This window comes from Poeciliopsis prolifica, unplaced genomic scaffold, assembly GCF_027474105.1.
Source record: "Poeciliopsis prolifica strain line A6 unplaced genomic scaffold, Auburn_PproV2 SCAFFOLD001, whole genome shotgun sequence".
Lineage (NCBI taxonomy): Eukaryota > Metazoa > Chordata > Actinopteri > Cyprinodontiformes > Poeciliidae > Poeciliopsis > Poeciliopsis prolifica.
This window is the reverse complement of record NW_026562376.1, coordinates 15742633-16772013: the sequence shown is the minus strand read 5'-3', so window position 1 is coordinate 16772013 and position 1029381 is coordinate 15742633. Positions and strand designations below refer to the sequence as shown.

At 38.4% G+C, this 1029381-nt stretch overlaps 34 protein-coding genes and 1 long non-coding RNA gene across 52 annotated transcripts; 12 read left to right on the top strand and 23 right to left on the bottom strand.

Moving 5' to 3' along the window:
- Nucleotides 1-42536: 42536 nt before the first annotated feature.
- kiaa1549la (KIAA1549-like a) lies at nt 42537-125358 on the bottom strand. Of its 2 annotated transcripts, XM_055028682.1 has the most exons (24): nt 124914-125358; nt 95976-96629; nt 93108-93947; nt 92406-92521; nt 88744-88966; nt 86227-86360; nt 85266-85434; nt 79180-79239; nt 78360-78520; nt 76798-76969; nt 75124-75284; nt 72971-73006; nt 67216-67409; nt 61173-61318; nt 56503-56624; nt 55539-55759; nt 54189-54321; nt 53156-53397; nt 52721-52886; nt 51706-51803; nt 48979-49130; nt 48746-48900; nt 47267-47335; nt 42537-46378 (listed from the first exon to the last, which is right to left on the bottom strand). In XM_055028682.1, the coding sequence occupies exons 1-23, from the start codon at nt 125110-125112 to the stop codon at nt 47306-47308; spliced, it is 4584 nt and encodes a 1527-aa protein (XP_054884657.1). In that variant the 5' UTR covers nt 125113-125358; the 3' UTR covers nt 42537-46378; nt 47267-47305. The 2 variants fall into 2 exon arrangements, with proteins under 2 accessions (XP_054884657.1, XP_054884665.1); XM_055028690.1 differs by lacking the exon at nt 72971-73006.
- Nucleotides 125359-127700: 2342 nt separating this feature from the next.
- hipk3a (homeodomain interacting protein kinase 3a) lies at nt 127701-157508 on the bottom strand. 4 transcript variants are annotated; one of them, XM_055041502.1, is made up of 18 exons: nt 157139-157508; nt 152576-153540; nt 152278-152469; nt 151323-151504; nt 141258-141381; nt 138428-138547; nt 137723-137839; nt 137429-137613; nt 136175-136328; nt 135887-136007; nt 135683-135777; nt 135149-135303; nt 134731-134892; nt 134279-134650; nt 134029-134190; nt 133483-133751; nt 132106-132254; nt 127701-131752 (listed from the first exon to the last, which is right to left on the bottom strand). In XM_055041502.1, exons 1-18 carry the CDS (start codon nt 157161-157163, stop codon nt 131228-131230), a joined length of 4074 nt encoding a protein of 1357 aa, XP_054897477.1. In that variant the 5' UTR covers nt 157164-157508; the 3' UTR covers nt 127701-131227. The 4 variants fall into 4 exon arrangements, with proteins under 4 accessions (XP_054897477.1, XP_054897548.1, XP_054897632.1 ...); XM_055041573.1 differs by having other exon boundaries at nt 135149-135300; XM_055041657.1 differs by having other exon boundaries at nt 137753-137839.
- A 1485-nt stretch (nt 157509-158993) lies between these two features.
- tcp11l1 (t-complex 11, testis-specific-like 1) lies at nt 158994-167372 on the bottom strand. Of its 2 annotated transcripts, XM_055041388.1 has the most exons (11): nt 166988-167372; nt 166802-166925; nt 166580-166714; nt 165014-165146; nt 164794-164914; nt 163990-164210; nt 163601-163737; nt 162430-162599; nt 162150-162331; nt 160893-161065; nt 158994-160800 (listed from the first exon to the last, which is right to left on the bottom strand). In XM_055041388.1, the coding sequence occupies exons 3-11, from the start codon at nt 166704-166706 to the stop codon at nt 160577-160579; spliced, it is 1488 nt and encodes a 495-aa protein (XP_054897363.1). In that variant the 5' UTR covers nt 166707-166714; nt 166802-166925; nt 166988-167372; the 3' UTR covers nt 158994-160576. The 2 variants fall into 2 exon arrangements, with proteins under 2 accessions (XP_054897363.1, XP_054897280.1); XM_055041305.1 differs by lacking the exon at nt 166802-166925.
- A 1968-nt stretch (nt 167373-169340) lies between these two features.
- Nucleotides 169341-189070, top strand: LOC129363426 (coiled-coil domain-containing protein 73-like). Its single transcript, XM_055035556.1, has 22 exons — nt 169341-169398; nt 171066-171165; nt 172433-172573; nt 175384-175455; nt 175587-175658; nt 175747-175782; nt 175974-176048; nt 177286-177324; nt 178838-178973; nt 180216-180295; nt 180908-181030; nt 181121-181180; nt 181724-181828; nt 183006-183116; nt 183201-183341; nt 183970-184195; nt 184376-185898; nt 186321-186402; nt 186531-186640; nt 188021-188109; nt 188415-188641; nt 188801-189070. Exons 2-21 carry the CDS (start codon nt 171121-171123, stop codon nt 188590-188592), a joined length of 3444 nt encoding a protein of 1147 aa, XP_054891531.1. The 5' UTR covers nt 169341-169398; nt 171066-171120; the 3' UTR covers nt 188593-188641; nt 188801-189070.
- Nucleotides 189071-211238: 22168 nt separating this feature from the next.
- wt1a (WT1 transcription factor a) lies at nt 211239-237871 on the top strand. Of its 4 annotated transcripts, none has more exons than XM_055038353.1 (9): nt 211239-211989; nt 215030-215152; nt 218442-218544; nt 222607-222690; nt 229869-229968; nt 232161-232305; nt 233568-233657; nt 234036-234119; nt 234263-237871. In XM_055038353.1, exons 1-9 carry the CDS (start codon nt 211512-211514, stop codon nt 234382-234384), a joined length of 1329 nt encoding a protein of 442 aa, XP_054894328.1. In that variant the 5' UTR covers nt 211239-211511; the 3' UTR covers nt 234385-237871. The 4 variants fall into 4 exon arrangements, with proteins under 4 accessions (XP_054894328.1, XP_054894320.1, XP_054894311.1 ...); XM_055038345.1 differs by having other exon boundaries at nt 234036-234128; XM_055038336.1 differs by lacking the exon at nt 222607-222690.
- Nucleotides 237872-242971: 5100 nt separating this feature from the next.
- LOC129364037 (probable E3 ubiquitin-protein ligase HERC3) lies at nt 242972-251566 on the top strand. Of its 2 annotated transcripts, XM_055036439.1 has the most exons (23): nt 242972-243248; nt 243966-244086; nt 244201-244277; nt 244525-244746; nt 244827-244918; nt 245305-245435; nt 245550-245674; nt 245756-245835; nt 245917-246035; nt 246139-246198; nt 246462-246567; nt 246740-246935; nt 247018-247166; nt 247253-247369; nt 247480-247578; nt 247793-247969; nt 248060-248206; nt 248304-248470; nt 248552-248606; nt 248719-248789; nt 249211-249394; nt 249470-249572; nt 250147-251565. In XM_055036439.1, the coding sequence occupies exons 1-23, from the start codon at nt 243038-243040 to the stop codon at nt 250356-250358; spliced, it is 3021 nt and encodes a 1006-aa protein (XP_054892414.1). In that variant the 5' UTR covers nt 242972-243037; the 3' UTR covers nt 250359-251565. The 2 variants fall into 2 exon arrangements, with proteins under 2 accessions (XP_054892414.1, XP_054892407.1); XM_055036432.1 differs by having other exon boundaries at nt 245756-246035; nt 250147-251566.
- On the bottom strand, nt 244620-252010 carry LOC129364054 (uncharacterized). Its single transcript, XR_008606397.1, has 3 exons — nt 251896-252010; nt 247472-247530; nt 244620-244730 (listed from the first exon to the last, which is right to left on the bottom strand). It is a non-coding gene; the product is annotated as an uncharacterized LOC129364054 (long non-coding RNA).
- LOC129364050 (probable E3 ubiquitin-protein ligase HERC4) lies at nt 251900-259435 on the top strand. The gene is made up of 23 exons (XM_055036452.1): nt 251900-252089; nt 252174-252294; nt 252417-252493; nt 252789-253010; nt 253255-253346; nt 253448-253578; nt 254459-254580; nt 255131-255207; nt 255317-255420; nt 255546-255605; nt 255689-255794; nt 255879-256086; nt 256202-256332; nt 256448-256549; nt 256682-256795; nt 256985-257137; nt 257215-257349; nt 257435-257595; nt 257686-257746; nt 257821-257891; nt 257974-258157; nt 258248-258347; nt 258807-259435. Exons 1-23 carry the CDS (start codon nt 251900-251902, stop codon nt 259022-259024), a joined length of 2940 nt encoding a protein of 979 aa, XP_054892427.1. The 3' UTR covers nt 259025-259435.
- Nucleotides 259436-262097: 2662 nt separating this feature from the next.
- On the top strand, nt 262098-279014 carry snrkb (SNF related kinase b). 2 transcript variants are annotated; one of them, XM_055036057.1, is made up of 5 exons: nt 262098-262462; nt 264947-265264; nt 266428-266822; nt 272869-273025; nt 274961-279014. In XM_055036057.1, the coding sequence occupies exons 2-5, from the start codon at nt 265029-265031 to the stop codon at nt 275937-275939; spliced, it is 1767 nt and encodes a 588-aa protein (XP_054892032.1). In that variant the 5' UTR covers nt 262098-262462; nt 264947-265028; the 3' UTR covers nt 275940-279014. The 2 variants fall into 2 exon arrangements, with proteins under 2 accessions (XP_054892032.1, XP_054892105.1); XM_055036130.1 differs by having other exon boundaries at nt 262099-262462; nt 272884-273025.
- A 238-nt stretch (nt 279015-279252) lies between these two features.
- ano10b (anoctamin 10b) lies at nt 279253-289785 on the bottom strand. The gene is made up of 16 exons (XM_055035936.1): nt 289677-289785; nt 289524-289595; nt 288136-288404; nt 287752-287925; nt 286408-286545; nt 285039-285155; nt 284803-284919; nt 283952-284290; nt 283690-283872; nt 283498-283553; nt 283330-283404; nt 282657-282821; nt 282383-282574; nt 282164-282301; nt 281970-282086; nt 279253-281891 (listed from the first exon to the last, which is right to left on the bottom strand). Exons 3-16 carry the CDS (start codon nt 288395-288397, stop codon nt 281868-281870), a joined length of 2097 nt encoding a protein of 698 aa, XP_054891911.1. The 5' UTR covers nt 288398-288404; nt 289524-289595; nt 289677-289785; the 3' UTR covers nt 279253-281867.
- A 2178-nt stretch (nt 289786-291963) lies between these two features.
- fa2h (fatty acid 2-hydroxylase) lies at nt 291964-325279 on the bottom strand. Of its 2 annotated transcripts, none has more exons than XM_055036240.1 (7): nt 324639-325279; nt 300731-300856; nt 296652-296794; nt 295489-295589; nt 295239-295411; nt 294861-295113; nt 291964-294124 (listed from the first exon to the last, which is right to left on the bottom strand). In XM_055036240.1, the coding sequence occupies exons 1-7, from the start codon at nt 324918-324920 to the stop codon at nt 294057-294059; spliced, it is 1146 nt and encodes a 381-aa protein (XP_054892215.1). In that variant the 5' UTR covers nt 324921-325279; the 3' UTR covers nt 291964-294056. The 2 variants fall into 2 exon arrangements, with proteins under 2 accessions (XP_054892215.1, XP_054892288.1); XM_055036313.1 differs by having other exon boundaries at nt 324645-325279.
- An 8180-nt stretch (nt 325280-333459) lies between these two features.
- csnk2a2b (casein kinase 2, alpha prime polypeptide b) lies at nt 333460-343775 on the bottom strand. Its single transcript, XM_055039429.1, has 12 exons — nt 342804-343775; nt 342372-342483; nt 339545-339646; nt 338662-338712; nt 338496-338555; nt 338305-338388; nt 337273-337383; nt 336793-336894; nt 336562-336662; nt 336152-336300; nt 335971-336050; nt 333460-334083 (listed from the first exon to the last, which is right to left on the bottom strand). Exons 1-11 carry the CDS (start codon nt 342905-342907, stop codon nt 335974-335976), a joined length of 1053 nt encoding a protein of 350 aa, XP_054895404.1. The 5' UTR covers nt 342908-343775; the 3' UTR covers nt 333460-334083; nt 335971-335973.
- A 758-nt stretch (nt 343776-344533) lies between these two features.
- Nucleotides 344534-353135, bottom strand: znf319b (zinc finger protein 319b). Of its 2 annotated transcripts, none has more exons than XM_055032121.1 (3): nt 352807-353135; nt 350448-350574; nt 344534-350374 (listed from the first exon to the last, which is right to left on the bottom strand). In XM_055032121.1, the coding sequence occupies exons 2-3, from the start codon at nt 350450-350452 to the stop codon at nt 348535-348537; spliced, it is 1845 nt and encodes a 614-aa protein (XP_054888096.1). In that variant the 5' UTR covers nt 350453-350574; nt 352807-353135; the 3' UTR covers nt 344534-348534. The 2 variants fall into 2 exon arrangements, with proteins under 2 accessions (XP_054888096.1, XP_054888105.1); XM_055032130.1 differs by having other exon boundaries at nt 350448-350509.
- A 1406-nt stretch (nt 353136-354541) lies between these two features.
- usb1 (U6 snRNA biogenesis 1) lies at nt 354542-358005 on the top strand. Its single transcript, XM_055032207.1, has 7 exons — nt 354542-354820; nt 355117-355259; nt 355347-355530; nt 355993-356046; nt 356720-356825; nt 357109-357189; nt 357716-358005. The coding sequence occupies exons 1-7, from the start codon at nt 354669-354671 to the stop codon at nt 357824-357826; spliced, it is 831 nt and encodes a 276-aa protein (XP_054888182.1). The 5' UTR covers nt 354542-354668; the 3' UTR covers nt 357827-358005.
- A 472-nt stretch (nt 358006-358477) lies between these two features.
- On the bottom strand, nt 358478-367056 carry pla2g15 (phospholipase A2, group XV). The gene is made up of 7 exons (XM_055032182.1): nt 366752-367056; nt 363212-363368; nt 362174-362292; nt 361169-361267; nt 360848-361072; nt 360323-360435; nt 358478-360080 (listed from the first exon to the last, which is right to left on the bottom strand). The coding sequence occupies exons 1-7, from the start codon at nt 366900-366902 to the stop codon at nt 359679-359681; spliced, it is 1266 nt and encodes a 421-aa protein (XP_054888157.1). The 5' UTR covers nt 366903-367056; the 3' UTR covers nt 358478-359678.
- A 1171-nt stretch (nt 367057-368227) lies between these two features.
- Nucleotides 368228-374642, bottom strand: lcat (lecithin-cholesterol acyltransferase). Its single transcript, XM_055032155.1, has 7 exons — nt 374018-374642; nt 371481-371637; nt 371195-371310; nt 370983-371078; nt 370440-370664; nt 370109-370304; nt 368228-369579 (listed from the first exon to the last, which is right to left on the bottom strand). Exons 1-7 carry the CDS (start codon nt 374166-374168, stop codon nt 369216-369218), a joined length of 1305 nt encoding a protein of 434 aa, XP_054888130.1. The 5' UTR covers nt 374169-374642; the 3' UTR covers nt 368228-369215.
- A 794-nt stretch (nt 374643-375436) lies between these two features.
- On the bottom strand, nt 375437-379806 carry si:dkey-12e7.4 (uncharacterized protein LOC558132 homolog). The gene is made up of 6 exons (XM_055032231.1): nt 379577-379806; nt 379305-379356; nt 378444-378631; nt 376674-376838; nt 376217-376327; nt 375437-375953 (listed from the first exon to the last, which is right to left on the bottom strand). The coding sequence occupies exons 1-6, from the start codon at nt 379727-379729 to the stop codon at nt 375840-375842; spliced, it is 783 nt and encodes a 260-aa protein (XP_054888206.1). The 5' UTR covers nt 379730-379806; the 3' UTR covers nt 375437-375839.
- Nucleotides 379807-388523: 8717 nt separating this feature from the next.
- calb2a (calbindin 2a) lies at nt 388524-409189 on the bottom strand. The gene is made up of 11 exons (XM_055032220.1): nt 408898-409189; nt 405309-405385; nt 405136-405225; nt 402728-402808; nt 399891-399947; nt 396796-396873; nt 394723-394778; nt 394529-394568; nt 394204-394257; nt 390267-390335; nt 388524-389241 (listed from the first exon to the last, which is right to left on the bottom strand). Exons 1-11 carry the CDS (start codon nt 408989-408991, stop codon nt 389125-389127), a joined length of 813 nt encoding a protein of 270 aa, XP_054888195.1. The 5' UTR covers nt 408992-409189; the 3' UTR covers nt 388524-389124.
- A 4708-nt stretch (nt 409190-413897) lies between these two features.
- Nucleotides 413898-425007, bottom strand: pnp6 (purine nucleoside phosphorylase 6). Its single transcript, XM_055032194.1, has 6 exons — nt 424858-425007; nt 421167-421336; nt 420125-420228; nt 417048-417223; nt 416777-416967; nt 413898-416345 (listed from the first exon to the last, which is right to left on the bottom strand). The coding sequence occupies exons 1-6, from the start codon at nt 424884-424886 to the stop codon at nt 416149-416151; spliced, it is 867 nt and encodes a 288-aa protein (XP_054888169.1). The 5' UTR covers nt 424887-425007; the 3' UTR covers nt 413898-416148.
- A 1469-nt stretch (nt 425008-426476) lies between these two features.
- Nucleotides 426477-495258, top strand: hydin (HYDIN axonemal central pair apparatus protein). Its single transcript, XM_055032106.1, has 90 exons — nt 426477-426557; nt 427357-427464; nt 428847-428969; nt 431489-431608; nt 431914-432048; nt 432682-432881; nt 433091-433215; nt 437468-437669; nt 437832-438015; nt 438829-438928; nt 440840-440958; nt 442717-442940; nt 443129-443196; nt 443292-443533; nt 443719-443819; nt 444267-444402; nt 445297-445461; nt 445562-445714; nt 449452-449690; nt 449784-450075; nt 450796-450939; nt 451260-451403; nt 452607-452699; nt 452858-453075; nt 455896-456025; nt 456600-456809; nt 458415-458645; nt 458732-458906; nt 459103-459206; nt 460108-460232; nt 460392-460528; nt 460793-460920; nt 461050-461163; nt 461531-461611; nt 461800-461904; nt 462025-462264; nt 462835-462952; nt 463037-463162; nt 463248-463409; nt 463487-463660; nt 463756-463928; nt 464057-464131; nt 465019-465202; nt 465300-465441; nt 465973-466123; nt 466390-466554; nt 467333-467488; nt 467565-467762; nt 467913-468040; nt 468147-468329; nt 468521-468640; nt 468719-468878; nt 468968-469140; nt 470268-470466; nt 471642-471735; nt 473659-473752; nt 473859-474027; nt 475066-475145; nt 475284-475439; nt 475596-475710; nt 475926-476130; nt 477354-477586; nt 477663-477802; nt 477908-478103; nt 478896-479004; nt 479256-479489; nt 479609-479751; nt 480874-481095; nt 481985-482145; nt 482553-482647; nt 482830-483040; nt 483350-483550; nt 484323-484449; nt 484547-484712; nt 485536-485683; nt 485808-486015; nt 486127-486348; nt 486704-486873; nt 487249-487447; nt 488607-488759; nt 488847-489017; nt 489140-489252; nt 489373-489592; nt 490435-490644; nt 490741-490904; nt 491555-491705; nt 492259-492489; nt 492595-492819; nt 493488-493769; nt 494841-495258. The coding sequence occupies exons 2-90, from the start codon at nt 427384-427386 to the stop codon at nt 495048-495050; spliced, it is 14403 nt and encodes a 4800-aa protein (XP_054888081.1). The 5' UTR covers nt 426477-426557; nt 427357-427383; the 3' UTR covers nt 495051-495258.
- A 1249-nt stretch (nt 495259-496507) lies between these two features.
- necab2 (N-terminal EF-hand calcium binding protein 2) lies at nt 496508-583633 on the top strand. Of its 2 annotated transcripts, XM_055032166.1 has the most exons (13): nt 496508-496874; nt 499818-499842; nt 522167-522275; nt 526213-526238; nt 526364-526461; nt 542721-542857; nt 543119-543243; nt 552197-552276; nt 557735-557791; nt 576108-576220; nt 579326-579403; nt 581097-581188; nt 582076-583633. In XM_055032166.1, the coding sequence occupies exons 1-13, from the start codon at nt 496548-496550 to the stop codon at nt 582102-582104; spliced, it is 1296 nt and encodes a 431-aa protein (XP_054888141.1). In that variant the 5' UTR covers nt 496508-496547; the 3' UTR covers nt 582105-583633. The 2 variants fall into 2 exon arrangements, with proteins under 2 accessions (XP_054888141.1, XP_054888148.1); XM_055032173.1 differs by lacking the exon at nt 557735-557791.
- A 3145-nt stretch (nt 583634-586778) lies between these two features.
- On the bottom strand, nt 586779-597009 carry slc38a8a (solute carrier family 38 member 8a). Its single transcript, XM_055032142.1, has 10 exons — nt 596757-597009; nt 594781-594979; nt 592387-592543; nt 592123-592227; nt 591471-591528; nt 590208-590322; nt 589994-590141; nt 589509-589711; nt 589376-589427; nt 586779-588007 (listed from the first exon to the last, which is right to left on the bottom strand). Exons 1-10 carry the CDS (start codon nt 596952-596954, stop codon nt 587905-587907), a joined length of 1338 nt encoding a protein of 445 aa, XP_054888117.1. The 5' UTR covers nt 596955-597009; the 3' UTR covers nt 586779-587904.
- Nucleotides 597010-600988: 3979 nt separating this feature from the next.
- Nucleotides 600989-620309, bottom strand: mbtps1 (membrane-bound transcription factor peptidase, site 1). Its single transcript, XM_055035937.1, is given in 24 exon segments — nt 600989-601766; nt 601769-601813; nt 602713-602843; nt 603155-603281; nt 603948-604079; nt 604159-604299; nt 604452-604529; nt 604620-604744; nt 607163-607319; nt 607470-607585; nt 607699-607871; nt 608166-608354; nt 608495-608639; nt 609129-609290; nt 610287-610438; nt 610548-610650; nt 610948-611015; nt 611210-611326; nt 611447-611556; nt 613439-613549; nt 613642-613857; nt 615685-615948; nt 616746-617276; nt 620152-620309. Coding segments are annotated over 23 exon segments (3246 nt in total). The 5' UTR covers nt 616975-617276; nt 620152-620309; the 3' UTR covers nt 600989-601611.
- A 3918-nt stretch (nt 620310-624227) lies between these two features.
- Nucleotides 624228-634727, bottom strand: pskh1 (protein serine kinase H1). Its single transcript, XM_055053263.1, has 4 exons — nt 634068-634727; nt 631366-632040; nt 629881-630804; nt 624228-626238 (listed from the first exon to the last, which is right to left on the bottom strand). Exons 2-4 carry the CDS (start codon nt 631432-631434, stop codon nt 625930-625932), a joined length of 1302 nt encoding a protein of 433 aa, XP_054909238.1. The 5' UTR covers nt 631435-632040; nt 634068-634727; the 3' UTR covers nt 624228-625929.
- A 108-nt stretch (nt 634728-634835) lies between these two features.
- On the bottom strand, nt 634836-642932 carry LOC129374477 (protein mono-ADP-ribosyltransferase PARP12-like). Of its 2 annotated transcripts, XM_055053029.1 has the most exons (13): nt 642865-642932; nt 641658-641768; nt 641022-641414; nt 638880-639015; nt 638523-638784; nt 638270-638431; nt 637980-638169; nt 637714-637882; nt 636402-636631; nt 636218-636305; nt 635941-636071; nt 635672-635823; nt 634836-635576 (listed from the first exon to the last, which is right to left on the bottom strand). In XM_055053029.1, exons 2-13 carry the CDS (start codon nt 641699-641701, stop codon nt 635320-635322), a joined length of 2214 nt encoding a protein of 737 aa, XP_054909004.1. In that variant the 5' UTR covers nt 641702-641768; nt 642865-642932; the 3' UTR covers nt 634836-635319. The 2 variants fall into 2 exon arrangements, with proteins under 2 accessions (XP_054909004.1, XP_054908936.1); XM_055052961.1 differs by lacking the exon at nt 642865-642932 and having other exon boundaries at nt 641022-641718.
- LOC129374600 (protein mono-ADP-ribosyltransferase PARP12-like) lies at nt 642447-648137 on the bottom strand. Its single transcript, XM_055053140.1, has 11 exons — nt 647470-648137; nt 646493-646628; nt 646137-646410; nt 645866-646027; nt 645614-645779; nt 645008-645176; nt 643801-644027; nt 643602-643686; nt 643367-643494; nt 643064-643215; nt 642447-642956 (listed from the first exon to the last, which is right to left on the bottom strand). Exons 1-11 carry the CDS (start codon nt 647790-647792, stop codon nt 642700-642702), a joined length of 2079 nt encoding a protein of 692 aa, XP_054909115.1. The 5' UTR covers nt 647793-648137; the 3' UTR covers nt 642447-642699.
- Nucleotides 648138-648525: 388 nt separating this feature from the next.
- Nucleotides 648526-662765, top strand: ccdc113 (coiled-coil domain containing 113). Its single transcript, XM_055037685.1, has 9 exons — nt 648526-648679; nt 648938-649073; nt 649616-649777; nt 649854-650003; nt 650406-650528; nt 661055-661153; nt 661264-661371; nt 661798-661953; nt 662157-662765. The coding sequence occupies exons 1-9, from the start codon at nt 648609-648611 to the stop codon at nt 662304-662306; spliced, it is 1155 nt and encodes a 384-aa protein (XP_054893660.1). The 5' UTR covers nt 648526-648608; the 3' UTR covers nt 662307-662765.
- Nucleotides 662766-662767: 2 nt separating this feature from the next.
- On the bottom strand, nt 662768-743903 carry srgap1a (SLIT-ROBO Rho GTPase activating protein 1a). Of its 3 annotated transcripts, none has more exons than XM_055037634.1 (22): nt 743340-743903; nt 716107-716302; nt 707815-707977; nt 701723-701785; nt 697458-697610; nt 696058-696186; nt 693645-693866; nt 692586-692687; nt 688484-688681; nt 688034-688118; nt 686365-686392; nt 685007-685115; nt 682891-682951; nt 682204-682281; nt 681671-681805; nt 679822-679927; nt 679457-679681; nt 677087-677166; nt 672899-673079; nt 670864-671001; nt 666231-666591; nt 662768-665217 (listed from the first exon to the last, which is right to left on the bottom strand). In XM_055037634.1, the coding sequence occupies exons 1-22, from the start codon at nt 743401-743403 to the stop codon at nt 664804-664806; spliced, it is 3291 nt and encodes a 1096-aa protein (XP_054893609.1). In that variant the 5' UTR covers nt 743404-743903; the 3' UTR covers nt 662768-664803. The 3 variants fall into 3 exon arrangements, with proteins under 3 accessions (XP_054893609.1, XP_054893614.1, XP_054893621.1); XM_055037639.1 differs by lacking the exon at nt 685007-685115 and adding an exon at nt 684321-684354; XM_055037646.1 differs by having other exon boundaries at nt 665131-665217; nt 666155-666591.
- A 1086-nt stretch (nt 743904-744989) lies between these two features.
- On the bottom strand, nt 744990-749553 carry rxylt1 (ribitol xylosyltransferase 1). The gene is made up of 6 exons (XM_055037674.1): nt 749351-749553; nt 749080-749259; nt 747606-747708; nt 747160-747474; nt 746854-747024; nt 744990-746062 (listed from the first exon to the last, which is right to left on the bottom strand). Exons 1-6 carry the CDS (start codon nt 749496-749498, stop codon nt 745660-745662), a joined length of 1320 nt encoding a protein of 439 aa, XP_054893649.1. The 5' UTR covers nt 749499-749553; the 3' UTR covers nt 744990-745659.
- Nucleotides 749554-749792: 239 nt separating this feature from the next.
- LOC129364808 (cytochrome b-c1 complex subunit Rieske, mitochondrial-like) lies at nt 749793-752244 on the top strand. 2 transcript variants are annotated; one of them, XM_055037706.1, is made up of 2 exons: nt 749793-749988; nt 750380-752244. In XM_055037706.1, exons 1-2 carry the CDS (start codon nt 749877-749879, stop codon nt 750979-750981), a joined length of 714 nt encoding a protein of 237 aa, XP_054893681.1. In that variant the 5' UTR covers nt 749793-749876; the 3' UTR covers nt 750982-752244. The 2 variants fall into 2 exon arrangements, with proteins under 2 accessions (XP_054893681.1, XP_054893672.1); XM_055037697.1 differs by having other exon boundaries at nt 750377-752244.
- zgc:112052 (protein C19orf12 homolog) lies at nt 752203-754304 on the bottom strand. Its single transcript, XM_055037720.1, has 3 exons — nt 754182-754304; nt 753189-753349; nt 752203-753104 (listed from the first exon to the last, which is right to left on the bottom strand). The coding sequence occupies exons 2-3, from the start codon at nt 753346-753348 to the stop codon at nt 752839-752841; spliced, it is 426 nt and encodes a 141-aa protein (XP_054893695.1). The 5' UTR covers nt 753349; nt 754182-754304; the 3' UTR covers nt 752203-752838.
- A 1658-nt stretch (nt 754305-755962) lies between these two features.
- uri1 (URI1 prefoldin like chaperone) lies at nt 755963-767498 on the top strand. The gene is made up of 11 exons (XM_055037660.1): nt 755963-756377; nt 758645-758679; nt 761670-761748; nt 761929-762064; nt 763038-763129; nt 763215-763278; nt 763428-763623; nt 765121-765352; nt 765445-765596; nt 766339-766579; nt 766805-767498. The coding sequence occupies exons 1-11, from the start codon at nt 756306-756308 to the stop codon at nt 766991-766993; spliced, it is 1488 nt and encodes a 495-aa protein (XP_054893635.1). The 5' UTR covers nt 755963-756305; the 3' UTR covers nt 766994-767498.
- Nucleotides 767499-772727: 5229 nt separating this feature from the next.
- Nucleotides 772728-807271, top strand: LOC129364562 (zinc finger protein 536-like). Its single transcript, XM_055037263.1, has 4 exons — nt 772728-772818; nt 786223-787860; nt 794497-795417; nt 806841-807271. Exons 1-4 carry the CDS (start codon nt 772728-772730, stop codon nt 807074-807076), a joined length of 2886 nt encoding a protein of 961 aa, XP_054893238.1. The 3' UTR covers nt 807077-807271.
- Nucleotides 807272-836209: 28938 nt separating this feature from the next.
- Nucleotides 836210-858385, bottom strand: tshz3a (teashirt zinc finger homeobox 3a). The gene is made up of 2 exons (XM_055039588.1): nt 857966-858385; nt 836210-840339 (listed from the first exon to the last, which is right to left on the bottom strand). The coding sequence occupies exons 1-2, from the start codon at nt 858003-858005 to the stop codon at nt 837041-837043; spliced, it is 3339 nt and encodes a 1112-aa protein (XP_054895563.1). The 5' UTR covers nt 858006-858385; the 3' UTR covers nt 836210-837040.
- Nucleotides 858386-898944: 40559 nt separating this feature from the next.
- On the bottom strand, nt 898945-1023467 carry LOC129359574 (neural-cadherin-like). The gene is made up of 33 exons (XM_055029284.1): nt 1022124-1023467; nt 982533-982730; nt 977559-977784; nt 975362-975566; nt 972339-972450; nt 969672-969921; nt 960981-961123; nt 959211-959383; nt 955885-956053; nt 955100-955270; nt 953638-953810; nt 948425-948592; nt 943403-943652; nt 942815-942942; nt 942287-942473; nt 939399-939542; nt 937595-937878; nt 935490-937098; nt 934645-934738; nt 933543-933727; nt 932359-932588; nt 930790-931067; nt 926946-927160; nt 921830-921954; nt 921516-921643; nt 918469-918592; nt 916962-917145; nt 916570-916736; nt 912267-912531; nt 911249-911435; nt 907686-907936; nt 901112-901266; nt 898945-900003 (listed from the first exon to the last, which is right to left on the bottom strand). The coding sequence occupies exons 1-33, from the start codon at nt 1023121-1023123 to the stop codon at nt 899437-899439; spliced, it is 8745 nt and encodes a 2914-aa protein (XP_054885259.1). The 5' UTR covers nt 1023124-1023467; the 3' UTR covers nt 898945-899436.
- Between the last annotated feature and the right edge of the window lie 5914 nt (nt 1023468-1029381).

Genomic DNA, 1029381 nt, shown 5'->3' with positions numbered 1-1029381 from the left:
ATTTAAAAGCAAAGAATTCACAGAAAATTATTACCTCTTCAAAATCTGATGTGCTTAATTTCAGTTCTTTTTACAGGAAAGTCCTGCAGCCCTTCTTATGACAAATAAATTTGCCTGCTCAAATTAACCTTTCACGAGGGTGATAAAGTTCTGATGCAGACAGCATGGGTCAAAAGGGTGTATTAAATATGTAAATTGCAAAGATCTCAGTCTGTGCAAGTAATTTCCTCTAATGGACTATAAAGGTTCTTAAAAAAACCTCTGTATTACACTCAGGTGTGTAATAGAATTTCTAATCATTTTATATAGACTTTTAGGAAGTCAGGAAGCATTTACTTCATTTAGATCTTTGCCTCCAGTAATATAAATGACCCTCCAAACCGTCCGTTAAAAGCTTAGTGTTGAGATGTCATGGATAAAATTTTCTGTTAGTTTCAGAAATGGTGAAAAATCTTATTACTCAAGCTGAAAATGAACCAACTGTGCATACATCCTGATCACTGCCTGCTTTCCAAAAAGGAACTAGGGAAATGTATTGCTAAGTTATTCAAAATAAATTGTTCACATTTGGCTACATTTGGTTGGACTGATTATTCTTTGACTAGGTGCAGTTAATGGTGTTATCATTTATTTGAATGAAAACCATTAGTCCATCTATTGTCTTTACTCACTTATTGTATTAGGGGAGCTGGTATACGTGAAAATATGATCCCCAAATGTAATTTGACTTTATTCAGAGATGTTTATTCTTTCCAAGTTTATTTTCTGTACTTTAATGCATCTACAAATCAACACCTGGGGTTCATTTCATGTGTGTATTCAAAACTGTGTATGTGTTAGCTTAACAGGAAAACTGGATTGAAATTTTGAGCTTGTGCTTGGAGACGTCCACGTGTGGCACTAGTGATGTAACTCAAGTAAGTTGAACATTTTAAACATTTTTGTTGCTGCTACAATCTCATCTCATATGTTGTTCATCTTCGGTCATTTAGCTTTTCCTGTGTGCCGAGCCGATTAGACCTTTAACTAGTTGATAGTATTCTATTTTGGACCCCCTGAGCTAGCCGTAGCCCCCTTTTTGCCCCCAACCATTGAAGTCCACCACTGACAGAAAACAACAGGGAAAGTGGCATGAGCAGTGGAAAGAAAAAGGACCACCGGAGAATAAACAGAAAAATCTATCATTGAATGAGTAAAATAGAGAGGCTTCAATACCCAGCAGGTTAATCACTAGAATGGAAAACTGGTGAGTCTAATCACTTAATTAAGAGCAGCTGAGGGACAGCAATGTGCTGAATGGTGTGGAGGGGGAGAGGGAAACCCATAAATAAAATAAGTAATACACAGAATGGGCTAAACAGAGCATGGCTTAAGAGACAGGTGCTAGAATCTGCCTTTTAGGCCATGCCTCAGCAACAGGTGTAACCAGGAACACAGAATAACACAGTTCCTGCACAGGGGCAGACAAATTACCAAAATAAAACAGGAATTAGGGCAATAAAAACCTAATTAAAAATTTTAACAATATTTTGACAACTTAAAGTACAACACTAGCCAGAAATTTAACACAAAACCAGAACCAATGTCATAAGAATCATAAAAAATACTAATAAAAAATATGTTGTTTGCATTTATTATGGTTACTCTAACTGAAATGCCCCAGTGAATTAGCAATCCACAATTAAGTGTACCAGTATGATGCCTCACAGTGTTTATCTTCTCCAGGCTGTTCTTGGCCCTGGCGTTTACTTAGTGTGCCAACTACTGACCTTGGCTCTAACAGATCTGGAATCAGCTGAACCAACAATGGAAATGAAATGTTTAAATCTGGTAAAATTAGGGTAAAATTTGGCGTAAAGTGATTTCAGAAAGGGGTATCTAACATTACAGTTACAGTTGACTCAAATAATGTTAGCAGGTGGGTTATGTTATTGTAAAAAACTGTAGTTTCTGACAGTCTTTTTACAATTTATGTTTTCCATCTGAAACAGCTGTGAACTAATAGGCTAAGTAAGTTTTCCTGTCTACTGGCTGCAGGAAACTATTTGGTCTGTGAATGAATTCATTGTTTGCATAAACTCATAAATATCTGTTTCGTTCATAAAAGGACTGTAAATATTTATAGTTGCATTTTCCTGTTGCCCCAGAAACCAAAAGTTGTGTTAACTGTTAATTTGTGTTTGCTTGGTAAGTGTGTTCATTTCCATCACTTGCTCATTTAACATAAAAATAATTCTGGATAAAGTGAGACGAGTGTAAAGCTGTTCTGCCTTTTTACTTTCTCTCTTATATGTGGTCTTGAATATATTTAATAAAATTATTTGACTGTTTATTTTTTACAGTTTTATTATCCACAGAATAGGATGACAAAGTTTTAAATAAATAGTTAAGACACCATAATATAAATATTATTTAGAAAATGTTGCAGATTTAATTATTGGATTGTGTTTCTAGTACTAGTTACTGAATGTTGTTGCAAAGGAACATCTTTCTCTTTGTCAGGTTATTTTTGCTTTTTAGACACAGCTCTGCACCTTTTCTATGTTGAGGGTCTCATTCTTGTGGAAATGCAAAGTTGCCTGATCATGCTGCTGTTGACATTGTTGCTGTCGTGTAGTGCAACTTCCTTTATTTTCTAAAACAGAAAATCCAGAATATCAACAAAATATTCCCAGTGTCTATAGTAACTGCATGTTTTGACTCTATTTCTCAGTAACACATAAATTTTCTCCATATTTGTCCTGGACAGATGCACTGAGGAAAATGTTAATGTATCTGTCCACTAAAGCTTAGATCAGGCCTGAAAAATCCAACCCAACCCTGAGCCTGATCTGAGCCAAACAATTGATTAATAATTAATTACAGCCCCAAGCCTAAAGTAAACCGAACAGTATTTTAATTAAGCTTTTACTGCATTCAATTTAAGATCATACGCCCGACCTGACCCAACCCAACCTGACTATGAAGCAAATCATTTTGACCCGGGCTTGGGTCGGGGTTGGGCCATAAATCTAAGCTCTGCACCAACTCTCTCTCCAGCTTCTTGCTTGTGTAAAGTTCCAGTTTTATGATCTATTTTATCCAACATTTCACATTTTAATCGGTGACCCTGTTACTGCATGTTCATCTTGTCTGTTTCACCTCTTTGGGTTTGTTTGTGCCACTCAGGTTCTTTGTTAAATCTATTCGTCCTGATGTCGTTTTCTGTCCATCAAATGCTCCTGTTTAGTATCAACGTTTTCTGTGGCTGGCGTATATTTATTAGTTTTGCTGGCCCAAGAGCACTTTCAGCTTTCTACTACTTAGTTAGTAATGAGAACTATAATTTTTTACCACTTTTCCTGCATTTAGGTGCTCAAAACCACTGCATGGCATTAATATTTTTTGTTTCTCCGACTGCATTTGACTGCTGCCTACTGGAAAGTCAGTACTTAAACATGTTCCTTTTTACAACATGCTCTTGAATGAGAATTAGCCCTCTTTTTTTCAGACATGATTTTGAAGGTCTTGATTACATTTCTTTCAGAGAACTGCTGAGAGCCCAGATAATTATAATTATGTAATGATTTTTCTTATTTTTTGGAGGGGGATGGAGAGTGCAGTGAGAGGGATCACCGCTGTCACACACGCACACACACGCCTACGCACACACACGCACACACAGACACACACACCCACATGCAGTCTGCATGCACAGACATTTCTGTTCAAATTCCAAACCCTCACTGCCCTGACACTCACCACAAATTTTTGGTTCTGTCACTCAAATTTAACAAGCCATGGACGGGGAGGAGTGCAGTGGGTGTGAACAGGAGAAACTGTGTTAGTGTTTGCCCTCGAAGGGAAAAAGTCAAGAGATTTGTATTTTGAGCAGCAACTGAAACCTGAATTACAGTAACTACAGTCAGGGCAGCATGAAATGCCGCCATACTGCTCTGTGTTCATGCAAACAAAAGATTTAATTTTATTTCATATGAGCATTGCATTGTTAATTAAGGGCAGGCTAGTGAGGAGTCGAGGAGCAGTCAGCCAAGTCTGTGTATTGGAACATAGGTTAAGAATTAGTTTTATTACTTTGGCTCTAAGGAGGAGAAAAAAAATCATAAATAGTCTGACCTCATCAAATCTTCAACTGGTTCGAGTTCTGTATGAAGATGGAAAAATGGAGCTGACATTTAGAGAGGGAGGTAATGGCTTTCTATTCTGTGCCTGGACTTAAAACTAATTTATTTCTCCATTAAACCAACTCACTATGTAATTCAATATTTTTCTCTTCCTCTTCTTTCTGTTAAAAGTTTTTTTTTTTTTTACATATTTTCAGGGTCCATATAATTTTACTACTGGTCATCTTATTGTAAAAAGTGACAGGGCAAATGGATCTCATCCACACTCCCTGTCCTTTTTTTATTAGGTTAGCCTTGCTAGCATTGGATTAGATCCCTTTTGCCTTCAGAACTTCCTTGATTTGTCATTGCATATATTCAGCAAAAGTGTTTTCTGTGACGACAGCAAAACACAAGTATTCCAGACTTTGCTACATGGCCAATTTTCCTCTTGGAAATCATTTTTCAGATGAGTACACAGTGGTCCATATATACAAAGTTATCAGGCTGTGGTGATTGGACAATGCTCGGCTGGTACTAAATAGAGCTCCTGGAAAGTATGTACTCGAAAACGCTGCCAAGACTATTAACACTGACATATAGTTCTTGACTTGGATCTCACACTCTTAGGGCATGATTCACGGAACATTTTTATATCAGGCCTTCAAGACGAAGAGCGGCACACAAGTGTCATCTCTTTGCAAAGTTACATCATCTCTTCGCTAAATGTCACCCCTGTTTTTCTGCACTCCTTTAGTTTCTTCAGTGCTAATTCACTGACTTCTGCTCAGTGCATACTTGGGTACAAGTGAATCTAAGCTCGAGCAATGTGGTGACTTTTTCCACTCAGTCATTCTGGTGAATTCTGCTATTTCTAATCATTTTACTTCGGTACTCTCTATTTTTCTTAGTGTGTTCAATTAAAACTCAAACTTTTATCTCCTACTCTTGCTATTTAAAACCATATTTAAACCTCTTTTCATATTTTGTCATAGAACAATTATACATAGCTCTTAAACTTTTACAATAAAGCATGATGTTCATTTAATTAATTCTTCAAACAGATCAGATTTGAATCACACAAACACGTTATGACTGCAAGCTGGATTTTATTTAGGGGTACCGAAGTAAAAAATGATATACAGAGGCATGCCGCACTTGTCAAATTTATATTTGTAAAAGACATTTAAATTAATTCCCCCTTTTCTTCCATTCAACAATTATGTTCTTCTTTCTGCATAAATCCTCCCAAAACCCAATAAAATTTGAGGCTGTAAAGTGACAAAATGTGTAAGAGTTTTTCAAAGCACAAACATCTGCAGCAGCTTTTCACTCTCACACAGTTGTTCTAGGCTTTGCCTAGGATTTGAATGCTAGGATGCTTCTCGATCTGCTACATAAGGATTTTCCAATCCACCGTTCCTGCAAGAATTTGTGGACACAGACTGCTTCTGAGTGCACATAATTGGTTTATGGACTTCATGGTTGGATTATTATGGTTTAGCATGAGGCCTTACAATTCATAGCTGCAGGAATAACACACTTTCTTTTCTTTATGTCAGGATGGAATCAATTCATGATGAATGGAGGGGAAAATTAGCTCGTGCACAAGCAAGAAAATTACTAAAACACATGAGCCAAAACAAAGGAAGACTTGCTGTGGGCATTCAGAGGAACACACCACCAATGCAGGCTGCAGTTGTTTCTTTGTGTTGCGCAGTGGGAACCATCTATAGAAATGAAACTGTGTTCCTGGGCTTCTTCCTTAAGAGTTGTCATGTGTTATAGTACAATAAGCTTTGCAAGTAAATTAGATTTACTAAGATGTAATTCTAAAGAATCTTCTTGATTTGTTAACTCAGGCTGACTCTTTCTATCAAATAGATAAACGCTGCACCGTCATCCTGACAGAGTCGGCATCTGAACAATGAAGCTTAGAAGTAATTCCTAAAAGCACTGGGTCAGCAGTTTCCAAGAGGCAGAAAGTTGTCATTGAGCTTTTCCTTCCCACTAAAGAACACTGAAAAATCAAAATGACAGTGACAAGAGTAAATCAACCATATATTGCTTACCTTTTTATTTTATGTTACCCAAATATGACTTGAAAAACCTAGTTTTATCTTGTTAGTTTAGATTTTTTTTCTCACAAGGGTAATACATTTTTTTCTTATCACAGATTAAATAGATCTCAGTCCAGAACCTCGAAACCTTACTTTTTTCACTTCTGTTAAAATAAAGAGTTGAGAATTGTTGGAGCAAAAATTATTTGCTCCAACAAATGCAATCAGGGCTGTAGCACTATTTCACTGATACACCAGCTGTGGCCTCTTGCCAATGGCACTTCTCTCATAAAGCTATTAATTAGGAGCCCTTCATTTTGAATAGAGTCTTTATTAAAGACAGGATCCACACAGGTGATCGAACCAATAGCTAATAGAACTGATAGTGAGAGCAGATGGTGGAATTTGTTTTTACTTTGACTTGCTGTTGACTTGCATTATTAATGTGACAGATAAACTTATCATGAACAGATTCCTAACTTAAACTTCATAGAGTTCCAGCAGAAAACTGGAACAGAGACGCTCTGTCTTTTCTGTGCAACATAAACCCGATCTGTCAGGAACTTGGGTTGTTGGAACTTTTAGTTCTTAAGTTCTGACTTATCTGTTCTTATTTAGATCAGCCTATTTGTGTCTTCCTTTGTTTCAGTACTCTCTTAGTTACTCTAGTTTAATTAGCATTTCTTATGTCTAGTTATTCCTCAGTGTTAGATTCAATTCCTAGTACCCAGTCCTTTGTTTCAGCATTCGCTCTCCCAGTACATATAACTCTCACTAAACTAACATTAGTGAGATTTTTTAAACTAAACCAGGACAGAATTAATGCTAATTGTTGAGCACAGGCCCAAAAGGATCCTTACTGTAAATTTGCAATGCAGTTAACTTTACCTTCCATACTGTTTGAAGTAGCAGACATTATTGTGGCAACACTATGTCATTTCTTGGGAAGAAAATTAGAAGCTGACAAAATTGTGTTTTATGTAGAAATTGTACAAAGTCAGGTAAATGTTTTGTCATCACTGGAAGCCAAATTTATGCTTGATACATGATCTTTTTTAAAGCAACAGAACTACCAGGACTGATGCTAGTTGTGCAGAATATTCCAAGAGTTAAGCTGTATAGAAGAGTCTCAGATCTGAGCCCATTGCTTGTTTTTTTTCTGTCCCGTCTGTCAGTGAGGAACTGAGAATTATTGCCTGACTGCCAAAGTGAAGCCCAACAGACTTACCTTCACAAGTGGAACATTAAGGCTTTTACTCAAAATATCCACATGTATAATTTGGTGAAATTGAACTGACAGTTTTTTTTTTGTTTTGTTTTTTCATTGAGAATGACAGCATACAGTATCTACAGTTCTGTATAATTGTGGTATAATTGAAAAGTGAAAGAGGTGTTCAGTTTTCAAGACATGCTTTTTGAAACCTGATCCATCATTTACTATACTTTAAATAGTTAAAGCTAAAGTTTAACAGAAACCCTAAAGATGCCTCCACAGCTCCCAAAGAGGACTGTGGAACATGCTTGCACAAGTTCATGTTTGAACACATTCCCACTCTGGACAGCATTCCTCCCTGATGTGTATGCTAACGAATCGCTGTAAGCAAAACATATTTTCGGACAATCCAGAGGCCCCAGATTGTCTTAATTTTTCCCCAGAGTATTTTCTGCCAAGACATATTTTGTTCTTCTAAATCTGATAGTTCTTCCTAGATTCCTCAGATCAAAGTACACAACAACAGACTTTGTCTGCACTTGGAGCCCCGGGTAAAGAGTGTGTGTGCGTTAGGTGAAGTGAAGAAATGAGTGAGCTTTGTGTTCCATGTGGCTGACCCTGCACAACGCTGACAAAGCACATTGTTAGCTTCTCATTTACAAAAGACAGGTTTAGTGGAATAGCCGTGTTATGGACATGAATACATTTCCAGGTTTAGTCTAAATATTCAAATCGATGCAGGCAGAACAGCATTTTTAAAGGAAGCCTTTCATAACCCCCCTGGCATAAATGCAAGTATACCACGCAGTTCGCACTTATGTCTGCTTAACATTTAAAACGAAAAAAGGATTTACTGAAATATGCCACAGTTTACCAAAATTCCTAATGAAAAGAAATAATACAGCTGTCAGAAAAATGAATGCTCAGCAGAATAACAATAATAATGGTACAATGAGGTACAACCACAAACTTTGCACCAATGACTTCTTATTAAATCATTAATTAATTAAAAAGGGGATATATGATTACTAGAAACTTGATGTATGATATTACATTTGATTTGTTACATTCAGAAGGTGGTTGTATGAGAAATGCCAAATCAAGAAACCAAAACAAAAAAATAGAATGTGATTTAGCTCACAGTCATTTTTAGGCCATGGTCATCTTTACTTTTTAATATCCAGATGTGTAGCTGTTGCTTTTTAACTGCTGTGGGCTCAGCAAAGTTTGGATTCTCAGTGTTACAAATGAACTTCTTAATTCTCAATTAATGTTGTGCCAGATTAATTGTCTTTAAAGAAATGCATACCCAATTTAATCAATTGCCTCCAAAAGTTACCAGATCAGGCCCACCTGAGTGAAATTGAGTCCTTGTATAAATCCAGGACTGAAGGTGTCAGAAATGTGTTGGAGAATATGTTGGTTTGAACAGTTTCTGTTTTTACACACTGCAATACCTTGACCATAAAATTTGTTTAAGCCTTTCTTAAATTATAAAATTAACATCTATTCTTATAGCAAATTTAGAGGTATTGTCAAAATAGTAGGAGTATCCTTCTGTGGTTCACTTGTCAAATTCCTAATTTCAAAACAACCTTTTGGTGAAGCAATGCACTGTGAACTTGTGAAGATAAATGTATATTCATGGCTGGTTTGTTCTGTGCAGCACAGAGAAAGGTCAACAAGATGACATAAATGCAGTTTACACCGAAAGATTAAAGTCCGCTCTTGGATTCAGAAACGACATGTGAGGGAAGTTGCTAGTTGAGCATCTTGGGGTTCTGTTTGAAACAGATGCAGTTTTGTTTTAAAGTGTCTTATGTCCTCCCAGGTCACAGAGCTGCCTCTTCATCACACCCTACATTTTCAATTAATAAGCTTTGCAGGTTCTTCTTTGTCTTCACTCACATGCAGGCCTCACGTTGTGAATCCACCCTGCTTCATCCACGTTAATGGGTTCCTTCTGCTGTTAGCTCTGATTTACATGGCACATGTTTAGAGCTGAGGCAGCACAATTCCCGCTCAGCTCACTGTTTCTGCTCAATAAAACAAGAATAGCAATGCAAACATTCATTCAATTTAGTATCTTATCCATTAAAGAAAAAGAAAGACTGAAGATGTGAGGGGAGAATTGTGAAGGAGAGATAAATGGGTGGGTTCATTATCTATTATGAACGAGTATCTCCGTGCTCCACTTTGTTCAAAATGATTTTTATAGCATCATAGAGAGCTGAGGTAGCAAAAGTTTGCTTTGTGCCTGGAATGATCAGGGTTTCTCTTTTGAGGCTGTGGCATCCTTTGTGTACACGTTGCGAGATGCTGCAGGAGCAAACAGCCCTTTATGAGTTCAAAACAAAAGCAGCAGCATGAAGATGAATAAGGATTCCTTAGAACTGTAAAAGGCTTTCGAATGGTGGTAAGAAGTGTTTTGTTTTTTTGTCAATTTTATATCTGTTCAACTAATTGACTCCAGTGACAGTCTTTTTCTTTCATTGTAGTTTATTATGCAACAGTGGCAGTATCTTAAATTCCCTTTGTTTTTTTTTTGCAAAGCAAAACTACCCAAACACAAGCAGACTGCCAGGTTTATTTTATGATATTTCACAAGGAAACATGTCCTCTGGATGCTGAGCATAAGAGGAATTAGAGGGTGGAAGAGAATTTTCTTTCAATGCTAAAGCAAAAGGCAGATAACATGTCTGCAACAATCTACTGTCTTTAAAATAAAGTCTAAAGACAATTTACTGTTTGTCTTAAAATAAACTGTTCGTTTAACCAACATTTGGAGCATTGCATCTGCTTATTAGCAGTTTGTGACAAGATGAACAGTGTTCTTGAAGACATGTCGCATATCAATCACTTGTACAGACTACAATATAAACAGAACCTTAGACAAGCCTTTTCACTTTGCAATACGACTGTTATGCAGGTAATGTGTTTCAGCTCACTAAACAAAAAAGCTACTCTCAGGTTTGATTACAAAAATAAGTATAACATTGTAAAATCTCTCCGAAACTTCATAATATATTTGATGCTATCCTTGAAAACAATGGCTAAGTTTTGTTAAAATGTCTGTTAAGGTCCAGAAAAGCAGCTGCTACCCTTAGAGAAAGAAAGTGGTACACTCAGAGAAAGTTGCCTGTGAGCTTTAAGAAAGTACCACTTAAGTATCACTTAAGCAGAGAAGGTTTTCGGTGAGGAACCATTGGAAAAAAGATCCCCTCACAATACAGTCCAAATCCTGAAAGAGCCTAGAGAAGAAGTTGTGGGAAAGTAACATGTAGGTTAGAGAAAATCCTAACTTCATTGTTTTAATCTACAGGCAAGCTGGTTTTAAAAAAGTTCAGTCAGTAATGTAAACATGTTTTCGATGTTATAGTTATTATAACAGTTGTCTAGCTTATATTGCCTGTGGCTATTTCAGGAGAGGATGGGAGATTTGTGATATTCTGCCTCATGTTTTGTCATGAATAAACAGAACTGAGCTGGTCTAAGTTTTGCAGTTGTTCCATCTGAACCCCACAGAGTGACCACCTGAGTTTTTAATAAATCACTGTGGGTAACCATGCGCTCAACAAAATGCAGACGGCATAATTAATTACATTCTATTCTCAGGCTTTCTTTTTATTTCACACTAATAGCACTGCTGTGCTCTTGGTAACCAGAGCGAAACCAAAGGTACAGCAGGGGCTAGCGACATCACATCGCAATGGGTCTACACAGAATAATTTCAAAAGTAAAGTGATCTCTGCTGTAGCTTCATAAGATCATGTTTGTCCACACACTGGTGATGTTGCGTGTGCTGAACTGAGCTTCAGGGCTGGTTTATGTCCCTGTCATTCCCTAGTTATCTTACTTTGAGAGGCTTAATTAAGGCTACCAGCTGCCACTGGCCTCACACACCATCAGTTTTTGTTATACATTCACATTAACAGCTGATTCATCACAAGCAGCCTTTCATCAAGGTGGCCCTTTTACACCTGAAACAAAATGTGCACGAACAATTACCCGTTGATTTAAATAGATTTAGAATGCAGCACAGATGGACATGCAATATATCTGTCATTCTCAGTGAACAATAAATGTGCTTTTGATCAAATGTGCGCATTAAAATTAGTGACAGTTTTTCCTTCTTTGATGTCGTGATAAAATGTGAATGTATTATTTTTATGACAACAGATAGACAACATTTTCAGTCAACAATGAGGAAAATTATGGTTATGGAATACTTTAAAAGCAGGTAGCGAATGTTATTCTCTAAGATTACAAAAACAAGCTACTTGAAAGGTTTTAATTTCAGGAGAAAAACACACTGAAATGACGTCTTTAATGTCACATGAAAAAGATTGATGAAAAACATGTTTATGCTTGACGAGAGATGACAGCATTTTCTTGCCCAGTTAAAACATTTTTACAATTTAAGACTTTCTCTAAACACAAGAATCAATAGCAGGAATTTTGTTTTTAAATCAAAACAGTTCGAAGTCTTAACCTTTAATCCAATTCCTTTGGGCCGCCTGCAACACAGAGGACAAGAGAAAATGCACAAACATTGTTTTATGTAATGAAATGACATACACCAAAATAATAATTCTGATGGCTTCTGATTATCACAGATGGAAGCAGATTAGGATTTTGACATGGCATTTTTCAGTCAGCTCTTTTGCTTCACAGGACATCAAGTCTGAATCAAATCTGATCTCCCAAATCTTGACTATGCTATCACTATGTGATGATGTTTTTCATTGTTCTCTTCTCCCTAAACATTCAGACATTGGCACATTGTACTTACATCCTATCATCTAAAGACAAAGGACAAATTTATTTTTTAGTTCTTTGCTTCTTTTAGTGATCTATCATTATTCTTTGATCTTCTTTCTCCTAGATCATTTTTGTGACTTGTGTCTCCTACATAAGTGCAATATTCAAGTGTCTCCTACATAAGTGCAATATTCATGATTTGTGCACGCACATTTTATATATCTATATTTTTTGTTCTCTCTCTCAATAAAAATGCTTCATCCAACCAAGAGGAGACCCAAAGAAGTCACTATCTTGTGCTCTGACTGCTTTAGATGTTTGATGCTGGGTGCTTAAAATCAGACACCTTCAGAGCCTCCACTCCTTGCAGCTTCAGTCTCCCTCTATTGCACACATAATCTAACACATATTTCTCTTCAAACTTTGTTCCTCGTTACTTTCACTAAGGATCATAATGTTCCACTGCCACCCCTGTCTGATCTTATGTGTTAATCTGTCTCTTCAGAGGAGAGTAAGAACTTGTCCCATATTGCCGGTTTGAAAATTACTGACTCAATATCTTCTGTCTGTCTATGCTTTTCCATCACCCATGTTTGCCTGTGTGCAATCGTTTGAGAGTGTTTGTACACTTATTTTGGATTTTTTTTTAAACTTACAATAATGCTTAACTGGTTGCAGTTTGCAACCATTTCATCCTAATTAGATAAGGAGAGAGCTGCAGCTTAAAAATACCTTCTCCATAGGCAATTGAACATCTCCCCCATGAGGTGAATTCAGAACAAATTGCTTCTCAGGGTGAACAAGTTTTGTACAACAATGAGAACTAAGTCAAATATTCCCATAGCAACTTGTGCAGTTGAGTCCAAACTCAAACTCTTCTGAACAATTAAAATGAATGGTATACAGTGCCTTGACAGACTTTTTACCCATTAAACCTTTACACATTTTATTATGTTCCAGCTACAAATATATTTGCATTTTGGGCATATATTATCCGACTGATAATACACAGCAGTGTAACACTGCAAAGTAGAAACACAATACATTGTCTAAAAATATCTACTACAAATAAATCTATACACCTGACATGTGCTTATACTCAGTCTATTTTGTTTGAATATCTCTCCTCCAACTAAATACAGATGCCTTAAGGAGTCACCACATTAGTAAAGAGAGTGCACACCTCAGATGGAGGAATATGTTGACAGATTTGACCTTTGTGGAAAAGTATCAAGTAGACAAGTCATGCAAAATGCTCTGTTGAGTCTAAAAATAACAGGCAAATTTAACATTTTTGCAGAAAACAGTGCACACGCCATCTCAGGCTGAATCACATACAACAAACATTCAGCCACAGCCACGATAAACAGTCTAAGACTAATTAAGAACATTTGGTGAAAGTTTACTAGTATGAACTCAGAGGGGCTGAGTACAAATGTATACAAAAGTCTTCTTTGGAAATTTATTTTTAAAAACCATTGATATTTTGTTAGTTTGTGATATAAAATACTATAAAACCTTTTGAAGTCTGTGGCTGCAACAACACAAATGGGAAAAGTTCAGATGTCAGTAGAACATTTGCACGGCACTGTGTGTGGACATCCAGTTCCCTGTTCTCATTTGTTTGTGTAACTCATCTCAAATGCATGGTTTAAACTTTACATGAGAATTGAGACATAAAAGCAAAAAGTTATTTATAAGTAGAGAAGGAACTAACCATGTACCCTGCATTTTGTCATGTTTCTAATACACCTAATCAACGTAAATTATACAGTGCTTGAAATAATGGGTCATGCAATGCTTTCTGTAATTACCTAATTAATTCCATGCAATGCTGTGAAGAATTTTGCACAAGCCAGAGAGGAATCTGTTTTTACAATCCAACATTCGCAGCATGTCGTTAACAAGCTGCTCCAGAATGGTTCATTGTTTCTATCTATGATGTATATCTAAGTGTAGGCATGCAAGCTGAAACTTACAACGACAGTTTTGGCGCACTCACACACTCATGGACTCCAGGGTCAATTTATAATCTTGAAGATGACTTTCCCATAGTCCACTGCTCCGGTTATTGCCCTTCCATGTAATTTGATTTCAGGGAAATTAAAAACTGATTGCACTGGGGTTTTGATCCAGCCCACCAATGCAGGAACACACACAAAACCAATAAACTCACTTCTCACCACCACACACACATATTTAGGGTGCTAATAGTGAAATCATCTTAGTTTGGTAGATGATTTTTAAGTAGTTGCGACTTAGCAATTACATGTCCATTCTATTACCTGTAAACAACATCTGTCACTGGTATTAAAAATCTCATACTCTGCACATCTGCAGCTGTTTCTGTTTGTTAAAAACTTCAGCATTTAGGTTTTCAGTTTATTTTATAACAGATTCTTGGTTGTTTTTTGTGTGTGTTTTGTTAAATATTGAATTTAGGTATAACATGTAAAAGTCAAAGTGTCAGAAAACGTTTTCAAATTTCTTTGTCCCTGTTTGAGAGTAAATTATGTCTCCATACAGTCAGGGCTAGAAAAACAGAAAGCAAGTTGTGTGTAAAGGTGTAAATCATCTGAAGGTTTTCTTTTTCAGGGTTTTAAGTTTGTATCAATATCAAATCACAGGTGCAAATTGCATATTTAATTGTAAACAAATGGTGCTGCAAAGTTTAGGAAAAGGCGTTTGATTCCAGCCATCACAATCATTTGACACACGTTGGTTTATTTATGAAGGTTCAAATTATCGGAGACATCTCACAGTGCTTTATATAAAATAGCCATGTCCATTCACTCAGTCAAACATGTCTTTATCACTTTCAATCCAACCCAGGGTCCCAATATTCACACGACTAAAAGATTTGAGGTTATTGCCCAAAATATACAGGTTTCTGTGGTTTGCCACAGCCTCTCACCTGGAATGTGCATAAGTAAAGCTTTATAAGCTTAATGAAAACCACAAGAGCATTATAAAGACTCTAAGACTATTTCTTCAAACGATCCAAATAATTTTTGTGCGATTTGTTTTAAGAATGGACACAAACCATTTTTCATTTTGCTTAGATGCTAATTAAGATCATTTAGAGAGAATGAAACTCAGCTTATTTCTCTTGTTGGATTAGTTTTGTTGTCGTTTTATTCTCAATTAGTGGTTGGAGTTTACTATAAGAATCTAATTTCTCATTCATGACCTTGATTTTCTCAAACTGAGTGCACCACTGCATTTTGGAAGCCAAATTGTGCTGAAAGTAGGATTAAGAAAAACAAACTAGGCGGTTTCTTGGTGGCAAATGTATTACTTAAAGTCACTGCTCGTCTTGCTTTAATTCTTGAATAAAAAAAAAAAAATCAATACATGCATTTAACAATACATCAATTTTGTTCCCCTCTTTTATTTAACAAATAAATGCTGCAATAAACAATGTTTTTACTGGGCATGCCCATGCTTTGTGGAACAGAGTCACCATTGATTTTACATTTTAAATTAGGAACAGCTAAAATAAGTAGTGCACAAGTGAGCAACAGAAACAAAAATTAATATCAAAGCTCAGTGGATTTTCAATTTGTTAACTATTTGAGATGATAAGATGGGAGATTAAGCAACAAAGTTAAAGATTAATAAAACTTAACCCAGTCAGTGCATTAGCTTGAAATTCCTCATGCAAAATCCAGATTATCTCTGCAGGATCTCAAAGAGTCCTTTTGGTGTAAACCGATGATGAAGTAAGTTTATCCTTGATGAAATATGTGAACTCCACAGTCGTTGTAAAACACAAAGTAGTAGTATAACACTATCCATTCTGCCTACCCCACACCACTTTGCCATGGTCATTTGAGATATTGAATCAGGAATAGTTATGCCGGCCTACAACTAAGGCTACAACCTCAAGCTTATCATGCACAAACTAAGTTCTAAGTAGCCTAATATCTTGTGAGATCTGCTGCTTCCTGGGCTCTGCCACTGCTCTGACTGCTGAATTGATTTACAATGAACTTCAAGGTTTTTAAACATGTCCAAAAACTCTACTATAGAAATCACTAACATGGAACCTCTAAAAACACAAGGTAGTCTGGAAGACATTATACCCTGAATGAAGATATTGGCAGACGCCAATGTCAGAAAAATGAGAAAAGATTACAAAGCTTTGAAGGTTGGGACTCCAGCAAATCACAGTAAGAGAAACTATCCAGAAATAATGTTCACCGTTGTTCCAAACATGGAGAAAATATGAACCTTCCCAGCCGACCTTCCAAAATTATTCCAAGAGCATTCAGTTGACTAAATAAGGAGGTCACAAAAGAATGTAGAACAACATAAGTTTCTTTCTCATTTTTAAATTCAGAATTTAAAAATAAGAAAGGAACTGAGAAAAATGGACTGGAGGCATTGAAAGGCTACTACCGCTCCTGAACAAAAAGAGCAGAAATCCATTTCACATTTGCCGTAATACATCTTAATTTTCACTTGTAGGACAAAAATGTGAACTGGCAATGAAAACGAGGAACATTTTAAAGCAGTGTAATAGTAAATGACGGTAGTGTGATGTTCTGAGGCTTCTGTGCCATGTCAGTGCCAGGTAAAACTTCTAGTAATTGATGAAAATTGTACTTCTGCTCTCTCAGGAAATTGTAAAGGTTAATGTCTAGCTAGCAATTTTTGACTGCAGTCTCAAGTAGATTAAATTAGCAGTTCAGTGATCCAAAACTCACCAGAATACTCACCTCTGTGTGAATAAGTAAAAGAAAAGAGAAGGTATAGGACTGGCCTAGTCAAAGTCTGGATTTAGATCTTTCTCTTCACAATCCTCCTGCGTAGCTAAATGAAAACAATTCTCAAGTAGAACTGAGCCAAATTTCTTTAACACTGGTGTCTGATTGCTAGTAACCAGAAATATTTAATTCAATGGTACAAAAAGATTTTAGGTCATAATTTTGTCTCTTAAGAAATTCAATCATTATTTGAAAATCGATTTTGCACGTGTTCAGGTCTTCTTTGCATTGTGAAAAAATTTGGCTGATGAAAATATATATTGGCAAATGTGGCAAAGAAACACCTTTGCTTACAGAACAAATTAGAATTAAATATAATCCAGACATTTTTGGTTTGTCTATACAGATTATGCAGCCCACAAATGTTTTATATCAAAATGTAAATAAAACAGAAGAATTAACATTAACTAAATTTTCTGTGTTGATAAATATCATTTTGATAAACTTAAGTGAGAAAATTGAATGGAGAAATACACTGCTACATTTGTGCTACAGATTTAACTCCATAATTTTACCATGCTGCACAAGTCAATGATTGACAGATTTTTTTTTTAGTTTTTATTTTTTGCATGCTCTCCTTGTCTAAACGTTTATTGCTTCTTCTTCTTCTGACCTTTTTGACTGTTTCTGTTATGAAAACTTGGCTATGATGTCTGTCAGGAAGACGGCGTCAGACACAATCAGTCTGATGTTCCAATAAGACGAGTGATGGTGATAAAATGTCAACCGTTTCTGATCTCTCAGCTCAATGTTTCTCTTCCTTACTGCTTTTGCCAGCCTTTATGATAGGGAGTCTTATCTATATATTATGTCCCATGGAAAAAGTTTATCAGATAATGAACAAATTACATGATATATACACAAATTTCTTTTCAATAAATATATGTAGCCCTCGAGTGACATAGTCTGCTTTCATGAAAAATTACCTATTGACTCAAGGAAGTTTACTGTTTAGGTAAGACTGCAACCGTCAAATACTGTTCAACACAGCACTTCAGTTTCTTTAGTACTAGGTCTTGGTCAACATTTGAAATACTACACTATGGTCCATTAGAACCAGTACTGTGGTTCTTCCACAGCTTGTATTTATGTGGATGTCATTGAACATCATGTGGTTCATTTAGAGTTGAATTCTGCATGAGAAAAGGGGATATATTCTGAATCACAAGAAGACATGAAGCGGCATAAGTAAGTATAATGAACAGATTCACTTGTCTCTATATCCGCCTTCTTTCCCAGATTTTACATTGTCTTTTTGTACAAAGCGGCAGACCTGGAGGAAGAGTCCATTGGATTTAGTGACTAACTGGTAGGACAATGAGACAAACTTGGTTTGGATATTTCATTTAAGGATTGCAACAAAACTACGTCATTCGTCTGTTTAAGTTTTTTCTTTAACAGTTTTTACTAAATAAATAATTCCTTTGTATTTTTAGTGATTTTATTTGTTTATAAACAAATTTTCCCTCCTGATCAGTTCACAAATCGCTTCTGGTTCCCTGCGACGTTTTTCCTCGTCTCCACATTTTCCTCAAAGTTTCTTTCCAAGAATCTCCTGCATAAGTCCACTTGCTATTCCTCTGGCTGCGCTTCTGGAAACTTAAATCATTCACCCATTTGAGGATGCCTGCCCATCCTCAAATGCTCTCCACTCCACCGCTGAACTCTGGAAACAAACCAAGGCACTGCCATCAGTCAAAACACTCACCAGGTCCCAGTCAAACTCAGTTTCTGTTGATCTACTCAGCTACGCCTAGACCACTGACATCACCTCAAAAGAAGCAAGGACCCCTCGTCCCTCTTACCTCTCAAAGTCAACTTAGAAATATTTATCTTCAATAAACCTTTTAAATGTTTTTGTTGCGACTGTAATTGTTGCCTGCATTAAGCAACATGACAGGGATTATTCATTGGCTGCACAAGACCTGATGAATACTAAATGACAATTTTCTTCAATAATGAACCACTTTTCTGTCTTGTGGAACTTCTGTAATACAGCAGCAAAATATTTTGTTCCCAAAGGTGGTTGCAAATTGAAACCAGCTTCACAATTGTCAAGACAACAAAAGAGCTTCTAACTGCCTTTCGGGGTGAAAGAAAAAATATTTCCAACATAGATCCAGCAACAGTATGACTGTATATGCCAAGTTTATACAACCTACTTGTGCAAAATGTTCTGATAGTCAAAGAAATGTGTTTCCTGGACTTGTGGGAGATGTTAAGAGTATCTCCATCTTGCAGTCTGTATATATTTGAGTCATGTGGGCTGTGAGCTGCAAAGATTAAGAGACAACATGTGGAATTGTGTTGGGACTCTCCGAAAGAAGTGAAGGAAAAGAAGGGTCTGTGACAGAGGAGAAAATAGATGACCGCAGAGAGATAAATTCAGGTGTCCACTGCAGGTTTACGGCTAACGTCTCAGCGAGGCTGCCGAGTGTGCTCACTTGATTTATTCAGCAGTGTGTTCAGGCTGTCTCTCCTACGGCAATGTGAATAGCTTCTTTTCACCACTGACATGTTTTTTCAGGTGCAAGGAGAGTTATGTTGTTTTTTTTTTAAAGATAATTTGTTAAACTGTTTGTCTTCCAGTTCAACTGCACCTGTTTTTCTAAAGCTGTGATTCATTTCAAGTTCTGTCTTTACAGCACAGATCAGGAGAAAGTTGGCAATTCTGATTAATTACGGTCTTGTTGATGTTTATGGTGCAAAATTGACTGTGTAGAAAAAATGGTAAATACAGTTTTTGTGTAATGTAATATAAATTTATGCAAGAAATCTATGCTACTGATTTTATGCCCAAAAGGCTTATCGAGTGTTTTGTTAAGTCAAAAAAATATTATGTCACATTTATAATGGCAATCTTTAAGGACTTTTTCTAATGTAAAAATAGCCTGAATGCTTCAGAGTGAATGCACAACTCAAGATAATAGATAGAAACTGTTTAAAGGCGATAAAGTTAACAAATACTCATGTTTATAAAACTACATTGTTTGCACAATGAAAAAAATGCAATCAATGTGGGCAGTAATACATCATGATATGATGACACATGGAAAGCAATTAAGTGCCATTTCCAGGGAAACTGTTAGCAGTGGCTTTCTCTCCATAGCAATCTGAATCATATACGGAACATTTGGACTAATCTGGAAAAAACTTAACACACCTTTGCTGGTTTCACAGAAAATAACAGAATCAAGAGCATGTCAGGCCTCATGCTCTTGATTATTGATCATCAGTAAGTATAAGCACTGCTACTGAAATAAGGGTTTTGGAAGTATGGCAGTATACTAATGTTTAACTTAGTATACTTAGTATTAGTGTGTGCTAATTCAGTGCCAGTGAAGACAGCACTCACATTAAAAACAGGACAATTAGAAAAGGATTGAGCAACTTGTTTTGAACATTTGTCATGCGATAACTTTGTCTCCCTCCAAAAAAGAATTTGTCAGCACTACTTTACAAAAGTTCATCTAAATGGGCTGTTGAATATCTGGACCCCAGTGTTTTGGACGTAGTGGAGCTGATTGGTCATAAAGCACAGCACCATGCTTCAGGAAGACTAAACACACAGCATACTGGCACTCCATGAAAAGGTTGGACCTTGGGAAGGGGGGCTGCAACACAAACCTCAATTTTACAGGATTTCTTTTTTCCACTACATTATGTCAGTTTGAAAAGTAGAAAAAAGGGGGTTTGATGCCAGACACTTTACATGTACCAATGAATTTCTATAAAAGATGAAATAAGATTATAAGATATTAAAAACAGATTGTGTGACCAGTATAAATTCTTTGATTAATCACATAATTTCCCTTTTTTTTTTTGTTCAAAAACTGCCTTAGATATATTTTGTTTTGCTGTTGGAAATATTAAACAACCACATTTCTCTTAGTTATGTTTAAGTTAATTAACATAATCAGTTAACAGCAGAAGCAAAGCAATGGCACAGTTCATATCCAAATACCTGAACTTCAGTTCAAACTTGTGCAGATTAATCAAATCTATTCCACTAAACAGTCAATATGAATTTTAAATCCAACTTCATGCAGTCCATCGGAGACAAGGTTTTTCAAATAACTCTCTATATTTTCAAAAAGCTGTCCATCAGACTGCATCAATCTGACTTTGTGTTTTTAGGTGAGAGAAGAAGAGGTTTTCCACAGAGGAAATGTTCACACTGCGACATGCAGGGGTTTAACCAGTGGATCAGCATGTCAACACGACACAACACCAGCTCTGAATCACTCATCTCCTATCTTAATAATATCTGTGACTGGGACAGAAATTGATTGTCTTTCTCATGCAGGGAGAGCTGCCCTTCAGAGGACTCACACAGTGGGAGAGTGTTATCACTCGCTGACATATTGGATGCTACAAGAGGCAGACTGATCAAACACACCCTGAATCAACATTGGCAGCCTGGGACACACACACTGATTAAAATGCCGTGGCACTGACAAATGAAAGGCCACACATGCAAATGACCAATGACAAATTCACTGTATGGATCACAAAAGTTGCTCCTTTTTTGATGTTCATTTGTTGTCGTATTGATGCAATGTTTGTGGGAATTGCTGGGAAAGTCAGTTTGATGCTTTTCACTGTGTGGGGTGGGCTGATAGAAACAATTTCGATCCCACTAACATCTGTCTCTATCAGATGGCTGGACAGAAACGGCTTAATGGACGTCCTGCTTCAAGAGAAATAATTTACTTTCTCATTTTGCAGAAAGGTTTTCATCTTAAAAAGTGGATATGTGATCACGGCCCTAGCTTGAAGTAAATATGTTTAACGAGGTAAGCAGTGGTGTTCACAGACATTTTAGGGGTCAGGTGCTCAAGTGGAGAAAAAAGGAACCTTGTGCAGCACATGGTACCCCATGCTGCCTTTGAAAAGTGAGATTTATCACAGACATGGCTATAGCACAACTTGAACACGAACTATTTCAAATTCACACATTTACTTATTTCAGATCAATACCAACATAATCTCCGCCTGGAGGGAATAAAATGCCTCTAAACAGTTTCAGTGTTTTTTACAAAATTCTTAGGATTAAAAAACACTGAGCCCCATGAGATACTCTTAATTATCACATTCTGTGGTTTTATCACAAAATATTCTCTGCACCATACCACCCTACGTTGTATTAAAGCAGGCTGACCTGACAAGTTTGCCAGGTAAATCACACTAAACAAGCCATCTTTATAAATCTGAGTGACCAGATCTATTCTACAGCTTAAATCAAGTGTAACTTGATAAAGAGTAAAGAGAGATGAAAACAACATGCATTAAATGAACAAAAGATGCTTGAGAAACTAACGGAATAAGTTCTATTACTAAATAAACTCCAAGCACTTTTAAATAAAGTCGTAAAATCTTCCAATATCCTACAGTATAAATGTGTACAAACCTCACTGGAGCTTTAAAATTAACAATAATCAAACTTTCATCATTTTTACTCGCACAATTAGAAAATACATACCACACTTTTACTGAGCAGAACTTTATCAAATGTATTTTAAGTAGTGCATGAATTGTAATGCTGCCCAGCTCATTTGGCCTTATTTATGTATTTAAATGAAACATTTAATGTAGAATTCCATAAATGTTCCTAGAAAGAGACAAGGAGCTGCTGTTAGTCTAGGACCTTTTGAGAAAATATATTTTTTTATGCTACATAGTTGTTCGATAAATATTAAATTATGATTGGCATACAACGCAGAAAATAATCTCCTTATTTAGGAATTCAAATCATTTGAGGAAAAGTAACAATGAATAAGTTTCCATCATTATTTTTCTGTGTTCCTGTATCACTCATCTGGTTTTCCAGTAGCACCTATGCTGCTGAAAACATAGCAGTCTCATGCAGTTCATAAAACCGACTAAATGTGATATTGTCCAGGAACAGGACTTTCTCTTCTCACTTTGCCACTTTATTGTGAAGAAATGACAGTCCGCAACTTTCATCCGGACCATATGGAATGACATTTTAACAGAGTAGAAGGATTCGGAAAGATGAGCAGAAAGCCTAAAAGCTCTAAAGGAATGATACACAAAAATGGGTCCAAAGTGGTGCACCATTTATGTGTAATGGCATAAAATTATACTGAGAAAAGCTCACACAGCCAGGAATGAATGAAGTCGTGGGTGAAAAAAAAAGAAGAATCTCACAGGCCTTTTGCAAAAGCGATGTTACATTGAAATTTACGTAAGGCATCAGCAAAACACCCACAAATGTTTTTCAGTATATGGTGTATAATGTGAGTCCCTAATGAAGACAAAAAGGGGATCCTTACAGTACCTTAATATTTTGGAAGATAAATTGAGAGTGCTACAAAAGAAACTGGTTATATAAAAATCCAATGATCTGCAAGAAGCTGTCAAAGAAATAAACAACAAAACAAAGATCAAGTGTTACGGTGTGGGTGTTATCATTAGAGTGGAAACTGGTATGCAGGGGTTTTGGTGAATGACATCAAAACACTTAAAAATATAAGGTAATTAACTTTTATGGTAAAGTTGTAAATCTCTGTTTCATGGCAGATATATATTACTCAATACGCTGCCAAGAACCCTATCTTCAGTGTATTATTTTATTTAAATTTTTTAAATAACTCGAAAAATTTAATTGTAATATAAAAATATTCATCTGCGGTAGTGTTTTCACAGCACTGAGGCGACTTTATGAAATGCCAGGCTTTGTTCTATCTTTGTGCTGCCAGGAGATGCTTACCAAATCAAGTAAAGTTATTTATCTTTCTGCTTTGGGACAAAAAATAATAATTAAGAAGTATAAAAATACAACATGTCAATATGACATATTAAATTAATATTAGATGTGTGTCTTATCCTAGGTCACAGTGGTACCTATCTCCAGTAGGCTAGGCCCCATGTGGGGCAAATGGCCATACGTACACAGACATAAGGGCAACAAGGGGTTAGCATTTGTCAGTTGGAGTACCTGGAAAAGTCATGGACGCACATAGACAATGTGTAAGCACCTCAAAGACTTTAAAACAAAGCCATTTTACTGTGAGAAAAAGACTGCTAAAACTGCTGCACACTGCAGGCATCAATAAAACATAAACTGAGATGTCATAATTTCATGTTTGACTTTGGAAAATGCGGTAAACTGAACATATTAAGGAACAAGTATTTTCAGTCCCTCGTTCATGACACACACATTCGCCTGTCACTGGGAGCTCAAATCTTCCTGCCTTGAGATGTACACAACCTGACAAACAGCAGCTATCTGCATACTTTGACTTGACACAGCAAAGAGGAAGAAGACAGCAAAACATTTCCAGTTCGGAGAAGAGCATGTCGCACCACATTTATCAGCATGCAGCACCTGCAAGCAGCCTCAGGGACTCGACAAAAACAACATTCAAACAAACTTTATTCATGTTTTTACACATACAGAGCTGTAAAAAACATGTTTTCCCCTCACAGATTTTTATTTTTATTTTTACTTTTTTGGTCAAATTTAGACATTTAAGACATATTAATAGACAAAACATAATGTAAATGAATAAATGTCCCTTTGGCACACAAACAAAACAAATATGAATAAACTGTAATGGGGAGCTTATTTTGTTGATCACAATTTATGTATGATTTATCCATTTTAGGATTTATTCATTTATTTATTTCATAGTTTATTATTTCATAAAGGTGATTTATTTTTGGAACACATATTTTATAAATGTAAATGTTCATGGACGTATTTTAACGTATTTTATTTCAGGCTCTTTTTTATGTTCATGCTCTTATATTCAAAAGAGAGGGTGGAGCTCTGTCTGTGGAGCAGGCTGGTAGAGCAGGGCTTACATCTGTTTTCCACAAACTGCTCTTCCAATCTTAATAACCAGTAGGTGAACCCGTAATGCTAAGGTCTCCGGATGATGGGGTGAGCAACATGAATCAACGTGATTCTATTTTGGCTGGTCTCATGCCAAGGCAGTAATGCCTGACAGAATTTCTTTCCCATGTGTCGGCACAACAGGTGCCTTGGTATCCCTTGTAAGCCTGGGATTTAAACCATGTTCATGTGATCTTATTTTGAAACATGTGGTACTTCCAGGTCGTTATGTAGAGCTTTTGAGAGACAAGATCCGATAACCCGGACATATCATTCTTATCCAAACTCTTTAATCTTAACCCTAACTGACCTCATTTTAAAAATGTCATTCATTCTAAATTGTATACAAATGAAAATTACTTTTAGACTTAATTATGAGAAATTTGTTGATAAAAGCCCGTAGCACCTCATCATTAATTCTGGTTTTTCTGTGTAGAGTTTCATTACATTCTGTACATTGAAACTACGTTTTTTCTTTTGTTTTGTTTTTTTGTGTTCTGGTTTGACGCAGCCTCGCTTTCAAATTGGTACTCAAAAATACATTCCAATATATATTTCTTAAATATATATATTTATATATTTCTGTCTATATGTCTATATAGCCATTCATGATATACATGAATGGCTATAATAATTTTCTGCTCTGTATAAATACCTTGTTGGTAAGCTAATGTTTCAATATACATTATTTAGCTTTAATAAACATACTACCAGAAAATAAGTGCCTTCACTTCCGTTAATCTGAAGTCTTCCACATAACTTATCTAGTTTATTTTCGTTATTTAGTTATTTGAATATCAACTGAAATAATATTCCCATTTGCTTCTGCTTGGTCTGCCAATCAATCATTTTTATATTTTCCCAATGCAATAACAGCATTAAATAGTGCTACTAGAACCACTTTTCTAGCTTCCTAACAGCGTCCGGTATGCTATGCTTTCAGAGTTGGTGCCATTGGATCGCCGCCATTACACAGCCTCCTGAATGTTTCATAGACGAGGCCACATGTTATGTTCTCAAAGTTTAACTTTATGAAAACCACACATGTGTTGGCTATGAAGCACCGAAATCATATACAGTCCTGCTATGTGTGATTTTGTATGCATTTTACAAAATATTACCTGAATAAACAGGAGAAATGATGAGACCGAAAACAGTGTGTTCTGGTTTTATGTAGCCTGGCTTCATAGAAGGAGCGGAAGCTGCAACACTGATCACAACAAGGTTCCGTCCACCTGGAAGACCCACTGCTTTCACTCTACACTGCCCTCTTGTGGCGTACTCCACAACCCCATTCACCTTAGGTTCAACAAATTAGATATTAATGCGAGAATGACTTTTGCTAGAATCCTATATAATTGAAATGCTTATAATAATCTGTAAGTATATTATTCTCAATCTAAAATAAACAAATTTGCATGCATAATGTGTGCGAGTGACATACTTAATATCAAAAACAAAGGAATTAAGTATTGAAATGTAAGTTGTAAAATTTTCTGGGTTCTTATCTATGTACTGTCATTAAAAAATTTATAAAAGTAGTTTATTCTACAGAAAATGTTTTTGACAGTATGAAGCTTGGAAGATTTGAAAGTGGAGTTAAGATGTTTTGAAAAATTTGCAACCATTTGTTATACATATGTATTGTGAGAAAAGTAACTCCAACTCTTACTGTTTCTGCAAACACAGCTTTCTTTCTATGTACCACGTTTATCAGCATCATGTTCACCAGCTTGTGTCTGACTGCGGATGTTTGCCTTAGTTGGACAAAGCTTGCAAAGCAGGGTTATCTCACTAAAGGCACATGCCTGCAGCTGCTGGAAACAAGTAAAGGAGAGTTTGAATCAATATTGTTTTTGAACTAAATTAAGTTTTGCATTGAGAGTTTTGCCTCCCTCTCTGGATGATTTCTTCTCTCTGGTGGAGTAAATTTACGTCCAAGATTTATCTCTGAGAAAAAAGAAGAGTCTTGCTGCAATTTTCATAAAACATCATCTTAATCCATACAGTGTTGGATAGATCAATAACACTAATCAACTCATGTAATAATTTGGGGCTTTAATGAAGGTTTTAATATTTTTTTCACCTTGGAATGGTTATGCAGCATGTAACTTCAAGGAGTTTTACAAAACTTTTTAATTCTCTATTTGATTATTCCAGTGTTATAAAGCCTTCATCCACTTATGGTGTTGCCGACCAAAATCAACCGTGTAAATTTAATAGAATAGTTTTGAAAATCACCCCTGCCTTATCTGTTGCATGCAGGGTGTAGCACAAGTCATTGTACAATATCCAAAATATATATTCCTTGTGCCAAAAGCATTTGCTTTGTTTTGCTTGATTCATTTATTTTTTCCCTAAACTATGCAGAGGTCTGCAGGATTGCCCAGACAATGTTTAAAAGTGTTGATCCCTTACTGTTCCTGTTAGTTTCCAGGCTTTGTTAAATACTTTCTATCATTTCTCCTTAGGTAACAGCACCTTGCAAAAGTATCAAAACATTTTGTCACCCAGCGGCCCAAAACTTCACTGTGTTTTGCTACATTGTGCAGATCAAGGATTAGACGAGATAGCTCAGAGTTAAAGCTATGAAGACATTTTGATGAAAAGATAAGGTTATAAAATAACCCAACCTTACTCATCATAACAAAAATGTTTCTCATTATCACAAAAAAAAACTGTCTTGTTTAATAAACAAGCCACAAAGCTCGATAATGGACCTATCATTGCTGTAGCCCAAGCCATGTACTCCGAATGAACTGAAAGCTTAATAGTAACCATGAGCATAACCATCAAGTTTTAAAAGACTGTGCCAAATTGTGTCTGCACATCTGATTTTGTTCTGCTTTGAGAAGGTGAAAAGAGTCTCTCGTTCTTAAATGTGTAATTGTTCCCTCCAGTCATGCAAGTATTACTGAGATAACAGCATATGGTCGGTTAGAAGAGGTTTTGTCTTTCGTCTGTTTTGCAACAAGAAAATATATCAATTAAAGCAGCTTTAAAAAGAATTAAATTAATTAAAAATGTTCAAGTACCATGCATGTGAGCAAATTACAGAAGGAGAGCAACATATGTGAATGAGATGATAAATAAAATGAAATGAGATGGTTGTCATGCTAATTGATTCATGATGTAACAAAGCATTCTGTTCATGAAGGCGACTTTGCACAACACAGTTTAATTGTTGGTCAAAACCTGCTTTTCATCTCTCATTTGATTAAATGCATTTCTTTCCATGCACTGAGCCAATCGTGACTCGGTTGTTATGGAAACTCATTACTTTGCTGCACTCTGAACAATTCAAATGATTAATCTGGTTATTATGGGAGCCCTGCTGCTTGACAGGATACTTTTCAATTTAAAGTCCAAAATCACACACTGTGAGAGCAACGCCAGCTAATGGCCCAAACCGGTCTCCACAACAAGGTTAGTTTGGCAAGATTAAACCAGTAGTGATGGCGCTGTGCAATCAGAGATGTTGAATGAATCTCAACCGCTTTGCCATTGTTTAATAACCAATATAACAGCTGCAGTAAAGATGAATGAAGAGACAATGGAGTTCTGTCTTTTATTCTTTTGCCTTTGCTTTGATGAAAGATTTGCAACATACATACTTGCCCTCTCAAACCGATCACATGCACATTAATTTTGACATTGTAAGTTCTTGTTCTTGCTTTTTATTTCCATTGAAAAACAAATCTTTTTTGTTGGCAGACTGAGAAGTTATTTTCTGTTTTAGAGAACTGGAGCTCAGCTGCATTTAAGGCCACACTTTGGAATATCAACCAACTAACAAGGTTGTATTAGAGAGTTGGAAACCAGCAAAGGGACAGCAGAAACTTTTCCTTTTTCTATTTTGTTTAAAATGTCTCTTTTTGGATCCTTTGAACGTTTTTCTACATCAAGAAAGAGCTATTTTGCTCTATGGACACTTACAGTTTCCATACCACAACAGAGGAGTAAGCCTTATTCCTGTCTGAAGATCTCAGGTGGAGTCTGCAGCCTTGGGATTTGTCAAAAATTAGTCCTAAATAGTCTACCATTCTGTGTCTTGTTTAAAAGTTCCTTGAGTGGACATCATAACAAGAAAGCTGTTTTATACTGTTCAACAGGTCTTCCTGTTAATTTTATTACTGTTTTTTTCTTGATTCATTTCCCTATTTTTGAGCTCTGAGTGAGTGATGGCGTCTGAATGTTCAAGTCAAGGGTATAAAAATCTGCAGAGTGAAAACAGCTGAGTAGCAATCGGTTGCAGCTGTGATGGAGCATGAAAACAGAGCAACTAATACAACTGAAAACACACAATAGGTGAAGACAGAGACTAGAGAAACAGTAACCAATCAGAATAAACTCAAAAGTAAGTGGGGGAAAAAAAATCAATTTAACACAAAACCACACACAAAAAAGAATAGTGTTAAGTTTGTTAAAATGCAGGACTGCCAAATAAAACAATAGCAAAAGTTAATTTCTGCCCCTTCAGAAGATGAATGGATTTTTTTCCTCCGCTGTAGCTGTAAATGGTAGAGTACAGTGATAAGTCAGCGTCGTCTCTGTTTTGTGTTGATGTAACACCTGCAAGTTGTTTCACACCATTGCATTAGGTCTGCACATAAATATTCGGAATGTTTTCAGGTATAAAACAAAACTGTATTCAGTCAGTACTTCTGCAAACCAAATCAACGGGCTGGTACTAGATATCTTCAGTTTGCCGATGTGTGCAGTTGCATCCTTCTATCCAAGGACTTGAAAGCTTTAATAAACTCCTTTTTTTTGGTTAGGGAAGCTTCTGGAGGAAAGTGCCTGTTTACTTACTTCAATCTCTGTAATGCAAAATCACTTGCAAAGCACAAGTACTTATGCTACAACTTTGAATATTTTTATCAGGTGGATACACGCCTGGCTTTTTTTAATAGGAAGGCAGTCCATTTTCTGCTTACAAAAATCGCCAATTATGCTCCTCTGGGATTTTCTGGCAGTAAGACATAATATTTGCTAAAAGTTTAAATCTTCAATTCCACGCTCCACAAAGTGATATGTGCAGATAAATTGAACTCTTGCTATTTCGCTGTGCCACATCTACTTAAGCATCTACTGTTTCACTGTCAAAGCAAAACAGTATAGTCAAAGGGTGTTTTTTGCTGACTTACGTTTTTTATTTTAAAATAAACGACAGTGGCCTATTTTTTCTTGTACTAAGCCACAATAGAACGGCTCTGGTCAATCCTATTGTGATTTTTGTTTTCCATAGTGCCTGTTTATTCACAGTCCTAAGTAAGATTTTCTACTCTACTTTTGGATCAATACTTGGGGACGTGCCCAGCAATAACAGATATAACTCGTTTGTACTACTGTCTTGGGGCCACATTGTGTGATACAGGAGAAGGCTGCTTTTCAAGAAAAGAAAACCACATAAATCTGGCCTCCCAGCCAACTAATAACAGTTGCTCTGATTCTGGGGAAATGAAATCAGTAGGTGCTTAAGGTATGATATTTTCAAGATTTGTCTTTTAAAATGAGTGAATAATAATACATAAACATCATTTTATTCTTTGACGTATACCAACAGCACGCTCAGTAATATTAATTATTCAGTTTGACTTCACATACAGAGCCAAAAAAATATAGAGAGGGTATTGAAGTGAAGGACCCAAGGCTTTGCCTTGATTTATTCATTCAATAGGCAGCAAGATGATCATTTTTCTCCATTTGGCTGCATTAGCCATTGGAGAAAAAACTATTTAAGTGCCAGTAAACAAGATATAGAGAGTGGTGTGGGAAAAAAAAAAACTATGTAAGAGATGGACCTCATTCCACCTCATACCATTGCACTGCTCAAAACGTATGGCCAGCCGGATGAAACACATCTTTTTCTTCATTTCAGTACAACTTTTGCTCTCTTTGAGAAATCATCCCCTACTCACATCTGCTAAAAATAATGTAATTTTTTCATCTTACCATTAGGAAACCACTGAGTGAATTCTTCCAGCTTGTACATGCTGGTGGAAAAGAGGAGCGCCAAATATGCAAGGCTGATAACAAAAGAAAGCATTAGCAGGAGGAGCTGCCTTCTAGACTTACCAGTTTATTCAGGCTGCATGAGCTCATATCTCACTCTTAAATCCATAATTCAACATATTGGTTAGGGGAAGATGAATGAAGGAAATTGTCTTTATTAAATTGCTCTTCCTACAAAGAGAGAAAATCCAAAGGTCACATAGTTAAGAGGTGGTAATAAAAATGATAAATTCTTAAGGCTATATTGGGATTGCCCCTTTGAGTAGTTAAAAGGTCTGTCTCATTTCTCTGGTATGACTTTAACTTTATGTGTGGCATGCAACTCCACATTTTCTCACTTATTTCAGGGATGAATAAGAGACTAACAAAGATGGCTGAGGCCAGGTTGCAAATATTGTGTGATGACATAATCTGTATCCAAACTGCTGAATGATGTCATGACCTACATAATCTGTATTTTTCAACAAAATATGATGAGCACAACTTCTTGTTGTAGCTGTGAACATGAATTCATTTATTTTAACCTCACTGAACTGAATTTAAATGTAGATCTTGAAGAATAAACTTCAAGATCTAGATTGAAGTTTATTGTCTATTATGCATGTGAAACGCTTTATTGTGGCTCCCTGTTAAAAGTATTATCACTTCTTCTTCACCCATTTTACTGAAAAAAGAGACTAGAGCTCCACTTAAAAAATATTAAATTTGTTATATGTAATCAAATTAAGTTTGTCAGATTTGCTTTATTTACACTTGAATAAGCTTAATTTGGTTACTTGTAACAAATTAACTCAATTTATTTAATTTGGTTCACCTGTGTTTTTCAGGGTTTGGGTTTTTTGCTTTCACAAACTCAGATGTCTTTTATTGTGGAAATTGTGTGATAGATGGAGACAAATTTGGGAATGTTTGTGAGTGAGAACAAAAAAAGGAATGCATGTTTTATTTTATACACAGTAGCAGCTTTCACTGGAATCACTGTCTTTTGCCTGGAAATGTTTTCTTCTTCATGTTTGCAACAATGTTCAGTGACAGAGTCGTCATCTGTAAACATTTGAAATCTTTCAATAAATTCTCAATAGGATAAAGTCTAGACTTTACAAGGTCGTCTAAGCACATGAATGTCCTTCGACTTAAACCACCCAATGTAGTTCTGACTGCATGTTTACCTGCTGAAAGGTGAACATCTGCCCTATTTTCTGTTGCAGCCAATTTCTACGTCACTTCTCCCATATTCTCATCTATAAATATGAGAGCTGAAGGAAAGAATCTCCACAGCACAATGTTGCAATCACCATGTTTTGCAAATTGCACGTTGAATTCAGTTCTCACTTGGTCAGCGCACTTTTCTTCCGGCTTTTAGTCCTCCATATTTCACAAGCTTTTCAGATCCCATCATCCTAGTAACAATTTCACACTTTTCCTGAAAGTAATCACAAATTCTCTGGTTTGATTAGATCGAATCATTCTGTTGATTTTTTATTTTTTTCCAATTTTGATTTTCCCTTCTCCAGTTTTTTTTTTTATAAGTGTGCATTATTTTAAGTTAGAAATAAAGATGTGCAGTATTATGTTACTGTTTTTGCAAAAAAAAAAAAAAGAAAGAAAGAAAAAAAAAGAAATTCTTAGTCAGGCCTTCAATTAAGCACATTTTATAGCTAAAGCAGATGTTTAGCAGGTAAATGGGCTCACAGGGGAGGTAGATGCTTGAGGCGGTGAGTCGGTGAAGCAAATTAAAAGTAATTGACATGAAGAAAAAAAATCCTCTAGGGAAACGAATTTGAGAGTCATTTTGTGTGATCTCCAAATGAGCATATGTGCAGCTTAAAAGTTAACATTTAACTTAGAAAATGCACAGCTATATGTTTAATTCCTGTTCAATATCAATGGACTGTTCTGCTTAAATCCGAGAGATTTAAATAAAGCTCCTAAATAAGTAGGTAACTTAATGAATTTTCGAGTGCTTTTTGATATTCAAAAAGATTTCTTGCCTTTATTTCCTTTTTAAAAGTTAAAGACCTAGAAATGTCCTTAAGAACTTTTTGTTGAATGTCCCTGCTGAACCTGTTCTTTATTTTCAAAGTTTGAAGCAGCCCTCAAAAACGGAGCTTTTCTCAGGAAGTGAAATTGGATCTAAAAATGAAGCTGAGCGAAGCCTTCGCACCTGTATGCAGCGATCCAATAACCCAGTAATTCAGGGTTTTCCATGTGAAATCTCACCACAAAACAGTACATTGAAAGGGCTTGGTGAGAAATTCACAGAGCACACAGAGAAACTATTGAAAGATGTAGACAACACACGAGTGGTGATGCAGTGAGAATATGCACGGCCCCGATGACAGTCATCCCAACAAAAACCTCATTTGAAACTTCCTCACAGCAGTCCGTGTTTGAAGTGTGCACAGCAGCTGGATGAGAGGGATTAGTTCAGGGAACGAGTGGTGTGGACAGATGACAATAAAATTGAGCACTTTGGCTCCAGTCAGTAAATCTGTGGTGAGGGAAAGAACAGAGCACTCTCCGAATAAAAGAACATCTTGGCGGTTGGTGCACACGGGGATTGGAAATGTCCGTCTGCAAGGTGCCAGGGCCCAGATGGACAGAAAACAATTTACATGACAGGATCTCATTTTATGTCAGCAAAACAAGGAATCAGCAGAAAAACAGGGCGATTTTTCATTTTCATTTTTCAGAACAATGGGCGAGACAATCGACGTACGAGCCAACCCTGAGCAGCGAAGAACATTACAGGCAAAACCTTCTGCTGAACGCCCAAAGAAAATTAGCAGCAGAAACTTCTAAACAGATTCATAGCTGGCTGGAATATTCCAGCATTACAAATAAGCAAATTCATCATTGCAAAACAATATTTTAATTTCAATTTTAGTTAATGACTGAACTAATGGCATTATTTTAAAACATTCAAGTTGAACCCATTACTTTGTGTGGCTATTTGATGACTGTGTGTTGTGTAAATTCACTGAATATAATCAGTATAATATTACTTGAATGGTTCACATGAATCAAATCAAACTGCATGACACTGTGATTTACCTCAGTTTAGGAAAAGATTGCATACAAGAAGTGACGATAAATGAAAGTAAACAAATCTGACAAGTACACCAGCTTTTTTTTTCTTACACCTGACAATAATCAATTAAAAAGAAAAATTATTGAAAGCATTCAGAGCTTTAATTTAAATTTTGAAATCATTTAAACTGTTTTATTTTGAAACATTTCCTACTGGCTTGTATTGATGAGTGTTTTATTCTTGCGCGTGTTTGTGGGAGCAGCTCTTACTGTCATCGATGTGACATGTCTCAGTTTCCACTCCTCCGTCTTCTCTCTCCTGGCCCACATTTCGCCCCACCTCCTGAAACACCCATAAACCAATGTGATAATGTCACTGATATTGATGCGCCCTCACCGGGAAGGCTGTGAAGATTAACTAGACAGTGAGACGGCGGGAGAAAGACGAGTGAGGGAGGCGGGAGGGGGAGCCGCAAAGCGAATTACCAGCTCAGACTGAGAGAGGACAGCGAACAGAAACAGCAGAGACGGAAAGGAGGGAACAGAGTTCATGTGGTTCAGAGGCAAAATCCATGCCAATGGGATACAATTCCCTTTGGTCTCTGGGGGGAATCCACTGACTTCCTTCCTGCAATTACAGGGCCTCATTTCCTCTCTTAATCCATCTGAATGTTTGTTTGTGTCTGTTTGTGTTACCTATTAGTGCTCTCTCATAAAAAAATTTTTTTTAAAAGCCACCCTCCTCTGTACTAATGCCCTCATTACTGGCAGTAGCTTCTTGTGCTTTTCTTCTCTGCTGGCAGCTGGAGTCTTTTTTTCTTCTTTTGTTTTGGTTAGTATGATTAACTTTGCAATGTGGAAAACACCAAATAAATACTCACCACACTCGTGACATAAAAGAAGAAGAATATTCCAATTAAGAAGAAGCGGCTCACAATGACAGCTATGATGATTTTATCCAAGTAATTACAACTGCCATGTGATGGACATCCTCATGTCAGATAGATCACATGCGATTTTTGTTAAAAATCAAGATTGCATTGGGACAAATTTGCATTTCGCCGAGCTCTGAATTACAGGTGCATTCTCTAACTTCAGGATTTTATGTAAGAGATGAAAGAAAAGTGGGATATGACTGTGAAGGGGAAAGAAATGATGTATGGCTTTCATGAAAATGAAATGAATTTTCTGGATGTTTTCTCTATCTCCCTGAGCCCATACTGTGCAGAACCACCTTCTGCCGCTGTTTGAAATCTCTAATGGTAGGTGTGTCTCTACCAGTTCATACAACGATTAATATTTTACCCATTTGTCTTTGGAAAACAGCTCATGCTCAGAATGCAAGGAGAGCAACCACATTTCAAATCTTGCTGAAGATTTCTAATTTGATCTCAGTCTAGACTATGACTCAGTCATTCTAACACATTAATAAGCTTTGATCTAAGGTATTTTACTGTTCTCTTGAAAGGTGAACCTCAGCCCCAGTCTTCTGCGGTCTCAGTATTTAGCATCCATAGGTTGATTTTCAGCATCAGTTTTATTATCACATATGCTTTATTAATACGCCAAAAACATTAGTCTTAGTCTCATCTTATTAGAGCATATTTGTTCAGAGTTTTCTGTGTCCCGATGGCCGGTGGCAAACTGTAAATAGGACTTATTAAAGAGGCAGTACCATGTTTTCTACAGGCACCTGTGTTGCCTTACATTTTATTTTGGGTATCAGATTAAAGGTTGTTGAATATTTATACATATCATATTTTTCAAGTTTTTATTTGTAAAAAAAAATATCTATGTCTACTTGTTTAATATTTTCAGTCCACTTCACAATTTTGAACTACTCTGTTTGGTCTAATTTAAACTCCCAGTACAATATATTGAAGCTTGTTGTGACAAATTGTGTGTGACTTCAAGAGGTAAACGTTAAACGCCAAAAAGTACCACTAAAAACTCTGAGCATTTTATAAAGCAGAATTTTTTTTTATACCAAGGCAAAAAATAAAAAAAAAATAAAAAAGAAAGAAAGCTTTTATAATATTAAAGCCATCTGAAGTGTGTTTGACAGGGCCACATAAAACCTTTAGTCCAGAAATAGTTGCAATTTTCATCACAGTGGGTTATGATGTCTGCTCTAAAAAAAAAAAAAAGACTCCTGAACAGACTCAGAAGACATCGGTGTATAAAGTTGATCTATTACTGGAGGTGAGGAATACTTTCTCTGATGGGTAGCCTCATTTCTGTAACTGCGAAATTACCTCTGAATCACAGACCGGCCGCTGAATGGACATTATCGCACCCAGAGAGCCTCAGTTTACCATTCAGGACACAAGAGCCAAATCCACATGATACTGACGACACGGGAGAGCAGCAAGGCTTTCCTTCAAGCTTCTATTTTGTTTCTATTTTCCTCCCAAGGTTCCAACAAGCTGTCGAGATTCGTGTTTCTGTGTTCTGGTTCTCAGTAGCATCTATGGTTTATTTACTTTGGCATAATACAATACTGCTGGGTAAGTGAGTCACTGAGTGAACTGCATCAATAATATAAAGATTTTGAAACACATCTTGCGTCAATCAAAATAAATCCAAGAACAGGAAAAAATAAAGTCTGTGACACCTTTCAGTATGGAAAGGGTTAAAACATCATTTTTAAGCCGATGGAGCTTCCAGTAAACAAACAGTGTTTACGTAAATGATGAAACTTCCCTGAAGTGGACAGCCAAGCACAATTACTCCAAGAGCACATGGAGGATTCATCCAGTGTGTCACAAAACAACACAGAACAGCATCAGCTTGTGACGTTGAGCCCAAGCACATTGGAGTTATGTGGAAGGGCAGTTATCAATAGTATACCATCAAGTCCTTGTCTGAATGCCTCAGAAAAGCTAAATCAAAGTTGTGGAGTGGCCTAGTAAAAGTCTATTTACAATTTTGTGGCTCACAAAATTCCATTCGACAGAAGAAAGGGCCGGAATTGCTACGGAGCAACATAAAAGATTACAAAAAGTCGATGGCAGACAGAACCGCCTGTAAGATTTATGTGGGTGTTACTTTTCACATAAAATAGATCATATTTTGAAAGCTTCATTCCCTTACTACATGAAACCTTTGTTGAAAAATCTGCATTTTGGGTTTACTGATTCTTTGTTGAGTATTAAAATTTTCTTGATTATCCAAAACATTTAGTTGAGACCAAAATGGAAAACCAGATGAAATCTGCAAGTTGCTTCTACTTTTTCACTGCTCTGTATTAATTCAATATTTACTCCTGTGATGCGGATTATTTTCTACAGAAAAGTTTTTTAAAATCATTATTATAACACTTTTGGTTTCTGTCGTTCTTCACCTCACAGGCACAGTGTGTGTGCTGTTTTTGTCATTTCATTTACAGCTTCAGCAGTGATAAATGGTGAGTCTTCTCTCTGTGCTCATGCAAATAAGTGCTTTTCTCCTGCACTTTGCTTCTGACAAACTAGATTTGTGACAGAAAGTATGATGCAAATGTTGAAATAGCACCTTTTTCATCAGCCTAAAGCTTGTTAAATCAAGTATGTTTAACTCAAAATGTCACTGTTTAAAAATATGTTTCGGTGAAAGTTCGATGTGCTCATACAGTATTTGTGCAAACTTTAATATCAAATGCAAACATTTGCAGCTCAGGTGGATTTTGTGTTTGCATTTGGTGCTCATTTTCTTCAGAAGGCCTTGATCAACGAATTTCAAAAGCCCCTTAATAGATCAAATAACCTTTTAAAAAATATTAAATGGGTTTAAAATCATAGACTGATTTTCACCTATTCTACGTCTGACTCTAAATTGCAGTTACTGATCGGCTACTTATTTAATCTTTCAACTTCTTTGGGCCTTTGAAGTCGTGTCAGCGTTTGAGGTAATAAGAAGCAATAATCTGACACCAATTGCCATGATTACATCCCCTCCTTGGTGTCAGAATACTGGCTGCACAAGGGTGGAAGGAGAAAATAAAGTGTTGATAAATGGAGGGAGAGGTGGAGGAACAGAGGGGTGACAAATGAAAACAGAATGCATGAACATGGATGGAGGAGAGAGGCAGCCCCTCAGGGACATCACAGGGAAATATGACTGTTTTATACAGCGCTGTCAGGAGCGGATAGATTGGCAGTAACACACAGTCGGGCAGGCGAGGTGCGCTGAGTGATGGCCGCAAACAAAACCACGACTTTTCTTCATAAATTCACCAAAATTCTTTGCAAAAGTCAGCTGAAAAAGTTTGACTGGACTTTGGCAAAAAAAATTGCCTCATATGTCTTCCAAATAGATATGTGTGGCATCAGAAGACACAGTTGTGTGGAAAAGTGTTTTCCCCCTTTCTACTTCCCTATATACTTTGCATTTTTGTCACACTTGAGAGTTTCATCAACCCACATAGATATATTAGTCGAAGACAAATACACAAAATAAAACTGTTTATGATTAAGGGAGACAATAAAAAGGAAAACAGGAATTATTTAGCTGCTTCGAATTTGATGCACGTGATTTGAGTGACTGGAGCCCCGGGAGTCACTGCAGAATTACACAAAATCAGCAGATAAAGATTCTTCTGAACTCAGGGTAAAGTATTATTGTGCTGACAGTTTTCTGGAGAAAATGTAGATAAAACCTTTAATATCATGTAATATTCAGTAAACCAAAGTTTCAACGTATTATTAAGGATCCTTGTTTTGCTTAGTGAATTGTGCATTGCCAAATACTGGAAAATTATGGCATTTAGGATTTTCTTGTTAGCTAAAGAAAGCTTAGAGCAGCTGAGAGAGTTTGATCAGATCCTCCAGGAATCACAGCCGAGACTTCGAAGCTGCAAAATGTGAAATGTCCTCATTATTTCTGTATGAATTTTTTCAGTTTGGTCAAACTCGAACGGTCTTCATTAATAGTTTTCTTAAAGTAGAATGAAGTGATTCAGTCCTGAACATCTATTAAGTTTGACCAACAAAAGCAAAAATGTATTACAGTATTATGTCAAATGTACTTTTTTGAGCTTTACATCATGTTTTGATGTCATTCCCTCATCAAAAACATACCTAGAGTGTTGCTTTGATTCTTTCTTGCATGGTTAAGAAATCCTTAAATGTTATATGGCAACCATTCGGTTTGTAAGACGCTTGGGGGAACATAGCGCCACCTGCAGTTTCCCAAGCCGAGTTTCCGTGTCACAGAGTACAACAAGATAAGTGGTCTCTCCTTTAGACTGCACTGCTGAACTTTTGTTGTGATTCGTTCTTAAAAATTTAAACTGATAAATATACTTTGGAAGAAAAAAAAAACAATAACAGATTCAGACTCTGTCAACGTGAATTTATCAAGTGCAACATTTCAAAATTCTTTTAAAACGTCATAGGGGAACAAATAATGTATTAATTTTCTCTTACAGTTTATAATTTACTGCCACATAAAAAGTACACTGTATTGTGGCTTTAATGAATCATCACCATTTTGCAGGCACTGTCAAGAGTGTGTTTGACTGAAGCAAGTATAGGAAGTCAAGCTCTCTCTGTGTGCCTCCCAGATTTACTCCGGTTTTCTGCCAAGGTCCTCACATGACTCGGAGACTTGAAAATGTGGCTACTTTCTGCAGGAGAAACCTGCTCATGATGGCTTAACTATAGGAAGAATAGTGTTGCATTGAGAGTCTGAGCTGTGCACTGGAGAAACTTTATAAAGAAAACTATTGACAGAACAACCCACACAGGCTTAAAGTGAGGAGGAGAGAGAAAGTTTGAAGCCAAAAGGATAACTAAGATCATCCAAATCTGAGTTGGCTGCTTTGAATCTGATAGTTTTATTTCAGGAGTTGTTCTTTAAGGATGGATGAGTCCTTCATCATAAGAAATTGAACCGTTTCACAGATCATCTGAACTTCAAAAACACTAAACAATAAAACAAGATATTTTTTTAAATTAATATTTCATAGGTTTTGTTATGTTTGTCTTGGTTTTCTTCTGTTCTTTGCCTCAATCAATGCTTCAGTATGCACTGAGTTACAACTTCAGTACATACTGAAGCATTTATTTGGCATTTGTCTGTTGTTATTTCCGTCACTTCTATGTTATTTCACTTTTGCGTTCTCACATTCTTTCTTTGACACACTCACATTCGATTCATTGTACTTCTCAAAGGATGTAGACTCTGAAAAGTTGACCAGGATGTCAGCACTAGCTAAACAGCCTCTTCTCTCCTTCTATCAGTCTCTGTCTGTCCACCATCCCTCCTTCACTTCTTCATGGACAAAAAAAGAGGCAGCAAAAACAAGAAGCTCAGCAATCTGTAACAAGGGGCTCTGAAAAAGATGATGAGCTGGATTCGACACAGCCTTGACTGAGACAAAACAGGAGAAGCTCTGCAAGAGTTATTAAAGCGCTAGTTATTAAAGCACACCCCACAAAGTGTGTGAGGGCCTATTTCCTCTGAGCTGCGTAAGCCATGAAATCACATTGTGATCCCCAGCCGAGTATCATGCTCTTTTAATTCCTATTTGTTTGACTTCGAGAGATTAGGCGTTAATTACAGGCTAGAGGAATCAACCACACATATAAAGCACACAGTGTGAAGTAAGGCTTTTAAAATTGGAGTCTTCACAGCAGCAAGGCCGAAGGTGTACAGAGAGCTGAGACAGCATTGACTAACAGGGCTCTCTTGCACACACTCACACACACGCACACGTACGCACACCTACGCCTACACACTGGGCTTAACTGCTGGCTAAAAGCTGCTGTTCTGGGCGAAATCTGTCAGGTTTTAGCTGATTTTATTTTAACATCAACTTCCCTCATGAGAACAGAGAGGATTAGTACGAGGAAGACAAGCTGACCAAAGTGAAGACAAGATGAATTTCACAAACACAAAGCACCTGAGCAAGCACTGCAGGCTTCGCATTTACCCAGAGTCTGCTAAAGCCTCCAGCAGGGCTTTCTGATGCCTTGGACTTAAAGTTAGACCATATCCACCACATTTATCTGAAGACAACACAGTACCATACAAGTGCATCACAATGAATTGGACTATAAAAAGGAATTATCTGAGTAATTATCTTAAAGTTGTACTTGCTATAGTGAATCCCAAAGTGTTCTAAAAAATACAATGGACAAAAAGTGGACCAATCACAGTACATGATGATATTTGCTGAATCATAGAGAGACAGATAATGAAACTTTAAGTATTAAAACTTTTTGTTACTGCAAGGCAGCACAAAGCAAGAAGAAGAGTTATGATTGATAGTGTTGATGTTCTACCCGTGTTTTAATGTTGAAGAGCACTGTTGTTTTACAAATATTTCAAAGTTTAAACTTGTATTATACATCTTTCATCCGGTCACTTTGTTCAAGATTTAGCAACTAACATCAGAAAATGGCACAGAACAAGAATATACCTTTCCACTTTGATTGGCTATTATTTGGCCGACCGATTTTAAGTTGAATGTTCATTGCATTTTTCGTAAATGCCTGTAAAAATAATTGCTATTCCCATGGCTTTTTTGTTCTCTGGGAAATAATTGTTGATGATAAATACAGAAACAACCATAAAAATCAAAACATCAACAATAAAGATTGATATATTATAATACAATAATATTCAGTGCAAAGTATTTTACAAATTCTATGATGGGGTGTGTGAGGGACCTGGATTATGGACAGGGGGGCGCTGGCCCAAAAAGAGGTTAAGAGACACTGGCCTATATAAATATAGTAGCTAGTGTTTGGGAAAATGTGTTCTAATTTCATCTGACCAACAGGAAAAGGAAAAACACAATCCAACGATTTCAATTCCAAATCATGGAGACTTCATTTTCCCCAACTTAATAAAAGAGAGAATAAATGTGTCTCAATCCAAATAATTTTAAAATAATTTCAGAGCATTGTTCTGATTTTCAGTGGCAGTGATCCTCAAAGGCATTCTTCGGGTTGTGACAATTTGTTGTGTCAAAACATGAATTTTATCTCACAAATTATTCAAAGGACTAAGAATTTTCTTTCCTCAATGTCAAACTAAAGAAATGTGGCTTTAGTTTGAGTGAGCGTCTGCCTCCCTCTGGTGGCCATACTGAACCATTCACTACTAATAAGATCTCATTTCAGCTATTACTATGTACATGTACAACTCCATAAATTGTCATTGAAAAGTTAAGAAATTTAGTTTAAAAAGTAAAGCGCCTTTTTATACATATAAACAGATCACTTTCCACGGAGTTCACAGCAAGTGCAAATGATCTAATTGGCAGTTCAGCTCTGCAGATTCACATTATGCTGTATAATGATATAAACTTACTGTATTGATGTAATGCAGCTTTCTACTTTAACATAATGCTCAAAGAACCGCCCAAAAAAAAAAAAAGAAAAAAAAAATCTGTTTTCCGGAAATTTAAATTCACCTTGTGTTTCGACTTTGAGCAACTTGCTAAAATTATATTGTGTAACATTAAAACATGCATGGCTGCAACTGTATCGATGGCAGCTCTTCTTCTTCTCTTCAGTGTTTCTGTCAGCTACTTGGCGCAGCTCCGCGGTCCTGCCAATGGTAGCTCCACAGCTACATCAGTTCAGCGTTACACCAGCTAACGCAAAATAGTAAAATTTCTTCTGATTTTCATTTCATGTCAAAATCAGCTAAACTGACGACGAACTAAAGATTTTAAACTTATCACTCTGTGTGTGACAGAAATGACTGAAAAAAAAACCAACCAACACATCCCAGTTTAATTATCATTTGTATTTATTGTTTAAATTCACCAAAGTTTTCAGCTTAACTACATCCAAGAGCATTCATATCGCCACTGTGAGCTCAACACCAAAGTGACGACAGTGTGACATCATCGGCGCCATCATGACATTACAGCATCATGAAGGGGTTCAAATTAATACCAGTGCCATCCTGAAGCCCGTCGGCAATGAAAATATCTAACAGTCGCTCGTGTCGAGCGAAACATTGCACATAAACTTCCAGACGAGCTTCAAATCTCTTTCAAACTGCTGCTTTAAAAACGAAACCAAGTAAAAAGAAACACTATCCATCCATCGCTTTAACACAAGTTCGTTAAATAAAAAACATAAAAGGAAGTTTTTCTTCTCTCTCTCGCTCTTGTCTTTAACTACATGAGTCTGTACAGTGGGTATGGTTTTAAAAATACAATGGCAGTTCTAAATGTCCTGGGATGAAATGGTAACAGTACTGTCCGTGCTTAAAGTTCGACCATCTCAATCAGTTTGCTTTCTCTTACTATTTTTCACACCTGTAGGGGGAGAGTGGGGAACAAAAGCAGTTTCCTTCACATAAAATCCTTCACACAACATCTTTATAAATAATGTGAAACTATTTTTTAAATTTTAAAATAGAATTGTTTTTTTTTTAAAGAGGCAATTTCCACAACCAGAATCAAGAAAAAACAAAAGCAATTTCAAAATGAATATATATATATATATATTCCTTTTCATCTATTTCAGTGGTTTCAGTGCAGATTGAGAAGCTTGCAAAATTTTTAATTTGACATTCAATACAAGTTATTGTTGAGCTGATCCTAAGATTAAGCTGTCATTAAGAAGAAAAGGAAGACTCCCTCTATTCAGTTTTGACTTCAGGTGTGTAAATTTACAAAGACAAAGTGCTTTCTCTAGCCACTTCATAGGACCATCAAAATGAAAATGACACCTTCGGATCACGTTTTGTTTCTTTCTGAACAGCTAGACACTGTTGCAGGTCAACTGAATGTCACTGTTGTATAATTGTGACTTCCTTTACAGTTTCAAGCCTGAGCAGCTCAGTAATTACACATAGCATTGGCCTTGCTCTAGTTTTAACATTGTCCTTTCAATAAAAGTGTTCTACCATCTATTTAAGCCTGTGTAGATATACTAATTTCAGATTTTGTGCCTCAGCATTTCAGTTATTTGGTATTATTTACTTTGACACAACACTGTTTCTTGGTCACTACGTGATGTTAATATATGGCTATAACCTCCTTTACTAACATCTAAATGATGAGAAGCCGCAAATACAGAGTGCTTAAAGAATTTTAGTTATTCACTAAAAATAATACATTTTAGATATTCTCGGTAATAAAATATTGCATTATTCCCACTATTTTATGGCTATTACTGCTGATGATGTGCCAGCAATACTGTTGACAGTAGTTGTGTTAGTTTTGTCGTGAGATGCCAGGGGCCAGTACTACGAAGCAGGGTTAGATGCTTATTGAGAAAATTCTGAGTTTAAATCAAAGGCTTTTTTTGTATTACAAGCTTTCCTCTTGTTTAACAATGTATGCATCATTAGATATTTACATACACCCAAATGAATATATGCTTAACGTCCCTTCCACTTGAGCCATTAACAACCTTCTGGCTCAGTTCTGTCTGGAAGAACACCCAAACTGAACCGAGACCAAGAACAAGTTTCTGTTGCCTAGCCATCACCTTTAGGTCTGACTGAAATCTGCAGTGACCCACATGGACAAGCTAACCGCCTCCTGAAGAACAGATTTATGGTCAGACTAGACAAGGATGAAGCTATGTCAGTTTTACAGATACTGTAAAAACTAATTTAGATAGTCTGGTTTGCAGGCAGAAACAATTTGGTTTAGGTTGCGGTTTGTTGCAGAAGCCTGGTGTATTCTGCACTGTCCTTTGCAAAAGCAGGTTTTCATGTGATTGGGATCATTGTCCTGTAAGAACACCCAATAATATCGTAGTACAAAACACCTCGCTGTGGATTTGAGGCAAAGTTGAAGAATTAGCATGTTGAAACACTTCCTTCTTTCATTCACTTTTTCCAATGCACACTTTGCCACTATTTATTGAATAATATAGATGAGTTTATGTATATTTTTAAATATTTCTTGAGATGAAATCTAGAAGAAATGAAAACTTTACTCTTGGTTTCAAAAACATCATTGAAATTGCATGTTGCATAATAATGCTACTATGGAGTTCTAACAATTTAAATAAGTAGTTCACCACCAAACTATATCCATCTCCATGAGTTGCGATCCCAATTCTAATTTCTAGCTGCCAAATCTCTAAAAGAAATCCTGCTTCGTAGTACAGATGATGTTGAAATGTGTGCAGCCTTCAGAAAGACCAGAGTGCCACAAAAACTCTCTGATCACTCTTCAACATAAACACCAAGAAACTAAGAAGAAGGAAAATGGCATCAGAATAATGTCCAGCAAAGTTTCCTTCACACACTGCTTGCATAAATCTCTTCATTAAATCATCTGTTATTTACAACAATGCATGTGATCCTTAGCAGTCCAACCAGTCTTTTGAACCATGTCCTAAAACACAATCCAAATATTAAACCCAACCTCATTTGGACAAAAGTAACAAAAGTCTGAGTTTTTTTTTTTTTTTTTTATATATATATATATATACAGTAAATTACGTTTGACAACTTTCAAGTAAAACAGCTGAATACTGATGTGTTCACACAGCAGAGGAGACTTGGTTTAAACTACAACTGAAAATCATCCTAACGAAGCGTCATTCATGTTGTCCACACCGCTCAACGTTGAGGACAAATCTCAGAATGGTCGTATGATTTCAGTTTGACCAATGTGACAAGAAACGGACAAAAACGTCATCAACAGATGATGGACAGAACATTATGACTAATTCTTCTTTTCATCACTGAATCTACTGAAGGAAAATGCTAAACAATTATTTTTCAAAAGTATAGAAAAGCCATCATAACCACGTACAACTAAGCCGCTGATTTCTCTGCCTCAAAGAATGGAACATATTTCTTGAACTATTGTGAGTGAATAAGCAACACCCACAGTTTTGTTTTGAATAGTAATCCATTGATAATAATCAATGTGGGGAAAAAAAGGACAAAAGCACACAAATATCCAAAAATTAAAATTCAGACATTTGAGGACCAGAGATTTTTTTTTTTTTTGTCATTGTTGTTCATCTTTTTTCCCTTAATTTTTTTTCTTACTCAAGTTTAAAATACATATATTTACCAGCTGTATAAGATTTACAGAGGAATTCGGATTCATCAAAAAAATCACAGTTTTACGTCAGTTCAGCTTTCCTGGCTTTGTGGTGGACCTCGAGTCCAGGACAGTTCCAGTCCAGTCCAGTCCAGACCGGCCTGGTCCAGTGCCACGGAGTAGTAATGGCCATTGCTGGGGCAGTAACGTACTGATAACTGTGTGCCATCATGTGCTGGGAAGATGGCAAATAATTGCTAGAGTTTGTCACACTGTGCTGTACTCACTCTGTTCTTTCACACTGCAGGAAGCTCAGCGCAGCTCAGCTTCACCAAACCAGTGTGGGGGGCTTTTGCCTGTAGTGGGCACTGCAGAAGAGTTAAAGGGCCTGAGCAGACTACAGAGGCCAGGGGTTGCTCAAAGTTTATGGCTGAGGGTCTCACTTGTGAAGATATTAAAGAGAAGAAAGTGAAAGATTTCCTGGAGCAGAGGAACGAACTCCGCTCCCAGGTTCTTAGATGAGACGGAGGTCAGAGGAAACGAGGGTCGATGAAGCCGGAGAGTGCCTTCAGGGGGAAAGAGGTCATCTATGTGGTCAAAGAGATACCTGCAGGAAGCAAGAAGATGAAATAAGGCTGTGAGAAAACAGAAAGGGGTGCAAACAAAATCCAAGTTTCAACAATCAATAGAACTGTGCAGTGATCTTTGTCACACAGGCTTACTTTGCTTGCACTTTGCTTCCTCTGAACCGAATCCACTTTGACTCTTCTAAAGTGGTCGTCATCAATCAGTCTAGTTTCTAAAAGTCTTTTCTCTGTTTTTTTATAAGCCTGCTTTTCTCATGCTTTTCAGTACAGTACTTTCAACTGAATCTACGCTAAGTAAAATTGCCTTTTGATGAAATTATAGCTGCAAACATTTTAGTGAATAGATTGAGAAACCTGGTATTATTTATGGCATTTCATAAAAAGTGTCTTTTAACTGAAACGAGTCGCAGAAACATTACTGCAGGTTAACAGGACTGTGTGTAACCCAGAGTGTAACTTCTTCGTCTGTCGGTTTTCTTTTTAAGCTGACCTTTAAACTGACTTCCAGCCACAGGATGCTGCAGGTGCAGCTTTGGCTCTGAGCTCAATAACAGCAAAGATTAAATGGTGTCAGCCTCCAAGCTGCTCTGCAGTGTGACCTATGAACCATGTGATCTTGTCTGTGTCAATTGACCAGTCTTTACCAACTGCAAAAGCAAAAGGTGCAGTTTTAGGCAAGTGAAATCCATTTGTAAGTTAAATGATTGGAAACTGTATTATAAAGTGGTTCTAAAAACGATTTGGAGAGAGTTATTATTCAAAAGCATTTGAAGTTGTCTCAAATGATTACAGGACATTTTCTAACTACCTCTAGTGGCTGTAAACCATAAATTTTCATCTTTCATCTGTACAATAAGGACAAAACAACTTCTTTTACAAAGACAAATAGCAGTGGAGAGTTGACCCACCGATTCAGTGTTTCTGCTCGGTGTCACCGGTGGCCATCTTCAGCAGATGGTCTCCAGGTGGCGAGAGTTCTGCAGAGATCAGAAAAAAAAAGCAAAGGAAGACATAAAAGATGTTACCACACAATGAAAAATCCTTTCACATTTCTCCACATAACTTCTGTTTAGAAGAAATGAAAATATACAATGTCATGTTAAAGTATTCAAATTTTTTGTCACATTTAAATGTTTCGGGTCAAATGTATTTTTACAATTAGACAAAGATAATCGTGTTAAACACAAAAGCAGCTGTCAAGTGATTCTCATTTTTTATGCGAGAAAAGTATGTGGAAAGTACAGGGAGAATTGATTTTCCACGAGTCCAATAACTGCCACCACTGGCAACGAGTCTTTTTCATCATTTGGAGGATTATTGCTCCACTCTTACTTGGATTAGAGTTAAAAGCTCTGACATGTTTAAGGTCACCCTAAATCTTCACAATCATATATAAGTACAGACTTTGACTAGGTCACTCCAAACAAGTATTGTTTTTACCCATTTAAGGGTGAACTTGTCAGATGCATATCCTGCTGCAGCCTAAGGTCACAAAGTACTGGTGGACATTTCCCTTCCAAATTGTTGAGGAGAAAGAAGAATGAAAGGTTTTGCTTCTATGACTGCTTCGTCACAGTACTGAAGCAACACATGTACCCCAGATTATCTCACTTATCGCAGTGCATCATGTTTTTGGTATGATGTTTGTTTTCTTAAATTCTGCATTTGTTTCATGCAAGATGAAACGGGTAGACACCTTACAAAATGTCAGACATCTCTTTGTTTTCTCTTAGGTCAGCTGTAGCTTTGTCCTTTTATCCCTCTCATGGATGCCAGTTTTGCCCAGTCTCTTTGAGCTTGAGTCATGATCACTGACCTTACCCAAGGCGTGTGAAGCCCACAGTGCTTTAGATGTTACTATGGGTTCCAATGTGACCACCTGGATGAGTCATCTGCTCCTAGGAGGGATTACTGCTGCGCACCATTTGTACATAAAAGTTCTGGCTGACATTCATTGGTATCCCAAACTTGTTACCTAACCCTCTCCAGACTGATTCATGTCTTTTGTTTTTTATCTATTCTCTAATTTTGTTGGATTAGGGCATGATGTGTTGTTTCCTGCGATCATTTAGCCAACTTCATGTTGTCACTCAGGCTCTATGATAGATTACTTGATTCTAAAGGTTTGTTATTAACCTGGATGTCGCACAGTTCATTTAACATTTGACTGTAACTCTATTGTCATATGTCTGAGAGGCTTGATCAGCCTTAATATTTTAAAATGTCACTTAAAAACAGTTTCTTGCATTCACACAGCTTACATTTATTTTTACATATGTTATTACATTTATTTTACCATCTGAAATATTTAAGTGTGACAGTAAAGGCAAACACACAACCAGTCTACAGCCTGAGAAATACTTTTCACATCACTGTCTGCATCTTACAGGTGTGTCGTTCCACTGCCGTGGTAAATCTTCAGGTTCGGGTGGATAGGACATCCAGGAGGGACTCCGATATGAGGACGGTGGAGACATGACGAAGTAGTCTGAGTAACCCGGACGGTTGGCTGAGATAGCATAGACAGCTGTGATTGGGTTTCCTGTTAGGATGACATTAATATTGAAAACAAACCACCCTCCTGTCCCCAGTGTTTCAACATGCTAATGCTTTGTCTTGCCTGAGTAGGTGCTGATGGACTGATCTACAGTGACAGCAGGGAACGGTGTCCTAGAGAGCGGCAGGTAGGGGGCGCCGTTGTGCTGCTGGGTCTGCAGATCTGATGCTTCAGACACACGGGGCTTCAGACTCACATCAGGGGTAGAGCTGTTACTGCAGAAAAAACACAGATTTCAACTCCCAACAGAAAAAAAAGAAACCTATAAAATAATCAGCAGCACCAAACTAGAGCTTCATCTAGCTCAAATGTGCTGCACGCTTCTGCTGTGAAACATAACGATGTCCTTATGAACATTATAAGTATATAAAATGGATATGAAGCTCTATAGAGTAAGTTGTAAATTATTTTCCATTAATCATGGTTTTGATCAACTAGTTGACACTCATTAAATTGCCTTTATGGTCTTTGTTCAAACCGGAAGTAGCCTGAAAAATATCAAGGAAAATAAAATTACACAAAAAGATTAAAGTTGGAGGTTGTTTGTGTTCCATTGCTTAATCATATTCTCAATTTCATTTGAAGTACAAGTGTTGCATTTTATGCCAAATAAGATGTAAATGCAAGCCAGTTAAATTCTCTCAGTTCTTTAGTGAACATAAATTTATAAGATACAGTTTTACATAAACTCTATGCTGTTTTTGAAAAGTAATTAAAACAAATAACTTGAGCGTGGAAGTTGGGGTTGGAGTTGAATCAGAGCAGTAAAAGTGACTCGAGGTTTTATGTTTGATCTGTGCTGACAGTTCAGTTGTCAGCTCACAGGGTGCAGCAGGCAGGGAAGGTTGCTCCTGAGTCATGGGAGACAAAAGCAACACAAATGTTATCTGACATCCAGAGAGAGCACTTTGAACAGTGCAACCGAAGGCAGATAAACCTGTAATTATGTGAGAATAAACATAAGTAGTGACAAAGGAACGCTCTGAATAAAGTTGAACAGCTGAATGATTAGAAATAAAACAATATTTCAGTTTAGGAGTCAGTGATGTCCTTCCACTTGTTACCCACTTTATACCTAAGCATTGCCGCTTTGTCAACTACTTAACCATTACGTATTATTACATTTTTCTTGACAGTTGAGTATTTTGATAAATTACAAAAAAAAACCTAATCATATACGTGTTCAATCTCATTTAGAATTGAGTTTAATTATATATCACTCAGTCTGTAATTATGGCCCACAATCCCATTAAATTCACTTGACTCTTATAGCTCAGATTATAACCCCAGATTAATCAAACTACCTATGCACAACCTCCTGCTGCGAGATACTAATTTTTTTAGTGACAAAGCCCTTTTTTTCTGCAGCAAATTGAGAGTGCATCATAGAAAATACCTGTAAATAACTGGTTGTCACAAACCACTACTCCATTGTCAAGTCTCATGGTAACTGCCTGGTTTGGTTGTAGCAAGTCTGATGCATCTACTACAGTTGTTTTTCAGGTAACCACTGCTTTGCAATGATGAACCGGTGGGCAGATTATCTTAAGTTAATTCACAAAATTAAAACAAGAGGAATCCAAAAATCTAAGTTTACGTCCAGACATAATATACAAATTTTTCATTTATTACAAAAGCAAAGAGAAAATAAAGCATCCTGTCAGCATCATAAACAACCACCAGAAACAACTGAAGCGTCATGAGACATTTGTGAGTCAATCCTGTTACCGTGCATGATGCATAAAAAAAGGTGAATAACCATCTAAACATTTAATCACATTGAAATTTTTTGATATTTGTTTTACCTGGCATGTGAAACAATTTTTGAAGCACCATTGTTTCAAAAATCTTCACTATGGATCCTGAACTTTGCACCTGCTCTGTGTGCAGAGCACAGTTTCTGCTGTCAGTGAGATATTATAAATCATCCAGCACATCACAGCACAGTGGCCTGCACTGTAGAAACACTGGATGTTGAAGCACTGCAGGACCAGGGGACAGATGAGGTCACTGACAGATCTCAGAGCCATAATCCACAGAGCACATTAATGCCGCACAGTGCATACTAAAGAGGAATTAACATGCTGCTCTCCTCCTCCCACAGGAGCACAGAGGAGCTGAAGTCTGCAGAGCTGAGTGATTAACCACCAAAACCTCCATTTAAATAAATAAATAAAAAAACTGCTTGGATTTCAACAAAACTGCTCTTATTGCCCACATCAGTAATACAAATCTTAAGAACTCAATTTTGTGCTTAGAATAATGATGTTTGTCTCCCTTCGCTGCTTTGCTTGTGCTTTCTGCAGTGCTTTCTATACACAGCCCACTAGATGGCGATCACGCTACTTCTTGGGAACTTGAACATCAGAGCAGTCAATCACTTTCTGCAGTGCTCAAGTGCCCAACAACACAGAGCACACAGCAACAGCATTGAGATGAAGAGCATGCTCAGTTCACGTGATGCAGACTAACATATGGGCCTGACAGAGGGAAGTTAGCGTGCAGAGTCACTTTAAATGATGCCGATTAAGATTCTTTTCGTTCTCGTGTGTTCTCTTCAGTGGCTTTAAATCTGTTTGACTCATTTTGAGACGCCAACCTTCTGTTTAATTTGCGAGCCTTTAAATGCTGTGTGGGAGGATTTCCTGTAAGCTAAAGTTCCAAATGTCTCAACAATGCAAAATTGTTATAAACAATTCCTTTCAGTGAGAGGACATAGTGTTTTCTTCCTGTTTGTCCTGAAGTTGATACAACATATTGGGTTAGTGTATTTGCGCCAGTGTCTTTTACCATCGTATTGAGGTTCCAGGTGGCGGTCCCGGTCTGGAGGGGATTAGAGGCGGAGGAGAACCGATGCCCATATCGGGAAGCTGAGTGAACCGGAAACCCTGCAAGAAGAGAGTCAATACACAAGAAAATAAAACACAACTTAGAACAAAAAGTAAGCAACGGGTTTATTCATTTGAGTTGCAAATAGTGGTTTAATTATTGGAACCAGCTCAAGTTTTTATTTCCATTGTCTATTGAAGCTCCTCTATTTAGCTGCTGTGATGTCAAAAACTATCCGAAAACATTTTGATGTAAATAATTAAGATCTGTTTTATATAACTTAGAGTCTTTTTAACAAATAAAGAAAAGAGGCAAAGTGAAAAGACTCCCTTCATCAGTATGATGAATACTGAAGCATTGCTGTTGCTCCACACTGCTGGTCAGCTGGTTGAAAAAGAAAACTTTGACCTGTCTCAGCTGCTGTGTTCATTCATATTCATGATGCTGTTTGTTGCACACAAGTGAAATCAATTTATAATGTCAAGTCATTCAAACAAGCTTCATCAACACAATTATTAAAGCAGAAATAAATAATAAAATAAAACATGAGCTAAAAATTTTATTGGATTGCAAAAATTCTATACGTATTAAGTCAGGAGACCTATAAAGGCAAATGGCTGCTCTGGGTTTTATTTATGGGAATCTGAGAGAAGAATACAGATCGCACGCCATACTTCCCAGACATTTATTTGTAAAAGTTGTTAAAACCTTGAATCATTTTCATTATTTTACTATGAAATTATGAACTACTTGTGTTGCTCTTTATAATGACATTCCCAAGAAATATGTAAAAGTTTGCTGTTGTAACCTAATACAATGTGGGAAGGTTAAAGTGGCAATACTTTTGCTTAAATAGAATTTATACAACAACTAACTGAATACAGCCTTTCTTTCCCAAAGTACATTAAAAAGTGGTTCAAAATAAGCTCAACAGCCGGCATTATTTTATGGCTGCAACTTTTAATTTAGCGCTTACCGGTTTAGGCAGGCTACATTGATGCATGTCTTCGTAACCTGCGCTTCTCTGCCTGCCTCCACAGGGGTGGTTCATAGTCCCCGGAGCGCTGGTCACACCATCACTGTAGTGGCTGCTGTGTGAGGGGTTGTAGACACTGTGGGCATGATGGTGGTGATGGCGGTGGCTGAAATTCAGAGAAAAATGGTGTCAAAAACAGAAAAGAGGTATGGTTTTACACTTGAGTCTCTCGCCAGTATGCTCGGGAAAACTGAGCAAACATGTTCAGGCTTTAAATGTATTCCAGCTTTTTTTCGAGAAACAGCTTGAGAGTGGGATGTTTGCTCTTCAAAAAGTTCAAACTGTGCACCAGGGGACCTCTCGCTTCTCCACACAATACTGTGAGTGATGCAGATGTTCTGGCAGATAAAGCATCAGTGAGAAAAATAAAATTACTTCGTTGGAGGGGAGGGAGGGTCATGATCCGGAGGCGCCAGGCTGAAAGCGTTGCCAAGCAACATGTGCATCTGCGTGCGGACCTCGTCAATGGACGGCTGTGAGCTGAGTGTGGAGGAGTCGGATCCGCGGTGAGCTTTCACCCCCAAACTGCTGTTCCCGGTTCCAGTGGATCCTCCTCCGTAACCCAGAGAGCTCATCAGACGGTCCATGTTGGTCTCCTCAAACCGTTCTGGTTCCCCCTGGCAAGGCAGAAAGCGCACTCAGAAAACAGACTGGGAGTGCAATCGTTATCTTTCCTATGTTGTTAGTTTTAACAACATTGACATTCAGCCAGGTAGCACAGTGCATGTGTCATTACAGTGCATCAGAGTCGCAGCAAAAAGAATATTCCACTCATCTCTAATTCTTTTTTTTTTTTCAACTTTTGCCATAATAAAACAAAGAAGTCACTCCATCTGTTCTTTTTTAATCACTTCCTTTTTTTCATTTTCATGTCTTTATCTCTGTTTTATAAAGTTCATGGGAGGGTAAGTTTATTAATCCTCTTGGTCTGAGCAGAGAGGAAGAGGAAAGGAAAGAAGGGATGGGAAGGATTAAAGTTATAAATACACAGGGGAGATTATTTTAATAGATTGACAAAGTGGCAGTGATTCACTTTGCCACAGCGATCAGTTAACTGACTGAGTCAGAGGATCTGAGCTGGCCGCTGCAGCTTTGGAGAGAATCTGAGTTTAAAGCTCAGTGTGATCTGGCTGCAGCTAAGTTTCAACTACAGGAAATCTTTCAGTCATAGGTTAAAACACCCAGTCCAATAAATATGTGTAAGAGGATTTATTTTTTTTCCAGACCTTTTTAGTAATCTAAAATATTTGTTCGTTTGTTAGTTTTACAAAATTGTTTCACTTTGCGTAAAACCGGAGCTGATGTCCAGTAGTTACACTGTCTCTGTACATGTCAGAAAGATGCATTCAATCTGTGTTAAAGGTGTCAAAGGACTGATTCAGAGGATGGAACGGCTCTAGATACATACGTCGTAGCCGTTATTTCGGATCCCCCTCCTGGATCTCTCCCTCAGCACCAGCAGGTCCATCTCTGTCTCCACTGGGCTGGGGCTGCTCAGAGACTGACGGCTCCAGTAGGTGGGCTCTCGTGGGTGGGAGTACCTGGTAACCAGATGTTATCAGATATAACTCAGGGTTTTTTTAATTCTTTTATTTTTCACTTACTTTTTTGTATTTAACTCAACCATTAGAATAATGTTTGCTAAATCTAGCAAACATTTCTAAATTTTTCAGACGAGGTTTAAAATCAACTGTGCCTGTGAGTTGGACTATTAAATTTTTATTTGGAAAGTTTAACTCTTTTAGCATCAAGTTGTTGCAACTAAAATGTCATTCAAAATCAGTGCGTTCATGTGTGGGTGGAAAACATTATTATTTTTTTACTGTCTAAAACTAAAACTAACTTCTCAGTCTCACACTTTGCAGATATATAATTGAATATAAACATTTCACTCCTAATCTTAAAGACTCATTTATACAAACAGCACCTCCGTTCCAATAAGTTGCATTTCATACAGTGATAAAATTTCTGTGATTTGATTAAGGAGGATAGATGATAGTGAGCTGAAGTGAAACTGGCTTTTATATGTGAACTTTTGCATGTTGCTAAGCAACAGTCACAAATCTACACTGAGCCTTTTATTATATTTGCTGTGGATTTTCAGTTAAATCCACAAAGTATTAATAATGTTATGCACAAACGTGTATTAATTACCACCAGTTTCACACAAGCAAGATCTACAGAGGATAACAATGTTGAGACTTTAATGCATCTGTGATGAAACTAAGAGGAATGCAAGACAAACTATTTTTATGAATCTGTGAAGAACTGTGATGACGAAAACTCTTTTGTTAATTTAAAACTATCTAGCTTAAAACAAATTTACTATAAGCCAATAGATGTTGGTACTAATTAGCTTACGACAGTCCATGCTTTGCCCCTTCTGTGGTTGGTACCACACCCCTGATTCTAACAGACAGATCTAGAAAGGAGATCTTAAAATAATAAAAAAGAGAGATGTTGAATGACAGCTGCAAAAGCTGCAAAGACTTGAAAGGTACTGATGGACAAAATCTAACTGCCTACTTTTCCACTGTTTTTTTTTTTTTTTTTTGCAATGCAGAAACCCTGTTGACTAACCCGTTATGGTAACGGAAACATCTGGCTGTGGGAATGCGTTGCTTTGAAACTAATAGGGAAACTATTCAGGAACAAGTGGGAAAAGATGCAATTAAAGTTACATTTTCAGAATTTTAGTCAGGCATTGTCTTGCTGTTTTTTCTGGTTGTTTCTTTGTTATCTTAGGTCAACTCCTCACCTCTTATGACATCCTGCAAAAGAGGCCCTCTTCTCCTCAGCAGTCATGGGCGGTTTGATGCCGCCGTCATGTCGGGTGTGTCTGCTGTCACGGTGACTGTAACCATGGTTGAGACTCTCAGAGAGCGAGAACTCGCCGTACCCCTTCCTTCGAGCCTTTTGACGCAGTTTATTTCTGTAGTGCTCGATGTCCGACTTCTGCTTCAGCCCAACGTGGTTTGCCTACAAATAAAGAAAGATTTGAGTACCGGTGTCTGTTCATCATGTTAAAAAAGAAACCAAAACTATCTGTCTGACAAATTGAAATGTTTCTTTTTTTTGTTTGTTTTTACACATTACAGACAGTCAAGGAACCTTTCACACCTTAACTATATTTTTTTCTTCAAAGGACACCTATAAATTGGGAAGGCTCAGAATCCCCTGAGGTTGGTCCTGGTATTGTGTTATGTGGGCTGAGGAATATATTTTGTCAGTCTCAGCTTGAGAAGTGCATAGGCTCAGAGGCAGAACAAGAGTGAGACGTGAGAGATTAGATGAGGGAAACTGTTTGCCCCAACAACAGCTAAATTCAGTAACAGCACAATGTGTCCCGGCGGGGATGGGATGTTATACAAGGTGGGAGGACGGGATAATAGATGGCTAAAGTGAGAAATTGACAGATTAGACAGTTATCGTTAAAATTGAATGAATTTTATGTTGGGCTTGATGTAGAATCATTCATTACGCAAAAACTGATATAGCAAATATAATATATTTAAAAGAAAACAATTAAATCCAATGGTGTCCTTAATCTTTAAGTGTCCTGTTTGTGTCAAAGCCTGAAGGTGAGGAGTGTCAGCATCCAGACAATGAAGTTAACAATGTGTACCACAAATCTAACCAACCAAATGTGGCTCAGTTACTATTTGTACTGACAACACTAACACTATGAGACAGACCTCCAGGTGTGCGCTTTGCAGACTCACCTCCCCGTTGACGACCACGGAGTCCTGGCTGTGTGAGGAGGAGGGATAGGAGTAGGTGGGCTGGGCCGTCATGGGTTTAATGGTGATGAGACGCAGAGAGCCTGAATGGTCCTCATAAGGGTCTGGGAAGAAGACACGTCAAATAATAAGATATAATGGGTGGTATAGAAATTCTATTAAAATGTGTCTAGTAGAGAAAAAGAATATTGAACAATGCAGTTTTTATTTCTTGTGATACCTTTATTTTGATTAAACATCCAAAATTTATCAAAAATGTTTTGAGAGAAGAACATGTATGGAGATAAAATGACAAGTCAAAACACTAAATTTAAACAACAAAGAATTGCAACGTCATTTTTTGCAAAACTTTAATAGAACCACAAGTTTTTTAGAGAAATGTCCACTGAATAGCTGGTATCAAAGTTCAGACGCCTTAATGCACAGTGTGTTGTTTCTCAAACAGATCATTGCAACTATCAATAATGGAGGTAGAGGGATGATGATTTGGGCTCTTTGGGAACCTGAGTCACTGAATCAACCATGATCTTCCCTTTTAGTCAAATATGATGCCATCTGATCAACAGCTGAAGCTAGGAGCAAACTGGGCTATCAACAGAGCTGCAACAAAATGGCTAAACAACGACATGAAGGTTTTGTTTTTGCCTATAAAAGCGACAACTCAAACAGTCATGGGAACTTATCAAAAACGTGGGAACACAAAATGTCAGTGAAGTGATGCAATGTTGCAAAAACTTCTTCGATGAAAATAAGAGACTAATAAAATCTTACAGCAGCGATTACTGTGAGGTATCGCTGCTGCAGGCTCTTCCAAAACCCAGCTGATTTTTCTGAACAGCTTTGTCTCTTTGTTTTCATGCTCACTTTGGCCTGGATGAACTGTTGCAAAGAGGGGGGGGAAAAAGCATTGTATCACAAATCTCTTTTATTTAGATCCACTTGTTGCCATGGGAACAACAAAGTTAGATGAGGAAATACAGAACAATCTGCGTTTTAATAGTAATGCTGAGAGAAAAACAGCAAACAACCTCATGTTTATCTTGACGAAACAACATCACTGCACTGTGGTGGATCTCAGACATGTGAAGCTCGTATTTAAGGTGATGCAGTGTGTTATTGAAGAAGGGAGCAGATGGGCGGTGTTGTGTTGCTCTGAGTCCACTCTGACTCACTCCCAGACTGACATCATGATAACTCAGCTCGAAAACTAACAGTGTCAACCGGCCTTCATCTTGGCAGCAGCTCAGCTTGCATTATTTGTTACTGAAGCTGTGTCAAGCATGACAGTCGAGGTCGGGATATCAGGTGGGCGTCACAAACAGCAGACACCATAGACCAGATTGGACATTTTAACAATGCATAAAGATAATACAAACACTTGACACCCACATCTGCCGTGACAATAGTTTTACTACCGTCACAGCAGATGTTCAGCACAATATTTATATTCAAACATTCTTTTTTCGAATGCTGATTGCTGTGTGTTTGGTGTTGCTTTGAATTTGTGAAGGACTTTAATCAAGGATATAAATATTGTCAATAAAGTTGCAGCTTAGTGGAGGAAAAACACAGTAAAAAGCAAATGCACACTTTCAGTGTATGAATAATTTGGTTCTCAACTAGCTTCTCAAATGTACAGAACGACCCACAATGAATTCTACCTTTTCATCTATGTTCTTTTGTCATCATTAGTGTTGCAGCCCAAGTGTATTCAGGCTGCAAAGGAGCCTGAATACACTTTCTTCAGCCTTGCAGAAGATAGTGAGGGGAGTTAAAGGGTCTTTGAAAAGGGTCTACATCCTCTGCTAAGAATCTATTTCAGAAATACTAAAGAAATTGGACTCTGAACATTGTCAGAGACTCTTTATGTCCTTTCAAAGAACTGACATATAAAAATGTATAACTTTTTTCAATTCACAATTACATGACTTTGAGTCCACTGCATTACAATTAGAATCAAATTGAACTGTATGCAGCCAAATTTGAATCAGTCTTCTTAACTGGATTGTAGTGGATTGCTCTGTTTAAATATTCCCTTTAAAAAGAATATGAATTTGAACTTGTTTTTTTGTAAAGTGCAATGGGATAACATTGTGAAATTGCTACTCACAAACTTAGCTGTACTGAGATTAATCATTCCCTTTTTAAGCTTTCCTGCAAATACACCAGCAACTCTGTTATGTGCCAATATTGGTATCATTAGTATTCAACAACAATGTTCAAACATGTTAATCCTGCAGATGATGCAGAGCAGAAATCTGGAAATCCCCACTCAGGGTGTAAAAGTAAAGTGGTAGTAGTAATAAACTTTATTCCGAAAGGGAGAATGTTCAGCTTAAGTATAAATGTCGTCATTTGATGCAGTGTACCAGATTATAGCACAAACACATTTGCATCTGCAGTCCTCTAAAGCTTTCAGGAAAAGTTTATTTTTTCACCCTGCTCATTCATTCTAATAAAAAACCTAGTCTTGTCCATTTCGAGGACCCTGCAAACACCAGCAAAAGGCTGAAACAAACAAACATCAATTCTTGCTGAGATATTCATTAATTAAGCTAAACTGAATGACAAATTACACAATTTACTGTGAAAATGCGTATGGCCGAGCAAAAGAGATTGAAAGTCATTCTCCTGGACTCTTTGGGTTAAAAAAAAAGTTGAGGAAAAGTTATGCAACCAATCTTGAGTGTGCAGCAAAACAAAACGATCTGTCACCTCTGATCTTTGGTACTATCTAGACACAATAAAATATTTATCACCAAAATGAAGTCTGTCTTGTGAAGCACTATATAATTGCTGTGTAAGCATGTCTTTGTCAAGTGAAGGGGTCTTCAAGTGCAGTCCTCCAGCTCCACCTGGATCAAATTAACAGCCTCTGCAGCAGAACTCGATGGCATGCTGAAGGGGTAATTTAACCAGCTTATTTAGATAGTTTAGGGCCAAGGACACATCTAAATTGTCTTGCAGGACAATGGCTTTCGAGGACTAGAGTTGGAGACCAGTGGTCTGCCTAAAGAAGTCTGTGGTATTTTAGAAACTCTGGTGGTTTATGTTTGATGCTCTCATTCTGATGATAACATGTTCTTTAATTGTTTTCACTCCTGTCTTGTTGTAACCTCCGCAATGTTGTGTTGAGACAGCATGCATTATCAAACCAGAAATTGCAGTGGAGGAGGTTAGCCATCAGTAATTCTATTATTTGCACCATTTCTTTGCTGTCGTCACACATCAAACTGCCTGGCAGACATGCTATTGTTTTCACAATGCACAGATTTTACAGTCAATGAATACAACACCTAGTTGAACATGTGTTACCAGCTAAAGCTGAGAAAAAAAAAATTGATTTGCTTTTCACCTGTAACCTTCTGTTGCCAGTTGTCAATGGTGTTGAGGTTCAGTGGATCTTGTATTTTATGAAAAGGTGCTGTATTTAGACTGATTATCCAATTAGCATATTGAAATACATGCCCACATACATACACACTATGAGCTGTGAAATCATAGAGGAAACAGAGGGCGTCCTAGTGAAGTTGATACTGGCAAGAGCTGACCAAAGTAACCATGGACTTAAGTCTTGTAGAACAGCTGTGATCTTGGAATAATGTTTTGGCTTTTCCATGTTATGTTTTTTTTTCTTTGTAATTTGGTATCAGTTCCAGACCAACAACTCCAAAGTTTCCAGAGGAGTTTCAGATAATTTTGATTAATTTATATAATTCAGAACACCACTTTCACATGTATGACCATGGTCATTTCATAGTCTATCTGCACCATTCTCATAGAAGACTTGAGCAACCTCGTAGCTGCACCTCGTAGCTGGGCTCTAAAAAACTAGGCTATTTTTTAAGATTGCAGAGGCTTCTTTCTGAAAAGGGGACACATTTATGATGTAAAACAACAACATTTTGATGGTAATTCCATCAGATTCCGGTGTTTAAGCTTCTGTGTCAGATCTTCTCTATTTCTGTTTATGTTTAATGAGATCAGGAAGGCATGTATGGTTCCCCAAGCACGGACTGGCGAGATTTAATTGCATAACAGCAACAGTCAGAAAGTAAATAAAATTCCTGCAGTGCTAATTTGCTTTTCATGGTCTCTTTGGCAGTTCTTTAGTATGTGTTTCACCTCAGGATAAGAATCCCTCAGGTTTAACTCTGACTCACACAAAACCATAAAGGTTTGATAATTGTGAATAGTTTTGAAGTGACAGCATGCTGTCATATATTTTCCCACCCACCTTCCTGACTTTTCTCATGTGGTCTAATTGAAAAAGAACCTGAAATTATATATTCAGCTGGTGACTATGTTTGTCTCTGTACAGGAATGAGGTGAAGCAAAGCAAAAGAAAAAGCACCAGAAATACTGAAATCGGAACTTGCCAACATAAGTAATGCAGGATGTGACAGGATGAGTATTTAGGCTTCAGCCAACATGACGCCTTTAATGTGAACCTGTGAGTCGTCAGTGGCTTTATGAAGAATTTCACAATTCGCAATAATTATCCTTTAGGTTAAAAAAAAATCATTGAATAAAAATGCAGTGGGTGATTTTTTTGTGCCAATCAAAACATCCAAACTTTCATTACGATGGACTAAAATTAAACTTATATCCATCCATCCCTCTTTCCTCCGCTACTGTTTCCTTCTCCTCACCGTTGTTGCTCCTCTTGTGCAGCTCCTCCTTGCCGTTCTTGATGCTGCTGCCTGTTGCGGTCCTCCGGGCCGAGGAGGTTTTGCTGGTGTTCAGCTTCCCTGAGCTGTTACTTGACACTGAACCATCCTCCTCACTTGGCAACCGTCTGTAGTGGCCATGGCAACAGAGAGACAAGAGAGAGACGGTAGAAGAGGGGGGGGGGGGGGGGGGGGGGAAGAGGGAGGGGGGCGCTTGTGAGTGTGTTCACAAAACGGGCATCATTTCACAGTTATTACTGGCAGCAGACTATCAACTTTAATTACAAGTGAGGAAAACAATGTTCGTGGGTAATTAGCGACAAGAATAATTTTAAAAGGGCTTTAGAAAGAAACATGTTCCAAAAGTCTACAAAGCAACTCTGAGGACGCAAGCGAAAAAGAGATAAAACTCAATTTCTGGTTAATTATTTAGATCTGAAAACATTCAGAAAAATTTAACAAGTGTATTCTTTTGAAGAAGAATTTAAAATTTTATAAAGAATAGTTGGAGAGAGGGATGACCTTATTTATACCTTGGGAACATATTGAATCACTAAAACATGCAGGTTTTTGGTGTTTTATTTTGTTTTTCTTACAAACAAAAGGAATTGTTGAATACTGCATGGGTGAAACAGTAATGGTTTTGAAAGACTTACAAATACAATTCTTAATGGTATGGTGTGCATTTGCATCTAGTCTCCTTTAACCTCGAGACAAAGTCAATTAATTTCTCAACACAACACATAGTTGACTGAATAAACTGAGTCTACCTGTGTCTTACTAAATTATAAATGTTCTTTGAAGGCCTAAAGTGTTTGTTACAGAATATTTGAGAGCATCATGATGAACAGTGGAGAACAGCAGACGGGTCAGGGATCTGGTTTAAGGCATTGTTAGGTCAGAAAATAATAACTCAACATTATCTATCTAAAACCTTTGAGCCTTTTTCAGAGAACAATCTAATATATGTGGTAACTCTGGAGAAGCTGCAGAGATCAACAGCTCATTTTGGACAATTTGTTAACACAATAACTATCAGTTGTTTGTTCCACAAATCTGGACTTTATACAGGAGTGAGAAGAAATGAATAGTTGACAAAAAGCAATATGAATTCCCTTGTTAACTTTACCACATGTTGTGTAAAATGATTTGAATTATGTACAACATGCTGATGGCAGAATCATACCGTGGAGCCTTTTGTGTGAGTATGTTTTTATCAGGGGTAGGGAAGTTGGTCTGACTTGATAGGAAAAATGGATTGAGCCCATTAAAGGCTAATCTTGGAGTAAAATGTGTTAAAGGCAGACAAAAATGAGTCCAGGGCAAAACCTTTTATCTGGAGAGGAACCTTTAGCATACACCCCAGGCTATGAAGGCATGTTTATGTGTGACAGTGGCACAGTAAAATGCAGACCTAAATTTTTCATTGTAACATTACAAAGTGTAGAAAAACTTTGAGGGGTATAAATACACTTATACCCCTCAAAATAATCAAATCAGGATATTGTGATGATTAATCTAAATTTCAGCATATTCAGATGGTATGGGCAAAAAATACATGTAAATAGATGTGGGTTGATGACAAATTTTCATCATAGACATAGAGCTTGCTGAATCGAAGCCACAAATAATTAAAGCGGTTCTTAAAGCAAAAGAAGGTCCAAACAGCAACTTGGTGAAAAAAGTAACCAGTAAACATAAAGATTTGTTTTCACTTTTTTTTTTCTGTTTGCTTCAAATGCACAGACAAAGCCATACACACTGTGGACACACGCATGCATACCCAGGGTTATGTCAGCTAGAGGAACCTCACTCCATGACAGGCTTGTCTTCAGGTGGTGTGAGACCCACGGATCAGCGAGACCAAAAATGGCAGAACCACAGGCGAGGCAAACGTGCAGCTTACATGAATACAAGTTCACACAGCTGTTACACACACACACACACGCACAGCCATGGCAGGAGCCAGCGATTGGCTGCTCTACAAGAAAAGAGCCGGAGGGATGGAAGGCAACATACAACGTGAGAACCATGTAAATTTGTTTGTGAAGGCCAAAGAGGGGAGCAGAAGAATCGGTAATCACACTGCTGGAAAGTGATGTTCATCCCAATATCTGTCTTCTGTCTTTCCTGTGTGCCTCACACATTGATGCTCCCTGGAGGAGGAACTGAGCAGAATAAATGCACTCCCATTGAACCTGTCCTCTGCTGCACCGTGCTTAACATTCAGTCTGTGCCTGTTTCTCTCCTCACACAATCAGCAGGTAAAACTACAGCTGCAGTTGTTTTTAGTTCAAAACAAGAAGCATTCTTCAGATGATTAGCTATTCGTTTCTGTCAATACAACAGAATTTACTGCATTGGCAACAGCTATTTTAATCCACTTGTTTGAATAAATCTTTGTTTTTAAACTCTTAAATTATGTAAGCTAGTACTAAATACTAAAAGTATGATTGAAATATTTTCTGAGTTTATTTTTGTTTTACATATATTCTCTGCTTTTCCAATCAGCTAGGAATGTCTAAATAGTATATTTTCTTAGCCACGTTTTAAAATTGGCAAGATGAGAAAACAGCATTTTCTTTTGGGTCAGATGATAAACATTTACCACAGCTGAGTGTTTCAACAAGACAACAACAAATACACATCAAAACTAGTTTTGGAGTGAATAATCAATGCCACCATAAAGCTTCTACAGAAATGGCCTTCACCTCTACTCTGTTAAAAATCTAATGACTACGCTACACCGCTTATCCAGAGCCAGAAAACCAATGTGTTTAAATGAACTTGAACAGTCTTGCCAAAAACAGAGGTCAAGCAGTCTCAATAATGCCAGAAGCTTATTGAAGGCCATACAGTGTGTGTTTTCTTTACAACCTGGCCAGGTACATGCATAAAAATATTAATGTAGTTGTGTGATTGAGTCATTTTTCGTCATTAAAATCTACTAAAGGTGCATGTTGTAACTTAAAAGAAGACTGGTTTAAGAGCATCATTAAAATGCCACGCTAAAGATAACGTTCATGCCCCTGATTTATGCATATAGACTTCAGAGTAGCACATGTTCTTATAACAAAGACACTTATTTCGATGTGCATCCTACAGTTTCAGTGACTTTACTATTACATGAGTAGGTATGTAGAGGGTTAAGAGTGTTTTATATGCGATCAAGTTAGATATCCTTTGCAACATCTGTGATTCTCGTTGTCCTCTTTATTTTATTTCCATCAAACACACCATTACCTTCAGCCTGAGGAAATAGTAAAATCTAACCATAAATGCATCTTTCGATGTTTCAGTTGTTCTCGTTCTACACCATTACAACAGTGTGTATGTGACAAATGTTTAGTCTGGTAGTGAAACAACAATTTTACCTTTTATAAACCCCAGCTCCTTATAAGGCATGCGTTACCGGTCGGTAAAGCTGATTATCACACTTTGCCGGCGCCTGTGGCACTGTAGCATTTCATCATTGTTATACAGGAAGGTTCCCTACGGCTCGAATACAGCTGGGGTTATAAATATACATGTATTTATTATCCTTGAGAAGCAAAGCACAGCTAATCCCACCCCCATTTATTTTGGTTGAGCAGTGAGTAAATGAGGTTGTGTCTTCACTCTATTTTAATTTATGCTAAATTATGTGAGCTGAGACTTGGTGCATCTCATTTATGAGGGAAATATGTCATCACTAATGTGGGTGGATGCATGTAGGAGTAGCATGTACTAGTTTACAACAAACTGCTTACCACTGTGCTCAGATGGATTTGGTGTTCATGCTGAGAATACAAAGAGGACGCAGAAGAAGAGTAGCCTGTTTTTGTTGGGGTTTATTTTCCACCTAGACGAAGTGAAAAGCCTAGGATGTTGCTGTGCAGGTTAATAATTCAGATGTTTTACAAGCCACATTGAATATTTAAATGATTTCATGAGAGGCTGTACTCCGAAAAACATGAAATAAATAAAACTTAAATCATTATATATTCTTTTAAAAGCCACTATTTACATTTCCATTTAAACACATCAAATTTGTGTACTCAATAAAATACCGACATATATAAATTGGTACAGATATATAATGCTTGCAATTTTGATGCTTCATATGATTCAGTAGAAATCTATTTCTTTAAAACTACTAGCAAAAGATTATTGAGTTAAATAGATGATATTTGGTTCCAGATGTGTTTTTGAAATAGAAAAAATGGAAACAAAAGAGAAAATGTCATGTTTTAAAGTTAAACTGGTGAAGACTGACAAAAATGTGCATTAACCCCAAAGCTGTTGGAGCATTAAAACAAACAATTCCTGTGTCTCCCTACGGACATCTCCCTAAGTTAATCATTGCATTTGGACGGAGCTGATTTGAGACAAAGACCTGTTTCTGTTGCAAAGCTCATGTGTGACTGTGTCTCATTGCTTTTCAATGGACTCTCTCATGGGGTGTCATTTGGGTTTAATTGGCTTAATTGTCCACACCTTTGAGTAAGAGGCATACCCAGAGAGGATTGCAGTTTTATCTCTCTCGGTGACTGCAGTTCATCATGCTTGTGCGTAGCTTCTCCCAAATGAATATATTTATTTTCATAAGTCTTCTGTTGCAGGATATATTTTCAGATTATCAAATAATGTCTTTAGTTTCTATCACTGTCAAGTACAGAACCTCCAGAGTTCTCCATGAACAAGTAAAGGTGCGAAAAGCAGCTGACGGGTCTCGTTGAGCCAAAAGGTTGTTTCTAATGCATCTGAGCTTTTATGGGTTCAAATCTTTTCTGTTTGTCTGGAGTCACACTGTTGTAACTCAAGTAACTGAATCTATGTACGAGAACAGATGACAGCCCCACTGTGTGATAATGATAGGCATTTATTTGCATCTGAAGCTGCTAACTGAGATGACGGAGAGATTTTAACGCCAGGTATGAATTGAATCAGCCAAGATAGAGAGCAGTTCCATCATGCCAGTCTTAACATTTTGATGCCAACTTCTGTGCGTGAGCAGAAATATCTTCTCTTTCTCTTTCCGTCGACAAACAGTCCCTCATTAACACGAGTGTTATCTTTACATCCCGTCAGTCTGTCAGAGTCTGAACTGCTTACTCCTGGCTTTTCTCTAGCTTAACACTGTGATACTCAAACAAACCCTGATGTCTGGACTTTAGTGATGTAAAGCTCAGACATCTGCTCCCTTTTCTCCTGGCTTCCAGCAGGAAACGGTCTCTCCGGTTACCTCATTATCCCAGCAATGTAACTGAACTCAAACACAGGATTTTGCAAAGGTGAGAATTATGAATTATGAATTATGAATGTGATTACCAACAAGAAGCAACTGCATTGTTGTGAATGAAGAATAATTAAGTCAGAAGTGTGATATGGAAAATCTCTGCCTTGCTCTGTCACTGTGTCAAATGTTGCTCGTTTCATCAGAGAACAAATGTGACAAACTCTTGGATTTCTTTTTTTTTTTCAATCATTCAAATAAGATGTGACTATCTCTCTCTAATTTATTTCTCTTTTTAATAAATAACCATGCCACTGCTGGAAAACCAAACTGTTTCTACAGAGTAAGAAACACATTTAATATCTATAATGTAAAATCAACTTTTATGAGATTTATCATCCTCATCAAAAACATACCTGGAGCGTTGCTTTTATTCTTTCATGCATTTTTGAAAAATCATTGAATCTCCCATGGCAACCCATCGGATGTGCATAAATACTCGCTCATACAAAGTGCCACTTATATACTCTTTACATGAAGGTATATAAGTTTCCAAGCGAGTCTATTAGCAAACACCTGGTGGAAATGCTCATCATAGAAACTACTTCTGTGTCCAATGCTCCAAACAATAATTGTAATTGTGAATGGACAATGTGGTGATGAAGGCAGAGGGTCTGAAAGAGCAGGAGCTTCTTAAAGTCATCAAATTACAAAAATGTGAACATATTTTTTTTTGTTTTATCTATATATTTAAACAAACAAGGAGGGACAAAGCAACATTTTGAGTAAGCATGTAAGTCAATATCTTACCCTCCTTTGTGTACATCAGCTGATGGAGGTCTTTTATTTGCAGTCCCATCCTGATGAACCTTCTTATCCAGAGACATTGATAGCGGAGCATCTCGAACAGCAAGGCCCAACACCAACGTCTCTTTGGTAACAGAGACAGCCTCATCACCAGCTCGACCCAGGTGCTTCTTGGCATAGTCAAAGCCCTGTACAGGCTAGCAAAAAAGAAAACGGCACAGAGGAGGTCACAGATCCACTTTCACTCAGAATTGTTATGTATTACATAAGCTCAATGGGTCAAAAGCAACAGCAGACATTGAAACCACCAGCTACAAAACAGAAAAGTGCATGCAAAAACTACATCAAGTCCAACAGTCAGTCCTGACAGCACATAGGTGTGTCATACTTACCAAATGGCAAATTACACCAAGTCAATGTAATTATCGAGCTAAACATAAAGGTTCAACAAATGATAATTGAATCTGCACACGTTCCACCATGACACATTGTTGACACAACAGAAGAGCAAATTGAAGCCAAAACTGGTTCAAACAAAACAGCAGTCCGCTGCCGGCTCAAATTACTCAGTAAAAAAGTTAAATTCAAACACAATACTTCCAAAACTGCTAAATAAAGCTTAAAACATCCAGATGACAAAAAAAATCTGTTAAGATTGCCTGTTCAGTTAAAGACATGAAGACATGAAGACAACTAATACTGTCTACTAAGTGGAAGAAAAATTAATACTCTGCTCACAATTCAAATGAAAGTAATTTGACAGGCATTCCTCCTTAAGCTATTTTTATCAGTCTCCAAACAGCAGAGCTTATATAACAAAAATTTAAGAAATAAATAATTTGGCAACGCCGCACCTTTGAAGTCAAGAGTTTGTTAGGAGGAGATAGAACATTAAAGAGACAGCAGAATATGTTTGTGACAACTATCCATAGTTGGAATAAATTATTTTTTGGATAAATGGCTTTCGTTTCCAGGAACACAAGAAAAAGAAAAGGTGAAAGAATGGATTTGGGTTTGGCAGCAACAAAGATAAAAACCCAATTTGTTTTTTGTTTTTTGTTGCTCCTCTTCTATTTTGAGCAGTTCCAACAAGAAGATGCTCAGTGCATGTGATGATGCATACTAAATTCTGAGAACATGTAAGGTTAGGAAGCAAGCTAATAATTCATTGGTCACACAAACACACCGCCATGCCTTCAGCTTGCTTCAAACACAAGCAAGCTGTGGATAGGACTCATGCATTTAAGTTCATAAACATGAAACAACTTCCAGACAGTCCTGTTTGCCCACTGTCATTAATTTGTCTATAGCTCCATGTTGTTCATCAGTTTAAGAGGAGATGGACTTACCCAACTATGTATGGAGTTAGGCAGATACCACTAGATTACAAGATTAACTTTAATATCTTGTTAGCCTACACGATTTTAAATGGGCTAAAATCAGTTTGTTGAAACAAATATTTCATTTCTGTGCTCCAGCCATGGCACTCAGGTCAACACTCTGTCGCTTCCTGATCCAAAGTTGATGTTGTAAAACTTAGTAGGTCTTAAGAAATGGTCAGATGGTGGATAGTTTCATAAACACCATCAACGATTCAACTCATTGAGATTCACTACAGTGTTTGTGTTTCAAATCAAATATGTATATTATAATTTTCAGTTGAAATTAAATGTTTATCTGTTCTTTTCACTGGGATATGAGATTTCATTGATTTTGTTTTGCTTAATTTATGCTGGGCAACTTGTTTTTTTTTATGTATTTAAAAAAATGAAGAAAGCAGCAGCCTGTGAAACAATAATATCAAAGTTCAACATTAACAAGAAAAGGAAAGCATTAATAAAAAGTCAGGTGAGAATGTAAGTGATAACTCTGAAGGCCAGTAGAAAGCCAACTCAATAATATGCAGCTGTACTAAGGGACGCCAGTCGGACATTTGGTAGATGTAAAGCTCAGGCCAGAGACAGGAAAGGGAAAGTAGCTGACGTGTTGCTGACCAATCTCCTCACAGATTGGTCAGGTCTTTGCAGAACTTGTTGACAAGCCAAGTAGGTAAATCAGCTTTTTGTCTTTTGCAGGTGTGTTGGAACTGGCATCCCAAAGTTGCAGGACAGTGGCACTCAAGGACTGCACTTAGAAAGCCCCTACTAGAAGATTGAGAAACTGTGTATAGATGCTAATGACAGCAACAGTGGCACTTAACTCCAAAATATTAGAGGCAAGGGTTTGCCATGTCACAATGCAGGACCCACAATGCAGGTCTTGCAATGATGCCTTTGAATCGTATAATAAAAAATAGTTTGAAGAACTGGATTCATTTTGTATGCATGTCACAAGTGACGCAGGGGGAAGGTTTAGGCTATAGACTGTGGACATGGTCAAAGAGGCTAGAGTGAGATGCTGAAGGAGCTTCTCCCTCAAGGGAAGAAAGGATTAAAGATTTGTGATTCAGCCAGTCACTGACGAGTAATAGCAGCTGTCCACGGAGACTGTAAAGGTTCTCAGAAAAGACAGGACCAAAGGATATAACCTTGAAAAGTGTAGCTGACATTTCAGGGATGGTATTTTACCTTCATAGCTCACAATTTATCATCATCTTTAAGGTCTTTTCGAACAGTCATATCATTCTATCCTAATTGTCTATTCTTCTTTTGCTTTAATTTTCATTTATTCCCCTCCCATTTCTCCTTCTATTGGTCTCTCTCTTCTTTTGCTCCCTGAATGTCGGTCCTTCATCTCCTCAGAGCAGGCCTGTTTAATAAAGACTTTGGCTGCAGACAGACATTGCGGCACAGTGTGAGCCTCTGCTCAGTCTGTCAAATATGAATGTTGTTTTTTTTTTGTTTTTTTTATTTGGGGGTTGGGGGGGGTTTCCACATCCATCTGGAGTACCAGCAGAAGATGAGAGCAAAAACGAAAACACAGGAACCTCAACATTTTCCATTTACTTAAAGATGTGTGAAGTGACAGTGAGCACAACCCCACTCCGCCAGCAAATTATCTGTCCTGTTAGAATCAAACAGACGCTTCTGCTCATCTAATTTTAGTTTATAGCATCAGCAGTCGGCAACTCGATGATGTAGAGCAGATGGACAAGATGTGCTGTCTTCTTCACAAGGGCCAGATTGATTTAAATTCAAGTCTTGCAGGGCAAGGAGCAAGACTGAACCAGAGTTTTGTACAAAAAGAGATCAGGTATATTTAAAAAGAGAGAAGAGAGTGCACATCTGCACCAACCCGCTGTGGTTAGATAAAACCCCCAGGGGCCCGCCGAAGAATGATGCAGCAAAATGCAAAACACCCTAGGTCCTTTAAACAGCAGCTGCTGCTTTGTACTTGCATTGGACACCTTACAAATGATAAATGGATTTCTTGTACTTTTTGCTGATTCCACATGCATTGTACTTTGAACACAAGCCGACTATCAGAGGCTTTCACACTCACACAAGGCAGCACTTAGGAAGGAAAAGTCATTTTGAACAATCTTCCAGCTGCGCAGCCAAGCAATGAAGTGACTCAGGCGTTGCAGAAAGACTGGCTAATGCCCATCTAAACATGCAAACATCATATAAACCACATTATTGATCAGCAGCTTCAGCTTGTCAAGCACAGTGACTGATCTTAAGGCAGATGGGAGCATGTTGCACACACACAATACACCTCACTCAAGGCAGATCAAACGAGTGGGAGTCTATTACTGTGCTCATATTTAGTTGGTGCTCAGACAGCTTTGAAAAATCACTTCGCTCCTTAATATCAACTCCTGTTAATATTCTCCTGGGGAAAATTTAAAAAAGATTAGCACACAATTTGGATCTGGACCAATTGAGGTTGTAAATTAATCGAGGCTGCCAGATGAGATCAGGTGGAACTGCACAGAATCAAGGTTCAGAAAAGTGTTATTTAACCATAAATCATGTTTTTTAAATATTATTATTATTTCACTATCAGTATTTTTATAGCCTAATTCCAAAACATATGAGTAAATCTATCAATTAAAATAAAAAGATTAGGATTAATTTTTAATTACCTGCATCTAAGTGTTACATATTACCCAATCTGTGCATAGCAAGAAGCTAAATTAATACTTAATACTGAGCTAAATAGGCTTTATGGACTTTTATAGAAACATCAGAAAAATATGAATGAAAACATGTAAGTATAAAAGGAACATGCAGTGCCTTGATAAGGCGTTTTTTTGCTTCTGAATTTTCCATGTTTCATACACAAAACGTAAGTAACAGAATAGTGGAAGGAAAATGGTGCATGCTTTTCAAAGTATTTTTAAAACACACTTTTGTTATTGTTTTTTATGTATTTCCATACGTCTCCTTCATCCTGAAAATCCTAAATCCTAAATGAAGTCCAGTGGAACAGCTAACCCTGGATTCATAAGTCTTCTAGATAGGAAACAGAATGCAACTGTGTGGAATTCAATCTTTCTTAAAAAACAAAATATATAGATGGATATAAGCGGCACATGGATGAGGAGCAACTTTCTATTTGGTTGGAGATTTAACCAAATATTAGTGAACATGTACAGCCAGTTTTTTGTTTGTTTAAACAACTCCTGTTGTATTTTTCACTTTGAAAAATTTCTAATGAATAATTAAAAGACAAATAACATTTTCCTTGCCACAATGATTGTGTAACTTATGACTGTGTAAGTGTAATCGTATATAAACCTACATTTTAATCTGCTTTTAGCCTCGGCCATATTGCCACAAGCAAACAAAGTCCTGTAGCTCATTTACTTTTAGATGCGACTTCCAGTAGAAGGGAAAAACTGTGACTGCAGCCTTCTGGCACCACTTTTACAGCCCCTTGTTTATTAATATTTGATGCAGTCAGTTGTGAAATCCAAAATAAGTAACATCAAATGTTTACAATAATATCGGTTACTTGAGCAAATAAACCTTGGAGCAATAGTATATTAATATATCACTTTAAGGAAAGGAAAAACACACACAGAAGCACACAAAACACAACATGTACTTCCATTTTCTGGGATGTTTACACCCCGCTGTGCTGTGGAGTTACAACAGCCCCATTACCCACCAACATGTCCCGCCTACCCATCCTCACATCCATCATTTCCCCGGCTCACTTTGCCTCTCAGAGGGATGGGGAGGAGAAGGTCTGGACCAAAATAGGACGCAAATACAGAAGCTGACATCCTCCAGTGGAGCAACAAAAGCCACGCTAATACCTTCTCTATGGATGCCATTTAAAGTGTTTTCTTTTTTTAACTGCTGGTCTTAGCCATTCAGTTTGAATCCATGCTAAGATTATTTAGCAGAAAGGCTCATATCAAAAGGTTTGACTGGATGACCAACCATCCCGGCTGAGCTGCTGAGGGACTGGAGCACCTCTGTTTGACAAGATAACTTGACTGATTTGAAAGAGAAACAGAGGTGCTGATCTACGACACAAGTACAAAAATAATCAACACTATTGTATGCTGAGCACATTTCTTTTATGGCTATTTCCCTATGTTAGAAATTCAGTGATTGCCAAAACAGTAAATATCTTAAAGGGAAATATTTAAGAAAAAAACAATACACAATTCCTCCCTCCTCCTATTGATCTTGCAGCAATGAGAACAGAAATATGTTACATCACAGCAGCTACATGCAGGTTTTGCCCAGCAACATCAACTGCCAGCACAGAAAGGAAAAGCCAGCCAATTCATTCGTTCATTGATTCATTCATTCACTAAATCAGTCAAACAATCCACCCGGGTGGTTGTTTTATTCAATACCTGGTGGTGGTAACTGCCTTCCCTTCGATATGACGTCTAAACAAGGAGAGAGTCAAAGGAACAAAGTCAGGAAGGGCTTTGTGAAAAACAACGCAAGTTTATGTGGGTAGCAGCAGTCTCTCACTGGAAGAGCTTTAAAGAAAACCCATATACGCAAAGAAAGAGAAAAATGAATACATTTAATTTTCTTGACTGCTTACACAGATTATTGAGAAAGCAATATTTCTAGTGGCCACTGCAGTAATTTTCTCATTTTGTATTTTTCAAAATTATAAAAAAATTTTTTTATTATTTTCCTCAATTAAAGTTTTCATTTACCAGAATGAATGCAGACGTCAAAATCCCATTTACAGTGCTTATGAAAAGTATTCACCCCATTGGATGTTTCACCATTTTATTGCTTTTGCAATTCAATAATAACAAATTGTTTATTTTATACAAACATTTCACAAAAAACTTTAATGTGAAAGCAAAAATGGATTTCTAAAAAAAAGCCAAATATAAAATAAGTGATAGTATAAATATTCCCCAGATGTCAACAGATGTTCATCCAGTTGACGATTGTAGCCTAACAATGAGTGAAATGGAGCTTAACTGAGTGTGGTGATTGTGTCTTAAGTGATCATAATTTTCTGGTTAATCAGTGCTCCTGGCTACCATGACAGAATGAAGACAAAATAACATTCTAAGCCAATTAGAGAAAAGGTTACTGAAAAGTACAAGTCAGTGGATCGAAACAAAAAAAAAATCTCTAAAGCACTGAGTGAATATTTCCAGGAGTTCAGTGAAAAACATAATCTAGAAATGGATAAAATATGACATGGATAAATCTGCCTCGATCAGACTGTCTTCACAAACTAGTGAGAGAACCCACCAGGATACATATGACTGCACTGATGGAGCTGCAAACTTCAGCAGATGAGATGGTAGAGATTCTGCAGACCACCATTTTTCCCCAAGTTCTTCACCAGTCAAAGTTTTTATGTGAGAGCGGCAATAAGAAAAGCACTGCTGAAGAAAACTCAGATCAAGGCTTGAGAAGATTTAGCCAAAAAGCATGTGGGGGACTCCATGTTCTACTGGAAGACAGTTCTTTGGTCTTTTTTGCAATCCGACAAGTCGCTATGTTTGGTGGACGTCAAACACTGCGGTATTTACATTCTACTGCCTCACTATTGGTTTTATGACAAAGAACAGAACAGCTGTAGCTCGCACTGCTAAAATGGTTTTACCAGCTCCTGAAACCGAAACGAGGTTCTTGAAGGGTTGCTTTTAGGCCCCTTTTTCAAAAGAGGGATATATACACATTTAATCTTGTGAGGGAAACAGCTATATGCACTGGCTTATTTTTTCCCATTAAAATAAATATCTTTATCAGTTTATGCGACTGAAACTTCAAACCACTTGTGATTAAGTGAAGTTATTTGGTGAAACAGCAACGTTGGACCTCTAATGGTGATAAGAAATGCCAACTCTGCTTTAGGATTGTTACATCGAAGCTAATTTAAGAGGCTTTTCAGAACAAATAAGGCTGGCAAGCTCATTGCTTGTTTACCACTTCACTGAACGCAATGGCACAAGCAGCTGCCGCTCTGGCGTCATGCACTGCATCCAGGCCGACCATCTGACCGAATCAAACCATCTGTTGGCAATCTATTACCAACACGCTCATTTAAAAGGATTGATTTGTCAGTTAAAACTCCAGTGAGCTGATGTTCAGTGAGCACTGTCTTTGTGGAAGAGCCGACATTACCCTGAGGTTTCCTTCCAGTGCAGTGAGCCCTGCCCATTTCTTTGCAGCCGATTGGGCTTTGCAGCATGCATGATTAGTAATGACCACGGGCTACCGGGTAGTGAGAAAACAAATGAGTGAGGCCGGCAGAAATGAAATTCATTTTTTTGTCCTGCAGTAACAGCTTGACACAGTCAGTTTTCTGTCGGCCATGTCACTCGCAACAAAGTTATGTAATCTTGTCAGAGCCTTACAGAAGATTAAATCCCTAAGATGTGTGTTTTGGGTTTCTCAAGATGACAGAAAAACAACTAATTTACAGCAATCACAGAGGGAAGGATGAACAAAAAGAAGAAGAGCTGCAAAATATATGGGTCAGTACAAATAAATGGGAAGAGTGAAACAAGTTACAGGATTTTACCTTGGAGCGGGTTTTGAAGGTCCTAAATGCACCAGATTTAAAAATGACTCTGTTTCTTTTACACAGGATGAAGGCCACCATTCCAATCACCACCATCAGTAAGAAAAGAGGCGTGAGAACGGCCATAATCCACAGGTTGCTGGGTGGTGTCTTCACCACAGCTGCACATGGGAAAAAAATAACGTTAACAGCAGTTTTAATCTGGAACAAAAAGTAAACAACAGATATTAGTGAGCTTGATGCAAAGAATGTATTAAATGCTGCTTTTTTCAGGTCCAACCAAGGCTCAATTTTAGGTTCACATCTTGTGCAGTGATTGTCTAACCAAACCTGATTAGTTCGACTGATGTTTTCATGCTTTGCTGACAACACTGTAAGCAAGTCGATGAAACTGTGAAGAAAACGTGGATTAGTTTTTTCATCTGACAAGGGAAGGCAATGAGAACTTGCAGTTTTGATGTCTGTATGTTCATTATAAAGACTAAAAAGAGTTCAATCTTTTGATATGTTTTAATACAGATATCTTGAAATTAAGTGAAGGACATGTGAAAATGTGTGAAATTAAACCTTTTTAACAATCTATCAATAATTTTCTTCAATCTAACAAATGAGTATTTCCCACTTGAATTTCTTTTCAACTGCTTACTTTTGGAGCTCTTCTGTGACAGAGCTGTTTGCAGATGTGTTTTCGTTGAAGGCATGAATATAATTGTCCTCCTCTTTACCCATCAGGAGGCAGAGAGAAAGTGTTTACAAAGAACACTGTGATCTCTTCTCAGCATCAATACTTTGGGAAGCGCTTAAAAATCCAATATTTTTTTCGGTGAGTTAAGTGTAATGAGGTTTCTGAGACGATACAAGTTACAATATACAGAATACTCTGCTCTCTTGAGTTGCAATGACCTAAAAAGCCACCAAAAACATGCATGAATATGTTTGCATACAAATCTGAAGTTCTTCCAACCTAACCAAAATCAATTTGTGCAACGTCGCCAAGCTATGTTGCTGAACAAGTTGCAATGTCATATGCACATTAAGATAATGGCAGACAGAGATGGTAGCATTTTGTCTTTTTACAAAATGCCATTGAAACTAGAGGCCGATGTGCAATGGTGGGCCTGGTATGTAATGGAGGCAGACATGGAAAGGAAGCAAAGCGCTTGGAAACATCAGAAAATGCTAACATTAGTTATGCTTTTTACTGTTTCTAAATATTGTGTTTATACTATTTTTTACATTTGTACTACCAACCCACCAGGGAATAGCCTGTTTGAATAAATTTTTCATATTATCACTTAAGCAGTGATTTTCAATACTGTGTATAGTCTTTTAAAAAAAAAAATGTGTTGTTCATAAACCAACCATCTCTCTGTTCTGACTGAATGACCTTTGAGTGTATGGCTATATTCCCACAGCAGGTCTTGATTGATCAATTTAGATTTTTTTTGCTGAAATCAGCTTTTTTTTTTGTCATGCTACTAATGAACTAAAATCGTAACCAGAAGTGGGTGTGAACTGTTTACGTCCCCAAAGCGACCCGCATGTGCAGAAGCAGAATGTAAATATCACACAGCAGTCATGGAAGTAGTAATGGATGCTTGCTTTGACTCTCATATATTTAAATAGATATAAAAGACTTGCAATGCAACAATGACCGTATAAACACGAGCTTACGTTCGGCCTGCACTTGCACAAAGTATCCCAGTGTCAGAGCCATGGTCTGGGAATCCAGGCTGCTGAGGGTCTTTGCAGCTGCAGATCCTGTGATGGGGGATCCATTCAGCTGAGCATAGTAGGTCATCTCTGCCGGGTTCTTTGGACCTGGAAGCCGTCGCATGCTCACCATCTGGGAGTGGAGAGACACAGTTGCATCACAGTTTTAAATAGTTTTTTTTTTTAAAGAGCTTTGAGCCTTATTAACCATCAAGAAAACATATAATCTGTAGGCAAGTTTTCCATAAAATCCCTTATCTTTTCAAACCAACAGACTGCCTCGTCTGTGGCTCAATTTCTTCTGCTTTGATCAAGTCGAACATCGGCTGGGAGATGAATGGATTTATTGAAGACTCTCAAGGATAAATGAGTCACATAAAATCTCAATTTTCTTTCATCATACATCAAACAGATTTTTTTTAAAACATAACACAGCTTTAATCAAGTCTAGCAATTTGATTCTGTCATTAAAAAAACGTTATTAAATAGCTTGAGGTTTACTCCTCTGACTACACCCAGCACGTTCTGACAGTTCTGAGAAGCTCCTCCTCCTCCACTCAGCAGCCATAAAACTGCTCAGCTGTGAAGACCATGAAACCCTTGAGGGTTTGTAATGCACGCGGGTCACTAGGAATAAAACAGCATCGTAATTTGAACAATCCGGAGCAGCAAGTGGGGAGGTGGCACAAAAGAAAATATTTCTCACCAAATATTTCTCTGCTCATTTTTCTTTCATGTTTAAATTGAATCATTCCAACATCTTCCTTCCACAATTAAGTTACAGTTTTGAGCTGTAGAGTTAATTAATCCAAAAATAAATTACGTACAAAACAGTATTCATTAAAAGTAGTTGTGGTTAGATTTGACCATAAAAACATTTGCCTGTAGCCTCAGTTCTACAAATATATAACTGCCCTCTATTTTTGACAGGTTTCCTTACAGCTGTCCCCGCGGAGCGCTGTCCAGGTTTCTAAATCTGGAGCTGTCTGTGGTAGTGCACGCATTCAAACCTTTTCATGAGAGACTGAGAAAAAGTTTAGGTCTGACGTGAAAGTTTTAGGAAAAAATATCACATTTACATAATGTCTGAAAAGCAGCTTTGAAATGATTTACTTTATTAGGAGAAAAACGCAAACCACCCTTTTTAAATCAAACTGAACTGCTTGAATGCATGCAATTCACATACCAGAAATTGCAAGAAGTTATAATACTATTTGCCAAGAAACTTGAGACAAATGTTTACCATTATACTTCACAGAAGAGTATAAGTTAGGGAACATCCATAGGTGTCAATAGTTGGGCTATAATACCATCCAAATTCCCACTATTACACCTAACTGTAAATGTAGGACTTCTCTCAAATTTGGATAGATATCAAAAACCCTGTGAAGAGGCGAAGATGTTATAAAGATCTGAACAAAAACACAGAACATGTTTACAACATCCTTACTCCAGTCTTTACTTGTTGGTGTTGCCATCTTGACATCGTATTTCTACAAAAAGAATGATCGATCTCTACTGACCTGCACGGTGTAGCCGCCCACAGACGTGGCCCGCCGGGACCTCATGGACCGAGAGCCCTGCCTGCCAGCAACGAGGAAAAGCTCAGCCAGCCGCTGCTCCATAAGACTGGCGAAGCTCTGGTAGTTGGCCTCCAGGGAGGAACTGTCCACATCCTGGATCACTGAGCAAGGAGACAAGAAATGACAGACAGATTTAGAGGGGTGGGGAGAGAGGCGTTCAGGTGGACAAAAAGGGAAAAAGAAAAAAAAAATGGGTGAGTAAAGGATTGGGAGTAGAAAATATAAAGAAAAGCAAAGTAGGAGAAAATGAGCAAAAAAAAAACAACAGTTTGAAGAAAGACAAAAAGTCAGAGAAGTTAGACAATGGTATGACAATAGAGATGACAGATGATCTTCCTCCTGAGAGCTGCTCTTACATCGGGCCATAAGTGAGATGGATCAGTGGACAGACATCACACACACACACACACACACACACACACACACACACACACACACACACCACACACACACACACACACACACACACACTCATTCTCACACAGCAGCATCATTCACAACCGTCCCTGATGTGATATGAAGTGATCTCTCCCCCTGCCCCAGTCAGGAAACAGTGAATTATGCATCAATGGGCTTTTCCGCAGCTAAAGTGACTCAGAACTGAGAGAAGAAGAAGAATAGATGGATGGAGGAGGATTGCTAAACATGCAAAGAAACCCACAGAGCTGTATGAAAAAGGCATTTTGGTAACTTATGGATTATCTAATCAGTGCGACGCTTGGTTTTGCAGAATCTGAGAGCATGTTCAGGAGCAAATTACCTGTGATCACCCAGTAGCTCCTGGTTGCTGTGGATGTGTTGAGATTGTGGTACTCAAGAGCTGGAGACAGACAAAGAGACAGACACAGAGGCGTCTCATTTACTTTTGAACACCCAGGAAACTAACTTTACTTCAATCAGCTAGTTTTTATATTTTGTTTTTAAGGTTTTGGAAAAATTTTAAGATTTACAAGTTTTGTATAATTTATTGGAAATGGACACGCTGTTTAAATTTAATATTACACATTTTTATAGAGTTTCACAAATTCAAAATAAACTTAATATAGATGTCATTTATTTAAAAAGTATCAATGAGCATTTTTTATCTAGCAAAATAAAATATACACACTGAAATTATATGAAGCTTCTGTTCATACAACCACAACCTTTGCCTTAATAGACATTGTATGTTTACTAAATAACATTGGGGCTTCTTGAACTGACATTAAATTTATACCAGAAGTTGGTAACAACCAAAGTAATACAGACATGCAAAACCATCAAAACCAATTAGTACATAGTACAGATGCTATGAAGTGAAATGTTAAAGGGAATTAATAGTGAATACATAAACAACAGTATGCAAAAAGACTTAGAAAGCCAAAGAATCAGTGAAGTTATTTGTGAAAATGTGGACAAGACTGGCAAAACGTCAGTCCATTTGTCCTATCAAAACAGTAAATAAAAGAGCTGGCATGTATAAACACTTGCAGTTCTTCAATATCCAAAGCTGTCACTAAAATAAATGGCCAGCTCAGACAAGAACTGGTGCAATTTATCTCGCTTTATTGCCACCAAATAACTCTGCAGATAAGAATCAGTGTACAAGTACTCAGACACTGGGGGAGCATCCTTCATTCTCAAATGAAAGGGAGGAATGTTTGACTGTGAGAGTTTTCATTATGTTCAATAAAATATCTCAGAACTAAAAAAAAAGGAATTTGGTCCCTGTATTGTGAGGAGTATTCACAATATAGGTCCCCGGCCGTATTTGGAGTCCAGCACATGATTATTTGTTTCAGGTATTATAACCTGAGACAGTCAATTGAAAACATAAGTAATTGTATACGGCTTAATACAAGAAAAACAACTATGCAAAAAAAAAGCAATCAACTCCTGTAGAATACATTATTTCTCACTATTTCCCATGCAAATTGGATTTTAAAAGCTGCAGTAAAAATATGCTACAATTACCATACGGGCAAAAGGCCTTTGAAGTCACGCAAAGAAAATGCAACATTGGTAAATTTGTGTGAAGCAGCACTGTAATAAACACCAACATGCTCCACATTTTATTCTGTCAGCCTGTTTTAAGAAATACCTGCTTCTCCTTATAACTTCTTATGTCTCTACACACACACACACACACACACACACACACACACACACACACCCGCACACCCCTACACACACACACCACAACACCCTCTGTCTCTCGATTTCAATCTCATCTGCCAACATCATTTCCACCTCACACAACCTGTCGCCAGCTTACCATGAGACCAAGTCAAAGCTACAGCAAGCAAACTGTATCTTTAACCAGCGTTTATTTCTGCTCTAAGCCATTGTCCAGAGACAAATAAGAAAAATGAGAGCACAATTACATTCACCGCTCTCTCCTTTTAACTTACATGAGCTCATAAAAACACTGGAGACAAACAGCACTGGAGTGTGAAGGTTTGGATCCCTCCATCTGAGTTCTTCAGAGAATCTGTGCAATGCCCAGATGAATCCGCCACATTTAATTTTATCAACGTGGTTGTTGGAAATTTAATTGCAATATGCAAAAAGGAAGAGGATGAGAAATGTAGAGCAGTAGAAAATGTTCGGCTGAGGTTTAACACACGTAAAAAACACAAACAGGAGATAAGGTATGAAGGGCATTAGATTTCTTTTTAATGGAAGCTTTAGATAAATATGAGAAAATCACAGCTTCCTGTTACTTCCCTTTAAACACTAAGCATCTGTTGAAAACTGGACTCTGTTAGGCGACGTGTTTGGTCTGAATTTAATCTCAAAAACGTATCAATCAGACGTAACTAGGTCAACACACCAACCCACTCAAAGAAGTGTTTCCTTGTGAGCAGAATAAGAGGTGGGTTACGCTTTTTCACAAATAAATATCTGAATAGTGTGGTGTGCATATGCACTCAGTCACATTTGATTTGATTCTCTTTAATAAACTACAGCAAAAACCGAGCAAATTAGCTGCCAGTGTTTATCTGTGTGATCTCAGTATGAATACAGCTGTGAAGACCTCAGAGTATTGTTGATGTAAATTAGGGAACAAAGAGCATCATGAAGACCACAGAGCACAGCAACGGGAGAATGCTGGAATAACTTTAAGCTTCAAGTTATTAAAAAATGTCAAAAGCTTTGGATGCTCCCGAAATAGAAGAAGAAAAAAAGAATCCAACTTTATTTAAATGTATTGTGGAACATCAGAAGAAACAAAACATTGTAATGTAATTTGTCTTTCTATCAACCTGTCTTGTTTAGGAAAGTACTGTACTCTTATAAGAGAGAGAGAAACACAGATGTAGACTTCCTACAAGTGGATATGCCAGACTATCTGAAAGCTAATTAACTTTATGCAGTACAGCTCCCTTTGGAAAATTAACCAATGACGCATGCCTGCCAGGACAGAACAAGGAAAACAACCTGCAGTGTTTTGTCTTCGTAATTATGCAGGGCAAAGTTAAAAATGTATTAAAATGTACAGGCAAATGAGAAACTGCACTTAAATGACTTCTTGAGTTCATTCTGGGACAATGAACTCGGTACAGAATCATTGAAATAGGGTTGTGGTGTAAAGAAATACTCTCAGCATGCAAAAGGACTCATCCTTCACATAAATGATTACATATTTATGCTTTAAAAGTAAATACCATCCAAAGCACACCTGGGATATCAGCTGCTGTCACTGCTGTGATCATTCACTGCCATTTTTTCGGTCAGTCATGCAATAAGCTACCATACATTGCTTGTTTTTTGTTTCACTACTCGAAACATTCAGCTATTTTTAGGAGAACAGGAAGCCTTTCTGTGGCGATGCTAAGTGGATTTGGATGTGACCAAGTAAAGTGTGATGTTTGAGCCCTTTGGGTGTTGAGAGCACACACCAACAGATACGAATCTAATCTCACTCTGCTAAAATTAGCTCATCTGGGGAACACGAACAACAGATTGCCCAAGGCAGGCTTGGGATGATAGGAGCTCTGCAGCTGTTTGCCCTTTTAAAAAAATCTCACAGATGGCATCAGAAGGAGGGATGGACTATAAACAAAAATCATTTGGCCCAATTATGGAGTGTGGGATCATTTACTTTGGGCAGCTGGGATCAAATGAAACACACACAACATTTATGAAAAGGGTAGGACTAACTTAACTCAATTTTTGCCTTAAAAAAAAAAGAAGCACACATCGATTTTGCAAAACTTTACAAAATGACTAAATTACTCCTCTTATCCTCCATTCGTTCTTTGAAAACTAAAATTAGGATCTTGCCCTGATAATAAGCATATCATAACCCTCCATGCTTTCCAAACCTCAAAGAAGCACCTATCTTTCCCTTTTCCCCTTAGAGGAGTAAATCTATAATGAGTTGAAGATCACACACTCATTTGACACATCAAACAGCGTTTTAGCTTTGATGCTATAGTCTCTCTTGTCCCATGTGTTTGTATGCTTGTGGTGCCGACTGCTGTAGAACAGATCAGACACTGAGGAAAAAAATTAGTTGCTACTCTTCAATTTGAATACCACAAGATCTTCATAACTGACTGAAATCATGGATTAGTAAGGAATAGTGGTTAGGTTTTATTTAAAGCCACTGACTGCTAATACATTTGAGTCCAATGACAAATGAAACATTTTAGATGCCTTCTATACTTACTCAATTTTACGTAATCTTCTCGCTTGGGCAGCAGGTTGAACATGTGAGAAATCATGATTTTTGCATTGCCTTTCAGTTGAGTATTTGGTCCTGAATAGTCAGTAGTCTTGAGGGGACCAAACAAATATTATTTCAGTCTTTCTTAGCCAGAAGTACCAGCAGCAGCACAAGTGGACCAAAGGAAAATAAATGTTACATAGTCTATTAATATATTAGGATGGACCCTGAATTCTTGTTTAGTTTCTCCAGAAGATAAGCAAACAGCTGTATCTTTTTTATATTATTGTTAACAGCCCATAACCAAATGGATTTACTGACTCAGCTTTCTGCTAAACATTCTTCTTATTTCAATAACGATGTCCTGGTCTCCAAACGGTCCTTCTCCTCATAATCCTTTCAAAACTCACATACGACTCCAGTGGTGAAACTTCTTTACAGATTCCATGCTGTGCTCACTATATTCTTTATTCTTACTGCTGCTGAAATTAAGGGGAAAAAAAACACCATGAAGTATAAATGTAGGCTCAGAGTTAAAACTTTTTCGTACTCTCCAGCCTGATGGTAAAATTGAGTTAGGTCAAGATTTTCTTGGTCAGTAAGTGCAATTTATTTATGCTTTTCCCTTAACACATATTGTAAAAAAAAAAAAAAAAACTGAAATCTGGCAAGTACTTCAGCATTTATTCTCTTTTCAGTAATGCAAGTGTAAAGAGAGGACATATTCATATTTTTATTATGCAAATATGCACTGGCAATCAAAATAACCTTGAATGTTATTTCTTGAATGAAAAGTTCATGTTTACCAAAATATGCCACAATAACAAAAATGTCATGTCAATATGATGTGAAATCTAAATCATGTTTCTGTGATGTTCTGAAACCTTTTTGGAATGATTCTGTAGCTGTACAAATTTTGTTTTACTTTTGCATGACAAAATTAAAATTCCACTTACAGACATATGTGAATGAATACAAAGAAACTACAGTTATCTGTTTTTCTAGCAGGATGCTTTCTTGCAGAATTGTAATGACAGGAAGAATAAAGTGGATTAGACATCATTGGCTATGTTTACATCCAGATATAACTGTAATTTAAAAAATGATTATATAAAAATATAGTTACTCAAGAAATCAGTTAAATGAAACCAGCCTGTCAACATGAAGTAGGATCTAAAGATCTAAAGAAACTCAAGGACTGACAAAAAAAAACATAGTCTGTTCTTTCAGTCTGGAAAAGACGTGACTGACTAGATTTAATTCAAATTCAATTTGATTCAGAAACACTTTAATTAAACTGATGAATAGATGCAATAGATGGAACCTTGGATAAATAATTTTAAGCAACAATGACTTCAGCAGCCAAGCAGATGCACACTTAATATTTTTAAATGAAATTTGGTGGTGAGCTTGGCCTGTAGACGCTGTGGTTGCTCAAAGACATGTAAAATTAGATAACAAGGATACCATATAAAAGTACTCTGATTTGAGTTTATGATTAAAAAATTTAGGAGCAATTATTTCCATTGAGAAAAGATCCATCCTTAATTTAATTTATTACATTTAGTCCAAAACCTTTAGAATTAATACTCTGAGATTTTTGTCTAGACTTAAGAAACTCTTCAAAGAAACTGTGAATATTTAAACAAGACATGAATGACCCTCAAATACAGTGAGAGAGGGGAAAACTTTAATTTCATAATACAGTAAAGTTTCTCTCTCTTTTATTTTTTTTTTTTTACAATTTTCAAGGTTTTAATCTCTTCCTGTAATGGGAGCATGTAGAAATTAGTGTAGTTTGTGGTAAATCTCAGTGTAAGAATCCATATTGACCAGGAAATCAAGCAACACTAACTGTGTTTATTGCTGCTATAAAATGTTAAATGCAATTTAATATGTAAACTTGTTTTGTTTTTTTTAAATAATAAAAGTCTGTTTTGGAGCAAATACTTTTTCCGTATAGTCCCTTTTGCTCATAAACAATTTATAGCAGCTCAAGGCAGAAAACAATCATAGGCCAGAATTGCACAAAAACTAACAATCAGGATTCGTCAATAAAATTCGGTGCTTCTCTGGTTTCCAATGATTCATTTTCAGTTGTTTCCTTCACAATCCAGGAAACAAGCAATCAATGCAGTGAAACAAATGTACAGCCAAATTAATATCCCGCTAAGAGAAAACGAAGCTGCACTTACGCTCAGCTATCACCAGTGGAGGATAGAACAAGAAGTATCCCACTAGCTCTGCAGTCAGCTGGTTGAGGAGCCCACTGGATATTGTCCCATTAAGAACTGCATCCTGGTTTTTCACCACATACACCAGCGTAACCGAGGGTGAGCCAGACTCCTGAGACACACTCTGGATCTGCAGACAGACACACCACCTTGGATTAAATATGCTGTTCTCTGCTGCATATAAGAACATTCAGAAAGATTTCAGATTTTTTTCCAGCAAAGACAAATACAAAGGCAACATTTATAATTTAAGCCTTCGCACGAAAATATCTGGAGCTATCATGCCAAATGTCGAAGACGGGAATAAAGAATGCATACCAGGCCTTCAATGAACAAGGTTTTATTCTCTCCATAATAAGACCTGTGTGGTTTCTCCAACATTCATGTAACAGAATCACAACGGCGAAGTGGACGACGATACAAGATACAGAGAATTCCCATCACATTTTTCTGCACGCATTAATATTTCAGGGGATAAATAATGAATGGAGCCTATATCTCCATTTGCTTGTTGAGACCTACTTTATGATTTTGACGGTGTTTGCATGTGCAGTGTATATTCTGCAAACAGATGAAGACTTTGGCAGAGAAATATGTATGATTTATGTATGAAGACTAGATTTATTACAGTTTGCTGTTTCCAAAAATAGAAACATTACTCAGAAGCTACCCCCTTCAGTCAAGTGCAGAGTGTTACTATAACTGTCTTATTTTTGGTAGTTTTTGCTTCAAGAAGCCATCTGGCCACAGTAAAAAACTTGTGGCCAGCACTGTCGAAGCAAAAACAAGAATAAGTGTGCGAGCGACTTGGAAATCCACCTGGAGCTGCATTATAAATGTTAGTCTGATTAGCATGCTGCATGCAGACAGGACGCATTTGGCTGTCTGCCTTATAAATAGTCTCGGTGCACTCGTCCCGTACCTCCACTGTGAGTCTGTTGTAGGTCTCCAACACTTTATCCTGAGCCTCTTCAAAGGCATTCTCAAGCCGCTGCTCCAGCATCTGGACAAAACTGCACGAGTAGATGTTGTCTGCAGGTCCAACAAATCTTAACACTGCAAACCAGAGCAAAGCAGGGATTATTTATCTTCCATCTGAGTAATAAGAGAATAACAGACTGCTTTATATGGATCTCATTCTGGTTTTCTTCTAAAACGGTGTTCCATGTATGAAGGAAGAGTGTCTTAATCTTGACTGACTTTTAAGTAGAGCTGCACAGATTTGCAGTCATCAACACCACATCAATGTGGGCATAATCTGAATATCTAAGAACTCTTTGTATGGCGAACTAGGTAGGTTTTAATGTATTTTAAGGGACATTCATGAACAATAAAAATGTAAATTATGGATTTGTCCAGTTAGTCAGTTTTGGAAGTTGACAAAATATTTAAGCTCGCAAAGTGCTGTTAGGAAATAACATATCACAATTATTTATTTTCCTATTATTGTGAAGTAGTTCTTGAGTTGAGTCTTGAGTCTTTATTCGTAACAGCGGTGACAAAGTCTTATCTGGACCAGTGACACATTTTATTGTGGAAACTGTGATGTATACTGCAATAAAACCTCCCAGCGTATTAACATGCTGTTGCATATGAAGCAGGGAATTGAAGCACAAGCAAAAATCAATCTCTCAGTTGTTCGGCTCATTAACCGTAGATACGTTTGCCAATTTACCCGCCGCAGTACAATTTGCATAAGATTACCAACTGGGTCAGCAGGGTTTGTGCCTGCAGAGCGTTTTAGACTGAGACCAGTGAAGGATGTTGGGACTTTGAAGGAAGACTGCACTCATCAGCAACACACTGTTTAAATTTAGGTCAGAACACGACTCCACGTTCAGCACTGCAGCCCTGTTTAGACTTAATTCTCAAAACAAAGGATAATAAAGATTGAATGGAGCAAGAAAATAGAGTCCATAATCTGCTGATGGACTCAATATTGTTTACTCGGAGCTGCACCTCCCCGCTTCTGATGGAGAGCCGCTTGCTTTCTCTGGTTTCGGTTTAGATGGAGGTGATAATCCTCTTCGTTTCCCTTGCTACTCAGGTTTATCGGTCACACAGACATTCCTCCAGAGAACCGCTTTCATTAATACTAACAGCAGAGCCAAACATACAGATTCCAAATACAGCATGATGGATTGGGTATCTTATCCACGTTGCTTTTATATTTAGGTCTAACCTCAGGTAGTGTTTGTTTTTTTGTTGCTGAAGATGCATATACCTTCTGTCTAATGTTATTTTTTTCTCCTGCTGTTTGCTTCCACTATTTTAACTTTGGATTCATCCTTTCTTTCAAATTAAGTTCATTATTTACATCATGCTACTCACTTCTTGCATTTGGGTAGACCATAATCAATTTTTCTGCACAGCTATTTGGCACTTTCTACTCCAAATGATTTTTAAAAAAGGCTTGATACTTCAAAGTTAGAATAAAGTACACATTTGATCACAAGCATAAACATCAGCATATTATATTAGGATTTTATATTATAGACCAACACAAAGTTGTTCATAACAGTGAGGCAGAAGGTGACCAGTCCACTTCTGTGTAATTTATTCTCTGTAAAACCTGGAAACCACAGTTTTCAGCTTATATATATATATATATATATATATATATATATATATATATATATATATATATATATATATATATATATATATTATATATATATATATATATATATATATATATATATATATATATATATATATATATATATATATATATATATATATATATATATATATACAGTCCATTGTAATCTATGGACTGTGTGTTGTGGCAATCAGCATTGATTGGTGCATATATATATATATATATATATATATATATATATATATATATATATATATATATATATATATATATATATATATGCACCAATCAATGCTGATTGCCACAACACACAGTCCATAGATTACAATCTACACAGACAAAATAAATGGAAATGCAACAAATTTAGCACAGATTAAAAGTAAAATTATTCTTTCTTATTGATTTGATCAAATCTGAAGCAACATTGATTTAAAATTATGGATTCATGTTGAGAAATACCATACTATTCTCAAAATGTATCATCTGATATACAGTCTCTTAACTGTACTGAATTTCTGACCTTGATCACACCAAACTGTGTGTGTGTATGGGTGTGTGTGCTGAACTGTGTTTTGAGGCTTAAGAGCTGACTAAGTGATTGGACCAATTTGTTCTGCAATCATGGGGGTCTGTATAGGACTTAAGGTATCAAAGAGGAGTAAAGGAGAGCTAATCAAAATCTTTCTAATTTTGTCTCGGTTCTGTTCTTCCTGGAATCAATTTAATCCTCCACTCCTGCAGCTTTTCGTCTTTTTACAATCAAGTTTCTGGAACAAGAAGCTGGTCTTGCTGGATTGTAGGGTCACGCATTTCAGTGTTCACCTTAGGTATTCTCACCTGTTTTGAGCTGTAGGTGAATGTGGGGAGCGCTGATCCAGGTCGCCACAGGAACCAGAACAGCCTTGACCAGCGGGGTGTGCTGCCTAATGTCAGACAGCAGTTTGTCAAAGCCGTAAACATTGAGAGCTTCGACAACCATGGAGGAAACGTATACGGTTTTCCCACTGGTCACGTAGTAACCCAGAGTCAGGTTGTTTGGGCTGCAGTCGTCTCGCTCCACCTGTGGCGGAGACATATTTTCAACAATAAACAAGACACTATATTTGATTTAGATTTGAAGGCACAAACGTCAGTATATGAATATTTATAATTCTTGCTTTCATTTCAGTTTCGCTCTGCCTTAAGACCAAATTTCAGCTCGATTCTTCAACAGTTAGACTTTTGGCCATATTCTGGAAAAACACACACACACACACAGACGACAACTGTGGTGAGTCAAAGGTTGTATTTCTGGAACTTAACACCACCCACCTTCATGTACCCTCAACCTTCAACCACACTGAATAGCTGAGGTTGTTGTTGTTATGGATTTTTTCCTCTCTATCTTTCTCTCTCCACAACCATCTTTTCCTCTCCTCTTTCTCTCCCTGAGTGTGTGCTGGCTGCTACTGGCTGATCTTGTTATCTAAAACAGACATCTTCTCTGAATGAAACTGTATCCCAGCACCTCTCCTGATGCAGAGACCAAGTAAAGGCTTCAGCCTCATTTTTTTCCAAGCAACTCTTTAAATATTTTTCAATTATGCTCAGTCACTCAGTCTTATATCCATAAAGCCACCTTTGGGTTTTGCATTTCATCAGAAAACACAAAAAAGAGCAGTTGGATCTTGCATTTGAAGTCTAAACTAAAATGTAATGAGCATAAAATTAAATATTGACTGTTTCTTTCATGTGTTTTATTTTTGTCTGTGGCAATTTTTGTGTTAATCTCCTTATGTTTTTTCTAAACTGACAACTCTAAGCAAACACAGTGAAGAAAAAACTGTGTTCTGATTCACCAAAAACTGAATCAGTCAACCTTGATGTCTGATCCTAATTAACATTTTTTTATTGTACCAATGCTGCTGAGCTCTTGAGGCTTTTGACATTTTTAGATTTTATCAAAAATATGTTGACTTTTTCATTCCTATTTCTACAATTTATGTTTTTTAAATGTTTTTCCCAGTTTTTTTTTAGAGTTAGTATGTTTATGTATAAACTACATGAGTCCTTATCTTTGTTCCTTACCCTCCACAATATTTTTTTCTTATTTGTCTTTTTTATCCCTTTTTTATCTTGTTTACACTTTAGCATTTATCAAGCTGTCCATATCTATCAACCACAAAACTTAGAGAGTGTTTATAAAGTCTGCCTTTCATGTGAAATGATATCCTCAAAACTTGAACTTGGTTTTGATAATGGCATGGTGTCACTGATACTTTAAATTATTGGCATTAGTGACATTAAAAACAGCTTTTCATGCTTATGTAGCATGAAATAGGAAAGAAATATTTAAAAGATCAGTAAAAATGACTTAATGTTTCTCTTCTTTATATCCATTCTAAGTTATGTAATGAACCACTTGCTAATTAAATGGAGACCACCAGTGCTAAAACTACACATACTAGACAACAATACTAAAATGTTAATTCATTTTGAATTTCTAAACTCCACCTTAAAGCTGATTGCATTTCTGCAGAGGACTGCTGAATTTAACAAAGGGAGCCAGAACTGACCTCCTTTGCTCCCTGCCAACAGCTGTCAGCTGTAAAACTGCCCAGTTTGGTAAGTAATTATGGTTAACAACATTGTTCAATGATGCAACACATTAAGCATCGCTGCATGCTAATTTCATGCTGTTTAACAAACCCGAACCACGTAGGGGGCAGATTTTGCTCATCAACAGTGGAACAGTATCGAGGCTGTTTAGGATCTGAACTGTTTCTATTTCCTGGTTGGTGTTTTTCGCCCTGGACAGATTAATTTTGACTATCAAACCGCAGTCTAGGTTTTTAGATGGAGAAGATGAAAGCTGAGGAATGTGTCAGTGTGTAGCAGGGGGTAGATGAAAGTGCCATGGAGCTTAGAGATACTGAGTCACTCCCCGCGAAGGCTCACAAACAACTGGATAAAAATAGCAAAAGCAGGCGGATGAAGACAGAAGACGGACAGAAAGTGAGATGAAGAGAGGCAGGTGGACAGAGAGAGGCGGACAGCCACAATGAGCCGACTAGTACAACAGGCAAGACAGACATGTTGGCAGAAAATCGATCTAGTTGGACCAAGGGTGTAATCTCATCAGAAAGATGAAGGGGGAGAGCAATATGAGAGTTGTAAGTATTGAAATATACATGAAAGGAAAAAGCTGGTAGTGATGGTTTGAGAGGGAGGGAAGAAAAGATGGAGATGGAGCCGTGTGGTTGACACAGGATGAAAACAAGCGTTACGTAAGAGTGGGAGTGGGACGTGAGAATGATCTCCCTAAATGAACTCGATATCGCCTAATAAATCATACCACATATTCATTTGTCACCTCCCTCTATATTTATCTCCTGCAACATTCATGAGTCCTTGTCCGGTAAAAAAGAAAATCAACACCAACAACTTAAATATAGAAGACATGAGTACCCAGTACAGACAGACCAGCGAAATTGTTTAAAATAAAACAATTTTTTATTTTTATTTTTTATCTCAGTAGGATTAAACGGAAGCACTTTCTCTGACTAAGCACAGCAGCAGAGAAATGTTACAGGAGACGATAAAGAAAAAAACCTCATACACGCAAAATTTTAAGTTAGAACTGAAAGGCAAAACTAAGCCCATCTTTACGCTCCTTGAATCATCAAATGCTGTCCTATCCTAGCAGCTGTTCTTCGTTGGATTTTCAATGTATGTAAAAAAAATTTTAAAAACTTTTACAGGAGTTCTGGATGCTACAGTAAGAAGCTGTAGTGGACATTTCACTGTGGACTACACATTGCACTCAGAGCTTCACAAGCTGATAGCGGAGAGCTGAAAAATATGTAAAAAGATGACAAAAAATATTTCTCTTATGACATAACTAGTTCATTCTCCAGTCACTGAGAATGACTGGAGAATTTTTATTGATGGGAGAAGGCTTATGGATGAGGTCCGATCAACACAAAGGTTATTTCTCACCAAGTTTAATCATTTAAAACTGTTTTACACTTTGGTTTTCCAGTACTATTTATAGGAAATACATATTACTGAAAAATAATTTTTCTATTCCCTCCAGTGATCCCTGTCATTTAGATAATAAATGACCAAGGGTGCAACAGTGTATGTGCTCGCGAGTTAACAACCTGCATTTCCATTTGCAAAGTTTGTTAGCTTCTGCTATGTTTTTATTTGACATTTCGCTCAGTTATACTAAGATTCAAAACACACAAAAGACGTTTCCGTCCTCTAGCAAATATTCTCTTTTTTGTGTTTTTTTATGCAAAAAAACTGCATATTATGTTTTCTGCACAATATTCTTGCAGTTTTTATTGCACACCTAACAGCACTTTTGATTGACTGACACTATAAAGTCTGTATGTAAGACCTTTGTTCTTAAACCCACTGACCAGGCCAAGTCAGTGGGTTTGTCACAGAATCATGACCTTTTGATTATCAGTGAAAAGCCTCTTGGTGAACATGAAGCTGCTGGAAACACTGACCTGTGCAGAGGCTTTGGAGTCATTCAGGGCTCTCTGTAGAGCATGGCTCAGTCCTTTTGAAAGGTTCTGCTTTAGGATCAGGTCCAGGCAATTCTTGCGTAGCTCCATAGACAACACTGTAAAGATTAAAAAAAAATATTTAAGTTAAGAAGCTCAATACACTATAAAGCTTGTTTGGATTTGCCTGTTTTTAACAACAGCATATCACCAACTGGATTATGATCACCACAACTGTTTTTCAACATGGAACAAGCCGATTTTCTACACACAGTCCAGCCGAGTATTCCTCTCCAAATAATCCCTGACCATGAATAATGTACAATGGACCTCAAGGAGCTCAGTTCATGACTTCAGATTACAGTCTTCTTGCTTCTGAATGACATAACATACATGTAAATATGTTCCTCTACCAGTTGTTGGGTACTGAAAAGAAAATAAGTGAAAAATCAGCTGACGCTGATTGAAAAATCTTAAGAAACCTTTAACAGTTTTTTATCCTAATTACTTTCAAACGTTTAAAGAAAAAATACTGCTTGTATTCAAAATGTGAAGAAAATCACGCAAAATTCAAGACTGTACTGCAGTGTAATTTAAGAATATGTTAACTATTTCAAAAGGGAGATGATATTCATTATGGATTATTTAAAAAAATGTATTTAAACATATACTAAAATTTCTAATAGGGATATCAAAGTCTCCTACCTGTTTTGACCCAGAATTTCTCCGTCACATTGCATGGCAGAGGCATTTCCTCAGCGCTGGTGGTGGAGGGACTTTGTGTGGTTGTTGTTAGAAGTGGTATAGTTTGAACTGGGATGAGCATAGTGGTAGTGGGTTCTTCTGTTGTGGTGGTGGTAGTTGTGGTTGTTGAAGTGGTGATGGTGGTAGTGGTAGTGGGAGCAGCAGTAGTAGTAGTTGAGGCAGTGGTGGTTGTAGTGGGTGCTGGAGTAGTGGTGGTGGTGGTGGTGGTTGTAGTAGGTGGGGGAACAGTGACTGTGGTGGTGGTAATGGGGGCTGGCCTGGTCGTAGAGGTCGTTGTTGGAAGAGTCGCGGTTGTAGCGATGAAGAGCCTTGTTTCCTCTGGGGGTGCAGCAGCTGTGATGTTCGATAGAGAAGCCTCTGTGCTTCCAGGAGTCGCTGCCTCCAGTGTTTCCATCTCTGTGCTATTAACAGTAATGCTGGTCATTGAGGGTGTCGTTGTGGTTACTGTTGTCAGCTGAAGGCTGCCATCGGTCACAGTGTCTTGGCTGGTGTTATTTTGGGCTGTGATGGATTCTGGTGGTGTTTCTGTTCTCTTCGTGGTAGAAAACGACACAGTTGAAGTGGTGGTTGTCGACGGAGTTGTCTTTATAGTCGTGGCTGCTGTGGTTGTGTTCTGTATGGGGATCCTGGGACGCGCAGGCATGGTGGTATTCCACTGGTGGGTGGAGAAAGGGCTTGTTACATTGGGAGGAAGTGTGATATCATGGTCACCCACTGTGGACAGGAGAGATTCAGGGACAGTGGGAAGATCCCACGCTGGTAGGCCGCTCACGAATTCATCTGAAGGGAAAAAGAACATGGATAAGTCAAAAAAAAAAAAATTAAGAATTTCTAAATTCAGTGTTTTGCTTCAGATATGTTCAGAAAACCCTGCAGCTGAGTACAAAAGGTTTAGTGATTTAAAATGTCCTGGTATTTTTCATACTTCATGGACTCTAACAAAGCTTCCCACCATACTCTGACGTGGTCACCAGGTGATCACATATTCATCCATTGTTTCATTCCAGATTCACCTGCAGAGTTTGCTGAAGAAAAGCTAGAACTAAGACACCTGTGAAAAGATTATCACCAATACCTTAGATTATATTTATCAAGGACAAAGAATCATAATCAAGATTTTCCTTTTTCTTTTTTAGACATTTCTAAAAAATGCCTTTTGTTACTTTCCCTCAATAGGACCTGAATTTTTGAGGAAAAAAAGAAAAATAGGTTACTTTTAATTTCACTGGCCTCTGTCTCTACTTTCCTGCTTACGTACTTTCCCTTTAAATGTGTACTTCTTACAATTTCCAAGTCTGCACTTACTTCTTGTATTTCTTGTTTGCTGAACAACTATTTTATTCTGAATGCAGTGACACACATTTATCCAAACCAGAGTTAGGATGACAACATGCCTATCAAGCCTCAGCTGTCACTTTTATTTGATTTAAGTAATGTAAAAAAAAATAAAAATAAATGTAAAAAAATTTGAGTTGGTAGTTTTTAATTCCCCACAGAACACTGAATATTAACATGTCAACATGAAAGACACTTTTATACTAGGATTGTGCTTTATCTGTCTTCATTGTGACTGCAAATGTATGAGGCAGGCTACCTTTCATTTTCAAAAGCATCTCCAGATTCAATCGTATCCCCCCCACAATGTCTTACCAGCAGGGGGCTCAAGCAATCTGGTTTGTGAAATCAGTTGAAATGCTTGGAGACACACTACTTTCTCCTGCACATTCTTCAGAAAGCTAAATATTTGTATAATAATTACCTTATGATTGAGGTGAAAATAGACACAGGAAACAGAGAGGGATGGAGGTTACGAAATGGGAGATGATGATGATGATGATGATGATGATGATGATGATGATGATGATGATGATGATGATGATGATGGCAGCAATAAGTCTAAGATGATAAAGTAATATACATGATATACATGATGGTGACACTGAATGTTGAAGGCGATGATTTACTGATAATGAAGCTGAAAAAACACAATCACAGTGAATTTAATTCAGTTCCAGTAATTCGATTAAAATGAATTGTTAATATTATTACAAACAATCTATTAAGATTAAATCACTGTTAAAAATTACAATTGGTCATGCAGAAATGACGGATGTCTGTGAAACTCGTTGCTGAAGCCTTCAGCGGCGTGACCTCCATACATTTCCCTGAGAAGTTGCTGAGGTGACTAAAGCATAAACTTAATCATGTCTAACTGAACTACAATTATTCTCAGACATGTCTTCTTCAGTTTGCTAAATCTTGATAACTGCCATAGAAAAAGGCTTGGTTAATAATTAATTCTGTTACAAAACAATAAAGCATCAGTGTGTCACTGGGATTTCATTTGACAAACCAACACTGACATTTTTCCAATAAATATCTACATCTGTACATTTTATCACTTTATTAGATGATGGATTAAGCAGCGTTACGTACATTTTCTACAGCTTATGATATTGTTTATCCCTGCTGTTCTCTGTCACTAATGTTCTGCCTCAAACTTGTGACACTTTCACTGATGAGCTAAATTCAAATTCAGTTTGCACACAGGAAACAGTCATATTAAATTAAATGTCTGTAATAAAAGCTAATTGAGGGCTTCAGATTAAAGAGGCTGAATATACTAATACTTTTTTAAGACTTGTTAAAAAATACTTTAAACCATTTATCCTTTTCCACTTCACAATTATACCCTACTTCCAGTTGGTCTATCATAAAATCCCAATAAAGGATTGTGCCTCTGCTGTGCTAAATTGTGAAAATTCAAATTAATACTTTTGCCAGATAACGGAAAAAAATATTACCCACCCAAACTATAGTTAGCTGAAGAGTTGTTGTTTCCAATGACCACAGACAAATTGGTGGATGGTGGAGTCTGGCTCAGTTTTTTACTGGATGGAGAGGAGGGAAGAGAGGATGCTTTTGTTGTGGAGGAAGATAAGGCCTTGGATGAAGAAGAGCTTTTAGACCAAGCCGCTTTAGACAGCAGCCCTAAAGGTTTTCTGACTGCTGGAGTCTGCAGCTCTGTCGACTCAGTCAGCATGCTGAGAACCGATGAAAGGGCCGCCTGCTCCCTTTGGTCCTCTCCATTTGTCCTCAGCTTCTGCACAAGCATGGGAGCTGGATCTTCGGGCACGCTTGGCAGAGCTTCGTCCTCTGTGTCGACCGGCCTCCATCCCGCTTCAGCCCACGCTCGAGTTTCCGTCATAATCCCAGCCTCGGCAAAGACTTTTCCATGTGCTCCCGCACTCACTCCTCCCTGCGTTTCTGTCCAGATTGAAGTTTTGGCCTCAGCAAACACTTTTCCCTCAGGCCAACGTCTGAGTTCAGCATCAGGACCTGCACCAGGAGCAACATCTTTAACCCCGTCTCTGTCTCTAAATCCAGGAGTCAGGATTGGGGGCACTGTGGGTTCCAGAGGTATGTCACTGTTCTTCATTGATACATAACGGCCTTCCTCAGCTGTGAGAGAGAGAGAGAAGGAGAGAGAAGGAAGGAAATTCATGTTTAATTGGGGCAGTTTGAGTCATCTGTCAGAAAGGAGACAAAGTGACTCACTTCAGCACACACATCTGGAAACCTTGAATCATTACTCCTCATAAGGTCATTCCTACTGTGCAACTGTCAGTGGATTTAAACTCTGCTCTGCCTGCACCCAGACTCTTGAGGAAAATACATACACACATTAAAATATCGCTCCTACGCCTCAGACATACGGATCCAAAAGGATTAAAACTATGACTGCTGGAAAAATAGTAATACTGTCAAAAATAGGTCACTTATGTTTTAGAGGATAAAGCATGAGGAATTAATTTTCATGTTCCAGGATTCATAAATTTGGACACAAATGCACCCTAATCAGCCGTGATTTTACAGATACTAATCACATCCCTTAGGTTAGCCACACAAGCTTGTGGATTTATTATTTCCAGAGCAAACACAAATGGCATGGGCCTTGGCTCAGATCAACAACAAATGAGGAAGGAATTGGTTCTTGAAGCAAATGGAGGTTTTGGCTATTTGTGGGCCACAGACGTCATTTTTCATTTTGTGGATACTAAAAGATACATGAAAATGGAGCAAGAAAGAGAACATCCTGTCAGTGAATTTAACAACATACTCATGCTGAATTTTGAAAACTTGTCATCGACTGAATGAGGCAATTAACGCATTCAGCCTAAATTGTCCTCTGAGTTGGTGGAACTGAAACATGAGAGGTTGCAAAGCTGACCTTACTTGAAGTTTACTAATTGTCTCATTTGGATTGAAAATCTTCTGAAAGCTTCAATACAAAACTTCAATAAAAATAAAGTTTTTTGCATATTAGTTAAAACTGTCAGTATGGCTTGGCAATATGAGACATAATCTGGGAAAGAAATGAGCTTCTCTGCTTTCTTCCTGTGGTTTTACTGCCACTGTTCCAAATATTAGAAATGGTTTTCAAAATCTACATTTTCTCTTTTCAGTGAAGGTCTTACAGTATTGTTTGGGAACAATAATGAACAAAGAGCATCATGAAGACCAAGAAACACAGCAGACAACTCAGATAAAAAGTAGTAAGTTTAAAACCGGGCAAGGTATAAAACAGTATTTAAGCTTTGGACATCCTAGAGAGAACTGTTCAATCAATTATCTGAATGACTGAAAGAGAATGGCACAACTGCACCCATATCAAGACCAGTACACAGACGGGTTGGGCCAGCAGAACATTAATCAGAGAAGTAGCCTAGCAGGAGAATTTGTCGATATAACTAACTATTAGGTATGCATATCACACAGCTGACCTTTACGGAACAGTGGCAAAATGAAATCCATAAAAGATTCTATTTGCAGTTTGCCTCAAGCCATGTGGGAGGCACAGCAAACCTGTGAAATGCGGTGCTCTGCCCAGGTGAGACCAAGCTTGATGTCCAAAGTTGGTAGAGCTTTGGACATCAAGAGCAAAAGGTGGTTCAACAAACTACATACCAAAATCTACAAACCAAAAACTACATGCCAAAATCCTGATAAAATATTTTAAAGTTTGTTGCCCAATGTGAAAAAGTCCAGGGAGTATGGAAACTTTTACAAGGCACTATATTATCAGTATTTAAAATTTCAACACCTTATTTTCTTTTGTAAATGTGTCAATGTGCGCCAGTGTGTCGCACATTTCCCACACTTCCCAGAGTCTCTGCAGAGGATCAGTTAATTAAAAGGAAGTGAATCTGAGCTTGAGAGACTTTGCAGAACAAGCTTTGCGCCTTGCTGCTGCACATCCTCTGGAAACTTTCTATAAAAACATTTTCAACATCACGGCATTAATTATCATCACTGAGCAATATGTCCCTCGCTACACCATGTCATTTTATAAATGCTATTAGAAGAGGAAACTAATCCACTGACAGTTTGCGTTGAAGCTTCTTTGGGCTCAGAGCAGTGTTTTAGTCACTTTTAGGGAGTAGGAACAGACGAAGTTAGAAATGACAGGGGCAACAAGCTCAGGGCAATATGGGGTAAGTAACATGCCGGCTAGAATTAACCTAAAAGTCCTCCTCCTGCTAATACAGATTCATCAGATGCTTTTTCTTTAATAATTTAAGATGAAAAAAGGCACAAAAAGTTAACAATTTGGGAAAGAAAACAAAAGTGTTTTGCATTCCATAATGTTATGTATTTGACATGTCAAATACTAGTAGTCTGAACTTAGCACAATATTTAGTCATAATAGTTGTCTCTATTTCTCTGAGCTGAAGGGGAAATGACCATGTGACTCAAGGTTGTCAACCAGACAAGAAAATTGGCTCTAACACAAACCTAGTGTTGCTTAGTCTCTGCTCAAGGGAATGACTTTTCAAGTTCAAACAGATAATCAGTAATAATCATTTAGGGCTGAAACGATTCCTGGAATGATTCAAGTACCTCGATTATTAAAATTCCTCGAGGAGTAGTTGATGCTTCCAGTGTAAGTGTAGCTTTACGGATGAACCGCACAATAAATTTCATATTATCCCGGTCTGAACAAACGGGTGGCGAAGCGCATTGTGTCGGTACATGGCTGGCAGATGAGTTTCTGAGTGTGACGAACGAATATCCCATATTGCTTCCCCCCCCGTTCTTACGTTCCCCCCCTTGGTCTGCCAGTCATCTTTCCCCCCTTGACTGTCCCCTGCTCTGGTCTATTTCCTTCCCTCCACCCCCATCGTACGTTCGTTCGCCTGCCCTCCCACCCCAACCCCACCAGTACAGGCAACATTTCCCATATTCTCAAACCCAAAGCTTGGGTTATGAATATGAATATGAAAACATAATCTCAAGACAGGTATGGGGCAAGGTGAGAGTTCATCTGTTAAACTGACTCAAGACGAATACATGAACTAAAAGCTGGAGAATAGACATTTTTTATAAGCGTACTTGTGAGCCTGCCTCTTTATTATTATGATATTGATATCTAATAGCATATCAATATCGGTGCCAGATTTACCAATATTTTATTTGATCATTTTTTTCATCCAATTACTCGATTAATCGTAAGAATAATCGACAGATTAGTCTAGATTACTCTACTAAAATATTCGTTTACAACAGCCCTACTTTCATTGTCTCTACAACATTAGTGGCATTATGTCTTAGTCATGACAGCAACTCCTTCAATAGCCAGTAGTGTGTTCCCAATGGGAATAGTCAATTACAGGTGGGGATAAAGCAGTGATCGATGGATATAATGTGAGAATAATTGAAGGAATCGATGGAATGAAGGACTGTACTGTATGGAGGACTGTTGGGATTGTTTGCTCAACCAAAGCCACCTGCTCTGGCTGAGAGCAGCATATGCGGCTCCACTTTCAGACCTCCGAGAAAGCACTAGGAAGGAGGAAGCTCTACTGAGATGAAATATGGACAGGATGGATGGATTGTGGAAGTGAAAGGGTGGATAAATGTGGATCTGAAGTGCATTAGCTTTTTGGACAAAACACGAAGGACATATTTTGCCTATTTCCATGTGAGAACATTCGGCTTACACCAGATTATGAGAATCACAGCACAGAAATGATGCACAAAGCACTACAGGCCATTTACAACGCTTTTAAGCTAGAGTCATATTATGCCTTGACCAAGGCATCTTGCCAGCTGGATGTGATGATGCCCTGCTGCATCTCTGCAGCTGCCAACACAAACCTGTAAAGCCTTTACAGCTCAGTACAAGCCATCTGAATATTCATATTGGTCTTTTTTCGGTGCAGTTATTATTGCACTGGTAAATGTTTAATGTCTGAATGCATGAACTTGTGCATTTCTGTTCTGTCTTTTTCAGTCTGAGCCAAAAAGAGCCGATCAGAGTAAACCACTACAACAGTGAGCAGAGGAGGTCAAGTGCCAAACACACAGGAAGTGTGAAGGTAGAGCTGAGCCAAACGGTCGGGACTGTGAAGCTCTGAGAGAAAAAGTGAGGAGGGGGAGTGTGGTTGGTTCAATCTGCCAGATAGCCATCTGGTGTGGGCAGGTTTTCATTTCAATAATTAGTATTCCACACAGCAGACAAAAATAATCTATATCTTAATCACAGAGCCGTGCCAGTTGAGCTATATCCACAACTACGGCAGCTTTTCTGGTATGATTTATGACAACAACCTTCAGTACAGAGGGTGTCACATTATTCATGCATAAAACCGTGGGTTCAACACTTTAGTCAAAACAAAAATAGAGAAATGAAGCGCAGGAAGCAATACCACCTTTTTGCCCAGATGCAACTGTTTTCTGTATATTCATCTTATTTCAAGGATGCATGAGTAGTAATTTGGTGGAAAGAAAGAAAAAAGGCATTTCAAAGTAAGAAGATTAAAAGTTTCTTTCAAACATTACTTTTTATTACACAAGGAATCTTGAGAAGAATAAACTATGAACTGAAATATATTTTAAACTAAAATGTGTTTAACTTTTGCAGCTCAGAATTATTAATGTTTTTAGTTTACTCTCTCAAACCATTTAACATTTTGAAGACTTGAGCGTCAGACTACATGCACATGGGAATGAAATGGTTGATTTACTGGTATGATAACTGAATGTTTAAGAGTCTGGCATTAAAAATCAACTTCCAACAATACTTGTTACCTTTAACCATATGACTTACCCAATCCTAAGGTAAATTCACACCCTGAATGTCAAGAAACGCGTGCTACAAAAATTTGGTTGCATCATGAGCAACACACATCACTTACACATAAATAGTGCTAAAAAATGCCTAGATAAAATGGCTTTAAAATAAATACAAAAATTACTACATTTCCAACCTCGATTAAAAGATTTGCGAAGATACTCGGGATTTTATGTAAATAAATCAGTCATAGTTGTTCTACATGTTTCCACAGTATTTCAAGGTACACACACAGTTTAGCTGGAGTAGCAGTCCTGATGGTGGGTTGGAGCACTGAAACATGTCATGGCATGAGAATCAGTGGGAGAAATGTCCTTTGGCAGATTATTTTGTTAGGCCGTCCAACAGGATGGACAATAATAACATTTTCCTGGAACTATTCAAGGCCATCCATCCATCTGTGGAGGCAGAAAACAATTCCAAAGGATTAGTTAATAAATCAATATATTTGAAATTTTTCAAGTGGATGATAATGAATGGAATTAAAAGCATAATTTCACTACCAGTAATAATTATTTAGTACTTCAGAAGGTTTAAAGATTCACTTTAAAAATGCCAGATGTGACATAAAGCTGGATTGCTTTCTAAACAAAGCAGTGTTGCAAAAAACACAAGAGGTTTATCAGTTTCTAAAAAGCCAGACAGAAAAGTTTGAGAAGTGTAAGAGCCTCAATAATACTCACAAGAGTTGCCAAAGTGTAAGAAAACTGCCTGGCAACAACAAAACCTAGTGTTAAATGAGTGCCAAGAAAATCTCACACAAACAGAGCAGACAACCTAACACTATGTTAGTTTACAGATACATCAAATAAAATTTTACAATGAGACTGGTTTATTTTTGACTCCCTAGCAATCAGTCACTATGAGCTTCAATTACACTGAACAAAGAAGCAATTGGACTTAAAACTCACAAAAAAGCGATAGAGTTTTAAGATATGAACAAAGAAGATAATATAAGACGTTAAATGGACAAAGCAGAAAGGACAGACAGATGGAAGGATTAAAGCAGCTCTTCTCCCCAAAGAGTTGGCTCTTAAAAGGCAGGTTTCCAGGTCCAGAACCAGCATTTTGGTGGAGCAAACAGAATACTTCTGCCTGCTCTAAGTCCATTAAAAAGCACAGATAGTGGCAATAACCTCTAATCATAAACATCGCATAAGAGTTAAAATACAACTCATATGCAGATTGCATAAAAATGTTTTAGATTTCATTGTTACATTCTTAAAGGGTTGAAGGGATACATAATTTTTCTGCTAAGATTGATTTCTGTTTGTTTGAAGCTAATTCTTTTCACACTTGACATTCAAAACATGTTGTGTATACAGCACTTAAATATACAAATGAAAAAGGGCTTTTCTCAAATTTATTTTTGAAATGTATGAGTTGGGACATCACACCAATTGTTTATAATTTAGTATGTCTTAATTTTTTGGTTGCTTTTTTTGTGGCATGTAATAAAGGCCACACAAATGCGAAATTAGGGAAACCATACATGGAGAAGTGTAAATTAAATAGCTTTTGATAATTGGGGAAATTAGTTGTTTTGATTATTCAAAAATGGATGTGGGAAATTTGAATGGGAAAAAGAACAAAAAGACAAAAAAAAAATGGCAAAGACTGAAAATATAAACTCCCAAGATCCAAAAGTGTGCTTTTGATGTGTCGGGCAGGAATGATATTTATGGCGTTCCAATATGTGGGGGTGTGTGTGCCTGGCACACAGACACACACCCCCACAGAGTGTGATATTTTAGCACACAAGTCGCAAAATGCCAAGCTGAAATGTCATCTCTCACAGCTGTTTAAGTCCAACATTTTGGCTGTTCAACTAAAATCAGACTCAGTCCAGATAGAAGCAGCACAATGTCAAACAGTTTTGGGTTTTTTTTGTTGTTTTTTTTTGTTTGTTTTTTTTTGTAGTTGTCAGCCCGTTTACCCCAAAAGCCAGGAGAAGTTGCCTTAAACACAAATTCAAAGACATCTTGCTCCCTTTTCAACCTTCTGACTTCCACAACCCAAGAGCTTTTTAAAAATGCTTGCTAACATGTCTTTGATTGCTAAATATCCTTTAAAATCAAAGGAGGTGAGAGAAATAAAGGAGATGTTTTGCTGTAATCCTCATATATGTGCATTAAAGAAAACATTCAAAGCAGCTTAACTCCTGACAAATCCAAATTTGATCATTTAAGACAAGGCAGCAACACCAAGACGGGACCCATTTGAGGCAACACAAATCAGCTGCTCTGTTCAGCTTGACAACAAGTCTGCCTCCAAAGCTGGGTTTCCACAGCAACCGCAGGGATGCTGTCGCCCGGGTAACCATTACTGCAGATAGGGAAAGAAACAGAGCATCCTGAACTTAAATCATGTCTGCCCTGCCTGTCGGATATCACCTTGAGATGGTGCAGAGAGCTGTCGCGTTTGTTATGATGTTATCAGACCAAACATAATATTAATTTCAAGCGACAACTTTCGACTTTGTGAACGAGCAGAGCACAAAATTAATCTGTGTCACTTAATAAAACATGGGGGAAAGCGGAGCAACGGTGAATTAGTGAACTGCTGATACAATGAATCATCGGGGAGGGGGGGAGTGTCCTATTGTTATTTATTTGACAAGCGACAGATGAGCGTTGACTTCCACATGATCACAATCACCCTCAAACACTTTACACACGTCTGATTAAAAGTCGTCTATACGCTCAGCTGCTGCCTCTATTTAAACAGCGTATGATAGGCTGGAAAAGTGGACATGATTTTCAAATGAGGGGCTTGACACGTGCTGGCAGGACTATTGAGATAAATGATAAATGGAGCCATAAATTGTGCATTGATCTGTCTAAATAAAAAATCACAAAGGAATAACATGGATCCGTCGGTTGCATGAACACAACAAAGAGCAGAGACGTGTCTGCTTTTATTTGATCTCCAGTTAACATTTATTTAGTGGAGACGGGTCACAGAGAGATATACTCTGACTGAAACTGAAACTAATAAAATAAGCTGTATATTGCAATTAGACTTCAAGCAGTGGGACCTTCTGTTTGATGTGGATGCCTGTGGGCTGAGAAGGCTCCAACCACCACTGAGTGTGCTACATTCAGATACATAACTCTCCATGCAATATACATCAAACCGTGCTACATAAAGTGAGAGGAATGATGTAGTTTCATCATTTTTCCACTGCTAACATTTTATTACACCCTGTCATAAAAAATAAATAAATCTAAGACATCGATGTTCACAAATTAATTATGCATCAGTCTTTTGTAGGGATGCACCAAGAACTCACAAAAGAGAAAAAGAAATGTGCCACAGGTTCTTTGACAAAGACAGTAGTTTTGAATCCAGAATTATCCCCATCAGTGCATCATAGCATATGTCCCTTTATTCAAATTGAATTTGTTCAGTTTGAAAAATATCCATCCAAGTACAAGTTGTCAAATACATTTTTAGTCAAAGAGACGATGGGGGTGTCATATAACTTTAAAACAAAGATCTGCTATGCAATCGACTTGTTCTAAAGCTAAAATCATAATAATTTAAAAGCATATCTAAACAAAGTAAGTCAAATCCTCGAAAACAAGCTCATGTAGCTATGCATGTTTTAATCTGTCATTAAAGTGGACTAAAGATACTGAAACAAAGTTAACACTGGTCTCTGACAATAAAAGCAGAGGTGTAACTTCTAATTGTTGTTGAAAGGCAGAAATTATGATGCAATCTTACACCAATTCCCCCCTGTGTTCACTATAAGCAGGCATGTGTGTAACATGAGTTAATGTTTAATTTCTGAAACATTCCAACAGGAAGCCCTTTTATTTTAAGGAACCTTTATTGCCTTTTAATCTGACATATGTAACGCTTGTTAACTCCCTGTGTTTAATTTGGCCTTTCATATACAATAAAGCAGATTACATAAAGTTTAGAGGAATTTGATCTCCTTTAATGGAAGTATTTATAAGGTTATTGGCAATGCATGTGTTACCTAACTTAACTAATTGATCACCTAACTGTAACTAATTGATCATTGATGACAGCTGATCAAAATGCACAAAGCATCATCAATCAAATGCTCAAATGACATATTTGAGAGTCAAAAGACATGAATTAAGAGACCAGTATCAATTAGTCCTTTTGGCATTTACAATATTGGGCTGTAGTAAGGCTGCAGCCAGTGGGTGAAATGTAAAAACATGCAGTATTAAAATTGTACATATGTTGAGAAAGACTTATTCTAATACAGACAATATCTTCTGTGGGTTGCTCCTATTTCAGGTTGAGCCAGGATGTTGGAGGTCATTATAAATACAGGTATATAAAAGCTACAGCAGATTACTATTGCAAAAAAGCAGTCAAGAAATGTCAAAAAGTTGGCAGAAAAATCATATTAATATTTCCTCGTAGGAGTTGCGAGAATGCCAGGTGACTAACAGGAAGAAAAACAGGTCAGGGCAGTCAGCTGGGATATCCACTATTATTTGCTGGTTGTGGCTGCCTGGCAGACTGCCTCCATGTTGCTTTGCTTCTCATCAGGCATCTGGCATTGTCTTAAAACATTTAGGCAGCCTGGCTGCTACTCACTCGTACTGCCTACCCTCCTGTGAGGTTTTAATATGTTGCTCTGCTCCTCGCAGAAACCTGTGAACTGTAAATGTGAACAGAAGATTGGAATGGTGTGTCTGTATCACAGGGTTTAGAGTTAAAGGATGAGAACGCTGCTGTTGTTTTGAGAAATCAAAACAAAAGCAAATTTTGGCCACAATTCATGAAAACGAATCTTCAGGATACTAACAATACAATCTATTAGTCTATGTTGATGTAAATACACAAATTAACCAACATGTCTTTTCTTGTCTTTTTGATCACTGCATGAAGAGTGAAAAACGTAGTTCATGTGATTATGTTGATTGGTTTGATTTTCTTTCTCTTCTATGCTTTGCGATTACGAACCGTTTTCAGCTGAAAGTTCAATGCACAACATGAGCAAAGCCCAAACTCTAATCCATTTTATTTTTTATCTTCACTGATTTTTATCCAGTTTGATCTGCTTACTTGTGCTTGAGAAATAAAATTGACACTGATATTGATAAGTGGCCCAGTAGTTATAAGAAAGAATCAAGAGACAGCGAGTTTAAAGAATATAATGCTTCTACAGAGCATAAAATGAGATTAAATTACATTATTACTTGGTCATGGCCGTGACATTTGGAAAGCATTTGGAGAAATGGCCAAACTGTGGTTCACATTTGTAGTTGCAATAGCATTTCTGTGTTTACATGCCCAAGCCACAGAAAAAAGGCAACCTGGCTCACTGTGATATTACATTACATAAACTACAGTGTCAGATGCATGAAAAGCAGATGCTGAAGGACTTTTTATCTAAGACTGTGTATCTTTATATGCCACAGAAACACATGATACATGCAGAATGTATTCAATCCATGATTTGGGTACATTTATTGAAGAAAAGCTTCCATAGTAAGGAATAAATATTTTTAGCAAAAACACATGTGCCATAAGGATTTCCTGTCTTTTGGTCACTCTTCAAAATGGAAAAGACAAGAGTATGTTGTTCAAGCAAATATGTGTTGATCTTTAACAGACAGGAAATGGCTACAGAGATAAAGCTATTTACATAAACCTGCCCCTGATTTAAGATCAGGATAGTAATAAAAGTGGAAAACAAGTGGAATTGTAACAAAGTCAGACTAGAACTAATCTTTATCTTCCAACCATAGAAACCGTTAGGCAATGTCTACACAGCAATTGGTCTTTTAGACATCCTAGAAAATGAATGTTTACTATCCTACCATCACAATCGTAAACATATAGAGTCTGATAAACTCTAAGACTTTAGCTTATACTATAATCAACAAACATCCCACTATATGTGTGGAAATCCTAATGCAGACTGTTAAGTAAGGCAGAGGATCTATGATGTTGTGGGCCTGATTTTCTACTAAAACCCCTAAGAAGTATATGGTTTTGGAAACTCTTACCAGAACATTTTGGATACAAATTTGCTTGGCTGTGAAGAGTTCTACATTCACAACACATATAACTAGTAATTATGTTAGTCACAAACAGGAACTAATCTTGTATAACTTACAATTGAAATCCTCTCATACTCAAATTGCACCCCTTGTATTCTACTTTTGTTCATATGGTCTCTTCAAAAAACTGTAAACATTTTGAACAATAAAGAAGAAAATTATTTTATGTCAGTTTAAACAGTTGGAGCAAAAGTTGAGTTTCATATTCAATGTTGAGCAATAAGTTTGATTCACAGTAAGCCAGTGTAAATCACTGTTCACTGAGACTGAAAGAGGCACCGAGAAAGGTCTGAAGTGGTTTTGTGGAAAATGTAAATATTTTATGACACAGCTGCCTTCTTCATAGCACTTGACAAAGGGAAGCTTCCACAAGCTCCAAATTTCAGCTGGGAAACAGCTGAAATACAGACAATAAATCATTGTCTGTATTTTTTGATTTCTGGAAATATTTGGACAGAAGGGTTTAAATAATTTTTTGCTACCATGTTAGCCATCAGGCTTACACAGGAAAAATAAGAGGATAAAAGGCTAATAGCCAGGTTGAAATACGACAAAAAAAGTCAAGACACAGGATAGAACAGAGAAAAAACTGGTTGGATATTCTTCGCACATAATTGAAGGAGAGGGGAAAAAATCTTAAAAGGTATTTAATTGGATTTAAAAACAGTTTTTGAAGAGTTATATGGTCTTCTATTATTTGTCCTAGAGGTTAAGCAGCATTTTGGATTTATGTTTGCTGATTAAGAAGCAAGAACAACATCTATAATGATCACAAGGAATAGTCCAGGATGTGGGAACATACAACATAAAGTGAAGAGTCCTAAATAAAATGTTTCTCATTTAATTTTTCTCGTCACTTTATGTAAAACGTAGTATAACTAAATAATGCTTCAAGCATCTTATTATCATGCTTTTTCTTGCCTTTTCTAAACTATTTCGTTAGCAAAATTCCACAAAGGCAGAGTACTCAATGCTGGCTCAGATCCTAGTTTTAAAAATCAGACCTAACAAATGTGCCGCCAAATTAGACACATAAACCAGCAGAGATGGAGCTTTATGTCAAAAGCTGCTCTGTAAAAGCTGCAGAGGATAACCTGAGTTGATCAAGGTCACCTGTATAGTTTGGGTTTAAAAATCAAAAGCTGCACTGTGCCACAGAGGAAGAAAGCAATGAAATGCATAAGAACTACAAAGTCCATCAGATATGACTCGAGTTCCAATTAACCATTAACTATTGATTATTCTGATGATTGATCAAAATTTGGATGAGAAATTGGCCCATTCTGAGGCATTTTTTATTTATCTCTTAAATGTCTTTTATGCATGATTTTAAATACATTAAAAATACAAATAAACGGATAATTAAATTCCTTAAAAAAAACTAAAAAAAACTGGCATTGCCTGAAATGTAATGACAATCCTTTAGTCTATGCCTGATCATTTGTAATGAAGGATACATCTGCAACTAAAGATTTATATTTCTAACATTGACATGTGAAAAGCTCAGCTCTTTCTGTTTACAGTACAGGTGTATAGTGTACTCTGTTCATTTTTTGATAAATGAACAGAGTGCTTGATAGAAAATTGGTTTTAAAGCATTTGAACCTATGCCACTTGTGAGGAATTCTGTGCAGAGCTCTTTTTACAGAAAAAATAAGTTTTCTAAGTTAAATGCAAAATGTATATATTTTTAGTCCAGTTTTTTCAGTTTTGGTTTAATGGCAACTCTTGAGTATTGAGTTTTGAGTCTGTATACTCCAGTCAGTGATTAATAATTTACTTAATTAGCTGACAGTTATTTCTGTTACAGATTTATCACAATTAAGCCAATTAATTGTTTCAGTCCTAAATATAACAACATTGAGTTATATAATTGAATGTGCAAATTCAATTATCAGTTGGCAGCAACGCCAAGCCTCTAAAGAACACTGCAAAATAAATACTCTAAGTTACTGTACAGTGTTTTCTGTCACACATGATGTTCGTTGAAAATGATTTGCCTGAAAATAAATCCCACTTTACGATGGTAGACAGCCGAAACGGCTGCTCTTTTTACTGTTTCGCACAGTAGACAGTCCCTGATGACTAAAGCCTGCTGCACATTTAGGCCACAGTTATTGCAGCTATTTGTCCAACTCAGTGCAAGGATCATTGCGATAAAAACTCAGCTGTAAGTCTTAGACACAGAGCTGGGGAAACATACTGAACTGAGAATGGCAATGAAATGGCAATTCTGTGTTTCCAAGCTTTCAGTTTATATTTCAGTCACATGTGCCCTTGTTCACATTATTAAATGTAAATTGCTAAATCCGCGGATGATTTAACAGTCACATTTGCTGACAAAGCAAAACAATCTTCTCTCACCGCCCCCTTTGTAAGGCTTCGGTAGTGCCAGATAAGACCACCTTTTCTCATTCAGAGCTGCTTTAATTCTTCACTGCATGAATTCAGCAGTGTGTTTGAAACATTTCTCAAACACATGGTCCATGTTGTTAATATTTATGAAGCTGATTTGTTGGCTGTACATAACACAAATAACACCTTTGGGATCCAATAGATCCCAAAGGTAATCTATTGGATTGATACCTTGATATTGTGAGTGTGGATTAATTAATTTTGTCAGGCAAGCCATACTAAAAATTGACTCAAACACTTTCACTCAGCCCATAAACAACTTTGCTAATTTAATATGATGTACTTCTTTTCTTTAATGTAAATTTTCAGAGACTTTTTTCTGGAATGTCCAATAAAGCCCTTTAAATTATCTTGTGCATGACTGGTGCCATGGCAAACAAGCCCTTTACTAGATCTTAAATACACACACACAAAAAATTAATATTTATGGGAAGTCTGATTTCTTTAAATCATTCATGCATGTCATACAGTATCTGTCTGATTGAATTTTATTGCAGAACTTCCCAATTTTAGAGACAAAAATGATCATTAATCTGCCAAGTATTTTATTAATTATTCTGTACACATCAGCTCGTATTTCTGTCATGTTCCTGCCTGTTCTCCTCTGGTCCTTAAAAAGAAGAGCACAAACACCAAGAGACACAAGCTGGGGCCTGGGTTGACTCTGTCGCAGCTTTCCGTTTTATTATTCCATTATTATTTTACTGCACCAGGACCATTTATTATACATTTCATCTTCTCAAACCACAGCTAAAAGGCTCTCAATTGTACAATACAGCACTAGGACATTATTCTATTTTCTATCCATTGAAATATCCCTAGTGTTAGTGTAGAAAATCGGAGAAAAAGATGTTAATAGATTCCACATTACATAATGCTTTCTAATCCACAATCTACTCAATTGGTTCCTAAAAACTTGTGCTTAGATGCAAGTGTGAAATTATTTGTTCATCTTTCCTTTCATGATGATAGCTGACAAACCAGGGTATTTTCACCACCTATCAAACTGAAGTGAAAAAACGTGCTTTGTAGCTGTCCCAAAAAACAGCATAAACACAAACGTAACCACATCTGCAAGGTCCTGTGGAGATTGCACACTCTTTCACAGAAACCATGTTGAAGCCTTGATCTTAACCCAAACAGCTCACTCCCACTATTCCATTCTGACTATGAAAGTCTGCACTTTAAACAATTAGGGATTAATGGCTCGCTATAAACCGAGTGGCTCCATGGCTATTTTTAACTAGATGCGTCCAGGAAATAATCCACTACAGACACACAAATACGTAACTGCCACACAATGAACTCCAAAGCATGAAACAACATGCAGGAGACAAAAACTGTTACATCATCTGCCTATGTCCATTTACCTTGGCGCGCACGCACAGAGCAACACTTATTTTGACGATAACGCAGAGCGACGCACAAAGCCGAGCCACAGACAATCACAGGCAAAGAAACTCAAAACACACAAACAAGTAGGGCTGCGACAGAGTGACACACTGATGGATGCAGAACATTAAAAACTAGCCCACCCAGGACTAACGGGGGAAAATACGGAGCACAAGAAACAAAACCAAACACACAAACGTGCATGCCAGACTGAATCTCATCTCTCGGTTCATCTCCCACTGCCAACCTGCTGCTGCTGCCGCTGAGGCCTTGCTCGTGTGACAATAAACTATATGATGAGAGATGATGGAAATGTTCCTGAGTGTTGCTGAGGGAGTGTGAGCATGACATCAGGATGATAGATGAATTGCTTCTCTTCTCGTTTGTTCCCCTGTGTACTTCAAAAAGCTTCCAAACTTAACCTCTCCCTGCAAGAAAAAGAAATGCGGTAATGTTCCTGCGGTCTAAGGAGACCAGACGGCAGCAGCTCAGAAAAGAAGGAAAAGGAAAGAGGAAGAGGTATTTGTTAGAGTGTTGATGGATCTAAGCCCAGCACTTTGATTTATATTCTACTTAAAAACAAACAGGAAGCCAATAAAAATGCCAGGAAATATATGAGACGCACATTTGGATCAGGGCAAAAATTTCACGTCAGATCCGTGTAGTCCGTGAAGACAATTTGATGGCGAGTACCAATAAATCAGGAGGGCCATCTCACACTGAAGGCAAGATTTATCACAAGCAGGCTGGAATTAGGATTTAAAAAATAACTTAAAACAAATGTAAATTCAGAGTGCTAAAGGATCATTTAAGCAGTTTGAGAAACTTAATAGTGTGGACAGATTCTCCTTTTTTGGTTACCAAAGAAAACAAGAATGGAATGATTATGCGTATCCACGTATGCTTTGATGAGTGACCGTGGATAATCTTCTGATATAGATTTTTGATGGATTCCAATCTGTCACCTCTACTTAAGATCCTGCAGCAATTTATTTCTCTTACAATTAATGTTTGCTAAATCAAAGTGTATGAGTGTGGTACAGCAGTCATGGGAAAATTACGTAAGACATGTGCTGATTTAGTAAGCCTACCTAAAAAGTCATCTATTCCAAGAAACAAATCATCATTTTATCATGAAAGAAGAAGAAGTAAATACTCTAAAGACCAATCTTAGCATGTATTTAGCTACCAGATGAAATCCTACATGTTTGTACTTGGTTAAGACAAAAACAATCCTTCAGCCTTCAGGTCAAATATAACATAAAAAGAAGATTAGGATTCATAAAAGCATCTCCAAATAACATTTCAAAATAATCAGATAAATTCGGAACAGCATGATTCCCTATTCAGATTATTAAATACCCAGAAATATCTTTTACAAGCTTTTGGTCATCTAAGTCTACAGAACAGCAGACATGGCAGCTTGTTTTATGCTTAGGTTTTAATTTTAAACTCTAGTTAAGGTGAAATGGGGAGCTATACTATATTAATAGGTGTCTGCTTAGAACTGATATATGTCACTAGGGGGGAAATACAATACGGCTTTATTGCATCAGGACTTTAATATGAAAGCCATGAAAGTAGGGAAACAAAGTCTCTGTGTCAATTCACAGTTGCATAGTGCTTCGGGTTGGTTTTATCTTCTGCTTTAGGAAAAATCTTAGAATAAAGAATAGGTTTGACCAAGCAACAGAATTAGACATTTGGTAAACTAAAAATGTAACAATAAGAGCAGTTTTTTATATGTACCTTTGTGTTTAAAGGCTGATTAGGAACAAGACAAAATGCTAAACATTGGTGTTTTTCAAATGAAAAATTATCTGAATAATTATTGGATCTTTGTTTATAGTGGAGGACAAGATAAATATTACAAAAAAATATTGTTTCCAGCTAGTCACAAACAGTCATGAATCACTGACGCCATCGCCATTGCAACTTTTGTTTTGAGTGGACATCCTAGTTGTTTTATTGATGCCTGAATTCAATGGTCCAGACCAAATGTAACATAACATTATTATTTCTTGGCAACTATTGATTGCACTCTTGGTTGGCTTGTGCTTTAAAAAACTGTCAAAATTATTTATTTCCTACAAACACTGACCGATGATATTTTAGTACCAACACAAAGGAAGTAAAAATAGATCATTTATAAACTCCTCACAGGTTTTAAAACACTGAGTACCTGAAGTGCACCCTCATGCAAATGAGTGTGCTGTTATATAAACACGTATCTACCAGCCAATAGCTCTCGAACATTTAACATTTAACAGGCTTATAAATTTAAGATTTATAAGCCTGATGTGCCTGTATGCCTGTATGATTTTGTGTGCAGTGTGAAGCTTTATTGATTTTCCAGAAAATAAACAAGCCAAAACGGTTGCAGGATGCATCATGTGACGCTGAACAAGCCAACAAGTCAGCTAAGTGCATCCAATTGGCCCTGAGGCCCTGATGACTGTTTGCCCTTAATGTGTCCCCTGTGGTAGAAAACGTGTGTTCGGTGTGAGCACACAGTACCATTTCACTTCTGACCTTAAAAAAAAAAAGAAAAAAAAGAACGTCAGACACTAATCTGATTAAGTGAAGTCAGAACCATGTTTAACCGCCAGCTGGTGACGAGTGGATGACGACAATAAAATCTGCTGTTGTCAAAAAAAAAACAGGAGTAAGAAAATAAGTGCTTCATTAATTAGTCACCACCCCATTACATAACTGTCTGGACCACAAAGTGAAGAGAAACATCTTCTCCAAAAGCTTACCATCTGCAGGATGACATAACTGACCGTCAGAACTTCACTTCGTTCTTAATTATGGAAGCAGACTAAAGATGCTGATCTGCTTCATCAGACTCACTTCTAATGTGTTTACAACTGACCACCCTCCGGTCTTCACTGTGAACTTCATGCAGAGCCAACAGGCCCACTGGCTTTTCAAATATTTCCCACTCACAAAATCTAATCTGCTTACAGCTTCCTAACACCTAAACTAGGTCTCGAACAGCATGTCTGATTATGCACAGTGATGAATATTTTATGTAGATTTCATCTGGGTTTTTTTCTACGGGCTGGTAAAATCATCGCAGAGTGATTTCAGTGAGGTCAGAACCATGCAGCCTGGCTTTGGATCGTCTCCAGGGAATAATTACCTCTTGTCAAGGAGAGCAATTCCTCCATTTACACACCATTGTGATTTGAGCTAACTAGACAGACATATTGAGATAAATAAGCTGTGGCACTGAAATAGATTCCCTTGATTACTTCTGATTGTGGAACTTTCAATGTAATTACATGGGAAGTTTTTTAATTAATGGAAAACGATGTAAGACATTTGAATATAGTAGGTGTCAATATTATAATGAAACTCTACTCTTTTACTATCAAAATATTTTGAAAGAATCAGATTTTATGTGTGTATGTGTGTGTGCGTGCGTATATGTATGTATCTAAAGCTACTAAAATTATTTTATTTTCAGCAATAAATCATCTAATACAAACAGATAAAGCCAAAATGGAAAACCTGTGGATGAAAAACTAATGCAAAAACACAATACAAGTCGATTTCATTACCAGGAATGGGAAAAAAAGCCTCCAAATTGTCGTGAATCTAATAAAGTCATACAGAAAATGACTAGCCACTGAAAAAGTGGGTGTACTTAGTTTTTTAACCATTTTAACATCTGGTAAAGAAGACACCCATTTTTTATGTCCCAACATTTAAAATTCTACAATGAAGAGTGTTTACTTTTATTTACCTGTGCCGTGTTTAGAAATAATTTTAGATTTGAACACAAATAGACAAATCCTCAATCACGTTCTCAGCAACAAAATGCTGTGAATGGAGCCAAATGAAGGCCAAAAACAGAGTCCTTGGACAGAAAAACACATAAAACTGGCCTTCAGGGCCAAATGACACATTACTGACAGACATGGAAGGGCACTTGGACAGAGGCACCCACCCATTCTCAGGGTGGTGACTGATGACGAGATGGAAAGGGGTCAGCAGACGACCTCATACATAACACACAGAAGCAGAGTAAGATGAAACAGATGTAAACCCAAACCCTGGCCAGTAAGAAGCAGAAGCTTATCAATTTTTCACTCTGTCTCTCAGAGCCGAGAGAAACATAAATCCCTGCTGGGTTTTCTTATCAAGGTTGAAACAATCTCCAAATTAAAAAAAGAAGTACATGTCAACAACACTTCAACAATACAAATATCCAAAGAAACAGATCTTTGGTACAAATTATAACCTGATTGTGACTAACCTTGGAAGAGTTGTTAAGAATCTAATTCTAAAAACCCACAAATAATTCAAAGGCAAAAATAAGCAGAAAAACAGGAAAGCTATTCAGGACAAAACCCCAGCCAGACTTATGATATAAAAGCCTTGCAGAAACAGGCAGGACTCCTGGAAAAAGCAAAGCACTTTTATAAATTTCATTTTCCAGTTAGAAATTAATCTTCTTGTTCTGTGTTCCTGAGGCTGAGTAAGAGGAGAAACACGGAAAATAAATCACAGAATGAAAGTCGCTTCTTTTTCTAAAACTGAGAGCAACAAATGGAAACTGAAGCGGGTGAAGAACAAACTTGGTTACAAAAACACAGATAATTGTGACAGTACAGCTGATGATGATGGTGATTATGATGATGACAGCCAAGCTGCTAAGTTGACTCAGAACTTCAGCCTCTGTCACTTCCTGTTCTTTGCTGTGAAATGAATGTTGGACTCAGATTTTATCTTTTTTGCCTCAAAAAAATGTTTTAAAAAGGAAAATGAACTTGTTATTCTCTACTGCCTATCACTTATTTCCATATGGAAATACATTAACTTTGGGAGAATTTTATTTCATCTCACATATTAGATGGTTTAACAGCACTATACAATAATCTGGCCAAATAATGCAATAAAATAAAGAATACATTTTCCTTGTTTTAGACTTTACATAATATAGAGAGTCATTGGTCAGCAAATATTAATTGACATCCTGAACCTTTATTGCCTCACATTACATCTTGGTGCGTGCCGAACCAAGATCGGCACGCACCCAGATGACGAGAAGGCAAAAAGCTAAGAAAACTTGCATGCCTTTGTGTTTCCAGCCAGAGTCAATTAAAGCAGACACACTGCAATTCCTGACAGTACATAGAAACAAAGGGTGCACACGTACAGCCGAGCTTTCTGCTCTTGTTTGTACATCAAAGTGCTTCTCACTGGAGGCAGTCTGGAAATAATTAACCTTCCTGAAACACACCGGCACCAAGGAAACATGCAACCATTCACAGCCCCCACAAGATTACAAAAATACAAAGTGTGGCTAATTGGGATTATAGATGTGATGTATCCAAAACTGTTTCCGACAACCCGGGTGATTTGCAGCGGGGGTGGGGGCACCCCATCCATGCATAATGCATTTAATGTTCAAACTGGAGAAATATTTACAATCTGCTAATGAAAACTCTCTCATACACTCATGTTCCAGAAATAGCCAATAAACTTTGGAGCTCAGCAGCGAAGGGAGTACTCTGTTACTTTGATTAAAGTGTTTGGCTGTCTGTAAAAGGAGAAGCAGCAGATTCACATTAACCTCATTCACATTGGCTTCTTTGTCAAATCATAAATAACATGAGCCAATAATCATAAATAGAAATTATATAATCAGCCTTGTTGTTGATCAGTGGGGATGCAACTCTGTGTTTCTGCCTGGCAACAGAGTGAGGAGAGGAAGCGCTGGTGGATCTGTCAGGAGGAGATGTTAACCATGACAGGAAGCATCATTACACACTGTCTGCACTAAACTACGGCTCCTTAGGTAAAAACACAGTCAAGAAGAAGCAATGCTGCTCAAAACATTGCACTGATGTGTACATATTTACCATTATATTCTGAAAACATTTCTAACTGAGCAAAAATACAACAATTGGTCTCCAATTCATGGCCTTTTAAGCAAAAAATATCATCAGAATATAAATGAGCGTGATTTAAATCTTTAGATGCAAATGCAAAGCTTATTCTTTTTTCTCTCTTCTTGTTGATTTAAAGATCTCCAGCAGAGCATAATCAGAGTGACACAGAGGACTACAGAACAGAGAGCAGCCAAGTAGAGCGATGCAAAATGAGCTGCTGCTGCTGCTGCTGCTGCTGCTGCTGCTGCTTTAATGTGGAGAACATCTGCTGGAAGGATGCAGCACCCACACACACACTATCCTAGCAACACGGACCACACGTAAGATCTTTGTCCTTCTATCTGCTCATGACTGGACCATTCCCTTAGCTGCGACCACCTGAACTCTTCAGACAGAGAGAGAAATATAACCAAGGCAGAGAAGTTGCCTTGTGATGCAAGATGGTGACGCAAAGAGGGACAGTTGTCTAAACACGAGCAGCAGCTGGCATGAATCAAAGCTACAATATAAAGATTTTCTCCTTGAGGCATCAAGGTCGTCCTCAGACTGTTTCAACCTCATCTTCTTGAAGTATCTGTCAATATTCAGCATAGAATCTCAAGGCAAAAGTTAATGGATGTTTTCTTTTCTTTTCTGTGATCTTCCAAATGAGTAGAAATTTATTAAACTTTCATTTCAAACAGGATTGATGTCACAAGGATTTTCCCACAATGCATCACAGATCACAAAGTCTTTTAAGGTATTTCATTCATTTGGCACATTTACCATAAATTTGCCTACAAGCTCTCTCTGAAAAAAAAAAGAAACCAGCTTGCAAGGATGTAGAGACACACCAGCTTACAAATCAGTGAGAAGATTAAAAATAACTAAAATATTACCATAGCAACACAGAAAATAAAAATAATATTTCCCCAGACAACAGACTCCTTCCTGCTTGTTTTTCTGTGTGGTGTATTTCAAACATATTTGCCTCACGTGTTTGATGATAGTAAAAAGCATCAAAATATGCTGCAAAGTTGAAAGTAAACTAATTACTTGAACAATAAACTCACACAAAACTCTGATGATCTAAGAAATAGCTTGACAGATCCACCAGATTCATAAAAATATATAAATATTCCAACACACTCAAGAGTTGCTAAAGAGTGCACCTGCTGTGGTTTAGTGGATTTGATTATATTTATTGCATTCTTAGTTTCAGTTTAATTTATTCATTCAATTCAGTTACTATAATTCTATTTAACTCCTTTCTACTTAATTAACATTAAACAAAACTTCTGAAAACATTTTCTTCAAAGCAAATTTTTTTACGTTGTTGTAACGTTTTTAAAGTGATGATTTCACAAATGTTTCATATGAGGGTCCGCCTCCCTTTGCAACATATAAAATAGATGCATGCTCTTCACTCTGGCAGGCTGGATACTGGAATCACAGGAATCCCTGGAACTACTGGAATTTCATGGGCTACACCACCCTTCATGCCAACTGGTATACTGGGTGGGGAGCCCTCCTGACATGAGATTCACTCACAGCTGTTTGAGGATATTTGCAAAGGACAAAAAGCAGGATTGTCCAGCCTCAAAAGCATTTCTTTCTTCTTATAGATAGCGTCAGAGTTATTGCATATCATTGCAGTAGGAATAACTACAACGTTTCTAATTAAAGCAAGAGGAATTCAATCATGTTTAGGTTTTTGTGTTAAGGCTGTGATACTGTGACAATCTTTCTCAGTTTTGTGACATTAATATTGATCTACAATATTTTGGATTAGATGAAATTTAAAGTTATACAGGAAAACTTAATTGAATTACTTGTCTTAGTTTTCAGAGTGGTCCCAGTCATTAGGGATCAAATCAATTTAAGATAGCATATACTTAAGGAAAAGAAATCTGAAACATGATATCAAATTGGTTTCTTGAGGGACTGCCATATTTTATTGGTGGATGTTGACATTTTTTTACTCCATTAACAGAACTAATGGCCAAAGTGTCAACTGAAATGTGCGTAGCAGACTGAGACTAAATTGCATTGCATCCTAAACTTCATCATGAGGGATGCACAGATATAGCTTTAATGCCAAGATATTTTCCACCTGTTGATTTCAAGTTTGAATTTACTGAATATATATTTTTAAACCTGACAGACCTTTATAAATATTTTTTTCTTTCTTTCTTTTAATGCCCGTTCATTCCTTCAGTCCTGTTGTCCAACACAGAAGTAATGATGTTATCAGCTCTAGTTGCATCTGACAAGTCAAAATGCTGCAATCAAATTGAGTTTGCTTCACATTTCGCTGCAGGGTCCGTGTGACACCCTATGTAGTGTCAGTGTCAAGAATTATTATTGTTAACATTTACTCAACCAAATGATCCTTTTTTACCTTTTTACCTATAAGAATTATAGTATAAATAACTACTTAATAAAGTCTCCTTAAAAAATGTCATATTTGTTAGCTTAAGACTAATATCCACTATGATTTCAAATCTGCACTGGATGAAGAACATATGCATTCTTAAGGAGAAAATGTTGAGCAATCCATTAAACACTGATGGCATACGGTAAAACGGAGAATAAAAGGAATATTTCTATATTTGTCAAACAGCATAATGCAATCTAAAGTCTCACAAATGCTTAAATTGTTGAAAATAAATCAGTATTGCCGCTATTATCCTGGAATTCCAAAAGCTTTTAGCTAACGTGCAGCAACATTATACTTTATTTTCCAGTGTTTGGTCACATTTTCTTCATAATGCATCTTATGCTTTGACACAAACTAGATTGAGCAGAAGTGAAATGGGGCTCTGCAAATCTTTTGGATTGAATCTCGGAAATGTTATTTACTTGAGTGCCGAAGAGGACACAGCGGACCGCGCGCTTCCATTCACTCGATTTGTCAGGGTTCCTATACTGGGGAACAGCTCTTAAAAGCATGTGTGCGTGCGCGTGTGTGCGTGCGCGTGTGTGCGTGCGCGTGTGTGCGTATGCATGTGTGAGTGTGTGTGAGCCTGAATCATTATGAAGCAAAATGAATGGCATCAAACACAGCAGGTTGCAGCAGACCTAGTCCTCTCATCCGTCAATCATAAGCAGACTTTCCAAAAGAAATCACAGTTGACAGCCTGTGGACATGTCCTACACGAGCTTGGCGCTTTAAGTGTAGTTTGTAGCTTGCAGAGTTCAAGATATTTACAAATAAAATCTTCTAAGTGTGGCACAAAGATACAGAAACTCCTAAAGTATGACCATAAACAGCTATTCAGTTAAACTCCCTCAGGTTTTTTGATCAATCCGCAAAGAAGGGTTGATAAAAAAATAAAAAAAAATGTCCCCTCCACAGCTGGGGCCACCAGTAGTTACATTTGGAAAACTATTACTTTTTCCAAAGGGGTCAGGCTGGTTTAAATAGCTTCATGCAGATTCTCCAAACTGCCCTGTTGTGTATCTGTGGTAAAATGTTAACGACTCATGACTACTTCCCACAACTCTACATCGAAAAAGAGTTAAGATATTCCCTTAATCTTTTTCCAACTTGAAGCAAACTTGTATTTAGCATATGTCACTGTTGCACAGTGGGAAACAGCCTTAGCAAAGTTCACTAACAAAAGATCTGAGTGATTATGTAAAGGCAAAGCAGCAGAATGGATTAAAGACAGTTGCATTTTAGTGTAATTATATTAACCTAATGATTTAAAATGAATTTTAACCTTAAAACATTTTTAAGAGCGTGACTTGAAGCTGCACAAAAAACAAAATCTGCTCTTGTTCATGCTCTACTTCTCTAGCAGTTTTCATAAAACTCTGCTAGTTTTGCATAATCTTCCATACAGAACAACCAACAAAGAAATCCACCTTTGAATGCTTTTTTCTTCTTCTTCTTTGCAGCACAATGGACACCCAAACTTTTAATTGGATTGCGAGGCTCTCAGAGCTCTGATCTTTGGCCAAATCATCCTCTATGAGAAACCACAGGAGACTTAGAGGAGCCAGGCTTTGTTGTACATAATCAGTGAGATTGATCATTTTAATTGATTACTGCAGGATAAATCATCATCGGCATCAGGATTTATTACTGACTGTGCAGCAGTGCCATCCTGCTTCTTAAGATTAGCTGTGTTGGATAAAATTGTCCAGCCTGATTTCCATGACTTATTTTTTTCATCTTCTCTGAAAACAAACAAATTCTACAGTTGGTGTTTTGCTTTTTGCAATTTGTGTTTAATTTTAAACCATCAAGATGAACAAGTTTAGAATTCTTGTTTTAAACGTGCAGCTGTGTCTCTTCAGAGACAGCTGCACAGATTGTCTTCACTATATGACATGTCCCCTTACAAAAATATGATTACTGTCTTCACTGTATTTCTCTGCTGCCTGACTTTTCTCTGCAGAGACAAGAAGCTTTTAGGCTCCTGCTGTAATGACTCGTCAATAAAGAAAGCGGCTACTGGTTGTAAAAGTTGTTAAATGAGATAATCTCCTATTTGCACAATAAATGTCAATTTATTTGTAACTGTAGGACAGAGAAAAAAAACATAGAAACATTTATAAAACAAACTTCCTTAAATACAATGACTCCTGGGTTTTTTTTGTGTCAGAAACTAAAATCATCCAAAAGGTACATTTTGGTGAAGTTATGCCTCTAAAGTGTGAGTATGATCTTAATCTAATAATGAAGATCCCAGGCCCTCTCATCCAACATCAGTGTCTGACCTCAAAAATGTGCTCATGGGAGAATGGTCAAAAAAGAAAAAATGAGTAGGACAGCCACACAAGATCTAATGGAAAATCATTCAAGAAGAGTTGAAGTTGCTGCAAAAAAGTGGAACATCATAATAAAGCCCTTGGATTAAGAACAGCCTCTCTCTTGACTCCATATGCATCTAGAGCACATGTGTCAAACTCAAGGCCCGGGGGCCAAATCCGGCCCGCCGTAGCTTTTTATGTGGCCCTCTACAGTCAAGACTAAACACTAAGTGTGCTTAAATATTATATTATCAATCATATCAATGCAGTTTTTATCTGTTTAGTGACAATTTATATCAATCAATTCCTCCAGTTTCTTGAGAATTTAGTTGATGTATGATTATAGTCCATGATTTATACACCGAGTAAATAAACAGTCTCATTTATTATTAGTCCCTGAAGGGACTGAAGAGATCTTCAATAATATTATGTAATTTTAAGAATTCATTGACATATTAAGATTATGTGAACAGGTTTTATCAACACATTCTGGCACAACCGGCCCTTTAAGAGCCTTCATGATCTTGATTTGGCCCAAAACGAAAATGAGTTTGACACACCTGAGCCAGAGAAACATAAGTAGATGTTTTTAAGTGTATTTTTCGACAGACATATTTGTCTTTCTTGTACACAGTGGAAAAGTGTGGTCGCCTTCTTTCAGCCAGATGACCAGCAGTGTGTAGCAACAGGTGGTGGAGGACAAATTCCATTACTGTATGCTCCATCCAACTGGCAAAAAACTCCAGTCACTAAAATGACAGCTTGAGATACTTTGATACCAGTTTTTAACAAAATAGCAGCTCATGTAGGCATTCAGACACACCAGTGACAATAATATCAACAGCATGTTTGGCAGCAGGATGCAGATTCATTCATAAATACACCACAGTTCAGCATACACTCTGCTTCATTTCCTATCGCTGATTATTAGGCACCGTTCTTCAACTTGGAGCTTAGATGTTCGGGGCTTTTTTCAAATCGAGGACACTCAGGAAGAAAAGTATAAGCTGCATATCTGTTCCCATGGTGACAACACTAATAACGAACATAAAAAAGTGTTACAGCTCTGTGATTACACTCTGTGTCAGGGATATAATGACTTCAAACTGACACTGATGACCGCAGAGAAATGTTAAGACATTAGGCTCATTTTAAAACTTCAAAAAATTGAAAAAATTGCCTATTAGTTCTATTTTTTTATAACTATCTGGACGTTTATGACAGAGGGGCATGGAAGCACACTATTGGAAAATGTTCTATTTTTATTTTAGTTGCAGCTACCAACTGGGGAGATGTAGAACCAACAAAGAAAACACCCACACACACACACACACATGTGGCTGCAAACGCAAATAAATGACACACACAAGAACAGAAAACAAGCCCTCCGAGCATCCTACCCGACTATAAATGGAAATGTAGAAAATAAAGACATATGATTGAAATTTCTAAAGGTATGAAAAAAAAACAAAAGTAACTGAATGACTGAGTAAGCAGGTGAAAGTTGACTCTTCTCAATGGGTTTATGGAAACACTCGCTTGTAAATGGAACAGTGCTTTTTAAGAGAAAAATGTTTTAGAGTGTGAGTGGGTGATTTGCTTCTCCTTCAGGCGCCAGGCAAAAAAAGATAAAAAAAATACTGACGTTTTCCAAACACTGTGATAAACTTCTCCTCGTTCATTCAATAAGGTATAAATGCACAAAGCTGCTAACTTGCCACATATTTTGTATACTTAAATGTGCATTTTTGTATTTAAATCATTTGTCATTTTTAATTTATTTGCGTTTGTAATTTTGAAATAGTACTTTCGTAAGATTTAAGAGATAAAAAGTAGCACCCAGCTTCCGTCCATCCAGCGCATGTTTGGACCTCTGATTGCTTGTGGTATTTTGAAGCAATCAGAGGCCCAATATTCAGCTGTGAGACAGCTCATTCGTACAGTCAGTACAGCCGCACATCACCCCCGAATTTAGCTACCAAGCCACTAAAAAAGCAACAAGCACAGTGTATCCAACACAAACTCTACAAGCCTCAGTTAGCATGACAAGTATTAAAGTCAATGACAACCAATTAGAAAAATGCAGAACTCACATAGCATGTTTGGAATGGCTCAAATCTAAAAAGCTGCTTCTCTGTGAAAAGCTTAAATAAATATTTGGATTTGCAAAGTCTCCTCTGAAAGAATCACAACACTGGAGCATAAACCACAGCTTCGAAAGGAACTCCGCAAACACGTCACAGCTGATTTTAAGCACGGTGGTGGAAGGATGATGACCTGGGCTTATTTTCCAGCTACCTGACCAGGGTGTCTTGGACATTGAAGAATCAGATCTGAAGTCATCTGATAGACACAAATGGCCACAGTCATTATTACTAGAAGTGGGTTTGATTGTTATTAAAACCTGAGATATACTTAGTGTTTTCCTCACAGATCTCTAATATTTGATTTTGTTTTATGCAACAGTGACAAACTGACGGATCTTGTTTAAATCATTTTAAAGGGTCTGTATAGTATTTTTTTTTTTACAAAACCGTTTTTCTCACACAGTCTGCAAGGTCGGTCTGAACCAGCTGTTGGGTACAGCAGGTTGTCTTCTCTGCTCTTACTTTAAATCCGCAATAGTTAATTAGATCTCTGGACTCTGAAATTTGTTTTGTTACGTATCTTATTAATAAAAATTGCAAAAGTCTTTTTTTTTTTTTTTGCTTTCTTTCTTTCTCCAAATGCAAAGATTTTGGACTCTGTGGGTGAAGGTATGCGGTTCCCAGCGCTCTCTGCTCCGGATGCCCTTCGGTGGGGCCCTCCATGAATTAAACACTAGACCTTATGAATAATATGGATTGACATTAGAGCAGAGTAAACACAACATCGTAGATTTTGTGCAAACGCTGAAAAAGCTTTAAAGGCATCTGAGTAAAGTCCTCCAACACTGCGCTGACAGAAGAGATGTTCTGGTGTTGGTTCTGGAGACATTCGGCTTCATTTGTATAAATAAACAATCGGGGGTTGAGTGGGAATCCGATGCAGATGTGTGATAGTGGTTTATTTATTTCATCTAAATGAAGAAATAACCTTTGATCAAGTAAAGGCAGAAAAGACTTACCTTCCGCAGCCAAAGAGCTCTGCATCACCAGAACCAGGAGCGCCCCGATGATGATCATTCCGCTCGGAGTCCTGGACCGCCTCCAGCTCTTCGGCGCGCGGACGGCCACCATCCCCGCGTCCCGAATCCATCCCCTCGGCTTCACCGCCGTTTCATCCCCGCGGGCGCCTCTGCGAAGGAGCGCATGTTTGGAAGCCATTGATCAAGCCAATTAATCCCGAGTGGGAATCATCTAACGGCGCCGCTGTGGCGAAAGGCATCCGATCAAGCTGCCCCCGGTTCGGACGAGCAGGGCTCCGCTCTCCATGAGCCCGTCCGGAGGCTGCGTGGGTCGACCAGGAGGACGGTCTGGTTTTAGGTTTCTCTCCCCCCGTTTGCGTCTCAGACCGGCGGAGGTCTGTGCGTTGAAGCGTTGGTGAGGTTCTGAAGTCCCTACTGCGACCGCAAGGCGCTCATCATCCCGCTGCAGCTGGAAGCGTCAATGCACGGCTCCGAGGCCGGAAGCCAGCCATGACTTCTTTCAAAATAAAACTGGGCCATTAGCTGGCCGTTTAAGGGACTTTCAGCTTCCTCTCACAGTCCAAAAGTTTCACTATTAACTGGCCTCTTAAAATTATCCACATGACTGTAGTTATATGTCCATTGTGTTTCTGCGTTCCTATGTGATGGATGGTAAACTCTCTATTTTACCTGCTCTGACTCTCAAGACAAGCTGTTCTTTTAGTCTGACTTCTTTCTTTTTTTATCACTTTTTTAAAAATCAAATGTTGAGTATAGCCTATTCAATCCCTGGTTGGTTTCTATTTTCAGTTTTATTTTTGCTCGATATACCTCTAATATTGTATTGTCTTTGTTTACAGGACCTCTGTTTATTTCTCCTGTGTTTGGTTGCTTATTTAACATTTTACAGTTGCTGAATTTTTATATTGTCATATAAAAACAAATACTGCTATTATAATAGTTTAATAATTATTTATTTTCTTGGATAAGTCTTTTTATATGTGGAAAAAGAGAAACTTTTGAAGGTCACTTCCGGCGGAAGGTGAGCTTGTGACCAACTTAACGCGGCTTCAGGCAGATTGCAAAAACAGTCTGCCCGTTTGGTATGATAAAAATTAAATAAATCAACTGACGTGTGGAGTTTGTTTTGTTGTTGGATTGAGGCTGCTCCATCATTTCGACCTCAGAAGTGAGACGAGGATGCGAGGAATCGCAGCGTCGAGCGCATCTTTTCCATCGGGATTTGGCGCCCCCTGGTGGCGACTGATGGCAAGACCAGAGTCAGCCGATCAAAGGCTGCCATGAACTGATAAGTTAACAAATTGTTCCTGAACCGTCCAAAACATTTTTTCCATATGATTGAAAAAAAAAAAATATATAAATATATATATATATATATATATATATATATAAGTCATTTAGCATTTCTTTCTGTCATTTTCCTGGTGTAATAAGAAAATAATAATGCGTGTATCTGAAGTGTGGGAGAACACACTAAAGCAGGGGAGCCCAAAGTCAGTCCTCAGGGGCCGATTTCGTTCTCTCCCTGGTTTAACACAAATGATGGCTCATTAAAAGGCCTAAGAACACTGGCATGCTGAAAAAGTTACAACTACCAGGTAGAGAACCAAAACGTGCAGGATGCCAGCCCTCGAGGACCCCTGCACTAAAGCAAAGGGTAAATATGAAAATTTCACAAATAAAAGTCCAAGCTGAAATTTCAGACCCAAGAACTAGGTTTCAGCCATTGCTACAAATCGCTATCACACCATTTTGATTTCTAAAGATATTGCAGTGGGGCCTTTTGTTAAGATTTTTTTTTTTTGCAAAATTCAGAAACATAGCATGTTTATTGAATAAATTTGGTGAGATTCCTTGATGCCGACTACGTGACAAAATCCTTTTGTCAAGCTGGACCACCTGTCTGCTTTTAAGACTAGGCTTAAAACTTTCCCTTTTACTAAAGCCCAAAATTGAGTGGTTTAAGTTTGATGCAATCTCTACTGTTATGTAGATTGAGTCCCTGGCCACTTTTCTTATTTTGATTCTCTTGTGCTTCTCTCCATGTACTGGTTATATTCCCATAGTAGGTAGCACTTTGTGTTCCCAGAGACCATTGAGGTCTCTTATTAATACAGGTCTTTTAATAAGGAGCGACAGTTGCCAGTATCTTTGTGTACCATTTCTTAGCTGTTTTTATCTACAACATATTCATTGTTGGACAGATCACTGTGTACACTCATATTTTCTTTCCCTTGAAACACACTCTTGGCTCAGTGCTTCTGGTCCTTTCCTAGTCGTTGACAACGCTGATGTAATTAACTGTCATAATTTTCTTTTTTGAAAAAAATAAATAAAAATGCTCCCGCCTCAGTGCCGTTTGCCTTTTTCCTGGACAGAGCTGCCACTTCCACCCAAAATGTAGACTCCTTTTTTCTAGAATACACTCCTAGTTCAGTGCTTTTGTATTTCTTCCCCAGACATTTACTGACAGAGCTATTACCTTTGTGCACTTTCCATCTTTACTTCTCTTCGACAGCTGATGTCCAGCAACTTTTAAGGATGTTGCCGCTTCTACAGACATGACTAATAACCAAGTCATTACCAGAACACTGTAGAACTTTGTGATGTGCTAAGGATGCATGTCATCCATTGAATTAAGGTGGGTTGAACCAGACATGCATCTAACATCTGCATGACAATGCTTCCTGGATCAAGTCATCGAACTGATCCAGGAAGTATTTGGTGCTTCATTCCCTCACAATGACCAAAAAGAACAACAGTGACTGAAGCAAAAGATTTTTTTTAATTCAAAGTGAATCTCACCATATTATACAATAAATTCATAATTTGACACTCACCAATAAGAGTCACCAAGAAGGAACCCGCTTTTTTGTGACAAGTACATAAGGCTTGGTCACATTGAAACTCTGAGAACTAGAGAGGGGAGGAGGAGGGGACGACCGCAAACTGGTAAGACACACATTAATACATCCAAACAATTATTTTCCCAGTCCTCATATATTGTTGTATATTGCACAGTGCAGTTGCTACAAGTCACACTAGAGTAGCATTTAGGATTAACAAAAACAAAAATCAAGGAATACATATCATAAAGCCACAAAAATCTACACATTTAGAACAGTAACAGCTTAAATTCTTACATTTTGCAATTGTGTTTACATTTTTGTGCCTAAGTAATGATAATTAATGATGTTACAAAGTTTAATTTCAAACAGATTCAAACTCACAAACCAAATGAGATGTTCAGGTACGTGTCAATTGATATGGCATTTTTTTTTTTTTTTTAATGCTGGTGCCCAGTGAAAGCAGTCTTGGAGCAAGTATTTCTGTATTATTACATGTTCTCAAGCATGTGTATTACAATGCCCAATTAAAAACAGAAATCCCCCCACAAGCTTTTAGGAGTATTAACATTGTTTGTAAGCCTGCTGTGTTGCTGAAGGCAGCAGGGTTCCATGTGCTTTGCTAAGCTTTGGATCAGGGACTGTGTGACAAACCCCCAAAACCCCGACCGGCGTCTTTGATGATGCAACTGTCGGCATAAATCTGCAGGGACGTGAGATTTATCTACCCAAAGCAATTAATCCAAAGTGGTGGTGGGTGGGATTACAGCATGAGGCATCACCTGTGCAAAGCTGTCACACACACATACAGTATGTGTGTTAGAAGGGGAGAAGGATGGTTTGCAAAGAGAGGCTACACACCACAAAACATATAAAATCTTAAAAACAAAAAACAAACAAACAAAAAAAACATTTGGTGTACACAACACAAAACTTCAACATACTCAAACAGTAGCATAGCTGACAAGCACACAAAATATACCCAATGCCTAAACAACATAGCAAAACCATTATACTGTAATGTAATAATTAGATCAGGGTGGGAAAACTTTGGACCTACATTTTGATTATGAGTGATGGATAAAGCATTTAAAAACAAAAAACGAAAAAATCCTTACGAAACATAAAACCATTAACCAATGGTAATAGCTGCATACAAGTGCTATCAACACCCAAAATGTAGACAAATGCTGAGCTTGCAAACCAAAGACTGATTTCTTGACATCCACAAATACATTCATGGTGTGAGATAAAGCTTTGCATTTGTGAATGTTATTCAGGCCCCCCCATGTCTTTTAGTGCTGCATGTTGTTCTTGGTGAGTAAAAACATTCCCTGATTTGGATTTTCTTAGGATTTAGTGAAAATGGAAAATAAAACAACGAGAAAAAAAAGAGAAAGAAAGAAATGCAGGATTGTTTTCATCTTTGTCTACAGAAGAAACTTTGGGGATTTTATTATGCGAAAACCAGAGTGGACTCCAGGAAGGAGCAAGCCTACAATATTCCTGCTTTGATGTCGTAGACATCATCCGCCTGCCACTGGTTGAGGAAAAGGCACTAAGTTGATACAGTACGAAGAGTTGTAAATACAGTCCTATAACGGAAATAAAAGCCGCGTTGAAGAAAGGAAAGACAATAATACATCACACTGGTTACAGAATCAAAGCAAACCCAGCCTACATTTGAAATACTGATGCTAAATACACACAAAACACTCACACACCAAAAAACAACAGAATAAAAAATAAAACCAAGAGGACAACTTAACTTCCAATACAGCAGTTTAGAAACACTTCAAAACAACAAAGCCAATATACAGTGGCACTAGCATGAAGGAGTAGCATTTAATACACTCTATGATCAGAAGAAAAACCACTTAAGTTTTATCTAGTCGTTCGAACTACAATAATAAAGGAGAGACTGCAGACCAGAAAGAGATTAATCCTCTAAATTCACAGCTACCGAGTGGCGCAAAATCAGCATATAGCAGCTTATTATCTATACATTCCAAATACAATTAGCAAACAGCTCAAAAATAAAACCTCAACCTCTTATTATTTTTAAAATAGAGATTTCACAATATATTCCAAAAAAAAATTAAGCCCACGACTGCAACAGTATATGCTGGAGGTGACAAGAAATATGATCGACCGTGCTTCCGAAATGATTAACGAAGAAAGTCTTTGGTGTTGATTGGAGTGAAACGCCGGCAGTGAAGAGAACGAGTCACACGACACAAATGAAAACGCACACACGGAAAAAAATAAAATAATAATCAAGGCTTCGCTTCCACCCTGAAGGAATGTATGAAAACTGACGACAAGTTTCAATACGTGGGGAAGGGGGCACAAAATCTCCGTCAAGAATAATTACTGACATGACTAATACTCAAAAGCCCAGCAGTGATACTGTTAAGTTGATAGGTTACTTCAAACACTGAGAAGTATCTTAAAAGTTAAAAACATTAAACAAGTCTATGCCACTCCCAAAATCTAAAACGCATGAATGCAAATCTAGCCTAAACGCAAGATAATAAAAACACAGCAACCCAGAGGATCTAGATTGTATTGCAGTTACAGTAAACAGTGACAATACTGTTATGAATTAAGTACTATAGTGAATAGAAATCGATTATCAAAATATCAAATCACTCTTTATATACATTAAAAGCTAATTCAGTCAAGAGCCCTATATGTGCAGCCTCTAGTTAGACTGAACCCACATGGAGTTAGAAAGTGTAAAGCAGAACAAGCCCATGCACATGATCCTCGTCGGTTTTTAGAAGCCCATCTCATTCAGAGTCCCTAAGTTAAGTGCTGCAAGCCCGTTTAAATTCCAAACGAACAATCTAAGCGCTCCTGAAGTAACGTCAAAGACTCAAAGGTTTTAAGGCACTAGAAGGCAGCCATTATGAGCCTTCGATTCCAGAATCGCGGCCAGGTAACGAGCAGATCAGAGCGGCGTGCGCGGGTTGCAAGGCAACACAGATAAAGGGAGCGAGAGGCTGAACAACCCCAACAGCGTAGAACACAGAATATAAACAGAAACCCATGATTTTCCAGCTTCAAATCAGTTCAATGACAGGAGGTAATGTACAAACACGTTATTAAGGAAAGCTTCCTAATTGTCAAAGAAATTCATTTGCTTTTACAAAGATTTGAAGCTTCCTCCACATCCTGACATGATTTTTCAGGCAGTCTCTGCTTAGACAGTCAGACATGATCAACAGCCTGTCAGGTCAACCCGTCGGAAAACATTGGTAAAATCATTTCTTAAATCCATCCACGGTAATAAAACATTGCTCATTTTCCTCCATTCTTCTTTGTCTCAACAGAAGTGCTCATGTTGTGTTTTGGTGGGGGGTCTCCCTGCCCAGGTTGCAGCCCCAGTCCATTTCTCCTTGAGCTTCCTATTCAGGAGGCGACGCGGCTCCTCTGTCCCGCCCCTCAGATGAACGAGAACTGTGGGTGGTGGCTGAGCTTGGTGGGGCTCAGGTGGAAACTTGTGAAGGCGGCCGGGGAGGCCATGTATGGGGGAGGAGGGGGAAAAGGTGGCTTGAACTGGTGTGGGTGGTGGGTGTAGCCGGGCTGGTGGTGAGGGTTGATGGTTGGGGAGGGAAGGAGCCGGTGCGACGCAGCGGGGTGTCCAGGGTGGTGGGGGTGTGTGCCGATGCCCAGGGTGACCTGGTGGACCAGCGCCCCTCCTTGGGGATGGGAAAGGCCAAAGCCGTGCTGGAGGAGCGGGGGTGGGGGACGAGAGGGCAGGATGGGGTGATGGGCGGCGGTGAGAGGCCCGCTGGATGGGTAGGAGAGCAGGGTGTGAGGGGCGGCCGAGGTGTGTGTGGGACTGTTGTGGTGCAGATGTGTGAAGGTGTGTGTGTGGACAGTAGGAGGGATGTAGGCGTGCGGTCGCAGGGGCCCATAGTTGCCGTTCCATTCCTTGTTGCTGTGGTTTGAACCGTACGGCTGCACCTGATGGAAAGACGCAAAACAAAAAATGATGAACAGCTACACAGTGGAAAAGCATCAAAAAACAGCAACAGTACTGATTCAATAGCATCAAGATTGGCTACTATACATATGATATTCATGAACTTAGGGGGCCCACCTTCTTCAAATCAAACTTCAAATCTTTCCCTCAGGTGATGTGGGATGAACTTATACAAATTAATATGTAATTTTTTCTCCCAATGTTTCCAACTCAGCTTTCTCAGATGTTCTGAATTTACCTTGGGTGCTCTGAATCTATTTTTTCCCCTCACTTTGAACTTACTTTTACTGGTAAAACTGCCGCAGACAAAGGAAGGGAGATAACCTGAACTAACCTGACCAAAGCCCAGATGGTGCTGCTGTCCTGTTAACTTCTGCTGTCGCGGCAGGATGGGGGCGGATGGCAGGAGAGGGACGGAAGAGGCAGTGCTCTGTTGCCCTACGAGACTGCAGCGCCCTTTGGATCGGGACCAGGATTCTGAGGCTGAAGGGAAACGGGGAGGTAAATCTTGATACAGCAATAAAAAATAAAAAGGAGGGAAAAAAAACAATCTGAAAAAGAGACAGCAATAGGACTAGGAGTGCACCAGTCATATCGAAGAGACAGTAGATTCTGCACATTATTACTTATTACTTATAATACACTAATCAAGGATTTTTAGGCAGAATACTGCAGAATAATTTTGTCTGTTACTTTGAGACATAAATTAGGATGATCTTATAATTCCTTGTGTTTTACTTTTATTTAAGTGTGGAATAGAAAGACCTCGAAGAAAACTAGATCAGTGTCGGACGGACTGGTGCATCTCTCCATCAGAATAAAAAGACTGACAGGAAAAATTTCAGTTATCACCCAGAAATTAGTTTTTGAGCAGAACTACAATAATACGTGGCAGCGTCTTTGGTGTACTGTAAAGTGTGAAAATTCAGCCCGATATCCGACTTCTGTTTAGATGATTAAAACTTTGTGAATCCAAAACCAAACACTGCATCTCAAAAGTAAACAGAAAGAACTTAGAGCCTTGAAAACAAAAAATATATTATTGATACTCAGAGAGGGGGAATCACATGAAAAGCAACTTAGTCCATGGACTCTGATCTGTATCAGTTTAAAACTTTCAGTGATTACAACCAACAATCTGGCAAGTATAGAAAGGTAGAAACTGATCTCACATCAGTGTCCTCTGAAACATTTGCTGCTGCAAAACGAGAACCAGCAGAGAGAAAAAAAAACTGATTTAGCCCATCTCCAGATGAAATGCATCCACCTTTCCCTTCACAGAGACTGAACTGTTTCAGAAAATATTTGTCAGACAATTGCAAGTCAGAATTGCGACGCTAAGGATTCTAAACAATTCTTAAACACAGCTCAATATCTATTAGAGGGAAAATTTTTAAAAAGACAGGCAATGCCAACTGCTTGCCTTCCATGGATGTACTCATGAGGTGAAGGGGCTATAGGTTTAAAATCTCTGCTGGTGTCTCTTGATCACCTGTTATAGCCTCTATGACCCACTAGAGGGCGGTAAGACCCTACATCTCCCATTTGACCTGCAAAGGAGATGCAGCCAGAGCACAGGTGACACCACATGGCAGATGGTAAGAAAGAGGAACGTTTGTGGTCAAGAAGAAAGCATGTTTCTGGGTGGGTTAGATCACTAACATTTTCACAGCAAACTAATCGACGAATAAAAAATATTGTTCCCACAGACCTGTTCTCTGGACTCGCTCCTGCGTGTTGTGAGTGTTGTTGTTGGCCTGAACCCTCATTGGTGGAACTACCATGGTCCTGATGCCCCGTGGTCTCCGGTCCTGCTCGGATGGGGAGGTCAGGGGTGCCAATACGGCAGCTAAAGGAGAGCGGTTGTTGTTGTTGAGGTAACGGTAGGCGTTGTTGCCACACTGGGATGTCGATGTGTCCGAAGAGGGCGAGCCTTCCACCGTGTCACAACCGCTTTCATGGCCGTCGTCCTCAGACATGCTGAACAGAGAGATTTGAGGACCATGTTGACAAGGCAAACCAAATCAAGAAAAGTATAACTTTGGTTGTCTCATAAAGAGCCAAGTACAAATAGTACATCTGCATAACCACCATTTTGAGAGGCCCGGTAGCCTCGGAATGCGAAATGATTCTGTGCTGAGACATTGAAAACGGATTTAAAAAATATTAACTAATGTTTACACCCGAACCAGGGGAGGGTATTAGCAAATCTTGTTTGGTCTCTGGGTCATCGGACCTAGTCCAATCAAAGCGCTACCTGTTGGGCCTCTTGCACGGTGACGCTGAAGGGCTGGACTGCAGAGAGTTTGAGGCAAATGAGCTTGTGCTGAGGCTGCTGTCGGGACTGCTGAGAGAACACACTCTCTCCATGGACACACTGGTGTTTCTGCAAGCCTCACATCCACACTCTCCTTTACACCTGTTGGTGGAATATTAGGGTTTTATTTCACATGAAAATATAGCTCAATCAAGTTAATTTAACAGCTTTACTTGATATTTATACTCACTGATTCAGATGGCACCCCTGACGACCTTCGTTTCCCACCTGATCTTCTTCGTCACTGAGATCACTGCGGATGCTGATCACGCTGGGAGCTGGGCTTGGCGTGTCGGCCATCAGGACGGCCACATCCCGTATCGGCTCCCTCGGAACATCGACTCGTCTGTTTCCACTTGCTATCGACTCTTTACAGCAGTTTTCCTTCAGCTCTGTGCTATCTTGTTCCACAGTTGGTTTTTTCATTTCTGGTCGCTGGGATTCCACCAGGGGCGCCACATTTTGTGGCTGTCCTCTTCCGGACACTGCCTGTCCGACAACATCAGCCATTTTGGGAGACCGACATGATGAAATGTGGATGTTGCTGGGGTGGGACAGGTTCCTTTTATGCAAAATAATACATCAAGTTAATTTATGTTAAAGTGGCCTATATTTGAACACGTGACAGAATCAGAACCTTACCTGTTGTGCCCTTGTCTGTTCCGTTTATTGGTTGGTTGGGGCCACACAACGTGAGCTATGCCAATGTTGATTGGCTGATGTGCAGAAAGAGCTGACATCTGGTTGGTCAGGAGAGGCTGCTGCATCACTGCGTTGTAGTGGCTGTTGTGTGGGTGCGCTTTCCTGAAACGAGGGAAATAAAAACTTTGCCAATGGTGCCATTAGGAGGTGAGCTCACCATCCTCGGGGAGATTCGCCACATTATTTTGAGTGATCTGGTACACCAATGGGTAAAACAAAGTATCAACTCAAACAAAACTGACAAGATTTTAATATAATTTGGTTAAAAATACAATGAATTTCCTTTCAGCGTCATTTTTTACAAGTAGGGATTTTCCCAAATTTAAACACTTTGATGACTCAGATTTTGGTGACTCACCCCCAGTCGCTTATCCTTTGTGGTCCAGCCGCGGTGTCACTGGTGAGGGAGGGAGGAGGCGGTGGAGGTGGGTGAGAGGGTGGAGGCCCCACTGGAGTCATTTGCTGCCACGCTGTAGGGACAAGGAGCTGCTGGCCTCGGCTAGACCAGGTCTGCTGCAGAGAGGAGACAGGAGGGAGGGGAACCCTTCTACTGAGTCAAGCTTGTAGATTAATAAACTCTTCAAATGTTTGCAACATCACCTTAAAGTTGACACATTTACACTCCCTATTTACAAGGATGATCTAAAGCCCTTATAATTTGCTTTACTGCCACAGTCTGAAGTAGTAAATTAACAGCAGTAAACACACACCCAGTTCAGTTACATATTTGCATGAGAGTAATATGGTAAACTGCAACATGAAGAACAACCTATAGGAAAGATAACTGACATCAAATAAACTTTATTCATCGAATGAAATTTACAAAAGTCCAGAATGCCAAAATGAACTCAAGGTTTGAGCTCAACAACTTCTGGTTGAGTCTTTATCTTACCTGAGCTATTACTCCGGGTCTCACTGGTAGAGGCTGTATGGGAGGAGCTTGAGTTACCATGGGGACAGAATAGGTTGCTGGCTGATTAAGGTTTCCTTTGAAAAGAACATAAATATTTTAACATTTCCTGCCTTTTTTCTATTGAATCAAATTTCAAAAGCAGCAAATAGTCACTGTAGAAAGAAACCAGCAGAGTGTGCATACCTTGCATTGTCGGAGGACAGAGGAGGAGGGCAGGAGGGAAGGACTCACTGCATCCAAACTGCCCGTTTCCTGTTAGCGCTATCCCAGGATGCAACACGGATGGAGCGGATTGGGTTATAGACTGGATTGGGCAAGTTTTCATGGAAGAAGAGGAAGAACAGGAATCAACTTTTGAATAATGAAACCAACACTACAATAACTACTGATATGGTTCACTAATTCTTATGCTCATAAATTATAGTAAACCATTAAACGCATAATGTTACTATATCTGGGTAGAACATGTACCTGAATTGTGCTGTAGCCCAGTGGAAGGCCAGAAGACCCAGTAGGAGCTAGAGGGGGCCTTGACAGATGAATCGTGTTCTGGTTTAAAGCATCAAAAACAGTGGTGCTGGGACGGCTGTGGCACATGTCCATGATGCGGTAAGATGACTGAACACTGTGAGAAAACAAGGGGGTTAAAAGAAATGCACATTCACAGCTAAAGACTTGTTCAGAGGGACTTTCACTAAAAAATGCCAGCAGATGTTCTATGCTAGCTGCATAGAGCATCTTCTGGTTGAGAAGAATTTAAAATATTATTAAAGTTCTTTTTATCTGCAACGGTGAAGTGGTAAATCACCTGGTCAACAGAATCTAACGCTAACTGAACAAATAGTGCTTCTCATACAGAACAGCCCAATGACTGTTCTGTCGGTCTGAGCTCTATCGAGAGGCTCCCTCGCTGCAAAGTTTCAAATCCCACTTTGCTCTGTTCTACCGCAGCACAACTTAATGCAGAAAAATGTTAATCAGCTGAAAGCTCAGTCAGCTACTAAACAGTGAAGCAACAAAACAAACAAACGCATACAACCCCCCCTGCCTTGAAAACAGTAATTGTACAAGACTGCTAAGCACATTTCTATAAACCAAATCCTTGTTTGCAGTCATAAAGAAATTTACTTTATTCATCATTCGATGAATAAAGTTTATTTGATGTCAGTTATCTTTCCTGTATCTTTCCATGTTTGTTTTGAAACACAATTTATTTTAGAATTAAGTCTTGCACTAAGCTTTATCATGTGTCCTGTTTTGCCAAGAAGAGTTGTGATATTAAATCATACATTTTCATAAATTATGACTGAATTATCAGTCATAATACTCGTGAGTTTCTATCTAATTAAGAAGGTTAAAATATTTTTCTTGCTCTCAACTAGAAAGAACAATGTGCCTTCAAAAACAATTTTGCTCTGGTATGCAGGTTTAGTGTTGTGACAATCATGGCCTCTGCCAGCTTTGCATGTACAGAGATGAGCATTTTCACTCAGTTTTCCCAAAACAAGCCTTATTAGGTTCCCTGTTATGAATTTAAAAAAAAGAAGTCCCCACAGCATACTGCTGTCAATGCCATGTTTCATCATTGGAATTGTGTATTTGGGTTTATCACAAAAATTCCAATACACGAATGTTTGTGGTTGAGGAATGAGGAGAGTTCAACAGTAAAATTCTTTTGCAAGGAATTACAGGCTTAATAAATCACTAACTGGTAAACCTCCTTACTGGTTGCTGTGGGGGTAGTCCAGTAGATGAGTCATGGTGAGGAACGGGTGATTTAGGACGCTTGATGGAACCGTCCTGTCCTCGGCGTCGATCAGCAGCATGGTCTTAAGGAGAGACACAAACTCCCGTCTGTCTGCCTTCTCTGCCTGCATGTCACTGGTATCATGACTCAACAACAAGTTTACCTTGGATATGAAAGGAAAACATTTTACTGTCAAAAATGACCAAGGTGATTATTTTTTTTTTAATCTACTTCTTAAAATTAGTTTGTTTTTTTTTTCAGAGTATATTTACCACTTTGTAGCTTGGTCTTGTTGGACTTACATGTGCTATGTCATCCAGACAACTGAAGATGTACTTCCTGGCCTCTTTGGATTTAAGTCCTGTCTCCTTCTCATGCTCCTCTGTCGTCTGTACAAAAAGTGCCGGACATAAAGGTCAATGACCTCAAGCTTATGAAGTGTAACAAGTGAGAATTTTTATGAAGAAGAGTGTGTTTTTTCCCCTGTAAGCTGTTTTTACGTCAGTGTGCATAAGCACAAGGGAAGATGATATATAGCAATATTTTGCAAAATGTTGAAAGACACTTGATTAATATCACCGATGAGCAGTGAGAGGTCAAACTCTTTAGAATGTCAGATAATGTTTCACACTCTCAGCATCTGCATGTAAATCTGCTTAATCAAAGAGTTTGCACTGGGTCTTTACTTGACACATCAGACAGAGATAAGCTGAAATTCACTTCAACTTGATACAGAGGAAGCTGAGCAGTCTCAACATAGCTTTGTGCTTTGCTGAGCTTTCCGCAGGCTGTTCTGGCTCTGTCCTGTTTTGACAAGCTCATGCAACCTGTTTCCTACTGGTAGACTGAAGAATTTCTAGTAAATATCCTCTTCAAATTTTACTTTTCTCTGATATCCTTCTTGCTGAGTACCAATATCACCAGAGAGTTTTAATAACGGTGTGTTTGTGCTTATTTGTGCAATGTGAACCACAAACCTTTAGTCTCCAGGAGGCGTAGGGAGAGTCCAATTCTTTGGTGAAGAAACGCGTGGTCTTTGTTCCCTTGTTGAGCAGCTGCTCTGCAGGCAGTCCCTGCGTCTGAGAGATGTACCGGATCTGAGCAGCGCGACACAGAGGAAGAGGAGCGTAGAAAGGAAGGGGAGGAAGAGATGGTGAGAAAAGGAGAGAAGCAAAAAACACTTTCAGATAATCAACCTAAATTTGAGTCACTGAATCAGATTATGAATGATAATGAAATCCGTCATAGCCATATCTTAGTTTTTTTTGTTTTTTTTCTTTAAGTTAGACAGGAAAGTGGGTAATGAGAGAGGGGGAAGACATGGCAAAGGTCATCAGGCCGGACTTGAACCTGTGACGTCTGTGTCGAGGACTAAGAGCTCCATGTGTGGGTTGTGCTTTACCCCTGCGCCATCACTGCACCCATACAGTCATTTCTAAAAGACATGCAAACCTGCACAACTCGCATAGATGTCCGAGATAAGAGTAGAAAACCAGTAAACACGCAACATTTTGCTTAACATCACTTTATTTTTCTGATTGAACATTTTATGCCTCACTCCCTATTTAGGTTGATCGCACTCTCACAAAAATTAGAAACTTCTGGTAAACCTTCACAGCTACTCAAAGTAACTAAATGATTAGTTCAAGCTCACATTAGTTCTTGTGCTTCTCACCATGTTGACAACTAAACACATAAAAGCAGTGCACTTATCAGCCAATAGTGATTTGCAGTTTCCTTTGAAGTCCAGGGATTTTAAGAAAATACTCTTCACATATGGTACACCTGCTCTACTACTTAAGCTGTGTTCTGCAGGATTCTTTTTTTTTTTAAGATGTAGCAGTTTTAAAGGCATCAGAAAAAATCAACAATATCCTAATCTATGCACCAAAGCAGATGCCACAGTTTTTTAATTTTAACAATTCAAAACAGCTTGAATCAAAATACATGCATGTGGTTGATGTGTTTGTAGACTGAAAATGATGGCATGCAGGCGATTTAATGAATATTTTAATGGTTTGGACTTGCTGGATAATTTCAATTTCTGCTAAATTGGTAGTAAAAGTCTAACTTCATACTATTTCTCTAATTAGAATTTCTTGCATTTCAAACTTAATGCTCAGCATGGTAAAGGTGCCCAGTAAGGATGAAAACCAAGCACACAAGAAATGTCTGGTTTTCAGGCTGCTTGAAACCAAGAAATTAAGAAAATAAAGTTGTAAGTGGTAATCTAAGCCATATTTAAAACTTTGTTCCTCCTGAAAATGTAACTGAAAATAACCAAACAAGGAGAATTTAAGCAGTACAATCAAAATGTGTGGGTTCCCTCTTTCATTTTGATCAATAAATAAAGTACAGACATCTTGCTTTCACAGTGAGGGCAAAAGGCTGGTATAAAACAAAAACCATGAGTGACTTGCAAAAGAGATTTTATTTTCCCCAATAATTTCAAAAATAACCTAAAGAGTGCACTGATTAAAAAAAAAAAGAAAAAACTTAAAGCTGACAGACTCAACTTATTAGTTGGTCATCATTTGAGGAACTTGTCTGTTTTTAGAAATATCTAAAAAATAAATAAAACATTAGAGTTTTAATTAATGTTGTACTTTGTGATCCAGAGTTTGGAGTAATAGGTGCAATTTACTTTAAGTCCAAAATATTTTGATTTGCTGCAATTTTTGCTAATTCTATTCTAAAACATTACCCCTCATTACTATCCTAGTAGAATACACTTTAGACAAACCCGTTAATGTCACCTAAAGCTAAATGATGCTTACCTTGCTGGATGAGACGGGGAATAGGTCTGTTCAGTGTTTTATAACTAATGCATTTAATGGCATTATTCTTGATAACATTTTAGAAATCTAATTCGATATTCAATAATATTTCTGGTTTCTAATTTTTGATAAAACTTCACAAAAATAAAATTATTGCAGAATAGCTGAACTTCTGTAATAATGGTTTCATGACGTGTGAGAGAACTTGCACATGTCTACAGCCTAGAACAAACACAAAGACTGACCAGAGAGCACTGGACTGAGAACCTGCTGATGATGCACTGAATGGGAACCAGAGTGTGTGCACGTGCTAGAGTGTGTGTGCGCGTACACAAACGTGCACACGTGTACCATCGGGCTTATGTTTATAAATACATTTTGCTGTGTAGAGAGGAACCACAGTGAGCCTTGGCATAGAACGGCGTGCTTTTGGGGGCTCAGTGTGCTCATGAGGCTGTGCAAAAGTGTGTCCTGACACGGCCCGTTTCAAGGCTCAGCGAGGCCACCATCTCTGACTGATTACCAGTCAAATGGGTAGAGGAAACAACACACACTGGAAACACCAACAAATAAAAGGTCCAGAACAAACATTGTATTTCACATATCAGCTGAGCTTCTGAACAAGTCCTTGCTTTCTAGATTTACAGAAACCAAACAGGTGTCCAAGTTTGTTGTTACACTCTTTAATTAGGCCTATAATAATCCAAAATCTTCTGAGTTGTGTAAGGCTAAACACATGATGATACAGTTCCCTTCTGTGAATGTAACAGGGGCCTTTTCCCATGCTCCCGCTCCACTGCCTGGGGATTCAGTTTGAGTCCCAGTTGTGCAATTTAGACCACACATTATCCCCTTTATGGGAAGACAATCACACACTGCAAGGACAATTTTCTGATTTAATCTGCAGATGAATATTTTGCTTAGTTTCTTAAACTTCAGTCACACAGAGCGAGAAATACCCTGAACAAATAATAAACACTTTACTTCCCCTCTGATTGTGTATGTGTGTGTTTTTGTGCGGAGGTGTTACCTGGTCGTATTCCAGCGCTCCGGGGTAAAGAGGCCAGCCCAAAAAGAGTTCAGCGATAACGCAGCCAAGCGACCACATGTCAATGGCTTCACAAAATGGCAGGCCCAAAATAATCTCTGGAGCTCTACAGGAACAGAGAAGCAGAATACTCATCAGCAACAAATGGAGAGAAATGCAAATCTACAGGTTTCCCACAGGCTTTTTATCACTTATCCGGGCAGAAAAAGGATTAGAACCTGTAAAGGAAAACCAGAAAAAACAAGATGCCACGCAAGGGCTCATCTCTAACCTTTACACTTCACCGGATTCAACTGGTTTCCGATGCTTTTTTTCAATATTATAGTTGCATAAGAATATGAGGTAGAATAACATGGCAGTGGCGAAACTTAAAATGTGAAAGAGGGAGGAAGTAAGGAAGCAAAAACCAAAATGGCCCAGTAAAGGGGAAAGAAGTGAGAAAAAAAGGAAATGAAGCAAGCAAGGAAGAAAGACGGTAGCGAAAGGATTCAAGAAAGCAAGTGAGAGAGAAATATTTTAAACAAAGAAAGAACGCAAGGAGTGAAGGGAAGCTAGAACAATCTTCTGTTCAACTCGACAGGGACTAAAGCCTTGCAATACAAAACATTTTTCCACATCATTTTCCATTTTTATGTCTTTACAGACATTAAAAAAGTACAAATCAAATTCTACTTTTTTGGGACAAAAACTACACAAATCTCAATTTGCATTTTTTTTTACTTCAGAGTATATAAACTGTGTTAATCAGACAAAACTAATTTGAACGCGACCTCAAAACTTTAAACATTACCAAGGCCAGCACAATCATTTAATTCATCTTTCTCTAATGTACAAATGAAATATTAATGCAAAGAGTACATTTCCATCAAATAAATTTCCTCCTACACGCTCAAAGATATCTCTGGACATTTATATAGCAGTTGCATTACTAAAAATACTACTGATTTTTATTTTATACAGCGTTACATGCTACATGATTTCCAAGACATTGCAAACACTTAAAAGTTTTGACTACATTCAACTGTTAAATTTTTGAGACTCGTATTCTTGCAGTGTAAGTGTCATGTAAACTGGTGTGTGAAAACAAACTTTCAGTGGATACAGCAGTTGAGCAACGGTTCCACAAATAGTAACCTCTGCTGTGGTGACCACAGGGGAAACGCTTGTTTCCCAGCAACCAATGGACACAAGGCAGTAACGCAGGGTTAAATACAGAGCCCGTCACCCATTATTCTCTGTGGATACAGGTGGATGACTCTATACGTGTCTGCAGACACAGCTGCAGACTTCAAACGCAACCATTTCACACAGCCCTCCCTGGCCAGAAGGAAATTAGACAGGACTCATTTCCTACTGCCGATTTAGGAGGAACAAGTTCAGTTATAAAACACCAAAGAGTTCAATGAAACACTGCCCAAGACATCAATGGTGACCTATTATGTTTCCTTGAATATGTCAGGATAGGTCTATTAGTGACATAAATCATTGCATTTTTGCACAAAATCTCATTATTCCTCAATAATGAGATTTCAGTTTGATCAGTGCTGTCCATTTTGTGATCCTTTACGAATGTTTTAGGGCATCTTGTCCCTTTAAATCCAAACAAGCAGCTGCTGGCCACACACCCCAGGTCAACATTTACACTTGCATGCGAAAATGACTGCAAGCAGTTACACAATTATATAAGCATGCATCTTTGAAAAGCAGAAGAGCCTTCTGTACAACCAACAAAAATCCAGGAAGCGGTTTCTGAATGACATGTTAACCAAACCACTTGTCTTTTCCAATAGTCATTGTACAACAGTAAAACCAGCTGACCAAATGTGCTGGAGCTAAGCTTGGGTTGCTAGGTAACAGGCTGAGATCTACTGGGATTGCAAGGTAATGGTTTGCTAGGTGAGGGGCTATGCCAACTGATTTGTGACATTACATCTGAAGGTTTTTGAAATGGGTCACTTTCAAGACACCAAAAACACTAATTTATTGCTAAAAAATGACTGCACAGTTTTGGGGGGCTTTTTTTGTTTGTTTTTGTAAGAGCTTGGCCTGTTTTAAGAAGCAGTAAAGGTCCAAATGGAAGTACAAAAAGATGGAAAATGTGAATTTTGCATAATAGGTTTCCTTGAAGACGTCTGCAGTCCAAGATCTACGGTATTCAATGCAGTTTTGAGTGGTGGACCAAAAACTTTTGGGGATTCAAAGTGCAAGCCATCCAACTAATAAGCAATTGAAGAGGAGTAAGTGGTTTTTAAAGTGCAAACTGCAAAAATAGAGAAGCAAGCAAACAAACAGTTAAAACTAAAGTTTTTAAGAAGGCAATAAACGAAACAAGTATGTGTGCCTATGGTGTTATTTTTTGCTGTACTACTGTCAGGGAACCACATTCATATAAGCTACTACTGCTTTCCAGAGCGCTAACAGCTTGCAACATAACATACACTAAATACTCGCGCACAAGTGTTGGGCTGTCAGGCGAGGTTCCAGAACTAACGAGTCTCACTACAGAGCTATAACAAGAACAAACGGTGCATACAATATGGCAACACCCTGCTGGTGTGAGCTGCTGACAGAATCAACACAGCAGACACCACGTCTACTAGCATTACTGATGTTCAACATAAGAAAACTTACTAAAGGACATCTGAGCCCTTGTTCCTTAACGCCTGCAGACAAAGCTGATCCATGATTATCACATATCAAACAAGTCCCACAACATTACGTTTGGGAGAGCACTTCTAAAGTTGCACAAGACTGAGCTTGCATGTGCAGCACCAAATCGATGCAGGCAGAGAACGAATGTGACCTGAAATGAAAAAGCCAGAAGTTTTGTCCAGAATGGCTGCAAAGTGCCTTTTCAAGACGCAGTCAATGAACCAGAACCTTGAGCTACAATTTTAATTGAAACGAGACCAGAAAGCAGTGGAGGAAAACTTCTGTGCAATAATTTGGGAACAGTTGAATTGGCAAAGAAATCAAATTAAACATTTTAAAATGCACTTACCAAAACCAAACAACCTTATGGTAGCATTTAACTTGTGTAAAATTTACTCCTAAACAAGCGGAATTGAAAAAATTAAAATGACTGATGATTCAAAAATTCAACGCAAATTTGTTTTTGTTTATATTGTATGTAACATTATTGCTGGCATGCAGAGCATGGATCTGTGCCACTAAGAATATACAAACCCATCAAACATTTCATCACAACAATCTATGGTGACTGCTAGGTGACCAAAATATTGCAAAAACCACTGAAATTTAACATTTTGTGCCGCTCTTCTTAATCAGAAATTTATCTACTGCACAAATTTAAACAGATCTAACAGAATAAGTGTTTAAGTTCAATGCCAGGAAGTTTCCACCAGGTAAGGTCAGGACACACCCAAAACCACCTGACGTAATAAATGTTTTTACAATGAAGTAGAAGCATGTTTGGGGAGCAGCATTTTTGCTGAGGAATTACACAACAAAAGGTTTGGAAATAAATAATATGCAGATCTTAGCTAGAAGTTTCACACCCATCTACAGCTCTGACAAACACAATGAATGGAAATCATGACCTAAATACAGAGAAAGTATTTTATTTTGGTAATGTTTTAAAACTTTCAGCAAAAACTTGTTTTATTCTCAGCCATGAATGTTCTCAGGTGAGCTGCAGCACAGATGGGAAGTGTCAATGTTATTGCTGCACTATCTTAAAGGAGGACGATAACTTAGGGAGATCATGTTGGCATTTTTGAGTCGATCTAAAATGAGAATCTTTGAATGATATTTTTGAAATGCTGATAATCACTACGCCTTGTTTTTAACCTCTGCTTAGTAGCCAATTTAAAACTGTCAAAGAGACCTGAAAGAGAAGCTGGTCACTCATTCATTATTTACCATTTTTAATCTTTGATAGATGACAGTGGAGTGCTACTCCATTGCAGCAAAAAGCAGCCAGTTTTTTTCCTTTGTGATTTCTGACTAAAAGCAGAGCTCAACCTCATCTGAAAGCTTAAAAAAAATAAACTTGCTCTTGCAGATTTATATCGCAATTGACTAAGAGATGTGCAGTCAAATAAAATTATGACCAGGAAACATGTCCACGCCAAATCTTCGGGCTCAGTAGTTTGAATGATTTTTTTTAAATCTTGATGCTCCAGTCCAAACAATTTGACTGGGTGCGACAAGAAAAACTGGATTTGAATTAATGCATGTAAATAAGCACTAAAGTCTCAAAAAATTTGGTTATTCAAAAACAAAAATATAAAGAAAAGCTTGACAGTTTTAGGACGACAGGGAGAAAACAAAGCAAGTACAAAGCAGAGAGCCTGCCAATATGTTACATAAACTGGCCTTTTCCAGCGAGTGCTTACATTTCCATTATTGAACACTATAAACACACTATAAACGCAGCCTGGTAGGGCTCCAGCGTCACATTATGTTTCTTCACTGACAATCATAACCAAGCAGAATTCCACAACATAAAAACAAACTTTGCAACATAATTTTTCAGTTTCATTTTCAAGCTGAATAAAAAAGAAATTCCCTGTTTTTCTGTAACACTTCTGCAAAGTGTTACAGGAAATATTGAGTAAATACACCTCAGAATTTTTCATATGGAAAAAAAATCTTCTTGAGGATAATTGGAAAACAAACACATAGGCTGGCACACAAACGGATGCCTACACGACACAGCTGAGGAAATACTGCTGTGTTAATGTGATGAGACAAGGTACAAAAAGTAAAGCAACACCTCTGTAACTAAGAAATCACATCACGAAAAGCTTAAACACGACCTGTCCAAATCTGTCAGCTTGCAAAAGACGATAGCCTTCTTCTCTTTCACCTGATCTCTGAACATTAATTATTAATAAAGGCCTCTGCTCTGTTTTCATTGTGGGTAGTTTTACGTCACTGGCCTCCGTAGGACAGACGAGTCACCTCATCAAGCCTTGCTACCATGGCAGCGACAGTCGAGCATGACGAGCACTGAAAATCTCCTGAGCAACAGTAAACCTGATGAGTAACACTAACAAAACAATTCAGCAAACAGATCAAGATCCTACTAGCTTATTGCATCTTTACCTTCGAAGACTGAGCAGGAAGCTCCTTCAATAAATTTTGCTTTTCAAATGCTGCAACCTTAATGTAGCTTAATTTTTTTTTTAGAATGGTTTAAAAAATAAAAAGAAGTAAATTCAGCAAACCTGATTGACAAACATCTCTTCAACATCCATACAAAAAAAGTGGTTATTTTTATGATTTAATTATGATTTTACTGTATGTAAAATCAAAGTGGAAGACAGAATAACAGAATGAGTGCAAAAGACAACCCCCCCCTACCCCAGCAGGAGTCTTCTGGGAGGTGGATCCAATTAAGTTCTTCATACATTTTTATCATAACTTCACAAGTACAGCAAAGTAGAAGTTGGAGTTTTTCTTCTGGTAAACATCAACTCCTAAAAAACCCCTTAAGGAAGAAGGGACAGGCCCTGAAATAAAAGTATATTACCATTTCTATAAAGCATAAAGAAAATCACACTCAGATTATCAATTTTTCACTACATAAAAAACAAACGATTCAGGTCATTAAACATTTCTAAGTTTTACTGTTTGTTCAATTTTACTAACTTTAAATGTTCGTTAAGCACAACGAACATTTAATATACACAACTTCAAGTGCACTTCAAGTTGTGTATATTATATTTTCAGGCGGTCTAACCAAACTAAAAGCAGTATTTCAACTGAAAGCAATTGAAATACAGCATAAAATGTCATATAGTGGATTCAATTAAAGTAAAAGGACAAAAACAATCTTAAACAGCCCACACAACAAACAAAAGAAGCAGTACATCAATAGTAGGGCAATACGATTTGAGAACATTTTGCAATGGTTTTAATAGAAAATATCAATATCTGACATTTTCTTCCCTCTGTTTCTGATATACCTTCAATCACTGTGTGACCTGTAGCATTTTGGGCAACATAATTTGTGTCTGATGTGAGCATCTGCTGCCACAAGATTCTGTCAAACTGGCTGGAAAATGAATTAGTATGCAAGTTCACAACGCTTGAAATATGTCAACAATTATCGAACATCAAACAGTATCTAGCTGTATAAATATTGTGAAGACTGATATTGTAATGACAATATTAAAATCATTCTGTTTGACAGAATGTTCAGCAGATCCTCCTCACATTCTGTTGCACAGATTCTGATGCATTTCTCATGTCAAAATTCCAAACTCAAACATTCTCAGTCCTAAAAAATAAATGTAAAAGCTTACTCTGGATTTTTGGGTGATATTTCTATAGTGGTCAGGATATGAAGGAAACATCTGGAAGACCAGTGAGGAAAGACTGAAGAGGAAAAGATTGGTAAGCAGATAGGTGAATAGATACAATGATAAATCAAAGAATGGGAAGAAGAACTTGTATAAAAACCTTTGTATTTTAAACTGTGATTCATCTCATTGCTTTAAGTGAGATGGACAGTTTCTTCTTTCCAAACTGTGTAGGATCCCTATAATCCTTCATTATCTATTATCACCCTATTGCTCAACCCCATAATAAAGCAATCGGGTAAATTTACAGTTCTGTAAGCTCTAGTTTAATATGGAAGAAAACCACTGTATGGTTAACAATAGTGGTAACCACTGAAGAGCTGCACAAATTAACCAGGGAAAACAGATCCATAATTAGAAAGCACAATGTTTGTGCTGATGACATATCCATTGTTAGACATTGACAGAGGCAAACTGTATTGTTCACTTAAAACATTTTCTAACCATAAGTACATGTGCTCCACACTTCAAAGCATAAGAAAAAAAACTTCAAAAAACTAGTGAAGGTTGCAAACCCACACTTAAATTTCAGTTTACATTTTGAACTCACATTTGAGCTTTAATGAGTGTGTTCAAAAACTTTGCCTGAATAAATAGTTCTGGAAAAACCAGGGGAAAACCCAGATTAGTTGAAAAAGAAAGAACATAATAAGTGTTCCAAACCTCATTGCATTGATACTTTCATTCTGTGAACGTTTGACATTCAACAATACTGTTCAGATGCTCACCAGAACATTGTATCATGCAAACCACTTTTCCTAGCCACCCGATGTTTGAATAACATAAAATAAAATTACAACTAAAGCAGTTTGTCGTGCATGTGAGAATATGGACTTCTACCTCCCAAAGCAATACAACAAAGCAAGCACTATTGGTTTCTGCATACATAAAGTCACCCTTTGATAAAAACACAGACAAGTACAAAGTGCAGCAGATAAGACACTATCAACATTGTAAAAATGGAAACAAGATGAATGACAACCGGTTACTAAGTGTCAACACATTACTTCCCTGGTGAAAATATTTTCGTACAAACGGCTCAAATTTGACCCTTTGGCGGCAAGAACTGCTTTTTATCAGGTCGCTTTAAAATATCTTAGCAAGACCTCTTAGGTCTTACTAATGCAACATATTCCAAGTCTGTCTTTTCCTAGGATCTCCAAACTACAAATGATTTTAGACCTCAACAGTTGAAACAGTTGAAAATAAAAAATATAGGTGGATAAATGCCTATTGATATGTCAGTGTTTATATGAAAGAAAGGATATAGATGCTTTAAAAACCATCAAATATCTATCCGATTTCAATTATTTTTCTGTATGGGTTGCACACAGAAAAAAATGGTCACATTTGTTGCATCTAATTTTGGACAGGCAAAACTTTTATATTTCTCTCCCCTACATCTTTGATGTGTATAGGAGTTCACTTAGTATCTTTATTAGAATTCAGAAAGTTCACATTTCTAGTTTTATAAAATTTTCGTAGAAGCTGTAAAATAAATTAGTTTATTATGAAACAGTTTTTTTTGTTGTTTTTTTGCGATAGAGATGCACCGATTTATCAGCCAGTCAATTTATCTGTGCCCATTTCCTTAATTTTGGGAGCTCAGCTGATACTTATGTGAATCTGATCTCATCTACCTCAACAAAGGTATAAAAATCAACCAATGTTCTTTCCTGCTCTCTCGTGAGATGTCTGTTTGACAGATTGACCCACTTGGTCATGTCTGTAAGTTTGCAGTTAATAACACACCCCACGGTTGCCAACTCAAAAACCTTCTTTCTGTATTTACCGACATTTCAGACAAAAGAAATGGGACTGGCCAAAATTGGAATCAGCAGATCAGGGTTTTTAAAAATTGGTCATCTGCAATTGGCCAGAAAACTGCAATCGGTACACCTCTAGTTTGTGAACCTTAATAGTTTAATGTAGCTTACACATGTCACAATGATTTTGGTAGTTTAAAGCGACATTTTCTGAAATTAGACAAGGCATTGATCATATCAGACATTATTTAATGGGAAAAATATTAGAATGCAGTATGTAACAGCCACGGCGAGCCCATTTATTTCATTTTCTGCATCAACTCAGACATATGAACACACCCAAAAACAAAACACCAAGGCAGGAATGCCAGAATGTTTTTTCCTGGATCTAAATGTGGGGTTTTCATAAACCGCATTCTTGGCTACCCTCTTGTGTCCTCAGTGACCTCCCCGAGTCTCAGTGCCAGCCTGTTTTTAACTGAACTATGATCTCAGTGTTGCCAACACAGCTTCAGACAAAAAACACACACACAGACACGTATGAGCGCACACTCATACGCATTTAACCGGGTCAAATGCAGAGCAAATCCTTCACGTTACATAAGAGCTATGTGGCATACTAAGCCTCAGCACTCAAAAAGAGGAAGGTCTAGGGAAAGACCTGCTCATGTTAACAAAATAAGGAAGTTTCCCCACACCACTGCTGCTGGCATTTCAGTGCTGCAAGCCTTGTCGCTTTAGTTTTTAGCTCAACAGAAGTTGCATCAGAGCAGGAAGGTCTCAATTTCAAATCCCTATCAGATCAAAACTAGCAGAAATTTAAGTTAGAACAACAGAGGAACTTCTTTGTTCCTTACAGAGTAATAAAACCAGCGCCATCAAAAATGGAGCGCAGGGTGTGTGCTGTGCGTTTGCTGTCGACATTCTCCGTATGTGTAATAGATTGTGCAATGTTTGCAAACTTTCCGAGACCTTATTGGAACAGTTGGTGAAATGTCCAAGCAGGAATACAGATAAATTAAATTTCCAGCCTACTGCTGTGTGGTTAATTAGGAAAATACTTTTGACTTTCAAATATTTTTAGGCCTCAATAAACATGCAACACCAACAAAATTTTACAAAGCATTTCAAAATGGAAAGAATCTAATAGCAAAACTATGTTTCTTTTTCTTGCTTTTTATAGTCTAATTTATTTTTAATTAAACCGGGGGCTCAATTTACTCATAAGCTTCAGGCTTAAAATTTAATGACATTTTCTGCCCAACAATGTTTGATGAAGTTTAAAAGTCTAACCCATAAGTAGGATATCACGTCTTTTATGACTGTCCTTACAGATACTGCGGTTGCCCTTCATTATAAAGGCGAGGAGCAGAACTTAGGGTGTGATGAACTGGAAGAATGCAATCGGAGCTAAAGATAAAAAATATGCATTCATGCAGAAAAGAACAGAGAGATAGCAAACAAAGAACGAAAAGCGAAAGACTTCTCAGGAAACAGTCAGAGCATGCAAGTCAAATCAGTCCAGTTTATATTAGAGGAGAGGCCTGAACACTCTGACGCTGAGGAAAGACTTTGCTAAGCTCTGTGGGAAACAAGCGCATAACCAAGTATTAGCTGTGCGAATGACCGGTACACAGGCAAGTTATTATGACAGATTTTAGGATGTTTCACACTACGGAAAAGCTGATCTTTCTTAAATGAGTCTACTCTGTAAATTTCCTTTCTTTTCATACTCCATGTTGTCACTTCAGCTCATTTCCAGAAGCCAATTTGCTCCTTCTACATTAATAATTGTAGACCGTACCAGAAAACATCTGAACTGAGTGGCCTTGGACAACAGTCACTTGGATGAACAGAGACCAGTGAATCATGCAGTAATAACCAGCACAGTCTTCACCCTTTACTGGGCGTATCCCAAGTATTTCAGGGCATTAACAGTTGGCTGTTCTTACCTGTAGTATCTGGACTGAAGATAAGTGGAGCACACGGCCTTGGAGACATGGCTGGCTGAACCAAAATCAATGACTTTGACTCTGTATGGCTGCCTGGATGGATCCACCAGCATGATGTTTTCTGGTTTCAAATCAGCATGGATCAAACCCAGATCCTTCAACTTCTTTAGGGCTGTTGCCACCTGGAGAGACAAACCAAGTTATATTGGAAGATCATTTTTTGTCTTGATAAATTATGTCATTCTTAGTTTACAACAAGAACAATTGAAAAAAAATCTGACTGATACAGATTGTTTTGTTTATTTTGGGGGTTTTTTAAGGCTGTCCTAGTTTATAATTTTTTTTCTCAGCCAAGAGCAAAGAAATGCACTGCAGGCATTTCAATTGATGAAGTTTTGAAACCAAAATATAAAAAATAAAAAATGATTACAAAATCATCCGTATTCATGCATCAAACTATATGCAACAAAGTATATGCAGTAAGTTGATGTATTTCTAAGCACACAGGTGAAATTAGTTATCAAATAGAAGGGGGAAAAATATCGGTGCTGAAACTGCTAAGCACAGATCTGAGGCCTCTGATCGGTGCATTAGCAGATTTTATAAATGATGCATCAAATAGTCAACAAAAAATCTAAATTTGCCATTTTTTTCTTGATCAGTTTTTTGACTGTTGAATTGCAGCTCAAATTTACCAAAACTAAATGCTTTCTGCCCTCTTAATTGAACTTCAAAACTAAAACTTGGTGCTTTTTGGCCTGTAAGCACATCAACACCTGCTCAGCTTAAGTATCTTGTCTGCATTTTTGAGAGAAAAAAAAAGAAACCCAAATGATCCAAAGCCTGCCTCTGCAGGACACACTCCAATAAAAAATATCAACCTGTATCAGCAGTTAAAAGTCTGACTGGTGCATCTTAGACTGCTATTTAGTTCTCCAACAGAAGCCCTTTTTACCTGCTGTAGAATAGGCCTGATGATTTTAAGAGGCAGTGGGCTGAACTTGTTCTGCTTCAGGAAGTCGTAGAGGTTTTGCTCCAACATTTCAAACACTAAGCAGGTGTGGCTGCGGTGCTGAAAACACTCCAGAGCGCGCACCACATTGTGCTCTTCTGCATTTTCACTGCTCAACCGAGCCAAGATCTCCACCTGCCAATTAAAGAACCAAATTTGATTAAAATTCCATAGTTCACAAAGTGCACATTTCAAGCACAAACATTTTATGGCCAAAAATTACAGTGTTTAACATTCTCACCTCGATCTGTCCTTGGCGTGCATAGGATGGGTGATTCTTCAGTATTTTGATGGCCACCACTTCATTTGTCCCCCTCTTCCAGCACTTCACCACCTGACCAAAGGTTCCCCGACCCAGAAACTCCAGAACCTCATAGCTGTTCTTCAACGAATAAAGGACTTCATGCTGAACCAACTGATAGTCACCGTCTCCTGATCCATTTCTGTTCACAGTGGCACCTGCCACAACCTCATTACTGCCATTGGTGCTGGTTTCAGTCCCACTGACCCCCACACCAAGGCCAGTCACCTCATCAACCCTGCTGTGTTGAGCGGTGAGAGTTCCTCCACCCCCGACTCGAACAGTGTCTGCATTGTTCCCAGTGCTGGTTTGCAACATGGCCACAGGTAGAGGAAGTGATGGCAGAGCAGGTACGTCCTCAACTATCTGCATGGTTCTGATGCGGTTACTCTCCCGCTGTTGTTCCCCACCTTCACCTGTCTTCTCTTCACATACCTGGGGGACACCTGAGTCAAGAAGGCCGATATAACCTCCTCTTATTTGTGCTCTTTTGTTTTTGGCCTCCTCCCACTCTGCTCCTAAACAAGCTGTAGCCAGAAGCCCGCAGTCCAAGCCTCCACCTTCTCTCTCAAAACTTTGGTCAACAGTCGGCTGATCCTGGCACTCAACCGGTCCTGCTTGCTGCAAAGTCCAGTGCTCCGTTTCCCCAACCGGCTGCCCCCTGTTCACCCTTCCTACGTCAGCAACAGTTGAGGACGGGATAACGTTGTTGGGAAATGCAATACCGTAGTTGATTCCAATCACATATGTCTTGGGCAGGGGTCGATGCTCAAAGGCTCTGCTGGTGTTATTACTGCGGTGGACTTCACCTGTGTGTCTGCTGGTACCACTGCTGCTCTTTCCTAAGGCACTTGTTTGTGCTGAGTGCAGGTGTGATGGGTAGACCAAGGCTTGTGAGGCCATACCTTAAAAGAAAAATGCATTTATTAACTTTTTTTAATACACATTTTAAAACTTGTACGACACAAAAACTCAAGTTTGCCTGAGATTAGTGTTCAGACAAAGGAAGTGGTGAAACCCAAAACGTCACCTTTTCTCCTAGATACATTGTGGGTTTTAAAATAAAAAGCCATAATAACAGCCACCAGAGCAAAAATAAATGGAGGCCTTCATGTCACTCTTACTGGAAAAGGGAACAAGTCTTCTGTAATTGGAGATGGGGGAAGCCCAGTGCGTGTATGGCTAGTCCCTGCATGCCACACTGCAGGGTCAGTTTCACACAAACCAAAGGCACACAGCAAACAGCTCCCCAGAGGGAAAAGTGATACACTATGAAGAGGGATGAGAGTTCTCCACCTCTGCTGCACCTTTACAAATGTACCGATTATATGAAAAGACTTTTGTGTTGCTCTTTAAAATGTAGGCGAGATACAAAAACTATGATAAGAAGGTCACTATATGACCTTTTCAGGACAAAAATTTTAACTTGATGTATTAAAGACCAAAAAAAATTGTCAAATGCAGAAGTCATATCTGAACAATGCAACAGCTGAAGTGATGCAACCTGGTGACTTTCCACTGTTACAACAGAAACACTAATTTCTCCCCATTTCTAAATCTCAAGTGAATGTGCAATGAAGCGTGTATCAAATTTTAACTCCCTCTTTATAACTTTTGGTGTGTTCATGCTAAGAAACTGGAGTTTTTAAGAAAATTAAAAAAAACAGCACAACCTGATCCTTCAAACACAGATTTTTAAGGCCACAAAGTTTTATAAGTAAAGACGTACCGATCAAGATTTACCTCGCTACAGTACAGATTTCTCAGTTGTCCTTATAGCTTGAGCCTCTTAGTCTAGGAGCTATAAGAAAAAAAAATTCTATGGGCTCTTGGCTAAGAATCTACTTTGATTTCAACAGAACAATGAGGGATAGCCAAAATGTCCCCACTTACTTTGAATATACTTTGTCCATAAATTTCTTTTTATGAAATTCCAAAAAATTATGAGCAAATTATGTTGGATGATGCCACTATGGACAATAATGGGTTTGAGTTCTCAGGGTCGTTGTGTGAAATGTCTAGGGATAAAAAATAAAAAAAAAACTATTAGAGAAAGAAAAAACTAATCTCTATTTGTCAGAAATTTCAGGGAATAAATCCGAACAATGTGAATTGTACAAAGATAAAACAAAACAAAAATAATGAAAAAAAAAGACTGTGCCTCTAAATCTAACTAATTCACTTTCACAACTATGCATTGAAGAACTGGCTAAATAAAATAAAATGAAACTAATCTTTACATTATCAGTTGGCTCACACATAAAGTACATTAAAACTGCTAATCAATGCTGGCGATGCAAAAAAAAAAAAAAAGTAAATTGATTTAAATGCTTTTCTCTTTAATACCGAAGATCAGAAATTGCCCGCTAAATTCAGATCAATTCTTCTCTATTAAATTCAACTCCCAACAAGAACAAAATAGTGAAAATAAGTTTGCGGGGTTTTGAGTTGTTTTCAGAACAAAAACAAAAACAAAAACAACTCATGGTAATTTCCAATACTTTGGTGATACATTATTATAGCATAATTCTCTTTTAGTGTTCAATGAAAGTTTGTGGGACAAGGTTAAGAAATTAGATCTGAACAAATTCTGCAGTTATAGAAACTAGAAGACAGAGATTATTATTCATTTCAAATTTCTACAAAATCCTTTTTGGCACAAATGCCAATGATTTTGGTATATATGTGTGTAGATTCAAAAGGAGAAGCTGTAAGAAATAAATATTTTTAAGGTGCTGTAGTTGTTTTAGGAATGTCAGCTGGATTAGAACCAAGACCACGAAAGAGACTTTCCTAATGTAATTTACTGTTCATTTACTGTTTAGACAATCTTCAACTGGACCCCAACTCGTAATTTGCTCATGATGCATGGTTCGATTGAGTTGCTGCAGCATAGTCACTCTGACTGTAATGGTGCAGAATTGTTGTTGTTGTTTAAAGGCTCGAATAATGTTAACCCAGAAGTAGCAGCTTTACTGTAAACCTAAATTTACTTGCTGAAAAGGGAATGGGACCTCTGATTTGTTCCTTCAAAGAAAAGAAAAGTCAAATTATTCAGTATCTGACCTCATGATCAGAGCAAATGGCTAAGTCATCTCTGCAAGGAAACTGGTGCACTTGTGCAATTTTTTAAAAAGCCAAATACATAATATGAAAATTATGTCAACATTCCTCTCATTGCAGAAAGTTGCTACACCATGTCAACAAGCTGAACACTGGCAGAGAATCAGTTCAACAGCCACACTTCCTGAAAGTTCCCAAACAGAGAGACAGATTGTGCCTGCCTGGACTTATGACTCAGAAGACTTCATGTTTCACGCTCAATCAAATGTCACTGAAATTGGTCAATTTAAAGGGAAAAATGTTTTAAAAACATCAGTTCAACAATGAGACAGCGGACAACCAAATTACCTATGCTTGTGCACACAGGCTCAGACAGGCAGGCAGTGGGGTGTGCCTCTTAGCCAGCTTTATAAGGAGCACACCTCTTTTTCTTGTGACAAGCAAACCAAGTGAGTTTTAATTAACTTCATAAGCACACCGAAAGCTCTCTAATTACATTTCCAGCAGCCGACATCTCCTACAAATATAATTACCCCTCTTCATAGGTAAGCAAAGATCAAGTTATGCACTGTTGGAAACTACTACACCCAATCACCACCCACAACTGCAAGTCAGGCAAACACTGTTAATAACTTAATGATGCAACTGAGAAAGAATTTTGGCCACCACAGCAGACGATCAACCATCAAGGGGCTGGCCTGGCGTAAATATGTCATCCATGCTGTGCTGGCTCTCAGTCTTTTGAGGGACAGTCTTGTCTGTTACACCTCCTGCCAAACCGTGTAGCCTGATATCTCGGGGGATTGGCCTGAAATAGAGATCCAGCTTCACAGAGGGCAAACAAATACAAATACAGAAGTGTGTATCCATCTCCGTGGGTTCAGCTGGCGTTTTTTGGTAAATGTGTACAACACCTCACAGTTACCAGAGATCAATCTAAGTGACAGTTGACATATGGGAGGAGAAGGGGAGTGTGTGTTTGTGTGTTTCCGTGAGTACGTGCAAGTTTGGGGGATGGGCAACCCCCAACCAAGACACCTGTTGAAAGTGCTTTTGTCACACAACCATAAATAATAGCGGTCTGATGGTGTGTGGGGTGACCTATTTCGAGTTCATTTCAATAAACAAACGAAGCTCACTTTACTTTATGTTTAGCAATTACTTAAAAGTATTTTTAACATTTTAAAAATACACACAATCACAATCAAATAATAGCTCAAACACAACTCTAGAAATGAGCAATTACTTGAATTAAAATAAACTGTTTTGAATAAACTGGTTAACCTTCAACGGTAACGGTCTATGAAAAGATAACACTGAAGTTAGCAAACAAGCTAGCTGCGAGCGAAGTCCCACGGACCTTAAAACAACGATTCTCATCAACAAATACAATACAGAAAGTATATTCGGCTATATTTTTAAAGAGATAGAACCACATACCTTCAGTAAGACCAGAAAATCGCATCACTCAAAGTGTCAAAGAGCAGGCTCGCAACGAACACCCGCACCACAGCCAAACTCTGTAACGGTGCTGCTGTTGCTCCTGCTGCCATCTTGTTCAACGACGAGGAGGACACACCGAGCGACTTTTCGCACATTTGAAGCTCCAAGCCACGCGAAAACAACGGCGTTTACAAAAACGAACTATGGTCCATGTTTCAGAGGGCCGCCTTGGTTCTCACTAAATGTTAATATCGTGTCTAGTCGAGGCGAATATCGGAGTTTCTAAACTTTTGCATGTTAACACGCCTCGTCCCCCCCCGACCGAGTTAGCTGCTGGCGGCTAGCTTGTTGCTGCTGGTTCGGTAGCTTGTTGCTTCTCCGCATGTGTGGAATGTTGGGGAAGGGAGGGGGAGGAGTAAAAGTGCTCTGAGTCACTCTGACGGCGAGTCAAAACATCTCAAAACTTCTATGAGCTAACTGCAGTCATAGTTTACATACAGCCTGTCATGTTAACTGTGGGTTTCTACTCAATATTAATATTTAATATTTCGAATAAAGAAAGAAAAAATAGCATTTATGAGAAAGATCCCAAACATTCACACAATAATATCTGACATTTTCTAATATTGAGACTATATTAAGACTATAACTAGTATTATAAGTAGTATAATATTAAGACTATAACTAGATCTAATTTGTGCTTGGGCTCGTTGTTCTTTTGAAACACACTGATGTCAGACTATCTTGCTGTTTGGTGTAAAACTTTATTATTCTCTCCACTTTCAATGATGCACCAACAGCAAAAAACTGTTCATTTGATGAGACTTGACAGTTGTTACAGTTGAATTATCTGACTTCTTCAAATATTTTTGACATTTGTGGGCCAAATAGTCCAATATTTGTCTCATTTCCATTTTCTAAACCTACTTATCCTTACAAGGGCCTAGAATGATTTTTTTTCCCCTCCTGGCAATTGCCTTGGTTTCTGGATAGACCTTAAACAACTTTTTAAGATAAGTTCACACTTCAAGAGTTCATTCTACATCATCTTCATGATTTAGAACTTGGTTCGCTCTTACTTCTGAGTTTAAGCAAAACAGAATCTAAAACAATTTCTAATCATTTCTGGGTTAATTTCTGGGTGATACAATAAGGGCATTGTGGGAAAACAATTACCATGACAAATTAGTGCACAAATAATGAGTGGCAATGACTTATAACATGGGCCTATTGAAATTATGCACATCCATACATTGCATAATCATGCCAATCACTTTTTCCCCAAATAAAAGTACAACCCTTCTGGTCACCCAATTTCTTTCGGAGGCATAACAGCAAAACCATTAACGGTATGGGAATTAATGAAGAAAATATGGCATAAAAAAGATCCAGCTCCTCTGGTTAATGGCAAAGCTGCTGTTTAAATAATAATCAGAGAGGCCATTTATGAAGGAGCCAGTTGAGGATGGCATAGTGCACATGCAAAATTATGTAACAAATTTGACTCACATTCATTTTGATCATTTTATGTATGGGCTCTTCTATAATATTGCTTATATGCAAACTGATTTAAGGCCATATGCAATAAAAACTGAAAACACCCTTCCACTGTGATTAAAACTTAAAAGTAACAATTTGGAAGTTTTTTTTAAATTGGAGCTCTGGCTCCATCTACCGGCCCACAGGTGCGTTACATGCAAACAACTTGAATGTATTATGTAACTCTATCCTTTATTATAATTTTCATTTTGTTGGTGTTAGAAACATTTATCTTTCAGTGTAATATATTACAGATGATATCACTGGCAGATGAAGGGTTTATAAGGATATTAAAAAAGAGAGAGACTTGTTTATGTGAAGGGAAACAACGCTTTATTGGAACGTCCAATTTCCACCTTAAGACAAATAACAGTCAAGCTGAACTAATCAGTGTGTGATGTATGAGAACAGCAGCAAACAGAAAAATGTGGTAAATTGATATGAATACATTCTAGACTCAAACATAAACATAAATAATTGTCAGAAAAATATGGCGAACATCTGAAAATATCAATAAGTTAACAATGAGTGAATACAATCAAATTGGAACTAAAACTAACACTGAAAAACACAATTGGCCCTTAATTCCACAGTTCCCTTCAATGAATTGGATTGAGGCTATCTCCATCCTTCCCTTACAAAACATTAAAACTTGTTCTCTGAATAAATTGAGGATGCAATCTTATGTTTTGAGAAGATTATAGTTTCTGTACTTGGAGATCTTGACGGAAGCCTTCCAGCCTCCAGACACAAAAACTTTAGGAAAGACCACATGTGGAATATTTATGTTCTTAAATATAATTTTTAAGATAATCTGGCTTTCACTTTATTTATTGGACCATTGAGTCTCTGCTATTCCTTTTACATTTAATTATCTGTAAAGGTTAATGTATCTTAGAGGATAAGGTTTCGAGAGATCCAAAAAGTACAAAGAAGTAATTCAGATATTGATCATTTAACATTTAAATACATATACAGTATACAATGTTCTCAAACAACAAACCTGGCCTTTATGGAAGAGTAGTTAAAATAACTATAAAAACTTCCATTTCATATTTGCGAGTAAGGTAAATATTACACGCAAAATGCTGTGGAACATTGAGGTGGAAGCATCATGCTAGGCTGATGTTATTCCACAAAGACAGCTGATGGATGAAACTACATACCAGGAAATATTGGAAGAAAGCTTGTTAAGACACTGCACAAATTGAAAATTGATGTTGACAGGTGCTTTACACTAGTTTGTCTGATTTTGAACTATTTTGCAAAAAATGAGCAGAAAATCTTAATTCTCTACACGTGCTACCTGCAACAAACAACACCAATAGATGGAACATTCAGAAAGCATTTGAACAAATGGTCTTAATGCATTCCACACTATTCAAGTATTTGCTTATAATGGTAGTACCACATATCCTTTAACTTTCACTTTCCAAATATGCACTAATTTGTGTTTGTCTATCAAAGAAAATTCCAATGTACCATTTTGAAGGGTGTGGTTATAATGAGATTAAACGTGAAACAACTCAAGAGAGGTGAATAATTTTGCACAGATGTATATATCATACTGTTCCCCCTGATGGCAACTGCAATACAAAGTTAAGTTATCCATCCCTGGCAGCTATGCTGAATAAGTTAATGCAAACATAGGTAGTGTGAATGTGACACTTATGAGGTCTGATATTTCAATGAAGAAACAACACTGTGTTAGTACATGTAAGTGAAATGGTTGTTGTTTTAATCAAGTTGAAGGTACTTGCTCAGCAGAGCTGGCTTGCCTCCCAGCTTAAAGATCAACCTCCTAAATCTTTTCTTTACTTCCAAACCATTGCTAATGAAGGAAAAGAGAAACCACAGACCACTCTTCACTCTGTTATTCCTCCATATCTTTGGAGTTTATGTCTCTGTGCTGGAGCTCTCCCCTGGTGTCAGTATATTCTGTAGGATCTTCTGGTAGAATGGAGAGAAGACCAGCTTGTTGTAGTTGACCAGGCGACTGAAGCGGATCGAGAGCTCTTTTAGTTCTCTGCTGACTGGCGCCAGGCCTCCAGGGAGAGGAGGAGGCGTCTTGTGTTGACTGGACTCCAGGGCAGCCAGTAGGTAGCTCTGAATCCGAGAGTCTGGGTGGGGGAGAAAGAATGATCTTTGGTCACAGCAAAACAACCAGCATAAATCAGTAAATAGAAACATAAAACCAAGAGCGCCTCCGTACCCATCAGCTTACGGACTATGTTGTCTGGCTGGATGATGGCTGTTATCTGCCCCTTAAGAGCACTCTTACTCTCATCTGAGAATGAGGGGAAGCCATGCTGGCTTAAACAGTGACTCAGCTCAACACACAGTTTCTCCCCTATGGTTGCTAGGGCCTCCTGCATACTAAATGCCCTGAAAAAGGAACAAAATAGACTTTAAAATCTTGTCCAATCACAGCTGAAAAAGTTGTATGCTTCTCGGAAAAGTGATAATTACCGTAAAACATTCAGAAAGTAATTGCTGCTATTAATAACCTATTTATGTCATTTTATATGTACATACAAAAAGACCACAGCAATAAACATTTTTTAAAAATTGTCACTTTTTGGGTAACTGATTTTCTACAGAGTCAATTATATAAAAGATACACAATTCAACCTCGTTGTCTGCAGTTCCACCATGTGGAGTAGCCGAGATGGCGACTCCAAGCTCAATAACACAAAAAGCAACCAAAACACACCTTCACTAAATTACAAGCTCAGTTCACAGACATTAAAGGTATGTAAATCCAGTTCCCACAGGTACAGAAGTTGAGACATATCAGAGCTTTTCTGGATTAGCTTTGGGTCACCTTCAAAAAATAGGTGTGTCAAAATGAAAAAAAGAAGAAGGCAATTTATTTTTTTCAACGCGGGATTTTTGCAAGAAAAATACAGCCCCTATGAAAGTAGGGATATAAATTAATCCCCAAATCAAATATATCAAGACAAGCATTAACAACTTCACAGGTGAAACCAAAATAGCATTTATTCTGGAAAAGTTGGCCTGGCGAATGGGCAAAATTGAATGTCTGGATGTGTAAAGTTGGTAGATACATAAAAAGTCACACTTTTTAGCCTTTATTTTAAAAATATTTCTCAATCTGCTTTCCTTCCACTTTACAACTGTTCATTGCTTTGTTCTATTCTATCTCACAAGCTAAATAAAGTACACTGAAGTGTGTGGCTGTATCAGTACAAAATGTGAAAAAAATGTGTGTGCATAAGAAATATGGAGTTCAAAGCAAGTCAAATTAAGTAAAACTAATCCCGCAGAGATCAAGTTAAATCCCATGGAAATGTGAAGTTTGGAACTGGTTTGTACAGAGTTGAGTTTATAAACAGCTGATCTTATTACAACTTAAAGACTTAATAGCTGCTGAGACATTAAAACCTATTGTTTACTTGAAAACGTTGCACATCAGAGAATCCCCAGAGTAAGTACTTGTTGTACTCACGGCATGTGCATTTCTGTGAGCATGGCACTGACAGTGTTTTTAAGAGTCTCCATCAGTGCTGGCAGGCCTGAGATGGCGTCTCCTGTGGTAGTGTAGACAATAAGAAGCACAGAGGAGAGCAGAACTAACCACTCGACCTCCTGCTGCATCTCTAAGAACCGAACCTGGTCCATCAGCACAGTCTAGAGAGAAAAAAAGGGGTTCTCTTGGTAAGCAAAGAATAAAAACATAAAAATTCAACCAAACTTGTGAGCAAAGACTAGAAGTGCAGAGCAGTTACCTCTGGGAAAGGGTCTGAAGCGTGGTCCCACCTGAGCAGGCGAATGTATGCATGATTATGAACATTTAGTGGTTGAAGTGGGGGGTCACTAGAGGCAGAGGCACAACTCTCTGTTTTTCTCAGGGATTTCACCGTCTCCTCAAGCCACTTCTCTGTGTAGTCTAATGCATCTAAACAGGTAAAGACATTTTTATTCTTCACAGCAGCAACAGAGAATCTGAATAAGAACTTGAGATGTTACAATTGGCTGATTGTATGTTCAACTCATGTGTGATTGGTCAATTAAGAAGTAAGTGCGCATTCAAAACAGAGCTGCATGTGCTGCTTTAAATTAAACAGATGGTGTTTCCTGGATAGTTCACTTCATTTGAAAAGCGGCAAGAACACATCTAAATTCTAGTTCGGTCCAAACTATTGGACCGAATGTGGGTATAATACTGCTTGGAAATTGGCTCTGGTGCCGTTACCCCATAGCAGAAAAGCAAGGAGACCACCCAGAGAACCAAAGAATGAAGGTGAACCAAAATGAGGAAGCAATGTCTCACATTTGTATGATCTAAGGCGTAGAAGAAAATTTAGAATTTTAAATCCTGACTCAACATCACCAGTGTCACAGCATAGTTTCTCACCCTTTGTCTGTTTTCTGTTTGCTGCATCATTTCAAACAAGTCACTGGCTCAAGAGTTGCTATTTTTAAAATTTTGTTCTGTTTTCTTGTGAACAATAATAATAGAAGGAATTCTGATTGTGGCTCGCTTGTGGCAAGTAAATTTTTGGAGAATTTCATACTTCCCTACGGAATTTAATACCTCCGTAGGCAAGGTACATCCTTGCCACTATGTACAAGGATGTACAGAAAATGAATGAATGAAAGAATGGATAGACGGATAATTCTTAGGAAAGGACTTCAAACTAAATATCCATGATTCAATTCTCCCAAATAATCATACAATAAGTTAAATGAGAATAAGTTAAACACCCTACACACCCTCATTCTCTAACACAAGGTGAAATCACATCTGGTCTCGTCTTTATGCTTTGCACAAGGCAAACGAGTCCACAAGAATAAATTAGCACACAGAATACCACCCAAATGACTGCCCCTGACTTGGTAACACAATTATAGGTGTGCTATGACCTAAAGGAGTTTTGCAAAGATACCATTCCTTACTTGGTTGTTTCTCCAGAAACTCCTGAAACTTGTTCCTCTCATACTCTACAGACAGCTGCATGAGATGAGGCTTGATGCTCTTCAATGCAAAGTTAGCCATGTCCACCTTCATCAGGTCCAGCACAGAGAAAATAGCCCTGAGTGGAGAATATGTACACCGTTGTAAAAACAAAACAACTAACTCTGATTTCACAGTGTAGAATTAAGGTGGTCAATAATCTGTCGCTACATGTGCATATTTATGATTTGTGTTCTTCTGTATTTTGCCTTTTAACCAAAGAAACATCCCTTCACGACAAGCAGACTTGCACGCTGATTAAATTACAGGGTCCAAAAATAAACTGAAGCTTGGCCAATGCAGAGTCAATTAGAGTATGGCCATGGCTCACTTCAGCAGAGGAACAATCTCAGTGATCTGCTTGAGTTTCTTGACATCCTCATCTCTGCAGGGGGCGCACAGAGAACCCATCATCTCAACGACAAACTGGGACAGCTGGCTGATATTGAGAGCTCCATTTTCAGCCTGCTGCTGGATTAGTGGCAGATCCAGAACCTCTTCAATGCGGGAGCACAGGCGTCCATGGCCTGGCAGCAGAAAGGACAAGAGCGTCTGGATGGAAGGTTGGAAAGAGAAAGGAACGTTAAATCTCAGAAGATCAGTAACAGATATCATTTTGACATTATTATATACAAGCCATATGTGCTAAAGACAGAGAGCTGACAATTAAGCTGTATGGAGGTAGTTGTCGCTCAAACAAAACCAAGTTTTGTTGATCTCATTGTCCAATTCCTTTTTCAAAAGCGCAACTTGGAAGAGTGTACCAGAATTATCTTTTTGAAGCCAGACTTGCGCCAATGAGTAACCTAGTATTTGTTAACAGCTGTATGAGGCGGTAATGTAGCCCTTGCTTGTTGCCATTTAAAAGGAGCCTTGGAAACTTTTTTTCATACTTTCATAGTATTTGAAAGTTTTTACTTCAGCATTTGCTACCTTTGTAGAACATATGTTCTGGCCTGAGTAAGCTGGATCAACAAACTAGAAAAACATTTTCCAAAATGGGTCAGTTACTGACTACACTCTTTGAAAACAGACTGATAGTAAAAAATAAAAACATATCATAAACAAACACAGATAATAAACAATCAAGTGTTTAAGAGCTTTATAAAGCGTCCTTGATCTGATCAATTCTCACCTCTTTAATCTCTCCCAGAAGTTTAATGGCATGTTCGTATGATGGTGGATCCTCGTTCAGCTGAGCTTCCAAGCGATCCCAAAAGACTTTCTGCATAATCTCCTTCACTCTGTGCTCCAAACTTTGCCAGGACAAAGAATAGCTTTTTTCATACTGCACCAGCAAATAACTATAAATAAAAGGTAAACGTCTATAAGACTGTCAAGCTTTTAACCTATACCTTCCTTCAGGAAGCTCTGTGGGCTTGACTTGAAAGTCCTTGTTGACCATGATTTCATGAGCTAATGCCATGTTTGTTACCCCCTTAGCTGTCTCCATCAGCTCCTCAACAGAAACCAACCTGGGTGAGCTGGCTGTAAGAAAAGGAAAACAGACTGATTACATTGTAGAATTGTTAAGTGGATGGCCAAAAAAGCATGTAGACTCCTCTGCAGAAATAGCACCATATCTAACTTCCACACAAATGTAAAGTGTTAATATCAGGTTTTATGCATCCACTTTTTTGCATAAACTGTTATCTGCATAAACTCCAAAGTGTAATCTTTTGATTTGAGTACTATTTGATTTTATAGTATTAGTATAATGCCAGCACTAAAAAGTGAAGGTCCACATTCATTCACTTTTTACACTTCAATGTAAAAACTGAAATTTTCTGTAGGGCTTAGATCAATTTGTTGCCAGAACAACTTCAGTGAAATCATCAGTGAAGCAGGCACTGGTACTTTCAGCAACGTGGACAGGTGCTAGATCATGATGAGACATAAAATTAGTATCTGCAAAATGCATTTCAGTAGCAGAACTCATAAAGTACCGTAGAGTAACACAATAAACCCACAGTGGCAGACTACCAGACTCACCAGATCATCACTAACTTTTGAAACTTCACAAAAGTCCTCAATCAACTTTCTGTACTACTTCACTCATCCACCAGAATGTGTGACCTAAATTTCCAAATCAAATGTGAAATATTCTTTCATTTGACTATTAATGACTGAGGAACAGTCGAGTCCATTTTGCATTCTCCCAGATCAGATGCTTCTTGCATTGTCTGTGGTTCAAGAGTTGTTCAACAGCTGCACTGAATTGTCTTGAGAATCTCCCCCAAGCTCTCGAGTAGGCATAGCTTCACAATCTTCTCAATGCTGAGAAGATTGTGAATCTATTATCTATTCTTGCCTATATTTTTCTACAACACATTCACCATTAATCCATTACGATGTTTGCATTGAGCAATCTGTTAAACAGCCAGCTGTGTATTACCCAAAGCAACATGTAAACAAATACATATAAAAAATCTTAAAAACATTTTTAATAAACAGGTTAAAATCCCCCAAAAACATCTGAATCCGTTGATCTACAATAGATAGGAGCTATTGTTATGAAGGAATTTAAATTTTTCTCTTCTTTATCAACAAGGAATCCCTGAAAAACTAGTAAAAGGTATCAACTGACATATTTTTTTCTTAAATTTATAAGAGGAAGATTTAAAAAAAAAAGCCAAGACAATAGACAATAAATAACTTTGAAAAACTACTTGAACACAAATAAAAGTAAATATGAACGTATACAAACTCTGATACATATTTTAATTATTTCGGTACTAATGGCAAAACAGTAAGAGTATAAAAGATAAAACTATTCCATTAAGATAAAATAAAAACTAACAGCAGATGCAAAAGAAAATAAAGGCTATGAATTAACATATCACAGGTAGTAAACAGTGAAATAAATTAACTATTCCATTACAGTACTTACTGAATATGACTGTACATAATGTTTTTTTCACCTTGAGGAGTGTTCTCTCTGCGGGGGCTCGGCGTGCTGGCCCTGACCTGCTGCCCCGCAGTCTCGTCAGATGCATCCTTTAACTCCTTGTCTCCTTTGCGCTCCACGCGGTCTGACTCGTTTGGCATGCTGGATTCTGCAGGATAAACAGGCCACACAGATGGGTCAGGCTGCAGAGATTTTTTTCATTTGTATTTTTTTTTAAACCCTGATGGGTGCTCACAGCTGAAGCTGAGTCTGTTTTGAGTTCTGAGGATAACGCCATATAAAACGAGGAAGACGTGAAGGTTTGTTTTGATGACGTAATTCACATGGCACCAGGAAGAGTCATCGGGATGCTAAAAGAGCTGGGAATGACGCAAGTTTTTTTTTAAGAATCTGTTTCTGCAGTCTTATCTATGACATTTACCTTCAAAGCTCAGCGTTAAGAGATGCCTTATCTGCAGAGCCCAACTTCTTCAGTTAGCAGCTCGACTCTTAAGCCCACAACAACAACAAAGCCCTGTATGACACAGCTTCTCCCTCACAGCGCACGCATAGCGTTACTATGGCTTCCTCGGATTTATTTACGCCTTCCTCGCAGCCGTGGAAGGTCTCCGACAAAAGCAAGGCTGTGTTTCCCACACGGGAAACTCGGGTTTAGTCGCGTCGCAGCTCGGCTTTTTTTTCTTCTTCTTCTTCTTCTTCTATTCTCCCCCATCAGCTAACAGCAACCGCTAACAACACGGACACTTCCTGTGATGGGCGGAGCAACTGCGCCACAACAGCCGAGCCCTCCGGAACTAAACTCTAAAAAGGAGGGGAGCAGAAAATCAGCGGAATTAACCCTAAAACGTCACAACGTGTCATTTTTCATACAGGCATTTCTGAGAACTCGTCTTGTTTGAAGTTAGTGCAGTTCTCAAAAACCTTGTGTATTGAGCAAATGCATCACTTATGATGATAACTAAAATATCATAGTAGGTGTTTGCCTTGTGTTTTACCCATATGCTTTGGCCATGAATTTTCTGTTGGTGACAGGAGGAGGAAACACTTTAAAATAAGAAACACTTTCACAGGAAAGCTTGATTGTGAATACAGTTTTCTATTTTAAGTCAAATTCAAATGCCATTGAAAACATATGTCATTAAAACCGTGCAAATATGACTTGTAAAGGTCTTTCTTCTTCACTGCATGCAGACGAAACAATATCAGTCTGAATTTGCAGCCATTACTAGGGGCTTAGCAGCCTGCAAGACCGAGAAAATACATTTGAGCTGAACATTTGCAGAGTGTTTTTTTTCCCAATTTCTGTCTTTTTGACTTTAACTGACTGCTCTGTAGCCAAAGGGCTGGTTAAGGCCTTAATAGCAATAGACTCTTTTGCTTAAAACAGTTCTAAGGCTGCTTATGTTGTTATTCATTTTAATACAACAGATGAAATAAGAAATAACATCAATGATGTTGTGTTTTTCCAACTGTAAGTTAAAATATGCAATGAAATACTTAAATTTGTTCTTTTTACGTTATGATTGGAAACACACAGGGGGAGATGAACTTTATGTAGGGTGTAGCTGAGGTGCAATCTTACATTTAGCCACTTGGTGGCAGCAGTTATCAAGCTCACGCTGAACTTTGAACTACCTCGATGAACCTCTTCGTTCTTGTTCTTGAGATTTGTTTGATACATTTTCGAAAACTTTCTTCTGATGTCTCGAGTTCTTAGTCAACTCTGATGGACTTCGTGGGAACAATAAAGAAGCAAACATTGATGCTCGGGGAAAATAAAATATTTGTGCAAAAGTATTTGGAAAAGTCGCATTTACTCTATATTTCTATTTGTATTTTTGTTATACTTTATGCAAACTGCCTGTCAATGTTTCACAAACAGAACAAGTAAAGCTGTAAAAACAATTACTGTCATTGTAACTGGGTCTATATTAATAGTTATATATTTCCACAAAAATGTTTTCTTTAATGTATTTGTCAGTTTGCATCTGGCTGTTCTTGTGTTCTTCTGTCTCTGTTATGGGGGTTTGGTCCTCCAGCTCCGCCTTACTTTCTTCTTCTCTTGTTCAAGGTCCTCCAGGACTGTTATAAATGTTAAATTATTCATTTCCTCTTCCCTTTTGTCATTCGTTCCACTGGGGAGAGGCAAGTTTTGTGGTCCATTGGAACCCTTTCATTCATATTCTTCAAATGTTTATTTTTCCATCTGTGTTGATTATATGTATTTGAATATTTTCATTTGAGTTATTATGAATTTATAACATTGTTATGTTGTATAGATTGGGCTGGAGAACTGGAGCACATGCTATGTGCTAATGCTAATATCTCCCGATTGACAGATCAATAAACGGAGACTGCCTCCAAACCCAGACTTGATGCTTTGTGGTTTGTCCGATCACCACACACACAACGCAGAAGTCCACCGGTCACATCATGTTTTAAATAATGTTGTGTATGTCACACCAAACACTACTATTTCTCTCGATGTGTCTTCGCAAGATATAGAACGGAAATAAAAAAAAACCGAAAGATTTTTCTCAAGAACGTATATTAAAGGTAAAATATGTCACACGTAGATTGCAATACGACGCAGATTAAAAGTAAATTTTGAAAATAAAAATATATTTAAGACTGGAAATAAAGCCGCACAAGGTGTTAAATATGTAACTTTCTAATCTAATAAATTAAATGTCAAATTTTCAAGTCTAAGATTTATTACAAAATGGTTGGTTACGTTTAACGTTAAAACGGCTCCACGCGCAATATTGCAGCGGTACGCATGCGCATTAATCGAGGGTATGCCGCTGATGGGTAACAAATTGGAAGAACACCGTGAGTAGCTAAAATTCCGTTTTAGTTACTAGTTCTTGTTAGTTGTCGTTTTAGCTATTTTAGCCTCCGGTATATCATGTTTCTGTATATGAATGTGATATCAGAAATTGTTTTCGACCAAAATAACATCGAAATTTAATGTACTCTGGTTCGTGACGTTATCAACAGGATGGGTGACTCTGACTCGCTGCTTCTATTAAGAGAAGATTAGCCATAATTTCAATACGTCAGAGCTATATGACTCAAGTAACAGTATTTTGACCGGGAGGAAGATTATTTTTGCCTCTGCCTCTCCCTACCTGAGTTAAATAATCAGGTCATTACCAGAACAGAACTCTGGAGATCTTGACTTCGGAGGTGACAATTTAGTCATTTGGTCCAGGTGATCTTCTTTTTTACGTGTTTTATTGGAGGTTTGCAAACCAGCTTGAAGAGCATTTACTGCCGCCTTCCAGACTGGAGTGTGGGTGTCAGTGATAATCATCCAGATGTGTTGGACCAGGGACACATCAGAAAGTTGGAGGACACCAGCCCAGGAGGCCTGGGTTTGAGGACCCCTGATCTAAACCTTCACACCAAATATTGTTTAAAAAAATAGTATTGTACTGTTATCCATTTTATTATTATTTGAGGAAAGACAACTCGGTTGTACAGTGTTGCATTATTGGATTACTGTTATTATTGTTCTTTGTGGTCTGATTTTATGTATTATTGTATCAAAAAGTCTTTTCTTTATCTTGCTGGAGCACAGAGGAGTTGGAAGCAAAAGTCACTTCAAGGTTTTGTTTTAAACATTATGTTTCTTTGTAGAAATGTTCCAGTTTAATGTCTGGAACTTCCTTTGATATGTCTTTGTGTCTTGGTAGAAATTGGTTAATACCTGCTCAAGTGAATCACAGAAAAGCAAATAAAGACATTGTTTCTTACTCGAGGGGTCGCGCTAGCAAACTCATTCATGTGCACGCCGTGCACATCAGAAACATTTCACACCAACCCTTTCAAAGTCACTCCTTAGCCTAGGGTCACAGTGTCTTTTTATGATAGTATCCAGTTCTATCAGGGATCATTTAATTCTGCAGCATGATTGATACTGGCAAAGGTTAAATGTGAGGGAAAAGGGTCTGTTCTATTAAGAAACCAGTGGTTAGTGGAGACCTCCCACTTAAATATTATTATTTTCTACTTGGTGTGTGTCTGTGTGTATAAAGAGTGTTTGTTTGTGTCACTCATTGCTTTGTGAATTCGCAGGTGATGGAAGAGGACCATGCACAGGTTGTTTTAAATAACCCAGATAATTTAAAAAGCATTGACAGTGCAATTTGTCGATCCAGTGTTATTACTCTGACCCCTATTAGTGTCAATGGGCAGGTTCACTTTAACCTAGATGGCAAATCAGGTTGTTATTTCCTCACTGGAGTGGAAGTGGTGTAAAACAAAGAAAGAAGCCTTTAATGGTAATTTCAAAGACATTACGTTAGATTATTGTGACCAATGAGCATCATGAGGCAATAATGTTTCACGCTATTATTCCCACAAAAATCATTTAGCAGTAAAAATTACAGATCAGGGAGTAATTATAAACTACTGAGTAAAAAAAGGAGAGTGCTAGTGCTTATTAATATGCCCATTCTATTAACCTTTTTCAACAAAATGTTTTTTAATCTCAGCTAACAGGCAGAAAGTGACCCAGAGGGATATTTCCCTGCCCTGAAGCAACTCTCAATGGATTCTAAAGCAGAGTCTGAGACAGCCCTCTCCTTTTCTGCTGTAAGTTACCTCTTTTCAAGATAAATATCGTAATTATCATCATTGTTTTCCAATTCAGAAAAAGATAAGAAAAAATGCCAGTTATTGTAATCACTGCTACAATTATTTTATGATGTTTATTCTCTGGAATCTGTTTCTATTTACATTTCTTTGCAGAATTTTCAAGTCTTTATGATGGTTTTCCTTAAGCAATCATATTCAAATCCATGCAGCTTTTATATGTGCCTCTGCTTCAACACACCTAAATAAAATAATGAGATCATCAGTAGAAGTCTGGGGAACTCGACTGCATACTGAGGAGCTAATTCAGCCATTTGATTCAGGTGTGTTGGACATCTAAGAGTTCCCTCAAGAGGGCCAGTCCTGAGGGAAACTGGCCCTCAAGACCTGGATTAGAGGACCCCTCCCATAAAGCTTGTAGGTCAAGGGAAGAATAAGGTGTTATATCATTTGTTCTTTCTGCAATAACTTTACCAAACAAGGCCTCCACATTACCTTTATAGAACTGTATTTTTAATTTAGTTGTTTTCCTTGTATGAATGTGAATTATATTGTCACTTATTGTGGGTTTTTTTCTTATCTTGAATGTATGTATTTTTAATATGGAGACCGGTTAAACCTTGTCACCTTTGGAACAGACGATAAAGTCAGTCAGTCAATGTATTGTCAGTCAGTCACTTTGACTGCCAGTCAAGTGAATAGGAGGTTGGGTAACCTCCAACTTCACTGAACTTGACACTCATTTAAGTTGACTGACTGTAAAAAAACGTCTTTGCAGCACATTGTCCCCATGTCATCTGTCATGAGCATATGAAATGACCAGAACCTGAAGCGACTTGGGTTTTGAGGCTACTCACTCTTCATCCATAGTCCAAGAACTTGCTTTCCAAATGAAAAGCTTCACTGTAGTACTATGAACCACTGAGCATCAATCCAATTCTTTTGCTCCTTAGCCCAGTACCAGGAGTATATTCAGGATATTGTTGCATATATCCTAAATATATCTTTGTTCTTGCTTTTCAAGAATTCTCTCCATCTCATGTCAACACTCTATGAATAGCCCTCTATTTTTACAATAGTCCCAACAATGTGATTATCCATGTTGCTTGTCAAGGTTTTCCTTCCATCTAACTTTCAGTGTGCTACAATACACTTGATCGGCAATATTTTTGCTCCTCTGTAGGGATGAGCTTTAAAAAGCAGGAAAACTATTCACCATTTAGCGAGTATTTCTGACCATAACAGTGTATTTGTTTTTCTGATGCAGGTTGAAGACCCTGCTTTGGAAGAGAAGCTTTTTCTGTCCAGCTCTCACAGTCAAACGGAAGGCGGAGCGCCAATTTTACTCCAGCTGTTGGAGTTTAAAACTGACCTCCAGGACATCGTCGAAGAGCTGCATATTCGAAGGGTAATGTAGTCACTGAACCCTTTACTGACCTACTAGGAGAAAAGCTTTAAACCCCTTTGGTCAACTACTTTTCACTACAAAACAATCTGCGACAAGCCTAATGGATAAAGATAGACGTCTTATGTAATTGCAATAAACCAAGGACACTCCTCTTTGCATGGATTCTTTTAATTGTACAGTTAAAATTCCTATTGATGAATGATAGTGTGACGCCTATGGTGTGGTGTTTACTGATCATTGCTGTGAGATTTCATTAAGATATTGAGGAAACTGGTTTCATATTATTGCTCAACCAAGTGCTTCCGGCTATCAAAGACGAGCCCAGCTGGGTTACATACATTTAAAAACAGGATTGGGGTCAAACAAGCCATTTAGCCCTTGACAACTAAGTATAGAGTGACTTTGCTTGTTTGAAGCATAAATAAATCTTCCCGCTGCCCCTTTGGCAAGCACTTTCAACATGAGAGTGCTTAAAGCTTAAAGGAGCAAAAATGGGATGTTGGTCATTTGTTGCCATTTGGATTTTATTGTTATTGTCCTGTTGACTCTGACAAAAACATTATGGCATCTTATCATCCTCAGGCAAAATAACACTTTGCAGTGGTGCTGTTCAGAGTGGAGGGGTTAGGAATCAAGAGGGTGACACAACACTGCTGGACATTCCTGAGCAGGTCAAATTCCAGGGAGTTTCTGAGTGCAACACGCTGGTCGCTCACTGCTTCAAATTGAAGCAGTGAGCGAATTGAATGGTGGTAATTTGTGACAGTATTAATTTGTTTCTATTTTTTTTATTTATTTATTTTTTTTTTTTTACAAAATTTGGATTAAAATGAAAACCATGCTGTGATCCTGGGGAATTTAAGGATAAATTACTTTCAACTAAACTTTAAATGTATCACATTTTTAAACTCCCATGCAAATTTATGCAATAGCTTTGGCAGTTTTATTGCCTACTAAAAACCAATCATTCATAACAGCAATTAAATAACAAAAAAAGATTTATAATGCAGATCATGATGTAGATGGACATTGGTGTTAACTTTTGTACAGTTTGTGTCAACTGCTCTTGAGATTTCCTCTTTAAATAAATTGTATAATTTGGGAAAATAAAAATATTTAAAGATCAGAATTTGATTCATGAGGATTCCAAAGCTTAATAAAACCTTTCAGTTTGTTTTTACAGTCTTTATTTTTTTTCAACACCCTCTCACTGTAATTATTCCCCAGGCCCCCCAAAATATCAGCTTTATATTCTATACTTTCTTATTGTTTTTTTAATGCAGTGCCACGCTGGTAGCATGCTTTAATAGGAACTTATAAAATAAATTCACAGAGCCAACCGGCTCCCACATGCTCATAAAAAGTACTGCATATCCAGAGAGAGCTGTTGACTTTTACCTGCCTTCTCCAAAGGAAGAGGGAGGATAGGGATGGCGTTCCACAAATATAACCTCCCTTTTAATGCTCCTCTCTCACAGGGTGCTTCTACAAAAAGATACGGTGGACTGAACCAGAGAAACTTAAAGCTCTTTGCAGTTGTGGCTCAACTCCAGAGTTATTAACCCAAAGAATGGGAGAGAACACGTTTATTTATTTTACACTTTGTTTTCTTGGACTGCAGTCACAGATTGTTAATCCCCATTTAAATTTACTAACCAGTGATCTAGTTTAGAAAGTGTTTCCATTTGAGATGCTCTTTTCTACAGAGCCAGTGTAAGTTTGCATACAATTTCTTGGGGCATGAATATCATAATATCCTACCTTTAATAGTTGAGGGAAAACAGTCAGTGGGTTTTTTATGCGTGGCTGAATAAAAAGAAACAAAAAATTCAAATTTACACATTCAAGCCTTGCTTGTTTAAAGCCTAATATTAAGTCAAGACTTTGGCCTTTGAGTGCTGCATGATGGTGCTGTTAGTGTCAAATCCTGGCCTGGGGTCTTTCTGCATGGAGTTTGCATGTTCTTCTATTCTCTCCAGGTACTCCTGCTTCTTCCAGCCGTTCAAAAACATGACAGTTAGGTTAATTGGTTTCTCTAAATTGTTCTTAGGTCTGCTTGGTTATTTGTCTAATGTGGTTCTTTGAAATGCTCAGTGTTCATAGTAGGAATGACTGCTGCAAACTGCACAGACAATTGATGTGTGGATGCTAGTGATGAGTGCATGTCATGTTCACAGGCTCTGTATCGGATGTTTCTTGTGCTGGAATATCAGCAGCACCAAAACAGCAAATATAAAAACACCCGTTTCCCACTTTAGCGCTGTACAATATGAGGAAAAGATGTGATGCTATTGCTGAATAATATGATTACAGCAGCATTTTTAGCTGGACTTTGTTTAACGTATATGTGTTGTCGAAATTCAGCCTAAATAAAGACCATGAATGTCAGTCTCATTGTCTTTATTAAAGCATCGGTACTTTAAATTGAATGAATTTTGTGGCCCGTGAATAGTTTTGATTTGCCAGTTTTGGCCCCAGAAAAGAAAAGGTTTAGATACCACTGACTTAAAGCTAACCTTTCAGTCTTTTAAGTGACAAAATGTTCAGTCTGTCTGAGATTACATTTGGACTTTACTTAGGAATTTTGGCCACTATTTCTTGTCACATTCAAAGTATAATCAGTTGTTAGATTGGAGAAACTAACCAATTAGTCAGAGGTTGGTAAGTAACGTGACATCAGAGATATAATGAAGTTTCCTCTTCTTCTTTCTTTTTCTGTGGAGAAAGTATTTTGAGCCTAGGACATTTGTTTTACTAAAACAATTTTCTTGGTGTCAGTTTTAGTGAGATGATCATTTCTCATGTTTTAGGATGCAGAGACGCGCTTTGAGGATGAAATCAGTAAGCTTGTGCTGGAGAAACAGGAGCTGGAGTGGGAAAAGGTACAGCTTACAGTAACAAACCTCTTTGCAGTTGTCTTTTAGAACAACTCAGTTGTACGTCTTGAATGATATGTAGTGATCCATGAATAATAATAATAAAACTTCAGTCTTTTTTTTTCTTTATGCAACAGGAATCCCTTCAACATAAAATAGAAAACATGTCAAAGCAGCACACTGACTCACTCGACTCCGTGAAAAAAAGGGTGTGTTTTACTTTAAAATCCGAACAAAGCTTTTTAATCACAGTATTAATTCATAAATCCTAAATATAATTTATCTCCCCCCTTCTAGTTTCAAGTCAAATTACTACACACTGAGGAGGAGAAGGTACGACAAGCTTATTTTTTCTCTGAAACATTTTGGGAGAAAAGTGCATTTCATTCAGTTGATGCTAAAGTGGAGTAGTAAATTCACTTGTGTCAGGCACACAGTCTTAGCCCTTGGAGGGGATTCTTCCATGCCGTACTTTGGTATTTATTGCTGTTTTTGACACTCACAATAATAATATCACATTTCAGGGGAAATACCAGGTCAGTGCAGAGTTAAAGGACAAGGAGATTAACAATTTAAAGGAAGAGCTGAAGTCATTGCAGGTATTGAGAAGTTCACCATTCACTCTTCTTTTTCTCTTTTTTCCTTCTAGAAGCAAAAGCCTTTATTTTTTTCTTTTCCCACTTTATTTATAAATGAATAAAACATTTTCATATTAAGGCACTCAACAGGACAAGTAGATAACAAAAGGCATGCTTGATCAGAGTAAAGGACAAAGGTCTGACTTGAGGGCAGTTTGTCTGCAGGCTTGACAACACAGAGGTGATATACGGCTGTCCACATGGCCGGCTGCACTTTAACAACCCAGCTTTGTTACAGAGACAATAGAGTCCGTTTTTGATATTCCATCTGGGAGACAATGTAGGTGGTGTTTGGTTTAAATGAAGTTCATTAGTGTGCCTTGGTGTGATAAATTTCTTTAATTTAAAACATTTTCACATGAGTAATAATCAGGAACGAAGGTACTTTAAACATGATGCAACTTTACCTTGTGTGAATGTTTCGGTTTAATCGGAATTAACATTGTTTTTATTTTATTTGTTGTAAATTTTTTAACCAATTTGAAACCGATACTGGTGCAGATTAAAAGGGTTTCAAAATGTAAACATTTAAAAAATGGAGACAAGAGCACTGAGTCAGCAGTACTTTCACTGGGGTAAAAACATCAGTAAAAATAAAATCTCCAGTTAGGAGGAATCTTGCCTGCAGCCCAGCATCAATATAAAGATACAATCTGAAATCTTAATTCTATAGAAATTCACCAGGTGGTCATTTAAAGTTCCTGTGAATCAGTGTGTGACTGCGATGCATTAATCCACCATGCCTCCTGTAACTCTCAACTCGTTTCGTACTTTCACATGAGCTTGGATTGGAAAAAATAAGCAATGTTCAAACTCCGTTTCTGAGGTTTTCTGAAATTCTTCAAGTAGTTTTAATGCCTTAACTAAACTGTGAGGAAGGATGAAACTGGATATTAACAATTTCTGAGGCCCAGGGATTTGTTTCTTGTCTCATATGTTCCTGTCTTACTTAAAACCTCCAAATTAAAATTACTGTATTTTTTGAGTATTTGTTTTGTCTTTTGGAAATAAATAAGCCTAAGACTTAATTGAACTTTATTAGACACTGGAGAATATTTTTCACTAAAAGCAATTTAAGTAGTTTCTTTTTACCCTGTGTAACTCTGAAAAATGATTCTGTAAAATTTTATCATCCTTACTTTCTGGTTTAAAAGAAGAAAGAAAGTGTCATTTAATTCACCTTCTTTTTTTTACACAGTTGCTGAAATACAACTTGGAGAAGAAATCGAGTGAGCTGGTAAGGAGGGATCCTCCATTTATACAATCTGTTGACAGGTGATTCTTGGGAGGGAGGAGAATTAAACGAGGAAGATGAGGGACTGGTGCTAAGGAGGAACTGGTTGAGAGGGAAGGGCTCATCACGAGAAACAGACAGGGAGTGTGTGACTCTTTGAACTGCCACCACAGCAGAGAAAATATCTCTATTAAAATATTTTATAACCGGTCTTCGCTTAGTTTAACCTTCTTGGCAGCAGATTCAGAGGGAGTTCAGGAGAGCTGGTTGATTGGAGAGTTAGAGAGCGGGATGAAAGTGAAGGGAGGTAAAATGAGGAAGGTGGGGGAAAAAAATCAGCTTGATACAGACAATCAAACTATAGCAGCAGTTTGAAGAGCAATAAAGTGCTGTGAAGCATGAGCGGAGTTGATTCTTTTATGCTTCTGAAACACTTTGCCACTAGCTCCATTAAACAGGGATCATCTTAAATATTTGACTGCTTCTTCTTCTGTTGTAATCTGTGTATCTGTATCTGATAGGATTCAGGACAAGTTTTCCAAATTTCTTTGTGCCTGCCTTTGAAAATACTTTTTTCAGACATTTGCGCTTTATAGCTGAGGACTTTTGACACAGCTTAGAAGAAGGTAATAATAGAAACTGACAAAAAACAGAAATGATCATAAAATTAATTAAATTCATTTGTTTATTTATTTATTGCCATTCCACAACAAATGTCATCTTGAGGAAATTTTCAAAAATATAATTTCAATTCAGGTTGATCCTAGTTATCAAGCAGAGCAGTAATCCCAGTTAATTTATTAAAGTAGTTTTAGAAATTTCTGTCTTAACAAAGCCCGACTGGCTGCACCCTTGACTTGCAGCATTCACTCTCCTGAACAACGTCTTTCTTTTTGCTGTAAAGTCAGCATGACTTTACAGCAACTTCTCAGACAGAGCAAGCATGTAGACACAGTGAGGAGAAAAAACTCCCCTTTAACAGCCATAAAGTACAAGCAGCCATCTGCCACAACCGACTGAGGGTTTGAGGAGACAGAGCAGATACATAAGTGAAGGACTTCAGTTCCCTCTCCAGAGAGAGGAAACGTACTGTGAGACTAATGGATGGTTCTCCACCTCCACCACTGCTAGTCCACAAATCAGCTGTTGCGGAAAACTACACTCCCTTTTGTCCCTTGCTTCTGCACACGAGCTTTGACCTCTGAGTACATCTTGGGGATTTTGCTATTTGGGAAGAATTTTCTTGATGGCATTTAGTAAAGTGGAACTGCTGCCATCATCAGATTCAGGATCACAGGTTTAATGAAATCATGTCTTTGGCAGTGAAGCATGCCACAGCATTGTTCAGATCTTTAGCATGCTTCGATGTGGGTGCATAGTTGATTTGTTTGCTGAATTGTGTGAACCGATTTTCACCTTTTGACCTCGACTCCGGCTCTTTTAAAGCAACAATGAAGACAGACATTTAACTGGAATTTCCCCTCTCTGGTTAATTTTACCTGCGGGTCCTCCACAGGAACAGAAGCTAGCCCTGCAGAGTCGCACAAAGGATAGCCACCTGAAGCAGCTGGCAGAGGTGGAGAAAAGATTCAGTGCTCTTTCCAGACAGTGCGCTATAGTCAAGCAGGCTCATGACAAACTGGAGCAGAATGGTAATATATGACTAGATAAAAAAATAAATGCAAAAGAGCATTGATATTTTTATTGAACTGACATCTGTAAATTACATTGTTGATAACTCAACAATATAATTTTTATATATTATAATATATAAATATGTTTGTTCTTCAAACTTCTGAAACTGTAATTCATGCTGAACAAATTTTACGTTTCTTTATAAAGTAGAAAAGTAAAATGTTCTATTTTTGAATTTCCTGGATTTAGAAAAGCTCCAGGGAAGGACAATCACAGTTTTCTCGGGCCAATGTCGTGCAACTGTTGGACGTGTCTTTGCTTCAACATACCTGAGTCAAATACTTTTGTAGTAGCCCTCTGGAGAACTTGACTGCACATCTGAGGTCATTTAGGTACTTTAATTGAAATGTGTTGGACCAGGGAGACGTCTAAGAATCGCAGCACACAGGCCCTCGAGGACAATAAATATGGAAATAAACATTTTTTTAAAAATGAAAACATTTTTGTGATTAACACACAGGGGATGTGTATTAAACATGCTAAAAAAATTAGGTTGTAAAATGCAGGCTAAGTTAGCTCTGAACAATCAGATCAAGTTCAACGCTTGAACTTGTCTCTGTGTTGCCGTTACTTCTTTCTACTGTTTGACAAATTGCTGAAAATGATGTTCAAACTGAAGATGGAGTTTTGTTTGGCTCATGTGGTATTGCAACAGCACATTGATTCACGTACAAGTTTTCTGACTCTCAATCTTTTGTACTAAATCTACGTCATTATTTTACAATTTAAGTTACAAGCAGAGGTCATTGTCAAGTTTGTCTAAATGCCCCTTTGGGGTTATTTTGATAACCTGTGAAAAATGAAAAATGTTCTCTTTTTGGCAGCAATGTTTAACACATGTAAGCCAAGAAAGAATTCCCACTCTGCTGACACCAGATAAGACCGATCTGTCGCATAATTTCCCTACCCTTTTAAAAATCCTACTCTGCTCATACTTTCATGGTATATCTTTGTGTTAGTCGGTTTGGACAAGCTATGTCCTATGATATTAGATCTTTTTCTTCTTTTTCTGGCTGTAATACACATAAGCCCACAAGGCAGTTTAGGATCTGGAAAAAGATTAAGTGCTTTTACAATCTCCTTGACTGAATGATAACCTTTATTGTCTCTTCAACTTGTCCTACTTCAGTGTTGTCAGACTTCATACTTATGTCATGCAGTCATGTTTGATGGCAATCTAATTTGTATTTTTCCTAAAGTTGATGAGGCCATGAAGCTAAATAACAAGTTGACTTCAGCCAGAGAAAGACAAGAAGGAATCATTGATTCACTTAAGAAGGTATGAAGACAAGACAAATTTCATTTGACTGACTCAATGGGGAGAATTGTCATCAATCGGAGGGTTGTAGATTTCATTCCAGATTCCTCCTGTCACCTGCCGATTTTCCCCTGAAAACTTTTCAAGTTGCCTATCAATCTGCATATTAATAGGCGCACATAAATGTGTGAGTGAATGGGTGCATGTGGCTGTAGTGTAAAATGGTTTGGGTGGTCAAAATGACTGGGAAAGTGCTACATAAATTCAATCCATTTTACACTTGAAGGTCATTTTATTTTTATAACCCAACTGTATTTTATTCTTTAAATCAGTTCAATTTATTTATGTAATATCAGTTCACAATTGTCATTCAGATTCAATCAAATCAACCCAGGAAAATCCAATCTGATATACAATCAGATTTAGAGCCAATTACACATAATCCAGTTCAGTTTTTGTCATAGTCTCACTACATATTAGTTTTATAATAACTTTAACCACAGTGGATAATATTCTTAAAACAAGAATAATGGTAAAAAAGTTGTTTTCCTAAAGATGCCAACCTGATTACTTTGAAATGTTGACTTTTTAACAAGTCAGGATGTTTTTGCATTTTGTCTGATTCTTTCGCAGGAGTTGGAGGAAGTCACCAACAAGCTCATAAAAGAAAAGATGAACACAGTCAGACATGAGAAGATCCAGAGTCCTTTAGGGAGGGAACAGCACATACAGGAGCTGCAACAAAAACTCCACATGGTAACATGGGCATCAGTAAAACAGGAGTCTTAAATAAATCCCAAAACAGTGTATTTGGTCCCTTGGAAAATTTATGTTATGTTTTTTTAGGAGTCTGAAATGAACAGAAAACTCAGGGAGGAGAATTTTGCTGAACGAGCAGAAAAGCAGGTAAGGAAGAAACATGACAAACATTTTCTTTTTTGTGTAGAATAATTGCAAAATGTTCTGAAAATTTTATGAAAAAATACACAGAATCACATTTTCTATAAAATAGTATAAATCTGAAATTTCCTGCTTTATCACGTGGACTTGATTTTATTAATATAAATTCTTTGTACCATTCAGGGCAAAGCTTGAGTGGAATTTCATTAAGCTGCACAGTCGAGCAATGCTGAAAACAGCTTAAAAATTGGCCATGTAGGAGAAGAAAAAGAAATGGTTTTCAATGTTGAAGAACTAGATTGCTACTTATGCAGACCTCTTAGACTTCTCTTAACATATAAAGAATGCTAAAAAGGAAAAAAATAGACATATATGACCAGGTGAGCCTGAATAGCTTAAAGGATGTTTGTACTTAGGATGAAACACAAAACGGAACATTTTATAGTTCATCTTCAGTCACAAGTTCTTTGGTTTGGTGGTAAAAGCTTTCAAAGAAAAGAATGACTGTTCCAAAGATGTTCTTATTTCGTTCTGTGGATCTGTGTTTAGAAGTTGATGGGGTCCTTGCAGCACAACCAGCAGCTGTTGTTGAGTCAGACACAGACCATAAGGAGAATCGAACAGGAGATGGAAAGTCAAACAGAGATGTTCAAGGTCGGACTTTTTCAGTTTTTCTGATTTTTGTTTGAGAACTTTAACATTTAGTCACACAAGTTTCCCCCACGCTGAAAACATGAGAGCTCTAAAAAATTCTTGGCAATTACAGATTCACCTTGTGACTTTTATTCACTAATTTTTTGAACAGTTGGATGCATCAGCAAATACTTGTCACACACATTACTCATTGTCCTACCACTTTGCCCTTTAGTGTCCTTTCAGATGTGCCAGTTCCTTGCAAATGGAAAAGTTTCTATTTCCATCATTGATCTGCTGCATTAGTGCCAAATTACAATCTACTTTCTGATAGTTAAAATTGTTTTGTGCTCTGTGTCTAATTATTTTCAAGATTGTCTAAAATGTATATAACAGAGCCTAACTAATCAATAAACAGTGTAGTTTCTGAATAATGTAAAAATAGAAGAGAATGAACTTTGTTGCAATTTGCTGATATTACAAAAGAGGATGTACATTTGTATTGATCAAAAACAAAAATCTAACTTTCCAGAATGAGTGACAACTAGTTAAATTATTAGTACAATTCAGGATTTATCATCTTGTTACAAGCATTTCTTGACCATAGAAAATACATTTACGAATTATCAGCACAGATATAAAATGTACTTCTATTTGTTCGTTATTTCTTTGCAATGCATAAGAACCATGGAGGTGTATGTTTTTATTTTTGACTGAAACAAATTCATTCCTTCTTGGAAACCTTGCATCTTAAGTGCTGCACAAGGAAAACATTCTTCAAGATCTGTTTAAATTACTATGAAAACACTTGTACAAAGACATGAGTAAATGCCAGTCTCTGTTCCATCTCATAAATTTGCTGAATATGGTGCAGTATTTCACAACGTGTACATTTGTGAATAAAATCCCCCCACAGCTGAATGATAGTATGTTTTTCTCCATTTATGGCTCTGCAGTTTATTGTTCTCTTTCCTTTGGTCTGTGCCACCCAACCTCCCTCCATTTTAATTCTCTCACTCATTAATTTATTAAAATCATTATTAAAATGACACAAGAAACCTGATTTGTATTAGCAAGCTGTGCTATCTTTTTCTTTCTCTCTCTCTTGGCCCTGTTTAAAACCTTCTGTTCGCATTAAATAAACTCATAAAAATTTAGTATTGCATTGAAATCTTATGGGCAATTAATTTTACGGCAGGCCCTTAAGCAAGAACGCGAAGTGATGCGAGAGAATAGAAAGACAATCGAAGACAAAGTGGCTGAACTGACAAAGAGCTACGCTGATTCCAAGATGAACTGGGACAAAGAGGTAAAAAACAGAGACTATACTTTAGTGAAGGTGATGTAAAGACTTTTATCAGAGGAAGAACTTTTCAATCTTGTGATCACACAGAGAAAAACATTGCTGACTCAAATTAAGAATGAACAGTCAGACTTTCAAGCCTTGAAAGACGCTTATGAAGGCCTTCAGCTGAAATGCGCTGACCTGATCTTGCAGGCCAGTTCACAAGCACAGCAAGGCGGGAAACCACAGGTAATAAATGCGCTTTACTTACGTATGAGGCTGAAATAAGTAAGCATGATGAATTAATTATTGAAATCATCAAATAGTTTTGTAAGTGATCATTTGTTAGCTGGAGTTTACGCACTCAAAAAAAGAGTAATTGCTGAAAAACATTTTCAGTAGTAATTAAGCCAAAATTGGACAAGCGTATAATGCAGTTAAAAAAAAACAAAAAAAACACTTCTTTGTAAATGTGTCTCAACCAGAACTCCTCAGGTAGTTTTAGCTTCACCTGCATTTCAAATTCTAAGTAATATGGTACTCCAATTTAGGCAAAAATAAGAAATATTTTTATTTAAAAAACAAATTGAATGCTTATCAATTTTTATGTTTTTCTAACTATATAAAATAGACTCTGTATTTGAGGTTAATCTAATGCACTACAATACATTTGACTTGCATGGTCAACTTAAGGTTCTCAATATTCCTATTAAAAGTTGACCGTTCTAGGATTAAACTGTCAAAAATAAACTCTAATAACTTTAGATCAGTTTTGGGTTAGAACTGAACAAAAATGCATGAAATCCTGTTAGTTTTGAAGGTTTGAACAGTTAATTCCATCATTTCATTGTATTTAAGTGACTATTTTCTTTCATAGATAAAAGACAATAGTCAGAGTCCTCTTGTTGTGGCCCAGCTCAGTCCTTTCAGCTCAGTCTTGGAAAGATTCAGAGCTGAGGAAACTGCTAAGGATCTAGATTCCAGCTCTCAGCTGCCTGACCTCGACAGTCTGCAGTGTGCTGCTTCCTCTCAGGCCAAAATCCAGGATTGTCTGAAGGACACAGGATCAGCTTCAAAGCTTGCTGCTACTGGAGCAAATGGAGGTCAGCCTTCTGAATATAAACAGGAGATAAGGATAGTTTTTGGTTCCATTTTGAGAACCTTAAATTTATTTATCTTTAGGCCAAAAATGCCATCGGCTCATGATGAAACGATGTGGAGTTTTTGAGTACAATGCAGTTAAAACAGCATATTTTGTCAACATCTATACCTTTCCTCCCTAGGTCAAGACGAGGTGAATCATCAGAAAGAAATGATTAAACGGTTATCATATTTCACAAGCAGCATCCCTCATAACTCTGAAAAGAACACAGGAACTGCTAGTACAAGTGACTTAATTGGATCTGATCAGAGTTTCCTGAGTAAATCTACCTGTGTCAGTACACCAAACCCTGGGTGCACTTCACTGAATGGATCTCCAGAATTATTTGAATATGAAACATATGAAGAGAACAAAACAGGAAATAATAAAAAGCATGAGAGAGGGGAGGATAGCAAAAAGGAAACCAACAATTTAGAGAAGGAGGAAAAAGTATTTCAAGAAAATCTGAAAAGTGAAAGAAATGCTGCAGAAAAAAGAACAACCCCAGTTCAAATGGCAGATAGTACAGCAGACATGCACAGGGATTCTGAGGGGTCAGCAAAGGCGACAGAGAGGACCAGTAACCCAGAAACAAAAACAGGAGCCAGAGGTGAGGGAGAAGTAACAGATAGCGTGAAAGAGAGAGGAGAGTCAGCAAAGCATGCATCAAAAAGTCCAGAAACACAGATACCAGCTCTCACGACTGCTGATATGACTGAAGCGAGCCTCAGCGGGCAGGTCAATGACTTCATGGATACTGAACGGCCGTCAACTGTCTGTGAACCCGTTAACGCCACAGACCGTGTTTCTCTAAAAACCACTGAGAAGGACGGAAATGTGAACGGTGAATTTACTGTCAGCACAAATGAGCACAAAGTGAATTCAGATCAACACAGCATCAGTGCTGAAGATGAGCAACGTATCTTAACCACAATGAATGAGACTTCATGTCCTGAAGCTCAGTCGACAACACTTTGTCAGATTCCAGGAGATGAGAACCCATCCAGGGAAACATCGGATGCTTTTCCTGCTCAATGCGCCTCCCAGATTAATTCTGCTGGAGAGTTAAAGCAAGAAATCAATGTTCAGGTGTGCCAAACAAACCAAAATGAAACTGGAAGATGTAATCCTCCACAAGTCAACGGCGATATGATCCAAACAGATGAAAATACTGAGTCTGAGTTACCACCGGAAATTTCAGCGAAAGAGAGTGTGCGGCTGACGTCTGCTGTGGCTAATGATGAAGATGATGCACAAAAGAGGAAGCGGATTCAGCCAAATGTAAACACATGTGAAACTGTACATATACCTTCGTCAACATCCTGTTTAAAGGATGTACCCATGGAGGCTATGCTTCTACCAGATGTTTCAACTGAAAACATTCAGGAGGAAACAAAAACCAACACACTGAAGGATCCTGGACAAAAAGAAGTAACCCAAGACAAAGGCGATCCGAATCTCTCTAATCTGCCAAGTCATGACAATAATGGATGGCCAGAGCTTGACCGTTCGCAGTTTCTCCAGAAGAGACCTGATGCTTCATTTGATTTGTCCCTGATGACCAGAAAGCCCTGCAGGTCTCTGCTTGAGTGGGGGGCAGCTCAGAGGAAACGGTTCTGCCCCGGAACAAAGTCAGATGGTTCTGGCCTGCGACAATTAAACCAGGTATAATACAATTAAAAAATAAATTATCTGGACTTCAAAGGCAAGTTTTTAGAACTCAAGTTCAAAACCTTTCTAGATATTATGTTCTATAACAATTAGTCAAAAAAATGTAAAAAGTGACAATTAACCAAAACATTTCAGAAAGCTTAGTTTAAGAATTCTATCTTTAAAAATGAGAGTAAGTCACACAGTCATGCAGACAGAAACCTGAAGCAGCACATTTTAGAAGATTTATTAGAAATTAGACAAAGGCATCACTTTCCACCAAGGTGCCATGAAACAAAACAGAAATTTGCACTCAGTGAAGCAGAGAAACCGCAGATTTTCTTAAATGTATTAAAAATAAATGCTGCAGAAAAATAAAACATAAATAACGTCATATATAACGTTCCTGTGGCATTCATGAAGCTGTGGTTTTTCAGGCTCCCGGTGTGTCTCAAACAGGCAGCACAGGACATTCCCACAGCTCTATACCCATGTTCAACGAAAACAAGCACAACAAAGGTGATGTTTGAAATCCTGCCATCCGTGTATGATTCGTGATATGTTGATGTACATCAACTGCACGTAGTTTACCCTCTGCTATAATGATTTTTCTAACTTTATTGTCATTATTCTCTTTTTTTTTAAAGTCCCCTTGCTCATAATGAGAGCATCAGATCTAGTCAATGGCTCTGGAGCTACATCCTGTTTGACGGGTCAACAGAGGGAAGAAGACTGCAGCGAGGAACCAGCAGAAACGGTAAATTGTTATGAAAGAAGATTCAACTGAGATGTAACGGAGCAAATGAGATCAAACAACTCAACATTTAATTAAAAAAGGCCAAAATGCAAAATCAGAACACACTAAAGTAAATGACACCCTGATACTCCAAAACAAACCATATGAGTATGTTATGACAATGCCAAGGAAGAAGCTTAAGATTCTTTGAGTATTTTCTTGTTAAGTGATAAAGTTTCTGGTGTAGATATTAGTGCTTGCTAACACTAGTAAACCAAAACAACACTGTGAAGAGTGGAGGACTGACAAAGTCATTCAGAAAAAGACTGAATGATTGGGAGATATAACGGCAATAAATGATCCAAGAAGCTGCTGACGAGTTGGATGGACTTAGTTTTCCACCCAGTGCTTCTTTATTGAAGCCTTTTGATATTAAAACAACAAAACAAATTATAGTATATTCTGTGTATTATAAATCATCATTGCAATGTTTCATTTTAAGCTATAGAAGTACTTGTCCGAGGGAAGGACATCAATTTGATGTTGAACAGGAAAGGAATGTGCAACGTTTTTACATAAAAGCCTCAGAGGAGAATATATGAACTAGAAATATGCAAAGTGCCTTAAGGGTACTTCTCGTTCTTCCACTCTGAGCTTTCCACTGACACAAAAAATGGCTTTTTGACATTTCTTTTCACAATCTTTAAATATAGGAGCAAATTTGTGTATATGCCCAGGCCAGATGAAATGCTCAGACAAAGTTTCTTTTTGGGGGACCCTGCTGAGTCAGGTGTTGAGTGAAAGAACTTAAATGACCTCACAGACATTCTCAAACAGCCAGACAGACAGAACGAATGACGTGTGGAAGAAAACCTAGCTAATGATCCTCGGGTACCCCTTCTTTCTCACTCACTCCATCTTTATCTGTTGCACTTTCCCTCTTCTTCTCTCACTTCATCATTTGTCTCTCACTCACTTTCCACCCTCTCGTTGTTCTCCTCTGTTTCGCCGTCGTTCTCTTTTGTCACCAACTCTGCTCTGTCATTCTGGATTTGATCAAATCCAGGCGCTGCTAGACAATACAGCACTGGAGAAAAAAAAAGTTTAATAAATAACAGTGACAAGCAAACTCTTCTTTTTTACATGCATACTTGAAACGCTGGGAGCATCAACCAGAGTTCAGTCTGAGTCTGGCTGCTCTCTCTGTTGGATTCTTTTACTTGTCATTTGCTGCTGCTTGATACTTGATTCACATCTATGTTTCATTTAGTGTTCCATTTCCTCTGAGAATGAATCAAGCCTCTAACTACCACATCTTTTTACAGACAGGATTTGAGGATAAGATGCCAAAAGGTAAAAGTGTTTGATTTATGGTTTGTTTTGTTGTCTTCTTTTTCACAGGCCAAGACACTTTCTTTGCCCATCAGTTCTTTTCCACTCACTCTCTCCTCTAATACAAGCAGCAAAGGTTCACTGCAGACCAACCTGGAGTAAGTATGTTTGTGAAAGATTCTGAGTTATTTTTATCCAAATGTGAATTATTTTAACTATTTAGATGTATAACAGTAACAGCCTTGCATCATTTTAATTCCACTTTACAATTATTCACCACTCCGTGTTGCTGTGCAGCACATTAAAATATGTGAAGGGAAAGGGGCAAATGTGAAAAACTCAAGATGAAGGAATTCTATTTCAAAGCTCTGTAAATAAATATAGTTCAATGTATCCTATAGATACATATTTTCTCAAATTTTCTATAATGTGTTTAGTGTAAGTGAATTTCTCTTCATACCAGGTGTAGCAAAGCTCAGAGCTCAGCCCCAGTTGCAGGGTCGGAGTCGGAGTGGGATCTGTCCTGTTCCCAGGAGAGGGAAACCCAGCAGTCTGCTTTCAGAACACAGATCTCTAAGATCGAACATTTTCTCAACAGCGAGAGGCTTCGACTGTCCAAAAGACGACGAACTGACAACTGAACAAAACTGCTGTATCCTTCTGTGCTACACATCCAAACAAGTTTCACAAGTTGGTTCATTTATCGTGTCTTAGGTTTAAATATTAATAAGTAAACAATTTTTTTGTTATGAAATCAAACTTTAGTTTAAAGCACACGTGAATAAACAAATTTTTGCCTTGTAACTTTACAGATTAACTTTAATATAAAAAATGTTGCTTTATCCGCAGATCTCTGTGCTGTTCACTCATTGTTGTCAGATTTGAGCAACTGCTTCAGGAGGAAGGCAATATTGATACAACTAGAAGTGTAAGCTAATGTTTGGATAAGGTTTTGTGTGTTCATTTAAGTTGAATTTGAAGCAGATCCTTGTGAATCATTTTACTCTGCACAATTTAAGAACGTTCACAAAGCTGTGTTTTTGTTAGCCACCAATCCCTTTTTAAAGGAAGTACCCTGATATAAAAGTGTATAAAAAGACTGAAAAGACTTTTATCTTAAGACATTTCTCTGAATAAACCTGAAATATTTCAAAGCAAACAGTCCAGTCATATCACCACAGAACAAAAGTGTTGTTAGGAAAAAAAAAAAGATTCTACGAGCAATTAACACATTAATTAATATGGCAATTAACATTAACCTCATATCCTCAGAGGAGCTTTAAATGTGAAGGAACCTTTAGTCTAAATCCATGCAGTTGTTGTTGTTAAAAGTGAAATTAGATGTTGGAACACAACTGGTAACACCTATTAATGCTAATTAAGAGACACAACCATAGAGGTAACAATTAGCACCGAATACACGAACCCTAATCAACTAAAATCAATTAGGGAACATACAGACCAATTAACTCACTGTAATTAGCATCTCATTAACTTTATGTTCTTCTTGTGAAATATAAAGACCATGAAGTGCAGACTCCTGGCTTCTCCTTGGTCTGATTGTTCTTTATCTTTGTCGCATTCCAGATGTTTTTCTTGGGTTTTGTTTCAGTCGGGTGGAAAAAATAAATAATTTACATTTTTCTGTTATTAAATCATTTCTGTCGTACAGATGATCTGATGTGACTTTTTGACTTATCAGGAGACAGAAACAAAAATGGCTGTTTTATGAGAACTTAAGCCCTGCCTGAACAATGTTTAGGTATAATATACAGTGATTTATCTTATAAAGACAAAAATAAATACTGCATCACATACACAATCGGTCACCGCGTTCAAATAAAAGCAGGAAAAAACAAAACAGTAAAAAAAAAATTTTTTAATTTCTCTTCAAACAACAATTAAAACCCCATACAAGAAAAGAAAACATTGGCCAAAGATAGTGAATCTTGACAGCATTATAAAACAATAACATTATTGAAGGCACATTTGCTGCCTGAGAGCAAGGAAATGATCATTCAACCTTGGAGTTATTTGCCTGCTCTGCCTTGGAAACGTTTCTGCAGGATCTGTCCTGTTCCCTCTCCTGTGAACAGGACAGATCCCACTCCGATTTCGACCCTGTAACTGGAGCTGAGCTCTGACCTTTGCTACACGTGGTGTGAACAGAAAGTCAGATTTTGCGGATGTATATTCTACACAGATTTTCTGTCAGATTTAGTTCTGAAACTGTTCATAATTTCATCATTAAAAATGCTAATTTACAGTAGAAAACCTCCTGTTCATTTTCATGGAAAGAGATAAGATATATTTTTTACACCAGCACAGAAGATGGTCAGGCACTTTTGTGTGTGTTTTTTTTTTCTTTTTAAGAATTGTATAAAGACCGTTTTAGAGGGAAATTGCTGTTAGCCTATTGGCAGCCTTACTGAATAGATTCTGTCTTGACTTTTAAAAACGTTTTCGATAAATGTCCGATATCAGTTTATCTGCATAGATTGACAACTGTCTTCATTGTGATGTGGAAGACTTTGTTCCCTTCTCTTGACTAATAAATTGATACTAACAGCTATGCAAAATTATGTCATGATGAAAATGTTTTGAAACTATTCATTATAGTGTCAAAATTTAAGTTATATCATTTATATGGTGGTTCTTGTAAAACAAAAAAAATACAATTAACATATTTATGTAGTGAAACAACACTCTAAAACAAACTTTCATAACAAATAAAACAGCTCAAAAAAATTATGTTCGCAGATAATCAGTGTCCAAAGCTGTTTCTGACTCCATGAAGAGAAAACTAATTTTCTCTCTGAAGACTTAAAAAAAAAATAGTCTTCTCATATATGTAATTTTTAGAATGAAAATTTTCATGGTGGCACAAAGTCTGTGCTTAATCCATCTAACCACACTTACTCATAATGAGTATGCTTGAATGTTAATGACCTCATAAAGAAACCTGGAGCGTTTTGACAACTGAGCCCATTGCTGCTGACCCTTATCCTTTCTGGGAGTAAAGAACGGAGGGGTGGGGGATGTGGGAGGTGTGGAATATAAAGGTCTTCATTTTAATACACTCACAGCCGCCTTTCCCCTCAGTTTCGGTTTCTTGGCTTGTTTTATGGCATAGGCATACACACTCTTTGGTTATGAAGGTGCTTTGAAATGGTCAATTACCCTCTGGATAGGGAGGATACCTGCTGTTAATTACTGCCCATGGTTTTATATGAAGAGTAAATAAAGAGACCGCTGACATTCACATTCCATCAATGCATCCCACAGTACATGCTGTGTTGTAGAGTTTCATTTAAAGTGAAAATAAACAACTTCCATTTTCTTGACTCCTCAAAAAGAGCCGAATAATTTTACTATTCAAACACAAATATTGTGAAATTTAAGTTGGACCAATGATCTCAAACTCCAATCTTTGAGGGCCAGTGTCCTGCGACTTTTACAGTTTAGATGTGTCTCTTGTTATATATGCAAGAATAAAATAGCAAAACTGCCTCACAAGCATGCAGTTAAGTTTTCTAGAGCTCTGCTAGTGAGCTAATATTGGAGCCAGGGGTGCAGAGACATCTAAAATTTGCAGGACACTGGCCCTTGAAGACTGCGGTTTGAGAACAGTGTATTAGACACATTAGATTACAAAATAATCTTTTAGATACATTTAAAAGAATTAACAAATAATGAGCATTAGTTTATATTGCCTGGTAAGTTATAAATTCAAATCATGTATTGTTTTATTTATAGGTCTTGAGCAGATTTCAAAACATATAATTCAGCTTTGTAAAAATGTTTTCTTTAATAGTGCACAGATTTGGAGAAATCTGTAAACGTGTAAAAGTATTGAATTTTGAAATGAAGACATGTAAAAACCTGATTATGTGTGCTTCATGGGTAACAGCTCTCTGACTAGCTGTTAGCTGTCGTCCTGCCAGTAAACCTCTGTGTTCCCACAAGTTCCAGTCATGTCTGTTTTACATAAGATACTGACTATCAACAAATACTTTACTGAACCCCACTTTAGAAAATCTGAATTCTGCTGTTTACTTACAGCGCTGGACAGCAAACGTATAGTAATATAATCTAATGTAATCTGGTAATATCAAAAACTGGCTGTGTATGCACATTTTCAAAAAATGTCTAAGAAAATGTTTTATTGAATTTAAAATAAATACATTTTTTAAACATTACTGTAATTCACAAATATATATATATAAATATATGTATTCTGGTAGAGTGTTCCCTTCAGGTAGCTAGAACACAAATGTACAGAAAGGGGGATGTGTTCTGTCTACAACGTTGAGGCCAGTAAAGTACAGTAACAAAAAAAAAAAAAAACAAGTTTAAACCTAAGCCTGATTTAGTGCTCTATTTTATTGAAAATCTGTACATGAGATGGGAGGAAAGCAATATCTTTGCCAATCCTCCGGCTAAATGGGTCTTACCACCTCAAAACACCGTTGAACATCCTGAGGTTATGGGGCCATGTTTTTGTCATATTATACCTCTTTGCCTCAAAAGCCATCACAATAAATCGAGCTGGGAAGTCGTATTAAACGGTGCAGAAGATGTGTGCTGAGACTGAGGCTGAGTGCAATCCTGGCACTCTGAGTGTACTCTGCAGTCTTAAAGTGAAGCAGTGCAGCTGCTCCTTTGTCCTGTAAAAATACTTAAACAACCAGATGATTATACAGTGAATGGATAATGGTGGTCTTATGTGACACTACACTGTAAAGTACTGTTTTCTGGTCATAGCCACTCATTTAAAATAGTGTTTTGACATTACTAAGAGATAAATTTTAGGTGTAACTAATTCCTAAAGGAGGCAATGGGCCACTTTAAGGCTTTAACCACTCTTGATGATTAATCTAACAAAATCCTTTTTGTTTTGTTAACTTTTACCAGAATTGTCCATTATAGATTGGTTAAGATGTTTATCTAAATGGCTATATGAGAAAGTATTCCCACAGTTTAAAGAGCAACTTTTTTATATAAAGTTGCAAAGAATTGAAAAGAGGTTCTCATCGTCAACATCCATTGTTCTGTCCTTCATATGGTTGTTAGGACAATAGGTCCAGGATGGAATCCCAGACATCCCTGACCCTTTCTGTCTGTCTGAGGGATCCCGAGGCTTTCCAAGGCCAGACAGAGTATGTTGTCCCTCCAGTATGTTATGGGTCTTACCCAGAGTCTCCTCCTAGTGGGACATGCACGGAAACTCTCCAAAGGGAGGGGCCCAGGGGACATCATAATCAGATGCATGAACCACCTAAAATAACTCCTTTTGATGCGGAGGAGCACTGGCTCCACTTTGAGCTCTCCCTAATGATGACGCTCCGATCTCTGTAAGGCTGAGTCCTGCTCACCTCTGGACGCAGCTCAGGATCTCATTTTTTCAGTCATGATCCGTGTCTCATGTCTACATGTAATGTAGACAGAGAGGCAAACTGAAAGTTTTGCTTTTTGGTTCAGCCCCTTCTTTACTGCAACACTAACAATTTGCTTCAAAAAGTAGCAAATCAGTTGTCACAATACCATTGCTGATGGTGAAAACTAGAATTATTAATTGGTAATTTTCTTGTTTGGAGTGCTGTTAACACTTGGACTAAACCTTCATTTGTAAAAAAAAAAATAAAAAAAACTTAAAGCTTATATTTAGAAGTTTAGTTTTCCCAACTTATATTTTATACAAATGCATCTCAAAAAATTGAATAGTCATTGAAAAGGTAATTTTCTTTCCGTTTCACTTTGAAAAGTCAAAATGACATATAGCTGTATTATACACAAAGAAATATAATTCAAATGGGGGTTTTTTCTGTGAATTTGATGACAACTTACATCTAATGAAATCTCAAAATTCTTTTTTTTTTTTTTTTTGCAATATAACAATACATGTGACCAATAAAATGTTGAACATTCATATGAAATTGTTATATCATGGACAGCAAGTGGTTATTGACACCTTCACAAGGAGAATAAGCCACAGTATTTCATTGTTGCTCACTTGGCTGTTCACTGGTGCACACTGGTGGAAAATTGAGTGGAAGGAAAAAGTGTATTAATTGAGAATGCACAAGTAACAGTGGTAACCACAACCTTGATAAAATTTTGCTCATTTACATCTTGAAAGGCATGGACTGCACCCACCACAGTCTTAGATGTATAAGCTATAACTGATAGCCTTCATGTTGCTACTACCATCTGGAACACAGGTGTCAAACTCCAGTCCTCAAGGGTCACTGTCCTGCAGTTTTTAGATGTGCCACAGGTACTAAACACTGGAATGAAATGGCGTAATTACCTCCTCCTTGTGTAGATCAGTTCTCCAGAGCCTTGCTAATAATTCAGGTGTGGTGCAGCAGAGGCGCATCTAAAAGTTGCAGAACGGTGGCCCTTGAGGACTGGAGGTTGACACCCCTGATCTAGATTGACTACATCAATATCACTGTTCCCGATTGGCTAGCATTGATTAAATTAAACCTTGCTGAGAAACTATGGAATATTGTCGAAAGGAAGATGTGAAACATCAAAGAGGAGATGAGCTGTGGGCCACTGTGACATCAACCTGGGTTTCTCTGATTCATCAGCAAAGCCACAGGCTGATTGCTACCTTTTCACACAGCTTTGGTGCAGTAATTCTGTAACTACTGTTTCGGTAAGGTGTTATTTCTGCATTACATTTTTTAACATATGAACTGTCTAATTTTCTTCTTTTGATTTGTATTAGCCAGAACAATCCAAATGAACAGAAATAGCCATTTGAAATAAATACCTTTGTGTAATACATTTCTAAATTAACACTGAAGACATTCAAACTTACTGAGAAGCACCTGATTGTGAAAGCTGTGATAGTTTATTCTTCTCATAACACATCATGTCAAGCTTCTGGGCGCAAGGTAATTACCATAATTTCCAGAATATAAGATGCTACTTTTTCAATTCACCCTTTTCACTGCGATGCAGCTAATAGATGGCTTTTTATTAACAGGATTTGAAAGCCTGGACTCCTAGCAAAGGTGAATCAGTTCACGTTTCCATTCAGAAATTAAACCTCAGTTGAAAGGAAAAACAACACTCATTTTAACCAAAGCCTCAGTTTTGTCTTTCTTGCAATATTTTTCCTTAACTTTGATATATAGTTTGTCTTTAGTGCTTTGTGTCTGCACATTTTTGTTGCAGTGAAACCTCACGACGCTGATAAATAACAGGCCTCACCTTTTCTTTGCAGGGTTTAACATGACTGACTGCGCTCCCTGTCTCTCTGAGAGTGTGTCCTCAGCTGTGAATCAATTGCACACAGCCCTCTCGGCTTTCAGTCCGCAAGGACGGCAGAGATAATCTCTGAAACGCTGCCCTGCTGTTAGGGGTTAGCAGAGTTGAAAGGTCGCCCTGCGCATCATTTATAGTCTCTTAAATAAGCCTGGACCTCATGTTGCAGCCAACTCTCCCTTTCGAACAGTTATCTGACTCTACAAATTATGAGTTATCTTTCACATGCATGAGTCTATCTGAGGCCAGCAAAGGAAGGAGAAAGGATGAGCAGTACTGCACAAGTCTTGCATCTTTCATTTTATCTCCATATTTCCTTTTGAAGTGACCTTTAACCTCTAATAGAGGTTTTGATTAGTAGTGTGCATATAATGGAGATCTTAGCAAGGAACCAGATTCAAGTTTTGATCTTCAGTAAGGTTGAACATAGTTTTGAAATTTCTGTAATTTTAAAATGACCAGGTTTGGAATATAAGTATAGTAAAATAGAGTACGCCATGAAAAAATATCTGGATTTCAAGATCATATTTTCTGTCCCATTGTGTAGATGATAAATACAGAATTCCTTTGAAATAGGTTTTTCTTGTAAGATGTCCATCCAGCCTCCAGATTGCCATCCTTCATCTATACCTGCAGGAGATGGTGGTGATTTTCCAGCATTTTTATATTGCTTTTGATACATTTAAATAAGATCTACCTAATAATTTAGAGCATCATTGAAAACTCATTCATTTCATATACTTTATCACTCCTAAAATAAGATTATATAGATTAATTACACAGATTGATGTTTGAAAGCCTTTGTGTCTTTTAATTATGATCATTTTCTTCCTAGAGGTAATGAAAACATTTAGAATTATAACATCACATCACACCAATAAAAAAAATAAAAAATGTCTTGCATAATAAGTGTCTACAAACGAACCTTATGACTGCACATTCTGATGTATTGAATATGACTGTATATAGATCCATCCGTCCACAAGTGAAGATCAAGTTGTCCAACTATCTAGACATCTTAATCAAGCAATCTGTCCTTCCATCATTAAACCCATCAGTTTGTTCATCACTCTCTTCATCCACTGATCAGACCATCCATCCATCAACTAATCTGTCTCTTTACTTGTCCACCCATCCATTTATTCACTGCCCCTTCATTATCAATAAAATTGATACACTAAAAGTTAAAGATCATAGAGATAAAAGTGTTTTGACATATTTTTCATGATAAGCATTTTCGTTCAGTTTAAACTGGATGCAAAATTTTATTTATTATGTGATGAAACTAAAACTTGGAGGTACACTTAGTCACAAAGTACTCAATAATAATAATTTTTTAAAAAATTTAAGGCCTGAAGGAGTTTTCTCACCACTAGGAGATGCTCACAAAACATGAGGACTAAGTTCAGCATACAGAAACAAAGTAAAGATACCTCCAAACTAAATTTACAGATATGCTGTTCATGTCTGTGCTACTTTGAGGCCTGCACATCTAACTGAATTATCCTCTTTAAAGGACCACCCTGGTGGAAGACATACGTTTCTGGTTTCCTGGTAAGGCCTTAACTTCTTATGGGTACATGGTCCTCCCACAGACTAGCACTGTCACTGATGCCTATATATCTGTAGGAATGTGAGAGTAAGTGTTCGGACTCAACTTCAAGTTGAGTCCAAGCCACTCTGTTATTGATGGAGTATGGATCCTAATTGTGGTTCTGGGACATGTGCAAACATGTGCATAAATGTACACGCTGCGGACACGCTGGCCTGTGAGTTAAGTTTTCTCAACAGGATTCCCATGCATAAGTCGATGGGAGATCACATAAACCTGTCACAGCTCCAACCTATGTCTGTTTGTTTCCGGATATAGGTTTGTCCCGTTCCCTGCTGCTTAAATCCCAGTTTGTTTCTTTTCATGACGATTCATATCTGAATTTCATACATCCGCTTCACTCTTTGCACTTTGCTTTAAATCACAGCATACTTCATAACTTCATTCTGGTATGACTGCATCTGATTACCATATACAAAATGTTTGTCTTGTTTAGTTCTGTTTGTTTTGATCTGAATCTATAGATTTTTCTCATGCGTAGCTGCTACAGTAGTTGACCTTGTTTTCTTAGATTTTGTTTCAGATAACTGAGACAGGTGGTGTCATGTAGCACCTGATTTGTGTGAAGTCCTGACTCGGGGAACTAGTCCTGAAATTTTATCTGGTTCTTTCGGTATAAATGGGTTATCTGAGCGCAGTAAAACTGTGGAGGTGTATGCTGGAAACATACTGTAACAATACTACCTTAGGATGACATTACCACTCTGGTATGGAGGGTGAAGAGTGCCCCCAAAAATGTGTAGAATAATCTGAAGAATTGTTATATCAAAACTACATGTAGATCTTATTTAAATGTATTTCAACATCAATCTTTTGTGTAGCAGTGCTATTAGAGTATTTCTACCAGCTTTGCACTTTAAGAGACCAATACTTTTGCCCATTGTTTGGAAAAATCACTTTACCACACACTTAGTAGAAGTTGAGGTCTAGCTTGGGCTTTTGTATCCTGTTCTTTTTTATTTAGTTGATGCTCTGACTTTGATGTTTATGATTTAAAAAGCTTATTGCTCTCCACTGGGATAGTTAAAAATCTATGGTGGATTTGCCTTTGTATTCACTTTTTATCTAATGAGCCCTAGCTCCCCCGGCATACCACTGGGGCACCTAGACGTTCCAGTTGGGGAAGACCAGATCTGGTTAAACAGGCAGTCAATAGCTGGCCTTATTAGTGCACAAAAGCCCTGGACCGCAGAGAGTGAGAAAACGACACCGCCTCTGCTAATGAAATCATAATAATGAAAGACATTCATCTGTGTTGCAGCTCTACTATCCAAACACAACGAAGATGTGTTATGGTGTTAATGGGCCAGTCAGTGGAATAATTTGTTCATTCTTAATCCAGCCAAAGCTCCACTGAGTCCTTCCCTCCAAAACATCACTGAAGTGAGACCTTTGTCACTCATTCTGTAGAAGTTTGTACAGAACTCTAGAAGTTTGTACAACACCAGAGATCTCACTCTAAGTCCAGTTCAACGTCAGAGACATGGACTGGCAACATAAGCACTGTGATATCAGTCGTCACAGTTTCCGGATATTGACTGTAAAACCACTAAATACTTTCTTTTTGGTTTACTGCATTGGAGCCTAGTGTGACTAAAGACATTGGAAATGGAAAAAATAATTTCTTTTCACAATGCAGATTATCATTTTAAACTAATACATATTATTGACACACTGGATAATGTTATCTCCAATGTAGCAAACTAGCCTGAAGAATTAAACAAAATGCAAATTAAACAAAAGCTGGAAGACAAATAATAATTGTCACATCTGTTTTGTAACTGTATCATCATGAATGTTTACCTATGTATGTATGTTTATTATTCCTTTATTCCCTATGACTATCCGTAGGTCGAGAGAATGTATTGAAAGTAAAGGTGAGTGCTGATACACTAATGAGGTGAAGGTATCTAAAAGTTTTGCTTTGACTATTTTTTTCCATAAATATTTAAGTGCAATCAAGTAGCCCTTTTGCTTTGATGATCTAATAGTTTGTTTGTTTGTTTTTTTGGGAAATGCAAGGTTCAGCTTTGATGTGTTCAATCTTTCTGACCACTTATGGATTCTATGGTAAATCTATGATTTTAGAGACTTACTGAACAAGGAGATTAAAGGGATTTTTAGTGTTGATGAAGACATGAAGTTAACTTCCCTTGAAGGACAATGGACATATTTCATTTTATTATTCAGATAAATCACCCTCAGACTCACACTGTGGGTTGTTACGGTTACATATTACTTACCACAACACTGCACATCGAGCAAAGGGGAGCCATGTGGGTATGTTTAATTAAAAACAAAAAAGGAAATCCACTTTAACTTAAAAATACAAAAGAACCTAATATCTTCAAAATGGGCAATTGATTTAATTTATTTTTGCTTAATTGAAAACAACAAACTGTCCTAAAGGTAACTGTACACAAATGGGTATTGAGTCAAGTGACTCTTCAGGAAACCAGAGAATTGAGAAATGTGCAGCATGTATGTCGTGCAAATCTGTTTTACAAACCCCCTCTGTGTCCCTGCAGGTTTTTCTCCAGTACTTTAAAGGAAAAGTTTGTTTTTCTATTTTTATTTTTTAAGACTAACATTTAGATTTTGTTGAGCAGTTATTTTAGAAACGACTCCAGTGGCTGATTTACTGATACACATGGGTCAGAACTTTGATTTATTCACTTCCTGTTGCGACTGTTGTCTGCGCTCACGTTTTTTCCTTTTCTGTTAAATCGTTTTGTTTTGAGATGAATGCTTTGCATGTTGTATTGACTTTTAATCTAGATTTTTAAATCCTAAATTATGTGAACTAACTGATCAAATTGTGAAAATAAGTTAAACTTTTTAATGATTATGTAGAGGGAGTTAATAATGAGATTAAGTTAATCTGTTGGTTGTTGATTGATTATGTTCAGTGCCATTGTAACGACCTGTCTAATGTTGGGGAAAAATGAGGTCATAGGTCATCAGATTTTGATCAGTGGAGCTCAGGCCCGCTGCTCCTTTGGTCTTGTCTCCGATAAAGACGAGCCATGTTTGTTTTCTCGTGGGGTTCTTGAAGTCGGAAGTGAAGTCGGGCCGTTCTCCAAAAACAACATGTACAACGGCAAACAGAAGATTTGAGATCTGCTGGGGAGTAGTGATGGTAGGAAAACTGAAGATAGAAACGTCAGGGGAGCAGCGGGCAAGCAGAGCAGCGGCTCTTTTACCAGGCCGCTGCTCCATGACTATTCAATTTTTTTTTTTAAAGTTATACTACAACTTCCTGTTATCAAATCTTACTCACAGCATGATGTACTTTCAGACCTCTCTGAAAATAATTTATCATTAAGCCTGGTGACTGAACCCATACCACACCATCATCATTCCCTGTCAGCCCATTTGTTATTAAAGGGCAGGAATGTGCCTGGTACTCCATCATGGCAAGCAGCACTAAGCGGTCAGTTTGCTGCAGGAGGCCTCACGACTGAACTGAATCTACAGCACCTCTCTATATAGGGTATTCTCACACTTTACAGCACAATTAAAATTCTAAACTTTGGAAAACTTTACTATATTTTGAACTTGTGTTTTTAGCTGGAATTTTATCTGATAGATCGCCCAAGTGGTTTATAATTGTTAAAGGATGAAAATGTGGCATGATTTAAAACTACACTGTGTAACTTTTACAAAAAAGTATTTTTTATGCATTTGTTCAAGCTGTCGCCATGTTGTGACAGAATCGGAAAGATTCAAAAATCAGGCTTCTTCATATCCTCCCAGTGTTACTATTTCTGTCTGAAGATGTGGTCAAAAACGACTAATCAGAGCCAGGAGGAGGGTCATAGCCCTGTCAATCATGTTTGTGTATGCGCTGCTAGTTTGCTTTCACAATGCAGATTTTATTTCACTCTTATTTGCATTCTGGACTCTTTGGTTGCTGTAGAGGGAGACTGCACATCGCAGCATTACTCCTGCAGGAGGAGGAGGCGCTCAGTGTCATGGGATGCGGACTACATAAACGACTTAAAGTGAAAATTCCTACACAAACAGCCCAGGAGACGGTCAGCAACCTTTACCAGCTTAAGAGCCACTTTTGCATTTGGACCAGCTAACCAAAACCGACACTACTCTTTCTAATCCTCAGTATGGTATTCAGGTTTTCAACTTTTGAAGAAATGTATTTTTGGTTTTTAGATTCCCTTTTCTTTTCAATCTGACATCCTATCTTTATAAAAAGTGACAAAAAAATGTATGGTTTGCATCCTATTGATCCAACACTATTAATTACCTTCACATATTGAAAGATCACCCAATTCTTTATCATTTTTGGCAAAAAAAAAAAACAAAAAAAAATGACGAGAGTCTTTCTGAGGCCAGAGCCACAGTTACAGAAATGTTCTCCAGAAAATAAGTTCTTGAGAAATAACCTCATCCAGAAACTGAAACTTTTCATTCGAAAAATAAAATTTGTGTTTGTTTTCATGTGGATTAATGAAGCAAAACAACACAGGTTGTAATATAAACTCAAGAAAAGAGCCAAATTAAGTTTTGACTGAAGGCAAAAATAGTTCAGTATGAGTATAATTATTTTTCTTATTTATAGTCTGTTATTTACCAGTAGATTATACTTATCAGACTCATGTCAGCTTGTGTAGAAGAACTTTGTTTTAATTTGGTAGAAAACAATCGACCGATGAGCTTCCTTTGACCTGTGCAAACTCTAGATGTTACCTGCGTAAATCCTCCAATTTAATTATCTTGAGCTTTATTATGTAGATGGCACAAACGCACAAGGTTGCGTAGTTAACATAATATTTTACAAGACACTGATGAATTACACATTCTTTCCAGGCTGTTTCACAATCAGACAGTTTCAAGTTATATGGTGAGCTAAATCAAAGCATCTCAGGGAGGTCAGATGTTTGGATCTATTTTCAGTGTATGCGTATTAATTCATGTCTGCAGCTTCAGATTTTGTCGGTGCAGACTTGGCTGGATTTTAAGAACAGAGAGTTGATTTGTTGCTCCGATATTTAATGCTGAAAATATATATATACAGACTGATTTGGTCTAGTTCCCTCAGCCGTTCGCTTGGAGACATAGATAGCATCTTTGAAAAATCGCCTGAAGCAGCCTGAACATAACTTACTTCACACACAGCCTGCTGAGGCTGATGGCAATCCAACATATGTGTGTTTCTCGCTACATTCCCGTCTGTTCTGGCTTTAGTTCAACAAAATACCTCTTTGCAGTCTGTACAATAAAGAAAACAGGAAAAGATGCCATTAAAAGTAAATAATAGTTATTGCGTCTTTTTTTTTTTTTAAATCGGGACAATGCTGTGTATTTCTGAGCAGTCAGTATTGTAGCAGACCACAGGAAAGATGTCAATTTTAAGGTCAATTCCATGGTATTTGATATAAATCTATAAAGATACATTCATAAATAATTTATATTAGGTATTTTCATAGTTTTTTAACCAAACAGATTTATAATGACATTTTTGTAAATAACGCTGCTAAGCAGGGCTGCACCGTGATGCTGGGCTACACAGTTGACTTGCAACAAGAAGGTCCTGTGTTCGATTCCCGGCCCAGAGTCTATCTGCTCGGAGTTTGCATGTTCTCCCTGTGAATGTGTGGGTTCTCTCCGGGTACTCCAGCTTCCTCCCACAGTGCCTTGGTGTGAGTGTTTGCGTGCATTGTGTCTGCCTCTGTGTTGCCCTGTGACAGACTGGCGACCTGTCCAGGGTGAACCCCGCCTCTCGCCCGGAACGTTAGCTGGAGATTGGCACCAAGAGTCATGCTGACCCCACTAGGGACAAGGCTATAAGAAAATGGATGGATGGATGGATGGATGGATGGATGGATGGATGGATGGATGGATGGATGGATGGATGGATGGATGGATGGATGGATGGATGGATGGATGGATGGATGGATGGATGGATGGATGGATGGATGGATGGATGGATGGATGGATGGATGGATGGATGATGATGGATGGATGGATGGATGATGGATGGATGGATGGATGGATGGATGGATGGATGGATGGATGGATGGATTTTTTTTCTTTTAAGAAGGAGCACAATACATAGATTAATATCTCATCTGCATCCCCCGTGTCTGACATGCACAACAGTTTTAGCTTTTTAAATGTTGTAATAATCCTAAACGAGTCATGCACTGATGAGGAGCACGGACAGGTTGAGTGAGAGAGGGAACGGCAACTTTTTGTCCTCAAAGTTGACTTGCAAGAATGTGGAAAATTGGGTATGGATCCAAGCAAGCTAGAGAAGAGCCACTCAGTGATGGACGGGTGACTGTGTCTCAGCATGGGAAGCTCTATGTAAGAAGTTAAAGCTGCTGTATGCAGCTTTTCCAAAAACTATCTTGGTGCTGTTTGGCAGTACATCCAAGATCATGCATGAAAGCTTCTGTGGTAGTGCCAAGACAGTGTCCAGTGTATAGATTAATGCATGTTAATTCATTATTCTTGTTTGAACTTTTAAAATAGGCAGTCATGAGTCATTTTTAGAGGTCGTCTCAAGTAATTGCAAATTTCAACGATTCATGAGGAGGGATGCTCTATAACCTGGCGAAACACTGTGCTTCCAAAACTTTGGTTTTAAATAAACCAAACTTTGTGGCTCCTTTCCATTTATTTTAGAAATGTTTTGTTTCTTAGCTGAAACACACTAAAAGACGGATGCTACAGTCTTGTCCGGTCGTTGCTGTTCCACCTGTGTTTGCAGAAAGAATATTCCCAGCAACAATGTAAAATATGAAATGAGTGTTAATCAAACAGAATCCTGGTTGAAGGACACAGCTGTTGCACTTTAAGGATTCTCAAATGTTCATTACCACTGCCTGCGAAAACAAGAATAACAAAGTCTTTGACTTTTTTTCCAGCCTGACTCATCTCTCCTGCAAAGACAGTGATGCATCTGTCATTCTAACCTGAATGTGACCAGTTCACAACCTTTCCCTGCCTCCTAATCTGTAAGATATCAAACCCAGGGAGTATGTCAGAGCTCATGCTGAGCCAACTTTCACATGCAAAATGTCCAACCGTCGGATTTACCTTTGTAACACCAGTAGCTCTTTTCTGTTTATAGTCCTGCCTCAAATTCAACGCCTCGATCTCTCTCCAGCTTTCCGCTTCTCTCTCTTGAAAAAAAAAAAAAGCTTTCATCTAGATACAGTCTTACTCCCTACTTTCTGCATTGTTATGTTGGCATGTCTGTGTTCTCATGAGTCACTCGAGAAGCATTGCTCTTGTACATTGTGACTAGAACGAGCGGCTTCATTAAGCTGTTGATTTACTTTAAATCTAACAATTATGGTATTTTTTGGCATCACGATGAAAGTTGAACAAAACGGACAGAAACAATTGATGTTAGCTGGAAGGCTGTCGGACAGCTGCATGCAGAAAGCTTAGACATCCTCCTTTATATCAGAAAAAAGTTCAGACGGGAGGATCTACAGTGGACTCATTAGTTTGCAGGAAGGTAAAAGAGAGTTTTATGTGCATATTTTAGTCAAAGCTACAGCATACACCTGGTTAACATAAACACACAGGTTGGGAGGATGGTGTCCTACCCTTACAAAAGTGTTTCTATCGCTGAAATAGAGCAACTACTGGCACATTAGTTCACAAAAATTACGAGTTGGGTAATTTTGTTGTTCCTTCATCAAATGAAAGGAAGAGTTCAAAAAAAAAAAAAAAAGCAGTTGGGATGTTTGGCGATGAGGTCTTTAATTTAAAGCGGCTTCCCCTTTGCACCAGTCCGCTGCGTGTGGAAAAACAAAGTCTTTCCTGGGTCACAGGAATCTCTGTGTTTCCAGAGAAAGCACTGGGGGTAAGCTTGTCCAGTTTTCATTTGAAGATAATTTGTTGATTGTCGAGTAGGAATGTTTTCCATTGGCCGTTGAGGCCATCAATCTTCAGAAGCAGACTGGTCAACTGGTCAAATGCCAAAGTGTTCCTCTGGGATAAGAAGCGAGTTTTCTCCTTCTTTTTTAGTGTGAAGAACAAAATAAGTACAGAGAGGAATCGCAGAACGGATTCAGTTCAACACCGTGCCGTTCCTCATGGTGCTGCTGGATTGTTTCTCAGTCTAAGTGTTATCAGAGATCAGAGAACTTATCATGATGGATCAGAGTATTTATCAGCAAAACACTCAACCAAAGACTCAAATGCATCTTAATGTTCAACAGGCGACCTGAAACTGATTGTAAGGATAATGTACAAGTACTGTATTGTGCTGGTATTGTGTATGAATGAGAAGCAGACATCTTTTTGCTGGAAATTGGGAAAGAGTGGTTTCAAGTGACTTGAAGACTTATTCTTTAAGGCATTTACCTCACCTCATTATTTTGTATCTATCAGTTGTTTCCATTACATGAGAAGACATGATACTTTTAGGAAATTAATGCTCCAGCATCATCTTAATGTGGCATGCACAGTCTAGTCACCAAGAAAATCAGGCGTCACTTTGAGGAATTCAGATCTACTCCAGAAACTATTGATGTTCACGGCTGCTTCAGAACCGACACCACTGTGACTTACAAGTTACAGCAAGGACCCAATAATATGACATAAACTAACATTCTTTCATACCAGCTCACTTTATGAAGATTCAAACACTTCAACATAATGGATGCTTGAAATTGAAAGTGAAACTGATAGCTTGGCCTATTTTCTTATTGTTTTTGGCTAAATGTAATTAATTTGTCTGAACACTTGGGGGCACTGAAGAGCTCTGAAGTTTCAATAAGACTGACATAAAATTAGACAATTTAATGTACCAAATAATAATAATTCACAAAGTTCTGCCTAAAACATATCTCCTAATGCCATACCTGTAATTAGCTCTTATCTTTATGAAAGAATTAGCGATCTAACCCTAACCCTGACATTAAAAACATCCTTCCAACAGTGGTCACCAAAACTAACGGCCCTCCATAGTCTCATAGGTCCAAACGTTTCCTGCCATCAACAATTTAATGGATTGTTCTTACTCCCTGATCTTTCTAAGGTAAAAGCTGCCTTCTTGTTGTCATGATCCTGAAGATGTTTTGTCTGGTTTCTGATTATTTTGCATTTTGATATTTTTAGGTATTAGTTATGATTTTGACTTGAGTTACAAATGTCAACTTTTTCTCTTTGCTTTCTACTATTCTTGTTTCTTTGACTTCTGGTTGGTATCTTGATTCTTTCTTATGCTTGTTTTTGTTCTGTTTCTGGTTTTGACACTTCTTTTGCTTGTGCATGTTACGGTGGCTAGATAATGGCTCTCCAGCACCAGTACTGAGCTCCTGTCTTGCAGGTTTTAGATGCACCTTTGCTCCAATACACTAGAAACAAGAGCTGGATTTCCTCCTGTGGATGTCACAGGGCTCTGCAAAGACCTGCTAATGAAACATATCTTAGATTCAATTGTGTTGGAACAATGAGACATCTAAAAGTTGCCGGGCATTAAGTCTTCAGGAGTAAAGTTTTAAGATCTCCTCTCAAGATTCTTGTGTAGTCCTGATTCCCTCATAGCTGTTCAATTAATTAACTCACCTGTCAAGTCTTGCTGTAATCACTTCTTTAAGCATCCACTTTTATGTCATCCTTGCTTGTATTTGCTGCTGTTCTCTCAAGTTTCTAGCTCATGTTGAGCTTTTTATTCCAGTTTTTAGGTGAAGTTTCTGATTTGTTTGTTATTAATTAAACTAGGCCTTCACAATATAAAGGACTCCTCTCTCTGGTTTTGAGTCCTCTCACCACATGCACTAAAAACATGATTTCTACATGGTGATTGTCCTCTAAAAAGGCTATAATAACAATGTGGAGCGACTTAGAAGTTAACAATACACAAATATTTAAAAAAGAATTAAAAAGACAGGACAGCTTCTCTTTTTAATCTTAAAACTAGTGATCTTTTTTTTTCTAAGTTAAAACTTGGAAGAAAATTGCAAATCTGTCGGCTTTTTCTCTCTGTCAGAGTGTGAAAGTAGTATTTGTCTTTGTATCTGTAACAAATACAAATATTCTTGTATTTGGACTGGCTTCACGTTAAATTGAAGATTCGCTCAGGGTTACAGGGAAACTGCAATGTCCGGCGTCTCCACTCTGTCCGTCTGCATGTCTATGTTCACACTCGTATGGTCGTGTCCTCATCGTTTCCCTGACTCTTCTTGACGGCCGAACAAAGTGGTCTGACACGGCGCTCCTCCTCATGACAAGCACTTTTAACACCACACTCCTACCGCCTGCCTCCTTCTCTCCTCCCGCTAACCTCCATGTGCCTGTTCTCCTCGCAGAGTTGAAGAGTTGAATCGTGGGTCAGCAGCTCCGCTCGTGGAGAACCAGACTAGATTTCCAGATGGTGAAGTCACCATCTCTCTGCTCATTTCAACCCAGAGAAAGGCTCTTTCACACACACACACACACACACACACACACACACACACACACACACACACACACACACACACACACACACAATAAAGCATGCAAAACGCAGCACAAAATGCGCAATGATTTATTACAAATAATCGTTGGCACATATTTCCACCATATTCCTTCCTGAGTGTTGAACAAATTGAGACGTATCAGTGCTGTAATTGGTTCCAGAGGGTGAGTGTGATGGGAAGAAAGGATCTGAGTGGACACTTCCTTTAAGAGTGGGGAATACCAGCTTTAATCATGATATGTTAAAGAGTTTGTATGTTCACCATTCTGGCTGAGAAATGAGACTCAAATCAAGATGTATTAGATTTCAACAGTTGGCTCGACTAACACGCTGTCTCGATAATGCAGCGGGTTAAATGCTCCAGCTGTTTGCTACTGAAACATTCAAACTGGTGTGTTTTCAGTGTTTTCGCCTCTATTATGCTCCTTCTTTGTGTTTAAAGATGATGCGTTTTGTCTTTAACAAGTAAGTTCTGCACAACGCATGTTGCTAAAAGTTAAGTCTAACAGTGTGTGTCTTTATTTGCTGCCATGATGACCAGACAGCTGGCAACACTGGGAACAGCCGATAACCTCAGCCGTGCATCCTGACCTGGATCAGGAGCAGGGGCATCTCTCAAGGACAAAGTAACTGTACAACAGGAAGGAGTGAGAAAACAGAAAGTTACAGACGTTACAGCCTCCTGCCGAGCCACAAAAATAAAACTGACCGTTCAGAATCTCAAAATGAAGTCCCAAGTCTGGGCCATCTGGCCCAATATAAGTTCAGTTTTGCCAACTTTTCATGCAAATAATATTCAAAACTGGACCATTTCTAGAAGCTGCATTTATGTCCGCAGATGAAGCCACTGTCAGCCGGGGGATGGAGGTCAGAGGTCAACAGAATGTTCTGATGCAGCTGCAGTTTGTCCAATGCCCATTAGGGAAATCTTTCAGTGAATTGCCATAAATTCCACCTTATAAAGGCAGTTTTTCTTTTCACAATCTGTGCAGATCGCAAATAAACATGACTCCTGTTTAATTAATTCTGTGTCTAAAGGTCACCCTTCTGAAAAAGTGAAAATCTTTTAATTAGTTTTTGTTTGTTTGATAATGTTTGAGTCTTTTGGAAACTAGCTTTGTCAGTATTCATGCAAGACATATAATGTAGTTTTTAGAGTTTCTGAAGCTGTAGAAATTTGATCTTTTTGTGTAAACTGAGCCGAAATTGTTGATTTTATTGTCCTCTGAGTGGCATGTTGAAAAACCAAAGTATTGTTTTTAATCTGTTTTTTTAACTAGATTAATTCAAGCAATGTTTCATTCACATTGAATGAAACATTGTATTTGCTTTATTAAGCAAATACTGATGTTACAGCATGAGTTAAAAAGTGTTTCCACATCTTTTAAACACACTTTGATGTACATTCCAGCGCACTTTTTCTGCCTGCAGAGCTCAGTTGCAAGACTGTCCACCCCATTGAACATCTTCATAGTTTTTTTCCATTACATCCACGTACTGTATTTCTGCACGTATGTACGTCTATATGAATATATTTGTGGGGAGTCAACCAAAAGTAGTGCGTGGTTAAGTAAGTTTTTAAAATAACCATTGACAAATAAAAATCTAAAACAAAAACTGTGCAATGCATTCAGTTCCTTTACTCTGACACTCATCGATAGAATCCAGTTTAATCATTTCCCTAAAGAAGTCACTGAATTAGGAAAAGAGTCCCTTGTGTGTTTAATTTAATCGCAGAATAAAGGCTTCAGAGGCTTGTTTGAGAAAATACAGACCAAGCCGCATCATAAAGAGCAGAAAAGAGAGCAGAGCTCACTTGTGGAGATCACCCTGTCATCATAAAGCACGGTGATGGCAGCATCATCCTGCCAGGTTACCTCACCAGAAGCTTGACAGAGCTGACAACTAGAGGAAAATGTGTTAGACTGCAAAGAGTTCAAAACTGATGATGGGCAAAAAATGTAAACCTCTAGTTGTGCAAAGCTGGTAGACGCATAAGAAATTAATATTACAAAAGATTTGCATGTGCGGCAAAATGTGATTCTGGATCAAAGAAGTCTGAATACAAACCCATAACACTTTTTTGATTTTTATTTAAAGGACAATGTGAAAATTATGTATCATGTTTCCTTCGCTTCATGTGACCTGCCACCTAAAATTTCCAAAGCGTTAAGGACATAAACTAAATGTTTAAATAGTGGAATACAAGGCACAGAAATATTTATTAACCATTGCTATTATTACTACTATTGTTATTATTGTTTATTAATAATAAATTAAATGCTGTGATATCACAGTTGAAACGAGATATCAGATGTCAAATGTTCAACGCGAAACGACCACAGAAATAACCCAAATCCAAATCTGCAGCATGAATCAGCCAGCGTTATTTTTAGAGCCATGAAAAACAAAAACAGCAATTAAAGACGCATTCTGAGATGTAAAAATAGAGAGTTCACAGGGAATGTTTCCGTTACGGAGTGAGGACGCTTCATCTCTCATATCCCCTCCTCCTCCTCTTCCTCCTTCTCCTCCTCCTCCTCCTCCTCCCTCAGGTCATCCTAAATTATCGCTGCAGGTCACAAAGCGCTGTGCTGCTGAGCGCTTTTCTTTTCTCCACTTTCAGTAGATGATGCATCTTCATCCTGTTTATGTTGAACAAATTAAGAGAGAGAGAGAAAAGGTTAGGTTTGAATTCGTCTGATAAGGACGTTTTTCTCGTTAAAGGGTCCGGTTGTTGTTGTTTTTTTTTTATCGAAACCTGCGGCTTATTTTTTTTTTTTTTTTTTTTTTTTTTGCTTGATATAAATAATGAGAAGCAGTCGGTTTGGAGCGCAGATGTTTTTAACTCGGCGCTGCGTGCTGACAAAACTGCTGGATGGTTTTGCATGGAGGAAACCGTTATCCTCCCTCCACGCGCCACGACGCGATCAATGCGACCCGGTCGGATTTTCACCGGCCTGCCTGCCATGTTCAGTCACAGAGAGGCCGAGAGAGAGAGAGAGTTTTCCTGTTTTTAATCAGACATTCATTCACCTGATTGATAGGCTTCATGAAGCAGTACACGCTTTTAGCACAATTAGGTCATTTCCCCAAATTCAATTTGTATTTTAAAACAAATTGTTCCCAAAAATATGGAGATTAAATTCCAACTATTTCCAACTATTTTTATTATTCAAATATTTTTACATTTATGCAAAATATTTGCATTAATATTTATGCAAATATATAATATTAAAGTGTGAATAAAATAAAATAAACATCCAGAATGAAATGGAGGCCTGAACGCAGCAGCGGCAGATTTATTGAGACGCAGGGCGCTCATGCGGAACCCGACAATTAATCTACCAGCGGGTTAATTAAAGTGTTACACCCTCCTTTTCCCCACCAAAATGACCGAGAAACCGATCTTAAAAATTGGGCTCCATATTTAGGGTGAATCTGCCTCCGTTTTACATGTGAGTTTTACGTGATAATTGATGTAAAAGCAATTTTTGGGCCTCGGAGTGTCTACGCAGTGAAACGTTGGAAATAATGTTGGTTATTCCAGAAGGAGTGACATTTTCGTTGATTTATTCCGGATGGCAAATAATATCTGATGTGTTTTTGTCTTTAGTCGTTCATTCAAAAAAAAAAAAAAGTGACGTTTCATGATTTTAAAGGCATCAACTCCAGCAACTAATTTAATGTTTCTTTTTTTGTTGTTGTTGTTTAAGAATTAGAATGTAATATCTGCTGCATTTTTTCCCTTCATTTATTTCTGCCTTTATTTTCTGTCCAGATGTAAGTGTGAAGGTGTGTGTGGACAGTCGATGAATGAAGTCAGAAGTTTCTGTCCCACATCACCTCCTGACTCCACCTCCTCCTCCCTCCTCACACACACAGATCCTCAGGCGAAAAGAGGGAAAAGAGGTCTACTCCTCCTCACTCCTCCTCAATCCTCCTCACTCCTCTTCCTTCATTCACAGAGAAGCCTCTGAGCCGAAGCCCTTCTTCTCCCTGGATGGACCCTCAGAGCCATTAAGCTGACAGCCCTGGATGGGAACCGAAGATCTGCAGTGCTGTGGGGGGGAAGCTGCCATGAACTTTAGCCGGACTTGAGGAGCTTCCAGAGTGTGAAGGAAGGACTCAGAGCTCGGAGAGAAGGATCCAGAAGGTGTCGCGTGAAAGGAGACAGGACTGATTTAAAAATTGCCTCCAGTTTTTTAGGCTTTCGGCCCTGGACCATGATGAGTTCAGACGTGCGTGACCTGAACTCCCTGCTGCCCTCGGTCCCGCCGGGTCCCAGTCCCGGCTGCACAGCGCTGCCAGTTAGCACGGCCCCTCAGTGGGCTCCCGTCCTGGACTTCCACACCGCCGCCTCCCCTTACCCCTCCCTTGCTGCTCCCCACTCCTCTCTGGGGCCCCACTCCTTTATCAAACAGGAGCCCAGCTGGGGAGCCACAGGGGACCCCCACCACCACGACACAGACCCTCACTGCGGTCTCAGCGCCTTCACTGTGCATTTCTCGGGTCAGTTCACGGGCACCGGGGCCTGCAGGTATGGGGCAGCGTTTGGGGCGCCTCCTCCTGCTCCGGCGGCACCCAGCCAGCCTCCGCCTGTGGCGGCTCCCCACCACCACCAGCCCCCCAGCAGGATGTTCAGCAACCCGTCGTACCTGAGCAGCTGCATGGACACCCAGCCAGCGGCCCGAAACCAGACAGGTAAAGTAGGGCTGCAGGACGAACGTCATCCCTGCTTTAGATTCACTTTTCACTCCCTAAATCCACCGATGAAGGTTCACAAGTGGGAGATTCACACTCCTTTATGTAGACAAAGCAATTCAAATCGAGGGGAATTGTCCACAAATAGCCTCGTGTTGATTTATTCTGAGCACATAATTTAATTTCTAAATTATTTAAAGAGATTTTGAAGAACCTATGTTGCCTTCAGTACCGGGGCGTCTAGGTTCACTTTTTCGAAGCGCATAAAGATGATCTTGAAACCCCAAACAAAACAAAACCACAAATATGATAAAGTGTGGAGAAAATAATTTCCGTGGAAGCAGCGTGGCTCGCCGCTAAACCGAGGTTGTTGCCGTTAATGTTTGAGCCTAATGAGAGTTGTCTTGCTGTTTGCAGCAGCAAAGCTTTTGGCCTGCGAGTTTTTTTAGTCCCTTGAGAACATTTACCCTGAAAATTACGTTTAGTTTATGATGATTCTGGTTGTAAAAGTCTCATAAAATTTGTTAACTATTCAAGCCTCATTTGGTGAAGATAGATTAGGTCTGTATAAATCCTAATATATTATTTTTTTAAAAAATATCCTTCTTTATTCTTTCTCAAATAATTTGTGATAGAATGCATCACAAATTATTTGAACATTTCAGACTTATCCACAGTTCATCTTTTATTTTCCCAGGAAAGCATTTCACTATGGGAGGTGGAACAAGCTTCACCATGTTATTGATTGCTCAAGTTGCTCAGTTTGATTTTTTTTAGACAATCATTTTACATTTGACCAACTCTAAATCGCGTCCTCTTCATTTTGAGGTCACGGGTTTTTTGGGGAAACCTTCTCCTCTTTGAACATTTTTTTTTTTTTTTTTTTTTTTGCTTTTCTTTTAAAACTCAAGCGTCTTCCAAGCATGTGATTTCACGTTTTAAGATTACAGCATGAAGCACATGCAATGAAAAGATTTATTGGGATTTAATTCAGAAAAATTGCTCAATAAAAAAAAATCTGTTTTAATTAAATAATGAACCAAAACTAAATAAATCAGTTAGACAGCAAAATAAGTGTTTATTCATTGTAATTAATAAAGGAATAATATCGGTCACTTGTCACAATTTTTAAGCTTACTTGTAAAAAAGTATTTTATGAAAAATACATCATCAAGCATCATTTATGCTTGATGATGCTGCGCGTGGTAGTTCTGTGTTCAAAGTTTACAGTAATTTATATTCCCCTGCATATAGTTTGTCTTACTGTCACCAGCAGGTGAAATTGATTGACTATGTCTATATTTCTGCTTGTTTGAGTCACCAGGAGGAATTCCATATTAGATCAAATAAAACTGGACAACAGAGTCAGTAAATAGCAATGCTTTGCTTCTCAGACAAACTTAAATAATAATTAAAGGAAAGTCCAACCCTTTAATTCGTTTTCACGCTGATTTAACCTTACTTTACAAATCTAAAATTGAAACTTGTGAAATGAAGTCTGGAAAGGAGGAATTAAAAACCAGGATCCGTTTGTGTAACTTCTGCCTGAAAGGAGAGACTCTTCTGTGTGTTGACGCTCGGCTGAGTGATTCCTAATTCATCACTCCGACTATTAGAGTCTGGCATTTCTCACATCTCACAGCGGATCCACGTGTGTCTCCAGCAGCACGAAAACGCTCAAGATTTAGAAACACGAGCCACTTCACAGATTTACCTCATGAAAAAATTAAAAAACAGCATCCAGTAGAATCTCATTGCATGAAATGACTCATTTCTCTAGCTGTTGTCACCTAATCCCCGCTCCTCCTAGGTAAAGGCAGGAAAGTTAATCAGTTAATGATTAGACAGCAGATTAATTAGGAATAACATGCTTTCTGAGGAGATAATTCAGGAATAACATTATTATCAAAGAGCCGGGCCGACCCCCTAACCTGTTTTATCTGCGCCCTGCTGTGGCTGGTTGAGCACATGCAAACAAACCGGCCAGCAGCAGGACCCGGGTCACACGGTAGAGCTCGTATCGGTGAAGGGTCGCTCCGGGAATTCATCACGTCAACATCTCTTTTTCCATTTCTAAATGTTCTTCAGGGATGTTTCATCTTCTTGAGCTAAAAGTTGGGAATTCTCCACAAAGGGAAAAAAAAAGAAAAGAAAAACAAAAGCGGCATTTCAAGCATTTTTGCTGATGGTGAATTTTCAAACACGGGACGTTGAAACGGTCTAAATCTATAAAATACAAGATGAAAGTCAGTGCAAGACTGTGTGCAGAAGGTTTGAAATCATCATTTAAAGTCTTAATCTCCTACTGATTTTGAGGGGCATTCCGTGGGGTTTTCCAGACTTTAGGTTTTCCAGTTGAATACAAACTGACCTCACCGCTTGCCACCTCGGTGCTGGACATCAAGGAGGCAACAAAAAGTATCAGAATACATGCACACACACACACACACGCACACGTTCACAAGAGTCAGGGGTGAGTGGAAGATGAATGGAAACGTTTAATTAGAGTTCCTTTTTTTCCCTTCTCTTGCTCTGCTCACCCACTGACTCAGAGAGTGAAAGTCTGTGAAAGTGCTACATTTTTAATTAATGAAGCATGCATGTCAGAGATAGTGTGTGTATCTGTGTGCATGGGAGTGATTTATGGGATCTAGCAGTGCCCTTTAGGGGTCAGCTAGAGTCATGAGTCAGAGCCGGTCCGGGGCGTCAGGCACGGATCTTCTTAATGCCAGGAACCCGTTTATGTGGGCGCGCTAAAATGATTTTGAAAAAATATATAAAGCTGAAACGTATGAACGCACAAAGTTGCATGAAAGTTAAATATAATGTGATATAATAAAACAATTTAATGTTTACAAAGTTGCACAATAAAGTCACTGCTGGCAAAAGTTGAGAAACAGAATGTGAAGTTTTTTTCTCAAAAACACATTAGGTTAACACCTTCTGCTCAAATCCAACACCGTAAACCGTTTCCGTCGATCAACGGCGTTGAGAAACTGTCGAGCTGATGTGTGTGTTCACTGCTTCTTCTCCGCTGTAGGTTACAGCACGGTGGCGTTCGACGGGGCCGGTAATTACGGACACACTCCTACGCACCACAGCTCGCAGTTCTCCGGCCACTCCTTCAAGCACGAAGACGCCCTAAGCCAGCCGAACACAATGGGTATGTGCATGTCTGATTACATAAGGGCTACACTGTTTCAGTCTCTGGAAAACACCAAGGCCTTCGTCTGAAGCTGAAGACTTTTCTCATGTCTTTTTCTTTTTTTTTTCAAAAACACATTTCACATGGTTTTATTCTTGCAAGGTAAAATCTAGAAGAGTCAGGTGGAGGAAATCAAATTATGAGACGAGTTAAGTGGCTTTTGGGAGTTATTCGACGCGTCACTTGATAAAGTTAATCCTTTACATATCTGAAAAAGCTTTCAAGCATCTGGTCATGTGAGGAAATACAATTACTAGCCTTTGTGGTGAACACTTGCAGTTAGAAATAAAAATCCTACCGTACATTTAGCGATTGCTTACAATATATTTTATTTTACATGTTTCATGATTTTTAGTGCATTTTGATTTTATGAAATTTAGTTTTTATATTGCACAACACCTATGCTTTTTAAATGCTTTTTATAGCACAATGAAACTTTCATTTAGACTTTATGAAACATCAGTAACCACCAAATAATTTTATTAATTACAAAATTATATGCAACATTTGTATTAAAAATTGGCCCGGCGTTGCAGGGATTTTTCCCTTAAAAAAATCGCTAACATTTAAATATGTTTGTACTGTAGTCATTTCCCACTGTACTGGTTTAAATAATCATCATCAATATTACCTTTCTTTAGAATGAAGCACCGTTTGCAGTTTATGGCTTTTTACATTTTTGCTCACAGAATCGAGAAACATTTCAACTGGGGTTATTTCTCAGGGTGTGTGTGTGTGCGTGGGCGTGTGTGTGCGTGGGCGTGCGTGCGTGCGTGCGTGCGTGTGTGTGTGTGGGGTGGTGTGTGTGTGTGTGTGTGTGTGTGTGTGTGTGTGTGTGAATAGTGACCCACTGGGAAAAACAAACAAACAAAAATGTTGATTGATTTGATAAATGAAAATTATTGCAAACGCAATGTTCACCTCCAGTGTCCACTTCACCCAGAGCTGATACCGATTTGATATTCTTTAGTTAAGCAACAAAGAGCTTTAATTAGACCCTGTACTGTTTGTGTACGTTGAGCCCCCGTGTGAGAGCCGGGCCGTGCGTTTGGTAGCCTCTCAGCCCTCGCCCAGGGAGTGTCTTGTCCCGTTTTCTGACGTCTCCGCTGTGACCTTGCCTGTCAGAAGTATAAATCAGCCACATCCTGACTCGCAAACTCTCTTGACTCCTTCTCTCATCTATTCTTTCATCCACCCACAATCTAATCCCTCGCCTCTGCACGTTGTTAGTAAACATTTAAATGCGAGAGTCTGGGGGAATGAAAGCTGCAATTTCTGGCAAATGCTCATCGTTAATATACTTCCTGAAAAAACAGGATGACACAAGTGGAGAGGCGACCCACAAAGAAATCAACAAGAAAGCGCTTCATCCTAAATCCAGCGTTCGTACCCATTTTTCACAAGCTCTGATGAACAAGTTTCCAGAAGGAAAGCCAAACTTTGAATTTCTGAAGCGCCAAGTGAGTTATATCACCTTTCAGGGAGTTTGTGGTTGTTTAATCTTTTCAGATGCATTTTAACTCATGAGAGCCAGTTTTAACAAATGATAAACGATTTCCTAATAACCAGACAAATAACCAACTTGAAAAAAAAGAGAAAAAACTAAAACAAAAGAATATCTTTGAATAACATAAAAAATATGTGATGTATGAAAGAGGAAGTGACAGTTTTTGTAAGTTGCTCCCAGAGTGAGTTTTTCATCATACATTAGGAATTTAATTTCATATTTTTGTTTTCAACATTACACTTGTCTTAGATGGTCAGTGTTAAGATGACTTTGAAATGACTCTTTTTGTGTGTTTTATCAAACTGTTTAAAATAATCTCTTCCCAGTTCAAATATAAATTTGGACCTACAAGTAGTCAAATGCAGATCAGCTTCAAATAAAAGCATTGAAATAGATCTTTAGTTCTGATTTAGAAACTCCTAATAGGATTCTAACTTCAGTTTCACAATGTATCATTTATTAGAGTTTATTTTATTTTGTAAGTGTGTGTGTTTTGTTTTTTTTAACCGTTAACATTTTTACTTTAGAAAGTTGTAAATAGGTGGTGGCTTTGTAACATTTTACCTCTTGTTGCACTTCTCACCTAATTTAAAGATCAACAGACCCCTCTGGATAAACTGCAGCCTGCTTCCAGGTTCATTCACTAAATCATAACTTGGGCATTTAGGAAGTACTTGAACTTTTAAGATAATTAAAAAAAGAGACCATGCTGTGACTGCAAAAGCAATGCACCTCGTCCTGACCCAGTAGAGATCTGACAGATTCTGAACCCATCGTACCAATGTGCACATTCAGTCGGTTCACTTTTATTAAAGACGCACGTGGGGCCGTAACAAAAAAATAAAATAAAAAAAAACATAGAAATGTAAAGAAGAAAGCACATCTCAAAATGTGCTCTAACTCCAGTTTCAACATTTATATCAGCTGACTTGTGATTGAATGATGCACACAAGTGTGTGTATCGCCAAGGACTTACCTCAGTAACCACTGTATTATGTTGAATGTTTCTTCTAACAATCATTGAAAAGCAACATGTGACAATCATATATATGTTTACTGTAATTTGAGAAACCAACAGTTCCACTTAGTGTTTCAAGTAGCACAGTCTGGTAGCAAGTTGTTACATTTATTCACTTACAGTTACTTGGGCAATTGAAAAATAAACACTTTTTTTAGTATTTTTACTGCACCATATTTTTTGCGTTTACTTGAGTAATATTATAATAATAATTAGAATTTTAATTTGAGTGAAACTGGTGGATCCTCAACCCACTGTGAGTAACTTCACTGAATGAAGAGCAAACATGTTTCAATCAGCCAGATATATCTTCAAACTACCAGAATTTGCACATAAAATTCCCCATCTGATAACATCATCAGTTCTTGACTATTAAAGTGATACTTTTATGAAATAGTTTTTCACTTTCGGTTGAGTAATTTTTTGGGTGTTAATTTTTTTTTACTTTTAGTTAAATAAAAAATATATAGAAGTCGGGCGACTCTTACTTGAGAACAATGTCTGGATGCCAGTACTTCCTTTTTAGAACAGTAGGTTCATCATTCTTAAAACAAAAGAACAAATATTCTTTAATGTGCAGAGTTCAGACTGAGATTTGTCAAACTACATCTCTGAAGGTGTGTTTTCACATAACGTAGTGATTTTCTGTCTCTGACTGCGTGTGTGTGTGTGTGCATGTGCGTGCGTGTGTGCGGGTGTGTGTGTGTGTGTGCGTGGTCCAGGTGAGCAGCAGTATCCCGTACCGCCTCCCGTTTATGGCTGTCACACACCGTCGGACAGCTGCACGAGCAGCCAGGCTCTGCTGCTGAGGAACCCCTACAACAGGTAACACACAAACATTTGCCTTCTGCACCTCTACGACATCCCAAACACCCTTTCCAAAATGTGTTCTTAGAATAAACAAACAGCAAAAACTGAAGCTGGAAATAGCTCTGGAGCCATTGTTGATTGTTTTGGTCAAACAGCAGTACTTCAGTGGCAGGTAGCAGGATGTAGCTCTGAACAGGATGTTCACCTTCTGAACAGGTTTGACTGCCTCTCTGGCTTCCTTTTTAATTTTGTGCTCCTTCCTTTGGTTTCCTTTTTCTCTTCATTTAGTTGGAAAAATCTCCGGGATGAAACACAATATGTGAAAATGCTTAGATCTCTCTTGCATTGGCAAATGTGATTTCTCTCATTTCATTCATAACTAGGTCTGTCCAGGGATATTTTCTTCTGTATTTCCACATGTGGTCGGATCACTTGTCAGATGGCGACAGCGTTTTATATCAGGTGTATAGTTTTAGATTGATTCTAATGTCACAACAGTGTGACTCGCTGCGACTGGTAATAAAAAAAAATTCTTGGCAGAAACGCAGGTGTTCCGCGAAGGCCTCAGAAATGTGTTCAAGAAACGTTGGGTAAGATTGAAGCTAAAATTAAAATTTGTATTCATGTGTTAGAATGACCTACTCAAAGTCCAAACTTAAATGTTATTTAGAATCTCTTTCAAACACTGAATGTTATAGATCCTTAGTTTTTCAGATGACTAAGCTTTCAAATTAGAATTGGCAAAAATGTCATAATCTACAGAGTTCATAGGCATATAACCCAAATGGCATGCAATTGCAATTGGAAAGGAATGTTTTTCCATAAAGTACGAGTTCATTTTGTTTGTAAAACCATTTGAAATCCTGGCATAATTTTGCCTCTACTTACTCTATTGTAAGATTCCAAAATATTACATCTGATGAAGTTGACTGAACTGTCTCCTCTGACAAATATTATAGTCATCTGTCCATTTTGTTCTCTGCCTCGCAACCCACAACCGTTCATCTTCTTTTATACGTACCATGTACTTATTAGTACTCGGCACTACTTCAGTTGTATGAGATTTTTAAAGGAGGGACACGTTTATCACCTCTCAAGGAAACTACAATTATTTAAAAGATATCAGTGAAATGAAAGCTATTCATGTAAAATACCTGAATAACCAAGGAATGTAAAACACACATTGATAAAATAAGTCTTTGCCTGCAGGCAAAATACTTTTGTTTGTATAAGAATTCTGTTTTCCATTAGGTCATTTTCTATCCAGTTTTTACATAGTAAGCTCAGTCAAAAACTTGACATATTTCCACTTCCTTTCAAAGCACCTCCAAAGGTTTCTGTAAAATACTGCTGCAGATCTACTGCCTGTCTGTGCAGTTTGGAAACAAAAGACCAAGAGTTTTACTTTGCTAATGTTCCGCAATGATAACTTTGGCTGTTACTACCTTAGACAAATTTCTGAACTTTCAGGCTATCCAGGTGAAAGATGTAATAAAACATGGGGTTGAGGCTATGAAATTAATGAGCAGTACATTTTTAGGAGGGACACCTCCTCATCACACGCTCCCCAAACAGTTTGTTGTTTTGTCTCGAAATGAGAAATTCTTTTCATGCCACTGATCCGATGTTTTCTGTAAATGGAAAACGAGAACAAAAATTCCCATTCCTGGGGATGAATACTGAGGCTTCAGAGTGAGTTTTTGAGGGAGAAAGACTGTCCTGACTCTCCCAGTCTGAGGTTCGTCTTTGTCATAAACATAACTGATATCGACACAACACACACACACACACACATACTCATAAACACACATGACTGGGAAGGCTCATGTGAGTGAAGTCAGTGGTCTAATCTTGCAGCCTGGTACCATCAGGCCTGTATTTACTCTCCGGGCCATCAGCTTGGAACAACATGAAGTGGAAACACGCACAGGGCTTATTAATCCGAGCAGAGAAAGAAAATGAGAGGCTCTCTGGCTTCTATCAAAGTGAGGAACAGAATGAGAAGCCTAAAACTGAGCAGGATGTTCTATCAATTACTGAACAACAATTTATTGCCAAACTACCCAAAGGTTTCTGCATTATCAAAAATGTGGTGCTTTGCGAATTTTTTGGTTTTGATGGCGACAACTCACAACCTTTCTGAAATGATCAAGCCAGTTAAGTGACGACATGGACATCACTCAGTATAAAGACCTTTATTTTTTCAAAGTCAATATCATTATGCAACCTTGCTGGAAGCTGTGAAACCGTCAAGCTGACATCATCCTGACTGTTTAATCATCAGTCAAATTTTTTTAGAAAGAAAAAAAGAAAGAAAGATAATTTGTTGTCTTTTTGGCTGCCTCCAAAGAAAAGTGTGAAGCCTTCATTACTTTGCAGCAAGATGGCCTCAGATGCAGCAAACTGCTGCTAAGACATTTTGGTAATCAAGAACTTCACCACACGAGGTGAGGATCCTAACGAAGAGGGACTCACAAATCGGACTTACCTCCGGGGCAGAGTTTGCTCAACAGTGGCAGCAAAAAAAAGACGCTTCTAAATAACAAGAATGAGAATGACTTGAGATAAGTCCGGTGATAAGGACTACATTTGTCCAAAGAAGAACAAATGAGTCCTATTTGCTTCGAACACTGGAGCATGTTGATCTTCCAAAAGCCCTACCGTGAATAAAGAGGGATGGAAACCTCCTGACAGAGCAACTCTTTCAAGCACAGTTTGTTTTGCTTTGTCCCCAGCATTGTGTCATAGGGCAAAGGTGATAACAAAGTGACTCGCACGATCAGAACGCTGACATTTTGTTTCTGCGATGGAGAAACTCCCCAGATCTTAACTGCAGTAAGAACCCATGGAAAAAACAGTGGTCAACTCCAAACTTCAATAAAACATGACTGACTGGGGCAGCATCAGTCAGGACTGAGTCCGAACATTGGTATCCGAGACGTCAGAGAGAATTGCAGAACCTGTGAAGAAGGAACAGCCCTGGTAGAATTGACTGTTTGCATGAACTTTGTGTATCTGCCAATAAAAGCCTTTGAAACATGTTTTTGTTTTTTGCTTACAAGTCTGATGTTGTTGTCAAGCCTGTGTAGACGAAAGCGTAGAGCTCAGTAGCGGCTGAAAATTGTTCAAATATGTCAATGGTCACTGAAGCTTCATTTAATATGGTTTACTTGTTTTTTGCATCGGTCATTGAGATGTTACATTCTGACAGCAAACGATGGCAATATTTATTTTTTCAATAATTTGTAGACTCTTTGTTTCACATGTTGAGCTTATGAACCACAACGTAGAGCTAAAAGTAACATCGAAATAGTGCAGGATGGTGATGAAATTGACTCATATCTTTGTTGAATACGAAAGAAACATACTTACAGAAAGCAGTGAACTATTATGAACTTCTCTCTGTTTTCTTTACGAAATACAACAGGAAATCATTTGGATAAAGAAACACTTTCTTGTAATTTTGTAAAGAAATGAAAAGACTGTGAGTCTCATCTGCAAAGCAAACGAATTTCTGTGATGCAAACTGTGTATTCAGGACAAATGAAACAAAAACAAAAAGACTTTTAATAAAATGCCTGTCTAAAGTTTAGCAGGTAGGCTTTTATGCATGAGCAACTGAGACTATAAATAGACCTGTTATTTTTAAAAGATGCTTTGAATCATTTTAGTCAGATCTTGCAATATTTCAGCAGAAATACTTTCAGCATCTCCTGGCTGCTTGCCTGTCTGCTCTACTGCAGAATAATAGCTCTGTAATGAGCGAGGTACCAGGCACCACTTTGCCCCCATTCAACCTGCGCTGAACCTGCAGCTGCTGTGAAAGAGGGACTGAGGGCTATAAATCTACAGCTTGGAAAATACAGAAATTGTGCGTGCACATATTTGTGGACAGTCTGAGTGATGATCATGCAGTCTGTTACATCCAATAAAAAAAAATATTCTGGTATGCAAAAACATAGGAATTATTAGCGTTTAATCTCCAGTCTTTCTATACCAACTATTTCAACGGCAAACAGCTTTAGCCTCTTGATCAGTGGCAGCTCACGAGCTTTTCTTCTACGTTTTCCTCCACAGCGGTGACAATTTATATCAAATGACCTCTCAGTTGGAGTGTGTGGCATGGAACCCTGTCAATACACTGGCATCCACCATTAAGAGGTAGGAAATTGACAACCGCTTTCTTTTTGAAAAATCCAAAACTAGTAAAGCCTGTGCTGAAGAAGCCAGTAGCTAAGAAATCAACTGAACTTGTGTCTTTTTTGGTCCTGCTATCGACTTCATCTGAGTTTTATTCACAAAGCAAAACAAAATGTCAGACAGCTGCAATAATGGCCACCAACTTCTGAAGCTTTTTGCATCGGAAACTTTTTGTATTCACAGTGACAAGGACAACATGATGTTGACTTAGCCATCGGTATTTTTGTCTTTGAGTTACTGACTGAAAACCCAGTTCTTGTATGTGCTTCTACAGCTTTTTCTGAGCAGTTTTGGAAATTTTCCCCAAGCTTCCAGGACGGTTAGAGTTAGGAAGTAGGTCACAGTGCAAATCTGAACCTTAGTGCCTGCAGTGTTGTGATGAGAAAATGTGCTCAGTGGAATTGTGACGATGAAGCAGCGGTAGTGCTCGTGATGCAATGGTTTAGTACGTACTGTATGTGCTGGAGGTTCTTCTAAAAGGGTTCTAATTCATGAAACCTGTAGTCATTTTACAGACAAAGATAATCTCTTGATGTTTTAGTCTGTGCTATTTAGTCATGCCTAAATATTTCAAAATTGTCAAATGAGGATAAACTGAATGATGCAAGATGCAGTTTTCATTTGTTAAAGGCACAAGGACATCCAAAACAATCTGGTCCTGTCTGAAAAAAATAATTACTCCCGAAAACTAGTAGCTGGTTGTGAGTCACTTGAAGGAACAGCATCACACATCAGTCGATTGCAGCAGTGAGTTGGATAATAGATTGGAAGAATTTTGGCTCACTCATCTATACGGAATTGTTTTAATCCTCGTAAATTGTAAGGTTTTCAATCATAAACGAATCATAAATGCCCCAAAATGTCAGATTTAAGTTTGGACCTTGACTAGGTTGCCCCAAAATGTTTAAAAATGTTTTGATCTGTTTAGAAGCGAACTTCCTGCTGTGATTGGGATCATTATTCTGTGCTTTTGGCGTATGGCCATAAATACCCCTCACAAAGCAGCAAAGCAGCTCCAGATCGTCAGCATGTTTGATTGTTGGTTCGATATTTTGTTTCTGAACAGTTTCGGCTTTTGCTTTGTTAATCTGGGATGTTTTTTGGGAATTCCAAAATGTTATTTTTTTGGTAAACAGATCAACCACTCTAGGAATGGTTCACCACTTTTCTATTTTTCCCCTTTATATATGTAATGACTATCACTGATTTATTTCAAAACCTTTGAAATGGTTTTGTAAAAATGTCCAGATGCTCCTGCCTCTGTTTCTCACCTCTAATTAAATTTATTTGGGGCAAGTTTAGGATTTTTTAAAATGCTGCTTTGTGTTGTCAGGCAGGTTCTGTGATTTCTTGATCTGTTGAAAGTGTGATTAGTGTAGAAAAAAGGTCAAAGAAACTGAACAAATAGAAAAATAAACTTTGCTTTTAAGTCATTACTTATTTTTTCAAACTGTTTTTGAGAAAGTTGCTGGCATAAACATGAATTAAGGATGATTATCAATGTTTTTAAAATCCCTGGTTTACATTATAGTAAACATTTTTTTTTCTTCAGCTGAAATGCCCTTACTTGTTTCCAGATGTCACAAAATGTCCTGACAATGATTTTATCTGCAACACACAAATAGGAAATAAATAATATTGTTGTTTGTGTACCAGTAGTTACCAGTTAATTATAATTCATTCTAACTTGTGATAGTAAGTGGGATTCCTTGAGTCTATTTTCTTCTAAAATTAACAGAAGATTATCAAGAATAAAGGACAGCTCTGTCTTTTGCTTACTGGCAATATTTTATGAATTGATAACTTGTTTCAGAAAGGTTTTTCTTTTTTCTCCTAAGCTATTTTTGCTTAGGAAAAATAGCTTAGGAAACACATTTGAAATCCCTCAAGTGTCAGCATCCAGTGTTTAGAGAGCTTTCTCTATGAACCGCATGTCAGCGTGACCTTCAGAGCCGGTCGAAGTCTGTGCCGCGTCACAAATGCCTTTCTACTGTGAGCCAACACTCATTTTTCATAGTTAACCAGTAAATGTTTTTGTGTTTTTGGGGTTTTCGTATATGTTTTCACAGTGAGAAAGCGTCATTTTTGTGTTTTTTAATTGGTGATGCTTCAGATTTCTGCTGCAGATCCAGCTGCCTGTTTGGGCAGTGATGGGCAGCAGGCGACAGGAGAGGGAAGGGAGGCTTGAGGGAGGATGAGGAGGAAGAGGATGGAGGGCAACCAGAGGAGGAGACGGTCAGCGGAGATAAGGACAGGCAAGCCAAAGAGAAAGACATGAGGAAGAGGAAGCACAGGGGAGTTGAGCCTAATTCCAGGCTTTAAATATCTCAAAAGTGATGAACAACGCCCAGTGTTTGTTCGTAGATGTGAAGTGAAACAAGAGATTGGATATTTTAAATGACGGTGACTAAATCATTGCTTACTTACAGAATCTGTGAAATATCTGGTGCCTCACTTGATGGCACCTCTCATGTTAATATGCTGTTCTACCCCCTTTTGCCAGTTGATCAACACTTAGTCTTAGACATTTCACAAGGCTGGAAACAGAGAGAGATATTTGACTATTTTTTGAATAGTCAGGTCCTACCGAGTCTTGATTTATTTCTTATTCTCTCTTCTCTTCAGAACACCTCTCCTGTTTTTATTGGATTAAGTTTATGGACTGCAGTAGCCAAGGAAGAAAATTGATTTTGTAAACTATTTCTGTGTTGGTTTCTCCATAATCTTCCAAAATACCCATTGAAAACACAGTTCCAATTTTCTACTACAGGGCAGAAGTATTATATTGTCTACTTAATCTAGCAGTTTTATTTTGTGTATTTGAAATACTTATGCCATTCTTTCTATACCTCAAGCTTTATACATTAATAAATAGGACTCCATCAAGTCAGATTTGGAAAGTTTCTTTCCTGTACACCAAGTCCAACGTAAGGAGTGATGGAAGTAAAAAAAAAACCTTAATGAGTGATTGAGAGAAGAAAGCAGAAACCCTCGATGTTCTACAGCTCTGCTTCTTGAGATCCACTTGTCATTTTTGTGATGAGTAGAAAGTTCAGCACCAAGCTGATCCAAACATTTGCCAAGAAGAGTGTTTGAATCAGAAGGACTGATTCAAAGTCCTGCTGAGGTCGTAGTGGTCAGACTGATGGTTCTCAGTCTGAACCGCCTCTTGATTTTGACTTTAGGGTGTAATATGAAAACGTAGCCGTTTTCACATAGACACTTCCTGACTTTTGAAGATTGGCACGTTTCCCCTGCTGAAAGGCATGATGTTGTGTTGTCTTTCTGAAGTTGAGGAGTGGTCAAAGAAATCAATCCTTTGTGTCACGCATTTTATACAAGAAATAGATTACCAATTAAAGGTTCTGGTAAATTGATCAACTTAAAAAAGTAAAGTACAAAGTAAAGAAAAGCTGCTCCAGTTTTGTTTGTTTTGTAGACATTTTAGGGGTGTAAGTAACAATGGCAGCAGCGATCCACCAGTTGGGGCTGAAAGCTGAAACATGTTGCTCTAAGTAACATTTTCTTCATCCTACTAATGATGCTGGACTCTTAACATGCAGGCAGCATGGCTACTGGTGTTTCAGGTCTTTGGCCGGAAACACAGTTAGCACCATTTCTGAAGTTATCTTTACAGTAAGACTTACATTCTCCTGGATGTGTTTCATATTTTCATCATGCTTCTCAGAGCCTACCGTTCAAACGCTGCCCCATAAATCCAATCCAATGAGCCTAACGTTTTAACCCACTTTTAACTAAAATGAAATACTGACAAGGATCATGCAGTTTAATCTAAACTCTGCTGGAGTGCGTCTCCTCCTCTCCTTGGGAAAAATCGAGGCAGACAAAGAGGACCTTATGAGAGCTCGGTTGTATGGCGTTCATTCCCACTGCAGCAGCACAGTACTCCCATCCTCCTTCTTCAGTTGGACACACTGAAATATAACACATTTCATAGACAGGAGCTTTCTGTTTGTCTGTGTGTTATCATAAGAAGATAGGCGATGCAGGCAGCTGTGTCAAACAGAGCTGGCTTTGTTCTGCGCTTTCAGAGGGAAAACCTGCAACAGCAGGTTTTTCTATGAGTGATATTGATTATTAAATGATCTACAGAAAGAATAGTGTGAGATAGAATATTTGAAAAAGCGTTCGTGAGGAGTTATGAGGAGTATATTGATTTCTAAATCTGAAAGTTGTGGGTTCGAATCCAGGGAGGGGCACTTGAGGAAGTTTTCAGCAAGCTGTCAACTGATCTGAGAATGTGACTGTAGTGTACAGTAACTGAGCAGAACGATAAAGTGTAAATTTACCGTTTTATTTAATTCTAAATATCATGAAGCATATTCAGAGTTTTATGTTCTCAATACGCATTAAAAAAAGACTATTTGTACATTTCTGTAGCCTGCTGCCACTAAAACAGGTGGCAAGTTCCTGTTTATCACTGCTTTTAGTGTTTGCTTCACAATGAAAAAACAGATTTTAAAAAGTATTTTTTTAATTAAATCATACATGAAATAATAATTTAAAATTTGGCCAAGTTTTTGCAGAAAAACTGTTGTGAAAATGAATGTTCTGTACCAGTTTGGATACATGCAAGTTTATTTTATGGGTCAGCTGATAGATTAGTGCCTTTCTTAATTATAATTATATGTACCAAAAAACTGACAGCTGCAATATAATGTGGGGCAAATTTTTAAAAATTTATCAAAAAATGTAGATTGTATATATTTAGAACATGGAAATCCTCTATTGTATTTAAAAACTGAATTTTCTTATTGCCTATTCTTGTGGTGCTAACAGAATTCAATCATAAAACTTACAAAATAGAAGCTTTATAATTGGTGTACAACTAATTTTATTCACACAGTAATATTTCCCCATGTGAATGTTTTTTTTAATGGACTTTGTCTTTTTCATCCTCAGGTACTAGAATGCAGACATTTTAATCAATTTTTCTATCTTCTGTCAAAAGTAGAACTTTAACATTTGTTGTGTGTATATTAGTAAAAATGGCTTGTTGACTCAAATTATCTCAAAAGTTATGAATCATGTAAATGAGTGGAGGAATTCACAGTCTTGTTTTAAGACGAAATTTGGATTCCTGTAGCAGATTTCAGAGTATAACTTCATAAACTGTTAATATTTTATCATGTTTTATGTGATTTTGAAAACGCTCTCCACATGTGAAGGTGTTCTTGTACATTTTAGGGGTGTCCATCTTTAATTGCAACACAAGACTCAGCTCTCTGGACCATTTTCAAAGTGCTTTGCAAAGAGCTTTACACCATAAAAACACATGTTCTTATCTTCGTTTAGCCTTGTTTGTCACATTTTCAGTTTCAATTGGTGAAATTCATCTTATTAACAAGTTTTGGGCAGCAGATATTATCTTTTAATATTTTTTCATGACTTATTTAGATGAACATACATCTGACTTGATTAATTTACATGTTCTCTTGTCTTTTCTGTGTCAAGTTATATTTATGTCATGGGAAACAGGGAGTCATGTTCCTAGACACTCTTTACAGAGAAACATATGTATTACAATGTGCAGGTTTAGTTATATTTATTTTATAGGAAGTGTTTCAAACTGTGCATTTTTCCTCACTTTGTCAGGCCTGGAGTTGGTGTCACTGTTGTCGTGCAGCAAAAAGTTCTGGGTTTGAAACCCAGCCTGGGGTCTTTTTGCATGGACTTCCTGTGCAGGTCTTTCTGGGTACTCTGACTTGTGTCGCTCATCACCAGGCTGTATTGGAGCAATGACAGATCTAAAAGCTGCAGAGCACTAACACTTGAAGGTTGTTGCTGGACTAGGGTTAAGGTCATGGGTCAGTGCAACATGTTGCAAAGCTAAGGTCTGGTTTCTTAATGAGTTCACTGTACTACAATGGACCTACACACTTACCAGATCAGAACTTATTACAGAACTTGCAGCAGTCCCTGCCTGACTCTTTAATGACGATACAGACAACATCACTAGGAATGTTTCTGGCAATTTGTTGAATCTTTGCCATGAGGAACTGAAACAGTTCTGAACTCAAGGCTCACGGGCCAAATCTGGCCCGCTGTAGCTTTTTATGTGGCCCTCCAGACTCCAAAGTACATAAGAAGTTCCTCCAGTTTCCCACAAAGGTCACACAAATTCACAAACTTTTTTCTGATTTTACTGCATATATTCTTAAATGTGGTCAAAACATTGGGCTTATGCGACTGCTGCCTCTGCCTTATGTCACGTTATAGACCATGGCCAAAGGTCACATTTAACATCGTACATTAGCGCAAATACCGTAAAAATTCTTTATAAAGATTTATAAATTGGCACCACAAAATCTGTAATTTTGACTGCAAAAACACAAGATTCTAGAGGAACAGCTATTTGAACAGTTCAATTGGTTTTATCAATACATTCTGGCACAACCGGCCCTTTTATAATGTTCATATTATTGATATGGCCCAGAATGAAAATTAGTTTGACACCCCTGCAATGGGGGGTTCATTCTGGCACCAGCGAAGTGTACCCAATAATGTGGCCGCTGAGTGTATCTTCCTTTTTCTTACGTCTCAATGTTTTAAAGTCATTTCTTTTGCATGTGGATGCAGTCAAACACATCAGACCAGCCTTTAGGCAGCTTTAAAGACTTCTAGATCCTTTTTTTTTTTCTAAAAACAACATTGAAATAGAGACACCACAGAAACAACTACATTAATGGGGTCCTAAGAAAATAACGGTGAAATATTACCCCCATGCATGAAAACAAGTTACATCAAGAGTGAACTCTGGTCTGCGATTTGCATTAAAGGCTGTATGTGACGGGTTTTGAATAATGTTCCCTCCCTGACCTTATCATACCTAAACACAATGAGTGCACTCAGTAAAACAGTGCTTCATGCTCTACCAGTCTGCCAGTGTGACTTAAATTTGCTCTAAATTATGTTCTTGATCTTGAGATCTGCTTTACATTCAGTTTAGGTGTCCACATGCATGCCTTTATAAGGAAAAATCTTCAATGACCAAGATTTCTAGTTGACTGAATAGTTTTTGAGTTTTCTGGCCAACGCGGCACAAAAACATGCACAAAAACTTTTAATTTCTCGTGGATGTAAGCTGATGATGGCCGTCTTTCTTTGTGTGTTTTCAGCCATGCGCCGGGCTACGACAACGACCCCAGCACCCCGATGGTGTACAGCTGCAGCACACAGTACCGCATACACACACATGGAGTCTTCAGGGGCATTCAGGTGGGACTCGCACTACTGCTGCACTTTATTTATCGTCAACAGGTCATCATCTGGTCAGCTCTCTCTGCATGCGGTTATCCTGCACCTTGTTTTCTAGTTCATGTTTAGTGTCATATTGAGCATGTTGAAAACTTTGCAACAGGCAGAGGGAAAAAACACACACACACAACTGGATATGTAGTGTCTTAAAGCTAATGCAATGAGCAGGCTGTGCAAGGAGAAAACACTGATATGCAGCAGGACATGTAACGTACATGCACACAGGGTTTTTGTTTTTTTACATAAATACATTAGCAGCAGAGAAACACGTGCATAGAGTTAAAACTGTGTAATGATACAGTCTCCATACGATGATTCACATGTTAATAAATCATTAGATTTTAATTATCGTCTGTCAGCAGCTCCAAAGGACAGGGAGCAGGAGATTCTCCAGACCTGCTTTTACTCCACTACCAAGATCTTTCTTTCAGGGGCCTGTTTCATCCGTCATCCTGTTCCTTCTTCATTCTTTAGGGTCCACCTCAGGACAAAAAGAATAAACAATAGCTCAGTCCTGTGCCCCTTAAAGTATAATTTAGAAGCTGCTAAAAGGTGAGGTAACAAATTGACTTGGAGTAAAGTAACGTTAGGGTTTAAGTTTTATTGCAGGGATTACCCAAATTCACAGTCACTGCCAATGATAATACAGTTGAGGCCACAGAGGCTTTTTTTTTGTTTATTCCACTTTGAGCATTTTTTTAAATGTGAAAAATACATTTTATTATTTTATAAAGGTTTAAAACAGATTATTCAAATGTTCTCAATATTAATTACAGATAGTTTGTTTCAGCTGTATGTGAATTACAAATAAATATCTATTAAAAGACATTCATACTGTGTTATGAAGAAGGAACAAATATTAAAAGAAAGCTATCTAAACCAGCTGGTGGTGAAATGAAAATATAATTGGCCCTGATGTTAAATCGTACATGAAAAACGATGAGACGCATTTTCTGGTTTAGTTTCAAAAGCCAGGCCAGACCCGGGGGTAAAAATGACTCAAACAGAACCTTTCTGAAAACATGAAGTAAGCTAAAGTGCTCCAAAAGCAACATAGCATGTCTGATTAGCGAGAAATAATAAAAAAAAACAGAAGAGAAACAAAGTAGTGTGATAATCTGAGGGTTGCTTGGCTGCTTCAGGAAGTGGATGATTTGCTGTAATTGATTGAAAACAATTAATTAGGTTCTGTACTAGGAAATCCTCAGTCGTTGGCTTTAAGCTCAGGCATTTTGGTCGTCCCAGAATTTGGTTATTGATGGCCTAGTTAAAGCCCAGACTTAAATTCAATAGCGCTTTAGCGGCATGTACTTAAACAGACTTACCATTATTAAAAATACCCCAACAAGTACTTATTAATACTTGAGCTTTTTTTATGGCATTGCAGTCATGGATATAAAAATCGTGAATTATAGTCTTAAAATGCAGTTAAACTAGAACTTAAAATATGTAAATAATCTATCAATTCCTAATTAGTTAAACTGTGTGTTCTGTTTATTTTTTGTGACTAAGTCATGTGGATTCAGCTCTTCTTGTATCTGCAAGTCAAAGTTAAAAAAAAGTCTTTAACTTTGACTTTAAAGACTTCAAACATTTCAACTCCAGATCCACAGCGTTCTAGATGCTAACAGTGCTAGCATCTGCAGCAGCCATTCTATCTTCCCGGTCATTACGCTAAATGCTGAGGAAATTGAAAGCAGATGGCTGGAAGCAGAAGGAGACAGCGGCGGTACGCAGGGAGAGGCGGAGAAATGGAAAGTGTTGAAGGACTGAAGACATTTTGAGAATAGAGAGATAAAGGAGGGTCATGTTGTGTGTGTACGAGTCAGGATAGAGGATGTTAAATTGTGTTATTCTCCTCCAGTGACGCCTGAAATGAGGAGTGGGGTTCTCTGAGAGGGGGTCTGCCTAAAAGGCGTGACTAACTGCTCCCTTTGGGATGCAGTCATTCTGGGGTCATTTTACTGCTAATTCCCATCTCATGAATATATGACTATTTCATTGTAATGTCCCCTGAGCAGATCACAGGCCCCTAATTTACACGCAGGCTATATTTAATAGACTCTTCTTTTAATTACATCTTTACTCCTTTGGTTATTGATAGCTTCAGAGTTTTGGTCAGTTTCACCTCTTTGCTTGTTTTCTGGTTGCAGGACATGCGGCGGGTTCCCAGCATCGCTCCAGCCATTGTTCGATCAGACACCAGTGAAAAGCGCCCGTTCATGTGTACTTATCCCGGATGCAACAAGCGCTACTTCAAACTGTCGCATCTGCAGATGCACGACCGCAAACACACAGGTAGGAGCAACAAAAGCATAAGAGACACAGTTGCATGAATTATGGGATTTTATGCAACTGAAACTTCAAAACTGCTTTGCTTCCCTTTTCTGTTGTGGCCAGGAAATACTTTTTATTTAAAACATTTGGATAGCTGTGTTTTCTATCTGATCTGATGCAAATTTAATTACAACATACCTATATTTTATGACATATTGATAAGGTCAGGATCCCTGCTCCACATTTGCATTACTTTCTACGAAAGAGGTGTCCAAACTGTGGTCCTGGGGGACAATTTTGGCCTTTGGAATAATTTTATGTGGTCACTAACCTCAGTTCATCAATGACACATATTTGACTCTCCAGCAATGGAGAGACGCAGCGTGTAATTTTCTTTGGAGAGTTACTTTCAGTGACATTTTTTTTTTTACTTTTTAAAATGGAAGATGTTAAGAAGTTAATGAAAAGCAGACCACAAACATCCAGTGACATTTAGTCAAATAAAAACGTCCCACTTTTTCAGAGAAAGAGTCATATTTTTAACATTGTATTTTTTCAGGTTCATCAGAATAGACAAAAAAGAGTAATAAAAATTATGAATTACAAAACTGTATATTATTTCTTTAAAAAAAATTAAACCTATGACGCCCTTTTAAAATGTTGGATCTATAATTATTTGTTTGTCTTTTTCTATTAAAATAGTGCATGATTAATTTATTTCTGAACAGGTATATTTAAAAGCTAATTTTAAAAAAATAAACATTATTTTTGTATTTTTAATTGAAAAGAAATTTAAATCATTCTCAAAGTACTTTGTTTTGTTTGGGGGGGGGTTTGGAAAAAAATGTGATAAAATAATTAAGAAACTTCAACTGAGTTTTTGGCTCACTTTTAATATCAGGCAGTGTTAAGTACTCTTTAAGATTGTATGTGTGTCGTTCTTCATAAGTAAGGAAATAAACGTAGCTATTCGCCTAAACTTGTCCATTTCTACACACAGTCAGAAGAAGGAAAGAGAGTAAAGCAAATCTACAAACCTTGCTGTCTAGAACCACTGCTAAGAGTTGCATCAAGTTAGCAAGTTAATGAAAAAAACCTTATAACTCCATCTACATGCTCAGCATTACACACCACCATTTTTAAACCTTTGCATTCATCTCTCAACAAATACCTTGGACATCAGTCAGATGTATATGTAATCAATGAGCAATATAAAAAAGTGATCAAGAAATAAATTATGATTCAACCTCTTCTGCTATTTTTTATTTATTTTTTTTGTCCAGGGGAGAAACCCTACCGGTGTGACTTCACAGACTGCGGCCGCAGTTTTTCCCGCTCTGATCAGCTGAAGAGACACCAGAGGAGGCACACAGGTCCGAGCCGTTTCGCTTAAATCAGCCTCTTTGTCTTTGTTCATTTTATTTCTAAGCTTTTCTTTGCTGTTTTTGCTGTTCTTTGCTCGTCCTCTTTAAGCTCATCTCTGCTCTTTGCATGACACCAACCTTATGAACAGTCAGACTGCATTTAAAAAAAAAACAGAGATGCTAAAAAAGATGAATTATATCAGATAAAGTTGCTAAATGCTCGCCAAACTCTGGAATGGCTTCCCTGCAAGCCTCTGCTCTACTGTTTTTTTCTGTCTCCCTTTGTGTGCGTGCGTGTGCGTGTTGTTGTTGTTGAATTTCTGTGAACGTTTTCTGACCTGTTGGTGTGTTTGAATGTGTGCGCATGCTTATTGTACATGTGTTTAGGAGTTAGACCATTCGAATGCGAGACGTGTCAGAGAAAGTTCTCTCGGTCTGACCACCTTAAGACACACACACGGACTCATACAGGTAAAACAAGTGCGTAAAACTTTTATTTTTCCATTTCTTCTTTATCCATTTGATGTTTAAATACATGTCACAGACCTTGCTGAGAGAGCTTGGTGTAATAACTTCACCCTTCGCTTGTCACCTTCCCCGTCCTCCTGTCTCAGGTGAGAAGCCGTTTCACTGTCGGTGGCCGAACTGTCAGAAGAAGTTCGCCCGCAGCGATGAGTTGGTGCGGCACCACAACATGCACCAGAGGAACCTCAGCAAGCTCCAGCTTTCCATCTGAGCCGCAGTTCTAAACATGCGGCTTACTCCTGATGCGAAAGTAAAAATGCTGAGTGTCTGCAGAGTCATGTTAAAGAGTTACAATTTTAGATTTCCAAAAAAACTGTCTTACAGTTTCAGAGTATCAACAAAACTGTCTGCAGGCAAAAGTCCTGGCTTTTCCATGTATATGTCATGTAGATAGGAGTACGGCGAGGTTTGAAATTTTGTTTGGACTTACAGTACTGTGCAAAGTTCTTCAACCATCCAGAATTTCTTTATACTCTTCCTGCAGCCTGTGGTATTTGCTTGGACTCTTTTAAGGTTTTACAGATTATTATTTCTCAAGGATTTTCGAAGGTGTTTTTTAAGTTTTATTCTGTTACTTTTGGTTGACTTTTCTAAAGGCAACTCAAGATTTTTCCATCCCCGAAGGTTTTTAAAAAAAAAAAAGAAAAGAAAAGAAAAAAAGGTGAGAAATAACCACAAACACTGCTTGACTGGTTCTGTTGCTCGCTTAGCTCTTTTTGTTTCTGCTGCCGAAAACATGAACTATGTCACCATAGAACCGGTTCTGCGTTAACAGCGAGTCTTTACTAGTCTAGATGTAATAACTGTGACAACTTTGTTTAAAATGTTGGTTTAAATGTTAATCGATGCACTGATCTTGGGACATAAGAAACTTGTTTGTTCTGTATTTCCCGTCACATAGTGACAGCAGGTCAAGCCAGAGCACAGAGTTGGGCTGCTAGTTTTATTTAAAGCAGTGGTCTGCAACCAAAAGGTTCTGGAGCCATTTCTGCCATTTTCCATTATAGCTAAAAACCTCAATGATTAGTTGACCTAATGTTAGTTACTAACATATTATATCTATGGTCTTAAACATAGATATAATTAAAAAATGCAGGTTTAAAGAGTTTTTCTAGTTTTTATGGAATAATTTGACAGAAAGTACTAGTAATATTTGTAGATGTTTTTTGTTATTAGGTTGAAAACTGTTTTTTTTAACACATAAAATGTTTCAGAAATGTCAAAGTCCTATTGAAGAAAATGTATCCATCACCTTTTTACAAAAGTTGTAAAAAGATGAAAAAAGATGTAAATTATGGGAAAATTCCTATAGTAGACGTTTATCAAAAGCTATATATGTTGTTCTTTCTGAAAAATATGAAAGGCCAAAAACTGGACTCAAAGCAAAAATTCTTGTTTGGATTAAAACGTTTGTAGATCCCTGATTTGAAGAAAAAAAGGTCTGTAACTTCTCATTAGAACTAATTTCACTAAAACTTGGTTTTAAAAAAAAACATAATTGTGGAAATGGAGAGATTAGCTCATGTTGGTCGTATCTGATCAGAAAGTTGTTTTTTTTAAGTTAAGCTGGGCATGCAGACATCCGGATGCAGGAAAACCGATATAAGTAATGGGGTTTGTGTGGTTAAACTGTCTCCTATCGCTGCAATCCTCCACAATAATTCAGAATACAACAGAGAGAGGATCCAACATTCACTGTGCTTCTAGTGCTAAACCAGGGCTGGTGCTAGAGCTGTTTCTGTCCTCGCTCCAGAAAAACAGATGTCAGTAAGTCAGCTGAAACTGTCGGCTGGAAAAACATCTAGAAGCAGGCTTTTTTTGTTTTCTTCGACATTATTAGTTTTTGTTTATTTTTATTTTTATTTTGTTTTGCCTTTGGCACCAACTTCCAAATTGAAGAATTTGTAGTGTTAAAATGATCATGAATCCTCAGCAAACAATGCGAGTGAACGCACATTGTTTGCTTCAGCTGCTTCTGTGGGAAAAACCCTCTTCCTCAAAAGCAATGGTCTTTTCACGCCGGCGTTATTTTCCACTTTTGCAGTTTTACCTGTTTCGTACCTTTCAGAATAGATTCACACTCACCTTAGGGAAGTTATTTTTACTGCTGATTTTCAATCATTTTCTTTGAGCTGCTTCTATTCTTCTTCCACGTTACTCCCATACGGATGTTTCTCATTAATGCTTTGGTTTTATGGGGCGGTCATCATCCATAGAGAGTAAGATGAAATCTTACCAAAAATACCACACAATTTAATTAAATTATTCGTCCGATTTGAGAATTTTTTATCATTTCTATGACTGATAATTTTTGCTAAATATTTACCTACAGAATCTATTGAACTGAAATGCATTGGTTAAAGAAAGTCTCTGAAGTTTTGTTCACAAGTGCAAATTGGATAAATTTGGACAAAAAGGCAAAACATATTGATAGAAATAATTGTTCCAAAGACTTCATATACACTTGTTTATTATTTTTCTGTGAAAAGAAAAGATCTAATGGCAGAAAGCACCAACCCTAAAGCTAGACTGTTTCTTCACCTCAATGAAACTAGTTTGGTTTCATCATCAGCTTTGGTTCAATTGGGGTGATCCGAAATCATCTCGGATCACTCCAATTGTCCGAATTCATCAAATTTATCAGAAATGGATCCAAAAATGTTAACAAACATTCACATCATATCATAAAGGGTGTGTGTCCAAGCTCTTCGTTGCATAGAAATACATTTTTCATATCTTTGTTTTGGGTTTTTTTTTCTCGACAGGAAACGTAATACAAGTCTGTCCATACATACTTTATCACAAAGAAAATTGCTTTTTCATAGCATCATTTTTTTGGGAAAGATGTTTGAGAATCTTGAGCCATTTAGAATAAACACAATTCTTTGTGTTTATTGGGCAAGATCTTCATAAATATTTTCACCGAGATGCAATGAAAAATGGGATAATGTCTTTTGGAGATGAGGTTGAAGCTTTATTGTCCATCTTCTTGGCACCTTTTGGTCGTTTCAGATATCTCTGATGTGGAACTACTTTGTGAACAGTGGTGGTTTTTGATATGGGCAACATGGGCAGTTGCCCAGGGCGTAATTAGGAGGGATGGGGGCACCAGAAACCACCGATGTTTGGGAAGATTTATTATTTATTGTCTCATTGTGGACAACGATTGCTTTCACTGGAATTATTTGAAGGTGAAGAGGTCTCACTCTGTCTCTATGTAAAAAAAAAAAAAAACATCTTTGCTTTCAGGTTACTCAAGTTACAGTTAGCTTTTAATTACAAGCAATTACTTCTTATCTAGTGTTTTGCAGATGGAACATGCAGAAAGATGCCTCCGAGGTATTTATAAAGTGACCTTTTTCATTTTAAGTAATGTGATTATTTTTTTTCTGTGTCTGTGGTGTGTAAATGTTACAGAACTTTGGCTGCGTGTTCAGGCTTTAAAATATGTCTGCTGGGTCGCACTGGCTCTGCGGCCGAGTCGTTACGGTCGAGATGTAAATAATTCTTCTTCTCCATGTTAACTGAGCTCTTCCATGGAGAAAAACATGTAACTTAAGTGATTTCTTTTTCGTTAGTTGGATCCAGGAACTGTTGTAATGTTCTTCCTCTGATCTGAGTTACACACAAAAAAAAGCAAATATTGTTGAAATGTTTTGTATCCAGAAGTGTGAGATAATAAACGAATGCCATCAGTATGTTTTTGGGACTGATTTCATACAGTGAAAGCTTACAGTCGTTCATTTGTTGTCTTTGTTGCTACTTGAGCAAATGCTTTTCATTAAAGGCTACAATATGGACAATGAAATAAATTCCCCTTTGCAGACTGGAAATGGGAACCACTGTTATCAGTTTTTGACAACTTGAAGCAAGCTCAAGCAAATATTTTTAAATGTCGAAAATATTATGTGCAAAGATCATCAAAAAATATTACATCAGACGAAAAATGACACTTTAATTTGATAGGAGAAAAAGGTAGCCAAAGCTACCAAATCCCAAGTTAAGAGTAATTTTACTGAACTTAATGACTGGTTCTAACATCAAATGTCACGAAAAGTTTGCCCAAACTGCCAGTTCAGGCCTTTTTTTTTTATTAAAGAAATGTTTATGCTTTCAAAAATAAGCGGCTGAGTTGAGTCCAGACTTTAACTAGGCCACTCCAAAATCCTTTCAGCCATTCAGAGGTAGATGTGTCAGTGTGCTTTGTGCTGCTTAGGTAACATGAGAGTACTTGCATGGTGGCCACACGTTCACGTTGAGGATTTCGTAGAGGCAAGCAGAATTCATGGTTCCATCAATGACATCAAGTCGTCCAGGTACTGAAGCAGCAAAGCAGATCCAGAACATCAATCTACCACAACAATGTTTGACCTTTGGGATGATGTTCTTGCTCTGTATTAGTTATGCTCAAGATATAAAGAGTCTCACACCATACTAACTGTTGTCTTGCCCGTCCACAGAGTATTTCACCCACGGTGTTGTTGGTGATGTAGATCTCTTTTGGTAAAGGTGGGAAAAATATTTTGGTTCTTTTTGATCAGCAGTGGTTCTGGCTGTGGAACTCTTCCATGGATCTCATTATGGCCAAATATCTTTCCTATTTTTTAATGCTGTTGTTGTATGTTACTCAACGTACAGAAATGAGGCCTGCAGTGCTTTAGACATTGTCCTGGATTCTTTTGTGACCTCTTGTCTGGGTTGGCCACATAATGACTCTTGTTCTGGTTTGTTGGACTCCCAAATGATTTGAAATTGATTTCTGACTCTCTCCAGACAGACAGAGGTCAATGACTTTGTAGTCACTGTTTTTGCGTTCTTTCATATCACACATATGACATGTTTGTTTGTTTGTTTTTTATATATTTTTTAGCCTACTTTGTGATTTTTGAGAGATTCTGTTGAAGTTCTTTTTTTACACATAGAACCAGGCTGATTTAGATTTAATTTATCCTTACTGGATGCAATCAATATCAAAATCCAAACTGTTCTTTTGTATTTTCTTTTATGTTTACCTGATGTACAATTTCATTTGAAACATTCAAGTGAGAAGAAAAAAACTAACAAAACCAAAGGAAAATTGTAGCATGTAAATTATTTTTCATAACGGTGCGTGTCCTACAAGAAGGTTTGATATTACATTTTTCTGTTCAGAACCAAAATGGCACTTTTTGATGATAATTTTAAATAGCAAGAATCATGCAGGATTCAAAAAACCAGACACGAATAGTTGCACAACCACAAGCTCACACAGTACAGTACAGTACCATCCACTTTCCTCTCTTCGTTATCTCTCTCCAGATTCCTCTTTGCATTCCTTAGCTCTGCTCTCAGTGAAAAAAAAAGATAAAAAAATTAATGTGTTTTTTCTCAGCCAGTCTCTCTGGCTGCCCTATTTTTTTTAAGCTCCTCATACGTCCTTGATCACCAACAGCTTAATTTTTCAGGTCAAAAGTCATTGCGTACTTCACGTCTTTTTTTTTTTTTTTTGTTCTCCGTCAAAGAGGAAATGTTTTTTAGTCGATTATTAACAGCACTTAACTTTCAATAAATGAATTTATGGTGTTCTAGATTTTTTTTAGCGATATTGTTTTTGACAAAAAAAATCGACAAACTGGAAAACAAAGACATATGGGTTTCTTTTCGTGAACTTTTATCGTAAGTTTAGCCAAAGTGTTAGTGTAAATCAGACAATGTGTCTAATTCCCTCCGTGGAAATCCCCTGAAACTCCCCAGGGCTCTTGTGCTATATCTCAGCTGTCGGACAAGGCCCACATCTCTCATCCCTCTTTCTGCTCTTTGTGTGTGTGTTTAGCATTTAATCTCTACTCCATCCTCTTGCCGACGAGGCCCTTTGAAGCCTGATATCTGGTCAGTGTAACTGTGGCTTTGTCCACTTTCAGTAGTCACATTACACACTGGATCTTAATGTTCTGCTTCGAACGGATACGGAGAGCGTAGACCATGTTACAATGACAAGAATTATCTCATATGAACCCATCACAGAAGTCTAGTATGTAAGGCTAATTATGACATTTAATTTAACTTTTTTTTTTACTCAAGCTTTGTATTCAGAATAAAGCTTTAAAGCTAAAGTCTTTTCCTGTCCCTATTTATCTATCTATCTATCTATCTATCTATCTATCTATCTATCTATCTATCTATCTATCTATCTATCTATCTATCTATCTATCTATCTATCTATCTATCTATCTATCTATCTATCTATCTATCTATCTATCTATCTATCTATCTATCTATCTATCTATCTATCTATCTATCTATCTATCTATCTATCTATCTATCTATCTATCTATCTATCTATCTAACCCTCAGCTAACTAAAACAAATCTAGCCAACTACTATTGGAGGTAAAAATGACACAAACATAAAGGAAAAATAAATGAAATATTGCAGTAATGCTGTCTTTGTGTTGAAACTAACGAGATGATACTGTAGATGGTTTTTTTTACTGGTACCGTTCTGCACAGTCCGTCCCCCAGATCGATAATCAACCACAGAAACACACACACACACACCCACCCACCCACACACACACACACACACACACACGCACAGTATGTCTTTCTATCTTCACAAGAACTTTGCATCTACTTCCTTTAATTTTTTTATTAATTTCTATAACATTAGCCTGACCTCTACACTAAACCTAATCTTTACCAGTACACACTGAACCCCAAATTTAGCCTAAACTCAAATCACATCCTAATCCTAAAGCTAACTGCTAATCCCAAAATAGCATCTCTTCTTATGGGGTGTGGGATTATTGTACTGATTCAACAGTTAGTTCTTCAGTTTTTGTTTTCTTAAACCACTTTTTACAACAGAAAATAAAATAGTGGTATCCATCGCAGCTGTTGGATTTTTATTTTCTTATGTATTTGAATGACTAGTTATCTATTTACGTTTGCTTGCTTTTTATTTTGCAAAATGCCTTTTCTTTACCACTTCTTCTGATTCACCATGTTCCTTTCATCCATAAATCAACCTTGTTATCAAAGAATAGTTGCAAATGAAATATTGTATAATTAAGAGAAAGAAGCAGAAGTAGTTTGCAGCATTTTTTGGAGAGGCCGGGAGGTCACTCGTGCAACTTGGCTGATGTGCTGCAGAGATCAAAAAGGTCAGGTTGCATTCAGACTCTCTAAAAAAACACTTTCAAGCACTCAGCCTGCACAAGCAGCTGATCTTTGTGACTCCTCCAAATCCCTCTCATGTTGATTTGTTTCCTCACTCTAAGAGGAGCGGAGCAGAAACCAGGAGAGAAGATTAATTATGACCTTCTCTTCTCTTCAACTCTGTTGTGTTTGTTTTCATAAGTTAAGCTCAAACCCTTTCCTGACTCTGTTGTTGATCACTCTGGCATTTAGCTTCACTGATTTCTTTAAGATGAACATTTCTGGAAGCTTGCTCCTTAACAACAAAGCCTGATGTTTTGGTCAGTGTACGTTTACACTGACCATGTTCAGTTTGTAGGTCATCATGATAATGATGTAATCAGGTTGTTTTGTTGATTTTTATTGTTGCTGTTTTCAACTGTGCTTGACAATTCCCTTTCTAAAATATAAATGCCAATGCAAATTTTAACGGCTTCTAAAAAGTCATATTGTGTGTTTTAAGGAAGAGCCACCGGCCGTGTGGGGGAACTCTGCCTCCACCTGGTGGCTGATCTGCGTCATTACAACTCAATCCAGTGAAACTGAGCCTTGTTTGAACTTGAGCGCGTTTCACACTCAGTATGGGAGATTTCCTCTCTACTCAATGGACTCCATATTTCAATTCTGACTGAATAACAAGTGTTTCCTGCTTAAACTTTACAGCAAAACGTCTTAAACTCGTTCAGGCGTAAATGCGAAGAAAACGTGACAGAAAACATTTTTATGTTTCTTAGTGTAAACTAAACTGATTTATTATTATTTTTTAACCAGTGGCGGAGCCAGAGGGGTGGCCGAGGTGGCACTTGCCACTCCCAACAGACCCTGGCCACCCCTAGTGCCACCCCACTGGAAATGGTAATTTTAAAATATAATACTTATGAGATCGGCAAAGATTTGCCAGGAAAACTGTAATTTCCGACTGTCCCTGAAGGCAGCCCGATGCCCGACGCTGTTCATTGGTTAAACTGACATGTGGGTCCTGCTTGTTCAAAAACACATCCGGCTTTAGTTACACCGTGGAGGAGTTTTGAAGGTATTTACAACATTTTACCGCTCAGCTGTAACCGCTGTTACCTTCCTAATGAGAGGCGGCACTTGTCATACATTTCTAAAAAGAAAAAAAATGGTTGTGCCTCGTTTATTATATTAGCCATGCTAGTGCTGGTAGATCTTGTTTTAGACAGATTCTTTTAACATATGTTTTAGTGCACATGCTGCCCTGTAATGTTTTATATCTCCCAGCTCTTGCTTGAAATGTGTGGTAAGAATATGTGAAAAACCATTAAGTTTTATAATGATTGAAATGTAAGTAGGCTATGTCATATGAAAGCTTTGAATTATAACCTAACTAGTTATATTAATTAATTTGGAACGAAAGGAAACAAATTTTTTTTCCCTTTCGTTCCATGGAACGGTCCATTTGTATATTGACCCCTCTGATAAAGCCTTGCTCACCCTTTGGCCACCCCTTGAAAAAAAAGCCTGGCTCCGCCACTGTTTTTAACTAAAGCTCAGCTGGAGATGAAGCTCGGTTTCGTTTCGCTCGCAGCGCTGCAGCTGATCGGCCCCGCCCCCTGCTCCTCGGAAACCTGTCAAGTTTTGTTTCTCGTCTCCCTGCTGGGTTTCGTTTCAGCCAGCTGAGCAGCACAACAAACATCAGCTGCTGTCCCGGCGAGGCTCACAGGCGAGATGTTTGCCTGGGGAGAAGACTGTCGGCGAGGCTTCTGTGTGAGAGGAGACCCCGTCACGGAGGAAGGAGTTCATTATTTCAATTTGGGTCACGATGTCACGGATCTATCAGCGGGACGCAGCGTGCTGGCTTTCCTGAAGTGCAACGGGAATGCGTTCGTTTTGCGCACTAATGAGGGCAAAGATGGAAACAGAGTCAGAGGGAAACAGAGTGAGTGTCTGTGTTTTTTTTTTTTTTTTTTTTTTGTATTTTAGTTTTTTTTTTTTGTTTCGAGTGCATCTTTTAGTCATTTCTGAGTTATAAGCGGCTTTTATTCACCTGTCAGTGGCATTGTTTTATATTTAGTTTAGGCTTTTAAAGACATATTTAAATTTGGACTGATAATAGGATATAAGCTTTAACTTCAAGTACTTTAAAATAAAAAAAAACCCTCCTGGGTGGATGCGTGATGTTGAATTTGCTTCGTTCAGGTTCCACATATACAATCAGTGGCGGCACCAATTGGTGGGTCCAGGGAGGCCATGGCCATTCCTTTAAATTTGCCATTCTGCCCCACCAACCACACTTGTACACATAATGTTTGTAAATAATAATGATAATAATAAGATGTAGGAGAGATAAAGATAAGATTTCATGAGTTGATATGCATTCATTTATCTGTTACTTTCTGCCTTTGCCCTTTTATTCTTGTCATTCATTCCTGGCTCTGTGTTGAACTGGAATCAAGATAACACATTTAGGCCAGAAATTGTAGATAAAGAGTTACAGTTTTTAAAATTAGGACAAAGTATGTCAAATCAGGATGTTTCTGAAGGGGCCATTTTTATATGGCTGACAGAGGGTCAGGTGTCCATTACCCTGTGATGTGGTAATGAGTAAATTGTCACGTTAATCCAGTACATATGAATTATTTCTGTGTATTTACAGAGTTTGTGAAGTGTAAGGAGAAGATTGAGGCAGTGAGCTGTGAAGATGATGCAGTATTGCTGCTGTCTGAGAAAGGCTCCGTTTTCTGTGTGGACACGAGCCACACCCCGTACACACCCAGGTGAGAAAACGAAGCCAGGTTACGATGCTGGCATACAAATGGCTTCAATTCATCCTACAAGTCATCTGATTCTTATTAAGAGTTGATTAAGATTTTTCCTCTACTTTCTTGCAGGATATTGGACGCTTTTTCCGGCATATCGGTTGTACAGGTTGCTTGTGGGAGCCAGCATTCAGTTGCTTTGACAAAAGGTTTTCAACATTTCTGCATTGTAGATGGCAAATTATATTATTAACTTCAGTCTTCTGACGTTTTCTTTTTATTGGTATTGCCTTCATCACAATGACATAAGGACTTATTACTAAGCTTTTCTTGGCTCCTCATTTTTTTTGCGATTTCAAGAGTCTTAAGTTTGGTTAAAATGTTTAAGACACGACATGAACAGTTCATGACGTCGTGATGTGGATCCAGCAGTTAATCCTGGTGATCTTCCTGCAGAGGGTCAAGTGTACACCTGGGGCCTGGACTCCAGGGGTCAGCTCGGACAGGGGAAGAGAAGCTCAGAACCGAGAAAGCCTCAGCAAGTCCGATCCTTGTTGTCCACCCCCGTGGTTCAGATCTCTGCAGGAGGAGACCAGAGCTTCGCCCTCTCCGTGTCCAGAGGCGTGTTCGGCTGGGGCAGAAACGACTGTGGGCAGCTCGGACTGGGAGACACAAAAGGTGCTGTTAGAAATGAATTCATAGCTATTCAGATGTCTAACCTTGCATATCTTGCATAGTAAATCTCTTTTATTTTTTAGACATGCATACACCAGCTTGTGTTCATAGTTTGAATCTGAAGAAAACAGCCGACATTTGCTGTGGAAAGGACCACACCGTCGTTTTGACAAAGGTTTGGGAGCAACATAAAACCATCCAATTGCTTTTTTTGTTGTTGTTTTTTTGAAAATGAAGATTCTTGTTTTTGGGACAAATTAAGTTAAACTAAAAGTTGCATTTTTTAGACTTAAAATTATTTCTAGAAATTAAGACTTTGAGAGTATTTTTAAACATCTAAAGATATTCATTTAATAATGGGCTTCAAAAGGAAGAATACAATTTGTCATTTACTGTTATTACTACTGTTTGACTATTGAATAGAAAGAGGCTGAAATCTTTTTGAAGTTACCAAAGTTTACATTTGTAAAGTTAAAATTTCTGTTCCTCACATTTGTTCTTATTTGAAGTGTTGCATTAAAAATATGCTGGATGTAAAGTTTTGAAGTTTGGATTTTTCAGCACGGGGCAGTGTTCACGTTCGGTTCTGGTCAACATGGACAACTTGGACACAACTCCTTGCGAAATGAACTCCGGCCTCGACTTGTTGCTGAACTTTGGGGGACAAAAGTTATCAAGATTGCGACCGGGAGGTAAATTACAGATTGTTGTAGCACTGGTAGGAGAAAAAATGCCCCATAGCACAAATAATAATAAAAATTCACCAGTCTAGTGTTTATAATGTTTATGATGTTCTTTCAATCCAGGCATCACACGTTAGTTTTGACAGACAATCAAAAGGTCTACTCCTTTGGTTGTGAAACTCAAGGTCAGCTGGGAAACAGAGAAGAAACCAACCCATCTGTGCCGTTACCTGTTCGCCTACCTCGAGGTAACTTCATGTATAGGATAAAGATAAAAATCTAAACACTATTCCATGTTAACTTTATATAGTAACTTACTTCATTACTAGTTTCAGGTGCAGTTCATTCCAGAATTGGAACGATCTTTGCTGGAGAAAACTGTTCATTTGCAGCCTGCTCTTCTGATGAGGTACCAGTGACAATGTTTGCCAAACAAAGAGATGAACATGCAACAGGATCGGCCACCTCACTTCACTTTTTTCCCAATCAGGAAGTTGGCATAAATTCAGACACTAACACAGTCAGTAAAGCAACTCGGCACTGTTTAGAAGTTGTGGTTGATAACTGGACGTTTAAACATGATGAGAAGTCATGGAGAAAGATTCGCCAGTGAGTATTTACCACTAGCAGACCGCTGAATAACATGACGTTAAGTTCTGCTACCCTAAATAAAGATTCCTGAAACAATTCTTCTTCTTCTTCTTCTTCTCAGGGAAATCCACAAGACATTTTTATCTGCATCCTGTTTGAACAAAAGCTTCCTTGAAGAAAGGTAAAGATGCAACTGTTGAGACTTTTGTAACTTAAAAGTCAAAACATCCCATTTTCCTTTAACCTATGTATGTTCTAATTCGAGTAGACATATTTTAATTAAAGATTGTCTTACTTCTATTAATCTTCAATAAATGTATTGTTATTTTTCAGTATATTGGATGTTTTAACATTGATCAGTTATTCAATTATTGAAATAGTATCTATTTCAGTCTAGTAACAAATTAAAGATCATAATTTATGGTGACTGTCTTTTCTGCTCAGAAAAAATAAACATTTGAAAACCTCATCAAAGTACCACGGTCTGAACCTGAAACTGGCTCGACGGCATTTTAAGAAACTGGTCAAGACAGAGTATGTCTGGATAGAGGTTTGTCTCTCCTCCTGTTCAATTGTACAACATACATTTGTTTTTCAGACAACTACATGACAACTTGGTTGATATGCTTTCATTTGTTTTTTTATCCATTCATCATTTTTTTAATCTATCTGTTGTTTTTTTCCCTTTAATCCACTTGCGTGTGAATTAACACATCTCTCAGGTTGAAGCAGCAGTTCTCCGTTTGCTTCCTCTCCTCGATAAGAACCCAGTCGGAGTGGAGAGTCTGAGGATCTATCTGCTCCTCAATGAGCTTCTCCATGTCATCCAGAAGTACAGAAAGCAGCAGCGCAGCAGGCTCCCAGAGAGGGTCGCCACTGCTGTAACAAGCCTGTCAAGGGAAAGCCTCAAGGTTCTAGGTACTGTTACCTAGTTTAGCTGAAATTACTTTGGCAAGTGATCAAAGCTTTGTGCGGTAAATGTTACTATTGTCATCTCTAGGTGAGTGGTGGGCCTCGCTGTCGTCATCCACCATGGAGAGATTTGTCAGCGTGTGGAGGCAAGCGCTCTGTCTGATCTTGTCCGACGAGGATGCTCCTCGCAGAGATGGTGTCAGGAACCTGCTTCAAGTTCTTCAGTATATGTACAATGTCAGTATCATAATCTGAAACAGGATTGTCATGTTTGCTTTTTGGTGTTGTTTCTTTTTAATGATAATTAAGGTCTTGTCCGACAGGTCAACAGCAGGGTTTCCGAGTCTCGAAGGCTGCCAGAAAGTGATTTTTATGTGATGATCGACCAAACGTTTCTCCTTTCAGAACTGCAAATTTGGCGTTTAAAATCAAAACGCAGGGTAAGAAAGTTTCAGTCAGATTTAACTCAGAAATTAAACAGACATCTTGTTTGTAAAAACTCTGAATAACTAGAAACTCAAAGATCATGTTGTACTTTTCACCTTTTCAGTATGTGCTTGATGAGCCACTTGTTCTGTGCAACTTCCCCATTGTGATGGATCTGCAAACAAAGACAGTGGTTTTTCACATGAATACTGACCTCACCAAGGTAACTGCTGTTTTATTATGATGTCTGCATATGCTTTGTATATATGAAGTTGAAAACCAGAAGTTTACGTACACTAGATAAAAAAACACATACACCTTTTTGAGAAACTGCAATACCACAAAACTTTGCTTCTTTATTTATGTTTTATGTCTACTGAGCTTGCAATCTGTGCCCTAAATTTGTGTTCTTATGTTGGATCTATTTATCTTTACAGGCGGAGTTCATATTGAGTATGAACCTGACGTTCATGGAAATGCTTCTGATTTTAGGATCAGGGTGTTGCCCTAAATCTTTCTACTTGGATCTGCACCTAAACCGAGCGTCTGTGTTGAACGACACATTTGAACTGCTGGCTAAGGCTGATCAGAAAGATTACAAGAAACATCTTGTGGTACAAGACTGAAAGCTTATTAAGCATAATTGAGTTAACTGCTTCTGTAGAGTGTGAAAAAAAATCTTATTGGTTCCTTTTGTATTGCAGGTGATTTTTGATGAGCACTATGACCCTAATTACATTGACGTCTACGCAAAAGACTTTTTCCATGAAGTCTTTCATGAGTTGATGTCTGCTGAATCTGAGATGTTCATGTTCAATGACTCCAAAACACTGGCGTGGTTCTCCTCTGCAGTAAGACTTGTTAGTTTAGAAATAACTGATTCTGAGCTCAGTTAATTATCTTTTTCTTTTTTTCTTTTTTATTAATGATCTAAACCACCAATATCAGGCTTCGCAGGAGGACCAGCGTTTCCACCTGTTTGGGGTTCTGTGTGGACTGGCTTTGTACAACAAGGTGCTCATTTATTTACCCTTCCCACTGGTGCTGTTCAAAAAGCTGCTTGGACTGAGGCCTTCACTGGACGACTTGAAAGAATTCAGTCCAAGTTATGGCCAGTAGGTAGAATTTATAAATGGTTTTAAATAAAAATATATGTATTTATCATTCAAAATGATCTTTGTGTTGTTTTCTTTTAGTGGCCTGCAGTCCATCCTAGACACAGAAGAAGACCCAGAGGAGATGTATTTTACAGTGAGTGTTGAAGTTAAAAGAAATGTCACCATTCATTTTAGATCTTTGATATCTAACAGCTTTTTTAAATAAACTCAGAGACAAGTAACACCAGTATTTCATTTCTTTAAAGATCCCATGGGATGGAACTGAGATCGATCTTGATCCTGAAAATCCTGACAAGCAAGTTACTAGTGAAAACAAGTAGGAAAAAATGTCATTCAATTTGTTCTCATCTATTTACTTAAATTATAAATATATTAGAGTTTTGAATGATCTGGAAATGAAACCTTATAAACCAACTGAAGAACAACACATAGATACTCCATGGTCTGGCGTTAGTCTCCATAAAATACCTCAATAGGCATGATTGCATTTCTTCTTCAAATCCATAAAACTCATGCAGGTCTAAAGACTTTGGTTAGTCTAATGACTAAGTATTTCCTAGAAAAATACTTATGTGGTGTGGATTTAGTTCCACAGCTGACCTAAATCCACACCGGATGTTCGGAACTCACTCTTTGATAATTTGTCCGAAACAATTATTAAAAATCGTAAGCAATTAAATTTCCGTCATATGTGTCCAACCCATTTTTGAGAATGACAATTTTTATCAACTCAACAGGAGAGAGTTTGTTGACGCCTTTGTGAGCTACGTCTTCAACACGTCAGTGGAGGTTGCGTTTTACGAGTTCAAGCGAGGTTTCTTCCAAGTTTGCGACCGGGATTTGGTGAAACTTTTTACACCAAAGGAGCTGCAAGAAACCCTTGTGGGAAAGGACTTCCATGACTGGGAAAAGCTGAAACAGGTACTTTCTTTGTGACAGTATGCATTCTGAGCTGTTTGAGTTATCGCTGACTCCAGGTGTTGGTCTTCTTTTAAGAACACAGTTTATGAGGGCGAGTACGACGCCGACCACCCCATCATACAGATGTTTTGGGAAGTTTTCGATGAGCTAAAGGAGAGTCAGAAGAACACCTTTCTGTGTGAGTACCAAGTCAGATTGTTTAGTCAACATTATTTAGGAAAACACAACTAGAATAACGAATTGTCCCAACGAATCGCTTCCATTTTCAAAAAAAAATATATATATATGTACGGGAAACAAATTTTTGGACTCAACGTAATTTCTGACAAAAACTTATAAGTACTTGGCATCCATTTTAAAGTGCCTTGGATACTGCTTTATTATTTTTATTGTTTTCTCCACAATTCCATCTATTTTTACAGAAAATATCTAGCAAAGATTCTCAGATTTTTGTTCCTTTTGTTGAGAGAGAAATATTAGTCCACCTCTATGAAATCAGAGTTGCTTGGGGTTCAGTTGAAGCTGAATTACAGGATTACAAAGGACAGCATATTATGCCATCAACAAAGTTTAGATTGTATTTATTGATGACCAGATAAACAAATATACCACTCACTACAACTTTGTCTGTGAGGGGAAAAAAATAAAAAAATATCAAAAGTTAATATTTCTTTGGAGAAAGTTTCCGTAAAGGCAAATTTATTCCTGTTGTATAGCTTATATCCACTAATAACCTCTTTTACCTGCATCAGGGTTCGTCACTGGGTTTGAACGGGTGCCGATCCTCGGCTTGGACAAAATAAAGATGAAAATCAAAGTTAAGACCACGCAGGATGACCAGTATTATCCTGCGACCCACACGTGTTTCTCCACCCTGGAACTGCCGCCGTATTCGACCAAAGACGTCATGCGAGCCAAACTAACCGAAGCTCTCAGCAACAAAAGGATCAGTCAGTGCATCTGATTCAGGATGAATCTCTGACTGGATCTTTACTGAGTGATGCGGATGTTTTTACTCACGGACACAGCACTTCCCCAACGATGAACACTATGTGTATATAAAGAAAAATAGGTTTTAAACTAAAACAGTTTTACTGAAAACCTGCAAGAAGTTGTTCCTGTCATGTTTTGTAACCCATTGTTATGCTTTAGTTTGCTGAGATGTTAAAAGTAATTATTAGACTAATAAGATTTTTTCTTCAGTCCGATGGTAGTGTGGGGAAATTTTCTGTATGTATATTTGTTTTCTTACTGTTAAGTTAACAGCATTTAAGATAAAAACGAACATCGTAAACTGAAAAGCGTGGACAGAGGGACAGTATTATACGCTCTTTATTTTTTACAATTACATTATCTATAAAGATCAGTATGCTTCTTTAATAAAATCAACAAATAAAACTCAGGGGACTGGTGTGCTGTGCTGTGCTGGTGCTGGGTTTAAGCACAGCCCACATGTGGAGGCCCAAATCCCCAACTCAGCCGTTGTTGGTTTGATTCCCGGCCCACTTTCCTGTCAATCCACTATCAAATCAAGGCCTCTAGAGCCAATAAAACTCAAAAGACGTAATCCTAATGTTGTGTTTGCTTGTGCACATTTCACAAAATGATGTTTGAATATCAACACAGACCATAGAGCTGAGGAAATGTTGAAAGTGAGAGTACGACTGACTTTGATACAACAGTTTTGATATTCAGATTAAAATATTTCAAATAACTTCAAGTTAAAATGTAAAGTTTAAAGAGACTAGCAGCTATACTTTGTAAAAGTGTAAGATGATTGTGTTCATATGTACAATCTGATGCTAAGTGTTTGATCTTTTCTTGGTGCTTGAATTGAATTCACAAACCACCAAATTATCTGATTTTAATCTCAGCCAGTAAAATTCCACTCTTCAAGATTTCCCCCCAAAAAGCATTGAAAAACTTGGTTTTAACTGTTATTAAGGACATTAAAACCTTATTAATGTCCTCATTAACATGATTAAGGCTAATGTTAACTCTACTTAAGGCCCCATAAGACCTTGGACAAAAGGTTTAAATTATGGATCCTAACCTTTAGAAAGGATTATTTCATGTTTGCCTTAAAGAAAGTCGACCAGTTTGTAAAGTATTTTGGCACCAATTAAAAAATGTATTCTGTTCTAAACAATCATAAGTGTCGTCTCATTTATTTATTTATATTTTTGTCTTCAGCCAAGTTTATTCCAAGGAGATGTGAGTGCACCAAAGTTTACCTCTCAGCCAAAAATCCCTGTATGTGTTTCTGTTTACTAGGAAATGAAAAGTATGCAGCAGAAAGCGCACTTCTGACACAATGAACACTAGAAGGTTTCACTTTCGTTTACTGTTGAGAACAGCTCAGACCTGGAGGTGTGTCATATTGATCAAGCGTCATAGTTTTGTTTTCCTTTCCTCACAAAAAAACAAACAACAAGCCCAGTTTCGTTTTTCTTACAGCTGAGTCATTAAAAGGAGCAGCAGTAAAACGCAGCCTCACTCACCAACATGTTTTGCTGGGGTGAGGACTATCGGCGGAGCTTCCGCCAGAAAAAGGCCTCGGATGTCCCGACTTCAGACCGAGTTCATTTCTTGAACCTCAGCTTTCACATCCGGGACCTTTCTGCCGCCCGCAACGTTCTCGCTTTCGCCAAAGACGTCGGAGACGCGTCTGTGATCCGCGCGCAGGGGAAGCAGAGTGAGTATTACGGTAATCCTCGGTAGCGACCGGATGGGAGACAGCCTTCGTCTGGCGCTCATGCTGCTGCTGCTTCATCTGCAGAGTTTGTTGACTGTGGCGAGAAGATCCGCGCTGTTTGCTGTGGGGATGACGTGGTCACGCTGCTCTCTGACGCAGGGAAAATCTTCTGCGTGGACCCAAACGCCACTCCGTTCACTCCCAGGTAACAGGGGATTCAGGACCGCGCTTTGTTTCTGCTGTGATGATGATGATGATGACGATGACATTGATGTTGGACATTATACATGATGATGATGACGTGTTTGTTTTTTTTTTTTTCATCAGACCTCCACCAGTGCTGTCCAGCGTCACAGTGACCCAGATTGCTTGTGGGAGCCATCACACTGTTGCACTCACCAAAGGTACTGTTGACTCGCAGTCTGCTCTGCTTCAATATTTGGTTAGAAATATGAAATATTATAGGTTTAATGATCATTTATTAGGATCACTGGTCAATTATTAAAGTGTGGTTTTGTGGAATAGTTGTTAGTGGTCAGTATCTGAAACAAATTGATTTTTTAAAAGTTGGGTTCTACAGAGAGGGTCATAAATCATGATAACAAAAAAAAGATGGGGTAATTTGTGGTTAACTCTTCTTGCAGCAGCCAAGAAGAAGAAAAAAATCCAATAAACTGAACGGTTGATGTTTTATCACAGATGATCAAGTGTACACATGGGGCCAGGACTCCAGGGGCCAGCTGGGACTGGGAGGGAGTCATTCTGGAGCCGGTTCACCTCAACACGTCAGATCTCTGTCGGCCATCCCCGTGGTTCGGATCTCTGCGGGAGGAGAGCATAGCTTTGCTCTCACCGTGTCTGGAGGCGTGTTCGGCTGGGGCAGAAATGACTGCGGACAGCTCGGACTGGGAGACACTGAAGGTGCTGCACAGATATATCATTACCCTCTGCTTCTGCTCAGACCACTGGTTTATGCTGTGTGGCTGATGACTGGTGAACCACTGCTGTGGAGTCAGATACACAAATATGTGAACCTTACTAAAAGTTAGACCTTATTTTGATTTTTATTTGTTGAACAGCTTTTAATCATGTTGTAATTATACATTTAAAAGTCTGGCTGCTTCCTACATTATTTTACTGAAACTCAAAATATTGGTTCATACAGATAGAACTACACCAGCGCCGGTCAGTTATCTGAACACGAAGAAAGTCATTCACATTTCCAGTGGACAGGAACACACTGTGGCTCTGACAAAGGTCAGTGATCCTAAAGTCTTTTTTCAGATTTCACAGAAATGTAAATATTTATTGTTAACATAAAAAGTGAAGCTAATCAATGCGGTTGCCTGGTTTTTCAGGACGGTGCCGTGTTTACGTTCGGCTCCGGCCGATACGGACAGCTTGGACACAACTCATTCCGAAATGAGCTTCGTCCTCGGCTTGTTGCAGAGCTCTGGGGGGCAAAGGTCACCAAAACTGCATGTGGGAGGTACTTTAACATACTTTTATAAGCTTATTATGACCTCATGTGCACAGTGAGATATTTTCTGACTCTTCTACCTTATAGTGACAGGACTTAAAGCGAGACTTATACTACAAAAAACCTTTGTTAGTTTTAATTTGGAAATTGTTCCTTCATTACTCCATCCTCTTTCTGTCATATTGTGTCCATAGCAGTGGCAGTGAAACAGGCCATCTGCATAATGCTTCATACAGTCTAAAGGCCTTACCTTAATCCTCCCAAAACATTTTTCTTGTCACCATGGCCAAACCCCTCTAACCTTGCCTCATCATTACCATTAATTGTTTTTCTAGATGGCATTTGGTTTTCCATGTTGGACATCACACTCAGTCCTTGGTGACATTGAGGCTCCAGCATCTTCCAGTTCATCATCAGTTCCAACCTTGATTGTTCCTGAACATCCAAAGTATTCTCTGTTTTATTAGGGTGGACAGTTTATGGACAAATGGTTGAAACTTTGACAGAATTGTGAAAGCTATCCCAGACAGATCAAAACTGGACTTGTATTGAAAAAGCCAATCAACATTAAGCTTCTGGAATGATCTCCTCATATCCCTGACCTAAACTGAGTTGAAAATATGCCTAAAAGCCAGATTTGTACCAGGAAACCAAGCAGTTTAAATGTATTCCACTAATTTTGCCCCCCAAAAAAAGAGCAATAAAACAAATGCAGTCAGAATTGTATCAGGATGAAAAGTCAATAATCTTTGACTTTTTGTGCTGGATCAGCCTGCATTTGAAACAAAGGCACATAGAGTGTGCATTGAAATGACATCCATGGCCTTGCAAACTTCTGACTGATACTGTAGGTTTGTAATTATTAAGCAAGCTGCTTTTACTCTTCCAGATATCACACATTAGTGCTGACAGACCGTATGAAGGTGTATTCCTTTGGTTGCAACGACCATCAGCAGCTGGGACGTGACGAGGAGAGCCTGTCTGTGCCACTACCTGTACAAATACCTCTCTGTAAGTCCTGTCAGTTTACACTAAGGTAAAGGTAGAGGTAAAAATTAATTATTGAAGAAACTTTCATTTATTTAAACTACATTTACAGTGGTGGCAGTAATAAATCTCACTCTATGAACTAAAACCTTTTTTTAAAAGAAAGCTGCTTTACCGGTCATAAAGTAAGAATGACTACATTTTGCACTTCCACTGAAAAAAAGAGTATGTTGTAAATTTGTAAACCCAAAAGTCTTTACATTTTTTTTTAACCTTTACAAATTTTTACAAATAATAAAAACCCATTGAGATTAAAAAACTCTTTTTCAAGGGAGTACAAGACAAGAAGCAGCAATAAATGCAACACAAAAAAATAGTTTAACTCTGAGATAAGGAAACTTTATTGATGATCCATGAACAATGTTACCAACGAAATAGCCACTTCATGTCAAACTTAAGCCTTCATTGCATGTAGATAAGGAAGATTACTTCTGCAATCTTTTAAATATTACTCTCTTAATAACTGAGGACAGTAATATCCCATATTTAAATAGCATTTGTTATTCCTCTGTAGGTCCCACAAACGGTCACCGGATTGATAATATCTTTGCTGGAGCAGATTGTTCGTTTGCAACCTGGAGACCTAAAGAGGTAACTCCACAAATTCTTCAAGGCTCAGCAATATCTTCATCCTTTTATGTCAACACATAATCTTTTTCCCCACTTTGAGGAATATTTTTTTACCTTATTTTGTTTCAAGGACGGATTGAACTCAAAGATCAACATAACGCAACAGCCTATTGAAAACCTGGTGGATCAGTGGACCTCTGAATGTGATGCAAGGTTGGGACAAGTGACAAAACAGTAAGAATAATAAAGTTTTATGTCAACACTAGGTGTTTACTTGTCAAGTATGTTATTATGATTGAGAAATCTTTATTTTTTTTATATTATGTAATTTGGCAAATGACCTCCTAACATCTTTACAGGGAAATTCGTAGAACATTTTCCTCTGCTTCAATTGTGAACCGAAGTTTCCTTGACCAAAGGTATGCATAGACTTTAAAGATTTAATCTGAATTTCTTGGTATCTGCTCCTATTTCAAATTAGATGTTTTTTTAATCATTTTAGGAAAGATAAGCATTTCCAGACCTCAACAAACTACCCTGGTTTTGATTTATTGTTGGCCAAAAGTGTGTTTGAAAAGCTGCTAACTGAGGATGTTCTTCAAACTGAGGTGTGACTATAAAATAAAATCCTGCACATTGATTAGTAATGGAAGATGACGTTTAAAACCCAGGTTCTTGTTTTGTTCCAACAGGTGGAAAAGGCTGTCCTGCTGTTGCTTCCTCGTCTTGATAACAAACCGGTGGGACTGGAGGGTTTGAGGGTCTTCCTGGTTCTGACTGAACTTCTTCATGTGACTCAGAAACATTGTCAGCCACAGATCTCGTCAACAAGCCTGAAGCTGGTTGAAGAAATTATTGCTGCCTTCCAAAGACTTTCTCCCGAAAGCCTCCGGATTATAGGTACAATGAAACGTGCCTCTAATAAAAGTTAAATCATGAAATGGTACATGAATAAAGACTTCAGTACTAGACCGTCTTTAGATAAGCTCTCTCTCATCAATCCTGTCCTCCTCAGGAGACTGGTGGCATTCACTGTTACCCTCTACAATGGTCAGACATGTAAACGTATGGAAGACGGCCCTTTCATGGCCATTTTCTCACAACTCATTCAACAGTATCCTGCTGATCCTCCAGAATCTGTTTGAAGTTTGTATCAATTCCACATCACATTTAATCTCATTTTCATTTTCAACAAGAAAGTACATAGTTCTCTACATTTGCCTACTCTTTTTGACATTGCACATGTCTGTCTAATTTAAAGGCCAACAGGAAGAAAATCCCTGAAAATAAATTTTGTGTGGAGTTTGACCGAACATTTCTTGAAGTTGAGCTGCAGCGCTGGCGTGGAATGTCACTAAACAGGGTAAATAATTAAAGCTTAACTTCTAAATTTATTTTTATGTACTCAACAAAATTATCAATTTTAGTAAAAAGATATGCATGTTATTAGGGTATTTGTGTTAATAATCTGATTAAAATGTGTTTTTTCTTATAGTCATTATTTCCTCAGATGGTGGATGATCAACCCCTCTTACTCTGTGATTTTCCATTTGTCATGGATCTGAAATCAAAGAAAATGGTTTTTGACACCAGTGCTGCTTGGACTCAGGTGAATAAACATTGGCATCAAACATTAGCAATAATAACAAATATATAGTTTTACTTTTCATCAAAAAGTGAGTGTTGGTACAAGATTAACAGTGTGAAGTAGTCGCAAAATGAAGCTGTACGTTTGAAAACAAATGTCTTTCAAAGTTATTCATTTTGTGTTTCTTTGGAATTCAAAATTGTTCCTTAGGAAGATCATCAGAGGGTTTTTGTTCCTCCCTTTGGAGGGACTACTCAGTCAAATCCTTATTTTGAACTCCACCTGAGCCGAGCTTCACTTTTGGAGGAAGCCTTCGCTCAGCTGGCCGCTGCTCATCAAACCGACCTTAAGAAGCCACTCGTGGTGAGAGTTCAGTTTTACTATCAGTGCTAAAGTTCAGCAGGACCACCTCTAAATATTTGTAAATTTGTATTTCTCAGGTGCACCTTGATGGAGACTCAAAGGTCACACGAGTCTATAGATCCGATTTTTTTCACCACCTCAACATAGTTCAAGAAAAAAGAGAGATGTTCATGTTGAACGAGTCTGAAAGACTAGCCTGGTTCTCCTCCAGAGTAAGAAGACATTCTCATTCATCTTTAAAATGTTTCCTTTCCCACTAGAGACAGAATTATTGTTTATATTATTTTATTAATGCAGGCAGACCAGGCAAACTTCCACCTGCTTGGGATTCTGTGTGGACTGGCCTTATACAATGACAGCTTCATTCAATTACCCTTCCCACTGGTTCTGTTCAAAAAGCTGCTCGACATTGAGCCAACTCTAGAAGATATGATGGAGTTCAACGCAGGAGTTGGCAGGTGAGAAAATATTTAAATTCCCCTAAAAGACTGGATAAAATTATGACTACTAGATGATTCAATAACTTGTGATTTTGGATCTTTTTGAAGGCATCTGCAGTACATATTGGACTACGAAGATGACCTGGAAGACCTGTGTATCACCTTCGAGGTTGGTGATAATCTTAATTATTTTCTTCAGAGTTTTCATGCGATGTCACAAACTTCTTCACTCCTTACTTTCAGATTAACTGGGATGAGCGAAATGTTGACCTTGATCCTAGTAATCCAGGAAAGCTCGTCACAAACCAAAATAAGTAAGCCACTCAAACCAAAAAGGCTTCATTGTTAATTCAACCAAAGCAGTTGGTTAATTTTGAAAGTCTTCCTCCCAAACAGGAAGGAGTTTGTGGATGCCTACGTGAATTATGCCTTCAACCAGTCAGTGGAGGGCATGTTTCAGGAGTTCAAGCACGGTTTCTTCCTGGTGTGTGACCAGCAGCTGGTGAAGCTTTTCAGACCAGAAGAGCTGCAGGGAGTCTTAGTGGGTGGAGACGTCTATAACTGGGCGAAGCTCAAACAGGTACACTCATCTAAATGGTTTACATTTTCCACTGCTATGTTCTTTGAAATTGCAGCAATAAAACTCATAACTCTGGTTTACTCTACACAGAACACACAGTATGAGTGGATCAGTGACAGACACCCAACTATGCAGATGTTTTGGGACGTTTTTGATGAACTTACTGAAGAGCAGAAAAAAGATTTTATTTGTAAGTAACCTTCTATATTTTTCTTGTGTAATAGTTTTGACCTTTGGCAAACAAAGAGTCATTGATTCTTTAAAATTCAGTTGAGTTTATTTATATTGTTCTATAGCACAGTGAACAAATGTCTTAAGGGAAAAACATTTAGAAATCTTTTTAAAACACTTAAAAATCAACTTAAATTCCATGTTACCAATATTTTTTCAACATATCTCTGTGCAATCCACTCCTATTTAGTAGAATATGACAATGACAAGCTTTTCTGTTTAATAAACAGAAAAAGCTATTTAGCCCCACTTCCGATATCTTGTATCTCATTAAACCAGTGGCATGTATATTATTTTTGAACATATTGCCTTGTAGTTTGAAGACATGAAATGAAGAGAGCTCTGATAACTGTGAGGCAGGTTTTTATTTTTATTTGATTGTCTTTTGAGTGGATTTTTTTCTTTACGTCTTCCGCAGTATTTCTGACTGGGTTTCGGAAAGTCCCTGTTCTTGGCATGGACCAGATCAGGATGAAAATAAGAATAAAACAAATCCAGAGTGGCTCCCCTGATGAGCATTTCCCAGAGTCATTGACATGTCACTCTATTCTTGAGTTGCCGTTGTACTCGACCAAAGAGATCATGCGGGAAAGACTGACGGAGGCCCTGGAACCAGACAGAGGATTCAGGGCGTGAATCTATTAACATCTCACACACTAACTCAGGATAACATATTGCACATTTACACTAAACAAATGACCAGTTTTTTTTTTGTGATCTATTGCACTTTGTATTTTTATTTACACAAGCCTTTGATAAATAAAGTATTTTATTATTATGTGACATACAGACATGAAATTCAGAGAACATTTTATTTCCTTACATGTTTTTACATGTTTGGGTTGTCACTGCAACATTGAGCTTAAGGTGTTATTCTTAGTGTTGTTTCTGATGTGACTTTGTTCCCTTTCTGTTTAAATAAAGAGTAAAGAAGATGTATGTTGTATGTATGTATGTATGTTTTTTTTTTTTCATGAAACATTGACCAACATATTTAATGTGAATGATTTTGGTGATGGCAGTCATAAAAATGCAATGTTTGTTCAATTGTTGTCTGGTGTTTTTGTTCAGAAATGTGCAACACAAATCAACATGACTTGACTTAAACTATTCATATTATCTCTGAAATATACATTAAATGAATATTAGCCACCATAGCTACTCAATGGCAGGGAATCTGGCAATAATTTCATGTTTTAGAAATTGTAATAATTGCTTATGCTTTGTGATTTTTGATTTTCACATTTGTAACTGTATAAGAAACTACAATGGAGTTGAAAATAATTAAAGATTAGTGGTTATTGGAAAAATGGGATTTGGTTTGAGAAAAATATTTCATAAATGCATACAGCTTGCTGGTTACATTCCTATAATGTATTTATTAAAATACATTATTTATATTCAAATTATATCTATCTATCTATATATATATTTTAAAAAAAAATTCCCTTCTCACCCACCGCGGGTGGTTCTTATCCTCTGAGCTCGGGTCCTCTACCAGAGGCCTGGGAGCTTGAGGGTTCTGCGCAGTATCTTGGCTGTGCCAAGGACTGCACATTTCTGGACTGAGATGTCTGATGTTGTTCCTGGGATCTGTTGTAGCCACTGCTCCAGTTTGGGGGTTACTGCCCCGAGGGCCAAATGTGTAAAAAAAAAAAAAAAGTTTAAGACTCAAACAAAAACTATTTTCTTTGACTTCTCTTGCTGGAGAGAACAATAAACCACTAGATGGCGCTGTTATTCTGCTGTTGAACATACCGTGAATGGAAACAAAGAACAACAGGGATGAGATCATCATTTCAGACTGATGCAGCTTCAAAGTGTAACTTGCTTAAAATCTCTAACCTTCACCAATTGAGATGCAGAAGTTTAAATAAATGTAAAGAATTATAATATATTCGTAAATACCTAACAGCCCCTAATTTTATACAAATGCTACTGGAAATGTTGAATAGATGTTACAGTCTCTGTAACATACCAGATTTACCAGATTTGTATAAATACAGGGTGACTGGAGAGAAAGAAACTGTAAAGCTTAGAGAATCAAAACAAATATCAAACAATTATTTGAGATAAAATAATTGTAAATGATATGATATTTTGACTGCAATGAAATCTCTATTAAACATCTCAGTACAACGATGATCATAATGTTTAACTTAAAGAAGATGAAAGATGAGCATGGATGCTACTCTTGACAAAGGACGGCCAAACATGATCAGAAAGGCAAATTACATTTGAAAACAAAATATGAAATTACCTGAAACAAAGAGAAGCAACACAATTTAAGATGCAAACAGATTTCGTTCAAAAGGGGGTAGAAATTAAACAGAGAGGCTAAAACATGTTTACTTAAAACTTACTTGAACATTTAAATAGATTCTATAAAAGACAATTTCTCTCTGTCTGATGTTGCACAAAGTTATACATTTTGTGTTTTAGGGGGTTTAAAAGTTATTTCTTATTGATAGATTTTTTTTTCTTTAAGAAATTATACTACTGTCCTCAAAGTCAGAGATTTGCACACGTTAAGATGACTTTGCCTTTAACATTTTTGGAAAGCCCAGATGAATATGTTGTGGATTTGTGACCTTTTAACAATGTATTACCCAACATTTATGTCATGTCAAATACATCTGTGGATGCATTTTACTACATCACCTCAAACACATTGCTTCCTTGTGATGATGTCATAGGAAATCAAAATCTGTCAAGTTAGGAGGATAACTGAGATGACTGATGCTTGAAGATGACACATACCAAACACTATGGAAATGCCTACCAACGAGCCTGAGGCTGGCTCCTTGTCCCATAAATGAATGTGTTTTGGTGCAAAATGTCCCTATGAGCCCCAAAAGAAAAGCAAAAAATTTAAGCAGGTGAAAAAGTTTCACTCTCTTCTGTGAAACTGGTTCTGTGCCAACAGAGGCTGAAAGGAGCAAGAAAGAAGACATGATTACAAAAGCAACATAAAAGCACAGATTACAGTTTTCACTCAAATAAAGGCCTGGATTTTTAAAGATATATTCCAACGTTTGATGAAACGCAAATTTAACGCTGACCATCTGAAACGATGAAGCTTACATGCCTGAAACAACATACCAACTGTGAAGTATGGGGTTGACAGCATCATGATGTGAGAGTGTTTATCTGCAGGAAGAGCTTGCATTTTGAAAAAAACACAATCACCATGAGAAAATACCAAAGCAAGAAATGATGACGTAAACAAGAAAAGTGCCATACAGGTTTGGGGTAAACATCCAATCCCACTTATTTTATCAATCAAATCAAGACAGATTTTATCTGTATACTGTATAAACTTACATCAGTGTGAAGAGATGTTCAATATAATGTAAATTCAAGAAGTATTGAATGCAGAGTCAACCCCTTGCTAATATGCTTGTAAGCTAAATACTGATAATATTTTATCAGTATTTTCTGCCACAACTTTGAGGACATTCATGATCTTGATGTGGACCAAACTGGAAATAATGTTGACTCCTCTGCCCGAAAAGAAGCCAAACTGTTACTAAAGACCTGACCACCTTGCTCATAATCAGACAGTGTATCAATAAATATGGGGTGTTATGGGTCGTCTTGTCTCGATGCAAATCAGAGAACACACTCTCAGGAGTCCGTTACATAATTTCTTGGACTTCACATGAGTTCATTCAGTTATTTTCCACTCCGCTACGAGAAGCTCGCCGCCGCTGGACGCCGCGCCGCGCAAAGGCCGCGAGGGCGGGCTGGCGGACGGACGGACTGGCGAGCTGGAATGCATTGACGTCAGAAGGAAGCCGCTGGGCACTGCGCGTGCACGCCCCGTTCTCATTGATTCAGCCGCTGCAGAGCGGGCACGCGGCTCTTCAGCTGGAGAGTCACATCAAGAAGAAGAAGAAGAAGAAGTGAAAAGAGTGACTCCGCCGCGACCGACATGGAGCGCAGCGAGGGAGCGGAACGAGGAGGCGACGCCGTCCCCCTGCGCGTCTGAATTCAGCGGTGACAGCGAGGCTTTGGGAGGCTGCGGAGACAAGGGGCTGCTTGCAGTTATCACGGGACATTTGCGCAACGATGGTAAGTTAGCGCCGCCGCTGTTGTTTTTGTCCGACGTGCGGCGGAGTGATGCTGCTGCGGAGGAGCCGACGAGCTGCTCAGCCAGGATGGGACTGCAGTTTGAACAGCTGGCCTCAAGTCCAGCTGAAACAAACTGATGTGCACCAACCCTGTTAATGGCGTTGCAAAAGGAGGCCTGTCAGCGTGAACTTGGCCCAGTGAAGCTGTTTAAAGGGGCGTTAAAGAGGCTGATAACGCAGCTCTGCTTGATGACGCTGCAAGTGATGAAGTGCTGCTGGTGATTTTCAAACTGCTGAAATGTGTTTATCTGAAAAGGACATTTGGTTGTAAAACTCAAAAAGGCTGTTATGGAAGAGCAAATTAAATAATTGGAATAAGTGGCTGAATAAATTAGAACCAGACTGAATAGATTCAACCAAAGGTTAAACAAAACAACAGATGGCAAACTACACACACAGAAAACAGAGAAAGATTTCAAACCTGACCACAAATATACTGGACGTAGACCACGATAAGCATCTGGATCGGATCAAAGCAAAAGCTCTTTAAGACACAATGTAGGTGCTGAAAGATGCCAGATAATCACTAGAGATGCTCAATTATTAATTTTTACCATCATTAGAGGCAAATTAATTCAAAAAGAAAGCGAATTAAAGTGGGAAAGGGTGCACGATTGATTCACTGCTACATTTGTAAAGCCAAAAATCCAGTAAGAGTAACATAAATGTTACAAGTGGTTTGAATGAAATAATGATTTGATTCCTGAGCAAAACATCAATCTGAAGAAAGCTTTCTTCAGATTGATGTGAAGAAAGCTTCGGTGATTTGCACAGCAGTAAGACATTTTCCTTACTTGGTCACCAAATGTGTTTACTCAGAAGATATTTTAGTCCACTCCTCTGTATATAAACTCTCTCATTCTTTGGGTTTCTTGGCTGGAGCTTGGCAATTCAAAGCTTTAGCTCCTTCCTCAGATCTCTTGTTAGACGGAGGTCTGGAGGTGGTGTTGTAAGGCACTTCATGACCATAATGTGGTTGTTCTTGAGCCTCTCCTTTGTTGTCCTGGTGGTACTAATTTAATTTGACTCAAACACTTTGCCTCAGACCTTCTCTGAATCAGACAGCTAATACATGTCTGGACACGTGCAATCTATAGCAGAGCACTGCGAAGTTAATATCCATTGTGAGGTTGGCTTTCCAGTCGTATTCTTGGAGACTGCATCCTCAACTGCCTTCAGATCATGAACGAGCTCCTCCTGTGTAGTTGTGGACTGATTCTTCACCTCATATGATCACCCTGACCATATGAGGTAATGTTTCACCTGAGACTCCAGACTAAGAGTGACAGATGATCATTTCGTATTTCTTTCATCTCCCAAGAAGTGCACGTCTCGTTGAGTTTCCTGTTGACCATCTTGTAATCCATCCCATCTTTGATATCTCCTTTGGTCTCACTGATAAGAAAAGGGTTTGATAACACCGTAGAATGGCTTCGTCTTCCCCATTTGTTTGCACAAAGTGGTGAAAATGTGCACTTTAGACATGACACTTTTAAAAAATAAGAGCTCCTCCAAGAGCAATGTCTGTATTAGGTTGTGTTACTTGTAAAGCAAGAACAATAGCTCAAAAAGAGGACGGAATCTTGCAAGAAAGCTGCTTCTAGGATCAAAAATAACATCAAGATAATTAAAAATGATTACATATTAAACTATAATGGAATCAAAACGACTGAACAAAACTTGCAATATCAAAGCAAAAACAGTAAAAGTTGAAAAGCAAACCTTTTCAAGGTACCATATTATGAACAAAAATTGTTATAGTTCTTTGGAAGAAAAATGAGGCCAAAACATCACAGGTCATCCACTGTACGCAGTACTGTGTTTCTGTGTTTCTTCCATATTCCTGTATGGCAGACATACAGGAATATGTTTGTTATCCTGGGGTAAACAAACAAAAACAATGACATAGTTGCTCCAGATGTTGATGGCTGTGTTGATGAAGGTGGTGGTGAAGAACTCTCCACTCTGGGGATGGAGGATACAATCATGACATCACCAGGCTTAATGTCATCTCCTGACACAAACACATGCTCACTTGGTCTTGAGCACCATCATACATTACGGTTTCTTGTTACAGTATTGATTCGACGTGCCATTTGTGCTTTGGATGGTGATATTTGAGACAAACTCAAACACAAGCCCTCTAACATCAGAGACGATAACGGAATATTTCTCCGTCTGCTGCTCACATCGTACTGTAATTCCGTAATCCGCTCTCAGTACTTAATCTAAACTTGTTCTGTCATGTGTCTGCCATTGTTAAATGAAGTGGAACATTGGTCTACTTTTGGTCCGGTGCCTCGAGGGACGGGGCATTAACAGCAGCTGACCTCATCTAAAGCCTTTCTCCCATTTGGGCCAGAGGCCAAAGTTATCCTCACAGTCATTTTGTTTCATTGTTTTGTCTTTTTTGTCATCCTGCTAGGCAACCCCCCAGCATTGAGGGACTTTCTACATCACAGAACTCTTGACCCAGCCAACTTCCCTCCAACCTTTTTGCGTCAACCATGGACTCCTCAAGGGATTTGACCTCAGCCCTGGACGGGCCTGCGGACCCCCGAGGCTTCCCGGGTCGCTCCGATCTCAGCGGCCTCTACCATCTGGGCCGGACGCTGGGAAGGGGCCACTTTGCTGTTGTGAAACTGGGCCGTCATGTCAACACAGGGCAACTGGTGGCTGTGAAGATGATTGATAAGACTAAACTGGATGTCATGGCAACAAGCCACCTCTTACAAGAAGTCAGGTGAGAAATGATAAATAAGTTTTAAATTTGTAATGAACTATTCTACAAGAAACAGATTTAAAAAGTATTAATAATATTGTCAAAAAAGACAGGAGAGAACAAGTCTATTTGAATGCATTCTGTGCTAGTTCTAGTGAAATTAGATAAAAAATTATTTATTTATATTGTATTTGAGAATGCAATAAAAAACTGGTGATTTTTTTGAGGAATTCAAAATAATAAAATAACATTTTATGGTGTAGAAATTCTTTGCTTCAATACAATTTACCACATGGTGCTTTGATAATAATTGTTGGGAAACACTGATTGCTTGACTAGTGACCTGAATCAGATGACTTTCAAATTAAAATGAAAATCTCTCAGTAATCAGATTGAAATTTTTTCCACACTTTCAACTGATGCCAGGAATAAGCATTCAACAATCCCTCCATGCTTGTCCTTGCGTCTCTTTCTGTCGGTGGAAGGTCAACTGGTGAGACGTTTAAGCATCTTGGTGTATTTTGCACAAGTAACGGTCAAGTAGAGTGAGAAACTGATGGACAAATTGAGGCTTTGTCTTTTTTTTTAAATTTATTGCTTGTTTAATCTGTAATGTTAAAAAGAAGAATGCAATGAAAGTCAAAACTCTTGATTCCCTGCATATTCAACCCTCACTGATCATTATGAGTTATGAAGAGCTAAATTTATTAATTTACTCGACTTCACTGCAGTCACCATATTTTACGTGGCGCAAGTTATCACTTCCAGAGTGCTGAAGGTAGGCAGAAGATAATGAGAAAGAAGTAAAAAAAAAAAAACTGTGCATTTCTAATCAGATCTAAGACCTCCCATCCGTATCAGTCAATAGGCACATGAACCAACTGGATGCACACACACTGACTTGGTCTGTCATCTCAAGCCACCTGAGCTCACTGGAGGTGACTTTTTGTTCAAAGGAAGTTGTCCTTTCTACTGCAGCCACATTCATGCCTATAAATAAAACATTCCTATTGTAAAAAAAACACAATCTGTCCATCTCTTTAAGAAAGGAATCACAAAAACATGACAAATCCATTCTGCAAAATGTACATGCATACAAAGGACGGTTATTTACATTTACACTAGAACCACGGTTTGTACTTCTTTAACTGCAACATAAATCAACTTTTGTTACACATTTGTAGGTGCATGAGGCTGGTGCAGCATCCCAACGTGGTTCGGCTCTACGAAGTCATCGACACTCCCACCACGCTCTACCTGGTCATGGAGCTGGCCGAAGGCGGTGACCTCTACGATTACATCCTGCGCCACGAAGGAGGCGTGGTGGAGGGCACCGCCAAGCGTCACTTTGCCCAGATTGTGCGAGCGGTGTCCTACTGCCACCAGCTGCACGTGGTGCACCGGGACTTGAAGCCGGAAAACGTGGTGTTTTTCCCCCAGCAGGGCGCTGTGAAGCTGACAGACTTTGGCTTCAGCAATTTATTCCAGCCTGGGATGATGCTGGCCACCAGCTGTGGGTCGCTGGCTTATTCTGCTCCAGAGATCCTGCTGGGAGAGGAATACGATGCTCCAGCTGTGGGTGAGAAACTGAATCATGTTTATTTCCATTAGAGAATGTTGAATGTTGGAGGATTGATTGTTTTCTTGTGGATATAAATCATCTAGAAATTTCAAAAGCTCTTTAGTTTTTGAGGCATTTTAAATGTTTGCTTTAAGAAAACATTTTATTTTCTGACCAAAAATTTCTATAAACTCTGACAACTATCTGCTATTAAACTAATTCCACTATTCGAGAATTGCCACCAACAGATTTTCCAGATTAACACGGCGCTTCTCACATTGGTATCTGCGTGTCCATCTCTGCCCTCCTGACCCTGTGTGGGTATTCCTCTCGTGTTTGCTTTTTTGTTCCTCTTCGTTCACGTGTGAATGTGCCACAGTCTGATCGCTTCTGCTGAGGATTAGTGTTTGTATTTAGGTCAGCCAGTTGTGAGCCAACCAGGCACATTCTGCACTGCAGCCGTCCCTGCACAGCAGGTCGCAGAGCGGAAACAGGAAGTCCCATGCCTTTTGTGCTCGCTCTGATTGGGAAGGCTGCACTGATTGTGGGATTTGACATTGCAGGAACAGAAGGGGAGCTGAGGGATTTGGTTTTACGTGTCCCATTTGGGGGTTGGACGAGATCGGAGAGGGGGAGGGTGTCTGCTTCAGGGAGGTTGGTGGTCTTATCTGCTAAGCTGGACTAGGCTGGATTTTGCTTTGGCAGAATCTGGCCCACTTCTTTATGTTGGTCGCATCTGCACTGAATACAAATGCAACCCCACTGCAATTAGTGCTCTCTTGTAGAAGGACATTTGGTGCATTTATCCATGAAAGCAAGGTTAAGTTGCAAATGGCTCCAAATGACAGCGTACGTAATTTAAGCGCTCGTGAATTGTCAGGTTTTATTTTTTTCATGTGACCTTGCCTCATGTAACAATGGGAGGGGGTGATAAAGAAACACCTTAACTTTCAGCACGACTCGCGAGTTGCATCAGTTCCTTTTTCCTCGGGTTGGTTCCTGTTTCTGAAGGGACGTCCCTTTAAATTTATTTCTTATTAGCTCCTCTCAAGAACATGCTCTGCTTCGCTGCCAAGTAGGCACACTTTTTGTGCCCTATTTTCATATCATCCAGCGTGACTCAGCCTGTCGATAGCATGGCTTTGTCATCACTTCTATAGAAACGTACTCTTCTGACTCCCTGACTCATAAGCACACATGTATTTATGGATGTAATCCTGAGCTGCACGCTGCAGGAGATGTCCCTCAGAGATGTCTCGGCTTAGTAAGATGACTCATAAACTGTCACAAACACCATGCCGGCTCTCTGTGGCGCTCTAAGCAGGCCTCCTTCACTGTACATGTGTGCTCTGTTTGATGTGTGTTTCATAAGACGCAGAAAAAAAAAGGGAAGATGTTCACAAAGTGTAAATGCTGCGTGCCGTAATATGAGGTCGGTCCTCATGCAATCGACTGCAAACCTAAGAGAGCTGCTGAAGTTCTTGTAATCCTGTCACATTCTTCAAGGGATTTGCTAATTTTTTTTATTAGGGTCGTGTTGGCTACTTTTGAGTAGTCACTATCAATAGACATCATTGAGAAGAATTTCAAATAGGAGCAGCTGGGACCCTCCCTATGAACATATTTGAGAAAATGCAGAATGTTTGGAAAACAAATACAAACGGTAAGGTTAGCAACTCAATGTTCTCTTAAAGGGAGTTGAAAGTACTGATTGCCCATAAATACCCCACACACAATCCTCACATTGAGAAGTTCAAACTTTGTCTTTTTAAAAATAGCAAAATCTGAGCAGTGGGTTGAACCAAGGCTGACAGTTTGCGTCCTCAGATTCAGCTCCTCGGGTTAAAGTCTTTGCAAGCGTGAAAACACCTCATGACATCCCCTTAGCTTGCTGCCACAACACATGCACCTCTCATTTCTTTCTTGTTTTGTGGAAGCTGAAGGTTGGATGTGAGGGGCACATGGAAAGCCCCCTCCACTCACAGATCCCGTTATAGATCAGGACAGAGCATCACAGCCGGAGAGGCTTTTTTTGACAAAACTCCTTTGTGTTTTCACATCAACCTGAAGGCTGGTGAGTTGTTTATATCAACAAGTAATGTTCCAGTGCTTGGAAAGGACACCATATCCACATCAACACAGTTTAATAATAGCAAAAAGAAAAGGTTAGCTTTGTAACAAAATCTACAAACAGATTTTTTTAATACTCAGCATGTCCTGAAGCTTTTCTTATGTCAACTTAACACTAATTTGGAATGTGGACATAAGACAAGGTTTTTCAAGAACTAAAGCTTGTCTTTCACAAGGTAATCAGTTGAAATATTTATATTAAGGTGCAATAATCATCACACTGGGCCTCAGTATTACCCCTCAGCTGGTCACAATTATTAACAGTTCAAATATTCCCTGATATTACTTTATTCTCTTTAAAGAAGCTTAAAAATCATCAGTTATCACAGGATCTTGGCGACGTCAGTACGACCATATGCACCTCGATAAAAGAGAGTATTGTTGAAAATAACGTTTAACTAATTAAATATTTCCATCATTTATTCTTGTTGACATTGATGAAAACTGAAAAATTAATTTTTTTTAGAACTGAATTTACACAATACAATACCTTTTTTTCTTTCCCAAAGAAAAGTCAACCTTGTGTAAAGGTTGACTCCAATTTCATTTGGAAAATCAGCTGATTATCACTGAATGGAGGAGATCAGCCTATGGCTTTGCTGAGGTGCAAAGGAAGCTCAGATTACTTTAATAACGTCCTTCAGTTTTCCTCATACATTCCACATAACAATGTTGGTTCTGGTCTCTGTAGGAGGATGAAGGATGGGGTGTGGCAGAATGTACTGTTAAAACTACATATTAAGAAACTGATAGTAAGACTTTTAAGCCATTTAGTCCTCGAAATGCACATACAAACACACTTATGGTGTCCTTTTCCAAGCACTATCACTGCTTTTAATGATTTTCTATATTTTGATTTTAACATTTTAATCATGCCCATCACTTCCTCCCATAGGCCATGTAGATGGTGGTAAAAGTTGCAGAAAATTGTCTGATGTCACTATGCAACTATTATATTTATACTACAATGCATTGTTGGCTTTTACATAAAAATATATTTCACAAATAAATTTGCTTCTACAATGTAGATACTCTGACTAGAACCTATACTTGTCACCTCAATCTAACATGGTTGAATGACCTACTTGACAAGGTATTTACCACAAAAATATTTTACTTCCAAACCAAAATCAACTTATTGCTGCTTCAGATTGGCTGCATTCTTATGCAGCGTTCAGGTGCATTTTTCTATTCTATTGTTCTCTGCTTAACTGAAGTCTTGTCAGATGGTCCAGGAGGAAATCTCATACTTTCCCAGGTCTTCCAATGCCAGACCGGACACCTTTTTTGTGTCTACCCCATAAAAAGAATGTTTTTAGCTATGAAAAGCCTTTTGCCGTCTTCCTAGAGGACAAAATGGTAGATTAATAGGAACATGTGATATTTATAGTTAGGACTGAGAATAAAGGGTAATGGGTGAAAGTGAATTAGCTAAAAATGTTGTTCAATTGTTTTAATTTTGTAGTTTGTAAAATGAAAAATGTTCCTTATCAGTCCACTCTAGTCAATGAATCAGAGGGTATTGTTAGTGCACTTTCCTCATACATTCCACATTACTGGTGACCAGAAGGAAGGAGTGAGCCCAGTCTGGCTTCAGCTTCCGAATATACGCCAAAGAATGCTTTTTTTTTCTGTCTGAACTTGGATGGCCTTTTGTAACGAACCCTTTATGACAAATTTGTTCTTGAAATACGCACCTTAAAGGAAGCGCCTGTCTAATAAATCCACAGAGCCTGGATCTGCTGCTGAACTTTGGGCCAATCTTGCAAAATTCTCAATATTATCCGATCTCTTCAACCCTTTTCACAGTCTGTTGGTTTGCAACTACAAGCAGAGGCGCTGCCAGGAATCTTAGGCTTATCTATGGCTTGCTAAACTATTTTCTTTCACTCAAGTGTTACTGTCTTTCTTCTGTGCAGTATTTGTGAACATGAATTTTCAGATTCCTAATTTGATTTAGTTTATAGTTGTGTCAAACTGATTTCTGTTGATAGATTAATCATTGTGTTCAGAAGTTTAAACCTTCAAAGAGATAGATTTGTATATCGGATACTAAAAAGGGAGATTGAAGCTTTTAATTGGTAAAGAAAAATGATGCTTTACTTTGTCTATTACACCAGATCTCAATAAAACACATAAAAATTTGTGGTAACATGACCAAAAGTTACAAAGTTTCCTTGTTGTGAATGCTTGACCAAGGCACTGTACACCCTGATATATTTATACGGCATATAGCAGATGCCGTGTGTGTGTGTGTGTGTGTGTGTGTGTGTGTGTGTGTGTGTGTGTGTGTGTGTGTGTGTGTGTGTGTGTGTGTGTGTGTGTGTGTGTGTGTGTGTGTGTGTGTGTCTGGACTGGATCGCTGTGCGATCAGCAGCCCACTAATGTGTGGTGGGAATGTGTGATATTCCCCAGTGAGAGGAAAGCACTCCCAGCACTCAAGAGGTTTCTCCTCCCTGTTGCGTAATGCAGCTCTGGATGGAGGTGAGCGTGCGCTTGAGTGTACATTGTATGAGGAGAACTGAGGGCTTTTGTTTGGGCCCTCATGAGCTTAATATGGGGCAGTGCCTGAATGCTTCATCAGCGCTGCTCCCAGTAGTGCGAGTCCCTGGATAGAGGAGAAACTTATTGATTGTGTCCTTACATGGATCCATTTTTAATTGGATTAAGATGTTGCATCAAGCTAAAAAGTCTGGTTTTCATAGTGGGTGCTGACATAAAAGAGACGCACAAATAATTAGCATTTTTCACATGGTCAGAATCTCTGAAAAATGAAACTGCAAATGCATAAAACTGCAAAAAGATGTTTGAGTTTGTAAAAATGTCATAATGCGATTGTCATACAGCTATCATAACTCGTAGCATATTGTTGCTTATTAGAAGGCACCTTTGTATGTTAGTTTTGCTTAAAATAAGCAAAACTATTAAATAAGCAAAACTATTATTATTATTTAATTAAAATAAGCTAAAACTCCTAATAAAACCAGAAGAAGCTCCAAGAATAAAGTAAGGAGTATCTTTTAATATTTGCCATCCTTAAACAACTAATATATAAAAAAGGTCTTTATTATTTTTATATATACAAACCTAGATATGTGTGAGATATTTCTAGTGTCACGCCAGGGTTAAAACTGGAAGTGAACATTATGTGCCTGTGTTCCTGCCTCCAGTGTTTGGGAGAAACACAGAGAGAGAGGCAGGAAAGACAGAAGGATGATCGTTCTCAGAATAGCACAGCCACAACGAGGCCTCTGTTTGTTACGGGCCCACTGCCCTCAGCTCAGTTCGAGTGCGTGTTCCCGTCTGGCTCACGCTGTCCTGAGTCTGCATTAAAACCATGCTTGCACCAGGATGCCAGAGGAAGGAAAGGGAGGAGACGGAAAAAGAACAGAAGTGTCACAAGTGGTTAACATGTGTGAATGTGTTTTTTTTTTTTAATCATATTTTCCATTTAGTCTTCTGCAGCTTGCTTCACTCAAATGTTTCCCCTTTCATTAATTAGGAATTTAACTAAGTCAGAGACTGGAAAGTTTTATGTTCAGCCCTTAGTCTCTTCAATAAAAACAGAAAACTATAAAAAATAAATAAATAAATCATTATACAGCTCATGTCTTATTAGGGAATTTTAAAGTAAGAGAAACTAATGTTTAGCCATTTTCCGTGTATATTTTAAAATAATTTTTTATTCCAGGCAATAAACAAAGAGTGTCTGTTTTTCTACTCAGCAGTGAAAATGCTGCACAAACCTGATCTAGTATATATTTTGTAATACAATTGGTGTAGTTTTCTCATGTTGTATCATTTTAATTAATAAATAGCATTGTTCCCCTGGTTTGTGGGATTCGTTCATGTTAGATACAGACAACTGTTAAACTATTCTCTGAGTTGTTTGCTTCATTTCAATCAGTGGCTCTAATTCCTCATTAAGATTCAGATGTGTGTGTTCCAGATATCTGGTCTCTTGGGGTGATCCTGTACATGCTGGTCTGTGGAGTCCCTCCCTTCCAGGAAACCAACGACAGCGAGACTCTGGTCATGATTCTGGACTGTCGCTACTCAGTCCCCGAACACGTTTCAGACGGCTGCAGAGAGTGAGTACTGAGGAGTTATAATCCATCCACACGTGACAAAGTAAAGTCATTTTTAATATTTTTTTGTGCCACTCATACATATGTGGAATTTTTTATTACTTTTATTTTTTACTGCAGTACCTCAATCGAACATTTAAACATTTATTACAATCGAACTTGGAATTTGATCACTTGTATTCAGTGGATAAAAATCCCGCGCTAGGAAAATGTATTATACAAAATCAACTGTGCTACAATTATTGGCCCCTGCTGTTAAGAGTGTAGAACCTCCTTTTGCCAATAGAAGATTTGATGTTAATAGATGTGTTGTGTTTTGTTTTTTTATCTACAAATATACAAATAACTTAATTCTCCATCCTGTTGCAAATTCAATTTGGGCTAAAATTGACCGTGAGATTGTCATTAACATCTGTGAACCCCAACCCACAATTCATCATGGTCAGTCATACAACTCGAGCATGCCTGTCTGTCTTCACACTTAACCTCGATCCCTCACACCTCAAACCAAAACACACACACTGTTCTCCCAGTTCCCTGAGCAGCAGGGCGAACTGACAGGAAAAAAAGGACTCTAAAGTTATACTAGGCTGCAGATTTTTATTCTCTCTCTGTTGACAAAACAAAGAAATGAACTACACCTGAAATATAGAACAGACTCAAAAAGCCATGTCAGCAATATAGACACTTTTAAGGATCCAGCTCCTCCACTTATTTGCTGCTTCTGTATGATTCTTCATACAGTACTGCACGAAAGCCTCATGTTATCAAGAAAATCTCAACGATTAACTGTTTCAAGTTTTTCTTTTTTTTTTTCTTTTAATACAAAAATTACAGCAGATTATTTGACCTGTGAGTCACAAACTTTGCTTGAAGAGCAAAAAAAGTTATTGTTCATTTCTGGCTCAGCTTTTTGAATAAACACCTATTAAACACTTCTTGTTTATTTTTATTCCTCCAACCAAACGGGTCATTTGATCATCTGCAAAGATATTCTGAAACATCTGACCCCAGATTTATTACGTGACCTTATACATCATCATTATAAGGTTGATGTATAATTGTTCTGTACAATTAGGAACAGAGCTGGGAAGAAATTCATTCTTTCACACATGCAGGTCTCAAACACAGAAGGTAGCAGTATGGCGAGGACTTTGTTTGAAGCCAGTTCAAGTCAATTTATGTGAGACTTTATAAAAGGATTACAAACATCAGGACGTTTTGTAAAATTGACAGTCAGAATTGTTACAGATTGTGATACTTTAGTTATGCTCACTGGATTCTAATGGTCTTCAAGAGCGCTGACAACATATTCCCCACACCGTTACACCATTTCAGCTTTTTACCACAATACCAGCCCAAATGACACCAACAACTACAACAAGTTAAAAATTTTCACGTCTCTGATTGTTTCACTTCTCTAAGCTGTCTTCCCTAAATCCAGCATTAAATTGCTGCCAATTGTTTGGCTTATTATGCGCTGTTTGTGTTAACAAGTGCTAGTTGAGAATAACAGTGTCGCAGATGAGTAAATCCTCCCCTCTAGACGACATCTTTTTTCTGGGAACACTACATCTTAGCAAGACAATAAAAACACACATTATTATAACACCATAGCTTAGTAGTAGTAGAAGGGTGTTGAAATAGTGCGGTGAAAACAATCCAAGCTTTCTGACACTAAACACTCAATGGACAGAGGACTATTGAACAATTAGATTCAGACAAGATGTCTTGTGGCCATCAAATTCAAAATAATAATTTTTTTGAATGGGTGGGAATGGGGGCTGGATATTACAATTTTTGAGTGTGCTCATATACTACTTTACCATGTGAAATTGTGAATAACATTTGCCTTTATAAGGTTCATTAATTGTTCTTTTTATAACTTACTTTTTACACAACACCCCAGCTTTAATGCAATCCATTTTTTATATTCAGTTTGATCTCCAGGATGCTGCAGAAGGATCCGTGTCGCCGTGCGTCTCTCGATCAGATCGAGGCTCACCAGTGGCTGCAGGGCCTGGATGATGCCCTTCTCAGCCCTGAGGCGCCACCACACTGGGTAGCAGGGGCCCTCTCTGCCTCATCTTCCTCACTGTGTGCTCCAGAGAGTGGGGATCTGCTGGCTATGAGGACCTCCACTCAGCAGACGTTTCCTGGCACATGGCAGCCCAGCCTCGGCTTCAGCCTCCGACCCGCTCCAGCTGAAGAGCCTCCTGTGGGCAAGAACGTTCCTGCACTGCAGCAGATCTGTGAAGAGGAAGAAGAGGAAGAAGAAGAGCGGGAGGGATTAAGAGAACTGGAAGAGGAGGCTGAGGATACGCTGGAGTGCATGGAAGAAGGGGAAGAGTTAGGAAGTACAGGAGAGGATAAAGTAGAGGAGATGCAGAGAGAAAATGAAGACAGCGGCTGTGTGATTTCAGATCAGCCTGTCAGTCACCGGGATGAGACGCTCAGTCAGACATCTGAAGTCACTCTGACATCCGAAGTCACTCCATCCTCACCAGCTTTCAGGGTGTCTTGTTGTCAGCTGAACATCTCGAACAGAAAGGAGGGGCAGGATGAAGAGATGGAACCAAACAACAACACGGGCAAACCGCCCCCACTCCTCCCAACTCCTGAACCCTGTCAGTCCTGCATCTCTGCGTCCTCCACCTGCCTGAGGGAGAAAACAGAAAGGGAGGAAGAACTGAACGAAAAGAACGAGTCCACGGCAAAATCTCCAGCCCAAAATCCACATGGAAGCCGGGACGAGTCGGTACCGAGGGCGGAGCAGGGGAAACGACACAGCATCAGGCTCCGAGACAGACTCTTCCAGTTCCCTTTGTGCGAGAAAGCCCTGGCCTTCAACATACCTTCACAGAACAAGCCCAAGATCCTGCCACTGGCTCAGTACAACTGCTGCCACGTGCTGTAGCAAATGTTGGCTTCAGAATCGCTCTCTCTGGGGACGCGCGGGCTGCTTAGCAGTCAACAGGTGGTTGAAGCCCGAACACAGACCTTGTGAAGTGGCACGCAGCTGAACTCTTCAGAGACGATGAGCAAAACAGCTCTCAGCAAGCAAACACGCCTGTACAGCTTCACAAACACCCACTTCCAACAGTGTGCTCATGTAATAAACATTACTTTAGTAAGAGTCAACAGTGAGATGTACCAAGGACTTAATTTCCATTTGCTGCTGTGTAAAGGAGCGACTGCAGAATAAAAAAAATATATATACTGTTTGTTCATTTGTAGCTTCAAGACAAAACTGCTCCAACCTCTATGGACTTGTAGAAGTTAGTGAGAGAAATATGAGGGCAAGATTTATTTTAATACATAAGCTAGAGACCATTTTGTTTGCTCGAAGGTGCCTATGAAGATTAAGTGGATTTGTACTGTAGTCAGTCCAGTCCATAGCAGATCCACTGTGCTGCATGTTATCACCAAGATACGTCATCAGTCACCTGCCAACTATATTCTCAAATATATTTTAGATGGTACACCAGAAAATGTGAAAAACTGAAGATGTTTTCATTTTACTGCAGAAAAAAACTATCTGATGCTTCTTCTTTCTGTATTTGGGTGTAAAATCAGTGCAGGCCAAATCACGACCCCTTCACCACCATGCTTGATAACTGGAATGAGGCGTTTGTGCTGCACTTTTGTTTTGGTGTTCAATACGCACAGTGACAAATATCTTACTGCAGATATTACTGTAGATGTTTTGCGATTAACGCCGATGCAACTTTGCAAACCGTTGTCATGCTGCGAGATTAATTTTAAAGAGGAGAAGCCCGAATTTTTCCAAACAAGACAAACTTGTTCATGCTTTTTTTTAATGTTCTCCTGTCATAATATTTCATATATGGCATGGTAGCTTAGGTGTGCACAGGATTGCAAGGGCTAATCCTGAATTTACTGAGAAGATAGGCAACTGTCTTAAATGTTTTCCATACAAAAAATATTTCTCACTGGAGAATAATAGACCTTACAATCATCCCCCCATTAATGGGTAGAAACAATGAATTTACAACTGTCATAGCTTAAGTCTTGTCATGTTGGCGTGGTGTCGGCAGAGCAGAAAATTACCAAAGCTTCTGCTTGTATAGAAATATTACTGCTATGTCTTTCTGGGTTGAAAAAAGACCCCAGATAGCAAGTCCAACTATCCAAACAAATATAAAATTCATTCTTCCCATCTCATCAACGAGGATTTATTGAAAGCCTTCTAAAACTCGGTCACCCATTATCTCTTCAATATTACTGAAAAATTTATTTCAGTAACTCTCAGATGTTTTCAATTCTTTTTCTGTTATGATTTTCCATTTTTTATGTGAAAACACATTTCAAATGATAATACGACATCAGACTATGGAGACCAATAAAAAAAAAAACATTTTACAGAAATGTGGGCTTCATAAAAAGTCTATTACCTACTGAAAGATTCTCAAAAGGTAATGTTAATCTGACAAGCGAGCCTCATTAGAATGCATGTTCTAATTTATTGAAAATCAGGCAGAGGGAGCATGAAATGTATGGCATTTAAATAATCAGCTAACACTTATTGCCTCAAGCAGGAAGTTCTTTGCAATATGCATCGTGCAAGCAGCAACATTACAAAAATGATAGATGTGTCATTCATTGTGCAGCCCTAAAGTGTACTTATTTTTTCACACACCGCTTCACTGATTTGGCCTTGTCCTTGTGTAATAAACATTGAGACAGTTTTAATCTGTGTCTCAATGGGAGGCTTTTTTTATACGTGAGGGTCGATTTAAAACAATTTAGAAATCACGTCTGACATGAACCGCATCCTTTGTTATGGGAAGCTGTAGATGTTAAAAAGGGGTGTGCTTTCTTGAGCCAGGGCTGCTTTGTCCCTCAAGTTTTGGGTTCTGCATAGAACAATATATTTGATAGAACCTTTGTTTTAATCTCCAGTGGAGATCCTTAGACTTGGATTGGAGATATGTATTTTACATCCAAATACATGGGGGGAAAAAACATGTTAAAAGGCAGGATTTTTCTTCAAGATTGATTGGATTAACTAGAATGAATTATTTGGTATGTGTGTGTGGTTTAAAATCAATCATTAAGGAAAACCAACTGCGGGTTTGACTTCAAGATGGTGTGATTTATCCACAGTTTCACTTTTCTCCTGCACATGTTGTCATTCCGGTTTCAAAGCTCTTAACATAAGCTCATATGATAAAGACTGTTATGATATGATGTGACACTGTATATTAGAGACTCGGGGAGACCTGCTGCTCTCTTATGTTCACAGTCTTATTAACTTAATACCTTGTTCTGTATTAATAACAAGGATGCAGGTCTCCTGTGCTTTGTGTTTTGAAAATATTTCCAGAACTTTTCTTTTCTTAAGGGTATGATTTTATAACAAGACAAAGATATTAATTATCTGAACAGATGTGTGGGACTTTGCATGTTGCTGCAGATATTTATCACAATGTACCTCCAGGTGTCTTGGGTCTGACAGAACAGCCATTGTTTTTGCTTAACTGTTAATAATAACCCACTGAATGATGAATTGCACACAGTATGAACACTGTAGCCGGTAGCTTTCTGCACGCAGTATCTGGGGACTCGTGTAGATTCGGGCCATCACACAATGACTTTTTACTGTGTAGCTGAAGAGTCCCTTTGTGTACTATTATTTTACCACATAACTGCCCTGTTTGTGCTATATTTTTCCACTGTTGTGAAGAGAAGCAGAATCTGCTCAACGAACAGTATCCAGTGACTGTCACTGACATGTGATTGTTCGCTCCCAGCCTAAAAAATAGAAAAAAAAAAGAGCGCACGTCACGTGAAAATCCTATTAGGACTAATATCTCATCAGCCACGAAAGCTTCAAACCCGTGCAAACGAGGGATAAAATTATTTGTTCCTGCGTCCTGTCTCCCTTAATGTCTGCTGACCTGTATTTTAACCTGGATTGTGAACCTATTTTTCCTCTATTTATTTATTAAAATGGATTAAAGCAACTGAATGGATGCATGAAGAGTTTTATTTCTAATGCACTCACTTAAAAATGTTTGGTTTTTATCTGACTGAAAGCTGTCTGCTGCATGATATTTCACATCCAGGACATTATGGATTAATTCTGTTGAAGCTGTTTCTCTGGTGTATGACTTATCCTACCTTAAATTAAAAAAAAATAAAAAATGCACTATAATTACAATTTAAGAATTACACTTTAGGAAACAGCCATACTCCAAAGAAAAAAATAATTAAATGTATATTTAATTGGCAACTATTTGAAAGATTACAAGAATGTCAAGCTGCTGAATACACGTATATAAAGAAATGAACAGAACAAAAACTTCAGCTGCACCTTTAAAAAGAAAAGAGTTTAAATTACAATTAGTAACTTTAATTCTTTAAAAACACACACATCACTATAAACACATTTTCAAGTGACTATTATTACAACCAGGAAACACCGCCGGCTTTTAAAACCCTACAGTCAGATTGTCTTCATCTACACATCCTCCACCGAGTACCCAATATACACACACACACATGCACACACACACCCTCCCCCACACACACCCAAATCCATATTTTGTGTTTAGTCTGCAAATCTACAGCTGCAGCAGGTTGAAAGGAAACCACCAGACCTGCAACCGCCAGGATTGCATATACAAGCTGCATCACCATCAAGGTCAGTGTGTGGCGACGCCTGGTGGCTAAAAAGACTAAACACTTAAATACAATAAGAGTAGAAATTGAGCAAATATACAAAAACCGACTGTCACTGTCGGTTTTAAAACTGCCCTTTAAATATACCAAATTAACACCATCATCGGTGAACACGTATCATCGTGATAACAACATGCACTATTTGACTTTAAGTTAATGCGGTTAGGGCCACAGAACTGCAAAATTGGTGCACAAACAAAAAAATAAACAAACAAATAAAACAAAATATTCAAAACAATATCACTGCACAGCTTTGGTCTCTTCCCATAGCATGAATTTTCTATTGACACCTGAAACACAGAATACAGATGTTTTCAAAAATGATTTTTAAGAAAACGCTTAACCTTCATTGAAAATTGCTAAGCAAAAAACAAAAAACAAAATCGACTTTGGTTTTTTATTTTGTCTTTTCTGTTCTCAGCGCAGTAAGGGATGATAACGTAATTAAGCTGATAAATTATAAAAATGACTTTAATGTCAGAATTGTGAGGGGAAAAAAATGCCTGAATTTGGCCCAATCTTCTTCCGTAGTTTTTCTGTTGTCCAAGAAAACGATGCAACAAAATGGTACTATCTTCAGTGTTGTGGCATCCGATACTTGATTCTAGCGTTTACGTCAAGTAAACAACGGAGTATGTAAAAAATATAACAAATTAAACTCTTATTTATTTATTTATGATATAAAGAGTAGCTAAAAAAACCCAGCTGTTAGCTTGCCGCCGGAATAAGCTAGCTGTTAGCTAACATAAGCCAACATGGCGCCGGATATTTGACAAATTTGTAACGTCGTGTTTCGACTTTGAGAAGCGACCATAAAGCCCACGGACAGTACTCCGTAAGTAAACCCTGTCATATATTAGCAGTTTCTTTCGAGAGGCTTCTTTGAAATCTCCATGTTGTTGTACAATGTCTAAACCCTTAAACTTAATAGCTAGGTCTAAACAGTTGAATAAAAACTATCAGTTGTTACAACCAAGGTTTTCAATTCAGTAGATGTGAATAGTTATTTAGCAGCAACTTAAATGCAAACTCGACATAGTTAATTTTCAAAGCATGAATTCACTTTTTGAATTCATTTAGTGAAAATCACATAGAAACATTGTAGGATTTGTTTTAATTTTTGTTTTGTTTTTTTGTTTTCTGTCAATCATGAAATAATTTAGCCATCTTAAGATCCGACTGGTAGCCTGCAGAGGAACTTAGTTGCAGAGCATACCGATCATCTTCTCTTTGGCATTGCTTACCGTGCTGGCGAATACTTTTGATGGATAAAGTCGAGTAAAACAAATTTTCATCTATTTCAGTGAATTGCTTAAAAATGTGGATAACTACTTTAAAATGCTTTTATGTATTTAACACATATATCTGTCGTTTTATTCAAGTTCTTGGACACTAAAATTAAGCGGTTTAGTGTTTGAGAAGTGGTATGAACAGTGTTTAGGTGGGTCACTCAGATATTAGTATTGCAACGTTACAATTTCATATGGTAGGTCTTGTTATTGTTACGTTTACCAGAGACGGGATGTTTGTGGTCGTAATGTTTTGGAGCATGTATTGCATTGAGATGCACCAAGAGTCATTACAGCATAACTAGAGGAATCCCTGGTAACTTTTTAAATGTTGTTATTAAACACCTGGGTAAGGACGATGTACATCAGATATTGCTAAAAGTAGCTTTAAAGTCAGCTCACTCTTTCTTTTTATTGATATTGTCCTCTTGCTCTAAATCCTGGACACTGACTGTCTATTGTCACCAGGTGGCAGCAATGAGGCAAATATTCTGCCTGTTTTTGGCACGAGTAACTTGAAATACTGTGTCTCTTTTTATATTAACTGTATAATCTGCATCCTTAGTAAAGCCTCTCACAAGACTCTGATGCAGTGAATGAAGTCCTGGCAATCCATTTGGTGCATTTTTAAGGATAAATTCACTTTTAGCTGCTTGTGTTAATTGCACTTGCAGTATGCATAAAATGTTACATGTTTAAATAGCAAAAGCACTGTGTGAATTAGTAAAGTCAACAAGAACACTTGGAGCAAAATCACAGCTGTGGGACGATACAGGACACTCTTGAGCTCTGTTGTCCTCTTTGGTTTTACCTCCCGAGACACTGAGCACGACTTCAATCTTGAAACAAAATTAGGACTCTTGAGTGTTCAGCTTCTGGAAAATATAAGCAAAATACTTAAGAAAGCTAAGAAATGAAGCAAGTACGTGATAAAGTCAGTTAAAATAGCTGACCTGCTGTCTGAGGGCTTGCATAGATGTGTACTCAATATGCTCCCTCTTTTTCCGGATCCAGTCAGGCTCATCTGGTATCAGGGCAGCCATGATCACCTTTACTAATATCAGGACATGCTGCAAATACACAGAGATGAAATTACACCAACAGACATCAACGAAGAGATTATTTGGGATCCAGCCTTCGCTCTTACCTCCACCATAACAGCCCCCATCAGAAGGTTGCTGCTGCTCATCCCGGCCTCCTGACTCATCTTCTGCAGACGTGGAGACAGCAGCAGCAGCCAACCATTGGAGACCACTGACACAAAACTCAAGACCTCAAAGGCAACCTAAAATGGAAGACTCTGATATAAGCAGACATCTACAAATTTGGTTTTTGGGTTTTAATATGGTTTTATACTGCAGCTGACCTTCCACACACCCATACTGGCCACAGGAGGACAAAAGGGTTTGCGGAAGAGTTTGCAAATTTTGTAAGCGTCCGATCTGATTTCTGTTAGGTTGTTGAGGAGCAGCAGGACAGCAGTCAAAGGAAACACGCAGGAGAAAAGACTCAAATACCCAAACTGCACCAGCAGCTCAATGTATTCTGCAAACAGTCCCTGTGGTTGAAAAAGCAGATTTATAGGCTGCTTTTAATCAAAACCTTGTTTTAAGACGTTTAAAGTGATTCAGAGCACTCACCGGAAAAGTAGGAAGGGTGCCTTGGTTCCGAAATTTTTCCTCTTCTGGGTCGTCTTTGCTCTCTGTCCTGTGGGGGGCACTGATGAATCGGTCCACAAGGAAAGGTATGACCACTTCTGTTATCTGGTTCACCAGCTGAGAGATGATCAGCAAAGAAGCTAAACGCTTTAAACAGATAGAAACAGTGTGTGAAAATCTGATTGTACATCTTGTAGTCACTCATGAATTAGCTCATTTGTAATCAAAATCCTGCAATTTACAAAAAGTAAAAAGTTAAATTAATGATCCCACGAAATAAACAAAGAAAAATCTCTAAATTATATGTATTTTTGATTTAAATTAAAAGAAAAAAAAATGGTTCCCATTAGGAAAACAAATGTCCTAAGATAACAAACTCAGAAAAGCATTAGATCTGATATATAAATGTATTTTTCTTATTTAATTAATGGGGAAAGTAAAAGAAAAACAAATGGCAGATTTTGAATTGTGATGTTTGCATGCTGAGAAAGCCTCTTCTTTCCTCCCAAAGGAAAAAAAAAAGAGATAGCAAAGAAGCAAAGTAGATTCATGTCCCCCATCCAAACAAAAATTGGAATGCAAGTTTCTGTAATCACTATAGGAAATATTTTCTTGGACACAGAACCTTTAGTGCTGGACTGAAGATCTTTGTTACCTTTCGAAGCAACGGCACATCCTGCTTGAAGAAGGCAATATGGAAGAGCACTGCAAAGTTGTTGAAGAAGGTGAACTAAAAGGCAAAAGGAAAGAGTTATATTAGTGTTGACTGGTTGGACCTAAAAATGGGTGAATATGCAGAAAGCAAAAGAGAGAGAGAACTCACCACTAAGATTTTGCCTGTCATGTGGTTGTCATAGGCAGACTCCTCTCTGTGATTCTCTAAGGAAAATATTAGTTTGAGTTTTTAGACAAGATAAATTATAATAGACGATCTCTTAACACCTCCTTACTAATTTGATAAATATTTGCATTAATACATTTCTTCTCCCTGATATGTTTTCTTCATGCATCTCACCATATTCCGTCAAAGACTTGGCAACTGTCCTGTAAACGGTGGCAAGCATATTTGTGTAAACAATATGGAGGACTGACGGCACGTAAAGGAAAGTCTGAGATATCATGGAGTCCCAATCTTTGTGCAGCCACTGCACCCGGGCCTCTGCCCAGTAGAAACACATCATTCCCAGAACCACCAGTCCTGCAGGATGAAATGTAACACGTATATCAGACACCTGAGGCACTTTGACTCACACTTTGGTTGTTGTTGGGTAACGTACCTAGGAACAGCCCCACCACCGGGACAGACACCAGCGCCATACGCAGGTCCCTCTTCCATTCGGGGAACAGCGGCTCCACACGACCGGTCACAGGGTTGACCCCGAGGTCGCCGTGGAAACCTGGCCGTGGCTCTGCGAAGCGTTCTGCGAGGTTCAGTGTGCCCCATTGGTACGACAGTGAGGAACTGCGGCGTTTCCACAGCTCTATGACAACTGTGGACCAGAGCATGCTGAACAAGGCCTGAAGCATGTGACCGCTGATGAGAGGCTCTGGTTCATCCTGGCCTTCCTCCTCCTGAGACCCAGAGACTGACTGCAGCATTTCCCTCTGAACCTCTCCTGCGATGGGCAGGAACGTATATATACATTATGTACATGAACATCCTGTGTTTGACTCTACTAGAGCCAAAACAAGACAATCATCATGATCCTGAAGAAAATGTTTAACTCTGGATATCTTATGACAGGCTAGGCACCAGATGTTCTTGTAATCTTATAAAGTGTCTTGATCAATAATTCTTTGACAACTATCTGTCCATCTATCTATTGATTATACTTAGCCATGTCACATAATCTGACAATTGAAAGTAAGGACTGAAAAAAATATCTAAATTTGTGTCTGGAGAAGTATGAATTTAAAAAAAAAATTGGAAGAAAAAATGTCTTACTACAATCAAAATAAGCATAATTTTGATTGTTTACATTCATCACCTTATTAAATTAAATCGGGTAGTTAAGGAAACTTAGCTACTTGATGTAGCTAAGAAAATTTAGGTACATCAAATCTATTCAGGGAAATCCGTTTCACTAAATGAAGCCATAAGGCCATCAATATAAGTCGTCAAACCTACTTGAGAAATATGCGATGAACAGGCCCAATATTGCCGGTGGAAGGAGTGACCAGGTGTAGAAATCAAGGAAGCTGAAGTAGAAGGCCACAGAACTTCCAAAATATTCATTAACTTTGTCTGGGAAAATAGACAGAAGGCGTGTGTTGCATCACCGTTACAGTTTTGTCAGCTAATCTCGTCATGTACTCCTTTGGAAGGCAGAAGATTGTTTTAAGTGTAAATTTATATTGACATACCCAGTGGCTGAGCCAGCTGATTCCCAGAGTACCAAGATTCACTAAGGTCCTTTAGCTTGCCCGGGTTGTGGAGAGGAAATGTGTCTACAATGACACCAGCTTGTCCTAGCTTCTGCCCTGCAGTAGTCCAAATGATCTGTGGTCATTTATAGGAAGGTCAGGGGAGGATAAGTAATATCTGAGAGTGTTGCATGGAATCTGAAGAGACTGCGGTAGTGATGAGGTGTTGTAGGAGTGACAGGCTATGTCACTCCTATGAGTGTCAAAATGGTGGCGAGAACACATTGTGTAAGCAGTGGTGAACGACTGGTGGAAGTTGAAGTGGACTCTACATAATGCAGACAATATTCTGATCTCTACTGAGAGAAGGAAGCAAGCAGAGAAGAGCCTGGAGAGGAGGAATCAATAAGAAACTAAACCAAATCCATCAGATGGGAGGAATGTTGAAGCTGAACCAAGTAGAGGTATTCCAGAGGATGAGTTTATGGCATCTGGCAGGCATGGAGTCAAAGCTGGTTCTTCCAAGACTGAGGCCAAATTCTTAGAGTTCAACTAATATATGTATTTCAGGACAATTACTCAACCAAAACTAAGTTTTGATGTTAATCTAGTACTTTTTATAAGCTAACAATTCAGCCACTCATTGATGCACAATCTCTAAGTTGAAGTTATCGGCTTATATTACACAATAGTATGATAAATAATAATAATAAAAAAAATAAAAGAGTAATAAAGATTTGTCATATCAGGTGTGGGGTCAAGGCTTGTATTTCCAGGACATAGACCGCACCCTGCAAGGCCAAGAGCAGGAAAAAACAGCTCAAGACTGGTCTGGAGCTTTTCAGCCCTGCTACCTGGGGCCAAACATTGAAGGCAGTTCTTAATGCAGAAGAGAGGGGAATAAGATGCATACAGGGAGGAACACGATAAATCAATTGAAGCAGGATCTGCTATAACTGATTCACGTTTTTTTCAGATTGTGGCATAGCAGAAGTTGTTAGTTTTGATTGAATTTGACAAGATTAGAAATGAGTAGACCAGATGCACAACTCAGTTTGGATTCTTTAAGAAACCAGGCCAGATAGGCAGGAGAAGGATTATGGTTTTATTGGATAAATGGTGTTCATTTGGGAGGGGAATAGAGGAAGAACGCAAGAGCACCTTATTAAGAAAACAATTTTACACAAACAGGGTTGGTGTGTTAAAATCTGGAGCACCAACAGTCTGTAGAGTTGTTCATCTCAGGAGACTTAAATCCAAGCAAACACTGGTAGAATGTCTTTTGTGTTGGAGCAAATGGGAAATGATTCAGTAGCACGTGAGTGTCTTCTTTCTCTGTGTTGATATGAAACACAATGAGGCTACTCACAGATGTTGTCTCGCTTCTGCAGTGTGCAGCTGTCGGGCATGCCGGGTATCCTCTGGTCCTTCTGGGCCCGCAGACCGTCCAGCTCGTACTTTATGATGTACTGTCGCTCAGCCAACGTTAGAAACACCTCCATGTTGTCTGTTACACATGTTATGCGATACTTAACATGTGTATCGTTACTGATGGCACAAGTAAAGCCTGGTGGCCTGCCAGGCTTATAATGCACTGGGGGAAACGCTGCTATGTATTCTACCCACTTTGTTTCTTATTTCTTTCTATGTCTTCTTTTATGTCTTGTTCTGCCCTTTATTCCCTTTAAACCCTTTATCCTTTAAGGTATTTACAGACTTCTCTTCTTTGTTCCTCTTTACAATTTGTTTCCCAGACTTCACATAAAACCCTTTTTACTGTAGAAATATTTGCCGTAAATTCATGGTGAACTTCAGTTTTTGATGTTTTGAAATGGATATTCAACAAAGGACATTCTGGAAAGTTGAGTTTGGAAACATCAAACGTATGTAGAACCATCATATGAATACACTGGTTTTCTATGTCTGAAGCAGCACTATTCTTGATGCTTTTGATGTTTACTGCCAGGTTTATTACCTCAGGTGAGTCACAAAACCTCATTGGGGGTAAGATAAAATAGATATACAAACCCTATATGCAGTTACTGCTGCCATCTCCAAATGTGGAGTAGTTGTCATAAGGTTGCGGCCTGACGATGTCTGCACATGCACAGAGATAATTCCTTGGCAGCAGCGATATGGCTGCTGCTTCCTTAAACAATGACTCACTATGTTAAACATTGGATTCCAAGAATTTGTTTAAGGCACAATTTGTCCTAATTACTTAGACTGTTAAAAATGAAACAACAAAAAATAACAGTTTTTCAGTTTCAAAGAGAGGTTTGGTACCAAAACAATATAATTCCCAGAGAACTGTTTGCTGGCCTAACACTTAATGTAGAGGTTTACTGTTAACTTTGGTCAAAGAGTAGCACAATGCAAACGTGCTGTTGAAGACGAGATCATTATCTGAATTCAGTTCTTCCAATTAAATATGTAACAATAAGCTGTAAATATAATTATTGTCTTCTGGCAACAATAAAAGACCTATGCAACGAATCAATTAAATGTGACAACTGAAAACATTAGGGATCCATTTGTTCTGTGCTACACAGTGGTCTCTTGGAGGGAAAGAAACAAGACACATTCTTTAAATATTGCTATAAAAGTATGATGTATTTTCTTTCCTCAATGAACAACATTACTTATTTGAGTCCTAACCTTAAATATAAGACACTCTACATGTTCCATCAGTATACACGTCTGTCTTATCTACCTGAATCTCTGAAGTTGTCTCTGTCGTTGTAAGCGAAGGCCTCCATTTCACCGTTGTGGTAGATCTTGCACAGACCCAGCTCCTCCGTGGTTCGCAGTAACGTACAGCGCGGCGCAGACAACGCGATGATGTTACCAGTGGCGTCCTCGCCTGGGTGAGCCAATAACCCGGCACCTGAAGCAAGTGTTTCAAAGTGAGAACCCAGCGTTAACAAGTTTATTTGTTTGACTTGTTTGCTAAATCCTGTGAGAAATCTGACGCAGACGTGACCCAGCCTGTTACTGGAACTGGAATTGATTTGCTGCAACACTGAGATGCTCATAAACATTTAATCTGCTGTATGTTTTCTTTGCTCCAGGGAGCCACTGGAAACTGAGACCTTACCTCCATCCTTCTGAGGAGCGCCGATCAGTTTGATGAGCCAGCGTTTCGTCTCGGGGACGACCTTCGGTCCGAGCTTCACCAGAACCAGCGGCTCGACCCGCTCTGAGGCACAGCAGGGGCAGCTGACTTTGGTCCATCCTGGTGTAAAGGAGGAGGCGCTCAGTTTGCTCGGCAGCTTCCCGCCCGCAGCCTCCCCACCCAACTGCAGAGCGGGTTCACCTCGACCACCAGGCACACCTTCATCATCAGCTGCCTTCCTCATGGTGAGACTGGAAGAAAACCACAACCAAAGTGAACGTTTATACCCCTGTCATTATTATTCTCCAACAAGACATCTGTGCAGCTACATCTCCACAGTCTATTTGGTCTTCATGTGCACAGATTTACAGAAGTGGAAACAAATTCAGACATGTTAAACAAATACATTTGAATTTTTACCAGCATTTCTTTCATCTCGGTGATTATCTTCACAAGAAGTAATAAAAATTTGAAGTAACGCAGATTAAAACTGAATAGTATTTTTACTACTTAGCTTTTTTTTTTTGACTCGGGGAGAAATTCAAATTATATATAATTGTTTTAAGAAGAGAAAAAACCTCCCTGTTCTATTATGCTCAACCAATCCAGGTGAAGAAGAGGCAGAAGCTATAACAGCTTCTATTTATATTCCCTAATTTCTTTGAAGGTCGAGGAATTTAAATTATTCATTTGGGTATGCAAGTTAGTAAAACCAATACAACTCCTGATATACGGTAGCTGACATAACATAAACACATTGCAGCTTGTTATGTTGATATGTTAGATGAATAAAAGGAAAGATCTTAGGCCACAAAACATTTCGTATTGTTTTCTGGTTGGAAAACAACTTTTAACAATTTTACTTCAACAGCAAAATCTTAAGTTGTTATTACTGGGTTATTACCAGTCTGCAACCATGAAAAGCTGTATTTAAACCAGTTTTGTCCTCCAAATTGTTTAAAGGTTTTTACTAGCCTCAGGTAGAAACACCTGAGAGACATCAATTAGAATTTAGGCTGCAGCAATAATATATTTGTATATTCATATAACAGTCCTAATTTCATTTGCATCAGCTGCTCTTTTATAGCGACATGCATATAGATTTGCAGGTGGCCCTGAGCTAACTTTACGTCTGCTGGTATTTTAGTCGTGGCTGCAGACACGTTCTTCAGGAAGTTGCGTGTCTTCCAGTGAAACGCGGGATGCAGATAAAACTCGTGTTGTGACGGCGCCGTAACTTTAAGACACACAGAGCAAGTGAAAGTGGTCAAACACTTCCTGCTGTCACTGAAGTGCTCCTGAACAGACTCTGTTGACACTCAGGAAGGCGGTTAGGGATGAGGAAGAGGATGAGTCAGGAAATACTACACCTAGTAGGGCGCCAATGATGATTGGGTGGTTCTGCTCTCCAGTTCTTCGTCAGGCCCTCCGTAAACTCCTGCCTGAATGCACATATACAGAAAGCGGCATGAAGACAGTAGAGACAGTAGAAACCAGAGAGAAGTTCGTCTGCAGGCTCTTACGCAGCTCCAGACAGTGCTTCCTCTCAGCTTTCTGTCAGTGTGGTGTTGATGTGTGCGGGTTTGTTGGACAGGAATGCGGAGGAACTTCTCTGGCTCTGCAGGGTGTGGACTGTTGTTTGGTTTTGTTTCAGACTCCTCCCTCCTGCCAGCTGCCGGTTTTACAGTTGCAGTAGTAGCTCAGGGTCCTACTGCCCCACAGCTGTCACTCGCTGAAATAACATCTGCAATGAGTAGATTTTTAAAAAATATATATTACTAAAAACAAAGAAAAAAAAATCTTTAAGATGTTTATGAAATGACGTATTGTCGGTCCACGACCTCTGGTGACAGGCAGCACCTGTTTTATAACATTTGAAGAGAAAATCAAAAAAGTAGTAATTTTTTCTGTAGCATTATATGCTGTGTGTTTAGGGGGTTCGTCCAGTTCAGTCTAACCAGGAGGAGGTTGATGCACCCCTCATACACCCCATGATGACATCACATGTACCAGGAGCACTGTGCTGCCACCTAGCAATGCTCTAATGGTTCCTGAGACTTAGGAGCAGCACACCAAGTTAAGTGAACCTCTGGTGTTAGAGATGAATGTGAACGTCTAAAGCAATGAAAATACCAGCTTTAACTAAAGAGAATGATGATAATGTTAATAATAAATCCTTGCAGTAATTTTAAATGAGAAAGAAAGTTATAGATAACATGGTAAACATTAATAAACATGTAAAAACATACATGGGCACCTGAATGCTAGAAGTGAGCTTTTGTTTTTGCTCCCTAATTTTTTGACCCAAAGAAATTTGATGACTTCCTGCAGGCTAACAAATTGGCATTCTCTTAATTCTCATTGTATATTTTTTATTAAAAATAATAACAAAAATAAGTAAAAACTAAATTTTGATCACACACCTCCCCCCCTCCCCCATTTATATCACAAGGTGTTTGATCCAGCCTGTCATTCGAATATGTCAATGCTTTTGACCTCTAGACCAAATCCTGTCTGATAGGTGATCTATTCTTGTCTTAGCTTTGTTTGGAGGTGATCAGTTCTTTTCCAGTAATGACCACACGTTCTCGTTTCAGTTAAAGCCTGGATTTTCCTGACCACACGTCCAGGACCTCTGTGTTCTTACATTTGGACCAGTTTTCTGCAGTTCATCTTTCTACTTCTATAGAGTTGGCTTCGTTACTGTATTTCACGTCCAAAGCTTTGAGCCTCAGCTGTGCTCTCACACCCACTTGCTGCCGAGGCTGAGCAAGCTCTGCGCTGGTGGGAATGCAGTTCAATGGCCTCCTGCTGATAAACTTAATCACGGTTCTTGCTGGACACTCTTGGATATCCTAAAGATTAATTCACTGCAGCTGAATCTCACTTTGAAGTTGTTGTCATTTTGATGCAAAGAGATGACAGCTGCACGCTTTTTCTTTGGAGTGATGTAATCGTTGTCTGGTCGTCCAGGATGTAGCTCACCTTCCACCTAAAGACCACCGGAGATGGCCAGTGGCCAAAGTCTTTTAGTGAGATTATGGCTTTTAGATAATAAAACACAAAAAATATATATTTTAAGCAGAAATATCAAAAGACTGATCATTTCTATTCTTTCTACTTGACGGGACGTCTTCTTGATCATCCTGTGGCGCTGCGTAGGTGTAATGGAAACTCAGAGTAGTTTGATCTCTGCCTTCAGGTCAACTGCATTATTGGCTCTGGTGTCTTTGTCTTGACAATAGTCCATAGTCTGTGGGGTTCAGGTCAGGCAAGTTTGATCAAGGACAGAAAAACCATGGTGATTGCACCAGCTTATGGTACCTTCGTGTGGGCAGGTGTCATGTCCTACTGCAAAATCAAGTCTGCATCTCTATACACAGCTTGTCAGCAGAGGGAAGCATGAAATGCTCTAAACTTTCCTGGTAAACCGCTGTGTTGGATTTCACATTTTGTGTCTCTTGATGCACCGACTCCAGCCTCAGCCCACTCCTTGTAAAGTTCTCCAAAATTTATGAACAGACATTTTCCAACCAGGCTTTTTCCCTCCACTCAACTTTCTATGAAAATGCTTGGACACAGAACTCTGAACAACCACCTTCTGGGACAACTGCGCAGTCAGCAGTCTTCCCCATATTTGTGTCCTGCTGGTTCGATCTGGGAGTCCAGTCACAGGTGGACACCTTCGCAGGTGTTAATTAGCAGTTTAGGGTGTGACACCAAGAGCTTTCTTTTTTTTTCAAATATTGGAGCTGCACCGGTTTATGAGAGATGATCTGTTCTTTAAATGAATCACAGGAAAGACAAGTGTCAGAAATATACAGATGTTTATTTACAAATATGTCTATCTTTGCGTAGAAATTTAAAACTCAAAGTAAACAGATTATTGGAAATTTATGCTGCATTTCTTTTAGCACAAGAAAGACAAGTGAAAATCAGAAGTTTAAGTTTTTCACATAAATAAGATTAGTATGTCTTTAAAATTAATAAACATCAAAAATACATATTTGTATATTTTGGTTCTTTGGAATATAAAGACCCAACTGTTCAGAGTTCAGAGATTAAGTAAACTCTTCAGTGAAATCTTGACATTTTTACCATCTATAAAGAAGAAAGGCAAAATGACAGTTTTGGTGACAAATCAGTTACATCTCATGCCTGTTTGCCCTCGATAAGACTTATTGCTTCACATTTTTATTGAGAAAACAAATGCAACTGTGATAACTTTGGGTTATCTGAAATAGACGCTCTTTTTATACAATCAAGCTTGTAAAGGCTGAAACTTTGCAGAAGACAGTTTTGTAAGATATTTTTGCATGTGCTATGCTTGTAAATTGAGTTACGTTTGTTCTGCTCTTAAGTCGTCTGTTCTCCTTTCTCTGCTGTGCCGAGGGAGTCGGCTGAAGATCGGCCAGCCGCCGCCAGGACGTCCTGCTGTCGAGTCAGATCGTTCAATCGTCACCCTCTGCAGGGATCCGAGGGGGTCTAATAAACAAGGAGCTTCACACTTACGTGGAACCAAAAATGCAAAATCCTGGGCACAGAACTGTAAGGCTCTTGTGCCTTAATGAAGGCTGAAAAATTCAATCTGAATTCATCACTGTGATATTGAGGTCTTCGAAGCAACCAGACAGATTCTGGGCCCAAACAAATCTTTAAACCTAACAGTGCAATACAGGATGCCATTTATTAGTATTGACTCCTGTTAACAATATTTAACTAACCTAAAATGTATTTTCGTCAAATATTTTTTATTCTGAAAACTTTAGACATTTATTTCTATGCCTAATTTGCTTTGATGGTCAATTCCAGAAATGTTTCTCATTATGATCAGAAGTCATTGGTTAACAGTTCTACCAGTTGCCACTAGATGGCAGTAGCTGCAACTGTGCAGAATTTTTGGGGTAAAAACAAAACTGTCATTACTGTGCTTGGTCTTCAATGTCCACCTTGCTTAAATATGGGAAACCTTTATTTTTCTTTTTTTTTCTCAACAAACTGAGTGTAAAATCCCTTTAACCTTTGACCCCCAGATCCCCACAGCAGGACATCCAGCAACCTGGCTTCATTCCTTCAGCTCCATCCTATGACACCTAAAAACACTCGTTAAATCCACTCACACAGAATCCATCCATCAGTGCACAGACATCAAACTCTTACAATGAAAGCATCTCTTCTTTTGTACAAAACATCTTAAAAATATATACTTTTTTTTTTTTTACATTATTGTGAAATCAAACAGGGAGAAAAACAGTGGAATTGTGCTCATTTCAAAGATCTGGAACAGCAGCTCACACTTGCAAACTGCAGTAAAACCTCAAGCCTGCTGATTCATAAATTAAAGCCCGACTGAAGTTGATCAGGGCGTATCAAAAATACGCCCTGATCAATCACAGGTTTGGTCTTGTTGCAGGGAGAGACGACCCTTCAAACTGGACAGATACTGAATTAAGCTAAGTTGGTTTAACTGGTTAGATGAATCATTGATGCTCAAAGACTTTCTCCAACAATACCCGTTGCCACGTCCACCCACCATCAAACACTTTTTTTTCCCGCTGCACTTTAACTTGTGCGAATGTTTCTTAAAAATTATTTCCACGTAATCCTGGAAGACTATTAAAGCTTTACCCCTCTTGCTCCTGACTGGCAATCTGTTCAACGTTTGCTTGATTAATATTGGCACAAAAGTGCAAAAACAATCACAGTGAGAATGGAGATCAGACTGGTTCTCACACATTCGTATGGCTGATCTGTAGAAAACAATGCGTTACAGTGAGTAGGGATGCATCGGCTGCCCCGGCATTATGGAGGCTGGAGAGGTTGTGGGGGTTACAACAGGTGGACGGGTCACTAATTAGGGAGGTTAATAAGTCCAGAGGCCCTTGAGGAGAGCCGTTCGTACGTTAGAATTTCTCGTCAGGAATGGATGTGTTGAAGGGATGATCCCAGAACGTGGTGGTGATTCCAAAACCTGCAAAGAGAAGCATCACAAGAGAGAGATCAGAAAACAGAGTGTTTAAAGAATCGTAGATATGTTTATAGAGTGAAGCAGTTGGAAGCAGTTTCTATCAAAAACAAAAGCAACATACAACTTATTTAAATGGGCCATCAGCCTGACTCATAGTCAAAGGGTTCTCAAATCCAGACCTGCAACTTTGAAATGTCTCTGCTTCAACACACCCGTGTCAAATAATGAGATCATCAGCTTTATTCTGGAGAGCTGGACCGCACATTGAGGTGATTCAGACGTGATTCAGGTGTGTTGGAGCAGACGACACCGGCCCTCATGACACCGGCCCCCATGACACCGGCCCTTTCCCTTTATACCTGCCAAAAGATCTGTCTTTTGTCTGCAACACAACATGGCAATATTCTGCCTCATTCTAAATTTTATAAAGAACGAAGATCCAATTTTTACAAAAACCTTTTGGAAGAGGAAGTAAAGTCAACACTAGATTGTACATTAAGCCATGGGGAGGCATCCCCGCCATAAAAGGCTGTTAGGACATTAGTTGCCTTTTTTACTGATATATTGTGGCAGAAATTTCAGAAATGAGTCAGGAAAATCAAGTTTGACTGGTTTTAGTCTGAAGTCAGGATGAGAAAGCTTTACAATAACCTGTGCAGATTAGATCTAGGTCCAAACATGACAGGTGAAGTAGTTTCTTTTGTTTCAATTTCTCTGACACTCAAACTGATTCGCTCACCTGATCTCTGGTGCTCAAAGTGATGTTTGACATGGTAGGCTTTCAGACTATACAGATATGAGCCTCTCTTTGGCGAGCCATAGTGAAGATAGTAGTGGATCATGTCGTACACGACGTAGCCGCACAGCCCCCCGACGAACACCGATGCACCGAGGGTCTCCGGCAGCGTCTTACAGAGAGACATGTAGAACAATCCCACCACTATGGAGGCCAACCCAGGAGGAAAGACCAGCCGAGAACCATCGTAGGGAGACTGAAGAGAAAACATGAGAAAATTCTGTGAATTTGCATTCAGCTTCCTTTACTCAGACACCCTAAAGGAAATCCAGAGCAACAACTTGCTTTTGGTCGTGACCTGACTACTAAAAGCTCTTATACCTTATGGTGCTGCCCATGCAGAAGGAAGTGTAGCGTTATTAGGTAGTAGTTATGAGCCGGTGGTTTCATGTGGAAGACGAAGCGGTGGATGCAGTACTCAATGAAGGTCCACAAGAACCAGCCCGTCATGAAAAGGACCGGAAACACATGCTTTGAGATCGGTATGGAGAAATCTGCAAATCCAAATGTGAAGAGAAATTTACATACTGCTTGTGCAGCATAAGCAGCATCATGCAGTACTGTGCCCTACCTGAGGAGAGCTCTATCCTCGTGTTGCCCTGGGCCAGAGTGGTGTAGCAGTACCAGCAAAAGTAGAAGACAATAGGAAGCCAGACTATTGGGACCCAGTACCTGGATCAACGAACCAGAATCATAAAAGGGTCATATATGGATTTACAGAGTCCATATATTTACAGTCTGTAAAAAGGATTTTGGTTCAATAATTTTCCCCCCTCATCAACATTTGTTTTGTATTGGTCCCTTAAGTGAAAGAAAGAATACGTCCAGTCCAAATAATATCTTAAAACTTTAAAAATCAGGCTCATTCACACATAGATTATTCCAATACTAACAATACATTATTTGTTTTTTTTCATCTCATTTATTGATATAAACCATTTTGAGAGGTTCTAAACCCTCACAGTACATACATTTTATCCCAAAGTAAGATTTATATACTTGTAATCATGCCTGTAACATTACTGCATATTGCAGGTACATATGCAGCACTCAGCATTACTTTCATTCTGCAGAGACCAACAGAGAAAGCTTTCCTGGTTGGCTTAAATACTATCAGGAAGTTAAGAAACTAGAGGAAAAATTTCAGTGGGCAGTTAGTCTGAATTGTGATACAATAACCTCCCAACACATTGAGCCCAGGGATTCCTCAAGCCTGTGTGTTCAGCCCATTTCTGTTCATACTGTTGAACGCAAATCTGTGCCTTCACAAGGGAAAACCGCGTTGGACTTGCACATGAGGCCGTAGTCAGATGACTTATTCTGGAGCCTTAGATAAAAATTTAACTCAAAGGTCCTGGGTTGTGTCAGTAGTTAGTGAATATGCAGTACTCAATGAATATGTAGTAGTCAGTGAATTTCTAATTTATTTTTTAAAAAGTGTAAGATTTTTAAGGAATATTAGGGAAGACAAAATTTAAAACAAACATTTTTAATGTCATGTTATTTTCATGCTTAATGTTTAGACTTGTAGACTTTTAACTTGAATGTTGTTAAATTACAAATATTGAGTTTAGAGACCCTTCTTGTTATAAATTCAAAATTTATATGAAAATTCTATGCAAAACAAATAGGATGTATTTGTAGGTCTTCTGCAGCAAAACACATCTTTCAAACTGAAGCTTCAGCTTAGGAGGTGAATGTGCTATTTTTAGCAAAATAAGTAACATTTATTACCAGGAAGTTTTGGTCGCAGCTTCCATGAATGGGTTTCCAAACAGTCGGATGGGTCTGTCGACTGGCTGGTGAACCCATGCATCATATTTCTCTCTCAGGTTGCCGACCTGCCAGGCCAGAGGTTTTCGCCAGTCCACCAGGTCCTGCACAGACGCACCACCAAGTTTTACCCAAGAGCTACATATTCCCTCCAGCGGGTGGCAGCAGCAGAGAGCTAAACGTCCAAACAGTGATTGGCTAAAACCAGGAAGCAGTCTCATGGTGAGCGTATTTGTCTGCGTGCAATGCTGCAGGTTTACTTCAACCCAATAACAACTGTAATAATCAAAGACTTTCAATGAGTCCAAAGGCCAACAATTTTATTTTATGGCTCCTTGTGCTGTCAGCCTGGTTTGGGCCAGACTGCTGTGTTGTTGAGTACCACACTGATCTGATAGTCAGTGCCGTAGCATTGAGAGAAATGCTTCAGCTTGGAGAGATGAGATAGAAAGTTGGTCAGAAGCTTAACGCGTTTAATTTAGATTTTATCTGCAAAGCATTAAAAAAAATGTTAATTGTGGTTTAAAAGCTATTGATCAAACCTCAGAAGATGATGATGCATTTGTATTAGACCCTGATATATACACCCTGATATATACACAGAGAAGTACAAACATAATACCACAACTATGAGAAGCCCTGATCATTTCCATATCCACCTCAACACTGAGCTTCATGTAAATAAATGCCCAAACACACACACGACTTTGCTCTCTGGCACATCTCTTCCTCTGAATATCCAGGGACGGCAGCAGCCAGCCGACTGCTCTGATCAGTTATTCAAACAGGAAAACTGTGCTATGCTAGGAAATTAAACTGAACAAGCCGGTAGAGAGAGTTCTGTGAACCAGCAGTTTGGCATTACTGGTAAATGGAAAATACGTTAAACAAGGAAAGAAAAAAAGAAGTGGAAATGTTTGTCATGTGGTAAAGAAAAGCACACGTCTCTTGCAACTTCCTGAAAATAATGATGTGATCTATTGTGCAGGAGTCGCGGTAAGAACCAGGAAAAGTCATAAAAAGAAGCTTTTTTTTTTCTTCCTTTCTTGAAGGAATCAAAATATATAGTAAATGTCCAAATTATAGTTATTCCAGGCCGCTGATTTTTTTAAAAAAAGTTTTTCCAAATGCCCCCCAAAAACTTGAGAAATAGTACTACATCATGCTCTCTGGTCCAAAGCCGTCTTCAGGTGTTTAAGTTGTTTATGTTTTAATGATTCATGGAATACAGAGTTTTATTGTTCATTCCTGAGCTGACGGAGTCCACAGTTACAAAAGATTTATTTCTAGTAGTAAAAAGAGGCTCAACATGTCGACAAGAAGTTCAAGTGGCTGAATAGTTTTATACTTGAGGATTGTTGCATAAAAAATATTTTTGTTACCATTTTATCAATTTTTTTGAACACAAGGATGCTTAAAGAATCCTTCTGATCCCACAAATCCAGCTCATCCTGCTCACACATCGTCATTCACTTTGTGTCTCACTGGTTCACTGGGATTCACCATCATGGTTGCAATGTAAACACTGTTCACCTTGGCATCATTTTATCTGGGCAACTGGGTGGCAAAATACATTCATATTGTTCAAACTTCACATTATGTTAATGTCTACAATGTTAATGGTACACTTAATTTAATAAATGCCCACTGCACAATTTAATAATTAAAAACTATTATCTAATTTATGAAAGGTGAGGTTTGTTTGCATAAGGAGGGCAGGTGATCTAATATGAATCGTCATGTGTTCGTCATGCGCGAAGCGAGGCAATGTGTAAAAACATACCTCACATTCTTGAGTCACAGCGAGGACAAATATCATGACACACACTTCTGGCATGGAACCCAATGGGGAGATTTTAGATAAATGGGAAACCGACTGCCGCGGCCGCCAAACTGTTTTGCCACGTCTGCAATTCGGTGGCTGCACACCTGGTGAATTTAACCCCCAAAGGGGTTGACCAAATCAAAGCACTGTGCAGGGAGCGTCATGAAGAAAGGGTGCGCATTACTGGGAGAACGTAGACACTAAGGTGTTCAGCTGTTTGGCAATTTTGGGTTTTCTTTCCCTCAGAGCAAACAACCGAGAACTCTGGGGCAAATGCTTTGGGAAGTAAGCCACACCTCTGATGCATCTCGTAAAACATCAGAGTCTAGAATGTTGCTTATTATTTAATACAAACGCTGCCTGGAGATGAAACAAGCCAGTCAGACAGGTTGAATCTGCCGTGGACACATGGAGGCATTAGTGAGCTGGGTTTGCAGCAGCTGGTGGAAAAATACAGTTTAAATGAATGAACCAATCTCTCCTGTGCAGTGAACAATTTTAGCATTTGCATAAAAATGGATCAAGGGCCCGTTTTCGGACATGTCATTGGGTGGTAGCTCGTGTGATTCTCACATGTTTGCACATTTCTCCATTTGAGGAGCGAGGACAAATATCATGACACACACTTCTGGCATGGCACCCAATGGGAGATTTTAGATAAATGGGAAACCGACTGCCGCGGCCGCCAAACTGTTTTGCCAAGTCTGCAATTCGCTAGTTAAGAACTCCAACTTACCCTTCGCCTCAGTCTCATTTGAAACGCAGTCATCACAGCTAGAAGGGAGTGATGAAGATTAGAGTGGTGAATTTAACCTGGTGAATTTAACCCCCAAAGGGGTTGACCAAATCAAAGCACTGTGCAGGGAGCGTCATGAAGAAAGGGTGCGCGTTACTGGGAGAACGTAGACACTAAGGTGTTCAGCTGTTTGGCAATTTTTGGGTTTTCTTTCCCTCAGAGCAACAACCGAGAACTCTGGGGCAAATGCTTTGGGAAGTAAGCCACACCTCTGATGCATCTCGTAAAACATCAGAGTCTAGAATGTTGCTTATTATTTAATACAAACGCTGCCTGGAGATGAAACAAGCCAGTCAGACAGGTTGAATCTGCCGTGGACACATGGAGGCATTTAGTGAGCTGGGTTTGCAGCAGCTGGTGGAAAAATACAGTTTAAATGAATGAACCAATCTCTCCTGTGCAGTGAACAATTTTAGCATTTGCATAAAAATGGATCAAGGGCCCGTTTTCGGACATGTCATTGGGTGGTAGCTCGTGTGATTCTCACATGTTTGCACATTTCTCCATTTGACAGTGTGGGAAATTCAAAGTCTACAAACACACCAGAGCTGTTTGAGAGCGGCCCGGGTCAAAAACCCAACGGCTGTTGACCCCAAACGGGGTCTTCTGTTATTTTACCTGCAGCTCAAATGCTCAATTCAGCCAATTTAGTGGACAAGACTGATGTAGAAACTGGACCGTGGAAAGCTTAAGCCACTTTCGGTTTCTTCCAAGCAGCTAGAGTTTCTTTGTAACATTTTAAAGACAGTTTTATGGACTTTAACAGGGTTTTTAAAAATTGTGGATTTCAGCTGGTTTTTACAATTTGGTATTTTATTAGCTCTCACCAAAGGGAAAAAAAAAGCATGCTTGTTTTATACCTCACTTCCTTCTTTGTGTCCTTTAAATAAAAGTCTGTGTTTTATATTTTAGATCATAAAATAAATTGTAAATTCTGGAAACTGATATTTTTGAGACTCTAGACACACATCGCTGGTCTATACGTTTAGCATCGGTTTCATCTGAACAAAGAAACTCCTGATTGCTATAGTCTGCTTCTGTTGAATTTTTTTTTTTTATCTCAGACCTTTATTTATATTTCAAAGTTACAAAGTGAGAATCTAGTGAAAACTGTTAAGAAAAAGCTAATGCAACACAAATCTCAAACAAGACCTGGATATTTTGTATGAAAGTCTTTAGTGTTTCTATATGTTTTATCTTTCGAAACAGATAAAACATATCTGTTTCTGGGGGGAGTTTTTTTGTTTTTTGTTTGTTTCCTTACTCAAAATCCATCCAGCCATTGGAAATCCTAACACTTTGGGTTTTGGACGTCACCTGCTTGCCGTTTCTCTCCCCTTCGACTTTAGCATCACAGATATAAAGAAATGAGGGGCGAATTGAGACTGAACAGTGTTGTATAAAACGCTGGAAACACACCTTGTCTAGATCCACGGAGCTGCAGAGCTTGTAAGGGGAATTCTCATCCTCATCTTCCGTCTTGCGCAATTTTTCTGCAGACTTTTCTTCTGCCTGTTCACTGGCTTTTCTTCTCACTCTCAGAGTCTAGAAGGAAAACAGAAAATGGAAGGAAACACATTTAACAGGCAATCAGAGATAAAATGAAGTCAGACAGGTGAATGGGCAGCTTTTATACGAGAGTATTAAAAAAAAATAATGGGGCATTTTTCTGGAAACAAAATGGCTGCACAAGCAGTAAGAAAACTGAGAATAACTGAAAATGACTCCTAATGATTGGGTCAGGATGACCGATGCTTGCAATGAGCCAGTCTATTTGCTTATTCCACTCTGACCTTTGCTCCTCTCTCCTGAATGTGAAAGTCATTTGTTATCGCTGCTGCTTATGACCTGCAACAATTTACAACCGGTGACCATTGAGCCGCTACGACAGCTGTTCCGGTTGCCATGATTTTTAAACAGCACAACGCTTAAACATTTTCTCATTTATGTTTAGAAACCCGAGGCATTTTGCCGGCTTTTAGAGTGCGAGTTGGTGCTCTTATAGCTGAGGCGGTAAATTCCCCCTACAGGTTTTAAACCTTTCTGTCCCACTGCACATCAGAAACAACCTTTATCAACCAGGTGAGTTGAAGGAGACAGGAAACAATCATTTCGGTTTCCAGAGCAGAAGTGATATTCTTTTCTCTTCCAAGAATTTCTGAGCTTGACATATGGTCTCCTCCCAGTGGGATGAACCTTTAAAACCTAAGAAGTAAGACATCCAGGAAGCTTCCTGAGCAGATTCTCAAACCCCCTCAGCTGATCCTTTTAATGCAGAAGAGCAGCAGCTCTAATCTATCCTCTTCGCCTCATCTTTAAAGATGAGCCTTGCTCACCTCTGCAGAAAATTCTCCATCATGACTTCTATCTCATGACCAGAACCTTTAAGGACTGGAATATCAATGGACCAGTAGGTTGAGAGTTTTGACATAATCACAGCAACATACCGTAGCAACTCGCCTGTCCATCTCTGGCTCTATCCTACAATCACTTGATAAGAAATCAGACCTGGAGGGTCAGTCCAGGTCCGTTCCCACTGCGGCGTCAGACTTGGACCAGATACAAACATCTCATTCAGGTTCCTCTGAAATACTTAGTGTTTCATCCTGGCACTCGTATGCATGGAAACATTTTTACCTCATAAAATGAACTGACTTAAATTGGTTTTTATGTGACTTAAATAAAAACTGCTTATTCTAAAAAATAATAATGGAAAAAAAACAAAAAAAGTTGCAAATTGTTTTGTAAGTTTCATATTTTTATACAGTAGGTTATAGAAAAGAAAAAAGTGCAAACCAGGTCCCAAGCCAAATATTAGGCACCTTGTATTCAAAATGCATATTTTCCGAAATATCTGACAATGCAACCACAATATTCAGGTAAGATCTAGGAGAAGCATCCTGCTTTTTCTAATCCAAACTAGCAACTCGATCTCTTGTATTACTTAGAAAAGTTATTAATTACAGAGTTGCTCAAAATTTCAGCCGCTATACTTTAAATAATATCTTCAATAGTTGTGGAAAACTAATCAGCAGGAAGGCGCAGGTTGTGTTCAGACATCAGGTCATTTTGTTGGGGTTGGATGACATTTGTGGATTTAATAGTGATATTTTATGCTGAAATGAATGAAACAAAATATTAGGACAAACACAACAGAGATGTGAAGAGTTGACGTCATTTTAACTGTTCCATCAGTAACGATCTTCTTAAATCACATTGTTGATCACATGAGCCTAATCTCTTGTCAAAAAATGATAACATCTACACTAACGTAGCCTGACGGTTTTACTCAGTTTACTCAGGGAAAAAAAAAAGAAAAATTATATGAATTAATGCTGAAACGATTAGAAAAAAACAGATTTAAACAAGTGTAAATGCCAGATAATAGGTGTAGTGAATACTGGAGGGTTTCACCACTGTATGAGTCAACATTGTGTACTTTTCCAAGCTTTAGATCTGTTGTTTTTCCAGCCAAACTTCACTTTGTTTGTCTAATAGATATTTATACAACATTCAGTTCCACAACTGGTAGCAGCCATGCAGCAAGAACATCATGGTTTGTGTGGGTTCTCCCCAATTACACAGATGTTTGGTTAATCACTCACTTTAAATAGCTCCAAGGAATGACTGCATGTGCAACTCTGTGTGAATTAATGGGGTACAGCAAATGGATGGTGGTTAGGAAGAAACCTTAAAATAATAATAATAATAAAACAATGGATGGATGCACCTTGGGTGAGTGAAGAAAAGTCTGGGAATATAAATATGTTCAATATTCTCCATTTTCCTTTATCAAACCATGTTTAAAGAGGAGACTGTGTTGGAACCCTACTAGTGCTGTAGTACTAAAAGACGAACTCGCTGGAACATCTGATGAGCTTTACGAGATGCTGCTGCTGCACATCCTTCAGGTCTAGTTTGGTTAAATATTCATCACCAGGCTGCTGAGAGACACATGCTCAGGGTTGGCTGTAGTTTATTACAGCCTTTACTTCTGCAATTTAACACCTACTGTTGCAACTTTATACCTTCTCATCAGCTTGTTGTGGCAGAAACAAATGAAAGGCACGCATTTGTTTACTAAAGTCTTCGGTGAAATTGAATCGTTTGTTTTCAGCCACGGTTCTGCTTGAAATAGTTCAAATTCATCAAGAATATTACACATTGATGCAAAACAAATCAATGCGGTCGGGTTACATTTGCTCCCGATTCACCCTGACCTCATGCAAACCCAAACCGCATGCATCACAAAGATGAGACAAAAACATTAACACTGATGTTACAGACCATCTCTGATATGGAATAACATCCATGTCACATTTGCCTCAACCTAAAACATAGGATGACATTTCTGGTGCAAACAACTGTTCTGGTCATAAAATAGTTAAGTTCCTGTTGTGTTTTATCATACATCTTTATGAACTTAAAGGAAGGGCAAAGTTTCTAAACCGGCTTGGTGGAAAATACCAGAGTTCAGTCGGTATGAGATTTTTGTTGTAGAAGAAAATTAGAACAATGATACTTTAGATGAAGATTTCCAGGAATAGGTACAAACATTTGTTGGTCTTTTGCTCTTCATTTAAGTAAAAAAAAAAAAAAAAAAGCAGAGGCACAGTTTCCCACTGACGAGTGCAATAAACACCACACCCTTTGTAACCGCAGCAAAAACCTAGGTGTTGTTTAATAAGCTGCGACTCTTCCCACTTTACACATACAAAAGCTCACAAACGTGAGCTGAGCAGTGAGCCATCTGACTCTGAAGCTTAGAGGAGATCTTAGAATTAGAGATGTAAATGTCCCATCTGGGTTTCCTTCAAAAGGCGAGGAGGGTTTATTTTTTACAATAGTTGAAACAAGTGAGTTTATTCTAATTCTGTTTAGACAGTTTTGAAACCCCAGCAGGGAGAGCTTAAAGCAGATCATCCAGATTAAAGGAATCCGACTAGAAATAAGGGTTTTAGAAGCCACAGATTTAAGCGGAGCATCAAATTCAATGGAAACCAATCGAGATGGAACGTGAGCCAATCTGGACTATCACATTAAAATAGAAGGATTTATTGCTGGGTGGTTCTGCTTCAGTGACGAAGCTGATCCATGACATTTTGTTGTTACAAAACATCAGATTGCAGTCGGGTCACATTTGCTTCATTCTGACCTCATGCACACGCTGATGATGCTCGGCTGATTTCATACTCTCGTTATTTATTAAGCAAAGATAAAGTCAAAATGGAAAGACGAGGGCTGCTCCATCCAATGTGGAAAATGACCATCAGGTGCTGCTTATCCCACACACTGATCATCTAATCATCAGCATGTTTAGTTACACTAAAGGAATGTTGACAGTTATGACAGGACAATACCCTGTAGTTTGTGCTATGTCATCATGTTCACCGTCATCACTGATCCTTTTGAGCAGGTTATGCAAAATACCAGACAATCCTATGAGAAATACCAACAAATGTAAGATTTTGAAGTATTTTTGCTATGTAAATGTACACAGAACATGCAGTACACATGTGAGTGTAAAATGAGTCATACACACTTTGATCGATTTTAGTTTATGTTTACCTATAGGTGCTTTGTGGACAATCTGGAATTGCGGAGACAGTTTTAGCTCTTCGAATGAATTTGAGGGAACTGAAATTAATTATAGTCAGTTGTCGTATTGTAACTTCAATTAATAATAAAACATAAATAGTTGAAGCGTAATCAATTATGACCTGCTGAAAGTTAACAATAAAAAAAACTATAAGGAAAATATATACAAAGTTGCCTGTGAAACACTTTGTTGTGGTTGTCATTTTGTTTCTCAATAAATTATCATTTCAATGAATTGACAAGTAAAAAGTCCCGACGTTTGGTTGCGCAGAATGATTCAGCATGACTTGACTAAAACGGGTAGGGGAGTTTTGAGGGGTTTTAGCAAAGCAACAAAGCAAGACAACAAAACTATGATGAAAAACAGAGTCATGTGCAGCTGAATCAGAGACCGAAAACATTAAAGAAAAAAAATCACACTTGAGGCAACATTTTACTGGAATTACACCAACTATGACGCAAATAAAATCAGAGGGGAAACCTCCCATAGATATCCCAAGGAAGGAATTAGAACTTTTAAAAAAAATTAACTCACCCAAAAGATACATGCATTAAAAAGTGCAGTGAGCCCTTTCTATTTGGTTTTAGCACTTTTCACCAATAGGGTTTCAGATCAGTGGTTAACAAAGATGGAGTGAGGACCATGATAGGGATCTATCACAGCAGTGATTATTACCCAGAACAGTTGACTTTATTAGGTTAACGAGGGTAAGAACTAGAGCCATTGTAAAAGAATTTTAGTAATCGAGTACGCTATATAATATTTTTACGAAGCTTTGGTGTTTGGTCTGATTTGTTCTTCCCTTAAAAATTTATATAAAAAAAAAAAAGTTCTCAATCATTAAGACATGCAGTAGGTCTAGACAATATCAGAAAATCTTGTGATGGTCATGTACATATGTATATTTGTTTATATTGCAATGAAAGAAACATGATTATTATGTTAAGAATAATTTACTGAGACATATATTCTATTTAGGATAAAAGAAAGATTTGCTTCCGGGTTTTTTGTGAGCAGCTTATAGTTCCAGCTCTACGTAACCATAGAGTGTATTGATTCAGTTGAGGTGAAGTTATGAATCCCTTAGTTGGTCATTTTGATTCATTTAAATAATTTAAATTATGCTGTTTTTATTGAATTTTTTATTTTTTTTAACCCCTGACAAGAAACAATCGAGTTATTTTTCAGAATAAAGTTCTGCAAGTTATAATGAAGGTCCAATCCCGACTCCAATGCCTTTAAAGTTCACACTTTATGATGAGAAAACTGTTAAGCCATAAATCCATCTTTGCAGGCATCACATGCCAGCCAGCATAGACAATACCTGCAACAGAGTCCAACTGATTTTGCATTTTATGCCACGTGATGCTTTTCTATTTCAGTGAATGGGGAAAGAGTTAGAAGTGATAATGCATCCATATCTGCTCATTAAGCAAATTGGTCCACTAGGTGTTTTTTTTTCCTCCTTTGCTCACCTTCCCTGGACAGGATATTAACCACCAGGAAATGATTCTGGAAAGTCTTGGCAAGCCATTTTATTTTTAGTTATATGACTACACTTTTGAACAACAAAGAAGTGTGCTGTTGGGTTGCGGTAATTGGAGAGTAAAAAGAGTATAAACGATACAATTTCTTTCACTTTTATGCGCTAAATACATACATCAGGTGTGAAAACGTTTTGTGCCTTCAAGGTTTTATTTGTTGAAGCAAGTCCTGTACATGAATAACTTCTCTCATTTGAAATTAGCTGTTAACCACTCAGTGCGATCAGAGAAATCTGTTTAATTTCCCAGCTGAGTCTGACCTGAGCATCTAGTGAAAATACTTATTCACACTGCATTGGTATTTGTGAGGAATTAAATGTTGAACTGTTTCACTCAATGAGGAAATGGTGCCCCCCAAAAATAAGGTCAGTATTTTCACATTTTTAAGTTGTCATAGTAGCTTGACACCCTTAGAATAAATGTGGATCTTCAGTCAGTGAGATTAAATAAAGTTTGTGGTTGTAAAGAACGTCCAGCTGTAATCATGCTAGACAGACTGAAATTCAGTTATTTACATTCCACTCCATTTTTAGTTGTAATACAGTAAAATCAAATTTAGTTTTTAATTACATGGATTTGTAAAAATGTTCGATCTCAGGAAGCCAAGCTACTTTTATTGAGTCATTGGCACACAGGCTTTAACTTGGTTTTCCAGTGGCTTGCTTTGCCTTTTGCAACATCTCATAATGATTCAACTTAATTTTGCATTCTTATATGTTCCCATCGTTTTATCTTAACCCGTTTCTTTGTAAATCCATAAAATGAGTTGTGACAAAACTGAGGTTTCTACTAAGTATGAACACATGAACCCTTTAGAAACTTTACTGGAGAAAGATAGAGCTACTGACAACAAACCAGAGTCCACAGCTCATTGGAGGGCTCCATGTTCAGGGAATCCAGGAGAAATTTTCATAAAATGGAGTCGAGCTAAAAGCAAGTCAGATCAGGCGCCACTGAGGAGTGTGTCCACCATCGTAAGTTCAACTGTTTCCTCTTAAAGTTATGCAAGCTAAGACAACTTGCATTCTTCTGGGCAGATGAGATAATGAGTGTTAGCCAGATTATCAACTCCAAAAATTGCTGACTTCATTTGGTTAGAAATACTGAACCACCCCAGAGGACTGATCAGCCCACACAAAGTCCATGTGCAACACAAACGTTGTTCAGCTGATGGGAGAAAAAAAAGGCTTGAGAAATCCGAGAGTAATCTGACTGCTGTCTATTGCAGATACTGACTGTGCACACATACTCCTCACAACCCTGATTTTAAAAGAACCTTAGGAAAAGCACGTAATCAGACAGAAATCAGCACCAACAATCAATTTTAATTATAAACTCTTATCACAAATATTTATAACCCAAAAGGAACAGTGGTCATAAGATGACAGACTTCCCCTTTATAGACTGAAAAGTTGCTGAGTAACGATTATTAAATAAAATAAGATCAATTTATGTGTAAAATACATTTAAATCCATGCTAGTTTTCTAAAAAGCACCGTGGCAGTATTCCATCAAAACGCAAGAAATCCTCAAAAATGGGTCAAACGAGGGGCGAGTCTCGGGTTTCAGACACAAGCAGGCAAGCAAACAAAGCAAGACAGTATTAGTGTCATAAAATGAACGTTTCCTTTGGAAATGTAGAGTCTGAATCTTATATTTTATTGCAAGATGTATTCCAGCATGTTTAGTTACACTAAATGTATGAAAATATTCAATTTTTTTTACTCATCTCTCTTTCAGTCGATGCAACTTTTCTCTTGAAGTCTATACTCAATAGACTTTATATTCGACACCCAACACGGCATTCATCACTGTGGGACTATGAAGCAAGAACAATTTTGAGTCTACATCCTTTGTTTAAAAAAAAAAAAAAGTATTATTTGTTAGCGATAAAGTGAACAGGAGGGAGTTTGTGTTGGATGCAGGAGTGCCTGAGTAAACTCCTCAGAAAAGAACCCAGACAATGAGTGCTATGGCAACAAAAGCACTCAGTTTTTTTGTTATTAAAGCTTTTTTTATTATTTCCAAACATATATGCATGTTCCATATTCGGTGGCATTATTTCCTCCAGATTCGAATTAATGCCGTATACAATTTGTAGTGTTGCGCTCATTTTCCGCATTTCTTCCATGAAGTTGGAGCCGGAATGTTTCTCCTCTGTGCAGCTTAAGTCGGTCAACCCTTTGTTGTTGCTTGACATTTTGTTGTTAAATTAATATCTGGCTTCTTAGAAAGACTTTAGGATTCAGCGTGTCACATGTATTTATAACCGGATGAATTGGGAGGTGTATATTCCAAATAAATGTGAAAGAAAATGCTCTCTTAGCGTGCTGCCATCTTCCTCGGCGGTCCCACGTCACTCCGTATGGCAGCGATGTTGACATTACTCTCAGTATATTGGTCTACTTATTGTCAGGCTGAGAAACACACTTGTTAATGGGATTATAGTGGAAAGGGACAACGCTGAGATTTTTAAAAACACTATCGATCCAACAAAACTCTTCGGATTCTCACCCCAGTTTGTTTGAGACAATAATTCATAGTTAAAGGGAGCCTCTTCAGGGTGAACAAAAACAATTGATCTTAATAAAAAGAATCAATGAGCTCAATTTACAGAGAAAGCAAACTTGAAGAGTAAAATATAAGGCGTGCTCTGTCCCAGGAGGAGGAGGAGGCAACAGCATGAAAGGATGAGAAAAACAAAGGGGACAGTCGGAGTGGGGCGGCGATGTGTCCTGGTACCATCACAACACAGAAACTGCAGTCCGCTTCCACTGGGAGCCTGATATAACACCACTTTAATTAAGCAATCAATTAAAAACAAAAAGATGAAAAGCATTTTATGCTTTAAATATTGCTCTGTTATTTGGGGTTCTTTTGTTGTTGTTGGTTTTTTTTTATACACTGGATGACTCTTTAATCTGACCTTGGAGTTTTTGTAGCCCAAACACCCCTGTTTCATTATTTCCTCAAAGCATTGTGTCTTTTAGACAAAGTGATTTTGTTTCTCATTTGTTCCTAAAATTCTTTAGGTTTATCTGGAACATTCAAGTAGGAGAAAAAAAACCCCAGCAGAGAGCTGACAATGCTTTTTAATAACACCAACTTTACAAGAAGAGGAAGCAAAAGAGTGGAATCAGGCAGGTAATAAAACAACTGAACATTGTGGTGGTGAGTTGGCGCAAAGGTTTATCTGGGTTTTTGAACTGGGTTTAAATCTAGTTCAGAAACCTTAAAAGAAAAAAATATTCTTGGAATGATCAACTTCCCCTTTAAGAGACCTTAAAGGATTAAGCAGATCTATGTCGCCGTTTATTCCACTGAATAAAAAATACTGCACACTGATTATAGAAACAAAATAAACCTAAACTACTTTTCATCACGTGGAACAGATTATTTAACCAATACCTCACATACTGGTAGGTGAGGTTCAGTTCTCCAATGATTCAACAGACCTATTCAGGTTTTGGACTACCATTCAGTTTCCAAAGCTGCTGTACTGTAAGATTAATGTTAAATACAGAACAGTGCTATGTAGGTGGTCATAATGTTATGCTGATTGATGAATTGCTCTTTTGAAGTTGGATTAGCTTAAATCCCAAGATTCTATTAGGAACTGGTGAGTTTTACTGTAGCTTCTGAGTTTACATCTTTGGCTTTGTGTGGGAAGCAAACCCAGATTTCAAGAACATATCATGTCACTTGTAAAATGTTTTCCGTCTCATTTCCTCATAAGATTTTATTGCTAAGCTTTTTATTGTCAGAGATAGGGAGCCTGTTGGACCGCAGGACTCTGTACGGGCGAAGGTTAGTGTTGTTTCTTCTGGGACCGAGATATTCAAGCAGATCTGGCTTCGGTTGGTTTGTCAGGCTAATCCTAATCGAACAGTGTAACGGTTATGAAACTACTGAACGTTTCCTCACTGCAAAACCTGATTTATTGATTTATAAAACTCAGAAAAATATTCTCATGCCAATATCATTGCCGTATTCGTGACAAAATTCCTCTTCAGGTTGATATCTACAAGCAGTTTCCAAACATCTGAAATTATAAATTTAAGGAAAAAGCACCATGTCTATGAATCCTCATTTTTAAAAGACTCTACAGGTTAAAATAAAAGTGAACTTTCTTAACACCTCTGGTTACAAAGCAGGTAGGAAGGGTGGCCCAGATTGACCCAAGTCTGGCTGGGGGAGTTTGTTACTTCAATAAAGATAAGATGGTATTGTAACGACGACATTAGCAACTCCCATGCCTTTGAATCTACGTATTTTGTTCCCACAGTCAGGGTTGTGCAAGCTCACACTTCAAAAATGTAATTAGAGTTTGGCTGGTCAGACCGGAGAAGAAAACCAGAAAATGTATTTTCCCAGGAAAAGCCTGATCCGTGCAACATTAGTTCAAAGTTCATTGCACACAGAATAAATAAAGTTAAGCTGCTCTCAATCACATATTTTGATTGGAGATGCTTTTTCTGCCAGATACAGATTTTTAGTTCGAGAAGGCCTTTTGTTGGTCCTACTTTTCACATGAAGGGGATAGAACAGAAAAAATAATGTTTGATACGTGAAACAGATCAAAAGTCAGATTGTCAATGTTTGAATTGCTGACCTGGTTCAGAGGTGGTCAAATGAAAACTGTCAAATTTAAATCCCTTTTTGTATTCATTTGATTTTCTAACAAAATGTCTTGAAACAAAGAAATTAATTTCTTTCTCAGGCATGTTCAATTTAATTGCATAAAAAAAATATTAAGGGTACAATATGAAAAACAGTGATATGATGGAAAAATATTTATTACAGCCTATTGTTTTATGATTATGTTAACCTCATTGTTACGTTATGTCTTAATGTTAAATCCAAACCAATTTATCTCTTCTCCTTGCAGCTGAAGATAACCATCTCTGGCAAATAACCTCAGATAAAACTATTCCACACATGGTGTGGAATAGTTCCCTCAACCAGGAAAACCAAGCATTAGAGATAAAAACGTAACAGAAACCATGACTTCAGAGTCATTATACTTTAGCACGTAATAAAAATATTCAATTCCACCATCAAATGTTTCTTGATTTTCATTTGTGACAACAGAAAGTTGTACGAGTCAGAGATTTTGCAATCCTACACGAGAAGTTTGGCCAGAACACAAAGCAGAGAAAATCAAACAAAATAATCAGAAAAAAAAAGACTAACATAGACTGTAAAGCACACTGTTGGAGGGCTGATGATGTGGGGTTATTTTGTGACCGTAGAACCTTAAACTCACTGAGGCGACCATGAACTCCTCTGCAGTACCACTGATAGTGGAGAGGCCTTTTGTCCGGCAGCTCAAGCTCACCTCAAACTGGGACAACAGAATGACAAAAACAAAAGAATCAAGGTATTGAAATTCTCCCGTCAAAGTCCAGATGTCAACCTGATGAGATGCTGTTGTGTGCAGAGACAAAAGTCAATAAACCTTGAAGAACTGAATCAATGCTGGAAAGAAAGAAAGAAACCGTGATGTCAAAGTATGATTTATAGCTGATGAAAGTGGTTCTATGAGGTCTTGAACAACAGGTTGAACATAGCTTATCCACCATAGCCCTATGTCTACATTTATGACCAAACTCATGTGATGTCTGAATATGGGAGTCATTTGTCTTAATAGTCACCCACTCTTGGAGTTAAATATATATATTTGCATGAACTAAAAAGAAGTTAATCATTGATCACAATGGAATTTTGTTAATCTAGAAGTTCATAAACATGACAGCTCTGTACTACATGAGTCCAAATGGGTTTCTGTATTCCTATTTATTGCAGCAAATGAAGGATTTGTATGCCTCCCTTAAACCTCCCTAACTAAATCCAGACTGTGGTCAAATTGAAGAATGATCAGATCAGACTACAGATCCTGGATAAAAGTAATATATAGGTGTGTACAAACATCACAACAACTGTACAAGCATGTGTGCACGTTCATACTTGGGTGTGACAGCAGAACGAATCCAACGTGAGGTTATTGTGGAAAGACCAGGACAAAGGTTTCCACTTTGAAGAGTTTTATAACGCTGAAACAGCTGTAATTATGGATGATTGGTTCTCACTAACACAGAACAAGTCACCAAACTGATTATTTATTAAGAGGAAAAAGACCTTCACCAACACGCTTTAAGAAGCTTCAACTTTAAAATCAGCTTAAGAATGTATTAACAGTTATAGACTTGATCAGGAACTTCTTCCTGTTGAGTTTCATTGAACTACTTAGCATAGTACTAAAGAAATTAAGAATACACAGTGTCTAATAAAATAAAATAAAAAACAGCCACACACTAAGCTCTCAGTAATTTTTTTCAAACCACAAATAAAATTTAACAACGCTGACATCAGCATCAGGAGAAAGATCGGGTCAAATGTCAAGGCTGGACACTCATCAGCAGATGACTGACTAACTTCTCTACTGCTTGGTTTCAGTTACACATATCACATACCAAACATCTACATATGTTGATCTTTTTGCACCACAACACTTACTCTCCATTGCTGCAATGCCTCAACATTAAAGTTCCTCTATCACCAGAATTTATCTTGTCAAACATGTTGGGTGAAAACTATTCAATGTTTTCTTTAAACTCCATAAATTTAGGTGCTGCTATTGATGTGCATTTCTCAGTCTGGATCCTCAGAGTATTCTGTTCTGTATGCTTTACATGTTTTAACAGTTCAGACACACTTGATTACCTCAGCAGCTTGTCATCAGGTTCTGGACAGCTCTGTTTGCATTCCGGTTCAGGGTTTTGGAAAACTATTTCCAGGCAAACCCTACTGAAAACCAGGATCCAGAACAGGTCAACCAACTAAAGTTAGAGTTGCTGGAGAACTTACCTGCTTAAACTTTTCTTGGTCTCCACATCACCTTCTGTCATGAAGTTAGTGAGGTCTCTTTTCAACAACTGGCTAATAATCTTAATTCAGTTTTCCTGGTTGAGGGAAACTAGCATGACTACCAAGTTTTTGTTTTGACTGAATCGATTAACTGATGGAGGTTAAACAAGTCTGAGGACATGCATGCTGTACCTGTTTTTTATAGTTATGGCTTAAATGGAGTATGAGGATTATTATATTAATAGCAGATTTATATTGTAGATAGAGCTGCAGAATCTCATAAAATGCAGTCATTATCGAATTAGTGATCGTGAATCACTGGTTTAAGTGACTTCAGCAGTGACAGGCTATTTTTAGATAATTAAATAAGTGGATATTATCTGAAAACTAAAAAGGTTTCTATATCTAGTTTTAGCATACGTATCCAAACTTGAAGGGACATAAAATTCCACACTTTTACGACTACAAAAATAACCCTAAAGGCTCCAAATAAAGACTTCTTTATTTTACCGTATTTGTCTTTATTCTGAGTTGCATGTTTGTTTACGTTTGACATTTTTTATCTTTTCTTGCTAATTCATATTTTCTGAAGCATACTTTTAAACCAAAATAGCGCATAACAAATATATGTGTCCACACAGTGATACGGTTTACAGCTGTATAAGGCAGAAATCTGTTAGAAATGATGACAAACATTTATTGTCGATCTTTTAAAAAGAAAACAACGAAAATCTTGAGTCAACCTCTCCAACTAAAACATAATTTATGAATGACATAATTCATGAATAACAAACGTAAACAAGGATTAAGTTGTGCAAAGCTAGCTTGACAAACTCAAAATCTAAATCCGTGTGTTTGGTTTCAGTTTACTGCACATACGTCTGAGTTCCTTAACAAGGGACTGGAGATGCAACCGAAAACAAACGATGGGAGGCGAAGAGAGTGAAAGAACCCGTCGAACCTGTGTGACGAGGACTCGGGATTTCACATATTTTTGTGGCCCATCTCTGTGCGCCTGATCTGAGCATGTACAACGATCAGAAGCGCTTTGTAGCAGCGAAGATGTGAACAAGGTGTCATGTTACCACACACAAACACACGGAGAGTCCACTTAGTGGGTTTGCTTTGTGAGCGTTACATCTCCTAAAGAGAAGAAATTACTGCCAGACGTCCACCTACTGTTCTCCTGGATGAAATCAAGGTGCATTGTAGAGGTAAAATAAATCATTAATGAACTTTATAGAGGGATTCTGTTTTAGCGCTGCATGCAGAGGGCTAAGATAAATACAGACTGTAAGCTGCGTCTCAAACTAGTGCGGAATAGTTTGTATGCAATGTGGGAATATATATCAAGCAATAAAAACAGGAAGAAGAGCAGATGTCTGAGTTTCGGAAAGGTAAAAAGAAAAAGTTAAACTGGTTTTCTACAATGGTAAATTAAGGAAGAGTTAATGAGTAACCTTCTGGTTAACTGAACATCTCATTATGAGGTCTTATTCTTTTAATTATTAGACTTTTGACCTCATCATTCCCACGGGATGTTGGAAAGTTTAACAAATGACATTGAATCCTTTTCCCCAATTTTCTAACATTTGAAAGAAATTCTAATAATTAAAGATGCAGAAAAATCAAAGTACAAAAAAATTCCTTATGACTTGTGCTATTTTTGTCAAGAGCAGTAAGACGCTTAGACAATCTGTGGTTCTCCTTGTGGTTCTCCTGGGTTCGATACCCACTTTCCCTTCTCTCTCCTTCGTATTTCCTACCAATTTCTTGTTCTATAATGGCCACTAGATCCTAAATATATATATCTATATATAGATATAGATATAGATATATAGATATATATATGTATAAAACTTGACCTTCACAGAGTCAACCCCATCCTGCGACTTGAAGCCAGGACGTTCTTGCTGCAGCTCAACAGTACTGAGGACTGTGTCAAAAGTCTTTCATTTGAAGATAACTTGCCATATATACAGAATTTCAGCTGCATAATCAACCTTTACTCCTGTAGTTTAAGATAACTCTTTAAATTCAGGCTTGTTGATTTTGGGGGTTTTCCTCATTTTTAACATGTTTTACAAGGGTTTCAATTTAACTTTGAATATACAAATATGCAACAACCAAAAGGGAAATTATCTTTAATATTAAAATAAAAACGCCAAATGAGTAGAAATGCATAAAATCTCAAATTGTAGCAGTTTTCAAACATGTCACTAAATGACAATATGAGAACATACGGCATCAGCTCAATATTTTTTCATCATCATTTATGATCAACTATCCAATGCATCGATACGAAGAAAATAAAACAGAACACCACAAATATTACTAACATGTTTCTGCACCAGTTCTTTTTAATATGCATTAATGAATCATAATAAAGTACAAAGTAACCTGATTAAATTGGTAATTATTATAATTACCAATTTTAATTGTATAATTATGAAATTAAAATTATATAAGTTTAAGTATACAAAGTTGATACATACTCATAACATACTGTTAAACCTACTAAGCTGAAGACTGTTTAGGGATGTAAAAACATCACCGTCTTCTTTGCAGTCTGATACGTGTGTAACTAACGGAGAGATGATGACGACAGCCTGACAGGTCAGTACAGTCAAGTGATAGAAAAAACAATGCTCTCGTCTTCCAGAGACGAGTAAAACTAAATAGTTATAAGTATATAAATAAATAGATTGCGGGATCTCCTCGTTTGGGTGTGGCTGACTTTTTCACTTTAGCCAAACTGTTTGTTAGTTTGCAGACACGTTTGTCCAACAAAATGCACAAGAGCCCCATGTTAAAAGAAATAAAGCTTTTGTCATATTCAAAGAAACCCATAGAGTAAAAAACTACATTGAGAAATCAAGTTGTTTATTTAGCCTCTCAGTGAGATTTCTAGCTTGTTTTTGTTGGCCATTTTTAAAATCTTATGGCTGCTTTTGTACTTTGATGGCAAACAAAAAAGAAAAAAAAACTATAAAAGTGTAATTATATTATTATATGTTTCTCAATGAAAATCTCAATACATCACTACATCATAAGGCTCAAACAGGACAACAAGAAACCAAGAGAAATCAATCAGTCACATCTGGCATCAGTATCAGACCATTCATTAAACTCCTCCCTGCTGAACCTTGCCGTCTCGCTACTTTTCAGGTGTAATCGTGGCGATGAGCGGAGCCACCAGAGGCCTCCAGCTGAGCACTAATAGTAGTGTCTCTATAGCAGCAAGGGTAAACAATATCCCAAGTAATGCATCACCTCGGTGATAAGCAGCTCTCAGGAGTTGTAAAAGAGGCAGCCCGCCCGCTTGGTTTGTGGGGAAAAACTGATGACGCATGAGTTGGATCTGAGAACCTGGGACAATCTGTGCTTCACTGTGGCCTCAATTAATAGTCACTGTAAGATTAATTACCAGCATGAATTATATTTACGTTGACAAAAAGCAACAGTTAAAAATACACCATTTGTGCTTGAGGTCAATTATTTAGTTTTAAAAAAATACTGGTGTAATTTTTTAGAAAGTCAAATTATTTGCTTTACAAAAACACTTTTAGCCCAGTTTAAACCCTTCAGCTTATATTTTATGTGGTTTTGATTTACAATTTCGCAGGATGTATCAAAGTCTTTAAAGTTCTTCTTTTGTCTCTGCCCCCTGATACTTGATCATTTTCGGATAGTTTCTTGTTGAAGTCACTAAAATCAGAAGGACAGAAATTGTGTTAGAACACATGGACAACAAAACCTATTTTAAAATCTACATTTAGACACATTGCTACAGCCAACCTCCCACAAAGTCCCACATTGTTTCCTTTTTTTAACTGAACCCATAAACCAGACAAAACAACGATATTGGCTCAAACAAGGTGACTCACATACAGCCACTAATTGAAAGTATCTTTTCATAACTGATGCTTCTTAGATCTTTTAATTATTGACTTGTCTTTTTTTTAAGTATTGGATATGAATTTTTTTTAAAAAGTCATCAAAGTCCAAAGACCTGACAAAAAAACATTTAAAATATTAGTAGGAGGTTGGAAGGAATGCATAAAGCAGTTTTGTAAAACTTTTGTAAAACCAGCAGCAGATGAAGCGACTAATCAATGCTCATACAGTGTTCTGTGCAAAACACTGTCACATGTCCACATGTATTATGATGGTGATATTTTAAGACTTCGTTTATGGTGGTCTAACTCCTGTGGTCATAAAGCACCTAAAACCATATCCTCCTCCTGACTGCTACCTTGTTTCCATGCTGTAATATTTAGCACTATTCCAAATCTGTTCAACTTTGACCCATTTTTGTGGGATTTCTTTTTTTTTTTTTTTTAAACCAGTGTCTGTTCCTTCCTCCCCGTCTTCCTTGTGCCCTCATACAGAAGACAATCCCATCATTGACAGGAGAACGATCCATGCCAATAAAAATCTGCATTCCTGCACTCCACCAGCCTGACCCACTCGCCCCGCAGCATTCCATCCACAAACACTTATTGGAACCCAGCATGGGTTCCAATAAGTCCTGGGCTGCACCAATTCATCTGTCTCGTACTGCTAGTGTTTGTTTCTTTGAGCAGTCAGAAAGCTTTCAAAGTAATTTATCCAGCTTCTTTTCTACTCCACATGAACAGATTCTGCTGGTCTCCATACCGTTCCCATTGTTCTTTCATTCATTTGTTTAATTCAACAATGCGCCTACTATCCTGCCAAGCTCACACCCGTGGGGCTAGATTGTGACCTTTCACCCTTAGATTTGTTTACATTTTAACTCGATGATAGTGAGAAAGAAATGGTGACAAGCTTTCCAGGTGGAACGAAAGTGAGTCAGATGTTTGAGCATTTCTGACGTTTGTAGGCAGAGTGGCTTTGATTCCAGATAAAGCCAGAGATACCGGCAAAGAGCAAACAAGGGTGCACCTGGATATTGGGAAAATGTTGGTCTTTAACAGACTCTTTTTTAAAAAAATCTAACCGCAAGAGACCAAAAACAAGATTAAACATTTTACTTTAAATAAAAATGAAGCCACTTGGTGACTTTAAAGTGCCCAGAGCTGTAGATTATACCCAAATATCTTTTGTCTCATTTGTTCCGAGAATTATTATCATTCCTTCAAATACAGGTTTTAAAGGACTCCTTTTAGAGATCAGATGCTTTCTCCATCCACCAATCCATACAAGTAAGATTTTTTAAAACTTTTTGTAATCGTCTTGTCATCAACATTTAACATGTTACGGTCCAGTCTGAAATGGAGGACGGTTTTGACACATGTGGACATGTGACAGTGTTTTCTGACATTGTATAAAATAGCTGATGACCTCCACGCCTGGTGAGATATGGAGCCTTTTAAAGCGTTTTCCGAAAAATATTTCAGGAAGCAAACAGGTCGACTAAGTAGTTTGGAAATGGACTCCCAACCCTTCCCAGATTGATGGGTAGCAACATTTTCTTAAGGTCATCACTGTTGTCGTTTTAAACAAAGCTAAGTAACAAAACAGACGTTCAGATCCGCAAACAAATCGAATCAAGTTGTGGTTTTACTTTCCCCTCAGACTAACTAGTTCCCATCACTGGTTCTGAGCAGAAGCCATGCATCGCTGACCAGTTCCAGCTGTTGAGGGTGTAAACAGCCCTCTGTTTGATTGGAACATTGCTCCTAAACACACATGCATGCACATGTTGTCACAGTCATAGGCGCCAGCACCTACAAGTGTTCTTCTCCAGCAGATTGAGCTTTAAACTGGACCATCCACACCGACATTTTAAAGGTCGGAAGATCAATTCTGTCTCCAAATCTACCAGAAAAATCCCATAACTGTAACCAGAATGGAGATAATCTAAAAACTACTTGTAATTAATGATTCCCTGACTCCATCAGCCAAACATTCAACCAAAGAAGAAAACTCAGCCGTGTTGGACACTTTTAGTGTTTTAAAATGACAAATTTGAATTCTGATTTCAAAGCTGGCTCGCGTAAACGGCGTGGGAAGATAAAATGTACTTGAAAATACTGGAAACCAAGTAAAAGTCTTGAAAAGGTGTGGAGTTTTAACAGAGAAAAACTCCCATGTCTGTACCATAAAATGTCTTTGTTTTGCCATCTTTTGATGACACAAAAGAAAATTACACATTTTCACTTTTACTGCCAGGAGGTCATCATTTCAGATCACAATCTCTCCTGAAAGCGTCTCCAGAGCATTTAAATGACAGACCAGCAAAGGAGCAATCTGATTTCAATGAAATGCAGAAGAATACTTTTAATCAGTAATCAACTCTTGTACCCAGCAAGAATCTGCATCCACATTATTGACAACAGCTTTAACCACATAAACCAACATGTACCCTGATGAGGAAAGGCTTCTTCTTTGTGGTTTATAAGTGTTACTTTATCAAACTTGCATTCGGTCTGCAAACCCTGGAAACAATTCATCTTAATGAATTGATTAAAATTATTGTCAACCAATTTAGTTCAATCATTAACATTAGTACACACTCAAAGGTCATTTGCTGAATGAACAACTTGCTCAGAGCAGTAATGAACTGCACATATTTTAGCAGAAAGAACTGAGCTTTTCACATGTTGATGTTAGACGTGTTTATTTAGCTGCAGATGAATCTTTAGCTACAAATGACCAAGCGTTCAGGAATGAAAGACTATGTTATAGCAGTTTAGGCAGTACAATAAAATGCAGTATTTATTTTCTAACTCCAAAAAATAATTATTTTGGGGGGTGAGAGGTTTGCATCTTTTAATCGTCAGAATAATTGATAGTCAATTACTTATATAATTGCAATTGTCCAACAACAAGCTGCTGCCAAAAGTTTTTGAAGTCTCTCAAACAAATTTGCTGTTTTAGCTCGCTATTCAGACTTGATTTCTTATTTAATTTTTTTTAATCATTTGTTTTGTTTCCCCACCTCCAAACACCTGCAAAGATGTGTTTTTATTGCATCTCAGAACATGGTGAATAAGACCATCGATTCCCATGTATTATCAGAGTAGATATTTAACTCCCATCAAGGTCAAAAGGAAGATTATATTCTTTATGGAATCCATCTCTATAAATTTTGGCAAATAACTAACTAAAGTCACGCTTGATGTGGCTGACGAATAATTTGAAATAGATTTGTGCAATCTGAAAGTAACGTGACTGTTGTCAGACACCACCTGTAAAACCAACCAGCAAAAGATATGTAGTGCCTTATGCCCTACTTTGTGCTTTTTGGCCTTTCAAATTCTTACAGCAAGATAATCAATTCGATTCATCACATTTATCCGAGGTGTTAACATTTCAATATGCTAATTTTCTATTTAAAAATATCCACCACTCTTACATATTTGTATTTCACTGGTGAGCATCCTCAGTTTATTCCTGTTGAACAAACTGACAAATAGTTGAACTTCTGCCATGACAGTGGAACCATAAAGCTGCTATAAAGCAGCACATGCTTTATTGCCCTTTCATAAGCAGAAACGAGGAGCAATAAAAGATAAAAACCATATCTGACCAATGATGATGTTGCATTGCTGTAAATCTTATCACAATCATTTTTTTTCCACTGGGTTATTGATGATTCAGTTTTTCAGCTCCACCACATTGGAACACAGTCAGAGTGATTTGAGCAACAATCTCATAATCGTCCGATTATAAATTAACATTTTGTCTTACAGTTATACCCAATGTTTATCTACAGTGGTAAATATATATTTATAGCCCATGGACTAAAGACTACAGAAGTAAAAAGAGTCAATTTAATCTCAAGAACAATGTAGCCCTTCCTGCTCATTTTCCATCGTCATGTCCATTGGGCATGCAAATATACAATTGCATGCCCAATGACATGCAATTGTATATTTGTCCAAAAAGAAGCAGGTTACAAGATATTATGATTTCCTGCCCTTCTGATACTGATAACCTATAAATATTTATTATCTCCCCACACCCAATAAGCTCTTACATTAGTTTATTGGGAATTAGTTTATACCCGATACATTAGTTTATCGGGTATATCACAATAGTTTACAGGATGAAATCTGGCTAATGAAGTCCTACTGTGGAGACAAGCGAATGTCCATGGTGGGCAATGTCATTTTAGCATAATCAGAATAACAGGCAGCGACATCAGATTAGGAAACACACCTGCCAAATATAGAACAGATTACATTCACAGTCTCAAAAGCCAAAAAACGCTCATGTGCTATAGTTACTCAGACTATAGTCTGGTGCAGGAACAGGCTGGATAAGGAGAAGATTTAGGCTGGATAAGGAGAAGATTTATGATTTTCCCCATCATAACGTTTAAATTGGATGAATGAATACACAGAAAGATGGATAAAAGCTGGACTGGTAAGACATCAGAATGTATAAAGGGGTTGATTGAGGCCTTAGTTGGTGATTGAGAAGAGTAATGTACAAAAGGTTGGTTGGACTGAAGAGCAGACATGACTGGCTACAAGGACGAGCTGATAAAAGCCTGATTTGATGCTGGGATTGAATGTTGCCTGAATTAACAGACAAAGAAAGAAGGATGAAAAAAAGAGCAAACAAAAACCACTATAAAATCCAAACCGGTTGAGGAAACTGCATTTTATATTTAGTTATTTATTATGTAGTATAAACTTCTGCAATAAGTTTTCAATGCTATATTTATCCAGACCTGAAGAATACTTGAATCAGAGTTAAAACCATTGCAGACTAAATATAAACCACTGAAAATGAAACTATTGAATCACTCAGATTACATTTGCATCAGACTTTGAACTGAGAATATTTCTGAATCTTTCTTTCAGATTCATCACTTGTATCACTTGTACAAAAATAAAAGATAGTGATGTACTCGTCTGCAGATAAAGGTCTGCCGTCACTCAGGTTTGTCTTTTAGTTGGCCAGATTGCTCAAAAACTGATCAGAGCTAAAATACAATTGAACCTGTAAGTTCAATCTAAAACTACGAAGGGTTATTAGTTGCATTTCTTTTTCTTTAGCCACGATTATAGATGACATCTTTATTTCAAGATTGTTGGGGGGAATGACACGCAGGCCAAAGCCTCCCTATGGACCCCAAACTGGTGTAAGTCACTGACCCCAGTGTTGACTTCTCTCCACACAGAAAAACTTTTTGAAGTCATGAAATCGATTACGTCAGAAATAGAAAAAAAAAAGTCTCAACCCAGTCAGTGAGAAGGTGTGAAAATGCATGCAGTGCGACTTTGACACGTTCTCTATTTGAACAACAAACTGAAAATGGATTCACTGAAACAAGAGCAGGCCAAAAGTCATTCCTATGAACGCTGTACCTGAAGCCTGGAGGATGTTGTTATTTTTGGTGGAGCTTTCAGTGCTTTGATGCAGCCTGGACAGATTAGTAAGTGGGCAAACATGTAAATGTGCACTCTCTCACCAAGAGATTTATGCAAAACTGTCCCCAGACACTCAGACGCACACACAGGGATACTAAAAGCAAAAATTGGTTGCATTGATGCCACAACAGGAGGAGGAAACTTTCTATTTTCCCCGCCAGACTCCCCCCCACCTCCGCTTTTCAAGTCCCCCTCTAATGGGACGAGACAAAGCAGTTTCTTCTCCCTCCCTCTCACTCCCCTGAATCATTCATTGACACCGAGGCCCTCCACACCCATGCAGCACCAAGCGCACGGGTCTGCCATGTCACCTGCGTGCCCCTCCTCCACGCAGGAATTACACAACCACTGAACCTGGCTTCAGCTTTTCCTCATTCCCTCCCCTACAATCAATACAGTACAGGAGGAGGAGAGCAGGGAGTTTCTTCTGTTAGGACGACGGAAAACACCCAGTAAAGTCAAGAGACTCAACTTTACGACCGTTGCTTACAAATCCTAAATGAAACGCAACGCATTAAAAACATTTTTGCACACAAATACAGAACAAAGACCACCTTCTAAAATATGATAAAATAAACTAATGGATCAGAAGGTTGCTGACAAAGTCTGAGGGAAAATTATTATAAGCAGTGTTTCATATTTGAATTTCCATTTCAGTAAAATGCCTTCACAAAATTGCTCATATTTTCTGCATGGCTTTTGGTTTTGAATGAAAGTGACTACAAATACAGAAATTAAATGACAAACACAATCCTGAGGGGGGGGGGGGGGGGGGGATAAATATAAATCACAGATTTCACAGATGTCCAGCAGAGACATCTTGGAAGGGAAAGTAAAACAAACAAACAAACAAAATGATATTTCTAAAACAAACAAACAAACAAAAAACACACACACAAGAAATTACCCTGTTTACAATAAATACAATGGGTCATTTTCAGTCATACTGGAAAGTTGGGTGGAAGGAAAAAACAGCTAGGAAAAAAGTGCACAATGAGCACAAATAAATGGAATGTAAATCGGACAATCTGATTATCAGGGGGAGATCATGAGAGCCAACATAGAAAAATGTATCCAGGAAATGGGCCACAACTGTTGTATTGTTTCCGTGAAGCCACTTCAGGGACAAAATCAGAACTGTTTTGCCCAGACTAGGAAGAAAAAAAAAACTTGCCTGTTGCTCTTTAGAACAAAGTCCTCCATTTAGTCAATTCTGCATTTGATTTGGAAATCAATTTCTTAGCGTCTGGGGGAGGAAGGGCGTGGAACCCAAGAGGTTCCACTCAAAGCTCATGATGATTGGGAAAACTATGTCATCTGCTAGTTTTGTTCCTCTACGTTTCACCAAGTCCAAAGTCAGCGCAGTCGCCAACCAGGACATTTTAAACTAGCTTTATGGAGATTTTTATATTTTCCAGCAGAACCTCACATATGCCAAAAGCATTAATACCTGGTGTGATGAACACGCAGCGAGTAAACTAGTTTCACCTATGGGGGGATTGTCAAGAGGGAGATCGGACACATCCGACCCAACAATGCAGACAAGTTGAAGAACCCTATTAAATAAAGCAGCCTGGGCTCCTTTAACACCTGAGCAGGGTCACAGGCTCATCACCTCCATACATTAAGCAGGTTAAAGTTGGAGAGTCATTTGAACAGAGGGAGTGGAGTCTCTAGTGACCCCTGTGTCAACACACTCGAAACTTAATAAATAAAGCTGTGTGTGCTCCATGGAGGGGTGGGGGGCTTTGACACCGGTCAATACATTTTCTGAAACAAATCATTTTTCTCATGAGTAAGAAGAAGAAAAAGAACTTCTGCCATATTGTTTGAAAGTCAAGCTCTTGGCGGATTTTGAAGCCATTAAAGATACCCGAATTGTTTCAAGTAGCGGGGGATGAGGATTCGGACGCAAGCAACAGGTGGGGGCCGGTTAACGAGCGTTTTACCTGTACCTCTTCTGCGCCGCTGTCCCGGTCCAGCTCCCCGATGTAGTACTGCTCCAGCCACCGCCGGGCATTCGGCGAGTGCCGGTGCGGGGGTCCCTCCATCACCTGGGTGAGGTCCTTCCCTGCGCGGCTCCGTATCAGAGCTTCGCCGCCCGGGTGCATCCGCAGGAAGGCGGTCACGTCGTAGACTCTGGTCCCCAGCAGCACCCAGCAGGAGTCCTTGCTGCCGTGGCGGGCCACCTCCCGCTGGGTGAAGAACCGGGGGGACGTGGACGGAGACATCCTGAGTGTGTGTGTGTGTGTCAGTCTCACTTTGACACTTGAAGTTTACTGAGTCTTCGCAGCTCTCTGCGCCGAGTCTCTAAAGGACAAGAGGCGCGAGAGGCGGGGTGTTGGAGGCGTGTACGAAAAACAAATGAGGTTCAACTTAGTCATGGGTAATATTACGAGCAGATGCGCAAACGGCCTCACGCACCTAACTCACCTGTTGCTGTTTGTTTTAAGCCACTAGCTATTTCAACAGAGCAAACACAGCGAAGCCCGACTCCGAAAATTACAAAGTTCCGTAAACGCAGCATCACATTCAGCGGCACCTGTTGCTTTGAGACGAGTCAAGAGCAACGACCAATGATAATGCTTTCTACATATATTCGCGAATAGATATGTTTTGTTTATTTTTACAGAATGACAAATGAACACACCTTTGTGTAACATGGGCGGCAACTGAACGGTGACATAAGGCGTTCATGTGGTCATTTCCTCATCAATAAAATAAGCGAGTGACGTCACGTTACCGCGCGTCATCATGCTTTTTTCACATATATATCTATATATATATAGATATATATATATGAATATATCTATATAGATTTCTGAAATAAGCTACATTTCTAGGATTTTTTTGAAGATCATATTGACAGGAGAGACTGTTCACCGGCGCCATCTGGTGTCTTAATAGGATCATCGTTAAAGTCACGCTCCAAACAATGTTACAAATAATAATTTAACTGAATATTAATGCACCAAACATAAGAGCTGGGAAGATCTCGTCCTCAGATTAAGTTGACAATTTCAGCTCATCTCCAGCTGAAAGGTGGAGACAAAATAATGGGACAGCGACTCCCACCTCATGCATCAAGTTATTGCTGAACTGGAGACAAGTGTCCAGCTGCTGCGCCCCAGGTGCAAATAGGAACTACAAGTGATTTCCAGAAAATTGAAAAATTCAACAATACCTAAAGAAAATACTTCATAAGATCTGACACAAATGGAAAAGGTAATATGAGAAAAGAAAAGTTCATTAGCAGCGCAGTAGAGCTGTCGCCTTTTGCCACTCATGGTAAATCTTATTTTGGTGACCTTGACATAAGGACGAGGAGTCCACATATGAGTGAGGCTACAGGCTGCTGGCAGAGAAATATGTTTATGAGATAGCTTTTAAAACAGCTGTTTGCTTAAACCTCTATTTCTCTTAGGTTACCCAGACATTTGTCTGTTTGATCTGTCAGTAAAATGTGTAAAGACATAATTTATTATAACAAACTGGGATGAATCCGGTTCTTGTCTTATGTGTGTGAAATTCATCGCCGTTCGTTGGGCGATGTTTCTTTACTTGCTTTTAGAGAACTGATCGTAAATTCTTAGTGAATTTAAGATCCGGGGATTTTTTCCAAATCCAAGACGTAAATGTCCTGATCTTTGAACCGCTTGATTCTTACTTCTATGCCCTCACATGGTCCTCCACCATGTTGGAAAATAAAAACTGTTCATTAAATTGTGCCTGGGTTGTCTCTCACTGAAAGCAGCAGGTGGCAGCGCAAGACCAGAATGGCACGAGAGGAAAGACGTTTGTATGTCCACAGTCCACACACAAAAACACATTTTCTATCACTCGACCTCTCCCAGCTTCATAATGAAACCCAATCCGAGTTTTTGAATCCCGGACTTTCCAGCAAACGGCATATCACTCACATATATGATTTTGTATCATTTTATGTTACATATTTCTGAAGTTGGGTATGGATGTGATTTTTTTTTTTTAATTTTTCCAAGACTGGAATCAGCCCTGAGACCATAAAACTTATTTTTTGGGTTTGTCTCTGTAAATAAAATTAAGAAGATGTATTTTTTAGATTTATTACTCACATGTTCATTAGTGCTTTCTCCACCAGCTGTGACCTTTCTTTTTCTCTTTTCATGTACTTTTTCCCCAACCATGCCACAAGTTTACAAAAAAATTGCTACAAAATATTCTTTGAAATGTAGACTTTTCAAGAAAACTCAAAATTAATTCCATATAAACTTCTTACCTTTCTTGTTTTCAGAGTTTGCAATGTATTTCTCATTGTTTTATGGGTTCCAGGCAGAGGGTTCCATATTTACCAATTTATTTCTTACCCCAGAAGTCTTTCTTTCAGAGCTCCATGGAAGTGCATTTGTTAGCTGATGCCTAGCAGTAAGAAAGTCCTGGATCTGAATGCCAGCCTGGGGTCTTTATGCACATAGTTTGCCTTTGAAATCAAACTCTCATGTTCAATTGATGGTTCCAAATTTTTATCTTTAAAAAGGACATTTCAGTTGTGTTGGGATTATATGTGCATGCAAAACAACATATAACCGCATGTGTTCATGTCATAAAATGATTTAAAAATCATTTTAGGAATAAAAATCTGAAAATGCGCCATGATTTTCAGTTCAGACTACGTCTCTCTGTGACCCCTAAATAAAATCCATCTTTCCTTTGCAGTCATGTTATTTGTAAATGAAGTCCAACCAGCATGTCAGTGATAAACTTGTGTTTAAAGCAGGGTTAGTCAGATGATAAAGCAATCTTCAGTTTCATCTTTCTCTGAGGCATCACAACGTGGAGGCCCCTGTCATTTTCCGTCAGCAGCATATCAGATTGCCCCCACTGACGGAATGAAGCGCAGCGAAGCGTCCATCCCATTGTCCATCCCATTGTCCATCCCATTGTCCAGAGTCACTTTGTGTCATGCAGCGTGACACCTGGCTTTGTTTCTCGCCCTAAAGGTGTTCTACAGATTTCTACATGTTTATTCTTCCAGTGATCACCTGCTGCTGCCTACTTTGTCTGCGTGTCTTTTGGGGCAGTCATTGTTTCTACTTTTTTTTTTTTTACTATTTAACGTGGTCACCCCACCTACATGCTTGCTCTTGTTTTTCCCAGCGTTACAGCAGCTTCTAAATATACCAGGCGCAACAAAAAGACTCCTTGATAATAAACCACACTAGTGTTCTTGTAATCTGAGTCTGCCAGGTATGTGTGTGCATGTGTGTTTTCGTGTTGAGAGTAACCTGACTGAAGTGATGCCAGATGTGGGAGGAGAGACATTTTAGTTTCTCAGCAGCGATTGGTCTGGTTTAAGGTCTGGTCATCTCGACATCTATAAGACGAGAACGCGCTGCAAGCTGGCGATCGTTTCTCATCAAGGCACATCCATGGCTGCTGTTGTTCCTGTGAGTATCGATTTGCTTGTAGCTACAAAGACATAAATATGGATTGTCAGTCATTTGTCAACTCTATAACTAACTAGCTTCCACATAAGTCCTTATGAAGTTTTTAACATGATCTGGTTGTTATTTCACTCTTTGTGTTCCCAGATGCGCCTCAAAATTGTGGACAATTGAGGATAAACAAACAAAAAAGAACAGTTAAATCTAAAATGCTATCTGAGGCAGGATGACAGTATTTGACAGCTATGTTGCTAAGAAATAAAAAAAAAGAAAAGTGCATGTATCTGTATGTCAGGCTGGCAGGGCTGGTTCCCAGGAGGCCGAAGACAAGTTTCTAAATTTTGCTTTTAAATTGTAAACATCATCCTGTTAGGTTGTCAAAGAAAAGCCAAAGTATCTTTATCAGTGATGAAGCAGACAGAGGAAAAAGAGGAAAGAGCAAGAGCAGAGGATGATAGGGTTTATCATAATATATTACTGAGTCACGGAGCTGAACAACTTGATGGACAAAAGTAACGTTTTATATCAGGAAAGAGACTAAATCTCTGATTTTAAGTTTTTTCTTTGCCGTGTGTGCCAGACCAGATCAAGCCTTGAATTTAGGAGCTTTTTTCTTTTTTTTTTTTTTTTTTAAATCTGATTGATTTATAGGTTTGAGATAAATGACAGGGGGGAAAAAAGCAAAGCAGAAAACATTGATCTGAAAACAGTCACATTTACGATTGGCAATAAGTAAACTAAGAAAAAGCAGCCAAAGTGCAAAGAAAAACTTTTCAAAAAACCTTGAATAAAAAAGAGCATATTAAAATTAAGCTGATTGATAGGAATTAAATTTATCCTTAAAGCGAAAGCATGGACGCCTGATGGCTTTTTAAATTTATTATATGTCAGTGATACAATAAAAGTAAAGAACAAGGCCATAAAGTGTCAGCTTTCCTAACAGCTGTAAATGAATCAGTACAGCTCTGTAGGTGTGTGTGCATGTGTGTGTGTGCGTGAGTTTCAAAAAGGTAGACACGAACACTGATGAAATGGTCGCATGCATTAGGGTGGGAGTGTATCATCTGCAGTGTGAATGACATGCTGATGACCTCATCCTGTTTGGCTGCGTCAGCTACAGGTTCAATTATGCTTCAGCTGATAAACGGATTGGGGAGATAATGGCAACAGCAGAACTTGGATGCTTATCGCTTGTTTTCCATGTTGCAATAGTCGTGTTGGCTTTTTGTGTTTTCAAAAAAATAAAACAGAAAACAAACAAAAAACCCACTGCCTTCACAGTATTATTTGTTGCATTTTAACAGTTCTAGCATACAACATCATTTTGCTTTGTAATCGTTTCTTGGGACCTGGCAATTATGGCTTAAAGAAATCTTCTCAACATTTGATTGAGGACGGTATATGTACTTGAACTGGATAAAGAAATAAAGTAACTAAATAAATCTGAAGCTTTGATTTGCACTGAAAATTTAACAGACATGAAAAAGTTACTTCTACACAGGAAGTAAAACAAATCTGCTTCATCTCGCACAGTTTGCGTCCTGCTATGCCAGCGCCCAGCCACTGCAGCTGTTTGGCAGGGGACCCGCAGGCCACAACTATCTGTCCCTCCTCAAGTACCGGGGCCCTCGTTGCGCCCCGCTTCCCCGCCTGGCCTGCCACGCCCCGAGAATGACCCTGTGGCAGATCTGCCACATGCTAAAGGTGATGAAGCAGGTCAGGAACCGAGAAGCTGCTGCAATCGCCAGGTGAGAAACAGCAAACGTGTAACACAAACGTGGAAATGAAAATACCAAAACCTCTGTCATATTTGCTAAAATATTGCTATAAACGTCATAATTATTGACAAACACAATCCAGCTTGGTTAAGACATAATTTGCTGGCGTCGCTGCAGCCAAAAGCAGTTGGAATGAAGCATTGCTTGCTCCAAACACATGACATGGTCATCCACCTACATTGACACGCCAAGCTAGATTATTAGTCATTGAACCAGTTAAGATCCCACTGCTACCTGTGGAGGAGCTGCAGAGGCTCACAGCTCAGGTGGGAGAAGAAGAGCGTTATTCATGCACTCTACAAACCTGCCCTTTATGGAACAGGCTGAAGGAGTCCCATGTAATGCATGTCCTGTTCAGCACATGCTGGTGGGATCATTCTGCTGTGGGAATTATTTTCTGGTCAGAGTTTACTGGAAACTGGATGTTCCTGAATTCAATCTGTTAATTCCTGTCCATATCCTTTATTTTATGTTAAATACAAAAAAAAAAAAAACTAAATACATTACATTGACATTTGTAGTTGTTACATGACAAAAAAAATGCAACGTGAAAACATGAACAAAATGAGAATATCCCAAATTTAGATATGTGTGACATTTTCTACTAACTTCCTGCTGTTAACTTTTCAATTACGCAATTTTGAGAAGTCATAGCTTTTAAGAAAGAGACATTGAAAGGTGTCTTTGTTTTTGTTTTATTTTATATTTATGAACACCTTAATGTTAATCATTTGAGCCATACCAGAGGTCTACATCCTGCAGGACTCTGGTCCTTGAGGACAGGTTTGTTCTGGTTTTCATGCGATCGCCCAGCCTGTTCATGCAGGTTTTGGTCATCTGTTCTCCTCAGATCACTCCCTCATTCTCACACAGGAGCCATGGGAGTCAGCTGTTAATAATTCAGCACTTTCTTCAGTGTCTCTCTGGAGAACAAAAACTTGGTCTCACTTCCTCCTCTCGTTTCTCAGCCTCTGTGTCCGGTTTCTCTTTGTGTCCGCACAGGAAGCAGAGCTCTTCATCTCAAGCCCCGGCATCGCCGGGGGTCAAGTCGGAGAGGAAATGCGCCCCCTGTTGTCTCAGGTACAAGCGCAGCTTAAGGCGAGTTAGCTGACCCACCGACTCCGGTGTTGAACCAGCAGAAACCAGTTTCCCACCCAGTTTTGACTGTCGAAGAGTCGTGGGAGATTCTCCTCATCATCAACTTTTTCAGTCTAACCTGAAAAGAGAATGACTTGAATTTGGAGAGCTGGCTGTGTGTACGAATATGTTGGTGGAGGTTTGAGTGGTTGTCCTTCAGGAGGGCCTGAGATGAAAGTGGAGAGTGTCTCAAAAAAGTCATTGAAGCTACATTTCTGTTTTCACTTTGTCTCTTCAGTGTCCATCTTTATGACAGACATGTTTTCTTTCTTCTGGACTTTGGTTGACTTATTCTGATAATGATATAACATGATAACAGTGATGTCTCTGTTAAAGTTAAGAAGAAAACTTCAAAACGTGATTAATATAAATTTATGGCATGTGTGCCCAGTTTGAATTACATGATAAAATAAAAATTAACATTTGTAAAATGTTAGCTGGTCTGCTTGTTTATTCATTTATTTATTGAAATGGATTCTTTCTCTCTGAGTGGTCCTTCAGTGATATGTACACTAAACAGATGAAAGTGGCACCTTCAGGCATCTGACGATTGTGTAATTTGAAGAAAGTAATACTGTTTTGGAATTTAGCAAAAAGACATACGACTTCTTATGAGCGCCTCAATAAAAGCAACAGAAAGCCACACCGGATTTTTTTAAAATACGGTGTTATCAACTCTTTGCTCATTTCCTCAAGAAATGGCCAAATAAAAACTGTAAAACGTTTTGAAACGTCCACATTTCTAATGATGCATGCTGAAAAGAAGCCCTAAAAGCTGAACTTATTGTTTTTGGCATTTGGAGATTAAATGTACTAAAGGAAAAGTCAGTAAGAAACGTAGTTCATTTAAAACAACCTAAAGCCGTGTGAGGTTCGGTGGCCCAGCTTTACATTGGAATAGCAGAGAGCTGACCAATGTTTTTCTGAAGGGTATAGTACTAATTGGACTAGTCGTCTGTTGAATGTTTCATGACTTGGGTGCATGTGAGAAGTGGATGTGTGTTTGTTTCAGGGTGGACCTGAATGTGAGCCTCAGTTTGTCCAACAGGAAGCTAAAGCTCTGGTTTCTATACAAGCAGGAAGGCGATACCTCAGAGCTCCAATCAAGAAAAAAACAACTCATTGATGACCTGTAGAGGGGAACCGTGACACCCTGGGGAACTTTTTTTTTTTTTTTTTTTTGCAACCTTGACATCAGCATAAAGGCTTACTGTACCACTCGAGCAAAATTTTGAAAGTTCACGATTTGAGTTTTGCATCAATTTAAATTGCAATAATCACAACTTGATGAAGGTTTTTCAGCAATGAGCACAACGATTTGTGCTCATTGAATGGAAATAGACACACAGAGAGAAAATGAATCAACTAATAACTAATCTGCTGTCCAGAGTCTGATTCGTCAATCTGGGACAAACTATATGAATTTTCACAACTTTTGTTCAACACAGCAAGTCTGAAAGTTGTCATAATGAAGCTGATCATGTTAATGATTTCTAAAAGCAATGTAAAAAAGTTTTATTTTTTTTTAAATAGCTTAAATACTAGCTGACTGCACCTCTGCAAACATAAACACCAGTAAAGATGTTGACAAGTCACTATGCGGGGAGCTGATACATCTAGAACAGGCATCAAAGTGAAATGATGCATTACAGACAAATCCCAAGCACCCACCAGTCAAGACAGTGACTGACGCTCCGAATAGAGAAGATAATTACCAGCTAGGTTCCTACCAGGCAACCAATTTAAAGAAACCCGATCAGTTCTGCTAAGAACAGTCATCAAATATCCAGGCAGTATGTCAGTAACTTGTTTAAGGCTACAAAAAGCATTTGGTTTCTCTGCAATTTGCCAATGGACATTTAACCAGTTATTACAGGGTGTTCCTTATGATCAAAACAAGAAATTTATACCTTGTTTTGAGTAGAGAAAACTCACAATAAATAAAAACTTCCACAGCCATTTCCTGTTTTTCTTTTTCTTTAAAGGGTGTCGGGAATGTTAGGTAAAAATTGCCTTTTTTGGAACTCTATATCAAGTTATAATGTCTTTTCTTCATCACAAACATACCTGGAGTGTCGCTTTGATTCTTTCATGTATGTTTGAGATCCTTAAGTCTCCTGTGGCAAACATTCAGGGGTTCCTAAATGCCTGATCACAAATGCGCCGACTATTTACTCAAAGTTCTGCCTTGGAGCGCCCATCCCACAGAGCACTGTGCAACGCCACAGCAAGAAAGCACATTTAAAATGGGGCTTTTTAGTCCATATGTCCAATCCAAGTTTAACCAAAACAAAGAAAGTGCATGTGAGGTTGCCCCACATGGACAACCTGAACTTTTTCACCACACTTGGACATTCTGAAAAACAAACAAATCTTCATCTTTTTAACAAATTATTGCCCAGGAGGAATGAAACCACTCACAACATAATAGATTCATCTAAATAAAAATCATTTATTTGTCATTAATATTATATTTATCATATTATCTAGAGAGTCCACCATGCCATCAGATCTGGAGTAGTGCTAAGACGCCTGTGGTCTGTTGGGGAGGAGGAAGATGGAAAGGCAAAGACGGGCAGGGAAAGAAAAAAAGAAAAAAAAATCAGACCTCCTGTTCATTCTCCATGCTGATGCAGTCAAAGAAGAAGGAAACAGAAAAGGGGGATGAAAGAATGACAAACGAGAGGACTTTAAATGTCTTTGTTGACCTACATGAGACCCAGACAGGACGGGACAGGAAGCAGTCAAAGGAGTGGGGAGCAGCAGCTTCGAGGTCATTGGTCAGATTGCCAGACGGGAAACCAGGACGAGCCAATCACAAACCGTCAGAGGAGGAGGAGCAGGGCGTTTTTTTGTGTGTGTGTGTGTGTTTGTTTCTGCATCTGTTTGTGTTTGGAGACGTGTGCTTTCATTGACGTTTGTCCGTGTGAACGATTCTGTGAATGTGTAAACTGGTCCGAGTCGCTTTGAGCCATTTGTTGCTGTACACTTCGTCAAAGTTTCTGACACAAGCGGTTACAAAGTTGAGGTAACAGACATCCATCTTCCTTCCACTTCTGTGAAAAGAGCAAAAAAAGAGCAATTTATTACAAGAAGGCTCTTCTTTGACGGCATCTTGGCTCTTTAGCGATCACTCATCGCTAGTGGTGGGTCTGGCAACACTGATGCGTCTTCACATGCATCAAGCCCTTGGACAAAACCTCGTGTCGGTGCGCGTATTGCTTTCAGCAAGTCACATGACCGTGACACAAACTGCTTCGAAATGACACTGGTGACCCAACACTGTGTTTATAAGGAAGCGGATCTGTCAATGGAATACATTTACCAAAATAATTTTTGATTTTTAACGGTACAGCGTCAATGATGGTGCAACCTCAAGGCAGACGAAAGGTTTCATTCATAGTTTGGGACCTTTCTGATCTTACATCAGAAAATAAGATATTGGTTATCACTTCGTTGTTGTTTCATCCGGTTCTTTTCAGTTTCTACTTGATCTATTTGATTCCAAATTCAGCTGAAATTGGCTCTTAGTTTACTTTCATATTATGTTCTGCAGGTCAAGTGTCACACATGTTTGACAGAACTGTCTTATATAAATAAATCCACCTCCTCAATGCCGAGGCATCATAGGGCCAGACAGGCATCAGAATGGAGTCCCAGATACACCAAGGATAAACTCAGCCATTCTACAAATGACTCAGCTGCTTTTTATAGATTATTTCATATAAATGTATTGTTTACTAATTTTTTTCTACAACAGGAGAAGTGGTGTCAAAAAAGTGTAACGGACAAAATTTAAAAATGTTGGAAAAAGGTATTTTTTTAAATTAAAATTTGTGGGGAAAAGAAACAAAAAAACCAATCCGCAAGCATCCTTATTCCAAACGCGTTCACTTAAATTTTTATCACTTGGTACATGTTCACATTACTTATTGACTGTACCAAAGAATATCAAATATATTTTTAATTTAACTGAAGATATGACATAATATAATATATAATGTACAAGAAAATACAATGACTTAAATCTTATTGTATGGACTAGGCCATCAAATCAGGATTTGTAATGTCCAGCAGGTATTCAGTGATACAGTACCGACACAGTATCAATACAGTTTTGCTATCAGCCAAAACGCTTCATCGCAATGATTTTAAAACATTACATCTCAAAAGTTAAGCTGCAAGGCAACATTTGTGTTACTGTGGAAGGGAATGGAAAGGATTTTATTCCAGTATAATGAGTTTTACTGACCTATAACGCCCTCTAGAGGGTAAAATGAGGAGGAATCTTTTAGGCATGACAAATGAGACCAAATGAGTCTGGTTAACTTTTTAGAGTTCACTGACATGACTCAAGAACACGGCTCCTCCTTCCACTAATATAAAGACAAAGAAATATAAACTTAGTAAAATCAAGGAGAACAACAGCAGTCAGCCAAAATAAGAAGAATTCTTTGATTTAATTTCTTTGATTTTTTTTCCAAACCAAGTCAATAGTTTTGGCAATGTTTTTTTAAAAATGACATAAAATAATAATTTAAAAAATGAAGGACCATTTATTTTAATGATTACATCTACAAAAAAACTACTGAGCCTTTGAGCAATTTGAACCCGAGGCTCTGAAGGCCAAGTTCGTTATAAGGAGTCCAAATTTGAAATAGTAAAAGTTGAACAATAAATCAATAGCGAAAACACAATTAATACCGTATACTCTAAGTCACTGCTTTTAACAAAGAAACCCTTATGTTATTGATCATTCTTAAAAAGAATAATTAGATCTCTGTAGGAAATGTTAGTTATCAGCTTCAACACCCAGAAAATGTCTGAAATAGTTCAAATCACCTCTCGACAACACTTTTAGAAGAGCCACAATTTCCACAAGATCAGACGCATCTAATCTAGAACAAACTAGAATATATATTGCAGTAATATTAAACATTTACCTTTCATCGTGCTGTAGTGTTGCCACTAGAAACCATGTTGTTGTCAGAGTTTGATAGAGACTGCTCCTTTACTACAGGATCTGCAGGGACAAAAAAGGGAGCCACTTTCAGTTTTACACATTCACTCTTTTTAGTAGTCCATCTTTGATGGACTACTGAAAAGTGTAGATGTGATACTTACAGAAGTAGGGGTGCTCCATGGCCTCGGTGGCTGTCAGTCTCTGTTGGTGGTCGTAGCGGAGCAGCTTGTCCAGCAGGTCCAGAGCTTCAGGACTCACTAAATGCTGGTTCTCAGTCTGCACAAACTGTTCCCATCGCTTCCTGCTCTGCCTGCATAGACAGAAGTAAAGGATGTGCGCATTTTCAAAGCTTAGTAAAAGTTTGAATGAATATTACACCAGATCATTCATGATTAGTCAAATATTAAAGCTTCTTTTTCGCAGGTCATGATGTTCATCTGAGCTGCAGGTGGAAAGCCCAGACTAGCTCATTATCATCAGTGGAGCAAGAGATTGATGCTCCGCAGCAGAAGGGTGTGTCTCACAGCAATGCAATGGAACAACATCAGCAATGTTTGTGGAGTGGACTTACTGTCCTAGCAGGTCTTTGAAACGTGGGTCCAGTTCGATGTGATATTTCCGCAGGTAGCCGAACAGCTCGTCGGTCCCCAGGACTTTGGCAATTCTCACCAGCTGCAGACCAAAACCAAACAGAATCAGACCACAAATCTTTTAAAAACAAGACATCTAAAAACCATTTTCCTTCGATTATTAGTTTGCCGCCTGCTAATAATGAGCGCTCCGCTGTGCTCAGGTCAGGTACCTGGTCGTAATTGTCTTGTCCGTGGAAGAATGGTTCTTTCTGAAAGATCATGCTGGCCAGCATGCATCCCAGACTCCACATGTCTAAACTGTAGTCATACATCTGCAACACAAAGACACCCAGATGGTGAAAAGAACAGGAGGCATCAGATCCAACCCTGTGCGACAAATTTAATAAACAAATCAGCTCTGCCTTGCAGATAAAGCCACTTTGGTTGAGACAGCCTGCAGATAACAATGCATGCAGATGTATTTACTTCCTGCTTTGAGTCTCTTCCTAAAACCCAATGGCCCAGTTTCAGTCGACATCCTCCTTAATAGCCCTAATTTTATTAAGGTTTTCATATTTTTTTTTGGTTTTATGTATTTTGTAAAGAGCTTTGGGCGAACCTGTCGTTTTGTAAATGTATTATTTTTAAAATACATTTACAAAACGACAGGTTCACCCAAAGCTAGCTGTTTGGTTTCAGGTTGATGCTACCTGGTAGTCCACCAGAAGTTCGGGGCCTTTAAAGTACCGAGACGCCACTCTGACGTTGTACTCCTGGGACGGGTGGTAAAACTCTGCCAGCCCCCAGTCTATAAGGCGTAGCTGTAGAGGAAACACAAGAGAATCAGTCCTTTGTTGAACAGCAAACGAACACAGCAGCACCTGTAACACATGCAGCTGGCAGCACACCTGTGTTCATCTGCTGCCCCCTGCTGGACAAAGCAAACTCATGTTTTTGATCACCCAGAACTAAAATCTCCAGTAGTTTTCTTAGAAGGTCGTCACCAGTTCTTCAAACCCTACGGACCTTTACAATGAGTTGCAACGTGCTGAATCATAACACACTGCCGTGTTGTACTGCTGCATTGAAAAAAAGTGGATAAAACCAGGAACAACAGCTGCCACCCAATTTTACAACCTTGAATCTCGTTTTGGTACTAAAAACACTCTGAGGGAACAAGTCGACAGAAATGAACAAAAACCCTCAAAGGACGGAGTTTCTAAGCACAAAGGCAGTATCTAATGGAAATAATCTAAAGTCACAAGAAGAAAAGTGTCAAGTTGAGGCTTTCAATACAATGGATCCAGAATGTTTGTGGCAGCAGACTCAGTTCCATGCACTTCACAAGAAACTTTTTCCACAATTCAGGCATTTTGAAACCCTTTAAAATTGGAGCATTTGTTCAAACTGTCCGTTCTTTCAGGCGCTCCTCTCACATTGAGAAAACGGGGACATTCATTAAATGGGAAAATGTTTTGTTTTAACAACAGGAAGCTTGTTTATTCAGATGGAAATGACCTCCGCTGTTGTTTTAATAATCTAACTCCAAACGCACCCACACGAGGGCTGAAAGATCGCATTAATGCAATACCTACTCCTATTCAAAATGGGGTGAAAAAAACACAATAAAAGCCGCAGAGGAAAATAAACGAGGAGCTGCAGCAGCAGGATGACAGATAATACCCAGCGTGTGTGAGGGGGAAAGGAAAAACAAATGGGAGGCTATTTAAAGCACCACCTACCTTTCTTAACTGGTGGTCGATCATCACGTTGTGAGGTTTGACGTCGCGGTGCATGATTCCCATACTGTGACAGTAGTCCAGAGCCTGGTGGTGGAACATGGAAATGAGAAGCAAAATAAAAGAGAGGAACTGAGATCTGATCTCAATGAGGGAACGGAGAGGGTGAGGAAGGCGTAATAAACATGTCTCACCTTCAGTAGTTCGTACATGTAGAAACGAATGTCATAATCCGTCAACTTCTGGTACAACTCCTGCAGAGACAAAACAAAAGGTGCGTCAGGGCGGCTGCCGTAGCGAAATCTGAAGGGTGGCAGAAAGGAGACAGCATCAAGAGGAAAAGGGAGGCGGAGATCGTACCTTAAAGTCTGTGTTATTGATGGATTCAAACACGAGTGCTGGAGTCCTCGACTGTGCAGCCACCAGAGAGACAGAGAGTCAGAAAAACAGACAGAAGCTGCTGAAGCTCCGTTTCAGTCAAACTGCTCAAAACTATAAACCCAAAATCATTATTTTCTTGCTCCTGGTTCACTAACAGAACAGACACAGGAACGGACCCTGCTGCAGTGCTGCAGAGCATCCTGGCTGAGTCGCAGCACATAAAAAATATTCTTCCTTCCCAATCCCATCATAATATTTTCACTCGGAACAAAAAAGTTCAAGTTCACTTGTTCTTGTTCTCTTGTTTTCGACCGAGTCCAGCATCAAAGAAACGTGCTTGTGACGAAACACGCAACATATGAAAGTTTTTTTTTGTTTTGTTTTTTTTTTTAGCAATTTGTCTTTCAACAGCTTTCCAGTTCTTGGAAAAATAAAGATTTGTCTAAGTTGAAAAAGGTCATTCAAAAGCATTTTAGAGCCTACATGCTTGTTTTGTTCTCAAAATACAATAAAAAATCTAAATAAACACACCAAGCAATAGTCAAGCTTAAACTGCCATCTTATTTTGCACACAGAATATCTCCAGTGACTTTCATATCATTGTGTTAGTACTACTTTAAAAGTAGACTCTCTTTATGGATGTCATACGTTTTAATTTCATCACAAATTGAAGACTCTAAAAGCTTGAGGCAACTGAAAAAAAAATCAGATCTGTGCATTGCAAAAGTAGCAAAATGTCTGATTATTAACCCCAAAAATTGTAATCCACTCAAATATTCCATTCCCAGCACCAACCCTTAATCTGCTCTGCATTTCCATTAAGAAAATAATATTTAAAAAACCACAAGACGCGCAGACCTACCACCGGGTCTTTGACTGTGTCCACGAGACGGATGATGTTGGTCCCCCCTCGCAGGTTTTCCAGGATCTTTATCTCTCGCTTGATCTTCTTCTTCTTGACAGGCTGAATCGATGGACGAAAAGCAAAAAAAAAAAAAAAAAAAACCCAACATAAACAAAAAAGATATTAACAGTTTAACGGCAAAGTCTCAGACGGGGAGACGAAGAAGCAAAATTACATTAATATGGGAGGGCAGGAATGTTTGCCAACATGCAGCTTCAGGAATCTGCTGATGCTGCTCTCCTCAGCGCTGCTGCTCTCTGCTCTCCTCAGCATCTTTCTCCTTCGGCTCCACGCTCACATTGAACTGACTGACGGCTAATCCTCGCCTCTCAGCTGAGACACCTCCGCTTATTTTTGGGTTATCTTGTAATCTTTGCGGCTGAGCGGGAGCTGGTGCAGCACAGAAGCTTATTGCCATGCTTATTTTAAAAAAGTAACCCTTTAAGGACCCCATATAATAACAATTTTATTACTAAATATTACAAGGAGCTGAGAAAAATGTCCCATTTCCTCACTCATTGTTACTCTTTCATTATGATGCTTCTAAAATGTTCTAAGGCCTTCATTGACTTGGACACAGAGACTCCATCCAGCAAGCAGAATATATTATTTGCATGAAAACTGTACATTCCTGACACTTGGATTATAATTACCAACAAAAAACTGCACTCCACAGAAGTCTTTGCAACACCAAGATGGAGAGACATCAGCAACAACCACAAAGAAGAAATGAATGCTGATCATCTATCTGGAAAACGGGACAGAGCAATTTCCCATCTGTTTTTTTTTTTTTTTCATTTATCGCACGATAGTGAGAAAAAGTATTTCCAAGAGGAAAACATTGTTTCAAAAGCTGCCAGTCTTCCCAGGAGTCAATCTCTGAGCAAATTCTTTATTCCTACACAGCACTTTGGAAAATGTCGTCGGGTTACTTCTACTGAAGGTGGCGTCTACAGGCCGTTGAATCGTGGGGTGTACTTAGTTTGTAGCAACAGTGTAAAATTTGTTTTGCCCGTCAGGTCAGACTGAAATCAAGTAGTACCTTGCAAGAACCAGATCATTAAATTAAAGGCCGTCCAGACACCCAGATCCGTGTCCGTCGATGTTCATCTGCGAAACAACCGACCAATCGCAGCGGAGTAGGACACCTTTAACACTGACCCACTTCAGCACTGAAACCTGGAGACTGAAAACATTTGTAGAAAGGGATCATCTGACTGTAGTAGCCAGGTTGATTTATTTGCTTGCATGTACAGACATGCAGCAACAATCCACGGCTGTGTTTTTAATCTTCTGCTTTGATTTCCAACAGCAGCAGGAGAGGTTCGTTAGCTGGGCTGCAATTAGAGCCAAAGCTGCGACTACAGACAGACTTCCTGTTCGAGCTGTAAAATGGCGGCTCCTGAAATGCTTGGTTCTTTGAGCCTGGCTTACTGGAGCTTTTATTTTTGCATCTTGGAGGTTTTAGATTAATGTCTTTTTTATCTTAAAACCCCCAAATATCATCTCCAGGTTTCATGTTCTGCAAAAAAAACATCAGACTAACACTCAACAAAATTGAATTTATCACCTACTGACCATTAAAGATCAAAGCCTCAAAAGATGAGGACGTAACGCATAAAATAAATACCTGGATTTTTATTTGATTTTATTACTTGCCATTTGACTAGTTAGCTAATTTGCTATGTCCAGGACAGACTGTCCCATTCAGTCCCTAAACGTTGGAAGGCAAGAAGCAACATACGGTCCTCCTGGTGGGTTCTGTATCCACATCTCCTTCACATTAGGCATTCCTAATCAAGACACTCAAACTACCGCAAATCAACGCTTCAGACGTGGAACCGCAAGGACTCAACTATGAGATCTCCAGCTCATCTCTAGTGCTGAGTAAGCCAGTTGTCTGGAGGATCTCATTTTTCACAGGTAAGCGGTGGAATGTGGACGGACCAGAGCATCAACCGCATCACTGCAGACAACATCCAGATCTGTCCAGCCATCTCCTCTGCAATCCTCCAGTACAAAATTACTATTTTGCACATACACAAATAATAATTAAGCTTGTTCAAGCAATTTAGATTTTTTTCAACTCGTGCTTATCTGGACCTGGGCAATGTTAAGTTTTATAAATCCATATTTTTCTACAGTCCCAAGAAATGCTGTGGAAAATGGATCCCAGAACAAATCACATGCTGCATGTCTGTCTGTGCAAAAGGGGCATTTACAAATATTTATCCAAAAGAGTCTCTATTACATGTTTGAAAAATAGTACAAAATTACTATTTTGTACTATATATATATTGGAGGTTAAAGCAAAACTGAAGTGTTTGCTTTAACCTCCAGACAGGCCTTTGGGTCAACCTTAGACAAGACCTAGGAATTTGGAGGAAAAGACTTAGTGAGGAGGAAACAGGTGCAGAAAACAACCGAACAACTGGGAACTGACAGAAAAAAAAGCACATGCATCAGTCTTCCTTGTTGCACTTCTTTCTTCCACCAAACTTCCCATTAATATGTTTGATACAGGCTGTTCACCCTGTGAACATGCCGTTTCTTCAGCAACGACCTTTTGCGTTTGACCCTCCTTGTGGGGAGTGTCAGTGACTGTCAAGTCAGCGATGTTCCCCTGGAATGTGCATGTCATGGCAAAACATTTCTGAAAAAGCCACTTTTCTATAGTGTTTAGTTTTAATATGACCTGAGATTCTGAATTCACAAAGTAATTTCTGATTGTTTTTTCTTTTTCTTTTTTTCTCATTTCAGCTGCAGCAGTATGAGACCTGCTCACCTTGAGGATCTTGACCACAACCTTCTCATTGTTAGTGATGTTGATAGCCTCAAACACCTCACTGTACTTCCCTCTGCCCAGCTTACGGACCAGCTGGTAGTCCTCCTGGTTGCTGCAGAGACAAACAGAAGAGCAGCATGTGTGACAAAAATAATCTATTTTTGTTTTTTTTTTTAAGTATTGTTTAGGCTCCGTTGTGAAATCAGGTCTTCTGTTGCAAAATCTCGCTCAGATCTCAGGACATTTGGACAACAGACGGGGAGGAAAGGACAAAGATGCGGGGGAATGAAGTGCCAGACAGACTGGAGGACAACCGTGGTGTCATCACACCCTCACGGCTCCGTGTTTAATAATACACCCCCCATCTGCCACAATTTCCCCCTCCTGCAATATCCACACAAGACGAATGCAGCTCAGCTGAAATGTCCTTACTTCCAGTTCGGAACGTGGGCCTCGTAGTCCCAGTACTCCCGGCTCTTCAGGGTGTTGACGTCTGCGTACACACGGGCCTTGCTCCCGGCCACCGGACCCGGCATGGTGGGACCCGTGGCTCGGACGCCGCGGCGCGGGCGTCACGGAGGCCTGCCGCGCGCGGTGTGGATGGTTGGACCGACTCTGGGAGGCTGGTGAGGATTTAAGGAACGGTGGGGCAGCTGCGTGTGGGAGGAAAGTGGAACACGCCAGCCAGCTGGTTTCCAGAAAGGAGAGGAAAAAATAAAAATAGAAAATAAAATAAATAAAAAAAAAAAAGGACCAGAGATGTCCGCGGGGGTCGTCGCAGGCTGAAGCCGACTTGCAGCGCTTCTTGATCGGATTATTAAAGGCAACAGAGCCGATGAAGGTTTATAATAGAAGTAGGAGATGATGGTGCTACACACAGGGATGTGGATCAGGCGGCATCGGGGGTGCTGAGGTAGAGAGGAGGCGGACCCGAAAAAGGCAGAAGAGAAGCAGAGAGAAGGGGGCTTCTGATCGGGATTCCTGCGCCGAGTGATGGACGACGATAGGCGGGATGCCCCCGGAGCTCCAGAGCCAGCTAATCAATCAACGCTCGATGTGACAGATCGGTAGCGGGGTCGACCAGAGGCAGAGAGGGGGCGGTGGAAGCAGCAGCGGAGATCGATGTTGTTAGCTCACAGTAGCGCCGAGATGTCGCACCGTAGGGGAGCGCTCGGCTCCGGGTACGGACATCAGCGGAGCCCGCGTCATGTGCAACGGCTGTGCGGGGCAAGCGGGACCTTGTCTTCCCCTTGCCGCACGCAAACTTCAGGGGCCCGGGTTTCGGGAGTTAGCTCGGCAGCCAACGGACCTCCCCGGTGGTGGAGAACGCAGGAAGGGAGGCGGAGCGCGTGAAGGAGGAGCAGGAGGGAGGGAGATACCCGGGATGTGAAACCGCTGGTATCCGGGGTAAACTGCGCCATGCGTCAAGCGTCAACAGGGCCGCAGCGCCATCTGGCGACAGGAAATGACTACGGTGGTGTAAAGTAAAAAAACAAAAACAAAAACAAAAACGTATTTTGTATGTGTCGCAATGCATGCAAATATATCAAAAACACAATGATATAAATTAGAAAATATAGTTTTGCATTTCTTGATACATGACTTATTTTTATGTTCTTTTTAAAGGTTAAAGAGTCAGGTTTTTATTTCAAGTATTGCAAAAACCCATAAAACCGGATACATTTGTACATGATATATTTAACCGTGATGTATAAATTAATTTAAAAAATCATTATGATGTACCTTATTATTAACAGTTAAGTAATGCATACATTAAATAAATACATATATTTACATCCAGTCTTACCAATATAATAACAGTATGTAATAATTAAATTAATTAATTCAACTCTTGGAACTTAAAATAGATATAGAGCTTTTAGAATGAATGACATTTATTGACAAATAGTGTTATATTAACTAAATCGTAGAAAAATAAACAAGTAAAAATGGTTGTAATTAAGTTATAAAATGATTATGATTAAGATTAACGACATATACTGATATTTGAGAGCAACATGACAAAATTAGTTGTTTAATTAGGAAATGTTTTTTAAACTCTGAATTCCCTTGAATTAGTAATGACTATGAATACAAATCCAAAAACTGAAACCTCCAGGAAAGTTACAACTTCTATAGCCACCTAAATTAATCTTCTTCAGATAACATCACCGCTCAGAATTATAAATGAAAAAAAGTTTTATTTGTTAGTGCTCTGTGTAAATGGATGCTACAAACATACAGATGATCTCAGAATGAACTGTACTAAGCCACAAAGGTTTTTCTTTTCCAAGTTTTCTCTTCAACGTCGTTCACATAAACCACAGAACAATTCAAAAATAAAAACGCTATAAAACAGGAAGGGAAAGTGCTGTGAAGAGAGGAAGAACAACAACAAAAAAAGCAAACACAAAGCCTGACGGCAAGCATGCAGAGAGGAGGAAAACATCAGGGTTTGACTGGATTAGGGGTTTAGTGGTACTAAAGTGGGCATGACTGGGTTGACTGGTGATGGTATTTTTTTTTCTTTCCCAGTAAAACCAGCAATAACTGAGGTTGGTATTATGCCTACAAAGAAGATTCCCACCCCCCTTCGATAACTATGGAGTAGATTTCCTTTTCTACCAAGAACATATGAAGGATAAAAAAAATTTCTGACAATTTGCAAGAATCCTCTAATACTCCAAAACAAATTAATAGACAGTGGCAACTGGAGTTCTTTGGCTTTGAACGGACGAATTATGTTTCTGGATATAAAAAGCTTTCAAATGCACACTTTTAAATTTTAAACCAACCCCAAGACCCTGGTGTTCCACTCCCACAAAACACATATTATACCAATTTAATAAAAGATCTAGATACCAAATAAACTAGCACAAACCATAAAAACACAGTCAAACTTGTCCTCAAAATCTGCAAAAATGATAAAGTAACAAAAGAAGGATTTATGGTGAGCTTCTTTTTACACTGAATGATTAAGAGACGAGGCATAAAGCAAATATATTAAGGCTGAATTGAAATGGACTCAACAATTCCTCATTTTGTAGAAAAGTCTTCAAAACACGTATTTAATACTGCACTCAAACCGCATAGGAGAGGAAAGGTGGACACATAAAGAAGAAAACGAAGGCAGTCACAGTCGACACGTAAACAAAGTGGCTTCTTGAGAGACACAACAATCTCGTGGCAATTTCAGATGATGATGATTCAGGTACAAACCCGCCCTGACAGACACAACTTAACAGGAAACAACAGAATAAACTCCAGAGTCTTTTAGCACAGAGGTGCAGAACAGTCCTAGAGGAGCAGCTCGGCCTGGACAAACTTTAACAAAAAAACAAAGGCGGAGAGACGGTCAAATCAGTTCTTATCGCTCTGAAATCCCCCGTTTAAAATGCAGTTTTTACATTCACACAATCAGACTCTCACAAAGGTTTCTCTTCTAGAGTCCCAGTAACACACTGGCACCATAAAACTACACAGACCAGAAAAACATCGATCACAAAAAAAAAGAAGAAAAAAAAAAGGAGAGAATTTGTCAAAACATTTCACATAGTAAAAAATCTTCAGAAAAACAACTTCAGATATTTCAGATCATTTTGGCTCATATGTACACACAGAGAGAGTATGATGAGAACAATGAATCGAAATATGTTAACAATTCTATATATGTCTAAACTGGCAGGTTTCATTAGATTGAATCATTTGGACTTTAACTGGTGGTTAAATTCGGTTCTGTAGAAAGTCTGAACCCTACATGGCACAGCATTATATACTAGTAATACTAGCAGCACCTGAAATAAAACATGGGGAGCACATGCCCTCTGCTATACGAATGTGACAATAGGTTCACAATGGTACTATAGAGATAAACAAAGTTAGATGTGAAGCTCCAGTCACAATAAAAAGAACGTACACTCTCTGATTTCACATGTCAGGATGTAGCCCAGTTCTAAAGTGATTCAGATCTGAATTCTGCCATACAAAACAGATTCCACACAGTCATTATTTATAAAAGATGAAGCGAAAATGGAAAAGTAAGGAAATAAGTTAACACGATGCCAAAATGCAAGCTGCCCATAAACTTCTTATTACAGCATCATTTGTAGTCCACCGTTCTTCAGTGAAACAGACTATGTAAAAGAAAGAAACAGCAGTTTCCATAAGATAGTGTTCAAACAGTATTTACCTCAGCATCGGGTTGTGCAGTGCTGAGCTGCATCTCAGACTCTACAAGCCTCATTTAGCAAATTAAAGTTCCTGGCAGCATATTTAGCAAAGACTGAAGTGTGATTTTTTTTTTTTTTTTTTAAAGGGTTGAAGAATAGTTTTTCTCTCCGTAAAAGTAATTGTGGGATAACGAGATTTACAATGTTGCATTTGAATGAGCTACAAGACCTTTGGAACAATGGAGAGTAATTTGCACAGACAAGACTAACGTAGAGAGGCTGAGCTATAATTCACGGTACTGTGTTTGCAGAAATCCAAGGATAGTGTGTCAGCGTTAAGTACAACAACAGTTCGAGCGACTGATATAGTGACACAAAAAAAGCTTTGACGTTATTACTGCCAAGAGCGATTGCACCGTGATGTGCACTTAGTTTTTCTACTTTATCTTTGTTTAATTAACGACAACAGCTCAGTCGTGTGTCAGCCTGTAAAAAGTGTGGAACCTCATAAAGACCGGCTCACCATCATTATGTCTTGATATGTCAAACTCTAGACAGGAGGGTGTACTCTCTTTTCATCATAACTGGTCATTCTCATCTAAAAGTATTAAACATGAGAGAAGAGTGGGAAGAAAAACAAAGCAAAAAAAAAAAGGAAATGAAATCGAAAAACAGTAAATGATTTAAGAGGATCGAATGGATCCACTCGTATTACTAAAACGGATGTTTTAGTAGCAAACAGCAAGTACGTTTGAAGATTTGCAGTGGTAGCATTTTTGCTGTAGATGCTCCATGTTGTTTTGAAGCGCCAACGCTTTGAGGTCCCCTCAGATTCACGCGAGCAAAATGGGAAAACAGTTTAAAATTGAATGTCTATTCAACATAGCTGGGGGTTAATAAGTAAAATCAAATATTTTAAGAGTAATCATGAACCAGAAGAGGCCTGACGGCGGCGCTAGTGGTCGAGTACATCTCTGTTTTAACCTCCATAATGCTATGACTGAGCATGGGTTGGACAAATAAAATACCAAGGTAAAGAAGAAAAGAGAAGAGTCCAGTTGAACAGTCTTCTTTTAACTCAAGAAGATTCCTAAAAGAATGAATTAAACTGGAAATGTTTTCTGATAGAAAATGCCAGGCCGTACTTCATGAAAATAAAGGAGACGTTACACATTTTTCTGCAGTGCGTCTAAATAAATAGGAGAGTTTTTAAATTGCCCAAGACATGACTTGTTGGTTTTAAATCACCTTTAACTTTTTAAATAACAAGTCTTTGAAATTAAGTTTCATTTAGCCTTGTATTTTAGCTTACTTACATGATTTATATGTGATAAATAATCTATGATTCAATGGAATACAAAAGACTTATTTTAATTACAGATCCACCAATCAAGCTTTTCTGGCCTGATACTGATATTTGGGCTTTAACTATTGATTCCAGTTTTCCTCTCAAACCACTATATCACATGAAAGAGAAAATAAAATATGTTAACAGTTGTTTGATAGTTTTGAATCAGACAGAAAAGGAAGAGATTCCAAGACCATGCCAGTTTTTGCATCTAATATTGCATACAAGTAGTCCTTTGCGATTGTGATGTTCCACAGATTGATTTTGTAAGTGAGAGTGGGATTTCATATACAGTATTGTCCATCTCTAAATTAGTATTGAATGATGAGACCATGGGCTGATCCTAATCACTGTTTGACTAATTGATGCATCTCTAGTTTAAGTGCAATTTTTGTCCAATGTTCTTTATATCTTTTGTTTTCAAATGTTAGAGAAATAACTAAAAAAAAAGACATTTGGAGAGTTTTTATCTTGACTGTTCAACTAGACCCAGAGTTTCTAATTTACTGTGATCTAAGAAATCTGAAAACGGTATGCAGCCCAGGACTGCCCCGAACGAGAGAGATGTTTGGATTCATAAACAGCCTCTGGGTGGAGTGTTGATGGTTCTGTCCATTCAGGGAATTTTTTTTTAAAAAGTCATGGCTCACATACACTGTGGCACATTGTAACCGTCTCCGTCGGACGTGTGCTGCACAGTGTGATCCTGCAAAGAGCCCAAGTCACTGAAGCGCTCTCCACACCATACACACTTGAATTGGCCCTCCCGGGAGTGCGTGCTCTGGTGTTTGATCAAGTGCTCGCGCTGTTTGAAACCCTTGCTGCAGTGGTCGCATTTGAAGGGTTTCTCTCCCGTGTGCACACGCCGGTGGCGGTTCAGGTCCGACGAGTACTTGAAGCGCTTCTCGCAGTCAGAGCACTTCAGGGGCTTCTCCCTGGATGGGTCGCAGCGATGCTGGACGAACTCCGAGGAGGACAGGAAGCGCCGGTCGCAGAGCGAGCACTTCAGCGGCTTCTCCTGGCAGTGGGAGTTCTGGTGGCGCTGCAAGGTGGAGCTCTTTTTGTATCCCTTCCCGCAGACGTCGCATTTGTACGGCTTGTCCGGCGAGGAGTTGGATGACTCCCCACACTTATGTCTGAGTAGCTCTCCTGACTGGCTGAATTCCTTCTGGCAGGAGGCGCACTTGAACAGGTTGTCCATGCCGTGAACATGCTGGTGATAGAGAAGGTGCGAGGGTTGCATGAAGCCTTTGTCACACAAACTGCATCTGAAAGGTCGGTCCGAGGGGTCTTTGTGCATCCGTCTGTGGCGCACGAGCGCGTAATGCTGTTTGAAGCTCATCTGGCACTCGTCGCAGTGAAAGGGCCGCTCCTCGGAGTGCGTGCGCTCGTGCTGCCGCAGGTCCGACGGCCGTTTAAACCCTTTTCCGCATGTGGCGCAACGAAACGGTCGGGAACCCTGCGGGTGGCAGGGGTGATGAAGCAGTTCCGACGACTCTTTGAAGTGCAGCTCACACAAGTTGCACTTGAACAAGTGCTCGCCCGAGTGAACGTACATGTGGCGGACGAGGTGCGAGCGGTGCTTGAAGCTCTTTTCGCACACAGCACACTTGAACGGTCTCTCGTTGCTGTGCGTCCGCTGATGGTGCTGCAGGTGCGAGGACTGGCTGAAAGCCTTGTCGCACGTGTCGCATTTGAAGGGTTTCTCCCCTGTGTGCACCCTCTCGTGTCGCGTGAGTTCTGAGAGGTGCTTGAAGCCCTTCTGGCAGACGGAGCACTTGTACGGACGGTCCCGAGCCGAGGGGAAAGGCAAGATGGACGAACTGCTGCCCGCTGACGCCCCGTCGCTGCTGGACGGCTGGGAGCTGCTCGAGGACGTTGGTGTCGTGTTCCCTGAGGAGCCCGGCCGATACGTCTTCTCGCATATGGAACACTTCATGGGGTTGCTGCTATTGTGCGACGTGTGGTGCTGAGCCAACGAGGTGAGAAGAGAGAAGCCCATCTTACATACTCCACACACAAACGGCTTCTGCTCCACCTGAACGCACTGGTGTTCCAGTAAGTCTGTGGCCTGATGGAAGATCTTTAGACACTGAGTGCACTGGAATGACCTGTCCTGACTCACCATGCACTGGTGTTCAAGTGGGTTAGCCAGGTGGGAGATGTCATGTCCACACGTCCCACACTTGTGTCCTGACTCTGTTCCCACCTGCAGAGAGCTTTGCTGGGCTTGAGAAGGATGTTGCCCCTGCTGTCCACCTGTATGTTGTTGCGTTCCCGCATGCTGCTGTCCACCTCCATGCTGCTGCTGCAACGATGAGGCGTCCGACTGCAGCACGATCCCATACACCGCACAGCTCAAAGCGTTTTCAGCTCCTGCTGGGATGGCGTGGACAACCGGAGGCGGAGCGACGGCGTGCTGCTGCCAGGCCTCTGTCATGCGGGCTCGCGAGTACGGATTCAGTTTGGCAGATGGAGTGGCCCAGCTAAAGAGGGAAAGAGAGTCATTTTGAGTAATTGACCGCAGGCTTCCGAATGTGTGAAGGGGGAAAAACTCACTCCATCTCTTAGCTCTGCGAAGGAGCCGTGACCGAGGCTTTGAAGGCTTAAACTGGAACTCACTGAAGAAAAGCAGATGTTGGAGAAGATGGGGGGAAACAACTTTCACTTTATCCTTGAGTTACATCTGGAAGAAAACACCAACTGTCAGAAACACCATATGAAGAAACAGAGTACTCATGGTACATTATCAGGAAACTCCACTCTAATGAAAAAGATTGCTCAGTTGTTTTTGAAATCCCTTTTCAGCTTTAGCCTGAAATCTCTAAAACTTTAGCTCAACCTGATCTTTTAGAGGTCTTTAGTAAAGTTGCGATCTTTGCTTTACAGCAGCTGAGGCAGGCTGTGCAGTGCACACTGACTTCTGATGAAACACTACATTATTATTTCTACTGATAGAACTCTAATTGGTAGGCATGTTGTAAGGGTATATACATAGGGGGCACGTCTAATGTGGTCCAGACAACACGGCTGCCTTAAACAGATGGGCGGAAAATGGAGGCAACTGATTATTTAAAAAGCTGCAATATCAATATGATGTTTTAAAAGAATTGCGTACCTTTTCTGTTTACTTTGTTAATAAACAACATATGTATAAATTTTTACATTGATGCACATCAACACTGCTGATTTTGACATAACAGAAGAACATCAAAACAATCTAATCTTTAGTTTTCAAACTAATCTATAATCTTTATGCTACCTCTCTATAAGCAGACTTGATATAATGAACTTGTAGGGACTATTAGTGCTACCAAATATTGTAGCATTGGTTGTTTAGTTAAAAGAAAATATTCTAGTATGCGATTGTTTTCTTTACTCAAATGTAACGTTAGACACATAAATTCATCAATTAAATTTCGTACCTTTTCCATAAAAGGCATTAAACCTGTCTGGCTCTGTAGTAGACCTGAATATGCAACAATTTTTGGGATATTCTGAACATAAATACCCCTCACAGAAATTAATTGTTCTGTGATGGGTATTTAATTAAGATTTTTTTAAATCCATTATTCCAGAAAATTGTGAAACACAGCTGAATGCTTTGGCACCACAGTAACATTTTTATTGGTACTCTGTGGTGTTTTCACTTCTAGGCTACTAATACTGTTACAATTCTTTATTTTTGGTTGTACTAGACAAATAGGGGACAGTAATCTCTGAGCATCTATCCCCCCACATTTCCTTTCACTCTTGATCAGTCATTATTGTTCCCGTCTTGGGTTTCTTCTTTCTCTTGACAGCTATGATTTGGCAAAACCATCTGCATCAGTCTCACATCCTGTCCAAAAACACCTCCAGTCAAGGCAGATGATATCACCTGCTCAGCCTTCTTCTGATGCAAGTTTCTTGTAATTAAAAGACAGTTGTCTCTTTCCACCATTTCCCCATGCCTGTTCTTGAATGGCCTGAATCTGATTGTTTCTAAACAGCATTTTTACTGGACTGATTTGAACTAAAAACGCGATTGAGTCTTATGTTTAGTAATTAAATACATTGAGAAGACCAATGGTGTGACATGGTGTTAATAAACAATATGAAATGCATTAAATTTAATAATCCATCCATCCACTTTCTAACACCCTTGTCCCCAATGGGGTCTGGAGGGGTACTAAATCTCATAATAATAAATTAAATTTCCACCAGTTCTGTAATTTCCTGCACGGGATGTGTTATTAAATTCAATACAAATTGGTGCAAAAAAAAAAAAAAGATTTGTACCACAAACGCAAGTGTTTTGTGGGATGCGCCTGATTTATTAGGAGCAAAAACAGTAAACAAATGAATTCAATGCAGCTGGAATGGAATGATTTTACAGGGGTGAATGTTTTCTTTGAAAATCAACTCGTCCATGTGTGTTTACTATGCGTCGAACAAATCCAAATGTTCGACGATTCGCAATAAAAAAATTTTTTTTAAATGAACGGAGTCTGCGCATCGAAACGTTTTTTTTTTTTAAGTCTCCAGGCAAAGATCGGGGTAACCAGGGAGAGATAGCCTGCTAGCCTAGCCACCTGCTAACAGAGCCACAGAGGAAGCATTAGCGAGGTGTTGTGCTGGAAAACGCTTCCCGGCTATAAAAGGCTCTCTCGCAGATTGGAGCGTCACGTTTAAGTACTGTAGATTCAAATTCCTTGCCTAGTGCTGTGTAGGCAGAGACAAACGCTAAATTATCACTCAAACTATTGTTTCAAGCGCTGCTCCTTTCATCTGTGTGCTTGTACGATGTAGCTTCTCGTTTTGGCACGAGAGCTAGTTCGTGCACAACACCGGGTTAGCCCCGGGAACACAACGACCGCCAAGCGACAGCAACGGTGACACGTTCCCAACGGCGGGGAAATAAAACACATTTACTTACCTGGAGCTTTCTGCCAATCCTAAGGGAAACTCGTGGTTCAATATGACGAAGGTTAGCTGCTCCCCCAACAACAAATTCACAACAAATTAACATCCGCAGACGGAGCTCTGACGCTCGCCTTGTTGAAGCGCTGGGGCTCCCGGAGCCGGGGGCCGAAAATGTAGCGTCATTAAACTGTCCCGTGTCAACCCTTAACTGCTCCGTTTCGAATCATTTGTCGGGCTCATGATGCATCCTCTCGACTGGCGAGAAGATGGTGATTTTGCTATTAATTGGAGGCTAGCTGAGGGCTAGCTGCGGAGCCCCTGGCCGCGCACGGGAACATGAACACACAAGAGTTAATTGGCATGAACACACACAGACAGACACACAGTGGGCATGGTGTGTGTGATGGCTTTCAATTCAGCTCGGTTCACGTTTATTGTCGTATGTACCCGAGTCAATGTCCCACTGGCGTGGTGTGCATCTTCCTGTAAATCGACAATTAATATGATAAATTAATTAACAATCAAAAACCAATTTGGTGCAATTAGCCAATAAGCATATTTTTAAAATTGAAGCGAAAAACAATGCTATACAATAGCATTGTTTTTCATAGTCTCATAGTTTGAGACTATGAAAACATAGAATAGAATAGAATAGAAATGTCTTTTATTGTACCACAGTGCAATAAAGGTAGGTGAAAGGTAAATATAATAAATGTTGAAACGAAGGTGAAAAGTAAAAAAAAAAAAAGACATCAAATAATCATCACACCTGTCTGAATGATTACCATCCTCTTCCTCACTAAGCAATCAATCTCAGCCAATGTGGACACATATCAATAATGAAGATGATACAACAACAGTGTGTTCTGAAGTTTACTTGTATGAGGACGTTGTTCTTGTGATCCCCAGATAACTAATGAGAAATCTCCAACAGGATTACCTGATCCATTGCTACCTGAATCCAGAAATGGGTTATAAACATTAAACATCTGGTCTATGCCAGGTCTATGTCTGCTCTCAAGTCACATGGATGTAATCTCAATTTATTTTTTTAAATATTCATTATTTATGTTCATATAATGCCAGTGGTCTATTTAAATACTGTTGAGGATTCTGATAAATGGTTTATTGGCAGATTTGAGGAGAATTATATTTTACAAACTGAATCTAATCTACTTTATAATCCATAAAGCAGCAACTGTCCGCATTACTTCACCTTTAAAAAGTTTTCAAATCAAATTAAAATTCAAAAAATACTTCATTGGTCCTAAAGGGGAATTAATAACATAAAATTTAGTGTATTATGTTGTAATTTAGCAAATAGAATTATTTAATGTCTTGCTCTTATTTTATGCCACCAGAAATATGAAAGTGAAAATGAACCACTAACATTAAATCTGATTACACATATGAACTGAAGTTCTCATGTTGTCGTTGTGTAAAGTCTCAAGAAAAAAAATCTATGTTAAATAATGTCAGGGTTCAAAACAGGGTTTGAACCTGGAAATTGATGCCAAATTTAAAAAAAAAAATCTTCCAATCTGTCATCTTTCATCCACTTGTCCTTCTTCTCGGGTTAAACTGGGAACAAATTTATCTCCCAGTTTGAGATCATCTTTAATATTCACATTTTAAAATATATTTTAGAGTTGTTAAGTAACCCAAGAAACTCACTAATTAGTTGAGCTGAAGCAGAACGCTTTAGAGGCGGACTCTTTGTTTCGGTCGGACACGAATTAAGGTAACAAGCAGTTGTTTACATCGGAAATAGCGGAGGCTGTTCGGTAACTTGATCGATTTTGTGGCTTTGAAACTTCGACTGGAACCAGCATCTGGTCTATATCAGGTATCTAACTTATGCCCTGATGGTTCGGGATGTTGGTTGGTTACAGCAGCAGCTCTGAGGAGGACGGTGAACCCGGAAGTGAAGCGAGGAGTCGAAAGAGCCGAAGATCAACGGAGGAAGATGAGAGACACATTCCAGCCAAGAAGAAAGCCAGAATTGAGGCGCTGGATCCGAAAACGAGGTCTGTGCATTGTGCAAAGTTCTGTCTGTCTGTCTGAATTATTACTTTTAAATGCAAATGAAAGCAATCTGTGTAGTAGCTGGACAAAATTAAATATTTGAAATCTTAGAAATTCTATAGATTTGACAGCTACAAAAGCTATAACCACTCTTTGGTGGGACATCCACAGTTTCAAGAGCAAATACTTGCTGAATGGGAATAAAATCTTAATTTGCAAATTCTTCAGTCTGATTATTTCAGGGGAAATTAAACATGCATATGTTTTATTTTTGCATGCACATGTGCACATCCTGCAGACTCCCTCTGCCCGGTTGCCTCCTGAGCATGTTCCCTGAGGACGAGGATGAAGCACCGACTGAGGACAGCTCCCTTCATGGTGGACGCATCCGCTCCTTCAAGCACGAGAGAGGAAATTGGGCCACTTATGTTTATCTGCCTTGTAAGAAACAAACAGAACAGTGTGTTTCTTGTACACCCTTCTCTAATCCTAGTTCTTAACGACGTGGCTCATTTTTTTGTGTGTCAGACCCGCCTGAGGAGGAATTTGAGGAGCTTTTAGAGGAGCTTCTGTCAGCCTTGGGGGCTCATGGTCTGATACTGACGCAGCAGGAGGAGTTCCACCTGAGTCTGTCTCAGACGGTGGTGCTCAGGCACCACTGGATCCAGCCATTTACACAAAGCCTCCAGTCGGGCCTTTCTCAATGCAGAAGGTTTGTTGATTGCTCCTTGATTCGCAGGCAAACAAACTGGATTCGAATTTTAGATTTTTAGCTACGCGCCTCAGAAGAAAAATCTAAACTTGTTGGCGAGAAGTCACACAATACCAGAAAAAGTTCAAAGCATATGTGAAAAACGTAACAAAAGATATGCACTTCTGTGTAGAATTTATCTTCCGAGAACTCCCGGAGTTTGTTTTTTTTAACAAATAACTAATACGTTACTATTAGACTGTGTGCAGTGGAACCTGAGCAATGGTAGACATCCCAAAAGTCGGAGTTTCAGATAACTTGTTTAATAAATTAAAATTATTAATTGATAAAAGAAAGAATCTTTTGTGAAATAAGCATTTTTGTGTGTGTGTGAAAGCTTTTATTACTTTCACAATGTGACAATACCAGGTCTCCAAACAATAGTTTTCCTCAACTCTCATAAAAGCTTTTTCCTGTTGGCAGGTTTGCATGTTCAGCAGCAACGCTGAAGGTCTACTGCAACGCTGAGAGGACAAGGTAATGTCTTTAAAGCATTTACCTCAACATTTTCTTTAATTTAACTTGAAATATTAAAATTTAAATCAAAGGTTTGTTAAAAAATGTTACTTAATTTATGAATAGTCAGATAAGCCATGTTGCCACTCTCCCATTCAACAAAGAGTCACTTTTCTTTCCTTTCCTGGAAATTTATGGCATTTAGGTTTGGTAAATCTTCTATTATCCGAGTTCAAGAAAAAAATTGGGACAATGAAACTAAAAGGTGATGATCATCCAAGCAATGCATTAAATCACTACAATATAACTGTATGTCCCATATTTGTGAGCGAGAACCAGGCTGTGAGAAGCAAAAAGTTTTATGAGAGTGCAATGAAATGACCTCAATAAATATCCATATAAATATATACATGTTCATATGAAAGTCAAATATACTGAAGGACATTAAAGCCTGTATTAATTGATATTATGGTACATTGGGTAGTGTATTGCAACAGAACGTATTTGACTGGTCATTCGCTGAATCTATCCTCTCTGTGGCCCATAGTTAAGTTGTGACTTAACAAGTAAATTTTTATTTTCCGAGGATAGATTTTATCCTCAGGCATATTTAATTTGATCTAAGCTTACTGATAGCTTAATAATTACCACTGTTTCCCCTTCCCCATGTCTTTAAACGCTTTAAATACATTAGGACCTTCTTGGGGATTGAAGTGTCCACCGGTCGTGCTCAGTTGTTGGATCTGGTCCAAGTTGTCGACAAAACAATGACAGAGTTTCAATTGGACACTTTTTATAAGGTCAGTTAAATGTCACTTAAACACTTTTTTATTTTGATATTTACTTGGGAAATCGGCAAAAATAGCGGCTTATGTGAAACTGGGTTCGGATGTCTTTTAGGGTGTCACAATAACTGTTTTCATGTTGATTTGTAAATGAAATGAAAATCCAGAAGCAAATGCTGAAACAGACCAAAGAAGGAAATCACAACGTAGAAAAAAAATAAAACTAGATAATTGTTTAGAAACCAGAAATGTCCACCTTTTTAAGTTTCTCACCAGGTTTCTCTCTGCTTTGTCGTAGGAACCATCTTTCCACGTGAGTCTGGCCTGGTGTGTGGGAGACCAGACGGAGAAGATGAAGGGACTCTTACAGGAGCTGCAGGTGCTCAGATGTTGTTAGTTTGTAAAATTTAGCTTTTATTGTGTCACAAGATGATACTTATTGATGCCAGTGTTAATTACACAGAGGGAACAGAGAACATATTTGCATTTTGGATGAAGTTGTTGGACCACTTTTGTCCTTTTTATTGCAGCAGCATAATCTCACACTAAAAACTCTTTAACTTAATCCAATTGTTTGAAAAATAGACTTTTTGTCATTATAATTATTATTTTTTTGATCAAAATAATTTATTGCTAGTACCTAATAATTTCCATCCATCCTTTCGTTTTCTAACACACTTGTCCGTAGTGGGGTCAGGATGGGTGCTTGTCTCCAGCTCAGGTTCCGTTTTCAGTTTTAGTTGTTAAACAACAAAACAAAAACAACATATTTTTTTCCCAATTACATTCTACTTTATGTTGACCTGCACATCAAATGTCAGTGGAGAACACCAACGTTTTTGGATGGTTTGAGGTCAAATGTGGTCTTATTTCATTTTTTCCTCCCTTTCCCTTCCTTGTTACAGATTCTGGTAGATAATCGTGAAGAAGGGCCGTTTCTGTTGAGATTGGACTGTGTCGAAGTTCGCTGCAGGACAGGAAACAAGACTTTTCGTTTCTCACTAAAGCCCTCATGAGTGAGTAGTTTGTCGGCTGGCATCGAGTCTGCGAGAGTCACAGCTGCAAAAAAAAAACAAACAGATGTTACAGACGACAACTTATAACCTGACTGGTAAAACATTGTCATCCAGTCTAGATCAACAGGGCTTTTTTTTGTACCAAAGAAAAACTAAATAAAACTGCCACTTGTTTTGTACATATTTTTGTTGGTGACTTGTTCTTCACAAAACCAATTTTCATTGTGTGGACCGGAAGCTGTTATGTGAAGACAGCGTCTCTGAGAGGAAGCTGGGCTTTTACCGAGCTCCGAAACCTCAGTGAGTGACCGGGTGATATTTACAAGATAAATAGGGTAATTTGCTTAGAAGACTTATGAGAATGAGGAAGCATTTTTTTTCTGTTTCATTGCTCCATTAAAACTTGCAAATGCAAAATGTAAGGGGTGTAAATTCAGAAGAGAAAAAACATGTAAATCCTGAAAGTTGTGCAGCAATTTAAATTTCACACAATTAATACCTATTTCCTGACATATGACATGGCATTACGCAGCTCTATGCAGTACCAAAATACACACATATAAATACACAAAGAAGAATAAAGATTGACAAATACTGAATAAGAGAAATGTGTTTTATGATGCTCTACAAATAAAACTGAGTCATGAGTGGTTCACTTGAAATATTTTACTCTACAGAAGGCAGCTCGTTTTTGATACACATTTATAATCACTTACAGCAGAAGTGAAACTTCATAGTAATAGTTTGGTCAGTGAGGGCTTCATGGCACAGTACAATCACGTAGGTCCAGAGTTTTCTCTCCACATCTGCACAGCAGGATTTGGGTTTCTCTAAAAGCTTTGAACATTTAACAACTTAAACAATGAGGAAAAGTGTAAAACATCGAGGAGATCCATGTCAGTCAGGAAGAGTCTCTTCCTTCCAGCTTCCTGCAATTACAGCCCTTTAAGGCACCTGATTGAAACCAAGCCCAAACAAAAAGATTCAAACAGGAAAAAGAACCAAGTAGATTAGCCCCTCCTCTTTTTGGGTGATCTTTTCCCTGCATTAGTCAACTTTCAGAATATTTTCTTACACACCAAGATGTAGATCATAAAATCATTCTTTAAAAAAGTCTCACTGCAAAAACACAAAGTCTTACCAATTATTTTGATCTAGTTGCTCATGTGTCTTAATACACTTGAATTAAGACAAAGGTAACTTACAAGTAACTTTTCAGCAAGTGCTCATTTGAAGTAAAAAAAAAAGTGCTAGTCCCATTGGCAGATAGTCACTTATAACATGAGAAAAATGTCTTATTGTAAGTGAAATAACCTGTCAGTAGAACAGTACTTTTTTATTAATATTATTTACTTGAAATAAGCTTCTGTATCTTGATGAAAAGTTACTTATCAGTTAGTTTTGTCTTATTTCAAGTGTATCAAGATATTTTGCACTAGAAACTAGACCAAAAACACTTGGTGAGATCTTTTGTTTTTGCAGTGCACAACAGTTTAACAGAGGGCAAAACATAATCAACAGGTTTCACAAGTTAAATGAAAATAAGACACAAAAATGCAAAATCATAACAAAAAAAAAATAACAGGGTGATTATAATCTGTGCTTCAAATTTTCTGTTACAAAGAGCTTCAGAAATCTCTCACAGCATTAATAAACCATCCCCAATTTTTGACACACATTATTTTATTCTGTAACAAGTTGTTGAATAAAATCTAAACTTTCGATAGAAAAGTATTAAGTCTTAACAACAACAAAAACATTTCTACATCTGTGGATTTCAGGGTTCCTCCTGTAAAATCGAACACTTTGAGTTGAGACATTTGTTGGCATGAACGTCAGGCTTTTGGCAGCATCACAGGGAGAAAAGCACACGCTTGATGTACTCCACGGTGGTGAAGTTCGTCAGCATGTTTACGTGCTCGTTGCCCCGCAACTCTTTGAGCGTGACGGGCTGCTTCTGCTGCCCCGCCCACCGCTTGCACTGCACGGCGCTCCGCAGGTTGACCGTCCCGTCCCCGTCGCCGTAAGTCACGTTGGGCTCCACGTTTGGGAACTCGTCAGAATACTGGAAGGCCTCGGGCGTGGGGACGCCGATGCCGTACAGACAGTGGACGGCGACGCCGGGGGCGGTCAGGTCAGACACCAGCGGCTCCGTGTCCTTACGCATCAGCCAGCCTTCTGCGAAACCGATGTCCGAGAAGAATCTCTCGTAGTCCTGCACCGTGTAGTTGTTGGTGGGAGTTTGGACAAGAACCTGGATGTGGAACAAAAAAAAAAAAAGTGTTTAAATAAGACAGCAGAATGGGATTAATCCAAGAACTTTGACCAGTTCTGATCCCTTTTATGTTGGTAACATTTCTTTCAGAAGGACATAATTTTGGCCAATGTGGTAATAAGCAGGTGAAAAGTCAACAGAGGAAAACCTGAACAAAAGATGGAGGAGAGGAGACCAAATGCTGGCAATTAAAATAATATTCAGAGTAACTGATTACAGACCTGATCTTTGGGCCAGGTGTGGGCATACGGAAGGAGCCAGGTGGTGGAGACGGCGGTCCGTTGCTGTGAGCGAATATTCAGTGGGTTGATCACAGCGATGTGGTTATTGTCGCCTAAATTTTGGGGAACAAAGAAAACGAGGTACAGAGAACTGAAAGTCAGGTTATTATCATCATTTCTGAACCAGAGTTTCACTGTCTGGCTTCCTGAGAAGCGCAAGATGTTTCTTCTTGAACTTATTTTACAGTTTCACGCAGCCTTTGACGGATAGAACCACAACAAAGTTTCTCTGAAATAGAAGAGAAATCCCATCTCCCATTCCACAGACCTGTTTACATTTTGAACAGTAGACAAAAAAAAAAAAAAGAATAACTATATACACTCTCCGTTCAAAAAATGAGCAATTAAAAAAAACATTAAAAAAAAAAAAACCTTAGCGAGCCTTTTCAGAGCATCGGTATTGTTTATGCTTTAAAGCAACATATCTTGGTTTCTGACGTTAGTTTAGTTTTGAAATACTCTTACCGGATGCGAGCACACGGAGCGTTTTGACCACGCCGGCCCACGGTGGGCCCAGACAGATGAAACCCTGGATGTATTTGTCTTTCCAGGCCTGCGGCTGCTGGTTGAGGAAGAACAGCGTGTACATGTTCCCCATGCTGTGGGCGATGAGCACCACGGGGCGTCCCGCCTTCTCCGCCATCTCCTCGATCATCTTCCTGAGATCCTGGAAATATACTCTGTTTTCATCTAGAAAAAAAAAAAAAACAACAACAAAGCAATAGAAGTGAGGCTCTGTCCACCGGCTGAGTTGTGACATTTTGTTGTTTTCGCGTCGGTGCCTACTCGGAGCTTTCCTCCAGTCGTACGGCGCTCCTCTCACGTCGTCATCTCTGGTGTAGCCCCACTCCACCATCGCCTGCACAATACTGAAGAAATACATGCCTGGAATATACAAACATGAGGTATGTTAGATAAATACACCAGATGGTTGCAGTACACAGTTAAAAATAAATAAATAAAGATTTAGCAATGTTGAGCATAAAGGCAGCTTATTGTGTTCATCAGAGAGAATCTGTGACGGTTGGTTTTTGCAGAGATCATTTAAATCATTTGACTTTGATGGCAAATATCTCAAGTTCTCAACTAGATTTAGGCTTGAACTTGGACTACGTCAGCACGAGCATGACTTAATCTAAACAACTCCACTGTAGCTCTGGTTGTATGTTTACCCAGCCTCTAATCTTTTTTATGGTTTTGGTTTTCACGGTATCTAGCATCCCACAGCATGATGCTACCACAATAAATGTGCATAGTTGCAGAAAATGTGTTGAAGCGCAGTGTTTGTTTTCCGCAAAAGTTCAACATTTTGCAGGAAAAGCAGAAAGGTTTAATTTTATTGTCATCTGATCAGAGCGTCTTCTTCCACACGCTGGCTGCGTCTCTGTCATGGTCTGTTGCAAACTGCAAACAGGACTTCTTGAGGCTTTCTGTCAACGATGGCGATGCAGACAGTTTGTGAGCTTTTCTCTCAGTTTCCCGTTTTCTGAAGCGCTGGCATATGGCCGCTCATCCTGAGGCCAGATCTGATTCCTTTCTGTTAAAATGACTTATTCTACAATCAATGCTTGATCGGAATGAGGGGTTGCACCAAATTGAGGATTTCAAACATTTTTACAGTTTTTTTAATCTACTAATGAGATGATTAATAATTTATGTAGCTATAACGTGTTTGGTACGTGTTTTGGGATGTGGAAATGTCTCAGAGAAGAAGCTGTTTGAGTTTTGTTGAGGTCCAAGGCTCTCAGGCTGGTGCAGCTCAGAGGTCTCTCCCAGGCGTCTTTCACTCACCCACGCTGCCCTTGCTGGGGTCCAGATACTCCATGGAATACGTCTTTCCGAACCCCGGGACTCGAATCTCCACGCCTGGTGGAGCGTCGGAGGTGTGTGTGATATTGTTGTAGATCAGCCTGCAGAAGCATACACACGCAGATTGGGATCAGTTCTGCATCCGTGTGGCCCACCGAGTTTTAGCAGTTCTACTTGAGCAGAAACGGTTCCTGTTTTCAGTCCCAGAGTTCACCACATTATTTATGATGTGGGAATGGAACTTCTCCATCTCTGGTTTGTGTCCACCAAGCAGATGTGAGAGCGAATGTTTGGGTTTTAACCAACAGCTGCAACATTTGATGACCATCCAACTCAAAGGAACAGATTGCAATGTTAGGACTGTTTGCTGTGGAATTAAAAGTATTTTCACGTAACATTTTTAATATTCTTAATATTGTTTTTCTCTCACACGTACATCTGAATCACTTTCAACATGATTAAAATGCATCTCCCTTCCTCAGGAGTAACTTTCACACCAAAGAGCAGCAGTACAAGCTGCTTAGCTGTGGTGCAAATTTGATTTTCCAACCAGCCAATTAGCAGCCAAGCTCAAGATCTTGATGCTATTAAAGAGTTAATGACAGCCAAGGTCCAAAGAAAAACTTTTCAAGTGAAGAACAGAGTGAAAGACCTTAAGACTGTCTGCTTAAAAATAAAAGTCTAAAGTAATAAGTGTTGGTTTGAAGCAGGGATTTTACAATCCGATGGTGGAATCACCTCTTCAACATCCCCTGACTTTGGAAAGGCCTGCTAAGAAACCATTGATTTGATCCAAGTGTGTGTGGAGAAGCTGCTGAGGACTGGAGTTAGAGACTCTTTGCACAGTATTATGTAAAGCCTGAATAAAGAAGCAATAAACTTTTTCTGTCTGAAGAAAACAATTGACCTTTTCACTTTTTACCGCTGGGAAACACTGCAGTCAGCTATGAGAAATGAGGCCTATCATTTTTTTTAAAAACACCGTTCAAACCTTAATTAGGCCCTGAAAGAGTCGCCCACCTGATGTTGTCTATCCAGCAGTCGATGACGTAGGGCATCAGCTGCTCCAGGTTGAGCCACAGAGTGAAGAAGTCTTTCGTCGTCTTGGAGCAGATGTAGTGGACCACGGTGGGTTTATTCAGCTTCGCCTCCAGCTGGTTCCCCAGGTCCCCTGGGACTGCAACAAGCAACATGGAGAGTCACCTCACAAACTGACCAGGGAGTCTGCTCAGAATGTTTTAAACCACAAGAAATGCATCCAACCGCTTAGAGGACCAAGAGAACTTGTCGGGGGTTTTATCTGACAAAACATAAAAATAATAATAAAAAAATAAATAAATCAGGACTTAATAGAGTTTATAAGAAATTTGTGCAAAAATGGTTAAAGTTAAAAACATGTTTGTATTTGAAAACATTATGAAAGCAGCACGCAGCTGCAAACTGAAAATACACACACACATGCTGCGGAGTGGAAATCCCTGCCTGCCTGGTTTTATTGAAAAAGAAACATGAAGAGGAGCAAGAAAGCTGCAGTATCCAGGTTTTGACACAGCAACGCTGTCTTGTTTTCCAAGCAGGACCAACCGCATTCAGCAAGCATTTTAATACCAAGGCTCCAATGGTAAAGAAATCTGTCCGGACATGTTATTCAGTTTGGGTGTCAAACGCGAATGCAGCTCAGGTGATGATGAGCTGAAATCATGAACCGTTTCACTATCTACATACAGTTGCTGATCTCTTCAGTTTATAAAAATTCTCAATACTTCTAATGTTTTCCTTTCACTTAATTTTACCTCATTGTTAAAAAAAAAATAAACAGACTCTAACCTTGACTAATAAGGAATGTTAGCAATTTAACGTGTAATTGTGCCCCCTCTATTCAAACACTAAGAAACAGAAAGAGTGAACTCAAGAAGAGTATTTTTTTTGCCATACATATGATCATCATTCAGCCTTTTGTCATCCTGAAAAGTTTACGCAACACAAAGTCAAACAGTAAAATCCCTGCTTCAGGGCGTCTGATTGTATACATCGATCTTAGTCGAAGGCTGCAGCAGCATTTCTCCACCAGCTGCTGTGCAATCAGAGCAAGCGGCAGGACACTCTGCATAATCTAATCCGTGAAAACAGACACCGCATCGATCCGAGTTGTGAAAACAATTCTTGATTTCACAGAGTTGCCCCGAGTGAAGGGCGCCGATTCTCCGAACAATGGCTTTGGAAGGAATCCGTCCTGAGTTACTCAATTCTGGGAGTTTATCAGGCTGTTATTTCTCTTTTCCACAGGTTTAATCGAACGACACGCTGGTATTCAGAACAGCTCCACAGCCTTATCCAGCTATAGTGCTCAGACAGAGCCTGGTTTGAACAGAGATAAACCTCTCCAAACTCAACTGTCCGACCACAGAAAGAGCCCCAGAGAATTAGACAAATGTTTTAAACTGAATCATAAAGAAGAGTTACTGAGCACTATACGGAGTGGAAAACTCCCAAGAGATGTAATAAGGTAATCAGTAAAGCTGAATGGCTGCTGTGCCCAGGAGTCACATTCTGGCTGAGTGGAGTCATATGACCAGAAGACTTCTGGACTCTGCAGGCCTCACACACGATAAACAGGTCCTGAGTCATTCCTCACGTTTCCAACTTGTTTTCCAGTGGAGGGATAATGTAAAGCAGAGAGACGAGTGAATAAGCTACTGGTAAATAAACTGAAGAAGAGGCAAAATGTCATTTTTGCCATTTTGGTCAAAATGTAATTTCTTTCTGCATTTCCTCAACAACAACTGATTTAGATGGTTTAGCTACTAAAATGGGAAAAACTGTTTAAAATGTTTGAAAGAGAATTAACAATATGGTTTTTGTGAAAGAGCTATGCAGTGTAAAACTTTTGTGCAAAATATGAAAAAATAAACAGCCACATCTAAAGAACCTCGTGTGAAACAAAATATTCCTTCACCCGACCAAGTAGGCTGGGGTGAAGGGATAAAGGACCTCGAAATACAATTAAAGTAATTATTTTTGTGATTTTATAAATTAAGGGAAGATTTTAGTAATCAAAAACTGTCTTCTTTGGGTGCTTTGCAATTAATTTTTGACTGGATAATTATAATAATATATAATAATAACATTAATTTATAATAAGGGAAACAGTTTCACTGTAGTTGACAAAAGAAAAAAGTTTCTGGAGGTGTTTTGGGTTTGATTTTACAGGCGCTTCTACACAGCTATTTACCACCACATTTTAAATCTGTGGTGCATTCAAGTAAAATCGTGAAAAAGGACATCCATATTAAAATTAACTACAAAAGACCCCCACACCCACCCCTAAATATCAAGATTTTATTTAATTGTTTAAATATATATATATAGATTTCAGGTGATTTTACATGTGTACATTGACCTGATAAAATGACATCATCTAACCAAAACTTGTTCTGTATTGGCCACTTTAAAAATGCTCAAATTTGATCAAATCATGTCTGAAAATAATCTAATCACTTATACACCAAAGTATAAAATTACAAATGGCTAATTTTTATTTCCTCTTCTCTTGTGTCATTTTCTAGGTGCAGAACCCACATGACTGGACAGTAATTATAATTTGAAACAATAATTGTTTAGCTGAAGCTTATGGTTAAAATTTAGTTCTGAAGTTTAGTTTTAATTAACTGGAATTTTTGTGTGCGTGTGTGTGGTTTTTTTTTAATCAAATAGTCTGAATTCAAAACCATATATATTCCCAAAATTATCTGCTTTGATATCCAAAAACCATAGAGCATATGTCCCGAAAACAATTTATATCTTAATTTTAGCTCTAACTACAATGTCCAGAAAAGAATGCTTACAGGCATAATGCCCTCTGTTGCTGATGTTGACTTCAATTTACCATCATTTATTTTCAACACAACAAGGCAGAATATTTTATGACAGTAACACAAGATTTGTTTTTATAATAGTTATTTTTGTGATTTTGGTTCACACCTTTTTCAATGTAAATTATTAAGAGACAGTAATCAAAGAATTAACGACCTACACATTTTAACCCAGTATTTTTAAAATGACGTTTAAAGCTTTCTGAGGTGAAATCATTTTTTTTTACAAACAACTCTTCAGCAGGTTTAGCCAATATAAAATGGTTAAACAAACAAACAAATACAAAAAAAAAAGTTTGTTATTTGGGAAATGTTGCAAAAGAGTTTGACATTCGATGACAAGTCTTTGGAGTTAACAAGCGCCCGAAGTTACCGAGTGTACTTGAACACACCATGAGGCTGTAGCCGTAAAACGCCGTGTAAACGCGCAACGCGACGCCGAACTGAGCTCGACCCAACAACACCGGTCACAGTCCCAACTAGCCTCACCAGAGGTAAAACAGAAACGCTCCAATTTATGCTAAAAACCTTAAATCCAGCCCCTCCGTTCTCAACGCGGAAAACTACAGACGTGAACTTTCTTGAATAGTTTCCTCGTCGCTCGTACGCCCTGTACGTTTGGTTTTAACTCCCAGGTGACAATTAACACCTGAATATGACGTAAGACACAAAAATATATTCGCCTTACTGAGGACGACGGGGGGTCTCTGGCTCTGACATGACTTGTCCTGGAAGCATTTTTCCGTGGGTTTTCCTCTGCCCGCTTCCAAACACAACAACAACAGCAGCAGCAGCGACAAGCCAACGCGGAGGGCTGTTAACCGGTGCCAGCCCGCCATGGTTCCCGATGTGGCATAGCCGGTGGGTCACCGTCGGCTCCTCTGTGCAGGCAGGCTGTTTCTGCCGCCGGCTGTTTCTGTTGTCCGGTTAAATCCCTTCGATCATCTGATCAAAACCACTTCGGACGCCGATGACGAGTCAACAACTGCGGATCACGAGGTGCAGCAGACTTGAGTAATCGAGCGCAGACGTGATGCGGACGCGATGAGCGATTAATCGATACAAGCCTTTGTTTTTTTTGTTTGTTTGTCAGTGCACAGGATTCCCTGGAATGTGATTTTACGATTTTCCAGAAAGAAAAAGGAGACAGTATGCACATTTTCAGACTTTTTCATTTCTCTTATCTACAACACAAGATCATTTGTAAGGCTTTTTGCAAAACTTATTTTCATTTTAGCTTTTTCTTATTGGCCTACAATCAAATACATTTTGTAAATATTTTTCTCCCAGGATTCTTTTCAATTTTTTATTTTTATTTTTATTTTTTTTTTTACCAAAAATGTTCTTAATTGCGAGGATACATTAAAAACAAAATAAAATTTGGGGGAAAAAACCTTCAAAATAGATTGTACAGGGTCTCAGTTTAGTGATGCCGACTAAGCCACATGAATCAATATTTAAAATGATTATCAGAAATAACGATTTCACTGAGTTTATTTTCTTTTTCTTTTTTTAACACCTCAGGTTTTTATCTTCAGTCATTCATAAAGCCTTTTAAATTTCAACGTGGAAAAGTATGGAGCCTGAACATCCTTTATTTAACTTTACGCCACACTACATTGTAATAGTGCAGTTTTTAAAATAGTTTTAGAACTCCATAGTGGGATATATTAAAGTCATCTCCTATTTGGCATTTCAACAGAAATATCCATTTCTCTGACTTTTTATTTATTTTTTTCTTGTTGGGCAAACATTAATTTAATGTGGCATGTATTAAAAATAAATTTAGTATCAAACAACAAGAACAACAAAACAAAGAAAAAACAGATGACCACGAACAAGTTTGATTTGTTCATGATGGAGGTGACAAAAATTTCACACACACACGTCTGCTAAAAACGTTTTGTGACGTGAAAAAGGAGACTGTGAATAGTATTTTGGAAATTTTTGCATCTTTAATCTGACATTTATCCTTTACAGTTTCCTGAAAAATATATATATTTACAATGACATTGTTTCAATTCTTCTCTGAGCATTGTGGCTTTTCTCAAAAGATGTAAAATTCAATATTAAATTTTTATTCGGGTTAATCAAGTTCTCTTTAGTTGTTGGCAAAATGTGAACTAAAGTGGAAACTGGACGCTGAAAATGATCTGAAATGTGCTTCAACAAAATGTTCATTTAAAGCTGTACACACATCTGTAACAAGGTTAATGCCAGATGTTTCCTGTACATAGAGATGCTTCATTTGGATGTATGGGTTATGTGTCACGTCAAAGACAGAAAAACACATTGAAATAATCATGGTACCATTTTTTTTTTTTAAACAAAAACCCTGCATTTTTACATGGATGTGCACACTTAGATCCACTGTAATTTGATCCAGTATTTAAATGATTGTGTGTCAAAAATCGATACCAGAGGGCATAAGAAGTGGCATCATGAATGCAGCAATAGATTATCTGGCAGTATCCTGATCATCCAACAGTCATTATTAGAGTTTAAAAGGCATCACAATGTGGGTTTTATCAGTCCAGCTGTTTGTATGCTGTCTATAAATCTGGACTATACTGTCGTAGCTTCAGTCTCAGTTTCATACATGTTCAAAACTTGCTTCCACTGTCAAAATCTAAAAACATCACAGACAAACTTAAAAGGGAATTTTGGATATAAAAATTAACCTTTTTTTTCTTTTTTTTTTCTTACAGCATCAATAGTTTAGAGGAACAGACAACATTCAGTGAAGTTATCTGAACTGGACACCGAACTGGCAGATTTATTTCACTTTATCTCTGAAAATATAAACCCAAAAGAAAACATACGTTAGAAAAACAGCTGTTACCTTCAAGTTGGTGGAGCATATACTTAAAAAAATAACACTGATTTGATGCTGATCTAAAAGAGTTGACCATACATATATATATATATATATATATATATATATATATGTGTGTGTGTGTGTGTGTGTGTGTGCGCGCGTGTGCATGTGTGTGTGAATAAACATAGCACAGATAAACCAATACTTTAGTTTAAATGAAAAGGTCAGAGTCAGATCCCTTCAGTCCAGAGCACTTTATAGCTGAACCTAGTGACCAAATATACTTATTTTTACACGTATACACAGGAATCCATTTATATCAAACACAGCACTGCTATATAACATCTGACCGGACGTCGACCTCTTTGGGCACATCGGATTTACCCTCCAGGATTTGCTGGATCTGATTGAGGACTTTCTCATGGAACACCATGTCTAGGTGGGCCAGGCCCCTGTACTCCGTCACGTGGACGGGCTTCTCCTGCTGCCCCACCCAGCGCTTGCACAAGCCCATGCTGAAGCTGTCCACCGTGTCGTCCCCGTCAGCGTAAACAAAGTCCACCGGGTCCCCGTCGGGAAACTCCTCGTTGTAAATATGGGTTACGGGCGTCGGAAGCCCCACGCCGTACATGCACCACACCTCTACACCGGGCGGGTGGAGAGCACTGGTGAGGTTCTTGGTGTCCTCCCACATATGCCTGCAGTCAGTGAAAAAAAAAAGACCTGTTTTATTACTATTGTTTTTGCTGTTTATTATTACATGATTCACACGATTTCGACTTGGAAGCATTTGTAGTCGTTTTCAAATTAGCTTTACAGAAACTGAAGCTGCTAAAAAGCCCTTTGGTGGAGGATATAACCTCCATCACCAGCAGGGGGCACTGAAACGCCACAACTTAAGAAAGTCAAAGCTGAGATGTTCCGTGTCCCTAAAACTAATATGTCAAAACACATTTGAATTTAATTTCAGCTTAGATAAATGCCAAAAGCCATTCACTTAAAATGTGGAAAGTTTTCAGGAACACAACAAAGACGCTTCAAATCTTGTGAGTGAGTTAAATATTTGAATAGTTTACCAACAAACTGAGATCTACATGTTCTAACCAAAACATCCTCCTTTACATGTTTACTGTATAAAGCTGGTGCAGAAAAAAAAAAATCCATATAAAAGTGTCTTAAAAGCATAATTTTGCTGGTTGAAGCTATAAGAAGGGCATAAAAAGTTACCATCCATCCTCAAAGCTGATGTCTGTGAAAAGACGCTTGTAGTCCCGATGGGTGTAGTTAAAGGCTGGAGTGGAGATGAAAACATGATCCTCTGGCCAAACCTCCTCTGACGGCAGCAACCAGGGATTAGTGGTCATCATCCTCTGCTCCTCGCGGATCTTGATGTTGGAAAGCATCGGGATGCCGTCATTTTCACCTGCGGTGAATTTTAGTAGGAAGCAAACAGCAAGAAGGCACAAACTCACCAGAACATCCTGACTTGGTGACAAATTTAAAAAAAAAACACCAAGTTTCTGGCAACTGCTGCAGATTCTGTTCCAGTAAACTTTACCTGAGGTCATAACTCTGAGTGCTTTAACAGCGCCCCCCCACGGAGCTCCAAGGGAAATAAAACCCCTGATGTACTTGTCCTTCCAGGCCTTTGGCTGATGGTTGAGGAAGTAGAGGACGTAGTGGCAGCCCATGCTGTGTCCCAGCAGGTAAACTGGTTTCTGGTTCTGGTTGTACATCTCCTCCACCAACTCCTGCAGCTTCAAAAAATAGGCTGCGTTCTCATCTGTGAAGACACGAGTGGGATCATGATTTCTTTCTGGACCAAATCAGTCATCCAGCTTCATTCAAGAATCACCACCTGATATTCCTCCCTCTGTTGATGCAGAGGCACTGAGATAAATCATTTATTAGCTTTACATGATAGACAACCAAGTTCATTAACCTTGGTTTGACTTTTAGACCTAAGAACACATCACAAAACTGTCAAGCATGGTGGTGGTAGTGTTATACTGTGTGTTAGGTTTGTTTCAATGCTGCTGGTTACAGTTGCAATAAGAAATGAATGAAAAACTTGACCCACATTAGGCGTTTTAACACTTACTTGGTGCTAATCTCCAATCGTACGGCGCTCCACGGACCGTCTCGTTCCGGACATAGCCGACGTTGACCAAATGTTCCACCATAGTATGAAAGTAACCTCGAAAGAACAGAGACATACTCTCGTGACTTGCATACAAACACATGAAAACCAAGCTCAATTTAGTGAGTTGAAGTAGAAAGGCTGTTAATTAACACCCGGTTTAGTCGTCTTACCTGCCAGTTTGTTGTAGTCAAGAAACTCTATGGAGTAGGTTTCCCCAAATCCCGGCACTCTGACCTGCACCCCTGCTGAGTTGGATGAGCGTCGTGTTGTCCTGTTGTAAATAAGTCTGAAGGGAGAAAACAAAAACAACACAAATTTATCAAATAAGTGAAAAATAGCTCATTTTTCAATTCTGGATTCAGAGTAAAACAAAGTCTTCATTTGAATGTAAAAGAGAGAAGGAGACGCCAGCAGAATCACATGTGTTGTTGGACAACATGAATCAGTGTGTGTTACCTGATGTTATCTATCCAGCAGTCCACACCTATCGGCATGAACATGTTGAGGTCGATCCACAGAGGAAACCAGTTTTCAGTTTTCTTGTAGCAGAACCAGTGGACCAACGTTGGTTTGTCTATTTTGGCTTCCAGACGGTTCCCCAAGTTCCCAGGCACTGAACAGAAAACGCCACATAGAGACTTCAAGTCGTTGTATTTAATAAGAAGGAAATGCAGCAAAATGTTCATCTGTGCAACCCGCCACGATAAATCTTCATTATCTAAGCTACACGCTGCATTGATCTGCAATAATCACTGCAATGTCAAATTACGTTATTGCAAAGGCAAAAATACTGCTTGAATGCAACCTTTTGTAATTAAATTTATGTAAACTGTGATTGAGAATTTTTTTTTGTTAAATTTTACAAGCCAACCCCCGCTTGGCTACTTCCAAACCTTTCTAGAAATTAGTTAAAATGATCCTCAGACAACATAATGTCTACAGCTCTAAAACCAAAACATATTATGCTGAAGGAAGTTAAGGGTGGCAATGAAATAATTGTCCTATATAAGACTAGAAAGTTTTATAAAGTAATTTCTAGCATTATCCATTGGATGTAATTGAGAAAACACAGAACATGGGTGAAACTTTCCTGGGAATGACCTTCCAGCAAAATTGTGCCAAGCGTGCATTGACAGCTCAACCAGGAAGTAAAAATTAACTGACTGATGGTGATTCAACAATTAGAAAGAGGCAGGACAGAAGTAGCATCCATAGCATCTATAGGATGGTTCCAAAGACAAAACCACTCCAAACGCAAACTTGAATGTCATCTTAAATTTGCCCAACACCTCTGAATGTCCCAAAAATTAAGGTTTTAGAGTGGCTAAGTCAAAGTTAGTGAAACCTGCATTTTAAGTTTACTCACGTTATCTCTGATACTCAAACACACTTGATGCATCTGAAACATTTAGGTGTGACACAAAAAGCACAAAACAGATCAAATCTGCATGTGCCAAATCTCTATTTAGCAGCATCGTACTTGGGCTGCTGGTTGGACTTCCACTGTCCTTTATTTGTCACACTGGATTTAGGTTTCAGTGGGTTAAGCCTATTTAAAACAACAAAAAGCACGAGGCAATATCAAACATAGGTACGTTTTTCTAACATCTTTCAGGCCACATCATTTTATTTTGCCTATCAATGAGGCAAACATTTGATCATAGATTTGTCTTTAATACGTTGGTGGTATGTCCAACTTGTGTCTTTTGTGAGTCTTTTGTTATTGAGGACCTTGAAGATTCATTTTTGGTATCGTTTCATGTCATCTTATGTGACAACTGAATCTCAACTCTTGAATAACTGGGTCACATGGTGGGTGTATGAGGCTTTATGTCTGAAAAAAGCCTCATAAACGGTTCAAAGAACATTTATCTGATGACGGTTTGATTGCAGGACATTCAGTCTGTTTGAAAGGAAAATACAAAGAAACTAGGAATGACTCATGACATTTTCCCAGTACTGACCATTCAAATTTGTTTTTAACAAAAACCTGCTCTTTGAGCTCTTGAAGGGTAACTGTTATTTACCTTGTGTCTTCTGCTCTATTTGGTCATGCTCCAAATAAGGAAGTCCGTTTCCCAAAGTCAGGTGTTTTAGCATCCTTGTGTTGAATCCTACAGGTGCTAATCAAACTCTGATGCTGAAAACATCTTAATGAAAGAACTGTCTCCGTTGAACAAGTAGATATTATGACTGATCTAAGAATTGAATTACATTTAACTCTAGAAAGAAAAATATGGAAAAACACAGAGGAGGAGAACTCTTTCTTTGGGGGGAATATTTAACTTTTCCACATTTTATCTGGGTCAAAACTTTGAAAAACTAACTTTCACTACAGGTGATGCTGCAAGGCATCAATTTTCATGTCTTGCCACTGATTCTTGATTCAATTTAGGTCTGGACTTTGACTGGACCATTCTAACATGTGGTACTTTGATGAAAACCATTCCTTTGCAGCTCTGGATGTGTGCTTAGACTACTGGTGGAAGGCGAACCTCTGTCTCAAAACCTTTTCTTTTTCCTGAGTTGCACTATATATATTTTCATTAGGATGGAGGCCAAAAAGATGTACATTGGTTTTGTTCTGATCAGAGAACTTTCTTTCACACTTTAAACAAGACTTCTTGAACTTTTCCATAAAGGAGAGATTTGTGGAACTGACCAAAAATAATTATTACTCTTCCACCTGAGCTGTAGATCTCTGCAGCTTCTCCAGTGTTACCATGGAGGCTGATTCCCAGAGTTATACTCTCTTTGGTGATAAATAGTATGTTTTAGCAGTTTTGTGGCCCATTTCGAAATGATGAACCTTTTTGTTGTTGTCGTTTGTGACTTTAAATCTGAACAAAAACACATAAGTTTGGAAATGCAGAGTAGTTCACATATTAGAGTCGGATCAGACGCGCTGATGGGTCACAGATGATTCATCAGGAAGTTTGAAGAGGGAAGAGGTTTTCCTCAAAAACAGATTCAAAAGCGACCTCTCCTCTCACCTATGACGAGCGGCGAAGTGTCGTTGCTCGGCACTCTGGGCTTGGTGCTGGGTGGGAAAACCACGTTGACGATCCAGAAGCCGGCGGAGTGATGAAGCCCCAGCAGAACCACTGCGAGCAGCGCCCAGCGCATGCGACCCGCGGACCCCATCCTCTGTGTAGGGGGGCGGCGGCGGCGGCGGAGGCCCCGCTCAGCGCCTTGCGGAGCGGCTGCAAAAGACGTGCGCAGCAAAATGCGGAGAGAGGTCACTCACACCGAGACGAGCCACGGCTGATGTTTTTCTCTTTTTTTTTTGTTTCGATCATACGCGATGGCGCACGCCTGATTTACACCGAAGATAAGCGTTGGAACTGCTTGTAACTAATGCAGCCTGAGGCAAATGAAACGCGCGCTGGCTCGGTCCAGTCCTGTCCTATCGATCCTTCTCGATCACGCGTGTTTCCTTTAGGCAACAGGACGCCAATGATTAACCAGTACAAACGTTTATTCTTTGAGTAGCGTAAATAAAAGAGGACTTAAAAAAACTACAAATAAAAGAATTCCCCCGTAAAATACTAGTTCTCGACTCTGAGGTGACTTGAAAACAGGACTTCGAGCGAGCTTGAAATATTTGCATGAGGTTCTGAGTGCAGCAGCTTCCCTTCGGCCTCCTGCTGTGGGATGAGTCTGCACGGCCTGGACTTTCCGATGCTGCCTTCACGGTCATGGTAACATCCAGCTTCAGAAGAAATTTCCCAGAAACAAATGGAGAACCAACCGCTGTGTTACTCCCCCCAAATAGGTTCTGATATAAAACCATTTTTATTTTATTTCTGGCACACTGCCTGTAATTGTCCAAACTTCTTGGTTTTTTAAAATTATTTTTTTGTTTGGTAAGCTTCCAAAACTATATATTTCAGCCTGATGTTTCAACTGTGCATAAATTATAGTCAATGACTAGCTGAAGGATGAGGCATCTCTTAAGTGTTTATTGACAACAAAGTCCTGGATGTCCAGTAAATTCTCAGCTGAGAAAAAATAGCGCCACATCCTGTTACCGTCTCCCTACTTTGGCATTCGCAGATTGCACAATCTGAATGCATGGAACAGTGAAGCTTCGCATGTGGGGTTACTACAGGGCATCGACCTGTTGCATATGTTTGTTTAAAGTGGGGCACAAGGTCAGTGTCTCATCAGAGTCTCTTTCTGGAATTTACCTCACACTTCAATAACCTTGGAAAGTGAGAAAAACACGTTGCACATTCGGGTGATGCTGTGGACAGAAACCAGCTGCTGAACGATCCTCTTAACAAGCAGCTTCATAGCCGTTTCACGATGCAGACGGCGTAGAAAACATGCGTTCAGTCAGTTTTCTTGGTGTTTGAAGAGACATTGCAGTAAGAAAAAAAGAAAAGCAAATTCAAATAATGACCCAGACCACAAGTTGAGAAAAATATATTATCTTAAAGAATAAATCAATTAATCAATAAACACTTTCACTGACAAATGTTCTCTAGGGATTATGTAGGGCAGTGTTTCCACAGGGAACATGCAATATAACCAGGTTGCCTTTACTTTACAACTGTTTAGCCATCATCTCCATTTGGGTCTTTTAGCTGACGACCGAATTATATCAAATAAACATACCTGTTTGTATAAATAAAAGGTCTGTTGAAGCAAAAGTGGAACTTAGATATAGACTTCCCATCTAATTCGGCCGAGAAGCAATTTCTGGCAACTCACTGCCTCTGGCGCACATTTACTAAGATAAATTCACACTGTTGTTACAATTTGGTTGATGCTGTTAAAATCATCCTGCTTATTAACATGCTGATCAGCAGGTCACCACGGCAGCTGCTCTCCAGTAAAGTTCAGAAATGACCCGTGGTCCTTTTCCGTCAGCCCGCCGATCACAGACAAGACCGATGCAACGCTCTCCTCGGGACTCAGAGGCGCCTGCAATAAATGAAAGTGAAAAAAAAAAAAAAAAAAAGAGAGACCACGTGTCACCATAACGCTCCTCAAAATGAGTAGACCGACCTTCCACACTCCACAGAAAGCTGCCACAGCCGATGGACTTCAGGCTAGTATATTCTCCAGAGTACTTTTTATGTTATTTCAAATTAGCTCCAAATGTAGAATCTCATTTCGATCATCTGTTTGTCTTCAAGAGCTTTCTGTAAAAAAACCCAGGGCACAAACATCACCCATGTTCTTACCTGAGAGCCTCCCATGTCTGTGCGAACCCAGCCAGGATGTATCGCCATGCAGAGGATCCCATCAGGCTCCAGGTCTATGGCCATACAGCGACTAACCATGTTCAGAGCACTCTGAGGAGACAAGCAGCGCAAAACCCAAAATTCACCAATACAAGGTCAAATATTATCACGTTTTCAAACCAGTATAAATAAAAACAAATCCAAACAGGCCTTTCCTTGTTTTTTTAAAAGTAAATCATGGGACTCTTCTGTAGCAGAAGAATCTCCATCTTAGTATGTTTTCATATACATGCAGTTAATTAGGTCACAAACACGCCGAAGGCTTCTCTTTACAGCCAGCTGGTCAAAGTGCTAAATTTGAGCCAACTAGTCAACAAGTGCTAAGAGAAAAAGAAACTCTCTGTATGTGGAGCCCCAGTCAGTGGTACCATTATGATGAGGCCCAGTGTTTTAATACCTTGGATGTTCTGTAAGGGTACCATTTGAAGGTGTCGGCCCTCTCGCCCCAGTTAAGCTCCACAGAACCCAGCAGAGATGTCATGTTAATAACGGCTGCTCTCTGGATTCCCATTGTTCTTGATGCTCCCGTGCTTGCAGCCCGCTTTAACAAAGGCAGGAATGCCTGACAGAGGACAAAAAAATTAAAACACTGATGTTCACAATCAAAGCCAGACATTTACAACCAAATGTGCAATAAACACAACCAGCTTGATGGCCAGCTGCTACTTTATTTTTAGTTTTCTCTTTTATTTTCAAGAGTCTGCAGCAATGCTACTATCTGAAATGTACAGACTATGATAGTGCTTCCCTCTGGTGGCAGCATAATAATTACAGAACGTTTCCATTAGTTTTGTGATATATCTGTAAACACATCTTAATTGTTCATTCAGTTTTAAAAAGGTACCATCTATGCTGTGCATCTGATTGTAACAGTTACAATCTCGGGACCGTTCAGCTGATTATAGTCAAAGACAAAGAGGTCCAAGCTGGCCTCACTTCCAGAAAGCAAAAGAAATGTCATGTAGAAAGTCTGAGTCCATGTTAACGTTTCTGAAAAATGTTAACATTTTGTGAAAATACTCCTGATATGAGATTGAGCCAATATTAGTTGTTAGATATAAAAACTGCTGCTGAAGCATGGACACATGGATACTTTTAGCAACTTGTTGAAGTATCCATGCTTGCTAAATGAATCCATCCTCAGAATCAAATGCCACTCGTTGGGACATTATGAGTGAGCTCTGCATGATCACGACATGGAAGGCGTTACAAATAAATATCTAAAGAGTGTGTGTGGTTCTGCAGAACTCTGTAGAACCACATTTCAGTGCAAATGTACTGATCTTGGGCGGTTTTGCATCCAAAAGTTGATCCTCTACATGTGCAAAACTGGTAGAATAATACACAGAAGATTCTCTTAATAACTTATGAGGACTCAAAACAAAGTGTTTTGTGTTTTCTTTTGGTATGACATCTACAAATACCCCTTGAAGTATTTCACGCCTGGCTTCAAAAGTGTTGATTATGCGAAACACAAAATATCGCATTTTAAAAGGTTTTTGTCCAACTGTTCGTTTCTGATTAATCATTTATTTTGTAAGTGGGAAAATATTTCCAGTATTTTCCGAGAAAAAACAAAACAAAACACTATCAGATCTTCAAATGCAGACAGAATACTTGCTGTGATAAAGACAAAACATAAGGCTGCAAACATCAAATGTTAAGAGCTTTCTCTGACTTGTTACAAGATAAAGAAGGATAAAGTTTCAAAGCTCTCAGCAAGAGAACTGCACCAGATTTCCACTAGACGTGAGTCACTGTTCCCAGTAATTACTCAGGGACTTTATGCAGGACTGTGGCCTTGCAGTTTAAACAAAAATGTCCTTCAAACTTTGCGTCAGCAAGAATCTGTCCTGCTGGCAGGCCCCTGATTAGTGCTCATATTTTCAGCTGCACAGGGTGCTGCTCTGTCGCCTGTGCCCCGTCCTCTAAGGCTTACCACAACCAAAAGTCCTAATTAATATTTATGACATGCAGACAGCTCGGGGCTCTGGGGTTTTAGTAAAATTTTATTGCCAAGGTCATTTTTGTGTCAGTGTCCTATGCAATCAGAAATGACTCACGCAGTGTCCCGCTTATGACTGGGAAAACAGATGAGTGATCTCCTTTTAAAGCACTTTATTTATTTATTTATTTGCAGTCAGAATTCTAGAGAGCTTTGAATTACCTTCGTTATCATCAGAGGAGCGACAGCGTTGGTGTGGAAGTTTTCCATCATTTTCTCTGCCGTGACAGAATGGAAGTCGGCCGCCACGTTGATCCCTGCGTTGTTTATCAGGCAGTTCAGGCCCTCTTCCTTCAGCAGCTGGCCGACCTCCTCAGCACATTTCTCTATGCTCTCCTGATTCACTACATCTACACGAGAAACACAGCGAATCACCCAAAACAAACCAAAATCCTTGTCATGTGCAAAATCCAATGATTCCAGACTAAAATTTTGATCGGTCGATTGATGAACGGATAGATTAATGGATTAATGTACTGATGTCTTTTCCTTTTTCCTTCCAGCGACTGTTGAATAAAGAAAAACAGATGGTCTAACAGACAGATAAGCTGAAAGTTTTCAGTTTTATTTTATTAACACTTTTGTTTTTTGTTTGTTTTTATTGGTGAATTAGTCTGTTCATTTTCCTTTGCGTCTGGAGAAAGTTCATTTCTCGATAAGTCATTTTCTATCTCATTTCTGTCTTTTCCATTTTTCTTTCAGCTAGTGCTGAATAAAAAGCATAATTGCCTTTTATTGTGCCTTTTAAAAAGTAGTAAAGCAATGTCTTCAAAACCAAAACTGAAAAATTAAATAAATAAATAAATAAAAATATTCACAACTGAAATACTTTGTATGCTTGGATGTTTTCTCCAGACATTTCCCCCCCTCATGTCTCATTTGTAATATTGCGTTTTATATTTTGTGACTCATTTGATTTTGGGTAAATTTTATGATCACAGTTTTGTGCAACATTGGATTTCTGAACATGCTCTGTTTCTCCATGTCATGTTTCTTACATCATTTCTTTCCTCTCAGTCTTACCCAGAGTCACGATGTGGATGTTGGGGTATTTCTGAGCCAGTTCCTGGAGTTGCTGCGAGTCAAAACAAACAAAAAGTCACTTCCGCACGGAATTATTTAGGTGAGAACACAACAGCGACATCTGGCGAACTGTTTGAAAAGCTAACGTCCTTTCTGCATCGTTTCTGTTGTCCTTGAGAACTCGCCGCGGCTCCAAATGATATTGTCGCTTCATAAATGAGAGAACTAAAGCGGGGAATTACGAAAGGCTGTATTTTAAAGAGCCGGAGTACCTGCGCGCCGGTGAGGTTTCTGGTCGTGGCTATGATTTTCCCCGGTGAGAAACCGCCGCTCGCCAAACTTTGGACCAGCTGCAGCCCGAGTCCGCGGTTTGCTCCTGTTACCAGCACAGAGCCGCAGCTTTTAAAATTCACAGCCCCACTCATCGTTGTGTTCACTGCTGTCTGTCAGTGTTAGCTGTCCTTCTGGATATTTCCAGCAACGCTCTTTAATCCGATCCCTGCAGTACCGACACGTGACCCGTAGGGGGCAGGGTGGCTCCACTGAAACTTGTCCAATCAGATGTTTTTCCCAACAGAGAGAGGAGGTTCAGAAAACAATGACTGGAAATACAACTTCGATGGTCGGGCAACATTTTTCCTTAAATCAAAGGCAAGTGTCTTTGAGCTCTAAAGAAGGCAAAATGTACAGATTCTCTGGTTACTTTTGTCTAAATTCTGTTTTTTGGGTCATGTATTTGAAGTTGCTTTTGCATTTTCTGATTTTTTTATTTTTATTTTTAGCCCCGCTTCTCTGGCAGTACAGCTGTACTGTATTGCATTCAGCACAATACACTGAATCGGTAAGGATTCAGTGTGTTGCACACAAGTCCAATCCTCAAGAGCCGCTCATCCTTCGAACTGGATCCTTCGAACTGGATCATGGGCTCTCAAATCAAGGCCTCCAGGGTCAATGTCCTCCAGTTCAAATGCATGAAAGAATCACAGCAACATTTCAGGTATGTTCTTGATCAACGACTAGCATTGCAATACCATACAAAGCTCAAAATAGATAATTTTACAGAGGCAAGTGAAAACATAATTAAATACTTTATGTGAGAAGAAATCAAGGGATTGACAATCTCTGTCACAGTTTGGGATGTCTAAGTGCTCAGTCTACCAAATTTGCTTAACTAATAATCTCCATGCTTAAGAGTAATCAGAGAGGATTTGAAGCCAGATTTTTGCAACAGAATTGCTACTTAATCAATAATTAATAAACAAGTCCACAAATTTCCATCTAGCATATTAGTATGCTAAGAAATAATGTAGGGCACCATGGACTGCAGATTTCCCTGGATCTCTGAGCAGCAACAAGTGACTCTGAGAAGAGTCAAGCCAGTAGACCGGCTTCTTCGTCACCAAGGTTGAATTCTGTCCATAACAGAGGGCAGACTTTCTTTTCACCGTGACCAAATCTAAACTTGATGTAATACATATATCTCTGTTGTGAGAAACTCCCATCTTGACTCTAAACTCAGAAACTCTCAGTATTGACTTTACACCCATGTGACTTTAACAACGAGACAGTTTGGCCTTGTTGAATACTGAGAGAATACCAAAAGCAATGGGAATTTACTGTTTGCTCTTAGTCAGTTTTCAAACATTGAAGTGAAGATGGAGAGCCAGAGTTAAGGGTGACAGCACAGCTGATGGAGCTTAAGCAGTCCTGGCACACAGATGGTTTCTCTGGCAGCCCCCCTAAATCCAGATTTCCTTAAAGCTCCCGGTGCCTGGAAGCAGCAGATATCCCAGGTCTGCTGGAGGCCACTTAATTTGAAATTTGGCTCCCGTGCTTTCATTTGCAGATGTATTAGTTTGGCACCAGGCAAACAGTGCAGATGATGAGCTGGTACAATATGGGTGCAGAGATGTGCTTGTGTTTCTGGAGCGTGTTTAACATCTTGGCTGAGTAGTGTCTATGCTGCAGACACTATGCTGCTGCAGTTTATTTATCTCTTTAAATAAACTTCGGGGGATAGCGGAGGTGTTGCTGCCCTTTTGTCTGTGCTGCCTTGTGAGACATCTGTAACCTTAGCAGAGAGCGTGAGGGAAAGGGAGCTTTCGCCCTAATTTATAAAATACTTTTTGATTCATTGTGCATCAGATGTTACGGACCAGAATTACTATTTCAGATGATTTCAACTCTTCTTAAAACTCTTTAAACATTTTATATTCTTGATTTTTACAGTGTGTGTCAAATTGTTTACATGAAGATGAGTGAAAATTCCTAAAACTTTCACAGATGCTTAATTCACAAAGATCGGGGTTAAAATAGAAATTAAAATAAAATAAAATAAAAACAACTGGATTTAACGTCTTTAGAGATATGTACATTAGTTAAAAATGTGTCCAGGAATGGAGTGTTGCAGATGTGGACATGAAGAGCATTTCAGTGTTGTTGGTGACACTGAAAGCTCTTTTACTAACATTTATCAGTCTGGCGTGACGGACGGAGGGAGAGCAGGCTGATGTCAGAAGACATAAGGTTTCTGGGTGTGATGTAAGGCTGACCGATGTTGGATCAGCAATGGCCAGGCAAGTTTTTGTTATTGTTGTTGCTGTTGGAGATGATTGTAGATTTCAAAAGAAACATGGTCAGGTGTGAAGGTGGTAGAGGATTATAAATAACTTGATGTTCATCTGGAAAACAGACTGGACTGGAGATGCAACAGTGAAGCTCTCTAAAGAAAGGACAGAGGAGACTCTACTTCTAGAGGAAGCTGAGGTCCTTCAATATGCTGCGTATCTTCTCTAAGTGTGTCATCTGGCGTGAAGTTTAGTTAGTAAAGTTTATTTATAGGGCGTTTTTCACAGACATAAAATCGCAAAGCGCTGTACAAAAAAAATCAACACAATAAAATCATCACATAAAAGCCTGCGAAAATAAAATGTCTTCAGCTGCTTTTTATAAACCTCCACAGAGTCAGCAAAACAAAGCGGCAGGGGCAAAATCTTCCACACTCTTGGGGCCACCGACTGAACGGCCCTGTCACCTTTAGCTTTCATCTCCGTATGTGGAACAAACAATTCCACCTTTTTTGCTGTCATCAGTGGGGACAGCAGCATCAGGAGTCAGAGGCCTAAAAAGGCTGAACAACCTGGTAAAAAAGGCTGTTTCCATTCTGGGAATGCCTGGGAAGCTGATTGAGCTGATTAGCAAGGTCTCATTATTACGGAAGCATAGTGGTCTTAGGACGGAGCCTGGAGGCACTTCTTGACTGATGGATGTTTGGTTCAAACCAGGGAAGAGCTGTTGATGATGTTAAACTACTGAAACAGGGATTTTTAAGTTTTTTTGGTGAATGCACTCTTTCTTCATCTTTCATCTATCATCCAAGACTGCCTCTCTTTTGACAACATGTACCGCCTTCCTCTGATGCTCAGTGCTTATTTCCGCAGGTGCCAACAATATAACTGCTATTATAAAACATTTTTACACCAAAATCAATATTTGTTCCATATCTCAAAACAAAGCAAGTTTGAGCATGGACTGTTCAAACTTTCTTTATGTCAAGCTTCCTCAGTGCCACAATTCGACATTTTATCTTAACACGTCAAGCTGTTTACGTTTGTAAATTTCAGGAAACCTGAAATGTCACCGTAAATCAAAAAGAGTCGATAACTTTCAACTCACAGCTCAAGTCTGGCAGCTTGAGAGTCAGACTACACTCAGAGCCTTTTTTTCTGTCAAGTATTCAAGATTTTTGCACTGAACCGATGCAAGAGACAAAGAACAACTTTTGAAATGAATAATAAAAGTATTCATTTGCAAATACTGTAAAAAGAATAATCGCAGGTCAGTCGGAGGTCAAACACTAACCTCCAGAGGAGAGGCGAGGAAGGCAAAAGGACATTCAGTTCAGACTAAGGTTAGTTAAATATGATTATTTGTCAGTGGTTATAGTTAAGTTGTTTGTGAGTTGTCCAGTGTTGTAACTCAAGCATATCGCATACCAGTGCTCAGAAGAGTGGTGGTGAAGGACTTCCAGGTAAACTCTTTGCCGCAGGAGCAGTCCATGGAATTGCCCAGGGACCGTGATGATGACACTCGAGTAGAAACACATCGTGAGTTTCTGCGAAGTGATTATAAGGCACTGGAAAACAGGGTAAAACAAGTAAAGCTGGATTCACACAAACAATGATGACAAGCTGGCAGCTAATGACAGCAGGCGCACGGCTTGGCGAGCATCAAACAGAAAGGTTTGCGTCTTGGTGGATTGAGACTCTGGGGAAGGTCACTTTGGATCCAAGGGTGACTGAGTTTGACGAAGGCTGGCTGTTAGTCTTGATGATGGGAGGAAACCTTCAGTTTGCTGTTTACTTTATTCTCAAGCATTTCCTTAGCAGCTGAAAAACAGTGTTGATTAGAAAATACTTTCCCACCTTTAAAGGATCCTCATTCATGTGTTCTTATTGAGACATTTTATATCAGCACACTGGTGGGAAGTAAGCATGATAAGGCCAAGTCTGGCAAGAGTCATGTGACTAAATGAAACATTATTAGAAACATTGTTGATTACTGTCGGTAGGGGTTTTCAGTTTTCAGTACAGTCACCTTGAGTTGGAGGACTAACTTTCCTCTTGGTTATTGAAAATCATCCTTTTCAGAAAATTGTCACTCCCTGAAGCCCTCTACTTTAGGTTTATTGAGCTTTAAATCAACACTTAGTTTATTACGGCATTGTCTGGTGGTAGCTTCACTACAGTTCTCTGGAGGGTAATTTTCCACTATTAGAGCAAGAGTTGAGAAAGCTTCTGTATACGACTTCCACCTGTTCAGCAACAAGCAGAGGAGCCACAGATTTCCCACAGGGGTTGTTACTAAAAAAAAAAAATCAAGATAAGAACTGTATAATAAAAGCATAAATAGGACAATCTCCAGTTGGCCAAAAAATTCAGCTCTGAAATCAATGAGAAAAAAAACACACAAAAAAAACAGATGATGCTGAAACTGAATTTAAAACTTGTCAAACTTGTCTTTTCACAAAAACAAATAATCATTGGTTTGGGTCAGAATTTCAGGATTTGATCCCAGTTCATAATTTTTTTTTTGAAGGGACATACAGTTTTGGATTAGCTTGTAAAAAAATCCAGACATAATCTTACCATGTAATGATGTCAAAAAGTTTTTAATCTTTAACACAGGGCACATCTGTTGGGCCACTTTCTTCCGATATTGCCAAAGCCTTTTCTCCAGGTTGCTGCAGAACCTGAGGATCTTGCTTTGTGTCTTCGGTAATTTATAATCATCAGAGGATTACTGTTTGTCGTCGAGTGCTTTCTGTTCTTAGGTAATATCTGATCCATAACTGTCCCTTTAAAACGGCCTCCTTGGGTTTCTGTGAGTCATAAAAGATCAACAGAGACAAGACTTAAAACTCGATGAGATGAGTCATTAGCTGGAGGAGACTGTTCTCATATTATTTGGACATCATGCTTACTGACCAAGCTCTCAATCAGGTTTGTGTTTCTGATCACGAAGTTGTGATCAATACATTCAGTATCTGTCAGAGTTGGCATTGATGCGCAGTCTGATATTTAGTTTCTGAGTGGAGCATTGTTTGCACACACATGTTATGGACTATGTTTGATTATAAGTTTGTAGACCCTCTGCGAATCTAGGTTGGAACATCCACTTTACTCATCCAGTTGACATGAGCTATATTTAAAGAAGTCATACATAAATCAGCAGGGTTTCTTTCATCGATTAATAAATCATAAGTGTTACCCTCTTATGTTCATATTCTCTTCATTCTCTGTGCTCAGCAAAGAGTATCCAGCTGCCTGCAGCCTATATTATAATGCTTTATCACAATTGGACAGCTGTGTGATTGTATTGGTCAGCTCATAATTATTTTTCATGTACAAATATGAATAAGTGTCATCTTGATTTTATTTGGAGGCATAAACTTGATGTGAGATTTAGTGCAGTTTGTTGTCCTGGGGCAGCCTTCTGTTTGCTAGAGCGAGAAAAATAATGCAAATCAGTAGCTGGCATAAAATTGCTTCCAAGCCACCAAAACACAACAAAAAACAGTCGCAGGATTGAAGGAATGATATCTGTTTCCCAAGAGCTCTTCATAAAAACCATATTTAATTTATCAGTTGTAATGATATATTTTCTGAAAAATGAATTAGTCAGTAAAGGCATCCGTCTGTGACAGAGCACCACATTTTAAATCCTGCTGACAGCAGCAGAGTGACTGACTGACTGGCTGAGATGAAGCATGGCGTCAGTTTCTGCAGAGGACTGAGGTCATGTGCGCTGTACTGAAAAATGCAGAGCACAAAAAAAAAACAACAAAAAAAAAAACCCACAAGTGCCCCAAACTTTTTACTAGCAGGCTGCAGATAGCCGCAATAGAGCGGCAAAAAGCAGCACACAGTTCTGAAGAAGAAGGAAACGAAGGATTTGCAGAATTTGTATTCAGCCTCGCTGTCTAAGGATGGTGGAGCGCAAAATCTGACCAAAGAAATGTGTCGACCTGGTTACCAAATCATGAATCCCCAGGAATAACTTTCCAAATAAGGGTGCAATTTCTTTACAGTGTGTGACCATGCAAACATACAAGACGGAGCTATGACTTCAACAAAACCACCTTTCCTAGTTAATTCTTCCTACACCCAATGGGAAATAAAAAAAAAATATATATCCTCACTGAATACCCCATTAACAACAACAACAACAAAAAAACAGCAAACAATTTTTCGGGGAAAATGACACAGGATAGACACGTTCGCAAGAGTCACTAGTTTGAGGAACAAAACCCCTGTCTTCCGATACCTCTAAATAAAATGTCATCAAGTTTGTGAAAAAATGCCAGAGTTGTAAATTCTACCTTCACAAATAATCCTCTGATCCATCCACTGATGTTGAAGCTAGCTGAAGCACTTTACTCAAGTCAGTCTTGCTTCAGTTAAGTGTTTCTGAAAACAAGATCCTAAAATGTTTCAACTCATGAAGCAGCCTTTATCTCTCTAGATATTATACAAATTTAAAAAACAACCTTAAGCCATCAGATGCTGCAGATAAATCACTATTAAAGCTACAACCCTTGCTATAACATCTCCAGCATAAAATGCATATTTGAATTAGCACTTGTTTCCTCAAACGTACTCATATATGTTATACACATGCTGTGTTGCTTCATCATGTTTGTCATGACCACATTTTTAGCTAATGGACGTATTCGCTTGCATTTTGGGTAAGTTTGTCCTAAAATCTTCTCCCAGATGGCAGCAGAAGGGAGCGCTTAGCAAGCATCGATCCAGGGATTGTAGATGCATCCCGCCTTCTGTGCTCCCTTCACTTCCTGTAGGTTCACGCTCATACTTGATGCTTCTCCTCTAGAAGAACGCAACAAAACTTTACAACTTTAGCAGCGTTAGAGAAATAAAAAGCTTATTTAATGACATATGAGTTTAGAAAGTGATTAAAACACCAGTTCACCAATTCCTTGGAGCATTTTCCTCTCCGATTGTCTTCCCTTAGTCCTAATGGATTTATTTAAAAAAGAAAAAGAAAAAAACAGCTGAGTCATTTATTCCTCCTTTCTCTCTTTTTTTTCATTTTATTTTTTCAACAAGTTAAATGCTTAATTTTTTTTTAATTAAAACAAAAGTGGACATGAAACCTAGAAGATATTCTGTGTTTTTGTTGTGGATTTCACATAAATCATCCAAATAGCATTTCAGGAAAGTAATCTTTCAACAGGAACTATCTGTTAAAAGTTTCTGTAAAGGTTAAGCCAATTTTTTTTTTAATTTTACTAAAAAATACGAATCCTAACATAAATTTTTAGACCCCAGTTCTGGTTCTGAGCAGCTGTGAGTCGCATAAAGATTTAAATGCTTCTGATTAATTGATCTGCAGCTGCTCTTCTGTGAGATGGGAATTTGTGTGTGTGCTGTATTATTCAGGTTGCCTTAAAAGCATGTCAACTCAATTACAAGGATTTTACTAGAAATATCATGTCCTATCCTCCAGTCTCTGGAGGAACATCTCTGCTCAGCGGCAGCAAAAGTCTCCCATCTGAAGTTCAAATGGAGAGCTTGAAGCCTTCCAGAGCAACCAATGGAAATAGGCGAAAAACTTTTGAGCTTGTCAGTTTTAATCATTTTTAATGTCTCATTCTGGAATATTTCATTTTAGGTTTTGAGTGTTCCTGAAATTTAACACATCAGACACACTTTTGACTTTCTTTACGGGCTACGTCAGATGGGATTATCATTTGATCCTCCATTATTAAGTTGTGTGCTATGAAAAATAAGCCACATCCACCACAGTCCTTCTCTTTCATGCGATTTGTTTTTTGAGCCGTCCCCTTTTGCATGATTACTCTGGTTGTGAGGCTTTTTTGTAACAAGTATCATCTGAGTAAATGGTGATACTTTACTCAGTCTACTCAGTGGAAACCCTCCCCATTTGGAGGGTTTCTAGGTCCCTCATATTGGGTGGAGAGCAGGTTCTGGACATATGAGTCGGTTTCAATTGTAAAACCGACTCATACGACCGACCCGTACTGCCCCCTCCCTGGAGCTCCATCAGTTGCATGTATTAATACATGCAACTGACATGTACCAATGTCATACATTGTACATTGGTACAGTTGCATTGTGTGGCATCACACAATGCAACCCATTGATTGGGGGACAGAAAATCGGCACTTTTTGCAACAATCGCGAGACATTTGTTGTCCCCACAGCACGATGCAATGTTAGCTGTTTGGGTTTGACTGTCAGTCCAGTGAGAGTCCAGCTGAAAGTGGAAATGCTCTCCTGAAAATGCCAGACCATGAAATGGTGCATCAAATCATTCAGACCTATTGCTCAGTGGAAAGTGTGCTTGAGTTGACCATGGAAAAAAGATTTTTGTCAACTTCTTCACTGATGACTTGGTTCACTAGGCTATGAAAAATAACCCAGTGACATCCTGTTTTCAATTACTAGAGATCATCAAACATATATGTGTATATTGATATATCAAAAGATTTATGATGTTATGGACTCTAATGCAGAAAAACGTATCTATATATATCAGTAAAAATTTATTTTAAGTGGTTTGACACATCTTCATCTGTATCCCGCTTGCAATTTAAAAATCTCAAAACCTCTGTTCTTTGTTTAAACAAAAAATATACAAATTAAACATGCAAATACTTCACAGAAATACAATTAGTTTTATCTTAAGATACTTTATTAATATCTTCTGTTGACAGCATCAGCCAAAAACAAACATTGAAAATGAAAATCATATCATGGGAAATGGCACACACAGGTTCTAATGGTTTCAGGAGACGGAAAATATTCAGAATTTAAATGCAATCAATCAGCCACATCTGTCTGCATGTTTGCTTGTACACTGCAAAGCTGACAGAGCGAGGGAATGAACTGGGTAATGAAGTCGGGTCAAGGATTGAGGGCTTGTTTATTCTGTGGAGCCGAATTTTTGCATCTCAGGCACGGCATGGACAGGGATGAGGTCAGAGGTGGTAAATTAGGACAAGCTTGACAGTGAACAGGTAGATGGTTAGCACTGAGAGGTCATTATTCACAAATTATGACTTTAAAGAAGAAGAGCTATCTTGTGCTGACAGTGCACGTATCATTCCGTCTTTTTCAGAATAGGAATATTTGGAGGAAATGAATGGGGAAGGGACGTGTCTGGCACATGCACCATATGTTGCCGCTCAGCTGGAAATGGGTGAGAGAGAGAGAGAAAGAGAAGACAAGGCAGGCAGAGAGAAATCAAAGATATGCAAATGAAGAGAAGGAAGAAGTCACACAATCGGATCTCTGCAGAGGACGATTTCCAGCTCTCCACGGTAGAGCTTCCCACCGTCGGACAGGCTCATGATGCTCTCCTTGTAGCCCATCAGATTATTCACATCCACATCCTGAGGACAGAAAGGGAAGAAATCAGGCATAGGTGAAGGATTTTGGTTTGATTTTATATTTTGTTTACTGCTGCTTTTCACATAAAGTAAAAGACAATAACAAAAATATTTGGTTCAAGTTGCAAAAAATGCAAAGGATGAAAAGGACTGTTAGGACTGGACCCCGTCAGGCTGCGAGCTCTGAACTACACATTTATGATCCTGAGAAAAACCTAAAACTTAAGGAAGTATAATTTTTAGACAATCATTTTTCCTTTCCCCTGGTCTCTGGATTCAAAGGAGGGTTTTGCCCTTGTCATTTTGACTAAATGCCAGGTTTATTTTGCAACTTTTCCAAAAAGAAAGAGAAAATATTAAATAGACTCCCAACACTCTAGAACAACATACAAACTGAGTCAATTTCAAAACATTTCACTAAAACACCAGCAATTTATACGTAAATGTGTGAAAAATGTACTAGTGCAAGTACTAGTCCTCCTGTAATTTAGTTTAATTAAGTTTAATTAAGTCCGAGTACCCAGAGAGAAAATCGACAAATCTAATCATGTATGAGACTTGCAGCTCTGCACGGTGAATGTATGCTCCTCACTTTCTTGTAATTTCGACCAAACTTCAATTGAAAATACTTGTTCTTGTTTTCTGAGAAATTCTAAAAATTACATTTTTTCCCTTTTGGCTCTTCTCAACAAATCCTGGACTCCGATGATAAGCAGTTAATGAGGTTGGATGTCTTGCTGGTACCAGTAAAGCTTTTGATCTGAGCTTCTGGAGCACTGAGATCAGAGCACTCACACATACGAATCACATGCAGCATGTTCAGTTATACAGGCGTAGCGAGAGGTAATGCATTTAGCCAGTTTTAAGCATATTAGGAAGAAAAATGATGGCGGAGAAATGTTATTACGGCCCCGAAGTCTAAGCTAATGTTTGAACTTGCATGGCCAGCTGAGCTGCGCGCAGACACAGTGTGGACTGATAGACCTAAATCACTTAACAGAATGCAAGACATCCTATCCGTCTCTCACCTTCTTGGTCTGGTACAGGTCTCGTAGGAGAGCTTCCAGCTCTTGCTCGTCAATGTAGCCGTTCCCATCCTGAGCAAACAACACAGTATGGGTATTTTCAACTCAAGACATTCAGAAAAGGTTTTCAAAGACAAAACAGACAATGTGAGAACATGCATGCTCTTTCTTGCAAATTATTTTTTTCATTTATCCTTTTATTTTCTCACACTAGCTTAATCCCCTTTAGGCTGGCGAGGTGAAGAGGCGGCTATCTCCACTCGTTCATTAGCAAGAGAAGGAGACAAAATTTTTTTTGTTTATTTTCTGAGCAATAAAAGCTTATTGTCCACCAAAGAACAGCAACATCAAAAAGACTGGAGGAAATGCCGCAACGTCTTGTTTTTCACTGAAACTTTAAATCCTCGTACACACCAACCTACAAAACGATGCAGACCGAGCGAAGTAGCACGACTAATTGAAAAAGACAAATGAAGCACTACAAAATAAATTCTTCATAAGCTTCATGAACGCGAACTCATTACAATGATCATTGCGGATGAAGGTCAAACTAGAAAATAAACAGGAGTTTGTTCTTGTCAGCTCTTGTGAGGTTTTCCTCCTTGTCACCTCAAACGCTGTTCTTGCTTTTTAGGAGCTGTGTTGTTTCAACAGAAACCAGCAATTTCAACAGAATATTTCCAAAATATCACATTGAAGTCCTAATCGTTAGGCCTTTAGGATGTTTTGGCCTTATTGTCAGAACACATTGTGAATCACAGATTAAATTTGTACCAATGGTTTCAATAGGTTTTTGTATAATATACTTATGCAAACATTTAGTGATATTGTTTATTGATTTATTTTTTTACTTTTTAAATTGTATGAGAAATTATTTTTTATATTGTTTTTCCTCTGTAATGTCAAAGGACTAGACAGATGTCATAAAAACAACTGCCTAAATTTGAAGAAATACTTTGAAAACAATCAAATAGCTGGAAAGCTACAGGCAATTGATGAGGATGCACAATTAGTTTTACAACTTTTTTCATAAACAAGTAGAATTTCTTAAAAAATGTTTAATTCAACATAAATTATTTTCCTATTGATTGACCAGTACTTTGCATCAATTTAAATTTTGCAATAAATAGCAACCAGCAACTTATCACAGAAGCAGACTTCGACTAAAACAACAAATGATCCATTCTTGACATTTCATTGATTTGGATCTGCAATAAATTGCAGAACTCTTGATTACTTTTCGTTTGTTTCGATAAACTCTTGCTTATTTTGGTTTATTTCCCGAATAGGCAAATAAAAGAATAATTTTCAGGATTCAAAAACCAAAAAATGGTTTGTAAATGTAAATGCGTTCAACTTGATGATTTTGGCCCTCATGACAAAGAGGGACCCAAAATGTTTTACTCCCTAGAAACTTTTGCTCTGACTGGTTTGTTTCCTTTTTTCCAGACTTTCTGCTCAGCCACATTCAGGATTTTATGGTGAAGTCATGAATGTACCAGCCTTTCCATTCACAATAATGTGAAGAGAGTTAGCTGTAAAGCCAATATTGAGCCTGTTTGCTAATTAATGAGTTATGTCTCACGGTGGTGTTTATAGGGTTTTGGGCCAGGAGATAAGTCTGTGTTACTGGAAGTCTGCCGTTGGCAAACAACATCGAACCGCGATCTGTTCAACTGGGCTCAGTCTCAAGATGACTTCAGAGCAGTGAATCCTGCCAGGCCTTTAAAAAGATGCTCTTTGATGTTGACACAGCCAGTTTGAAGTGTACCAGATTTGGGGAATAAAATTTGAATTCTATTTATTCTCCACTTTAAGGATAAAGGACCTGGCACTCTGCCGAGTTGTGAGAAACACAGTCACATTGAATATCCGAATGTCTGTCTAAAGCTGTGGGCAATCTTGGATTTTGAAGGGATGTGGTCACCCGGAGACACATTAGAGTCCAGCTGACAGTCCACAGACTCAGCACCAGTGACTGCAGCAGCCAGAATTTATATTTATCACGAGAGGAAACGCGTCCATTAATTTTAAGTATGTACTCCATAACTTTTAAGTATGTATACCAAGCAATGTGGACTGGAACAGCTAACCAGGCGGTTCTGGCTTTTTTTTTTTTTTTGGGTACCTATGTATTTAATTGGTACCAAATAGATACCAAAAAAAAAGAAAGAAAGAAAATAGAAAAGAGAATAAATGTTTTCTGTGTACAGTAAACATTTATTACAAATACATTAATTTATTTTATTTAGATTTTTTTAAAATATACTCTACTTTGTGATATTTAGACATATTTAAACAGTGTGCTTGCAGCTTCATATAAAATAAAAAATCTGCATTTTTAGAACAGACTACTGGTGTTTTTGTAGTTTTTCTGCAATGAGTGTAGTCAACACAGCAAACAAAAGAAAAACAAAAAACAAACAAACAATAATTTCTTTGTTTCCAAAAGGAACCATTAAAGATTTCATGACTTAGTTAAATCAATGCAGCTGCTCCAGCACTGGTAAGAGTAAAATATATCTCAGATCCCAGTTTTTATTACACCTATGAGGAATATGGAAAACACCCACAACAACTAAGAATTGAGCCACGTCAAAAACCAATGCCGTACCGCATTAAATTGAAATCCTTATTTCCCCAAAAACCTGACTCAGCCTTTCTACAATCTATAACAGCACATCCCTAGCTTCACAAAGCTGATAGCGAACCATAAACAATAAAAATGATTTAGCAGCTGCATTGTAAAGCTCCCGTCCCCTCTGCCTTGCATCATATCCCTCGCTGCTGTCCTTCCCAACAGATTTACCTCTGTTTTGGAAAATAAGTAAACCACAGCTGAACAACCGTGAGCTGTTTGCATAGGGACAGGTGCACCCGCCCTAACTCATTTCCCTAGGTGGACGAAAAGACCTTAAACAAGAAATTTGCATACTCATTAGTTTAATAACAAAAAAAAAAAAAAAAAAAAAACTGCCTCAAAACAAACAATATTCATACACGCAGTTTAACTCAGGCTAGAAAATTCAAAATGTCCATGCAGGGACAGCTCAGCTTTTACAGAGAATACAAACATTTATTCTCACAGAACTTAAGTAAAACTCCATTCAACAGCAGTCACCTCTGTGTTAAAGGCCCAAGAGGCTCCAGTCGTAGCTAACGCCCTCCTATATATGATTCAGCCTCAGTTTACGCTGAAATGCAGAAAGTAAACAACCAGGGCATGTGGCAGGGTTCCTCTGCAGACTTCAGGAACTTAAGAGTCTTGGGATATTTTTATGACGTGCTTCAGGTTATAAGACCTACTGAAATTTTACAAACATTGTCACTTAAAAAGAGGACAGTGCTGAGGAGCGCTTCTTGATCGCCAGATGCAGGCTAAATATGACTTAAATTAATAGAGCGATATTATTTATTTATTAATTTTTCACAAGCCCTCGGTGAGCTTTGCCATTAAAATGTTATTGACAGTCATTGGCCATTTCCTATTCGAAAGCCAAACTCTATGCTATTTGCAATTTTTTCCAATGAAAGAGCAAGTAGTAAACACAACTTTTCCTATTAAAACATAAAATCTATGTACGAACATCTAACAATTTTTGTGAGTTAGATAAAAAGAGGTGTGGTGAGGCCATTGTCATGATATCTGCATGTTTAATGCTGAAACCACAAGTAGTGGTTTGTTACCAATATTTGTTAGCCTGCTATATTTCAAGTGCCACAGAATCCCATTTTGCATAGCATCAATATACTTGGATAGATCGCGAGACTCTAACTTCCCTAGCTGAATTCTATTTATTCTCCACAGAGATCGGTGGAGTCATTATATGTGAAGACATCAGCAAAATGTAGGCTGTTATGGCAGAAATAGTGTCACAGTTTCCACCACGCCACCCCTGATAAAACTGATTAATAGAACTTGAAAACAAATGCCACCTACCTTATCATAGTAATTGAAGATGGAATTGAACTGCTCAGAGGTCAGCTTCACACCCTGTAATAAACCCCAGAACACAAAAATTTATTAAAAAAAAAAAAACACTGTGCACGAGCATATATAATTGACTTACTTATTAAGAATTAAGAATTAAGAATAAACAATTAAAGATAACTTAAGATAGATGAAAAACTGTAATTGTGTAAATAACTTATCTATAGGCTTTGCAGTTCACACAAAGATTACTCAATTAAACATTTCTTAATTTGTTTTTGTTATTGAAACAATTGTGAGGCAACCACTGTGCTGGTGGTTTTCCGCTCCATACCTGGAATTTAAGAAGGAAATTCTCCTGGACAGGGAGGAGCCTGTAGGGAAAAAAAAAGGATTTAATTAGCAGGTCTAGCAACATGTGCAACTGTTGCTTAATTATTTAAGTCAGACGCCAGAGCATGAACATCAGGAGGAAATGTGTTTTAACTTTTCATACTGTGAAGGGAATTAAGTGAAACTGCATGTCACCTTGCCATCTCTGAGAGACCCAGCTTTCCATCTCCATTCAGATCAAACATCCTGAGCTACAAAACAACACAGAAATGAAACGCACTAAAACATAAATTGCAGATAAAATCTAACGCAGAACCAGCCTTGTTGGCTCGTTTAAAAAAAAAAAAAATCATTTACATGTGACCAACAAGTGTACGACATTAGGGACCTTCTGTACAGTGCACAAATCCAAGCTAAAAGATTCATTTTTAATACTTTTTCAAACGTTAACCAAATTAGTTATCTGCATTTGTAATCTGATACAAAACTAATTGTTTTGAATTGCCCCATTTCGGCCTTATTGACATTTCAGATGAAATGAGGTTTTATTTTGCCTGGTGGATAAAAGAAGTACATTTTCTTTTTGTATCAGTTGATAGTCGCACTCCTTAGTTTTGCTGACAATGTTCAACACCAGATAAGTATTTGTCTTCTTTTGTTCAGAAAGATGTTAATTAACATTCTTCAATCTTTTCTTTCAAGTGAACTTTTCTATAGTATGTCTTTACAGTGAAAACGGGTCAAAAATTAATAGACATCCTCAGTTGATTTAATCTTTTGCAGCAACCACAGAGGAACAATGGTCTTCTCTGAGCATTGAGGAGATTTCTTGTAAAAGTCAGATTAGCTTCAGGGTTTTTGAGAAGCAGATGTTACTGCATCTGAAGATAACCTGCAGAGTATAATGGGTCACTACCACCACATCACTGCTGTCACCAAAAACAGCAAATCTCTGATGTCCAGCAGACCAGATGGACAGTCCTTGAATTATTTCTCATTTTGTGATGTTATGCTCACTTTTGTGACAGACAAGCACAAAGTAGTTCATGATTGTGAATTTGAAGGACAAAGATATATGTTTTTTTTTGTTATTATTATTATTTATTTATTTGATTTGATTTGTTTTGCAAAAAAGGGGCATTTGCACAAATCCTCTTTTCCTGCTGCAGTTTATAGTCTCCATGCTGGCTGTTTCTCCTCTGTACAACTGGAGACTGAATATTTAATCAGGCATCTTTGTAAAATAGCTCTACCTTATTTAGGCTTCCTGAAAAGCATCTCTGAACCCTCCCACCTCAGCTCTGGCTTTATGTTTAGGGTCTCTGTTCAGCTAGAAGTCAAACCTCAACCTCAGCCCCAAGTCTTTCCCCTTCTTTTATCAGTCTTTTTCTAATATTCCCTTCCCCCCCATCATCCCATCAACTCTAACTAGTTTCCTTGTCCCGCTGGAAAAAAACCAACAAAACAAAAAACACAGCATGATGCTTCCATCCCAGTGTCTCCATGGGAATGACTCTTCAAGATGATGTGCTGAGCGAGTTCCCATCCATGCACAAAGTTTTGCCTGCAAAGAACCTCTTTGCTGATTCTCTTGTTAATGTTCTCCTTTTTCAACTTGTCGGTTTAGCAGGACAGTAATGTCTTTTTTTTTTTTTTTTAAAGCTTGGGAAATTGTTTAGGACCGGATCCTGCTTTTAGCAACGCAACCGTCTTATTCCTGGTGTGTCTAATATGTTCCTTCCTCTAAACGGGGCTGTTTGCCCACTGAACATCACTAACAAATCTCTAAAGCCTTTCACAAAACTGCTGAATTGTGCTGAGATTAAATCACACGCAGCTGCACTCTATTTTCTAAGTAGGTGTTTGAATGCATTTGGGTGTGTTGGATTTGCGCTGGATTTATTAGGGGAATTACAATTAAAAAGGAATAGCTAGAAATGCACACCACAGTTTTTTTTTATTAGTTGTAAAACAGTTTTGAAAACCAAGTTTTCTTTTCCTTCCACTTTATAATGATACACAACTTTGCATTGGTCTGTCACAAAATACAACAGCAAACAAAAGGAAAAACTCAATATGTGAAATAAATTTGATTCTGATTGTGTAAGAAAACTCCTGGAGAAAGTCAATTTACTTTTTGAACGAATTTTCACTTATGGTCAAACTTGAAACCTTTGTGCTATAGAGGTGAAAACATTGTGCAGCTCCACTGCAAGTTGAAGAGTGATACAGTACGCGTATTAACATATGAGACAAAGAAAGTCTTACTATGGTCTGTGTGTACTCCTGCAGCTTCTGTTCATCATAGTGTCTGTTTGCCTTTTCCAGCAGGTCTGACAGAAAGCCCTATAAATGGATGCAGATCAGGAGAAAAACAAAACCAAAGATGATCCGTCTGATTGTCATCACATTAGCAAAATATTAAGATAAAAAAATAAGAAAACAATCTCGCTTTGTTTAACCTGAATTTTAATTCGCAGTTTTTTGAAATGTAAAAGTGCCATCTAAAACGTTATATGCGTCATAAGATCATTTATTAAATAAAATTTAAAGCAAAAAAAGACATAGCCGCTAAATACATGGCAAAAAAAAATAGTGAAATGGTATTATTAAATTTTTTATGGTTTAAAAAGTATTTCCAAACACAGTGTGGCAGTCTTTTATGCCACGAAGCTTCACGCTGAACGGATTGTTTCACGTGATTCAATATTTTCCATGCCTGTTCTCGAGTATGTGGTGAGACGCATGTCTGGTGCCTGGCATCGCATCTGCAATTTTCCACAGCTTTCAAAAAGCCACACCTGAGTAACTCATCTGCACCTGGTCAGCTGGAAGAAACGCGACACTGGAAACAACCCAAGCAGCATCTGCACATGTCAGTCGTCGCACCTCCCCAGTGAATAGCATGCCCTTTTATAACATTTCAGCCAACATTGTAAAAGAGGCGTTGAAGTAAATAACATCTTGCATAATCTGCAACACCTTTTGCATCTAAGTCAACACCCAATGGGGGGATTAGAGGGGGAACTCTGGGGAATTTCCTGTGGATCAGCCACTGAAGTCTCCAGTGTAAACCGGTTAACTGCTTTTGCTTGACTGATAACGCAGGCATGCATTGCTACAAACGAATATTGAAAAGAAGTAGTGTGATTTTACAAAAAATGGAATTAAAATATTCAGCCTGTGTCGCATTCAGTAGATTAAACTTGAAACCAAAGTTAGGTCGAGAAGGCATTTCTGTTGGCCAGGATGTAAGCAGGGAGGAAACCGTCATGATGTGTGTGTCCAGATCGATGAAAACGACACGTAAAGCAGATCACTAACTTTAGGTTGCTGAACGCATTTGATGACAATTATCTTTGTGTACGTTTGAAAGGTGAGGAGAGCGATTCCTTCTCACAAGACGGTAAACGTAGGATGCTATACGACTATGAGCAAGAACAGACTATTGACAATTTCATGGAGGGAGATATTAGGGCAGGGTTACAGTGTATGGACTCCTCTTTACAAAGATAATGGATGCTTAATAGATCAAAGGCGAAATACCACAGGCTCTGATCTATTGAGATGTGGAAAATGTGATTTGATTAGGCGAGTCCTCCTTCACCATGTTCTCAACAAGCGAATGAGTTAGGATGAAGTGAGAATGTTTTCAGTCTCAATGCATCACCTGCCCAATGGCATAAGGTACTGAGTATGTGTTGAGTTGCTTCGGATCATTGCAAATCTAGGAAGAAGTTACTCTACATTATTTTTATGGTGCTCCAAGATCTTGCATCTCATATCCACAGTCAAGTTTCCTCACATAAGTTGAGTCATGAGACGCATTAAATTAAAAATAAAAAAAAGAAACAAAAAAGCCAAAAATAATGTTACTAAAATATGTTTATGCTCTTCAATTTCTTTTAAAGGTGCAATTTGTTCCATGCAGTGACATCTAGTGATAAAGTAGGCACATTGCATCTAGCTTGACTCAATGGAGCAGAAATGCTTAAATTCAGTGGAGTGATATTATATACCAGGAATAATTCATGTAAACTAGAAAATATAATCAATGTAATTGTGAAAAAAATACAAAATTGGACTGTAAACCGAGCTGTGTTTGGTGTTATTTAAACTCCTTCCACATATGATTTTTGTCACTTTTTCACCATTGCTAATTCGAGTGACCTGCACACAAATTAAATTTAAAAGTCAATTACATCAGAATAACATATTCTCAGTTACAAGGTTGTCACTTTGCCCTTTTGAAACACTTGAGTTGATCCAAGCACCAAAAAGCAATAAGCAGCCAGGCTAATGTACTACTACCAAAGATAAAGTTAGCATCTAGACTAAAAAGCTACCAAAACTTCAATTGCTTGTCGACAAAAATGTTAGAGATAAATTATAACAAAGATTTAAATGAAATATCTAATTATGTTGGATTTACTGATCAATGACTGAATAAGTCCCTTTTTTGTTCTTTTCAAGATGAGATTAATTTGATTATTAAATTATATATTGCTTATCAAGCTTTTATTCATTTCTATATTTCTTCCTAATTACAGGAGGCCTGGTCCTCCAGAGTTTACACCATGCTTGTAAATGGCATTTTCAACAAATTCATCTAACAATTTGTCTGATCTATTGTGCAATTCCTCTCAAAAGTCATGCATGTGATGCCAGGTTTAGCACAAAGTCACTAGTGATAGCGGAGTTGTATATTTACGGAAAAAGCATTTTCATCCCATGAGTGCACAGAACTGTCTCTGTGGCACATCTGGGTTCAGAGAAATAAAACAATCCCCAGAGAGCTTGCTTTGACCTTGTAAACTGTTCTTAATTAAAAAAAAAAAAGAAAATCATAACCAAATTTGATATATATTTTGTAGTCATAAGCTCTTGTTTGTTTATGGGAAGCAAGACGATTCTAATTTACCTACTGTGCAAATGTAACGTTTCAATCAAAATGGAAAAAAAGAAAAATGATAATGACACAGGAAAAATGTTACAGACTATTATCTGACACATTCTTTAGTTTGTGTTTATTTGTGCGAACAACATGCACTGACATGCAGGAGCGGAGTGCAACATAAACATACATAAATACATCCACACATTATCGTCTGATGATTACATTTGAAGCAGGAATTAAGAATAACAAGAGCATTATCAGAAGAAGTCCCTCTAAATGATTACGGTTTGGAGTCCTGTTAATGTTTGGTCATGCGGAAATGACAGTGAGTGACGGAGGAAAGGAAAAAAAAAACAAAGCATAAGTATGACAATGGAGGATTATGAAGAAACACACTAAAGTATTTGGAGGTTGTTGATAACTATTTCTCGATGGTTTGAATGTATTGATGAGCATATCCATTTACCTTCAGCTCATTTGCTTCAATGTAGCCGCTGCGATCTGTGTCATATCGCCTCCACGCCTGAGAGAAAATAGAACAAATGTTTTAGTTGAAAGGATTTTCCCAGCATTGATGGAGAGAAATTCATCTCCACGGTGTTTTGCATCTCCTCTGTTTGAATAAATTCTCTCTCCACCCCCCCACCTTGAACACCAAGGGTTTCACTTTTCTCTAGTGCAGAAGAGCATAAATCGTTGCAGAGGGGACGATTTGAAAAGCCTCGGCCATTACTGTAATCACGCTGTTTCCAATACAGCCCCTATCGCCCACATGCAGGGCATGGGGCAACATGAAAGAGAGGAAAGAGAAAGTCATTTTAATGAATGTTTTAATCTAGCAGCTGTCCCTGTCCAAAGAAGGGCTCCTTATCAAAGATGGATGGCTTCTCCTCCTCCTCCTTCTCTGCTCCTCCTCTGAGCTCTGCAGAGAGGAGCTACAGTGGTGTTATCCATTATATATGACTCTGAAAATAGAAGTTTCTGCTTCCTCATTCTAACCCTTTAAAAACCTTTACGCCCCCTCATTCCCTCCCTCCCTCCTTCCCCTCTTCCTTCAACAAAGACTGATTAATCCCCCTCTCCACGATGTTCAAAAACTCTAACCCCTCAACTTCTCATCAGCGTTTCATTTACGGCGCCGCTTTTCCAGCTTTCCGTCTCACTTGCCCTTTATATCGTTCTCCTCCACACCTTCATTTTCCTCCCTTTACTTCAATATTTCCTCTTGGTGTGGCACGACAGGCGAGGACCCACACATGTAATTGGTTTCTAATTGCCTCGGCTCTTTCAATGCAAACGGGCCGAACACAAAATCTGACATTTTATCCAACTGTGTTCTCATGAGGTGCTTCATGGAAATTAAATATTCTGTGTTAGTTTCTTGGAAGCCCTTTGTGTTGCTCCACTGGTGGCTTCTTATTGAAAAATTTAGAGCAGCACTCAAACTGGGGGCATTTTTTATATAAAGTAGTTTCTAAGAAATTTAACTTTCCTTTTATAGGCTTTGTGGATGAATAATAACTCCACTGTCTGACTAATAGAAATGTTTTACAGGATGTATTTTTTCTGTATAGCTGACAAATACAGGTGATTTAGAGAATTTCATGCTTGAAGTATAAATAGTTCAAAAGTGGAGAAATCGAGGCGAAAACTGGGATGTATCTGGTGGGAAAGAGAAAGATTTCAATGTCTAAATTGAGCTTTTAGATTTTTTTTTTTTTTGGCAGCTGAAATAAAGACCCACCTCAAAACCTCCCAATACTGGTTTCAGGATTGTCATGGGAACCTCCTGTCTTCAAGCTTGCCATCTTAAACCAGTGAGCCAAAGAACTACAGCTTTTGACGTTTTAGTCCAGGTACTTTTATGTGTTCTTGTGATTGGTTTGTTCACGTTTTTGTACAATTGTTTGATTTTTTTTTTCCTAACAAAAAGATATTAAACTCAGTTCTTCAATTGTCTGAGAAACATCCAGCCAGCGCTTCAACACTTTATGACATGGGAAGACGATGTCAAGCCACAGAGGAGGCAGACGCAGAGCCGAGTTGGCAAACAGGTGTGAAGGCGGGACAGAACTCCTTTAAAGGCAACAACATCGCTGTCATTCACAGCTTCCTCTCAGCTGACCTCTGTCATGTACGGCACGAGAAGGATGAGGTGGCTCATCCTTTTTCTCCTAATAAGGATCCGTATTGCTAGAAGGTTTCCTCATTCTGCAAGGAAGTGACATTCGACACTAATTGGCCAAGAACTTCTTTGAATTACTTGGAAGTTAGACCAGCACTCCTTCTATATGGCCCGAGTTCTCCAAGTGTTGCCGCTTCAAATCATGGCAGTTTATCAACATGAACATCCACATTGTGAAGGGTGACATTTAATTCTACTCTCCAGTTTAATGACCGAGCGTAAAATGTAATTTTTTTTTTCCCCACAGCATTAAGACATCAATATCCTTAAACAGCTTCAGGAAAATAAAGAGGTTGTTTATGTTCCTGTACTCTTTCTCACTGGACACTGTAATAAACCTGTACTCTGGTATCAGGTGAGGCTCCCCTGTCCACAAATCTCCTGCTGTAGAGTATTTTAGCTTTTTAAAACACGACATATATTCTGCCAATTATTCGTACAGGACACCATGGTGATGGGAGTTTAAGATTCTCCAGACGCTGCAAATCTACTTTCAAGCACAAACCCTGGACAACAGCTTTAAAATGCAATACAATATGTTTACCATGTGTGAGTCACTGATTTAATGTAGCTGGTAATATAATTGTGTACAATTACAAGTACTACACGTGCCACAATTTGAGAAACGACATTACTGTTCCTCAAATGTATGCCTCTTTTATGGCTCTGCCATGTATTTCCCCGAGTCCCTGAGTGCAATTTAGATAATAAAAAAAAAATAAAAAAATCATACAACTTTAAGACATGTGCAGTCATGTGCAATTGAAGGCGACAGTCTGTGTCTTTTGAATTCAAAGTCTTCCACTTTATGCTGCTAATTGGAACACCATCAACTATCTGAAGGGAATTATTTTATGACATCAGCTGCTGGATGGAGAGAACATGCCGTCTGTCTGCAGCTGGCTGAGTTCAACCTACAGAGTTGATTGGTTGAAGTACGGTGGCTCTTATTAATGATCATTTTGGTAGAGCAAGAGGATTCTGTGCTAAAAAAAAAAAACATCCCAAAGAACTGACAAGAACTGACCATTAGGGGCAAGTGTAGTTTGTGCGAAAAAAAAAAAAAAAAAAAACAAAAAAAATAATGTCCAGGTAGAAAACTCAAAAGATTCTCTTACCGCCATGAACTCAGCACTGGAGCTGACAAACTGTCTGAAGCAGAGCAAGAAGTTCTCTTCAGTGGGAAGAATCTGGGCCAGCTGGAGAGGAAAAAAATGACAGTAAAATGGCAGTGGTGAGCACAAGATGGTGTAGTTCAAGAGAAAGAGAGAGAGAGGGCCGGGGGAGCTTTTTGTCTGCAAAGCCTCAAATGGGCAACGAAGGAATAAATAATAAAAAAGCATAACCTCAGAAGCTGGGCCATGTCTTCGATGGGAATATTTATTGAAATACTCTTTCAGTATATTCAGGAAAACACTTTACTGTGGATCTTTATCCAGTGAGCTGAAAGTTTAATTAATTTTCCTGGCGAGAGATGGCTTATTGATATTTCAGAATCTCTTTCTCGCATCGCTTTGAACCTAAACCTGAACTCACAGACTGCAAGGTGAAGCTCCTGCTAATACCGGAGGAAAATACACCAACAAGCCATTTAAGCCCCAAATAATGGCTTTTAAAAAAATACTTTCTCACAATCGTCACATAGAAAAACTTATTTCGTCTTCTGATTATTGAAGATGGCATCTGTTTGTCTCTTGAAAATTGCATTTTTTTTGCAAACCTGGATGCAAGCCAACCACACTGTGTGCACAATAATTAGGCACTTGAGGATTTTGCCCATATCATCATTTCAGGGATATTTTCTAACTTCAAATGGATAAAATAAATGCTTAATGGATTTAATCTTCTCTGTGTAAGGAGGGAGGGTGTGGCCTGAGGTAACGAGGTAAGAAAAGAGAATCATTAAACGTTTCCTTGCAAGTAGTCAACAGGGTTGAAAGAAACATGTTTAGAAAATAGGATGCAAATGAACTGCGATGGGAAAATGTGTTTCTTGCTCAGTCGAGTAATAATTATGCACAATAATAACTGCCCATACAGATATTCTCCCAAAAAAGCCAGTACCTCACTTTTACTTTTATAAACATTGATGTTTGATGTGTATTAACCCTTTGGCCATAACATATAAAGTTTGGTCCAATCAGTGATCAACACCCAGCAGCTATTTTTTTCCACTGACAGACGATGGATGAAGCTGAAGCTCATTTACGATGATGCTTGAAAGCTGAAAGTTTTTTCTTTTTCAGATTTCAGGGTGATTCTGTGAATGCCAAAACACTCACACTTTTTTCCCCCCCAAGTGCTGCTAAAGTTAAAACTCAACATTACATTCAAATATACACCGCAGTAATTTAATTTATGGAAGGACTGGACACTCTATACAGATCCTCAGTTCCAACCCAATATTGAGCCATAGTGTTTTTTTCCCATCACATGTTGTAAAATGGACATCACTAGAAGTTAGAATGATAATAGTCAGTATTGTTTGTCTCCTTACAAATTTCTTCAGTTTTTCTTTTTTGTTGGTTTTTTTTTCACACTTAAGAGTTTCAGGTTATCAAATATCAGGCACAGAGAATATGAGACAGCTAAATAAGTAGTTTTCAAATGAATTCTTTCATTTGAAGAAAAAAATCTATCCAAACCATCTAAGATCTGTGCAGAAAATAAAATCTTTAAATTGAATGACTGGTCCTGCCAGTTATTATGCATTTCTGGTAACCGTCGATGAGTTTTTGCCTCATGTATCAGTGTGGAGAAATTGTGGCCTACAGTTCTTTGGATAATTTGTTTACTTTTAACACACTTATAACTTTCCTATAAACGCAGTTGTTTACTTGTCTCTTTCTTAGCCAGCAGGGTCTGCAGTATTTGACTGCAGTGTGTAAGCCACCTTCATCTCATTGGCCAATCAGGGAAACCCTCACTGATTGGTTGGAGTACCAATGACAAAGATTGAACATTTTTCATCTCTCTTGTATAGCTTTGCAAGCCCATTTGTGCAGGTCTATGTGTACAAGACTCACACAACTTTCACATCCCTGAATGTCGTCGGTTGCTTGACTGGAAGAGGGCAAAATTTTGTCGACTCATTGTGCACGTTCCATAGGAAATGAATGGAGAGGGACCGATGTTGAGTATCAAGCCCTTTCGAGGCTGCTATACCTTTAAGATTTATAAACTTTATTTCTCATCTGTTCTTGAATTTTTCTTGTGTGTAAGTGCTTTTCCTCACTCCATGTTGTCAGATAGAGCTTATGTCTTGACTCTACAGATCAGGTTGCAACTAATTTATGATTCAGATCGAATCAAAATTTGAAAACAGCATTTTCTATTTATTTACTTCAGTTGTCTTCGCCCAATATTAAACGTTGTTGAATGATCATGTTGAAACAAGTAAGTGTGACAAAAACACGAAAACAGATGAAAGCTGCAACCATATCTGAACTAAGCGACAGGTTGCGTTTGAGTTTCTCTGGTCTATGGCGAGCTTAAACTTTTCTCATTCGTCTTTCTGTACTGATACCTCTGACATCTCGATGCGGCCATCTTTGTTCTTGTCAAACTTCTGCATGAACTCCTTCATCCTTTCTCTGAATGTGGGGTTTGTTGGGTCCTGGAAACATTCAGTTCAGTCATGTTAGCAAAGCTTTTATGAGGGCTGCAGAGCTTTGCTGATCGAGTTCTCCTTGAACTCACCACTCCTGCTCCTCTCCGAGCCGTCTCCAGCTCCCTGAAGAAGTTCTCCAGCTCCTTCCCCTCGATGTATCCATTTCCTGAAGAGACACACGGGCTTCATTAGCAACATCAACCTGATCACCCCTTCAGCCTTGTGTGTTCATGGGACTTTATGTCAGAAAATGCTTCATGCAGATGAGGTCGGTCGTCTTTTAATAGAAAGATTGGAAAATCAAGATACGATAACCTCCTCTGTGGATATAAATTCGTGCAACTCCAGAAATAACGGACTAATTCATCAGCTATTTTATTATTTAAAGCTAAATTACACCCACCTACAGTCAACCAAGTTGGTAAAAATGACTATATTTAGTCTCTTGGTCATTATCCTAAATTGAATTAAATCATATTTCTTGGATCCTTATCTCGTAGGGCCGTAAAGTTAATCTTCTCTCTCCCTTATCTTGTTTCATTCTCATTCCCAGTGGTCTGATTCTCTGACAGAATCCATTCTAGGGACAAATCGGTCTGATTTGCTTCACCAAGGTATTATGGAAACCTGTGCCAGTATTCTATCAGGAGGCGAGGCTGAATGGCTGGACAGATGGCTCCAAACGATGTCACTAGCTGCTTCAATAAAACCCTGGAAGGCAGAGCTGCCTCATTAAGCTCCAACAAAGATGATTATGCCATCCACTTCCTCTCGCTCCGGCTCGCTGTCTTTCTCTGCTGTTTTTACATTTGACTTTTCCTTTCTTCATCTAGCCAACATCTTAGCTTCCTTTGTTCTGTGTATATCAATTTGTGTGTGCGTGTGTATGTATGTGTGTGTGTGTGCCTGTGATGTTATCAAAACTCATGAATAAAATCTCTGTTTTTTTTTTGTTTTTTTTCCCGAATAGGTGGGACAGTGATGTGCTGCCGCAGAGCTTTTCTTAAGCGCTTTAGAACGAAATGTCCTGCTTGGTAATTAAACAGAGGGATGTGAAGACAATCAAACGTGCCAATTTATTTGGAGGCTCATACTGAGGAAACCTGTCGTTGACTTGATGAATATAGTGATAGGAATAATAACCTATAAAGCTTTTTGTACTCTGGTTCAGATCCAACATACTGCAACTGAATAACATGTCGGTATGTGATGTTATATGCATCTATGTGAGAGTATGCCAACTCCGGTTGCAAAAAAAAAAAAAGATCTACAGGATTCTGCGTCACCAGCGCCTCCAGAGACCCTGAAAATGAGGTTTTATTTCTAGTTTTGATGCTAAAACTTACCCCACAACACAATTCACCCTACTAAGAGGGCAGGTGTGCACACTGAGTGAGTATTAAAAGCAAATACAACCTGCATTTGCCTTTCAAAGCAGAGCAAAGCTCCATCCATTCAAATGTTTTGTCTTGGGTAAATTGAGGAGCTAAACTAGGCTTTCTCAGTTTCCGTTTACAGGCCACTGAAAAACAATTGATGGCTAATGCTCTAAAATTAGCTAAGTGAACAGCAGTTGTTTAATTTTTTATTTTTTTTCCTGCTTTGAAGGAGCTGAAGTGAAAAGGCCTGATGGATAACAGCAGAGAAAGATGAGAGGGGCGCAGTACACAGGAGCTGCAAAAGCGACGCAATCCAGCTGAGATTTGATCCCAGTGCCAACGAGGGAATATGTGCCTCGATCGTCTCTGAATGCTTCGCCTCCTGTGTATTTTCATCTGCAACTTGGAGATGTTTACTCAGTGTGAACAAACAAATTAGTCCTCCTTTCTATCTGCGGTGCCAGGCAACACTTCCAGTAATGAGAGCAGAAATCAGACACCCGCAGCCAAATCTGCGGATGCTCACTCCTCACTTTTGTTTTGCAAAGTGGCTCGCTGCAAAACAACAATTATGTAAAACAGCAACGAAGAAGTCGAGTCACCTGGAAGGGCAGGGTTTGGTTTCTGCCCAATCCAACTGGCCCACGAAGTGAAACCAGTAACTTTCTCTGCTCTCGTAAGAAGCTCAGCTGCTGAGCGCCTCCACCAGCTTCTCATCCTAGCTTGATTTCCCAGCGGAAAACGTTTTCACTTGTATGCAGGCATCAAAAATGAGCGCGCAGACAGCAAATTCCCAAGAGTGCAAGTGTGTAAAACAAATAGGTGCAGCACCCTCGCTTTGTCTGCAGGTGTGTTTTTTTGGAACATCAGGGAGTTGACAGGAATCTGACTCAGCTAGCTTCATCACATGGTCACTGTAGTGAGGTTGACAAATTTAAAGGAAGACATAGGAAACTATTTATGGATTCATGCACATTTGGTGATTCGTGCAGAGTGGCATAAGGCAAAGCAGACAGATCTGGCAAGAAATTAGTCAAACTTGTAAATGCGAAAGGACCTGTGGGTGCATGTGGGGTCGCCTTGATGGATTCCATTTTGATGAACCTAAAAACTTATGAAAATCTCTTCGTGCGTGAAACATCAAGCGCATGACAAATTGCACGTAGAGATTCATTCGACCGTTTTCAAAACAGTGGCATTTTGCAGCGTTGGGAATGACTGTTTCCCATTTCCAGCTGTCAGCAGGCGAGAGGAGAATTCACCATTCAGACATAGAGAAGCACAATTATGCAGTGAGAGTGTATAATTTACCATGTATGCATGTTTTTGGTCAATGGTAAATTGGAATTCCCCCAAAAATGAAAAACAGGGACGCAATCTACATGCAAGAACCAACAACTTACGCACCAAAAACAAATAGCCTAATAATAATAATAATAATAATAATAATAATAATAATAATAAAACGTATTAAAGTGCAAACGCCTATAAGGGGAAACAAAAATCACCAACATCAGGCAGTACGTCATGTACGGACAGGACTTTGCCGAAATGCGCACAGGCTGCGCAAATCAGAGGCAACCGCACAAAAAACAACATTTTAATCGGGTTTAATCTCCAAATCACCACATTTTTCCATCTTTTTTTCACCGTTATGTCACACGACATGATCAAAAATGTTACTGTATTAAAGAAATGCGTTTATCACATACAACAGGCTGTTCTAAAATCAGATGTGAACTTTTTAGATTGGTAAAATATTACAACGCTTTGCGCCACGCTTCTTTCAGAAAAGCAAACGTCTTTACAAAATGTGACTTTCCTCCTAAAACAGCCATTGAGAGTACTTTTAAAAGGTCTTTAATCAACTTGGTTTTAATTTCCCGTCAAAAATAACTTTCAGGAAAATGTACAAATCTCTCGATTTGAAGATCTTTCAGCTGATTTATCCCTCCTGAACCTGAAGCTGGGTTGCAGGTGTCCAATTCAATTCAGTTCATTCAGCGGGCCAAACGAAGACAAATGTCTTCAACAATCTGGAAACGGTCAAAACCACAAGTAGATAATAAATACAGTCCAGTTCAGTTTAAGTCATTCCATTTCATTCCAGTCTAATCTAATCACATATTCAGGTCCAGTTCCTTCGTCGCAATTCCATCCTAATTACAATACAGTCCACAATAGAAGACAGTTCATCATTTATTGTTTATGATTAATTTTTTTAATGATAAAACACATTTTTGAAGAGCTTGTCTTTTATAAAACTTCCCGTAGAAAAACAAGAAAAAAGGAGCCCTACCGTCCACATCGAAATGTTTCCAAATATCAAGGAACTGGGACGCGGTGACCTCGGCCAGGTGCAGGTGAGGAGGCTGTTGTGCTTTGTTTGCCATGATGATGAAGGTGATGAAGACGCCGCTCCTGTGGGACGCTGCTGCAGGTCAGACACCAGTGATGAAAAAGTGACGGAGAGGAGGGGGAGAAAAGATCCGCCGCTAACTTTTTTCGGTGTCTCCGGCTGAAACAAACTCCTCACTGTGGCCCCTGCTCGCCGCCCCGCCGCTTTTTAACGCGGGCGCAGGAGCGGCAGCGGCGCCGCGCGGCCGCTGGGGGCGCACCGGCAGCGTCTGAGTCAGCGCATCTGCCCGTGCGCGCGCGCGCGCGTTGCGAAGCTGCGTGCGTTTTTTTTTTTGCGATAGGACTGCAGTGGACAGGGTGATGTGTGCTGAAGACGCAGATGGATCAACTGTTCTCTTGTTGCATCAGTTTTCCTTTGCAGCAGCTCCCCTGTGGACGCGGTGTTTTTTGATCTTGTACGCGCGTGCGCGCACGAGACCTCTGTGTTCAGGTCTGAGAGAGGTGTGTGCGAGCGTGCAGCCCCTCTCCAATGTATGTGAGAGTCTTCTCAGACTTAATTAGAGCTTCACACACTAATCACATTTCCCACACAGCCCCCAGCCAGCGGTGATTAGCCCACATAACAAATGTAAATTATGAAAAAAAAAAAGAAGACGAGAAGTGGGGAGGGAGGGTTTTTCATTAATGGGCAGTCTAGTGTGGAGGGGACACAGATTCATGCTCACATATATTTCTTCAACTCATTTACTGCAGGAGGTCATAATATCCAAGATGAAGTAATGATACTGTAATGAGCAGTAGGACTCCCTGAAGCACCTCACTGATCTTCAAACAGACATCATTTCACTTATGGAACATTATTTATCCGGTTCAGATGCATGCTGTGGCAAAAAAAAAAAAAGTGAAAGAAATTAAGCAGGTCAAGCAGACAGCCGTCATGTAGTGGCTGCAAAATAAAATGAATGATGGGTTTGGCTCAGAAGCTGTAGGTTGCTCACCTCTGACTTAGCAGATAAAAAGTGCAATCTTATCTCAATACAATAAAAGTGCAAGACCTACATTTCTAACTTATTGTAAAACTGTGAAGGGAAGAAATGAATCTGATCCAAGGGAGCAATTAGCTGCGGTTTCTATGTCAGCACATATCATCATAAGACTTTGTTTTAGTATTAAGTGTCATAATTTGTGGTTTTGGTGGTGGTGAGGATAAACGTGGTATTATTCAACAAAATAACCATCATTATTTCATTATTTCTGATGAACAGTGATGGTTTTAATGAGGAAGCACAAAAATCAAGGAAGCACAGGGAACAGAGACCCGGGTAGACACTTTGCATCACACACGACACGACAGTCAAGACACGACAAGGATCCTTCAAGGACCGGGGAACACAGGTGGGATTAAATACACAAGGGGTAATCAGAGAACACGAGAAACCGCTGGGAGCAATCAAGTGCAGATCAGACAACACAGGAACTAAATTGACACATAGAAAAACCAAATCCTCACATGAAGTCTTCACTACAAGAGCCGGAACAGGAGCACTGGCCCCTCTGGGCCCCGGTCTAGAACTGCCATGAGCTTAATCAGATTGATTGGAGAGCCTCTGTGGACGTAAATTCTCAAGCCTGTCAGCAACATTTAGTGGATTTAAGTCTCAGCTTTGTCCAGGTCATTTGAACACATGAATATGGGTAAGAGATAAACTATTTTATTGCAGCTCAAACTGCCGGTAAACTAATCCGCTGTACCATTCTAACAACCAGTGGCAGGTTTTCTTCCATGTTTGACCGGGCACCTTTTCTTCCTGAATTTCCAGATCTTTATCATTAGCCTGCAGACTTGCTGACCACATTTGGATACTGTGACGCATTCTTCACTACATCAGAACTTCTCACATTGGAGTTCTTGATTTTCCATGGAAATCGTCTCAATGTTGCAACATTGTCGACTGCACACGCAGCCATGTGAGTCCAAATGCAGACTCTCCACAAAGTCAAGATGGACACATGACTTTCTTTAGTCAAGCCCATCTCTTCACATCGATCAGTTTGCCGATCAGATTGAATGTTTTTTGCAACTTCCTCTGAATTTATTGGGACCGAACCTACAAGACATTAATTACTTTGGCTGAAATATGGAGAAAATTAAATCAAACAAATATTTTTATTTTTACAATACTCTAGAATAATTTAAAATGCACCTCACAACTGCATAATAATCCATAACCAATTTGAACTTTCATCATAAAAATTGAAGCTGCATAATGTGTCAGTTTGTAGAATGTGTGGTATAGATTGAGTGTTTGAACTAAGTTTTGTTCTTTTTCCATTGTGACATGTTTGGGGGGTAGTTAGGAATGTTTGATGTTGCAGTAGAGAAGCGTTGCATTCCAGTTGTCTTCCAACTTTCTCCTGTCTGCAACAGATTCAGAAATAATATTTTATTATATTCTCATATTTTCTTTAGCTCTATATTCTCCTCTTCAGTCTTTTTTCTGCATTCATTTCCATAAATCAATTCTGCCCGGTGAATGAACAGATGATAAAATACATAAATAAGATGCAGATTGTTTTTCTTTTTCATCTCCATCATGCAGTCTTTTTCTTCCCGTGTCCCAATCAAAATCACGGAGCCTGTCAATTTTATTTATTTTTTTAACAAAAGTGGTGCAAGAAAAGTGGTGCAAGAAACCAGGTTATCACAGATTGTGCAAATTGAAATCTGAGACAGTTCACATCACGAATATTTTGAGATCTGATTTTCCAGACAAGTGACTGTCATTGACAACCACATTTTGCTTCTTTTCGTTTCGTAGGTAGTAGTAGCAGTTGGAGTCCAAATGCAGACTCTCCACAAGACTGAATGACAACAGACTCGATTGAAGTTCACGATTAAAAAGTAAAGGCAAGCCTTATATAAAGACATAACTGAACTGTTTCTGCATTATGCAGCTTTGGTGTGATAGATTAAGATTAATGTCCAAATTAAAACTGCTGTCAACAAATTTAAATGATCAAAAAAACAAACAAACCTCCCAGCGACTTGGCATCACTGCCCTGAGTGATGCATTGTTGAACTTGACCTGTCACATCTCCACAGAAGTGGAGCAGTAATTTTCCAGATCCAGCCTGCTCACAGGTACAATGCTGACAAACTGCTGGCAGCCAGCTGTGAAGGCAGTAAACAAAAGTTAGCAGAGATTGATTTAATTCAGTAATTATTATTATTTTTTCGTCTAAAAGACATACCAAGAAAGTGAAGCGCTGAAAGATAAATGATGTGCATGCAGTGGGTGAGGAAGGTAAAAGACTGGACGTGAGATGGTGTTTAAAAATGTAAACTCAGCAGACCCGTCCTGCTCAATTTCCTTGGCTTCTCTTTGCGCCCCAATCAATATCAGAACCTATAGGCTCAGTTGGCGTGGCGACAATAGATGGATCAACACTAGATTACAGATGAGACCTGTCGCCAGGCTGCACAGACTGTCGAGTAAAACACACTCACTGATGTTGCTGTCATCATCTGTCCTTACAAACACACTTTGTACTTTTTGTGGAGTATTTATAATTCTGTGTTTTACTCACAACGCACAGTAGCCGCTGTGAGCTCAGTTTGGGGAAGTCAGGGAGGAACTGAGGGATTATATTAAAGGTCTTTCAGAAGCATTGCAAAATTTTCACCAACTGAAGTGACTCAAAAACCATAACGCAAAATCAGAAGCAAATGCGATGAAGTGCACTCACTGATGCTCATTTGGATACATTTGGCCTTTTTTCTTTTGTTTGTTGAACAGATTAAATAAAGTGAAAATCCTTGGTTTTTGGTTATTGTCGATGTGGCAGCTTTACACTTTATCTGCTTGTCTTTATCTGCTGCACATCAATGATGCAAATTTCCTTTTCCACCAAGTTTCGAAGGAGCTCTATTGGATTATAATCTGGATCACAAACTTTGGAGGTCAGTAGACGACAGTTCATTTATTGTCATGTGCAAAAAAACCCACCTTGAAATTATTTGAACTATGTGACATGGTACTCACTGTCAATGCTGTAGCTGAAATGGATACACATTGGACCGGACCCTTTTTTTTAAAATAATCTGTCCTTGTTCAATTTTTGTGAGCCTGTAAGAAAAATAGTCTCTGGTACCTTTTCTTAATCTACAGGAATTGGCTTTCAGCTGCTGTAGCCCATCTGCTTCAAAGTTTGGCATGTTGCACATTGAAAGATTTAATTTATCTTTGGTGGCAGTGAACTGAGTTACTATTCCCAGAGTTGATTTTTGGTGTCCCAGTTTCATGCAATACAGTATTAGACTTTCTTCTTAATAGGGACCAATCTCATAGCTTTCAGCCTGGTTCTGATATTGTGAATTAACCCCGAATCTTGAGATTTGTGATCACTGAATGCCATGAACTGTAACTGACCACTTCTTTATAGATACCATAAAAAAATAACTATTGCTTTATATAAATAGTCATTTTCCCTTTTCTTACCAAACAGATGGTTGTTTACATCGTGTCTTTGTCTCACTTTTTGTCGTGCTGTTAAGGAGCAAATGCATGTAAATGCATCTTGGACAAACACACGACACTGCCCCCCTCATTTGTGTTAATATTTCAGCTACCCAGTCAGTTGAAAATCTACAAGCTGCATGTGGATGAATAATGTAAGAGAATGGTGTGGAGCACAGAACAGCCATTTCCCCTTCACCCAAGCCTCACAGCTACTTCGTCGGTTTCAAGTGTGGCTAAAGTGGCAGATGGAGAGTGAGGTGAGTGTTGGTTTGCCCTCATCTCCCTCTTAGCTGATCTTCATTATTAGACTTAGGAGAAGAAACTCTTCTTCCCTTTGAACACTAGTTTTGTACTTCTCACTCACACACATTGTCAAACATAAAAAAGCCAACATCCATTTCAGAAAATACCGGCGCTCAAATGTGTTCTGTATTTGTTTTTTATTTGAAAGCAGCAACATTTTTCAACAACATTGTTATTGTGCACATTAAAGTGTAAGTGAACTGGTTTAAAACCTGGGCGCTAGATACCGTCAGCAGTTGGAGACACGCAAAGCAGTTCCAGTACAATTAAAAAGAAGAGCAGTTTGAAAATAAGACCTGCGACAGACTGGCGACCTGTCCAGGGTGAACCCCGCCTCTCACCCGGACAGTTAGCTGGAGAGGCACCAGAACCCCTTCCGGGCCCCGTTAGAAAACAGAAGGAAGAAAATAATACTAAAACGATTCAAAACCTTGAGTGATACACACTTATTTACAGAAAATAGCACCTTTCTGATTTGTGTTCACTTTTACCCCTGACAAAAGATTGTGTTCGTCTTGAAAAAGGGCAACATGTTTGCTTCATTTTGAGTGTAATTTCCCTTTAAGACTTCCATTAGCATCCTGGTGTTCTGCCTGATCCAAATGGTTTAAGAGGTTGACTGCTGACCCTGTATTTTTTTGCCCTTTTCAGCTCTAATGAATGAGACAGTCAAGGAAAGCTGGCAAGTGTTTCCAAAGCGGTACAGAGCAGATTGAAAACTGCAGGTCGGGGTACTAAACCTCCTTCCTGTTATTACACTGTTGTCTTTGCTTAGTGTGCAAATTGGATCCCAGCAACTGTACCTCCATATAAGTAAATTGTAGTGATCAAGGGTAGCTTTTCATGTCAGTGAGTTATTGAAGATTATTATAAGATTACTAACAAGAAGCCTTTCCACTTTCTGGTGAGTGTTCTAAAAATGATTCAGCTCATAATTCAATTCTAAAGAAAACAAAAATTGTTTTCTTAATCATAGTTGCATTCATCAATAAATTACTCTGCGATTTACACTAATTTAGAGCAAAAATAAGTACTTTTGTGCATTGTTAATTACAAATAATTACCCTTCACTCCTGTGAATAGCAGCTAGTGTAGATTCACTATTCTAATTTGGTGGAAGCGCACTGCTTTCTTTAGCTCTATTTTAGTAAAAATGCACCGATGGCTATACAATATGATCTAAAATTATCTCCGAACTAGTTAGATGACTTGTAAAGTTACCCTCCAAGCATGCATAAAGTCTTATATTAATTACAACCAATACACTCAATCTAATAAACAAGGTTAGCCGTCAAGTATGCCAAACAATTTAGATGCTTGATCATTTAAGGCATGACTCAGCAGTCAAATACTACGACTGTGGAGACAACATTACTGTGTTCCTGTTGTTGTTCCTGCATGTGGAGTTTCTGAATGGTAATTTAAAATGTTTTCACCATCACCAATTGTACTTCAAAGAATGAACTTCCTAAAAACAATATTCAGCTTCCCCCTAAATTTCTTATTTCCGTTTCCAAACATTTCTCTAATGACACACATGATGATCAGTGTTACAGAGTCGTACCACCAGCTATACAAGTGTAGCTTGATGTAGATTACTTTAGACAGTATATAAAAGATATAACAGTAAAACGTGAGATGAGAACCTGCAGAGGTTGTCCATTAATGTGCAAAACAGGTCATCAAAGATGTATTTTTTAAGTTAATAGATTCTCATTTCAACCTGGCCCCTTGTCTGGACTTTACTAGTGACAAAAAGATGCTCAGGTAATTGTTAGTGGAAAATACATAATTTTAGCTGTGCAAAACAGGCATTTCCAAAATGACCTATCTTCAATTTTGACAGGCATCAAATTAAAGATACAAATAAGGTAAAAGGCTGTTCCAGAATGTCTCGGTTGGTACTGAAGTTTTCCAAAACAACAAACTGAAACTTTTGAAAAATTATTTTCTTCACTTTTTTTTGGTTTTATGTGCAAACTTGTTCTAGAGCGAATCGCGGGTCAGTTCTTGCTCAGTACACATAAAAAGACAATCATAGTATTTGTTGTTAAAGTAAAACCATTTGTTTGTTTTCACAATGTTTTCAGCCTCATACGAACTTAGTGTCTTAAATCTTGAATATGCACAGCGTAGCAATTCCATTACCAAGAAAATATATTATGCTTATATATTTGTATATATATAAAAAATATATATAAAGACAAGGGGCTTCTTTATATACTTGCAACCTTTGAACTGATCATTATGCAGCCCCATGATGTGTAAAAGTATTTGTAGTTTTGAAGATTTCCCATTTGCACCTTTTGATCAAAGCTAAGAAACTGTTGTGTTTTTTGTTGTTAGAGCAGATCTCAGATCGGAAGATATTAGAGCTTCGGGATGAGCTGACCAACAAGCCTCTGAAGGTCCTTGGCCCGATGCTCGGTTGTCTTCAGCACTTCCTCGTGGTTTGCTTTTTCACTGCTTTCATAATCTATCACAACCTTGTTGGTGATAAGGGACAGACCCAAAACACGCAGTCCGCAGTGACGAGCCACCACCACCTCAGGAACGGTGCTCATACCTGGACAGGAAGCACATGCTGCTATTGAAAGAGATGCAAATAGTAGCTTTTCAAGTTATGCAGACACTTATTAGATGTTCTGAGACTGAAGCAGGAGTGGTGGATTTTACATTTTACCACTATTTTGGCTTTAAATCTTCTCAACAAAGTTAATCTGGCTAAAACTTGAATGATTAGGCTTTTCTGTCCCGCTGTTGCAGATCGACAAGCAACTTGCTCTTTTACATTTTGGTAATCCTGCTTTGTTTGCTGGTACTTCCTGTTCCATAGAGTCAAAGTTCTGACCACATTTACATGCAGTTTGAATATCTCGTGTATGCGCTGTCTGTCTTTATAAAAACAAAGTATTCACATTTAGCTTAAAGTCTGTAATTCATTTCAATAAATTTCCAAAGCAGACATCTCTTGGAGGGAGCTTCAGCTGTACCCACCCACAGCGTCAGCCCCGAGCTTTTGCAGAGCTCTGCACTCTGCAATAGTCTCGTATGTTGGCCCGGCCAGCATGCAGTAAACGCCTTCCTGGAGGAAGCTCCCACAGTCATGCTCCTCCGCTGTTTTCTTAGCCAGGACCATCAGCTCTCTGTCATATGCATCAGACATGCAAGGGAAACGCACTCCAAACCTGCAGCAACAGTAAATGAATGTGTCGTACTTCAGTGTACTAGGCACAATGTCAGAGTGCATTGTGCATTTCTGCTCTACCTTGTGTCATTGTGTCCACACAGAGGATTCTGGCCAGCAAAGCCAGGCATGTTGATGTGATCCTTGATTAGCATGATATCCCCCACGCTGTAACTACCATTGAGGCCGCCGGCGGCATTTGTGACGATCAGAATTTCCACGCCAAGCAGGAAGAAGACTCTCACTGGGTATGTCACCTGCAAACAAACATGATCTGCATTCATGCTTTATTGTCTGCGATGTGACGACAGAAAAAGGAGGCATGCTGAGAACAAATCACATGAGAAGTTAATGTTTCATAGCCTGAGCAAAATGTTATTACTGTACACATTTCAGCAACTGCTAACCTTTACTGAACAGCTGATGGCCTATAAATGACAGCTCCTCCCCTTCATGACAGGCATGATTGAGGAATAGCTTTTTCCATTTTCTAACATAATGCATTTTCAATGAAGGCATGTTGTTAGTTTAAGCAAAAATATTTTCTATGAGCCCTTAGATCTTGATAAGGTCAATGCTGTCACTTTAGAATAGTGCCATATTTTGTTGGGGTTCTGCATATTATAAATGCAGTCTTTGTTAAGAACCTGCAGCCCACACAGGATAGGAGGTGTAGAACCACAGGGTGTGTGTGTGCATGTGTGTAACAACAAACTGATCTCAATAATGTGTTGAAATTATTTTTAAAAATGTTTCCCTGGAGGATTTAATGAGGTAATACAAGTAAACATGCAGGAGAATAAAAAAATCAATAATTAAAAACTGAATTTATATCACTAATTACATTTCAAAAATAAATCTCAAAAGTATATTAATTACAAACAGCTCTATATTTGAACAATCTGTTTATGTTACTTTTGATAATTAGGGTTTGGAGCGAGCGAAAAACAAACTGTAGCAAGGTTCAGAAATACGAACATGACACCCTCAACAAAGGGGATAATCCAGAAGGTCTTTGATAAAGAAGCTGTGTGTTCACAGAGTGTTGTGTCAAGCATATTAATGGAATGTTGAGGGAAAGGAAAAAATGAAGGTTGAAAAGGGTGCAGAAGCACCTGGCTCAGTGAGCTCCTTGAGATTCATAAGATGAGGACTGAGAATACAATCAGTACTTCTAGAGCTACTTCAACAAGAAGTGTTACCTTGAGAAAAAAAATGTTAAAGGAAAATGAGCAATACTGAATTTAAAGCAAGAATTCTCCTTGTGCATGTATGAGTTCTCTCCTGGTACTCTGGCTTCCTTCCCTTTCCTGGGTGTTTCTGTTTTGTCCTGTGATAAACTGGCAATACGTTCAAAATGTGTCCTTCCTTTTGCTCAAAGACAGTGGAGACTCTGCCAGGACAGGTGGGTATAGAAGATAGAGAGGTGGACAGATGTCACTTTGTTTTCTCAGGGGTATTTTATTTAAGACAATTGGTCAAACAACAGAAATCACAAACTGCTGGGTAAGATAGAGAACAACCTGAATTGATGTGGCTGAACTTTGTCTGCTGGCTCACCTCCCAGACTTTTAAAATTGGAAAGGGCTCCTTTTCTGAAAATTTCACAGAACACAATAAATCTGCAATCCTCCACCACTATGCATTCTTCATTTCGATGGATGTTATATATGGCCTAATGTGCTGTACAGGAGGCCTTTAATGCATCTGTCCTGCTGGTACTGTATTCATGAACCAGAGTTTTATGATACTGTCAAATTATATGGGCTATTTCATGAGGAGATGGCACATGAAAGCCGGTAGTAAAGTAAAACTAGTAGCCAGGGGCCAAAGGCCGGTGTTTCATTGGCATTCTGACACACAATGGATGCTTTTCGACTGATTAGTCAACGCAGCAACACAATTTTTAGCCAGAAGTGTAGCCACAAAAATTGCCTGGGTTTTGCCATGTTGGAAAAGCAAAACATGTAAATACATGTCACAACTAAGGTTTAGATCTAATGCTTAAAGGTAGAGTTAGAGATTTCTCTTGGATTATTCCAGAATTTCCATAAGATGGAGTTCAGCTTCACTTAAAAAGTATGAAGAGGAACAGTACAAATTTCAGAATAAGTGAAGGACAGAGTTTAAAGATCAACTGCAGAGCCTGTGAATGTTTGCCGCAATGTGATTGACAAAGTCAGAGATTAAACTGCCAGCTTGACATCAGTCACCCTGGATAGTATATCATTTGCATCAGCAAAGGTCTGAAAAGGAAGAAGAGGCCAATGTGCATTTCAGAATAACAAACAGCGAAGAAATAAGTCTTATGATTCTCTCGTGTTGTTTTGTCTTTAATCATTTATTGTTTTTTTCTTATATCTTGCCAGTTTAGTTTATTAATTGTGTTAGTTTAGCATTTGTTGCTGTTTTTTCTTTGGATTTATTTCTTTGTATTAATATTTATTTCTATTTATGGTTCAGGTTTTCTTTTCCCTTCCATTCCTTTTGTTTCCGTTTGTTTTTTCACTTCACTTACCAGTCTGCTCCCCATCGCTGATGATTATTTCCTCATTTCTCCTTACCTGTATTCTTTTAATTAGTTCTGCTGATTTTTGTTTTCACTAAATTAAATCTATGCTTAATTTAGTAAAAACTACATGAAGTTTATTCTACTGACTCTTATATTTTATCCTGTTTTATTTCTTGTATTTTATATATTGTATTTTCTTTTATCTATTGTAAAACACTATGGTTAGACTAGTGGTTACTGTGAGGGGTTATAAAAATATATTTTTTATTATTATATTGATTATTAAAATGTCCTAAAATTTAGGCCAGTAACAGTCATTACTAAGTAATAAATTATACAACAACTAAATCCCTAACAGTAATTTAGGCAACAACCAAGGCCTAAATAAAAAAATAGACACTTTTAGGGTATGTGAAAAACAAATTAAATGCAGATAATCTCTTTTGTTATTATTAAAGGACGCCATTTAGAAATACTGGCAGAAACAAACAAACAAACAAACAAACAAACACAAAAAGATTTCCAGTCTCACTCAAAGAAATCTTATTCTCAGAAACACCATTGATTTGAAGCACAAGTAGCCAGCGGTGCAAGAGGCTCGGACAAACATTGCACAAAGACAAAAGTAATATATTTAGTAGTTTACCGTGTGAATGTTGTAGCCCTCGTAGAAGTGAAATCGACCCTGCATGCAGACACACTCGTGGCCGTTCAGCTTTCCAAACACCAGCTGGCCTGAATGACCCTGCACTGCACAACACATGGACAGAATGAACTGCTGCTACGAAGCACTGCTGGTTTTTAATAAAAGATTTGGGAGTTTGTCTAAGCATGAAATATAGACTCGATTTTTTGTACAAAACCTTTGTCAATTTTCCAACAAGTAAACTGTGTTAGACCACTGAGTCCAAAATAGTAAATGTTTATTCTAATTAATGAGAAGCAGTGATCTTGAACTACTTTATTAGGCTGAAGTGCTGGGCTCCAATCAGTTGGAATCAGGTATCGATGCCCAATTTGTTTGAAGTACCTAGTAAGGTTAAATTGTTTTTCCGGAGTGCATTATGACATTGATAATAAGAGGCTTCTCCAGATACAAATCTGCAACATACTGTGTAAAAATATTGGACATTTAAGTTTTTGCTTCCCTAACTGTGAGCTGTTGTCCAAATAAATGTCATACACACTAAAATTCAAGAGTGACCCAGCGTAACTTCTCTGAAACAGAAAGCTCCCCTCATTAATTTGAGATGCTTGAAAACACTAATATCTGGATGAGTGAATCCACTTTTGCCTATGGAAATCATTTTTAATTTTAAGATCTAATTAAGATGAAACCATTTCTTAAGCTTAAAAAAAAGCCTTTTAGTTTGCATAAAGAAAAATGAAGGAAGACCTTCATCCCATCTGTTGAGGATGGTAGTGATAGAGCATCATGCTTTTGCTCATTCTTTTTAAAACAGTAGCATGGTGACTCTCCGAAGTTGATTGATTGATGCATATTATGAAATAAATAATTGGAAAGGCTGGTAGAAATTAGAAAAACAAAAACACAATTAGTGCTTAAAGACCTTAACATCCAATCTATATTTCACCTTACAATTTAGTTGAAGAATTTTATAAAGCAGCTATAATTAACTTGGTCATATTTTATAATATATCAATCTTTAAGAAAATAAGCATCTTACCGGTGCTGGTGGGGAAACGTGGAATGTCTTTATATGGGAATATTTTCTTGTCATCGAGCATCTCGGCCAGACCGCCCAGGCCTGAACCACAGATGATGGCCACTTTAGGACGATTCTCTGTTTGCGACAGCAACCAGTCCGCAGTCTCTTTGTACTCTTCATAACTGTAACTGAAAATGTAAACACATCTCTAAATAATTGTGGGCGACACTGATTGGTGAAAAGTTCAATATAAGAAGCATTTGATGTTGATCTAAAAGATGTACAGACCCCATTAAAACACCAGCTTTTTTGTGATGTATAGATGAGACCAAGACAATGATTATTCCATTATTTTGACATATTCTGTGCAATTCAACAAAACATTCAAATCTGTCAGTATAAAAATATAAATTATAAAAAGGGTATAATCACTTGGTAGCATCAGTGTGCACACACAAAAAGTAAGACTTTATGTAATTTAAATAATGCATTGAATTCTTTGAAAATCAAATACGATTAATTTACTAAACCCAAAGTACAGTTCAGCTCCCATTGCATGATTTCACTGAGATTTGCTCATTTACATTCTTTAGCCAAACCCATAGTTTACAGAGAAGTGATAAATATTTAAAAGGATCTCATTATACACAGGTGTCAGTCCTAAACCTTTCACACCAAAATGGATGACAGTGACAGCACACTAAACTTCTTTTCACAGTGGATGAAAAGACACAACGGAAACTGGTCATGGAAGAGACTGGTGGCAACACTGACGACATAAAGGAAGTTTCCAGCAAACAACTGGTGTTGTTCTGCGGGTGACAGGAATCTCTTGTGTTCTTCTAATGTCCGGGGCAATATGCTTTAAACCTTATTGAGGAAGGTGTTTAAACCAAACTGAAAGATTTTGATCAGTAAATGTCCAACACAAACACATCATTGCATATCAACAAAAGACTGCCCGAGTGAACTAGTGGTTGGAACCATAGAAAGTCTCTTGGGAGTTCAAAAACCAGTTTGACCCAAAACCATCTCTGATAGGAAGCCTTTTTTTTTTTTTTGCATACAAATAGGATGGTCATACATCATCAGCAGAGAAGACTGGATCCTGAAACAGAATCAAAAAGGTGCGTGAACAAAGTAAAGTTGTTCATGATATGTGTCACATTAATTTCATTAATTGTGCAAAGCATTTTTTACATTAATTGGGATGTGCGTGCTTTTCAGCCCCGAACGGTAAGAATGACAAAGTATAAAGGGTCTGAGAATTCTGGTGGTATTGTTAAGCAGATGACATCAACTGTTGAGGTACACAGTAGAGAAAGAGACACTTCTGTAAAATGAACATGCCGGGTACTGAACGAAGACACAATCAGCTCCAGTACATAAATTGAAAAACAAAAACAGTATGCTGACTCAGGCGCTCGTGAAAAGACACACACCGGTGAAAAACAAGTTCCTCTGGACTGACTCAGATCACAAAGTAACTATTAAAACTGCAGAGAGTGAAAAAAAAAAAGATCTCAAAGTAAGAAAAAACTCATTAAGGCCCGGTTCAAGTGATTATCATAGAACTCGGAGTACTAGTAAGTTTAACTAATACACTTATGTAACAGTGTTGGGGTTTTCTGCATTCTGCCAGAGAAATCATTCTTCCCAGATGTTGATTGGATTTGAAATGCCCCAAGGTGCTACATTAAACAAAGTCAGAAACAGTGTGTAATTCTAATCATAAATCTGTGTGAAGCGATCACCTTGTTAATGTTCCCTCTGTACCCGAACCTTTGTTATTAAGACGAAGTGAGACTTCAGGCTGCAGTGTTTTCAGGAAGCGAGCCTGATGACTTTGAGCCTAATTTGGAGCTGCCATCTAGGATGACTGCTGCATCTGAGTAGCCCTGGGAGCTTTGTCTTTCCAGGTTTTGCCCTTGTTCTCTTTCTCAATTCTAAACTCAAAACCAGCTTTAAAACAAATGATCAGGTATAGATTTTCTGTCTCTTTAGTGATTTCTCATTCATTCTCGCAAACATTTAAGCAGCTCATGCATATATTCAGACTGAGATGAATAGGTTTATGCTTTGCATCTTGACTCACTTCACAAAAAAAAGGACTTGCAAATTTTTCTTTTTCTGAGTTTGCAACCTGTAAGTTAGAATGCCACTTTTGCAAACAAACACCACAGAGACAGTTGACAGACAAGTGACAACTTAGCTTCTGCTGTCATTCATTGGCAGAATGCAGGTCACTTAAAGAGAGAGCTGGTTTCAAAATAAGTTATTTATAAACCCACAGAAATGAAGCATCAGCAGCAGATTGTACAATATGTAGCCAGTCTATAAAACCATCCTTTTAAGCAAGAATAATAAAAATGAAGAAGGGTGTCTCACACCATGAAAAAAAAAAATCTGTTTGCAAACTTTTATTCTTATGAAACATGGTGCTTTACTCTACCAGCAATGTGTGATTGATTGCAAACCTCTTTTCAAAGAGTGGTTAAAAAACTGTGCACAGATTTTAATACCCATCTCATTTCCTTTCACAGCGGCAAACTTAAAAATGACAAAAGACGAGTGGCTGAGCTGTAATATTCAAGGGAACATACACTAAAACATTAGCAGTAGCGTATACATATATCTGAGCCTGAATGTATAATTCTGGCCCTGCGTGGATTAGAAAAAATCTAAAATATATTCAAACTTGTACATCCAACTTTTGTTTGTTGCAAAAATACTTCCACCATAAAAGGTGTTTTAAATAAAGGCAAGAAAGCCCTCAATTAATACGACAAACATGTAGATGATGAGTGTATGCAGACTGCTAGCTGATATATACTTGGATGAGGCTTCATGGGTCAAAGTTGAGTGGCTTAAAGAAGCAAATAAAAGCAAAATTAATAGAGACGTTCTCTCAAAATGGCAAGGAACAGGATGCCTTCTTGTGGATCAGTGAAGTCCACGAGATCTCCAGAGGCCTTATTCTATTTTGATTTATATTACTTTTAAAAATAACTGCACGATCTGTTAATATTTTGTATAATGAATAGTAACTAATAGCAAACGCCATAAATAACAATCAGTGACCCCTTTGTTTTGATTGACATCGACACTACATTTATTTATTTTTTAATGAAACGCCAAACTAATCTCCCAAGAACTTAAGAACATCTTAAGTAACGGGAGGCCAGTTTCTGCGGGGTCTCGTTCGGAGCTGTCCGTGGTGCTGTGGGGCTTCTGCACTCATGGAGGCCTCACTGACAGGCCCTTTGTTTCTAATCTGAATGAGTAAACGAGTTTAACCAGTCAGGGCTGTTGCTCATAGCTCCAAAGCTCTGAATGTGAAACAGGTTTTACTGCAAACATTAAACATGTTTCCGGAAAGACTAGCTGTTCCGTAAACAAAGTTAGGATAATGCACTTTATGCCAATAAAAGAAAATTGAAGATTTTCTGGTCTGTATTCTGCAGGAATATACCGCCTGTAATCCAACGTGCTTACGTCATAGGCAGAGAAAATGTTTGATTGGCTGCTGTAATCCTTAGAATAAACTGTCATGACACCTCAGGTTGGCTTTCTGTAAACAGCACTGAACTCGCTTCCTGCAAATGTACAACGTCGACACGCTGTAATATGCTAATAACAGCCATCTCTCATAGGCTACGTAAATATGGGGCTCGTTTCAGTGGCAGCGTCCAGCCGTTTCCCGTCCTACCTGCACTGACTGGAGGAGGCTGCGTCCATGTCCGATGGCGATCTGCTGATAAGGCGGGTGTTTATGCTGCCGAAGTCCGGGTTCTGTCGGTGTTGGGTTCACGGCGGTGGAACCGGTCGGAGATGGAGCCTGCGGACGGAACAATGCTACGCGCTGACGTCGGTTCACATATGATGAACAGGCGGGGCGTGGTCAGCTAACGGGTCACCAGGCTGGTTACTCACTGACCCGAACAGTGGCAGACAGAGCTGGAATTCTGTTTGACGGGACATAACACGGGAACTACGGGAAGCCATTGGAAGACACCGGAGGGGATGAACCGAGGCTACAGTGTCAATTAGTTATGACATGTTGCCGAACATTAGAGCTCAGACCATCATTAATGCAAACAAATATGATTTTCAAAGTCCAAAATAAGAGAGGACACGATGCGCTCAAACAGGCTGTTTAGTTTTACTCTCACTTTTAACAGTGCTTCACAATTCAAAGTGCTGAGTCAGGTGTTGGGAAATGAAAATGAACGTGACAGTGACAGAAAGCAGAACAACTACATCTATGGAGATAATAATAATAATATTAATTATACAAAAAACAAACCCTGTAATTCTTCTGTCACTACAAATATTTTATTTTCAGTAATCGTGAATCAACAATGTTTTATTTAAATGATTTAAAAGAAACTTAACTCAAGCTGTTGTCCTTATATTATTATCTCAAGACATACCTCCTTCCTATAAGTTACAAAGTTGTTTTATTTTTATACAGTTTATTTATAAATCAGGGGTATATATCATGGGTATTGATAGCTGGGAGTTGGCAACAAATAAACAAAACTGATGCCTTTGAAGCTGTAAAAATGTTGAAATAAATAATTTTCTGATGGCAGGACGAGTCTATCAGAACATCTCAGAGATTCCCTCTCCTGTTTGTTCCTAGTCTATAATGACAACATAGCCCAAGAAACAAACTGTAGAAAACCAGCCACATAATCATGCCAAGGCTGTAGATGCATGTATGCTGGTCTGATGAGTAATACTTTCTTTTGCACAATGTGATTGGCCAGGTGCATGTGTGTTCTTTACCCCGGAAACATCAGTGTAATGCATTAGACAGACAGGCAGACTGGAGGTTGCTAAAGTGGTTGTACTCTTGTTTAACCCCATAGTTATGTACTGCTGCTGCTTTGTATTTATGTGTCATGTACTGTAATATTTTTATTACACTTGAATATAGCAAGGATGGCAAAGAAGAAACTTCGATCAAAGAAAAACAATGATGTTGATTGAAATTCTGCAGATTTAGCCATCAGATAATAGATGCAGTTAGTTGTATCTGACATCTCTGGAATATTATTTGTCCAAAAAAGAAAAGACGAGTTCCCCTGTGGAGTAGTATTGAAAGTAGAAATTAATACCGCTATCAAACCAAAGTATGAATTGGTGTCTGTATTGTAGTGTAGTAGTGTTTTTTAGATACCCATTTTATTCTTGTGCGAACTTGCCTCTGTCAATATGGCGAACGTCCTGACGTATGTCTTCTACTGAACGACGACGCCATAGAAACAGCTTGAAACTCTACCAGCCAATCGGGAAGCAGTTTACTGGACGTTCGGCAAACATCGTTGCTATTGATACAGACTAAACCCAACATCAATTTCAGCTGGCGTGTTTTTTCGTAAAAATGAAGTTTCTTACACGGTGGTAAGAGTTTGTTGAAATTATTTCTTTTGTTGGCACACATTTTTTTTGTATGTGTTGGTATCATGCTGATTTCACGTTGTTTCGTTGAAAAATGTTCGAGAAGTTTGCGTGTGGTGGTGAACAACTCGATTTAAGTCAACTTTCGTTACAGTTGGCACAAGAGGACCACAACAAACAGTTTGCCTTTCTGTATATTTAAAAAAATAGCACATTTTTATGCACTTTTTTTTGGCAGAACGCTAAACTTTTCTGTTGATAAAAAAGCTTAAATTTTCTGCTAGTAGCTTATTTCAATATTACGTTCTTACGTTACATTAGCACAGCAAAGACGTTTTTTTTCTTTTTTTTTTTTGCTTAATTCGGAAAATATTTACAGCACTTGTGACTCAGCCTATATAGTTTGAAGCTATAATTTTACGAACAAATGTCGCTTACAGCCGAAATTAAAAACAATCCCTTGTATTAATCAAATTAATAATACAATAATTTGTATGGTATTACAAATAATTGTATTTGTAATATATAGGCGTATATATTACACCCCTATAACTTACACTGCTTATTGTGTGACTCGCACTGTCTACACAAGGCAACAAATATACAGTTTTCCAGCTCTGAAGAGGTAGTAGACAGAGACTTATATTTTAAGGTCTGTGGTTGGGAGAGTGGCTAATTATTTTCTGTCCTGTTAACTTCTCTGGAGAGTCTCTGCTGCTGATTAGCTGGAATTCATCTTGCTATGTGTTACAAATTGTTTTGCAAGAATTGAATAACATACACCACTTTTTTTTTTTTGCAGGTGATTGTGCTACAGAATTCACTCAAAATGAAAGCAGTTCAGCTTCAGCAGTTGACCTCTAAACTTCGCAAACAGAAAGTCGTGGTAAAGGACGACAAGCCGCGACGGGTGAGCAGATCCTGCTGTTTCTGTGTGTTTTATTTGCCAACAGCAACATCAAAAGTTAAAAACACTGCAGATATTTGAGTAGGGTTTTCCTGATGAGTTCTCATGCTCACTGTAATCAGTGACCTGCATTTTGGATATTGTCCAATGCTTTTAAAGAACCTTCTTCAAATGACCAATTGCCCTAATAATTAGTTTGGCTCCTTATAGAAAACAAAAATCAATCCTTGATTGCAGTGGCAATTTTATGCCTGTGTTTTATCCTGCCTCTTTTATGAATGCTCTCAGATTGACTTGAGATCCATATTCAGCTAAACATATGTGTCTCTGTGTATTCAGATTTTCAGGTAGTTAAATGGCTAAAGCTGTTTTAGCATCTGACTGGATGTGGTTGGTTGGAACAAATTATGTCGTATTTTATCTTTGCCCTCACGTCACAACTTAATAGCCTTTTGAGATGTTGAGCCTCTAATGAATGCTAAAGAAAACAGTTTATTAGGAGCAAGTTGGTAAATGAACAACTGTCACTGCCAATTAAGGGTCCAACCAGATTGGTGGCAATGGCATAATTAGGAAGTGCCATACTTCCATTGTTGCAAAAGATGTTAATGGTGTATATAAAAAGTACAATTCAGGAAATTTACAGTGTAGTTTTAAGTACAAAATAATACAGTCAAACTGAATTAATGTACCTTGAAAAGTCTGGTTAGATGTATTGAGTCATTCACTTTCATGCGTTCACTTCTACCAAGCAAGTGGAAAAGCAGGAAAAAACCTTCAATAGAACCCAGGTTGGTATTATTGGCTGTCTGCTGTGAGCAGCTTAGGGTTGAGAGAACTGAAAAAAGACAGAAGAGAAAGAAAACACAGTTAGGGAAGCAAAGCTCTATCAATGGCACCATCTATAAAAGAGACTACAAATTCAAAAGTACTGAACTGAAGTAATTTAATATATTATTTATACAACTTTTGGGTAACACCCTCTGTTAATTTTGTGGAATAAATTAAATTTCCACTCAAACATATTGTTTAACTCCTTGCCTTCCTTCTCTAAAGCAGCTTAATTGCTTCTGAATAGTGTTTTCTGAATCCAAACCTGTCGGTTGTTAAATATTGCATTTATCATAAGACTTCCTGCTACATTATTAATGCAGCTGAAATTCCTTTTTGACCTACCCCTGAAATGGGCTAAGTGCAGTTAGATGTTTCTTTGTCTCTGGCACACTGATAAGGAGGACTCATCAGATTGTGTAGCTTAGGTTTTAACCACAAAATATGGTTGATTGCTCTCACCAAACTAAGCTTTCTTCATTACTGATGTTTGATCTGACATTAAAGAGACAGCTAGTGCAGACTGGATAATAGACCCTGTTGTTTGATTACAGATGACGCCATCAGTTTTTAAACAAGAAATGATGCAGTCCTCAGAGGAGCGCCTGAATAACATCACAGAGGTTCATCTACCCCTCAGGCTCGAGACTCCAGAACGCTACACCACTCATTGCACGGTAGATGTCAGCTAATGTTGTCCTTCCTCCAGACCTTTTTAGTAATAATATACGAGATAAATCAGTTGTAATGATTTGAGATGACACATGAACAGTCGGTTCTAAGATTGGATTAATAAAAAGCTTGAATTTTGTGCTATTAAAACATTTTAAATGACAATCCTAACAATGAAATACTTAAAAACATGTTGTATGAAAGGTTTCTCATTATTCTTTTAGTGAATAGAGTCCATCAGTGTGCAATGTAGTCTTAGTACAATTACAACTGTTCCTTAAACAGCACAACATAGCTTATTACAGTTAATCTAAATTAACTGTAATTTAGAGGTTGGTCAGATGAGCGAGGAATAATGACTTGTGAGCGAGGAAAAGCATTAAAAGAAGAAGCAGTCAAAAGACTGAAGAGGTTTAGAGCTCATATGGGAGAATCTGTTGACAGGATACCTGTTAATCTTGTAGTCCATAAATCTACTATTGGTGGAAGCGTGGCAAGAAGAAAGCCATTAGTGAAATAAAGCCACGAAAAGCTCATTTCCAAGTTGCTAACAAGCCATGTTGATAACACAGCACACATGTGGACAAAGTGATCTGGTCTGATCACTGGGCTGCACCATTTTGGATTAATGGCAAAATAATATATCTGACAAATGAGTAGCAATGCACATTGGCCTGAACACACCATACCCATAGTGAGGAGCAGTTCTTTGGACAGCACTTCACTGTGGGTTTGGTGTCCTGATACTTTTATCATAGCAGAAACTGGGAAACTACAGAGTTGATATTGGGCCTGATACTTTCCAGCCGGAAAACAACTCTAAACATACAGCCAGAACAACAGTAAAATTGTTTAGATCAATTCATATTCATGTGTTAGAATAATCCAATCCAAGCTCTGACCTACATATGAAAATAATCTTTCACAGGACATGAAAATTGATGTTTGCAGAACGCTCTCCATCCAGTCAGCAGCTGCTACCTGACAAGAGTACTTTGCTGTCAAAAGTTCATTTAAGGCATTTAAAATTAATAAACACCTCCTCAGCAAATTAAAAAAATTTGCATCTCACCTTGTATGCTTTTCTGTTGACTTGTTAAATATGCAAATCTGAAAATGACAAATCTCCAATATGGACCACTTATCCTGCAGTGATAAATGAAAGTCATGTTGAGTATACACCAAATAGGTCAGAACAGAAGTAATTTAGATTAACTGTAATAAGCTATGTTGTGCTATACATAGCTTGTAAGATTTAAAGACGTTTAAATAAGGCAGTGCTATTTTTAGATTTTTTCTGCTTAATGTCTGAATCTTGGGAACTGCTTTTCTGCTATCCATCATTCAGTCTTGAGAACTAAGCAAGGAACAGAGAAATTACACAATGAAAAACACATTTGTTTTGCCACACTCTATACAGTATTCTGTATTTTAAAGCTTCATTGAATGTTAAGTGTAATAATTTTTTATTTACTTTTATCAGTATGAATGTCCTATAGTTATTGACTAACCACCTAGAGATGGTCACAATGGGGAAGAAAAAGAGAAACCTGACATTTCAAAAAAGGCCCAACTATTAAGCACTTATTACGGTTTAGCTATTTCTTTTTGTTCGTTTATTATCATAGTAAGTTAATCACCTGCTTGCATCAATATAGTTTCAGCTTGGTGACTACTCTGCTTTTAAAAAATAATTAAATGCAACTTTTAAAAAATAATTTCTGGTCTTCACTTAGAATGTTTATGTAACACCAGTATGATGCAGTTACGATGGATGATACAGCATATATGCCATTGCTGAGATTGCTCCTTTATAGAGCAGCAGTTAATATGTTCTGCAGAAACAGAATACTAAATGTATTAATGTAGTGATGCAATTCCTTGTAAAAGTAACTATACACTTTAAAATATTTTCCCACTCATTCACAATACAACCACTAACTTCATATTTTATATGATGGATCAAAAGATAGTAGTGTGTATTTATGAAGTGGAAAGTTGCAAACCTTGCGGTTTGTGCTGCCATTATTTCAAAGAAATGATTGGTTAACCAGCTTCATTACCTAAATATGACAAAATAATGTCAGTCAGTTGCTGTTTTCTTTGTTCTTAATAATGCTGTTTGTTCACTAATGTTTTCTAATAAGCCTTTTGGGCCTTAATAGGACAGCTGCATTTACATTGAGATAAAGTAAAAGACCTGTGGACTCTAAATAATATTTACTTTGTTGCATGGTACTTACATAGGGATATCAATCTACAAACTACTTTACTTATGCCACCTTTTGGGTTTCCTAGTTCATAAAAAGAAATGTGGAAAACATTATTTTCCTTTTTCTTCACAAATGAGTGCCAATTTGTGCCAATTTATGTGGCCTATCACATAAAATATTAATGCAAAGGCTTGAAGTTTATGGGTGAACTGTTTCAAAATGTGGAATGGTTTAAGGTGTATAAATTATTTTGCAAGACGCTGCTTCAGAAGGAGTTCTTTAGAAATATCCATGCATGTGTGTTTTTTCAGCTGCCCCCAATAAAACTGGACCGTACGATTTTCCAGCCTTACCCATCAGAGCTGGTCTTCCAGAACTTTATACCCTTAGAAACCTACAGTTTGCCTCTGCTACTTCTCAACAATGACCAGGTTTGTTGAAATGAAACTCTGAATGGTTCAAATAAATATGATTGAAATCAATATATGGATAAGCGAGTCTTTCAATCATAACATATTTGGGGATAAATGGACAAAAAACATGTACTTTTTTAGACATGTCCAAGCAAAAATAAACATGTTGTGTCTTATTGTAGCAGTGTTGTGTGCAAGTAATGGCAAATAACTGCAAAAGGTCATGGTGGATTGAAACAGATGTGTACAAGCAGGAGTCAATATTAGTACTCTGAGAATTCTACTTTGTTTCAGCTGTTTCAGCAATTGTTGTTTTGTTTAAGGTTGCACACCCTGTGAAGTTGGAGCAGGGTATTTCAGAACAGTTTTATGTGGCCGGTCCAGAGAATGGAAGAAGCAAAATAGCACCAGGAATGACTGCCAGTTTTATGGTATTCTTCACCCCACAGGAGAGCAAGGTGCTATTCCTAATAATATTCATTACAAAATTTATGAAGCAGAAAATCTTATGTAGATAAAATATTGTGCTTCTAGGAGGATGTATTTGAATTTAGAAAACATTTTCTTAGAGAGTTATGGGGTAGTTGTTTGAGGAGTCTTGCTGTCAAGTGTTGAAATATAATTTCACCGTTATAGTTACTATGTTATTTTTTAACAGTTATCAGAATGATCTTTTTATATGATGATGATGTCCAGACTTTGAGTTTAGTGGTAAGACTTAGGAATCACATTTCTTTATCTGTGGTACTTGTGACTTCCTTGTAAGCTCAATTTTATCATCATAGCAAAGTCTGTTTCATTTTTACTGAGGAGTACACTGTTATTTAATGCCATATGTGTGTTATTAAAAATTGTAATTCAGTCTAGTTGGATTGTTGGGATTTGGTGTTCAGATAAGTCTAGTTTTATTTATCTATATAAAAAAATCTTTAAGTGGGTCATAACTGATGTAAAAGTTTTTTATTTGAGTAAAATGTAAAATTATATAAACTAATTGTGTCTATATTTTTTGCGAGAAAAAATCAACAACTCAGTTATTCATTAGTTTGTCTTTTTAATTTTTGTGCTGTCTGTTTTTTGTCTCAATTTAGGACTACAGCCACAGACTGATTTGTGTTTCTCCAAGCGAATGCTTTGAGATTCCAATTCGTGCCATTGGGCCCCGTGCCATACTTGACTTTAAAGATGAGATTCATTTACCTTCTTGTGTAGTGAAAGCATCCACAGAGAAAACTCACTTTGTTTGCAACGTAGGCAACTGTAAGACCAATTTCAAGTTGCACACAAAAAGGTTAGAAACTAGTACAACATGGCATGATTTCAAATGAGATATTTCTCATACGTTTTATATTCAAAACAGATGTGAATAAAACTGTTCAAAATGAAAAATAAATTGTTTAGAAAATCTGCAGGAGCTGCAGTGTCCAGAAACATTGTATAAGATTACAATAATCACAGATTTATCTCTCACTTGTTCATGGCCGATTTTGTTGTTGATAGGCCTTTTTCAGTGACACCCTCTTCTGATATAATCCATGTTGGAGAAAGCGTCCGAGTGACTGTGGTTTTCCAGCCCATGAAAGTTGGACAGTTCCAGGAAGACCTCATCCTGCAGTACGACACTGGTGAGACTCATTTAAGCTTATTATCAAAATATCCATTATTTCCAAATATTTTCCTTTACCTATTCTTTTGAAGTCAACCTTGGTAAAATTGAAAATATTCCAAATTGCAATTCAGTGGAAAATATAGAAATTCAAGGGAATGAACTTGAAACAAACAACTATATTCAAGCACAAATATGTGTAAAGTCCAATAAATTCTGGTTAATTCAGGTGAAATGCTTCCAATGCTAAATTTTGCAATATGAACCAAAAAAAAACTTTAATTTTGAGAACATTATAGTGATTTCATTGTTACTGAACTTATTGGTGTTATTTCATCTAAAAGAAAATCCTTGCACAATGTAAGAGTTGAACTAAATGAGAGGCAGCACACTTTCAGAGATTTTTATGCATTTATTTGAGAGACTGTGAAACTTATGTCTACATCTAATGACACAAATTGAGACTAGAAATATAGTTTTCACCTTACATAAAATAGAACTGGAAAGGAGAAAATATATTTGCTGTAGTTATAGAGATAATCAACTTAAGATTCTGAGACCAGCAATGAGCCTAAAGCAAAATAAAGTTGCTGCACACTATCAACGCACCAACACAGATTCACAATAAGAGGAGTGGCTATAATTTCTTTACTGCATGTCAGATTTGTTAGATGTGCTTTTGGTTTTATTTCCTGTTTTTATGTCACACCATCTTCACAGCCTTGCTAATAGATTCCCTAAAGTTATTAACTCACCGCATATGTTCAACGGATAGCCATGAGTACAAAATGTATTGTTTTGTCTGCATTACTGGCATGGATCTTGGTTCCTGTTCTACCTTCTGCCTACTCTTTTAGACACCTCCTAATGGACTGTTTTTCATCATAGAAAGCATTAGAGCTGCTAAAACATCAAAATCACATAAGGATAGTTTCTGTATCAATATGTTTTGACTCCATCAGTACAGATTGTATTTTGCAATAAAATCAACAAATTTATTATGAGATAAAAGCATTGATTGAAATTTTAATCATTGCTTCAATCAACAATTATTACATGTAAATCAAGTTTATTTGTCTTGCTGTCTTTGAGCAACAACCCAGAGCCTGAGCTCCATAAGAAGTAGTCCTGTTTTTGGAAAAGGGTCATGGCTCGACTGTAGAAATGAATGAAATATAAATGGATGTCATTTCAAAGACTTTGTGACATAGAAAGATGTAAACATAAGTATGTTTGTGTGAAATGTTTTGTCTTGTGTGTGTTTTCTTGAATGAAAGACCTTTGACCTCTCTGCCAAGTAATGTAAAAGCTTGGTTTAAGAGTTGTGTACAAACTTATGTCTGAAGTAAGAATTTTTTTTTCCTAAGGAACAGCAACCGTTCATCTGCTAGCTAAATGCTGGGTGCTAAAAATAGTGACTTCAAAACATAAACAGATTAGGGACTGGGATAAATAAGCTCTAGTTCTGACCCAGGCTGGTCACATAAATCTCTTTGAAAGCTATTTTCAGACTTACTGAATCCTGTGATGTTTTATGCATGCCAAAAAGAAAAAAAATAGTTTAATCATGTTAACTATGTATCATCAAGGTAGACATATTTCTTCTTTTAATAACCATACGTGTGTGAAATACTGCTAATCCTTTTTCATTTGATGGGGGATAGATTCTTCTTCTAGCTTTTATTTTTGCATATTTTAAGTTTGATAACATTTCCTTACACTAAAGTATGAATTGAAAGTATAATGTCACTTCAAATTTTAAGTTGTTGAAGCCGAAAACATCCAAATTAGTTTCCAAATTGAAACGTGGTCAGGACAAAATGTACAAAGTGGTGAAATGACCAGCACCTGAACAAAGCAAAAAAAAAAATAAATTGCACAGTTCATCTATGTCGCTTTGCATGAACACTGGGACATTCTGCGTCATATCTGCTGCTTTCTATTCAAAGCCAGTGCAGGTTTAAAAATATTACAGCTTCTTTTGCTGTTTCATTTTTTATTCTGGGATGTTTTAAAATCTTTGTTGTTTCTTGAAAACATCGGACTTTTTCGGTGCTACTGATTTTAAGCACAAGATGGACAGCGCTTAGGGATTGCTGAAGCATTTACTTTGACAGGTCTGCAGCACTGATGGGACTCAGATGGTTGTTTGCAAGCACAGCAAACAACTTAAGAAAAGGCAGCACACACAAACAAAACACGGGCGTTCAGAATCAAGCATGTGTGGATAGTTGTACTCTCTCACAAACCTCCTGCGGCATCTGCAGTAATCAATGTATTGAGGGAACTGATGAGCCCTGCTGCTGTGTTCTCAAAGAAATTATGAGGAAAGAAAGCCAGCAGGAGGAGAATGGGGTAAGAGATGTCCGTGATGAAAGCTGAGCAATAAGCGGTAGCTCTCCCTGCCTGTCAGCTCCTGTCATAACATCACAGTCCTGTGAGATAATTGCTTTTCTCTCTGTATCCCACAATTCTAGTTTCTCTTCCTTTCATTTCCTTCCATCATTCATCGTCCACCTCATGCTTTTTTTTTTTGCTTCTATCAATTGATGATATCTCAACAATTAACAGATATTTCTGCAGAAGTGTGGTAATTAGATGCAAACTAGAACACGCTTTATGTATTTACTTTTAATTGCAAGCAGATTTTACTACGGTAATTGACATTTATCTAAATCAAATATACATTATCTAACAAAAACGTTATTCATTGTTCGCTTTCTAAATATTTTATTTCAGAGCATCTCTACAAGTCGGTTATAGAAACTTTTTTCAGATTCTAGACACCTATCATTCCTTATAAAATCTAGCAAAAGATGGATTGGATTCTTTTCTTTATCTTTTTTGAGCACAGCTTTAAACCTTAATAGATTTTCTAATTCAAACGTTCACCCTTTTTGAAGGATTTTCAATTTTAGTGGTTGATCACTGTCTTTTATTATGTATTTTTCTGAAACAGCCAGCTGCCTCAGATATCAGGGCCTCATTTTTTTTGAGTGACACTTGTCTTAATTTGTGGTTTTAGTTATTTACATTCAAGAAAATCTCAGAATGGTTGAGCTTTCTTTTCCCTTTTAAGAAGCAAAATGTTAAATGATTAATTGAAATGAAATTGTGGAAAAGAGCTCATTTAGATAAATAAATGCTATGAAAAAGGCAATAAAAGAAGTTGCTTATACTTACTGCTGGGATTTAAAAAAAGTATTTCTTTCTTTGATCTTATGATTCAAATTGTTTGCTGGCTTAAGATAACTACAAGGAAAATAAAACGTAACTCCCTCGATTAATGAAGATCATTAATGAAAGAATATGGTGACTGCCTGCAGAACAATGGCTTTTATGTTCATTGAGGTGGGACAAATAGAAATAGCTGAGTCTGATATTGAATTTGAAAGGCCACGCTAAGATATAATTAGATTTTTCAATATGTGTTGAAATGGCAATTATATTTGATTCATGATAATTCTACTCATAATAATATGAATGTAAATCTGCAGTCATTCAATAAATTAGAATACAAGCCTATGTATGTTTAGGCTTGTCAGATTAAACATACATTTTGAAAATATGCTTTTGTTGTCATAAAGTGTCAACAGTCATAAAGTGACTGTTGACACTTTATGACAACAGTCATAAATATTCATAAAGTCATATTCACAACTCGTCAAAGTGTTACCAATATGTTAATTGTAGTGGAAATTTTAACAAGAGACGTACACCAAACAAGGACTAAAAGAAAATTATTTTTCCTTCATGCGTAAATTGTATTGTCTCTGATTTGAATGTAAACAAAGAGTTACTAAATTTACATGGCTCCTTGTTCTTGGTGGCTTTATACAAAACCTGATTTTGCATTTTTTTTCCTGGTTGTTGCTTTAATCAAGGAGAAACTCAAAAATTAACTTGGTTCACTCAACAACAGCTAACAACAAAAAAGTGTATTCTGTCCAAATAAATGATATAATACTCTATCCTTAGCTGCTAGTCATTTAGTAGATTTAACTTCATTTGATGCTTCTTGTATATGCCGTTCTCCGACACATTTGGTGAACAGTTTCCGCAGGTCGTTGCTTTTATTTCTTGCATACAGTCTTTTTTTTTAAAACGCGTAATGAAATTAAACAATCTTATTTGTTTTGTAAAGTGAAAATGGTAAAAATCACTCCTTTTCACCCTCTCTTATCAAGCTGATGAAACAAAAAAGATAAAAGCACTGGTTTCACCACTTAAACTTTTAACACGGTTGCTTGTTTTCTATGTCTTTCTCTCAGGTGAAGAAGTCCTCATCAGTTTGTTTGGGACTTCAGAGGAACTGAACATCTGTCTTCAACCTGAGCCTGCAAATCTGAAGAAGACTTATATCTCCTTGACCAGCGCTCATACAGTATCACTCACCAACTGCAGTGACATTACTCTTAAGTACCATTGGACAGCGTCGCCACGTCAGGCAAAAGATGACCTGTCCTCATTCAGGTTTGGATTAGAAAAAGCATAAAATGCACACAGTCAAGTTTTCTTACTGGATTCATTTTCTGTATGTCAGCAGATTTTTGCTCTTCTCATGAGCCAGTTTTTCCACTTTGGCCCACCTTACTTACACTTTGTATTCCTTTTCACCTTCTGTCCACTCTCCAGGGAGAACTCTGGGCTTCAGCAGGAGGAGGAGAAAAAGGAGGAAAATACTATTCAGTGTGAGTCTGACCCCACAGCGATCCATCAACCCCCACTGCTGTCCCAAAGCCAGCAGGAGAGCAAAAGCCATGCTGCAGAGGCCTGCCCTTCTACACTTTCACTCAATGGCATAACATTGGAGCCAGTGGTGTGTTTGGATTTTCACTTCTTCACTATAGTATCCTTTCATTCTTTTTTTATTGAACCACTAATTGTTTTAACTATACAGCTTACGGTACATAAGCTTTACAGTTGATGCATTGCAGTCAGGAAAGTACCATTCTCCAGACAACTGTCAAACCAACTTGTCTTTAGGACTGCCAGTGATAGAGGAATGATTTGCCACTCCAGCGAACACTTTTGTAGTGCTTTAGGGTTCAGCAGTGACTTGTCCAGCACTATTGAATGCCATGTTTAGCATTATTGCACACAGGGATGTTCGTCTTGGATACATCAGCTTAGTCATGGAAACTCATTCCCATGAAGCTCTCTACACTGTCCTTGAGCTAATCTAAAGGCCTTGTGAAGTTTGTAGTTATTGATTCTGCAAAAAGTTGGCCAACCCTGCATACTTTGCGCATTAGCATCAGTCAACCCCAGTTTGTGATTTTATGTGACCTCCAGCTTTGTAGCATAGTTGCTGTGTGTGTGTATGTGTGTGAAGGGAGTGGATGTGGTGGGAGCAGGGTCGAGTGTGCGTTTATATATTTCAAGCACGTTTGAGAGAACTTTCCCAGAATGCCTGGGAAAGATTGGTGAAAAAAGAGTGTAGTTTAGTCAATACACAAATTTTGGTAAGATATTTTGGAAAAATAGTAGTGAACACACAGTTTTTTAAACTCCTAACACATATACACACAGTTCTTGGTATGTCAAGTTCAGGACCAGTAATAGGCATCACTATTTTCTGTTTTACAACTGGATCATAATTTCGCTAAATTAATGATATTTTTTGCTTCAGATGGGAGAGCTTTGGCCTAACACTACAGCAAGCTTCCTCATTGTCTTCAAGCCAGAGGAGGCAAAAGTTTACCAACACACTGTTTATTGTGATGTCACAGGTTAGTAGATACGACTTTAGCTTTTTGCTAGTTTTGGAATAGAATAATGAAATTGCAATATACCTAATTACATTTAGTGTTTTATATCTTCATATTTCTGTATTTGTTTATGTTAGTAGTTTGTATATTAGTTGACTGTATGTTGAAGGGTTTAGGTAACATACATGTGGCAGAAGGTGTGATCAGGAATTATTCTGAAATTTGTCCAGAAAGTTGAATGTAGGAATCATGTAACATCTTGCTTAATATTATATCTGAAGACAGAAAACAGTGAGATTTGCTGGTTTGTTTTTGTTTAAGCTATATGAGATGTAGAAATAGTTGGCATAAATTGAAATTGAATATTTAGAAATATGGTGAAAAGATCAAGAACTCTGGAAATTATTATTTTATAATAAATACAATTTCTTTCATGATGAAAGCAATCTTCAAACAGTAATAAATAAATCTTTTGGTTTGATGGTTCTTCACCACCTTGAAGCTGGCTGTTTTTTTTTTTTTTTAACAACCTGAGGCTCTGCTCACATCCCTCCTGCTCTGTAAATTGATAGCTTTAGTTTTCTCATAAAAGATTCCCCTTTCCCCCTGGGAGTCTGTGCTGACAAAGGTTAGACAGACAAAACTTAGTCTCGGTAACAAACTGCAAGTTTGGCTGTAAACAGAGTATCCTTCATATCTCCTTCCCTCTCCCAGTCAGCAGAACACAATTCACTCATTTGTGTATATGTTTTATTGATTGAAGGAGTTATTTGTGCTTGTTCTTGTTATTATTCATATTATTTTACTTCATGGGGCAACAGTACTACTTCAGATGTATTTCACACAGTAATGTTAAATTTGTCCAACATGAAAACAAGGAAAACCAGCTTCATTCCCAGAGCATCAGCCTAAGTGCAATATTAGTGGCACTGAAAAGCAGTTGACAACTTTGCATGTGGCCTTCTTTTGTCTCCTTTGAGCCGGATTCCAAATTTCCATAAATTTCCATGGCAAGTGAGGATCTGACCAACTAATATGACATTTGTTCTGTAAAGCATTTTGACCTAGAAAATAATGATGCAAAACAAGCCTCTATACGCATAAACAAAAGCCTATCACTGACACCAATGTTGATTTACGTTTTAATATTTTCGGAATTATGTATTCTGTCTTATTTAGAAACCTGATATTTGAGAACTAACACCAGATCTAGATAGTTTCACAAATTGACTACTTGAATACTTGTTTGCTTGTCCTTGTTGTCTCATTGCTGTCTTCGTTCCCTTTCTTGTCACAAGATTATCCCATATGTTGACTCATCATTTTGCTTGTAGGACACACTGAATTTTTGTTGTTGTTGATGGTGTCATTCTAACCCTTAGCCAGGCCTGGTGCTTGCTAGGCAGTGTTGAGTTTATTGCAACTTTCCTTACCACAACTGAATCTCTTCACATGAAGTTTTTGATTGTCTGAAGACAATTATTCAGCCACAATATTTTAGGCTCCAGTTTCCTGCTTGTGAGGCCATTTTTATGCAAAGTAATGATGCCTTCACACTTTCTTTGGAGATAACCATTGCTAACACAATGAGACAGTGAATAAAATTACATCTGGCCCCTCTTCTGTAGCAGTCTGTCTGCTGATTATAGTGATTTCAGCTGGGCTCGTACAGAGCTGCATCTATGTTAATGATCTAATAAAAAAATAATAAAATTAACTGACCATCATGAGAAAAAATACAAATACTACAGGAGTAGAAAATCAACATCAGTGCAAACATATTTCAGAGTTTGTAAAACGCACCATCTGCATCAGTGCCCAAACTCTTGGTAGTGACTGCCAACTACCTTCAGCCTTTAAACTTTCTATTTTTTACACAGAAAAAAATAGAAATGTAATTGTCACTGTCAATGTCCTACTGTCTCCGTTTAGGCAAGGAATCACCATTACCCCTTCGAATCAAAGGTCAAGGCCTTGGACCAAAACTCAAGCTCAACTATAACTTGATGGACATAAGAAATGTCTTTATAGGTGACAAAGATCATTATGAGGTAACAACTAGAAGAGCAAGTTAGAACCATCAAAGTTGCTGTTAACGTGAACATGTCATGCTTTTACAATCCCAATTCTAATGAAGTTTGGATGTTGTGTAAAGCACAAATAAAACAGAATATGATGGTCTACAAATCCTTTTCAAACTAAATTTGATTTATTTCACTACAAGGTCAATCTGTTTAAGGTTCAAATGTATTATCTTTGTTTTGATGCCTGCAACACATTCCAAAAAAAATGTGTTGATTTGCAAATCATCATATTTTTTGTTTATGTTTTACACAATGTCCCAATTTTTGGGGAATTATTTTTGCAAATCCTTCCTTTTCACATTTCAGTCATTCATTTGGTCATTGAAGGGCTTCATAAAAACAAAGACAAATTTCCCCACTGATGTAGGTACATTTTTTGGAAAATTTTAATTTAGCCAAGCATTTTGAAGATTTTTTGATGCTGGTTGATGGCATAATTAATTTTAACGTATCCACATGTAGCTGCAGTATCTTTGAACTTGGACTACAGAAGGGTTTTGGGAAATAAAACTGGTGGATTTGCAAAATTGGTTAGCTCAAAGTCCCTTGATCAGTAATTCAGTTAAAAATCTGAAAAGTGTGTTGGACATTTGTATTCTGCCCCCTTTACTCTAACACTGCTTATTGAAAAACCGGTGCAACCAGTTGCTTTCAAAAGTCATCTAATATGAAGTTCCAGATGCGTTGTTTAATCTATGTATAAGTAGAGCTGCTCTGTGAAGAGAACAAATGGCATCATGAAGACACAGCGTAACTGCCAGGGATACGGTAGTGAACAAATTTAACGAATGTTGTGTTATAAAACAATGTCTCAAGCTTTGGCCATTTTCCAGATCCCTGTTCAGTCCTTCATCTGAAAAATAAAACAGTTTGGCAGAACTACAAAACCTCCTGAGACATCATTGTGCAACAAAACTGACAGGCCAGGCAAGGAAGACATTAATGTGAAAAGCAGCCAGATGGCACATGGTAACTCTGGAGGAGCTGTAGGGAGAGGGAATCAATTGATGTGCTGATCTATTAGACATGCACTCTATAAATTTGGTCTTTAAAGAAGAGGATAGAGAAGAAGTCCATTCCTGAAAGAAAAACCTGTCAGAGGTTGAAAATGTACCCCTTTGGATCAAATGTGAAGTTTCCCTCAGAGAACTTGCAAAGCCTGGTGGTTTGGACACTATGGGAATTCACCCACTTTAAACCCATCTTTGCTATCACTATTACTGGTGAATAAAAAACTCTTTTTAAACAAACAAGCCACACTTATCCTGGTGGGGGAGCTAGTAAAGCCTGGTGGCCTAGGGAGGTCATAATACTGGGACAAAGCATGGGTTCACCTTCAACCAGGACAATGCTTAACATACAGCCTATGTGCCAGACCTAAATAAAATATAAAATGTGTGGTAACACAGGAGATTTGCAGTTCACAGAAGTCTCATCCAATCTGACTGAGCTATTTTACAAAGAGGAATTGGTAAAAAGAATGTGCAGGTTTAATTACTTTGAAGGTGGCTCTACAAAGTATTCTCATTTCACTCACAATCTGTTTTGAAAATTAAGTCGATGTTGTCAGTTCAAGTTAAGTGAGGGGGAACTTTTTTACACTCGATTGAACTCATCCATATGAGTTTGTAGCCTTGCATTACGGAGCGTCCATCAAAAGTTTTATGTAAAACATTTCATTCAGCAATGGGACTTGTGACAAAAAATTTTTTGTTGTTTTTTTAGCTGCAGATGACAAACAAGGGACTGATTGATGCCCCTTTCAAGTTTTCTCGCCCTAAGACCAAGTTTGGCCAGTGTTTTTCCATCCGTCCCAAGGAAGGTGTTGTTCCTCCTGGGATCTGCCAGGCTGTAGAAATCAGTTTTCACAGTTGGATATTGGGAAGCTTTTCGGAGGATTTGCTGTTAACTATCACAGGACAGCCTCAATCTCAAACCCTAACTTTCAGGTGAAGATGGCATGTAAACATACTGTCTGTTAATCACAGAGGCAATCAGTATTTAAGGTTGTTAAAATGTTTATATTAATCCAATTTGTTGTTAATCTTAATTGCATAATCAGTACTTGTGTAATTTGGAATATGTTTTCAAATAGTTTAGAGGTTTCTTACATGTTTTCTGCCTTTCTTTACTTCAGGGGTTGTGTAATTGGCCCCACATTCCACTTTAATGTGTACGAACTAGATTTTGGTGACGTAGCTTTTGGTAAGTCACCCTGAAGATCAGAACATCAATCAACCCAGTTTAATTCACTCTTCTAATGTTCTCTTCCATATTTTATAAAATATTTCTTTCTATAGGTTTTCCAGCAACACAGACATGTACCCTTTTCAACACGTCATTTGTTCCAATGACTTTTGCTTTACATATCATGGGGGATGGATTAGGGGCTCGTAGCATTAGCAGTGCCAAACAGGTGTCTGATTTATCCCCAAAGAGTTGGCAAGGACATCCAACTTGGGACCGTAATCTTCGACCAGTGGAGTTTACTGTCAGTCCAGCGACTGGCACTGTGGACGCCATGTCTGATGTCAGCATCAAGGTACCGTCGCAATGACACTACAGCAGTTTGACTGGTCAAATGTCTAACTTAGTGGGCACGGAATTAAATTGATAGTGCCTTTAATTTTTCCTTTTTATTTTCTTAAAAGTAAATATCACATGTACATTAATTAACATCCTTATAAACATTTTCTTTTTTCTTGCATGTTTCAAATGTATGATTAGGTAACTTTGTGCTCAAACACTGTGAAGAAATATGAACTGGCGCTAGCAGTAGATGTTGAAGGTGTCGGAGAGGAAATCATGATTTTGCCTCTCAATGCCAGGTTTGACACACTCACTGCTGACACCAGAAACATGCTCAGGAAATCCTTAAATAAATACAAATGTTCTCTTTTTCTATTACTCTGATGCATTTAACTTTATCACAAATTAATGTTCACTCAGTGCTTTAGATCTGTTTGTATCTTTTCCCTGATTGTACTTTAAATCAAGGCTAGAATCCAAGGGGGAGAGTAGTTTTTATGGGCATTGTATTTTGACAGCAAAATAGTTTAATTTGGCTAAAACAATGTGATGTTGCTGTTTTTGTTGACCACTTTGACTCGAACAATAAAGAGAATAAACAGAGGTCTGATTTCATACCATTTTCAGAGAAAATTTTATCAATCGTTTTGAAATTCTGGTTTTGGTAATTGGGAGAACAAATATCGTCCTAAAGTCTTTTCCTTTTTTTTTCTTCATTTTTATTCTTCATTTTTTCTGTTTTTCAGGTGTGTTGTCCCTGAGATTGAGGTTGAACCTGCCATTTTAGACTTCCAAAGATGTTACCTGGATCTTCCCTATGAAAGGAATGTGCGGTTGATCAACTCCTGCAGTCTTCCTGCTTGTTATGGTGTGCTAGATCAGGTGAAGTTAAACCAAGTGATTGGTATTCGAACCAGGCTTTGTTGTTATGCATAGTGCTACAAAATGACCCAACTGCACACAATATTGCATTTAGTAAGATGGTTGACATGCTATAAATGTTTTGTTCTGGAATGACAAGTTGTTTTGCTGCCAATAGCACATTTAGCAGCAAATAAATTAGGTTGAGTGACAGTGTTAAGACCTTCCTCTTTGCTCTGATTAGTTGTTTTTGGTCGGGGTGGTGCATTTCTTCAGACGGCAATGATAGCTCAGCGAGGAGGTGAAGAAGATAAATTTTTTTCACAGATTATCTGTCTCATAGTATACCGTCACAACATGGTGCCAATTTTAACTTCATAAAAGTTACATACTGCACCTTTAATGCTGCCTAGCCAAACATAACATGAAAATGCTAACACTTAAAGAAGTTACTAACAGTTTAAACCTTCAAGAAGAATCTTCCACCATTCCTCCCTTATCTTTCTCACACATCTCCTTCTCTTCCTTATTCTGATAGGTTACAGTACTGGGCCTTAATTTTTCCCCTTTGGTTAACATTGCTAGATAGACACCTGCTTGTCCAAAACAAAATTTTGAACAAAGGAAATATGAGCATTAGTAAGCACCACTGAATAAAACTTTTAAAGGCATCAGTTTCAAATGAAAGAAAAGTGTTTCTCTTAAAATGTATACACTTAAAGTAGGGGCTGCATTCAAGCCAGGGTGTTAAACAAATCAATTTAAAAATTTAATTTCTCAGTGTATGTCTAGTAATGAACAGTTTAAAGAAACTTTTAGTCAAATGCATTCTTCAAGGTTTTTATGTGTTCCAACAAATGCTGACTCTGTATCCCTTTATTAAAAAAGTAACACCTTTCAATTCTGCATTTTTAGGAAATGGAGGGAAGTACACCAATACTTTTCGGCAGCTCTATGCCCAGAGGAGTTATTTTGCCTGGTAGCTCAAAGGACATTCCTGTGTCCATTGTGGCTCGCACTTTAGGAAGGATCCAGAACTCTCTACATATTGCTGTGTTTGGCAGCCTTCAGCAGCCTCTGGTCAGTGAGTTTCAATGGAAATGTCAGGGTTGCTGCAGGTTCAGTACTTTGCGGCAAATAAATTAATTTTCAAAATTTCCTCTTTACTATTCTGTTCCAGGAGGTCCTTCTGTCATGTGTTGGACAGGGACCCATTGTTTATGTCCCCATCTCACAGCTGAAGTTCGGCAGCATTCCTGTCCTGACGGATGCTACTCGAACACTGCAACTTCTCAATCAATCTCCCATCCCTGCTTACTTCAACATCAGTTTGGTACAGCCATCTACAAATTAATCTTTCACAGCATATATTGGTGGAGTAAGAAAACAAATGAGGGGAGCAAATCATGTATGACTTAAGTGTGATAAGGTATCAATACAACTTGGTTTGTTAGAATCAGATATTAGGATTTTAGTCTTTAGGTGCTGGTACATCCTTTTTTTTCTTTTGCTACATCTGCCATCTACAAATCTTACTGGTAGTGTTTTATAGAAAAAGTTTATACATTTTTTGCCTCTCCTCTGATTAATTAATTTCAGTCTAATTATGATTAAGGAGTTAATTAGTTTGAATCTTGAAGCTCTACAAATACTTAGTTGCATTTTCACAGTCATTCTTCCCAGATTGGAACGCTTTATGTGAAAAGTTAGATGGAGACGTTTTGTGAATTCAGAATAGCTGAAACTTACTAGCCGAGTATAAATTCACAGAATCGAATGAAAAATGTCCTCTGTAAGGCCATCTGCCATCATCTGCAGTTTAAATATGACACTTTAACTTTCAGTCATGGTGAAACTGCTTCCATTTTTAGTAAACTGTGTTTGATCCCGGTATGTTAAAGAATTCAAACTCTAAACAGTGTGTCATGCTTGTGCAGTTTTAAGGAAACACTTTGCTGTGCTGCAGTGAGAGAACTGTTGTGCCATGTGTACAGTGTTTTCCTCACCTCTTGGAAACTCTTCTCTTGCTGCATCGCCTTATCAGCGTTGTCTTATATCGGCTGAAAACACACTTGCAACTGAACACATTCCTCAGTAAAAACTCAACAGTCCACACATCCGAATTAAAAATTTCACTGGCAATCCTGGTGTGACCCTGTCCTTTCCTCTAAGACATTGTGCTAAAAGAAGAAATTTCTCCTTTGCATTCACAGACATCAGTTGATGATGATTAATGTAGAATTACATTACATACTAAACAGTAAGCAGGTAAACAGCCACACAAATGAATAACAATGAATGATTGTGGGGATATTACCAAAGATATCTAAACCTAGTGACCATGTCCACAAGCTTTGAAAAGAGTGAAGTGTAACTGGACAAGTGTGAGGATGTATCTTTTTTTACAGCCCACATCGTCAGCCTTTGGTAGGTCATTCTATGGCATTTTGTTCAGTTAAAGGATGTGTGCCTGGACACTTTGCAATGCTGAAATATAAAAACCTGGAGATTTAATGTCAGAACTGAATCGCATTTTCACCGCTTATAATTATGAATGTAATAAAAAACAACAACTATGATGACGCATAGCATGATGCTGCTACTATTCTGTTATACTGTGGGTATGGTGTTCTTTTGATTTTGCTCAGTTTTGGTTTTGACCCAAAGATACATTTTGCAATTGTGATGCAAAGATTTAGGTTTGGATTTATTTTAGCATAGGATATTAAGACACAAGGTTTTACAATATTTAAATTACTTAATCCAGACATAGAATATATAGGTTTTGTAACATTACTGTTCTCTGATATTGTCTCCAACTACTGATGATGATGGCCATTAGATTGTGTTTTTTTCCTCCTTCTCCTGATTGGTACCTTTGCACAGTGAGGTGGTTTTTATCCTTTTAACATCCTTGCAAATTATAACTTTATCAAAAGCAAATTTGAGGACATCCAGAATTTATTTCATGCAAATCAAATTTCTTAATAATTGATGTCAGGACATTTATTCAAAAGATGCATCGAACAAAATATAAGTTTAAGGATGTACACAGATTTATACCTTTTTTCTAACTTCATCTTTAAGATCACAAAAATCTGTGTTTGACAGAGAACAATATAAGCATCTTTGATAGTTGTCGTGGACACGGCAGAAATTTGAATTCTGCTTTGTGCTGCAATCAGTCAATGCTAATCAAGCTGTGGGATGCGGCATGTTTGATGGGATTATTTAAATTCTTCTCACCTTCCCTCCTCACTCTAGGGAGTCAACCCCCTGCTCCTTCTCCTCTCCAAACCCCACCTTCCCTTTTAACCGTGATCACCCATGTATTGATCTTCTCCCCATCTGAGTTCTCAAGCTCCTTTGCTCGATTGTACAAACATTGGGAAACTGATCTATGACTCCCAATGTCACCCACCGGCTAAGTGCGTTGTGCAGAGCATTTTCATTTGAAATAAATATCTATATGTAATATGTCGCATACTTTCTGCTCAGGACTCACTACAGTATGAAAGGTGCAGCCTGAGTGTGAGTGTGTCCCCATTGATCAATAATCTACTTTGTTGTCCTACAGGCAATGAGAATGCCCAAGCTTGACTGCATCTGTTAAAAGCTAGTCAAAATCTCAATTAAAAGTTTACGTTCCAGCCATCCATCAGTACCAATGCAGCATGGAACATTGATTGTAATCCTGACCACTGCTTGGTCTTATATATTTCAGTGGCATATATATATATATATATATATATATATATATATATATATATATATATATAATATATATATATATATATATATATATATATATATATATATATATATATATATATATATAAAGATCTAATATGAACATTAGATATTTATCTGTATTCAGCTCAGAAAGATCCCTCTGAAGAAAGCCATAAATGAATATTAAGATTGTTTTGCAGAGTTTTTTTTTTTAAATGACACAAACGTGTGACTGATCCCTGGGATTTTAATTTTAATGTTTTTAACAATGCTATGACACTCATAGTCATCTTCTTCCACATCTTTGAAACATAATTGGCAAGTTACTCTGTTAATAGTAATGATGAATTTTAACTTACTTATGTTAGGCAGGAAGTCGCTGAACTCCTTTTACCTCAAGGAACTTCTGCTGCAATGAGAGTTGATGTGATTATGCAGCTATTTGATACATGCATATACTTTCCAGCCATGGATTACATTTTAAGATGAATGCAGTGCAGACGGAGGAAACTAAGCTGTTAGTATTATTTTAATGCATAACATTTTAGTGTTTGGAAAAGCTGGGATAGCAAGGTATCGTTAGATACCCTCAGAAAGCTGATTTTCTGCAGAAAGTCAGAGCAAAACCAGTAAAATACAAACCTAAGGGAGCTTAATAGCTACAAAACACTATACCCAAGGAAAATAGTTGGGACATTTAAAAATTTATTATGTCAGTAGACCTTGAGACTTCTGATATCAGTGCAAGGTGAACCTTCTGGTCAAAAAACAGGTGTTTGTTGAAATCTTCTCCATCAGCAATGTTAGAGTTGGAAGTGTGGAAGCTTCACTTGCTGAAACTGTATTTTATTTCTCTTACCAGTTTATTGTGGCAGGTCAAACGTGGCTCCAGCAGCTTATTGTCCAAAATTTCATTTCTTTTATTTCTCTTCCACACTTTTCATTCCTGTATCTTTTTCAAAGGTTCAGCTACTTCAAATGCAGAAATTATGTGGGTTATCTACTTTTTGAGTTTCAAAGATAGTATTTCTGATAAAGTTAGAGGTTGTATCAGCTGATGATGGTCTGTTTTCATGATATATTTATATGGTTTAATCCCATAAAAAGTAGTTAGATGTCATTAAGTATAAGTTAAGGAAATTTACCCTGTAGATACATTTTTGATTGATTTGAGACTGCAAATTTTTTTTTACTAAGATGACATTTTGACACATAGACAATTAGTTTTAGAATGCTGTCATTTTTTTTTTTTTTTTGCCAAATGTTGATGTGATGATGTTGAACTTCACTTGACCATGTTCGGAATGTGTTTTTTTGTTGTTGTTTTTTTTCTTTCAGACTCGTGAACAGTCTTACTGGTGTGTTGACCCTAGTGAAGGAGTAGTGCCACCGGAGAGCCAGCTGGAGCTAAACATAGTAGCAAATTTGAAGGACACACTTCACTTTACGGACAAGATGGAAGTATCCATACGGGACAGCAGAATACACACTGTCTCACTGTCAGCCACAGGCACTGGGACAACTATTGTCAGCAATAAACCTTTTGGCCCTACTCTTGACCTGGGCACACACTTCTAGTAGGGACACAGTTAAATTAATTTTGACTTAAAAATGTGCAACTTTGTAACTGTGAACATCAGGTCATATTTGTTCTTTTTATGTTTTTTAAGCTTTTCTCCATACGAGTACAAATTCAAGCTCATCAACCGTGGTCTGCGGCATCACCGGATGTTCTGGAAGATTGGTGGCTTCTTGGCTTCTCCAAAACAACAAATAAACTTCTCTGGTAGAACAGCCTTACCTCCAATCAGCTCTTCTAGACAAAGAGATTCTGTGAAAAGTAAATCTACGCCATCCACCAACAGAGAAAAAAATGTGTTCAGCCTCAGTCCCGCTTGTGTGGACCTTGCTCCAGGCTGTTCTGTTGACATGGTACTCACAGCATCTGCAGACTCCCCCAAGGTGCGCTTGTAGAATTTAAAGTGAATAAATAAAACCACTGGATTCCATACATAATGCTCATTCACTGACAATAGTGCTTTGCATTTCATAGCATTGTGTTCTTAGCTCTTAGATTTTTAATTTTCTGTTACATTATAATGAAACCTCAATGGATTTTATTTGGGTTGGCAAACAAATTCACATAATTGTTGGGTTTTTAAATTTCTTTTCCAAAAACAGCAGTAAAGTAGGGACCATTTCTATTTAAACTCCTTAGCCAATATTTTGTAGACCCTACTATTGCTGAAATTACAGTGAAACATTTTAGGGCTTCTATTCAGGAGGTAAAATAATCTCCACATTACTTTCAAGCCTTTGCAGCCTACAACTGGATTGCTTCAGAATTTTTCTTGTATTTAGATTTGCCCATCTTCCCTTTAAGGCTGAAATTTTTACTTGTCCTTGCTGAAGATAAGTATCCCTGCAGCATAACGCTGCCAGTACCTTTTTCACAGTGGGGACGGTGCGTCCAAGTATATGTGCCTCATGACTCCCTCAATATTTGATGTGTGGATTTCCAAATACTGGCCAATAAGTTGATTCTTGATTTCAACTGAGCTCAGGACCATCTTCCATATGTTTTCTGGTTGTAATATGACAAAATGTAAAAAACTGTAAGTGGTATGACTACTTTTTAAGGCATTGTACATGTGTAAACTATGTTTTTCTTTATTTTTCCAGTATTTTCATGAGTGTCTGGTGTGCGACTGCATCATTGGTGGCCATGGCTGTCAGCAAACCATCATGTCTGTGGAAGCAATGTGTCGCTTTGTTACTCCAGTGCTTAATATTTCTTCAGAGCAACTGAACTTTTGCGTAAAGAAGGTTAGTTTTAATCATCGTTCTAGTTTTATGAGTGTTGCTAGTGAAATCAAACCTGATTTAAATGGAAAAAAACAGTCTAATCAAAGTTAAAACATGATTTAACAAAAGGTGAACGCTTTGTCATGCAGGGCAGGCTGATTTTAATTGCTTTTTCTGAGTAGAGTCATGATTTGATCACTGCATTTTTCATTTGCTTGGATTATCTTTGTGATATCAAAATGTATTTTGGATGAAAGTGTGGAAGTGTTTCAAAAAAAGAACAAAATTGGAAGTAATGTGAGTTTTTTTTTAAACAACTCTGTATATGTCTTTTTTTAAAGGTTAAGGGGAAGACCCTTTTGCCTGTATATGAGAAATTGGTCTTGCAAAATATGTCCTCTTTGCCTCTGTCCATTGAGGTCATTTTTCCAAAGCACTTCTTTCTGAGTGAGACTCCAGGAGAGCACAGCTCAACTACAACCAAGGTTTGGTTTGGCTACTTCCATTTCTGGTTTAGGAAAGAGCAGCTCTGGCGATTTGGTGTCACTATCCACTGAAATTTTGCTACTATTCTCATATTTACTCATTTAATTCAATTCACATCCTGTTGCAAAAGGCAATTTGTTGCCTAATTGACTTCAGATTTATTTCCCAGCAGAAAATATTTTTAAATAGATTTATTTAAACTATTTAGCTGTGTGTTTGATGTGTGGTAGTAGACATGGATGTACATGTTTACTGACTGAAACTGATAACGAATTAAATTCCTTCATAATTTTCCAATTTCATTAAGTCAAAATTGACTATTAAAGTTCTGTAGCAGATGTTGCCTGTTTGGAAAAAAATTAAGATTTTAAAACTAAACAAAGGTTCCTAATCTTAATCTGATTAATTTATTTTTTTGATGTAGCCCTTTATTAACCTTTGGCCTACTGGCAATGTAGCATGATAAGTGATGATATTTTTTAAAGTGCTGTAATTCGACAGTTCTATAAGGTCATCTTACTTGTTTGCATCTGCAGCAACCTTATTTGGTTTTCATTTTTTTGTTCAATCTGTCAATGATGGCTGCTAGTTGTTTTGCATTTCTTCCATTTTGTCTTTTTGCAGTTTTAGTCTTTATGCTTTACTAAAAAAAGCGAAGTGTCATGGCATACACTGAACAGATTTTGTTTTAATTCATACCCAAAAATTACCTATCTTGTAAACTGATGATTTAAAGTAATTGTCTGTAATCTGCCCATAGTCTAATTTATTCAGAGAAAAAAATGATCAGATAAATTTATGAGTGTGAAATATTGTCAGGAAGTTAAGTTATTATAGGTTGGTCAATGGTCATAAAAATTAAGATTCATCACGTTTGGAACCACAGTCAATGGAAACAGTGTAGCATGTAGTCTTAGGAAAATCAAAAAGATTAAGTGTAACTTTTCCTTAAATACTGAGAATTTTATTATTCTATTGTGGTATGATTCATCAAAATAACCAGGAGTAAAGATAAAATTGTATGAAACTCATATTTAAGTATGTTGGTGGTGCTTTGTGCTTTTTAGTTGTGAGAAACAACTGAAAAGCTTAATACTTTTCAATTGTTTTTTGGCAAAACCTGCCAGCCATAAAACTTACTGCATGTTGTGTTTTATACCTGTGTTTTTTAAAATTAAAATAAGTGGTCTCTATTTTTCTAGGTTTTGGTTTTAGAGGACAAGGGTCAGTTTGAGTTCTGGGTTTGCTTTGATCCATCTTTCTGTACGGACTTAATGCACCGTGTTGTGAATGAGGTAAGTCTGATGTTGGCAAAGCTTTGAAGTAAAACAACTTTAAGAATGAAAATGTAGGTTTTGTTTTCTACTTTTTTGTAACATTTAAATATTTAATACTGAAATAACATTGATAATAGTACTGAAATAATTAGACATTTTCCTTCTTTGCCTCACAGACGCTTACAATAAATTACTTGGAACTCCCACAGCAAGAGTGTGTGAAGTTGTATGCTGAGGTCCACTTTCCGAACCTTCAGTTTTCTTCAACCGTTGTGGATTTTGGTTGCTTGCAAAACTGCTCAGAGATAAAGAAAAAGATAACAATGACCAACAGCTTTCAGCTGCCAGTGTGCTACAACTGGGTTTTCATGGAGTACCAAAAAAACACCTACAGGTATGAGGGTAAAATGTTTTAAGTGAAAATAGTCTCTGTTTACTGTATACATTTCAATTATCTACTTTCATAAGTTTAACCATGAAAGGTGATAAGTGGTAAGTTTACCCATGTACAGTCTGAAATGTTTACATGCATATATTCATCATTATTGTCATATTAATAAGAGCTTTTAATGTATATATTTTTCAGGGTGAAATAGTATTTGACCAATATATCAAGTGTTTGCTTTTTTATTTCACAACAAGATTACATGGCACCATAACTGGGGAAACTTGATATTAACTTGTGTCATCAGTTGATTAGTAGGCTGAAACACCACATGTTGCATGACTTTTCTATGATGTTGTCATTTTCTGTTACATTGAGTTTTGAGTTTACTTTATGTGTGGGCTACGATCATCAAAATTACAGGAAAAACGAAGGCTTGAAATTTTCACTTTGTGTACGGAATCTTAGTCACACTTTTTTTATGTGTGACAAACTATTGAGGTTTTTCAGGATTTTTCGCTGCATCTGGATCTGCATCTTCCTTTTGTTATTATTATAACCGTTATATACAAATACATGGTAAATGTAAGTTTATCTGTAAGATTTACTTGTTTTTGGAACAAGAAAATTTTTTAGTTACTGAAAAGATGAGACTCAGGGCTGAGAACAGAATGGATCTCTGCCATGCATTAAAACTGTCCACTGGGATGCTTCAGTAGAGAGCCATACATTTAACCCCACTGAACTGAATTGAGCCAAAGCCATTATAAATTATCTGGGGAAGACACATTTACTGATGGTGTGCTTTATAAACAGTGTGCCTCTTTCAGGCCTCTGCTTTGGCTCTTCTGGAATAAACTGTGAATACTGTAGTAGTCTACTTGTGGCCTTGAACCAAATAACTAATAGCTCTGCAAGATTTATCACCCTCAATCAGCTTTTTCGCCTCAACCTTTTCCATCTATTGGTATTCTTTCGTTTCCGTCTTTTCCTTTCTTCTCCTCTCAGGGCTTTACATTGCTTATTTCTCTTTTTTTCTTTGCCCCTGCTCCCTCTCTCTCTTCTCTGCCTCTGTGTCTCTTTAATACTTTAACCTCATCCAATCCCTCTTCTTTTACTCCACCCTCTCCCTCTCTTAAAAACCATCCTCGCAGGTCGTCATGCTAATTAAATGTAGGCTTCACCTCTGTAAAGTCTCTTTCTCTCACACAAAACCTGCGTTATCTTGCCATGTTCAGCTAATTACATCGCTATCAGTAATTACACCACAGTCCTCTGAGATGGGATTGTCTGTAAGGCAAACTCTTTTATCCTAGCGATATATATATGCAGTATAGCACATATAGATCCTGCAGTGTGTCCATCTGGAAAACCTTCAGCAAGACAGAACAAGAACACATACTTTTTGCCCATTTTTAATGTGTGAGATATTAGATTACTGTGTAAATCAAAGACTGGCTAATCAGTGAAACAAGTAACTTAAGGAAGCAGCATGCTAAAGCCAGTGCGTTCAAGGGAAACAGGGCTTTTCATCTCCGGTTCATAAAGGACATTTTGGGCCATCCAGGTCCTACAAATTTTAGATGTGTCCCTGGTCCAACATGCCTGAATCAAATGGCTGAACTGCTTCCTCAGTATGAAGTGAAGTTCTCCAGAGTCCTGCTAATGACCTGATTATTTGACTGAGATGAGTTGAAGCAGAGACGCAGCCAATGATTGCAGAACACAGCCCCTTGAGAACCAGAGTGTAAGACCCCTGATGTAAACTGTTTTGCTGCCAGAATTTGAAAATTTATTCTGTTTTTGATTTGCATGAAAAAGCAGTAGAAAAAAAATATTTTCTTATAATTGGGCACATATAGACTTAATCTTGTAAATGTCCTAAGTCTTTTGATGAGCTCTATGGAAAAAGTGAACTGCATTACATTTCAAGCAATGCCCCTTTAGTCATACAATCTCAATAGCATTCTGTGAAAGCACTCAGAGCCCATGATGTAAAGAAATACTTGTATGATTTAATTTGTAATAAAATACAATATTTAATTACAAATATTACATTCTCCACGTATTTCAGAGCAAAACTTTAACAGTAGTGATGCAACCCTAAGAGGCAATAGGATACAATGTAAATGTGACAGAGGGCCCAATTTTTTTTAAACTAATATCCAGCAAAAATGTGACATACTTTTCTCTAATATGTGTGCCAAGACCAGAAATGAGGCTGAAGCAACAGTCATCAATATGATCACAGGGCCCCCTGCTGGTGCCTGCCTTCTTTTTTTTTTCACCCTGTGTGAGCTGTTAACAACAGTATTGTCACAGTCTGTGGCAGTCTTAGAACATTGTGTGCACAGACACATACACACACACGCACATGCACACATTTAACAACAGTAATGTAGCCACTCTTTAGTGATTTGATATATAGTTTTTCCTGGCGAGCTTTAAGAAGGCCTCAGTTGCTGCATCTCTTTCATTCTCATCCATGTTTATTCAGCACTTCATTGCAATCTATCCTGACCTGTTTCCTTCTGCCTGCCTATTAAAATTCCTCTTAATTATAGAACACTCTGTTTAATTAACTTGATGGATGCATCCAGCGTGATCCCACAGGGAATAAGAGACGAGAGTACTAAAAGAAAATGAGTCTGAGTTCTTTGGATGTGAGAGCTTTCCGGTTTCTCTTTCACTTGAGTATTGCATTATCTCTGAATGGAAGGAAAAACGATTGTTCAAAATTATCTTTCTTCAAATGTTGAATTTCCAATTTACAAAGGAGAAAAAAATATTTTGCTAAATGGGTATTTTAAAATTCTTCTGCCCTCACAGAAAAAAAGAATCTGCTAAAATAACATTTAAGCATCAAGAGAGTGAGCCTTCAGTTTCTCCATTGCCTGTTTACCTCAGTCCTGAAGCAGATGACCAGATCAGCACACTACGACCTGTGAATGTGGCAGAGGTAGGCAAACGTGGACTTGTAGACAATCAGGGATTTTTTAAAGTCTATTAACTTTTCCTCTGTCATTTCTGCTGTGAAGTTGAAAAACATTCATCATTCATACTGTGTACAGTATGAATGATGAATGTTTTTGCAAAGTAGAGAGTTGTCTCGTTTGTCAGAGAGCAGATAATCCTGCCAAATGTAGGATTTTTATTTTTAGGGTAATTTTTGACAACTGAAAAAATGTGATACAATGCTTCAGTTGCATTGCCATTTATAGTGCCACAGATTTTAGCTACATTTCCTGCGACCACAGTTTAACCACTATCTATTTAGAAAGATAGTGGTTATAATACTCATCTGGCCCATTTATTTCTCATTAAATATGAGAATTGATGACTAGTGATCAAATATCAAACTGTGTCTTGATAACTTCAATTCTAATGCCAGATGTGCGTGGTCATATTGACTCATAGGCTGTGTGAATGAGCCAGATTTCATGTTAATGCAACTCTAAGCATTACCTCAGCTCATTTATGGTGAAGCCTTGTATCTCCCACTGATGTTCTACTGTTCTATTTGTTTTGCATAGGTTTTTGACATCTTGCCAATGTGCGGCGTATTGCAGCCTCATGACGAGCAGCTTGTCACTTTCTCTTTCTTTGGTCACGAGAACATCAGGAGAGAGGTGGTGGCTCGGTGCTATGTTGAAGATGGACCAACATATGAAATTCAAGTCAGAGGAGAAGCCTCAGCAATCTCTTACAGTCTTCAATCCTCACATCTTGACTTCGGCTCTCAGGTATATAAAATTGTTGAGTTTAGATCTTTTTTTTTCTGGCAATGATGCTTTACACGACACATTTTACAAGAGAATTCATTCCTTTAAGTTGTTTCTCATAAATAGTGAAAACTGTCAGAGTTGAGGAGATGAATGAACAACAGAGGTTTCCCACATGGTCTGGACTGGTTGTCCAACCAGCTGATGAACATGAAGTGATCACATCCAACAATGTTTTTCATATTTCTAACCATTGCACATTGACCTCACAAATAGAGAGAAGTTTGGAAGTACTCTCATGAGTTGTACATTTCATTAAAGTTTAATTTTCAGTTTTTTTGCATGTCAATCAAGAATGAACCATCTTATAACTTGAAATGCAACACCTAAAGGATCAAGTTATATCCAATATTTTGTTATACTTTGCTTCTTATATTCTTTTGCATCTGTTTGCTCATTGATGTGTTATGAGTTGCCCAAAGCCAATTTACTATTTGGAGATGTTGATAAGATGATACACAGTGCAATACAAGATGGTAATGCTGACACTATTCAAGGGTGTAAGATTGATTTGTGTGATTTATTTGAGTTTATTCAGCTCATGCAGTGCGATATTATTGTTACAGTACCTTGTAAAAGTATTCCTACCACTTGAACTTTTGAATGTTTTGTCACTTTACAACCAGAAACTTTAATATATTCCATTGGGATTTCATGTGGAACAATAAACATCACATAACTCTGAAGGAAAAAAAAATGCAAGGTTTCCAGCTTTTTTACAAATAAAAATGTGAAAATTGTGGCATGCATGCTAGTTCAACTTCCTCGATTTCATACCTCTAAATAAATATGTATTCCACTTTGCTAACAAAGTCTCCCTGTTAGCAGGGCTGTTGTGTGAAGGCCTGAGAGGTTTGAGTACTCTGTGATGAATTGGCATAGTTTTTCTTTCACTTTTTGCATTATTTCACCATATTCTTTTAATGGCAGAAGAATGTTTGGATTACAAACTAAACAACTGCTGATATAAAAGACAAATTAATATTCGTCAATTCAATTAATATTTTTATATACATTTTCTACAGTGGAACCAAGATGAGTTTCTAACTTTAAATGCCACAGTCAGTTTTCAGCACTTTTGTCTTCTTCATTTGCACCTTCTATTTACGCATGCAAGCCACTGGGACTTATCATTGATATTCAAAACAAGGACACATTGATTTTTTTATTTAGGTGAAAAAGCGATTCAGCAGAACATTTATCCAACCCTCCTGTCTGTTCAGCATTCTTCATTCTCTTCCTCTTTTTCACTCTAAATGTTATTTTATTATCAGCAATTTTAATTATTTGATCAACTTCACTTGAAACAGGCCAGTTCATTCATATTGAAGTATTTGTAATTTTTATTAAACTACAAATAAAAATCCCTGTTCTTGAGGAATTTTTATGACCCTCAAGCACAAAAAACCCATCTTGGCAACTCTTTCCAAGTTGCAACTTATTTATTTTGTGTTTTTGTAGTTGACTACACAAAAGTAGATAGAATAGTCTGTGTTCATTGTCACAAGGCTCTATTCATGAGATCTTCAAACTATAATATCTTAATTTCTTTTCTCCTTCTTCCAGCTCTTTCATTGTGTCTGTGAAGTTGAAATGTGTGTTAGGAATACCGGCAAAGTGGACTTTGACTTCAGCGTCATATACTATCCAAAGGAGAACGAAGGTGTTGATAAAAGAGATGGAGCACTGACTAAAGCAGATGCTGACGACAGAGATGCACACCAATTAAAAGGAAGTGATGAGCATCACGAAAGACTGAAGATCAGACCTGGGTCGCCCGTAGTTATTCCATCTGAGGTGAGTCAATCATAATTGAAGCTCCTGTGTGAATTTTTCATGGTGTGATTTCAGTTTATCATTTAACATTCTGTTTGTGTTGCTAGGGCTACATTCGTGCTGGTTCAGAGAAGCACCTGCGTGTACTTTACCTGCCTGGCATCCCTGAAGTGTTTCAGAAGCAGTTTCAGCTTCAGGTGGCTTTCTTACCTCCGCAGGTCATCACGCTAACCGGGGTGGGCGTGTTCCCAAGAATCCGACTGAATTTGCCACGAAACCTGTGTATGTTCAGTCAGATGGTCACAGATTCTGCCTAAAGAAATACTTTATATTACCCATTATGACAGTAGTTAATTATCACTTCCCTCCCACACACACTCACACAGCATCTAAATGTTCTGAAATCTTCCAGTTGACTGTATTTGGGATAATCTTATCCGAAATCATGACTTGGAGTGATTTTGTGGTTCTTTTGCAGCAGAGCAGTGCTACAGAGATGTGGTGCAGCAGGCCAGAGAAGCTGTGAAAGAACAGAATGTCAGTAAGGAACTTATACTTCACGAAGGATCTGAACAACAGATGGTCAGTAAAATGGATATAAAATTTTTGCTTACTTATTTAGGAAACTTTATATAATTTATGTAGTTTTATGCAAACAGTTTCTCAAAAGTTTAAATGTATTGTCTTAAAACAATCTTACTTTATTGTCATAAATCATAATCACAATCTTACTTTATTATCATAAAGTGAAATTGTTTATTTTATGATAATAAAGACCTTAAGGACTTCAGAATTTGCTTCCTATAGTTCGTCCTATACAAAAAATTATTTTCTACTAAGAAACATGTTATGGCCTTTTATCAGAAGCACATTTGCCTTTTCTGAAGGAGGTTTTAAACAAACAATTTATCAAAATTTATTGAGTTTTAAAATAAAGAAAAAAATTGGTAGTTTCAATTTAGAAATTAAGAATGATGAAAGCAATTAAATGGATAGTAAAACAAGAGGACAAAGTGAAATTCAGGAAATGTATCCAAAAAATATTCCTTGTTTGATCAATCTAACCTCAAGCACATAAGAGGGAATGTTACATTTATAAACCACATTTAAATGCAGTTCATTGACAAACATTTGTCAATTAAATATGTAAAACAGAAAAAAGCAAACGAGCAAATAAAAGTAAAAATAGAAGAAAAACATGCAAGAAGATGTAACAGACAATACAAAATTTGTGCAAGCTGGAAACACTAAAGATCTCAGGTTTTAGATATCAGAAGAAGTTATTGGAAGAATAACTACTATATTTTCAGTTTCTCAATGAAAAACCATTGCCACTTCCCCCTTTCATTCTTTTATATGCTTTAACAAATTTGTAATGATAAAGAGAAGAAAGGACAACAGCAAAATTGTAATTTGATGTTTTTTTTCCCCATTTTGTCTTGCTCTGCTGTTTTCTTCTTTCTTTTCCACCTGCTTTCTGTAGACTGAAGAGTTGATTCAAATTGAGGTTGAGAGACTTCTAGTGAAAGATAATGCCCATGTGCCCAACAGGCTGTGGGAGCTCAGTGACTCACAAAGTTCTATTTCACAGTGGCAGGATTTACATGAGTAAGTTGAAACAAAACTCTAGTTTTAAAGATGGTCTTGACTAAAGTTGAATTAGATTTTTATGTGAATAATTTTTTTTGTAATCTATTATATAAAACAAATCCTAATCATTAGTCAGTAAAAGTTTAGTAAGTTTCTTTTTTTTTTTTCTTTTGCCAGGTTTAAGCTTCCACCATATGTGCTGGATTTTGGCTTGGTGTTTCCAGGCAAAATCTTCAGTCAGACAGCGAACATCTTAAACAATGGGCCAGTACCAGTGACCCTCCGTGCCTGCTGCAAACATCTAACAGGCACAGGTGACACAAGCATAGTTGTAATCTCTGCCTTCTTTTATTTATATTTATATTAATTTTTGTGTTTTTTTTATTATTATTATTATCTTTTTGCTGTTATGATGAGTATATTTTTAATTATGGAGTCGTGTGAGGGAAGTATGTAGGGCTAATTTTGGATCATATAAACATATGAAAAATATTCCTTTTAACAAAACAGTATTTTAACTTGGAAAGGATTGTAAAATCAATAATAGTGCAAGTGAGATTTAATATTGTCCTTCACAGGCTTCACAGCAGAATTTCAGAACGTAAAGAATCTTCCCAGGAGTGAAAGCCATAGTTTCACAATTACGTTTGATTATCTCGCTGCCAAAGGAAATATGGGGAAGACAAGTGTCATTCTGCCAATACAGGTGATCACAAGTGTCCTCAAGAAATCCCAATAATTATGATTAAATTTCACGTTATTCTATTATTTTTCTGCTGATTCTGCGAATTATAAAAGGATTGCTAACTTCTGATGTTTTTGGTTGGTTTTAAAGCTCACAGATGGTCCAGTGGTGCAGGTGGAATTGTGTGCAAACATTACTATTCCAGCAATCACGTCCTCAAAGAACCTGCTGCTTTTTGACAAAGTGCAGTGTGGCATGTGCCAGGTAAAAGAACATTCATTCTTCCACAGATATGCATTATTGACCTCCCCTTTCACAACTAATGTAATTGAAACATTATGTGTAAATCCATCATATAAAATCAAAATAAATACACTTAAATTTGTTGGTGTTGCATATGAATGAGTAGCACTAACAAGGTAACTACATGTTTCCTCACTATTGTGCCATCTTATAATGAACCTTGGATGACAATCTGTTCAATTGATGATAATCCTCTGATGATGGAGCATAAGTGCTCTCCTTTATGTCAAACACTGATGATTAATTGTTTTAGGTAGTCCTCATGTACTCAATTTTTAACTTTTACTTTTTTGCAAAACTAATTATATTTGAAAATGTCTTTTTTCAGATTCAAAGGATGCAGCTGAAAAACTGTGAGGGTGTACAATGTATTTGGAGGATAACTGAAGAGATGAAACCTCTCAAAAAGGTGTGATGTTATAATTTTTAATTTTTACTATTATTTCTCCACTAATGTTGTTTAATAATAACCAGCCATGACAATTCTCTTTGACTTGATATTAAAGTTGTTTTCGAAAATGTTTGGTTAGTGTTTGAAATGTCACATGATATTTTTTCTCATTGATAAGCTCTTTATAAATGTAAATGTTCTTGCAGCATCAACAGCCGCCTCCAAAGGTATTCCAGGTGTTTCCCTCCTGTGGTGTGCTGGACCCTGACCAATGTGAGACCATCCACGTCAAGTTCCACCCTATCCATGGGGTAGAGATTATATTAATTTTAGAATCTTCTTTTTCAAATGAAACTAACACTCTTGTTTAAGCAACAACAATTGTAACAAGACTATTATAGGAATGTTTGAAAACTGTTTTTGTTTTCCAGGGTTCATACAACAGACGGTTGGTGGTCCATGTCACAGACAGCACTGAGCAGCTCTTCATTAAGGTTAAGGGTCAGGCTGAAGAAGCACTCCTCAAGTTCTGCCCATCTAAACTGGAGCTCGGACCCTGTCTTCCTTTTAGCATGGAATCTAAATCTGAAGTCATAGTGAAAAACCTCTCGTCCTTTCCCATCGAGTTTTACTGCCTTGAGTTTGACACACAGTACATCAAGGAAGAAGAGGTAGCTTTGTTTAAAGATTTAGAAACAATATGCCTGATGTATCGATTGAAAAGTAATTTTATGGCTTCTAGTACTCTATATCCACCTAATGTAACCAGAATTTGATGCTAAAGGTTTTTACTTTCTAAAGTTAAACTAGCTAAAGCTTGATTGGTCTTTCAGCTTTGCTGAGGTTCTTCTTTCAAAAATGTCTTCTACTCCCTCCAGTAAAAAAACAACCACAAAACAGGCCACCATTGCACTAGGTCACAATTGATGGTCAGTAGACTCGGCACATAATTAAAAGCTTCCCCCTTTTCCTCCAGTTGTCAATGAGGCTATTCTAGTTTCATCAGATCATACTGCATGACTTCAAACAGTAAGGTCTACTTCCTGGAGTGAATTAGATTTAGGCCAATCACTTTTCAGAATTTATTTGTCTCATTTTCTGTCAAAAACAAAGTTTGTGGTTGAATAAAGTAATTTTATATCTTAATCTGCCAGGGATCCAAACTAAAACTTAGAACCAGAAGCAAAGTTTCTTTTTTAATTATTATTTATATAGAGTTTTTTCTGTTTATTTCCTGTAAGCTTCTGCGGACTATACCGGAATATGATGAGAACAACATGCTTCTGCTTCCCCCAAGAGCACCTGGAGAGGGCCTTCCTGTGGAGCTGAATGAATATTCTTCTCGGCTAAAAGATTATGGTAACTTTACTAAAACACTAATTTTAAGCAGATTCCAGACTTTGTTTTAATGCTAGCAAAATAGCTATTTTTGCTTATCTACAGAGCTGAATGAAGGCATGGAGGAAGCTGTACCAAAGAAAAGTGGCACTTTAAAGAATGAGGAGAAATCAAAACCAAGTGATGGTCCAGCTAAAATGGACCCCGATAGTGTGAAATCAGATGACTTTTGTAAGCAGCAGAAAGGCTATACAAAAGAGCGCACCAAAAAAGGATGTTTTATTCACTATTAATATATTGTTTTGTCTGCATTTAGTTTTTTCAAAATTGACCAAAGAGGGAATCAGTCTGGGAAAGTTAGAGATAACCCCTGTGGTCAAAGCGATTGCCCGCTATATGGATCTGGACCTTTCCCTGGAGGGACAAACAGTACAACACAGAGGAATTGCCATCATTGTATATGGATCCCCTTTGACAGGTGCAAATGTGCATCTATGTGTGCTCTCTCAAAGTAAAATTGATTTAATGCTAGCTTTTTTTTCTTTTTTTTTCCAGATAAAAAGAAATTAGCAGTGGCTCTGGCGAATCACTATGGAACAGCATGCTTGAGCATTGATGGTGTGGTCACAGATGCAATTCAAAATGGCACATCTCCTGTAAGCCTAGCAGTAAAACAGCTTTATGATTCTCAATTTGCTGAATATGAACAAAAAAGGGCTGCAGAAGCTGGTAAGCCTAAAAATTCACCGATTGAGCTGTTTAAAAATAAGACTTAATTCAACTCATCAACAAAAAACAAGAAAACCTTCCACATTTTTTTCTAGCCAAGTTCACTGAAGAAAAGAGTCAAACAAAACACGCCGCACATCCTGAAAACACCGCTCATCCTCTACCCGCTGGTACTGCGGAAGCTTCCTCAGACTCTTCAGAAAAGCACCACCCTAGAGCTCTTAGTATTTCTCACCACAAGTCAGACAGCTCAGGAAAAGAATCCAGTGTGAGACATGTAGTGATGTTTTTCTACTCAAATCCTCTGTGTAGCCCTTATTCATCATGATGTAGAATCTTTAATACACATATTAAATCATACACAGTCTATCTGCTGACATATATTTGTTGTTGCAGAAAGGAGCTTTGCAGCCATTCCGTTTTTTCCCAGCTGAAAACCAGATTGCTGAAATCCTTATGGAACGTTTTCAGGTGCAGTAAAATTTAGCAACATGCCCAAGAATTGTATTAATACGACACTAAATATTTAAGATAACACAAACTTTAAATTAAAACATAACTGAAGTTGCACAATCAAAAAGATAGTTGCTGGTTACAGCATGCTGGGACATTGACTAAAAATGAAGTCTACCTGACTTCATTTTCAGTCAGGTTTTGTCTACAAAAAAGTCCATTATAGACAATAATTATCAGTGGTTTTCTGTTTGGTCAGTCTTGTACTGTTGTGGAGGATTTTTAGCCAATACTTTGCAACATTATTTGTGTTCTTTGAGATTTGCAGACACATTCCTGCACTGCTCTTTTAGGGTTCCACAGCAGCATTTCTATTTCAACCCCTTAATTTGTTTATGTTTGGAACCACTGTCAAGTTGCTGACTTGGTGTAGGCCAGTCTTGAACTTTCAGACTGATGCCCTCAAATTTAATCAATCTCAGCTTTGCTCATATTTGCTTGAAGGACATGGACTTTTTTTTTAGTTTAGAAATAAATCTTGCTTTTATAGATTTCACATTTATGATGTTCAATTAATCAATAGCAATCAACTATGAGAAACGCCTGGGTGCTTCTTCACCACAAAGTTTCTGTGCAAACAGAATGGATGGACTTTGTTTTTCACACAGTGCTTCTGGATGTTCTGTTTTTGGTAATTAAGTGCATTGAAATTTCACCATTGAATCTCTCAAGGTGGTCGCTATCAAAGGCAATATTCACCGTACAATAAGAATGCCAACCTGATATTTGGTCTACCCCAAATCTTATAGCTAAAATATTACAATTTATCTTTTACCTGGACTGGATTTGCGTATCATTGAGAAAAGGTAGTAAATCCTGATGTCCCTATTATTCTTTATTAACAGTCAAATGATTGTCAACGTGGAATAGTCATCAGTGGCCTGGAATCTATTTACACTCATTCTCAACAAAGCTCACTTCAAGCTGTGCTTAAGGCATTCTGTAACCGGAAGCACATCTATGTGGTCAACTTGTATGACACCTACGAGAGCCTGACAAAACGTGAAGGACTACAAAGACAAGCAGAGGGTAAATTGTTTGCCAGATTCCTCATATGATATGTATATTTGTATGCCAAAGTTGTATTATAAGGTTGGAACATGTTTCTTTTTTCCTTCTCCTGCAGAAGCCTTGCAGAAAGAGATGGCTGAGAAAGAGGAGAGGTGGTTCTGGGAGTTGGATCAGGAAATGTTTGATGCGTTGTCTGAAGAACAAAAGGCGGCTATTACCCAGCGACACTTGCAGACACTTCGACAGAAAAAGCAGAGGTAATGATTTGACACATGTATAAAATATTTTTCTTTTTGAGCTCTACTTTCTTCACTTATTAGATTCTGTGTATTTTGTCTTTTGAATAAATGTAGGATGCACATGTATAAGAAATTTTTCCTCTAGCCAAAGAAACAAGTGGTTCTAACTTGTTGAAACATTATCTACAAAAGTTTTTGGTGTCAATCAAACAAACTGCAAAAAATAAGATTTTCTGTCGAAAGATGGAAGTGACTGTTGATGAACCCACAGTTTTTTTATTTTCCTAAAGATAGACAAAATCTCACTTTCATTTAAATGTTGTAGATTGACCAAAAAAAAAAGATCATTGTAACAGTAAGAAAAAGGTCAAAACTTGCCAAAACTACAGCTTGCATTGTAATTGTGCACCGTTTAGGTTCAGGTTTTTCATATATTGCTTATTTTTGCTCTTGAAATCAAAAATTGAGAGCTTAAATTTAACAATGACTTGAACATAGTCCTCAACTGTGTAAAAATAAGGTGCTTTCTTGGTTCCTTTATTGTAAAAGAGACCTTGAGCAGAAGGCAAAGGAGGAGGAAGAAAGGAGGCTGCAAGAGGAGTTTCTCAAAGCAAAAGAAAAGGAAAAGAAAAAGAAGAAAAAGGATGAAAAGTCAGAATTGCCAGAAGCTCCAAAGAGGAGAAACTCAATAGAAGTAAAGGTGGTCTGTGTATTAATATTTTCACTGATTTGTTCTAATTAACATTTATATGAATTCCTATAAGCATAAACAATGTGCAAAAGATGTTCTAATGGCTGGTATCCTACAAATTGTATATTGGGTAAACTATTATCAGGACCCAGGCAGTAGATTTAGTTGTGTTTGACCAGAAACATACCAAAAATGTGTGTTCTGTACCGGCCCTTGAGGACTGGAGTTTTTTGTTGTGTTCTTGATGAATATTTTTTCCATGTTCCCACTTTCAGTGTCCTTTGGATGAACGACAGTGTGAGTTTGACAAATTTGATCAGATCCAGACAATGGTGGAGCAGATCCTGCTACAGTGGGACCGGGCTCAGGGCATGCTCCTGGATCCTCGTTATGCTGAGGATAATCTTCCAGGTTCAGATGAAAACATAACAGAGAAAAGAGTAAATATGACATTTTTTTCATACAATTAAGCTATTTCTGTTTGTTATCCTTAGATTTGATCAGACTGTTATTATATTGGAATAGTTCAAACGTTCTCAACTCTTTCAAAATGACACAACTTTGAAATTGAACAAACGGTATAACAGTTTCTGGAAACGTATGTAATTTGATTTCTTTATTTATTACGTCTATATAGGTTTAACAAAGTACTTGTAATTCTCATTTCTTTTCCCTTCCAAGTATTCTGTTTTTCTATGTGTCTATCCTTACTTTCTTTGTTGTTAATTTCTTTTGTTTCCTTTCTTGCCTCTGTACTTCCTTAGCTTCTTTATTTTTTACTTTCCTTCCTTGTGCCCGTTCCTCCTTTCGCCTCTTTACTACCCAGTGCCATCCAGCACATCCCTTCCTTTCTTGTCTGTTTTTCCCTCCCTTGAAAGGATTCTTATTTCCTTCCTTTTGTCCTTTTCAGCTTTCTCAAAAACTTATTTCCCTCATTTTCTTCGTACCTCCACCTCTTTAATCCTCTTTCTTTCTCCTTTGTGTCCCACTTTACTTTATTCTTTTCTCATATTCTAATTTTATTCTTTGAGTTTTGTTTTCTCCCCCACTGTAAAAGTATTCGGAAGAAATTCAGAGTTAACCTTAGTATTATATTTGTTCCAATAAAAGTACAGGAACTCTTCAAAAGCTAAATCTTAAATTGTCTGAAATTTTGAAAAATAAAAATGTGGAGATTACAACAAACTAAAGCCAACTTTCACATTTATCTTCACCCAGTTTTCACACATGGGTAAGAGAACAAAGAAAGGCCCCATTAAGGCTGTCCAGAGAGCACCAGACATCATCCCTCACATTGTGACACATGTGGCAGAAGATGGGAGTTGCAGTTCCACTGAACTGCTTCAAAACAGTGTACTTCCTTCGCTTGAAGAGGTAATTATTTTTCATATTTTTCAATAATTAGGCTGATTTCACATTCTAAATGGTTTCTTTCATTCACCCAACACAGATAGAGGACGACTTGGGTTTAGGACCAAATGGCCCCCTGGCTGCTCCCCCAACTACTCTCTCTGTTGTCACTTTTCCTAAATACAGGGAACAACTTAAAGTTAATCAGACATGTTTCACCTTCCTGAATCCCTCTGACCAGGATGAGGATGATGAGAAGAAAGATCTAGAGGAATCCTCAATTAAAAAAGCTCAACAGGTCATTTATTTTTCATCAGTATCCAAAACCTATTCAAGAAAAAAGTAAAGATAAAGATCCAACTGAAGGAACATTTATGTTATCAGTCATCTAAATTTTGATCATTATAGTTTGTTATGACATTTGACTTTGTACATTTTGTGTGCTTAGGAAAGGGCAGCTAAACGTCACAAGGATTTCAAGACCAAAGAGAGAAAGGGGAGAGACACTCAGACACCCGTGAGAAAACACAATTTTGTCACAGGTGTCAAGACGACAAAATTGAAAAGTTCAGAGAGGTCCAACACACTTTTATGCAGTTCCTCTTTTTCTATCCAGACACTTCACAAGTATTTCAGAGCAGTAGTTGTTCAGCTGTCTAATTATGCTTGTGTTTTTGTGTAGTTTGACCACATATCGCTGGGTTGTGCCTGCTGGCGGTGAGGTGCTTCTGAAGATCTGGTTCTACTCTGAATCACTAGGAGTTTTTGAACAGGTCTTCAATTTTGAGTCAGTGGGAAGCAACAAACACTACGAACTTACGTGCAGGGGAATTTGCACCTTTCCCTCCATCTCCACAGACTACAAGTCAGTAGGCATTATTCAATCAAGTTGTATGGGAAATTGAGGTTTTACAATCTTAATAATGCAGTGATTTAATTTCACTTCTCTGTACTCTGCTCCAGCTGTTGTTGATTAACTAATTGTAAACCTTTTTAATGTTTCAGTCAACCAATCAATCAATCAGTTTGAATGGTACATAATTAATCTTTCCACAGGATTGTTTTTGCTCAATGTAAGAAGGTACCGCAAGAGAAAGAAGGCCTTCAGAAGACCTATGTAATCAAGCCTGGTTACTTTGAGTTTGGGCCTTTACTTTGCAGCAAAACTAGAGACAGGTGAGAGACTGAAAAGTTTTAAATATGGTTGTTTCAGCTGGTGTATTTTTAATGTCAGGTTTTCATGTTTGTCTTCAGGTATAAGAAAAGCACGTATCCAGAAAACTCTGAGAGGCTAGAAATTTATAACGACTCTGGTACGGAGGCTGAGGTCACGTTCAGTTTCCAACAAGACACTCAGGGCGCAACATATCTGCTAGATCCCCCTACAATGACTGTCTCACCAGGACAGAAAGAAGTATTACTCAATGAAAATTATATTAGTTGACTACATTAGATGATGCAATAAAAACACATGCATATGAAAATATTCTTTCTCTTCATCAGGTGCTGACAGTCTATGCATATCCAACAAAACAGGGACAGATAAAAGACAGCATAATTTGTAGTATCAAGGGCAATCCTGAGCCTGTGATCTTTCAAATCTCTTGCTGGGGCATCCGACCGGAACTCGAGCTGGATTGCACCCATTTAAACTTCGGCAAGGTGCTGCTGCACAAGTACGTAAAGAAACACAAACCTCTGCCTGCCTCTTTATGCTTTTTCTTCCAAAAACAATATTATTCGGATGTATTTTAAAGAGGTCTTGAGAATTATCTTTTTTACATTGACCTACGTTTTCATTTGTTTGAAATGTGTTGAAAAAAGGTACAATACAGCAGATTTTACCTGTGGTCTAGCTGCAGTTCTTAACACAAAAATATATATTAAAAATAAATTCGTAACACACATGAACACAGTTAGTTGGTTTATATTACCCCCTTTCTCTACAACCTTGTACTACACCCTTTTATTCAAAACTTTTGATGTTTGAACACATAGATTGCCTCGCAAAAGTATGCAACCAACATCAAGCTGTGCATAATTGCAATATATTCGTTATTAAAAAAATAATCAATATAAGTCAATAAGTCTGGTGAGAATTTGTATCCAGCCATCGTTTGTTAACAGATTTTAGATGAAACTTTGACAAAATGTATGCTGCCAGTCATGTTTCCTCTGAAAAATGACATCCCAACAACATAATACCATCAGTTACACTGTGGGAATGATGTAACTCATTAATGCTTTCTGCTGCATTTTGCAAATAGATTGGAGTTTCTGCTTTGATCTAATTAAATCTTGCTAGTGTCCCCTATGTGATTTATGTCTTTCTTGTTTCCATGAGAAACTACAGCACCTATGATAAGTATTCCCCTGCTTGGATATTTTATCTTTTATCAGATTTTACAAATCAATCATGATCACCAAAGTTTTTGCTTTTGACAAAAGAAAATATACAGAAAAACCTTCTGAAAGTGAAAAACAGATTTATTCGAGATTTTGACAATTGCATAAAAGCATTTAATGTAAAATAAGTAGGTACATAAATTTGCTTTTCAAAGTGACTAACCCAACTCAACAGTGTCAGCTACTTCGTTTTAAAAAGAAGTGTAAGAGTATGATACAAAAAACATCTCCCAATAATTTTAAATCTGATCTATAAAGACATTTTTTTTCTGTTGTGGGTCAGCAATTTTAAATTAACTATCCAAATTAACTGTAGTTTGATCATTTGAAAACAAATCGTCACTGTGATGAAGTCACAAACTCTAAACATTGTGTTTTTTTCCTCTTTTTTCCACAGGAGAGACAGTCGTGGCATCATGATGGTTAACAAGACTGTTTTGCCACTATCCTGGATACTTCAGGGGGTGGAAACCCTGGGTGACGAGTTTATAGTGCCACAAGATCAAGGAGTCATCCTGCCAAACACCTGTTTCCCTCTCTGTGTGCAATTCAGGGCCAAGAAGCCAGTCCTTGTTAAGAAACTCTTGCGTCTTGAGGTAAAGTTGAAATTGCAACTGGAGGTACCTCACTATGTTGATCTATAGTACTGCATAGTCACAATCTAAGCACCATCTGTGCTCATAAATTTCCATACACAACTCAGGAGCATGATATCAATATCCCGTTTGGACTTTTGATAATTTCTATAAAATAATCTTTTTCACCACATCAAATGATTATGTAAAATACATCAACAACAAAATTGAAAAAAGAAATTGAGTGCACAAGTTTATCTTCTCTAGTAGAAATAGGACAAAATTTATAAAAAAATGACTCAAATGTCACCACTAATATTAGGCTAAATGCCCACTAGCAGCTATCTTTGATCTGCAGTGTTTTTTGAGCTTTTGAAATGCTTCTGGCACAAGTTTGGTTGGACATTTTAACACCTTTCTTGACAGAGTTAGTAGAGTTCATAGAAACGAATTAATTTCCTGGAGTGAATCTGACTTTTAATTGACCACGGATTTTTATCAGTGTTGTTATTGTTGTAATCAAGAAACCGAATCTACCTCGTCAACCTGTCCTACAAACCTGTTCCCCTTATTACATAATAAGTTCACTGTCACTTACCAAATTGTTTACATATTAGTTAATTTTCATCAGCCACACAGAGGCTTGGCATGGCCAGACCTGTAGAATCACATGAATTCATGTACAGTTGAAACCAGAAGTTTACATACATCAAATAAAAATACACATACACCTTTTTGCTCACTTTCTGAATTTCAGTCAGATCAAACAGATGTTTCATCTGACTGAAAAAAAAAAAGAATTCTAACTAACTTAAAATAGGACAAGTCTGGTCTGATTTAACTTCTGACAGTGAGAAAAAAACATGTACACATCTTTTCATTCAGTGTGTGTAAATATCTGGTTTCACCTGTATGAGTCTGAAAATGACCAAGAAGGTAAGAGACATAACCCACAAAACTGTGACCAACCCTGGTCTGGCCAGTCAAACAATGTAACTTCTATTAATTTTATAATAACATCTGTTATACATTTAAACATCTATATTTTTTATTCCTTGTATAGTTGAAAAATCCACAATAAAATAAGACATACACATTCAATTCCTGTTTTTAAAAAGCTATTGAAATTGTTTATTCCAGTTTCATGTGCATTACGAAAATGTGAATTTGCTCATATTTGATTAATTTTATTTTAGGTATATGATGTGGAGAAAATTATTGGAATTCTGCACACTGAAAACGTAACAGTTCATGCTGAAGCCTTTGATGTAGATCTGAAGATTGAACCAGGTACGAACTATAAAATCCTAAACATATTATCAGTGAAACTCAAGAGACTGGCAGCTGTTCAGTGAAATTTAAGGTAAAAATTAAAGTCAGTTTTTGTTGTTGAGTAAAACAAAATGTTCAGAAATAAGTATTTTGCCAGTCATCCCATTTTCAGGATCACTTTTTTGTTCTTTCTTGTTGTTCAACCAACAGAAGAGAGTCACAGCATAGTAACAAGTGCAGTAAAAATTCAGTGATTATTTAAAACTTTTATTGATTTATTTTTCAGTGAGATTCTTCAATAAAGCCTATCTGTATTTATGCTGTATAGTGCTTAACCTATCATTGCGCTTTGGAAAAGCTTTCATTTTTTCATAAAATATTAGTCTCTGAAAATCGTTCTGCCAAAACTGAAATACAAACCCATGACAACAAATGTAGAATTTCTGTTATTGGATGTTGTTAGTTGGTTTACTATTTAGTAATAAATATATAACTTATGAAATGACATCAGACTTATATAACGCTTTTCTGGAAACTCAAAAACACTTTACATAAGATCAGTCATTACCATTCACACACACGTTCGTACGCTGACGATGGCAGGCTACTGAATTGTAGCTACAGCTGCCTTGGGGCAGCTTTATTGCAACATCAACATTTGTAACCACCAGCGGCTGGCAAGGTGGTTTAAGTATTGCTCAACTGGTGACTCACCAATTGCAGGACAAACTCCTTCCTCCCATAGAAGTAGTAGTTTGAATTTTCAATCCTAAAACTTTTTGTTATTGAGAATTCCCAGATACAGGAATTGCTCATAATCCCTGAATACTGCAAATCCTGGAATTATCATTCAATCATTAATGTTTATATAGTTCCATCCTAATTCAACAAATAGATGACAGTTTGAAGAAAACAATCAAATTTACTCAGTTAATGACAATATGTGGCTCCATGATGAGTTGGGCATTGTGTCATTCCATTAATCCAGAGTCTGGACTGATTATTAAGCAATTATAGTCTAAGTTTTTTTTTTTTCAGGAAAGATAGATAAGCAATCTGTATTTCAATCAAATTACACATCTATTGTGGAAACTGACTAATAAGAGGTTTGCATGCTGTGGAGCTTATCTGCTAGCTGCTTTTACCTTTTACCCACTATCTGACTGGAATTTGGGCTGATGAAGATTATTGTTTTTGAAAAGATTGTGCCTAAAATAATTAAATCTATGAAAACAGAAAACAGAGAAAATGCAGTAAAGTATTACATGGCTCTCCATGTTCTCTCCACCTAAACTGAAAAACAGAACAATTATAACATCGACAATACTTTTTAACTGTATATTGGTGTTTTTCTATTTTTTGCTGCAAAGTAAATCAAGTGATTGAACATCATTGAAAAGTGATTTCATTTGTTTTTCCAGGGGTTGTAGTTGCTAAACATGGAGATGTTGTGAGGCTAGGTCACATAAAACCACGTCTAAACTCATCTTTAAATGTTGCTATTATTCTAAATTGGATGTGACTGGGTTTGAAATAGATGGTTTTGCTTTTTTGCTATAAACACTGACCCCTATTTTTTCTTTTCTTTTAATGACCAGAATGGGAAAATTTAAAAACATTTTAGTAAAGTTGTTTCTGCTTTCATGGATCCATAAATTTGTTTTTATGACATTACAATTTGACTCTATTTCCTTCTGTCCTAAAAGAACTAAAACAGTTGGAAAAAAGTGTTTCTATAAACATTTATAATATTAGGAAGGAAAAGATAATGACATATTCCACTGTCAGCAACCAATCTGACCTCTGAGTTAACTCCTACATGGAAATAGGTCCTTTAACTCAGGATATTTCAGCTTTTCTACATGGTTTAATACTGAAACACTGACATGATTTTCTGAAATAATAATAATATCATCTTCCACACCTTTGTTTCTGTGACAGCTGCTAGTTTGGACTTTGGAATCCTTAGAGCTTTTGAAGAAAGCAAACAGCAGCTAAAGCTGACAAACAAAGGGAAATATGACTTGGCCTACAAGTGAGCGTGAATATTTTTTCTTTACTTCTTTGTTCTACGTTTTATGTGTAATAAGTATTATTTAACTGCAGGATTTTATTTGTTGCTTTTTGCTCTTGTTTCTAAGATTTTCAATTCGACCTCCTAACCGAAAGCTTAACACCACAGAGTCCATGTTCTCAGTGACTCCACCATCCGGAACTCTGTCGGCCCGTGGGAAGTTCGCAGGAGCAATAGTGGCCTGCAAACCTGATAAGGAAGTCAATTTGAAAGAAGAACCCATCATTACTTGTCAGGTGTCATTCAATGCTCTCCAAGATGGATGTTGCGTTCTTAAAAGTGACACTTTTACCCTTTTACTTCAGATTGTCTTAGAAAGGAAAGGAAATAATCTTAAGATGATTTTTTTCTGCCTTAATACAGTATCTTTCAGAGTTTTACATGCAAAGCCCAGAATTTATTATGGATTTTCTCTAATTCACTCAATGTCAATATATATATATATATATATAGTATCTTTACGTTAGTTGCAGAAAAAACAGGTACCTTTTGTAGCTATCAACATCCTTCTGGTATAATTCTGTGAAGGATCGTTGACTTCTGTTCTTGGTATCTTTATCATTCATTAAAATGTTCTTGCAAGAACACAACTTCTAATACTTGACTGTAATTTTACAATAGTGTAGAGGTCAGGGCCATTCCTTACGCTTAATGTTATTGTACTATATTCATTGCAGCTCTCTTTAATTGTCTGATGTGAATTTCCTGTTAGAATACTCACATTTGTCTAGGTTTATTTGTGTCGTAGTTATACAAGGTGACATTCTAGTGTTGGGAGGTATATTATATAAAATATTGCATGAACCTAGATTTAGTATTCACTACAACTGAAGCTGAACTGAAACAAATAAAATGATTTTGCAAAGTTTTAATCAGCTCTACTGACTTATAAAATTGCTTAAGAAATTCTTGCTTGTTAAATGTAAGTCAGGGGTCTCCAACTCCAGTCCTTTATAGCCAAAATCCTACAACTTTAGATACATCTTAAAGTCATCTGAACATCTGGCATTATGTCGGGTTTCTGTAGAACATATATTACTGCTTTTTTTTTTTTAGACATATACAAGGAAAAAATGGATTATACTCCTTAATAGGTGAACAAGGAACAGAATACACAGATATATACAGTGATATATGAAATTAATTCAGTAATTTTTGGAGTATTTGGACAGGTAGCATCTAAAGGCTTCTGAAAAGCAGCTGTTTGGATGGAAGTTGTAGTTCTCTGATCTAAAGCAACAGTTTAACTTAATATGTAACATAATCTTCTGCAGATCATTGAACCCAGCATTAAAGGAGGAGAAACCATAGCCACCATAGACATCAAGATTTCGCTGCAATCTCTTTTCTCCAGGTTACTGTTATTACTATTAATTTTCTCTGGCACTGAAGCACCATTGCATAACAAAAGCATAAAAACATAACTCCAGGAACAGTTTTGTTGTTTGAATCTTTAGTGAAGATGATCAACTTTCTGTTTGTGTTTTTGTAGATATAAAATAACACCTGCATGTGACATTGATTTTGGCCCACTGGCCTATGGCTCCGACAAAACCCAGAGCTTCACAATAGACAACCTCGGACTCTTCCCATTCCATTTCAGCCTAACTCGCATACTCTCAGAGTTAGGTAGCAATGTGAAGGCTGGGTAAGAATACAGATTGGACTTTTGATTTGCTAAGCAATCCATTGAATAGTGATAAATGTTTTATTGTGTTCCTAGTACTTTATAGTATACAATAAACTTATTCAAAAATGTAACATTGTTTACATTACATTATCTAAAATAATTTTCTGTCTTTAGTCCTGAGATTAGAGGACGATCTAGGATGCCAACTAGAGATGGTGCTACATCAAAGTCCACCAGCGCCACCCTCGAAACCAAACAAGATCATCACAGAGAATCTGGTTCTCGGGATGTAAGCAATTACTACTATTTTTTTTTTAACAGATATCACGTGGTTTGCATCATGTACAATTGTTGTTATGTTTGACCATTTTCCATAACGTAAAAATACAAGCTGCCAAAATCATGATTTAAGTTTGCTATTTGATGTTCATTTTCTTGTTTTTTTTGTCTACTTCTGTTTTCTCATCTACTCTCCTTCTATTCAAAATTTTTCCATACTTCCAGATTTCCCTCAACTTGGGCAGTTTCTGCGTGTCTCCCTGCAGTGGAAACGTGCAGCCTGGGACTCAGCAGCAGATAACTGTTGTCTGTTTGGCTGACCAGCTTGGCTCTTGGAACCAGGGCCTGCTTATTGACATCGTTGGTCGTGACCCCTCAGAACAGCCTGACGGCATCGTATACAAACTGTTAGCTGAGGTTTACAAATCAGGTGAGAGATGAGTATCCCTACATAAAAAATCCAACTTAAAAATAATGTATGTTGGCGAGTAGCATGATTAGCAATGAGGCTCTGTGGGAAACTTTAATGAGCCAACTTGATGGGACATTCATTTGTCAATAAAAGATCTATTTGCAAGAAAATAATCCAACACTTTAAAAATAAATTGTGTCAACCATAAATTGTAATGGAGTTTGTTTTAAAAGATTGAGAAGAAATCTGGGAAACTAATAAAAATTGGCACATAATTAACTGGCTAAAAATAAAGTAAACCAAAACTCAATTTGAAAATCTCTAAACAGGGAATGTGATGAACTTGGGAAAAAAAACACTCTAATATCTAAAACGCATTACAAAATATAACTGGAATTGTGCATATAAAATGACCCCACCTTATCTGACCAATAAAAGATATTTTAAAAACAAAACAAGAAATATGTGTGCTGAGCATAAATTGAATGATTCCTGTCAGACGTAAACACCCAACTAAGAATACACAATCTCTGAGTTTAAGACTGACAAATGTTTTTTTTATTGTTCCAACATATTTTTCAAACTGTGTCCCTATCAATCTGAATAGGGTAGCCAATTTTTTAAAGCAGCAGTATGTATTTTCCAAGTACATAGTGCCATTTTATAATGCAGTTGAGTACGGTAACAATATTACATTCAGTTATTATAAAAATGCTGTACATATCAAGTATGACTTAAAAGAAATTTGACTTTGTAATACCTTGAAATTGGGCTTCTGTTTTTTCTGCCCTTTCCAAAACTCTGTCCTCACAAAGTCATCACAACAGCGCTCCTCTGTTGACCCTTTGACATTTTTATGAGTGTATCTCTGAGAATTAACTCGTATAATGAGCTCAGCAGACTCTCTCCTGGGTAGTCTGATGGAGCTGAGAGCGGACATTATGGGAGAGGGGTGATATGTGAGTTGCAATTCCTGTCTTGGTTGGACATGTGCTCTCTTAACAAAAACAGGGAACAAAATAGAAAGTACCCTCTGATCTGTTGGTTCAAAATTATACTGTTGTCTTAGAAATCTTTGACTGCGTCCAACAGCCTAAACGCTTACCTTCTCCAATCTGACGAAAGAAAGTCCTTGAATTGTTGTAAACTGTCAAAGAAAAGAAGTTGATGGCAAAATTGTCCCTACCTTTGAGTCAGCAGATTTTTCCAAAGCATTATTTTATTTCTCTGTTTTCGCACAGGCATTGTGGTAGATCCAGAGTACATCTTTGAAGAACACTACTTGTGTCCGAACAGTAGCCAGCTGTCCTCAGAGCAGTTTGCCAATGCTGAAGGCATTTTTGTCATGGATGAGAAAAAATTTACTTTCAACAAAATTCTAGTGGGGAAAACCTCTAAAGCCCGCTTTAAACTCATCAACAACTGCAAGGTTCCTTGCACAATTAACTTGGCCTTCAAATACACTGGAAATAAGGTAAGACTTTTAAACCTGTCTTATCTACATGTTTCGAGAGTCAGAATGGAAAAATACATGATGTGTTTGCTTTCAGGCAACTCGAGTATTCGACTTGTCTGCAGCAACGCTGAACATATCGAGCCTGTCACATACCTATGCCGTGGTCACCTTCACGCCACTGGCAATCCGGTCATATAGTGTTGTGTTGGAAATAACAACGAAGGGGCTCTCCAGGTGAAATTTTTACCACAATAAAACTGCTGTTTGAAGAAATAAGCAATAATCCTGCATCCTTTGCAAGAGATATTTATGAAGTTTGCTTTATTTTGGTGTATAAAGATCAAAACACACATTAGTCAACCAAACCCTGGAGTTCCAGTTGTGTGGAGAGGGGACTCTGCCCAGCGTCTGTGTCCTGCGTCCATCTCAGGGAAGCAGCAAGGCAGACCCATTGATGCAGTTCGGACGACGTTTGGTGGGGAAAAGACATACTTTACCTCTGGTGCTTCTCAATAACGGAAACATAGAAGCGCAAGTGAGTTTTGGTAAAAACTACAGGCGCTAGATTTTTTTCACAGATAGTCTTTTACTATCACAACATAATGAGTATTTTAACAAATGTGTAAAAAACATTTTTAATAGAAAATTTACTAGTGGCTTTAAGATGCCATTTGTTTCTGAGTTGTTAGGTTGTTGCTATGTTTGGACTGACACTTTGACCAAATAGCTGGTCATAGCATCATCCAGACAGGCTTCATAGAGTGTTCATTTTGTTAATGAAATATATTTTGTCAATATATTTGTTGTTGTTTTTACAACTCTTCCTCTAGTAACATAAACATTAGCTCACTTTAACCTGGTTTTGGCAGGCAAAACAATAAAGGTCTGTATTGGAAAACCCAACATTCAACCTTGTCATAATAAATCAAACAAGAGCTGATTTGGGCCAAAATTTAAACTATAGGTTCACTTTGTGGAACAAGCTTAAATACTTTTTTTTGTTTTTCTTCTTATTTTTTTTATAATCCAATTTGGATAAGCAGTTTCAAAATGTTCTCGACAGCTTGACAGTAAAGAGGTAGCAGTGGTTTCAATAATGGGCTTAACAAAAATATGTTTAATATATGCTTAGAAGTTGTCTTTAAAAGGTACTTTTAACCTGACAAATGAGCCTCTTTGGATAGTATATATTTCCTGAATTGTATATATCTATATATAATGTGTGTGTTTTAGGAATGTATATAGTATTTTATTATAATTGCTTGTAACAATCAGGTGTTAAAAAAAAAAAAGAGAATTGCTTGTAATTTTATATTTGTTGTGAAAGGTCCAAATTGAATTGGTGGATGAACATGGTGTGTTTACAATAAAACCTCCTCCGGGCGACACCAAAAGCACTGTTCAGTGCGAACAACTTCAGGAACCTCCTCCTTTAGGTAATGATTGTTTTATTATGAAATGTCTCTTGCATTTCTTTTTTTTCCTGACCTGTTGCAGCTATGTCTTAGATTTGCAGTTCAAACTTGTTTGTGGTGACTTATTCCTTTTTCTGTTTTTCACTTTTTTCTTTTGTACAGTAGTTTTTCCCCCTTTAAGAATTAAACTGTTTCATAGCTGTTTAATTTTTGAGGTAACAAAACATTTCATATTTCATATCTCCTGACAAACATTGGTTCCCATGTTCCAGAGGGTCAGATGATCCACAAAGTCACTGTGAAGCTTAATGTGAACGAAAGGAAGAGGTTTGAGGTCTGCTTCTGCTCCAACGAATCTGTTACAATTGATACGTTAATGGCAGTGCAGGTGAAGGACAACCAGTACAGTAACACCACAATACATGTGATGGCGGAGACTTATCTGGAAACGGTGTCTCTCAACAACATCAGCAGCTCACCGCAGGATGAAGTTGATGAAGTGCCAGGTATACAAAATAGAGGACTGTGAGGGTGTAGAGAATTTTACTGCATACTGAAATTGTTCAGAAAATAATGGCTTTGTCACATGCTATAGTTTCCTGACAAATCTGTATCATTTTCAAAGGTTTATATGAGGTGCTTCATTTTGGTGACTGCTATATAGACTGTAAATACCAAGAAAGCTTCACTATGACCAACCACAGCAAAACCCAGGTGGTGAAGTTCGAGTGGCCTCCCAGTGAACCAAATGTTACATTTTCACCAGAGGTAAACTCTTACATGGATTAAAAATATCAATAAGATTAAGATTTATTTCAATATTTACACCACAACTTTGTTCCACAAATGCAAACATAGTGCTGTTTTCACAACTCAATAAACCGAAAGTTACATAACTACAGTTCTATGAATCCCTACTGACCTCTAGAGGGCAGTGCTTAAAGCACTCAATGTCCCCTTCTGTGCATGCGCCGTGTGAGCAACAATATCAACAGAGTCACACCTGTGACCAAGGGCATTGGACCTAGTCTGTCATTGGGGAGACGCATGTCGGAAACCTGACAGATCAGTAAATAGCTTGAAAAGAAATGTCATAAACAATTGTGCCATCAACACATCAGTAACACGCTACTCTAATCTGGCCCCTTGTTTCAGTAACAAGTATTCTAGCATGTTACTATTTACAATCCAATAATCACATCAAAGTTATACATCCACATAGCATGACTGTCATTCCAGGACTGAACACTCACTTTATCATTTACCTCACAACTAAAGCTAAAGCAAGCTAAAGACTCTGGTAGCACACACAAGCTACCAGATTCTGATATATTTTATTGGTCAAAAGACATTTGATATTGGTCGAAATGCATTGATATAAGTTGACTGGCAATTGCACATGTTCTGCCTTTTTCTAAAACCGAAGTAAAGCTCATAAAATAGGACTCAGCAGTTTTAAACTCAATACAGTAGTTTGACCAACAAAAATAAAATCTAAAAAACAAGTTTTATTCTTCTGGAACAACTCTCTGTTAGTGCAACAGTTTGATCTACAAAATTAATAAAAATTCAGAAGACCAATGCCCTACAAAGCGTACGGCATGCGAGAAAAGAGGAACAGAGTCTCGGATGACGTCATGCCATGTAGCCTCAAATTGGTCATCCGATATGTCACAGGTGTGACTGATATTGTTCGAACTTTGCATGCGCCTAGGGAACATTAAGTACTTTCAGCGGCCCCCTCTGGTGGTCAGTAGGAATGAAATAGAACACAAAATATCATTCTACTAAATATAACAGAATCACTATTCATACTTTTATTCAGTAAGTCTTCACTTTGCCTGTTTTTGGTTATTTGAAAATTTGATGTCTTTTTTTTTTGTAACACAGGTTGGGCACCTTCATGCTATGTGTTCTAAGGAAGTGACTGTCACCTTCTGGTCCAGTCAGCCAGTGACTCTGAAACAGCAAATGACTTGCAAGATTAGTGAGGTGGAGTTCAAGCAACCGATAGAGGAGGTGGCTGACTGGGATGACCGTCATAGAACAGTGACATGGCAAAGTGCTTCAGACAGGGTGTTAAAAGAATCTCGACAGCTTGACAGTAAAAAGGTAGCAGAGGTTTCAATAATATGCTTAACAAAAATATGTTTAATTTATGCTTAGAAGTTGTCTTTAGAAGGTACTTTTAACCTGACAAATGAGCCTCTTTGTGTAGCATATATTTCCTGAATATAATTGTATACATCTAAATGTGTGTGTTTTAGGAATGTATAAAGTTCATTACAAAGAGTGATTTGCCATTCTTAGTATTATAATGAAAAGCTAAGAAAGCCCAAGGCATTTGGTTTTACAGGAATGTCATTTTTATGGCTTATCCAATATGGAAAAACTGCTGATGTGACAGTTGTCCAAGAGATTGTCATTGACATATGGAAAGTTGATTGGAAGTAAAAGGCTGCTAGTAAAAGGGGGCACAACAGAGATTACAGCAGCCTTCATAAATCATTGAGAATTTGGAAAAGATTCATAATGCAAGAACTGTAGTTACAGTTTTTACTTTAACAGCTACTACACATGCTGAAATATCCAAGATGTGGGCTACATGTCACACCATCTCTCCTGAACCAGAGACAATATCAATAAAAGACAATAATTCTCCTTTCACTGTATAATACTCAGAAATCCTTTTCATTTGGCAGAATGTCTGTATATATATATATATATATATATATATATTTTTGATGGTGTTATGTAGTTCAAGCCTGAATTTTAAACAGAAATAAAGGCAAGAAACAGATTTTTTTTTTTTGTTGCAAGTTATAATTGTCAAAATTAAAAGAAATCAAGGCTCTAAATATCACTCTGTAAAAAAATCTGTGTTATAGTATGAGTTTCTTTCTTTAAGCCACTGAAAAAGTATATCATTGCTATTCTTATTTATTGAGATGAACCTGGACATCGCTTAGCTTTACTAACTAATTTGCCTGTTTGCTTTCAGGTGACAGAGACAAATCCGGAACCTCCCTGTTCTGTGGTTGAGGGCTCTCAGTGGAGTCTGAATTTGGAAATCAGGGCAATTTGTGATTACTCAAAGTTCAGCTGCATCACCAGCAACATCCAGTTTAGAGACATCATGCTTTTCCAAACCGACCTCCACCAGTAAGTCAGACTGAAACACTGTCAGCCATTATGTCTGAGAATATTTGTGTGGCGCATTTTTGACACTCATGCTTATTCAAAAGTTAGAGATCAAAAATATTTAAAGCTTTTATTTACACTGCTCTGTATTTGTGCTTTCAATTACAAATGTGCATGTGCAATACATAATTTTCCATATCTGCTCTTTCCTCCATAATTTGGTTGTTTCACTTTTTTTCCATATATTATTCCACTAAATCTTTCAAGTATCTTAAATAGACTTTATTTACAGATACTTGCTTAAAGATCCAGCCTATCCACATGATGTTTGATGTATACTTTGTGTGTGTGGATTAAATACTTGATATTCAACTGCTGATTTTTTTTTTTTCTAAAAATGATTGTTGTGTGTGTGCTTGCATTTTAAGTCTGCAGATTATCAATGAGGGCAATGTGAAAGTGGATTTCTCCTGGCATGTCCAAATGGATTCATGCAGTGAGACTACAGATCTTACAGAAGGAGGTAAAATGAGCTCTTATCATGAATTTAGTGAACATTGAATCTGATCTGAAATATTTGTTTTAAATTTTAGATTTTATTGCTGTTCTAATGTCCTAATACTTAAAGTTGGACAGGATGTATTTGTTTTCATTTAGTGCTTTAAAAATGTTTGTGTAAATCAGAGTACATGTCATTGGTAACAGATGAGAGCTGGAGTTCTCATCCTGACAACAGTTCAGACAGGCCTTCCATTGTTCGGAGCAGTGTAGTATCACAACTCTTAGGAAACCCTGAATTGCCTCCATTCACCGTGGAGCCCAGAGTTGGGGCCATAAATCCTGGAGTTACCCAAACCTTCAATGTTTGCTTTTCACCTGTGGAGGTATCGCAGTTTCAGGGCACACTACTCTGCAGGTAATTAAAGGCATTTAAGGCAAGTGCATTTTTCAGTGCTCAGCATATTAGAGGTGTACCCACATCTTATGCTCAAAATCAATCAAATTTGCTATAAAAGAATGGCTCTTTCTTTAATGTGTCTTTTTTTTAAAAGACAAGACATTAACACCTTTAAAGATATAGCCAAAATACATTACATTTTGTTTTAGGACTGGCAATGCAAAAATTTTTAAGCATATTTATGTTTGGCTAATCTAAAAGGAAATTTATATTGGTTACCCAGTCAATATAAAGTTTTATTTGTTATGGATATCTCTGTTTTTTCAGTATTCCAAACTTGGAGAACGGCAACCAACCTCCTTGTATCACAGTGCGTGGTAAAAGCCTGTGGGTTGATATCCATTTTGATTTGGAGGACTCGGACTACATCAGTAGCTGCCGCCACAGCCCCAAGTTCAGCCGCCCTCTGGATTCTAACACTCGAGTTATAGAGTTCAAAGCCCTTGGCATATCATCACCCACAACAAGGTAATAGATTAAATAAATGACAGGAGTGACAGGAGGCTATTATTCTCATTGATATGTACTTTGTAATTTTTGTTATATTTTACCTTTTGTGAAAAATCATGCTTTCATTTGACTGTCACTTTGCTGCTGGTACACCTACTTTTTCCAACAGAACAACAAAAGAATATTTCTGTTCTATTCTAAAAAGGAGTAGAAAAATTTATTGAAACTGCATGTCTGGTTAAAAAGCATGCATTTGACTATATTTTAATTCTCTTCCTCCAATTTAGAGAAAATAACAGAGAGGTCTGAGAAATTTAAATGGAAAAGTCGGACGTTAATCAACAACTCCAATATCAGCATCCAGTAATGGCTACCATTCATTTGAAACTTAGTGGAAACACAGCCTGGTCTCAAAGCCGCATCAGCTACTCAAACATATTAAAGTTGGGTGTGATGTTATTCCCAGATGGACATTCTGACTGTCAAATGCAGTTTAGGCACCTACTGGCACTTATTCTTGATTCAGTGTCATCCACTTTAGTTCTGCTCACAGTTCTTGAAATGTTCTTCATTGCACTTTCTCGTTTTGGAAGTTTCTGGTTATAGCAATACTTTATGTGCTTCCAACAAATACTTTGAATTACTAGAATTCAGTAGCCTATTAGCTTGTCAATAATTCTGTAGAATTGCCAAGTTCCTCTGAAGCTTGCCCAGCATTTCTACTTGTACTACTGTTTGAGAACCATTGGTATAAAAAGCTAAAACCTTGTTCTCTTGTCTGACTCTGTAGGTCATTCAACGTGATTAACCCGACCAAGGTGGCTTACTCATATAAATGGATGTGTGACGACACTAATCCCAAGTCTTTCCGTTGTCTAAATTCTTTTGGGACCATCCCACCAGGGAGGAAAGTGGAGGTAAGAACGTTGTGGCTGTCAATCTGACCATCTACCTTCTCTGTCCCAAGCTCACTTAAATCTTTACATTATTATTGATTCTCTGATTTGTCTACAGATGTGTTTTGAATATGTTGCTCAACACCAGGAGACAGTGGAATCACTGTGGACTTTCTTGATTGAGAATAAGTCATTGTCTTTTCCCTTCTTTTGCGTGGGAACTTCTAGAGAACCATGCATCTATTTTGACAAACCTCATCTTGACTTTGGGGATGTGCTTGTTGGTATGTACAGACAGATGTCTTTTCATTAATGTAAACAAAGTATACACATATATTATTTTGAATTTTTCTAATTTAAGAGGGGCATTAGCCTACCAACCTTCTGTGAACAATCTATGACTATAAAAAGTTAACAATAATGATTACTTATCATAGTAATCATTGTAATGGGCACATGTGTAAGAACAACATGTGCCCATTAAAACTCTGAAATTAAACAGGCTTCATTGTTATTTCAAAACAAGGACAACATAATTAACTCCACATTTTAAATTATTTTGCATTTATGCACAATCGGCACAGTTATCTTGATTATCGTTGTGATGTGTGACACAGCTAGTGGAAGTAGTATTGCTAACGTCAACCCCTTTGTGTATTCCCTTACTTCGCAGAGATTTACAAAAGTGCTTTTGATCCTACATGCTGTATAAGCGAAGCGATATACATAAACAAATAAAACAACACCTTTGCTGTTTTATCACTGAGGCACGGGTTCAGTGTTAAAATTCCAAACTTACCTCATTCTGACAAGAGTCACTGTTGAATCTATAGACACACCGGTTTAGTCGCAGATATTTTAGATATTTAAAATATCTGTTTTATTTAAATAAAACAAAATGTCTTGACCTGAATCCCTTAGCTTAGACATGTATGCTACATAATGTGTGGCATTTACAGAATGTATTTAGTGTAAACAATTACAATTTTCTGCAGTCCAAAAAAGTCTTTAAATTTAGCAATAAAGTGTGGTTATTATCTTTTCCACGGTGGCAGACTTTAATTCCAAATACTGCATAAGCTATCATGTGTGTTTGTGTGTGGGCAGGTGATGTGGTGGAGCAAACAATTGAACTGGTGAATGCAGAGGAAGAACCTTTCCACTTCTCTGTCCTCCCGGGGTCTCTTGTCACTGAAGATCATCAGGCCAGCTTGAGTTTGAACCCCATGAATGGCATAGTGATGCCCAAGAATAGGTTGATAACACACATCAGCCACCATTATTTTCAAAAAATTCAAAAAATGGTCCTTATAGTAAAGCATTTGAACCATTCCTGTCAAAATTTGTTTTCTTTATTTGTTGCAATCTGCTGGTTGCAGGTTACCACTGTTGGTGTGCTTCACACCTTCCTATAAGGGATATGTAAACTTCAAACCGATCATGAAAGTGAAGAGGAAGTCAGAACCACTTTCATTCCACGTCAAGGCTGAATGTTTCTCCACGCCAGTTTCTGTTCATATTCAGGAGCAAGACGGGAATCTCAGAGAGCTCTTCCCTAAACAGGAAGATACACTAGACTTTGGAAAGGTCACCACTCCTTAACAATATAAATACTGAAATGCAAATTATACACATTGACATCTGAGCTTTGAAATGAGCAATTTCTCTCATGTTGGTCTTTATATTCTTGAATTATAGGTGGGAATTTCAGAAGTATCTACCTACAATTTCCTGGTGTGCAATCTTTCAAGATTTAACCTGGAAGTCAGCTTTGAGTTGACGGGTCTCAGAGAGAAACTTCAGCAATTAGAGGTGAATCCTCTAAATAGTGTTGTCCAGATTGGGAAGGAGCTCAAGGTATCACTGGTCTTTTCCCCTAAGAGCTTTTGTAACCTCCACGGTGTCAAACTTATCGTCAAGGTAAGATAAAGTTATTTAAATTATGTGCATCTTTTCAGTCCTAAATAGAACTTTGTAGAATGAGCTGACTTTCTTCCACTGCAAGTTGTTAGGGAATTTGAAAATCTGTTTTTAAGTAAAAATATACACAACAAGTTCAAGAGAAATTTTTAAAGTTAATTCAAGTTAAGTTTAATAAAGTGGTGCCAATTTGTGTCAGTTGGACATCAGGTGATATTGTGTGTGTGTATATATACAGTATATATACTGTATTTATAAAATATAAAAAAAATTATATATATATATATATATATAAATAAATAAAATTTTCCTTGCTGTTTTTTATCATCTTTTCCCTTTTTTTTCATCCCACCAGGTGAAGCCCGGTCCAACCTTTAATCTTTCTATTAAAGGCAGAGCCATGGCACCCAACCTTGACTTCTCCTTCACAAAGTTTAACTTTGGAAAGCGTGTCCTGTTTAGTCCGGGGATGGTACCACCATCCCACACTCTTCTCATTCACAACAAAGACAATAACGAAGTCAGGTATGTGTCCATCTGTATTCAAGATAGCTGTTTATTGCAATTGTACCCAATTCAAATCTGTAGCCGTTGAATATTGGCATGTTGCCCAGAAATACAAAATGTATTTCTATAATCCTAATATTTTAGGACATACTTTTATGAGTGTTTGCAAATACTTTTATGAGTGTTTGTAAAGCTGTGAGCTCATTTTGAAATCCTATCCCAGTCCATGTTTGATTGCTAGTTATAGCCTTATAAATTTAGATTTGTATTGGAAATGATTTAATTTATGAAAGGGCTGGAAAAAATTTGTTTCTTATTTCTTTTTGATTTTAAATACACAATTGAATGGGTTGAAAATGTTCAAATACTGTGTTTTGATTTTGTTTTCATCAGTGTTCAGTGCCAGTTTCAAAACACAGCATTCTTGAAGGTGGACTTCCAACAAGATATTTTGAGACCTGGTGCTATTATGGCAGTACCAATTACTTTCTACCCCCTGAAGACTTGTCGTTATAATGGAAAGCTCCTTTTTATCTTAGACAGCTGTGACACAAAACAAGTGGAGATAGAAGGAGAAGGCGTTGAATTAAAGGTAAGAAAGTAGTGAAAAAAAACTGAAGAAAAAGTTCAAGTAAAAGAAATAAAAAGCACCTTACACTGAGCATACTGCTGCTCAGTGTAATGTGATCAGTATGCTCATATATACTTTTAATGTAGTATATGTCAAAGATGATGGTCAATTCCAAAAATACTTTGCAAGCACTTCTTTCAAGCTGCTGACCAATGTAAAGAATGTGTTCCTCTTTCTTAAAGAGGACCTTAAGTATTGAGCCTTGACTTTAAAACCAAGAAATGTGGCAAAGTGAAATTTTGTGTCGTTACACCCCTAATAGATTCTCTATGGGATTTAGGTCAATCAAGCTTAATAACACTATGGATATTAAATTATAGTATTGGTGCTATAGACATTCTGGGAATCTGCTGAAGAATCAAATTACGTAGTCTGAAATTTCATGGTTGACCTCTGTACTGAGCTTATCAATTTTCCTCCAAACTCCAGATCCTTGATTTTGTAAATAAAATGCAAAATTTACCTTTATATAAAAAGAATACTGGAAAAAAGCAACGGTCCAGTGCGTTTTCTTTTAAGTCAATTATGAGCCTTCTAATATTGTCTCTGCTTCATGTGTCAGTTAACACAGTCAGCTTCTTTAGCAGTGACCTATCATGACTTACCATGCTAGTCTCAGGTGTCTGTGACTCTGCTGCAGAGAGTTGTTTAGTCAGCAGTCTTTCCCATGACTGTGAGGAACAACAAAATATATCATTATTTAAAATAGTTTTTTTTTTATATAGGTTGTGTAAATCCATTTTCCTGAACCAAATTATGTTTTTCTTACTGTAATTTATAATAAGCAAAATTAACAGAAGTAAATGCTTGAAATATTTTGCTCTGTAGTATTTTGATTGACTGAGATCTGCCCATAGATATAAACAAGCATAAGCATGGAAACTATAGTGTTTCATTTTATTCAAAAAGAAATTATTTGTAATGCATTACCTGCAACTATTTAGACCAAAAGACTGCAAATAGAAACAATTAAATCAAACATCAACTGATGTATGATGTGAAGGGAAAGGTATAGGGACATTCTTTATTTCTCCATTTTTTTATAATCTTCTAAAGTGGTCTCTCTTATTTGTCCAAAGTCATTTTCATGACCCTAATATGTGCTCTTTTTTTGTCCCAGCTGAAAGTGATTGATCCACCACAAAAGAAAGTGAAACTAGGATGTGTAGCGTTGGGTCAAAAAGTGAACAAACAGGTCACTGTAGCCAATGACAGCTTCCTAGACCTTTCTTTCACTGTGACACTGACCTCAGAACCTCCTCTAGATCCAAAGGTAACTACAACACTAACGTATGTTGTGTTTTGTTTTTAAACTGGAGACCGCTAAAGCCAGACTTAATAGCTGCCTTTCTCCCACCAGGACCTGTCTGTCAGCCCATTAAGTGAGCTGAAGTTGAAATCTGGTGGAGGCACCTGCAAGCTGCACATTCATTTTTCACCTCAACAGTACATTGCTTATTTTTCTGCTGAGCTGCAGGCAGAGTTCAGAGGGTTCTTCCACCATCTGCTGACCATCGAGGGCTGTTGCAAGGTTGGCTGGAATCTGCCCTCACAATCATTACATTGTGAACAAGAATATTCCCTTTGTAAATGATGTATTGCAATGTTTCTTGTTCAAGAAATATTTGGTAGTAATTCATAGTTTAAAAATAGCAGGGGGTGGAAGTCCATTTAGACTGCAGCCAAGTGTCTTTTGGAGCAATGGTCCAAAACTGCCCGACGAACAGGAGGATTGTCATGATAAACACTGGTGACAATACTGTCAGGTAATGTTGAATAGCAACATATCCTACTGTGTTTTTATGGAATCAGCACATCCCCAAACACTTACTCTGGTTGGGTTTATTTTCTCCCCCCTGTTTTGCTTCGGTTCACTGAACTGCCAGATTTCGTTGGCAAACCGAAGATTTCCCTCCAGAGTTGTCAATCAGACCTGTGAAAGGATATATCTGCCCAAGCAAGGACTTTCCGTTTGAGGTGACCTTTACCCCTGTGAAGCTCAGTGATGACATCAGATATGAGAACCTGTCCTGCCTCATCAATCGTTCCCCATTTATTAAATTGACGGTCACAGGTTCCTGCGTCCCACCTTCCATTAGCAAAGAGGTTAGTCTGAACTCTGTCTTTACATACAAATATAAGTTTTTCATATCTTTGAAATAATTACCATTAATTATTACACACTTTGGTTATCAATTAAAGGATAAGGAGGTTTCTTTGGTTCCAATCTTGCCTCATGATTGCTGATTTGACGTCATGTTTCTAAATAGGAAATTGACTTAGTTGCCTTGTAAAGCACCTTAAAGTAAATATACTGTTTATTAAGGCTTAAAAAACAAAGTTGAATCTATCACATTTAAATATATTTCCAGATAGATCTTGGCAGTAAAAAAACTATAAAAACTTACATTTAGACTGATGCATTTTTATTTTTTTCAGTATTTTTCCTAAAAGTTCCCATATCAGTTGCTTTTTCCTAATTGTATAAATAGTTAAAAGAGTAGCTCCAAATAATGTAATTGCTTTGTCTCTTTTGGTTGACTCGGCAGCTTTTGACATATTTAAGGATTTATACAACTTCTTGCAATTAGATTTAATTAACTGAGTACCTCTAAAGTTCTGCATCTGAGGAATCAAAAAGTCAGAAAACTTGTGCTGATGTTCTTTCACATTCATTTATTTATATAAAGTAGACAGACAAAAGGTTTTTGTAACGGCTGCATAAGCATGTTGATTGTTTTTTGCTGCATCACAACAAAAGAAAATGTGTATCACGCTCCTTCCTGTACATGATGTTCTTAGATAGAAATTATCATTTTAAGTCCAACAAAAGCTGAAGAGATAGCATTATTATTCTATCAGAGGACATGTTGTTGGTTGAAACCTACTTAGAGAAATTCTGGCAGGTTTGATTAATTTTATACATTTTGTAAAACGTCTGTCTCCAGGTGATTAATTTTTCTTGCCGAGTGCGCGCCTCTCAAACTCAGACGCTGTCCATAACCAATCCTACCAGTGAGTCCTGCAACGTCACACTTGTAGTCAAGGGTGAGCAATGGAGTGCTGGTCAGTTTATGACCTTTGAACCCAACCAAAGCAAGACATTTGACGTCACGTACAGACCACTGACCATGACGACTGATGGAAACAAACACCTGGTAGAGAAAAATATCACTCTTAAAGGAAGCATTTTTGTATTTAGGACTGAAAATAGTGGGTAAAAATGTCAAACAATAGACTTGTATTTTTCACAGGGATCAGTTTTTGTCTCTTTTCCTGGAGGGAAGGGAATTCTGTTCAATCTGCAAGGACTTGCGTTTGCTCCAAAAGCAGAAGACATCATCTCACAGGAGCAGCCTGCTAAAATCCAAAGTTCTGTTGTTCTCCCAGTCAACAACTGGCTCACCAGGCTGCAGAGGTAAAACACTGAGTCAGTTTATATAATTTATGGTAATTCCAATTTCATCTAACATAAAAAAAACCTATAGGACTTTTTTCATCTAGATTAGTTTATGTGTGAATAACAATTTTGGTAAATCAGACTCATCACCTTATCCTGACTGATTTCTTTCTATAATGAGATCCATTAGAAACATAGCTAAAGAACACAGATACTGAAAAATTGGAAAATCATACTTGGACTTCTGACTTTACTTAAGTCAGACTGCAAACTACAGCACCCGATCTATCTCTGTGAATTCAATCAGCAAAATAATACGGTCTATAAAACTATGCACACAGAAACAGGAAGTAATTGAAATCCCTGTCTGCATGTGATAAAATTATAGATTGATAAACCAACAACAGGTATATGAGGCTCAGTTAATTTAAAAAGGCCTGATAGAGAGTCTAATCCAAAATCTGGGAATGAAATGAATACCAAAATGTAATATTTATTTCTTAATATTTAACTAGAGATGAAAAATTTAACAACTCTTATGACGCTATAATAAATGGTCTCGGGTTATGAGGCCAGGATAAATGGTCTCATGAAACCATTTATCATGGTCCTATGAGACTTATAGTCTCATGTTTCAACAAATATATTGACTATTTTTCTGTTTTCAGATTCGCTGTGCTGCTAGAGGTAATTAAACCTGAGAAACCAGACCCAACTTTGTTCCTCAAAGGCAACAAGTCTATCGAGGTTCCCGCTTTGGCCAAGAGGGACTACAACATGTCTTTTAATGCATACAAAGAGGGAGAATACATTGGAAAGGTTTGGGCAAACAAGTTTATCTATGTTTGTGCGAGTATGTTTCTCTTGCCATGTGAGTATCCATATTACACTATTGCATATTTGCCTTCTATTTCAAAGGTGTAAGAAGATGAATACCCTGATGAAACAAGTACTTTACTGTAGCATTAGCAAGTCAATGTTTAGCTGAGCCAGACTTCCATGGCATTGGCACAATTTTCTAAAATAGCTAAAAGGTTTAATTTGTTGCACTTCAGCTGAAACAGTAAAACTTAGAGTGTGCAGTGCTTATTTTGGGTACCACTGCTGGAGAATTTGCACAAGTTATTAAGCAAAAGATAAAAATAAACAATATAGTGCTACAACAGAAGTAAAATACTCTATATCAATGCTCTAAAACTGTGTGAATGTTAGACTCTTCCTCATGATGACCATAACCAGCACATACGTTATAGAGTTGACCGTACCTGACATTCCTTACTGTAGACCCACTTAGGTCACAGTTGAGAAAAAGAAACAGTCCGACAGCTGCATGAATCTGGCCCTCACGCCACACTTTAATCTTTCTACTCAGGTGACATTTCGTAATGAAACAACAGGGGAGTTCTTGTTCTACATCATCAATTTTAAAGTCAGCTCTCCAGGAGTCCTGTCTACTATCAACCTGGAGACGCCTGTTCGCAGAGTGGCCTGCGGTGTTGTACATGTGGAGAACCCCTTACACAAAGCTACCAATTTTACTACAGAGTGTAAATGTATTGACATCAAGGCTCCACCTCAGCAGGTCGTTCCAGGACAGTCCAAGGTCGATACCAAAGACAAATTTCATTTTGATGAAAAAAAAAAAATCTATCTTTGTTGAATATACATGACTTGAATATGTCTGCATATGTACATCTCTTCTCCTCAGGGTTCTCTGAACTTCGAGTATCTGCCTCTTCATGTAGGCGAATCTACCGTACGTCTGACCCTGTCCAGTAATGAACTGGGCCAATTTCACTACAGTCTGCTTCTCAAAGCTGTCTCTCCACCACCAGAGGAGACAGTCTACTTCCACACTACACTGGGAAGCAGTGACTCTACTTCCATTAATTTTACTAATTACTCCCAAAGTCCAGCCAAGTACATCTGTAGGGTAAGTAACAAACATAACTCAATCTTGTTTTATAGAAATGTTTTAAAAAGATAACAATGCCAACATATTATAAGATATAAATACAATTTTATTACGAATTAACCAGTAGATTGGCTAAAAATCAAAAACTTGCTAGTTTTATTTGCTTAGTTCTTATTGGTGATTGGCAGATCAAACACTGAAATAGTTTTTGTTCTATATGTTAAATGCATTAACATTGAGAACATCATTCAAAGCAAAATGGCATATGTTTCAGTACCGGCTTCTGTCAGACAAACTGCAGCACTTTTTTTTCCATATACCCAGTGTATACCTTGAAGAAATTAGGCCAGTGACATCAGTATTAACAAATCAAACCTCAAATAAAACTTGAAATTCATATTTGCCAGGAAGGGTTTGATTTTTGTTGATAGTGTTTTTTCATCAGTAGCACATTGTTTTATTATTTGATTCTGATCCAGGTGGTGACAGTGGTAAGACTTCGTCCTGTAACTGGTGGGATGGGGACTCAAACCTCATCCGACTCATCTCTGGCTTCAACGTAGCTTACACACTATCAGTGTGTGAATGACTGAATGTAGAGACAAGCGCTCTGGAGTCCTCTGGACCAGAATTAGCGCTACATGAGTACAGGCCATTTACCATCTGTTGTTCTGTCTCTTCTACAGACTGATCGTCCTGATTTTATGGTGGACAAAAGTGTCAGTGTTTTGCCCGGTTATCCTTCAGGGTCAGAGGTGAAGGTGGAGGTTCGTTTTGAGCCACATCAACTGGGCGAGGTGAGAGGACAGCTCACCTTGAACTCAGATCTTGGTGGTGAATACAAATTTCCTTTGCACGGAGTCTGCAAGTTCCCAAGACCTCAGGGCCCGTACAACATCAAAGGGGGCAGCAGCATCGCCATCCCTTTCAAAAATGTGTTCCTGACGACCACGTCTTTCTCTTTCAAGGTACAATTTATGCAGAGCCTAACAAGATTAAAACAATAGATAGTTCCCACTATCCAGTGTATGGAAAACAATCAAAAGTTGGATTATTTTTTGCATTATTTCTTGTACAAAAAACTAAAGATTCTGAAATTTCCCATTGATGATCAACAAAATCTACCGGGAGGTTTTGTCTCCATCCAATAGCTCTACTGCTTGTCCTCTCACAGTAAAAAAAAAGGCATATTTCTGCTGTTTAATCATTCATTTGTATTGTGTGTAGTTTTGTTTCGGGACCAAACAGGCATCGTTGAGCTCCTGGCTTTTTTTTAGGCCCTGTTCAAACCAGGCACAAACATCCATCTTACCTAACCATCCATCCTTATTGTGCAATGACTTAATGCTTGCAAGACTAAGAGGGTTTACCTTGTGTTTGTGAAAATAGACATGACTGGTATACTTTGAGCAGGTCATCAGTCCACAACATCTCTGTGTATCCAGAAACATAGATGAATGGATTCTGATAGGACGAAACCTGGCTACTAGAAGTCTGATTTTGTTGATTATTTGGACATTGATAGAATATTTAATGTTTTGCTATTAATGAGGCCATTTAAAGTAAGTGTAGAAAAATATTTGCTGCTCAAACATGGTTTGCTTCTGTATTTCACCCCCATTTATTATTGATTTACAGAAACATTAGAAAACATGCTGATTGTCTTTCTTTGTTGCTCCTTGTTCTATGTCCAATTACATGTTAGTATTTAAAGACAATGGTTAAGCCTTTCAGAGAGGATTGTGACACACTGTGTCAACACTTATGATTAAAGCCATCCTCCTACATCAACTGCACACCCAGAGGTCATGTTAGTGATAAAAGGGTTCGCAGATTGTGGAAATGACCAGTTTTATTGCCACAGCTCTCAGCTTGACTTTCTTATGAGAATTTGCTCTTTGGTTCTGACAGCCATCTGGCCACTTTCTAGATTCTTGATAGGTTCTTCACTACATTTGCATATTTGACTTCAATCAACAACTTACTTTTCATTCAAGTGTGAAAATTATTTAAGTGAATGATATTTTTGTTGCTTCTAGGTTGACAACCCATGCTTTACTGTCAAAGAGATCGACAGCATAGCCTCCAAAAAGTCACAGAATATTATGGTGTCCTTTGAAATTCCTCCTGGAGGTCATCCTGGACCATGGTTTGGGACGTTGACTGTCTGCAGACAGAACCCAGAGGACCGGAGAAATTCCATTTCATGGGTATTTTACCTGAAGGGCCAGCGGCCTCAGTCTTCTTAGGGAAGCATAAAGAAAACACCCAAGCAGATAGAAAGTTCTAACTTTCTTCTTTATTTTAGCTTAGGTTATCTCTATGTTATGAGTTGGTATGTTATGAGTAGGTATGTTAGATTGTTTTGAAACTAAAAAATGAATGTTGATGCCAAAAATATAATATCTACAAGCTTTAATTACTTTTGTTTCAAAATATATTCTTCAAAAAAACTGAATAAATGTTGCAGAGAAGCTCTTCCTGTTATTGCACACTCATTTCCACATGGGGGCAATCATGTCAAGTGACTGGATTTGAATTTTGGTACTCCCTAGATTGGTTCAACAAATGTGCCTTAGTTGACTTTTCTGCTTTTTGGTCACTCCATTGGCTGAACAGCAGGACCTAATTCAACCAAATCAGTGCTGCGTTCTGTTAGACACGCAGCACATTGAAGCAAAGACAATGGAAAGGGCAGAGCTGGGGGAGTCTCTCATTACCAAAGGTTAGACGTGTCACATCAGACATGCACTACACACCAACCTCTAATGAGAAGCTGGAGTGACAGTTCAGGAGACACTGCTGTTTCCTGGATGAAGCAAAATCCTCAGATCCTCCCTTTGGGGAGAAGAACTTCCTGTTGTTGATGTTCAGAGGTAAAGTAATATTAATAAGATTGGACATTAAAACAGAGATAAATCAATCCCTTATTGTTCATTAGTTGATGCTCTTGAACAAGACCTTCAAATGAAGAGTATTACTTTTGCTTCCTCACAAGATAAAAGGATTTACTTCAGAAATGACTGAGAAAAGTATAAACCAAATAAACAACCCTCAGAAAACATGGAATCTCTAGAACTCCTTGCTAAATAAGTATAAAAATAACTAAAGCATATTTAATATAATCAACTTGCAAACTTAATGAATCCACGGGGACCATTGTAATCAATGTTTATTATCATAAGAGCAATTATCTGTTCATTTACCTTTTCCTGCATAAAACACAAGTTACTGCAATATAGTAAATGCATACATTCAGTATATTAAAACTTTATAAAATGCAACAAAATTAGTAAGGAACTTACTGTTTAACAGTAATTCTGTAAGGCAGAATTCATCAGAAGAATTGACAGCAACTCAGCGTGTCAGGCTATGTATAACTAATCTATTTAAAACACGCTTTAGTTTTTTTTTTAAATAAATTAATTTGAAATATACTTTTGATCATACCCAAATCAGTTGCAATACGCCTGTTCAAGTTATTGCTTTTTGAGATGAGACTCATAAGAGTTTACTTTAGCTTCATGGTTAGATGAAGTGATTTGTTATAACTTAAATCACCAATAAATACATTCTCCACACACACATTTGATTTGATCAAGATGTGGGATATAGCAGCTGGATGGGTGTGTTTTGGGGTGGGTGATGTAACAGGGGAAGTGTTGGGTGAGGGTTGGGGGGGCAAGAGGGGGTGGGAGCTTCTCTCTCCCCCATAGAGCGCAGCATGAGCGCTCCGCAGCAAAAGGATGTGTGAGCAGGCAGCGCGTTACTGTAGGGACGGGGTCCACAAACTGCTGAACAAAGAACAAGCCAAACTTCGAGCGCAGGAAAGCCGCGAGCAGCCGAAACCCGTAGCCGGTCAGGACAGCGAGTCCGCGACGGCAGCGCAGTCCGGAAACAGCGGCGCCCAGCCCGGTGGAATCGACGGGCTCGTCCGCTGGATCGTCACCAAAATGAGCGACAACAAGAACATCTCCAGCCGGGAGTACGCCTCCAGCAAGGAGGAGGTGGCCGTGGCTCAGGAGCAGTTCTTCGCCCCGGAGCCACGGAGAGGCATCTCTGTTATCCTGGATGTGAGTATGAAGCTGCAGGTTGGGGCGGATGGGTGGGTGGATGAAGACATCCAGAGCGCGCTGCGCACTTACGCACCGACATGTTCTCAAGGCAGTGCCAGTTTGTTTTCAGCCTGCATCCTTTTACTCAGTCACCCGAATAACCAAACAGTTTCAGATGATTTAGCCTTCAACCCAACGAAGAAACAACTAATGGCAGACACTTTTGTCAAAGCAGCGACCATCAATGTTTGTTTTAACCTTTAGTTGTTGAACATGTTCTCCGCGCAGGAGTACCACCGGTGAACTTATCAATACAGCTTCATTAATTTTTTCTTATTCCATTTTTTTTTAAAAAATCCTCTGGAACTATGTGCAGCGTAAACCTGCAAGGAAGACGCAGGAAAACTTTATGGTTCATAGCTGGTTAAAGTCAACAGTCGGTGTATTTTTGTCCCTTTAAAAACGTATGACATAAAATGTGGTAAGAAGTAAAATAAAGCATTCCATTACAAGATTGAAAAAATCGAAAAAGAAAAAAAAATCAGTGAAGGAAAAACCTTGCTAAGAAAGCCTCCATCAATGATGTGGAAAAAGAGGAACTTTTGGAAGATTGACAGAACCATTGCACAAACTGCTTGCAAATATTTTTTGGCCCACTTTTTTGAAAGCTATGCAGTGCTCTCGCAATTAACAGTTTTCCTGCAGAACAGTTTTCCTGCAGTTGTGCAGAGCACAAGTAAAATTCTTCCATTGAATAATTTGTTTCTTAACCTTTAAATACTTTTATCAGTTGCCTTATGTGACGTCATCAGAGGCATATGCACAAAATGCCTTGGTTTTCTGGGGTTTTAAAAGTAAATGTTCATGTTTTCCACCTGAACATGACATAAACTTCAGTAAATAACCGTGGTTCTTCAAACAATGCTGTTTACCTCCTTAACATTTATTACTTGTGGTGAACAAGCCAGATACCGCAGCTTTATTTCCAATTTTTAATAATGTATTTATTCAATATTTAGTTTAATTTCATTGATCTGAGCATGGCAGCTGCTGACAGTCAGTTTGAAGTCATTCTGACATTTATTCTCCAGTTTTCTGCATTACCTTTATTTCCAAAATGCTAATTGTTCTGCCATTTTCCTATACTATTGACCCCCAACATTATTATCACGGTAAAGACACTAAAGTGGTTTCCTGGTGGGTCTGTTTGCTCACAGCTTCATGCAGCATTTCTCCTCATTAAACCTGCTTCTCTGGTTGCTGTTTCCTGCTGCATTTATCCTTAATTTTCTTCTTAACCCTTTGTACCTTTCTTACTGTTTCTCAAATTCCTTTCATCTTTTCCCCCTCTCCTCACTTCCAGTCATCCCTCTCTCATCAGAAGCATTCGTTATTAATAAGGTTAGAAGATGCATCACTTTCCCTTCTGCTTTCCTTCTGCTGCTGTCTCCAATTTCTTCATTTGTTCTGTCTTTTTCTGCAGTTTTTCCTGTGTTTCTGTTGTAACTTTTCACAAACACATGCCACCTCCTCACTACAACACTTTTCTCACTCTATCCAAAGCCTCTCTGCCTGTAAACAGCTCCAGATATGACTGCTTTCTGTGGAGCTGGGTGCAGCCAGGCAGCAGAACAATGCAGAACAGCTTGTCGTTTGGAGTGTGGCTCTGCTCAGTGGCAAGAAGCTGCCTCTTAATTTTAGAAATACTAATCGTGCAATGCCAAAGTGTCATAATTAGCTCCTCTGTAATAATGGCACAAAATATAAACTCTAGTTGTTGATGTTTTGGTTCAGAAAATAGTTTTCTAGTGTTTTGTAAAGTCTGTCATGAGAGTGGTGAGAGTATTTAATTTACTTGAGGAAGATACGAGTCCTGAGTGTGTGTATTGGTGACTTGTCTTTGTGTTGCCCTGATGGACTATTCAGGTAATACCCCTCCTTAGACCATTCATCCTGCATGGATGAATGGTCTAAGGAGGACCACTCATCCATGGATCTGACTCAAAGTATATATAAACTTAAATTTATAAGGAACAGTGTCTTTTATTCATTTGACAAAGATCAAAACATTTTAATATGTGAAATTTTATCCTAATCTACCACTAAATCCCAATAATTTGGGAATGTAGCTTGAATCATCAAATATTCTGCACTAACAATACATTTTTATATTCCAACATTTAAACCACATGGCTCAGTAGTAGAGCACCAGGCAACACAGTGGGAGAAATCTTTGGCTGAAGCTATAAATTAGCTTAATGTGGTGCAACACCCGCACACAGTACATAATCAGTCAGCTGTGGGTCAGTGAATTTGTTTGTTGAGTGTTTCATGCTCACGAACTTCAAGTCTTAAGAGTTTCTCATATGCTAATAAACAGCTGTTTCCTTTCAGGCCTTCTGTTAGAGTCAAATAAAACAAAACAAACAAAATAAACACTAATTGGTTGATTGACAACCTGTCTTCTTATTGGCTTGATTTCCACTCAGTAGATTTCAAGTTTTCCTTTAACATTGCAATAAAAAGGATTTCCTCTTGGGTGGCTTTCAACCTAACAACAGTTGCCTGTATTTTACTTACTGATTAGCATCTGATTAGTAAGTTGAGTGGAGTTGAGACATTAACTTCAATAGACCCCTGAAGTCATGTTGAACTGAATGACACTAATGTCAGGAGAATAAAGTTCTCTAGGATATCAGATGCTACTGCAGTAGCATTTTGCTGCTGTTTTGGTTGCAAAATGCTGATCAACAATTAACACAGTTAATTTAAAGAAATACATTACTTCCAAGGAAAGTTAAATTATTACCCAGGGGATCAGAGGGATGTGAATTGTGTATTTGCTGTTTTGCATTTTTTTTTGAGTATTCACTGCAAAAAATGGTTTAAAATTGATGTGTTTACAATATTAACCAGAGTTTTCTCTTACACCAATTTTCCTCTCTTATCTTCTGTCTACAGATATTCAGAAGAGCCGACAAAGATGGTAAGTAAAATTGTAAACTAGTAATTTATTTTTGTCAGCTTAAAAAAAAACAAAAAACATACACTTGCCAATGTTGGATTGTGATGGTTTTCTATTTAAAGTTAAGAAATGCAATTCCAAATGTATTTGAATTTTGTTTTTCACATATTTTAGAAATGTCCCCAAGCAACAAAATTGAATGAAAACTCAAATTATATTTTATAAATGCAAACATTTCTAAAATATTTTATTAAGAAGTGGTTTAAATGATTAGAAGATCAATGGCTATCTTATCGTCAAGACTAAGACTTATTGCAGTTTTTTATGCAGTTTTATTTACTTGCTTTCAGTATTGGCCATGCTTACAAGCAATCACATTCACAGCAGGGGAAGTAACTAAACTGCAGTAGAGAGTAACAGTTAGTGTGTGACAGTCCACAGAGAAGATCACAATTTTTCACAAATTGTTTCAAATTATACTGAAAGGACATAGTGAGAGTTTCAATAAGTATATCAAAAACATCTTTTAAAAAAGGTCACCTACTGGAGTTTAACAAAAAACTTGCTTACCAAGTAAAGGTTGATGCATCTTTCAGATGATTGGTGGATTATTTTCTATTCTCTTTAAGACTGGTTTTTACACTTTTGTTTTCTCCTCCGTTTATTTCACATACTATTTGAGAAACAGGATGCAAACTGATTTTAAAAAAAGCATCTAAGCTTAAAAGAAAACCATATTTCTGAGATTGTCAATAAAGAATAGCTTATAAAAACTGACAGAATGCCTGGCTTTTTTTTTGACAAAGCAAAGCGTGAGGGAAATGGGTTTTGCTTCAGTTCTGTCATGTGAGTTTTGGTCAGTGAAAACTGTCTGCTGGGGGAGCTGCTGCAGCATCATCCCTTCATTTATCTTTGCATCCTGGGACTCTGGAGGGTTTTCAGAGAGTGTTTTTGTACAGTTTTGCCAGCAAGCAGCTTGTTCATATCCTTTGGCATGTGATAGTGTCTTTTCTTTTCCTGCCCATCCTGCTTTTATCCCTTTTTTCAATCTCTTCTTTCTTGTTCTTCTATTCACTAAACTCCATAAAAAGCATTTTATTGCAAGCAGATGGTCACTTATTCTTTAAATACGTGTTTGTTTTTGCAAGTGTGGACGGAATTCTTTCTTTTTGCTGCATAGATCCCCAAGATTTATCTCTAAATAACATATCTGTGTCCAACCATGAGGGTATAATTGGTTGTAGTTATCTGTCTTTGTGGAAGCACGCTGCTGAAGTTCAGCAAACAAAAATTATTCCCCCAACCTTTTGTCATCCTTGCTGTGGATGGCGCTCCCATCTCGCCGGGGGTTTGATGTGATTGTGCTTCTGCATCTCCAACTGACAACATTTTAAATGCCTGCACCTAATTACCAACTTCTCTGATACAGAACGTTAGTCAGGACACATTTTCAATCCCGCTGATCACATTTTCTGAGAGCCGGCCTCTTGCATAAGGAGCTCTCACAAACAAGCTGTCGGGTTGTGTGAGACTTTTTGACAACAGCCTCTTGGGGTGTTTCAGCAACTCAGTTCCAGGTGAAAAAAATGTCTTTAAAAAGGCAGATGAAAATGTGTGTTAGGGAGGAATTTCTGTAGCATCAGATAGCAGAAGAGCCTTGGTGAGATGCGATGATGGTTATTATGGGGAAAAGCTGTTATTTGACGCATAGTATGCAGGCTGGAGGGGGGGATCAGTGAACTTGAGCTGAGGAAGAGCTATTTTTACCCTTGTGCTCTTCTCTCCTGGGTGAGGACCGGGGAACTGTTTTAATGAGAGAGTGAGGGAAGGAAGACGCTAACAGGGAGAGGAGAGTTTGTTCAAAAAAGAGAGAGTTGTAGGGGTAAGATGGTGAGGTTAGTAAGAGAAGAGGAGCAGAGATAAAGATGAGCGAGGGAGTAAGAGCCAGTATCATATGTCGGGGTGAGGATTCAGGTGCACTTGATCAAAGTCTGGCTTCACATTTACTCTGCGTATCTCTAGGCTGCTGAAACTGCAAACCGAGGCGTGTGTGTGCATATTCATGTTGATCAGAAATACAACCAGCAAATATGATATGCCGTTATGGTTTAAGTGCTCAATGTTGCTTGGTTGCAGACTTATGCACTGTCTTGTACGTCTGCAGCGTTCGTCTGGCACACATTTTTATGCAGCTGGTGGAGTTTTTATGTAACCACTCAGTCTTTGAAATAGTTGCATCATTTTACAGCATTGTAGTTCACAGTACGAACAAGTGGCAGCAGCTGCAACAACAACACGTTTTCTGTAATCGCTGACATCATCTTCACATTAGGTTATACATTCTACTTTTCTTTTATTTTTTACGTTTTGTAAATTACTTAATTACAACTTTGTGACTCTAGAATGAAATTTTATGTTAGTTGATGCTTTTTTAAGCTGAAGTACTAGCCTGTTTTAGTTTATTGCAGTATGTAACAGTGTTTTATTTCTTTATGAGATTGTTTTTTAAAATATTTTATCATTTCATTTGCAGGGAGTCTTGCGATGCACACATCATTGTGACTGATTAGATGTCTGAATGTTTCAAGGACACACTAAACACTATTTATCCATCAAGACTTTGATATTAAGGGATTCCACTAAGGGGAAAATGAAAGATGGATAAAGTTCATCCTTGAGGTTTTGGTTTGTGTTCAACGTCTGCCTAAATGTCAATTCAGTTAACTTCTTTGGAAAATCTGGAAATTAAAATGCAAATGAGCACATCAAAATACTTATCTAAATGTTAAAAAAAGGGGCATGGTAAAATATTTAATTGCAAGAAATGACAGATTAAATGTCAAATGTGTTGTGGCGTCTGCTTCATATTTAGAAAAAAAATATTTCCTAAAATGTTCTTTTTTCTGTCTTTAAGTAGAAATGTTTACCCAAGTTAAGCATTTAGACACTAAATCTGTCTAAAAGTTGTTGATGGGGAAACTTTTGCCTAATTTAATACCATAAAATGATTTTTATTGCTTCTAGTTCATTTCCTCTTCTGGAAGTCCAACTGCTGTAAAAAAAAAAAAAAAGGAAAAAAGTCCTTTAAGAGTGTAAAAGAAGTGCTCTAAAATTATTTCTCCAAACTGTATGATAATAATAAAACCAACTTCCTGTTGTCTGTGTCAGCTGAAAGCAGTCTGACAAGACAATCAATAAAAACACCTGTGAAGATGTATCATTCCTATCTGGTCCAGTTCAGCGGCAAACCTGATATCATTATTTATGCACATTTAATATTTTTTTAAGCTGCTATCCTCTCATTTGTGTATTTCATCCATCTGCTAATTATCACCTCAGTGTGTGACATAAAGACAGAAGGCCAGCTGACTTGAGGGATGCCTGTTTGCTCCTGCTTGTCGACACAGAATTACAGCATGACACCATAAAGCAAACCTGCAGCTGCTCTGGCTCTGCGTCGCCTCGCAGTTACATGAATGAAACTTACCATCTTCCTTTGGTTTTCATTTTTGGATGATTTGTGCTTCACAGATTTGAATTTCTTCATGGTCTGGTTCATTGTATCTCGCTGAAACAGTCTCAAGCTGCATTCACACCAGCCCTGTTGGACCGCTTTAAAATAACCCCAATTTGTTTGTCTAGAAAGTCTGTTATTTGTTCGGGGAGGTTTGAATGCACAGGCGAACTCTGGTCCACTTAAAAACCAAGGTCTCGATTTGGTTGAAGTCAACTCTGGGGCGGTTCAAATGCGTGTATGGATGCAAGTTAGTCATCAGTACTCATTCTGTGGGTTTTGTATGACGTGCTGAGTTATGCTGCATTCAAGTTACCTCGGAAATCAGAACTCTGAGTTGGGTTTGACGTCACACCTGAAATAGCATTCCAGTCAACATTGACGATTTCAACATGACATCGCTCATGGACCTTGTTCTCAGTACCTCTTTTTAAGCTCTAGTTTCATAGATAAAATCCAATTTTCATTTGTACAGTTCATAGGAGCTAACAATGAACTTAGACACATTCTTGCATGCATGTCTTAAAAACAAACATACTCCACCACATCTTATTGTTAATGCCAGGAGCGGCCATATTGAAACGGAAAATCAACCCAGCAAGTCATAACCGGGGGAAGCAGGGGAGCAGGAGGTGTTCAGTGTTTCCACACATTTTTAACTCTAGATTTTTTTTTTTCCTTTCTAAACAATTTTGTTTTTGTTGGTGTTCTTTTAATTTGTTTGTATAAAAGCTTCCTAAAGTAGGAATCACCTCTTGAGCTGATAACTTGGCTTGTTTGTGAAATGGAAACATTTGCATTTGGCTGCATTTCTGTAGAAATGCAAATACCTCCTCTTTGTTTCTTATAAATTTGGAAGATGATCACTTCATTTAAAAACAAATGAGCATTTACTTAATCTCGAGTGAAGCTTCAGTCCTAAAACAAATGTTACTATAGAGTGACTTTACACTCTTGTTTTCTCTAAATGATGATGATGAGGAGAACACAAGAAAATAAAGAAACTTAATTTCTTTTCTGAGATGTTTACTGCTACAAGTCTCCCTCTTTGTCAGAAAAGGCTTAAAATTGATATGTTTGATTTAGTTTGAATGACAGTAAACATAACGTACAATCATCAGTAACCTTCTTAGTAACGTTGGAAGTTTTTATTCTTCTGTGGTTTAAAGGAACGCTACCAAGAACTGTTATTTCATAAAAAGATTTCTAACCATACGACTTATAAAGTAGCCACAATGGATGCAGCACCCAACAGAATGTGGGTGTGACTGCAGGCACAATGATAACCTTCAAACAGACGAAAATAGTCGCAGAGGTGAAGAGACTCAAGCAACAGAAGCTGCAGTGATGCAACAGTCTCTGCAGAATTTGAAGAGGCAAGACTTGAAATACACCAAGTGGAAGGAAGCAAAGGTTTGAGTGAACAGTGACCGGTGGTGTAAGGGTGAAGCCGGGGCAGACTGCTGACGGGTTTCAAATGTTTGGTTTATTCAACATAACAAGGCTGGATGGATAAGAGCTCTAGATATTTACCAGAAGTTGTTAAAAATTTGGTAGACATATGTTGTCACTAATTATCTTGTCAAAAATGTTTTTCTTCTAAAATGCCAAAACATAAATTTTTCAAAATGATCCATGATTGTAGCTACCAGGAAATAATTAACAAGCTTGCTTCCCTAACAGATGCACTTGGTATCAGCCAGCTGGTCCCTTAGTTTGGCAGTTCATCTGCTTGTCATAAACCTTGCATTTTGGACTAATGGCTCTGGAAAAGTGCTGACTGAGTTTTGAGTTCTGAATGTTTGGGAATACTTTGACAGGCACCCGAGGATAAGCAAATTCCTGACTGCTGTACATCTTTCATTTTAAGACAGACTTTCAGTTTGGAGATATGTGATAAAATTGTTTTTATTCTTCTAGTTTGCCACAGCAAGGTTGTCAGGCTTTTTTCATAGTTTTTCTAGTCCCTTGGTTTACGGAATTAGGTGCAACTTGTACACGTTTTTTTTTTTGTCTTTTTCCTTTTTATGACAATGTTATGTTACTGTTGCATTAAATGTTAATATTGATAGACATGAGCCAAAGAGTAAAGATTGCTGTCTGGAGCTATAAGGAAAGCTAATCATTTGCTAAAAGCAAGATGGCCAGGAGAGGTTTGTGAGGGATGCAGTGAAGTCTCCACACACAAGTAGTTGTCAAGGAGATGAATATAAATTACTTTCCAGCCTTTTTGTGTGATCGCTTTGTGCATTGCAACCATCTCTGTCGCTTTTGACAATTTCAAAGTAAACGTGACTGATTTTTTTCTTCTTCTGATGTTCCACAGTGATATGGTATATAAAAGTATTATGTGTTTTCATGCTTAAGTCTCTTAATTACTATGAAACGGGCAGTTGAAGTGACTGGAGTGGTTGTCAAAATGAGATATCTGCATAATGTGATGCGAGTTCAACTTCAGTTTGAAGAATTTTACTGTGACTATTCACTTACTGGAACATTAGCTCTGTCTGCTGGCATTTCTGCTGGTCTTAAGTCAGATTGGTGTCATGTGTATCTAATTACCTGCAGTCTTTAATCACAGTACAATGCCGCTAACAAGTCCCAGAGAGGCAAGGAGATAGATGAGCTGCACTGAAAAAGCTCTTGTCAGAGTCACAAGGAAGAAAGTCTAAATAATTTGCTCTAGAAAAAAACAGCTCTGGTGCTACTGCGGTATTAAGAGAGTTGATTGCATTCAATATCGTAGAGTATTTCTGGTGCCACCTATTCCATAATTTTATGCTTGTGCTGATAAAACAAAGATACTTCCACAATGTTAGCTCTGCTACTTCGTTATTATTTAAAGAAACAGCCTTTCAGGTTGAGGTCATTGTGATAATTGTCATTAAAACATGAAAAAGAAGCTGAGAATGGGTATCAGATATGGAGGGTGTCATTGACCTTGTAGGAACTCCACTTGTGAATATATGAACATTATGTGGAGAAAAGTCAGGCTGACCTAACATAAATATAAGCTATGATTAAAAGGTCAACATCTTAACTTTATTTGATCTAAAAAGTTTTAAATGTGGTGCAGGACAGATGTGATGTGCATGCTGAGGGAGGGAAAAGGTTTATGAACAGGTTGTGTAAGAGACCGTGACAGCAGGCAAATAGAGAAAGATTGCTGTCCTGGTCTTCTGGATTTGGATCAAAGGCCGAACGTTAAGACACTCTTTGAAGACATTTTTCCTCACCTGGTGTTTTCTGCCCTTCACTGTGCAGGGATCAGACGTACCATAAAAAGAAAAAGTTGGTGAATTCTAGCTTGCTTTGTTTCAACCGTTTCTTTGGGTTTGCAGGGAGCTGCAAAAAAAAAAAAAAAAAAAACTAGGAAGAACGCCTGTTTGCCCTGCTACACAAGAAGTTGAAATGTGCCAACTTTTTACTTGGGAGTTGTAAAAGGTTGGTATTGATATTTGTCAAGAAATATATCTGAGCTGCCTGTGGGAATGCAGTCCATTTGGACTTGTCGGTTCTCTCATCTTTTCTCAACTTTCTATACCTGAAAGTCTGTTAAAGCTTTTCTCAATCACTATGACAGAAAAATAAGAAAACAGCTCGCCTACAGTAACCCTTTTATTTTAAACAAACTTAAACTGTCTGAATCTGAAAATCTACTTCTTCTTGCCCTCATAAAAACTGCCTTTTACCACTTTCTTTTAAACTTTCCCTCATTTATATAAAACATTTTTCAAATACTTGAACTAGAGACTGCTGCTGAACAAATTTTGGGCCAGAGGGGAAAAAAAAGATAAAAACTAAAATCTCAAAGAAATTGAATATAAACAAGTAATCATGAACAAAGCACTTTAATCAGTCCAATCAGATTCTTTGCTTTATTGCTGAAAATATGAGAGGCAATCATCGATTTCTCTGATGTGACCTTTTCAACCACCTCGCCCCCTGGCGCACACATGCTCTCTTGAAACCCTCTTGAGAAACTGAACAAACAAGCAGTGATGAGATCAGGGCGGTGTTGTGCCCCGAACAGATTACACCGAGTTATTCTGCAGGCTGCTGTTTATTATGTGGGTGTTTATGTGTACCCGAGGGTTAGCTGATTAGGGAAGCACAGACTGGGAAGTATTATAAAGTTTTGTATTTATTAAACAAAAAATGGGCAATCAATTCCTAGCCATAAATAGGTTTTTGTTGTTTTTCTATCTTTTTTTTATCTAGCTGGACTTATAAACGTTTTTTGTCCACTGGTGGGGCTGAATCATGACTCGACAGAATGACGGTGTTAGTTCAAGATGGAAAATGGACCCAGATAGTTTACAGTCCCTTAACTGCTCAGAGATCTGTTTAGTTAACATCCAAATGGCAGGACAACCATAAGGCCTACCAGTTTGTTTCTTCGTTTAGGTACCCTTTGTGAGAGTTGGTCCATTCTTGGCATGGTAAAGAATATTACACTCAAAAGTCAAATGCCGTCTAATAATTTAATTGAGTTCTTTTGTAAATCCATAGTTCTCCAACTGTGCTAGAAGCATAAGTTGTGGTAGTTTTTCTGCCTCTAGCGGTGTTTAATATCTTTGCATTAATGTCTTTATAAATATGGACACATTTAGTGTACTGATGATCACATTGATTTTTGTTTAATCAGAACCTAATCAAGAGAGTTGTGGAGTTCTTGAACTCTCCATACGAACCACAGCAGATAACAGCAAACCAGGAACTTATTTTCTACTAAATTAATGACATTCTTACTTGGATTTTAATATCTAAAAAGTTTGACAAACAGTGAAATTTGCTAACTAATAGATGTGTAACAAATCAAGTACTATTAAAAAAATTGTGCAGATATTTTTCTATTCTGCAGTGATGAAATTGGGAGGTTATTTGGATAGTTCTTCAGTCGGATAAACAGAAGTGCTGTCATGAAGTCAAGCCTTTTCCAACTATGACTAATTGCTGAGCCAGAGCTTTAACTCTCATTTAAGGCTCTTGAGAAGGTTAGTCATGCTTATATGATATTCTCATTCTTTATATATGGCTAAATGAATCATCCTTGAAGTTTTTGCAAATGGTTCAGAAGCATCCCTCGACGACTGAACTAACCTCTCCTATGATTTCCTCAGCACCCACACACCTTCCAACGAGCCAGTTTCTCCTCGATGTTCCAAGATCATAGTGAAAAAGTAGAGGCATTTGCTGTGGCCACATCAAGACTGTGGAATACACTGCATCTCCACCGCTCAGGTCATTGAATCATTGGTCAAAAGAGAAGCTATGGAAGTTTCTTTTTACTGGCCTTTGAATGAATATGAGACATTGAATAGCTCTTAGAGGTGGACTTGCTGGTGTTCTCCACATCCACGTTCCTTCAGGATTTTCTACTGGAAGGGTGAATTCATGTTTCCATCCTGAAGAAGCAAAGCAACCTTGGATTATAACCCACAATATTGGATTTTTTTTTTGTCTGAAATGATGTTTTCTTGGGGATCACAATTCTATATTTGTGGACAGTTACTAGTTTTTAAAATCCCAAAGCATTATAAATGTCTCTGTGACCCTTTCCAGACTTTTGAGGGAATGATTGTTTGATTTGTTCTCAAACTCTTTCCGATTGTTTTTTCTTTGCTAATTTTTCAAATCTTTCAGCTGTCAAATAGGTTATATTTAAGAATTTCCATGATTCTAGTCTGGCAGCAGTAGACAGTAAGCACCAGTAATCCTGGTTGCTTACTGTGAAATAGAAATCAGCTTTCCAAAATTTGAGGTCAGTCGGTTAATTCATGATTTGATAACTGGTGGTGGTAGTTTTCATTGGGAGCATGTTGGTTTGGAAACTTTTAGAAGGTAGCAGACTTTCACTTGTGCAAGCACAGCTCCACGAGACAACAGGCAGAGTTGACTCTCATTTTGAACAAAGTATGAAGTAGAGCTCCTTTTTGAGCTCTACTTTACATTGGGAAGGAACCATTTGGCAGCTGCTAATGCTCAACCTGCTTCTGTGTTTAATGAGTGGCGGCAGTGGCTGGGAGCCGCCACTCTGAATCTGTGCTATGCAGTCTGGTTTGTCTGTGCACGCTCTCTGTGTGCTCCATTGGAAGAGTGGGGGTCTTCTGCTGTGAGCTTTAAAGCAACAGGGGCACTTAAGGCATGACATTTATGTGCCGCATAATTAACACAGTGGCCTTGCTGGGTGTGTCTGAATTAATGTGTCATCTGCATAATAACTTGCTTTAAAGGTCTCTTAGTTATTTAGTCTATGTTTATCGATCACTTTTCTTTCAACTGTTGGACTTCTCTGAATTTGTTGCTAAGGTAAAGCATTGCATTCAGACATACATTTCATAACCAGACGTTTTGTCAGTTTTTCTAGTTGCGTTTCACCAACAGAGTCATGACGGGTGGAATCCAGACATGTTCTGTAATAAGGCACCAAACCCGGTTCTCTTAGCAGGAATCCAGCAACCTCAGTAACATCTCAGTTGCCCCTGGTTACAGCATACCTCTGTTTGCCTCCCTTGAGGCTTTATGACCTGCTGTTGCCATGACACCAAAGTTAACCTCCCTAAAACCACCCCGGCCCCCTATCCTACATGCCCCCTGCAGAAGCAGTCCTGTGCGGCTGTTTCCCTCAGTTTCTACTTTTCACTCAGTTGTCTCCGACCAGCAGAGCTCAGTGAAGTGACTGTCGGTTCATCGGTTTGTTCTAGTCTAACAGATATCACCTTGTGTGCCCGAGTAACTTAGTTTGCTTCTACAGTGGTGTGTTCAACTCAGAGTCTACTCGTTATGGACTGTCTTGGTGCTGGTGGGTTTTTCTCTTCCACTGGGAAACGGAGTGAACTGTTTTTTCTTCAGGCAAGCGTAACACAAAGTGCTTCGCAGGAGTTAAAAACAGAAACAGGCAGAGGAAGCAACAGAGACAGACAGACATTAGAAATGATCAAATGTCATAAACATTCAGACAAAACAAGCAAGATGTGTGTTATTTTATAGCCACATAAACAGGCGTTCAATCAGCAGATGCACATTGCACACTGCCACATTGCTTTGTTCCCTGATTGGCTTGTTTCAAAATCTTCATATGACTTCTAACGAATTCCCTTCTTATTGCATGACTTTTTCTGGCTCCACTGATAAATTTTACAACCTGAGCTTTGGATCTTTACAGCTCATCCCGTTACCACTGGCCTCTTCTCTGCTTCTCTAAATATTTCTCTGCTTCTCTAAATAGTTCAGGTAAATCTCCATAGTAGGTTAGCTGTTGTCATCCTGTTTCTATTTTCAGTCAATGATGCTTTATTAGATGTTCAAAGTTTGAGACATTGGTTTATAACGTAACCCTGCTTTTAACTTCTCTACAACTTTATCTCTGATTTGTGCTCCTTGATAATTAGCAAAGTTGTTTGTTCGCTAATGAAATCTCTGAGGTACTAATGGTGAGATTATGTCTTACACAGTGTGTCGGGGTTCTATTCTGACTTGGACATCCAAAAAAATGACTGGCCAAGGCCGAAGATCAGTGAAATTTATTAAGCTTTTCTCAGGTGAACATATATCAGGTGTGGATGGGATTGAACACAGATGCAACATAGATTTATTTCTAAAAAGAGAATTGGAAACAGTCCATTATTTTTTAGTCACGTCACAAATATGTATTAATCTTTGTTGGTTTGTTACATACAATTGTAATTCTTGGTGTGAACAAAGATTTTCATGGGAGTTCTTTGTTTTTTTGTTTTGTTTTGCAAGGCATTGTGTGTCAGAACAAAACTGAGTGCCTGATGAAGTGTTTCCTGTCAAAACAGAAGATCTTCTGAGTGATATAAGATGATCTCCTGTTCATCCAATAGAGCCAATTGCTTCACATTTAAATATGAAGCAATTGTTCCCTACCGGTTTCCCTCATTGTTCCCCTTCAGACGTGCAGTCTCACCTCTGTTCCCGAATCTCAGCTGCTTCTGTATTTCTGACACACTTCACTGATTTTTCCTGTCGAGTTACATTTGATGTTCACCCCGCAGATGGCATCTACTACAGCATCTGTTGCCAATAAACAGACACTCCTACTTTACCGCTCACTACAGTGTTTTTCCAAAACCCTGTTGACCGACAGAAGTTGCTTCCCCAACACAAATGGATGATTTTTGTTTGCAGTCAGTCGCAGTTATGTGGCATTCTGTGAAAAACACTGCTTCAGTACATTTTGTAGAAGTTAAAAATTGTTAAAAGCTAAAGTTATGCCCTACTAAAATGTGTCTGGATTTGTAAAATAAAATAAAATAAAAGATGTTATGAATCAAGATCCATTATACATACTCCCTCTTTTCAAACCTGTTAAATTCTTTAAATTGACAGATAGAATGAATAACGCAAAAATTAATCTTTAAAGCGAGTTGCAGCATTCTTATTTAGCCACTGACAGACCAATGGAGAATTGTACTTAGACCTTAACAATTTGCTGGCCATGTTATTGAGCTGATCTTTTTTCCTGAGAAAATTTATGAATGTCGTCTACACTGAGGACCGATGCATTATCATCGTGAAATAATTACTTTGTTACCAAGCCTGCTTTGGAAAATGTTTTCTGGTGGTCATCCTGTCCATCCTCAACCTGACCTGCAAAATCTTTTCTTCAGAAACCCAAACTTCTTTTCTTTTCAGGCCATTGGTTGTTTGGGTTTCCACAGAGGAGTCTAAATTCACACAGCTCGTAATGTTTAACATCATTCAGGGCTGATGTGAAACCAGCTTGAGAAAAACATGACTTCCTGTGTGGACAGTGCACTCTGTCAGGTGAACCAATCCACCTCAGGCTGCATGTGGGCATTTCACATATTTATGAATTTATCAATAATAACCCAAACAAAGGTGCAAAGTTGGAGCTATTTCATTCTTAAACTATAAGAAAATCTTAGGAAATCAGGGAGGTCTTTAAGACTTTTTGAAAACCCGTAGCAGTTCAAGGGTTGAAAAACACTTAAGAGGGTCTTAAAAAAGTATACATTTACATAACAGCAATACCCTAAAAGCTTTAGCGTGGCAGTTTTGATTTATGGTTTAATATTCTTTATTTCAGTGAAAGTTAAGCAGGCCTTGTATGATAAATGAGTTTTGTTTTATAAGGGCCAGTGTAACAACATAAAGCAATTGCATGCAAACATCACAGCCGTAACTTGAGGCGATATTTAAAATGCTTTCATGTGTGCATAAAAACACATACTTTATGTACTGCTAAACTCACCATCAGACCAAAGGTGATGTTTTTTTTTTAAATGAAAGTTGACAAAGACAGTGCTTTCCTCTTGTTTTGTGCTGTAAATAAAATAGTTTTCATATTTTAAACAAATATTTTGTTACAGTTATGTGTACCTAAATGTCAAAGGATATTAGGAATATCTGGCAAAGCAACTGGTCAAGTAGTTTCAGAATAAAGATCATTTTTTCTTTTTATAACTTGTTCAAAGCCAAAGAAGTCTAAGACTAACTTTGTCTTGTGTTTTAATATGCACAATGTCCCCATTTTGAAAGGAGAGCTTATTGTTTTGAGATGGTTTATTTTGTCGAAACAAAGTCCATTTTATCTTAATCACAATCCAAGGAAGTGAAAGATCAAAATCAAGGGTTTATTCAGGCTGCATCTTGAAAGCAACTCAGAAATATAACCTTGTAATTCATAATCTGGTTTATTGGCTTTCATTCAGCCTCAAGAGACAGCAGAACTGGATAATTGTATTTACCAAGCTAAACAGGTTTCTTCTAATTTGAGTACATTGGATGGAGCAGGAGACGGAAAGATTGATCGGGTCTTGCCTGGAGCTGTAAGGGCTTTACGCTGGTATTTGGTGAAGACGGACTGTGAAGCGCTGAGCTCTGAATTCACTGATGCATCTACATCCCATGCCTCAGCTGCAGTTATGAGAGCTGGATCATGACTGAAAAGTACCAGTGTTAGGATAAAAGAGGCTGAAATGAGAGCTTTACCTTGGAGAAGAGGTGAAGAGGTTTGTCATTTGAGAGAAGGAAACGCAGTGAGATGATTTGGAATATGATTGGAAGGCCTCCGGAAAAGCTTCTTTGATGGTTTTCAGTTGGAGCAGAGCCTTAGGCAAACCCAAAACTCACTTTAAGGAGTTTTTATGTTTTTACCAAACATTGGATGAGGTTTGTTTCTTTAGGATAACTATTCTTTTTTCTCTTTCTAGCAAAACATGTGGTGTCTTTTCAAATTCAATTTAGGAATAAAAAATAAGTTCTTTAATTAACTAATTTTGAATTAATTCAGTTTGGTTTTTCGTGGGAACTAACATGCAAGTCGAAGGTTTGGAAGTAGCTGATATTTGGGATAATATTTCATTTAGTAGCGAAAGCTCAACTAAATGAAAACAGTCCAAACACAGATCTGGTTCCACACTTACATTCAGTGCTGCCTCTCTTTACTGAGGATAAAGTTATCACTTGAGAGGATGCCAACAATTGTTGAGTCGATTTCATTTATGCAGAATCCCTTAAAGTCATTTCTGCTGAGAGCTGCTGGAATGGATGGCTCAACAGAGCTATGACTCTGTCTAAGTTTGGCAGCTGCACTGAAAATGAATGTAGGATTATGCCTATCCTCCTCTATTAAACATGAAAAGTATGCTGTTGTAGATTGGCCTGATGTCATCTCAAGACACTTTGATTGCATCAAAACGATTGACTTCAATTACTCATTCTAGGCAAATTGGTCATCATACCCTCAATGGCTGCTGCGGCTTCAGTGCATTTATACTGAAAACAGGCAACTGATAAGAAAAATAAGAAAAAGAATATTGTTTAATGTCCCAATGCTCCATTATCTTCCTCTAAACACCATCATCTTGTGAAAATGAGTTGTGGACATTGTGAGTATTTCACTGCCTGAAGTTGCAGGAACAGAAACAGTAATGTGGAAATCAGCCACAAAGGACTGACTGAAGCAGAGGGAGGCCGCTGATGATGCTGGGATCTGCTACATAGATCGTCCTCAAAGGTGCCTCCATTATCTGCCATCAGAGAGGATTACTAATCATTAGGATAGAGCCACATAGTCGCTCCTGAACTTTACAGATACACATCATCTTCACTTGTATTGTACTGTGAGAAGCCACACTCCTCTAATAATAACATTATTATGTTCAGGGAGCAGATTGATGATAATTACACATCATTCCACTCCCCATTGAGACAGAAAATAGATAAGGGTGGCTGATGAACATTTACTGTGGCTGATCTCTTTATGCAGGCAGAAACACAGTGACTTGCTCCCAACAGGGATCCATCTGTCAGCATTGACATGCAGACAGAATCGTACCTTCTTATTAAGACAAATTATTGCACACATCCCTTTGCTTTTTCTGATGCTATAAATAAAACAATTTAAGGCACAATAGGCCTCATTTGTCAAAAAACCAGTGTAGATTGAGACATAGAAATTATCTTAGCTTAAAGTTTCATGTAGGATTTATAAAATTTTTTTCATAGAAACCATTCTAGTGTTCAACCAATTATGTCTTGGAATATCTAGCGCCTCGAAAAAGTCACAATTTACATGCCATGGCCTATTTACTCAGTTCCAGGAGGAAGATGTTGGCGGGGGGCTGGCCCCTGTGGTGTGCTGTTGTTTGTGTTGGTGCTCGGACCATGTCTCAGGATGCTTGGTTCCTGTCTGGCTGCCTATGGGTTCTGGAGGTGTGTCAGGTCGACTGTTGGCTGCAAAACTAAACTGGGCTCTTATGGGAATCCCTCGTTCTTGACCTGTAGGGGGCTAGCTAACCAGGTGGGTTGGTAATGTGCCCTCCCTCCCTCGTTTCTTCCAGGTACCACACTGAGCTCCTGCCTGCCCAGCATGTTGGAAGCTCTGCAGAGGTTTCTCCTGCTGGGCAGTTTCGCTTTCGGGGATTTGTATGACCATTGCAGGAACTGGGTTACAGGCTTGACCTGTACTTCAGTGATAACTTAGCTCTGTGTGGGGCATATAGCTGCTCTAGCATGGTGTCCCACAGGGGCTTCCTGATGCCGATGATGATTGCTGAGTGATGCAGCCCTCCTACCAGAGTTGTCATGAAACTAAAATTTTAAACTCAATATTGACTCTAAGGTTTTTTTTTCAGGATATATTCTATCAGGCTATACTGAGTTTGTTCATTATGTTTTGCATTTCGAGTTTGATATTCTCAGAAACTTGTGAAGATTTCCGTTCCTAAATCCTTAAAAAGATCGAACTTGACGAATCTGTTGTAAACATTTTGCACAGCCACCCCAAGAATACTTTTTAGCCAGACAATGGCACAGAGTTAGTCATTCAAGCTTATTTTATTCAAGCTTTAGATGACACCCCAGAAGCCTTTATTCAACTCTAAGTAGACAGGAGAAAAGGTAGAAGAAGCACATGCAGCAAATGTCCAAACTGGAGAATCAAACTAGTTGAGGACTATAGCCTACATAAAGGCCACATGTTTTATCACTGAGCCATGTGGCACCCAGAACCTTTCTAGCTTTTGAACCTCCTAAAACAAAGTAGAAAAAATGTTCTTATGTTTTTAAAATGTTGTTCAGAAATGTTCTTCTTAAACGTGTTATATTGATTAAACGTCAAGGTTTCTTCATGCAAATATGCAGCTGTTTGCACTTCAGTCTCTGTTGGCGGTTTTCTTTTGAGAGTCGATGGCCCAGTTTAATGACCCAGAGTGTTGAGGCTTTATGCTCCTGTGGTCACATTCCCTGGAGCCAGAGGTTCCCCCCTCCCCGTCTAAAATGAGCCTGAATGGCTTGTCTTGTGTTTAAATGTTTAATTGGACGTCTGACTTATGAAAGTTGTGGATCCAGTCTGCTCAGGTGTTCATGTAATGAATTCATTTGCATTAATGTTGATGTGGCTGACTGAGCGCAGCATCAGAAGAAACTAACTGGTTGTAATGTGTAGGTTTATTAAAGCCTGTGTGAAATAGTAACTCCCAGGATTTCAGGTGTGTGGTTCTGATGGGACGTTGAGGATGAACAGGAACTGACAGCGCCATACTTCCTCGTCTGTCAGACGGAACAGATGCATGGGAATGATATATTCACACATCGCCACAAACATTTCTTCTGTTCTCAAACAGCTGCAATACTTAAGCAGAACAATATAAGAATTTGTATTTATTTATTCTTTTTAAATAGTTGTGTGATTTATTTTCAGTATAGCTAGAGTTATTATGTGAAGGCATTAAAGTTGCTACAGATCAATACTGAACACCAAATAACCCAGCAAACGGGGCTACCAGAGAATGGTTTGATCAAAGCAATCCAGTTCAGAAGACTTGAACTTCTGAACTGGAAAGTTCAATGACCTTCTCAGCTTGAGATATTGCGCAAAGATGAATGTTAAAAAAAAATGTTGTTTCTGTGTGTGTGTGGCAGGGCATTAATATTTAAATGCATTTAAATATTACATTCTAAACAATAATTGAAAGTTGTTCTGTATTCTGTCCTCTTAAATCATATCTGTTTTATTAATATTTTATTAATTCACTTAAAGTTCTGTGATTATGTTGATTTGAATTATTCTGTTTTACTAAGCAAGATCAGATCAAGTTCAGAATTGGTACCATACTTATACAGTTTTAGGTATTTTTCAGACTCACAGAAAAGTCTCAACCACTGTTCAGAGAATATTCATAAATGCTTAATTTTGATTCGCTAAACCATGACAGCTTTCTGTGCAGGTGTTATGACTTAAACAACATCAATTTACTTTGCTCACTTTTTCCTGCGGTGCCACTTCTAAATATGGCAGCCGTCCTTTTCCTCTAATGAATTATATATTCTCCATTCTCCTCATTCACGCTGCTGTTTCTGTGAATAGCCTGACAGGGGAGTTGGTGTGATTTAATGTGAGCTTCAGATGAACTCATTTGTCAACAAGGACCAGATTAGCTACATCTGAGTGCAGTTTTAGTGTTTTTGAATCCAGCTAATGCAAAAAGAAGCCGAACTGTTCCAACTTTTCCCTCCCGTATCCCTTCAAGAAATAATTATTTTTAAGCAGACAAGTGGAGGGAGCCAGATATTCAGAAACAAGCAGAAGTACGACAAATGTGTTAGTAGATGACAGATGGAGAAAGTGATGGTTGTTTTCTGAGCCTGGAAGCAGGGTCAGTTTCCCCCTTGAGTTGCCATGACAACTGATCACGGCAACTCAATGATGATGTACATGACGACGTAAAAGACAAAGTGAAGCAAGTAACTACAAGGAAGCGCCGTACAGCCGTCCTTTTAAAACTTACGAGCCCTAAACCAAAATTAGATTTTTGCAGCAAAACAATTTTTATAGCAAGTGCATCATTCCTGTGAGGAGTCATGGAATAGGTCGTCGTTTTACGGAACCTTGGTATTAAGAAAAGCATTTCACTGTGGGGGAGAAGCCTTGGCAGCGAGTTTACTTTCTCCTTCTGTCGAACAATTTTCCCTCAGGAAAACGGAAATCACCTCCTCACCTCCGAAAAGGGTACAATCTGCATTAAGAATGAAATCAGCTGCTCTGGCGGAGCGTTTAATCTCATGTTTACAGAGATGAATTGAACCTGAACCTCTTCTGGACTGATACGGTGCCATTAGGCAGCCTTGTAATGATGAGGTGCGTTCCTGGCATTTGCACCACCTGCAATTTGCTCCTCCACAGACGTGAAGTTATGCAGATCTGCCTTTTTCTATGATTGGCTTAACAAAGAAGTTTTTAGGTGGGATTAATTTGGGGGCATTTTCAGACTGAGGGGCCCTGATGAAACAAGTGGTGTGTTTATGTACCTGATAGTAAAATGAAAGAAAGAATAAGGGTCTCAATTTGCATAATGTGATTCAATGACTGAACAAATCAAAAGATTTGATTTGAATTGGGTGTGTGCAAGTAAAATGTCTAAAAACTTTTCATGTTTTTTTACAAGCATTTTCTTTGAGTGCTTTGTTTATTTTGAGATTTTCTCAAAGCATATGCATGTTTGATTCACATTGTGTAAATCAGCATCTCAATACTGGTTTTGTCAAAATACATTTTTAATTTATTACTTCTGTTGTTGTATGCAGAAGTGAATGTCTCCTTTAAATAAGAGAAAAACAGAAGAACATTCCATGTCAACCACAGTTTCATACCCACCAGTTTTCAAAAGTGTACAACATATTGAAATGCCGGAATTTAGTGATATTTTTATTTTCCAACTTAAAACAAATTATCTCTCAGGAGGAACGTTACAAAACAAGCAAACATAAAATGTAGCAGTGTACCTGGTTGCAGACTAATTAAAACTAATGTTTTGTTGAAACACCTTTAGAATGTATTTAAGTATGTAGTTTTTGATTTTTGTTGATCAGTGTATCACATCTTAACTCCACAGTGTTTCCCAAATCTGCATTGGAAAGATTCCCCTTCATTTCTTTCAAGCCAGTCTAACATGAACACTTGTTTATGAATACTTATATTAATATATTAATGGTACATTACATTGACATAAAATAAATTACATGTTGGTTTCTTTTATTTATTTATTTATTTTTTTTCAAACAATTTAGCTTTAACATAATGCAGAGAAAAATAGTTTGGATCTCCCACTATTAATACAGACAATAAAACAAAAATACTTATCACTAAATATGTATAATATTTATCAGCCATTACTCCACTAAGTATGATCATTTTGTTTTTACATTTATTCATGACTCATTTTCAATGTTGCTGTAAATCCTTTAATTCTCCTGAAAGCAAAACCAAGCAGGCGGATATCAAAGCGGGTGCATCATACAAGTACTACTTTGGAGAGCAAAGCTTTAGTGTACATTTTGATTTGCAATTTTTTCACCAAAATAGGAAAAAGACCCTTCCTTTCACTACATGAGTCGTGACTTTCTATATATTCTTTGCCACTACATCAAGAAACCTTGCTGGATTTTTCTGTTGTTTTTTGTTTGTTTTCCAAATCAGTCTTTGTCTTAACAATGGCAGGTATCACAATGGCAGGTATCACCTTGAACTCTCGTGCTACCAGAAATAAGTTGCTCTGGTAAATTTCTTGACAGAAATCTTTATGGTGACAATTGATTGTAGCATCAAAACATGCAGTAATTTTGCAGCTGAGAAGTAAGTAATCAGCAGATTCAAATCAAAGACCTTCAGTAACTGCAGCTTCGCCTGCACCGCATCTTGTCTCCTCCCTGCTGCTGTATGGTACATTTGTGTGAGTGTGTCTTTTCCCTTGCATTAAAACCATTTCCCTTGATGGACCTTTTTGGACAATAAAATAAAGATCGTTTCAGCAAACGATGCCAGTCTGCGGAGTCTCATTCGCCGGAGACAGGATGCTGTTGCATCACCTCCTCTGATGATGGTGACTTGCGTGATTTCTGAGCAGAGTGCTTATCTGAGTTGTACATTATTTATGGAGGGGTTTGCTTGGTGAATGCTGGCTGCAGCACCAGGACATGGAGGAGAGGAAGCTGCAGAAATTATCCATGGATGTTGCTCAGCAGTAGCCCTTTGAAGCCTCTCTGTCCTATTAGGAGAATACAAAAAGAGTAACTCCCAACAGAGAACACGGAAGTTGCACATTACATTTGTGTACGGCTGCTTTGACAAAAAGAGCTTGAAAAGAAAAAGTGGGTCAGGAATCAGGGAAGATGTAGGTTTTGTCAGACATGTAATTGAGGAGTGTGTTATGCTTTTGTAAAATGAGGTTAGCATGGTGTGTTGGTAGAGGAAAGTGGGGCTCAAAAATGGGTCATAGCTGCATTAAACACCAGTTTTTCTTTTTTTTATGGCTCAGAATATGAAAACATCGTGGACATCAGTTGGACAGTCACAGTAGGAGTGATGCTGTGGAACCAAGAAGTGACATTTCAGAAGTCACGCCTTCTGTCATTTAAAGGTTACTCTAAGCACACTAAAGAAAAACTGATTTTTTTTTTGTCTTATTAAGCATGCCACAACATTTAAGAAATACTCTGCCGTGTGTATCTGTAATAAGATGAAAGAACAGAATGAGGAAAGATGAAGAGTTGTGATTTTGATAGAGAAAAGAAGGCACTCTGTTCTCCCTGAAATTACAATCAGTTTATTTTTAGTAAAAACTAACCTGGAGTCAGTTTTTCTTTAGTATTTGCTCAGAGGTAAATGTGAATATGTCTTTTTTTTTTAAATTTCTTATATCTTTACATTTCAGGTATCAGGTTGAGTTTTATTGTCGTGTAGTAATGAGGGTACACAGCTTTTTGTTAACGACAGATAACTGGAGGGGTATTGCTTGCCAAAACTGAAGATCACATTGGAAACCAGTTTTAAAAGTGCAACTGAGAAAGTGCAGAGGGAATAGAAGAGGCAGACTTGAAGAGCAGCAAGTATGAACTCTGTCCTTTGTAAAAGCTGCAGTGCCCTTAGCCTCCTGGTTTTGGGTGCAGCTCTGCAGCGTTCCCAGAGCTGCACCCAGTAACCGCACTTAACCACGGACTCACTCTGATGGCACAGTAAATTAATATTTGATATGAAGCTTTGTATGATGGAGAGACAGACAGGCCAACAGTATAACTGACACATGCAGATAATGACATGCAGAATACCTGCCATAACTTAAAAACTAAATTCAAAAAGCAAAGCAAGGAAGTTAATGGACTGTCTAAATTATCTTTAATTTATGTTTTCAATTTTCAGGGTCCGGAATTGCTTTGAATTTTTTGTTAATTCATGGCTGGTGAAGTAGTGAATAGCTGGTGAATAGCATTAAACTATAACGTATGCTGTGTTGCTTTTGAGGCATTGTAAAAATGGTGAAGAGTTGAGGATTCTTCTTGAACAGAAAAATCTTTTTAGAAAGATTCAGCTCATCAGTCAGTCAGCAGCAGATGGCAAGTTAATGAAATAATGCAACTTGCCATCAGCTGATGTTGCATGAAGGAATCAGACATGAAGCAATGTTTTCCTATCAGGCCGAGGCAGACTGGAGTAGATGATGGAGTCCTACTGCAGCTCATGCTGACTGTGAGGATGCATGATTACAGACATAGTTGGAGATGAAAAAACATTGACAATTTTAGAAGTATAGATTTGAAAATGCATATGAAAAAGCTAAAATATGGAAGTTTTAGCTTCCATGTTTTAGAAGCTAAAACTTCTAAAATGTTCTTGGTTACAACAAGAACATTTTGTTCTTGTTGTAACCAAGAACAAAATGTTCTTGGTTACAATTTGGAAGCACTGTGAAACTAATACAGGTAAAAGATCAATATCTCACAGTCTATAGGTCAATGGACACGTGTATTGATTTTGGTTTATATGTTCAGCTAGAGAAAACTCCTGCTGATCAGAAAAGCGATGGACCCTGGGACTTAATAAAAGAGGCAACACTTTCAGAGGCTGAAGCAGCATCCATTTTACGTTTTTAATTATTTATCCTCCAACAAGAAAAAAAACGCATCTATTTTTAACTACGGTGAGAAGCTTTAAAGAAAACTGGAGCTACAAGAAAATATGGTAAAGTTTTACTGTACAGTGCATCTGGAAAGTAATTAAAGCCTTAATCAAAATTTTAAAATTAATTCCTTTCCTCAAATGTCACAAACAAATACTAAGAATGAAGATTTTTGTAGTCATTTCAACTACAAAGACCAGAGAATCTTATTTCTCCTGGGCTGAGAGTCCTTCAGGTACCGTTTGGAAAACTCGGCAAATACAAAATACAGAAAACTGGCAAGCAATTCTTAAAATGTGCCAATCTGACATAACACTACTAGATATGCATGATCTTTGTTCTCCAGACAATTTAAAAGCGGTTTTGTTTCCCGTTTCTCCTGCAGATGATGGGAAGCTGTCGCTGGATGAGTTCCAGGCTTTCTTCTCTGACGGCACGTTGAACGAGGAGGAGCTGGAGAAACTGTTTCACACCATCGACTCTGATAACACCAGGTTAGCGTGCATACGTGAAGCACGCATGGCTGCATGAAGTGATGCCACATACAGAACATTTAGAGATGTGTGCATGTTTGTGTGCTCACTGCACCGTGACTTTGCGTGTTGACAACAACTTGTAGGCAATTTTGAAACCAAAGGGTGTGTGCACAAAGTTGTTTTTCTGCTCTGCAGCTTCAGTTTGCCATTTGAGTTGCATGTTTGGGGTGCTGGTGGGAAGTGGGTGAGGGTAAGGATGTGGAGTAAAATGTTAAAGATGAAAAAAAAACAATTTAGAATAATCTGGACAGCATTCTAGTTAGAAAGATATTCAATATGTTTTAAGACGTTTGAATTAAAACCAGGTTTCATGTGGTGCAAAAATGAACATTTTGAAATTTTCCGAGGTTGCTTGGCAGGAAAAAAAAAACACGACAGTCGCACATTTGTTTATCAGTTTTAGGATTACAAGTCTAAAACTGGAACACATTGAGCTGCTGAACCACATGGGTTGGTCTGCACAGCTTCCATTATTTTTAATGAAAGTATCATTTTCTTTTAATCAAACACATTAAACTCACTTTCATCATAACATCAAAGATGATCTGGTCAGCACAGCATTTACTTGTGTGTTAAAGATTGCCGTGGAACTAGCATCTTGCTTCGTTTAGTCCAAATGGATGCTTTAATTATTATAGAAACAGTTGTTTTGACAGTTTGCTGCTCTAGCACCAGCAGTGTGTATTAACACAATACCAAGGTGTTTGGACATCAGTAGTTATGTTGCTGCCAATAAGTCTGGAGACGTTTATGAGGCCTATTTCACATGTGAGAACTAGTTGAGACCTTCTGCTCAACAGACAAATTTACCTCAATGTCATTCTGCATGATGCTCAAATAAATTGGAGTAAAGTTCACAAGTTCTATGTCAGACTCAACAGAGCTTTGTGAGCCTGTCAGATGTTAAAGTTCATGACTGGACAATTAGAAAAAGTTAAGTATGACTTCTTTCGGAAGGGTTTGAGACGGAACGAGTTTGGTTATTAAAACTGTGTCAGAGTGAATAACAAAAAGTTCTGAAGCAATGGCATAGCTTATCTTAAGAAGTATATAATAATCAAAGTAGTTGATCCCTAACACAGCACCAACTACACAGCAAAAAGTCTAGAAAAGAAAAGAACCAATGTGTTGCAATGGCCTAAAGCCCAGATCTCAACCTGTTTGAGACTAATTGCAGGTACTGAGCCAGGTTTTGGTTCTGCTGGAGGTTTCTTCCTGTTAAAGGAGTGTTTTTTTTTCTCCATTGTCGCTAGATGCTAGCTAACTATGAGGGACAAAACGCAAGCGATTGTCTACTGTCACTACGTGCTCAAACAGGAGGAGTGAATGATGCAACTCAATGACTCCATGCAATCTGCTGGATTTTAACTAATCTGAATAATCATTTGAGATTAAGACATTGTTTGATGATTCGAATCAATTGGAATGTATGTAATTGAATTCAAACAACCTTTTGTCAAGTACCTTAAGATGCCATTTGTTGTGAAATGGTGCTAAATCAATAAATTGAACTGAACTGAATTGACTTGCCAGGACCTTCAGAGAGCTGTGAAGTTATGATATGAAGATATATGGAAGACATAATTTCTTCACTACAGCGCAGGAGAAATTTTAGAGTTGAAATCATTTCAGTTCAATCAACCTTTGCATTTTGGAGATTGTCATGTGTATAATGCATTTTCTTAGATTTGCTGACATTTTAAGTCCCTCTTGTATTTTATAGTTTTCATATGTTGAGTTGTAAAAACGTCAGCGATCCAGTTTCCTCCTCGCCTTTCTTTCCTCTTTCCGTCTTCTTTGCCTACATTCTTCCATCCTACAACACATTAACCTGCCTTGTACATTTTTTGATTTAATTGACTCTCATTAAATCAGTTCATTGACCCTTTATAATCAGCTCATCCATCCTGCAGTCAGGAGAAGTGTGCTGACACAGTGAGATCTGAATAATCAGAAGCCCGACGGTTAATTTACACAAGCTCAAAATCCTGCAGTGCTTTGAATAAAATGAAACCAAGCAGAACAAAAGCTGACCTGTTAGCATTGTTGGAGGGTTGAAGCTGGTCCTGTTATAAATCCTCCTGCAGGCTTGGCCTTCTGACAGATTTGATCCATCTTTAAATCTGTGCAGCAAGTGGACCATGTGATTGCTGCCATCACCTATGGATGTTGGTCATCCAGCCTCTTGGAGATGGTCTCACTTCATAAGCCTCCTCGCCACAGTGGATGCAGGGCTGAGAAGTTCGAAAGTAGCATCATGTAGTTACAGATAAGGCTATTGATTGAGCTGAGTGGAAGCAGAAAAGGGGATTTGTTTCCCGTTTGAAGCATGAAGTTGATTGATGGAGGAAGAGGGACGAAGCAGGCAGAGACTGAGCGATACTCGCACCACACTCGTTTTCCTCCCACCACCCTTCAACTTGATCACCTTTTCAATCCATTCTCAGAGCTTCCTGTCTCTGTTTCTGTCATCCTTTTCAAGTTCTCATTCTGCTGTCAATCTGTCCGACACTGCATTCCCCGTATCCTCCTCCTCCTCTTCTCCACGTGTCATTCACTCCTGCCTCCAGTCCTTTCTACCCTCAGATCTTCATTGCACATCTGTCAGTCTGCCTGTAGTTTCTTGCAAATGGTGAAGATTTAATGTTATAAATCTCAGGTAAGTTAGTTTTGGGTCACCAAAGTTCTCTTGTAAATGCCACTCAATGATTCTGCTATTTGTCTGAAATAATTACATTTTTTCAACATTTGTTCTGTTTTCTGAATCTTTTTAATGTGTATTTTTTTTACATTAAAGGAGCACTGAAAAAGTTGCCATCACAATAGAACATGACTGATTGACCTTGACAAAGTGTAAATGATTTCAAACTTTTCTGAACATCTTACAGGCTAAAATGTGAGGCCTATTTAAAGTCTGTGACTGCTGATACAAGAATAAACTGAAAGAAGATAAGAGACAACCTTCTTCTGATATTCTGATGCTGATCTGATGTTTTAATACTCGTGCAGTGCAGCAATTTACAGATTTGTTTTCCTTTTTTTGATCAATGAAAATTGAAACTAAATCATGTGGTTTTAAACATGGACACTTGCTGATGCAATCAGTTCTTTCTGGTCATCAGCAGCTAGGGGACCCAGCAATGACTCTTGAAGAAACTATGTCATGATGCTTGCATCTTTTTTAAAAAGCCAAGTTTAATTATCCTTTTGACTTCCTAGTGATCGGCCCAGATGAGATTAATCCAAGGATCTCGCCAAACCACGTAGTCAGTTATAGTGGTGATGGTTGTGCAAAAAAGATTGATCTTTTACTCAGACTGAACTATGAGAAAATGTGAAACTCTCAGTTTCAATAGTAATTTAACCTTTTCAAGGAGTGTAAAAATTGCATTTTGTGCTCTCTGGAATGACCTGTACCCTGCCTCTGTCCTGTTGACCGCTGGAGGTAGGCACCAGCGCCCCTGGGAACCCCACGAGTGATGACCGTGTAAGATAATTGATGAATGGATCAATGGCTCTCTGGATTTTGTACTGATGTAGAGGTTTGCAGCTCAATCAGCCCAAATCAAACTGGAGATATTCTGGACTAAGACACCAATTCTTGTGCAGGATGACTTGCCATACCATCCTCCTCCTATCACTCAGAGAAATTCTAGTTTGTAGCAGTAAAACATTTACTCCCACAACAGGTTCCATCCTTTGAGCTGAGTAATGGCTGTACATCTCAGACGACCATCAGAGCATTCTTGAATTTCTCTCCTTCCACTCCTACTCTTTATTTTCTATAGATCTATGTACGACTGCATGCTAAAAACCTGTCCTTTGTTTCTGACCCTGCTCTTCTTTATCCTTTCCTTTCTTCCCATTTTCCTCACCTTCCTGCTTGCTGTCATAGTAATGTAGACACGAAGGAACTCTGTGGTAAGTAATCTGCAAGTTCTCATATTTAAAACAAACTTTTCAATTAAAATTCATTCTTTAAAGTTGCCCCTGACAAGTGGTGTGTGCCTCTAAATGCTTTGTAAATGTTTGTATGTGCAAAACAGACTACTTTGCCAAGCACATGGGAGACTATGAAGGAGTTCTGGCCTCATTGGAAACGCTGAACCTTTCCATCCTCAGAGCAATGGATTTCACCAAAAGGGTAGGAATGAGGAATGACTGGCATCTGTCTAGACTTCAACTGAGGGGAGATATTTTCCATATAAACTCCAGATAACACAGTTTCACAGTAAATATACGGTATACATACGGTACTCTCAGAAGACATTGATGTTTATTTAAACTCCACACAGTTATTTCAGCTTTAAACTCCTCTTCATTAAGAGTTGACTGGTGTGTGGAAACATTAAATAAAAGCCAATCATTATGTAAAAGTTCACAAAATATCCCAGAAAGATGGCACAATAATAAAGCTTTGGCTTTGGCCACTTGGTTATGTTTTATTGAAAAGTTTCTCCTGTTCTGGCATTCAAGCAATTGTAGTTTCTAATGACTTTAAAACCTTATGATCTCTTTACCTTCTAAAACCTTATAACTAAAACCTTACCTTCTAAAACCTTATATCTTTATACCTGCACCATTAAATGGTGCAGGTATAAAAGCCTTGCAAAACCGCCTCAAATGAGCTAATTATTTAGGTAGGTCATTTTGTTTTTGGAAATTTAAAATGCCTATCTTAACTTGGACATATATTGATTTAATATGCTCATTTAATATATTATTTTGTGATGGAAAAATAGCAAAACTTTTAAAATAATTTAAATTCATCTAACCTCCTTGTGATGTTTCAAATACTGATTTTATTTTTGCTTCTGAATTTCTAGCACAATTTGTGCAAATTTATGTAAATTATGATTTGAAATTCTTGCACTAATGTGTCATGCAGGTATAATGGGCAATTTCAGATGCGATCTTGCAGCAGAATTGTCGATTTGTTGTCCTTACTTTTAAACACAATGTTCTTTCTGTTACTTCGAGTCCAACTGCAGATATTTGAAATGCCTCCGGCAGAATATAATATTTCCCTCTGCATCTAATAAACTTGAGTCCCGGACAACCTTTGCCTGGCTGAGCAGAAGCAGTGCATCCATATACAGCTCCAACGACATACGGTACAATGCATACAGAGCGTGTTCCCACAGTGTGAAAGTAATGATGTGTGTTTTCTGGCTGGAATCTAATTCTCCCGTTGTTTAAGCTGCAGTAAAAATAATGGCACGTCAAGTTTCTGCTGCAGTGGTTTAGATTGTGAGTAGCAGCTGGAGAGCAGCAATGTGCCATTCCAGTGTTCCCCCAATAAGCTAAATATAGCAGCTGCTCCACAGCCACACCTCCTTCATTCACATGTGGAGTATTTGTGTGTATATCTCTATCCTGCAGCTCTGTCTTTATCTGTCTTTTAGCTGCAGGCCATTCAGCTGCACTCAGACACACTAAGCGCATGCACTGATCCTTTTACACACCTAGTTTCTCTCTAATGAACACCCTTTGTTTAATCAATCAGTCCAGTGTCTGTCTTGTTCTTCTATTGTATCACTCGTGCTCTTTTCTTTTCTTCTTCTGAAGCTCATTCGTACTATCCGTCCCTCAATCTCCTTCTCTTACCCAGAGTCTCATTATGGGCATGTTGGTGAATTGCAGACACGGCTTCTTTTTTTCCACAGCCACATCATTGCATCATATTTGTCATTCATGGCAGTAGATGATTGATTTTGTTTTGGTGCATTCTGAAATTGAGGAACTGCAGTCTATCGAGACGGTTTATCTACACACATTGGAGTTTTCCCCCCTTGACAAACTACACTGGTCATATTACAATAGGTTTCTTTGAGTCTTTATTTTTTAGGTCTCATTATCCCCATCCATATTGTATGAATTAGATTAACATAAAGAATTTATACCTGCTGATTTGAGCAAGATCCAATGCCAATTGGCCAGAGTTGAGTCGTGATAATGGATTCAGCCAGACTGAAAAGTCCCTTAATGGATTCAGTTAATGAGACCATTTTTAAATTTAGTTCTTTTGGCGTGCCTTCGCAATGTGACTGACCATCCTAAAATAAACAGAAGATTTAGAAGTGATGGATTCAGGTTTCTTCCCTCCTGGTTTAACTTTACATCAGTGCAGCATCATGTGTTTTCAGTTGACCTTCCTCTTAAATCGGTGAGTTTAAGCAGAGAGAAGTTTAAAACATGGACATTGGCTGTCAAGGAGGAGAATTAATATCTTCTCGTTCAGGTTGTCATTGGTCTCTTTAGCCGAGTCCCAGACCTGGTCTAAGCCAAGGCTTCTTTCTGTTTCAGCAAACTCTTAGTTCTAGCTTGGCATCATAATTTCATATAATTTTTTTTGTGGGGTGTATTTCTCTCCAGACGGTTGAGGCAGATGGTCGGCCATTTGACGAAAAGATTTCGGGCAATCTGTTGGTATTCTTAAATAACTTTTACTTGCTTTCTTTTTGTGATCCACTCAAACTGTGTGCTTGGGATTGCTTTATGGGGTTAAGCTCCACTCAGCCAGGACAAATCTAAAATATCTTGCAAAATGACTCACACCTCTTGAACTGTTGTCATATTAAACACTGAAAATAGTTTTTATTAATAAAAATCTGAAAAGTCTAACTTGCAAGTGGCAGGCCCCCCTTTAATTTAGTATCCCTAAAAGTATTTTGTAACCCGTTTCCTTCAGGAGTAATTTAATTGATGTAAAAGGTCCCATTTAATTTCACCATAAATCTATTTTTGCTGAGATCCACCACTCGGATGGAAAACCCCGTAGTCATGACAAGCTTTATGAAAGAATTGCGGCTAAATTTTACCTGAAACCAGCAAATATAAGAAGGGTGCTCTGTTCACATGACTCTGAACTTACTGCCCAAATATCAAAACACCAGCTTGGTAAAAACCAGCCTCTTGTTCTGTTTACAGAGGTTCTGGATCCTCACAGTTGTAGTCTGTGACAGGACTGAAATCTTTTTTTTTTTTTTCCTCTTAGCTGGATGCTCTGTCAAGAAATTGAAATACATTTTCAGTACTGCAGTCTGTGAATGTGAACTCTGCAAACACAAAACACTATAAAAACTGATGGATCTATTATTTGCCCTTTGAACTTTAATTCACACTATGGTCCTTCTTTGTTAGCAAATGGAATGGCACCTTCTTCACTGAAGAATTTCCAGTAAAAACGAATTTTTTTCTTGTTTTAAACTCATGCTAATTAATTTTTTTAAATGTGTCCTGCTGACCTAAAAGCAGCACAGCTTTAACATCATGGAGGTTTTATTATAAGGAAATTGCCTTTTAACTTGTTTACTTTAGATTTCAGTGGTTTTATTGTTGCAGGTGTTATAAAAAAAAAGCTCATGTACCTAAATAATTACTAAGCAACAGAGAAAAGAGCGATGTATTCACCTTCTGCACTTGCCAAGTGACGCAGCTTAAATGCTCTTTTTTTTTTAGTCTCTTGCATTCAGATTCTCCCTTCTTATCTCTGAAGAAACATTAAATGCTTCATGCTTAGCCAGCTCCGGTTTCTAATGGGCCTTATCTGCTCTTCTGGAAAAGGCCTGAGTGAGCCGCCTGAGAGCTGCACAAATGGGGATAAAAGGTTTTAAGGCTCTGAAATGGTTGTAATGGCTGCATATGTTTCAAATTTAGTCTCTGAAACCACCAGTGGTCTTAAATCTTTGCTTTTTGCCTGTGTAAAACTTCCAAATTTATAATTAAAAGAATTGGTGATATAAGAATCTTAAATGAGTTAATTTACTTTGTTTTGTTTTTTTTTTGTTGTTGTTTTTTTTTGTTTGTTTGTCTGTTTTTTCCTCTGGAAACTCTCCAGAGAAAATCTTTCAACTTGAGGTTGCCAAAAGGCGACTGTAAAGGCGGAGCCAGTATACGAACCGTTTTATTAGTTGGAGCAGAAAGCTGCAGCATGACCCTAGCTCTTTTTAGAGCCCAGTGAGAATTGATTACCTCCTCATCCACCTGAATAAATACAGGGAGAAAGGAAAAAATGAGTGAGATGGGGAGACAGAAGTTGCACTCAGCAGTCGAACGCTGCATTGCACAAAAGCGTTTCCCTCCTCTGTAAAGGAGTGGACTGGCACCAATGGGTGGGTTGAAAATAAAAACGGACCTGTGGACCATTCTGCCAAAATTTATGTGACAACAGTGTTGGCAAGGTTACACTGTTAAAAAAATAAAGCAAAACAAAAAAAACCCTGACAAGTCTTTGTAGTGAAAAATGGGATGAATAAATCATGGCATAGCAATAAAGTGCAGTGCCTTTAAAGTCCTCTAAACCATTAATTAACACAGAAAAGGAATAAATCAAAAAAGAAAAGAGCTGAGATCGCCAGCTGTTATGGATAGAGTTGGGCCCAATGCCGCCATCCAGAGGGATATTGATGTTGTATGGATCAAAATCAGTCATCAAGCTCCCATTCTTCCTGCAGAATGTGAAACCAGCTCACAAATAACTCATGCACATCTGATATTTCCATTTAGGTAATATTGGGTTAATTCATTTAACTGTCTGATGTTTTTCAACTGTCTTGATATTTTATGTATAATCCATTCATAAAGCAATTAAACTAAAACACCTTATTACATCAAACAGCACATCAGCACTAACAAAGATCCAATGCACAATGAGGAAAAGGTTTGAAATGGCACTATCATATAGTCAACAGCTGGAAGCTGCTTGTTTTAAATGTTCTTTTTTGCAGATCTGTTGGCTGCTAACATGACTTGTATATATATTTTTTTATTATTCACAGAATCAAAGTTTTCTGAGATCCAGTGATTTTAATGTCATCTGGCCACTGGCTGCAAATCCACTTGATTCAAATCGTGCTTCACAGCTAAGTCTGGCCTTTCTCCCATTGACTTTGATTCCTCCAGCAGAGTTTCGATCGGACCAGTCAGCAAACAGAAGAAGTAGTTGCGGTGTTGATTTTTTGTGCTGTTTTAGAACTGTAGTCTGGAAGTGAATGAAGCCGTTCAGTCCATGTTGGAATATTTCATTTGGAAGTGATTTTAATTATCAGCCGCCTTGTTCAGATCGACATTTCTCTCTTTGCAGTGGAAGACGATTGTTTACGGCGCAGGCAGATTCTGGCCAGCTTCATAGCGTCAAACTGGATCATTTTATACATCGTAGATAAATGTTACCAGTTGGGTAAAATTTAAAACCTCAGCAGAGTCCAGACAAACAGGATGCAATCATTTCTCAATTGCCGTGAAGCCAGACCCTCTGTGCAAAGCAAAGTGTGGGACAAGGGGCTGTTTTTACCAGACTAGTGTTGGTTGTCTGTGTTTTATTATTAAGCTCTTCGTGCTTGTGTCTGTCGGAAAGATTTATGAACAAAATAATTTAATTTTCCAGCAGGATTGGGCACCTGCTCACAATGCCAAAGGCATCACTGACCACTGGTTTGACCAGTTGTCCAAACGTCCACCAGCTGTTTCAGTAATTTGAGTTACAGTAGGCCAGGCTTCACTCCCCGTATCAGTCAGTGAGCCTGGGCCTCCTGTGACCCTGACCCCAGTTCACCACTGCTCTTTCTTCATCAGACTCGCTTAGATTTTTTTTTAAATTTTTTAATTTTTTTGTGCTCCTGACACATTAAGTTTAAGGACAGGATGTCTGCCTTCAGGAGAAAAAGATGGCGATCGAACAGAAGAAATTTGTAGTCAAAAAGTATTTTCGCCCATCTGGCGATTAATTATTCCCAGAATCCTTTTCTCAATGACTTACTCTGGCAAGCAGTGTGCCGTCCACAGGGATGGAGCGTTGTTGTTTCAAGTGTTTATCTTGTTCTGCATTGGTGAAACCTTTTACGGAACAATCAGGGTAAGAAGTGGATGCAGAAAAGTTTTAATTGGCTCTCCAGCCGCCATAGATAAGCAACGTCCTCTTCCTCCCCTGAGCTGTGTGTGTTTTTAGACAGTGAAAGGTGAAGCAGCTAACAAAAAGGAAAGAGGCAGAATTCATTAAGTCTCCTGTCCTGTCTTGTCCCTTATAAATGCTGCTTTTAATGAGCTTCTCTCTTTAACACTTTATTTTTTTTATGCCTGTGTTGAGCGAGCTTTCTCACAGGGTGACAACTCATTTTCTCTGCAAATAAAATCCCCCTTAAACTATCCTTTAAAAATAGACTTACGGCTCTTTGACCCTTTTCTCTGACTTCTCCTACCTTTCCTCTCGTCCCTCTTTTATCTGTGTGCCATTGTGTTTTTTTGACCACAAATCATGGCAGGCTCCTCCACATCATCCTCCATTTTCTTCCCAAAGATTAAACTGAAGAGGATCGCGGATGTGCAGGGGGTATTTCGGTCTGTACACAATAGCGTCTGTAAGGAATGAGCTGTGGAAGATTGATGGAGGAGATCAGGGAGATGAAAGAGGGCAGCAGGAGAGAAAGGAGTCTCAGAGAAGAAGAGAAGATGGGCGCTCGGGGTATGACAAGAGTAGGAGAAATCCTTAAATAATTTAGTCTATTGGGCTCTCTGCTCCTAACAAACACAATGAGCTGTTTTTACATTCTTTCTTGCTCTGGTGTTAATACTTTTGTAAATTGTTTATTTTTGTACAAATTTACTAAAGCACACTTTGTGCAGCCATTTTTTTTTTGTTTCTGTATTATGAATCCTATTTTTATGCATATCTACGTGCTTTCCATTTGACCCATATGCACAGAAGTTCTGCATTGATAGATAAAAATTAAGGATCATTCTATTCTTCTGTTCTGAAAAGGCCTGGTTTGCATTTGATGCAATTTGTATGTCACATTTGCTTCACAGTCATCAGTTATTTGTATGATTTTATAAATTTGTTTTGAATATTGTCTCAGGAGCATTCATGCTGATTAAACATAAACAAACCTGGTCACATATGAACCACCTTGCATTTCTTTGAGAATTTATTTGGTGGGCCAAAACACAATATACATGGTTTTAACATTTGTTACAAAATACGCTCTAAAAAGTAAAGGGTAATCACCTTATGCAGCTATTTTACCTGAAAGTATTTTCCTACTGATTTTGCTCATTTCAAAACTGAGTTTCTTGCCCAATTTTCTTTACAAAGCAGCTCAAACTCAGTTTTTCTCACCGTGATTGGTCAATTATGTTGGCTATGTGATTTTTTGTAAATATCACACCTTTTTTCTTAAACTGGGTTTGATGGATGTGAAAATCATCCAAATTAATTAATGGACTCCTGAAACTGCTGTACATCTGACTGGAGAACTGAAAGCTATGAAGCACAGAGTGCAGAGCACACAGACTGATCCTTTGACCCATTTTATTGCAATAATCATTGCTATTGACAATACTGGTATATTCTCTTGAGTGTTACTTTTATTTTGACACTAGAACCATTAAGATAAACGTTGTAGTTCCTGAACTGCCGGTACACTAAAATCATTTTAGATGTGATTTTCAGCAGATCTTTCAAAACGATACCTAAAGTTTAAGGGATTAATAAAATCTGTAAAATTAATGTTTTTGCTTTTTACTTCAACACCAGGAAAATTTATGAATGATAGCAGTCACATAAAAAATTCAGCCACATGTGGTATGTGTGATTAATGTTGACCTGAGAGATATAAACCTGATTCTAACTAAAAACTTGATACCTTTTCAGTTGACTAAATCTTTATAATGATAAAGTTATTTCTTGTTGTAGCAGTGAATGTTTTTTTGTTGTTTGAGTTGAGATAGAGCCTGCTTATAATGTTAATAATCTTCTTTGTTTATAATAATACTGTTGGATAAAAAAGTAAGAATTAGAAAATCAGGGGACATATCATGGCTTAAGTCATTAAAAAAAAGTAGAAGTGAGAACCAAAGTGTAGAGTCTGTGTCTGGATGGAGTGATGGGAATAGAGGGATAACTAAATAAGAAAATAGAAGAGGTTGGAGGAGGAATGATGGTCAGAAATGACAACGAAGAGGTGAAGGACATCACTGAGGGTCGACATCTTTCTCACGGCTGCCATCATGTCTTGGTTGCTTTGTCATTGAGGCCAATTACATGGTTTCATTTCATCACTCGGCCCACAAGCATTACATCACTTCATTCGACAGCTGCACACCACTTCACATTTCATGGGAACGTCTTTCTTCTTGGCTAATGCGGATGGAAACCAAGCTGCCAGCAGCGATCACACCTGGGAAGTTATCACTTGTTTCTCAAATTGAATTTACACCCTGAGTTCTCCGAGTGTCAGCAACACCCCTGACACTGATTGTGTAGTAAATAAGAGAAAGAACCACTAAAGAGTGGAGCTTCAAGAGCCGTTTTGTCTATAAAGTGAAAAAATGATTTGTGAGTGGTTGTTCTGAAGAGAATCTGGAAAGCCGAGGTTTTAAAGTGAGTATTTTCCTGCTAGTAAGGCTCTTGTTAAGTGTTTGAAATGACCACTGTTTAATTTATCATTGGTTATAATTTTGTATGTTTTTTTAATGCATGTCATCAGACCGTGAACTGCAGCTTTAGCCACCAATAACACCAGTGGTGAAGTTCAGAGCTTCATTCAGCTTATTATACTACAAACATTTATTCTCAATTCCCATCTGAATTTATATTTAAAGCAAGTTAAAAGTTATGTTTATTTCCTTATGTACTTCTGTATTGAGAGTACACATAAGAAAATTATTAATTTTATAAGTTAAACTTTTAAAATTGTCTGGATGCATCAGGCTGATTTTTGACAGATAAGACACTGGTCCAGTTGGTTTCCGATCACTACAGTGAACTGGAATTTCTCCAGTCAAAGTGCTGCTGTTCTGCTCAAACTGGAATCAAACTGACAAATCCTGCATGCAGGTGACAGACTGGCTGACTGGGATGTGAATTGCCTTTGTAGGATCCTGCACTGGCAGGAGTGTGTATTGTGTTGACTGATGAGGTAACACCCAGAGCATGAATAATGCAGAGGCCTAGAGGAGTGAGAAAGCATGCACAGGAGAAAGATGGAGAAATGGTGGGATGCATGGATAATTGGGTGAAGGGAGAACACAGAGAGAGTGAAATCCACTTTGGGGATTTAGGGCGGGAGTTCAGGGAATGAAAGAGTAAAACACACAAGCTCGACGTGTCTCTCGCCATTCCTTCATCACATTTATTCTTCATCATATTCCTTCAGCCTTCGTGCTCTTCACCCTTCCTATCGTTCCTGTCGCTCTCGCAGTGGAACCACAAAAGCTGGCGAGCTTTCTGAAGCACCGGCGAGTTTCTGAAGCTTGTTTTTGTGCCCGCCTTCTGTTTAGAAACAAACTCAGGCTCGCTTCTTAAAGCTTACCACCTCCACACTTCCACTGTCACTTCCACCGGTTAAATCCCTCTAATTAACCAAATGTTTATACAGTTTGTGTCTTTTTACAGCTTCTGTCAGCCCTGACTAAATGTATTTATCGATCTGATCTTACACAGTTTTCTAATTAGACTTAGTTTGAGCCTTGACCTTCCTTGAGATGTTTTTGAGACTATGACTGATGGAGGAAAAATATGTTGGCATCAAAAAGTGTTTACCAGCTCGATCCTGATGTTGGCATGCCAATCAGACAGAATTCAGTGATGAAGATGAGGCTTAAAGTAAGCAAACATTTTCTTCACAGCTCTCCCATTTCTTATTGACCATGGCTTGTCATGAAAATACTGATGAAAAGAAAAACTACTAATGATTTATCAGTAGAATGTGAATCTACTGCTATTAGTGCCCTAATAGCAACAGCGTTAGTTAGTTTTAAAGATCATAATTCTATCTATAGGCATTACAAATGCTCAAGAAGATCAGTTTAAAAAAAAATCTCAAGTAACCCAAAAGAGACATGTCACACTTTCATAAAGAATGAAAATTAATCTTATGCTACTTGTCCTTTTTTGTGTTGCAGTATAGTCCGTAGAGTTTTTCTCAGTCACTTTGGTGCATTTCTCGAATCATCCTCGGCATTTGCTTAACACTAAAAGCATTTCTCAAAACACCTTTTTACAAACAGCATAACAATATGGATTACCTACAAAAAGCCATATTTGCACCCCAACATTCATGCAAAATACCAAGAGCTAATAGATTCCAATTATCCTGAATGTTTGGACCAAATGTCATTCTAATGTGTGTCCTCAAACTTTCTTTGAGGACACATTTTGAGAGGAAAGACATTTAGCTTCCCGACAAGGCTCCAACACACACACTCGATTTCTCATCCACATATAGTGGTTCCACTCTGTGTTTTGTGCTTTTGTTGCAGCTGGTAAGATGCTAAAGTGAAAATTAAGAGTCTAATAAAGGAGAAACTGGAACTGGTAGAGTTGGTTCCCTTTTTTTGAGAGCAGTTTGCCTCAAAGCGATGAGACCATTGACAGTTTCTCATTGAATAATGAGACACATTTAAAAGGAATCAGTTTCCCCATGTAACAACTCTGCTGCTCAGATATAATTTGCATATGGCTAAAATGTTGTTGCCTAGAGACATATTGACTATTGTTGCTAGGATACCATTTTAATTGGTACATGCGTGAAGCTGTGGCAGGGTTGTAGGGATTTCAGAGATAGTGGGGCAGCCGGGAGGCGGAGGTTTCCCTGCACATCCATCCCCCTGTTGTCCCAGCAGAGAGAGAGCGAGAGAGAGAAAGACCTGCTGCAGTGAGACGAGTTTGGCTCAGCGGCAAGACTCCAGAGATAAAAACCGATACGTCTTAAGCCGTGAAACAAAACAAGAATGCAGCATTTCAAAGGAGACTCCTCAGCCTCACTGCAGCACAAACTTTTTTTTAGCTTCCATGGCAACAGAGAACAAACTGAGTGAATGGGTTTAATATGTCACAATAATGTCCCATCAGGAATTATCACGGAGGTCACCTTCATAGATTTTCTTTTCTTTTTGCCTTCTGAACCTGTTCCAAGATCAGTGATGTGTTAACACAATAAACTGCTGAAAACCTTCAGGATAGAAATTACAGGCTGGGGATTTCTCTCATCTTGCTATGTGGGATTGTCCTTGTGAAAAAACAAAGCACTTCCTACGTGGCGTGACCCACTTTGGCATTTTGGACACCATGGTTGTAAGAAGCTACTTGAGCAGTGCAACAACAAGGCAAAGAATAGGGTCAGCAGATCCGGTGGTGACACTGTAGGTGACACATTTATTACTTTTGTTTGAAATACAAAGCCTTAAAAGAACAAATTGTAAAGTACAGAAAATAAAGCTTTTGGTCTTGGAAAATGTTGCTCACTAATCCACAGCTAAATGCTTGCTATTAATGCTGCAGCACATACAAACTGATGCCCTTTCTGCTCTTGTTTGGGGTTTTCAGATTTGGCAGCATGTGATGAGAATGGCTTGCAGGGTCACCAGGGTACAATCCTCTTTCCTATTGCCCATTTTTGTGGTTGCTGTTAAGCAGATGGCTTTTTTTTTAAATATCTGCGTGTAGACATAGATGAATTAAGAGCTATTTATTTATGTTGCTGTTTTATGAACTCAGATAGGAAATGCTTCACAGCTTGAACATTTATATTGGACCAGAAACCACGATGAACAAATTAATCTTGACTTTCTGTTGCAAAGAGGGGCTCCTAATCTGGCTATTCATATTTCCATAAATATTAAAACTGACGACTGAAGAGTGTGTCTCAATGGGTTTGAATATAATATTGTATATCAAGTCTACTGATTTTATTGATAGAGAGCTATTTCTTTATTTTAACTATCTGACTAAATCAATATTTTTGCAGTTTGGACTCTGTCTCCCTCAGTTTGGACTCTGTCTCCCTCAGTCTTCTCGCTTTGTGACTTTGCTTTAGAGACGTTTCTGCTCTGGGACTTGTATCCAAATGGCTGTGATTCTCGTGGGTTTTTCTACAGTTTCAATCTATCTTTTTGAAAGAATGTTAATCTAATAGTTTGTCATATGTCAAAAAGACAGATTCTTGCTGTTGCACTTGGAAGGCTGAAGAAGGTAATGTTATAACATGGCTGGGTTCAAGCGCAGAGCTGCAGTTTACCTCAGTGTGAATCTTACTGATCGAGCTCCTTCACTCCAAGATCAAGGTTATGTGAGACTCACTGTAGATCAGTGCAACACTTTCATCATTACTTTAATACGTCTTTTCAGAAGGATGGTCAGTTTGGAGTGCCTTACTCAAAAATTGGGAATACAGTCATTCCCTTAGATTTCCAGCCTTTTGGACTGTAGTTGGTGTTTCACACTAAATTCTCTGTAAATAGATTCATTAATGAATAGAGCCAAACACTAATTTTGCTGATTAGGTTGTATTAAGTAAACTAAATGGAGGCAATTTATGAATTGATGGGAATGAGTTCTGTGCAAGAATGAGAGATTAGCATGTTTTCCAGCAGAGGATAGAAAGCATGCTCTCAATTCTGCTTCTCAGAGACCACTGCCCTGCCTATTTTAGTTGTGTCTCTGCTCTGCAACACCAGATTCATAGGACATCTTCTGCTGCCACCAAGTGCTGCAGAAACCTGTCAATCACCCACTTATTCAAGTCAGGTGTGTGACAGAAGGGAAACACCTAAACAGGGCAGCAGGGCAGTGGTACCTGAGGACTGGAGCTGAGAATCATGGCTCTGGCCAGACCTTGATAAGCTGAATACTAATATCTGACAATCATATACATTTAATAAACAGAAAAATACGTTGGACGACATATTTTAGTCTCTTCTAAAATTTTCTGTGACAATGCTGAGCATTTTACGACATGCACAGACAATGTGCATGTTTATACAAATAACTTGTTTTCTTTACTGGCATCATATCAAATATCCTGCTTGACTGATTCTTCTGTTCTGGTATCTCAGCTAGGATATGCATGCATGTTTGTTTTCTTAAATTCATTGCACTGATTATTGTGTAAGTTGAACTGGAAGGCCCACGTTGTTTTCTCTCTGTCGAGCTTTTTCTTTACCCATCTGGGACAACAAAGATGAAATGAGTTCCCCCGACCAGACCAACCCTTCTAAAGTTGCTGATTACAGCTGTCTGAAATCTACTGTAAGCAGCCTTTTCCATCTTGTCACCAAAGACTGCTTGTGTGTGGGTGCATTAAGAGGAGGCTAATGCACATGCGATAATGGATATAAATGTAGGAATTTGTGGTCAGCCCTGGAAGATGAAAATTTATTCACATATTTTCCTCTGAAACACAAATTAGTTGCGGAGACGGACACAAATATTCAAATATTCACACTGCACTTCATTTTTTGTTCAGGCACCTGGCAGGGACAGACTTTGCTCTTTCTTTCAGGTCAGTGGTCTGTTTGAATTATAGATTGTAGGTTTTCTATCTCCTGAGATTTGTAGCCAAGCCCTCTGGGAAACTTGGCAGAGCAAAAACCCACATAAAAGATCTACTGTACATGTGACACAAAAAAAGGAACGATGCTGCAATTTTGTTTTCTGTGTGAACTGTTGAGCATTAAGGATATCTTAAATAACATTTTTTGGTTATTCTTGAGGATGTGCTGGTCTGATTACAATGCTTGAAGAGAAAAAATTCTAGGAGGCTCAAAAGCTTCAGTCTTAATTTTAGTCGCCCTGCAGGTGCCAGTACGCGCTGAAATACAGAGCAAACTGACATAATATGGTTTTGGTTTATACTAATTACCTGACATTATTTCATCCTTCCAAATTTCTGTCATGTACCCCGAAAGCTTGAGGCCACAAATGGTAAAATGACAGAATGTCATGTGCCAGGAGCTAAATAGGGCCCTTGCAGGTAATTTCCTTCCCAGCGGATAATCCAGCAGAGCCCCGAAAGCTTTGTCTTCCATTGTTTGGACATAATCTTCAATTATTCTCCTAATTCATCTGGACCATTGTTGTTGGGGTCTGCCTGACTGAAGCCAAGTTATCTGTATTGGCCTATCTCTGATGCATCAGCAAATGTTGAACAATCCGTTGGCTTTTGGAAAACAAAATCTCTTGGTATTCTGATAGGACTGCAGACACATGAATGAACTTATAACCAGGTGATGCTGATGAGCTTGTGTGTTTGCATAAGTCTGCGAGTGCGTCCATACCCTGTTGGCTGTTATAATGAAAGTCACTATGGCGTGTGTGATTTGGCCTCTCGTGGGAGAGATTGCCTTTGATTAGCGTGCAGGAGAGAATGGCTGACTGAACAGGAACCTTAATTGTCTTCCTGAATCACTGCACTGTAACTTCTGACAGAAAGGCTGACATGACCGACTAACTCCTCTCTTCAGAGGACACATGTAGTCAATTATGGCCAGGTGTTTGGGTTTGTTAAAACAATTCACATCAGATTTGTTTCTAAATAAGATCTTGAAGAGCGACTGCTCCAAGTGCTACTTGGAAAAGATCAGATAAGACTTGAGTGCCAAGACGTTGCCTACCAGTGTGGCCTCCGTCTGTTACCAGCAATCGTCTTTGAGCTACTAAAAAGTAAGAGTTTAACCATTTGAGTCATGTGCATCGGAGAAGAGAGAGACACATCTAAAAGTTGCAGGATCGTAACTCTTGAGGACTTGGGCGCCCCCAAACTAAGCTGAATCAGAGCCATCAATCACAGAGCCACTCACCTGAAGCATGCTGGTCGTCTGGAATGGTAAAGGAGAGGAAGATGTGGATCTTTAAGACTCTATAAAGATTCATTTGTCACGTGGAAGGTTGACAGTTCAGCATTACACCTTTTGCTGAAAGTTTCCTGAAAAAAAATCCACAATTTCTTGGTTTCATTAGGAATAAAGTTGAAATGTACCAATTAGTTGCAGGAGAAAGGAGCATGACTATATCAGCTACTTCTTGAATGACTTGTTAATTTATTTAAATAGCTATTTGGACTAATTGATGTAGTCAATGACCAAAGAACCTTCTTACTACTTTTTTTTGTCCATTTTTGTTCTTTTTTCTGTTTCATAATACATAAGAAATTGGTAATGCTTCTGCCCTATTGATTGATAACTCATTTAAATTTTATACAAGTCTACATTAGTTATATATCTGACAAGAGTCATTATATAATTGTCTCCTCTATTTTTGCTCTCAGAAACTAATGAGCTGCTTAACATCCAAATAGTTTTACCATGTGAAACACCAAGTCGGGGATAAATGGATGGAGTTTCAGATTTTCTTATTTTGCCCATTTTACAATTTAAAACTATTGATCAGAGATGGGCAGCTCCATTCCTCAAGCGCCGATGCCCTGGAACTTTTCCATTTGTCCTTTATCAAACATACCCAAATCATTTTTGCTGACTAATCACAAGATGCAGTCAGGTTCTCCAGAGTCCTGCTAATCATGTGCTTATTTGATTCAGGTGTGTCTAAAGTTTGCAAGACACCTCTGTGCCATAGATGATGCCTGCAGTTCACTGTATTGTAGTTATGGCTTGTAAGAAGTCCTCCGCTTGCTAGCTGTGTCTCATCATCAGTGGACGCTGACTATGCAGAGGAGTGATTTTAATATAGCAAGCAGCCATATCTGTAAATAATTAACATGTTGCAGACATAAGGTCATTGGAGTTGAAGTAAGAACTCCAGTTTTATCTGAAGTGCTTCACGTGTTCCTGTTCTGAACAATTCACTTTACACGGCTCTCAAAATGTGTGAGTCATTTATAATTTAATACTTATTAAATTAGGTCAATTCAACCTGGTCTCTCAATATTAGACATTAAATAGTAACGCAACAATTTCTGTTTATAGGGACATTGATCCCCTTTAAGCTCTACCAAAAAGGAATCTAAAACATTTTCTAAAAACTGTAATGTAAGTTAATGTAGATTTTGTAATTCATATCATTTTCTTCAACTATTTGTTGTAGATATTGGTGGCAGTGGGCAATAAGTTTTTCCTGCAGCAGTCTGTGTTACAGCTGTTCTGAAGAAGCATTCAACTTAAGAGACTGTTGTCTTCATGAAGAGAATGCTCAGGGTTATCCATAACTTTCTTAATTTGTTACCTGATAATTTTAATACGTTTCTCAGTTTATTACATAGGGCTTACAAACATGGCTGTGTTATTCTAATAATAACATATGCAATCAAGGGCTTTCTCACAGTTTTTCTCACTTAACAAGCTGCCATAATCGTTCATATATCATGAGTCTGCAGGCTCAAATGGGGAAGAACAATAAATGGTAATGGAGCTTAATATAAAGTTGAAAGAGAAATAAAAGTCAGTACATTTATACTTTAAACCGGAGGATTTTTACTTACTAAAACGTAGTGCCCTTAAATTCTCCACTGTCAAGACAAATAGCAGTGGTACAAAATGACTCGAGGAAATTCTGCACTCTCTCTGTAATCTCACCTAAAGGAGTTCAAACCACTGGATTCCTCTGAATGCTTCTCGATTACTTACTTTTAGCTTCAAAATTTAACATACATCTTCTGCTTTTCGTCTCAGGTATATGAGAGGGGAACCAATGTGGAGCAATTTGTGACTCGCTTCCTCCTGAAGGAATCAGCCAATCAGATCCAGTCTCTCCTGAGCTCTGTGGAAAGTGCGGTGGATGCGATTGACGAGCAGCACGGCCAATCTGGGTGAGCCAGTGAGCTTGTGACCGTCTGTTTGTCCATGGGTGTGTACACATGTCACAGCCTAATATGTAAAACTCTGGTTCTCAGTGGTTTTAATGGAGACTGGGCCTTGTTTCAGTGTCATTTCTGCTTTGGATAAAACATCTGTCGCTCTTCTCTACACAGTTTTCATCTTTTCTGTGTCTGTACTTCCTCAGTCGGATCAGACGGTTTCATTCGCCTTCATTCATTTGAATTTTGTCTCACCTCATCTCTATATTTCAGTCATCAACCTGCCAAAGTGAGCCCACGGATGCCAGAGAAGCGCTATCAGAACACTGTCCCTGATTATCCCCCCAACAACAGAGTGAGCGCCAGAGAGGCCGTCAGGACCATCAACACAGCTTCAGGTGATGAACACGAACAGTTTCTCCTGGACAGCTGCCGTCATCTGCTTGAGTGAGATTGCGTCACTCTGGATGGGCACAAATCAAACTCTTCACTGCCTCTCAGCAGTTTTTATTCAACCATGCTCATCCATACATGATTTGGTCCTCAAAATGCTTCAATCAGCTATACCTGCACATATATGCGGGGGCTTCCTTTTAGTGGAAAAGGGCTGTGTAGGGGATTCTTTAAGAGGTGAAGGATGTGGGTTTATATAATGAGTTAGAAAAAGAGAAGAAAGGTGCCTTACAGGGGAAGCAGAGGGAAAACCTGGTGAGCTTGTCAAATTATCTTGTTCAGTGTAGGCAACATATACGCCCCACGTTTAATGGTAATTCTGATAAAGAAGAAGGCTTGTATTAAATTAATCTGTTATTTCTGCTGCATATTTTCCACTGAAAAGAACATTTATTTATATATTCCCTTCCACAGATAAAAATGACTAATTCCTTCACAAAAACAGACCATAAAAAATAAAATGGAAAAAAAAACCCATCAAAAATAAATTTGTAGAAAGAGTTGAAGAAAAGACATATTAGAGGAAGGATCTCTTCAGCTTCCTTTTACGGAAATCAAGACTCACGGTGACATGAAAACAAAATAAGGATTATATTGCTTTAACGTCTCTGCAATATAGGAACGATTGAAAAGTTATTTTACATGTTAAGAAACATTTCTGAAATGCACATTTAAACAGGAGTGATTGGAGCTCTTAATATTCAAGTTTTTCTGCAGAGATCAAGACAAATTCAAGTCGCTCACCCTTTGGTCCTAGACCAGCTTGTTGTTGACACTGGTGCATGTGCTCACCTTGAATCTTTGCGCCCTTTCGAGCACATTACTCGTTAGGGGAAATGACACTTCAAAGGTCATGGAAATATGGTGACACTTAATCACCAAACAAGCTTGACAGGAGACAAGTGGAAGAAAATAACATCCAGTTGATTAGTGGATCACATGAGAAGGAAAACCCTCGAATGTCGATGAGAGAGATTTCAATTTTTTTTGCAGTTGTCATGAAGGTGAAAAGTGTCTCAGGGTCAGTATGTTGTTTTGGTGAACTGTTTATAGATGCAAAGCCTAAGAAATAATTCATCAAATGAAGCACCGTTTACTGTTGTACTTATGGTTTGTTAATCTGAGTGTAGTTTTTCTCTTCAGAAATGGAAATGCAGATGAATCAAGTCTGTGACAAAGTCTACCATTGCAGAATATTTCACCTCTAAATATATCCAGATCCTATTCTCGCAGCTCTGGGTCATTACCTTGATGTGCCATGGAGCTCCAAACACTAAGCTTCATTGCTTTTGGCTGAGTCAGAGCAAACAGTAAAAATGAGCACCCTGTTTTTTTAGAGCTAAAGTTTAAAGCTCTGATTTAATGAGTTCTGTTAAATCTTTTGTGACTCTTTTCCCACTGCGATCATGTGTCAGCAGTTTCCTTTCTTCCTTCCTTCACTTATTCCTTGTTTTCCTTCCTTCCTTCCTTGCAAAAAAGGGAATTGAAATTCAAAGTTTGCATACATTTGGTGCTGCTCCCATTTTGATATTAGTTGTGAATAAGCCAACTGAACAAGATTAATTTCTTTCTTCTTTGTCTTTCTTCCCTCCTGGTTGAGGCATAAACTGGAAGCAGCTGCTATTACTGCTCACTGTTTTCCTGGTGATTTGGAACATTTTCAAAAGTGTATTGTTAAGCCAACCAAACCAAAGTAAGGTGTGAATTTGTGTGGCATCCTCTGGTTGTGAAGTCATCAGTTTTATGTCTCACAATCCTCCAGTTAGTGAGGACCCTTGATTGATTGTAGGATTAATTCTCGCTCAGCTTCGTCCGTTTAGGGAGACAGCTGAGTCTTGGTAGAGTTTCAGCTCTGCTGTACACTTTATAATGTCACATGATGCATTAATCAGTAATGCATTGTTCAAAGATGTAATGTTTGTTTTGATGACTGTTTTCACAATTATGCTTTGCAGGCATGTAGACTCAATGTGCTAATCATGTGACTTCTGAAATATTTGGTTGAGCTGGATTATATTTAGGTAGTAATATTGAGGTTTTGGTTGTAACATCACAAAATACAAGAGTTTTAGATGCATGACTACTTTGTCAAGGCATTGCATAGTCCATGGTATTAGTATTGGGTCTGACCTGCAGTTTCATCCCAGTCGGATATTTCTGAAACCTGCCATAGAAACACATCCAGGAGAGATTTTTAAACCGTTCTCTGGATGATGACCTTCCCTAAATAGTCAAATATGGAGGTCAGGATATGATCTACACAGTTAATTGTAAATAATCAAATTAGAAGTTGATATCAGTTAGTCTTTGCAGCTTGTCTGTTTCTGTGATTGAGCTTAATTTATAGTAAAACTTCATTTTAAGAAAAGTCACTTTTTTGTGTACAAGTCCCTCCTCATAGAAATATTGCTCTCTCCAGTTTGAAACATAAAATTAGACATCTTAAAACAATCCGAGTCAGAGATGATAAACAACACTCGACAGTGACAAACTAATGGTTATTGCATCTCTTCTAATGTCATAGTCTTGCAAATGCAGTAAAGAAAACACAGCTAATCAAATATATTTATGTGGAAGGTATAAAAACAAACCAAGCGGCTGTCAAACCAATTTATTCAATAAAATATATTTATTTATTTTGTGTCCCCAAGACTCTCCTGATGAAAAAGCTTTTTTAATAACAGAAGAGAATCGCAGATAATGAAGAGAGGATGAAGGTTGAGCTGCGAACACCTTCTACATGTTTGCCTTTCTTCAACTCAGCTTTTCTTTAATGGAAAACTGAGTTTAATTCTCTATTTAAATCTCTACTATCATCTGACTGAAGGGCAAATTAAAAAGAGTTTCTGAAGCATTTTCAAAAACACTTTGACACTGAAGTGGAGCTTTTGTGTCAGAAATCTGTTCTCTCATTAAATTAGAGGCACCATGTGCTGATCATAAATACCTAATGAGGGTGTTATAACTTTTTACTAATGATGATGATCTAAATAATTTTTTATTCCTGCTTTCTGGCATTAAGGCTGCAGAAAATAAAGTTTTTGCCAGATGTACAGGTTTAATATTAACATCATGTGGGTGTTTTCCCTGTTTTTTGAGTATCATTAGTAACATAAATTAAATACATTTTAAACTTTCAGGTCAAACTTTGTGATTCTGGATATTCAACACTCACCTGTCAGAGGAGTTTGCTATAAAAAAAAGGCAGAAACCTGAAAATAAATCTCAATTCATACCATCTCATTTGCACTATCATTATAGCTGTGTGTCATTGAGGGGTTTTTTCATCCAAAAACAGCTGTGGATCCTTGTATTCTGATGGGTTTGGAGAACGTTTTCAGTACTGAACTTGTCTGCTGCCTTGAAATGCTGTTAGGTACAAAGATCGGACTGAAGAAACAATGAAGAAACAGTCAAAGACTTTAAAACAGACTTTGCTACTTATCAGGGGCCTTTTTAATAGATAATAAAGTCAATCTAATTGGAAGCAATTAGATAAGTGGTGGTATAAACTTGTGCATGGTTGCGTATGTAATATGGACCAATATAAGACTTACCGCTGGGCTCTTGGTCATAGTGCAGTTGTATTTATGCAAACAGGATTACAGCGAGGCTCTATGTTTTCACTCCATTTCACACTTTTGTTGCAAACAAATACTTTCTCCACAGTTATACACTGTGTTCAAATTATTATGCAAATTGGATTTAAATGTCATAAAGATTACATTTTTTTGCTGGGCTATTAAATTTATAGGTGGTATTGTGTGTCACGGCTCTTTGAATCATTATAATTAATTTGATAGAGCTGGTTGATTAGTTTGTCTGGTGGCTCAATTAAAGGAAAACTACTTAAGAAGGATGTTCCACATTATTAAGCAGGCCACAGGTTTCAAGCAATATGGGAAAGAGAAAGGATCTCTGCTAACGAAAACAATCAGATAGTGTAGTGCTGTATGGCAAGGTATGAAAACATTAGATATTTAACAAAAACTGAAGCTTTATGGTACTGTGAAGAGATTTGTGGCTGATTCAGAACAAAGATGGGTTTGTACAGATAAAGGCATAATAAAAAGGGGAGAAAGTCATGGTGCGGTCCCCATCCTCTTCTAACCTCAACCCTATTGAGAATCTTTGGAGTTTCCTCAAGCTGAAGATCTGAGGGTGGAATGCAGTTCATATCAAAACAGCAGCTCTGGGAAGGTTTTCTGACATCCTGCAAAGAAATTCAAGCAGAAACTTTCCACAAACTCACAAGTTCAATGGATGCAAGAATTATGCAGGTGATATCAATGATGGTCCTGTGTTATCATGTAACTCGGTCTGTTAAGATGTTTTTGATTGAAATAGTTTTTGATTTTAGGACATGTGACCACTTAATGCTGCACATTCAAAGAATGACTGCAGTTCTTTGTAATCCCTAAAATGTTTAGAAAATCTGCTGTGCATAATAATTTGGAACAGTGCAGTTTGAGTTTTATATTTTTGAAAAAAATACTGTTCTCATGCAAAATGTGATTCATACTGTACTAGTTCATGACTTGGACATTATACTGACCATCATTTGCATTGACCATTTAAGAAAATCTGAGAACATATCACTTGCAAAATAATTTGGCCCACAGTGTATTTTCACGTGCATTCCAAACATGTGGGCATCTGTGATTCACACATCCAGCACACTTTTCAGTCACAGGAAATTAATTTAAAATTTTCTGCACGATAAATGCCAGTCGGATAGAATGTGAACAAATTATGCTTTAAATTGAAGGGATTCCATCCTTATATGCAGTCACTGTTGCATCTCTGAGAGGCAATAATGGCTAATTTCTTCACAGGGTAACACATTACCTGCTATTCACCAGCAGAACGGCTGGACGACATCAGCAACGTTTGAAAGCTGAAGAGCTGCTTGATTGTGGCTCTTTTCTGTCTAAGCTCCAGCAATAAATTCAGGTTATTGCTCTCCTTTCATAACCTGATGAAGAGATTTGATGTCACTGAAACATGTTGCTAAGGGCTTCTGCTGTGAAGCATAATTCGTAAAATCGAGCTCTTAAATACTTTTAATATTAATAAATAATTTTCCAAAATGGAACCCATTTCCTGGTTTTCGAGATCACATTTAATGTATTCAGACTGAAAAACAAAAAGTGATCTTGGCTTTTTCTTCTCCTTCAACTCAACCTTCAGCTGTCTGTTTATGATGCTCTGTTTTAGTCCCCAACTCTTCTGAACGGCCAGGTTTGTGTTTGTCAGGAAATGTTAACTAATTGCTCTCAAATCCTGTGTCCCCATATACAGTGCTTCTATACTGCAGTGCACACAAATGATGCTGCCTTGAAGGACTCTTTTATTACCTCTTTTCAAGCTGCAGTAGCACATATTGCGCACATTTTCTATTTTATTATTTTTTTCCTTTCTTTTTCGGTCGTTTGTGAAGCATCCACTCTTCAGTTAAGTGAGATGGGGGGAGGGAGGCAGCGGGTAGGAGAGAAGCGGCATGAAAAACAGAACAAAGAAATGAGAATTATGTAAGAATATGCAAGATAAGAATATCCACTTTTAAGCTGAGGAGCCGTATTGTGTGCTATACCTCAAAGCTTCCCCATTCTGAGTGAAGCATTCACTGAACTTAAAAGTTTTACCTATGAATGTCCTGAGGTTTCTTTTTGAACTGCAGCTCTTAGTACACTCGGGTTTTGCATGTTTATGAATAAACAATGTTTCCTTTTACAGAAACATATTCATAGTCCTTACAGGTTACAGGTTTTGTCACATTACAGCGAATCATTCTTTAGTCTGTTGAGAAAGTGGAGTGAAGATTTGGCAATATTGCAAACCTACCAACATATTGTTATTAACTAAACCTGCACACTGGGCTGGGGAAGATGATAAATCTGGAGGAGCTGTAGAGATCAAGGGTCCATGTAGAGTTAATTTCACAACACAAATAGTCCATTATGTCAAGATAAAGAAAGCTATGCCATTTAAAGTTTGCAACAAACAAACCGAAGTAGAACTATTTTCTTAGCAGTAGTTCTATTTTGTTAGAAATAGTTCTTCTTCAGATGAGGCCAAAGTAGAGCATCTTAACCTACATGCAAAATCCCATCCATCCATTTTCTAACATCCTTGTCCCTAGCAGGGTCAGCAGGGCTGCTGGTGGCCATTTATTTCTCTAACTCTGCAAAATGACCACTGGGTTTTCATCTGCAGCTGTCTGTCGTGTAACAGACCGTGGTTTCAGCTGATGAGAGTTAGGGTACCCGGAGAGAGCCCACGCATGCACAGGGAGAACATGTAAACTCCATGCAGAAAGACCCCGGGCCGGGAATTGAACCCAGGACCTTCCCAACAGTGGTACCAACTGCACCACTGTGCCATTAGAAGATGAAAAATAATGCTGCGTAACATGGTAGCATCAGTATCTTGGGTATGATTTTCTTCTACTGGGCCTTAGAAGCCAATTAGAGTTGACGGGAGGATGAATCCAGCTAAATTTAAGTTGATTCTGGAAGGATCATTAGTTGTAGACTAAAAAATGTAGGACAGCAATCCTAAATCCTGCAACACCTGCTGTTGAATTGTTTGCATCAAAGCATATGCCTGCTTTTGAATGGCTGAACGAGCTGATCTGAAACCAATATACTGTCTGCAACAGGACATAGAAGTAGATTCTCACTAAGATCATCTGTTCAGCTTAAATGAGTTTAAGTGCTTCAGCATCCAAAAACCTTCAATGGAAAATAGGACAACAAAATCTGGTTGTTAAGGGCTGCAGAATGAAATTAATAGAACCACTTATGCGAAGGACTGAGCACTTGTGGCATAAAGCACAGGGAGTCTAGTCTAACATAGGATTTAATAAAATTAGTAAAAGTAACTGCTTTTGTTTGTTAAACTATCTGCAGGTTCTTTCGGGTTTCTTTCTGCAGCCAGCAGGAGCCTCAGAGCAAGTACAGATGTTGGCTTACAAGGAGAGGTAGAAAGTCAGAGAAGAACAAAAGAACAACTTGAATATTTTCTAGAAATCTTACCTCTTTCTGTGAGTACATCACGTGTGAATTTATCAACCATGGGTCTGACTTTACTTCATGTTATGGAAACTGATTTCCTTATATTTCTTTTTAAAGTGAGAGAATTGTCTTGTGCAGACATGTTTTCATTGAAGTTTGAAACTTTTCTCTGAAATGAAACAGCATCTGAAATGAGACCCAATTTGCTGTAAATAAAGGCTTTGTGCACAGAAAATAATAGAAAATTATATGTAAATGAACTATCAGAAAAGTAAAACTCAAATGTTACTTCAAGGCATAGCCATTATGCTAATTACTACACATTTTTTGAAGGCTTATTTTTTTTAAAAAGTGATCAATTTGCAGTAATTTATTTAAAGTAATTATAATCTGCATAACACCTGAAACAGCAGTTCTTCTTAACTGATGCAGGTGGAGAAGGAAAGGTGCTTTTGTAAAAGATGTGCAACTGAACTATTTTTGTTGTTTTAAAGCAAAGCAACAGACAGACTAACCAACATATAAGCTTATAAGAATGCTGCACCTGAAGTTAAATTAGGAAATGCTAAATAACTCAAAGTTGGTTTAATTGAAGAGAAAATCAATAAATACTCCTGTTTCTTTTAAGGAACTGTTGAATGTGAAGGCTGTGATTCTTCTTACACTTCTTTAAATGACCTGGCCACTTATTTCTCTAACTCTATAAAATGACCACTGGGTTTTTATCTGCAGCTGTCTGTCGTGTAACAGACCGTGGTTTAGCTGATGAGTGTGTTCCTTCTGCATACGTGTGTTAAGGATGTCAGGAGGAAGCTCCTAATTGACTGGCTGTTAAAGCTTTTAATGAAGAGTGGGCAGCCCAAGCTCCAATTTGCTGCACAATGACCATCAGGGAATGAAAACAGGCTGGCAGTCGAGCAAGTAGGAAAAGTGAAATTAGTCTTTGAGAGGAGAGGGAAGTAGCGCAAGCTAGTTGGAGAGGTGGTGTTCTGAAATTGGGGCAATAAGAAGATAAAATTATGTTTTTTGCCATTTCTTCAAAAACCGAACATGAAACACCTCTGGCTGAAATCAAAACCCGTCTACATGCTGGAGTCATTATGAAATGGCCTGGCTCTCCTAAAAGATCGTTTTTGAGTCTTAGTAATATTTAAAATATTACATTCATTATCTAGCGTAACAACCCTGACCTATCACTGCAGACTTACATCTTATGTCTGCATATCTGAAGGCTCAGATATAAAGCCTTCTTCACTGCAACCACTAACCTTGATCATCATTTTAGGTGCAAAAATCTTCGGTTTGCAAACAATATTGTTTCACACCCAAACGTCAAAATATTCTTCATAACATATTTGTTTAGGGGTGTTTTAATACCTACTGCAGTGGGTTAGGTTGGTTCAGATGACTTAAAGCAGCCCTTTTGTGTCTGGACCTTTGAGTTGATCATGAGTCGTAACAAAAGGATGATCTGAAGGAAGATATGCTTGTTTCATAGCTACGCGGTTATATCTTGTATTACCATCACGCCTTAGAAAAACAACAGCTGAAATAGCTGGTCAGAACTTGAAATGAGTTCATTTAAACTTCTGACCTCAACTGTATCACTATTCCTAGCACCTTCACTGTATCATTTAAATCGTTTATCTTGTAGGATGTTATGGCTGAAGAAAGAGTATAAATTAACATATTGATGGATTAGATGTTTAGTCACTGGAGGAGAGGACATTAATATTGCAGCAGCTAGTGACTGCATTTATTTGAATAAATCTAACCCAGCAACATTAGATCTGGCCACAAACTAGAACCATGTTTTGTGAGTTGATGTGTTTTGTATTCCAATGGATTTGATGGGTTGTCTTGTGTCTCGTGTTTGTTGTAGGAGCTGTAGAGGTGAGGAAAGAAGGTCTGGAGGCTCAGATCAATCGCCTGGCAGAGCTGATTGGACGTCTCGAGAATAAGGTAACAAACACAGCTATTACAAATTGGTTTGTCTTCTAGATTGATAGCAACAATTTATATTGATGCTCCGGATGAATTTGCAGAACTCCCCACTCCTAAACTGATAAAGCACTATTTATTTTAAAATATATTTGTAAACTTAAGGCTGTAGTGATTTGAATTTCTTTTTTTGCCTCAGGTAAAACTCAGTTTAAAATGGACGCTTATTCATTCTAGGGAATGTATTGAACTTTGTGCTCAGACTAATCACACAGATCAAACTAAGGTCTTTTGGATTTGCAGTCATGGTTGTTCTGCTGATCTTGGTGCAGCACCAGATGAATTGTGTATTGAGAGCTATGAATTACTTTGTGAGATTTCAGGACTCACCAAATCGTCCAAATGTATGTGAAGTCATGTAGATATTTCACGTGTTTATTTGTCTTTTGTTTAATTTGTGACACTGAATAATCATTTTCCAGACAAAATCCAGACTGAAGATGAACCAATTTTGTGTTTGTTGATGAGTTTCTTTATCTGTTTTATCAATAAGTTTTTTTTTCTTAGAGATGAGATCCAGACAGTTTCTTGACCACAGATTCAAACTGCTAGTTAAATGATAATTAAGCCACGTTTTTACGTTTCACTTTTGACATTATGATGGAAAATACACAGATCGTCACCAAATTGTTGGAAGAACCTGTTCTGTTGGGTTGTTGTCTGTCCTCTTCGGCAGAACTAGAAGCAGAAATTTTGTGCGGAACCACACGGCCGACATAGTTCTAGCAAAACACATTTCCTCTGCGGCTGGTTGGACTCTTGCTAGATTTTGTTCCTCAGGCAAATTATTTTCTATATGACCAAAACTATTGGAAATTAAGTTTCTATAGCTTAATATGCAAAATATATATATATATTTTGCTTTCTATCTTGTTAAAATATCTCAACTTACTGGTGACTGGGAAGAAATTGGCTTCATCCATTCCTCCAATTTTACTTTGACAAAGGCCAAATGCATGTTGACCTCATTGTTCTCTACAGGGCTCCTAACTGGACCACTGTCAGAAAAGACCTCAGCAGACATGAGGGTTTTTTTTTAAATACTGTGTTTCCACCAGAGAGCACTTTAGTCTGTCCTTGATGACTTTCTTGGGTGGAATTGAAGGGGCTTCTTTGCTGTGCGTGTTGTCCAAAGGATTTCATCTCTCTGGGACTTCAGATGCACTTCTTAAGCTTTGACTTTTTTGCAGTGTGATTTTGTGCATTTCTCTGGAGGAATATGAGGAATCCATAGTTGTATTTCTGGAGCTTGCTGGACCGTTGTTGATATCCTGAAACTTCTCCAGCAGAGTCTTTAATTACATGGTTCTTTATGATGCAACTGTTTTTCATTTGCAATCTGCTTAGCTGCAGCTTGTTGCATGCCAGATCAGGTTCTGATTGCAAACACAAGAACACATCAACTTTACTTTAATAACATTCTCATTTAGTCTGGTATAATTTGATATGACTTTTTAGAACAGAACTTTCACAGCTTAACTTGCAAATATAAACATGTTTTTTTTTTTTTTTTTGCTTTGAACTAAGCTCACAAGGCCCTTTTTAATGAATTAATGTCCTTCTAATCAATTCACAAAGTTGGCAAAACAACGTATCAGCAAAAGAAGTTTCGGCCTTCACTATACATTTGTCCCAATAAAACACTATCCATTTGTCAAGTTAAACTTATTTGTGTGCATAAAACATTACTCATGCCCATATGGCAATCTGGCCTCAAGCCTTTGCCTGGAGCTGCAAAGACATAGAAGCATTTCTGCTGACTATGTGAATGTTTGTCTTTTTGCTGCTGTTATGAGAGATTGGGTGGGTATCATACTAATTATTTTTCAACAATAAATTCAGGAATGTGCACATTTAATGTTGTTAGAGACCAGCAGTAGCTTCATGAGCTGAAATCAATTTAGTGTTATGTGTTTATTTAGTGTTTCAGGCATGTTTGGGCAATACTGAGACTTTAGAGGATTCTTTAGAAATGATGTCCTTTCTTGTTTGAATGGTGCCTTTTTGGAGGCCCTCATTCTGCAATCAAAAATGCAGAAAATCATATAGGTTATGACGTAGGGCAAAAATGCAGTGCAGTCCTATACAAATTACATCTCCCTGTTTGCAGAAGCAAACAATAGAAAACATTTTTCAGGCACAATTGATCGATATTTATAAGAGCAAATATCCACATGACTCACTTCAAAAATTGCGAAGGATTAAAAATGACACCAAATGCTTTAAAGAATATGTGGTGACTGCCAGCTGGATAAATGGCTTCACATGAGGCTCGTCAGACACATAATTTAACTCAAATATTTAGCTTTAATGTCATAAAGACCTTGTTTTTCAATAGATAATTAACAACTACAATTATTTAGATTATAACACCTCTTCTATATGGTAAAATTCATATTTTCACAAATGTGTTGCATGTATTTTCTGGAGCAATCTATCGTTCCATATTAGATATGTTCAGAAAATGAATCACTTTAAGAAACTTTAAAGATCTGTTTTTATCCACTGGCCTTTGTTTACAATGAATCAGTTCTGTCTGTTGAGTTCCTTTGTTTTCAATGTTACATTTGTTTTTACATCTAGTGTGCTTGTAAAGCTCTTTAGTCCAGCTCATTATAAAGTACTCCACTGCAATGTTAATAGTTCAGTCCATCCAACAACATTGTTTCATGAACTGCAAGATTAGTTGTTTAGATCCATATTTCACTTCTAGAGGGGTTTGTGTTGAGTCATAACATTTCTGCTGCTCATAAATTAAGTAAATTTGGTTAAATGTCATTTCAGCTCTAATGAGACTAAACGGTAATGTTGCATATTTCTTTTCAACACCGAAACGCCTTATTAAACTCATGCGCTTGCCAAGCTTTTGCACAAAAATTATTGAAACAAAATATCTGTTTCAATAATTACAATTATCAAAACAAGATGGAGGATCAGGATCGGCATCCTGATTCTGTAGATCAGGATGAGAAGAGAGAAGGTGTGGAGATGGTTAATAAGTGGGTGAATAAATTAGGACTTCTTTGATTAAGAGGGAAGGATTTAGTTCCAAAAAAGGAAATGTATTTAACTATTTCCCTTCGTCTTTTTCCTGAGACACGGCCACAAATCAAGACACCACCTCATCTCCCTCATTGTCCATCCTTCCATCCTTCATGCCCTTCTCTTTTTTCAGTACTGAGCCTTTTAAGCCTAATGGATCCTTAGCGCACTCGGCGAGTTTCGCAAAAGAAAGCAGCTACGAGAGAAAGAGCAAAGAATAACAAAACACATTATGCTGCCCAGGGGGAGCATGAGGACGAACATGTTTTCTCACTCCCTTGTTAGAATAAGCCTTCAGCCTTAAGCCCAACTGTGATTTCGTACAACAAATGACTCAGGTTTAAATAAAACAATTTCCCACAATCCAGTGACCTCAATTTTGGCAGCAATGATTGAAACACCTTTAAAGAGATGTTCTTTAATCACTTGTGGGCCCCCAGGCTCCAGAGAGCCCATTACTCCTACCTGGTTGCTTGAAGTGACTGTGGCTTGAAGAAAAATTATTTTTACATTTGATTAAACTCAGTGAGGGTCTGTTTTTATATTTTTTTTAAACGCACACATAGTAAGAGGAACAATGTTATTTGTGCTTCATTCACTTCTGCTTTCCTCTCTCAAAGTGAAGTAAAGACATTAGTGAGGATCAAATTTAAACGTTTGCTTCAAAATTTATCAACTAGCACAATTCAAAGTAACTGATCACTATTTACGTCACTTAAAATGAATTGAAATTATAGTGGGAATATTTTATTTAAAGGAGATAAATGTGTTTGAAATGTCGACACTGTTCCATTGTCAACAGCAGTAGAAATTATACCAGTATATCAGTTTTTCATCAAACCTCCAATGTTTGACTCTGTGCTTTAACAATAATAATAGATCCAGGACAAAACACACATCTGCTGGATTATATTTACAGAGAGAAAAGTACTGCAGAAAGGATATGAGAGGAAAGTAAGGTTTCACAAAGGCATCATAAAAGTGTCTTTGTCCTGCTGTTCATGCAACTGCTTCCAGCTCGGATCTTCGTATTGACTCTATGCAGGTGTCTGGAAGAGGAAATGATAATCTCACACTGTGTCAGAGTGAATCACGAATTGTTTACTGAATGAATAATCAACCAGCCACACTGCGTGATGTTATATCTGGAAGGATGAAAATAGTGCCCTGTATTGGCACTGCTGCTCTGATAACACGCTGGAAATCCTGTTACCTGCTAAAAAGGTAAATTCATGCTGCCTGTGTTGCTGGGTGTCGCTCTTAGATTCTCCTGCTGTCTTTCATGTTCTCGGTTTGCAAACTATTACTATTTATTGCTCTCCGGGTGGTGCAAACAGGAAAACGATTTTTTTTTTCTTTTTTGTAGGAGCATCAGAGCCATGGTTTTACAGGGTTTAGTGAAGCACGTATGAAAGGATACAATAGGCCGAACACTGAGAAGCAATTTATTTTCAACAAAAGAAAAAGCGGTATGCGTGCTTCCCTGATTCGTTCACCAATAAAGAAAGTTCAACTTTGTGCAATGAGAAAAATCAATCTGTAAGAAAGTGAAACATCTAGAATAGACACTAGAGGATATTTCAATGATGCTGGTCGACTCCTTGTTGTGTGGGTCGTCTAATGCACCCATTGGCTCAAACACTGAGTCACTGTGGGATCTGCGCACCCCACTGGACAGTTTTAGCTATTTTCAATATTCCTCACATTCTGTTTAGAGGTGAGACTAATCTTTCATGTGCTGAACAACCACCAACACAAAGCGCTTTCTATTTGAGTCCAGCTGTGACCGTGCTGTCACATTAAGCCTGACTTCATAATCTCTTAATTGCGTGTGTGTGTGTCTGTGCTTTGGGTGCCAGACCCCATTTCTTCACCTTTACCTCCTGTGTTGGGTAAAAGCCAGTCACCCTTTGAAGAGCACCGAACAAACTATGTTTTTCATCTGTCACCTCAGTAATGGCAACCTCACTGTTGCTGGCTCAAACTGGTTTACGTAACTTTTGAGTCACTGAGTGTCAAAGTGGAGGAGAATCGTGGAGATTGTTTTTTGTCATCTTTGCACACAGTTATTGTGCTGTCAGACCACCTGACTCTCCCTAAATACGGTAATTTTATTCAGGCTTTAGGTCATTAACCTTTCCAAATACTTTTGTATAAAAATTTCAGTTTTAGAAGGAAATTTCTTGTCATGTTTTACTACATCCACCTTCTTTGGGAAAAAAAAAAATCTAAAAATACCATCTCCCTCTGTTGTGCCTGCTTCTGCTCTCATCCTGTGCATTGACACCTCTTGTTGTGCTTTTAGCTGCTGCCGTTGTAGTTGCCCCTGTTGATTGACGTGTTGCTGCTCTTGTTGTTGTTGTGTTTCTGCTTTCAGACAGTCTCGTTTGATCTGCACCAGAGGCTAACAGATACAGATGGCACCCCGAGCGCAGTAAGTAAGCCAAACATTGAATGAATACATCCCGCACTGCACGCAGCCTCAGGTCCAGCATCGCTCACTGCCGCCTGTAGGCTGCTCAGTTAATGACGAGCTCAGTGAGTGCATCATGGATAGGCTCTCTTTTATTTCCCTGGAAACATGTTGGGTCTTAATTTGCTTTCTCGGCTTTAGCATTTATAAAAATCAAGTAAGAAAGTCTCTTCTTAAATAGAAGAAGACATAACCACCAGCAGCTGTTTTGAGAGCTAAGGACTGAGTGTCTATGTATATCACACTTTCAATGCAATGCAATGTTTAAACACCGTAAAGAGGTCTTCTTGTACTATATGCCAATGTCACATAATATTACAGAATAATACATTAAAATTTGAGGTTCCAATGCAAAACTATGATAAAGTTTGAGTTATGAATACTGTTGTGACTGTAAGTTTAAAATGTATTGTTTTCAGTTGATTTGTGTATTAAAAAAACAATTAAAAATAGGAGAAAAGCAGAAACAGCTCAGCTGCATCTGACATCTGTGTTGTTGCAATATGTTAAATACTTGCAAATGATCTGCTTATCTTTAAAAGACAAGCTCAGTGATCTTGCAAACACTGGTTAAAAAGCACTTGCTACAGAGCAACAGATGAATCACTGAGACACTTTCCTCAGTGAGTCAGAATAATTACGTTCTTAGAGGATCCACCAATAAAAACCCAAAGGAGACAAATGTGAAGCTTTGTTCATTTTGTTTTGTCTTAGAAATGTCAAACAGGAAACGGAGACTTTCACAAGCTACTCATTGGGTTTGCTGATTTCAAAACAGTTTGTTCGTTTTATTGGCCAGCACCTTTAATGTCCATCATTACCAATAACCGCTGTTTTCAGTTCTGACTGTTTAGAGTGCAATAATCAGTCACGCAGGCCTGTAATCTATAATCATCTTTATTAAACTGGGAGAAGATAATCACTGTTTTGTTGCATCATTACACAAACTAACAGCAAAGTGCCGTGGCTACACCAGACAGGCTGAAATTAGAACAGGTTGAAATAAACCAATCCCTCCGTTTTATATTAGAAGTCAATCATAGTGGTTGCACACAAACTGAACGGTGTTTAATTGAAGAAAGCTCTGAAAATAATGTCTCGAGATAATGACTTTCTTTTTTATCATCTGACCTGTTTGTGGCTTTTTAACCAGGTGATTTAAAAAGCCAGCTTTATTTCAATATTAAATGTGTTCAAGATGTTCAATTTGTAGATGTATTTACATGCAAAGCGTCACTTACTGTAGAGCATCTGAGAAAGTGCATGATTTATGTGATCGTTCAAAAGACGCTGTGATAAATTTACCTTTTAGTTTGAACTTTTCATGAACACAGTAATCCTGAAAATCCAGAAAAGTTTGTTTAGCTTGTACACATGAAGGCAAGCAAACAGTGGAGGAGATTTGTTGCATATGTCTCATAAAGTGCTTTGATTCTCCTTGAATGGCTACTTACTAATGGCTCATTTGTATTCAAAATAATGCAGCGTAAAAAAAAAGATTAAATAGGATTTGGTTAAATGACAATAAAATTCCTGATTGTTTTAACCAATATTGGTTTTCCATTTGGTAATTTTCCTGCAGAAGTGTGTATGTGTGTGTACATGTTCGTTTTGTGATTCCTGTGGATAATTTTTACAACACAAAGTGCATCTCCTCAAGTCAAAAATGATATGGCAATGCAATTTATTGCACATTTTTTACACATGAAGCATTTTTGTTTCCACACTGGATTCACAACACAACACTGGTTTTGGTTTATATTATTTTTTCTGTAAAATTTATACCAATTAATTAATATATTTGTGGTCAGTCAAACTGTGTTATCACAGAAAGAGACATTTTTTGTATTTCAGGAAGACATCTTCATGTTGTTAACAATTTTTTGACTTTTTGTTAGCCAGTATAGATGTTTTTGAAACATATTTGTCAAGAATTATTTTGGAGTTATCGAGATTAGAGTTTCATGCAGGAGAATTTTACTGTCAAACAAAGAACACTTCATGCTACCTTCTGGCTTCAGGGTGATGCTAATTTTATTTTCTCCAGATATTATTTTGTCAGTACAGAAGCACAAATAGATTTATACAAAATGACAAATCTTTGCTGTACAGTTTGGAGTTTCGTCTATCTCTTTGGCTGCCCTATTTTTATTCTGTTGACATGTTTTGTTCCTGTTTGCATTTCTTGAATTTGTTTTGCATTACTTTAAAGTCATTTTTGTCTCCATGGATTTAGTTTGTGTCTGTTTGTGTTTTCACATAAAGTTCCCCATTTCCTGATGGTTTCATTTTGTTTTTTCCCAGAGTTTGTTCAAGGCTTGAGGCTAGTGCTACGCTTACTGTGTCTGTGTTGACCTGGAGTTTGTTTACATACTTTCTCACAGCATATTTTTAACCAAATGCGCCTTTTTCATTTGTTCCAAGTTTGAAAACCAGTTTTTGTAGCACTTTTACCTACTATACTAATTGTTTTTTAAATGTGCAAAACTCATTATCAAATTCATGATGCACTTTACATGATTCTAGTTTCACTGTTCTGGAAATGATTAAAAGAAAAATGTGATTCATTTCTCTTTTAAAAGCAGAGGGAAAAAAATCTTAAAGCCAGGTAAAAACCTTGATAATAAAAATATCTGTTCTTTTAAACCTCAAAATGCAGAACCTGTTAAAGCCTAAAGCCAAGCACAGCCAGTATCTTGTTTTGTGAAACTAGATCCACCATCATCGAGCCTAACTGCAACACAAGGATGAACTTATTTGCACTTGAATATTATATAAGCTAGACATATTTCTGAAGAGCATTTGGTCCGGATGTTTTACACATTCTCATTTCACATTGAATCTTAATTTTTTTTAAAAAACTACATTTTTTTGTATTTTTCTTAATGGTCCAAAATGTTTTAGTTATATATTTTTTCTTTATTCTCTTCGAACACATGGTGTTTGCCTCTGGCCCCAGATCTTCTATCTGCAGGAGGCCATTGTGATAATCACATATTGCGCTTTTGCCCTCAGCAGTCCAGCCACTTATAGCTTCCCATTAGCCGCCGGGAAGCTGTGAGAGATGGACTAAATTGCCTTGTTGTCATGGCCACAGACACAAAAACACTGTTTTTATTATTTGGCATATTTTCCCCCTCCATTATTATGGAGTGATTGTGGAGAGGAACATATGAGTGAAATGCGGGGAGAATAGCAGAGTAAAAGCCCCACTGGCCAGGATTCAAGCAGGGATCCAACTGCTGATAAATGCACAAAAACTTTCGACCTCCTAAAGACTGATGGAGGTGTTAGGAGCTGGTGTAGGTTCCTCCTAATGAAGACAAATAAATTATTCTTTTAGGAATATTTCTGCAGAACATGGGGAAATTTATTTCCTAAAAAAACAATAACAACAAAAAACCCTTTAGTTCTCCTTTGCACCAAGCCATGAGGAAAGTCTTCACAGGGTTTGCTGACAGGGTGTGCTCTCTGTCACATTGATGTAACAGAGAGCACATGCAGAACTTCAGCGATAAAGTGATGATTCATTATCCTGTTCGCTGCATATGTGGGTCCTTGGAGCAGCCTGTATACATGTGTCCCTCAGTGCATATCAATCCCTGTCCACGGTAAAATAGAGCTCCCACTTTTACAGTAGTGCACACACCTCCAAATTGATTGCACTGGTTGAACTAAAAGTTTTGTTTTTCAAGTTACAATTTAGATGTATTCCCACAGTAAGAGATAACATCTGGGTTTTGACATAGTTTATCTGATTACAGAGATCAGTGAATGACTTTGTGTTTGTGATTCCAAACATCATTGACTTCAGTTTTACATTTTCAAGTGATCCAGCTTTATTGAAATGGATGTGGAGGTTGTGGAGATTATCAGGTCTGAATCTGGTGTGGAACCATTCTTAAGTACCATTTTCCCAAATTGCCACTTCAGTTGTGACTTTCAGTTGACTTTAATGCTTGGTTGCTCATTTTTCACTAAATCAGTGACCATGATTTGCTTGTTCCTCTGGGAATCTATCACTCCAAACTTGAAACAATCTTTATGCATTAACCTTATTCTTAAAAAAAGTCACTTAGAGAACCATTTTACTTCAGTGACCAAGGATAAGTCATATTGCTTAAAGATCAGATTTATCTACTGAAATGGTAATCTTTAATTTGTGTGCTGTGTGAAAAGCAGCAGAATGCTTTAAAATTCTTATAAAAATTGGCTTTATCATAAAAAAATTAAAAGATCAATATTGTGGCTCTTTTTACCTTTTTCCTCTGCTTCACTATTAATTCGTCAACATTTTTAGAGATGATCTCCCAGAAAGAAAGAAATGCGTACGAACCGACGAACAAATAGCTGAAATAAGAGTAACAGACATGGGCAGACAACTCACTTGACTTGCCTCCCTTTTGATTCTCCGCTGTCCAATCAAAAGATTCTTCATCGTGAGACAGAGGCCAGTACATAGAGACTCGACAAGAAGCTGCGTATTAGGTGCAAAATCAGATGCTGGACCCTATGTCCTGTATATATACATATTTCTGAAGATGGGTCTGTATTTTTTTTCAGCATTTTCTTTGGTACATGTTTATTTCTATGGCTATTGCAAACGCAGAGGCTGTCGGAAAGCTCTGAAAACATGAAAAATTGAACCACTGATTAGAAATGATGTGATTCCAAAAGAACACGATTTGTTCTTTTTCATATCCGAGTTGTTGATTTTTGCGTCTTCCATAAACAAGACTGACTTCTTACCTGCCTCTCTCATTAAAGCTGTCTTTATCTGCCCTCTGAATTGAGCCAAAATCTCTTTTTTTTTCAGAAAATGAAATAAAATTGCTTCATTAAATGTTCAAAATATTATTACTAATTCCCATATGCCTTGTAAGCTCCTCTTGCTTATTTCAGAGCATTGTTAAGTGATGTTCTGAAATAATATCACTTATATTGTGAAATTAAGTCATTCCTAATATGCCTGGATGTGTTTTTACTTTTGTTTTGATAATTTTAAGGATATTTTTTGTATTTTTGGTCATTTGATACATTTCCCTTTATTTTAAATGTTGCTCCTATTGTTCACATTTGATGATTGTGAACAGTCTGCAAGATATTATTTGCTTTCCAAACTTTACAAACAAATTTATCAAAGGCAGCCTTCAGAAATAACTTGTACTTTTTGCAATAGCATCAAAATGCCTCATCAACCAAATGAATTATGCTTCTACCTTTGAGCCCCTCTCATTAGATAACCCAGGCTTTCCTGATTAAATGCAAACATTGCTTGCAGGCAGGTGCATCTGTTTGATTAACAAACTGTGGGCGGCTTGTGGAGCCGGATAGTAATGGATGTGTTTATTTCTTTCTATCCAAGAGTTGTGGCATGTAACACAAAAGAAAAGCATATTTAATTTCCTATTCTCTACTCTTCATCCCTTTCTCTTCAACACAGAGTGAATCACCAACTTTTTAGTGTTCGGATTTAATGTAACACCCATTTCTGCTTCTGACCATGAATTTCTTTTAACAAGGTCATGGCCTGTCTCACTTTTTGTGTAATTTTGTTCTTCTTCCCTTGCCACACTGTCCTTCTGACCTTCCGTTTTCCACCAGGAAAAAGTCTGTCAAGGCATTCATGCCCTCACCGCCTCCACAGAAACGAGGCGCTTTGAGTTGGAACGAGGGATTATAATTACTGTAAATCAAACCGTGAATAGTGGATGCAAAGACACTGTTAAACTGCAACTGCAGAGATGGATTAACATTTTCATATAGTGGACGTTGGTAAGCAGTGAGTAGCTTACCTGACAGGAGTGAAGTAGGTAGACTCAATCACACACACTGTATCCTGTCCTTCTCCTAATCCCTCTAGGAAGCCCATCAGGGAAGGAAAGCAATAAAAGCAGGAGAAGCTACAGTTGATTGAGGACAAAATAAGAAAGGAGGTTTGAGAGAGATACTGAGGAAGATTATAAACCAATAAAAGAAAGATAATAGAAATGTTGCAAAGGATAGAGAGGTGGGTAAAAAAAAAGAAAAAAGAAAACCTTGATGGAAACACAAGCCTGGCTCTGTTTTGAGGAAATTGATATTTTCAATAGAGCTGGAAGGTTTTTTCTTTTTTAAATCTTAAATGCACAAATTCATCAAGGTGTCCCCTCCCCTCTGTTCCCCTTCTCCTTTATTCACTCAGTATACTATCTTTGCACAGCTGTTGATGTGAATTAAAACCATAATTAACTGGAAGGCATTCAAAAAGCTAGACCCAACTTCATGCATTCATTGCTTTCCAGTTTAAAAACCTGCTGGCCCTAAATTATTGCCTTAAGTTTAGTTGCTTTTTCTTTTTTAAAGAAGCTTGCATACGAATGCTAACATCCAGCTGCTCTGGATACTGTAGAGTTCCCTCCAAAGTTTCCTACCGTGTACTAAAAATACCTTCTTGATATGGAAAGATGTATTCGAAGGACATAAAGTAGCTTGTGCAAATTGTGAAATTGAGGGTTTTTCTCTCAATCCTTAAAATTCTAGGAAATTTAACCATAATTAAAAATGATCTGGTCTTTAGTTGATTCTGAAATTATTTAAATCAAACCTTACTGTTTGCTGCTGATTAAATGTAAAGAAAGACACAAAATCCACCCGAACAAAACAAACATGTAAACAGAAATCGCTATATTAGTACAGGTACATTATATAACCCGCCTTTTTAGGTCAAATTATTGACGTAGAGTTCAAAATTAGAAATGAAAAAAATAATCACAATTCCTGTGAACAAAGCTTTTCAGCACTCTTGGTCAGAGTAAAAGCTGCTTCACTTACATTTCCTCTTTAAAACGCTCCGTCTACGGTTTACACTAATCTTAATTTCAGTGCAGAATTAAAAGGTCTTCAAAGTGTTGCACACAGCTTTCTAATTCCTGCAGATTAGCTCCAGTGATGCAGGTTATTTTAAGCTGCTCTCTGTAAGAGAGCATCAATGGTAACTACATTTATGTGAAGGGCCCACACCGCACTCATTTCTGCTTTCAAATCATTTTACTCTTAGCATCTTGACATCAGGTTCCACTTTTCCTTTCTCCTGAAGCAGCACATGATGGTTCAGTTATTTTTAGACTGCCAAACTGAACTTAAAAGACCCTTGACTTGTGAACAACTTACTGATTCGATTCCTGAAGCAGAGTTTTTCTTAAGACCCTCTAATAATCTAAGATATGAGATTAACTGTAAAGTTTTAGATGAAGACAATCTGGTATTTTTACAGCTCAGTGGCGTGCTTCTCTAAAATACTTTGGTGTGTGCAGGAGTTCTTGGTTGATTCATTGACTGGACATTTCTCAGGCCTCACAATTGAAAAACTAGCCTTGCATCTTTACCATTCAGCCTCTTTGCTTGGCAAGTGACATCAGGTATTTGTGCTAATTTGCTACATCAAACATGATGCTGAAGATTAGGACCAACCATCTCTGCTTCGATCAGATCTGAGATCTTGCTTATTTTGAATGCAGCAGTGCAGGCCAAAGTCATCCTGCCTGCCTTTGTTGAATAGCAGATGATTTTATCTTTAAAACAGCCATTAATAGGTCAATATTTTTGCCTCGTGAACTCTTATGGTAACTGAGGTGTATAACGACTATCATGAATCTCCTTTGATTTTCTTCCCGTTTTTTGGTTGGTGTATGAGTGGCAATTTCTCAGCTCAGTGCATTGCACAGTCTGACCTTTGGGTGAATTTGCTGGGACGTCCAGTCCTGAAATAATCTTAGTGTCCAATAGACCTAATAGATTTCATTTAGTCATGAGTGAGTTTTTCGTCTGCTGTCTTAGCTGAGGCCAAAGACAACCATTGAATAATTTTTCAGTCCACAGCTTTAACATGTGATGATATGAAATTGTTACCTTTGTAAACACTTGAGATCAGCCTTAAATCATTTCAAACTTTATAAAGACTAGATTATTTTTATTATGTCTTTATGGGTGAAATCTGAAAATTAGAGGATGGCCCTAAATTATTGCCCTAATCAACTTATTGCTGATTAATTGTACCAGTAAATGAGATAATTTCATCTACTGAATAGCACTTGTGAAGGGGAAATAAACGGGAAATGAAACCAATCCCCCTAAGAGACCTCCTTGAATGTTTCAATTATTTAATCAGAAATGAACTTTTGAACATATTAAATGTGCATTGGTGGTCTTTGTACCTTTAGTAACCCTGAACAAACATGGCAGACTGTCAAGTGTGACGGGTCTATGGGTAACAGGGTTTTATGAGATCTTGATCGTCTTACTGTCTACAGCCTTGATGTATTAAAGATGGCACTTGTTCTCTAAATAGCCCCTATTCCCTGGTGGCTGTTTGGAGTCTTGGCACTGGAGATTTTCTCTGTAAATTCAATAACGGCCCCCACATGCATTAATCAATCACAGCCTACACTGCATCTCACTGTACATCCCCCTTACCCCCCTCTTTTCCCTCTTCCCTCCTTTTGGCTCTGCTGCTGTACAATTTAGTCCACTCAGCCCGTAAACCTGACAGCTCGCTCACTGAATCTGTTGGTGTGTGTATGAGTGTGTGTATATGGCTGGTCCCTTCCATCTTTCACCTCCATATATTCTGACGTAGCCTTTATTGCCTACCTTTCTCTGTTAAACTGGCTTCATTGACTATTTTGTTGCAGGCTTTTATCAGACTGACTACTTAGCTGTCTGAAAGGCTGTGCTGTTTTCCAGTTAAAGTCACTCTGCATCTCTTTTCCCTGCATCAAGAGCCCATTTTATGATGCATGTCTAATTATGAGTGATCACCATGAGCAGAGTTAAACACGGAGCCGACCTGTGTCACAATACACAGCTTTGTCCTTTGTCCGTTTTTGAAAAAAAAAAAAAAAAGCAACACTATCTCACAAAAACTGCACACTAAAAAAGGAAATGTTGAATAATCCAATGAGTCTCTATTTCAACTCCAGCATCCAGGCCTTAGGGTCAGCATCTGGCAAAAACAACATAAAGCAGGATGGTAAATGAATGGGTGAGGGATATTTTCTTAGACCAGTAGGGGGCAACGCACAGCTGAGCATTGTCTGACCATGTCTCTCTCTTTCTGACCACATTGTAAATAAAAACCCAACTTAAATGTTGAGCTTTTATGTCTTAAAGCTCAAACTGGCATTTGAACATGACAATGAGATTACACCAGTGGCCTCCAGTGACATTCACATAATCAATGGCAAATGTGAAGCAACAGTTTGACGTTAACATGTCAATGTGGCCCAAAATCTTAGTAATAGCTCCGATACCTGAATCTACACCACGAAAACTTAAGATAGTTCAAAGCACTAAAGATGATGCACTAGGAAGGTGTACCTGTTTTGGGATTGGTGATTAAAATTTAAAATATTCTTTTTCTGCCCTGAAACTATTTAGTAAATATCCAGATATGGTATTTATTTTCTAGTAATAAATATTTAAATAGTTTTTCTTAATAGGTGTACATGTTTCAAATGATCCTTTTTGTTTATCCAGCTCGTCAGTATGTGACCTGTCAGCCTTGTTTTAATTTTTAGAATGAAAACCGTTGGTTTAGCTGAATAGCATTGCTATAGGGGAAGAAAATCAGATAAAATTTGCAATTCTGGATTCATGTAGTTGTTTTTAAAGGATCAAACCATTTTCCTTCATGTCCTGTGATAGTGTGGCAAACCAGTTATAAGGATGCTGGGATGTTCTTGGCGTGTCCGTGCATTTTGATATCGAGCCAATTAGAAAATGTTCCATCAACTAATATGAATGTGAAAGAGTTTAAATTATTTGTAAATCACATATTTGTTCATTTCAACACTATCATGTTACAGGTCAGACACCCTTTCTTGTTAACGTCTGTCACTTATCCTTTATTTGCTCCGTCTGCGTTCAGCGGGGCAGTGTGAGAATTGACTGCAGTGGTCCGTCCATTACTTAAACACAAGGAGAATTGCAAATTGCTCCTCATTTAAATAAATGAGGGATTCTTCAGCCCAGAGCAAAAATGAAGAGCCAGCAGAGGAGGGAGAGTGAGCTGGGGGAAGAAGAACAAGTTGAAACGACAAGAGACAAAAGAAGAGAGAATGGGTGGGTGAAAAAAACCCAAGGGACACAAGCAGAGACGAGAAAGTTGCAAATCCTTGAGACGTCGCAAAGCAAGAGCAACAAAATTCAGAAGCTTCAAGGCTGCAGGAAGAAAAGAAGCCGAACATTGGAAGGGGGCGGGGAGACGAGTCCTGAGTGATGAGGCTGAGAGATGAGGCTGAGTGATGAGGCTGAGAGATGAGGCTGAGTGATGAGGCTGAGTGATGAGGCTGAGAGATGAGGCTGAGAGATGAGGCTGAGAGATGAGGCTGAGAGATGAGGCTGAGTGATGAGGCTGAGTGATGAGGCTGAGTGATGAGGCTGAGTGATGAGGCTGAGTGATGAGGCTGAGAGATGAGGCTGAGTGATGAGGCTGAGATGAGGCTGAGATGCTGAGAGATGAGGCTGAGTGATGAGGCTGAGATGAGGCTGAGAGATGAGGCTGAGTGATGAGGCTGAGAGATGAGGCTGAGTGATGAGGGAGATGACGCTGAATGATGAGAGATGAGGCTGAGTGATGACGCTGAATGATGACGCTGAGAGATGAGGCTGAGTGATGAGGCTGAGAGATGAGGCTGAGAGATGAGGCTGAGTGATGAGAGATGAGGCTGAGTGATGAGGCTGAGTGATGAGGCTGAGTGATGAGGCTGAGAGATGAGGCTGAGTGATGAGGCAGAGAGATGAGGCTGAAAGATGAGGCTGAGTGATGAGGCTGAGTGATGAGGGCAGAGAGATGAGGCTGATGATGAGGCTGAGAGATGAGGCTGAGTGATGAGGCTGAGAGATGAGTGATGAGTGAGAGATGACGCTGAATGATGACGCTGAGAGATGAGGCTGAGTGATGACGCTGAGTGATGAGGCTGAGAGATGAGGCTGAGTGATGAGGCTGAGATGAGCTGAGTGAGCTGAGTGATGAGGCTGAGTGATGAGGCTGAGAGATGAGGCTGAGTGATGAGGCTGAGAGATGAGGCTGAGTGATGAGGCTGAGTGATGAGGCTGAGAGATGAGGCTGAGAGATGAGGCTGAGAGATGAGGCTGAGTGATGAGGCTGAGAGATGAGGCTGAGTGATGAGGCTGAGTGATGAGGCTGAGAGATGAGGCTGAAAGATGAGGCTGAGAGATGAGGATGAGGCTGAGAGATGAGGCTGAGTGATGAGGCTGAGAGATGAGGCTGAGTGATGAGGCTGAGTGATGAGGCAGAGAGATGAGGCTGAGAGATGAGGCTGAGTGATGAGGCTGAGTGATGAGGCAGAGAGATGAGGCTGAGTGATGAGGCTGAGTGATGAGGCAGAGAGATGAGGCAGAGAGATGAGGCCTCATCACTCAGCCTCAGAAAGACCTGGATATGAATAGCGGGTATTTCCCAGTTCCCATGGTAACGCGTTTCCTTCCTCAGAGGGGTGATGTTCCACATTACGACTTTCTACACATAAATGCATGAACACACATAAACATCAAAACATAGACCTTGATTGTTGCCGAAAAGTTTGCATATTTCACTGTGTAACAACTTCAAGAGGCTTAAATCCATTCATGGGGAAAACAAACACAACGTTTTGACTCTAAGGCTTTATTGTTTTTACTGAAGACATAAGTTTGTTTGTCTTCTTTTTGTCCCAATTAAATAATGACTTAAAAAAAGGTGTGAAAATGTTCACTTATAATTTCATTTTTAAGATTGCTTATTTGCGAAAGCTTAGACGCAAAACGTCATGACGAAGAACACACTATTGGGGCCTGTCACAGCAATGCAGAGAGGAGCTTTGAAATGAGCTAAAAATTGTTCAGGGGCTCAAAGATCCTTGAGAGAGCAGCGAGCAGAGCCGAACGAGAGCAGATGCTGGAATTTTAGAACTACAATAATGGCTGAAGGTTTGAACTGCAGAGATGGCAGAACACACAGTTAGTACAGAAAAGGGCTGAGCAGAATGTCACAGTGACGCCGCCACCGTGACGCAACGCTTAATGCAGACAAGTTGTTGCAAGAGCAAAGGAAACAAGTACCATATGTTCCCAAACTTAGCTTTGTAAAATTAGCTTTGTTTTTTTCTGGTAACAAACTGCTACAAACTATGAATCCGATAGTTTTATAATATATTCACCACCAAAGACAAAAAAAAAAAAAAACATTTTCACTTTTATGCCAATTTCACCAAATGCACAATCCTTGATAACGAGTAAATAGTATTTCAAAAGAGCAGAACAAATCTTATATATTTTGAACAATAACAATATTTGTTGTTAATCTGTTGCTAAGAGATTAGAAAGTTTTTCTGGCAACAAAATGTCATAAAGTAAACATCTGATTTTTACTTTTGCAAAATTTGCCGACTGTAAATTTCTTGTGTCTAAGCAATATTCCAATAGAGCTTGTTCTGCTCCACTGTTTTCCAAGTAACAGTTGTGCAGATAGATAAACTCTTGAGACGGTTGACAGGCGTATGTCACTTTAATTGACGTTGCTTTCAATGCCAAAAGAGTTTATCTATCTGCACAACTGTTACTTGGAAACACAGTGGGAGCAGAACAGTGAAAAAGCAGTGCTTTCTATAAACAACAAAACAGGATGAAGAATGATTATGAAGACTGATAAACTGCTGGCGTCAGTCATCATACATGTGTTTCTGAACTCATTCTACTGATCAAAACAAACTCAACATGGAAACACCACCATCTGCTGGCTGGGAAGAATTACTGCCAGCACACTCCCCGCCTGACATTGTAAGATGTCACCTTATACTAACTACTGTCACAGGTGTTTTTCAGCAGGAGAACAACTCCAGTAACTGGCCTCAAAAAGGTTTTACATGAACTTCCAGAACAGATTCTAACTTCAAGCTTTCTAACATGGCCATCTTGACTAGGAAAGGTATTAACCACAATACCCATGGGCCACTGGTTCCTCTTGGCTTGACAGTCCTTTAAAAGCACAAGGTCTCCAACTTGAAGATCAGGCTTCTCTGATTGCCACTTTCGTCGCGGTTGCAGGGTAGGTAGAGCTTATGTTTTATAAGCAATAATATTAGGCATTAATTTGGTGTTAAGAGATGATGCACATTTTCGTAATATGCTGGTGACAAAAGAGTTATATACTGGGTTTAAAAGATTTTTCTTACATGATATACTGAAGAATAATTGGCACCATACATTTTAAAGATTTTTGTTTTGCAGTTCAAGTCTCAACATTGTCAGTGTTGATCCTCCTCCTATGTGCTACAGTGAAACTTAAACTAAACCCTGACTGATGGTGACCAATTCTGGTCTCGTTAGGGTTCAGTTTTTGTCTTCTCGATGTCTTTGTCTGTCTTGCAGAATTCGTCCTTGTTTGTATTGAACAGAATTGGTGTTTTGCTGTCCCTTCTTGTCTTCACCTTACTGTGTTTGCATACGCATTCTCACGCACTCATGGCCAGTGTTGAGCAAGTTTTACACCGGTGGCAACATGACTTATTAGCATCCGCTTAAGTAAGAGAGAGTCTTAGTGCTTTGTGGGTCTCCCCGGACTCTTTTCCACTGTAACTGAAGTTCTCAGTTTGAAGATTATGAAGGTGCAGACCAGCCTTACTCACCTGTTATATTTTTAGTATTTTTATGGTTTTGTTGTTCGAGTGCAGCATGGTGGGATTGGAGGTGAGGTCTGGGAGCTTTCGGGCTGCATGGTGGATGTGATTAGGTATAGATGCACAGATTCATAGTAGTGTTAAAGTGGATATGCTTGATGTCTTGGTTGTCACATGCCTGGAATGAATCAATAAAATGAAATAATGAATGAGTAGCAAGTTCCTGCTTTTGTGTTACAGGTTCTCCCTATTTTTATCACTTTGCAATTTGGTACTTTGTCATGCTTCTCTTTGGAAGCAACCTTTGCTAACACAAGAAGACAACAAATTCATAACTATCTGCCCCTCTTTCACAGGAAGCAGATTTCTAATTCGGTTGGTAGAGATTACTGCTTGTCTCTTTCACAGCTAGCAAAAGCCCTTTGCAATGATTTAAAATACATGCAATCACTCTGCACACTTATCTTGAATGTAAACTGTCAAAAGCTGAAAAGACAGTTTGCACCCATGTTTTTGTGTTTATTTTGTAAATTATACATATTATTTTAAAAACAGACAATTAGAAGAACCCATCTATGCCTATGGACAACAGTAGAATACTATGTGCCTTCTGTTGAGCTTGTTTTGCCTTTTAAGGCAGACATCCAGTTTGTAATTTATTGTAAACAGAGAGCTGAAAAGCGCTTTGTGCAATGTTACTTTTAATTAATCATGAATGTGTGAATAATTGAACAAGTCAATTAGTTGGTGAATGGTCCGCTGTGTCAATAATTGTCACGTTTATTTTGTTTTAAATGGCTTCATCACACCAAAGCTGCAAAGCCGGACTTATTGATTCTACATAGGAACTAGTCACATTTACTGAGGCATGCATACCTCACAAAAAGACTAAGCAAACATGAAATTACTCTCTTAATTAAGATACTTCAAAACCAATTCACTGCAAATCAATTTAACCTTTAAAGGTAATGACTTTTACCACACATTTTTAGGAACCAAACTGGAAGGTCCTAATTGAAATTTTCATTTCAAGGATAAAGAAATTGAGGAACATTGATTTGTGGATGCAGGATGACTGAAAATTACAGGAGGTAACAAATTACCTCATTTTAAATTCTTATTTAGTCAATAAAAGAAACAAATGGATTGTTTGAATTCTTTGTGACAGGATTCTAACATCTGCTGACCATGTTTTTCATGGATCATTGTCCTGCTGCAGAACTCAAGTTAGTTTCAGTCGGATGCTCTCTTCCAGGATTTATAAGCAAAATTCACGGTTCCAGATCCTGAAGCAGCAAGACAGCCCAGACCATCACACTGCCGTCATGTTTTGCTGTCGGTATGAAGATCTCTTCCTGAAATGTGGTGTTACTTTTACACCAGATGTAATGGGACACACAACTTCCAAAGAGTTCAACTTTTATCTTACCCATCCACAAAATGTTTTCCCAAAATTCTTGGGAAAACATTCTTGTTCTGGAAAAATGGAGACAAGCCTTTATGTTCTTTTCCTCAGTTGTGGATTTTGCCTCAGAGCTCTGCCTTGCAGACATTGTTTTGCCTAGTCTCTTTTTTTATGGTGGAGGCATGACCTCTGACCTAAACTGAGGCAAGTGGGGCCTGCAATTCTTTGGCAACTCCAAGTCGATCCTGCCATTTTGCGCAGCTGAATAGCTGCCATGAGAGCTTAAAGGTTTTCTCAAACATGCATAAAAAGTCAGGGCAATAGGTGTGTTAATGTTGAGGGAATAATATTGTAACATGACATAAAGCTAAAAATGTTGGTCATAAATAATACTGCAGAAGCTCACAAAGTGCACAACAATCCTGAATAATGGTCCACTACAAATGTGAGCCATTCCTGATACGTTATTGTTAATCACAAGTAATATACAAGTAGTCTTTTTGTTTTTGTCATTTCTAATGTAAGGTTATGAATTTAGAGACGAAATACATATGAACATATTTTTATGTACTTTATTAGTTTGTTGGTGCTTATACATGATGCTGACTCAGGCTCAGGAAAACAAGCTAAAGAGAGGAAGTCTCTAGATTTACCACCTCTGCAGGGCCAGCAGAGTCCGTGGGGAGCCAGTGTGATTGCAGTGATATGGTTTAGGGTGGCAGCATGGTTAATGGAGTGGTAGTGATTAGATTAACAGAGACTGCCGGGCGTTGCAGTGTTTCTAATTGAGTTGCTGGGATGTCCCTGTTTGTTTTCCTCTGTTTGTTTGTGTCTTTATGTATTGTCCACAGTAGTTGGGCTGTGATTCTTCTCTGTTTTTTATCGCTGTTATGGGTACTTCATGCTTACAAGTCCATGGAATCATTGCCTCATAAATTACATGCACACACAACAGCTGCCTTTACCATGTGAGAGCCTCGTGTTCATTCATGCAGCTCAATGTTGCAGCACTAGCACTGCTTCATGACAGCAATTTAAGTTAATGGCAGGTGATAAAAAGCAAGTCAAGAGATAAACAGTCATTACATGCTGGTAAAGCAAAGTGTTTGATGATCACCAACACACAGGTACATGCACTTGTGCTGGATCCTCAGAGCATGCATGCATAATGTGATGTTTTACTATCCCAATAACTGCAATGACACTCCAGAAACAATTAGAGAGATGAAAAACTGAGTGGCTGCCCCATGGATTCAGCTTCCAAAATAAAACAGTTTTTTTTTCCCTCTATAGAACAGATGCAGTAGAGAAGATAAACCGGTAAAAAACTAAAGGTTGATGTAAGTGTCAAGCAGAAAAATAAACAAAGTTAGGCTCAAAGAGGAGTTCAAGTTAAACATTTTGTGGTTAATTAGAAATGTCTGAGAAATGGAGATGAGTGCTTTGTGAATTGAGATCTTAATTTTTTTTCAAACTTGTCAATACTTAGTTTAATCTTTTATTGCTTTCAAAATGACCATTAAATGGTGATGTTGATGCAGAATTGCACAATATGACAAATCACAATTTTCAGCATCGATGTCTCCAATATTGCAGTTAGTATAAAATTCTTGGATGCAATATTTTTGGTGGATTGTCATGCCTTTACACTTTCCTCACATTGGAAATTTTTCACCCGCTGAATAAACTTTATAACCCTTTTTGCATTCACGTGATTTAAAATGGTAATGGCTGAGATATAAAAGGTCCTGGAGATTGAAGATGACACAGTGTAATTATAAAGAAAGAAACGTACCAGGAAATTTTGTTTAAATCTTAACATTTAGACAATTTATCAACAGTCCTCAATATTTTCCAATAGGTTGCATTTAAATATATTCAGATGATACTAACTTATATGTGAGCTTTAAATTTTGTGCTTAAGCAAAGACATTATCTCAATATATTTTTTATATATGCCAATTTTAGCATCCACTTTTATTCACACAAATAGAAACTATATCATTAAAAGGTCTAAATTATATGTGAAGTTCGGGTGATGATTCTTTTCTCTCCGGGTGTACAGGCCTGCATAGACACCGTTTTTCCATGTGTGCAACCAAAAGCATCTTATTAACGAAGAGTTTGAAATCAAGAGTGGGTTGCAGTTCCAGGCCAAGAATGGGTTTATATATTATTCATTTACTGGGGATGTTCCCTATTGATCAGATTCCAAGTGTTTCATCTGGGTTCTGATCAACCCTGGCTGGAGGAAGATTTTATTGACCTAAAGCAGCTGAAATTTAAATGCAGATTGCTGCTTTCTCATACTGTATTACCTGCTGCTACCACTACCAAATGAGTGTCTGTTGTCACCTCGGATTCAAAATGATAGCTGGCACTGAAAGGTTGTCTTATGGTTACAAATGAAACCTGATAAAATAATGACCCACCTCTCTGTCTGTGAGTGTGACCGTTGTGCACTGCTGTGTGTGCAGCAGTGTTTTAGTGTTTCAGTAAGACTCTGCTGGAGTTATCTGGGTTAGGAGAGGATTCATTTTTAATTTATCTGGAGCGATGCAATAGAACAATAGCCCATAAAGACAGGAAGTGATTACTGTAATCAATTTCCGAGAAAATGATTTTTGTTTTTGCTTGGAGATTTAAAACACACAAATTATAAACCAGCTTTCAGGATGAATCGTTAATTTGAAAGGATCGCATATTTAATCTGGCACTTTGTTGTTGACCACTTGAAGCCCCAGTTGCGACCCATTAATACACTGTCTACTTTCTCACAGGCATAAACACACATGTAAATGATTAAGATGTAGCTTATACGAAAATGCCTTATAACAGAAACTTCTATTGTCTGTGAGACCTTCAAGGAACAACAGTCATGTCACCATTTCTCATAACCTTATTTAGGAGAAGGAGATGGAATAAAATGTGCAGCATTTAATATTGAAGGCTTTCTGATAAAGTTTTATTTTTTTCCTTCAATACAATAATGAGTCACTGAAGGTAAACCTTTTCCAATACCATGACTCATTCAGACATACTTAACCACATAGTTTTGGTTAAAGCACTGGCACTACAATGCAAAAGAACAAAACGACAAGAGAAGCAAGGAAAACATTGAGTATTAAAGATGGTTTCCATACAGGATGCCTGCTTTGTGATGAAGGTTTATTGGTTAGCATGAACTGACTTCCTTGTTTGCCGTGTCTTGCAGTCCTTGCTGCTGATTCGCCAGGAGATGGTGGTGTCCCAGAAGAAGCTCGGCGAGTTCTGTGAGGCTCTGAAGCAGTACCTGAAGAATGTCTCTGCTCAGAGAGACTGCTTTCAGTAAGTCTCATTAATGCTCTACACTTTTACAACTGCTGAGCTGCACAGAGCACAACTGTAACCCCTTTTAAATGATTAATGTGCTCCATGTTAGGAGACAAAACCTATATAATATTTCTCACTTTATTTATCAACGCCTCACATATTTCCTCCACTGGTTGTTCCTTTATTAGTAGTAGTTTGTGTTCCTGCATGTACGCCAAATATTACATGTGCTTTCAGTACTTTAGATCAACAAAAGAATAATATTCAATGCAAATAATGAAGCAGCTTTTGTGTGGTCTGATCTAGAGATGCTGTATCTGTTGGATCCTCCTGCATCTCCCACTCAGACTCAGCTACTGTGAAACACTAATATCCAGAGAGATTTCCCCAAATCCCAGACTTAATATTCTCCATGTGTTGTCCAGAGTCTTGTTCAGTTTTTGCCCCTGGCAAAACGTAAAGGTTCTGGTTCTGCTGCACAACGTTTTATATTACCTCTTAGGCCACCATTTACTGAAGTAAAAGGTAAAGTCTCAGCACGAGGGAAAGGTTTAAATCTTGATACCAAAAGGTCAAATGAACAGGAAAAAGCCAGATTCATTCTTGGAAATGTATTATGCTCCCACCATCCCTCTTTAAAACACAGTTTCTTGTTGTACTGTACAGAAGAAAAAAGTGACAGGTTGGTTTTAAGATGGTTTTTTTTGTTTTAATTTAAGTCTGAAGAAAGGCTTTTGCCCACAAGGCAAATCCCAACGGGTTCAAGGGAGCACACAACTGGATCTGTTTTTTAGTCATATTTTAATAATAATAAAGGTCCTAAAACATTATATTTTTAAAGATTACCAAGTAAAAGATTGTGCCACATACAGGAGCCTCAACAAGGATAAAGGTGGAACTGAAGGAGGCTGCATAAGTGTAATGAAAGAACAACAAAAAAGCTTTTGAGTTGAAAAGATGGAGCAAATTGTGTTGTACTTCTTGGTAAGAATAGGTAATTACTGTACCAATTAAAGTTATGTTGATTTATTTTTATTTTTTTTGTTATTGTTAAAATTTAAATTTCTTGCAACAAAGACAAACTAAATGTGATTTTCTTCTTTTATAACAGAAATCTATCTCCGGCATATCCATTATTGTGGCATTTAGTTAATGAAAATAATTTTTGGCATCCATAACTGACCTACAGAAAGTGAAATTTGGTCTGAATTAACTTCAGGAGAAGAGTTGTTGTTTTAGTCCATGTAAACTTTTGGATCTCTCTCTCAGCTCTGTGAAGTTTAAAATTAGGAATACATTAAGGTTTTACACTTAGAGAAAAACACTATAGATGCTCTAACAGAAAAAAAGTCCTTTCTGAATTTGAAAAAAAAAACACTATTCACTCCAGCAGGAACTTATGGGATTGACTGCTTGTCAGGTGTCAACATATTAACACACACAGGCACCAATCAACAAATCTCAGTCTGCAGTTGGCATTTTTCTTTGTTCCAGCAGGTTTAGGTCGAGGATTTGCTAAGAGGATTTCTTAGTGGAGGAATGTTATTGCTTGTAAATATGTTTTTTTTTTCTCCTACTTTTTTATATTTCATAAAGTGTTTTATAAAAGGTTGTTTTCTCTTTGCTTTCCCAACTCATTATCTTTTAATGTGCATGTGTGATTACATGCACAGCACTTTATTAAACCCTCAAGCAGAGCTTAAAATGCACAGCTTATTCTTATGAGACCAGGTAGCAGTTAACTTATTGCCCTCTAGAGTTTCATAGAAGAATTGCATGCACACTAAATGTTTTTTCAGCATATGGATCCGATGTTGAAACGGTGTTAAAAAAAAACACTGTTTGATTACTGTGATCATTTTAAGATACTATAGACCTTAAATGCAATTTTCTGGCAACAGGTCAGGTTACATTTTCGTATTTGAGAATCATTTATTACAAGAAGTTGCAAGAAATCTTACACCTTACTTTGTACATTACTTCCTTAATAACCTTTTACATGGTTACTATTATTGTTCATTGATCAGTATTCATATTTAGTAAATCAGTTGGGTGTGCAAGCTTTTATTTTTGATAAATAGGGTTTTCCATTTCAGTTAATGAAAACATGACATTTAAGATTAGAAACTAACAGACTTATTCGACAAAAAAAAAAAAAAAAAAAACAGGATACAGCAATGTGTGTTAATACCTGCTTAAAGATTTTCAGAATGTTCTTTTATTCTGGTAAACAAACCTCAGAATTACATGCAAGATACGACTACATTTTAAAGTTTGAATGAATTTTCTAGCTGAAATTCCATGAAAGAAGTTGACTTTGAAAAAGTGTAAAGCTTTTAGCAGAATTGTTTTCCCCAAAAGAATGTAATGTTCCATTCATTTCAATAGGGCTCTAGATGATCAGAAGAAGCTGAATATTTTGTAAACTGTAAAAGATGTCAATACCAAATGACAACCATAATGTTCTGAATGTGCAGAATATGGTAAAAGTTGAATGGCGGAAATAGCACAAAGTCTGTAGAAGTAGTTAATGGGTGAAAAGTGTGTGGGGAGGGGAGTGGAGAAACTCGAGTGGAAATGCATATAGCATTTTTTTGTCGGCAGAACAAAACAGATTTTAATTATTCTCATGAACCGGTGGTCTTATTTTTCCTTCCAGCACCTAAATGCATCACTTGATAGATAAACTGGCACGATAGGAAGCGCTGGAAATAGATCCCATATTGACTATGAGAACCTTCTTGGGTTCCTGTTTTTACACATTTGTGCTCCTCTGGAAGCAATAATGGAGCATGTAGTTTATTACAGTGAAATAAATATGTGAAAAGTCCAATAATGATATCAGCTATTTACTTATACTGTTACAGTTTATTCTTGTTCTTTATGGATGCGAGTCTCCTTCCTAATTTTCCTTTAATTATTCCTATTATTTATCTGATCTCTTGTTTTCATTGTGCTTTCATCTTTTTCTTGACAATGATGTTTTCTATGCTTTATTGTCTATCTTTTCTTCTACACTTTTTCCTATTGATTCTTTTCTCTTCCAATATCGCTGCCTTCCTGTAGACATAGAAAAAATGTGAACATTAATTCCTTCAACTCATTCTTGCTTCCCTTTAGCGTGACTGCAGTTCGTCTGCCAGATGGTTTGTCCTTTGTCGTCTACGAGTTCTGGGATGGAGAGGAAGAGTGGAAGAGGTGAGTGAGAAAAATTAGGATTAAAATAAATCTTGCATTCCAGATTAGGATTTTAGAAATGAGGTATTTGTGCCCTTTCACAAACTTTTATATAAACCATCACTAAGTAGCACATAGCTGTGAGAGGAAACACTTTCAAACAGGTTTACGGATTGAAATCTAATGATAGCCTAAATAAAACCAAGGGTAACAAATTCTAATCAGGAGTTACATAATTCGCTAATTGTGTCTGTTTTAATGTGAGCATTAATTCAGTGTCAAAGGTTTGTTATAGAACATTACGGTGCTCAAACTGCATCAGGGCCACAGAGGAACCGCGATAGCTCAGAGATTAAGCAATTAAAAAATCTCCAGCTACGGTCCACTTTTCAATTCACAATCTGAAAATGATGCAGTAGACCCCTGAAATCTGTGGGACTAGGAACCACAACCACCCACAAATAGAATACACAATTATGAAGCCCCCTATAAAAATACTAATAACTGCCTATTTTACTACACAATTATACACATTGTGGAAACCAACTTAGCACTGCATTTCTTATCTCTGCTATTCTGGGCACAGTCAACGAACGCCATGGAAAATGAAGTTCACTCCTGGATTGGTTGATGTGCAAATGCCAATAGCATGTCAAGTTGCACTTCACTTCGGTATTTCAGCTGCCGAAGCTGCGTTTTGAATATTTCAGATGTGGTTTTACAAAAAAATAAAAATCAACAATGATTTAGAGATAAGTTTGGTAGAAAAACCTGTAAATAATGAACTCACTCCATAGCTATCAAAGGGATTGTCGAGGCAGGAAGAACATTAATCCATAGAGACTGTGGAGGAGCTGCAGAGATCCAAATCTCAGGTGGAGGAGTCTTTTGATGAAACATCTACTGGACGGTCACTCAGAAAATCTGGCCTTCATGGAAGAGAGGTCAGAAGAATGCAAAATGTGGTTCTAGAAAATACTGACACAAGAAGTGAAATAAAATAGAAAACCATATTTTTTATTCGTAAAGACAAAATGTTTTTCTTTCCTTCTTACCTCATTGTGTTTGTGTTGGTCTATCATATAAAATCCAATACACTGAACCTTCTAATCTTACCGAGACAAAATTTGTTCAAGTCGTATCTTACCTGCCGCAGAAAGCCATCACAAGCTGACTTGAAGAAATTAAGAGTGAGCAGAGTACAGGGCCAATTACAACTAGTTCAAGCAAAGTTTTGGGAAGCTTTTGGAATTTCATCCGATGTAGCAGGCAAAACAAAACATATGTAAATGAGGGAGCACTGCTACAGTGAGTGAAGACATTCATATCGAGTTCTTTTGAGTCAGCATTCCAGCTTATCTGAAAGGATGTTTGAGCCAACCAAGTCATTTCTTCCTGCAGCACTGTTTTTCTTATTGATTGGTGACCAGCAAATAAATAAAGCACTCACTTTCCTTTCATTAATGTCCTGAGCCTGTTGGATAAATCCCCCCTTCCCACATTTAATTAGCATTCCTCAGCTGCATCAAATCACTGTGATTTAGTGATGGTGGGCATGAGGACAAGCTGCTGATCTGAATTTCTGCTCCGCTGCTCACAGCATCTCGTCGCTATTAATATTTCAGGCCTTACAGTAAAGGCTAAGCAATTTGAAGCCATGCATCCTTTTGAGTGGCTGTGTGTTTGCACTCTCACCTTTTTCCTCTGACTTCAGGCACCTTCAATCGCCTCCCAACAAAGCCTTTCAGCATGTGAAGGTGGACACACTGTGCAAGCCCGAGGCCATCTCCTCCGTAGCAGTGCCAGGTTAGTGGAATGGCCATTAATGGAAAATTAACTTCATGATCTTGACCTTCATTGTGCAGTATAGGCCTTTAGCTCAGTCCATCATCCCCAAAATGCCACTTTTTAATGTTTAAGACCAAAACATTCATCATTTTAATAATGAAGTAAGTGAAAGTGTTGATGCAGAGCTGCACAGCATTGTCTAGCCATAGCGGTCTTCGTGCAACACTGATGAGAAGCTGATTTTCAACTAACTTTGCCAGCAGAGCGGCTTAACAAATCAAGATGTCTTCTGAGAATAAATCACTGCCACCACAGCTGCTGTCGTTTGACCAGATGAGATCATTTGTCATCTTTTATGGTTCCATTCTGAGCAAATGTTTTAAGTATAACATTTATTTTTGCAACCAGGAAATCACTGTTGAAACCACATATTTACTTGCACCACATCATTGTACAGCATCCAAAGCATCTCTGAATGTACTTGTCTCAGTTAATGTCAGTGTTCATGATTTTACAATATTAAAAAAAGACTCAAGCAACATTAATATCGATGAGTGACTTCTAAAGCTAAAACTACTGCTGACCAAAAGGAAGAACAGTCCCTTAGATCTGGCATAAAACCAAACAGCACTTTAAAAAAAACTAATGATATCAGTTTGTTTTGCTGCTTCAGGCCCAGTTTGAGATGCATCTTTGAACTGGAAGTGCAGTAAGCAGTAATACTTGATGCTTAATCAGCCCGTTTTGATCTGAATCTTCAATATTCAGTTGTGGACTAACGACATGGCTACTTTTGAACAATTTGAATAAAACTAATCTTCAAGGCATTGCTTGTCAGGCTGTTTCTGATCATACCTTGAATAACTTTCCCAGTCTCAAAGCTTCTTCCTTGTTTCCTTCTGCAGCCGCCTGGTGCAGCGTGAACAGGGATTGAGCATGAAGATGATCGACTACACGCCAAGACTCCTCCTGGACACTTTCTTTTACTCCAACCTGTTTACTATCCCTCCTCCTCCCTTTATCCTTTAACTCTTTTTGTAAGTACATGTTTACATAGTGCAAAGGAAGGGCATCATCTGCAGAGAAAATTTTTCAATTTAATGTGAGAAGACAAAAATGTTTGCAATGGGATGATATGTTGCTTAAAGTAGCTCTGAGCCACTTTGAGGAAGAGTTTATGTAGCAAGGAATATGAGTTTGTAAGTCATGTAGCAAAGTCTGTTTTTGGATTATACATTGGCATTATTATTTTTATTTTACAACACTTTATGATGGTGTTGCCGTAAACTGCTCATCCTTTTAGCCTTCATTAACAAGTTGCAGCTAACTCTACATTTCTGAAAACATTACACTCACCTTGACCATTTTAAACTTGCAGAACTGATTAGGACCATCAGCAGCCATAAATGTCAATTTAGTTTGTACTCAGGAAAAATGCAAGCCTCTGATAGCTGCCTCTCTAGTTAAAGTTATGCAACTGGAAACTATTAAATAGAAAATTAGGACAGTATAAAATCAAACTCCAGTAACTCCCACCAGGCACACAACATATGGCTTTTTGCAATGCTGTACTGATGTAAGTTGTTTGTTTCATGTAAGGATAGTTATGACATACAAGTTGGTTTTACTGCTCCAGATACTAAACAGAAACAGTCCAAAGACTGCGGTATACACTGCTTCCATGTCCATCTTACTTTAGAGAGCATCAAATTTATTCCATGCATACAGCTCAGAAACTAGTTCTAGGGATCCCACATGTCAGATTTTCAACAGTTGCTACATATTGTTAATGGGATTTAAATTGCCTAATTTGTATCCACAGTTAAGTACTCTTAATTGTCATGCTTCAGCAGAGGAGTCTTAAAAAAATTTCTATTTGAAAAAGAAAAAAATCAGGGCTTCTTGTTTTAAAGAGCATTCTGATGATATAATGGCTGCTGTGGGTGTAATGAGTAAATAAGGTTTTACACACCTGAGCAACAAAACAGCAATCATCTTATGATTAGTTCCTGAAAGGAACTAACCAGGAATCTTTTCACAAAGATTCAGTGGTAACCTATTCATCGTTTTACATACGGCTTCGTTTTATTTCCTTAATTTATGGGTAGAGTTTATTTTTGTTGGGACACAGATTTTGGAGAAAGAAAATGTGAAGCACCTTGCTGCTTTTCATGCAATTCACTTGCTCTACTTTTTGCCTCAGTCTACAATTGGTGATGGTTAGCTCATATTAGTGGTGACTGTCTAGCAGAGCTTGTACATATTAAAACTGTTCTATTCTGATTATATTTGTATTTATTGACACGTCTCAGTGATATGGTGTAAATTCTGTCCCGGTGAAATTGGATTCAGGCGGTGCAGCAGTTTCTCTTCAGTTTGTTTAAAATCTGTAACAAAGTCTGATTTAAAGCCTTAAACATAAAAAAAAAAAAACTGGAGCTGGTTTGGAACATTTGCTGGACCTTTGATTTCAAGTAAACAAGCTTGTGTGAAATACACTTCAAATTTTTCCATGAATATTGTAGAAAAAATAATTAGATTCCCTGACATATAATCACATTCACAAGATATATTTCACTTTTTGTATGAAAAATCAGTAAGTATAGTTACCATAGCATTATCACAAAACCACCCTGATACAAGAGTTTACAAACCTGCATGGGTGTTTCGGCCACAGAATATACAATGCTTCACTTAAACATTCAGCTGTTAAATAACAATTGTAGTTATGTGAAGATGGAGTCGTCTAAGGTTTTTTCTGGTTTTGGGGAGTCGAATTAGGCCACTTGCCTTGTTAAAAAGGAAACCGCCACCATTGTAAAGCAATCAGACTAAAAAAGCACAATGTAAAAAAAAATACGTTTACATAGTGACCAACATGAAAGTATTTAGAAATCAATAGTATTGCCATTGGCTTTCACTTCAGTCCTTGTTTGACTCACTTTCATCTGCACTTCTGCTTCCTATCCAAGAGAGACAGTCAGTAGTAGAAAGTTGGGAATCAACCCTCACTGGCACTTCTGTCAATCCAGCACCAATTCCTTCCTTTAGGGCGCTGGGCTGCCCTGAGCAGAGTCAGGTCTCCGGGACTTGCAGAATAATAATATCCAGCTGCCGAAATACCTTTGGATTTCTATTACAGACGTGAGAATTGTTTTCAGTAACCTCAAAGGTCTAAAGGGACCCTGCAGAGGTTTTGAGCTCTTCAGCTACAAAATAGTGTTTTTAGAGAAGAACTGGGCCTTTTGAACAGTTAGAGATTAGGTGCCATTTATGGAGTTATTAAAGTTTAGAGCAGTCATCTTGAAAAGTATTTTTTCTCCCTCGTTATCAGTAGGTATCAACATTGCTGAAACAATGACAACCTACTTTCCAATTCGCAAAAGTGCATGTCAATTTGGTTTCGCATCCATGTTCAAATGTTTTAAGGAATAAAAATTAAGACTACTAATACAAACTAACAAACCTTGCTCAGTGACAACTTTGAACCTTGCCATAAAGCAGACCTAAAGCTAATGACAGAGAGCACAATGTGGCTCAGCGTGCTCCAACAATTTCTTTACAAAGCTGTTGTCTGACTACACATAAATATGAACAAACAAAATTAACTGTTGAAGCAAATAAACAAGAAAGCAAAACATTTATGTGTCCTATGTGTATTGTCCTATCAATATCTTCGGCTATCGATAGGACAATGAATCATGTAATTCATGTTTACTTGCATTGCTTACAGTTACACATTTTTAATGCGGATCCGACATTAATCCTACTTGTGGTTCCTCTGCTAGTCTGAGCCCAACTTTAACATACCAACATTTGACTCCTTACTCTTGACCAATTTATAGCCTTTCATATGGCAATGCATTGCATCCAACAGCTGATTGTACACCTCAACAACTTAACATTTAAACTCCTCCTCTGAATGATATGAGTTTCTACAAGCCACTAAAGCAAATCAGACGCCAGGGAGTTACGGTTTTTGTATCAAAATAAATACTGTTGTGTATCCTTTGATGCCAGTGACACTATGGGTCAATGTTGAACGCGTCAGCAAAAACCTTTGTATCCATTCTGCAAACTACCATCCAACATTGAGGCACAAAGACTGCATACAAGTCTGATCAATTAATTTAGCTGCCTGGGCTACTATGCCTACATTAATGGAAACATGAACAATCCAGCTGGAAATCAAAAAAAGAATCATCAATTTCAGTCACAATGGAGATTAATTTGTTTTAACTGTTAATCCCTTTTTTTTAGGAGATGGAGACTAACGATTGGCAAGTCTAAACATGTCATTTTAAATATGTAGTTTTTAAACCCATTTTGTTTTTCATTTGTTGTCAGGTTTTCAAGCAGTTATTTGGCTACAATGCATTCCCAGTGTAAAATAATGCCTTCCCAATTTGCTCAATTTTAGCAGAGATGTATTTAATCTTTGCTGTGATTGAAATAATTTTAAATCTCCTCCCCCCCCCAAAAAAAAACAGTAAAAATTGTTGCTTTGATTAAATCTTCACAGATTTAAGTTCTCACAATTTAAAGTAGAAATTAAGTCAAAACATGAGTCATATTTGCTTTCTATAAGAAGTTGAAGTACTCCAGTAAAAACGAAGCCATATTGCATGAATTGGTGTTTACCTACAGCTTACTGAAAGCCATAAGCTTTACAGTGTTCAGCGCAGCCCACGCCGTCTAATCGAGGATTCTTTCTTGGGGTTGAAAGTTGACGATTTAGAGGTTAAAAAAAATGAGTACTGTTTCCTGTTAATACATTCCTGAATGTCCCTCAGACTGTGTACTTTTTCCACCCTTCTCCCGCCTCCTCCTCAGTGCTTTGTCATACAATGAAAGAGTTATGTCGTTGAAGTGTTTCACACCAGTACGGCGTCAATGTTAGCTGCAGGAAAGAAAAAGAAAAAAAAGAACGGATCTGATGTTGCTGCTGGTAACATCAGAGTCTGTCATCAAGCGATACAAAAAGCCAATCAGGAATTTGCCAAAATATCAAGGCCATAACTCTTCCTTTCTATGGCGGTGTTCTTTTCTATCCTTCTATTGAGTGCATGTCAACTGAATGTCCAGTAATGTAGTATTAGGCCATGCTACTCCTTCAATAGGTTTTGTGCATTTCTTACTTTATTTATTTTCTAGTATTCCTATGACAAAAACAGACTAAAAATGTATTATATAAATACATATATAAGAAAGACGACATAAAAGAATGAATTATCACTTTTATGGCGATGTTTGATGAAATATTAATTCTTAATGTATGTTTCAGTAAAACTGCTTTCTCTTCAAATGTAGAGACTTATTGCAGGGATGCAAGTATGATCTTTGGTCTTTGAAGAATATTTTGTTGAAATTCTAGATGATGTAGAGTGATACAATTCAATAAAACTATAAAGCTAAAAATTGTATTGTTGGGAGTTCTTGAATGACAAGGGGTGAGGAGTTGATCACGGCTGGTTATTCAACTTGTTTTTAATCGGTTGTAATAAAATAAATTAACTGTGAACCAAGAATTCACATCAAGGCGACTTAAAAATGCTTAGTAATTCTTTCCAAAATTTTCAGCAGTTTAAATTTATTATGATGGACATTTTAAACCGCTAACAACTAAGATTGTTCTCAGATTTTGTGAAAGCATCTTGATTATCCCAAAGACATCTGGAAAAATATTCTGTTGACTAACCAGACAGGGAAACTTGAAGGACAATGTCATGACATCAGATTTTGACCTTAAGCTCAAGGCGCTTGGGTTATGCAGCAGGATAATAGTCCAAAGCAAAGCAGCAGGTCCACCTCTGAGTAACAACACACAATCACAAGTTTTGGACTCACCAAATCAAAGAATAGACGATGTTGTGGTGTGACCTTATAACGGGCCACTTCTGTTTGCAGTTATTTAGCTGCACTGAAAGCTTTTCAAAGATTAGCAGGCTAAAGTTTTTCCCCACCCAACTAAAGATCTACTGCCAATTTCCACTGATTTTTATTGTATTCATTTATTTATTTTTTTGGCTAATTATTTGGAGTAGAGAAATTATCTGTACCAATCAATGAAAAGGCTAGTTTTGCCTTGCTTGGCCCTGACAGGTGATCAAAAGGCAAATGCCTAAAATCTAAGGATGCCACTCAAATCAGTAAACCCCATGTATTTTGATGCACTTTTTAATTTAATAAATCAGATGATTATGAATTACATGTTTTGATGCGGAGATGGGAATTACTGGATTTTTTTTTCTTTTTTTTTATGGATTCTGCTCAACTATTCCTGTCAAAAAAAACTTGAGCTAAATTTTTCCTTTTATGGTACTGGCAGGACAGACCTCAATCAGAAATCTAAATTGGCAAAGAAAAATATGATGGGTGTAACTTAAGTTTGGACCCCTTCTTGAGAAAATGAATAAAAACAGCGCCCAACAACAGCATCAACAAATAGCAAGAAAACACTTTAAAGTTTTACTCAGTCATTGACACAGTAGCAGAAAGTTTGGAGTTTTTTTTGTCACAGTGCAGCTATAATCAATAAATTCACATAAAAAAAATCTTCTACAGCACCATTTTACTGGCTGTGTCCCAGTGCAATGAAACCACTGAGCTGAAAGCTGAAAAAGTGTGTGTCCGTGTCCTCGGTATTCAGTTTCTGTCGTCCGTCACTCAAGAGTCATAACTGACCTCAGGAGGAGCAAAACAGTTCAGACTTATTCATAGACGTCCCTGAGAGGTCAAATCTTTCCAAGGAGCTCCATCACAGCGATGGTGGTGCTTTGACCAAAAATAAAGGCTCCACAGACCAGGGTAACTGCTCCCCAAATGGTAAGGGTGATTCTGGAAAGAATTAAAAAAAAAAAACTACATTAGTATACACAAAGTTTATACTTCTCATGACAGAATATCCACAGCTGGGTAGAGAAAACTATTTAATATGATTAACACAAAAATAGGTTAGTGTTGCAACTACAAACCTTCAATTACATTAAGATGCTCATATATGCATATCCTCTGTACTGGTAGATTAACTGTTGGAAAAATTACTTGCAATCAAATCATACCTAGTTGTGGTTAATTTCAGAAGTGTATTAAGACAATCATCCACAAAATGTTCTACAGGCATTTTTTTTTTTTTTGCCACCATAAGATTCCATAAAACCTTAGTGAAATTAAATCTGATTTAATTTACCTAAATATAAAATCTAATATTTATTAAGATTATTAAATTAATATAATTAAATTGCATTTAATTTTACCACAGACTGCTGTAGAGACCAACAAGTAAACTCAAAGCTCTGGATTTATGCGTCAATCTTCCTGTGTAGCCGTGAGATTTGGATCACAACTAGAAGATCGAGATGCAATTTCTCCTGAGGCATCCCACTGGGAGGAGTCTCTGGGGCTGACCCAGAACTCGCTGGAGGGACTACCACATCCCATGAGGCCCAGAAACAACTTGGGACGTTTCAAGAATGAGCTAGAAAGTGCTGATGACGGTTATCCGGGATGCCCTTATGGACCCGTTACTATGGCAACCGAACAGGTATAAAACAGTGGATGATTGTTTAAAAATATTAAGTTTAATATTCATCAATCACCTAAGAAGAAATTGTGTGTACTGTAATGAAAGTGTTTTTCAAGAATGAAACGCTGTCACCTGAGTTTTATAGCATTTAATTTCAGTCTTGATGGAAAAAAGAAAAGCAAAAAATGAGATGTTTAAAATATTTTAATATCTTCACACATACACAGGCCAAAATACTGCAAATAAAGTGTTTTTCTATAGTTTTGCCATATCTATTTTCATATGTAAACTACTTTTTTTTTTTTTACCTATAACGGTCAAAAGATTTTTTATATTTATTTTAGCTTTTTTTTTCTTTTGCAGACACGCTGAACCAATTCATTGAGGCTGGTAGAAATTAAGCAATAATAAGAATACAAAAAAGTAAAACTGAAACCATTATTTTTTGGATAGTAAGAAATAATAATTACTGATGTATTAACTGGTTGTCCCTCTACACTAGATGTTGGTCCTTTCTTTTATTTTCTGGTTTTAGTTCTGCTTTGGGTTTGCACAGATCTAATCAAATTATGTGGACTCACTACAGGGAATGAAAAAAAAAAACAGCTGCTTAAACAGATGAGCAATTCAGATTAATTCACAGTTAAATTCATTAACATTTAAATGAAGCTTGTCCTCACCTGGTCTTGCAGGATACTGGCTCAGATTGCATGGCAAACATCAAACAGAGTCCTGTAGAAACAAACACACACACACTCTTTAACACAACAGCAACTGGTTTTATTGAACGTACCTACATGACAAGAGCTCTACCTGGGAATATAAAGATGAAAAAGGCACTGATTCCTCCAATGACACTGATAACTTTACTGATGTCTGGTACAAACACAGCAATGACTAGCGTCGTCATTATCCACAGAACCGTCAGAACCCATCGGCTGCGACATTCAAACTTCACCATCAGCGCCTCGCCCCGTCTCCTCCACCGGCTCAGCAGAGGGTCCTGCATCACTGATCTGATGTGTTCAAAACATATTTTAATGTTATTTTAACACAACATTAAAATATATAATGAGACTTGAAAGACAACAAAATGTGCACAGCAGAGAGATGTCAGATTGAGTTTGGAGAATCACAGAGAAAAGAAGCCACTAATCTGCTGATTTCTCTATTCTCTGGATTAGAGAACAGCCCCAAAATAGAGAAACTATCCAGTAACAACTGTATGGACAGGAAATTCCTGGTTGAAATGATAGCCAAGAGAGGCTCACACTGGTTTTAAAAGCAACATGGCTGACCTGCCCAGCAACACGATGATGGGATAGATGGTGATTATGGAGACTCCAAACAGCAGTCTGGCAACGAGCATGAGTTTGTCATGAGTGGAGTACGACATTAAAATGTCCGGAGCCACAGTCTTTCCAAATGTCAGGTATCCGTAAACTCCTAAAGCAAAAACCTCTGTGAGTTCACTGTTGTGTCACACAGGTGAAAAGTCACAGGTGTTCTGACCTGTGAGGGAGTAAATAATGAGACAGATAACCATCGCGACCACAGAGATGAAGGCCCAGTGAGAAAGCCGCTGGTTCTCCATGCTGCTGTAGATGGCGATGGAAGCCTCATGGCACTGCAAGAACAGAAACTCCTCTTATGTTATGTTGAACAATCAGTTGAAAAGGTTACAGGTCGCAATAACTAGAATGAACATCCACATTTGGTTTCTCTTTTTAAATCTATCTGCAAAAGAGCTGAAATGAATGAAAACTCCCCAGCATGTCAAACTAAAATTAAATTCAGTCTACAGTGGCAGCTGGTGTCCCCTTTATGGGAGAGAGAAATTACTTGACCATGTTTTTATTCAAAACACCTTTTCTTCAAGTAAGCAATAAAGTTTAATTACCCCTTGTCCACTCTGTAGTGAAAGTTCATGCTGAAACATTGTAAATTAATCTCCAACCTTTAATACAATGGAGTTTAGATATTAAATTTGGCTCTGTAACCTAAGCTATCACACACTTTGTAATTATACAATTGAATGCATATAATACACTACACTCGATGTTATTAAATCCAGCATAACAAGAAACCGTTCTAAGTCAACAACCTGGGGCACTGGTTTCTTTCCACCAGGGACATAACTTGTAGCTCATCATATGAAACCATGTTGCTGATGTGATTCCAGCATAAAGTCAAGAGTTAAAGGAAAGCTCACAGTTCTACAATGTCTCAGACTTAAGCCATCAAGACTTCAGGATTCTCACTCCTGTCCCAGCTACCATCAGCTGCTTTAAAATCTCCCTTCTCTGTTCGTCCCTTCCCCTTCGATCAGGACCTCATCAGCTCTCTTTTCAGCACTCTGCCTGACAGAGTGTTGGTGTGAGAAGCAATGTATCAATCCAGTTGCACTTTCCTTTGGCTTTATTAGATCCTACTGACAGCAGTCTTCAGAGGTTACAAGGGCAAGCTGGGCAGTTGCACATAAATCAGTCCTACTGCTGACTGACAGAATGAGCTCCGAGCTCACACTCTGCAATATTAAACATTATAAAGTTGACACAGGTCAAACTGCTAACCTTGCAATGTATAGAAACACTTTTTCTGAGAAAGTGCAAACTTCCAAGTCAGTATACAAGATTTAAACCAACTTCATTACTGAAATACAGAACACACAGCTGCACAGAGTGACCCACAGTTTTGCAATACTCTGATGCCGACATGCTCAAATGGTCTCAAATGGTCCCAAAAAAAAACACTAAAGCAAATTGTTGAATTCACCTGGAAACCAAAGCAGATGGTTGGGATCACGCTGAACATCGATTCCCAGGCGCCAGTCCTGTGGACACATCAAGACTTTATCTGGAGTTTTTGTTATAATCACCACATCTAACAATGTTTAAAAACCAAGAATAACCATCTGAAGATATCTACAATCTCATTCTTTGAGTTATCATATCTCCTGCTTTGCCTTTTGGTTCAGGTCTTTCTCTACCACAACAAACTTGAGCACCACCTGCATTACAGGAGAAAAAGTCCCAATCCTCCCGACCATCTCTCACTCCATCCAACCAAAACTCATAAACAAGGCACTTAGATACCCCCACCCAACAGGAGCAGGCCTTTTTCTGATCAAGGTCCAAACCACAATGAAAATTATGACCCAAAGAAACCAACAGAACTGCATAATCAGGAAAAAGCAAAGATGAAACATCCATGAACACAAATGGAATCAGTGACATAAGAAAATCTTAGCAGAGTCCTTCCTGCACTGCATTTAGTAATATTTCACAACTGAGATAAAGCTCAATGTTATGGTCAAGTGAGTTAGTGATGGAGAGAGTTTAAACAGTGATGTCTGATTTAGATTTTAAGGAGATTTATGGTTAAACCTAGTTAAATATAGCTCAAATAACGGATGCGTTTCACATACCCACTGGAGTAGAAAGGGCTTCTGTGATCTGGAACAGGCGGCATGGTGAAGTTCTTTATGATTATGGATACAGTCAGGTAGGTTGCAGCAAGCGTACCCAGAACACTAGGAGAGGACCAGGAAAAACAGTTTTAGACTGACCATACTGCAGTAGGGCATCCTTTGTTAAGTATTTACATTGTTTCAGCTGGTAACTGTTGTTTGAGCCACATCTGCCGTCCTATGGAAAAGAAAATTATTTGAAAAGGTGATAAATTACACAACCTGGTGTATTTTTGGATGGTGATCTCCTTGGGGATGGACATTGGCATGATGAGGAAGAAGCAGAGCAGAACCAGGGCAAATCGGTGGTCAGTGTAAAAGTGATAGGGCATCTCAGACTTTGGCAGAGCAGTCACCAGCTCATACAGAGTGTTGCACACTAAAGGACAGAAACCAGATACAAAAACAAAAGTTTAGGATGCATATTTCATTTGGAGGTTCATTTTGAGTCTCTGTTAAGCATGAATAACAGTTGCTTAAATTATGTGAGACAAAATATCTATTTTATTATCTTAATAATTTTAAATTTCTCTGAGGTTGTTATTTCATTGTGCCTGGGCAAATATAAGCTGTACTCAAGAATTTTGGTTAATTCTGAACACTGGATCTGGTCCAACTAAAGAGGGCACAAAAAATAATAAAATCACAAGGAAGTTTTATTCAATGTGATAATCTGAAGAAAGTGATGATACCTCCGTCATCCTCAAGAAAATTAGATTGGCATCATACTGGTACATTTAAAAAGATATGGTGAAAATGTTAAATATCACTAATCATCAAGATTAAAAGAAACAAAGATTTGGTATAGATCGTTGCGTGATGATTCTGTATAATATACGAGTTTCACTCTTTTGAGATGGATGGCAAGAAATATTTGCACTTTTGTATTTGCAGGTACATCCTAATTTATTTAGATGTACCTGTAATATGATCAGTGAAAAATATTTATCTTTTCCTCATTATTAAATTTTCTTTTATATGTGCTTACTCCAGATGCATCCGTTTTTATCACTTCATAGTCTTGACTTAAGGGAACTTTACACTGATTGGAAATTTATTAAACTTGACCAAATGAACACAGTGATATGACACAACAATTGTCAATAAAAAACACAATATATATATATATATAGATATATATATGTAGTCTGAATGGAAATGCATGTTGTCACACAAGAAAGCTTACTCATCTCATACCTTTCTGACAAAATTGTAGATGACAGTGGTCCAAAAAAATGCAATTTACGTCACGTTTGTGAAATTCTGTTACATCCACAAGGACGATAAAGAGCAACATCTCTTCAATAAATTGAGAAGGGTTATTTTTGACCATTTCCTTCTGTAATACAGCTGGTACTGACAAAAACTTAAAACAGTCTAGTTGACCATGAATAGTGCTCATTAGGAAATTATTTGTAAGATTTGGTGCAATATTAAATACCACTTTAAAAAAATGACTTAAATCAAGACTCAAGAACCTGACGAGAGTTGAATTCTTATTGGAAAATCAACTACAGGAGTGAGATTTGTGAAAAATAAATCACGCAACAGAAAATTTTTTATGCATAATTTGTAATGTGGTGACAAAAGCCTTCCAGAGAAATCGTAATATCGGAGCTGGCATTAGTCACTCAGGTACCCTGATAGGCGCATGTAAAAAGATGCTTTACTATGTTTTTTTGGTATATAGAAAAAACTGTTTACTGTTTCTTTTTCTCTCAGTGGAAACTTTCACTGCTGCTCTCGAACAGCAGCAAGTAGAAGGAGAGGAGGACAGGATGGGAGAGAGAAGCACAAAAACACAGACAGTTATCAAACTTTAACAGACAAGTCTGGGATAGATGTGAAAAAAAATTTGCTAGCGTCTTGATTTTTATGTAACTGTTTATTGATTTCTGGTTTCTTTAATGGATAAATATCTTCATGTGGATATAAATAGAGAATTTTTAAAAGAAGGGAATAATAATTTTAAATATTGAAATAGTGAGATTTTTGTTTTGGACATAATGTTCTTGTTATTTAAAGCAATTAAATACTTTGAAAGAAAACGTAAATGTTCTGCTCAACCACAGCACTTTGTTACAGGTATAAAACTTGAACAATAGTAAATATAAATAACTATGACTGTTGATTTGTTTTCATTCACTCCATAATTACACACATTTTGGGTTATTAAATACAGTTAGATGGAATGGGTGCAATTTCAGAAAAAAATATAAAGAGGGGAATTTGGGAAATAAAAATAAAACAGAATTTTATAAAGTCCAAGTCTCATCTTTTCCTCCAGCTAATTTGTCACTTTATTACTTGACTACTCATGTTTTACGCATGTTTATTTTAAATATGCTGCTATATTTACTATAATTATTCTATTTTTCACAACTTCTGTCCCTGGAGAACTGGTACCCTACAAGAAGTTTATGATCAGCACCGACTACAATATACTGTAAATCACTCATAAGCCGATATGCAGTCATATACAGTCCTAAAGCAATGTAATTATCTCACCAAGTATGAATGCAATTGTCACCAAACTTAAAGAAAAACACCCATCTGGAGCAAGGCAACGAACATCAGCTACAGAAGTGCAGACCTAAAGAGACGATCATTACTCACACTTTTCCAGCTGGTCATTCACTACGACCAGAAAGGCCACAGAGATCATGAAAAGGTTGAAGATGAAGCAGATCTCACACAGCTGACCAATGGCTGTGCCACACAGCTCCTTCACCACCGCCTGGTAGGTGTGCTGACGACAGATAGAGGAGGAATAGCCCAGAATGATCAGCCCACTGATCAGGAACACGAGAGAGACCTGAGGACAGAAACACATGATTGCAACACTTGACTTTTGAGGGATTTGTTTTAATCTGCATTCACAAACACTGAAGCAACGTCATGTTTTTGAAAACATTATTTATCATGATTTGAATAGTCGAATTACTCACATTCTTGATCATCCATATTTTTCAGAAAGTTTGGGTGTTTTTTTAATTTGCAGAAGCAAATTAAGATTAATGATTTTTATGTCTTGTTGAACTATAGAGAAGTTTACTGTAAACAATATATGGATGTAAAAGGCATCTTTAGATTAAAAGCCAACTGTTGCTACGTTTAGGCACATCTAAAACACTTAATCCGCACCTGTTTTGTTAACATTACATCTCATACTGGCTAGCTATAAATAGCATCTAACACTAAACAAATTAAACAGTTAAGCACTGGGCAGCTCTGCAATATTTAGCAGTCAAGCAAGCATAAATCACTCTAATGAAACAACAAAACGGTGTAATAATGTTGAGGGCAGCGCAGATAACCAGTACATACATCTGCCTCCAGATCCCAATTTGCCATAGGATAGTGTTACAAATTGTTTTATATGTGTTCAGGTAAGCAGCCAGAATACTCAAGAGCCATAAGGTGAAGCTAGAAAACAGCAGGCTTGCTAAAACCCGTTAAGTTTTTGCCGTAAAAAGATCTCTTGTTGCATTTAGGCCCCCTTTTCAGTCACATACCAGTACACCAACTGTGAGATCAAATGTTTATTAAACAGACAAAGTTGCCTGAAATCATTTTCCTCCATTCCAAAGAAGTATAGTATCTGAACACTTCTTTACTTTGCATTAGCTTTTTGGAATGTAAGGGAAATTGGGTGCAGTATTTTGGAGTATTTATCAGAGTATTGAAACAGATTTCCAAACTGAGTCTTTTAGAAGTAAAATTTGTACATAGTGAAATCACTTCAATATTCTGTTCTGCACATAATTTAATCCTGTTGCATTTAAGATAAATTGAGACAATAGCACTTCATCTTATTATACAAAGAAGACAAATTATTACCAAACAACTTTTAGTTTTTTTAGACTTTCTGATATCTTCAATAAATTAATAACATCCTTATTTCAAACACAGTGACACTAAACATTAGCTGCTAAGTACAAGATATGTGTAATTTAAAATGTTGTATTCAATGTAAAGAACATTTATTTTGAATGCAACACATAATAATTTTGCAAGTCAATCAAGTTTGAAGAACAGCCTAAATAAAGCAAAATATGTACTTAATTTTGAACGCAGAGCTTGGATTTAAAGTAGTTTAGCAGTTAAAGGTCAGTAAATAATATTTGTTCATCCTTGCATCATTACGGATTTCTATGTATTCCCAAAAAGAGCAAAGAATCCAATTTTTTTTTTTAATTTTTGTACAAGAACAGCCACTTTTAAAACTAACCTGAGATAAGAGCAGAGTTTTCATTTACTCCACAATAAAGATAAATACAGTTCAAGAATAATGTTTTCATGTCCAATCTGCACATTGATCTCTTTCTATTGTGGGACAAACTTAAAACACAAGAGTCAGAAAAACTCCTTAAAGAGCTTAGGTCAGAGCTGAAGACATCTCAGGTGAAACAAATCAGGTTAATTTACCCGATTTACAATTCTGCGTCAGAAGTTCCAAATATCTATAAATATTACCCCATGTAGAGATAAATATTACTTTTAAACAAACGTGTTCTTTCTAAACTTTTAATACGACATTTATTCTTTTATTATTATTTTTTTCGAGTATCTCAAAACGAGAGCGCTCTCACCAGCTCCACGGTGACCGCGCTCCGAACCCCGCCGGCTCGAGCGAAGGCCCAGGGGAAGTTCAGCAGGCCGGCGCCCAACGCGGACTTCAGCATGATGAAGACGGCTCCCATGGAGCCCAGCCGGGGCCCCGCGTCGACTGGCGGCTTGGCAGAGGTTGAGGCCAGCAGGCCGATGCTCTCCCTGGCTAACTCTTCCATGCTCTGCTCGGCAGAAGAACCACAGCGAGATTCGGCCAGAGCGGCACTCTGAGCACCGACGGCCGCCCACTGAACCAGGTGAGCCCGGGATAGAGGGGAGGGTCGGTCTGTAGGGCAGCTGCTGCCTTCAGGGACTGCTCGGAAGCTTAACATTTATTGTACGCGTGTGAATAAAACTGAGATGCTTTGATTTTTAATTTATGACCTTTTTTTTGGTTTGTTTGTTAAACAACTTCGTATGTCTTTAAGATGCTATAACTCTTGATTATTTTGTTCAATAAGTGATAAATTAATCATTTGAGTTACGAACTAGTCTTTCTGAAAGGGTCACCATTGAGGGCAACAAAGCAAGCTTAATGCACACAAAAAATATAATTAGTTCATTATATTACTAATTAATGTTAGTAAATAAACAAAGAACTAATCAAAGCTTGTCCTTTCTGACATTGATCGAGATGGTCATTATAAAGATGACAATTACGTTTATTTTTGTAATATTTATCTTCTCTTCAGTTATATTTTTTATTTCACTACTGTAATGGAGAACATCTGCTGCACCAGGGTATAATTATTCTAGTACTTTAGATTTTTACTTTTGTAATTTTGATGTATAGTGGAATTCACTAAAAGTTTTAGAATAATATCCCGTTTCTAAGTAGTTGTAGCTTAAGAGAAGTTACCCACAGAGACGGTTGGCTACGGTTGTCCCAGTTTTTGCCCCAACATAGATTATGTTTCATTGGAACATAATCCATGCTGTTTCAAAGTTTTGAGAGATTGTCCATTAGAGTCAAATCTGCTCTTTAAGAAATGGTTTTTTGGGGTACTTTTTTCCTGACTGACGCTTGTGCAATTAAATGATTTTGGTTATTTTTATCCACTCTGCAAAGTATGGCTTTATATAAGGGCGATAAAGAGCAAATGCTAATAAGATCCTGGAAGGTTAGCTGAAGTAACCTTCCAGGATACATTCCTTAAATGAATCTGTGCTGGGTTTTAAAATTTGTCCCTGCAGGTTTCTAACAACATCAGCAAAGACCAAAACAGTTGGAGTTTTTGGTCTTTGCCACTGGTACACAGAGTGAAACTGTTTTTAATTTTAAAAAGTGGCAGATGAATACCAAAGACAGATTCTGAAATGGGAGCAAAAAGTGCTTTAACAAAGTATTAGTTTAAGGGTCTGCAAACTTATGCAACCAGGTCATTCCAGGTCTCTTTGTTCTTTTTACCTTATTATCCTCACATAGATTTGTGTGACAGCTAAATAATGTCAGACAGATGTCACATTAAAGGTTGGGCTAAGCTTTGAAAATATTTATTTGTCTCCTACCATAGGTGTTGACACATTTCATAACAATCAGCTGAAATTGGACTTGGATGTAATCCAACTAAAAGCTGATTTTATGATTTTGGCATTGGTCATCTAACTCAGTCAACTAGAAACACATTATGCTCAAGGAAACATGGAGTGGGGCTAATCCAAAGACACGTGAGGAGGTGGAATTGGAGGAGAAGCAGGGGTGTAAGATGCAGAGTGGTACAGCACAACCACAGAATTTAAAATATTTCACCATGATTCTTCCAGGCGACCTGACTGGCCAAACAGGAAGTCCTCTAAATCTGGGAACGTTGCAAGGAAAGAGTACATGTGACCTCCTCTCACCACCAGCTTTCCCAAATCTTGTTAGCGCATCTAGCCATCTCCGAGGTCATTTACCAGTTTCCCAAGGTTCCAAGAGAGATTAGCTTCAGAGCGGGGCCATCAACAAAGAGGACAGGTGACAGACTCACAGGCTGATCTCACCGATTAGACCCAGATAAAGAGCCTAAGTTGAGAGCCTGGAGCACCTCTGATGAAATCAGCCTGCCTCACTGATTATGGCCCATAATCAATCCCAACTCCAAGACTGGGATGGATTTGTCTGTTCAAACTGAAATTACTCCTCAGAAGGGAATGCAGTTATTTCTTCTAGATCAGGAAATGTGTGCCGTTAAGCAGCAAGGTGAAAAGGAATTTCACATGGTAAATCTCATCTTTTTAATCAGTTTTTCACTCCGAAGGACTGCTAAAATAATTTTTTTTCACTTTTTCATGACACCAACAGTGAAGCAATGTCTAAATGTTCAGGAAGTATTAATTATGACAGCGGCTCCTCAGCAAATCACTGTAATTTTTCAATCCAGCCGGGACTTGATTGAGTTAATCATCGGCGCTCCCACTCAGACATTGGTTGAAGCTAAATGTCACCCTACGTTTGTTTTTTTTTTCCCTTTTGCTCATCGCCAGTGATTAATAAATCCTTTTGTTCTTCGAGGTTCAGACATACACGAAAATAACATAAGCCAGTTATAGCACTTTGAGATTTCTTTGAAATATAAGGTGCGTTACAAATAAAATTTATTATTATTATTATAAGTTAATAATCACAAACATATGGGCTCTAAACTATTTATAGTAAAAAATAAACCACAGCCTCTTTAAGGGTTCTCCGCACCAGGACATTTTTAAAAATACATTGGTCTTCAGTGAAAATAATGGCTCTCAAGTGTACAAACACACCCAACTTATGCCATACCATCATTTATTAGGCATAAAAAGCTAACATGGAAAGGCTGTGTGTGAAAAGTTTAACTGCACCCTGTTACCATGGGATTTAAGTTAGATTAACAGCAACGTGCCGATAATCACATACACTTGATTAGATGATCATCAGAGCGAGTATGTCGATAAAACAGTTTTTGTTCAGTTTGCAGTTTCTGAGCATACACTTAGGTTAACAGACACAACCACACATACTCTGAAGAGAAGCAATTACTGACGTCCATCAGTCAAGAACGATTTTATGACAGTAGTGTCCAACGTCAGATCTCAATTTCTCTGTGTGGTTCAACACCTGAATAAAAATAATGGCTCATTAGTAAGCCTCTGCTGCAGGTTTGCTGCCGTTTGCCCTGTTCATGACCCAGTTTGAGTCAGACTTCACCTGTTAAAACAGTCTCACAATTGACTTTGGAATATTTTGTGAAAAATTATACTTTCATCACCATGTTGTTGGTAGATGAAACAAGGTGCCTGTACCAGTTTGGGTTTCATGTCCTGCATTATGTATCCCAATTTGACTTGTGTTAATCTTCTTTAGGTTCTTTCAGATGTGACTTTTTATAGCATTGCTTTTAGAAAGCAGGCTTTCTCCTTTCCAAACAAGATCATAAACTTCAACATGCTAACTCTGGAGGGGCTAAGGCTTTTGGCTATTTATATGATGATTGGGACAGCTTAAAGGGACAGTATAATGCAATTTCCAGGCACATTTTGCCATATTATAGCAAAATCAAGTACCTATGTCATCTTTGGTTGTTATAAGAATGCTGGGGCGTGCTGTAGTGGCGCAGGGAGGTTTGCACGTCCCACTTTTGGAAGCCTCAGTCCTTGACGCGGATGTCACGGGTTCGACTCCCGATCCAGGCGGCCTTTGCTCGCTCTCTTTCCTGACTACCTACTGTCAAAAATACGAGCCACTAGCGTCTTCAAAAAAAAAAGATACTGTGTTAAACTAACATGACTGTATGTTAAACATGACATTTAACATTGTAATTTAACACCTTTAAATAGGGCCTCTTTCTCTTTAAGAAGTTCCTGCTGTATAAATGTACATAATATGCATATAACAAAGAGCTGCTTGGACTGCAACGTATGTTAGCTAATAAATCTGTCTGAATATTGTCAGAGGTGATCACACTGACAATATGTTATTTCCATCACCAAACTGTGACTCAGCCTACTAAATAATATTGATGAAGGAAACATGTGTCCTACATGTTCTAGCTGCGTCTCAGCCCCAACGCAGCTGAATTAATGGCTGAATTGCCTCCTCTGTATTTTATCTAGTTTTGCAGAGGGCCAGTCATAAATCAGTCATTTCATTCAAGTGTGTTGGAACAAGGACACATTCAGCTTGAGGCCTGGATTTGAAGACGTCAGCCAGACCTTTCCCTTGTGATGAAGTCTGAGAGTGAAACAAAACCACAATCCCTTTGATGATGCTTTTTGTTTTATTGATGCAATATCTGACCAAGTCTGTTGAAGACACTGGAGTCCAAAAGGGAGGATTTCAACAGAAAGCCTGACCAGATGTATTGACTGTATAAAATATAAAAACAACAGTGATGTTCAACAGATAGGGGCAGGACTTAGAAAACCGGGGTCAGGCAATTTTATCCCATTTGTGTGCCAACTATTTAAAGAGTTACTGACAAGTGTAACACATATGTTTTAGGGTAAGAACAAATTCAATAAATATAAAAGCAAGATATTTTACTTATAAAGAACCCATTTGGTCGAAGAAGACGAAAGGAAATGTTGACACAATGTGTACTTGGACTGTAGCTGGACTTTTAGGACCCAGACTTGGGTGTTGTCTAACACTGTTCATTGGTCCACAGATACACACCAACACTAACGACGGCCTTAAACAGACAAGAGGCACATAAAAAAAAAAAAAAAACGCTTCCAGATGTCGGACGTCAATTAAAGTCCGGCGAGCTTTAAAAAGCAGTCCAACAGTCTGCCCAAGCACTTCAACTCCACTGACTTGTCACTTCAACGTCTCAGTTCTGGAGTTGGGCCCAGCTGTTCGGCAACAGTAAAAATATGCAGTCACACAGTGGGGTTTTTCCCAGCTGTCGCTGTCTGCTGCTGGAGGTACGTGGGCCGTTTGATCCGGGGTTTCCTGCGCTTCGGTTTGCTCTTGGCTTTAGTGAGCTGAACCACAAAAAATGACAGGACAACCATCGCTCCCAGGAAGGCGAACACGGGATGGTCTGACCAACTTCTTGGTTGTAGCGACCCGGCATTATCCCTATAGGGAAAGAGAGTAAATGTCATGAACAGCTTTGTCCAGTACAGGCGCATCTCCGACAAAGATATCAAATGCATTTTTGTTTTTCAATTGAAAAAGTGAAACATGGATTCTTTAAACAAAACTATTTCCACCACAATTTCCCCGTCTGTATCTTATTGCAATGAATGAATGAAGTACTCAGAAGAACCAGCTTCTTTGGCAATGCTATTTTGTGCCTCACCCTCCTAGTGGAGGTGGTCAATGATGATTTGCCAAACATTTGTCAAGTCAGCAGTCTTCCTTCATTGTGTCTTAAAAATCAGTCTCATGTAATCTTTTATTCTGAGAAGCTGCAAAATGGGTTTTTATTCACTGTAACTCATAATCAACAAAAATGAACAAATAAGTATATTGCAAATCTATGGCCTTCAGATTCTGCTTTTAATTATTTAAATAAATTACATTTCTTTAATACTGTAATTTATTGAGAAGCCGTTTAACATTTTTGTTCCTCATTACAGTAAGTTTTTAATTTATTCAATTTAATATTGACATTTATTCTGTTTATGTCAATTATTAAAGAATCAAAAGTCATATTTTTCAAAGTATTTTGCAAATGATTTCTTCTTTGTCAATTCAGTTTCACTCGGGTACCGAACTATTGTATCTCTGGCAGCATGATTGATTGATGGTAACATATTCTTGCAGGATGTTATACTGTATATTTTTTATGTCAGCAGTTATTTACATCTGAACTTATGCAACTCACATGAACATTTACTGAAATAAGCTTAAACCAAATTCATTCAAAAGAGTAAAGAGTTAACTGACTAACACAATGGCTGCCTTTTATTCTTCGATTCAGAGATGAATTCAGCAAAACTTTCATTTCAGAAAGCTGACAGTAAAAACTTTACCTCCTGGGATGTCCCAGGCCCCGCTCTCCCCAGGGGACAGGGGTCGGACCTGGGGACGGTATGACTTCATGTTAGGCAGAGCCACTTTGTCCAGATCCACTGAGAGAAGCTTCTGGTGCTTCCAAAGGTTACTGGTGGAGAGGAGAAACATGAAGATGGCAGCAGAGAGTGAGTGTCTAACATTTTAAAAGGAGGCAGCATGTTCTGCTGCAGTAGATCCTATTTTGGTTCATCAGCTCCGATCAAAGTTTGGATAAACAACCCGTTTTAATTCATTTTGGAAGCTTCAATGCATCATTCAGTCATTTAAAGAATCATTCCTACTTTACATATTCTGCTCTAATAAATAATCTGATCAAGGGAGAAAAAAAACAACATCCATAAATTGTTAAAATAACATTGTAGATACATGAAATGTGAACTAAATTGGACTTGGTTTCACCTGGGGGCCGTCTCGTTGAGTGGCTGTGGCTTTGCCCAGGATAGGTGGGGACATGCTGGTAGGGGGCGTGGCTTGGGGTCGCCCAGGTGAGCCTCCAGAACCTTGGAGTAACGGTACAGGTGGTTCCCTGAAAAATACATGTAATGTTTAATTATACCTACAAAAGCAGACAGACAGAGAAAGAAGATGTGGAGTTTTTTTCTCAGGGACAGTCGCATCTGAGACTCTTGTCTAAACTAAACATTTGTGTCTAACCAGTTGGATTCAGTGGACAAATTTATGGAACATTATGGAATAAAATGCGAACTAAAACCCAATGACTAAATAGGCAACCATCTCCTTGATGGGGATGAGTGTGTGATTGAAAAAAAATTATCTAATTTAATCCAATAACAAAAAATATGTCAAAATTACAGGTGTGCAAACACACCGTTTAAATTTATTCAAATACGATTATTTTTTATTGCATCAGTTGGAACTTTGCAAAAAGGACTTCAAAGATGGCCACCCTTTTCCAATTTAGCCTTGGCATTTGTAGAAAAAAAATAAACTGTTTTAGTTAAATTATTTTCAAAAATTTCAAATTTCACAGACGGTAATGAAAAAGTAAAAGAGGTACTTCAGTGTCAGGAAACGAGGACCTTAAGATTTCAGATCTTGAAAATTTCAGAGGAAAGCAGACATTTGTGCTTAAATCATAACATGGAGCTGTTTGAAAGATCATTTACAATGAGATTTTGTTTCCTTAAATCTATGTTGTGGAGGAGAAGTTGAGCTGGGGTTTCCCTCTCACCTTCCAGTCTCTGGGGCAGTGGGCGCTCTACACCTGCAAGAGGCGCCACTCTACTGTGGGAGTGGCTGAGGCTGGGAGGAGTCATACTGTAAGAAGTATACTGCAGCAGAGCATCCAGCAACCAGAAACAGTCTGGGGAACAAGCAATATGCAAAAAGATGAACAAGAAGTTCCAGGTGTGTGAAAATAGATTAGAGATGAGAGATTTCACCTTTCTGTCTGTGACTGTCGTCAATACAGTTTGAGTCTCCATACAGAGCGATCCGACCTCCCCCCTCTGAAGGGGTTTGGTACAGTCCCAGGATGGGAACTCCCTCCACCACAGCAGTCTCCTGCTTCAATACTTCAAGACCTGCACAGTGAGACACACACACAGTGTTTTTTTTTTCTTTTTCATCCAACACACAGATTAAAATGCTTGTCTGACTGTATATGGCTGCCCGCCAGCTCCATGCTACACAGAGCTGTCTGACAGCCTTTAAACTTTAAGGGGGATCCTGGTACCTTGATCTTTCAGGTTCTTGGCAATTACAATTCCATCTTCTGGGAAACGGGCAATGCTGCAGCCTGAGGCAAAGTACACTGCAAGAAAGCCAGAGACAAAAGCTTTATTTATTTTCTGTGCCAAAAGGACCTCACAGTGCAAGACCAGAGGATTCTATACAATCTTACTGTCATGATCAGCTAGGGTGAAGTCCCCCTCATAAAGCCCGTCGCTGAAAGCCATTCCCCAGACTGAGATCAGGTCATTCAAGGCTGGCACATTAGCGCCCCCTGTGTCCGGCATCCACCATTGTCTGCAGGTTGCAGCAAGAAGATACTTCAGCATCTAAAAACACTTTAAAAATCTGACTAGGCCTGTCGCGATAAACGATAAATCAATTAATCGCACAATAAATTAAAACTATCTACCTCATTCCAATTATCGGCTATATCGTTTCTTCCTGCCTTTTTTTCCTACTGTTGATGACACTGAATGAAAAAAGGCTCATCTCGGGTGCTCTCCACTGACCCTCCCTTCCTTATTTTCTTAGTGTAATGCCCATCGCGCCTGCACGATTATCGGTCCGTTATCAAAACCTGAGAGACACATTAGCCGACAGAAATCCTCGATATAACGGTTCGATTGAACCGTGTTGTGTCAGACAATGGATGCAAAATAATAAGTCCAGTTCACTAATTTTGAAACCAGGCATTAATCAATTCCTTACTACAATCTACATGCAATGCATGTGGCTGGTGTCAACGTAAAGTCCTGACTGAATGAAAATCATTATAACCTATTTATGTCACGTTAAAGAACAGCTGAAATGTTGCCGGGTTTTCTGGTAAAAATTTCGCTCCAACTCCTCCCCTAGTTATTTATATTTTCTTTGCACAAAATGTTGAATAAACATTCATGTTTACACAAATCATCTCCGATGTCTGCTGGACTTCGGGTTGCGCCGTGTCAGCTGTTCGGGATTCCCTCCGTCTTTCCCCTCAGAAAGTATGAGGAGAATCCACGCTATTTATTTCCACTTCGGCTTTATGTTGTTTAGTTTTTATTCAAGTACATTTATTGTTCATGGAGACTGAGAATCTATTTTATTTCTGTTTTTGGTTGTTTTATTTATTTTGTGCATCAGTCCCAGTGTTGAGTGTCTTTTGAAAGTGTATCTATCTTTGGCAGGAAATCGCATGCATTATTACGTAATTTTCATTAAATCGGTGTAAAAAGGTCTTCAAACAATATTATCGTTTATCGCAATAATTTTTTGAGACAATTAATCTGTTATTGTTACAGGCCTAAATCTGATATAATTCATAATTGTTGATATTAAAGCCCTGTAAATAGCTACACTGATAAACATCTAACGTTTTCTCTCCATCTCTCTTGGCAACTGTGAATAAGAAGATTTAAAATGCAATAACAAGGCCAATTTCATATTAATATTACAGAGCCACCAGTCACAATATTTTAAAGCCATGAAGTTTGTATTTAAATGCATATATTGCTTTAAATCTCTGGTAGGATCTAAATGGAGCAGCTGAGTAATGGTTATCTGCATGAGGAGCTCCGAATTGGAGAAGCCGTGATGTACGACATCTATTATAGAGAATGAACGCATAAACAAAACCACAGGGAGACGACCTGTGACACAGGAAGCTGCACCACACAGTTCATCTTGGGAGTGTTATCACACGATAAAACTCTCAGTGAATGTAATTGTGAGGTAATAGGACGTTCATCACTGAGGAGCTGAATAATGGAGCGACAGGACGCATAGTTCATTTCACAGACCAACCGACTGAAGTAAGATGGAGGCATTCTGTTGTTGATGCTAAACTATTTCAGCCCAGACATACTTGAAAATGTTCACATTATGAGCTGTGCAAACAAACACAGACAGATATAAAGTGTTGGACTATTGGGTGAAATTACTCCAATTTGTTTCCATAATACTGAGAACATTATGTGCATCTGTTCAGCCTTTTAGGTTGTTTTGCATCCACTTAAACAAGCATGTACCAGAGCTTTAATTGAATCGCAACCCGCAATATGCTCATTATACATAGTCCACAAAACACAGAACATCAGGGACATAAAAACCACAAAAACAACCTTCTCAACAAGAGATAAACTGGAACCTCTGTTAACATTAGAAAAAATGTGCAATCTCTTCATTTGAAAAGTGTGAAAAAGATACAAACAAAACATTATAATATGATGTTAATTTTACTAATTCTCTTATTCATTCTGATTTTGTATATTAATATCACATGTCTTAGTAATTCTTATCAAACTAAATTTGTATTCTATTGCATATATTATGAGCACACTACATTTTTCTATATTACATAAATAATCTCCATGTCATGAAGAGCAATGAAATATATCAAATGGTCATTTCTAACATGTTGTACAAGGCGAGAAGAATTTATCACAATGCATTTTTCTCTTGCATAAATATGCAACAGATGTGAGTTTGTACCAAACACTACCAGGCATTAAATTAAAAAATAATTTAATGTCACTCAAAGTAGGTATCTGCTGTTATCGTATGAGCCACACCTTTTTAATGACATATTTTATGATCGACCTGATTTTGAGAAAGTGATAACTGCAGCACAATGCCAACAGAGGCAATTAAAATACTCATAAATCCGTCATTAAATCTGTAGTTAGGTGTGTAATAACTTGCGACAGAGTTTTATGCTTCCCAAGTTGTTACCTGGTGTTTTCATCGTAGAACTTGACCTTCCTCATCACCGAGGTGTTGTACCAGTCGCTGAAGATGATGAGCGACAGACCGTTGTCAATGTCTCTCCTCAGCTTGGTGATCTCTTCAGGAAAATACTCTTCCTCACTGTCTACCATTAACAGTGTGCCTACAGCAAAACAAGAAATATCAAGTCTTTTCAATTGAATGTCCCAGTTTTAACATTCATCAGGAAATCTGTCAAATAAAACCCAAGAAAAAATATCCAAAAATGGTTCATCTGTATTTTCTTATAGGTGTTGAGTTTCGATGTCCGTACCATACTGACTGGCATCGAAGCATGTCAGAGGTGCGCCCAGCACTTCCACAAAGTAGCCCATGCTCCTCAGATGCTGGTACATGTCCCTGAAGTTGGTGTGGATGTGATCCCCATTCCTGGAACCAGAATAATATCCACTAACATTTAACCAAGCTGATTTGCAGGAACAATCCAGTAAAAATCTCTCATGCAAGATGTCAAAGATGAAGCAACTTCTTTAAATGTGTACCAGTCCAGCGGGTCGTTCTTCATGCGGAGGTTGTCACGGGGAAAATAGCCGGGTGGGTAGCGCAGATTGTGATACTGGTCCCACAGCACCCTCTTACTGCGAGGTGGAGTGGGCACGATCTTTACTTTTATGGGTAGCTTGACTGTAGATGTAAGCTCCCCTCCAACTTCTGACTGTGAAAAAGAAACACGAATAATTACAGCACCCCTTTAAATGATCCATACTGGAGCTTTACAAAACATGCAAAAAAAGAATGATATAAAACGGAAAGATCTAATGGAATACATTTCCAACACAAAAAAAAAAAAAAAAGAAAGAGAAGGGAAGCTAATGAAAGGACTATTGACTGCAAAACTAAAATAGCTAACAATAATTTCATAAGTACATAAAGTACAAGAATATACCTTAACTAAATAATTTAAAACTGGAACACGGCTCATGCGGGAGTTGTTTTTCCTCTGACTTACATCATTCTCTGCAGGAGAAGCAACTGTGACCATCACATGACCTTGAGCTATACCTTCCCACGATGCAGCTTTCTTGGCCACAGAGATGGACACGGCCAGGTAACCGGCCCACGGCCACAGCACAGGTGAGTATGAGATGGCCACGTCGATGTTGTCACCGTTCTGAGGCAGGTATGGCTGCCAGATGGGCTGAACAGAATTAAGCGACATTTACTGGCAGGGCTTAAAGGGAGGATGTTCATTTAAGCTATGAGTTCATTACAAATATATAAAATAAACTAAACCAGAATGTAAGATCAGCATAGTCAGTCCAGATCTTAGTTGCCTACCTTGTCGACGATCCTGCCCGTGACCCCCATGCCATTGAGGATGGTTACATTAACGATGGTGGGCATTCCTCCATAGTAGATTGGCTGAGAGCAGTAAGGCCACATGTATGGACACTCTGTCAGGTCAATGTAGCTGGGAGAGAGACTGGGAGGAAACTTTATCAATTAGACCAAACACAAGGCTGGAATCAAGCTGTGAAATAATATCCAACATCATGAGAGCAAAGATTAAATATTAGTTTTTTGTTTGTGTACAGGCAAACTGTTTCTCGCACCAATCACACACATACAAGTGGATTATAAGATTATTCCACATCCAGATCAGTTTCTGCTGCTGATATTTACAAGGTGATAGTATAATAAAATTAAAACTGCTGTTTGAAACAAACTTTCCCTCTAGGTTCAAGTTACAGTGTACATAAAAACAAACATACAGTGTGTATAAAATTCATCAAAGAGGACTCTAAAACTACTGGGTTGGTCTTTTTCAGAGTTACATCATTTTTGGGTGTGTGTGTGTATATAAAAATAACATGACTTTAACAGATTCCTGCTCCCCGTCCTGGCTCAATACTCTGTTTCCTGCTTGTATTTTTTTGTGTTTGTTTTAGTCAATTCACACCGATGTGCTCACCTGGCCTGAGGTCTGTAGCTGTTCAGTATCTGATATGCTCGGATCAGGTCCAGTTTTCCGTGGCCCTGCTCAAACATGTTGACCCCGGGGAGCCTGCGAGCCGAGGCAATCAGAGCCTGCTTCATGGAGGCGGGGTTCACCAGCTCCCGGTTGAGGACGGTGCTGCAGGAGGAATCAGAACAGGCTGAGTTCTTGTGACTTTGCTGGTGTCGGTTTCACCAGGTTACAATTCAGAGAGGGGAATGTGTGTAGCTGTGATGTTTAACACAGCAACGTAAGCTGAGAAAATGGCTCAGTAACGGCTCTGCAACAAGAGAGCTTTTCACTGTATTGGGATGTGATACTGAAAGACGAGAAATAACACTAAAAAACAATCGGTAGCGTGTCTCTGCACTCATAAAGGATTACAAAACCAGAGATGATGATAAGGTTAAGCAATCTGCAATATATATCGCGAAATGTTACACTGAGCTGACAAGTCATACACAGTCTAAAACACTGCACAGGGATTCCTTGTAGAAATAATCTTATGTTAGAAGAGGGAATCAGTTCTGACTGCTTCTTTTTTGGTGTCTAACATTAAAGATAATCTCTTTTGTCTCTGAGGAGAGAAATATCTCATTAACCACAATTATTGACACTAACTTTATTGGCTCTGTCAAAATCTAACATTTGGCTGTTAGAAACCAATTTCATTATTGCCAAGCAACATTTCATTTGCAAACAAAATCCAAATCCACCTCTAGCAGTCTAGGTCAAGAAAAGCTTTCACAGTCCTTCATGTGGAGAAACTGGAAACAAGTCTAATGCTTGATTGTTGGAGTTAATTATCTGCCCCAAGCAGAAATGTTCAACTTTCAAAATATGGTGATCTGTAATTTGGGTGTTTGTCTAGGCCCTTTTTTTTTTCAATTAATGACATTTAGAAGGTGTAAGATACAACCTGTTTTGCATCATGCACCTGCTTGTTCTGTTGGCATTTTAAAAATCAACTTACAACATAATTATAATTCAGAAGTGGAAAGCTCTAGCAGGGAATGCAGGCATTACAAATTCTGTAACTCTCTCTTTAGAGATTGTTTGGGGAGTGTGAAACTAAAATATCGTCAAGAACAAACAGCTTTCTAACAGTAGATTAATCTGGCTTAAGAATCTCACCTGGCCAAAAGGGTGACTGCACCAGCGACCACAGGAGAGGCCACACTGGTACCAGACAATGAGCGGCATCCCTCCTTCAACCCTGAGCCTCGAACCCCTGAACCGTAGGTCACAATATCGGGCTTTACTCTGCCGTAACCGCCCGGAAGCTCCTGCACAAAGATACAATAATCAGACTGAACCTACACCTGCATGGTCCTAACTTTATAGAAAAATTGGCTGTGGACAAATTCTTTGGAGATTTCAATGTGTGTAACTTACCCAAGTTGTCATGCCTCTGGAGGAAAACTTGGCTATGTTGTCCTCAAAATCGATCCCTCCAACTCCAATCACATCCATCTGGTCAGCCGGATTGTTCAAGGTGCTGAAAGGTATCCCACAATACATTTAAAAAGCTCAAGGAAGACTTTAAAGGTTAGTATTAATAGCACCACTATTTCCACAAGCAGTGGAAACAGTGCCCTCATGTCAGAAATTAAACTGGGAACTGCTAGCCCATTGCTAAGTAATTGGTTCCAGTGTTAGATCACAGCTGGCCAACGTTTAGCTTCTCTGACGGTACAGCATCTTTCTAAGAGCCACTAAATCAGTATTAACCAGATCAAAATGGGATTCCTCCAAAGAAGCACCAGCTGTGTGGAAGCTGAAAAAATAAACGTACCCATACAGAGGTCCATCATTACCGATAGCAGAAACCATGATCACTTTGTTGGCAGTCAGTTCCCACACCTGGAAGACAAGCATACGAAACAATTGATCAATATTTGTTTTCAAAACTGATGCATCTTTTACAATAACAGGAACACCTTGAAAACCATGTTGTTTAACCTATTTGAGCTGACTGTTGACCTGCTATGCCTCATTTAGTTGTAAAAAAGAATACTTCATAGAGCTTCTAGGCGACACCCAGTTTTATGCTTCACCTTATCAACAAAAGGATGGTCCATAAAGTCAGGTCCACCAATGCTGAGATTCAAAACATCAATTTTCTTCAGGATGGCGTAGTTGAAAGCATCCAGAAACCATGAGGTGTACGAAACCTAAAATGTGGAAAAGGCGTACATTTTGACTTGATTTGAGAATGAATTTTCCATTGTATTTTTTAAAATGTAGATAAAATCAAACAAAGGGCCTATATATTGAGCCGGTGGTGCAGGTACCTGGTTGTTTGTGAACACTCTGAAGATGTGGAGCTCAGAGTCGGGGGCGAAGCCCTGACACTCCCTCATACTGGCTATAACTCCTGCTACAAACGTCCCATGGCCCAGGCCTGAAAAACAGGATGAGCAGATTATTACAATCTGAACTATTCAACAACAAGATGCTCAACCAGTCACACCTTAACATACCTTTAGGTTCACAATACAGATTATTCAACATGACACAAAATAATGTTTCAATTAAAATAAAGTCTACTGATAATAATCAATATTCCTACATGTTTCATGTAAGAACTTTAAATCTTTCCAGACTCAAGTTAAATGTTTTTAAAATCTAAAACATTTAACAGCACGAGTGCAATGCAGATATTTCTACTGTGGTATAGCTTTAAACATAAAACCTGGGCAAACCTGAAGCTGGAAGGACAAAAACAAAGGAATGAATGAATAAATGAAGGAAGGAATAAAGGAAATAATAAATGGCATAAAGAGACAGAAGAAGGAAGGAAGGACAGATGAAAGGAATGGAGGAGGAAGAGAAGAAGGAAAAAATAAGAAGGAATGGAAAGAAGGAAAGAAATAAGCAAAAAAGGAAGGAAGAAAGAATTATGTAAGGAAGGAGAATCAAAGAAAGGAAGTAAGGAAGGAAAGTAAGTCATAAGGAGAAAAGAAGGAAACAAAAAAGAAAGGAAGAAAACAAGAAATTAGGTAATAGAAACATTCAAACAAAAGCATAGAGAATAAGTCAAGACAGAAATATGTTTAGATTCTCTCATTTTCCTTTCTATTCATATCCAGTGAAAAAGAAATCAAGTTTCAGACATTTCCACGAACGACTGCCTGAATAATTGGCAATAATGGAAAAGAGCCCCAGCCCAAAAATTCAGTAAAACTGGAAAAACCCTTTTTGCTTTTAGGAAATAAGCACAAGTGATATAGAGGATCGTCTTGGATCTTATCCGTTGGAAGTTTAGAGCAAAGCACAACTTGGTCTTCGGTCAGAAATACATGATGACCAAGGTAATCAGATTACTTATAATCAGCTATTAAGTGTTGTGAAAGGCCAATGTTCAGAGTTGTGCAAAGTTTCATCTAAACAGAACTAGATCAAAGTTCAGCTCAGGCAGATTAAAGTGAACTATTTTATGAGTTTACTACATAAATAAACAGTTTTTATTATCATAACTTGTTCTACATTCTGAGCTTTAATATACTAAGGGTTTCTAGACTGAAATTTCAGTACATTTTCAAGGTTGCATAAATATAAAAAGAGCCAAAATCAATACAACAATCCGTTAACACAATCCTTTTTTTAATGTTTTGTTAGTAATTAACTTCTGTAAAATGTTTAGACAATTTCTGCTTTTAATATATTTTTGTTTTTTGTTTAGACTATAATTTGAAATATTAACTATAATTTAACCATGCAGAATCAGCAGCAAGCATGTCTGTTGTCTTACTCCACACCAACTAGTAATGTGATTACATGTAGACCATGTAATCACATCATTTCAGCCAAAAACACACTGTATCCAATCTCAGGAGGGATTGCATTTGATTTTTCTCAGTTTGAATTCTGTTTCAGGTGTGATACGAGGTGTGATACGAGTGGTTTGATGTCAGATAAAGACTGGGTCCAATATTCCCAGTAAATTTAGACACGATTAATTTCAAACAGATCTTATCTGTTTGATAGAGTTTGGGAGTTTGGAATTCATTTGACTTGTATTTTAGTTTCCATCACCCAGCCTAATAATTCAGCCCAAATTTTTGTAAATGGAAAAAACAAAATAAGTTATAAATCAGAGATGCCTGCGTGGGAAGAAGCGAGATCAACTAGTCCTGTGTAAACAGTCTTACCATTTCAGAATGAAAGAAATACAAACAAAAGAAAGATCTTCAAATCCCCAAACATTATTATTCTAAGCTTCTCTTACCTCTGCTGATAATAACATAAGTAGTCATCTGACCTAAAAAGTTGTTCGTCCTCACCATCATCCAGAGTCTTTTCATTGGTCCAGTTTGTTCGTTCCTTCACGTTCTTAAAATGTGGATGCTTCTCACTCAGACCTGTGTCAAAAACCGCTACCTTCACACCAGAACCTGCACACACAAACACACAAAAACTTTTATTGGAATAAAATCCTAAGATTATTATGTTTCTTTTTCTTTGGAAGTACCAGTCACTTTCTCACCTGTGTGTCCCATCTGCCACAGAACATCTGCCTGCAGGATCTGAGCAACGTGGCGGGGGATGGTGCGCAGCAGCCGGCGGCTGGAGTGGCGACCGGTGGCGTGCCAAAAACCAGAGCCGAGCGACAGGCTGGTTCGCCTGAAGGGTCGAGAAGACTGCCACGACTGCCATTTTTGGGAGTCATGTGTGCCATTGCAAGGTGCAGCAGGTTCAGGTGCTACAAGAAAAAATTTAAACAATGAACACAGAGAGCAAAATAACAGTTTTAGTCTCTAAATAGTTTTGTGGAGCATGTCTAACAGTCAAATTCACTGTTATTAACTTGCAGACATCTTTTGGTTAGCATTATTAAACTGATTTCATTCTAAACACTGCCATTGTAATGTATTCATATTAAAATGTACGACTGATCACAGATGCCAAATTTGAAATCGTCTCCGCATAATCTGAGTCACTGAACGAATAAATTATCATCAGTTGATTATTAAGCAACAGTAGAGCTCTGCACGTCTTTTTGAGGCTTTTAAAGCAGGAGTCAGAAACCAGGCCAGTATGAGATCCTTGTGGTAGCTTAATCCTAAGCAACAATACAACATTTACATGGTAATACAGAAAATGCATAGCAATAATTATTTTATTTAAGACATGAAAGCAACAACAGTTTCAAAAGTAATGAAACATTATACTAATCCTTTGATTTATATTTGGAGCTATGTTTGATTCTCAAAAGATATCTTAGTTAAAATTTCAGTACAAGTTTAAAATGAAGTTTTAGATGTTTGATAAGCCCTCCTACCTCATGTTTTCCATGAATATCACCACAGATGTTGATTATACTGACATTTACCAAAAGCCTCGCAGGTCTAATTTCAATGAAAGATACTTCAAAGTACTAACTCAAACAGACTGTAAACATATGCATGCTACCCTTTTAAAATTTTTGTTTGTGAAAAATGTACAAAGCCCTGTCCTGTTTCACCTTCTGAAGTACGGACTACTTAAAATAGAAGTTTGCGTTTTTAATGTGATAATAGTGCTGGACAAAAAAAAAAAAACAATATATGTTACAACAGGCAAGTTCAATATCAATAAATAATACATCTGATAGAATATTTAATGAATAGAATATTTATTGAACTCTAATATAGAACCACACAGCACTCTGACATATGAGGCAGGAAAAGGGCTTTAGTCGTTCAACTTCTCATTACTGATATCAAATTTTTATATCATACTAGGTTTTTCAGCGATATTGAGATTGAGTCTTAGTGCTCAAGTCAATATGGCTGAGTTGAGTACGAGGCACTGTGGGATCAATAAATGGTAGGAAGAAAAATAATATTAGTAAAGATAATTCTCTAAGATATGATTGGGTTTGCATCTTCTTACCTCTGGTTTATTCATAATGATAAGTCTGAAATATTGTTGAGCTCATAAAGGAATGTGTTTCTGCATGATTTGGGAAGCAGATTAAAGCTTTACTTGTACTTGCTTCAGACCTTGAAAAAAACACACCCTTTAACCTTATACCTTTTAATCTTTGTCACTTGAACTAGAGAAGCAGCAATTTGGTTACTTATGACTTCAAAATCCACTGCAAACTTTCTCCAGAAACTCATACCACCCATAGTGACACAGCATGTTAATAAGCAGGCTGGTGGCACACTGAAGTCTTTCATCCAGTGCCAGGCTCAGGGCGTACCCCTCCTACCCTTCTCTGACTCACCTACCAAAGAGAGCTAACAGACGTTCTGTGTCCTACTTCCGATCACCGTTCAACACAAGCTAAGACCCATCAGCAACCCTGCACTTTGCATCAGGATACACAATCATCTGCTACAGCACCTACACTCTGTGAGGACAGAAATGCACCGTCTCACAGAGCAAACAAAGCTAGTCTGTGAAAAGCAGCAGCTGATCTGCTTCCTGTATCTGTTCAAAGTTTTGGATTTCTCAGACAGTCGTGCCAACCCTGAAAAAAAAGACAACAACAAAAAAAAAACATTCTTATCCTTGCACAATGGCATCGTACTGTACAACTTACAGGGAATGTACTTGAGGGATCGGAAAACTTTGCGTTGCGGCGTCACCCTCTTGATGTAAGGGTGATTCTCTAAGGTCAGCAGGCTGCTGGATGAAGCTTGCTTGATGTGGACCAGCTCGAAGTCGCTAGGAAAGTCTGAAGCCGGGTTCTCTCTGGGAACGATGTGCCACTCAAGCTTTTTGTCTCCAGCTCCCCGCAAGGCACTGCTAATGTACAACCTGCGGGCCTTGGCTGAGAAGTACCCTGTAAACGCTACGATGTACTCTGCAGAGACACAGAGTGGACAGTCGGTTAGAGGACAGGAAAGGAATCAGTGTTCCTGTGCATTCTTTGCAAAGTTTTACAACACATTAGTTTCATCCATTTATATCATAACTTTGGATCATCATGGAGTTGAAAGACTTTCATTTTATCTTTCGAATTAAAGATTTTTTTCTTCATAAGTAGATAGGTTGCATTTTCTCACATAATGTGACCAAAGCATATAGGTACAGTTTAGTCAACTTCATGTTTACAAAGACACATTGCCGGCATGCCGCTCAAACAAAGACATTTGTTCTCATAGAAATGGCTGCATACCATTTCAATGCTTGTCCCTGATTTTTAGCTCCAAGCCCCACAATTTCTAATTGTTACTGTGGTACAAACTGATTTTTTTCTGTGACAAACTTTTGTTCCTTTTTATTGCCACAACAATTGGTGTCAAACCCATTTTGGCATTCTGAGATGCTGAAAATTACATTTGGCGTTAAAAATGTCCAAAATACTTTTTCATATTTTATGTTTAAAACCACCTTCATATGTAGTTTTCAGAAAAAGAAAAACTATATTTATGATTGATTTACTTTCAGTTTATAAATTTCTAAATAACCAAAAACAAAAAAGAGAAACTGTAGTATTGTATTTCTTTCACTTCATGCAACTGTAATAAAATTTGAGCATGTGGTAAATATTTCAACAACATCTTAACCAGGGGTGCCTGTTATTAGTGCAAGGTGCATTTACAGTCTTCAGAGGAAATGTTAAATGCCAAATAATAATCAATGAAAACAGTTTCCTACCGTGTTCTACCACCTCAGAAGAAAACTCCAGTTTCAAGGTCAAGTGGGAGCAGTTTGAAGCGGCAGGCGAGGGGAGGGGCTGCAAGTTGGGGGCCTGATAGTCAGATCTGGGGTTTGCCTCCCGTTCTGACTCCCTCCCCGCCACAGGCAAAAGGCCTGCCAGCGTTCCCAAAAGTGTAGATGCCAGCAACAAGAATAGAACCATTTTGGCTTGTAAAGAAAGTACCATGAACTGTGTTATCACATCAGAGGCCGAGACGGAGCACTTTCAGGTCCACAGCTCCAAAAATGAGTCCATTTTGCAAACAGCCTGGGCAGCTAGATTAATTTCTTTCTGCGTTTTTTCTCCATGGTGGCGGTCCAGAGCGGCGGCTCAGCAACACGGCCGGAGAACAAACACAGTTGCCATGTTGGGAACTGGAGCAGTCAGAGGAAGAGGAGATGATGGATGGGAAGATGGCAGTAACAGTGAGAGGGATGGCTGCTGTTGTTTTTCTGGAATTATACTGGATTCTTTTTTTTTTTTTTTACCTGAAAGAAAGATAAATAAGTCTAAGAACAAAAGCCTAATAAACACATAAATTATAGTGTGTGACAGGTCACCAACATTCACTTGATCCATAGTTCAAAATCTATATACTGGTATATAAAAATAAGAAAAAAATCAAGTAACAGTAATGCTCCATACGTTTTCAACAAAACTAAGGACTACGAATCCACAAACAGAAAATGTTAGACAAACGTTAGGAATGCAGTTAAATTCACAAATTACTAAGTTTTATTTCCTAAATTTTATGTCAGAATAAAAGCTAATATATTTACCACAGAACCAACAGCACATCTTATACCAAATTTAAACTCAGAATTCATAAAAGCCAAAGATCATCAAAAAGTAGAAATTACTATCAGCTATGAAAAGCCTACCAAAAGCCTACCATGCATCGCCACAACTTTAACTCCATCTTTTTAAGATTAAGCTTGCAAAGACATTCTTTGAAATCTAATCAAGCGTTGATTAGTTTCAAGGTTGAGTGGATTAAACCTGGAAAGTGATCCAAGTTTGAAAATCTGTAAACCAATCTCCATATTTAACATTCCCCTGCTGAAGAAAACAGCATTACTTTACAGGCTTTGAATACAGTCGGCAGTATTTCTTTCACTGTGCCAACGGGAAGGAAGGGAGGAGTCGTACAATAATGCAGGATTATACCCCGCCTTACTTCATTTTGTCATAAGAAGTGAAGCTGCACTCTGGGAACAGCCTTGTTACTGAACAGAGCATGCATGAAACATCAAATCTAATTCAGATTCACATTGCACCCTGACTTGCCGGAAATTGTGCGACATACAACTATATGATTAACAGCATTGATACTGTTGTTTGAGCCACCGATGAAACGCTGTAGTTCTTATTTTAAACAGTGGATAGCGCTGTAGATGGCATCTTCGTGTATTCAACAACTGGAAGCAGAAAAAGAGTCTGAAGATGAAGTGCTTTCCTAACGACAAAGTAAATGTAACTAGCTGTTTTTAGAAGTCTATCTTGCATTTAGAAAAAAAATATTGCTTCTGTTTGGAATGAACCATGCATGTTGATTGTAAAAATAAGAGGTGCTTGCAGCGTGCCACCCACGCTGCACACAGTGATTCAAAAATGGTAATGTGCCAAAAAAATTATACAAAAGCTAGTAGATATGGTCTCACTGTACCCTTTTGGGATAGGTGCTGCCTGAATTATTATTTCATAGTATGGGTGGACATGACAAAAGATTAGGATAAGAATGTATTAAATGATTTAAATGATATTGTGATATAATCTCTTAAGCAAATATTTGACATAGCTTGTGCTGATTCAGTTGTACTTTTGAACATTTTATTTACCTTTGCAGTTAAATTGTATTTAGCATGTGTGTTTTGTATCCGACTGGTGACGTCAATCAAGACACCATGCGCATAAAACCACACATTGTCATCAAGAGTCTCCCTTCCTCTGCTTAGTCTTAATAACAGAGTTTATATAAATCTTCAGGAATGCCATTTAATAAGATGATAAGGGTGTATGTGATGTAATTAAAAGCCCCTGGCTGCCATTTGCCTAAAAGGAGGAGGATCAATCAGGACTTCCGCCGGAGCAGGATCCCTCAGGAAAGTCAACAATAGAGTTGAAACTCAGTGCTGTAAAAACAGTCCAGGTCTGGTTACAGCTCAGCAGTAAAACACAGGTTGGGACCACTTGTGTCAACGTTGACACCAAACCACATGAAACAGGCTGAAACAATAATTAGAAAGTAGACAAAACTAAAAAAAAACTAAAAAAAAAAAAAAAAAAAAGACAATGAGTCAGTTTTTTTTCTTTTCAGCAAAAACTTGTTAAAAAAAATCACTTTTGTGTAATAAACGGCAATCCAACACATCTACTGTCAGAAAAGTGCTTGTATAAATTAATGAGCTGCTAGAGAATGTTTTGTTGTTGGACGAGGGTGACAGCTGAGAGCATGAGAGCAGTTGTTGATGGATCTCCTTCAAGCAGGTGATTAAACAAAGTATGCCCAAAGATGTCGCCATTCCCGTTAAGCTTGGTCAGACATGTGGAGCATCAGTAAACAAAGTTGTTCAGATTGTAAGGAGACATCTGGGTGGACTATGGGAGAAATCAAAGTATCAGGACAGAGAAGACTCAAAGCAACATAGCAATGTTTGTGAGCAGACTTTAAGAAATCATGTGAAGAAAAAGAAGCCAAACTAAAAATTCTATATTTACAACTCTAACAGGCTGAATAAAAGAGAGGTTCATTGATAGGTCTCATTCTGGACATAAGGCAGTCATCATCTCACCATAACATGCAAGGGTGGATATTTCTCATTTATTTATTTTCTAATATTATTGTCTTATTTGCTTTCTGAGCTGATTAAATGTCCTCCAAGGCCATTTATACAAAGTACTGGACCTCGACTGCAGTTCTCCAGAGATGTGCAGTGCCTTACTTTATATGTTCAACTACTAGCGAATAATTAGCTTTGCACCAAACGTACGAACCACATGTCACTGTAATACACTCATATAAGAGGAAATCAAAGTGGGGGTAAAGATAACCCAGTTTAAATCCTTCTATTGTTAAATATAAGCTTTTTCCGAAATGCTATAAGACCACAACAGCTTGTGTTTCAACAACCTAACCAGGATAAACAGAGCAACTATTATAGCACGTAGAAAACAACAAACATGCCAGAGAAGAAAACAAAGCCATAGCTAGTAAATGAGCCCAAAAGCTTCACGTCGTCATTAGCGTTTGGATTTGTAAACATTTTTTTTTCTGAACGAGTTTATCACATGTACATTGTTAGCTCGTTAGCTTAGCGGTGGTTAGCAGCAGCTGTTAGCCGTTAGTGTTCTCTCCATACTCACCGACCTCACCAAACAAGGCTAGCTTTACATTTACGAATGCGTTTGTTTCGTTTAGTGTCCGTGTAATGCGTAGTTGATGTCTGCTTGATGCCTGGTTCAACGCCCGCTGAACAAAAGCTGCACAGAAGCTGAACGATTCAGCCGCAGAGTGCCTGGTCTGTGAGGGGCGCCATGTCTGGCAAAATAGTTCGCCCAAATCTGGAGATGAGGTGAGCTTCTATTTACGACGTTAATGACTGGTTTCTCGCATTTTAAAGTTTTTTTTTTTAAATAATTTCTAATAATAGTCTAATTCTATACATCATTATTCCTGTATCTTTATTTTTCTTTTAAATGTTTCATCACATTGTGCTTTGAGGTTTATGTCAAACCTGGCAACTCACCGGGCCTCCATCTGCTTCACAACAGTCCCTCTGGCGTTCAGTCGATCTGCGTTTCTGCCAGAAGAGGGCGCCGTTAAACATCAAAAATACAATGGAGAATTCTATTCCATTTGCTTTAAATTTCTTCATTTGCTCTTTTAATCAAATTTAGTTTGGGACTCAACAAATATTCTGATAATATTGTGATGAATGGATGAATGAATGAATGAATGAATGAATGAATGAATGAATGAATGAATGAACAGTTAATGTATAGTTAAGCTTCTTACTTGGGGAAAATAGAATATAATCTGTTTTGTAGATCCAAAAATTTTAGATTTTTTAGATTAATCTGCTTATTTGGGGAAATAGAATATAATCTGTTTTGTAGATCCAAAAATTTTAGATTTTTTAGAGGCATTTTTCAAGGTTTTTTTGGAAGTAAGCAAATATATCACATTCACGTGAAGAGTCAATATTTACGTCCTCAGTGGGGTTGAGATCTGTTGCGTTTCCTAACCACATCTCCAAAATGTTAATGTTCTGACCTGTTAGTCCTTTTATTCAACAATGGACTTCTATGTTCAGCAGGAGGACCTGTTATCAAATAAAATAACTCCATATTTGTCTTCTGCTGCTCATCCTGCAGAATTTCAGTCTATCCGTAATGTATTTTTTGGACCAAAGTTTTTCAGTTAATAATTGTTTAATCTGCATCTGTTAATTCTTCACTGTAATCCAAGTTCAGAAATGTCAAACGGAAAGATGTCTGTTGCAAAATAATAATAATAATAGTACAGCCCAATTTTCACTTTAACATTTGCTTTCTGGGATGATCCCTTCACCCAGTTCAGTTTTAAAACCACCGAAGAGCACTAGCTTTTACTTTTAAATAATCATTTTGCATTAAAATTAAGTCATTTTCAAACTGAAATAAATTAGTATGAAAAGAAATCTAGGTAAAACATAAAGTGGATGAATGCTAGGCGGACAAAGGTGCACTTAGAAAATTGACACATTTTTGGAAATATTAGTCTTACAAGTCTTTTTTTTATTTAAAACCACATTTAAAAATCACAAAATGAAACAAAAGTTGTGTCTGAGTGCTTCAGATGCATCAGCAATCCTTTTTTTTTGTCTAGAAGTAAAAGGTAGAGGAATCAAAGAGTTAATCATCAAGATAGACAAGAAACTCCAAAAGAAAATAATAATTTTCAGCTAACAGTGTTGAAATGAAAAGTTCACTTTAAAGAAGCATTTACACAAAATCACAGAAACATAAAAATGTAAAAACTGTGCACTTTCTGGAAAAATGAACTCATTTCAGCATTTTTTGTTTTTACTTTAAGTGCTCAGTCTTATTTGATCAGAGCAAGTTCATGTAAATTATCTATTTGTGACTTAACTACAAAAATTACATCCTCTCAGAGTGGATGACCTCCTTCATATAAGATATAATTTAAAATCACCACAGCTGCTGTTTATTTCAATGTTTTGTTTTTCTTTCTTAAAAAAAATAAAAGAAAATAAAATACTTACAATGCTGCTTGTGTAAAAAAAAAAAAAAAAAAAAAAACATGCTCTGGGTTCAGAAATTTTTTTTGATGTGACTACTCATTCTATGCAGGAATTTACATTAGGTCCCATCTTTAGAAATAACCAACAGGACTAGATTAAAATAACACAAAGAAAGGAATCAAAAGAAGATCGAAAATCTGAGGTCAGCTGATGTAGCTCAATAATTTAACACGGGGGAAATATGTAATCTGTAAACCAGGTGGAAGAAATGGCTGTATATGAAGTTCTTCTATAGTTTTTATTATAGAAAAGTTTTTACTTTAGAACATCTTTATATTCCAAATAAAGTTGATGGGTTGTGTTTCAATAAGTGTTCTCACTTATTGATTGTGTAAAGATAGTGAATAAAAACAGAAATGATTCAGGCTGTAATAATCAAAATGAAGAGTGCAGAGTTTATCTATAGAGCCAATAATTATTGTATCTGGGAATAAGATCATTCAAAGAAATTATCTTCTCAAGTAAAAAACAATGAGATATTTTAGGGTGGATGATTGTGAAGAAATTAAGGCAAGTTTTCAAATTTCCTATCTTCAAAACATTTCTGATATCCACGCCCAGACTTTCTTTATTTCAAGATAATAAGACCATGAGAACCTTTGGACATAATGGCCTAGTTCTCTCAAGATAGCAAAGTGGACATAATAATTATCTGCAATGACTATTTTCATTCTAAATTTGGCAAAAACCCCATGTTTGTTTTAACATAATTTATTTACCTAGAGATAACAAGACCTTTTCTATTGAGATCAGATAATTATTTTTGAAAAAAATAATAATCTCATCTAAAAATATATTGTTCTTTGTTGTGATAATATAGTGTCAGCCATATATCTTGAGGTCTTTTCACATAGTGACCTCTTCACGTTGAGACAAGATCTTGACGTGGGTTTTTTCACGACAGCTGGATTATGCTCTGATTTTCTTAAGATCATATCACAGGTGGAGTGTTGGACAAGATCTTTATTTTTTTATAGTTGTGATTGCAGTTCCATGATCTAATTATCTTCAAATTTAATGGCTTCATTTTCTCATTATCCTAAAATTATACGGCCATAAGCCTAATTTGTCTTCGTAATGTCGTTACTGTGGCACTATTGCGACATAAGGGTTGTTCTAGTAGGTGTTTTTGCTTCGTTCACAGTTTCATCGTTTCGAGAATTCAAAGGTTGAATTCTTGAGAAATGAAATTATGTCCAGAAATCGGTAGAATCTCATAGCTCACTACTAAGGTTGAGCATTAGGACAGCAGAGGGAACGTTGCTTTGGTTTCAGCGGAGTCCAATCGAAGCTTCTTCTGATGACCAAGTTGATGTGTCATCAGAAGAAGCTCCAGTCAGACTAATTGCTCAGACAGGCCTGCTTAGACAAGCAGTCCTGTTTAAGGACTGCTTAGTAAATGAGTAATGTTTTCTCATTTATAGGCAACATTACTAAACATTAAATGTTCATACTACAATCAGGAGTTTTAGTCAAGAAGTTGGAATGGCCACGTGCTCAAATAAATTCACATATCAAGTTAAAAGATAAAGCTTCTTCTGTGTAAAAGGTAACTAAGAGTAGCAAACTAGATATGTCTTTATGATATATATTTGTTTTTATATCCATTGACTTCACACAACCTGATAAAACCCATGTAACACTGAACAAAATTACATCAGTTTGGAACTTTTTACTTTTTTAACTTTACCTTTTACCACTGGTTCGCATTTTAAATTCTACACCTCCGAAGTAAAAAAAAAAACCTCTCCAAATATTATCACAACGTTGTGCAAAAACATATCAAAGACTATTAAACAGTGGCATGAGTTTCAGTTCTACCAACACCTCTTTCCTCCTTCAATATGCAATTTCTGCCAAACTTTTTCTGACCATTTTTGAGGAAGGAATGAAACTTTCTTTTCTTTTAACCACAAACATAATTCAAGAGCTGCTGACACTAGGCACGAGCAGCAATTTTCAAATGACAAAGTTGTTAAAAGTTGATAAATTTGAAAGAACGATTTTTTTTTTAAATCTTTGTTTTAGTTGTCACTTAGTTGCTACCACTAGGTGGCAGAGACAGACCAAGATCTTGTTGCAAAAATATTTTAAATGTTTAAATTATTTGCAAACCCATGTTTAAAAAAAAAAAAAAAAAAAAAAAACTGAGGAAAAATAATTGAAACCAGAGCTCTCAAAACATTTTTATATTATTGGCTGTTAATTGACTAAATAAATAAACAAACTGTATTTTACAAATTGCTTTATTTTGCTTAAATCCATTACTCTTTCACTTTCTTCATTTTGAGTGTAACAGACGTCACATAAACTTTTAATATATTTTATGTGATAATGGTTTAAATTTATAAACCTGTGCCAACTGTAAAGTTTCTGTTGTAAATTAGAGCTATATGAATTTACTAAATTGACTTCAAATTATTTTGAGCAAGAATTTAAAATATGTTTATAAAATGGATATAAGAGTTTAATTTCATCACATATTCTACTAGAAAAACTGGACAGATTTACATCTGAAATCAAAGTACACTTAGTCTTTTTATGGAATTGAGACTGCAATTTGCCTGCTTTACTTTTTAGTATAAGGTAGATTCCATAAACATAAAAAGAGCTTATAAATCACAAGCTACACAAGAAAGTGTAGACTTTTTCCAACTAAAAACAAAGTTATCTGTATTTTGAAATCCTGTTCTGCAAACACTGAGTAATTTTAGTACTTTCTTTGTCTGCAAGGGTTCATTGGGTTTCACTAAGTTAATTTTGGCATTAACTTCTTAAAACCCTAATTTTTATTCATTCAGAATAAATACACAACGGTATTTTTATTATTATTATTATTTTTACAATGAGTACCCTCAGCTGAGCCCTATTGAAAAATACAAATCTGTATTGTTCTTGGAGGTTTTCATAAAAATTTGATATTACTCTTAGAAACACTAGGGGGCGCATGTGCACCGACAATTTCACTTGGAAAAAATTTGAGAACAAAAACCTTAAAAGACTTTATAAAACACAAAATGTGACACACGTAGCAAGATGCCCTAATTTGTTTCTCAAAACACTAAAAATGTGAAGTTTTAACTTTTAGCTGATGCAGCCAATGAATCAGGTTTTTTTTAATGTTATTTCTTTTATAATGTGCAGCTATAACTCAACAAAACAGTGCATCTGTTTGCTTTACAGGAGAGGTAACAGCAGGAGGAGTTGAAGGTGGGGAACATTTTAGTATTTAATACACCTAAGTTTCAATGATAACAGATTAACAATCTTGTGACAGCTCAGGAACCAGTTTAGAACAAAAACCGATTAAACGTCTATCGCACTAAAAATAAGCCTTCATGCTATCCTTCAGATGGTGATTATGGTTTACTAAAATCTGAGTACCAACAACATCATGAGGTCTGTACAGAGAGTTCAACAATAAATTCACAGCACTTTTGATTGGAAACAAAAAGGGAGAATTTGTTCCTCCCTACTTCAAAGAACACATTGCTTCTTAGAAACATCAGTGTCCAGAACTCTGTTCCACAGATCCATTTGGAAGGTCATTACCCAGCGACCATTTGAATGGAGATTTATTGTCACAATAATAAATAAATAGCGACACAGGTGGAGAAAAAAAACAACCAAATGATCCAACCTGCATCTTCATCGAGAGTTTTTTGATTTAGAGTCTTCACTTCTTGTTTCAGCACATTTAACTGGTGGGAATGTTTGTAGCAAAGTGGACCTTTCAGGTGTTTTTGGCTTTTAACACTGGGAGTGTCTACGATTGGAATGTTTTCTCAGTCGTGTCTGAGACCAAAGGTTTCCGAGTCAAAGGGCTGCAGAAGAGCTTTCAGCCGTTGTATTGCTGCTGATAGCGACGGTTCAGCTCGCGCAGCTCCTTCTCTCGCACCCTGCGAGCTTTGTTGGACTTGGTGGAGCGATTGGACTGGGACGACTTGGTGCTCTGGCAGCGTGAGGAGGCGCGTTTCAAGAGGTTCTGAGATATGCAGCGCTGCAGGTTCTTCATAGAGGAGGCCGCCGCCATGCTGACGATCCAGGGATGCTTGAGGGCCTGGCCTGCCGTCAGCCGCTCGCTGGGGTCCACTGTCAGAATTCGCTCGACAAAGTCTTTGGCCAGATTGGACACACTGGGCCACGGCTGGGAAAAGAGGATGAAAAAAAAAAATCAGCAAAATGACATGTGGAGTAACATTTTAGATGCAGGTAATGCAAAAATAATTTCCTCATAAACTGCAAGGTTCTTGGTTATTATATATTTTTTTCACTCAACAAATGATTCAGAATGCTGATTTGCTGTGTCTGTCCTGATATAGCTACAATGGTAATAGAAATGGTTTAATTATGTAGCCATAACTATTTCCTTGTGGGGCATGTCTGTACTTTACCCATCAATACTGTAAGTCAAAACTCCAGGGCTACAACTAACAATTATTTTTGTAATTGATTAGTCTGTCGATTCTAGTAATTAATCAATTAAATTAAATTCTGCAGATTTTTTAATTTAACCACTATTACACAGAGATTTAAAGATACAAATGAAGAAATAATTTAAGTATTAAAAAAAAACAACATTTTATCACCTGAAATTGAAGAACATAGCTTTCCTTTAGTGTACGCTTGATCATTTGAAGCAAAACATAAATCTGCAGATAAAAACATACTTCTAACAAAGATGTGGAAAAACTCAGCCCTGTCTGCTTAGCTTAATAGCAATACAGCACCAATATGTAATTTTCTTTCTTTTTGTTTTTTGACCTTTCATTGCGATTAACCCGATTAATCGTTTCAGGCCTAAAACTTTTCCATTGTTGTGTCAAGAACCCCTTTTGTGCTAAAATAAGTCAATATTCCTTTCACAGGGATGAGTTTGTTTGCAAATTTGTCCTCTGACCAGAAGATGGCAGCAGAAGCACAGAACTCAGAAGACCAGTAAACCCTGAAGTCTGTGAAGTCGCAAGACATTTTGTCCACATCCAGCCTGTGATCGACTTGCAATCATGCTGGAATTTAAAAACAAACAAACAAAAAAAAGCTTCCCCATTAATTTCTCACATTAATGGAGATTAATCAGATTCTCACACATCATAACAACGGATGTAGATTTTAGAGTTTAAATCTTTATGTGTCTTATTGTGTAGAGTTTTATGTTCCCAAAGCATTTCGTCTAACTTTGGGAACAAATGTTCTCAGTAAGGGCTGCTTTGTTCTGGCAAGAAATAAACTGTATTCAGTACGAGTGACTAGTAGTGAGTCAAACTCGACCCCCTGCTTGGCCAGGAATTACATGCTGCAACTCGCACAAACATACACACAAATACACACAAAACTTGGTCACCTTGTCCTGTTTGGCCACCAGCTGGGTTTTTGGTCTCTTTCTGTTCATGTAGCAGATAAATCACCAGTGTCGACTAAACATACACGACGCATATAAAACACATACGTTTCTGCCCTCCCTGAGCCATGTTTTGGCTATGACTGGTTCCTGGACCGCAGCTGTAAATGTGAACATTATTTATCCCAGCTGTCAGGAGTCAAATCCCAAAGGAAAACACATTCAGGTCTGTTACATTGCAACTCCTACGCAGAGGCCCATATTTCTTACAAATGTTAAGAGTTGGGATTTTCTTTTCAGGACTGGTAAATTCTTCACGTAAACGGGAAAAGATGTAGGTTACTGCAACTTCTGCCACAGCAACAAAATGCTATAAGCATAGCTTGAACAGTGTTGGCACAAATTATTGCAGACTTGAAGACTAGAGATGATCAGTATATTCCAGGACAATACAATTTTTTCTTTTCTTTGAGGTCGGACCTTCCAAATATGATTTTGAGCAGTTAAATGTTTTCTTTCTCAGGATGACAGCACTGAAAGGAGGCAAATATGGTGCAGCTTTTTTTAATAGAGGTAGCAGTTTTGTATCAGACAGAAAATTTAGAAATGCATCAAAATGCTACAGGCTGCAGGAAGGGTGGGTGCTTCCAGTTTTGATCAATTTAACAAAGAGGAAAAAAGACTTTTAGGATTTCATTCAGTAACCACAATGAGAGCTGATCGAGGGAAAATTGATTCTTGTAGCTGGCTGCTTCACGAGTTCAGAGCACTCAGATGCAAAGTTGTGTGCAACATAAGTGATGGTTCAAGTCTCAAATTTAAAGCAGCCATTTATTCTTGCAAAGCTACCAAATATTAGCCCATATAAGTGTGCTGAAGTTTCAAGAATCAATTCATGGTATTATTATTTAATGACTAATAAAAAATATTTTCACAGCAGTTTATATGTACAGTGTGTGGACAGATCTTTGGATAAATATCTTACAGAATACTATACATTATACATCGTTTTTGGTAGGACCACAACGTTCCTTGTATTTCCAGTGAAACTGTCCCTACAAATCACACAGAAAACTCGCCTGACTCACATTAGGCTTAACTATTTTCAGCCCAAAGCCATGAGAACATTTGCTTCAAGAAAGGGATACACATGTCAGGGATACTCATTTAACCAATCAGGCAAAACAAGTTAATCCCCAGAAAATTGAAACGACTCAACAGCTTCTTCTTACATATTAAAAAGAACAGTAGAAATGTTTGCATAAGGAGCAAAGATTTACTAAGGGTGTTTCTGGGAAAGCGTTCACTGGAAGTATCAATGTTATACAAAAGAACAGATTAATCTGCACTTTTTCTGGCCATACTGTAAAATAAAGGATAAATAAAACTGTGGGAGCATCTTTGTCCAGTCCCTTATTCATTTTTACATTCTTTCAATCAAATATTTGACTGTCTACCAGTTTCTCTTTAGCCTCCGGCTGATTTTCTGCTCATTCAGTCCAGCGTAGGACTGCTTTCAGGAGGGTTTTAGATTATCCAGTGATTTCACTCCAACTTCAGAATCATTCAGGCAAAAAAGACTTGCAAACTAAAAGAAGGGGTGTGTTCAGTCAACATGTAACGGATTAACTAAGAACAATATTTAAATTAAATTTTTTTAGGTATTTTCAATAATTCAATGACATCTATTGTGATAGACACGTGATCAAAATCAATAGATAAAACGTCTGATAGAATATTCAATAATTTCACTGAACGCCAATCCAGAACCGCGCAGCATTCTGGGGGATGTAGGCAGAGGAAACGATCTGGCTGCTCAACCTTTCACAGCAAGATAAACAAAGTTGATGAGTTGAGTGACTAGTGGATCATAACTGATTAAAACTAATAACTGCTTAAAAATAATAACAGTGGTGGATAAAAAAGGAAAAGGTCATGCCACCATTTGGGCTGTTTTTTCAGATATTTAAAAGAAAAACACAAAAATCAATAATTATTGATATCGACTCATATGAAACGTTTATAATGTGATACGTTTTTCACAAGCTGGCTGTCGCAAAGAGAACTGATTTCCATTTCTCCTGTCAGATAAAGAAACATTTCTGATAAATATATTATGACGACAGTACAAACGACTGAGCAAAATCTTTTTCTCTCACTTGTTCTTTTCACCGTAATTTTGTTTTTGCATTCTCTGTAAACATGTTTAAAGGAATTTAGAAAAGAAATTTAAAAAAAAGAAAAAGGAAGTGTGTTTTTATTTAATGATTAAGAAATAATGAATGTGGAGTTGGAGAGGAGTACAGTGGTTTACAAATCTAGTGAGCCTGTGTGGGAACTGTGTCAAGCTGAACTTCTTGGAAATCTGTTGATAAACCCTCCTGCAGAGCGCGCCATGTGCTCCAGAAATGGGGGAAGAAGAAGAAAGCTACAGATGTCAGTTCTTACCTCTCCAGAAAAGCTATATTTTCCCTTCAGGATCTGCCGGTAGAGCCTCATACGGTTATCGTCCTCGAAGGGCATGGTTCCGCTCAGCAGGATATACGATATAACCCCCAGTGCCCACATATCCACGGCATTTGTGTAGGGCTTCCTAACCAGGATCTCTGGGGCGATGTACTCCGGCGTGCCGCAGGTGGTCTTCATTAGACACTCGTCTCCTTTCTTCCGACTGCTAGCCAAACCGAAGTCAGTGATGATGATCTTCGAGTCAGCTCCAGGGTGATAGTACAGCAGATTCTCTGGCTTCAGGTCCCGATGAGTGATCCCCAAAGCATGGAGATACTTGACGCCGTCCAGCACCATCTGCAGCACACCGGTGGCATCTCGCTCTGTGAAGGAACCGCAAGCAATGATGCGGTCAAAGAGCTCCCCTCCAGTGGCCAACTCCATGACCATGTAGACACGCTCTGCCGTCTCAAACACCTCCATCAGCTGGATTATGTTGGTGTGACGAACCCGACGCAGGACGCACAGCTCGGACTCGCACACCTCCCTGCCCTCGCGGTATCGGGTCTCGATCATCTTGATGGCGTACGGCTGCCGCGTGCTCTTGTGCTCCACCCGGACGACTCGGCTGAAACTCCCACGACCTATGAGAGCTTTTATCTCGTACTTAGCCCTGACTCGGGGGTCGAAGTTGGCTCGGTACTTTGCCACCTTCTTTCGCTGAGAGTTCGACAGTTTGGAGGGGTCTTTAGGAGTCTGAGCTGAAGCGGAAGTGGGAGAGGCAGCTTGTGCTTGACCTTGATATGCGCAGGTGTGGTCAGGCTTTTCAGCTGCCACGCCTCCAGCCTCGCCTGTCTTGCTTCCAGTGCCATCCCCTCGTATGAAGTGCTTATAGATATCCGTTTGAGGAGTCTGAGGATCAACCTGAGGAGTACAGGAAATAGGACCTTAGAACTTTAATGTTCTATTACTTCAAAGAAAACAGATACTTATTTCTTTTTAAGTTGACTCATAAACAAGATACTTTTGTAAGTAATTTAGCAATTACCAAGCAAATACATTTACAGTTCTGAATGCTCTCTTGTTTGCTTAAAATGTTTATCAAAACTGACAAGACTACTGCTAAATAGCTACAAATCATGAGGTAAAGCAAAAAACTGAACTGAAGATTAAGGCTGTTAAAACTGTTAATAAATCTTTATTCATATATCCTTGTAGGACAGGGGTGTCAAACTCCAGTCCTCGAGGGCCACTGTTCTGCAACTTTTAGATGTGCCTCTGCTGCATCACACCTCAATAGAATAATTAGGTCATTAGCAAGGCTCTGGAGAACTTATCTACTCAAGGAGGAGGTAATTAAGCCAATTCATGCCAGTGTTTTGTACCTGTGGCACATCGAAAAACTGCAACGGCCCTTGAGGACTGGAGTTTGAAACCTGTGTTGTAGGAGAAGGCTGTGCAGCTACACCCCTGTCTATTACTGACCTTTTTGACAAGATCCAACTGAACGTCCCCTGGAGGCTCAGGGAGGACTTTGCTGTTCCGGCACCCCATCACATCACCTCGGGCCGCTGCTCAGCCAGCCACACAGGCCACCAGGAGTCCTGCCTCATCACCGCAACAGCTGATTCAACATCCAGGCTGTACCCCAGCTCAGAGAGATGTTCAGGAAAGAGGCTGATTACTCCCATCCAAGTCCAGATGAGCTGGCGTCAGCAGGTGGGTTTCATAAATATGACACCTCAATACAGCCCATAAATTCATTAATATATCATGCACTGTGTATCCCAACAAGTATCCCAACAAGTCAAGATTACTTTTTGTTGTTCTTTGTGCTGTTCTTTTTTTTTAGCGCAGCTCTCTTGAATGTCCAATCATTGGACAGGACGACCCAAAAGCCTTTCAGGAACCTACCAGGCTTCCATTAAACAAGACTCCATTAGTACAAACCCTGAAAGGCCAACAGCACAAAACAATCGATTCGATGAATGAGGTGTTTGCCTGGGACAGCAAACCTCTCCGAAAATGTTATCCTCAGGACTCAGGCAGAACTTCCAGGGAAAATGCAACCATCGACTGTCCTTTGAACCGTTAGGAGAAGCTTCAGTCTTGAGTAAACAGCATCGGCCCCCAGGGAGAATTGTTGGCTGTGGAGTGATGCTGCAAAAATAATCCCAAATTTACTGAACAATGACATTGTCATCAGAATATTAGGAGTAATTTCACACTGAGAGTCATTAACAGAGAAGTTCAATTTAAATGAAAATCATGCAATGAGGACCTTTAGGACCTTCAGGACTAAGAATATGCAGTGGCACCAATTGGAGGTGACCAGAAATGGAGGATTTTCAGTCTGACTGGGATTTGAAACCACTTTTTTTCACTCTAGTTCGCAAATTAAACACAGAAAGGTAAACGGTTGGCATTAATAACAGTGTATGGTATTCACAGTATTTAATTTAGCAAGAACATGCTAAAGTGCCATTATGCAATATTTCTTAGTGTTTGTGTCGTGAGATCAAATGAAACAAAAATGAAAGTTACTGAGCTTTTCAAAGATTTCTCTGCTGCCTATTAGCTCAATATGTGGTGTAACAAAAACAAGTTTATTCTAATTATTTTAACTGCAATGTCCAATATCCTAAGCTTTTCAGAGGCTTATCAATATACCAAAACTGAAAAGGGATGTGGTCAAATGGCTTTATAGCACTACTTAAAGATAATCCACCTTAATGTAATTTTTGACATTTGTGGCAGCAAGGCAAAATCTGATGTCTCACCATGACCATGCGTTTTGTCTCTAATTTTTACATATATCTGATAAGCATAAAATTGAACATGATGGGTATTAATTCAACCACTAAAAAATGCTATGCAACTACGTTAAACATTATGATGAAATTTGGTACATACTTGTAACTTCTCAAAACTTATGAAAGAAATGTTTTGTACCCATGGTCCAATCCCTTAGGAAGTCAACCATTTTAGAGTAAAACCTATATGTTGTCCCTTTATTTCCTCAAACACATATCTGAACAAACTCCTCCTACGGCTTTCCATTAAGGAGACTTTGAAATTAATCAGTATAGTCTTCACACACTGACAATCAAAAGTCATCAAAAGCTTTTTTACTGCAAAGCATGTGGGCGTGGTCAAGCCTCAAAATCTGACCATAAAAGAGAAGGTGTAATAACTTTCACACGCAAGATCAGAAATTCGAGGCTCCTTTATGCTTGCATTGTGATGACATGCAGAACTGACCGATCGCTCAGTGGAGATCGCATTTAGGTGGCAGTGTTCAATGCCTCCAGTGATACTTCACTGCAAGAGTCATTCAAGAATACCTGTACCTTTAATAATTTGCACTCATCACTTAACTAAGACCTATTTTTTTCCAGTTTGTTTTAATTGGTCATAATTCACATTCTGTACATTCAGGCATTTTATTTATCTATACATACATAATAATTATTAATGTATTATGGTTATCATACAGTAGGTCTGAATGCATATTTCATCCATTAGAGCATAAATCTTGTATCTCTTAAATCTTGAATGTATTTCATGCAGTGTTAATATTTCATATACATATATTTTCATACATATACGTAAAAATATATCATATATATATATATATTGAGATTAACTGAAAAAAAAGTCTAATTATATTTATTCATGTAATCGTCGTAGTCATTACTTTGTTGCACTTTAGGTATTCCGTACTCTTATGCACGGGTCATATGTAAACAATTTTTTATGTGTAAATTATGAGTCATCTCTACAGAAATCTGCCGAGAAAACAGCAATCAGTGTTTTACCAGGTAAAATGCAATCAATATCAGTCGTGCATTGAGAAGTATAACGAAACACATGAGTTTAATATTACTTATAAACAGCTGTAAAATATATTTATGTAACAACTTTAATGAAAACCATTAAAGTTGATCCTAGTCAACTTATTAATGTAATACATTGAGAAAAAAACGCTTCAAAGCGTAATTCTGGTCTTCTTTTAAAAATAGGCCCGTTAAATTTGTTTTTGTTTTGTTTTTTTACGCACAGAAAAACTAACCATAACTTTAACTTCAGCAGGACGTAACATAGTGGCAGTCTCCAGAGGCTAACAATCAACAACTCTGTCACTAAAATGAATAAAGTGACTTTTAAAATCTCACGTCCGAACTTACCGGAGAAGTGTGTGACCAAGCTAATTAGCCTGTTAGCAGCAGCTCCTGCCAAATCCAGCCTCCTCACCCCACTCTGCCTCACTCTCACTCAGCTGGGCTCTCCATTTTCACCCCACACTTTCCCAACTTCAGTTCCCGACTCAAACACCGCAAATCCGCCGCCAACCTCGATGGCAATTCGTCAGCCTAACGCCAGGTTCGGTAGTTTGTTTGGTGAGCGTCTCGAAGCGTTTAGAAACTTCCCACTGTTGTCTCGTCGTATTCCTGAATCTGGACGGTGTTTTTCACCCCAGGGAGGACCACCTTCTCACGGCAAGAAAACCGGAAAAAGAAAATACTTTAATTCCGGTGGGTGGCTTTCAAAATAAAAGCCAGAGCTCGAAAGTCATAAACAAACGACCTGATGCAAGTTGAAAAAAAAATGTTTGGGATGTTTTATTTTTACATAAAATAGACCAAGTAAACATAATAAAGACACATATTTTAAATATTTTATATGAATGAAAATAAGAGTTTGGCTTATTGTAAAAACCTTTAAAATCAGTAATTCGATTTTTATTTAAAATGAACATATATTATCTGTATACAGATAAAAATTAAGTTTTTCTGTACGAACATTTTTGGTCAGTTAGAATTACAGAAATTATTTCGAATAACAGTTTTTGTGAACATATAAAAGCCTTTTTATGCTGGACTGGGAAACATGTCTCTTTAAAGGAAGGACAATATTTTAACATATTGAAATAAAATTGCAAAATAAAAAATGCATACAGATTTTATTGTCTTTATTTAGCAGCAACCAGAAAAAAAATATTCCACAAACCTAATACAGATCAAATGTTACTCTCTCAATGCCTCCTTCTGATTTACATCATTGCAGTTCTCCCCAAAACAGACAACACCCACAGTAAAAACAGACATCAGTTCAATTAGAAATTGATCAATTCTGATGCAAACACAAAGACTCAGATACACACCAAATAAAATGATTCACAATATAATAATGAAAAACAAAAAGGTTTGCAAATGGATTTGAAAGTGCAAGACATAGTCCTAGAATTAATCTGCTTTAGAGTAGCAAACATAACGGCTCCATCTCTCCTAGTTTTAGCCCTAATATTTAAGAATCACTAAACATTACACACCAGTACGAGGTTCAAACATGTGCAAGTTGTAAACTTCATTTAGATAAAGAGACTGTGCCCAGAAAAATGCAGAAAACACAGATTAGGATTAAGTGTAAAGTTTTGACTTATCTGTATTTGATGAGATACTCTGGATAAATCTGCTGTTTTTCAAAGATCACATATATGGTGGGGTTGCTGGTGGAATTAACACAGCTGTCATACAGAGCTTTGCTTCCTGCTTTTGGAGGTGGTCGAACATAGCTGCTGTTCCCAGTGGTGTATTCACCGACCAGGACCAGAGCAACAAACATGTTCTTGGTCTGACTCCCTTTTACTCTGGAATATCTGTCTGAGTAGGTTGCATCTCTGGCAAAGTAGCTCCCTAGAAAAAAAATGATCAGAGAAAATAAAGAATAATTAGAAATTTCTACTTCTAGATTCTGCTTTTGATCAAAACACTAGTATGTTTTACAACACCTTTGCCATAGGCTGTTCCATGGACGCCGCACATCCTCCAGTCAAAGTTTTGCTCACATATAGCGTCAACCAGGCTCTCATCTGTCCCATGGAACAAGTACTGCTGATCTACAAGTTTCCCTCCATTCCTCTTCTGCATCTGTTCCTTCTGCCTGCAAATAAAGTACAAAATATTAAACACAAATATTTACCAGTAGTTACTCTTCATAACACCAAAAACTAAGTGGTCCTGCCCACAAAAATATAATATGAAACCGCCTGTGATTTACCATTGAAAGACCTTCCACAAGGATGGATTCTGAATCCTCTGGATGCTTTCAATGTTAGCATTAGGCAGGGTGCGCTTGAACAACATCTCAATCATATTGTAATCTGCTGCTGGTTTGGACAGAACTATTAGCTGTTAAAAAAAAAAAAAAAAAAAAAAAAAAGAGAATCAAATAAAGAGGTGGAATTATTAGAAATTTTGAAAGCTAATCACAGAAAAAAATATATACATTATTAATAACTATAGTGATTTAGAGAAGATTTATTCAAAAAGAATACCTTGTATCCTAGATCAGGCAGTGCACTCTTGTCCCAATGCGATGGGACATTTTCCATAGTGGACGAGTTTGCAGTGTGTGATGTTTCACTGCAGAGAAAATACAGAAATAAGGCATCATCTCAGTAACACTGCAATTTACAAAAATAAACCCTGGAATGGTTTATACACGCAGGTGTATATCACCTCTTGAGCTTCGCCTCCACATCTTGAGCTGACACAAAGCGAGGCCTCCTTCGGACATTTCTCTTGGTCTGGTATTGTACATTCTGCTGATACATTTGCTGGGTTCCTGCTGCATCCTTAAAGTGTAAAACATACTTTTGTTTGCCAACCTGGAAAGAGATCTCCGTTTCTCTGTCTGCCAGGTACACATTTTCCAGAGTTTGGGAAGTGACCGAGGGATCTCCTGAATCCTAAAAGAAACACAAAATACAAAGAACAATCATGTAAGCATTAAAATATTTGTTTCCTTCAGAAAGCTATTAGGAACACCTATATACACTTGGTCCCAAAAAACATTGGTAACCAATGGAGAATTAAATTTCAGAAAAAGGATGTAGTGGTAGCAGTGTTATATTAATTTATTTTATGGTATCAGCAACCAACCACTGTCTTCTTTTGCTTTGCTGTGCTGTGAGAGAGGTTTGACTGACAGACACACCCACCAGGTTAAGCTGCATGTTTGTAGCTAGAAAAAGAGCTACGTCTGTAGCCAGTGGTTTTGTAGCAGATGGTTAATGGTTGATCTGGTCAATTCCTCGAATTCATGTTCATAGAATTAACCAGAGACCTAGAAGGATGTCTCAATCTCTTATATTAGAGACTGGCTCCTTTCTCAGTCTTTTTCCCTTCAACGAATAAGAAACACACAGGTGTGTCAACAAAGGCCACATTCCACCTCTGTGAGTCTGAACATTTATTGTTATGAAATTATGAAGACTATTTACACGGATGACTGATTTCTGGGAAGCGAAACGGGTGAAACTAATTGACTGAGAGGGAGGAGGACGAGTGAAGCAGAAGACTGAGGCATTTAGTCGCTTTAACTAGAGGAATATAAAACAGCAAAAACCAAGGAAAGAAAAAACAGTCCATGACCCAAAATGTGTAAGCCTGAAAAGACAAGCTAACTAAGGGAAAATTAAGATATAAATAAACTGTTCATTCATTCCTTTAATCTTGTCTTTACACCTTGCAGTACGGTGCAGCGCAACTTATTCATGATTTAACTTATAAATGATTTATTTTTAGTTTATGTCGGCTTGAAAGAATTCAATTTCACTTTGCCCTTTTATGAACTGTCAAAGCAATTTCAACTTATGCTTAGACTCAAGAAGACTTGTTGTAACTTCACCTATTTTAATATTTTTGCTCATTTATTCAGTGACACCACACTGCCAGACCTCTTTTTAACAGCAGTGTTTTCAGATCATTTGAAAATGAATTTGCAGTCGTTACATCAATGATATTTAAAAACTGAATTTGATCAACTCACCTGTCCATACTCCAGCCATTTCCCATCGTTTTCCTTCCAGTACCACAACCACTCTGTTGTTAAAATGAAGTGTGGGGGCTTTGAGACAGATGAGGCAGTGGAAAGCCGCCGAACTTGTGATCCTCCAAGCGTCATCGTCTTGAAGTCCACGCAAGGCCTTATTGGTGCACTGCCAAATGAAGGTCGTTACTCTTAAAGCTTAGCTGAACCACAACACATATCTTTGGCGTTCAATTTCACAGGAAGTGAACGAGTAACTATTGTACCTTTGAAAATTGAGAAACCTCAGAAATGCTGAAGTAACTGTTGGTTGATCTTGGCTGCTCGTCTCACATGATGGATCACAGAATGCTTTCTCAACTTCCTCCATGTTGACCAAGTCCTTCCAGGTCACACCATCTTGGTCTAAAACCTGCCATCTGTAAGGAAGATGCCAGTGGACACGGCTGCATTTCTCTGTGACAAAATCCACAAGAAATGCCCATTCGGAGAGTGACAACTGTGAAAACTAAAAGTGCTGTAGATGAAAAACATCAGCTCTCTTATGGGTTGATACCTTTGAAGCTGCAGTGTCTGCGTATAAAGAAGAGGCAGATTTCGTTACGCTCTGCGTCGGTTAATGGCTTAGGAGGGTTGGCAGACTTAGTTGGAGATTGGGGTTTGTTTTGAGAATGTTCATGGGAAGGCTGCTGATGGCTGATTCTCTCCTCTGGAAGCACTAAAGTAAACAATCATTTAAGATATATTACTGTCTTCAGTTCATGGGAAGAAAAACAATGGAGCATTTTTTTATAAAAGTAACGAATAACCTGATGCAGCAGCTGGCTTCTCTTGTTGACCAGTGATGATGAATTTATTCCTGTAGATCTTGTAAAGGTTTCGAATATTTTCCTCACTGAATCCCTGGAAAAGTTTCAGTGCTTGTTGGTCAAAAGTGTGTTTTCTCTTACACGACGAGCCAAACTTACAGTCTCCCTGCAGGAAGTGCAGGCAGACATGGAGCTTTTTGCAGGTGGCGGCAAACTTGCAGGAGCCAAACTGACCGTCACCCTTGTTGTAATGCGGACAAACCTAAAGAAAAACAGAGGGGATCAAAAAAGTGGAACATCTTGAGATAAGAAGGCAGATTTATTGTTCATCATCTGACTAAAGTCAGCAAGTCCTACCTCTGGAAGCAGAAAAGGATCATTCTGCATCAAGAGCTGCAACAACTGTTTCTCTGTCAAATCATGAAGACCGTGTCTCCTTAAAAGCCGACTGTTGTGGTGAGAGGTGAGACTGTGTGGATTTTTACACTTGTCCCTAAAGACAACATGAAAATGATATTTTTTTTGTTTCAATCTATTACAAATTTAAATTATTTTTTTTTGTAATAATAATGAATTTATTTGCAAAGCCCAAGAAATAAAAAGTTAAAACATCACATAAATATAAGGAGGTCCGGCCTCCTTATATTTAAGAGCTTGAAAAACAAACAATAAGAAGGTAAAAATCAATCCTAAACCGAACAGGGAGACTGTGACGATCATGCAAAAACAAAGCAAATTACAATAACACAATCACAAAGTAGGCTGCTGCTATAAAGCAGGAGCAGCCATTTCAAGGCTGTTATAAACTAGAAAGATTTTGGCCTTTGCCAGGAGCCGTACATAAAAGAAACTCATCCTGATAACATTATTTGCTTGTCAAGTTTAAATTTGAGTCAAGAAGCGCATCAAGATTTTTGACTGTGGGATCACAGCTGAAAGAAGTATTAAGGCCAGCTACTTCCCCTTTCCCAAATACTATGTTCATTTTAGTGAGCATATAGTTCACTAAAACTATGTCAATAATAAAAGTAACCAATAACCTGATGCAGTACTTTTACTGCACCAGTAAAAGTATTTACATAGTTTTAGTTCAATAAAACTATGTCAATAATTTTAGTGAACAATAAACACTATTGTGTTTAAACAATAAACACTATTGTGTTTATTAACACTATTGTGTTAATAAAATAAACACTATTGTGTTTATTGTTTGTTTTATAAGTAGTTCACGTACTGCCTGTTTTCTCACATGACAGTAAAGGACTCTATACAGCTGATCAAACAAGGACAAATATATTTTAACATATTTGCCCTTGTTTAAATATGATAAACATGAGTCAACCTCTGTTTAATATTTGACATAGAAGGAAGTAATGCAATTAATTGGCAGATGCATGTCTTCTGCATAGCAGTGAAAGGACAGACTGTACTTATTCTTCACACACAAGCTGTAATATTACTACTAACAGAAAGGACAGAAAGTCAGGTTAGAACACATTTACTCATTTATCCTTCGTTGAGCAAACATGTCTCCTATTCCTAATACTAATATGACTCAACCCAGCTCAGTTCCAACAAGAAAAACAATTTTATAATAATTACAGTTCCATCAAAAGTATTCAAGAAAATCTGTAGATAGCAAATACCTACATGTAAAATGTTTAGCAAACAGTAGAAGAAACAGGATTAACTATAGTGTGGTGTACACCCACTCCATTATAAACCATGGAGATTCTATTGCTATTCCAACAACAAAATACTATAGCATTTTATTTCTAGTATACTCAAGTTATTTTCCATGACCTTCAGGGGTTGAAAAGAGGCTAAGGTCTCACTCCAGTTTATTAGAGCTCCTCCAGCTGCTTACACATGAGCAAATAACTGATGTGGCAATAATAACTCACATCAGAAAAACTTAAATATAAACAAAGATAAATTAAAACGCCTTAAATTGGTGTGAAAACTGTAGCAAGGCACTGTGTTACAGTTTTGGAAGAAACACAATGTCTAAGGCCGTTGAACACTGCCCTCTTGTGGACGACATGGTGAAACTATCTGAACTCGCAGGGCACAGACGAAAACAAGCATCTTTCTTCCGAAGTGAGAATATTTGGACGTTTGTCGCCATCTGCTTACTGGTGGACTACTTATTGAGTGCAATAATATTTTATTTTAAGAGTAAGCTTTCAGCAGTGCTTCCTTGAAAACAGAATCACAACATAAACAGACCCGCGTCGACGCAACAATAGGCAACTCTATTTCTAGCGCCCTGATTGGCAAACTTCCGCATTTTGTTTATAGCAAAGCTTCGTTTTTGGTTAAATATTAAAACCGATTAGAAAAGTACAAATGATCACAGGGCCGTTTTGAAAATGTAAATAAAGTCTGAGAGTAAATCTCACCTTCATCCAAAAATGGATAAACTATATCGATCTTATTAAACCGAATTGTATATTGGTTAATAAAAGGGTAATCACCAACTCTTCCGAGTTAACTTACCCGAAGCTGCAGCTTCCACCAACAATGTACCTGCACAGGTGTAAACCATCACACTGTTTACACTGTCCAGCTTTCACCTTGCAAAGCCTCAGGCTGGTTTTTGCCACAACCAGACTATCAGGCCTGATCAAATAGCCGCCGGTGTTCTGCTTCTCTTTTCCTTCTCTTATCGCGATCACACCGTCGTCAAAAAGAACCGAGCGCAGATCTGCCACCTCAAAGCCGAAGTTGCTCTGGGCGAGTTCGAGCAGCTGCTCAAAGTCCAAACACCCCTGGTTTTCACACAGGACCTTAAGGATTAAATCCTTAGAAGCCATCCCGGAGGAAGCCTGCAGCTCTTCCACCACAGCTCCAGCTGACCTGAGCCAAACACTCACAGCGACACGCCTTCTTCTATAGAGAGGAAAACGAAACTTAGGATTGAAGGGCGTTTGGTTCTCACTTGGTGATGCATGTTTGCGTAATAATAGAATATTCAACATACAGTTCGTTTTCACTTTTGTTGTTTTACTATTAAACACTATGCAATCACAGTGCTTGTCATCTTCACTGAGTGTTTAATAGTAAACACTATGATCACAATAGGCCATCGAGGCGCTTTGTGTCACATTTAACACTATGAGTGAGTCTGCTTACAGTTCACCGTGAAGCTCCTCTGAAAAAGATGAACGAATTTCCATGAAGCCAAGGAACAGCCACCATTTATACTTTTGTTTGCCATGAACTTGAAGGCATCTCAGGGGGAATCTAAAGAACACAGGTGTCAGTACTTTCAATTTCTTTTGAAAGATTCAGACTCCTGTGCTGGAAAGGTTTATCAGCACTTTGGATAGGATAAGTCCACCCTATTAACGCTTTTCTTCAAAAGATTAAACATTTGTTTCATTTTGATATTAAAATCATTTATATCTTAAGAAGTTTGCAAAGGTGTTTGAAGAGATTAACAACTACTAGGTAGGAATGAAAATAATTAAGTTTTTTGCAAGAGGCTGCATGCAGGTTTCAATTTTTCTGTATTTGTACTTTCTGAAACACTTTGTTGTAAATTAAGATATAAATACTTACTCTATAATTTAAAGGAAGTCTTTATGATCTGATTTTGAAATCATTTTTTTAAATGGCCATTCTTGGTATGGTGGATAATAACAAAACTCCGTCTCTGCAATATAAGTTTGGCTTTCAGTTAATCTGAAATATATTTATAAAAGCAAGTAAGCTTGTGTTTTTTCCCCATACATTTTGGTTTGCATGAAAGTGTCCTATTGAAGAACATTTGCGCATAATTTTTAGGGGGACTTGGGTTGTGAAGAGACAGAATATAAGATTGCCCAGTGCACATATACTTGCTGCTTCCTCCAGCACTAATGAGCAACACATTCAAAATTGTGTTTTTGTAATTTCCTGGACAAATGAATATTTACTTAATATTTGCAAAATACTATTTACTTATTTATTTAGGCAAGAGTCCCGACAGACATGTAGTCGTCCAAGGTTATGAAAAAAAGAGTTATTGAGCAATAAGTACAAAATACACAAAGAAATCCAGACTGCATGCTTTGGAAAGAACAAAGATACCCAGCAAAATGTTCCCTTGTGTCTATTGGACTTCAGGCAGCTAAAAAGTTACCTATTTGTATTTATTTCCCTTTAGCAAAAGGAATATAAAGCATTGGTTTTCTCATCTGTACTTGATTAAATACTCAGGATAAATCTGCTGTTTTTCAAAGATCACAAATATGCTGGGATCTGTTTCAGAATTAACGCAGCTGTCATAAAGAGCTTTGCTTCCTGCTTTTGGTGGTGGTCGAACGTAGCTGCTGCTTCCCTTTGTGTATTCACCCACCAGCACTCGAGCAACAAACATGATCTTGTTCAGACTCCCTTGGGTTTTAGAATATTTGTCTGAGTAGGAGGCATCTCTGGCAAAGTAGCTCCCTAGAAAGGAAAATAGTAGTTAAAAGTTACAACACTTTTTCTATTCTCAATTGTTACTTTTCCAACTCTGATTTGATCATGATATCACCAGAATATATTTTTTCTACCTTTCCCATAGGCTGTTCCGTGGACGCCACACATCCTCCAGTCAAAGTTTTGATCACAAATGGCATCAACCAGGCTCTCTTCTGTGCCGTGGAACAGAAGTTTCTCGTCCACACGTTTCCCTCCATTCCTCTTCTGCATCTGGTCCTTCTGCCTGAAATAAAGCATAAGACTTATTATGCAGCACAAAAGTTAAGTGACAAATATGACAAAGTATGGATTCTATGATGAGCAACCATGTGATAGCCCTGTGATAAAGGCTTCATCTTTATCACTGTATAGGGCAAATTTTCAAAGTGTTTCACCATTGAAAGACTTTCCACAAAGACGGGTTCTGGATTCTTTCAATGCTTTCAATTCTACTGCGTGGCATGGTGCGTCTGAAATCCTCCTCAATTTTATAATCTGGATCAACTCTGGAGAGGAGCACGAGCTGAAACATGACAGAAAATGTCTTGTTGGTAAGGTAAGTACCCCTTGCCTTAGTAACAAAACCCATCAACCAGAGGGAAATACAAGCTATACAATAAATATATGTACCTTATAACTCAAATCAGGCAGGGCCTTCTTGTCCCAGTAGGGTGGAATATGTTCAGCTGTGGAGCAGGAGCTTTGTGACGATCCACTTTAAACAAGATCAATAAAAAAGGGACATTTTAAAAAACATATATATAAAAAAATTGACATACAGTACAAATAGCTTGTGTAAGTAGAAATTTGTGACACATGACCACAATACCTCTTGATGTCATTCACATCCTGAGGCGACACAAAGCGAGGCCTCCTTCGAATCTCTCTCTTAGTTTTATGTTTTAAATTCTGTTGGAACATCGTCTGGCTTCCTTCTGCACCTTTGAAATGCAAGGTGTATTTATGTTTGCCTGCCTGGAAAGTGATCTCTGCATCCTTGTCTGCCAGGTACATTTTCTCCAGACTTTCAGAAGTCACTGTGGTGTCTCCTCCACCCTGAAAACAACACAAACATAAAAATACATCAAAGTGTAGAACTGATGGAAAATAAAAATGACAAAAATGTAATGTTCAGGCCATATCAGTGACCACTACAAATCAGAATCAGCTGATATAGAAATAGACATCAATGTCTTGAACTGGTACAAAGTACCAGAAATAAAGCAAAATAACAATCAAGCAAAAGCAGATAATAGATAGACTTTTGATTTTTGATTGGTAATTAAGAGCACAAAAGGTGGATATGCACTATATGCAACATACTGGGGCGCTGCAATATAAGGGATGGAAAAGGTACTCCTAATTGAGAACGCGCAATCTTATTCTTTCATTTGACTTATTATCTTATGACATGGAGCTACAGATGGAGAGGCGGAGAATAGAAAGCTCTCCTCTCCGAGGGACAAGGATAATGATGCACAGGGATGAAAAATGCTTTTCAAAGTGGTTGACGGACAGTAGGTATGCCATTTCCGTCTATCAACCTGTAAATTTTCAGGTTACCTTAAAGTTAACAGTAAAATGACAGGTCACTGTTGTCTTGTAGCTGTGTGCTGCAAACACAAACACCTCAGAAAATACATAGCTGTAGCTCTGCTGGCAACAATCTGATGCAACAAATAGGATTGTCTGTTGAGAATAATGAACGGTTCTTAAAGCATATTATTCTTAATGTTTACTGTTTCACCATCTGCAGCACATATTAGCATCAACAGACAAAGGACAATCGAAACCAAGTATTGACTGGCAGCACCAGATTATGCAATCTGGTACTGCAGTTGTCTTAATGTAGTTTTTTTTTTCTCTGCATATATAGGGAGAAATAAGAGTATGTCAACACAGTTTGCACTTTAAAGATGAATTAACTGAAAGCAAAAGATTTTAAAAGAAATTATTTATAAATGCATACAAGTAGAAAAATTAGTTTCTATTTTGTAAATAGCAATGCGTAGTTAAACTAGTTATATTCCAATCACCTTTCCATACTCGATCCATAAACCACTGTCTTCCTCCCAGTACCAAATCCACTGAGTTGTCAGAATGTAGTGTGGCGGATGTAGGACGGAAGAAGCCGTGGACAGGCGACGAACTGGAGACCCTTTGTAGGTCATTGTGTTAAAATCAACATGCCGCTTATTGTTAGATCTGAAAGGAAAGTAGATTTTCTATATGACTGCTATCAGCATGTCTTCATATATAGCGTAGTCTAACCCTTTTAAAGCTGTCTGCATTTTGTCCATCATTTTAGTCATGATGCTATGCTACTACCACTACGCTTAAGCGATTTAATTTATTAAAAGGAACTTTATGTACAAATTAGGTGACTTCAGAAGGTAACTGGTCGCACTGGTTTTAATTTGAGTGCAGAGTAAAAGAAGCAGAAATATCATGCCCAATTTACTAGACTGGAAATTGATGCGTTATTTTTACTTTAGTTTACCATTACGCTCTATTTTGTGTTAATCTATTAGATAAAATAATTTTAAGTTTGGGGGTTTTTAATACTGTTTCTATACTCTGTGTGTATCACAGAACACTAAACATCTGCAATCCGAATAGTGAATATTTGCGTCTCTCTTTACCCAAGATTTTGACTCGACAGCAGTGGATCCGAGCTAGTTTTGCATGTTGGGTCAGAATATGCCTTTTCAACTTCTTCCATAAAAGGCAACTGATTCCAAGTAACACCGTCACTGTGTAACACCTCCCATTTGTACGGTAGGTTCCAGTGGACGCGCACACATTTCTCTGCGATGGAAAACTCAACTTAGAACATGACATAGGGACTAAATTTACGTCAGGTGGGATGGGTCAGCTCAGCCAGCAGCAGGTACCTTTGAAGCTGCAGTTTTTGCGAATATTAAAGAGGCAGATCTCATTCCTTTCACCTTCACTGTTAGGTTTTAAAGGACTGACAGAGTTGGTGGGACTTCCAAGTCTCATTAGGGGAGGCTGAAGGGAAGGCAGCTTATGACTGAATGTCACCTCTGGAAACACTGCAGGAGATGCAAAAATACATGTCATATAATACTCAAAAAAAAAAAGGAGAGCAATTATCAAGAGAAAAATTCTGTCAAAATTCATCATTTTATTTAAGAAACTTACCTGGACCAGCAGCAGCAGCTGGAGTCTCGTGCTGTCCACATTGTCCAGTGATGATTAATTTATTCCTGTAGATCTTGTAAAGGTTTTGAATATTTTCCTGACTGAATCCTTTGAACAGCTTCATTCCTTGTCCAATGGAATGGGTTCTCTTGCATCTTGAGCCATACCTGCAGTCACCCTGGAGTGAATGCAGGCAAACATGGAGCTTTGTGCAGGAGGTGGAGAATCGGCAGGAGCCAAACGGACCATCACCCTTGTTGTAATGTGGACAGACCTTCAGAAAGTCATTGGGGACAATAATATTTAAATAAGTCAAGCATAATGACAGATCGCTCTAATTATGGTTTTATGCCTACCTCAGGAAGCAGAAAAGGATCATTCTGCAGTAAAAGCTGGAAAAGTTGTTTCTCTGACAAATCCTGAAGGCCAAACCTTTGCAAAAGACCAGCGTTGTGTGAAGAAGCCAAACTGTGTGGATTTTTACACTTGGGTCTAAAATGACACGAGATCTTCCAGTTAAAGAAGTTGTTTGTATTGAATAAACAAATTCATCTAATTAATTAACTTCATTAATCAAAAAACGCATTCTGTTGTTTTGTTTGTTTTTTTTTTAAACAACAGAGGTCTGTTTCGCTTATCCCATTAAACACCAAGTTAACAAAAAAGCTTTCCCTCTTCAGATGCCAAATAAGCTGCATTTCCCTCCCAATTCTTCTTCCTTTTGCATAATGACCAGTTGTGTGCACCTATAGTTTGTGAAATAGAGTAATCGTAACTTGTTTTTTTCTTCATGTTGGCCGCATTTTCTGTACTGACTATTTTTCTCATTTTCAGCACTGAGCTTACTGAAAGGGAAAATTTGAGGCTTATAGAAACTTTGTATTTTCTGTCCTGGAGGGATTATTAAGAAGCTGGTTCAGTTGTAAAGCAGGTTAAGTTAACCTTGTGATATAAGTAAAGCACCCAATTTTCTTAACTATATGATGCCTGCAGGTATATCTATTAGCAGGTTTTATTTTGCCTGCACTTGGTTGTGTACATTATTTTAAGTGTATTTGACAAGTTTACCAAAATATAAAAAATGTCATTCAAACTGCATTTGACTTGTTTTACTTTTTACTTATACTTTTCATTACATTACTTGAGTACATCCATTGTTACAGTAATTTCCATACTTTAAGTACAAGACATTTCAGATACTTTAAGACTTTAACTCAAGTAACATTTCAATCAGTGACTTTTACTTTTACCAAAGTCATATTTTGGAGCGGTACCTATACTTTTACTTGTCTCCGAGATTTCAGTACTTTATACAACACTGGAAGAAACTTACCCGAAGGTGCATCCTCCGCAAACAAAATACCTGCACAAGTGCAAACCATCACAATGTCCGCACTCCCCAGCTTTCCTCTGGCAAAGCCTCAAGCTGGTTTTAGCCACAACCAGACTGTCAGGCCTGAAGTTCCCCCCGGGAGCCCGCTGCCTGCCCTCCCGGATCGCAATTTTACCGTCGTCGAAAAGAACCGAACGCAGGTTCGCCAGCTTAACTCCGAAGCTGTTTTGCGCGAGCTTCGCGTTCAGCTGCCTTACCTCTAAACAACCGTCATTGTCGCACAGGAGCTTGAAAACTAATTTCGAATGACTCGTCGACGCCATCTTGAAAGAGGACGCAACAAATAAATCCCTCGAGGAAACTGTTCACAGCAGACTTGAGGTAACAAGATGTGTGGATTCCTGCTCCCCTGCGAACATCTGCTCCCCCTGGGTCGGGAGCGCGCATTGCAGCCAGAGAGGCGGAAGTGACGGATGTGACCTTTTTTTTCCCCCCACGGCGCTTCTGATCAATTTTTCGGCAAGAACGAACTTTGTCAAATAAGGAGCAAATGCTTTCGAGCTCGCATGATTTATTGTTGTCGACGAAAAGAATAAACAGAGTTAGAGACCTGCTGGTAAATTTTTTTCCCATGTTACGGAAGGGGGAACGGATTATTTCAGTCGGCTAAAAAAATATGGTTCCGTGAAAATGGTCGTATCCGTCACATCCGCCTCTCCCGTTGCAATGCGCGCTCCCGACACAGGGGGAACAATTTCACGGGGGAACATAATTTTAGGCCCATTTATAAAGAACTGAAACCGACACTTATGTCGAAATTCTTTTTTTTAATTATTTCTTTTTTTGGACAAAAACAAAGAAACAAACAAAAGCAACATCATTGACGTGTTCCCAAAAAACTGACCAATTATAATATTTAAGATTATGACAGTCTGGTGTGAGAGTACAGCGTAGAAAATAAAACAATTTTCGCTTTAGATGATTCTTGTCGACTTGAAAACCGAGCCCAAATTCAAAATAGGAATCTAATTGTCTGGGACTTTTACGTCACGTACGTCAGTGCGTGAAACGCGACGCGAGACATAGCAACCGCTGTTTAAATGCTTTCTTTCCTAGCAACCTAGTCGGAAGAGCTCTTGATGGAAGTAGAAGAGCAATATCCGGTAAATAAACGGAAAGAACTTCTTCACAACCAAGTTAAAGAACTGAGGTAAAAAAAATAAATATGTAGAACATCTTGGCGTGTTACAGTTTATCGTGTTTGACGTACTTTTCCATGTACACGTACAGGACTTCACTTCTGAACTTTAAAAAGTAAAGTCCAGCTATTCTTCTTTGCTATACCTTCTAAATCACAAGAGAAGCAGATTTGTGTGCTAATTTTGTTTGTGTTTGTATTATCAAACAGATAGCTACCTCGAATAGCCAGTGTATAATTAAAATAAAGACAATTCCTTCTTTGTCATAGGACTTGTAATATGGCCCTCCTGGCAGAAAATGACATGTTCGAGCACTTCATTGGTCGTCTGGATCCTCGGGACTTGGAGTCCAAAGCTGGGGGAGAAGGCCTGCAATCAACACAAAGCTCCAACGTGGATGGTGGGGTGAGAAAACCCAGGCAGAAAAAAAAATGCATGAACCATTAATACTGTACTCAAGTGGAGCATTAAACAGTGGGATAAAATTCAGCAGAAAGATCCACATAGGCCAGTTTTGTGTCTGACAAACCAAACCCAAATGAGCTGCTGCGTGTCAGAGTCAACCATCACAATCTCTTCTAATTGAAGGGCCCATCCGACTTGGGCTTACCAGTGACAGAGAGAATACTAGATTGTAATGTGATTGTACGGCTTATTTTTTTTCCCCTTCGTAATATTACAGAAGTAGACAAGTATTTATTTGCTGTGACAAAATCTGTGCGATTAACGATAAAATTTGAAAACTCCACTGTTTTTGGAGTAAGAGGAGCAAACCGCTCTGCTCCCAGGAAGTCATATGGGTATAAGTCCATAATTTTATTTAAATATAAAAATCTGATTTAAGACTGAGTACAGTGTTGCAGTGACCTTCTTGCTTTGCTGAAACACCACCAAAATCTAAAAATGTTGTTGCGGTCGACTTTTTATGTTTTTGTGCGTCTCCTCAGGGAGCTGGGAGAAGGCAGAGCCCTCAGTACAATTTATCAGAGCCTCTCCAGCTGCTGACCTTGGGGCAAAAACTTTATGTGGCACAGAGAGAAGCAACTGAGACACAGGCAGATCAGGAACAACTTAAAGCGAACTACGAGAGAATTCTGAACAACTACAAGGTTACGGCAAGCTTTTTCACACAAACATGGACATACTCGAGATACTTTTGTTCAGAGGTTCTGCTTTGCTTTCCAGTCTTTTATAAAAGAAGCTGACTTGCGTTCAACCGAGATCAAGAAAGCCAAAAAAGATTTTGAACGCAGATTCTTAAAATCTATGAAAGGCAGTTTTCTGGAAGTAAAGGAGCCAGAGAAGGTGCTCCAGCACATCGAAGACAAATCGAAGGTAAAATCGGGCTTCGGTCAGATGATAACAGCACATGCAAGAAAATTATATGAACAGTTTCTGTATCCTTATACTTGTTTTTGTTATCCAAAAACAGATGCTCCTTCTAGCAAGAAATTCCTACTACTTATTCGCATATTTCTGCATTTATAATCTTAACAAAATCACGTTGTAACAGCTGGAAAAAAAGCCGTGTACACTGACTTTTGTACTAATTGTGCACCTTTTTCTGTATATGACAAATCTCAGGAATATTACCATTACTAAAATACCATGCCAATCCCTTTCGTTTCATTTGTTTTGGTTTTTCTAATGCTCATTTATTATTTTCTCAAATATCTATCTTTATTTTGCTTCATTAATCAAGTTCTTGCAAATGCTAACTAAAATGAACTGTAACAGGTCAGCCAGCTGGAAAAGTATCACCAGAAGAATCAGGCATTGCGAGTCCAAGTGATGAAGCTCCTGCAGCAGCTCCAACAGAAAAAAGAGACGAGAGGAGCAGAGTTTGAGGTGGAGGAAGAAGTGAGTATGTTAAAGCAGAAGTGCAAAAGGTTGTATTTGTGTCCCAAGACTTGAATCCCTTGAATAAAGGTTGTTCTTTAGCTCTGACCCAGCCAGCACGCATGAGTGGGCCCCACTTGTGTTTGATGTGGGCTACATGGGTAATGAGTGGGCATGGGTTTTATCTGGGCGAACTGCATGGGACACATATGGTTAACCTAAAAGAGACCCATATGGGCCGGCCCATATGGGCTAAATGCATGGGCCCTATTCAGCAACTAGGTGGGCTATCTGGGAATGGGATAGTACTGGGCAACACTATATGGGGCCCATGTGGTTTCAGTATCATGGGCCCAACATGGGAAGCCCATGTGGGCTGACCACATTGAACCCACATGACATCAGCATGGGCTGACCATATATGGGTTAGACCTGGGTGTGGATATGTAGGCCCCAGTCCTTTTTTAAGTGGGCTATCTGGGAATGGGATAGAAACGGGCAAACACTATATGGGGCCCATGTGGTTTCAGTATCATGGGCCCAACATGGGAAGCCCATGTGGGCAGACCACATTGAACCCACATGACATCAGCATGGGCTGACCATATATGGGTTAGAGCTGGGTGTGGATATGTAGGCCCCAGTCCTTTTTAAGTGGGCTATCTGGGAATGGGACAGAAACGGGCAACACTATATGGGGCCCATGTGGTTTCAGTATTATGGGCCCAACATGGGAAGCCCATGTGGGCAGACCACATTGAACCCACATGACATCAGCATGGGCTGACCATATATGGGTTAGACCTGGGTGTGGATATGTGGGACCCAGTCCTTTTTTAAGTGGGCTATCTGGGAATGGGATAGTACTGGGCAACAGTATGTGGGGCCCATGTGGTTCTAGTTTCATGGGCCCAACATGGGAAGCCCATGTGGGCTGACCACATTGAACCCACATGACATCAGCATGGGCTGACCATATATGGGTTAGACCTGGGTGTGGATATGTGGGCCCCAGTCCTTTTTTAAGTGGGCTATCTGGGAATGGGATAGTACTGGGCAACAGTATATGGGGCCCATGTGGTTTCAGTATCATGGGCCCAACATGGGAAGCCCATGTGGGCAGACCACATTGAACCCACATGACATCAGCATGGGCTGACCATATATGGGTTAGACCTGGGTGTGGATATGTAGGCCCCAGTCCTTTTTTAAGTGGGCTATCTGGGAATGGGATAGTACTGGGCAACAGTATAGGGCCCATGTGGTTTCAGTATCATGGGCCCAACATGGGAAGCCCATGTGGGCTGACCACATTGAACCACATGACATCAGCATGGGCTGACCATATATGGTTAGACCTGGGTGTGGATATGTAGGCCCCAGTCCTTTTTTAAGTGGGCTATCTGGGAATGGGATAGTACTGGGCAACAGTATGTGGGGCCCATGTGGTTCTAGTATCATGGGCCCAACATGGGAAGCCCATGTGGGCTGACCACATTGAACCCACATGACATCAGCATGGGCTGACCATATATGGGTTAGACCTGGGGTGTGGATATGTGGGCCCCAGTCCTTTTTTAAGTGGGCTATCTGGGAATGGGATAGTACTGGGCAACAGTATGTGGGGCCCATGTGGTTCTAGTTTCATGGGCCCAACATGGGAAGCCCATGTGGGCTGACCACATTGAACCCACATGACATCAGCATGGGCTGACCATATATGGGTTAGACCTGGGTGTGGATATGTGGCCCCAGTCCTTTTTTAAGTGGGCTATCTGGGAATGGGATAGTACTGGGCAACAGTATGGGGCCCATGTGGTTCTAGTTTCATGGGCCCAACATGGGAAGCCCATGTGGGTGACCACATTGAACCCACATGACATCAGCATGGGCTGACCATATATGGGTTAGACCTGGGTGTGGATATGTAGGCCCCAGTCCTTTTTTAAGTGGGCTATCTGGGAATGGGATAGAAACGGGCAACACTATATGGGGCCCATGTGGTTTCAGTATCATGGGCCCAACATGGGAAGCCCATGTGGGCAGACCACATTGAACCCACATGACATCAGCATGGGCTGACCATATATGGGTTAGAGCTGGGTGTGGATATGTGGGCCCCAGTCCTTTTTTAAGTGGGCTATCTGGGAATGGGATAGTACTGGGCAACAGTATGTGGGGCCCATGTGGTTCTAGTTTCATGGGCCCAACATGGGAAGCCCATGTGGGCTGACCACATTGAACCCACATGACATCAGCATGGGCTGACCATATATGGGTTAGACCTGGGTGTGGATATGTAGGCCCCAGTCCTTTTTTAAGTGGGCTATCTGGGAATGGGATAGAAACGGGCAACACTATATGGGGCCCATGTGGTTTCAGTATCATGGGCCCAACATGGGAAGCCCATGTGGGCAGACCACATTGAACCCACATGACATCAGCATGGGCTGACCATATATGGGTTAGAGCTGGGTGTGGATATGTAGGCCCCAGTCCTTTTTAAGTGGGCTATCTGGGAATGGGACAGAAACGGGCAACACTATATGGGGCCCATGTGGTTTCAGTATTATGGGCCCAACATGGAAGCCCATGTGGGCAGACCACATTGAACCCACATGACATCAGCATGGGCTGACCATATATGGGTTAGACCTGGGTGTGGATATGTGGGACCCAGTCCTCTTTTAAGTGGGCTATCTGGGAATGGGATAGTACTGGGCAACAGTATGTGGGGCCCAGTGGTTCTAGTATCATGGGCCCAACATGGGAAGCCCATGTGGGCTGACCACATTGAACCCACATGACATCAGCATGGACTGACCATATATGGGTTAGACCTGGGTGTGGATATGTGGGCCCCAGTCCTTTTTTAAGTGGGCTATCTGGGAATGGGATAAAACTGGGCAAAACTATGTGGGGCCCATGTGGTTTCAGTATCATGGGCCCAACATGGGGAGACCATGTGGGCTGACCACACTGAACCCACTGTGGGTTCAGTGTGGTCAGTACATATCCACGCCCAGGTTGGACCTGGGTGTGGATATGTAGACCCCAGTCCTTTTTTAAGTGGGCTAGGTGAGAGAAAAGTGTAGAACAATGTACAGGGGATGGACAATGAAACTGAAAACACCTCTCATTTTAGTGTGGGAGGTTTCATGCCTGAATTGGACTAGCCTGGTGGCCAATCTTCATGAATTGCACATTGCAACAGTAAGAGCAGAGTGTGAAGGTCCAATTAGCAGGGTAAGAGCACAGTTTTGCTCAAAATATTGCAATGCACATAACATTATTTGGGACATACTGGAGTTCAAAAGAGGGCAAATTGTTCACCAAGACAGCAAGTCTTTGTGATTATCAAGAGCCACAGTATCCAGGGTAATGTCAGCATACCACCAAGAATGACGAATCACATCTAACAGGATTAACTGTGGATGCAAGACGAAGCTGTCTTAAAGAGATGTTTGGGTGCTAACCCGGATTGTATCCCAAAAACATAAAACCACGGTGCCCAAATCACGGTAGAATTAAATGTGCACCTCAACTCTCCTGTTTCCACCAAAACTGTCCGTCGGGAGCTCCACATGGTCAATATACACAGCCGGGCTGCTATAGCCAAACTTTTGGTCACTCGTATCAATGCCAAACGTCGGTTTCAATGGTGCAAGGAGCGAAAATCTTGTGCTGTGGACAATGTGAAACATGTATTGTTCTCTGATGAGTCTACCTTTACTGTTTTCCCACATCCGGGAGAGTTACGGTGTGGAGAAGCCCCAAAGATGCATTCCAGCCAGAGTGTTGTATGCCAGAGTGAAGCATGGGGTGGATCATTGATGGTGTGGGCTGCCATATCATGGCATTCCCTTGGCCCATACTTGTCCAAGACGAATTGATGCTGTATTGGCCTCAAAAGGAGGCCCTACACCACGCTAATAAGTTATTGTGGTCTAAAACCAGGTGTTTCAGTTTCATTGTCCAACCCCTGTAGTTAACCTGTCACTTTCAAAATTTTGACTGTATGTCAAAGCAAAAGCTGCAAGAGCAAGATTCTCAAAACTTGGAAAGAATTACCCGAGATGTCAGCTTTATAGTCTTTGCCAAGGCAATTGTTACTCAGCTGGCCTCTAATGGAGTTGATGTAAGGTAAATTGTAGAATTTAATTTTTTCCTTGTAGGAAACCTCGACGATAGTAAAGGTTGGTGACCTTGACCATTGTCGAGGTCTCCAGGACGAAGGTGACCTCGTCTTGGAGATCACCCAAGGATATATTTTGCTGATAGAACAGAACATCCATGTCTTCCTAATGTTTGAACCTAAAACATGTTCACTGTGTGATATCTATGCCTGGCTCATTTACAAACACTAGGCTTCCAGAGGACCAGGATATTAAAACATTAAAAATAATTCTACAATGCTTTATTTTTTTAAACCAGTTCAGTATTGCTCTAGCCACACTTTGAACCCTTAACAGTTTTTCATGTTATTATTTTATGCTAGAACAGTCCAGTCCAGTCTCCAAGCCAGTACGCATGAGTGGGCCCCCCTTGGGTTTGTAGTAGGCCATATGGGTAATGAGTGGTCATGGGTTTATCTGGGCAAACCTCATGGGACACATATGGTTAACTAAAATGGGACCCGTATGGGCTGGCCCATTTGGGCTAAATGTATGGGCCCTATACAGCAACAATGTGGGCTAACTGGAAATGGGACAGAAATGGGCAACACTATTTGGGGCCCATGTGGTTTCAGTATCATGGGCCCCACATGAGAAGCCCAATGTGGGCTGTCCACATTAAACTAACATGACATGAGCATGGGCTAACCATACATGGGTTGGACCTGGGCAGAAAAATGTAGCCCCTAGTACTTTTTTTCATGGTCTAAATGGGACAAAAATGTAGAACATTTTAATCGACAATGTGGTTACCCTGTCACTTTCAAACTTTTCACTGTATGTCAAAGCAAAAGCCAGTTCAGTATTGCTCTTGCTACACTTTGAACCCCTAACTTTTTTTCATTTTATTATTGCAGTCTGAATGTCTTAAACATTTTTTTGAAATAATCTGTTTGAAATATACGTAAACTCATATTCTGGTGCTTACTCAAAATTAAGCACAGAGTGGTCATGGTTGAGCTTTAGTCCTTGTTTTATTTTTAATAATAATAACTTTTTATTTTATTTTTATTATTATTTTTTTATCAATTGGATGTTTAGACATCCATAGAGTTTACTGCAGCCTGTTCGCAGCAAGATTTAAATTTTTATTTGGACAAATAGTTCAGATCAGACCATTGTGAAAAATATCACAAAATGTTTAGAAAATAAACAAAACTCATTAGCAAGTGAGAGACAAGAGTAAAATTTTGAGCATCTGTTTTTTCATATATTTGCAAACATTTTCCAAGTCATCAGTATAAATAAAAATAAAAAATAAAAAACGTAACATTTCTGTTAATGATTCATTTGGTTCCAATTACCTTTTGTTCATTGTTTGCTCTGAGGCACCGTTGCCAATAAAGGTTGGTGAATTGAAGTACCGGTAGGCACTTTACACATCCACTGAAGAAAATAGTTCCAAAACATATTTGAATAAGGAGGACAACGAAATGTATTTATTTACATTGAGAACTTTTGCTACATCGGTTTTACATTTGTTAAACCGATGTAGCACTCTCGAAAATTAATCTTGTGTTTCTTGGAAAACGTAAAATGACCCGCGGATGGATATGCGGTTTCAAAATCAAGCCTGTTCTCTTCATCAGTCCGTTGGCGCGGAGTCTGCCTGTTGGCTGATCTACGAAAGAATCTGTAAGTACATTTCTTCTGTTTTACCTAGTACCAAATTTTAGGGAGAGATTTTAAATCGCTTGTTAAAAAAATTGTTGCTCGTAACAAATCGGACGACAGTATCCCAAAAGAGACTTAATTGTTATTGTTATTTTTGCTTTTCTTTAGGGTGATACTTTTTCTGATATTGCTAACACACACAGCTACACACAATAAGCAGATTTTAGTGCAGACCGATTTCAAACGCAGCGTTGTGGGCCAAACCATTTTCAAATACCGCCGCCATTCTATTTGTTGAGCTGCCATTGGTTCATTTGAGCGCCAACGAGGCAGAATGAAATCGGTTCACTGAAGAATCTATGTTGCTAGCAGAGGTTGTTACAAAGTGTCTGGACACAATAAAACCATTTGTATGATTTAAAAAGAGTAACTATTGTGCTTTCATTCTATGTACTTGGGCTTTTAATAATCTTTCTCACAGTCACATCAGCATGCATGGGTGGGTCTCATGTATGGATTCAGGCTGGTTTGGCTGGACCCATGCAAGATTATTATTGTCGTTTTTTTCAATAAAACTGCATTGAATCGTTTAGCTTTGGGCTATATAGGTAATGATAAGAGGGCATGGGTTTTATCTGGGCCAACTGCGTGAGGCTCAAAGGTTAACCGAAATGGGACTCATATTGTTGGCTCAATTGGGTTAAATGTATGGGCCCAATTCAGCATTAACGTGGGCTAACTGGGCATGGGACAGAAATGGGAACACTATATGGGGCCATGTGGTTTCAGTATATTGGGCCTAAAAGGTTTTTTGTAAATAGGATGAAGGCATTGTAGTTCATATTTTTAAATTCTTTTTTTAATTGTTGTGTGACACTTTAAAGCGTTTTGTTATGTCAGTTTATTTCAATCTGCCGCTATTGTGTTGGTCTAGAGTAGTCATCAGTGTCAGGGTTCCTGTGTGTGTATGTGAGTGTCGCATCTTATTTCAGCGAGGATCTTTGTGAGGAGCCCGTGGAGCTTGGCACAGGTGGAGGAGCAGCAGAATCTTCAGTCTACGCTAGATTGACTGAAGATTCTACTGGTGTATGCTAGATGGTTGCATACACCGGTAGTCACTCTGGCCTCTCCTGTTGTGAACAGTTTTCTGAGAACGTTTCTGTGTCTACTAGAAGTCACCTGGTCTCTGTGTTTGTTCGATCCTAGGGGTTTTGTCGCCTCATTCGAGAACTCACCAGTGAATACCTGCCTGCTCGCTCCGCCGATTCCACTGCCTCCACTCCACCCTTCGAGCTTCCAGCTCTCTTCCATTCCCACCTCGCATTTACCTTCGGAACCGCTGCACACCCTCTCTCAGGAACCTGGCATCTCACACCCACGCCTCGAAAGACCGCACCGAAGTAAGCCTGTTCCTGTTTCCCCTCCGATCACTCATTCTAAGCCCGTCATAACTAAGTTCTCGTTTCAGGCCAACCTGGTCGAGTGGTCCTCACCCTTCCGCTGATGTCCGGGAAATAGATTTTATTTTGTTCTGTTGTAAATAAATCACTCACTCATCCCTATCCAACGTGTGGTTCTGCATGTGGGTCCGTAAATTGAAACCCATCATGTCAATCAGTGGCCAAGCCTGAAACAAATATTGAAAGATGAAGAAATTCTTTTTGATATTTTTGCAATATTTAGCTAGCAGTTATGTGAAATGTACTTATATTTAATTGTAGCTCTAATTTTTTTATATGTACAATGTTTTAGGCTTTATTAGTTACATTTATAGTGATTTTCTAAACTTCTCTTAAGAGTAATACTACTGTCTTAGTCCTGTCACGTTAACAAAGAAATTAGGATAATTGCAAAACTGTTCAGTGTTTACAATATAAGACTTCAGTAGTTAATCTATACAAAGGCTGTTTTGCCTTAATTTTTTTATTTTTTTGAAAAGTCTAAATGTTATATTGCACTAATAAAATATATATTTTTGCAGGCTTCAAGAGGATCAGCGTGAAGATCACTTTATAATGATTTGAAAAAGGTAGATTAATATGTTAGTGAAATTAAGCACATAAGAGTGATATAATAACAAACTGATGAACAAAAACAAAATGTTGTCCTGTTATTGTCATTGTACTTAAGGTTGCCATGGCTACAGAAATTGGAGGAGCATCCTTAGATGACACAATACAACCAGCTGTGCGATTCCTCATGTCCCATGAACTGGAAGTCCAGTTCAACCTTTTTGGCCAACATTGGAAACAAGCTCTTGGACCTGCGTCTTTGATGTTTTGTATGGTAAATATCAGTTTTTATTGTCAGAGTAACTTTTTTTTTTCACTTTTCTTTCTTAAACATATGTTAATTTATTTTGGTTGTTTTATGCTTTTGTTTGTTATTTTTAGTAATGTTTTTAGGTTAAAAATTGAGTCTTCAATTTTTGGTTTTATTTGAACAGTATTCTTTCACTGTTGTTAAGAACTTAAAAATTTGAAGATAATATTGTTTGCATTTCAAACAATATTAAAATAACCACAAAACCACGATAGAACCTAGTAGTTGATTTATATAGATGGATATATTTTAAATTTACAGTAAGAATATAGTTTCTGTACATAATAATGATGACTCAAGAGTCCTTTTGATTATGGCATATCTCTGCAAGCATTTTTGCCCCATGAAGGGGGAGATGCAAATCTCATGAATGTTACATTGTGCTAAAATGAAACACTAATACAATTTCTACCTTTGCTTGTTATTTCAGGGGACTTAAAAGAAATTATCCATCTACAGAATCACACAAGCATACAGCAAAGACTCTCGAAGTGGTTTACTGGAGCCCGAGTGGAAGTGGAAATAGACTAGAGAGACTGCCAGTTCAAACTCAGGTTGGGGAGGTCTTTCAAGATGGACAGTTTCAGTAAAGTATGAGAGATTTCAAATTTAAGCATGCATATGGCATGTAGGTTATTTTTAAAAATGTTTAACAAAAATGTATTGTGAAAGATCTATATAGGTGTGTATATTCACATTGTGTGTGTCAATGTGAATATACGTGTATAAAGTTATATAGATAGTATTTAGATGTATACATTTATAGACCTGTAGGAAAATATGTAGGTGTCTTTATTTGTGTGCATCTATAGATATATATTTATAGATCTGTTCATAAGTTTGTTATAGTAAACTAGCTTCTGTTATTTTCAAAGATGTCGTGAATAATTGCAGATTTCTTTTTGTGGCACCATTCCCTGAGTATTAATGAAGTTCTAATAATTGCTGTAGTGAGGTAAAAATAACTCCTGACAATATTTTAAATTACTAAATAAAAGCCTTGAGCAAAATAAATTTTTCATCTCTTTTTTCATTTTTTATTTGAACACGTTTTAAGCTAGACTTTGGATTGTTGATCAAGATTGCATATCTATGAATGTAATTCACATCCAGGTTAGATGGAATTGTTCCTACAGGATTAAGGCATCTGGGTCCCGCTGAAAACCCAGTTAGCACCCATTGAAATCAACCTGGGCAAACCCATGTGGGGCCACCATGGAAACCGTGGACAAACCCACTTGGTACCCATATTCTAGCCCAGTTCAGACCCAATTGGGACCCAGGTAAATATTCCTGACAGCACCCTAGTGGGCCACAGATGGGCCTCATGTGAGTTAACCACATGGGCCCCACTGAAAGCCCAGTCAGCACCCATTAAAATCTACTTGGGCAAACCCATGTGGGGCCACCATGGAAACCGTGGACAAACCCACTTGGTACCCATATTCTAGCCCAGTTCAGACCCAATTGGGACCCAGGTAAATATTCCTGACAGCACCCTAGTGGGCCACAGATGGGCCTCATGTGAGTTAACCATGTGGGTCCCACTGAAAACCCAGTCAGCACCCATTGAAATCAACCTGGGCAAACCCATGTGGGGCCACCATGGAAACCGTGGACAAACCCACTTGGTACCCATATTCTAGCCCAGTTCAGACCCAATTGGGACCCACGTAAATATTCTTGACAGCACCCTAGTGGGCCACAGATGGGCCTCATGTGAGTTAACCATGTGGGACCCACTGAAAACCCAGTCAGCACCCATAAAAATTTACTTGGGCAAACCCATGTGGGGCCACCATGGAAACCGTGGACAAACCCACTTGGTACCCATATTCTAGCCCAGTTCAGACCCAATTGGGACCCACGTAAATATTCTTGACAGCACCCTAGTGGGCCACAGATGGGCCTCATGTGAGTTAACCATGTGGGACCCACTGAAAACCCAGTTAGCACCCATTAAAATCTACCTGGGCAAACCCATGTGGGGCCACCATGGAAACCGTGGACAAACCCACTTGGTACCCATATTCTAGCCCAGTTCAGACCCAATTGGGACCCACGTAAATATTCTTGACAGCACCCTAGTGGGCCACAGATGGGCCTCATGTGAGTTAACCACATGGGCCCCACTGAAAACCCAGTTAGCACCCATTAAAATCTACTTGGGCAAACCCATGTGGGGCCACCATGGAAACCGTGGACAAACCCTTTTGGGACCCATATTGCCTGCCCACTTATATCCCATATGGGGCCCACCTAGGTGTGCTGGCTGGGGATCTTCCTTCTGCACATCAGACTTTCTATCCTTCCTTGGTTTTGTCCCCCTAGGAAACTCTGAACATGTCATGTATCAAAAGATTTAAGAAGCGGTTTATTAAATCATTGCATAACTTTGGCTTGTTGGAAAATCATTTGAGTGTTTCTGTCCAATAGATATTTTTCCAGGAGTACGATGAACCCCGACTGGACAAAGGCCTAAATGAACTTAAACACAAAAGCTCTAAAGTTCAGCGCCTCCTTAGTTCACACAAGGTAACTTCATGTGAAAAGGTGCCATCTGCTTTATGCGTAAAATAGAACGTTTTAATGGTAAAGTTTGCCTTTATTGTCAAATCTGCATCTGCTTGTGTATTTGGGAACAGGAGAAGCTGCAGAGTTTAACGCTGGAGTCCACAGACCTGAGCAATGAAATCACTAGAAGAAAGGAACTGCTTGCAAAACTTCAGGATGAGATAAAACGTGCAAAGAAGGTTGTTAAAAATAATCACACTTGACGAACTTAAATCTTGAAGCCATATTCCATAAATTGGCATATGTATTCAGATAAGATTTGTTTAACTAAAGGTACCTTTTGAAAGAAAGAAAAAAAAACAGTCCTTGAATAGGTATTTAGACATGCTTTTCATTAAGCCCAAAATTTCATTTTAACTAGTCTATATAACATAATTAAGTAAGTAAATGGAGTTACTGAAATATTTGAACTTTTCAATAATATTCTAATTTAAAGAATATGACTGTAAAACCATGCAACTATGAAGTGAAGTACTTTTGTAGCAGTTGAAGTTGAAAAAGAAATACTTTTGATACATTTTAGATTCTTTTGAAGTCAAACAAAATCCATTCTTTTGTTAACTAGTATAGAAATATATCCTTTTTGACTTCTTTCCTTCCTTTAGGAGAGTTTAAAAGCAGAGGGGCTCAACCAATTCCTGTGCAAAGAGCTAACAGATCATCACGTTCCTGATATCACAGAGTACCTTTTCGCCAAGGAAAAACACAAGAAGCTGCAACAAAGCATTCACCGTTGGGAGAGAAAAGTTGGAATTGCTGAGGTAAACGTGTATTTTAGCCCCACTCGGCTTTATTATGACTCCCAGCGACGATCTGTTGGATCTGTCCCACGTGTAATTAATATAATCAAAATGTTATTTTCAGTACAAAAAACATGTTGACTGGTCGGGTGGAGGAAAGGGAGTTAGGGGAGGGAACTGCTGTGTTATTATCCCCAAAACAACACAGTCTCTGTTTTTACTAGATGGCCTTGAAGTCTCACAGTAGAGAACGGAGAAGACAGAGAAGCACTCTGACTCCTTCAAACAGCGCTGAGGCTGGAAATCGGTATGGCAATCCTCAGATCTCAGTAAAACTCCCATATATAGCAGAAGACAGTACTTCAGATAAATGATTCTCTAGCTATGACGTAAACGTATATCATTAGAAATCATATAAATGCGATACTTTTTCAAAGCTAATCTTACCAGCCAGGATAAGTAGCTTAAAAAGTGTCAGAGTTTGAAGATGTGACTTTTTGTGTCTTTTCTTTTCAATTTAAATCTAGTCTTCCATGAAGAAACAATCATGAAAGATATAGTTGTAGAATTTATATTTAGAATCTTGTTCAAATTCTTGAGATTGTCAATTGGAAGCCAAATGTTTATCTCATGTGGTTGTCCCACCAATTTCACTGAAGACAGAGTTTTGTTAAATCGTTGCAGATATTTTAATGGAATTAAAAATATGCGGCAAACACCTTTTATTTTAGCATGCCTCGACGTTTGTGTCTCACCTGTGAAAATGCTCTGTGAGTGATGTCCTGTAAATCCACTGAAAGTATTTCAAATAAAAGTAAATAAATAAAAATCCACCTCAGATTCGACAAACTATTTTCCTTTATTAAAAAAAAAATCCTCCATTGAAAGAACTTTAGATGTTGTGATGTTACATGCCATATTTACAGGTATATACATAAAAGTGCAACGTCACAATGTGTAAGCCGGTTAATATATCTGCCATAGAGCCGTTTGGGAAACCAAGTCTTAATCCGTTTCTACTTGCTACACTGCATTTTATTGAAAACTGCAGCATCTAAGTCGAAAACGCAACAGGACAGAATGTCTGAAGTTCCATTTAAACATTTTCAAAGGCACTTTTCACAAGTACATACTGCTGATGTACAGAACAGACTAGTTTGAAGTTTGCAGACAGCTTAACAGAGTCCTGTTGCTGATCAAGTTTCATTGTGACCAGAAAAAAACGAAAAAACACACACTCACACACACACCGACAACTGGCTTCATACTGATGCCTACGTCTTCTACAACATAGGCGCAGAGTGATTTTAACCCTCCAAAATCAAACAAAACGATTGTAAAAATAATGAAATTACTACTTGAGAAATTAACTTTTGATCCATTCACACACGCTTTTTTAGTCAAGTCAAAGTTGGTGTGAACTTGCAATTAGAGAGCATTTCCTATTCTTGCAAACCAGCTTTGAACCGTGTATAGTAATATACAAATGACAGCGATTGTTTCTACACTACAGGGGCTGGAACATAAAGAACTTCTAGAGTCTGGCACAAACAAATTTCTGAGGCTATTTCATCTTGAAATTATTGTTCAGGAGCAGAGCAATGTGCAGTCTTTTATTTTTTTTTCTTGTTCCACGTCATTTAGTGGAACTCATAAATCCGCACAGAAGTAATGATACCAGTCCAAGGGAAGTAGCAACAACAAAAGCAGCGAAAAATAAACAACAGGTAACATTTTCACCTGAACAGAACAGACTGTAAGGCTCAAACTGTTGGCCTCCCTCACAGGCAGGATGAGGAGGGTGGGTGCATGACGAGGCTTTCACACTAACAGTCATAAGGTCCATGGCTACCGGCAGAAACTCGGGCAAAGATGCTGCCTTAAGTCTAAACGCATCAGTGAATGTGGAGCTTCAACATCCATGCTTTCACCTATACACAACAAGTCTTTGGGTAGATAAAGCCAAGGCATACAGAAGGCTACGACATGTGGTCCGCACTGTGTGATGAAATGTTTGACGTCATCGTTCACACTCATGTTTGACACATATACAAAGGCATACTTACAGTTTTAGGTATAGATGCAGAAATTGGAAGCGTACAGGTTCACAACAAAGTAGTGGTTTTATCCAGTTCTTCCGTCTTTCTTTCTTGTTTGATACAATGAAGTTCCATCAATTTGAGTGAGCACAGTAATCTGCGTATCATACGCCTTGCAGAAAATAAAATGAACTGAGCTGCGGTTTACATGCTACCGAAAGGAAGGGTACAAGTTTCAGTACTTTTCATTTATTAACAGAGTACCGTTAATAAATAAGTTGCGGAGCCACATGATTGGCAACCTTTTAAGCAGTTCATTGTCCAGCACCGTTTTAACATCAGAAAGTTAAAATCAGTTACATTTCCAGTTAAGCCTGTAAAACCGTTGGTGGGATTCACGTCTACAAGGGCACTCCCAGGTACGGACAGAAATAATCCTCGTTTTAGCCGCCGTGGTCTCTGCAGTTCTCTCTTCCGGCTTCCCTACAAGTAGCTTGCTTTCGTTCTTTATTTCTTGTAAACCAAACTAAATCTAAATTCCCAAGAAATTGTTGTTCAGAATCATTTTTAAAAAACCTTATACCGTAAGGTAGATGGTAACCTAAGCATATTAAAATAAAACTGCATGTTACTGATGCAAACCATTTGCTTGGATAACAAATCTACATTGCAACTACAACTTATATTTGGAAAGGTTGCAAAGATCTCTTGGACCTTGTCCTCTTCTTTTCTGTGTATTGACGACAGGTGGAAGTTCAGAGACTCCCAGGAATGGGGGTGAGCGTTTTGCTTTCCATCTCTGTTTTATTTATTTATTTCCTCCCCCCAGAGCTTACATGGTACAGGATTTATCTAGAGGGTCCTGAGCCGACCCAGCAGGAGGCTGCGGGGCCTGATTTGACTTAGGCATGACCATTGGTTTGGGCCTCAAAGCAGGAGGTTTCAGCTGCACCCCCATGCGTGGCGCCACCATGGGCTTGAAGGTGCTCATGGCCTCGCTGGAGGAGCTGGTGCTGCGGCGGATCGGCGGCTCGGTGTTGGCCGTCGTCCTCAGCATGACGCCGTGGATCGGGCTCAGGGACTCGTTTGAACTTGCCATAGTGGGACCGCCTCCGCCGCTGCCACCGCCGGCGGTCTGCCGCTGCTCCAGGGTGTCCAGCACAACGTCAGGGGCGTGCTTAGCCGAGCTCTGCCGCTCCAGCTCGCGCAGCTCATTGAGGGCAGTGTTCATTGTTTCCTCTATGTCCTGCAACACACAAAGAGTGGAAGGGAGGTGAGGAACCAGAAAAGAAACAGAATCTATACATCAAAACCTAAAAGCTACCTGTCGGATAATTCTAACTGACAAAGGAGAAAGTGTTAAAGTGTTCATAGACAAAATATGAAACAAAAACCGCTGGCTTATGAACAAAAACATATTTTGAAGGCTGAATCTTAACAAATTTTAGAGCAAGAAACCTAAACATCTTGAAGATATGGTAAATTAGATTATGACTTTCCACTAGAAGTCATAATAACTTAGTGAAATCTATGGGGAAGGAGCTAGTATATTAGACCTTCACCCTGCTGCTACTAATTCTTCTGACTTTCTCCTACTTTATGCGCTTTTTGTATTTTCTTTTTGCTGTTCATCATATGTTTTCAATATTGTATCTGGGAACGGATTTAACTATTGTAAGCCGTAAGTGTTAACAGCTGAATAGGAAGACTCTCTAAATAAATAAGGAGAAAACCATGAATGCTTTCTACTCTGCATGCATAGAGCTAGAGGAAATATCATGCATGCTGACTTTTTACAACAGGAGATGCAGAGATGATGACAAAAATGATCATCTGAGCATTTTCATAGTAGGCAGGCAGACAGCCTGGCACAATCACAAGAGCTCTTTGTGACCTCAGGGATGGCCTCTGAATTTTAATATAACTGCCATTTATCAATGCACCATTCATATTTATGAATATAGTCAAATACACAAACCGAGAAACTCAACTACTGTGTTGAAATTGATATTTTAAGAGATTGCGATGATTTTTACGATTATGACACAAACTACAGAAATTCTACTGAAGGAGTCCCAACGCCAAGCTGTGCCCCCTGCTGTCTGCCTGTGAAGCTAATAGTTTGCGTGTTCGTAGCACACAGACACAGAAGCAGGCAGAGGAAGCAGAAGACAGGGACTGACTATGTTTTTACAGGGCGGGGCAGGGCTTTGACGTTGGAGGGAGCTGCGGTCTGGTCGCCGCTCGTCCCGCGCTGACCTGTGCGATGGTCTCCGGGTCCAGGGGCTTGCCGCTGTGGTGGTGATGGCTGTCGGTAAAGCCCGTGTACTGGCCTGAAGAGGTGGAACGACGGATTGGCGGGCTCTCCATCTTCTTCAGGGATTCGTGACGGCTGATGTTGGTCAGGCTGCCGTGGCCGGTGCGCCGCCGTCGCTCCGGGCTGTCCATCGGCATGTGGTTGTGGCTTCTCAGCATGTCCCGTGGGCTGAAGTGGCCCAGAACTGGAGAGCCCATCTCCGGGGCCCCTCCGTGGCCCTGCTGGGACGAATGCAGCATGCAGTGGATGTTGCTGGGGCGGGCCGGGGGCCGGCGAGTTGGTGGGTCCGATCTTTTTCTATGCCTGTATGGGTAGAAGCGTGAGACAGAAAAGAAACAAAACCAATACGTTTAATGGTAGCATTTTATTCAATATCAAATGTGACATCATCAAAATAAAAACTGAAAAACAGACTCAAATTTCTCCCCTCTGTTACTTCATCCAGTGACATTGCCTTGTAACGTTAAAATGTTTTGGTTAAGGTTTAGGGAATTTCTCTAACCCATTAATCTCACTTTGTAGTACTCCCCTCTGTTCTCCATTGAGGTTGTTCTACAGAGGGGGCAGAGTGGGCCTGGAAGTCAGCCAGAGGGACGTCTGGTGTTCATCAAAGCGCTAAAACACGCTCCATGGAAGAAGCTGCAGCTGCTGAAGCAGTATGTCTGTCCTCTGTCTGAACCTGGGCCAGCTTTCTCAAAAGCAACACCGATTCTCACAGGTTTGTATTTGCAATACAGAGACAGAGAGTGGTGGGACTATATTCCTTTATAGTCCCACCACAATGCATGAGGTGGCAACAATTTTACATCTTCTCCCTGGAGACATTTGAAATACCTCATAAGAGGCAGAAATTGGAACACATTCAACCGAGCGTAGAAGCAAGCTAACCATTTTTACAACCTGTAACAGAGCAATATTCAGTAGTAGCTGTTATATTTAATTTGATGTGATTCTAATAATAGGAGACATTAAAAACTGAAACTACGTTTGTATTTTAAAACTTAATATTATTATACAGGCTTTAGCAGTTAGTGTTGCCTTCCCTGAAAAGGCCGCAAATGAAAATATTAGATCATTGATATCTGGAAACTGGAGTATATAGGATCAATAATTTTAATTTGTCCCCCGTGATGAACAAGAGGTGAATTACTCAGCCGCTAATCACTTCTACAAGACAAATAGCTTCAATTTGAAGGTTTGCATCTGCCTAACGAGTGCTGTCTGAGCCATAATCATTAGGATTTAGAAGCAGCTTCATCACTCTGCTACACAAGAAGCAATAATAAGGATGGAAGTAAAAGACACGAGGGTTTATGAGAAAGAAGATTTGAACTCTAGCTGGAAAGCAAAAGTTTGGCAATATGTTTGCAAAACTGCATAATTTATAGACATGATTTGAGAAGTCTTCTGTCAAATCAAGAAGAGATGAAGTTTGCACACATATCAGAATGAATTTCTGCTTAATTTGGGGCTTTCTATAATTTAGTTGAAACACTCTTCAGGGTTCAAATAAAACCTGTGTGGATTCCCTCCAAAACACAAAGCCTGCATTCCCCCAACTGACATTTGAAAAAAACTGTCCCTTTGCAAATTGTCCTTTTACTAAAAGGCTTCCATCTAAAATATGGTAGTCATACTTAGCTGCTTGTTATCCTGGCACACATGCTGCTTTTAACATAGCCCACACATTTACAACAAGGTCGAGGTCAAGGCCATTTCAGAAGCAAAACACCTGTACAAACCCTGTTCATACTGACATGATTTTTAGCTGCTAGATTCTCCTTAGGCTTGAAAGTCCTTCCCACTCTTACCAGAGAGCTCCATCTGTTCTCGGCTGATCATTTCAGCAGAAAGTTTTTGGCTTATCTCGGTTGGTATCTGGAAATTTCAATCAGGCTCTAAAGTGTGGATTTTGGAGCATGCACTTCTTTCTTGGTCAGTGCTCGCTGTTGCCCTGTTGATCCTAAACCGGTTTCCACAGTGATGCTGACATGCCAGCAGTTTGCAGTCCATGTTACATTTTAGCCTGGGTGGATGCTGGGTTGTTGTTGTTGAACAATATCATTGATTTACTGCCATCTGACGGTGAGCGTTTCAGTGAATGGTTTAAGCTTGGACACAGTTGGGTGTTTCAACAGAACAAAAATCAGAAAAAGGGTTCTAGAGAGGAGAAAGAAGGCTGACAAGCTTCTGCAATAATGTCAAACCTTTTGGAAATGTATGGATTATGCTTAAAAGGAGGATTTATACCAAAAAAGAACCAATTAAAATCACCTCTCCCATTTCAAATGAGAAGAATTTCTCTGAACGTTTATTGCGACAAAAAGCATCTGTTTCTTCTTCAACTTGCTATAAGGCAATGACGCAAAAATGAATGCTTTATGTAGTTAACCCCATTTGAATAAAATAACATTTGCAACAAATCAAAACAACTGCATCCAATCATTATTGAAGACAATCAATGTTGTAAAAACAGTTTAAATAAACCATTAAAAGTGCCAAATTAATATGGCTTTCATGGCCCATCTTTTTTCTGATTGCAGTAAGGATTTTTTTAGAGTAAACAAGTGTAGGAACAAGTCAGAAACAGCAGGTGGAGCAGTGTACATTCATATAAATGCTCTTCTACTGGGACAAAATGTACGCCTATTTCTCAAGCTGTCTTCAAACTGACAGCTCACATACTGCCCATTGTTGCTTTTAGCAGTAAAGAGATTTAGATCACAAACAATCTACAAAACTTTCATCAAATCTATAAACTGACAGATCACTCTGGTCACACAATTTTGACCTCTTCTCCATCAATAGGACTTCTGAAAGGTTCATCAGGGAGGTGTGCTGTTGGGTAAATTGAAGAATTTACTGGAAATGAGGAGGGGCGATGATAAGAGGAAAGGAAAGATCTGGTCATCACCTGAACCAAAGTGACAGGATTGGCGTAGTAGACGGGACCATAGACAGGAACATTAAGGCTAAAAGGATGACTTATTCAGTTACATCCTTTAACTGCACGCCAGCAGCTGCAGGGCTACAAATATTGGCAGCATGAATCATCCACATTTCAGCAGTGAGGAAGAGGGAATGGCTGAGAATAAAATAGCAGTTGTTCATGTATTCGGAAAAAGCAGGAACAAGTCAGACGCTTCAAGGTCACTGAATCCAGCCGCACGAAACGGGGGAAGAGAGAGGAAGACTAAATACTGGCAACAGACCAGGAAACACAGCCAAAAAGAGACTTGAGGTGTGATTGGATATGTGTGTGTCATTCCTTTTGGGGGAGATTCCTGCGGGTGAATGAGTGAAATGATTTGCAATTACTCCTGCAATCTAGGAGGAACTGTCTGGACAGGAAAAAAGCCCCGGGTCAAGTTGGGTTCACTGTGATTAGGCTTAGGGAGGTCAGGTGAGGATCAGGTGCATTCCCTCCAACACTTTCTAATCCAATAAGATATAAACATTTGTTAACAGAGTCTTAGTTGGTGTATCTTTTTTTTAATTACAAGTTTTAGTCACACTTGCGTGTGAAGCTGTGGGCCCAGTAAACAGTGTTATGCTTTAATGATATTTTTCTGTCATATTTTTCCCAACTGTACGTCGACAGTGAAGTTCACAGCTGAGTAATGAAGTATGGATTCTCACTGAATGATTTAGAAAATACACAATGAATTTTGAAACTGAATAAAAAAAAAACCTATTCTGAATCTGCTTTGCATGTATTTAAGTTGATGAGATCACAAGAGGCACAAGAATCAGGTCGATAAGCTTGCATTAACAAACTAAAGGGAAAAAGCGACTTTTGCCAGATTTCAGCTAAGACGCTAAAGCCTTTTAGTTGCATCTGATCTGCAAGCTGTTCAGGTTTACACATATGACTTCATGACCCAGTGAAAATGTGGAAGTAAAAACTGGAGCAAACTGAGAATGACGATGAAATGTAACAAACCTGGATAAGTCACTATTCAAATGATTCTACATTGGTTGCTGTGCACACTGAACACTTGCCAAGAGGCTAAATGTCATATTTTGCTTGTATCACGGAACTGCTTCTTGGTTTCTGACTCTTGAGTGACAGGATTATTTTTCTTAATTCTTCCCTCGAGTGTTGAGTGGAATGATGAAGATGGTACCAGAGGTGCAAAAAGTGTCTGGTACGACTAAATAAAAGACAAAGTGGTAGGTGATTTGTAACGATCTCGATGAAATCAACGAGCAAAAAAGTGTTGGTCTGCAAATGACACCCATTTGCAGACCAAATAAATTTGTTTCAAGTGTTGCGAGAGTTTTCACCTCACCTTCACTGGAGGTGCATCCACCTTGAATCTAACTAGTAGGACTGGGATTAAAATCTGTCAGTTTGGAAATCATTTTTGGTCATAGCAGGAAATGTTTTCTGAAATCCATGCAACGTTTTCACACAAGACTCAAAAATATTTGCTGTTACCATACAGAACATCAGTCACAAAAAAAAACAGTATCTGATGAACTACATCAAAAGAAAAATTGGTTGATTTTACAATTTGCACTGATGTGGTTTTTAATTGTGGCAAATGTTTATAGTCTACCCCGATGGCATACCTGGTGATGTAGGCCTCAGAGATCCGGGTATCAGTGGGTGAGCTGATGTCCTTTCCTGAACATTTATCTTCTCCCGCATGGCCACTGCTGGCCTCGCTGTCAGCCTTCTGACTCAGGCTGTCAGAGAAGTTGTCATCACTGAGAAGCAGAGACATTATGACATTGAGACATGGAAAGAGCAAGACGAAGTGACAGACAGACCCAAAAAAGAATAGCTCAGGGGGAGGGAGAAATAAAATCAGCAAATCAGGCGGTCTTTCAAATTTGCAGTTCCTCAATAACGGCATTTGATATCGTTTTTCCTGCGAGTCAGCATCCCTCTGCTGCGTTCAAGGTCCTGAGAGTCAGATGAGTCATGGTGCTTAGCCTTTCAGTATTCTGGTGATGCTCTGCAATGCTGACAGTTACTCACACACACATATATACAGCACAGCTGGATGGGGTACAGTGAGGTATGTGCCTGGAAAATAGATACATTTGGTGTCTGTCAGGTGGCTGTAATCAGTCCTACTGAGCGGCGCTGCTGCCTCTCATGATGTGCACCAGACAACAAGTGAATAAATGCATTAATGACCCTTTCAGGCAGAAGAAGTTATAAAAAGATGTGTTACGCAGTCTCTAATTTTCAGAAGAAGTGACCATAAATGCTTCACACACTTCTTAAGAGCTGAGGTTGTTACTACACTTTGGGTCAACTTGTACAGCTCCAAATTTCTCGTTGTATTCATTAAGTAAGAAGACACTCCGTCTGCAGTGTCCCTGCTTGTGAATTATTGATAAGATTCATGTGGACAGGACGGTACCAGGGCAAAGAAGAGAAGAGGAAGCAGCAAGAAGAAATATTAAATGGCCATTTTGTCGGCCAGCCACTAAGTGATTGCAGTGATTTTGTTCCAGTCCTAACGAGACATTGAATCCGGTCCATTAGGCACTAACACTTGCAGAGGAAGAGTGTATGCTTGTTAGAGCTGGGAGTTTGACATAGTGACAGCAGGGCTGGTAAAGAGCCCTGGAGATGGAGGACACTCCACAGATGAGCGGCTATGAGAGCAGTGGGCAAGACAAATGAGGCTGAAGGGCCTCTGTGCGTGACCCTTCAGTCAACCGATGGCTCAGGGTCGCTCAAGGGGCAAAGTCAACGGGGACAAGTGCAGTATTTAACCCACTGTAGTACATTCATTCCCCTCTAACGTAAGACCCAACAGCAGAAATAGACAAACATTAAATACTAGAAATTGTTATATTTACAATAGATTTAAAATTCAAATGTGTGTCCTAACGTGTCGAAACACCTAAAGTTTTTCAGGACTGAACATTGAATCACGAATGTATCGCCATATTGTAATATTAATATTGCAAAGGGATGTTTGGAATGCAATAACTGTTGGCTACTTTGTTGTGAATTTAACAAACTGAGCTTTTTTTTTAAACCTAGAATCACATGCAATGACAGCTAGTGAGTTTACAAATTGGTGTTCAGTCAGCTTATTATTAATATAGATGATTTGTGATGTTGCATTACTTTGCTGTAGTAGAAGATGGGTACAGAACATAAGGAAACTTGAAGCAACAACAGGCTCAATTCGGAAACAAGGGGCTCAATGTGTGTCTAGAAAATATTTTACACCATTACATGACCAATGACAACCTGAATCCCTGAGACAAGGCAGGATGGGTCCATGCTTGCATGTTGTTTATGCCAAATTATGATCCTACAGCCAAACCATTGATATAGAGAATCAGTCGATCCTTTTCCAATTTGTCTACTTTTGTTAGCCTATGCAAACTGTTGACTCAGTTTCCTGCTCTCAGCTTACAGAGCAGGTATCCAGGTGTGGTCTTTTGCTCCTGCAACCCACCTGGTTCAATATTTGACCTGCTGTCCATTCAGAAAAGATATTTCACATACCTTAGTTGCAACAAGTGGTTGTTTAAGTGTAGTTTCATAACTACTAATCCAACAGGTGTTCTGGTGAGTGTATGTGTGCACACATTTTATACAATCATCCCAAATAAGCGGATTTAAGTCACTTACATGTCCTGGACTACGATGTACTGGTGTGGTACCAGGCCGTCAATCCCGTTGTGTCGTCCCTCCCACCAATCTTCAGACGCTCGTTGGTAAAGCAGCAGAGAGGCGCCCTTCTTGAAGGATAACTCTCGAGAGGAGCGCCCAACATAGTCAAACTTAGCAATGGCCTCGATTGGCTCACCCTCTGTCAACAGGAAGAGGATTACACAGGTCAGGCATCTCAGGCATATATTTTGGAGAGATGGCCAAAATCCGCCGTATAAACATTTGCAGGGATTGGTACCTGTGTTTTGCTAATACATAGTTCTAGCACAGTGTTCAAGTGTGCTGATCTGGTTTGTTAATTCAGTTGTAGTCAATAGTAACCCAACTCCACTGGACCACAACACTAAAAGAGCCAGAGGTGCTTTAGCAGGATATTTATAGAAAGTTTTGTGTGGAGAGCTATATTACTATAAGGCATGTCAGACGCAGCATAGGTCATTTAACAAGGGTCATGACTGCTCATTTACTGCAGAAGCACAGCTCTGGTTCAGTTGAAAAATAAAATAAAATAAAAAATTATTTTTGGACAATACTAACCACGACATGCGATACCATCTTTGACTTCACCTGCAAACTCTCAACGTTGAGCTCTAATGTTAGTGTCTTCAGTGGTATTTTGTATTCAAAGGTTCCCTCCTCTGAGCCCCTATGCAAGCACTCTGGCAACACATATCTAAAAATAGAAACTTTATTTCTCCCGCTCTCCTACCTCTGCTCTCCTTGCAGCACTCTCTCACTTCATGTCAGACAGGGGGTCCCTGGAAAGAAAAAGCCTCAACCTAACACAGATTCTGTCTATATATACACTGGGAGAAGGAGAACAGAGTAAATGGCTTAAACTTGACTCACTCATTAAGATGTGTCTTTTTCTACAAACTTGAGTGGAATTTCCAGATTAGCTTCTGGGTGAAAAATATAAAATATGACCGTGGCTCCCCCTTTTTAATCTTATTTGCGAAAATTCAGTTTCTTTCCTTTTAACCTTTAACTTCCACGCCGTCCTTGCACGAGCGGATTGCCAGTATTGACAAGACGGACGTGATGTGGCTCCAGTAAAAAGTGACAAGTAAGAATTTACTGTCTGAATTAATTGGGCTGCACCACAGCGGACAAAGCTGTTAATAAAGCTGACAGCAGGCAGCACGATTCACAAAGATACTTCCCCTCTCCACCACACTCCTCATGTGTATTCACTTTCATTCTAATCTGATGCACAAATAGTGATGCAAGATTATTATTTTTTTGCGCTGCAGTGACTTGGCTGAAACTCAAAGTGGAAAACTCAATTCCCAGTATGTTTAGGGGCCCTTCTACTGACGATGAATTCTCTTCTGCTTGATAATAAAATCAGAGGTAGTTTTTCACATATATATCCACACACTTGAAAGTGGAGTCGGAGGATTGTCAGATATCTTCCACGAACCAGCGGAGCGCCGTCTCTGCGACTCGCTCTGCTGCATTGTTCGTACGATAGAAAAAAGGGAGCGCACGCTATGAGACGTGTTTATGATCAGGCCAACTGAACAAGGTTCAAATATATACTTATTACATGAAAAAAAAAAAATCTGAACTCTTAGTAGTTCTGTGTAGTGGCATCCTACTGTAAATAGAGAAGTGGGAAAGATGATTAGGTAGAAAAAGTAACCTCTCGTCATGAAAAAAAAAGGGGGGACGATCTACTCTGTTCAGAAACATAATTTTTTTATTAATACATGTAATCCAATCTGAACTGTAAGTCTGTGTGGGAAACAGACAACAAGGACATCCTGATGTATTTCTGCAAAGTGATGTAAAATCAATGTGCCAGTTAGTTCATCCCTGACCTTGCAATGATTTTTACCGGCAAACAGAACATCCATGCAATGTCGGCGACCCAGAGGTGTCATTCTGAAAAATTCCCTTGGTGAAAACCATGTTACAAGAAACATTTGCACTTCATTACATCTAGTTAATTGTTTGCCACCTTGGCAGCAATTTTGTCTGCTTATTTTAAAGTTTGTGTTCATATTTTTTAGTGTAAAACCAACAGTCTTAATGTTGTAATTTTAAGGTTTGTTGGGTCAACTAAATAATCTGGTAAAAGAAAAGCCAGAGATTTCGGTCTGTACTGAAATTACAACAACCAGTTCTACTTTTTGCTTCATACAAAGGACCTGGACTCTTGACTAGTGAGCAATGATTGCTTCCTGGAGGCGTGGATTCTGTCGAGGTTTTAAATTTTACCCAATCGCGCTCCAGTCGCCAGGGTGTACCCCACCTCTCACCCAAAACATTTGCTGGAGATAGGCCGGCTCACCAGGTCCACCTTTCTGTTGATACTTTTGGAATGTTTTTTTTTGGGGACACGGTGGAAATGAGGATATTTAATTATCTTTTAAACGAGAGTTTAAAAAAATAAAACGATTTTCTTTGAATCCTCTTTGCCTATGTGTCCTTAAATATGTTGTGCCCTGTTGGACGTATCAAAGGATTTATTCTTGAATATTTTTATTTTTCATTATGTACAACAAAATAAATACATCTAAACTTTAATTCCTGCATGGCAATTTTCCAACCACTCTTTATGAGGTTTTTTTTTATTTATTTATCTCAGCCACTTTAAATATACATTAGATGAAGTCATTGAGTAAAAGTCCATTTGTGTGGCCAGATATAGCACTAGAATGCAGAATGAACATCACATTTAATATCCTACCAAATACCAAGCGGTCCTTGTAATTTCTACATAGGAAACACAGACACTGTGACCATGACTGATTCAAATGTAAACTTCTAACACAGTTGGGTCTAAAATTATTCATCCACTTGGCAGACTGAGTGTAACTACAAAAACAACCCATATGCTGTGCAGTGAATAAATGGTCCGCCTCTAAAAATTACACAGCAATGCAGCGGTGACAACTGTTTCACTTGCTCTTTGAAGTACACCAATAATTTTTCACTCTTTGGAAAATACTCTCATCACCTTATCTACAAATTTTAAAAGGAAAAAGAAAAGACATTACGTCAGCGTTTTGACCGATGGCTTTAATTCAAGATGTTAAAACCAGAAAGCATAACTTCACATACTTTATGTTCAAGAGGTCTGTTTCCCATTGATGACAGATAAGGAGTCAAAGGAATCAATGGACTATAACTCAGGACCTTCTTAGCAAAAAGGAGTAGGATCAATGGTGTACATTAAACAGTAAACAGTTGAGGCCTTTAAAGAACTTTGAACATAAATTTATGATATCAAGATGTGTGTATGTTCTATAACATTTTCTCTTCTCTTCCTTTTCCTCTCTGCAATTTGCTGGACTGTTAAGTTTTTTTCCCCTACATTTCCTTCTAACTAGATGTTAAGCACCTAAAAAGCAAAAGCAGAAATGCAAAGTCCTCCATGCAAATAATGTTCTATTTTCTCTGGTGCAGAGAAAGAAGAGACTCACTCTATTTTTCATGTAGATGCTCCAGCACAGTTTCCTTAAATAATACTCTTCTGGTTAAATATCTTTCAGGTACTTGTGTTCTTAGAATAGCTCTGCAGCTGAGTGGAATAACCTGTAAAAGACTTCATAAAAGATGCAACAAAACCCTTCCCACCCTTCTCATTTCACATTTCACTTCTTGAAATAAATGAAAAAACAGAATGTGTATTTTGAACAGCTGATAGCTTTTGTACACAATGAATTTGACAAATTAGCACATTAGCATCTATCCAGAAAGAGACCTTTAAGAAACCTCAAAGAGTCAAGAGGATCCAGACCACTATGGGTTTTGTAACGTAGGAATGTGGAGATGTCCTGTGGACTCACAGAAGTAGAAAAATTACAATATAAATAGCTGTCCATCACTCTGAGCCCAGCACTCTGGCCATTCAAGGTTAATGTATTTAACGGGCCTGAAAGGGAGGATTAACCAGCCAGAGCTCATGAGAGCTGAGGTTAACTCTGAAAATACCACAACAGGGAGGAGAGATTTGGACGACAGATTTCAACATACAGTTCACTAAAATCATATTCTTTTTCATGACAATTTGTGTGGCACAATATAAGAATTACTGTTCAATGGATTATGATTTTTAAAGAGGACAACACTATACAAAGATAAACTTTGGCAGATTATTTTGCTTATGCACAAATAATGGAATTTATTGTCACCCACCGTCCTCACTGGTGTGCGTCTCTGTCCCTCCCTCGTTGTCCACCTCTTCCAGTGCCCCATGCTCGCTGTAGGGACTCTCACTGTGGGCAAAAAAAACCAACATACAAACCATTAGCCACCGCAGAGGTCAAAGCTCTTTTCCAAACACGTTTCTTTCCTTGTGTTATTTTGCATCTTTACAAAAAATGTTTCCCCATCTAAAGTTTCCAGAGTAACCCTGCAGATGCAACGATGGTTAATTAAACATAGAAGCCGTTTCAACAACTATCGTTATCACATTTCTTTGAAAGTCTCATAATCTTCGTTGGTGGTTGGCCCTTTTTTTAAAAGCTCTTCTTTTGGCACCGGGCTGTGAGTGCTGGCAGTAATGCCCCACGCCCCTCTCTACAGATTACCCCTGCCAGGAACTAAGAGTCCCTTCCACCTCCACTCCAGCGAGAAAGGGCGGTGAAGCTGCCAAGACAACAAATCTCCCAAAGGCTTGGTAGGCACTACCGTGGGACACTGCGGTTCTGAGACGGGTGATTAGTTCTAGTCAGGGATAAATCCCCGTCAGCCTCAACAGAGGCCGATAAAGACAGGAAGAAACAAGATATAAGCCCTGCTTACAGATGTGGGTCTGGCAAGGAGCCCTAATAAGTGTGACCTGTCTGACTGCAGTTTGTGCTGCATTTGGACTAATCATTGCTGATTTACCCCAGCAATTTATGTGATTGCTTCAGTCTGTCTCATCTATACATTAGTCCATGGGGAGTCACCATGGATGAATGCTCTACATTGTCATGTTCTACAGCCACAGCTAACTGGTGTGTATAATTACTCGTATGAACCTCACAGTCAGCTGAAGTATTGAGAGCATACCTACATGTTTAGTCGGACCTCTACTGCTTTGGCTCAATGCCTGAGCTCCGTTAACAACAACAAAGCAGAAATGAGAAAACCACCACCACCTGTCAGACTCCTTTGGGAACTCAGAGCAGCTGCATGCAGTGACTTCATTGGGAAGTTTTTGCACCTTTGCCTTTGTTGATACATCAGCCATGACTCGAGTCATAGAAAATCCTGGTAGTTGCACTTTACCTTGGATTTAAAATCAGAGATGTAACTGTGCATTCAATATTTTCTGTTATACTGAATATATAGTGCTTTGCCTAAGCGTTGTACTACTTTAACTACTTTATTTAATAGACCAAAACAAAATTAGCGCATAATTGTCAAATGGAAGCAAAACTATGCAGGGTTTTCAAGATTTTTCACAAAAAAAAAAAAAAGGAAAAAAAGTTGGTGTTCATTTGTATTCAGCCCCCAGAGGGTCAATCCAATGTAGAGTCACCTTTTGGTGCAATTACAGCTGCAAGCAATTTGGAGTACGTTTCTCTGCTTTGCACATCTGGAGGACGTTCCCCCCCCTTTCTTTCTTGCTGAGAGCTCAAGTTCACCCAAACTAGATGGAGAGAAACTGCCCTTTATCATTTTTAAGCCCTGCAACAAGTGAGGTCTGGACTTGGTCTATGCCATTTCAATAGATGACAATTGTTTGATCAAAAATAATGTCATTGTACCTCCGATTACATTAGAACCTGTGCAACAAAAACGTTTTGGATCCTTTTCAACTCTCACACAGTCCTAATATTGGGTTAGATGATGCACGTGTTGTACTGCTGAACATACTTTTAAAAAACATCTTAGTGATGGGGTTCAAGCAAGACTTATTTGTTTGGATAAATTGTAGCAATTGGTTCTTCTCATGGCTACACATAACAAAGTGTGTTGTTAACATTCATAAAGTAACCTGAACCTGACCTGTGGAGTTCTGCAGCTCCTCCAGAGAAACTCCTTTGGTTAATGCTCTTCTTGCCTGGCCTGTGGTGAATGGCATTGTTTTGGAGGGTCTGCAGATGTGCTGTTCTGTTTTTGTTTTCAGATGATGGATTGATCATGGTTTCTGGAAGATGTTCAAATCCTTGGAGATTGTTTTATAAGCTAACCTGCTTTAACTTAATTCCTCAAACATCTGCTGTGTTCCTTGGTCTTCATTGTGTTTTTTAATGATCTCTAACGATCTCTCAACGGCAGGATTTAGACTGACTTTAAATAGCACATTAAATTACAGATGTACTCTGTGTACTAGTTAGTTGACATTTAAGAGCAAATGGTTGAGCTGGATTCTGTTTATTAGTGACAAAGAGAGCTAGATATAAATGCATCCCACAGTTTTCAAGATTCAATTGATTAAAAAATACATGGAAACCATATATCTTTTAACTACTACTTGTTTGTTTAACAAGTAAAATCCCAGAAAAACAAATTGAAGTTTTCACATTGTAATGTAACTAAACTAAACTATAGGGCATTCGTTATGCTCCCTACCAGTAGTCGCCACCAGCCATGCACTTCTCATAGATGGGCCCCTCCAGTTCTTTGGCATCAGGGAAGATGGTCTCATGGTGGATGATGATAGACTTGACAATCTCATTCACATGAGCCTGGCAGGAGACCTGGTCTTGGGTGTCTGGAGTCGGCATTAGTGTGGGACCAAAACATATGGCCAGGTTGTATGGGTCCATCATGTTCTCATCACTGTACTGGGACAGACTGGAAGGAGATACGAGGAATTAAACTTTTTTTTTTTCCCCAAAGAAATGTCCCTGTAATAAAAAACTTCAAACAAACCTCAATAAAGTGAGGGCATGCTTTGAGATCTAGGATTAATTTAACTATGCGTGTAGACTCACTGGTTGAGAAAGGCAAAGAGGTAACGCATCACAATGAGAACCGATCTGGGAATGGTTAGGAGGATCTTCCGGATGTATAACGCTCTCTCATACAAGTTGTCTATTCCTAAAACAGAAAACAGAAACCACAATTAATCAAACAACTTTATCTCATAGAATAGAGGCTCATCCCTATAACTTCCTTGCAATGGCAGATTTGGCGAGGTTATTCCTTTCCATATGGGTTTTACATTGGGGTCAATAATTGTTTTAATGTTCTGTCAAAGCACTGTGTTGAAATATATTTGACAAAGTAGAAGTTATATACCTTAGGGATGAACAAACGTGATAATATTGTGAAACATAGAGCCTGCATGTTTTTTAAGGTCTACATCATTATATCTGAAATGTGGCACCTCCGTGTTAACCACATTCAACTCCTCATGTTCCTCCAGTGACAGGAAAAGGAAGAAGTGCAGGAAGTTTAAACTATTCACTGACGACAGCGAGGATGACAAACGGTTTCTCCTGCGCCACATGAAAACAGCACAGCTTGGAAACAGTTGAAGGTTGAGAACAACCCAAAAAGAGAGGAAAAACTCTGCAGTAAACTTTACAAACTTACCTTTATTTAAAGACCAAACACTGAAACTTTTCCTGCCAGAGCACTTCTGAGAAATCTGAGACAAAGCCGGCACTTGCATCTTCCATCGGCATATCATTTGTTTCACCTGAAGCAGCCTGCGTGTTTTACTTGGAGAGGCTGAGGCTGTGCCAGCTTGCTAAAAATAGCCACGTCATCCTCCAGCCTCTCTGTGTCAAGTGGGATTTGGGCTTCTGGAATATTTGTGATGCGTTTCATTTTTTATGAATACCTAACTAGGTCTCTGTGTGGTTCTCCAGACGACAGAAGCTAATATTTAGAGGTCTACTTTGACGTAGGCTGCGTCATTAGGACAAATACATCTCTGTGTCTACCTCTGCACAAAACATCCTGGCTGAAGATTACAAATCCATCACAAGCAGCATTTGGTGATGAAAAAACAGAGCAGGTAAATGGAAAATCTCGTCAGGTGTGAGAGTCTTGAAATGGGGAAAAGGTTATGTTACTACAGCATCTGTTGGGCCCGCAGTTCATACTGTAACCACTGGAGAGTAAACAGGAAATCTCCCATCACTCATCCAGAATAACTACATGATGGTAGAACCAGGAAAACATCCAACACTTCATCATCTTGATTTCGCAACACACAACTTCAGGAATGTTCCTTGATGAATTAAAAAAGCACCATCAGCTTCAGTCTTCTTGCGATTTAAAAGTTATTTGTTCGTTGTTCATATATGAGCAGAAAAGCGCGATATGAATTCAGTCCAAGTGAAACAGCAAAAAGGTATAATATTCTGCTAAATGGGTTTTTCAATTTATTTTGCTATATAAATAATAATTTGATACAAATTATTTTCAAAACTAAAAATCAATGTTACTGCATATTATCTCATTGGGGGTCTATTTTTTTCCTTTAAATCATGGAAATAGTAACAGTTTTCTTGAAGTGAACTAAAGTAAATTAATCTACTCATAACTAGTTTAAAGATAAATCAATATTTTCTAGTTATGGAAAAAATATTGCAAATGAGAATCTTTTTACACATACAATCAGGTTGCTTTGGACAGTTTTAGGACAATCTCAACAATTTAAGATGTAATTTGAAAACAGTTTTTTGATGCTCAGAGAATCGTCTTTTACAGCTGGTAAAGAAGAGAAAAACTTGTGGAATCCCTATCCAACATTCACGATATTTTTATTTTTTAAAAAAAGGACAACAAAAAGAATCACAGAAGAAATGCAGACACAAAATGTGAACTTACTGATGCATGACAGCAGATCGTTAAATCTCTCTTTGGGGAAAAGAGGGTTCTCCAGACCGCGGAAGTAGAGCTTGAGAACACCAGCCACCGAATTGATGTCATGATTGTCCTCATCATCTGTTAGGGGATCGTTTCCTAAAATGCAATTATAGAAACATCAGCAGGGCAACACATCATAACACAAATATATTCTCTTAGCGGTTTTTGTGTGTGCAACTAGGACTGGTTCAAATGCTTTGTTTAATGGCTTTTAAATTTAGAGTGTCATAAATTTAGACTCTGCAGTTCAATAATGCATTCGGTCTAAAGGATTGGAGATCAACTGCAGTAGCTGGCCACACCTGATACGGATCAAAGTGGCCAAGTTTGGGACAATTCTAATTACAGATGAGAGAGAGAAGTGGATAAATATGGATTTATGGGAAAAATATATATAGTCAGGATTTTTGCTTTAATAAACAGAGAATCTCACATGTATTCTAAGAAAATGGAAAAAAGTACTTAATGATGATCCTGTAACTGAAGTTGTTCACCTCTCTCAAATGAGTTCTTGATGTCGTTGACCTCCAGCTGGGATCCAGACACACGAAAAATCCCTTGATGCTGGAGGCCTTTAGAGCCAAAGACACAAAAAGGCAAAGTTAGAACAGACTTAGTTTCTAAGTCGACCTTCATGAACATACAACACAGACACAAAAAAACCCCTCTTAACTAAAACGATTTCCTTAGCTGGTCGTAAAAAGCACAACTTCCTCGCTAAGCCCCTTCACTTTGCTAATTAAAGACAGTAATGAGTCGAGGAGACTGCAATCATGTTTTCCTCAAGTATCTTCCAGCTGGGATTAGGGTTTAATGAGGGGAGAGGTCAAGAGTCGAGAGGAAGCAGAATTAGTTTGCCTCCTTTCAAATTCCACACGAAACTTTGTCACAAACTAGGGATCTCCAAAAGCTTTAACTCAAAACTCAGAGAGTTAGTACTAATCTTAATTAAAGACTTTTATATTAGTCCCTTGTTCACAGCTCCCATAAGCTGAGAGCTTCGCAGTATATCTGGGAGGCCGAGTGGAAACGTGTCAGCCGCAGAAAACAAGAGTGAATCTGTATTTTCCCAGAACTGTGACTTGAAGTGGATCTTAAAAAGCCACATCATCTGCTCAAATGCTACGTGTCATTCAGTGCTACCATTAGAGAAACAATAGATGATCAGATGAGTGACTCACCATATAGATTTATGTAGCGAATACAACTTTCAACCACTCTGGGGATAGCTTGTCCAGAATCCTTCAGGAGAAGAGTGAACAAATTATCAGGATTTTAATTTTTTTCTAAAAATCTTGTTGTATACATGATACAACATACATGTTAGAGACATACCAATATGTAGCAATAACATAAATATCAATAAATATCAATAAAGATATGGTAATCTAATTTCTAGCATTATCTGTGCATTTCAATTAATTAATTACCAGACAAAAACCTAATAAAAATGTAGAGTTTTTTATTTTTTACTTATTCTTATGCATCTTCCAATTGACACATGATATTGGTAGGTCTCTAACAGGTAGTGGTCTACACAAGGGTAGAGGGTCCTACCATTGTGTAAACATGCCAACACACAAGGTCAGAAAAGTTTGGGCAAAAAGGGAAAGCTGATTTCTGAGGACCAGAGAACAGACTGAGTTGATGTCATAAATTTGTTGACTTATCCCCACTTTCAGAAATCGCCAGGTGTTACGAAACAGAGATGCAGACGGCGCTTTTGAAAGGCGAGTACAATTTTAGATGTTTAATATATTGTCTGGAAAAGTCTCTGTAAACCATACATGTATTTATGTTGTACATTTCATTTGTAAAACCCTAGGCATGTGACATTTTCAAAATTAAGATTTTCAATCTTAATTATTGGGATAAGAAAAAATAAATAAGATGTTTACCTTAAAATTAGGGATAGGGTTAGGCTAGGGTGTGCTTCCTTCTCTTTCAATGCTAATTGGTGCTAAAGAAGGAAAATGTTGACTGCATGATACCGAGCTTCCTTCCAGTACAGTCTGTTTCCTGTACTTATACTTAAATTAATTGTAAACAATTTGAGAATGTGGTGGATTACAAGTTTAAAAATTGCATTAAAAGCTATGGCAAGGATGAGGTGCTTTTTATGATGTTAAGAGCATATCTAGAGACCTACACAATTTGGCAGCAAGGGAAGACGGACTAAAAGTCAAAGCCTCGTAGTTTCACAGATGTAGATGTGGACTGCCCTTTCATTCTGATTTTCTGATCCAATGACAGACACAGACTCTGAATCCTTTTTCATCATACAGCAGATTTGTTTACAGCCCTCAGGGGTACACAGTGGGTCCAAACAGAAGAACCATGCCAATATTGATGACACTAATTTCAATAGAGTTGATGCGCTGACCAGGATGCAGCAGCGCTCTGTACCAGCATGTCTTTTTGACATGTGAAAGTGGGATCACTGACAAAATGTCGGTGTGGGTGTTTGTCAGATTATCTTTTGAAGGAGAAAGTCTTCAACTCAGTCTGTCGAAAGGTTTTAATTAGAAGAGTACATAATGAAATATTCATCATGCTAAAGAAAAGAGCAAAGGAAAGAAGCACAAGCTTCCGAAACCGCTTCGGAGTCTACCTGATGTCGAGTATGTGAGTTCCTGCGTCCGCGGCTAAAGAGGAGAATCAGTAGAGGCAAAGAGGGACAGAGGAAACCAGAAGTAAAGAGAAAAAATAAAGACCCAGGTTAGCATCGCACCAGCTGCCCACCTAAGCATAATAGCACCTTCACTCCAGCCTGTGCTGTTATCAAACCTACAAAGTTGAGACTTTGTGATCTGAAAAGGAGCAGGCAGTGTTGGGTATGGTCCACCAGCCAGAGGCAACGAGGGGATTAGGGGAGAGAGGCAGCCCACCTTATCAGCCTGGCATCTTCCCCCTACCCACCATTTACCCTGTTGTTTCCACTGGCTGAGGGGAGAAAATCTCTGCCAGAGTGGCTCAGACGTGCCAGCTCAGCAGGAAGCCCGGGGAGCTGACGGACACAAATATTTAGCCCACCAACTGCTGTTGCTTCCCTCCTGCGACCCTTCAAATCTATCAATGCCACCCTGCATCCCAGAGGCAGAGCGCCAGAGCTCAGTGACTCATGCTGACGGCTTCCAGAATCCATCTTAGCAGAAATCTGTTGTTGGTTAACAATAAATCAAAGCTGAGATGCTTCGGGCGAGCTCACCAAAACGGTCAGAAAGCCAGAGTGGAAAATAAAGAAATGGAAAGAATAGGCGGAGAACAAAAGCCACCCAGCAGATGTTAAATCTGTACCTTGATAAATGACTCCAAATTTCCATTAAATAGCTTAACATTGAAACAAGAGCGGGGTCTAGGCCGCCGGGGGCCTGTGAGGGTTTTGTACAGCCCATTGGGATGTCTACTGTAGAATACAAAGAATGCATTAGAATAAACAAACATCTCAGTTCATTTCAAAAGGCTTCTACGTGGTGTACTACTTCTTCAAACCGTTTCATGTCCTCCAAAACCTTGAAGCTTAAGCTAAATAATCTTTAAATCCCTTTTACTCCACATGACAGACAGGTTAATGAAAACTTCTTACAACTATTCACTTTTTTTCTGCAAGATATCTCAGGCCACTGAAATGTCAGAGCTGCTGGGAGCATCGTATGTGTCAGCATCCATCTCATGACAGACTCTGCTGGGAACAGCCTCTGCTGTGAGGACGTGTGTGTTGGTGTGTGAGGCATCATGCAGTTTGGCTTCTCGCCACCTGAAGCATCCCAGGTCCTCACATTTTCAGCTCTGCTTCCCATTTATAGCAACAAAACTGCAAGGGCCAGGAAAACTCTTAAATGTCAGACAAAAAGATAAAATCTGAAGAAATAAAAAAAAAAAAAAAAAATTGCTCTTATGGTTGTTGCCATTAAAGGCTTTCTTACACAAGAATGTCAAGCTGGACCACTTGATTGAAAAAACTTACATTTAGGAAGTAAATGTGTCACAGGCTGACACATTTATTTACCAAGATCTTACTGACACCTTGTGACATGCTTTGGTCAAAATACAACATCCCCACACAGTTCTCTTCCCCAGTTTCAAGCTACTGTAACAGGGTTCGAACCTGAGGCTGGTGGACTTGATTTTAAGGGGGGCAAATACCACAATCTAATAACTAAATAAATATTTGAAATAAATAGATCAATTCAAATGAAGTAATTTCAAATATTGTTGATTTTTGAAACATTCCAGAGCCAAAATGGAAGGATTGTGCTCTCAGTTGTGCCTTACTTTGTCAAAAATGGGATTTTAAGTGCAGTAAGGCAAATGTTTCCTTGTCACACTGCTTATGTTTGTAAGATCCTTATGAAGCCAGTCTGAGATGGTCATTGAGGGGAGATGCACTTTAACCATTGCAGCTGTTGTTTTAATTCCACATTTGTAAACGTTGGCTCTAAAATGACTGGCAATTTCCCAACAATTGAGAATTGTCCCGCAGAATTTCATCACCCTTGCATTGACGCTGTGAAACACCTTACATGCTTAGAAAGCATTGGATCTGAAGCCTCCACCTGCACTCTACTTTCAACTTGAATAGTAGCAGATGTGTTTGCATGTGGCAGTGTTTGCTTGTGTGCGTGCGTGTGTGTGTGTGTGTGTGTGTGTTTTACCTTGTGGTCATGTAGTCAGCTCGATGGCCTGCAGCAAGAGGAGAGACAAAAAAATAACAGAGGAGACGTATAAAGTTGGAGTTGGTGCACATGCCAGGACCTGTCTCGGGTGTCCCGGCGGTGAAATGTGCACACGGTTAGTGAAGCGCTTGAAGCCTGCCATCTGTCTACAACCGTTGGCCCCTTGAGCAGCTAAAATAAATCCTCAGCACAGGACCATGTTTGCTTTTATGGTCTCACGTGCGCATACAAGCTCGCAGTCGACACAAAAAGCTACACTACAAGTTCAATAGATTTAAGCACCAAGGCATGCAGACGTTTGCACATTTTCTGACCACACAATCTACAAGTTTTGACAAATGATCAGAAGATGGTTAAATTTTATGAACAGCATAAAACCTGCTGCTGTGTTTGAGTGACTCCGTGACAGCTCCGTGACAACAGGATGATGAAGTAGCATGTGTCAGAAACAGCAGGCTATTCTCTTGGTTGTTCATTCACAGCTTTGCTGCTCATTAAGTGGGCAATTTCACAGAGACCACCAGGAGTGAAGGTCACTACAGGCACCGGCAGTTACTGACTGAGATCCCACCAAAGGGGAACAATGAGAGCCCGATCCAGGGAGCTCAAGCCGTCTAATACATGGCCGTCTTAAATGGGGAGCAAAGTCAGTAAGTCGGATAACGCAAATTAAAAATCCCTTTCAGTTGTGGCTTGAACAACTAAAACCCAGATTTCAATGAGGACATTTTTCAAGAATGAGGGAGGAGGAGTAAAATAAAGAAGTTTGCAAGAAAAAAGACTAAAACTATGACAACTTAAAGTTTAGTGTATTTTAGGGGAGTTTCATGTGATAGATCAACAAAAAGTAAAGCATCATTGTAAAGTGGAAGGAGGAAGATAAAAATCTGAAAAGTGTGGCTCCTTTATTTACTTTAGTCCCTATGACTAAACATTTTATTGTACTAATTGGTTTATGCCTCCTCCCACTTTATGCATCAAGAGACGTAAACTTTTTTTCCCCAATTGTTCTTTGCAAAATAGCTCAAGTTCAAGTCACATTTCAGACAGAATCAATTTTCAGGTCTTGCCAAAAATTTTGGTTGGATTTTGGTTTACTTTGACTTTGGCAGTCTAACACATGGCTTTGTCCTGAGCTGTCTCGGGTGTTATGCTTTGATATAAAGCCTTTTCATTATAACTTATTATAATGAAAAGGTCAGTCTTTTAGACTCTCTGACAGTTTTTAGGATTATTCTGTGTTCAGCTCCATTCATGCTACCATCTACACTGACTAGCTTTCATGTTGCTGCTGAGACAAAAGGAGCTTCACATCATGATGCTGCCACCATCACAGTTGGAAAGGCTGTATTTGCACTGAGAATTTATTATACACAAATAAATACTGTGTCCTAATTAGGTTATTTTTCAATGGAACATGGTGGATTTTATTTGGGGATATCATAGAAAAGGAAGCTTAATATATGAACACAATGCACTTTTTCCTTTTACTTTCCTTTTCTTGGTCTATCAAATAAAAACCTGATGAAATTATCTAAATTTTGTGTCTCTGAAAAGAGTTAAAGCTTTCATAGGAGAGACTGGAGGAAGCACAATAACAGGGTGCGAATTAGCACAGGGGAGGGCAAAGAAAGGACTTTGACCATACCGTCACCGAGTGTCCTCTTCAGCAAGTCGTGTTTGGCCTGCAGTTTGGAGATGAGATTACTGCCCTCCAGAAACTCGCGGAATTTCTGTGGAGAATTGAGAGTAATTACACGGCCGCCCCGAGTGCCAGCCAGAGAGCCAGCTCTCGAGACAGCATTCAATGATAAGACAGCCAAGGGCAAAGGACGTCCTAAAAGCCTTTTTAAAGCTTCTATCAGAACATGTCCATCTTCCAACCAGTCCAAGACAGCAGTTTGCTTTCACAATGTAGAGATGTTTAGGGGGAGTAAGACCTCTGCTGAAGATAATCAATTTGTATGTAAGAAACTAAGTACATTTAAGCGAACTTTGACATGAGGTAAATTTTGTCATAAAATCTCAAATATGCATTTTAATTTCTTTTCAAAATAAGACACACATTAAATATTTATGTTTTCTTTCTGCCTCTCACCATGAAGTAGAACTGCTCCGTTTCCTGCTGGTTGGCTCTTCTCTTAGCGATGCTGGGTTTGCTCAGGAAGGTCTCGGACACAGTGGACTTGACCGATTCTGTGGAGCGGCTATGGTGGAAGCACTCGGACACATCATAGTCTTCAATGGTCACCATATCCTGGATGGTCGTCAAAGTGGCCTCTGATGTCTTTTTCACCTGTTGATCAGAAGAAGCTATGATCAAAGTACAAAAAAGAAACCAGCTGGTGAAGATATCGCCTCTTCACCATCACAATGTTGCCATTTTACCATTTTCTTCCTACACTCTCCAAAACACTCTTATGACACTAAAAAATCTAGGTGCTTTCTGGCAAGATGTACAATCTTTAAAAAAATGCGGGTTGCTGAACATGACTCCCAGCCAAAGCAATCAGCTTGCATGCACTCTGAGGGGCTGGAGGTGAGCGGTGCTGGCTGGAGGTGCTACGTGAACTTGCAGCCTTCAAAGATTCATTTCCATAACCGCCTCTAGCCTGTCAACACTGCTTCTCCTGAAGAATACAAATATCAGGGTTTTGGCCAAGCATACCCTTCTCCCTTCACTACAAAACATGTCTAAGTTATCCAAGAGCTGCAGGCCATGATTGGCTCTATCATGTGAAGACATAAGATTATGGGACAAGCAAATAAAGAGTGAACGTGCATCAGTAAAAGCCCTGCAAATGGCAAATGTTTGATAACCCAGAGACCGCATGAGAAAAAGAGAGACCACAACATAGCAGTAATTTGTAGAAATAAAACCACAATTTTTAATAATGCTGTAATTATTCCACCTTAAAAAAAGATCAAAACCATATCATATATATATATATATATATATCTCAAGAGAATTAATCATTGATGCGGAAAAGCTGCAGAGGAAAAGAGGCCTGGAAGGTGCAGGACCAAAAACAACTATCTCTCTAGAAAACTCCATGAAAATATTTCTTTTGACCGACTGACAGGGAAATATCCTGTTGGAAAACAGAGGGTTGTTGTGACCATCTTAGTTCTGTTAGCTGCACAGACTGAATGATCCCAGTCACCTTTAACACAAAGATAGCATCCCTGTTTTACTAACCAGGTTTGACCTCGATGACATTTAAAGGACAAGGTAAACTGGGAATGTAAATAGTTAGACTTCATACAGACAAAACAATTACATTTGACCTTTAAGTCTGTCTATGTTCAAAAGAGAAGAAAAAAAAATCCCTGAAAATAAAAGGCTGTCTTCTCTTCCTGTGATGGATTACAGTGCTGAAACATGTCTCCAAGCACACAGTGTGGATTAGTCTCAATGTTAGCCAACATGTCATTCGGGTGAAACAAACTACAAGTTGGAACATGAGTAATGACAGAAAAAGAATAGCAGACTCTAAAATCTTTAAAAGTTGATTTGAAAAGAATCAGAAGAAGTCCTTTGAAAATGTAATGTATTGTGACATTCATTCACCAGTTACACACTGAGTGTGTTTGGGATCCCTCGCTCACCGGCAAGTCCCATCCCGGGTGGCCCCTTCAGAGGAGAGACACCCAGCTGTCATTATGGAAACAGAAGCCATGCATAGAAGAGAATGTCTCCCGCTGAAAAATCTGTTGAATTTATTCATTATTCAGTGGACGAATAGTTATCAATGTTCAATGCTCACGAGGACACTATGACTATACGCCCACTAGGGCCTGAGCTGTACAACAGACCCACACAAAACCCTATAGGTGGAGTCAACTTTGTTTTTCTGTGCTAAGCTAAGTCTAAAAGCTCACTATCAACATTTCAGCTTCCGGATTATTAGTGTGGTTTATTCCAAAACTTCATTCTGGGAGCCAAAAATAACTTTTGCGCTGTCAAAACCTGAAATGGTTCCAGTTGTGACGTTTTAAATAAGTGTGACTCTCCAGGTCAGAAGGAACCCATCACTTAGCAGTTATTTCAGCATCTATCAACACATCTCTGAAGCCAGACTGCAGTCCGATAGCTTTCAACAGGCCCCGCAGTAAGTGTATAATCTGCTTATCATCAAGCTATCAACACAGACAGACACCAGCTTTGATGCCTCTCCCTGAAATTTATCTGGAGAAAAATAAACACTCCCTTCAGAAGAGATGGTATGAGATTACCAGGAGTTGGTGTGAAAAATCATAGAAACAACATCTCTGTTTGCTTGTGCTCTGCATTAGGGACAACAGGCACCAGAGAACTTTGGATCACACAAAGGTAAATGAAATGTAAACTGGAAGATTATTTCATCTAAAATTTTGACAAGGCATAAAGGAGGACTAAGGAGCAGAAAACAAAACTGTCCTTCCAGGAAAAGGATGATTCTGATTTTAACAGTGAGCTCCTCGCAGCTGAGTTAAAATCCAGGGGTCAGACTTCCCATTTTGCACTCCACCCACCGGTGAATTATTCAGCATGTTTTCTTTCACCAGTTCAGTGCTTTGAGGATGCAGCTGCACTTTTATACAACTCTGCCCTGTATCTTTTCCTGTCCAAATGACGACAGACTCTCTTTTAGGTTTGAGAGTGGAGCTCGCAGGTCGCCGCCATGCTTTGAGAGTTCGTTTTTCAAGGATGAATGTGGCACACCATGCCCAGGAAGAGCAGCCATCTGGTGATCCGTACATGAGGCTATAGTGCCCTTAGATTCTGACCTACCAGGACATCCGCAGGCGGACAAGGACACGAAGGAAACCCGGGCTTGTCAGCTTCCACACACTCAAATGTACAAAGTGGGTTGCATGTGCTCAGAAATCCTGCAGACATCTGCTTCTGTGAAACACCTCTCTATCCTGTGCTGTACCATCAAACAAATACCACACCACCAATCCTGTTTCTCCCCTTCCTGACACACATATGATAAACAAACAGCAATAAGACAAAAATTAACATTGACTGTTTATTTTGCCTCATTTTTACATATTGCACTGATATCAGTGTTGACTGTTTTATGAAGTATTTCAAGACTCTGACAAGTGTCCTCCTTTTTAAAAAAAACAAAATATGGCCACTGAAAGCAATTGGTTGCACTGAAATGTACTTGGGGGTTTCAGACTAAATTGTGTTTCAGATTTTTGATGAAGAAACATCGTTTCTCACTTAGTGTTATCACATTACCTAACACAAGAAGACAGCCAACAATTTGCATTGAGGTTTGTGGTTTTAATGAGTCACAATGTGAAATATTTAGAGTGTAAATTCCTCTGCAAAGTGGTGCACATTTTTCCAGCAGCAGGGTTCAGACATAAAAAGGTACAACTTGAATTTCTACCATCCAAATGTTTCGATCAGAACTTATTTATGTTACTAACCCCTTGTTGATGTGCAGAAATAGGAGCTAAAACATGTAAACTACTATGTAAACTAGCATGATGCTAATCTGTTTTTGCATGGTGAGATATGGAGCTAAATGCGGACCTAATAAGTCAATATGGTTTGAAAGTGTCAGGATCACTTAAAATCCGAGTGCTGACTCAAAATATCAAACAGCAATAGATGTTATGGACGTTGACCCCTGTGCTCCTGCTTCTTTGTGTGAGTGAAAGTAAAGGAGCACAAACACTGAAAAATTCAGGGAAATAACAGGGAGAAAAGCCAGTCAGGCATAATATAGCAGTCAGGCGGATATGTGTGAGTGCACAGTGTGAAGAAAAGGAGCAGTCAAGGTCTTCGTTCTTTTAGCTCGGTAGCATGTGTCGAGTTGCTTTCTCACACAGATGCCACAGAAAATAGCAGCAGAGGTTTACGCAAATAAAAGTGTGTGGTGAATTCTTGCAGCAAAAACGGAAAAGGAGTTTTAAACCATCTATGAGATATGAAATAGATGAACATACATGAAGTGTAAATATGAGCTTATGGGTTTTCTGTACATGCTACAAACACTTAAACTTGACTCTTCAGCGCTATTATTTTCTCCTCCAACCTTGTTGACGTCAGACAAACTTTCTTTAGCAGCTTTAATTCTCTGAAGTTCTAAGCCTCTTTTATTCAAGTCAACAGAAGTCAAGTCAAAGAAAGGGGATGTATTTATAACGCCACCATGCATTTCTGGATTATTTAATTAAAATGCAGGGCACCGTCTTACCTCTTCATTCTCAATCTTCAGAGTAGCCAGTCGAGACTGCAGCTGCTGGAACCTGAGAATGAGCTCCCCATTGACTGGCGGTTGTGCTGTGATATGGCACACCTGGAAGAGAGAACCCGTCTTTATGTAGTAATAAATCTTTTCCACATTCTTCTTTAATTACACAGCAAACCTCAGTGACTTCTATGAAAGGCAGAAAGCCACAGAAGAAGAACTACCAAACAGACATGATATCAGCAAAGTGGCATTCGGGCAATTAAACTCTGAACACATGTTGAGCTACTTAAAGTCCAGGGGAAGGAATAATGCTTGATTTACAAAATTTAGTGCTCTATAAAATGTGATGCTGCAGCCTGTTCACAATAAAAAAAAACAACTGCATTGTAACACCTACTATTAAAACCTCATTTCATCACATTTGAGATTGTTTCTCGTGAGCTTAGCGTTCAGATCAGGCATAAAAAAATACAACCGGGCCCTGAACCCATAGGCATTGTGCCGGAGTCCGATCCAACTCGACTAATTAACTCTAATTAGAGACCCGAGTCCGAAGTAAACTTGACATTTAAGCCGTTTAAAATCCTCCCAGATCTCTGACTTTGCACGCTGCTGGTTATTAGTTATTGTCCTGATTTCAGCTTCTGTTTAACATATTGCAGCTTCATTGCTGAAGGTTAAGTCAAGTGCAAATCTTCTGAAATATATGACTGATAGGAGCGGAAAAAAATCTGCTCTATGTGTGCTGTGCTTGTTACAGTCTAACTTCTGCACTTTTGTTTCCTTAACAGGATAAACTATCTTCTCTATTTAGGCTATAATAAGAAAATTAACTCAACTTTATATAATGCATTCCTGTTTAGTTTTCTCTAAGCTGTGTATTGTAGGTTTATTAAAAACTCATCACAAAAGCTTATTGACTACTAACTGTTTACTTTTAGCCCAATCCACCTTGAATTTCAGATTGGGTTCAGATCTAAACTCTCCATCAGCTACAGTAAAATTTAACAGTGAAAATGCTACAAAACTGCCACCTTTCATCAATACATTAGTTAAACGTACTTCGTCCCCCATGTGAGACTGGAACTCAAATTTGCCTGGTGGGCAGAAGGCTGTCGGATACATCTCCATAAACCTCTGTCGGTCACTCCGTGGGTCCAGACTGTCCACTGCATTTTCAATGATATCTAAACCCTCGTGGCGTGACGTTTCCAGGTTGTACTCTGCCGAGAGGTAGGTCCGCAGAGCCCGGTTCAGACTTGCATGATATCCCAAGTCGCAGCACTACATCAAATAAAACAGAAGAGAAATGGTAGATGAGCAATTTCCAGTAAAAGCAAGAAATGAAATGAAATATGATTTCTCAGAAATTGTGATGAATGAAAAGAAAAAACTTCTTCACAAAATTAGTAATTTGTTGGCTTTACAGCCATTAGAAAATACAGCTGTGTTTCTCAAATTAGCATTTTTCATACACAGCTGACTTGCAACTTTAAAATTCAAATAGAGAGCATCAGTGAACAAATAGCATCACGAAGACCAAAACAGCAGTTAAGAGAACTTTAAAATGGGATTAGGTTAGAAAACAGTATCTCAATTTAAAATTTCTCAGTGAGCACTTTTCAATCCATCGTCTGCAACCGAAGACCTAAAAAAATCCATAGTTCAGGTTGGAGAATCCGTCAGCGGGAAATTATTAGCTGTGCACTTCACAAGTTTTGCCTTGGTAGAATAGCAACAAAAAACTCATTGTTGAAAAAAAGAAAGCCACAAGATGCACTGTTAGCAGTTTGCACAAGCCATGGAGGGGTCATGAAGATGTGCTGGTCAGAAAAGATTCAAATGTAACATGCAAAAGGCTCTGTGTGCTGGAAACCTAACTGGAAGCATCAAGCTGCGGGAATGCTTTTCTGTAGCAGGACAAGCAAAATTTGTCAAGAGTTGAAAGGAAGACAGATGGAACTAAATACTGCAATACTGGAAGGAAAACTAAATAACTTTCCAGCAGAACAACAATCTTGAGCGAACGGCTTGAGCTACAATAGAGTGGCTTTGATCAATGCACCTGTTGTGTATTAGAATGGCCCTGTCAAAGTCCAAAAGTCCAAAATTCCAAGTTTAATTGAGAAATTTTAACAAAGTTTGAAAAAAATTGTAATCTCTAGAGAAATATCCAGAAATATTTGACATTTGCAGCAAAAACAAACCCAGTATTTTTCACAAGCCTTTCAACAGACATTATTGTTAAATTCACCTGTTCTTTCTTTGAACAGGTGATAATCCTATGGGAATACTTAGTTTAACAAAAGATACACAATAAATGAAAGATCCCAGTTTGACCTTTAAATAGAAAGACATTTCCATATTCTTAAGCCAAAAGTGTTACCTAACTTGAACGTTATGTTCAGAGTGCTCAGTCCTAACACAATGAATCTCATCTTATTCTATGACACATGACTCAGTCACACATTTCAGTACCTGTTCTGAAATCACTAAGAAACAGAATTTCAAAAAAAAAAATAAAGAAAAAAATTGACTCTTTCAATTTTTTCCACAATTTCTGGAGCTTCCTGTTGGACTTAGGGAAGGAATGAGAGATGGAAAGGTGGACAGAATAATGAATGTAAAGGACGGATGGATCGATGGATGGATGGACGGATGGATGACAGTGACACATAGAATTAAATGTGCAAACAAAACATTAATCAAATCCAGACATGGAAAATATTCATATCAAATTCTACATTTTTCAAGCGTTTTCAGCCAAGATGCAGGGACGTTTCTGCTCCACCTGCTTGAAAGCAGACGTTGTTTTTGACCATGAAGTCTCTCCATTAATTTAAAAATATGTGCAATCCTGCACACACAGCTCCTGCAGAGTGCATCCTACATAATATCACTCAACCACACACAGATACACACACACCCTGGTGAGATGTGAAGGCCTGTGAGCAAAGCAGGAAGAGGGGTAATTTCAGCACACAGCATGCCACCTGAGAAGAAGCTGCATGTCTCTCCATCCTTTAGTCTTGTTCAGAACACAAAAACCTAAAGTCTCACCAAAAACCCAACCTTCCCCTGCTTCTATAGAAGAAACAGGAAAATTAGTGCAGCAGTCTGTCTCTAAACTAAAATGTCAGGAATGCAGGTGAGGCATATCATAAATAAGTCACAGACACGGCAGAAGGATCCAGCTAGAAAAAGTCTAGCTTATACAGCAATGAAATGAGATATGATCGATTACTAAAAGTGCAAGGATTCAGTAACTGATACAATTTAGTTTTATGGTAAACAAATGTAAACCTTTATTTTAACAAAACTAAATAAATAAATTTAAAAAAATTATGCAAAACTACTTTCTTTCATTAGAAAGAAAAAATCTTCAAAGATAATTTCAAATTTTGCTCTAAAACCCAGAAAACTTCCACAAAAACATTATTTCTATCATGGGAGAGTCGTGTGGATTCATACTCACATCAATCAAGTCCGACAAATCGTGGATGTAATACTTGAAAACGGACGCGTTTGTCGCTTCCAGTGTCAGCAGGTACTCGTTCCGCGCTTTGATCGACTTCAGCTTGTTTTCCGAGTACTTGGCTTGACGCTGACAAGAGAATTAGAGGCAGCAATGAGAAACAACACAGCAAATGTGACAGAATAAATTTAATGAGTAGAGAACAGGCTTTTTGACAACTGATTACAGTTTTATGTCTCTGCAGGGAAGGTGAATCACAGAGCTGAAACTGGATTACAGGCAGAAAGACAGTTTTCAATAAACATTAGAAAAAATTAGCAAGATTGTGGTATAAACAATGAGAAGAAACAAAACCAGAAATAAAAAAAAATTCAACAAAGGGAAGAGTCTGTGCTCTTTGATTCAGCCAGATGCTTCAGTCGTCTTCATCCCACACCAGACGGTCATGAGACTCTTAGTCACAGTTTCCTGACTGACCAGTGGACTTTGACTCATTATCATTCATATCTCAACACTTTAAAATGCATTCCTGGAAAGGTTCTGCTAAAACCGATCGTTCCTGCAGTCTTTAATCATTTCCACAGATATTTAACAAATTACAGGCCTGTTGTATGAGTAAAACCTCTGTTTGGCTGTGAAAATGCTGTCAGTGAGTTTTTCTTTAAATGGGTCAAGGGGATCTGAGAGGTGTGTACTCTTGCCAGAACCAAACACATTCTCTGTCATTGTTGGAAGTGTTAATATTATTACACAATATTAGGTTTTCTTTCAACTACTTACAGTGAGTGGCAGAAACATTCATACGCCTACAACTTTTACTCATTTTATGGTTACAAAGCCACAAATGCATGTGATATTTATAACTTAATAGTTTTATGATATTTTTAACCACCAAAAATGTCAAACTAGACAAAACCATATCGTGGTAAACACACTCTGCATATTGCCCTGGATACAACATCCCCACCATTGAACATGGTGGTGGCAGCATCATGATATGGGGATGCTTCATCGGGGACTCTAAATATGAACAGAGTTTGTGGGAAGAAGGATGGAGCTAAACAAAACTAACTTCCAGAAGAAATCTTGCTGAAGGCTGCAAAATTGAGAGTGGGATAGTTTGCATCAAAGCATGTTTTTACTTCCCAATTCATTAATTACTTTGAGGTCGTCTGAAAAATAAAATCCAATCAAAATACATTGATGTTTGTGGTTTTAACCTGACAAAATGAGAAGGCTTCAAAGTTTGTCAACATTTTTTAAAGCACACTGCAAAAACGCCAACAGGGGAAGAAGCGAGTTGAAAACAACTTACTTAGTTTTATTTAAATATGATCATTTAATTCAATTTTTTAAATTAATTTCAAAAATAATTTGCATTACTCAAGCTTCTTTTTCACCTTCTCTTTTATTTTCTCAATCTTCTTCTCCATCCGTATGCTGAAGACAGGGTCCCCCCGTCCAATCTGCTTTTCTTCCTGCTTCTCGGCGTCCTTCAGCTTGCTCTCGGCGTTGATGCTTTCTGAGTGGTACATGTGGTACGTCTTCATCACCTGCAGATGCACACAAAAGTAAATCAGACCAAGATTCAAGGAAAACAATCCTCATTGCATATTTATTCCGGCATCATTTTAAAGAAAGAAAAAAATCCTAAATTGATGCAATGTGCTTAAATGACTAAACTCTTTGCGTATCGAGTCGGTTTCTGTGGCCGAAGGTCAGTGTTTAACTATGACTGGGCTTTTATAACCCCCTACTAAATGTAACCCAAACTGCTCATTCATTACATCAGATTATTTTATCTCACAACCATTTCACTTTGACCAAATAGCAGGATGAATTATCTCAGGGTTGGCTGTACATTTATAACTTTGAACCAACGCAATAAAACTCAGTGTCTGGGAATCTTAAAGGAAATCTGAACGAGTGTAATGTAAGTCCTGCAAATGTATCTGCAATATGCGACCTGGGAGTGAGTATTTTTACTGTGTTGGCCTTTATGTCGGCCTTATCTGTAACATATGCTTCTTGAATATTAATTCCAGCTCTGTGAGCTCATCTCCTCTTACTGCCAGTTCATCGCTGCTTCTGTATTTTGGAAACACTCAGAGACACTTCCTGCAGCCTGAGTCATCACCCAAAATGGAAGGAGTTTATGTGCTAGTCATATTATATCCGTGATCAATTAGGAACTGACTCACTTGTTACTAGAAGGTAGACTACAAAACATGAAAAAAAAAAAAAGTTCAGCAGAGCTAAAAGAAGAGAAAAGTGCTCAGAAGGAAAAACAATTACTGGAGCTTTATGGAGGATGATGTAGAGTGTAACAATAGAGCCAGCTCAGACCAGACTTTACAATATTGGGTTTGCAAAAATGAGACAGTATTTTAGCTATATTTTTGGCAAACTGAGAATCTCTGGGGTTTCTTCCCACGTGAATACAAATCTTATTAAACACTATGTATGAACAAATCCAATCAGTGGACAATAACTCCACATTTGACTTATTCAAATAGAAAAAAAACATTACTTGATAACCTTTAAAACTGAAGCAGTTTCTTAACACAAAGTACGTTATCATGTTTTCCCACCTCTCTTTTATTATTTGGTATCATTTCATTTTAGAACCAATGACTTTGCTTTGCATTGCGTAGTTTAGTAAGCATACGTTTAACTCAAAACAGATGTTGCAAATTCGATTAGAAGCTTTAAAGATCGTTGTATTGTTCATATTTTATGCTTGCCCCCATGCTAATCCATCCATCCACCGCCACCAGAAGTAAGGATTAAAGTGAAGTTCACCCTGGACATGTTGCTAGTTCATCACTGGACCAACAAAATGTAGAAAACAATTAGTTCTGAAAAAAAAAAAAAACCTTCCTAGGAACTTTATTTGAAGCTATGAACCTACGAAGCTTTATTTAAACCAACATGCATGAGGCCAGAATCATGCATGCAGAACACACACAATCCAATAAAAAATGCGAAAACAAAACTGATTTCTTTGAAAAAATAAAATGCCCTATAGTCCAGGGGTGTCAAACTCAAATACACAGTGGGCCAAAACTTTAAATTGAACAAAGTCGCGGGCCAAGGTTGAACAAATGAATCTTTTAATATGGACCCAAACAAGTTATAATATAACAACAAATATTGAACAAGCAAAGCTTATCTAACTTAAAAGTGCAGGTGTGCAAAATTGAGTTGCTAATAATAATAAAACATATTGTTATATTAAATAAAACATATTTAATATATGAAATGAAATATTAAATATATTAAATAAAATTTAAATAAACATTTAATGCCTCCTTTCTGACGTAAATGTCTAATATTAATTTGAAATTGCCTCGCGGGCCAAATATAATTACACTGCGGGCCAAATTTGGCCCGCGGGCCAGAGTTTGACACCTATGCTATAGTCTTTCTAGTTAGGTGTCGTTATTGATGGTAAATATATTTTCATTCTATGTCCATATACAGCGGTACACAGCAGCAGTGGTTTCACCTGGAATGAACTTTCTCCAGCAAATTATAACTTCACAACCTGTTTCTGAAACGAGCTTGTCTGCTCAAAACCTCAACTTCGGTCCGGAGACTCTCCCTTCTCAGAACATAAACATTTTACACCCAAAGAGAGTTATTTTTGGACGTATGGAACAACACAGATAACCCTGATTTGTCTGGAGTTCCTCTCCTATGGTTGAGGTTTGGCCTAACTGGATTCAGTTTGGAGATGGGTGACTGACCTCAGGCCCTGCACTCTTCACTTACTGGTCTGGAGTCTGCCCCGGCTGTGTTTACTCTGCAGCTGTTTTTGGAGGGACATATTTAGAGCAGACCAGACCTGTTATTTCATTCTCAGAGGCCAACACGGGGACTGTGACCGTCTGATGCAATAGCTACAGTGTGTGTGTGTGTGTGTGTGTGTGTGTGCGTGTGTACCCCCAGGGGACTAAATCAGGTCAAATCAGCTGCACGGACAGTGGTGAGACTGACACTCTTTGAGCTGAAGGCAACACTTTGGAGCAGCAGAGTTACATTCTCAGAGTGCAACCATGCTGGTTCTCTGAAGCGGGTAACTGGAGACTAAAAGCAAACTTAAAAGCTTTTCGTTCAATCACTGGGAATGACACAACAGCTGCGCTGACTTGTATTTAATTAGTGTACACCCCTCGTTACCATGAAGATCAATAGAGAGGCTATTGATTGCGAGTTCAGAAGAGAATGATTAACCAACACGACAATACATCTCAAATTAGCAGTTTTCCTCACTCTGATGTACCAAAATACTTTGTTTTGACGCTAAATGGATATTGACAAGGGAGCAAAATATGAAATAAAATTTTTAAAAAATTATACATGTCCTTTAATTCAATATAAGTTTGGAACAAAACGTTACATGCAATGCTTCAAAGAATGAGTAACACATCAAACAAATATAGCTGCCTGATACAGGAAGTTACAGTTGTGCAAATAGCAAAAGATTCATGATTAACCAGCTGCCCACAGTTGCTTATAAAACATTTGTGAACAGAAACTATTTATTAAAGGTCTTTCATACATCTTACCCAGGAACGTTTATCATCATAAAAGATTCTACATATAACGCTAAAATAATTATCAAACATGTAGCTTAAATACATTCAATGCCTGAATGGTTGTCAGACTATCGAAACACTTCGGTGCGACAACTATGTGGCTGTCCTGATTAGTGCAAAGTTGAACTTGTTGATTAAGACGAACATAGACTGTTTTTTTTTGTTTTGTTGTTTTTTTAATGTCATTTCTAGTGACATCTAAAGTGAAAGTGAAGACCTTTTTCTACACATATTTACCAAGTAACATTTTTAAATTAACCATTTCAAGGCTTGTCTGCAATTTTATAACTAATCTGCAAACCACAGACACGTTTTTAATCAGACACCTCTGAATTTTATGACAACAGCAGTGTTTTATAGCATCAGGAGACTCTAAAGCTGGACAGGCCTCCAAACACCCCAGATCGCAATCCGGGGTAAATTCCTCAAAAACCCTGTCCCACGGAAACCCCACCCCACAATCCACAGGTCTTATCTACTGCAAGCATCACATCTCACCACAGACCCAATGGCAAAGACCTCATCAGGTCTACAGCCTGATGGACGCTCCGAACTATAAAGTGTCTGTTGTTCTTTTACAACTACTGGATAAAATCAACAATGCCAGAAAGAAACAATACAAAAGAAAATCTATACAGTGAAGTGCTATTTTGCTCCAAGCATCCCTCTGTGGGTTTTCATGAGTTTTCTTCCAATGAGATGGAGCAAGTAGCTGATGAGGGTCATTAAAAACAAAACATGGAGTCTAATGATTCAAGCAAGCACAACCTGGATACTTTTGGAGGACTTAATAGCTAGTTTATTGCTTAATGGTTTTATCCTACGAAAGCAGAACAGAATCTACAGTAAATAGTGGGGTGGGTTATGTTTGGTGCTGAAAACAAAGTATCAATTTAGATCTGTCAGATATCAAATTACAGATGAATTCAGATGTGAAACTGAAAGACATGATGGGAAGCTGTTTTGATTAGAGCAAGTTCAACGCCAGCCAGCAGCCTCAACCACAGTCAAGATGAATATAATTAGATGCATTAGTGGAAACAAGACAAGTCATTAATACTTACTGTGTATAGCTCATTTAGCACTTTCATTAAGTCTTCCTGAAGCTGGAAAGCAATTTCCTTGCTCTGCAAAAGAAAAGAAAAAAAAAAAGAGAGACAAAATAGTTACACAATGTATTTTTTTCACAGGGCATAACACTAAGGAGATATTTTTTTCCATCGGTGTCCATTTTTGACACAACAAACTCCCCCTTTTAATACACAAATCTTCCAAATTATAAAACAAATTTTTATATGGCACAAAGATAATCGTGCTTAATAGAAAAAGCAGTTAATATATAAATAATTAGTCAGGATTAAGATCATGTTTTTTAAAGTGTCCAGTTTCACTAACCACACACAGGCCTGATATCTGGCAGATCTGTACAATTAAAAAGACATTTCAAAAGAACCTGTGACAGCACGAAGCAGGCCATTTTATTTTTAGATTGACTAATTTCAGATTTTGTGTAATTTTTTGCCAAGTTGTCTTAAAACACAAGATATCATTGTTACAGGTTAATTTTCTAAGCTACAGAAAAGAAATTAAGGACTTTAGCCTATATTGATATCCAATATTATTACTGCTATTATAGTAGTGTTTACCAATATTTTACTTTATCTTTTTTTTTATTTAACTACTCAGTCACTCATCTGAATAACTGATAGATTACTTGATTACTAAAATAACTGTTTGCCCTATTAATAAGTTGCTAGTGGAGAAACAGTCAGTGTGTTTTATTACTGCTGAGAGGAAGTTTTATGAATTCATCTGATTGATTTGTAATGTAACAAAATGTTTTCTCTGAATATTAAACTGAATGATAATTAAATGCACCATAAACAATGTGGAAACATGTTATAGACAAGAGCGCTCCATGGTTTGGTCATCACGACCTTATTAATGGTACTATATATTGCACAAATGACCACACTTCTATTTAAAAAAAAAAAGTGTACTGGCTTAAATCAGAACAAGAGACTACATATCAAAGAATTACTATTTTTTCAGTGTGAAAGTGATATTAGTGCCTTGCTCACTTTTCCACCCAACAGCAGCTTGCATTTCACTCCCCACATGCTCAAAGCATTATTTGGCTCCCATGACTAAGACTTCTTCCCAATATGTTAACTCAATCAGCCGTGCCACATGCTTGACTTAGTAACACAATCGCACACATGCCCACATTAATGCATCTAGCAGTCGTGGGATACATAGAGGGACCTTTTTCTATTAATCTAATTGTGGCACTTTCATATTTCCTTGGCATTGACTAAGACAGTGTATCACATGTTTATGAGGTTATGAGTCATGACAATGAATTTTTGATTGCTCCACTGCAGTTGATACCGCAGGCTGGATGTTACCTGGATGATGTTACAGCCTTGGCCGGCACGTCAGGTCTCTTTCTAACCCTGTTATCCTCAGACAAATCTCATTCTGGGAGCAGCTTGGCGCAAAAGGCTCTGAGAGAGTTTTCCGGGGGTAACACGAATCTTACTGGAGAATAACTTTACTTCTGATCAAAACATGGAATGCATTGGCTAAAACTCATGGATTTCCAGTTACTTGAAAAAGTGTCCACAGACGTTTTTCCAAGTGATTTTCACACCAAAATAAATTTTCTTTGTGTTAAGATTTTATGTCATAGACCAAGACAAAGTAGTGTGTAACTGGAGGGCAAGTAAAAATTATACACCGTTTTATTTGATTTTTTACAAATACAACTCTTAAATGTATTGCAAATGTTTGTATTCACTACAATACTTCTAGAGTGTGATTTCACAAGCTCTATTGCCAAATAGCTCGTGCTAAGTCAAGGACAGCAAACAGCCCTCTAAACTAGACCCATTATGACCTTCTTTCATAAAATTGCTTCCTTCTTGCCACTCCTCCATAAAGGCCAGATTAGCGGAGGGCTCAACTCCAGTCAACAGATAATGACACCTGACCTGTTCTCCCAGAGTGTCTGTTTTAGGCTCACCACATCAAAAATCTGAATGTTTTTAAAGGGCTGATTGTGGCAGAATGTGTTGATAAATCCCATTAGACTGTTAAAAAATTAACAACCAACTGTTTGTGTTTCTTAAAATTAAATATTGAACATCTTTTCACACTAATCATTCCCTCCAAAATTTTGTGATTGGTTTTTCTGTTTTTTCTATCAAAATCATTGATTTTGTGGATTTGTGAAAAACTCGGGGGTCTTACTGATGTAATTTGGAGGGCCTGCTCCTTTTACTCTATTTACCAAGTAGAAAACTTCTAAAAGTAGTTGTTGGCTCTTGATTGTATTAAGGGAAATTAGAGTAAAGGGGATTAATAGAAATATGTACGACAGTTTTCAGATGTAACGTCACATTATACATTTTTAACAAATCTGCATTTTTTTAAATCTGAAATGTAGCAATAATATGCCTCTTAAAATATTAATTAAACAAGGGATATTCTAAATCAAATAAAAGCTACAGCATTTTTTTCAATTATGATTATGATTTAGAATTCACTCCAATTTTAGTGCTCCAGGGTCTCTTCAGAACCAGAAGTAATGCGCAGACAAGGATGAAGAGACAGAAGAAACGTGGAATCTCCTTTTCATTGCATGTCCCTTACTGCTAAAGCTGCATAAGCATGTGGACAGGCAGAAAAGAGGATTAGAGTCTTGTGTCTGAACTTAGAGAGTCTTGCTTGGGGACTGGGATAATCTGCAACACTTACCTAATCACCACCTTGTGAGTAACGATACTCGATCTATTGCAGTTGTTTAATCAGGGGGAAAACCGAGAGAACCAAATCTCGTTCATGGTCACCTTGCGGGTGTTTCACTCAACACAAGGCTTTTCACATGTAGGCTGCAGGTTTAGTACTGATCTCATCTAAACAAAGCAACTTCTTCCACGTGTTTGCTGTGTCTCCTACATGCAGAAATGTGTCGCAAAATTTCAAATGGCAGGAGTCACTTCAATTCTTCCATCAACTTGTGTGACCCCTGCAAGGACATTTATTCAAGTTTATGGTTGCATTGAGACAAAACCTGAAAAAGTTCAATGCATTGTTGATACCTCACTCATTATGTTCGTCACAGTCAAGTAAATTTGCTTATAAAGACGTATCTTTTCCATATAGAGCAATAAGATGTGAAATGACTCTTGTGGGAAAAGTCTTAAGCAACAGTAAGTTGAGAAGACAAAACCTTTGACTATCTGTCAGATCAAACACATATCAGCTCTTCCCCATTTGGAAAGCTGGGATGCGATCCAGAGCTTAATGAAAAGCTTTCCCAGGGATCTCACGAGCCGTGAGACGGCGTCTATGTGAGTGAGAGCAGTAGAGACAGACGTGGCAGTAAAGAAACAATGCATTCAAGACATTACTAACCTTTTTGCTTGAAGAACCAACACTTGGAATGCTTTGAACTCTGAAATGTTCTCCTCTTTTATACTGCAGCTAAATGTAATGCACAAAATATTTACCTCAAATTATAAGCAGTGACAGTTGCTTACCAAATGTTGTGTTGCATAACCAGTATTGATTTAATTTCCTCAACTTGACTCCCCTTCATTTGAAAAGAATCTCAGATGGGGGGGGGGTTTCCAAATCACTCTAATTCATCACAAGGATCTTACGAATAGATTTCCTCTTTTGAGTTCATTCCATCTGTGTACCGACCACATCAGAAAGATAAAATAGACCAAGAGAGGAGAAAACAGGGAAGCCTTTAGGGAGTGGTGGGTTTCATAAAGCCACTGACATAAATCACAGTTTAACAGGCAGCAGTCGCTTAGGGCCTCTGTGTGTGGTGCTGTCCTGCCACACAGACACACAGAGCAGACGTTTACTACATTTAACATAATACTTTGATCAAATCTTGATTGAGAAATATATGGAAACGCAATCTTAGACGAATCTGTTTGCAGTTAACACTGCTTAGATGCTAGATTAGCTAAAATACTACATTTGACCAACTGAGTGGACTTTAATTGTTCTTAATGTCCACATAATCTATCTTTTTATTGGCTTATATGCTGCAGCTCATGGAGGATGGTCAGCACTGTGTAACAGTAAAGACAAGAAATGACCGATGTGAATCAGTCATAATCAATATAATCGCAACAATTTTAGACAAAAGATTCTTTCTGCTATTTTTAACACTTTGCCTACTGAAAAGTTTGAAGCTGCATCAGACTTCAGAAGTACCACCTTGTAGGATCTGTCATGAATAAAACAGAGCAGAGTAAAACAAAGAGCCAGTTGTATGAATAATGGAAAGTGAATATGATGAAACCCATTCAAGCACAAAAACAAAGACTATATATATATATATATATATATATATATATATATATATATATATATATATATATATATATATATGTATATATATATATATAGTCTTTATATATCTCACACCCCCATCTTAAAAGCATTTAAGATGGAAATGTTCATACCAAGCCAAATGGTCAAGTGGAGGATGTTGATGGAGGCCCCAGGACCTGTCTTTCTTTGTTTGCTTGCTCTCTGTGAATGGACAGCTCAGCATGACCCCTGAACATACAAGAAACTAAAAAGCCCTGGTCTTTGATGTGCTGGAAGGATGACAGCCGTACATCTGTCTCTTCAACTCTGCGAGGGAGCTCACGTAATACAGGGAAGTTCTCTGTTGTTTGTGCCTCATTATTGGAGCTCCGCTGAGATCAAACGCTCGGGGAAGCTTTAATTAGAGGACGAGATGTGACCTCCCACAAGGCAGCTGTTTGTCTGCACAGTGTCACCTGGATCCACAAAGAAGCTGCAGAACTTTAAAGGGACCAACATTCCATAATGTGGTTTGATACTCCAGATTCCACAGCGTCAGAGTGAAAAGTGCTGCAGTTGCACTGAATCAGGTCATTGAGGATCCAAAATGTACTCAGAGTTGTGACATAATGTGATTTAAATAAGTTAAGCATTAGGACTAAACACAACTACAAGACTTACTAAACCAGTGTTAAAAAGCTGAAAGCAAATACTAAAAAATACATTTCATTTTCTAAATAAAGAAGGGGAAATTTGAAGGTTTGTGATAAAGTAAAGAAAGAAAGAACAGCGCAGCAGAACATTCTCTGCAAGCTAAATGTACACAAAGGCACTCCACTTAAGAAAGGCGACTTTGTAATTTAGCTCTGTGGTAAGTTCATGTGACTCCTGCAGCAAGGAGCTCATAATCTGTTAGGGAGTTGTCATCTTTGTGGTGAAAAAAAAAGGCAGCGGCTTGGTTTTGACCAGAAAGCCATGAAAGAGTGAACGTGCACTGATTTGAAGCTGCGGTGCCCAAAGTTCAACGCCATTACTCTAATTCCGAAAACAAACCACAGCAGCTCAATGGAGCATCATGCCATCAGAGGCAAAGATGAATATAACTTCCTGCATATCATACAACTAAATAGGCCAGCTTCCAAATGAATGGGTCAATTTATAATTAGAGACTGTTTATACAAAATGCTGACCTGACCGCTGTGGAAAAATCTGGATTGCGTTTAGTTGGGTTAAACTGTTTTTAAAATTCAAAAATAAAAAGTCACATCTGACCCCTCAGGTTTAGGTTAAATAAAAGCATGGAAAAAGTATATTTTTTCAGTCACATGCTACTTGAAGTTGAAAATTACATTAAAGAATGAAACCAATTTTGTGTTGAATACAATACACATGACAGAAAAGAAATTAGCTGTTATTTGCACAGTGCCCAAGGTTCAGGTTTCTCATGACAGTCTCTGCAAATTTGTTGGAGTCAGATAATCTGTCTTAATTTTAGCTGTCAATTAAAGGGACATATCTGTCTTGCTTTAGGCTTAGGAAACATTTAGCTGAAACACAGAGGAAATAATTAGATTAATTATGAGCAAATTCTAGAGCGTGAGGGGGAAAGGTCACCTTCTAAAACAAGGTAGTGACCTTAATTCAACATGATAAAATCCATTTTCTGTCAATCTCTGACCTAAACAACTCAGTTTTGAACAAACATAGACAAATGACAGGTAGGCATCCACAAAAGAAATATAGGTCAGGTTATTAGTTGACTGCTTATCTTTTTTTGGTCAGCTTATCAGGAGTAGCCAAGTAATCTGCCCATCCTCACCTTTTTCAGTAGCCGCGTGGAGTCCTCGCTGATTTGCATGAACCTCATGATGACATTATTGAGGTAGATGTCACTCAGTGTTGCATGGTCTTTACTCTCCCTCCTGACCTGGTTCAGCAGCAGGTACCAACAGTTGACAGGTGACAGCAGATTCTGATCTTTTCTACAAAAAAATAAAGACAAACAGAAGAAACAATCAAAGACCAGAAAGAGAAAAAAATCTAATAAGCTTGTTTATTTTCTGTCTGTTAATGAGAAAGATAAGAGCAAGAACAGTGGATCTTCATCTTTAGGATACTTGGCAAAATAAGTGGTTTATTAAAGGTTGTAATGAAGTCCATAGATCATGACTGACCAAACTCCTTTAATAGAGGAATTCAAAATGATTCACCCATTCATGCTTATGGTCACTTAGACTTATGGTCTTCAAAAATAACTTAGACAGAATGCAAGGACAGTCTTTTTAATAAGCAGAAACATTTAAGGATTTAAGGCAATTGGCTACATTACATGTAGCCAATTGGCTACATATTTGAAGATATTTGAAAATATCTTCAAATATTGTTATATTTCTGAAACAGATCTCTAGATATTACTCTGAGCCAAGATAACTTCTTACCATCAAAGTGTCCCACAGACCTAAAGCATTCACATAGGTCACATTTAGACATTTAGGATTTTTCTGTTAAAGTCAGGAGTCTATAGTATTATGGTAAAATTTAAATATTTCCTCTGAATCCACAGAAAGTGTTATCCGGTTTGAAAATAGACGATTTCACAGACTATGGTTTATATTTATGGGTTTATTAAGTCTCATTAATATATGATATTGTTGGTTGTCAACAATAAAAAGCTGTTATATTGTTGCCCAAAGGAGCAGCTTCAAGTCTAAGATCATGAGCAACACCATGAATAAGTAATTTGTTCCAACGTTGTTTTTTTACGTATGACTCTTCACACATTGCGGCACAGGTTAAGCTAATACTTACCTTTATCTCACTGTTAGAGCACATACTCTAAAACCATCCTGGAACCGTCTGTGCAGATCATTTTTCTACAAATAAAGAGTTTATTATTTTTAAAAGAATCGTAAACCACAGATTTCATGTATCCCATGCCAAAAAGTTAAATTGTGAACAAATCTGGCCAGCTTGAAAAAAAGAAAAAGAAAAGTTTCACTAAAGAGGTAAAGAATAAAAAGAACAAAACAAAATATAGCCGCCAGAGAGCCATTTCCTGCGTCGTGTGCTGGCTGTTTCCAGGCTAACAGTAGGACATTGTCCAGACCGCTGCAAGTGGGGCCCTGTATAAGCACCGGCCTGCAGACAGACTTCCTTTGGGTTAATCTGTAACATTCCTCCAGCATGCAAAAATCCAGCACAATATGAGTAATTGTGACTGTCCACGTACATGTGCAATTTGGGGGAGGTTTAAAGGTCCAGGTCTTAGTTCAAGTCATGGAGGAACCATATGGAGACTCGCCTCTGCTCCCCCGTCACAAAGTCAGTTTGCGCTGACAAGCTGCACATGTCAGCACAACAGGTGAAAATGTGTCCTCCGCAACTGACCCAGCCCTGAACTGGCCTTCAATGATGGCAACACATCAGTTGGAATAGCAAAAACTAATCAAATGGGTTCCTGGTACCAGCATTCCAACCAGCTGAAGCGTTCTCTAACGCAATGCAAAAACAGGAAGAAACTGAATTTGACAAAGGCAGAGGCACATATGAAAACCATCTGAAACCAGACCATTTCAGACAAAGATAAGGTTTGTGGACAAAAAAAAAAAAAAAAAAAAAAAAAGAAAAAACCTGACATGTATTACTGTCAGGCTCACCAGGCATCAAGAAAAACAAAAACTCTGTTCCTGCACTGTGAAAATCTGAAAACTACATGAATATGTCACTCCCTTTACTCTGAAAAGACTCGAGTGTAAAGTCGCTTAATTAGTGAATAGACTCAAAACTGTTGGTGATTTAATATCAGCTTTTCAAAGGAAGCAAGAAAATGTAGTGAAGAAGTTGAATCAGGGAGACCACATTTCAGAAAGAGCATTAGTTTTTAAATTTCCACTTCAGGCATTAAATTACAAAGTATATTTATATATATATAGCATTGTTATATGACTAAAGTTAACAATATTAATTGACTGTGCTATAAAATGGCACTAAATGCCTGGAAAATACATAACACTGCCCCAGTAAGCAGAGAGATGGAAGTCATTCAGAATTGATAAGAATAGTGATGAACAACGCTGGAAGAAATCTAACACTGGTCACAGAAGAACTGATGTGGACAGGCGTCTGGTGTCCAGCAGAACAGCTACCCTAAATACAACTGGAACCACAATGGAAAGGTTTGAATGAAGTCCAAACCTCATCTGGCAAGTTGTATAAATTGCTATGTACAGGTGATCTTGAATCAAGCTCTGAATGAGCTTGAGGTTTTTGCAGAGAACAAGGGGCACAATTTGAGACTATGTGCAAAACTGGTAGACATACACCAAAATGCTTACACCTGTAATTGTGCAAAATTGTATATTTTTTAAATTAAAATAAAAAAGCTGAACGTTAAAACAATGTACTGATCAGTACGCTGCCTCATAGTGTTCTTGCGACGCAGAGTAAAACATGAAAAGGCAACATGGGAGAATGCAAACTTTTGTATGCGCAGAAAAAAAAACACATAATGTTTAGACATGACAAAATCCTGCAGCTACACGCGAACAAATAAAACAATTCCACTAACCAAAATCATCTGGATAGAATGTTTCAAATCAGCCTGTACATCAGATGATGGATACAAACATCTGAATGAACTCTCTTTGTTCTTTGAACAAAAACTGTTCATACAGTTCTTTGGTATTGAAACATTCACATAGCAGTAAAAGGCAAAAGGGGCCTTATTCTCCAGAATAAGTCCAGAAATAACCCTGAATACTTGGGAATATGACTTTCATTACAAATAAAGGGTTTAAACAATTACACATTAGGAAATTGGTCTTCCTTTGTTTTAGTACAGCAGTTCTGTGAGTACTTAAGAGACGAAAACTTTAAACTTGTGACAAAAAGAGGTCAGACTAAGAAGTAACGAGATTCATTCACAGCCAACTATGACAGAACACTCTCTGCGAGCTGCTAACTAACCCCACATAATGGCAGGAAAATCTCTCACTGTCATCATTTCCCTCTGAGCCAGGGCAGGAACTGGGTCAGACAGATTCCTAAATGATAGTCAGGCTACCAGCAAGCTCAAAGACCAGTATGAAAGGGGAAACTGCTGTCCAGAAAAGACAGGGGGAAAAAAGTCAGACAAAACAGAGGTCTCGTTAGCAACTTCTTCCCTCTTAAAATGTAAATATGTTTGTTTTATTCATTTATGCTGTGCAAATCCAAGGGTAAGTGGGTCAATGTCAACACACTTACTGTCCTCTCATACAGTCAATGATGCTGACGAGAGATAATTCCCAGTTTAGTGTGCCGTTTCCTGAAACACGAGCTTTTCATCAACAATGAAGGAAAAATAGAAAGTCTGGAAAATCTTTCATTTCATGAAAGATTTTCCATGAAAATCTTTCATTAATAAACTAAGCATTAATAAACTAAGCAACCTCTGAATCAACAAAGGGGAGTTTGGTCACAACAAACACACTGAATGTTTCACTCTAAAATATAATGATAAAAAAAAAACAGCAACCATGTATCTACTCAGCAGAAGCACAGCAGTTATTGTTTATCCATCATCCATGAATCTGTAGGACTGAACCAACAAAATTGATTTGAGTTTTGATCTAATTAGGACAGGGCAACACTTTTCTGTCCCAGCACACAGCACAAAACGATGTGAGGCATTATAGATGACACAGCATGTTTCATCCTGTTTCTTTAGGGACAAAGTGACTTAACCAAATGTGAAAATAGGGCAACAATAAAAACACCCTCTGATTATCCAACTAGAGATTTACTCACAATACTAAAATAGTTTGCTTTGTTTAACATAACAGCTTGATGTTCGCATTGCATATGAAATGAAAGACGAGGTGTAAAGAAACAACATGTGTCTACATTTACAATCTGTTCATGGAGAAAATAAGCACAACCTTTAAGCTGAGTTGCAGCAGGACTCGAAGGAAAACGAGCAGCGACGTTGCTGCAGCGCAAACACACTCGATAGTTAGCTGATGTGGATCATGTGTGTTAACACAATGCCAGGAAGGAAGGACATCCTCAACAGGACTGCACTGTATGCAAAAAAGTTATCATTATCACAAATACAAATGGACACAATATCAATATCACAAGAAGCTCCTCCATCTGCAATAAATATCTGGCAACAATGTCACTACCACGCTTTCAAGCTCGCTGTGCCAGTAAAACATTCAGCAATGCTTGTTGTTTTATGCAGTCAAAATGTTTGATGTTTTATTAGTATGAATGAAAAATGACAACTAGGGGTTTTAGCAGCCGTTTCTTTGTCAGTGTTGTTGAGTTAGATGTGATCTACAATTTTTCTAAGTAGCTGAAAATATAACACTCACTGTCTTGGCTCTATGTTAGTATCTAAGTTAAAGCAGAAAGATGTCACAACTATTTAACTATATTTTTTAAAGCGTCTCATATCTTTCCTAACATAATCTCAAATGACACGTTTTTCAATCCTTTGCATCTCTTTTCTGCAATCTGCCTGAATCTGATTCAGGCAGAGTGGACAAAAAAATAAAAAGTAGTTGTTTCTATTTTTTTGGAGAACACAGAACAGTTTAAAACCTCGACCTGACATTCAAACACAGTGGTGGAGCGATGATGACTTGACCTTGTTTTGCACACAGAGTATCTGGGGACTCTAGAGCAGGGAAATCAACTATTTCAGTAAACAGACACAAAAGGTGCCACATTCTTCACATTTTTTATTTAACTACTTAAGCCTGTTGCATTTGAGTGAAAATGTTAGTCAAAGGTTTCCAAAGTCACGCGTGTCGCACTCTTTTGTTCCAACAGCAATTTCTCTTTTTAATGCAGGACAAGGTCGAGGGACTCGTACCTGATTATTAGTGTTCATGGCAATGATCGGTCAACAATGAAATACACTGCTGCACTCTTCCCATTAGGAGTTGATTTGTATTTGATGTGGTATGTTTTATTGTTTTTATTTTTTGATACTTTGCTTTTTAGTTTTTTAGTTTTTATACTTGCTTTACAATCAATTTCCCATTTGGGACACAAATAAATCTGAATCTGTGTCTGCATCAGTGAGGCCTCCTATCCAAGAGTTAAAGCTTGGCTAAAACTGAGCTATTAAGGCTGAACCATTGTTGTGATGGTCTAGTTAAAGTCCAGATCTGAACAGGATTGAGATAATTTGTCAGTTCTGCAGTATGACGGTAAGGAAATGAAAATAAAATTAATTGAAGCAGTGAGAAGAAGTGATTTTGTCCAAAATGCTTAAATTGAAAGAGGGTTTACTTTCTTTTCTACTTCTTTGTATTAAAACACGACAGAGGAAAACCTAACTGCACACACATATGGAGACCTCATTTTCTACTAGGGGTGAAATTCTGGTCACCAGATGAACAGATTGATTTTTTTTTTTTATGTCAAGACCTAGATTTAAGGTTAAAGTGATTTATTTTCAATAATTGGTTTATGGGTTAGCAGCAGAGTTTCTTCATGGCATTCAGTTGTAATGGTTAAGGTTACGAAAGCATGCCCACAGGCTCTAAGAGATGGACATGTTTTTATGTGTTTATTCCACAAATAGCCACACAAGCACAAATGCAAGACTTTCCAACAGATTCTTGCTGTGTGCATGGGAACTCTGGTGTTGCCCTGCTGTTTTATGTCTCTACTGGAAAGAACTAGCTGTATTAAAGGTTTTTCCCTAAACATCTTTGACATATAAGCAATGGTTCCGTTTAATGAAAGACTGCTGCTATTTCACCCCATCATCTGACATCTAAGAACCTCAAAACTTTAGAACGCTAAGACACTCGATTTTTCAAATCGAGTGTCTAAACGTTCATTTACTGAACCTGATGTTATCTGTACAGTTTCCTAATGCGATTTGATTACCAATAGTTATATTTAAATAGTTTTTCTCTTATATTTGCCCCTAAATTTTCCCAAACATAACATACATCCTGTTATCAGACTTTTAAGAATACATGGATGAGGGAGAGCAGTGAATATCCATCCAACAAATGAAATTTATAATTCACAAGCAGAATGTGTAAGGCATTTAAAATCTATAAGCCAAAAAATAAAAATAAAAAATACAGTATCCTAGCAGTATTTTGCAATTGCAATATTGTATGCATTTGTTTCACAATAATCATGTCAATATTTCAAGATGCTCCTGTTGTACAAAGAAAAATTTACAAAACATTTAACCTAAAGACATATCCCAAAAGATCTTGCTAGTTAGTCTTTTTGTAAGTGAACAGAATCGTGTCTTTTCCATAACTTCTGCTTTAGTCCCATTTTCGTCAGGCTTCATGGCAGTGCAGAAGAGAAGAGCGCTCCTCCAGAACCACACTGAATTCCTCTGCAGCAGTGAGTCATTGCCATAACCCCCAAATGTCACCAAGCCTGTGATTTCTGACATTCACAACCTTCATTTCAGTCCTGAGGAGGATGGAGAACTGAGCTCCAACTGTGTGAAAATGTTTTTCTGAGCCCATAGCTGTGTGAGAAAGATGCTGTTTTAGCTCCTTGTAACAACATAAGTACATTTTTGTCTTCCAGCAGCAAAAACCTAGACTTAGTGTCATTGGACACAAAAATGAGCCCAAGCAATGATTCTTACAGGCCATTAGGAGCACACTGCGAGATGATGTTTATGTAGCTACATCATCAACAAGGTTTATTAGGAGAGCCCCGGTGAGGCACAGCGTCAACCTCCACCTGTATCTCACCTTGTTACCTAGGCGCCGTTTAAACAAATACTCAAGGGAGGAGGCCCAAAGTTACAATAGACACATTCCTAATATTGTGTAAATATACTCAGCTTGACACAAGCAATTAAAGTCTCTGCAGTTTTGCAGAAAAAAAAGCAACATCTTAAGATCAGTTAAGTTAAATTGCAGCAACCTCCCTTTTAAATGCAGCTTGTCTAGACTAAGGTCCAGATTTAGCTTCCTTTTTAAATTCTGTTTTCATATTTTGCTGCTTTACCATAACAAACCATGTAAAAACTGGCTTGGGGTTCTTGAGGCTACAGAAAAATGAAAACGGAAACACCCTTTTTCACACACGAGAAAATGTGCCCAATCAAAGGGACCCCTGAGAACATCATGGCCACACTGAGCGTTTGTTTATGTGAGCACAAAACAATTGTGATGATTTAAAACTTGCAGGAAGGGTTTTTTTTTTCTTTCCTAAATGTCATATATTTACACAAGAAATGTGCTCAAAGCCAAATGTGGACCCTGTGGACAAAATGACCAGACTGTACAATGAAGTAACCTCAGAATCCCATAATAGTCTCCATGCAAGTATTACATGGGTGGACACCCAGCTGCTAAAGTAATCCAGACTTCAGATAGAGAGTGGGGGTTATGTAGAGACAGTGTGGACTTTACTTTATTTAAAATCCACGCTGACAGACAAATTGCTCAAACAATTTGTCTGCTTTTTACATGAGAAGATCAATACACCATGTTAACGTAGCGAGGACTGAAGAAAGTAAAAAAAAATTAAAAAATTAAAATCCAAACAGTACCTTGAATACAATTAATGAGAGGAGAAAATTTGAAGAAATGTTCAATTCCCACAGCTTTTACAATCAGGTAAAATGTCTGTTCTGTTGTGTCCTTCATTGAAATGTAAATTTATATAAATGCTGGCTAGCCTGACCTAATTAGCTATCTACAATTTGCTTTATTAAACTTGTTTTAGTCTCTAAATAGTTAATCTAGGAAATATTTATTCAATGTTTATAAGTGGAAAGAGCCACAATAACATTATTACAATCTTTTCTACTGAACAGTATTACAATAAACTTAATAAACTTACAATTTAAAAAGGAAGTGATTAGTTAAAAATATAGAGATTAAATTACATGTACTTAGTGGCTTTCTCTTATGTTATTAACACACAATATAAGTAAAAAAATATATACAATTCAAGAGTGAATACGGTGTGCTTACTGAAAAAGCTTTAGTAGCTATGTTTAATGATGACTAGAAAAAAACTATTAAAAACCTCAATGTGGTTAAACAAGGAATAGTTTTTCTTTGACCATTTTAACAGAAACCAATCATGAACAAAAGCCATCAGGAAATTAGCATCTACATACTTGTACTGCTGGTGGTCCTTAGTGCTGCGAGTCTTCGCCATGAAGCGCTCAGCCAGTTTTTCCAGGTTTCTGGAGTATTCCATTTCGATTTCTGCTTTCTTTCTGAAGAAGTCCTGAAGGTCCTGCAGCAGCTGCACCCGCATTTCCGTCTGCTGGTCGAGGCATTTCTGCTGCTCCACCAGCTGGGTCCTAATCTCTGAAAACATAAAAAGGTGAGACGTACATGAGGAACAAGATAGTAAAAATATCCAAGGAAAGCAGAAACATGAGCACTGGATATACAATGGTCCAAAGTGGATCTTAACTCATCATAAATGTTCCAAACAGGTTCCAAATGTTTGAATTCATAAAAATAATAATTTGGTTTTGCAAAACATTGCTATACAACCGTCTCCGTCAGCAATGAGGATGCGGACAAATGGTCTGCATTCCCAATCATTTACATGCAGTAGTTACACATGGAAGTATGAGTGAATGGGTCAAAACAGGCTATTATGCCTCTGTTATGAGTCTCTTTAAAGCTTTTAAAGAGGCTGGCATGGTGGACAAAACTAGTCCCAGGTGTTTCATTAAAGCTACAACTCCTGCAACAAATGCAATCAGTTTCTCCTGTTTCTCATCATGGGGAGTTTAAACTACAAATGCTGTTGTTTTTGCAGCTTTTACATTAATCCACAATAGCCACTTTAAAAAAAACAGATGGGCAGGTCAAAAAAAATAAAATAAAAAATAGCATCTAACTCCTTTTTTTCCTATGTAATAATACCAACAGCTTTCCAGTTCAACAGGCAAACGGGATCCAAACAAACACATTGTCGTCTCTGCAGGCCACATCCTGCCCAGGCCTTGTGTAATTCATTTCTTCTGATAGAAAGAAATGTTTCACTCAGATGTCTTTTGCAGTGAAAACAGATTAATGAGGTAATTTAGAGCCAAGTGGTTGCTGATGGAAGCAGGTAATTTGTCACATATGGCCCAAAGGTTGCGGCATGTCAACAAATATTTTGTGTTTCGTGCAATTTATGATGATAATTGCATGCTTTTTTATCTGATCAGCGTTACAAAAACAGGAACGGGGTCAAAAAATACCAATAGTTTTAGGGCACAGCTTTAAGAATATTATATTTCCTTGACACATAATATGCAAAATCGAAGTTTGAATAGGTAAAAGATGATTATACATTCAAAATTAGAGGTTAATCTAAGTCTTTATCATGTTAGATTATCACTGAAATAAAAATCTGAGGCTTTTTAAGGTAAAAAAAAAAAAAAAACAGAAAACTGTCCTGTAAAAAATAAAGCCTTAGAGCATGGTGCAACTTAACCATCAAGTTGCAATCATTAAAGTCCTAATTAATCATCAATGTTCTTTCATCTGCCTCAATAATAAAACCTCTTCAGATAATATGAGGTTCAACCAAAATCAGTCAAAATGAAGTAAAAGTAAAGTAAAAATGTAAAGAAATTGGAGAAAAGAGACATTTAGGATGTGAAGTTATCTAAAAGTAAAATCTGGTCAGAGACGTCATCAAGTTTCATAATTTTTTGTGGATGCACCCCTGATATCAGAGCATTCAATATGGCTACAAAAAAATAAATTTTGGATCTGGTGTGAAAACAAGTTAATTATGTCTTCAATTTCATGCTGTGGAAATTCTGGTTTAACTGTACAGGTTTAACGAGCACAGTTTAGAGAATAAATTACTCAAGAACAAAAAAATAAAAATGTAAAAGTCACCAACTGTTAATTTGTTAATGTCTAGTCAAAGTTAGTTGAGAGGTTCGAATGTATGCGCACTTGGACTTGTGAGCCTCCTGTAATATCCAAAGAGAAAGTGGAGAATGAAAATAAAGTTTCATGGCACAGATACAAAGAAGACTGTCGGATCATTTGACACAATTACACTCATGACTGAACAGGAAAACTCATTAAATCACTCATTTTCCAACTCAAACATTACCAGTGGGAGGCGTAGCTGGCATATCAGTAAATGAAGGCTAGAAAGAAACAACCTATCATGGGAAAATACAAGCCTGGCCATGTCAACAACACAACATTATTTGCAAAGGATGTTTCATTGCCAAACTATTTAACCCTGTGACTACAATAAAAAAAACAAACTGGTCTTCAATCAACATCTGGCTGACGTTTGTTTACTGAAAATCTTTCCTGTTGAAAACATTTTCCATGTGCTGACCAACCAAAGGGGGAAAAAAAGGAAATACTTTGTCATTTATAATTAATTGGATTGAGAATTTTAAAGTGATTTACCAATCACTTGCACAATAACTTACATTTTATATTGTTTGCTGTCCATTTCAAATCATATTTTTTTCATGCATAGTTTTATTACAAAAACATTAGCTGGCATTTATGAGGCTTTATCAAAACATCTTCAATGAGGCATTCAAGAAAATTAGGCAAGACTCACACACACAAAATTACACAAGAAAAGATGTTATACATGATATTAAAAAAATACCAAAATTGAGAATGCCAAAAGAGCAGATTTTGAAAAATCATCCAACATCATAACCTCATCTTAAGCATAACCTCATAAAGACCAATGATAAATGGTTAAGCCAAAAGTGAGCAAACTCTTCACAGAAGTTTGAAACAAACTGGAAATGTGTATTTTTAAAGTTAGCTAAAAAGAAGAAACAGAAAAATGGAAAGAACCCTGAAAATTCATAAGAACAAGCTTTAGCTATTGCTGAGTGGCAGAGAGATGCTCTTCATTCTTTACTAAATCAAGAACAATTGAAACAGAAACTTCTGTTCATACTGACAAGCACTTTCTCCCCCAAAAAGTTGCAAAACTTTGTCATATTTATCCATGTCATGGTAAGCATGAACTGAAATTCTGATCTGACGGATTTACATAAGAAAGAGAGAAAATCATTTAATCCCACAGGCAAATATCTCAAGTGAAACTTCCTTTGGAGTTTGAGTCCCGTCAAGCATCTCCCTTTGATCAAAGTGAGGCGTTATATGAGCCCCTTGCTGAGAGCAATGTCAGACAGGTTTCTCACAAATCACACAGAATGAACTGGATCTGACACACATGACCCTTAATGCATTTAAGAATCAAACCACAATGTGCTTTTACCAACCCTAAAATAATCTGCCTGATCTTGTATGCTTGAATGCAGTCTCTACTACTAGAGACTGCATTCCTGCCATTGTGAGGCAGTATGTATGGCAACCACATGTGGAGGCCTCAATCCTGTTGGGGTTTATAGGAGGGCGTTCGAGTACACTGCATTCTATTTCTTTGCTTTGAAACAAGCAATCTTCACAATTGGATTAGTGTTTATAGTTACATTCACACATTGGGACACCAGAAGTAAGGCGCAACCTGAAGCCATTTCAAACGAAACCATCTTAATTACAAAAAACATGGAGTCAATGAGAGCAAAATTATGTAATTTTTTCTTTAAAATATATATTTTTTCTATTGGATACTGTCCTATAGAAAATTACGTGAATTTCCGACCACTCACGGAAATAAAAATCCACAAAGTTGCAACTCAGATTTGCCAGACAGATCCGTTCTATTGTCACCAAAAATGCTTAGTAAGCAGGATGGGTACTGACCCATTGTGAGCGAAAAACCACACCGCTGTAAAAACAACTCGTCTGATGTCAGAGAGTAGCAAATAGCTATTTGTCAGCCCTTGAACCCAAATATATTTACCTTAACAGAGAGGCAATCTGCCTGCAGCAGTGTGTATCCATCAGTTGTTCATGCAACAATTCATTTATCAAACTACTGGTTCCCAACATGGACTCTGAAAAAAATTGTTTTTTTTCTTTCTTTGGTCGATTCTAATCTCCCTTCAGCGCTTTGCCTGAGATTCCTCCCACTGACCTTCATTCTTCTGGTTTAGAAATCAACTTGTTCAAATCAGTGAATTTGAACAAGTTGTAGCCAGTAGTTTTACCAAAAGCAGTGGAAAAAAAATTAAAAACAGAAACATGTTGGTCAAATATTGAATCAACATTAACAGACTGCTTTCATGCTACACTGAATATTAAGACATGTTCAGTGTAGCATATATTAATTAGCAAAGATTTCCAGTAAGCTTCACAGCGTTTAACTGGTGAATTGAATATGTCCAAATACAGCCAAATGGTAGCAATTGGGTAAAATTTAAAACGTCAACTGAGATCAGCAATAAAAAACTGCTTACTTCAAGAAGATTGGCTTTTGTTGTTCCTGCATATACATGCACAAGCTTGAATTATCCTTTCTGCATGCATTCAAGAGTCACCTGAGCATTATGTGGTGGTGGTGGAAGGCAACAAAATAAAAGAGGTTGGGAACCACTGCTCTCAGACTACGGTTTCTCCAAGTTAGTTGCCATTTCAACTTACAGAACATATCATACAACATCAGTCCCAGCACTGCATTTACACATGCAGCTCAGCTCATGTACCGCCTTGTAAGCACCAGAAATAGCAGCAAAGGCCAGGAGAGTGATGCTACAAGAGGGTTGTCGGCCTCACCATCTGCTCCAGATCTATGACTTGGGACCAGGGGAGTTTTATTTGCCTCTGCTGGAGGATGGATACAAGACAGGATAAATACCACCAGAGGTAATTACGAAATAGCTGCTGTGTGCCGATGGAGGGAAAAGCTTTTGATTACATCATCAGCTTGATCACATGGCAGAAAGATTTCACTGTTAAAAGGCAGGTTAATGTCTGATAAATGATGAACTGGGTCCCACTATCTGGTGCTTCTTGAGTTTTTTCACATTTCTCTTTCAATAAGGCCATATATGTACAGCTTACACACTAGCTGTCCTTCCAGCAGATTTTCTGGTAACTTCTCTCCTTAATTGTTTGGGTTGGCAAGTCATTTAAAGTACTATCATGTGTGCTGACGTACCTTCAAAAGTTTTATTTGACTATGTGACTCGTCATCGTGAGGCCAAAAAAAACGTATGACCCAAAATGTCTGCACAATCAACTTGGAGGTAATTAGACCTTTGCAATAAGTAAACAGTCAATGGAGATTACAGTTCCAACTTTAGCAGCAGTCTGGATCTGTGCAATAGTAAAGTAAGATCTGCCAAAATCCCAAATAGATTCCATCAGAACACTTAAAACAACGCCAAATTACAAACAGAATCCTGCAAACTTTGAGAATGGGCTTTATCTCAAAATATTACAGAACTGGCAATGTGTTCTCCATTACAGCATCTGACTGACATCCTCGCAGCTTCCAAAACCCCAAAGAGGCTTCCAACACAAGTACTGTAGGCTACTGTTATCCAGAGGATGACTGCTGGGTCAAAATAGGAAAAAGGCCTAACCCTATTACTCTTATTCATCCATCTGAATCAAAAGTGACACAATACAAAGTAAGGCTTATTCTTAAATACTACTTATATCGATTTGCTAAACAAAACATCCTTCATTCACAGCAAATATGAACAAGAAACAAAAAAGGATACTTTTATTATCAATTCATGTATAGGCCTAATATACAAATGTCAAAGCATAAAACTGCAAAACTCAAATAGCAAATACAACAGCAGTGGAGATACGAGTCACATTCCCAATTCAGGGATGTTACATTAGGTTTGTAGCAGTCCAAAATGAACCCCTAAATCTTTGTCTCTTCCACTCTACAAGGTTATATTTAATAGTGCAATTTCAATAAGTGGAATCTAATAATCCCTGCCAATTAGACTGAGCTCTTCTAAATTGCTTATGAGCCAGAAGCCATAGCAGCTAAAGCAACGCCCCCACAGATAAGAAGCCCAAAGCAAGCAAGAGAGAGGGATCAATCACGGCAGAGTTTATGGTGGTTGGTGAGGACCAGCATTTTGATCCAAACCAAATAACAGAATTAGAATCTTAATGTTAGGGGATAAAAGCACATTTTAGAGTCAGAGCTGTTTGTTCAGCTGCAGGTTAACGTTGAGGCATCTTGTTTGATTTGGACGCCAATCTATTGTTATGGGACATCTAACAGAAGCAGCAAAGATTTATGTGGTTTAATGTCTGCTTTATGTTGAGTATTTTTTTGATGTTGGAAATGGGTAATGTAGTACAAAATAAATGTCACTGTGATTTGTGATGTTTACTATCCAGACCAGACATCAGACCAGAATATTAAACCAAGTTTCATAGCTTTGGTTTCGATTTAGCCAACTTTTAGGTTATTACTGTTCACTGATAAGAGTCTATCATTGTAGAGTCACTTTTTTGGTTTTGGGTCATTCTACTTCCTGTAAAAATACAGGCCTTTTTGTCAATAGTCCTGGGAGGAGTGGGTCAAAGTTGAGGAGCTAAGATTTTTTTCCACAGGTAACATGTCTCACAGTATACTGTCACAACATACTGACAATTTTTACAAATACATTTTTTTAAATAAAAGATATATACTGCAGCTCTAAGAGTGCAAAACTATTTCAGTACAAGCATAAATGTGTCTCAACATCAGAGAGGAAGGAATCTGAGAATTGATCCCTTTCAGTCTCTCGACCAGTCCTCGCCCACTTTTACCATTCATCTACAAAGCATTCCCAGCTGCTCCGTCTGCTGCCCTAAATGGACCAGCACTGGTCTCACATTTGTGTGAAACCTAGAGACACAAAGCTAATCCTTAAAATGAAAGGCAGCTTGGGCAAAGTGCTGCAATCTGGCAAAATTGAAAAGATTACAGTACAGAATAATGACAGGTTCTAAGTATTTGTGCCACTGCAAATGAGAAACTATACTCCACCTTGCATCAGGTATGCCTTTGTGCTTATGTTTGGGGACATTAGTGATGTGAGAGATAAAGGGTAAAAAGCTCCTATGTCAAAGCGGCGACTTGCTCTCGTCTAAACTAACCCCAAGCAACAAACTTGGCCAGGCATGCCTGCAGCTTTTACAGTTGGGATGCTTGTTTGGGGTAACAATATCATGAATACCATGTGGCTGCAGAGCCAAAGAGGGGTGTAGCATGAAAAACATCAGGAAGAGATGCACGCAAGCTTTCATCTGTTGGGATAATTACTTGTAGTAAAGCAAAGTTAACCTGTAATATCCTTGGCAGAGAGTTGACTAATGCGAACTATGAAAGATGAATCTGAGATGTGGCAATAAGGGGTTTCTTTTACAGCTGCAGTAGGTGACTTTAAAAAGAAATAGACTAGTATTTTTGAATATTTATTTAAAACTGCCACTATGTCATGACAGTATAAAATCAATCAAGTATTTGCAAAGAATGTTCAAGTTCAAGATTGCAGGTTTGCTGCTGTTGTGCTAATGGCGGAGAAACAACTTAACGTTACAGAAAAACTGTTAATCTCCAATCATCAATCCAATCGAGAAAACAGCCACTTTCTCGAAGTGGCTGTTTTCAAGAAAATGAAAACAATAATAATAATAATGATAATACAGACCTTTGGGCACTTAAATAACTTAGAAACATCATAATATGTAGGAGAAAACATAAAATACTGCCCTGGGAATTGAGCAGCGCGTACACCATCATGATTGACAGATCTAAGACCCTTTCCTGTCTCTTGATTGGTTGTTTTTGACCAGAAGCAAAGTATTTCTGCAATAGAACCACATGGAGGAGGTCGAGGAGCTCAATTTTTTCACAGATGATTTGTCTTACTGTCAGAATGCAGTGACAGTTTTAACAAATATAAAAAACTTATTTTTATATAAGTTAACAACTGCAGCTTTAAGAAACTATTCCTTTGTTGTGAAATACAAGGGGATGTGTACTTCAGGAGATAAAGTCAGCAGTGTTTGAGTCTGATGGCTGCTTTGTCATTTTAAATCATCCCAAACTTGTTTCTTAAGTTTGAGATGAATTCACTGTCTATGTTTGAAGAAAATACTGTATTTTACCAAACAAATAAAGCATTTTTTGCCCTTGAGGATTGTATTATTCAGCAGAAGGTAATACATTGTACCATTTCAGGAGGCATGCAATTTTACACCTGCCAAAAAAAATGTTCATTGTGTCAAAGTTCAACTGGACAGAGGGAGTGTTTAATCTGGACAGCCTTAAGGTGGATCACCAGGGTAAAGAAAACACCCACTACACAACCATGAACACTCATGACTTAAGTCTTTTTAGCTAAGATGCATCCAACCTGACATGCACTTCAAAGTAAGCAAGAGTTTAAAACCATGAACATGCAGCTTTCATACAGAAAGCTCAGCCGAGAGTAATAGTGGAAACAATGCAGTCTAAACAATTCAAAATGATTGAAAAAGGCAGCAACAGCAGACAAAACAAACAAGCCCAGGGGCTATTCTTCACTTTCATCTCCATACACAAATATTCTTCATTTAAAACTTAATGACAATACATACCAGCAAGAAGACTATGTGGTATAATATTAAACATTTCCTTTGGCACCAAGAGGCCTAAAAGAGAGTCAGGTTAAGTGCCTGGAATGAATGTTATTGCAGAGATGGTTTAGGAGATTCACAGAAACTCAAACAAAGATGTTGACATCAAGGCGACAGAAAATTCAGAAATTCCAAGTTGGATTTGCTTCAATTTGATTTAAAACAACAACCACAACAAAACACATATTAGGTAGCTTCTCTCAACTGCATATTAGATAGTCCAGCAGACGTGGAAACCCCCAACCTTTCATGACATCATGTAACAGCAGAAGCCTTTGGGGGTCTGCTACATCTTCTCTGTAAACATATCTAACTGGCTGAAAGACTGTTGAACTATGTTGAAGGAAAAATCTCATTTGAGATTTTTTTTTCTGCATTTCCAACATTTTTGGTGTTTGCTTTAAGGTACTGCACACAAAACCCAACCAAGGCTAGACATCCTTCTTTCTGTGACAAATAGCTAAATTTATAGAGAATCCTGCAGCTCCCAAAGTCACAGAAGCCTTTATAACTTATTCACAAGTACATGCATTTGTCATGGGAACCTACTCATATCTGTTAGGTTAGTGTACCTAAGTTATGATAGCCCAAAACTGAACTAAGTCTACTGGCAGAACCAGCAGAATTTAAAAAATTAACTTGCAAAAGACTTTTACACTGAATTATGCTCTAAATCCTAGAACTCCTCCATGGTGATTTATAAAGTTAAAATGTTAAAAACCACTGGCTATGTTTTCAAATGCACATACAACATTTTATAGAACAGACAGTATGTCAACGTTAAATAGCTCGGGATCACACTTCTGCAATGTGCAAATAAGAAGGAAAAAAAGGGAGGAATAAACGACCTACAAAGAAAACCGGAATTCCTTCTTGATTTTCATGCATCCTCGAAGTGGCTAAGAATAGCGTCATCCGCATCGTTCATGTGCTTCCCTTCTTATGTTGCTAAACATCTATAACTGTACCACAAAAAGAGGATGTAGCAGGATGTGCGGTTTCTGGGCCTTTGATAGGGTTGAGCCAGTGAAGAAGCTGGATGGGCAGAAAAGAAACAACCCTACTATTCAAGACCAGCCCTGTAATTCCAGAGGACAAGCCGTACGCTGCCAACCCACAGAGCAGGGAGAGTGAGCAAAAGAAATAGAAGGCAGGCAGAAATAGTATGAGGCCAGTCATTAGTTGGAAAAAGTGGTGGAAAGGAAGGCCAAGGGTTTGGTAACCTTTCCGCCAGTAAGGAGGCGGCACAATCTTTGATGTTGATGCATTTTCAAAGCAAGCTGATAGGTAAACTCTACAGGAGCAGACATTTCTTTGCAGATACTAAGAAAACACAGTGCTTTGCAAAGGTCTTCACACTCTGCTTTTTTCTTTTTTTCTCATGTTACAACCACAAAAATCAATACATTTTGTTGGGATTACACTTTGTGTGACTTTTAGCATCTTGGGCACTGCAATCTGTGTCAGATAGCAGCATCCGTTGCAGTGAGATACAATCAAAGAGACTTCATATTTTGTTAATGTGCAAAGTGTGAACATATCCTTGAAATAATTACCTTGCAGCAGAAAAATATCTCTGTACCAAAATATACATTTATAATGGTTTACATAAAATGGTTATTGGTTATAATGTCCCAGCTTAAGTCCAGAGCTTGATTTAATCAAGAATCTCTGGTTCTCTTGTGTAAAATTGGGCAGAATTTTTGGTTTGAAGATGTTTTAACTTCACAACCAGTTATTAGGCTAAGAGGGGCTTAACTTTTTCACATAGAGCCAGGTAGGTTTGGATTTTTTTCTTCCTTAGTAATCAACATCATCTAAACACTGTATTTTGTGTTTATTCGTGTTGTCTTTGAAGATACACTATTTAATATGTTTTGATGATCTGAAACTAAGTAATGGACCAAACACTTTTTCACTCCATAGTATACAAGAAGAGGAGCAGTGCAATCACACAAAAGCTCACATAAAAAGTCTGGGAAAGTCTCAACAGTCTAAAGAGCCTCCCAAACTTCAGCAAGACTGCACATGTCCACATTTGCACTACAACAAACAATAGGCTTTTTTTTTTAATCATATACAATGACTTCCATCTGGAGTCCTCTTTTAGCTCATGCAAAACTTAGGATTGTTTAGGTGGACTTTTATTCATCGGTCCATCATCCTCTTTATCTACTGCTTTAAAACAAATTTGTTTTAATTCAATAAGATCGTATTATCCACAACAGATTTATAAAGAGCTTAAAATACAGACAAGGATTAAATCAAAGTCTTTTTCAAACAGCTCAAATTCCCTACTGTGAACAACCTTTGAATAGAAAACACTTACTTCAAGGTCATAAAAAGAAGGATAACTTGTCTTATCTGCAAAGAAGCAGCTGGCTGACACCAGTATAAATAAAAGTTTGTCCTCCTCTGGTTGTTCAGCACACGCTATAAAGACACACATGCATCCCTTATCAAGCTTCTCTAAAAATACTTTCACAAACCCCACTGTGTCTACCCAATAGGCAGTACTGATTACTCGGGTATAATACATTTAAATGAATCTCCAAGCAGCACAGAGCATCTTTGTATCAGCTTTGTGAATGTTAACAGAATGTGTAAATGTTTGTGAAACAATGTGCTCTCTATCTTTATGCCATTTGTCTGTTTCATTGTCCATACATAGTTGTATGTTGTCCTTTTGTTTGGCTAAGAAACTGACATAGGGTACTGTTAGTATCTCATTTTTAGTAAAATGATTTTTTTCATTGAACCAGAGTTTCATCAGACCAGGCCACCAGTTTTAGCTGCCCCGTGGTCCAGTTCACATGTTATCAAGCCCTTTGAAGGCAAGCTCAGTTGGGTCTGGTTTCGTTCTTTGTTTACCACTGCATTTACTAAACTCTGACGTGTGTACATTCTGACAGTAGTCACACTTACGTAGCTCCATACTAGGGCAGAACACATGAGGTTGAACATCTTCTTGCCTCAAGTGGTTTCGAGTGACCATTATCTTCCCATAAGCCAAGTTATTTCACTGTTAGAAAATGAGAAACTATGTAGCCATATAATTGTTTGACTTGGGCATCATTTAATATTAGAAAACCTTGTGTATATGAAACTACAGCTAACAAACATAATCTACCTGGATTGTATCCAAATCAAATTCTTCAAAGACAAAAATGTTGATCTTTCGCCACTTCCTGGTGCCGACAGTTGTGACAGATGCACTAATCCACTCAGAGACTTCTTAGCCTATTGTAAACACATTCACTGACATGAGGAAAGCGTGATTTAAGAGACGTCCTTCAGAAGTACTAATATACAACATTAGATACATGCAGGACTGGGTGCCAAGGGGTTTTCTAATTATGAGATGATGTTGAAACAAACTTCTGCAAAGAAACTTCAATCTAAAGCATCAAAAGAGGTTATCACAATGTTTATAGAAAAGTCAATTTACTCTAGTCAGCTTTATACATCAACTAGAGGTGAACTTTTGATTCTGACAGCGGTAATTAATGAAAATACTTCTGGACTTCCTACACCCAAAATGACTGGCAGACTTGTAGCGCTGACTATGACTGATGGGCAGAAATATTCATTTGCATTGAACTCTTTCACATTTAGTAATGCACATATGTATCTGTGCACATTTCTGTTAATGTCACAGATGAACTCCATTTCTTAATTATGTGATTTCTAAATACAATGAATGTTATTTAGCATTACCAGAGTAAACAGGGCAGAAACATGTGCATGTTATAGTTTTCATTTTTATTTTTTTTTTACTATTTGATTTTCTTTTCTTTTTATAAGTCGCTGTATAGAAACAAAAAATATTATATAAAAATTTTCACTCCCAAAAATTTTTCACAAAATGCATGCTGCTAATGACTTTTACAATTGATTGGATTCATGTGAGAATCATCTCCAGAGCTCATATTTAATGTGTTCCAACTCACACAGACAGAAAAATCCCCACTTTGTCAATTTTGGACCAACTCAGTTCAGCAAGGGTGGCTCAAAAGCATCAGTGCTAAAATCGGCACATATTTGGTTGAGGATTGATGCCAGCAGCTTTAGGGTTTAAGGGAGCAGGCTGGGGGTCAGAGTGAAGGACACTTATTGATTGGATGGCCGCTCTTAAACTATGGTCAAAGATTGAGGTTAATGAATTAAGGGCAGGTGGAGGATGGGACGAGCCTTAGCCAAGGAGCTTGGGATTAAGATGAGAAGAGATTCATTTCTCTTCCACATCTGCTGCTGAATCTCCCTCGTCCATAAAGCCGATGGACAAGGCTCACTGATTTCAACATTACTTTAATAATTCAAAATACGTACTTATATCTTCAACTGTAGTTGCTCTTGCTTGTAGGGTTTCACACATAGAAGAAAAAAGCAAGACTGCTTCCACAAAGACTGTGGCAACAGGAATTTTGCCAAGAGGAAAACTTCAAAGAAATAGTATCAACTGAAAAACCTAATAGGGTATAATTGTGCTCATTAGTTAACTTTTTAATTTTGATCAAAAAAGGCAGAAAGTCATGCATTTTTAATTGCTATTTAAGGGCTGTGAATCAGTGAGTGAGGCCAACAGAGAAGCTCTTCAAATGTGTATAATCGCTTGAAGTTACCCGTCATTCAACTTGAAAACTTTTCCAGAAGCAAGGGAAATAGCATGTAAAGGTCTATGTTTGTTAAGCTGTAGCTAATCAAACTGATGACCTGAAGTAAAGAAAGGAGGTGATTTTATGCTAGACTGGAGGATTTCAGTTCTTTCTTCCAGCCTGATGCAACAAAATCTGTTTGGCCAAAGTCGTACTGCGAGGGCATAATAATGAGGCTGCCTTGCAAGAGAGAACATTATGGTGCCGATGTGTTAAGTTGTAAAAGTTACCTATGAATCTTCCCATTATTCTTTCTGTATCCACAGCCAAGATAAACAATAGAGAAATCTAAACAACACTGACAAACCGAGAACAAACCCCTAGAGATCAATAGAAAAAAAAAGAATATTTCACATGAAAATGATTACTTGATTTATTTCATCATTCCAAACAGAAATTGTCTGTTCTCCCGCTATAGTTCCACTTTGAGGTTTATGGTTTTGGTTCAAGTGTTCTCATTCCTGTGTAGCTTTCAATGAGAGCGTCCCATCAAAACACTCTTTACCAACAGTTTTCTTGTGCAGAAAAAATACCTCCAGGCATTCAATGACCTCATAAATCCAGCTCCACTTTGAGAGTCTTTGGTGCAAGACCGAGGTGGAAAACACTGATCAGCAAGTGCATAAAACCACCAACCCCATATTGTGATTCAGGCAGCATTATTGATTTTTTCTTTTTATTAGATCTTGCCAAGTAATGTGATAGATGGAGCCATTTACTGTGAAGCAGATACATGTGAGCCACCGTTGTGTGCAGCCAATGTTCTGTGTAGGCCTCTAGATGTGTTGTAGAACATCAATAAATGGAAGTGTGATAACCAAGAAACACACCAAACAGGTCTGGGATAAAGTTTTGGAAAGATTTAAGGGAGGATTAGGTTAGAAAATAATATTCCTACTTCTGAAAAGTGTAAACCCACAGTTCTGGTGGGAGGATGTATAGACAGGACAGCTATTAGTTGTGACTTTTTACGAATCTTATCTTTATGAAAGAGTGGCAAAAACAAAGTAAATATTGAAAGCAAGCCTGAAAAAGTACTGCTTGCAGTTTGCTACAAGACAAGACATGACTAAGGTATCTTTAAATAATTTACCAACAGTTATTTTAGTCCATCCAGTTCTTCCTGATATGCATATTACACACAGTGATACTGAGACATTTATACAGCTGGTAAAGACATGAGCTAAAACACTTCAAGCTGTAACTGAAGTTGCAACACTTGAGGAGTTGTGCTTTTTTCTTTTAAATGAAAGACAAGTAGAAAATGTTCTGCATGATGTAACTACTGGAGGTGTGTTACACATTTTATTCTTTATGTGATAAATTATTTTTGACGGATTTAGCATGATAATCCTACTGAATCATAAAGAATCCAAGGTACCTTCTTTATCACATCCTGCATCCTTGTCCTTCCTCGGATTTCAGAAAGAGTTTCTTCACTGACCCCCAAACTGCAGCTTGAGGCTCAATCAGTACCCTTGTCACAATCCCATACACAGCCAGCAGGGATTGATTTCTTACGCGGCATTCAGCAGTGAAAGCCAAGCTGTGAGGAATGAGGAAGTCCATAATGATCCCCATCCCCCCATTAAATAGGATACCATAGTCCAAGACAGACTAACATGATTAGCTCTGACAGATATATAGGAACCGAGAAGATGAGCAAATAAAGAGGCCTCAGAAAGACCTAATCACACCTTAATTACAGCAGACGGCGATGTTAAGGAAGTGACAGAGTTACAAGCTGTTATTTCCTGTAAACTACCTTCAGGGAGGCTTTAACTGTCAGTCCTCTGCCACCCCTCAGAGCGCCACTGTCTGAAGTTGAGAAAAGGCTGGAAGTCTGACTTCCAGGCTCTGAGGTGACGTCGCTCTAAAGTTGTCCCCTAAAGCATCTCATTAAAAGCCTTTTGTTTTCATCGCTGAACAAACACTAACACTGACAAGACTGTATAGTTGACGCAGCGTGCCAGTTTTGCCTGCAGGAGGTGACTTTAACAGGATTTACATAATGCTTTCAGATTCCCAAGACTGGACAGAGTGATGAACCTTGGGGCAGCTGTTCAGACAGCATGAGCACAGGACAAAGAGGGAGTCGGTACAAAAGAAGAGGCATATCAACTTTCACTGCTCTTTATTGTCCTACACTACGGAAAGCAGAACTGGTGCTTTCTCTTTTCAGTCTCCTGCGGTGCTGGGAGATGGACGGGGGAGTTGACGCTACAGGGACTCATGATTCACACACCTACCTGGGTTAGTGTGCATCACATCGCTCGAACACACACCATTACCAATTACAAATCACAAGACCCCAAGGAAGAGGGGAACTTCCGCCACACTGCCTGATTAAAAAATGAAATATATGAGGCTGGTAACAGTGCGTGTGTTCATGCAGGACAGCAAACAGAGCAAGAGAATCCAACCTCAAACAAACACAAGCACAAACGACTTTGACACGGATATTTTTCAATGTATAAATCAATCTTACAAATAACCTTATAATGACTCCCTCAATAATTTCTAACATCTCAGATATTGGGATTACAAAGTATAAAGAAAAACAATATTTTAAAACAGTTTAGTAAATATTTGACCATTCCTGCCAGTTAGGCTTTGCTCCACTTATAGCTGTAAGAAATGGAGCAGGTCAGGACAGCGCAACGCTTGTTCCCTTTCCAGGCCAACATGATTTAAAAAAAAATAAAAACACTAACTTTGCTTTGTACTTCTTCCCACCTCCATTAAACTATAATAAGATGTTCTGTGAGGAATCTAGGGGGGAACAGCAATGTGCTCTATTTCATCCTAACCTAAAAAACTACCATCATAAAGAGGAATGACTGGACAACATTTCAAGAAAATTGAGTACAAGCTTCTTGCTCTCCCACCCACTTCTTTCATGTATTTTTTAATTGTTTTAATCCTTCTGTTAAACAACTGGAGTAGAGGGATATTGTGATTGGTTGTGCTAAAAGTACATCTCCCTTAACTGTGAATAAATAGCAATGCAAACTGAGGGCATTTATCTGGTACTTTCAAAAAGTACCCCGATGATAATTTACTTGGCCACAGTTTGCCATAAATGATACTCCTGTTTTCTGAGAACTTCTTATAGAGGTCTAAGATTCCTGTCTGCGCAGTATAAAAACTGATGCTTGTCAGAAATCTAGAAAACATGTTTACTTCCTGATTGGCAAAGTTAGAAACCATCTTATAATCCACCAGGGATGGACGGGTTGCTAGTATATCTAGACCAAGATTTCAAATATTTTACTTATACATCCATTACAACTGTTTCTTACTCAGCATGTAGTGACATGGCGTTGCTCCTCCCCCACTTATGGCTGCACATAGACAGTCAGCCTGCAATAAAAATAACATTTTCTTATGCTAATAGGGACTATTTTCACCTTACGATATAAATATGTTTTATAATCCCACAATGGTGGCATTTCTGAAAAAGCAACAGGCAAAGTGGCAGGCAATCAAAGAAAGTAGATTCACACAAATATAGAATATAAAATATATAATATACTGCAGACAGTATGCAGCTCTGTTTTTCTTTCGAATGTTTCCCCTCCTAATAAAAATGAACAGTCATGGGATGGAAACAGGAACATCACCAATCACCTTATACCACAGTTTATGACTACAGTTGAAACAACACATCTGCGAAGCAGATGGGTGACACTGGCTTCCCAAACAAATAATACATTTGATCACTATAATCCTAGGGATGCTCCAAAAGGAAAAAAGTACAATGTTATGTGCAATAAGTACTAAGAAATGGAAATTGAAATCAGGTAGTGGGTTAATTTAGCCTAATCTTAGCAACAAGATAAAATTAAGAATAAAGAACTTGTAATGGATACTACAATTATATCCATTTTTTTACACCCTTATCCCATTGGGGTTGTAAGGGGTGCTGGTCCCCATCTCCAGCTGTCAATGGGCCAGCGGCAGGGTACTCCCTGGTCCATCGCAGTGACAGACAGGATAAACAACCATGCACACACACACTTACACCTAAGGAGAATTTATACAGACCAATTAAACAATTATGGACAGTGGGAGGAAGCCGGAGTACCCGGAGAGAACCCACACATGCACCAGGAGAGCATGCAAACTGCATGCACAAAGATCCTGCGCCTGTAATGAAACCCAGGATCTTCTTGCTGCAAGGAAACAGTGCTACCAACTGTGCTACTATGCAGCCCCTACTACAATCACGACTGTAACCTATTTAATAGAAAACAGTGGTGATTTTAAGTGGTGAACAAATAGCTAAGATATACTCCTTACATCCATCTAAAGCTGATAAGCAATGCGGAGTAAATGTTGCACAAAATAGTTTTGTTTTAGATTTTTTTTTTATGATCAAACTCTTGTGACAATCCTTTTGTTTTTTATATGGTAAAAACACAAGAAGCCAAGTAAAAGTTTAACATAAACTTACAACTTTTTCTTAAGCGTGTGTTTTCACCTCCTTCCAGAAACAAGGGAAAAAAGATTGATTAAATGGGAATGAGCACAAACCACACTGAATCTGCTGTCTGCACAACTGGCACGCATATCCAACAGAGTTGGCACAGAAAAGACTGGAGTATTGAGGTCAGAGAGCAGAGTCCAGTGTTTGCTCATCAAGAGATCAAATCTTCTTGGACAGAAACCGTCCTTCCAGGGTTTGTTTGAGGAAAAGAGAGGGGAAAACTAAACACTGAATGTGTCCATTGGGAAAATAATAACCAGTCCTGCGATCCTGATTGTTTAAAATAAATTCCTCCATCTTGCACAGTTGGCAAAAGACTTCTCATTTACATGAATAATAAACATAACAGAACGTTTTCCATGTAATTTTGCCCTGCACATAGTTAAAATACAGATATGAAATTAATGCAGTTTAGTTTTGAAAGACAACTTGATAAGTTATGTTATTTGTTTGGTTAAATTGTCTCCCAGTACTCAGCTCGTTCACAAAACGTCAGACAATACCAGATTTAGGGTCCAACTTTAACCACATTAGGCATTTTTAACCACCACAAATTGCCTTCATGCACCGTTTCTATGTATGGAAAACCAACCTGGTTCTTTTATAGAACCAGTAAAGAACTGGCTTTAGCACCAACCTGGATTTAGCACTGGAACAACTTGATAGAAAAGAAATGTTGATGTGAATATTTGTGATGATAAGTCTTGTATAATTTAAAGGAAGAACTGAGAACTAGTCCAAAGAATCTGAGTTTTCACAGCAAGTTGCACCTTCAGAGATGTTTAGGAAGGATAAAAGATTGATAAGTATATAAGTTCATCTATCATTAAGTTTTTTTTGTCACCTGACATTTGATTTGTTAGATTTATTTTAATATACTAATGCAATACTAAATGGAACTTTGTGCGACCACTCATAATCATCACAATGAGCAGAAAAGAAACATGGATGACAGTCCTTTTCTGTAAACGGACCATTATTTTGATTCAGGGGCACTCCATAGATCTGTGGCTGGAACCACAGATGTGGCTTTAGTTTCCATCTGCAGGGAGAGAGGGATGAATTCAGCCCAGAGCTTATGAGGTCTGCCTGAGGCTCCTCAAGCATCCACCGCTGCTGCTGTGTGAGGAGCTCAAGTCTCCTCCTACTGCACAAACCACAATGAGCCTTTATTGTGTTTCTGATAAGTTGAGCGCTCTGTGCATGTGAAACTCTTCCCTATCCTTTTGGGTTACTAAAAGCAGACCAAAACCACTGAAAGGGAACACAGACAATAAGAACAGCAACCATTTCAAAGAGTGCAGACATTCTATGGTATCCAAGACATAAAGACCCCCCAATATGCAGCATTTATAAACACAAGGCTTGAGTCTTATCTTCACCTTAGGCCATAATCAATCTAACGTCCATCTGCAAATACTGTTAGGCTGCACGAAGTCATTCTTTCTGCAACAATGAGACCCCTATACACGCAAATTTCTCGTCAGAGCAGTTGTGCTTCTAGGGGTGGTCTTTGGCTATTGATTAGGGGGGCAACAGGCTCAATGGCTGCTCCCCCCCAGGTCATGAGGTTAGGGCAAATAATAGAAAAATGGGGGGTAGGGCAACACCAAGCTATACGTTTAGTAAATTAAACTTCTGTTCATCAACGTGAAGTGTTAACGCTCCATGGGAAAATGAATGTGGGTAGCGGAGAGAAAGATTGCTTTGAGTAATATGCAAGTAAAAAGACATTTTAAATCAGACCTCTGACCTTTCACCTTTTTCTTTACTTTTGTAAAAGCCTTTGTTGCCAAGCATCTTTTCTTTATCAGATGTGTTAACCAGTTTAAGAAACACTTGGTATGTGGGCCTAGAAATAATTGAAACACCCTGTTATTTCTCCTTTATGTGAAATGTCTTGCAAAGTTACTGTTATCGTGTGACTTAGTTTGGTTACATAAAAGTAAGCAATTATTGGTGGCCCTGAAAATAAGCGATTATTTTAACCACAACACGCTGTCTATGTTTGACTATTATTATTTTTAAGCAGTGAAGGAAGTGGTTCTCTTGTTGCCCTGTTGAGTTGATCAAAGCTATACAAAGACTATTGTTAGGCCAACCAACAACAGTCACAAAAACATTAAAGATACTTTTCTAAGTCCTTTTTTCCAGAGTATCAGTTTTTGAGTATCAGCAGAAAAAAAAAAGACTGAGTGACAGACAAATATTTATAAGCACTGTGGCAGTACTAGGGCAGGTAAACGGTTAGCCTTTTAACCTCAGTCAAGTTGTTACACTTGCGTAATAGCTTTCCATCAGCCCTAAATGGCCGTTTCACAGCTTTTCAATGAGCATACACTGTTCCTCTCTAGCTCAATATTAAAAACACTGAATTCTTTAAAAAAATAATTAAAGAAACATAAATTATTACCCTATTATTCTCATTTATTAGCACACAATAAATGGGAATTTCTGTTCTTTTTTTCCATTATGACCACTTTAGAATAAGACAAATATAAATATTATAATATATGGATTAGGTAAATCTGGACTGAATTACTTTTACACTTTCTCACTGCTTTCTCATTTTCTTGAATGCATAATTCACGTATAGTCTTGCATGCTCGATGTATTGTTACCCTTTTAATTTTCACTGTTGAGTGTCTCTGTTGTACTTTTCACAGTCAAACTGGTGTGTCAATATGCTAATGACCCTTCAGGAGTTCAGTCTACTGAACAGAAAGACAGTTGCTTTCTGAGATTTGCAGAGGGTCACAAATCTCAGCTTTGGTTCCCAAATCAATTGTTAAGTAAGAGTTTGGTTATTTAACCTCATGTTAACAGATTATTGCGCTAATAACATGCTTGATATGAAAATTACAGTAAAGTGGTAGTTACCATGACACAGTTTAGACCCTAACTTGGAAAGAACTTTCCCTTAGCGTACCACCCAAATCATTTCAATCCATCCAAAATATTTCAACAACTGGTGCATAAAAGCTGTAGATAACAAATGTGAAACAAAGCAAAGCATGGGACCTCAGTCCAGACCTATTCTGGGCCTGACCTGCCTTCCTGTTCCATCCCCCAATCTCCTTCCTCCTAATCCAATCCTCCTGGGAGGCAGGAGTTAGCATAGCCCTGATGGTCAAATTGTGTCTGTTTGCCTTCCTGTCTGTCCATCTGCTAAGCTCCTGCTGTCAGTTGAAGGAGTCAATACTGTAAACGAAGAAGTCCAAAATCTCTTGTAAACCCAGTTTATTTGACTTTCATCCAACAGTTTCAACTTTCGCTGAGGATCGTCTGGTCCTATCTACACCCTTAGCATCCAATGTGCAGCTCATTACCACTCATGCCATGTTGGTTCTTCTCTATGCTGCAACATGTCCAAATGAGAGGACAGAAAAGAACAGCAGAACTCATAGAGTTTTACAGCCAAACTAAAAGAAAAATAAACTTGGATTTTGCTGTATATGTATACTTCATTCACATCCTGAAATACCTTAGTTGAGTTCTCACTGTTATGGGTTGTATTTCATCTTATGAGGGAACAAAGCATTATCCATTGCTGAAAGTGTTGGTTCCTGCATGAATGTCAACCTGACCCCCCCAAAAACCCAACTCATTTTCTGCTCCATCAGAAACAAGCAAAAGAAGCAACTGCTCTATGCTTGTCTGTTTTATTAAACAAAGTTTGATGTACAACCCAATTATACCTGAAAGTATTTTGATTTTAAACACGGGGCAATCAGGTCGTTTTCTTTTGAAAAACAATTGTAAAATATCTCTAACAGAGTACCTGTTTAGAAGCTGCGGCTTAAACACCAAGTTCATTAGTCATTGATCAGCACAAAGTGTTATCATATTTTTATTGGAAATGTGATTCAGTAAAAGAAAACGTGTTTGGGGTACACTGTCATCTTTTTTTTTCCATCTAGAGCCTCTGGTGCCCCTAAGGCAAAGCCATTCGCTGTGGAGAGCCACATAACCGATTTAAAAACAAACAATACTGAGAGCTGAATACAACCTGAGACAGCAAACCTTGCTTGGTGGTTTGCTTTAGTTTAGAGAGCCATAGATATGGGTTTGTAAAGGTTTTTGGGGGCTGCAGGGATGTTCTTGTGATCTTTGCGGCTCCACAGAAAGTCACAGCAGGGAACTTGAAACCTTGCTTGTGCTCAGCAGAGTTGAGGAAAACTGCAAAAATGTCTGAGTAGCCGCAGATGGTGCTGTCAATAACAATTCATTCACCCATGGAAACAATCACTTGCAGACAAACGGCACACCCAGAACCCATGCTTGCATGCTCAAGGAAGCACACAAGCAGACATAAAAGGAGTGGGTAGTAAAAGCAGATGGTAGATGTGTGAATGGACGGTGAGCTGAGCTGCAGAAGGTGTCAGAATTCCATTGGTATTTCAAACTCCATCCCCCATCAACACATCAGAGATGCCTACTGGGGTTCACTATTAAAGCACCACAAGTACACAGAGTGAAAAATGCAACACTATTAAAAATATTTGAAGTAGATAATATTGTTTCATAAATTGGTTCAAGTCAGAAGAATGCAAGAAAAAAACAATCTGCATTTGCAACATAATTTCACTTGCCAGATAAAGGTGGCAACAGTTAGCCTAATATTCAGATAAACAGTGATAGAAGATGCTGAATTTGACTAAATTTTCCTCCTTTATCAATTTTTTATGCCCATATCACCCTATTGAAGCTTGCAGTGTAACTGCAGTTTACATTACATTTGCACATGATAACATCATTCCTTGGTGCAGTTGTTTACGTCTCCAAGTTTGTTATGGCACAACTCCATGTAACAAGTAAAGCCGCAGTGAGTGAGAAATGTTTCACCACAAAATGCTACAAAATAAGAGACCAGGCATAAACCCAGTAATCATAAAGGTAGCCAAAATCTTGCTTGTTAGTGCAGACTCAAATTCAATTTGCATTGCTGATGAAACAGCTGCCAAACATTGTGGTAAGAGGGGATATTTTTAAACCTTGATAAGTTAATTTCTTTGGCTTTTTGAGTGATTGACCTCTGCATGCAACACAAAGGCAAGACCTGGTAAGGCATAGTAGCAGAGTGAGGAGGACAAAATGTGTTTAGGGTTTCAGCCCAAGAATTGACTTGGAGGGAGGGAGGGAGGGAGGGAGGGAGGGAGGAAGGAAGGAAGGAAGGAAGGAAGGAAGGAAGGAAGGAAGGAAGGAAAAGGAAGAAGGAAGGAAGGAAGGAAGGAAGGAAGGAAGGAAGGAAGGAAGGAAGGAAGGATGGAAGGAAGGAAGGAAGGAAGAAGGAAGGAAGGAAGGAAGGAAGGATGGATGGATGGATGGATGGATGGATGGATGGATGGATGGATGGATGGATGTTCACCTTGCAAAATACAGCTGCTGTAAACTGTAAACATTGTCCACTAACAAAATAGGTTAAAAATTCCTAACCTCCTACAAATTAGTTTAGTTTCTCTTCAAAATCAAATCAGTACATTGGGTGATATTAAAATCCCTTATGTGTACCAATAACATGGGTATCAGTACCACAGGCTCCACAGACCAGATGTTTTTGAATAGACTACATACTGAACAGCTCTAAAGAATTGCATTGTTACATAATGTATGCAAACATATTTTTTACAACAAACCACACTCTCCACAGTTGCTTACATTGAAAACTGAAAACATATGCTTGTGTGAAAAACCAAGGTAAGAGATTTAAGGTTAATAAAATGAAATCAGTTTGTAATTAAGGAAAGACACATAGCTTTCTGCCATTCCAGAAGTGCTTAATTTACTTTTATTTACTTACAAACTGTATCTTAAACCAAATGACAGATTCCATCTCAGAGCACTTTTCTCTCTTTAATCCCCCAGAGTGCAAACATGCAGGGACTCATCTCCCTGAGCATGCAGAGGGGGGGAGTCTCTGGTTTCAGGCAGCAATGCAAGCAGGTTAGAGGGCAGCCTTCATAATGATCCAAGAGGACGCCTGTCAGTGTCCCGGCATCTCAGTCACGAGTGCCAAGCACAGCTCAACATGGAGCCAACTCCTTTACCACAGTAAAACACACAAGTGTTGCTGTTACAACATTATATTTTAAAAAAAGCTTAAACACACAGAGAATTCAAGGGTAGACATGACCTTTCTGTCACTGTCTGTAATGTTTCAAATAAACAAACACTGATATCCACAATGCACGTTGCACAAACCCAATCGTGGTAGAACATGTTTCTCCAAACCAGACTGCGTCTTGTTTCAGATGCCGGGTCTTGGCTATTAGAAAAACCTAATCACAAATGCCTCAGAGCATTTCAATAATTGGATAATATCCTTCTGATTCAAAATAAAACTTCCAATTTCCTGTGGGATGTATAAAAGGGCTGGCGGAAAGTGTTTTGCAAACAAATGTCAGCTGAATGACAAACCAGGCCACAGAAAGGTAGTTTCAGCCATTGTAGGAAAGCTTTCAGACAGTCAGTCACCACAGAAAACTACATTATATACCCAACATCTCCTGATCCGATGAGCAATAACTCTGGGTAGGGCTGCTGTAATGAGAGAAATGTAATGCAAAATGGATTCTTATGGTTGTGTAAGAAAGTTAAGCAGCTCACACAAAAGTTGTAAAAGTACAATATACTTAAGAGTACAATTTTAGACAATGAAACAAAGCAGGGCATAAGGATCAAATACTGGTTTCGTCTTGTTTCCGTCATTGCTTGTTGTTGTGCGTTCCAAGCAATTCATGTCTGTTCACCAGATTGCCTCTGGCTTTCACAAGTTTTATTGCTGATGCAATTATCATCTCTGCAAAGTCACACGTAATAAAAACTCCCTACAACTACAAATTCAGGAGCAGAAACAATCACTTACTGCTCAAATGACAACAACAACAACAAAAAAAATCATCAGCTTCATAGTTTGTGAGTTGTTATTTTATAACAGCCCAGGCTCAACTACGCAGGTGATTAGCAGAATCAAAGAATGCTAACATTGAAAAGTTTCTAAGATGCAAAAGTGTTCCATCATGGTGTCTTCAGTTTACAGTGTCAATAAGGCACCAGCTAAAATGTAGGAATTTGATTGAACTGTGTGAAGTATAAAGTAGTGTAGTGCTGTGTTAATGTTGGTGTCAGCTGACTGGAAGGCTGCTAATCTTTTACAATAATTTTTCCATTTCATCTTAGCTACATATGAACCACCAGAGGATACAACTCTTAAACTATCAGGTTGAAAACGTTTTGAACAAATCAGTATAATAACACAAAAATCAAATACTACACTGGTATCCAGCTTTATAAGTATTCTGGGGGAAAAAAAAGGTATCTGCATTTTAATAAACAAAAACACTGCTTGGCTCTGACTCAAGCAGCAGCTTTCCTCTGCACCAGGTTGCTTTTCTTTTCTTAAATCATCTTCCCTTTGAGTTCTGCAAGACAAGTTGGAAAATATATCACATCTTGTTGTTCAGTGGTCCTCATAGCAGTGCATCATCCTCTGTTACAGGTTGAAAGCACTTAGTCATACTCGCAGCAAAAAGAAAGGGGTCCTGAACATTCTTTGGAAATAAGAGCTCATGCTCAGTCACGTAAAATTTCCCTGTACAGCTCTGGCACCCTTCTTACATCCCTCCCCCCTCTTTAAATCTTGCCGACCTCTGCTAACCTCCCTTCTTTAACAGCCTTTAAGGTTGGATACATGGGTGTGAATAGGTGGTATTTCAGCGTACGAGGGGCACTAAAGAACAGAGTTGGCTGGCCAGGGGCCAAATCCCCATGGTTACCCCGGTGCAGCGACTGCCTCTTTCCTGTGTGTGTCTGCCTGTGACTAAATCACCTCTGCTCTGCATGCATGGGAGACGTGAAGGAGACGAGATGAGTTAGGGTGGCAATCATTGCAGGGTCTTGCACACCTCTGAACCACCCCAATAAATAAGTAGCAGATTTGTGCTTTAAAGTGAGAGCTTGCATGTGGTAGAGACAGGGGGATATGAATCCCACATCACCCCTCGACCCTGGCTTTTAGCCGTTCACCAAGGGCAGGGTGTCCCACGTCAAATGGCTTCGTAGCCCCCACAAGCAAACATTTTACAAGAGCACACATGGAAATAAAGGCGTAGGACCTGTGCTTGCAAATACACTCAAAAATATTATCTTAAACATCATACAAATGAATGGTTCAATGAACTCTGGAATGACTTGTGTGAAGTGTTTCAATATTTTGTTGATTATTATGGGTTAGTTAACAAGTGTAAGGAATAGCAGTCCGTGTAAAATGTTTTGTTCCAACAAAAAATTATTAGAATAATACCTTTTCTGTATAATTTTAATTCTTCTCAATAAGGGGAAAAAGATTTTGGTTTCACATATTTCATCAAAACAAAAACAAAAATCAGCTGAATCATCTACGCTGATGATTCCTGATATGTTACTAAAGTGAAAAAAAAAGCAGCAAGACATCCTTGATCATATTTGCAATAGGACTTATCCTGAGTGTACCACAAGTACATGTATTGAAGCGCAGAATTCCAAATTCAATGATCCAAAGATGAAAGAAAAAAAAGAATTAAACAGTGGGGGGGATACAGAATCCAAGATGCATTAGGTCCAGTATGAAGTTTCCACGATCAGTGCTAGTTCACAATTTTCTTTAAATCCAAAGTTAACAGAGTGACACACCCAGAAATTTAAAGACCTTTCATGTTTGCCTCTGCTAAAAAGCTTTCTGGAGACGCTGATTTTAGGAGATGGATCCTGGTTTGATGACCGCTCTGCTTGGTTGACCATGCAACACCACCTGACCTTAACCCCATTAAGAATGTATGGACGAAACACCACACCTTACAGTGTATGTGTGCTGTAGACAACTTTTAAATCATCCTGGGCTTCCTTAATACGTCAGCGTATCACACACGCAATGCCATCCACCTTTGATCCAGTCATCTAGGGAAGGATTCCTGACAAAGTACTGAGCACAGCAACTGCAGGCTAACCATTCCTCAATCAAAATATGCATATTTTGTGGCCTTAGATAAAATAATTCAGAAAAACCAAGTATTTGGGGATTAATTAGCAGCATCCAACTGAAAGAACTTGCTCAAATTTATTTAATGTCAATGATATTCAGATTTTTTGGTTTCTGTAATTCAACTAGTGGTATCAACCTCTTAAAGGAGTGTCATTTTTTAATTATTTTTTAAACACTTAAATTCCATGTCATGATGCAGAGGAACTGATTTCGGTCAGGGAAATTGGATTCAGCAATGAGCAACCCAGAGTTTCATTGGTGCAACAATTTACCCCCCCTTTGCATAATCTCTGTCCTGATGGTGTGATAGCACATGATTTGACAAACACTCTCTCACATTCAACTGCAAGTAACAGGTTGTTACTTCTGCACAGCGAAAGGCATCCAGAAGACGCGGGTACCGCTGGATTTTCTTTTCGTGCGCGACCTTGTTGTTGTTACCTTTTCTTTGGAACTGAAACCAATCTGATACGCAATCAGAACAGACGTTTTCGCAAACAACATCCTAAATCTAACTGTTACCTTTCATCTCCCCCGAGTTGACATGAGCAAAGAAAGGAAGACGCTCTGATAACATTTTCATTCCAACGAGCCCCGCCATCACTGGCGATGACTCACGCAGGTAGTGATGAACCAGCCTGGTCCCAATTAGTCTTTATTTTTTCTCTGCCCCCCTTCCCTCCTCCACTTCCTTACCTTTGACTTGGCTCTCGTAGTCTGCGATGATTTCTTTATCCTTTTTGAACCTCGGCGTGGACATTGCTCCCCCTCTTCTTGCGCTCGAAGCTCGTCGGAAAGTTCTCGGGAAAACTGTTTTGTCAACAACAGAGCGGAATATCCTAGAGCCGCGGACGCATCCCGCCCGCGAGGAGTGAACGGCAGAGCCAGAGAGTCCGCGGCGTGGAAGAGACTATGTGGAGATATTTAACTCCGGCGGTGACGTTCTGAGCGAGGGAAACACGAGCCTTTTTTTTTTTTTTTTTTTTTTTAACCACCGCAACGTTCCTCTTCCCTCCGAGGTGGATACAGACAAGAGCCAATGCGCAGTCCTCTCCCGACCAATGAGTCTCCCGAAGCACGGAGCAACAGCAGCGCTGCAGGAAAAAACACAAAAAACAACAACAAAAAAAAAACCCAACAAGCAGAAAATAGTAGCGCAAGTTTCAGGTCTCTGTAAGAGAAGTGGCTCCAACAACCCGACGAGGGAAATGCCTTGCAAGTCAACTTTAGTCCGTTAGTGTGCGAGCTTTTTTTTTTTTTTTTTTTGGAAATGGTTTCCAGTCTGGGACACACACGCACACACACTCTCTCTCTCACACACACGTTACCCCACCCGCTTGTTTTCCCCGCGACGGTTCGTCCACCCCCTCCACCTCCTCTACGTCCAACTCCAACTCCCAGCACGCTCCGAAGCAGACAGGGCAGGCCGAGCTGCAGCAGCTGGAGGCAGGCAGGAACACCGAGCAGGAGGGGGCGGAGGGTCTGGTCACTCACTCACTCACTCCCAGCCAGTGGATATGAGTGACACTCGTGTACCCACGTTAAATCGATTTACGGTGAGATTGTGCAAAGTATTTCACTAAAAAAATAACAATAAAATTTCTAGAGTTACTGGAGCTTGGATCAAGATATTACACTCATTAAAGGATTACCGATTAGGAGGATCAAGGGACACTTAGTGTTTATGTAACACTGCTGTATTCCTTAAATAAATCAAATCCACAGGCTGTCCTAGTGCTGGAAAGGCCGAGCTTGACAGAAGCCCCAAAATTCCTCCTTGGCTTACGGACACACTGGATTCAAGAGATTCTCGTTTCATTTGTTGGGTGAAAAGTTGAGGGGCTTTTTTTCCCCCTAGAGCTGAAGCTGAAGCTAAACCAGAGCGCCATCTTGAGGCAAATTCGAAGCATAATCAATAAAGAATGTTAGCAATACTGTTTGTGGGGAAAAAAGAGAACAGGGTAGAGAGCTTTATCGATTACATTTCAATGGCCTAAACCTCAGATTACAAGAGCAACGCAAAGCCCTCGTGAATCAAGCCTCCTATGTTTGGGAACATAGGAGTCTGGCTTGGTAGTCGCCAGGGGGATGGCACTTGCCTGACAACACTGTCAACTTTAATGTTTGGTACCGAGGGACTATTCCAAGTCCAACTCTCAAGAGTTGAGGCGGACTCATCTCTCCAATGGAAAGAACTTCTAATACTGTTGCATGTGAAAACACTCGACAAATATTATGCTCCCAACTGTGGAAGTTGTTGAAGTTTGGCTTCTTCCTGCACCAACAATGTCTGCAAACCAGTCCATGAAGCAAAGTCATAAATGACGTGGATGAGCAAGTCTGGTATTGATATAAATATGCTCTTTAATATTTTGGCTGTATGCTTTAAGTAAAACCACAAATCAATCAATCAATAAATCCAGCTGTTTTTTTTTATATATAACACTCCACTTTTTTCATTGCACCATTTTAAAAAGTCCATGCAAAGCAGAACTAAAATAAATAGAAAAATTAAACCTCAAAATATTAAGTTATATGAAACATCTGAAAAAAAAAAACATTTTTAAGCTTCTCATGATAAAAAATGAACTGTATTCAAAGTTTTGTTTCCCCCTCACACACAAAATCTAAATGTATATTAATGCTTTTTTTACACATGTTTAGTGGATTTTAAAAATCACAGTTTCCAGTGCATAAGATACAAAACAAAACAATATTTAAAAGAAAAAATAGGGACTCTGAAATGCAAAGGCAGTTTACAATTTGTGATTTCCAAATGCCTGTACATTCCACAGCTGTAAACATCTCAATAAAAATGTACAGAATTAATACTAACAGCAAGTTTACGATGTGACAACAGAAATGTTTCTTTTTTCCAAGACCAGCCCCAGAGAGTACATCACTGCACATCACCAAGTTCACTATGTAAGTAGTACACCACTTTTTTTTTTTTTTGCCACAAACAGCATAAATAAAAATATTTATTGTTAACCATGTTAAGATTTAAAAGCACCAGTCAGACAGTTTTGAAGAAATTCTCTTCAATGATCTCAGTGAACCTCTCCTTCATCTGCTGACGAAAACCAGAGTACCACTCCAGCAGCCTCCTCCTCCGGTCCACCCTTTGCTCCCGACTTATTCCTCTCTCCCTCTCCAAGATGGCTGGCAGTTCCCTCCAGTCGCTGACGAAGATGAAGGGCGCCCCTGCAGCTTTGAGGAGACGTAGCGGGGAGCTGGGACCTGCAGCGCAGTTGCCAGGAGTGAGAACGTCTTCCACCACAGGCACCGAGCCGTAGGAACATGCCTCATAGATGCGGTAGCACTCTGTGTTGATCCCCACTGGGCAGAGAGTGAGCTCGCTCTGAGCTAGAGCTGTCTGATAGCGCCTCAGACTTTCAGTTGTTTCCTGGGGAACCCACCTAATGCAAAAAAGGAGTGTTTTTTTTTTTTTTTTAAATCAGAACAGATTATATCATCACAATGTGCACAAATCACCTGGAAATTGATGCTTTGAAAAGTTAGGCAAATATAATTTTGCAAATTACAACAAAACTACCAATCTTGTGATTTTAAATGTTTTCATTTAAGAGGCGTTAAACTATAAATAAACAGAAGGATTTTCAGTGAATTTCAACACTGAAATATACTGCAGAAAAAAGTGATGGTTAAAAACTTTAACATCACTTTAATATGGCAAGCTTCAAGAAATACATCATAGGATCAATATAAATACATGCTCATTTAATAAAATTGAATTCAAATTTATTAGGTGGTAAAAATCATAGGGTGTAAAGGCCTCAGTAGTCATTAAAGCTTCTTAAAAGCTTTAAGCCAAAAGAGAAACAAAAGAAGTCCAGTTGGCTTTTATGCTTGTTAAAGATTGCACACCTTCTGACGATATTAGTATTTTTAACATACAAGCAATCCATGCTCTTTACTCCATTTGATTCTAAATTAATTCCCCCCCCAGAATATGCAGTTCTCATGTTTTTCTAATTGAATGTGGTGAGTTGTTTGCAGATTGTTTCATTCTGCTTTTAATTTTTAGAGTGCCTTTGGTCTTACGGGCTCAGTCAAGTGGGGGCGGATTATATATTTCTTCTAAACCTTGATATAAAGCCACAAAGCAAAAGGATATATAGTACAAGCAATAAAGTGATAAAAAACCGTTCTAGTTTGTTCATCTATAAAAAAATAAGTCAAGACCTACTTTTCCCTGGCAGTGGTGAGGCATTCCTTTTCTAGGCCTGACTGTTTCAGCACATTCATCAGTACTTCCCTGGAGGAATTTTTGTAAACAGTACCCAGAAAGTTGCAGAGGTATGGCCGATTAGAAGTAATCAGCTGTGCATTAGGCCTGATCATAGGAAACTCTCTATATCTGCACAGAAACAAAAAGACAAAAGCAGTAAAATTGTTACATAATTATGTTCAGTTAAAGAAGACAGGGTCACAAAACTGGATGTGCCACAGTAAGGTATTTGCATATGTGTTAGATTCAAAAGAAATGACATACGTGGCAACACCGAGGGGCCACTGGAAGATGTCCTTGTCATTGACCCACGGGCTGTCATAGATCAGGAACAACAAATCCACAAATCCGCCATTTCTCTTTAAGTGCGGGCCGATCCAGTCGTTGTTGCATTGCTCATTTCCCAGAAGGACCACAGCCACATGGGACACAGTATTAGACTGAACCAGGGCTTGAACATGCTCCAGCCACCTCGTAGAGTAAGAAACTTTCTGCTGTTCACGACCGTTCAGAACCAAAACCAGGCTGTTCATTTCCAGGGGAACGTGTCCCTGAACCACTGCTGGGCCGGTGTAGAAACTGAACACAGAAAACGTTGGTTAGTAACGAGAACGAGTTCATCAGTTTTCTTTTATCTTTCAGTGACCAAGAAGTGGTCACTGAAGTAAGTGAAGTAAGTCAATATTAAAAATCTAATCAGTGAGTTTTACCTGAAATCAACTTTTCCAGACTGAAGCTCCCCTTCCCTCCATTGTGCCACCTTGTCAGTTGGGTTAAGGGGTCCTTCTAAAATATGTTCCCAAAGGTACAGCCCTGAGGAAAATGTAATGCAAGATTTAATATTTTTTACTGTTGAAGTTTACCTTTCTAACAAATACATCATCATTAATTTGGTACTCAATTAAAAGCTGTAAACACAGTGGATATTCATGACAAATAACAATGTATCCAAAAGGAAATCCAAGATAATTCTTCTATTAGAAAATTTGAATATGACAAGGAATGCCATAAGGTAAAAATTATTTATTGTGGTCCTGTCTTATTTTGGGAAACTAATGTAGACTAAAATATAACAAACATTAGGTGGTGTGGATCCGAGACTAACTATAATTTGTTTGTCGGAATTAAATGTCGATGGGCACGTTGTAAAGAATTTATAATACTAATATTATGTCATATGAAACATAATATTCAAATGACATAATTAAATTGAATGACCGCATGTCCTTTCCAATGTGTGCTTGAGCTGTATATGTTTGTATAGCAAACAATGTGAGAATTAATCAGAACAAAATAATCAAACTTTTTGAAAAACTGTGCTGTTTAAACTTTGTTCATTTTTCCAGAATGTACAATAGAAATTTTTGCATGTTCTCTCATATTATGTGTGACACCTGCAAGACCAAAAAATATTAGGAATTTTTTTAAGTTTGCAGCACTTCCAGGTTTTTATACCCAGAACAACAAAGCGGGTACAGAACCACAACACCCGAACATTTGATCAGTATGAGCAAAGCAAAACAGAATCTAAGTGTTATTTTTTTACTTTGGACCTATTCAAAATTTAATCAAAAGAATACCATTTTAGCTTCAAAACTATTAACCATCAAAAGCAAACAATTGAGTCTACCAGATTAATAATAGATTACTGACAATAATGATCAAAGATATAAGAAGCCAATTACAGTCAACTCACATCAATTAAAACATCATATTACACCTAAAACAAATCTACAGTTGTGATCACATGGCATCCACCCATCACAGTCATGAATATGTTAATTTTAGGATGTATTTAAAATGCATTTGAAGTATTCTTTTTGCCAATGAAATTATCAACATAAAACTTCAAAGACTTTTAAAAACAAAAACTGAGTCTACAAGTTAGAATTTATTCACACAAGTTCAAAAGTATTCACCCAATTATCGTTGGTCAGGTTGCGACTCAAACTTCTGCCATAATTATGGCTCAACATTTAATAAATTTCCACGACTACTAGAGTTCATTCAAACTGGTTGGCAATAATGCCTAGCTGTTAGTATTCAGATCTAGAAGCTTCTAAAGTATTTAAAGCAGATTTGTTTTTTAACTCAGAGACAACCCCAACCTTTGACATTGAAGCCATTCTTTCTCAGTTGGCCATCTCTCAATAAATGGGTCATTTATACTATAAGGTGACCTACCGATGGCAGCTTTCCCCCAGATTTGAACCTTGCATCTTTTGGGCTTGCTCCTATCGATGCGAGCCATGTACTGTTTGAAGGCCTTTCTCTTCTTGTTCAGAGCAGAGTTGTACTCCACCTCTTCGTCCTCCCACGGATTCCACTCATCTGCAACAAACGGGGCTCCATCTCTGACACCACCTAAAGACAAGACATGGTTTCTCTCAGTTAGCTATACACTATATTTCTGGGAGCTCGGACAAAAATAATGGCTATTTTTTGTTGAAGTTACTCGCTGGTGCGTTGCTCTCTTTCTTCACCACCCTGTGAACTCGGGAGATTATTCTATTGCTGAAGAACACATTATATGCGGCATACAGCGAAAATGCCACATAGGCAAAAATAATAAGAAGAAACAGCTTTCTTTTTGGTATTTTCATTTTCTTCTGTTAGCTCAGGTTACCATTGTGCGGCTAATCTCCGTATATTTTGTTCGAGGACCCTTGTTTATATCACTAGGACCCCTGCTTACAACTGACTTACAAATTGCCTGAGTCAAATGCGTGTTTTAATCTATCCTAATAAAGGCATCACTATATTTTGTTTCGGTTCTGCAGGTATGTTTTAAAATATTTTTTAAAGTATTTTATTATGTGTGAAAGAGCAAGAAGAACAGAGCGCCTTAGTAAAATACGAAACCGCACCGTTACGTAGACGTGAGTATTTCTGGAAAGGCAGATCAGAATAGTCCGCTCAAGCTTCATGCAAGGTCGCGTCCCCAGCTGTGGGGTTGAGGTGTTTTTATCATTTGGACAAAGATGATGTCCACAGTTTTTCGCCCGGGGGTCTTTTCCCCCTATTATCAGGTAACCAAACACGGTGTTAAAAGCCTGGTGTTCCCTGGAGCCAAGGAGCTGCTGCCTGCTGCTGGTAAGGACGAATAGAGACACGAGCCACCGGCGTTACTTAGTTTTGTGACGTAACTCAACAGCTCCAGAAACTTTTCTTATTTCCTTATATCTCGTGTAGTCAGTATCCCTGTAGAAAATGAAGACATGTTTCTTGTGACTCAACGTAACTCTAATTTATAATGATTCGAAACAAGACAATACAGTTAGCAGAATGTAGGTGTGATTTTGGAAAGTACAATAACATGATCTGATTGAACAAATAAGACAGCGCTAACAAGATTTATAAATATTTATTGCTGAAAATGTGCTTATTTTCAGCAAATTTGCTTAAAACCGTCATGATACTAAAAGCACTTCATGACGCTTTTAGAATCTTTTTAAATGTGTTTATTTTTCTCCATCTCCAGCAGGAGCCCGCCTTGCCCACACAGACATCAGGATCCCTGACTTCTCTGACTATCGCCGACCCGAGGTTTTAAATCCCCAGAAGTCCTCCCAGGAGAGCAGTGAGGCCAGAAGGGCCTTTTCCTACCTGGTGACCGGAGTCACCACCGTAATCGGCGTGTATGCAGCCAAAACTGTGGTCACCCAATTCATCTCTTCCATGAGCGCCTCAGCGGACGTTCTGGCCTTGTCCAAGATTGAGATCAAGCTGGGAGACATCCCAGAAGGCAAAAACATGACCTTCAAGTGGAGAGGGAAGCCCCTGTTCGTCCGTCATCGCACCGAGAAGGAAATCGCGGCAGAGGCGGATGTCAATCTTGGGGAGCTGCGCGACCCCCAGCACGACAAGGATAGAGTGCTCAACCCTAAGTGGGTCATCGTTCTCGGAGTGTGCACCCACCTGGGCTGTGTTCCCATTGCTAATGCAGGAGAATATGGGGGCTACTACTGTCCCTGCCATGGTTCACACTACGACGCTTCTGGAAGAATTAGGAAGGGACCTGCTCCTCTTAACCTTGAGGTTCCCTACTACGAGTTTCCTGATGAAGAGACAGTTGTAGTGGGATAAATACAAGAGATCTTTAAACTCCTCCCTCTAAGTTAAATGTGATATGTTAGTTGAGGGGGACATAATGTGAGTTTGCCAATAGTTATTTGCAAAGGCACGATTATGTCTGAAGTGATTCTTCACTTTCTCACTCATCATGATTTGTTTAAAATGTTGCCTCTGCAGTGATAAAGCACTTTAACTATGCAAAACTGTCATTTGTCAATGCATTTAATATTTGTCATGACACTTCAAGGTTTCATTGACCCTCACAGAGACAGAAAACAGGACTTCGTTTTCCCACAGAAAGGGTTATAACAGGAGAATAAGTATGGAAGAGGCAGATTTGAAACAAAAGTGGAATTAACATTTAAGAATATTCTTGAAACACCGTGTGAAAACAATTAGCCGAGGGTTTTTGAAAATAACCATTTATTAAACAGACAGGCCCATTAAGCAGTGCAGGTCATTTCGCCCCTCCACCATCTCATAAACCCTGTTCTTAAACAGTTTCAGGTATTTTTATTTCTAAATTAAAGAATATTAGTTAAATATTCATAAATAAATATTAAGTGATTTTATTACTTCAATTAAGGAAATCAAATTTATTACGCAGTGATGTATTTCAAGGATGTTTCTGTTATTTACATAATTTATGGCTTACAGCAATAAAAACCCTAACTTGAATATCTCAGAAAGTCACACCGCAGCTTTTTCCATGATAATCTGCTGTCGTCTCATCTTTCTCTTCATAAAACTCTATGGGTTATCCATATCTTTAGATCAACAAATCTTTTTGACCATTAAACTCAGTGACGCCACAGTTATTAAACCAGTTATTGGTACACAGTGTTGGCATCTCTGTGAAGCCTGTCAGCAGAAGGCAGCAAAAAGTGCTCCAAAATTTGATGGCTGCACTAACTTTAGACTTCATCAAATCCAGTAGATGCTTTTGGTGGTGTTTCAAAAACAGAATCTCAACACAGGGAACACAATAGATTTCAAGAGAAGAATATTTTTTCCTGTGTTAAAGCAATACATGGCCTGGGTACGTCTATTTGGTGGCTCTTGAAACATCCACTCCAGCGAGTGACCACTCAATTTTGAATTAATTTAAGTGGAACTAGAAATCCAAATTCTCAGATTCTTTAAGATACATTTTGTTGTCTACCAGCCTAGCGAAGGGTGACAGTGGCTGTCTTAAAGACAGCTGTCGGGCCCAGTCTTTTTTCCTGTAATTTTGTAGTCCACATCATTTCTGTATTAAAAATTATTTTAAACTGGTCCTATTTTTTTGTTCTAATTTCCTCAGAAATGAAATTCTAGATTTTCACCAATCAGAAAACAACTGAAAACACTTGAAATACATCACCCTGTGTGATGTAATGAGTATTCATCATTACCTTTTTCATTGCAATCCATTTGTCTTTTAATAATATTGCGATATATTGAGAAGCACCTGACAATGTATTCTTGAGATATGGGCATTTTTATGATTGACTCCATGATTTAGAAAAACTATTAACTACCAAGGAAAAAAATATGAATGAACTGGTTAAACACATGAGTACATAGTGATGTTTCCCATTATTATGTTCGTCAAGCCATAATTTCCCCATTACATTTAAAGCCAGACTAGTCTCTTCAGTGCAGACAAAGGCATAATAAATAATAAAAACTGTAGATTTTTTTTTTGTCCCAAAACATACAGCACAGTTTTTATAGCAAAGTGCTAACTGGTTTATTACTGACAAAAGATGATTGTGTTGGCACTGCTGTATTTTTACATTCTTAGCAACAGTTCATAGTTTTCTTCATGGTACCATTCCTCTGAGCCTGTAAGACTTTGGGTCAACCCATTCAGTTTTTAGATGGACACTAATCCACATAGTGCACCTCAGCCTGGAGCTCCTTAGAGATGTATCCGATAAGAGCCGCCGTGACCTGCTGCTTCAGCATGGAGTTGCCCATCACCAGAGCAGTTAACTGAGCCAGGTCGGTCCACTGAATATCTCCCAGGATCTCCATGAGGTCATCATACAGCTTCTGCTGCTGCTGAGGGCTGAGCTCCATTATGATCTGTGGAAGCGGCCTGAACTGCCCACTGGTCAGCCAGCAGCCAAGGAGACCACCCACTGCACCACCTAGAGGGAAGAAAGGGTTTCTAATTCTGCTGTTGAGGAATGGAGTGGCGCAATGGTTTATAAGCAAGTCTAAGCCTTACTTACCCACAGCAATACCGAGGGGACCCCCCATTAAGCCTCCAGCGAAAGCGAGTCCACCTGCAGCTGCTGCTCCCTTCCCAGAACCTTTCACTGTGGTCTTGATCTGCTGATTGGCAGACAGCTCACAACACAACTTCATCACATTGTCAAGTCGATGGCCCATTCTGTGGATCACAAGTGCAGTGTTCGGTTAAACACTACATATGTCTGTACGTACCTTACAAAGTACCTGAAATACAAATAATCTCAAGTTAGTATCATAAATTTAACTGTGTTGGATGTTTTATTTACACAAAAAATGAAACTTTGATAGAATTCAAATATTAATAAACAGAACCAGGATATTTATTATGACAAAAAAAAAAAACAACAACAACAAAAAAAACAAAAACAGGATTTTTAAATCCTCAAACGTTTAAAGCTAATCCACGGTAATAAAACAAGTACCAACAAACCACCTGGTAAAAAAATCAACACAAAGAACTAATAAGCAATATATCACGACAAAAGGCTGCTGTTTAGTAAATCTGTCTACTTTTACAGTCATTTTGCTGTAAAAAATAAAAAAAAAATAAATAAATAAAAACAACCTTTATAAGTCAGTTAGAAAATGCTTTTTTAAAATGTCTCACTTTGACCTGGTCCTGTCAACAGCAACAGTAACAATTATATTAATATTACAATTACTAGTATTATTGTTGTTGATGATACAACAGTGTTTTTGTGTGTGTGTAATGTCAATCCAATAATTACTTTACAAATCAAAAGTTTACAACAAAGAAAGAAGACATGTTTAAGCAACTGTGATATTTAAAGAAACCTGTATGGTACCGTACGGTAAACAACCTTACAGCTGTTTATGTTAACAGATCAACATTTGTACTTCAGAGAAGCATAAGCCAAAAGCTAGCGCGTTATCAGTCGCTCCATGAACTACATCACACCGTCGAGAGACACAGACAGCAACAAGAACCTTAGTGAAGATTTATAGCTTACCTTACTGTGGAAATAACCTGGTATTTATGTATTCACCGCTTTTTTTTCAGTGTTTTTAACTGGATCAAGCTTTCTATTTCTACATGATTCTTGAGCTTTCGCGTGCAGTTTGCATGCCGCAAAGCCTGCTGGGGGAAAAAGTCATGCTACGTTCAAGGAAATCCGTCCGTTCTCCCGTGTCGATCGTTGCTCTCGGTTGTGCGTGTTTATAACGTCAATTTGACAAATAATAGGGTTCAGCTCGTATTTTAAATATTTAACTGCCTATGTTTTCTGTTGACATTGAACTGACTGACTGAAACCAATTCTGGGGCTTAATTATGCGTCTCTGCTTATTCTCAGATGATAGGATATAATCAATATAGCCTACTATTACATTACATAAATATTTGCAATATTTGGCACAAACAAATTGTTCCACCTTAGCTCACTTCCAGCACACAAACAATTATGGCAGCACTATTCTGCAAGTGCATCTAGCTTGCTCAAACTAATGAATATTTGATTTATTTATAGCGGGTCTTTAAAAACAAGAGATTTGTAGGACAGAACAAATCATGTATGCATACACAAAATAATTGGAAGAACACTTATTTAATTCAATGCCCTAATTATCAACAACTTTTAATTAAAACCACGTTATTCATGTTCCTGAATCCTGCTCGATATACTGTATTAAAGAGCCAACAAATAAACTATTGCACAGACAAAATGGTTACAAATTAACTCATAAGAACATTATTGCTATTAATAGTATTAATGACAATTTAAATTACAATCAGACATACAGCCATAGAAAATTACCAACTCCTTGCCAAATGTACACAGATAAATTCTTCTTAATTTGTGTTTAACCATTACACCCTGGGATTAACGGACAATTTTCCCTAGCTAGTTTGGACTTCTACAATACACACTTTACAATAATTTAATTACTAATTTCAGAGTTATAAAGGAAGACGGTAGAGCCCAACTGAGAAGAAAGAAGCTGCTTAGTGGAGGGCCTAAGGGAACAAGTCCTCTTTGTTCTCGAATGTTAAATTCTAATGAACATTTAACACTGAAACTGGAAGACACTTAAAATATCCTAAATAATTAAACAAGGTACAAAATTGAAAGAATTATGACGTTTCTGGTCTCAACCCTTTTTTTAAAAGAACAATTTTGTTTACAAAGCACCAGACGGAAGACTTTTTTCATCTACTTTTTGGTAGAAAGGGAAACAAGTCATCAAATGGATTTGAGGAGTGACATTGGACACTGCTGCTGCGGGAAACATTCCCCAAATGACACATCAAAAAGCTGTAACCTTTCAGGGAACGTTGAGATGATATTCACTGAAAGTCCCCAGAAAGTCAGTCAGTGAGTAGCATAACAATTCTATTGAAAAGGTTTTCCATAAGTTCTGAGGATTACATAGCAAGAACAACACCTAGGAAAACCTCCCTGCTGGGTGTTACTAAGGTTGACAAGCACTGCAGGTGACCTTGAGGGAAACTTTACAGAACATTAATTTATCTTTTCTATAAAGTCGTACTGTCAATGTTGGGGCTAACTTTAATATTTAGAGAATGTTCCCTGGAAGTGGGTCAGAAAATCTGCAACCTGTGGGGAACATTCAGAAATTGCTGCTTGAAGGGTCATATATTGCAAATCATTTAGAAAAAGTCTCCTAAATATTCTGGTAATAATGTTTGCTGGCTGATTTCTCTGTAAGTTCTGTCATCATAAAGATGGCCGTCCTTTCAGCTGCGCTCTTTGATACGAAAGGTTTTCTTTTGAAACTTCTAACCGGATGTCTCTGTTGTACTTCCGCCATCTTGACGTTGAAGTTCATGGCGCAGCGAGAGTGACGAGGAGTGTTTTGCTGGCTGCTCTTTGGGATCTTGAAACGGTGGATATATTTCGGGGAGTCATGCAGAAATCCTGAAATGAGAGTGTGAAATGCTATCACCTCCGGAAGTGTGGATATTCATCGCTGCCTCATTGATGACTGTGTGCAGGACGCATCTGAGGAAAAGCTGCTGGATTCATAAACACTTCTTTAGGACTCACAGAAACCCCTGAGCGTTGTTTTGTGGGTTCACAGAACGCACATTTACCCCCTTTGCATTTGGGCCGACAATGGCTGAAACGGGCAACACGGACACGGCTCATCTCGGCGCAGTGGTCAGGCTCAGAGAGGAACACCAAAAGGTAATTTGACTCGTTCACTCGAAGCCTTTTGCTGTTAGCAGAGCCTCTGTCGGTTCCTGGCCACGCGGTTCGTGTGCTTGTTTCGGCTCGAGTGGATTTGTTCAAATGTGCTATGCAAAAAAGAAAAATTAACTCCGTGATTTGATTCCTCTTGCTTTCGCATCGGCTTTCGAGAAGCTTCCTCCCGTAACGGTCACGTCTGAGTTTCATTTAAATATTAAAGGAGGCGTGTTCGGTTAGTTTTGATTCTTTTGACACACGCTTTGCTCCTGCGGCTTACACCTTAACGCATGTAGTTCTTGCCGAGCTTTATGGACTCGCCAAAAATCAATATTTGGATCAATTGTCAATCAAAAAAACAAAAACAAATTAAAGGTGAAAGTTGGAGTAACGTCTCCGCCCCTCACATGACGCTGAAGTTAGCTTTCGATTGAGCTCTTCACCACATGTAATGTCTCTTGCTACACTTGACTTGCTGTAGTTTCAATTATAAACTTCTCAAACTTTATTTCCATGCTTGTATATCCTACAGCATTCAGACTGCAATGGTTTTAACGTTTTATCCAGTTTGTTCAAACAGACAAGATTTGTCTTATAGACTTGTTTGACTTGACATCGGGTTCATCTTCACAAAAACATAGACAAGTCAAACCTGGGCAGTTTCTTTTACAAATGACTGACTCCTTTTTTAGTGTCTGTCATTGATGTAGTGTAATTATGTCAAGGTTTGATGTCTCTATGTGAAACACTTTGATCAGTCACAGTTGAACAAAGTGGTCCACGTAGGAAAAGCAATAAGGTAGTCTCATTAAAAAAAACCACCTCAAAACAGCCTCTTGCTGTCTTTACAAATTGAATAAAGAGTGCACAATTTGCAGTCTGTGTCTAGTAGAAAATGTAGTGCCTTTTTTTTTTTTAATTGCAGGTTTCTGTAGTGTTTCAAAGATGATCTGGATTCGTTAAATGTTTGAAATAATCCTTTAATCAATAAATAATCAAATAGAAAACCTTGACTTGGATATCGACTTCAGCCTCACCCACATGATATTCAGAAGGCCATTGACAGTCATGGGTTATACTTGAGGCACAACAAAAGCAAAATCCTAACCTGTACTGTCTGCAGAAACCTTGCATTCAACATGTCAGAGAAAAAGGATCTGAAGATCTCCTGAACATTTAGATGATGTTTTACACAACTGACCGTTTCCACTTGTCCTCTTTTGTTTGGTATATCTTCTGCTTCCTTGTACATAAAAGGTCAATAACAGTGTTTAGCTTTTTGGTGTAAGTTGCATTTTGGAAAGACACTTAAGCGGAACTAAAATTTTGTTTGGCTGAAAATATGTGCGAATACCACATCAGTTTCAGAATAATTTGACATCATTTGGACGTCTTGCAATCTAAAAGTTGTCACTTCAATTTCAGGTTCCTCCATAACTATGTATTGGTCTATGAATATAGTGCTTTGAACCGTTGCTATTACTAGAAATATAGTTTTAGGAGTGTTTATTAAGTATGATATTGCCACATGTCGTGATTACTATGTTTTATAAAAGTCAAACATTAAAATATTTTCAGAAAATAATTTACTTTGTTCCTATTGTACTTTGCATGTGTAAAATATAATTGTTTGACTGGGACACCAATATTGGTTCTGGGATATATATTTAAAATCTGACCCTGGCTTTTACTGAAGTGCCCCAGGGAGACACGACGAGTCCTATCAGACAATCAAGCCTTCATTGCCTGATTCTGGAGTACAACGGTACCATTATTTCAGTCAACCAGAGGTGGTGTTGGTAAGTTAAAGTAGTTTGAGGTTGGGCTGCTTGCATTGCCACTGTATTGATAAATCAGGTTTATAACTATGTTAACTATGTTAACTATTTCAGGCAAAACATAAAGTACAGAAATCAGCTGGATGGAAGGATCCAAACAACTGAACTTATTTGTTTGTCCCAGAAAATGGGACAAACTGAACATCTAAAATCATAATCTGGGAAGCTGCTTTTCTGTCAGTGTTTAGTCCTAACTCTTGTAATGCGTTTTGTTTTTATGGGTTTTTTCTCACTTTGTATTTTGAAATTCTGCAACAGAAAGCAATTATTTCTATTTTTACCTGACTGTGTGTTTGTGTGTAGGTGTTAGTGAAAAATAAATACTCCCTCCTGTCTTTTTAACATTTTTGCATTGCTAAATATTGTGAACACACCACTAATAATAATAAAGGAAATTGAAACAAACTATCATTATTTATTCTAAAACAGGTGGTGAAAGACTGTGAAAGTCGGATTCAGCACTGGTAAGCATAGCTTTTATAATTATCGTGTGATTTTATTTTTTTTTTTCGCTTTACTTTGGAAGAATACATTATTTATTGGAAGCAATAATGTCATTTGAACTGGGTGCAACACACAACATCCATCCTTTAATCGCCACATCTTTGCTTTCATTTTAATTACTTACTAAATGGTAGCAGAAATGTCCAGTTAATTTTACTTAGAAGCAGAGTTGGGTCCATTTATTTATTGGGTGTTGTTAAATAAAGCAGACATATTAAAACAAAGGGAGACACATGAAATGTTTCTGAAAAGATAACCACAAGAAAATAAAGGAACTGCCTTTGTTTTAATGTTTTGGATCCAACATAATATACAGATACTTTTCCACAGAAATTAGACTGATCTCTTTATTTTTACCTCAACCCACATGCTGATCTTTTCCATCATTTAAATGATAATAAAGTACCTAACCTATGCAGGTTACCAAATCCTCATGTTGCTGCACTTCACTGACCCATCCTAATAGGGACAGAAGTGTTAAGTTTCAGTTCTACAGGAGCTCTTGTCTATCTTTACTTTCCCAGCAATATCTTTTTATCCAGTGATATGTTTTTTCAGTTTTCCATTAAATTGTTGTTGTTTTTTTAAAAAGTGAAGAAGTCAGAGTTTTGAGATGTAAATTCACTGGCCACCTGAAGCTTAATGCATTCAGGTATTTCAGCAACTTTGCCAAACAAACTAAGTGTTTCAGTATAAATATCTGCCATAGTTTTCCAAATAAGTTTTGTATTTCTTTCTGGAAACTTGTTGTATAGAAAGGAGCCCCCACTATTATGCCAGAGAGCAAAAAGCTTCAAATCTGCAGGTATACAATGATTTGAAGAAGTGCATCTGATTTTTATTCGTTTTTTCCTCCTGTCATATCTATTTATTACATCTACTTGTGCCATTGCACTATAAACACACAGGCCTGATGGGGCTGTGGACTTGATTAAAGGATTTGAGATGCATCCTGTGTGCAAACAGTGGAAATCAGTGAAGCTCTCTACTGGGAGATTAAACTGAATCACCATTGTGGGTACACTTTGAAATTGTGCAAGCTTTAGAAAGGTTCAGGTCTGGTTCTGCAAGTACATTTTCATTGACTCAAGCGTACTTCCTTCAGTACACTTGGTAGCGAGAATAACAAATTGAGACTGATTAGTTTTTTTTTGGGCAGCAAGACACAATTTTATGTGCCAAGTCGGCTCATGTGGATGCTAAAACAGACAGCCGAGAGTTCAACTTATTTTTCTTAAGTTTTCCTTTGGTAAACCTGCCTGTTTGAAAGCAAAACTGGGACAGAGTTACTGATTGAAACTACTGGATGGCCTTTCACCTCTCTTGCTAAATACCCAGTGGTGGAGAAAGTACTCAAACAATGTACTTAAGTAAAAGTGCAACTACACAGACAAATATGTACTCTAGTAAAAGAAAAAGTACCATATTAACATTTTTACTTGAATAAAAGTAAAAAAAGTACTTGCTTTTAAAAATACTCAAGTACTAAAAGTAAAAGTACTTGCTGTATGCATTACCTAATCGCTAATACAACATCATTAAGTGTACCTCTTGCATTTAATTTTAATACATCAGAAATGTGTCATTTTAATTAACGACACAGATAAAACATGTTTTTATTGTGTTTACTCTCCGCAACATAGCTTAAACTTAAATATGTGATTCTATGCATCATAATTTCAGGGATGGAAACATCTCATCCTCTGGCCTAACATAGCAAGAAGTTCTGGTTTTTTTTTGTCTCTAGTGGCATTTATTTTGAAAGAAATCCAACAAAAAAGGAGGCGGAAAAAAAGATGGGTTGGGGAGGACATGCAACCTAGGAGCCATGTTACAGCATTATAGTCAAGACCACCTAACCCAAGACCAAGACAAGCCCCAAGCTATAAAATTAAGTGTACCTATCAAAATTGCTTCTCAAATTAATTTGAAAGATCCACATTCCTATAAAAACACCTGGATATTAAATACTTAGGAGTTGAAATAAATGTAACCAGTATCATTATCAATTCAAACTTCTCTTTATTCTGTGTTGTTTTCATTTCTGTGCTACAATCTGTGGAGGTCTCCTGCCATCCCGAAAAAGATAACTCCCTGGGCGGGCAGTTGCCCATATCGCCCATGTCAGAGACCACAATTGTCTGCACAATTAAACAAAGGTGCAACACGCAAGAAGTAACCATAACTGTTCTCAGCCTGTCTGCCACCATGACAGGTGACGAAAACAATCAAAGAGCAATGAGCATGCTCTGCGTTCTTACGTTCTTGTTTCATTTATTCGGCAATTAAATAAGTCTATATTTTAATTAAGTAAAATAATAATTAGAGCAGAGCAACACAAGAAGAAAGAGCGCCTCTCAGTGAGGCTTCAGTCCTATAGGACTTAGTAAAGATCCATCCAGAAGAATCGGATTGTTCGTGAATGTCATAGCAGACTTTGGTCACAGCGTTGTCCCATATATGTGACATGTCAGTCAACACCTTCGCACAATAATTCAGCGCATGAATGACAACTTTTTTTGCAGATATGTTTGCAGATGCAACATATGGGTCTCTGTACAGGTAGCTTGGCTTACATAAGGTCCACTGAGTTTACCTTTCTTTGAGCTTCCTTTCCAAATGATGCTAAAAGTTGGACAGAGTCCCCACTGTCTGTAAAAGTGAAGCACAGATGAATTTACATGTCGCCATGTCCTACGATTTGTGTAGAGGAATTCTATTACAGACAATTAGACATCTTCTCAGTTTTCAAGGTTCAACAAGCCAGTTCCTTAAACCTGGCTAGAAGTTGTGTTTGAAAGCATCTTTCAAAAAGGAGGAAATGGTGACATCTGGTGGTGACAAATAAGCTATTGTTTATTGCGGATAATAAATAAGTAAATATGTGTGTGTATGATGGATGCTTCTGATGTAAATATTTTATTGACGAGTTGGTTGAATGCTTCTACAGGAAAAAGGTGTTGGCTGACTATGAAGCCCTTGAAGATCGCCTTCAGACTCTCCCCGATCAGTTGTGTTATGACATCATGGTGAGTGCAGATTTTGTCTAAATGACACTTTCACATAAACTGACTCATTACTGAACCGCCATTACTGAAAGTTGCGTTGCTTCTTTTTTGCTTTCTCACCAACTCTCTTCCACCTGTCTTAATTTGGCCTACTTCTCCTTTTGTTCTGCTGTTTCTCACCATCCTCCGCACCTTGAGCAGGTGCCATTTGGTCCTCTGGCCTTCATGCCCGGGAAACTCGTGCACACCAACGAGGTCACAGTGCTGCTGGGCGACAACTGGTTCGCCAAGTGCTCCACCAAGCAAGCTCAGAAAATTGTCGAGCACAGAAAGAAACGTGAGTTTCATTTCCTGTCATCTGGGGATCTTTCTTTTTAAATGTTCTCCTTTCTAATCTAGTCGTTCAACGCCGCTGTTCATCCAGCAGAGGGCGACTGAATATCACATGTGAAGAAGTTGTCTGTTTTTAATTTCTTACGGCTTTGAATTCATTGGAGTTTGGAGCATAATGATGTTTTAGTGGTGTAATGTGTCGCTGTTTTGTAAATGACATTTGCAAGAGCAGATTTGTTGTTAAGCAAGCTGCAAAGCAACACTGAGTGCTTTTTTTTTTTGCATTTTTTTTTTTTTTTTTTTTTTTGCATTTTTAATAGCTTATTGATTTAAACGTTTAAACGTTGTGCTGTTTGGCTAAATCCAAGCCTGTCGGAGCATTTATTTTTGTCATAAAACAAAGATCGCTGCTTTGTTTCTCTGTGCTCATTCTAAGTCTGAAAAATCTCATATCAAGTCAAATGGACCCAAGCAACAATCTCTGATGTGAACATTATTAGAATGTTTAGTGAAGCAGAAATGTGCTGCCACAGACCCCCTCCCCGCCCTGCTATTACAGAGCTAAGTGCTGTAATACAAACAGAGCTAGCTGAAATGTGTCAGACAGCGGCCGAGTTGTCAGGCCTTCTGTATTTGACCTTTCCTCACTTCCAGTTGATGCGCTGACTGGAGGGGCTCCCAATCGCCATGGAAACAAGGGCCCTCTGCTGCTATTAGTGAAAGGGCTTAATTGTTGTGAAGATTTAATGATCCGGAGTAGTATTCAGGGCAGAAGATATTATCAACTGTTTGTGTCATCATTTTTCTTCCCCCTCTTCCCCGACTTGTTTAGGATTTTAACTCTTCAGTCACTGCTTGTCATTCAGCCCATCGTTTTATCTGCGTGCCATAGTTTGCTTGCCGCCAGTTTTGGCCCATTTGCTTCTCTGGTTCCGCTCACGTTCACCGTGGCGCATCTGCATCTGTTTTCTCTGCAGACGTGGGGAATCAGTTGGACGATGTGGCCAAGACCATGAAAAACTTTGAAGCAAGAGTGGGGTTTGCAAAAGATCTGGAAAGCATGTCAGCTGTATGTTGCATTTCTGTGCATATCTGACGTTGCGTAAGACATAATCGAGGACAAAAGCATTGATTTCGACATTCTTGTGATTTAGAATACAGGGAAGTATGTCGACATCAGAGAGGAGGTGGGAAACAATGACTCGCCCGTCACAAAAGGTACATTTATCTGACCTCATTTCACTTAATAATGGCTTATGAGAAGGCAAAGAAAACCATTAGTGTGCTGCTAAATTCCTTACCACAGTTAGTGTTTTTTGGGGTTTTTTTTCCTAGAGCTAACGAGTGAACTGATTATTGCTTCACAGGAAAGCAAAGAATAGCTCACAAGCCAAATTCTCAGCCTAAGATAGATGTGGTGTTTGATCTGAAAGAGGAGGATGAAGAGGATGAAGGAGAGAGCAGAGACACAGGGGGCAGGAAAGGCATCATGACTGAGGAGGAGCTGTGGGCTCGATTGGATGAACTCGAGAGACTGGAGGAGCTGCATGACGAGCAGGACAGGTACAGCATAACCTATCATATAGTCTAATCAGTAAAAATAATACGGTAAAAGTTTATGATTTTATTTTCCATTGTAAGTTGCCTTTAAACATTTTTCCATATCGTTATCTTTCTAAACTAATGGGCTAAGTCAATCTTTTTTTTTTTTTTTGCCTAAATCATGTTTTGGCAAAAAAAGGACTTAGGTGACAGAATGTGAAATTAACAGTAGATCTACTTAATTTAGAATATTGTCCAAAGTTTTTGATCAAAAAGTGAAACTTGCTGTGTGAATTCATAAGACATTCAGAGAGATGTGTATTTTAGCATGGATTTTGGTTTTCTATTAAGAAAAGCACACATTTCAGTTTGTCAGAGACTGTTGACTCAAGAGAAGATGACACAAAAAAAGGCAACACACAGTCATATCAGTACAAATATGATCACACTCTCCATTAACTGGTGCACAGCTATTGGCTTCTTTAGCGGCTTAAGCAATGACCTGTCGTGGTTTACCATTCTGGAGGAGGATGGTTGTCTACTCATCAACTGTCAAGTCTTTTCCATGAATATGTAGGGCAAACCCTGACAATAACATTTTCCCATTAGATAGCCTTTTTTTAAATTATGCAGTATTGTAATTTTCAGAAAGATTGAGTTTCTAGGTTTTCTTAGCTGTGAGCCAAAACCATCAGAATTAGACATAAACGCTCAAAATGTATCACCGTGTGTAATGAACCTATATAGCAATATCAATTGAATTACTGAAATAGCTCGACTAGCTACATATTTTTTTTTTTTGAGGCTTTAGGAAACAACTTCGTACAAGTTGTTTCCTTATATGAAACAACTGATGAGTCTGTAGAGTCAGAACAGTAATTGATAGAATCCATTTTTTTCTCCAAAGCTTTAATTTTCTACTTTTGAATGCTGTTTTAGTAAATATCAACACTCTGTCTCAAAAGGATCTATTTTTAAAAGTTAAATAAAAAAATACTCTACATTTAATTGGATTAGTAACAACTTTGTAAAGCTCTTAAAATCTTTTTGTAAAAAAAAGAAAAAACCACAAATTAGCACAAATTCGATTCCTATGATCATTAAGGAAAATAGCAATTTTAATGTTTATAGTGTTCTAAGACCACAATGTCCTTCCTATCATTTGTTTCTGAACATCCTTAGCAAACTTGCAGCTTTATCAGCTTTCAATCTTTTCAAGGAAGGAGTTTGGTTCAGTGGCAGACTGATGTTATCTTGTGTCCTCTCTGTTTTAATATGACTAATATTTTTTTCAGCCAAACATATCTGATGAAACTCGCATGAAGTGTTGGTCTTGAGCTTCTCAAACTAAAGTCTTTGGGTTGAAGGCCATAATTGTTAAATGTAGCGACCTATCTGCATGTTGTAATCCTTAAATGTCTAAAAACATTATGTTTTTCACCACTATTTATTGGTCCCACTATTCTCCACTTTATTTTACAAATCTTGAAAGAGTGATGTGCATTTTTTCCCCTCCAGATTATCTGATAATGCAGACATGAATGGTGAAGACACATCATCATCTTCATCAGAGGAGGAGAAGGAGGCAGATGCTGCACCTCCGGTGAATGGTCTGAGTTTGAAGCCAAGCTGGAGCTCTGTGCCTCACAGCATACAGCCACTCACAGATAGGAAAGAGGAAGACTACAAGGAGGAGGATGGCAGCTGTTTGCCAACCATTTTCTTCTCTCACACTGTTGAACCCAAGAAGGTCGGCTCATTTAAAAAAAAAAAAACATCTTGGATGAGATCTTAAAAATATTTGTTGTTATGGTTGTACTTAACTTGTTTCTTTCATTTCAGGTGAGGATAAACACAGGTAAAAACACCACCTTGAAGTTCAGTGAAAGAAAAGAGCAGAAGGAGCATTCAAAAAGGAAAAAGAAGAACGGCCACAGTAATGGACACTCACATCACGAACTTCATAAAATCACCACACCAGCTGATATTTACAGGTAAAAGCAAAGCAAACCTCTTTGCAGACCTTGACATAAACACAGAGATACTCACATTCGTGCAACTTTTTAGTTTTTGTCAAGTTACAGTCGCAAACTTCAACATGTTTCACTGGGGTTCCATGTGATAGAGTAACACAAAGCAAATGGACATGCTTTGATCTGAACCAGGCCTCAAGAGTTGGTGTCCTTCATGTTTTTGATGTTCTTCTGGTTCCACACCCCTGGATGAAGTTAATTACAAAGCCTCTGTACTATGTGATATGCAGACATGCTTTCAGCTACATATGGAAAGCATGTTATATTGTTTTATAACCCAACTCTGGTACAAACTTCTCAACTTTATCCCTGACCTGACTGCTTCACTGCTTGGCTGTAATGTTTTTTAATTAATCTTAATGTAATGTTAATTAATTAATCTCTGAGGCCTTCACAGAATTTCTGGATTTAAATTACGCACAAGTGACTTTGAACGAGAATTGGTTGCACTAGATTTTATTTGGGCGAGACAGATTAATGAGGGTTGAACATAGATGCAAAACTTCCAGTTTTCATGTCCAAAACCGTTTTTTTGTCACATAAAATCGCATTAAAATACAGAGAAGTTTGCGGTTGCAGTTGAACAAAAGGGAAAAACGCCCCACAAAAAACTAATGATTGTTAATTTTTCTGCAAAGCACTGCAAGCCCATCCCACGTGGGGAAGTGCAGCTGATGAAACATGACTGTTGCTTTTGGGTCAGGTTGTTCGTGGACGTGAAGAACGGGGAGCCGATCCCCAGGAAGTCCATCCTGAAGTCGCGTAGCCGGGAGAACAGCGTGTGCAGCGACACCAGCGAGAGCAGCGCTGCCGACTTTGAGGAGCGCAGGATGATCGGACGCAGCTTCAGCCACGATGAGATGACGCACAGCGACACCAGCGACGGCATCACTGAGGAGGACAGCCCAACCGCGATGCCTCTGCAAACTCCCAGCAGATTTGAAGTTAGTTTCGTCCTGGGTCTTCGTCAGCGTTTTACTTGTGCAGAGCTGGTGCATAAACGCGGCACATTTGAGCTTCAGAACATTTGTTTAGAGTGGAAACGGTGACCTGAATGTGTCCAGATTAATTACCATACAGTACAAACCTATTATTGAGCATTTCACATGAATAAACGTGATGATGCCATTGCCAGTTTGCTCTCTTTTAATTGATCTTTTTTTTCTCAGGCTTTTTCAGGTACAGTGGTAGAAAAGGACCCGATGCCTACAGCAGTGCCCCATCTGACCATCGTCCCACCTGCTTTACCAACCATACTGGAGAGGAAGCAGGAGGAGGTTGCACCTGACGTCCCCTCGCCTGAGCAGGCGCCCAAGAGGGTATCGAAGTTCAAAGCTGCCAGGCTGCAGCAAAAATGACTTTTTGGGTCTTTTTCTTCTCTTTTTAACAAAACAACAAAACACAAGCAATTGCCTCCCTTGTTCGGATCATCTTACATCTTCCCGTTTCTATGATCAAAAGGATACTTGTCATGGCACTATTAATAAATCTGTCTTGTTTCTGCTTCTCCTCAACCTGATAGCTAGAACCATTTACATTTTCTCCTTCTTTCCCGACCCTTGCTGTTTGTAGGGAAGGTGACACTAGCTTTTGACACTTTGGATGAGTTGCATTGTTTTCTTTTTGTCAAGCATTTGTTGCTACAGTGAAACTTCTACTTTCTTTTGACCTACAAGATGAATGTATGTATTCTTTTGTGACAAGCTTTATGTAGAAAAGAAAACTGATGGGAACTAAAACAAAAATAAGTACTTTTACCCACATCTTTTTTTTCACCTTGTAACGAACATGCAGTTTCTCAGTAGTTATAAAACCTTACTGCTGTTTGGGAGGTATTTTTCTGAATAAATATGTTAAATATGATTCTTCAGCTGTTTTGACGTGCATTTACTTTTTTTCACCATTTGTGGTGTAGTGCACCAAAGCCTTTAAAAGCAATATCACTAAACCAATTCCCTTCACTTAAAGTAAAGACGATCCAAATACAACATCAAAGTTTTTGAGCAGAAAAAGTCTCAGATGTTTGAAATCCGCTGACGGATATTTAATGTAATTAGAGCTGTTGTCTTGCAGCAAGAAGATTCTGGCTTTCTTAATGGAGTTTGCATTTTCTCTGGTACATGTACAGTTCAAGTACAACTCTGAGCAGGTGAGTTTTAGTCGAGATTTAAAGGAAGTCAGTGTTCCAACTATTTTACAGCGGGCATAGACATGGATAGTGTAGACTCTAGTGCAGATTTATCAATAGTTATTCTTGATTTCAACCATCAATCTTGGATGGCTACTGCATTCCAAATACATTAATTTTTTTACTGTATCAGCATAATGTTGCACATTTTTGAAAAATCTAACCTTTTAAGGTTATGTGGAACTTTGTTACTCTAGAGAAAATTATGAGCTAGTCTGTTGCTTGCATACATGCACAACCATCCATAAGCAGTAGAGTACATTAATTCAGTGAGAGAAAATCTGTTTGTGAATCTGTTTACAAAGCTTATCACATTTATTCACGCTCCTTGTAGCTACATAGATAAGTTGACAAATCCAACTTTCATTTCAGTAATTTTTATTTTTAATTAAATCCATTCCGTAGGAGTTTTGGATTGTTTTACCCTTGACGTCCTGTTTCCCGTGGACATAAATGTGACATGAGAAATTGACTAATTTCTTACATAAAAGCAGGAAAGACCGGAAAGGTATACAATCTTTGTGCTTTTGACAGAAAATAAACCCTAAAGTTGGAGTGGAAGGTGTCAGGAAATCAATCCAAAAAAAATCATTCCGTCTTTCACCAGGACAGTGATTGGAAACATTAGACCAAATCGCCCAGACCAGATCATCTCATGCATCTCATCCCCCAGAATGTTAAGGTAAGTGAAACACACCTGAAATCTTAGACAACAAGCTCATTGCTTGATCTCTTATTACATTTTGATGTTTTTACTTTAGTTCCCAAAAATAAAATGAGAATTTGGAAAAAAAAAAAAAAAGTTTGTAAAGTTGTATAAACTGGGTGAGATTAATTCTTTGATGAACCAAACAGTCTCTTTTTAGTTACTTTGGATGAGTAACAATAACAAAAGATTTTCTCTAAAAACATGTTGTCATGTTTCAGAGAAAAAGACTTTTAAAAAAGCTGATCTCAAATAGATATCTTCAGAGGTGAATGCATAATTATTGTTTTTTAATTTTTTGTTCTTTTAAAGAGTAAAAAAATAAGACTATTACAATAGACAAATTATTATTATTTTTAGAGGTGTTTGCTGAAATTTAGCAGATTTACGGTCCACTCTGCAAAACAGGATTTTCGGTGTAGTCTTCAGATTGTACTTTAAAATGTTAATAAAATATTGAATCAGAACTTTTACTGTAATATTCTGTCAAGAGAGACATAAAAATTTTGTTTTACAGTTTCAGATTTATGTCTTCATGATAGCTTTAATATGATCACCTGCTGACCAGCCATATTTTATTTTTATTTTTTTACTCAGGAATGAGGCATATTTTATTTGGCGGATTAATTCACTCAGTCGTCGCAAAGCTGGCAGTCTCACTGTATTAGTTCTTCAAAATAAGAGGCTGCCTTATTTTGGGAAAATAAGGGAGCCTGTAGCTTTCAAAGCAACAATTCATGCAAATTCTGTGCCCAGTTTATGAGGCAGATTCTTGTTGCTTTTTGCCTTTAGATGTATTCTACCAGGTGTCATCTCTGGAGTCATTTGGTTTAGAGTGCAGCATTTTTTGCAAGATAAAAATCACTTCAGATTGCTACAAGTCAGCATGAAAGCTCTTTAGATCTCCGCTCTGGTGTTTCTTTATCTGTACCAAAATAGTCTCAGCTTGTTTACTCTGATGTTTCCATCTGTGATTGTGAAAGTTTCTTAATTACACAATTTAACTGATAAAAATAAAAAGATGCTTGCTGATTGTTTTACAGCCTTTTGAATGGTTTTACCTCTAAATGTGATTCACCCAAAGAGCTTTTTTTCCCCTCCTAGATGTTGTAATAAAGAAACTGTGAACGATCGAGATGACAATTGAGGTCAAGTAAGCAATGAGAATTACCCCCACAATTTTTTTTTTGTGTATTCTGAAGTCATCAAAAGGAGTTGTGATTGTGCTTGATGTTAATGTAACACCCATGCATTTTATTTTATCATCTTTACCTGGGTTGGGTATTAAAATGCCTTAGCTATCACGTTGTAGTTTAACTTCATGAGGTTTTTCAGGATTACGCGTCAACTTCAGACTGTTTTGACTTTGTTCACGTTTCTAAATACAAGTCATTCTTCGTGAAGTAGCTCATGAAGAATGATGTACAAAAAGGAGGAGTATTCTTGTTTTATTTGATGTGAGGCACCTAGCTGTCATTTTTCTATAACTTTAAACATTAGCAGGCCAAATGATATTCACCAATGTTTCCCGTCCTTTAATTAAAGCTACGGAGTGAGATTTAATGGGCTATCACTTCCTTTTTGGTAACAAAAAATACTGCAGTTCTGTGATAAGAAGCTTTTAAACAGGTCTTATGGTGACTCCCCACCTCCTGTACCTTTCATTAGGATTATTTCTCCAATATGAAAATCCAGGTAGCATGAGGCAGATTAGGCAATGCTTAACATAGTAGCGTTGTGTTGGTAAGACACAGATCAATGGACTTATGTAGGTTAAGCTGCAAAGGTATATGCCAGAGTGCGGTGGAACTACATTTCAAAGAAATCTAGGATGCAAACTTAGTAATGAGAGAGAACACTCCGGAGATCTGCATTGCTGGGATTAAGAGGGGATTTTAAAAGTTGTTTGATGAAGGTCTCAAGCAGGAATTGTTGTCCAGGCAGGTGTTCAGGCCTGAGCGAGGCGAGGTGAAGAGTTGCAAAAGACTCCAAATGATAAAAGAAAGGATTAAACAGCAGCCAATATATCTGCTTTACTACATTGACATCAGAAACTTTCACACTTTGAGCAACTCCTTAAAAAAAAAAAGTGCCTGGGGAATCCTTTCTGCGTTGATTTGGCAGTATGTGTTCGATAATCATACTGTTAGTGTAACAAAAATAGATGAATAAAAATTCAGGTTTCCAACAAAGGATTGTATATTTAAACTGAATGGATTCTTTAAATGGTCCATGAAGCCATTCAACCGAATAAGGTTCCCAGGATCTTTAAAAGAAGAGCAGTCCATCAAGCACAAAACCTCCAAAACTTTCACCATGCTGAACAGTGAACAAATATCCATTCCATCCAAAATGAAGTTGTTGATTAAATGAACCCCCACCTGGCCAGGGAATGAGAGAATTATTCAGAAGTAGCCAAGAGATCAATATTAACTCTAATAGAGACCCATAGCTTAGATGGTAGATTCTTTTGACAGGGCAGTTATTAGTCATTCAATCCGCAAGTCCAGTCTTTATGAAGAGGTAGCAAAACTAATGGCGACTTTGAAAGAAAACTACAAGACCTGTTTGCAGTTTACCATGAGACCTGCAAAACGTGGAAGAAGGCAGTTTTATCAGATGGCCTTTTGGTCTATGAGCAAAGCAATGCACATCACTCGAAACTCAACTTGAAACATGGCGGTGGTTGCATCATGTTGTGGAATTATTTGCTGATCAGAGCCGACGAGATTACAGCTTCGATCCAGACAGAAGGTTTGTAAGAGCCAGCTAAAGTTTTGAGTCTGGGCCACAAGGTGACCTTCCAGCAGGACAGTGACGTTAGACATACAGGCAGAGAGGTAATGTAATAGTTTAGGACGTGTTCAAAATCTGCAGCAAGAGTGGAACATTTCTGATGATCTCTTTGGAATCTTTCTAAATCAGGGCTATTTTGCAAACAATAATGCCCCAAAATTTTTGTCTCGTTGTGCAAAATTAACTAAGACAAAACAGGGACTTTGAGATGTGAACTGATTCAAGAGGGTTGAATAGAAATACGTGCCTTCTTGGTGTATTGACTGTAAAAAAAGCAAACCAGAAAAATCATTAATACACTGGTGTTTTTCTTTTTAACTGGAAAAAAAAACAACCTGTTGCTGTTTTTACATACAGTAAGTACATAGTTCTTCATTTGGGTTTTATTTAATGTTTCTTAAAAGAACATATCTGCAGTGCATTCACCTATTACAAACAAGATGACTGATAATGCTCGATGTCTTGAGGGGCAAAATCTCCAGTGAAGGTCAGATAGTTGCTGGAAGTGTGATGGATGTTGCTAGCATCCAATTAAACCTCCCTAAGCGAGCCATTATCCAAGTAACATGTTTAACCCTTCTATGGCAACAATTTGGAAAAGCAATGAGAGAAGCAGTCATTTCCACAAAATAGCGGCGAACAAAACAAAGGATCAGATCGTTCAACTAAAAACCTTGCAAAAATGATGGTCCTGCTTTCACGGAACTTCTCAAATGTAAACTACTAGTGTTGCAGATAATCCCCGTCACAAATGGCACACGCACAATACGATGTAATGCATCCAAATACCTGCTTATCGGGGAAAAGGTTGTTGAAGTCTGCGTCCTGGAGACGCCGGTGCACATTTTACGCACGGTGCCAGACAGTCTGTTACACTTACATACCAGCGGCCAGATGAGGGAGACATACGGCTTCGGGACATGTCGAAGTATCCCGAGTCATTTCACAAAAAAAAAAAAAAAAGATTTCATTTTCTCTTTTCTTCACTTGAAAATAGTGCACAACAAAGCGCAAGGTTGGCATCGCCCGGTGTTTAGCGTTTTTTTTTTTTTTTAAACAGACCTGACTCGTTGCAGATGAATCCACACTTCGAAAAGGGGGGAAATCAGCGTCCTACCGTGCGCTGGGCGTTTATGATAAAGCGAGCGAAAGCGTTCAGTCCGTCAGTCAGCAGTCAGTGATCCTGTTCCACATCACTCTCCACTGAACTCCCATCCGTCACGCCGCGTCCTCCGCTGCGCCTCGCCGAGCCGGCCAGGTAAGGGGGAATCTCTGCCCTCCTTGTTTTAAGGTTTTAACTGAAGTTATTTGTGAAAAGTTTCTGAGGAGACGGATTCTGACACGCACGCGTTTCACAGAGACGTCTCTGTGGGATTTTTCTTTTGATGGCGAGTCGCAAGTAATGGCGAAGAGGGTGAGAGGTGATCGAGGCGTTCAGCAGAAGTTATCCTCATCGACGGAGCCGAGATTCGAAGAAGGCGCAGAAACAGCAAGTGCGCATTTCTTCAGTGTTTATTTCTGGATAGTTGGATCATTTGTGACCGTTTGTCATCATCCATTTCACACTTCGTTAACCTTCGGTCTTGCTATATCACTGTCAGTTCTTTAAAAAATTATGCCTCCAAATGAAGTTGTGTGTCCAGTGGTGTTTTTTTTTTTCTTTCTTTTTTTTACTTTGGACGCACTGGCTCACTGCCCAGAGCAGCACAGTTTTGGGGTTGGTCGGGGCGCCTAACATGTTTTTAGAGATCAAACTATCAGATGTGACTCCAAATAATTTAACCAATGCTCATTTATTTGCATGCTCCATTAATGGGGGATGAGTGACCCCAGCATAAGGAAAATATAAGAGCCAGTGTTGCTATCTGGCATGGAGCTTCGATCTGATGCTTGATCGAATGAAATCTTGACCGCATTTCAGTCGGTTTAGTTCAAAGTGGAGAATCCTTTGACTGATCAAAACTTGAGCTGAAATATTCTACACAATGCATAAATTCTTTGAAACACAAACTGAGATTTTATTTTGCTTTATTTGTTAAAACACAAAAAAGAAGCAGTTACTGTAGTTTAAATATTCTCCGTGGCTTTGACAGCATTTATTGACAGGAAAAAGCCAAAGATTTTAAGGAAGGGTCCTGAGGTTGAGAGTTGAACCTCTTAATGGCATGTCCACTCTACCACCATGACATGCGCCGCCCCAAAAGGAAATCATTTTCTATGGTGTTTGATGTTAGAATCACCTTAGATTGTGGTTGGCGTACAGAGGAAGAGGATTGCCCAGGGTTCTGTTCATTTCACTTCAAGTTTGATCCAATGGCGGTGGCTGGGATTAAGGATGCAAGGTGTACAAAAAAAAAGTATTTATAAACTACCTTTAACTTTCAATTTGTATCTTTAATTATAGATCTTTGATTGCCATCGCACTTAGTTTAATAGAGGAAAAGTAACCTTCTTTTTCTTTAAGCCTTCACCTGTACAGCATGGCACAGCTACTTTCAAAGCTACACTTGCCCTTCTTCACCTCACCCTTCTAGACCCTCCCCTCCTCCTCCTGTTTCCAAATGCTCTCCTTTGAAGCGATGATGCCCCATCTGTCATATGTGAGCAAAGAGAGACCATGCTCTGCTCTTCTCAATTACTGAATTCTCCTCATGCCAGCTCCGGTGGGACAGGAGGAGGAGCAGGTGGGTGGCAGTCAGTGCGATCAATCAACATGAAATATTCAGCTTTGAATATACACATCATTTACTGATGATGCTACTGCCGCTGCTGTCCTTGTTAGGAACAGCTCCCCACTAAAGGAAAAAAAAAAAAAGAAAAAAAAGTCAGACTCTTCAAGTTGCTTCTTTGTAGTTGAGACCAGAAACAACGGCACTATTACTTGTTGATCTGTCTCCGACATAACCAACAGAAATGATTCAGTTAGCGTAAGAATTAAATTTTACCAATTGGTGTTTAATGATCAACTGACTTTAGCTCACTTAAATAATTAGTTTTATACATAATTACACATGAAGGCAACCTCTTTGTCAATAATATTTGTTCTGATTTTGTACTGTCTGCATTAAATGTTCCCTAATCTGTTGACAAGTAGTGTCTCAACCTGCCCTGCATGAGTTAAAGTGCTGCTGCCTCTCCATCCCTGCACACACACAGGCCAATTGAGTCCCTTTAACACTTTCAAACTTTGCTTTGGTCTGGGGTTGGCACCCTCTGTCACACATTTAAACAGATCAGCTTGTGCTCAGGTGAAACACTTTTGAAAAACTGAAAAAATAATTCCTGAAACGATTTCCCATAAATATCTGGTGGGAGATGAACAGAGTTTGATTGGATGAAACAGTATTAAAAGTAACGCTGCAGCCTGTTTCCTCATTATGCTGCTGTAAATTCAGACAGATTACATGACAAAGCTCTTGTTTGGCAACTTCCTTCCCAGATAGAAGCACTTGTTTGAACATGAGGCACATGATTTGAATATCTGTAATCCACGGTAAAATCAACAGGCCAGATGAACTTTTTGGCACTCTCTTACCACCACACTGAGAAGGATTTTCTCCCCGCAACAATGCCTAAGCTGTTTAGACTTTAGGCTTAGAAATCATTTGGAAAAAAAAAAACAAAAAAAGAAATTCAAAAGTTATTTGATGTCTCTTTCCAACATGGAAATCCCAGAACTTTGAAATCGCATCAGAGAAAAGTCGGAAAATTTCCAATCATTCAAACTCTTCAGGAAAGTTTTAATCTCCTAAGTGTATGCTTTGTGATAATAATTTCGCCGTAATGTTGCCTCATGAAATTCGCCCGAGAACCATGGCCCTAAGTATTTGAGCTATGAGGCAATACAGTGAAAAGCATAGCCCCCTCATATGAGAACACAACAGTGAATAATTAATAACCTTGCTCCCAATTCCAGGAAAACAATAGCATATTGTAGGAACGCTGCACTAATTTAACCAGAAGAGGGAAAAACACAGACTTGAAGTTCGACTAAGGCTCTGCTCCACTCCTATTGCATCCCTGCACAAGTTTTTGATCCACTTACTCCGGCTTGCACATATAGAACGTGGTGCTGCATGCTTCTAACGTTGTAATGTAGCGTTGTTTGCCTGTGAGATTAATCAGAACCTATTAAATACCCCTCTCTCACCTGCTGGCAGTATGTGAGGTGGAAGTGCACATGCAGGAAGCTATTTTCCACAGGCCTCCTCTCTTGGCTGTCAGCTCCCATTAAGGGGGAAGGTGTCATATCTGTAACACAGCTGAGTGCAGATGGCAGAGTGGAGGGGATGGCTCACCGATTTAAACAATGATTAATGAACAGAGATGGAAAACAAATTACATTGGACTATTGGAGGCCGGGAATTGTTTTTATGAAAATGTTAATTGTGTCTGCCAGGCTGATACCAGGCGTGGGGGGAAGGGTGGAGCGAGGGCAAGGCAGCGAGAGAAACCAGGGGGCTACTGATAGGACGTCTACTACTCCCCTGACTCAGATTATCGCCGTGTCTCAGCATGCCGCGTTTAATACCGCACCTTGGCTTTAAGACCTCTAATGTGCCATAACTTTTAAGGTTTGGCTTTTTACGATGAACCCCATGAAGAATTGTCGCCCACCACTGCACCAATTAGCGTTATCTCTAATAATAAGTGGTTGTAAGTGACGAGAGAAGGCGCCCTGTTCTAGTTGTAATTATTGCAGGCGGGTGCAGCTGCACTACTTAGGGAGATGATGATAATTATTTTTCTTTTTTTTTCATTGCGGGTTGATTATTTAAGAGCATCATACACTCATCAGAGTAATCAGGAGAGAGTGATTAGTGAAAATCCACGAGGCTAACAGCTGCCACATTAAACACTTGCCTCTGTTGCCAACACACAGAGGCAGTCGGAGCCCTTTCTGCAGGACAGAGACGAGCGAAAGCACTTCACCTTCAACTCCTGGACCACATGTGTTTGTTAGAAAGTCAAGGCTTGGGAAACGCAGAGAATTACAGTAAGCTTCCCATGGAAAGATGTGCTTTTGTTTGTGCTACAAGGTCACTCGTCAGAGCTTTAGCAGTGATCTAGAAGGGAGTGGAAGTTTTGATATGGGATTTTTTGGAAGCATGGGAAACAGATATGGTCACAGTGCTGCAACTGCTCTTTGTATTCTGTTGGATTAATTCAATCAACCTTGTGTTGCATGCAGTTTGCTACAAGCAGAATGCTACAGTCAGTGCTTCTCTCTGTTTTAACATTTTGTTTTAAATTCTTAACCTGTATGGAATATACGTATTGCAAAAAAACCTCGTAGTTTACTTCAGGGGGAAACAGCAATCATGGCATGTTTGTAAGAAATCAGTCACCATAAAAATGTGGCTTGCTATTTTAAAACAAAAATAATTACAAGCTGAGATTTTAAATTTGATTCAAAATGCTAGATTAGATATTAGCATTACTAATATAAAAAAAAAAAACCCCAGTAGCCTCTGACTGTCTTAGCTTCAGTACTCAGATTCTTATCCTCAGTCAGATTTTTAATAGTCTGCAGACATTTTCAACTCCAGCATGTTTTATGACTGAGGTTAAACACTAAAGAAAGATAAAACAGAGCATCTTGGCTGTCGTCTTTTCAGCCTCCCTGAAATGAAAGCTGAAAACCTTGAAAACCTTCCTCTCTTGCTGCCAGAACATACGTCACGCAAGTTTTACTACACCAGAAAATGTCTCCTCTTTTTTTTTTTTTTTTTAACCTATTGGTCAGGCTCTGCCTTAAACTTAATCAAACTTCTGATTTATATAGTTTGCCATGTACACAGCAAAAGGTTTTTGATTTCTCTAGTCATTTTATTGCTTTTATGTGGACAACATGCACCTTTAAAACACAGAAGTCAAAATTGAATTGTCATCTTAAAGGACGGAGTATTGTTAAGTACATCGATGATTTGTGTTTAAATTCTCTATAAGTGTTACTAAGTTGAATGCTATTTATAAGTAACCAACCACCTGTGTCATGTGTGAGAACATGGCAAGGGTTTTTAGATAATTGTGGCAATAGATGATGTGGAAAAGCAGTTTGTGAATAGAACCATGGCAAACTGAAAACTTGATTTGACTTGTCAGTACCAATAACATTGAGAACAGGATGCATTGTGGTATGACTCTTGTACTGACGTGCAACATCGATTCGATAAAGCAAACCCAATATGGCAATCATGACTGGCAAACACGCATGGGAATCAGCCATCAACACTGTTTGATTTAGTTTCAGCATCTATATCAGCATCCTTGATGATTTGTAGATGGCCATCTTTTTCCCCAAAACTACAGGGTTCAGCAGTTGGAGAGAGATCCTGTTGTCTGATCTGTGCCATGTTAATATCAGGTGACCCAGATGTTCCCTTTGGGAAAATGAAAGAGGTTCTCTTGAGCTGGGTTTTTAAAAACTCATTATTTCAGCTGTTTTTCTGCTTTTATTAATCATATAGTCACTGAAAAAATAGATGCACCTCTGGTTATTTACTTGAAAGCAAGTAAACCATAAACAACAATTTGATTGAGCTTGTGATCAACACAGGGGGAAAATTGGAGACGTGCTCCAGAAATGCCGTGTCCGGTGTTCACGCCGCTTCGCCTGCCACTGCGAAAGGGCCGCTAAACTAAGGGCTAATTCTCTTAGCCCAGATGTTGCCTGAGCACAGTCCTGGGATCCCACTGGGTTGATGAGCTCAATCAGTGAAATGATGAAAAGATGATTTTGTCCCTGTAATTACAGTGTGTAAACTACTTAGCTAGGATTGCAAAGGAAGTCATTTTCTAATTACGCTGGTACCCCGTTGTCTAATGGTGGATGTTTTGTTGTTTTAGAGAGATAGAGAGTGTGTATACATGCTTATGTGTGTGTGTGTGTGTGTAGGTGTGTGTGTTTGTGTGTGATAGAGCAAGAGAGAGGAAGGGAGAGAGAGTTAGGAAATTCATAAGGGGTCGGTGCTCTGCTACAGAAGAAAAAAAAAAGACCATCACAAGGGCAAGATGGCTGCCAAATGAGAGTTCATTGAATTATCAGCCCAGTTAATGTGCCTTGGATTATGCTCTTTGTTTGTCAGTTTTTTCCTGTGGATGCCATAGCTTAATGAGCTACTGTAAGTGGCATTACCAGAGCCCTGCTGTGATTTTGTGATGACTCGTTTAATGACTTTTGTTTTTAGTGCCTTCAAGTGCTTTCGCAACTCAAAGTGGATCGAGTTTCTCCTCAACTCCTTCCTTGTTCTCAAATATTGGCTGATGCGAAGCACGGATGTAAAAGCAAGATTATCTCCTCGCTGTCAGGATTCCTGTTGAATTAAATGGTATAGCAACAAGAGTTTGCATCTTTTTCATCAGGGGAGGTTGTACTTGTCGGAGAGGCAAAACATATCAGTATGTTGCAGACTGGAGGGGATCTGTGTGAGTTTACATTGGAGGCGGCTTCCGTCACACGGGGCCCAACCATCTGATCCAGCCTACACCATGTGGATAGGCTTCTCTTGTGCAAGGCATCCCCTACGCACCCCACACTGTTAATTCGCCCCGTCATACGCCAGACCTTTGTTTGTGTCCAGAAAGAACAGGTGGTCTGTGCAAACATGAGCAACTGTTTACACATTAGTGATTTAAAATACATTCTATGCGCATGTGCCGGCGTGTGCGTGATTGTGTATGTGTATGTATGTTTGGGAGAAATAGATTGTGTTAGAGCTGGCGTCTTTGCATATGCTTCATGAGTAAGTGGTTTGCCTTAATGTGTGTGACAGCTACTGAGAAAGACAGATTAATGCTTTGAATGCAGCGTTAACATCTATCATGCAATACTTAACAGACTGAGCTATAATAATATGAATTTGCGTGCGTTTGATTTAGTTTGCTTGTGGCTGTTTCATTTCAACATATTCACTGTCCCATAACTTGCATTTGTGACCTTTTGACACTTCAAAGATTGAAATTGATACTTCAGGATTAGTGGTTGGCCAGTTAGCAGAATCAAGGCATATAAATGCTTTACAAAGTTGCAGCCTAAAAGCAGCTGAATATCGTTTTCAATAAGAAATGCAAGTGCCAGAGACGCTGGATGGTTTGGGCTCTTCTGAGCAAAGCATAGCTCATCACCAAATTTGCACTTGAAGCAAAGCAGATTTTCCCCACACTGCTGCAACTGATTAGTCCTTGTAATTAAAGAGGCATTTTTTTTTTTTACTCTTTACAGATTTTATAGGCCAGTCAGAGGTTATTATTAACAATGATCAGATCCAAAATACTTCTTTTATAGAGTAAGATAATCCTCTGGGTCTGGGGATCAAACAGGAAATTATTCATTATTCATTTATTCATTATTCAAATATGAACCAATTCAACATAATACTTAAGTTATATCTGAGTGCGACAATCAGCGTAGCATCATGGCAAGTGAAGTGGAAACCCCTGATGACCTTTTCCCCTTAAGCAGCAGGTGAACAATTTGCCCTCTTCCTCAAAACTGTGGCTTTTAGGAAATGTTGCTGGGCAAGATAAAAATTGGTACAAGAGAAATAAAAAGCGGCGAACTGCTGACAACTCTAATTTATATGGATTGAATGCTGACCTGTGCAACACACATGCTACTGTAGCTTTAACTGCAGTTGAGATAGGCATCAAAATGCATCTATTAGTTTCTGTATTCCCTTACTTTTTGATTTGTCACTCACTGACCAGAAACACTTAATATATTTTGCTCTTAATATAGTTTTACATGGGGAGATTACTCATGGTGCACTGCCTTCTGCCTCCTTAAATTAGCATTAGGTTCTGTATAAAAAATGGTCAAAGGAAAAGTAAGAAAGTTTCAAAAATATAAATAGAGTTCGAATAAACCACTATGAGGTTTTTGAAATTTCTTGGCCCCCTTGACTAGCGGTTAGCATTAGCCTTCAGGAAAACCCAATCGAGACTTACAATATATGAAAATAAGAAACAAATTACTTTTTGCAGGAAAGATGATAAATGCATAAAACCTTCTAACAAAAACTAACTCAAAAAATGTTTCGACTGTTGCTTTAAAAGCATTTTTTTAAATCTACTTGTAGAGGCTCAGCTGGTGGCCTTCTTACAAACCTGCTATTTATTTCCATCTGAGTTACGAAAATACTATGCTGTGTCTTTAAGGAACTTGTTCTCTCTTTTCCATGCATTCAATGCCACTAATCTGCATAACTGAGAGAGAGGGAGACAAACAAAATTAATCGAAAGCCTTCTTTCACTGAACATATGAAATAGCTGACTCCCAAATAACTGCACATCATCGCCGCACCACATGCACGGCTGATTTATTTTTACAGGGCACAAGCCAGATTTTTGATAGTCGTAAAAGGAGTGGCATAGATTTACTGCATCCACAACAAATGTGTATGTATTCCTTTATGAGTTCTTTAGCTATTACTCACAAGGAGCTAGTTTGTCAGTGCTGTGTGTGCTCTTTCTGTGCTCTGTATACCCGCAGTAATGAATGGTGCTGGTTAGACTATTCTGTCTCCGTCAGGCTTTTGGGAGGCCTACAGAGGAGCTCCTATAGGGTTTCATTAATCTGGCTGTCAGAAAGTATATGGGCGCTATCTTTTGCTTGGGTCATGCCGGGCAGCTGTGTTACCACTGCCCTCTTCCTTGTTCAGGCTCTTCATCCCCCTGACAGGGCAGTCCATGTGATGATTGGCTTGCTACTTTGGTGGGTGGACGTGTGGGTTGAAGTGAGATGAAGGGGGGCATAAAGCATGGCATCGGGCTTTTACTTTCCGCACATGATCCTGCTTTGTAATATTTAGACAATCGGCCTTTGTAGCCTGAGAAGTCACTGAATTCCAGGAATTTTGACCATAACTTGTCATTTTGAGGTAGGAAGGCCCACAACAGAAACAATGTAAGATATCAACAGATATGCTCGGCATCAAACCGCTTCAACGTCAGTGTCATGCCCAGCTTTTCTGTTAGGTTCGGATGTGTCAGACAATGTTTGCAACCTTAATCTGACTTACGCATCAGAGCACAAAAGTTAAAAGTAAAAAAGTACAAGTACTCAAATTGAACACTGTATTTACATTTAGGCAGATTTAGAAAATGCTAAATTTCTAAAATGTCATAACGTTGTTTCTGCTGTGGATCTGGCCACTTAGCAAACAGCTTGCTAGCATATGGATAGCTTCCGGTTGTTCGTCTTTTGAACTTCAAGCTGCAGCTTTTTTACCGCAGTCCTCTAATAGTAAGTTTTGGAGCTGTCTTGATTCTCATTACCCTTATGCTTACTTTGTGTGTTGGCAACATAAGCTTGGGTCCTCATCGCGCCTCTTTGTTAGAGTTCAGATTGTTTTGAACATTTTAATTATAGCTCTGACTAAAGACAAACACACACTTATTTTCATAGCAATGTTTTCTTATTTATTTATTGTTTGTTTATTTTAATTTTGAAGAGGGGCTCAGGGAATTAGGTCTCTATGTCCCATCATATTTATAACCAAGTGAAACAAATGATATATTCTTAAACTACATTTATTTTATAGAAAATGTTAAGCAATGCAATAACTGTAGTTCTGATGACTGGATAATATGTATGGCAAGACAATTTTATTTCTGTCGCTACAGACCAACTAGAAGAGCTACAAATTATATTTAAAAAAATTAAACCAAAAACAATTAAAGCACAAAGTTGAAGTGGCAAAATAAACAAAGCTTTAACAAAGTTAAAGGCAACTCTAAACAAGTGAGTTTTTAGTCTTAATTTAATTGAACTCAGTTTTGACTATTTTGCATTTTTTTGGGAAGTTTATTCCAGATTTGTGGTGCATAGAAGCTGAATGCTACTTCTACATGGCTGGTTCTGGTTCTGGAAGACCTGAGAGATCTGGAAGATTGGCACAACAGCAGTCTATTCTCTGAGTTACAGGGAGCCAGCATAAGGACTTTATAAGAGAGAGAGAGATGTACTCTTTCTTCCTGGTTTTAGTGAGAACGCGACCAGCAGCATTTCTGGATCAGCTGCAGCTGTCTGAATTTTTTTTTGCAGTCAGTAGTTTGACTGAAGATAAACACATCGAGTTTCTCAGGATCTTGTTGGTACAACAGCCCTTTAACCTTGAAAATGTTCTTCAGGTGATTGAAGGAAAACTTAGTAATTGTTTACATGTGTTTACTATGTGTCCTTCATTATTCCCAGATTCTGGGCTGTTCACTAGTTTCTAGCTGTAATAGTTGAAGCTATGTGCTGACTCTTGACCGTTCATCTTTTGGTGGAAGGAAAACTTTTTTTGTTTCTATTCAGCTGCAGAAGGTTATGGCACAATCACACATTTATTTGTCCTAAGCATCTGCTTGGTGCTTGAAAGGACTAATAGGCACCTGGTGACATTGAAATATAGAGCTGTGTTTCATCTGCATAGTTTTAGTAACTAATTGTATTACTATTTGTAAGTTGAGCTAATGGGAGCATTTGTTTTGGGATTTTTACACGTCTTTATCAAAGATTCAGATTATTCCAGAGATTAGTGCAAGTCCTTGTGTGATTTTAATTCAATTATGTTTACAATATGCATCATACACTAAAGGATGAAAACACTGAATTTCTATCTTAGTGGTGATATATATATATATTTTTTTTTACAGATTTCTTTGCCTGACTGTAGTGGAAGCAGATTTATCGCTTTATCTGAAATCACTCTGAAAGTGCAGCGCTCTTGGCTGCTTTGACTGTGCGTGTGTGTGTGTCTGCCACATTTTTGTTTCCCCTTTTATTGCCTGTGCTAAATCACACCTGCTCCTTTTTCGTCTATGTGCGGCCACACCTATGAATCGCTGCTGTGACACTGTGCTTCATAGCAATCAAGCACCCTCTCAATCTGCACCAAAACAGCCTAATCCTCTCTGACAGAGAAAAACACCTAATGGCCCAGCTCACATCTCCACCAATTTCTGCAATGCCTGGCCCTCACTCAGAAGTGATGCATTTTCTCCATTTTTGGCCTCCTTGTTATTGCTTAGTTAATCGGAAATACCCCTTCTGTAAATATGAAGTAGATGCAGTGTATGCTAATGTCGTTTGCTTACTTTCTCCCTGTCAGATATGATTAGGTCAGCCCCATATCCTTACATTGATCTCAGCTCAGAGCAGACACATTGCTCAGAGCAGCCGTGGCTGCAGGCAGCTCTTTATCTGTGGTTTTATGTGTAACGTTTTCACGTCTCATTGAGGTTGCTATGCAGCAGCAGGTGGCTTAGACTCATGGTCAAACTGATTTTTAGGAAGCCTTTAGTTGCATTAAGTCTAGTTTGGAAAAGTTTTTTTGTTTTCTTCAGGGGGTAATTTCCTCAGGTTTCTTTTTTGCTTTATTCCTTCTTTCTATGCCACAACTGAGAAAATGTTATTATTTTCTTACTAAAAGAAACGCACCAAGTGGTTAAAAGATATAAAAAATAAAAAAAATACACGGCCTTTGTAAAGTCATTTAAAGCTGAGTTTAATCAATTATTATTGACTGTGCAGATTCCAAATTAGATACAGTGTGCAATATTACACATTCAAGGCTACACTTCTGTAATGATATTATTAGAGGCAAATGCAACAATGATTATAATGACCGTAATCCTTGAAGGGGAGTGGGAAGTGGGAGGAGGCTAAACTGTGCTCTCTAATATGGCATGAGACTACCAGGTTAAGAAATCAAAAAATAAAATAAAAAAAAAATCAATTTTGGGCACTTTTTGACACAATCTGCAGAATTCCTAAGAATAAGCCAGTTCCTAATGGTTGAAATGATTTTTTTTTTTTATCTGCAGCTTGAAGCAGATAGAACAAAACATATCTCTCGGCCTGCCAACTTTTTATCTGTGTGGTGTTGTGTACATCATTTTCGTGACTGAGTGAGGTTGCAGTCCAGGATGATGTAAGCCTGTGTTAATTCAGAGTGGACAGTGCAGCCTTTGTTCTGTGCCCTTTGCTGCTGCTCTGGAGCTGTGCAGGGCTCGTCTATGTGACCTCTACCATTGTAGCGCGACGTGAATTTGAAGCTTTGTTTTCTTGCCACAGTTTAATTTTAAAAAAAGGGGGAACTGGCAAGTGCAGGCTTTCCATTTGAAAATCCTTATTTTAGTGTCTCTGTTATTTGACTCTTTTCCTTGCAATGTTGAAATGTTTATTATTTTTTTTACTATTCTCATAAGATACCGTGCAACGGAAAGCTACTATTGCTTCTTAAATGCTGCAATATTTTGTCCCATTATGTTTTTTTACATATAAAATCTGAAGAGTGGGGGAAAAATTTGTATCCAGTCACCTTTAGTCTGATTCGCCTAAGTAAAACCCAATTCAAGCAATGGCCTTAAGAAATCAGTCGAATCCACTTGTGTGGGATTTCATCTAAATGTAAATCCATTTGCTCTAAACGGAGCACTGTCCAGTCCATCAAGCAAAAATGTAAGGAGTGACTGTCCACCCAAACTGACAGGCAAGCCAAGGAGAGCCAAGAGGCAGCTCGTGAGGAGCTGCAGAGAACCACAGCTCAGGTGGCAGAATCTAACAACCATTATTCATTCACGCTACAAATCTGGCATTAATGAAAGTGACAAAAAAGCCATTATTAAAAGAATGTCAAAAGGAGCCCTCTTTACAGTTAGCCACAAGGCATAAATTGTTGAAAATACTATATAAAGTTAGGCTATCCGGTTGAGTTGTTGAGTTGTTTATCCAACATTCAAATCACATCTGTGAATGTAGACTTACATTGCACTTTCGCCTGAACACATAACTTTCACCACTGTGAAACATGGCAGTCGCAGCATCACGAGCAGCATTACAAGCTGCTAAACACTTATGATTGGGGAGGTGATTCACCAACCTTAGACGTACTACTAGGAATGGTAAATTTCAAATTTATTAGAAAATATCTACAGTCACTCTCCATCTAGCCACGCTAATTCACACAGAGCAATACAAAACAAGTTCAGTCTGTAGATGTGAGAATCAGTTGTAATTGCAACTTTTTAAAATTACTCACTGTCACACTTTTCAAACTTTTATTTGTAAAATATATAACTTCTCAGTGTGCTACTTTGTGTTGATCTAGTACATAGACTCATAACATAGTACATGCGGGTTAGTGGATTTAAGATAACAAAATGTGAAGGAAAATGTATAAATAGCTTTGCAGTGTGCTGGACTTATTCTGGTAAAGAGCTTTCCACAAATATGCAACAGATCAGCTTGAAAGAACCGTGAGGATTTACTTTCATGTTTTCTTAAAAGTGTTTCATTTTTTGTGTGAAATTCAAAGGAAGGCCAAGTAGAGTCAGACCCTCTTTGATCTTTGTGCTGCTTTTGCATTGTGTCAAAAATGTGATCGAGACAAGAATTTTACCTTACCCTTTTGTAAAGATGAGATATTTGTTGAGGAAGCCTTTGTGGTTAGACGTAATCAGCATTTTTTACAGTCTCCAACAATAATCTAAAACCACAGGTATACTTAAGACAGGATGAACAGTGTCAGAACCTACTTTGCTCTATTTCCTGACCTATTTGTGGTGTGTCACTGGCATTATACAGCAGTTGCAGAAGTACAAATTTACACTTTAAATTGACAGCACATAGCTGCAGTGAGACTTCTCACGGATGCTTATGTGATTCTGTGCTTGTCTTGTAATGTGTTTGCATGATGTGCATGTTGTTGTGGAGCTGCAGCTGATTTTCCTTTTGTTCTTTCTTCAGGTCTGAGCAACAACAAACTGATGCTTCATTTGCACAGCGTGAACTCTGAGCCTGTTTCTGCTGATTAATTGCATACTGACATCATTTCACTGCCGACATTCGAACTGTACCAGACCAGCACTGCTGACCGACATCACAGGACCACCACCCAAATCCTGAGTGAACAGCATCATTACCACATCCACCCACCCGGTTAGGAACCAGATGGCGCTCTTGGCCAATCAAATTGTGGATGCAAGAATACTCAGCAGTATGAACGGGAGAGTGGAGCTGTCTCAGTTCCTGAGAATCACCAATCAAAGCATTGTCACACAGGTAAATTCTGCTCAGGATGACAACCGCAAGAACAGGAAGTATCCCTGCCCATTGTGTGGGAAGCGCTTCCGCTTCAACAGCATCCTCTCTCTCCACATGCGCACTCACACTGGGGAGAAGCCCTTCAAGTGCCCATACTGCGACCATAGGGCCGCGCAGAAGGGCAACCTCAAGATACACCTTCGTACACACAAGCAAGGCATTCTGGGCAAAGGCCGTGGGAGGATAAGGGAGGAGAACAGGCTGCTTCATGAGCTGGAGGAGAGGGCCATACTGAGAGACAGGCAGATGAGAGCTGGTAACATCAGCCAACAGCAAACACCAGCTTTTCTGCAGACCGTTCCAACAGAGTCGCAGTTCTCAGACATCTCTGGGGCAGCAGATCTTCCACCACACCGAGCCACATCTCCTAAGGTGACCCCAGATGAATCCATCCAGCCCCAAAGCGCTGGCTTCCGCTGCTCCTTCTGCAAGGGAAAATTCAGGAAGCAGCAGGAACTCGAGCGTCACATCAGGATCCTGCACAAACCCTACAAATGCACTCTGTGTGAGTTTGCTGCTGCACAAGAGGAAGATCTCATTGGCCACGTTGAAATGACACACATAACGGCTGATTCGGGCCCAGGACAGAAGCTGTCAATGGGAGCCAGTGATAAGGGGAAGCCCGCCGGTGAATTCCCTTGTGAGGTGTGTGGCCAGACCTTCAGCCAGGCCTGGTTTCTGAAGGGTCACATGAGAAAACACAAAGATTCTTTTGAACATTGCTGTCAAATTTGCGGTCGCCGCTTCAAAGAGCCCTGGTTTCTCAAGAACCATATGAAAGTCCACCTCAACAAGCTTGCTGCTAAGAGTACCATCCTTTCTGATCACGACTCCTCTGTTAGCATGAACAATCTGAGTCAGGACCATCCAAGCAACATCTACTCCCAATACATCTCCAGAATGAACAACAGGTTCCAGGCGCCTGAGCGAGCAGATTTACCCAATTACGACCTCATGATGGCCACAGCAGGCACTGACATGAAGGTCAGAGAGGTGTTGGGGAGGATGATTTCTTCCGGTCCAGGTCCGCTGACAGACACAGAGAGTTCCTTGTTGACCTTAAGTCATCTCCACCCTCAACTGAGCTCCACTAGCATGGAGTATCTGCAGAAAGTCATCTCAAACCGAGATGCTCTCAACAACAGTGGTAGCTATGCAGGTTGGCAGATCATGTCACCTGGGATCCCTGTTGATCAGCAAATGTACAGGCCAAAAGATCATCATCAACAGCAACAGCAGCAGCAGCATCAGTGCTCTACCTATTTGCCTGAGAGGGGTGTCCCTGTGGATGATGGGAAACTGTGTCTTAGTGATACAGACGCTAAGGCTGTCAGCAGACCTGGGAGCCCAGGCAGCGTGAGTCACCACGGTCCAGCGGAGATGATCACAGAGGCAGGGAATCCCGTCAACAATCAACCAGAATCCTCCTCTACACCTACAGGTACATAACAAATCAGCAAATGTTAATAAGTCTGACAAAGAGAACTACTCATAATGTTGATGTAGAGGGTATTGTTTTAATGAGAGATGCATCAATCATTGGCTTAAGAACAATTTCCAGTCTTTGTCTTTTTTTCAAAGATTTCACCTTTTGGTATTGATTTTAGCCAATTCTGATTTCTTTGTGAAATCTATTAAGTGAGTAAATATAAAAATAAAGAAATGCCCAAATTTATGTAAAGACATATCTGGGAACAATTCTGATTAAAAATCTTTTAACCACAAGTCTTTAATAGCATTTTTAATTATACGTTTCAATGCACGTTGTACAGTTTGTTGCTCTCGCATGAATATAGCTGAACCTGATATGATCAATGCGATGAACATGAAGAGAGGATTTTCCTTTTCATAAAGAATTAAAATGTGTTAAAGTAGTTTTACTGGTGGTGAAAGTTTAGATAGTATTTCTAGTTAAGCTCCGAATTTTTCACGACCATGGCAAAATTAGGTTTAAAGCAATTATTAAATTTTTTTTTTTCCTTTTTCTGACTGGAAGTAATGTTAAGATTTTGGAGTGTTGTTTGAAAAAAAAAAATCAAATTTTTGACATTTAGATTTTGGAGTTTTTAATGATTGAGTTTCCACCGAACAAGATGATATTCAGCAAACTCTGTGCTACTGGCTGATATATTGATGAATCTCTGCTTGCCATTTATTGATTGTTTTTTTTTAATATTCCAGTTTTTTTCTGTTACAAATACGTGCTGCAGTCTTTCTGTCACTTTGAGTAGGTAGGAACGACGCCCAGGGTCAGCAACACACCACAGATATTATTTTCCACAAGGGCTTTGTCTTTCTTTTAAAGATAATGGCATCATGTTGAAATGTGGGGATAATTAGTACTCTCTATTTTATATCTGTCACATCCCCACCCCTTGCCTACGGGGGCACAAGATGTTAATGCATGCCATCTGGTGTTTTTAATGATTTGATATATACCACCCAGTGATTTTTATGATTTGATCTACCACCTGGTATTTTTATTGATAGTGTTCTTTTCCACCTGGTGATTTGGATGATTTGGCTCAATGGGTAGATGCCTTTCTTGTCATGGCATCCTGCTAACATGTTATCAAGAGGCTAAATTACTGCTGTAACAGTGTTGTTAAGGAAAGAAATGAGACCAAACTTTGTTTTATTTCTTTCATTACCAATGTGTGTGTTTTATTTTGTTTATTCTCCCTGCTGGAGTAGGACTGTTATGTACATCTGAGTCTGATGCGCTCTGGTGGGATGTGATCCAGTATCCTCTTAAATGATGTCCGTATAGCAGAGATAAATGGATCAGGTCTAATCCCCTTAGATGTTTTGTTTCCATATTGTACGCACATACTGGTAGCTGCATATTTACATGTAAATGCTGGCGGTTTTGTGGCCAAATCCCTCTCCGGTTGCTCTTTAAGAAACACATACAAACTCCGCTGTTTGCACTTTTCCCTCCTCTCCCATATCTCCGAGACCATACGGTGTCACTCCCGGAAACATTTATGATAGTTGGCTAGCTGAGGATTTGAGTGTGCAGAGTTCTGGGATGGCACATTCAGTATCAGACTCTAATTTCAGTCAATATTAAGCATGGAAACTAATTCATTGTAAAGGTCAGGCGTCATTGCTTTAGTCAATGATGGATCCGGCAGGCTTTCTCTCTCCCTCTCTCTCTTGGTCTCACTCCTCCTCCCCTCCATTCCTCCCTCTTCTTAGTCCTGTGTAATGGTAGACTCACTCTGGGGGCTTAGCACCGCATTGTTTAGCTCTGACAATATATCCCAGAGACCTCTGCAGCTGCTCCCTGCGCTCACAATGACAGATTAATTAACACAATCACACAGTGCTGGCCCTGGCTCAACGCACAGGTCTGCTGTGGGACAGATAGGTAAATCCTACACATATGGAGAACACGCACCACTTGATGAGGGTTTAATAACAAGAATAAGTTTTTTCAGTGAAGGGGGTGGAGACTGTGGAGGGGTTGCTTGTAACTGATCAAGCCTGTCTGTCTTGATGGCTGGACATAGAGGAAGGGAGACGGAAAGAGTGTTTTCTAATTCAGGAGAATGGTGATGCTGAGGAAGAATTACCACTGCCAGATGTTCAGCTTGAGGAACATTGATTAGTCCAGAATTACTGGCTGCATTATTCATAGTCAGCCCTATGGTAGTCATGAAGTTATTGATGTTCTCAATATGGATAGCAAATATAGTACAGTGGTGGCTGTCGGAGTGAGCGAGTCTGCCTTTGCTGGAAACATTCAGACGCAGCTCGAGATTTAGATATTTAACTGCAAATACCCAGCATCTTAAATTAGAAACTCTACTTTCATTGATTTCAAAAGGAGGGATGGTTACAAATGACTTGTCTGAATATCTAATCAGGACACAGTTTAAAATGCACTTTAGCTTTAATTATAATTTGAGATTAGGAGTTACAACTCTTTTTTTTTTCTTAAAGGACAAACTCATAAAAGCTACATTCTGCAGCCCCCTGACCTACATTAGGCCAGTTACATCCACGATCTGAATAAAACATGGCTAAAAAATATGAAATCTGCTGACAGTTATTAATTAGTCCCATTCAAAGCTCTTAACCTCAAGGTCAGTGAGCAGACACCATGTAATGGCGCTGTCCCTACATGTGTTTTGTTCCTTATTTCCTGCCTTCATGCCGCTCTTACTGTAAGCCACGAGAGCCTAAAGTGATAAGCGTCTGTAAAACTGTGAATGGTAACATGAGCAGTGGTTCGGCCAGAAACACAGATGAAGTTGGCTGCTGCATATAATATCACATTTCATTTTGTTGCTCCAGTTTCTTCCCTGTATCCTGTGTGTTTGCTAACAGTAAAAGCATCTTTTAACTTGCAATCTGGTGTATGAGAACTGCATCATAGGCAGAGATGAGCCCGTCTGACTGGTTTGCCTGAAGAGATTACCTGTTGGCTTTTCGATCTTCCCCTCACTTCTGTCTTTTAATCCTCTTTTTAATTATTATTGCAGATATGAGGCTCAAATTAAGCTCAAAATGCTTGTTTTCCTAGCATGCAGATAAAAAGATTTACCCAGGGAGTTCTGAACACCTGCCTTGAAATATTGTTCCGCCGTCTCCTGAATGCCATTTGGCTTAATTGACTTGGAAACGTCCCAAATGCGTCATTGACTATGTGGTCTAATTAATATTAATAATATATGCTATTATAAACATCAAAGAACATCTGGTGCCCCTGTTTTTTTCTCCCCTCACTAGTCTTGTGTGTGACTCTCACTCTGTTTCATCTTAAACCAAACCAGCAAACATGTATCTGTGTTTTGCATTTCAGGTGCTTGATTATGATATGAAGTACTGTGGAAAAGTATTTGCTCCCATGTACATTTTTTTCTGTTTCTGTTTTTTTGTTGTTGTTGTTTTTTTTTTTGTTTGTCACAGTTAGATAGCTTAGATCATCAAAGACATTTTTAAATCAACCAAAGATGACCTCAATAAATGCAATAGGCAGTTTTCAAATTTTATTTGTTAATGGAAAAGAAAAAACAAAAAAACTGTCCAACCATCCTCGCCTTATTAGAAACAAAATCATTGATATAGTCTAGGAAGGATTACAAAGCCATTTCTGATTGAGACACTGAACCATGAGAAAAACTTCCTTCTGAATAAACAGAAAACATTGAAGACTACTTTCCTCAATTAAGGTCAACATTCAAGGTTCAACAAGTGAAACAGAGTAAAAATGGCATCCAACAGGGAAAAAGAATCTAAATGATTGGTAAGACTATTTTATTTGGACAGATGAGACACAAAATGAACTTTTTGGGAAGCTTGCAACCCAGTACAACTTGGATAAAACCGACAAATCATTTCAGAAAATCGATTCAGGACCTCAAGCTCAAGCACAGTTGAGTTACCCTGCAGAACAATAACACAAACTACACTAGCAGGTCCACCTCTGAACGCACTGGACTTAGATTGCATTAGGGTTGTGTGACATGTCTTTAAACAGCCTGTTGATGCTTGAAACCTTCCAACATAACAGAAGCTGCAAGCAAGAGTGGCGCTAAATTCCTCCACTGCTATGGAGAAGACTCAATGCCAGTTATCACAAATGCTTGATGGTAGTCTTTACTGCCGATGGTGGTGCAACCAGTTATTAGGTTTAGGGGCAATTACTTTTTCACACATGGCCAAGTCTCTTTGAATAGCTTTTTTCTATTGAAGAACTCAAGAAAGGTATGTTATCTTTGTCTGAAATTAAAATACATTTGATGACACGAAACATTTTAGTGTAGCATAACAGACAAAAAAAAAAAAAAAAAACACACAAGAATTGTATAAGGGGATAAATATTGCTCACATCACTGTAGGGAGAGGGAGAGCCAAAGCATTGCTGTATACAGAATTTGATATCTACAATATAACTGCCAAATGCCCATGTAAGCAAATAATATGTGAGAATGAGATTGCATTGACGGGGATATATGGCTGTAAATCTTAAAGCCCATTTCCATATGAAATGAATCACTTGTCCAAGCCCAGCTGCACACTTTTTATTTTCCGACAGACATGGCTCACTTGAAGCATTTATATATTTATTTTTTATTTACCTTTTTCTGCCCCTCCTCTGCTGTGAACACATCCAGCAAGAAACGGATAACTCATACGCATCACTTCATTAGATGCTCTGTGTTAGGTGAGAGAGGCTTGGGTTTGTAATGATGCAGTAATTGGAGTTTTGGTTGATAAATCTAAGCTCTAAAATTACTCCCCTCACATAATGTGAGCCTCAGCACTGTAAGTAAATCTTAAACTGATTAAGTTAGCATGAACCAGGCAATCACAAAGATGGCACCCATCCAAAGGAAGAGAGAGGAGGGGGAAAAAAAACAGGAGGCAGAGGGAGTCTTCATGCTTTGTGTTGGTTTTACGGCTCTCGTGAAGGCTGGCAAATGGGTTTAGGAAGGTCCTCACTAGAAGATGAGGTCAGATATGTGTGTTTTCTGCATTTGCAGCGTGCCTGTAATGTCATCGTAATTTAAGCCACAGAATAATTGAGATATATGGTGTGTCTAAAAGAGTTCCATTAAGATGTTTGGATTTCTGTCTTTCTCTCTCTCTGTGTGTGTGTGTTTGTTTGTTACTGGAGAAAAAGGGTGTGGCACTGTTTAGGGTCTCTTTCCCGCTCTCACACGCCCTCGCACTTTTAATGTACACAGACATTAAATCACACGTATTTTACTGCACACCGCACACACACGATCATATACGGGGGTAAAAGGGGAGAACTGACTTTACTTCAAGGGCATGATTTTTCAATTTCAGCTGTGACTTTTCAATCTCATTAAGTAGAGCTCAATATAATTAATACGTGGGTGTTATTTTACGGTTTTGTAAATTGTAATAGTCGAGAAAACAGCCCTCCTTGCTCTACCATTCAGTTCAAAATTATGGTTTTGCCCACTAAAGTGGGAAACAAAATAGAGCTGCTACTACAGATCATTAGATTTGGATTTACCTCAGAGAATTACCTTAGGGTCAGATCCTAAGGTGTATGAAATGGATATTTCTGAGGCGGGGATGAATCACTGCAGTAACTTAGGTATTAGTCCATTAAAGAAGAACAATAAGGCATCAATATGCATAGAATTAAATTAATGGTGGTGGGTTTATCTCCCCATCCCAGACGCATCCCTAAAAGACACAGTATAATGTATGACCTGACCTTCAAATGCCAGGAGAGTGTTGGGCAATAAACTGCCAATATTTGTGGCTTAATGGCGCCGGATGACTTTTACTGTAATTGGAATGGCAGCGAAACAGCTGGGCTGTTTAAAGACAGTGCGAGGCAGAGGTCTGAGACAATCACTAACTCAAAATGGTCACATGGTGTGTGTTTAACCCTGCAGGGTATTTCTCTGACGGCTGTAAGGATAAAAGTGTAGGTAAACAGAGGGAGGAAGACGGTTGGATTACATTTAATTAAAAGTTATGCCGTGCAAGATCAAATCTTGTATCCAGATGGCTATTATTCACAAGCTAAAAAGGAGAAAAACTACCCTTTGTCATTTTCCACAATAACACACTTTGTACTTTTTGAATTATGTTTCCAACATGCCATTTTTCAAGTATGAAGCAAAAATAAACTCAGTTACAGTAGATGGCGTGGTTAATCAGGGCCGCTCACATGTCGACGTTATTTTTGACTCGGAAACCCACTTTACGAGCTTTGATGGAGAGCGGCTTGTGTCTGCAACATCTGCCTAGTTCTAGTTGCTTAACAATTTCACTGTTTATTATTTCTGGAAGAATCTTGTTTAGTGTTAACATCTTTGGGTGTATTTATTGCACATGGTGGTGGCGTCCATACTGTAAGATGATGGATCACTGGAGCTGAAAGCTGATTACAAGCTTGATTTACTGCAGGGCAGCACTTAAATCATTCAACTCAGCCTGGTGTGAGATTGCAACATTTTTCATGTTTAGACAACTGGTCTCAGTGTATATAAAGCAAAAATGTTCAGAATGCCTCTTATGACCATAGATTCTTAATCTGATTTGGATTATAACATGTTTCTCTTGTTATTCTTTTCATTAGGTGAGAATGTCTACAGGTGTCCAATCTCCAGTGACTATACAAGTGCACAGGCAGCCTCTCTCAGTTTCCATCTGGACCGCTACCACTTCCCCCACTGGCAGAACAGCAGAGATCTTTCTTCTCCTTTGCAGCCCAGTAGCAGCAGCAGCTCCAGTCCCAACACCAAGCACGGACCAAGATCCAGAGAAGACTGGAGTCCAGCTGCAGGGCAGTACCTTGGTCTGGAGTGCCACACCGAGGAAGCCATACTTGCCACAAAGCAGTCCAACCCCAATGATAAAGATGTGGAAGCCTCCGTGTCAGGTAAAACCAGAAAGTCCCAGTATGAGCCATTGGATTTGTCTGTCAGGCCAGAGTCTGTCCCATCTCAACCAGCCTTGTCTTCTGCTGCACTGGTGCAGCTCTCTGGCCTTTTTAGTAATGGGCTCTCGTCCACAATTAGCCGCCGGCTACAAAGTTACCCAAATGCAGCAGCTGAACTCAGTATGAAACCAGCATATCAGTGTGACCTTTTGGTGCAGGGAACAAAAGAAGACATGAACTCACAATCTTCAGGCTCCATAGGTCACGACGTTGAGGTTGCATTTGAGACATTTGAGAGGGAAGATAAAAACGAAGATTCTGCAAAGTGGAAGATGCTGAAAAACGATGCCCCTGAGTCAAAGGAGCTGGGACAGGCCGCTGCTGATTTTGAGGGTCAAGGTGGAAAGAATCAAACCAAGCTTGGTCAGTGGGGAAGAGCTGTGGCTGATACTCCCACCTCCTCTTTTGAGAGCTTGACTCCAGGACGGGCAGACTCACTCCTGCACCAGGGGGCACTGCTCTCCTTCCTCAGGTCCCAGGGGAACCTGAGCAGCCCACCTGTGAGTGCACACAAAGCCAGTGTGAACGGCGGAGAGAATGTGGAGAAAGAAACTGGAGGTGAGGATAAACGTGTCCATTTTTAACATTTTCTTTTTGTTCATGGAACTAAAATAAAAAATGGGGCCTTGTCAATTACAAAATTAATTATATTTTGTTTTCTAAAATTGTTTTCAGCAGTAAAAAATAAATGTTACTCCTCCCAGACCAAAAAGCACACATTTGCCCTGGACACCCCCCTGGATCTGCATGAAATGGCAAGAAAAATAATAGTTAGGTTTTCAAAAAATAGAGACAGAGAGAGAAAAAGATAAAAATGTCAATTTGTAACCCAGTTTTTCTCCGAGAGGGGGGTAGACTGTGTGAGATTATCAACCATTCAGCATTGTTAGCTTAGCAACAGGCTACTGTTTGCCTCTATTTCACTAGCATTTAATGAATTAAGGAAAGAAATTACCAACATATTTGTATATTTAACTTGTACCTTTATCTTTTACCACACTGAATAGATGAGTCAGTCAGCAGCAGCTCTAACCCACGTCGCTCCTGACCAGCCTATCCTAAGTGAAATTAAAGCTGCAGAATGTCACTTTAATAATCTTTTTTAATTTTATTTTTTTTACATATTTGTTAAAACTGTCATTATGTTGTGACAATATAGTATAGAGAAAAATCTATTTCTTCTGCCTTCTCCCAGATCTCTCCAGAAACAGCTATCAGAGACAGGAGAGTTTTAGTGCTGTCAATCACAATCTCAGGTGGTGCTGCTCATTCCTATGCTGCAGCTAACACAGTCTGTTGTATCATTGGTTAGCAAAGCTACCAATGACAGCAGAAAAACATTTTTTCTGTAATGATATGTTGTTTTTCCACCATTAGCACATTTATGAGTGAATGAGGTTGATTGACAGCACTAAGACCCTCCTACTGGTTCTGATTGGTTGTTTTGGTCGGAACGTTGCATTACTTCAGCCAGTAATAGTAGTTCAAGGAGGAGGTGGAGGAGATTGATTATTTTCACAGATTATTTGTCTCGTAACATACTGACACGACATGGTGACAGCTTGAACAAAAAAAAGTTATATACTGCAACTACAATGCAACTAAAATGCAACTACATATAATTTTGATGGGTCAGATAGACTCAAAAAATTGTAACAGCAGCTGCGTGGGGGGGCCCCAATTTAATTTTTTGTCATGGGCCCCAAGATTCCTGGCAGCACCCCTGCCCCCACATATAACACTTTGCATATAGGCTGGAAAGATCAAACTGGGTCTTATTGGACAAGAACACATTCCTGCACATGTTTGCTCTGTCTCCTACAAACTACAAACTTTAAATGAGACTTAATGTTTTTTTTCTCTCACCATTTTTCTATAAAGAACAGATTGGTAGAGTGCACAACTATTACTTGGCGCGTCAACAACTTCTTTTACATGCTGTGGATGTTTGAAGCTCTTTCATTATTACCATAAGTTACCAAGGGCCTTTTAAGCTTAGTCAGGTTAGGTGGACCGCCATGGTTTGTTATGTTTTCAGTTGTGCCGTACATTTTGCATTTTGGACGATGGATTAGAACATTGCTTTGTGAGCTGTCCAAAGTTGATAACCTTTACTTTTGACCTAAATTTACATTAAATTGCCACAACTTTATTTCTGATCTATCTGGTGTATTATTTGGTTAATCTGAGTTTAGATTACACATGTGTGGATTCCGTTTGCAAGGTGACTTCTGAAGCTGGTTTATTACACTGGATTTATTTTAAGGGTGCCATATTAAAAGGTTTATACATTTTATCTATAAAAAAAATCATCTTTTCCATTCACAATTATGCAGTACTTCATAGTGATCTATCACATAAAAACCCTAAATAGTGTACTGCAGTTTGTGGATCTAGCATAACAAAATGCAAAGAAAGTGCAAAGTTCAAATTTGAATGAATGCTTTTGCAATGCACTGCACAATAAAAGCATCTGTCACTGGTGCCAATTTCAGACCGCTCTCTCAAGATTCAAAGGTATGCAATGCCATCTAGTGGACAAAGCCTAGCTGGTCATCATCCTGTTACCTACTGATAAATGCTTCACAGCAGACTGCTCGAGTTAACTGGGGCTCAAACTTCAGGGCCTGCATCTGCACGTGACATCGCCAGCCACATGTATTGTGCTACACGACTCCAAAAAGAGTTTTTGGCAGGATCTCAGCCTTCATCCCCCGACAGCGGGAGTGTGAAGAGCGAGTGTGAGTGTGTGTGAATCATGCCAATTATGAACAACACACTTCCTTTATACTTATAGCACTCGAGTTTTTTTTTTTTCCATTCTTCTCTTCCCAGATCTTAACTCCCATCTCAAATAAAGGCTAAATAAGACACAGGTGTGTGGCACTGATTAGCTGTACACTTTAAAGGATGATATAATCTCCTTGTGTGATAGGTTACAAATCGCCAAGCCGATGGAGCCCACTGATGGAGAGGCTTAAGCTCTTGTGCTGGTGTGATATGCTTGCTGAGTGCAGATTTAATAATGCTGTCTCTCAGGAGAGGGAATCCAACAGCTGGGGTCTTTGATATGCATGTATTATGAGTGCAACATGATACACCTTCCCTCTGATCCCCCTCTTATTCAGAAACTCAATATGTTCATGTGAAAGACAGGAAAGTGCCTGTCAACTCCATTAGGGATTAACATCTGTTCCCTTTCTTTATGATTCTAACAGCAAGATGTAGTTTTCTATTTGATTGTACAGATGGTTATTCTAATATGCAGAGAAATGCCCCTCCCCTCCACCTCCAGTCTTATAGCTGCTGCACTGTTTATGTTTCTTTCTCTGTTTTATTGTTTATGATGCTAATTGGATTAAAATATTACACAGGACACCAAAAGGCAGAGGAATTCTTGGTTTGTGCCATTCAAAGTGTGCTTCAGTTCACTTTAAGATGTCTGCTAGTCATTAAGCCACATTTTTTTCATTCAGCATATTCTGCAACTGTTGCCTATATTTCTCAGTAATCGGATCAATGCGAGCTATTTTAGGCGTTCCCTGCCTTCTGTTTGCTGCACATTGATCGTTTTTGCCTCGTCCCCGAGGAAGTGAATGTCAAAGATACAATAAACACCTGTCAGTCACAGTGGACTGTGAGATGGGTAGCTGACATTGGGACTCCACTGAATGTCCTCCAAAAACCAAACTGAGCAGGTGGCCCTGCAGTCTGTCCTGTCTTCCGTGATGACCAGGTGGCTTTGTCACGGGGCTGTCTCCTGTTGCCCCCATCCTCACCATACTGGATGGCACGTCGAGTGGCATGGTGACATATTGCTGGGCAGTTTGGACATGGAGTGATGTGTTTGTGATGACAGTTCGGGTCGGCTCCAATGTGCCAGCAGTGGTAATTGGCCAGATGGTGACCTCTGGTTGAACCTGTCTGCATGCTCATTATTCTCATCGAACCCTCCCAAGTGTGTTAAATGGTCCGTCAGTGTGGCACTACTCGGCCTGAGCCACTAGATGGCAACATTTACCATATTTAGCCCGGAGCATATCTTTAAAATAACTCTCTTCTGCCCATATTGGCTATTTTAAGTGTTTTAGAAAGTCATGTTTTTAATATGTAGAAAAATGAAAGCTAGATTAAATCTATTTTTTCCACACCTTTTTCCATTAAACTAATATCTGTTGATTTTATTACAGATCTTGTGTATTAGTCTATGAGCATGACCCATCTTCACTTTACTGCATTTTTGTCTCCCCTTTGCAAAAAAAATCCAAAACGTTTTGGTTTTGGATGTATGCTTTGTTTTCCTCATATATCCTCTTCATCTTCAGCTCTCTGAAAATAGTATAAAACTTTGAACGTTTAACCTTCAAGCTCATGATGATACTACCAACATGTTTCACTGGCATAATATTGTTCTGATCAAACTTTTGATGTAAAAAATAAATAAATACACATACTTATATTTTATGGCGAATTGTCGTCACATCTTCATTGCATCCAGAACTGGCCAGAAATTCCAGCAGCTTTTTAAATGTTGCTTTAGGCCGCTTGGTAACTGTTCTGATCAGTTTTTCTTTAATTTTTTCTTACATTTTTAGGAATATAATGTATTATGTAGTTGTAGAGCAGGCACCCCGTATACAATGGCTATCAGAAATGGGTACATGTTTTGCACTCTTCTCTCTGTACCAATTTTCTGTGTGAACAATCACTGTAGTAACATTAGTAACACTGACAATTGGTAATATTATTTTTGGACCATACTTCATCCATTCAACAGTGAGTATTTTCACTGTGTTTCATTGTTTTATCCAGTGCTGTGTAAATTATTTAATAGCCTTCCCCTGACTGATACCTGTTGATAATGAGATCCTGCTGATGCTGTGGAAGTTCTCTGTCCATGGCCTTTGCTGCAGCACTCATAAAACATCTGAATAAATGTGTTATTATTATTATTATCTAGATAATCAGCCTGGCTATCTGCTAACGTAGAAAATCTGCAAATGCTGCTTTAGACTCTCATCATATAATTTGTACTTTTTAAAAAAAAAAAGACATTGCCTTTGTAACAAGAGTGGGTGACGTTCCTTTTGTTTCATGACATGAAAATTATCCCCTTTGTTTCTTGCAAATAAGAGAAATGTGTTTAACTAACTGGTAGTAATTCAGATCACTCAGTAGGTTCATCTGGTATCTCTTTTAAAGAGATTTAAACACTCAGAGTAGTTTGGATTTTTTTCCTGGAGTTTAACGCTTTAAAACCTTGTTGTTACCTGTAATGGTAGAGAAAGGAATGAGAGTGACTCAAAGGAGCAAGAACACATTTTGAGCTGTGTACAAAAGACTTTTCCTTCAGACCTGAAAGGGAATGTAATTCAGAGAGCATCTTAGAGACCTAGAAAGGAACTTCACCAGTAAAAGCCAGTTTTGATTTTTTTTTTTATGAGGGTAAAAACCAGCTTTGGTTTTAGGCCCCCTTGGACTAGCTGTTAGTTTCAGCTTTTAGGTCCATCTAATCTGGATTTATATGAAATATAAACTCCAAAAGAGCTATCTTCTGCATGTAAGACATTAACTGCTTTTACACTTTTGACAGAACGTCACTATAAACCTCTCCCTTTAACTAATTAGCAAAATCATCCGCATCGTCATTTGACATCAGATCAGACTTCTCAGATGCATGAGAACAAGGAATATGAGAAGATCAATAAAGAAAGGATTAAGAATAAAGGAACATGGAGGGCAGAGAGAAAGAAAAGGCTCTGATTTGAAAGGTTGAAAGGGGTGAGTCATTATCTCTTTGTCTGACCTCTGTGTACCCTCCGCGGAGAGGGTGACAGAGAGCGAGAGAAAAGGAAAGAGAAAAGGAGCGAGAAAGATCACCATAGATGGAGATAGATGGAGCGACAGCGAGGTGAAAGAGGAGCGGTAGTACGGCTGTCTCTGCGAGCAGATGTCGTTTGAGGGCAGCGAGAGGGCAGCGTAGCCTGCCTTTGTGCCGTGCTTCGCCCCATAGAGATAATGAAGGGTGGAGCAATGGGAAGGATGTGCAGTCATCACTCACTGTCTGTGTGCCATCAGAGCTCAGGCCTGTGTCATCCGTCACCATTCAGCTCCTCGGGCCCCCGTCGGCCACGCCACTGTCATCATGGTCATTATCTCAGCCTGTGACACGCAACACACTCGCCTCACACAGCACACAGACACATAGATTCACGCAGCTCCAAACAAATACATGTGTAAGACCTCGTGTGCATATCTGCGTAAAGCAAGTCATGATATATTGCCAAACACTGTTGATGGAAATCCCAGAGTCAAAACACAATGTGTTCACTAGTAGTTTTTAAATATAAATTTTACTGCAAAGCAATATAATGTTTTTAAACAAACTGGGCCTTGGAAAGGTTAGTGGAGGTGAATGAGTGAACTTCTGACTAAAGATTGGACAGAGAATTTTCTAAATTCAGTTGAATAACAAACTGTGCAAAACCGTAGAAAAAATGTCAAAATGTGGCACGGATTGGATGGTGCAAACATCTTTTTCCATGGAACCTTTACTATAAGAATATCAATGATCCTTCAGAAAATTAACAATAGTTGTATCAAATTCTAACTACTGTTAGAATTGGCCCAATTGGCCCAACATTGTTATAATCTTTTCACATTTACCCTTCTATATTTTTCAGTTTTTTTTTGCTTTGACTTTTTCAGGTATAGTAGAAAGACATAAACCTCTGGCCTTGTATTATTAACATGCATAAATCATTTTTCTGTTATCAACTTTAAGGAAATGATTGTGAGTCGAAGAATAACATCTACTAGCTGATATTGATATTGATTTTGGTTTGGTCAGGGGGCATATTTCATTACAGTCAACTGGTCGAAATGGGAATCAGAACCACAATCAATTGAAAGATGTAATGTGACATTTTCTGGAAATTAATATATATATATATATATATATATATATATATATATATATATATATATATATATATATATATATATATATATATATATATATATATATATACAGTCTTATAAATGCCTCTTTTGGAGCTATATAATAAAATAAATCCTTATTGCAGATTTGAAATGACAACACAAAAAGTTGCATTTAGCAACTCACACTGGACTTTTGTTGGGAGTTTTATGAATAATTATTCATAAACTTTCATCAGAAATTATAACTTGCATTAATATTAATTTAGGCTTTTACCTTAACTCCATTGTCAAACTAGAGGATTGTAAAGTGAATTCTGATTTTCTCTCTAAGGTCTCTAACACCTTACAGACCTTAGAGAGAAAAACATGTCTACTTGTGTAGACATGTTTTTTAATTTGCCAATTAAATGGACCAAATAATTACAAAAGTGATTTTAATGTCATCGCCAATTATGCATCAAAGCCTTTGTTCCTAAACTTAATTTGTTTTTGTCTAAAATAAAATGTATCAGAAAATGTATTTATAAGCAGTTCAATTTTTAGGTATTGAGTAAAAGTGGGAACTGATCGGCTGGTAATTGGCAGATTTTGAGCATAGGTAAATTGACTTCATAACAGTTATTATCCTTAATAATTGAATTATATTGTTGCACTATGTAGTGTTATTTATTTATCATTGTCTGGGTGGGAAGAAGAGCAGAGAAAAAAGGGGAAGACATGCAGCAAATGGTCAAGAAACAGGAATTGTGCTGGGGGCCGCTGCATATGACGGACCTGCTCTGCCACAGAGCCATGTGGCATCCGGACTTTAACTATCTCAGGCTGTTGTTAGGATTATGCACGTATTAGCTTTCAAAACAGCAAGATACTTACAACAACCAAAAATATGTCAACACACACTTTAATAGTGCACTAAAATGTAAAAAGTAGAAAACAAAACAGACAAAAAAATCTTCAGGATAAAATGAACAACGATTCTGGACAGGCCAGATGATACGCAGAGAAGTCAGTTATCAGTAACTCAGTTTTGCCAATCAATCAATCAATCAACCAATCAATCAATCAATCAATCAATCAATCAATCAATCAATCAATCAATCAATCAATCAATCAATCAATAAAATAACTTTTCATAGTTAGATACAACATAAAGCACTTCACAGAAATTAAAATCAAAGCATACAGATGGCAATAAACGCCAGACAATGCTACACTTTCAAAACAATATAATATTTAATCATCAACAGGAGAAAATTGTTTCATAAAATTAGAACATAGGTAACATCATGATTCTTCACATGACAGATTTACTCATTAAAACACTTACTAAGAACTTATGTTCTTAACCATAAGTATAATAAAATGTATTTTCCTTTATTTATTGTGAAATTAAAAGGTAGTAACATAGAGTTCAAAGTAAATAATGTTAAGTCATAAAGATCAAAAGGCAATTGAAGATATATGTGGAAAAAGTGTAAGGAACAGATTGAACAAAAGATACAAAAATAAAACAGGACTCAATTAATCATTGATTGATGATTAATCAATTCAACTAAAAGTCAGGCTGAGAGGCTACAATAATTATCTCAGTCTCAGATGCCCTCACATCTACGACGGTAGAAAAACATCAAAAAGCCTCGTAGTGAGTTTTTCACGTTAGGTACTAAAACCAGTACCACTTCTGAAAACATGAACACAAATCTCCACTCGGTTGAACCCTTCTTCATTCTAAATGTACATTTCTTCACCAGCACATATATAAACTCTTATGTGTGTGTTTATCTGAATATAAGCGGCTGCTATGAAGCTCGGGCTTGAGCCGACTGTGAAAAGCGGATCATGTGGTGAGGAGATGGATGGCTCTGAGCCCACTGCTGTCTCCCCTAATTGTAAAATATTAGTTACATTAGTCTCTGGCCTGTGATTAATGGAACTTATTTGGAGGTTGCCCTCTCTCGGACCTCCCCTCTCCTTCTGGTGGGGGTGCGGGAGGAGGAGGGAGACAAGGTGGGATGGTAAGTAAGGTAACAGAAACGGAGAGAGGGGGACGCAAGCAGGGTAACAAGCAACTAATGTGGACATAAGGCCTTCTGGCTTCTTATAAACTCGGTTTATGAGAGGCTGTGGACTTGTTCCCACTGTCTATATGCAATCACAAAGTATTTAACAAGACTGAGGAAACTGCTCAGTTTATTAAGTTACACCACATGTGTGAAATCTGAGAATGTGAGATGAAAGTGACGTGCCAGACCCAAATCACAGAATCAAAAGTGTTTATATTTCCCCTATTTTTTCATTTCCAACAGTAGAGGCTTGTGGCGCTTGACGTGAGTCGAGTGGGCTGCAAATTGCTCTCTACCTGAGTTTTCTCCTGCTATTGTCCAAACAGTTTCCACACAAACTCCTCTATACCACCCTGATAACATTCAGACGTGTCAGACATCATCCTCTCTTTGACTACTGTGTGGAAATGTGTGTGTTTGTGTGTCCTTTACGGCCATCAGGTTATTATACACCGACAGATGGGGCATTACCTTTTATTGCTCGCACCTTCTGTGCGTTTTCCCACTTTCCCCCCCCAAAAACACCTTTTTTATGTAGATGTGAAAGTGAGTGTTCAGCCGCGTGCAGCTGTCTCCCCTCCGATGAGGAGCATGATAGAGAGGAAGAGGCGAGGGTGGGGGTGAAAGGGCTGAGACAGCCCTCAGTTTTTGGGAAGTGAAGTCAAATGACATCAGCACATAATGGTTTACTGTAACCATGAATCACAGAAAAAAAACACACACTGCAGTGTGAGACAGAGGGGAACAGAGAAAGTCGTTATGTGAGGTAACATCTCAAAAATAGCACTGCGGTGAACAAGGACACTTGGCTGTCTAGGTAGAAAGGTAAATGAGTCAGCCGGCTGCGTTTTTGTTTTTGATCTTAGCTGCACCTTCAGGCTTCAGTGTCATACAGATTTTTGCTGAGGCCACAGTCAATACTGGAAGCTATTAACAGTATGCGTTGTTGTTTGTATCTTAAGGGTACATGGTGTGCTGCGTCATGTAGCTTCACTTTTGTTTGCTGCGAAACTATGTAGCAGGCACTAAGGAGGTGGATAGACAGGAAGTTTTGGCATGCATTTCTGCCCAGCTGCAGACGTCTGTCATTCCTCAGTTCAACACTTGTGTGCATGTTTATTTATCTGTGTGTGTGTGCATGGATATGTGTGTATTTTTACTCAGAGCAGGAAATGTGAGCGAAAACACGCGAGCCCTCCCATAAATAAAAACCTATCACCACGTCTTAAAGTGTCATTATATGCTAATTTTCAAGTGATTAACAAAATGTCAGTTTAATTTGTCCTCCACTCATAACACTTATTTAAATGGTTTTGACTATATATACCTAAAAGGTACCATTTCCCTGTTGCTTGTTCTGCCAACATGTTATTGTCACCTCAGAAGGAAGACAGTTCATGGATCTTCTTGACAGATGTTTCCCTACTTCCTTTTCCACCTGATTAACAGGTTCACACATAAAACAATATGTTTCTTGTAAAAGCAATTTGTCGTTGTTCAAAAATAAAGATACTTTATGTGGTTGGTTACATACACCCTACAAATGAGTGATGTTTTCCCTCAGGGATTGATTTTATTGAACTTTTTCCCCCCATGCTTTCCATTCTCATCACAGTACTGAAACTACCCTCATCAAAATGTTCATGAATATCCATATAAATACAGACTGTGGAAGAACCGCAGTGACGGTTCTGTTGGACTTCATAGCTGCATTTCACCCAACAAGATCTCAAGAAACCAATCTAGAGAAATCCAATTAAATAACTTTTGTTAGTTTATAAATTTCTGAATGGCCCAGCACCAAAGTACATCATAGTCCTGTTGTCATGTCAACTTTCCAGAGGACCCAGTCTTCTGGTTCAAGTCTACTCTGCGTCCAAAGAACCAGAACTAAATATGGAGAAAAGCATTTGGGTTTTGTTGTGTCACCAATCTGGACAAACTACCAAAATGGTGGGAGTTTGTTCCAACAACTAGCGCAATGGTCAATATCTTTGATTTATATTTGATTAATATACTTCTGGGTGATTTTGATAATTGCATTTTACAAAATGTAATGCTTGTTGCCTTTTTCATAACTGATGATTAAAAACTGAGTAATGCAGCATTAATTTTAGACTCTTTCATAGCAGTTATAGCTTAAATACAGTCACTCCAAATTCTGTTGACATGTTTAACCAGAAGAACACTATAACTGAAGATTTATAATTTATATGAAGAGTAAATTCAACCTTATTAAAAATGTAGCTGCCACAAGTTTAAAATTATTTTTGGCAATGCAGAGACATAGCTGCAGAGATCCACGGCTCAGATTGATCATTTCAACAGGACAACCGCTGTGAATGCATGAAAAGATGCAGATCACACTGTAGCTCAAGGAAGATGGGATGAAATCAAAATGGACGTTTTTGGCAAAATTGACAGAAAACTAACACTGTCCACAATCCTGAACATGGCGTCAGCATTTTGCTGTGAGGCGCTTTTTCCCAAGAGGGAATGTGAAACCAATTAAGAGTTTATGCAAATGGACACCGAGCTAAATTCAGGGATGTGTAAGAAGAAAACTCTTAGAGGCTGCAAAAGATTTGAGAGTGGGGAGGAACTTCACCTTTCACTAGGACAGGAGCAATAAACAAAGTCAGTGTTACATTGGAATGGCTTCATTTAATGGATAACCATGTTTAAAACTAAAGGACCTCAAACATTTCAGTGTTTTTATTTGCATAAAATGTATAGAACCATGTTCCTTATACTTAGCAATTATGTGAAAATTTGTGTTGGTTCACTGCATAGAGTTTGAATAAATTAAGTTTATTGTTAACATAACAAAATGCGCAATAGTTCAAAGTGTGAATATTTTTGCAAGGCGCTGCAAGTTGTTAGTTACTTCAGAAGTTGAAATGCTAAACAATAAAATGTATCTTTTTGTACTAATGTGTCTTTCTTTCTTTGTGCTCCTTCTCCTTGTTTTTCCAGTTCGGAAGCCATTCCAGTGCAGGTACTGCCCCTACAGCGCCTCCCAGAAAGGAAACCTGAAGACCCACGTCCTCTGTGTTCACCGCAAGCCCTTTGACAACAGCCTGTATCCCGACCGCCGCCTGCGACGCTCGCACACGCCCCAGACCCCCTCCAGATTGTCTCTGGGAGTCACAGGAGATGGTCGTGAGTCAGGGAGGGACCAGATCAGTCTGCCGTCGGTGTGTGGGACTTGATGCTGCCATAGCAACTGAAGATACAGAGAGACATGATAACTGCTTTAGCCTCACCTTGAAAGGGTTAAGATGATTGAGATTGTTATAAAAAAAATGTTAACGACCAACCTTGATGTACATTCCAGTGTTTACTTGAAGAGCCACAGTACGTATTTATCTGTAGCAAAAGAAGCTGCCTATAATAATAAAGTCCATTGTGATGTGAAAGTGTAGCAAATGTTCTTGGTGCTGTTGATTTTTTTCAAAAGTGTCCACATGATTTGCTCGTGTTTATATGCATCTATCAGTCCAACACTTGCCTGACACTAAGGGTGTATCGCTCCAGCCCAAAGCTCTTGCTCTTTCATCCAGTAAATACCCTGTGTTGCTTTATTTTTTATTTTTTTTCGTAAATATCATTTGATTTCCCTTCCAGTCCACAAGTCTTGTCTATCTGTCAGGATGTGGTGCCAGATGTTCGGCCTTTAATCGCAGCAGATGTAATGAAGTAGAATGTTGCACATCGGAGCTTCCATTTGTTCTGGATTCCACTCCAGGGAGAAAGCCTCTCTCACATATAATTATTACCCATTAACTCCTATGCTTCATGCCCTCGTGCTGGAACAATGCTCAATTAAGGGGAACCACAGAAATGGAAAAAAAAAACCTGCAGAGATTCATTGATAGCCCATTCAAATGCGTTTTACTATTTTCTATTCTTTTTTTTCTTCTTCTTCTTCTTCTTTTTTTTTTTTTTTAAAGTGGAACCACCCATGTGTGCATAAGCCTAATGTACTAGCTAGTAGAGCGCAGGCCTAATCAACACAGCTATTGTAAGCTGCTGCTGCCATGTATGGTAATTTTAGCATGATGTGCGCTGCCTCTGCGTCCCGTGCCAGTAGCCTGCCTGTACACCCAAAGATCACCTTGGGCAGCTGTGTGCCTGCTCAGCCGGGCCCTTGTAGCCACAGCGTTGTGACTTTGACTGACAGCCCGCCTGACAACTCCATTCATGCGCCACCTGCTAGCTGTCAATCACAGCGGCCATCCTGGGGCTATTGACGGAGCTGTCAGCCTGTGTGAGATGTGTCTGTCAAAGCCCACCCACTCTGCCACTCTGTCTCCCTGCCTGGGCAACCTGACGTTCGTTTACTGTCCTCCTTCCACCTCTCTTCCCTTTCCACCTCCGTCTCTTTCTTCCTCTGGCAGTCTGTCTGTCTCCTGCCTGGCTCCCATCAGGGATACGACGGCCCCTTAATCCCCGATCCAATCACAGATTCTTTGGATACACATTTGTCATCCCTAAACCCTCTGGTTTTTGTAATGGAGTGCTTCACAAACACTTCTACAGACCTGATATACATGTTTTTATTTCTGTCTCCTGTTTCCACCCTCCTCAACTCCACCACGCTTTCTCTCCTTCCTTTGCGTTTCTCTCCCTGCCATCCTCCTCCTGTGCTCATTCACCCTTCATCTCTCACTCCGACAGTTGACAAGGTCTGGGCCTCCAGCTGACTGGAAAATCGGACGCCTGTCATACCTGTCAATACTGTTTTAAGGCTGTGCCAAAGTGGATCAGGCCAGAACAGTTGATCTTCTGATTTGACCAAGGTCACAGAGTTTTTGTGGCAAGATGAGGGGAAACTTGAAATTCTGCAACTTGTGCCCCTCCAACAGAGCCCTGTGGAAATGGATCATCCCTGAAGCCTCTTCCTGTCAAACCTCCTAATTAAGCACAGTTTCTCTTAAAGCAAGGCTGCTTAATTAATGCTGGGGAACTTTGTTAATTACTCTTAATGGTGATGAATGCTTTAGTTAACGTCTCGCTGCCACTATCAATGTCATACTCAGGCTTTTTGTACATCAAAAGGGCCCATCTCACTGGAGTTCAACCTGTGTTTTTTTTACTGCTTTGGTTTTAATTTGAAGTCCAAGGTTCACACACTGTATTACATCGACCTCTAAAATGATTTTCACCTCAGTAAAGATATGTCAAAATTATTAATGTAAATTGATGTTTCAAGCTGAATTTGTGAATGAATGAACTCAACTTTCATGGCCAATTTCTGATCTCTGGGTTTTGTAAACCTAACCTAGATTTAGAGTTTCTGGATATTTTTTTAACGTTTCAGTGATTTGAAACTTAAAAAAAAACTAAAACTAACAACCAAGGCTGGACAAGAGTCCAAGATTATCTCAGCATCAAATACAGTGTGGATGAAAATACAGGGTTGTTGTCTTTTCAGCCTTTTGAACACTTTACAAGGGCTGATAAGAGTTGTGGAGATCTTGTGTTTCAAAAGGCTTTTTGCTTCCAAATCAAATGCAGTGTGGCCAATTTTATGCATTTATTAAAAATAATTACATCCAATGAATCCTTACTCCTTTCACTCTAATCAATAATCGTGGTTGATCTAAGCATGTGGGATTAAAGTCGTGCAAATTTGAACTTTTAGATTAAATGTTGATAAATTCAACTCTTCACACTTTATTTGCCCATCTTCCTCCAGCTATTGCTAATCTCTTGGCTATCCTCCGCTTCACTGCTAACATTCACTGCATATCTGCAGATCATGTTTGAGATCTCTCTCTCAGCCACATTGAGAGAGGCAGGACATGTACAGCTAATCAGCTTGAATAAGTAAAGGAAACAGTTTGACAGGCCAGGTAATGAGAAGTAATGAATCACTAATCACAGTCTCTTACAACCCTTGGAGCACAGATGAAAAATTAAAGGTAATTAGCTTGCACAGTTGTGAAAACAATATTTAAGACTGTTGGCATCGCATGGCACAGACTTAACAGATTTTCTCTGCTGATAGCATACATCAGCGCCACGCTGAAGTCCTAATATCAAGCTGTTATTGGAAAAGCTTTCTCAATGTAATTTTAGTGACTGATCTGATTGGGGTGTACAAGCCTCGCTCCCTCACTCCCCCCTCTCTGAAGCAATCTTGCAAAAATGCAAACATGATAAATGTTTCAGTTAGTTTTTCCTCTAGTTTTTCCCCACCGACATTAAAAGAGAACATGGCAGCACCTTACTCTGAGATTTTCTCCTTAAAATAAACACAGCCGAACAACAATGCGGGTAATTCAAAAACATCTGGTCAGAGCTGGGATGTTTCTGCAGCTTCCTATTGTTCCTGTGCTTGATGGCACTGAGAAAGATGCTTTGATGGAGCCCATGTTTGACAAGACTGTGTGAGACTCAAAGTACAGGATCCAGACATGGACTGTCAGTCAAAGCCGCCACATCTCCCAGCTGAGACGTGCCAGTTTAGTCACAGTTACAAAGGAACTAATATGCGTTAAGTGGAGCAAGGCACACATATGGGCCCGGCAGAGGCCCGTGTCCCAAGGCAGGGATTGAATGAATGCCAAAGAACATAAGCCCAAGATATAAAAAGAATTACAAGGGGACAAATAAAACACGGGGATTATGTCAGTGTGAGAAATGGAGGCGTTGTAATTCTGCCTGTGTGCTGGCTCACCTCTCCCTTTTCAGCATCCGGGCCCGTGGGCTGCAGCCCTGCAGTCCTGCACCTGTGTTCTGACTATCTGGGAGATTTAGACGCAGAATTCAGGAAAGGTCTTATCACAAGAAGGAGGACAAAGGAAAAAGGAGCAGAAAGTGAAACAAGACAAGCTAATGGTTCCTGTAAGCTTCATTAGGCTCTGTTCATTTGGAATCTGCAGTGTTAGTTTCCCATCATACACATCAATTTGCCCTACGTCTTGGTGAGTTTGGAGTTTTGCTACACTCTTATATTTTTTGATGAGAGATTAAGGATCGACATGTCCAATGCTCCAGATATTATTTCATAAACTTTTCCTTTTTGAAAACTTCTTAAAACTCTCTGCTGTGCTTCAGATCTCCTCACTGACAGTGAAGCGTAAAATTCAAGAACTTGATAAATTGTTACTTCTCATGAAACAGAAAAAAAGATCACACCAGCAATCTTCAGCCTGGACTGACTCTCCTAAGACATTCCTCCTCGTTCTGATTGGTTGTTTCTTACTGGGCACATTTCTACAGATGGCTGTAGAACCACTGGGCGGAACCAGAGGGACTTGGTTTTTTTACAGATTACGTGTCTCTTATACTTCTGTCATCACGACACAGTGATCGTTAACACATTTTGAAGATAAACATTATTACAAAAGTGATCTGCTGCATCTTTAACAAAATTGATTGCAGTTTTTCTTGTTGTATGAGAGTAAAGGAGGTGAAATACAAAGTGCAAAATGTGAATAAGTTTCAGTGCTTCTCCAAAGTGCTGTACATTTTTTTTTTATTTTCACCTATTTTCATATTTGATTTGCGTAATTACACCACTAGAATGCTTCAGCGAAGGATGGTGTCATGAAACGCTCCCACAATTTTGGCAGAAACACAAAAATAGTTTATTTGATCCTTCCTTCATCTTCAGCAGTATTCCATCCGGTACTCAGGAATAAAACCATTATTTACGGACAACCCTCCACCCCCACCTCTTGTTTAATCAGGCACAGAAGATAAGGAAACAGCAAGTAGCAACTCTTGAGAAATCTGGGCATGCATTAGGAGTTTCCACTTGAACCAAATTTTGAAATTCCAGAGAAATGGTCTGGGTCATTCTAGTTAATTTAGAACGTGCCTGTCAATAGGATGTTGTCTCCCCAGTGTCTTTTTCATCAACTTAAAAAAAGGGGAACTGCAAGATACCTTTGAACAGCATTGTGATGACCGTAAAAGACATGTGGGGAGACTAAAGAAACCCCCAGAATTTTGTAAATGTCGTCTTCAGGTTTCTTTCATCACAAGTGCTCCCAAAATGCCCGGAATAACTTTCAATGTCACCGGGTTTCTCTGTGTGTTCAAGAAAGGCGGGGTGAGGTGGTGTGTCTGTGTGGGTGGGGGTTGAGATTACCGTGAATGTCATCCTGCCTCCTCTCTCAATCATCCACTTTCAATCCATCGCCATCTCAGCGTTTGCGAGACAGCTCGGCGATGATGCCAGTAAAATGGGATCAATAGCATAGGAAAAAACGGACCAGACAATCTCTTACCCCTGTGAACTTCTGTACCCGTGATTGATTTGTCCCCTACCACAGCAGAGGAGACATTAGAGACTAAAAAAAAAAACAACAACAACAACAAAACAACACACATGTGACCACACAAGTGTGATCTTGTGTTTGTGCACCTGTGTATGTGTGCTGAAACATGTTTTTGTAAAAGTGTGGTGTCTGCTTTTATGTGTGTGCGTGTGCATGTGTGTGTACCCGGTGATTGATGATCTGAAACACACACACATCATCAGCAAGGCATTTGTGAGGTGTGTGAGTCAGGAGCTGTCATCCCCCTCAGTCTCCCCAAGCAGAGGCCCCGGCTGCTGATTTATAGTAAATCATTAAAATCTGCTTATTATTGCAGCAGCTCATCACCCTCCCCCTCTCTCAGTCCCCATAACCGGCCCCGTCCCCGCCCCAAAAACTCACCACGCCACTGCAGAGACACGCTGAGATAGAGACTATACACGCAAAGTGATGGTCAGCAGGTTCTGGCACATTAAATCCATTTCTGACGCGTGTTTGAAAATAAATATCCCAGATGTCTTGTTTCATAAACATCGGCTGAAGGAACCAATAAAAGAATCTGGCTGCGTTCCTGTACAACAGCTGGAGCCAAGTGGACGGATCTGTCTATCCACCAAATAAAAGAGGAAAAAAAGCGCGAGAGAGAAAGATAGAGAAAGATGGAGAAAGTGTCTTATGGGTGCTCATGCTCACGCGTGCATAAATACAGACACGCACACATCCATGCACACCTCGACTGTCTCATGTCTCCAAAAGTGAAAATGTGATGTGACTTGAACAGTGACAGGTGTGTTTGTCAAGGATGTGGCTGTCACTTCAAATCAATGGACGGGAGCATCATCTTAGGGAGACTTTCCACTTCCAAAGGTTTGAACAGCTACTCCGCGCTTCACTGCAAGTCAGAGAATACCAAGTTGTCAAAGTGGCATTCAGGGAGCCCCGCTAAGGTGCCGTCGGACAGAAAGAGAATCAGAATTTTAGCCAGGATTAGATCAGGAAAGTGGATCCAGTGGAAATTACGCTCAAACTCAAATAGTGTAAGAGAAAATCATTACCACCATGTCTGAGGGTTGTTATAGCGGACGAACCCCTACACAACTTATAAGTTGTGTAGGGAACCAAACAAAATGATGATAATCAGTCTGCTGAAAGGCTGCAGTGAGAATCACAGCTTGTCTACTACCGCTCGGCGGTGCATGGTTTGTCAAATGTGTTTCAATTACATCCTTTAACTTGAGGCAGAATCACATCCCCATGAAGTGATTTTAATGAAATTTGGTGCAATTGTTTGCTATGCAAGACAGGTTTGTTGAGCTGAAAGGGAAAGGGGGGAAATGGTACTTATATGAAGTTTGAGGATGAGATGGGATGAAAAGGTGAGCACTCCCTAACCCTAACCCTAAAATCTAGTCCACTCTTGTCACTGGTATAAATATTTTGAAAGTATAGCTCTATCAATTTTTAATTTATTTTAACATGTTTCACTCACAAAGTTCAATATTTTTTTTTATATGGATTGTGATAGAACAACACAAACACATCATACTTGTGACAGAAAAGGAATTTTAGTTTTTCATCATTTGCTCTAAAAAAAAATCTAAAGACTGCAATGTGCATTTATGCATGCATGGTAACTCTGGAGGAGCTGGAGAGATCGCTCTATGAGAGGTCAACTCTCCAAGGAAATGTTGTCTGTATGGAAAAGTGAAACGAAGAATGCAATTTTCAAGTGAATGTGTAGGAGACACATTTACGTGTACAACAAGATACTTGTTGAGATGACAGGATATCGAACAACCCTTTGCGCTGTTCCATAACATAAACTCCAAAATAAATATACATTAAAGTTAGTCATTGTGATTTCCCAAAAAGTGAAAAACATTTGAGGAATATAAATACTGTTTCTACTGTACCTGTTCACTGCCATGCAAAGAATCTCAAGTTAAACCTCAATCTCTAACAAAATAGTTGTTCTACTAACCTTCTTCCTTAAATGCTTCATTCAAGTAGTTCAACTCTTTAATACCCCAAACTAGAATTATGCCTCCACATACTGCAGACTGGACACAGTAGCTCAGCAACTCAAATCATTCACCTTCAGAGTTACAATTCAAACTTCAAACGCTAATAGACTTCCAATCATTTCCTGTTATATCAGGGTCAGTAAATCACTGGCGGACTGTTTATCACATTATATCTGCATTATGATGATTCACAGGTTTAATTACAGAAAGGTGTATGCTTCATTCATCTTTTCCGGTGTCGACATCTTGATTAAAATGTTTAAAGGTTTATCCATGTCGCTCATATTTTTGTCCTTGTGTCTTTTTTCAGCTTTCTTCCACTTGCCCGATTTATTCCCTCATGTCTATAAATAAGTTGACGGTTTTCCCGTGATGGATTGGTCTGCTAACATTGTGCCAACTCCAGGTAAACAATTACTATTCATGTTTTGTTATTATGCGATCTATACCAGGATACTGCCACTTAGCTATGTACAAAAGGTTAGGTCTCAGACTATTGTTCTGCATTTGGTCAAATGTCACTCATTTAACGATCCGTGGCAGTAACAGAAAATGTGACGTGTTAGAGTGGAAAGGTCTTTGGCTGGAACCGTAAGGATTTTAAAGCCCTCCAACATGTGAGACATTTCATTGTAATTTATGTTTCATTTTTATCAGTTGGGTCAGAGTGAATGAGTGTCACTTTTTGTTGAGAAAGTGTACATTTAGGACCACATGTAGCCTCTTTCCGTACGTCACTCATTGTTTATACAGACTCCAGAGTCTTTCCAGTCCCTGAACCCCGTGGGCTGGATCAGTCTGCGGTCATTACGTTGATTTGAACATTGAGTCACCAGGAAGAGAAAGAGAACGGGTTAAATCCTGTGACTGTATGCATGTGTGCATATGATAATATGTTGTAGGCCTACATCTGTCAGTGTGTGATCACTGTTAGGAGTTTATGAAACAGCCTCTGTATTGACAATATTCACATCCCTCAGGCCACAGAGTGAAAGGCCCTTTTCAGAGTACACTGTGCAAAGAGGATTAGACAGAATACTATGAGATGAGTTGCAGAGTAAAATCATGTTGTACAATACCAGCATTCAAGAACCCAAACAAATCACCATTTGAGGAAAAGATGGTTTATTTGGTGAATCAAATTCAGCTGCAGCTAGCTATTATTTCCTTTTGTTACAACTTTACAGTTCAAAGGAAAATATGAGTCGTCACTTAAACAGACCTGAATCATCCATCCATTTTCTAACACTCTTGTCCCTGGTGGGGTTCTAGAAGGATGCTGGTGCCTATCTCCAGCAATTATTTCGGGCAAGAGGCAGGGATCACCCTGGACAGGTAGCCAGTATGTTGCAGGGCAACACAGGCAGGACAAACAACCAGGCACAAACACACACACACCAGGACCTTCTTGCTGCAAGGCAACAGTTCTATCAACTGCGCTACTGTGCAGCCCAGACCTGAATCAGTGAAAATCAAGGAAAAAAATACAGGGGATCTCATAGGTCTATACAGGCCTGTTAACCCGACATATAACGTGACATTTGTTCTGCACAATTCAATATTGGAGAAATAAGTTGAAACGCCAGTCTTCTTTGTAAGGAGTCCATCATTGTCTCACATTATTAATTGGCAGAGTTTTCCAATTTCTATCTCATAAAAGTCCTCAAATGCTATTACTTTTAAAATTAAATCAAAGGCTTTAATTTTCACCAGTAGCCATGAAAGTGCAACATTTCTTGCTCATCAATGCAGAAAGTGAAACTGTCATTTTATAGAGCTCCTTCACAAGTGCAGTACATCCTGACATTATCTAATATTTTCAAGTCTTAAGGTCAAATGAAATCATTAGAGTTTTATTTTTTCACCAAAAGAAACATTTTGTGAAAACATTTCTAGAACCTATAGAAGTAGATATATACTTATATATTGAAGTATAATTGTATAGTTTGACATAGATATGAGGAAATATAAATCATCAGCCCTTGAGCAATTCTGAAAGAAAAAACACAAAACACTATTAATTCAATGTTAGCTTAAAACATAAGCAAAAACACAAGTTAAGATTTGACAAAGCAACTAAACAGAACTGTGAAAAGATCAAATGTAAATGTGAAATCAAACTGGGTTGATCTTGTCTGTAACTGATGGTAAATCTATGTTTGTGAAAAGGTTGAAGTGAATTGAAAATGTCAAAGTGAGTGGGCATATTACTGCAAGTTTTTTGTTGAGTAAAACATTTAAACTCATTAAAATGATGGCTTGAAACACAACAAAAGTCTGCATGAGATGAAAATGCTACAAAACAAAATGTATTTGTTTCCATATTCACATCTGTTGATTGCAAGGAGTTCTGCGACAGGGATTTGTCACCCTTGAAATTGAAACCCTAAATGGTGTCCGCTTGTCTCATTAGTGTTGACCTCGGCACATCCCAAAACAGAAACCCAAAGTGAGCAGAAAACAAAGTGATAATGATAACAGGTCACATGAACGCGGAGCCCTGATGCGATTAATCCAAGTGTTTACGTGGAGACACATCGACAGTGACAGCAGCAGGCTGCTGTTTGGACTCAGCTGTGATGGAGGGACAAAGCTGTGGCCCGTGGTTCATTGGCTGAGACATTACTGGGCCATTTCTGTCTGAGGCAGCGTGATGCCTCGTCACCTGACACTAGGCTGCTTTGACATCTGAAGCACCTTAGCTGAGGAGTTCTGAAGACCTCACGCCTACATGCCATCAGTTTCCTTTACAGATATTTTTTTGAGGACTTCTCACTATCACCGTGCTCTTGCACCTTCCTATGAAGTATAAGTTATTAAGCCCTAAATAAATACAGATTTAGTTGAATCTGTCATAAAAAGGCTTTAGGGGAGTTTTGTGAACGAATGATCCAATGTACCTAAGTGTGGCACGTTTGAGGAGATTTTAACGTGCTTCTCCTATGTGGTGATAAACAAGTAATAAGTGTTCACGCTGCATCAGATTGAAGGATATTACCAGATGCTTCTGTAATTTGCCCCGCAGTGAGAAAAATACTACATGATGCAGTCATACATTACATGATCAATAATAATGTTATTGTGCACATACCTTGTGGCCACAACTCACATATGAAGCCTCAGACTTGAGTCTCTTGCTATTGTTTCAGGTAGAACAGAAAAAAAGTAGGAGTGGGGCGTCCAGATTCCTTTGCTTTATAATCTTATTTTATAAAGATAAGATTATACCTATCTTATCTTTACTTGACACCTTTGACACCTTAAAGACCTTGAAACATTTAATGTTTAAATATTTGTTTTTGGTTGCTTGTCCTAAATAATAATAATAATAATAATAATAATAATAAAGCTTAACTATTACAACAATGTGAGCATATTTTAGAAGACATACAAAAATCTCTTAAAATGTATTTCTGCTACAACATTGACGTCATTTTTTTAAAGTATCTCACTCATAATCTGCAGATCATTCCCTCAGTAACTCACCTTTTTTTTGCAGATTGAAAAACAGTTGAGTTGAGAAAAATCCTGGTCATTTGTACATTGTTAGAACAACATAAAAGGTCAGAAAAAAAGGACTTTGGAGACAGCTGGGGATGTTCTTAATATTGATCAACTGCAGTGGACCACTGGGAGAAACTGCAAATGACTAAAGTGGGCTGTAAGGCTCTTTAAGTGGTGTGTTTGCTTTAAACATCAACCTGTAACTGTCCGCAGCATGCCTGTCGTTTGGTGCTTCCAGGTATTGTACGTCTGTTTCCTTTCTTAATGAATCATAAATCACAGGATCTATTGTTCTGTTTTATGAGACCATGAATTATCTTCATGTTGTTGTGCACCATGGCGCAGCATGACCATCGTCCTGTGTTTCGACATGTGTCTATAAACACAATGCAATGTCCAGAAAGTCTCAGGAGGAATTGGTTTCATGTCTCCTCCTCTTCTTCCTCCTCCAACCCCAAGGAATGAAAGACGTTTCTTGTGAGAACAAACCTTTAATTGTCTGGCCTGTTGACGTTTAAGGGAAGTGATGCGTTATATTATATCATCACTCTCCCCAGCGTCCCCTGAATAACCCCAGAATCAAGGATTTCTCTAAATGCACCTATTGTTGCCCACATTTTAATCTTAACCTTCCATTCATCTGATGAAATATGTGTTTGACTCCTCACTCACTGCCTGTGTGGGACGTCACTGATCTAGACTGACGCGTGCCCCCACTACTTGTTCATTTTTGAAGACTCTGGTCAATTAAGTTCATCCACTGTGCTGTTTAAACTGTACCCAGGTCCTGCTGCTCTGTCTCCTTTACCTCTTTGCATCAGCACTGGAGGGCAAGGCTGAAGGGAGACTGCAACAGTGACAGCACCGACTAAATTACCCTTCACCCCATCAGGGTGCAGGTTTGGGTCACTTGCTATCGACAGGCCTTTGCTGAGCTGTTGAGTAGCTCGAGGAAAGAGGGAACATCTTGTTGTCTTTTTTGTGATGACGTTATTGATCTGAACGCTTTACATGCACCTCCAATTTATGCAAAAGTATTCACATCCCTCAAGTATTTCTGTGCTTTGTCATGTTACAACCATAAAATATTAATTTCAAGCTTGATTCAAACATGATTAAAACTTAAAACTAGGTTACAGTTGTGCAAAAGGTTGTCTTCAAATCCGTGATGATGATGATGAACGTCTTATGGTAATTGCTAAACTGTGTAAGGCTTTGTACAGATGCTTACAAAACTAAAATTGAATGTAAAAAAAACAACAATAAAAAATAACAGGAATGAGAATTCACCATCTATTGTCTGTAAGTGCCTTCTAACTAATGTGTTTGGTATTTATTTTTTTTTTGCCCATGTTCTCTCAAACAAGCTGTGCTTCTATTGCAATTAAGCAAAGAAAATAAAACTTCACAATTCTGTATATTTAAAAGCTCCAGGGAGGGAAAGCGCGCAATCTTAGACAAGCGACTGTTTGGTGGACCTTATTGATTCAGAGGCAGAGGCAGAGATCAATGAAAAGAAACAGACTGAGACAAAGAGTGGCATTTAAGGGTGGAAAGAGCTGACATTTTCTCCATCACTGTCACAGCAGCAGCCATAAAGCAGCCATGAGTATTAAAACATTTCTCATCTGCGCGGGAGTATTGGCAGCAGAAATTGTTTTCTCCGCGGTGTGATACTCGGGCTGAACTCCCAGTAGAGTCCCTGGGGACTGCAGATTGGTGCCTGTGACATATCGGCACCAGCATTTACACACACCTGCCACTCATTCCCAAACAGCCCAGGAGCAGGGCTGCGGAGGGCAGATAGCAGACGAGGGGGCCGTCGGTTGGACTGCCGTCAAGGTGGGTAGGTGTGGTGGAATTCATCACTGATAAAACGCTAATGTTTGCAGGCCACAAAGAGTGCTTCTATTAGTCAGCAATGCCCTCCGTGCTACATGCTGGGCTGTGCATACTTAATGTGCCTGAGTGCATATGTGTGACTGATGTGTCTTATCTGTGTCCATGCATGCTTATGTTTACCCAGCAACATTAGCGTTGAGCACAGGCATGTGTATAAAATATAATGCATGTTTGTGCACTAACCAGATTGTGTGTCTTGTCCTTCGAGTGCACTCCCAGAGTCTTGAACTCTGAGTGACACGGGTACAGTAGGGTCATATGTCTATTTGTGGGATAAATGATATTATGCTACACTAAGGGAATTACACAGAGGATGTCCCTTGGAGTCACCAGGCACGGCAATCAGTCATAGTTACTTTGTGCGTCTCTTAAGCCCTTCTATCTGTACACATCCGCTGGTCTGGAACGGGTGTTAAATGGATCCTAGACCACATCCCATCATTATGAGCTTATAATTCCAGCCTTATGACTGAGAAGGAGGGAGAGACAGAGCCTCACAAAGGAAAATCAAAAGGAAGGAACCATTAAAAGAATACATTTATATTTTCTTTCTCATCCTGGCAAAACTCCCTTTTCATTCTTATTTTTTATTTTTGTCCTACCCGTTTGTACCCCTCTTGTGCATTTTCTTCCGAAAACCTGCGTGGTCTCCTGCTTTCCAGCTCTTTTTCAGACCCCCTTCCTTCTCCCTTGCCGTTCTGCCTCTCCCCCCCTCCGCCTCCCTCGATCTCCCTTGGTGGCATTCGAGAGCAGTAAAGCAGGAAGCGGGAGAGCAAACAGCAGGTGAACCCACTCTAATACTCAGCTGTGCCATCTGCTGCGGTCACATGACTGAGCTGCAAAACCCCGTTCTAACACCATGATTCCCCATCATACCTGATATATCCATCAATCATGACCAAAGAGCAGTGGAGAATGGAGAAAAGTAAGAATGAATGGAAAGCAGCAGGAAAGCACTTTGGAAACCAAACATTTGTCATTTTGATTTGTACTTTTAATGTTTTATCTTGTTCAGCTTAATAAATAAAGTGTATAAGTCTGACTAATCTTATTAAAATCTACAGAAATTAAAAGTGTAGTTGGTTGCACTGTCTCCTTGCAACAAGATGGTAGTGGATTTGAATCTGAGCCTGGGATCTTGTTTACATGGTTTCTCTCCAAAAACCTGACTGATAGGTTACCTTGTCTCTGACTATAAGCCTATAATACTGAGATGACTATTTTGAGCTTGACCCTTCATATTCGAGTTATAGACTCTTATTGTGGAGTATGAAAGGAAGTCGTTTTTGAGTTGCCTTGTGATGGCTGGACAATGGGGTAGAAAGAACAGTTGAAATTCCCATCATTTTTAAATCATTTAGATGGCAGCATTTTTAAGTACTTCACAGAATAAGATATGGTGGAAGAGAGGACTGAACTGTGAGAGGTGGTGGCAATTTCTGACATCGGCAACATGGGCAAACGTCCGGGGCGGCATCTAATTATCCTGAACTGAAAATTAAGAAGTGGGAAGAAGTAAAATCTAAAAATATTGAGTTCCTGCACACAGACACGTTTTATACTTGGACTAGAAGGCATGGAAAGTACTAAAAATGCTTTTTCAGTTCCAAAAAGCCTTTCCTGCATACTCTAACATGGTCTCTACTATACGTTTATTTGTAAAAACAATACATCCCAAAAAGAAAAAAATAAAACATCTAAAAAGGATATTTATCTCTTTTGTGTGATTTTGCCTGGAATAATTACACTGTTTTTATTCTTTTGATACAATATGTGTTTGCATGTGCAGTGTGGTTTTTATATTGTAAAGTTGACAGTGTCTTAACCCTCCAACGTATTTTTTAACTCTTCCCTCCATCGAGACGTCAGACAGGAGGTCCAGGTATCATGCTCTGTCCTCCACTGGGATTCTGTTGTTCATACATTGTCATCCACAATAGAGTTTTCTTACGCAGAACACTTTATTTTACATTCCCATGTTTTACAAACAAAAACATAATGCACAAAATGACCTTTCTGTATTGACATTTGAGATTATATGACTCACAGTAAGACAGAGATTGGAAAATATCAACCTTTGTAGAGTGTATCCAAGAAAAAAACACAATTGCTCCTTGGCAAGAAAGACATAAAAATGAGAATCATATAAATACAATTTTTTTTTAAATTCATTCTTCATATGAGATAAATATGAAATCGTTAATCTTTGGTGAAACCCTACAGCTGCTTTCATTTCCTATTTTGTGGACAGACCTGCAGTTGGAGATGAAATGACAACTATCCCTTCAGCTACAAGAGACAAAGAGGAAGAAACTGCAGGAGCAGAAATGGGAACAGTCCATCTAATTCGGTAAGGTTTTCTTCTGCTGCTCTTTATGGTGCTGAAACTGACTGTTCCAGCGGGTCAACTGCAATAGCATTTTTCTTTTTTATTCCCTTCATGGATTAAGAGGGAGATGAGACTCAAAATTAGCTCCAAAACCCTTTCCTTATTTTCTAACACAGTTTGATATAATGCTTGAAGTGCTTGTTGATACGCTGATCCTTAATAAAATGTAATCCAATGGAATAAACAAAAATTCCTCAGGACATTCTTCAGACGGATTTTTGTCATATTTTGAGACTGATTGGGTTATAAATGTTATCATGGTCTGCCATAGTCAAAAGGCAGAGTAACACATTTTACAAATTTTAAACGTAGGACTCATCAGGTAAACATGCTTCTCCTTTTCCCACTTTCAAGAGGTGCTGGTGCCCATCACCAGCGGTCATAGGCATGAGAGGCGGGGCAAAACCAGTTCATTGCAGTGCAAAACAGAGACAGATTGGAGCAACAATCATGCATGTGCACACCTAAAAACAAGGACGATTTTAGAGAGACCAGGTAACAGTCATTTTTTGGTCTGTGGGAGGAAACTGGACTGTCATATAGAGAATGCATGCATACAGATGGAGAACATGTAAACTCCGTACAGAAAAATGCCAGGTGGCAAGATCTTCTTGCTCAAAGGAGGCAATGCTGTCAATTGCACCATTGTGCAGGCCCTCTTTCATATAGTTTGTAAAACATAATAGGTAGGACAAAAATGACATTTTCTCTTGCATTACAGTGAAGCTGAAATGCAAATCATTTGATGCATAAGTGATCTGACTTCTTGTCTTTCAACACTGAGATATCAGCAACAAAAAATTGACAAAGAGAGTCCTTAATTCACCAAACAAAAGAACTAATTAGAGGAAAACCAACAAACGTCCTCTGATTCAATCCAAAAGTCTTGATTGGCTGTGAAGAACACATTCAATTACAGCAACAACGGCCACAGGAAATGATTTCAGTCAAAGCTGTCCCTACCACAATTAGGCTGTGTTAATTATGTATTTCATTAAGTAAGTGGATTAGAAGCAGTGCTGATGAAATCCTAACAGGGTTTGCTGGAGGCCAAGCTGCAGAGAACTGCCAGGAAACGACTGATATCTTTCCTCCTGACTTCCACTTTTCAGTGATACCCTGAAATAACCCTATAAATACTTAACACCTTCACCGGCCTATCTAGGTTGTCTTCATTGGCACACAGTCACCGAGTCATTCTATCTGCACGCCATTTTTGTGCATGATTATATTGTGTAATTGTGCCATAGATACTGTTGACATCTGCATGGTGTTTGTAAGTCCTCCGGAAACGATGAGGTCTCTCAGTTTCATCTGAGCCAGTTCATTACCATTCAGGTGCAAAAAGGAGATAAAGCAAAATGCAGATTGTTCTGTCTGTCTCTCCCTCTTTTACACTCATACTCTCGCTCACTCACTTTCATGCACTCTTTCATTCAGTCTCTCTCCCGTTTTCTGTGTTCTCTGATGTTTTATTTGATATCCCACAATAAAGCCTCTCTTTGAACTGCCATCAATTGTGTATGGATTTTTCCTCTGAGGAGAAACAGAGAGCTGTCTGAAAGGGCTCCAGTCCCGCAGGCTGCCTTCATATTGATGCAGAGGAGTATTGCCATCCTCATTGCTGGATCAATCACTCACGTCACTGCTGTTTTATGGCTGGGGCCACTTCACAGAGAGACGCCTGACAACATCACCACAGAGGTTTGCAAACCGATACAGCTCTGATAGTCAAGGAGAGCGGGAGGGGGTGGCGGTGGAGGGATGTGAGCGGCATTTGGGGATGAATTTGGAATCTGTAGCTGTCACACACATGCACTCACACATATCTCTCCTCAACAGCTGTGGGAGCCTCTGGTTTATTGCATGGTGTGGCTAAGTCAAACAGAAAGCATTGAGAAGATCGTGGGATGCTGTCAAAAGCATGATGAGATTTGGGTCACCTTGTGGATGCAAAGTCTCTGTTCTATCTCTCTGCGCTAACCTGTCATCCAGGTGTTTATGTTTTTTGGATGGAGCTGAGCTACCTTGCTCCTTAGTACCCCATTACATTTGGTACATTGAGTTAAGTGGTTATTCCTGTCTTTCTGACAGAAATGTTATAAATTTTAGATGTCAGTCAAGCAAAACCTCTTGATTTTAAAAAGTTCACAGTTTTGAAACTGTTTTATTTAGCTGTTTGCGAGCAACATAATAAGATTTGGTGACATATTCAAAACCCAACTGGCCAGTGGCACTGCTACTCAGAGGGTAAATAGTTACTTTTACTCACATTTACTTGAGTAACTTTTTGGAAACAAGACAAAGTTTTATTAGTAAATTTACTGCACCATGTTTTTTACTTCTATCATAATTTACAGATTATTGAACACAGACGAATATATGTTACTCTAACGCTGAAAAGAAATAAAACAGACACATAATCTGCACTTGTCTGTAAGATGCAGGTGTCCAATGTATAACATTATATATTCACACATATTTTCAACTTTTAATGAAAAATGTGCACACAGAACATATCTCACATGGAAATACCTCACATGGAAATACTTTACTCTATTCTGACACATTATTACATTATACATTATTTACTATATTGTATTGCTTTGAGATATATACAATATATTAGTTCGTTTTGTCTGGTTTTGCTATTTTTTATGCTGTTTCACACTTTTTCTGAAACAAATTGAATGTTATGATCAGTTACTTGGAACTTTCCAAATTCTTTTGTCCTTTTACTTGAGTAATTTGCTGTGACTAAATGCCTTCAGAAGTCAGCTAATTATTGAAAAGGTCTGCTCTTATTTTGTTTTTGTATTGGCAGTATATTAAGATGTGAGAACCTGCCAACACATGAACCTTCCTGTAAACTGACAGGCTTGGCAAGGAAAGCATAAATCAGAGAATCAACCAAAAGCTCATGGAAACTCTGGTGGAGCTGCAGTGGTTCCCAGCTCAGGTAGAAGAATCTGTTGTCGGGACAGTTCAATATCATGCATTGTACACCCCTAAGAGCTGCAGAGTTGTAAACTCTGAGAGGCGAGATGAACACCACTGCTGGAAAAAATCCACTAGACGTCTGCAAGCTGATGAACAGACGTAGCAAACATATGGAAGGAAACGTTCTGGTCAGTAAAGACTGAAGTTTAAGTTGTGACCTAAAGGTGGTGATGAGCAGTGAAATAAGATGGTGATCAGAGCTGATGATAGTAAGGCAGTTGAAGCCAAAATTTAGAGCAAGCCTGGAAAAAATAACTAGAGACATGGGCAGAAGACTGTCTTCCAGTTGTTTACATTACAGCATATTGATGTGTGATGATGGTCTATTCAAAGTGCAGACCACAATAATTAATAAAAAAATAAGAATTTGAAATTGATGTTCACAGATGCCTGTAATCCAATATGATAAAAAAGGAAAAATTATCAAAGAAGGATGTGCAAAAAAGGTCAAGAAACCCTACAAATTAAAGTCTTGATTCGGGAGAAGCATACCACTCATCCAAGATATTTACTTATTTATTTATTTTAAAAAAAAGATTTCAATGCCTTTTTTTCACTTCATGAATATCAATTATTCTGTATTCTGTCACATCAAATCTTTGCAGGAAGTGATAAAGTTGATCGTGGTAAACGGCCCGTTTTTTCTTGTCTAATCAGATAAAGTGCTGGAGTCTGGGAGACGTAGATCCATTTAACAGGCATCTTCCTCTGCACTGTGACAGAAGTTTAGCTCCGGCTCCCGACGGTTCGATTCCAGCTTGACCTGCTCTGTTCTCAGCCACCGAAGCCAAGCCGTCGAGGTGGAGCAGAGCACACCAGCGTCCCTCCACAACCATCAGTCAGAGCTTTCACGCTGAACTCTGCATGACCTTCCCCTCAACTTTGAAAGAAATAGTTGGCTTCATTTTAAAGAGACAGGAGCCGTTTTATTTTTTCTTTCTGAATGAAGATAAGTAAAAGAGTTCCCCCTTCACTGCCTTAAAACTATTTGAACTGACAATTAAAAGCAGCAGGAGAAGGGTGAGAGGGACTGTGTGGAAAAGAAGTGAAAATCTTTATGTTTGGTGAATGGCCCTTTAATTCGCTCTCCTGACAGAAGGCAACGGCAGCCTGGAGGAGGGTCAGGACACCAGTTGGCATGAATAGACACATTTTTGTCTCGTCTCCAACTTTCTCTGCTCTGTGCCTCCCTGACTGTAACATCTCATTTTTTCCCCCCAAGCTGGAAGTCTCAACAGCCATTCTCTTGTCACTGGGAGGAGGCAGGCAGCTCTCCGTCTCCTCACTCACAGATGAATAGAAAACATTGTGCCAAAAGCTTCAAATTCGCCAAGCTGTTTTCGATTGCATATGAAACACAGAATCTGAGAACATGTTTGAAAATGACAGACTGATTGGCTGTGGTCATTTCAGGCTGTGTGGGCCTCATTTTTCCCCCGTGTTTCATCAGTGGGTGCATTCATCCATTCAGGATAGATTGAAGCAGTAGCCTTTAATAAAGTCACTAGGCTTGAAAATATATGAATAAAATGACATCCACTGCCTTGGATGGATCAAATTGACTTATCCTGGTAATAGCCCAAGGATAATGTGTGCGTGTACGAGAGCAGGAGAGTGTGTGTCTGAGTAGAAAGACAGGAGAAAAAGAAAACAGCAGAACCAGAGATGGATATAGTGGTGGGACACAGGCAAGAAAGAATATCAGAGAAATAAAACAAACGTGACCTGCGGGGACAAAATTAAACCTGCAGCTGGACACATGACTTTGAATCTTATTTGTATTGGTAAAACTGACCCTTTTGTTGTTATAAACCGCCATAAGGGATACCAGGAAGAAGAAAAACAAAGCCATTAAAGTGGATAGAAAGGAAGACAGAAAGTGACAAACTTGATCCTAACAAAATTAAAGGGTTAGTCAACACAAAACATGAAAATTATGAGTCCTATTTCTCCAATTCTGCAGCAATTTGATCGCTCTGAGCCACAGAGGGCTCCCAAATCCAATGATGTAGCTGAGGAGGCGTAAAGAGCTGAACAAAAGGAGCCATGATGACAAAGACAGTTTCACATTTCAGTCAATTACAAGAAATAAACACTCTCAATCTCCTTTCTTGGCCCTTATATTTTTCCATCCACCATTTTACTTGTTTTCTTTTCTACACATGGGTGTCTCTCCATGGCTTGGACAGAATGGTCATGAGCCATAATAATGACAATCACAAGCGAAGGCTGTACAAGGAGACACACGTCTGTTCTTTGCTCTTCAAACGTCCGGCTTAAACTCCTGCTATGTGTGAATAAAGACGACAGGAAGTGGCAGTTTGGCAGCTCCAACCAGGAGTGTCACTCTCAATTGCGTCCCCTGCCAGCTTCAGACACATCGCACAGCCAAAGAGGTCACGGGTTCGACTCCTCTTTCTCCCTCTCTTTCCTTTTCTACCCACTTTCATCATTGTTTTTGCAGGACTTTCCATTTCAATGCCACCTATATGCAAAGCTCAACCGTCAAGGAGAAGACAGCATGATGTACGGAAAGTGGGAGCGAGAGTGACGGTGGCATATTTTTTGAACGCTCCAATAAAACATGAGGCTTGTCTTGTCAGATTATCCTGACAACCTGTGTCAGAATCTCTGCCATGTCTTCGTGAAACAGAGTAGCAGATGTCCTGAGCTTGCCTTCTTCCTCTGGACAGATCTGTCAAGATCTGCTCATGAAGGGCCCTAAAGACAGAACAGATGGAAAATTGAGGCGTCTGAATTTTAGTTTTTACACTGATCGAAATACAAACTATTATAACATAGGAAAAAAGTAAGTTCAAAGTTTGAATTGAAATTCAAATTGAAGCAATAAAAAACATAGCTAAACTGATTTTTTTTTAATATCAGGTTGTGGCTATAGAATGTCCAAAACATCTGGTTTGGGAGGACTCTCTCAGGTTTTCCAAGAAACCAAAACCATTCTAGCTCTCCACACTTGTCCATATGGCATTCACAAGCTTGTGTATTTTACTGAGATGGTAGGAAATAGACCAAGACAAAATAATGTGTTTTTGTCCAGTGAAAAGAAAATGTGGAATCCATGACATTAACATCCACATAAATGATCCCAGTTTGTAAAGACATTGTTTCATTGAGTCCCTGAGTTAAATAGCTAATGTTGCTGTTAAACCACCTTAGCAAAACCACCTCAGCAAAAGGAAAAGAAACTTGCGTCTCACCCCATGTGGACTCTGTGTGAATGACAGCAAACACACCTGGGCACCTTATTCATACATTGCCGCACCTCAACCCATCAACTTCAGATGCAAAAATTGTTCAGTCATAACTATCAAACAAATAAGTTCTATTTTTTACATCTATTTTTGTCCAGAGCCGCCGCTGCTGCCCACATGCTGCCCACATGGCACACATTAAAAACCGTCACTGATCAGAGCCACAATATTGCACCTCTGGGCTGCATATTTAGTATCATTGTCCTGGTGCAAGATGAACTTCCACTCTAGTTTTGAATAACCTATCATTTGACAGATGCACTGCAGTCACGTGAGCTGTGGATCTCTTCAGCTACTCCGGTTATCATGGTGTTCTTGACCACTTCTTTGATAAATGCTCTCCTTTCCCAGTTTGTTAGTTGAGATGGACACCCTCATTTTGGCAAGTTTTTCATCATAGAATCATCCCAGTTTTTGTGACTGGACAGTGCTCTGTGAGATGCAAAACTTACTATACTTTAATGATCTAAATGACGAAATGAGCACTTAAGCTGTCTTTGCTGTTTAGATGAACACTGAAAGCAATTGGTTGCCTTAGGTTGCATTTAGGAGTAAAGGGAGCTGAAAACTGATGTACATTTACACTTTTCATTTCTTATTTGTAATTTTTTTTCAAAACTCTGTGTCCTTATGATTTCACTTCCCAATTATGTATTTAATGTTGGTCTACCATATAAAATCCCAGAAAAAAACTTGAATGGTTACACCTCAGTAAACTGTAAAATGCATTCCAACGAAGCTTGTTTGTCAGGTCAAAAGTCCCTTTTAAAAATAGCTTTTAAACAGGTATCAAACATTACCAATATTCCAGTGCTAATTTTTTTGTTTCCTTTTTAGTCTGATGTTATATTCTAATCTCCTGAGTGTGATTTTGTTTTCAGTGGAAAATCATAATAATTGACAGAAAGAATATCAGAGAAACATCCATTTCTGTGTAACTAATGTATGTGACGTGTTTGAATGAACCGAGCTGTTAAAATAAATGAACTTTTTAACGATATTCTAACTTATTGAAATAAGTTTCAGTAAGTGAATATGAAAAAAATTATGAAAAAGTTCAACAAATCAAAGAATTGCCTTGATTTAAATGCTCTTAAGGAGGCACATGATGCCTGAATTTTATTTGTAAAAGATATTAAAAACTCCAGTCAAGCAATGAGCCTATTCCCCCTTTCATTATTTTCTAGTTCGCTCAAAATCACAAGCTAAAAATCGATTCAGTTCTATCACATCTTTGCTTGAAAAGACACTGCTACCTATTCTCTCTGCATACTGGTGCTGCCACTGCTTCTTGCTCCAGTATTCTTACATTTGCTTATAGAAAGAGCCCAACTGATTAAATTGACTCAAAAGTGTCCAAGTGGGATAGTCAGTAAGATGTATGTTTAATATTTTTAAGTAGCGAACAAAAGAGTTTCATTAGTTCTTTTTTAATCTCCTTTAGCAGAAGACTTGATAGCATTTTAAAAACAGAAACTGTATTTGTGGCTGCATCTTTCAGTGTGACACTCAGTAATCCCTCTAATTACAAACTGGCTATGTAAGCATGAAGCTCATGTTATCAAAACAAGCAGCCTGTGAGAATCTATCTGTAGTTGATTGTCTTTCCCCCCCCTATTTTTCTAAAAATTACCAAGCCTTATTTTGCAGTCAGATTCACCAGACAGTCACTTGGTTCATTAATAATAAATGTAATAACATTTTCTTCAAAATGCGTAAGAAGAATCTGTTGATCTAAGTACTCAATGTGCTTTTTTGTGACATTCTTTTTCCTAGGGAGAGTGTGATGAAGCAGAGTACGTTGCATTAAAAAATATCTGACATGCTGGAATTTCCAACTTTACTGACTAAGAGCACACAGGAAAATCCCAAAATGAGTCAGTTTTACAAGTCAGTATCTGATCGACTCCAAATCAAATGTGCTCACTTTGTGTGGCAAATTTTTAAAAAAAAGTATATTTAGCTTGTTTTTGTTGAAAGCACAAAAAGAAACACAAACTTGAATGCAGTTTTGTTTCTCCACCATGCTGACATCTAAAGTCTTGATATTTTCTGCATCCAACATTAAAGACAGAACAATGCTTCTGCTGACCATTTTATTGAGTCAAAATAATTCAATTCAAATCTGTTGATCTATATAGGGCCGATTCCCACCATGTGCCTTGTTCAACCACAGCCTTTTAAGTCTGTCCAAATGTTCAGTGGGGTTGAGATAAGCGCTTTGTGATGGCTGCGCCAAAACATCGACTTCGGAGTCACTTTTAACAAAGTTGTTCATTTGGACGACCTATTTAAGTTCATGCTTTATGTGCCTTTCTTAAGTCTTGAGCTTTTGCTTGAGTATTTACACTTTATTTTCTCTTCATGATTCTAACTGTTCTAGTCTGCATTCCAGCAAAAACATTTACAACAGGAAGTTTTCATCCCCTTACTTCACAATAAGCTAACATAGACGGATGTTTGCAAGAATCTCATTAAGTTAAGTATGAGGAATATCTGATTACCACTAATGAAAACACTTTTAAAATAAGAGACAAAAGAAAAAATAATAATGCAGAAATGTGGGCTTAATAAAAATCATATTTACCACCTGCCCAAATTTTATTCCAAAAGATGCTTCTAATCTGACGAACGCATTAGAATGCATGTTCTAATTCATTAAACATGACTTTTTATTATATCGCACTCCTAAAAATAGATATTTTATTAGCATTTCATAAGAAACGGTGAAATGATTTGGTTCTTGAATCAGGTTCAAATTATCCAGTAGCTTCCCACTACTTTGACATGATCAGAGCTTTCAAACATGAGCTCTGAAACGACAGTGGGGATTAATTTTGTCAGGCTTGTAATCGCGCCTTATTGATGTGTTTCCTGTAAAATGGCACGTTGGAAAGAGCAGTTTCAGCCATGGGGCAACTCTGTTTGATATGGGAGTTGCAGATGGACATCTGATGCTAACCTCCTGATCACACTCTTTCATATCGTCAGGCAAGTCGACACACACACACACACACACACCGACACACACACACACACACACACACACACACTTGCACAGGTGAAGCTCTTTATGCTGATTTATTGAAGGTTAATTTAATCACTCTTGTAATACCTGACCGGAGGGTGTTTTTATTTGTGAAAACCCCTAGCTGCAGGTAAATAAAAAAAGAAGAAGGGAGGGAGATCATGACAACAAATCAAAAAGTGATTTTATGAAGGTGGCATCAGAAATAGGCCAATCCATCAGAAGGGTGGCAGACTGTGGACGTGTTGCCATGCGTGATGCCAGGCGAGGTGCCAGGCGGTCCAAGGCTCATCGTCCATGCCAGAGCCCTGAGGCTGTGTGTCCCTGTCACAAGGACAGAGAGGTCGTTAGGACCAACTGCACTAAATCACATACCTCCTCCCACCCACTGCCACAGCCAACAAAGCAGGTTGATGCAGAAATTCTGGGGGAGGCAAAGCCGCTACTGGAGGAATCCACTGGTTTGTTTCAAGTAATGCAAATCTTATCCTTTTATTCCAATTGATGCAATGATCTATGATGTTGTTATGACACTTCCACTGCTTTAGCGAGCGCCCCATTGTCAACAAGGCTTTACACAGAGTGAATGATTCCCCCTAAATGCATTTTAGAGTTTTGCACAAATACATTTTTAGTGCTAAGTAAACAATGCAGCCCATTATCTAGATATATTGGTTATGCATTTTTGTGCTTGGTGGCATGGCTGTGCAAGAGAGTGAAGGAGAGATGGAAAGACAAAGAAGCAGAGAGAGCGGGACACTCCTTCCCCAAAAGACATCAGTTCTGTAAACAGCGTTGGCACATTTTCCATTCCGTCAGCATTTTTCTTTACGTGCCGAACAGATAGCTAAAGGTACCACTTAATGTGATGGGAGACAGAATCTAATGGATTGATTCACAGGTTTTGACATGCTATTTGAGCATGGAGCTCGCTATAATTGGTCATGTCATTGTGCATTAAACTAACGATATATGGAGTACTGCCCTGAGACGAGTGTCTTTAGCAAATCTGTCAGATATCACACCAAAATACCTCTGACAGCCGGCTCAGGAAGCTGCAGAATACCACGGCACAGAACTATGAAAACATGCACCCACGGAGAGATTTCACATCAACTAAAACCTCTTTGTCTTTTTACTTTGCAGTCTCTCTTCACCTTTTACAGTCCAAAAACTATGTTGGTGTTCTTGACAGCAAAAATGTTTTCTAGTTTTTGTACGAAACCATATTTTCTGTGAAACTAAAAAAACACTTGCAACATTTTTTCACAGGTCAGTAACCTTTGTGGTTTTTTAAAAGATGGATGCAGTTCCTGCCAAACATCAGTTATAGAGGTTAACAGTACAAGGTGAAGCTAACTTGGCACAAATGAGGAAGTCTGTCGAGTTGTCAGAAGATACAAAGTCATTTCTGGACGCTACTTCAATAGTCATTTCTTGTTTTGTCTAAAATATTGCCACAAAACTTTTTGAATTAGGCACAAAGCTTTTTTTTAAGCAATAATATGGGTCTTTATCAGATATGATGACATCAAACCTCAGGAAGGAAAATTTTATTTGAAATTATTACATTGTGATTCATTGTAGCTTTGTGGCTTTTTATTAAAGTAAAACCAAACTATTCTTCTTTTTTCCACAAAAGGAATACTTATATATTTGTATTCTGTCTTTATAATGCATTATATTTTCTTCATAATCCTAAAAGAAGAAATAAAAAAGTTGTTGAAAGCAATTAAAAACTAGATATGACTACAAACTAGAATGGTTTATATCAAAACATACTCATGTTCAAAGTGGTCCAGAAACAATCTTGGACTAAATCCAATTCCAAATCTCAAGCAAGGCTTGAAAACAATTTTGCGAAAAACATTGAATTAAAAATATTTCTTCACTGGATGTGCAAAGTTTGAACAGACCTCAAAAGACTTAAAGCAAATGGAGGCTCTACTAAGTATTAATTCAAGGAAAAGCAAAATATAGAAAAGCCACTTTTTCTCAGACTTTTATTACTCAAGCATTTTGTTAAATATACATGCTTTGGTGTTTACAGTAGGTGACCTTGTGATGATCTATCAGGCAAAATGTCAATAAAATGTGTGGAAGTTTGTGTTGCTAACGTGGCTTAAAGTGAAAAAATACTTTTTTAGGGCCCTCTAAAAGCAGGAAAAAGGCCTCTGGGAATCTGACCTTTTGTAGACACTTGTTTGTTACATGGTGATCTAAAGCCGTGTACACAAGCACACCAAGACAGAAGAGATATATGTCAACCTGCTCTAAAAAGAATTCACCGCTATTTTGGCAGCCATTTTGTTTTCTTAAGTAGATCGTCGCTCCTCCTCGGTTGTCTGTCTGTTGGCGCTGTCATCCGCTGCCGTGTGATTGGTCTGATGGGCTTGATGCTCATCACTCTGTCAGGCTAGGCTTGCCTTTCATTAGTCTGGGCCCCCTCTATCCGCCACACTCGCACAAATCACATTGACATCCAAACTCCTCAGATCCACAGAGCAATTTAACTGATATTCATTAGAGAGATGACAAGAGCTGATGGGAGATGTGTGGAATGGAGGAGTGGGGGACTCATTGTCCTCCTATCCCATCCCTGTCCTGTCCGCCTCCTTTCATCCCCTCTCACTGCTTACTTTGTTTTGGGAGCATTGAGGCGAATCGGCGTTTATGACTATCCACCCTTCAAGGATAGTCAAGACAAAAGAACAACCGATAACGGATCTAATATCCCCTTTATTATCACTGGAAAATACAGTTGAGAGGAGGTTTGTGGGATTTTTTGTTTTTTTTTATGCTAAATAATTGGCTACAGCAGATTTGCAGCTTCTGCATTGCTCTCCAGCAGCCAGTATAATGCTCATTCAAGCAGAAGTCCAATCATTTAGCCTTCTCCCTCCAGCCCCTCATTAACCCCCAAAGTGTCAACTATCTCATTAATGCCTCCAACTATTCTCACCCCAAGTCCATCACTGAGCCTAAAGCATTATCAACACACAGCGTTGAAAAAAATTGATCAGTCTGCGAGATAATTTTCCATTTGCAAGAAGTCTGTAAGCACTGGAAACTCAAGATATTCAATAAGGCTGCTCAGCCATTTTCATTTGCATTATCAATGGCTACCGGCTTGAATCTCATCTTTCAATTAGCATCCTTTGTTAAAGGCTTTATTCTGCTTGTCAGATGTGAGTCATCACTGGGTTCTCCCACAACGTTTCGCCAATGTATCCTAAACGTCGGAGGGCCGGGAGCAAGTCTGAGGCGGTAATGAGTTTGTGTGAGAAGACGGGGTCAGGACACAGTGTGTGTGTGTTAATTAATCTGTTCCCGGGTGGGAGGAACTGAAGCGAGATGATGAGATTTAAGAGAGTAAATGGGTGTGCTGCACTCGAGCTGTCCTCAGTTGAGTGAGTGAGCGGGGTTAGAGGCTGGGCAAATGGCCGTCACCATAGTAACCAGATAACTTCCCCGGCCTCAAGTCGCTCAGTCAGTCAGACATGACAAGCGAAGCCTGGGAAGATCAAACAGAAAGAACATGGTGTCCCCAGGCGTCTTCAAATGAGACAGAGCTGGATGGTCACAGATATAAGATGCAGATGTGTGCGCGTGTTTGTCCCTTCTTCGTGTCTTCAAAAAAACTGTTTTAAAACTCCTCATTATATGGCACTGGGCCTGAATTGTGACTACTCTGATGGGATCAACACCTGCCAGTAATATCGTTAGATCCAAAAGCCTGCATTGAGGGAATAGCACCTGTCTTTGCATCCTGCAACACTGTCAGCTCGTCTCAGCGCGCATATATAGGATCCACTTTATTTTTTCCAAGGGACAGTGGTGGAGTCCAGGTGTGTGCCAGATCTGCTGTCTGTGCCCAGGGCGTCTGATGGCTTCCAAGCCCCCGTGGTAATCAGCCCACTCTGCCTGCTGTTGGAGCCCGCCTGCCTCCTCCTCCTCCAGTGGCTCGTTTCAGAAACATCTGGTGGTTTACATGCAGCACACACCACCTGCCAGACGCCTTGCAGGCAGTGGCACCACTTGCACCTCTAGAGTCTGCCCCACTATAACGACAACACAGATATCACCAGGAATACGGAAAGGACTGTGGCTCTGTGCACTGTGGTGTATTTTTGAACTTCTTCACCGCACATCTGCAAATGTAACTTTGGGATGCAAAAGGTCTTCTAGGTTCCGTCATGGCTTTGTGTGGCAATGAAGAAAAATTTGATTCATTTAGAATACAGGGCCTTGCAAATGCATTCTCACCACTTACAACCACAAACCTGGTGTTCGTTTTTCTGTATTGAGATGTGAACGGGTCAAAACAAAGTAGGATTGTATTGTGAACTGGAAGTAAAATGTGTATGGGTTTCAAAGAAAAAGTCAAAGGTTTTCTACCTCAACTGTGATCAGCTTAAATAAACTCCTTGAAAGAAAAAAAAATCCCAACAGCATGATACAGCCACCACCATATTTTGCTGCACTAATGGTGTGTTCAGTGTGGTATTTATTTTTCTGCAAAACATTTCTTGAGTGGAGGTTGTTTAGACATGAGATGTGACTACTGAAGGTGACTTATTGCACTGGGTTTTATTTAAGGGAATCAGAGTAAAGGGTGGGTGTATAGAAATGCAAGCCACATTTTTAATTTTTTATTTGTTAAAATGCTGAAAGATTGATTATGTCCTTCCCTTTCATAATGATGCACTATTTGAGTTTCTCTGTCACATCCCATTAAAAAAATTGAAGTTTATGGCTGTAACATGAAATACATGTGGATAGTCTTTATTCTTTTGATAAGCACTGCAATGCGTGATATTTTTGTAACTCGGTCGCAACTGTTAACAATTATTCAAGTTATAATCAGTTATTATAATAACTTGAATTGTTAATTAAAAGTAGTATACAGTTTAACCTAGTTAATAAGCATGAAACAAACATTTTTTTCAGCAGTTAATTCAGTTTAATAATAGAAGCACAAGGCATCAACATATCTGTATTGTGTCTTTTTATATCAAATAACATTTATAAAACTATTGTGCAAAACAGTGTCCTTTTAATCTTCAAAGGCTCTGCACCAGTGGATAGTCATAGTCCTCTTAAATTAGGAAATATAACAAGTATGCATAATTTAAACAGCAAATTGTAAGCTTACACAATATATGTACATTTTTACACAGACCTGGATTTTAAGTGCTCCCTACTCTGTAATGATGAATAAGGCAGATTTTACAATCAGCAAATATAATTGATAACAATAGAAAAGTGATGAACTTCTGCTGTTTGGCAGATCCTCTTAAGGAGCTTTCCCAGGAATTTGGCTGCTTTACGGTGTTAAAAATGGTTAATCAGAAAGGGAACTTTTAACTTTTGACAAGACAGGACTGTACAAATGTAACAGTAAAACATGCAGTCTACCACCAGATCAAATTCTTACTTCCAAAATACAAAATAAATACATTATGTCTTATAAGTTTCAAGTCAACTGTTTTTCTCTTCTAGTCAAAAGATTTGTTGCGTTCTTACACATTTTTGAAGGTGAACGCAGACACAGGAAGCCATATATCTTTGAGCTACAGTATACTTTGATGCGAAATAAATGTCTTGAAATATAAAGAAATGTTTGTAGGCCAAACTAAGGTAAACACATTGTGCTAACCTTTTTAAACACGAGTTAATGGTGCCTTCACGTGTTATCCAAAGTTTTGGAGATTCTCTTTAAGCTTTTTGTTTTTAGCAGTCTTTTTGCATACATTTTCCAGTATGTCTAGTGCTACAAGTAATTTAGTGTTTCTCTAGTTCACAAACATATAGCAGATGGTCCTCTGGAGACTTTCCATGGCTCTTGCTGAGGTGAAGCTTGATGGCGTGCTTAGTGGCGAACTTACGGACGCAGAGCTGGCAGCTGAACACAGCTCCATTACTGCTGCAGTCATCGGGAGATTGTGGCAAAAGGAAGGAATCCAGGGGCGCTACTTTCTCAGTGAGAGTGTTTGTGTCCCTTATAGTCTGTTTGGGAGACAGCTTGGCCAGATCCCTGACTCTGAAGCCCAGATGGGCTTCCAGGTGGCCCACATACGCTGTTGGGGTCCGGATCTGAGAAGCACAGTCACTACAAAAGAATATAGGCTGACCAGAGTCAAGGTTCTTGAGGAACTTGGTTCTGCCCGTTCTCCTTAGTTGGTACTTGACGTTAGCCAACCAGTGACTGATGGTGGTCATTGAAAGACCTGTGAAGCGAGATATGTGCATTCTTTCCTGTGGGTTGAGATCATTGATTATATACTTCCCCTCTGAAGTGTGTTTCAGGCTGGAGGCAAACTGGGCCTGCAGGAGAAGGAGATGCTGCGGGTTCCAGTTGGAGTGACGGCCCTTACGTTTATGACCATGCAGAGACGCATCGTCCTCATCTTGTGTAGTGCCTACGACCTCAATTTTTTCAGTTGCACGAGACCGTGAGGAAGGCTTTGTTACAGGGTGAGATTGTGTCAGGTTTCTAAGCATGTCTGAGATATCTGACAATGCATTCTCATGCAGAGGACTGCTGGACGTGTAGGGAGACACCACTGATAGCTTCGCAGGAGTAACAAGCGAAATGGGGGAGACAGAGGAGGCTGTAGAAGAGGGTGTTAAGGGACCTGACACTATAGAACCCCCTTTATCATTTTTACTTTTAGTGAGGTCAATAGGCTGGTCATCAATGGGCTGGCAAAAACTATTATCGACAACACTTTCTGGTTTTTTGGTCTGTAACGGGGAAGCAGCCACTGCGGCCTTCTCAGTCATGCTCTGGCTGAGCCTGGAAAGCAGGCTAAGGGGATCTTGATTTGGCAAAGAGGGTTTGGCTGCTTTCCCCAAATGAATGTTCATTACGGACTGAAGAGCACTTAGTGGGTTGACAAAGGGCTGTTCAGGAGGAGTGTGACCGGTTATAATGGCGGTGCTGCATCTTAGTGTGGAAGCAAGAGGAGATTTAACTGCTGAGTCCCTCTTGGGTTCTGTTGCTGGGGATGCCCTGTCACTATGGCTCCCCCTGTCACTATTGGCTGGAGTAACTTCTCTCCATTCTCGAGGTGAGTCAGCCTTTCCTCCCTTGTGTGATTCCCCAGCCTCACTGCTACAAGGGGACAGCTGGTTCTCCCTCTTTGGAGACAGCTGCTTCACCCTTTGCTCCACCTTTGCTACTTTTTCTGTCACCTTTTTCACTAAATCTTCCATTGCTTGAAAGTTGTTAGTGGGAAAGGGGGAAGAATGACTTAGTGGAGGGGAAATAAGAGGCTGGTTCTTAGCATAAGATGACAAAGCCCCATCCCCTCCATTGAACAGGAACTTCATCTGTGAATTCTTTTCTATGTTGCCTTGCTGAAGCTTAAGGGCACTGGGGAACTGGTAGGCTGCGTGTATGCTAGGGTAGCCACCCCAGCTTGGATTCCCGCTCTGTGCCTTATTGATTGCTGAAGTCACAGTGTTTTCCAGTGATTTTAGGATATCAATACCTCCTTTAGGGCTTTCCTTCAGATCATCCTCTGTGAGATAATTATACTTGGAAATGCCATATTTTTCCTCTCCCTCAGTGTCTTCCTCTTTACCAACAGTGGTCATGACTTGCTTTTCATTTATGTCAGTCTCTAGTTTGGTGCACTCCTCCTCCACCTCCTCTTTCTTGATCTCTTTCAGAGGAGGGGAGGTGGCTGGAGTTGTGTTGGTTGGAACAGGTGGAGGAGAGAAGGTGGAGGGTGCAAGTGGAACAGACTGGACTTTTTGATCAGTAGGTGTGATGACTCTCCCGGGACTAGGGGAAGTGGCCTCGGGAACTGCTTTAATTCTCTTACCGACCGAGCTGGACACCCTCAGGTAATGTCCAGTCACCATCATGTGAGTCCTCAGCTCTTGGAGTGTATTATAAGAGCTGCCACACTCCATGCATTTGAGGATCTGGAGTTTATTAGACTCAAACTGCCAAGAATAGCTGCCACCATTCTGGTGGCTGTATCGATGATTAGAATTAGCATAAGGGCTGGAGGATGGTTTCTGTGAGGGTTCACTCTGATCTGCTTTGGCTTTGGGGGTTCCTTCTCTCGATCGTGATGAGGTTAGGTCCAAACCCACAAGTCCCCTTTTCTTGGAGGACATGATTTTGGCTGCCACTGGGGCCACTGGCTCCTTCAGAGGCACTTTCTGGTAGTGTTTGGTCTTAATCATATGGACACTGAGATCTTGGAGTGATTCAAAGGAATGGCCACAATACATACATTTCAAAACCTTCTGGGCATCCTCTTTTCCTTCCATCTCCAGCAGGGACCTCTTACGAGGTTTGGACCAGCGCTTTGAACCGCTGCCTGTTTTGTCCTGGTTGTCGTCTCGGTAGTGGCCTGTATCGTTCATGTGAACGGTCAGCTCCACCAAAGTGTCATAAGCTGCACTACAGCCCTTGCAGCGAAATTTGCTAGCCCCAGTGAAGATAGAGCCAAACAGCTTTGGATTTTGCCTGTGAAGTTGGACTGTACTAAAGAGGCTTGGCTCAGAAGGAGCAGAGTGACGACTCTGAGGAGGGTGCTGTTGTAGGGTCTTTGCTACTGCAGACTGATGCCAGTCAAAGCTACTGCTGCTGCAGCTACTGCTGCTGCTAGTGCTGTTGCTGCGGGCTGGCTTCTCTGTTGAAGCCACGGACTGTGTCTGAAGTTGTGTGGAATTCAAATTCAGCGGTGACCACAAAGGGCTGGTCAGGAAACTTGAGTAGATAGCCTTCATTTGTTCTAATGTGTCCATGCCTATGGGAGGCGTTTTGGCATCGGGATTCAAAGATGCTGGGACCAAGTTGGATTCTGCTTTTCTGGATGGACTCTCAAAGTCTGAGAGGCGATCACTGGCTTCACTTGCATGTGACTCACTGTCCATCTCTTGTCCTGAGAGCTCTGTGGCCTCAGCTGATTCCTGGTCACATGCCTGCTCCTTGGGAGTCCCTACACTTTGCTCCACAAATTCCTCTTTCATGGGAAGGTCATCGTCTTGTGGTACAGACGGCTGTTCTCCTGCTTCGGCTTCCTCCACAATCTGCTCTGCCAGCTCCTCGGGAGAGTAAGCTGCAAGGAGAATGGAGACAAAGGGAGAAGGAATAAGATGAGTTAAATTGCAGGGAGAGTATATGCTATGTTAGAATAACTGGAGAAAAAGTTTCCCTGCAATGTGTGCCCGAGGACTCCCAGGGATAAATGAGCCATCTGTGTGGGAGCCTTTAAAGCTGAGCTGAGAAATTACAGTCATCCCATTTCACCTCATCAACCGTTGAGGTGTTATTTTCCTCTAGGCGAGCCTGTATTTATATACTACCCCAGCCACATGGAACTTATGCCTCCCCTCTTTACACTCCTTCTATTGGAGGAAAACAAAAAAAGAAATATCTTGGCAAAAACATAATGCACCATTTTATTTATCTCAGGGCACAACAGCTTGAAATGAAAACTAAATCTGAAATTAATGAAGCCCAATCTCACTGTGGCATTCTCCTCTGGGGTAATAAATGAGTTGGATCAACCTCCATCTGTCAGTTAATATGTCTGACGCCTCTTCATCTGCCTTCTCTCTGATTACACACAAATGCAGACTGACGCCCGCATGAACACAGTCAAAAAGGATTTTTCTAAAAAAAAGTTGAAGTGAGAGGGATGTCAAAATTTTGTCGATAAAATTTTGATAGGTTAACTAGACTGCCCACTGTGTCAAGTGGACTGAAGTCATACAGGTTCTTAAAATGACAGGATGAAATTTTAAAAATAAAAGAAAAATAATTTAGATTTCAAGCAAGAAGCCAGTAGGACTGGTACAAGGTTTTTATAAAGTTATGATTTCAAAAAGAGTAAGATTTTCCACCATAGAGCTCATATGGCTTAAAGTTCTTTTTAATTAGATACCATAAACATTTAGCTTAGCATCTGCTCAAAATCGCAATAATGCATGTTTAGAGTACTATCATTATAACTCTAAGAATACAATATGAAAACTTGTCTATTCACTTTTTTTAAATAACAATTGAACCATTTTTTGTACGTTTTATGATTTCAGATAGACACCATGTTAAAAGGAAATGGCAATATTTTCACACAGTTTTATCATACTGTGAAGATATTATTCAGGAGTAGAGAAGAAGGATTGTTGACCTGAAAATAAGCGGCTTGTCTCTTTGCATGTCAATGACCAGTGCTCTCATGAGGAGCGATAAGTGTGTGCATGTTTGTATGCGTACCTCATGCAAACAAACACGCACAGATCCCTGTGTTTCCCGTGGCGACAAGTCTACGCGTCTAACGCCAACTCAGCCACTACTCGCCCCCGAGCCCCCTCTACCTCATTTCCTGACAGCCTCACTCACAAAACCGCTCAAGTTGGAAAAAAAACAAATAATCTGAAAATAGTGGATGGCCTGTGGACAGGTCTGAGGCCGTTTGGACATTATTGTGAACTAAGACAAATGCTAGGGGAAAAAAAAAAAAAACCCTGGATATGGACTCTGATGGTTTGATCAGCTACACAGTTGAGCTTAAACAGGCACACACACACAAACACAAATACACTATGTGACTAAATCTTTCATGCCCTCCCCTCCACCCCCACACACATTTCCAGTCTAAACAAAAATGTCATAGCTGAAATAACTCTCATTTCCAGTGCTAACAGCCAATCTCAAGGCAGCCATGCGGCTGGCGCTGGTCTGATTTGGACCCCGGGGGCACAGTCAGCAGGCAGCCCTACCGTGAGGCCAGCCTAATGGAGACCTGGCAGGTGCGACCCACTCTCCGTCCTCCCGGAGATTTGGTTTGTCACTGGGTATCCATTACCTGCCATTCTCCGCTGATAGGCCCCGACAGCCCTGATCAAAAGATGTCGTCGGGCCCCAGTCCGCTTGGCAGTCAGTGGCATGTCGTTTGTAAAAAGGGCCAAGCAGGGTGTAAATAAAATGACATGATCACTTCCCCGGCCCCTCATGTTCTGGACACAATTATGATAATGCAGACGTGGGGAGAAGGGAAAGGAGGGGAGGGGTGGAAGAATGGAGAAGGGGTGAAGAGGTAAACGGCTCTTGCTCAGAGCAACATACAAGGGATATATCTCCCTGTAAATAGAGTTCAGCTGCCGCCCTCTTTGCTCTCACTTTACTTTTTCTTCTAATGTTTATAAAAACGAAGCTGAGGAAGATTGCTCTGTTGTGTCCTCACAAACTAGTCACAAATGTCAGCTTTCATTAAAATAACTTGGTGTATTGCGAGACATTTGATTTATTCCAACAAAAGTCGAAAAGAAACAGATTTTTTTCTTTTTTTATAGACTCTTCCTGACTCAAGAGAAGCACATTATATAAAACTTCAATCCCAACTGCAATAGTAGTGAATGCAATATCACACTCTCAATGGATGACTTGGAATATTTGGTAAGTTATTAAACAGAAAATGTCATGAATTCACAATCTGCATATCTGGTCAGTTGGGTGGACTTAAACAACTCTTAATTCCCACACTTGATGTATATCTAAAGCTCATGTCACGGAGTAAGGATCTTGTGCAAGATAGATTGTAATCAGCATCATAGCCGTTTTCACCAATAATATCACAATCTTATACTATTCTGACATACTTGACCATGACCAGAAACTAGGTAGTCAGAAACTCAGTTCCAGGTCTGTGTAAATGGCGTAAATGAGCGCTAATTGGTCATGTTGAAAACACCCTTTGGTATGGGTTTTGTCACTGAGTGAAGAGCTCACAAATTGACCTATTTTGAGTCTCAGTGAGGTTGTTAAAACCAGCAGGTTTTAAGGAGAGGAAGCACTAAGATGTTAGAAACTATTTTAAACAGAACTCCTTTTTTTCTACAAAATTCATCCAGCCCACTGAAATGTGAGGAATGAGAGAGCGAGATTACAGGTCATCTGAGCAAAGTTGCTCTGCATTGTCCTTTAAGCTTTCCATTTTTGTCTACTTTGAAACACGATGGATTTGAATAATGTGAAAGTCTTCTTGAAATCTGCATATCTGGTCAGCCTTAGCGCAAAAGTCTGTCGTTTTGAGGGAATATGCTCTGAAACTGCTGTCTTGCTAATGCTAACACTAACAATTACCAAGCACAGCTTAAAATGTGGTTTTGTTTTAAAATAATAGAATTATGTTTTAGCACCAGACAAAGCATTATACAAACCTCAGACTGAAAATAAACCTAAGGTTTAATTGTGATGAGTGCATTTCTGAATTTCATTATCATATTCCACGTCAAACCTCATAGGCACATTCTGAAAGCACTTCAACTCCCATTTTTGTGTGAAAAATGTTTTAACTTTAAAGACAATGGAGTTATTGAGGAGCAGGCAGCACTGAAGGTAGGCAGAGAGAGAAAAGTCCAAAAAGACCAGCAATAAAAACCTTTAGAGTCAAACCGCGCTCCCAGGCAATTTAAAATGCAAAACAAAAACCATTATGTCTGAGCACTATCTGTTAATTTAATCCCCAATGACTGATAATCCATCACACAGGGCGACAACCACATCCAATTATTCTCCCTGCCTTGACTGACAACAGAGGTGATTTATCAAGCTAATAAAAGGTGATGGGAATATAGAGGCTCTCTTAGAATAAATTATGAATATTTTGAATACGACAATATTCTTGGTTGCAGCCATAAGTGATATCTAAGCATATGGGGCAAGCCGTTTTCAGAATCATCCTGGTGGTTGTTTAAATGTGTGGGTGTGAGAAAGAGGAAAAAGAAAACAAGAATGTGTGGCGGGTTCTTGTAATGATAAACTGAGCTGATGCCATGGTGGGGGGGGATAGGAGTGGGGTAGTGGTGGCAAGAATCATTAGGTTCACTGAATGATTCCTTTGGGGTGGGGTTGGGTAAGAATGGTAGGAGGTGCACTTTCATGCAATCAACATCTCTGTTGCCGCGCACAGAAAAAGGAAAGGCAATAACACATTCACGCGAAACACAAAAGCTGCGGAAAATGGAAGTCTCGTGTTCAGAGGCACACGGTTCAACCTCAAATATATGCCAAGTAATTATAAACAAAGTTAGTCAGTTATATCACCCCCACTTCCACACACATTCACACACAAACTCACTCGAACATGCACGTAGATGCAAGTGATGAGGAAAGACAGTGACATCTTGGCATGCAGGAAGCATTCCTGTGGAGTATCATTTTCATAAACATAAGGGCCGCAGACGAGGAGGGAGAGATCATCTGATAGAAATACTGCAGTGCTGCTCTGACGACCAGGAACAACAGAGAGGGCAGGGAGTGGGGGTGATTAGGCAGGAAGGTGCTGTGGCTGTCCCTGACATGGAGGCTTTCAGTGTCTGTCTCCTTCTCTCTGTCATATTGGGATTTCTCTTCAAGGGTTGCTGAGAGTCTTAAACTGTGCCGTTGCCAGTCCATGTGTGACTAAAGAAAATCCCACATGACATCTTGGAAAAGAAATCTACACACTTGTGATGCATCTCATCATTGTAGAAGAAGAAAAAAACCCATCCAAAACACACATTTTCAAACTTTTAACTTTCCAAAAGAAACTAGTAACATATTTACCACACCATCACTAAATACCCTTTTTCCTTTATTTTTTGAAAAAGGGCTTGATGACCAAGAGGAATGTCCGACAGCTGGGGAAACAGTCTGGGGAGGCAGATCACACCCAACAGAAGCAGGGTAAACAGGATGTGTCATTAGAAACTGTACCTGCATCTGACCCTCGATGCTAAATGATTGCTTGGTCAAAAACACAACCTTGCCAGAGGCAACATAAATAACAGAATGGGTTGTCCTTTGTGCGAAAGATACAATCTTTCATTTTTACTGCTTTTTCTCCCTAAGAAAGGTTTGGCTGGTTTGAGCAACATATTTATATATTTTAAAAAAGTGCTTAAAATAGCTTTACTACATATAAAAGCAGCACTTGTTATGAATATACAGATGCTTTTCTTTAAAACATGGAATAATATTTTCAATTAAAAAATTCACGAGTTACATAGAGAAGTGCAGAACTTGTTGGTTTTAAATGTAATCTGATCTGACACCACATGAAAGATGTACCATCTCACAATAACATTTTTCAATGCGTGTGTGTGTGTGCTATTATTGTAAAAAAATGGCTCATGCATTGCTATTTTTTGTTAAGATTAAAACTTAAGTCAAAGAAAGCATTAAAGTGCAAGAAGCAGTTGAAAAGAAAACTACATTCTGAGTCATTTAATTCAGGCAGTGAGAGAGTAAGAGGGAGCGAGACTTTTAGCAGATAACAGGATAACAAGGCTGAATGCAGTACAATGCAGCTGCTCTGTTTTATTTTTTTAGCGCTTATGAAACCTGCTGCGAATACATGTATGAAGATATACACATAAAGACCACTGTTTTAGTCATGCTAGCCACACTAATGCTACACTGCAAGATGTTAAAAATGTCCATTCCATCATCCCTTGATGTATGTCTTAAAAAAATGTGTGAACAACTTTTAAGACATAAAAACGTCTTTAAAACTTTAAGACTTTTTTATGTCTTAAAAAAAGACATAAAATGCTTTCTTAAAAAAAAGTTAAGGTATTAGCTTTTTATCTCATCAGTTTTTAGCAAAGCAAAAGGTTTTTCTAAAAGCTGAAAGATAATGAGATGCTAAGTAATGCTTCTAATTTCTTAGAGAAGCATTACTCTGCTTCTCTAAGAAATGACTAATAAAGGAAAGAAATGAAGAATGAAAATATTTTGCAGCAAGCTTAGTTTCTAATAGCAATTGGAATTGGCTGAAATTAGTATTCCTGAATCAAAGCTTCAGAAACATCGGCGATCAGAAATTAGTCTTCGAAAGTACAAAAGTACTATTTTTACAAACATAGAGCATAATGTTACTGTACAAGTAACGTGAGTCGGTTGTATAAATGTATGTTTCTGGAGTCTAGACAGAAAACTGGGAGTAGTCCCACTACGTATTCCCTTTGTGCTTACATTAGAAGAACGGCAGCAACAATAAAAACCAAAAACCTATCAAGAAAACATAACACGTCTTCTGGATGATGTGAAGTTATTTTAAATGGAATATGGTTTATTATTGCTTGGCATCAAAGAAAAGAAGAAATTAGCTTCTTTTGGGATATTTTTGTCAATCAGTATTTTCAAAAGACTAATTCTGAAAGAAGTACCAAAACTATCACAGCATGACATATCTCTCTTGACATGCGTACAATATTTCAGCTGGACGTTGGATGCCTTGAACCAAAAGCGGTCCTCTGTGGGGGGCCCTTACTGACAGGAAATAGCTCAGGAACATTACAGGACAGGAAGCCACCTCAGTCTCAATCAAATGAAAAACAAAAAGAAAAAAATAAATCTGCTTTGTAGTTTCTCTCAAGTTTCTTAGCTGTCTAAAACTCTTTAAATAGATTAGAAAAATTTAGTCTAAAACAACCCCATTCTGTCAAAACAGGAGCAGATCAGTAACATACCTAAAATGCCTTTCCCTTGTACACATGTGTCAAAGTAACACACTCAATCAAACTTAGGTCTCTCCTTCGTTTCCCTTTGATCCCTTCAAGCTGGCTTTAAGTCCCATGAGAAAAACTGTAACAGGTGATCTGTGGCCACTTTAAAATTTAATATGTTCTGACATAAGTCGCTTTTTTAGAGATGACCAGGAAAATGGTGCCCCTCTCCTTTTGTAGGTTCTCAGCTCATAACTCAGCGGCAATATTCAGCTTAAACATGCAGTGTTGTTCCAGGCAATCATGGACGTCTTTGTCAGGTTTTATTTGTGTGCATTCCCTACCCCCTGATGGCACTGTGAATACATTGTGTCCGCCAATTGTAGTGCAGGATGTGTGATATGGGAGATGGGAAAAACAGAGAGATCATTCTGGCCCCAGGCGAAGCTTAGGGCTGAACCTTGTCAGTGCGCATAGTGAGAAGAGAGAGAGAGTGAACAAGCGAATGGATTCAACCCTCAGCTGGTTGTTGTGTTATGGCTGGACCTCAAAGCTGCCAGCTGCACACACAGACCTTCACGACCTGAAAATTTATCCAGTTTATCTGACAGGAGACAAGTCACGAACACATAGAGGCCTCCTGGTACTTGCTCCAACACAGAGGAGAAGGAGGTCTCAGAACGCATCGGGCCTCGGCTTGAAGCAGCCACAATAAGTGATAAAATATAATGGAAACAAACACGAAATCTGCACAACCTTCAACCACAGGTGCACAAACAAGGCCATCAATATAGGAACTAAAAGAGAAGCCAATGTTTCAGTCACATGTTGCTGTGATACTCTATCTTTGACAAAAAATGTGTGCACTTTTCTCAAGCATTTCTAGGTCAAAGCTCTGTGAGGTTTCAAACCAATATGCATTTTTATTTAATTTTTATATTGTAGATTATTAGAAATAATAAGAACTAAAAAAATCTGATCTGATATAAACAGAGAGGGTTAATACTGGTTCATAAAGATATATAGAGAAAGAGATTTAGATAGGTCTTAGCCATTTCTTTTTAAATACAAGGTAGAAATTTTACAAACTATTTTAAAACATCTGCAATCACTGGATAGCAGTTTGTTCCAAGTTTGCTAAGTTTGTATATTCCACTATTCACACTTGACCCACACTAAGGTGAGGTGGTCCAAATGCCAAAAAGACACTGAACATGTTCTTTTTCTGTTTTTACAAAATGATAGTCTTCCAAAATCACAAATTATGTTTTTTTTTAAACCTCTGTTAAATGTGACAAAATCCGCTTTTATATAAATAAATTGTTGGATTGCATTGTTTAAATGCACACCACAGGGGCAATGCATGTTTCAATAACTGCCCAAGAAAATAAGCAGTCCAAGTACACCAGCATTTCTAGCTGTGATTTGTAAAATTAGTAGAAAATTAAGTAGGAGTCTCCTAAGTAAGAGTATATACCATGTAAGCTTGGAAAAATACCACAAGACCTGCATGAATTTTGGGGATTGTTATTTGTGCATGAACCAGATTCCTGCCTCGGGAAAATGATTCAGAGTGCACCCTGAAGCTGGAAGCAGACATTAATGGCAAAAACCCTAATAAATTGTAAAGCATTAATGTAAACACCCTGAACATTCAAGCTAGCAAACTTGAATGTTTTCTTGTAGCTCAAATTACACTGCAAGACTGCATGCAATGAAAAGGCTGTGGGAAAGGTAAAGCCTGTGGGTTTGCTCCATCAGCAGTTGTGATGTTTAGCTTGTTTTGCCACCAACAGTGTTTTATCGTTTAAACTAGGCTTGTTTAAAACCGGCCTGATCTCCTCCTGCCTGTGCTCTAAGCCGAGAGCAGGAAGTTGTAAAACTGTCTGAAGCAAAACTGTTACAACAGGACACACAGGAATCAGACTCGCATTACCGTTGTTCTGATATGGAGTCAGAAGAGACGCACAAAGAAAACATCTACAGCTACAGTTTAAACTAACAAGAAAAAAATATATTCTTTTCCCATCCTGCCAGACATCCAATTTAAAGAGACCTCTATAAGTCAGTTGTTGTTCATTGTGTAAAGTGTCTAAGACATTGTCAAACTTTAATACTCAGTTAAAGAATCTCAGTTAAATGTTCAAGAAAAACTAAACAAATTCCAAAAACAATAGATCTCTACACACATCAAAATTAAGGAAAAAACAATCCAGGCTTTTGAAAGCACGGTCTATAGTCTATAGTTTATGAGTTTCTCCAAGTGTCCAAATCCAAAAAAGTTCTGATGGGAGTTCAGCCTTGTAGATGACCGGCTTCTTCTGTTAGAAAAAACTGGAAGTTAAATGAGCGCTACGTTCAAAGCCGAATCTTGGGCCAACAAAAGGTCGGGAGAGGGGAGAATAAACTTGGGTTGAGGAGCAGGACAACCGAATCCCTCCTACAACACACAGCTGCTGCCATGATCGCCTAGCAACGAGGAGGTGATGGACGCAAGCTGAAGATGGATGGTCACCATAAATCACTGTAGTGTGTGGGAGGAGGACAACGTAGAAGGCAGAGAGAAGGGAACAAGGAGAGGACAAAAAACAAAACATTCTTTTCCTTCACTTTTCTTTCAGAACAGCAGAGCTAACCTTGCCTTGACCTTTTAACTGTACTTTCAATCAAATATCTTTCTGAATCAGATGATTCTTGGGATTTTTCAAGAAAAACGACATGGAAATGAACAGATAATTATGTGTGTCACCTCCACTGGATCTTTATAAACATATACACCTGCAAAAATACCCTTTACTTCTCTATTAGACACAACAATGGATCGTGTGCTAGTTATCAAGGCATCCCAAGATTTAAAACAAACGTTTCATAATCACTAGACATTCATTTTATTGAGATGCAAAAGTGATGAGAATTTTTTGGTTGTTATACAGAGTATCGAGTAATGCTGAGTAATGTACCACTAACCATAACCTATTGACTGAACTGTTTTAATAGAGCAATGTTTTTTATTTTAAATCAGCTTAGTAATTTTAAGTTCTTTAAGTTTTAGACTAATTTTCGTCTAAAACCAAATCGGCTACATATATCTGGGTTAAGGAACGATATATGGTCTAAAAGTGATTTTGAACACTCTTTTCACATGTTTATTAAACGCGTAAACATATACCTGTTTTAACCAAGAATGAAGAGCATTATAAAAGATTTGAGCTGCCCTCCGATTTACTAACATCTGTACTCATAGACCACCACCAGCATACTTCATGGGTCACAAATTATAGACTGAACTGGAGTTGTCTATTCATTTTGAGTGTCTGGTATTATTACTGTCATATTCCTTCATCACATGATTCAAAAAGGGTTGCATCAATCTGAACCAAACAAAGTCTTCTTACAGTTCTGGGTTAGGCGCACTGGGTTTATTCTAGACCAAATAAAAAGGTCTCCACCAGTCAATCTTAACACCGACTCTTGTCTGAATAAGATCCTTTTTGTAGCCTCAAGATTGAAAGGTCTAGTCCTCGGTGTGACTGTAATAATCAATTGTTTAACAACAGTAGGAATGATTGTTGTTTATCAAACCACGAGAATCCAATACCAGCCAAAGCCAGATTTGACCAACTTTTAAAAGATGATGATAATGACCGCCTATCTTTCATAAAGCAACCCCTCAGGCAAAGCAGTCTGGGTAGTGTAGTTGCGGGATAAACATCCCTGGGCTATCTGATTATGGCTTACTGCTGCGGCACTGGTTTCTAGTAACACTCAGAGAGCGCTCAGCCATCCATCACACAGTGAGTGTCTGTCTCAGGCTTTCCACCCTGCTTCTTCTCGTCCTGGCTCTCCAGTTACAGCCATACACGGCCGGCCTAAATAATATTCTTCATGATAAATGGCGCTATAAGCCTGGTATCCATCATTAATCTGATTTTTAAAGAAGCATCCATCTTGGAGAGAGCCTGTTAGGGCCACGGGAGAGCAGAGCAGCCCGGGTTCATTTAAAGGCCAGGCTGCTGCATGAGTGATACCTGTCAGCCCTGTTCATCAGGGAGCAGAGCACACACATTAAACATTGACGCCATATGGCCTCATGTGCACACACACACACGCATATCTGCGGTACTTCTCTGTGTGTGTGTCTTTCGTACATATATTATGAGTAAACAACACTTTCACATTTGTCGGACTCGTACACCGACAAAACATATTTCTCCCCTTTATTGAGACATCTTGCGACGTCATGGAAGAACATTCTGTCACTCATCAAGACGCAGCTCAGTGTAACTCAATCCTTCCTGTCATCTGAAAAAAATCTCCCCCTCCCAAACACTCCTCCTCAAGGGTTTCAGGAGAACTCACTCTTTCCTGGAAAATCACTCGCATGCATACAAACAAAAGTTTATCTCTCACTTTCCCAACTCTACACCTCACTCTCCGTTCCTTAACTTTTAGGGCTGTTTTTCTTTTTCTTTGGTTTCTTTCAGTCCAATTCCTGTCTTGTTTTTCCTCTTTCTTTCTCTTCCTCTTTGCCCCCTATCCACCTCCACTCTGTGTGTATCTGGTAAAGCCTGTTTGATAAATGACACACGTCACCGTGTCAGAAGCGAAGGGTGGGTCAGTGATAAATGACTCTGTTGAAAAGGAAATTGGCTCTCTGGCATGGCCGGCCTATTCTCCTCATGGATTGGGTTTCAGGACCCCTAAAGAACGGAGCAGCTCAGGTTCCCCGAAAAAAAGAGCACACATCCCACCAGGCTCTGATGCTCTCTCACTTCTTAGAGGAAAAAGGTGGGTGGGTTGGAGGGGCTGTGGGGATCCAGCCTGTCCCAATTGTCGCCACAGTGCAGCTGCATCCATCACAAGAGCGGTGGGACTATTTTTACAAAACCTCCGAGTCGGTGCCAAGACAGCAGTCTCTGCTGAAAACCTCAGCTGAAAGCACACTGAAAGCTGAAAGGGAAGAGCGACTGGCTAACAGTTTTCTATTTGTGACACTACTACACCACTTACACTCCTCTCTGAGAGCCCAACCCTACGGCTTGACATCTGCCAAGTGTGTGTTAAAAAGGAGAGAAGGCCCATTTTACCGCCCCCACCCCCCACCATCATCCCTAACGCCACTGCCTCCTCTTCCTCTTCCTCCCCCCCTCATGCCCTTCTTCTTTTTTCTGCTAAAGTCTCTCTTTCAGTCACTTGCTGGCAGGGTGGCACTGTTATCATTACACAGGCAGGATTTATGGAGTAGAGGCCCGCAGTTAAAAACAAAAAAAAGGCGTCTGTCAATACCTGTGGGAAACACTTCGTCAGCCATCCTCCTCCTTTCACTGGTGCTCACAGCCTCATTAGGTATGCACTTATCAGACACATAGATCACAGACGTGACTTAACTTCAACGGAATCCGGCTGCAGGAGCTTTCATTAGCAACAAGGCCTGCAAGGCCAAACCATTTGCCTCGCTCTAACACCTGCAAACAAACAGGCAAATTGTCGTTGGAGTTCTCAGACGATACTGGTGGACATGTCAACCAGCAATTATGTCCAAACTGCAGCTTCCCTGCTGCTTCTGTAAGGAGATGCTTTTCAAACTTAAACAGGGAGGCAGATACGTATGAAAGAAGAATACCTATTTTCACCTACTTTATGACAAAGTCACAACATGTATGCAGGCATATGTAACATGGCTTGTAAAGGTTTGCATCGTCACTAGTGCCAGATATGTAAGAGCCGGTTATCAGTTCTAATGACGTTTTGGAAACTTTCTGTTTCCAGAAAAAACCAAAATAGAGTAACGCAGGCTCGCCTCACTCCCACCTGTTAGTCAGCTGGCTGATAGAAGGTTCTTGTTTTGATAGAAGGCAAATTTAGCTGTGCATAAATATTTTCCAGTTTTGAAAAAAAAATCACAAAGTCATGACATGAAAACTAACTATAAGAATGCCAGACATCACCGTTTAATTAGTTTTAACATTTCAACTTAACAAACATGAGTGGCATGTCTGTTAAGGTACATGCTAGTCTAATTAATAGGATAATATAAGCTTGGATTTATTCAATGAAGAACTTGAAAAGCAAAATTTTCTCACTCAAAAAACAAAAAAAAAACACTTGAACTATAGTAACTTTAGTGGTGATTATTTTATGTCTTTGTTAAAGTCTATGAATCCAAATATTTTTTTCAAAATTACATTGTATTGTTTTAAATAATTAATGTTATATTATTGTAGCCTCTGGAAGAATATGACTGCTTCTGAATAAATGCAACAATAACAAAACACTTAAAAATGATAAAATAAAAAAATTTTCTTAGGATTTTTTAGGCTTTAGTTGTCTTTATTGAATACTAAATGCAGCAAACGACCCAATAGCAGGACACATGGCATGTGTCCTGCCTATGGTCTTTCTGCATGCAACTGGCTGACGGTTCACTGGAACACCACAAGTTCTCCACGCATATGTGTGGATTCACTCTCAGTCCAAACGTGTCTGTTAGGTTAATTTACAGTCAATCTACCATAAATTGCCCTTAGGTGTGACTGTATTTGTGCATGGTTCTGGGGTTTGTTGCCCTGTGATGGATCGGTGACTTGCCCAAGGTGTACCTCTTGCCCAATGACAAGTACAGATAGACACCATCCTCTGTGAGACTACATGGACAAGCTGGTATATAAAGTGGATGGATGGATAATTGAACACAACTATTGTGGATAGCTAAGTGGTGCCGTTATACTACTTGAAGTAACAGATTGCTAAAGTGACACATTTTATAGCAGGTAGGTCTTGGTTTTAAAGTAATACCTGCATTTGTGAGGCTCTGACCATGTAAAGTGATATTACTTTAATAGTTGTTGCATAAAACACAACAATGTCTCATGATAAAATTTTAATACTACATATCACATCCCTTCCATAAAATTGTAGTATTCTTTCCTAGGATTATAAAATTGTAAGGATCTGATAAGTGCCCATGCCTGGTGTTAACACTGCATATCCGGCTGTCACAATGTAACTGGGCATGTGCTGTTCTTATGTTGCACTAGTGAGGCGCGAAGACGAACAGATGGAGTGACAGAAAACTTAAAGCCCATAGGTTTCACAGGATTAAGACCAGACTCCAACAGATACTAGATACTACAGTCATGATGCCTTTCATAGATAGAAACAAATCACACACACACACACACACACACACACACACACACACAGACCCCACGAATTGAGTATAAGTGCCAATTTAGATGCACACTCACATCTACAGCTATAAAGGACGGGTGCCAATCTGCCCGCTGAATCCCTGACCATGAAGAAAAAGGAAACTGTTGTGGGATGTTAACAATTTTCAAAATCAGAGAAACAAAGTATTTGAAGCTTCTGATAAAAAATAAGGGGGGTTATAATACAGCACCATTTGTAAACAGACCTAGTTAAGATCGTAGGTAAAGAACATGAGCAAATTGTCTGGCAATTTCCTCTTAAATTCAAAGTGAGTTGCAGAAAAGTGTTTCAGCATAGAAATATGTATTTTTTCTGAGTGGTAGGTTTTTATCACAACCAACCTTCATACTTAAAACAATAGTAGAAATAAGCCATTTTTATAGTTTTAAGAATGAATGGACTGAAAGTTAAAAGTTGCAAGATTTAAAAAAGTTATGACATCATAACCTCTACAATCCACTATCGTACTGCAGCTAATGTGTAACGTCGTTTTCATGCCCTATCAGAGAAATTGGCTGCAGTTTTCTCTGACTACCTGAAGCATAGAGTAAAGCATTGTGGTGCCTCTTCACCTGTTGCTGGGCACTGGCAGAAAAACAGTCTGACACTTTTCCCTCACTTTCAAAAAATATTGATTTGTTGCCCAAAAATATTCATAGGAAAAAAAACCCAAAACAAACAAACCCCCCCCCCCAAAAAAATCACTCATAAAATCACAGACACAACACCATATAACTGACCGGACTGATTAAGCAGCAAATGTCAACGTGACACACTGGTGTTACTCTATAAAGCAGGAAAGACTCCTTAATTAAATGCTTTTTGTAATTTTTATTTTAAAATGACAAAAAATTAGTGTTATAAATTCAGATGGTATTTTCTCAATTATATCTCTATGTATATATACATAAACTAAATGATCCGAGAGGGAGAACTTTATCATTTTTAACTATATATATTTAGTTAAAAAAAAAAAAAATATATATATATATCTTGAAGATGTCACATGCACATTAAAGATTACATGCGCATCTTTAATGTACATTCCTTTTTCAGTATGTGTTCATACGACAAATTGCATTAACGTACATTGATCCCAATATATATATATATATATATATATATATATATATATATATATATATATATTATATATATATATATATATATATATATATATATATTATTTATATATATATATATATATATATATATATATATATATATAAACATATATATATATGAAACTGCAGATAATTTCTAACTGGATTGAATGATTTGCATTTATATGTTGTATTTTAGCAAGCATTGCAATCTTCCATCTGTCATAACATACCCCATCTATTGGTTGAGGTTTAACTTTGAACTGTGGCTCCTTTCAGTGATGTAAAAAAATATCAAACACATGCTAAAATAAATGAAGTCCTCATTTGTCGCAAGGACGTTAAAGGTGTTGAAAATATATATTTGAACTAAAAAGTTTTAGTTCAAATAAAACTTCCCTTCCTCTCCCTACCGCTCAGACGGTTTAATTGAATATCCAAGTCTTTTCCTACTTGTCGTAAAGCTGCTCCTGGCTTCCTGTTAAGTCAACAGAGTATGCTTTAGCTGATTCAATGGCTTCAGGCCCTGAACTCGAGGTAAAGCTAATCGCCCGCCACAAAGGAAGCCGCTCTGCGTTTCTGCAGTCGGGAAAACTCTCCCTCTCCCATGTTTTCTCGGCTGTTTACGTGGCCAGCTGCCCTCGGTTGTTAAGAGCACTCAGACCTGACCCAGGTACGCAGGCCCATTTGTCACCTGCAGCAGAAAATTGAGTTACAGCACAACCAAAGGCGAGCAGCTCTGTGTAATATCAAGTTGATTACATCAAAGTGGTGGCAAACCTCATTGGGCCGGGCACCCCGAGCTTGTCATCTCCAATCACAGGGCCTGTCAGGACTCCATCAGCCTCACGGCTAATTGGACCAACGCTAATGAAGCAGGCAAAACAAGTTTTCTACTGTGGAGGGAGAAACCCTCTCAGACAGGAAAGAGAAAGAGGGAGAAGCTGTGTGTTTGCGTGTGTGTGTGTGTGTGTGTGTGTGTGTGTGTGTTTGAGAGACAATGAGCGAGCAAAGCTGAATGTGTGTGTATGTGTTGTTGGGGCGTGTGTAGATTTTTCATGCAAGTCTCAAGGTTGCAGTGGGCTGACTCTCCCCCTAAGTCCCTAATCAAGGCCCATCATCTGTCATCCTTTTCTTTGCTCTCTCTATCACCATGCTCTGTGCTGCAATCAATTCATCATCACCCTTTGTGTGCCACTGAACAGTTGACAACTTTATAACTTGCAGCTGCACGGGCTGACTGACAAGGGTGGAAGGGGAGCATGAAAAAATGAAGAAATGAATAGATGAATGAATGAACAAAGAAGCGTGGTTGCAGGGAGAAAAAGTTGTTTTCTAAAAACACAAAACGATCTATATTACAGCCTTTTATTCTCTTTCGTCAACAGAGAAACAGCAGTGCGGAGGGGAGCAGAGAGTGGAGAGCAGAGGAGGACATGAAGAAGAAGGAGAAGAAGAAGAAGAAAAAGAAGAAAGAAAAAAAACATCCTTCTCACTGATCTGAAATCAGAAAGCTTTCAGTCATTCTTTATGTGCTCCCTGCGGCCACTCTGAGCCAGTGAGCATGTACATTAGGGCTGGGGCATTTTGATGAAATAAAAGCCCAGGCCAGCTTATGGCTAAACAGAATGGGAGCACTCACTCAGCCTGTCTCTGATTGACCATTAAAGCCATTGATGAATGGGCCTGTCAGGGGAGAGACAATTAAATCAAACATGAAACAAAGCCGTTGTGACGGCCCAGTCTGACAGAGCAAACCCATTCCTCCCCTCCATTACATAGCACACGGCTCCTTTTACAACCCCTAACCCACTCCTCCCGCCTCCTCTGCCCACTATATGCCTGTTACTGTGAGTGTTCAAAGTGAACAAGTGAGTGTGATGTGCTCTTCTTTTTTTTTTTGTGAAGCGTGTGTATGATTTCTGACTGTGAAACCACTTTGCCCCCTCCCATTCTTCCACTTTTCATGAGTCACTTCATCATCATTGATACAAACTGAGCATGCTTGTATTTGTTACATTGTTAGAGCCTTCGCTGCTATAACACCTTCTCGGGACAAGTCACCAGGACGCCCTAAATGTTATGGGGCTCTTCCTTTTTACAGTCAAAGTGTGGATTGTGTTCAGGGACGGCGCTAAGATTAGGTACAAATGAGGTTACTCAAATGACAGGAATCCAAATACAAAGTTCCAATGAGGACAAAAACAAACTAATGTGCGCGTCACAGTGAGTAAGTAAAAAGTACACAGGCCCTTTTCAAAGCGGTCTGAGCGTGACGTCAGGGGCCCGCAGCACATGGTTGGAAGTGATTTTCTGATGCAAATCCGGAAGGATCAGATCAAAGCCGCATGACAGCCAATCAATCAACCGTCAAATCAGACATGGCAACTGTCGATTGCGGCTCCTTCCAGCCCACGGAACTCCCATTGTCCGCACGCAGATTGTTTATCTTTTCCCCAAAATGAGGGAGGAGAGAAAAGAAAAGAAAAAAAAAAACCTTTGAGGCACATTTTCCTCATCTTCTCTCGCCGCATGAAAGAAGTTATGCACTTCCACCAAAATGCGCACGGAGCTCCGTGCTCCGCTTTATGACACGCCTCGAACGATCACCATCAAACATAACGCTCTCACCGAGTGGAAATGAACAGTTCGAGTTGCAAACGGGAGGCGAAACTTTCCGGCAGCCTATGTGTCCCGAGTCGCAGCACAGAAAACGCATCACGCTCCGCTTAAAACTGTTTATCCGCGTAGAGGAAAAGCGGCGGGTGACAGCCTTTCTGAGCTTTCACAACAGCGGGCAAAAGTGCCGGGGCGCATCGTCAGACAGAGCAAAAGCCATAAAGTGGAAAACGGAAATGCGGTGACTGGAAAGTGAGCCTTACAAAAACACCGTAAACCCGGTGTCAGGCGCGTTTATATAGTTGGATTCACATACCTGCTGCGCGCTTCGGCGCTTCTTGTTTCCTCCGTGGCATTTTTTTATTTATTTTTTTTTTTTCGGGTGGCGATTTCCTCCAAAAGTCTTCTTTCTCTGCTCTCTTTTTTTTCTTATTCTTTCAAACAGCTACCTCCTCGCCGTATCCGGGAAGATCCACCTCTGATCAGAAAAAAGATTTACGCCTCCGTGCTGCAGACTGCACAACATCGGAGAGTCCGACAGGAAGGGAAACTAAAAATCATCGCAGCCAGAAGGAAGGGAGCGTAAAACGAGGGGAATAAATGAGCCTGGAAGCGGATCATAGGTGTTTGGTTGTTGTTGTTGTTGTTGTTGTGGCCGTTCGGAGCGAACGCGATCAGGATGTCAGCGGTGATAGCCAGCGTCCACCTCGGCTGCCTGGTCTGGCAAACAGACAAAGTTGAGGGATAAGAGAGATGATCGCGTCACTCACAGCGGGAGAATGGGCAAACCCACTGCTCCGTTAACTCTTTACTTCTCAGAGAGGGGCGGACACCTCGCACAGGCGTCCACCTACCTCTGACTTCATGCGATCAGCAGCTCCAACTGTTAGTTTAAGACACTCAGCAGAAGGAGAGCTGCGAAAACACCAACTATCTGGAATCTGGATCATTTTATGTTCTGCGTGGACTCAGTGAAATGCAATCACGGGTCACATTTGTTAGGGTATTTTTAACTGCCATGCGGGAAGATGCTGCAGATTTTATTTTTAGATATATAAATGCATCTTTTATTTTCAGCAAAATCTTTAATGCATATTAGGTTCTCATATATGTCTCTGTCCTAGAAAGAGATATGCAAGGTGTAACAACTCAATGGCATTAAATAGCTGAAACAGTTTCTGAAAGACTGTCAAAACTTACCCTATAGGTATAATTTTCTATTTAGAAAATAAGGAAATATGGTAAAAAAAAAATAAATAAAAATTAGACGTCATCAAAAGGGGTAATTGAAACAGATTTCCTCAATACCCATGATATCCAAAGAGGACTTGTTTTGGGTGCCCATCTGGTTTTGGAGACATGGGTTACGTTGTATTTAGTCCAGATTTCTTGTTGCATACAAGAAAACCAGCGAGAAGAAAATCTATATGCCTACATGCATAACAGCTTGAAATTGACCACCGTGACCCCCAGACAGGATAACCTGTAAAAAACTTAGAAGGTGCAAATTTTAGACTTTGTCTGGCTGATAAAAAAAAATCAGATTTTCCTCCATGTCTGACCTGGTAATATTTTTTTCTTGATTGTTAAAGACAGTATGACACAAGCAAAAAAAAAAAAAAAACTTTGAAAAAAGATGGTAGAATCCTACAGAATACAAATGTCCAAATGAATTACATGATGATGAACATCGATGCATGAACACTTTCAGAATGTCCTGTTTATTAAATTCTAAAGATTGTCTATCAATATACACACCAAGGATTTACACATCCATAGACCAAAAACAGTTTGCCTTTTTTCTGAGTTTTGATGCATTACATGAATAGTATGAAAAGGAAGAGTAGTACCTGCTGGTCACTGATTGGAGCTTGTTTCTCATACCTTAACTTTACAGGCACATTCACTGCAAATAATTCATATTTGAAAACAAAACACTTCACCTTTAATACATATCAGGTTTTCAGTCATTCCTATGCACCTTAATACAATTACCCTCTTATTTCCATTCTTTCATTCCTATTAACGTTAATTGCTTCTTTGTTTTGTTGCTATATTGTTCTGCTTTTAGCATATTATTAATGAAAGCAAAATGAATGTTTTTGTTAGAGTAAAAAAAATATTAACGACACAACTGCTGAGAAATTATATATTATCACATTCTTGGAGTGCAAAATGTTTACTTTAAGTTTATTGAAACATGACGCAATTAAAGCATCGGTGGGAATTGGGAGAAAAAATTGCCAAGAAATCCAGTAAAAAAATCACTGATGGCTGTAGGAGCAAAAAAGCAGAAGGCAAGAAAGAAAAAAAAAATCAGAGGTTATGTATAATCAGAGGTGGACCAGGGGTTGTACATTATTGTAGTACTAAACTGTACCATGCTTCAAAACACAAACCACACTTTTAAAGTGAGAAGCTAAATGTCCCATCCAGACCTTCAGAATCTGGACCACGCATTTATATTTTGTCAAATGAATTTCTGCAGCAATCTCTCCACAGGTCTCCTTAAAAAGTCAATCAGAGAAGTGCAGCTGTTTCAGAATGCTGCTGTTCACGTTCTCACTCAAAGTAGAAAAGTTGAGCACAACAACCAAGCTCTGAAGTCCCTACAATAGCTCCCTTTCAAATAGTTTGTTTGTAAATCATTCAATGCTTTTGCACCAAATTACATTAAAGAGGTGTTATCACTGTATCAGCCTTCCAGACCACTCAGGTCTACTGTTTGAAGATTACTCTGCATCATCATCAGAATCAGAGCCAAAGCACGGAGAAGCAGCATTCAGTTTTTATGCACCACAAGTATTGAACGGACTTCCTGAATACAGCAAAATTCCTAAAACACTGAGTTCTTATAAAACAAGGCTGAATTAAATTTGTTTGAAGTTGCATTTGGTTCACATTAACTGGAACATTATTAATTTTAGTTTGTATTCAGACTTATCTTTTCCCATTTTCTGTATGTCACTGCAAAGTCTTGACTTTCCTCGCCTAACACCCGTACTAAATTAACCAGTTTTCTCATACGTTGACGTTAGAGATCAAAGCAGTTCAAGGAAGCTGTGCTAAGTCTCGGTAATGACCACGTTAATGAGTTTTCACCACTCGCTGACTGAATGACCTCCTGTCCCTCTGATGTGCACTACCTCTGCCTTCATTTTTCAGAACCAAAACATGTTGCATGTAAATCCCAGTATATAAACTATTCAGGACACACGGATTTGCAGAGGAGTGTGACACGACTCTGCACACTCTTCTTCCTAATTCTGTCTCAACGCATGTGCATGCTAAAGCAGAGACTGAGAATTAAAAGCCTCACTCTGAACATGATTTGGTCCTTTCTCTCTTCATCTCTGCAAGAGTATAGAGGCTCTGTCCCTGTCACTTTAACAACATGAAATTACAACCCAAATGGGATGTCAGGGGTTAGCAGTGTCTCCAACAGAACTATGCGAATATATTTCCTCCTATGGACTTGCCCCCACTCTGACCTCCCCCAGGAACAAGAAGTAACATTGTGATTGGCGTTTTTACAGCCAAATTAAACCGTCCTGCAGCCTGCTGAAGGCAGCGGGAGAAAGCAGCCTTTCCAAAATTAGTGAGCCATCATCATGACAGAAAGTAGTGGGGACATGGTGTCATCCAGCCACTGTATTGATTAACCCATAAATAGTATATGGCCCCTTACACTGTGGTTCTCCCAGGCTTACACTGTAAATGGAAGTTATCTCAGCTGTGCATCTGTCTTGCTTTGCTCTATGCGTTAAAAACCTGACATCTAAAGACTGCAACCTGGCTGGAGCTCGGTGCACTGTAAAATAGAGGACATTATGCATCTGATTAGTGTAATGCAACGGCTGTCCAGACATTTATTGGGTGTGATCGACAGAAAATTGGGTATTCTGTTTAAGAACAAACTGGAACAAATCCGTTTTAGATTGGAGTACTCCATTACTTCAGGAAATTCATTTTCAGACCTATTTTGCATATTTAAAAATGAGATTCAAATCCTCTTTCAAGTAATATATGTGATTCTGTCTAATGTTAGGTAGACCTGCTGCATTATTCTCCTCCTCTCTGCACTCAGCACCAGGATTATCATTAAAGAGGATCATCTGTCAAGCCTGCATTGATTTGCACACAAGTTCGCCCAATCAATCTTAAAGTTGCGATTAAAAAGCGAGAGCTGCTTCTATTTTTCCATAGAAATCTTTTTTGGCAAAAAACAGAGAGAGGCCTTTCAATTTCATAGCCTCCAGAACACTCAAGTATTCATTGCGCTCCACTTTTTGCTTTCAACCTCTCTGCGGGAGGCAGGACTCATGACATCTATGTATGCCGCTCCTATTCACAATGCTATACAGCCTTCAGATTTGTGCAGCAAGTGATCCCTCAATACCATCAAATTGCTCTTATTGGACTCTGCTCACTTATACTGGGCCTGTCCAGAAAAGCCGAGAATTGCAAAGCCAAAATTGTAAACAGACAGTTCACGCCTCAGAAGAACGGCCATCCAGCATCATTTTGTCCAAACTCGACGAGCAAGGCTTCTTTCTGTGCAGAGGTAGCGCCTGGTTGCTTTTCAGAACAAATTTTAAAAGAGAGAAAAAAAAACAGACTCTACCAAGTCTTCATTTGTTTCCTGCAAACAGACACCAAGTTTGTCCATGTGTGCGCATCTTTGCCTTATCTGTGTATTCATGTTGCTGCATTCACGTGCGACTGTGGGTGCATAATGCATGGCCCTGTTGAGAAGAGTGATTGCTTTATTCCTGCCTTGTAGGTGCTATGGGGGCCAGGGACGTGTCTTTGGGCAGCTGTATGGATGGCTTGAGGAGGTCTCCATCATTCATAAAGCACACTTCTACATGTAGAATTGATCTTGCAAAGAAACAGGGTGGCAATAGCAGTTCATCAGTCTTCCCTAACCACAAATCACTCTGAGGTGTACCCCCACGGGGGGAAAGATGTGACACCATTGTCTGTGGAGAGGTTCCTGAAACTCTTGCTCTCTTGGTGGCCTCCAAGTATGTGAAGAAACACGGAGAACGATGATTACGTTAATGCACAGAAGCTGAAACTTTAAGTGCTAAGTAGTATTTTAAAAATCATTCACACCCCTGTCCAAAATTATATTTTGTTACAACTGCACACTTTAATGCATTTGAATGGTGTTTTTGGCGTTCGTTATCTACAACACATCACATTTTGTATGTAAACCAGAAGTTTGGTTTTTATTTAATTGTATAAGTGCTCATTCTACCATGTGATTGCTGTGTCCCCTGAACTGCTTGATTGGGATGTTCCTATGGTTTTCTTTTAACAACAACTTTCTTTGCACAACTCTTCCATTACTAGTGGATTTGTGGCGTGCACTACTAATGATTATCCCACCTGAGCTTCTGAGTGGTAGATTTTTGAAGCTCCTCCCAGAGCTTCAAACATTACCATGGGATTGTTGGTTGTTTGTCTGAGTACAGGTCCCATCCTGGCAGTTTAGGTGGGCAGCCATGTTTTGGTAGATTTTACAGCTGATGCCTACTTTTTTTAATTTCAGATGACTGACTGCACAAGGAAGTCAAGACACTGTTACATTGCCTAACCCTGCTTTAAACTTCTCCACAACTTTTTTCTCTGACCCATCAGACATGATTTGTGGTTTTCATGATGCTTTATGTTTACTAATGTTCAATACAGAACATCTCTATCTACACCAATATTACATTACACACACTCTGTTTACTAAGTAGGTGACATCTACTTGTACTGGTTTTTATTTAGGGGTGTCAGAGTTAATGGTTACTCAATGTCTACCTTAAGTTTTGTATTTGTGAAATAAGAAAAGTGGAAAGGTTTTGCAAAGCACTGTGACTGATTCCACTTATTGTTTAAATGTCCATTGTCTTTACTGCAGTGTTACTGTAACTAATGTGGTGGGAAGACATTTATTTAAAACAGCTGATGGTTGAAAGTAAAATGAGGCCCAACTGCTCTATTAGCTAATTTGTCAGGAATCTGATTAAGTTTGATAATGCACCTTCGCAGTGGGAGTTGAAGTCAAACAGGTTTTATAAAGAATGCATAATTAAAGCTACCTTTTCTCACACTGTTTAATATATGGACCTCTGCCTATTAATAACCAGGACCATTAATTTGTGTAAATCAGCTATGTAAGGCACCAAGTAATTTCCACCCCTGTAAAGAGAATTGGTGAGATGAAGCTCTTGCCTTTGGCCTTGAGTTGCATGTTCAACTCGTCTTACATTAGCGCCAAAGCCTTCTCCCGCTGCTCCTCCTCCTCACACCGTTTGGACCTTGTCATTGATCTTCATTCTAAAATAATCTCTTACCATCCCTCATTGTGAGCCTGCAGAAAAACCTTCTTTAGGTCCCAATTTATTAGCTTCACTCTGAAAATAGAAAAGCTCAGGCAAAGGTGGACGTGTGATGATAGCTCAGAGCAAGCGCCTTAATAACACGTCCAGCGGTCTACCTTTAACACTCATGATCTCTCTTTATGAACTTTTGACATGCAACAAATTCCGCCTGTGACCCAAAGCTTTGACTCTTCGCTTCCTTGAAGAATTTCTTCCCAGCTTGAATGTTATCTCTTACTCTCCTTTTCCCCTGTTATTAAGCCGTATAGTTCAGTTTTCAGTTCATGTCTTCATTAAAGACCATTAACATTCACAGACTGAATTGGTCAGACGTTGAAAAGGTCTGCTTAACATTTCTCCATGCTCCTCCCCAGACAGCCAGCAAGCAATTCTTTCTCAATCATTGTCCAGACAGGAAAGGCGAGGCGAGTGTGAGATGCGAGTAGATTTAATAATTTCTCTGTGAATTATTGGGAAAAATTACTAATTTGATGTGGTTCATCTTTTAGGAGTGCTAGATGAGTCTGTGCACCGTTTCAATTAGCACACTTCTGATTGTAGAGGCTGAACTCAGGCAATTGATCAAGTCTCTGTGTCATCCTCTCTTTCTGTGCCTCATTGCCCAAAAGACCCTTTTTAAATATTCAGGTAGATTATGAATGGTTACGAGCTTATCTATTTATATCTCCTTTATTGACAGTATTACATTTATATGAAGTCAAGGTGAGGGATTTAATTTAAGACTCCTCCAGAACTGCTGGGAATATTTAGAAAAGGATTGATTAAAGAGCTGCGATGTATATGATTAACAGCTCTTCCTCTGTTAAGGACTTTTGCTTTTCTTTAGCGTCCGCAAATTCTGTGAATTTGCGATAAGTTTTTGATTTCCCAGAGTGACTCATAATTGTGGTGTTACCTTGTCACGGAAATTCAAATGAATGTCTGGCACATCTTTCTTCTGATATAATGTCAATCTGCTTAGAGCTGTCAGCTTGTGTTTGAGAGAGGGCTGACTTCTCCCGTTCCCTCTCTTCCGTTCTCAGGCGGGGAACATAAAAGGAAGGATATGTTTATGATGGACGGGCAGCTTTTGAAAGTGAAGCATCACAGGGTGTTGGATGGGAGGGATCCGAATCAGGACGTCTGATGTGACAAGACAGACAGGAACATCCTTCTCCTCGTGTCGGGATGTCAGCCGGGGAGAGTCTCAGCAAAGCAGACAGTATCATTGCTTTCTGAAGAGAGGAGAGAATTCACCGGGGAGCAGGAGAAAGGAGGGACAGTGATGGAGAGCAGGTGAGTGACTTTTGTCTCAACTTGTCCTAAACCACGCTTTATATTGGTCTTCATTTTTCAGTATTTTTCAAATTTGAGCATTAATACTGTATGTTTTGAAACAGTTAAAGCTATTGCTCTTGACCTGTTGAATATTAAATTTTGTGAAAAAAGATTTGGATTATACAAAATATACAAAATTATACTAATAGCGCTGTTATTAGAATAATTACTACTACCACTAATAATGTTTGTAATGATAATAGTAGAGTTTAAGTTGTTGAGCAGCTGAAAATCTACATCACTTTCCAATAGGGAGACCCATAATTTAACTCTAAAGTTAGAATTAGCACTTACAATTTTGGATTGATTAAAAAAACATGTATTTTTATAAATGCCAATAGTCAGACATATGAAGTATTTCTGATGAGAAACATAACCTACTCTTGTCAGAAAGTCGTGTATCTTTTTCATCTTCTATGTTCAGTATTTTGTATCAATTTTGAAAAAAGATTTTGTAATGTCACTGTTTTTTTTCATATTTTCTCCTTTTATGGATGACTTTTTATTATTTTTGGAGTAAATATCCATAATAGCATAAGATTTGTTTTGTACTCTTCTCCAGATTATTATTTTCAGTCTTACACACACTATGGCGACAATAATTTCAGGAAGATTGTAAGTTTTCTTAAGGTAAATTATCTGTGAACTGAAAAGAGAACTAAATGCCAAAGCTGAATCCAGAAGTGCTGCACTCAAATATTAATTCAGGATGGACAAATGTTTGGGACCAGGTTATTGCAAATTTCAAAAGTGTTGCTCTAATTGTTTTGTTTACAATGACCTCACAGTATGCTGGTAAAAAAAAAAATCTTCTCAGTTTCTCATCCATATGTGAGATAAACCAAAGTCGAGCAATAAAAAAAAAAAAACAAGCTTTAAAGATGTAGATGCTAATTGTGAGTGGCTTAAAATACAGCTGACAGACATTCCACTCAGAAATAATCTGCATAAATTTACACCTCTGAAAACTGTGAACGTTCTGTCTTTCTCCTCCTCTGCCTCTTATCCTGTTTGGTAATTAGCCTCTGACCCCGCTGGGCTCACACAGGCACCGAGATTGAAGGACAAGGGTGGTTCAAGCAATGGATCTGTCATAAATATTTCTCATCAGTCTGAGATGTTGGGGGCATAGCTCCAATTTTATTACATTACAGAGCACATCTTTTAGCACTGTCACAGAGGAAGGCGGTGCCGAGCAGAAGCTGGCTTCGACTGCTGTACCAGCTCCATTTGCTTGGGTTCTGCGCCGTGCCCCTTGACTTTGCCATGTGTGGAGAATCAGTCGATGCTGGTGATGGGCAGTAATTCCCTTGCCTATATGAGCGAGTGATCAGAATTCATATTAGCATCTTTACACGCTGATGGCAGCCTGTCACTCCAGGTGCCAAGTGGTCTCCTTGGACCACAGTCAGTCACTCACAGAGAGGAAGCTGCTTGCTTTTTTTATCCCGCCGGAGGGAAAACATGTTAAGCTCCATCTGGAAGATAAAAACAGATACCAAGTTAACTCGCAGCAGAATTTTAGCAGAAGCGGATTTATTCATTTATTTTTATTGCAACTCGCCGTTTGTTGCATGCAAGCAACAACAAGACAATTGTTGTTTAAGTGTTCGTTCAAACATTTTTAGAGGCACATTCTCTATTACCAGCCTGTGATTCTGTTGTATTGGTTTCTCGGTGTGTAATTTCTTGAGATTAATGACACTGTCAGACACTTGTGAAGCATCCTTAACTAAGATTCAGCAGCGTAATGTCCACTCCATCTTTGTTTCATTTTTTTTTGTTCATTTAAAAGGAATTCCAATCAGCTTTAGGCCATCATGAATCCCTCCTCGTTCTAGCGACTGCACACTGATGGTGCCAGTGTTGGTGGGAGAGTGTTTTTGCCAAACAGATGGAAAAGCCTCACAGTGTTGCACACACACACACACACGCACACACACAGACTCACACACTTCTCTCTTGGTGATTTCATGGCCTGTGCTGACATTCAGTCATTCATTACAAAGTGAATTAATGTGCCAGAGTTGCAGTTTTCCCTTAAAAAACAGATGTCGCTGGAACATCTAATTAAGCAACACACCAAATCATTACCACGCAGTCATCTCCAACCTTTTCACATGAGTCGAGAGAAAGTGCCTCTTAAAAGTGCACAAAGTAAAGTAGTATCTCATCTGGATGTCCTCCTATAGGTAGTTGATGTGGCTCTGACCTCAGTGCCCAATAATCTAAATCACTGTTTAAATTATTCACACAATAACGACACCGGAGCACTCCATTATGAACATTATTGCTGAGAAATGGGCCCAGCTGAGGTGAAGGATGAGTCTTATCTTTCGCTGTCAGTTGGGGCATTAGTCATTGTAACGGGTCCCTCAGACCTGTGTTCAGGATTTTCACTGAGCTTTACATCGCAGATTTATCACACATCACTGGAGGATGACAACATCCGAACAATGAGATAAGATGAGCATCAAAAAATGTTTGGCTTCTGTTTGTAATTTAGGCTACAGTTGCTAAATTAATGGCTATTTGCATGATTTCTGTAGTAGTCTTTTTTTTGTTTAAATCATCCCAATACCCTTTATAACTTTATTTCCAGTAGGCTTTTGGTTGTGAGTCTAAATAATGAGAAAGGGTGATAAAAGAATATACTTCAGCCCTAAAACAACTCTCAAGTAAAAAAATAAATACAAGACATGACAGACGACCTGGGTTACATCATCATCTATTCTGCAGTGTTTTTCATACTTGCTGGAAACAGTGCTAAAAGTATGTAAAGTTTTAAGAAACATTCATATTTTATACAGTTGTAAAATCTCAGCTATTTTGCCAACAGAACTTAGTTTTCTCCTTAGACTTGTGTACAAAGTGGTCAGCATAGCAAGGAAAATGTTTTTCATATGATTTTGTCTTTGCACCTTCTTCACATCATCCAGAACGCCGATTCCTCTCTTATTCTCTTTATTTTTTTTAAACACCCCATTTTATTTCTGTTGGATTTATGCTACACATTGAGATGGTCATCTTGTGTCTTTTTGTCTCCCGCTTTGATTAATGTCGTGCTGAAAGTTACTGTGAAAATTAAATGACAGTATGTGACCACATCAATTTGACAATGACATCTTCATTTTTTTTGTGGGCCAAGGGTAAAACAAATTCACAAACAGGAAAAAAGTTTCTATTTGAACTAAACAAAATAGTGGAGCAGAAAGTGTTTTTTCTGTCATTGCTCTTTTTTTTTTTTTTGTCCAGACGCCAAACTCAATTTATGTCAAACAAGGTTTAAAGGACCTTGGGATTAAAGCCATAAACTGGCTGCTGTCAGACCTGAAGCCCTGCTAACAATTTAGTGCCAAACCAGCGTTGTTCAATATCATTTCATATTATATCATGTCACGACAAAGTGACAGCTACACATCAGCCCAGTCACAGCTGGTTTGCCCTGAAGAACTCCTCCGATGTCGGCTCCAATCGAAGCCGACTCCACTTTCGTCTGATCTGAAATGGGAAATCCATTTGAAGTACTCTGCTGGGAGCGGCTGCAGCTTTTGGTAACGAACGCTAACAGGTCAATCAGGTAATGAGACGAGATATTTGAAGGGTGGGTGAAGCAGAATGGGGTTGGTGGGGTGCTGTAAAGAGCATGCCAAAAGCTTTTACTGGCCCCTTAATAACGGCTCGAGACCGTGCTAATGGAATGCACACCTATACACAGACAAAAACAGCAGCAGGGAAATGAGCAGCATTTAGTAATAATGTTCCTTTGATGCTTTTTTTTTTCATTTGCGAGTGATGACATTTTGGCTTTGTAAATCTCATTGGCATTAGAGGGCAGACGCACACATGTGCACGGGCGCAGGCACGCAGATACGCACATACCTATGTGCCATGTGACTAAGTTAGTTGAATACTTTTATGTATTTTAACAAACAAACATGCTGTAGTTATACACAGTTTAATTGTCCTATGTAGTTGTGAGCAGAGCTCAACTCACCACCTCCCCTTCACCTCCACTTGCTCGGCCATTTGGTTCGCATCCTCCAGCAACCTCCACCACCAGTGCCTGGTCCCTGGGGGATGACGTTCCTATCAGCTCATCCGAGCTTATCACAAAAAATTTGATGTCTTCAGCCGGGGCCCGAGTGCCAAAGATTCTAATTTTGTATGTCAATAAACTCTTCTAATTGTCTTCCCCTCTCTTTGTCTGAGTCTCTCCAGATTGAAGTAACAAACACCAAATCTTATACCATGTTTCTGAAGCAGAGGAAGCCCAAGGTAGTGGGAGGCTATGAGGAAACTCTCTTTTGATAGTTTACATCTTGCTGAGCCAAACTTCCACCACAGCAGCACCTTTGCTTGTACGCTGTCCATGTTTGATCATTTTTGTATTCTACATATGGCACAACTTGTAAAGCTATAGTAATCAAATCTTTGCTGTTTGACATAAACTTGCTTCATGTAAGTGAAAACCTCTGATTAAGTCGTAATTTTTATTCTTTAACTTCTTAGTGAGCTCAGACAATCAAATTAAAGTTAAAATATTATTGCTTATCTTGCAGGGGAAAGCAGTCTTGATTTAACATTGACATGTTTATGTGTGTACACGTGTTGATATCCATTGGTGCCTTTCTGTGAAAACCCCTGAGCTGAGAGCGACAGAGGAGAATTACAGGAGCAGAAGGACGATGGGACAATTTGTACGATGGTTCGGACAAGACTGAGAAGGAGAGTGACAGTGGGAGGATGGAAACTCCATGTGTTTGATGGTGATTGGAGACATCACTTACACAAACAATGAGGCGGTGGATGACAACATCTTCTGCCTGATGAGTGTGTATGTAAAGGCTGTCCTCACACAACCAAATGGCACTTTGAATCATCTTCAAGTCCCTGAAGTGCTCGGACAACAACACACAAACATCCAAACAAACATGGTGATTTCGCTTCATATTTTACAGCTTTATGTCAAATAAAATCTGAAACTCTGAGATGGAGGCAGACGCAAGGTCACTTTGTGAGGAGAACTATTTGCCCTGTTTGTCAGTCACTGCACAAGATCCTAGAGATGAGGTTTGAATAAAAGTGTTGGAAACCTCTAACCTAGGATTGTTTGTTTGGAAAAAGCCCTGTTCATTTCTCTTCTCTCCATCTTTGCTCGTCCTCTCTGTCTTTGTTACCCTGAATCTAAATGGCTTTGACAACTCACTGGTCTATGGCCATTCCGCAGCGCTTTCCTTTCATCCCCTTCCTCTTTGGGGTAATGTGATTTTACGCAGTGGAAGTGGAGGCTCTCACACATCCAGGAGTGTGTATAAGTAGACTGAGCAGGCAAGCTGACTCGTTCTACAAGTGTGATACATCTTTTAAGGCGCCTTAGACAGAGCTCCTGCTGGAACAATGACAGAGACCAAGCTAAAATCAAAACACTTATTCTAATGAGAAGCAGGAAGTTTTCTGTTCTCTTTCCTTTTCATCTTCCCATCAAAGAGGAAACCATATCATACGACACAGAGGCCTTTGTCTGTCAACCACTCTTTAATGGAATAATAAACTATACTAACCATGTAAGACCGATGTGTTTTGGTCTTTATACATCACCAAACGGCTGTCGAACAAAAGGTAATCTTCTAAACTTTTACACATATAAAATGTTTTACACACAGGAGATGTAAAGACAACCAAACTTTGATTTTCTCCTAAATGATCTTGAAACACAGTGGAGGTTGGTAAGACAGGACTTTTTTTTATTTTTAAAGAATCTATTTTGGACATAGTAATAAATCTGGAAGGTTTTGGAGTTCTTTAGTACACAGCACAGAGAAACAGCATTGCAATTCAAAGATGTTTTTTTTCTGTATATCTTCAAAAAGGACCTCAAACCTTGCACATCTGTTTATTACTTAAACAGGTGTAGATAACAAACCGACTACACCCTAAAAGAAACTAACTACTTCTCTATATTGTTAAACATGTACAATTTGCACAATTCACAATATTTCACTCCACAACTGCTACGTCAGGTGTCATTTTTAAGTCTTATGCAAAAATGCAAAAATGTTTTTATCCTTCTTTTTTGAGCAGTGCAGTTTCTGTTGTGCCTGATTGTAATATTGCAATATTCCCTGCATCAGTAGAGACTTCAAATATGTTTAATGACTTGAGAAAAGCTCCACTTCCTTTCACTGGGAGGTCAAAGTGCAGCCACTGGCACAACAGCACCACTGGAGATGATCATTTTTCAGCAATCAGCCTAGCAGACGATGCAAACGTGGGGAGTGAACAGTCTTTTAAATACAACTATAGCACAGTGGGATGCCTGCTGATAAATGGATTGTGTTGTAAATCTAAAATTTCCCTTGCAGATGTCATGCAGCATGTTTCACACTTTTAGTCATCGCCACACAGTGCCGTGCTTCGACACACAGTGCCGTGCTTCGACACACAGTGCCGTGCTTCGACACACACTGTCTTCTGGGTAACATGTTTCCTCCTAAGGTGCAGTTCTCCCAGTTACAGACCATCAGCTGTGCAATCCACCAGCTTCTGCTGCCAGGCTAATAAATGGCTTGTGTCAGAGGCAGTGTCAGTCTATTGGTTGCTCATTTTGAGTTTGTCGAGGGGTCGGAGAGGAGCTTTGCATTCTCTGCCGCTCTGCTCAGTGACTGGCAAAGTCCTGACTTTATTGATTTCTTTCTTCACTGCTCTTTGTCAAAATATCCAACTGCAGACCTTAAAGACCTCCACCATCGCTCGACATCTGCAGCCACACATGGCTTCTTTTCTAATGGCCAACCTGGGCACTTTGTTTTTGGAAGGAGGGGGCGAGGAAGGTATGATAGGCTGTGTGAGTGGAAGATGATTGGAAGAACACAATCTAAAGCCTCAGCAGCTCTCTTTCCCGCTCGCTTTCCCATTCTGACACAGAGAAAATATTGTACGCCGACCGGCTCCCATTGAATCCACGTCGTGATTCATCGCCCAATTTCAAACTGCCAAGCAGCTAAATTGCACCAGGTCTGCCAAAATTCATCCCAGGAACACGCAGGAGATGTGAAAAATTAAATGTCATCGTGGCACAGCGGAAAACTTTCACCTCTCATCGAGCAGAATATGCTCGCTTCATTCTGTACTGATGGATGATCGCCCGGGGCTATACTTAACCTACTTAGTAATGTCATGTACCGCCGAATGTGTTTACTTTTGAAAAATAGTGAGAAAACATAAACTCTATCAGAGCTTGACATCTGCACATTCTTCCTCCAAATAAAGTGGCTTTTTATGTTGATGCAGGAATGAATTTTCACCCTCATCAGACTTGTTTGCTGTATATCATTTGCTAATGCTGGATGTGTAAAATAATGTGGGCTGGTGGAATAGACAGATACCTCTTAAAGGGATGTGAGGCCCTTTTAAAATGTTTTAAATAGTTAATATCTTACCTGCAGCACATTTTGCCCTTGGTTTTGTATTTTAGTTTAGATTTTTCGGTCCTGAAGCTAATGACCTCTACTTAGGACCATAACCTCAAGAACATGGTCTCTGCAACATGTAAACCTTTGAGCTGTTTTCATGTTTCATTTGGTGGTTATTTACAGAGAAGACAATTATTTAGGATTAAAATGGAGGTAGGAAGCAGTGCAGATTAAGAATGAATTATGTTTACCTAAATAACCATATTTGTTTCTTTTTACACCTCTTTACTTTTATATCACATAGTTACTCTGACAGAAAGTTAGTGTTGAATGTGAAAATATTCATCTGTTTTTGGTATTTGTCCCATTAACATATTCACATAAAGATGTTTATCCTCATTTAAAGATGTCCTGAAATAAACAATACAGATGTCAAACTAGAATTTTATGCTCCCAAACATGTGGAGAAAGTTTGACCCTCTCTTCTTTGCCTTACTGATTTAATTCAGACTCACTGCAAGATTTGCCTCTTAAAGTTTATGCTACAGCATCTCAATCAGATCCAAGGTTATTTTAGGTACCCTTACACTCTTGTTTGGATTTTTGAGCCATTCAGATGTAGACTTGTCTTTCATGTCATCGTTGTGCAGCAGAACCTAAATGACTAGCCAAACATTCTCCCTCTGAACCTTTTGGATATAATCATATATGTACTGAAGCATCAATATGGTCCCAGGCCACCACGACACCACCAACGTTTGATTGTTTTCCCTCTGATATGCTGTGATAATTTTACACCAAACCTATCAGAACCCTCATCTTAATTTTGTCTTGTTGGCCCACAGTATATTTACTCAAATATAAGTATCAGTGTCCTTATTGATCAGTATTGACTTTCAGTTTAGAGCTCACCCCTGAAAGCCATTTTGCCCAATTTCTAAATGTTCAATTACAAAAACGACCTAAACAGAGAATAGAGAGGTCGGCAAGGGTTGAGATTCTTTATTTTTCTTTCTGGATTCAGTTGTGATTTTGTGGATTAAGCATTATTGAAATAATTTTAAAGTTTTTTTTGGATTTGCTGAGGTAGTGCACAACCTCCAAATTAAGTTTTTGTGTAAATAATTATTGGCTTCTGAGTAAATAAACATGCATTACAAATGTGATGATAGTTTTAGAATTTCAATAATTAATATACACATTAAGCATTTTGACGTTCTGGAGATTTGGCTTGGTTTTGATGACAAAATCCAAGCTTAAGAAGATGACTTTCTGAAAGTCATCTCCTTTCAGAAAGCAGATGACTTCAGCTTCAAGGACCAACCGATAAGGAGTTATACTAATAAAAATGCTGAAAGATGAATATACTGCAGGTATGATATCAACTATCAACTTATAACCTTTGAATAAAACCTTATTTCAAAAATCCTAAGCTGTTTCTTTAATGTTACAGGCTTTCTGTGCAGCTCCACTTTTCACTCTTAGAGTCGTTTTACATGACTACGCCTCAGGTGACAATTTCAAGTTTTATCAAGCAAAGTTCAGACATTTTTGAAAAGATAAAAGGTGCATTATTGAGAGTGAATGAACAAGAAAGTGAGAGACAATAAGTTGAAAAGCAGAGAAACGGATAAGGTTAGGAGGGAGGGAGCGGGTGGGATGGGCTGAGCGATGACTGGCTACTTTAGCAATTAAAATGTGGGGCAAAGACACAGAGGCTTGGTTTGACCGAGAGACTGCGCCATTCATCATCCCAGCTGCCATAAAGCAGCAGTAGATGGAATCTTTGATTTGAGCTTCACAGGAACATAAATCAAAATCCAAACCATGGCCTGTCAGGGCCATCGCTAGAATAACCCATTTGAGAGAAGGAGAAAGAGGAAGAGAGGGGAGTTACGGCTGAGGAGAGTAAAGGTAGTTACTTTTTTGGCTTTGCACCTCATCCCACACGCGTACGAGCGCGCACAAAGACCGATACGGCTTACAGATTCGTCCCTCTGTATGTACTTGACGTCCACAAGCAGCTGCTTCACACACAGCCCGCCACAATATCAAATCCAGGGGTCATTGATCAAGTGGCTGGGTCCTGTCAGTGGCCAGTAGTGTGCCTGACCCACACTGCTAACGTCACCCCCCCTCCTCCTACCTGCATACCCTCAAATACAAGGCAGAAAACATGGAAGTGAGGTCACGCCGCGTGTACATCCATCCATCTAAATCGCACGACAACGACAGCTAATAAATCATTCATTCATTGTTTAATCTATTGTCTGTCCGGGCAAAAGTCATGCAGCTGATATGAAGACAGATTTACCCCATGCAGGTGTGGCACTTTGGAGGGGGGATTTTTACTGTTAAGGGCTTCCTATCAATTAGTAATGTGTTCATTATACCTTGGAGCAATTAAAGCCACCAATGACTGAAATAACATGCGCGGTCTTTTGTCAAGTCAGTGCCAAAGTAATTTAAGCCAATTTAGTCTTACATTTTATTTTGCTGGAGGCTTTTGGGTTTCAGACACGTTGATTTACATACTTTACAGAGTAAGAGATGAATTATTGCTCATCGCGTTATTTCTATATCACATTCACTGGCACATTATCTGGAGTGACACTAATAAACCATTCATTTACAAAGAATGTGGTGTGTGGATGAGGCTATACATTCACTTAGGAGGTCAAGTAAGGTTCACTTTACACACAAAAGCATCTAAATAAGATAGAATATTATGGAAAGTTAATTCATTTCTGTAATTCAATTCAAAAAGTGAAAGTGATAATTCTGTATATGTTTAATTTGACATTACAATTTTATATGTGTTTTCTTTAATTTAATTTTGATGGTCCTGGCTACATTTTGTCAAAAAGTTAGAATATTGATTCATATTTTAAAAACAGAAATGGTATGTTGCCAATATCATGATCCATTCGACCGTGACAATTCACAGAGGGAATCTTGAGAAGGATTGACTAAAACTAGAAAATTAAACAAACATCACATAAAACAACATCAAACAAACATGAAGTAAATCAGGACACTGCACCAAAAGAACTAGAATACTAGAATACAAAAAAAAAAAAAAAAAAAAACAATCAGCTGGTGGTTCAATATGTCCTACATCTAGACATGTTAATGTAAAGTTAAGTGAAAGTAGGAAGTGTTGTAGAAAAAACAAAAATCAGAAGCAGCAGGCTTGAACAAAGCCTTGAGGATATTGTGAAGGAGATCCACAAGTTTTCAAATGTTGCTGAAGTCAGCGCTTCACATTAACGAATCTATTCTGTTGTTAACAGGAAGATTCAAGACCCAACAACGTAAAACAACAGACGATTTCTACTGGAGCAGTTTGACTCTTCAGCTCCCCAGCAGTGGATGATTGCCTCTTCAACCACCACTAACTGATAATAAGTTTTACGTTTCGAGTGTAAACTACACAGATACACTTTTTAGTAGGCCTAGATCTTTGTACTAGACGTACATTTTCAAGATTTGTTATAATATTCAGATTTCAACACAAACTCAGTTTTGGGTTTTCACTCGCTGCAAGCCATGAACGATATCACTTTTTATAAAATGAATTAAATTACTTAAAGATATTACAAATTTCTGATCACATAATTTATTGAGATAGACGTGTGCGATGCACATCCCCCTGAAGGATGAATACTTAAAGTAATCTCCTTTGCTTCATTTATTGGACAGATCAAAAGTCTCAGTAAAGGTAGTAGTTGTGAGCAGAGGTAACAACCCTAACATCACCCTGTAATGAAAGGGGATATGCTTCTTTGTAGAATCAATGTAATGGATGTGAGTTGAAGCAACACAGGTCAAAATAATGAGACTACATTTGGGACATGATCTAAAGCTGAGGTGAAAGTCAGAAAAAAAACACTGGTATTTACCTCCACCTGCTGCTTCATCCAATCATTTTCAGAAATCAAATGCGAAACATAACAAATCATCTCACTGTTTCGGTATGACTCCGCTTCAAAACACTACAAAGCTTCCATCCGGGAAAGGTCACGAGCTTTGTTGGCCAGAGAACGAGACCGCCATGTTTGACCCGCTGTTAAAGCAACACTAGATGAGCCTGATTCACCGTATGATTTAAACGCCATAAAAGGCGATGAGGTAGCGTTGATCTCCCTGATGAATGATGCCGCTCAGGGTTGATGATGGGAGGCCATGAGAAATTGTGTGTGTTCATTTAGGTTGCAGTATACACAATTGCCCCCCAAAAAATAAAAAATAAATAAAAATCAGTGTGTGGCATGGTGTCTGTGCCTGCATGTGGAGCGTGGCATTAGTCAGAGTGTGTAAAGCCTTACCAGTCAGACAGGGGAGATGGGTTGAGGGAGATGAATGGGAGGCAGGTTCACTTTATTACTGTCACTCTGCTCACTTTCAGTCTACTTCAACCTCCCAGCTACCACCCATCCATTAATCACATGTTTCTGTCTCCTCCCTCCCTCCTTCACTGTCTCATTTCTCCTCCCTCAATCTCCCTTGCTCCTCCTCCATTTACTCCTCTATCATTAACAACTGCATTACCATTTCCAAAGACAACACTTTGTGCTCTTCCTCACATTCTCTGTCATTAGACCAGGTTTTGTACAGTTTGATGTGTGGTCACATTTATGTTTGAAGAGATGTAGACCTCAAATAGTGTTGTTGGATAATATGAATTGATGTATAACAGAAAATGCCTTGACCTGAATAAATTGTTGACTCCAAATCTTTTAAGGTTAATCTTTTTAAAAAAAATCTTTATGCTTTGTTAACAAGTTTTATATCTTTATATAATATATAATTTATCTGCTGTTGTCTTTGGAAAATAACAGAAAACTGTTTAGTAAGCTACCTAACAGGATTGCTCTCCTAAATCAACTTGAGTCTTTGCTATTGTGATGTCTTTGCTAATTAGATATGAATAAAACAAAAGATGAATAGTGTGAAAACTTTTAGAAACTGGGAAGTTTGACACAGATTCAAAGATGAACAGTATTTAGATGCCGAGTTTCTAAAACAAGATGAGCCTTGCTTCTCATTACTCAGACTGAGCAGATGGCCTGGCAAAATAAGAAGACGGAACACTGTGGGTCAAAAGCTGACAGATTTCATTTTGATAAGTTTAGTTAATATAGTGCCTTGTAAAACTATTTACACCCTTTGAACTTTGCTTGCTGACAGTACAACGTCAGACTTCACTGTGTTTTCTTGTGAATTTATCTGGTAGAAGATAGTCGTGCATAACTGTCTACTCACAGGCAGTGAGTCCCTCCTCCCCGCTAATACCGGGGGGTCCACTGCAAACTAACAGGCTAGAAATAAAGTGCTGGGCAAATATCAAGCAGTGTGAGGCTATAAAACAATGATAGGTAGCTTAGTCCACCTAAACTGTGACACCTTCTTTCACATTACACATTTGAAAGAAGATGAGGACAAAATGCAACTTTCTTACGTAAGTAGAAAACGTGTGGTAAAACGAAACTGCACTTCACCCTGCCAACAGTTAGGGTGGCGGTGGCAGCGCGTAACTGTGAGGAGGCTGATCAGAGTTTAAGTGGGATAAAGCTAATTCAGCAGCAATACTGAAAGAAAGTAGTAAGAGAATAGTGGTCATCAGGACTCACTGTCTTAATACTATTTGCTAAAGTTTGCTCAAACTCATTGTTATCTTTAAATTCTCAAGCCCCATCAAGTTATAAATAGTTTTATATGTATGATGAAGTGGTGCAACTGGTCCGTAAACATGCATGTCTTGTAGTTAAGACGTGAAAGATCTGTGAGGAGCAGAAGCATTACCCAGCCCCTGCAGTTATGCCACCAGCTCTCCCTGCGTCCCAGCAGCTATCAGCCTCTCTGCAGCTCCCATGGGCCACATGTCAGACTGTAGTGCTGTGTTGATGCTTTTGCTACATACTGTATATATATAGCCAGATAGTGCAGCCTCTCAGGGGTACCTGGATGAGCTCTTTGCAACGTGGATACCAGGACTGAGGGGGAAGAGGAGGAAGGATGGAGAGGCCCCCGTAGGGCTGGCTGTGCCGCCGCTCCCCCGGATCCTATCGGCTAATGGGTCGGCAGGGATTTGGGGAGGGGGATGGAGGTGGACAGAGACGGATGGCTCCTGACAAACTCACACTGACAGCCAGTGAATACAGGGCAGCCTAGCAGAAAGGTCAGAGCAGGGATGGATAAAGGACCGCTTGACTTTCAAAGTTTCGCCCTGCTTGGTGCCACCGTACCATCAGCGTGGGGAGAAAAGTGTTTACGGCTCGTCGGTTGGTTTTTCTGTCAAGTAGCTGTGGGTCTTCGCTAACTGCCGCTTAAGACACACAAAAAGTTTGGCCTACAACAAATCAGTAAAAGTGGTAAGTAAACAATTTTGGACCACCAGGAAATACATCACAACAGTTTCCAAATAGCTACATCCTCAGAACGTACAAATCAAATTGCGCTAACAGGGCAAGTTGTCTGGCACTGTCATTAATTCTTTGGTAAGATGCAGATTAACAAAAAAAAGAGTCAACCCCTTTTTTTTTTAAATGAAGTGATGTTGTGCTCGCCCTGGAGGCTCAGTTACTGAGTGTGTGCTTGTGTGTATGTGCGTAGGTGATGTGTTTATTGACTCCAGCAGAGGAGTGGATAAGAAGAGAGCATGTGACTGAAGAACACTGATCCAGTCAGATGTCACAGGCCCTCAGAACTGCCTCTAATGGGGCCCAAGGGACTCCATCTCTGTTTCACCCTTTGCTTACTTCCCTCTCTGCCTCCATAACTCTCCAAATCCAGTCTTGTAGTCTACCTGCCACTAGCACTCCGTTGCTTTTACACTTTGTGAAGCCATTGTTACTTGTGAAAGAACAAAGAGGGTAAATCTAGCAAGAAGTGCAAAGCGGCTGCAAGATATACACCTGAAATACTAGAACCAGGTGGTTTTAGTCTACATTGCTATTAATTATAAAATGTTTAATATTTTTTAGAAATACCTGTAACCTTGTAATCGTTGGTTTACTCTTTTTGGTAACCCTGTGCCTTCTCGAACTGAATCGTGATATTCTGTTCATATCAACACTAGAGTAGATTCACACTCCTATAAATCAGATCACTTGGAGGTGAGTTTGTCACTATATCAACATTTCATCAAGCGCACCTATAAAGACTGATAACAACCCAATTATTTCAATTAGATGTTTTTTAAGTTTTGCTCACTTTGAGAAATTGCTATATTGCTTGTTTTCTGTGAAGTTGTTTGCGGGTTTTGGAATCATTTTCAACATTGGTTTAACCTAAAATTACTTAATCAACAATGAAACATTTCAGCTCCTTTACACAGATGATTAAAAATGTAAGAAAAACAGATTTATTCTATATTCTAATGCTTTGTTCCTAATAAAATATCCCATTGCTTTTATATTCAATACAGTGTTTGGTTTATTTTGAGTTTCCCCTTCATAATTTTCAGATTTAAATCCTCTTTTTTATATTAGTTTTTTGTCACTGTGAGACTGTAATTATTTGACAGTTTGAATTACGCCCACTGATGGTTTGAGATTTGTAACTTACATCAAGTAGTCCCACTGAAACAAATTGTTTTTAAAATTCATAACAGGTTATAACTCAAGTTTACAATCTTAATCAAAATGATGTAATCGTTTTTAAGTTTTTTCATACATCTTATTGAATCAGGACGTCTCATCAGTCAACAGCTAGCAAGCCTTGCGTTAGCTAGTGGTTGTTTATAGGAAATTATCATCATTTTCCTATTTCAGTTCAACACAATATTTCATTGCATAATAATCAATTTGGAAACTTTTGAAGATCTTTCTGTTCAATTTCTCAAAACTAAACTCAGCTAAATGTAGCCAGTTGTGCTGCTGTGCTTTAGACTTCATGCACCAAAATGCTCCTCTGAAGCTGCACAAAATATTTAACAACAGTTGTGTACTGATCTTTTACTCACATTTTCTGTCTGCATTACACATTCCCAAAAAGTTTTTCATGTAAACATTAATAGATATCAGTGGGATAAAGACATACTGAATATAAGATGACACATCATAATCTATACGTCAGCATATGCACATTTTCCTGGCTGACGTGTCATCTTACATTTGGATGAAGCATGTGCTGCCCTGATTACAAGTGAAAGTGTCCACACTTAACAACATTTGATTTGCTTAGTTAGTGTGAGCCTCATCATGTGAGATCAGCGAGGACACCACTCGTCAGCGGACCGTAGGAACGGGAAGGGACAGTTCCCGGCAGGACGTCCACTCCTCCCACCGCTCCCAGAAGGCCATGCTTCAGCCATGTGTCTATCATCACCGTCGGGAGGCGTCCATTTTTGAGTCCTTGTGTCCTCCATCTGAGGCACCCCTGTCTCTTTGACGAGTCGTGTGACCTTTTCCCCACGTCAGGTGTCGTGCTCTGTTACGTCAGGACGATGGCCGAGTGTCAAAATGTGCTCCTTTTTGTGTCCGTTGACTCCGTTAATGGTTTTACCCAAAGAGCACCACTTTGGAGCAAAACAGGATCTGATGGGAGATGGCAGGGGCGACACAGACGGGGCCGGCATGGCTGTGTTGGATGAGTTTGCCCTGACGCAGTGGGAGGCTTCATATTAAGACATGACACGTTGCTCATTATCAGCACGGTGAGGAGCACACTGCTTGGTGAATGTGAAAGCAGTTATGTATCTGTACGATTGCATATGTGTTGTTGACACCTCGCAACTGACAAAAAAAGTTGCTGACGAAGCAGCGGAGGTCCCGGAGATCACACCCTAAGACACTTAAAATAAAGAATGCGTGGTGGTTCACAGCAAAAACTTTTCTTTGCAGGCTTGAAGGAAGCCAATTTAGAAGTGTCTCAATGTAGAACACACCAGCTTTACAACAGCGAAGAGTCTGTACCTAATGCCAGAAAGACAATACACATCTCTTCACTTTGTCACAGCCCATTGTCTTCTAGCTTATAACATTTTTTTGCTTGGACAAAAGACGTTGCACTAACACACTATTGCTTGAACATGTTAGAACTGACTGTGACACCCAAGCAATCATCCACTGACCTCTGCTTTCAATCTCACTGTATACACACTGAATCTGCAGAGCACTGCAGTGACCCATTGTGATTGACTGATTACTTATTATTATTCTCCAGTCCCCAAAATTTGCATGTTTGGAGACTGAAGAGTAATAATAAGTAATCATTCAAGGTTTGGGCAATTTTGGCCAAAACTTGCCCAAAATTGTCCCCAGCATAAAATCAAATGTTTTTAATGGAATCAAAAGTGGATGTAGCTAAAATGCTATATAATGTCCCCAAAAAATTGACAAAAGGTACATCACAGATTTGAAATTTGGGAAATGGATATATCCCCCTTACCACAAAAATGTTTATATTGACACTGAGTTGTTTGCTCCGCTGATATACATTTGAAATTTTAGTTGTTTCTTTGGATCTGAAAAAGTCTGGTGCAAAATGTTTACAGTCTGACGTAGGTGTTTCATCACCTCCATGCATCAGGGGAGCATTTTGTTGAGAATCAACAAATAAAATACATTTTGCATTTTCTAGTCAGATTGTTGTTCGTAAAACCTAAGTGCAAGAGGTAACACAGAGTTATTTTGGTGTGATCTAGAGTCACACCGTGATTTAAGTACGCAGGTGTGAAATGGATAGCTTACATGAAACTCATATATTTGGATGTAATATTGTGACGCACATTTTAAGAAGAACTCTGGATTTGTTCCATTTCAGTATCTATGTTTCCGTACAGGTTGAGATAAACACAGAAAACCAGTTAGCAGTCATTTCAGCACATGGCCACTCCAAACTGCTGTTTATTTGGAGACATATTTCCTCCAGTAAAAACCGTCCTAACTGATGGTTTTGTTCCAGTGTTTAAACCTGCCCGAAAGGCCTGTTTGAAGCCTTGAACATTTGGTGTTAATAGGGCAGAACGGAGGGGTGTATTTGATAACCGCAGCAGCTACAGTATGACATCCACAGCCAAACGATGGCTACCAGCTCTGCAAACAACCACCACACCCTCGATCCATTTTTATTGTATTTGAGCAGCAGTGTTATATTTCCTGGCCTCCCCTTAGCACCACACACACAGGGCACTCCAAACAAAAAATCCATAGTATCGACCCGCCAGTGTCACCACAATTACTCTTCCCAAACAGCCATTGAGGACAAATTACATCTGCACTGCCTTTTCACCCGGTCACTATGGCTGAGCAGTGGCCCCCTCATATCACCACCACCTCTTCTCTGCCTCTCCTCTTCTTCATTCCCCTCCTCCCCCCATACTCAGCTCCTCTTCTCTACATTTGCCCTCTAACTGAAGTCTGGATGGATGTGGAGAGAGGGGTCACAACAGGGGATGGGCCAGCAAAAGAGCAAAAGAGCCAGCAGCTTAGACTATCAAAACGGCGGCACTTCAGAAAATAGCTTCAGCTTATCGCTGATCACACAATTTCAAGGCCTGTAGGCAGCTGGCACCGCATGTGCAACAGTTATTTTGCCTGAGCACTTACTCATCAAAGCAGAGATTTTTTTTCCCTTACATTGACACATAGCGTGGGCACCCGGAAAAGAAATCTCCCGATATTTGCATACGTCCTATTAGAACAGGGCAATGTTCAAATATCATCTGACTGCCAGTGGCAGGACTCAAGCTGAGAGTGGCGTCTTCCTCTGCATTGGGCAGGCCTCCAGTGGTGAGAGATAATCTCCCTGTGAGGTGTGGAAAAAAGAAAAAAAAAAACACCACTTCCTATGTATACATGAACACACAAGGCCAACAGCACAGAAAACCCTTGTGTATTGATTTTCCCGTCTCTATACGCCGCCAAAATCATTTATTTACTATTGGCAGCAGAACTAGCAACAACCAGCTTTTAATGCTCTTAGCTATTAAGTTTCCTTGCAAGTAATCTCGGAGAACGCTGTCCCCTCCAACAGCAGACAGCGTGATTGAATTTTCCCGATGTTACGATGGCCCAGGAGGACATTAAAATGACTTCTGGTGCAGGTGGTGTATACCTGACTGCTGGAGTTTGATTCTGTTTCAGACGCTGCGTAGGTCCCCATTCTGAATCAGGATCATCACTCACCGCCCACACACAAACACACGCAGACACACCACCTTTTACCTTCATCTTAAACAATGAAAGGCTCCACTTTCTTTCAACTGTAATAGCCATTGACTCAGTATTTCTCTTTGTAGGTGCAGTCGTGCAGAACCTTGTCTCTGAGGCAGATCAGTGGTTTTTAGTGATAATTGTTTAAAGGAGAGTGGAGTTGTTTTTTCAGTGCTCACACTTGAGTATGCATAGGTAGCACTCTCCACATTCTGTTTCCATCCTTGATAAAAATATATTGAAAACAATAACTAAATAAATACCTTTTACTGCTGTGGCACAATTGCTCAGAGGAGAAAAAAACCCAAATTAATTACATCTTCAAGAGAAGTAGATTTTTTTTTGTTGTTGTTATTTTCAATGGGAAAAATCTGTCAAAGATCCTGCTGGAGGATTTGTGGTGTGCTGTGTGTCTGTGGTTCTCTCAAGATTTAATACATTTTTGTTCACTGTTTAAATATTTTCATAACGTTTTCAGATAGAGATGGTAAATTGCAAGCCAAGTTTCCTTTAAAAACTGTGAAATAGTCCTTTATTTTGCAAGTAAAAATCAGAAACTGAATTGGAGCTGAAGCATCATTACTTAACTGTGGCATACAGTTGCACAATATACACTTGGCACAACACAATGGAAAAATAACCAGTAACCTTGTCGGGGTACGCCTGACAATTTCTTTTGTTGTTTTTGTGTTTGACATTGCAATCGTACCATAGAGTGTGGATGATCCTGCATATTATATTCACATTGACCAGCAACTTTGTCCACACTTGTCCACAAATTAAGCACCAGCACAAGTTTGTAACATGCAAGTCACTTTTATAAACTGTTCATGTTTTAATGTTGCTTTTCACAAAAACTAAAAATACAAAAAGAGAGAAATAAAGACCTCATTGACATCATTATGTCAAATATGTATGGCAAATAGAACTGAAGGCTATTTGGGAACATAAGTAGAGTTTAAGTATTCTGGAAGTAATGATGAGAAACCTAAAGCAGCTGTGGTAATTATAGCCGAGAAGGTTTGGAGGAGCGTAAACAACAAAAATCCTTTAGAAAGCCTGAAAAAAAACTAACAAAACAAAACAACAATGAAAAAAAAAATTCTAAACTTGAATGTTAAATATGAATTTTAGTCTATGTCTCTTTAAGCGTGCATAACAAAATAAGAAACAGGAAATTAAGAAACAGGAAATTTCAGAACTCACTGAGAAAAAAAAGCAACTTTACATTAATATAGGAATGTCTATCGTTTTAGTATTAAAGCTATGTTTATATAATGTATGTAGAGATATAATCAGATTGCCACTTCTTCAAATTGGAACCTATTAGGCCTCGTCCCTGGATTATGTCTAAATGTCTAATTCTGCATTAAAACACAAAATAGCCCACCATTGCAGAGCCTGTGTGCCAGTGAACGAGAGAACGAGAATTGTTCGTGCATCTGTGTGTATCTGTATGATATATGACGATCAGTCACAGGAGGGGTTTTTACTGCGTGATTATTTCTGCTGTGACACTAACGAGCTTCGGCTGCAGATCCACTGCAGACCAATTACATCGGTGGAGAGGCTGCTTGCTTATTACAGTTGGATAATCTGCGGGTTTCACCCTCCGCATCAGAGCTCCTGCTACACATGTGAACATTTGATTAGAACTGTTTATCTGTCTGTATGTTAGTCTGCTTGTCTGTCAGTCTCTGCATTTTACAGCCCTGCTGTTCTGCTCGACAGCAGGGGATTGTCTGTAATGTTGTGCTGCCTGTATATGGGGGGAGCTCCAGCTTGTTGATTTATCACTTCTGCATTGTGTCGCCTGATCTCTCTTCTCGATTGTGTCTTTGGTGCACCGATATGCCACCTCTGCATGTGTCGTATCGTGACCAGTTCTGTTTGGGGGATTTGTGACTTGAGGGGGGAACCTCACAAAAAAATCTTGTGGACCTGGAGAAGACGAGGAGTGAAAATAGGGATCAGGATCTCTGCATTCAGTGATTGGGTTATTCGAGGAAGCACCGTCAGCAGTTTTGGCGAAGAGTTGCAGAATACCAGGCAGGGTGGTGAGGGATATCGCTTGATGCGTACTGTACCAATGTGTGTGGTGGGGGGGCAGGGGGAGGGGGGGGGGGACATGTGACGCACTCTAATCACCTTAATTATTTCCTCTAATTACCTGCAAACAGCTAATGAATTCCTCAGGAATTCTATCATGTTGTGTACGTGCTCACATCATCATCCGTTTTGCACGGCTGCCATTAATTTGCTCATAAACAAATACAATTAGCATAAAATGTTTCATTACAGGCTCATATATCTGGTTGAGTCTCTGCTAAGGGTTTGAAGCAGTTGAACAACACTCACAAAACATGGCTGTTTTTGCAGCTCCTAATCGTGTAAATGCTGTGATGAAATGGACGTGGTTTGGATGAATATTTCGAGGTGTGTATTGTTGTTGTCCTTGAGGATGCTGGTGTGTGTAGCAGTATGCTGGCAAATCTCTCTGTTTGTATTTGTGTGTATTTTTTTTCACTTTATAAATTTTCCATCCAAGGTCGTTGGGCGAAGAGGGACAATAGACTTGGTCCGAGGTGGGCTGATGATGAATGTGTACATTTCATGACAACAAAAGCATAATGACCTTATTCTATAATGAATGGATTCATCATTAAAAATCTGTAGCCTGCGGCAAAGTCTTTTTTGCATATTCTGATGTCACCTCCTCTCTGAAAGTCTAAAGCAGTTTTTGTCTATGCCTCTGGTGCACTGCGTGTGGACATGTTTTTGTGCTTTGCAGCGTTGTTTGTGCAAATGTGGGTGAAGGTGTCTTCAAAATTGTGCATCTTCTGAACCTGCAGTGCAGTAGTTGCAAACTACTTTACGCATTGACAAAGTCAGATGTGTATTCAGTGTAATTGTGTTACTTTACACAAGTAATTTTTTTGGATAAAAAAATACCAAAAACTTTTTTATCCAAAAAAGGCAAGCATTTTTTTTTTTTTTGTGAGCACATTCTCTCTAAAATAAAAGTCTTTTAAACTGTGTGTTCTTTAATCTTAACATTTCATAGCGGCAAATTCCTATTACAATTCACAAAATGTCAGGCCTTCTATTGATGGAAACAATCAAGAAATTTGTGATGCCATAGTGAATTTTGTCTTCCACTTTTTATTTTAAGTGTCTGCCAAAATTTTACATTTTATGTAAAATTTATTTTATGAGAAAAGACATTCTGGATACTATGTCATAGTAAAAAGTAAAAGAACAGAACCATCTGCCTTTCAAGCAGCTTTGTCAAACTATACCTGGTGTAGAATAACACTCAGCTACTTTGTTTTGTTGATACATGCAGAATGTGTTAACTGTTGCTATCAAAGCAATGTTCAGTTTTAAGCTTAGCATCAGAGCAGTGAGACACAACTACCAACAACAGCACCATATCTCCAATATATATCAGCCACTGTACTAGTATTAGTGTTCACACTGGGTTTTTATGTTACACAGAATTTCATTCACTTTATTTAGAAAGCTTTGCCACAAACAAGTACACCATTTACGGCATTCTTTTGATCTGTTTCAGACGGAAATTAATTTCCATTTTTCCAGTCAAAGTTTTTCAATTCAAGTGGAATAATCACATTTGAAAAAGTTTTTACTCCCTTCGTAAACATGAAATATAATACATAACAGGGCTGTATTGTATGACAAACCCCCAACTGACATAAAAAGAGTTTTAAAATGTTCCAACATATGTGGGAAAATCAGAAACAGTATCTCTGATTTTCGCCCTATGTTATAAGCATGAAGCAGGTGGAATTTGGAGTAGGAGAAATTAACTTTCTTCTAGCAGAAAGAAATGTTCAGTAGAAACCAATGTTGGGGAAGACAACCTTCTGCTTTGACTGGTTGGGAGATTAGTGGTAGAATAAAAGGACACAAACTGCAAAATGACCTGCAGGAATGCCTGTTATTGAGGAAAAGACAAGAAAACAAACACAACGTTAGCCGCAGCTATCAGAGGACTGCAATGGCATGGCCACACAATATCGTAACATAAAATATCATAAAAGGGATGCATTAAGCAAAAATGTAGTTATCTAAGTTACGTTACACCTTAAGTGAATTTCTCAGTGCACAACTCCTTGCCATATACTTTTACTACCGTAGTCTTTTTCTTCTCCTTCTGACAAAGATACATTTTCTGGCTGCACACATACAATGCTGATTGATTGACAGTGGTCAATTATCAGGTCTTCTCTGTGCTGTATTGATCCCTGCATGAGATTAGTATCTTTTCTCTATCTCTGTGTCCTGCAGGTCATGTAACACAGTCTGACCCTGCCATGGATACAAATGGCATATACATCTCCTGAGCCGCTCCAAATGTCAGTTGTCAGGCAGTTGCTCACTGAACGGGGGAGCTCAGAGTGGTTTGAGGTAAATATACACACACGAGCATACACTCCCATCAAAAGAAGAGGATCTGAAACAGCAGTGATGTCTCTTGTTATAAAATGCCAATTATGTCGCCTGACAGGTTTGCATCTCCTTCCTGTGTAGGACTTGTCTACCTCACCGTGTGTGCCCCGCAGGTATACATTTCCAAGAGGTGAGACAGGTAAAAGCACTTGAACTGAATCATCCTTTCAGCAAACATTCAATTAGAATATCCGGCTCTGAGCGACGCTATTACGGTAGCAGCCGGTACACCGGTGCATTTCCCAGATAAAGAAATCTGCTGAATTTCAAAGCGACAATGGATGTACTGTGCAGCGGCGGGGGTGGAAGCAGAAGAGTCTGGGGTGGCAAGTTGAGAATTCAGAGCTTCCCCTCTGTCTGTAGTCAGGTGGGATGACAGGGGGTGAGTGCTGCCTGGTGGCTCTCTGGCGGTTCTCTGACAGCCTGTCACAGAGAGATCACTGCCACATGCCTGTCTGTCCACAACGCTGACGGCTGACCCGTCCAACATGGCCCGGCCCGCTGGTCATGCCATCTCTGCCTGCCGTCGGACGTCTGTGACAGCTGACAAGACACCTGGGACACAACCGGCAGAGGCCAGAGATCTGCTACCTGTATAGACATCAGGATTTACTGCTGCCAAGGAAAAAGACTGTGGAGGAGACAAGAGGAGGAGGAGGGGGGAGTAGATAGTCAGTCCTATAAATAAATAAATAAAAAAGAATTATAAACCGTTGGTTGCAAAGAGATCTGTGAAAAAAGTCTAATTATCAAATCTTTTTCATCTAACCAGTACTGATAATGCTGCAGGTCATGGTCTTCAACAGCAACATGTGCGTGTCTAAGTTGCTTTGTTTGTGCCCGTGTTTGCATTTTACATTTTTCACAGCATAACTCGCTTTAGATGTGGAGACAAAGGAGGCTGATAGCTGCAGTCTGGGCTGCGGAGACATATGGGCCATGTCATTTATCACGTCGGCTGGTGAAGGAATGAGAGCCCATCAGTGGCCTGGCATTGATCCCTGCGTGGGCCAGCCATTGTTCCCAGCAGCACCTGGTTCTGCTAGTTCTGTCTGCAGTAATGGGGAGGAGGAAGCATAAAGAGCGGGGTAGGAGGGACGTGTTAACATTTTTTAGGCTACGCTTTTAAAATAAAACTGAAAATGATAGAGAAGAGTAACTTTTGGTATTAGTGCTACATTCTGTGCACTTCAGCCTCTTTTACTCTATCATTAGATGAAATTCATTATGATCCAAAATATTTTTTCTAAAAGCAAGGATTTCTTAGTTTTTTGTTTTATAATCCCAACCATGCCTAGACTTATCCACAACTTTAATTCTGACCTGTTTGCTGGGTTCCCTGGTTTTTGTGATGCTGTTTGTTCACTAATGTTCTTTGGCAAACTCATGAGGCCTTCACAGATTAGCCAGATTTATAGCAAGATCACATCATAAACAGTTTACTTTGTTTAATAAGTCGATGGCTTCTGAACACACTTGGTGGTGCTTGACTTAAATCAGAGTATCAGAGTAAATATGTGTGGCTACAAAATGCACACCACATTCAGACATTTAATTGGTAAAGAAAATTGCTAAATAAAAACAAAACCCAACATTTTAGGAGACAATAAATTCTCAAAAGATTATTGTTATTTTAAAATGCAAGCGAAAAAAAAAATGGAGACAATTATATATAGGAATCTTTTGACTGTTTTTTCAGGTTTTTATGCTGACTTCATAATTCTTTTTGTGTTTTTTATGATTTGTTTATTTTGATTTTGGTATATGCTTCAAAGTATTCATGTTTGCATGTGTCAAAAGCCAGCCTGTTTTCCGCATTCAGTCATTATTTTTCCACATTTTTCAAAATCTTATTTTTATTCATTTTGCTCTTTACGAGATGTTATTGTCAGGGTTTAAAAATGTCTCCAGACCTGTTTGTAGAAAGCTTTGTATCCCAGATAACAGTTATATTTTGGGGAATGCGTTTGTCCAGTGACTTGTTGTACATGCAGATTTATGGAAAGTTAATCACAGAGAGCAACAACATATTCATAGCAACAAAATTGCAATCAATTTAGATTTATTTTTAACAGTTAAACTGTACCCTTTAATCTTTTTTGTACCAACCTCATGCAACTTATTAAGCATATTTTGATCTTCTTGTGCTCCGACTGTGTGTCCATAAATATTTGGCATTTTTTGATGTTCTGAATCTTTGAAAGAAGCTCTAATATTTCCACCTGGCTTTGTTAAAAACAGATTTGCTTACTCAGCATTGTTTGTCTGCAGTAATTCATCACGCAGGCTTTGAGCTATTGATGGAGCCAGCATCCGTTTGCAGGCCCCTGTCAATGATTCACTCACTAAGCCCATCTGTCAGGCGCCCTCTGCTTCTCCCCCTCTTCCTCGCTGCTGCTCGGCTCAGCCCTCTTCTTCCTCTGTGATGGATGGACAAGATCCTTGACAGACACAAATGGTCACATTCAATGCAAGAACGCCTCATGGATTTTGCTTGTTGGGATGTAATCTTCCGCAAATATTCAGTCATTTCTTGCATCAGCAAAGCGAGTGATGCAACTCAAAAAAATCTTTAAAACTGTTTCAAAACAAAGAGAAGTTGATTTCTGGCCGTGACTGGTAACTGTTTGAGTATTCACAGCTTAGCAGAGGATAGTAATCAATAAATCAACAACTCCTAGAATCCATCTCAGTTGTGTCATTAAAGGTTCCTGATTTAGCGAGTGATGAAGTGCGACCAGCACATTTTCGGGAAAGTTGCTGTGTATCCTTGCAAAGCGCAGTGCAGTGCCACGCAGAGAGGTGGTAAAGTATCCCTGAGTCTCAAAAGAAACCTAATGTAAGCACAGATCAGTGGAGTTTGAGCTCAGGTGTGGAAAAGAGTGCCATCTGTGGGCAGATATTACATAGTGCATGACGGGGTGACATGAAGTAAACCAGATGATTGTTTTTTGCCAGATTAAATGGGTTTTCTCACAAAATGAGTTTACAATATTCATGTGGAAACCTGAAGAATTTGTTACTGATCTCAAGGGAAATCTGATGCCTCAACAAAACCAGCAGAATGAGAAACAACAAATGTAAATAGTAACATGCCACTCATCTTTTTTAAATCAAAAACAACCAAACAAAAAAAAAAAGACAGACCAGGATGTTCACAAGTAAATGGTAAACAAAAAGAAGTAGGTCATATTTCCTCTTATTTAGAATCAACAAACAGTCTAACATCTTTTTGAACTCTGAAGAAAACCCACAGAGGCATGAGGGAAATGCAAAAAAGTCCCGCAGTTGAGATATAAACCATTGTAACTTTAACTGTATGATGACAGTGCTGACCACTCTTCCAACCAAGAACTGCCCAAACAATAAAAACAGCTCCTCTAGTAACACACAGATGAGTTTTTATGTTATTTTGAGAAAGGCCAATAAAATATTATGAAATATATAGAATACAATTTGATTCGTTGGAGTTTGTATTCTAATTTTTTTGAATATTACTTATTCAGCTTCCCATGTAATTCACTGAAAGCCTTTCCGTAAATATTGGTAGTTCTCAATTAACTGTGAAAGATGACAATCTTACAGGCTTTAGCCAGAGTCTAAAACTCTAAAACTCTCTCTGACATTACTCTTGATTGTTTTGTTCATGGTGTCACACATAGGAAGCACAGTGGTTGAGATGTGGCATCAAATTACATACACAGGTGTGCTTCAAATGTAGCAGTGACTTAACCAGCAGAAGCCTGGAAATCCAAAGCTTTCCCAAAATGTTTAAAGGGATAAAAAATTGTTCATGTGAACTTTTGACTTCGAAGGAGATAATAAAAAAACTGAAATCTCTCATTATTCCAGAAATTAGAAAACAAGATGATTTTTGGTGAACCTGACTGACCAATCAGCTTGATTTAGCATCGGTTAGCTGCAAACACTGACACACAGGCACGTAAACACATAGTTTTATAATAAAAATGTACTTTTTTTGTTTGAAAAAACTTTACAAAAGAATCAATAATGGAATATAAATGCAGTTTGAAATTACCACCATGTAATTAGTTACATTTAACAGAGATAGTTAAAAAAGAATATATTATGATAAGATTTCCTGCATCATAATTCTTATGTCTACTTCAGTCGAAACATTTTAAAGCAATCTTATTCTTACTGGAGAAGACTGGTTTGTTTACTCAGCTGTGGTGCATGAACTGGTGACCCAACCTACAGGTACTCTGACAAAAAAAACAACAATGCCCCTTTAGCAAAAACTAAGCCAGCCAGGTTGACAGACAAAAGTATTTCAATGTCATTCCTGATGTTATAATGTACTTGAAATCTATGTCAAGCATGTTTCACTTTTATGCACGAAAAGATAAAGCAAAAAAACAAAACAAAACAAAAAACAAAGACAGGTTTGTCCTTGTTTAGATCATTACTTTCAACAGAAAGGTCACAAATTACAACATGTCATCTTCACAACTGAGTCCAGCAAGTCTTTTTGATTTGCCACTGGAACAAAATAAGAAAGATAATCAAACCCTTCAAAGTGACCTTCTTCCTTTTAAAACCAAGTCAGGAGTAAAAGGAACCTCAGAACCATCATAACATCTCAGGATCTTAAAATTCACTGAAATGTGTGAGTAAATTTGGTGAAAATATGTTTTCAGTGGTGATTATAGTTTTAATTTGGACAGTTTTTGGACAAGTTTGCTCACAAAGGCCAAAGAAAAACATCCTGGAGTTATTTGTCTTCTGAGTAAACAAGAGTAAACAGGATATTTGTGGATATGTGTGGATATTTATAACTTAGTACTTGGCCTTCAACTGTCTCTGTTCTTTTGTTAACTTTGCAGGAGAATGCTGAAAAATAAAATAAATAGATAAAAAAAATAAAATAAAATCTTAATTTATTCCATTCAGTCACTCCTCCCTGCTTTTTTAAAGGTTGTTTTGGTTTTCAATTACATAATCTCAATAATTATGTATACATTACAAACCACACTGTCTTACAGTGATCAACACAAATTAGTGCAGTGTTGTGAATAATCAACATTACTAGACAACAGGTTAAGTTAGAGCTCAGTAAGAACCCTGCTAAGTAAGCCACACCAATTTCTTTTCTATTCATCCTCTCCATATCAATATTTTATGGAACCATATTTCAAGACAATTCCCGACTCCACTATGTACATTTTTATAATTTTGATAACTAATTGTTACTCTGGCTGTAAGTTTGCGCTTCCTGTCCTGCTGCAGCGTAAACCTAAATCCCAGTTTTAAACCTTCTGCAGCTCCTATCAGGTTTATTCTCCAACTTCTGACCTCTATTAGTTCCATCTATCTGTCCCTTCTGAAGATTAGCATATCCACAGCTTAAGGCTGCCACCACCATGTTTCATTGCGATGGGGTCTTTAGGGTGCTGTGTAGTGTTGGTTCTCTCACACGTCCTGCTAACAGAGGGACTCAGAGTAAAGCCACTTATTTGCTCCATTAATTTAGGTGGGCAGGCATTTCTTAGTAGATTTCAACACAATGGGTGGAGCACTGCTCCTTGAGCTGCTCATAGATTTTGAAAATGTTCTATGGCCTATAACCTTGCTCAGAGTCTTTATGCCTGACCTTTCTGCTGGGTTCCTTGGTCTTATTTTAGTGACTTACTTATTTATTTCAGCAGGGGTAAAACACAACCAGTGCATGGAGGCCTCAGTTCTCAATGCGGCTCGGTTCGAGTCCTGACCCGATGACCTCTACTGTATGTCTTCCTCCTCTCTCATAATTCTAACTTTGCTGTCTAACAACTGCTAAAGAAAGGCCAGCAGTGCAGACAAAACCTGAAACATAAGACAGTCATGCCAATTACACAACTTACTCAAAAAGGAGCAGATGTGATTTCCTGCCCTTCCTTCATGATGCTGTTCACTGAAGCCTCCATAGTGCAGCTCTTTTTATGCTAAGATTATATTACAAAACATATGACTAATACGGTGATACCTGAAGGCAACTCGATGCACGTTGTTCTTTGAGTTACATGAGTACAAACAAATTGTGAAGACCATTTAACCCTTTTGTGTTTCTTTATAATTATGTACTTCTTTGTGTTCATTGTAATCCTGATTATAGATGATGAAACATGACAAAACATTAAAACATTAAGGGATATTTTTTTTTTTTTGAGCCCCGCTGTTGTTAGAATTCCTCTTGCATGTGAGAGCAGTGACCCTCTCATCCTGTTTCGAGTGGTGAACCACAAATCTTTCCACCTTAAAGCCGTGAACGGCACGTTAATAAACGCCTTAACAAGGCAGGTATTGGACGCTGATTGTAAAGCCATCGCATATTGTTTTGCTCTGATGTTAACAAGGCGTGCGAGGACGGACTGAAGATCCGCATCAGCATGTCACTGATAAAAACAGGTTTCTTTTACACCCACTTAAAAACAAGAAGCTGTGAGTGAGGTGCAGCAGAGCGTCTGCGTCTCCAGCTGTGCAGAGATCACCGCAGCTCTCACTCAGCCTCACAGAGCCTCGGCCCTCAGCGCTGACCCCCTCACATCAAACTTGACTGCTCGTGTCCTGTCTGCACGCCGAGTTGTCGTGTAGGCTGTGTCGCTCTGTCACAAGACATGTCCCACATTTGCAGCCGCCACCGTTGGCCAGCAGGATGAGAGCGTCTGTCAGGAGAGCTGACACGCATGCCACTTTGCTGGGCAACTGACAGAGGGCCACGCCACACTGTCACTTCTCCCAGATCTATTGCCGGAGGATAAACATGGACGCACACACACAGAGACGTTAATAACACAAGAGTAAACAGAGTTGGAATCTCAGGGAGTGACTGAGTGACAGGCTGGCTGGGTGACCAGCCAGGACCGAGGAAGCTGGAGCTCTGTGTCACCCCTCATTCTTACAATCTCCAGCTGTCACATCAAACACTCTCCTCTTGTGCTGCTCGTCCTACAGACTCGGGCCCGCCGCCTTCCTCCATCCCACACTTCAGAACTGATATCACATCAGAAATGCATCCTGTGGTGCAAGAGAATACACGGTCCTCCAAATAAGCTCCTGGATAAATTGGTTTCTGCTTCCTCCTTTTGTGGAGTAAAAAATAAAATTCAGACTTCGTATAAAGAAAGAGTGCATTTTAGAGCTTTAGGGTAAATCTGACACCCAGCTAGATGATTGTTGGCAGGTAAGTGAATAGAATATTTGGGTTTTGTTGAAGTGCCAGCGTGTTCACTCATTCTTTTGTAGTTTTATAAACAGACTAAAAATCACTGGGCAATACACATACTGCCAAGGCCCTTAAGGATTTCGATTTGAAATTATCATTATTATTTTCATTCAACCAATGAGTTTTTTGTTGTAGAAAAGGTTACAGGCATCACTGAACCTATGCCAAACAATTTGAAAGGAGTACAAATTTTGAAAAAACAAACAAAAAAAAAGGAGAGGAAAAGATCTACAGCTATGGCTGAAATGTCTTCTATTAGTTGTCTATTCTGCAAAAGTTGCCCTTATAGAAGAATGAAAAGAAGAAAGCTATTGTTGAAGGAAAGTTATTATCAGTTTTTATTAGTCTATCAGATGAAATACTATTGAAGTCCATCAAAGTTTATGGTTTACATGTGAAATATTTTGAGAAGGAATTGTGTCTTGAGTTATATTATTTGTTGAAGTCCCACCTACAGTATATAATGTATTACATAGACATGGGAAGTAACACTCAGGAGAAACATTAGGGTCTATTTGTACTTTATTTTAATAAGGAATATGGTACATTTGAATTTAATGTAACTTTGATTGATGACCAATTCAATTGCAACTTGTTTCAAAGAGTTTGCTTTCAATTAACATTAGTATAAACTCCTTTAAAGATCAAGTCTATAATGAGTGTTCCAGCATTGCAGTTAAATGACATTCAAAGTCTGCATTTATCATTCATTGGTCAAAGTGATTCATTGATTTTAATATTTTTTTTAATTTAATCTACAGAAATATACGAAATGAAATATGATATATTTCAAAATGAAATATACGTACTTATGTAGCAGGGGTGCAATAAATGATCTAAGTTATTCAATGTGAAGCATGTTTATTTGTGGCGCCTTTCATACAAGACGAATCAAAATCTTCTGCAAAGAAAGTAAAAGTAAACTAAAGCTAGCTTTAAAAGACAAAAACACATCATAGGAGGCAAAATACAATACACAAGAAAAAGGAAATACAAAAAAAAATTGAAATAGCTGAAAACAGTTAAATTAGTGGGTAAGCTGAAAGAATGAGAATTGTTGTTACAAAATAAGTTGCATTAGCAAGAAATGTTTTCAGATCCTGCACACTGTATGTCCGTCAGAGTTGTTTCCCGACCAAAGGAGCATAGAAAATGAACACCAACTCCACTTCCCTTGACCTGGTCCTTGGAGCTTTACGTCTGCATGTGACCTCAGAGTCGTAGGTGGTTCATATCGTCTCTTACATGCAGACTCAATGGGATTAATTACTTATTATTTCTGTAGCAATAGAAAATATATGATTTTAATTTAAGGACTGGTGTAAATTGATCCATTTTCTTGGTATTGGTCAGGACTTTGACAGCAGCCTTTTTGTTTGTCTTTTTAACAAAGACAAACAAAAATCTCAGATGTTGAAAACAAAATCACACATCAGTTGTCTGTCTTGTTTCAACAGAAAACCGTTAATCCTGGTGAGGTATGATAGGCTTATTTAGTGCAAGATTTTGAATACGTTAAAATTTACATTTGACTACATGATTATGGATTTAAATAATTGACTTACTTTTGTAAAGTAAAATTTGCTTAACAAAAATATACATTTTGTAAAAAAAATACAAAAAAATACATCCCATCTGATGTATTTTTTCTGCATCAGGTGGGATTTGAACCAATCAGAACAGGGCCAGACAATCCCTTTCACTTTTCCAGTTTACCAGCCATTTTATCACGGTTAACTGTGTTCTTACTTAACTCTAACTTGACCTGTTGTCTAGTAATATTGCTGAAACATATTGCTTTAAATAAACCATATAAGGGCTCGTCTTGGCAGCCTTATGGTTAATTTACTTTTAGCACTGTTTATTCCGACTTTTTGTAATTCTTACGATGAATTTTGTTTCAAATTTCCTCTTAGGCATTTGATCAGTTTGCTCCAGTCTGCCCTGCAGCATCTGCGCCATGTTAACAAACACTGCCCTCTAGTGGCTGAGAGATAAATCACACACCCTGACAGAAAAAATCAAAGCAAAGCAACTCCCTTGGATCATTGTCGCTCCCAGGTAAAAGAACTGGAAAAGTCGGCATGATTATGCAGTTTGTTGGCCTCGCATACAGAACACCGACAAGTCGGACTGAATCCTGAATTATCCAGGACTTTTAGATCATCAAGATTCCAGTTAATATTTTAACTTAACCTTTAAATTTTTAGAATTAACATATTTTTTCCCCTTTTGTTTTCTGTGTTCATTTAAACAATGTAAACAGTGTAAGTAGAAAGCTCCATGGTTGTGTAATTTAAAATTCAAATGAACCGCTTGTCATGCATTCAGTCCTTGGGACGAATGTTAATAACTGTAATAATATTTGACCTACATCGTAATTCATGATGACTGAGATAATCACGGATTCCTGCTTGAAACCTCAGATCCTGCTGTGAGAATTCCCGCTTGTGTGGCGATAAACCCTGAATGTAAAATAATGAGCCTCTATTTCAAGATTCAAATTGCATCTGGCCATTGCCAAAAGGTGGCAGTGTGGCTTCATGCAACCGCTCCATCTCTCAGCAATCTGACCAGATCAAGTTTGACTGCATACAAGGAGACGTTCTGTAGAATTAAGGAGGTGAGGATCTTTTATTCACTTCGAGAGGCTTTATCTCATGTGGTTAGTAAACCAAGACTCATGAATACAAATGGATAAAACACAAGGCTCTTTGAAGACCTACAGGGTGTTAAAATCCTTTTTGGTCTCCTCTATGCCTTAGCATGATGCAGTATGTAGGTGTGCAGACATATGGAAAGGACACGTCAGTCCTATCAGCTGCCGGCAGCAGCAGCCCAGTGTTCTTCTCCAGAGACTCGCTCCAGTGTCACACTTGCTTAATTCCAGTAATGTTGCCCAATTAAGTATGATGTAGGGTTGCCTGCTGGGACCCTGACGTTTTGAGTTTATAGTGAAGAGTCTCAGCCACTTAGGTCAGATGGCTACAGGCTCTCAACATGAATAATTAATCCTAAAATTGACCTTGCTCTTATCAGTGGCTCTTCTTGCTGGTAGCAGTTAGCCTAATATGACAAGAACAGCTGCTCGAGTTTGTTATGAATGTTATCTTCGTATGAACATTGAAAACACATGAAAGGTGTTGTTTCAATAATGTGAAAGTGATAACACTCCCAATGTAAATCTCATTTAGCTGATTCATGTTTGAAGATGAAGGTTTGCTTGAACTTCAAAAAAAAGAAAAAAAAAGAGGAATATTTGAGCATGACGAATAGGAACGCCTGTTTGAACAAGACCGAGTTTGAAATATTATCAAACATACTCATTTATTTAAAAGGAAATAGATAATACAAATGAAACAATTTTCATTTTGTCACATAAATGATTTCATGAGTCATTAACAGCGCAAAGGATCCAGTTTTCTCAGAGAAAACTCATTTGGCTCGCTGCTTGCAAACATTTCTTCTATGAGCTTTATGACATGGGTTTGCTTTGACACAGGGCGCCTCCAAAAAGTGCTTTCTGTGAATTAAATACTGTACAGTGCAATTCCAAATAAACAATACATCACATCTGATCATTCATTGGTAAACATCTTTTATATCAAAGAACATAAATCTTCAAAGTTTCTTATACAGTAGATTTTTAAGAGAATTCACACAGACTCAGCGCAGTCTTTCCAGTCTTAAAGTATTTCACATTTAATGACCTCCCTTTGGATTTCCGCCATTGATTTCTGATTAATGTTGTTTTTTTTTTTTTCTAGGTAACCTCCAGTTCTGTTTCTCAGAGCACAGCCTCACCCATTCTTCTCACACTTCAGCTGCCCTCTGCTCTCCTTAAGCTTGTCCTTCTGACTGTCCGCAGTCTTGGAGTCTCCTCTTAGGTCACACATCACAGCTCGAAGGGTTCTAAATGTGTCCATCCGGGTTATCTGCGCGGCGTGAAGCTTCACTTCCGAACCCTGAGATGCACTGAGGGAGCTGAGGGAGCGCACTGAGGACAGGCTGTGCTCCTTTCCAGAGGGACGGCGCGGCGTGGTCATGGTGCCTGGGTCCTCTGTGTGCTCCATGTCTCTGATGACCTCACACAGGTAGCGAGCCAAATCTTGGCTGGAAAAGGAGAAGGCTCTCTGAGAGCGGCGGAAGGTCAGAGGGGACGACAAGGTTTCTGCCTCTGAGGGGGGGATGGCCAGACGCAGGGCAATAGCAGCATTGCCATTTCCATTTGACATCCCCTTCTTGTTGTTGTCTTGAGAAAGCTTAGTCTGTGGGTAGGAGCTGGTGTTTTGTGGATAGCTGTAGCGGAGGGATTGTGCAGGGCTGGGCTGGAGGGAGCGCTGCAGCTCCACCATGTTAAAAGCATTCTGTGAGAGCAAAGAAAGGAAAGGACAAAACACAATAAAATATATAAATATATATTTCATATCTAGCCGATAACAACAACACTGCACACGCCGTAATGACCAATGCCATTTTGTCACAGTGAATGACAATTTAACCAGTGGGCTCAACTGATGATTCTGGGAGTAAATGAGCCTGTTACTTAGAGTAGATGGGAATCCACAGCATAGGAAAGGAAATTGGCAACAACAGCTCCTTTGATCAGCCAAGTAATTAATTATCTGTGTGAGCGGACAGTGTTCTGCTCTTACCAAGCCTATTAAAACTGAAGCATTAACAGCTATTGGTGCCTTTTTGCTTAATTTCATCTAATTGACTTGCTTCCCTCAATCTCCAGGGGACTGATATTTGGTTATCATTTTGCAGCAGAGAACATTTTATATTAAATGTTAATGTTTACTTTCTCAACTGTGTCCTCTTTTGTGATCTTAGTCCCAAAATATACTGTGATGACAATTATAATGCCTGGTACGAGTTTTCAGTATATCTTTATACATTTGAACACATTACAACCACAAAGATTAGACATGTTTGTTAATGACATGATAGACCAACACAGAGTAGCATAATTATCAAGTGAAATGAAAGGATATTTGGTCTGTGGTTTAGTTTTGAAATACACTTGCGAAACTAAAGTAGGTGAAATGTTATTTTACCCCTTTACTCTAAAAACGCAAAAAATATATATATATATATATAAAAAATGAAGTGCAATCAATGCTCATTTGGAAGTCACTTAAGTAGGTTATAAAAACTAGGAATACAAGCCTCTTTGCCTATCAAGATAGGCAAAGAGAGGATTAATCAGACATTTATAAGCTCAATAGTAACTCTACATATTCAGTTACGCTGAATATGTGTAACTCACATATTCAAAAAATAAAAAAATAAAAAAATAAATGGGTGAAACTAAAATATTTACCCCAAAGATTTGTGATATTACAGCAAAAGTCAAATGAAACACTCTGAAGACTGTGATTGTAATGTGAAAAAAAATGTATAAAAATTCAAATATGATAATATAATGTCTGCAAGTCTCTGTTAAGCAATTCTAAGTACTGTCGCATTTACCTGGTCCTGTTCCCCGCCACCTTCCTCGTCGTAGTTGAGCACATTTTCTCGGATATCCTCCCACTCGCCGTGGTGTGCAGACACATGGTAAACACCCTCCTTCAGGCCCTTGTGCCTCCTCCAGCAAGAGTAAAGAAACAGCCCCAGCATCAACACTGAGGGGTGCCAGAGAGCGTGTTAGCACAGCGGGGAGCACTCACACATAATTAAAATGAGAAGCTAAGCAGCAAAACGACTTGCCTTTGGATGTAAAAGGAATGAGAGCGCAAAGTTGGGATACAAATTTGAAAACTCTAGTTTTAAACACCCACTCTAGCATTTCCATGTCACTAAGTACATTTTTCATCAAAAGCACTAAGAACTAAAAAGAGCTCACATCATTTGAAACAAATAACACATAATGCATCACAAATACGAACGCCATAATACTGATTCAGTCCGAACGGCCGGTCGGCTACCTTGGGCATACAGTTAAGAGGCTCTAATGGAACAAACGTGGAAATGGAGGCACCAACCTTTCCACCCATTCTCTTTGATGTTGCCTCTCTGTTTCCTGTCTTATCAAAGACCGCAGCTCCTTGGAAACCTATTAAATAAATTTGTACTCCTCCCAGCTTAAACTGGGAGCCTCAGTGGCTAAACGTGGGGAGGAATACTGCAGAAGCTGAACAGGAAAAGGTCCTGAAGCACACACATCAATCATATCTATTGTGTGCTGAATTATACAACATGCTGGACTGACCTTTAAAACCCATTAATCTCAACCAATATTTTCACCCTGTTTGCCATCTTTCATGTTCATTTTTTTTTCTTCTGCTCCCAATCTGTTTTCACTACGTTGAATCTTTTCTCTGTTCTCGCTCTCTGTTTTATTGTTGTTGCTGCTGCGTGTTGGAACGCCCTTCCCTGCTTACTCCCCTCGTTCTCACTCATTAAGTCTCTCCCTGTTTCTGTTTTCCCAGTACCTCTCTGTCCTCCTCTGGCCTTAGCTTTTTATCTCGCTCACAAGATGGGATCCATTTCACCTGGAGTATCTTACATGGAGTGAGCTAAGTACTGATTTAATTGAAAATCTTGAGAGAAATCTGAGAGAATGGCATTAGTCCAGGATTTTTAAAGTAATTGCTTTGAGGGAGAATAATACAAGCAATGACTCTTTTGGTGCTCACACGAGCAGAAAAACACAACTCCTCCAGAGGTAATCTGCACAAGAAAGAGGTGAAGGAATTCTTTAAAAAAAAAAAACAAAAAAAAAACAACAACTGAAAATCACTGGTTTTTCTCAGTGAGGAAGAGGAGCTGTCTACTTTAAAAAAAATTAAAAAAAACTATTTTTTTGATGAAACATGGAGTAACTTATGTTAACCTAAAGTAGCTGCAATAGGCATACAGGACATAATAAACACTTTTCTTCACTGTGCTACTTTTTCCTACTACTCTCCATTTATGCCTTACTGTCAATTAATTACTGATATTACCTTTACTTTTTCTATCTGTTATTTTATTTCTACAGCTTAGTTATATGTATATATTTTATGAATAAAATTAATTAATCTGAGCATTATTGTGAGCAGACTGAATTTATTTGCTCTGCTTTTGTTTCGCAGTTAATTTTCCATCATTTGCTCATTTCGTACAAATTACTCACTCCCCAGTTGTCAGTGTATATTGCACACCTTGATTGCTGCAAATTCAATGATTTGATGCATTCAGACATCCTTAGTATGAAAACATTTTGACAACCAGCATCATTCTAAACTGAATTTTACCGACAGCAATGTACTGTGACTTGGATCAAATGAGAAAGCATGTCTTTGAATCTATTTCTGTCCCTCCGATTGGACTGATATGAGTCTTTATTTCTGTGTACAAGATGAATCTCTTAGTGTCAATGTGCCTTCAGGTGAGAATTATTGTGAATTGAACTGAATGGGTTGCAGTCGGCGGTGTGAAGGTGCTACACACTTTTAGTTTTATGCTCCTCTCATTTCAGACAGAAAAAGATTTGAAGGATTCCTCTTAAATCCCCAACTGACCGTCCTCTCTATGAGTTGGAGGAGAGAGCAGTATCGATCAGCTGACCTGGCTCCTTGACTGTTAACGCCTGAGCAGCCTTGAAGAAAACACCAGAATCTTGATAAGGTTCCAGCCCGACGGCAGCTCTTATCCTTACCTCCAGGATTACCTGGCTCTCGAGGTGCAGCCTGCAGGCCCCCTTCCCTCTAGCATCACCTGAGCTGCCGTTAAACACATAACTACAGCGGAGGAGTGCGATGGGCGCCAAATTGAGGCTAAACTACGGCTCCCTCCAAAGCAAGCATCCAAAATTAGATATAGGTAAACAGACACTGGTTGCTCTATACCTGTGGCAACTGCAACACAGAGTAGAGTGCGAGTGAATGTGCAGCTACACTCCAGTGAGATCAATATCCCACAGGGTAGAGCACAAACATCGCAGTCATTCGTCAATCTATAACACTGCTGCTCCTCTGCCCTCTAACCACTACTATGAGCAGAGCATTATGATGTTAGACTGGACTGTGCATTATGAATGAGAGTGGAGAAAACTGTAACCAAGCACGATCCCTGAATTTAACTATTTCACCGCGCCTCCAGTCTGAGAGCAATGAGGGGAAAAAAAAAGAGCTGTGAAACAGATTGAACATCAGTGGGAAAAGAGGTAAAATGGGAAGAAATAAAAACTGATGAAGATGGAAATGAGACAGGTGAGAAATGAGGAAGAGTTGGGAAGTAATTTATTTACACATTTTTCAGGGATAACGGGGGAAAAATAGGCGGCACTTTACGCAATGGCTTTGGAACCGAGCTCATCTGGACAGCTAATTCCTCTATTCATCAAAACACACGGTGCCAGAGTTGATGTTTGACTAATGAGCATTGGTCAGACCATCTTGTTCGGTCAATAACCTCCACTGATCTGGGATGCTGCTTGGCCTGGGATGCTGCATGTAAAACTTAATAATGGATGATCATTTTAAGTTTTAATGCACTTTGAGGTGGAGTAAGAGTCCCCTTTAATCTAGCATCCAGCCAGCAGCCTTAGCTAAGCCCACTGAGTGAATTTATAGCAGTGGTTCTTGTGGTGATGAGCCTGAGGATCATCATTAAACAACTGCTGTTTGTGCTGTAAAAGCACCTGTTTTCTAAATTAAAGGACAGGACTAATTTTATTTTCGAATACAACTAAATATTCTGCTTGCTTCCAGTTGAGGGAAAAGATTTGAGTTGTTTTATTATTTTTTTCTTAACCTGTGAAAATGTAATTACACTCACCAACGAGTGTTCGTCCTGATCCAAATTGCATTACGGAGCAGCCTACGACTCCTGCTGAGGTGAAAATTTTGCACAGTGAATATAAATGCCTCATCTGCAACCACGGACAAACTGCTTCAGTGTTTTTCTTTTTAGGCTGGCATTGCAAGTAGCTCATGAATTTCCATGAATGAGGCCAAGGCCACACCTCATCAGCTTTGAATTAATTATCAAATATCGCAGACAACTTTATGTTTCATTGGAAAGTGTCAGAATAACTGATCACCTAATACTGGCCACACGGCCCTTGAGGGAACGTCGAGTCAGTTATAGGCAGGGACAGTATATTGAATTGCCGAGGCGTTTCATATGACACAAAGACTCATAAACAGCAGCAGCCTTTCAGAGGGAAGCCAGTCCAACAACATGTAGGCTATTTGTCTTTCTATTTTCGGGAGCACCAAAAAAAGCACAAAAATTCCTTATGTGATGCCAACACAATTAGTTTATCTGTTTCCTCGACCTTCACACAATAGGATTTTCCATCTTTTTTTTTTTTTAACAATTGGAATAGAAATATTTCTGCATACTTATTTAAAAGAAAAAAACCCTCTGGCAGCAGATGTGGGTAGATATTGAATCTTGATCCTGTTAGGTCTTAACACAGCTTATGAAACCATCAACCATGCAGTTTTATTCATCTGTTTACACAGGGAGGGCAAATGTCATCAGTGCAATTTAAGAGCTGAAATATCATTTGAATAATCAGTTATCTGATGCCCTTTGTGTTGCCAGTTAAACAATTTAACTGGTGTTCCTTAGCTCACTGGAGCTCGATATGTTGTTAATTTGTTCCTAAACTCTTAGACTTGTAAATATCACTGGCTATCCTCCTGCTTATGTTTTTAAATTTTATGGACTACATAAATAATCACTGCAAAGATAACAGAAAGAGATGACAAAGACAACCTCTCTTATGAGAGATTTTTTTTAAGCTATGCGAAGAAAATTTCATTGCATGCCTGTACAATGAGAATTAAAAGAAATTGAAGGAAATATAAGAAACCTCACTACCTTCCCTTTGAGCTTCTTACGAGACCTTATGTGGACCTCAAGCTTTTTTACTCGGTGCGCAGTCTGTCGGGGTCACGCTGACCCTGTCTGCGGTTTTACGAGTATATTTTTTGTGTGTGTGTGTCTGCGCGTGGTTTCAGAAGCTGCCGTTTTGACGGGCCTGCTTCCCAGCTGTCCGATCATGACTTTCGCTGTGCTCCTCCTTAGCATCACATTGAGACCCCGGAGGTTAAAACATGAAATAACTTTCTGTTTCAATTGTATTAGCCCCCTACCCAATTGACCAAATAGCTGTCTCTGAAATTGATAAGTATTCCTTAAAGTTAAATAATACTAAATACTGAACATCTTTTCACATTGATATATTTGGCAGCATATAAATAAAAACTAATTTAACTGATCAAATGATATATATCACCTGATATATTGAAGGTGAAAAGTGGCACATCATGCAAAAATTCAGGCAAATTTCAACAAAGGGTGAGAAACAGATCCACTGGCATCTATCCATGTATAAAGGTCAACAAAGTCATTTCTTGGGATCAGGAACTCCAGCAAACCAGCTAAGCAATTATCCACTAAGTAAGATAAAATAGTTTTATACCTTCCAAGGAGGGCCAGTCTAACAAAGTTTCTCCAAGGGCACATTGACAAAGTCTTGCTTTGAGCCTAGTTTGCTCATCAAAACCCAAGGTTTTTTTTTTTTTTTTTTCCCATATTTACTGTTGTTGCCAAGCTTTGCCCAACCTTCATTAACATTAGCATCAGCGATAAAACTCTAAACTTCAACTGCTCACTTCTCAGCAGGGACAAAGGAGAGAGCACATAACCCTCATCTTATAATTATTGATTTCAAGATTCTGCTCTTAAACTACAAAGCATTCAGAATCCGCTCTCCGGTTTACAGATCTGAACTCGTGACCTCACATGTGTCAGAGTGCAGCCTTAGATCATCTGATGAGCCTTCAAAGAGAAACTTTTTGGGGAGGGCACGCAATCTCCCACAGCTTATATATTCTATAACTTTATTTCCTGTCGAAGCAGCTTTGAGTTTCTACTTGATATCTTTCTATTCCGACAGACGGACAGACAACCAAAATAATTGAGTCTCCTTCTCGTTTTTCATATTTTGTCCAATTACAACACAGTTCTATGTATTCTATTTTTCAACGTATGTATTTAGTTTTTTTATTCATAATTCTAACTGTGAGCTAGTTTTTGCACATCCAGCAACTGAATTTTTTAAAATCTATTCTTTGCAAAATAGCTGAATTTCACTGAGGCTGATTGATTTACATGGTTTGGCACCAATGTTGATATGGATTCAAGTCTGAGCTTTGACTTATTAGAATGCTGCCATATTCAATAAATGGACCTGTTTTGATGAGGTTTGTATCAGATTAAAATGTCTTTTCAGGTTTTAGTTTGAAAAAAATCTTCCCAATAATACACTACTTTATTTTGTTCTCTCACATAAAATCCAAATAAACTGCCTTAAATCAATGAACATATTAATGGATACCTGCAGTCGGATCACGTGTGCAGGTACAAAGCGCCGATATGGCTAAGAATCTATGCTTAGCTTTGTTCTCTTATTTTTGTCACATAAGTGAACATTAGCTTGAAGTTCACCTAAAACACTCTAAAGTGATAAAGAGGACAATCAAAGGTGTTCCCACTCTGCATTGCCTGCTCTATGAGCTGCAAAAAAACTAAAGTGCTCCTGTGATTGATGAGGTAAACAATAAGTTGGCCAATTAGAAAGTAAGGCAGAGAGTGAAACTGACTTCTAAAGTTTAGACAATAAGAGACAGGAGTAAACAGACATGAAAAATAGAAAATAGAAAGGATCTCAAAACCTCAACAGATTTTTCTTAGTTTTCCTGAGTCACAAATGAGGACAAGCAGTGTTTCTCTTATCTCCACGCTTCCCTTCCTGTGTTTCCTGCTTTTACCAACCGCCCATAGAGAAACACATCCCAGCATAACTCAAGAGATCAATAAAGCAACAAAATATGCGGCTGTGTACAGAATCAACAGAAGTGAGAAAAAATAAATACAAAAACAAAACAGCTTATATACAGATAAAGCAGATATTACATGATGGTACAGTGACAATGAAAACAACAAGACAATACAAGAAGAAAGATGGTAAAAAAGAAATCAAGACAAACAATCACAATGTTTGGTTACCATATGTAGAAGAGGACATAGTCAACATAGCTACCTAGAAAGGCCATGACACAGATGCTGATGGCAAACATGGAGCTGAGGCTGAGGCTGCTGCCGTCCTCGGTGTGGAACACGGCGAGCGCCACCTCGCAGTGCCGCCCCCGGTAGCCCTCGCTGCAGTGGCACGAGTAGCGGGACGGCGAGTGGGCCACGCATGTTCCGTGCCGACACGGCCGGCTGGCGCAGAGCGTGTAGATGCACACTCTGCCCGAGGAGGTCTCTCTGGTCATGTGTCCCGGAGGGCACCTGTGCAGGGAAGATGAAGAACCATAAAGCAGATACATGAGACACTTGGGAAACTGTCAAATAATAATAATAATAATAAAAAAGAACATTGAATTTTTCAGGAGTTATGGCGTGTAAGCTGATGGTGTAAAAATAAATCCCTCAGGAGTTACACCTCTTTTATCAGATTCAAAGATATGTTCTTTGAAGGTTACAGAATGTTGACTGGAAATGAAAAAAAAAAAAAAAAGGAACAAGAAACAAGACACTAAGATTGGCTTTGCAGCAGTGGTCCCCCAGTATATTTGTACAAACTATCCCCTGAATATCACTCATCCCTGCCCCCTGCTTCTCTGAGTGCTTTGTATCCGGAGGCTGTGCTGCAATCACAGAATATGGATGCCAAAGTCCCCACTGGTTTGGAGTGTTGAAATCACAGCAAAGAGACTTAGTGATCCTGCAGAGTTTAAAGGGCCAGCCAAAACTCTTACAGTCGCTGCTGGTATACGCTTTTCTTTAAAGTTGACTCAATATTTGACACTCGGCATGCAAGTGGTCCATTTGGCCTCGTTGCCATCTGTTGGGCAATAGCGCATCAAGAAACAATAAAAAATTCGCACAAAATTATCATACTAAGGACGCAAAACCTCCTTTCCCTGCATTAATTTATGTATGTTTTGTCATCTATTATTCATTCAAGTGCAAGACTTGCATAAATAACAGATCTTTGACTTCTATATTTCTGCTATGAAATTAAGAATTGTTGACTTTGGATCACCTTAGAAACAAACTAAGTCAGTCAGTCATTTTCAGTTGTATAATTATGACTTCCAGTTGTAATGTAACAGTAAAATGTTACCTTTTACTGAGACATGCAGCTTAAATCACAGACAAAACATATTCTAGAAGTACTGTCAAACTTGAATGTATCTTGACATAGGATAGCATAGTTCGTCAGTAGATTCAAGTGTATCTAAAAAAAATTACAAAAAAGCGCAATACTTCTTGCCAGTCACATCGGAAAGTGATATTTATATATCACTTACATATTAAGAAAAGTTAATATGTTGATATATTTCAATTTAAATGACTACAGAAAATCAAAATCCCAAATTCAGTCCCACAGAAAATCAGGATACTGGGGAAACATTAATGAAAACGATGGTGTAACATCCTAATCAGCTAATAAACTCAAAACACCTGCCATGGGCAGATATCCAGAAGACGGTCATCAACACCCTGACAAGGACAAGCCACTAAAGGTCATTGTTTAAGAAGCTGGTTGTTCACAGAGCAAGCACATTAACAGAAATTGAGTTGCAGGGAAGAGTGTGGTCAGAAAAAGTGCATCACCAACAGGGAGCATCATCGCCCTGAGAGGATTGTCAAGTGAAATCCACTTCAGAATTTGGGGGAGCTACACAAGGAGATTGTGGCAACACTTGGTGCAACAAGAGGCACCAAAGTCCACAGCAGTAGAAAACTTTAGAGCACTTCATGTTTCCCTTTCTGACAAGCCTTTTTGGAAATGCTGGTTTTATTTTCCAGCAGGACTTGGCACCTGCTCATGCTGCCAAAGGCAACAAAGCTGGTTCAGTTCATTATTAGCCAGCAAACTCCTCTCACCTGAACCCCAAAGAAAATCCACGAGTCTCAGATTTGCTTAATGAAAGATACAAAACATGTTACATTTCAAATTCTCTGAAAAGATTTTGTACAATCTTTTACATCACAAAAACATTTTTGCTTTAACTTGGCATTTATAGGCTTTGTGTCCACTGTATGGATCTCACAGACAGAAATGACAATGTTTTCACAAACAAGATCATTTCTGAATGTAAAACCCTGGCTCTGGGTGTCCCACAGGGTTTAGCTCTGGAACCTATTACTTTTGTCCTATCATCATCATCATTTTATCTTATACATTCTACCTCTTAAGACTTATTCCAGGAAATTTCTTACCGTTATGATAGCAACATTCACAAGACCTCATCTTTGATTAAATGCCCGGCCAAAAGGTATGTTTTTCACTCTGCTATGTCCTTGGAGCATCATTTAAGACAATTAATAAAAAGCAGTGGTTTTACCAACTATAGAACATCTCTGAGCTTTAGAGTATTTTATTTGAAAAATGAGCCTAAAATGATTATTCACACTTTTATGTCTCCAGTCATTCCAGGATGCAGCTACAAGGCAAACACTCAAACGAAGCAACAAATTACAGCCATTTTAGTGTCTTTGCACAGACTGCCCTTGCATTATAGAACATATTTTAAAATTTTAATCGTAACTTTTATAGCTTTTTGTAAGATGGTTGTGCTCTTCTTTATATCGCTAGTATATGGAGATTGACAACTCCTCTTCTGAAATCTGGTCACAGGTTGCTTGTAGTGTCATGGACTCATTCTGAGCTCACAAAAAAAAAACAAAAAACATTTCTCTTATTTTTTGTTACATATTTTTTAGTGTTAAGTCCTTCTGCCGATTTATCTCCTACATTACTACTTACTTTACTACTCTTCTCCAAACGACATTTTTCTCTTTACTCTCAGGTCATTTCATTTTGTAGCAACATATGATATAATGCATATAACAAAACTGCTTTAGTTTTGAAACTGAATCAATCATTTTGGAATCAATTGGATTGTATTTAAGTGGAGGGGATTTATTATTATTATTTTTTGCTAGTTCTGTTAGTTAGTACAATAAATATAACAGGAACTAAAAGTTATTTATCCATTTATTAATGATTAATTGTAATTAATTATCAGTATTGCTGAGTCATGGCTGTGCTCAACTATTAAAAACATATCTTAAACAATGTTCGTCACAGAGATCCGAAGTAGATCAAAATAAGTGATTTTTCAGTTGGATGGCCAAATTTGTGTATTAAGTTTTCAATGTTTTCCTTTCAAGGGACATTCTGGCATTTTACTTGCTGATTCATGGCTTTGCTGAAGATCACAAAATTTCAGTATTATTTGCAAGTCATTTGAAGTTACTCTGAATGTGGAAATGACCTTTTGGATTTCCTTTGAGTATTAATGAGTGCCACCTTTTAGCTGATCCCCATTATTTAGATTGGATAGGCACAAAAGATTAAAATGTAGAATAGGCCAGATAGCTGGACGGTCAGACAGACAGAAAGACAGACAGTTTTTAACTCTGCAAAAGTATAAATTGACTGCTGACATTTCTAACTTCATCGTAAGTATGATAATCTGATGCATCCTTTGTTTTTGGAGATCCGCATGCAAATATGTGCCGAGCGTGACTGCACACTTTAAGACCGCTTTAAAATGTTTGGTTGTTTATTCTCTATATTTACAGCACCTGCAATCATGCTGTCTCCAGAGGTCCAAACAGACCAAGGGAGGGGAGCAGTGGTGCTTTCTGCAGGCATCTGAGAAGCAGCCGACAGAGACGCCCTGTGAAGCGACCAACGTCTGAAGTCCTTCTGAATGCTGGTCCTGATCCAGGAGAACGGAGCGGCCATTAAACCTCACATCACGCAAACAGCCTGGCGAAGACAGAGGGAAATAAGAGAAGGGAGACACCAGTCCTCAGGGCAAAAATCTTTTACAGGCACACATTTACACAGCAACAAGAGTGTAAACTGGAATATGCAGGCACACAAGCATTAACACTCGTAGACTTGCTGACATACCTGCCGACCACACTGCCAAACATACAAACAGCCCCGGGCTATGCTCTCAGCACAATTTTTTTTTCTGGTGTTCTTTCTTTCTACCAGTTAGTTTACTCGCTCTGTTGAAAGCACAAAGTCTTCTGCATCATGTAAATGCATATCAGTGCCACTGACATACTCTGTTTATTTGTTTTGAACTATGACATCAAAACACATTTTATTGTGTAACACCTACGGTCCAGGAAGAGGCAAATCTAAGTATCAAATCCACTCAAATTCAGCTGGGAGACACATTCCTTTGAAAAAACAGATTATAAGTTACTACAAGTCATTAAGGAATTACTCCTCCATTGTCTTCACCTGACCAAAACTTTAATCACCCTGATTTACAGTCAATTCCAAAAGTATCTGCCATTTGCAAATCTTTGAAGACATGTAAGTGACAAGTGAGGCAACACAGAGCTTTTGTAAATCTCTTTCAGTCAGTGGTCCTTGAGATACTTCATTAAATTCTCTGTGCCTCATCGAAGTCATTTCAGAAAATTTGAAAAAGCATACACCTGTCAACTGTATATATTGTTCTGTCTTTCTGTGTGTGGGCAGAATCCAGCAGAAAACAAGATTTGAAGGTAAAAATGCAGGACATTTTTACAGAAATTATTTGTTGTTAGCAATGCATTTAGTTTCCAAGCAGAAACCTACCAAAGAAGCTGCGGTTGTGTCCTGATGGGAAAGAGTTCCCTAGCATCACCACAGAGGGGTCAATAATGATCTCCTGACTTTGGCCGGGTGAGGCGGTGATTTCAAGTCGACCCCCACCCCTGTCCAGCCTCAGGGTGAACTCTCTGCCGAACCGATCCAGCTCCACCTCATGCCATTCCCCATCGTCCAGGCGGTGGTACGGCAGTGAGATATTGTAGTCTCCGTCTCCCAGGTTGTAGAAAACAGCCAGCAGGCCTTGAGTCACCTGAAAACACAGTGGTGCCTTTGAAAAATTCTTATATTCCAAGCGAAAGATTGAAAGCACTTTGATAATCAAGACTTTGCTCTAAGTTGGAGCCATCCTAATGCTACAGTTGGGCACTTTTGTACTGCTGTAAAACAAGCTGTTCAGTTTTGTCAGCTGCTGCAATAACACTGTTCTCTTAGTGTAGATTTCAAGACTCAGGAGTAAAATTGCAAAATGAGGTGCCACGAAGCAGACTGACAGTCTGACAGAGTTGGATTTCTGCCATATTGCACTGTGTTGATGTGCAAAAAAACAGCTCCTGAGCATAACAACATTATCAGAACTAGGCCAGCTCCCAAGGTGAGGAAAAGGCAGCTGAGGGTGAGCAAGGCAAGAATTGTGAAATTTAAGCACCCATACAAGCCCGTCTGCCGTAAAACCTGGCAGAAAAGTGGGATGGAAATTCCAGCGGTAAGAATTTATTCGGCAATTTTGCAGCAATGATGCTCTGCCAGGTTGCTCCACACATCACTGCATGGCAAAGTCATCCCGAAGGCAGGGTATACATGAAACAACAATTATCTTCAGCAGTTAGGGATGAGTGAACACAATGGACAAACCAATGTGAGGCTTCCCATAACTGCAGCTTGTACATGTCCTGAGCTTAATTGGAAACAGTAGGTCTAGATAATTCACAGTCAGCCCGGCATGCATTAACTATTGCTCCCTCAGCAGGAGCCCCTTTGTACTGGACGCACGTAAATGCACACCCATTTATAAAAAAAAAAAAAAAGTCTGAGCTCGATGTGATTTCCCTACTGTTTCATCTTACCTGTAGTGCAAAGCAGAAATTGTGCAAAAAAAAGAAAAAGAAAATAAGGTTAATCAATGCACAGGTATAAATGATTATATGAACTTTCTGCAGTATCTCTTGAGTCATATGCAATCATCTCTTCTCAAAATATACTCAAAATATATTTCAGCATATGTCAAAGCTCTGATTTTTTTACTCTTTTCAGAAGTTAGTTGTGGAGTTGATCCCAGACACCCTCTAAAAACTTCTTCTCAACAAGCATTACTCTAAATGTTTTCCTTACAGAGAGGCTGAACTCCTCTGAGAACCGAACACAGTTTCTACCCAGCCTGCCCTTTTTCAACCTCTGTGTGAAAAACTACTTCTTTATTCAGTGGGCACTCAATTCCATATCTATCCATAAAAAAAAAATAAAAAAAAAATAAAAAAAAACTGGGGCAAAGAGGTCGCCCTTTAAATTAGCAGGTTTAGTCAGAAACACAGTAGGGTTGTGTTCAAGAGTTTCTGTGTGTTTTGGGACAACAAGGCTGAAAATGTTTCAGCGTGTTTGCTGCAGACAGACATCAGAAGCTTTATACAGCTCACCAATTCAGTTCCATAGAGGGTTGCGCAGAAAAGCTCCACAGCCCTCACACCACACATTAAAGCCAACAGCCGTTTCCTTCTCCTGTCACTGTGGGACTGAAACGAGGGAAGGGGACACTATTGTTTTTTTCCTCATGCAGCATAAAAACTAAAAGATCAAGGGCTGGTGCTTTAAACCGTGCTGTCTGACAAATAAGTGCCAGCACAAAAACGAGACGTTTTTTTAACAGCAGACTGGCAGTGTGAAATCCGTAATAGAAACAGTTTCGGTGCAACCGGGTGACCTGTGCGTGACAGTCCTACCAGAGTCAATTACTTCCAGGCACTGTTCTCACTTGGCCTGTCAGCTGGTTAGATGAAATCCTTTGACAGGGAACATCACCACCATAAACACTCAGCATAGTGTCAGGCGGAAGACACATAAGAAGTAAACTACACTGTCTATAGCAGTCAACTGATCGGGTTGAAGGAAGTACGCCTTAAAAAAGTTTTAGCACCTCTTGGGACTATTTCATGTTTTAAGACGCAGCAGCTAAAATTTATGTTTTAAATATGATGGTCCAGCTCAAAGCAGTAACAGCAAAAGATACATGGGGTCTTCAAAACTTTTATAACAAAAATCAGTAAGTGCTATGTAAATTTGACAGCAAATTTAGTGCATTAGGAAACCATTATTCTGTGCAAATGCAGCTTCAAGTCTTTAAGGGCTGCCACGTTTGCACATATACAGGTTGAAATTGTTGCCTCATACCTCAAACTTAGAAAGATAAGTTGAATATTTTAGAACATGGATTATCTAGTTTTGTATATGAATAAAATGATTTAGGACTGGACTTTTCTAACACAGAAAAATACATAAATAGATTATCATGAATATGGGAGCACAGCTCTTAATGACATAATAAAATTAACCTGCCATCAGAGCTTTGGGGTATTTCATACCCCAAATATGTATTTTCTCCTGCTTTTTTAAGACATGTTGGCCATTCGATTGGCTGTTGAACTGATCATGTGTATAATGCTGCTTCTATATTTATGATTAGAATTTTAGAAGATGCATAAAAATGTATTAAGAGTATCCCAATATAAATAATATGAAGGAAGAACAAAAACACCACCTGTAGGGCAAAGGACATACACACAAATAACCCCTTAATACAACAAATTTATTTTTAGGTATTGTCCTGCTGGAAGGTAAATCTTCTAGGCTGTCTCTTCTTTGTCTTCTACAAATCCCAGCATGATTTTTTCTTTATCTATCTTCCCCGCAAACAGTTTCTCTTCTAAAGAAAATATAGCAATCGCAGCATGATGCAGCCACCACCATATGTTACTGTGGTGATGGTTTGCTCATAGTGATGTGCAGTATTTGTTTTCTGAACCAAACTTTGAGGGCAAGGGAAAAAGCTCAAATTTGGTTTCATCAGATCAGAACATGTTTCCTGTGTCCCCTATAAAGCTTGTGGCAAACTGACAACATGGCATCTCTTAACTTTCTTACACCAGCTCTCTTCTTTCCACTCTTGCACAAATTGGTGCTTTCCAATTTGTGGAATGCACCATTAATAGTCTTTTTTTTTTAGGCTAAAGATTCCTCCTCCCTACTTTCCAGTGGCCTCTTTGGTGCTTTTCTTATTAATGCTTTTGATGCCTGGTTGTCAGTTTAGGTGGATGACTACATTTTGATGGGTTTGCTGTTGCACCAGCCGTTTTCCATTTTTGGATGATGGCTTGAACAGTGCTCCATGAAATATTTAAAGGGTGTGTTATTGTTTTATAGAAGAAAAAAAAAACTCACTTCTCCGTGGATATTATCCTTTGCCTTCAGGTTGCTGCTTGTACACTAATTTTCTCTAACAAACCTCTGAGTTCTTCTTAAAACAGCTGTACTGTCTGGTAATTAGGCAGTCTCTGAGGCTGGATTTTATTCAGGAGTCTTTCTTTTTAGAGGTGCCTTGAGATTACCTTTGTTGACAAATGGTGCTGTACAACTACAGCAAATTGTACTAAACTTTCTTGGATTACAGGAAAGCCCAATATAAATTTATGCAACTCAGTTTTGCAAAAAAAAAAAACATGCCTTCTTTTTATTTAACTTTAAAATTATGCTGTAGTTTATTCTTGTCTGTTCCATAAAACCTGCATGACATACAGAGATGCTTGTAGCTGTAATGTGATAAAATGTGAATAAGATAATTGTGAATACTTTTTTAAGGAACTGTTTTTATTGCATCTAGTGAAATACTGCACAGACTTTGAGCTTACTTTTCCATATAAGCTGTGTCAGAATTCAGAAGTGCTTAACAAGAGATTCGACCTCCCATTTATTGCTATGCCCACTGACTCTCTTGCTCTGTTAAAGTGGTTATGAAACTTTAACCAGAAACAAAAATACCCTTGAATAAGGAGGGCCTATTATTTTTAATCAAACACTTTCCAAAACGGCTCTCTGCAGATTTAGTCAAAGAGCCACTAAGGAACATACATATGTCAGTCAACAGCCCCCTCAGTATCCACCCATATGTCTCCAACCCTGATATTACTCACTCACAGCCTGACAAGCATCTGCTGCAATCATTTACAGGGCCTAATTTGAGGCTCACAAACAAGACAATCGCAGCTGTCAAGGTGGAGGCGGGTGACCAGCCGTGACTCACCTCTAAACGCAGGTATTCACTTTGCTCCTGGGATAGCAAGCTGAGGATGACCCCTGTTAAGGCGCGAGTACGGACCCCAACCTGGACTCTGGTCCGCCTTGCAGGGAGAGACCACAAGAGCTGCAGCTGAACGTGGCTCCGGCCGTCAAAGGAAAACTCTGGAGTCACTTGTCAATCAAAAAAAAAAGCACAAAAGGCTTGTTCAATTAATTCAGCTGTCACATGGGAAATACATGAGGGAATTACAGCGAGGGTGTGCGGCTGTGCAAAAGCACTTTATGTAAGACGGGGTTATCTTCCCACACCAGCAAGTTTTCCATTTGGGTCTGCACACCTCGTGAGGTTCAGACTGAAAACGTCATGGTCATTTAAAGGCAACTCTGCAGGCCTACCTTGATCACAATGCGGGCCTGTAAACCCTTTTTCACACAGGCAGCTGAAAGAGCCCCACTCCCCGTGACAGCTGCCCCGCTTGCCACAGGAGGGAAGCTGCTCCAAGCCGGTACAGTGGTTATCAATGAGACCGCAGCCCGGCAAAGTGTTGGAGGATTCAGCAGGAGAACCAAGGTCATACAGCTAGATTGAATGAGAGGAAAAGAAACAGGAGAAAGAGAGTTGAAGAATGCCACACTGAAAGAAGGAATGAAAAAACAGGAAATTAAAAAAAAATATTTTTATTGAATATTAGTAAAAAGAAACATAATGGTAAATTTAGACCAAATTTCTCAAAAAGCTGTTTTTGTAAAATCAATTTTAATGTTTGATGAAAACTCTAAAATGAGGTTTTATCAGAAATAAAGGGAGAGGAACATCTGATTGGGGAAAACAACGAGTGAAAACTAAACAATCCTTCAGCCTTCATATGAATATGGGATATGGCACCCAGGTGCTACTGACAAAATGCAGTTGGCTGATCATCAGCAATTGTCAGCACCAGTATAAAAATGGACGTATGAGGAGTTTGTTCATCTGGAGTTTTAAGGCTTGTGTTCATAAAGTCAAGGCAGAAAATCAAGTCATATTTATTAGAGTAGAATGTGTTGTAGCACATTGAGTAATTATGTAGTGGGGGATGGGGAGAAGAATGTTTTAGTGCATTATGTTTTTTGACATGACAACAGTATTATTCGTCTTGGGGCATCAAATTGAGGTTTTGTTGGCATTGGTATTTACCTCAATTAATCTGCTTTAATCATCCTAATAACCAAAACAGCATGACGTTAACGTAATGCATTCGGGAATGAGTTCTGTCAGTGTAGTGTTCTGGTAAGAATATAGAAACAAATGCAAATCTGTGTGTGTTTGTTAGTTGCAACTGTTGAACTCCTTGTGTGGTTTATTATGCTGCTGGCTGATTGATGTGTTTTGGGCTTTTAATTGCTGTGCCCTATGCAGCCTGTGTATTCATTTTATTAATTAATGTGCTGCTTTTTTTCTTTACAATGTGGTCGATGTTATCATGGTCTCGTGTTTATTTCTATTTCATGTTTCCATTTCAAATCCCACGTGTGTACCTTTAAAAACCTTTACACTCAATGACACATTGATTTAAATAAATCCAAAGTTATGACACTGTTTAACTCAAAAATTGGACACAAACATATGAGTTCATAAGGTTATAACACTATGATCTGAAGTTTTCCAAAATTCTCTACAGAAATGGTAAACTTATTGTATATTAAATTCCCAAAAATAATAAAAAAGAATACTGATCAATGAAAAATTATGCATGCAATAAACCTTTGTATCACTATCACAGACCTATATTTCACCAATCACATAAATTCTTTTACTAAGTCAGTTTCCTGTCACAACAAAACATATTAAAGGAATACAATGCAGCCACCTATTCATCCAGCCATGTAGCTGTGTTAAACTCGGATCACTTTTTTACTTTACCTTGCTGTCCACAATCAAGTTCCTTATACAGCCGGTATAGTGTTTGTGTTGCAGTTGTGGATATTCATATGATATGTTCTCACTGATTCCTCCAAGCTGCAGAACATGACTTGCATTCAGGTACCTGGGGATGAAAAACAACCAAAGTATGTGGACTAAGGGAAACTTTTCAAGGTTACAATTCAAGACAGAACTTGCACCATAAATAAAACAGACTGTAAGCTGTACATACAATACAAACTGTCAGCTAAAATTCATAGTTTTCTTCATTTCTTGCTGAGACTTTCATCACTTTTTGCACATAAAGAAAACAAATGTGACACCTTTTTATTGTTCCTTTCCTCTTACAAATGTATAAAGAACGCATTATACCAGTATGTAAATTACATTCGTGAGAAAACAAAATCCACTCACAAAAAGATTTCTCTACTATTTTCAAGACATGCCAAGGCGGTAATTTCTCATCCAAGATAAGTCAAATTGTAACCTCATTCGAATATGCTTTTTATTTATGTATCTCTTTGTCTGTAAAATTATTATAAAATATACATTTATTACAAGTTTATTGACAGTCTATTAATAAATAACCCATTAAACCTATGTAACAACAATTGGAATATTTTCTTAACAAATAAATAAATGAATAAAAACATTCTGGTGGGAATATGTCAAGTGGATCTGTGGCCACTTACTATTGAGAAAAAGTGGGCTGGAGTTATGAGTGTGAATAGATCAATAAAGCAACTTTCTCCTCACCCACCAAAAACAGTTTGTCTGTTCAAAAGATTTTATCCTCATGAATATGAAATAAATGAAATCCTGGTTCCAAGGAAAAAGAACATTTCAAGGGAAAAGACAAAACCCAGTTCATATTGCAGTGCTAACAGATAGCTCTAGATTAGTCAGATCACTGAGGAGACTGGAGGTGTTATTTGTGGAAGAAAGGAAGAAAATATGTAATTTTAGCATGTTTTCTTTAGATTTTATGTGTCCTGTCAGTTCAAAACTTCTGGTAATATTCCAAAATTGCTTCATGGAAAGAAATCAATAATGAAAGCAATAATGTATTTGCAATAACAGGCTATGTTATTGCAAAACCTATCGATATGAAACTTAGTGTCTGAGCAAAATGAACAACAGATTTCAAAGTACTGTTTTAACTTCCCTTCCAACCACAACCTGTGGTGGACTTGATTTAAGAGATTTAAAAGCAAATAAACCTTACAGTTTTTAAAAGAAAAAGATAGACATATTACGCATGAGTGACAGATGTTTAGCTACAGACATTTTGACAGCTGTAAAGCGGAAGTGCAGTTCAACTTCTGGGTAAAGCAGACTTTTTCCAAGTCCTAACAATCTTTCAAGAGCTCTTTATTGCTTACATATATATATATATATATATATATATATATATATATATATATATATATATATATATATATATACACACATATATATATATATATATATATATATATATATATATATATATATATATATATATATACACACATATATATATATGTGTGTGTGTGCAAAAAATAAAGCTTCATTACAATATCATATGTAAGGTGGCAATTTTCAAACTGTAGCTAAGCTGAAATAATAATGAGTCCAGAGGCAAGCCAGGTCCATGGTGGTAGTAAACAAGTTGAGCTGTGACCAAGCACAAAATGCTATGAGGATACAAAGTCAAAAATTAATTGGCATTTTAAGGATTATATTTCAGGAAATCATCAACAGTTTCTTTCCCCCAGAGAAAACAGTGTGGCACATGAGAAACTGAAAACAGTCTGTGTATCCATCTGATTTCATTTTAATAAATAATAAACCCTGGATGAACATAAACAGCATTTTGATGAAAATTCATGGGTTTGAACAGTTCTACCTACAAATGTTTCCCATGCTATCTAACATACGAAATGCCACAAAGATGCTTTGCTTGGTAAAACGTGATTCTAAGTTAACAGATTCAATTTGATTTCTAAGCTGAGATATTTAACTCAGAATCAATGGGAAATGAATTTGATAATGCTCTAAATCACCTTTGAGGAAAAAAATATGTAATTTTCTTTCTTCTGTTTTTCATTTGTTTATCTCATATTTGCATTGTATAATGCCAGTTGCTAAATAAAACCTAAAAGGCATACATTTTGTGACTCAGAAAACATTAAGACATGAGTGCAATTTAGAATATGAAACAGAGCATCTACTAAATATGATATTGAAACTAACAACCGATCCAAAACATTTTGCAAAATCAAAATTTTTACCCCCTGCTGCTAGCTTAGCATCTAATCCTTGCTTCCCAGTGAGGATATGGGGCATGTCCCTCAGGTCCATGTGTTAGTTTAGGCTTAAAAACCAGTAAGTGGAAACTAAACACAAATAGATTTGCTTGGAGTTGCTAAAGAAAGCCACACTCCAGTTTAAAGAAGGCTCTCTTGAATTATTCACGCTGTTACTTCTCATGCACTCAAAACAAATGTGGCCACAAATTTTCCTCTGTCCAATTAAATACTCATTGAAAATACAGCCATTAATGTGTGTCTTTCTTTATGAAAAGAACCACTTGGTTCATAATAAGCACAGCGGTTAGTTAGTTGGTTCACATTTGTTTCATTTACGTAGATTCATGTTTCATATTTAATTTTCAAGTAAAGATTTCTCCTATCTCTGTCTTTTTTAACTCATGTTTTAAATATACAAACATAAAAAATTTATTGGAGATATTTCTACTGTGGTCCAGCTTCAAAAATGAACTGTGAAAACACCTTGGATAGATGGAGGGAGGGACAAACCTTTTCCAAATGATGAGTGACAGGAACATATGAAACACATATGCTAATAATAAAATGAACTGCTCGTTAAAGGTCTTTCACTCTCTTTAATTACAATGCCATATAGCCGTGAAAAGGCCAGCTAGATCAATGGATGGATAAACGGTTGGATAGAAAGTCCACACAAAGGGATAGAGAATAAAGTCTGAAAATACAGGCGTTTTTCCCAAACTATGTTTTCTTTCCAGAATTAATTATTGGTCTTACTTATCCCTGTTGGGCGTGACCCCTCGTATTTCACAGGAAGAGCGATCCTCTGTCATCGCCCAAGAATCCACCCCCTCTGCTTCCATGACAATCGCACTGGAGCATCGATCCAGAGTAAAGCGCACTTCCTTTAAATTGGGTAGGAAAGAAAAGAGAGGTCGTTATAGCGGCATGTTGGGATGAATGTTCAGCTTCTTGACACTCCGTGGTACTGCAGTGTGTTTTCTAATCTGACATTTCTCTTGCACGTAGAGTGAAACAGTCAGTGACAATCACATAGGATAGGAGCTGTGGCAGTTCTGCACTTCTCTTACTTTGCTGTTGCTCCTCACATCAAGGCGGTGCCAACGTCTGTCACTCACTCCAACATTTGTTAACTGGAGAACTAGGGTCCCAGAACCATGGTTGATTTTAAGGCTAGGAGTCCCACCAATCAGCTCTGTAAAAGATGAACATCAAAGTTAATAGAAGTCACTCCAAAATAAGTGGAGAATTAATTCTGGGTGAAGTCAAAAAGCAGCTCAAATGCAGGTATGATTAAAAATATAAAACATAAACCAGGGTAAACAGATAATAGTGATGAAATGTATTGTAAACCAAACACAGTATAAATAAGAGAAAATAATAAAAAGACAAGGTTCAAGTTCCCAGTTTGATACAGGGAAATACCCAAGGGAAGTTTCTTCCCTTAAACAAAGAAAATAAACAAGTAAACATAGAGTGAAGCACAGAATGTGAGTAGCAACAGAACAGTATGCTGCAAGCCACATTTAGGGCACTCATGGCAAAGTTGTGTTAAAAGCCTCGAAATGAATCCAGGTTTACGTTTCTTAAATGTGCACAGCATTTAATAATAATTTGTGGCTTCCAGTTTATCTTAGATGTAAACATGATACATGAGGCCATTTCTCTGATTGCTGGCAAGCCTGGTTGCCATAACAAGGAGATGATGTTTTGAAAAAACTCATTTGATATCATGACATCACAAAGTCCTAAAGGTGAAGAATCCAGCAACACTTGAAATGCAAAGGAATCAACTTTACCTCATTCATGACCCAAATAAAGGACAAAAGCCAACATTTTCTGATTTCCCAGAATTGTACATTTTTCTGGAGTCTTCATCTTACCTGATCTTTGCCTCTCTCCATGCACCTTGTAAGTCGGTGAAACTACCAGAAATACTTGAAATACCAGAGCATTTAAAATAACAATATCCTCTGCTAGTCAGATTATTAAACAGCAATAAAAAATCTAATTTATTTTGGGTCCGGCACTGAAAACAGTACTTTATCCTAAGGTGACAGAAGAAATTTAAGAAATGATTTTGGTATGGTCACTCGTTACAGATTTATTAGTTTAGAGAACAATAAATAGAAAACATATAGACATACTATATATTCATGCGTGTAGGCAGGGTGACAATGATAGAAACAATAACATGATTAATAAAACTCAACTATAACTGCATCATTATATAATAGAAAACCATAAAGACAATTGGATGATATTACTTTACATGAAGTAAAAGTAATATCATCCAATTGTCTGTTGGTTGATATTACAATAGACATTGTCTATTGTATATTTAACATTGTCTGCACTCTTGTTGCCTTGAGAAGATTGTGTGCTTCTTCTAAATGTTTTAGTGCTGCTAAGGCTGCAATAGAATTAAGTCTTTAAGGCACAACATACTTAAATTGTAGTAATTATTTTTAATTTTTAAAAAAATTGAAAAAAAAAAGTTCCCAGAGTGAGCATTTGTATCAGCAACAATGAGCTGTGCCGATATTTCTATCATGAAGTCGCTATGTGCTTTCCGAGTAGTTACCTGTGAAGTGGACTGCACAAGGTATTCAACCATGCTATGAAAGATTCCCAACAGAGCAAAAGAAATAGCTCAATTCAAAGAAAATCTGAACCTGAGTCAACAAAAACCAAATATGGTTCACTGATTTTCTGTGTGATGGCACGAGTGATCAATCATTACTGGAGGCGTAAAAAAAAAAGAGTCATATTTCCTTTCTAGAAAGACCTTATTGGGATCTTTAAACTCAAGATTCCAGTAAATCAAGACTCAAATACACATATTACACTTTGCCGTCATTGATTTCAAAGGATCACATATAGACAACAATCTATCACACATAGACATCCGTGTTCCTGCAAAAAGATTTAACATGAACATGGCAAAATTATTTCTTTATTTTTCCATGTTTCACAAATATGAAAGCAACTAAACATAACATCTCACAGATTAACTTTTATTTGCTTTTCAATCCAAATTGGGTTTCATTGCTTATACCTAGCAGATAAGGATTTTGATGTAACATTTTTGTGCTAAAGTCTTTAAATCATTATCTTTTTTTTATTGGAAAAGATAAAGAAACAGGGTTTTTATAAAATTACACTGAAATTGTGCAGCTTGCTTTAAGGATGGTAATTTTAACTATGCCAAACAACACAATGTAATTTCCCAGGGCTCCATTCTAGTACCAGTGCTATATCTTTATTTCTGTTCATATTAGTCTAACGTTAGTAAATTAAATAATTTGCTTTCATGGTCCTGTAAGATTTCATTTTCTGATCAAGTATTATGAATTAAGTTTACTGCATATCATACTTTCAAGGAAGCTCATGATCTTGTAAATAGTTTTCATATTCTGGAACAAAAACATATACATAGATATGTTTTCTTTCTGTGGCCATAAATTATGCTCCACCAATTTATCCAAAAGTCTACTTAGAATTTTTTGCTGAAACCCGTTAGACTGAGAATGTTTAGTTCAATTACTTATGATATATTTCACATGTACCTGTACCCAAACACACCTGAATATTGTATTGCTATGAAAATGTAAAATTGTTGCAGTTATGGATATAATAATTTTATACGACACTGATGGTTTGAAATGTAGGTGTTTTTATTCACCATAAAAACACAGAAGCAATAGATATGAAGCAATATCTATTGCTTCATGATATTTTTTACTAACTATGCAAAATCTTTACTGTTTTACTGCTTTTACTGTTTTACAAAAGCACAATAGTTTTACATTTTGCCATGCACTCTGCATTTTGTCTGAATTATTTTTTTTTCCCATTGTGCTAAATAAATACACGCATACTTGATCTTGTGGCACTTTGAAAGGATCTAATCAGTGAGTTGTTCAGACACACAAGGCAAAGTATGTCACTTCTTAAACTAAGAGGAGAAGAAGTTCAACCTTCTCACCTTTCATCTACCCACTCAGAAGTCAAAAGTCGTGCTCTCTTTTTGTTTTGCTGTGAACTGGAAATTCTCATAAGATATATGTTTTATTTTCCCCTTTTGTTTTGGAAATAAAAGTCCTTGCTGCTCTCCCTGGTCTATCTAAGGTTTTGTTGATCTTTGTTTTCGTTCAAGTTTCTGTTTCAAACCCAGCAGTCTTGCAGTGCCATGAACTTTAACTTTTAACTTTCTAATTGAGACCCATAGTGCCTGAGACTTGGCTCTTGAGATTTAAACTTTCTCTAACCATTCCAGCATCTAATCTGGAGGTGCTCATATTTACTGCTAGCAATGCCAGGCACTGGGTCAGATGTGAAGCATTTTCTTCACAAGTTGGTTTCCAAATAGTTTGAAAATTGCAACAACTGTCACACTAATGGGCACCAAAGAAATCAATGACATCTTATAGCGGTAAGATCTCATTTGCAAAATGTTAACACAGACATGAATGTTCAAGGTGAGAAAAATGCCAAAACGAGGAATATACTTGCACATCATTTATTAATGGGTGAAAAAATATAGATCCAAGATGTTTTCACCATCAAGTTCAAACAGCCATTAGAAATAGAAGCAGGTACTGCTGCAGCCTCTGAACACTAAAAAATTGAAACAACAAAACCTTTTTTTTCATGAAATATGATGCTAATAAATATTTGGAGTGGCAGTGCTAGGGTGAAAGAAAAACATGCTTCTAAAATCAAACCTTTGCTTGTTATGGTTTGTATACCACCTTTTGACTTTCGAAAACTTCAAGTAACTCTGTCGACACACAGGAAATGATTCAATATCATAAATAATAGGCTATGGGAAAAAAAAAAAATCCCCTTTACTGATTTAAAGGGGATAGCCATAAATAGCCATTTAATCTTTTCCATTTTGTATCCTTCAACAAACTCTTTAGTTCAGTATTTTTGCTGAACTGTGTCAAAAATATCTCTAATTATTCATATACTATTATTTTATTTTACACAATTGTTTTGAAACTTTATGTTATAACTTATTTACGATTCACATTTTAACCCCTTAAAATATGATTAAGACTTGTAATCACACCAAAATTACTTTGTGCGACTTTCTGATTACCCATATTACTTACTATTACAGTAAATTATGAGCTGAGCATTAAAATTACTTATTTTCGGCTGTCAAAGCTGGTCTGAAACACACGCTTGGATGATGAAGTGAAGTTTGGAAGTATAAAATGTCCTCCAGAATTTATTAATATTTTTGTACCTGGTACAAAATGACTGAAAGTTCAAAGGTGAATGGGGGTATTCCTCTCCTGATGGTAGAAAAAATTCAGAGCAAATACTACAAGAGTGAACTAGAGTTATCTTTGTTTGATTATGGGTTATAATTTGTCTCAAATTTTATGAGCCAACTTACCCAAGCTCGAATCAGAAGCAAACATTAAGATGAAATAAAAAAAAAATCTTCAGAAAATTAGACACGATTAAAAGAAGGCATGTTTAGAATTAGTTTATCTCCATAATTCATGAAAATACAAAGCAGAATAGACAAAGATGCAATAGTTAAGAACTTGGGAATAAAATAGTTTGTCCACAGATAGAATGAGGAAACAAAGAATAAAATAGAAATGCATGAGAATGAAATGGTGGTATAAATTAGTGCATGAAAAACCAATTTCTCATGCACCAAGAGCTGCAGTTTTGATCATTCAAAAATGTCTTTCCATAAATATAACTTCAGTCAAAGTGAGAATACACTTATTTTATAAAGTAAAATAAGTTTATCAATATGTCAAAAATAAAAAGGCTTCCTTTTACTCTGAAGAGTTACAGCAGGCCAGAAAGACCTGCTGATGTTCACTCTGACAGTGAATATCTACAAAAAATAAAGCTTTTCGATTTTTTCACTGCAATGATATTGACGTCAGGGGCTTATGAAAAATAATTGCTTACATATTTATTAGCAAAAGTGTTTAGTCTTTAGAGCATATTGAGCTGATTGCTGTATAACTCAGTTGACTGAGAGTTCAAATGCCTCTGAAGTAAACACAAACCTAAAGCTTTCCTCATATTTGTTGTTGATTAGCTCCCTCCCAGTAGTCAATGCACACATTTAAGTACTAGGGTTTTAGAGCTCAGAAGCCCAATAGCACACATGTAATTACTGAGACTTGACTTCGTTTATTTACTTACCTATGGCAATGTAGTCTTCATTATCCCCAGGTAAAAGGGTGGCCAACGGGCCGGCATACAACAGCAGTCCGTCATCTTCCTCCGTCATAAACTCAAGCGAAAGATGGCTATCAAAGCATGGCCTTATGGGAGGAAACCAGGCATAGCCGTTACCAAGGAAACTAAGTCTTGTCTGCTGACAGTCTGGCCCTTCGAGCTGCGGGGGGCAGTGGCACCTGTAGCACAGAGAAGGGAAAATGTGTGAAAAATCAGGACAAAACAAGTGGAAAGAAACAATCAGTGTCATTCAGTTTTGAGCTCTCAGAAATCTTCGCATTGTCTCTGTCGTACGTGACAGTCTTGTTGATTCGCGCCGGCAGACAGGTCCGACTGTGTTTGAACACGGTGCCAGTCAACAGACAGCGAGCAGAGCACTTTTATCTATCAATTGTTTGCATTAGCGACAAAGCCCTGAATATTCAGTTCTACATTAAATCAATTAGTTATGAACACAGCATTACTCTGGTCTATTCTTTATCTATAACAGCTGTCTGAGCTGAACTCCCCGGAGACAGTTCAGGCTGGCACATCACATTCCCTTTGTTAGGAGATAATTAAATCTATTTCTTTCACTCGTCTATGTGTCGAACCATCACTGATTTTCAGAATTTTTTATTTTTTTCCCCCCACTCTCCTGAACTGCCCTCTGCTCACACTTATGCTACACACTTTGCAAGATTGCCTCTTTTTGTATCCACTTATCTACTTTGATTACAGCGTCAGCGCTAAGGATCAACGCTCTCGGACAAACTGGAAATTAAGCATTTTTCATGAGACTCTCGAATCTGTTTGAGCAAGTGTCTGTAATGATGAATTTTAATCACAAAAAAAATGCCACCAAACAAAGAGATACATGTAGTGATGAAAACCAGCCCTTTCAATCACAATGATGGCGAGGATTGAGGGGACTGGTTGATCTCAGCCTGTCCTCTACTGCAGGCATGTGAGACAAGCTGGCTTTGCTGATAATGTCAAAGTCATCTATTTTCATGCAGTGTCTAAAGAAGGCTGTGTGTACTGAGGGTGTAACGGACTATTTCTCACATCGCTGTTTATTGTGCAGAGGGGGCAACACATGGTAAGAATACTGATCTATATGCAGCAAAAAGAGAAGGCTTAGCTTGATGGGTAGCTTTTTGCATACATATGCACACAATAAGCAGCGAAAGAGCACCTCAATCTTTCATTGTTCTTTCATGTGACTCATGAGAGCAATGGCAGTCCAAATCAGGAAGGGCATGGCCTGTTATTCTCACTTCTGTCTGACAATATCTGATTAGCTCCTCTCTGTGGTTTCCTGTTAAGCTCCCTCAACAGAGGATAGGAGGAAAAATTGGATTCTTTATGGATTGGCTGAATTCACGTCAGGTGACATGTACGGTTCCTAAGGAGAAGACGCGTGTCTCGGAAAACATGAGTTTTGCAATAGTTTGAAACAATTTAAAATGTAATGAAGACAAAAATACCGTTGTGTTTATGCTGCCTGTGACCACTAGCTGTGTAAACGTTTTTACATGTTCATATTACTGGCACTAACTATGACTTTGCACAGAGTGAGCAAACAGAAGGAGGGAATACATTTAAATAATCCCTTTTGCCCTATATTTATTTAATCTGTGCATTAGCACGTGATAGAAAATGTGAAATGAAATCCATGCATTTTTTTCTAAAGACTTCCACTGAGCTTTTTAAACCTTAAGGCAATGATATTTATTATAACAACAAGAAGCAATCAATGGCTAGGCTTTATATAAAATTAACTAAAGTCATGCAATACTGCTCACTTATATTAAACAAAACAGCAATTCTGTGAATTTAGTCAACTGGATGTGGTGAAGAATACAATGTGGAATGAAGGGAACTTAAATAGCTTTCAATGTGGCATGTTGTGAGTGCCAGACAGGCTAGCTCATCCGAATTGTGCAGACACTGCTGATCCACTGGGATTTATACAAAAACCATCTCTCTGGTTTTCAGTGAGAATGGTAAAAAAGAGAGAAAACAACCAGTGAATAGTAGTGTGGGGAAGAAAATGTCTTGTTGATGTCAGAGGTCAGAGGACCATGGACAAGTTAGTTCAAAATGATGATAACTTCCAGCAGAATAAAGCACCATGTCCCATTAAAGCAGTACTGAAGGCAAAAGTCCTAGCTCGATGTACTTAATGAAGTGATGAATGAGTTTAACAATGAAAAGGTGATTCTTATTTATCGCCTGAAGTAAAAAAAAAACGAACAAAAAAAACATTCAACATCATTTATAATAATTAAAGTCTTATAATAAATTTGCTTTTTGTTGCAGTTCAATCTCACATTGTTTTTTTTGTTTTTTTTATCCAGATGTTCATTTGCGTGCATTTATTCACTGGGGATAAAGGCTAAAAAAACCTGCTTAAGAAAAATTATTTGTGATTATTACATGTTTGTTAGATATTAATTCCTTGTTTGACTGTTAAGGTACTTTAATTTGAGCAACTGGGTTCATTTTTGTTGCATGATGGGGCAGTTTGTGCAGTTCCTTTTCATGAAGAAGGTCCTGGGTCAAATCTCTGCTGGTCCTTTCTTTGTGGCGTTTGCATGTTCTCCTCATACTTACGTTGGGTCCATTTGTACTACACTCTCCTTTCACAATCCAAAAACATATCTGCCAAGTTAGCTGGCCTCTGAAAACAATTGTGAGCATCGGCCTATGTCTTGTTCATCTCTCTATTTACCTTGAGATGTGTGTATCCCTCAGCCTGTTTAATGACTACTACAAATAGTCACCAGCCTGTCTGAAACCTTGCATGAATTAAACTTGTAAAGACAATTGGAAAGATGGCCTCTTGGTTACGTGGAGGGCAAACATATAACCTAACCAAAAGACAAATCCTTTTCACCACTGATCAAAATGTGAAAGCTTAGGAAATACAGCAAATAATGGGTATATTTGTTGTCACCAGGAGTCAACCTTTATGGACTGTCTACACAATGACTGGTTGCTTTGTCTGGGAGGCATGTCAGTAAAAAGCCTTTTCTGTACTACCACAACAAAATAAAAGTCTGTGGAGCTTGATAAAGACTACAGGGATTTTAACTGGAATCATTTGTGTTGGTCAGATGAAAATTAAAAGTTGGAGTTAAAAGCTACCTTAGTAGTAGTGACATTAGTAGACTAAAGTTTTTTTCTGCATAGAGTGAAGACATAAAACAACTGAAAGCCATTCTGGTGCTTTTTGAAATCAAACTTAAAGCTGTTACAACTTTGTGGTCTTTGGTAGTTAAAATATCCCTATATAAGTGATGAATGATGAGTTCATAATGTGGAAATTTTTAATATTGTATTAATCATGAACAGTTTTACTGTTAATTTTGAAATGGATTCAATAACTAGAGGAAATATTATCACACTAATCATTTCATCCCTACTTTTTTTTGTAAAATGTTGTAGGAGAAAAATTAGTCTTTGCTACTTGAGAAAAGACAGTTGTATAAAGCATTACCAGCCCGTTTAATGTCATGTGAAAATTGTCTTTCTTAATGTTAGATTTTTTTTTCATACTGAATACTCAATATGCAAATTAGAAGTTATTTTTCTAATTGAAAAATCAGCATGAGGCAATGCAGCTGCAATACAAATAAACTCACTTTAAGAGTGGTTTCATATCTTTATCCAAGTTTGTGGAGGATAAGCAGACAACATCAGAGGACTTCAAGTGCATTACATGTTTATAGTCACGGTTTACAAAAACCAGGGCAAACCAGTTTGTTTGCCCTTTTTTAAGAGTCAATTTTACCTGAGGTCAAACGAGTGCTATCTCTCTCACCTGTACCCATTTTGTGTATCAACACATGTCCCTCCATTGAGGCAGGGGTTAGTGGGGTAATAGGAGCACGTCTGATGGGTCATTTCTCTTGCGGCGCAGCCACACACGGCCGAAGATGTCACTTTCACCGAGGCCAGGGATAAAGCACCGAAGTCTATCAAGGTGGGTGAGTCACTGACGCTTAACTGTGTGTAGCAGCCGCCGGATGTCTTACAGTCAGTGCGCACACACTCATCTACCTGCACCTGGCTTACATTCACACGCAGGAGTGACTGCAGCTGCAGTGTGAAAAGGAAGAGGGAAAAAAACAGGTATTATAATAATGATCTGTGAAGATAACAAGGATTTGTAAGATTCTTTATGGGATTTCCAGCAAAATTTTTATTCTTTCAGCTTTGCATTTCATCATATTAGAAATACAAATTTTCTTGCACTTATTGGGATTTATGTGATAGACCAACACAAAGTAGAGCATAATTCTGAGGTAAAAAGGAAAATGATGCCTAATTTAAAATTACGTTTAACAAATTAAAATTTCACAACCAGCCTGTGCAGAATCCAAATTGGATTTATGTCTGAGATTTGGCAAATCCATTATAATACATGCATTTACTTTGTTCTGAACTATTTCCAATGTTTGGGTCATTATCCAGCAGAAAGGTGAACCGCCAACCCAGTGTGAAGTTACTCTGACCAGGTATCCTGTACCTGCATCACAGCAAATAGTAAGTTGCTACAACCATCATGTTTCACTGAGGGAATAATGTGTTCAGGGAAATGTGCAGTGGTAGATTTGGCATTAATCGCTGCAATGCATAAAGAAAAATAAAAACTCAGTTTTTGTTTCATCTGACCAATGTCTTCTTTCACTATGATCCCACTCTACTGTGGCATACTTTAAACTAGACTTCTTTCAAGTATGGCTTTCAACTATTCACTGTTTCATAAAGGTTACATTTGTAGAATGTCAGACTTATAGTTCTCCCTTCAAAAGGTTTTCCAACCTAAGCTGTGTCTCTGCAGCTCCGTCAGAGTTAGCAGAGGTAACTTGCTTGCTGTCGGAATATAAAAACACATGCATACCATTCAGTTTTATTTGTAAAACCTTTTAAAATTTGCATATCATTTTTCTTTCATTTTAAAAATGTATCCTACTTTGTGTTGAACTGTCACATAAAATCCTAATAAAACATTGTTTTTCAGGTGACAAATGTGAAAGAGATCGGAGTGTGTACTACAGTTTATAAAAAATGTAGAAGAGGAAGAGTGTGCCGGAAGACTATGGCTCTGGATCTCTAGATTAATAGCTAAAGTGGCAAGGTAGTTACACTGATACAGAGGAAAACTGTGGAGGAAAGAAAGGTTGTTCCAGAAGGAAAAGATACACTGACAACAACTGAATAAGAGACAAATGGACATGACAGGGTCAGGCCGTAAACCGACAGAAATTCAGTGCGAGAATGAAAGGGCAGATAAAAAGCTTGGTTATCTCTTTCCCTCAAGCTCCTAGGTTTATCACTTGATTTATGAACGGTGATCTCTATCGGTCTGACAGGATGGTATACATACCTTCTTTTTATGTGCAGCCAGGACACTGTGCAGTTTCTCTGTGCGCAAGTAGCCATTATCGGTTAGCACATAGAAATGGATGTCCACTGTTCTCGCCTCTCTGTCTGCTACACTGAAAATGTTGATAGTTCCCGGTCTGACAGACAGGGTTTCAGACAGGAAGTCCCAGAACGCCTCCAGCCGACTTTTCCCCTCGACGTTTGAGTCGATAAATTCTCTCGCTGTAATGCCTTTGGGAAACAAAGGAAATAGAGGCTCATGACATAAGAACTACTGACTCGTCAATGACAACTGGAGAGTTGATCAAAGTCGGTGAAGTTCCATATCCCATTAACACAAGAGGTAGCCTAACATCTCCCTGTATTGATCTACTTTCTCTTGGAGCCGTCCATGAGTTAAATGAGTCCAGATGCAGCACAGTAAAATGAAAAGGAAAAAAAAAAATCACCTGTTTACACATAGGCAGGAGGCCAGAGTCTTGACAAACTGCCTTGTACAAAACATTTTTAAGGACTGGAAAATCAATCATGTTTTGGGTGGAACCCATCTGCAAAATGTGAGCAGTCATCTTTAATCTCTCAAACATGATAACAACTCTGAGTCAGAGGCATCCATAACAGCCTTTGACTCTGTTCGCCGAATGGCTTTTTAAATGTCAAGGACTTTACCTGACACTTCTAGATTGACCTTTATAACAGAGATTTGATCTGAGAGACTGCTAGAAAAATGAATACACTAACATGAACCTCAGACCACAGCAGAGCAAGAAACAGAGGAAGAAAACTGAGCATTGTGAACGGATGCTTTGCAATGCTTAGAAATGTTAAACAATGCAAGTTGGAGGGAAAAAAGATTTTTTGACAGCCTGTTATTTAGGTGTTAACTGGATTGACAACTTGATAATCATTAAAGGAAAAGTACTAATTTATTCAGACTCGTGGAACATGCTGTCACGTTCAACATCAGTGTGTAAACAGAATTAACCACAGTCAACAAAGAGCAAGCTTTCGTCTATCTGAAAGTTTTATTATTCAATCCATTTCTGATTTTTTGGTCAAGAGGCTGTAAAGTAACACTACAGTTAAAAAAAGCTTCAATCCACCTGCTCTAATGCTTCCACAACAGATTTAGAATTAACACTAAATTTATGCAATCAGGTGAAAATGTGTTTCTGCACACATTACCTGTCAAACGCAGTGAGGCGGACGACAGAATGGCCTTTTCCTCCAGCTCCCTGATGTGAACCCTGACTCCTGATATCACGTCAGGCCACACCCCATCAGAAATCCCTACTCTTAACCAATAGCTGCCTGGCGGAGTGTTCTGCCGGACAGTCAGCATCCCTGAGCTCTGATTCACACTGAAGTATCTGAGAAGAGCAGAAGATCAGTTACCAGAAAGGGAACAAAGTAAAAAGAACAGAACAAGAGACTATGATGCACTTCTGAAAATTAAATAGGAACAGACCAAGTTTCTACATATCCTCTATGTAAATGGTTGTGATTATTCAGACAAATGTTTTTTAGAGTTCTTGGTTAATTTGTAGCCAATTTCTAGATGGATGGATGGATGGATGGATGGACGGACGGATGGATGGATCTGTTTTTCTATACTTATCCCTCATTCCTGACTGAACAGAAAGTGCTGAATAGGAATTAATTTTTAAACACAAACAGAAGCAGAAAATTTTTTCCAATACAAAAAATAGTAGAAAAAAAAAAGCAAAAAGAAATAAAAAATGTCTTTGGATCCAAAAGGCCCTACAAGGGCTTGGTGGTTGTCATGGTGACAGAAGTTGCTGTATGAATAAAACAAATATGCAACTGGTATTTCTAATCTGATTCTGAAAGTGTTCACACTGAATAACAACCCAAGGTCCCTGAAGTAGTTAGAATGTGGTCATATAGGCTGATTCAACTTTTAACCATTCTGCAGTATGATCAAGATTTCGGTGATTGTTCGTTACGGTCACAGTTTCCAGAATAACAATCACTGAAGATTACAGAGATTAAAATCTTAATGGAAAGTGTGGGACATAGTAGAGGGAAGGGAATTGCCTCTGAGTTGTGGAAAAATAGCAAGGTAAGCACTGTTTAGACCAAATGATATTCAGAGAAGTTTTGGGTGGAGTACAGGCTCATCACTCCACACACAACTTTTTTTTCTTTCTTTCTTCATATGTGGCACGTTTTTTCAAAGCTCTAGCACTTAAACCTCTGTGGCACATTTAAAGATCAGTAAGTTTTAAGAGCAAAAAATTATAGCCAATTAGCTCTGAGCTCTTACTTAGCTGCACTTGTCTCCAGACTGTAGGTCTTGTTGTCCCAGTCATCTGGATCTGGGGCATACACCTTCCCTAGAGCAGCATTTCCCATCCTTCCTGTTCAAGGTAAACACATGCACACACATGCACGCACGCACACACACATGCACAGATACATACATACACATTGATTCAGTCTGGACAGAATCTGCTGATGCCAACACTTATCTTTTCATCCCTTTCTTCTCCTTCTCCTGCTTTCTTGTGTTCTGTTCTGCTTATTATGCTCATAACTGTGGAGTCCCACCGCTGGAATGAATAGACACTCATTGCTCCACTTCAGAGAGCGTGGGGCTTAAAGAAGCAAGGCTATCTCACTATGGATTATGCTATTATCGACCTGCAGTGCCAGAGCATTGCAGCTGGGTAAACAATGGCAGCCTCCACGAGTCATGGTACTCCTGTTACCCACAATTACCAGAACTGCCACGTAGCTCTGTGTAGTATCAAAATACTAACATGCCAATATTCAAAACTTACCTGGAGGGCAAAAAGAAACATAGACAAAAGAAGAATGATGATCCTGCAATAAAATGATGTACCTATGAGCTTTAGGCTAAAGGAAGGAAAGAAAGTGCTATGGGCTGGAGGAGGAATTTGACATAATTACCATAGCATAACACAGTATAAAAGTGAGCAAATAATTATGAATTCCAGACCACACTGAGTCAGTATAGCTATAGTAATAAGTTTTCCCTTCAGCTTTAGCCTTAGTTTTCCCTCTTCACTCAAACTCTGCCTGCAGTGCAAAAGTAAAAACAAGAAGAAGAAGCAAGAAATGAAATGAGGGGGTAAGCAAGCAACTCACCCTTGCGGCTATGCACATAGACATCTTTCTCCCCTGCCTGATGGGCATTATCATTATGATCACCAATAGTGATGGTGAGAGTGCTTGTGGCCGTTATCGGTGGAAGTCCACTGTCAATCATTACGACCGGTAAGTGGTATTCGCTCTGCCTTTCCCTGTCGAATCTCCGCAGGGTGGTGAGTGTGGCGGAGCCATTCCCATGGTCCTGCAGATGGAAGTCAGAAGAGTAAACCGAGGGCAGGGAGATGAGGAAAGGCGGCCCGTGTTCTGGGGTGTCTTTGTCCACAACATGAAGGAGGGTTGAGCTCCCGTTTAGATAGACCACTTGAGGTGCGGGCCCGTTCTCCCACAGCACGGGGGAGTAGAGCATCTCCAGCTCCGGTCCGTTATCATTCATGTCGAGCAACGGCAAGTGGACCGTAACACTGCCAGTCAGCGCTGGTGTGCCACGGTCTGTCGCTATGACAACCAGCTCATAACCTGCCACCGTCTCCCTATCCAGAGACTTGGTGACAGTGACAACACCACCTCGGTTGACTGTAAAGTGTCCGTATGGGTCTGAATGGGGGAGAATGCTGTAAAAAACATCTCCGTTCAGACCGGAGTCAGAGTCAGTGGCTACGACTTGAACTATACTGGTACCTACTGGTACATCCTCAGGTACAGGGGAGAGCAGGTGAGAACTCGGGCTAAACACAGGTGCATTATCATTTTCATCCTCCACTAGGATCATACAGTGGATAAAACTGGCAAAATTGGAGTCCTCCACTTTGATGGTAAGGTTAAACCTTTGCTCATCTGGATGCTCAAAGTCCAGCTTCTTTTTTAGCCTTAGAGTGCTTTTCTGCTCCAGTTTGTGACTCACAATGTAGAATCGCTGCTCTGCATCACCGGCAACCACACTGAATGCCAACTGGCCATATCTACCATCATCAGGGTCCACAGCACTCAGCTCCAGGAGGGACGAGTCCTCAAGTGTGCTCTCAGGAACACGAGCGCCACACCAGTCCTCACTAAATTTTGGCACATGATCATTAATGTCTGTCACCACCACAGTGACCGTGGCCGTGCCCGTCATTCCGCCGCCATCCTTGGCCTCCACAACCAAATGGTGGCTATCAGCAAGCTCTCTGTCCAGGCCTTCTGCTGCCACGGATATGGTGCCAGTGCTGGAATCAATGGTGAACAGGTTCGCGCTGTCCGAATTCTGCGCATTATCTGTAATCCGGTAGGTGAGGATGGCGTTTTGACCCACGGCTGCATCATCCAGATCCACAGCTGTCATTTCAACAACAAACGTTCCAGGAGGAGAGTTTTCAGCCACACTGCTATGGCAATTATCTGGTGCACACACGAAGGTTGGGGCATTGTCATTGATGTCCCACACGTTGATAATGACATCCGTAAAGCCGGTAAGCCCCTCGCCTTCTTCGTCCGTTGCCATGACAACAAAGCGCCATACAGCCCGCTCCTCTCGGTCCATGGTTCGCTGGGCGTACATCTCCCCTGTGATGTCATTAATCATGAAATGCGACTCAGCACCTTGGCCGTGAATGGAGTACCGGATGGCTCCCTGGTCTGCGTCTTTGTCTGGGTCAGTGGCTGTAACCTGTAAGACAAAATCTTTAGAAAATGGGAATACATTCACCCACTCAAACACAAATTACTATTTCCCCTTATCTCTTTTCAACCATCACTCAAGAGGCTTTGGCTCCCATTTGTGTACACCCATCTAAGTTTTCTCACTGTTCCTGCCCAGCTTAATTAAAGCAATGAGTTCAGATCAGGCATGTGTTTTCCATCTCGCCTAAGAGTGGGTGTCACTGCATTAAGGCAGAAGAATTATCTCTGCTGTCTCTGTAAATTAAAGAGATTTAAGTTCTAAAATATGCCAAGCTATGGTTAAACACCAGCAGTAGATAAACTGAAATAACATGCCAGAATAGTTAACTGTAATAATTACTTAGATGCCACATAAATTTACACTGAGAGCAAAGCTAGGAAAGAAGCTCATTAAAAAGAGCTTTTAAAGTCTAAAGTTAATTGGAGATACTGTCATTACTAAAAAGGACACAGCGTATTCCTTTTTACTGGAGGCTTCTCACCTGTAACACAAAAACAGGAGACCCATCGAGCTCTTCGGTGACAGATCCATAGTACTCATTCATAGAAAACACGGGTGCTTCATCGTTTTTATTGACTATGGTGACTACAACAGCAGCATAATCTTCCCATTTCCCATCAGAGGCGAGGACCAACAGCTTGTATCGCTTTTGCTTTTCATAGTCCAACGACTGTGCAATGAAGATCGTCCCGACCTCCGGCTCGATGTCAAAAGCTCCCCCTTTGTTACCAGATGTAATTTGGTAGCGGAGCTTGGCGTTGGCCCCTGTGGAATAAATTACAAATACATGATTAGAAAAATATTATCAAATTTTGAGAGGGCATTAATCATCTGGACAGGAAAGTTGATGTTAACACTGAAACACAAACACAATTTAGATTTGACTATTAACAGACATTTTTACTTTAAATAAAAAGTGTGCAAGTTTTAAATGCAGATTGCTAAAGTGTAAAAGGGAAGTCAATGGTGTTATGGTGAAAAGTGGAGTTGGAACCCAAAATTAAATCTCTTTAGGGCTTCATATAATCTTGGGGTGGGTCTGTTTTTGGCAATCCACACATAGTGAAACAAGCTGTGTTTTAACATTTCCTACCTTTGTGTTGCTGTGCCTCTGCAGCAGCCACGAGGGTATTACACCTCATTTCCTCCAACACTCACCAACGACTAGATATTCACGTAACCCCTTCTTGTTTTGATTACTTCATTAAACAGAAACTTTGTACTTTGTCTTCTTGAATTCAATCAGATACTAATTAAAAAGGAGTACCGGAAAAGTAATGAGTGAAAGGCAGCATAATGCACTCCTATACGGTCCTTAAGGGAATTATTTTGGGGCTTGGCTGAGGTTCAGGGATGTAGTGGAGAAAAGAGGAAGTCAATATCTGAACTTATCTTCTGTGCCCCTATGGAGACCATCTAATCTAATGTTAGATGAGATAATCTTCGGGAACATATAGTCTTTGCTTTCAATCACCCTGTTGGGATTAAGCGGTTACAATCCTGTGTTAATACATTAATCTGTATTATTAAAACAGCCAAAACTGACAGAGTTCCCCTTGTCTACCGCAGGGTGCTGGCAGGCTTACACTGACCAGAGTCAGGGTGGAGTTTTTAAGCAAGACAGATTGAGAGTAGCCTCTTTGGCACAAGTACAATCCCATTGTAACTCTAATGTTGGGGGTCGGTGTTATTGCACAGCCATTTATCATTAGTGCGGCAGCCCAGCCTAAGCTGCACCCCCGCTCTCCATAAATACTTGATTAACGGACCTAAACATTGCTGATAACTGGATCTTAGACTGCCACATGAAGGATGAGCTACTGCTTTATTGCTTAAATCCCACCCACCTACTGTGGGAGAGCATGTCAGTCTTTTTGGAACATATGTGCTACAGCGCATTACTGAGCACTTAAATGACTACTAATACCAGTACACAGTTTGATTTTAGTGACACGATTTCCGCAGAGCACAGGCCAGATTGGAAAAGTCTGCTCTTCAGGGTGGCCTTGTGTCTGTCGCTGCAAATAAAAGCTATTCTGCAAAAAAGTTTCTATTTGACAGAGCAGTCAATGAAAAATTTACTGATGGAGTGCCAAAAAAAAAAGTTTGTTCCTCCAAGAAAGAGGGCATAAAAATAAATAAATCTGCAAACCCAGGTACATTTTTAAGATAACTTTTAAATGGATTCTTGTTGGTTTGCTTTTTTAACCTCCAACTCTGGGGATTGGTATGAGCAAAAAAATGTGCTTTGAATTCCAACGCTTCTGTTGCTTCATCAAGCGTACCTTCATCCTCATCAGTGGCGCTGACGGTGACAACAGTCAGACCAACATCTGCATTCTCATCGACAGCGACTTCATACAGTCGCTGAGCAAAGACGGGCTTGTTGTCGTTGACATCGCTGATGAAAACCCTCACATATGCTGTGTCTGCAAAAATGACAGAATAGCAAAATATTAAACACCAACACATAGGATAACACGCTTATTTGTGAGTATTTATTATTCACATTTCTTTTTTTAGGGAGAAAACAACATTTAATAATTCCCTCTAACTTAAAGGTTACAAAACTTTCATCAAGGTTCATATTTGCTGTAATTTAAATTTAAATTTATGTATTGTTTTAGCACTGATGACAGCACAATAATAGTGTCAGTGCTAAACCTCTACAAACACCTTTATTTTTGCAGGGAAAAGATGCAGAAACTCTTTGCTGGGAAGGTTAAATATTAATAAGATGACAAGTGTTTGTGTCTTATCTCTGCCCTCCTCATTACACAGTTTATTTCTTCAGTTAGAAAGAGTAAATTATCTACTCTGAGAGAGCTTGCTGTCAACATGTTAATTTAAACCCGTTGCAGTAAGAGATGATGATAGTGGCACGCAGCTTTATTTTCTTGGCTTGTTTTGGCATTTCCCCCTATTTTTTTTTTTTTTTTGGTGTTTCCCACAGGGGTGACAAAGAGACAGGTAATGTTTGCAGTGTAGATGAGCCCTCCTGGATGTGCAAGATATGTAGACCCAGCTAAGGCTCATTGTAAATGCTAAGCAGCCCTGCCAACCCAAGAGAGAGGGCTTTACTGCTCCAAAACATCACCTGCAAAACCTAATACCAGCTTCACAAATACAAATGAAAGACTCAATCTTCTGTGCAAATGTCATATCACATCACTCCAGATACAGGATGACATTTTTTAACTGTCTAAATGTCACATGCAATTTAAGACTTACAAACAAAAGCTGTACAGATTAAATAATAAACAGGCATAATTAGAACTTGTAAAAGGGGGGCACAGTATCAGAAATAAATATATGGGCATATAATACTAATAAAACTCCAAGCTGTTTTCAGGCTGTGGGACGCTTAGGCATTCTGGTCGTGGCAGTGGAATAAATCAGATTAAGAGATTCTGCTTTTCAAATTGAAACCCAAGGTGTGAATGTAAACTGATGTAATCTGTTTAAAACTCAAGGCACAGACACAGGACCATACAGAGTTAGAGAGCTCAGTATTACCCCATCAGGCCGCGTTTGCAATTATTTTACCGTTAAAACAGAGACAATACATTAGTGTGAAAGTCAAAATTACTCAACGAAAAAAATAAATCACTACTTGTTCAATGAAAACTCTCATACCAAGGCTAATAATAAAGACAATGAGAATATATTTTCTATTCAATAAATATCAGAGTTTCTCAAAATCGTTTTGCAATACATATATGATTGTTTGCCGGCAGAAATAATGACACGGTCAATCACAGTATGGCAACTCAATGTACTCATGAATTCTGTGTTGGTGAAGACAACTTGTTGAATCTATACCATGAAGAACTAATGCAAAGGTAGTGCAACCTGGTGCCAGTGAAATAAAGTAGTGTATAATCAACTGACTTTGATTCAATTGTACTGTAACTGGGAGCATAATGGATTTTAAATCCTTGAATCTAATTATGACTGTATGATTCAATAATATTGGAAAAAACTGGACGAGGTTTAAATTGAAATCTCGTCCTTTTTTTGTAACATCCCTGATGGGAATATCTGTTGTAACGGGGTGCCATGTAAACAAAACTGAATTGAATTGAAATAAATATATAGATGTGTTGTTTTGTACTTCAGCAAATTTTGGTCAGTTAGGCAAAAGTCAAGGATCATTGCCTGACAAATTCTTGTCTGTCAGAATCTGACAGTCCAATTGTGATTGTATAAGGAAGATCTGTCTCATTTGATTTCCTATTATTTATGTACTAGGAAGGTTTTACAAATGTAAAACACTCTAACCACCACAGTGGCATTACTCTCTAATTGTTTAAAAAGAAAATCAATACACTGAAGTTCCCCTCGTAGATTTAGAGATGTCAAATGGACTGCTTAACATTTTCATGAGGTTGAAGACAAGACTACTTCATGCAAATCAGGAGCATCTAACAAGTCTCTTTCTTTGAAAAGCCTGACAAAACAAAAGCGTAAAGTGGTGTTAAGATGGAGGACTAAAAGAAGAACCGAGCAACCGTAATTCTGCTCTATATGCTCAAAAACAATGCTTATGACCTTTTTTCTTTTTTTCTACAAAAGATAATGCTAGTAAGAGACAGCATATTAAGGGTTTGGTCTGTCTGTAGCCACATTAAAGGAAAAAGTGTTTTTTGAGAAAATAAAAGCCTGTATGAAAATACTGCTGAAAGTATGGGCAGTCATAAAGCTTCCAGCCTCCTGGGACACATTTTAGGAGCTATGGCTTAAAACACAACATATTGGTTATTCATTTCCTTGAAAAACTGTTCAAAATCCCTGAACTTTTCATAATTTTGCAAAGCTACAACCTCAAAAATAATAAGCAAGAATGGCCCAGTCCTAATTTGACTCCGGCTGTGAATTTATGGCTGAAAGTCATGTTTACAGATACTTTCCTTTTAGTCTCAGTTTGAGCTATTTTGAACAGAAGAATAGACAAACAAATCCAATTTTCTAAATGTGCATAGCTGGTAGACACTTACTCCCATAAAGTAGCAGCTACTACTGCAACATAAGGTAACTCTACAAAATATGGACCACCAAAGCAACGTTTGGAGTTCTTAGATTTTTATCATTGTTTTTCTATTACTTCACAATCAAGCTGTCTTTCATATAAAATCTCTATAAACTGAACTGAGCTTTGTGATTGTGGCATTACCTGTGTTTGGCTGTTTGTTTTTGCCAGGTCGTGCTGATTCTTGGCCGTCTTCTGACTGAACCTCTAGCAGGTAGGAGCTGCGGGCCTCCCGGTCAAACACAGCTTCTGTGTAGATGATTCCATTTTGGGGGTCGATGCGGAAGAAGTTGTGGTCACCACTGCTGTCGCTGAGCAAAGAGTAAGTGATCTGAGGAGCACAGATAATTGGAAATGTAAACCACCGCAGAAACGATTGAAATTAAATCTGGATCTGTATCTCTTTATTAAACTAAATCAATACTCTCAGCTTTACCAACACTTTCACAATCATTCAGACGGCTGCTGACAGCAGCTTTCAACCACGCTTTGAAATTCTGTGATGAAGGTAGAACAAAAATTCCCCCAGTGGAGGAAATGAGTTGTGATGCTTCATAAAGCTGCTTCTGCTGTGACATGGATGGTTGAGCAGAGAAATAAAAACTGTGGATTCAGCTGCAGAGCTTTTCCTCCCTACTTTTACAACACAAACACAAACAGATCTGCATGTACCTCTCCGTTAAGACCCAGGTCTTTGTCATGGGCAGACACTTGGAGAACTGATGTGCCAATTTGGGCTCCTTCTGTTACCGAGGCCTCATAAATAGAGGATGTAAAAAATGGCACATTGTCGTTGACATCTTAGGACAAAGGAGAGATTTATTGGCTAGTTAATTTCTTTTCCACACATTAAAAATAAATTCTTGTTGAGATTTGCAGCCTCTGTAGCTGTGCAAGATCTAGAAATATACGGTACATCTTAACAGTAACCTTGCTGTCATTACAACATATGCATAAATTTTACAATATATGCAACAGCTAAAGGATGATCACTTTATCATGTTATACTCTCAGGAAAACCAATGTGTTAGTTAAACCCACGATAAATAAATTTACGTTATTGCTGAAGATACATTCAAACAAACAGACAGATACAAATTGCTAACTATAGGAAATTGCTTCACTTCTATATTCAAAGTTAATGTTAATTATAGCAAACATTGAATATTTCTATGCTTTTGCAACTACAGAAATCTACAAATGAAATTATAAAGACCACAAATCTATATATCAAACAATTATAAAATACGATTTTAATACCTGTAATGTTGACGTAAACTCTTGTAAAAGCTGCTAGAGGGACTGCAGCCACATTCTGAGCCCGAACCCGCAAAGAAAAAAAAGGAGTGATCTCATAGTCCAGCGGCTCTGACACCAGAATGGATGCAGAGCCATCTTCCCGGTTCGGGGAGAGATAGAAACGAACTGGCATGTTGGTTTCAGGTACCATCCCATCCTCAAGGTTGTAGGTCACTCTTGGGTCGCCCAGCTGAGAGGTTGCCTTGATTGTCTGAAAAGGACAAAAATAAAGAAAAACTATCAAAACGTGCTGGATAAAGCAAAGTAAAACAGAGACACAGACATGTTTGCTAATACCCTTACAGCCAGGGGATCACTACGAGAAGGATGCCAAGTGGCCAAGGGGGCACCAGAGAGTCAGGCTTGTAAAAAAATCATTCAAACTGTAATCATAATAATGTTTGAATAAAACTAGAAAGTTACTGAAGAAATTTAAACGGGCCTTTCAACACTTGTTTCTTAGCAACAGATTAACATCAAATATTGTTATTGTTCAAAAAACTTACTATTCTAATAATTCTGCAGTTGGTGAATTTTTCAGAAATATCTGATTTATTCTTCGTGGCATTTTGTTACCAGGAGAAAAAAAAGCCCAAAAAACACTCATCTGTTAAGACCAAATTAATTATGTTTATAAAAAATAAGCTCTTTTGAAATACTGCTTATCTGCTTAGACACAAGAAAATTACACTTGGCAAATTTTGCAAAAGTAAAAATCAGATGTTTGATTTGTGGCACATGGTTACCAGAAAATGTGCTCATCTCTTAGCAACAGATTAACAACAACTATTGTTATTGTTCAAAAAACATAAGATGGCGTCTGCTCTTTTCAAATACAAATTGTTTACAGTATTTAAGAATTGTGCAGTTTGTGTATTTTTCAGAAAAGGGAACTTTTCTTTTGTTATCGGTTTTTAATGTATTATAGAACAGACATTCAACACAAAGGTAAAAATCTGATTTATAATTTGTGGCAGTTCGTTACTACAAAAAAATAACAAAAAACGCTTATCTTTTAAAACCAAATTAATAATTGTTTAGAAAACATAACCTCTTTTGAAATACTACTTTACACCACTAAAGAAGAATTGTGAAGTTGGTGAATTTTGCAGAAAAGTATATATATATATATATATATATATATATATATATATATATATATATATATATATATATATATATATATATATTCAGTGTTCTGCTAATATGGCGTTTCTGTAGATCTAACTGGAGGCTCTGCCCCACTCCGCAAGAACTGAGAGTTCCAGCATCTCTGTAGTTCTCTACATCTCTGGCCTCCTCAGAGATATAAATACTGGTAAATAATCCTCTCTGAAAACTGTCATGTGTGAGTGAAACACAGAGGGGGAGACAAAATTCTATCTCTGTTTTGAGTCCGACACAAAACAGTGTCAGGATTTGATTTGATTTTGAATTTTGCTCGTTTTCACTAATTACATTGCCATGGTTTCTTAAAATGCCTACAGACGTAGCCTATTGCTATGGCAGGCCCTGAATATGTAAAGCATATTAATACATAAAATCAATACAAGTGTAACTAATTTGCCCCAGTTTCCCCTGAGGTTCCAGTGATCTATTTGATTAAGCCTTAATGTCAAATTTGTTAGACACCCATGTATGGACAAAGCTTCAAAAAGACATCAAGAGTAACAGGTTGTTACCTGGTATCGTAAAGCATGAGGATTTACGATACCAAGTTGCTATAGCACTTAATTTATCTGAATGTCTGGCAGCGTATTCAAAGGTGTTTTCTAAATTAAACTGTATATTTTTTATTGGGGTCAATCTTATTTTGATGAATTTTAAAATCCACTCCATAATCAGCTATGAAGTTTAATATGTCAAACTTTGGCTGTGAATGATGTGTCCTTTTTTTTTTTCAATTGCTCCTTTTAGATTATAAAGTAAATCCATAAACGCACAAGCATAAACCTCTTACAAATCACTTTGCCCTTTACACTGTACAAGTTGATCAGTTGAGATAATGAGCTCTGTGTGCTTTCAGATCATGCATCAAGGGTTGAACAAAGGCGCTCAGCTTACAACTCAAAGCATAGCTTACAACATGCATAGGATCAACCCAATCCATGTCATTAGTGCATTTAAACTTTTGTCACTTTGTAGTTACTCCTTTAGCAAATCCAAAACAACAACCTCAAGAGGATCGACTTTTTGAGCAAAACATAAATAAATCTTGACTCAAAGAATTACTTCAGGAAACAAACTTATTTTCTTTCTTGCAAAAAAAAAAAAAAAAAAAAAAAAATCAATAGCAATTTAATATTTTTACAATACATACTCCAGGGTTTACTATGGCCATTTAAAAACTGCAGAAGTCAAAATGTTGGTTACAGTGGTGTTATAAAGAACTATCACAAAATATCTAACAAGCATTTTAGTGGGACCACCATAAAACAAAAAGAAAAAAACCTGTAAGACTTGAATGCATTCAAATATTTCTATGAATTTGTCCTCAGATGGCACCTGACATCCTGCTTTCCAGCAGACAAGGAAGCTTGAATGGTTTCAACTATAGATTTATTACAGCAAACCCATAAAAATCATGAGTGCAATAGGTGGTGTACTTCAAATTATAATGCATATTCAACATGCATATCAGAAAAGGGAACAACAATCTAATGATCTTTGGTTGAGTTTAGTTAGTCCTGCCAAAAAGATTGCATGTCAAACCAGCATCAGCATATGATCAGCAAAGAGCTACCTTTCAAAATACATGATAAATACTATATACAAAATATTATAGTCTATAGACTGATCAAAAAGAAAGAGGGATGTAGACTCTCGAGGTTTACTTCTATTGCATAGACCATGATGAAGCACACTTAAGAGTACAGTTATTGTGGTGTATGGGCTCCTATAGACACTTAATGGCAGTAATCTTATTACAGTGATCTAATCACATCTGTCAGAATGGATTTGCAGGGTCCGTTCACCAATTACATCTCATTTCACAATGCACCCTCTGAAAGGAAATGGCCGGCTGGTTAATACTACACTAATTCAGGGCATATCTACATATAGCAATCTTCTGCTTCAGTAAAAGTTTAAAAGATTATAAAAAAGCAATATCCAATTTAAGCAGCCGCATTAAGACGTCTGTCAAAGAGAATATGAAGCTTTGTAGATGACTATATTAAATACTTTGAACTTTATAGTGGAAGATAAAAGGCGGTTTTTAGTTGTTTATTTTTCCAGAAGAGCTCAAACCCTTTGACCAGAGTAGTCACATGAACACTGAACATTAAGCCTTAATAAACACCCAACAACAGGATTTACAACTATGGACCTTTTTAACATAACAATAGACTTAATACCTATGGAAAGATAAAAACTGCAAGTAGTTATACATTTATTTTATGTTAAATGTTTCTTATTCAATTGTCATTACTTTACAGATATAATTTTTTCAAGTTTTTCTTTTTTAATTACTGTATGTTTGTCAAATAAGTCAAATTGGGTTGACTACGATGTCATAATTGATTTGTAAAAATAATAAAATGGGTAAAATGTCAGAACGGATGAACATTTTTCATAGGTACTGAATATTTCTTAGTATGTAATAAGTCTACATAATTTATGTTTCACTCGCGTAACTTAATTACTGAAAGGACATATTTTTAATGATACTCTAAGTTATAGAGATGCAGCAGCATATTCATTCTTATCAATAAAAAATGAAAGAGACCATTTTAATTTTCATTCACTGACTTAATCCTGCAAAATATTTTTTTTACAACCTACAGAAATGCTACAACCTGAAGATCTTGATCTAGTTATGGGTAGAAGCACTAATGAAAAATGTGGAATAACAGTCTGGAGACTCCTGTTTAATTTTCTACACAGAAAAAAAAAAAGAATATTAATAATTATTTACCTCTAGAAGCGCCAGCAGTGTTTTTTCCTCATTTGGACAGAGTGAGACAAGCTTTCTGCTCCTGCAGTCTAATGCCAGCAATGCTAATCGGTTCTTGGTTCTTGCTTCACGCTCAGCTGCTTTGAGATGCTAAAGAGCTGGGCTAAAAGGAGCAGCTTTGTATTTAGGGAAATGTATTTATTCGCTTTTTGCCAAAAGTGAAAAGACATCACTCTCATCTATGTTTGAACTAGAGCTTGAAGGCGATTAGCCTAGCTTAGCATAAACAAATTGTAACAGAGTTAATCTGGCAAAACAAATGAGATGCAATTTGTTAATTAGTGCATTCCAGGACTGCTTTCAGGCATTTTTTTCTCTGTTTGGACTGAGCCAGTTGTATTTTATTTACTTGTTTTGTTAAAGTTGAGCAAATTAACTGTAGGCTACATGTCAGGGGACAATGTTGGGGTATTTAACTGAGTGATATATGTTTTAAAGTTGAAGAAAGCCAACTCAAATAAGGCCAAACAGTTTCTCACCTTAAGGCAGATCAAGCAACAGAGTTGTAAATGCAATAAGCCAAAAAAAAAAAAAAAAAAATTATGAGACTCCATTTGTAATTTATAAACAGGGGAAATCAAACATGTCATTCAGTTTTGAGTAAATATTTAAATGACTGTTAAAGTATGAACTGCATAAAAATGTCTAGCCCAGTGATATGAGTCTATAAGTAATCTCTCTGATCAGCGCACCTCTCCTTGCACTAAAGGGAATTTGCAGTCTAAAAATGTATTAATTTATATTTTCTTAAATATTAAACATATTTAAATATTTTTAGTAGCAGCCATGAAGTTAGAAAACATGCCTAGCATATGAGATTTTGTCACATTTCGCTAACTTCAAACCAATGTGCTTCCAGTTTTTTCTCAGTCCACTGACAAACATAATGTGACCTGTGACATCATCGGTTCACACTTCAGTCACCCAAACACCAAATGAGCAGCTAATTCAAGCCTTAAATAACAAAAGAAACATCTAACAACAACATAAGTGTAACACCATACAATTAAAGATGCAAATTGACTTACCACTATAGGTGTATCCCTTGCAGTGTTCTCAGGTATGACAACATTGTAGCTGTCTTTTTCCCACTGAGGAGGCTGATTCTTCACATTAGTGATGGTCACTGCCAGCTCCACGGAAGTGTTACGATTTCCTCCATCTGTTGCTATAATGTCCCGAGTTATATAGGTTCTCTGTAGAGACAGTTAAGAACTCAGGTGTTTACAGGATCAAGAGAAATAGTTAATTGTTAATAGGTTACAGCGAAACCTGTGGGTCCAGCGGCTAAGAACAAAAGAATATCTCATTATGACATGAAAATAAAAGTTGCCATCTCATGATAACAGGACATTTTTCTTGTCATGTCAAGATAAAAAAAAAAAACAAACAAAAAAAAACTCATAATAAAGAAATCAAAATCTGACACCTTATAAGGGAAGACTACAATTAATCTATAGCAATACATAGAAAATTAACTAATATGTGTTTATAAAGTCAGTAAGAAGTCATTTCCCCCTTAATATATAAAATATATTAAAGTCCAGAGGTGAAAAAAATGATCCCCTTTGTTAGGCATCGTAGTGACTCTGTTAAATCCAAAATCCAGGTGAGAAAATGTAATTTTACTCTCTCTTTGTTGGTTTTTAAATCTATGAGACATGCTCCATCGTTCTGCACCCTCAGCCCATCTTTTGCTCCAAAAATGGTCGCATTAGCCTCAACCTTGAATCAGTGGGACCACCGGGACAAACGTTTGGGATGTCCCGAGGCTTCTCGCTTGCAATTCAAAGAAGGATTTGTAAAGCAAAGAATGTATGTCCAAAACATATTATTGGAGGCTGAGACAAAGTCTAACAGAGCTTCGGTTGAATTAGCATAGCATGTAAAGCAAGAAGAAACATTTACCTAAACTGACAGTCCAAAGGCTGTCCAGGGCCCTCTGACTCTTTTTTTTACTTGGAAACCTTTCATTCCTACCTGAGGTTTGTTTATTTGTTGTTGTTTTTTTCTACAAAAAACAAATGTTCTCATATCATGATAAAACAGAACAAGTGGAAGCCACAAAAAAAAAGTGGACTTAGAGTTTTATACATTCATTTGCAGTCAATGAGATTAAGGGAGTCTAAAGTCGGCCAATAGGCACCAGTCCATCCTTTGTGACTCCAGAGACTTACAAAAATGTATAAATGTGTTTAGGAAAATATTCTTTTTAACTGGGCAAGAGTTGTTTTGCACATTCAGGATATTTACAACATGTAGCTGTTTCTACAGATTAAACCAAATGTTATCATTGTAAACATTTAGCATTGAATCTGAGGATGACGAGTTATTATATATTGCAATCAGAGGGAAGTAAAGAGACTAACCTTCATAAATAAAAGAACCCATTACAGGTGTACAAGTCCTTCATAGAAACATAATGATATAAACAGCTTGAACTGTCAGGAAAATACAATCATTTTACACGACCAGCTTACTGAACAGAGAAATATGCTCAATGCAATGAAGAGTTCATCGTGACTTTAGGTGGTTGGCCAAAGTGAGACGAAGAGCAAAGAAACTGTGGACATTAAAAGTCACAGTTCAAGTTGCTTCAGACACTACAAAGTCAAAAATGTTGAAAACATTTATTAGTAGATTACTGGAAGTGTTCATCAAATTTAGCTCAAGCTGACATTAACATTAAGGGAAATATAGGCCACTCAAAGTACTTTTTTATGCTTATACAATATTGTCTTCCTTTCTACACTCAAAGAATAATTTAAGTCAGTTCCTAAGTTGCACAATTACCTGTTTTTTCGTATTCATGTGAAGAGCAAATTATCATAATACAAGTGTCTGGTAAAAAGGGATGTGTTTCAGTTTCCAAATTACATTTATTATTCAGAGGACTATTTAATTAGTATTTGTGAATAACTCTTTTGAAAAGATTAAACTCAGAACACAAAGATAGTAATCTGTGCTGTTCAATGTGGTGCCAGCTTCTGTTGCTTTTTTAAATAAATGAATGTGACCAAATATCTGGAAACATCAGACAAAGGTTTTAAATTAGACTTAGGATAAAGTTCTTTTATTATTATTAGTTTTTTTATCCCAGCTTGAAATTATGGACTGGACTGGAAAGGCTGGATACAGTCGTTCCAGCCTTTCCAGTCCTTTCCACCTAATTCTCTGTGGAGATGTAGCTACTGTACAATGTTTTGACACTTCATGAACCACGGCTGTGCAAGGCACTGTCTTACAGTGGGACATAAAAATATCTGCCTTTGTTCAGTTGCCCTTATCCTTCAAATTCAGCTGAAACATTGGATTTATACTGGAAACTGAGTTTAATTTATTTATTTTTTTTACTGTAGTTTAAAAATAGTCTGGTGCTGATTACTATGTAATGAGAAACTCACAAGTAAATCAAAATAGAGCATCATCTCAGATAGGTCATACATTTTACATGAAAACACGAGTGCTTTTATGCTTTTCGCTGCAACATGATTGAAAGATGATTTAAGCAGCTTCTAAAAGTATCCTAAAATATGCAGCATCATCGCTTGACGAGGTTTTGGAGGCTTACTACTTTTAATTTTGCATGAAGTTCACAGTGAAGTCATAAGCCAGATGTTGCAAATTTCTGATACTGGCACGCTTAAATGTATGTTTAATAATAAACAACCCTACGGTGCAAAGGTATGTTTCTGCCAAAATAACACTTTCTTTTTTTTATATAAATGAAACATTTATAAAAATGTTTCATTTATATGCACTAAAAAATGTAAACAAAATGTGTTGCAGAGGTGAATTAGAAGATAAACAGCGGGGATAAAATCCACTGGTTATTACTTAAACATATTTCTTCTCCCTGAATATGCCTGGGTTTTCCATGGGATGGATGGATGGATGGATGGATGGATGGATGGATGGATGGATGGATGGATGGATGGATGGATGGATGGATGGATGGATGGATGGATGGATGGATGGATGGATGGATGGATGGATGGATGGATGGATGGATGGATGGATGGATGGATGGATGGATGGATGGATGAAAAGAAGAAAAATAAAAAGAACTGCAGAAATGCAAAACAACTGAGACAGCTTTACAAACTAATTTAATCTTTTCTTGTAGTCTTGAAGTTGCTGTAATGACATGCAGTCTGTATTTTGAGAATGTCACAAATAGAGATGATAAACATGCTGAGATTCACATAATCTCAGCATATGTGTTGTAGAACAGCAACACATATCATAAAGTGTCATAAAACCCATTATTTTATGTGTTTAAATAATGCTGTTGTCCTGCTATAGGACAACAGGATGCTTCCTGGATACTGTTAAGGACAAAGTTCAGATTGGTGGTATAAGAGAAATGTCAGTCATGCAGCCAGAACTGGAACATCTATACAGAACCACAGTGACAGAGAAGTTGCTGCACTGACAAAAGGTCACATAAGCAGATGGCAAGCAGAGTTTCTTCTTAAAAATATATGTTGTTCCAACAGCGATAAAAACTTTAATAATCCATTCTGAAAGGTCTTGAACTTGTTTCTTTTTTGGCTCGAATAAGCATACTAGTTAGGAAAGAACAGGATTAATAACTGAAATATTTTGGATGCACAGCTTGGCGTTGTTGTTTTTTTGTGTGTTGATCACCAAATCAGATCTGTACTAAGTCTGATAATAAAATCTCTCAAATTAAAATTAATTCAAGATTGTTTCTAAACACTTTCAATTTAAATCAAGTTGAGAGTTTTAATTTGATTTTAACTAAATTTAAATCAAATCAAATGGTCTAAATTTAATTTATAGTACCATTTAGCAATGTCTAAATGGTACTATATAACCATTTAGACATTGCTTAGAAGCATTTTCAACAACAAAAATGTTTACCGAGATGTTATTTTCCATAGCAGAGAGATTTTACCAAACATTAGAGGTAGCACCAATGAAGCTACCTCTTCTTGTGCTTTATACTTTAAAGCACACATTTAAAAGTAAACTAGTTTTGTTAAGGTGACATATCTGACACAGGACATAAATTCATATCTGGCTTGGAAGCAGTTTTTGAAAATGACTAGATAAGCAACAGGTTAACCTCGTGTTGATTTCACCAGATACAAAGAAAGTACAGTGGGTTACAGCAAACTTTCTCTATTTTTTCCTTTTGGATTATCTTCACCCTCACTCGGTGGCGGCCCATACTAAATGGGAAATTGTTGGCAGTATCTTGACAATCTCAGATTTAATACATGGGTCTAACCTTTCTAGGTTATACACACAAAGACACAGGTAAGCGTGTCTGAACTGCAAGTGCACAAATCCAGCTAGCATAAGACACTAAAGACATAATAATATCAACTCCATATTCATTTTATTTTTGAAAATATTAGTAAATCCCTTTTACAGTGCCTCTCTCTGATAGAAACATATTGTGACGTTCCCTCTGCGTTTAATTTAAATAATTAATGGTTGCTAACCACAGGAACCCTAAAAAGAATATGAATGCTGTTTATTCCAGCTCCAACACAGATATCAGAATCAGCCAAAATCGGTATAGGCAGATTAATTCTTTGGAGAAACTGAAAATCCAAAGCAAGGCACAAATCTCTTCTTTTTGCATCTTTTGTCAGTATGGTAAGTGACTATCTTGTAGTGTTCTGTTATAGTTTGTATTAAGGCTCCATGCATAATCATCCAGTCTTTAAGGTGTCTTTAAAGCATTTGAAACATTTTAGGTCGCAGAATGCAGCTTCCTTCCCTTCTAAAGTATGACATTATAAATAGTGACAAAATTGTCTTAAATTCAATACAAGGAAGTCGCAGTAATTAGGGATGCAGCTGCTCTGTGTGATAAATGGCTTTCTAAAATGTTTTCCACCCATTAACAGTCATCAGCGAGGCGATAAGTACTTTCTTTTATAACTCAGTCTACCGTGATACTCTTCAAATATACCTACAGAAATCTGACGTTGTTAAATATGCTTCAAATCATTTGTTTAGCTTGAATTGTTTTCTCTCTGTTTTTTCCTCTGTGGCATTTCCCACAATCCAGCACCCCTGGGAGAAGACATACAGCAGAATGGTAGTCACACACGGAGGCACTTTGATGGGACTTGTTCATTAACTTTGTTGACACAAACCCACGGGCTACCATCTAATGCATCAAACTTGATGCATTAGATGGTGTGTGTGCGTGCGTGTGAGTGTGTGTGTTGTCTAACAGCTCCACTACATTCTGACTAACCTGAGATATGGGCTGGTTGACGTAGACCCATCCATTCACAGGGTTGACCCGCAGGTACTCAGGCTTCTCCACTGACATGGAGTAAGTGATGGCTGCGTTAGTGCCAAAGTCATCGTCATGAGCTGCCACGCGGAGGAAACTTGTACCAACCAGTGTGTCTTCTCTAAGAAAATCTACAGCAAACAAACATTTTCTGCATGAATTTTGTTCACTGTCAGATTTATGTAAACATATTTTCATATTTCCCAGTGTGAGGTAAAAAACAATAAAGAACAAAATGCATCTAGTTCCAAGGAGAAGTTTACACAAACTTATCAAAAGCATAAATGTAATCACTGGCTTTTACTTAATTATTTTAAGTAAAAATAAGGGTGGAATGAGCCTACATAAGACAGCTTCAGTTAATTTTTGTAAGAATTGGATGGATAATTTGGATTATGGGCTTATACATAATGCCTTAGCAATGTCTCTTAGCAAATTGTATAAATAATGCATTTTAGAGTAGAACTGAAAACAAATCTGATGCTGAAACACATAATTATGTCCAAACGGTTAACAATTTGACCCCAACTCTCACCCTCAAATAAAATATATGGTTAGATAATTCAGAAGCAACCAAAAGGAAACTCCTAGAGCATCAGGGTTTCTGTCTTCAATGAAGCTTCACAGTGCCTTGGACTGAAAAAGTGACAACAAAAAAGAAGCACTAGCTCCAAATAGCTCAAGTGAAAATTGCAGCTGCCCACATGGAGAGCCAAATGTACTCCAGAGAGAAGTTCAGGTGAGCCAACGATTCACTTAACTCTTTATATTAAATTCCATTACTTTATTATCTTTCCTGCCCAAAATTAAAAGATTCAGATTAATTACTAAAATAAAAAAAATGAAGAATTCTGATTCTGAAAAGCCTCAGATCACATCCATGCCAGTGATGATTGTATGTAAACTTCAGATAATGTGAAGTTTACATACAATACAAAAGGACACAGCTTTTGTATTGACCAAAACGGTTTGCATAATCTATACCATCTTGAAGTATCTACATTCCTATTAAACACATCAGCAGAAAGATGGACTAATGGCCTTTTCGCGACATTTTAACCAAGCTAAAAATGGATGTGCTCCACTATTAATTACCTATGATCATTTAGAGAACTAGGAGCTGAAATCTTTCGTTTGTGCGTAAAAAGACATAGGAAGACATAGGAACAGTGAGTCTTCCTATGGCACCGAGCTAAAAATACAAATTATTTTAGCTCAGTCATCAAACCTTTTCTTCAAATATTCACCAAGTAATGCTCCTCATTTGCTCTTCTTTAAATTCAAATTGTTCGATGAAACAGGATAAAGGCCATGCACTGCGACTTCTGCCCTGCCTATTCACGTCTGTATTGTTCAGTGTTCTGTCTGTGCTTCAGTGTTGCTATTTTTGGCTCATGAATAATATATGTTTGACACTTACACTCATAGCGCAAATTCTCAAACTTGGGGCTGTTGTCATTCTGGTCCAGTATCTGGATGGCAAGCTGACAGATGCCAATGAGCGGCTCCTCGGCCCAATCAGTGGCCGTTACTGTAATTGAATACTCTCTCTGCCGCTCCCTATCGAAGCGCCGGGCTGTCACAATCACTCCTGTAAAGTCAGAAGCATAATCAAGGCCCTTCATCAACCCTCTGGCAAATATACACACATGATTGCTTATAAATTCACTCATCCATTCAGTGGTTTTCCAATTCCCACACTTGAGTCCGTCCATCCATCAATCCATAAATCGAGACAAGTAAACAATTATTAATTTATTCTGTGCAATTCGAGCCTCCCTTTGAAGAGCTGCATATCTTCATGATTAAGATGAAGAAGAGATAACCAAAGCTTGAAAGAAAATGATTGATGGAATAACATAATGACTCCACATATTAACATTTCAAGCAGTCTTGTTCAACCAGTTTCTCAAACTGAAGAGAAACTGTAACCCCCATCAGACCTCAGCTCCGTTACAGGTTTTGTCACTAATATCCTTACAAACTGGACGTCTCATTTTAAAACTATAAATAATTTAACATCTTATCTAGGGACTGCCTGCACTACGCATAACTCTTTTCTTCTCTCATATTATATTTTATTTTACAATGATCATTACGGACGTCAGGTACCATTTAACTACAGATCTGTCTATCTACAGGATACTCCATGTTTCATGCATAATTGAGACCAATTTTGCCCTGCAACAATCCACAACTCCCTACCTGTGTCTGGGTGGATTCTGAAGGCAGGCATGGCGCTGTCTCTGTGCATTAAGCCATATTTCACTTTTCCATTTGCTCCCTCATCTGCATCCACTGCATGCACTTGCAACACAAAAGTCCCCGCTGGCTGGTTCTCCAGCACTGAAGCCTGCTCACGGTACTGCTGGCACTGAGATAAAGAGCAGGGAGGGAGAGGGGAAGAGACAAAGCAGAAACAAATAATACAAGGAAGAATTGGTACATATATTGTCAGAAAGTGTTGCATTAATGAGAATACAAGGATCAAAATACGTCATTTCAACTAGTTTACAGGTCAGGAGGACAGGTACAGTAGCTCAGATTAATTACAGAACCAGAAGCACACAACTGTGTAAAATAAATCATTTGAACTGATATATTTTAAGGAGCTTTGGTCCTTGGCTACAATTTCAATCTATTCCCCCTGATGAACATATGACCTAAATTAAGAATGTTCCTCTAGAGTCCTCTTGTGTTGCATCCACATATATGCAAGCTACATTTTTGACAGAGTGACCATGAAAGACAAAAACAAATTGAAAACAAGAGTTCAAGAGGGACAGAGAGATGAACTGGATCAAAGGATGTGAGCAGGAGCAGAACTGTAGCTGCTCACATTGACACCTGAAGCCTAACTTGATATTTACAAAAGTTGCATAGTTCTGCCAAAAACACATCAGGAGTACAGGCTCCACGTGAATGCGTCATCTACGAAGTTTGAGTCATTCCTAATTAGGGAGGAAGTTCATTAAACAGGTGTAGTGTATTGTGATGATATTGCACTTTTATTCATAAATTAATTGAAATCCCGACAGACTGCCTAAAGATAGAGTGGGTTGTGCAGGCTAATCGAAACCCATGGGAAAACAGAGAGAGAGAGAAGCCTGGGAAATGAGAATTCCAAGAAAATGAGAGCCAGAGAGGGCAAGGAGAGGAGCAACTGAAGTTCACAGAAACAATCAGACGTACGAGAAAATGGATGACACTAACAAGGTTTAAGCCAGTTGCCAAAATAAAAAAAAAGACATTTTATATTTCTGCAGTCTCCAGATAAGTCTCCAAAGATTCCAGCAACATAGGAGCAGATTATGAAGACATAAACAGCCTGAGGAGGTGGTAGATGGTGGAGTTAAAAAGCCAGGCGTTTTTTTCCCTATTGATACTCTCCACCACAATCTGGAAGATTCCACGCATTCCTAGATCAGAAGAAAGATACTTTCCTTCCATTTAGCTGTGAATCTCCTCCTAGACGGACGTGGCTGATAAACTTCAAAAGGAGGCGTCCAAAGGACAATCTGATCACATGACCAAACCACCTCAACTGCACTTCTTCTTTGAGATCTCACCCTAAGACTGAGAACGGGAACCATACATAACAAACTCAGTTAGCTGCTTTGACTGGTCTGTTATTTTTTCAGCCATGTTGAAAATCTTGTTAGCAGAGGTGAAGGTTGGAATATAAATGTACCAGTAAAATGAACACAACACCACAGCAGACCTGAGCAACGCAGCCTTTAAATTAGATGACGCCCCAAATTATCTTTCATGGCATGGATTCATTACACAGCCTCTAGTAAAGGGAGAAAGAAGCTGCATGACCAATGGAGACAGAATATAAACTGCAAAAACCTTATTGAACTAAATTACACTTGATACATAAAGTAGGATATAGGCATAAGAATCAGAGAGATATTATTAATTGTAGCATTATTAATTATATTAATATTCCAATATTCCAAAATGATTTTGAGGCCACCTACACCTACAACAGTTTCACTTCCAGAGACTGTCTGTTTATCCTGCCAAGGATAAAAAAGAAATAACAATCCTAAAACCTGTCCACTCGAGGAACAGATTGGTTCACAAGCTTGAGGAAGCACTCCACCTTTTTCTGCCTGAGCACCATGACCTTAGAGGTAAAGGAGGTGGCTCCCATCCAGACCATTTGCATTCAGATTCTTATCCCCTCCACTGCCCACTGAAATTCATGGCCCTAAAATGCCAACAGAAGCACATTATGCAAAATCTGCAACAATGTGACCATGAGGTTCCTGCAGCAGACACTCTCCACTTTGTGACTAGGTCAATGTGTGTAGCACCTATGACAAATTATGATTTTAAGCATTTTTCCATATTCTATCCACAGCCTTCTTCTAGAAAATGATATGTTGTTTCAGTAAATAATACAGTACATATCTGCAGTCAGTTACTTAGTTAATTTGGTTTCATCAAGTATCCTGATCTGCCAAATTCCTTTATGCAAACAAAGTGTATCAGAAACACACAGTAGAAATAAGACAAAATATGAAGCATTAAAAAAAAAAAACCATAAGGTTAAATTAAATTATACACTAGGTGAGGGAATATTTTAAATTATTTAAATGGTAAATATAATGAATGTTTGCAGAGGCTTTCTAGTCAAAGTGCTTTACACTCTTGCCACATTTGGCCAGTCTCACTCACATTGTGATGTGCAGAAGTGCTTTGCCCAGGGATGCCTCAAAACACGATGGGTGGAAGCTGGAATTGAACTTTTAGATAACAAGACAACTAGACTTTACATTGAGCCACAATCTTTACAATAATTTAATACATTTCCCAATTGAAAGAGATGCAGACTAATGTTTGTGGTGTAAGGTATAGAAAGTAGGTACAAAATGGTTTGCTTCCTGATATGAAAAACAAGTAGATTAGAATGAAACCGTCACACATGGGTACAAAACATGGACAGAAATGAACAAATGAGTGAATCCATCTGGTGCCATAAGGACATAAAATTTGCACAAAATACAACCTTGGCAAATTGCACATGCTTCCCATTAAATATTATCTATTTGATATGGTGGAAGAGAAAGTGGTCTCTTATTTCTCATTTATAAATCAGCTGTTTCCAAAGAAGTACTGAGACAAGACCAAAAAAGGCAAAAACATTTGGAAGCTTTGCTTTCACTGATATCAATCATTTCTCTTAATATTATTTTTGGCAACCTATTTTGTTGGAAAGTACCAATAAAACTATGTTATCCGTCTTTTTTGAATAAAAAAGCTTCCAAATGTTTGGCTTGTAGTGTAGAAAATAAAGCCTCACAATAGAAATAATGTTGGATCAAACGGTTATGTTGACAAAAGAAACACAACATTAAGTCCTTGATATTGTGCTGATAGATGAAAGAGGACATCACTTTGATCCAGTGCTGCCACATGTTTGAGCATAGTGTAATATTCCAGTGTAATTGTTGAAATAAATTGCCAGCAACATTGAAGCAACTAAAACATTGCCAAACACAGGTATTGTAAAAGATTCTCACCTGCTCAAATATTGGCTTGTTGTTGTTAACATCATCAACTCCGACAACGACCCGGGCGGTAGAGGTGAGAGACTGTGGCCCGCCTGATGCATTGTCATCTGTGGCTGTTACGTTCAGGACGTACTCCAAGCCTTGAAGCTTTGGCAGGGGAGTGGAGCGCAGACGGATCAATCCTGCAGAGACCTCAGACCCATTAATATACACATCATAAAACAGGCTGTGTCCTAATAAAGTATGTGCATTCTTTCCATTAGTCATTAAGCAGGATGTTATCGCCACACTGGCCTTGCTTAGTGAGGGAGCAGCTATCGTTAAAACGCAACAGATAATTCCTTCTGCTGCTATTTTTCTACTTGGTTTGAAGAGTGAAATAGAGAGGGGTGGAGGAAGCACCTCTACAGAAGTCCACAGAAAGGTAAAAATCTGATATGCAGCATACATCCAAAAACTAATTTCACAGTTGTGGTTTAGGTACATTTCTGATATAATAATTGCTGTGAAGATGCACCGGCAGCTCAAGAATTTGAGTGGAAACAGGATGAAGTGAGGAGAGTCTAGTTCCAAGTCGGCCTAGCTCAGCAGAAGCCTATTAGCCGTTCCTCTCGGCTCCTTTGTCTGCTTTCATGTAACAGTCAAGATAAAAGGTCGGATAAAAGGATGGTGCATCTGAGTCAACATCTTTCTTGTCAAAAGTAATGTAAAAACATCAGAGGTTGCAGGACGAGCAAGCTGCCTGTGATGTGGAGGAGAGTCATTGAAGTGAGTGCATGGGGAGTTTTCTTTTTTTTTTCATTCTCTTGTTAGATTTTTATTCATTTCTTTTTAAGGCACTTGATTAAAGACAATGCAGCTTGCCGATACACACAGTTGCAAGTGCCTCACTGTTCTTCCTCCCACTTAACTTATAATTCCATCTGCATGCAGACCACAGTAAGGAATAATATATTAATGGCAACACCTGACATTGTACTTTAAAATAGGTCAACTATAAGATGTACACAGTAATTTTCCCGCCTTAAATGTCAACCTTGTTTGTCATTGCAGCACTAGTTTCTCCAGCTATTAAATCGAGCTTTTTGAGAGTTTTTATGAGTTTGACGTTTAAAACAGAGAGAAAGGTAAGGAAGTTCAAAGTAAAATGCATGTGATAATTATAAAAATTGATGCATTATAACATTAAGATTTGTAGATGTGATACTTATTTTCATTATGAGAACATAGAGAGAGTACGGAAAGGAATATGAAGAGATGACACAAAAGAAAGAGAAGCCGGCAGAGCACAGCCTGGAGATTGTGAGCTATGATAGAGCAGTTGTTGTGAAATTGAATTGAAAGGGTTGGGTGACAAATGTCACAGAGATTTCCACTGGTTTCGGATCAAAGGGTAAATAAAAAAGATAAACTGTGCAGTCACCAATGCTAGAAAGCAGAGAAACACGTGGAACATTTTTGTCTCTACACCGCCCAAAAGGGAAAAAAAGAAAGAAAAAACACAACAGAAGTGTGAAAATTGCCAAAATAGTGTTACAGAATGTTTTCATAATCCTAATAACATAGGGAGGGACACTTAAAAAGCACTTGAGAAGAATTTATAGTTTATAAATTATAAGTTTCACTTTCATTATGCTTTGACTTTGAAACCAGAGGGCATTTAACACACCTCTGCAGCAGCAGCATGTTAGAAAAAAATGCATTTGATTTGACAGAAAACCTGTCAATTAGTTTGAGAGGTGAAAATATAATGTCAGGCTGGAAATTAAGAAATATCACCTTTCTGGCTGTCAATGACAAAGTTGCCCTCCTCGTTGCCTGCGGTTATGGAGTAGGTTATACTGTCACCATCTGGGTCTTTGGCCAAGACTGTGGCAACAAGAGTGTTGGGACCAGCATCCTCGGAAACAAATGTTCGATATCTGCAAGGATTCGAAAAGAACTGGGTTATAGCGAGAACCAGAACAAATTAAGCATTTGATAGAATTGATATAATTAAGTCCTATAAGTCTTACAATTCAGCTTGACTGGTCTGCATAAATCCAGTGCCATACGCAGCAATCTGCGTTGCACTGGCAGCTTTCTCTCTGAGCCAAGATTGATCATTTGATCTTTAGTAGCTAGTCTGTTGAATTGGACAGGCATAAGTGAGCCTTGGTTGCCTGTTATGGTGCTATTGAGTCACCACTGTTCCTTTTTAGATGTCATCTGATAAATACTGCTCACTGCACAGCAGCCACATTCATGAGAGCTACAGTTTTTACATTCATACCGCCATCACAATTTGATCCCTGTCTAACGCTCTCAAATCCCTCACTTGCCCATTTTTCCTAGTCCTGACGCATTAACTTTGAGTACACCATGTTCACTTGCTTTTTTCATGTCCACTAATGAATGTCATAAAGAGATGCTGCAAACAACGTTGATCATCGAACTGCGGCTTAAAATGTCCTGGTGCCAACGCAGAAGTCCAATAACAAAACAGGATCAGGAGGGGACGGGAGAGCAATCTCAAAATGAATCTAATGTCTAATTGTATACATATATACTGCTGAAAAACACTTCTTGGTTCTTCTGACATCATTCTCTAAGAGTGTTTCAACTGCACATTTCAATGTGAAAAAACGTTTACCCACAACCTTTTATGTAACACATACTGACCAATCGGCTTGTTGGTAACCTTTCTGACCAAATATCTGCAACAGAAAATCCAAATTGCTTTTGTCTTGGAAAGGCTAAAGCAAAATCTCAAACGCTTACATTCTAGCAGATGTGCTTTTTTCATTCCTTCTCTGTACTTCTGACACACTCATGTCTCATTGGTGTATAGTCAATTCTCAGCTTGACTTGATTTGCACTCACACATCCACAGTACCAAGTTTTATATACAGCAGACAGGTGCCTTTTCAATTCGAGTGCAAGTGATTCAATAGGTCAGAACTAGTCAGCAGGCAACTTTAAAAAGCATCTTAAGGACCTCTGATTGAAGTGGGATGTACTAGAGCTCAGCTCTGAGTGTTCTTATCTAAAAGTAATAGAGTCCATTTTTTTTTAATGTAGTAACAAAACAGTTTGATAGCAATTTTATAAATCTTGAAACTGTCAATTATAATGCCATGAAAAAGTTTTTACCACTTTGCAGATTTCTGTCAATGAAATTGTAATATTAGGGTAATGTTATCATCTGTAATAACTAGCTGAGTCTTTGACATTGCAGCAAAATAATTTTAGCATATTTTTGACACACTGAAAAGCTTTCAGGAATGAAAAAATGATGGAGGGATTTTCAGGTAGAGAGTGAAATTCATGTTGGCATGAATTATTGCAGGTTGTCCAAGTTCTGAGGAAACAAAGCAAGCACAAACCATCACAGTTAATGTTTGACTGATATAATTCTGTTTTCTGAAAAGTACTGTTGGATTTTAGCCCATTGTAAAAGAACCCAGACCTCACAAAAACAGCTTTTGTTCAAATATTGGGAAAGTCCTGAGGTTGGTCTTTGTTTCCATTTTGGTTAGCAGTGCTTTTCACTTTGTAACTCTCTCACTTTACTTCTTACAGTTGAATCCCAGACATCGACAATAACTGAGACTCGCAAAACATAAAATACAATTATAATTTAAAAATCTTGTTTTCTGGCTGATTTTTGTCTATCTTAAAAATGTCAAAATTGAAGAAGTCCATAAAGGTGCAAAAGCTGGAACTGGAAAGACATAATGAGAGAAAATTGACCAACATAAAACAAGATGTGGCCCGTAAATCCACATGCAATTCATGAGCAGACGACATAACACAGAAAGACAGGCGACATGAATTAATACACTATCCAAAGCATCAGCAGGCTGATTAGACGTATGGTTGTGGCTTCTACTTGTCACAATGATTTAACCTGTCCTCTTAGCTGGCCACGGCTGAGACAAATGATAATGTCTGCTGGGATGTTGAAGTCATTGAACAAATGCTGCTTCTTCAAGCCCAGCCCACTGTGGGCCATTTGATTCAGTGCCTTTTAAAATGTCAGCAGTGATTTGCCATCTCTGTTGTGCTGGGCAGCAAAGATGGCCGGTGAGACACAGGAGACTGATATACCGCTGTGGCACAAAGAACTGTGGGGTGGAGATGAACCCTGTGACTGGGAGGGAGCTGAGCTGTAGTGAAACAGGAAAAGAGAGGTGAGGTAAGGAGCAGGTGACAAAGACGAAGGCTGAGACTGAAATGACAGTAAAAGTGATATGTGGGGGTGAGAAGGAAAAAAAAAAGAGGATAAAAGAGTATGGCTGATAAAGAAAAGCGGAATATAAGAGGGGGCGGTGTTCTCGCTGAGTTTCAGCTGACTCGTCAGCAGAACTCATCCACTGTGAGATTTGGTGCCATTTCTGCTGCTAAAGCGTGTAAGTATATGTGCATGGGGTGGGGTGTGTTGGTGTCTGTGGTGAGGGGAGGTGGTGGCGAGTGATTGATGGTTTACAGGAGAATGCTGATAGGCGATTCATCTCCGCCAGCCACGGCAATCTCCGTGGCAGCATGAGTGACCTGTAATCCGTCACCCGGCTCAAAGGCCACCTCTTCTCAGCTTCTCCCGGATAAGACACATTCACTCCCTCCGCGTTACTTCCTAAAGCGTCTCAGTCAACTGCGAAGCTGCGCTCGGCTCAGAAAGAGCACGCCTTCCTGTCTGTCTGCTGGCCGAGACATCTGCCTGTTTGCATTTCTTTGGCCCGCTTGCCTGTCCTTCCATTACATCAATCTGTTTTAGCCTTTCTACCACTTATTCAAATGCAAACTGACAGGACATGCCAAGAAACATAAGTCTGTCTGCTCATGTTCCCTTTACAAATGTCACAATTAGTTTGAGCTGAAGAATAATTTCATGAATAAAATACTGTACATCTCTCCAGCCCTTACATGTGCCGTTTTTGGACACAATTTTCATGTCTTCCCCAGTAGCATATATCTACATCTCACTAAGCCGCGCAATGATAAAGCACCCAACACACAGTATCTGGAATAATGCCTGCATTTCCATCAGTCTGCAGCTTGTCTGGCAGGAGTATTTGTCTGAATGCCGGCAGGCTGCTCTCTATATCTGCATATCTGACAGGCTGTCTTCTGTCTGTTTTCCGCTTTTGGTATTCTCCACAGGCTCGCCTGCATCCATGTACCCGCGTGATTTTCCTCCAAGCTCTGTGTTCGGCTGCCCAACTCTCCACCTCTCTGCCCACCTGTTTGTTTAGCTGCGTGTCCACCCACCCACCGAGACGGACACCCCAACAAGACAACAAGAGCATGCAATGGAGGTCTGCAACAGTAGTCAAAAGAGGTCACTGAAAAAAAAAAATTGACTGGCAGGTCAAGAAGCTCACTCATCCAGAGAAAACAAATGCAGCGGAGTCACAGTGACAGTTGCAGCCCACCCACTCTTTCAGCTGTGCCAAAAAGGCCGGTGGTGACAGTGTGAATTGCATCCATATGTCAGATTACTGCATACCTTTAGAGAAGGTGCAAAAAAAAAAAACACACACACACAAAAAAAACCCTGTAGGGGTATGTGCGATTCCTTCAATTCGCCACAATATTTGTCTGGGATTGTGAGAGAAATGAACAACACACTGTTCTGATGCCAGATGGCAGTGATTAAAACAGCTAACAAACATACTGAGTTTGTCTTAGCGGTCGTGGTTTTTACTTGACGCAAGTGAGCCACAGTTTACGACAAGACTGCCAGCATCTAACATCACTACAATGAATCGCCTGAAGGGAGGCAGGTCTGACATACGTGATGTAACGTCCCATCCATCTGTGATGCAACTAGTCTGCTGGCTTTGACATAATGAGATGTGATCAGCTGGTGGATCAGGGTAAGACCTGGTGCATTATTTAACCTTTTCATTTTGGTGAGTAGCATTGATCTTTGGAGCTGAAATCAGTCCATGATTGAGACTCAAGCAATAGAAATGCTCAACCACAAGATTTACAAGCAAATGAAAACACACACAGAATATTTCATGGAAACAGTAAAAATAAATTAACGATGTCTCTGCCTTTGCTAGATGCTTTGCGTCCGACGTATACACAAGCTGCACAGGCACATCTCAATAAATTAGAATATTACCAATAAACTAATTTGTTTTGTAATTTAACTTATTTAAATCACATGGATTCACAATACACAGAATATTTCAAGCATTTATTTCTTAAGCAAATGAAGTCCTACAAATAGGCTTGGCAGAAAATTTTAAAAACTACACAGGATCAAAATAAAACAAAGCATACCATCATGTGGACAACTGCTGACCTGACATTTGTCCAGTAGACACAAGGAAGGTAAACCTCAAAAGGTCATTGCTTAAGCTGGCTGTTCACATAGTACTGTATCCAAGCACAGCAGAAAGTGAGAAATGACTGAAAAAAAACAAGTGATAGGAAAAAAGGACACAAGTAATGGGGCCACAGATCACTGCCTCCATACTTTGTAACATAGATGCAGTAATTCATGTAAAAGTCACTGAGCTCATATGCTGTACAATCTATGCTTTCATTGTTATTTTTTACTTCATCTTGTAAAATTTCTTATTTTCTTAGAAAAACATTTTCATAAGCTGTGACCAATAATCATATCGATTTGCAGAAATAAGTGCTTGAAACACATCACTTTGTGTGTAATGACTTTGCACTGAATTACAAAATCCATTAACTTGTTGCTGATTTATTGAGATCCACCTGTATTATAAAACAGTGTTTCATAGTTAGTGTAAGAAAAATCTTGTTTTGTGAGATGCTATTTGGAAGAGGTATTGCTGTGTGAAATGTTTTCACACTGAAACTATACATTCAGTATATTTAATTACTGTATATATTACAAGTTTAAATGTATCTACAGTGCTTTAATGAGTAGAACCAAGGCAAAAGCAGAGTAGTTTTTCCATACATTTCCAATGAAAACAACTTTCTTTTGTACCAATTACAAAAAGAATTAACAGGAAAGTTTTATTTTTTTACAAAAGTTAATTACTACTAATTTATCCCGCCAGATATCGGTTGGGTATTGCCTCCAAAAACAGAAGAAAAAAAAAAACATTCAGCTGCCCCATTAACTCCAAAACAAAATGAAAGCAGGGCTGTACCAGACAACCTAAAGGTTATTCTGTTTTTATCTCTACCTGTGTTCATATATTACACCATAACAATAAATGTCATACTGCTGTAAGCAGGCAGGCCTTGTTAAGCTCATGGTAACAAAATATTTTCATTATGAGCTATGGATTTTCTGAAAATAAAAACAGTTCAAGAGAAATATCTGGTGATTTTCTTTCAGTTTGGTAGAATGTTGCTCTGGGATTGATGTTTGAGAATCAGCATGTTCCCTTGTCTCTGTTTTGTCAACAAACACGTTAATAGATTCAGACTAAACTTTTTTGGCACTTACTAGAGGACAAGGAACTGGCAGTTTCAGCAGTCCCATTGCAATTTCTTTAGAAATTGTCTAATCAAGTTCGAAGCGCCTCTTGCATTTCTAAGCAGTGACTCTGCAACATGCAGTAAAAGGCACCATCAACGCAAATAAAAGGTTCAAGAAAGGAATGAGAGAAAAAAAAGATCTTAGTTGGCTAAATCGAGACTCCGAGAAAAAGATTATACCCTAGTCAAATAAGTACATAAAAGTGTTATGTTTTTTAAAAAATATAAAAATGAGATAAAAATGGAGAATAGGTACATAAAGTCAAAGTCCAATTTAGCCAACTTCTTTTCCTTGCAATTTAATATGCACAATTTAATCAAATTATTCTCCAATTTCATATGGCAAGCTAGAGCCTAGTAGTAATAAACATCATCCTTCACCCTTAATTACAACCCTGATGAAGACTCACTTTCAGCATATTAAGTAAGAATGGAATGACACGTTAAGAGTGTTTTAATGTAATCCTCAGTGCCACAGTAGAAATTCTGTCTGTAGAATTATTACTATGTATGTTTAGGTAAATGATTTGAATCTTACTGATAAAAGTCCAAATGATGGCCCATTTCTAGTTTTCTTTTGGCAGATTTTTTTATTTAAAACATTCCAATAGTGCAAAAGTTTATTATGGCATGCCCCCTCACAGTTCCCCTTTCAAACAGAAACGGGCCCAGAGCTACAAAGTTCATCCACCATACATGACACTCATCATCAAATTATTTCCCTCATGTTTCTCATTTATCTAATATCAAACCCACTTTGAATGTTTGCTGCTAAAAGTTTCAATCTTAGTTGCATTATTCTAAAGAAAACATCTTAAGTTGAAACTCCCACATGTTTCAAATGAAGCTGAACAGTCAAAGCGCAGTCAAGTGATTGTGAAGACTTTTCACACAACGGTGCAGAACACCCGTGGGATACATGTTTCAATTCATAATTCGTCACGCCCCGACTTGCAGGGGGTTCCCCCTCCCTTCCTCAAAAATATTCATGTCCACCTCCCTTCCTGCACCCTCTGTTTTGCTTTTACAAAACAGTCGCAGAAAGAGTGTCACACTTTTCTGCAGATAGAGTCCTCCGTGGACAACAACATTGCCTTGAAAAGAATGTTTTTATTGTAATTTTTACTATGGACCCCAGGAAAAATAGTCTCTACTACAGAAGAGACTAAAGGGGATTCTTAAATAAACAATAAACAATTTCCACCCAGATGTTTCAGCCATTTGATAGAAATTATTATAGGATTTATTTATGCAGAATTGTATAAATGTGCATAATTCCTCACCATGTCAGACAAACATTCCTCAAAAATATTCATATCTCCTGCAAATACAAAATCCAGATAGTAACAGAGAACTATTAAAGCTATTGAAGCTAAATATCAACACTGTTCGCCGAGTACATTTCTGCCAAAAAAAACATTGCGACAAATCAGCTGAGAAAAAGCAAAGATCCTTAAGGTCCACAGAACAGATTATCAAATTATACTACCACTGCAAATGGCAAACACTTGGTCGGTAAACATCACTTCCTGAATGAAAGAATGATAAAAAGGCACAATAGGAGCGCAACGAGTTCATCAAAGGATACAAATTTGTCAGCCTCAAGAAAGGAAAACGATCAGATTAGATTTTGCCAACAAAACATCTTAAAAAGCCAAAAAAGTTCTGAAGCAGCTGTCTTTGGAGACATCAAACTCAGGTCAACATGTTCCAGATTAACAATTGGGAATAAAGTAGGCGGAAGGCTCGGAGCAGCTCATGAATAGAAGCTTAACATGTAAAACAAGCGGAGGCAGTGTGATGGCATGAGCATGCGTGGTTTCCAGTGACACTGTGTCATTTTTGTTTATTGTTAGTGTGACAGAAAGGAGAAGAAAGGATAATTCATCAGGAATTCTTAAGTGCACAGCTATTTTCCTACGATGCAGCTATGAAATAAATGATTTTAAGTCCCCATAAAGAAGATTATTTAAATGACAGAAATGTAATTTATGAAATGTTCCTGCATTATCAGGGCAAATACTTAAAAAACATACCTGAAATGATCAATAACTCTACTGATCACATTTATTGGCAAACTTGGAAAAGCTCTAAACTATCATTTCTTTTTTCTAGAGTAGGATATTTTCCTATAATATTTTTTTTCACTTGAGTACATTTATTAAGTGGGGGGAAAAAATCATTAATTTATTTAAAGATGGCACAATTTTTCGTACCACTGCTGCCAAATATTTCTATCTTATTTGTGCCAAACTCACCTGCAGTATTTTTAATTTGTTTCATGAAATCTCAATTTTATTGAACCAAGTAGCTCCAGTTAAAGTCACAGCATGGCAAATGATCTTAGCATTTGTGACAGTTGGAGGAAAAAAATGGTATATGCCTCCCAAACAATCCATTCATACTTAATCATTTTTATGGAGACTTTGTGACCTCTAGATGCTGATCTTTGCTGCAATTCTTAAATCATTAAGCTTTGGAGTTTTTTTGTTTTTGTTTTTTGCTGCCTTACTATCCTGCTAACTGTGCAAGGAGGCAGAATAGACTTCTTGCCAGTGGCTAAAAGTAATAGGTTTATGTCATGTTTATGCAGAAAGTTTTCGATTTATAATTAAAAGTTCCTAGAAACACCAACAGAAAATTATGGAATACGTTTAATGATTCATTTATTTTTATTTTACCATTATTGTTAGTGGTGTTAATACGTTTGTCACAATCAATTTTGCAGTTCTCTAATCTGGTATTTTTTTGGCACCAAGTGAATGTACTCAAATTAATTGCAAAGTTTTTCAAGGTCTTTAAGGGTAGATACTGCAGTTAAATATGACATTTATTTCATGCTTTTTACATCTCTTTACCAAATGTGCCAACACATTTTGATGGAACTGTGTATTCATACACTTCCAGCTTGTGTTAAAGAAGACAAATAAGGTTAAAAAATCAACTTTTCCATAAATATGCCCAAAAGAATAAGTTGTGGTTCTTTAAATGCAAATAAATAAAGAAACTCACACAGGCTGAGAGAATTCAGGAGCCTCATCGTTGACATTAGCCATCCTCACACGGACCGTGGCGGTACCAGAATGAGGCTCATCCCCGCTGTCCACCGCCATCACCACAAACTCATACAAATGGTTAGGCCTCTCATAGTCAAGCCGCCTCGCAGGGAAAACAGTCCCATGGGGTGAAATGCTGAAGTCCGGGCTCAGGGTGTAATAGGTGAGCTCTGCATTTAATCCTGAGTCACAGTCTGTGGCTAAAACTGTGGAAATGGAGCACACGACATCAGGATCATCAGTTAGCAGTTAATGAAGAAAAAAAAATCATCTCATGGCATGTGCAGATGAATATTTTCACATCTTTGTAGATCATTATCCCTTTATGGCCTTGCATAACATGTAATAAATCCTAAGTTCAGACAGCTACAATTATTAGAACACAAAATGCTCCTTGCTAGACTGATTACCATCATTTGCCAAAATTGGCTTAAAGACATGGAAAATAAATAATTAAATGAATAGCACTTATGTGTGTATGCCTGGCTGGAAATGATTATATTCTGAGGTAATTACACAGAAAAACTATATCTTTGCCTCTGATGTGTGATGAGATTTTTCCAGAGACCGCAGCCACAACCACTGTGAATTTCACTTAAACTCTCTGTTTAACACACACATCCCTGCCAGCTCCCAACACTTGGATATATTTCCTTTGATGTGTTTACTTGCTGCATGTCAAGCATCACATGCAGCCTGCATGTGATAATGTCTCATTCTTTTTTCATCTTAGTGCCTTGTAAAACAAGTCACATCTGGTAATTTATGACTCTTTTAATTTGGCTCATATAATTTCACTGACTCATTAAATGTTAAAGAGACTGAAATTTTGCATTTCCTTTATTCTTCTCTAATAAAAGCTCTTCTGTGAGTATAATCCACTTTGTCATCAACTTCAGTGGGCCTTTGCCCTGTGGGGACATACTGATAGTGAAAAGCTGATTTTCTTTCTCTCAGTGACTCAAGAAGGAAAAATCTTTGATATTTTATTGGTTAGCGGAGCAGTCCTCCAGATTAACAAATTTCTTCTACTGCTATGTCTGTTCACAATTCTGCCCACTCCTTCTGGCTGGGATTGAGTTTATTTAAAGATCAATCCTACAAGCTCTTCTCTCCTTCAAATTGATTCTTTCACTTTCACTTTTTTTCTACTAACCTATTAATCATTTTCTCTTATAGCTGGATCTCCATTTCCAACTATTTCTATGTAGCATCCATTTATTCTCTGCATTTCATTGTTTTCTGAATAAATGTTTTGATTTATAGTCCATTTCCCCAAACAAATATTTTTTGTTTTCCTTTTTTCTGTACTCAAATGTTTTAGATGATCAAACTTAATAATCAAAAATAATCAGAGGGAATTCAAAATAAGGTTAGCCAGTTAATATTTGATTTCCTGAGATAATATAACAATCTAATAAATGATCCTCCTTGAGGCTTTGAACACAATGGCCTCAAGCCATTTTCAAGGTCATCAGCAATGTTGTCTCTCTATATCTTATTGATCTCCTTCAAGCTAATACAACCTGATATATCCTCCAGTACTCCTATGTGCTCCTATTCCATATCATTCATTGACCCACTAGTTCAAATAATCCAATTGTAATTACTATTGCATTTATAAAACAAAACCCCTGAGAAAAAAAAAAACATTGTTACAAAACATTACCCTAAAAGGTAACTTAGAGAAGATGTCGTTATTCCTGAGGCGATTTGAAAAGCAGGACTGCACTTTACAAAAGATCCGACATTTTGGAGAAATGTTTGATGAAACTCTACAATGTTCATTGTGTTCATAATCCAAAAGGACCAAAAAGAGGAGCTTTTTCCTGATTTATGTTAGGCAGTAGGAAAAATGTTAAATTTTCAATCATGCATATCTGGTTTGATTTTTAAACAGTGACATGAACTTTATTAGGCAAAACTTAATCATTTAGTTTTAATTAATATTTAAATAATATTTATTTATAGTATATTTTTAGTAGCTTTGTCTGTGTGTTTTCCTTATCAGTTTTTTTATATATTTTATTTCTTCCTCAGGCTGCATCTGAATGATGTAAAGCACAGCATCTTCTTACACTTCCCTCTCATGAGTGCAATCAAAAGTGCAATTTTCCCCGGGAAGCGGAGTGCCTGTGAAAAAGTGTCAAAATATGTCAAACATAAAAAAAAACAAACATCTGTATTTAGATAATATAGAACATTTCTGTACCATTCTAAGCCTGAGAGTTTTCTTAATTACTTTCAGTTTCTACACGATATAAACAGTAATAATGGATATCCGGCCAGAGTTGAGACACATAATTTAAATCAGACGTTATTCTTATAAAAAATTGAGAATGCATTACATCATCGGTTGGAGAGGCCATAATTCCAAACAAATTTATATAATCTAGACAGACTTTCGTGGACTTTAGCAGCAGATGTTCTTAGGGGAAAATGGAGCCTATATGTATCAATAGGCTAAAACAGAGAGACTCCCAGAAGTGGGAACTTGTGATTTGATTTAAAATCCATCCAGTTTTCTTCTGTGAAATGGAGAAGGGGAACAATCTAAAGGTCCCCCTACTCCATTTACAAAGGAAACAGATGGATGGGAAATCTGAGGTCAAAAAAGTCTCACCCTGCAGTAGGGATGTTGCTGTGGTTACAGTCTCAGGGACTCCATCTACACTGTAGATGGACTGAAGGAACTCTGGGACACAATCGTTCTCATCCGTTATCAACACCTGAACCTGATTAGTGCCGGAGCGGCAGAAGAGAGGCAGAGAGAGAAAGGCAGGGAGAGGAGAAATCACTGTGAAAGAACAAAAAATTAACCACTCTTTATTAGCTCTCAAATCCGGAAGACAACCATATCAAATGCTCTGTAGAAAGTTGACCCCAAAACTTAATCTTAATTGCATTTTCTAGTTCCACTAGTTGCCCGTTCAACTCATCCTTTATCTTCCACTTCACGATTTTCCTCGAGTCAAAAATAGAAATGTTTTCAGCATGTGAGTGCTGCAGTGTGTGTGTGTTTTCAGCAAAAAGCCCTTAACTGTCCTCCATCCTACAAGCTCCCTGTCACCACAGTGTGTAAAGTGTGAAGTGACAGCTGAGTAATAGTCCTGAAATAGCTGGGAAAGGTTTTTCCCAGTCTCCAGCTCCTATTCCAAAACATGAAGCAGTACAGAAAGGATTTTTTTCCCTTGCTAAATATGTGGTGTAAAGGTAGCCTGTGACATAATAACTGGGTAACTAAATCTGAAAATAAATAATTTAGGTAAACCTGAAATGATTGATAGTTTAAACTAAAAATGATTATCTGTAGTTCAAATTCTGAAGTTTCGAATCTAAAAGACTTTTCCTACATTTCAACTTTTAAACTTTTCACAGAAGCACTTTCCAAAACACAGAAACAAAAGGTTTTAAAAAAAAAAACAGAACAAAATCCCTGAGCCCCATGGTTCACTTGTTAACATTTCAAAACCACTCAGCCGTCCCATTTCTGCAGAAAGCGACAAATTCTGCTGCTCTTCCTTTGAGGCTATGGCCAAGTATGGTGTCAATAGGTCAGCGCTGAGTTTTAATCACTTTTTTTTTTTTTTGCAAAGCCTGGACTACAGCAGCTCTGCATGAAAACATTGCACCACTTACCAAAAAAAACCCCAACAAAACCACAGCAAAGAAAATACATTCTAACAATACATTACAATAATGTATAAACAAAACAAATTACAACAGTGACTTTCAAACTAAAACAAATGAGTAGGACTGAAATAAAATTTCACAAAGTCATAAAGTTGAGACAAAATAGAAGTCTCTCATTTTGGAAAACAATGCACATGGATTTGTGTTGGAATGAAGCAGAAAGGATGAACGTGAACACAGTTAAACACAAAATAAAAAGTGAGAAATGACGGTTTACAAAGTTAAACATCTGGCTTTAATTTAACCACAGTAAGAGAATTGTCTCTACTGTCATAAAAATCCTAATCTTTATGTATATTTTTTGTGAGAGGTATTCTACTACAACATTCAAATTAATGATCAATAAATACCTTACACATTTTATTAAAAATCAGTAGCTTTAAAATGCATTAAAATAACACACTAGAGACATTCACAAAACTGCTGCAATGTTCTGACTAAATAAAACAAATCCAGTCTTTTAAAAACTCAAATCCACTTCTAATGAAGGTGTTTTCATTTCGACCAGTTTGCTTAAGTCAGTGGTTCTTAACATTTTTTGAGGTACCGAAACCACCAGTTTCATATGCGCATTCACTGAACCCTTCTTTAGTGTATATAATATATATATATATATATATATATATATATATATATATATATATATATATATATATATATATATATATATATATATATATATATATAATATATATATATATATATATATATATATATATATATATATATAAACCAACACAGTGCATGAACTCACAACAAATTACAGTATTACTTTATTCTGGCCACCCAAAAACATTTTGGCCCCATAAAAGAATTTCAGCCCCCTCCCCCAATTTTTTTTTTTTTTTTTTGCTATTTTACTAATTAAAAATAAATTTGGATCGTTTTTAAAGAACTTAGTATTTTTTAATAACTTACATTTTTTAAATCTGAAATTTAATTTATTTTTTGTCATTTTAAGCAAATGAGACAGAAGAATATTGTTAGTTAAGTACTAGGTTAATGTTATGGGGTAATGTTTCTGTCATAATTCGAGAGCAAACATTTAACATAACTTAAAAGTTTTGAGAACTTGTACTTGTGCTTACATTTTCAGTTCAGGCTTGTACTCAAAACTTCTGCTCTCTTTCAAACAAACATTCATGGTGCTTTCTCAAACCTTTCTCCTTGGGCTCAAAACTTGTCTCTGCTCAGATCAAATCTCCGTTTTGCAAACCTCTTTGCTGTCTTGCGAGTCATTTTCTGCTTGCACTTGGAACAGAGAAGCATTGTCACCTGGTAACATCTCAGCCAACAGAATGCAAGTATTATAATGGATGCGTTTGTTTCCTTCTACAAACGATCCCAGTGCAGCTATCTGTCGAGATAGCGAGACATCTCTGTCTTTTCATATATCACCTGTCTCATGCTATACTATCACAGCATGGTGGCAGTTTTAACCAATATGTAAAAAAAACAGAACAAAACTTGCCTACTCATAAAATATACTGCACTTGAAACTGGACTTACTTTGATTCAAATAAGTTTGATTGTGCTTTGATTTTTGATTGAGTTTGTTTAAAAGTGATTGATTCTATAAAGGAAAAAAAAATGTGTCACTTATTCAGAATGACTCATTAATATATTTTGCATAACTGGAGCACAACAGGAGGACGCTCCCATTAAAATGAACAACATGACCTAATATTAGCATCTTGCATAAGTTCAGTAATTTTATGCGACAGAGCCACACCAATGAAAAGTTGCAAGACTAAAAGCAGTTCTTTCAATAATGGATTTCTGTTTGTTCTCACACACACAGGCACATGCCGGCACGCTCACCCCCCCCCCCCCCCCCCACACACACACACAAGATCAATATCTACCTCAGTTTTGAGTTTAGTTGACCAGAATATGTGAACTCTCATGACTGATGATTGCTAACTTACTGTTTTATGTTCCAATTAAACTAACCTCTGTTGCAGCACTCAGGCTGCCAGGCTCCTCACTGGCTCGCACCATCAGAAGGTAGCGCCTCTGGTCACTTTCATAATCCAGAGTCCTGGTCAGACTGATCTCTCCGGTGTCCTGCTGAATGCTGAAGAGGCTGCTGGGATTGATAAGCAGGCTGTAGCTGATTTGTTCCTTCTGGAAGGAAATGGCTAACACCACAAGGAAGCTGTGGAACAAAGAGAAGGTGATTAAAAGGAATTGAAAAAAGCAGCCTTTGCAACTTGATTTCAGCTGCGCCCATGTAGAATTAGAATCGAAATCCTCTTTTCCTGCATCAGCAGTGTGCTATAATGAAATCAATTGCTTTATGCTCCATTGCCTGCGTGCTACAAACACGGTCAATCAGTTCTTGTCAGTTGTGTGTAATAATGTCACACTATTATGCAGACACCAGTGTTTGCTTTGTAGGGAGAGTTTGTATTCCCCTAATAGTGTGTGATTATGATTGTCAATGCTTGCTGAAGTGCACAGTGTGACCAAATGAATACTTATTAGCACAAATCTTAAACAGTATGAGAGAAAATTCACCAACTGCACACATATACCTGCATGTATGAAATTGTAAACTTGTTTTTTTATTTATTTAGTTGTTCAAATATGAGTGTTTGCTCAGTTTTTATTTCCCTTGTTAGTCCATCTAGTGACTTACAGTAGCTTGCAACACTTTTCAACTTTTCAAAAATTTGGATAAACCAAGACCAAGTAGGCATAGACGAAAAAAAGTCCTGTGCAGTTGTCATAAGTCACACAGAGGACGCAGCACATGGAAAGAAGTCCTACTACGGCCAGATGATGAAACCAAGACTAAACATAGGGAGCATCCTAGCAATGAACACAGCATTCACAGCGTAAAACATGGTGGTGGCTGCATCCTTTTCTTCAACAGAAATTAAGAAGCTATTCAGATTTAATGGGAAAACAGATGGCGCTGAATTCAGCGCAATCTGTGAAGAAAACTTGTTAGCGGTGGCAAAAAGGCTTGGGATTTTTACCTACTAGCAACACAACAACCTAACAATATACAGGCCCAGTACAGGTGAAATATTTCAATCCAAAACTGTCAAATTGTAATATAGGTGCTGCTGCTGGAATTCGAGCTGTCTTCAGTCAAATGAAGACATTTTGGTATCAATTATTTGCGAGATTGATATGAAAAGAAAACTGTGATAAATATAACCACCCACAAATAACAAGGTGTTAGTGAAGTGCATTTGCAGTATCAGAAACTTCTCAAAACAAAAGTTCAGAAGAAATAAATCAGAGAACTCGCAGTACAAACTTATGCATACAACAGCAAACAGGTAACAACCCAATTTCTAATTTGAAAAACAGTACGATTTGCTAATTAACAAGTTCAGTCACCAATGTAACAATTACCTAAAAATTATGTATTTCTCTGAATTGTGTGCTTTCAAAAACTGTGAAAGTCAATGAGTAAAAGATTGTGTGAAAAATGTAATCAAGCCCTACGCAAGGCATAAACCATTCACACAGAAGTCTCTTTGCAGTCACATTTAATTATTAGTATACAAATGACCATCCAAAAATGAAATTTCTGAAAATATTTGAATTGAGCATCAAGAGCAGCTGTGTGAACATCGTATTAGTTCTCAGACAGCACATGTAGTCTTGTCTCTCTTTCAGAGCTTTTTCATGCATATGTTCAACTGCAAACTATAGTTTCTATGTGTTTTTACTGCACATCCTGCTTGGTTTGCTTGTTTATAACATTTCAGAAGTCAAATGTTTTTAGAGAAACTTCCCAAGGTAGTCATTTTTTCCAATTTTGAGCTCAATAAAATCAAAGTTTGACACCTGCAACAACTTTCACTTTAAGAATATAATCTTAATTAGAAATGTTCTCTGATAAACTGTGTTCTCCTGGGTCATGCAATTATTCTTATTGAGGCAACAATTGGTTTAAAGGTGCTGGAGCATGACTAAATATGCGGCTAAATCTGGGGAAAAAACAGTCTAATTAAAAGGCAAGACCTAAGAAAGATATGCAATTAGTGTAATATATTTTGTAAAGACTAAGTATTTATAACATGACATCAAAAACAATGTAATAAAATAATTTCTTAAGACTCTCTCTGTCAAAGAGCAGAAATGAATCCCTGCTTTTGCATGAGAAGAATAGCACATGAACAAAACTCACGGCTGTCCTTCCGGGGTATTTTCTGGTATGGAAATGCCGTAGCTGGTGTTGGTAAACTGCGGCGCTCTGGCCCCTGCTACAACAGATAACATGGCAGGTGCGCTGCGGCTTCCCAGACCATCAAGGGCCACCACGCTTAAGAGGTACTCTCTCTCCCTCTGTAGAACGAGCCCCGTGGTGACCACCTGGCCTGTCTTCTTGTCCACGGCAAAGCAGCCATCACCACCTGTAGGAAAAATTCAATTAAGATTTTTGTTGTTTCTGGATCCAAAGCAGATTATTTTTCTTTTTTGTGAATATTAAATAAAAAGTCACAAGTTACTAGGTTTTCCATTTTGAGTTCATGAAAATATTGGAAATCTGGGTTAGATATTTGCTGATGGAGAGTTAAAAAAAACAAAAAACACAAAGGACCACTGTCTAGTGTATTTTCCCTAATAGGTGTGAACACACAAGAGATGAAATCAAAAAGAGACTTTGCTAAAAATGTTATGCTTGATGTCAGTAAATCCTGTATGAAGAACAAAATAATTCTGTGCAAATCATGTGCAACGGAGCTGCCATACCCTCTGTGCTTCTCATCCCATCTGGTGTTGGACACAGTAATTTTTTTTCTCTAATGCCTCACAAATCAAAAAATAAAAAAGACTGGCAACAATAGGGAGTGAATTGGATGTAGTAATTCTTAAAAACAGCTTGACACTGATGAGTGCTGAAAACATTCCTCAAAAGGAACAAATCACATTTGGTTGGAAGCCAATTTCAGATATAAATCTATACTTGAGTATTTAGAGCAACATGAGAGAATGGGAATGACCCCGAATGAGTTACAAAGCCAGTCAGATTTGTTGACACTCCTCAAAAAGATCATGTGATACAAATCTGTAAAGAAATAATTGTTTTTGACAAAATAACTAGAGGGACAACTTCATTACGCCATCAGGACAGCATTTACTGCTGTACTACATTTCACTAAGGTGCAGCATTCATATATATTGGTCTTTGGCAGAATTTCTCTGTTGTCCAGAGAATTGGTCCACTCTTTTTTGTAGCTTCTTCCACAGGTTTTCCATAGGAATTATGTCGAGGGTGCTGAGATTGCTGTTTTAGAAATTTTTGTCTGGTGAACTATTAAGGCATTAATTTTGCCTTATGTCTCGGATAATTAAGTTGAAATACCCGATCCATTTTCATTTTAATGACTCTACCTAATTTAAATTTCAAATCCCCTGTTATGTTTACAACTTCATGATGCCTTGCACCCTAACAAGGTTTTAAAGTCAGTGAGCATGATGTGATTCTTATAGCCGAGGTTTGTTCAATGTTACAGTCCAAGGAATTTACAGCAAATACTTCATACTGATGTGATCGAAAGATAGAAATGTTATTTTTATTTATTACATTGTTTTTGTAGAATCATTCTCGTACAACTGAGTAACATGTAGACAACATATAATTGTCTTTTCCTGGATATGGTAACTACAAGACAGCCCTCTGTTCTGAAATTCTCTAGAAGCTAAAAAAGAGAAGAAAGAAACAGACAGTGGTCTGTATTTTTATGCTCCACAGATGACAGCTAAAATTATGGAAATTGTTGTCAATTCATTTTTAGATTTTACATCTAATAAAATGTTGTAAATTGACAATTCAAAAACCACAGAAGCTTTTATCAGTTTACAAAGAATTTATCTGTAAATGACTTTAAAAGAGGAAGGAAATTGATGGATGGATAATTGTAACTGAAAAAGGCCTCAAATATGTTTATTTAAAGAAAATGTTGCCCCAATTATTTTCTAAAGTTGTCATCGTCAGATTATGCTTCAACAAAAATATTATTTTTACTTTTTAAGGCTTTTAACAGCCTTTTATAATATAAGTGCAATATAAGTGCACACTTGTATTAAATGTAACTCATTTACATAAAGTACTTTAATTTGTGTTTTTATATTCTTTTATTTCTATGGTTGTATTTTTTAAGGGAAAATTAATAAAAATGATTGCCATGGGATGTTTCATAATTTTTGGCATTCCTACATTTAATGCATAAGGCTTTTGACCATCGGTTCCTTAGTTCCAGTTTTGTTCTGCACACTGATAGCTGGTAGGAGTGCTGCATCAACAAAGGTAACAATGCGCCATAGGTATCAGAAATCACAAGAGCCGTTAGCGTGGAAGCCAGGACATGGGAAAAAAAAATTATCTTTGAAGAAAGGACAATATCAAAGTTTAAAGAAAAACACTATTGTATGCAATCAAGGATGAAAGAAATTAATTTTTAGAAGAACAAAGGCAAAATATCCAGTGTTTACTACACAGTTGTAAAAACATCACAAATGATATAAGGATGAGATATGTTATCAAAAATGCATTGCTAACATCTCTTTGTTCCAGGCTAAATAAAGAACTGAGAATCAAGTTTTTTTTTTCTACTCAATAAACATGGCTTATCAAACAGACCACATCCACTAGAATCAATACATCCATGTGTTACAGGATGTATTGATCTGTGGACATGGTGACACATCAACCAACATTCAAAACAATAATTGAAATCAATCATACAAATAACATGTCCTGACATATTAGGCATCATTACCACAACTTTAAACTGGGATATGTAACTTTTTATAATTTTTTTTTTACATATTTGTTAATGTTGTTACTTTCTGAAGAAGTCTTAGGTCTCAATCAATCTCATGTACTCACTGCTATATTTGCTAATGGCAGAGAAAGACCTTACAGAAAAACTGTTTATCCACCATCATCAGTGGCTAATCTGAGAATTCTCAACACGCACTGCTGACAGAAGTTGTAGCATGGCAGAGAGTAAGGAGATTCTGAGCAGCACATACATGACGTGATTGAAAGCACTAAGATCATCCTCCTTGCTGTGATTGGTTGTTTCTGACTGAGCTGTCTATTTCTCTTGTTAACATTGGGAACATTGGGATAAGGCAGATCAACTTGATTTTTTTTTCACAGAATGTCTATCTCATACTAAACTGCCACGACATAGTGACAGTTTTAACAAACATGTTAAACTCATATTTTTATAAAGTTACATCTTTAATTAGCTATGATAGGTTGGTTTTGCGATGTCTGAAATCTTATGGTTCTGCTTGAATAGGCGTGGCCAATAATGCCTCATAAAGAAAATATGCACTGATGTTGAGTTTATTTGCAATGTAAAAATAACACAATGAACATTAATATTTTCACCCAGAGAAATTTTTTACATCAAAATTTCACAATCTGTTTTTGCCAAATACCATATTGGCCAGACAAAATATATAAAATATTGCAGAGACAGTCTGTGAAGCACACAGTTTGGCAGACCTGAATAAAGAATTCTTCAGACTCGATTCATTTTTAGCATTTTTAGAAAGCAAATCTATTAAAATAGCTTCACTGAGCAATTTATTTATACTTGTGTTAAAACAGTTTGAGCAGATGAGTGTGGAACCTTAAGGCCTCTGGAAATTGCACCCTGTGATGATTTCTAATTTCTGTTGACTTTCTCATGATCTCATGCAAGAATCTAGTGTGTGCATATGAGTGTGTGTCCAGTGTTGTTTTTAAATACCTCCCCAGCTGTGCTTAACTAACTTAACTCAAATTCTTCAGTTTATCATATCAAAGTCTTACAGAGTCTCAGCATCAGCATAATGTTAGCTTTCCCAAATTGTTTGAAGGAATAATAATCTTTCTGTGTGTAAACTAATTATTCTGAAATTCAGCCAATTAAAAATATTTCTGATAATCCTCACTGACTTAAAACGGAAAGTTTTTAGTTTGATATGATGTCAAAAAATACTGTGAAATGCATTAAATATACTGATTTGCCACGGTTTAAGTACATGGGTACACTTTCTTTCGTTCCCTTTTTTGAACAAATGTCGAATGGCACCACATCGGTACCAAATAGAGGTACAAACTGACAAAGAGTTGAAATGACCTGGAGCTAAGAAAATCACATACAGCACTCTAATATACAGTTTTTTCCCCTGTTCTATCTAATGGCAATGATAGGTCCAAACAATGATAGGTCCAAACTTGTGAAAACCATGCGATGTTTTCACAAGAAAACACCACGGGGGATTTCACTTGCTCTGCTGTTGGTAATTTCTAAAGAATTGGGTCAAATTGTGGTCATCAAGAGGTCAGTTCATCTGATGACATCCCATAACGGTGTTAATGTTAAGCAGTGGATAAGAGGGTTAGACAAATACGGGTGAAATTCAAACAGGGAGTTGAAATTACTCTGAAGAGAAGTTCGTTCGGCTGAACTGATTTAAATTTCTGTTGACAAACGCCACCACTTTAAAGAGTCCTTAGCACAGTTATAAAGACAATGAGCGCTCGGTGCAACTGGGGTTTCAACTCAGAATGAGGACGCTGTGGGATGTCCTGATTACAGTTAAACCACAAGTCAGGGTAAATCAGTAAACCCCACAAGCAACATCAGCACATCCCCCAATCTCTGCCAGCAGCCCTCAATCCCTTTAGCCACCAGGGGGTCCACTATTGTGGCAGGCTTCCAGCAGCCCACTGTATGTGTTTGTGTATGAGTGAATGTGTGCTTGCATGATTCCCTGTATGAAACAGAGAGAAGCAGACAGACAAGAGTGCATGAAAAGTGCATAAACAAATCTGTGAAGGCCTCTGGCTGTGTGTGGGATTGTGTGATAGTGGCTGGGTTTGCAGGAGAGAGAGAGAAAGTGGGATGGATATGGAGAGGTAGAAAGAGAAAGTGGGTAAAAAAGGATAAATAATCTAATGGACACATAAAAAGTGTATGAATGTATGAATGAATCTGCATGCCTGTGGCTTTTTGTCTGAACAACTGTGTTGGTGTCAACCTGGGCGTATTCATTTTCCTACATTTGCACCTGCCATGTTTTTTACCAACAGCACAATGTATTTTACTTCTATATGTGTTGTATATTGTTGTGTGTTAGAGCAACAAAAGCTTACCATCTGACAAGAAGTATTCCACTTCTCCACTTTTGCCCTCATCCCCGTCAATAGCCTGTAGCTGGTAGACAAATGTTCCTGCCTCTGCCTCAGAAGACACAACAGCCAGGTATGGGTATGGCTTCATATTCCACTCAGGGATGTTGTCGTTGACATCAGTGATCGTCAGCTTCACCTTGTTCAGGTACCAATCTGGGCCTGGAAGACGGTGCAGAGACAGTAGCAGAGATGCGATTACAAAAAGTGACAGCTGTCATGTAATTGTATGTGTTTGGAGGAGAGACAAGTAACCAGGGAAATATGAAGTACCAACAGTCACTCAACTAAGGGTATATAAGTATGTGGGAGATAAATCCTCTCCTGTAGATGGAAACACATATATCAGGTAAGATAATAATAAAAGTCAATGTTTCCTGTGTAAGCAGTGCTGAACTAATTCCAATGAAGTCTAGGTTTAACCCAGAGATCTATCAAATCCAATTCAAAATATCAGTCTTAACGTTGTGATCTTCCATAATTTTTTACTCTCCTCTTTCAAAGTCATCATTCCTTTTATTCTTGATCCATCACTCGGAGTTTGCATTTGCTCTTAGTGACATTAGTCTTTTAATGAATTAGGGCTTGTAACTATGCATTTGAGCATTAAAATTAAAACTTTGGTAAATTTACTGTATTTTTAGTCCACAAAGCTCAAAAATATACATTTACCCACAAGTAATGGAGTCAAGACACAAACTTCCATGACCAAGTCTAAGACCACACTCTCCAAGGCCAAAACCAAGACAAAGACCTGACCTTCCAAGGTCAAAACTACAACTGGTTTTGAATGTTTGGAGTTTAACTAATATTTTAGGACAATGGAGAGGAATTGGGAGGTGTTAAGTTTGTCCTCTTTGGACATCATATCATGTTTTACTATGTAGTAGTTGATTTGTGGTAAATTTGGAGGCATTCTTGTGTCTTTATTTGTGCAAAACACCAGCAGCCCGGGCAGTAAAACCAGCCTTCTGTATAATAGCCCCACCAACATTACTGACAGTTAGTAGCATGCTCTTTGGTTTTAAAAACTCAGCTTCCTGGTTACGATGCCACATGGTTCAATTAAAACTTTTCTCCAGAAGACATTTGGTCCATGTGAAAGGCTGAAAAGTTCAGCTGAGGGTCAAGGAGTCAATTTTTGAGCCGGGTTGCTTTTTTTGTCAGCATCCTCTACTACCATGGTGATGCATTATTGTAGATGGTGGATGGAGAAATGAGGGAGTCATATTCTTCAGCTTTCCCTTGACTGTACAGCGAAATAGTTGCAGCATGGACACAATAAAGTGTTCTAAAAAGACAATTATCAAAAACTGGTTTTGAGTAGATTCTTGAATGCCCTTCACAAAGTTCTGATTCACAGGGCAACAGTGAATCATGTTACACTGTGAATTATGCTTGAAAGTCAGTTCTGGAGAAGGAAACCTGCCAATAAAAAAACATTATCTTACCTTGCAGAGTAGTTAAATGTACAATCAAGACCTTTTGGGATCAAGACCATAATTTTTTATGTTTTTGCTACGGGATACTCAACCAAATATTGGTTAAAGCTTTTGGTATAAATGCTACTATGTGATCTGACAACACCTAATTTTGACAAAAACATGAGAAATGTTGCAGGCACAATTCAGCAAGTATTCAGTCAAAAGGACAACTAAAAAACTTGTATCAGCAACACCTTACAGGCTCTCAACACTCTAAATTATAAATGAAGTCAAAACAATCTCACACCATTCCCTATATCAAATAAAGTCAAGTTAAAAAATGAAACATTCAGGCAGAGTCAAATGCAGGCTGTATTAATATACACAATAATAAGTTACAAAATTAAAACTTCCTAAGAGCGTAGCGAGCTGTTTTGTGCTGATTGGTTGTTTGCAGAGCAGTGTTATTCTGGATAATACAAGATGGAGCTTAAAGTTTTTCACACAGATTATCTGTCTCGTGTTGGGACATAGTGAAACTTTCAATACATGCCTATTTTTTAAGTTACATGCTGCAGCATTAAGGAGACGTACAATAGAGTCCTGTCCTTGGAACAAAACATCTCCATAGCAGCAGCCAACCAGCGAGAGCAGAATCCAGCGTTTTACGCCGCTAGCCCGATTATTTTTCTGATTATTTGCTTCGCTTTCTGACCATCATGCTAATCCGGGTGAGTTTTGGCAACTGTGCGCTGCTTTACCTGCAGAGAGCATCGATACCCTTACTCCGTCAAGTGCTAGTTTTTTTATGTCACCGATGTAAAGACTCAAACTTTCCCAAACAAACTTCCCCAATTACTCTCAGAGCATAGAAGTTACAAACAAACGTGCGAGGGTTTGTGCTTGCGTAGTGTGAAGGGAAGGAGGGCCATATGCTGCCTCTGCAGGCTGAGAAGTATGAGATACAGGCGATTGGTTTTTGTAACGGCCTCGACCATCACCAATCATACATCACTAATATATAAAGTGCATATCACTTTTACTGTTGTGGTGTGCCACTAATATAGTGTGCTGCAAATATAAATTGAATGGTACAAAAACAAAATTGATCTGGTATTTATCCAGATGTTCAGTATAAACTCCTCATTTCCAGGGTGGAGGATGGTGGATGTGAAGCCATGTATTAGTTCTACATCGAGTTTCCCAATCAGACTTGCAGCATCAGATGGGCATCAGCCACAGCCTCATCTTCCAAGTCTTGGTAAAGCTACCTTGATCTTCCCATAGGGATGCATGGATGACGCCTCAAGACAGCAGGCACTTTGTCGCCTGCATGCTGTCTCACTGAAGTGAATAAGAAGATTCTAGGAATCCAATTACCAACTTGCTCTGTCTAAGCTGAGGCTGACTTCAAGAGAGCACAGCAGCACCCAAAGAGAGGCTGCGTGAAAGTATTTCTCCTTATGACAAGAGCATACCAAGCATCAATTCAAACTGAAATTATTTAATGCTTTGCACATGCTAAAATAGAAATGAATGTTGGAAAAAAAAAATACTCCTGTTAATGTCACAGGCCTGAATATGCATATCTGTTGCCTCAAGTGAAGTGATTCACAGATCTGTGAGCACAAGACAGTATTTCCACAAACACTGGCTGTGATCATGTGTCAACGTGGCATTAAAGAATGTCAGAAGAGCTGCCAACCAGTTCAGTGGGCTGCCATCCACTAAGGCCATCTGCCTCACCACAGAGAAAAAGAAAAAAAAAATCCCTGCCAAGACAAACATGTTCCAAAACACATGCACCAACAGATTAAAACACGACTGCAAAAGTTTTGACATCAAAGCAGGTTATCACAAAGTGACAACATACTTCCAATCCTCACACGTCTCCCTCTACCCCCACATTGCTTTCTGACAAACACACACCAGTGGACACAAAAGCACACTGGTTCCTTGAGAGCTAAAAGTAGCTATGGGTTACAAATCCTGTTATGTAACAAGAACTGTCCACAGGCTACACTTGTGCTTTTAATCCAAGACAAAAGAAGAATTTGTGATGTATATTGTCACTACCTGAACTCTGAGTCAATAGCTTTTCTCTGATGTAAACAGATGGTTTATGTTATATACATGAAAGTCTGCTCAGTCAGCAAGGTCTGATGAAGAGAGCAATGTTCCCTTTGTAATTGCTCCATTCATGAAATAAATACCTTGCCTTTCAAAGTATACTTTCTCCTTGAATGTTTTCACATTTAGCCATGTTAGTTTTTTTAATTGAGAAACATAAAGTTGTGAATAATTGTGAAGAACAAAAATATACATAGATTGCAAGATCTTTTATGAATAAAAATCTGAAAAGTGTAACACAACACTACTCAGTTTTATAATCTGATACACTGAGATCAATTCCTGTGCAATCGCCTTCTGGACAGTCAACCTGTGTCAAAAGTTTATGTCTGTGTAGATCAGTGGTTGTGCTAGACATTTTTGTGCTCCATCATTTAGTTAGACGCTGTCAAAGAGAATCCTAACATAATCTATTTTTACCCATATAACTGCACTTAACTTTTGTCCAGTTAAATTCATATTCACCAAAAGTGCACATTGGGCCATCATAACACATCAAGCAAATTAATAGATAACTTTTTTCTCCAGTGACAAAAAAAAAAACTGACTGAGGTTCCAGTAACCATATATAACCAATCAAATTAAACAATCACACTTAAATTATGAACATGGACATAAGCTATGAATCAGCTTGTCCATAAAATCAAATATCTCAAGGTTTTGAAATTAATCTGAAAGATGAATCAGTGCTCTGCAGCCATACTGGAGACTGGAATTGAAAGCAAATCTCCAGCCAAAATTTTGAAATCGGGGAACATTTCTCCAGTTGAAGTGGTCAGAAGTCAGCAAAAAATCCCATAGAGTGCGCTCCTCCTTCACTAGATGCACTCCTGGATGGCGAGATGTGTGCAGTTCAGTGTCCAGGTCAGATCTAATAATCAGATGGGAATAGTCTTTTTTTACTGACTAACCTCTGTAATGTACTCTGTGCATAAAGTTGGATATGGCTGCGTTTGTGCACCAAGAAATCAGGTGAATGAATTGTAATATTTCAAAATAAAGGATGGACTTCAAATTTTTCCGTCATTGTTTAAAAAACAAATACCAAAATTATTCCATTAACACGATCCCTGGTGTAGATCTACCTGTTATTTATAGGCATGAAAAAAAAAAACATTGGTGCCTGGGCTTTCTGTTAAAGATAGAGACGTTTGGCTGTCCAGGAGATGCTCAGGTAGAGCTGCTGCTGCTCCATGTCGACAGGAGCCAGTTGAGGGGGCTGTTTCCTGGATTCTTTCCTGGCGACAAGTTCTGGGCACGTCCCACCAAGAGGAGACCCAGAGGAAGACTCAGGACATGCTGGAGGGACTATGTTTCTCAGCTGGTCTGGGAATACATTGGGATTCTATCTGGTCTGGACGGCTGGACAGATGAAGCTGCACACATGGCCGTCCACCTACACTGACAGAACTGCAAAAGAGAGCTGAAACATGGCATAGGTAGCATCTTATTCCCCACTCCAACGACAGGGAAGGTTTTCAATATTGAAAGATAGATGCTGCTAAATATTAAGATCTTAGGTTGTTTTGTAGTTTGATATGATTGTCGTTTCTTTCTGCGTTAGTTTCTTATTTTGATTTGTTCAGTCTCATTCCTTTCACCATGTGAAAATCAGATGTAGAGATCACAATTTATTTTTTTTTTCCTAACTGGCTTACATTTAAATTTTGGTAGAAAATGCAATTTAACACGCTCTGCACTAGTTCTAGAGCATTCACATCTAAATACAAAAGCTAAAAAGTGTGTGACAGCTCCTAAAGGGATTGTTAGAAGGATAATAACAGAGAAAGGAAGAGCTGGAGGAAGGAATTAATCTAACTTTCTCCTCAGGGGTTTAAAAGTTCCTCTGCTGAGGAGGAAAAAGTTCAGGCTAGACTGTCACGGCACTTCGTTTTGGATAAATAGCCACTGTATCGTGTGGGCAGAGAAACCAATCAATGTTCTGATGCTATCTCCTAAAATGTTGACAGCGGCAATTTATGCACTTTAAGCCAGATCATCCTGCCCTGCAAGACGGAACAATCCTTTCATGATGAATAATGAGAAAGGATAAAGATTCTGTTGCAAAGTAGAAGGGGGGTTAAAAAGCACTTAATCAAAAAGAAATCAGAGCTCTAGCACTTAACATTTAGTTAACTATAAAATCTTTGCAGGGAGTGATGCAGGACACATTCCTTGCCTTCTGCTTGTTGGTGTCTTTCCCAAACATGTCTCTGTGGTAATGGTGGAGATGATTTTACAAGGCTCCATCTAATTAGCTTGTTACAGAGAGACTAATCAGAGCGAAGGCAGATAATTAGAGCCTATCAGCTCTGGAATGATAATGAAGAATGTACACGGGTGTGTGCACGCTTGGGAGGTGCGGGACTTATGCCTGAATGGACCAGAGAGGGAGAGAGAGAGAGAGAACACGTCTCGTGTTCTGAGGCTACAAACGTGAGCAATTTCTCTCTGATCTGTAGAGTTAAGCAGAGAGTTGGCTGTGAACGATGCCCCACAAGCACCAAACCGACACGGGCTGCCTCACCTGACTGGGACAAAAAACGATGTGATGAAATAACAGGCAGAGCCTTGCAGACTCCAGTAGATTTTTCAAAGTCAAATATGCCTTGTGCACTCTGTGTGATGAAAAGCTACCCTGTGCTGTATACTACAATCCCATAAGGATAAGAGCATCAGCTGGCTGGCTAGCATAATGTATCATAAAAAGTCGTAAGTTAGAGGTCCATGGTGTGGTTGGCTCTAATACAATGACTGTAGTGTGTTAGCATGCGTGTGAATTGTGCAGGAGTGTATGTGAATTCGCTCTCAGTGCATGCCCAGTCTGTTGATGTTTCCTGCTGTTAATCCTCTTCTTGGGTACGTGCTATATAAAGCTGCTAAGTGGCTTGCCAGTTAGGGAAAAAAAGTTGTCTCAAGTGCTTCTATGCACACATGCACTACCCACAGTGCAAGGACAGCGAGTGTGTGTGGGAAGGGGATGAGAGGAAACAGAGTAAAGGAGAGAGGCACAGATACAGGAACACAAATATCTACAGAGCGAGCGAGAAAGAGGCTGAGAGGCAGAAGAGGCAGGCAGCATGGTGGAAGGAGTATTCTCTGATACAGAGAGTGTAAAATACCAAATCAAAGACAAGAGCATTCACAAGGGATGTACAACAAACAGCAGAACAGAGCAAGAGGTAGCAGGAACAACACTGACTGGTAGGAAAACATGAGGTAGCAGGCCATGAGAGCAAAAAATTAAGACCGAACACAGAGTGTAATTAATAACACAAGGTTTTTCCACATGCATCCCTTGTTCCCTCTTCTTCCATTCAGGGAGAGAATTAGGATACAAATACGTCTATGTGGAATTAAACAATTTGCGTCTGCAAGCATAAACATCAATGGCCCGTGTGAGACGTGGAATTTCAGAGGGTGCATTTTTAGCAGCAAGTGAATGGAAAGGGAGAATCAGCTCAAAGGGGGAGTAATGAGGTACATTAACCAAATGCTCGCGGCGTTAAGAAGGCTCTCCTCCAACCTATGTGCTTAAAGCGAAGTGTGAAGCCGTCAGCAGGAGATCAACGTGCTGGAAAGCGCAAGGGACGGAAATCTATTAACACCGCAGCAACTGACACACTTACCATGTAAACACACAGATTCAGCTACTTTCATCCCAGAACAATTACCAACGGTAGACATCCCCGAGTTCTGGTCGTTCTTTTAATTTAAAATAAAATTGCCTATAGTTTTTCTGAAGAACACGTGTGCGTGATTTAGTAGCTATTTAGAGGCTTTACTTTATAACTGCATCAACAACAACAAGTAGCCCCAGATTATAGCTGCAGATATGAAAAAGCGAAAGTCATGCAGCTTAGTGAATAAAATATATTCTGTAGAAACTACAGCAAATATAGGGGAATAATAAGGTATATCTGTTTTTTCCAGGTTGTAAATTTCCCAAATCAAACTTAAAGTGTTCCCCCATAAGGTTATTTATTAAACAAAATTACCTAAAATGGAAAAGCCTTCTGTGAAAAATGAAGAACAACCTGTGGTTTATTGAGAAAAGAAATCAGCATTGACCTTAGCGAATACATTTTTGCCTCATATGGATATCATACCAAATTCACTAAGATTTCTGCTGCTCAGAGAAATTTAAGAGCAACCAAGCTCTATGGCTATTTAGGTATCATGTTATAGTTCAAAATACAGCCGACACCTTGGCTCAAAAAGAACATGGCAGCATGATTTAGGTATATAAAGCTGCCAATGAATAAACAACTTTGACACAACATTCTTAGAACAGAAGAAAATAATGTGTTTGGCCAGAGGAACAGCATCAAGTTTATGACACTTCACTACAATCACCACATTTTAATTATTAGCTTTATGGTCAAGTTGTGATAGTTTGGTCTCGTTTGTCAGCAACAAAACCTGCATAGCTTTTACTTTCTCTGGAACATTTAATTCCTCAAACAGCATATCAAGGCAACTCCCAGTTGTTGGACAATCTCTACAGCTAAATTTTGGTACAAACTGGGTTACATCTATGAAAAAATTCCAAAAATTAAGTTGTGGGAACGGCACAGTCAAAATCCTGACCATAACAGGTTGAAATTCATAAAAAAAAAAAAACTACATACAGCAAAAATATTACTTCTAACTATTGCTATAAAAGACATCCATCTTTGTTTCATAAGTGATGTCTGAGTGCAATCTGTTTTGTTTTCAATCTGATATTAAATTTGAACAATTTTAGTACCAGGTGACAGAAAAAATGTCACTGTGTTCTGATATAATAAAACCATTGAAACAAAAAGGGATGTGTATATTTTTTGTGGTAGTGGGATGTGGGTGGAGGTTTCTTCCATGTTTCAGTGGCTACATTTCCCATGTCGCATTCTCACTTTGCCCATTTTCTATGTTGTACTTAATGAAGCTAGAGGGTACCAGCACAGCTCACTACAATTTTTTCTTTTTACCTGAAGTCGCTTTTCCTCTGTGCTTCCTTTTAAGAAAATTGACGTGCAAACAAAGTCAAGTAATCTAAGAAAACATCTCTGCCAGTCTGAATATAGAAACAAAATCCCTTCAACACTAGAAGCACAACAAAGAATAGTAAAACAAGCTGCAAAAAGACTGAAACCTTTTCTGGTGAAATGGGAGCACATCCCAAATGTTTTCAAATATAACATCTGCTATGATGTTCATTTCTCTATTATTTATCAGAACTGTTCTATGGTTTCTTACTCTATACAACTTTCTTAAGTTTCCAATTTTTCCCTATTTGTATTTCTGTTTAATGTTTCTGTTGGTATGTGAAAGTATTAAAATGAATTTTCAAGGATAGTTAAAAAAAAAATCTCCTGCCCAGTAATTGGAAACATGGATGGATGGGCGGACGGACGGACAGATGGATGGATGGAAATAACCTCATGTAGCTGGGTCTTTTTGCCCATGGGAACATTTTTTTCTTTAAGTTCGGCCAAAGGAATTAGAAAGCATATTCAGCCTCTGTTTTCTTTTCTTTTTTTTTGTTTTTTTTTGCTTTGAGGCAAACTTAAATTTACCCTATTCACCAACATAAAAGGGAAGGATTTAGAATGAGCAAGTGTTGCATAGAGATATACTGGTAGGGTATATAGCCTTTGGACAAAGGGAATGTAAAATTGGTTAAATATGTTTAAGTCTCTTTCACATCAAAATGCTGCAAAAGGTTTGTCCTTGGAAAGCTACGGTGAATTGCATGTCAGTTCTATGATTCTAAATTATCTGGGGATAACTGGAGTTTTTTTTTGTTCCAGTGGCCTTTATTAATAATAGTGGTCTGACAGGAAAGGGTGTTGTGAGAGAGGAGTAGACGTGCAGCAAAGGAGTCAGGAATTGAACCCATCATGGCAGCGTCAAAGACTGATGGTTCGCTTTAACCATGCGCCATCACCTTACCCACAATGGGTTTTAATATTATTTAAATTTGGTCAATTATTCTATTGTCTCAATATTTGGAATATATGTGTATACTTTTTTTTTTTTAAATGAAGAAATGCACCAAGGCGTGTTTTCCTAAAAAAAGAAAACACACCTGAAAAAAGTAGACACTCACTCTTTTAAAAGTCTCTTAAGTCATTTAGTACCTGTTATTTGCCAAGATATTCTCAAAAATAATTCCACAGAAAGTTTGGACTTTCTATTTTCAAGTTGCATTAGAAAACTGTTAACGTGTTGAATTAGCGGGTTATCAATTCGAGGGACTTTTTTATACAGCTTGCCTGTTCATCCTGTTAATATGTGGGTTCACATAGTGCCTAGAAAAAGAAAAATGCTTTTACAGATCAATTATGATGAACGTTATTTGGTGTCTTTGACACCAAAAATATACATCAAAGTGAGAACTGGATTTCACGGAATAAGGAGAATTAAATAAAACCAGGTAGTATTGATGAAGCGATTGCATAAACATTTGCCCCCTTCAAATCAGTATTCAGTCAATGCACCGTTGGCTGCAATCAGAGCAAACCCAGGCAACAGTTGTTTGGAAAATCTCTCCCATCTCCGCTGCTAAAGATTGTAACTCCTTCAGCGTAGTCATAGGTCTCCTGGAGCCTCCTGTGAAAAAGAGTCTGTTGCTTTCATACTAAAAATTGGCATAGGGAAAATTTTTGAAAGGTGCAGCGCTCAAAAAATTCACATGTACAAACTGTTCACACACATGTGGCTGATTACCTTTCCATCATAAATCCTAATTTGCATAAAATAGAGTGCAGCTGCAGGTGCTGCGTGGACTACAACAATGTTGTCATTGTTGTACTTTCCCTGTTAAAAGTACATATACAAAGTAGTTTAAATACCCAGAACGCTCCCACTACATATCCAGATTATGTTGGTCAGCTCATAAAGAATATAAGCAAAACAGAGGAGCACTGTCATGAGTGTCAGAAAGAGTAGGAGCTTCTTAAAGAGACAGAGGCCCCTTTAAGTGAGTCTATTTATGTTATTCCTAGCTTTTACAAGCTGTTACTTGAAACATTGCCCTGTTGTTCTAAAACTGTGATTCTTCTCTGAGGGGAAAATAATTAAGCTCAAAAGAATTTCCATTTTAAAAAGTAAAAGGATTGATGTATGCACTTCACAACCATTTTGTTTCATTCTTATACAGACAATTTGCCGCACAAAGTTGTAAAATGCTTACTTGATATAATTTAAACATGAAGCGACAGCAGAGAGGCAGAGCAAAATACAAAAATAAATTAAAAAAACAACCATGACGGGTATGTTAGTCACTTTCAAAATGACTCATCAAATCTCTTCCAGCCATGAGGAATGGGAGATACAAATTAGCCCAAGCGAGGTTATCTGAATGTAATGTGAGCACTGAAAAGTGGGCCTCCTTTCTTCCCTTAAATTGAATTTTTTTTTGTCAGCCTCTATCTTAGTAACCTCAGAGAAATTAGCATACTGTGCAAAAAGGGATATGTGCAAACAAAGATATGCTATGACATCTTAAAATAGAACTGTGTCCAAATATGTTGCTGCTGTAAATAAATTATTGTAAATAGAATTAGTAGAGAAAAATGAGATAAGATTTGTGGTCTGTCTATCTCACAGAGAGTAACATTTAAGATGTTTCTTTTCATGTCAGCTCTGCACTGGTAACATTGTACTAAACTTCTATTCACCATTTAAATTTCTTCAGATCCAGGCCACACATTTCCTGATATGTGTATTCCATAATTAATGGAACATTTAGTAAGACTTCTGTTCTGTTTGGGAGGGAAAAATAGTTTCCAGTAGGGCGCAGTCTTTTTGCATAGAATAATGGAGATCAGGATGTGGAGGCAGAGATGGTGCTGCTAATTATGTTCAGGTTAACACTGAAAGGTACAATTATATCATAGAAATGTATCTACAATCCCTGATAGATAACGAAACTGCATTTAGCTTATTGATGCATGAGAAATGTATCAATAATTCTCATCAATAAAATTCTGAACATTTATTTAGACATATAGTCACTGAATGATATGTTTAAATGTATGCCACATAGAGCTTTGTTCAAAATAGTGGCACTGTGTTCACTGTCCTCTTATGTATTTCATACTGGATATTAAGTTCTGATGATTAAGATAATCACAATATTAACCCTGTTGGTCAATATTACCTAGATAGTTCACAATTGTCGTTCTGGGGTTCTTGTCTTATCTGAACATGTTTCAAGAGAATTTGCTCTTCAACGTAACATAACATAACCTCTTATAGTAGTTTGATGGATGCAAACTGATCAAGTCTGACACCAGAGGGTGATAAACACTTCAGTTCCATAATATTCAAGCCACTGTGCTTCATGAAGAAATACATGGTGTCCAACAAGCTGTCTGCAACCCCTAGACTTCTAAAGAATATTTTTTAGTTAATAGTTCAAGAAAATGTGGCGTAATGTCAGTGTTTATGAGTTAGTGTGTTCTTGTGTAGTCAGCTGTGGTGGCCAGAATTTTTACTGGTATTTTACTGTAAATTAGAGGTCTCTTTTTATTTATTTATTTTTTTACAGAATTAAATAAAACCAGGTAGTATTGCTTTTTCAATATCTTTTTCAGGAGTTACTTGGTGATAACTAGATTCACAAAAAAAAAAAAAAATAAAAATAGCCTTGGCATTTTTGACCATTGTTGTCATTGTTGTACCCCTAACAGAAGAGCACTATAAGCCAATCTGTCATTTTATCTTATTTTCATTGCATTGCAAGGCCTAATATAAAGGCAGCATTGTGTCATAAAAACATCCACAATTGTTTTTGCAGAATCCAAATGGAGTTCTTGTCCTTGCTGACAAAATGTTGGGATACTTCTGAAATAAGTTATTTCCAGGAAAAGACACATTCTGTGCTTGTTCTCATGGATCAATTTGCTCACATGTCCCACTTAAGAGATTCATCTATTTACTTGTGGACAATCAATATGATCTTTGTTTTAAAAAAACGTGCTGATTGTTTCTAAAAACTTATGAATTAGAATTGAATTTTTCTGTTCTTCATGAAAAGAAATACTTTGCTATTTCCTCAGTAAAAGTTCTTTATGCTTTGAAATTACACAGAATATTACTTTATCAGATATAAATTCTGAGCTTTGGTTATGTTTGGTACATAAACTCTTTTGACAGCTGTCTTTAAAAAACACATAAGTTTTTGGGGGTTTTTTTTACCCCAATTTAACCTTGACTGCAGCCCACTGCAATGACGAGGAATGACTTTGGTTTTGGTCTGTTCCACATCACTAGCTTCATTTTACTTAATAACACACTAAGGTCACCATCTATACAATGGATGAAAAAAATTCTTAAAGCTCACAGTCGTTTTTGAACATTATAAATACATTCTTGACACAAGTAAGAAGTAAATGCTTTACTCTACACTGTGATTTGCTGCAGCAGCTGTTTTTATTTAAATTAGTTAGAAGAAATCTGTTGCTTTCTTCAGCAGAAAGTGTTAATGGCTGCATACTTAAGGGCAAGTATTTAATCTTCACAAAGGTCAGTAAACATTTTTTATCAAAAGTGTTCGATCAGATTGGAGAAATTGCTTCCTAAATTGGAAGAAAATGGCTCACACAGGAAAAGACCAAAATATTATTCAAAGTTGACTGAGGAGAACAAGAACAAACACAGGTTTAATCTTTGTTGTGTGCTCATGTTCAGAGATGTGTGAAATCATGCAACACATTCCTTGCATGGACTGAAAGAGCATTTCTTTTTATTCCACATCTGATAGCTTGCCGGGCACCATTACTACAGAAGACTGTAATCAAATGCTGTTTAGGATCCCCTCTCTCTTTATCCTAGGTTTCATTTTCTCAAATTATATGTCCATGTCCAATTTTCCATTCATCTCTAAAATCCTTGCAAAACTTGAGCTAACTCACCATCTACAGAAAAACTGTTTTTACGACAGTTAGAGCATCTCTTGCCATTTGATTACCGGAGATCTCTGAAGATAAGTGGGAATAGACAAAATATGAATGGATTCGTAGCACATAACAGTTTGGCTTGCAATTTGAAAATTGTGGGTTCTATTTCGGCCACGCCAACATGTCCCACACACAAGATAGGAAAAGTGCTACATAAACTCAGTCTATTTACTTTACAGTGGTTTCATTCTGACACACCAGTTTATTTAGCATCATGGTGTTCCACAAAGTTATATTCTAGGTCCAAATTTATTAGAATTTTACATAATCCATGAGAGATATTATCAGTATCTAGAGCTGTGGAAAAGATTAAGAGACCACTTAAAATCAGTTTCTCTAATTTTATTTTTTATTGGTATATTTTTGAGTAAAATGAAATTTTTTTTTAATTCTATGAACTGGTGACAACATGTCTCCAAAATTCCAAGTACAAATTTTGTACTTAATTGCAGAAAATGATAAATGGTCAACATAACAAAAAAAATGCAGTGTTTTTAGCCCTCAAATAACACATAGAAAACAAATTTGTATTCACTTAGAAACTACAATACTAATGTTCAAACTCGGGAAGAGTTCAGAAATCAATATTTGGTGAAATAACCATGAAGTTTTTGATGGGATTTAGTGGAGTGTTTTTTTTTTTCTTCCACATAATCTTAAATGTTATAAGACTTACTTTTTTTTACTTTGGCTTGAATCATTTTTTTGGTGACTATTTTTTAATTCTACTTCACTAAGACTAATTTGGGTATTGCTGCTCTCACTTGAGTACATTTTGTGGAAACTTTACTCACCATTGATCATTTAGTTAATCCATTCAATTAATGTAACAAGGGTTTATACTTGACCGATAAAAACCTTTGTCTTTTTCTTAGAATCGCTGCACTGAATCCTAGTAAAGCTATTAATGACCTAGCTTTACATGCTGTTATGAGAATTATCTAACAGTCGCACAAAAATGCTGTGGTATTAAAATCCAGGATTTTTGTTGTCCATTGAATCTTCAGGGAAAACCAGGTCAGCAGTTTCCTTTGATTTGGAACCAGCGTCCTCTTTGCATTGGGCCACTGACACATTCAAGACTTTTAAAATGAAACTAAAACTATTTAAAGGAGCATATAATTAGGGTTTATGGTATATTCAGTTGAACTGCCAGCCACACGGTTTAAAATGGTTTAGTGTTACTTTTTATCAGAGTCCTTCCTTTCCAAACAAAACAGTGATTTTAATTAGCTTTCTTCAAATGTTTTTTTTTTTTTTTTTTTTTATGGTGCCGCAAATATGATTTTTGTTTTTATCTTACAAGTTCCTAAAAAGACAGCAAGATAAAGTAGCAATCAGCGAGAAGTTTTTATTTAAGAATGTTGCTGCTAAAAAACAAAAATCTGCTCACCATGGCTGGTTCTTCAATAATATGTAATGAAAGAGACCTAAAAACAACTAAATTCAATAGCATAGTGGATAGAGAAAATTCTGGCAGAACAAAACAATAATTCTGATTTGCCAGTCATTTTTTAAGAAACCAATTTGGGACACAAATAGAGACATTGTTCAATAATTTCAGATTTATAAAAAAAAATCTGAACTCTACCACATTTGGACTCTAATTTATGCAGTCTGTAATGGTAGCTTTATGAGAAATTAACTTGATTGTACTGGGTTGTAGAATTTTGATAGCAATTATGTTAATGGTATACAGGGAAATATTAAATAAAGCTTCACAATTATCAAATCATAACTGTCATTGCAAAATCAAAGCATGCTGTATTGCAGTTATAATGAAAATGTATGCATTATTTGACTATTATATTTTAAGAGTCATACATTCCCATTCTATAGCTGCTCCATATCATCAGTCATTTGGATGCAGTTTTGCTGTCTTTGATGCTCACATCTATTTACTGAGTAACAGATCTGATTTCTACATTGACTCTATGCATAATCAATGCAAAGTCTTTTGATTAGACTAGTTTTAAAGAAAACGAAACCAAGCAAATAAGTGGTATAAGATTAGATACACAATAGAAAGTCTGCAAATCATTCAAAAATGGCAGAAAAGAAATATGCTGTATGTATCGCTTCTTCCAGAAGGTGGAACAAACTAAATGGCTCCATTCACTTTTTCTGCTGTCTTTGCCAAACTACAACCATGGCAGACATCAAATCTCAAACTACTCAAAAATTTGAGTACGTAAATTCAAACATCCTTCTGTTTGCTGTTTGGCACAGTCGGTACTCAACTGGAAAAAATTTCGTCAATGGGAGAAATCCCAGATGAAGCACTGAGATGAATAGCTTTATATTGAATTTATGCCAGCTTCAGCCTAGATTTCTAGGGACCATGTAGACATTATTTAGATGCATTTTAAATCACAAAAAATGTTCAACTAGAAACATAAATTTTAGAGACCTTTCTTTTAAACTGTTTTATAAAACAAATATACAAAAACATTGAACTAACATTTAAAAAAGAACCAATATGGCATCGGGGAACTGTTCACTTCAACAGTCAGCAAGTCCTTCAACTGCAGTTTACTGCACACTTGATTATACTGAATTATTTTATTGTTGTAGATTCCATTTTGTAGTATTTTCCTTCTCATCCCTGACTTATAGAATTAGTGCTTTTTACAGAATATTTTCAACACTGTTACTGTTGTATTTCACAGTTTTGTCATATCTATTCAAAAAAAGAGAGAGTTTATGACGCAAGGCTTACACAGAAACCATACATTGAAACAACTGCAACCATCAGTTTGAGGACTTGCGAGAGTCTCCCCTGACAAAAGACCTTATCACATAAAGTAGCCTAAACAATAGCAGACTTAGTTGGGTAATTGTTGCCTGCTATGGTTTGCACCACATAGACATGAAACAGCCCTGCAGGCACCAAAAGTCACTCCAAGGCTCATCCATTTAAAATGGAAAAAGTAAATTGTGGTTATTTTGTTCTTTAAAATAAAGTAGCTGAGAGAGAAATAATCACAGAGAACAGTGAAGCAAATTACAAAACTAGCTAAAACCTCCCTGAGATATTTCAGTAAGTATTAAATACACCATCAAAGCCAACAAGATGCTGTGCTCCCAGCAAATCAATACCAGTCTTGCAGCGTAATGAGGGCAGTAACAGGTAGGCTGAATACAAAGGGTTTTTAGCTGCTTTTAAAAGAACATCCAGTGTTGTTGTTTGCCTTTTTTTCTCCTATCTACACTCAAAGCCGCCTAAACAGCTTTATATCGTCGTATTGTCTAAGATTATTGAGAATTGGAAGGTAAAGCGCTATAACATAGACTACAGGCAGTCCATTTATTGTAAAAGAATAATATCTTAGGGCTTAGAAATTGATTGGAAAGCAACAAAAGAAAAATAAAGCATTTGGCAACAGCAGTTTTCTTTACTTGTATAAATGTTTCTGCTTTCTCTGGGCCTTGGTAGGCAGGTAAAGATAAATAACTAAGCGTATTTTTCTTGAGGACAACCTGAAAGAAAGTTTCGGTTCCAAGTGATTGGCAGTGAGATGAATTCTTCACCTCCTCACAAATGAAATTGGGAGAATAATATATGTGTGTACAGCCTGATACCTGTATGCACAGGTATCAGGTTACACTTACATAACCTCTACATTACCAGTCAAGCATCATCTTTTCTGAGCCATCTGCAAAAATCATACATAATTAGAGCTGGCAGAGAAGTACGCTTCCTACTCTCAAATTGTTATGGAAAAACGAAGTTGGAATCCAACTTACTAAAGCATGTGTCCAACAGAGACAACAGAGCTCCCATCCATTATTCCACCCACTGGGCACTCTACAGTAAAACAAAATGGCATGATCTACTGCAACACATGCATCCTCTGCCAGTGGAATGGTTAAAACTTATTTGCAAAGGTTACAAGGGCTGTTAATCCAGCTGACAGTCAAAGATGAAATTTCTGAGTAAAATCCTCACCATGTGGATCTGAAGTTTTCAGATGGAAATTGCTGTTTGACCTCTCTCTGGCCTGCTTTGCACCTTACTTTGAGTTTTCATTTGCATGTCTGATGAGGTGAATAAATATGTGTTTATTTCCCCAGCTGGCACCTTTACACGTGTATAGGTTGTGTGTCAAGCACCGTCTGCAGAATGGTTTGTTTAGCAATAGAGGATCATTGACATTTTATGGGATTCCACATTGTTTGTCCATCTATGCGTATTTGACAAGACTCCGTTGTGGGAAAACGTGTGTGTATGTGTCTGCATGTGTGTGAGGTGCATTTTGTTTAGCTCTGCTGCTTTGGTGGATCCAGTGCCACATTACAGCAGCTGTGTACCGAGCAAGTGGAATGAGTAGATGAGTGATGAGCGACTGTGCTCACCTCAGTATTTATTTCCTTGGGGTTATAGCGCCTTACAGAAATAATCAGACCCCAGAACCTTTTCACATTTTGTCATATAATCACACACTTCTGTGTATTTGGGCCGATTTCATGTTACAGACCAAGCACAAACAGTGCTGAGTACCAGAAGGAAAATGATTCATAGGTTTTCAAAAGCCTTTGCAAACACAAATCTTAAACATATCGAGGACATTTGAATTCAGTTCCACTGAGGCAATAATTCACAGAATTACCTTTCACTGCATTTATAGCTGCAGAACTTTGGGAGCATACCTCTTACCAGCTTTGCAGATCTAATGACCCAGTCTTCTTTACAAAATATCTCAAGCTTAGTCAGATTGAATTAAGAACGTCCTTGAACATCATTTTTGATTCTCGCAACAAATTCTCAATTAAATTTAGGTTTGGATCTAACTGAGACAGACTAATGCGTGAAAATGCTTTAGCTAAGCCATCTCATTGTAGCTCTGATTGTATGGTGAACTACTGCCTCAATTTCATTTACATAGTTTTATTTCCATATTTACTTTCTCAGATGACCAAAGAACTTTCTTTCACATTTGTTGTGTCCTCTATGGCTTCCGGCAAACTGCATACCAGACTAATTATGGCTTTTTGTTGACAATGGCTTCTTCTTGCGATTTAGCTATTAAGGCCAGATCTGTTGTCTGTAGCTACTAGTTTATCCGGTCAGAAAATTCTCCCACCTGAGCTGGGGATTTCTGCAGCTCCCCCAGAGTTGCCAAGTCTTTTTGAATGTGTGTCTGATTAATGATCTTTCAGTTGCGATGACTCGCTAAGTCTCTGTAGATTTGCAGTTATTCAATACTCTTTTCATTTATAGATGATAGAATGAACGCCACTCCTTCTATTGGTCTGTGACATAAAATACAATGATGTCTGCAGCTGTTAGATGGCAAAGTGTGGAGAACTTCCTTGGGGTTTCACAAAGCACATCTTTTTTTCATTTTTCAGGAAAAGAGAACAGAAGTGCAAAGCAACAATTCTCTCTTCCTTTCCCCTCAGAAAGGTGCACCATTTATCGTTGCAGCTTTCGTTCTTTCATTTCGTCATTAGTCTCTATCAGCGGCCGTCTGTTGGTGTTACTGCATGTCAGACAGCCATCTTTCTCTCTCCATAGTTTGATAATGGGGAGGTAATTTCAGCTTTATGGCAGTATGACTCTAATGATGAGGAAGGGGTAGCTGAGAGCGTGCTCAAACGGTGAAAAATGAGTTGCTTTTTTTTCCTGCATTTGTAACACACCTTTGTACGCACACATCTGTGCCTTTTCTGCATCTAAATGTAGGTGGAAGCTCATCCACATACATGCAGACTGAAACAGGGCAGCGTCCAGCTCCCAACCAACGTCCCCATAACTGAATGGGCTGTTAATGGAGACTAATGAGGGAATAGTTCCACGGCAGATGTGCCCTCTCCGCAACACTGTTTTAGCTTGACACCATAAAACAGACCCAAGTGAGACATCAGCAGGCAAGCAGCCACTTCCTGCTCTGATTAAACTCTTTATATGTTACACAAATTTCAATTTCTCCTTTTTATTTTTCTTACCAAGTTTGCCTCATGCTGTTGCACCCCAGGAAATAAAAGTAAGTATCATTACGACATTGCACCTAGAGTCACATTAAATGACAAAAGCGCTGGCGGTGTCAGCCAGGCCCAAAATCTGTTACAAGGCCATCTTCTTCACTGGAGTGTGAAATTATTTTAGCTCTCTCCTCATTATAGGATTTTAAAATGCATTATAGTTAGGGTTTTTATGGTGTGCCGCGGCATTAATTCAATTTGCCCTATTCACGCTTTCTTATTATCACGCTCAGTTCAAGCTACAGGGAGAGGAAGCTGCTGAGCAGTGCTTCCAGGTCTTATCTCCAAAGGATATAAACTACAGTTCCCCGCTCAATCAGAGCTGGGAACTGCCTTCTTCATCCATTCATCTACTTTCCTTCTGTCTCCTCTGCTCCTTTTCCCCAGACACTGCCTTCTGTGGTGACCTCCCATCTCCCCTTCCATCTTTCATCCCTCTCTCCATTTCCCTGTGAGTTGGTGATTGATGGAGGTGGTCCATGGAGCGCTTTTCGATATCTTTCCATAGAAACACATCTCTAGGCAAACAATCACGCAAAGCTCGCGAACGGACAGGGATGCCAACACACACGAGCGCAAACAGGAGATTGGTGCCAGGCAGAAGCAACAGAGGCTGCTGCACAGGTTTAATGGGAAAACAAGCCACAGTGTATGGGTTAGACAGGATTAATCTATCACTGAAACCAGGCCTGGATCTGTGATTGTTTAGCACACCAGAGAGGAAGGCATTCTGGGAACCTCGTCTCACTATCTGTTACTGTGCAAAAGGTAGAATAATGTAGTGAACATCGGAAATGCATTTCCATAGAAGCAGAGGACATTAGTATGGAGAAGCAGTGCAGAGTCAGACTTCAGCTCTGACGGCATCCGTCCAATAGAAATGGTGCACACTTGCGTGAATGCACACACCGACATGACAGAAAACATGCACACATGTCCAGTCAAATGCATTAAACTGAAGCTGCATTCTGTGGCTTATTGGTATGGAAGGAAGAGAAGTGGGGATGAGGATAAAGTCCTCATTTAGATACCTAATCCAGTGATCAGACTGTCCTTTGTGGACCATCATCTCCTGTCATTAGCAGCAGGACAGCAAGATTAAACAAGCTCAGCGTGCATCACCCAACGTGTGAGCGGACAAATCAAGAGTTAAACTCCTCCAGACCATCCCAGTTGATCACAAAATCTGTTATGACTGTCACATTATCAACAAAAATCTATGATTAAACATACTAATATTAATCAATCTTAATGCCTTAAATCTGTGAAAATATTCACATTGGATGACCATGATCTTAATAGGTTGTTATTATAAATGCGTTTAATAAAAAGCAATGTTCCATTATTTGGATTAAGTCTGCATTTAATCCAAACACTGAGAGAAGCCGAGCGACTCATTTCTAACTTTGGACACGCAATTTTTCATACCGCTAACCAAACATTTGCAGTCAGATCTTCAATTTAGCATTTGACAGACGCGGCCATTTTTAAGTGCAAGATATCCATCAAAGCCAAGCTACCGCACAGTCACACAATTAATTATTAAGATGATACAATTAAACAGCAGCTGAAGTGTCAGGGCAGAGGGGGCAGAAGTAATTACGAGTTGATAAGTTGCGAGAAATTATAGGTAAAATTGAAGGTAGTGTACGGACAAAAGATAGTCTCCTGCAAAATAATTCATACACAAAATCCCCTTCACAATTTGTCAAATTTTAATTATTTTCATTGGAATTTTAGGTATTTGATCGACAATATTAATGCAAAATTGTGAAATGGAAGAAAAGTCATAAGAGGCCTTAAAAATGTGGTCAGCCTTTATATTCAGAAAACCCTGAACACCAATGTTAAAGTCTTGCCAATTATTTTTTTGGTAGATTTAGATCTGGATTTTATTTTATTTTTCTAACAGATGGATATTTTTTTTACTAAACCATTCTGTAGCTGAGTCTCAAAGCATTTGCAGTCTCTAGCAAGGGTTCTTTCAGAATGGCCCCAAATTTAGCTCCTGTCATTTCCATCAACTCTGACAAGCATTACTGTCCTTGATGAAGAAAAGACTCTTCACAGAATGAAGCCTTCACCGCTAAGTTTCACCACGAGTGTGAGTTGTTCTGCTTGATATGCATTGCTAGTTTTTTTGTTTGTTTTTTTTGCCACAGATTCTGTATCCTTTTGGTTGTAGGCCATGAAGTTAAAACTTTATCTCATGTGACCAGAGAACATTTTTGCATATAACAGTTTTCCATGTAACCCACATGGCAAAGTAGGTTGCACAGTAAAGTGTAAAGTGCAAGAGTGCTCATCTAATAGATATTTTGTCAACAGATTGTCCCACATGAAATGTGGATCTGGAGAGCTTCTCCAAAGTTACGTTTGTACTTACTCATCTCTTCAACCTTCCTTTCAGATTAGGTGGCCACTCATAAAGTTGGTGGTTGTACTGTACAACTGAACTGGACATGTTGTCAGTTAAATAATGTTCCCTGACAAACCTGTTCACCAAACAGCTGCATTTATACAATTTATACACATGTTGTTTTTGAACTGTATTGGTAAAGAAGCAGCAGAAGCAACAGAAGCTTCTGCTGCTTCTATGGTTCAAACAGTTTTTTTTTATTTTGTGGTGTATTTTATTTTGTGGACATGACTACAAATGCACAACACGTGAAAAAATAAATGATCTTTTCGAGTCACTTCATTTCACAGTTATGCAGCAGGAGTTTTCCCAGAACATGTTTTCCAAGTCAAGCCTCAAGTCTTTCACCTTAAGTCCAAGTCAGTTCTTAAGGCGACTAAAATAAACATTTTTCTCATTAACTCCACAGCATGTAATGCACCTCTGACTCGACATCGCTGCAGGAATCAAAGGAATCCTTGATGAAGAAGAGACTTCCTTAGGCCTGAATTATCGCATGAACATTTAGTAATCATTTCTGAACATTTTAATATTCACTGACACCTATGTTTTATTTTTTTTAAACATTTATTTCTCTGTCCAAAAAGAAATAGTTTAACGCTATTTGATCTTGAAAATTTATCATATTTACACTATTAGGAAGCGATTCAAACTTGTTAATGTTGAATTTCGGAATAAATGAAACAAAATATCTCTGTGTCATGGTAATGACCATGTTCACAGGAGTTTATTCTTATCTCAATGTTGTGCACTTCATTATATAAATAGGTTTTGCAAAGTTTTTTTTTCTTTCTCCACACTAAAAACTGGAAATATTTTAATGACATTGGGGAACTTTTCTCTAAACACACATTTAAAAGATTAAAATTCTAAATATTAAAGATGTTAAAATATAAGGGACAATTCATGACATAACAAACTAGGTCCAATGTTACGAGTAAATAAATCAGTGCTGAAGATAAACTGAAGAGGATGTTGTTTTCTTTTGATATTTGCAGCCAAATATCAAAATAAACAATGCTTGTCATTACAATAATTAGAAATTATAATGATAAATAGCTAAACAGCAAGAGAAGTAAGCAAGGTATGATTTAAAGTCATTCAATTCAGCAATAATTTGTAGAGCCTTTCAAGTGGTCTTTATGATGAAGCTACAGCTAACATGAACATACTTTTATGAATCATTAACAGCTGATAACTTGAATTCCAATAATCAAGTATATATGTTTATAAAGTCTTTTCTGCTGCTAGTGTTCTTTATTTGACAGTAGTTAGGCAGGAAAGCTGATTGTGAAAAAAACGGAAGGCATGCGGCAAAGGTCAATGGACCGGGACTCAAACCTGCGATGGCTGCGTTGAGAACTAAGGCCTCCATAAATTAGTTGCATGCTTTACCCCTGCACCATCTTCCTGCCCAAGTACATACTTTCTCAGGGAAAACGCTCAGCAATCAGAGCAACAATTTGTTGCTCACATAAGGGATAAAATATGAATAAGACTCAAGTCTCAAACAAGGAGTCCAAGTCAAGCCTTAAGATTTTAGGGCAAGTCTAAATCAAGTATATGTATTAATTGGTTTTATTCTGTGACCAGGTTGCTGTATATTGCAGACTTCTGTCCAGGTCCCTCTTGAAAATCAGATCCAGATCTCAACAGGGTTTACCTGGTTAAATAAAGAAAAGAAAATAATAAAGGAAATAAAAAAAAATTAAAAGTGGGAAGTCTTTAATTTTGCAACATGCGTTCGACTCAAGTCAAAGTCGCCATCTCTGTTATGCACAGTTCATTGTTGGTCTATCACATGAAAATGCAATACAATTATGGTAATGAGGTTATGTGACAAAGTGTTTAAAACACTTACGCAAGTGACACCACATAGATTTTGCTTTAGCGAAAAGAAAAGAAAAAAAAACATTTCTCTCTTTACACTTCATCTGTTTCGAGCTGAATAATTGGATTTGTAAAAGCTGCACCAAACTTACTACATCACGGAAAGTAGTTTCTTTAATTCAGCGGCAAGGCTGGCAGTAATGACACAGTGAGATCCCTATTGCAACCCCCTCATCACATTATAAGACTTTTGACCATATGGTCTGTTTAGTCCAAAGCATTAAGCCCTGCAAAGGGTGAAATGATAGGAGGATTCTGTCGATTCTCGTCTACTGAAGAGAGAAGACACAAATTGGTGGCTGGAAAGCAGAAGAACAGAACACATCTTCTTTCAAAGCCCCAGAATAAAACAGAAATGTCCAACAAGAGTTTGAGAGAACTTGACAAAAGCAGACAGCAGACAGAGAAAGCCGGATCACAACACAATAAGGAAGAAATGCGTCATCTGAAGATCCTTTGTTTGAATATCAGTCTGTATAACTGCAGCACTCTCGAACACACACTCTAATCTTAAAACAGACATATAACAGGCCATGCTTTCTCTTAGATCCTCATCAGCCCTGAGAGGCACTACATTTTCTATGCATCAAAGACACCTGCTTCAGTAATCAGCCATCCTCTGGCTTCGATGGAGTTCTTTTTTCTCTCGCTGTTTTCACGAGACTGATTGAACCATAAACCATGAGATGGACATCATCTTCAAACACATTTTGCAATCTGAGAGACAATTCCCCAGCCTTCTCCAGTACATCATCTTTTTGATCGGCAGTCAGCCAGAAATTTTGCAAGAATCTCTCGCTTCATTTTGGCATCTCTCTATCCACATCTGAGTCATTCTCAGCTTTTCAAGAAAAACTATGTTCTCCGCTGTGCAAATTGGTGTCCCACAATTACCACAATTTGTGAAATTTGCGTGTCTTACTCCCAAGCAAAGTTCACGACATGTCAAAACATCTCAGGGTAGCTTTCGCAGCCATGTGATCGTTTCCCCGCCGCATTAAAAATCTTCTTGTTCACAGTTCAGCCGGCAGAACTTTCAAAGTTGTCTGCGTGCTTATCAGTGCCTCCTTGGGCCACCGAGAGCAGGGCTGCAACCATTGTTATGCTCAGTTAATTGGACCTTTGGGTACAAAAGGTTGAGAAATTCAAGACCAAATAAATAAGCAGAAGCATCGAATTCCCATGACATATCCCCACGCAGGCTGAGATTTTCCCTTTTTCATTCCAGTCCATAGGCGGGTCTGTCTGAGTGGCTGATTCATTAGAGTGCTTCAGGAGGGTTCTATCAACCCCTCGGTTCAATCACACACCTACCTCTGTGCAAGTTGGTAAACTATCAGCTGGCTTCTGTCACAGCCTATTCTGTGACATATAAATTGTTGTTTAAAGTGATGTTTTGTGACTGGAGCAAAACTACTCCTGGTTAATCAATACCACAAAATCAATTCAGCTCTCTGGGGGAAATGAGAGATGACCCAGCATGCCAAAGTGGAGCCAAAGTGAAAGTTTTGGAGGGACGGAGAAAAATGCCAAGGAACAACGCAGTCGCCAAGCGAGCTCAAACACCACTGTGTTCATCAGAAATCTCTCCACATTTAGGCAATCAGAGCAAACACAATAGCGGATGATTAAATTATGTCAACAACAAACCTCTGCCTCCCAATAAACCAGTGTAGCCGTATCACAGATTAGATTTAATAAAACAAAACCTTCAGCTCTGGTTCTAAGTTTCTCGTGCGATGTGCAAGCCGTGTTCATTTATCACAAAGGTAGACATCAGGTTGCACAGAGGCATTCAGGGAATCTGTGCGATTGGAGGTCAGCGAGACATTTACCTGACAGCACCTGCCTCGGCGTAAAGTCTAGAGCTGACCATGTCTGTTGTAATAGGCATCAATAATGCAGACGCTTGGCCCAATAAAAACTCCCTGTCACCATGACGGTCCTCAAAGCTCCGTGCCAAATTCAGCACTCGCATCTCCCACAAAACCGCACACAACAAACTAATATGTGTAGGTTGAAGGATGAGGTTTCCACATCTGCGAGACAGATACAGAAGATACTCACTCATTCACTGTCTCAGATTTAATTATGTTTTCATCCAATTCCTCCCTCCTCTAGCTGTTGCAGTTATAGTGGGAGCCCACTAGGCCTGGGTTTAATATTAACCCTCTGGTTGACTCACATTAAACGCAGTTGCTGTCACAGTGACCATGACTTTGTGACGAGATGCAGGGTTTCTGCCATCGGTTTTTATTCATTAAGTCGCATGGGGCTGCCAGATCCCTGTAGAATCTCCCACTATGAAAAACAACACTTCAGCAAAGCCCACTTCAAATGGAAAATAAAACGAAAGATGATAAGCTTTGACTGCTGCCACTAAGAAGCAGCACAGCATTTTCGTCATGACACAAAGACTCCAAAAGGATTCAGCTCAATCAAAACATGCAACTTCTGTGGCCGTATGGCTGCATAGTTTAAGAGCAAAACACACGTTTATCATCTGCACTTTACTGGAGTGCTTCCTAACCATTTTGCTTTTTACTTTCTGGTTCCATTCAGCTACATACACTATATTTCTATGGTTCAACGTGCTTTTCCTCTCCATTTTATGACTCATTGCTTCATGTTTGAAGTATGACAGATATCACTCAGGGGCCAACACAAGCAACAGTCCATTGTTTTGAGGACTTTTTAAAGGGATAATTTACATATTTAAAAAAAAAGTGATAATCAAGGTTTCAAGCAGTAAATATTGTTCATGAAGTTGATTTGATGGTCTTGAAAGTTGAAATAATTGCATTTCTAGGAAGGACCACGATTAAAGAAGAGCTTTCATGTCTTCAATGAAACCAGTTTGAAAAAAGATTTACATACATATTGTACATACATATGTATGTGAAGGGTCACATGGGACAGATTTTAAAAATCCAGCTTCTCTCCCTCTTTTCTGTGGTCCTACTGCCATCTACAGAAATACATCGCTCAGCCAAAAACAACCAATCAAAGCCAGCCGGAGAGCTTTTACACTGTTAATCACGCTTGTGTAAACTGCAAAATCACAAACTCGTACCAAGTATAGTATTGGTGTAGTTTCTACAACAAATATCTTCGTACACTTGAAATAAGGCAAAACTAATTTACAAGAAACTTTTCAGCAAGATAATGATCAAAATGTACTTGTTTCATTAGCAGATCATTTCACTGATAAGACATTTTTTTCTTGTTATACTGTGTGCTCAGATATTTGCGCTACAAACTCATCCAGAAATTCTAAGTAAGATTGTGTGTTTTTGCAATATGTGCACAAAACACACATTGTTCTACAATTCCTTCACAGTTTGTCTTGAATTAATAAACAGTTTATTTGTCTTGGACTAGCAACAGTATGTGTTGTTCCACCGGGTGAGTTTTAGTTTGCTGTCGTGCAAACTAACACTCATAAGAACAGTTGTCAACAGCATAATGGAGGAACATTTTGACGATGTACTGAAGTCACCTTGCCATTGAAAAACAGGAACTTCTTAAAGAGACAGAAGAAAAATTGCCAAATTGCTGAGTCAAATTTCTTCTAACTCATTCTTGATGCCTACAGCATTTTATACCAGTTGAAGGTAAAAGTTTCTTGATTGTTCTATAAAATGGTTCAATGTGCCTGGAAAATACATAGTATTGCTCTTTTACAAGTTTGTGTCAACTTAATATCTGACTTACAGTGTATAACTCTTTGGTGTTCTTTCTTTATTGGAAAAGAGATTGTTTGTTCTGCTAATGGTTAGTCAGAGCAGGCCCATGAGAAAAAAAGCACTTCTGCTTGAGTATTTTTTCCAAGGAGGTGGAAAAGGAAGAAAAGGAGAGCTACTATTTGGCTAAAGTACATAGTAAGTTGGAGCAATCCGACATTCCCCTCTTTGGTATTGCTGAACAGGAAGGATAATTGGGATATTTAGAGATGAAAGGGGAGGAGGAGAGTGCAAGGATTCCAAGTGTAGAAGCATAATTTCATCCTGAACTATGGCATGGACTTAGAGTGATTTAGGTGTGGTCTTGTCCAATTATTTTACAATTCCACTTAAAACAACTACAATCTCAAAGTGCCACATGACTTGCATTTAATAAACTTAGGCTGAAGATGTTACATTTGCATAATTGTATCTTAGTCGTCAGATAGTAGTCAGTTTGGCCTCTTGCTTCACTTTTTTTTTAATCATGTATGAGACATAAAACAATTTTGTATTTCAAAGAAACTGGTGTACGGTCTACAGGGCCTCCAGACAATGGCTAATTCAGACACCCAGACCCTGGTTAGGCTTTAAGAAGTCAACCTTTAAAACTAATGACACAAAGAAACCTATTTAAAGCTAACAGTAAAATAAAACTTAAGATAACAATGCATTAAAGTGCTGAGCAGTGCAGCGTATGCTGGTTTCAATGTTCACACATTTGTCTCTGTTTGAGACATTTTTTTTCCACATATATTTAAAGGTTCTAAGACTAGCAAATTGTTACTTACTGGTGGCAAAGTATTACAAATGTTGGATCCTAAAATGAGAAAGATGATTGTCCAAAGGATGTTTTTTCACCTAACTGAATTGCAATCTCTGTTTACAGCTCTCCTTGTTATGACTCCTGCTGTGGGTGATTTAGAAATCATTTGGCTGAACATTTTGGGATGCTTTCCAAATATGACTTTCAAATTCAAGTTGGGAATCCAAATAATATCCAAGTACTTGGGGCAATCTCCTTTTTGGATGCCTTTTCTATAATTTAGCCCAATTGTATTTGATTAAAAAACACTTTGAGATGCGTTTATTCCAATTTAAGAACCCAAGAAGAGAAAATGATTCTTCATCTGTTAGGACTCTTCATCCAATTGTCATGAACTTTTGTCATGTTTCACTTCATTTTAGGATATGTTGATGTTTGCTTTTGATATTCAGTCCAATCCTTAGGATCAATTCCTTGTAGTATCCTCTAGTATTTAAAATTTATTTTTATTCTTGTCTGAACTCAAATCTGTAGTGTTTGAGTTCCTGTTGTATTTCTGGTATCGTTTCATTCGTTGGTGTCTAAACTCTCAGATCTACTCAGCATCTTCCTTCAGTGTCTTAGCTGTCAGCACTCCCAAGCTGTCTCCCATCTGCTTGTTAACTTACCTGTCTAACATTCCAGTAATCAGGCTTTCCAGAGTATATACTACTTGAGTTTTCTCACTCAGTGTGAAATCATCCTGTTATTGCCACCAATATGGTTTCTTATGCTCATCTTGTGCTACATCATTTTGGCTTCACTCTTGGACCCTCGTTTTTGTACGTTTTGAATATCTTTTCTCCAGTAAACTGTTTATTTTCACCTGCCTACCTCCTGCCTCTACCATTGCTTGCTGTGAAGCTTTAGCAAAATGAATGTCGACTCTAAATCATTCTGTCTTGATTTACAGCAGCTACTCTCCTAGATGTGCCTCAAATTCATAAATAAAAAAAAAAGAGGGGATTAACTCTGTACATTCGAGGCAATGTGCAGAAGTAAAGAAAGTAATGAAAGGATTACAAACGAGGCAAGAAGGACATTAGCTCCCACATCGCATCAGGGCCTGGATGAAGCATTTTCCAGCCATATGAAACATAAAGCGGCACATGAGTGATGATGATCTTAGGGCAGAAAATCAAAACAATCCCCACATCATTTTTTAACGTGCAGGAACAAGAGCTTTCAACATCTTTCCCACATAGTCAGTTTGTTTTGCTTCACTGATTCAAAACAACCAAAACCTCAATTAAGATTTTTCAGTAAAAATCATGACAAAAATAAACTATTGCCATGATCCTAAGAAATGAGTCTCCTTCACAGAACACCTAAAAATGTCTACGAATCCACAAAGTAATGCAAAGAAGTAATATGAAGATCGCAGCCAACATGTGGATTAAGGTGCTGATGAGGTGTGTGAAGAAGGGTTATTCGTATTAAATGATGTTCCTTTATGTTTCATATAAATGTAACGTTTTTGTATCTCGGTCAAGGTGTTTTCCTGTGCAGCTGGAAGAGGTGTGCAAACTAATGAACCAAGATGTGTCTACTGAAGTAAGTTTCCCAGGGTTGCTGAACTTCCCCAGACAGTTATTTGGGAACTCGCTGTTTTTCCCGTGGCCTTCCCTGCATGAAGATAAAGTGTTTAGTTTTCACATCCCGTAAACATTACAGTGAATGAGCATACAAGGTTTCGTATGTTTTCCTTTGTTTCTTTTGTTTGGTCTTAGGAGATTGAGTCTCCGCCTCGGTAGTAGAGAGAGATGAATAAAGTAACTATGCAACTCTGGGTTCCTCAGAGCGGATCCTAATTTGTGCCTAATGCAGTGTATTTCTTGCTCTCCGTCTGCAGATGTATTAAAGATTGTTTTTGCTCCCTGACTTTTGTCTGGACCTCAGTCTCTGAATTGTGCACTTCACAGGTGACAGCAGAGATAAACATCTAAAAGGCTGAAAAGCTGTGAAAACACTACGACAACATCCAGGGTTAGACCATCAGATACTTGTCAATAATGACTTTTTTCTCAAAGCATACTGAAATTGTCTACAAGAAACACAACGTTGACAAGTGCCCAAGGTAATATTTTCAGCGTTTACTTGTTGAATTAAGCCTAACATTTTACATTTTTCCCAGATGCAACCTTCTAAGTACTAAAGACACATCAGGATTGTCCCACATTATAGCTTAATCTATTAAAAGAATTGGTTCACCTCAAAGTTCACTATGGGATTAACAGAAGTGCTCATCGATCTGGACGTACAGGACTCTTTCATCCTTTCAATGCAAAGTACCAAGGGTCTGAAAAAATGTGCAAAAATCCCTCCGCATTCACTGCAGTTACCATTCTATTAAAAAATAATAATACAGAACCTATTTTTAAACCTGTCTAATGACAAATGGAGCTACAGGGCAATACTCTAACTGAGGCTGAGCTATTTAGACAATAATAATGAATAAAGATTTCAGCCTTCAGATGAATTAAGCTGGTCGAGAAATACTCCTGAAGGTGATTCTGTGGGTGGTGGTCCAGGGGAAGTTGTTGAATCCAGATACCTGGCTCATTTTTCAGATATTGAACACATTTATCGCTTTTTATAAACACTGGGTTGGATGAAGGATTGTGAGACCATTCACACTATATCCCCTTTTAAAACTATTCCATTCTCTTAAAACTTTGTCGGCCCTCTTGATGAAGACTTTGGCCCCGGTATACCTTACATTAAAATGATCCCACTAAATCCTCATTTTAATTCTCTAATAAAGAGCGCACCAGCAGAGGATCAGTACTTCTGCTCTGAGGGCTGTAAAAGTCAACCCAACATCTCTCCCAGACAACGCACATTTTTATGTGCCATCAGATCCCTTCGTTTCTCTTCTCTTAAGTTTAGGTATTCTTCCTGTAATCTTTCCTCCTTTTGCCCTGCAACAATTTTGAAATGCTTGTGCACATTGGTGCTTTTGCAGCAATATAGTAGCATATGCTCCCCCACCCCAATCCTACTGTGCTCTTTAACCCTCCTATCTGCACTATAGGGTAGAGTACATGCACACCTCATTCCACTCCTGCCCTCTGAACAGTCTCTTGCTTCCATCTGACAATTACTTTTCACCAAGCTGACCTCTCATCAGCAGTCAACAACTTTCTGTCACTCATCTGGCTGCCCTTTACTTATTTTCTGCGAAGCTTGCAGAGACATACAGGGAAAACGCTCACACGCACATTCTCATTGGCATGTATTAACACATTCCCATCTTTTTTGTTGTTCTGCCACTGTGTTTCTCTATCTTTCTCACCTTTGCCTCTCTTAACTTTTCCAATCTCATATCAGCGTTCACGCCGCTTGCTCTGACCTTTCCGAGTCGCTTGTTTCCACTTTAAATATCTTTTCCAGGTGTGGAGAAGAGGAGACTTCTGTTTCTTCATTACGGTGATCTTGTTCATACAGCTTTAATCACATCTTTCAAAAACACAGAGGCAAGCACACCCTTCCTACCTGCGAGGCAGAAGATGCATGCAAAGACTTTGGAAGACGACGAAGACTGCAGGGAAGTTAGACACAGATCTGATAAATGAGAAGCCACAAAGCAGAAATCCAGCGCTGCAGACGTGTTACAGCTACAAAGCAGAGGTGCCGGAGGTGACGAGTCTAAGAATGTGGATACTTAACACGAAGCAAACACATTTAAATAATTAGATATGCAGATAGAAAAACAATTCCCACGCGTGTACACACAACCACAAGCATGCTTGCCGTCACAATAAAAACATGAAGCCCAGTCCCCCAGGAATTCTTTAAAACTGTATTTAATAAATGCAGACGTCTTTTTGTGGAATTGTTTTCTACTTAAACAAACAGCCCTTCAGTCACAAATTACCAGAAAAAAAGAGATAGTCTCTCCTCAATTCATTTCACATCACAAGGGGGAATATGCAAATTTAGTTGGGAGGAGGTGGGGCAAGTTGGAAAAGAGAAATTGGATTAAAGGCAGCATGAGGCGAGATGCTGACTGCGAGACCGAGATGGGGGAAGCGAGGTCGCAAGAAAGAGAGAGAGGGGGAGAGGGAGAAAGCTCCCAGACAAAACATCCTGCAAAGAGGTGATTACCACAAACTGAATACCAGCCTGCCCACAGATAACTAAAGACGAGGGGGAAGAAGCTCAAGCCCATTTAGGGCAGCACCGCGTGTTCAATACTCCCCCTAACCCGTCAAATACCATTAACAGATTCCCAGTCAGGTGCAAAGAAAGCGATTCTTCGGGTGGGGACAAGCGAAAGCGAGGAGGGAGAAAAAAAATCCCCACCGCAAATCTAAACTGACGTCCTCTGTGGGCCAGTGGAAATCCTATAGAGGGAGAGCTGGCGATGGTCCCTGGCTCCCTCTCCACAAAACAACACTGCATAACCAGTGTGCGAGTTGTGAGTCATGCCCTACTTCCACTGCCTTTACCTTTTCTTTTTTTTTTCTATACAGATGGTTTGATACACAGAGGGTATGTCAGAAAAAAATATTTTCTCAGGGGATTCTTAGAGCACTGAATATAGTTTAGAAGTCAAATATTGTTCCAGCATTAGCAGGAGATCTTGTCAAGAAGAAAGGAAGACTGTTCTCTCTAAGCCTCGAGGAAAAGCAAACTCTTTAAACAAACAAGGCGACGCTACCGTATGCTAAATTTGATGCTTCCACAGAGGGAGTATGAACCAGTCAGGGGGTCCTGAAGTCATTTCTATTCAGCAATAAAGTCCTAATTAAACTCAAAACTTCTAAAGCAGCTTGTTGTGACACGTGGATACATACAAACAAATTGAAATTAAGCTTCACTCATGCTCTAGTGACGCATCATTTTCTGAAGTTTTGGCGAAAGGATGATTAAAAGACAAGAAATTATCTAAGTATTAGTTTTGTTCCGCAAAAAGGGAAAGCAATTCCAAACTTTTGGAGGCGTAATTAAAAAAGAGAGTGGTGTGATGAATCACGTCGCTGGGATGGTAATGTGTAGCATACGGATATTGTTTCAAAAATGAGCGAGAGTAATTGGCTCAAACCAGTCAGAAAGAAGCAGTCAGATATGACAGTCTGCTGCACTGTTACGTTAACTGATCAATTACAGCAGAAAATACCAATCAAAACAACGTTTAATTTTATGAGAGCAGCAGCATCTGATACAAGAGTTACGGTAAATTATTTCAATCAAATCCATGCTGATGAGAATCAACAATGTGGGCTCCTGACTGGCCTGAATGGAAAAACAAGTCAAACCCTTGTAAACACATCCGTACCCCTCGACGATTTCCACTTCTGTCTCAAAACAAACTCAAGTCAGTGTGTATTTCATCGGGATTTAGATGGTAGATGGTTGGCCAGGAAAGGAAAGATATTTACTTTTCAGATATTTTTTATACCTGAAATTCTGAACTGTAGCATGTTTGCATGGCATCTAAGATGGTGATTGTAGGAGTCACAGAGTCCACAGGGCAAAGTAAAAACAATGTGTGGTGGAAAACCTACACTGTGAAAATCCCCACAGTGAAACAAGGTGGTGGAAGCATCATCCTGTGGTTTCCTTCAACAGGGACAGGCATGCTGCTCAGAGTTGGTGGTGACATGTGACATTAATGGAGCATAATACTGGAGGAAAACCTATTTGAGAAAGAAAGAAATTTTGACAGGATCATTTTCTAACAGGATAATGATCCAAAAGAATCAGCCAGAACTACAATGGAATGGTTTAGATTAAAACATTTTCAGGTTAAAATAGCCCAGTCAAATTCCAGAGCTAAATCCCACTGCGAATCTGTGTGAAGATTTAAAATATATATTGAATTCAATACAATGCAATTGAGCATAACCAATTTGGGACAAAAAGGCAACTGGGCAGAAACTGTAATGTGCAAAGCTGTTAAGAGATATGCTGATGTTTTTATTTGTTTTCATTTTATAAAAAGTTGCAGCTGAAAATGCACTAAAAAGTGGCTCTTATAGTTACTGACTCAGGAGGGGATTTAAGTAACAATGCTCACAACACGTTCAAAAGAACCGGGAAAACCTTTTACTGCACTACCCTGTGCTGGTCTGTCACCTAATACACAAACAATACATTTAGCTTTGGTTGTAATGTGACAAAGCATGAAAAAACTAAAGTGATTAAATACTTTGCAAGGAACTGTACCCTAATATTGATTCTGATAAGTGCGTCAGGCTACACAGGTAGTTCAGTGCTCAAACATGTTAAATCCTCAGAGCTATTGTTAGCATAGACCTTGAGTGTTGGCTTATCTCACTCTGTTTCAGGTAAGTCCAAAAGGATTGACGCCACACTGTGCATAATCCTGAAGTGCTGCTCCATCTCCCATCTACATGCACAAGCAGTATATCTAACTGTCAGACTTGGCTCTTTAATCTCTATTTGAACAACACTAATACCAGCTCTTGTGATGGCTTTAATCATAATGCAGTACCCACCTCAAACTTATTAACGCGAAAAAGCCTCACACCACCGTGATTAGCTTTTCATGCCCACATTAACTGCTTAATGAATGCTTTCACTATACATTAAGTAAACCTGCATTCACCACCTAATAGCAATGAGTACACAATCCACCACACAAAATGTTTCGAAACTATTTCCAAGAGTGAACATTAAGGTAAAAAGATTCTGAGCGATTGCAAATATATTAATGTGGATTATTTATGATGACTGATGATTGCTATATTTTGGATTAATTTAGGATTTTTTAATTGAAGTGAATATTTTTTTATTTATGTTCAAACATGTTCTCAATATTAGACAAATATACATGTTTTTAAGCTAGACAAAGACAACCTAGAGTGTCAAAAAAGCAAATAGTCATTTATTATTATTATGGGACTCGTATTATTAAAAGATATATGAAAGTGATCAAATTGCATAAACCTCATTCATGTTTTCAAAGAAGTTGCAGTGATTGCAGCTTTTCTTTTTTTCTAGTAACGCCTGATCACCTCTGCACATAAGCTTGGCAGAATTTCTGTTGATTCCACAGTCTTAACTGCAGGAGTTTGCAGAGTTTCCTCACATGAACTTCTCGCTTCATGTCCCACAACATTTCTACTGGATAAAGGTTTTGGTTTAGAAATTTCAGGTATAACCCAAAGGTTACTGTTCAGCGATCGCAACACACAGGGAAACCAACAGGGCCAGACCACCGCTTCATAAGATGGGACTGTGAAGAAACGACACCTTTTCTGTGAAGCTCTGCCTTGTATGCCATTGGTCTTTTTGCTTTTGCATTATTTACTGAATATTATACTGATAGCACTCGTGTTTATTTTGTGGAGATCTCTTTCTTTTATGTCTGTACTCCACACGTCTGCAAATGTTTGAGGGCCTGCCAAAGTATTCAAGTCTAACATTTATTTTTTTTTATTTTGTCATTTCTTTACCACATTTATATTTTATTTAAACACTGTCTATTAGATAAATACACAGTGAAGCTCAGTTGTAAAGTGCAGACAAGAAAAAACATTTTTTTCACAAAATTGACAAGATGCAATCTGCATATGCATTCTGTTCCCTTTAGTCTGACACACATAAATTTAAGCAACTTCAATCCCACCATTGTCACAGCTGTTCTGTGAAGAAATCATAGACTTTGGTGAGTTTTAGTGAACAGACAGGAGATGGATCAGAATATTGGGAAGATGGGTGGAGCGAGAACAAAACTGATCTAAGACAGTAGCAGGCTAGAAACTACTATTGTCATGATGATGATTATGAGCCTTCCAGCAGGACAACCAGAGCTACAACAGAATGCTTGTCCATGCGCTATAATCACCAAAATTGAGCTTCTATGCAAATCCCTATGCACATCCCCTAACACACTATCTTTTCTTAAACAGGAGCAAAGGTCAGCCTTCCAGCAAGTCAACAAAATGCAAGAAACAAGAAGCTCCAACAGAATTACTTAGATGAAAGCATATTCATTTGTTAGAATGACCCGGCCTAAATCCAATTCAGAGTCTGTTACATGACTTGAAAGCTGATGGTCACAGATGATCTCGCTTCAGTCTAACTAAGCTTAAGTTATTTCAGAAATATAAATGAACAAAAAAAATGTGTTATGTGTCAGAATGTGCTCAAAGTAAAGACCTAAATCCAGCTCAGATTTTGTGTTCACAGACATCAATAGAAAAAGAAGAATGGGTAAAAAAAGAAATAAAAAAAATCACAAGACAAGCAAATCTACAAACGTATCCTTCATACTCTTCTGGACTCAATTTTTTTAAAATTGCAGCTTTTATTGTAGTAAAAGATACATATGCACAGAACACTTCTCAGATTTTTATATTTAAAACTTAAGAACAGTTCATCTAATTTAGTTTAGTTCCTAACAATATACTATACTGTGTTAATCTCTTGCATAAAGTAGAAATAAAGTACATAAAAGCTTATGGTTTAAATGCGACAAGTTGTAAAAGAGTTCTAGGTATGTAAATTACAGGGCACTTTTTAAGTATAAACAGTTCAAACAACTTTAGTACAGAGCAGGAGTGATGCTGATCTCGATTAATGAGAAACTGAAATAAACAATGATGCCATAAAGAGATATTTTGATTTTTTCAAAAACATCACTTTTTCTTTCAGTGGTGAGCTCTTTCAACCTCAATTACTTGTCTGCATGAACTAATCTTTCAACCTTTTACATCGCCTAATATGAGCAAGCACAATTTTTTGGCTGTTTTCTTTTCTTAATGTTTGCCGTAAACTGCTGTAACTAGAACTCTGAGGGATCTGCTGTCTGCCTGTAATGTGATGGCAACGTCTTGTTTGACTCGCAGCAGGTGACTGTCAGTACGGCGGACAGCTCTGTGCCTCGGAGAGTTCACTGTGGTAAAATAAGTCAAGATGACGCAACGCATGGGGCCTCATTAAAACTATTGCTATCGCGCCTGGGGTCAATTTTCATGTGACCACACAGCCACACTCACAGACAAACCAAGCACACACAAAAAACTCCCTGATGCATTTGCAAAATTGTGGCTTTCATGTCCCAAAATTCATTACAAAGGGATCTCAAACACCAAGTCACATGGGAGACCTGACTCAACCTCTATAAATACTAATCAAAAGGCTAAAATTGGGTTATTCTATCAGGGATATACATGTATGGATCTACAATGAGACAAGCAGAAGAAAGGCCTGTCCTCCCAGTCTCCTGTCAGGATTCTGTTTGAAAAGCCCATAGTCACAGGATAAAAATCATGCCATGCCTTTGATCATGAGAGGAGAGTTTTGCAGGTAAGAGAGGTACAATGGAAGAAGCTATCTGAATATCTGTCAGTCCAGACCTGCCGAATATTGCTACTCACCTGTTAAGTGAGCAAAAGAGAGAAAGAAGATTTTTTTTTTTTTTTGCTATATTTCCTCTCTCCCCAAATCCCTCCAGACACCTACCTTTGCAAGAATGCATCTCAATCAGGCATGCAATTACAATCTAGAACACACTGTGAAACGTAACAGCAGCAGGCAATTTGAACGAAAACAGTGTACGCCGTTTCCTGCACACCGTGAGGCTCAATTAGGAAGCAAATCATTTGGATTCAACGTATTTTCTCATTTTTCCATCTTTCCGTTTTTGAGCTTGAAGTCTAACTTTTTTTTTTTTTATACCAACGCACATACATCAATACAAATCTCAGCTGGCAATAATTTTACCCCTCCCACCTCCAAGTAAGAGAAATGTTTCCTGACTATGGTAGTGCTACTTCAAATCCCTGGGCCTAGAGAGCAAATGTGAGGAGGATTAGAGGGGTAATGCCAGCTGATGAGTGTGAGAGGGTCACAGTGGTTTGCCACTCTACAAGGATTAACTCTGAAAACAACTTCACAGTCCAAAACTATGTCAATCAAGGACACATAATTTAGTCAATCTGAAAAGGTCCCTTCGTGAATCACCATTCTTCTCCATCGAATAAGCTCTTATTGTTCAGTTGCTTTGTGCAGCACAAAACAAATAATAAATGTGTCATTACTGTGAAAATGCAATCCTGGTGTTTAGGGTAGGAAAAAAGAAACACTTTCTGTTAAATTTGAATCACAATTTCTAGCAGGAGCCCAATTTCGACTCTTTTCAGTGTTTATTTTTGTATTTTCTATGGAGCATTTTGGAGTTCAAAATATAACATAGGCTGGTCAACACAGGGGTTAGAAAGATCAACCTGGATATGTTGTGTTTGTCACTAAAGCGTGGTCACCACCAATGGGGGCAAGGGCAGCAGCTGTCATAATATGCACCCACCTCAGACACAAACGGTGCATAAATTAGCTGGCCTCAGTTAGCATAACTAACAAAGTTTTCATCTGTGCAGGTCCGTCTCAAAGTAAAATATTGTTGAAAAATCAATTAATGTCAACGATCTATTTCAAACATAAAAATTAGAAATTATAGATGGAGAACACAAAGGGTTTGTCTCAAGATTAGAATAATAAATAAGACTTCTTTATAATGCAGGAATGTTATTTTAAAGCCATGGAAAGGCCAACACTATCATGGGGATGACTACTGACTTGACAGTCATTGATAATCCCCACAAGGAGTGTTAGCCACAAAAGCTCATTACTAAAGAAACTGTGGAGAAGCACAAAGTGCCATCTGTCTGTCTGTCTATCATATTAATTTAAAATCATTATTAGTGGTTTCTCTTGTAATTTCTTGAGAAACCAATTTGTTTCTATAGATATTAAGCTATAATAATTATAAATAACACAACAAACTGCCTAAATATATCACCCTATTGATATAGTTTAGTGATATTCCAATAATACAAGTTTCACTTTCAGAATTTGTGAAAGTAAATAATCATTTGAATGACCTCCTAATTTGTTAAGACAGACTTGTCTGTGTGGAACTGAGGCATTTGCCAACTTATTCTGACTGAATTAAACTTCTAGTTGGTTCCCCCAGGCAACATTTTGCAGCCGCAAACTCTGCATATATATCTGGCCGCCCTAATGCACGTTATGAGTTTAATCAGTGGGTCAAGTCTAATGAGAGGGCCTCAGGTGATGAAAAGTTTTGTGTCCAGATGGTGGCACAGTTTAACCAAGTGCATTTAATGTGCAGCGTTTTATTAAAGTAGGGCAAAATCACTGCAAAGCGGATAATTGTGCAGAAAATGAGAGGAGAGGAGGGGTGTCGGGGTGTTGCGTGGCCTGAGTTGAGCTCGGATAGACCGAGGGATACTGAACACACCTCGTTTGTCTTGAATCTTAACAGTGAGCTCCAGGAAAGGCTCCGTCTCCCTATCCAGCCTCCGGGTTACTGTTATATCTCCACTGTCGCGGCCCACGGTGACCGGAGAGCTTTCCGACTCCGGGTAAATGAGCTCGTAGGCAGCTGCCTGAAACCTGGTGGGATTTAGGCTCATTAGGACTGAGCCGACGCCGGCGTCCTCAGACACGTTGAGGGACAGCACGGTGCTGGACTCGAGGAGCGCCCTCGGCGACCGTCCTGCCCTCTCTGGTCCGAGGAAATCGGCGGAACGCGTCATCCATCGCTGTGGCGAAACGGTAACTAACACAGCTTTGCTGGTCAAAGGAGGCCAGCCGTGATCTCGCACGTACAGATAAAATTTAATGGGAGAAAAGCGACCCAGGATGGAGTCGACGAGCAAAACTTCCCCCGTTTTCGGGACAACGTAGAAACTGCCATTTTTTGGCACGGAAGAGAACGTCAACTCTGCGTTCTTCCCGCTGTCCCCGTCGACAGCCTCCAGTCTGTAAACAACAGTACGGAGCGCGGTGGTGTCATCCAAACTTATATGGACACTGTCTGCGCTCACTAAAGTCGGTTCGTGGTCGTTGGTGTCCAACACGTCCACTTTCACCAACGCAGCCTCGAAGACGACAGACTCCGTCGCGCACGTCTGGCAACACAACCCGACGCTCAGCAGGTATTCTGAGCGCGACTCTCTGTCTAAAACCCGGGAAGTTTTCAGCAGCACGTTTCCCCGCTTATGGTGGCCGAAGACGTGGAAATCCTCACTGCCATTTCCAAACAATTTAAAGTGCGTTCCGGAGCCCGGGCACCATTTTTGCGCGTCGATGCGCTTCACCGTAATGCTGAGTCCGTTCACTTTAGACGCCGCTGGCGAGTTCTCAAAAATATGTCCGTGGAAGAAAGGCAATCGAGCCTGTGTTTTATATCCAGCTGCCGGCATTAGAAGGCAACACAGCAAAACACCCCAAATCATGTTGGTGGCAAGTTATGCACCTCCAGACCGGGGGGGCGAAGAGGGGAGCACCTGACGAGAAAATACTCAAAACACAAAAGGAAAACACTTGAGAAACATTTCCTTCATAGTTATCCAAGGTGCGATCCGTGCAGATCAGCCCACTGAACTTTAAGTCTCTGCAGCCAGGGAGATCCCTGCCTTTGCTCCATGAAGGGTCTGCGTGCAGGCAGACGGTCCGGCGCGCTGCAGGCAGTTTGCCGTTCTGGTATCCAGCGTTCAGCACCAGAAAATCGGACAGCGCCAAGCGCGGGGGCGTGTCGGCGCACGGGGACGGAGCGCCTTGTTGGTGAACCCCACCCTGTGCGCTGGTCAGTAGGGTCTTTCCCTCAAATCTCAGCACAAGGAATGAGTCGCTGCACACACGGCATGCGTCTTTGCAGCTGCGTACCACATACGCTCTCTCTCTCAGCGTAAAGAACTGTCCTTAGAAGGAAAAAAAATCTTAATGCTTCCAGTCCGCAAGAAAACCGCTGAAGATATGCGCTCTTTTTCCACCCTGCAACTATAAAAGTATCCAAATGCTGGTTACACGGCGCGTCTTTGAATCTGCATGAGTCGCTGAAAGGTGAATTACTCATGCACAGTACTCATTTTCTCCCGTAGGGACTGAACTCATGACCTAATGTTCCCAGGTTTTATGCGGATTTAAGGTTCCTCTTCCGAGTCTGCAATGCATTGATCGAGCCACATCACAAGCACTTTTAGTTTGGAACCCAAAAGAAATGGCAGACTGCGCCTGAGTTCATATGCAAAGGCAGAGATTTGGGCTGTTAAACTATGCAAACACGATGATTTAAGGCAGCCTACGCTAAATGGCTCCATATGTCTCTGCAGCCAGAATGTGCGCACCAGAGTTCAAATTAACACCGTCACTCTGTTCATTTTCTTTCTCACTTTGCTGGCGAGCCAGACACAGGGAGCATAAATAAATAAATACTGATAATAAAAAACACCCTGGTCTGTAGGTGGTAACGTCTAATTCCCACTCAGTGTAAACGTCCAATTCCCCATAGCTATCTTCCAGACAGCATGTGTATGAGTCCCATATGAATTTTGCTCAGGTTGAAAATTCATATGGGACGAGGGTCCACAATGAGATTCTTTGTACAAGTGAAAATTTAACATATATGATGTTTTCTATATGAACCTATATGTGTCCTTGTTTCTAACCAGAAGCTGTTGTCCTATATCAAAGCCGTAGAGACAATGAATTTGGAACCATTTGGTAACAAATTGACATCTAGAGCTATGATGTAACCTGAGAACAAAACTTCTTGGGTCCCATGTTTTTTAATCTATTTCCTTTTAATACAATCCTCAAATAGATGATAGTTGGGTTTAAAGTCAGAATGCTAAATATCAAACATATTTAAGAGTTCTGCTTTGTCAGAAGAGAAAAGGAATAAACAGCAACAGCAACCATTTTCCATATAGATCAATACTTCTATGTATGGAGAGTGAGAGGACAGGCAATGCTTATGTACTCATAAAAAAACATCTGAATAAAAAATTCATCAAAGCGGCTGCTGAAAGATCCTTATCAATGCAAAAGCACCAGCAATCAATGCAGTTTAAGCCAAATCTTTTCAGAAAACTAATTTTTCTTTTTTTCTTTCTTAGTCTGACAACTCAACATTCAGCCTGAAGATAATTCAGAATCAGAGCTTGGAGCTGAAACCCAAACCTCATATTGGTTGATTATTGTACTCTTCTATGTGTCGCCAGCTCCGGGCTATGTCATCAGCACAGCCATCCTGCCCTTCTGGCTCCTTTTGGTAATATCTGACCTGAGGAATTAGCTTTCTCAGAAATATTGCCATTAAAAGAATCAAACACTCTATGCGTCATGGGGCCTGTTGATGGGAAATGACCTCATGCAAAATCGCTTGCTTGTCAAAAAGGGTGGACCTCAAGTGATCTCGCTCCTGCTCTGTAACTTCTTTGAACATTTAAACCGCTTCATGAATGCAAATCAAATCCCATCTCTTATCATGTTGTCTCTCATGGAAAGATTCAGTGTGACTGCCAGTGCTACAGCATGGCCAGGGTGTGTCGATAAGAGTTTAGTTGAGGTTTGTCTGTCTGCTAAGATGAAACACTAGCATAAACCACATAAAAATAACAAAATTGCAATGAATGTTGAAGAAAAAAAAATCATAAAGCAGCCTCATCAATTATCTGACAGATAACTGGGAGCTTCAGGGCATTAAAGAGAGGAGAAAAACACACACAGCAAAGAAAGCAGTCAATGAACATTAGAAAGCTTCATGCTTATTTAATGAATAATTGACCAAGTCTATCCCCCTTTATCCAAACTTATGCAAAGACAGCTTCTGAAAGCAACGATTTAAACCTTGTAACATTTGGAACAGAGCACCTTTGTTATTTGTGGAAAATGAAATGAAGGACTATTCTCAGAGTGGGCTACATTGTGTCATTTTTGCTCTTTTAGGCACAGGTTATTAATCATTCTTTTTTTGAAAGGCAGCTTAACTATTACAAAATCATATCAATGTAGTTTTAACAAAGTTTGAAACCGAGTAAGGTTTTCTTTTTTGCAACAAACCCAGTAGTGTTTTTCCTTCATTTTATTTTATTTTTTTTGTTATATCATAAAAATAGACCGTTGTGCTGATGTCAAGCAATAATAGGCTGTGAAAAGCAGGTTTATCAGAGAATGAAGGAACAATTAGAATGGATGAGTAGGCACGTATACCTTTAAGGTTGCCATTTATGAGTGAACCTTCAGAGTGAACATTCAAGGCAACCTTGTAGCCCACAATTTTCTCAAAGAGCCATTTCTGGAAACACCACAACACCCCAAAGGAAAGGGAGCTCTGTGTACTGTAGCATTCAAGGGCCCCCAGGACATTTTACCTCCTCAAAACCTGAAGGCAGAAAGCAGTTATAGGGGCTGGATAAATATAAAGACATCTCCCTCATGTATTAGGTACAGCAGCTAATTAGATTTGATCTATGATCCCCTTAAGGCAGAAACCACCTAACATTAGCTGTGGAAGCCATAGCTGCTTATTCAAGGCAGTATTAAGTATAAAGCAACGTGTGCAACCAGGTTGGAAATTTACTTTCAATCATCATGTTGCAGAATAGCAAAGCATTGAATGCAGTGCCTTGTAAAAGTATTAATTGCTCCTGAACCTTTCACACTTTATTACAATATTAACAGAAACTTCAACGTATTTTATTAGGTCTCTATGTGACCGAGCAACACAAAGTAGTTCATAATGGTGCAGTGAAAGGGAAGTATAAAAAATAATTTTGTCTATTTGTCAACCTTTGAAACGTGTCACAAATAACATTTAACTTCATGGCCATTGTTGATTGCTAGCCTACAGAAATCATGTTTGGAGTTTGCAACAGGATATGAAGAGAACCAACATACAGAAGCAAGCCAGAGCTAAAATGGATTGGTTTAAATCATATTCATATATAAAATGGTCTAGTCAAAGTTCAGATTTAAATCCAATTGAAAATTTGTGGCAAAATATAAAAGCTGCTTTTCACAGATGGTCTTCCTGTGAAAAGCAGGGAGAGAATGCTTTCTTCAGCTTAAGTCAGAAGAATGGCTAAAATGTAACATTTCTGGATGTTCAAAGCACATGGAGACCACCAAAAATATGTAGAAAGTGTGAAAATGTTTTTCGGCTGCCTGGGATTCTAGTAGAAAAGCCGGCCCAAGTGGCTGGGGAGAGCTGTTGCTCCCGCAACCCGACCCCAGATTAAGCGGAAGACGGTGAATGGATGGATGAATGGGTCTCTTTAATATTTTAACATACATTTTTTTTTAAAAAGCACCACACAGTATTTGATGTTTCTGAATTGAAAATTTCAAAGAGCTTCAGTAAACAGGAACCATATCAGGCACTTAAAGCAAAAAAGGGAAAAGGCAAAGTTTGAGTCAAGATTAATGAATAGGCTGTTCTTTAGAAATAGAACCTCAGGAGCCACGTCTTGTTGGAAATTCACTTTTACTCTCTAAGCTGTGATTAACAAAGCCTGCGATTAAAGAACTTCATTTGGAAAGCAGCTTTTTGCTACCCTTAACCATGGAAATCAAAACATAAAAAATAAAAATCTCAATTGTATGTCATCATTTGCATAACAAAGTAGAGTTGGCATAATTTTTTTAAATTTTTTTGCAGGAGCTAGTATTAGCATTCTTTGAATCATGGTTCAGTTAGAGCATAACCTTGGATGCAGAAAAAAAAATCAGCTCTTTTTCTGAGTTAATTAGCCTATCAGGTCTAAGCCATTAGTTAGGCTGTCGTTTCTCTTCCATTTCAAGGTAATGGACTAACAGTGTAAATTCAACCATGTGCTATTTATGAAGCTGACAGGATTATGACAGATGTGTTAGAGTGGAAGAGAATAAAATTATATAGCGTGAAAAATAGCAAAGACTAACACGTAAAGAAGACTAACAGTTTCCAGGCACATGAAAGTCATGGAGCATTTTCTAACACATGGCTCTCTAACTGTGGTACAGACACCCCTGGTACTTGGGCAGCGTTTGACGGTACTCAAAAGAAATTTGAGTATTAATTATTTTCAAGGTAAACAAAACGATGAAGTGGAGAACACTAAAGCAGGAACAAGCGGTTGACACATGTGCTACGATGCATCCATGTCTGATGTGTGAATCAGGATCTGGGACACACACACCAAACCAAACTGTGTTGCTAGTCCAAGTTAGAAAACTATTTAGATTGCAATAGATGTGTTTGATGCCCAAGCTAACTATTCTTAGCAACACAATGTAATAAATGGATTTTATAAAATCTAAAACAACGTCACGCCTTCAGATAAACAGTATTTTCTTGCAGCTGTCACTTAGTCACAAGGTAGCGATACTGAATTTTGAGTCTGGGATCAATAATATTCACTTTCCCACCACCACCCCAGTTCCTCTTTCCACTGTGAGGCCCAAAGCTCTTTCTAGATAGCAGATTAAAGTTTGTGTTTTAGGTTGGGTCTCAACCCGTTGGGTTTGCATGAACGGCAAGTGAAATCAAGAACAGACGAAATTAGATATTTACATACAAAACGTTTGTGGACAAAACCTATTTTCTGAATGTCAGACACAAAATTGACTACATTAGTTAAGCTTTTCTACATCAGTTCTATTTGCTAAATGCTGGAGTACTAGAAATGCTTTTATAATTTTCTTCAACTTCACATGTTTTCTCTGACTTTGAACACTTTGAGAAACCTCAAATAATAGTGTATTAGCTTTGTAAGCTTCAGATATCACACCTGACAAAATAATTTAAGGCATCCCATCATGAGAAAATCACAAGAAATCATCCAAGACATCGGGAATTGTTGACCTCATTAAGTTTGGGTTGACCCTTTGGTACAACTTCCTTATGTCTGAGGATCCCTGGCCCATCTGTTCAAATAACTACATGTAAATATTACCATAATGGGAATGTCCAGCCATCATATACCAGACAAGACCTGCATTGCAGTTTTATGAAAATAATGGAAGTTTGGCCATAAAACTATTGTTACATTAAAAAGAAAAAGATCAACTTCCCAGCGTGAGAACACCATTCAAACTAAGAAGTGGTGCCGGCATCATGATGCAGTAGTGAGGTTTTCTGTTGCCACTTGCCAGATGTGTCCTTCACGCAGTAGATGGCATTATGGATAAAAAACAAATATTAAATAGAAATACAGAAGTGGCATCTCAAGACATCAGCCACTAAGTTAAACCTTCAACACAAAATGGGTCTTCCAAAAGGACAGCGACTCTACATGTACAGCCAAATTAGTTATTTGAGGATAAAGAATGTTTGCTTTGAAGTGGCTATAAGAAATCTACGATTTAATACCAACAGAAAGGTTATGGGCTGAAGATGTGTGTGGAAAAAAAGTTATTCTACAATCCTGACCCAAGTACTCCATCAGGAAAGCTTTAATCTGGTTTCATGTCAGACAGAGAAAAAAGGCAGTGTGTCGTATTATAGAGTACGTAAACGTTTGGTTTAAAACTTTTAACTCGTACATTTCTACTGGGAAAACATTTTACTGCATTATTTCCCAGTTCATCAGGTGGTAAATAGTAAAATACTGGAACTACTAAAATGGTATTTATCATTTAAAGTGTGAGAGCCACAGTAACTTAACGCCTCTGGCACATTGTTTCTTGTTATTAAAACATTTCTCTGTTGCTTTGAAGACATACCTTCTTAT

Bases quoted from the DNA above. Each gene is read 5' to 3' on its own strand.
- kiaa1549la (XM_055028682.1), bottom strand. From the start codon at position 125,112: ATGGCTTCCAAACATGCGCTCCTTCGCAGAGGCGCCCGCGGGGATGAA. The intron at 88,967-92,405 runs GTCAGTGTTTCC...TCTCCGCCACAG, and splicing joins ACTCCAAAGCCTCTGCACAG to GTGGAGCGAGACGACTGCAG. The intron at 86,361-88,743 runs GTGAGAATACCT...TCTGGTTTGCAG, and splicing joins TCACCTACAGCTCAAAACAG to TGTTAAGATTTGTTGGACCT.
- hipk3a (XM_055041502.1), bottom strand. From the start codon at position 157,163: ATGCGATTTTCTGGTCTTACTGAAG. The intron at 135,304-135,682 runs GTAAGATAAAGA...TCCTCTCTGCAG, and splicing joins GACCCGGAGTAATAGCTCAG to CAGACCTGGTCTAGCCGAGG. The intron at 134,191-134,278 runs GTGAGTATAAAT...TTCCACCAACAG, and splicing joins CAGGGGTGCCATCTGAATCA to GTGTAAAGGAGAGTGTGGAT.
- tcp11l1 (XM_055041388.1), bottom strand. From the start codon at position 166,706: ATGCCAAACGAGTCAGACCGCGTGGAGCGCAAAGGAGACAAGGAGTTA. The intron at 163,738-163,989 runs GTGAGCCATGGC...TTCTCCACTCAG, and splicing joins GAGATTGTTCCTCTGCTGAA to GGCTATTTTCTCTGTGCTGG. The intron at 160,801-160,892 runs GTACGGAGGCGC...TCCCCCACCCAG, and splicing joins CATAGTCCGTAAGCTGATGG to ACTCTCGGATTCAGAGCTAC.
- LOC129363426 (XM_055035556.1), top strand. From the start codon at position 171,121: ATGGATTCTAAAGCAGAGTCTGAGACAGCCCTCTCCTTTTCTGCT. The intron at 177,325-178,837 runs GTAAGGAGGGAT...GGTCCTCCACAG, and splicing joins AGAAGAAATCGAGTGAGCTG to GAACAGAAGCTAGCCCTGCA. The intron at 183,342-183,969 runs GTAATAAATGCG...TTTCTTTCATAG, and splicing joins AGCAAGGCGGGAAACCACAG to ATAAAAGACAATAGTCAGAG.
- wt1a (XM_055038345.1), top strand. From the start codon at position 211,512: ATGATGAGTTCAGACGTGCGTGACCTGAACTCCCTGCTGCCCTCGGTC. The intron at 215,153-218,441 runs GTATGTGCATGT...TGCGTGGTCCAG, and splicing joins AAGCCAGCCGAACACAATGG to GTGAGCAGCAGTATCCCGTA. The intron at 234,129-234,262 runs GTGCGTAAAACT...CTCCTGTCTCAG, and splicing joins GACTCATACAGGTAAAACAA to GTGAGAAGCCGTTTCACTGT.
- LOC129364037 (XM_055036432.1), top strand. From the start codon at position 243,038: ATGTTTGCCTGGGGAGAAGACTGTCGGCGAGGCTTCTGTGTGAGAGGA. The intron at 246,568-246,739 runs GTTTGTCTCTCC...CACATCTCTCAG, and splicing joins CAGAGTATGTCTGGATAGAG to GTTGAAGCAGCAGTTCTCCG. The intron at 247,970-248,059 runs GTACAAGACTGA...TTTGTATTGCAG, and splicing joins ATTACAAGAAACATCTTGTG to GTGATTTTTGATGAGCACTA.
- LOC129364050 (XM_055036452.1), top strand. From the start codon at position 251,900: ATGTTTTGCTGGGGTGAGGACTATCGGCGGAGCTTCCGCCAGAAAAAG. The intron at 253,579-254,458 runs GTACTTTAACAT...TTACTCTTCCAG, and splicing joins ACCAAAACTGCATGTGGGAG to ATATCACACATTAGTGCTGA. The intron at 255,208-255,316 runs GTAACTCCACAA...TTTTGTTTCAAG, and splicing joins CAACCTGGAGACCTAAAGAG to GACGGATTGAACTCAAAGAT.
- snrkb (XM_055036057.1), top strand. From the start codon at position 265,029: ATGGACTCCTCAAGGGATTTGACCTCAGCCCTGGACGGGCCTGCGGAC. The intron at 266,823-272,868 runs GTGAGAAACTGA...ATTAAGATTCAG, and splicing joins ATACGATGCTCCAGCTGTGG to ATGTGTGTGTTCCAGATATC. The intron at 273,026-274,960 runs GTGAGTACTGAG...TTTTATATTCAG, and splicing joins GTTTCAGACGGCTGCAGAGA to TTTGATCTCCAGGATGCTGC.
- ano10b (XM_055035936.1), bottom strand. From the start codon at position 288,397: ATGAGGAAGGCAGCTGATGATGAAGGTGTGCCTGGTGGTCGAGGTGAA. The intron at 287,926-288,135 runs GTAAGGTCTCAG...CACTTGCTTCAG, and splicing joins CGCTCCTCAGAAGGATGGAG to GTGCCGGGTTATTGGCTCAC. The intron at 285,156-286,407 runs GTGAGTAGCCTC...GGACTACTGCAG, and splicing joins GCAGAAGCGAGACAACATCT to GGCAGAAGCTAGGACAAGCT.
- fa2h (XM_055036240.1), bottom strand. From the start codon at position 324,920: ATGTCTCCGTCCACGTCCCCCCGGTTCTTCACCCAGCGGGAGGTGGCC. The intron at 295,412-295,488 runs GTAGGGCACAGT...TTGGATTTGCAG, and splicing joins GAGGATAGAGCTCTCCTCAG to ATTTCTCCATACCGATCTCA. The intron at 295,114-295,238 runs GTATAAGAGCTT...TTTTCTCTTCAG, and splicing joins TGCATGGGCAGCACCATAAG to TCTCCCTACGATGGTTCTCG.
- csnk2a2b (XM_055039429.1), bottom strand. From the start codon at position 342,907: ATGCCGGGTCCGGTGGCCGGGAGCAAGGCCCGTGTGTACGCAGACGTC. The intron at 339,647-342,371 runs GTGAGCAGGTCT...CCATCGATTCAG, and splicing joins TTGTGGTCAAGATCCTCAAG to CCTGTCAAGAAGAAGAAGAT. The intron at 336,051-336,151 runs GTAAGTATCACA...TTGTCCCTGCAG, and splicing joins CATGGAGCACCCCTACTTCT to ATCCTGTAGTAAAGGAGCAG.
- usb1 (XM_055032207.1), top strand. From the start codon at position 354,669: ATGTTGGTTGGTTACAGCAGCAGCTCTGAGGAGGACGGTGAACCCGGA. The intron at 355,531-355,992 runs GTTTGTTGATTG...TCCTGTTGGCAG, and splicing joins GGCCTTTCTCAATGCAGAAG to GTTTGCATGTTCAGCAGCAA. The intron at 357,190-357,715 runs GTGCTCAGATGT...TCCTTGTTACAG, and splicing joins GACTCTTACAGGAGCTGCAG to ATTCTGGTAGATAATCGTGA.
- pla2g15 (XM_055032182.1), bottom strand. From the start codon at position 366,902: ATGGCGGGCTGGCACCGGTTAACAGCCCTCCGCGTTGGCTTGTCGCTG. The intron at 363,369-366,751 runs GTAAGGCGAATA...TGCTTGTTGCAG, and splicing joins GAGACCCCCCGTCGTCCTCA to TCCCAGGGGACCTGGGGAAC. The intron at 360,081-360,322 runs GTCTGTAATCAG...TTCCACATCCAG, and splicing joins ACACCTGGCCCAAAGATCAG to GTTCTTGTCCAAACTCCCAC.
- lcat (XM_055032155.1), bottom strand. From the start codon at position 374,168: ATGGGGTCCGCGGGTCGCATGCGCTGGGCGCTGCTCGCAGTGGTTCTG. The intron at 371,079-371,194 runs GTAAGACGACTA...TGTTCTTTCGAG, and splicing joins TGACTACAACAAACTGGCAG to GTTACTTTCATACTATGGTG. The intron at 370,665-370,982 runs GTAAGTGTTAAA...GTGTCTTCACAG, and splicing joins CGATTGGAGATTAGCACCAA to ATGAGAACGCAGCCTATTTT.
- si:dkey-12e7.4 (XM_055032231.1), bottom strand. From the start codon at position 379,729: ATGAGTGGGGCTGTGAATTTTAAAAGCTGCGGCTCTGTGCTGGTAACA. The intron at 379,357-379,576 runs GTACTCCGGCTC...TTTGACTCGCAG, and splicing joins GAAACCTCACCGGCGCGCAG to CAACTCCAGGAACTGGCTCA. The intron at 376,839-378,443 runs GTAATTCAAAGC...GTCCTCTGTCAG, and splicing joins CTCCTCTGATGATAACGAAG to GCATTCCTGCCTTTGTTAAA.
- calb2a (XM_055032220.1), bottom strand. From the start codon at position 408,991: ATGGCAAACAAAGCACAACAGCCTCCTCACCTGCACCTGGCCGAGGTC. The intron at 394,569-394,722 runs GTGACATGCAGT...TTTTCCCTACAG, and splicing joins GGTCTCTCAGAGATGGCAAG to GCTCCTCCCTGTCCAGGAGA. The intron at 390,336-394,203 runs GTAGGTGGCATT...TTGTTTGCTCAG, and splicing joins TCTTCAATTACTATGATAAG to GATGGGAACGGCTACATTGA.
- pnp6 (XM_055032194.1), bottom strand. From the start codon at position 424,886: ATGGACGCAGCCTCCTCCAGTCAGTGCAG. The intron at 417,224-420,124 runs GTAAACTACTAA...GTTTGTTTGCAG, and splicing joins AGGGCTACAACATTCACACG to GTGACATACCCAGTGAGAGT. The intron at 416,346-416,776 runs GTGGGTACAGCT...CTTCCTGTCCAG, and splicing joins GCTCGGGGCTGACGCTGTGG to GTATGAGCACCGTTCCTGAG.
- hydin (XM_055032106.1), top strand. From the start codon at position 427,384: ATGAAAGCAGTTCAGCTTCAGCAGTTGACCTCTAAACTTCGCAAACAG. The intron at 460,921-461,049 runs GTGATCACAAGT...TTGGTTTTAAAG, and splicing joins GTGTCATTCTGCCAATACAG to CTCACAGATGGTCCAGTGGT. The intron at 493,770-494,840 runs GTACAATTTATG...TGTTGCTTCTAG, and splicing joins CCACGTCTTTCTCTTTCAAG to GTTGACAACCCATGCTTTAC.
- necab2 (XM_055032166.1), top strand. From the start codon at position 496,548: ATGTGTGAGCAGGCAGCGCGTTACTGTAGGGACGGGGTCCACAAACTG. The intron at 496,875-499,817 runs GTGAGTATGAAG...TTCTGTCTACAG, and splicing joins GCATCTCTGTTATCCTGGAT to ATATTCAGAAGAGCCGACAA. The intron at 526,239-526,363 runs GTAAGTAATCTG...TGTGCAAAACAG, and splicing joins AGACACGAAGGAACTCTGTG to ACTACTTTGCCAAGCACATG.
- slc38a8a (XM_055032142.1), bottom strand. From the start codon at position 596,954: ATGGAAGAGTTAGCCAGGGAGAGCATCGGCCTGCTGGCCTCAACCTCT. The intron at 591,529-592,122 runs GTATGTGAAACG...ATGTGTCCACAG, and splicing joins AGCCCTTTCTACTCCAGTGG to GACTGGCGCCTGGGAATCGA. The intron at 589,428-589,508 runs GTAGAGCTCTTG...TTGTTTCTACAG, and splicing joins TTTCATCTTTATATTCCCAG to GACTCTGTTTGATGTTTGCC.
- pskh1 (XM_055053263.1), bottom strand. From the start codon at position 631,434: ATGGGGTGCCGGAACAGCAAAGTCCTCCCTGAGCCTCCAGGGGACGTT. The intron at 630,805-631,365 runs GTCAGTAATAGA...TGTACTCCTCAG, and splicing joins AGTTGGATCTTGTCAAAAAG to GTTGATCCTCAGACTCCTCA. The intron at 626,239-629,880 runs GTAAGAACTGAC...CTCTTTTCCCAG, and splicing joins AATATAGCTTTTCTGGAGAG to CCGTGGCCCAGTGTGTCCAA.
- LOC129374477 (XM_055052961.1), bottom strand. From the start codon at position 641,503: ATGTTGAATATTCTATTATTACGCAAACATGCATCACCAAGTGAGAAC. The intron at 638,170-638,269 runs GTATCAACCCAT...ATTTTGTCACAG, and splicing joins CAGACACTGCAGCTTCAAAG to AGAAATGCAGCCGTGTCCAC. The intron at 636,306-636,401 runs GTGATATACACC...TTTTCTCTGCAG, and splicing joins GTGGAGGCGAAGCTCAAGAG to TGAAACATCACACACTGCAA.
- LOC129374600 (XM_055053140.1), bottom strand. From the start codon at position 647,792: ATGGCGTCGACGAGTCATTCGAAATTAGTTTTCAAGCTCCTGTGCGAC. The intron at 644,028-645,007 runs GTGATTGGAATA...TGTTGTTTTCAG, and splicing joins TATGGATCGAGTATGGAAAG to GGTGGAGGAGACACCACAGT. The intron at 643,495-643,601 runs GTACATATATTT...GTCATGTTTCAG, and splicing joins TGCCTGATTTGAGTTATAAG to CTCGTGCTCCTCTCCAGAGT.
- ccdc113 (XM_055037685.1), top strand. From the start codon at position 648,609: ATGGAAGTAGAAGAGCAATATCCGGTAAATAAACGGAAAGAACTTCTT. The intron at 649,074-649,615 runs GTGAGAAAACCC...GCGTCTCCTCAG, and splicing joins GCTCCAACGTGGATGGTGGG to GGAGCTGGGAGAAGGCAGAG. The intron at 661,954-662,156 runs GTAAACGTGTAT...TGTTTTTACTAG, and splicing joins GAAAAGTTGGAATTGCTGAG to ATGGCCTTGAAGTCTCACAG.
- srgap1a (XM_055037634.1), bottom strand. From the start codon at position 743,403: ATGTCCACGCCGAGGTTCAAAAAGGATAAAGAAATCATCGCAGACTAC. The intron at 707,978-716,106 runs GTATGTAGATGC...ATTTTTTTGTAG, and splicing joins AAGGACCACCAGCAGTACAA to AAAAGATCAGAATCTGCTGT. The intron at 671,002-672,898 runs GTAAGTGACTTA...TCTGCTTCTCAG, and splicing joins TACATCGTAGTCCAGGACAT to TGATGACAACTTCTCTGACA.
- rxylt1 (XM_055037674.1), bottom strand. From the start codon at position 749,498: ATGAAAATACCAAAAAGAAAGCTGTTTCTTCTTATTATTTTTGCCTAT. The intron at 747,025-747,159 runs GTATGTCATTTC...GTTTCTGTGCAG, and splicing joins TGGCCCCTCGGTGTTGCCAC to ATATAGAGAGTTTCCTATGA. The intron at 746,063-746,853 runs GTAGGTCTTGAC...TTTTTGCATTAG, and splicing joins CTCACCACTGCCAGGGAAAA to GTGGGTTCCCCAGGAAACAA.
- LOC129364808 (XM_055037697.1), top strand. From the start codon at position 749,877: ATGATGTCCACAGTTTTTCGCCCGGGGGTCTTTTCCCCCTATTATCAG. The intron at 749,989-750,376 runs GTAAGGACGAAT...CTCCATCTCCAG, and splicing joins GGAGCTGCTGCCTGCTGCTG to CAGGAGCCCGCCTTGCCCAC.
- zgc:112052 (XM_055037720.1), bottom strand. From the start codon at position 753,348: ATGGGCCATCGACTTGACAATGTGATGAAGTTGTGTTGTGAGCTGTCT. The intron at 753,105-753,188 runs GTAAGTAAGGCT...TCTTCCCTCTAG, and splicing joins TCCCCTCGGTATTGCTGTGG to GTGGTGCAGTGGGTGGTCTC.
- uri1 (XM_055037660.1), top strand. From the start codon at position 756,306: ATGGCTGAAACGGGCAACACGGACACGGCTCATCTCGGCGCAGTGGTC. The intron at 758,680-761,669 runs GTAAGCATAGCT...ATGCTTCTACAG, and splicing joins GAAAGTCGGATTCAGCACTG to GAAAAAGGTGTTGGCTGACT. The intron at 762,065-763,037 runs GTGAGTTTCATT...TTTTCTCTGCAG, and splicing joins TGTCGAGCACAGAAAGAAAC to ACGTGGGGAATCAGTTGGAC.
- LOC129364562 (XM_055037263.1), top strand. From the start codon at position 772,728: ATGGCGAAGAGGGTGAGAGGTGATCGAGGCGTTCAGCAGAAGTTATCC. The intron at 772,819-786,222 runs GTGCGCATTTCT...CCAAATCCTGAG, and splicing joins AGAAGGCGCAGAAACAGCAA to TGAACAGCATCATTACCACA. The intron at 787,861-794,496 runs GTACATAACAAA...TCTTTTCATTAG, and splicing joins ATCCTCCTCTACACCTACAG to GTGAGAATGTCTACAGGTGT.
- tshz3a (XM_055039588.1), bottom strand. From the start codon at position 858,005: ATGCCACGGAGGAAACAAGAAGCGCCGAAGCGCGCAGCAG. The intron at 840,340-857,965 runs GTATGTGAATCC...TTCTCCTTGCAG, and splicing joins AGCGCCGAAGCGCGCAGCAG to CTTACTCTCCCGAGGAGCTG.
- LOC129359574 (XM_055029284.1), bottom strand. From the start codon at position 1,023,123: ATGATTTGGGGTGTTTTGCTGTGTTGCCTTCTAATGCCGGCAGCTGGA. The intron at 942,474-942,814 runs GTACATGCAGAT...TGTGCTCCTCAG, and splicing joins ACCTGGGTCTTAACGGAGAG to ATCACTTACTCTTTGCTCAG. The intron at 937,099-937,594 runs GTGAGAAGCCTC...TTTGTCTTACAG, and splicing joins CTCCTGTTTTTGTGTTACAG to GTTACAGCCACTGACCCAGA.